The sequence below is a fragment of the Meles meles genome, chromosome 15, assembly GCF_922984935.1.
Source record: "Meles meles chromosome 15, mMelMel3.1 paternal haplotype, whole genome shotgun sequence".
Classification (NCBI taxonomy): domain Eukaryota; kingdom Metazoa; phylum Chordata; class Mammalia; order Carnivora; family Mustelidae; genus Meles; species Meles meles.
The window spans coordinates 21,571,980-22,635,054 of record NC_060080.1 but is presented as its reverse complement, the minus strand read 5'-3'; the positions used below and the strand labels follow the sequence as shown (position 1 = coordinate 22,635,054).

The 1,063,075-nt window shown below is 44.9% G+C and overlaps 24 protein-coding genes and 3 pseudogenes across 43 annotated transcripts; 12 read left to right on the top strand and 15 right to left on the bottom strand.

Annotated features, from left to right (window-relative positions):
- Positions 1 to 74,911: 74,911 nt before the first annotated feature.
- FOSL2 (FOS like 2, AP-1 transcription factor subunit) lies at positions 74,912 to 99,174 on the bottom strand. Its single transcript, XM_045978882.1, has 4 exons — positions 98,289 to 99,174; positions 87,851 to 88,102; positions 82,683 to 82,790; positions 74,912 to 80,259 (listed from the first exon to the last, which is right to left on the bottom strand). The coding sequence occupies exons 1-4, from the start codon at positions 98,385 to 98,387 to the stop codon at positions 79,741 to 79,743; spliced, it is 978 nt and encodes a 325-aa protein (XP_045834838.1). The 5' UTR covers positions 98,388 to 99,174; the 3' UTR covers positions 74,912 to 79,740.
- Positions 99,175 to 149,498: 50,324 nt separating this feature from the next.
- BABAM2 (BRISC and BRCA1 A complex member 2) lies at positions 149,499 to 559,458 on the bottom strand. The gene is made up of 12 exons (XM_045978616.1): positions 559,327 to 559,458; positions 555,642 to 555,792; positions 511,930 to 512,006; positions 465,547 to 465,641; positions 429,820 to 430,014; positions 409,459 to 409,533; positions 329,823 to 329,932; positions 236,764 to 236,863; positions 233,627 to 233,697; positions 230,638 to 230,720; positions 184,295 to 184,448; positions 149,499 to 149,820 (listed from the first exon to the last, which is right to left on the bottom strand). Exons 2-12 carry the CDS (start codon positions 555,767 to 555,769, stop codon positions 149,757 to 149,759), a joined length of 1,152 nt encoding a protein of 383 aa, XP_045834572.1. The 5' UTR covers positions 555,770 to 555,792; positions 559,327 to 559,458; the 3' UTR covers positions 149,499 to 149,756.
- A 328-nt stretch (positions 559,459 to 559,786) lies between these two features.
- On the top strand, positions 559,787 to 644,348 carry RBKS (ribokinase). 2 transcript variants are annotated; one of them, XR_006815039.1, is made up of 9 exons: positions 559,787 to 559,910; positions 575,756 to 575,888; positions 586,541 to 586,604; positions 587,523 to 587,585; positions 590,776 to 590,940; positions 599,259 to 599,350; positions 605,250 to 605,438; positions 640,059 to 640,117; positions 643,965 to 644,101. XR_006815039.1 is itself a non-coding variant. In XM_045978829.1 (8 exons), the coding sequence occupies exons 1-8, from the start codon at positions 559,822 to 559,824 to the stop codon at positions 644,136 to 644,138; spliced, it is 969 nt and encodes a 322-aa protein (XP_045834785.1). In that variant the 5' UTR covers positions 559,787 to 559,821; the 3' UTR covers positions 644,139 to 644,348. The 2 variants fall into 2 exon arrangements, 1 of the variants encoding a protein (XP_045834785.1); XM_045978829.1 differs by lacking the exon at positions 640,059 to 640,117 and having other exon boundaries at positions 643,965 to 644,348.
- A 1,666-nt stretch (positions 644,349 to 646,014) lies between these two features.
- Positions 646,015 to 655,156, bottom strand: MRPL33 (mitochondrial ribosomal protein L33). Its single transcript, XM_045978830.1, has 4 exons — positions 655,037 to 655,156; positions 654,168 to 654,186; positions 652,313 to 652,419; positions 646,015 to 646,315 (listed from the first exon to the last, which is right to left on the bottom strand). Exons 1-4 carry the CDS (start codon positions 655,056 to 655,058, stop codon positions 646,266 to 646,268), a joined length of 198 nt encoding a protein of 65 aa, XP_045834786.1. The 5' UTR covers positions 655,059 to 655,156; the 3' UTR covers positions 646,015 to 646,265.
- On the top strand, positions 647,292 to 651,034 carry LOC123925771 (annotated as a pseudogene).
- Positions 655,157 to 720,737: 65,581 nt separating the features above from the next.
- On the bottom strand, positions 720,738 to 753,672 carry LOC123926027 (solute carrier family 4 member 1 adaptor protein). The gene is made up of 14 exons (XM_045979710.1): positions 752,888 to 753,672; positions 752,484 to 752,676; positions 750,758 to 750,880; positions 749,482 to 749,542; positions 749,029 to 749,168; positions 735,202 to 735,362; positions 734,642 to 734,711; positions 733,713 to 733,899; positions 730,475 to 730,586; positions 728,398 to 728,635; positions 726,527 to 726,613; positions 725,178 to 725,245; positions 723,697 to 723,766; positions 720,738 to 721,081 (listed from the first exon to the last, which is right to left on the bottom strand). Exons 1-14 carry the CDS (start codon positions 753,548 to 753,550, stop codon positions 721,032 to 721,034), a joined length of 2,223 nt encoding a protein of 740 aa, XP_045835666.1. The 5' UTR covers positions 753,551 to 753,672; the 3' UTR covers positions 720,738 to 721,031.
- A 184-nt stretch (positions 753,673 to 753,856) lies between these two features.
- Positions 753,857 to 760,997, top strand: SUPT7L (SPT7 like, STAGA complex subunit gamma). Of its 3 annotated transcripts, none has more exons than XM_045978625.1 (5): positions 753,857 to 753,993; positions 755,585 to 756,192; positions 757,763 to 758,087; positions 759,118 to 759,358; positions 760,633 to 760,997. In XM_045978625.1, the coding sequence occupies exons 2-5, from the start codon at positions 755,780 to 755,782 to the stop codon at positions 760,893 to 760,895; spliced, it is 1,242 nt and encodes a 413-aa protein (XP_045834581.1). In that variant the 5' UTR covers positions 753,857 to 753,993; positions 755,585 to 755,779; the 3' UTR covers positions 760,896 to 760,997. The 3 variants fall into 3 exon arrangements, with proteins under 3 accessions (XP_045834581.1, XP_045834582.1, XP_045834580.1); XM_045978626.1 differs by having other exon boundaries at positions 753,857 to 754,032; positions 759,121 to 759,358; XM_045978624.1 differs by having other exon boundaries at positions 753,857 to 754,032.
- A 969-nt stretch (positions 760,998 to 761,966) lies between these two features.
- GPN1 (GPN-loop GTPase 1) lies at positions 761,967 to 782,733 on the bottom strand. 2 transcript variants are annotated; one of them, XM_045979525.1, is made up of 14 exons: positions 782,593 to 782,733; positions 781,804 to 781,897; positions 778,977 to 779,016; positions 777,894 to 777,960; positions 777,157 to 777,194; positions 775,475 to 775,553; positions 775,170 to 775,264; positions 774,136 to 774,181; positions 773,364 to 773,510; positions 772,171 to 772,253; positions 771,252 to 771,291; positions 770,323 to 770,413; positions 766,168 to 766,275; positions 761,967 to 764,932 (listed from the first exon to the last, which is right to left on the bottom strand). In XM_045979525.1, exons 1-14 carry the CDS (start codon positions 782,701 to 782,703, stop codon positions 764,850 to 764,852), a joined length of 1,122 nt encoding a protein of 373 aa, XP_045835481.1. In that variant the 5' UTR covers positions 782,704 to 782,733; the 3' UTR covers positions 761,967 to 764,849. The 2 variants fall into 2 exon arrangements, with proteins under 2 accessions (XP_045835481.1, XP_045835482.1); XM_045979526.1 differs by lacking the exons at positions 777,894 to 777,960; positions 778,977 to 779,016 and having other exon boundaries at positions 782,593 to 782,708.
- A 92-nt stretch (positions 782,734 to 782,825) lies between these two features.
- Positions 782,826 to 786,258, top strand: CCDC121 (coiled-coil domain containing 121). 2 transcript variants are annotated; one of them, XM_045979523.1, is made up of 2 exons: positions 782,826 to 783,302; positions 783,775 to 786,258. In XM_045979523.1, exons 1-2 carry the CDS (start codon positions 782,959 to 782,961, stop codon positions 784,727 to 784,729), a joined length of 1,299 nt encoding a protein of 432 aa, XP_045835479.1. In that variant the 5' UTR covers positions 782,826 to 782,958; the 3' UTR covers positions 784,730 to 786,258. The 2 variants fall into 2 exon arrangements, with proteins under 2 accessions (XP_045835479.1, XP_045835480.1); XM_045979524.1 differs by having other exon boundaries at positions 782,826 to 783,306.
- A 2,698-nt stretch (positions 786,259 to 788,956) lies between these two features.
- On the bottom strand, positions 788,957 to 820,125 carry ZNF512 (zinc finger protein 512). Of its 3 annotated transcripts, none has more exons than XM_045979686.1 (14): positions 820,008 to 820,125; positions 819,433 to 819,491; positions 808,153 to 808,337; positions 807,423 to 807,518; positions 807,042 to 807,125; positions 806,259 to 806,383; positions 805,433 to 805,519; positions 804,923 to 805,021; positions 804,135 to 804,302; positions 801,199 to 801,393; positions 796,480 to 796,581; positions 795,446 to 795,508; positions 794,347 to 794,445; positions 788,957 to 790,970 (listed from the first exon to the last, which is right to left on the bottom strand). In XM_045979686.1, exons 1-14 carry the CDS (start codon positions 820,035 to 820,037, stop codon positions 790,662 to 790,664), a joined length of 1,701 nt encoding a protein of 566 aa, XP_045835642.1. In that variant the 5' UTR covers positions 820,038 to 820,125; the 3' UTR covers positions 788,957 to 790,661. The 3 variants fall into 3 exon arrangements, with proteins under 3 accessions (XP_045835642.1, XP_045835643.1, XP_045835645.1); XM_045979687.1 differs by having other exon boundaries at positions 808,153 to 808,334; XM_045979689.1 differs by lacking the exon at positions 819,433 to 819,491 and having other exon boundaries at positions 808,153 to 808,334; positions 820,008 to 820,066.
- Positions 820,126 to 822,945: 2,820 nt separating this feature from the next.
- Positions 822,946 to 824,065, bottom strand: LOC123925640 (annotated as a pseudogene).
- Positions 824,066 to 824,143: 78 nt separating this feature from the next.
- LOC123925639 lies at positions 824,144 to 825,043 on the bottom strand (annotated as a pseudogene).
- A 1-nt stretch (position 825,044) lies between these two features.
- LOC123925638 lies at positions 825,045 to 840,765 on the bottom strand (the record flags this gene model as incomplete). The annotated part of the gene is given in 12 exon segments (XM_045979027.1): positions 825,045 to 826,414; positions 826,663 to 827,214; positions 827,217 to 829,627; positions 829,629 to 829,986; positions 829,989 to 830,468; positions 831,007 to 831,444; positions 831,447 to 831,735; positions 832,802 to 834,638; positions 835,164 to 835,262; positions 835,475 to 835,529; positions 836,150 to 836,228; positions 840,622 to 840,765. Coding segments are annotated over 12 exon segments (8,112 nt in total), but the record flags the coding sequence as incomplete, so codon positions are not given.
- Positions 840,766 to 856,005: 15,240 nt separating this feature from the next.
- On the bottom strand, positions 856,006 to 881,167 carry GCKR (glucokinase regulator). 2 transcript variants are annotated; one of them, XM_045979576.1, is made up of 19 exons: positions 880,787 to 881,162; positions 880,324 to 880,479; positions 880,088 to 880,156; positions 879,430 to 879,498; positions 878,989 to 879,062; positions 878,569 to 878,635; positions 878,332 to 878,385; positions 877,280 to 877,374; positions 874,871 to 874,976; positions 873,354 to 873,472; positions 872,599 to 872,697; positions 872,277 to 872,374; positions 871,867 to 871,943; positions 871,390 to 871,486; positions 871,102 to 871,199; positions 870,918 to 871,001; positions 859,148 to 859,297; positions 856,959 to 857,093; positions 856,006 to 856,389 (listed from the first exon to the last, which is right to left on the bottom strand). In XM_045979576.1, exons 1-19 carry the CDS (start codon positions 880,844 to 880,846, stop codon positions 856,219 to 856,221), a joined length of 1,878 nt encoding a protein of 625 aa, XP_045835532.1. In that variant the 5' UTR covers positions 880,847 to 881,162; the 3' UTR covers positions 856,006 to 856,218. The 2 variants fall into 2 exon arrangements, with proteins under 2 accessions (XP_045835532.1, XP_045835533.1); XM_045979577.1 differs by lacking the exons at positions 856,006 to 856,389; positions 856,959 to 857,093; positions 859,148 to 859,297 and adding an exon at positions 866,922 to 867,043 and having other exon boundaries at positions 880,787 to 881,167.
- A 1,283-nt stretch (positions 881,168 to 882,450) lies between these two features.
- Positions 882,451 to 885,555, top strand: FNDC4 (fibronectin type III domain containing 4). The gene is made up of 7 exons (XM_045979578.1): positions 882,451 to 882,867; positions 883,055 to 883,199; positions 883,279 to 883,394; positions 883,620 to 883,824; positions 884,268 to 884,357; positions 884,648 to 884,772; positions 884,943 to 885,555. The coding sequence occupies exons 2-7, from the start codon at positions 883,079 to 883,081 to the stop codon at positions 884,976 to 884,978; spliced, it is 693 nt and encodes a 230-aa protein (XP_045835534.1). The 5' UTR covers positions 882,451 to 882,867; positions 883,055 to 883,078; the 3' UTR covers positions 884,979 to 885,555.
- Positions 885,556 to 887,371: 1,816 nt separating this feature from the next.
- IFT172 (intraflagellar transport 172) lies at positions 887,372 to 921,230 on the top strand. Of its 2 annotated transcripts, XM_045978919.1 has the most exons (48): positions 887,372 to 887,543; positions 890,200 to 890,343; positions 890,568 to 890,680; positions 891,113 to 891,152; positions 891,450 to 891,515; positions 891,725 to 891,804; positions 892,016 to 892,103; positions 893,165 to 893,379; positions 894,254 to 894,377; positions 894,776 to 894,871; positions 896,217 to 896,378; positions 896,732 to 896,785; positions 897,003 to 897,106; positions 897,283 to 897,368; positions 901,244 to 901,356; positions 902,198 to 902,365; positions 905,585 to 905,721; positions 905,890 to 905,997; positions 907,371 to 907,455; positions 907,761 to 907,853; positions 908,377 to 908,454; positions 908,676 to 908,924; positions 909,105 to 909,183; positions 909,376 to 909,496; positions 909,672 to 909,816; positions 910,345 to 910,434; positions 911,024 to 911,121; positions 911,249 to 911,384; positions 911,469 to 911,585; positions 911,830 to 911,972; positions 912,840 to 912,933; positions 913,046 to 913,110; positions 913,294 to 913,474; positions 913,721 to 913,830; positions 913,945 to 914,074; positions 916,700 to 916,798; positions 916,966 to 917,075; positions 917,191 to 917,254; positions 917,376 to 917,462; positions 917,756 to 917,872; positions 918,687 to 918,797; positions 918,973 to 919,092; positions 919,596 to 919,691; positions 919,909 to 919,968; positions 920,055 to 920,153; positions 920,482 to 920,635; positions 920,774 to 920,865; positions 921,078 to 921,230. In XM_045978919.1, exons 1-48 carry the CDS (start codon positions 887,505 to 887,507, stop codon positions 921,165 to 921,167), a joined length of 5,250 nt encoding a protein of 1,749 aa, XP_045834875.1. In that variant the 5' UTR covers positions 887,372 to 887,504; the 3' UTR covers positions 921,168 to 921,230. The 2 variants fall into 2 exon arrangements, with proteins under 2 accessions (XP_045834875.1, XP_045834876.1); XM_045978920.1 differs by lacking the exons at positions 893,165 to 893,379; positions 894,254 to 894,377.
- A 75-nt stretch (positions 921,231 to 921,305) lies between these two features.
- On the bottom strand, positions 921,306 to 923,020 carry KRTCAP3 (keratinocyte associated protein 3). The gene is made up of 7 exons (XM_045978926.1): positions 922,851 to 923,020; positions 922,526 to 922,710; positions 922,372 to 922,431; positions 921,994 to 922,200; positions 921,737 to 921,871; positions 921,514 to 921,626; positions 921,306 to 921,388 (listed from the first exon to the last, which is right to left on the bottom strand). Exons 1-7 carry the CDS (start codon positions 922,876 to 922,878, stop codon positions 921,382 to 921,384), a joined length of 735 nt encoding a protein of 244 aa, XP_045834882.1. The 5' UTR covers positions 922,879 to 923,020; the 3' UTR covers positions 921,306 to 921,381.
- A 76-nt stretch (positions 923,021 to 923,096) lies between these two features.
- Positions 923,097 to 934,172, bottom strand: NRBP1 (nuclear receptor binding protein 1). Of its 3 annotated transcripts, none has more exons than XM_045978921.1 (19): positions 934,046 to 934,172; positions 930,792 to 931,021; positions 930,482 to 930,604; positions 929,944 to 930,045; positions 929,208 to 929,297; positions 929,012 to 929,052; positions 928,550 to 928,644; positions 928,039 to 928,062; positions 926,949 to 927,032; positions 926,713 to 926,771; positions 926,461 to 926,559; positions 925,145 to 925,277; positions 924,872 to 924,977; positions 924,670 to 924,720; positions 924,438 to 924,573; positions 924,179 to 924,232; positions 924,019 to 924,082; positions 923,700 to 923,755; positions 923,097 to 923,623 (listed from the first exon to the last, which is right to left on the bottom strand). In XM_045978921.1, exons 2-19 carry the CDS (start codon positions 930,999 to 931,001, stop codon positions 923,519 to 923,521), a joined length of 1,632 nt encoding a protein of 543 aa, XP_045834877.1. In that variant the 5' UTR covers positions 931,002 to 931,021; positions 934,046 to 934,172; the 3' UTR covers positions 923,097 to 923,518. The 3 variants fall into 3 exon arrangements, with proteins under 3 accessions (XP_045834877.1, XP_045834878.1, XP_045834881.1); XM_045978922.1 differs by lacking the exon at positions 934,046 to 934,172 and adding an exon at positions 933,258 to 933,517; XM_045978925.1 differs by lacking the exon at positions 928,039 to 928,062 and having other exon boundaries at positions 923,098 to 923,623.
- Positions 934,173 to 951,035: 16,863 nt separating this feature from the next.
- Positions 951,036 to 970,550, top strand: PPM1G (protein phosphatase, Mg2+/Mn2+ dependent 1G). The gene is made up of 10 exons (XM_045979826.1): positions 951,036 to 951,350; positions 965,088 to 965,157; positions 965,647 to 965,732; positions 966,051 to 966,183; positions 966,870 to 967,285; positions 967,992 to 968,126; positions 968,466 to 968,700; positions 969,091 to 969,220; positions 969,520 to 969,622; positions 969,940 to 970,550. Exons 1-10 carry the CDS (start codon positions 951,231 to 951,233, stop codon positions 970,144 to 970,146), a joined length of 1,635 nt encoding a protein of 544 aa, XP_045835782.1. The 5' UTR covers positions 951,036 to 951,230; the 3' UTR covers positions 970,147 to 970,550.
- Positions 970,551 to 971,105: 555 nt separating this feature from the next.
- ZNF513 (zinc finger protein 513) lies at positions 971,106 to 974,627 on the top strand. Its single transcript, XM_045979641.1, has 4 exons — positions 971,106 to 971,368; positions 971,619 to 971,780; positions 972,774 to 973,361; positions 973,453 to 974,627. The coding sequence occupies exons 1-4, from the start codon at positions 971,314 to 971,316 to the stop codon at positions 974,277 to 974,279; spliced, it is 1,632 nt and encodes a 543-aa protein (XP_045835597.1). The 5' UTR covers positions 971,106 to 971,313; the 3' UTR covers positions 974,280 to 974,627.
- Positions 974,628 to 974,727: 100 nt separating this feature from the next.
- On the bottom strand, positions 974,728 to 980,829 carry SNX17 (sorting nexin 17). 2 transcript variants are annotated; one of them, XM_045979643.1, is made up of 15 exons: positions 980,630 to 980,827; positions 980,108 to 980,182; positions 978,574 to 978,691; positions 977,987 to 978,051; positions 977,606 to 977,716; positions 977,403 to 977,493; positions 977,152 to 977,239; positions 976,846 to 976,915; positions 976,465 to 976,557; positions 976,169 to 976,372; positions 975,917 to 976,042; positions 975,677 to 975,754; positions 975,464 to 975,538; positions 975,330 to 975,371; positions 974,728 to 975,237 (listed from the first exon to the last, which is right to left on the bottom strand). In XM_045979643.1, the coding sequence occupies exons 1-15, from the start codon at positions 980,690 to 980,692 to the stop codon at positions 975,124 to 975,126; spliced, it is 1,413 nt and encodes a 470-aa protein (XP_045835599.1). In that variant the 5' UTR covers positions 980,693 to 980,827; the 3' UTR covers positions 974,728 to 975,123. The 2 variants fall into 2 exon arrangements, with proteins under 2 accessions (XP_045835599.1, XP_045835600.1); XM_045979644.1 differs by having other exon boundaries at positions 975,138 to 975,237; positions 975,464 to 975,552; positions 975,666 to 975,754; positions 980,630 to 980,829.
- A 151-nt stretch (positions 980,830 to 980,980) lies between these two features.
- EIF2B4 (eukaryotic translation initiation factor 2B subunit delta) lies at positions 980,981 to 985,767 on the top strand. 6 transcript variants are annotated; one of them, XM_045978888.1, is made up of 13 exons: positions 980,981 to 981,112; positions 981,494 to 981,537; positions 981,863 to 981,998; positions 982,384 to 982,590; positions 982,867 to 982,949; positions 983,114 to 983,205; positions 983,442 to 983,556; positions 983,760 to 983,836; positions 984,016 to 984,118; positions 984,382 to 984,509; positions 984,640 to 984,817; positions 985,220 to 985,400; positions 985,523 to 985,767. In XM_045978888.1, exons 1-13 carry the CDS (start codon positions 981,082 to 981,084, stop codon positions 985,720 to 985,722), a joined length of 1,575 nt encoding a protein of 524 aa, XP_045834844.1. In that variant the 5' UTR covers positions 980,981 to 981,081; the 3' UTR covers positions 985,723 to 985,767. The 6 variants fall into 6 exon arrangements, with proteins under 6 accessions (XP_045834844.1, XP_045834845.1, XP_045834842.1 ...); XM_045978889.1 differs by having other exon boundaries at positions 981,004 to 981,112; positions 982,387 to 982,590; XM_045978886.1 differs by lacking the exon at positions 980,981 to 981,112 and having other exon boundaries at positions 981,134 to 981,537.
- A 2,216-nt stretch (positions 985,768 to 987,983) lies between these two features.
- On the top strand, positions 987,984 to 1,014,897 carry GTF3C2 (general transcription factor IIIC subunit 2). The gene is made up of 19 exons (XM_045978885.1): positions 987,984 to 989,949; positions 999,184 to 999,442; positions 999,606 to 999,927; positions 1,000,507 to 1,000,792; positions 1,003,240 to 1,003,334; positions 1,003,735 to 1,003,812; positions 1,003,932 to 1,004,030; positions 1,005,346 to 1,005,573; positions 1,005,778 to 1,005,889; positions 1,006,084 to 1,006,192; positions 1,007,300 to 1,007,325; positions 1,007,500 to 1,007,629; positions 1,010,027 to 1,010,171; positions 1,010,277 to 1,010,438; positions 1,010,634 to 1,010,721; positions 1,011,230 to 1,011,358; positions 1,011,807 to 1,011,959; positions 1,012,097 to 1,012,204; positions 1,012,504 to 1,014,897. The coding sequence occupies exons 2-19, from the start codon at positions 999,208 to 999,210 to the stop codon at positions 1,012,720 to 1,012,722; spliced, it is 2,724 nt and encodes a 907-aa protein (XP_045834841.1). The 5' UTR covers positions 987,984 to 989,949; positions 999,184 to 999,207; the 3' UTR covers positions 1,012,723 to 1,014,897.
- A 1,348-nt stretch (positions 1,014,898 to 1,016,245) lies between these two features.
- On the top strand, positions 1,016,246 to 1,026,617 carry MPV17 (mitochondrial inner membrane protein MPV17). 3 transcript variants are annotated; one of them, XM_045979873.1, is made up of 9 exons: positions 1,016,251 to 1,016,270; positions 1,016,776 to 1,016,850; positions 1,017,508 to 1,017,598; positions 1,023,516 to 1,023,631; positions 1,023,839 to 1,023,931; positions 1,024,024 to 1,024,119; positions 1,024,355 to 1,024,387; positions 1,024,633 to 1,024,685; positions 1,025,678 to 1,026,617. In XM_045979873.1, exons 4-9 carry the CDS (start codon positions 1,023,524 to 1,023,526, stop codon positions 1,025,745 to 1,025,747), a joined length of 453 nt encoding a protein of 150 aa, XP_045835829.1. In that variant the 5' UTR covers positions 1,016,251 to 1,016,270; positions 1,016,776 to 1,016,850; positions 1,017,508 to 1,017,598; positions 1,023,516 to 1,023,523; the 3' UTR covers positions 1,025,748 to 1,026,617. The 3 variants fall into 3 exon arrangements, with proteins under 3 accessions (XP_045835828.1, XP_045835829.1, XP_045835831.1); XM_045979872.1 differs by lacking the exon at positions 1,017,508 to 1,017,598 and having other exon boundaries at positions 1,016,246 to 1,016,270; XM_045979875.1 differs by lacking the exons at positions 1,016,251 to 1,016,270; positions 1,016,776 to 1,016,850; positions 1,017,508 to 1,017,598 and adding an exon at positions 1,022,616 to 1,022,708.
- A 545-nt stretch (positions 1,026,618 to 1,027,162) lies between these two features.
- On the top strand, positions 1,027,163 to 1,028,272 carry UCN (urocortin). The gene is made up of 2 exons (XM_045979876.1): positions 1,027,163 to 1,027,525; positions 1,027,780 to 1,028,272. Exon 2 carries the CDS (start codon positions 1,027,793 to 1,027,795, stop codon positions 1,028,171 to 1,028,173), a length of 381 nt encoding a protein of 126 aa, XP_045835832.1. The 5' UTR covers positions 1,027,163 to 1,027,525; positions 1,027,780 to 1,027,792; the 3' UTR covers positions 1,028,174 to 1,028,272.
- Positions 1,028,273 to 1,028,602: 330 nt separating this feature from the next.
- On the bottom strand, positions 1,028,603 to 1,048,489 carry TRIM54 (tripartite motif containing 54). The gene is made up of 10 exons (XM_045979026.1): positions 1,048,252 to 1,048,489; positions 1,032,937 to 1,033,109; positions 1,032,572 to 1,032,743; positions 1,030,719 to 1,030,814; positions 1,029,896 to 1,030,129; positions 1,029,617 to 1,029,639; positions 1,029,381 to 1,029,505; positions 1,029,160 to 1,029,249; positions 1,028,982 to 1,029,057; positions 1,028,603 to 1,028,657 (listed from the first exon to the last, which is right to left on the bottom strand). Exons 1-10 carry the CDS (start codon positions 1,048,417 to 1,048,419, stop codon positions 1,028,603 to 1,028,605), a joined length of 1,212 nt encoding a protein of 403 aa, XP_045834982.1. The 5' UTR covers positions 1,048,420 to 1,048,489.
- A 2,451-nt stretch (positions 1,048,490 to 1,050,940) lies between these two features.
- Positions 1,050,941 to 1,052,816, bottom strand: DNAJC5G (DnaJ heat shock protein family (Hsp40) member C5 gamma). The gene is made up of 4 exons (XM_045978682.1): positions 1,052,704 to 1,052,816; positions 1,052,201 to 1,052,414; positions 1,051,668 to 1,051,809; positions 1,050,941 to 1,050,993 (listed from the first exon to the last, which is right to left on the bottom strand). The coding sequence occupies exons 1-4, from the start codon at positions 1,052,814 to 1,052,816 to the stop codon at positions 1,050,941 to 1,050,943; spliced, it is 522 nt and encodes a 173-aa protein (XP_045834638.1).
- Positions 1,052,817 to 1,063,075: the final 10,259 nt, after the last annotated feature.

Genomic DNA, 1,063,075 nt, shown 5'->3' with positions numbered 1-1,063,075 from the left:
TATGGGGAGCCTGCTTCTCTCGCTGCCTGCTGCTCCCACTGCTTGTGCGCGCTCTCTCTCTCTCTGTCAAATAAATAAATAAGATCTTTCAAAAAAAGAAAAGAAAAGAAAAATAGCCTGGCTTTACAATCCGTACATCTGCTTCCACTCTTAATGCTTCTCTGCACAACCACCATGGCCAGCTGTGTTGGCAAACACACCAACCTTTAACCTCTTCTACATTTAGAAATATTGAGACGTGACTTAAAACACTTTCAGCCTTTGTGAGGCATTTGGTATAGGCCAGACTTGGGTAAAAGAAATGTTAGAATCCTTTCAACACATCGGGGTCCTCATCCGCTGTGAGGCAGAGGGGGGATAACGTGTCTTACCAGGCACTGTGGGTGCACTTCACCTGCACCAGCTTAATAAGCACAGAGTATCTGTGTGATCTATTAGCAACTGTGAAAACTCAGGGACCAGTACTCATCATAAGCACCGGCCCATGGATTCAAGTCTTCCAGCCTCCCTCAGGAGGCATCTTGGTGACTGAGAGAGCTGAGCACTTGCTGTTGTTCAAAAATCCACAAGGGGGTGCTAGACTAAGCCTCCGCCACAGGGCCCAGGGGGATTAAAGCGGCCCTGGCTGCTGAAGTGTTCCTCTTTCAACCTGGGTGCAACCTATTATTATCCCATGATTTTAATTTGGTGGACTGGTCAGTCCATTTAAAAAAATTAAACAGAACATGAAATATCTAAGGGCATTGTCTATAGTAAGGGTAATTGATGTTTTGGGGAAACTTGTTGTACTCATAGGTGGTGATAGGAAATGTGTTTCTTAATATGGGTCAGTAAAAAAGAAATTGAATATCACTCCCTCAGACAGCAGTAGATCAGTTCCACAAAGAAATCCCTAGGCTTCAAGAAAAAGAAAACAGTTTTGTTCTTCTCTCTGATTAAAGACGCAACTATGCCAAATTCCCCGTGCTGGCAGCTAAAAACAGTGCCCGTGAGTGACACTGTGACTTGGGAAGAAAGCACAAGTCAAACTTTTTAGCAGTTTGAGAAGAGACTAAGTGAAACTGTCCTTTTTTCAATAAGGAAACCTAGCCCCTAACTCCAGGGTGAGCTCTGCCGATGTGACGGAAGTATGTGTCAGCAGCCTATCATCTAGGAAAGCACCGGTTCCCATTGGTGCCTGTTTTAAGGAAGACCTGCAGGTTGAAGGGGAAGATACACATCAGAATTGTGGGAGGGGTGGGACAACCTGTCTCGAATAATCTGCACTGGTCCAGTAATGCCCTGAGAATTGTCTGCCCCAAATGATGGCTTTTCTGAAGTACCTTCTTGCCCTCACCATGATAGCCTTGTATCACTCACACCTTCTGCGTGAAAAGAGTTCTATATCCCTGGTGGGCTTCCTGAGGGAGAAGCTGGCCCTGTTCCTTCTTGCCATTCGGGCACTTCCAGAACCCTTCCTCCTAGAGCATCTAGCTCAATGCCCTATGCATAAGAGGCCCTCACCAAATCTTCATTCGTTGGTTGAGTAGTCTTCGGAGGTAAGAAGACAACTAGTTTGACCAAGCCTGTGTTCTCCAAGACCCTTCCCAGTCACAGAAGTTCAAGGTGCCTTGGCTTAGGAATCTCTAAACACAAACGTCATTCAGAAGCCAGTGTTCATGTGTTTACACAACACAAGACCTGTGTGTACACACACATGTAAAACATTGTCCTGTGCAAGTAACTGAGCTTATTTAGCTTCCTTTGGGCAGAGGCTTTGCTTATAATCAAACAAGAAGTTTAATTAAGGAGTAAAAATAACAGAAAAATTGGAGAAGGGACTAGTAACATATGTCTACCAAAAAATACCATTTTCAAATATCCCAGCCCTATTAAAAGAGAAAGAACAACAGGGCAAATCTCAGGAGAACATTCACTCCATGAGACCTGGCCTTCTTGTTCTTTGCTATATCTCAGGAGCTAGTACCGTGCCTGAGATAGCAGGCATTCACTAGATGTTAGATGAATAAATAAATGAAGAGTGGAATAAAAGGGAAGACACCAAGACTCCTATAAAAAGATCAGCTTGATGGAACAGAATGGAAAAGATGAAAGGGTTAAACATCATGGCTTAGAATAGAAAAATGAGGAAAAAGAGAGGCCTGTGGCCCCAGTCCCATGAAGCGTGATGGAAAAACAACAGAGAAGCAACATGGAGGCTCCCAGCTCATGGCTCTTCCCCAGGGTCACACAGTTATTCTCCTACGCAGTGGTTCTCCATTCTGGCTGCAGATTGGAATCACCTGGGGAGATTTTAGGACAAATGCCCCTGCCTGTGCTTCCCCTACAGACATTCTGAATTAATTTGTCTAGGGTAGAACTTGGTCATGGGTCATTTTTAAAATTCCCTGATGGATCCTGATGTGTAGCCAGGGCTGAGGGCTCGGACTCAGTGGAGCCAGGGCTGCCTGGTGCCCAGCACTGAAGGATGGAGAGGGTTCTGTCTCTCCTGCTGCAGACAAGCCAGAGGTCCACATGACAATGCCTCAAAAGTCTACTGAGAGCTAAAAAAATCGGACTGACTGGTGGCCTGTCTAGAGAGAGGCCCCATAGAAATATGGGGGGAGGGGAGTGCTGGGACTTATGTCTCAGAGGTCGGGGAGTAAGTGGGGAAAGGGCCAGACTCTGGGGCCTAGACAGGCTTAGTCCCCAAGCACCAGGATATGTGGGTCAAAGTCCCACATAATGGATCAATAATATGATCCATTATTATCTACAGCCATTTCCTCTTCCTCATGTGTTAGTTTCCTAGTCTGGGAGGTTGACACAGAAATTCCATTCACTGATGTGGAGTGTGAAGAACAGGGCCATGGAGACTGAGGAAAGGGTAAGAGGAGCTGTCTAACACAAGCGTACAGGGTACTCCCCTTCTTGCACCAGCCATTACTATAGAAATGGTACCACCCCAGCTGACCACCATTCACAGCTTGAGCCCTGACATCCTCTAAGTCACATGGTTACACTGCATTGCTCCCTCTCTCTCCTCTCCCTTCTGCCATCTTCAGACTCAGCCCCCCAATGCTTCCCAAACTTTATGTCTCCCAACACATGGATGATGGTGATGTTCACACAGCACACTGAGTGAGCAGACAGGGCAGTCTGTGGCCTGAGATGATCAGCTGGGGGTCTGGGACAAGCCCCAAGCCCTGCTCCTGGTGGGCCTCTAGGAAGATCAATGTCTTTGCCCATCTCTACCCCTTAGTGCACTTATCTCTAGGTGAAGACTTAAATAACATTTGGTGAGCACCTACTAGGTGCTTGCTACTCGAACTCATAACCTTATCTTATTTAATACTAGCCACATTCCTCAGGGGGTTAAAAGTCTCAGCTAAGGTCGCTCAAATAGTAGGTTGTAAAAAGGAGTTTCTATGGGTGTGGTGCAAAAACAATGAACACTGTTACGCTGAAAATAAACAAATAAAAAAAAAGAAAAAGAAAAAGAAAAAAGAGGAAAAAAAAAGGATTTTCTGATCCAAGTCTTCTCCCTCTATACCTGTTAGTTTCTCTCTACATGACTGAGAGATGCTCCTGGTGAAATGGCCTTAAGAGTCCCTTCCGGAGAGAAACCCAAGTAAGGCTCTTCATTCTGCATTGGTGGAGGGCAGCCTATGACTCATGCACTCAGTTGGGCAGGGGAGTCTAGTGGTGTGACTATTCCCTCCTGGGAGAGAAGTATGAATGGACCACTCAGCCGGACCACCACCCAGCCAGGGCCTGCACTAACCTGCAGAGGAAATGTGGTTTCTCTTGGTGGAGGCACCAGAGGCATTGTCTTCCTTGGTCCCACTTCAAGAAGACCAGAGAACCAAACAGGAATGTTCTGCTCCATCCCAACTGGTGAATCCCAGGCCTGCTGTGACCTCCTCTCCCTTCGTGAGAAGAATCCCACCCAGAGGCAGGAAAACAATAGGGATGAGGTCAGAACTAGTCAGAGGGCACCTCGACCTTAACAGCCACACCATCAGTCCTCTCCCAACCCCACTGCACAGAAGAGGAAACTGAGACAAAGAAAGAGGCAGGGCCAGTCTGTGACTGGGGCCTGAGATAGTTCTGGATTTCCTGATTCATTCCCACTCATCATGTAGCACTGAATCACCCTGACTTTTAACAATGGAATTTTTAGTTCTGTTTCACAGGTAAGGGACTAAAAACCCAGAGAGGATTAGTAACTTACCCAAGGTTGCTCAACTACTAAGGGAAGTTTGCCCTCCCCATCACAGCCCAGCAGTGGCTAAGTTCAAGCCAGAGGAACTCAGCACGGACCTCACCCTAGCAGATACCACATAAAGCCCAGGGTCTGCATCTCCATTCTGGGAAGGAAGTTTCCATGGAGATGGGCTGGCCATCCTGGCGTAGACACTGGCATGCAGGAGAAGCTCTTCCCTGGATCTTCTAGAGCTAAGACCCCATGTGGCAGAGCTGGTGGAGTCCTCTCAGGGGGATCCAGGAGTATCCCAGGGATCCCAAGGAACTTCTGCTATGACTAATCTTTCCCTTACTCAAGTCCCTTTGTATCCCGTCCATGAGAGCGGTGACCAGTTCTCCAAATCCAAAGGGAACAACTAAAGTCTCCCAGAATTCCCAGGAATCTCACATGTTTCAGACCCTGCTGGGAGGCTCCTGGCTCCTGCAGCCCCAACCACTATGCACTGACCCCACATGCCTCCCTGGCCTGTGTTCAGAACAAAGTACCTGCTTGGGAAGACTTCTCCTGGAGTGGGAGTCCAGAGAAGGAAGACAGCATCTCTACCACCTGCCAGGGTAACTTACCAGCTGGGGATGTCCCTCCAACCACACCGCCACTCCAGAATGGGGCCCTCTGGGCCTTTGGCTGTGGGCAGGGGACTGCTGAGGCATAGCGTCACCTGCTTGCTACCACGCTGGGCTTTCAGCCCCGACACCCACGCTGCACCTGGTGTTAATAGGTTCAGTAATGATGATGATGCACAGCGTGCCTGCTGTGCCAGCTCCCTGGACAGGCCCACTGTTTACCTTTGATGGCCCCACCTGGGGAGAGGACCTCAGTAGGGGAGAAAGGAAGACTGGCCTTCCCTCCCAGGACCCTCTTGCAGTTGAGCTTCCTGGGCTGGGCTGGGTTCAAGGTGGAATCTCTGCAGTGCCCCAGCTGTCAGGACAGCCAGGCTGGTTCAGTAGGTTCTGTTTCCCAACTCCTCCATCCTGAGGGAATACCTTTGTGCCTCTGCCTCTGGGCACTGCTGACTGAGGCAGGCCAGGCTATTGTTCCAAGGGTCCCTTCTCGGGTTCAGGAAGGGCCTTCGAGAGTTAGCACCCAAAAGAGAAAACATGAGGAGAAGGAATTTTCACATTCCATAGGTCTTATAATCCACAGAAATGTTTAGAAACTCGCCCCAGGTCACACAGAGAGCAGGCAGCAAGCCAGATTTTTAATACCAGTGTTTCTGTTCCAAAGGCCAGTTCGCTTAACCTGAGATGCTTCTTCACCTTTGTTCATTTCAGTTTGTTCTTCCATTGACCTGAGAGGCCTCCGAGGGGCACGGATGACCAGGAACATGCAGGGATGTAGGCCTTGATCGCAGGCTCTCCCATGGGTAGCTCGAATCTTGGCATGGTCTCTGTGGGAATCCCAGATGGCTCTTTCCACCTCCCATTCCCTTTCTTCTTTGCTTCTGGGAGCTTCCTCGAACCAAGTGTCCAAGTGTTCCTCTCTGTTGACATTGAGAGTCATGTTTCCTGAACCTGAATGAGGTTCCACACTCTTGAAATTTAACATCGCTTCTGGGACCAATCCCTGGAGGCTGGGCCACCCCAAGCCTCCACCCATCCCATCCCTGAGGTGACCCTTCAAAACACCTTCCACTGTCTGGTCTCCATCCCCCACTTCAGTGTGGCTTCTCTTCCCACCGCTTTGCCAGAAATGTTCTCCAGTCAACAATTTGTTTAATCCCATGGATAGCAAGGTCCTCAGATTTCATCTTACTTGACATCTCAGAGACATTTGAGAGCTGACTTCTGCCCCTGTTCTCAGAAAACTTCCCTTGATCTCTGTGTCTGTTTTCCTGGTTTCTTCTTTCCAGCTGTGCCTTCTCAGCTTCCTTTGCCAGCCTCTGATCTGCTGCCGGAGTGCCTCAGAACTCTGTCCTGGATCCTCCTCTCTCCACCTCTCAAGGTGATCTCACACACATACACCCCATGGCTTCATTTAAAATCTATGTGCCCATAATTCCTATATTTCAATTTCCAGCCATCCCTCTTTTCTAACCTTCAAACCCTGCAAACTCATTCGCTGACTCAACATCTTCACTTTGCTGTTTCATATGCACCTCAAACTCGAGGAGTTGAGAAAAGAATGTATGATTCTTCTCTGCCCATCTGCACTCCTGCAGGAAAGGGCAACAGTGGTCATAGACAGACCCTTGAACAATCCTTGAAAACTCCCTTTCCTCAGCCCCAACAGATCATCAGTTGCTGAGTCGTGTCAATTCTATATCCTAAACCACCTCGTGAACCCATTCACCATTCTCCACCTTCACTGCCCCATCCTGGGCCCATCTGTGCCCCCCAAGTGGCTGCAAGATCTGTTCCCAAGTCTACTCTTTTTTCCCCACACAGCAGCCTGATGATCTTTTCAAAGTGCGAGCCCAATTGTCACAACCTTGCATAAATCCCTTCAATGGCATCCCATAGCCATTTGGACAAATTCCAGCCATCTCGGAATGTTTTAGAAGGCCCTGATTTCCTCCTCCTCTCTAGCCTCAAGCCCCACTTCCCCCTTCCTCTCTGACCCCAGACCCACTGGGCTCCTTTCACCTCTTTGAACATGGCATCTTTTGCAACCTCAAAGCCTTAATACAGGCTGGTCCCTCTGCCTGGAAGTCAGTTCACGTCAATGTCCTCCCCATCTCTTGGCCTCACTGATTCCCCTTTCAGGCTCAGTGTAAATATTTCTTCCGAAAAGTCTTTCTCAAGTCTAGTCCATGTAAGGTCCTCTCATGCTTCCCTGGCCTCCTGTGCTGCTCTTCCAACTCTGAACAAGCAATTGCAAGTGTGCTGGGTCTATCCTGTCTGACCATGAGCTCCCTGGGAGGGCAAGGACCAAAGGGTTTCCTGCAGTGTCCCCAGCCCTTAGCATAGGACCTGATAGCAGCAGGCACTCAACAGTTGCTGCATGCATGAAGATGCCCAGTCTCGCTCTAGTCATTCCTCTGGGGACCCCAGGGAACAGAATCAAGTCCTACCTCACAGTAGATGAACCACTCCTGCCCTCTCTGTAGCTCCATCATACCTCTGATTTCACCTTGTCCAGTATCCAGAAATGGGCCAGTGGGAGCTGTCTCTTTTGCTAGAAAGAGATGACCCATGCTTCATTTTCTTTGTTACACCTGCATGGTCCCTAACATAGTGGCTTTGCACACAGTAGGAAACTGTCCCAAGAGATCAATGCATTGCTATAAAGGAAGGGGGCCCTGCTTGGCCTCTGCCTGGCCCAGATATCCTTCTATGCCCCCCAGAGTTAAGAAATCTCTTAAAATAGTCCTCTAAAAAACAAAACAAAAACAGGAAAACCTGAAAATTTCCCAAGTCTTGTAAATTACGGATAGCAAACCAATCAAGGACTGCCAAATGTACTTGAAGGTCAATTAGAGTCCCCGTTTCCAAACGTCTCCTCCCACACATCAGTAAAATGCTTGCTTGCCAATCAGAGACTGTCCATATTTCCTCTTTTTTTCTCCTTTCAGACACCTTTGAACCCCTGCTGAAATGTAAGTGGTTGCAGATGGTTTCCTTGTGGCTGCGAGTTTATAAATAAACAGCCGTGGCTAATTTTGTCTCTGGTCTTGTTGGATTTGGGGCTGTAATCTTGGTGCTGTGGCTCACATGCAGCCTGACCTGCTTGCTGCTGTGGACCTTGGCTCTTGTCCAGGTATGGTGCCCACCAAGGTCTCTCTGGCCTTACTGTGCCCGTGGAACACCGTCCACATCAGCGAGTAAGTCTCCACTGTACTTCAACTCTGTCCACTCTCTTTATGCTGAGTTCCTTGGTTATTTCATGAACTTGCCAAATCCTGGGCATACATGTTTAATTAATGTTTCCTTCAAGGTTTGTGTCCTTGGTGATTTGCTTCCACCCGTCCCTTTGTTTTGTCCTGTGTCCTTAAGTGATGCTTTGTCACGAGGAAGAGAATCACATAGTGGCATACAAACATCATTCTTATAAACTGACTGTTGAAGCTGACCTCATACACTGCAGAGTTGGCAGTTCTCCCCAGACCAGCACCCTCTGAGGACAAACTTGGCTGTGGGTCGCCAATAAAACCAGATGAGACTGTCCTCTCATCCTGGCCATTTGTTCTGAGAGTCTGGTTTTGATTCAGAAGGGACATTCTCTCTCTCTCTCTGGTATCTCCCACCTGATGGGGACTCAGGTTGTTGGTGTTCGGAGGTGGCTGGCCATTAGGTCAGGGGCCCAAGACAAAAGGTTCTATGAAGAGTTTCAGCTAACTCTCAACTGACAGTGACCAAGAGCACTCCCTCTTTATCATGCCCTCTCTTCCACTTCCACGTGGATCTAACCTCAATCCCTCTAACCCCTCCACCTCTCTCTTCCCCTTTCCTGGATCCCTTGCCTTTCCTTAACAAGCCCCCCATGACACTCCAGAACATCAGTTTCCTTTAAAAAAAAACCCTGATTGGGGAGGCACCTGGGTAGCTCAGTGGGTTGAGGCCTCTGCCTTCGGCTCAGGTCATGATCTCAGGGTCCTAGGATCGAACCCTGCATCAGGCTCTCTGCTCAGCAGGGAGGCTGCTTCCTCCTCTCTCTCTCTCTCTCTCTCCCTGCCTCTCTGCCTACTCATGATCTCTATCTGTCAAATAAATAAATAAAGTCTTATAAAAAAAAATCCTGATTGAGAATCACAGATGCCTTTTACCATAGAGTTTAAACCCTGGTCTCAGCAGAACTAAGAGCTATTATCTGAGACTTTCCCAAACCTTGATTAAAATAGATACTTCTTGGGCGCCTGCCCAAGCGTATCTAAGACAGAAGCCGTATCCAAGACAGAAGCCTGTCTGCTCCTGGGTGGCTCAGTGGGTTAAACCGCTGCCTTCGGCTCAGGTCATGGTCTCGGGGTCCTGGGATCGAGTTCCAGATCGGGCTCTCTGCTCGGCAGGAAGCCTGCTTCCCTCTCTCTCTCTGCCTGCCTCTCTGCCTACTTGTGATCTCTCTCTCTCTCTCTCTCGCTGTCAAATAAATAAATAAAATCTTTAAAAATAAATAAAATAAAATAGATACTTCTTTACTGAAGAATTCAGAATCTCCCAGGGGCCTATAATCCAATCTCTGCCAACTAACTGGCATGTTAGTAGGAAGACCAAATGCTAGACTATCAATGAGAAAACTGGATAGACCTATCCAGGGTCAGACTTAAGGGATCCCACATGCATATAAAACCAGCAGTGCTCAGGAGGACCCAGAAAACAGGTCAGAGTTTATTAAAAGCGACTTCTGGGACTTCTCTATAAAAACTGATTGGAATCAAGAGCATGAGAAGACAAGCCACAGACAGGGAGAAAATATTTACAAAAGACACGTCTGATAGAGGACCATTATCCAAAATATACAAAGAACCCTTAAAACTCAGCAGTAAGTAAATGAACAACCTGATTTAAAAATGGGCAAAAGAACTGAACAGTTACTACACCAAAGAAACACAAATAATGGCAAATAAGCAGATGAAAAGATGCTCACCATCACGTTATTAAGGAAATGAAAATTAAGACAATAGTAAGATTCACTACACACGTATTAGAATGGCCAAAATCCAAGACCCTGACAACACCAAATGCCGGACAGGATGTGAAACCCAGGAACTCTCAGTCATTGCTGGTGGGAACGCAACATGGCCCAGCCACTTTGGAAGACAGTTTCTTACAAAACTAAACTTGTTCTTACCACTCAGTCCTGCAATCACCCTCCTTAGTATTTACGTAAAAGAGGTGAAAACTTATATTCACACAATAACCTGCACATGTATGTTTACAGCAGCTTTATTCATAATTGCCCAAACCTGGAAGCAACCAAGATGTCCTTCTGTAGGTGGATGGAATCTAAATCGTGGTCCATCCAGACAATGGATATTATTCAGCACTAAAAATAAAGAAGCTGTGAAAAGAAATAGAGGAATCTTAAATGGGTATTACTAAGTGAAAGAAGCCTATGTGAAAAGGCCATGCACTGTATGATTCCAGCTTTATGACATTCTGGAAAAGGCAAAATGATGGGCACAGTAAAAAAAAAAAAAAAAAAAAAAAAAAAATCAGTGGTTGCCAGGGGAAGGGGGAAGGGAGGGACGAATAGGCAGAGCACAGGTGTTTAGGGTAGTGCTACTATAATGGTGGGCACATGTCATTATCCATCTGTCAAAACCCACAGAAGGTACACCAAGAGTGAATCCTAATGAAAGCTGTGGATGTGGGGGTGATCATGATGTGTCAGTGCAGGTTCGTGGACTGGAACACATGTGTCACTCTGGTGGTGGGGGGGTGTTGATGGTGGGGGAAGCTGTGCATGGGGGATCCAGGGAGGGGATGGAAGCTTTCTGTGTTTTCTTCTCAATTTTGCTGTAAACCCAAAAACACTCTAAAAAATAAAGTCTATTAAAAAATAACATAAAAATGATCGGATCTTGATTCAGTCTTGTAAGCAGAGAAAAGATGAATCAAGAGGAGATTTTGGAGACAGGAAATGATCTTCCAACAAGGTTCAGCAGTCTGTTTCAGAGCTGATGCAAAAGCAAGCCTCTCATCTTGTTTTTTAAACAGGTTAAACCTGAAATCAGAGCTCTGGTGTGCAAGCAAAAAGCAGAATGGGGGAGAGCACCACTGTCTAAATTAAAACATCCAGCTGAATACTTGGAAAGGACTTCAGAACAGAAACAACATAAAACATACCAAAAAAAAAAAAATGCACGATTTTGCAGATAAAACAATTAGGTGGTCTTAATTCCAATTGACTCCCCTTAGTGATCAAGATGGCTGTAAATATTATAAACATCAGGGACACTGGTTTAAAAAAAAAAAAAAAGACTGAGCTTATCTACACAGTGTTGTTAGGGGAAATCCTCTTCCTGGTATTAATTCAGTTGCCTAGATTCAGGTGTCCTCCCAGGTGAGAGCTTCCTGCCCTAAATTCCTTGTAGTTTGGCTCGGACCTGGAACAGGTCTGGAGGCAGACTTGGAACTGCAGCCTCTTGTTGGAAGCTCTTGGGCCAACTGTTGCCGAAATTGTGGCTGAGACAGGCGCCTCTGCTCTGGAACTGGACCTCACAAACCCTGGCAGCCCTCTGCCCGCTGTCTTCTGGGCCTGCTGTTAGCTCGGGCCAACCCCCTGGGCCTTCCTAGCTGCCCTGCCTGGCCCTGGGGCACCAAACCACTTTGCACCTGAGATCTCAGGCACCCTCTGGTTGGCTGAAGGTCAGTATGGAACTAGGGTGGTGAGAAAGGATGTTAGAACTCAGAGAGACCAGGAAGGATCCAGTGCTCATAATACAGACCAGTACTCCAGGAGTACTGGAGTCATCTGGGAGCTTGTTCAAAAGGCAGAATCTCAGGCTTGCCCAGACTGTCTGAATCAGTTTTGTGTGTACAGTGGAGTTTGAGAAGCCCTGGTCTGGAACACTGGTTCTCAACCTGTGTTGCATGCTCAGAGTTTAAAAAAAAAAAAAGAAGAAGAAAAATTAAAAAGACAGATGGAAGAGCCCAGTCCCAGACCGAAGGAATCAGGAGCTGCAGGAGTGGGGCCCAGACGTGTTTGCGTTGTTAGGGTTTATCTTTTGTTTGTTTTACTGAGAGTTCCCCAGGTGATTCAGATGGGCAGCCAGGGTGTAATGCCTACATGCCTACTGGCATCCTACCCCTTTGTCTTAGAGAAGGGGAAACAGAAACTTAGAGGAGGAAGTGGGCTTGCCCTCGGAGAGCACATCTGCGGTCAGACCCAGGGCTCCTGACCCCTAAGACTCAGCCTTCCCCAACCCTCCGGCTTATCTCTTCTTTTATTTTTTTTTAATTTTTTTTAATATTTTATTTATTTATTTGACAGAGAGAGATCTCAAGTAGGCAGAGAGGCAAGCAGAGAGAGAGAGAGAAACAGGATCCCCACTGAGCAGAGAAGCCAATGCGGGGCTCGATCCCAGGACCCTGAGATCACGACCTGAGCCGAAGGCAGAGGCTTAAACCACTGAGCCACCCAGGCGCCCCCGGCTTATCTCTTCTAATCACCATCTTGAGCACGGACACCTGCCAACAGAGATCCTGTCGCATTCCCATCTTTTAAACAAGTATCCCTTGTTAAAATACTGGAGATGTTTAAATGGCCCCCCAGTAGGGGTTGAATGAGCAGTGGGACATCCACACAATAGAATGTTGGAAAGAAAGGACTGAGCCACACCTACCAGCAAAGCTTTCCAGGGTATAATGTTGAGGGAAGAAACGAAGAAGAAGCCAAAAGCTATGCACAGTAAGAGATCTTTCTTGTAAAAAGAATAACAAAAACCCAACCAATAAAAATAGTATATTTTTCCTACAGAAAACTACATATGTGTCTGTATGCAAGTGTGTCTATGTGTTAAATATAGAGAAAAAGGCCTATAAGGCTATTTTAAAAGTCATACCATGTGATCACAGTAGTGACACTTGAGGCGTGGTGGTCCCAGGGGTCTTTATCAGTACAGTTTTATTTACCTTTTTAACATGAATAACGTATTCCAGTATTACTTGTGTAACTAGAAATTGTTCTTAAGGGGGACAGAGAACAACTGGGACCTTCTAGGAGATATATTGGCTTAGACACCCAAATTCTGCTACTTACACCATGAGTCAGCTGCCTTCGGGGAATGGCAATTTTCCCACCTCATCTGTAAAATGGGACCATCTTCCCCCAGGGTTGGTAGAACACTTTACGAGGGGACACAAGGCAGGAGCAGTCGGTTAGGTTGTACGTGTTAAGTTAAGGTCTTCTTCATGGGTTCCATCCATACCTTCTCCCTCCCCAACCTCTGCTTGCACCTCTCATGCTTTGGGCTCTCTGTACTCTCCTTACCTCCTGCCTCCACTTTTTGACACATCCTTGCCTTTTATGATGTTCATGAAATAGGAGGGTACTGGTGACCCTTCCTTTTGTCTTGGCATTTGGGCAGACTACCCAGTAGCCAAGAACAACTCAGCAGAATCCAAGCATGCCACTTCCTCCTAGCCTGGGGCACTGGACTTCCTCTGCTATTGGAGAAAGAGTCTGGAATCAATCAGGCCACTCTCAGCCCACACCCCACCTCCACGCCCTCCAGAGACTGACGGGGCATGTCGCCAGGCTTTCCTCAATGGGAAGTTATCTCTGGGTTGGGCATGACCCCAACTCCCAGCCCAGGGTAGAGGGTCTCAAAGAATCTGACAGATGTCCCCTAGAATTTAAGGGGCAAGAGAACTGGTATGCAACCCGTGAAGAGCCTCAGAATGGGCAAAAGTGACTGAGAGAAGGGAGGGCTGGCTTGGAAGGGTGTGAGCTTCCAAAGTATTGGAAAACCTCACCTCTCCCTGTGTCTCCTTTACTGTCAATGTGACTTTCCCACACTACCAAAACCAGATGTAGGGCAGGGGCAATTCCATGACACCAGCTAGGTGTCCCACTGTCCAACTCAGTTCCCACACTATCTGCCTGGAGATGGCATCAGATTCCACAGGTTAAGGTCTCCATCCTACAGGACTGCCTCCTTACATGCAGAAGGCTCGCTTCATGTGCCAGAAAGTACAGAGTATCACCTGCGTTTCTGACCCCATCAACTATAGATTACAGGTTCCAACAACTCCCTCCCTGGGTTCAATTAATTTTCTAGAGTGGCTCACAGGACTCAGAGAAACCTTTTACCTACTAGATTACCAGTTATAAAAAGATAGAACTCAGGGACAGCCAGAGGGAAAAGACGTGAAGGGCAAGGTTTGGGGAAAGGGTACGGAGCTTCTGTGCTCTCTCTGGATACACCACTTTCCCCAAATTTCCAGGTGTTCACCAACCTGGAAGCTCACCACACCCCATCCTTTTGGCTTTTTTCTGGAGGCTTCGTGATATTGGCAAGGTTGATGAGATCATTGGTCATTGGTGATGGAACTCAGTCTCCAGCCCAGCTTCTCCCAGCAGGTGGGGAAGGCAGGGAGGGAGAGGGCCACCCTTCTGATCACGTGGTTGGTTTCCCAGGCCACCAGCCCCAGCCAGAGGTGACCTAGGGGACTTTCCAAACATCCCTCATTAACATAACAAAAGATGACTAGTCTGGCTCTCAACACTTAGGAAATTCCAAGGGGTTTAGGAGCCCTGTGCCAGGCACAGAGCTGAGCTGAATGCTAACTCTGTATTTTTTTTTTTCATTGAAAATTTTGATAAGAATTTAAACATAGCAAACCCTTGTTTTTATTCCATAATTTCCTGGTAGTAAAACAAAGGTATAGGCCTGAAATAGGCAATATCCTCTGATTATAATTCACACGAATGAACCTGAAGCACACTAATCTTATAAACACTGCGTCCTGATTTCAAATATTCAAATAGATTCCACTTATCATTACTTCTGGTTCTTCTTCATGTTCTTGAGTCATCAAAATGCAAGGCTTTTGACAATTTAAAAGTTAATTGTTTTGTTGTAGACATGTTGACCGTCACTTTTGGTCTATAATTGCAAAAGATTTTCACAATTAGATTTATAAATATCAAATTAAATGACCGATAGGTATATTTTTAAATTTCTAATCAGGTTTTTTTTTTCTTATAACCATTTCTCAATTAACTTTTTATATACATCTGTGTTAGTTAAGGTTTGAGTCTTTCTATATAAAATATATAAATTATGTAAAATAAATTTTATGTGCATATATAAATTATATATAGTTTTGTATCTACATATTTATAATATATAAATCTATATATGTATAAGAAATCATATATCATATACGCATGTATACATGCATAAGAGAGAGATAGAAATTTATTTTAAGAAATGTGTTTATGCAACTATAGGACCTGGCTTGGCAAGTCTAAAATTTGTAGGACTGGCTGTCAGGGAAGGCAGTCTGGAAAGGCTAGTCCTGCAGAATCTGAGACTTTGGTGATTTCTTGCCACCGAAACTTCAGTTTTGCTTTTAAACCCACTCAACTAATTTGAAGTGGCCAACCAGATTACTGAAGATAATCTCTTTTATTTAAAGTCAAGTAATGGTGGATGTTAAGGGCATCTACAAAACACCTTCACAGCAATACACAGATTAATGTTTGATTGAATAACACCATGGTGAAATTGACGCATAAATCATCACACTTGTCTTCAGCATTTGTCCCCTTAAAATTCTTATTAGGTAAATTTCGATGCATGAGCAACATAAAAATCAAATAGTACATTGACACATTATAATACAGATTCATGTCACAAAATACTTTGTGATAAAATCCTTACTGTTGAATAACTAGCCGGATGAGAGTGTCATATATCTCTTTCATTTTTAGAAATATGTTGTTCACTCATTGTTTCTTGATTTTGTGTAACTCTGTATTTCTTATGAATCACAGTATCAAACGGGGCTTGGTGGAGCAAGGATGGGTGTGGGGAGCAGATCGAATCCTGCAGAAGAGGGCCATGAAGGGATGAGGCCAGGACTGCTGGAGCCAGAGAGATAGGGGCGGGCAGGGGAGACCATAGATAAAAGAGCCAAAAGAGCTGTGCAGTTGGGGCTGGATCTTCGGTGCTAAAAGGGCACACAGCTGTGAAACATCAGGCTGGCCCTTCCCTGCACCTCCTCCCTTCCCCCAGGAACAGCCTCCCCCTCCGAGAGGGGGTGGTGGGAGGGTGACGCAGGGGCTGGAGGGCAAAGCTGGAGAACTAGACGGTCTCTGTGCCTGCCACTTCCCCTGCCAGGCTTGCTGAGGGAGAAGCTTTCAACAGAACTGAGCCTGGAGTTGTGATAACCCCAGGCCAAGGGATTACTCACCAGAGATTGACCAGAACATCGGGGGAGGCTGCCTGAGTTTCCCTGCAGGAAGAGCGGACCCAGAGAAGGGCTTGCAGGGGCTGGCTTGAGAGAATGAAGGTACTTTCCACGGGAGCCAGGAGTCTGGCTCATTCAGCAAAACAGGCTCCCGGGGTGGGGGCGGGGGTGGCGGTTTCACCAGCCCACTGGCCTTAGCAGCCTGCGTTCTACACAAGTGAATGAATGAAGCCTCCTCTGGGCGTCAAACCTGGGCCTTATCTGGGCTTTATCTTGTGGTTTCATGCTGCAGCCCAGCTGGCGTGATCTGAACATGCTCCCTGTCCCTTTGAAGATTTTAAAACGCCGGTATCAGGAAAGGGCTTCCCCAGCTCCCCAAACCTTCCAGGTACCAGACCCTGTGTGCTGCAGGCCGCCCACGAGCCCAGCCAGCCTCTGGGATAACAACACCTGCGGGCCTTTCCCTTCCCTGCCCGGGCCGTGCTGAGCCTTCATTCCTTGAGCCCCTCTCGGCCTTTTTCACCACGGAGACCCCACCTGCCAAAAGGCTCGGAGGGTCCGTGCGGTTGTCCTAGCAGGCAGGTGTCTTAAAAGAAGGTGCGACTGATGTGTGGCAATGATTTAGAGGGAACATAAGGGCTACCCACCTTGTGACAGGCTCAAAGACTTCCTCTCTTCCTTTCTCATTTTGCCAGGAAATAATTCTTTCCTCAATTCAAGGCCAAGTCCCTAGACCATCACCTTCTTTCTCTGGGACCATCAGCTTCCCGGGAGCCTTGTGCTCCAGGCCTTCTCGCACCCCCTGCTTTGCCCCGGATGCTGGGCCCAGGTGCGCACACCTTGTCCATCACAAGAACAACACACACCTGTCCTGCGTAGCTTGCTGACAGGAACTGGGCGTGTAGTTCCTGAGAAAGGCCTAACGCTCAGCGCATACGTCCTGAGCTCCTTTCCAGGTGAGGCCCCTGACTTCTAGAAGCTTATATTCTAAAGGCAGGCAGGGCGAGAAACATTAGTTTCACAAATGCATATGAAATGCCAGCATGGAAAGTGTGCCCTGGCGCCCTCTGTGCTCAGGTCAAGGCTCAGGTCAGGGCTCCGGTTGGCGGGATCTCAGGGAATTCCAGCAAGGGTAAGGCCAGGTGGCCGAAATGCACCGTGAAGACAGGTGAAGGCGGGAGACGTAGGCCTTGGTAACATCCGGGCTTTTATCCTAAGAGAAACCGGAAGCCAACAAAGGGTTTTAATGGATGGGGGAGAAAGGTGTGTGGGATCTGCTTGATGTTTTAAAAAGGTGCCTGGTGCTGTGTGGAGAATGGATGCGGGGGAGAAATGGACAGAGCTGGGGGCCCAGCCAGGAGGCTGCTACCTCCCAGCAGGAGGCGGAGGGGACTCTGAGCAGGCTGGCGGCAGTGGAGTGCGGGGACAGGGGTAAAGAGGTGCTCAGGGAGTAAAACTGATGGTTGGTGCAGGAAGGGAGGAAAGATGATGCTGGATTTCCAGCTAGGGACTGCGGTTTGCAGCGATCACCGTGCTGGGATGGGGTCTGGGGAAGAATGCGGAGGGGAAGGTGCGGGTTTGGACATCCTCAGTGTGAGGTGCCCAAGAGGCAGAAAGAGGGGTGGATGGGAGACCCAGAAGGGAACCCTGATCCAGAGCTCCGCAGGCGTCAAACGCGGCCCTGGGCTGCATCTGCTGAGGAGGGAGGAGAGAGGGCGACCAAGAAAAATCCAGGGACGGCATCCCGAAGAACTTTGATATAAAACAGTTGGATAGAGAAGAAAAACACCTGCAAAGGAGACAAGGAAAAACTGGCCAGAGAAGTAGGTTTGCGTCTTGGAGAGCGGCCTTTCTAAAATCGGGGATGCTAGGGGCGCCTGGCGGGCTCCATGGGTTACGCATCTGCCTTCAGCTCAGGTCATGATCCCAGGGTCCTGGGATTGAGCCCCGCATCGGGCTCTCTGTTCAGAGGGGAATCTGCTTCTCTCTCTCCCCCTTGCCATTCCCTCTGCTTGTTCTCCCTCTCCCTCTCTCTTTCTGTCAAATAAATAAATAAAATCTTTAAAAATAAAATAAAATGGGGGATGCTGTTACATTTCAGGGTCTGAGGCCCGGGAAACGGAGTTGTAGCAAAGCAGGTCATCGTTGATCCTAGTGCTGTGTCTCAGAGCCCCCCGGCACGTGCGCCCCACCTAGGACTGCTGTCTGCACACCGTGGGGTCAAGGGGTTGGATCAGCACCACGGTCCCCCAGCCGAGCCTCGTTCCAGAAGAATCAGGGCGGTTCACACTTCAGCATCTCCCAGGCCCGACTCCTGCCTCATCATGTCCTCCCGGTAGGTCACCCCCCAAGAGCCACAGGACTCGTGTGCAGGTGGAAGGGAATTCCCATTTTTTCACAAGTGTTGGGCCTTCTGTGAACCCATTTTAGTGGTTACGTGAGAGGCAAGAAAACCCAAGATGTGATCCCTGTCCCCGAAGACCTCGTCATCTCTTTGGGGAAATAAGACGAACATGACATGAAATCTAAAATCTAGAAACTTGAACTGAGAGGAAAGAATATGTAGATGCACACAAAGCGACCAAGGAAAAAGGAGGCAGCAGACCCATGAGGGAAAGCTGCTTGGAGCAGGCAGACCTTGAACCGAGTCTGGAAAAAGCCACGTTTGCCCACTGGAGGCAGGTGAGCACAGGCACGGGGGTCAGCCACCAGTGGACAGATAAGGGTTGGCCTGGCAGGTGCGACTGGGTGGGATGGGGATTCCCAGAGATGGTAGTGCGGGCATGGCTACTTCCATGGGGGTCCAGGGCTCTAGCATGGTGCAGCCCCAACACCGCAGGACCCATGCCACTCGGGACAAGCAACAGCAGATCTCCTTCTGTAGGAACCTGTTTCCCCAGCGTCGCTTCTGCTCTGACCAAGAAACGCAGACTCACAGACGCATCCCTAGGCAGGGCTGGGTCTGAGGGAAATACCCGAGTATCAATAGAATGGTTCTCCCCAGACCCCGTCCTTTCGTCATCCCTCCAACCAAACACACAGAAAATCATTTCTCACCTTGACCACCAATAGACCCTTCTTCCTCTTCTCCTCTGCCTCACGTCGGGCCTCTCACTCTCCTCGCCAAGGTAGTGGGTGCTGTGGGCTCCTCCCTGAGGTCAGCCTGCTGCACCTTCCGGCCAGGACAAGCTTCTCTGGGCGGCTCTCAGAGATTCCACTGGCCACAGGAGGGGGCAGCTCCGCCCCTTTCCTCCTGACTCCAGCCCACATCTCCAGAATGCTCTCCTTCCTCTAGCCTTGGTTTGCTTCTTCCCTTCTCTGCCCTCACTTCCTCTTTTCATCATCAGGCCTCTTCCCTCCACCTGCTCCTGCGGCCTCTGGAAAGGGCACAAACCCCTGGCCCAGGCCCTCAAAGCCCTCCACAGTGACCCTAGACCTTCCCTCTGGCCTGATCTGCAAGGACTCCCTTTGAGCCACACCACACATTTCTGGTACCACACCAGCCTCTGCATCTTTCCCGAGGCTGCACCTTCCTCCTGTCTTCATCTGACAAGTTCCTTCCAACCCTCCAGATTCATTTCAAACCCATCTGTCTCCTGTGGCAGCCAAGCAAAATGCAGAAGGAGAATATGCACTTTGGAGTCAGAGATATCTAACCTTAATCTCTGTTTGGCCGTTTTCCAGCCCCGTACCACTGGGCAAGTCACTTCATGTCTTTTGAGCCTGTTTCCCAATCTATAAAACGAGGAGAATGATCTGTTCCCTAGAGAAATGCAGAGAAAATGAAATCCTGTATGTGAGGCGCTCAGCATGGCACCTGGCTCCTGGCAGGGACTCAGAAATGCTTACTATCCGAGCTGGGTTCCAGTCCCCTCCCACCAGCTATGATCTCACTCTCCTTTGAAGCTCTAGAGCATTTTGGGTCTCTCCGTGAGCACCCAACTGGCAGCAAACTCCTGTAAAGCCAGAGCTCCTTTTTTGAGTCTTACCCAGAAGATATTTGTTGAATGGAAATGGAAATTGTACGAATCTATAATGATTTGTCCTGGGAAGAGCAAATACTTCCCTGTGGCAAAAGATGCCCAGAAAAAAAGGCCAGCACCTGCCCTCCGATCCCCGGACCAGCTCACCAACTCATCCCACACCTTATCTCAGAGCATCAGACCTCTTCGGCCACTTCCTGGTTCCTCCTGTCTGTCCGGTGTAATGACCTTGGGCAGGAACTTGCCTTGCTGAGCAGAGATGACCTCCAACAATGTCCAGAGAAGATGCTGTGTCCTGGTAGATCCTGAGGATCGATGGCATGGTTCTCCCCAGACCCTGTCCCTTCGTCATCCCTCCAGTGAAACTGACCAAAGGTCACTTCTCACCTTGATCGTGGACAGGCTTGACTGCTCACCAGCTTGACCACTCAACATGGCCTCATCTCTTTAAACTCTGCGAACAGAATGCCACGCTCCGAAAGTTTCCTTCCCAAGACCCCTGACATTCTTTTCCACCAGCTGACCTCTCACGGAGCCACCTCTATCCTCTAGAGCTGTTAGCATTGATAATCCCCGACAAGCAGGGGGCAGGCTCTGAAGGCAGCACAGGGTCGCAGCCCACTGCCCACTTCCTTCCAGCAGCCTTCAAGCTCTGCCTACAAAGGAAAGTGTGAGAAGGATGGGCCCACCCCATCCGGTCACAGCCTTTCAGGAAAATGGGTGTCTACTTACAGACGTCCACACAACTCAAAGCAAAGAGAGTCTACTCAGGGTGGAGACACAGAGTCTCTCCTCATTCAGCCCCCTTCCTCCGAGATAAGAGATCAAAATAACCAGACTGATCATGGGTGTCATCCACACAGAGGCAAGGGTGAGCCCTTGTCCAAGGGAACGGGATTGTGATAGGAAGTTGAGTCGGCGATGAGGACAACCTCCCCAACCTAGACAATTCCCTAGAAGCCCGAGATAAATTTCAGTCTATGTCCCTATAAAACCATCCTGTCATTCCTCGACCTTCCTTGGTGTCCCAGGGTAGCACCCTGTGTCTTCCCTTGTGACAGCACTTAGCGCCAGTCCTTGGCTGGCACAGGTCTGTCTCAACATGGAGGCAGAGCTCCTTGACGGATTTGCCTCTCAACAGGCCCAGCTGCCTGTACCTACCTACCCAGGCAGCAGCCACTCAATAAAAATGTGTTGGACTGAATGAAGCCATGGATTAGAATGTAGAATGAGGCTTACAATTTAAACTTCTCCCATTGCTGCAGGGAAGAAGTAAAATGAAGTCTCCTTTCCCTGACATGAAAACTCTGTCTTTCATTCTCCCTGTATTCCATACCCCAGATCTCCACCATCTGACTCCTTCAGCTTCTTGTCCTTCTCCTCCACGAAGCCCTCCCCGACTACCGCAGTCCCAGGGACCATTCCCTGGGGGGCCTAACTGCTTGGTGCCTTCACCTGGCATTTGATCTGTCCTGTCTTGGTTCCTAATTATTTGCAGGCATGAGTCCTCTCCCTATGGAGGACTGCAAGCTCCAAAAAAACAACAAGCCTGTGTTCTGATTCTTTGCATCCCCAAGAGAAACAGCACGGGGTGTGGTCCTAAGTCAGCATTTTACAAATTAGTAAAGTGACGGAGTGAATCGACGAATGCTTAATTTCAGAAGGGCGTTCTGCACTATCACACAACTGCACTCATAACTGTGGGGCACCGCACGTCTCTTGCTATAGCACATGGGGCACGACATATGCCGTGTTCCCCACACACCTCTCTGCTTGCACATGACCCGCTGAGTCTCCCACACTCCCACACCTTCTGAGTGCCCTCTGCTCCCACTCCAAGTGCATTCTTTCATAATCTAGCATAGGACAAAGAGCTCAAGCACTAAGAGTAGGAGCCTGACATTATGTCAGATTAGGTCTTGGCTTGCTGGGAGGTTTGGCTCGTGTCTAGACCCTCTCCTTTGTCCCTTTTATTGTCACTATGGAACACATGTTTCAGTCTGGCATGTAGTAGGTGTTTTCGAGGATTCTCTTTGCTTTCCCTCATGGTTGCAAAATGACTGCCACAGCTCCAGCATCACATTTTTAAAAAAGATTTTATTTATTTATTTGACAGACAGAGATCACAAGTAGGCAGAGAGGCAGGCAGAGAGAGAGGAGGAAGCAGGCTCCCTGCTGACCAGAGAGCCCGATGCGGGGCTCAATCCCAGGACCCTGGGATCATGACCTGAGCCGAAGGCAGAGGCTTTACCCCACTGAGCCACCCAGGCGCCACACCAGCATCACATTTTTATATAACAATATACCTTTATGTCCAAAGAAAATGCAAGTGTGTGTGTGTGTGTGTCTTTCTGTTTTTGTCAGAGGAAATCATTCCCAAGTTCTCCAGCCAACACTTTCTCACTAAGTCTCACCAGATAACTGGGTCACATTATCACCACTCCTCAACTCATCATTGGCAAGGGATTATCATCACTGGCCTAGACCTATCATGATTCACCTCCAAGGGCTTGATACCACCTTCCTTGGGCATATGGTTGATCAATATCTAAACAAGACAGAGATTCTGCTCACAAGGTAGGAAGGAGGGACACCAGCGGGGAAGGCAAGCCAGTCTCCCACATCACCATGAGCTCTCAGGCCAGATCAGGCTTCGTCATGGGAGAACAATGAAACCTGTTCAGTGGAGTTTTAGGCAGTTCACTGCATGTAAAAGATACATTTTGAAAACCTGTGCATTTTAAAACTCAGTGTAAATTGAAACTGATCCTGACAACGTACGGTAGTAGTTCCTGTTTACTGGCTAAAGTTGTATCAACCGTGTGATAATAGCAGACACAGCTGACAATTCCCTTGGCCCATCAGAGTTTTCAAATTATCCAATTTATGATGAATTTTCAAAACTTTTGGGCACTCACATTATTTCATGCATTGCTTAAAATGGAGGCTTTGGGGCGCCTGGGTGGCTCAGCGGGTTAAAGCCTCTGCCTTCGGCTCAGGTCATGATCTCAGGGTCCTGGGATCGAGCCCCGCATCGGGCTCTCTGCTCAGCAAGGAGCCTGCTTCCCTTCCTCTCTCTCTGCCTGCCTCTCTGCCTACTTGTGAGCTCTGTCAAATGATTAAATAAAATCTTAAAAAAAAAAGAAAAGAAAGAAAGAAATGGAGGCTTCATTAATACTTCCACTGCTATTTTGAAATAAAATCTCAAAATTTTCATTAATAGTTTATGCAACATCTCCATTGTGCACGAAATGCGATACTGTCTCTGACATGAGTTGATCAGGTGGACGCAAGTGTGCGAGTGGGTGGGTTGGGGTGAGGGGCTATTGTGGATCATTTTCCCAAGACACTGGGAGGATTATCTGAAATGGAGAAACCAGTGAACCAACAGCAAGGCTCCAGGTGAATTACTCTGCCTCAGTGTCCCTGATTTGGCCAGCTAGCTGGGTGAAAGCTTCCTTCTTCTTCTAGAAGTCTGATTCTATGGATCCCATGAGGAGTTTAAATCTTATAAGCAGCCACATTTTAACATGGCCTCACACGTTTTACATCTTGAAAACACACAAAGCATTTACAGATTCACTACTTTGCAAAGAGATAAGCAGAGTCTTTGGGAAGGAGACTATGAAGTCACCCAGGAAGCCAGACCCAAGAAGGGCCTGATTTCTTCCTTCTCCCAACAAGCTGGTATACTTTACTATCAGTAATGTTCCTGCCCTGTAGGGGGTGGCGGAGCAGATTCTGCTCAAAGCTTTCTTCCACATGGCATTTTAGGTTCGATTGCTCCTTCCACCTGCCCAGAAAACACTAGGCGTGAGACGCAGGCAGGCTCGCTCTGGCCGCTCAGATAACATAGCTGTCTTCCTGAATGTGGCCTCTGGCTGGCCCAGTGACTTGAGAAATGTCTGGAAAGAATGGAGTAAAAGCTGCGTTGGGCCAGTCACCAGGCTCTACCTGGCCCCAGCCCCCCGGCTCTGCAGGTAGAGAACAGGGGTTCAAAAGGAGAACCGAGGGTCCCGGTGGCTTGGCTTAGCCTAGACACTGATGCCTCACACAATATTTTGGAAAAAATTTAAATTGGTTGACATTTTAAAATGGCATGATTTTATATGTTATTTATTTAAAAATTGTAATTATTTATTTGACAGAGAGAGAGGGAGAGAGAGAGCACAAGCAGGGGGAGCAGCAGGCAGAGGGATAAGCAGGCTCCTTGTTGAGCAGGGAGCCTGACATGGGGCTCGATTCCAGGACCCTGGGACCATGACCTGAGCCAAAGGCAGATGCTTAACCAACTGAGCCACCCAGGTGCCCCGATGATTCTATATTTAAAACTTTACAATTCTGGCTCCTCTTTTTGGAAAATGTAGATGATCTCAAAGCATTCAGGGGCCCACATTCCTGTGTGGCAACAACTGGCTTGAGCAGAGTAAGTGCTTCCTGCCTTAGCTGGAACATGGGCCGCCCGGGGTCATCAGAGCCGCTTTACTCCCTCTCACCGCCCCGTAGCTGCTTGAGTCTGAGATAAGCTGGTGCAGCCATCGGATAGCCGGCTCTTCCTGGAGGGCCTGAGTCCTCCCCGGATGCCAGTTAATGTCCTGTAAGGGATGCACTCGGAAGGGAGGGACGCCACCCCTCCGTCTCCCCGGTTACTTGTGCTTACAGGTTTCTCTCATTCTGCTCTGATGTGGACTGTTAATAATCTTGGGCAGCATTATTAGCCTCCAAGCACTCAGGTCACGAGAGGCAAGAGCCTCCCTTCTCTGTCCTGATGCCCTGTAGGAGAAGACTCGTTTCTAATTCTGAGGGCTGGTGTTTTCAGAGAGGTGTCAAACCTGTTAGACACCTGCCTGAATCTGGAGGGGGGACCCTGAGCTCGGTGGGAACGGCCAGGAAACCACAGTACAACAGGATGGAATTCAGGATGTTTGGCAGATGAAACGGAGCCCTAAGAGATAGGATTCTTTCTTTTCAACATGAAGGGTGGTCATGTGAGAAAGGAATGGTACTTAGTTACCACTGTTAATGGCATTAATGTGACCATCATTAATAATACTAGTGAGAAATCTTTCATGCCTCCTGTGTGTCAGGCATTGTTCCAGGCATACATGATGAGTAATTTTGACATAAAAACTAAGAAATGGAAGGCATAGGAAGAAAAATTCTAGTTGTCCAAAGTTGGAAGGGATTATCACAGTAAGTAGTGAGCTCTCTATCTCTGGATGAATGCAAGCAGATTCGACAGACTGAAAGTCATCACAGGGGTGGTTGTATTAAATTAATTATTAAATTATTGTATTGTATAAATTATTAAATATTTAATATTTATTGATTTATTTAATTAATTGAGATTCTTGGTTTACTTTTAAATTAATTATTAAATTAATTAAGATTCTTAATTAATTTTTAAATTATCAAATTAATTAAGATTCTTAAGGTCTTTCCCCCTGACATTCTTTGTTCTAAATATGTTAACTTCAGGGACCCTCCCCCTCCCCCAGGGACCAACTGGCGAAGTTGGAATTCCGGGTTCTAACAGAGAACCAAGAGAATGAAGAAATGAGCTCAGCTCTGTGGCCGTCGACGGGCAGAAGAGTGCATGTGTTTGAGGTCAGCTCCAGGAGGACGAAGTACACATTTATACAGACACACTCTGAAGTTTGGATATGCAGACCTATGGGAACGGACAGGTAGGCTGAGATAGTCAATCGTGAGTGAGGCTTCTTGGGACCCTTACATAGCTCACCACCACGTGAGAATCAGACCAAAGCTAACTAGCTTATACGGTTAAAGTGGTATCTTCCAAATTGCTGGTTAGAACTCCTTGGTGAATTATGCAATGAGTTTGGTTTGTTGTAACTAGCGTTAACACACACACACACACACACACACACACACACGAAAAATATCTGCATTCATCACAAGTAATCGGTATAAACTTTCATTAAAGTTTGGTTTCAATGATGGGTGAGTATAAATATCAGAGGTGTGTGGGCACTGATGTAAAATTGGTGAAAAAAAAGTGTGAAAGCTACTATATTAGAAACGGAATGGGAGCAACCCTGTTCTGGGAGCCAAATCCTATCTCAGATTAATTTCATTGGGCCAGGCTCAGAGCAAGATGGCCACCAAGGGCAGTCCTGACTGGAGCAAGGTGACAGCCAGGTCCAGAACCAGCCTCAGATGGGTTATGTTCCCAATTGAGGAGGCAGTGGCAGACACAGGGGGAAGATCTCTGACTTCCCTCAGGAAGAAGCTGCCGATCTTCTCGAATGAGATCATTTCCCTGAGAGTCTTGCCAATTGGTAGACATACGGTGTCATGACCGCTACCGTCTTGGTGCTTTCATACTGACCACACTCCTCGCCTCATCCCAGGATTAAACCAGAAGTTTCTATGCTCATTGTGCCTACAGAGTCTGCCCCATAACCAGATCTGTCATTGACCCTTCCGTCTCAACGCCTTGATGCCTTTTGCCCAAAACTGCCTAAATGCCCGAGTTATGTCAATGAATTAGCTGCATAACTCATACCCCTCCCTCCAGCTTGCTGAATTACTTAACCTATTGAATAAGCTTATTTTTTTTCTATTATCTGCAGACTGAACAAACTGACCAAAAAAAAAAAAAAACATGGAGAATTCTTTCAAGGAATTTTACCATCAAAGAGAGGAGAAAAATGGGATTGAAGCTGCAGGGGGCTATTAAGTCAAGGGAAATTTTGTTTAAATCTTTGAGACTGGGAATAAACAGTCTCCCTGCGGTAACGGCCTTACCAAGAGTAGCTGCTCCATAGGGATCCTTCTGGAAGACACCCTGACCATCAATATTTGTATGGCAGCAGTACCCTGTTGTGGTTCACCTAAGTGCTGGAACAGGTTGTTTAAGTTCCATTTTAGAAACACTGGAGCTGGCCAAAGCCTTTTGTTCTTCACTTTGGAATTTGTTCTGTCAAAAGCCCATTTCTACCCACTCTGCTTTGTAGCAAGTTCCCTGAATGGGCATTAAAAAGCAGAATGCTGTATAGCTCATGTAGCTTGACCCTAGGATGGGCTTGTCTTATAGTCAGATGCCAATAATAAATCAGCAAATGCTTCAAAAACTCTTAACTTTTTCTATAATTTTTTTTGGAGTAGGTAATATATGGACACATGACAAAATTCAGAGAACAAAAGGATGGAGACCTTTTCACTGCAAGTGAAACGCCCAAGTCTCGCTCCTTCCTCTTTCTCACCCAACCGAGCCCTTGACTACTACTACAACCCCTTAAAGAGGTACTTTTGTGAATTTTTCCCCTTTTAACCTTGTTGGGTAGAATATGAGTTACTAATGTCTACAGATGAGGAAACTGAGGTTCAAACGTGTTTCTCATCTAGGGTTCTACCGTCAATAAACAGAAGAACTGAAACTAAGCCTGTATGTTTCTGACCCTAGTCTAATTTTCATTCCATACTTCTAGATGCTATAGTTTCTTCAGAAGAATGCAAAGTTTTGGGGGAAATTGGCAGTCCAAATGCCTGCTGTGGTTTTAATTTAGTTAAAGGTGCAGACTCACTGTGGAAAGTCAGGGAGGTGAGGCCCTTCCATGGCTCTCTTGGCTCACATACAGTTGAGTGATTATCAGTGTCTTCACTGAGACTTTGACAGCCTCAAAGAAGAAAATTTAACTTCTTGCACATCAGAAATGAGGTTTACATTGATTGTTTTCCTTGACATCAGGAATATGGTTTCTACTGAAAATATTCCACAGGGTGGAACAGTCAGGCTTACCAAGAGGAATCTAAGAGGTGACTTTCTATTCCAAAGGATACATGCTGTTTTCTCTTCTATGCTCGGGCTATGGAGTACATTGGACTTTTTAAAGTACATTGGAGTACTTTAGAATTTCATCTAAAATGGTATTTGCTAGACTCAACTCCAGCTAGTTTTGTCTGTATCAAACAGCAAATGCACCAATGAAAGACCATGATTTGTTGTCTTTGAGGGTATTCAAAACATGTAACTCAGATTTTAGAAAGAATTCAAAGCAAAACCATCCAAAAATATTTTGATTTGTGGAAATATTCTTTGGAACAGTTCCCCAGAACTAACTGAAAGAATGGCAGATATCCATTCAGACTCAGATTTTCTGGTCTATTAGAACGAAGGTTCATTACTTTGTAGTCATTTCTTATAAATAATAGCACTCTGTTCTATGATAAATCATTTTTAGAACATGTATAAAATCCACATTTATCATTTAGGAAGATTTTGGTTCTAAGCCACACAAAAATCCAGTACAAACTGGCTTAAGAAATAAAGGAGGGGCATCTGGGTGGCTCAGGTGGTTAAGGATCCGACTCTAGATTTTGGCTCACGTCATGATCTCAGGCCTTTGAGATCAAGAGATCAAGCCCAGCATTGGGTTCTGTGCTGGGCATGGAGCCTGCTTAAGATTCCTTCCCCCACCCTCGGCTCCTCCCTCTTCTCCCTCCATCATCCTCCCCCCAACCCCACCCCATAGGTACACTCTCTCTCAAAAAAAGAAAAGAAATAAAAAAGATTTCTTTTTGGCCCACTGTTTCTTTCGAATGCTCCCTAGGTTAGTCCCCCCATGGTCCCTTCCTCACCCTCATCACATCCAGTGTGCAACAGCATCTCTACATGCTCTCATAATTCTATCTAGAGACGGCTCTCCAGTTGTGCACAGGTTCCTGTTTCCTCTCTCTCTCCACACACCAGTTATTCCCTCTCAACTATGCCCTATTTTAGCATACCAACATGGTATGATTTTTCCCAGTCTCCAAGATTAAAACAAAATTTCCCCTGACTTCATAGCCCCCTCCAGCTTCAAATCCATTTTTCTCCTCTCTTTGGTGATAAAATTCCTTGGAAGAATTCTCCAGGTTCCTGGACTCCAACTCTTCACTTCATTTCAGTGAGTTCTCACTCTACCATTTGAACAAAACAACTATTCTCAGGTTTACCAGTGACCTTCATATTGCTAAATCCAGGACTCGGTTTTCAATCTTTATCTTAGCCTATTAGCAGCTTTAATACAGTTGGCTACTTTGCCTTTTGTTGAAGTACTTTCTTCAGTTGGACTTCAAGACAACACTCTCTTGGCAGTTTTGCCCCTCGCTCACTGTCCACTCTTTCTTGATCTGCTTTGCTAATTCTTCCTCATCATGCACCCTGGAATGCACCTGGCTTTGGTTCTGGGCTTGTTTATCTTCTACATGTATACACATATCTTGATTGGTTTTATCCATTTCCATGACTATACTCTACTATATCCTGCCAAAGGTTAAGTTATTTCTCCCTGGAACTCCAGGTGCATATCCAACTGGCTAGTAAACATTTCTACTTGGATGTCTAATGGAAATCTCAAACTTGATATGTCCAAAACAAAAACACTGATAGTTCTGGTTCCAGGGTGGCTCAGTAAGCTCCTAGTGGACAAACTCCTACAAGTAAAAATAATGAACTCTGAACAAAATACACAAAAATAACTACCTGAAGACTCTGGAGAGTGAACAAAAACATTGAGTTTCTGGAGAGGAGTCAAAACTTGGAAAAATGAATGTATGGGATGAATTTCCATGTTTTTTTTAAGGCTATTAACCTAAAGGCAGGCCACAGTAGATTCACACAGGACAGATAAAATGACAGAAAACCTGCAGTACTTCTGATCTGAAGAATCAAAGGATAGAGTTTGAGGCAACCACAGCCTTTGGAAAATGAGGGGAGGAATCCAGGAAAAGAGAGCCAGAAAGGAAGAACCATTCTGTATATAAACTCGGTACAGATCCCTGGCCAATTTCTGAACCATGCATGCATGAGTCAGGCTTAAGTAGCCCAGATAAAAATAAAAGTACTGATTGAGATTTGAACTGTGGCCCAAGAGACAATTTACAGTTTGATTCAACCAAGTTAGTTGCCTACTCAAACAACCCCCAAGTCAGCATTTGAGGGGAAAACTATATAAGAGAATCCAGAGTCTCTACAACTTAACAATCACAATGTCAAGAATACCCCAAACTACTCAATATATGAAGAAAATGGAATTTGTGACCCATTCTCAAGGAAAAAGACAATCAAGAGAGATTGACCTTGAGATGACTCAGATGTTAGAATTCACAGATCATAATTTTAAAGTAGCTGTTATAACTATGCTTCATGAGGTAACAAATGAAACAAATGAAATGACAGAGAACCTCAGTAGAGAAATAAATTCTATTTTAAAAAAAAAACTATGTGAACATTCTAGAACAACAACAAAAAAAAACAATATTTGAAATAAAAAATTCAGAGAGAGTCAAAGCCCTTGAAGTTAGATCAGTAGGAAGTATCCAGTCTGAAGAAGGAGGGAAAAAAAGCTTGGGGGAAAAAATGAGCCCAGACTCAGAAACAACCCCAAAATGTCTAATACATGTAACTGAATCCTTTGGAAAGGGAGAGGCTAACAAACAGAAAATATTTTTTGAAGAAATAATAGCCCAAATTTGATGAAAGACATGCATGCATTTATAGATCTAAGAAGACCAGTATATCTCAAGTAGGATAAATACGAAGAAAACTACCTTTAAGCACACTAGTCAAATTGCTGAAAACCAAAGATAAAAGGAAAACTTGAAGGTAGCCAGAAAAAATTACATTTCTTATGGGGGCAGTGGGAACAATTCAAATGACCCCAACTTCTCATCAAACAATGGAGACCAATATGTGATAAAAGTGATATTCAAACTACACAAGAAACTCCTACAACTCAATAGCAGAAAAACAACCCAATTTTAAAAATGGGTGAAGTACCTGAATAGGTATTTTTCCAAAAAAGACATACAAATAGCCAATAGGTACATGGAAAGGTTTTCAACAAAACTGATCATCAAGGAAATGCAAATCAAGACCACAATTAGATATCACCTTATTCTTGTTAGAGTGGCTATTGTCTAAAAGATAAGAGAAAAATGCTAAAAATGCTGTGAGGATGTAGAGAAAAGGGAATGCTCATACGCCACTAGTAGAAATGCAAACTGGGAAAACCACTATGGAGAACAATATGAAACTTCCTCAAGAAATTTAAAATACAACTACCATATGATCTGTCAATCCCACTTCTGGGTGTATATCCAAAGGAAGTGAAACCATTATCTATAATGATATCTATACCCCCATGTTTGTTGTAGCACTATTCACAATAGCCAAGGCATGGAAACAACCTAAATGTTTGACGACAGATGAATCAAGAAAATGTGATAGATTTATACGATGAGATATCATTCGGTCTTAAAAAGGAAATCCTGTTACTTGCGACAACATGGATGAAACTGGAGGGCATTATGCTGAGTGAAGTAAACCAGACAGAGAAAGACAAATATTGTATGGTATCATTTATATGTGGAATCTTTAAAAAAAAAAATCAAACTCATAGAAACAGAGAAGAAAAGTGGTTGCCAGGGGGCTGGAGGATAGGGGAAATAGGTTGACAAAAGACTACAAGCTTTAGCTGTGAGATGATTAAGATCTCAGGATCTTAGCATGGTGACTCTAGTCACAGTGGATAACACTGTACTGTATAATTGAATTTATCTAAGAAAATAGAATTTAAGTGGTCTCACCACTGCACTTCCAAAAAGGTAAAGAGGTGAGGTGATGGATGTGTTAATTATAAACTCCATGGGGGAATCCTTTCACAAGGTATATAGATATCAAATCAACATGTTGTATACTTTAAATATCTTACAATTTTGTCAATTATATCTCAATAAAGCTGAAAAAAAAAGAAAGAAAAATAACAGTTGAGGCCAGAAACTGGGGACCACCATCTCTAAAGAACTGAAAGTAAAAATTTTCAAACCAGATTTCTATATCTAGCGAAAATATCCTTCAAAAATGAAGGTAAAATAAAGATATTTCCAAATAAAGGGAAACTAAAAATAAATTCACCATTTGCAAATATGCACACAAAAGATGCTAAAGAAAGTTCTCAGGCTGAAGGCAAATAATATAGGAGGGAAATTTGGATCATTAGAAACAAATGAAGAGCATAGGAAATGGTAACAACGAGGTGAATACAAAACCAAATTTCTCAGCCCTACTTTGTCCCACCCAAGCCTGCTTTTCCAGTAGATTTGCTTATCGCAGTGATAGAAATCCATTTTCACAGTTCCCCCAGCAAAAAACAAACAAACAAAAAAAAAAAACCCTTGGCATTAGCTCTTTCTCTCACACCCAGCAAGTACTCTTGGCTCTACATTCAAATCAATATATATTCAGAATTCTACCATTCTTTCTATCTCTATTTGCTTTTCTGGTCCAAGCCACTATCTCTCACCCAGGTTAATGCAATAGGGCTGCCCATCAGTCTTCTCTATTTTAACCCTTGCTACCATGTAGTCAATAGCAACACAACACAGCAGCCAAGAGACCCTCGACAACCTATGTCCAGTTCTTTCACTCTGCTGGTCAACACTCTCTATTGGCTTCCCACCTCACCCGAAACAAAGAAGAGTCTTTGTCACAGTCTACAAAGGTACTGTGTGGTGTGGCTCCTGCTACTTCTCTGCCCTTCCTCCCTCCCTCTGTTGCTCACTCTGATCCGGCTACCTTAGCTTCCTTGCTGTTTCCCAAACATATCGGCATGCTCCTGCCCCAGGGACTTACCTCTCACCCTAATACTCTGATATCCACAGGGTTCACTTGCTCAGTTCTCTCTCTACAGGATGCCTTATCTGTGAGGTCTTTCCTAACCATCCTAAATAAACTAACAGCATGATACACATTGTCTTCCTCCCTCATCTTATGTTAGTTTTCTTCATAACACGATTGCCTTCATATTTAAATGTTTGTTGAATGAATGAATGAATGATACAAACACCTATAATACAGGGCGGGAAGCTCAGATAAAGGTCTAGGAGAGCTCAAAGAAGGAAACTAGTATTTACTGAGCATTGACTATTTCTAGCGCTGTTGGCTATGCTCTATCATTTAATCCTTGTGACCTTTCTCTTAAATAATTTGCTGCCATTAATTTACAGAGAGATGTTGAGGCTCAGAGAGGTTTAGTGATTGTCACGGTTACGTGCATAGCAAATGATGGCAGATTTCAAACCTGGGTCATTATAATTTCATTTGTATATTCATTTCATCACACAAATTCTCAAACTCCTGGCGCAGGTGAAGGAAGAGGGAGAGAGTACCTGGAAAGGCTTTCTGGAGTATATGGCACCTTGGTTTCTGTAAAATAATAAAAAATGTATATACTAGTCTCTACCCTTGGTTCCCAGGACAGAACTCTTAAAATCCTTATAATTTGCTAAGTGATAAGAGCTCTAGGAGCATCTTTTTTCTAATATTTGGTCTTTGACCCTGGTCCCTGACACAGGGCTCCTAAATCCCTTGGAATTTGCTGGGTGACAGCTGTGTCTTTTTTTCTGTTAAGGTGACTCTTGGTGGGCTCCTGGATGGGGGCTAGTCACTAGAAAGACCAAGCCATGATGGAGAAGCTTTGAATTTTCAACCCTACACCCCATTTTCCAGAGAGGGGAGAAAAACGAAATGGCATTAATAATTGATTACACCTACATGATGAAGCCTCCATAAAATCCCAATAGTATTGGGTTTGGAGAACTTCCAGGTTGGTGAACACATGGAGGTGCTGGGAGAGCAGAGTGCTCAGAGGGCATGGAAGCTCCTCACCCTTTCCCACATGTCTTGCCCTATGCATCTCTTCCATCTGGATGTTCATCTGTATCCGTTATCATATCCTTTTAAAACAAACCAGCAGGGGTGCCTGGGTGGCTCAGTTGGTTGGATGACTGCCTCAGGTCATGATCCCAGAGTCCCGGGATCAAGTCCCGCATCAGGCTCCCAGCTCCACAGGGAGTCTGCTTCTCCTCTGACCTACTCCTCGCTCATGCTCTCGCTTACTGTTTCTCTCTCTCAAATAAATAAATAAAATCTTTTAAAAATATATAAAATTAAACAAACCAGCAAATAGTAAGTAAATTGTTCTCCTGAGCTCTGTGGCCTGCTCCAGCAAATTAATCAAACCTGAAGAGGCGGTTGTGGGAACCTCCGAATTACAGCTAGTCAGTAAGAAACGTGGAGGACAGCCTGGACTTTCTCCTGGCATCTGAAATGAGGGGGTGGGGCAGTCTTGTAGGACTGAGCCCTTAAGCTATGGGACCTCCAGGTAGACAATGTCAGAATTGTGTTAAATTAGAGGACACCCCACTGGTGTTGTAGAATTGCTTTGTGTGTCAGGGAAAACCATACAGCCAACATCAGAAGTGTTTCAAGTGTGATAGCAGCATGAATAAAGGAGACATTTAGTTCCAAGAGATAAGATATAGGCAGGAGGTTAGCACTGCTCACGATTATAAGGGGTTGGATGCAGTATGAAGTTGCTAAAAGGAAAGGAACATTCTAAGAGATATTATGTAAGAGGTGAAGCGATACCAAGAGCAACCTTTTCTGTTTCACAATTCTGCCTGAACTCCCCAACAATTAGAGTTGTCCCCAGCTGGAGGCAATGACCTGGACTGTGAACTGAGTCAAGGGCATCTTGTTAAAAATGGAGTTGAGAGGCCAGAAGGGGGAGCTCTCGGGCTGGACTACACATACTGCTTTGCAGACCGAACAGGAAGAGATGGACCTTAAATTCTGAACCAGAAGAAGCCTACTTGACCATTGAGGGAAGAGGATGGGAGATTTCCTCTTTGACCACCAACAGCCCAGCCAATGAGAGACTCACAACTTAGCCAATGAAAAGGCATTACATTTCAAACTCCCAGTTTACTCCAGTGGACTTTTCATTTATAACAAGCCCCTCCCAACCTCCCCCATTTACTCAATACAAGAGGGTTCCTCTCCTTTGTTCTCCCACTGGCCTAGGCCTTTTGCTGTAGCTTGTCTGTCCCGAATTGCAATTCCTCTTCAATTTCTGAATAAACTCATTTTGCTGGGAAGAAAACCTGGCTGTTGTAAGGTCAACAGGATGATAACCTAATGATCTTTTATTGTATGGAGGGGTTTAGAGTTTACAAAGTACTCTCACATATATGACCTCACGGATCCTGAACAGTTCTAACTAGAATGGGACAAGTATAAGTTCCCCCATTTATATAGGAGGAAGAAAACTCTCAGTTATTGGACACCAATACAGGACTTTCCACTTGCGGGTCAGTGCTCTTTCAAGGTAGTGAGATGTCCAGCCTTGAAGTGTTTGATGGCAAATACAGGACTCCACGTCAGATTGGTGTGTGTTTGTGTGTGTGTGTGTGTGTGTGTGCGCACACGCGCATGTGTGAACAATGGTGAAAGAACAAGATAAACTCTGTGGACTTTATAATCCCGGTTTAATCAGCTTTACAAAGAAGTTTTTTGTGATCAAATATATATAGACAGTCCCAGACTTATGATAATTTGATTTATGATTTTCCTATTGTATGAGGGTGTGAAAGTGATGCATAGTTAGTAGAAATCATACTTCAAATTTTGAATATTGGTCTTTCCTCAGGTCAGTGATACACAGATACCCTCTCGTGATGCTGAGCACTGGTAGCGAGCCTTATCTCCCAGTCAGCCACACCATCATGAGCACCAGCAATCAACACACTCACAACCCTCTGTAACCATATGCATGTTCTGAGTTGTTGCTTTTTTTTTTTTACTTTCAGTACAGTGTTCAATAAATTACATAAGATACTCAAGACTTTATTATGAAATAGGCTTTTCCTCCAGTGATTAGCCCAACCGTAGGCTGACGTAAGTGTTCTGAACACATTTAAGTTCAGCTACACTAAGTAAGCTATGATGTTCAGCATTTTCTATTTAGGATATTTTCTCCGCCCCCCCCCCAAGATTTGTTTATTCATTTGAGAGCGAAAGTGAGAGCGCATGAGGTTGGGGAGGGACAGGGGAAAAGAATCTCGAGCAGACTCCATGCTGAGCATGAAGCCTGACACGGGGCTCAATTTCACAACCCAGAGACGAGGATCTGAGCCAAAACCAAGAGTCAGAGGCTCAACCAACTGAGCCGCACAGGCGCCCCTTGACTTCAGGCATTCTCAATTTATGATGTGTTTATCAGGACATAATCCCATCATATATGGAGGAAGATCTGTATAACATGACATTTAACATTTTAATCACTTTTAAATGTACAATTCAGTGGCCTGAAATGCATTCACAACACTGTACAACCATTACTACTGTTTATTTTCCAAAAACTTGTTTGTCATCCCAACTAAAACTCGGTGCCAATTAAACAATAACTCCCCATTCTCCATTCCAAGTCCCTGAAAACCACCATGCAACTTTCTGTCTCCTTGAATTTAACTACTCCAGATACATCATGAATGGAATCACACCATATTTGTCCTTTTGTGTCTGGATTATTTCACCTGGCAAAATGTTTTCAAGGTTCATTCACACTGTAACATTTAACAGACTTTTACTCCTTTTAAAGGCTGAATAATATTCTGTGTGTGTGTATGTATATATATACACACACACATACAACATTCTGTGTATCTATTCATTGCTGCCATGGTTCAATCTTGCTGACAAAAGACACCAGCCTCCTTCATCAGAAATATTTTTCCTTTTAGGCTGTCAGCCCCAAGATCAAACTAGACTAGCATCCTTTCTCCTTACCCCAAGGAGCCCCCCCACCCCACCCCCACCCCAAACACCCTGTACAAACAGGGCTGCCTTCACAGAGAACTACCTACTTGGGATCAGATCCCATTATGAGGACCAGACTTTCTAGAAGTTTCTAGTCTTCTAGAAGACAGAACTGTGTGAGGGCCAGGCATTAGAATTTCTCTTTCCTTGAAGAACAGAAATGGCAAAATGTTCCAGGTCCTCTTCCTTCCCCAAATTCAGAAGTGTACCTCAGCTGTTCCCAGTTGCCTGGGCAGGGGAGTGAGACAGCCGTGGCCCATGGGGAGCAGCCAGTTTCTCCCTCATTCCCTCACACAGTCTCCCAAGAATCCCGTATCCTGCGTAGCCATTGGCTGCCCAAAGCCGAAACAGGGTGGTGTGGCCACCTGTTGGGCACTGGGGGTGATGCAGCCTTGGGGGGAAGGAAAGGGTTTGCTGGCTGAGATCACTTCAGGAGAAGTTAGGCAGAAGCCCCCTCAAAAAACCAAACCAAACCAAAAGCAGCCCCTACATCCGGGTGATGGAATTTTATTCAGGGCTTCAAAGAAATGAGCGATCAAGCTGTAAAAATTCATGGAGGAACCTTAAATGCAAATTAGCGAGCAAAAGCCGCCAATCTAAAGAGGCTCCCTACTGTAGGATGCCAGCCATAAGACCTTCTGGAGAAAGTTTAATTGTTGCCAGGGATGGGGGGGAGGCAGGGAGAGAGAAGGGTGCATAGGGTGAGCACAGGGCATTTTCAGAGCAGTGAGAAGACTCTACAGGTGTTGTCAGACATCTGTCAGAACCCATGGAACGCACAGCCCAAGGAGTGAACCATAGTGAAACCCGTGGATGTGGGGTGATCACAATGCACCAGACCGGGTTCCTGCCCTGGGACAGATGCGCCACTCTGGCAGGGGTGGGGGGTGGGGGTGTTGATGGTGGGGGAGGCTGTGCTTGCGGGGGGAAGGGGGGTATAGGTATAGGAAGAGGGTACATGGGAACTCCACGCTCGCTGTTCAATTTTGCTGTGAACCTAAAAACACTCCAAAATAAAAAGTCTACTAAAAAACAAAACAAAAACAAAAACAGAGCAAAAAAGAGCACCCCCAGATTTGCCCACTGGCTCACACCAGCTATGCAGTTCCCAGGCTCAGAAAGCCCGGCTCTCCCCCAGGAGAGCTCCCAGCCCCTTTCTCTCTTCTGATGCTTCTTTCTCTCCCGTGGGCAGGAACAACAGGCATTCCTTTGCCTTTGGATAAAGTAGAGAGGAGCTCTCTGGAGTCCTACAAGTCCTCCCTTCCCCTCCAGCTTAAATGTCACCTTCCGGTGAGGTCTTTCCTGACCACCCTCACCCCCAGCCTCTGCCCCACCCATCGTCCCCTCTGGCTTTCTGCCCAGCGCTCCTCACTACCTGAACTTAGCTCCTTGCCTACATCATTTCCTTTCCCAGTGGAATGTAAGCCCCACCAAGGTGGAGACCGTCCCTAGCGCTCACAACACTGGGTGGCCCAGGGCAGGAGCTGAACAAATGCTTGTTGACCGACTGAGTAATCTCATTCCTGGCCAGCTGCTGAACCTGGGGCAAGGCAGTTAAACTTCTCTGCACCCCAGTTTCCCCATCTGTAAAATGGGTGATTAGACTTCATGATGGAACTCTCTTCTTGCTGCAGGGCTCTGAATGTCCCAGCAAGCATCAGAAAGACCTTGATAGTCCACCCGAGTGCTTCTGCCCAGGCCACTGGGTGGCAGTGAGGCACTCGGGGAGAAAATTCCTAGCGACCCCACATTGCTTGACCTTCTCGGCTGGGTTTGTGGGTGTGGGCAAGAGGTCCCGATGTGTGCTGGGTAGATTGATGTGTGGGGGATCCCTCCCTTAGAAAGCAAACTCCAAGACAGCAAGGATCTTGAGTTTTATTTGTTTGTATATCCCATGTGCTGAGAACAGTGCCTGGCACACAGTAGGCTTCATAGTTACTGAGGGAGTGAAGCGAACACACTCAGCACCCATGTTTCCCTTCTCGGGTGAGTGTTGCTTGGGTCACGAGTGGCATGGACACGGCAATAATCATCGCTTCCATCAGCGGAGCCCTCCGCGAAGTGTTTGCACATGCGTCATCTCAAGTGCTCCTCATGACAACCCCATGAGATAAGTCCCATTAAATGTTATTATCCCCAATTTACAGATGAGCTAACTGAGGCTCAAGGCATTTGACCTGCTCAAGGCCACATAGCTGGTAGAGGGCGGAAGCTGACCTCTTTCATTCCACCCCGTGCTTGTGTGTGTTGTCGGTTGTGCAAACTCTTGAGTGTGAGCAGGAGAAGGAAACCTTGTGTAAGAGCCAGGCCCTGAGGAGAGAAAGGGGGCAATAGAGAGGAGCGCTGCCTGCACTGGGGACTGCCTGGGGCTGAGCCCGTGCCTGCTGGCTGAGGGTGGGGGCTACGTGAGCAGCAGGGGGATGGGGCAGAGATGCCCCTCCACTCCAACAGTGGCAGGGGACCCCGTGCAGAGAGCTCCTGGGGAGAGGGCTGACCTCACGTAGGCACCGCTCCCCGCAGGCCCAGACACGCAGGGCTCCAGATAGGTCCTTCATGGGGCACAGAAACCAAGGATGTGGGCAAACTGGTTTCAGGAACACAAAAGCCAACTCAAGGCTTCTTCCCTTTCCCGCACAAGGCGCGGTACCTGCCCCTCACCCCTACGCCAAGGAGAGATCTTCCAAATGACATTTTCCCAGCTCCAAATCTCACGGACTTGAACAAAGTCACTTACATGCCACCCCGAATCATACCTACACATGCACGCAAGCGCGCGCACACACACACTAGAAGCGCCCCCCAGATTCCTCCCCATGGGAGCCCCCAAGCAGAGTCCTGTCCTGCCCTCACCCACCTCCACCTGTGGAAATCTTTTGTACTCATCCTGCAGAATCTTTTCCCCTTTCTGGGCCTAAGGTGCCTTCCCTCCCACATTCCAGAGCCCGCTGTGGGCCCTCTGCCCCGGCTCTGACCACTGGAGACTTCCACCTTGTTTATGCATATATGACTGCTTCCCCCGCAGCTGCCAACTCCCTGGGGCTAAGCTCAAGCCCGGTACTGGGCCGACCTGGTGCAGGGGTCACAGAAGCTGCCAGCTTGCATCAGCCCACGCCCACTGTAGGGAGCTCTGGTGTTGGGGTGGGGGGTGACCATCACAGCTCCCCAAGGCCTTCCCCCAGAAGCCACGAGGCAGCGATGAGGACATAGGGCGGGGAGGTGGGGTCGAGGTAGGGACAAGTGGAGGCCCACACACTTGCCTGTGTTAGTCACCAAGAGCGCCCAGCGGAGCAGAAGTCATCTCTAGGGCTTGTGCAAGCGGGACAGGTGGGAAGAGGGAGGGCCCACCTTCAGAGCCAGTGGGAAGAGGCACTGGGTCAGGATGTCCTTCTCTTGCTGGAGGGGTGGTTTTCCTTCCGGACTCCCCAGCAAGACCAGAAATAGCGAGAGGAGGGCTTGATCCAGCGCAGGCTGACCTTCTGGGTTTGCTCCATCCATCGACGCGCTCTGAGCCCCACGACCTGCCCTCCTGCTCTGTGCCAGACTCTAGAACTTAGACTCTGCCTTCCTGCTTCAGAAGGAGCTTGGGATGCAGCTTTCCCTATCTACCCCGCTGGAAATGGGCCCCAGAGCCCGACCAAACAGATGGTTACCGCCAAGTGGAGCTCATCGTTATTTATCGATCCCATGCGCATTGACTGCCCCCTCTCCCAGACCTTGGGCTCGGGACTTCACGAGTGCTCTCATTTACTCCACGGGCTGGCTCCCAGAGATGATTCTGGTGGCTACTATGAGGAGGGGGCGATTCTGACCCAGCGCCCTGACTTGCCCCAGGCAGTCCCATTACACGTCTGCAGAGACCCCTGTCACTCTCAGAAGTGACCTGGCGTGGAAGATGAAGGAGGGTCGGGGGATTCTCCCCAGCCTGGCACAGGGGAGTGGGGTGAGCTCCGCCCTGCTCCCCAGAGGGGCACCTGGGCCTTGAGAGGCAGACACTAGAGGGCGCCAGTCAGTTGTGCTTCGCCTCCAAGTCTCCAGAGTGCCTGGCAGTCCTGGGCAAAGCCAGTGTGGGGGAGTAGAGGTGGCAGGTTGGGGGAGGGGGAGGTGCGGTGAGGGGATGGAGTGCCCGACAGAGCCCTGGCTGAGGCCTTTCCTGGCCTAGACCCAGCCTGGCCCACCTCCTCTCATGCTCTACCCCCCCCACCCACCCCCCCACCCCCCGCCTCTGCCCACCTCCCAGAGCCCTCCAGGGACCTGGGAATCTTATTAGGGAAGAGGGGTCCTGACACTCTTCCCTTCTCCTCCCTTTTGGTCTGGCCAGGCCACTGCCAGTCTCTCCCCCAGGATCTCGGGCGCAGTGTGGTTCACCCCGGGCTGGACACCTCTCAGACCACGGGGCCTGCCGTCCCGATGGGTGGGGACTGGGCTGTATGTAGGTGGCTGTTCTGGAAGAAGCGATCAGGCCAGGTGTGAAGGAAGCTCCGCAGCCCAATAAGAGCCCGGTGTGAGAATGGGGAAGGTAGGAGGCAGCCCGTGGAAGGGCTGATAGAGCACTCGGCCAGGGGTAGGGATCTGCCTTGTCCTTGACCCGCCCTCCTTCACCCTGAGAACTCAGGCGCAACGCTCTGCCTTCATTGTCCTTGGAGGGACCAGAAGGCTGCGTCCCACGAAGAGCCCACTTCCCACCATCCTGGCCCGGCCACTGTCCCCACCCACTCTGCCCTGCGATCACAGTTGGACACAGGATGGCCTCCGGGGCAGCAGGGAGGGGGGCACACTGTTCCCATTCAGACAGAACCCTGCTCCTGGACCCAGTGGCTCCAGCTGTGGGCCTGAGATGAGTGAGGTGCCAAGGCACAGAGCAGGGGCGTGCAGGCCTGCTTCCTGAAACAGGACGCCCCAGACATCTGTCTTCAGGCCTCTTGAAGGCTGTACTGAGGGCAGGACTAGGAAGTATTCTAAGTGCTCAAGTGTCCAACAGACGTGGGCCCGGTTGCAGCTCTGGCATCGGTAACTGTGTGACGTGGGGCCCATCATTTAACTTCTCTAAGCCTCAGGTGACTCACCGGCAAAAGGTAATAAGAGTATCCATTTCGTAAGGCCGGTGTGACGATTCCAGGCAATAAAGAACAGAAAGCACCCAGCTCAGCGCCTGGCGCCCAGGCGAGCCATGGAGGAGGCTCAGAGAGGCCCCAGTCCGGGCCTACTGCCCCAGCTCAGCTCCCCCCATCGCAGAAGTTCTTACCTGCAGGAGAAAGACAGAGATGGGCTTGAAAATGCATCATGGTCCACACAGTGGAATCTTCTATCGGACAGTAACACCAATACACATAGGCAGCCGTGGTGCCAACAGCTTCTACCTTTTAAAGAATCATTCATTCATTCATTCATTCATTCATTCGTCCCAAATTGCAGCTGTTATCCTGACGTCATTATTAATCGCCTCCTGTCACTCTTGAAGTGTCCCAGTTTGGGTGATGGATTATATGGTCACCCTACTTACTGTGCCAGGCCCTGTGCCAGGCGCTGGGGACTGGGAGAGGGGTGATGCGCACAGCCCCTGCCTTCCAGGGCTCCCCTCCAAGGCGGCACAGGAATGCAGAGTGACAAGGGGGGGCTGGCGTCCTGCAGCGTGACCCACTAGTGCCCCATGCCCCTTAAGGACCTAGCAAGAAATAGGGCACCTGGATGGCTCTGTTGGTTGAGTGTCTGACTCTTGGTTTCAGTTCAGGTCACGATCTCAGGGTCGTGGGATTGAGCCCCACATTGGGCTCTATGCTCAGTGGAGAGCCTGCTTGAGATTCTATCTGTCCCTCTGCCCCTCCTCCCACTTGTGCGTGCACCTCTCTTTCAATAAATAAGTAAGTAAACAAATAAATAAATACAATCTTTAAAAAAAAAAAACCTACAAGAGCCGTCCTTTGACTTATCTACCTTTCTTGGGTTTAGGTAGTTTTACTTACTTACAAACCAACGTTTTGGGGTCAATTCTTGCCACCGGATACATGAAGTTGCAGTCTTTTTATTCGTCATAATGTTACTTTTCTCCAGTCTCAGAAGCTGCTTTCTATTTAAATACTTGTGGTATTTCAAAACAGCAGTTACAAATATGCCATCTTCTCTCTGATCCCATAAACCTCAATTTTCCAGAAATTTTCCTAATGTATTTTTTCATTCTCCTGGAAAAGGGCATGACGGGAAATGGCAGTGGTCTAGAGGCATGCTCTGTACGGGCAGACCCTCATTACTTATGCTAAAACACAAGCCGGCAGTTCATGAAATGGGGGGAAGTCTTGGGGAAAAGGAAAGGAGGGGCAAAAGGAGACAAAAGGAAATGAAAGAGGCAGTGATGTCCCTGGGGTTGGCCGGGGCTCATGGCTGGAGCAGTCACCTTCGGGCTCCTGGGGGACAGTTGACTGCCCTCCCCGAGGGATGGTAGGCAGCCAGGTGTGAGCGTGTGGGCTGCCCCCTCCACACCCATGCCAGGACCAGAGATGCCTTGGAATGTGGCTGAAACCTTCTGCCAGGTTCCACACCCCATGCCACACATCCTCCTCCTTCCCCCACCTGTGTCTTCCCAGGTCCCCCTCTGTTAGCTGGAGAGCAGGACAGTCCCACGTCTACAACGGTCCTTGTGTCTGTCCAACCCTAGGTGTCCCACAGGAATCACATCCGTCCCACCTCCCAGCCGGGGACAGATCTCATGGTTCTATATCACCATTACCCAGGAGTCAGAACTGGGTGAAAATCATGACAATACCCAGGTCCTGGGGGAGTGTTGCCTTATTTAGCTGTGCCAGCCCCAGAGAAGGACAGAAAGGAAGGAGGGGGAGGGGCTGCGAAGCAGACAGGAGCGAAAGGAGAAGAAAAAGGGTGATTCTGAGAATTGAGGGTAGCTAGCGATGTCATCACGGGGAGTGTTTCACCCAGGTCAGTGGTGACTGGGGCCCTGTGACTCAGTGACGAGCCTGGCCCCTGTAACCAGAAGTCATTCATTTAGTAAGTCACTAATCCCGTCAACACGTGTTTATTGAGCTGTTATTATGTTTCAGACCCTAGACTAGGCAGCGGGGAGGGAGAGAGAGCTGCAGGGTGTAGGTGTGCAGGGGACTGGGGGAGGGAGGCAAGGTTCCTTTCAGAGGGAGCTTCGGGGAAAGATACCCTGTGAGGGAAGGGGAAGGTGGGGAAGGGATGTCTGGGATAAGTCCCCGGGGGAGGAGTAGGCTGGAGCCAGACAGAGGGAGGGGAAGGAGGGAGGGGTAGGGAGTTTCAGGCTGAGGAAGGAGATCCGTGCTTGAAGGCACGTTGAGTAGGAGGGGAGGTTTGGGGAACTGTAAGTAGTTCCTGAGAGGGTGAAGGGAGAGGTGGGGGAGAAAGGAGCTTGAGGGAGTAAAGGAGGCAAGTCCTAAAGGAGTTCAAAGGCTGTTTCCAGGCAGTGAGGCCCCCTGAAGGGGAAAGCCCTGGAGAGTGTGGTCAGAAACCCCCAACCAGCCCCCTACCCCAGCTGGAGAGAGTCTCCTGTGGTTCAGCAAGGGGCTGACAGACAGATGCCAGGTTTGCTCAGGACACAGGACGGGTTTCAGCGACGGCGCTCCAGAGGGGTCCGACCTGTGCTGAAAGTGCTGCCACACATCCCCCATGCCACCCTCCAGCGACATGCAAAGGACCAGCGGACAGAAGGAAAGGCAGGGACAGGAGGTGATGGAGGGTGCCGCGGCTTCTCAGCCAACACGTGGCAGAGCCAGAATGAGAAGCCGGGGTGTTCCGACCTCTCAAAGCCCGCAGGCACCCAGTCTCCTGAGGGCCTCCTGCTTGAACTCCCCTTCTGCAGGACTTAGCAGCCCCTCTCCGCTAGAGCCAGTGGCACGGGGTGCCCTTAAAAACAGCCAGGCTGTGCTGTGCAATGCGGCCCTCTCGGCCATGCCCTCTCTGATCCCACTGCTGGTCCAGGAGCCCCGCTCCCCAAGCCAAGGGCTGCGCAGCTCTTAGCTGGGTGCTATCTCCCTGCCTCCAACCCCCACAACCTGGGTGACGCTACCTGGGCTGCTCCTGAGGGAATTAAAGTCAGGTCCTCCTGTAGGCCTCAGCCCACCAAGATGACAAGGGCTCCCAGGAAGGACTCCCCCCCCCCGCCCCCAGAATTCTCTTTTACAAATAGGAGACCCAGGTGAGAACCGTGAGGATGCGCGCCAGGAGACCAGGAGATGGCTTCTGTGTGAGCAAAGGCAGCGTCCCCTTCATTTGGGCCAGCGGCAATTCCTGCCCCCACAGAGGGAAGGAAAGACCATTTCCACCTGGCCTCAGGTGCCAACATTGCCAATATTTCCTCGCCGGCAATAAATCCCCAAATGTATTTTTGCTTCTCCCTCTAACGTTTAACCTTGGGTCTATTTCAAAGGAAACGCCACTCTGCCTGCTTCTGATTCATACCCGCTGAGCTCATCAAAACCAGAATTATTTGGTAATAGCTGTTGGGTTTACTGGATGTCCTCTGGGATCTGTAAAAATCTCTGTTCCTCAGAAACAGGAAGTTTCAACAGGAGGACGGAGGCTGGTTATAAAAATCAAAATCTGAATTCTCTCTGCCTGTCGGAGAGGCTCGGTGTTTCTGGTATTTCCTTCCTTCAGCCCATTGACCCACATGGATTTGGCGCCTACTGTATGCAGCAGCTAGGAACACAACCGGGATTTTTAAAAGGGGCTCCGAATTCATTTGAAGGGCTTCCGTAACAGGCCGGATGACTTAAATGTGGATATTTATTTTCTCACAGTTCTGGAGAGAGATGTCCAGAATCAAGGGGTCCACAGGGGTGGATTTGTTGGTTGGTTGGTTTTTGAAGGCTTCCAGGTGGCTGCCTTCTCCCTGTGTCTTGCCGTGGTCTTCCCTATGTGTGTGTCCTCCTCTCCTCTTCTTACAAGGACACCAATCCCATTGGACTGGGGCCCCCATGACTTTGTTTTAACTTAATGACTGCTTTAAAGACCCGATCTCCAAATTCAGGCGCATTAAGATTTCAGCATATTTGGGGGAGGGGCACACCATTCACCTGATAAGAGGCTCTGATCTCAAAAAGTCGTTCTCCCATGACAATGTCCCTTTGATCTCTATCTGAGGTTGGGACAGAGAGAGGTGGTTTAGGATGTAATCCCCAGATGCTGGAGGCTTACTGAAGGCAGGATGATTCCGCGCACTGAGCGCTGAGCTGTCCCATCTGGATTAAAGTTTGCCTCCTTGCGTCACCATTTGGGTGATGTTGCCCACGTTATAAGGCCTCTGAGGCCTCAGTCTCCTTGTCTGTGTAGTGAAGATGATACTACCTGCCTCACGGGGAATTTTTGTGAAGAGCCACAAAGCTCATTCGTGTCAGACAGAGCACGATGTCCGGGAGCACAGGAGGTGTGTTTCTTCTCCAGGTGTGTTCTCTGCGGGGTTTCTTCTTTCAGGGAAGGAAGGCTGTATCACAACCGTTCTCTGGCGGGGGGAGCGCGTCTGGAGATGGATGACACTCCGACCCAGGGTGCCTTCCCCTCCCCACCCCCATCAGCCCCTCCAGAATTCATCTCCCCTCATCCACAAAAGCAGCCAAGCCTCAGAGCTGGAGGAGGGAAACATGGTCTGGGACCTCCCGGGAGCCGCCACTGCTGGGACCTCTGTGAGAGCGTGCTGGGAGAAAGCTGGGAGGCAACTGTCCAGGCCAGGCCAAGCCCAGCTGTGGAAAGCGGATCTTGCAGAAAAAACCAAGTCCAAAGGCTGGCAAAGCCGTCTGGTCACAGAAAGCCCTCCTGGTCCAGAGGTGTAGGTTCTGGACTAGCCAAGGCACCTGGGTTCTACTCTCATCCCTGCTCTTTCCCAGGGCTGGGACATCAGCATTCACTTGACCTCTCTGCCCTTCAAGCCCCTCAGAGGGACACACGAAACATGTCAGACACATGTGAGTTCATAGATTACTAATAAGTCCCAGAGCCGCCGTACCAGCATCCCTCGTCTGGGCTACCACACTTTCTCAGCTGCCTGGGCCTGAAGGGGGAAGTCCCTGCCGCTCTGACTTCCAGTTTCCTTAAACCTTCCGCATTTACACACACACAGTCCACACACGAAAGCAGACTAAGGATGTATCCCTTCTCCAAAGGAGCCTTTCCGGCTTTGCAGCAAGAGGGATGAGGGCTCATCGAGGCCCCCATTGCCACTTCAACATCTCCTGCCCCAACCTGGGAGCCCTCCCCCCTCCCCCACCCTCCCCGAATTACTCACACTCCTGGAAACATGACTGATGACTCCAGGATGAGTAAGAGGCCTGGCACGTCACAGCCCAACTGCTGGCAGGGTGAGCGGGTTCAGTGCTCCCCGCAGCAGCCGGGCTGCTGTGACGTGTGCTGGGAGTGGGCTCTGGGGGAAGGGGCCGTGGGACCCTAGAGAGGAGCTAGGCTTTATTTAGCAATAAGCTAGAAGTCCTCCGACCATCCCCCCTTTTCCAACCCCAGAGTGGCTATGGCCTTCTCAGCTCGGGGTGACCGCCCCGAGGTCAGGGTGGCCTCACTGGGAGGCCTGGACAGTGGGGGCAGGGGCTGTCACGGAGCTCCAGGATGCTGTGTTTCTCTGACCTGAGCACCCCTGGCCTCACCCCAGCACAGCATGGCCCAGGACAACCCTGAACTTGGCAGCCTAGCCTCAACGGCCTTGAAAGGGCCCCAATCCAGGGCCCGACCTGCAGGGTGCGTGTGTGTGTGTATGTGTGTGTGGAAGGTGTGTGTGTTTACCCTCCCCTGTCCACCCTAACCCGTGGTGCCAGTCGAGCAAATATTTTCGGTCTGTCTTCCATTTCCCATGTGTTCCCTTTCTGAGCGTTTGGTGGAAATGGGATCACAGCAAAGGCGCGTATGAATTCAATGCTTTTCGGAATACCTATTTTTATGTTCTTGGAGTTAAGTTGCAGGCTGAACATGCTATTAGAAGAGACCGTCCTGGCTCTTAATAAACAGGGCTGAAGCATCGGTTTCCCCATACCTAACACGGGCGTGGTTGGGACACAGACGGCACGGAGAGTAACGCCAGGACTCGGGATCCCCAGGCGGCCCCGCCTCGGTGTCCTCTGTCCTCGATCTGAGCCTCGGATCCCCAGACAATCACTCCTGTATGGAGGACAGGCCTCGCCCCTGAGCTCTGCTCCAGGAGGATACTGAGGTGTTGCTGGGGACCCACCGTGGTGTCCTTCTAAATGCTCAAGACAAGAGCCACGCCTTGCACGTGAGGGCTCCATTAAGGTGCTTTAGGACAGAGGAACCAGAACTCCGAAGAACATACGGCGAGGATGACTTGTTTAGTGAAGTCTGAGGTCCTGAAGGCGGGGGCTGGAACACAAGCAAGGCAGACAGCCTGACGGGCCACGCCCCACCCCATCCTTGGGCGGGGGTGGCAGTCTTCTCCATTAGAAAGGATGGGTCCTCTACCCATCCCCCCCCCACTCTTTTTTTAACTTTATTTTTTTAAAAGTTTTTTTTTCAAATATTTTATTTATTTATTTGACAGAGAGAGAGGTCACAAGTAGGCAGAGAGGCAGGCAGAGAGAGAGGGAGAAACAGGCTCCCCACTGAGCAGAGAGCCTGATGCGGGACTCAATCCCAGGACCCCGAGATCATGACCTGAGCCGAAGGCAGAGGCTTAAACCACTGAGCCACCCAGGCTCCCTAAAGATTTTTTTTTATTTATGTATTTGAGGGGGGGGGGGGTGGAGGGGCAGAGGGGGAAGGAGGGAGAGAATCTCAAGCAGACTCTACACTACAGAGATTGAACCCTGCCTGGGGCTTGATCTCACAACCCTGAGATCATGACCTGAGCCAAAATCAAGAGTCTGGACGCTTCACCTGCTGAACCACCCAGGCACCCCCACCCTTAGACTTAGTCATTTAAATGTAGTTTGTTAGAAGATCCATATGAAGGCAAAATATGTATTAAGCAGTAAACTCGGAGATGTTTAAGGGAGATTTCTTTCTTCTCCCGGAAGTCCAATGAGACACCTTCGCCACCAGGGTGGCAGAACGTTAATCGCGGTTGATTCATGACCCCTCCTCCTTAGCATTGTGACTGATCTTCTGAAGCCAAGACACTGGGGTGACTTTCCTCAAGGCCACCTGGCCAAGCCTCTGCTGGGACAGCCATTGTTTTGGCCGCAGCTTCAGGATTCAGCTCTCTCCCCAGGTCACTGGGAGTGCCCAGCATTCACTCTGCTGCTCCTGGGCCATCGGAGACAGGGAGGTTCAGCAATCTGCCCCATGCCTCCCTGAGTTCTCCATGGCTCCTGAGGTCCTGACCCCAGAGTTAGGAGTGCATAGTTGCTCTAATTCCTTCTACACTGCCTAGGGGATTTTTCTCTAGTTTTAGAAGTGCTGTTAACTGGAAGTAGAGGGCAGCAAGGGAGGGGAGGGTGATGTTCTCTAACATGCTATTTTCCCCGAATTTTATGTCTCCATTCCCCTAATAACTTGGGTTTTCAAAACCAAAGCCAGAAAGGCCCCCCCTTTCTTTTCTGTCCTGCATTTTGGGATTGTGCTCACGTCCCTTCCCAATCAGCAAATGATTGCTTGAGTGCTGGTGTTAAGGGCAAAGGATAAATACTGGAGGGAATGGGTTGGTATTTCAAATACTTGCTAGCCATGGAGGATTTTCACTGGCTGATTTCGGGCTTGAAGGAAAGCTACAGTAATCAAGATCATTCTGGGGGGCGCCTGGGTGGCTCAGTGGGTGAAAGCCTCTGCCTTCGGCTCAGGTCATGATCTCAGGGTCCTGGGATTGAGCCCCACATCGGGCTCTCTGTTCCGCAGGGGGCCTGCTTCCCCTTCCCCCCTCTGCCTGCCTCTCTGCCTGCTTGTGATCTCTCTCTCTCTGTCAATAAATAAATAAAATCTTTAAAAAAAAAAAGATCATTCTGTATTGGCATAAGAATGGACAATGCAATCAGGAAAGAGTTCAGAAGTAGATCCACACGCATGGGGTCAACTGATTGTCAACAAAGACCCCAAGGTCACTTGGTAGGGAAAGGAAAGTCTTCTTTAATTTTACATGGTGCTGAAACAACCGAATATTCATATATTTAAAAATGAGCACTGCCTCTTATCCCTCATCATACTCAAAAGTTATTTTGAAGTGGATTATAGACCTAAACACACAACCTAAAACTATGTAACTTCTAACAGGGAACAGAGGAGAAATTTTTCATGACCTTGAAGAAGGCAAAGTTTTCTCGAACCGATCACAAAATTACAGACTATTAAAAAATGGATACATTGGATTTCATAAAAATTTTTTTTGAATCAAAGACACTGTTACCAAAAAAAAAAAAAAAAAGAAGGACGAACAAACCAGTCCACAAAGAAATATTTGCAAAATATGCATCTGACAAAGTTCTGGTATCTAGAATATATAAAGAATACCAACAAATCAATAACAAAAAGACAATAAAATAAATGCAAGCAAGCAAAAGACTTGACCAGACATGTCACAAAAGATTACAAGTGGCCAGTAACCAGATGAAAATTGCTCAACATCTATGTGTTAGGAAATGTGCAATAACATTTCACACCCACTGGAAGGTTAAAATTAAAAAGAGCAACAAGGGGCGCCTGGGTGGCTCAGTGGGTTAAGCCTCTGCCTTCAGCTCAGGTCATGATCTCAGGATCCTGGGATCGAGCCCCGTATCGGGCTCTTTGCTTGGCAGGGAGCCTGCTTCCTCCCCTCTCTGGCTGCTGCTCTGCCTACTTGTAATCTCTCTCTCTCTGTAAAAAAAAAAGAAAAAAAAAATTTTAAAAAGAGCAACAATACCAAATGCTGGTGAGGATGCGGAGCGACTGGAACTCATACTTTGTTGGCGGAAGCTTAAAATGGTACAACCGTATTGGAAAACTGTTTAGCAGTTTCTTATAAAGTGAAATACACCCTACCTTACGATTTACCAGTTCCATTCCTAAGTGCTTACCTAAGAATCATGAAAACACACATCCACAATAACCATCCAAAAATCCAATCATCACAGCAGTTTTATTGATAGTAGCAAGAAAACTAGAAACAACCCAAAGGTTCATCCGTAGGCGGTACATAAAAAACCATGTTATTGGGGCACCTGGGTAGCTCAGTTGGTTGAGCGACTGCCTTCGACTCAGGTCATGATCTCAGGGTCCTGGGATCCAGCCTCAGCAGGGAGCCTGCTTCTCCCTCTCCCTCTGCCTGCTACTCCACCAGCTTGTGAGCTCTCTCTCTCTCTCTGTCAAGTAACTACATAAAATTTAAAAAAAACAAAGCTCTGTTATCTTCATATAATGGAATATTACTCAGCAGTGGAGATCAATATACTATTAATAGATGCTACATGGCTAAATTTCAGTATCATGTTGAAAGAAAGAGAAGCAGGAAGGGAGCACCAATGGGATGATTCCATTTTTATGAAGATCTAGAACAGGCAAAACCAATCCATGATAATAGAAATCGGGACATTCGTTGCCTTGGCATGGGGATGGGGAGATAGAAAAGTTCTGAAGATCTAATATTCTGGAAATCATCATCACATGGTGACTATGATTCTAGTTAAGACTGAAAAATAAAAAAGGGGAAATACAGCAACTTCATGGGGGATGGGAAGGTGTTGTATCTTGATTGGAGATACCCTTACACAGGTGTATGTGTCTGTCAAAATTTGTCAGATTTTACCCTTAAGATCTATGCATCTCACTGTATATAGAATATTCCTCAATAAAACAAAAACAAACAAACAAACAAACAAAAAACTGTAGCCACGGGCTGGGGAGAGGGGGAAATGGGGAGTTGTGTTGAATGGGTATGGAGTTTCAGTTTTGTAAAATGAAAAAATATGGAGATCGGTCATATAGCAATGTGGATGTACTTAACACTGCCGAACTGTGCATTTAAAGTGGTTAATAAGGTAAATTTTACGTTATGTGTATTTTACAATCAAACAGTATATGCTACCACGAACAACCTAACAAACCTTATTCATGAAGATTCGAACACAAACAGCCTAATTTCTTAATGTAATACTTATGTCGTCTCTTGAAACAGAAGAGACAAGGCAAATTGTAGGTTATATTTGGCCCCGATACAGTACGACAGGAAATAAAATAAAACATGCGAGTATTGCCATGATCCCACTCTTGGGGCCCCCACTCCCTGGCTGGCTGAGCGTTGGCAGTTAGTGTCCCTCCGCAGTGTGCTGGCTTTCCAGGCTGCACCGTGGTGGGTTTTGAAGGGAAGTTTTTAGATGCTGGTACAGCTTGTACTACTAGGGGAGAGAAGTTCCAGAAGGACTTCCTGGTGAATTTCACCCTGAAGAGCCGGGTTTCTTGTGTCTCTGTGTTGGGTCTTTTCCACCCTTGCTCTCCCCCGCTCCCACCCCACTCCCACCCCACACCCTGGGCCCAGAAACCACCTCCCACAGTCAAGGAGTATTGGTCAAGGTGACTGGACTCCTCCCACATTCCACCTTCTGGGCCCTGTGGGCCGCTCAGGGATGGGGCTGGCTTGTGGGCACCCTGAGCCCTGAAGCACCGGGATCCGTGCTTGCCATGGGACACACTTGCCATCATCCCCGACAAGGATGCTGGGTCCAGCCTACCCTCCCCTCTCCCCAGGAGAGTGTGCAGTTGGGAGAGGGGTTCATTTCCGGAGACTGTGGCCTTGCTCTCTACTTCCATGGAGGCTATAGCCGCGCGAATCTTCTCCTCCCGCCCCAGCCCGGGGTCCTGGTGGCAGGCGTGGGAGGTGACCCCGGTGGAATGGAGAAGGGAGGGCGCACCACTGGGGCCACGAAGGCTCTCTGTAGGGCGGCCTGGCTCTGGGGCTGAGGAACACCGTGAACCCTTTTCATTTCAATCTCTGCCCACCTCATGGACAGAGAGAGAGAGAGAGACGGAGCTGGAAGGTTCAGGAAGCCTCTCCCATGAACCCATTTTCTGAGAACAGGGCCCTGCAAGCCTAGCCAGTACCCTAGAGGTTTGCTCAGACCAAGAGAAGACCCTGCCTCGCTGTGTGTCTGCTGGGGAGGGGCCCACGGAAGGAAGAAGGTGAGGGGACATGACGAGCTCCTGCCCTGGGGAGGCCTCAGCCTGCTAGCCTGGACTCCACAGACCATACCCTACATGGTCTATGCCAAGTCTATCATCTGTTTAAAAATTAAAAAAAAAAAAAAGTGTGTGGGGCAGAAACTAGCTCAGAGCTTTCTACATTGAGTTCCTCAGCACTGGCTGGGACTCCCCCCTGGCCCTTCCTGTTTGGAAACCAACCTGGGGCAGAGCTGAGGGCCCAGGGGACTGAGAAGAGCCGATCCCCCATGCATGGCCAATGTCCAGGCCCACCATGCAGCTGAGGACTGATGCAGTTGGTGGAATGGGGTGGGAGGCAAACAGCAAGGGTACCTTGAGAAGCAGCGAGTCACAAATCGCGCTGTTCATGAACTCGAGCGAATCAGGAGGCGAGCATGAGGGCCACTGCGCTGGGCAGTTTGCTTAACCCCCATTTCTATAGTCCCCACCAGCTCTGCTGATGGTGCCCCCACCTCCTCCTCAGTCCTGACTGCCCTGGGGCGAGTACATGCTTTGGGGGCACTTGGAGGGGACAGCTGTCCTATGAGAGAGGGAAAGAGAGCTGACATGTATGAAACATCTCCCACGTGCCAGGTCTGTGTTAAAGCTCTTGCAATGGTTGGATCATTTGGTCCTCAGTACCCTGGGAGAGGAGATTCATCATTCCCATTTTAGAGATGGGAAAATTGAGGCTCAGAACAAGGAGTGGACTTGCCCAAGTTCTCCTGCTAAATTAGGCATAGCCTCTGCCCCCCTCACCGCACTGAAGGCAGTCTTACAAGTAAGAATGAAGATTCTTCTAGGTTTTCTATTCTGACCCCTCCAATTACGGCTGTCGTCTGCCCTAGCAATTAACCTCCAGGTCCTTCTGACAACCCCCTTCCCTTGCTGGAGATGGAAACTCCCTCCACGGAGACAGATTTCCAGGGCTTGGCTGAAGACTGCTCCCCAGAAGAGGGAAGGTGGGATTATTCATCTTTCTGAAATAATGAGAAAAAGAGAACTAAGAATAGCAACTATAGTGTGTTGCAGAGATGGATGGAAGGCTGAGCTTAGAGTCTGGGCAGGGTGGGGGTGCGTTATGTCTGGAGTCTAGGGACCAAGGGAGAGGGTGGTGGGGGACAGGGAAGAGGCATTTTCAGCTGGGGCAATGGTGTCCGGCCACTGCCCTGTGTCAGGGAGCAGCTCAGTGGGGTCTAGGGCTCCGAAGAGAGATCGGGCTGGAGTTCGATGCAAGTCGTTCTGACAAGAGCTCCCCCAAGGAAGGTTGGGTCTCAGCATCGCAGAGCTCACCACAGCAAGCTGCAAAGCTGTTTGATGAAGGAAATTTTAGTAGATGTGCTCACTGGGGCCTGGACGCTTGTGATATGGGGAAGAGAGTCCAGAGGAACAACCTCTCTTGCGGGCCCCGCCCAGCGCCACACAGAAGCCTGGGGGTTCCGGAGTCTCACCCTGGGCTGCTGGACCCGGTGGCATCCCCCTGAGATTCCGGAGCTCGTGCTGACCACCGCAGCTCCTCAGGCTGACCTGCCCTTGTCTTCCCTGCAGCCCTCCCATCGAGAACTCTGATATCCCAAGCCCTTTTCTAAACTGGAGGCCTCCTGCACAGCAAAACCCGGAGGACAAGACTGCAGGCGCACACGGAGGCAGCTCAGCCGCAGTTCTCCGCGGACCTGCTCCCGCAGGCCCACCGAACTGGCCTGTGCTGAAAGGCCCAGGGTATCAGCGGCTTGGAAACAGCCAAGTGTCCCCTGAAGACGCTCGATGGCAAATGGACAGCTCCTTGAGTCCACCTGGCTGTTCCTTGGAGGACTGATTTGGTGCAGAAGTCCATAGGCTCCCTGCTCGGCAAAAGCCTGCTTTTCCCTCTCCTGCTCCCCCTGCTTGTGTTCCCTCTCCCGCTGTGTCTCTCCCTGTCAAATAAATAAATAAAATATTAAAAAGAAGAAGAAGAAGTCCATGGGCTGCCAGAGAGCTTAGGTGACAACCCTGTGTGGGGGAACCAGGCAGCCCCGGGCAGCCCTCTAGGGCTCCTGCCACGGGGGCTCAATCCCTGAGTGGACGGGGGGGGGGGGGGGGGGGGGGGGGGGGGGGGGCTGAGCCGCAGTCGTGTTTGCACACAGAGAACCAGGGGTATGGGGGATGGCCAAGGCGTGAGGCCCGCCTGCCCATGACTCCCCGGGGACTGCAGCCCCCTCTTGCTTTTGAAAATCCCCGGGGCAAGGGGTTAGCTGGGGGGAAGACAAGAAGCCCGTTATGGTTTCGGCCTTTTCTACCCCCTCTGTCATGGGCCGGAAACCCTACAGACTTGCATCACCTTTCCTAATACAATAGATTTGGGGGTTAAAAAGTGCGAGCGCGATGTCTTTTAAGTATTTAGAAATATTCCCCACCCCTGCCCCCAAAGATGAATATTTGTTTTTTTAAAAAATAAACACTTGCCAAGATGTCATGAGGGGCCCCTGACACAGGTGACTGTCGTGCAAGCCGCCCGCCCCGTGGCCGTGGGTGGGGACCTGCCTGCGGCTGTCACCCGGCTCCTAACAACTCCTCCGGGTACACCCTGCTCGTTAGGCCCCAGCCACGCCCAGCCACCCAGACTCCTGGTTGAGCCGGAATGCCAGGAGTGGGCGGGGGCTCCTTGAACCCCGAACAATGGACTGTGAGGAGTTAATCTGGGCCCCCTGGGTGCTGGAGCTCAGGGACTCCCTTGGTTATGCCGGGGAGGCCTCCCCACTGGCCAGGCTCCCGTCTCCTTGGGGACCAGGGAGCAGCAGGGGCCCCCCCAGAGGAAGCCAGGCAGAGCTCTAGGCAGTGAAAATAGATGTGTGTGTTGAAGCTGCCTCCCTCAGTGGAGGGCCGAGCCTGCAGACATTATCTCACTCCTGCTCAATGTCCCCCTAGGCGGGTAAGGGATGGGACTTGTTCCTGCTTTATAGGTGGGGAGCCCAAGCAGAGAGGATGGGCAGGCAGAGAGAGGCGCCCTCCCCAGCACAGCCCAGCCCGCCCGGCCGGAATGTGGCCCCAGCTGGACAAATGTCCCTGCTGGCCCAACTTCCTGCCCCCGAGATAGGTGCTGCCTTCTAGGGGTAGGGATGGGCCCCTGAAACAGGCTTACTACCCCCCAGCCCCACCTCAGCTGGCCCCTCTCAGATAACCCAGATCTGGCTCCCCTTCCTCCAGGGTCCCCCCCGCCCCCCGCCTTGTTGGCAGCCCGGCCGCCCTCAGGGCACAGCGTGGCATGAGGAAGGACGGGGCTGCCCAGCCCGGCCCCACCTGGGAAGTACATCTCCCGGGTGCTTCTGCTAACTCAGGCTAAACCGGATTGGGGTTAGGCAGGTGGCAACATGCTGCTATTTGTGGAGGTTCCTGGCCTTTATGCTCCCATGACACCGGGAGGGTGAGGGCAGCGGCTGTCTCTGCCCAGTCAGACTCCGGCTGGCCGGGGAGCCCGGATGGAGTCACTCACAGGCCACAGGCTGGAGACACAGAGTCAGCACGGAGACACAGAAGGTGCGGGGAGAGAGCTCTGGCCTGGGACACAGGAAACCCTAACACAACAAGCGCAGAAAACCCAACCCGGCCACTACCTGCCTGGGTCAGCCTTCCCCTTCTGGGGCCTCATCTGTCCAATGAGCGGTTGGAGTAAATAAGATCCTTCACTGTCATTAGGCTGGGTTCCCTGACTCTCAGTCCCTCCACTGCATCTCTCAATAAAACCCATTCAGGTTGGGAAATGAGAATTAACCTCTGTCTAAATTAAAGGCCAGGCAGGGAGTGATGGCAGAGGCTGGGCAGGTGCAGCCCTGGGCAGGCAGCCCTGGGGCTTCCTGAGAAGAGTGGAGAGCCGACTGCGAGCTGAGGAACCCTGCCTTGCACCTCCTGCCCAGTCCCGACCCCAAACCTTGACTTTGGGAGGCTTACCCACTCTCCCCAGGTCTCTAAAGCCTGGGCTAAGGCAGTTGGGCCAGAGTGTCCACCCCACCCCCCCGTGGAGATGTGAGCACAGAGGCTCTGCAGGGTTCATGCAGGGTGGGGGCCAGGAGCCCTCAGTAGAGAGCCCCTCGAGGGGCCAAGGACCAGCCACAGGGCTTGAGAAGAAGACAGAAGTTCTCTTTAAACCAACTCTGCTCCTGACAGTCCTCCACAAGGAAGTCCTCCCAGACCAAAGAACCTCCAGGTTCTGGAACCCATTTACCTACCACTTGAATTGGCTATTCATTAGTAGACTATATTTTGGTTGACACAGCATTTTCCTATATGTGATGTCACTTGATGCTCAGAGCAACACGATGAGCTATTTTCCTATTTTATAGAAGGCAAAACAAAAGCTCAGAGTTTAAGCAACTTGCTTAAAGGATCCCATCCAGGAAGTGGAAGAGCCAGGACCGGGAACCTGGTAGTCAGGAACCGCAAGAACAGTGCTTTTTCTAGGACACCATGTCCTTGTCTCCAGGCCCTAGGGACCCAGAAAGATTCCACTGGAACTCAGACAATAGGCTGGGGATCTCCCAGCTAGCAAGGCTATGTATCTGCTATGTGTCTGCAGTCCAAAGGGCTTAGAGAACCACCCTACTGTTGCCCTGGGCCCATGCCCGGGTCCAAATGAAGGACAGTAATGCAGTTTCTCTGTAGCAGATATGAAACTCAGGGCTAGCCTTCCCCCAGGCTTGAAAGGATTGGATTTTCCTCCTGCTAAACCCTGTAATGTTCTTTCTTAGAGGAAGTGACCCAGTAGCTGCCTTCAAATCTCTGAAAAGCCATGAGGGACAGGGAATGGCCATCTTCTGTGGGGACCGTGGACAGAAGGATCAGGAAAGAGATGGAACACAGTGTAAGGAAGGACTGCATAGAGATGAACTCTCAGGCCGTGAGAAGTGTCGGGGGATGTAACTGGCTGCTTTGTAAGGTGGTAAGGTCCCCATCACTGGAGGAGTTCACACAGACTAAGTAACCATTCTGCCCTGAAAATGTTCTATAGGAAACTCAAGCCCTAGAATGCTAAGTGGGAAGAATGAACTACATGATATTGACACTTCTTCATACCAAGAGCCCATGACAAAATGGGAATTATTTCAGCTTCTATTTGCACCTCAGACTCCCCACGATGAGCACCATATTGGATCAAGACAAAGCTTCTGCTGAGTGTCTCTGTTGCCTGTGGTGACAGACTGGGATGGAATAGAGGGACGGGGTCAGGAAGCAGGGATGGGGATGAGTACGGTAGCCCCCAGTCCATAGCAAAGTCTGACACGGGAAGGTTCTTCTGGAGTTCCGCACTCTGCGGGCAGAGTGTGTTAAGGCTACCATTATTTGCCCTTCCTGGAGGTAACTGGGGTATTCCCATTGATTAGGGCAGGAAGCCACAGGTCTGCCTAAGCCCATAACAGCTGTCCCCTTTGCCACAGTGACCAAAATGAGTTATCAGGCCAGGTCAAGACAAGCCCCGCCTTGGACATGAGCATCAGCCAGCTACCTATGTCCAGGAGATAGCTGGCTGAGTCATCAGCCATTTCTTTGCAGCTGGCCTGGGTCTTTCACATTGAGGAAGAGCTTGGACACTTGCGCACCTGGAATCCAGAATGTGGAGTTGCAGGTGGAAAGACCCGGCACTAGCAGCCCAGGAACATCCAGGGGATACCCCAAGCTACAAAACTGTCTGCCACGGTTCCCTGAGGGTCAAGATACCAGACCATCCCCCTCCTCCAGAAAGTCTCCCAGGACTGTATTCAGTTGATGAATAGAAGGCGGTATACCTCCCCACCCCCACCGTCCTCTGTGGACACTCACCTCCTGCCTGGTTTTTGTTTTTTTCCCTGGAGGTGTGTATTGCCAACCTGGAGTGGTTAGGGATGGGGACACCCAGACTTGGCCCAGCCTGGCCTCTGTTCTTCTAGGAGTTCTGGATTCATTCCTTCAATCCATCAGTGCTTACTGAAAACCCATGCACCTGCAAGCCAAAAAGAACAATCACCTCATAGAAAAATGGGCAAAGTAGGTGAATAGGCAATTCCTAGGCCTGGCCTTGTACCTGATTTGCTGGGTCAGTTTGGGCAAGTTACTTAACCATTCTGTGACTGTTCCCTTATCTGTAAAATTAGGATTAAAATGATTCTAATTCACTGGGTTACTGTGGCTAGTGAATGAGATCATCCATCCATTACCGGTGGAATTGTGTCCCTCACAAATTTGTATGCTGGAGCCTAACCCCCAGTCCCGCAGAATTTGAATTTATTTGGAGGCAGAGCCTTTACATGGGTGAGTAAGTTAAAATGAGGCCATTAGGGTAGGACCCTAATCCAATCGGACTGGTAACTTTAGAAAAAGAGGAAGACACAAAAAGGCACACGGAGAGAAGACGGTGTGAGGTGGTAACAAGAAGATGGCCATCTGCCGGCTGAGGAGAAAGGCTTCAGGAGAAAGTAACACTGTGGGCACCTTGATCTTGGACCCTCAGCCTCCGGAACTGTGAGAAAATCCATTTCTGCCGGTGAAGCCCCCCCAGCAGCCCTTGCCCACTAATACAGTGCCTCAAGCACTAGATCGGCGTCTGGCAGATAGTCCACATGCAATAAGTACTAATTACTCCCATAAATATTATTGTTTATCTCAGCTGTGCGCACACCACATGAATTTCCTGCTGCTGCTGTCAGAGATTACAAACTTACTGGCTCATGACAGTACACGTGTATTATCGTATAGTTCTGTGGGGCCCAAATCCCACTGGACCAACATCAAGGGTTCTGCAGAGCTGCGTTCCTTCTGGCGGCTCCAGAGAAGAATCCATTTCCTTGCCTTCTCCAGCTTCTAGAAGACACCTGCTTTCCTTGTCTTGGTGCTTTTCCTCCTCTTTAACACCAACAGTGGAGAGTCTTCAAATCTATCTTTCTCTGATCCTCCTGCCTCCCTCTTATAAAGACCCTCATAATCACAGGGGGACCACCCAGCTGGTCCAGGATAACCTTCTAGTCTCAAGGTCCTTCACTTAATCACATCAGCAAAGTCCCTTTTACCATAGAAGGTCATATACTCGCAGATCTAGAGGATCTGAACATGAACCTCTTTCGGGGGAATAGGCATTATCCCGCCTACCACGCATACAATCAATTATCAAATGACGAAGGAAGCCGCAGAACAATGCATAAGAGGTTCATCTCATTTATGTGAGAAGATACCAAATCAATGTATGCAGAGAGAAACTCGAACTATTAACTGTGAGATTTTCTGGGGAAGGACTCGAGGCTTCTGCCTTTTGGGTATTATTTTCTTTCTTTCTTTTTTTTTTTTTTTACAGTATGCACATATTCATGAATTACTTGTGGAATTTTTAGAAATTTTAAATAATCCAGAGAAGAAAAGGAATGGATGTGCACTCATGCTTGCGGAGGTGGGTCTAGAGACATCAGACAAATCGACAGCATCAAAACCTCTCGGTAAGTGTTCTGAGAAGCAGGAGCAGAGCACGATGGCAGCTGGGGAGGGGGCCCCTCTCTGCCTGAAGTGACATCTTTGCTGAGTTCTGAAGAAAGAGAAGGAGTTTCCCGGGCAGAGAGGAGGGAGAGGAGTGTCGCCCATGACAACGGGCCGAAAGGTGCTTGACTCGGCCGCATGGCTGAGGCCAGGCCCATGGAGAGGTGATGGGTAGAAGGCAAGGAAGCTTGCACCCGCTGAGTCTCTAGCTGCTGGGTCCTGTGCTCGGTGGGCATGTCCTCCTTGGATGGAAGGGAACCAAGGCTGTGCATGTTGATGGAAGAAGGGGTTTGCCCTGGATGGAAAGGGCACGGGAGAAGGTGGCATGCGGCTGGGCAGGGTCTGCTCCTGGAGCAGCTGATGCAGTCAAGGAGGAATAAAGAAGGGCCCGGGGGGGGGGGGGGGCAGTGCTGGAGGCAATACCTTCCCTCGCCCCACATCCCACTTCTGGGTGCCCCATTCACATCCTCAGCCCCCAGGCAGGTGCAGTCGCTGGTCAAGATCTCAGGCAGCCTCTCTAAGGGGCTGAGGGTGCCTCCAGGTCTGACCCCAGACCTGCTGCCTCAGGGCTGACTCTAGGTCCCCTCGAGGCAGCTGGCCGCAGACCTGGCCCAGGTCATCCCGGCAGTAAGGTGACCGCAGTAGACCATTTCTCCTAGTCCTTTGGGGCTGCTCTAACAGAGTTATCCCAGGTAGGTGGCTTATGAACAGCAGAATTTCTTTCTCAGATTTCTAGGCTGCAAGTCTAAGATCTGGGTGCCAGCATGCTTGGGTGACGGTCCCTCTCAGGGTTGCAGACTGCTGGCTTCTTATTGTGTCTTCTCATGGTGGGAGGGGGGTGACAGGGATCTCTGGGGCCTCTTTTATAAAGGGACAAATCCCATTCATGACCTAGTCACTCTCAACAGCTTCACTTCATAATACCACACCTCGGGGCTTAGAACTCAGCATATGAGTTGGCGGGACACCAACATTCAGATCACGGCACCCCTGCAGGGTTCCTGGGTGGGGATGAGGCTGGGTCTGCGGGCAGAGGGGCCTCGACCTATAGCCTTCTGCCCCGTGTGCTTGTCCTGATTTGCAGAGGGAACACAGCTGTGTCCTGAGGATGTCACTGTGGACATGACAGAAGGCACCCGCGCGTGGCAGAGGGAGGAGGGGATGGGGTGCGTGAGATCAGATGAGGCGGGGCCCAGGGGCACGCTGGCCCAGGTGACGGGCTCAAAACTCTGCTCTGCCAGTTTCAAGCTTTGTGACTTGAACAAGTTACTTAACCTTTCTGGGTCTCAGTCTCCCCATCTCTACAATGGGGCAATGATAGTAACTGCCTCCTAGATGACTGGTAAGTATTTGGAAGAGTGGGAGCCTAGGGAGGCCTGCTGCTTAGTGCTGGTGGTCATTCCTGTGGACTCCCCATGATGTCCCGGCTGTGCCTAGCAGGCAAAGGGCCCCTTCGGGGTCAAGCTACCAGATCCTGCCCTCCACCAGCCACTGGCTCACACCTGCTCGTGGGGCCCATGGGGAGGTCCTGGGAAGGGAAAGGAGTGCTGGTTCTGGGGGTGGGGATGAGAGTAGCCATGAGCCCTGCGGGTGAGTGGGAGGCGAGGGAAGGAGGGAGCTGGGATCCCAAAGTAGTGGAGACCCCAGTGGGAAGGTTTGCCCAGGGCAAAGACTGTTGGTCAGCAGATGGCTGGTTCTGTGGTGTTAGGGACAGCTTTATGGGAGCCAGAGGTGTCTGTTACTATCTCTGGGGGCTGTTGCCAACATTTCCAAATAGAATTATTTTTAAGCCACTTTAACCGGACCGAAGATCTGTATGCCAGGCAGCACTTTTGAGAAGTGTCACCAGGTCAGGGAAATGCTGAGGAGTCTGGGTTCCCCTCCGGAGAGGCTGGGTGGGAGGGCTCTGGCTTTGGAGTATTAAAATCACTCAAGGAGAGGAGAGGCGTGTTGATGTCCCAGAATCCAACCATCTGCCCGGGGAGGGCCATCTCGCACAAAGCACGGTAGAGCCTTAGTACAGAGGAGCTCAGCAAAACCAGACCTGGAAAACAGTGGCAGGCTGTGGTTTTCTAATTCCATTGCCCAATGTCGTTCAGGTGTGAAGGGCAGGCTATCAGTTCACCCATCCATGGGTCAGGGATTCTCAGAAAAGGCTTGACTGAGGCAGGGGTGGAAATGATCGGGCCTGCCTCAGACTAGCTGCGTGGCCTCGACTGACTTGCTCCTCTCTGGGCTCGCCCTCCCTCGTGCAGGAAGGACGACTGCGGAATGAGAGCATTACTCATGACGCGAGCATACTACGTCTGGGTGACCTTCTACACACTATCTCACATAAGCCTTTCAACAACCCTGGGCAGGAGGTATCTGAATCCTCCTTTTGCAGATGCAAAGGTTATGTAACTTGTCCAAGGCCATTCAGCTAATGAGAGACCCGGTGCGGGCTGAGAGCCTTCAACGGCCGCTAACACCACGCTGCACCCCTGCAGGTCAGCTCTGCACTCCATCCTCTGCCTGAAAAATCAGGGAAGCCACCTGGGTATCATTGAGCTCCACCTCAGAGCCGGCCGCAGAGGCTACAAGAGGCAGGCTCTGCGCCAGGAGGGCAGGGACCGGGCGGGGATGGCCCTGGCCCGCCCCAGGCCCCCAGAGCATGAGGGGCAGAGGCAAGAGCCCCCACACTTTCACAACAGGCACACTTTGCTCCATCCTCACTGGCTTGAAAAAGGGGACTGCCTTGAGTTTACCCTGAGCTCTTCTCTCCAAGAGCTCACACGTATCCTTTACACAGCGGCTTCTTTTTTTTTTTTTTTTTTTTTAAAGATTTTATTTATTTATTTGACAGAGAGAGATCACAAGCAGATAGAGAGGCAGGCAGAGAGATAGGGAAGCAGGCTCCCTGCTGAGCAGAGAGGCTGATGTGGGACTCGATCCCAGGACCCCGAGATCATGACCCGAGCAGAAGGCAGCGGCTTAACCCACTGAGCCACCCAGGCGCCCCTACACAGCGGCTTCTCACTCTTCCTCTGAAGACGATAATAACTTCCATAGAAAAATCTCCAAAGGACCTTTCCAATCAAGGCTCAGGACCTTCTCAGCCAGCGGATGACATCACCATCATCATCATTTTCATAGTCCATTGAGGCAGACAGGTGGCCAAGAGCAGGGGTTGTAGTGTCACTGCTCTGCAAAGATCAGCTGGGTGGCCTTGGACGAGTCACCCACCTGTCTGCCTGAGCTTCCCCACCTATAGCCTGGGATGCTTAGAAGGACGAAACGCAGAGTGGATGGGCAGAGCAAACACTCAACAATGAGAGCTTCCCCACCCTCTAGGTCCTTTTTTTTAAATAAACTTTTTTTTAGAGCAGTTTTAGGCTCACGGCGAAATTGAGAGAAATATGCAGAGATTTCCCATCTAGCTCACGGGACCACACATGTACAACCTCCTCGACCAGAGCAGCACAGCTAACATGAACCTGCATCAGTCACATCAGCCCACGAATGACACGTCATTGTCACCCAAAGGCCATAGTTTACATCAGGGTGCATTCTTGGTGGGGTATGTTCTGTGGGTTTGCATGAACGTATGATGCCATCTCTCCATCGTGACCGCATCACACAGAGTAGCTGCATTGCCTAGAAAGTGTCTGTGCTCCGCCTAGCCAGCCCTCCCTCCCCTCTAACCCTGGGCAACTGCTGATCTTTCTACTGACTCCATAGTTTTGCCTTTTCCAGAAAGTCATGTAGTGGGAATCACACAGTATCATAGCTGTGTGATTTTCAGTTTGGCTTTTTTCACAAAGTAAGAGGCATTTAAGTTTCCTCCACGTCTCTTCATGTCTTGGCGGCTCATTTCATTAGCGCTGAATAATATTCCATTGTCTGGATAGACCACGGTTTATTTTTCCATCCATTAACCGCAGGATATCTTGGTTGGCAATTACGAACAAAGCGGCTACAAACATCTGTGTTTAGGGTTTTCAACTTGTTTGGGTAAAAATACCTAAGAGCACCATTGTGGGTTCATAAAGGTTATGTTTAGTTTTGTGAGAGACGGTCAAACTGTCTTCCAAAGTGGCCGTGCCATTTGCATTCCCACCACCAATGACTGTGGCTTTTATTTTTATTCAGAAATAAAAAGTGCCTTGCTTGGGATTACACAGCCATTAGCTGGCAGAACAGGGACCAAAAAGCAATCCTTCTGGTTCCACACTGTGGGCGGTTTTTCTTTGACCACCTTGCCCCGTCAGCTAGACAAGCCCATCTCCTGTCCTCACAAACACATTCATGCTTACTCACTGTTGCTTTTGAAACCTGAATCTTGGTGTGGATGTAACCCAAAGGATTTCTCTTCAGCCCCATCCAGGGAAGCCCACTGTCTGTCTGGTCCCTGTACTGAGACGCCTATGAGGCTCCTGCACCATGCCCAGTGCATACAGAGGCCAGCGTCCAGGTGTGCCAAGCTTATCTGTTCCCGGAGGAGAAGCAGGCAGCTCTGGGAAGCACCTCCTCCTTTCAGAGCCGATGCATCCAGCCCCAGAGTCCTAGGAGTCACTGTGCCCTTATCAGGGACCCCCAGAGGAAAAGAAATGGCCCCCACACCCACCCCTCAGTCTAACTCCAAGTCTGCCTGTTCTTCCTTCCTGAGGTGAAATTCACATAATGAAAGTGATCATTTGGGGGCACCCGGGTGGCTCAGTCCGTTAAGCCTCTGTCTTCGGCTCAGGTCTCAGGGTCCTGGGATCCAGCCCTGCTTCAGGCTCTCTGCTCAGCAGGGAGCCTGCTTCCCCCTCCCTCTCTCTGCCTGCCTCTCTGCCTACTTGTGATGTCTGTCTGTCAAATAAATAAAGTTTTTAAAAATTAAAAAAAAAAAAGAAAGAAAGCGATCCTTTTAAAAGCATACAGTTCCGCAGCATTCAGGATCTTCACGATGCTGTGCAACCACCACTTCTATTTAGTTTTCAAACATTTTCATCTCCCCCTCCAAAGAAAACCCCACACCCCTAAGTCGTCACGCCCCCTTCTTCCTTCTCCCCAGCCCTCGGCAACCACCAGCCATTTGCCTCTTTGCGTTTACCTATTCCAGTCACGGGATAAACAGAATCTGTGTCCGGTTCCACACACACACTTCTCAGACCACACTTTCTGTAACTTCCTGGGGAGGAGGAGAAGCAGAGACCTCCCTTGCTGCCTTTGCCTCACACCCTGCCCACCTTGTCTGTGATCCAGTTTGTACCTTCTACTTCTGTTTCTTTTGTTTGTCGTGAGCAAAGGACTTTGACGGTTCCTAAATGCAATCAACAAACCGTTCACAAGTGAGCAAGGGAGACGGGAGACAGTCATTAACACCGTATGATCGGGCAATGCTGGATTTTTCACACAGGCAGGAAAGCCCGTACGTAACCCAGCCTCAGAGTGAGGGTGGTCAGCAAAGGGAACACTGCCTGTCTTGTTCACCTGTTTCCTTGGGACTTAGTACAGTTCCTGGCGCATAGAACAGGATGAGCGGAAAAGTCAGTTAACCAATTAATGCAGCTCTCACCTAAAGAGCTGCAAGATAAATAGAAATCTGCTTGGAATATCTGAAATCTCACAGGCGAAGGTTTCCCTGCTCTAGAGCACTGGAAGACATCTCAGTCTAGATGAATATGGAAGGGAGGAGGGAGGCAGATCGGGGGGTGAGGCCAGAGTACGCAGAGCCTTGGAAGCTACACGAAGGAGCTTGACTTTCACCTGATTGTGAAGAGGAAGGGTTTTACGCAGATTTGCATTCTAGAAATGCATCTTTCTTTTTTTTTTTAAAGATTTTATTTATTTATTTATTTGACAGCGATCACAAGTAGGCAGAGAGGCAGGCAGAGAGAGAGGAGGAACCAGGCTCCCTGCTGAGCAGAGAGCCCGATGTGGGGCTCGATCCCAGGACCCTGAGATCATGACCTGAGCAGAAGGCAAAGGCTTTAACCCACTGAGCCACCCAGGTGCCCTGAAACGCATCTTTCTAATCCGGATTAGAGATCATAATGATCTGATGCTGGGCCAGGCGGACAGAACAGGCATCCTTCTTGTCCTCCACTGGCTGATGTTTCGATGGGAAACAGAGGTACTTAATATATTAAATATATTTTAATATTTTACTTAATATTATAATATATTTAATAGTAATATATATTAAGGTATATTATACTTTAATATTAATTAAAATAATTAATTCAATAGTCACAAGAGCACGAGGTGTTCTGAGGGATGCCCTGAAGACAGTGACTTTTAGATGGAAACCTGAGAAATGAACCAGATTTGGTCAATTAAAGAGAGACAAAGAGTTTTTCAGACTGCACAAAAGCTTTCAGGAAGGTCCGGAGCAAACTGTGTTAAAGGAACTGAGAAAAGTCTAGTGTGACTGCTATGCACAGTGTGAGGCTGGGAGTTTGATCAGATGGGGCTGGGAGATACGTGGGGCTCAGACCCCAAAGAACATTCTTACACATTCTGGACTTACCCTAAGTCAAATAGGAAGTCTTGAATGACGTAAGCAGGATCAGATTTTGAAGAATGGGATAAATGCATTCCTCTTTTGTGCGGCTGTGCATGTGACTTTCTTCCTGGTCACCACAACCATATGCTTGCTGTGGAGGTGAAGTTAGGATTAGCAAAGAAAAAAAAATGCGAAGGAGATATGTACTATTTAGCTTCGGACAACCAAAATAGAATTTTTTCAGCCAGACAGTAGTCTTGAAAGACAGTCGTTGGTTAAGAAATAGGGGGTTCTGGATGTCTTTAACTTCCTCTTTAAGATATCAAGAAGCAAGCCCGGCAGAACCGATGGCAGAGCTTTACTTCAGGAAGCGAAGAGAGGCGAGAGCGCTGCTCTTAGGTCTGGAGGGTACTGGGGAGGAGGTGAGAGAGGAATCAAGTGTGGAAGGAAGTCAGGTGTGTGTCCTAATCACCCATCTTCCATTTGAAGTCCCAAGCAGACGTGTGTTCAATGGGGGGGCAAGGGGAGGAGATTTCTGTACGTATCTCTCTAGAGGTCTTCACATCAAAGAAAACTTCCGCGTGGTTAGGCACAGGGAAGGTTTTAATTCAACCTTATCTGTTGTGGTTGTGTGTTCAAGCCCCACTTAGGGTGAATTTAACCTTCTCGAGCCACCCTGGGCTCCCATGTTACAATGATGGCTACACTAGATCTTTAGCTGTGGGTTTTGTATAAGAAATTAACCAGAAGCAGATAGTTTGAAAGCCTAAGCTTTAAAAAAAAAAAAATGCACCGAACAAGTACTGACTATGGCTAGTCATTTAACAGCTGGTTCTAGTACAATCCCTGTGTAATCTAGTACAATCTAGTACAATTTAACAGCTGGTCTAGTACAATCTAGTACAATCCTGGGCCCCAGAACCTACGGCAAGAGCAAGGAGACTGGGAACTCTCTAAAGCTCCCAATGTCCATTTCAATCAAGCTTCGCTGTGGGGAGGATGATGGACCTGGAAGAACCTTCCAGAAGGAAAAGCCCAGAGACAGAGATAATGGACAGAAGAATTCTTCCTGGAGAACAGAACAGGGACTGCTGGGGGCGGGGGCAAACCAAGCATTTTACTTCACTGCCCAGGAGGGAGGACTTTATTCCTCCAGCCTCTTAGTACTGGATGATTTTAATGAACCAGTGCCTGACATGCTCCCTTTCCCGGACGGGAGGGGTCTTCATCACTAATACCACATTTCCAGTCCACCTGGTACAGCTACACCTGAAGCCCATGGAGAGGACTGCACATTGCCCGATAATCCTGGGCCTTGATCTGCATGAGGTTTTGGGGTTTGGCTCCTGGAGAGGGAAGGGGCTAATTCAGTACATGGGAAGAGGGGAACATATGAATGTTCGGGGGACCAAAGGGCCAGCTATGGCAGAAACTTCCGGTTGCTTCCTCCAGGATCCATTCTGCCCTTCTTCCTTACGAATATAACCCCCAGTTTTATTACTATTTACAATTTGTTCCAATTTATTATTTACAAATTATTACAATTTAATACTATTGTATTTAAGATTGTACATCTCAGACTCCCTTGCCGTGAGCTCTGGCCTTAGGAGTAAGTTCTAGCTAATAAAATATAAACAGAAATGTCATAAGATTTCTCAGGGAAGGAGTCAAAATAAAAGTGGGGGTGGGGGGCAGTACCTGTGTGGCTCAGTCAATTAAGCATCCGACTCTTGGTTTTGTTCAGGTCATGATCTTAGCTGGGCATGGAGCCTTCCTGGGATTTTCTCTCTCCCTCTCCCTCTGGCCCCCAACCCCTGTTTGTGCCATCTCTTTCCAAAAAAATGGAGGGAGAGAAAATAAAGGAGGTAAGGGTTGCCCCTCTCCCATTCCTCTATACTGCATCGTGGAAAACAAATACAGTGGCCAGAGTTTGCTGGCAATTGGGTCATGGGAGTTAGGGAATAAACAAGAAAGAACAACTGGAGGACCTTGGCCCCTGATGACTTCATGAAACCCTCAGATCAGTCCTTCACCTCTGGCTCCAGACTATTGTAGGAGAGAATAAAACTCTTCGTGTTCCAGGTTCTGTTCATCTGGGTTTTCATTCCCAGGCAGCTGAAAGGAATCCTAACTGATAGATCTCTAGGCTCGGCTTTGAGCCGGAGACTTACGCAATCAGCTGGGTGATAGGGCCCCAGAACCCGCAGCAGCGGGAAACAGGATACGAACACACAAAATCAGTTTGGGCAGCAGCGTGCAGAGTGGACGTGGCTGTAGGTATCCTGGGGAGGAGGGGTGGGCCATGGATGAGGACGGCGACAGGGAGGCTGGCTAGAACATTCAGATTTGAAACCTGCCTAGCAGATGAGGAGGACAGGACAGTGTGCTGCCCTAAGATGGGCAGTGAGGAAGAGTCCAGGGTCATGGGTAGGAAGAGGGAGGCAGAGAAAATGGCAGACCCAAGAAGGAGTGGGGAGCAGGACTGTGGCTGTCTCGGGGTCAAGGGCATGTGGGCTGTGCTGGCTGCGATTTGGGCACAGGGACGCAGTGCCGGGGCCGTGGGGGTGGTGGCCAACTGCTGGGGGGCGAGGGCAGAGGAGGTAGGAAGCAGCCCAGCAAGGAAAGAGATCTCCACCAAGGTCCCCCCTGGCTGGGAAGCTGCTCCGAGAGGAGGGGTCCAGGGAGGTTCTTGGCATTTTTAGGACGGTTGAGACTTCACCTCGTTTCATGCTGGTGGGAAAGCAAGGGACCTTGGAGAGGCAAAAGTCCATGACAGGGTGGGAAGAGGACACAGGCTCCCGGGGCTCCCCGAGAACAAGGACCCCATGGTACCCAGAGCTGGACGGTGGGGCAAGCCTGGGGGAGCGGGAGGGAGCTTCTCTCTTAAAGCAGCAGAAGGAAAGAAGGCAGCAGACAAGCTGATAGTGTTGTAGATTTAGCGATGACAGGATGAGGAGATCCCCTTCCGATGGCCCCTGTTTTCCGCGAAGTGGCCGTGATGTCATCTGTGGTAAGCGAGGGGGTTGGAGAAGACCTGCGAGAGAGAGGAGGCAGTTTGAGCACCCCCTTTCTGAGGAAACACGAGAGAACTGGCCAGGGAAGCAGAAAGGGTGAGACTCAGGCTGCGCTGGAAGCGTGCGCGGGTGGCGGCACCCGTCTGCAAGGCTGTGTGGTTTACTCCAGAAGGAAATTCCTCGTCTGGGTCTCCTGGCCCTCCTGAGCTCCAAGCTGCAGGCCCACCTCTGTGCTCAGCAGGATGTGTGCACCTGCAGATCCTGTCCGCTCCTCGAATTTACGTGCCTCCCCGCCCCCACCCAACTCCTCCTCTTGTCCTCTTGCTCCTCTGCGTTTGATTCCTGGAACCAGATTATCTTGGACTCCCCAGGAACACCTCCTTTCCATTAGGACCCTACTGCAAGCTCTAGCTGTCTCCTGGGCTGTAGGCAGGGCCTCTTCCCTGGTCGTCCCAGCCTCCTTCCTTCCTCTCACCACTCACCCCTGTCCTGCACATCTGGTGCCTTCCCCTCCCTCCAATGAGACTGTCACTGTGTCACTCCACATTCAAATCCACTCCCAGGACCTCAAAAACAAACAAACAAGAAAACAAACAAAAAAATTCTCCTTCCTGTTTACTTCCAGGATCTTGGTTTATTTTTTTATTTTTTTTTGTTTTTAAAGATTTTATTTATTTATTTGACAGACAGAGATCACAAGTAGGCAGAGAGGCAGGCAGAGAGAGAGGGGGAAGCAGGCTCCCTGCCGAAGAGAGAGCCCGATGCGGGGCCGATCCCAAGACCCCGGGATCATGACCCGAGCTGAAGGCAGAGGCTTTAACCACTGAGCCACCCAGGCACCCCAGGATCTCGGTTTAAATGCCACCAGTTCTGGGCAGCTTCCCAAGGTTAGGGGAAGTCCCAGTGGGACCTGTATCCGTGACACCTTACAAGTCTTCCCTAAGACTCTCTGTAATTACTCGATCCCCCGTTATTAACAAGGGCAGGGAGTGTGTGTGTGCGCGCACGCACACGCCCAGGCACATGCTTCCTTATCACACCCATCTCCCCAGCATGAGGACGTTGCCTGCCTGACCAACTAATGACAAGCCTGTCAGGCCCTCTGGATCTCAGGTTAAATTTCCATCACCCCTTAAATCAGCCCATGCTTCAGATCCTGGGGACTCCTTCTCCAGCCCCAAAGCTGCCCCCCAACTCTCCTGTTGCACCAGGGTCTTGGCTCCAACGGCTCCCTCTGCTCATGTCCTTGTGCTCCAGTCCCTCTCCTGTAGACGTGCACCCCCCCCACCCCCAGCCCAGGGCCCTTCTGCTGCCGACTCTTCTCTGAAACTTCCACCTGCCGCATACCAAACCCCAGAGCATCTGCTTCCAGAAAGCCTGCCTTCCCCCATCCTTCCAGTCCCATCAGACTAGAACCTCAAGGGAAACTTCCGGTTTGTAGTTAACTGATACATCAAAATGAAAATGTTTGACCTTGGAACAAAGAACGCCCTTTTGGAACACTTGTAGAAATAGCGCCTGATACAACTGTGTCCCCAGTGGTGACTTTCATGGTGTCACGCACTTAGTAGGGACACAAAAATATTTTTCAACGAGTAAGCTATTTTCTCCCTCGTATCCATAGGAATATGGTGACGACAGTCTCTGTCTACACATCAGTTTTGGAAATTAATTTAGATGCCGTTGTCCTGTGTTCACAACATGAAAAAGAAGTCTGTTTGCCCCAGTGAACAGAGTCTGTCTTTTCACGTTTATTCCATCTTTACTGGAGGAACAAATGCAGGCCTTATGCAGCCCATCAAGGTAGGGACTGTATTTGCCAGTGTACCAGACACGCCACTGCGTAACGGAAAAGGAATTTCTCCTGCTGCTGATAATTTCCAACACGTTCAGTAACATTTGTCTCTTGGGCATGAACGTGGAGCCACCTGAAACCTATGAAACACTTCAACGAGGGGGCGACTATATTGCTATCCATACTAATTAGTTTATTTTGCATGTTTTCTAGTCCAGGAAATAGAGTCATTGGGATTCTGAAAGAAGACTGCCTAACTATAAATCCATGGAGACAGAAAGCACATCGGTGGTTGCCAGGAATGGAGGGGGTGGGCAGGAGGAAATGGGAAGCATTTGCTTAATGGATCGGGGTTCCTTCTGGGGTGAGGAAACGTTTTGGGAGTAGGCAGGAGCACGCGCCATGCGACACTGTGGAGGTACTAAATCTCACAGAATTGGTCCCTCGGAAAGGGTTGCTTTTAGGTTATGTGAACTTCACCTTAATTTAAAATGTTACATATGATAAATAACAGTACCTTTCCGAATGTCCTACAAGGCAAGGCAGTGCTGCATTCTGGGACAGCCCTAGATCGAAGGCCCTACAGCCCCCTGCACTTCACCTTTGGATGAGGAACAAGATTCCCACCCCACCCCACCCCGCCCCGCCCATGTCTAAGCAGGGCCATGTCCTCCAAGTATCCTTGGAGACACCCAGCTGAGCCCCATCACAAACCAGGCCCCACACTGCTGAGCATTTGTGTTTTCCTTCTGACACCAGGACGTGGTAAGGTGTGTTTAGTCTGATTAAGGACTTTCCTAGTTTCAGAGGTAGAGCCTGCGGTGGATTTCATTTTTTCCTTTAAAGGAGTGGAATTTTCCAGAGACAACAACCCACAGACTGTGGATAGAACCCCCGGGACACTTCACTGGGCCAGCGGTCCCCCAGGGCCCCCTTGCAGAGGAAGCAGGAGGAGCCTGCCCCTAGGGCAGAGGTCTGGGCTCTCCACTGTTTGTCGCCACTTGCTGCAGCTTCTGCAAAGGCAAGGGCTGACTATAGAAAGGGTGGCTGGACTTGTCCTAACAGCTCACAGCTTCTCAGGAAACAGTCCTTCGTTGTCTTGTCCAGGGAGGAACAGACTCTCTGCTGGGATGCAAGCCCGGCATCGTGGATCAGGAGCGAGGCTGACCGGGAAGGGAGGTCATCCGCCTTCCTCCTTGCTGGGGCCTGGCGCGGGGACCTGGCCGGGGGCCCGGGGCCAGCCGGGGCTGGGCTGCTTCTGAACAGACAGACCCTCCAGCCTTTAAACACGTGGGGCCCAAAGGGAACTCACACCTTCTGCTTCCAACACAGCGCTGGAGCCTGGGGCCCAGGGGCTGTCTCAAGCAGGGTGCATCAGTCAGCTTTCTAACCAAGGTCTATGGTTGTTAACCTCCTGGTTTTAGCATCTCATATGCCTTCATACACGTGGCACCATTCAGTAGCCCAAGACACAAATGCTGCTCACATCTTAGAAAATACCGGCTCCAGGATTCCTTTCCCTTCACGTGGTGGCAGTACCATGAACAGAGAAATCCTGGTGACAAAGTTCTGTGCACTTGGGGACTCTCGGTCCTGCAGCAGAGGAGGGTCCCAGGAATCTGTCACCAACACATCTTTCCCAGGGGAGAGGACTCCACCTAATCCTGGAAACGCCAACTTTGCTGGACATGTCATCAATACAGTTTACCGTCAACCCGGGCCGCTCAGTGGGGTTCAGAGCAAGACAGCCTGGATTTAGCAGTGACTGCAAAATTCCCTGACAGACCCTGGTAGGTCTAGGGACCCAAGAAAACCTTAACTGGTTTTCTCAAAAAACGGAGGAAGGGGACGCCTGGGTGGCAGTCAGTTAAGCATTCAACTCTTGGTTTCTGCTCATGTCGTGATCTCAGGGTCGTGAGATTGAGCCCCGTATCCATGGAATCTGCTTGAGACTCTCTCTCCCTCTCCCTCTGCCCCTCCTCTTGCCCTTTCTCTTTCTCTCTCCAATAAATAAAAAAAATCTTTAAAAAAAATCAAAAAATGCTGGAAATCTTCCCCTATGTTTAAGGCATTTACAGCTGCCCAAAGAGGCTTCTGACTCTGCCTCCTAAGTGCCTATCATCGAGCTCTCTAATTGCCGTGTGGACAAAGAGGTGGAAATTTAAACAAAGTAGATTTTGAAGTGTTAGTGGAAGATGAAAGCCGTTCTAGAAGGGCCTAGGCATGAGAGGCACGCAGAGACACATGAGCACAGGCCTGTCTCCGGGCAGCATAGTCCCCGAAGCCAACAGAAGTCCATACAAACTTTCCCAGCAAGCCTTGACACTTAACAAGGGGACATATCCAGCACCCAGGAAATCAGACATCTCTTCTATGGTGTCTGCCGAGAGGCTCCTAGGAGACCCGGCACAGAGACTTCTGAGTGCTCCGTCCCCAAAGGCTCCAAACCCTCTTAGAAAGGAAAGGAGGAGCTCCCCTAATCCTCCTGGGGTGGGTGCTCTCATGGTACCACCGCCATTACCCTTCCCCTTTCTGAAGGAGGAAGGCTCGGAGCAGTTAAATGGCTTTCTCCTGGAGCTGGATAGCCACTGAGCAGTGGGGGCAAGTGGGGGATTTAGGGCCCTTCTGATTCAGTCCAGCGCTCTTGGGTCCTCCAGAGAATGAGGCCTGCACACCGAACTGGTCTGATGCAGAACTGCGGCGACCGGTGCAATTTCAGGGGCTAATTCTCAGCCAGCTGTCAATCACATCAGGCACGCACTCAGGACGGCTTTGCCCCCCTCCCATTTACGATGCAAAGGAAGAGCTGCCCCGGACAGATGTGCCCCCTTTACCCAGGGCCATGGGGTCTGGGCTGACACCTCTCAGTTCCACACCGAACAACCTGTCTTCTCAGAAAGAAAATCTGAAGATGTGATCGTCCACGGAGGCCTTTCCCGCCCGTGATCTCATTTGCTCACCTGGACAATCTTAGCAATGCATTTAATTGGTTCTTTGAAGATTCCCCGGCTTCCAGAGCCAACCTGTTCAAACAAAATAGCCCCAGGAAGGGACACGACCTTCAACTTTTATTGGCTCACACCTTGGCAGTAGTTGGCAGCTAGCTGAGAGTCAGGCCCTGAGAAGAGGGAGCAGGACTGGGGGGAGTTGAGAGAGGGGCAGGAGGACAAGCAGGAGAAAGGAGGGGAAGGAAATGGGGAGCAGCTCTACACCCCAGCCAGCAGCCCACTGCACCGTTTTGCAGAAAGAGGCCATTCCCTGCTTTACCAACCCACCAGAGAGACCAACCCCACCCCCAAGGCTAAAGGTAGAAAAGTCTAGAAGAAAAAGAGAAGGGACAGGAGAGGTGGGAAGAAAAGGATGGAAAAAACCAACCATCAGAGCCTCTTCAATCTTAATTCATTTTATTCTACAAAAACTACTCAATTGAAAGTGGAAAAGCTAACCAAAAAAAAAAAAAAGAAAAGAAAAAAGTTTTAATATGTTCTTTCTTCCATAGCAGCAAGCTTTTTCTAACAAGCTTTCTTTAGTGCAAATACTGTAGGCTTATTTTACAGTAAAATAACAAAACAACGGAAAACACCACCAGAAATGCTTCAGAGCAGAGCTACTCCTCAATTTTCAAAGCTATACAAAGATTTTTGAGCTCGTGGGTCCTGCCAGGAGAGGTCTATTTAGTAGCCTTTCCAATGGGACCATTTCACCAATACTTACAAAAAAAAAAAAAAAGGAGAGAGAGAAGAAAAAGAAATTCTCAGAAAGGTAGTTCAATTCCCCCATAGAGCTATAATTGCCTCCAGGATCTTATAGCAGACTTTACTCCACGTCATTGACATGTCTCAAATACAGATGCACAAAGCCTGGGCTTTTCCACTATATACCAAAATACGATATATACATCTCTCACTGCAGAAAAGACACCCTGATACCTATTCTTTATACAAAGGCGAGTATTTTTTCCTCGACATCAAGTAACCACAAAGTAAAATAAATGGAATAAACTTTTAATCATACAGAGAAAATGATTCTTGAGGAACAGGGCAGGATCTTTTCGTTGTATTGTCTTACAATGTAGAACTTTCTTGGTGACCACTGTCCCCAGAGGAATGACCATCCGTCTTTAAAAACAGAACCTTTTTTATACAGTTTATACAACACATGTCACAAATCATTTTAGAAACAAGAAAAGCATCATTAGCCTAAATTTCAAAAAAAAAAAAAAAAAAGAAAGAGAGGGAGAGAGGAACTGAGTATTTTAATGCTGTTTCTCATCAGGCTTGGTACAACACAAAGATGTAAACATTTTAAATAAATAATAAAATAAATGTCGATTTCTTCTCCCCCTCCCCATCCATCCCCCGCTCAAAATTTGACCCAGCCTTTCCTGAACACATCAACATTGGAAAATGAAATCCCTCTGTTGATGTATGGCCAAAACACTAGAACCGTGAGAAGATGTCAAATTAGTAGTGGGACAACTGAGTTTCCTTTTTAAAAGCTACAGGAGGCACACTTGGAAATGTACACACACACACACGAGGGCGCACACACACATACACACACACACATACACCCCCAACCTGTCAATAAATAGTGAGATGCTGGCTTTTTAAATGAATGCCAAGAGGACTCAACAAGCAGAAAGTAGCAAGACCCCTTTACTTAAGTTTTAAAAAGAAAGTTACACACATCACCTACCCTATTGGTCCACAAATTCTATAACGACTCAGGTTACCCCTCCAACCTTCTGAGGAGTGCAAAGGAGCACATCACGAGGGAGAGGGAAGTTTGGAGGTGGGAGGATACTGCGGGCGATGGGTCTTTGCGAACAAACCTCGGACTGAAGGCAATCTTGCCTCAGATCTTTGAAGAAAGATTTTCTCACCTCCAAGTGTTTTTGTTTGTCCATTACATGGGGGCCTCAAATAGGGGATACCCTCATCCCTTAGTCTCGTCGTAAAGAGGGTATATTTCTAAAAGTGCCTAACACAGTGCCTGGCACATAGTAGGTGCTTATGCCTTTCCTTCTCAAAGGGGCTGTGTGATATCTGATCGGGAAGGAGACCAACTGGAAAGGTAAACGGTAAGATTACAGGAGCACTGTTGGTCCATCAAGGGAAGGGGAGAAAAGTTCCGATACCTGTACCACTGAGCCTTCCCTTAGACGCAGAGCCAAGCAGGAGTGGAGACTCTTTTCCTCAACGCCTGAAAAAAGGAAGCAGTAGCCTCTGAGGGCTCTTGGCTGACAGGCTTGTGCGACCGGCCTCAGTGGACACACCTGGCCTTTCTCACAGGCAGAACAATGATTTCTTTCTGAAAACGTCCCCCGTGAATTCTCTGCTTACAGCTGGCTCTGGCCATTGCCCAAGCAAGCTTCACCTGGAATCTCCTCTCATTCCTGCGTCAGCAGCTGTCCCCGTCCACTCAGCCGGGAAGGAGAACTGGTCCCGGAGAGGCCAGCCAGGTGGCCGAGAGGACGGTGTGGTTCACACTAGCCTGTCAAGGGGGGCCTGCCCTATGCCATCCCAGAGCTGCCTGCAGCCCAGCTGGAATCCGCACCAGCTGCCTCATGGCTGGGGACACAGGGGAGGCCCAGCAGTTCCCAGCCCAAGCATGGAGGCACCCCCACACCGCAGCTGTTCCTGGAGTGGGAGCTGTGGAGGAGAAAGCGGAAGGCCTGGTGGCTTGTAATTCTGGAGCAAGGGTGTGTGTGCGTGAACTCAGAGAACAAGCCAGAAGACGTCAGGAGGACACGCTCATGAGTTAGGGGTGCGTATTCGGCCTTCCCCAAACAACCTCTGGCTTTGGGGGAAGCCAAACCTCGACCTAGAACACAGCCAGAGGGTCCTGAATGGGACAGCTTAGAAGCTGCTGAAGTCCTGCAAGATGCCGGAGGTCCTACCTTCCGCTATCCCAAAGCCAACCCAGCCTGCAATCTGAACCAGAGCCAAGCTCCGTCTCAGGAATGTCCAGCCTGGCCCCGAGTCACAGACTGTGGCCTGCCCTGGTTGGGATCAATGTTGAGGAAAGTGGGGCACAAAAGGACTTTTAGAAATAAAACACCAAAGCAGCTTCATTTAAGATATATATATATATATATATATATATATATATATGCAAAAGCAGCAAATAGCTCCCAATTGGCCACACATACCGCTTGAGATGATTAAGCCTTTCAGGGCTGAGGGCACCCCCAGTTTTCCTTGCCCACCTCCTGCTGTTCCTGGCTGACTTCTGTTTCTTCAATTAATCTGAAGCCAGAAACTCAATTGCCCAGTCTGCTAAGGAGTGCCCCTCCCAGAACCTCTGGGAAACCGGGAGGGCAGCCTCATAGCCAAGGACTGTGGGAAATAACAATTTTAAAGTATTTTTGGACAAAATCCATTTTCTTTTCATCTCCTCTCTCTGCGTGGCCTAGACTTTCACACGTCACTTGCAGTCGGAGCGGGCTGGGTATTTTAAGCACCGGGCCGCTCCATTCCGCGTGCTCCCTTCTCGTGCATGGAGGGGGGACGGGCAGTCAATAAGGACCAGTGCTCGAGGCCTGGGTGTGTGAGGGGGGCAAGTGAGCCAACGAACGTGTCACAGCTTGCTCTCTCGTGTGCTCTCTCTCCCTCCCGAGTCTAAAAGTTTAACCCCCACTGGTTTTGATTTAAATAATAACTATATAATTTTAAATTATCATACAATGATCTCTAGAGCAGAATCACAACAGCAGGGTCTCCCCCAGAGCACTAGCCCACCAGATGCCCATCGCAGATCAGCCAGAGAGCTAAGCCCTAGGGAGAGGAAGGCTCAGAGGGGTAGGGAGCAGGAGGCCGGGAGGACTCTCTCCCCATGCCCGCCCCATAGGAGGGGGGCACCTCTCCTGCAGTGGGAAGCAACACATCTTATCTCTGATTTCAGCAGCCCCCCCCCCCCCGAATGGCAGGTAAGCCCCAAGCCTTAGCGACAGCTCCAGGCCAGCGGTTCACAGCTGGCTGGCTGGCCCCGAGGAGAACTCCAGGGGAAGGAGTATGTAAAAGAGAAAACACTCCATCAGGTAGCAGATGACCACAGAAGGTAGAAAAGGTAGAGAGGCGAACCCCACTCTGCCTCCCTCCTTCCTCCCCTGCCTTGCCATCCACAGCAAAAGTGCCTTGGAGGCTTGGGGAGGGGCCACTGGGCAGCAATCTGGGGAGCGGCCAGGCCCACGCTCATTAAATCTCCGTGGGTGGCGTCACCCTGAGAGCCAGACTGGGGGAGAGCAGAGCCAGTAGGGACTTGGGAGTGATGTGTGGTTCCTAGGGAGGGACGCCTCCCTGGTCTAGAGAGAAGGGTCCAGGGGCAGGATGGCGAGGCAGTAATTATAGAAGATGTCCTGCTCAAGACACCAGGTAAAGGGAAGCTGGCTAGGACACCTGTGTGGCTTGTTGGCACTATTCCTGACCTGGTAATTAGGCATTTGGCAAACCCAACCTGTGCTCCGTCTGTCTCACTCACACCCTGTCTTCTGGCCAAGCCGCTTCTCCAAAGAGTTGTGTCCGAGGATGGGGAGGACGCATCCTCCGAGCCTCCCAGTGATGGCAGCATCTCCTCGAGAGCTCAGGGAGCCCTGCTGGTGGTCCTGGAGATGGCGGTGGACCGGGGAGTGTCAAGGGAGGGAAGGTTCTGTATTGCACATTGACTGTCCCCTTCCGGACAAGTCAGCCCCAGCAGAAAAGTCAGTCACCTGCTGCCCATCTCCAGAAACGAAGAGCTTTAATATTCAGACCACCCAGATGAAATGTCATGGCAAATTTGATAAAAACCAAGAGGAAGTGAAATTGACACTGAGGGGAGGAAGAGGTGAATAGAGAGAAGGTGAAACCAAAAGGCACTGAGCATGCTGGGTGGGGCGGGGAAGGACACCATCACTCCAGAGATGTAGCGTAACAAAGGGACAGGAACGGTCCACACCAGCCACAGGCTCTTCAGAAGCCGGAGAGATGCCTGAGTCCACCAAACCAAGTTTTCCAAGGCTTTTCAAGAAACAGGATTTGCTTTGCAAGATGAACAAGGGAGGAGGTCCCATGACTTCTAAGAGATCGCTGAAGTCCTCCAGCAAAATCCCACTAGGTCTCCCCAGAGCCGGGCAGCTCTCTGGCAGGGTCCCCGTCTTGCCCTCACGGCCCTGGAGCACTTGAAGGCGCTGGTCCCTGGGAAGGAGGCAGTGACGAGGACCCCCGGGAGCTGGGTTACAGAGCCAGCAGGGTGGGGGAGTTCAAGGAGTCTGATGACTGGTCCCCACTGCTACTGCTTCTGCGGTGAGCCTTGGAGCAGGACTCGGAGGGTGACGCAGGCGACTCCTGCTCCAGGACGGTGGGGTAGGTGAAGACGAGGTTTGACGTGCCTGGAGTGATGGCTGGCGTGGAGGTCACCACGATAGGTGTGTGCAGGGGCTCCTCCCCGTAGAAGCCCCCAGCAATGCTGATGGGCTTGATGACAGAGCGCTGGGCCTTGTCGAGCCCGGCCGATGAGGAGGAGGGGCTGTCCTCTTCCAGGGGCTCCTGTTTCACCACCACGGCGCCCACTCCCCCGCCCCCACTGCGCAGGGACGGCAGCCCAGAGGCGGGGGGCGATCGGCGCTCCTCGGGGCTGATCTTGCACACAGGCCCGTGGGCCACCAGCATGAACTCCAGCTTTTCCTTCTCCTTCTGCAGCTCGGCTATCTCTTTTTGCAGGCCTGACTTCTCCTCCTCCAGCTCCTCTGTCTCCTGCAGAGGGAAGAGAGGTGAGTGAGGCAGGAACCTGCCAGGAACCTGCTGAGGGGTGGGGTGGGGGGACAGGAGGTTTGAAGCCAGGTGAAAAAGGGAAACCCAGAGCTGTGAAAGCAGCCAGCTCAGGCACCCCAGCCACAGACACCACCACTTCTCAAACACCTGGGGGCTCAAGATGCCTTTTAGGTCTCAAACCCCGGTCTGAGAAAGGTGGAAAGTCGGCTTGGAGGAAGGATGAAATGATAATTAGCTGCCACTGACAGAGGGCAAGCAAGCCTCCAGACGCTTCCTGAAGCAGGTGTTTTCAATCAACTCATTTTGCAGATAAGGAAACAGGTTCAGAGAGGTTTGTTAATTTGCACAACGTCACAGAGCAAGCAGGTAGGGTAGGTCAGACTTGACCCCAATGTATCCGACTCCAGGGTCCCTATGCTACCATGCCCGGCCACCTCAGTGCCAGGACTGCCCCCAGTTCCCCGTGGGGGGGGGGCGTGGGTGTCACAGTGAGGTCTGGAGGCAACAGGAGCACAGCCCTCTCTCCCCCTCATACTCCCTCAGCCTAGTCCAGCCTGCCTGCGGCGGCGTCCACATCAGCCTCTCAGCTGCACACACCAGCTGAGGACGGCACCGGGCAGGCAGGAAGTTCTCCAGCAGTCCCGGCTAAATCGGCACTGCCCCACTTCCCTTTTTTTGCTCTAATTTCTGAAGCATGTGATTCGGGACTCACAGAACCCTTGGAGAACATTCCGTTTGGTCCCCGTGCTTTAACAGATGAGGAAGCCAGCAGCCGGAGCAGGCAGAGGCTGGCAGGGTCCCATGGCAAGGGGCTCAGGCCCCTCCCCTGACACAATGCCAGAGAGAAGCCACAAAAGCCCACGGTGGGGGGTGGGGGGGAGGCGGGGAGCGGGTGCGAAAGACGAAAAGGTGTGTCACGGGCCTCCTCCCCACTTTTCCCATAACAGAGTCCTGTTCCAGAATGAGATGGTATGGGCCCGAGCCTCACGGAGCAGAGAACAGCATATTCCACGGTGAAAAAAAGTTTCCATCTGTCTCAAGGGTCTGACGAACGTCATGAGCTTATGAGAGGTTTCCTGTGGAGGATGTGGCTCAGGGGCCTGGGTGGCTGGGGCGGGTGCCGTGGCGGGGGAGTAGGGTGTGAGGCTTCTGGGGGAGGGAGGGGAGGAAAAGCAACGGGCCCCAGAAGAAGGGCTATTCTGGGGCTAGTGGTGGGGAGCACCCAGGGTAGACCCAGAGGACCTGCCCCCTTAGAAGGTTAGTGGTGGGGAGGACTCCCTCGGGGGGGGAGTCAACCTGGGGAGCACTGGTCACTAAGGGATCTTTTCACCTAGTGCGGGAGAGCTCCCGCTTGTCCTCCCCATGCTCGCACACACACCTCCGCCGGACATCCCTGCAGCCTACGGGGAATTCACATGAACATGTTCCCTCCCCAAGAGCGAGGGCTCCAGCACGATGAAGGGAAGCTGGCGCAGGGGGATGGTACCGGGAGCACTAAGTCAAGTCATGGGATGGGCAAGGTGATTGATTGATTTCCAAAGCCGCTCCCTGACCGGTCACGGTAAAAACCGCCAACAGTCTCTCATCTGCTCACTTTGAAAACATTCCACCAGGGACAGTCAGTCCTGGCTTTAGGCTTCCTCCCCGCGCCATTCAGCCGGTCCTGTATGGCTGGGTTCTGGAGGGCGTTACGTGATGTTGGTCAGGTCAGGCTTTTGAGAGGGAAGGGCAGGGCCACAGCCCCCAGGTGTGGGCAATTAGGCAGCAGGGGAGAGTGACTCACAAGGGCAGAGTGAGCTACCAAGGCGACAGCTTCCGGCTCACGGCAGAGGTGGGGAACCCTTCTGCCATGAAGGGTATGAGAAAACCCCAGGAGAGTACAACTCAGCTAGCACGTGACCATGTCCAGGAGACCCAGAGAGCTTCAAACCCCTGCTGAGCTGAAAGGGGCAGGTCTCCCCCTGCCCAAACTAGCTCCCTTAAGCTAGCGGGGGCCACTCTGGCTAATGGTAGGCACGGGGGCGGCTGGAACCTTGGGAAACAGCCCTGGAGGGGGCAGGTCTGGGCCTGCGCTGGTTCCCTCTGCCATTCCTCACCCAGGGGCCCCAGAAGGTTCAAGAGCAGGGAATGCTCAGATGCTGAATGAGAGAGAGTGCGAGGCCCCAGCAGGTTGTTCGGGTCCCTCCTGGGGCCCAGCCTGGTGCCGAAGGCTGGCTCCCTCCCTCCCTCTCTCTTCTTCCATCAGGGCAATGCTAAACCTGTGTGCTCAAAGGAAGGACCGTTTCTATCTGCACTGGCTCATCTCTAGACCACTAGAGGATGCGGAGAGGATGGGAGGCCAGGAGCCCCGAGGCCCTTGCTCTCGCCCTCCTGGAAGTGCTCCTGCCCCACGCAGAGCTCCTCACCGCCTGCAGCTTCTCCGTCAGCTCCCTGCGGCGGTTTCGGCACTTGGCTGCGGCCAGCTTGTTCCTCTCCCTCCGGATTCGGCGTTTCTCCTCCTCTTCAGGCGACAACTAGAGGCCAAGGTCAAGGACTGTGATTAGGTTTGGGTACATGATTCAGCAGCTTTGCTTTCTCGCGGTATTTTAAGAAACGCTTCTGAGGGGCACCTGGATGCCGCATTGGTGGAGTGTCTGACTCTTGGTTTCGGCTCAGGTCATGATCTCGGGGTCATGAGATCGAGCCCTACATCAGGTTCCACGCTTAGCACGAGTCCACGTGGCATTCTCTCTCCCTCTCCCACTCCTGTTAGCGCACGTGCTCTCGCTCTCTCTCTCAAATAAATAAATAAATATTTAAAGAAAGAAGGAAAGAAGCCCTTCTGGGGCTGTGTGTGCGGGGAGGGGGACAGGTGAGAGGAGTGTGGCTGGGCTCCGCAGTCCCGGAATCGGCAGCTCACTGCTGGGACCCCCAGGGAGGGCCCTGAAAGCTGGACCCAGCTTGGAAGGTGACATCCCATGTCTGAGGGGAGACCAAGGCACCAACGTGTCAGGGACTCATCAGCCCAGGCAAGATGATAGCTTTTGTCACGTCGGCCCTGATTCCGGGCCAAGGCCAGAGAGAAGCAGCAGCTGTGGCCACGTCCTCAGAGTCCCCTCATGCCAGCCAGGCCTGGCCCCACCCACTTAAACAGCTTCTTCCAAACCCTGGCTAATTACTCCTCCCCACCACTGCCAGCTCGGCAAGCCTCATTATCCCCATTTGGTTAAGTAGCTAGGTCCAGAGTAAGAACCCCCCTGGGGGGAATATACTATGGCCGGGGGGAGGCCAAGGATGCCTCTCCCAGCGTCAGCTCCCCGCCCCAGAGGGCCAGCTGCCCACCATTCAACCCAGAGGACTCGCAAGTGTGCCCAGCCCAAGGCTAGGCTGGACAGGACAGGCAAAAGGAAAAGGAACCCTCAGGCACGTTCGGTCCTGCTACCCACCATGGCCATTCATTCAACCAACGAGAGACTTCTTCAAGGTGCCAGGCATAGTTTCAGGGAACCACATGAACTAAGACACCCGCGCAGAGCTGACAGTCTAGCTCCTCACAGGGAAGCTGGTTAGGGGCCCATGACTCATGCCCCAGGGCAAGACCTTTGCTCTGAGACTCAAAGCCGAAGCTGTTTACATATAGCCCTTCCTGTGACCCCAGTGCCCCGGCAGGCAGAGGTGACACAAGGCCGTGGGCCAAGGCAGAAAGTAATTCCAAAAGAAAGGCCATCCCGTGCTGTTCGCAGACAATGACGGCATCCCTACCATGTGCCAAGTACACACACAGTCCTGGGGGCTTAGAAGATTCTATGGGGTAGAAGATTTGGATCCCACCCTCAAGGGACAACGTGGGGGAAAAGCCAAAGTCACTTTTGGACGTGAGAAGGGCTGCCCCACCTCGAGATACTGCCAGGCGCCTCATGACGGAGGGAGGCACGGCCTTGGCTGGGCCCAGGTCAGAGTCCCCAGGCCTCCCCGTAGCCCTGCAGGTATGTTGTTGTGATGTCCAAAACGGCTGAGCAGGGCACAGCTTTGGAGAGGACAATCCCATCCCTGTCTACACTGAGGAAGCCCCGTGGCCCCAACCAAGAGACCAGAGTCCCACATCGAATTCTCCAAACTCTGGCATGGAAACATGCCAGTCAACGACTCAGGCCCCCTGAGCACAGAGAAGCTCGTCATACCTTCTCAACTTGCAAATCCACCCCCCCACCCCCCCAGTAGTCAAGGCGTGTGGCCCACAGGGAGGAAGGAAGCCTGATAGGCTATAGGGAGACCTACCGGCCTCCTGGTACCTCAAGTCCCTGTCTCCCAGGGCTTTGGCTGAGCTACGTTCCCGCTGAGGCTGACACAGGCCTCCTTCCCTCCTGGGACATCCTCCCCAGGTTCCTTCACCGCCTCTGAGACCCGAGCTCACGGGGATTGAGAACCAGGCCCAGCTCCCCTCCCCCCCACTGTGTGCCTTCCCCCTGCAGCAGCCTCCAGGAGGGGCCCACAGAGCCCGCCCAGATGCTACCACCCCTGTGAGCCCCCCAGGCCCCCAGCAAAGGCCTGCTCTCAGAGTCCCACACTTCGTCCCGGCTGCCCCTCTGTCCTCCAGCCCCGGCTTCCGTCCCAGCCTGTGAAACCCTCCACCTCCCCCTGAAGAACCAAAGGCTCCATATTCTCTCTTCTGGGAGGTCTAAGGCGGCCTGGGTGCAGAACACCGACGGGGCCATTCTATGTGGCCTCAGACGAATCACCCAACCTTCTGAGTCTCAGATTTCCCATGTAGAACATGGATTACTGGGACCGGCCCTGCCTTCAACAAAGCTTCTGGGATGATCAGATGAGATGCACTGTGAGAGCCCTTTCTAACCTAGAAAGTGCTAGAAGGGAGAAGACTAATTCAGAGGTATCCTCGCTGATGCTTTTTCAGAGCCCTGTAAGAGTCCAGGTGAACTGGAGATCCAGGGTCCACAAACTTGTGTACCCTGCTCTGTGTGGGGACCGGCTGCCCAGCTGAGGTCATGAGGCCACTTGGCTGAGGCCCTAAATCTGTGCTGCTCCCAAACCTGTCTCACCCTGAGCCCAACAGTTACCAAGAGACTGCTGGGCCCCCTGCAGTCCTGCATTCAGGGTTCACTACTCCAAGGGCTACTGGGGTTCCCCTTGAGGCCCAGACGAGCCCCTCATCCGTCACTGATGAGGGGCAGAAAAGGCGCAGAGCCGGTTGCTGTCCCTTTCAGCCTCCCTTCCCCTTTGGGGGCTTCCGGACAACTTCTGGCCTTCCGATTGGCCTAGAAGTCTCTCCCTATCTGTAAGATATGGGGCAGCCTGTGGGAGCTGTCAGCATAGGAAGTGTAGAGGGGTGGTCACACCAACATGGTCACAACTTGAGTGTGTCAGCACCACCGCGGACACACCCATAAGCCACACACCCTTGGCTCCCCGCCTCCTCAGTCACCGCCATGGGCCTCAGAGGGAGCCTCTGGGCAGGCTCTGAGGAGGGCAGGCAGGCACCGTGCTGGCTCTGGGGAGCAGGCTCCTCTCCCTGGGGGAGGTCAAGCAGGCGGAAGTCAGTTCAGAGGAAGACCCCTGGGCTAGGGACACAAAGAGCCAAGGTTCGAGGATGCTGCTGCCCAGGATTCCTCCAAGCTGCTGGCTGATTGTCTGAATTCCTGACTGATGTGGGATAAAATGCTCCTGGCTCTCTCCCTCCCTCTCAGAAAAGGAAGGAAATTCTCCAGACAGATTGTCTTAAGGCACGCCTAGGTGGTATGGTGGGAAAACCACAGGGCTGAAGGTCAGGGGAGGTTGATTCCAGCCCCGGCTCAGCCACTAACTCATAGCATCACCCTCGACGAAGTCCTTCTCCTTTCTCCTTTCTCCTGGACCTCTGTTTCCTCATCTGTAAAATGGGTACAGAGGGAAAACTGGAAAAGCTAGTCTCCAAAGTCCATTTCAGGTGCAAGCTTCTAAATCAGGTGTGAACTAGACCCAGAAAAGAATGCAGAGTGTTCAGCACATCTTGCTTTTTTGAAAACCTGCTCTCACTGAGGTCACTTACATAAGTGGGTGGAATCCAGGTCATCGGTGACTATAAAGCTTGACATCTTGGGCTCCCAAAGGAAGCGTAATTTAAAGGACAGTGTGGTCACGGCTAATGCAATGTTTACATCTACATTTTGGAAAGCAACAGCACAGGGGATAGCTGCCATTTGTCCCAACAGCGGAAGCCCAACAACCGTCATGCTTTGCCCTGTGCTAAGTCCTGCCATTAACAGAACAAACCAGCATGTAAGGGAGGCCAAGCCCAGCTTTATCTTCAGAGGAATGGAGAGCCTATGAATGCTCCCAGTTCCTCAGAGCAGGGACCCTTGAAGTCCTCAGTATCCTGGGTTGGCCCTGGATCCATGATTATCCATGGGGGACCATGTGTGAAAGGTCCTCGTATGGGAACACTGGGATCCCAGAGCATGAGTGGATGGTAGTAGACATGGAGAGGAGTGACTCACCAGGTGAATGTTTCATTTGAAAAAGGGATCCCACCGCTAAAGTATTTTCCCTTCCCTGGATCTACAGTGAGACGGTATTGTAGAAAGAGCACTGTACAGAGAGTCCAGGGAACTGGGTTTCTAATCCAGACTTCCCATAGTCTTGCCAAGTAGCCTCAGACAGGTTTGGCTAGGCTTTGGTTGTATCGTCTGTGAAGGGGGATCCACGGGGCCTTTAGGAGGCTCATCCCCCCTTTTTATGCATGATTCCGATTTCTCTTTTGGGAATCAGGGGGCCCATCACTACCCTGCCTCCCTATTGATAGAGATGGCACGCCTTGGAGTAGTGGTAGATGGTGTCTAGAAGCAGCAGCCCACACTGTCTCGTGTCCCTCCCTGCCAGGCAGATGCCTTCTCGAAGCTGAGCCCTCGGAGGGCAAAAAAAGCCAACATCTGACCTGCCACCCCCTGCCCCTCGCACATGCCGTCAGTCTCCAAAGACCCCAGAGTCACTGCCCTTCTGGAAGGGGCATTCTAGGTACTTGAAATGGGCTTTAGCTTCAAGTTGGAGGCCTGGGATGCCGAGGAGGAAAGGCAAGTACTGTGGGCCTGGAGGGTGACCCTTCAGGTCTGCTGAGTGTTTCCCCTACACCAGACACCAGGAGACAATGCAGGGCTAATCCCCAAAAGTTCCTGGCTAGGGCTTTCGTTGGCTGTGTGTCCTGCCAAGGATCAGGGAAGGACAGCCCTGCAGGCAAGTCCCAACAGTGCTTCCCATCTGCTGAGACCACATCACACGCAGCGCTGTTTTCCCACACATGGTCTCATTTGCGTGGCGACGAGTCCTATGTGATTGGCACCATCATCCCCATTTTGCACTGAGGGAGTTGAGACTTGGGGAGCCACAGCGACGTGAGCAAGATGACAGAGCCAGGTTGGACTCTCAGGCCTCTAGCTCTGCTTCCCACCAGGAGGGTCACAGGCCCCTGGTCCTGAGCAACCTCTTCTCCTCGGTGCTCCCAGGACACCGACCCAGCTCCCCAGCAGATGGGAGAAAAACACTGTGTTACCAGGCCCCAAAAGGCCCCCACGTGTCTGCTTTCCACTGATCTGAGCCGTACCTGCTCATCTCTCCTCCTGCGGCCCACAGTGGTGCCAATGGTCTTGATCACGCCGGGTCTCGGGAGTGCCATGTGCCCAGGGACAGAGGCCAGGCCCGGCAGGGGGCTGTAAGGATGCGAGCGGGGGTACGGGTTGGACATGGAGGTGATCACCGTGGGCTGCACCATCCACTGCAGGTCCTGGCTGGTCGTGATGGCGTTGATGGTGGGGATGAAGGCGCTGCCTGAGCCAGGCATATCTACCCGGAATTTCTGAAATGAGGAGAGAAAACCGTGTTGAGCCAATAAGTATGGAGCAGAAGAGGACAACTTCGAGGTCTCAGCAGGCCCTCCCAGGGGCCTTCAGGGCTAGCTATGCCCACACCTGCAGAGCAGTCCTCCCCCTGGCCTCATGAGCCTCCAGGTCACCTGCCCATTAGCTCCCAGGGTACTGGGGCTGGGGACCCCTTGAGGAGATTTGCAAACCAACAGCTCTGGGGCAACAATGATCACCAGGAAGCTCATTGTGTCTGCTTCTACTTTCCAAATAGGTGTAGGATGGGGCTGTGACCCCACCCAGGGGGAGGCCAGGTCCATGAAAAGGTGCCCTCCAACTCCTGAGACTGAAAAGTGGTAGCCTTTGTGCCCTTGTCCTCCTCCTGGCCCTCAACCGCCATCTGGCTTGGAGCAGACGCACCGTGCCTCTCTCTACCTACCTACAAACCTATCTGTGTTCCTAGATGTGTCTGTGTGAAACCTGAGTGCTGCTAGCTCAGAGTTTTCTGTCTCTTAATTTATGCCCAAGACCATGTTGCAGAACTCTCCGGAACATACCGCAGGAAGCATTCTATTTAAAATATAAGATGCTGACAGAGTAGAAACACTAAAATGGGTCGCGCTCCTCGGCAGTTGGTTTTGGCCCTTCTTTAGGGCCGGCTACTAGAAAGTGAGAGGAGGGAGAAGGGAAAGACCTCCCTGCCCCCATGCCTCCCCGGCTTCCAGCTTTTCTGGAGGAAAGCGCCCCAGTGGGAGCCCTCCTCCTCAGGTGATTCCTTTTTCCACACATAGGTTCTGCAAATCCTTTCTTCCCTAACCTGGTAGGTGACATGATGAACATAATAATGTCACTGAGTACTTACTAAATGATGGGTCACCGTGGTAGTTTTTGACCTCAATTATCTGATTAATTCTCCCTCTGAGGTAAGAACTACCATTATCTCCATTTTAGAGGCAGAAATTTAGGCGTAGAGAGATTGAGTAACCATCCGAGGTCACCCTGCTCCTAAGCGGGGGTTGTTCAGGACTCAAATACGGTTCAGCCGGACAAAGAGGACAGGACTCTCACACACGGTGCTACAGAATGTTCCGTGCATTGCTTTCTACTTCCTGGAAATCCAGACCCGGGTGCTGGTACCCACCCCTACTGCCCTCAGAGCATCAGTTCATCTCTGCCAAGAGACCCTACAGACCGTCCCTCTCCCTGAAGAGGCCCCATAGATCTGACCCCAGATAAAATCCTGCTATCGTCACAGGGACTATAGCATCCCCCCTCTCTTGGCCTGGTCAGACCAACCAGAAATAGAAGTATTAGTGGCAAAGCCAGCTGCCTTGTCTCTGTCCCTGGTGACAGATGACACCTGGGTTCCTGTTGTGTAAATAAACTGGGACTTAGAGCCCCTCACTGTAATTGAGGGAGCTGGGGCTCCTTCCTTGCTCGTTTCCCCGCCAGGGGCCTGGCCCCAGTCTGAGTCAGGGGGGATGTCTCTGCCTCACTTCCCAGAATGCCCCAGGGTCCCAGGCCAAGGGCGTTCAGTGAAGAAAGCACAACCCAGCACAGGGGATTTGGGGATTCCACAAGGAGACCTACTGGGGCGAGGAATCCTGGGATTCTGTGAAGCTACCCGTGCAATGGATTCTGGAATTCTAGGAGAAGAGCTGCAAAGGATTCTGAGTCATCTTGGAAGGCAAAGACAACTTGGCTTTTTATCAGAGGCTGACTGAGCTTGGGGGGGTGGGGTGGGGGGGTGTTTGTGTGTGTGTGTGTGTGCGTGTGTGCATGTGTAGGAAGGATGCAGTGAACAAGGAAGAATCCAAGCGGGAAACGATCTTCAAGGAGAAAACGTGGACAGCTGAGCTGAGTATTGAAAGCACAGAGTGTGGCTGAGTGTGCAGAAGCATAAAGGCCCAGACAGCTCCGTTTCTCTTGGGGGGCTGGATGGGAGAGGGGAGGTGGCAGGAGGAGGCCTTCGCAGAATCACGGAGGACTGTTTCCCTGTCTGCGAGGGAGAATCCGATCACAAAACTCACCACAGTCATGAGGATTAAATAAGTAGCTACTTCTAATCACTGGCTATAAAAGCACACCGGTGGTTCTCACCCGTGGCTGCCCATTGGAATATTCTGAGGAGCCTTTTCAAAACACCAACGTTGGAGCCGGCCTCGCCATTAGAGTTCTAAAATAACACGTCTGGGGTGGGGTTCTGATAAGGTATTTAAAAAAAAAAAAAAATGCCTGAGGAGATTCTAACATGCAGAGCGGGGGTTGAGAAACACTGCGCCAAGCAAATGGAAGGCGGCACCGTCCTCACCATCACCACCACCACCATGATGGCGTCTCATCACTGCGCCTGCGCGCTCTGCTTCGGGTGGCTCCAGGAAAAACCGCCAGCTTCCCACTCGCGGGAACCACCCCACATTTTTATTCCATTTCTCTCCCCAAGTCAGGTTCTGGGTCTGAAGAACACCTGAGGCATCCAGCATGAGGGCCACAGAAGGTTCCCTCTGGGAGGGAATGGTCGGTCAGCTTTTCTCTCAGGAAACCCTCCAAGAAAATCGCTTCTCATTTCAACAAACAAAAGAGCTCCCTTTTCAGCCTACGGGAAGCAAGCAGAAAACCTGAAGCACATCTGGGAGGCTGAGATCCCTTGGGAATAAGTGGATGATTCGCAGCCCCCCTGCCCCAGGGCCCCTTAGGGCCCTCCAGGGCCCTTGCTCTGGGTCTCCAGAACATGCTACCCGGCCTTCAGCCAGATTCCTTGCAGCAATGGCTTGGTCTAGACAAAACAAGACAGCAGTAAAAACAAGGCACTAGGTAATGACTGCCTCTAAGTGCGGGCACAACTTGTTTCGGAGGGAGGTAAAGCCATCTGGATAACACACAGGATCTAAACCACACAGAAAACAACATCCCAGCGCCAGAGGGGACTGGGGCTGTGATCAAGAGGGCTTGAGTCTCCTCCAGGGGTCTCCCTGAGATGCTCGCACAAGTTTCAAGGAGATCCGGCCATGGGACTTGTCTCCCCTCCAGAGGTATTATCCAGAAGCTACCCTGAAGTAGGTGAGAAGAGGTGAGGCGAGGAGTCTGTGGTCCCAGGAGTCAGCCGGGCACTCTTCTTCGCCAACAGACCCAAGAAAGGTCAGATACCGTGCTGGGAGTAGTCACCGTTCTCTACGGAAGGGTTATACTAAACAGAAACCAAGATAGGATTTCTGGGCTGCGGGCATGAGGGCCGTGTGAGCCCTGCCACAGCACCAGGTGTGTGCTGAGGGGGGATAGAGGAGGTAAGCCTGGACCTCACTTGAGTCCCCTGGGGCTCTTCAGCCTCTGCCCCTTGGAAGCCCCTCCTCCAGGGACAGGACAGAAGATGCTGGATGGCTGGGTGGCCTTCCAGACTGGCAAAGCCCCTAAATGCTTTATTTGACTGTGTCATCCTGCTGACTTCTGGGTGGGCAAGAATGCCTATAAAAGGACGAACTGCCCCCCCCCCCCCCCACGGACCTCCTAGAGCAGAGTGTGACAAACTTTGGCTGTAAAAGGCCACATACTAAATATTTTAGGCTTTGTGGGTCACGCGATATGTGTCGCAACTATTCAACTCCACCGGGGACAGTGCGTAAACAGGTGTGCCTGAGTTCCGTGAAATCTTATTTACAAAAATACCGGGGCCGTGCTTTGGGGACCCCCCTTCTAGAGGACCATTCCCTCTCCTAAGTCTCAGGATTGGGGGAAAGAATAAAGAGAGGAAACACGAAAGAAAAAAGAGAGAGACAGAGAGAGAACTCTTTAACTCAGGGAATCTCATTCACCACCTTGAATCTGCAGACCGAGAAGCTGAAGTTCAAGCCCTTACAAGCTTTGTTGTGGGCTTGTGGGCCTCATAAAGACCCCTCTTTACCCTGAAGCACCTCTGTTTAAGGGTGCTGTGTCGCTGTCCAGTCCTGCTCCCAGAGTCCCTAAGGAAGACAGCTCAGAACACAGTGCCCCAGAGTCACCCAGCTTCACCAGTCAGAGAAGTCCCTGCAGCCCAGCACTTTCTGATTTGGAAAAATGACCTTCCTGAACTTGACAGCTGGGCCTTGGATTCAGAAATGAGGGTCACAACCATAGCCTTTTGCAGAAGGGTCTAGGAAGTAGGCTTTGGGTTCTCATTTCCTACAGACATGCTTGGAGCAGGGCTTGGCCCAGAAATCCCTGAGCTGGGCAGAAACAGCATTTCGGATGCACGGAGGGTCAGTGTTGTCAGCGCATCCACTCGGCCAGGCATCTCTCCGTCACACGGATTCTCGACTGGGCTCCCAAGCACTCAAGCCACAAACCCCAGAAATACTTGTGACCTGTCTCAGCAGGCAGGCAGGTATGACTATGCATGTCTGGAAAGGGGCTGGCTTCTTTCTCTTAAGGAACCCCCCTTAAAAAAAAAAGATTTTAGGGGCGCCTGGGTGGCTCGGTGGTTTAGGCCGCTGCCTTCGGCTCAGGTCATGATCTCGGGGTCCTGGGATCGAGTCCCGCATCGGGCTCTCTGCTCGGCAGGGAGCCTGCTTTCCTCTCACTCTCTCTGCCTGCCTCTCTGCCTACTTGTATCTCTCTCTGTCAGATAAATAGAATCTTTAAAAAAAAAAAAAAAAAAAAAAAAAAAAAAGATTTTATTTATTTATTTGAGAGAGAGAGTACAAGCAGGGGGAAGCAGGCAGAGAGAGAGGGAGAAGCAGGCTCCCCAGTGGAGCAGGGAGCCCAACGTGGGGCTCCATCCCAGGACCCTGGGATCCCAAGATCATGACCTGAGCTGAAGGCAGAAGCTAACTGACTGAGCCATCCAGGTGCCCCTAAAACCCCATTGTTAAAAAAAATTCACAGCATGGGAAAAGTTCCAAAATTTCTACAGACTGGCTCAGGGGAAGAGCGGAAGGGACAACTCCTGCTTCAAACACCCCAGAACATCCTGACTGAGGCCCAGCTTGACTCCAATGTTCTCTGATTCTATTTCTTCTTTGGAGAAGATTCCAAAGTCTTCTATATGGAATTCAACCTGTCTTCACAGAGTGTGCACTGGACAGCACTTTGACCTTTCCTATCTGAAGAAAGTCACTTGAGTCACAATGGAAATGGCTGCTACTAACTCAGGATTCCCCCCGACTTGACGGCACACAAACACTCTCTCAGGTGACCGGCCTCCTGTCAGCTTCCTCTTTCCCAGGTTTACTTAAAAGAACCACAGTCTCCTCCTGGTCCTCCCCGACAGGGTGAAGCAAAACAAAGCAAAGGAAGAAAAGAAAAACAGCCAGGAGAACGTGGCCAGTATGGAGTTACCACCCAGTGTCCCCAGTTTCTTTCCTCCCAGGGCCCTTCCGGCCAGAAACCCCACTCCAAAGCATGGCGGGGATAGGAGTGGAAGTCCTACTATCCTGTGTACCCCTTTTGCAGTCAGTGGAAGCGGACGGCATCTGATCTTTCCTTTAACCACAGCAGGGTGAGTGTGGCCAAGTGCTTGCCAGAGAGACGGTGCTGGGCAAGAGAACGCCTCTCGGGCCCAGTGAGCTGGAGAGTTACCAGGTGGGGTTTGAAAGAGATCTATTTGCTTCAGTCAAGGCAGCTGCCATCACGTTGAAATGTTGTGGCCACCAGAAGAGGATGAGCCAGATCCACAAAGGAATGATGCTATTTTTTTCTCTCAACAAATAGAGCACAAAGTTAGCTTCCTGCATTCTCGAAACCAGTACCTTTCTTCCTGTTTCACAGTGGAAAAGAAACATCTAAAGTATGGATGGCAAAAGTGCCTACTTCAGGGTAGGTGACTGCTCTTGGTGACTTCTCTCCCGGGGAAGACTCCTGAGCAGGGAGACCAAGACGACTCGGGGTCCCACTGGACTTTAGACCCAGTCTGGGATCACCCAGACCTTCTATGACAGACTCGAGTCCTTATAAGTCACATCTTCTGATAACTTCCAAATATCAAAGTCCAGCCTCAAAGGACAAAGATCTGTGAGCAGGGAGGGTTTTTGAAAGAATTTGCTGAAGGTGATTCCAAAAGAGGAGTGTTGTCAAACCTTGAGTCTGACCAGGAGTCACAGCAGTCAAAGAAGTAGCTGGTCTCCACCAGGAATAATTTTGAAGGGCACCACGGTGATTTGAATGTGTAAATTCTGGTGTGTTTACATTACGATAGGAACAAAAAGGGGTGCCTGGGTGGCTTAGTCAGTTAAGTGCCCAGGTCATGATCCCAGGATCCTGGGATAGAGCCCTGCATAGGGCTCCCTGCCCAATGGGGAGCCTGCTTCTCCCTGTCCTTCAGCCCCTCCTCTACTGCTCCCGTTCTCTCTCTCTCAAATAAATCTTAAAAAAAAAAAAAAAAAAATGGGGAAAAAAAAACCAAACCCGAGCCTCCTAACTTGACGCTCACCTTGAACAATAAGGCAGGCAGAAATAAAGCAATGGAAATGCACTCGGGTTTCGAGAGGAAAATTCAACCTCCGCTCAGACAATACATGACTGCTACTTCACCCCGTTCACTTTGATGAAAAAGTCACACTGACTTCCACCATCAAGAATCAGTTGAACAGACAAATTCCTGGGATAACATTTCGTTTGATCCTAATCTACAACATCTACAGGATCAAAGACAAAAAACCCCGGGGGGGGGTGCACCAAACCCCTAATATACACCTCCCACCTTCCCACCAATTCTGAACCCCCCCTCCCCCAAACAATCCTCAGTGTCCTAATACAAACACCTCAAGAAAACAAGCCTTGGGAATTTGAATTCCTGGCACCCTAAAGAAAAGACAAACATCAAAATAGGGAAAGGAAAAAAGCACTCCTTTTTGAACCAGGTTTTATTTAGAACAGATTAAAAAAAAAAACTGCATTTCAAAAAGTCAGGCAGTTCCTAGTTAACCGCTGTTAGATATATGGCATTTATTTGTCCTGAATTAAAAAGAAAAAAATCCTAAGAATTTCGAAAACTCACCAAGTTAACACTGTCTGGGGCTGGAAAAATACCTTCCCCAGACAGTTCTTCTAAGAATGTCCCGTAGGGGGCACTAGAGAGGTGTGATTGGGACTGACTTGGGAATCACAGTCATTTCTGGTAAAAGTTCTTTGATGTGAGGAATGTCCCAGCCTGGTACAGTTGGCAAAAGTTCACTCCGGGGAATTTTGTGTGTGTGTGTGTGTGTGTGTGTGTGTGTGTCTGTCTGTCTGTCTGTCTGTCTCTTGGGAAAGGGTGGCTGCCGAAGAAGAGAGCTAGCCTGGTATTCCTTGATTCCAGAAAGGAACTGTCCCTCTTGGTTTATTTTCACAAGTTATCTGAGGAACCGACAAATGGCAACCTTGGAAAAGTTCTGGGTCTTGTTTTTGTTTTTTTTGTTTTTTTTGTTTTTTTTTTTTTTTTTCATTAAAAGGGGGCCCAGCTGATGAAAACAAGTTATGAAATGACCTGTGTTTGTGTAACTGGCTGATTGCGTAATGCTCAGGCCCTGAAACCGTAATAGTTGGGCAGCCAGGCAAGGCATATATCTGGGAGGTGTTTTCCTAGGAAACTTAGAAGAGAGAGAAAACAACAACAATAAACAGAAAATGCCAGGAGGGGGAGGTGTGTGCAATGATTATTGACGAAACAAAATCACCAATGACCAACCTTCGAGATTAAAACTATAACTGGAACAGGAAATATTTTTCATGCTTGGAGTTCCTGCCATATACAAGAAGACTGGTTTCAACACAGAGTGACCTGCCCCCCACCCCTCCAAAGTCCCTGGAACTCACGGCCATGTGTTAAAATCAAGCTTTATTAAGCTAGAGAGAAGAAAGTTTGGGTTTGAGTAAACAGCAACAAACTTATCGGAACTATCAAACCCCACAAACAAACAGATGGGGAAAAAATAATATTCACTGGGCCAAGGGAAAACCAGAGCACCCTCTTTTTCTTATACCGACCAGTCCACGGAGACGCCACAAAGGGGAAGGCCTAGCATAAATGCCAGGAAAGCTGCCCCATAAAGGAAGCTGAGAGAAATAAAGTGATTACAAGTCATATCTGGTATGTAATAAAGTTACCTTGAGCCCGAGATCGGGTGGGGTCCAGGCGCAGACTTGGGAAATAACAAAAGCCTCTCAAGTCAGTCCGGAGGACCACAGAACAGCTTGGCTCCAAGTCGGAGAGATGATGGAAAAACCTTCCCCCACCCGACCCCCACCCGCCTCCTCCCACCTCCTTCCCTAGGAGTGGACAGGCTGAGAAACTTGTCCAAAGCCGCATTACCTTGCCGATCCCTCTGGTTTGAAAGGCACCTCACTCAAGCTGCTGGGCCAAACAGGCAGGCGTCTATGCGAGAAGCCCGTGCACTAGTTATTACTAATTGCAAAATCCTTGTGTGTTACAGCATGCTAGGAATTAGCCCACAGCTGCTTTTTGCTTCGGTAATGAGGCCCCATTACACCCTGCTGGACTGAGTTCTCTTCCTTCTTCCTAGCACTGGTTTCCTGTCTGATTTTCTTCCAAAACAGGGAATTGCCTCCGCTCACATCCTGGGCTCAAAGCCCTAGTGACACAGATTATTCAATCTGGGCACTGATGTCCGGTCTGACTTCCCATTTGGGCCCCAGGGTCTGAGCAAAGCCAGGCAGCAAGATTGTCATATACAGTGGTAAATGCCAGGAAAACGGCAGCAAAAGGGACAGACAAGATATCAAAAGATCTCTTTCAGATTCGGGGAGGAGGAGAAGGACGTTTTGGCAGCTTGTTGAATTGGAGAGTAAGGGAATGGGTATAAATGACTCTGACCCGTTGCTTAATGATATTTGGATTCAATTAAAACCACCAACGGGACTGGAAAGCGAGCAAAAGCACTTTTTAAATAAGATTTAAAACTCATCACCTTGATGCTCATTATAAAGGGTGTCCCAAATGCTCCCTCAATGCACCGACTAGGTTCTCTACGGTGGGTGCTTGTGGGGACACCAAGGGAGATGCAGAAAAGCCATTCTGGGGACTCACCAAGAATGGGGAACCCCTTTGCAACAAGGTATCCCTCTTCAGATCCCAAAGAGCGCTGTCTTTCCATTTTATTTTCTGGCAGGATCCACCCCTCCAGGGGAAGCCCACCCCAGCACCTCCTGGCTGGCTGGCTTCTAGAGGCCAAGGCCACTGCCTTACCAGGGCAACTCCTGCTGTAGCCAACTTGCCCAGAAATTCCGCAGATCCTGACCCAGATGGGCTTCGGGTTGTAGTGGCCTTGTTTGCTAAGCCAGCTCCCTCTGAAGCCTGAGGGTGGGGTGGGGGGCAGCTGCTGCAGAGGGCAGACACCCCACTACCCCACCAGCACCCTTCTGGTATTTACAGACACAGATCGCAGGCACAATCCTTCCAGTGCAAACCAGTCCGGCTGCTTTAGAAACAAGTTGTTTTTCCGCTTCCAGAACCACCCAGGAGCCTAAGCAAGCTCTCTTCTCCCCCCACCCCCGACTTCTCTCTGCAGGCGTCCTTGCCCCAGGTACCCCTCCCTAGACCCTCATAGCGCCCCTTCTGGTGGCAGTACAGGCTCCTTCTCTGACCCCAACAGGAGATGGATGGGCGCAGGGGCACAAAGGCGCAGGGCCCAAGCCTATCAAGGCTGACCTCCTCCTTCCTGACCTTCGCACCCTATTCCCAGAGCGACAACCCTCACCCTCGCTCTGGATTACTTGAAGGAGCCCAACCATGTTTCCGAATCCCTAACCTCTTTCAGAAATTAATACTGATGGAGAGCAGGGGAAGAGAGTCTCCCACAGGAACGGAGTCCTTGGATGTCGGGAGGGGCCAGTGGGTGCAAAGATTTTTTTTTTTTTTTTGCCCACCGCGGAGAAGTGACGGGGGTGGGGAGGAGGGAGGGATTTCTGGGAGAGGAGTTAGGCTCCGGAGAAGGGGAGCTGCAATTCCAGGAGCTTGTCTGGGTAAGATGTAGAGTGAGGGAAAGGGTTTGCCGGCTCTTCAAGCCCACTCCTCGGTCCAATTAAAAAAAAAAAAAAAAGTGGTTGGGGAGAAGGGTGGGCAGGACAACACGAAAATCCAAAACTTGCAATGGTGACCCCATAGGAATTTTCTCGCCAAGCCAAAAACGGGAAAAGAAAGCAAAGAGGCAGTGGCGGCGAGAGGAGAGCGGGGGTCCGCCCGCGCCGCCAGGTGCACCCGGGGCCCGCACCTACCTGCTGGCCGCCGCCGCTGGTGTAGGACTCGGCGTGCGCAGGAGAGCCGCTGCTGCCCCGGGACGAGGTGTCAAAGTTCCCGGGATAATCCTGGTACATGATCCGCGGTGGGGGCCGGAGAGGAAACAGGGTGTTTTTCTTCCCCCGCCCTCGCCGCGGCCGCGCACCGGCTGCTGCGGGCTCGCTCCCTGCCGGCCGCGCCTCTGGTCTTCGCTCCGGGGCTGCTCCCCGACGGTGGCGGGTGCGGACGGGAGGCGGCGACAGCCCGGGAACCGTGCCTCCCGAGCGCCTCGCGCTGCGCTGCTTTCCGGCTCTCCGAGCGCCACGGGACCGGCGGGCCCCCCAGTCCCTCCCTCTAAAAGTCCGCGCGTCCCTCGGTCCCTCCCCTGCGCGCGCCCTCCCGCTCCCGCGCGCAGCCGGAGTCCAGCCGGTACAGCCGGCCCGAGCAAAAACTGGAAATTAAAAAAAGAAAAAAAGAACAAGAGCCCGGCGGGTCACGCCTGCCAGGTCCGGGGGCCCCCCGATTTCAGATTTTCAAAGAAAAAACAAACCAAAAAAAGGCGAAAAGAAAGGCTGCCCGCCGGGAGAAACTTCTATTTCCTCCTTTTAGAAAAGGAGCTGAGAATAAACTTCCTGTGGCCGACTCGCCGCCGGAGTTTCGGAGCGGCTCGGACACTTGCGGGGAGAAGGTAGCCCGTGCCCGGCCCGCGAGGTTCCAGCCGAGCCGGCGCTGAGAAGGAGGCGGCCCCGCTGCCCGTACCGCCGCTGCGGCGCCCGACTGCACCCCTTCCCCGGCGCCCGCTCCGGGACGGGCCACCTCGCCCGGCCGCGCCTCTCTGCCTCTCTCCCCGGCCCGCCGAGCGCCGTTCACTTGCCCGTCGCTTCGCTCGGAGCCCCTGCGCTCTGCCCGAGATGAGTCACTACAATGGCACGAGTTCAACTCCACACTCTTTATTCTCCAGCCCCTGTACCATGTGGATTCACTCACGTCAACCCCAGACTCCACCTTGCAAGGGAGGAGCGCGCGGGGAGGCGGGGGGGCTGGGGGGAGAAGGAGGAGGAGGAGGAAGAGGCTCGGGAGGAGGCGGGCGCAGCGCTCCCCTCCGTGCCCCGGCTCCCGGCCGCGCTGACGCCAGTCGCACACCCGGCGCGGGGAAGAAAGGCGGTGGCGGGGCAGGAGCGGACCGCCCGCGCGGCCTGGGGGCGCCGAGGGGGCCCCGGCCCCGGCCCATCCCCACCCCCGCGCACCCCCGAGCCCAGCGCCCTTGGTCTGTTCCATTGGCGCACGTTGCCAAAGATGGTCATTTGCGTTAGAGGACGCGAGTGCGGGTTCCCTCGCTTTCGGGTGACGTGGAGGGAGAGGGATTCCCTCGCCGGCTCCCGAGCGTGCCGCGGCCTCCCCCCTCCCCTCCACCGCCCTGGGAAGGGGCGCGGGGCGGGGCCCCCGAGTGCGGCCGCGCGGGCCTCGGCGCCGAGTTTTACAAAATAATCACAGCCTGGAGAGCGAGACGGGCGGTTCAGTGCGGCGCCACCGCGAGGCCGGGAGCCGGGCGCGCAGAGCCGCTCTCAGGGAGGGCGCGGCCAAGCGAGATCGTCGGCGCCCTCCGCGGCGCCGCCCGGTGCAGCGGGCGCCCTGGGCGCGCAGGGTACCCGGGCCGCCCTGCGGCCGGCCCTTGGCGGGGCGCGGCGCCGCCGGGCGGGGCCGACCTGCCTATTTTTCCCTGCGTGGCTGGCTGCCCATTGCTCCCCCCCCCCCACCCCGAACACACACACACTTTTCTTTTTTTCCCCGGCCCTACAATTAATTTGTTAGGAGTAGCCCTGAAGAAGAAATTAACCAGTTAAGACATTCCGGGCTCCCTGTGTGCGGGACAATTAGGACGCATCTAATAGTAAGCGGGCGTTAGAAGCAAACTCGACTGTTAAGAATTAGGAAAAAAATAAAAGAGGAGGAAGGAGGGAGGCAGGCACGGGAGAGGGTGTGCCCCAACGTTGTCTTCAGCTGTTTTGGAGGGAAGTTCAGGGAGCAAGGAGTCTGGACTCCAGTGTCTTCCCGCCTCGCCTGTTGGGGCGGGGCGAGGTGCGGGTTAAAGAGCACAGACCTCGGAGTAGGAACGCCAGACTGTGCTATTTATGAGCTGTGAGACTTTGGGCGAGTCCCTTAACCATTCTGGGCTTCGGTTTCTTCCTGTAAAATGAAGGGGTTGGGAAAGATGACCCTCTAGAGCCCTTGCCAGTTCTGGAACTTCAGTTCTTCTGCAGAGACGACCCGGGGGAGCACTGTGCTGGGAGTCAAGGAACTTGGGTCCTGGTCCAGGCACTGCTTTAGTCTCGGTTTACCCAGCTTTTATGAGTCGCCACCTATACCCCCACAGGGTCCTTGTGAGGACCCGACGCGAACATGTGTGAAGACCGTGAGCCCCTGGTGAAGCGCTATGCGTTATAAAACGTCACAGATCCGGTCCTTCCTCAGTTTCCTTATCTGTAAAGTGGGGGAGTTGCTAGGAAAGAAAAATAGAGCCGGGAACTCAAAGCTTTCCCGGGGCTCTATATAAAGCGCTGGCGTTTCCGGGACGGCTGGCGGCATCTGGCCGCCCCAGTGGCCCCAAGATACGGTAATCCCAAACAATACTCGGGGTCATTGTTTACAGCTATAAAACACATTCTGTCCTGAGCTCCATCCCCAAGGACGCCCGAGGCGAGGCTGGCCAGACCCCTCACACCTCCGCCCGCCGCCCAGAGTCCCCAACTCCGCGGGCCGGAGAGAGGTGTGCGGGCGGATGTGCACACCGACCGCGGGGACTGCGCGGGGACTGCGCGGGGACTGCGCGGGGACTGCGCGGAGGAGGGAGGGTGTTGTTTTGTTTGTTATTGTCGTTTCATCCCTGAGTCCTGCCTGCCTGGGTGTTTACGCGCCTCTCCCAGCAGGACTGAGTAAATGCAGTTCTTTGACGCAAAACCGATCAGCCCTTTCCCCAGCGGCAGTGGCAAAACCAGAAAACTGGGGGTGGGGACGGTGTCGGGGAGAGCGCAGGAAAAGAAATCGTGACACTTTCTCACTCGCCTCTCCGTCCTCTCCTGCGCCACACGCCCCCCCCCCCTCCGCCACACCCCGCAAGGTGCCTTAGCGAGATCTTGGTGGGGGTTGGGGGGTGTGCTGCAAAGCGAGGCGCACCCAGGACCCTCCCGGGGGCAGCCGCGTGCTGAAGCGGCGCGAACAGAGGCACTTTTGGTTTCCCTTGGAGCACCAGCGGCTGCCTGGCCCTCCCCCACCCCGCGCTCGAAAATCCGGGTGCTTCTGGGTCTCTCCCACACAGTCCTTCCAGTAATGCTGGGGGAAAGGAGGAGGGGGAAAGGGAGCGGGAGCTTCCTCCACGGCCTCAGCCGTCCCGGGCGCGCCCAGGCCCGGGCCGGCGCCGCCGGGAGCGCGCGGGCGGGCGAGCGCACCCTCTCGCCCTCGCCCGCCCCCGCCCTGCCTGCTCCCCGGCCCTTTCCTTTCTTGTGGGTTCCCGTAAAACCCAGCAGCACCGAGACGTCTGCAGAGCATCACGGAATCTGTGCTGATGCAAGTCGCTAGCCTCCCTTTGGTGCGCCCGGCCTGCCTCGGAGCGCTTTGATCCCGGTCTTCCCCAGCTCCAGAACTTGGGCTGGTTTGCTCTGCCCGTCGGGAGGCCTGCGTTCTGGGCCTGCCCCTCACCTTTCATTCCGGAAGCGCCAAACGCGCAGAGTTGCGCCCTGGTGCTGCGCGGACTGGCCCTCTGGTCCAGCGAAGCCATGAATGCCAAACCCAGAATTCAACCTCCAAGCCCAATTTATTGCCTCCTTGGGGAATCATTTCTGATAACCCGGTTAGGAAGGGGCGTCTGCTCCCTGGACTAACATATCAAGAAGAATAGAGGCCCTCATGCCTCGTGGAGCCCTTACCAAGAATCAGGCTCCAGGCTGATTACAGGAACGTCTCATGCAGTCCTCCTAACGAATGTTTGAGGTGCGTACTATTCCCTGGTGGCAGATCAAGAAAGTGAGATTAAGTAATTTGTCCTGGAGATTTGGTTAGTGGATTAGTGATCCGGGTGGAAATGCAGCTCGGCCTCTATGACACCAGGGTCTTCCTCTTGCCCAGGACACTGCGTGACCTGCCTCCTACTGGCATGTCTCTGTTTCTCTCTCACCGGTCTCCAGAAAGCATGGACTTTACTTGGCACATGACTTGGTCCTACACTTAGAGGTGCTCCTTAATTCTCAGCGGAATAAATAAACAGCCTAGCCTCCTGGCTCAGCTTAGGGAAAGGTCATGTCGGGTTTGAGAAGCAGAGGAGAGAGAAAAGGGAGAGGGAGAAGAGGACTGCTGGGGACCGTCCTCTCCTGTTTCTCTGGGTCTTGCAGGGCATGGCCATGTGTCTCCTCCTTTGTCCCTCCAGCTCAATGTTTGGTCCCCAGTTTGAATCCCGGAATAGCTGTCTGCTCTGGGCCACACAGGCCCACATATTTGAGTGCTGGACAGGTCATGAAACCTTTCACATACATGGCCTCGCTTGTCCTCATACAACATCCCCGCCAGGGATGTGACCACAGTACGGTTGACTCTGGATTGCCAAAGAGCAGGCCAAGCCACAGAACGGCAAAGCAGTCTACTCACGGTGTCCCAGCGTGGGGGTGTCAGAGCCTGAGCTCAGAGCCATCCCACCTGGCTTTCCACCCAATGCTCTGCCTGTCACCTATGCTCCCAGCCTCGACGGGCCAGAAGCAAACTCCATGTCTTAATGATAAGTGGTCCCCTATGGATGCTGAGTAAGCCGTACATTTTGATGATCTTCGAACATTTCTGAAAGCCGGTGCATCTTCTAATCAATGACTATTTAATATGGAAGCCTTTGTGTTTGTCCAAAGATGTCTGGATCAGTCAGAAGTCTATCAGGAAACAGACTTCAGCCCAGCTGCCCCAAAGGAAGAGGCTTTTGTGAAAAATCTCTGAAAAGAGATGGGGGCAGGACTAAAGGAACAAGGGAGCTTGGCACCTAGAGCCTGGAAACTGTGACCGCCCCTAAGACTGAGAAGGAGAGGGAACAGTGTTATTAGAGCCTGGTGTGCACTGGTCCCCAGGAAGAGGGCCATCAAGCAGGACAGAGAGAAGTAGCTACTGGCAGAGAGTGCAGGAGGGGGTGGGGCTAGGGAGGGAGGCCAGATCCCTCTCTCTCCTCCCCTCACCCCCTCTCTAGCCAAAGGCAGTCCACTGAGATCAGCACCCCAGGGCACACAGAGAAAGGCCAAGAAGGATGAACTGTGGGTCTGGGGAAGGGGGAGGCACATACAGCAAATTGGGGAGTAACCAGTATTAAGATGCCATTAAACCCAGGTGTCTCTTCTCATAGGGGGCATTTCAGGATGGTGGAGGGTGGGGGGAGGGAATGCAAGGCAATGAGTGGGTCCCACACCTCTGAGTGGGGATGAGTGTCAGAATAACCCGCACAGCTTTTCCAAACTGTACCTCCCCTCCCTTTAAACTTTACAGATACACTGAACCACTAATCCTAAGGGAATGTGTCCTCTCCCTCAGGTGGGGGGGCAGAAGATAAGTTGGGAACCACAGATCAAAAGATATCAGCATCTGGGGCAAAGAGCCGAGCTCTTTGGGCCCTGGCCGCAAGGAATGTGGCTCCCTCTCCCGAGGCCTCCTTTAAATTCCAAGGAGGACCCTCCCAGCTTAAGTGTTCTGAGATGTGGCCCACCCCTCTGTCCACCCTGATTCCCATTTTGTGTACAGGACATACAACAATGAGAAGAAAGGAAAACAAGGATGTCCAGAAACCCTCATTCCAGAGGCCATCATAATAGTAACATGAAAACTGCCGTGTGCTGCACTGGACTGATGGTCCCATATGAACAATTCATTAAGCTCTACCCTATGACCAGGGCACTTTATTTACCGTATTTTTACCTTCGGTAACACACAAAAGCAAACAACAACAAAACCTTTTTGTTGCCTTCGACCACATGTGGAGTTAACTGAAGTTTGTGCAAGACATTTCAGAAAGCAAAGCCTCCTGCTTATGGTCCCAGGAGACTCCGAGCGGTCAATGCACCAGAAAGACTTGGACAGAAAGAGGGTACTTCCCAGTTGTGTGTGTGTGTGTGTGTGTGTGTGTATACAGCCAGGTACATTAAATATATATGCATACTTATATATACATATATAATATATATACATATATATTTACATATGTATATATGTAAATATATATATTTAAGCCAGGTACATTATATATATTTAAGCCAGGTACCTTATATATAACATATATATATATGTATATGTTATAAATTTTATATATATATATATATATATATATATATACCAGGTACATTCCAGAGATAAAGCACCCAGTGCTATTATTCGGAAATTATCTTTTGGAGTTAGAACTGAAGCTACTGTTTGTGGGGTCTGCAGGGGAAGAAAAGGAAAACTTCCCTCACTTCTCATTCCAGGTCTCAGAGCTTTTTGGGGTGGGGATCCCGCTTGGGAAATGAGGTCCAAAGATGACGCTGCTATGGCTGCCTGGGTGACCTGACGTAAGTCTCTTGAAATCTCTGGACTTCTGCTTCCTCCTCTGCTGCCCGGCGATTGGACTGAGAGCATAGGGTCTACCTTAGGGCAAAGGGAGGCAGAGAAGTCCTAAAGGGGAAACCTCTTTCCCTGCCACTTCTCTGTCCAGAATGGGTCTCCTGCTGAGGCAGCTTCAGGGTCTGCTTGGGAATGTATCTTTCCACCCTCCTGTTCTAAGGACCCAGAAGTCCAGAACAAAGGGACTATTGGGCCCCAGTGTGAGCATCACACCCCCCCACCTCCCCATGCCCTTCCCAGGATGGAAGTCTTCAGGCAAGTCCCACTCACTTCCAATATGTCACAGTCATCCAGGATTCGCCTAGTGCATGCTGGGAAAAGGAGCGCCTAAGAGAAGCCCGAAGCCAGGATGGGCCCTGCCCTCAGGCAGCTCCCAATCTAGCCAGAAGAAGTAGTGGGGGCCTGAAACAGTCACAGTGGTGACACTTATAAAAACCTTTTATAGGACTTACCTTGCAACAGTGTCTTAATTGAGTCATATACATTAACTCGGTTAATATTGACAAGCGCAATTATTATCCCCCATCAACAAATGCGGAAAATTGAAGAAGTCAGGAGAGGTAAACTCACCCAAAATTTCAGAGCAAAACAGAAACAGAGCAGGGACTTGAATGTGTGCGTCCAGGCCCCAGACTCTTGGTACAGAATTGTTCATGAATCTTCCATTTGCATGGCACTGGGCCGTCACAAGCCGTCTCTACACACACGGGGACACGTCACCTGCTAGGGTTCTATCTGATCTTCTCAACAGTCTATGCAGCGGACAGGGATCATACTCCCAGTCCCCTCTTCCAGCTAAAGAAACTGAGGTTCAGGTAAGGTGAGTCTTGGGCTCAAGGTCACACTAACCTTGCATGCGGAACAGGGGTTACCCAGGTCTCCTGACTCCCATGGGCCAGGCTTCCTGATTTTCTCCTCCACAACCTGGGCCCATAGAGGATATAAGTGGAGCCCAGAGGAAACCTAGGCACAGGAGACCTCGTTGCTTGTTCCAGAGCAAATGAGCTGGCGATCTGTAACTTGCAACCTAGACAGTTGCCTCACGTACCTGGAGCACAGAAAGAGCGCCTACTGGTAGCGCTTCCTGTTTGCCAGACATTTCGAGAAAAAGGAGGACAGACAAGGAAGTGGCTATCCTCCAAGAATTTGGAAAATGGTGAGGGATGAGAAAGATTCTCAGAGAGCTTTACAACAGTCATAACGCAGTGAGCACCCCAAGGGAGCTCCTGGGGTTCCCTAGTTAATGCAGAGGGTGAGACCGTATCAGATGGAACACATCCAAAATGGCCTCTCAAGGTGGTTGGTAGTAACGCTGCCCACAGGTGTCGGATGGGATGCTGCCAAGGTGAAGGTCGGGGAGGGTGCCGAGCAGGCCGCGTTAGAAGGGCCCAGGTTCAGGAAAGTACATGCATGCCAGAGCAAGAATACACTGATGGGAGTAACTGAGACCAGGAGAATGGCCTGAAGTTTATAGTCTGGGCGGGTGATCCGAATACCGGCAGGGATTCCCTGTGGAAAAAGAACTGGGCTCATTGCTCTGCCCCGTGGCCCCCAAGGAGGAGGCCAGGGCTAAGGGCTGGTGTTGGAGGCAGAGCTGCCTCAGCCTTGGGAGGCAGCACTGCCTGAAAATATCACCGGAAGTTTGGGGGAGATGTTCAGAAAGAGGCTGGGACTCAGTGGGTGTCGTAAAAGGGATTCAGAAACCAGATGGGGATCTGAACCAGCTGACCCGGATGATTCTGTGGCCTGTGACTGGCCTTGGAGGGGTTTGGATTTCGTTCCAAAGACAATGCTGATACACACCAGCTTGTGGAGCGAGGAAAGGAGGCAGGAGCAGGGATGGGGTCCGAGGTTCACCTGTACCTGTGAATTTCCTTTATAAATACACAGTTTAGGGTAGTAGATGGATAGTAGAGGAGGCCTGGGATTCTTGTACAATACTTTTACTTTGGATAATGGCATTCATTTTCCTACTGTAAGATAACATCCATATTTTTTAGAAACCTATTAAAGAACATAAGGATGAATGACAATGTTTAGGTTCTGATTTTAAATACTTCAGCAAGACACTAGTGGTGAGTGTAGTATAATGTATAGAGTTGTCGAATTACTATGGTGTGCACCTGAAACTAATATAACCTTGCATGTCGACCGTACTTCAGTTTTTAAAAAGTTCCTAAAGATTTCTGCAAGAAAAGGAGAATTATACATTTTTTCACACACATATATACCTATGTGTGTATAATGTACTACACACATATACCTAGTAACAAATACAGTATTGATCAAAAGAAACCAGAGACAAAATGATACTTACTGTACGGTTGCATTATATAATTTTTTTTAAAGATTTATTTATTTGACAGAGAGAGATCACGAGTAAGCAGAGAGGCAGGCAGAGAGAGAGGAGGAAGCAGGCTCCCCGCTGAGCAGAGAGCCTGATGTGGGGCTCGGTCCCAGGACCCTGAGATCACGACCTGAGCTGAAGGCAGAGGCTTAACCCACTGAGCCACCCAGGTGCCCTATAATTTTTTTTTTTTAAGGCAGAATGAGTCTATGATGTGAGAAGTCAAGATAGCGGTTGCCCTCATAGGATCAGGCTGACTAGAGGAGGATGAGGGCCCCTGTCTCTTGGCTGGTGCCGACTGACAAAAGTGTGTCCATTTCGCAAAAACTCAGTGAGTTGTTTTCACCATTTGTGCACTGGAGTGGATGTATGTTTTCTATTTCAATAATTTACCCCCAAATGCCACTCCTCCCCCCCACACAAGAATGAGAGAAAAAGATATTGAGCTCTGATATATATGAGATAGAGAACCATCTGGAATCCCATGACTCCTCCATTGGCAGTTTCTTGAGAACAGAACAAAGACGTGATCTAAGGTACACCTTAAGCATGAGGTTTCCAAACAAATTTGAATGTTACCTTTAGGGTAGCACTTTTTCTCCCCATGAATCAGGGGAAACACATCATGGGCTGCAGCCCTGATTTTGAAAACTCTAAAGAAGCTGATCACCCTGGTGGCAGGGGAGAGGACAGAAGGGAGCACAAAGGATGAAGGGGAGAGAGTTAGGGAGGGAATGCAGCAGGGCAGGGGATGGGAAGGCAGAGTCCAAGTTCAATGCTTCTAGCTGAGCGGTGCTCCCCACTCCAGGGTATGCTGTCCAGGGTATGCTCAGATGCAGAGGGCAGACCTGCACAGACTCAGCCAGACACCCCAAGTACAACACACGCAGAATGGGCGGAGTGCTCCCAGAACCCCTGCTGAGCCCTCCCCTGCCCCCCTCAGCCCCCCATCGATCAGCTGCTGTGGGTCACTGAGCACACGGGCTGCCTTGTGGGACCTGTGTCTCTAAAGACACACAGAGCCTGCAGAGTGGAGGCTCTGTTCTCGGCACAAGGGAGCACATCATGCAATTTCCTGCCTGGGACATGAAAGCGCTAGACAGGGTAGGCGATGTTCCTGGAAAGAAGGAAACACCAGAGGGAGGGAGGAAGGTAGAAAGGAAGGAAGAGAGGGAGGGAGGTAGAAAGGGAAGGAAGGGAGAGAGGAAAGGAGGGAGGGACTCCACTTTTTTGTTTTGAGGTTTCTGTTTTGAGGCAGCTGTGATGTTTCCGGAAACAGCCCTAGGTGTGTAGACTAAAGACAAGGTTTGATTCCAGGTTCTGCTACGCGCAGAGTCGCCAAACCTGGACAAAGTCGCATTATCTCCAGATACCTCATTCACTCCTCGGCAAAGTGGGGTGAAGACTGCTAATTTGTGCATAGCTCAAGGGGACAGAAAGGGCCGCGGGCCTAGATCAAAGAAAGCTGGGTTCAAATCCTGCTGCTTCTGTGGGTCTAGGGACCCCTGGCTGTGACTGAACCCCTCGGAGCCTCACTTTTCTCCCTTGTGATGTGGTGGCGGTAATAACCCGAGGGCCGTGGGGAGGGTTGTGTATGTATGCCTTTATATAAATATCCAACTGCCATCGAATTATTTACACTCTGCCTTACTCCCAAAAGGGTTTCTGAGGCTCTGGGGAAGGTTCTGCGAACGACAGGGGAGGGGCCCGGCACATGGTTCATACTGAAAGCACAGCATTCCTCTCTTTGCCGGGCTCGCAGGTCTGTGGTGAGGCTCAGATGGGGTAATGTTTCTGAAAAGGTCTCACAAACGGGGACTTTCCCTGCAGGTGGGAGCTAGAGAATGTGGGAAAGAAGGGAAGGGCTTGGGGAAACTGAGGCAGGGATGGTCACCTAGCCACCACACAGAAGAGCTTGAGTTTTCCATGCCCGGGGTCCTGCACCCACCAGCTAGGGGCCCATAGGCTTAAAGCATAAAGCAGTCTCATGGCTGTGGGGTCCTATGCTGTCGGAGCTGGAAGAAACGTGAGAGATCGGGTCCACCCCCACACCCCTCCCCACCAGCATTAAACAGATATAGGCACTGAGGCTCCGAGAGGGAAACAGGCTTGCTTCAGGCCACCTGAGAGGTGGGACCAGACTTGTTTTCTGATGCCAAGGGCAAGGCATCATGCCCACTGCACCTTGAACTCTGGAGCCTGGTGCATTTCCCTCACTCTGATCTACCCCCTCAGCCCCTAAGGCTGGTCTTACAGGAGCCTCACTTCCCAGGGTGAATTCTAGGAGCTTCAGACAGGAAGGCTTGCTCCCCTCCTGGGGTAAGTGTGCCTGGGGCCCCACCCTGACTGACGTGCACAGGGGCTCCCCAGAAGCAGCCCTAGCCAATGACTCTAATCCACAGCGGAGAGCAAACATAGAGACTTATTGTTAGGGACACTGATTACCGCACTGGGTTGGCCATTTATTTATGATCACATCTATTTCTTCTCATTAACAGAAAGCAAACATTCCCCACCCAGTCACTGGAAGGCTACTACCTGTACCAGAGGACAGAGGATGTCTTTCCAGGCTGAGCTTGGGAGCATATCCAACCTACTTACAGGCCCTTCCTGCAGATCCAACTCGGGCGAGGGTAGGAGACACAGGTCAGACGAAGGGGAGAATTGGTCACACCACCAGGATCCAGAGGCTGCCTTATTACATAACCTCAAACACTGTGGGATGGGACTGGAAGCCAGAAAGAGCCGGTCCTGTTCCTCGCCTTGCCTCTTGACTTTCAGCAACATGTGAAACCTCCCTGGGCCCCCGTATTTTCACCTGTAAAATTTTAGAGGTTGTGAGGATTAAGTCATAGAGGCTAATACACGGGCCCTTAAAAAATAGTCCCAAAGCCGTGTCCGAGAGCACAGGCCACCTGTCAGCTGATGGGCTCTGTACAAGATGGATTCAAGCCAGGTTGCCCCTTCTGGAGTGTTAAAAACAGGAAAGGAAAGAGGCCCAGGTGTGTGTCACCTGGAGGCAGGGGGAGAAACCTGGTAGCCTTTTCAGTCGACCGGATTCTCCTTCTTTGCCTTTCATGTCAACGTTTCTGTCTTTCTCCTGGGCCCGGACTTGGAGCTCCACGCTCTCACCCATCCCCTCCTCAGGCTCTCTCCTTGCCCTTGGGACACCTCCTTCAGGCTCTTCTCTTCCTCGACCAGGAGTGCCCTTCCCTGGGGAGGCCCAGAGTGACTTGTTGCCCCCATTTCATAAGACCCAACTTCTTTGAGATTTTCACCACTGCCCCCACCCCCCAAGCAGAGTTAGGAAGGATTTAGTGGGGACGGTCACCAGAAGCTTCTGTGGAAGAGCTTGTTCAGAGGAAGTGTTCCCCAAGCGGGCAGGGAGGGCTGAGCAGGTGGGGTCTGAGGTCGAGGTGAGGTCTGAATCCTGGGGGTGAGCAGGTCCTTCGGGGCGGGGCCACAGAGATGTTCCTTCCTCCCCTGGCTTCCTCCCGCAGGCCCCGGTCTCGGCGGTGCCAGGCGGGGACCAGCGAGGCCAGGGCCCCTGGGAGGAAGCCATGACCCACAGCCTAGGCCAGCGATCTGCGGCTTGAGGGAGGGGCCTCTCATTTCCAGATTCAAGCCTCTCATCCCGGAATGGATCGTTTGTTACCTCCCACAAAATGCTTAGCAACAGTTCTGGGGATGGGAACCAAAGACCACGAACTTGAACTCAACGCTTTGGTTTACCTTCCTTTGAGAAAGGTGGAAAAGACCCCCAGGCATCACAGAGACCACAAAGCAGCCCGGAAGTTCTGCAGGGTGATAAAAGATGGCAGTTGATAAAGGGACTCTATTTTCAAATTAGTTTGGAAAATTCTGGCTCAAAGGGTTGTCTCCACTCAGAGCTTCTTAGAGCCTTTAATATGCCAGGGCCAGTTCTGACTATCCAGGGTGCATTTCCCAAAGGTGTCCCCTGGAAATAGTGGCTCAGCCAGCTCTCTGGTATTACGGAGAGGAAACTGAGGCATGAGGTCCTAGGAATGGAGCCACCAGTGAGTCCAGGTGTCCTGACCCCAGAGTCTGTACACTGTCCCGGCATCAGGACTAAGCTGGCTTATGCTTTGTCTGATTTTCGTTTTTACACTGTGACTAGGGGCAGGAAACAGTAGGAATAGCATATTTATCTAGATGTATTCTATGTGCTCTGAAGGTCAGAACTAGGGCCAACAAGTAGAGGTTCCTGCTGAGTAGAATTTCAGCTCCACCCAGTAAGAACCTTAAAATAATTGGACCTGTCTGGACGTGAATTGAGCCAACTCATGAGGTAGTGAGCTTCCCACCACTGGAGGTGTTCAAGCCACCCGTGGCAGATGGACCACTGCAGAGGGTTGAATGCCCCCCCACCCTCCTGCACCCCAAAGAAATGTCCACCACTGAATCCCGAGAACCTGTGAATGTGGTCTTATTTGGAAAAAGTGTCCTTGCAGGTGTAATGAAACTTAGGACCTCAAGATAAGGAAGTCATCCTTGGGTATCTGGGGGGACGAGTGTCCTCATAAGAGGGAGGCAGAGGGAGATGATACGCATGTGGGGGAGAAGGCAACGACGTGAAGTCACCGTAGTTAAGGAATGCCCGAGCCACCCGAAGCTGGAAGAGTCCTTGACAACATCGTGATTTTGGACTTTGGGTCTGCAGAACCAGCGCGTGTCTGCTAATTTCCAGGCGCTGCCTGGAAGGATCCTCAGGGTCTGTCCTGAGCCTCTGCCCACGGGTCATCACCCCTTACGACACCCAGGATTCCATGCTGGGAAGCCTGAGCCAGGCTTTCCCGTCTGCCCCGGGGAGGGGCAGCCCCCCAGGGTGGAAGACCCAGGTGAGGAACAGTAAACGGAGGCAGCTTCGTGGCCAAACCCTTGGTGCTTCCCGCAGCCACCAGCGAAGACACCCCCTTTGGCCTCTGAAGCAGAGGGTCTCTTAACGTCAAGGAACCTGTGAGCTACGTCCAATCCCTGGTGGGTCAGACCATCTCCACTGAGTGAGCAGATGGCCTAACAGGCAGGGCCATGTGTCACCAAGCTGGATGCGCCCTCCGTCCTTGGGTCCCCTGCCTCAGTGGCAGAACTCAGCCTCTTGTGCTCCCCCCGCCCCGACACACACACGCGGGAAAGGAGGGCCAGGCCCGCAGCCCAGCATACACCCTGCACTTTTACACGCGTGCACTTTTCCATGCACGCAGGGGCTCTGTCGCAATGGCCGATGCCAGGGACAAGCGAGAACGCGCCCGTCTGCCCGTCTCATCTTGCCTCCAGTCCCCGGCAGAACGAGGCCAAGCCCGAGTTGCAGGCAAGAGGAGGAAGCTGTGTTCGACTGTCTCAGCAGCAAGCCGGGGAGACCTGAGGACAGGAGAGAGCGGAGCTGAAGCCAGCCACCGCCCACCCCCCCAACAAAGCTGCCGACTGCACGAATGCCCGTGGTCCTTCATAAAGCAAGTCTCAGCCGCTTTGTCCTTGAAGCCAAGAACCCAGCTAATTGGGCACAAAGGGCGGCTACCTTCCTCCTCAGCGAGCACAGTGAGCTGCGCCCACCCAGGCGAGGCAGGCTGGGTCCTGGGCAGGAGCCCCAAGGCTGGCACACCTGTGTGTGTGGTCTGACTGGCTGACCCAGAGCCCAGCTGGCTCTCAGGGGCAGGAAGCCTTCCCAGTGGCCCAGCTCCAGCCACAGAAGCAGCCTGCAACCCCCACCCCCACCCCCCGGCCCGGCCCCCTGCCCCGAGACCCTGGACAGTCTCTGAGGTGACCCTTCATTACATCCTGGTTCCTGTTCTCCACTTTCCAAAATCTCCAGACCCCCATATCCAAGTTCAGGGCGAAGGGAACATGGCGTTCTCCCCTTTCTAGGTCAGAACTGCTTTGTAACCAAGCCCTCGGGCTCTGTAAATGTTTGCTCGCAGGGCTGTTTTGCTCGGTTGGGGCAGGGCTGGGCTGAAGCCCCTCTGTCCTCGATTGCCTTTGCCGCCCCCCCCCCCCCGCCCCCGCCCTTCACCACCCTAATTTCAGGCTCAACTGTGCACATTTAGGGCTTAATTAAACTCTTGTCTTGCTTTCAGAAGAGACATTTTCTGCCCCAGGGAGTTGCTACCGTGCTTTGTGAGGAGGGCAGGTCTGAGCAGGCTCTTGGGTGAGGATCTGCTGGGAGGGAGAACATGGCCTCCCGGAAGCTGTGGAGCAGTGGCCGAGGGGCAGCCAGCGGAGCGGGAGTCGTGGAGGACCCCAGCCTCAGGGAGGCCACCTGTAGGCACAGGGGACCTCCCTGCCGCCACCACCACGGCTTGCCGCTCAATTATCACAGGTCACACCGTCCAGGTCACGCTGTTCCCGGTGCCCGCCCTGCCCTGCCCAGCCAGCAGCAGCCTCCAGCACCTTCCACCCACTGCTGGCCACGCCCTGGGCTCACCATCTGCGAGTCCTCCCAAGAGGAGGTCCAACAAGTGGGCTCTGGGCCCTCGACACCAAGGGTGGGCCTGCCTTGCGTGATTCGAGGAGGGCCTCTGTGGTGCAGAACTTTCTAGAGAAATATCTCTGCTTCTCAGAGAAACCTGGGTCAGAGGCCTGGTCTGCCAGGGTCAGCAGATGATTTCATCTCCTTGAGCCTCCGTGTCCTCATCTGTAACTTGGGAGGGCTGTATCTCTCCCACAGGTGTGGAGGGGGTTGAGAGAGGCCACGTGGAAGCGAAAGCTTTTCCCACGACCTCAGGTAAAAGGTCACACACCTCTTAGATAGTGCTTCTGTCAAGGTTAAGCAGGCTGTGAGCAAAACCACTAATGGAGCTTTTAGCTGCCACTCCCCCTCATGCTGTCTCTGACAAATAAATAAATAAAATCTTTAAAAAAGAAAAAAAAAATAGAAGTCTTCAAGGTAACTCGCTTGGGGAACTGGGCCTGGGAGAAGGAGAGTAGCTGCCCAGGCCCACGACCTGGCCTCACACTCTTTCCTGCCCTTCACCGGCGGGGAGGTTCACAGCTCAGCCTTCTGTCCCAGGAAGCATGGTACTTTCCAGAGAAGCCCCCCAGGCAGGACATGGGAGGCTGCCCCAGAGCCCAGAGGGAAGCCCTTGGGGCCACTTTCCCCAGATGATACCCAGTCATCCCAGGTGACCCTATTGTTTCCAGGCTTCTGAGAAGTTCTCTACGGGATGACACAGAGCCCAGGATGGGAGGCTTTTCATCTTCCCCTGGGCTGCTGTCTCCAGCACTTCAAAGCCCTTCCTGACATGATCTCATTCAACCTCAGCCTGTCCATGAGGGGGTTGGGAGGGAGTCAGGGCTGCCAGCTGACTCTGGATTTGGGGGTGGGGGGAGGGTGAAGTTGTTGAAGAACATGACTTGTCCAAGGTCACACTCTTGAGCAAGTCAGTTTTGCCCTGCATACCTCAGCCTCCTCGGTTCCGAAACGGTGGCCAGGTAATGTTAACTTGGATGGCTTGTGGCGTAATTGGGGTCAAAGAAGGCAAAGGCATGTGGTTTGGTCCACAGCGGGTGAGAAGAAATGGTGGCTTCCTCAACCTGCCAGTTTGCTCACCTGTAAAATGGGAACACTATGGCCTCCCTCACAGGTAAGAATGAGACTAAACGACAAAAGGGCCTCGTACAGGGTCTCAGCCTACACTGGGTGCCCTAGAAATATGTTGCCTCTCTTTCCCAGTCTCTAGGCCAAGCCAGCAAAACCATGCCTATGGGCCTCCTTGTATTATCCCACATCTCTCCAGAGCTCAGTGGCCCAGACTCCCCTCAGCAGATGGGAAGGTTCTACTGCTGCCCTGCCAGTTTCCCCGCCAGGCAGGGTCGAAGCCCATGTTGTCAGGGGCCGGGGGCTGTGAGTTCCAGCCCTTCTGGGGCTGCCAACTTATTGTGTGGCCTCAAGCCAATCTCCAGGCTTCTCTCAGTTTCCCCACCAGTAAAATAGGGCTAATGACCACCAGCCTCTTGCACTGGGGTGTTGTGAGAATTAATTAAGGTTTGTAAAAGGCTTTGAGATCCAGGGATGAAAGGCACTGGAGAGGGACAGAGTGTTATTATCCATTATTAGTACTGTTATATTCCATCCAAAGATCTCAAAGTCTCTTACAGACGGTAATTAGTACCTTGCAGGGGTGTTTTGAGGATGATTAGTCCCATTTCACATATGGGAAAACCAAGACACAGAAGTTAAGTCAGAGCAGGGCAGAAGGGGTAAGAATGACCTCACTATTCCTAGAATCTGTTGCCACCATGGCCCTTGAACCCCCAGCCCTCCAGGGTACACTTGGGCATCTTCCTTGGAACCGGTCAGCCAGGGGCCCCAGGGGCTGGTGAGTGTCCCTGATTCTTCCCTTCCCGTGGTGCTGTCCCCGGGGAATGTGCATGCTCCGGCAGCCGTCCCCAGAAGCCGGCACTGGGGACAGGGAGGGCTGGGAGGAGGGCAACAGCAGGAGATGAAAGAAGAGGGCATGAAGGGACAGGGAAAGTCAAGAGCCAGAGCTGCTCACTGCTGTGGGGTTCAAGGCACAGACTCTCCCTTTCTCCCTTAGCCTCCCAGACTCCTCTTGTCACCTTGGAGGCAGGATCACATTCAGGCTTGGGTAACCAAGGCCAGCCCAGCCATCCAAGCTGCCCCTATAGGGGCAGTCAAGAAGGGGAAGAAGCAGAAGGCTCCAAGACTGATGGGTGGCTGGTGCCAGACAGTCAGAAGCATTGAGGGCTCCACGGACAAGAGAGCCCACAGTCGGTGTTTCCTGGAGGAGGTCCATTATGCTCTCTGTGGACAATTAGGAGCCCCTGGGCCTTGTGGTTGGCTCTCGGGTGCTCTCCTCTGTGGGTACTGTGCTTATTATATATTTTTTTAAAGTGCCCCAGAGCTAGTAATTTAAAGATAGGTTGCAATTGTTTGCATAATAAGCCCTGGTTCCCAGTACATAAAGTAAAATCAGTGTGTTAATGTAACGAGGAGTTCAATTGCAAACCCAAGCTGCTAGCCTGAATCTGGCCAGCAAGGCGGGCAGACAGCCATCTGCTTCACAGCCCCGCTCCCTAGGACCCCGAGCACTGGATGAGGGACACTGATATTCATTCAGTGGTGTGCTGGTACATTTAATAACAAGCTCTCACCAAAACAAACAAAACAAAAAAACCCTGACAGGTAGCATTTGCCAGCTTCCGTGGTGGAAATCCTTACCACGGCTGACTTCAAGCTACCCATGTGGCCTCGAATTCTTGAAGCTCTGACACAGGTGTCTCTCTCCAGCTGGGTCAATCCAGCGCCTGCACATTGCTGTCCTCTGAGACCTGTTTCTCCAAGGAGAGGGGGTATCTGCTACCAGAGGGAGGGTCCCTCTCGCCCCAAGTACTTCCTTCATTGGTTTTTCTTAACCACCAGAAATTCCTGTGAAACCCTTGTGCACAACAGAACCCTGACATGGATGGAAGGAAGGAGGGCCCAGGTCCCTGCTCCAAGAATTGGATTTGTAGGGGTCTTTCCCTGGAGGTTTCCTTGAGAGGTGGCAGCAGGTTGCTAAGGAAATGGGCGTAAGCCAGGTAGGTTTTGATGAAGGAAAGGGAAAGTTATGGGGTTACGGGGGACTGCCAAAGCAAGAGGCCTTGGGACTTGAAGCCTGGCATTCGGAGCCTGCCCCTGGCTCAGGCCAACAGGATAAAAAAAACTATGAAGGGAGCATGAGAAACCTCTGTCAAATGATGACCATATTCAGAAAACTGACAGAGCTGACTGCACCTGCGAAATAAGAAGAAGAGGTTATCAAAAGGTGCCACTGGGAAATAGAGAAGAGCTCTTGGAAATGAATGTGCTGGAAAAGCTTTAAAAAATCCAATGGAAAAGTCAGAAGGTAAAGTTGAGAAACCTACCCCGGAAAACTGAATGAAAAGGCAAAAAGTTAGACAAGAGGAAAAATCAAAAGATGAAAAAATTAGTGAATCCCCAAATTCCAACATCTGCTTCTAAATAACTTCAGAAAAAGACAGTGGAGCAATTATAGGGGAGAGGTCACCGAAGACATAAATAATGCAAGGAAAATTTCCCCGGACTAACGACGCGGATGACCAATAGGAAGGGACGCTTCCCCCACCCCAACCATCCCCCTACCAAGTGCCTAGTGTCCTGCACCAGAGCATATGACTGAAATTTCTGAGTGGATTCAAAGAAAGAAACCTGAAAACTTCCTGAGTGGAAAGAAAATAGGCCCGTGCCAAGGGTCAGGAATTAGAATGAAATCCAACTTCTCAACAGGAATGCTGAAAGCCGCCGCACAACGGAGCTATGTTTTTAAAATTATGAAGGAAAATGATCTCCAGCCTATACTCAGGCAAACTAACAATGAAGTGTGAGGGTAGAAAAATGTATACAGAATCAGAAATGCCAGAGCTCAGAAAAGAGGATATCCAGGCAATCCTTTTGCTGGAAGCTGTTATATAATGTACTTTCCCCAAAACTAGGGGGAAAGGAGGGATCTAGCAAACCAGGCATGTAAATAGGTGAGTGGTAGGGGAACCTGGGTGACTCAGTGGGTTAAAGCCTCTGCCTTCGGCTCAGGTCATGATCCCAGGGTCCTGGGATCGAGCCCCGCATTGGGCTCTCTGCTCAGTGGGGAGCCTGCTTCTCCTTCTCCCTCTGCTCCTACCCCACCCACCCCCATCTCAAATAAATAAAAATCTTTAAAACAAACAAACAGGTGCGTGGTGAAGAGAAGTGATGGGGAATTGAAGATGGCCTATGACCCCTCATCTGACTAAAGGAGAGGGGAAACGGACAGCCGGGGGCTTGAGCCAGTGGTGAAAGTTCGGCAGTTCTGTCTCAGGAATGAAAGGGTCAGTTAATCAGAAGACAAGGACCCCTGAGCACTGGGTCAGCGTATTTGCCGGCCACCTGTTGGTAGAGCTGTGTGACAGCCATCGGCAGCGTAACCCAGATTTATTCACTGATCATTTATTTTGAAATAACTTCAAACTACAGAAACATTTCAAGAACAGTTACCAAGAACTTGTATATCCCCTTCACCCAGATTCTCTGGTAAGATTTTAGCACATTTACGTCCATCGCTCTGTGTGTCTCACTCTATGTGTACATAGATAGTTTTTCCCCTGAACCCTCTGAGAACAAGTTGTAGACCTAGGATGCCCCATGACCCTGAAATACCCCAGTCTGTATTCCCCTCAAACAATACCCTCTCGTCATTACCGTCATTCAACCCTCCAAATTAAGAAATGAAAATTAGTGTAATGCCATCATTCAATCAACGGAGCCCATCCAAATTTCTCCAACTTGTCCCAACAAAGCCTCCTGTGCCTTTCTGCTCCAGGATCCAAGTCAGGATCCCAAGTTGCGTTCGTTGTCATGCCTCACTGGTTTCCTTCAGTCTGGAACAAGTCCTCAATCTTTCCCTGTCTTTCATGACCTGGACCATCTTAAAGAGCACAGGCCATTCATTCTGCAGGATATCCCCCACCCTGGGTCTCCACAGGGTCTTCCTTGTGTCTGCTTAGGCTGTGGGTGCCTGGCAAGAATGCACCAGAAACGAGGCGGTGCTTTTCTCAGGGCGACACATCTGGGCATGCACTCCCGACCCGTCCTACCAACAGTGATGCTAACCTTGATGACCAGGTCGGGTTGGTGCCTATCAGGTTTTGGCACCATGAACTCACCATCTTTGCCTTTGTCTTAGATAAGTACGTGATAGGGAGACACTCCAAGACTATGTCAATATCCTGTTCCTTGTCAAATCTCCGCCCACCAGCCTTAGCATCCTTTGATGACTCCAGGCTTATTCAACCGCAACTATGATGGTTGGCAAATGGTGACTATCTACTTCTATTATTCATTCTCCATTTTTTAGTCGTATTCTACTGTAAAGAAGAGTTTTCCTTTCTCTGTCACTCATTCAGTCATATCAATATGGACTCATGGATTCCTATTTTCATCAAAGGGTTATGATCTGTTATCATAATTATTGACTTTGATCCTCAAGTTTTCCTAGATTCAGGCTTCAGGAAGACTCCTGTGTTATTTTGATAATCCCATTATTCTTTGGCACAAAAAAACTTGTTTCAATCTCATCTTTTATTTTCCTTGTTCCAGCCCTGGGATCAGCCATTTCTCTGGCTCCTCTGAGTGGAGAATGGTATTTTTAAATGAAGATCTGGGCTCTTGATGCCTTATGGCTACTGGGTATCATTGCCTCAAGGTAATTGCTTCTAGCCCATAGCACTGATTGTCAGTTCCCCAGTAATGCTAAAAACAGTGGCAAAGCCTGTCCCCCTCTTCCTGGCCTACTTTAATAGCAATACCCCCAGGCTCTCTGCATCACACCTGGTTCTATTAATTTGACATAGATATTTTAAAACCATTTTAAAGAAGGATTGTTCTATCTCAATTTTGCTACATTTATTTTTTTATAAGCAGGTATGGATATTGAATTTTATAAAATAACATTTGTTAGCATCCATCTAAGTGGCCAAGCTGTTTTTCCTCTTTTGGTATATTGATATGAATTAAAGTATAAAATTGAACAGTATAAAACCTTATCACTCTCCCTGAATAAACTCGATTTGGCCAGGGTGTGCTTTTTATCATGTAGTGCTTGATTCACTGTGCTAATATTTTATTTAGAAATTGTGTATCAGTATTCCTATGGGGGAAGAGCCTGGCATTCCCTTTTGTTACTATCTTGGTTGGATGTGGATGGTGTTCGTGGGCTGCAAACAGAATGCAAGGGGGTACATGGCAGAAGTGTGGGGTCCTGAAGCTCCAGGGGAGAAAGGAGGAGAAGTGGGAGACAAGGAGGTCGGAGGGGGTGCCATGAGGGGTACGGGAGAGGGAGATGGACAGCATGTTTCAGTTTGAGGGGGGATCTTGAAGAATGGAGCCCTTCCAGGGAGGGTCAACTCTCACATTTTGGCCAGGGGGTGGCCTATTGAAGGAAAACTGAAAGTCCCGGGGTTTGGAGAAGACAAGAAAGTGTGAGGCAAGGATCTGGATGGACCACCCACTGGGTGCTGAACTATCCCCAGGTGGAGGCCAAGAAGTGGGCAAAGAGTCAGTGCCAAGGCCATCGGGTTCATGGCGTGGAGGCTGGTGTGGCATGCAGGGGGATGGGATGGCCGGAACTGCTCCTGGAGGGGCGAGAGGGACAGCTTTTCTGTTTTTTTTTTTGTTTTTTTTTTTTTAAAGATTCTATTTATTTATTTGACAGAGAGAGATCACAAGTAGACAGAGAGGCAGGCAGAGAGAGAGAGGGAAGCAGGCTCCCCGCTGAGCAGAGAGCCCGACGCGGGACTCGATCCCAGGACCCTGAGATCATGACCCGAGCCGAAGGCAGCGGCCCAACCCACTGAGCCACCCAGGCGCCCGGGACAGCTTTTCTCCCATCCAAGTACTAACCAGGCCCGACCCTGCTTAGCTTCCGAGATCAGACGAGATCGGGCGCGTTCAGGGTGGTATGGCCGTAGACCGGGACAGCTTTTCTAATCCCAACCCTAGGACCAATTCCATTCCACGAGTTACTCGCTGTGCCTGGCACAAAGTAAGCCCAAGAGAAGCACCGCTGTTGTTATTCGTACCGAGTAATTAAATGTTCTTCAAGTGATGCTAAAAGGCATTTTCAGACACTGCCCAAGAAACGTGATGGACGCGTTTTTTGCTTACATGCAGAACTGGATGTCTTTCTCCCCTTCTTGCCTCCCCTTCCTCATTTCCAGATCCTTCAGGCAGTGCTCAGGCACGGCGCCCAGGGCCCACTGTCAAGATGCAGGGACTTGGGCAAACTTGTCTGGAAAATGGGTAGCCACACCTCCCAGAGCTGGAGAAGGGCATCGGTGATGAAACAACAGGTGGTCAGAATCGGGCCAGTGTGCTCCGCCCAGGACCACCCTCCTGGGTTGGTGGCTGCTCAGAGGCTGAGCAGATCCCAGGGCAGAAAGGGGAAGAACAAGGGGCCCCAGTCCAGATCTGGATTCCTACAGCCCAGGCAGAGGGGCAGGAAAGAAAAGGGAGTGGAGAGCTGGGTTTTCAGTCCATACAGGCGGCCATCCGTCATCCAAGATCCAGAGACACTATCCAGACACTGGGACTTCTGTGGCAGAAGAACGTGGAAGGGCAGAGGTCCTGAGCTTGTAGGTAGGTGGGTGGTCTCTGCAGTTCCCCATTTACATTGGGAACCAAGCAACCAGCCGCTACCACAGACCTTCATGTGGCCAATTTGCAGCCATGGTCCTCCTCCCAAAGGCCCCTTCCGGAGGCTCGTGTACTCACAGGTCCTTCCCACGGTCCCTGCCAGGGTGGCATCTCCCCTGGGGAAGGACCCTCACTCCTCAAGGGACCAGGCATGCAGGGAAAGCCAGGGTGAACTTGGAGATTTTTCTAAAAGCACCTTATCATGGAGCCAGGGGAAGGGGGCACGGACGGAGGGCAGGAAGGGTGGGACACACACACCCCCCGCCCCCGCACGAGGAGCCTCTGTCCTGGGGGACTCTCTCTGACTGGTGAGTAACAGTGATGATGATATTAATACTCCTTCAACATCTAGCATGTCCCTGCATCCAAGCCCCATTTTACAGATGAGTGAATAAGGTTGAGAGTTTGACTTACCAAAGGGAACAGAGTTGGTAATGGTCAGAGTCAGATTCAAACCCACACATCTGCCACCACAGTGTGTGTGCCTCGGTCCCCTCTGTACAGGGGCCGTATTTAGTGAGCAGCTGAGATGAGCCCAGTGCTCGGCCAGGGGTAAGGACAGACAACAGAGCACAGAGGCCGGACTCCGGGGGGGAACAGACCGACCTCCATCCCAGTTGGACCACAGACCCTTTGGGATCTGATGTGAGTGGTTTAATGTCTCTGGGCCCTGGGTGGTGCTGGGTGAATGGGATAATAGGGAGATATGAAATGAGAGCAAACCAGAAAACACGCGTGCAAACCAGAAAATGCAAATGCGACCCAGAGTCGGCTGGGTCCTGCGGCTCCCCGCCCCCCACCCCAGGTTGAAGCAGGACCAGTGCGAAAGCCCAGGCTCCAAGGAATGGTGGACCCTCCCCGGGATGTCTGTAGACCCCCTGGACCAGCGAGCTAAGACGGGGCCCCCCAGCCTCTGGTCCTACCCAGCCTTTCTGTCTCCATGCCACCCTGTGCTAACCCAGGCCTGGCACCTGCCCCTTCCTCTCTTGCCATCCAAATCCCTTTCCCATTCCCAGAGGCCTGGAGGCAGCGGTGCCTCAGTGGCCGGGAGGACACAGGAGCAAACAGTTGCGACCTGGAGGTAACACCCTGAGGTTCTTCAGATGTCCTTCCAGTCGTTTCACTGTGGGCAGACTTACACCTGCCCTCCCCTCCGCTGGCCCCAGAGTCCCAGGCCTCAGCTTCACAAGGCTCACCTCTTCCCTTCCCTCGGTGCCCTCTACCCTCCCCCTTCCCGTGTGCCCGCCCCCCTCCCCTCTCCATGGTCTTCTTCCGTTAGGCAGTCCACTCAGCCTCCCCATCTCCTCCTGCCTGACTTCTAGAACCTTCTCTGTACATCTAAGTCAGCCAGGTGCTCACAGGACAAAATGCCCTTCTTCTAATGGAACCACCTTCTCAAACAGCAGTCTGGGTTATTTTAAAAGGTGGGAGGGGGGTGGGTCCAGGTGAAGCGATCTACCTTTCTCGTAGCCCTTAAGGGCAACTTGCCCTTACGATGTTTATGGTCAAGCGGTGTAATAAAACCGATCCTTGTGTTGTTCTTTGTTAAGACCATTTGGAAATAAGGTAAAATAAAATATAGTTAAGGGCTTTATGTACACTCTGGGAGGGGAGCAATTTAGGGAACACGGGACAACCACTGGGCTCCACCCCCGCAGCCAAGTCACTCCTCTTAACGCTCACCTTTGAGAGGGGAAGGGGCGGGCCAGGTCCAGCGGCCTCCGAAGGCCCTTCTAGCTGTTCCTTGCCTTCCTGCAGAAGCCCCAGGAGGCCCTGCCGCACCTGCTGCCCCCTCCCCGCAGCCCCCCAACCCTGCTCTCAGGACCTGGGCCGAGGGGCAGCCGTGTGCATGAGGCGGCTACATGTGGAGGGCCTGGCAGGGAGGAGCGTGCTTGGAGCTGCGGTTTACCCTGCGCATGAGGAAGGCCGAGGAGAGAGAGAAGTGGGTCCCGCTTCCTGGCTCAACCACTGACTGTTACTCTGAACAACGAGCTTCCTCTCTCTGAGTCTTAGTTTCTCATCTCCGAAAAGGGAGGGCCTAACTTCTCAGGTGGGGCTGGGCTGGGCACTGGCCAGTCAGGCTTCCAGGCAGCTCAGATCCCTGGGTCCAGGGTCTGGGGAGCCCCGGCGGGGACCTGTTTGGGGGCTGGGACATGGGGGAGACACCACAGCTGTCGCAAGAGCTGGCCGGGGAGCCAAGAGAGACCCCAGAAATAAGGTTTATTTTTAAAGGTTTAACCAGCCTCTGGACTCCACCCTGCACACAAAGAAATCAATAGGAGAAAAAAATGTTGTGGCCTCAGGAGCTTAAAGTGCTTAGGACAAGCTATTGAAATGGTTGCCCACAGCACCCGAATCAGCCACTAGTTCCTTCTTCACTGTCTTGGACCTGCTCAGTGCCAGGCACGGGCAAGGCTACGCCACCTACCGGATCGTGCCCAACCCAACGGCAGCCCCTCGGCACCATGGTGGTGTTTCCAGCATGCTCGGAGCCCACCACCAGCCACCAAGCGGACCCTCCTCCTGAAGGACTCCATCAACTCAGACCACCAGGTCACCTCGCTGCCCCACGTCAAGCTTGGGTTCTGAGTGAGTGAGTGAGTGAGTGAAGGAATGTTTTCAACGACAAATAGTGTGGTGGGCACCAAGATGACCGCCCAAGTTCCCTCTGGCGAAGGACGCTGGCAGTGTTGGTCAGCCATCTGCCCCTCCGGGGACGGCCCCTGATGCAGAGACTCGCCTCTCCCCGGGGTTCACTCTTTCCCAGGGGAGCACGGATTCAAGGACGGATGGACCCAAGAGCTTAAAGGCCCAAGCGGATGACTCTGAGAGCCCATCTAGTTCCAGAACTCCCGTGGTGCTGGCCGAAGCTGCTGTGGGGCATCCCTATCCAGCTTTCCTCTGCCCGGTCCCGATTCTTTGTCCCCATGTCCATGGACTTGATCCCAAAGCCACATCCTGGGAAACACCCGAGCGCCAGTTTCTGTCTCTGAGTCCACCTCCAGGGAGCTGAGCCTGCGACGCAGATGAGAGAGCCGGCCTTGCGCTGGAGAGTGCTGGGCCCAGGTCCAGATGGAGGCAACAGCAATAATCACTACACAAAGCTTCCTGTCCATCAGGCGCCATACTACACCTTCTACGTTCCTCACCTCCGTATTAGCCAAGTCTCTGTCTGCTGAACCAGGCAGACACTCAGCCTAAACAGCCCAAGTAAAACTGAGACCGAATCATCTCCTGTAGACTTCCAGCTTCAGCCGCCGCTGGATCCAAGTGTTGTCATGGTGCGGAGAGGCTGAGTCCCCGGCCCTCATGTCCCCAGTGCTGGCTCCCATCTTGGGTACAGTCTCTCAGTTTGGTGGTTGTATTCATTTCCTGGGGCTGCTGTAGCAAATGACCACACAGTTGGGAGGCTGAACACACAGAAAGTTATTCTCCACAGCTGTGGAGGCCAGAAGTCTGAAATCACGGTGTTGGTAGTGTCGGTTCCTTGTGGAGGCTCTGAGGGAGAAATGGTCTCTTGCTTCTCTCCTAGCTTCTGGCGGTGACTGGCAAACCTTGGTTTCCTTATCTTGTGGATACGTCACTTTCACCTCTGCCTCTATGGTCATATGGACTTTGCCCTGTGTCTCTGTGTCTAAATTTCCCTCTTTTTATAAAGACATCAGTCATTGGACTAGGACCCACCCTAATGTAGTATGGCTTTATCTTAACTTGCTTACATCTGCAAAGACCCTATTTCCAAATAAGATCTCATTCTAAGGGGGTCAGGACTTGAACATAGCTTTTTTGGAGGACACCATTCAACCCACACTGTGGCCAAAGGCTCTAGTTAGTAACTCTGATGGAAAGAAAGTCTTAGTAACTCTAGCTAAAATCCCAAGTATGTTCCCCACCGGTCTGGTTTGAGTCACATGTCCATTCCTAGGAAACTGTTTCTGTGGCCAGGGGAATGGAATATTCTCAGGGGTCAGGCCCAGGTCATGTGCTCACAGTGGAACCAGAAAGTAAGGCCAGCCCTATCTGGACCACATATCCAACAGAAAATCCAAATAATATCACCCAAAGAAAGAGGAACGGGCATTGAGAAGGCCAAGATCACAGATGGTCCTCCACCTCGTATATTGCCGGGTGTCCCACAGGGCAGGCTTTCATACCAATTACTGAGCAGAGGATGGAAGTTCAGGAATGTTCCGTGACTCGGAGCTAGTTAATGGGATTAGTCTTGATCTGGCACTTTAACCCTAGCCTTTATGGCTCCAAAATTGAGCTCTTTACCCAACAAATGAATGTCAAGAGTTCAGAGAATGTTCTCTATCACAATGGGCTGGTCAGGCAGTGCCTCATGGAAGAGAAAGGACTTGGGTTGTGCCTTAAGCAGAGGGACAGGAACTCTGTCCAGGGAAAGGTGAGGCCTGGCACCCGAAGAGCCATGGTTCTGTCTTTGGTTGAGGCACAAGTTCTCTTAGGGCATGGTAAGAAGGGTGCTTGGAGAAGTTTGGCTGAGGTTGACCACAAGGTCTCTGTTTTCCATGGACAATGGGAGCCATTGAAGATTTATGAGCCAGGAAGAGACTTGACCCTTGAACAGCTCACAGGACATCTCTTAGTGTCCTCCAGGAAGCAGTGTAGCGGAGGTGGGAGGAGGGATTAGAAGTGCGAGGCTTGGGCAGGGAGACCCAGAGGAAGCTATAGCCACAGTCCAGGTAAGAGGTGATGACCAACTAGGGCTAGAGAGAAGGGATTGCTAATTCTACCCGCCAACCCCCCAACTAGCCCCAAGCCCAAAACCAACCCTGGCCCAACCGGACCCCGTCCCTGCCCCATTACCACCCTTCCTGATGATACCAGCTTTAAAAACGTGTTCGAGGGGGTGCCTAAGTGGCTCAGTGGATTAAACCTCTGCCTTTGGCTTGGGTCATGATCTCAGGGTCCTGGGATCAAGCCCTGCATCAGGCTCTCTGTTCAGCAGGGAGCCTGCTTCCTCCTCTCTCTCTCTGCTTGCCTCTCTGCCTACTTGTGATCTCTCTCTCTCTCTGTCAAATAAATAAATAAAATCTTTAAAAAATAAAAAAAATAAAAATAAAAATGGGTCCAAGGACCAGTGGGACTCCCCTCATACTCATGTCTGGCCTTTGCCTTCAAAACCCCCTCTGGGCAAACTGTTTCATGACTAGTGTATGGGCAGACCTCCTCGTGAGCAAATCATATGTCCCAGCTAGTTACGATTTGGTCACCAAAGAGGGAGAGCTACCAGGCCAGCACTGGGCCAACTTCTCTGCCTCCTCCATCCAACTTGGGGAACAGGGCTGGGGGGTTGGGGGCAGCTACCCCCCAGAGCTCCAGGGGATGGTGGTCCCAGGAGGGGTACCCTTTGCAGTGAGCTCCTCGGCTGGCTCTCTGCAGCAAGGAACATAAGCAGAGAGATTCCTCCCACGACACAAAGACCCACAGCTAAGGACAGAAGCCCACAGGCTGCTGGGAAAACACCCCAGGGGCCTGGACTGGGAAGGGACTTGTGGGGGTCCCTCGGGTGGAATCCCAGGGCGAAGAGGTGGGTGAGAGTTGGGGCTCCCCAAATGTTTCACCAGTGAGGCAAAACCTGACGGGACAGGACAGGAAGGAGAGTCTCCCTGTTCTGGGAAGCAAGAAGCAGTGTCCTTACAGGCGCCCTGTGGGGGCTCGGGAGGCAGGCGAGGGGGAGCCTTCAAGGCTCCATTCTCTGGTGATAAGTCTGTGGAGATGGTCTTAGGCCATGCCTGGAACCCTCAGGGGTTCTGGAGGAGATGGAAGGAGACCCTTCTCCACTGCATACCCCAATCTTTCCAATGACTCAGGATGGGGTGACCCCTGCTCACCTTTCCCCTCGCCTGCGGGAGGAATCCTCCTGGCATTTGAGAGAAGGGGAAGTGTGTGGGCAGCCCTGGGATTTCTCAGTCACCATTCCCAGGCCCCCCTCCCCGGGGCACTTACTGCTCTGGCTGCTGGGAAGTGGCCCCTGGGAGGGGGCTCACTTGCATCAGAGGGAAGGCCCTTTATGTCTCAGTGACCTGACTTTTTCCCAGAGTTCCCACTGGTGCCAGAAACTGCCACCTCCGGCCCCCTCTCTCCTGGGACAGCTGAGGGCTTAGCTTTGGTGCAGAGGCTCTGCTTGCCCTGTTCCCAGGCTCCTCGGGGTCCCAAGGTGGGAATGGAATTGGTGAAGAGGAGATCCTGAGTTCCTCAGGGAATTACTTCAAGAACATGGAGGTGGGAGGGGGAAGCTCTGACCAAAGCATGTTTCATGAGCTTGTAAACTTTGAGCCAGAAAAACCTATTCCCCTGAAAAGCTGATGGGTTCCCTCTGGTCCGAAAAGGAGAGCTTGAGCCCAACAGCATTACCTTGTGGCCCAGACTGCCGGGAAGTCATGTTCGGATGGACCGGCACCCTGAGCCCGGGGTTCTCGGCCAATTCTCTCCTCCTCAAACCTAGGCTTGTGTTTTTAAAACCCTACTTTAAAGGCCTATTATATCTGTCTTTGCCATTGTGAGTCATCTCAAATCTTTTCAGAGACAGGATAGAATAAGTGAATGAATGAGGAAATGAATGGACGATAGCATTTACAGAGTGCTCGTGTGGCAGGCCCTTCCCAGCACTTTGGAGTATCGACGACATATTTAAGCCCCCAACAACCCCGGCAGAAGGTTTCTTAGCATCTCCATTGTTCCTGCCAGGGGACGAAAGTACAGCAAGAATAAAAGCTTAGCCCCGGTCAAGGTCACACAGGCTGATGGTCTCCAGCATCCTCCCCACTGGCCACCTCTGGGAATGAGTGAGTGAGAAAAGCCCACAGGCACCAGGGAAGAAGAGAAAGTCCAGCTGGGGGTACTGGGGCTGGAGGGTCAGAGCCCATGCTGGTGCCCGTGGGAGCGGAGGTGCTGGGGAGGGGCGCGTTGAGGGGTCTGACTGCTTCCAGCTCCCCTACGAGAGGGTTCCTTCGGGTGCTAACTGAGGCAGCTGATGCGAGGAAAAGGTCCTCATCCCTGGCTTACTTGTGGCCTGGGATAAGTTCCTTGCCCTCCTGTGGCCTTGCTCTGTGCATTTGAGAACCAATCAGTGGGATTCTGGGATTTGGGAGAGTCCCAGATCTGTTGCTGATGGAACACAAAGCAGAGAGTGGGCTCTACAGATCAGGCAGCCTGGCCCCAGTGAGCCTTGAGGCCAGAAGTCAGGGTGGGAGGCCTCCAAGCTCTGGCAGTCCTTGGGGCTTGGAGTGGGGCACAGGCCCAGTCCAACCTATCTGCCCTCCCCAAGAGGCTGAACCCAGCTGGGAAGAAACTCAGAGATCATCTGATCGGACTTTCCATCTTATGGACAAGGAAACTGATGGATGCTGGGAAGGGGCGAGAAGTCCAGGACATACGCAAGGCTGGACCCTAGGCACCCACTTGCCTCTCCACCAGCCCTTCTCCCTTCCCGCTGTTCTCCCTCCTCAGAGGCCCAGCCACCAGGCAAGAGAGATCCCAGGGCATCTGGTGGAGCCCGCAGGATCTCTAGCTGGTCCCTCAGGGCTTCGTGTCGTCCCAGGCCATGAGTCAGAAAAGCTCCATTGTGATACCAACCCCATGAACTACGACTCCTGGGGTCAAGCAATTGCTGTGACTCACCCTCACACACAAGGTGCAGGGTCGGCTCTGGGAAAGTGGCGAAAGAGGCCAAGGCTCTTTGGAAGCCTCCTCTGGCCCCCACGGGATACTCCCTCAGCTCCACACCCGCACCCCAGTACTCCATAGCCCAAGCTTGCCCTTTGCTTCCTGCTGGTGGCATCTGGGAGAGCATTTGCTGGGAAATTCATGGTAGGATGGTGACAGCAGGGCCGGGGAGGGGAAACCCCAGAGCAGAGAGAGGGTGACCTGGCTTCTTGCTCTGGAACGGCCATCAGCTAGCTGTGTGGCCCTCAACAAGTCCTTTCCCCTCTCTGGTCTCCGTGTTCTGCTCTGCACAACGAGAGGCTGGTGCTTGGTGTCTCTGGGTTTCTCTGCACCCTGACAGGGTTAGATCCCACGGGGTACTTCCATTGTAAAGAGAAGAACTAAAAAGGGGGAACCTTAGCCCAAACAGCTGAGGCCTCAGCGAAGAAATGTCAGGGTCAGGCATCAGGAGCACTATGTGGGGAGGAGGCGGGCCCACTGCCCAAGATGCAGCCTCTGCAGGCCCCCAGAGTAGGCCTGAGCCTGAGCTGTGGCCCTGCGCTGAGCTGGAGGGGGGGCCAGGGACCAGGCCAGGGCCAGGCCAGTGCACATGGACAGCCTCGGCTATAGGATCAAGGATCTTACCCATCCGGTGGGCATCATGCTTAGCTTCACACTCCCACCCAGACACACAGAGAACTTCCTTCAGGCACCCCCCACCCCACCCCAGCCCATGCAGCCCTTGATTCCTGAGAGAAGCAAGGCTCCTCCTGGTCTCTCCACACAGCTGTCCTCATTCAAGATGGCCACCAGCCCCTGCTACACAGAGGACACCCTCTCCAGTTCCACCCAGCCATCCTCCTAAACTGGAGCCTGGGCCGTCTCTGGAGCCAGTTTCCTCAGAGAAAACTGCTCAAACGTTGACAAATAATGGCGTGAGGCAGAACAATGGGCTTCACCTTAGCAAACCCCTTACGTGGGGATCAGGACCTTGGTGGAGGAAGAAACGGAGACTTGCAGAGGGCAAGCTTTCTCCAGGTCACAGAAGCGGGTTTGGGGCCTAAGCCGGGGCCTCAGGGCAAACACCCAGCCTGTTGGGAATTAAGCTTCGTAGTTTTGAGGTTGAAAGGCCAGAGTGGAGGTCCCCCAGTCCCCTCCCACTCGTCTGTACATGGGGACCACGCGGTCCTCCCGGAGTCGGAACTCACGGGGAGCTGTTGAGAAGCTCGCAGGCTCATGGACCTACACGAATGGTACCTATCATCAGGATGGCTGTCATTGTCGTCACTTATTATGACGGCCACAGTGAACGTGAGGCCAGCAGAGTGGCCCCACCCAGCAGGCGACCTTCCCCCAGTACCCAGGAAGCCATCTTGTCTGGGCTCTGACGTGCGTCCTCTCTGGGTGCCCTCTCCTTTCTTGTGGTTTCATGTTTAAAAATCTCCCTCCGTCTTCCCAGCCATCCTCTGACCAGAAAGGCCCCGGCTCCCTGCCCCTCTGTGCAGAAGAATGACTTTTGCTGAAAAGCAAACATCACTGGGGCACCCAGGCTCGTGGTTTCAGGCTGTGCGGTTTACCTCATGACGTCATCTTCCTTCCTCCAGATAAACCAGAAGAGACTTTACTGCTCCAAGTGTCGCTGGTCCTCGGGGAGATGGGTCCTGCCCGGACTCCTCATCTGAAGGTTCCCAGAGAGCAGCTGGGCCGTAGCTCCACCAGGGAAGGCGTCCGCAGGCCTGGTCCAGGGCGGGGTGACCTCCGATGGCTGAAGGGGGTCTTCTGGCACCTCTAGCAGACCTTTGGTTGGCGTAGGCTTGGGCAGCATTCTCTAAACGTGGGAATTGGGCACAGGTCAGGAGCTGGACCTCATGGGCCCCCCCCCCCCCCCATGACACAGCAACCAGCTCCAAGCCACCATCCCCACAGGCAAGAGGACAGTAGCAACTTGAGCCTGGGGAGACGGTCCCCTTCCCTCAGATCAGGGCAATGCCCCCTCTGTAATCTCTTCTGCAGCCGACCAGACAAGGGGTGAGGTATGCCAGGGCGGAGGACGGGGAAGGGGCTGCTTAGGTCTGTTGAATACCCGTCTTGTCCCAGGCTCTGTGCTTTTTTTTTTATCTCATGTAATGTCCCAACAAGTCTTTGAAGTAGGTAATGCATGGAGTGCTCGGTTGACTGATGACAGACCCGAGGCTCAGAGACGTTTGGGATTTGCCGGAGGCCCCATTTAGCAATGGGTCTGGCATGCCGTTGGTGTTCAGGAATGTTTGTTACGTAGAAAGGAGCCAAGATGCTACCTAGCATCAGAGAAGCAGATGTCTCTGGGACACATAGGACAAGACTGTTTCCTTTCCAAATGCACTGGCACCCACAGTGAAGGGGCCCTGACTGAGCCAGGGCCTCCTCAAGAACTTGGCCTTCAGGCTGGGGCTGCAGACAGCCAGAGCAGCACAGAGCTATGCAGTCCTGATCCCGCCCCTCCTGGGAAATGGAGCCAGTGGGGCCTCGTTTCCTTCTACTTGATCCAAATTCTTATTCTAATCATGCTCATTGTGCAGGGCTGTTTGGGAAACACGAAGGCTGGCCAGAGGGGAGAGGAAACAGAGACAAAAAGACAGGGTTCCTGTCCTCAGGGAACTTACACTCTTTTCAGGAATGATGCCAGGAACAATGGCCATCACCGCCACCCCCACGGTGTTCTTAACCCCTGTATTTGCCCTATGGGGCCTTCCCATGTACCAAGCCTGTCACACACATGTCTCATTTCATGCCTGTTCCAAACAACCTGTAAAGTGGCCATTATACCCATTTTATAGATGAGGCAACTGAGCTTTGGTCTCTTGCCCAAGGTAATGAGGTAGGAAGTGGCCTAGCTGGGATTCGAATCTGGGGCTGTCAGATGATAGGACCGTGGTCCTGCCCACAGAACACCAATAAGTCAGACCCACATTCCAAAACAGAGTGCTGAGTGGCTGGGTGTGCCCAGAAAGGGATGCAGCCGAGCTGGGCCCTGGGAAAGGCAGGCAGGATTTAGACCGGCAGGTATGAGACGAAGGCGTGTTCAGTGTGGGGCTCACGGTGCGTGTAGACTTACGAGGAGCAGCAAACAGCTCCTTTGGGACAGAGCCCAGGGCTTTGCGAAGGGGGTGTTTTGGAGACAGAGATCAAGGCCAGAGCAGGGCCGATGGGATGCTGGGTATAGCAACACCCCAGTTCAAGCTGGGGCTCCTCTCAGAAGTCTTAAGGTCAAAGGCCAGTGCAGGCGGGAGCTTCTTCAGTCCTGCAGCATACTCCTCTGCTCTCCCTCCACCTCCCACCCCTCCCTGTGCTCCGGATGCCTCCCCAGGTCAGTTGTTGGGACCAAGCCTTCCGGAGAGGAAGGCCTGAGTAGCTCAGAAACCTTCGGGCTTGTGGGTGGAGCCTGAGACCCGGAGAGAAATCTGACATGATAGAGCCCATGTGGGTGGTCTCCGTCAGAGTCCCAGAGGGAGCCTGCAGGGTCTGCACTGTCCCTGGACTGGGCTCCTGGAGCTCAGTCCCCCACAGACTTAGTGTCTATGTTGCAGGAGGGGCTGGCTGCAGACCCCCAGAGCCCCCAGCCCTATCCCCAAAGCCGTTGCTGGTCATCAGGAGGCATTCCTAGGTGTCCACAGCTGCTGTTCTGCCTGTGCGCCCTGTGGGGGTGGAGAGAAGTCCCCTGCACCACTGGGTTTCACTCCACAGCCAGAGCTCTGGCAGTTTCTCTCTGCCTCTGGCCTCCCCTCCCCCTTCCCTCATCAGCCCGGCTTCTGCTCCTCTATCACCATGAGGTAGGTCTCCGCGAAGCGGCTCTCTGGGCCCCCAGAGTGGAGGCAGGCAGGACCCGGAGCCGGACTGCCAAGCCCAAGGGTGGCTCGGAGGTGGAGAAGGGGCCAGGCCCAGGCCCAGGGCAGCAAGCCTTGAGCAAAGGCACTGGGGACGGTTTCGGAGCCCAGCTCTCCCTTGCTCATGCTCCTGGCAGGAGGCCCAGGCTCAGAGCCGGCCTCACAGGCTGAATCGTGACTGAGAAACTGCCTCCTGGGCCCTGCTCTGGGTGGGAGGGGCCTGGGAAAACGAAGTTGTTGGGACTTCTGGGGCCTGCCCAGGCTGTGTGTGGCGGCTCAGGAGGCACGGGAAAGCCATTTTGTTCATTAAGCATCTGGGTGGAGATTGCAGGAATCAGCAGGAACGCTTTTCCAATTATCCAGACTCGGGCTGGTGGCCTGGCCCCAGGGGAAGCAGGTTTGCCTCCCTCCGTCCTTTAGAATGCTCCCTGCTCTTCTTCCTGCCATGCTAATTGCTTGGGGCTGCTCAGGGGGGTGGGTGTCATTTTCCACCTGCCCAGCTGCTGCCCCTGGCTTCTGGAACCTGGAACAAGATCTCCAGGACATTGTTGCTGTCCCTGTTCTGCGCCAGCTCATGGGCACCACATGAGCCAGAGATGTGGGCAGCTCTGTGTGCTGTGCTGCTGTCACTGTCACGACGCCCCTAGGTGGCCAGGATGGCCACCTGTGACCGGCCCCTCAACCACTCCGAAAGCCCTCCAAATCCCAGCACCCTGCATCCTGGCTGGACTGCTGCCTGTGGTCTGCTCTCCAAGAACACGCCACCTACGTGCAGCCCCATCCCTGGGCACTGCTCTCTGCTTCCGTGTCCCGGCTCTCAGCCCGAGGGCCCTGGAGGCAGTCCGTTCACCATGTCGCAGTGCCGAGCCCGCAGCCGGGCTAGGTGTCCATGCACTGTCTTTGCTCAGTGTGGGCCCGGGGGTGGGTGAGGGCAGAGTGGGCAGTGCCGGGGGCTGCCAGGTCCGGCAGGGGCAGGAACGAGGGTGGCAGCGAGGACGGGGCCAGTGGGCAGATTTGGGAAGGGGAATAAATCAGACCCGGGACTGGTGGGAATGGGGGGGTGTGGGGATGTGGGGATGAGAGACTGTGGAGCTGCCTCTCGGGCCACTTAAAGGTGCCCTCAGCAGGGGCCCTGCGCTCCCAGCTACACAGGATTCCCCGACCCGGTCCATTTCCAAGGTGGGAGGAGTGAGGTCACGTCTGTCAGGTCTGATCACTCTGCAGGGTCGGAGCTCTTGAAACTCTAACTTCCTCCGCTTGGAATGAAAATCACGACAAAACCCAAACACCTGAAAGGGCTCACACAAGGCTATATCACGACCCCTCATGAGCTCGTCATTCAGCCTCGACACTCAGCAGCATGTTCTCATCTTTCCTACTTCCCAACCCACTTTTTTTTTTTTTGTATTTTAAAACAATACCAGACATCAGATAGTTTTACCCATAAATTCTTCAGTTTTTATCTCCCAACAGACTGTACTTGTGTCTGTTTTACATAACCACAATGACGCCTCTTAGCCATCGTTGATAACGTTAAGGATGATTTCTTCACACAACGTAAAACCAGCGAGGGTTTAGATTTCTCTGGTGGTCTCGTCCTTGGAGGAGCTTCGCTCTGATTGCTAGGACAGGGGAGATGGCCCCCCCAGGTCACGTCATAGCCTCCAGGCCAGCTTGGCTCCGAGGTTTCTTCCTAAAGCTCTCAGCCCTGTGCGAGGGGCGGGGCTACATGGGGGGCGGAGCCAGTCCCTGCCCCCAGGAGTGTGATAAGGCCACTACCAGTTTTCCTAGACCAGGCTGGATCCAGGAAGACAAAGAAATCTTCTCCTGCCTCCCAGGACCCTCAAGATCAACTTATGGGGCCCGGAGGCCCTTTCACAGGGCCCACGCCAACCCCTGGGCCCTTTCTCACCACTCGCCCTGTCTAAGCGCCGCCGTGTGCACCAGCCTGCTGGGGGGACCGAGCCTGTCCCTTGGCCTAGAATGCTCCTTTCCCCCCGCTCCCTTCAGGCTGCTCCAGCTCATTGCCTCTTCTGTGACCAGCCTGGGGTCGCTCCTATGTTCCCAGCATAAATCCCCGTTTCTACTGAGATGACTGGTCGGGGTGTCTGGGTTTTTCCAAAGGGCAAGACTGTGTGTCTAGTGTTTTAGACACAGCCAGCCGTCCACATGAGATGTTCTGTGTGCTTGCTGGATGACGCAGGTGTGCAAGTGAAGGAGGGAATTCGAAGGAGAACGACCCAGTGGAAGAACAGAGGAACAACGGGGAGGGGGGGCAGGTAGGAAAGGGGGTGCTCTCCCAGAGCGCTCCAGCCATCTTCAGAAACTGGAAAAAAGTTGGAGATGAGTGTTGGGGTCGCCTCACCCCTAGTAGAGAAGAGATCTCCTGCCCCTTTCCATCAGTGAGGCCTGTATTACCTAGCCTCCTGTGTCTCTGGCTCTCTGAACTCCCCAGGCCGTTTCTCTCCCCGGGGCAGGCTGGGAACAGGCCGGAGGAGCTCAGCGCATGCCCAGACGCTGCGCCTGCTGGTGGGGTCTGTTTGCACAGGGTCATCTGGTTCCAATCCAGTGAAATTTTCCACGGGAACTTCTTCTATTTTGAACTCCTCCCGGATGGGCTGGACAGACTAACCCGGAGCAGGCTGTGAGCTTCTGAGTCGCTAGCCGGCCCCATCCGCAGGAGCAGGCCCTGGTGTGGGGCTCCAGGATTAGGCCCAGCCCCACCTCACACTCACTGGGGAGCCTGAGCCCGAACCTCCCAGGCCTTGGTTTCTTCATCTATAAAATGGGAATAGGTTGTGTTGTTGGAATGATGGAATGACATAAGTCAATGCCGGCGAAGCGCTCAGCGCCTTGTCTGGGATGTTGCGCGGCGTGGTCTAAGGGCTGGTTACTACACAGCCATGATTTCTTTCCTGAAACCTTCAGCCGTTTCTGTTTCGGAGATGACGTTTGTATGTTCATGAGTGTTCAGAAAGGTAATATCATGCACATTCCAATACCACATCTAATCCGGGGAGGTCCAGGAGGCAGCCCGTGATCAAACACATGAGTGTTTCCTCATTAACAGCTATGAGAATTCACCCTAAGTGGGAAAAAGAAAGACTACAGGCAGCCTGAGGTTTGATGGGGCCAGGTTTTGATGCCAGATAAGTTATTTTTAAAATTGGGGGAGGGGGTTTGTACTTTGGGGAGTTTGGAATCATGGACAAGGAATGGGGGGACCTGTATTGTGATGACCATGATTTGTCAAGGAGGACGTGCAGGAATGTGTCCCCTTGCTCTGGGGTGGCTCTGATGCTAAGGCAAGCCTACTGTGGGGGGAGGGGGGGTGCCTGGGCAACCCAGCTGGGCTGCCCATCGTCGCCTGCCCTGGAAAGCATCCCAGGCAGGCAGGGCCTCCACCAGCCGCCTGGCACCTTTGCACCAATTTGAGTAAGGCAGGCAGGCCTCCTTGCAGGCTCAGCACCCAGACATAAGGCTTGGCAAAGAGAGAGCAACTTTGTATGCAGGAAAGGCATCTCTTTCTCTGGGCAGGGAGCACCACACCAGCAAAGCACCAGCCTGACCAGGTGGCCTGGCAGCCGATGGGTCACAGTGGGGCTCACAACCCACCCAAGCCCATCTGGATGCGCTGAAGGCCTGCCTGGGTCTGAGAGCTCATGGGTAACATAAACTGCCCTTGGCATGAGCAGTAGAAGGGACCCCTTCAGGTCAGTCCCTCTACCTGGAGGCACCAGAGGCTGATTTTGGACCCATCTGCCCCTCTCCTCCCCCAGTTTTGGCCACTTGGGCCAAGAGGCAGAGGCTCAGGGCTGTGTGGGGAGGAGGGAATAAACTCCTTTCATCTCAGAATGAGAATCCTGGGCTGGTGTGCCCAGGGGGTCACCCTGCCTCTGTCCTACACTGGGACGTTTGCACCGAGCTTCGGCATTTGCAGATCCCTGCCGCAGACCTGGCCCTGGTATTCACCGTAGTGTCATTCCCACTGTCTCGCGTCTCAATAAAACCAGGCTTGGACGTGAAGTGACTGGCCCAAGGTCATATGGCAGCAGTGGGCAGAGCCCAGAATTCCTGCTTCTGTGTTTAGTGTTCTCCGGGCCACACCTCACTGCCCCTGGGTCCCCACCTCACAGCTGTCAGTGGCCTTCCAGGGACACCTCCCCGCCTGGCTGTGGCAGGCGCTGGTGGCAAATTCCTGGCCAAAGGCAGGTGCCGGTGAAGAGTTGGGCCCCAGCCTGGGTGGGACCCGGCCCCCAGGTCGCAGCCTCACTGATGGGGGCGGCCTCCTCTGTCTGCTCCACCTCTGGCTGGGGAATTCCCCCTCCCTGGGTGCCCGAGGGTTCAACACACACCTCAGCTAATAATAAAATATAAAGAGCAAACAAGACAATATCCGGGGTGGATAAAGGAGATTAATGCTTATAAAAGTGCTTTGAGCCCCTGGAAGAAAGCAGACACCAAACACAAAGCTTCATTCCCCAGCCTTCGGGCCCTGGTCACTGTCAGGTGGTGAGGGCAGCTCCGAGCCTCATGGTGGAGGAGGGAGGGGTAGGGCGAGAGGAGAAGTGAGACAGGAGACGGAGATAGAGGGGGTGTCGAGGCATACCGGGCTGAAGACCGTCACAGTCATGTCCACAGCTCATGGCATCCTGGGGGGGGGGGGGGGGGGGGGCGGGGACACCAGCACAAGTGAATGGCCTTGTCCAAGGGCACAGAGCCAGGAAAGCAGAGGGAGGCCAGCCAGGCCCCACTAGCTTGGACGGGAGCTGGGACATGGTGTGCAAATAGCATGGCGGGGAGGCTAGCAGGTCCACGGAGGCTCAGAGCCAGGCCAGCCCTGGCCCACTGCGGCTCAACAGGTGTGGCAATCCCACACACAGGGGAGGGGCAGTCCCAGGGAGGGGCTCTGTGGGCGCCAGGGCCAAGGACCAGGTGGGAAGAGGCAAGAGCCCAAAGCAGGTGCCAGGGGCCCTCTCGGGAATGAGCCCGATGTGAAGAAACACTTCTGGGGGTGGGTCCCACCTCTGGAAACAAAAGCAGAATCTCAGCTCCCAGGCTGGGCAGGAGGAAAGAAAGAGGAAGTGAGCCCAGAGCAGGGCCAGCACCCTGGGTGCCCAAGCCCCCTCCTGTCCCTGCCCCAGGCCGAGGGTCTCTCCAGCAGTCTGAGCTGCAGCATCTACCCCAGCCGGCCAGTGATCCTTTCCAGAACTGGGGCAGGGGGTGTGCATCAGGTTTACAGGTGGTCCCTACAGGGCCTGTGAGCAAATTGTGGAAAGGTGCCCCATCCGGGTAGCTGTAGCTCCGGGCACAGGCTTGCCGAGGAGATGGGGGCTGGGCGGGACGCTTTAAACCCATCCCCCCTTCTTACTATACGGGGTGATCCTGACCTGGACAGTCCCCTGCAGATCTGGGCCCCTCTGCTGTCATGGGGCCTCTGAGATTTTCATTCCCAAACTCACCCCCACCCTGGCCCTGATGGTGATGGGCCCTCCCGCTTAGTCCCTGCTGTGGCTGAGTCAGAGGCCGGTGAAGAAAAAACACTGATTTGGGAATTGGGGAATCAGATCGGGTTTTAGCCTCACGCTGGATCCCTGTCCCTTTCTGGGCTTCCGTTTGCCCATCTGTGTCAGCCTTGGAACACACGGTCTTGGTGGCCCTTAGGAGCTCGGACATGGGGTGACCTGTTGACAAGTGCCGGAGTAAAGGTTGCCCACAGCCCCGGGTATGGCTGTCTGCCCCACTCCCTGGCCTTTCCCATAAAGGGGAGGGAGCAGTGGCCGAGGGGTCTGAGCACAGGCCAGGGGAGAAGCAGGAAGGGGGAACGAGGGTATGGGGAGTGTGAGAAGGGCTGGGCTGCAGGCCAGACCCACTGCCTGGGTCTCCTGTGCCACAGAGAAGGCTCATGCTGGGGGGACGCCAGGACCCTTCCCAAAGCAGACGACACCCCTGGATCCTTTGAGGGCAGCATCTCTCCTCTTGCACTTGGGCCCCGCCCCCTCATGCACCCTGAAACCTGTGACCTGGGAGAAGGAGCCCAGAATCCTACAGTTTGGGGGCACAGACCTGAGTTCTAGTCCCAGTTGTGCCTATGGTGAGCCTGGGGGTTACTCTTTGGGGCTTCCATTTTCCTGTCTGTGAAACAATGGTCACAGGGACAATGGTTGACGTGAGGGCACGGGGTGCTGTGGGCAGGGGTCCGAGCCTGAGGCGGGCACGGAGGAGAATGCTCACCAGCTGGGAGTCAGCACCGTCCGCCTGCTGCTAAGCCAGGTGTCGGTCCTCAGTGGACTCCGTGCCATTCTCTCCACCTGGGATGCTCTTCCCTGGCTCCTCCCAGGCAGAAGCCGTGGGAGCAGACAAGTGCCACCTGTCCCAGCGACCTCTGCTGATGTCTCGGCAGGAATCTGTCTCGAGAGCCCCTCTTACCTCCACCACAGACGCTCTGTCTTTCCAAACATCCTCGGAACAGAGTTGCTTCCCTGTGGATGTTGGAGACAGGAGAAGCGGGAGGCTTCTTGGAGGTGATTTGTCTCTCAGTGCCCAGCACAGAACCTGGCACATAGGAGGTGTTCTAGAAGAGACGCCTTAACACGGAGGCCCGTGGCTGGGCCCTTCCCAGGGGAAGTTCGGGGAGTCCCGGCCACGGGGCTGGGCCTGTGGCTGGTGCCCTGGTGGTGAGTGAGCTGGCCGGCACCGAGGTGGTCAGCCGCCCCCTGCCGCCGCTCACGCTGCCGCCCACGCTGGCCTAGGGTGCGGCTGGGCTAGACATGGGGTGGGCTGAGGGCTCCTTAATGACAGTAATAATCACAAGAGCAGCTCCCATCGTGGCTGCTCATTATGTCGCAGGCATGTTACGTCCATTACTCGTCCAATCAGCACAACCAGCCTGTTAAGTAGGTGCTATTATTATCCCATTTTACAGACAAAGAAACCGAGGTTCACGGAGGTGAAGGTCAGGTAGCCAGGTAGTGAGGATCTTTATTTCTGGCTCCAGACGTGGGCTCATAACCCCAGCGGGGGTTGGGGGGGTGGTTCTGGACGGTGTTCAGGCCAAGCCCCCGGGTCTCCCATCGGCCCTGGCTGGCAGAGGACGGCATTGCCTCATCCTCTGAGGCCCTGACACCTTCCCTTTGGTCTCGGAGCTCCTCCTACCTCTGCACCCACACATCCAGACAGGCACGGGTTTCAGGGCTCTCCGTGGGGCCCCCATCCAGGCCTGCCCCCACGCCACCTGCCCAGGTTGCTTCCATTCCCAGGGCCAGAAGCCAGGCGGTGAAGGCAGCTCCCCGCTGCGGCCTGGGCATCAGCGGCCTGGCTTCTCCTGCTCTGTGCCCGCTGGCGTCAGAGCTTGAGGGACTGTCATCAAGTTTTTCCCACTTTCCCTCTCTTCCGGTTCTCAACCTTCCAGAACCACTTCCAGCTCTGGGGCCCTACCCCGCCACACCTGGAGCTAAGATTCCTTCACAAGTTCCTGCTGAGGCCGCTTTTGCCCTTTGACCTCCAGCCACCACACTGATGAACTGTCCCGAAGTACCGAAATATCTCTTTGATCCTATCCTTCCCTGCTCATGAGCCTGCAAGGGCTCCCTCTTTTTCCTGCAGCAGCTAGACATCTCAGCCTTCCTGAGGTGATCGTTTCTATGACCTCCTCCCATCTCCTCACGCCCCATCTCAGCTCAGCCTGGACGCCCAACTTCTCCTCATTGTCTTACTTCCTCCCCCCTTCCAGATTATTCTAGAACATTCTCACATTCTCCACTGCTCTGAAGTTTTTGAGGCATGACCTGGCCCATCGCCAAACTGACTGCCCTGTGTTCGGCTTGCCCAAGTGCCTTTCCTAGGGTAGGTTTAAGTAATTATTCATGAAATATTTTTACGTTAGGGAAACTCATAGTTCAAATGGCCAAAAAGAAGGGAAGTGGTGGACTGTGTGAACTATGGAGGAATATGAGGGAGATATTCCAAAGATGGTTCTAAAGGCCATAGCAAGACAGCAACTACTTAGAAAATCATGTTAAAAAGCCAAACAGGATACAAAACTGTTTTATATTGTTTTTGAACACGTTAAAAATGAAGAGTTGGGGTATAATTTTCTATCACAGAGTAGGGACAAAATATTTGTTGCCCATCTTTAAACACACATTAAACATGGTTGTGCTAGGAGGATGGGCTGTGGGTGACTTCTGTTCTTTGCTCCTTTCTTGGCAGGAAATGGACATCAGTACCCACAGTTTTGACGGGAATGATGGAGGGTCTGGAAGCTCGGTGCTGGCTATGGCTCCTGCTTGGCTCAGGCCCATCTCGGGAGGGTCCAGAATCCGAAAAGCAGAGCTCTCAGGCAGGACTTGCCAGGGGCTCTTCTCAGGTGCCCCAGGGAACCCTGTCTGCCCATGGTGGGTCCAAGAAAAGGTGGCCAGCGCCGCTCTCCCCTCCAGCTCGCAGGTCAGGGCCAGGGCGGCTGCATGGGCGGGTGGAGGGCTGCGGAGGATAAGCAGGATGGCCATCCATTTCCAGCACCCATTTCCTGTGCATTCCTGGTATTTCTACCTCCCCGGGGCCCTGCCTCGCAGCAACAGGGACGCTGCAGTTAACGGTGGCAGAGACAAACTACTCCTGCAGCGGTGACACGTTGCCATTCCCTGAGCATCCCCAAGTGCTCTCTGCCTTATCCTCATCACGAGCCTGTGGCCACAGAGGAGGCAGAGCTGGTGTCCCGTGTGATCCGGGCACGGCCAACCAAGACTCAGTCCTGCCTTCCTGCTTCACTGCTCTTCGCCCTCTACGTCTGGATGCTCGGGAGTCAGGGACCCACTCCACGGGGTGGGGTCCCCGGGGGCCCCGAGGCAAGCCCATCCTGGGGCCTGGGAGCGCAGCAGGTTCTGGGAGGAGAAGGAGGATGATAGTGCCTTGCCCCTTTCTTTTGCCCCCTTCAGCTCTCCCCTGAGCACCCTGCTGAAAGGACACCCCACCCCTCTCTGCTTTACCCTCACCGTACCCAACACTGCACAGCGAGCTCTGCGTCTCTCCCCACGCTGGGAACGGAAGCTCCACGCTGGGAACAGAAGCTCCACGCTGGGAACAGAAGCTCCACACAGGCAAGCGTCCTGATGCTTTGTTCACTGCTGTTACCTCCAGGGCCTAGAACAGCGCCCCGCCCCGCACCAAGTAGATGCTCCGTAAATAAGGCACGTGAGCGCCTGGGGGGCTTAGTCGGTTAAGTGTCTGTTCTCAGTTCAGGTCACGATCCCAGGGTTCCCCCATCAGGCTCCCTGCTCAGCAGAGTCTGCTTCTCCCTCTCACTTTACCCCTCCCCTTTGCTTCTGCTCTCTCTTAAATAAATAAATACACTCTTTTTTTTTTTTTTTTAAAGATAACTGAATGCATGCAAACGAGGCATCATGGTCTCCTCAGCCCAGCTGGAGAGCCCACCAGAAGGCCCAACCACCTGCACGAGGCAAAGGGGTAAAATACTGGGAAGCCAAGAAGCTAGTTCTATGCCCAGCCGACCCCTCCTCCAGGACGGCCTCCCTGATTTACCTGGGCTGGAAGGTAAGCAGTGTAGATCCGCTGCTGTCCCACTCGGCTTATCACTGCCCCCCACCCCCATGAGCAGTGGGAGTGTGTACTTGCCTTGTCTTTCTGGCTCTTGCGGGGGCAGAGTTGGTCTTGTCATCGGTACAGTCTCAGTGCCTGGAACAGAGGCGGTGCTTAACAGATGTCTGTTAAGGCAGAAATGGGATTCGATCCCTGCTTCTCCCTGGAAGCAGCTCCCACCTCCAGGCACACACCTTTACACCTGTTTGGTCTGTCCTCAGCTGTCTGAGCCCCATCTCGTGGGCTCACCGAGTCCTGTTTTTCTCCAGGCCCATCTCAGTCAAGGCCTTCTGGCTTAGGATGGCTCTGATGTCTCTTCCTACAGCCTCTGCAGGCCTGGCCACCCTTCCACGGGGTTCTGGACGGGGTGTAGGAACATTCCAGGTTTCTGGATGATGCTACCATCTCCATTCCTGGAAACCTGCTTCTCACCCTCCAGCCTGCCTGTCACGACGGGGTAGCGCCCATGGCAGCACGTGGGAGAGTGGGGTCACTGGAGAGGGAGCTCAGGATCTCTCCATGGCTGAGGATGGTTAACACTAGGGGTTCAGCCTGCTTCTCCAGATAAACTGTGAAAGCTCCGCAGCCCTCCGCCCAGGCTTTCCAACCAGAGGCCTGGAAGGCACGAAAGAGGGTCTATGACCGACAGTCACGATTTTTAAGGAAGGCTAATAATGTTTATTGCATGTTTCCCAGAGAGAAGGAACCCCTGGCTAATACAGTGTTCTAGCTCTGTCTGGAAACATGCCCATTCAGTGAGGTAATTTCCAGTCGCCCGCACTCTCTGGAATCCCTAGCAAGCAAGTATATTCATTGGTTAAAAGAGGGGACACGATTACTTAATAACTGCCGTTTAATCAACAAAACCTTTGGAAAGCAGCGGTCTTGATGGAAGTGAAGCGTTGGGGGGCGGCAGGCCAAGCTGCTGGGCATAGGCTCTCAGATAGGCCGGGGGAGGGGAGGAGGGGCGCGTGCCTCCAGGGACGCAGGCAGAGGCGTGACAGCTGGCAGCTGGAGCGTCGCAGGCACGGAGGAGGGAGTGGTGTCTGCATGCCTGTCGGGCAGGGGCAGAGAAGGGTATTTTTGTGGTCAGTTGAAGCTTAAGAGCCGGGATCTGAGAGGGCAAGATGGACTAAAGAAGAGGTCAGGCTTAACCTGGACAAAATCTAAACAGCAAGACAGACAGACAGACAGACTTAAGACAGACTTTTCTGGGCACTCACTACATGCCGGTGCTTGTCTAAGTATTTCATGTGTCCCAAATCCCAGAGCCCTTCTGCTAGGCCTGTGATGCAGGCAGGAGGCCCATTCTGCAGAGAAAGAAACCGAGGTCAAGTGGCTTACTCAAGTTCACGCCTCTAGTAAGTGGCAGAGGCAGCACTTGACTCAGGCCGGCGGGCTCCAGAGCCCACGGGCCTCATCTCCCACAACAAGCCAATTAGCCAAGGGCTGGGTTTCACCGAAGCCGGCTCCGTCTGGATAGTTCCGCGATTGCCCTGTGGCTACCGGCTGCTGACTGGCCGCGCTTGGAGCCGGCAAGGTTGGTGGGGCTGCTGCTTCTGGGGGGGCTGGGGTGACACCAGGCAAGCAGAGGAGGCGCCCCAGAAGGCGGCCTGCGGTGTCGGTGCTGTGCGGGTGGGAAGGTAGGGGAGACGGGGAGGTGGCCGTCGGGTTGTGCAAGCTGCCAGCCCATGCAGCCGACGCCCGGCTGTGGGGAGGACTCCTCACGGCAGTGGGGCCTGTGCTTGAGTGTCAGGAGGGCACCGAGGCAGGATAAGGGGTCTCGGAGTCATCTGAAGCCGGGGCTGTGCGTGTGAGTGAAGGAATCAGTCCGCGAGTCTTCCCCCGGGGGTGAACAGATGGCTTTTCTTGGGTGGTCCCTAAACGGGCTCAAAGGGCATGTTCCAAAGAGAGTCTCTGGAATGAAGAGCCTTCTGCAGAGGGACGACTCCTTGGTGGCACGGGAGACGCAGGTCGTGGGCTCTGTCCCGGAGGCTGGAGTGTCACATGTTCCACATGCCCCGGCCCTATGTGGCGCAAAGGCAGCTGGCCCGGAGCAGGGAGGCTCATTCTGGTCATTCCTGGGTTGCCTGTGGGGCCACTCTTATGGCCACCATGAGTCATAATTCATCATGACCCCAAGCACAACCTCTCAGACTTGTAAAGCGTGGCTCTTCCCAGCGGTCGGAGATGAAGGGAGGAGTAATGTGGCACCCTGAAGGAGAACGCGAGTTATGTTAGGAAAGAACCTTTGGAGTCCTTTCGTATTTGCTCTGGAATCAGCTCATGGATCCTGTGCCTTTGGAAATACCCCGGCGATCTTCCTTAGTAACGGCCACGACCATTTTCATCTCGTTTTCCCCAGATATGAGGCCATAATTCCAACCAAGTGTGCTTTGGACTTTAACCTGAGAATATGGCACAAAGTCAGAGTTTTTCCAACTGTGGGGCTGGCCGTGGCTCAGTCATGTGAAAACCAGTGGGTATTTATGTATATTTATGTAACCGCATACACGTAGGCCTATCTCCGCAGAGACTGCTTCAAAGCATCCTTTAGTCGTACACACAGACAGCAGAACCCTCTGTGGTAAAGTCTAGCCTTGGAACCAGCAGACCTAGACCCTGCTTCCATCTGATCTCGGCTACGCTCAACCACCCCTAGCCCCTCTCCTCCTGCGGAAAATCAGGAAACACCAGGATATGAATGCCTTGTATACACTATTTGCTCAATAAATCTCCCTCCATTTGGAGAAGCTGGATAAGGGAAGTGGAAAGAAACAGAGAGCCCTGGGCTCACTGCCTTTGTGTTGTAAGGAAGGAGGATGGACAGGAGAAGAGGAGGAAAGGAAGGAAGGAGGGAGGGAGGGGGGACAGCAGCAGGGATGATTGCATAGGTAAAAATACCAGCTCTTATGTAAGTTACTTAACCTCTTGGAGGCTCAGTCTCTGTCTATAAAATGGGGATAATAAGCTACCTTGCTCTGTCGTTTTGAGGGTTGAAGAAGACAATGTATAAAAAATAGCTAGCATGGATATCATTTATAGCTTGATAAGGGTAGCTCCCGCCATGACCAGCCTCCCCCAGCAGCCGTTTCTTTTTGGCATCTGGTCTACTCCCCTTTTACTCTGCTGAGCAGGACATAAGCACTATAGATGTAAAAGCAAAAAGGTGAGGTTGCTCCTCATTTTCATCTTAAAAAAGCACCGATGAATTCATTAGGATGCCATGAAGGCATTAGATGCCGTCTGACCACGAGACGATGTTTCTAACATCAGTGCTAAGGAGAACTGTGGGACAGGCCAGGCCCCAGGAACTAGGGCAGGTTCTGGGGCCGGCACTATTTATAGGCCCAAGCAGGAGGCAAACCGAGTGTGGTTATTTCTCTACCAAGGCTGGGCATCCAAAACAAGAGTCTGTGGTCGTCGGGCGCCGAAACGGAGTCAGAAGCAAAAGTGACCTGTAGCGCTGATTTTCCTATGAGAGAGAGCAGGTCGCTGGGGGGTTTGGTCTCCAGCGCGCCCCAGAGCCTGAGGTCCCGCCGCCCCGGTGTGGGGGGTGGGCGATGGTGGCAGCAGGAACTCCCGGAGATGTCTCTTCTCTCATTCGCTAAAATCCAGGTGATTCATCATTTTGTCTTCCTAGTCATCCAGAAAGGGTCACGCTTCCAAAGGCCACATTCATTGGCAAGACTTCCTTAACCGGGGCATTCTGACTTTTCAGAAAAAGGCCAAAGGCAACATCAGAAAACCATTTTTCTGATCCGCAATAATAATAACCCACTGATCAAACTTTCCCGTGTGCCGAGCATCCTATGTGGCACTTTCCGTACAATTAAGATTTTATTCTCACAACCCTAGGAGGCAGGTGATATTTACGTTCATTTTACAGACGAGGAAAACGAAACTGACAGAGAGGAAGCAAAGACCCGGCCCTGAGTCTGCTCACCCCAGTGGGGGCTCCCACAACCCCCTTCCCTGCTCTTCCCAGGTCTGCACCCAGTGACCTCCCACTGGCGGCTGGAAATTGGGACACAGTGGGAGTATTTATGCCGTGGAGACTGGCCAACAGTACAAATCGGGCCCCTCCTGTTTTTCTTGTCCTTTCTCAAACTGTGGAAGAACTGCTTGTTAAATATTCGCCAGCCACCAAGTGGGTAGGGCCAGGATTCAAATATAAGTCTCTCTTCTCAAGTTCACGCTCTTTCTAGTTCAGTCCCAGGAGCACAGCGGCCCGCTCTCGCAGAGCCCCATGCGGCTGTGGGCACCGGGTCCTCGGGGAGCCGAGCGGCCGGGAGAGGGCTCACCGCTGGCTGCCCAGGGACCCCCAGGAGGTGCCCAGTATTACCAGTCAACACATCGGAGCCCTTCTCGTCTGTGCTGAGCTAGAGATTCAACTGAAATTACAAGGACTGACTAAGCTGGCGACAGGATTTATGAGGTAATAATAATGTGCTCTCCTAAACGGCACTTTTCCTCTTCAAAGCATTTTATAGTCATTTACTAATGAGTCCAGGACTGCACTCAGTATGCAGGTACGATGCTCGATCGTGGGCTCAACTAGCGAGAAGTGCTTGAAAACACGCAGGGGACCGTCACCCATTTACAAGCCCCACGGGCTTCTGCGGCTGGCGGGGTCGGGGCTTGCAGCTAGACCTCGTGAGCACTGGTTTTTAATCCGTAGCACTGGGAACCGAGGTGGCCACGCCGTCTGCTGTTTGGTTTCCTCCTAAGAAAATCAGCCCAACCCTCCTCCTGTGCTAAAGGGGATCAAAGCGTGTTGTAATTCGTCGAATCCTCCTGCTCACAAACCTCTACACAGCACAGCACCCTTCGCTAGGAAAGAAGACAGAAGTTTTAGGACAGGGATGTGGACGGACCTGAGCGGCAGTGTGGGGTCCGGAGTCGGGAGCCTGGGCCGAACCCGGCTCTCGCACTGACTGGCTGGTGGCTGTGGGTGACTCGCTTTACCTCTCTGATCTCGTTTCCTCATCGGTGAAACGGGGGCCACCCTGCCCGCTTGCCTGCTTCACCGGTCGGCTGTGAGAGGCTCTGAGGTACAGTGTGTGGCAGCCATTCCTGGTCAGAGCGCGCCCGCTTTGCAGATGTGCGGCGAGTCACCGACAGCCCCGCTGGCCTGTGCGCGTGGGCGCCCCCCGCCCCAGATCACGACTGCCAGGCTGTTGAAGGGCCAAGAGTCCAGGCCATGCGACCTCACCCCGTCCCCACATCTGCCAACCGCCCACTGCTGGAACTGGCGCTGGGCTCCCCTGCCGGGTCTGAAACACCTGACCCAGTCGACTCTTGGCTCTGTGGGCCGTGAGCCCCATCCCGTCCAAGGGGGACACGGCTACAGCAGTCCTGAGGGACAGTGCCACGGGGCAGAGCGAGGGACGCATGGCACACAGCTGCGCTGAGGTCGAGTGGGCAGTGGGCTGGCCAGGGGCAGAAGAGATTCCGGGGTGATCAGCCGGCTTAGGGCTCAGAGGGAGCCCCTGGGGAGTGTTATCGAAGTCCCCACGTCCCGGCCCGACCGGTGAAGAACTGCTTCCGCTGAACTACGGGGGCGGCCCGAGCAGCAGCACTCGAGACAGCTCCCGGGGCGGGGCGGGGGTTCCCAAGGAGGCCTTGTAGGACACAGAGAACAGGCTCACTGGAGGTCACACAGCTGGCTAAGGGCAGATCTGTGGGGTGTGGACACAGGGCACTGGACTTTTCTCTGTCACGGGAGTTCCCAAGGTTCCGGGGCAGGGGCCAAAGTACCCACGTGCGTAAGAACCCAGAGCGGGGCAGTCGTCCAGCTGGTAGCCAGTGGGGGGCGGGGGAGTGTCTGAGCTGTTCTGCCTCCTGGGAGTATTCCTGGGTGCTGGAGGGTCCAGGAAGGAGAGGGGCCTGTTAAACCCGACAGGTGGACCGGGGCCTCACCTCCGCCTGGGAGGGCGGGTGGGCTAAGGGAGCATGCAGGCCATGCTAGCCGCTGCTCGTTTCTCCCACCTCTGCGCACCCGTCCTCCCTCCCTAGTGGAAAGCCTTCAGCAGGCGACCGCGCTAAGTGAGAAACTGTAAGCCTTGTCAAGGGGTCAGCTGGGCTGTCCTCAGCCTGTGCGTAAGCTAAGGGAAGTCCTGTGGTGGGAACGGAGAGGCCCGGCCCCCACCTCCAGGTTTGCTCCCCACTTGCCAGGGGAGTTTCTGTAGCTCTTGGGCCTTACTTCTCTCTGTACACGTAAGAGAGCAGCAGGGGAGAGGGCCGGGGGTGAAAACAAGGGGCTTTCTGAGACCCCGTCAGTCTGTGACAATCCATAAATTCAGGACAGGAGGAACTTCCTCAGGGTATCTGCCCTGCTCCGTCCCTGGATGACAGCCGAGTGGCCTGAACCCAGCTGTCCCAGATACGCCAGTGACAGCACACAAGACCCAACCTCTGTTTTCTAGGTACGATGCGCGCAGGGCTGCAGAAGCCCAACGAGCTCTCCCATGAGCCTAGGGAGGGCTGAGTGACATGAGAGAGGGCTGGACGGAGTCACCGGCCCACTGAGCAAACTTTAACGACTGCCTTTGTGCACACGGTGCACACACAGGGAGCTGGGGGCAGGGGCAGGGCGGGGGTGGGGGGGGCAGGCGCCCGGGTCCCATGTGCTCCTGAGCACTGGCCAGGGGCCTGGCTGGCTGGGAGGCTGAGACCATGCAGAGTGGCCAGATTCACTCAGAGCACCTTTTCCAATGGAGAGCCGCCCCAAGTGGGAAATGCTGGGGAATCACAGACACACACACACACACACACACCACGAGTTTCAGGGAAAACTAAAAACGAAGGGGGTTCCATCTTGACACTTAAATGAGGTCTCCGAGACAAGGCTTTCCTGAAATCAGGGTGTGTGCATTTGTGATGTCTTACTTTCCCCGGAAAAGCACTGTCGTCAGAATCTGTGATTTTATTTCTTCCAACTACGAAGTATACCGAAGGAAACAAAGAGGGAGCGGCCAGAGGTGGGGGCCCGAGGGCCCAGGTTAGCGCCAGCTGGCTTCGGTCTGGGATCCGGGCAGGGCGTGCAGAGCCGCCGCGCGAGCAAAACGCTACCATGAAGGCATTCCCAGCGGCTTCCAGGAAGCGGCCGTATGTGCTGACACGCATGGGGACAGCAGTCTGGCTGGCCGCCTCTCAACGCTGGTGTTTCCTAGAGCTTTCCGTTGGCAAACGCTGCCTCCTGGAACTGAGGGACAAAGGTTTTGAAATAAGCCCTGGTGGGAAAGAGGGGGAGAAGAAAAAAAACTGCGGTTAGCGCAAACAACTTGGAAAAAAGTGCAACTCAGAGCTTTCAACCTAACTCAGAACAGTTGTTACTTATTGTTCGTGCCTCTTGGGTTGGATTTCCCTTCCTGCTGATGCAAAACCCTCCGGATTTTTCCAAGGGAGGAGCAAGCAGTTCACTTCTGTACTGTCGTGCACAGGTCTTTCAAGGGCCCGTATGCAGACTTTCCAGGCTGCCAGGACCTGTTAGACATCAGCACGCGGGCTCCCTCTGCCTCTCCCAGGCCGAAGACGAGGGCCTGACCCCCGCGACAAGCCAGAGAGTGGCCAAGCCAGCCACCTTGTCGTTTCTGTGACCTGAAATATAGAGTTGTACTCTTCACTCGGTTGGATCTTTGACTTCATACAAAGAGGGTCCAATAAAAAGGGTTTCTTGTGTTTCATGGTCTCCATTTATTTCCGAACATATGTGCAGTCTGGTCTGCTGGAAAGAAAGCCAGGCTGGGTATCAAGAGAAGCTTTCTTGGCTGCTCACTGAGAGGTGACATGATGTGGGGCCGACCGTCTGGCCTTTCTGGCACCCAGATTTGAATCGGTAGAGATGGGCTCCACATTCTGCACGGGCCTGCTCTGCCAGGCATGGTATGCAGTTCCCGGGGCTGCCCGAGGACCTGCACAGGGCCCCTGCCAGCAGGAGATCCCAGTTTAGAGGAGCAGACCAACACATCGGTAACACCAATCGAGGCGGTAAGGGCACGTATGGGGGTACCGTGAGGCGCTGGGCTGGCACGACCAAGGCAGGCGGAGGTGGGGTGTGTTCCAGGCACGAAACACAGCAGGAGGAGGGACTGGTGGTAGGGGGTGGCCCACTGTGAGCCGGGAACTCGAAGCTCTGCCGGAAGACAGAAGGTGAGGTAGAAAGTGGAGGGGCAGGCTGGCGCCCCTTGCCCCTGGTCACCCCGCTTGCCACCTACTTCCTTCTCCCCAGAGCCATTCTCACACGTGGCCAGAGTAGTCACACCGTACTTATCTGAGTGGCTCACTCAGAACCGTGACATGAACCAGGAAGTGCCACCGAGAGGCCCAGTCACCACCAGTACCAAGGCCCCAAACAGGGCTCCATTTGGTGCAGGGGTGAGTAGCCCCACACAACTCGACAGGCCCTGGGGTGCCCCAGTGCAGTCACATGAGACCTGACTGCCTGCCTGCCGCCCCAACACCGAGTCAACCGAAACCTCTTCCACACCGGCCCTGGCCTCCGCGGGCTCCCCTCTCAGGGAGCCATGCCCCTGGGTGACACCCAGCATTCTAGGTCAACCTCCCTTCTCCTTGCCGTGCCCCTGACGAGCTCTCTCTCTGGAACCCTCCTGTCTCGCCCCCCACGCCCCTCACACAGGGCGCTGTTCTCAGGCTTACCCCCCTCGGCACAGACCAACCCTCCCTTCTCCCCTGAACTTCTGGTCTCACATTCCAGCCACCCGTGGGACTCTGTGACCTGGGTGTCCCTGCAGTTTAAACCAGTGTGTCCCATATGAAGGGCTCCTCCATACCGTGTGTCTGAATGTGCTTTGGCCCATTTGCATTTCTGTGCCAGACCGTGTTTCTACCTCTCCCTGAAGCCCCGTGGTGAATTTGTCCTGAAGGTTCTTCTTCCTCCACAATGTCCCCTCTACCCTTCGTGATATGCCCCGGCTCCTGGTCTTGTTGCCTTTCAACAAAACTGCCGCTGAAGGCTGTTTCTCCCCCGGACACAGGCGGACTTGGGCTTTCTGTTGCAACTGAATGCATTTTCTTGGAGTGTGGCTCTCCGTCACTCCCCCAACCAAGACCCTGCATGTTGCCCAGACGTGCAGCCTGGCACTCAGTGGTTTTCACTATCTGGCTCCAATATGTCAAAAAAAATAGTTTTTGCCCTTCCATAACATTTTTAGGCTCACGCACCCCTCCCTTGAAAAGCTAAGAAAGCCAAGGATCCTTTCCCAGAAAAACTGCACGGAAGTCCCCCGCCCTGCTGTTGGGGGAATTGGGAGCATGTCACAGACGCCCAAAGCCCAGGCATGGTCCAGGATGCAAGCCCCTACTCCAATCAGGCCACCTGCTCTTCTTCACATGTGCCATTTTCCACTTCATGCTCAGCCCAAGTGCGCTGCCTCCTATCAAGCCTTCCCTGGTGACCAAGAGGTTCTCTCTCTGCCTACAGACAGTCTCTGTGCTTCTCCCGGTGTCTGTCACATACGCCTATGTGGTACTTGCCAGTCCAAGGACAGCACTCAGCGCGACCTCGGTGGCTGTCATTAACGTACCTACTGATGGCCGCCGGTTTGTAAAATGTTAAGGCAGGTCCATGACATGCTGCTAAGACGAGAGACAGCGGCCTCAGGGAGTGGACAAAAGCGGTATCTAAGTACAGAAGAAGGAAACGCAGTCCGTTCGCAAACTTCAAATTATGCCAACAGTTAGTGAGAAAGAAGGATAAAGCTCCCTCTTCCATCCACATCCTGCTTGACGCGGTCCTGAGCCAGCCCAGCGGTCACTGTCTCTGAGCTCAAAGCCCCTTTCTGCCAGCTGCACGGATACACTCGTCCCTGCAGCCCGGAGCAACCGCGATGAGGCCCGAAGAGCCACAGCCCCAGAGCGAGGCTGGGCGGCCAAGGGAAGTTCTGGGCTGTGTTTGCCCGGTGAGCAGGGCTGATGAGCCCACCCTGACGTGACGCTTGCATGGGACCGTGTGGGCAGGGACCCTGCCGGCTGTCTGCCACCGCCCACAAGTGCAGGCCACTCCTTCCTCCCCATTCCATCCTCTGCTGTTCGCTCAGTGACACGCACGCGTTCACCGGAGAGGAGCCTGGCGGCCCATCATTGAGGGTCAGCGACGGACAGGCCGCTGCCAGCGTCCACTGCCTTTGCACCGCTGCTTGAAGTAACCCATGGCATGTGACCGATCCCAGCACTCCTGCGCAGGGCGGTGTCCCCCCCCCCACCAAGGTATAAGCTGGCCCCGCAGCAGGGCACCTGAGAAGGCGCGTGATGGGGTTGCTTGATGCTGGGGCGGGCCCTGGGCCCTGGGGCAGGGAGCGCTCCCCGCACCTCCCGCGTTGCAGGCCCAGGGTCACACGGTTCCTGAAGCAAATCTGATCTGCTCAGTTTTTCCTTGGAAACTTCTGGGGTAGGGGCTGCCGTACTCCCAGCTCCTCAGACCGAAAGGTCTTGGCGAGAGGGAGCCTGCTTTAGAGCAAGCTCTTTCCTCCTTCAGAAAGTTCTGAAGTTTCCTGTTCTGTCCTGGGCTTTCCCTGCCAGGGCGAGCTGCGTGACGCCAAGGGGAAGCAGTGTGGAGAAGGGCTGTGGAGAGCCATGAGGCGACCGGCTGTTGTCAGCGAGCGCTGCTCCGCCGGGCTCCTCACGAAGTCACTTCAGGGAGACGGAGGAGGAGGAAGGGGGACATGACAACTGGCTCCCACCCATTTATAGATTTTTTGGTTTTAAGTGCTGTTTTCATTTCTTTCACTCTTTATCAGAGAAACTGGAGACCTGCCCAGGCATACCTTGCCAAAGGCACTAGTTATCTGCCACCTTTTCAAAAACTCTTTGACCCAAAGACAAGCTCTAAAGTGTGGTGGGTGGCGGGGGGCGGAGGGCCCGTCTCCTCACCTCCCGCTCACAGCCAAGAGGAACTGTGGGGAGAGAGGCCCTGAGTCAGTTAAACTCATCTTTCTAGCCATTCACACTGGAAGGGAATTTATTTTTAGACCAAATTCGAGCTAAATATGCCTCAAGACAAAGTAAGGTTCTGACCCTCTTCACTGGTGGTGGTCCCTTTGCTCTGGGTGTTACGAAATCACAGCTCAGGCCAATCCCAGAGTCTCAGGTGAGAAGAATAAAACTGGAAGAACTGACCCCAAGCTGAAGCAAAGCTGGGTAGGTTTTCCGTGATTTCAGAGCAGGAGTGGCCGGGCAGGGAGCGAGGCAGACAGATCCCTCCGGCCAGGAGTCAGAGAACGGGGTGCTCCGCGGGACATCTCTCTCCTCTCCAGGCGTCAGGTTCCTCATGTACCAAGCAGGGAGCTAAGTCTGGTGAGGCCCTGTCGGCGGCGGGCGTGAAGGACGAGGTAGTGAGTGTGGTGTGTGCGCTGGAACCAGCCACACCTGAGCTCCCGGCCCGGCATTGCCCCTGCCTATATCGCTTGGGCAAGAGACTCACCTCTTCAGCTTTAATTTCTTCAACTCTAAAAGGGGAAAAATAGGGGCACCTGGGTGGTTCAGTGGTTTAAGCCGCTGCCTTCGGCTCAGGTCATGATCTCAGGGTCCTGGGATCGAGTCCCGCGTCGGGCTCTCTGCTCGGCAGGGAGCCTGCTTCCCTCTCACTCTCTCTGCCTGCCTCTCTGCCTACTTGTGATCTCTGTCAAATAAATAAATAAAATCTTAAAAAAAAAATAAAAAAAATAAAAGGGGAAAAATAGCCTTAAATTGCCTCAAAGGGTAATCCTCATCAGGATTAAATGAGATGGCCCAAGTCAAGTCAGCCTTGGCCTGGTGCCTGGTTGAATAGATGGTCGGTAGATGTCAACAGCTCCCATCGGCACCAAACTGGGTCTGAGGGCAGAGGCTGTGAGTCTGTGGAAACAGCCAGGGCATGTATGACTGCAGAAGAGTGAGTCCCTGTGGGGAAGAAGAGGGCCCTGGGTGCTGCCCTCAGTCCATCCCTTCGGCCGTGGCTTCTTGGCTAACTTCAAACTTGCAGGACACCGTGAGTCTCCTGAAATCCAGTCCAGAGCTGCCGGCGGCACCCCTGGGCTGTCTAAGGGTGAGCTGCGTGCTGAGGGGCACCTGCAGGCTCTGCTGTCCTTTGCCCAAGCCTGCTGGCTTTGCTCCTGTGCCAGATTCTGGTCAGGGAGGGGGTGGCAGCCCGGAACTAGAGGGATGTTTAAGAATCCTGGGGCTCTGGTTGTCCATGATGGGGGTATCAAAGTGGGCTGGGGCCTGCAACAGATCTTCTGTTCAGGGCAATAGGTATGGTAAGGGGGAGTCAGTGGGTCAGGTGGAAAGAGTCTGGAGGCATGAACAGAAGACATGGGCCCTAATCCAGGCCTTGGTTTGGTGCGTCCTCTGGAACTGGGACTCAGTTTCCTCACCCATAACAGAAAGGTTTATACTTCATGGTCTCTTTGTGCCATCCACTTATGGTTCTAAGATATCCATGAGACCCTGAGCAAGCCACTTAACTACTCTGTTACGTGAGGGCCCTATCCAAGCCCAAGGCCCAGCACGTCGCATGAGGTGGCAGGGCAGCGAGGCGGGTGGCCGCTGTGACTACCGTGCCAAGCTCTTTCACCAAGACAGGGTCAAGTGATGAATCCTGCAGGGCCCCGAGAAGGGCTTCGGGACACCACAGGCAGCTCACCAGAGGGACGGAAGGCTGACTCCTGGGCTGTCCCTCTGTCCTCCCACCAAGGGAAGGTGCCATCCCAAGTTGTTGTTAATCATCTGTGATTGTTCTGTGGAAGGGGCTCTGCCGACCCTGGAGTTGTGACAGGGGCCATCAGGGAAATCCTCCGAGCTTCAGGAGAAGGCAGTTAGGAACTTTGCCCCCAAAAAAGCTCATTCACAGGGGTTTTCCCTCCTGGAACTGCAGTTCGTATTTATTCAACGGATCTTTTCGAAAGAAGAGAACAGCATCTCAACATTGGATTTGGTACAGCTTTAAGAAAATAAGAGCAGGGCGCCTGGGTGGCTCAGTGGTTTAAGCCGCTGCCTTCGGCTCAGGTCATGATCTCAGGGTCCTGGGATCGAGTCCCATGTCGGGCTCTCTGCTCTGCAGGGAGCCTGCTTCCCTCTCACTCTCTCTGCCTGCCTCTCTGCCTACTTGTGATCTCTCTCTGTCCAATAAATAAATAAAATCTTTAAAAAAAAAAAGAAAATAAGAGCAAAAACTGAAAATAAAGCCCGAAGAGACTGGGGACTCCCGAGAAAGGGAAGGAACAACACGAAGCAGGTTAAACGTGGCTGGCGCTCCCAGCATGCCGTGTGTGGCAGGAAGCCCTGCTTTCCGTTTGCAGGCAAGAAAACAGAAGCTTCGTGAGTTCAGGAAAGGTACCTACCCAGTGGTACCCTGATCTCGGGCCACGGGAGTGTGTCTTCCCACCCCAGGGCCACATAGGAGGCCACACAGGAGACCCCGTGGCCTTGCTGCCTCTTCAGCCTCTCTTATTTGGGACTTTTTAATTTTACAAAAGCCTAAACAATCATCTTCTTCTGAAGCAGAATGCAGTCGTCTCTTTCTGGAATTCAAAAATACTTTTCTCTGGGCAATCATGAGATGAGCTTTGTGCTGTTTGCAGGAGTCAGGCCAAGGCGGTGGTGGAGAGGGGGCGGGGTGGGAGAAGTGGTTCGGGGACACGACCCTCATTGTCAGTAAATCAAGGAAATATAAATCAAGTCAGAATTCATTTTTGCAAATAGAGGCAAGTTCCAAAACATCTAAGGCTCATTTCTTTTTCCACTTTTCTTCTGCAGCTGTGACTTCCACGGGCACATGTTTTTAATCAGTCCTGTGAAAACCGACTGTGGTCTGAAAATCAAAGGCGTCCCGTAAATAGTGTGAGGCAAGACCCGCTAATCATTTCTCAGGGTCTTGCCTTGTCCTCGTTGTCCCCGGCGCCTGCTGTAAATATGGACTCATTTGGGGTTACTCGTGTCATAGGGGTCATTCTTAAAATAGGATCTCTACAAAGAGACCTGGTCCTACTCCAATGTCCTTCACCCCAAACCCTGCAGAGGCCATTGTGAAGACCGTCTCACCCCACTCTGGGTGCCTTGGTGGGCAAATGACCGGCACAATGGGAGCTCATTTTGTGGCTGTGCCCCAGGCGACGTCAGTCTGACTCTCTGGTGTGGGCTTCTGGAACAAACAAGTGGTTGTAACTGGCTCCCATAGTCGCCCGAAATGTGCCAACCCCTGAGCACGCCTGGTTCATTTTTAGGGGGTCCTAACTTGCCAAACAAGGAAACCAACACGCCTGAGATGCGAAGGCTTGATCGCTGACCGGGCACACCACCTCACACGCTCACAGGCTCCCGCGAGGCCCTCGCCCTCAGCTGGAACCGATTGTCCCTCTGCTGGATTCCGAGGCATGCTGGGCCTCCGACCTCAGTCCCAGCCGTGGTCTGCCTTGAGTCTGGAATGTTTAGACTGGTGTCTAGACGATGTCTTGTACAGCTCGGGCTCCTCGCCTGTGAGACGATCGACGGCTAGGACCGTCGTCCCAGTATGTGTTGAATTAAATCAAATGCTGTTTTAGGAGGACTTCACCAACCAACCAGGAGCCATTTCTAGACATCAAAGTATTGGGATGAAATCTGGCTCCTGCTAAATCATAGGGTGGTTTTAAATGCTTACTAAAATGATCAAAATTACCTAGTGGTTCTCTCTCCTTCTGAGGCTCTCCAAGGAGGCCCTCTGGAGCCTGGCCAGTTCCTCTGGACTATGCTAGCGTGCAGCCGGCTTCTGCAACTGCAGGGGTGAGGCCTTGCTCCCGAGGGCTGCAGGTGTCCCTGCCCCCGTGGCATCCCAGGAGGCTGTGTACTGAGAAGGCAGGGGAGGGCAGGACAGGTCAGCTAGCCAAATGACAGGGAAGGATGGGAGTCCTTATGGGTTCCTGAGCCTCCCCCAACCGCAGGGCATCGTCCGTCCTCCACTGGGCTCCACCTCTCACATCCCAGCCGTTGTCCCCCTGCCATCTTACACTCCTTGGTGGCAGACCCGTGGTGGTACTCATCCATCTCCATGTCCCAGCTGCATGTCTAGGGCTCAGCACACAGCGACTCAATAAATACTTCTACCAATGTAGACATTTGGCTCGAAGATGTACTTTAGACTCATCCATTTTTGGAACAAAAGGAAATCTCAGGAGTCAGACAGTTCAATCGTTACAGGCCAGGGAAAACTGAGGGCCAGAGAAGTTAGTGTTTCCTCTAACACAGCGTATGATAATTACGGCTGTCAACATACAGCGTCTCTGTGAGTCAAGGGCAGAATTTCGGGATGGTTCATCCTTAGTGCCCAGTGGCGCTCACCCTCCTTTGGGCCTCACAGCAAACCAATACCAACTTGGCGCAGGAAGGGAGGGAAGGAGGGAGGGAGGAAGGCAGGCCAGCCCCATGGCTGACCAGAGGCCCTGGAGCTAGGGGCAGAGTCTGGGCCAGTCCTCTCTATCTCGTATCTCTCAGCCTGACGCTGTCTCCATCCTGAACCTACCTGATGAGAGGCTGGGAGGAGAGGGTGCCCGTGTGGCCCCTGAGAAAGGCTGGGCCCCCACTAGGGGGGTGGGCTGAGATGACGGGGTGTACCTGGCTAGAAGGAAGCCAGATAGGGGGTGTTGGGGGCTAAGGAGTATAGCGCCGCCTGGGACCCCAGAGCAGAGCCACAGCCCTGGGCTCATCTTGTCTCCCAATCTGCACCTGCCACCAGGTGCCTTGGGCGCCAGGTGCCTCGGCCACGGGCGCCAATCTTCTGCTTGCTCCACCCTGGGCTACACGAACAGGGGCCGAGCCCTGGCTCTGGCAGATGGCCGTGTGGATGCTGGTGGCGGGGACCAAGATCCCTCTGCTGGCCTGGCCAGGTCAAGGGCTTCTCCTGCGCTCACCTGCACTGGGGAGAAGCGGGCCGCCTGTCTGAAGGCCGTGAGTCACTGCCAAGGTCACAGATTACCCTCCCCTCTTAGTCAGCGAAGGGGGGGAAAAACCAAAGGCTAGACCTCAAAGAGGAAGTGTTCAGGGTCCCGGCTGAGCTGGCCGGGCCGAGGGTAGGTCGTCCCCGAGTCACACTCCAGCGGGCACAGCCCAAGGCTCCTGCTCAGCACTGCCAAGCATCAGCCTCCCCAGAAGAGGGCCAGACCCCGAAGGACGAGGAAACGCTTAGGAAATCAATTCTTGGGGCATAAAACAATTCTGTCCTCCCTAGAGAATCTCCCTGGGGCTATAGAGTGGTGTCTGTCTAAATCTGGGTTCTCTCACTTAGACTCTCAGCAGCTGGAGGCTGTAGTTCATGTCTTCCCTGGCTGCATGGGCCCCTGCCTGCTCTCTGGGTGTTTGCACCCCCCACCCCCCAGCACCTGGGTGTACACAGGTAGACGCCCCTTGCACACATGGGGGAGAGGCATCAAGGATGGCCATGAGCCCTCTTCTTTCCAGTCTCATCCCCCTGCCTGGCCACTGCAAGACTATATCCCCAGACACCCGGTTCTCAGGGCTTACAGAAGGAAGAGCAGCAATTCCAAAAGACGAAATTGTTCAGTGGGAGAGGATGCCTGAGGCCTACCCTCCCTGCTGGGCTGCAGTGGCCTTCGCAGAAACCAGGTGGGCTCTGCTGGGCTGGGAGAGTCGCGAAGTTCTCCAGCAGGCTGGCAGGAGACAGAACTCTGGCAGGTGGAGGGCCTTATGGGCCCTGTCGGTCCCACTGAGGCACCGCAGAGAGCTGGGAGGAGCACAGGCAGAGAAGCTCACCTGCTTGGCGGGGCTCTTCCCCTCTGCACCAAGCCCGGGGCCCTGCCATGCTGGGCCCAGCTAGCTGTGGCCCCCGTGTCAGCTAGACAGCAAGGGCAGGAAGGAAGGACAGGAAGGAAAGGGAGGACGTACATACAATGGGGATAAGTGAGACCCACACATGGTATCAAACAGGCTGGTTCCAGTGATGGGTATGATGGCTGGAGCGGGTTGTAAAACCCACTGAGTGGGTCCCGACTAACATTGACATGAAACAAAACAAAATCAGGATGTGTCTTGTGTGGCAGGGGGAAAGAGTTTTCCAGGAAACTTTTGTTTGAATATAAATACTGGATGAGGATATAAAATAAGTGTGTTCCTGTGGATGGCAGGAACCCCGAAAGCTGTAAGTAAACGGGAGCGGCGGCCTACTACCTCCTAGACATGGTGCTATTTGCTTCCGTCTGTATTACTTTACGTTGACTCCTTCTCCTGGGCCTCCTACCGGGGAGGCCTTATGACCGGTCCTTGCCAGTGAGAAATCTACGACTCAGAGACGCCAAGTAACTCTTCTAAGATCACAGAGGAAATTGGTGGCAAAGCTACTTACGGAATCTAGAGCTGACACATTCTTTCTCCACCGCCATGGCTTCCAGAGGAACAAGAGCTGGTGACGTATGGCGGGGGGGGGGGGCAGGGGTCTGCCTCAGGGCAGCTGCAGGACGCTGAGTCACCAGGATGGTCGTCTACAGTGAGGGGGACCACTCCATGCTTTGATGCGTGGATCCTCCCCTCCCAAACATCAGCTGAGCTATAGTTCAGTCCCCCCCTGTGAAGACGAGAATTGCCCTCAGCCCCGTTACGAATTTAGAGAGCTGCTTCCTGCTAGCTCCCTTCACCCCACCTCTGTTCTGGCAAAGCCCCCTAAACAGCCCTCTCTCTTACAGGTTTCTGTGTCCAGGGGTGTTGAATGCTCTCTTCAGTCCCCCTCTGGGGACCTGCACTGGGTCTGCTGCACTGGGGACTGCTTTGGAGTCGAACTGTGACGGCAGTAACAAGGGACAAAGGGGTGAACTTGGCCTGCCTCTCACTTGTCCCTCTGGTTCCTGGAAGTACTCAGGCGCCCTGATGAAGCATGAGGCCTGCTCTGAATGTCCGCGAGAAGGACATGTGACACGTGCCATCTACCAGCTGCACATGCCAGACATCGTGAATGTTCTCTAAATAAGGAGCCCCAGAAGAGCAGAGGGCAGAAAGTCCTTTAACATGAAGGTCACCTGGCATCGTAGAACTCTCCAGGGCTGTTGAGAAGTACTACGTCTGTAAAGTGCTATAAAATGGGAGGTATTATTATCTTGAAATAATTGAGCTGTAGACTAGAGTGGGGAGGGCTGAAGTGTGATTCCGGCTCTGCCCCTAACTTGCTCTGTGCCTGGGGATGGGCCACCTCACCTCCCTGAAGCCCAGACGCCTCCTCTGTCGAGAGAAGGGATGGCTTCCGAGTTCACGTCCAGGTCTAATACACTATTATCCATTATTATTACTATTATTATTGCTTTGGCCGCAATCCAACCACTTTAGCCAGAGACGGTGTCTTAAGTGGAAACAGTAATTAATAAATGAGCTCTCCCTGAGCTTTGCTCGAGGGGTTCTCTCAAAGCCTTAATAAGCATCATCGGAGACATCACATATATCTGCGGTTTCTAGATCGCTCTCATTTGTCTCCAGATCTGACACAGGACCCCAAGACTGAGTGGCCAGCATACATCCTGGCTGTCTTCCTTCCATCCCTCAGCCTGGCAGACAACCGAGCATTCATTCATGGCTAGCCCCTGCTCAGGTCTCGGCGCCGGGTCCTGCGGGGATCAAGGAATGAACTTGAGCGGGCCCTGGCCTTCGGAGGCCCACGGACACTTGGCTCCTGGAGCAGAGAGCGGCATGCTAACTCTGGTCAGGAGCTGAGTGGCTTCACTCTCACAGTCATGCGCCAAGCCCTCCCGGACCTCTTTCTTACTGTGATCACCCTGCATCAACCAGAGCAAACTTTCTGCCCAGAGCTGGCTTTCTTTTCTGCTCAGAGCTAGACCAGGGCATTATCCAGCAGGCCAGACGTCTAGCATCTTTAATGACAATAATAATAATTTGCATTTATACAAGGCCTTTCATCGGGGAATCTTCAAGTGTATCACAAACAGTAATTAATTCCCCTTCGCAACGCTGGGAGCCAGTTAAGTAGGCACTTGTTTGCTTTGCAGGGAAAGGGAATCTTCCTGGACCACGCAACAAGTTGGGGGCCTTCCCTTCCTACCCTAACTGACCCAACCCTCAAGGCCTGGCATAAGCACGGGCCTTCCACAAAGCCTGCGGCTACCCACCCCAGCCGTGGCATCTGTCCTGCCTCTGAGCTTGAGGGCCAACCATGGAACCACTCATTTAGGGCCAGCCAGAGACAGACTGGAAGAGATCTCAGGATCCTGTTAGGGCAGGACTTGCCCTAACAGTACCTCTGAGGGGTGATCCTCTAGCCCTGGCCTGAATACCTTTCACGCGGGAGAGCTCATTATTTCAAGGCACGTCTACTAGTTGTGATGTTTTGCCTTAGTCTAAACTGAAAATCTGTCCCCTGGGAACCCCCACCCATGGGTCCTACTCGTGTCTTCTGGAACAAAACACCCTATCTCAATGGCTTGGGGGTGCAGGTTGATGGCTCTTGTACACACATTGTCTGCTTCCGTGATGACCCTCGGGCGGAGCAAGGTGGCGCACGTTCAGCCGAGGTTTCGGGGGGCTTGTGAATGGAATGGCCGGGGCGGCTGAGCCTCCACCACGCACTCAGGGCCCCGAGGCCAGGCTGCCTTCCTGAGCACTGTGGGCAGGAGCTCCCTGGTGTCGCTGGTCTGAAGCCCTGGGTCTGCCCAGCTTTGAAACCGGTTCTTTAGATCCCCCATCCCCACTGGTGTAGACGCTGGAGGCCTCCGTGTTCATTTTGGGGGACTGCACCTCAGCGACACAGAAATACTCCCATGTTCTGCCACGGGACAGACGAACAAGGAATGCACATCCTTTGTTCCTGGATCCAGTAAGTCCAGGCGTAACTGTCAATGGCGGGGCCTGGTTCTCAGAGACCAAGCCAGACGATAACCTTGTTTGTTCTTTTTTTAGCCCTTCTTTATCAGAGTAAACTTAAGAAGAGGAGACACCGCCGCCGAGCCGGGATAGACACAAGGACAAGAGTTCCACTAACCCCTGTCCTCTCCAGGTAACCAGAGGCAAGAGAGGTCTCCAGATGTGGGCAAATGAAATCCTTTGCTACATTTATGTCCAGAAGCTAGCTCTTCTGGGGAAATCCACATCTCCCTTGAGAGACTTCTGGGTCCTTGCTGGTAGCTTTCTAGCTGAAAAGACCCCTACCCTCCCTTTCCCAGAGTACATGGTTTGGGCCCCACCACGGGAGGAGTTGTGAGCACGCAGCAAAGGCTGTTGTTTTCCTAAAACCTGCCCCCTTGTGAATACGATGCTTGGCTCGTGGTGATACAGCGTCGTCCTGCTTTCCTTTCACATGATCCCCGTTTTCTGGCCTAGAATCAGGATTTGGACTGAGTCACTGAGCTGGGGGATATTTGGGAGGAGAAAAATCCGAGGGTGTAGAGAGAGAAACTGCTAGGGTCGTTCTCTGGCAAAGGGGAGCCCCCGGGAACCATCCCTGCATGTGGATCTGAGAGTTGGAGGGAACCAAATTCAAATATGGATCGGTCACTTAGTTCCTGCGTGTGTCACTGGGGAAGCCGCCTGGCCACCCCGAATCCCCTAGGACTCAGCTCGTGTGGTTGTGATGAGGAACCCGTGCCAGGCACGTGGTAAGGACTCAGACCATGTTGGTTTCCTCTCCTCCCGCCCTCCACGCCCACCACGCGGCTGCAGGAACACTCCGAGCAGCTCACTCCTGCCTCACTTTAAGGCAAAAGACACAGACAGAATTGCTCCCGTCTACGAGCCGGTCTGGAGTACCTGGGAGCACTGCCTGGATGGGGCCGGCATCGCGGAGGCATTTAATATTTGCTGAGTGAGGAAATAAACCAACTCGATACTTGGTATTTTATAATTCATAATATGCTTTTAAAATAAGCCCGTTTTAAGTCAAGCAACAATCAAGTGTATGAAATAGAGACTGTTGATATACCCCCTCCCTGGGCACTTCAGGAAGAGACAGATGTGGGCAGAACAGGGAACCGGCCCAAGCTCGGCTGTGCGGTAAAGGCAGAGGGAGACATGGGCAGAGGCTAGTGCCTCATGGCAGCACCATGCTTGCCCAGGAAGGTCTTCTGTGTCTTCTGTGGCCACAGGATTGGTGCAGGAAGGGCAGGACTCTGGAGCACTCCCGTTCCACCACCGGGCTCTCGGGACCTAGCCGTGGTGCGCTGGGAGGGCCCTGCTCAGCGCTGCTCCCCACCCCACATCTGCCCTTAGCATCTGCAGCTCGAAGTGCGCAGCATCATCCTGAGCCTGGTGACCTGAAGGAGCTTTCCGTTTTAAAAATGAGAAACATTTACTAAATGTAAGCTTTCTTTCTCTCTGACCCTGGGCCTCTGGCTCCGAGCTAACTGCAGGGATATTCGCCGGCGCCAGCTTCCCTGGGCTGCCATCACCTGACCCCCAGGGTGCAGTAGCTCCGATGCCCATGGCCCACCCTCTTCCTCCGGATGGCGTCTTACTAGGGCACAGAGATAAGTGCTCTTGGACACGGGACTCTGTTCCTTAGCATAGTGCTCTGCACCATTTAGGGGCTTAAAACAATGACAAACTACATTTCCTCTTGTTCCTGGTAGCCTTTGAGAACCAAGAAAGGGGACAGGAAGTAGATTTTAAGTCCTGGGCTACTGTGGGCTCCTGGCTTCTCCTTCTTCCCAATCGTCTAGCCTCCGAACTGCTGAGAACAGCGGCTAGATGCGGAATGAAAACGGTAGGTTAGGAATCTTTCAAAACTTGCCCACACTGCTGGCCCAAACACAATTCCCAACGGGAGCTGAGCGCTGGAAATCGGATCTGCCCACAAAGCCATCTCACCCGTGGAGAGTTCATAACCACCTCCTGGAAACCTCTCTGACAACATGCCCAACGAAGGAGGGCTGTCCCTGTGGGATGGCGTCACTGCACACCCCGGGGGACGTGGAGCCCGATGGCCTCGGGAGTGAGGTCGGCTCCCGCCACTGTGAGCTCTTCTATTCTGGACCCCATAACAGATTTCTTCGTGCTGCTCGCATCTGACCTCTGGGGTAGAACTCTGGAAAATCACGGGCGTTCAGGTCAGCTTCAGGTCAGAAGCGAGCAAAGAGGAGCCAGGACGTGGGCTCTCCATGATAGCACCTAAAGGAGATTGAGGTTTACGCTGCCTGCTGGGAAGGGACCAAGTCTTCATGCTTCTGGCTGTGGGGCACCCCTCTTCCCGCCCTGAGACGCTGCAGCCACCCCTGCCGGGCAGCACCACTGGCGGGGACAGGTAAAAACGGGCATGCCAGGGGCCAGCCCAGGCTGCAGTGACTCAGAAACTGAGGCCACCAGTGTTAACCTGTTGCCGGCCAGCGAGGCCCCTGGGAGAAGACCCCACAGACTTCTAAGATGCGGATACATCCGGGAAGCAGCTTCTACTCTGCACAAAGGCGTCTGGCTGAAGCAGCAAGTGGCGGCCCAGAGTTCGCCCTCGCTCTCCTGGCTAAGCTGTGTGTTCTCCCAGCGCTATGTGCCCACAGAAACAGACAGGTTTCTTTCTTTCCTTTTTTTTTTTTCATACCCAAAGCTATTAGTTGAACTCTGCTCTGCACCAACCCAAAGAGGGCACCTTTTCTAGTGAGCACAGAAGTTCTTTATAGACCAGATCGGCCCTGAGAAGAGGACCATTCATTTCTGTACTTTGGTTTCTCTATTATGTACCTGGAGCACGCACGGGGGATGCCTGTCACTAGGACGCCAAGTTCATAAATTAGAATCTTGTTTGGATTGCTACTGGGGGAAGAAGATGAAAGAGACTAGTCCTCTCCTAGTCTCTGAATTTTTTAAGGCATTTTAAGGACCCACTGCTGTTTCTCTGACTGCAGCCACCAACCTACCCCAGCACTCTGGGCTGTTCCTGACCCATCCTGTAGCTCAGACTCGGGGACAAACACAGAACAGGGGTGGGATGGGTCCTCAGGGCAGCACCTACTCCCTTTCACTGCCGCGGTGGTCAAGCCAACTCTGTATTCTCTCCCGTCGGGGTACGAACGGTGTCCCACCTTGAACCATGCCACTGAATGCAGTCAGACCCGCACAGCTGGGGTGTCTTTTTTCTAGAACTGGTGAACACCATGGATGCCAGAGCCAGCAGACCAATAAACACAGTCATGTAGCAAAATAAACCATAAAAGAGCGGAGTTAAGTCCCCACCCTCTATAGATTCCACCAATCTCAAAGCATGCTTTGTGTCGTTACTACTACTGGGAAGAGAGAGTCAAGCCCCTCAGTAGTTACTCCAGGAACTCTCGCTATACAAAAACTGCCTATTGCAAGTTCAAAAGTCAGAGAACGTTGGAGTCCGGGGATCAGTAAGCTTTTTCTGCAAAGGGCCAGATGGTAATTAGTTTGTGTTTTGTGAGCCATATACTCTCTCTCCAGTTTGACTCTGCCCTTGTAATAGCAGCCCCAGATGATATGTAAATGAACAGGTGTGGCTGGGTTCCAATAAAACTTTATTTATAAAAACAGGCAGCTGGCTGCTGTTTGCCAATTCTTATTCTAGTTCAACCCCAGTATTTTCAGAGGAGGAGTGAAGTGACTCCTTCACAGTGACTTCTAAAAGGGAGACCATCCAAAAGGGAGACCTGCATGGCTTGGGGGGAGGAACACAGATACTGCTGCCTGCCTTCGAGCCACCCGTGTGGAAGGCCAAACCAGCCTCTGCAGGAACCGGACAGTTTGACTCCCACATTTAACTTCAGAGAGGCCCAAAATGCAAGTGGAAAATCACAGGTTCAAGTCTAATAGGACGGGAAAGACAACCCACATATCAAGCTTGGCTGGCACGGGTGTAACCATCGGTTATACCCTCCTAAGTATATGTTGCTAAGGTTCATTCATCAGTGAGCCTCTGGCCCAGTCTTAAGATGTCTCTGGTGAAGGGCTGGAAAGAAAAGGGAAACAAGCTCCTGTGAAGCCGCTGGCACTTGTCTGTGAAACACAGGAGAAGAAAACAGCAAATTCATTTTTTCCAGTCAGCAGCTAGTCAAAGCTCTAACAGGGGATAAGTGGTCAGAGAGGACAAACCCTGTCGTCCAGGGCTTGAGAACAGGTTGTTTTGGCTGTCAAGCATTTTCAAAACAAGTTTTCTTGGTCTCGTGACAGGTTGTGGCAAGAAGAAGAAAATGAAAAGACTGGAAGATCCCATGATCCCAGCTCCGGGTCTCTGCGTGGGCCAGCCCTGCCTGCACGGTCAGGTCTGCCTGCAGAGTGTGCAGATAAAGCCGGTCTTAGGGCTAATACCACCTTACCCGTGACACCATTTAATCAAGTGATTCCTCTAAGAACTCTCTGGCAGCTGGATAATCATTCTGATCTGGGAGGAATAGGTCAAAGTCACTCTTAAGCCCAAGGGCGCTGTGCGGCTCAAACCCACGCCCTGCGTTGTTTTAATTTTCACCTCATGTTACGTGGACAAATTATGCTTCTGCAACTGAGGTTAAAGCCATCTGCTCTAAGGTGGATTTTTCCATCTCAACCGCAGAGCACTTGGGTGGGGTGGGGCAAAGAGATCAGCACGGAGGCACCAACGGCGAGGGCCAAGATCAAGCTGGTCTTCGAAAGTGCATTCGCTCCCTACCAGGAGTGATCTCACTCAGGGGCTTAACAAACTCGGCCTCAAGGAGGATGAGTCAGACACAGAGCTGGCCGTGGCGGCACCAAAGGCCACGCAGCCAGATGGGGATCTGGAGAGTACTGTTATCAAGTAACCCAGGGCAAACGTTCAGAAATCAATTAGACAACTGTGGAAATTAGGAAATTAGGAAACTGGAAGTTTCCAGATCCCCTAAATTAATACTGAAGAGCCTAGGGTCGCATACCCAGACTTCAACTCAGACTCAAGTTCTGAATGGGTGAGTGACCTTGGGCTCCCTTTCTTGGGTCTCCTTTGTCTCGCTTCCAAAGCAAGGCGGCGGATGGGCCTTCCGGCTCCAGGGCTCTAGTCCTCAGACTCACCGGAGCAGGGGGCATTGGGTCAGTTACCATCACGCCTGCTATGGCCATCTCAAGTCACCACAAGGGACAGCTGAAGTCCCCACTTCTGGCACTGCTCCCAGAAGAAAAACTCTGTGAAAGCGGGCTGGCACTTCTTCCATGAGACAAGTGACCAGTTCACAAAGGCTGTCTTCGTTCTGCCAGTTGTCTTCAGGCATGGGTTTCTTTTCTGAAGAGGGTGGGGACACGGGAAGACTGGTATAAGACAGCCTCCATCACACCTACTCCCACCCTCAAACACACACAGGGGCACCCCGAGCACTTCACATCTCTGCTCAGGATGTGACTTGAAGGCACTGCCTAAGGCCAGCTGCGCAGAGCTTACAGAACCCGAGAGAAGCCTAGAAGACCACTGAGCTCCCTTTCCCCAGAAAGCCACACAGACTGTTGTGACTGATTCTTGGGCTGTCCTTTCGTATAGGATGCCCAGTGAATTTAAATTTCAGGTAAACTACAAGTCACTTTTTAGTATAAGTATGTTCTAAGTATTGCATGGTATCTACTAATATTAAAGGATTGGGTCTTTGAAAGCCCTGGGCACCGAAGTGGCAAAGAAGAGGGAAAGGACTGAAGGCAAACATTCCTTTACAGCATTCTGCCAACATGACCACAGAACGTAGTCCTGCCTTTGTGACTGGTTCCCAGGCCGAGGAGGATCTACTGGGATTTACACATCTACTCCCAGGCAGAACCCTGCATGGATATGGACTTTATGGATCTAAGAAAACCCTCACTGCCCCCAGAAGAAAAGGTCGAATGTCTCAGCTGTTAAGAGCCACCATGATTAGCTGAACACCAACAATACGCCCGCATTTTATAATCTACTTCCCCTCAAACATTCGCAGTCCTCTGTGAAAGAAGACTGTTCCATCACGGGCAGATGAGAAAACCAACATCTATAGGGGTAACAAAATACTCCCACAGAGTGGCAGGACCAGGATTGGACTTCCGGTTGGTCTGATTTCAGAGCTCACGTTCCCTCCAGCCTACAGACTGTGACCTGCCTCTTTTCTTTCTCTCCTGCCTCACCCACCGCTGCCCTCTTTGGTGCGTCCTGGCTACCCAGAACCTCCTGCTTCCTGGCCTCCGGGTGGTCTCTTCCCTGCGGCAGGAACGTCCTCCCTCCAGCACATCTTACCCATACTCCAATGTCAGCCTCCTCAACCTCAGGAAACAGACCTCCTTTCTCTCCTACTGCGTCCCCCCGCACACGGCGCGCAGTGCTGCCTTAAAAAAACAGCCATTTATGTGGCATTTCCACCCAACTCTGGTTCCGTGAAGGCAGGGAAGGGGTCCCACACACCACTATCATGGTGCCTGATACCTACTGGAATACAGTAAACATCTGCTGGCTGGTGGCTGGCTGGAAGAGTGCTGGTGATCTGGGGAGAGCCCAATCCCAATCAGAATATGTGCAAGGCCACCCTGGGGCACTCCGAACCTGGGTGTTACCCGAGGCCGAGAGTCTGGAGACTCTGCAGTTCTGAACAGAATGCTGAGCTCAGTTGCCTGGCCGAGCTGGGAGAACTCAATCAAGGGGGAAGAGAGGCAGGGTGGTATAAGAACAGAAAGTAGTTGAAAAGTCAGGAAACCCGAGGTATATTCTCAGTTCCTGTGCTGTGTTACCCAGTGACCTTGGATGAGTCATCTTGCTTTGCAGGGCCTCAGTTTCATAATCTGTAAAATAGGTATAATGGCAGGGGGCGCCTGGGTGGCCCGGTGGGTGAAGCCTCTGCCTTCAGCTCAGGTCATGATCTCAGGGTCCTGGGATCGAGCCCCGCATGGGGCTTTCTGCTCAGCGGGGAGCCTGCCTCCCCCCCGCCCCCCTGCCTCTCTGCCTACTTGTGATCTCTGTCTGTCAAATAAAGGAATAAAATAAAATAAATAGGTATAATGGAAGTATTGATCTCATAGGACTGGTACGAGAATTAAAGGAACTGAAAATCTACGAAGGATTTGGAGCTGTGCTCGTACAGTGCCAGCAATCGGCACACATTTACCATCACTGTCTGTCAGATGATCAGGAGAGACAGGAGGGTCCGCTATCATTTCTGTTGAGATGATGCCCTTACAGATACGTTCCTATAAACTTCACTTTTCCGGGCAACCGGAATAATGACTATTTAAAGACTATCTGATCCCTAAAATGACCAATAATGGGAAATTTCGGTCTTCTACATTTTGATTCTGATTTTTAGAGGAGCGACATGGCTCCCCACTTTGTAATTCTGACTCATACCCAGTGCACTAAGTAATTAAAGCGTGGATGGCTTCACTGTCAGAAGGGAACGTCAACCAGAGATGGAGCGTCCCCCCATCCATCAGCAGGCTTTGTAGCTGGGGCTCTTCAAACGGGGTGTGTTGCGGACCCCAGTGCTTTCCGCCGACTCTGTATATCGTATATCTCACCCTGAAATGTTTGCTGAATGAATTACTAGCAACAACCTAACTGCAGAAGCCACCGCTACACTTGGTTCTTACAATCACAGCTGCCCTGAAGCCTGCTCTCCTGACTCAAGCCACAGCATCTCCACCGGGCAGCTCGGCCCCGACCGGCCAGGAGGCAAAACACTTGTTCTCAGAAGTGAGTTCAGATTAAGGACGCCCCTAGAGCACTTCAGCCTCACTTCTGCTTTCCTGGCTTCCATTTTCCACCAGGCATGACTAAGTGCCAGGGGTTCTGTCTGTCTGGGAAGATAAGAGTCACTGGAAATTTTCATCCCCTTCTCCACGTGCGGCCTTTCTGCTAGTTTGGAGGGTGTGAGGCAGCATCTATCCTTTGCTCCCTTACGACACCCCCCTTCTTCCTTTGCCCGCTGATTCTAGTGATAAGTTCGGCCACAGGAATGTTTATTTCCCTTAAAGGTACTCAGTGTCAGGTCTCTCTGTTCCCGGGAGAGCTATTTCTGCTCAAGAGTACCCCGGGCTCTGCCCTATGGCCACAGAAGCCCCTGGCCTCCCAGGTGAGCCACCAGGAGGACGGCAGGCCACACACTGGCTGGGTGGATGGCTGTGTGCGTGCAGGCAGTGATTTCCCTGCACCGCTTCTGGGAGCAAGGGAGTGGGCAACAGGCAGAGTAAAGGCAGGAAGTCAGAGGTGGCTTGGGCTGGACCCTGGACCAGTGAGCAGGGGCACAGTGTTCTAATCATGGTACTGTATGGTCTTGAACGCGTTTTTCCAGGAAATGAAAATGGTGCATTGAACGTCAAGTCTATGCCAACTGCCGTGCAAAGGGGCTTCTGCCAATCCTTTCACTTAATTCCCACCACAATGGCTGATGCTTACCATACTCGGTCTTGGCTGTACCAGATGGTTTCTAAGGCTCCTTCCAAGCTCCATGTCCTGAGATTGGTCCCCACTGTCACACCTACACTTTCGCTCAGCCACCCATCTCAGCTCTGCTGTGGGCTATCTTGCCGCTCTCTGAGCCAAGGTAACTGCCCCATTACCTGCTCCTTTTTCTGCTCACCTCTATAAAGCTGCACTTCAACAAGTCATGAATCTGGCTCATCTATGCTGCATGGTCTGACAACACACAAGACAGAATCCCATTTTCACAAAGAAGCGAGGCCTCTGCCTGCCGTTCACAATGTGCACAGAATGGACGGGCCTGACTGTTCTTTGCTGCTTCCCTTTTTTCTAGAACTCATGCCTTAATGAAAAGTGATCAAGACAAGCAGCTTGGCACTACTGCCTTGGCTGGAATCCACATCACACATGACCACCCTGAGCAGCCCTGGTGGCACCTGTCAAAAACCAACACGTACATCACAACAGTCAAGCCTAATTCCCAAGAAGCTGTTTTAACTTGACATCTGAAAATGTATTACATCTAGAAGTATTTTACTGGGTGTGTGTTCAGGGCACATGTGTGCACGTTCCGCAACTGAAGTGTTCTATAAATACCAGATATGGGTTGTACAAAAAAGCATCACGTACAGAGCATACTTAATTCCATTTAGTAATGTTTTCAATTTGCGTCTGACCTCTGGCCACAGAGATGGAATTTTCTCAACATGGATAAAAAAGCGATGCTAAGCTACCTTACATACAATTTTCACTTAAAATCCCCCAATATAGGGGAACTTAGTGATCATCAGCTACTAGCCCAGTGCTTTTAGATGAGGGCCCGAGGCCCCAGGTGAAGTTTCTTTCCCAAGAACACACGTGCAATTGATAATCGTGCTTGGATGAGACCGAGGTCTCCCAACTCCCAGGCCACTATTCTTTGCATTATGTTCACTTACTGTTACATTTCTTCTCCCAACTTTCAAACTCTGTTGAGCTCTGATTCCACTGATAAATGTATGTTTCTCCTTTGATGTGCTGTAAAAAAAAAAAAACCCGAACCCATTTCCCTAGCCTTTTGGCTCTGTAGGACAGCTGCCTATCTTTCCAAGAAAGAGAATAAATGACCATAACTCACAAACAAGGAAGTAGCTGTATGTGGTTATCACCACATTTTCACAGGGGCTACTAGGAGGGATCATCAGAACCCTTCCCTGAGCACTTGGTAGCTTTATGATGTACAGCTCGGTTCATTTCCATGACAAAGATGTCTTGATTTCCCAGCTACTCTTTTCATGTGCGGTTTCTTCTAGCTTACATGACTGAGACCAGAAAGGAAACCCTCACTCTGTGTACCACTGAGAAAGCAGGAGGGCAGGACAGATGTGGGGGGCGTGGGAGGGAATGGCGGAGAAGGATCAGTCCTTAAAGCAGACCTCAGAAAGCCCAAAGAGTGGAATCAAAAGAAGCTAGGGACATAGTGGCAGGGCCTGTAAAAGAGGGCCTGGGGGGTCCTGCCCAAGGGGCGGGGGTCAGGAGGCTGAGCAGGGCTGCAAATGCTCTGTGCCTGGTACGGCCTGGCCTGCGCAGGCTGGAAGGTGGTACGCAGCTCTCTCGGGATGAGGGCTGCATTAGCAGTAATGGACGGCCAGGCTTTTGAAGGAAGCTTATCGTTTCACAGCAACAGATGTCAGGTTTAATAAATAACATGTTCTCTCTGACCTACGCAATTTGGAGAGGATGCCTGGACGGCAGGCAGAGCTGGATTCCTCCCCATCTCGCTTGCTCTCTGTTCTGAAAGGAAAAACAAACCAAATCCCTTGAAGATACTTTTCAAAATGATTCTCTTGGAGAGTTCAAGGACCCAATCATTCCATGTTATTTATTTGCCTTACTTCTCTCTTCACAGCTTCTATAGTTCCCAACCCTGGGAGGGACAGGCGTGCTTGCCCAGGCAGGAACCCGGGGCATACGGGTGAGGGGAAGGCTTGGGTGACCCTGGCCTTCCCCGGTTCCATCCTGGTTCTGTTCCCATCTTCCCGGGGCACCCTGATTGCCCAAGCTGTGCTGGCCAGGCCAGGAAATTCCCTCTTCTCTCCAGAAGGGAGAACAGCTAATATGAGTCTGGGATTTTTTTTTTTTTTAAGGGAATTCTTCCTAGGGAACTTAAGGCAAAATAAAATAATAAAGAAAACCCATGAATCATAGCAGCATTGGAACTATAGGTTCTATCACTGGGGCACAGCCTCCTGGGAGCCCAGACCTGATGGCTTTTCCTCCCTCACTGCCTTCCCTTCTGCCAGTGACTCTTCTGGCCCACAGTGGCTCAGTTCAGTAGCTGCTTCCCCTCGCAGAGGGGGTACATGGGGGTGAGCAATCACAGCTGGTCACAATTCTTACCTTCCTGGTCATCCCCCTATCCTTCGTTGCAGATGACGGTTCCAGAAATATAGCTTATAAACAGGAGGAGGGATGGGAGCCAGAGAGGTGGCAGGGAGAAAGGGAGGCAGTGGTCCAGGGAGAGAGAGAGGGTGGCAAAGTCCCTGTCAGGGTTTTCCGTAACACTGATGGGTGTCACACCTGTCAGGGTGTTCCTCTGGCCAAGCTGACCAAGCACAGGGACCACAGAGGGAGGCCTGACTCGGCAAAGGAAAGCTCAACGGGAACAGAGCATAGTTTGAGCTGCCTTAAGGAGCTGCCAACAAGGCAGCAAGGAAGTGACTGAGTGAGTTCTGGATAACAGTCACATACACAGGCTCACAGGACAAGCACTTACACTTCATCAACACCCCTCCCATAGCCCTCCTCTAGTCCCAAAGAATTCTCAGGCCTCAGGGCTTCCGTGGCCACACTGCACTACCCGTGGAAACAGCTTCCATGCTGTGTTCCACGGCATCTGAGGGACCCAGCGGGGCCTCACAGCCACAGTAAGGGTGGGGATGGGGAGCAAATCAGGTGGGGGCAACAAAGCCCCTTCTCTGCAACCAAGGAGAGGAGATCTATTTTATGTGGTTTATTTAGAGGCTAATGCATAAGACTGGACTGAAGCCTTTATTAGCAGCCAATGACAAATTTGAAGAAAACTGTGTCTTTGGGAATACTGAGGTATTAACAATGAAAGATAATTGAAATAGTCCAGAATGCAGATGATTTCTAAAGAACCTCTGAAAGAGAAAATTATTCTGCAAAGACAACTGGATGACTAATAATGTGAGTATGCAGGGCGATGAACATATGGGAATTATGGACTGCTTTGGGAGCACTTGGATAGGTTTCTAAATAAGAAAATAACATCTCTCTCTGACCTTGAGGCAAGAAGGGAAACAACAAATGGTTTTAGGAGGTTCATGAATTACTCCAATGTGTTAACTGAGAAGCTATTTTTTGAAATATTCTTCAAGTGATTCCATTTATATAATGGATTTAATTTGTGACAAAGCATTGCAGTGGGTGATGTGGGGTTAAATCCTATTCTAAGAAACTAGTTAGGCCTCTAGGATCAAGCTGATGTTTTATACAATGAAACTCAAGGAAAACGCCCTCCATCTATTCACAGATTTATCAGACTAGAAAGGATTAATAAAATCATCTGACTGATTCATCTAGACAGATCTAAAGCTATATAAGATGCCAAGGTAGGTAACTAGTAAATTCAGATTTTTTTTTTTTCAAAGTGACAGTTGGCTTTATGTAGATTAAACAATTGGAGCATGGTTTTTTTTTTTTCCAACTTTCTAAGCTGGTTGGGTTGGCACCAAGAAGACACAACCATAGGTGATACTGCCCATGGATGGGACAGCCCAGAATCTAAGAATCTCTGGCCAACTCACTGAGGTTGGGCAACTGTTCAGTTGGGTGCAATACGGACTCTGCTATCCTTAAACTGAAACCCTCTTTCCCTCCAGGGATAGTGACATTGATGGTGAACAACGACTGAGTGCTCTCAACATGCCAGACCCTCTGCTGGACAATTCACCCATATTACCCTGTGTGGTATGCACAATTCCAAGACGGCCCCTGAGATCCCTCACCCAATCTCCAGGACTGTGAAAATGGATTTCATTCCTGTAATTGGGATTGTTAGGTTACATGGGACAGATGAGTTTAAGAAAGGGAGATTAAAGGTAGGCCTGACCTAATCAAATGACCCCTTTAAGCCTGAGTTTAGAAGTCAGTGACACAAAAGTCAGAGCTTAGAAATGGGAGGATTTGATGCACCGCCACCGGCTTGATGGTGGAGGGGCCATGTGGCAGGAAGTAGCCTGACAGCCTTCCAGCTGACAGCCAGGAAGGAAACCAGTACCTCAGTCCTACAACCACAAAGAATGAACTCTGCCAACAACTCGAATGAGCTTGGAAGAGGGTCTGGGCCTCAGACGAGACAGCAGCCCTGGTCAACATCTTCAGTTGTTTGGGACCCTAAATGGAGTCCCAGGAAGGCTGTATTGGACTCCCAAGCCACAGAAACTAAGATAATAATCTGTGGGGTTTTAAGCTGTTAAGTGTGTGGTAGTCTGCTAATTAACAATAGAAAACCGGAGTGGCTTAACCAGTTGGTTAAGCTTCTGCCTTTGGCTCAGGTCATGATCCCGACGACCTGGGATCAAGCCCTGCATTGGGCCCCCTGCTCGGCAGGGAGTCTGCTTCTCCCTCTCCATGTGCCCCTCCCCCCACTCACGCAAACACACGTCCTCACTCTCAAATAAAAAAAAAAAAATCTTAAAAAAAAATAGAAAATCATACACACCATTTGATACTCATAGTAACCTCTACAACTAGCTTCACTATTTAACAGAGAAGGGGACAGACTCAGGGAGATTATGAATTTGCCCAAAGTCACACAGCTGGTGAATGGTAGAAACAGGTTTCAACTCAGCTGTCTCGACTTTAGGGTCAGTGCTTTTAACCGCCACAAGCATTTCCTCTCTGTATTCATGTTATTCAAGTGCCAGGCCTCTGAGGAGGGAGGCTCAGACAAGTGGTAAAGAGAATGGGGAACCGTATCTGTCTGCCTGGGGACAGATGTGCAGAAAGTCAGAGGCCCGGTGTTGGGCCCTGACTACTAGAAGTTGGCTGTGTGCCTTTGGGAAAGTCCCTTCATCACTCTGAGCCTCAGTTTCTTTATCTGCATGAAGGACAATGAGGATTTCTACACTGTACCCTACACAGGGCTGTAGTGATGATCCCATGAAGGTGGGCGAGGGTGTACTGTAAATGGTCAAGTCCACAGGCAAACAAAGGTGCCTGGATGTCATCCAGGGATAGCTTCCTTTTCTTGATAACTTCGAGTCTCAATGTCTTCTGCGTATAGGATGGATATCGTTCTCTGATAGCTTGCTCCAAGGAAGACATTTAAAACTTAGTGGGGGTTTTTGGGAAGGAAATGAGTCTCCTTGTTCTTTATTTGGGAATTACAGAATAAGGTGGAATGTCATTTTTCTTTCTTCCCTTAGATTCTTTAAAAGTCAGCTCACTGTTAAAAGCCAAAGTAGTAATAATGTACTATGGGATTCACAAAATATGTAGAAGTGAAACATTTGAGTATTATGGTACAGAGGACAGTAGAAAGTATAAAAAGAATTAGGAGTGGTTTAAGTTTTTGCATTGTATTTAAAGTGCTATGATATTATTTCATAGTAGACAATGATAAATTAAGGATGTGTTTTATTGTATTAATAACTCAAATATGACACAAAGAGCTGTAGCTAAAAGGACAATAGGAGAAAGACTGTTATTCTAAAAAATAAATAAATCAAAGAGAAGATTTGGAAGGGAAGAACAAAGGAATACAAAATACATAAACATATCAATGAAACTAAGTAACAAACAGTAAGATGGTAGACTTCAACTCCATCAGTTCATTACTTACATGAAATATAAGTAAGCCAAATACTCTGATTAAAAGGCAGAGATTATCAGACTAGATTTAAAGAAAACCAACCTACAAAAGAGTTCCTTGAAATATAAAGACATGCAGGATGAAAGAAAAAGGATGAACAAAGATAAACCATGCAAAAAATACATATAAGAAAGCTGGTATAGGGGCGCCTGGGTGGCTCAGTGGGTTAAAGCCTCTGCCTTCAGCTCAGGTCATGGTCCCAGGGTCCTGGGATCGAGCCCCGCATCGGGCTCTCTGCTTGGCAAGGAGCCTGCTTCCTCCTCTCTCTCTGCCTGCCTCTCTGCCTAGTTGTGATTTCTCTCTGTCAAAGAAATAAAAAATTAAAAAAAAAAAAAAGAAAGCTGGTATAACCATATTAATATCAGACAAACCAGACTTCAAGGAGAGTTACCAGAAATAGAGAGGGTCATTTCATAATGATCAAAGGGCTAATTTAGCCAGACAAAGTAATTCTGAATATGTATGTACCTAAGTAACAAGCCTCCAAATCCAAAAAGCAAGAATGGACAGGACAAAAAGGAGAAATAAACCACAGATGGAAAGTTTAACACCTCCTTTCAAAAACTGATATAATAATAAACACAAAAAATAACAGTAAGGATATAGAAGTTTTAAATAACAGTAAGAAGTAGTTTGACTTAATTAATATCATACATATAATACCATAATTCAAAAATGCAGGACACACATTCTTTGAAGTTCACATGGACTATCTACAAAGATAGGCCATATATTGGGCCACAGTACAAATCTCAACAGATTTCAAAGGCTTAAAATCATACAGATTACAATCTCTAAGGAAAACGGAATTAAATTAGAAATCAGTAAGATGTCTAGAAAAATCCCCAAACACTTGAAATTCAAGCAGCACAATTATAAATAATGCATGGTTCAGAAAGAATTCACTAGAGAAATCAGAAATATTTCTAACAAAGTAACAAAAAATGCATCAAAATTTGTGGGATGCAGTTAATGCATACCTTAAGAGAGAAATCTGTAGTTTAAAGGCTTATAGTAGAAGGGATTAAAATCAATGATGTAAGCTTCCAGTCTGAAAAAGAACAAATTAAACTGAAAACTAGAAGGAAGGAAATAATAAAGATAAAAGCATAAATTAATAAAATAAATTTCTTTGGAAAAGATAAGTAAAACTGATATACCCCTAGCTAGACTGTTTTAAGAAAAGGGGAGAGAAAAAAAAAAAAAAAAAAACACAGAAACTTTCACTATAAAGAATAAAGAAGTTCTATCACTATAGCCCACAAATATTAAAAGGAAAATGAGGGAGTATTATAAAAAATCTCACACCAGTCAATTCAACAACTTAGACTGGATAACTTGCTTAAAAAACACAACTTGCTAAAACTAACACAAGAAAAAATGATGAATATCCCTACATTTAGTAAATATTTCTTTGAGTTTCTTTCCATAAATAAAACTTTATTGAACATTAAAAAAAAAAAAAAAAACTACTGCTAAACCTACATAAACTCTTTCAGAAAACAGAGGTGGAAGGAAAATTTTCCAGTTTATTTTAGGAAGCCCGCATGGTGCATTTATCAAAATCTGAAAGGACAACACAAATTTCTAGACCAACATCACTCATTAAAATAAATGTGAAAATACAAAGATCTTAACACAACATTAGCAAATCAAATCTAGTAATATAAAAAAGGACAGACATCATGACTGAGAAGGTTTATTGATCCCTGGAATGCAAAGTTGGTCCAATATTCACAAACTAATTCACATAATTCACCATTTTAATAGAATAAAGCAAAACCATAGGATTGGGCCAATAGATACAGAAAAAGCATTCTACAGAATTCAACACTCCTTCATGATAAAAACTCTTAGCGAAGTAGGAATATAAGAGAACTTCTTCAATGTGGTAGAGTCATCTATGTAAAACCTACTGCTAACCTCAGCCTTAATGGGAACACATATGGCCAGATGTCTCCTCTTATCACTGTGCACAACATTGTACTGGAGGTTCAAGCCAGTCCAAGTAGGTAAGAAAAAGAAATTTAAAACCACAAAAATAATAAAGATGGAAATAAAAAAGTAAAGCTGTTAACAGATGATATGATTATGTAAAAAAAAAAAAAAACGCTTAAGAAAACTACAAAAAAACTACTAGAATTTAGTAGCAATCATGAACTTAGGCAATGTCACAGGACACTTGGTCAATACAGAAAAATCGTTTGTATACCTATATACCAGCAACAAGTCGAAAATAAAACCTAAGAAACTATCATTTACAATAAAACAAAACCACTTAAAAAATGCAAGACTTCTACAATGAAATGTCAAAATACTTCTTAAAGAAATTAAAGACCTAAATGAAAACTCTTGTTTATTGAGTCAAAGATTCAATATTGTTAAAATGTCAATTTTCCCTCTTGTTGATCTATAGATTTAACACCATCCCAACCAAAATTTCAGTGGGCATTTTTTTTTTTTTTTTTGAGGGGAAGTTGGAGTTGGAATTGGCAAATTAATTCTAAAATTTATATGGAAATGCAAAGGACCCAGAACAGGCAAAACAATCTTCAAAAAGAACAGAGTTGAGGAATTTACATTTCCTGATTTTAAGAAATATTGGTATTAGGATACCAACAGAAAAACAGACCAATGAAACACAACAGAGCATCCAGAAATACACTGAGTCATATATAGTCAATTTCTTTTGACAAGAGCGTGAAGGTAATTCAACAGAGAAAGAAAAGCTTTTTTTTTTTTTTTTAAAGATTATTTATTTATTTATTTGACAGACAGAGATCACAAGTAGGCAGAAAGGCAGGCGAGAGAGAGGAAGGGAAGCAAGCTCTCCACTGAGCAGAGAGCCTGATGTGGGGCTCGATCCCAGGACCCTGAGATCACGACCCGAGCCGAAAGCAGAGGCTTCAGCCCACTAAGCGACCCAGGCGCCCCAAGAAAAACTTTTCAACACATGTTGTTGGAATACCTGGATATATGTAAAAACAATTAACTGCAGCATCCATCTCATACCACACACAACAATTAATTTGAGATGGATCAGAGACCTAAACGTCAAACCAAAATGAAAGCTTGTAAAACAAACACAGAAGAATCTCTTCATGATCTTGTGGTAGGCAAATAAGCGTGAGGGTCCAGAAAGTATTAACATAAAAAGAAAACACTAAAAAAAAAAAAAATTTCATTAAAAATAAAAATTTTCTGCCCACCAAAAGATACTGTTAAGAAAATGAAAAGGCAAGCCACAGATTGGGAGAAAATACTTGTAATGCATAAATCTGACAAATATATAAATAACTCTTAAAACTCAATGATAAAAAACCAACAGCCTAGTTAAAAATAGGCAAAATTTGAACAGGCACTTTTGAAAAGAAGATATACGAACAAGCACATGAAAAGATGATCAACGTCATTAATCATCAAGAAATTAAGATTAAAAAACACAACGACATCTCATTTCTTCCCCTCTAGAACAGCTAAAATTAAAAGACGATACCAAGTGGCAGAGAGGATATGGAATGAATGGAACCCGGTATATTACCACTGGGGGTGTAAGCTGGTCTAAAGACTTCAGAAAAAATTTGTCAGTTTCTTGTAAAGTTAATCATACACATACTCCCCTTCCCAGTTATTTACTCACAGAATTGAAACTGTATGTCTATAAAAAGGCGCATATAAGAACGTTTTTAGCAGCTCATTTCATAAAGTCCCCAAAATGGAAACAACTAAATATATATACGCAGATGAGTGCATTAATAAATTATGGTATATTCCTACAATGGAAATCCCTCAGCAGCAAAAAAAGGAATACCATAACAGATAAATCTAGAATAATTATGTTGACTACAAAAGACACAAAAGCGTACAATCTGTATTATTTCATTTATAAGATGTATCTAGAAAAGGAAAAACTATGACATGTGACAGGGTCTGTCCTGGAGATGGGGAGACTAACTGGAAAGGGCGAGAAGGTAAGTCTGTCAGAACTCCAGCAAAAGATATACTGAAACCTGTCCACTTTATCGTATGTGAATACACTGCAATAAATATCTTTAACAGATAGCTATGCAAACCCCCACCTTCAAAGAACTCGCAATTTGATTAATGAAATGAAACAAGATAAAGATGTGAAAAAGAATAATACAAAAGAGATTTCAAAGCAGCACCCCTGGTCCTTGACTTTCAATGGTGCCACTTAATTTGTTGACTTCACGATGATGAAAAAGCGACACACAGTCAGCAGAAACATACTTTCGAATTTTTAATTCTGATCTCTTCCCGGGCTAGCGAACATGGCAGGATTCAGCTCGCTGCCGCTGCCCAGTCTGCCACGCCATCGCGAAGGTGAACAGCTGACACGCTTACAACCGTTCTGTCCTCGTACAACCATGTACACTTTTTAGTAAATTAGGTGAGCTACTCAACACTGTATTATGAAGTAAGCTTTATGTTCGATGATTCTGCCCAACTGTGGCTAAAGTTAAGTGTCCTTCGTGCATTCGGGTCGTGCTACGCTAAGCTATGGTGTTGGGTAGGTTAGGTGTAATAAATGCATTTTCAGCTTATAAATTATATTTTCAATTTACAATGGGTTTATAGGTACATAACACTTTTGAAAGCTAAAGAAGATGTGTACGTGACCAACAGTCAACTGAGACTAGGAAGACGGAAAGAAGCTGCCTGCATGTTAGCACGGATGGAGGAAACCCTAAGGAAGAATGCTGAAGATCTGAAGGGGCAGAGAGAGGGAGGGAAGAAGGAGTGAGCAAAGACACTATGGGACAAAGCAGAAGCTAAACACACGAGTCTTTTATATGTCCATTCACTGACCCTTCATATCAAGCCCATCCAAAGGGAGGAGTACAGTCTTGTTTTATGGGATCAAGTTCAGAAAGGTTAAGAGCCCTGCCCAAGTCCACAGCGCCTATCTGATTAGAACTCGTGATAGCAGCCGGGCATGGACATCTGTGACCCCAAAGCCTGTGCTCACCCAGCAGAGGGCATTTCACTTGTGCGAACAGAATTCACTGGACAGCCATGAACAAGAAGCACACGTCCTAGGAAAAGCTCGGGTCAGTGCCAGAAAGTGTCCTTCCTGAGTTCATATGTTTAGAATTTTGCTTTAGAGGAGGGAATAAACAGCTGACTCCACTCGAAGGGCTCTGTGCTGTTCATAAACCATGAGAGTGTTTATGTCACGGGCAGAGCTCTCCAAGTGAATTATAGCCTTTTACGCACTGTGCACATACAATATTTTCACAGGACAAAGAAACAGGGCGTGTAAGGAATGCTGCAGTTGACCTTTCTCTCTTTCTGTCCTTTCTCTCCAGTCCTCTCCACCAATCTCAAGCCTGTCCTGCAGGACAGCTCCCGGATTGTGTTTACCCATTACCTGGCTTTCTAACACAGCCCAGGGAAGTTACTCAGTTCAATATAAGAAGAGAGCTTTTAAACTACTTCTTCTTCCTAGTATGAGCGGCTGGCTTTTTCTTTTATTACATTTAAAACGAATCCATCTTCCCTACAGTAAAAGCAGATTTTTTTTAACGTTCCTTCAGATGTTTTCTTTAGACTGGTGTTAACATAAAGCAAATGTCTCCTGAAACTCTGAACCAATCTGTTAAGATAAACAGGCTTCACTTACAATAGTCCTGCACTGAAATCACAGGCTTGTGGTCTGCAACTCCTTGAAGACTCAATTCATACATGCTAAAATGTCTAGTTAAGAAACACACACACACACACACACACAGGGAGTTTTGCTATGGAAACCACAAGGACATGTCTGGTTCAGACTCCATAGCACATACCACAAATAACAGCCCATCTTCTAAGGGCAGATCTTGTATATACACAGGGAAAGCCCAGAAAATTAAACAACTGCAATACCTCAAACATAAAACTTATTTTTGAATCCCCCTCTTTTTCAAGTCTGTTTCAAGATATCTAAGTCTTAATCATTGTTATTAGGTATGTTTGCATATGTCTGTCGTTTCCCTTAAATAGAATTTCAGACTCGGACCTCATGGATAAAAAGGGGAAATGCAGGCAGAAAGGGCACACCGACGTCTCAGATAACACTTCTGGATTCCACATATGAACGCGAGAAGGTCTGTGTTCCTGCGGAAAGCGGCCCTGTCATTGTTGAACAGAGCCCCAGTTCTGATTAAGTGAAGGTTTTGTACCTACAGGGCATACAGGAGATGCCAGGGGTCCCCCTGGGAGGGAAAGAAGTCTCAGGGATGGGGAGACAAGAGCCAAAAGTCCTGCTAATCGAGAGCATTCTAGGTCTGGCAGGCCAGGTTTTGTTAGTACTTAACACCATCAGAAGTCTGGTATGATAAAGGCTTTGATCTCTCCTGCTGGGCTATAAATTCCAGGAAGACATGGACAACCTCCAGTGTGTTTATCACGGTTTCCCCAGCATGGAGCCCATTGCCTGGACCATGGTAGATGCTCAATAAACAGTGAGTGACTGAATGAAGAGGATGTTTAATAAATATCCTTCACACCTGTGATTCTGTGGATCTCATCATCCTTCAGGGACAGGATCACAGCGGTGACTGGATGGTTGTTCAGAGAGATAAAGTAATAACCACCGGCCACTCTAACCACGACTTATTTTTGGAAACCATGATTTTGGTCCACTGTGGCTTCAATCTGGGAGGTCATGGTTCATGAAGACTGGTGTTCCAGATACTAAACATAAAACACCATAGAACACCAACAACCAACATACTTGTACATTTACCTATCCCACAGGACTTGTGAACACTTTCCACAGATAGGTTCATGGGCAGTACTTAAATCTCTACGCTCCAAACTCTAGCTGACTTCAACCTCTATCAGATTCCCAGCCTACGTCCATAGGGATTCTACCAGTTCCAAGCTATTTGTGTAGCCATTTATTCAGATGAGGAATAATTCTGGGCAATGGCGGCAGAGATGCAATGAGGTATATAATGTTTTTTCCTTCAGAGACATTACAGTTCCACATGAAAACTCGGTACTGGACCCATGTAACTGACCACTAAGCCTAAATTCTATTTGCTTACTGTCAGCTGAAACTTCCTATTTTTTAAAAAAACAAATACAAAAGTAGCTTCCAACCCGTTCATCATCGACACCATTTATCCACAACTCTAATTCTTCTAGCACTTCTTCTCTAATCTAAATAGACCGGTAGATTTCAGATAAACTTTGCGACCTATTTAAAAAAACAAAAACACAACAAACAACCTACCTAATGAGTCTAGATAAGGGGTTGGCAAACTTTTTCTGTAAAGGGCCAAACAGCAAATATTTCTGGCTCTGCAGGCCACGTGTGATCTGCTGCAATTTCTCACTCTGCCATGGTAGCATGAAAGCAGCCATATAATAAAGTAAAGAAATGGGCATGGCTGTGTTTCAATAAAACTTTATTTACAGAAACAGGCACAGGACAGGATTTAGCCTGCGGGCAGTAGCTTGCCAACCCCTGGTCTAGATAAGGGAAATGCTCTTCTGTGTAGGAAACAGCAGGGGAGTCACTTACTTTGCTCTTTTGGCCATCTCATTTCCATCCCATCTGGGGCTGTACGGATAATTCTTCTGGGCCTGGGAATAAAGCTGTCCACTGTTGGTAAAGTGATAGACGGACTGGAATGTGAGTGTCGGCTGGTCTCGAGGGAAAAACAGGGGCAGGTCGACTGCAAAGACAAAAGAAAAGAAAACAAGATCAGGCTTAAATGTATGGGTTAAACCTGGATGTTGGGTACAGACTCTATCTGAACCACAGAAACCATCTGAGGCTTAGGTAAAAGGTATGGAGAGAGGGAACAAGAAATACCCAGGTGGCTTCCCTGCCTTCAAAGAGTTTATAATCTAGGTACACACACGAAAATCACACATAAATAAATTTAACCAATATGAGGCACGAAGTGTGCCCAGCTATGCCCTGTTCTCAGAAGCCGGGCACTCCCAGCCATGTGGACTCCTCCCACGGCACTTACCTTGTCCGGGATTCCGTGGACAAGTTAGCTGATTATCTGTTTTAAGTCTCTATTCAATCATAAATGCTTCAAATGTTGGGCAGTACCTTCCTCATCCAGCAGTGGATGGGGATGGGGTGAGCTGGGTGGAGGCTGTCCTTAAAGAAGGGATTTGGAATGGGGGCAAGAAAGCAGGTGATAATCTCTCTACTTTATAGGATACAGCCACGGGACCACCAGCAAAAATAAAGTTACCACTTTACTCCCAATCAAGCAGTGAATTCGGATACTCAGCACTTTGAAGCTTCTCCAGATGTGTTACCACATATAGTTCCTAAACCAGTGGGGGCTCCTTAGTGGAACGGAACAGGGACTCATCTGAGCACTGCATTAGGTCTGCTGTGAGAGGACAGCCTGGTTCCAGTGCCGGGTCCTAGCACGTATTACGTGCTCGTATCTGTTCATTTTGGGGTCCTTTCACTCAATTTTTAAGAATAAAATGACTCCTCCTTTTTAGTTTGAGGCAAACTGACATTATAAACACAGACTGTTTCAATAGCACATTCCTCAAGGCATATCATGTATAGTTGTGTGGATGTTATCATTTCCAGGGCAAAGAACAGGCCCATGAACTTGGGAAAATATAATAATGAGAAAAAAAAACTGTGTCTAGAATTTCCTAGCTTTCCAGAGTACTTTTACGCATTTTATCTAATTTGAGACTTGTGATTCCGTGAGGCAGACATTACTTTTACCACGTGCATTTAACAGACGAGCAAACTTGAGACACCGAGGGGTTGATTGACTTGCCTGGGCCCTAGCTAGGTGGAGGCAGGGTTCAAATCTAGACCCACAGTGCAAACCCTCAGCTCCTTCTCCTGGGCCCCATTGCCTCCTGCTCTTCACGATACAGTACAACCTGCTCACAACACAGTCGCTGTGTTACCATTACAGTTTAGGAAGCGAAAATCTCTACTGTGAAGAATGTACTGGATTCATCTTTTTGGCTACATGAAGCAGATACATGAAAATACATGCTAGCTGGCTGTGGACTGTCACCGTGCCAGTGTAGGGTGACATCTGACTTGGGCCAGGCCCTCTACGCATCCAAAACGATTTCAGGAAGGAAAAGCCAAGTTTGTAGCAAACTTTAAAAAAAAATCCCAAAAAACAAGAAACAGAAAAAATGGCCGGTGGCAGGCCCTCTTAGGTCCCTGAGTGTCTCTGACTCTGACTCAGGGCTGCAGGGGGTTTCTGCGTATGAATCAGCCCAACCCCAAGAAAGTGGCAAGACTGTGAATGTCCACTCATAAGTCACATTTTCCACGTGCCTCAGTGCAGTTTCAGCACGTGCCTCTTTGTGCCAAAGCAGAGATGCAGTAACAGGCAGGAACAATACAAAATATGAAAAACAGACAGACTTTAATTAGAAATAATCCAATTCGGAAAACCCTTTTGAGTCCCTTTACATTGCAAAGCATGATTTGTGAGATCTTCAGTCATTCTGAACAAATATTGCTTTCTAAAATTAAGTTTATATCATTTCTGATTACTCACCGCATCTCCTCTGACTAATTTTAGAAAAAATGCCCATTCACATACAGTTTAATTTGACTTCAATTGGTTTATATTACATGTTAAGTTTCCAAATATAAAACAAGATTCACATTAACCCCCAGAGCAGTCATCAACAGCACTGGGGAAAAGCATTTAGCATGTAAGTTTCCCTTCAAAAATGCAGTCATTTTGAATAATAGAATTCAGTGGCAATAATTAACCAATTTAAAGTAAGTACAGTCACATTTAGTATCAAAGTAATACAGAGAATACCGCGGTCTCCAGGATTGTCAAGCTACCAGCTTCTTCTGGGGTTTGGAACAGATTATATTTTCTTGTTCCTGTTATTTTGTTTTGTAGAAAGTGAGTTGCTGGTATTTTGACATGCTGAAAACTGATTTTCCCACCTAGTTCTGAACCATCCACTTTGACCCCCTAATTGCCCAATTAAGATCAGAAACCATTCAAAATGTGAATGTAGATTTATTTACTCAGGCAAGTGAATTGTTCTGATTAAAGGGAAAAAAACTGCCAGCCAGCTACATGCTGATATGTACCGCGATCCCAGAAAAACATTGATTGCATGATTCTTTCTCCATGGAGCTTTTTCTAAAAAAGTATAGTTGAAGCCAATATTAAAATCTGAGCACAGTAGCTGGATGATCAGCAAAGCAGGAGTGGTCAGAGTACTTGAGAAATAAAATCCATAATCTACATATGAGAAAATAAAATTCAAACAATATAAATATCTTATTCAACTTAACTAAACCGTATCCTATCTGTATCAGTCAGCAGTCAGTAAGAGGATAGGTTCTTTAAAAATGCTCTGTATATGAGAGAGTTAATAACTAAAATGTTTATGAGAAATATTTCGCATTTTTCTTGTAAGAATGTTTTGAATGGTACAAATTAGTCAGAATTTTTAAAAAATACAAAGCTTGTTTTTCTTAGTCCCAAATGTTTCTGCCACTTAACGTTTGCCTATAAAGCTAACTCGTGATTTTCTTCTCTTAAGGTTTTATTTTTAAGTAATCTCCACACCCAACGTGGGGCTCAAACCCAACTCTGAGATCAAGAACCGCAGGCTTGGCAGCCCGGCGCCCCTCACTCAGGATTTTCTGTCGCGAAGTGAAATAATGACTTGGAGGCCTTCAAACAGCTAACTCGCTCTGAGGGTACTCCCAGGGTTCCAAGCTGATTGGGCTCATAGCTTCAGCCAGATTGAAATGGAACATTTTAACCATTGGATTCCTTCAAACACAGCCCACCTACCCGCTCCCAGAGGAGAATCATTCCATTTGGTTCCGTTACTCATCGCCAGTGCTGTTTTGACAACTGCTGCCTATTTCCTTCTTCCTGTATACAGAGACTGGATTTTGGTCAGCTCTCCATCCACGGAAGGGATGGTCCTCCCTTGTTCAGTATAATTTCAAGGACCACTGCCAAAGTACGACTTTCTTCAAGAACTTGTTGAAACAAGTCCCTGCCCAACACTTGCCATTTGGTGTGACCCGGGCACGTCACAGGATGCCCTCCCAGGGCCCTGGTGCCCTGGTGGAGGGCAGAGATTGCGAGGCCCTTCTGGCTTGCCTCGTGCTGGACAGTCACTGCAGGGATGAGTCCCACGGGTCACATTCCCAGAGCTCATGGTTGCTCTGTAGGCAACTGGCAGCCATGCGGCTTTGAGAAGGAGCCGAATATGGACTGACAAACTTTGCTGCCTCCTCTATACCATGCTGGGATTCGGAAGGACAGATGCGGTTTTGCTTTCTCTAGTAAACAAATTTAACTGTCCCCAAATGCTCATCCTTTCACCATAAGACGAACTCATGAGAGCTGTATCTAAATTCCTAAGACTGTCTAGAAGTTTGTCACTTCTCCGAAGACCTCACGATGGAAAAATGGCCTTGAGCAGCCAAAAGGAATGCCACATCACATAGGTGACACACAGGACAGCTGTCAGGTAGGTACTCAGAGCACTTGAGGCACAGTTCTCCCAAGTTTGGTCACAGGATCTTTCCAGAAAAAAGTAATCTAACTATGGCAAGATTAGGACAACGTTGGTATATGAACAGTAAGTCATGATAACTAGCAGTCTGGTGCAGAGGAAGGAGAGAGAATAGTAAATAAAACCAGACTTAGGAAATAAAAAATAATCCCAGTCTGGGGCCATTCAGCATAGAATGAAAAGCCCAATCATCCCTCAAGCTATTAGCATATTGTAAGTGATATTCACTCCCAATCTTGGTAACCTGGCAGACACTCTTGGTTCCCTACTAACAGCCATCAAGTCTCCATCCTTTTCTTTTCTTTCTTTCTTTTAAACAGAGAGAAGGGAGGAGGGACAGAGGGAGAGGGAGAGAGGAAAGATCTTAAGCCGGCTCCACACCCAGTGCAGAGCTCAATGCCGGGCTTGATCTCATGACCCTGAGATCATGACTGGAGCCGAAATCGAGAGTCAGACATTTAACCAACTGAGCCACCTAGGTGCCCCTCCATCCCCCTTTATTGTGGGAAGAGCCCTCCTCCCACTTCAGAGTCCCAAAGTGCTGGGTGTTTACTCTCTCAGCCTTCTCTAAGACCAAGGCATGGAAATGTGACTCAGTCCTGCCAATAAGACCCAAAGGGAAGTTAGCTAGGGGTCTTCTGAGAAATATTTTCCTCTCTGAGTAAAGACAAGTATAAGGAGAAGCCCCCATTTCATTCTTGCCTAGATCTTGTCATGTGAGACCTTGAGGCTTGGAGCTGTGCACTCACCTTGTGACCACGAGGGGAAAGTCAGCCTGACATCAGTGAGTGACTGAATTCATCAGCCCTGGAATGCCCAGCTCTGGATTCCTTGTTATGTGAGACCACTGCGAGTCCTAATTACTTAAACCTCTTTTAATCAGATTTTCTCAGAGTTGTAGCCAAAAGCATCTGAAGAAATGTTATTTCTTGCAGCTTCTGTTCAAGAGGACAGGATAATTGAATAACCAATTTCAGAAGTATTTCCACCAAGCATGGTTGAAAATATTCAAGGCACATAAATAGGAAAGTCTGAGTTGTCAGGAAAATGCAGTTCTGTGGGACAGTTCAATACTCGAAAATGCCAAACAAATGAGGGGTTAACCATAATTGCTTCCCTGGGAGTCACATCATCGGATATTTTCATCCTTATTCACAAGTCAGCCGTTATTTCATTTCTCCAAACCTTCCAAACGCTATATTGCTGCATTCTTGGGTCAGCAGGAGAGATACTCATGCCTTCACTTTATGGTGGTTATGGCGGTGTTTCCATTTCCAGTCCTCTGTAGGCTCTCCAGTTCCTCGAAGCCTTGTTAGCAGAGTTTTAACCCCATGTTGACTTGCTGTAAAGGTCCCTCCGACGATGACTTCATCCGAGGTCAACTCTCCCTGAGAATAGTTTGCTCACATCTCATTCCCCGGCTACCCCCGCAGTGGGCACACACCCACCCAGCAAAGTCTGCCATTTATTAACTGACCATCCCTTACCAACACCGTCTTACTAACTGCACGCTAAACCTTTGAGACACAGGGATTCTAACCACTAGAAAGGGAAATGCCACACATCCAAAGCACACTCCTACAAGAAATATAAAAGGAAAGGTTTCCAGTTCAGAAGTATCCCTACCCAAGGCACCGAAAATCTAATGGTGTCTCCTTTACCATCCCTGTCTCACATTTAAGTGACAGGGGAGATTAAATATTAACCAGATTTTGTTGAACTGGCTTCAGAGTTTCATTAAATTTTGTGAGATTTATTCATACAGACAGGTTACCTGTGCGGTTTTAATATGACCCAACTCAGCCCGATCCTTGAATTCTGCTGTAAATTCTCAACATCCTAATACGGGAGGAGACAGTGTGGTATGGTGGAAAAAAGCACAGCCTTTGGAGTCAGACAAAAATGGGTTTAATTCCTAGCCCCACCATTTATTAGTGGTGAGGCCATAGGTAAAATATTTCATCTCTCTGAATCCTGATGTTCTCATCTACAAAATGAGGATAATTCTTTTCTCGGCAGTGCTGACAAGACTGGACAAAAGCAGAGCAGGTCATAAATACATATGCATTCCCCTCCCCTTCCCCCCTTCCTTCTTTGTTTGGTTTTCAGTCTGGCTTCATCCTCTGTTCCTGGTATGTGAAATTTCTAACTACAGCATAAACACTCACAGCACGTAAGTTTTAGCTATTTTGATGGCACTTTCTAAACTTTGGGCAGACCTCCCCGTCTCAGCATATAGAGTATGCTGGAAATAGCTTAGCCTTTTCTGGATGACAGAAAGCACATGGAAGAAAGCATTTCTACATGATGGCCTCAAGTGTTAAGGAAGACTTAGCCTGCTCCTTCCCAATGCCTCCTACCTAAGGGCCAGACCTCCTAAGCTGTGCACAGGTGAGAGGTGCCGTGCCCTCAGAGCAGCCCACCGAGGTCCCCAGGGCTTAGGAGGAGTGACTTGCTGTCTGTCCGCTGATGCCAAACTATCTCTGCTTCATTTGTTTCCTTCTTCCAGCCAGCGCCTTTGTGCTTTGCCACTTCTCATCAAGGCCAACTCTCAATGGCATCTCTCTGTGTTCCTCTTCCGTTCTCTTTGTCTCCTTCATTCCACAGGCGTCTCAGCTTCTGAAGAGTCGGGTGCTACATCCCCGACTCGGGGATGGTCCTCCCCGAGACCAGAAGATGGTGCCGAGCAGGTGCTGCCCGGGTGTGAGCTCCGGGGTGCCTTCCTCCAGCCCTGCTCACTGACGATCTCCTCCTCCTCCTCTCCTTTCTGTTTGTCTCCTTCCAGGTTTACGGTTGTCCCAGATAGTTGGAGTTACGGGAAATCTGGTCCCTGCTTATATTTTGTTTAGCATCTGCTTTTGAGGTACTTTATAGATATAAATGAATCATCCCAACACCCAATGAGACATTCGCATAAAACTGTAAGAAGAACCTCAAGATAAAAGGGATGCCATAGCGCCGGCCAGTGAAGCGTGAGGCTCTCTCACTCTGCCCACAGAGACGAGCCCAGACTGAATCGAGTAGGCTTCTCCTCCCACGAGATCACAGGTTCTCGGCTGAAGTAAGCATTGGCGTCACCACGGAATTGACAGTGCGGCTGCCTGGGCCTACCTCAGACCCCTGATTTTTGAGAAGGCACATTCAGTGAGGCTGCTGTTTCTCCCCGGGTCGGACTCACTCGGACCGTGAGCTCCCAAGGGTGAGGGCCAGGGATTAGTTATTTTAGTATTTCTAGTCTTTGGAAGAGTACACGGCATAGGGACTGACTCTTAATAAATGCTTACTGCACTGAAGGAGCGTGTGAGGGAACTGTAAATTCAAACCTTGAGGTCGTCCCATTTCATACCCACTGGATTGACAACAATTTTAAAACCCAGCAACGCTCAAGGGTTGTCAGGGCAGTGGGAATTCTCATTCATGGATGAGAATGGAAATTTCTATAACCTCTCGTACAACAGAAGGGAAGATATACGTATCGCGGAACTCAGCGACTCCACTCCTAAACTACTATCCCATGTACATAAGAGGACACATGGGAGAAAGTTCACTGTCGCACTATTTGTGGTAACGAAAACTGGAAACATGTCAAGTGTCTAGCTACAGGAGCCTGGATAACTACCCTGTGGTATATTCTTCAGTGGCATATCTTAACAGTATATATATTTAATTCAGAAGAGCGTTTCCTCAGGCCTAGCTCCTTGTTCAATCTCTCAACCGGCTCTTGCTTCTGTGACACAGTCCAGGTCCCACCTTCTTCCAGGAAGCCTTCCTTGATTGCTCTGTCACTCAGTGATTTCTCCATCCTCCACGGCCACATAATCCAGTCGTGGCTGGACTGCTAACAGTTCAGTGTACTTGATATTTTATATCCTCTACATGTGTGAGCCTGGGCCGGACACACACGGTAGTCGGCTGATACATAACCAGGGATTGGCATAGATTATAAAAGTGAGGAAACGTTGATTGCACTAGACATGTAAAAAAGGAAACATGTTTTTATGAGATGCAGAAGGAATCGAGCAACAGAGAACACCATAAATAGCATTTAATACTGTTTTAACTTCTATCTTTAAAAGAACTTAGTCATCAAAAAAAAAAATAACTTAGTCACAATAAATAAACTCCTGGCCTGGGAGGATTAAAAAAGAAATCTGGCTAAATTAGGGAAGAATCTGATGAAAAGAATCCTTAAATAAGTGAAAATATATTCAAACGCCAAGGCGTTAGCACTTAAAAACTAGGCAGTCTTTTAAAGCGCCCTAAGCTTTTAATTAAAAAAAAAAAAATCCGTGGACAAGGTACCAAATGTAGATGATCAGAAGGAAAAGGACGCATTTGAAATAGTTCAAGTAGAGGGATTGATACTGGTCAGTTTAAAATTCCATCTTGAAGAACTGGAACATCCTGCCAGGTACAAATTTACAAACACAGTGACTGCTCCAGAGCAAAAGATGACTACCATGGCCTTAGGAAGAAAAAAAAAAAAAAACGTCTGAAACGAACGTTGTTTTATTAAGGGATCTAGTTATGAGCTTTATATTCTAGAGAAAACAGCAGCAGGCATCCAATGCGACGAGCATTCCTGGAGCACTGACTAGGAGCTGGCTCTAGGAAGGCCATGTGACCAAAGCTGGGTCCCCCTCCGAACAGTGCCAGCATGCACTTGACTCTCACTGTCCTCGGGAAGGGAGACAGTGGTATGGCTTATAGTTGAGGTAGTAACCACCACGGGGTCTGGGGTGGAAAGAGAACCTGTCTAAAGCCTTCCAGAAGCTTCGGGGTGCCTGGGTGGTTAGTCGGTTAAGCATCCAACTCTGGATATCCGGCTCGGGTCCCGAGGTCAGAGTTGTGAGACTGAGCCCCGCGCTGGGCTCTGCACTGGGGGTGGCGCCTGCTTAAGATTCTCTCTCTCCCTCTCCCTTTCTAAAAAATTAAAACAAAACAAAACAGAACAGCTTCCAGAAACCTTATTAGATGGGCAGGACCTTGAAAGACAAGTGGGGTTTTGACAGGTGGGTGCAGCAGGAGGATTCTGACTGGGAGAGGAGGGAGCAGGGGAGGGGATTCCAGGCCGAGGGAACCGTATTGGTCAGCCACAAGAGAGAAGAGTATGTCAAACTGTACAGAAATGTGAAAATAAAGCAAAGAAATACGGACACTTTTCTATGAGCAGTGTTAGCCTGGAACATTCCTAGAGGAAATATCCCATCCCACTCACTGCAGAGGGTCAGAAGTTTTCCTATAACGTAAATAACCCCAGCATAGTATAAATCTTCCAGAATGGAGAGTAGAATGCACAAATCAAGAATCACTTTTATTGGTTCAAAATGGGGCTATCCTATGACCCAGGAATTGCACTACTGGGTATTTACCCTGAAGATATAAATGTAGTGATCTGAAGGGGCACATGCACCCGAATATTTATAGCAGCAATGTCCACAATAGCCAAACTATGGAAAGAACCCAGACGTCCATCAACAGATGAATGGATAAAGATGTGGTGTGTGTGTGTGTATATATATATATAATGGAATACTATGCAGCCATCAAAAGAAATCTTTCCATTTGCAACAACATGGATGGAACTAGAGGGTATTATGCTGAGCACAATAAGTCAGTCAGAGAAAGACAATTATCACATGATCTCCCTGATATGAGGAATGTGAGAGGCAGGGCAGGGGGTCATGGCACCAGGGAAGGAGACAAACTATAATAGACTCTTAATCTCATGAAACAAACTGAGGGCTGCTGGGGGGTGGGGAGGAGGGATGGGGTGTTTGGGTTATGGACAGTGGGGAGGGTATGGGCTACAGTGAGTGCTGTGAAGTGTGTAAACCTGATGATTCACAGACCTGTACCCCTGAAGCAAATAATATATTATACATTAATAAAAAATCACTTTTATTTATTATTAGAGGACAGCAGCTGTGCACTCCTCAGTCTGGGGACTGATTCCTCTTTACAAAACATCTCTTAAGACTTGAGCGTCCCTCATAGTCATGGGAGGCACTAAGGAAGAAGCCTGAGGATAATGGGCTGTTGGCCATTTACGGGAGTCTTCCATTTTCTCTCAAACAACTCTGACTTTCTCTGTGGACAATCCATAGGAGGGCCAGAGATTTGGGACTGGATTTAAGATTGGAATGGGACACAGTTTGAGTCAAGTGTCTGACAGTGCTTGGAAACCATGCCCCTCAAGTGTGAGTCTGTGCTTCCTCATAAGACGGGGTTAGGATCCTGGGTCACACCATGTCATTCTGCTCCAAAGAAACCTCCACCAGTCTATTTTTCATTTGCATTGCACTTTCCCAGCATTCTCCACTCCGGATTCATACTGTGCTGGGATGCTGAAATTATCAGAAAATCGACCCACTAGATTAGGTGGTATTGGGTATCTTCCCTAGAAATGTTCCGAGAGAAGCCACTGCATTCTTTGTGGCTTTAGGTTCAGTCCCATCTGGTGAGATGGGCAGGAAATAGCTATCTAGGTGAACTTGAATGTTCAGGTCAAGAAAGCACGTGCTCTGTGCATGCCGAACTAGGCTCCACTTAATGGGTGTACAACTTTGGCATATAAACTGGTTTCCCCTGAGCCTCTCTCCTCATCCATCAAACAAGAAAATCTCTAACCTCTGGGTTGGAAATAAAGCATGTGGTACAGTATCTGGAGCCTAAAAGAAATCAAGAACAGGATGGTACCCTGGGAAGAATATGATCTTTGGAATTTGACCGATCTGGGCTTGATTCCTACTCTCCAGTTACCACGTGGCTGACCACAGGCAATTTACTAAACTCCCTGAGTCTAGGTTTTCTAATCTTTAAAATGGGATAATACCTACCTTGCAAGGCTGTTGAGTGCTTTACACAATATAATGAGTATATATAGACTCCTTGGCACATAGCAGATATCCATAAATGAGACCTATGATTACTCATTTTCTCTTAGAAGCAATTACAACAAACAAACAAACAAACCTGAGTCTATGTAATTTCTTTTTCCAACCTGACTTCCAGCCAACAAAATGCAACCCGTAGATTAAAAGTAGCCAAATTCCTTCAATTAATCTTCTAACTTCGTTCTGCCCAGATTTCTATTTGAGGCAAATTCAGGAGTCCTTTGGAACCCTACACTTGGAATTCTACGATCTTCTTCCTTCAAATAAAAAAAGATCTGGAGCATCTAAGGTCAAACGGAGTTTTGCAGCAAAAGTTGACCCGGAACAGAGAACAGCTGAAGACAGACGAAGCCTGGTGAGAACGTGGCCAGACGGTTCCCTTTTGTGCTTGGATACCGAGCTGCTCTCTCTGTTCACAAAGAGGCTTCATGTAAGTTAAAGGCTTTTTCTTTTTTTGCTATTTATTCGTAAGTGGTTTTATGTTTTGAAAAAAAAAAAAAAAAGACCAGAAATATAATCAGTCTTCCTATATTTAAAGATTACTATTTGCGAACTTCCATGTTTTTGTTTGGTGGCTACCATTTGGGACCCAGCTCCTTGGTCATTATTTCTTCTGTGAGAACGGGGCGGGGGGGGGTGCAGTAGGGAATGGGAATGAATTCGTGTTCTTCCCTGATAGCAATTCTCATCAGAAATGTCGTTTGAGAGGAAAGTATGATCGCTGCGGGAAACGATGTTTTTAAATGGCCTTATTCTCCTATCTCACTAACTCCGAAAAGTAAAACTGTGTAAGCTGAGGTGATCCCGTGGAGGCAAGCCCTCGAGCTGACCGAGCAGCTTGGTCTGTACATTCAAATGTGGAAGAGGAAGAGAATTTTCAGGCAAAGGCTGGACCCAAGTGACCTGAGAAAAGCACTTTCACATTCAGTAACTGAGGCTCTATTCTTGGAAGCTCCTCAACTTTTCTTTTTTACTGATCTTGACAGACATCCTTCTGAAGTAGACTTCACATTTACTTCTCTCACATCCCGTTCTAAATGGCTCCAAGTGAAAATTGTAAATATTGACTCTCAGAGTGGGCCACACGGTCATGACACCAGGCAGGAGCAAGCCAGCCTTTATACGAATTGTCTGACGCCTGCTGTCTGCAGTCTCTTGGTTCCCTCCACCCCTCCCTCCCAGCTGGGGCTACTGGATCTGTACACCTGCATGCTATGGACTGTCTACGGGCACTCAAGCTGCTGGAAGCTTGGGAACTAGCGCGCCTGCCTATTAAAAGGGAGGAGAGCCAGGCCTCGAGGTTTCCCTGCGAGTAAAATACACAGACTCTGTGACCCCTCTTTAGCCAACTCCCTTCCTCTCGGCTGTGTTTTGACAGGTGTGCTCACAGGGTAGAGCTGAGCTGCAGAGAGGTGAGATACTTACTTTAAAATCTCCATGTCTTGTCACACAGAGGCCACACTCGTTAAACAACAGTAGAGAAAGGGGCCGTGGAAATCATCTGTGTGTTTGGTAACTGAGTAGTGTGCAGTACGGAAGGGCAAGCGGTCTGAGTGGCCACCCCGAGGACTCCAGGGGCCCTGACCCCACGTCCGGTGAACTACACTGGCCACTTGTAACCTGGCGCATCTCCCGGCAGGAGCCAAGGGGCTGCAGCTACCTGGATGCTTTTATAGAAAGACTCTGGGGTCTTTGGTACCTTAACTCTGAAACATCTCTTGACAGACAACAGTTAGACGTGGGTAGTTCTTTGTTTTTGTGGTAGTTTTTGGTTTTGTTTATGCTAAGAAACAGGAAGGAAATCAACATTTATCAGACACCTACAACATGCTGGGTACTTTCTGCCACACGACTCTCTGTTGCCTCTTGTCACTAGGGAGCAGGCCTGTCCCTGGGGCAAGCCCAAGAACTTGCTGGCAGCCATGAAGAAGATGGGCTACTCGCAGACCGTCTGGATCTGGAGTCTTAGGATCTTCGCACCTCAAGTGCTACCAATTATGTTAACCGCTTGTCTCTGACATTCTAGAAGGAGTTTCCCCTCAGGGGCATGTTGGCTCATCTGCCATCTCAGCCAGGGTTGCTGTGGGCAAGCAGGCTCTCTGGCCATTGAGGAAGAAAGCAAACAAGAGAGGGCCAAGAGGGCGGTGTGCAGTCCCCACAGAACTGGAGGACGAGGAGGCATTTGTTTTTCAGACCCTGTAAGTTCAGCTCCAGGGTACAATGATCTCAGACTTCTAAGACTTTTTATTTTTGATGTTTCAATTTTCTTGTTTTCTTCCTCTTGACTGGGAAAGGATTTTATGTTTGTATCTATGGGGTTTTAATGGCATTTGACACTGTTATTCATTTCTGTTGTTCTCCCATGGTTTCCGTAACATTGTATTGATCTGCTACTTCCTTTCCTTTTACTGTCTTCTCTCCATCTGCTTAACAGCCCCTCGTTCCCAAAGCTCAACTGAGGGACTTATTAACCCTGAAGGCTTGGCCCTCAGCTTTCCTCCTTTAGAAAGTCCCAGAAAATCCCATCTATCCATACCCTCTGACGACTTCAAAATCTCTGTATCTTTCCCTGACCGCTCGCCTGCCTTCGGTCTCGCAATGCCAGACGTCAGGTGAATGCCAGGACATAAGTTTTTATGGCATAAATCTGTTTTCCCATATACTGTCTCATGTGTACTTTTCAAGCTAGACCTATTACCCCATTTACAGGTCAGAACACGGACACTCAGAGACAGAAATCAGTCTGTTGAGAATTATGGTTATGTAATAGTGCTGGACCTCAGATTTAGGTCTTCAGTTTCCGAACCCAGTGGTTCTGGTGCCATTAGAATGTTCTACTGTTGACGGGGGAAGAATCATACCGCATGTCTGAAAGAAAAGCCACTGCTTGCTCCTTGTTCACTCACATCCAGGCTGGGTCATATTCTGCCAATATTCTGTCACCTGACCCTCTGACATCTGTTTCCATCTCTGGACAGGCTCATCCTACAGGCACTGTCTTATTAGGAGGGGACTGGTGGGGGTCGGGGGCCATGTCTACCCCCATGGTGGAGAAACAGAAGTGGGATTTTTTTTTTTTAAAAACAGCAACCCTACTCTACACAGCTGAATCCACTTTGTCTTAAGCCTGTCATGCCCATCATTTTAGGTCTGAGGCAACTACTAATCATTCACACCTGAAGTAATTCAATATGCTTCCTCTGCCTCTGGGAATTGCTTTTCTACCTGTCCTACAACCTGATGCCAGCTAAACTGCCTTAACTGTACCCCCTGTTCTAGCCCATACAGACTAACCAAGGTCTCCTGGATAAAAGTACACTTTCTGCATTCTAGTGGGGGCAAGTCAGATGAGGCCTATCTAGCTTCTCCTTATAAAGAAGGTCTGGAACAGCCGTCGGCTCTGGTTAAAAGACCAAGACTCGAGCACAAAGGTTGAAGTTCATATACATAGAACACTTAAGAAGAAGAAAAGAATCAGACAGGAATAACAGAGAGAGGGAGGTTCCGAAGAGCTTTCATAAAAAGTACCTTAAACTGGTCACACCTCAGCAGAGAGCCTGATGTGAACTGAACCAACCTCTCATTCGGCCTGCCTGCTGCCCTTACGATGGAACAGCCATTCTTAACGTTTAACTTACTAAGTCATTGCTCGAACTTAGTTCGTGGAAAAATTAAACAGAAATCTGCAGAGGAGTACATGAGTGGGCACCAAGAAGTGGAAAGAGAACAGAGGAGGAGGGGTGTGGGAATCCCAGGCCTCGAGGAAGGCTTTACCGGGTGGTGCCGTATCTTACATGTGTGCGTGCATAAGCGTGCACATGCAAACACACCCACCCACCCACACACACACACCCCCTATCTAAATTTACACACGTGGGCATATGTGTATGTATTTGGTTTAAGCAGCAGGGCAGTTTAAGACTTCTACAAGAAAAGGAGAGAGCCCCGCTTGTCTGAACCCCAAAGACAGTGACCATGAGTGTTTCCGACCATGGGACTGGGTCCTGGCCCGTGAGAGTTCAGGCATCTTTTACCATTGATATGCCCTATGGCATTTTAATGATTTAAAAAAATCAGTTATGACTTGGTATGAGAATAGGGCTAAATGGATGATTATCAGTCAAATAAAAAAAGAGTTTATGAGTTTGTACATTGATTTACCAAGACTCTGAGTTGCCCTGACTGACCCCTGTGCCAGGGGAAGGGGATTTCAAGAAGAAGGAAAGACTAACTCTGCCCTAGAAAGTGCATCACTGGGAAAGGTCAGCCAACCCAAGGTTCATGGTATAGTGTGAGGAGTCTGGGGCAGGAGGCTGCGTCACACGGTCTGGGGTTCAGATGAAGAGAGACTGACTACCTACTACTTAAGCTTTGTTTTCTTTTCATCTCCTAATGCGCCAGTTTTCTGCAGCAGATAGTAAGAAGTAGGTTGTGAGATCAAGGGCCTTGCTTTGCTCATGTGTCTCCCTGCTGAACCGTCCTGAGGTTTCCCGCTGGCTAAGCTGCAGGTCCAGGGACGGCTCTATCTTCTCTCCCCTGCAGCCCATTCACCTGACCGTGGCAGAGGAAGCCCATGGTGGCTCCAGGGGCCACGCGGGCAGGACAGCTGGGCCACTTAGCTGCATCTTTTACTCTTGTCTGTGTTTTGCTCGTGAGGGGCCAAACCCTGTGGCCAAGAAATACATTTAGACGGGACGTGCTGGTCACTGGGACTGCAGGCCCACAGTGGGGCGACAGGCCCCTAGGCCTCATCCAAGGAGTGGGTGGCTTCTGCTCCAGGGCTCAGGCTGAGGCAGGAGTGCTGGACAGCTGGGCCTCCGAAATTCACTGAGGTGAAGAGCCAGTTCTGTGTTAGTCTCCAGTCTGTCACAGATCAGACTGAGTAACGGAGAAAACCATGGTGTGTTTGGATGCGGCAGCGATGTCACACCGCTGTCCGGGCCTCGGAACGCTCCCTCGGTGCTGTGTCTCTTCAGTCAGGTCTGAAGTGGGTCTGCAGCCCCACTTGGAGCCTCCCGGCAGGCCTCCTGGCGCACTCCCGTGTGTGCTACCGCCCGCCGGGCACCCTGGCCACGGGACCCCCCCTGAGGGCCTGTCCGAACAGTGACAAGGTGTTCACCACACCTTTCCGTGCGGCTGGGGCTGGCCCTGTGCGGATCCTTCCGTACCTCTCTCCCCCTCTGCCTCCCGCGCAGCTGACCAGTCCCTCACTTTCAGTAGAGACTCACTGCTGGTCCAAAAAAAAAAAAAAAAAAAAAAACATTGTCCTCCTGACTCTTCCTAATGCCCTCCGTCACCTCTTAGGACAAGCAGCCGAGTCTGTACCACACGCTGGTTACCTCTGCTTCTGCTCCAGGAGTCCCCTTCTCACTTCCCCTCAGGATGTTCCTGCTACCTCCCGTCTCCAGTGCAATCTGGCCTTTTCTCGTGACCACCCTGAGGAGAAGCTCCCCGTTTTCCCAGAGCCTCACCCCCCCACTGGAAGCTCCTAGCATCCAGCCGCATCACCTCTGTTCCGCCTCTCCGCTGTCATCCACACAGGCTCCTGCTTCCTGACTACCCCTCCGCACCGGCTCCGGGCCTCCTCTCCACGCGCATCTCTGTGACCACCCAGTGTGCTGCGTCATATATGAGGACGACCCACCCAGCACCCCCGTCCCTGCAGCCAAACCCCGAACCTTCTCATCTACCTGTGCTCTGCTCCCAAAACAGTAACTTCCGAATTCCTTGTCTCAGACCCAATTAAAAAATTCATCAATTCAGAAGGAGTTGTGCACGCTGCTTATGGTCTAGCACGGACGGGTGCTGGTAACACGGCTGAGTGAAACACCTCTAGCTTTGCGGCGCTGCCTCTCACGACTACCCCGAAACTTCCCGTCCCCTACAAAAACCCTACCCTGACATCTTCGCTCAGGAGACAGTCCTGCTTTTGCAACTACGTAGAGAAAATGGACACTCGGGCAAATATCTCCATTTCTGGCCTTCTGTGCTCCTCACTCTCTTACTGAGCGCTGTCTGCACCCTTTCCCCCCGGTCCCGGAAGAGGTGGGCTCCTTTTCTGCAAAGCTTATTCCTCGACTGTGTCCCGGACGCCACGCTCCTGAGCCACCACCAGGAATTCACTCTTCCAACTCTCTGTAAATTCCAACCTCCTCCCCGGGTTCCTTCTCATCATGCTGGAGAATCCCTTATCGGCCCTAGCACCCCCTTGACCACCACCCCTGCCCGCTACTTCCCATTTGCTCTCCTCTGGTTTTCCAAACTCTGGAAGAGGGCTGGCTCAACTTCTTTACTGTCACTGTCAACCTGCGGATAGCAGGCTGCCTTTACTACTCTAACATTGCACCCCAGGACGCTGATGACCAGAGCATATGCCCTTCAGCCTCAGCTCACCTGGCGCCCTGCCTTCCCCGTGCCCCTCCCGCCCGGTTCTCACCCTCCCTCTCTGAGGGTCCTCTCCCATTACACACACGGCCCGCAGCCGCCCGCCACTCCCAGGCCACGCCGCCCACCAGCTGCAGCCGCCAGGATGGCTCTTCCAGACTCCAGCCTCTCATTTTCCGCTGCTGCCAATCTCCACCTGCTTATCCCATAAACACCTCAAATGCAACATATTCTAACTCACTGTCTTTCCACCACGTCTGGTCCTCTTAAGTTTCTGTTCTCCACTCAGCTAGCCTGGCCAGGACTCACAGGGAACTCTGCCATCCTTCCCCGAGTTTGTGTCCACCGCGGCCTGCAGATGCTACCGCTGCAGCAGTTCTAGGGTCGGGCCTTTCCTCTCCCTCCCGCCCCCCACTGACTCAGTGACCGACATTACCTTGCCTGGACTAGTTACCCCAAAGGGTTTTCCTACCCCTGGATTTCTCCCACTTAACTCCTCCTCCCCTCTGCCAGCAGACCCACAGCCCCACTGGGATGACACCGCAGCTTCAAATCCTTACGAGGCTCTCCAACAGTAATAGTATGTACTTTGAACACCTCCCATACAAAGCTCCTTTTTTCCCGCCTCATCCCCTGCTACTGCCTTAACTCGTGCACCCTAAAAAAAATGCAATTTTAACGAACTATTCCCTGCATTCTGAATGCACCCCATCTGTCCAGGAGCACACGGTTCTCTCAGTCTGGGACATCCCTTCTTTGTTATCTCTGGAGCAAATTTCTAGGAGCGCTTTAAGACCTAGATCTGGGATGTTTCTGTAGAACCCACACAAAGGAGATACGCTACCTGCCTCTGGACCTGACTGCAAACTCAGCACCCCCCCCCCACCCCTTCAGGCGACTGCAGGGCCTCACACAGGGGCCGGTCCATCATAGATGCTCAAGTGCTTGCTGAGCTGACCTAAGTGCATGCAAGGCTCTTTCTCTCTGATAACAGAAGCGCGTTTTTAACCCGGTGTCCTTAGTGATGGTGCTACATACAGAGCAGGGGAGGAATGGAACAGTTACGGAGCTGGAGGCCCGCTGACGGGAGGAGGTAAACGTGACCGCTGTTGAGCAGACACGGCCCAGGGCACTTTTGCTTTCCATTGTTCATCTTTCTGGAGTTTTTGCTTTTGTAACCACACTCATGCTTCTTCGATAAAAATAACAACGATACAATTCTTTGTGGGTTATGAGTAACCTATTGCTATGTCTATGAACCACACACTGAATTTTCTGTACATTTGAACAGATAGGTTGTGTTCGGAGAGCTTAACCTCATCAGGCTGCGCCATCAGCGTGTCCCCATGCCTGGGGGCGACCCCAGGGGGAAGAGGGCCACCTGCAGGGTCACTAGCCCGTGGAGCCCACAGCGGCCCTGCAGAGAGAACGGATTTGCTTCGACAAGTTTGCCTACTCACACAGATCACTCTGGTCCGTGTGTGTATGATTTTTTTAAAGTTAAGAATATATTTCAAAAAAATGTGATTTTATTTCTTCTAATTCCCTGATATGGGCATGGAAACAAGCCTTTGGAAGCTCTTTTGGCCAGTTCATAAAAACCAGAATTTTAATACAGCAGATTTTCATGCACACATGTGCACTCACACACACACACACACACACACACACACACACACACACACATTCAGTTAAAGGAAGTGGGCCTGAATGCCAGACATCCCCGTGCAGAAAGGGTGAGGACAGTCATGTGCCAGAGTCAGTGACCCAGACATCAAGGAGGTAACCCAGCAGCGCACGGCAACAGACTAAAGGGGCATATTAGCCTGCGTGGATCACGGACAGATTGTCTCAGAGGCCAGAGATGAACATCCATCAGTCCTTGCTAAAAACATCCAACGGCTGCATGGTACAGAGACATATTTTGCTGTGGTATGTAATTTCCTTGGTACTGAACTATAAAAGTGTACCAGAGCTGAATTCTAGTGCTCTTTTTAAATGGGAGCTGAGTCACAGGTATCTCGATGCTGTGTCTGCAGTATAACGTGGGTGACTCACGCCTGTAAAATTCTGAGAGAAAGTACCAACCGACCCGTTGCTTAGTCATCTTTTGCATGGATGCTGGGTTCATGAGCTCTGTAAACTATAATGAGCGATCTAGCCTTTTACCATCTCTTTATTCTTTTCTAAACAGTACAAATTACATCTCTAAAAATAACTTCATCTATGTAAGTGAGTCACTTCGACCTGACAAGCTTCCACAAGTTACCCAGCTAAACTGTACGATTTACTCTTGAAGGGACAAATCTTTCTGTCCTATCAGACCTATTTTTTTTATTCATTTTATTTTTTAGATCAAAATTTGGTAGGCTTAGGGAAGGGAGGAGGGTTTCATCAAATGTTTTCATGAAAATATGGCTCACTCTTAAACTCTGACATGGGCAGCGTTTTGAGGTGCCTGTGGGGGGAAATACTTTGAAAGCCGTTTCTAACAGTGTATATAAACAAAAATTTTAGGGGTACCGACGTGGCTAAGTCGGTTAAGCATCCAATTCTTGATTTCAGCTCAGGTCATGATCTCAGGATTGTCAGATCAAGCCCCACTTGATTCTATCCCTCTCCCTCTGCCCCTCCTCTTGCTCACACTCTCTCAAAAAATAATAAAAAGTATTTTTAAAACCTCAATCTTAATATTTCAGGTTAGAGATGAATTGAAAGACTCTGTACTCTTCTTTTTGTGAGGGGGTGCTTACAGACCATTAACGGAGAACTACCCGTGATCTTACTTAAAAATCCTGAACTGTGAATTTATGATGTTTCTGACAAAGGAATCAGACACGCTAATAAATGCATATGTATTCAGCATGAGTCTTTACTGTCCCAGTGGCTGATTTCCCTCATCACGCCCTGGGTTCTATAACTCAGCATTGGTCTGCACCCACTTGCTGGGTAGCTGTCTAATCCTCGGGCCTGCCTGCTGGTCTTATTAGCCTTACTGGGCTGGAGTCGCCAGTCCTCACCAGCCCCACCCCAGGCCCGTCCCAGTTAGGCAATAAGCACGATGACTTCAACCAGTGGCAGGAGCAGGTTACCTGCATGGGGCGTATACCTTCATAAATTAGCAGCAATACTGAAATGTCAAAGCACTGGTGATCTGAGCTCTGGCTGACGCCAGAGAAAGCTGGAAGGGTTTCTTATCAGTGTTGCGCAGGAACGGAATTACTGCTCCCTCTAGGCCTAGAAAGCTCCCAGCACTGTTTAAGCTTCTCCTTTAAGAGATCAGACATGTGGCCTCAGTCCGAAGGCCCCATAAACAACAGTTCCCAGGGAACAAGGTGCTTTAGAAGACAAAGATGAAATCACTGGTCCTTTTGAAAATTCCCCAGGAAATGGCCTGCCAAGCCCACTGCCTGGCTACCACCAGGGCAGAGGCTGAGTCACCTAAATCCTTCCTGACTCCTGTTCACTTGCCTTGTCCCCAGGAGGCCAGCTGGAGTCACCTGGACCCTGCTCTTCCCCCTGGTGAGCAGCCAGCCCGTCGAACCCCGCCGTCCATCTGGCCTGCTCTCTCCTGCTGAGTTTTCACTCATTCAGCCTCAGCCCCGGCCTGGCCAACACCACTGAGCCACGACCCACAGGAGCTCCCCTTAGCTCCCATACCCTCCTGTGGGCTCTGCAACACACACCCTGGCTCCCCTGGAGAACACGGGGTCCCCGTCTCCCTTTCCCCCCCAAAACTGATGTTCCTCCACCTAAGCCTCTCTTCTCTCGCATGAAATGGGACAAACAACCACTGCCTTCCAGTGTAGCGATGATCAAAAGCGACCCTGGAAGTGAAAGTCTGTCACAGGCCGCAAGTGTCCTCTGACTGCCAGCCTCACCGCCCTCAGCCCAGGCCTAGCACAAGGCTGTGGGGCCGCAGCCACGCGCCTAATCCCACACGGGGCACTGCGCAAAATCACATGGCAATGTAACGCATCACTTAGATGTCGCCTTGGACCTTGGCAAGCAAATGACCTAGAATAATGAAGCAAATACACATGACAATTAAAAAATCATCCCAGAAAATATATGTTAAAGTCTCATATTTACATTATTTGGATCAAGATGGGGGTGATCAGGTTAGAGAGAAAACTGGGGACAGGTTTTAAGAAATGGTGCCAAAAAAAAATATATATATATATATATAAATATATATATATGGAGGTCAAGGAGAGACCGCAAACAGGGACAAAAAAGAGGCCAAGGCCAAGTGAGAGGATAAGTCTGATGGACAAGGTGAGCCTGTCTACAGAGAGGGGCCAGCGGGTGCTTCTGCGCAGAGAAGACACAAAATGGAAGTGATATTTCAATATGATAATTTGGTGGCAGGTGCAGAGGCAAGAGACAAACCAGCTGGCCAGCGGACTAGTCCTAGAGTGAAGGGACCGGTCATATCCTCCAGGGTGGAGCGCGGGAATGGCAAACACAGGGATAAGTAACATCTTCCATTTTTACAGCAGTGATGGGGTCTAATTTGTCCATACGATTTACTCCTCCACCCCTGTGGAGTGGGGAGGATAAGCACCAGTCCCATTTCGCAGATGCGGAGCAGTCTGGGGGCCAGTATGTGGTGAGTATGGAAACGCCAGCCACGTTTTCGGGCTGTGAGGCACGTTTCGTCCAGTGTCTGTGCAGTTGTCTAGCAAGACTAGCTTGACACCAGACAGTGACTAGACCCTCATCAGGAAGCTGTTTTTAAAATACACACCTCCCCACACCTCCCCTCACCTCTAATTCTGACTCAGTAGTGCAGAAGGTGATGGGAAAGGAGAAAGGCCAGGGGGTTTGGGGGCTGCAGGCCTTTTTTAGGTTCTGGGGGTTTCAGACGTTGCGTCGGGGCTGGAACCACAGGCTATCCTGCACTGCATCACGTGGGTCCCTGACGGAAAACCGGGGGAAAAGAGGAGGGGAAATTACACACCATACCGTGGCTTAGAGGCTCTGTTCACAGATTCTGGTCCTGTCATGAAAAGCTGGGTGAAGCGGATGTTCAATCCAGGGAATCTGGTAAAAAGGATCTCCTACACCGGGATGTTGTGTCAGCTCCTATCTTTTATCTTTGCCAGCCAGAGTAAAAGAAGTTCTACGGCATTCCAGAAGATGTGTTGAGAGCAGCAGCTGGGAAGATGACTTCCTGCGCTGGGGGCCCTCTCTCCCCCAGCTCGGAGTGGGCACGGGTGTTGCTGGGCCCTCCTGGCTCCCATCTCTGAAGCTCTCATTACTCCACGTGTTGCCTCAGCCAGGCCACTCCCTGCTTCCAGTGGCTTGGTGAAGCCTTCTCAGAACCTTCTTCAATGTTCCACAGAACTTAGCGGTGTCTACCCTATGGTGGGTGTTCCAGGTCTGACAGACTTCAGGGCTGGCCAGCGAGCAACTTGACAGCAGGGCCCCTGGAATATCACCTCAGACTTCTGACTCCGGAGAGTCTCAGTACCTCTTTGTTTATCCTGTGTGGTGTCCACTGAGTCCAAACTGAATAAAGCTGGGTCCAGTTCTCAGCTTTTCGCTACACCCTCAACCACCCTCTGTAATAAAAGTAAATTTCTGTCAAACCACACCTTCACTGGACTGTTCCGACTTACCCTGAGGGCCGAATCCTTGAGTGGAGCCCAGTGAGCCTTCCACTTACCTCTGAGCCTTTGCCTAACCTGTAGGTTGCCCCTTTACATGGGGTTCACCCTCCCCTCTACCTCCCTCCCCAAAGCTACAAGATTTAAAAGAGTTTGCCTTGATTGACCATATTCCCAGGAGATACCCACATTACCACACCAAGCGTACACAATTCTAAACCAAAGCAAAAACCTTGCTATTCCATTCAGCTTGTACAACTTCATCAGGGAGAAGGGTTTGATTTCTGTTAAGCTTTCTGAGGACAGCTCTGAACATCGTTTGGTCATGGACCTCCGCTGCTGTTTCTGTGAATGGAAAATGGGACTAAATACTAGAAAGGATCTCTTGGTCTATTACCACACCACATGCTTCCTTCGCTGTGAAATCTTAAAGGTCCTTACATGTTTTCCCAAAAGAATTCTCCCAGTTCTCTAACTGGCCAACACAACGCTCCCTTGTCCTCCCCTCTTAAAATCTGTTTGTATCTATGATTTCTGTATTCTGCCTACACACATGCCAACGGGAAGTTAATGCCCTTAACAGCAGGAATCACCTCTAACATTGGCCATGCTCCTAGAACAGGATAAGCGATCATCTAGAATTATTAAATGCTATTGATTAGCATAAATGTTATAAGCAATAGGCAATTACCAAGCTTGAGCACATATCTGTGAAACTTGTAAAGCCATTTTAAGCTTGCCATTTTCAAATTGATAAGCAGTCTTTCAGTATTACACTATATTGTTAACTTGCGTGGCTGGCTATTTCCCTTTTAACTAATGGCTCCAGAAAGAGAAGACTTGGGGTGACACATGCTTTTTGTATTTATCTAAAATCTTTTCCAATACTGCAGAGTTGCCTCCATTTCAATATGTTAACGGAACTCTTGCTGTAAGGGGCAGGGACTAATTACCATACAAACCAAGTGATTTACAAATTCAGTGCAATTCTTAAAAAAATCCCAATGGCATTCTTCACAGAAATTCTTAAAAATCCTAAAATTTAGGGGCACCTCGGTGGCTCAGTTGGTTAAGCATCTGCCTTCAGCTCAGGGCATGATCCTAGGGTCCTGGGATCGAGCCCCGCATGGGGCTCCCTGCTCAGTGGGGAGCTTGCTTCTCTCGCTCCCTCTCCCCCTCTCCTGCTTGTGCTCGCTCTCTCTTTCTCAAATCAATAAATAAAATCTTTTGGAAAAAAAAAATCCCAAAATGTATATGAAATCACAAAAGACCCAGCATAGTCAAAGCAATCTCGAGCAAGAAGAGCAAATCTGGAGCCATCACACATCCTGATTTCAAAATATATTACAAAGCCATGGTAATCAGAATAGTACGGTACTGGTACAAAAACAGACACGTGGACCAATGGAACAGAAGAGCGAGCCCAGAAATAAATCCGTGTATTTATAGTCAACCGGCCTTTGACAAGATTATTAGCAACATACAAGGGTGCAAAGGATCGTCTTTTTAACAAACGGTGCTGGGGAAACTCGATATCCACATGCAGAATGAAACTGACCCATAGCCAATCATATGTAAACATCAACTCAAAACAGATTAAGACCTGAACATATGACCAGAAACAGTAAAACTGCTACAAGAAAACATAAGGAAAAATCTTCTTGATATTGGTCTGGGCAATGATTTTTTTTTCTTTTTTTTTTTAGATATGACATCAAAAGCACAGTTAACTAAAGAAAAAATAGAGAAGTAAGATTGCATTAAACTACAACATTTTTAAATAGAACTACCATATGATCAAGCAATCCCACTTCTGGATAGATACCCAAAGGAAATGAAGAGATATCTGCACTCCCATGCTCACCACAGCATTATCCACAAAAGCCAAGAGGAGGCAAACAAATCTAAACATTTGTCAACAGAGGAACGGATGGAGAAAATGCAGTATAGAGCCACAATGGAATATTATTCAGCCCTCAAAAAGAAGGGAATCCTGCCATTTGCAACAAAACAATTAAACCCAGAGGACATTAAACTACAGGCACTAAGCCAGATACAGAAAGACAAATACTGCATGCTCTTACTTATATGAGGCACTTGAAACTGTCAGACTCATAGAGGCAGGGAGTAGAATGGTGGTTGCTGGGGACTGGGTAGGGAGGGGGAAATGGAGAGATGCTGGACGAAAAGCACAAAGCTTCAGCTGTGCAAGATAAATGAATTCTGGAGATTTAATGCACAGCCTGGGGATTACGGTTAACAACAGCACATCATACACCTGCGGTCCAGTAAGAGGGTGGCTCGTGTTCTCACCGCCCCTACATAGAGAGAAAAGAACGGTAACTGGGAGGCGATGGGGATGTGGCCGGTCAGCTCGCCTGGGTCATTTCATGGCACATACGTGTATCTACACATCAAGTTGTACACCTTAAATACAGCGACCCTTGAACAACATGGGCTTGAACTATGTGCATTCACTCATACACAGATTTTTTTTTCAATAAATCCAGTACTGCGCATGTAATTTCTCCTCCTTTTGATTATCTTAATAATATTTTTTTCTAGCTTAACCTATTTTAAGAATAAGTGTATAATACATAAAACTTACTAAACATGTTAACTGACTGTTTATATTATGGGTAAGGCTTCTGGTTAAGAGGTTATTTGACGTTAAGTTTTGGAGGAGTCAAAAGTCATACGTGGATTTTTAACTGCACGGTGTGGGGGCAAGGCTGGTCATCAGCTCTGCTAACTCCCCATTGTTCAAGGGTCAACCGTACATGCAACCTGAAATACTCAATTACAGATCGACCAAGTAGGATTGAGGGCATGGTCCTAAGAGGCTTTTTTCCTTTGCAGCGTTATTGACAGGCTGACCTCTCAAAACTTCCTGGCAAAGAAAAGAAGGAACTATTTGAAGACTGAGACCAAGTCACATCACTGCAGTTGGAAGCACAGCCATCCCTGTGGGGCCCATGTCACGTGGAGAGGAGGTCATATTGGGTCACCGCCTGGGTGGGTGAGCCCTTGAAGGAACAATCTCCCCGATGCACCAGGAAGTGGCCCTGGTGGCAGGTGGTGGCTCTGGTCCAGCTTGAGGCCCAACCAAATCAAACACATGCAACTACCCTGCATTTACAAAAACCTCCTCCAGTTGTATGATGGGTGAAAACTCTAAGCCCTTGGGTTTGTGTTCTTTGGAAGCATTCCATACATATGAAGCAGCCTCTTTTCATCTCAGACGCTCCAGACAAGCTGGGCACTCCACTGAGATCTAGCTGTGGATGGCCATCTTCTGGCCTTCCCATCTTCTAACTAGAAAAGCCAAGTAAGATGACCTACATGATTTTCTGCACCCAAGGCTCTGGAACATAATATGCGTAAGTCAACTCTGTGTTCCTGCACTCCATGCGTAACTGACTCCTAAATCCCCGGGAAACAGGGCAAGATCACATCACCACAAGAATCAAGAGATAACAGCATCCTATCACTGTGAAAGATAAAGCAAGGCAGAGCAGAAAGGGCTTGGAGTTTGAACACTTGGGACCTGATTTAAATCATTCTGCATTTATCATCTGTGGGATCTTAGACAAGTTACGACACCTCTCTGCCTTCTCCCTTTTCATTTGTAGAATGGCAATCACGATTTTTATCTGGCAGGACTGTAAGGATGACATGAGATAAGGCACATAAACTATCTAGCAAAGTGACTGTCTCCTAGCGAGGGTTCCATATATGACAATGATCAGTGTGATTTGAGTTGAGGGCTGAGACACTTTCTCTTCCATAGAAACAGCAGAGGGGTCAAAAGATGGAAGTAATAATGAAGTCATGTGGGTGAACGGCAGGATGACCCTTTGTTCACAAGCAGAAGACAAAGGTGGCATCTGGCTTTGGTACAATTAAATATGTATCCAACAAAGCTGTGGCCCAAAACCCCTCCACAGTGGAAAGGCCGCAAAGGAGGTGCCAGACACCACCCCTCCCTCCTTAAGGAGCCCGTTCCTTGGTCTGGCCCTTCCACAGAGCTAATTTCTGGAACAGTAGGAGATGATTTTCTCATTTTAAGTTCCATGAGGGAGGGACCACATCTTATTCATACACCTGATACGGGGGCTGGCTCTGAGACAAAGGTTCAATAAATAGTTTAACTGAATAAAAATAGTAGGTTTAACTGAATCGTTTAATTGACTTAAAATAGTAGGAAACCCATTTTCCAGGGCAGAGTAATGGGAAATAGCACACTTGCTATCAGTAACAACAAGGCGATATTCCTTCCAGCACTGTGTGATCTGTAGGGTTAGCCAAGGACTGCTAAGTCCTACCAGTCAAGACTCTGTTAGAGCCTCTAACGTGCGTTCCGCTCTAATGAACGACAAGAACAAAACCAAATTTCTTGAGATGACTTTTATCGAAGGGCCTAGGTTTGTTTTTAATCTTGCCACAGCTTGTGTTCACATCTGCGGGCTCTGGAGCTATAAATCTAAAAGGAGACAGATAAGGTAGAAACCTGGTTCAACAAACTCCCCACCAAAACGACAAACATTCCAACAGGAGTGGCCTGCCTTTATCTCGTCGCCACCCAGCTTGCAGTCTGTTTCGCCTTTACAAAGGCTCTGCCGTCTGAGAAGTCAATGAACATTTTGCCCAGGAGACCGAAGTCACTCCCCGGACAGGTATTTCCCGAAGGAGCTGGACTGTATGTTCCAGTGCCCGGCTCTCAGGGTTGCTATAAAATGCCTTGATTTTGATCTAGGGTTGGACATATCAGGTTTTTTGATAAGCTCAGTCCATTTCCCTGGAAATGCAGGTACGCACCCATATGCTGACTCCTTCCAGGTGCAGGGAGGGCATGGGATCCCCTCCAGAAAGTGGAGACTGCAAAGGTCAAATCTTGGGGAGAAGAGGAAAGAAGATGCGGGAGAGAAACCCCCCCCCAGAGGACTGATCTGTATTGATTATTTACAGACAGGTTGACAGCAGTCAGATAAGGAATGGATCCTGGCTGGCAACTATGACTGGTGCTTCCTTTGGGCCTCTTTCACTCAGAGATAAAGAAGGGGTGGCACGTTGATTAAGTAATTTGGTTGCTCTGGAAGAGGAGATACCTGGAGAGCATGAGCCTCAGTTTTGGCTTGCTGAAATGGGGGATCGGGTTACCTCTTTGTAGGTATGAGATCCATTTAAAGGACCAGTGTTCAGTCAATTTAGACACATAAAACTTGCCTCTTGTTGGGAAGGATCACACTCTAACTTTGCAGGATTTCTCTCCATGGCATAATCTCCGCAGCAGACATCAAGTCACACTGACAGTATGAAGAAGACAGAGTCACTGGTTGAGGGTGGCTAATTCAATGGAAACTGTAGGGGAAATTCACAAAAATGGCAGGAGAACAGGAACTGGCCAGGGCTCCGGGGATCCTCCTGGGGATGGAGGTGCCCTCCCCACAACAGTGTCAACGTGAATATCCTGGTTGTTGCTACTGTAATACAGTTGTTCAAGATGTTAGCACGGAAGGAAACTGAGTAGCGCATACACAGCATCTCTCTGATTACTTCTTACACATATGTGTGACTATATAATTATCTCAAAATAGAAAGTTTTTAAAAACCATGAAAGAGGGCACCTGGGTGGCTCAGTGGGTTAAGCCTCTGCCTTTGGCTCAGGTCATGATCTCAGGGTCATGGGACTGAGCCCCGCATCCGGCTCTCTGCTCAGCAGGGAGCCTGCTTCCTCCTCTCTCTCTCTCTCTGCCTCTCTGCCTACTTGTGATCTCTGTCAAATAAATAAATAAAATCTTAAAAAAAAAACCCATGAAAGACTATGTGGTAGATATAGAAAACTATTAACGAAACTATAGAAGCCAATTTCTGCCTTCTTATTGGAAAACAGGGAAAGTAGCATTAGGTACAGAGAATGGCCCTCAGATCCAGATGTATGACCCAATGCACATCCTTTACCCTTAAATTCCTCACCTTAAAAACAAGGATAATATCTGCCCTACCAAGTCCATGGGGCTTGGGGAGATTCAAATGAGATGATAAGTAGCAAAGTCCTTTGAAATATTGTAAATTATACCGGATATTGAAGAGATATTTCTAATTTCCACTTGAGAGTGACAGAAGCATTATACAAATCCCACCTAAATTTACAAGAGCTGGAAAGAAGCAGGTTCTGAGCCTTTGTGTTAACTCGGCAACCATGATCAAGAGGAGGTTAGGAACTGTACATCCATGGTAACGAGACATCAAAAGTGCTTCTTCCAGATCAGGTGTGTAACAGGCTTCTTCTCGTGGAAGAGAGGAGAAAACTAAGACCATATTCTTATATTTACTTTATCCACATGAAGAAACTCTGCAAGGCAGCATTTAAAGAAACTAATAAAACGTCACAAATACTTCATACACCTGAAACACTATAACACAGAATGTCAATTATACTTCCAAAAAAAGCAAGAGGAAGAGAAACAGGATGGACTGAGCAGGGGTGAAGGAGAGAAGTTTTGTCATAGTGTGTATATTTTTTTTTAAACTAGTGACTATACTGCCAACGCCAACAACAAAATGAAAAATTTAAAAAGGAAGATTCTTAGGGAGGGTCCCTATACTTTGTGTGTGTGTGTGGAGGGACAGTTACTTTCTGGTTTTTTTCAAGGCCTTAGTTCCAGGAGTGTTAAGTTGACTGAGTGTCATCACTGAGAGGTGTGTGTGGGGTGTGTGTGTGTGTGTGTGTGTGTGTACACACACGCATGCAAAAACAAGCCTACACATGCCTGAAAAGTTTGGCCAAGCCCTACCTCCTTCCTGTTCTCCCAAACTGGAAATACCCAGGAGTCATGCAAGGTGAATCACCACAGTAGCTACCCATGCTTTTCAATTTTCTGCCCCTTAGCTCACTTGAACAACAACTAACTTAATTACATTATTACCTTATGTGGAGAGACTGAGCTGACCTAATTCACTTGACAGGACAAAAGGGGACCAGAAATAGACACTGAGGTCTTCACCTCCCACTTAGCACCGCAGCCACTCATCGGTACCTCCTTGGTTCATATGTGGCTGAAAACAACGAACATTCTCAGGGTACCAAAGCGAAATGTGGGCTGTTTCGAAGGACTGCCTAGTTGTTAAAAGAATTAAATTTGGAAATCTGAAATCAAGAAGCCCCTCTTCTGGCTATGCTGGTTTTCTGCAGTCCCCGGGATCTCAGGAATAATGGAAACAATGGATGAGGTTGGAGAGAACCATCTTTGAACACTGGAGCAGACAGTATCTTTTTGTTCACTCTCTGGAGTCCACTGAGTCTGTGATCTCGGGCTGTTCATCTTCCAGAATAATGGGTCTTTTGAAGTATCTAACCTCTTGGTTAGAGGCCGAGTGAGTATGTTTTCATCTTCTTGTAAATACAGTGTTCAAGCGTTGTCCCATCAAATAGGTTCTACCTTCTCATTGACTAACTGTGGTGGGACAGTCTGAACTGAGGGTTTGGGCCCACTCCATTCTTCCAGCATAAAACAAAGGCTACGCACCATTTGGAGATGCTTTGTTCAGACCACAGTTCATGTCTGAGGTCTCAATCAAACAAGAGCTTAAGGATAAACTTTGCAAATTCTTTTTAATTTGTCTGACACAGGAGACAGTTTACAATACATATGAGGTTTCCAAACTGCAGCCAAATGAAAAAGAAGAAATTTTAGCAAAGCCAAAGATCTTTTTTTTTTTTTTTTTAAAGCAAGCTTCATTGGGAAAAGCCTCACGGAATCTGAGTCCATGAGACTGTGAGTTTCTTTAGAAAAGGAACATGTCCCATTCAGCCCTAGATCTTTAGTATTCAGTATGGTGTCTGGCACAAAGAATATGCTTAAATGTTCACGGAGTTAAACGCACCTGTCACCTGGGCGTACATAAAAAAGCAAACCCCGGTCCGATAAATGTTTAGGACTATAAAGCCGAATAAGACTGTGTCTAACCTGAAAGACTAACTGGGAAAACGCAAGGAACTAAATTTGTCCCTATACTGGGAAACAAACCAAATGGGAACAATGGTCTAGGTCAGAGACTGCAAGAGATTGTTTAAAATGTGAATGTTAATTCCCTGGCCTCCCTCACACTCACGGACTCCTTTTTGCAATTATCTTCACTGGGCTCACCTGTATGCAAAGTTTGCTGATCACTGGCAGGCACTACAGTTTCCCTGGAGACCCGGGAACCCTAATCCACCTTTTCAACACTCTGGAGAGCTCAAAAGACTCAGAGTACAAAGAGACAGATTCACAGCTGGGCACATCAGAAGTAACCCTGGAGAACCCTATGGGACTTCGTTTGCAGAAAAGAACTAGGAATGAGGATCTTTACCCATCACAAGGACTGGGATTGGGATTCTCCTCATTGTATACATACCTAGGGTCTTCTTGTTGCTTTAGAAAAGGCAACAGTGTCACACCGTGCTCCCCAGCTTCTTCCAAATCACAGCATCATCAGAAAAACAGTAAGGTTTTATGGCACCCTGGGAAAATGTGAGGCCGGCGGAGGTCGCTGACATGGGATCCAGCTCCCACAAGAACTAAAATGATCAGCAAGCCCATCTGTAAGCCTCTTCCCAACCCAGTGGTGTGCCCCAGCACGTGGACTAGGAAGCTCCAGTGAACCGTTAAGAGTAAGAGTGTTCTGGAATGAAAAGGTCTTAGTTCTAATGCTGTTTCCTTCAACTGCTAGCTATGGGACATCTGGCAAGTTACTTTATTTCTAGGTGTTCTCCTTTCCTCTACTGTAAAGTGGAGATAAGGAGCCGCCTTATAGGGCTCTTGAGAGAACTAGATGGAACCATGAAGGTAAAGTACGTAACACAAGACTTTGCACAGGGTGAGCACTCCGCAAATAATATTATTTACATACCACAAGGGCATTATTACCATTATTGCCGATCATTAGAGGTCACTTCTTATCACCAGTAACCTTTGAGTGACAATGAATTAGAGAAACACACCATGTTGACTGAGACTGAAGAAAATTTGCCAATAAGACACTTGCCTAACTAATGAACTGTGTCTTGTTATGTTTCCATTTTTTAAAATGTGGTAAAATACACATTAACATAAAAATTCCTGTTTTAACCATTTCTGAGTGTACAGTTTAGCGGCACGAAGCAGGACATCCCCTCCCCTGTGCAACCGTCACTCCCGTCCACCTCCAGAACTGTTTTCAGCTTCCCAAACAGAAACTTGTAAATACAGTGTTCCTTCCCCTCCATCCCTGTTATGATTCTTCTCATTCAGGTTTCATCAACTTTTGCCTAAATCATCTTCTACATAACATCAAAACAGTCCCCGTTCCTGAAAAAGCAAATATATACCACTTCTTTACTGAGCCAACATCCATCACTCCTTGCTACCCTTGGGAGACTGAGACTGTCCATACGCATCAGCCTGGTATACAATGCTCTCCGAGTTCTGGGCTCCGCCTGCCTCTAGCTCAGTCTCTCACAACTCCCCAGGATCCAATATACATTTGAGAAATCCTAATAGACTCATTCTTGTTTCTCCCCTCAGTGCCTTTGTTCATGCTAGCCCCTCTGCCTGAAATGCTCTTACAGCCCTCCTGCGCTATCTGGGTGCCCCTTCCTTGTGTTCCCAAAACATCTGGAGGATGCCTAGCATTGCTTGAAATGTTTCACTGTTGTTTTCATATGTTCTTACTAGATGGAGCCATTTCAGACCCAGCGGCATTCATCCTGGTATCTCAGGTCTTGCCAGTACCTGAACCAGAGCAGGTGCTCAACACAAGGTGCATGAAGGACTAGACCAATAAACAGGTAAACTATTGCTTAGGTTGTGTCTGGAGGCTACTGAAGAGCAGGAAGGGAGGGCGGGAGGGAGCTAGAGGAGGGAGGGAAGGAAGGGAAGGGAAGGGGAGGGAAGAGAAGGGAGAGGAAGGAGAGAGGAAGGAAGGGGGGAGGAAGGAATGGAGGGAGGGAAGGGAGGGAAGGAGGGATGAAAGGAAGAAAGGAGGGAAGGGAGAGAGGGAGGCAGGGAGGGAGGGAGGAAGGAAAGAAGGAGGAAGGAAATACATGTTGGAAAGGAAAAAGTAAAACTGCCTTTATTTGCAGATGACATGATCATGTACATAAAAATTCTAAGGAATCACTAAAGGTCAATATACAAAAACCAATTGTACTTCTATATCTTAACAATAAACAATCAGAAAATGAAAAATTTTAAAAAGAACTCCATTCACAATAGCTTAAAATATACTTAGGAATTTTAACAAGAGATGTACAAGACCTGTGTACTGAAAACTACTAAGCGCTGCTATGGGAAACTAAAAAAGGTCTAAATAAATGGAAATATAAAACATGTTCATGGATTGGAGGACTCAATATTTCTAAGATGGCAATTCCACCCAAATTAAGCTATAGAGTCAATGCAATCCCAATCAAGTTTTTAGTGAAAAAAACTGACAAGCTAATTCTAAAATGTATATGGAAAGGCAAAGGATATAAATAGCCTAAACAATTTAGACGAAAGACATATAAGATTAAAGGACTTATACGCTCTAATTTCAAGACGTGCTATAAAGTGAAAGCACAGGCATGTAGATCAATAGAAAAGAATGCAGGACTACAGAAATATATATTATATTTATATATATTATATATAATTATATATTATATATTACAGAAATATATATATGTATGCATATATGGAAATATGTATGTATATATGGAAATATATATGTATATATGGAAATATATACATACATATATATATTCAACTGATTTTTTTTTGACAAAGCTGTCAAGGTAATTCAACAGTCTTTTCAACAAATGGATATTAGTATAGAAAAAAATTTATAAACCATGTCCCTTACCTCACACCATACGCAAAAATTAACTGGAAATGGAATGGAAATTAGAGGAGCTAAAACTGAACTCTGCAGAAGAAAACAATGCAGAAATTCTTTTTGGACTAGATTAGGCAAGAATATCTTAAGCAGGATACTAAAAGCACAGCCTGTGAGAATGCAAACAGGTGCAGCCCCTATGGAAAATAGTATGGAATTTCCTCAGAAAATGAAAAACAGAATTACCATATGATTCAGTAATTCCACTACTGAGTATTTACCAAAAGAATATGAAAACACTAACTGGAAAACATATATACTCCCTGAAGCATTATTTACAATAGGCAAATTACAGAAGAAGCCCAAGTGTCCATTGATAGATAATGGGTAAAATGTGGTATATACAGATATAATGGAATACTATTCAGCCATAAAAAAGAATAAAATCTTGCCATTTGCAATGATATGGATGGAGCTAGAGGGTATAATGCTAAGTGAAATAAATCAGTCAGTGAAAGAAAAATACCATATGATTTCATTCACATGCAGAATTAAGGAAATGAAACAAATGGAGGAAGAAAACAAGAGACAAACCAAAAAACAGACTCTTAAGTACAGAGAACTGTTGGTCAATAGACCAGAGCTGGGAGAGGAGAATGGGTGAACTTAGGCAATGGGGATTAAGAGCACACTTATCACAGAATTGCACAACCACGATGCTGTACACTGGCAACTAATATAACAAACATTGTGTGTTAACTACACTGGAATTAAAATAAACAAAACCACAGCCATAAAATGAAAACATGATACAATGAACTACATCAAAATTAAAATTTTTGCTCTTTCAAAGAAACAATTATGCCACGGACTGGGGAAAAAATGTGTAGAGCATATAACTGACAAAGAGCTTGCATTTAATACATATAAAGCATTCATGACTCAAAATAGACAATGATCCAATTAAAACAGGAAAAAGATTTGAACAGACATTTTACAAAACAATTGACTTGGCAAAAAGCACATGAAAAGGTGTTCAACATCACTAGTCATTACGGAACTGTACTTTAAAACCATGGTGAGATACTGTTGCATACCTTACAATGGCTGAAATGAAAGGGATTGATAAAGCAAGTGTTGGAGAGGCTATGGAAGAACTCGGACTCTCACACACTCTTAGTGAGAATGCTGCAGGTTACAGCCCTTTAGAAAACAATATAGCAGTAGTATAAGATATACTACTGAGTTAAACACATATTTACTCAGTGATCCAGAATTCTCACTCATAAGTTTTTACCCAAGAGAAACAAATCATGGCCACACAAAGACTTATACTTAAAATTTTGTTCATAGGAGCATTATTCTTGAGAGCCAGAAACTGGAAACAAATAAAGTGTCCATCAACTTGGTAAATGGATAACTAGTGGAAAGGAAAAAGCAATAAATAGGAATGAAATACACACACACATACCACGGACGGATCTCAACAACACTGTGCTAAGGGACAGCAGTCAAATACATAAGACCATATAGAGTTTGTTTTTCAGAGTCCATAGTCTCTCATGGTTCATCTCCCCTTCCAATTTCCCTCAACTCTCTTCTCCTCTCCATCTCCCCATGTCCTCCAGGTTATTTGTTATGCTCCACAAATAACTGAAACCATATGATAACTGACTCTCTCTGCTTGACTTATTTCACTCAGCATAATCTCTTCCAGTCCTGTTCATGTTGCTACAAAAGTTGGGTATTCATCCTTTCTGATGGAGGCATAATACTCCATCGTGTATATGGACCACATCTTCCTTATCCATTCGTCCGTTGAAGGGCATCTTGGTTCTTTCCACAGTTTGGCGACCGTGGCCATTGCTGCTATAAACATTGGGGTACAGATGGCCCTTCTTTTCACTACATCTGTATCTTTGGGGTAAATACCCAGTAGTGCAATTGCAGGGTCATAGGGAAGCTCTATTTTTAATTTCTTGAGGAATCTCCACACTGTTCTCCAAAGTGGCTGCACCAACTTGCATTCCCACCAACAGTGTAAGAGGGTTCCCCTTTCTCCACGTCCTCTCCAACACACGTTGTTTCCTGTCTTGCTAATTTTGGCCATTCTAACTGGTGCAAGGTGGTATCTCAATGTGGTTTTAATTTGAATCTCCCTGATGGCTAGTGATGATGAACATTTTTTCAAAGAGCTGGAGCAAATAATCCTAAAATTTGTATGGAATCAGAAGAGACCCCGAATTGCTAAGGGAATGCTGAAAAACAAAAACAAAACTGGTGGCATCACGTTACCTGATTTCAAGCTTTACTACAAAGCTGTGATCACCAAGACAGCAAGGTACTGGCATAAAAAAAGACACATAGACCAGTGGAACAGAGTGGAGAGCCCAGACATGGACCCTCAACTCTATGGTCAAATAATCTTCGACAAAACAGGAAAAAATATACAGTGGAAAAAAGACAGTCTCTTCAATAAATGGTGCTGGGAAAACTGGACAGCGATATGTAGAAGAATGAAACTCGACCATTCTCTTACACCGTACACAAAGATAAACTCGAAATGAATAAAAGACCTCAACGTGAGACAGGAATCCATCAGAAACCTAGAGAACATAGGCAGTAACCTCTTTGATATCAGCCACAGCAACTTCTTTCAAGATATGTCTCCAAAGGCAAAGGAAACAAAAGTGAAAATGAACTTTTGGGACTTCATCAAGATCAAAAGCTTCTGCACAGCAAAGGAAACAGTCAACAAAACAAAGAGGCAACCCACGGAATGGCAGAAGATATTTGCAAATGACAGTACAGACAAAAGGTTGATATCCAGGATCTGTAAAGAACTCCTCAAACTCAACACACACAAAACAGATAATCATATCAAAAAATGGGCAGAAGATATGAACAGACACTTCTCCAATGAAGACATACAAATGGCTATCAGACCATATAGAGTTTGATTCCATTTTTATGGAATTCTACATACTCTATAACAGAATAAACTGTAGTCACAGAAAATGCTCAGTGACTATCTGGGGCTGAAGGTCAAGAGAGGGGATCTGCTGAAAAGACACATGAGAAACTTCGTAGGGTGATGAAAATGTCCCATGTCCTGGCTGTGGTTCTAGTTCTGTGGCTGTAGGTGGTTGCCAACATTTATTAAAGTATTCGCTTAAAATGGGTGAGTTTTACTATAAGTTATAGTGAAGTTATAGTAAGTTATACCTGAAGAAAGAGAGGGGAAAAATGCCCCATGGACTTTTAGGAAAGTCGAACTTGTGCAAATAGGGAGCACGTAATATGCAAAAGGAAGGGCATTAAACCTTAAATCTGAGCATTATTTCCTGGTGTTTTCCTTATGTTGGACATTACTCAGCTCTTCAGGCTAGTGTTAAGACAGCAATACAATACTGACCACATACTGTTGTAAAAGTATTTACCTTTACCTTGCCTAGAATTCTCAGAATTTGGCCACTCAAACATAGGAAAAATGCTTAACTGGATTGCGGGAACTTGGCTTCTGGTCCTATTCTCCCCTGTTACATGACATTATGCACAGCTTGGGGTTAGGTACTCAGCCACATCCGACCTCCATCACACAGGGAGTTTTCTGAGATTCTCAATCTGAGACCCACACACCTCCCTTCACCTCCCACTCCACAAGTGTCCTTGGATCAAACTTGGGCATCTGGGAACTTGCAGAGGAAAAAATGTGTATCTTTACATTCACTATCTTTAACTGAAATTTAGATTTCCTTCGATTATGAACACAAGCAATAATCTACAGCAGTATTAGCAGTACCCTGGCTTCGTTATCGAAAGAAATCACAGCCATTTCTGTATCACGGTGCAGGTGCTGCTCGTATCTTAAAATATTCTTTGTGCGCATCACTCTTTCAAAGTTACAAAGTTACAAGCCCCTGGATACTGTTATTCAAGGTGTCATCCAAGAAGCCCGTATCTCATATCATATGTTTTTAATCATAGGATTAAATCCTTTTTAGCGACTGGATAAAAGTATTTTAATAGAATTGCCTTCCTTTGTCGTGCTATATGTTTTACTTTATGCATTTTAAAACACTGTTCGAAGAATGGGTCTACACGGTTTCCCAAAGGCGTCTTTGGCACAAGAACATCAGAAGTCCCTGGGCTAGAAAATCCCTAACCATTCATTCTAGTGCTAAGAATGCTACTCAGAACTGACACAGAGACTCGATGACTCACATTGTAAGTGCGGTAATTAAAAGGCACTTTGAAATAAAAGTGATAAACAAATGCCAGACCTTGTCTTCTATAGGCCCGTGAGTGAACTGATGTTTTTAATAATTTCACTCCTTATTTTCTTAACTAAATTATGGGGAAAGAAATGGGGTGGTGACAGCCATTATTTCAGTCCACATCTCTTCTTTTCTAAGGAAAGGTTCTCAAGATTCGTGGGTCCTGAATTGCTTGGATTCTGATTTGAACGAACCAATTGCAAAAAAAGAAAAAACATGTTTGAGACAAATAGGGGAAGGTGAACACAGAATGGTTATTAGATGATATTAATAGTATCATAATTTGTTATTGTAATATTCTAATAGTATTGTTTTGCATACATCTTTTAAAAAACCTATTAGAGATACGCATTGAGTGTTTATAGGTGAAATACTGCACATTTACTTCAAAATATTCCAGAAGTTTTTAAAAATTATTTTAAAAAGGAGGAAGGGACTGATGAAACAAGGCAGACAAAGCTGCAAAATGGGTGCAATATATTTTCCTCTCTACCTCTGTATTTGTTTAACGTTTTTATAATAAAAAGTGGTTTTTCCCCTTTTGTTTAAAAATTTGAAAAATACATTTAAATTCAATTTAACTAACATATCCTGTATTATTAGTTTCAGAGGTAGAATTTACTGACCAGTGCTCATCACATCACGTGCCCTCAATGCCCATCCCCCAGTTACCCCATCCCCGCACGGCCCTCCCCTCCAGCAACCCTCAGTTTGTTTCCTAGAGTTAAGAGTCTCTTATGGTTTGTCTCCCTGTTTGTTTGTTTTTTAAATCTTATTTATTTTTCCTTCCCTTCCCCTATGTTCATTTGTTTTGTTTCTTAAATTCCGGATAGGAGTGAAATCATAAGGTATTTGCCTTTCTCTGACTGACTTCGTTCGCTTAGCATAATATCCCCTAGTTTCATCCATGTTGTTGCAAATGGCAAGATTTCATTCTTTTCGATGGCTGAGTTTTATTCCATTACATAGATATACCACAGTTTTTTAAAGTATTTATTTATTTAACAGGGAGTGAGAGAGTGAGAGACAGAGAGAGAGAACACAGGCAAGGGATGCAGAAGGAGAGAGAGAGGGAGAAGCAGGCTCCCCACTGAGCCAGAAGCCTGATGTGGAGCTCAATCCCAGGGCCCTGGGACCATGATCTGGGCTGAAGGCAGATGCTTAGCAGACTGAGCCACTCAGGTGGTGGCTATATGCATCTTCTTTACGCATTCATCTGTTGGTGGACATCTGGGCTACTGTGGACACTGCTGCAATAAACACTGGGGTGCGTGTGCCCCTTCGAATCACTGCTGCAATAAACACTGGGGTGCGTGTGCCCCTTCGAATCACTACGTTTGTATCCTTAGTGCAACTACTGGGTAATAGGGTACTTCTTTTTTAAACTTTTTGAGGAACCTCCATACTGTTAAAAAGTGTTCTTTAAAAAGAGATTCATAGGCCATCAGGATAAATCCAGGCCACAGAAACGTTTGGATTATATTCCATTTTAGAAAAAAAAAAAAAAAAAAAAAAAAGAACCATGTAAAGAAGCTTGCCAAAGCTCTTGCCACTCCTTCCTGTCTTAGAATCCGGGCACTCTCACGGCGACAGCGCCCTGTTTGCCTCTGACTTTGCAGGTTCTGCATTCGCGGGACTTTGTATAATGAGCTATTATAACAGGCCACAGTCACTATGTCTAAACAGGTGAAATCTAGTTTTAGATCATCAAAGGTGGTGCATGCTTTGGTTAATCCTTTAGTTTGGCCTTTTTATAGCCAGAGTGTGAAGCCCTACTCAAGCCGGTGTGTCTGTGCTGCTAGGCAGGGGTTTACAGCTGGACAGCCTGTCATCACGACTGAGGAGCGCCAGCGGCACGCCTCACCACCTTCAGGGCAATACAGCCTTTGGTGAGATGGCCATTCATGCGCCCGAGAAATGAGGCAGTAGCGCCGGGGTGAACACTTCTGTCCCTAGAGCTTACGGGTTCTTTGGGAAGCTCCAAAGGCTTTCAAAATTCATCACATACTTGGGGATACTGCCAACGAATTATCTGAAACAGTAGAGCAATGCAGTTTAGCACATCGGCTCTGGAATCAGGTCCTGGATTTTAGATCCTAGCTCTGTCACCGTTCTGTGCCACACTTGTCTGATTTGTAAAATGTGGTAATACTAGTAATTATCCTCAGAAGAATGTGATGAGGACTGCACCACACAATACCTACATGCAAAATACCGACAGCCATGTTCAGAGCACGGTGATTACGCTCTCAACACCTGTTAGCGAATGCTATATTACTATTATCTTCAACAACAGCAGAAGTTTCTCCCCAAAATAATGGCCCTGTTTCGCCCATGTCAGTAATACTTGAAAATTAATTCTAAGAAAAGGTTATACGGAACTGGATCAATACTATAAAAGTTACTCTCTGGAAACAGCTTCCTCTCTTTATTGAGTTACATGCCTTCCTGGGTTACAACGTGTTCATTTCGAAGCAGCCGCATACATTTTTAAGTCAAAATCACTCCATTTTAATGCCCTTTCTTTGATCAGAGAAGCTCACTTTAGCAATTACTTCGGTCCAATAACTACAAACTGAAAGGAATCACACAATACACATGAGAGGGTACAGGGCAAGAAACCACCACACGGCATCATGCATCTGATTGACAACTTCCTTCCTTACAAGAAGGCCTTTAAGGTCATTAAAAAGGTGTCACCTAAATCCAAGGTATTCGAATGAAAAGAATATTCCCAAGAACATTATGAAGATTAATGAAATAAATTCTCAAAGCAGTGTCAGACACTGCAGAGAAAGTCTTTCTAGAAGTAGACTCTGAAGATGAAACAGGAGTTTCGATATGAATCACAACAGTGACAGTGGTCGCTCAAGTTCTAGAACTATTCGGGCTGTACACCATGAACGGGGTGCCTGTGTATGGAACCTAAAGACGAAAACCTCTTCACCTCGCAGAGCTAACCGCTTTCAAGGAAGTCCAGGATAAAAATTAACGGAAATGCTCGAAGTACCTAAAGGACCAAGAGTTCTCATAATCAGAGCAAAAAGGCATTTTAGGAAGTAGATTTTCTTTCATCTTTTCCCATATTCTTTTATCTCTTTGAACAATAAAGAGAACTGATTAGTTTCACTTTTTATTCACAATCAATTTTGGTTCCTGCTGCTTTGACAGCGATTATTCCTACTAGAAATGATAAAATGGAGCCACAAATCTTTATAGATGCATCGTCTGAGGTAATCACATGAATTCTAAATAATATTACACTTTTTATGGATTCACTTTGAAATGAATTCTAATATATAACATTGTAGTTCCTGATTTTAATTACTTCAATGATTCTGACTTGTTCTTCAAATCAACTTATTTATATAAAAATGTGATTCATACCCAAAAACTCAGCAAGTTTTGAAAAACCTCACAATTTTGGTTTTCATTATCTAGCAAGTAACTATCTTGCTTTTTGCTCTTACACACTCTACAAGATGTTGTTTTTGTGGCAAAGAGATGAGTCCACTCCCTTCCGCTCAGGAACTGGTCTTCCCTGACTGACCCAACAACACCTCCCCTTGGTCTCTTGTAGCCTGCTGCTTTGTTCCATTATGGTATTTCTTAGAATTTACATATTTGATAGTTTACTTCCTTATTGTCTGTCTCTCTCATCAGACTCCATTAGGGAGGGTCTCTCTCTTCTTCTACATCTCTCTCTTATACGTAAAACACATGAAGTTCTCTCTGCCCTACGTCTCTTTGTGCCTGGCATATAGTAGGCAAGTTCATGAAGTATTTGTTTTAAAAAATGCATACCACTGTAATTCATCGTTAGCTGATCTCCTTTCCCATCAACTAGACCAGGGCCGCAAATGACTTTTGTCTAGGGTCAAAGAGTCAGTATTCTAGGCTTTACATCTCTGTTGCCTATGCCTCCCTCATTCCCAACAACCTTTTCAAAACCCAGAAAGCACCCTCAGCTTGAGGGCCATATGAAAACAGGCTGAGGGCAGGATTTGGCCCACAGGGCGTCATCTGCCAACTCGTATGCCAGACTCCAAGTGTCTTAAGGTCAAGCCTGACTTATTCACTCATATCTCCTGGGACCTTTCCTAGTACTGAGCACACAAAGGTTCTCAGCAAACCCAGAACTCAGTACAATTGGGTGAAAGTGATTGGGTTAGGAGTAGAGGGAACAAAAAATTTAATGCAACAGCCCAAATGGTGAGATTTAGAATGGCAGGCATTTTGCCGGGGAGATACGGCCTCTGGTCCAGGCTGGATGACTCAAAGGGTCACTTACCAATGATTTATGGGCGATGGGAAAAGCTTATTGTACAATCACACACTCTCTCACTTGCCTCGGGGGTCACAGATCTCAATACCCTCCACTTCGGAGCAGCAATCCTGCTACCACAGGCAGCTGCCTCGGACTCTGAAGAGCTCATGTTTCTCCCAGTGGTTGCTTCTGTTCTGCGTTACTGTCTTTGCTGTCTGGTTCTCTTGTCACCCAGCATTCTGAAAAGGTGCTGGCTTTAAGATAACATCTACCTCCAGAGCTTGGTAAATATGGAATTACCTCTATAGCCAACTATAAACAGTTCTTAGATGAAGGCCAGGAAACCTTCCTGGAAACAGTTTTTGGATGGGAGCACTCCCTGATCCTTGCATGGTTCCAAATCTTACAGTATGTTGATCATGGATGAAGGAAGGAAAGGAAGAAGGAATAAATGGATGAAAAAAACTCCACGGCCATGATCATGGTCACACCTCCGCTCCCGAAACCATCAGAACGTTGGAGGTTGCAGTGTCTCATGAGAGATCCCAGAATATGTGCAATGTTTGCCCCGCGGGCATTCTTGCTTCCGCACACTCCAGCGAAGTGTGAGGTCAGAACCATCTGCCTCAAGAGAGGAGTGCCTCTTTCCTCTGCATCCAAAATGCTCAGAATGACGACCGGGACCTGCCCTAGTGACCGTTTTCTTTCCGGGCCTGGGAGAGGCGGACAAAGGAAGGAGAGTGGGGCTGTTATCTGGTGTCCTGCCAGGTGTCCATGGAGCAGCAGAGGCAGCCCCGGAACCTTGGCTCCATCTCTAGGCACGTCCCTCCTTCTTCATGTTCTTCAGAACTCAGAACTTTACTGCAGTGTGTGCTATCATTAAGGCTCTGCCAGCCCATATTTACTCCCCATCCTCATGGAAAGAAAAAAGGGAACAAGTCGTCCCTTGGGAGTTGTAACCGAGCAAGCAGATCTTTCCAAAGGAAAGTGTCAGATGCTTAACTGCATGATGGAGTAAGACACATTATCCAACCAAGCTTCACTCTGATGCAGCAAGTCCTGCGGTTTAGATGGAAAAAGCAATAGGGTGGGAATAATTTATGTAAAGACAGGCTGTGGGTTAACGATGGAGCAGGAAACAGCACTGAGTCCCCTGGTTCACGGACCAGGTCATAGCTGCCCAAGAGCCATGAGTGTAGACAGTGATGCTAAGAGACAGCGGCAAGCAGCCTGGGGAGGAAGGGAATAACGGCCCGAGGAAACACTCTGGCAAAAATGATTTAAACAAATCCCAAAGTCTTTGTAGTTGTTTTAAAGAGTGCCCGTGGGTTTACATTTCTGGAGAATGTAACCAGAACTAAGTGAAAATATGACTTTGGGACTACGTGTTACATGTCCGACTTGGAGAAGCTAAGACAGGAAGGCGGAGATGGAGCTGTAAGAAATACTGGACGTGGGGTGCCTGGGTGGCTCAGTGGGTTAAAGCCTCTGCCTCTGGCTCAGATCATGATCTCTGGGTCCTGGGATCAAGCCCCACATCGGGTTCTCTGCTCAGCAGGGAGCCTGCTTCCCTCTCTGTCTGCCTACTTGCGATCTCTGTCTGTCAAATAAATAAATAAATAATCTTTAAAAAAAAAAAAAAGAAGAAAGAAATACTGGACAAGTGGTACCAGGGAAATATTCTTTGGGAACAGACCTTCCAAAGAAACGAGAATTGCTAGAACACCAAATGGACTGACAAGGGAGGACAGGCACTGCGAGGTGAGCACTCCTTTATCCCTGGGCATCATTCTTGCTCGCCCCCACCAGAAGAGTGACTCTTGGGTCGCATGTGACAAGCACAGGTGACAATGAGCAATGCCAAGAGTATCTTTTTTCTCTTCTATCCGATATGATCTGACATCAAGATTTTCGAAAACAGAATCATAGCTAGAAAACCAAAGTAAATTTCATTTAAAGGACTGCGATTTCATGCCACTTTGGTTGAGCGTTCCTCTAATTTAACATTTGCAACTGTCCTTCCGTGTGTCCCTCCTTCTGTGTCCTTCTCTCAGAGCCACTCTGGGAGGCTTGTGACTGTCGCCACCACTGTTCAAGGCAGGGCGCTGGCCCTTCCTGCTGACCTGGGCGAGGGAGTCATGCGAACCAGACCACCCGCACAACTGTCCAGGGTCATGCGACACAAACCAAGGATACGGTAAGGATCTGGGTGGCAGGTCACCAGGGTAGAGGCAGAATCCCTGGGATTAGGACTGTGCACGGAGTGAATATGGCAAGTAGGCGATGAGATCTCACACAGGAATTAAGTGTCAGAATGAGAAAACAAAAACGGCAACATAGAAGGTGGCGATCAAACATTAGGGCCACATAAGACAGCAGGCAGAGAGGAGACTGCCAGGAGGCCTTGACCGTGAGGCTCCCTCCACATCTGGCCCTGTGTTCTGGGTTAAGCTCCACATGTGAACGTCTCCACAGGACGTACCAACCAGATCCCCAGCGTACACACGAGGAAACTCAAGCAGAGGGAAGCATGTCTTTGTCTTTGGACAATGTCATATAACCAGTTGGAGGAACACCTGCACTAAAATCTCACCTCTGCAATTTTGTTTTTGTCTGTGCACATAACTAATGGGCAGCAATATGCTTGTGTTCCTGAGGGTCCCCGCGGAAGACTTGCTCTAGAGTAGAAGCTCGGCAGAAAGCTCTGCAGGCAAGGTGCTTATCACTGGGAAACACCTTAAAAACACAGCCAACACTCAGTTCTCCCTGTGCGGGTTACACCATGGCATTAGAGGCTTTCTTCCCTTACTATCTGTTGGTGTGAAATGGGGTAAGACAAATGAATTTCAGAACCATGTTTTAGCCTAAGCAAATCACAACCAAGGATGTCAGTCTGCCAGGGAAACAAAAACCCCCAAACCAATGCCTTTACACTGTCTGATGGTGTGGCTGAATAGGGCCAAAGTTCCTCTCCTGGGAATAGTTTATTAAAGGTCAAGGGTTAGTTCTATCCACTAAGTGAAGTCAATCCCAGGCCACTGCTTTCCTGTAATGCGACTTGGGAAAGCTGGAACTTCTGTGTCTTTGGCCTGAAGACCGGGCATTGTCCATATCAAATGCTAAAGAATAAAGGTCTTGGTTGACTTAAAACTTGAACCTGGCACCATGGGTCAATGGTTCTTACATAACAAAGAAATAAACAGAAGAGGCTCCAAATTATGCATTAGGAGAAAGCTGGACCAGGGGCGCCTGGGTGGCGCAGTTGGTTAAGTGGCCAACTCTCGGTTTCAACTGAAGTCGTTTTTTATCTTAGGGTCCTGAGGTCGAGCCCCGCATCGGGCTCCACGCTCAGTGCAGAGTGTGCTTGGGGATCTCTCTCTCTGCCCACCCCCTGCTCTCTCTCTCTCTCTCTAAAATAAATTAATTAATTTTAAAAAGAGAGAGAGAAAGCTGAACCAAAGTTTATTGACTCACTGATTCAGGTAACACAACAAGCATTTAAAGATGCCTATCCGCAGAATAAAATTGAAAAGTGATGCTGGGAAACATTCAAACTTGTCTCACCTTTCAAATAACTATTATGTTATTATCAAAGTTGTAGGTTTTTTCCCTTAATAAGGATGATAACCACATGACCAAAGCAAATATGTTTTGAATAATCCTGAAAGTTTTGGAATCTCATGCTGGAAAGACGCTTTGAAACAGGAATCTGGAACTCGGGACACAGGCCAGCGTTTCTTCAACTCAGCACTACTGACATCTTGTACCCAACAATTCAGCTGCTGTTGGGGGGTCGTCCTGCAACACCCCTGCCTTCTACCCACTAAATGCCAGAAGCAACAATCCCCAATTCCGCCCTGCTCAATCACGACAATCAAAAATGTCTTCAGACCCTGCCAAACATCTGCGGAGGGGCAAATTAGACCTGGTTGAGAACCACTGGTCTAGAGGTATTTTCTCTTCAAGAGAACCCCCTCAGGACACTGAAGGTTTTCACAGTCATTATTACATATGGTTTAGGACTTTGCAAATGTATGCTGACGTGCTCACAGCAGAAGTATACTCACTGTGTACAAGAAAACAGAAATCTTTCCACATCAGCAGCAGAGTGAGTTTTGTAAAGCCTTCTGCATCATATTCCACGACGCCTCTAGGTGATAAACACACACACACACAGAGAGAGAGAGAGAGAGAAAAAACCCTCATCAAAATTAGGCACAAGAGAGATGGAACCAAGTAAAGAATATATTCATAACATCACGGTGATTGAATCCGAGATGCATTTAAGGTTAAGGGAGTGTTACCATTGGAAGGACATGGGGTTTGGAATGACAGCATCTATGTTTAAGTTACTGTTTTGCTATGTACTGATATGATTTCAGGCAAATCACTTAACCTCTAAGGCCTCAGTTTCCTCATCTGTAAAACACATACAATAATGTTTTCAAATTTCCTTACAGAATTGTGAAAAACAATTAAGATAAACCATAAAATGCTATGCAAATGCTGGTTACCAGTTATGAGTAAAAGGACAAAGGCAGCCATCAGGTCAGCGACGACATTACTTTCTGTGATGACTAAGTCCCACTTTCACTTAGGCACTAAGCAGTAATCAGCAATGGCAACATTACTAAGTTTAGGAGTCTGTATTATTTTCTTCCAAAGCACTGGAATCCTTTCACTTGTGTCTCCTATCTTCCCCACCAGGCTCAAGACGAAGAAGCCCCATTAGCTGGGTGGGCGCTGGTTCTCGGATGGGAGACAACACAGGGTACATGTCATGTGTCAAGGAGAACAGGCCTGGACTGCTGAAAGGCCTGGGCAGAAGTCTGACAGACTCGCCTCCCCTATTTTCCACAAAGCCTGAGTGCCTGGGAGACACCACCATAACATGACAATACTAACCACACACTGAGGACAGACATAATTGTCTCTGTCATCCACACCAGGAGGCGGAACATAATCATCTCTGTCAGCTACACCAGGAGGCGTTTGCTGTCTCCCTTGCTGAGTCAGGCCAATGAGACCGTCAATCCTGATGGCCTCCCAGTTTAAGTAGGAAGGGGGATCTCACTGTTAAGGTAAAGGAACTAAGACGCTAAAAGCTGGAGTGATTTGCTCAAAGACTGTTGGTATATCATTCAGGTCTTCTGACTTGGGTCAACAATTTTACTTACTGCTTTATATTTCTTTTCATGAATTATAATCAACTCAATATGTTATAATACTGCTATCTAAACTTTTCAGATCCTGCATGCTGTAAGTAAAAACAAACACAGAATCCTTTTTGTTATGCATAGTTACAGCAATATAATAGCAATTGTATATGATTTAGTAGTTGTATACAGGTACTACCATATTGTTTTATTATATGCATAATAAAACACACACAAAATGTATATCAAAAAAGAACGAGTTTTTTCGTTTTTGTTTTTGTTTTTTAAGATTTCATTTATTTATTTGAGAAAGAGAGAGAGAGAGCATGAGCTGGGGGGAAGGGCAGAGGGAGAGGAAGAAGCAGGCTCTTTGCTAAGCAGGGAGCATAAGGACGTAGAGCTCGATCCCAGGACCCTGAGATCATGACCTGAATGGAAGGCAGACACTTAACCAACAGAGCCACCCAGGTGCCCAAGAATGAGATTTTTAAAAAGCTGTAAATGCAGTTTTCCTATTTTTTTGTGTGTGTGCCAATGGAGTGAGGGGGGACACACACCCTTCAGGTGTGTGCACCCTACTTGGGAGGATACTGGGCTAGCTCCTCCATTTTTACTTATACATACTAAAGATAATCTTTGAAAATCAGAAGACCAATGGTGTCATTTATGAACCATTGTTTGTATCCTAAGTACTTTCTCAAAATGTTCATAAATAAAGCTGAAAAAAATCCCAAGTATTAAAGACTCCTGTGAGAGACAGTCACACTGTTTAGAAATTGACAGTTCTATTTTGGAGGCACAAAAAATTCAATTTCTAAACATTATTTCTGAGGAGTCAGAAATTTGGCCCATAATTATATCACAGTTTATAAAATTATATCCCAGGGAATGGCCAACCTTATTCTTTACTTCACCTGCTCCTCCTTAGTCCCACTTTTTTGGTCCTAATTTATTCATTTCTTATTTAAAATTTTAGTTTTGTGTTACTATCTATATCTCCCTATATTTATACACTTCCTACAGAATAAGGTGGGATATAAGCAGACCATTAACACCCTTAGCGCTCAGTCCCCCTGAATGGGTAGAAGGCCCCGCCTTTTGAAGAAGACTGAGGGGAAAGCACGTCCCCTTAGCCACTGGGCTAAACCTGGAGCAGAAGCTCAAGGAGGCCTCTGACGTCACCTAAGGAAACTAAGCTTCGGAGCAGCAGGGCCTCTGGCAACCTGCAGGAAAGGCCCAGACCCCAAGGGGGAGGGTTGGCAGGTGGGGCTCGGGCCGCAGCAGCAGGAGACGCCCCCTGTATCTGCAGTCACTTGCCTCCTCTCCCCTCTCTGTGCCTTCTTCCAACTTCTAATCTCAACTGGGAGTCGCTGCTTTTGGGTCTAACACTGGATGCCCTCCTTAGATCTGGGGGGCAAGTTGCGAGCCAGAGTCCTGTCAGGACACCTGAGTCCTGAGAACCCAGGCTCCCACTCTGGCTGTCAGGTGGATGACTTCCATCCGGGCTTCTCAGTTCTCAGGGCTTCCCGGGAGTCAATTTTGCCAATACTGACGGGCAGGCCGGCTCACTCACGACCCCTGGGAGCAGATGGCGGTGAAAGCGCTGTGCGAACTGTAGGGTTCTAGAACAAGCAGGTGGTGCTGCCCTTGTCACTTCTGGGTTTGGGGTGAGTATGATGTTGCTCCAAGGAAGATACTTGTTTCTGTGATTTAACCAAGAATCCTAAAAACCATTTTCCTGGGAGCTTCAGTTTCAGCAACGTACCAGCAAGAATCAAAACGGCCTTGAAAAGCTAGCATGGGGAAGCACGAGCTGTGATTTTCTTAACCAAGCCCCACATTAGGGTCGTGAGGACACGAGGGTGTTGCTGGCATGTGGTTTAAACAAGGAGGAACTTACGTGCCGAAGTGACTGAGGAAAGCGGCAATGTACTCCCTTCTTTTGTGGTACCCTTGAATCACATACTGCACCTAGAACAGGAACCCAAAATGAGGAGCAGGGAATTGTCACGTATTTCCTTACAGAACATCCCCAAGACTCAGAGAAGCAGAAGGAACAGTAAAATGAATACACCACACCCCCATCACCTATACTCCCCTCTATTCAACAAGACGTTTGGTCCAGCTGCTTCAGGCAGCCATCTACCTCCCCATCAAGCTATCAGTCAATCTTGCTGAGACACTTCAAGGGAAATGAGAGACACCATGACAGTTTGCCCCTAGATCCGTGAGCGTGTATCTCCAAAAAATGAGACCTTTTCCTACAGAGCCATGATGTCATTCCCATACCCAACAAATCTAGCCATCATTCTCCCATTTCATCTAGTGTCCTGTGCGTTGTCATGATTTTCCAGTTGTCCCCAAAATATTCTTTTAAAAGGCAGGGTACAATCGAGGGTATAATCAAGAATCAGGCATTTAGTCTACAAAGTCTTTTATGTAGAATAAGAGTACCTCTTGGGGTGTGCACATGCGTCCATGTGTTATATGATACTGACTCTTCAGAGAGATTGGGCTAGTTGTCTTATAGGATGTTCTGCATTCTACATCCTGTGGGTGTTTCCCTCCTTTTCCCTCTACTCTGTAGGTCCCTGTATTTCCCATAAATTGGAAGTTAGACTAAAGGTGTGATTAGAGTCACGCTAAACATTTTTGGCAAGAAAACCTCATAGATGATAGTGGCCTTGATCACTGGTTAGGGTGACGACAGCAGGCCAACCCCACTGTAAAGGGAGGTCTCCCCTTTGCCGCCGGGAGTGAGCTGTAGGCACACTTCTCAAAGCCTGTGAAGATCTAGTGTCCTCTCAACCTTTCACCTCATGGTTTCAGTATCTGCTGGAGAGCCTTGTCTGAATCAACTTTTTCATTAGGAGCCGGAAAACGGTGACTTTTTGAATTCTCTCACTCCTTGTGTGTTTATCAGCTGGAACTATCTGTAGAGAAGAGCTTCCACCATCAAGTGGGGGTTATTTTACTCTGAACTTCAACTCCTATTGAAAAGGCAGGACAATGTTGAATTCTTTCTTTTTAAATTCCTAATATCCAGGAAAAGAGTGTTACAATAGGGGATTTTATTTTGCCTTTTTATATTTCCTTGTTATCACCAAATGACAGTTTTTATAAAAAAAAATTGTGAAGCTATTAAGCTGGACATCTGGAAATTAGTCACTTACCCATCAGCTACCAACACAAAAATACATTTCTTATAATGTCCCCATAATGGCTCAAAGAAACAGGGGAGAAAGAGGGCCCCCAAACTATTTATATTGGCGGAGCCACAATGAGTTTCCATGGCTAACAAAAGCTCAAGATAAAGTACTTGAAATAACCTTGACACAATTGGTAGTGATAGCCACTTTGTACCCTTTAAAAGTAAAACAATTCTATTTATATAATAGAGGTTTATGTCAATTTATAAAAACAGTGCTTACTTTGCAGGCTTAATGCAGGATCAGAAATGTTATTTTGGGAAAAGAAAAACAGATGATAAGTTTGCTTAAGAGGCTTTGTTTAAAAAGGGGATGAAAACAGTTCTGTGTACTTGATTTTAAAAACAGAAAACCATTTTAACAGAAACCCACAACAAAACTGGCTATAAAGATAGATTCCAATGTAATTATGGAAATTCATTTGAAGAGATTGTTTCTAAAAGCAGCCCATACTGTCCTCGTTTGTAGCAAGCATAAGAACATCAATTTTAAAAGACAAGTAAAATTAATGAAAGGGAACCAGATAAGAAAAACAGACTGATTCTTATATTTCTGGGAAAACGGTAACAGAATTTTTTTTGAGGAAAATATATGACTAGAAATTAATCTCAATTGGAGGGCTTTTTAAAAAAGGCTTTTCTTTTCAGTTCTGGAAGACCAAAATGTGCATGTTTCTCTATAATACTGGGACACAGATTTGAAGGCAGTACAAAGTCCCACAATGTAAATAAGAATTCTATCCTCCAAACAGTTCTGAAGGAGGGCAGAGGCTGGGGGAATTTGGTCCAATGAGAGGCAACCACTCCATAAGAGTTAGATGCCCTGGAATCCGTGCCAAGCCCACAGACGGCAGACTTGCCAGATTTTCGTTTCTCTGACATTTAAAAAATAATACTGAAGCCTTTGAAATATTATTGCACTTCAAAAATATTTCCTATATTGAGATGAGCTATCTTTTGAAAGAAAGAGACAAACAAAAGATTTCTTTTCCAAGCCCGTGTGCACAAGTCAGTAGGAGCGGAGAAAACAGTGCTTTGGGAATCGAGCGAACGGAGTGAGAAGATGTGGGAGATGGGAAAAAAGTCAGTATTGCTTGTGGACGGATATCTCCAGTTTTTAGCTAACTACAGTGACCGGACATTAACAAGTACATACTTATACTTTTTAGAAATATCTGACAATAGCCATTACTGTAAACTCAGTTATTCGCTAATGTACTGACTCATTCATGAGGCTAGGAGAAAGCTTTCGATAACCTGATGGGCCTGCCTACCAGCCCAGCTGACCTGGAAATCCTGCCCCTACCCTACGAGCGGGAGTCCGGCAAGCTGCTCCTAGACAGGACATGGAGAATCAAGTGCTGTCTAGTAAAAAGTGAGGTACAGAAAAGCAGAAAAGAGGTGAAGGAAGCTCTAGTGAATACCTTGATACTCACTAGTGGCAAACACACACTCACTCTCACCCCTCCACACCCCCACACCCACGCATGCACCAGACAACTGGGAAATGGAGGAGTTCAAAGGCGCAAGACCTAGCGAAAACTTGAGACATAAAAGAAATTAAAGGAGGAGGAGGTGAAGTTTAAAAGATGAAGACAAGACTGGAACAGGAGGTCAGAATCCTTAAGAAAGGAAGAAGGAGCGCAAAGAACTAGGGAGAGAAACAGATGAACTGTAACTCCAAGTAGGAAAGGCCAGTGTCAGGTGGGGGCCGACGCTGGGATGGCGTGCAGAGGACGCACCTGCAGGACAATGCCCACAATGCTGGGGCGGGGGGCTACGTGGAGGGAGGAGCCTCACGAGGGGAGGACCAGGAGACTTGTTTTTACCTTGTTGGTGAGTAGGTGGCATACTTGAGGCACATAATCAATGAGACATCCTCCTCCTGGAAAAGCTGGGATATGAAGAGCTGAGGAGCCTCCAAGTGCACTGAAAGGACAAGAGTACAAGGGACACTTCTCTTAGGGCACCAGCAATGCAGGAAGTGACACCCCCAAACAGACTCGCCTTCTCTCATCAACGTCTGCCCACCAACCACTCGAGTTAATGAGGATGGGAACATGGGCTTCACTTTCTGATGACATTTCTTTATTTTATTTGTTTTGTTAGATCAGCATGTTCAGATGACCCATGACTACCAACTAATGATTAATAACAACTAATGGTTCTATCATACACAATAGGACAAAATAGCACATTTTGATTGGCATGCATAAATGTCTTGCCAGTATGAATGGGCTGGCCCTCTGATGGAGACGCATGTGTTGGTACTCTCCATTGTGTGCCTGGCAAAGAGAAGTCATTCCCTAAACCCCTATACTGAACCGAACTGAATTCCTTCAGCACCCCCACAGCACATTGGAGGGACCAGCTCTGCCCCTTACCAGCTCTGCTGCCCGGGGAAAGCCTCCTGGGGCTTTAGCCTCCCCGGGTTTAGTGTGGGGCCAGTGGTCTAGGACAGGGGCTGCAGACTCCACAGACTAGAGCAGGCCCAGGCAGCTGATATAAATGAGCACTGAGAACCCGAGAGATTCTGCACCCAAAACTCCAGTTGATCTCTGCTATGTTGGAAACACAAGCCTGGTCTTCTCAGACCCTTATTTTTCACGTGAAGCCAAAAATCCAGATGACTTAAGGTCTCAAATTTTAAATGGTGGCAACGAACTAAACATCTTCGGAAACACTGTGCTGCTCGGTCCTGTGTCTGTCAGTCGATATGGGAAAAGTCTGCAACTAGTCCAAGTCGACACTGACATTCAATTCATCTACACAAGAAGGTGCAGTCAAAAATCAGGGATCCAAGCAGTAATAAGACACAACACTGATCCAGAAATAGTTCCTAGGACTTTTGTAGAGATTCCCTTTCAGTTTAAATCAACCAGGATACGATTACTAAAGAAACTGTTCAGAACCTCACAGTATACATTTCATAGCCCATCCTTAATCTTGATTTCATCTTCCTTCCTACTCTCACTTTCCTTGGGTCCTCATTTGTTTTTCTCGCTTGAATTTTATTTTAATGTATAGGTTTCTTACTGCAAAAGCCCCTTAAACCACCTCTGTAATATGATGGGGTATAAAGAGACCCCTAAGATCTGTTAATACTGTGGTTATTCATTAACCCAATCCCCAGTTACAAGGCTGTAAATGGAAGCAAAGTGCCTCCCCATAAGTCTAGAGAATCATTCCTAAATAGTTTAGAGCAGAAAGACTTAGCCTAGGGTTTGCAATACAGGGAAAAACACACGTAAGTTTTGAAAAGGGTCCCAGACCCAGCCTGTCGCCCTATTGACCACACTGAAATGAATTTTTCCGGTGGTAATGGATATTATGTTCATTTGTTTATGGAATGAAAAAGTCCCAACATATGAATAAAATCCCAGGCGATGTGAGGAAGTCAACATGGGGTGGAAATATTTGGTGTTGACTTTTTCTATTCAGATGAGACCTAAAAAGCACAACAACTCTGACAACTGAGAAAATTATGAGACAGCATTTGACTAAGTTTGACATTAATGAATCATCTACAGTCTGCAACTGCACAGAATCAGCAAGAACATCACTTCCGTCTGCTACTCTGAGAGTAGACATTGGAGGAGATTTAGACTAAACTCCGAAGGAAGCTAGGAAAATTCCTATGACTTCTCATGACCTGGAAGAAGGCTTTTTGTCCTCTCTTTTGTATGCAAAAGTACAGAGAGGGCACACTTCTAACTGGAAAGTTCTCACAGTTCCATTACGATGGAAACTGCTTAAGAAGAAAATTCTATAATACAAGAGAAATAAATCCTATATTTAGATCTTGTCTTTCCTGGGGGGAAATATCTGTATAACATAGAAATACCAAGATCCAGGCTTCTCATAGTGTATGTAGAGGAACAATCTTGAGCATCCTAAAATTCCAAAAGACAAAATAATTTGGACAGTTTCCTGGAATTGATTATAATGGGCTCTGACCTGTATACAATATTACAGTATAAGTTCTTAACCGTTCACTAAATTGAATCCAAAAAAATGAGAACAGTCCATGGGTAATCCTCTAAACTTGAGACTCCCTCCGCTTCTGACACAGCCATTAAACAAAAATTACCCATAACGGAGAGAAGCACAGGTGTGGAAAAGCCCGAAGACCGGCTGCTCGGCCTCCAGGCCCACCTCTCTGCACTCTGCTTCTGTGATTCTTGGAAACTAACCCTTGTTGCCAGGTGCCTTCTGGTTACCTAGTTCAATCCTCCCCACAATTCAGGGAGGTGAAAATTAGCACTGTAATTTTACAGGTGAAGAAAGTGGGGCTCAGAGGGCAGAAGAAACTTCCTTGGGTTCACACAACTAGGAGATGGTAAAGCCCAGATCTGAACTGGCCAGTTGCCAGAGTCCCCGTGTGCCCCCCACCCCACCCCGTGAGTGGGGTTGGGACTGCAGTGATGCCCCAGGGCTTCCAGAAGCATGGAGATCACCAGTGAAGCAGGCACCGGGATGCTCATCTCTACAATTGGCCCCACAGCCCCAGAGCAAGCATTCCTGTCCATTTTGTTCATGCCTCTCCCTCTCCCAGCCCAGCCATCAAACAACCACATCCGCTGGATCTCCGATGTGTCGATGTGAGGGGTGGACCCCTCTGCCCCGTCTAATTGCGAGCGACAGCTGCCTAGGCTGCTCGGAGCCTTAGTGTGCGAAGAAGCACTTCAGAGACTACAAAGGACTGCTCTAAACGAGGGTTTATGTTTAAAAGGACACTTACTGCACCCTTTCCTGAACTCAGTAAGTTCCTTAGCTTGTGGGGGTTCTGAACCTGACTGCCTGCGTCCTATCCTGATAAGCGCTGCCGACTCCTGTAGAAATATCCGCCTCGCGGGTAAATATTTAACAGGCTGCTCTGGCCTGAATGCTGCCCCGATAGCGCTGAACAAACAAAGTCAAGTGCCATGAAATAAAAAAGCTGTTATGGTTTTAAAGGGTGCAGGACAGAGGCCTGGCCTGGTGATCTCTAATTATTTAATATTCACGAATCAAAAACTATTGGGTGGGGCACATACAACGAAAAGCTCAGCCTGTGCTGAGATTGCCAGGCTCCCTGATTGCTTCCTGGGAATGCATGGCGGGCTGGAGAGAAGGCAGGGCTGGACGGACTGGCTCCTTGGCGGGCGGGGAGGGACAGGGAGGGGAAGGGAGGGCAAGGGGTGGAAGGGACCACTGCTGTGGATTCTTCTGATCTCCAGACCCATGAGGGGAGAAGCAGGGTCAAAAGTAAGGAAAACTCAGGCTGAGACTGAGAAGACGAAGGGGGTAGGGGCTGTTTTGATGAGAAAGCACCTTCTCTTTATGGACTGAAATGACAAGTGAAATTCAGCCATTAATTCTCAGACCTGAAACTGAATCTATAGATATAAATTAGAAGGACACAAGGCCAGAGTCTGAGAAACCTTCCAACGATGGAGTTAAACAGACCAAAAGGTAGCCAGAAAAACACTTCCAGGTCCGATTCACTGGATCTACAACTCAAATGTAAGAATTGTCTGTGTTCACTGTATGGATGCGGCTGTTTTCCATGCAAATACAGCTAATAGAGCCCTTTGGGAGCCGGGCTCTGTCTGCAAATATTCAGAGCACTTCTACTGTTGAAGACTTGACTTGGCTATGGTGCAACAGCATGAGGGAAATATTTTTGAGAATTTGACATGGAAAAACGCAGGGAGTCAGCCTGTCTGAAGGCCTCACTTGGGACAACGGGGTTCAATTTTAACCCACTGTGGAATGGTAACTCCCTCCTCTCTGTGTGGGATTTTTACCTCACTGGCCAAATAAAATGAGCAAAACATGACTTGGCACTGGAGAAAACCAGAAGGGCCAGTGATTTTCAATTATAATTCTTGCTTCCGCCAAGTTCGGTCTGTTTGGGTCTACTCAATTTTCTCATCAGTGCCGTGGGATACTACCACTCTCAAAAAGGCCCATCTCTCTCAAGGGATAAAGCAACAATTAGAATTACAGTAATATGAAGCAAGCACCAAGCAAGCACACTATGAGGGACTTTATTCTACAATGTCTCCTGCTTGTGGAAGCTACCATCAAGGGTTATGACAAGGCCCTGTCAGAGACACCGGGATCAGCGTTACCATCCTGCTTTGCCTCCGAATCAGGTTCCAGGTTCCGGGTTCTGAGGGAGAGGAAGATGACCTGGTTGCCTCCTCCACTGGATGATTCAGAGGAGTGTTGGAGGGTGAGGCACTGACAGGGGGAGCTTCCAGGATGGTTGATGGACTCCAGTTGCCGCAAACCCCCATGTTAAGACACATCCAAAGGAAAGGTGAACTCTCAGTTCAGCTCAACAAACACTAACTGTATGCCCAACTCTGTGTACGGACTTTAGCTTCCTGTTCTGGATCCATACTAGGGCACCCCTGCTAATTCCCTCCAAGGTAGAAGAATGCCAGGGCCCTCAGGAATCTGGAGCACTCTATAATGTGAGAGTATGTTTCCTGGTGGCCTGCCAGGAGAGCCATTACAGCAAAACACAAGTCACTGTTATTTACTGAGGATCTGCTTTTGCCAGGCCCTCTACTAGGCATTTCATTATCTCTAAACTCATAACAACCTGGCCATGTAGACCTAAGTAGTCCAACTTACAGAAGGGTACACTGACGTTCTAAAGATCTGAGCATCTTTCCAAGGTCACCCAGCAAGTAAGCTGCAGAGATGGGCTCGAAACCCAGTCTTCTTGGTTCCAAGGTCTACATCCTTTTTGGTCAGAAATTCTTTCACAGAAAGTGTGAAAAATTTAAAACTCTACCCCCGCTATGTCCTGAAGCAGAGGTATAAGTGGCTGAAATTATCCTCAGAAAAGCTTAGATCCATAAAACTCATCTCATTCATCCTTGTCTTAAGATATCATATGTCATAACAAGTTAACTTACACGATAAAGAAAAAAGTCCTATCCAGCCTCTCAAAACCCAGAAGTGCACAGATAGTACATTAAGGAGAGACTCTGATTTGTTTGTTTCCCCCAACTGGATTTTCTTTGTGCTAGTAAAGCATTTTCTAGAGCTGCTGTCAGCCCTTGTCTCATTTCATGGATCCAACCTTGAGCCATCTCAAGAGTCTCTTGATACCTTAGTTAAACAAAACCAGGGTCTAATTCAAAATCGAAAAATCTCAATGAGTCTAACAAGAGAAAGAAAATAAGAGCTCACAGTGACAAGCTTACAAGCAGAAGAAAATCTGGGGAGTCAAACTGGATGAGGGGTTCACTAGGAACCAATGGAGGCCTGGCCATACTGCGTCTGTGATTAAGCCAGTGTTTCCATTAAACATGCTTCATGGTATATTGGCAGGCCTTTACTACAGCACTGGATCCCACTTCGTGTTTCCCATTTTTATTTTTATTTATTTATTTTTTAAAGATTTTACTTATTTATTTGACAGACAGAGATCACAAGTAGGCAGAGAGAGAGGAGGAAGCAGGCTCCCTGCTGAGCAGAGAGCCCGATGTGGGGCTCGATCCCAGGACCCTGAGATCATGACCTAAGCCGAAGGCAGAGGCTTAACCCACTGAGCCACCCAGGCGCCCCGTGTTTCCCATTTTTAGAGGGACACATGAAAATGGAAATGTCCTGACACCATGATAAATATGATTATACACTGAGGAAATATTCCTCTGGAGTAAAGTCTAAAAAGAAGCTGAAATTGTTGAAATTACTTAGCAAGTTATGGAATTATTAAATAGAGTGACTTAAAAATGTGAAGATAGAGGCACCTGGGTGGCTCAGTGGGTTAAGCTTCTGCCTTTGGCTCAGGTCATGATCCCGGGGTCCTGGAATCAAGCCCCGTGTCGGTCTTCCTGCTCAGCGGAGAGCCTGCTTCTCCTTCTCCCTCTGCCTGCTGCTCTGCCTACTAGCACACACACACTCTCTCTCTCTCTCAAATAAACAAATAAAGTCTTTTTAAAAAACGTGAAGACATACTCTAAGGACCTTTTGTATCAGCTGTTCCTTGCTTACGCACAGTATACATGAAGAGTTTAAAATATGATGGATTTCATTGGTATAGTGAGTGATGGGGCAGGAATAATAGTTCCATTTAAAAAGCACTAGGGGGGCACCTGGGTGGCTCAGTGGGTTAAACCTCTGCCTTCGGCTCAGGTCATGATCTCAGGGTCCTGGGATCGAGCCCCACATCGGGCTCTCTGCTCAGCAGGGAGTCTGCTTACTTCTCTCTCTGCCTGCCTCTCTGCCTACTTGTGCTCTCTATCTGTCAAATAAATAAAAAATCTTAAAATAAAATAAAATAAAAAGCATTAGGTATGAGGCACTAAGCTAAGCCCCTCCTGTATGATACCATCTCTGCTTCATACCAACCTGCAACAGAGGTGTTAACCCATTTTACAGATGGGAAGGCTGGAGCTCAGAGAAGCTACAGAACCTCTCCAAGGTCATGAAGGTGGTAAATGGCAGAGAAGCATCTAAATCCAGGTGACTCTGACCTAAATCTACCCACCCTTCCCCCAAGGTCTTCGTGATTTCTGACACAAAAATCTATCTGCAGACCTGACATCTGGTTCCATGTGCGTCAGGTTCACGGGATCCTTGTGGTTTGGGTAGTTCAGGCTGAGCCACGGAAGCTGTTTCCAGGGACGTTTATTAAACTGATTTAGGTAGCTGAACTAAAGCAATTCCTTTTTCATTCTAGGCAGATGAACCCCAGGAAACCCAGAAGAACTCTGTGGGCCAGAGGACCCGATGGGCAACTCCCAGCAGACAGGTGGTAGCATGCAAGCAAGGAAGCCTGATGTTTGAAAAAAACACAAGAGATGGGAATATTGTAACTGCAAACAGAATATGTCTCACGACATGAACGCTAACCGAGTTTTTGCTTAGAAATGTGTTTTTTAAGTCTGTTAACATCTTAAAAAAGTCTTCAAGGGATGGTAATCTTAACAGATGTCCACCATCAGGATTCTGTTAGCATGTGGAAAAGCATTTAAAGTAAATCCCCCGAAACAACAATGGACTTAGCAGATGTTCTATTAAGGTTTGGGATGAACTACTTACGACGAAGCTTGGCTGCACTAGACGTGAGCAGGCGAAGCAAGAGAGAAGCTATTCCCCTCTGGTTGCCTTTTGATCCCTGGCCTATGATCTGCAGTTGATTCCACCACAATTTCTTTAAGAAATGGAACTATTTTCAAATATCAGGCATCGGGACCGAGCACGTTCACTACGAGTTTGTTAGAAATGTACAACTCCGAGGTCCCACTGAATGGCTGTATCGCTCTGCTATTATCCAGGTACGGTTACTTTCATAACATATTTACCGGGAAAAAAACATCAATACATACATATATCAAATTGTCACATTGTGTGCTTTGACTATCTTACAAATTTGTCAGTTATACTTCAATAAAGTCAGTAAAAAAAAAAAAAATCAATGCATATTGTAGTTATCCTCAGCTACATGAGCAAGCATTTTTATACCTCCTTCCTCACTGCACACTGGTTTTAATGGTCAAAGGAAATGCAGAGAATGCGGAAAAAAAAATACCTCTGCCTGTCTAGGGCAGAGAGGGGTATCTACCTGATTCCTGGTTACTGTTACTTACTAGAGCCTCAGGCACACAAACAGCATTAGGCAACTTCATGCACACATTACTGGTCTCTGAGCTCCGGGACCTAATCTGTAGAAAGCTGCAGTTGGGCTGGTGCACACAAAAACAAGCAAAGATATCAGAAGATGAAATTAGCCAGGGTGCTGGCACAGAACACTTGATGTTTCCAAAGTACTATTTCCCCTTTACAATGGCCTTACAAAGTAGGCATTAAGTCTTACTGTATACATTGCAGAGATGAGAAGACTGAGGCTTGAGATGGACGACTTGCCCAAGGTGTCACTGGAAACAGTGAAACTGGGTTTACCACATTTTCTCTGCACTAGTAATTTTCATGACTGTGTGAGAATAACTTGGGGAGCCTGTTAAAAACTCAAGAAACCCAGGCACCACCCCAGAGAAGCCTACTCATTCGGTCTGAGATGGGACCTTCGAATCTGCATTTTAAGAGGTTCCCTAGTGATATAAAACCAATGCACAGAAATCAGTTGCATTTATTTACACCAACAACAAGACAGAAGAAAGAGAAATTAAGGAGTCAATCCCATTTACAACTGCACCCAAAACCGTAAGATACCTAGGAATAAACCTAACACAAGAAGACAGAAGAAAGAGAAATTAGGGAGTCAATCCTATTTACAATTGCACCCAAAACCATAAGATACCTAGGAATAACCAAAGAAGCAAAGAATCTATACTCGGAAAACTATAAAGTACTTGTGAAAGAAATTAAGGAAGACACAAAGAAATGGAAACATGTTCCATGCTCATGGATTGGAAGAACAAATATTGTGAAAATGCCTATGCTACCTAAAGCAATCTACACATTTAATGCAATCCCTATCAAAATCCCATCCATTTTTTCAAAGAAATGGAACAAATAATCCTAAAATTTATACGGAACCAGAAAAGACCTCAAATAGCCAGAGGAATGTTGAGAAAGAAAGCCAAAGTTGGTGACATCCCAATTCCAGACTTCAAGCTCTATTACAAAGCTGTCATCATCAAGACAGTATGGTACTGGCATAAAAACAGACACATAGATCAATGGAACAGAATAGAGAGCCCAGAAATAGACCCTCCACTCTATGGTCAACTAGTCTTCGACAAAGCAGGAAAGAATGTCCAATAGAAAAAACACAGCCTCTTCAACAAATGGTGCTGGGAAAAGTGGACAGCCACATGCAGAAAAATGAAACTGGACCATTTCCTTATATCACACATGAAAATAGACTCAAAAGGGATGAAGGACCTCAATGTGTGAAAGGAATCCATCAAAATCCTTGAGGAGAACGCAGGCAACAACCTCTTTGACCTCAGCCGCAGCAACTTCTTCCTAGGAACATCGCCAAAGGCAAGGGAAGCAAGGGCAAAAATGAACTATTGGGACTTCATCAAGATCAAAAGCCTTTGCACAGCAAAGGCAACAGTTAACAAAACCAAAAGACAACTGACAGAATGGGAGAAGATACTTGCAAACGACATATCAGATAAAGGGCTAGTATCCAAAATCTATAAAGAGCTTAGCAAACTCAACACCCAAAGAACAAATAATCCAATCAAGAAATGGGCAGAGGACATGAACAGACATTTCTGCAAGGAAGACATCCAGATGGCCAACAGACACATAAAAAAGTGCTCCACATCACTCGGCATCAGGGAAATACAAATCAAAACCACAGTGAGATACCACCTCACACCAGTCAGACTGGCTAAAATTAACAAGGCAGGAAGTAACAGATGTTGGCAAGGATGCGGAGAAAGGGGAACCCTCCTACACTGTTGGTGGGAATGCGAGCTGGTGCAACCACTCTGGAAAACAGCACTGAGGTTCCTCAAAAAGTTGAAAATAGAGCTACCCTACAACCCAGCAATTGCACTACTGGGTATTTATCCTAAAGATACAAATGTAGTGATCCGAAGGGGCACGTGCACCCAAATGTTTATAGCAGCAATGTCCACAATAGCCAAACTATGGGAAGAACCTAGATGTCCATCAACAGATGAATGGATAAATAAGATGTGGTATATATATACAATGAAATACTATGCAGCCATCAAAAGAAATGAAATCTTGCCATTTGCGACGACGTGGATGGAACTAGAGGGTATGGGATCGGGAGGGAGACAAACCATAAAAGACTCTTAATCTCACAAAACAAACTGAGGGTTGCTGGGGGGAGGGGGGTAGGGAGAGGGTGGTGGGGTTATGGACACTGGGGAAAGTATGTGCTATGGTGAGTGCAGTGAAGTGTGTAAACCTGGCAATTCACAGACCTGTACCCCTGGGGCTAATAATACATTATATGTTAATAAAAAAATTAAAAGATCTAATAAAAAATAAATAAATAAGTAAATGACAAAAAAAAAAAAAAAAAGGAGGTTCCCTAGAGAATGCAGGTGCAGGTGGTACTCACCCCATTGCTCTGTACCTCACGCTGAGGGTACACACCCAGGATTGGGAATGGGGAAAGGTGTGGGAAAAACAAATTTGCCTCCCATCCCTGGGGCATTAGGTCCCTGATAATTTGAAAGGCACTTGGATAAGAAGGTGAAAAAAACACAGATGTGCTCTGATGGACTAAGGTCTAGTATGGGAGTATAAAATACTTTTGGAAACATCTAGAAAGAAGGCGATTACCACTGAGTTGATTTGTGGGCAAAAGTTAGTGTAGTTACACACAGGTAACCAGAAGCCCAGGCGAGGGAGCAGTCAAATCAAGACTGGGGACTGAAGTAGAGAGGTCGCAGATTCTCCTTCAAAAGGCAAGGCACTGCCTCAAAGGCTGGGGACTCTGTGAGCAGCAGCCCATGGCTCCCGGACCACAGTGAGCAGCTTTTGCCCCCATGAGAAAAGCATCTGCCCCACTTCAGCCTGCTCAGGAGAGCTACGGGTAAACCGGCAGCTGCCAGGGGAGGGAGTAAGAAGATACAATGGTAGATCCTGACGCACGCCAGTGGTGACCTGGGCAGGAAAGAAAATCTGAGGTTAGAAAAGGAGTTCTGCGGACACCTGGATGGCTCAGTCGGTTAAGCATCTGCCTTCGGCTCAGATCATGATCCTGGGGTCTTGGGATGGAGCCCTGCATCGGGCTTCTTGCTCAGCGAGGTGTCTGCTTCTCCCTCTTCCTCTGCCTGCGGTCTCCCCTGCCTGTGCTCAATCTCTCTCTCTCTCTCTCTCTGACAAATAAATAAAAATAAAATCTTTAAAAAAGAGATAAGAAAAGAAGTTCTGTTCAGTCAGAGAGGGAGAGATGTCCTGGGGAGAACAGTCTGAAGCTGGAGATCAAATCTCAGGCAGTCTCGATGCTTAACGCAGCATCTGACAACTTCCAAATTTATACTCTAGCCCAGCCCTTCCCTCAACTTGGGACTCAGAGAGCCGACTGCCTGCTGGCCGCCTCCAGCTGGATGTCTAAAGTGTGCTTTCGACTTAACCGCTCACAAGCAGAGCCTCCTGCTCGCCCCGCGGCCACCAATGGCCGCCCCAACCTCCTGCTTCCTGCTTCCTCAGTCATCCCTGGCTCTCCTCTCTCACACGCCGCAGTCAGTCAGCCTTGTCCAGTCTCCTGTAACTTCTCATCCGGATTCCTGCCTCCACAGACAGGCCGGGACTATCCCACCTCAGACCGCTGGCCCAGTCCTTCTGTTCCTCGCTCGGCCTGGAACGCTCTTCCCAGCCACGTAGGCGGCTTCTGCCTGACCTGCCTCAGGTCTTCCTCAGGTCTCACGAGTTCCTGAAGCAGCTGCTTTTAACAACTCACCTACATCCCAGGGATCCCCTCATCTCTGGTCTACCTTTTGTACGGCATATGTGTCCAGAAGACACTCTACATATGGTATCTGTTCATCGTCTCCCCCAGCACCCTTCACTAGAATGGGGACCTCTGTCTGTTTTGGTCACTACTGTGACACCAGAAACAGGAATAATGCCAAGTTCATAGTAGGCACTCAATAAATAGTTGTGGTATTAAAGTCAAATGAATGTAGGGAAAGGCACAGGGGTCAAATTTCCAAAATGGACATTAGAAGGCATGTATCTATCTTTTCTGGAACAGTCATTGTGAAAGGGCCCAGGACAGGGGTCAGCAAACTCCGTCAGCAAAGGGCCAAGCAATAACTGGTGTCGTTGGCTCTGTGGCCACAATGTCTCTGTCGCAATTGCCCAGCTCTGACGCCGTGGCATGAAAGCAGCCACAGACAATACGTAAACGGGTGACACACCGGGTGCCAATGGAATTATTTACGGATGCTGAAATGTGGATTTCATACAATTTTTACAAATTTTTAAGTTGTTTTTCTAGTCATTTAAGAAATGTGAAACATCACTCTTAGCTCGTGGGCCGAACAAAGTGGGCTGTAGTTTGTGGGCTCTTGATCTAGGATCAAAGGATCGTTTGCTAATTCGAGGGATGCCGAGGATGGGGATGTATCCAGGAAGAGAGGCAAAAAGACCCGGAGTAGGCTGGCAAAAATGAAGAGCGGTCCCGTTGGTTGAACCCCTTATAGACTCTATTCGACCAGCCTGGCAACCGCAAGTGTTAGTCTTCTTTGGGCAAGGGTGAGCTGAGTGGGAGGCACGTCGAGGGCCCTTGTGGACTGTGGGAGTTCTCATACTGATACTGGATTGGAGCTGTGCAGGAGAGGTATTTATAGCATCTCAAATGAAGCTTGAGGCGTTTTCTGGTGCTTTCTCCTTCTATGCTAGGTGAAAAAGCTGCCTACAAAAGCCTTCCTCCCACCCAAAATACTAGCTGTTCGTTGGTGACTGATCTTCAGAAATATTAAGATGAATCATATATGCTCTTTTCACAGTGCAAAAAGAGATAATTTTAAAACTCAGAAAATGTCACTTTGGGCAGTCACACACCATACAATTAGAAAAGCTGCCCAGCCTGAAAATTGTAAATAAATAAAATCCTGTTCTTGCATGGAAACAGTTTTCCTCATTTAGATTCCGATGCTTGTCTTGGGACTTGCCTCCAAGATTGGCTGGTGTTAAAACGTGTTCAGTCTCATAATCTGATGATGGAAGGCAGCCTTTGTTCTCCACCCCTCTTCCCTGGGGCCCTCCCTGGCTAACCCTGCTGTTCTTGGTAACCCAGGGCACTCAACTCTGCCTTTCTCAAGCTGCGGCTCTTCTCACCTAGAGGCAGTTTGGGGCCTTTCTGTCTCTCCTGCTCTGGGTTGGCCTGAGAGGCGCCAGCTGATGGCGGGCTCAGCCTGGACCCAAGCACCGGGAAAGGAATCCCGTGTGTCTTTCTTTTTCCTGCTTCGAGAAACAGGTATTTTTGTCTTTGATCCCTGAGCTCTGTTTTCTTTCTCTTGTTACTAAACAGTTCACTCCCTATCTCCTCGGGGCCCCTCCCTTGCCCTTTTTTGCAACTTCATCATTTTTCTGCACTGCACCGTTTGGCACAGGAGAGGAAGGGAACCACATCAAATAAAGGAATGCAACCACAAAAGCTGCCTTGAGAAGCAAGGCCCGATTTTTTTTTTTTTTTTTTTTTTGTCAATTTACCGTTTTTGGACTTGTTCTCCCATAATCAAATCCTCCCTATCGTGTTAACAATGTGGTAGTGTGTCAATACATTGGAATTTTGCTTCAATCAGCAACCCAGAGCTTAATAGGAAAATGAAGCAACCAAATGCTGGTCTTACTGTTAACCTTAGGCCAGGCCTGTACTTAGGATAGGGATGTTGGCTTCTTGATGGTATAAGGGCCAAACCTTCAGCGTTTTGTGAGGAGCTCGGGGCTGTCGGCAGAAGCCTAAGGCAGTGTCTCGGGCATTACTTAGGCATGCTTTCCGCATCACAAGAGGGACAGTCACTCCAAGGACACTGACTGAAGCATGAAGCACCCCAAATTCTAGTAAGCTAGAGAAACTTTAGCCTGAATTCACCTGCAGAAATTAAAAAAAAAAACAACACATTCGGGGGAGGAGCAGACTGGGTAAGCAAAATGGACCATAACTTAGCAACACAAAGTAACAATATACTCATTATGAATGAATGAATGAATGAATGAATGAATGAATGACACGTTCAGCTTAGTGGCAGCCATTCCTGGGTCTGGTTCTGTGATATTAAAACTAAACTGTCCATAACATGAAGGTCAGTATTTCTGTTGTGATTTTGGTTTGGTTCACATGGACCAGTCACAGGCCACTTTGGTTAACGTTGGAAATGACATTCAAAATCTTGAATATCGTTTACAGCATCTACAAACAGTCAACAGACGGGCCATACAGTGATTCCCCACCTTTACCTGCCCCAGCACCTCCAAGTTATGTGGTGTCCCTCCAGTGATTCTCCTGGGGAGAAGGGAAGGGGTAGAAGAAGAAGTATCTCTTCTCTCCTCCCCATTCCGGGGCACCGTGGCTGCCCGAGATGAGCAAGCCCCTGATACAGCCGAGACCGTGGATGATGAAGAGAAGCGGGAACCACAGGCAGGTGCTTGCTTGGAAGCACCCCCTCCCCTCGGCCTTCTGCTGCTGCCACTGAGGTGCCTGGCCCTGCCTCCAGCTACCGCTCCGGGAAATGGCCACAAATGTGCAGGCAGGATGTCCCAGACAGTGGAAGGAAGTACGGCTGCCCTCCACAGAACCGTGCCCCATGTCCAGGCAGTATGCTCCCAAGTCACCTGCGGAGCGGGAGACCCATTTTCTGGAGCGCAGTGGGGAGAGGGAGCTGAGGAAAAAGATGATGATGAGGGACATCTGGGAATGTGCAGAGATGGGGGATGGAGGAGGCTCTGAGCACGGTCAGAATCCTAACAGAAATACCATGCATTCAGTAGATGCCTGTCATCTGAAGAACATTTTATCTTACTCAATCAATTGTTCACTTACCAATGGAGAAAGTGGGAGTTCGGTTCTGTTAATATCCATCTGTGCTGAACTGGTAGCCTGTTTCTGAATATCATAACGGATTTACCTGTGTCTTTCACTTTAAAAAAAATGTATATCTTTTTTTAGGTTTAAACACTATTTTTATCAAATTCTCTAAATAGATGATTCAAAACAGCCATGATAGGAAACAAGGGTCTGCGCAGGTCCAGACAAAGACCGCGGAGCAGGCCTGAGGAGAAGCAGCAGGAGGCCCAGGGGGCAGGCCCCGCTCCAGGCGGTTCAGGGGAATCTGGGCTTATGGGGAGCTTGATGACCCCACAAGGCAGACGTGTTTGCTTCTTTAACCCAGTGACACAGATGCAACAGAAGGAGAGAGACTTCGTCAGGAAGGGCGTGGGTTCTGGTAAATGTAGACAAGGATGACACCGATTTCACTGGCCAAATATAATTGGGTTTGCCCCAATAACTTGTTTGAAACTCACTTTCTTGACTGCTTCAGAATTTTTATTTTTCTTAAGCTTTCCCAACTACAGCACTTAAAACTTAGTAATACGGCAATATTAACAGCAGAGAGAGGAATACAAATGTAACTTGTTTAACAGGCTGCATGGCTGAACCAGAGCCACTCAGTCTTCAGGGCATCAACGGGCCCGAGGGAATTTCACCCAGACCCACACAGAAGAAGGACATGCTGACCAGACCTCTTGAGGTGAGGAGGCAGGTTCAGACACTCTTAACTCTTGGGAGTCCTGGTTCTCTCCTCAACTAACAACCCCATGGAAGTCCTGTAGACATTTCTAGTCTTCAAGGAGAAAGGCAGGGAGGGCTCCACAACTTCTGGGCCAGGCCACCAGGCAAACCCTGGGCCTCAGAGTGCGCTGGGCTCAGCCGTTCACTGCAGAGCCTCCAGCCGCTCAGACGATCAGCATCCCTCTTTCCCAATCAGACACGGAACGCTTCTCAAGATGACCTGTGGTGAGCTGAGGACAACTCCCTTTTGTGGGTGCTTTCTCATGTTGCTAGGCACTAACCGGGGCACAGGGTCCCTTTAGAGCAGGGGGAGCCCTGAAGCCCACTCACATCCCATCCGCAAACCCAAGCTACAGCCATGCTCCTCGCCTGAGCAGCAACCACCGCAGCCGTCCTCTAGAGCCACCATGTGGGTCAGGCATCCCCGCAGACACGAGCCTCCACAGAAGGGTGAGGGCTGAGCCAATGCTCTGGGACAATGTGGGACAAGTTCACATGGGCAGAACCAAATCACAAACGTAAGCGAGTTTCGACATGAAACATCTGCCCATCAAGGAGCGGAACACATGAGTGAACCTTCCAGTGGAGAACCACAGAGCCACCAGGGAAGAATGAGAGTGACCTAGAGGTCACGGTTCAGAAAAATGGCCATGATATATTGTTACAGGAAAGAGCAACCTGCAGAACGATAGGTATCATGCCATTTTTATGGCTAAACGAAAACAACCACAACAAAACCCCCAAATGAGCTACAAGGAACAATGCCGTGAAAATATGACATCTACATGTTGTGTGTTTTCCAGTAAGTCATGTTTCCGCTCCGCTTTTTCACTGAGGTGAAGGCTCGAGGCGCACTGCCGTGAAGAAGAGGGTGGCATCACACAGGTCAGGGACACCCCCACCCCACCCCCACAACGTGGGGAAGCAGGGAGGACAGAGCACTCCGGAGCACAATCCTCAGGCAGGAATGGAAAGACACAGAAGTGGAAAGGGGACAGAGTCAGGGAGAACAGGGTCTGTCTGCCTGGGTATCTCAGAGACCTTCTTTGGGCCTCAGAGGGGAAAGCGAGAGAGCGAGAACAAGAACTAGCAGCGATGAGAGAATAGAAGTTCTAGATTAACCGAGGGAAATCCAAATGGAGAGGGGTTTTTAATTCCACTGCTTGGGGTGGAGATGAGGAGACCATGTTGTCGAGTAATCTCCAGGGTAAGAGAGAGTTGCTGCAGGACCAACAGGACATTTTACCTTGTATACTTTGTTCTTTGGTGGCATTGGAATTGGTATTGGTGGCTATAACTGGCACCTATTACCTTGATAGTAGGGAGAAAAAGAAAGAGAAAGAGTGCAACCAAGGTATTAAAATAAGTAGATCAAAGCATAGAAGGTTCTGAACTTGGTGAGCGAAGGCGTAATGGGAAGGGCAATGGTCAACCACATGGACGAGATCCCCCAGCGGTACGTGAAGTACTTATACAATTTGTTTCTGGGCCCGGGACTCTAAAATTCCCAAGGGCTGTGGGGATTCCACATTATTGATCTGAATTCTACTACTGTTTAGAAGAACAGAAGTGACAGTTACTGTACTCAGAGCACTGAGCACTTTCCACGAGCCCGGCATTGTATGACAAGTCTCCACGTGTCAGCTTTATTTACTCCCGACCAAAGCCCTCTACGGCCAATGTGTTTTACAGATGGAAAGGAAGGCTTGGCAGGTTCAGGAACTGACGCAGTTAACTCATCTAGTAAACGACAGACACTGATGGAACCCAGACATTCGATTCCTGAAGCCACAGAATCCACCACCACTCCATACCCTACACCACAGACCATCTGGCTGTGGGGGCTTTAGTGCTCGCTTAGCTCTCCCGGTACTGTTTTCTTACATGCACAGTGACGATGGGACCAGCTAACTCTCAAATCCTTTCTGGTTTTGAAATAGGACTGTGTTGTCACAGGACCCTGAACCATGCTTGTCCATGACATATCATCTCTCACCAGCCCCGCATGCGTGGAAGTTCCTGCAGCCACTACTTCCCCAGTTTTATTTTGCAACAGGGACACTCGGACACTAAGCCCTACATGCTTGCTCGGCTCCTCGCAGCCTGCCCAGCCCTTCGGGCACTGTTGCTGGGGCCCTGTGAATGCTGCATTTTCTTCTCAGCCCCTACTCTTGACTATAAGCCTATTCCTTTTAACTAAATATGAAACAGTATCTCACTGAATAGTTTCTTTGCTTATAATCCTCTGCCTGATGTTTCATCTGATTAAATAGAAGCAAGCCCCTAGCATAAGTCTGGAACAAGGGTAGGCATTTGCCACACAGAATAATGGCTCCCGAAAGATGTCTGAGCCCCCATCTTCAGAACCTGTGAATGTTGGTACCCGACATGGCAAAAGGCCTTTGCAGAAGGTTAAGGACCTTGACATAATTAATTACCAGGGATTACCTGGGTGGGCTCAATCAAAGCACAGGAGTCCTTCAAAGAAGAAGAGGAAAACAGAAAAGTAAATACGAGATGTGACAACAGAAAAGACAGAAAACACGGGAAGCAAGAGGGCTGGCTCTGTAGCTGGAAGAAGATGGCCACAAGCCAAGGAGTGCGGGCAGCCTCCAGAAGCTGGGAAAGGCCCTCGCAGACCTTCAGCAAGGACATGGATCTCAGTCCTCTGATTGCAGGCAACTGGATTCTTCCAACAACCAGAGGGAACAAGGGAATGAACAGATTCTCCAGTAGAGCCTCCAGAAAGGACTACAGCTCCCTAACACCTTCTTTCTAGCCCAGTGAAGCCTGTACTGGACTTCTGACATACAGAACTGTAAGATAATAAATCTGTATTGTTTTAAGCTGTTGCATTTGTGGTGATCTCTTACAGCAGCAAGAGAAATCCACCATAAACTCAAAACAGTTGTGTTTTGGAGGTGAGGTTGCCTTTCTTTATGCAAAAAAACAATGACAGAAATGGCGTATGTCCCATGAAATACAAAAGAATCAGTAAGTCTTTCTGATACAAATAGATAAATGGATAAAGAAGGAATTGGGGAAAGCTCTTCTTTATAACTGAAAGCCAACTAACATGTAGAAGGAAAGACAAAGCTAGAAAATCATTAATGGATGCTAAAACTAGTGGGTGAAAGCCTGATGAGGATATTTATATAGTCTCAACATATCTCCCCATAAATTTCTTATTAATTACAAAGAGAAAATTAGTAACATTAAAAAAACACACACCTGGTGAACACCCCCTTAACTGGGTGATCAAAAGTTAGTATCACCAAACCTGTGGCAAACTGGTGTCAGGTGCCTCTTGGTATGATGCACTCAGGACACGCACCATGTATGTGCACCGCTGCCAAAAACCCGTAACCTGAATCTAATCACAAGCAAGCATCAAATGCACCCAAAATGAGGAACAAAATAATGGCCTGTACTCTTCAAAACTGTTCAAGCTCAAGAAAGATAAAGACTGAGAAACCACTCCAGATTAAAGAAAAATAAAGAGGCATGACTACTAAAGGCAATGGGTTATCCTGGCTTGGATCCTGGACCAGGGTAAAAAAATAGCTGAGAGGGATATTATTGGAACAATTGACAACATGAGAACACAGATTGTGGATCAGATAAAAGTACTGTGTCAGTGGTCCATTTCCTGATTTGATAACTGCACTGTAGCTGTAAGAGAAGATCCACGTTCTTGTGAAATACTTTCCGAAGCAGGTAGGGTAAAGGGCATCATGCGCTCAACTTACTCTTAACTGGCCGAGTTAAAAATAACCACGGTATATAAATATACATGCACAGAATGACAAGGCAAATGGGGAAAACTGTAAATAACTGGTGATACTGGGTAAAAGATAGAAGGTAGCTCACATTCTGTTCTCGTAGCTTCCTTCTTCAGTTTAAATATCAACATAGAAAGTTACCCCCAAAAAAACTCTATAAATTATCCCTTAAATTGTTATGCTCCTATCTGCTGTTCTCTGACACATAAAGACAATTGTAGGGGAAGAAAATAGGAGTTCAATGAGTTCGATTTTCTCTCACGGAATGGAATGTGTAACTGGCTAGCTGATCCTTCAATTACTGTCATCGATACGCTATTTAATACCTTGTGTACAGAAGGCAAGCCACGAGTATCTATTGACTAAACATCAAGCAATTCAGTTTTAGAAAAGAAAGTTAGCATCTATAAAATTAAAACTTAACAAAAACTAGCCTCAAGTGTGAATGAGCCAGAAAAATGAAGTAGGTTAAGAGCCCTTGTTCTGGAATCAGATGGGTCTTGAGAATCTGACATCCAATCTGGCCACTCAGAATAACGGCCTTTACGACAAGTTGTTTAAAACTTCCCTAAGCCTCAGTGTGCTCATCTATGAAATGGGCATGAGAACAAAGCTCCCCGGACTACTGTGAAAGGTGAATTAAAGAATCACGTGAGGTATTTAGCAAGTGGCTCACACGTAGTTTCAAAGGCTGCTTCTTTCGACCCCTGAGTGCTAACACTTACATACTTCATCGTTTCTCTTCCAAGACAGAGAATCAACATCACACCAAACTACAAAATACTGCCAAATGCTTGAAAAGTCACACTTTTCATGAACTTAAAAAACCAAGTTGCCCTGGAGGAAAGTGTAGCTAGAGGGCTCTTTTGAAACTTCCTAGGTCACTGGTCTAACGGGCCCCTCCTCCTCCCTCCCCCCCACCCCCAAGACTCTACAACTTTAGACATGCTTCTTCAAACAGAGAACTGCTTCCACATGGGAGACTTTCTGGGGTTTTCTTTTCCTACTTCGGGGGCACTGTTTATTTTCCCGAATGCAGGATGGCCCCCGTAGCTCTCCGGCCAAAAAGAACCGTGACTTAGCATTCTGAGTTCCACGTGCTCAGCTTCCTTCCGCTTCCTCTCCGTGCTGCCTTCGCTGCAGTTCGGCTGGACACTCAGAGATGCTCTTACCGATGACCTGAACAATTCCCGACTTCCTCCCAGCGCTTATGAATACAGGTAATTCCTCACAAATTAATGCCTTCTGGCCATCACGCCTGCCCAGCCACGTCCATCACCCAAAACACTTAAACGAGTGTCAGCCCACAAAGCCTTTCTTTTCTTTCTTTTTCCTTTTTAATCACTTTATTATTTTTGTATTTTTCAGTAACTTCTAACAAGAAGCAACAACTCTTGTTAGAGAACTGTACAATAAGCAAGTGATTTGCCGTTGATCTATTAAAAACAGAGAAGGATAATTGAAAAAAAAAACCACTTCTGCTACTTCACTTGCTGAACATCAAAGGTGATCTGGAGCCGTTCTCACCACCACGATGTTCAATCACTCCCCTCGTCATTCACTCAGCAAGTATTAATACATGGCAGGGAACAAGATAAACACCACTCTTGCCCTCACAGAATTTCTAATAAGAGACGAACAAGGCAACAACAGGAGCGCCTGGGTGGCTCAGTCGGATAAGGGGCTGCCTTAGGCTCAGGTCGTGATCCTGGGATCCTGGGATCCAGCCCCACGCTCCTTCTCCCTCTGCCTACGGCTCTGCCTGCTTGTGCTCTTTCTCTCTTTGTCAAATAAATAAATAAAACCAAAACAAAACAAACAATGTAATGATAAAAGGATAACCAAATAACAGAAAAGAGCAGAAAGCACTAAAAAGGAAACAAAATAGAATATCAAAGAGCAGGACTAGGGATGTGGAAGTAGCGGGAGACAACCTGACAGCAATCAGGAAAATCTCTCTTAGGAAATAAATTTAAATAGATCCAAATGATGAAGTGGAGCCAAATAAACATTTGGAAGAAGAGTCTTTGTGGTAGAGGGAACAGGACGTGCAAAGCCCAAAGGTGGCAAGGGGACTGGAGCGCTTGTAGCTCAGGAAGACTTCGATGTGGCCCAACCAGAGAGCACCAGGGCAGGTGGGAGCGGAAGGGCCAGACGGGTGGCAGGGGCTCGATTGTGGAGGTGATGTGAGGTGTCTGGATTTAATTCTATCTCCACGACAGAGTCTTTTACTGTTTCTTTCTTCTTACGAAGTTATTTATGGGTTTATATAAGCTCTCCACACAATAGGTGCTTAATAAATGCTTGCTAGGGGGCATAGATTAGAAAAGAAGCCAGGAGGGAAATGGAGCCAATATTCTAAGATCTTGGGCGATGGTTTCTGTCACCAACACGTACATGTGCTCCATCAACCTTAACTTCAGGTCAATAGGTCTGTTACACTGCAGGAAAACACAGTTGCCATAGCAACTCTAATTAGCTGGTTTTCTTTCCAAGGAGGATGAACCAAATACTGCACTTACAGGCTGGTTTGGTTCTGTAAAATATCTGAAAGGACTGCAATCCTCTACAAGTTGGAACATTTAGTACAGGGAGTGCCTCATTTACCAACGAAGTGGGTTCCCAAAGTTGCCTTGTTTGTGAAGTCAAGGGATGCACTCTCCTTTAGAAATAATGTTGTAAAGGAGGTTCTACTCCTAGACCAATCCACTAAAGCTTTTAAAAAATCCACAGACAGAGTAGCAGAAATCCTGTAAATTTGCAATGAGAAAATAATAGAAATGAGTTCTTTTGAAATGTAGCAATTAAACAAAAATTAAGTTGGAGCTTTTAATTGATCTTAGTGCTCTTATCTGAGGAAAAGAAGGTTTAATTAGAAGAAAATGAGGAGAGAAGTGGGGAATTTAGTGCAGATTCTATTAAGGAATTCTGGGCACCATCAAGGCTTTTAGAGGTTAACATCGCTAATCTTTTTATTATTATTACTTTGGATTCAGGTGTCTCTCAGAGAGCTTAGTCATAATCATGGTCATTTTGGGCTCAGAACTAAGAGGACAAACCATGAAGAGGGGTTGCCCTGAGGTTTTCATGCTATTCTCTAAGGAAACAGAAGGGATTAAAGAGAAAGACATAATTAGGGGAACTATGAAAATCTGAAAAAGTAAAATAAGAGAGAAAGAGGGAATCCCCATGAGAGTTGGCAAGCGTGGAGGGGTGGAAGCTTGTTCACCTAGGACAGCTTGATGGTTACCAAAAGCCAGAAAGGTGTGGAGGAGAGAGGAAAAGGGCGAGAGTGAGAAAGACAGGACAGGTGCAAAGGAGCAGGGGCGAGAAGCTAATGACCAAAGACTGACTGGTCTCAGACGGGTGGAAGAGAAGAAAGTTCTCATTCATTTCTTCAAACATACGGGATGTTTGCAAATCGAATGGCACATTCTTCTAAGACTGAGTCGGCACTTCATATAACCCTGTCTCATCCAAAATACCCAGCAAAATGCTTTGGATGTGAGAGAGTTTAATCAATTATTGTTGAATACATGAACGTTGCAGTAACTAGGAGAGCAGCAGCTGATGCCATTAAATGCCTATTCTGTGTTGAGCATTTTATATGTATGATATATGTATGATCTTGTTCAATCTTCATAACAGCATGAGATAGTTACTAGACCCATTTTACAGATGAGGAAGCTGAGGCTTATGTAAGTGGTCTGCTTAAGGTCACTCATAGTTAGTAAATGATGAAGGCCACATTAGAACAAAGGTGGATTCCGAAGTGCATGCTCTTAACCTCTCTGCTCTATACCTACCTCAATAAATATCACAGCAAAGCTAAGAAAGGAAAGATCTTCACAGCCCAGATTCTCAACAAGTATCTGATCAATTCCTCTTGATATTCATCAATGCAGAATTAACAATAACATGAATTCATATCCCAGACTGCTTTCTCTGGAATGTTCCCCTTCTTCAGATTACTTTATTTAACCACTGGCAATATGAGTGTTTCCAAATGAGTGTTTGGGAAAGGCAGCAAGTATAATTCAACATAGATTTCAATTGCCAAAGCAAATAAGCATGTTGGTTTAATAAATAGTCATAATCATGGTCAGAAAACACATCTGACCAATTCCAACAAGCATTCATGATAGGAATAAAAGGGAACTTCCTCAACTTGGTAAAGAACATTTAGAAAAATCCCATAGCAAACATCATACTTAATAGGAAAAGACCAAATGCTTTCCCAGTTAGGATCAGGAACAAGGCAAGAATGCTGCCTCTCACCACCCTCATGCAACATAGTACTGGAAGTCCTAGCTAATGCAATAAGGCAAGAAAATAATATAACAGGCATACATATCAGAAAGGAAAAATAAAACTGTCCTATTTGTAGATGTCATGATTGTCTACATAGAAAACTCCAAGTCATCTACAAAAAGCCAGTAGAATCAATATACAAATTTAGCAAGATTGTAGGATACAAGATCACCACACAAAAAGTAATCACATTACTATATACAAGCAATGAACATATGTAAACCAAAATTAAAAGCACAGTACCATTTATAATCACTCCCTAGGTATAATGCAAAAACAAAGAGCACAAACAAGTTCTTTTGCAGTGATATAACAGCCCTGGCTCATGATTGTGGTGGTTACATGAAACTACATAAGAGAAAATTACACAGAGCTACACACACACATGCAAAAAAACACACAAATGAATGCAGGTTAAAAAGATGCTGGAGAGAGGATAGATGGATGCAGGGTGTAACAAAAAACTGTTAAATATGAAGGATGACTACCTGGAGTCCATTATACTGTTTTCCAGTTTTGTGTGTGCTTGAGAACTATACATGTATATTTTTTTCTTTTTTCTTTTTTAAAAGAATGCTCTATGCCCAGCATGGAGCCCAATGCAGGGCTTGAACTCACAACACTGAGATAAGACTGAGCTGAAACCAAGAGTGGGACACTCAACCAAAAGAGCCTCCCAGCCGCCCCTTAAAAAATATTTTTAAGTCCCAACCTAGCTCAATGTAAAGACAGCAATTTCCAAAACCAACCTATTCTCCATTCTGATGACCAACAGGAAATTCAGGAGACATGAGAATGAATTTCTGTGGTGCCCTCTGAAGGTTCTGACTACTATTTGCTGAAGAAATGCTAACTCATTTTATTATTGATCCAAAAGAAGTAGCATGGTGAACTTGGAGCTCCAAATTATATAGACTATGTTCTGAAAACAGCTTTAAAATACTTGAGTTGTCTTGTACTACTGTCCAATGTTTGTATAAGAAATTAAGAGTTAGGGCACCTGGGTGGCTCAGTGGGTTAAGCCTCTGCCTTCGGCTCAGGTCATGATCTCAGGGTTCTGGGATCGAGCCCCACATCGGGCTCTCTGCTCAGCGGGGAGCCTGCTTCCCCCTCTCTCTCTGCCTGCCTCTCTGCCTACTTGTGATCTCTCTCTCTGTCAAATAAATAAATAAAAATATTTTTAAAAAAAAAGAAATTAAGAGTTAACACTGGGATGAAATCACTCTACGTCTTTGTTCCAAAATTTCTGTTAAGTGTTCTGCTTAAATGTTTAAAATGTTTTGTTTAGAGGAAATATAATTATTTCAAGAAATCTGCTCTGAGGAAGTTATTTTTTTCTTTCCTTTTGGAGATTTATTTCAAAGGGACTGGCCAAAATTATTGAATGACTAAGCTTTGCTACTGTACTTGAGTTTCATGGAACACCTCATCCAGGACCTTCAATTGACACTAACTATTGGGAAGATGAAGGTTTGCTCGCCTTGTTTTCCCTTTCTCTTGCATTTTCTTTCTCTTTCTCTCAAGGGGGGAAAAAAAAGAATTCCTTTTTTCACTGAAAAAAAAAGTCACTGTAGCACATGCTTTTGGCATCTTTCTCTTTTCTTGAGCTATAAAGGTGAAATACTGTCTCCTGCTACCACCTTTGCGACCTGGCAAACCCCCTGGCTTTCTTTAATATCTAGCTCACCCATCATCATAGCTTGGTGCACCTCCTACACCCTTTCAGGAAGTTACCAGCACTCTCCTCTCTTCCCCCAGTGTACTTTGTTCATAACCCAAACACAGCACTTTCCACAGTAGAGTATAATTTACTGTCTCCTATGCTGTCCCCCTCCCTAGACTGTGAGCAGCTCAGGGGTGGAAACACATCTTTCTTATTTATCTTTGTAGCTAAAGGACTTGGCTCCATTCCAGGCACGTAATAGGTAGTGAATATCTCATAAATTAATAATAGACAGGAAAACAGGAAGAACCAGAGAGGAGAGGCCTTCCCCTACCCTAGCTCCCCCTGCAGGCTTTTCTTTTTCAAGAGACTTCAGTGTTAAGGAGATGGAACAACATTATGGGAAGCTACAGAGCCAGTGAGCCATGAGTAAGTCCAGAGATTTCTACATTTAAGGAAGGAAATTCAAATGGAAATGAAACCACAGGGTTAACAATTAGAGCAGTTAAAGGTATGTGAATAAGGTACTTAAAATTATACCAAGACTTCTGCTTCCTTTTGGATTTCTCTGTATCATTTACATTAAAAGAGAGATGCCTCCCCCTAGAATTCAAGATTAAATGTTTTATGAAATAATTTTATTTCTATGAAAGAAAATCATATTGGAATCTTTATCTCAAGTAAACCATATCTGTATCTCAATCCCTAGGACTGGATGATGTAGCATGACCAATCACTACCTTCTAATCACTACCTTCTAATGGCAGGAAACCCTAACTGTAGGCCAAACGTCTAAGAAAAAAACAAACAGTCCTCAGTACAGGCCCTGAGGAATAAAGAACCCGCAGTGGCTAGACAGGTATCTGACACATAGCTGTTCAGTGAACGTGTGTTGAATGAATGAATGAGTAATATGACAACAATAACAACACAATTAGAGCATATACACCGTCTTCCACTTAGCTGGCAGGCCTTCCCCCTTCCCTCCTCTCCCTCGGTTGGCAATGCTTATAATTCAGTGTCTAGAAACTTAAAAATTTCTGCCGTTCCTTATCAAGGTAATCCTTTTCCACCAGGCCACACCTTCTACAAGGAATCTGAACTGAAGATCGGGTTGAAGTCCAAAGTTTCTATTATTGGCAAAGTCCCCACCCCCAATTTGTGGGATGCCAATCTTAGCAGATTGCTAATAGGTAATCGGAACCTTCTCTGCCCAACGCAGCTACTACTGAAAACAACACTGTCTTGGAGATAAAGTAACCATCACCCCAATTCCACCTCCACTCTGAGGAAGAATCAGGAGAGACATGTTGACTCTGGCTCTGGTGCCCACTGTGGGCCAGAAAAGGCTCTCCGCGCTGTGGGACGGGGGTGTGATGGCCACTGTGACCAACTCGACTGGCTTTGACTATCAAAACTTATTATTACAAAGAACTTATCAGGCACCCTCAGACCTAATTTAGCTTCACAGTACATTTCAGGAATCGGAGACCAGACACATTAAAAGACTTTCCTGAGAACACAGCCGGTGAAAGCAATTATGACTAGAACCATCTACTCCATGTTTCTGGTCTCCCAGCAAAGAAAGGGGACCAAGAAACAAAGAAAAATAAGGAGTGAAACCTATAATCAGTTCTTCGTGGTTGGAGGTTACTACCTCATCGCCCCACTTGTGGGTTCCAGAGCCCCTCCCTGCTCGCCCGGGGTTAAGTCTGCCAAATCCTTTGCGAGGACTGAAGAGGATAAAACTGTCAGTTGGACAGAACTGCTTAGGAGCTTAGAAAATGGTCTGAAGAACAGAAGACAAGGGTGAGCACTCAAGCAGGTATGCAAGGGAGAAAAGAAAAGAAAAAAGAAATTGAAATTGTAGGAAACATACATTAAAAGAAGAATCTGTTTAGAAGGCAATGCCTCAGGAGCCCCCTCTGGATGGCAGAAAGAGAACGGAAGTACACAGATGTCCATCAGGCTGCGTTCTGACTCTAAAGTGGTACAAGCAGAGGTTGGAAAAGTTCTGCTAACTGAAAACATTGTGAAGGTCTCAAAACCATTGTCCTATAGTACTTCTAAACCAAACTCAACAAGTCAGTTTTTATTTTGTTTGTTTCTTTGAATGGCAACACCCAGTCAAGAAATGTTTCATAAACAGGGACACCTGGGTGGCTCAGTGGGTTAAAGCCTCTGCCTTCAGAGCTCGGGTCATGATCCCAGGGACTGAGCCCCACATCGGGCTCTCTGCTCAGCGGGGAGTCTGCTTCCACCTCTCTCTCTCTCTCTCTCTCTCTCTCTCTCTCTGCCTGCTTGTGATCTCTGCCTGTCAAATAAATAAATAAATAAATATTTAAAAAAAAAAAAAAGAAATGTTTCATAAACCTAAATGGCCTGCTATGGATATGACATCTTGAGGTATGCTCCCTGTCCCATGGTGGGAGTCTGGTTATAGCCAGGCTCTCCTGGACCCACAAACCCCAGGCAGCAGTATGTGGAGCTAACTACTTGCCCACAAGCGTCTTCCCACTGTAGCTCTCAAGTCTGCTGCCGCTGAGTGATCCCGTTCTCATAGGTATGTATGGGCATGGCCTTTCACACTTTCCCTTCCCCTCTCACAATTTTTGATAAACAGTCTCAGGGAAAATGTATTGCCTCTCTTTGCTCCATTTGTGGAGCAAAGAAACAAAAGCAAACAGATATATGAACAGCAGCAGCAAAAACCAGGGACCTAAATCACAGAGGACAAGCCTACCAGTGATAGGTAATGAACTTGACATGTATTCACGGTATAGAAAAGGAAGTGAAATTAGATCTGATTAGCAGTCAGCCTATCCCACCAAACTTAAGCTCTCTTTTAGAGTGTCTAGAAACTACCATCAGAATTCTCACAACAATTCTTATCTACTTTTACAGTGCCCTCTAATTTACACCAACCCCCCTCAAGTACCAGCATTCAGGACAGCTGTGTGTACAAACCCTATGCAGCGTTTGCTGAGCACCTGCCATGGTGGAGTGCACAGCTAACACTAGCCCCCCCCCCCGCCCCCGGTGTGTTGCTTGAACAATCTGCTGTTGTTGTTTCATTTGACTTCTAACACTGCAGCCATTTTGTTCTCTGAGTTACTTCATCCTTAAGTATCCAGGGGAGATCGCGAACGTGGAGTGGGTAAGCCCTCAGATTTGGAGTCAGAAAGATGGGCTTCAACCCCCATTCTGCCACGTAGGGAGCTAGCGTCAGCATCTGTGCCACAGGGACATGATGGAGATCAGATGGTCACGTATGGACGGCACTGAATTCAGTTGCCTGGCACACAACAAGCTCTCAAGGAACGCCAGATGCCATTTGTTTCTTCTCCTCCCTCAAGCTAGCAGTAGTTGCAGAATAAATGGATAATCGTCCATTATAGTTGTAAGTCAGGTATGTATACATGTCTCAGATGGTGATGTCTATTTAACTGAAATGAGCAAAGTTAATTTCATGGAAGCACTGACTAAAGCTAAGATGTTGAGCTTTGGAGTCAGACTTAAGAAATGTGGACCTGAGAAATGTGGACACATTAATCTCCTGTGCCTTCTTCACCTACTGCATGAGGGATAATACTGGCACCATACTTGATTAGTTACGATAGGTTAGACAATGCCACACATATCACAACCCCTGACATGTTAGTGTCTTATCACAGCAAAAGCTCACAGGAAGTTGGTTGAATGCCCAAGTGACCATCCTGGGTAGCTTTCTTCAATTCAATGCTCAAGGATCCAGGTTGGCCTGGACAATTTGGTAAAAAAAAAATTGGTAAAAAAATAAAAAATGCATTTATTTTTTAAAAAATGACCAAAAAATGAGTTGTTGTTGTTGTTGTTTTTTCCAACACAACCCAAAAGAGGCACTGTCAACTCTGTTCGTGTGTGACTGATGAGAAGTTGTTACATGGTGCAGGCCCAACTAACACAAAATCTTTATGTTCAAGAATCTCCTATAGAGTGAAAATCCAGTCTGAGTTGGAGTTTAATGTGATCTCTCTGCACTTATGTGGGCATCTGAAATGACCCCGTTCCTAGGCATGCTGGGGAAAGATAGTCCAGAGTCAGGATGATCCCCATAGATGCCTGAAGTGCTGGTCCACACTGTCAGTGACTATGAGCTTCCCTCCACCCCGCGACCACGCTTCCTGGAAAGTTCCCAGGGAATGCATTCCGCACATTGCTTCAGGCTGGTTCTTGAGTTCTCTAAACATTGGCCTAAACATTATAATTTTCAAACCATCTACTGCCAATCTCTAGCTCAATGCAAACAAAATTATTTTTTTCTGAAAAAGCTACAAAAATTAAGAGGAAAGATTTTTTTTTTTTTAAGTAGGTCCCAATGTGGGGCTTGAACTCAAGACCCTGAGATCAAGACCAAAGCTGAGTTCAAGAGTCAGACACTTAACTGACTGAGCCACCCAAGTGCTCCAAAGAGGAAAGATCTTAAAAGCATGAAGCCTAGCAAACCTGAGAAATAGAATGAGAACCTTAGCAGATTGCTTATGTAAGTGACAGGTATCACTCAAGCGAAATCCACGAAACAACACTCCATATTTTTAAGGGCATATCAAGAACACTATTAAGGGTAATGGGACTAGAACAGAGACGGGAGGTGAAGAAATAAAAAAAGAAAGCAAAAGCAGGGCCTTGTCCTGACTGGTGATGAGGATGTGCTGTATTAACTAACCGGTATAACGAATTCAAGACTCTCCCCAGAAGTCCCACAGGTGCAGCCTCACAAAGAGGTAGAAAATTATTGGCAGGAGTTAGTTGTTACTCATCCACAAAATTCCTCCTGAAATTTCTGACTGACATACATAGCCAAATGGAATAAAAGAGGCTACGGCGTGGCAGGGATCTAAACAGAAAAGGCTTTGAGGCAAATCAAAAATATACTTGTTTTCCTAACTGCCAGAGTAGGCCAAAACTGTTTCGCAGGAGCCTTCAGAAGTGAGCCCTTTTTGTGTAGAATTAATTGATAAATGTTCTGAAGTGAGAAACCCAGATCCTGAAGAACACAGTCGCAGAGACTTAGAAGAAGTAAAATTAAGTGAATTCGTTCAAAAGGTCAAAGTACTATCTGTCACCTTGGCTCATTCTGACACTTCACTCTGACTTTCCCAATTTGGGTACGTGTTAATTTTGGCACATCATTACCCTACACATGAGACAGGATGTGCCCCACAGTGACTCATCACTAAGAATGTATTCTCTCTACAGGGGTGTGTAAGGACACAGGTGAGCAAAGGTACAAAACACAGGCTGATACTCTGCCACAATCAATTGCCATAAAAAATGGAGTAGTTTTCTCCCAAGTTGAAAGCACTAAAGGTATATATATTTGTGTTGTGTGTTTTATAGACTTACAATACCTGTTGGAGATTTTTATTATAGTTGTCTTCTTTTCTTTTTTCTTTTCTCCCTCTCTCCCTCTTTCATCACATCTTTTTTTTTTTTAAGATTCCATTTATTTATTTATTTATTTGTCAGAGAGAGAGAGAGAGAGAGAGAGAGCACGCACAAGCAGGCAGAGAGGCAGGCAGAGGCGGAGAGAGAAGCAGGCTCCCTGCTGAGCAAGGAGTCTGATGCGGAACTCGATCCCAGGACCCTAGGATCATGACCTGAGCCAAAGGCAGTGGCTTAACCGACTGAGCCACCCAGGCCTCCTCTTTCATCACATCTTAAGAAAGGATGAAAATCCTGATATTTGTACTCATACGTTCAATGCTGGGGAGATACTGAAAGATAAGGTCATGGACAAGGTAACCAATGCCATGTCCTACTCTTCCCCCAGCTGCATGTATTAAATCAACAAAAGCCCCAACTAAAATGCTCCCATCACACAAACTACAGCAACATTACCAAGCCTGGCTTTGACAAATTCAACTCATCCTGCTGTTTTTTGTAGCAACCAGATGCTGGAATTGAAGTAGAATTTTCTGTCCTCTGGGGAACTTCATATCCAACCTTGTAAGAATATGAGCAGTGCACGATAATGTTACTGGGAGATCAGTTACTTCTTCCATCAGAGGAGAAGGGAGAAGGTATGGGGAGGGGGGCAGAAAGGGAAGGAGGGGGCACAAACAGGGATAGGAAGGAAGGAGGGAGAGGAGGCACCAGGAAGCAGGGGACAGGGTATGGGAGAGGAGGTGGGCTGAGCAGGGCAGGGTCAAAGTCAAGGACGACTAACAGAGCAAGGCTAAAGTAATGCAGTATTAGGAATCCAGCAAAGCATCCTGGTCACGAACTGTACTCCATAAAGGAATATTTAACCAAATCTGTTACTTCTCTAGGATTTATTTTCATCCTCTGACCCGGAAGTGCTTTTCCAGCCGGTCTATAATCCTTATCAGAGTGGAGGTGTCAACTGCATCCAAAGATTGTTCTGAGCCTTCTGAGTACTCTCAGTTCTAAAAGCTTTTAACATCCTCTGGCGAAGGAGGCCCTTTGGCCTGCTGTTTCTCATCGTTCCTCTGGCCAACTGGGCACGGTGGCTCACCCTCCATGACTCCCCAAACGGAGGAACATCCCGTCTCCGCATCTGTACGGTGACCACAGTGATCTTTCATTATTTGGGGCTCCAGCTCCATTTTGGGGCCTGGCCTCTATCAATCCTCCAAGTCTTGCCAGAGGCTTGCTTTGTCTTCATTTTGCAACCTGTTCCTGCTGCTGCACTGCGGTTGCTTGCCAGCATCTTTGTAAGCCTCAAGACTTAAGAAATCCCTGGCAAGAAACTGCAGGATTAGTCGAGGCTACAAAATGGAGATGAAAACTCCTGATAGAGCCAAATCTTAAAAGTTTGGCCACACTTGTCATTGATTTTTTTTTTCCTTCCCTTCATATTGAAAATCCACAACAGAAGAGTTTTTAAGGAAAATTAGCAATGGTCTTTTGGTGACAACCACGGCCAAAAATCAAAGGCACCTCCTTACGCAAATAGAGACTGAGAGTGCCATGTAACGCCCAGGCCGACACCACATCCACTGTGAGCGGGCACTGCTTCCTTAAACATATCGTTTCTCTTGGCATCTTACTCAAAGCTCCATACATTTAAAAAAAAAAAAAAAAGGGAAGAAAGGAAAAAAGAAATAAAATGAAAATGTGTGCGTAAGGCAGCAAACAAATGTTGAGGAGATCGGGTCCACATTAGCCATATGGTATTTTTGGGTAAAAACAATCATTATGTGATATTAGGAGCAAAGAATATGAAATTCAAATTCATCTCTAAAATCTGGCATCTTGTTTATTTCTGCTACCATGACGTATACTAGGAGTTCTTTCCTCGTAGCTAAATCCTCAAACACAAAACAAAACGAAAAAAAAGATGACACTTTAATACAGAATAGAATACTGGTTTTTTTTGTTTTTTCAAATGGAAGATAAGACATAGCTCCTTGGTTATTCCTGAAATTTATTCCCCACCCCTTAAAAACCTCACGGAACTTGGTAAACAATGTGAACAACTTGGAGTTTTTAATCACGAGAGACAAACTTAGTAGCCTTAGTCTATTTTGGGGAAGGTCAATGATGTTTTCTATTGTTTGAATTTGATTGGCTGTTTCAGTCAAATGAGCAAGAAGAGGAAGTTATTTAAACTATTATTTCTAGATGATGAGGCTGATTAATTGCTCCAGCAAACTCCCAGCTGCCTACAGATACGCACTTGACCCTCTTACTGAGGGTGTGCACAGTGTGGTCACAAATGGGGAGCTCGTGGTGCTTTCTTCCATCTGAAATGATATAGTGCTGTTATCAACAGGGGTGACGAAGACAGTTAATATCTATGGATAGGATAACATTATATTTTATTCACTTCTCTAATGAATTAACCTTGTTAGCCTTCCATTAGTAGAGGGTAATAAGGTACAAACACATTCAACAGAGACAATTGGACTTAGTGAGAGGCCAATGGCCAATGACGATCCTTGAAAAAGGAACACAGAAGACTCAGCGATGACTAATGAGGGAAAAAAATTTAGTGCAAAGATCCAATCTCTGGTCCTGCCTTCTCCTCTTACTATTGCTCATTGTCAAGAGCACAGTAGCTAGGAAAGGTTGTTTGGAAAGTGGATACTGAGTCAACTACGAAGATCAACAAGAGTGAGATGTGTACTGTTCTTTCCCTCAAAGGCACATTTCACACATTTAGGAGTAAAGATACCAGTGCAAACTGTGATTAGCAACTCACTTTCATTCACACATACAGAACATGCAGGTGTTCAGGAACCCCACCCTCGCCACAGTCTGCATGCATACCAAACCTAACTAAGGAGCACTGATTTGGGTCTTACCGTCCATGGGATTGAGTTCTACACCTGCTGACAATGGCTCTCCCAAGTCTTGGCCAGAAACTAATCTGTCGCAGGCACTTCAAACTTCGGTTGCTACACGCTGCTACCTTTCTGCAGCTTAACCTGCTGATTTGACCCAACACGATAGTTGGCTCTCTGCTCCTCACCTGCCTCACTGCCAACTAAAGGGACAACACAACCTCTGAATCTTCCACAACCTTGGCTTACAACACCAGGTCATATCCTCTTAGCTAAGACCTACTTTTCAGTTTTATCTTCTGGATGTTAATTGCAGTCTGTAATAATAATATAATCCATTCCAAAAATTTACCAAGCATTTACTATTTGCCAAATAATTCTAGGAGTTGGGTGTACAGTAGTGAACAAAAAGCCATTTGTGAACTTTTTAAATTTAGACAGAAAGACTGTCATCAGCTAGAAAAACCCACAGCCAACCAAGCAGCGAATACAGGCTTAGGGACAGAGCTGGGTGGCACGACCCTGCACCAGCCCAGCCAAAAATATGCACATGAAACAAGCAACTTGTGCCAAACACACAATAAAAGAGCAGAGGTTGTGTCAGCCAAGAAGTCAACTCAGCATGTTAATGTAACACACGCCACCTTGCTTCTGGGATTACACCAACTGGCACGATGATTCCAAAATCAATTGTTTGCCCTCAGTGCTGACCCAGCAGAGGGATCAGCCATGCATTATAAAGATGACTCCAAGAAGCACAAACACAAGAAGGCACTAAGAGATATGCTGGGCCAGAACCGTGGAAACAGGGACACAAATTCAAGCCAACCAACCTCAGATTCTACCTTTTCAGAATCTCACCTAAGCAGTAGCATTGCTGAACCTGCACTCCCAGGGTCCTTAGTGGGTCAGGCTCTGTGGGGAACCCAAAGGCCCAGTTACCGATCTTCTTCTTTGGCTGTCCTAGGGTCTCACCCTGCTCATGTGCCCGTCTCAGTCCTGCGGCCAAAATCACCACACTCTTAAAGCACACCCCTTGACCTCCATCCCTGAAGCCCACAAAGGGCTTGCTTTCGGATTGCCTTTGGAGGGGAGGGTTGTTATGGTTAGGATTGCTTTTTAATATAGTCCGGGTCTAAAAAAAGTTCTCTCTTCTTTTTCCGCCCTTCCCACTTGTATGCTGCAGGTCAAGACCAATGATTATGGATGCCATAGTGGGTCTCTGCTTACCTAAAGGCCTGTGGTAAGACTGATATTAATGAAGAAGATTTCAGCCAACTATAAACTCTAGCAACTGAAGGTCAAAAAAACCTCCCAGTCTTGGCCTTTCCTGGTATTTAGTCATCGGAACTAACGGCAATGAAGGTAAGGAGGGGGCAGGTGCTTTGGATATGGAGTAAAAAGGAAGCGTCAGTACCCACAATAAAAAACTACATTAAAGACAACTCTGGTTGGAGGTTTACAGATCCTCAGACAGTGTGAATGCAGGGGTAAACGTGCTTGAAGGCTGTCTGTGGTTGTGAATTCTCGGGAGAGAGCTTTGGCTCCTTTCTACCCAATGCCAAGGTCTAGGCAGGCATGTTTCTTTGCTGTCCCCTTCCGTAGTACAGACTCCTTTCTAATTTTTCCTTACATGGAGGGTACTGCACTTTCGGGTCCCAATTTTATATGAATTCCTTTTATATGAATTCCTTTTGACTCACCTTGGGCAAAGCCTTGGATTTGGCTCCTATTCTCAACGTCAAGTTCTGAGACCCTAAGGCTACAGACATCACAGTTTAGCAGATGTCTTTGGGTTGAAAGCTGACTTGAGCCCTAACCTACTCCACTGGACTCCTGCTTACACATTATTTCTGGCCTTGGAGGCTGTGTTACTTTCTTTCAGCTTTAATTTTTGCTTAGTCCATTTTCAGAGTTTTTAGTCAGAATTTTTGTTTGGGTACTCGATCACACATACTGGGAGAAACAGAAGTTGAAACATGTATTTTTCAGGAGCAAGTTCCTCAGATGATCCCGACATGGAATCAGGTTTGGTTACTTGTGCTCTAAAACTCTGACTGCAGTAGACATAATTTCCTGATTCCTGCTAACTAAAACAGCAATTAGCTAATTAATCTCTTTTACCCCATCTTCACCTCCCATGTAGGGTCAAGGGTAGGCCATGCAGATAATTGTAAAGAAGAAATGTTCTAAGCCAAGGCACCATGCGTTTTTCTATCACAAGTGTTTTTGGTACTTGTAAAAGGGAGAGAAGCACATTCTAAGCATTTGTAAAGCACAAAGCCCTCCGTTTCTGATTTCATATACACTACCTCTTCTATTTCTTTCAGCCTAGTGAATTATGTATTACTAAGTTGTACTTTTATAATAACATTATAAGCTCAGCAATGCTAAATAAACTGGTCAGGGACACACAGGCTTTGAAGCTTTGAATAAAAAGTCAGTGTGACTCTGTGTACGACGCTGTTTCTCAGAAGTATGGAACACAGTCTCATGTCCTCCCAGGGCTGCCCATTCAGAGATGAAGAAAATGGGGTTTAAACATAATCAGTGACGAGCTCACAAGCACAGGCCAAGTTATGGCGGAGTAGACAGAGTGTGCATGCTTAACCTTAAACCAGTTAAAATTTTTGTGAGAAAACGTCTTAATTTTGGATTATTCCCTACAAGGCCCACCATGGCAGAAGCTGATACACCTATAAAGTATGCGAGCCCACAGTGAACCAGCTTCTAACTGGTTAGGCATTAGTGACTTAGCTTTGGAATACAGCACGGGGAACTGTTTGTTGCTTGCTCGAATGAATATTTTATGTGTGTGCTCAACTTGTTCAAAGCTACCTCCATACTATCCAGACTTGAATTTTCAACTTTCTTGGGTAAAACATGTATGCTCAACCTGGCACTCCCATTTCTGCTGGTGAGTTGACTAACGGCCTGCGTCAAATACGCTTGCTGAGCCCTTACGTCCAATCACAGCCCCTTTTCCACACACGGGCTGTTCACGTCTGAACTGTACTCAACAGACACCAAAATTGTGTTCAGGTACGATCCACCAGTGCACCTGAAAACTCCAGCCTTCCTGACAAATGCCCCCCCCCACCCCCGCACCCACCAACCCCTGCCCACAGAAGGGAAATGGTTCCCTGGCTAATAGGGCCCCAGCCCTTTGCCCTTTGGAATTCTCATGTTTTAGAGATTTTCTCCCAGAGAGAATTCCGAATATAAAAACAAATAAGCAACAAATCATCCTGGCACCTGGGGAAATTCTGTAAAGATGATATATATGTTCTTATTAGCTGTCAGAGACCAAGGAATCTGAAAAGTATAGTGTGAGAAGTTGTCCAAAGAAACCTACAGCTATAAAATAGAGAGATAAAAGGAAGATCAACAAATAAGCAAAAACTGCAGACACACTCTTAATAGTATCCCGGTGCCTGCAAAAGCTGGCACACCTTCCCTGAGTTGTTTAAAACTGCCAGTGTGACACCTGAAGAAAAGGGAACAGAGATTAATTATTCTTCTGTTAAGAAAAATTCTCAGGGCGCCTGGGTGGCTCAGTGGGTTAAAGCCTCTGCCTTCGGCTCAGGTCATGATCTCAGGGTCCTGGGATCGAGCCCCACATCGGGCTCTCTGCTCAGCAGGGAGCCTGCTTCCTCCTCTCTCTCTGCCTGCCTCTCTGCCTACTTGTGATCTCTGTCTGTCAAATAAATAAGTAAATAAATAAAGTCTTAAAAAAAAAAAATCCTTGTTGCATTTGACCTCAGAGAGTTTCCCCTGTGTTCAAATCTTTCTGGTCTTCTCTGGTCAAGCACAGTTTTCTCTCTGGTAGAGAATGCCCATTTAAAAATGTCTCTGTTGCAATCACACGGCAAGCTGTGAGGGAAACACTGAAAAGTGTGTTTTATTAACAGTATATGTAATAGTCACTGTTTATTTGGAGAGGTTTCTGTTTTCTTCAGAAAAACAATGTAAACAAAGTCAGTGTGGTCACCATAAGCTAAGTTCTATGCAAGAAAACCTTGCCTAGATGGAGGTCCACGGCCTCCCTCATCTTGGGGACCAGGAGCAGGACTTCACAGGGAACCTGGGAGTAGGGAGCAGGAAGCCTCCCACAGAGTCAGGGAACCGGCCAATGCATCCCGCTTAAACCCGGCCATGGCTCCTGGCTGCTCTTCGCAGGGCTTCCCAGGCTCTACACAATTTCAGGAAGCCCCCGACTCCACCTCCTGCCTACCCTCCTTCCCCTCTAATCTCCGGTCACACCAGGCTCTCTCTACAGCTCTCCACACGCTGTTCCTTTCGAGCAGAACACTCCTTCCCATTCCTTGCCTGGCTAAATCCTCACTTATCTCCAGGTCTCAATTTAGATGTCCCTTCCCCCGACTCCCCAGATCTGGGTAAGGAGCCCTCCCAGGTGCTCCAGACCATACACCCCCACCCCTCTCTTTTCTTAGCATAGCACTTATCAAACTGCACCACAGCTCCTTACTGGAATGTCAGCTTCTCGAAGGCAGTGACTCATCTGTTTTCTTCCTTGTTTTATTTCTACCGCCTACAAGACCTGACACCTGGCAGGTGCTTAGCAAATGTCTGTTGACTAAATGGAGGAAGCAGAGGAGGGAAGGAAAAAAAGGGACTAGAGAAAGAATTGCTTTTGAAGGAACAGGGTGGAGTGTCCACTGCAATCGTGTCATAAGACTGAGTGACGTCATCTGTTTCTACACAGAAGCAGTATTATGACATAGTGTTCTTTTCCTTCTTGTTAATTGCAAAGATTATGTAATTTGGTTTTCTTGAGCAATGAATGAGCTGACCATGAGATCCCGGGCAAGATAATAACAGAGGGAACAATAACCCCTTGCACTTTTATGCCATTTTACAGCTTTTCAAGAGTGGCCACCGTAACTCATATCCATTCTGGAAGGCAGGCACGTAGGTAGTATTATGGCTCTCATTTTACGCATGAGGAAACTGGAACTCTGCTATACACGACTTGCCAATGTTGTTGAGTTTAGGAAGTGGGAAAGCCAGAGCTAGATACCAGGCCTTCAGACTCCTTATTGAGGGCTGACTTGGGTCCACCTGGCACAGGGCATCAATCCAGCACCTTGCCTAACACCTGAGGGCCACGGGCTCAAGAATGCGTAATCATTAGCTTCCATCTTGAACAAATAAGAATCTAATCAAAGTGTAATTTTATAATGCGCCTTATCTATTTTCCATAGGTACCCTAGACAGAACTATTGCTCTAGAGCACCTTCTTTGAAACGAAGGCAAACACAAACTAAAATCAGGAGCTGGAAACTAGTCAAGTTAAAGAAGACCCACAAATTGTGACTGCTTCAGCTCTTCCACCTGCCTTAATGGATAATCTCCTGCCAAGATCAATGGGGACACTGAGCTCCTGCTGGAAATACCTCTTGGACTGATGTGATCAGATCAGTCAAATGAAAAAGACCACATTAAGCAATCAATGCTTTTCTTTTTTACAGCTTTGAGGAGTAACTGACATATAATAAACCACACATCTTCTTTTTTTTTTTTTAAGATTTTATTTATTTGACAGACAAAGATCACAAGTAGGCAGAGAGGCAGGCAGAGAGAGAGGAGGAAGCAGGCTCCCTGCTGAGCAGAGAGCCCGACGCGGGGCTCGATCCCAGGCCCCTGAGATCATGACCTGAGCCGAAGGCAGCGGCCTAATCCACTGAGCCACCCAGGCGCCCCAAACCACACATCTTCAAAGTGAACAGAGTTAACGACTTTTGTATGTATATACCCAAGAAATCACCACCCAAATCAAGACAACGAATGTATCCATCATTCTCAGACGTTTCCTCTTACACTTTGCCATCTCTCCCTCCTGCAGCTACACCGATGCTCTCCCCAGGCAACCACTGCTCTGCTTTCTGCTGTTAGACAATAGTTTGCATTCTCCAGACTTCCAACCAAAATGGGGTCGTGTGGTATGCACTCTTCTTTGCCTAGTTTCTTTCACTCAGCATGATTATTTTGAGGTTCATCCACTGTTGCATGTATCAAAGATACTTTCATTTTTCATTTACTAAGGAGGACTCCACTGTACAGCTCTAACACACTTTGTTATCCAGTCACCTCCTGATGGACATTTGAATTGTTTCCACCTTTGAGTATTATTAATAAAGCTGCTATGAAAACTCATCTGCACATGCTTTTGCTTCTTTTAGCTAAGCACCTGGGAAGAGAATGACTGGGTCATATGGTAGGTGTATGTTTAACTTTGTAAGAAACTACCAAACTGTTTTTCAAAGTAGATGTACCATTTTATATTCTCATTAACATTCCAGTTCCTCTATATCCTTGTCAACACTTGGCTTGGTCAGCCTTTTTAATTTTACTCTTTACAGGGGGTGGGTAGTGTTATCTCACTGTGGTTCTAATTTGCATTTCACTAATGACTGTGTATCTGTTCAAGTCTTTTTAGCCTATATTTTATTGAGTTGTTTGTCTTCTTATTCTTAAGTTGTAAGAGTTCACTGTATACTCTGGATAAAAATTCTCTGTCATACACATTTTGAAAATGTTTTCTCTTGAGTCTGCTGGTTTGCCATTTTGCTTTCATAACCGTGCCTTTGAAGAGGAAACATTTTTTTTAAAGATGTATTTGTTTATTTTAGAGAGGAAGAGAGAGAGCGCGCAGGAGAAGGGGCAGAGGGAGAGGAAAAGAGAGAATCTTAAAGTAGGTTCCACCCTCAGAACAGAGCCCCACGAGGGACTCGAACTCACAACCCTGAGGTCATGACCTGAGGAGACACCAAGAGTCAGATGCTTAACCAACTGAGCCACCCAGATGCCCTAGAGAACGAACATTCTGATGCAGTCCAATTTATTGATACATTATTTTCTATTTCATTACTTTTGTGTATCATACTTAAGAAATCTTTGTCAAACCTAAGTCACTAAGATTTTTTTCCCTACGCTTTCATCTGATGTTCTATGGTTCTAGCTCTTATATTTAGGTCTATATCTAGTTTGAGTTGATTTTCTATATGGTATGGGGAAATGACTGAGGCTTCCCTTTTTGTTCATGCTATCCAGCTGTTCTAGCATCATTTTTTGAAATGATTACCTTTTCTCTATTGAGTCACCTTAGCACCTTTGTCAAAAATCAACTGTCCAGGGGGTGCCTGGGTGGCTCAGTGGTTTAAAGCCTCTGCCTTCAGCTTGGGTCATGATCTCAGGGTCCTGGGATCAAGCCCCGCATTGGGCTCTCTGCTCAGTGGGGAGCCTGTTTCCCCTTCTCTCTCTGCCTGCCTTTCTGCCTACTTGTGATCTGTCAAATAAATAAATAAAATCTTTTAAAAAATCAATTGTCCATATATATGTGGATCTATTTTGAGACTCGATGTTCTATTATTTTTATCATTTTATATGAATGCCACCCTGCCTCAATTATTATAACATTATAGTAAGTCTTGAGTTCAGGTCATATAAGTCCTTACTCCAACTCTGCACTTCTTAAAAATTGTTAGGGCTGTTCTTGGTCCTTTGCATTTACACATAAATGTTAGGACTAGCTCGTCAATTCCTTCAAATAAAAAACCTGTTGAGATTTTGACTGGGATTGCCTTGACTCAATAGACCAACTTGGGAAAAACTAACATCTTACTATTGAACCTTACAATCCATGGATAATACATTTCTCATTTATTTAGGTCTTCTTTAATTACACTTCTCCAGTTTCTAGCATACAGGTTTTGGGCCTCTTTTGTCAAATGTTCCTTGATTTTTGATGGTGTTCGTAACAGCATCAACAAAAACAATCCTTTTTCAAAGGAAAGATGTGAACTTTTCCTTCTATTCTCTCACTCTAATCTCCTAGCCGTCTGTTCGACCAGCATTTTCTGCTAACTACCGTACGCCAGGATCTGAAGACTCTGGCCCATGACGCCCTCTTCCCCCTTTGCTCTCACTGACTGTCATCCTTACAGAGCACACTTACCTCCGGTCGTCACACAACTTCACGTCGTCACACACGCTGCTGTGCTTTTTTATTGTTTTTTATGCATGTCTTATCTGCCCAACTACATTGCCTGCCCCTTGGGAGTAAAAACTGTAATGTATACTTCTGTGTAAACCCACAAATGCTTAGAATACTGATAAACAAACAGGAAAGAAGTCTTTTTTTAATGAAGGGACTCAAAATTCAGCAAACAAAACCTGTTTAAAACTCTAGGTTGTCTGCATTCAGCACTAACTTAGAATTAAGCAATTAAAAAAGCAGTATGAAATATGTGTTTGTTGGAGCCTAGGGACTTAGGAGTTCAAAGAACAGTGGATTTGCTTCTCTGTCCTTAGGCAGCTCACCAGGAAGGAAAGCACGGCCCAGACCATGCCCTCCACGTCTGGCTGGCAGCTCTCAAAGGGCCCCGGGGCCTGTTGTTGGGGGGAAGCCTATTTCCATGATGGCTTCTGTCCACTTTCCATTTCAGACCCTGGTATGCATGATTCTGACAAATAGCTGTTAGCATCTGATCGAGTCTGTTTACAAGATACAGACAGCTATTTATAAGACATGGGCCAAATTCTACCTTTCCATATCCAAGAATTATTTTCAGTGATTTCAGGCCCATGATGGGATTCTGGATTCTGGCCCTAACCATTTCTCAGCATAGTTCAAGACTGTAACCAACTTGTTTTCAAGCCCCTGAACTGCAGGGTTCCTCCCTCCCCTCAAAAAAAAAAAAAAAAAAAAAGTCACTTTTAAGCTTATTTGCCACAAAGAATACAAGACAGTTTAAGGAAGTCATCAACAGTGTATTTTAAGTGGCAAGCCAGTTAGATGGCTAGAAGGTCCTGCTGCTGCGACAGAGATGAATGTGTAGGTAGAATGGAGAAAGGGACCCGTGCCCAGAAATGATCTCATGAGAGGCATGAGAAGCAGATGTAGGAGACGGGCACTGTGTGTGGAGCCCACAGTGGCACATGTCTCAGAGTTCACGTAACCCAGAGACGGAAACATCAAGCTTGCAAACAAGGTACTTTGGATCTGGTCTACATTTGCCATTTGCCATCTTATGCACATCTCAGCTTTTCTGAGCTCCCCCATGTCAGCCGTCTCGATGCACATCACAAGCTGCAGATAAGAGTGGAGAAGTGAAGGGCTGTGGCAGTCAGACCGCTAGCAGCCCACCCCAAGCTCACTACAGAGTGCTAGGGCTATCCCATCCAGCGTTCCACAAACAGGAAAACAGAGATACGTACTAATAAACAGGTGTAAGTGGGAAAAATAAACAGTGCCACTATAGCAAAGTTAATTAAGAAATATTAGTTCAAAATCTACTAGGCCTCATCATAAAATCTGCTGTTTATGGACCCAATGATATAAACAATCGATGGTGGATTTGCATTTTATTTCTGTTACCAAGCAACCCTCAGGTTCAATCCCAAAGAATTCACCCATGCCTGGGATAGGGGTGGGGTAAAATGGAATTATGGCCTTTTACATTACAAAGGTAGTAAGGAAGCTCTTTAAAAAAAAAAATAATAATCCCAATGGTCCTGTTATATAGGAATGGTTATAACTAGATTATGGATGTCTGTTTTGACGCTGTTTGTAAAAGCCAGAGGCCATTATCAAGAATCTTTATAGGGGCGCCTGGGTGGCTCAGTGGGTTAAAGCCTCTGCCTTTGGCTCAGGTCCTGATCCCAGAGTCCTGGGATCCAGCCCCGCGTCAGGCTCTCTGAGCAGAGAGCCTGCTTCCCTTCCTCTCTCTCTGCCTGCCTCTCTGCCTACCTGTGATCTCTGTCTGTCAAATAAATAAATAAAATCTTAAAAAAAAAAAGAATCTTTTTAGATTTCAGATAGATAAATAGGATAGATGGAATTTTGTACTAAAAGACTCAAAGCACAAAGAATCCCCCAACCTATTCCCATGATTCTGCTCTGTCTTTAAAGTACTCTGGAGGAGAACTGCACGTGGAAAGGGCTCTACAGACAAAAGAATTCCCTCATTCAACAAATACTTGCAGGGCACTGTGAAAATCACAACAGTGCCACGCAAAACAGACATGGATCCTGCCCCCAGGATGCTCAGTCTAGTGGCCATCTTCTTAGGCCTATAGGATCTTCACATCTTGCACTGTCCCTTTCTGGGCAGGACTGGGGCTGAGATGCAGAGCTATGCATGAGAGGGATGGAAATGGTCAAGCTCACGTACCACAGAGCCAGCAACATGTGCCGTCAAAGCCTGTTTCTCCACAATGAAAATGATCAAGTTCTCACGATCCAATACATAGTGGAGAACAATGGGGTAGGGTGCCAGTTTTCCTCTCTACGGTTCCAATTTCACCTGCCTCTCTTCCCCACCTCTTTCCACTCTTTCTCTTATCTCACCTCCCTTTTGCTCCCTCTGCGTGACAATAACATCCTCTAAAACGTCCCCCCAAAAGACAAACATTCCTACCACACATTTTTGGATTTGTTTTGAAATAATCCAGTGAGGGAGGGAAAGCTGGAACTGGGAAGGGTGGGGAACAAGACTCCCAAAGACAGAAGCAGCGGGTTATGGGGGCCTGAGGTTCATTACACTAGTCCACTTTGGTATATTTCTGAAATTTTGAATATTTCTGCAATAAAAGACTGAAAATAAAATAAATCATTTTTCAAATGTTTACCTCATCAACCTTTTGCCCTGAAAACATGGCAGTAGGCTATGGCAGGAATTAACCATGGATTTGCAGACATGACAGAAATGCCTTACTTTGCATTCACCAGTCACTCTCTTTTGAAGAAAGGAGGCCCTGTCTTCGGCCCTCCTCCTTTCGCCCTCTTTACCATTTCCCACACTTAACCCCACCTTGGGTTATGCACCAGCCTTTAAAGACAGAAGTCAGTGACATTCCACGTAAGGGCAACTCATTTAGTAGGCACTTTAAATTGTCCCATTTTAAACTAGCTTTTATTTTTTTTAAAGATTTTATTTATTTGACAGACAGAGATCACAAGTCGGCAGAGAGGCAGGCAGAGAGAGAGAGAGAGGAGGAAGCAGGCTCCCCGCTGAGTAGAGAGCCTGATGCAGGGCTCGATCCCAGGACCCTGAGATCATGATCTGAGCCAAAGGCAGAGGCTTTAACCCACTGAGCCACCCAGGTGCCCCTAAATTAACTTTTATGAAAAAGAGGTGTTTAAAAGGGCAAAAGAATGTTTCAGATATTTAAGATTGATACTGAAAAGAAAAGAAACGCGGTGAACCAGATAACCTGCTTTACTTTCTAAGCAGTTGCCCGCTCTAATAATAACTGGAAAGACCTGACGCACGGACCCCTGCCCAGGGGCTTGCCTGGGTTCCAAGATGCATTCAGACAAAAGCCTCAGGCATCCCGCTAGAATGGGAGAGTCAATATATTTTCAATGTAACTAAAGTTCAGTATTACAGGAGTCCAAGTCAGTTGCAAAACTGTGCTTCCCAACGTTTCTGGCAGACGTGCATTCTGGATCATCCATGAAGCTATTTAAAATTGCCTGACATGTAACCACGACAGATTTTAAAGATCAAAACACAGGTGTGTATCAAGGTTGCACCATTCTGTGGTAAGAGCAGAACATGAGATCATCCCACCTGGAAACCGACCCAAACACAAACGCCCACCTGGGGTTCAGGTGGATGGCTCTGTCTGCAGGCAGATGAGTTTCTCTCTGGAGTTTTGTTCTCCTAGAACTACGGTCTGATAAGAAATGAGGTTTTGATACATGAATGTTACTCTAAACTGGGTGGGTCTTTTTAGCTGACAAGTACCTTATACCCTTGCCTTTATGTTCTTTTTTAACCTATTCAAAGACCCATTGCTCAACATAAAGGAGTTACAGTCACCAAGGATTTAAATAGCCTTGTTTATTCTTTTCAGCCTCAATAAACTTAAGAGAGTAACACAAAAGCTTCAGGAAAGCCGAGGCATAAATCTCTTCCATCTCGTTATGAACCACGAAAGAAAATGATCAAGATAAAGTCTAAAGAAAACAAGCGACTTAATCAAAGCCACCCCACAAAGTAGTGTGCACAATACATCCAATGATTGATTTAATAGTAAACATCTCTTACATGTAAGACATGACACACTAATTGTTTCATGAATTTTGAAACTCCTTAGAATTGGGGGGCGGGGGGGTTAGGAGGGGAGGTGGTGAGGACGGGGGAAATTGAACAGAAGTCATTCCAGGTAATCCTCACCAGTCATGGCCCTGGATCTCTGGTTAAGGTTCCCAGTAACCTGGAGATTCATTTCATTTACAAAAGAAGACTAACAACGGCAAAGGAGTTACTGAGCCAGCTGAGCGAGTGTGGACTTATTTCCTGTGCTCAAATGGGAACCACTGCTCAACAGACAAGCAGCCGAGTTTTGTGCGAATAAGAGCACAAAGGAAAGAGAGTTATGTGAGCGTCTTTGTGAGCAAATAACTATATTGTGACTCTGAGATTAGGCTTTCCCAAGGAAAACAAATCCTCTATAAAACACACATAAGCAGGAGATGCATTTTGTACAGCCCACCATTTGGTTAACAGATGTTGCCGTCTATCCGCAGCTCTCACAAACAAATCAATGTACTTTATTTTTGTGTAGCATCTTCTATCCAAAAGTAATCTGAAAGGCTGGGTGGCCGGGTTGACAGTGTGTCTGCAGAATCTGGGTAAGGCTTAGAATGCAGCGAACATACCTGTCAGGCATGTTTCGATGCCGTCTGGGCTGGGGACTGGCCCCGTAGTTAGGCGGCTGCCGGGCTTCTCGGCAGGAAAGCTGGGTGCCATCCCTTGCCATAATGTGTTGCTCTGGCCTGCTTGCTTAATGCCTCATTATACGACCTCCCCTTCTATTGAGGGAAGAAGTGTATTTTAGGAATTTTCTTGATTCATAGGAGTGTTTTGGATTAATGGGAACCCTAAGTGACTTTTTTTTTTTTTAATAACACCGAAAACGATACTTCCTTTTGGATCCCCCAGAACCAGGATCTAGGCCCTACGGCATTAGTGACAATCTCCTCTGGATTTCAGTATCCTAGCCCACAAAGTAAGTCAGAGGGTTGTGCTAGATCTGCCTTTCCCAACCTTTTCAAGCGTGAGGGACATGGTCACACATCAGAATCTCTCTCAGACAAATCAAATGACAGCCGTTGTACTTTAAGAATCTGTGCAATTAGAAAATACACCATGATAAAAAGATACCTTTGACGCAGTGACAGTTGAAAATAAAATTCCAATTTATTAATCACAGCAGAGTCCACATTGATTCTTAAGGTAATGGCATACAGATGTTACACATTTATTGAGTCTGCAAACACCAGTTGGTGTACATATGAGTTTGCAGACTTTGTAATAACCCTATAGCAGATCCCTGATACCAACCTGGCCCTCGGTGTAGCTGGGAACCCCGAACCACAATACAGATGTTCCAAATCCTTTCTGACGCTGACCCTCCATTAATTCTAGTCCTACCACTGCCATTTAGTGGGTCGTGTGACTCTGAACAGGGGAAGGACGTCTCTGTTCCACAGTTTCCTCAGCTGTGTGGGGCTGCAGGGGTGCCCTAGTGATGTCTCAACACAGCACCATGAGCCACGATTCTACGTGTGTCATATTTTCGAAGCCTAGAGCCCCTCAGGAGAGAAGCCCTACCAAAGTGAAGTGCAATCACACCCCACTCTTTCAGTCCCCTGGAATGTGTTTCTACACAGACCCTGCGACATCCTCTAGTTGAAGGAGAACCCTTCAACCCAAGTGGGAAGTCATCAGCTCTGACACGTTCCCACATATCCCACCTTCCCCCAAAGTAAAGAGAGACAGATTCTGGGAGGATAATCTCTCTGAACTGGAGACAACATCTCAGGGCCTTCTCCAGACAACCTGAGACTGTGCGTGGAACAAAAAAGGCTGAATGGAGGAGTAAGGAAGATGTTATGCAACTCGAAGCAGGTTTACAATGGCTCTTTCTTCAACAGTTCACAAGAGGTTCTAAGGTTTCCAGGATCACTAGACCATTCGAGGACCAGAATAATGAGGCCAGAAGGAGAGTCCCAGATCAATCCAGATGCCCTTCAAAGTCCTTGGGAACTGTATTCTTGGCATCAGTCTATCTAGATACTGACTATCAATAGATACATATTATTGTCTAGACAAGCAATATATAGTGATAAATAGAGTTATGTCAGAGGTATCTTAATGGACTGATTTCTCAAAAATGACACAAGGCTGCAGTAGCAGACTCTGTTTTTGCCCTGAGCAAAAACTTCTATTACTCAACACCTATTACTGTTACTCCAAGTTCTTTAGATAGTTACAAGGCTCTTCTATACTTCAATGACAATTCTTTGGAAATACACCCCTAAACCTGTCCCCTAAACCAACCCAGCAACCAAGACCCATCAACAGGTCGATTATGCAAACAACCCAAATTTAAAAAGGGGGGGGGCAAAGACCTTAACAGACAGATTAGAAGACCCCAAATCCAGAGCACTGACAACACCAAATGCTGGGGAAGATGTGGAGCAACAGGAACTCTCAGTCATTGCTGGTGGGAATGCAAACAAGACAGCTACTCTGGAAAAGAGCTCGACAGTCTCTTACAAAGCTGATCATACTATTACCACATTACCCAGCAATTCTCCCTGGTATTTACCCAAAAGAGCTGAAAACTTATGTCCTCACAAAAACCTGCACACGGCTGTCTAGATCAGCTTTATTTGTAACTGCCTAAACTTGGAAGCAACCGAGATGTTTTTCAGTGGGTGAATGGATAAACAAACAGTGGTCCATCCAGACAATGGAATATTATTAACACTAAAAAGAAATGATCTATTATGCCATGAAAAGACATGAAGGAACATTTTTTAAAAAGATCTTATTTATTTATTTTTGAAAGAGAGAGTGCAAGAGCATGAGCGAGGGGCAAGGGCAGAGGGGGAGGGAGAAGCAGGTTCCCCACTGAGCAGAGAGCCCAATGGCCATGGGGCTCAATCCCAGGACCCCGGGATCATGACCTGAGCTGAAGGCAGACACTTAACCCACGTGACTGCCGAGGCACCTCATGAAGGAAACTTCGATGAGTATTACTAAGTGAACGAATATTATCAGTGGACAAAGAGAGACCTCGGTGCCATGTATTTAATGTCTTTGTCCTCAGATTATAAAATGAACACGTTACCCCCAAATTATAGAAAGAACCTTTAAAAAAAACAAAACCAAAAGAAAACTAACATCTTTTAAAGTAGTTAACCCATGAACTATCTTGGGTAAAATATTTAACAACTGGGACCATCAAAAAATTATTTATATGCAGCCTAAATCTATCTTGCTGTTCATGGGCTTCCTCTTCTATAACTCACCTCTGTTGATCACACGTCTTCCTATCTCCAGTAATTGTTATGTATTCTCCTCAGATAAATAGGTTAAAATATAGTAAGAGATAGAATTGAAAGTAAAGTAAAATCTTGAAATTTAGGACTTCTCTGGCTGGCTCAGGCCAGAACAATTTAATATATTAGGCTATATACTGGTTCTATCACACGCTTTGGCTAGCTAACCAAAACAGACTCCTAGAATAAAAGACTGTCTAAGTCTACAGTCTACAGTCTAAGAGTCTACAGTCTACAGTCTAAAAGACTGTCTAAGTCTACAGTCTACAGTCTAACACTGTAAGACAAAGCAGAAAAAGTCTTGGCACAAAGACAAGCGTGGGAACATACTAAGGATTGACAAATGATGGCCCGTGGGTCAAATCCAGCCCGCTGCCTATGTCTGTGACGTTCTACTGAACACAGCCATGTTCAGTCGTTTACACACTGTCTATGTCTGCTTTTGCACTACACTGGCAGAGTTGAACAGCTGGCCCACAAAACATAAAGTATTGACCATATGATCCTTTACAGCAGAAGTTTGCTGGCCCCTGACTTAGACATTCACCTTTGCCCGAGACGGTTCCTGTAGGAGCTCCAGGGCTGAGATCAGTCTTCTCTTCTCCATCTTGCACTTGCTGGCTACATGAGCTCAACCAGTGTCAAGACTTCAAATGGTACCTACCTACCAACAACTCTCAAAGGTAAGTATCTCCGGGCCAGACCTCTCCCTGGAGCTCCAGATTCACACATCCAACTGTCTAACTGGCATATTCACTCAGAGAGCTAATAGACATCTCAAGCTTAATGCATCTAAAACCTATCGCCTATCTTCCCTAGCCCTGCCCCACACCCCAACCTGCTTTACTCACAGTGTTTTTTTATTTCAATAAAGGACAGCTCCATTCTTCTGGTTGAACATAAAAACCAACCAACCAAATGAAAACTCCGGAATTAACCCGAGTTCTACTCTCACTCCACATCCAGTCCATCAGCAAACCCTCAACTGCCTCAATATATTCATGCACGTGCCATTCATTGCCACTTCTGCTATCATTCTGCTTAAAGCTCCCATCACTTTTCACCTGGATTTTGCAGGAGCCTCGTACTTGGTCTCCTGGCTTCCACCCTTGCCCCTCCCATCTATCCACAGGGTAGTAGTCAGAGTCATCTTGTTAAAATGACAGATCATATCATTCACCTTCCCCCCTGCCCCTCCACCTCCTTTCCCCGACCCCCAAGACATATTCTCCTCCAGCCATACTGGGACTCTTGCTGGTCCCTGATCACCTTTCGTAAACTCCTATCCCAGCCTCCAGGCTTTCTGACTCTCCTCTCCCCTAGATATATGCATGGCTCACTTTTGTACTTCCTTCTGCTCAAATGTCACTTTCTCAGGGAGGTTTTCCCTGACCACCCTGTCCAAAATAGCCACTTCGCCTTGTGCCGCCAGCCCCACCCACACACCGTGTCCCACTTCCCTGCTATCTCTCCATATTCTTATTTATTTTACGATCTGTCTCCCCCAGCTAGGGCGCAATCTCCATGTGGATGGGGATTTTTGTCCATTCTGGTCACTGCTGTATCTCAGTGCCTGGAGCAGTGCCTGGAACAAAGTAAGTGCTCAGTAAAAACTTGTTTAATGAGCGAATAAATGGGTCAACAGGCCTTGCCAAAGGTTTGGAATACAGGCCTGTGGAAAACCCCATTTCTGATTTTGTTGTGAAGATTAATGGGAAAATTAAAACTCCTTGGTGAAAGGTGCTTGGCAGACAAATTGGCTGGAAGACACCATTCTACTCTAAAGCAGGGGATCCTGTCCCTTCATAATTTATGTGTTTTTCCCTGAAAATACCTGGGCGTAAGGGAGTTTCTAGTTAATCTTCCTCTTCATCCTCCTAATTCTCTTAACCTTTATAAATCCTATTTCTCAATCTTGTCCTCATTTTTTGTTTCTCCTGGATTATATCCAAGACTTGCAAACCGAAAAGGTCATGTACCAACCTGTACCACAGAATGCTTCCAGCTGCCAGAAATTTTCATTGGCAATACAGAGCTGTCATTGATTTCTTGGCAGTACATCGTCAAGTGATGCACTTATAAATCAAACAGACATGACAGTATCATGTCAATCCAACAACTAGACCTGAGTTAGAAATCTAAAATCAGCAAGGAAAGACCGGGGATGCTGTGGTCCCAGCATGAAGTCATGCAGTCCCAGCAGCACACATTAAAGCCATGCTCAGCGCAATCCAAAAGTCTCGTTCCCTTCTGCACTCAAGAACCCGGGAGCCAGATCATGGGAGCCGTGTGGGGTCACGGGGGCTGCTTTTCAGGATTCAAGCACACCCTTCCACTGCTCTGAACCCTAGAACATCTCAGACAGCTAATTCTAAAAAAATCTCATCCCTTCCTGGGGCTGTTTGGATCTGGGGGATTTGGCATCCTACCTGGTCCTTACCCGAAGTCTTGTGAGGCCTAGAGGCTTGGGAATTGTACACACCAAAGGGGGTAAGAATAAACAGAGTCACATACTTATAAATCATTAGTTTCTGCTCAATGACGGCCTTGTAATATGTCAATGATAACCTGTACTAGGGCAGACCTCACAAGACGAACCCAGGCAGGAACCAAATGTCTTTGTCCCCGTCAAATTCATGTGTTACAGCTCTAATTCTCAATGTAATGGTATTTGCAGATGGGGTCTTTGGGAGGTAATTAGATGAGATGAAGTCATGAGGGCAAGGCCCAGGTCCAATGAGATTAGAGCCCTAAAACAGAGATCTGGAGAGTCTGCTTGCTCTCTCTGCCGTCTGAGGAAGACAGCAAGAAGGCAGCCATCTGCAAGCCAAGAAGAGTCTTACCAGAAACTGACCAAACTGAACTTGGACTTCCCAGCCTCCAGAACTGTGAGAAAATAATTTCTGATGTTTAAGTCACCCATTCTTGGGCATTTTCTTATGGCAACCCAAGCTAATACATGAGGTTCTACATTTTAAAAGTTCCTTTAAATTGTCAAGTCCCAGAAAACACACTTAGAATGCTCTGTTGATAATACTCAAAACTCGATTTCTTCTTCTACTCAGTAAGAAAGTACAGGAACACTTGTCCATCGCCACCACACACACGCGCACACACACACACACACACACACATACATGCACACGCACACACACACACACAGCCAGAGTACTCCAAGGGCAGCCACATCTCGCTGAGACAAGGTTCTCTTTGCAAGCAAGTATAAGCTGATAGAAAGAACAGACCCAGGATGTCCTGGGCGGGGGGGTGGGGGGGGAGGACATGTCAAAGCAGAGCGCCGCAGCCCCGGACTTCTGGCCCAGTCCTCTTCCAGTGTTCCTCCTTTCCAAAGGAGCCACTGAAGCAGAACAGGAAAGCAGACACAGGTGGTGCAGGTGCGCTGGGCCTAAATGTGGGTGGAGGCCACGAAACACCGCTGCATCCTCCCTGGTCTGTGACCATTCGGAGGAGAGCCTCCAAATTCTTATAAAGCCTGTTTTTGTCTTTTTGAAAAGAAAAGCTGACACAATGACTATCAAGCATTTAGAAGTCAGGAGAACAGACCCAGGCAGATTATCACAGAGGCTGTTCTCCAAAACCTGAAGCAAACATACGTGAGATGCCAGGGAAAAAAGAATGGTCAATTCCATTAAGGGTAGTATGCTGGATACTGTCAACACACAACTCGAAACAAAACAGGACAAACACGGAAGAGGTAGGTAATCTTTAACAGTGTTTCATGCCCTGGGTTTCGGTGACTTGTCCATTCCCCTACCCCCCTTTTTTTTTTAATAAAGATTTTTATTTATTTGACAGAGAGAGACACAGGGAGAGAGGGAACATAAGCAGGGGGAGTGGGAGAGGGAGAAGCAGGCTTCCTGCAGAGCAGGGAGCCTGATGCGGGGCTCGATCCCAGGACCTTAGAATCATGACCCAAGCCAAAGTCAGATGCCTAATGACCAAGCCACCCAGGAGCCCCTCCATTCCCTTTTTGATCACATCTCTGAACTAAACTCTGAAGAGCATATAACATGGTAAGGAAGTCCTTTGTTCTAAAATTATCCACACACACAAATATCAAGTAGCCACTGTTTCTAAGTCAGCTGAAGAGAAGAAAATAAAATTAACTCAAAAATCTGAAGAAGACGAGGTCCTAATCTATAGTTTTTTTCTGACATGCCTCTTAAAAACCAGTGAACAGTCTGGATGCTGCAAACAATGCCCCACAAGAGCCCGCTACAGTTACCAATGACATAATTTATTAATTAATATGGAATGGAGAAGCACCCCAAGCAAGGGGTAAATGAAATTCTTAACCACAGCAGTTCAATTAAAACTGAGCGTGGAGGGCACCTAGATGGCTCAGTAGGTTAAGCGACTGCCTTCGGCTCAGGTCATGATCCCAGAGTCCCAGGACTAAGTCCTGCATTGGGCTCCAGCTCCATGGGGAGTCTCCTTCTTCCTCTGACTTTCTCCCCTTTCATGTTTTCTCTCTTTCTCTCTCAAATAAAATAAATAAAATCTTAAAAAAAAAACTGAGCATAGAGCGCTAGACATGAAAAACAATTAGAATACAATGAGATTTCCTTCCTCTTCCCCTGTCTTCAGTGAGTATTGGCAAGAAAACACCAACTGCCAAAACACATATGCCTTTATTAAGGGAAGACCTATGGGACGGGAAAGCAGGAATGGACTGCCTCACCTCTCTGCAACCTGGCCAGAAGGCACCGTGACCATTCAGTGAGTGACCTGGTCTCTACAGTGACCTTGCAAATGCATCTGATGCTTGATCACCTCCAACCGTGGAGAACTAGCCATTTGTGAAGGCCAACAAGGGAGGCAGATAAGGTAATACAAAAGAAAAGCTTTGGAAACCAGCAAGTACATAGGAATCTCAGAGTCCCACCACCAACTCTGATCCTCTGACAGATGTGACAACTGTAACAGCAATCCTCGGCGGAAACACAAAGACATGCCTGTTCAGTGATAGTGGCAAAAGACCGAGAACAAAAACAAAAACTCGTATATTCATCAACAAGCATGTGGTTAAGTGAATTATGTTATAACCATCCAGTGGACCTACCTGGCTTGATATGAAACAATTCTATGATACATTTTTAAGCAAAAAAAAAAAAAAAAAAGGCTACAAAAACTGTATCTAGATTGATATCATACATGCGACAGGATACACTCAGGCACCCTTTCATATTTCTGAAGGACACACAGACTTGCCAACTGGCTACTTTTGGGGACAGGGACTACAGATCTAGGGGATCTGGGGTTGTACAAACGTACTTTGCATTATATATCTTTTTATATCTTTTATGTCACTTAAATGTCTTTTTAATTTGTATATCCTATAATGGATATCCTGTTTGATTTTCCTCTTAAAATATTTTAAAATTGTGAAGGAGAAATAAATTTCTTACCAAGATAAATTATTTTCCTTTATTGCTTCTACTCATGAACCTTTGTTTAATCATGTAGAACCATAAAGCACAGAATAATAATAATGATGAAAAAGCTCTCTAGGTCCCGTTTACATTTATGGAATTATGTTGAAGTCCATATGATTCTGCTGCATTTCACAAACATCTAAAAATAACTTCTATAAAAAAACTTCTACTATCAAGTAGAAACATAATTTGTAGCTATAGGGGGGAATATTTCTTATATTTTAATTGCTCTTTATTTTCAACATTAATAGTTAATTATTTTAATGGCAATTGGTGGGTGGTGTTAATATTCCTAGCTTTTTATACACAATAGTTGTGATACCCTGGGTATCAGAGAAGTCAAGATACTGACTCTTCTTAAAGTATTTAAATAACACTTTTCTGAATAGAAAGTAGTACATGTTCATTGTGGAAAACTGGAGAAATTGAGAAGAGCACAGAGGAAATTAAAACAATTCATTATCCCACCACCCCAGAGAATACCACTATTAATTCTGATGTATAGCCTTCCTTTTTTATTTCCAATGCATACAAGCATATATATATTTTTTGCACAACTGGAATCAAGCAAATTTGTTTTAAAAGTCTGCTTTAGTAAATTATCACCCCTATTTATCATGTTTTATAATTTTGGGGCTTATGATTATAAAATATATATTACTTATAAAATTTCAATTTTTTAATTTAATTTTTGTTTCAGTCTCTCTGACAAATGTTAACTAAAACCAAAAAAATAAAAATCACCACAAATTCACAAGCTGAAATTAAAAGAAATTTTAAGAATTAAACTTTCAAATCATGTTGTTTTTTGTTTTTGTTTTTAATTTGAAGCATTTATATTTCTAAAGTTATTAAAGCTTAACAGTGCATGGAGACTTCTGGATGCCTTGCATTAGAAATCTATTTCCATGCCATTAGTTATTTTTTTAAATGGTTGACAGGATTCTGCTATACTGACATGTCATTAACACAACTCATCTAACCCCTTGTTATTGGACATTTAGACTGTTTCTTTGAAGAGATCAAAAAGATAGGTGAATAAATGCTTTATGCCAAAAAGGCCCCACCCAGGTCAGAACTGTATTAATTCTGGAGGTATGAATTTTTTCAAAGTTTTTTTAACATATATTGTCAAGTTATCTTCCAGAATGGGTAACAAGCAACAATGTCATTGATATTGGGCACACTTAAACTAAAAATGTCTTTAAAAATAGAAGTGATTGGGGCGCCTGGGTGGCTCAGTGGGTTAAAGCCTCTGCCTTCGGCTCAGGTCATGATCTCAGGGTCCTGGGATCGAGCCCCACATCAGGCTCTCTGCTCAGCGAGGAGCCTGCTTCCTCCTCTGTCTCTGCCGGCCTCTCTGCCTACTTGTGATCTCTGTCAAATAAATAAATAAAATCAGAAAGGATGAATACCCAACTTTTGTAGCAACATGGATGGGACTGGAAGAAATTATGCTGAGCGAAATAAGTCAAGCAGAGAGAGTCAAGTATCATATGGTCTCACTTATTTGTGGAGCATAACAAATAACATGGAGGACATGGGGAGATGGAGAGGAGAGGGAGTTGAGGGAAACTGGAAGGGGAGATGAACCATGAGAGACTATGGACTCTGAAAAACAACCAGAGGGTTTTGAAGTGGCGGGGGGCGGGGGAGGTTGAGGAACCAGGTGGTGGGTAATAGGGAGGGCACGTACTGCATGGAGCACTGGGTGTGATGCCAAAACAATGAACACTGTTATGCTGTAAATAAACAAATAAACGAACAAACACATTAAAAAAATTAATAAATAAAATCTTTAAAAAAAAATAGAAGTGATTTTCCCCCTCAACCAAAGACACCTACAATGATAATTAAAGTAATAATAGGTTTCAGGATTACTTTGTTACCGCAGCTTGAAAGAAAATTTCATTCAATATGAGGCTCCAAAGAGCCCTTAAAAAATGACCCACAATCCTTACCGGGTTTTTTAAAAAAGGAAGTTTTAAATAAACCCATAAGAAAATACAGTTAGGCAGGTCTTCAGTATGAGTAGTAAAATAATGAGAAGCCCACATACTGGAGTTAAGCTAAATCTTTCACCAGTTTGCTCAGAATCTATACCACAGTGTCGCTATAAGGTTGGTTGAACTACTGATTTGGGGAGCAGAACTGAGACTAACTCTCCTGGACGACAGAGGAAGTTACCAGATCTCTGCCAAGATAAGACATGAAGAAAAAAAATGTGCGGATACTAATACCTTCCTGTCTCCATTTCGGGTCTGACTTGAAGCCATTCAACTTTTTTAAGGAGGTCCTTCAAATCCATTCAAGATATTAGTTTGAGAGATTAGAAACTTGCTCAGAATTACGCTTCCTGTCCTCTAAGAATCATAAATATGCTGACAACTGTCAACAATGCACTGAACAAAAAGGTGATAAGGACCTTGGGCCATAAACCCTTTCATTTTTGCATGTCCCCAAACCTTGCAAAACCTCCAAAGGGAGGAGAATTAGAAATAAATGAAAGGAAAAAATTCATAGCCACTAGGAGTTATCATTTCCTGGTCAAAGACCAGCAAACTCCCAAGATACCACACCAAGCCACGTGCAGACTTCCAGAAGCAGCAGGCCACGGCTTACAAAGTACTGAATGTACTCTGATTACCCTTACACAGGCCTGCAAGTGATGGCCTTCCAAGGAAACCAAATTCTGGTGAAATTATTTAATTTGGTACAGAGGACACAACTTTTATACCAGCCAAAAATAGAAAGAATATATTTTATCCATCCTACGTGGGCAATTCCAGCCCTTCGTACTAAAATGGTTTAACTCCATGCTGGACCTTCTCGAAAGCTATCTCTCAAGTCCAGATCACAGAAGCACACCTTTTAAGTGGGCTTAGCTATCTCCCAAGTCCAGCTCACTGGGTTCCTTGAGTTCTTCTGTAACAATAAGTCCTCGGATGGGGTCCAAGAAAGTCTTCCCCACGTATTAATGAAAACTCTCATTTATTCAGATACATAGAAGCATTTGACTCTGACATTCACGAGCTGTGTGGTCTTGGGAAAATGAGTAACTTCTCTAAGCTTCTGTTTCACCATTGGCAACGAGGAGGATATTAATGGCACCCACTTCATGGGGGAGAAACATGACATTGCAGGAAAAACAGCATCTGAACAATGTTATCTTTTTTATTTTTATGGGTGCTACAGTTTAACTACTGTGGAATATATAGAGAGTAACTGAATCTCAGCCAACAGAGCATTGTCTACCAAAGGGACTTAGCAAACTGGTTAACAAATAGATAAAAATAGCTGAATAATATGCATTGCTTATAAATAAATGCATTTCTGAGATCCTTAAGGATATGCTACTTAAACATGTTTTCCTCTGTTAAGCTACTTAAATATTCTCGTTGAAATTATTTCACTCATCATTGGCTTAACCAATAGAACTTCATTTTCTCACAGTTCTAGAGGACAGAAGTTTGAGATCAAGGTGCCCGCAGGACTGGCATTTTCCTGAAGCCTCTCTTCTTGGCTGGTAGATGGCCTCTTCTCCCTCTGCCTCCACTTGGTCTTCCCTCTGGTGTGTCTATGTCCTCACGTCCTTTTTTTTATAAGGACAATAGTGATATTTGATTGGCCTATCCTAATGATTCATTTTAACTGAATTAACTTCTTTAAAAACCCGATTTCCTAATACAATCACATTCTGATATTAGGGGTGAGGTCTTCAACATATGAATTCCGCAGGAGCACAATTCAGCTGGTGACATTGTGTGTGTATTTTCCCTGCTTAAAAGCCCTTCACTGTCCCCCACCTCAACCTTCCGTAAGACCAACTCTAGATTTCTGAATGCGGCATGACACGTGACTTTCACCACTTGGCTGCCCATCTTATTTCTCCGGCTCTGTCTCCTCTGTCTCTCTGCACTCTAGACACCAAGCCCACTGAACCAACTCTCATTTTCTGAACACGCTTTCATACCTCCTTGTCTCTGAACCTGCTGTTCTCTCTGCCTGGAGTACTCTCACATGTCAGGTATTCTGAGAAGTTATTTTTGATGCCTGAGGCGGGGCCAATTACATTCTTCCCACTCTTCAAAGAACCTTGAGCACCCTACTTTTATAGCATGTATCTCCCTGAATTGCAATTAATTCTTTACATGTCTCCCCCCCCCAACACTGGTTATTCCCTGGAGGCAAGGACCGTGCACGTTCTGCTCATTGCTGATTCCTCTGCACCCAGCACAGAACTGGCACACAGTAGGAACTAAAAAAATAAACAACAAAAAAAACCCCACATATATATTTCTTGAATAAAAGAAATGATTAAGTAAATGGAAATACAAACAAACCAATGCATGAGAAAAGAACTCCATTTCTTTTTTTAAAACATAGTACAGAGCCATGGTATTCAGAAACCTAGTATGTGCTTAATAAAGGACGGAATAAAATACTGACCGAGCCACAGGAGAAAACCTGCAACAGGGAAGGGATCTGGAGTTACTTATGCTCAGGAAAGTTATGGAAGCTGATCATCTTTGGGGTAGAAAGGAAATGGATTCTAAAAAGCCTAAACACTGCAGGGAAGAAGCGCCAAGATACACGTGACAAGGCAGCCTGAGCTCTGCTCCGATCCAAGAACAAAGGGTTCCTGGTTTAAGCTATGGAATGGCCTGTTCCAGAAAGCAGCTGGGCAGAATTTCCTCACACGAATAGTCCTTAATGTATGGGGAAAAAAGAAAAGAGCAAAGCAAAACAAGCACAGGCAGCAAAAGGGAATAATTAGTGTAAACAGTTCTTTTTTTTTTTTTTTAATGCATTGGACAAACCCCAAGAAGAAAAATGTTGTGGGATAAACATCTGTTCGTTCGGAACATGACAGAGCCCCTGACAGGCTCCGTGTAGCCTGTGCGTGTCCTCATGTGCCCGAGGTTTCTATCTGTGCTCCCAGAGCGCAGGCGGCCCACAGGGCGGCCCAGAGAGAGGCCTGCTCCGGGCCAGACATGCTGTGCGAACTCCAGTCGGGGTTGTGAGAGGTAACTCTCCGTGCACTGTGTCTGACACAAGGAGAGCCACATATATGAGAAGAGTTAATACCAACCGTCCATCCGGGCAGAACCGCCCTGTTCTATTTGCCACGTTTCCACCAACACTATAACTTTACTGCTCGCGTGAAGCCGCCAGGCTTATCACATGGAGAGGGATTTGCATTTGTTTTCCAACCCTATGATCCCTGGTATCAAGATATGTGGTCCGGTAAGTTGAAAGCGTCTGTTTCCTTGTGCCAGATGCGCCCCTGCGATCAGCCACTGAGTCTAGGCCTTCCTATTGAGAGGAGATCTCCAGGGAAAATTCTGCTCCAGCCCTGGGCCTCCCTGACTGGGGAGACGTGAGCAGCTGTGGGCCTAGAGGTGAAACTAGGTGCAATGACTAGCAATTTTCAGTGGGCAGGTTCCCTGAGGGAAACACCTCCAAGGGACATTCTCCTTTTTCATTCTCCTTCTCATGGCTCCAGATTACCTCCCTTTAGAGCCTTGGGCCATGGGTCCACTTGAGGGCCCTCTGGCCAGTTCCAGCAGCCCAACCCGTGCAACCCAAGTTCCACTCTGCACAGAGTATGCTGCGTCGGGTGGAGACAGTCTCTGCCTCTCCCGCAGTCATCTTTCTGGCTGCAGGCAAAACTCTTGCTCTGCTCTCCGACTCACCGCCCTTTGCCCTTTCCAAGGCCCAGCAGTGTCAGTGTTTCACTCTTCTCACAACATTAATGTCTAAATATGGCACCTGACTGACTACCAGGCAGGGGTGACGGCCTTACGTGCCTTTCCTCGACCTCTCTGCTCGCTCCGTGTGATCTACACAAGGACTGTAAGTCGATGTAAGGGGTGCCTTGATCATCTAAGTCATGGGTGATCATTTTCCAGAGCTACATTTTCTGTGACCTGACCCAAGTCCAGAAAAATGCTCTTTCTCTCCCAGGGGCATACAGCTCTTCACATCTCTAAAGCCCCCCAGAGAGCTAGCCATTGACTTACCCTGTGTAACACAAGAGGCCACATTTAACAAAACTGTTTCAGAGTAGCCAGTTGGGGCCATCAAGGAAACTAATTATAAATCTTATCCCGGTCCACCTACTGAGTTGGCTGGAACAAGGACCGGCGCTCAGAGCTTCACATTCAGATGAAGGTCATTGAGAAAGCAGAGCAGCTACAGGCTGAGAAGACTCGCGCGTAAGAGCAAGGATTTCACCACAGGAAAATGCCAGAAGCTGGTCAAAAACATAATTCTGACATCCTTTCTTTGGGGCATCCCACTCTATCTGTCCACATACTCACAATAACAAAAATCCACATAAGTAAAGCTATTTGGTACCATCTTGACTCTCCACAGAATTGTGACTGAAAAGGCAATTTATTCTCATGGATTGAATGGTTGCCCCACAGTTTAATTTTATCTGAAGGAAAAAAAGAGCTGACATCTAGCAGCTAAATAAGTCTTTGTCACTGGAGGTCTGTGACACAAATCTCAATGATATTTGATGGGAACGTGTATAGCTTTTCTTCATTTGTGGCTATAATTGCTGCTGGAGAAGCCCCAACATGTAAAGGTTGATGCTTCTGAAAGTGCTGAAAGATGCTGGAACTAAACCATGCAATGACAGCTATCAAAATGTCACCGATGCAGTGTCATATTCAGTCAAGATGCTTCACGATCACATGTTTGACTAACACTGTTCTAGTCGTGGAAGGGAGAGGATTACCTGGCTGCGTGGTGGGGAAAGCGAGATGAGGAACGTGCGTCATGGCCCCCCAGGAACAGCCTGGCCCCGGCACAGCTCCCAGTCCCTGCGCAGGACAGAGTCTGCCACCAGCCATACTCGGTGCAACACTAGCTGTAACTCCCGGGGTCCTCACAACTGTCCTCGGGGGACAAAAGTGACACACGGAGAGCTTAAGGAACCTGTCTGGTATTCCCCAGCTCATAAGAATTGCAGGTGGGAATTAAACCCAGTTCCGGCAGCCTCTGGAGTCCACCCTTTAACCACGATGCAAGTCGCAGGTTCTCACAGGGTGTCCTTCTGCAGAAAGTGGAGGACATGTCCAGTGCCCTTGATCTTTACAGCCCTGGCGTGAGTCATGCACTCAGAGCCCAAGGATGGTACTTTCTTCATCTGGGCCTGAACACCTACTAGAGGGAGCAAATCTCTAAATAATTTCTATTTGAACAAGTGCAACTCCTAGTCACTTGACCATTAAGTTCAAAAGGCTTCATTTGGGCTGGTGCTCGCTTTAGGAATTAGTAACTGGTCTGAAGAGATGGCTGCAGTGGCTAAAATTTAACCTTATGCTAATTAAGGGCACATCCTAGTGAACTGCGCCTGAAATTGAAAGCAAAGATAAGGATGTCCAAATGTTTGGTCCTGGTTCTAGCAGAGTCTATCTCTGGCTTGAAATCAAGTAATTACAGATCTCCTCCCTCAGTTTACCCCAATTGCAAAATGGAAATAGGACCTCACTCAACAGATGACCGGTTAAATCAGCTGCAGCTGAGCCAGCCTGACGCTGAGTAACTGCTGTGCAGGATTGTCTGACCGCAAAAGAACAAACTGGAGGGGGACCAGTGCCAAAAAGGACACACCCACTTGTGTACCCTTTTATACTCTGAATGCAGGGCTCAGTCTGGCTCACGGGGTTTCAGGAGAGGATCCTGGGCAGGTCCGCCACAGAGCTCTGGCTAACTGTGCTTGAGAAGTAGGAGGGTCTGGGTTCTAGGCAGTTCCAGAATAAAAGGAATAAGGCCCTTTGAGACACTTTGGGAGGTTGGCTGAGCCAAATCAGAGACTCCCCGAGCTGGAGGAAAATAAATGGCTTCGCCTTATCAAATCTGCATCTAATTTCTGCTTTCCACCGACTCCCAGCCCAACTCTGGTCCCCATCCCCAGGCCCAAGCTCCCCAGCCACCAGCGCTGTAAACCTGCTCCAGCCCGGAGAGGCTGGCCGGCTTCCTCCAGCACCGACCTCGATCCCAGGAGCCACCCCAGCACCCGAGGAGACACACAGAAGCCCAAGGGATCAGGCGACTTAAAACAAGAATGTGCCAACTAGCGTCCCTCCCCCCAAAAAGGACAATGGTTGGACATGTGCTCTCTGCCCCACAATGGCATTTTTCAAATGCTTTCTAAGCCACTTAAAAAGGAAACTGCCTACCCATAATTCCCCGACGACGTCTAGCTGGCTGAAACAATTCCTCAGTTACGAGCCTCTCCTGCAATGGGAACTTTGTGGAAAAGCTGGCTCTTCCCTGCTGGAGAACTTGGGATCATCATGATCATAAACCACCATTAACAAAGTCAAAGCGAACCACACTAATACTTTGAACATTGTAGTAGTCTCCAAAAATCTGACTAAATAACATTCGGTTTAAAAGAAAAAACACACACACACACACACACACACACACACACACACACACAAACAAGCCACGGATGGTGGAAATCTTTCGTGTGCCCGATTCTGACACACGGAGACCACAAGTCTCTCCACTTCCCAGACCCCCCGCTTCACCAGTGTCACTTTCCAACCCCCACCAGATCACAGCCTTCGCCCACCGGCCCACACTGCTGCATTAGGAGGTCCCACTACCTCCGTTTTTTTAAAGAGAGCGATTTATTGTGCCCCTTTCCACGCTCCCGTCATTCAGCTCTCTGGGTGAACGTGCTTGTGATACTTGCTTGTGCTGCCAGTGCCTGTGCCCCCAAAGCCATCGACTATTTAGAAGGTACCTCGCAGGGGCTCGACGTTTTAGGAGGAATAATGGAAGGAAAGACAAAAGAGCACATCCGCGTGACTGTGTGTGGGTGGCAGCCGCGCGTGGGTGCACGGGTGTGGGCTCCTTCAAATCACCGCCTCTGCAGCCCAGCACGGAGGCTGAGGGAACAGGGAGCCGCTCGCAACATGATGTGTGAAGAGAGACGTGAACACAGCCGGCTTGGGGGGGCGGGGGGCCCCGGAGGGGTGTCCACGTCACCCGAGCACGCGGTAAGCTCGGCACAGGATCCAGCCACGGAGAACACACTAAAACCTGATGATTTTCTGTTCTGTCCTTCTGGATGAAGTGAAATCCTTCTGGATCGTTACCCTTTACCTAACTAATTCCAGCGCACGACAGCGCAGCGGCCAGGAATGCTTGGGATTAAGCACTCCCATGGTCCCACTCGCCACACCAGGCACACTCGTGCCTCTGGGCCTCGTTCACACATCCCTTCCTGCCTGAAACACCTGTCTTCTCCTTTACCCCCCGGAGAAACTGCACTCTTCCTTCACTACCCCTTCTGTGAGCCCTCGGACCCGCAGTGGACAGAATTCACAGCGCTCTGGGCTGGCTCCCTCTGGTTCCGTGTGTACACCTCCAGCACGGACTTCATCCCTGTCCCAGCTGGTAACTTCTCTGCTTGTCTCTACCAGTAGACTGCATTCTTCTTCAGGGCTGGCCGTCCTCACCCTTATTCCACAGCTCCCTCCCTCCACCCCGACAGTGTTTGGAGAGTGCCTGGCGTGTGACAAGCACTCCAATGATGTTGGCCAAGTGAATAAAGAACTCTATTTTGCATTTTTTTTTTTCATCACAAACTCCTGCGATGCTTTGCCACAGATCAGTTCCCTCGGTAAACAGGAATTTCAGATCAAATGCTTTCTCCTCCAGCCATTCAAACGCAAAGAGAATCTTCTTGATGATTCCAAAGCTCCACCAATTGCTTTCGATACCTGTTCAATTTCCAGGCATGAACTAAAGCAGAACTAAGGCTGCCAGATAGCTTCAGGCTCAGGTGATGACTTGAAAAAGAGAAAGCAATGACAAAGGCATTAATGGGGAAAAACAAAAATGTCCTATTCTGCCAACTTTAATTTTTTTCTTCCATGGAAAAAGCCTCCCACAATTTCTGGGTAAAAATTCAAAGTGTAAGTCATGCAATAGCAGCGACGCAAGCACAAGGTGCATGGGGCCAGTCGGATCGGGAGGGGAGGTCGGAGCTGCAACCATGCTACCCTGCCCTTGCCTGATGCTCAAAGAGTAAGAATTCGGCTTCCAAACAGCAGAGACGGAGAACAGAAAGATCCGAGAAATGGGGAATACAAACACAAGTGTGAAAACTGCCAGTCCTAAGAGAGGACTATTCCTGGAAGCTCTCATGGGGGCCAGAGTGGTAGCAAAGAGATCCAGAATGGGGACGGGGGTCCCTTCCCAGAAACCACCTTTGCTCCAGATGGCATTAGGGCCACTGTGAGCCGTAAAGTGGGAGCTACTTTATTGGGAGAACACTGTGTACACTTGCATGTTTTAACTTTCCTGCCACGGTGAGCATTCCTACAAGCAGTCACTCTGTTTTTCCCGACTCTGTTTTTCACTCTGTTTTTCCACTCTGTCTTTTCACCCTGAGCTTCTCCATTGAGAGCTTATTTGGACAGTTTCACTGTCCTGCTGATTTTAAAGCTGACATAAGTATTATGTCGTTTCGATTTTGAATTTGGGGATCATTAGGTGAGGGGGAATGTTCCATATTCATTAGCGGTTTTATTTCTTCTTTTGGAAACGAAATGGCATTATTCTTTATCCTTTTACGACAGGACAGAGTGTTCTTCTGATCCATTCTCACAGGGAAAAAAAATGCCAGCTTTTGTTGTATTTGTGGCACATAATCTCTCTGGTTTGTTTATTGTTTTCTTGGTATTTTTGACACGGAAAAGCTCAGTTTGAACGGCGGGTAAACTGCTCACGATTGTGTCATCACTAGGTGGTATGTGTGAGACTAGAACCCAGGCCTGTCTGGTGCCCCAGCCCACATCCTTAAAGAATTTGCTTAACAGAATGCATGGATTTGAGTACAAACTCCGTGGACGGTGTGGAGCCACCACTGTGAACATCAGTCAGCATATCGTATTTTGGATGTTCCTGCTTCGTCCGGCTGTCTTTTTTGCTGCTATCAAAGCACATCTATCCGTGGCAGCCTGCCTACCATCTAGTCTGTCGTTCCATATATGCTAGGGGTGTAAGAAAGACTAACCGAGTTTCCAGGTCAGTATAAAACAAAACAGCTGAGTGCAATTTTGAAAATAGGTTCTGCAGTTCCTCTGCCTCCTTCTCTCGGAGTGCCAGGATCAAAGCGCTTTTCCAGGGGGCTTCTGGGAGTCTCACCACTGGATAGTGGGGTTTTTCCAAGAAACTGGGAATATGACCTTCTCCTAGCAGGCACTTGATAAATGCTTGCTGAAGATGATGAAATGCTTTTTCTTTCGTTTTCTAAATGGCCCTGGATAAACTTTTCCAGTCGAGATTAGAGAAATGGAAATTTTCCATACACAGGGAAATAAATGGATGTTATTTTTATGAGGAAAAGTCTTACAGCCTTAAGTTAAAGAGCTACTTTCATTCTCACAGAAGTCTAAAACTTATAGGCAGATATGTTTGTTTTCTAAGGAGAAATACAAAGTTCACTTTCAAGAAAAGTTGGCCGTGAAACAGATTTCTATCACTTGAATTGATTGGAGTGAATCACATTTTCCCATTAAGATCCTCTTAAAAATTTATAATACAGAATCAAATTTGGCCTACTACTCAAAGATGTCCCCAGACTACTTAAACTCATTTAAGAAAAAGATGTATTTTTTTTTTCAATTAAAGTAATACAAAAATGCATTTCAAATAAGCCACAAAATTAAAATTCCAAGTAAGTCTTAAAATTCCATACATCTGCTGCACGAGGAGCAGACCTAAAGTAAGATAAGCCTTTCGTATTGCATGGCCCTGGGAAATAATCCTCTAACCCTTTTCGTGTTAAGATAGATGCTTCTTTCTAAAAGTTTTCTAAAATCAATTCTTTTGTAAGCCGACTCTTGATAGCTTATTTATAATACTGAGGAAGACTTCTCAGTACTATTAATAATTTAATATTCTTCAGATAGCCTATAAAAACTATAGTTCCCAAATATTTAAAACCTGCTTCTTCTGTGACTAATACCTGCTGGGTTTTACACTCAGTTTTATACTCAACAGTGCATATAGAAATAGAAATTATATGGTCTCAAGAATCTCTTAATTCGAGGCAGAGATAATGCCGTTAAAAAATAATTTCGTGAGGCAAGAACTATCACGGAGCACAAAGAGCCATGCAGGGTTATGAAACAGGGCATTCTTCACTCTGTTTGGTAAAAGGGTATCAAGAAGGTCTTGGAAAAGAGGGGACATTTGAGTCTTGGAGGAATAGGAATTAACTGGAAAGGCAAGATTACAGGCAGAGAAAACAGGAAATAACTTTTCTCATTCTCTGTCTTAACTCTGGACACATATGCTCAGAAAAATGTATCTGTACTTGCCCTAAAACTAAATTTGTCAGCATCAGAAAAGAGCTAATAGTAACTGGCATCATTTCATAAACAAATCTAATCAGATCACTGTGATCTTCTTCTCAGAAAGAGGGGGTAAAAAGGATAAAGGGAGTATTTTGCCTACCATACAGGTGCCTCGAGATGTGGATTACCTGTATACACAGCAACTAGTCTCAGACCTCCTCCCTTTACTGTCCAATAGGAAGCCCACTGGAAGAGCAACTGAGCTGCCTATGGCTGACAGCCCCATCTGGTGGTTAGTATGGGGAACTACATGGCTAGTGTTTCAGTCATTAACTCTCCTCCCCGGAGAAATGAAATGAATTTGCTATGTTCCTCCCACTGTTTCTACCTTTCTCTCTATAGCTCAGTATCTCCAGCACCTGTTCCTTAGTACACAAATATTTGTTTTCTAGATTCCCAGTAAATATTTATAGAATTGAGCTGTTTTGAATAAGAAATCACAAGGCTTTGCATGGCCTTTTCCATCTTTCCCAAGCATTTTTACATGTATTGAGTGGAGTCCCTTTAGCTCAGTCATCTTACTATGAAGATGAGGAATGGTGCTGCATAAATCACCAGGCTTCTCATCAGGGTGCATTAAAATACAGTGTATTCTATAAGGAGATAATCCCTCTCTATCAATCAAATGTTTGATGAATAAATGATTAAGTTTTCTATCCTCTTCTCTTCAACTTCTTAATCTGTTATCTAAAAAACTGGTTTTCATTTTATTTGTAAGACCAAGGTCACCATCAATCACCCGTAAGAGCAGTGCTGGTTACGCATACACTTGTGGCTGAGCAGGAGGAGGCTACTAAAGATTGTGAATAAAGAAGCTTCTGTTTCTACAGCTGTTGGAGTGCTTTAAAAAAACAAACCCAAATATTCCAGAAGTCTCCCAGTACTTTTTCTTTTTTCTTTATCTTTTAATTAAGTCTGCCTTTATCCAAAGTGTCGGTCTTCAAGATCTTTAAAAACTTACTCAATTTTATTTTTCTGCGGTATTTAATTGCTAAGTTGCAACAGAATTCATTCCTAAAAGCAAAAGAAAGAGAAAAGAGCTAGGAAGCATACAGAAAAAGCAAATGGAAGCAAAACGAAAAGGAAGCAATAGCAAAGAAATACCACAGGGTCAAAAGTTGAGGTTAAAAAAAGAATACAAAAGAAAGAAAAAACGAGAAGACAAAATGGTGACAACCAAACAGGGCCTCTGAAAGACCTGAACTGCGTCTCAACTTTAAACAGTGTTCATTTAATATATACTCCAGGTCAGTTGAGAGAAGATCCACAAATGAACACACGAATGTAGGAACTCCGGAAGCAGGGCAGGAAAGTGGGCTGCCAGGGGCTGGGAGGTGGGGGAAAGAGGGAGAGGTTGCTGAAAGGGCACAAACTTACACTCTAAGAGGAAAAAGGTCTGAGGATGTAATAAAAACATGGCGACTACAGTTGTCACCACCGCAGTGAATCACTGACATTTGCTAAGAGAGCAGAACTTAAAAGTTCCTTTCTCCACACCCAAACTCTTTGGGCCATTTTGGGTGAGTCTTTCATTTCGTTTTTTCCAGTCTCCATGATCTTGCCCTGTAAAACAAAGGGATCTGATGATAAGATCTTTAATGTCCCTTCTAGAAGGTTGTTTGTCTGTTTGTTTAACATTCTCTGACTCTGTAAATGATTAAAAAATAAAGAGGGCCAGGGAAAAGAAAGGTGGATAAAGGAGCCAGAAGGAATATGGAACTTCTAAAATGCACAGAAAAGCTAATAAGAAAAATGAGGGTGTTTTCTAGCTAAACAACTCTTGTTATTAGGCATTAATTAAAAGCAACCAAAAATGGGTTCTTTAAACCCAGGATATCCTGGAATGCCAAAATAGCTACCACCTTCCACCACCACCACCACCTCACCTCCCACTAAAATCATAAATGTTTCCTTTGAAATATTCCCATTTCTCCAAGTCGAACATGCCATTATCCAAGAGAAGTGTCCAAGGAGAACATCTATATTCGGCTGTGGGTCATACACTGTGTTTAATATGGTACTTTAAGGCCTTCAGCTTAAAAGCACTTGAGAAATACAAAGTGTCATTACGTGAATTACTATCATTATAAGGCTCCAGAGCTGAGATCAGCTATAGTCTAATGTCTAAGGTACTAAGTGGTCCTCTATGACCCAGGCAGGTGATCTCCAAGCATCATGTGTAAGGTCCATTGATCCTGGACACCTCCAAAGCTCCACACACAATAGGTCTGCGAGAGTCCAGGTGACTTGGGCTTTGACAATCGTGCTGGAACCTCGTATTCTCTGCAGCTCTGCTGAATACCCGGGAAAGTAGGACCCTACTCCTTCCTAAGACTGTTCCTCACAGAATTCAAATCGAAGAGAGACTGTACAAAGACCAAAACTTAATCGTGTCTGTCCTGGAGAAATTTAGATCCTAAATCCCAAATAACTGAGCCAACTTCAAGGCAGAAGTTCTCAAACTTTGTGCGCATACAACCACCTATAAAATTTATAAAAACGCAGGTTTCTCAGCCATCAAGATTCTGATTCTGTAGGTCTGGGGTGCGTCCAAGGAATCTACAGTATTAACAACTTCCAAGACTAGTGCGGGCGGTCTGCTGAGCACACTCTCCAGAAGCACTGCTTTGGGGTTCCAGAAAGCCATCAAATAAAACAACAAAATTCTGATTCGAAACATTTGACAAATATCTAGAGGTCTCAAAGATGAAAACACAAAGTGAGATGTATGCATTACTTTTCAACACAGTTTCAATTAAACAGCAATTTCAGTGGCTAAGATCTGGACTACTCATTTTAAAGTCTTGAATAAAAAGAAGCTGGGTTGAGAAACTCTTCCAAAAATGTGGTGTCAAGAAATCCACATGTAAATGAAGGGAAGAAAGCAGAAGGAAAGCCTTTTAGGTAGCAAAGGTGATTGTTACACACTTCGTAGTTTCAAGACCACCAACTAGCGGTTCAGGGAACAGGTGTGACAAACAAGGGCCAATTTCATGCCCATTAAAAGAAAAACTACGAGAAGAAAAAAAGCCATTTGTGAATAAGCCTCCGTAAGGAGGAGCATCCAAGAAACAGGATCCAAAATCCTAATGTGTCTTTACATTCTTAAATGCTAAAGTCATGGGGGAGAAAAAAACAACTCCCAGTGAAATGTTATGAGGTGTTAATGTTTCGAAGTGTTACCCACTAAGAATAACACACAAAACTGCTCAAGTGATTCCTGGAAGCTTTTATTACAAAGACAAGCAGGGGTAGAAGAGACATAGCTGAATGAAGCAAGAATGGCTTTGCAGAACAACAGAACCATCTACACACCCCACCCCCCTACTAAATTACAGGCCGAACTGTCGGCAGAGACAGTAGTATATAAACTTTATGCTCAACTCCTGGTGTAGCCACCAGCCAAATCGACTGAATCTGTAATTAGGGCCCACTAACTAGTAGCTGGTGATTGTCCTTTAAGACTCAGCTCAAATCACACCTCTTCTGTGAAGCCTTCCTTTCCTTACCACCCTAGCAAGAGAAATCTGATTACTAGTGATTACAATACTGGTTTTCGGTATTATTTCTGTTGGTGTATTAACATGACTGCGGATGGATGGGCAGCTTCACTCATCCTGGGTTCTCTCCCACTGTTGGTTCTCTCCAACTGCTGCCCTGCCCCTGTCCCTGCCTCACCCACCACTCACCCCAGACACCTTCTCCCTGAAGCAGATAAAGCCTCCCGGCTCCTCCCAACCTCACAGCTCCTGCAATTTCCCTGCCTCTCGTCCAAAACAAAAAGGCCCAGACTAGACATGGGGAAGGCAGGAGATCCCCTAAAGCCAAGGGGGCTCTTTCCTGGGCAGAGAGAAATCGAAGCTGGTATCAAGGTCAATGGCTGGACCCAGTGCACAGTGGGTTTCCCGGAAGCGCCACTCAGAAGCGTTTAGAACATGACAAGAAAGTTCCGAAGCCCCACGCCTGGAACTTGGCAGTTCCAGGACACCTGGGCTGAGGGGCTGGAGTCTAAGTCCTAGGGGTCTGTGGATCTTCATTCTAAATTGTTTAAAGCAAGAGATTAAACCCTTTCCGGGGCGGGGTGGGGGTGGTTTGCTAAATGTAGATGTGGGTCTTCTGAGCACGCAGAGGAGTGACACTGTGTGGGGCATGTTACAGGGGAATTGCCTCAGGAAGACAGGCCTCCTCAGAAAGCTGCTGTATATCCTAGCACAAGAGATTCGTGTGGATCCTTCTTCTAAAATCATTCTTTTAAAACAAAAACAGCCCCTGGGAGGATTAGGTTTATCACTAATTTCCAGGGCTGTGTAAATAATCTGGTCCTCACACCACACACACCTGCCCGCTCTGGGCCGAGGTGCTCAGCACTCAGGAAAAGTGAGGAAAATCTGTGTGTGAAAACCACCAATAACCTGAAACACTCTGATGCCTCAGGACATCACAAAACTCTCCTCTCCAAGAAAAGATGTGAACTGGATGTTCCACTTAGGGAAATCCAGAGGTAGATTAAGTAGCAAGAGTTTAAAATTTTAGTTTATTAAGGAAGGGACAACACCGTATTGAAGTATTTTGAATTATCTTGCTCTCAATTATAGTTTTTCTCATATTTGTTATATAATTATCAGCCATTAGTTATGGTTTTAGCTCACTGTTTAAGAATTATTGTAGAAAAGTCTGTGTAATGGAAAAGTCCACCATCGCCTCAAAAGCAGCCACTAGGCCTGGAGGGTGCAGGCGCAAATAAGGCGGCACAGGTCATCTGCAACCAGCCAAAATGCTGCAGACATAGTGTCTAGGAGAAATTTCAAAACCTCATATATGCTTATTCTAGAACCTACCAAGTAAAAACATAAATCACAGGGACCCTTAAATACCTTCAACACTACTCACCAATCCTTTAATAATCAATAACTATCTTACAAATCTGATTACGACACTACCTTCTGAGGCAACTATCTTCCGTACAAGAGTCAAATCTCTAGGAGCTGTTCATGCTCAGGGCTGTTTCAAAAACTGTAACTGGCAAGGGCATCGAGTTGACAGAGGTTCGCCATCATTCCCGTGGTCACGTTTCCTAAGGATTTTTTTCCTACTAACGTGATGAAGAATTTTCTATGGATGACAGCAAAGCTGCAGATGCTGGGGGAGACCTCTGCTCAGTTCCCACATTTTACGGAGGACAGAACTGGAACCCAGAGAGGTGGTGCGACCTGTTGATGTAAGGTCACACAGCCAGAGTCAGAGGCAGAAAACAGGCCTAGAACACAGACCCCCGACTTCTGGCTGCTCAGCCTTCTGGACTCTTGCCCCCTCTCCAAGTGACTTTCCAGCTGCTCAGCACAGGCGATGTCTACGAAGGGTTGCTCCCTTAACAGCCGCTAAAACACTAAGAGGTGCTCTTGGTCGGTTTACCTCAGTTCAACTGAGTTACGAGGTCAAACTCACATCAGAGCGTTTGTCAAGAGACCTGTGATGTTTAGATGAAAGAGAAGGGAGTGAGTTCGCTCCTTTGTGGTGGCCGTCAGGAAAAAGAAAGGACTGTCCTCCAGCTTCCCCCTCCCCGCCACATGTCCAAGGCATGCTTCTGTTCATTCCTATAACGCCCACAAATGGTGCTCTTTGCCCAAGAGAAGGTGTGTGGCACAGCAGAGGCAATGTAAGCCTTGGAATCCCACAAGGCCAGATTTTAATATTCCCTCTACTTTGAACTTGCAGGGTAAGTTACCTAGCTTGTCTGGACTACCGTTTCTTCACCTGCAAAACATAAAGCCCTACCCTTCTCCGTAGGGTTTTCGCAAGGATGAAATGAGATCATAAATTTAAAGCACTTAGTGCAGTGTCTAGTTCACAGGAGCTCCACAAAGAAATTCATTTCCTTCTCCCCTTTTCTGCCGGTAGTGTTAGGATTTTAGATAAACAGCAGCACATAGATGGCTGATTTGGTTAAACGTCCGACTCTTGATTTTGGCTCTGGGTTGTGAGATCAAGCCCCAAGTCGGGCTTCGCGCTGGCCATAGAGTCTGCTTAAGATTCTCTCTTTCCTCCTCCCTCTGCCCCTCCCCCCCTTACTCTCTCTCTTCCTCTCTCTTAAAAAAAAAAAAAAAAGATTTTAGACGAGCAATTTAACTAGTTAACTTCCCCTATATAATGGAAGATAATATATGCTTCTGATGAAAAGACACTATATAAAACAAAATATAATTATTAAGCACCAAGATGAATACCTGAAGGCATTAATTCACTTTATAAAATATGCAGAGGTACCAATTCACTAATAAATATGCTACAGCAAGAGCTTGTCCTAAGGTGCCAATTTGCTGAAGTAAGAGGTACACTAGGGCCAAAGTGCCAAGAACACGGACTAGAGCAGCCAGAGCGGGAAGCTTTGCTCTGTGCAAGAGATGTTTTACACCGGGGGGTGGGGAGGTGTTGTCGGGCAAAGACGGTGAAGAGAGCTACCAGCGAGGAACACGCAGAGCTCAAGGAGGCAACCAGGGTGCGGGTGTCGTGCAAAAGGCAGCGAGAGGGCCCCTGGAGGCCTATGCTCCAGCTGCAGACCCGTCAGGAGGGCTGCCAGAGCCGGGCAGGACCTCTAAGGTACCCGAGTCGTTGACTTTAACCCCGGGAAACAGGAATGACAGTAGCGGCCCTACCTAGCTTGCAAAGGTTAGAGCAGAGCGTGTGCTTCTGAAGTAGGAAACGCGACAGCGGCGTCAGGTTAAACGACTGCTACTAACCAGCATGCAAAGATGGGTGAGAAAAGATGAAAGTAAGGAAGCCCCGGAAGGGTGATGAGCAGACAGGAGGACGGAAGCTGGCACCCTGACCAGGAGGCACCAAGCGAAGATTCTAAGGAAGTCACACCGAAGGGCTGAGTACTATGTACCCCGTGCTTGGCAGGCCAATGCTGACCCACCATGCCAGGGGACAGGGCAGGTGAGAAACAGGCTCGATAAACACCGAGGTTATACTCAGCTTAATTTTAACAAAGACAATAAAAACACGGCAGCAATAATGCCGTTACCATTCCTGTGTTCAGAACAGTACAATGGGCCTACTGTTCTTTCAATTCCTATCTTTACTGTAATAAGTGACATATAACAGGGAAATGCTTTGCAATTAATACCCAAGAACCTATACCATGGGGTAATAAGCTTTTGTGGAAAGGCCTCCTGCCCGGTTTAAGTTGGTTGGCTTTCCCTGGGTGACCACAGGCGACTCAGAGACAATCGTGCACTTCCAAGGCACTTGAAAACCTAAGGAAGAAAGGAAAGTACGTCATCCTCTCTGTGCTCACTCTGCTCGGGTTCTCCTGGCTCTGGGATGCGGGGCAGGTTTCATAGACCACGAGGGAAAGCTGTCTAGGGCTGTTCCAGATTAATAAGCCAGAACCGAGTGACAGTTCAGGCGCTGTTTGCTCTGCGCTTATACTTTGTAGAAAGAAGGCTTTGGGAACTTCTGGGTAGGTGGACTTCTCTTGGGTGAACCAAGCCTGGCCCATCTGCCATGGCTGGATCACAGCTGGCTCTCTGCCATCCCCAGCAAGGCCTCCGGAGAGAAAGAAAAAGGGTTGGGTTCTATCCCTCAGAAGGTGGTGATATACAAGGCAGGCCCTATGGCTTGAAAGACTCCTTCAGTACATCTAGTTTCCTTGGCAACCTAACTGTGTACTGAGTGGTTTCCATGGCAAAAACATGTCCCAGAGTCTAAATAATCAACATACACATCCCGTTTGAAATGCAACCTATTCTTGAGGGGCTGCCCACACTTGAAAAACTTAGTAAGCTCAGAGAACAGCCTTGAAAACCTGACTGGAGCCAAAGCAGGTGTCTCTGTGCAGCCAGATTCCAAGGGCACTCTTATCAGGGAAGGGCCTGGGCGGGAAGAGCCAGACCTAAGGCGTGCCAACTCGAGTCACGGGACACCTTCTGCAGTCAACTATACTCCCATGGGACCCTGATCTGAAACCAACAGGGCAGACAACTACAGAATAAGAGTAAAGTACTCCTGGGATTCCTAGAAATCTCTTCTAAGAAGAGCAGTAAGATTCTCACGTAAAAACATAGTAAGATGTTCGGTTTATCATCTGGCAGTCAAAGGGAAAAAGGCGATGATTTTCATTCTCAACTGGGGTGACAGCACTTCCTTAGGGGGCATATGGAAACGTACAGGGACATGTTTAGTGGTCCCCATCAGTGTGGGATCATTCAGGCAGCAGATCGGGACCAAGGATGCTGAGTGTCCCACACTGCACAGGAAAGCAACCCACGACAAAACGAGTCTAACATCCACATTTGAGAACAGGACGCATCACCTAAAGGATTTCCTCATGGGAAAATGACCAGTTTGTAATGCACTGCCACTTGTCCCTTCTCCCTTAAAAACAAAAGACAGAGAGGGAGGGGTAAACAAAATCTAAGATTTGTAAAGTTCTTAATCTGTTTAATGAGGGTGTTCTAGCACAAAGATGTGAACTTTAAAGCAAATGACGTAAATGAACACTTTTCAATGATTTGTTAAAATGAAAAAGCAGCTTTAATTTCTAAGAAAGGACAGTGCTCCAAAAAACAGGTAGGCGCGCAGAGTCTCCACGCTGGCTCAGCTCTGTAGGGTAAATCTGCCTGGGGCTAAAGTAATGTTTGAGTGTGGAATCCCTGGTCCAAAGTTGGGGGTCTCTAGAGCCCTCTTCTCACTCTGCAGCTCACTGAGACTTCCTAGTTGTCTTGCAAATGAGCAGTGAGTGACAATGCGAAGGACAGTCATTAAGAACAAAATCTCCCCTTTCAGATCTCCAGAAAGGATGCAGATGTTTAGCTGTGGGATGAGCAGATCCTCCAAATGCTACTATATTCTGCTGTAGGTCCAGTTTGGGGTCCAAGGCAATCTGCTAAAATGAAAAGGCTTCCTTAGTCCTTGGACTCTCTTGGGGCAGGGCAGGGGTGGGGTGGGGGAGGTCTTGAACACTGTTAAAAATGAATTTAAAAGTCTATACTGGCTTTTAACATTCTTAACATTTTCTTAACATTCCTACAAACGCTGGGAATTTAATCAATATACAAGTTCTTAAGATTAGATTCTAAGCCAGGATCAGAATGGCTTCGCTAGGTGGCTGAAGAATTTCCAAGCCTTTAGTTCTTATCAAAAGTCCAGTTCAGTCTTAAGGTCTCAGAGGCTCAGCAAAATCCAGAGTCACTCAATAGTTCCAGCCACTCAACAGTTTACAGTGGCCCACTGATGAGATATTTGTTCATATTTTATTAGTCATCCATGCTTCCTTGTCTGTGAAGTGTCTGTTCTTGTTTTTTGCCCATTTTTCTATAAGATTATTTTTTTTTTTGCCATTTTCTTATTAAGTTCCTTATTCTGGATATGAATCCTGTATCGGTTATTTTAGGTTTATGATTTGTATGTTTAAATATTATAAAATGAAGAAATGGCAATTTGGATCTTTAATCAGGGAGATAAATGATTGAATATAGAAAAGACTGAAAATATGCACATGGGAAAATTATAAAATACGATTACAGCAGGAAGTAGACAAAAATACTAGTCAAAAGGAACTTTAGGGGGCGCCTGGGTGGCTCAGTGGGTTGAGCCTCTGCCTTCAGCTCAGGTCATGGTCCCGGTGTCCTGGGATCGAGCCCCACATCGGGCTCTCTGTGTGCCAGGGAGCCTGCTTCCCCCAACACCTCTCTCTGCCTGCCTCTCTGCCTGCTTGTGATCTCTGTCTGTCAAATAAATAAATAAATAAAATTTAAAAAAAAAAAAAAAAAAAAAAAGGAACTTTAGCAAGTGGCTGACTTCAAAGGACACCAACAAGGAAGTGAAAAGACAAACCAAGGAATAGGAGAAAATATGTGTAAATCATACATCTGATAAAGGTCTAGGATCCAGAAAATATAAAGAACTCTTACAATTCAATAATAAAAAGAAAAATAACCCAATTAGAAATGGAGAAAAGACTTGAATGTCCTTCCCAAGGGATCTGAAAACATTTATCTACACAAAAACTTGTAACATGAATGTTTGTGGCAGCATTGTTTATAATAGAAAAAAAGGTGAAAACAGTCCAAATGCCCATTAACTGATGAATGGGTAAGTAAAATGTGTCTATACAATAGAGTGTTATTAATCAGTAAAAAGGGATGAAGTTCTGGTACATGATAAACACAGATGGACCTTGAAGACATGATGCTAAGTGAAGGAAGTCAGTCACAAAAGACCACATATTATATGACTCCTTTTATTTTTTTAAGATTTTATTTATTTATTTATTTTGACAGACAGAGATCACAAGTAGGCAGAGAGGCAGGCAGAAAGAGAGGAGGAAGCAGGCTCCCCGCTGAGCAGAGAGCCCGATGCGGGGCTCAATCCCAGGACCCCGGGATCATGACCTGAGCCAAAGGCAGAGGCTTTAACCCACTGAGCCACCCAGGCGCCCCTATGACTCCTTTTATATGAAATGTCCAGAACAGGCAAATCCACCAAGACAGAAAGTAGATTAGTGGTTGCTGGGGGCAAGGGGAAAGTGCATAACTGCTAATGAGAATGGAGTTTCTTTTAGGGTGATGAAAATGTTCTAAAATCGTGGTGATGGTTGCACAGCTCTAAAGATACACAAAAACACTCAACTGTCTACTTTAAATAGATGAACTGTATGGTGTACAAATTAGACCTCAATAAAACTGCTACTTAAAAAAATAGCAAGGCAAAGTACAGGAAAAGAATGACAGAACAAGGCAACTGAGCCAAGACAGAGTAGAGGAAAAGAATGACAGAACGCCTGAAACCCAGGGAGACAGTATCAGGCTTCAGACACAGCTCACTTCTTGCGGGACTTAGGGGGATAAGTATTACAAAGTGGGGAGAAAACACCACTTTTAAGATGTGATGAAAGTCAGGAAGAGAATGTAGTGTAGGAAGCCAAAATTCCAGCAAAAGAAAGGCTGAACTAAATTAATTGAAAACCACAAGGGTCCAGATGAAAACAGCCAGGGCTAAGCAAAAACAAAAGCAGGACTTAAAGATAAGAGCACGTGCGGGGCATACTGTTGGCTCCTTCTGTCTGCCCTCCCGAGTCCTTTGTTTCAGTTCTGTACAACACTCCAGGCCACATGGTACTGGAATGAGAGTGACCCCCAAAATATTTAGCGAGCCCAAGAATCCCCCAGTACTTGCAAAAGCACAGGCTCCCGAACCCACTCCCAGACCTTAGATTCGCAGTGTGGGTGGCCTCAGGAATCTAATTTTAACCAACTCTCAAGCTCCCGTGGACGCAGGTGGTATTCTGTGGACCATGCAGGGAAGCACAGTGCTTGCTGCCCTCGGCCAGACATCTGTGGCCCCTTCACTGAAGCGTTAGGTGGCAGGTAAGAGCAAAGGCTGAGGAAAATGACAAATCAGAGTCTGAACCCTGTTGCTGCCACATCCTTGCTGTTGGCCTTTGACAGTTACTTAACAATTCTGTGCCTCAAAAGTCACATGTGAGGCACCTGGGTGGCTCAGTCGGTTAGGCAAGTGCCTTCGGCTGAGGTCATGGTCCTGGAGTCCTGGATGGAGTCCGGCATCGGGCTCCCTGCTCAGCGGGGAGTCTGCTTCTCCCTCTGACCCTCCCCCTTCTCTCTGCTCTCTCTCTCTCTCTCTCACTCTCAAATAAATAAAATCTTAAAAAAAAAAAAAAGAAGAAAGAAAGAAAGAAAGCCACATGTGCAATTGCGAGCCAGCAATTCCGACAGTGCAGATGGAATGAAATAATGTTTGTCGTGTGTCCGGCATGGTGTCTGTTACAGCCAGTGCTCCGAGGCTGCTGGATTGCTCTTGTCTGTGGCTCTTGTCCTTGGCCAGCTCACCCACTGCAGCAGCCAGCGGCCATCTCACTGGCTGGTATCTCCAGGAGAAACTTCAGAGAAAGGATCCTTAAGTGAGGGCTAGTGGATCCCTCAAGGATCTGGGCTTGTACGTTAGGAAGTCTGTGGATCTTTGAAGAATACACAGAATCATCCGGAGTAGGAGGGGCGAGGGTGGTCACAGCTGTTGTGGGGTTCTCAAGTTTGGAGTAGGGTTGTGACCCCAAAACAGTCAAGAGTCACTCCCTAATAGAAATCTAGTTCATTTCTGTCTCTCCTTTCAGCTGTCCTTAAGTGGGTTTCCCCCACTAGCTTACCCTAAACGAATTCAGGGGGTTGACGTTACCCTCAGGTTCTAGTGCCCAGCAGCTGGAGTGGGATTCTCAAAAACTGGGGTCTCTGAACATTTCGGGAGGAGGAGGAAGACGGTGACGATGTTGATAACAATGACAGCAGTGATAAGGGTACCTTACCACGTATCAGGGGTTAATGAGGTGCCGGGCACTATACTGAGCACTTTGCACATGAATCCATATCTCGTTCAATCCTCACAAGAACTCTGGGAGGATCACAGATGAAGAAACTGTTAGACAGGTTAAGTAACTGACACTGGGTCACGTACCAGAGACTGGCAGTCAGGCTTAATCCCAAATCTATCTTACTGCAAAACAGTGCTCTGAGCCAATGCCTACCTTCATAGGCCACTAAATACTTCATCTTGGTGGGGGCGCCCAGTGGCCAAGATCAAGGGTATTGCAGCTGTGGAGGACAGAGGTGAAGATTCTGCTTCCGGCTTCCTTATGTCTATCTCCTGAACATTGGGAATTTGAGCAAAAGGTAGAACTGGGCTTTGTGCCCTACTGATCTTTGAGATATATTAGTCCTTTGAAACTAAAATGGTGAGGGACCCTTCCAATAAGGCTATAAAAATCAGCCCAAAAGTGTAAACATGCCAAACCACTCTGACCCCCAAAATGTGTGAGGAAACTGAGAACTGACCGGGACATACTCATCTGTGGAATGGAAAGCAGGGAAGAAAAAAAATCCAAGACACAACCGGAGAAGCATACCTTAAATATGGTACCAGGCTGAGAGCTGTGGTCCTCCTTCCTGAGATTAAAGGAGGCCAGGAGGTAGACAGTGACTTCGAGAGACCCTAAAAGTAAGCTGGCAGTACAGCGCACGTGACACAGGTATATACTAGAGGCTGTGAGTTTAGGGGCAAGACAGGAATTGGGTAATGACTGAAGTGTACTGAGGATCCATTATTTTAATTCCGAATTGTTCTACACGACCTTGGCATGACAACTGTTGTATAAACTGAAGGAAAACAGTGTGATGGTATGAAGGAAAGAGATCTGTAAAGCTTAGCACAGGTACAGATAGACTCCTGAAGGTTCCTGAAGGGCAATGAGAGTAGATTGGTAGTTCTCAGATGGGACTGATTTTGCCTCCACCTTTCGCCCAAGCGACACTACTGACATTGTTGACTATGGTGATGGGGGGGCTGCTGGGTGCTACTGACATCTTGTGTGCAGAGATCAGGGATGCTGCTAAACACCTGTGAACAGGAAAGAACCTACAGAAAAGAACCATCCAGGCTAGAATGTCCACTGGGCCGAAGCTGAGAGACCCTGTAGTCGATGACATGGATCCCAGCGTAGTACTTCAGATAACTACGAAACGTTCAGAAGCCCCACTAAGAATCATATTTATTATATGCAGAACACACGTTCCACTGCAAAGTACCTAAGTCATCAAAGAGCCAGTAAACTTCCTCCAGTCAGACTGGTTTTGGTTTCTTAAGAATTTTAATTTCATAATTAAAATACCTAGAATCACACGGAAAAAAAAAAAATCAAAACATGTCCAGCAGGCTAAAGTTCCCTTTGCTCCTTATCCCAAGTCCTGTTCGAGTCAAACTACCTACATGCACATGGGCTGCCATGACTTGCTGGGCATGTGACTCAGGCAAGCTTCTGGCCCTCTCTGAATTTCAGCCTCTTCGTCTATAAAACAGGGACAACAGTAGTAACCAACTACGATGATAGGGTTGTTGTGAGGACTGAGTGAGTTAATGGGTAGAGTGTACTTAAAACCTGTGACCTAAGTGCTCATCAAGTACTAGCTATTGCTAGCGTCCAGTCTATACACACCCCTCCACATACATACTCCCTTGCAGAAAATACGTATGATGGTTTTGAAGTCTAGCTTTCTTTTTTAACCTAAAAATGTATAATTCTGCTCATCTTCTTCTTCGACTCATAAACCTGCCCACATGAGTACACAGAAATCTACCTATTTCTTTCTTGCTTCCTTCTATGCCGAAGTATTTCAAGTCATGTCTCTACTGAGGACAAGTTCAGCTGTTTCTACCACTTGGACCCCTAAATGTTAAATTTGTCTTGGTCCAGCGACCAAGACCAAACAGGCCCAGGTTTATCTGTGATTTTAAAAAAGAGTCTGCAAAAAGTAAATGAAGAGTGAATAACAGTGTGTAACAGTAACAGAGTGGAAACAAAAAATATCAGTCACCAAAACAAATAATATCCACAAACAAATATTTTGAAGGGTGTCCTTAGTGTAGAAATAGAAAACTCTAGAATTTTAGAATAATTACATGCTCCATAATCTGCTTTTTTCCAAAGAATCATATATAGTATTATAGTTAATGAAAACTTCAAAGCTTTCAGAATAATTTTCTTTGGCTTTAACACAATTGGATTGGTCATGTTAAATTCCAACAAAGTTAGGAAAAAAGTACTAGGTCAGAGGAGGAAATGAAAACATGGAAGTGTTATCACCATTTGGTCATAAACTCCTCTTCTCAAAGAAACATGGCTATAAAAATCTGTTCCAGGATGAAAAACTTGGCACAAAACAATCCAATCTTACATCATCCTTTTGAAAGGTTGGGGTGGAGTAGGGAGGGGAGGGATTAAAAAGTAGGAGGAGAAAGTTCTTCGTATGTAGGAAAAAAAGAAAAAAAAAAAAAGGCTGTCAGTAAATTACGTTTTCCACTGATGCATAACTTCTTCAAATTAATGGTTTGGTTTAGCTGAAATCTGGCAAGGTAGCAGATTTTAGTCTTTTTTAAGAATGGCCTCTGTTTTGGTGAAGCTGTCTATAAAAGATAATGTTCTCAGACAGGATGTTCATTCCCTGTTATGGTCCTATTTACAATATTAAGTTAACTCATCATTTGTTTTGTTTTAAACTAAAGGCTTCTCCATTCATTAAAGTCATTAGTGAAAGACAGCGTATCTGAATTTTAATAAGTACAGAAAAACTCCAATATAATTATGAGCCTTATATTATGGGAATCAAAATCAGACATACCAGGATCAAATTATATGCTCTTTAATAAAACTTCACATAGTAAAATCTGACAACATCACTGGTGTTAGACCTTTCCTCCAACAACAGTATAAGGGGTTCCACTTTATGTACGAATTTTATACATTAAGAGCCTTAGTCATAACCTACTTATACCAAACACCTGTAATCAAGAACCACGCCATTATTTTCTGCACTAAATAATTGTGCTTTGAAACTGTGTTGTGGACATAACAAAATATGTACTTTTTTAAAGAAGAAAATGAGGCAAGATGACTTTTTAAAAAAAATAATCCAACTGTCATACCCCTGATCCACATCCACACTCTGCTCTGAAAATGAAGATGTTACATGAATGTAACAGACCAATTCAGAGATCACTGCGTAGCTAGAAACATACTGGTCTGAGAAAAGAGTAGAACATCTGAGAGCTAGGAGCCCTAGAAGAATGGCTGTGAACCTCAAGAGCTTCACGCACGTCAAGGCCAACCACAAGAGGAGAGCTCCAAAGTCTTGCCTTTAACACCCTAGAGCCCTGCTCCTTCTGGAGTTCCTCTGTCCTCACCATGAGCTAAACTAAGAAACCCAGGTGTTTGTGTTGGGCAGAGAGGAGCGAGAATGGCAGGGCTCTTGGTGGATCTGTCATTCCACTGGGAAACACAACAATAAGGTTAAAAACTGCTTCTGAACATAGTAATTATGTTAGCTATTTTGAGAGCAAGAAATAAATTAAAATGTGCTTTTACTTAAACAAATAACACACAACAGAATTCATGGAAAATGGTCATTGATTAAACATCCTGTATTACTCATGTTCCCAATCTCCTTGCTTCAGGACACTATGGGGCCTTAGGCTGGTATCAAAGGTTTACTAATTTATTGGCTACCAAGCCCTTGAAGACCTAATAAATGTCCTATGTGTAATATATCACACATATAAAAATAGATTCATGAATGTGCATACACGTATACACATACACACACCTACAGCACACAAAGCATATACATGCATCCATTTCTCAGATATGTACACATACACTGAAGTGATTAATAAAACACAGGTTCATTTAAAAGGCATTCAATTCATCATTTATTCACATGAAATACTAAAAAGTATTACTTTTTATCTGTACAGATCTATGAAATTTAAGGCACAGTTCTCTGAGTTTTGACAAATGCGCAGAGCTGTGTATCTACCACCACAATCATGATACAGAACAAACAATTCCATCATCCTAAAACAATCCTAAAAAATCTCCTTCTGCCACACGGTTCTAGTCAAGCCCTCCTTCTGTCCTTTCATCCTCATGGAAAAGATGTTTTGGGTTTGTTATGTGTTGTTGTTATTGTTTTGTTTTGTTTTGTTTTGTTTTGAGAGAGAGAGCATGGGTGCATGGGGTAGGGGGCAGAGGGAGAGGGAAATCCCAAGCAGGCTCCATGCCCAGTGCTGAGCCCATCATAGGGACCAGAGCCAAAACCAAAACTTAGAAGCCCAATAGACTGAGCCACCCGGGTGCCCCTTCATGGAAAAGATTTTGACTAAAAACTGGTCCTCACACTTGCAAGGGATTGGAATAACTGCCACAGAGTATTGAAGGTCATCTTTTTCATAATTTTATGCCCCCCTTTTTACACATTAGTCTCTACTTTAGTACACCAAACACTTAGTCCCAGGGTTTGACAGAAAGGATTAAAGGGGAAGGAAACTGAAATAACAGGATAGGAAGAAATAAGACTTGGAGGAATTCAGACTTTAAGATAGTATGAAGGAAAAAATGGTAGAAGTTGATGAAAGACGACAATAGGTAGTATTAAAATAAGACAAACATAAATGACTCTTAATCTCACAAAACAAACTGGGGGTTGCTGGGGGGAGGTGGGATGGGAGAGGGGGAGCAGGCTATGGACATTGGGGAGGGGAGGCGAACCATAAGAGACTATGGACTCTGAAAAACAACCTGAGGGTTTTGAAGGGTCAGGGGTGGGAGGTTGGGGGAACAGGTGGTGGGTGATGGGGAGGGCACGTTTTGCATGGAGCACTGGGTGTTGTGCAAAAAGAATGAATACTGTTACGCTGAAAAAATTAATAAAAAGGGAAAATAAATAAATAAATAAATAAATAAATATATATGCCTGGGAGATACAGGATAAAAACTTTCAGTGGGATAAAGCTGGTAAGTGATCATTTGTGAATAAAAGTAATGAACTTTCCTCTTTTTTTAAAGAATGATAAGATGTGATTTGATTCGAAAGCCCACTGTGCCTGCAGTTTGGCAACTAGCTAGGAGCGGGGAAGGAGTGAGCACAAAAGACCGGTTAGAAGAGTATTTCAATAGTCCAGCGACAAGACAACAGTAGCTCAGGTAAGTTATCCCAAAGAGGGAGGTTTACTAAAAACCACAAGAAGTAAAAAGAACAGGAAAAAGCAGCAGAATATTATGGAATGTCATTCAAAGAACATCTACAATCACAATCAATACTTATAAAAATCTAGAACAATCAAGACACAATGCAGCATATCTCATAGTATGGCCTGCAGTCCTCCCTACGAAACACCTAACTCTGCTGGATAAAAACTGTTAAACAAACAACGATAACTATACTCCCAAAAAAGAACTGAGGAGACTCCCCAGAAGTACCTATCCCTGGTCCCGTCACCTGCGGTTTGGGAGTCTGGGATACAGGGTATGTAGGCTGCTGTGAGTGTGCTGAGCACGGAGCCTTCTCAGACACGACGCCAACACAGTTTGCTCCCCTGTCTTGAAAAGCCATTAAGGGTGTTTCAGCAAGGGAGTGACATGCATGGAGCTCTGCTTTCAAAGGATTAATGTGGCCAACAGTGAAATACGCAGGCTTGAAACGGGGCTGGGGAAAGGGTGAGCAGGTGAACATGAGATACCATGGAGGCAAAATCAGCCAGCAGTTGTGTAAATACAGGCAACCATGGTGAGGGGAAGGTCAAAAATAGGGTGCCTAGGTGTCATGGCCGTGGGCCCGAGGCTAGTCACACCATTAATAAAGATAAAGAACACAGGGGAAGTGTAGATTTTGTAGGGGGGAAATGGGTAGTGGTGGACCATAATTTACTCTTAAAATATTAAATCTCAAGCCTCGGTGATTATTCTTGCATGAGAGGGTATAGAAGGCATTAAAAATGCAGAACTGAAATCTAGAACAAGGATCCTTAAATGAGGCTTGTGGATTAGCTTCAGGGGCAGGTGTGTTACTCTCAAAACTGTATTTAAACTTTCTGTGTCTGTACATTTTTCTGGGCTAAAGTCCATGAACTCTCATCAGATTTGCAAAGAGGTCTGAGTCAATCTGCTACTCCTTTAAAACCGTATGTCAACTTTGGATACTTTTAACCTTTGGTGTTCTGCGACTTCAAATGATGTGTCTAGGTGTCAATTTCTTTTAATTTAGCCTGTTTGACGTTCACCGTATTTCCTCTATCTGAAGATTGGTATCTTCCATCAGTTCTGGAACATTCTAAGCCATTTTCTCTTCCACTTCCTAATTACTCTGCTCCTTCCTATAACATAGCCTCATGTTTTTGTTAACTACCACTGTACATTTCAGACCTTCCATTGAGGAATATTTTCCTACTTGTGAATAAATACAAATGAACACTACATGAAACAGTAGAGTTTTGCTGTTGAAATATAGTGCAAAATTAAAAATCATAAACTTCTCATCTTCATTACAGAAAAAAAACGCTGCACAAAATCCTTGAGATGTTCCGAAGACACATTATATCTTAGAGTTTAGAGCTCATCTTCATGCTGTAGAATGGAAAACAGCTCTTAGGAGAAGCGAGGCACAGAACTGCCCACAGACACAAAATAAATCTGAGATAGAGCTTCGGGGGCAAACAAGTTTAAGAAACAAGTACCAGTGAGATCTGAATTATCACAGACTTATTGTATACATCTTCTTGAGAAATGTATATTTTTCTGCCTAAAAAGAAACCTAGATAAAAACATTGATACATCACCAACTCAGGCAGCTGGAGAGGTAGGAGTTCTACACCAGAATGTTTCCAAAAATATGCTATTTGGGGGCTGATTGATTTTCTCCCCCAACTAAATTCCGTTCTGGTTCTTTCTGGTAATGTTTCGAAGTGCAGGCTGAGCTCTTGATCTTTTGGGAGGCACAGGCAAGAGAAAAGGCCAAACTCACTAATGAAAACTTGCTGAACTTACTTTTCAGAATTCCATTCGAAGTCACGAAGAACCCTTCTGGCCCTGCTCCCAGACTAGTAAAACGAACATCTCAAATCCCTGGAGGCTAAGATAGCTCGTTCCACTAAAACCAAATACACATCTCCTGACAGCTGGTTGTCTTAGCATACTTGGGACTATATATTTATCAAAGGGGGGAAAAGAAAACCTCTAGGAGCACAATATTTATTATAGGATTATCTCAGTGACTCAAGTAAACATGAGTAAGGCTAAATTAAACCATGTTTACTATGATGTTCTATTACTTAAATCCTGACACAAAATCACCCCAAGAGATCTAGGGTCTTATTTCTTAAGACAATTGACGTAGGTTAAAAAGAAAGAAAAAAAAAAGAAGAAGAAGAAGAAAGGCAAAGAATTATCTTTTCTTTAAAATCTGTTTAGTTACACAATTTTTCTAATTGTTCTAAAAAAATCTTTCAAGCATCTAAAGCAAAAATTTTCCATCCTGTTAAGATGTTGAATTCAGCACAAAATTAAAAAAAAAAACACAAAATATTGAATTTGCTCTTGTTTTAAAAACTTACTTTATCTGATATATCTGAACTTTATATCCATAATTTCATTAAACCTCACCCATAATTCTAAGTAGTATTATTTTAATTTTCAGCTCCTCCCAATCCTTTCCCTAGGCCCTTTAGATAAGTTTCAGTTTAGCCCAGTCTTTTTGGATTACAGGCTATCCAAATGTTGTAAGTGACCATATCTGTGGCCAGGCACACTGTGGGGTAAAGGCAGGGAAAAGAGGGCTGGAGAGGTAACAACAGGAGGAAATAACAGGTCACATAAGATCAAAAGCATATTCACCACCTTCGGGATTCAGCTGATGAGCCACTCCCAGGAAATAAAGCTCCACCTCTAGGAAACATGACCAGGGGTCTATAAGGGAATAAGCTTACTGGCTGGGCCTCAAGACACATGTACTTTGGAGACCACCAGCCTCTGTAGCACAGGGATCCAATAGGTCCCCAGCCGGCTGATCCGCCAGCAAATCCAGACAGTGGGAACTGAAACTGAGCTCAGGCAGGGCCCGAGGCCGGGCCAGCTTGGCAGAACATGGGCTGTGGCTCACCAGTGCTCGACTGATGGAAACAGAGGAGCACCCTTAAGGAGTGCACAGTCCACGGAAAGAGTATAACAACAGAGGCATGAACACAGGTGGGAAAAGCACAATCTTGCTGGGGAGGCAGGTGGTGGTGGTCAGGAAAAGTTCCACAGGGGAGGACGGGAACTGAGAAGATCTATGAGGACAGACAAAACTTTGACAGATTCTACAGGAAAGGGAAATAAAATTCAACATTCTTGTAGGAGAAGCAGCCCAAGCAAAGGTATGAAAGTGAAGAAAAAAAAAAAATACAAGGTGTGTTCACAGGAAATCCCAGAAAACCAGCTTGGCTGAACAAAAGGATACTCACAGAACCCAGATCAGGGTAGAAAGGTCAGCTGGGACGACAACAGAAGAAGTTTTGGATGTCACAGAGAGATACACACTTAATTCTGTTGGTGATGGGGGGGCATTAATGGTGCTGAGCAGGGAAAGAACATTATATGACCCAAACTTCCTTCAGGAAGACAGTGACAGCTCCGGGCTGGATAAACTAACATAGGAAGGAAAGTTAAAAGGCCATCAGGAGACACAGCAACCGAAGGACTAAACTAGGCAATGACAGTAGGAATGACCAGAAGGACAGATATAATGGAGAGAGGATTTCTAGTACAAAACGGGGGTTGGCTAACGCCATTTGGAGGCAGCACCTGGACACCTAAGAAACTGAGTGTGTCCTGAATAGAAACGGGGCTGTAAGGAAGAAACCCCGGTTTCCCGGAGGAATGAGGAGTTTGGCTGCGGACACGTCCAGTCTCAGCTGTTGAGTGAACACACGGACAGACATGTCTATCAAGCGGCTAGAAAAGCTGGGAGGAAAGTTGAGATTAGATGGGGATCTGGGGGGGCATCCACAAAGAGGTAGGGCTCTGGGGATGAAATCACGGGAAACATAACTTAGCATAATGTAATGGGTTGAAAAAGGAAGAAAAGTCAGTGGATGGGACCGGGAAGGGTCTAAGAGCTCCAGGTTATAGAAGAAAAGAGCTGTATTCTAGAACATGTTAGGGATACCATTGTGAGGATCAGATGGGATGGTCAAGTGAAAGCAGTTTAAATGTCTGAAAGTACTGAACAAACATATACTTAAGATTTTCACAGTTGCGCAGGTTTAATCTCTAGGAAAGCCACACTGTGCCAGGCTTCCCAAAGTCTTCCACAAGGTCCCCGCTCCACTGAGCCAAATGGAAACGGGATCTTGTCCTGCCCTGAACTCACACAGTACTTGCAAAGTCGAATTTTGGTGCTTGGACAACTCAAGACACACTACCTGGGCATCGTCCAGTGCCGAAGCTGCAGGGGGCACTTTCTCTATGACCCCCTTGGAGGAGGTGAACTGGCAAGTGAGGACTGACCCCCCTTTGCAGAGGATGCCATGAGTGGGGCTCAGAAAGGCTGAGTCTTAAGCCAAGACTGTCAGGTAGTCAAGCGGAGGAACCGGGGTCCCCCGGTGCCAAGTCTTATCGTGCCTTTTCTACTAACACACGAGTTGGGACTTGCCCTGTCTGTTCTGATTCCCTTTACAATCAAGCAAACTAGTAAGGGCATGGCCAAATCTCATTTATCTTGATTTCCTCCGAAGCACCCAGCCAAGGGCCTGCCACTTGGTCAATTCTTGTGCTTTTCTTGCTGAAAGTACTTGTGGGCACAAGGGCCTCCCTAGTGGTGAGCGTCTGTGGGCTGCTCAGCTTTGAGGACGTATTTCTAAGGCGGACTGTAACTTAACAACAAAAAGTTCTAAAAACAAATTCTGTACTTGTGAAAGATGCCACCTGGTCTGCCTCAGGGGCTGAAATCCTCTTTTTATGCACCGAGTGGGAACAGCACAGGGAGTGACAAGCTGGCTTTCTTCAAACCACTCCCACCACCAGGCTCAAGCCAAGAAATGGGCCCACACCTTTCGGGAAAGAGAACTGCCCGTTTCACCTCTGGTGTCACTGCTGGAACTGCCAACAGTCTGAGAAGGAGGGAAAAGTAGAGCAGGTTTGGTGCCGGCTCTAATGATGTAACCTCACACGGCCAGCTTGACTGCCAGGGGGAAAAAGGCAACTGGTTTAGAAACTAGGGTTTTTTTCCCTTCTCTTAAGAGTCAACCAAAGTCTGTTTTGCACAACTGACTACTAGCTGTTCTGTTTTGTTTAATGAACTGTACTTAGTGTCCCATTTACCTGACTGGTCTGGGTTCCTTGGAAAACAACGTACAGAGAGCCCGAAATAAGCGTATTTCATTAACATCCCATGTGCGAGAAGAACGCGCAGTTCTCAGAAGCTTTTCTTTGCAAGCCACACACGTGCACAGTGGGAGACCAGGAAAAACAAACATCCAAACACCACAGAGGCGCACAGTCAGGCCCCAGTGTCGCCAGAAACACCAGAATCTCTTCCAGGCGAAGAGACAGACTTCTGAAGTGGGGATTACATTTTAGAGCTCCGTTCATTATAATACACTTGGGAGTTTTCAACCCCATGTCTCTGACAGATGTTCCCTTTTGTGGGGATTGTCTATTTTGAGGACATTTGGTAACCATGTCCCTAGAAACATTTAGGGTACAATAAATGGATCCTTCTTCCCAATGTGAAGACAAGACCCAAAGTAGCCTTTTCCCATTTCTGAGACTAGTTAGTATAAGCATAATATTCCTGCCCACTGCATGGACAAGTTGGGGCAGAGGAACATAGCCAGACTGAAATGAGGTATTTCCCAGGCTCAAGATACCTTTCTGTGCCCACGGAGAACAAACAGGAGAATATATCTTTTCTTGCCAATTTTCACCTAATGTGGATCAGGCCATTGATGCACAATACCGTTGACCCACACTGATCAGGCCTGGACCCCTGCCTGTCAAATGCACTGCATGGGGCTTGGAACTTCCTAGAAAGAGCCATAGCAAAAGCCAAAAAGAGTACAAGCCTCAGCTTAGCGCAAGTGTCTGTCCATGGCTTTGGGCGTGGCCACATGGGATGCTTTCCCCATGACTCCTGAGCACTCTCCAAGTCTGAGTCAATAATCAATGCTTGGATGGCTCAGAGTTGACAGTTTAGTATGAAACACAGAAAACGAGTGAGACTTTAACACAGTATCAAAGACCAGTACCAACTGCCTCATTCAGTTCTTAAAATCTATCCTATGACCTTGGCCCTACTGAAACAACATTACCTCTGTTCTACACACTGAAATCTGCATGAGTCAACCAAAGATATTAATAACTTTAATAACTACATAAGTCTTAGAAAGTCACATACGACAATTTGACCACTTGCCATTTTAACCTCTTCTTCTGAAACCTCATTTTTAAAACTCTACTCAAGGATATAAGAACTTCTGGCAGTTTTCACTGGTACTACAAAGACAGTTCTACTAAGCGAATCTGTATCAACCTGTAAAAACGTTAAGACTCTCAATGCAGCGTTTCCCAGTTTTCTTGTAAGAATTACGTATTGACCCAGAATACTGCCAACCAGGCTCCCATTCCCCCTGCACTACATTTCTGCAAGACATTAACAAAATGAAAAGACTTGTTCCCGTCCTTGAGTAGCCTGCAATTTAGTAAAAGATGAGAAAACAAATACATCGCTAACTAAATCTGTGGTGAGCAGATTCTGACTGATACCAATTCAGTGCTGTAAGAGTTCACAGGATGGCCAGAGAAGGCAGCCCGATGGTGTTCGGGAGAAATGGTAGAAACAGGATTGAAAGGTCTGTTTCAGCAGGAAAAGGGCATTAGGGAAGGCATTGCACACGGAGGTGATAGCTTTAGCAAAGGCACAGGGGCAAGAGCACACAGGTAAAGTAAGAAACGTTCAAGTGATGGAGTCTGGCTGAATAACAGGCTAGTGGAGGGAAGAGCATTAGAAACTGATCTGGAAAAGTAAGATGCGGAAAGTTCATAACATAAAAAAAGAGGGAAGATATGTAGGAAAGCTAGATTTTACAGGAAATAACTTTTCAAATATAACCTTCACTGATAATTTGTCACATCACATCTCAGATTTTTAGAGGGAGAAATATTTTATTAGCAAGTTTATTTGCAAACTAGGTGCAGTAACTCCCAAGTAAAATAACGTGGGTGCTGGGAAAATCATTTTTCCAAGTTGGCAAATTCCTGTCTGCAGCTTAACTAATATATTATTACCTACATCTTGCAATGGTTTCATTGAGATCCCCCTTTCCTCATCACCAACATACCTTCCTGATTTATCACGTATGTACAGAGAGACTGCTTAGAACTAGTATCTGCTCACCCATTTACCCATCCTTGCCTTTTCTGCCCCAGCTTGTACTAACCACTCGCTCCCTCACGCATTCTTCTCCTATGAACACCATCAATAATGACAACACGTACAGCTCCCACTTGCCATAGTGTCGGGCACTACAATTAATGCCTTAAGAACAGTGTTTAATAAAATCCTCAAAATATCACTATAAAATAGGTAATACTAGCCCTATTTTGAAGCAAGTTCAAAGATGTTAAATATTTTACCAACTGGTAAGTGGCAGAAGCCTGGGTTAGGCCCTCTTGGCAGGACCGAGAGACCTGGCCTATTTACCTCATGTTGCCTCCAACATTCTTTGGTGTCTTTGCCAATATGGGTTAGTATTTTCAATTAAAAATGAAAACATTCGGGGCACCTGGGTGGCTCAATGGGTTAAAGCCTCTGCCTTCAGCTCAGGTCATGATCCCAGGGTCCTGGGATCAAGCCCCACATTGGGCTCTCTGCTCAGCAGGGAGCCTGCTTCCTCCTCTCTCTCCCTGCCTGCCTCTCTGACTAGTTGCAATCTCTATCAAATAAATAAATAAAATTTGAAAAAAACAAAACAAAACATTCAGTGAATGCCTGCTACTGTAAAACCCATCCCAGGTGCTCTCAGAGGTATACAAATAAATAAGAGAATGCCTATAGATTACTGGCGCCCCTAGTCACCCATATGGGACAATGAACACCTATGTCTTCTTCCAGTGTGGAAGATGGTATGTCCATGATTCACGAAGTTGAACAACTAGGGCCAGAGGGAGTAAAAATGACTCAGGATATGAATGTTGGATGGTGACCACATCTCACAGACAGAAATCAGCCAACCCTGACTGAGATTTTGAATCACATATTTCAATCAGAATCTGTAAAAACTCTGTCTGCCGATGAACTATCTGTCTTGTCAGAAGCTCCCAACCAAATCTGCTTACAATCTATTTTCAATGAACCTCAGCTTCCTTTGAAGTAGAATAAGCTTCTGAAGCATTTCAGCCAACAATAAGCACATTGCGAGGCTGGCCCCCGTAAAATTCATCACCAACGAGTCAAGGTACTAGGTTAAAACACAAATGTGGCATCAAACTGCTTGTACCCCAGAGCCTGAAAGTCATGTGCACTATTTAGACACAAAAGAGAAATTCCAATGTGTCATCTTTTTAAGCTATCTGCTTTTTAATATCACCACTACTAACTTCAGAATAAGTTTTTGCTAATATTTTCAGGAGACTAGTTACATTTTTACAAATAACTATAATACTTACAGAAATCTAAGACATTGGCTAGGACATTGCTGAGCAGTCCTCTTTAGGCTATAACCATATGTACCCGGGGAACATTTGGAAGGAGTCGCAATTTCGGATTCCGCCTGCCTACTCATCTCTCTCTACAAAGGTACGGAATTCATATCACAAGTTGCACAACTAAGACTCATCCAAAGACTGCAGTGGCAAATACTAACTGCATTTACTCTGCAATCTAAACTCCTGGTACAACTCATTTTTAAGAAAACAAAAGTCAATGAGGAGAAATCACTCTAAGAGGTCAAGAGCAGCCAAAGAATTAGCAAGATATGTTTGGCTAACAAGGCGAAATACCAGGCCACATACAACTAATGACGTTGATACTCACTGTTCAATTCGGGGTGACAAGTATAGCTTGGGATACACCTGAGTGGCTTCGGTGTCCTCGAAACTGACAGAAAGGAGGGCCACGTCTTCTCCGGGGTCTTCATTTACGTCCTTCAGCAGGGAGTGGAAAACAAAATATCGTTAGTACCTGCTCTCCTACCATCTTTCCGGTGCTGAGCTCACAGCCCACTGGCACCGAGGCCAGAGCATGCCAGGCACCTGGGTTTGAAGTTAGCAGCTCTGCGTATCCTTTGCCACATGCCAATCGCTCCCTAGAGTGATGGCTGTCCAACTATCTGACCAGAGCCGACTACTGTGAGGAGAAGACTCCCACCTATCTTGTTTGTTCCGACATTCCAAGGGGGGAAAAGCGAATCTGGCAACAAACAAGAATTAGTCAAAAGCATAATTAACAAACTGCCGTAAACATGTTGCTAATGATATGTGTCATGTCTTAATTTTTATAATATATATAAATGACTTATGATTTTCTTTTTATGGAAGAAAAGGAATTATGAATACAATTTATATCATAGGACAACCACAGAATCTCAAAATACCCAATAATTTTACTATATATACCTTGACAGGATGTTACAAATTACTTAAATAGCAAAAATTCCCAAGAAACATATTGCTACGAACTGTGCCACCGTACAAGCAAATGGCAGGGGGTTACGTACACATCGACTTCGCAAAATCACTGCTCATGATTCACAGATGAACCACAAGACATACATATCTTAAAAGCCTGGTTATAAGAATACTATGAGACAAAAACACTGTTGATCCAAATACATACAAAAAACATCGAGAGGTTAATAACCCACAATAAACTGAACTGATAATGATAATGATAATCATTATCATTATCATTATCCGTCCTGTATACGTATATTATACGTCCTGTAATTTATAATTTAAAAGCAAGGATAGTGATAACCGAATGTCATAACCAACTTAAGCCAACACTGATGAAATGTCCTGAGTCAAAACTGGGATTTATAGGTTCATGATTACTGCCAAGCACTGAATGTTTGCCAGACTTCCGAATAAAATACTGAATTAGCATAAATTCTAGTAGCGTGATGGTTTTACTTTGTGAATACCAGATTTTAGTAACCCTTAATCATTTCACTTTTGGTTGGTAGTGGCTCTAAGTCGAATATGAATTTTTTGAAAACTTAACAGGACTGCACATCTTTCGCCCATAAGGACTGGTAAGAACTGGCCTCTATTTCTGGATTGGTTCACAGGTCCTCTGGAGGCCCCACCTGCCATCCTAGGAGGGTCCCAATCTAGACTTTAAGAACCACTGCCCATGAGCGCTGAGAACCTCAGAATACGCGATCCTCATTTCTGTCTGAAACTAACCTCACCCCTTCCTTTCCCGTATCGTGGGAAGCTGGCCATCACACTCATCCAGCTCAGCTCTGACGTCATCCTCACTCTGCCTTCTATTGTGCCTACAGGATGCACGTGTGGCAAGTACACAAAGGGGCAAGAACCAGAAGTCTTTTCCATCTTAAAAAATAAAAAGTTTAAAGAGGCGCCCGGGTGGCTCAGTCAGTTAAGCATCTGCCTTCGGCTCAGGTCATGATCCTGGGGTCGTGGGATCGAGTCCCGCATCAGGCTGTATGGGGAGCTCAGTGCTCAGTGACGGGTCTGCTTCTCCCTCTTCCTCTCCCTCTGCTGCTCCCCCTGCTCATGTGCACACACTCTCTCTCATAAATAAATAAAATCTTTAGAACATAAAAAATAAAATAAAAATTCTACAAAGGAAAGAAAAGAATCATGCTGGTCTCTATACCCCATTCTCTCTCATCTCTCTCCTCTCCTTCACAGACTGCTTGAAAAGTTATCTGCACTGCCCGTCTCCATTCCCTTCCTTCCCATTATCCCTTAGCACAGGAGAATGGCCTTCTGACCCCACCAGGCCATCGGGATTGCCCTCCCCCAGGCATCCGTAAAACACAGCAAAGCCCTCTCTGTGTTTATCTTAACTGATCTCTGAACAGTATTTGACATGGATAATCTCTTTCCTTTAGAGAAACTGGAAATACTCTCAGTCTCCTGCTTCTAGGAAGCTACACTCTCCTGATCTTCTGTCTCTGGAACCACATCCCCCCTCTCTTTTCAGCTTTGTGATTTTTTTATGCTTTTACTTCTCAATTATTTTTTGGTGTTACATGACAAAATTTAGGCTTGTTGTAACAAGTCAAGCCATACAGAAGTTTATAAGGAAAAGCTCTTCCGCCCCCACCCCCCTTTAAAGGTAACTAATATTAACTGTGTACGGAGCCTCAAACAGCTTTCTCTATGCTCATAAACACATACACTCACTTGCATATAAATAGCTCTTTAACCTTTTGTTTTGTTTTCCATAATGGAATTGTATTATACATATCACCCTACCGACTGCTTCCTAAATAGCCACATAATATTCCATGCCATGGATTTTTTTTTTTTTTTTTTTTACACCATTACCCTAGCAACAGACATTCAGGTTGTCTGCAGTTCTTAGCCATTTGATAGTGTTACATTAAATGTGCTCATAGAAAGGATATATGTATCCTTTCTTAGTGGGACTTATATTTTCGAATTGCGAGCTAACACGGAGCTTGTTGGATCTAAGGTTATGGACATTTTACATTTTAATAGCTTAAGATTATTTTTCTAAAAATTTTACAGCAATTGCATTCAGACTCCTGAATTTGCCTCAGGAGAGAGCACCTGCTTCCGCGCCGCCTGAATAACTTGATAAGGCTAGCTGCTGTCACTCTGCAGTTTAATGCTAGCGGTCTCACTGCTGGAAAACGGTGTCTCAGGTGAGATTCAGTGACTAAAGCTGAGCAAAGTTTTACTTGCTTACTGGTCATCTCTGCTGTCACCTCGCTGATAAAATCCTTCCCACTAAAGCCTCTTGGACTTTTCTTGCTCTTGTTATTTATTGGGCTTTATTAACCCTATCTATCACTTGTGTTATTAATATTTTCTCTCAGTCCAATTTTTGGCTTTTTACTTTGTTTGGGAATTCTTCTGACAACAAAGAAAATTTAGATTTCTACAGACTTAAATCTGGTCAATAACTCTGAGGTTATTTCTTTCCCTAGCACTTCCTCTAACATTTTATTTTTATATGTAGACTTGTAATACCTCTGGAATGTGTTTTTAGGTAGTATGATTTAGGAAGTACATAAGGACCTTAGTACAGTGCCTGGAACACAGAAACTGCTCCATGTTTGCTGAGTGAGTACAACAGTAAACAAATTAATGCTAATTTCTAACCTTTATTCTCCTTACCTAGTGCTTTTCAGGAACCTGCTTTATAAAAGTTGCTTCAGCAGTGGTACCTGGAAACTCAGTACTGACTCCTTGCTCCTGCCTCCCATAATATACCAAGGTCCCTAGAACTAGTGGTTTCAAAAGGAGAGTCAAGATTGGGAACCTGAGTTTATCTATCATTTCTTGGTCTTTGGCAGATGATAAAGTATTCAACCTTGAATGTTCCTTTCTGTAAAATGAGGATGGAAATGCTAAAAAATACTTAGATCTCAACAAATAGAAACTATGTAATTCTATAACACACCTCCAAGGTTGAAGCTGAGTTTGAAAATACTCACATTCGGAGAGACCAATTCATTTTATGATCTAAGTATAGAAGTGGTCTTCTTTAGAGTCAGACTGGTCACCTTAACGTAAGATAATAAAAAAAGAACTAACAATGATTTTCAGATACCTTCCCCCAAGTGACTGAATTTCCTTGTTAAAGGTCAAGGCTCTGACTACAAGTCACAAAACCTGGTTAAAAACAAAAACAACAATCAGAGAAAGACAATTATCATATGATCTCCCTGATATGAAGAATTAGAGAGGCAACGTGGGGGGCTTGGGGGTAGGGAAGGAAAAAATGAAACAAGATTGGATCGGGAGGGAGACAAACCATAAGAGACTCTTAATCTCACAAAACAAACTGAGGGTTGCTGGGAGGAGGTGGGTGGGGAGAGGGTGGTGGGGTCATGGACATTGGGGAGGGTATGTGCTACGGTGAGTGCTGTGAAGTGTGCAAACCTGGCAATTCACAGACCTGTACTCCTGGGGCTAATAATACATTATATGTTAATAAAAAATTAAAAATTAAAAAAAAACACCAAAGATACATATTCAGAAAAAAACAAAAACACTGCAAAAAACTAGAGGCCACTGAAAATCTTTTTAATTAGTAGCTTCACTCCATATACCTATGGATATTTTATTATAATTATCTCCCTTTCCTACTTTTAAACTTCTCATTTCACTGCTATTTTATTTTTTTATTTAAGCAAAGAAAAGAAATGCTCAGAGACAGTCCTCTAAACAAACGGAATGACCCTGGTTTATATAATCAACATTTATCATCTGGCATCCTGCAAAGAGTACATGAAACATTAGTCTGAATAGGAAAAGAGCTGTTTCCAGGAGTTCCTTTTATGAACTACTTTTAATATAATCTACTTGCTTTGGTGTGACACATGAGTTTCCCTTGAATTGGTATTTGATTCCTAATGGATACCTAAGTTTGACTTTGAGTGCTTAAATAAGCCCAAAGAGTTCCAAAAATACAAATCCACACAGTACTGTTTCCAGTTTCTGCAACTCTAACAGGCTCGTACATGTGTTCCTTCCCATCTGGGGAATTATAAAAGAAGCTCTTGTACTGGGGTTCTTAGAAGCTAACATTACAGATGATTATTGTAACCACTAATGGCAACATTTGGAAAGCAGGGGGAGGTTCTAGTGTAGTAGGGGACATTTAAAAATGCACAAGTATACATTTTCAAGGCTTTCTATCTGTACCATCTAAAAGTGCAGCAGGCTAAAATGGGGGGAAAGATGTCGAATCTGCTGAAACAAAAAAAGAGTACTGCCTCCTACCTTTACAAAGGCGTACCAGGCACTGACATACATATGGCAAGGCAAACATGGCCATGATATTTTGCTGAGATTCAACAACGATTTGGGCTCAGCACTTGGCTATAGAACAGCATGGGGTTCCTATAGCTTATAGTCAATATTCACTTATTCGTTATATATAGTGAATACAGCGGTGAGTTCCTTGCAGGCTGGGCGCTCTTCCTGTTTGTTTTTGTATACCCAATGTCTGAAAAGCACGTATATGGCAAACTGGTTGGGAGGAAAAAAAAAAAAAACTGAATTAATGCAGGAAAGATTGTAAGAATGAGTAAACGATGGAGTTAAATAGAAAGTACTTTCAGTTTGAAAGATTCTTAATACTTATCTCATTCTTCCTTAAATCTATGACTACTTAAGATTTTGTTAAAGAAAACTCAGGTCTGAACCACATATAAGCAAAAGATGCACCTACTAATAAGAGTTAACATTCTGGATAGGTCATAACGGCTTATTCGTGTAACTATTCTCAATTGGGGCTCTTCACAAATATCAAAAGGGTGCAGGAAAAAACAATGATTAGCCTTGGAAACAAAAGTAAACACAAGCACAATTTATCATTATGCTGTACCCCTTTGATATGCTAATTCCAAGTAAGGCTAGCAGCCATTAAACAAGCCCCTATATGTTGAATGTTGAATGTCAATAAAGGTACAAACTACCAATTAACTACTGCTGATAGACATGAGCTGAACAATAAATATTACAAACTACAGGTCACATAAGAAGGCTGTAAAAAAGCCACTGTATTCCTCAATTCAAAAGGCTTAAAACAAAGCTGTAATCATTACTAGCAAAACCAGTTCGTAGACAAAAGGACTATAAAGAAGCCACCATACAGTAGGTCAAATCAAATAAGAACCATTTTGAGTTACACTTAAATGGTATCAAATGAGACCCACTACTGATCACGAGTCTCAGAGTGACTAAAAACTAGGCTTCAGTAAGCACCTCATTATACAAAAGCTATCCCTTTTTGAAAAACTGTAAGCAAATTAAAAATTTTCAAAACAGATTCTTTATTTTTAAATACTAAGTGAGATTCGTACTTTAGAGACCCCAATGTTTTGATACTATGGATTCATCCTCAAATTACATAAATCTAGATTTTTCAAAGTCAAGTTTCTTCAAGTAGGAGAACAAGACTCTCGGAGTGCTACCATTCATTCATGCATTTAACAAAGTAAGTAAAACATACATAGCATGTTACAAATGTTATGGAGAAAAATCAAGGCAGGGAAAGGGGAAAAGGAGTAAGGAGGGAATGGAAGATTAAAGAGAGTGGTGACAGGTGGTTTAGGGATGCAACAATGGACTCTCATTAAGACAGGAGACTCAGGATAGAAACATCTCCTCGTGTTGTCTATCAACAGAAGCAGCCCAATCAAAATTGGGTTTGGATTCTATTGGCATTAAGACATAACAATGAATATGCCAGAAACGGAATTAAATTTAAGCAAAAGAAAGACTGAAGAACAAGGAAAATTATGTACGTAAGACCTTAGTCTCACTGCTAAGGGGTCTCTATCCAATAAAGACACTGGTCATTTTGGAAATCAGGTCACTTCCTTGTCACCAAAGTCCTGGGAAATGTACAAGTGCCAGGGAAAGCAATAGTCAGAAAGCAAAACAAATCCAAGGGTAAGGACACTGAGCCAAATAGAGGAGGGAGAGAAGTAAGTGGGTGCCGTGTCTGCCTCTTCTGCCTTTGGTGTGGCTCCTATCCCTGAGCCGCCTCCCTTCCACGCAGAAGAGGCTGGAGCACAGCGAGGGGGAAGGGGAGGGGTTCCAAAAGCCTTGTTACAGCCTATCTCCACCAAATACTGAGTTCTTGGCTGAAAACTCCTTTGATATTTTGATATCTCTGATGAAGGAAGCATTTAAGAGAGTTCATTCTGATTTGGTTTCTCCAAATGGAAATGGGAGTAAAAAGAATCTCCCAGCCTAATCTAGTCAAATGGGGCCATTCCCTATATACTTTATCAGATCTTGACTTAACACTTTGACACCAGCCATCTCCTTATCAAAAAGCTCTTTCTCTCCTTTTAATTGACATGGTTTTAATTTCTTTAACTCTCATTGTAAATTCACTTGCTCCATTAAGATTCCTTTCAACTGCAATGTAATCTGTGCCCACCCTTGGCAGTTCTCATCATGTTCTCCCTGAATTTCCCTCGCTGTTGAAGCAGTATGTAGTTTATATTCCAAATAGATTGTGAATTTCTTAAAGGCAGGGTAGAGATCTCCTACCTCCTATTATGCCTAATAATAAGAACTGATATTTATTGTTTACTCAGCAGTCATTTTGCTTCGTGCTTTGTATGCATTATCTCACATAATTATCGTAATAACCTTAAGACGTAGGTACTATTATTATATATTTGCAAATAAAGAAACTGAGGCTGAGAGACATTAAATGTTAAATATGAGTTCTGAAACCATGTATATTGGATTTGAACCTGGACTCTTACCCACAATGCTATGCCCCCTCGCATGCTGCTGGGCACAAAGAATGGACTCAGTATCAATGCCCAGAGAAAGGTATAAAAACCTTGAAAACCCATATGCAGAAAAGATACCAGAGATTTATTATATACTCACCTTGTTCTTCATTTAGTGTCTAAATCCTGTATGTTCCAAAAGACCATGAACAGCTTAAGGAAACATTATTCCCTTTGTACCCAAGTAGACAACCTGGCCTACACCAGGCACATAATGGGTATTCAAAACAAGTTAGGAAGTATATGCTTTATGTGTTTTAATGTTTACTTTTTATTTTTTATTATTTTGTAAAGATTTTATTTATTTATATGAGAGAGAGAGAGTGCACAAGCAGGGGAAGCGGCAGGCAGAGGGCCAAGGAGACTCCCTACCAAGTGGGGAGCCTGATGTAGGACTCAATCTCAGGACCCTGGGATCATGACCTGAGCCAAAGTCAGAGGCTTAGCCCACTGAACAACCCAGGTGCCCCTACTGCTTTTTTGGAAACTGTAGAATAAGAAATTAAAATCCTTAAGAGCATAAAGACTAAAAGCTATAAAGGTCCCTATGCCAAATAAATTGTATTCTTCTGATGTCTTTAAACAGACCCAGTTAAGAAGGAAGGATGGCTTCTCTAAGAACACAGCAGAGGCCTGTGGAGTTCTAAGCCATAATATCAACCTTCCTTCAATTACGTATGGTTAGGCACATTCTATGATTAACTAACTATACTCAGTGAAAATAGACAGAGCTGATTGTCAGGTCAGGAAAGGGAAGCTGCAATGTTCTTGAAATAGCCAGCTCTTCAAGGGTGAGTCCAGGACACTGGGATAGAGCTGTTGTCACCTACCCATGTTTTCTCAAAGGGACATCTTGAGTTCATTACTACTAGATGTCATGATGCACTATGGGGTTAGGGGTTTTGCCTAATTTATATCTTGCTTATTATTTTCATAAACAAAGACCATTTCATTGCTTTCGTTTATGCAGGAATCTGCTTGCGAAGCTGTACTTACCCTTAACATGTTGGTTATAGCTTCTGTTTATAAAGCTAAAGTGAAACACATGTTGTACAAATAAACTCTGGGAGAAAAAAATCCTGACTCTTTTCAAATAATAATGATCAAGACTTCATTGGTCAAATACTTGCCCCTCAGTTATCATAGCTAGCAGATGTAGCCTTGCCATCCACCAGCTTTCTCTGACGAGTCACAGCACGGTCACTCTAAAAAGCGTGTGAAATGGAGCCTTTTCTCCAGCAAAGGCCCAGGGGAGGGGAGGAGAGAATCTCTGTCGTACGGCCAAGGTCCTCACTAGAAGCAAAGGATGTCTCCTTGCCTCTACCTCTTCCTCCACTCGCCCACATTTTTAGAGAAAGAATGTGGAATATGGGGTTTCCTCTGTTGTCCTAACAATTGTGTTCTTAATGAGTCCAATAAGGAGCTGAGCTTATTTAAATAAACATCCATTTCTGCAACTCTTTTACAAATCATACAGAACCACATCTTCAGATATCCTCTGTGCTGTGATTTTGCAAACACCTCCTGATACAAACCTTGTGCTAGACTTTTAAACCAATAGCAAGTTGAGTTCACTCAAGCAAGTGTGGAACAAATACGAACACCACTGACCACATCCCTGTACGTCTCCATAACTTAAAGAAAAGGGAGATACTGCTGTTACATAAATAGTTTATATCCCTTTTGATAAGTGAAAGGAGCACAGACGTAAAGTGGTAATGGATAAAATGGACACCTGTGACAAGGCTTGCCTGGCACCTTCTCTTCTCCTGGGAAGCCCCTCTTTCCTCCGGACCCAACACTTAGTGCTCCTGATCAAGCTGCCTGTTCCTAGCCCCTCTAGTCCTTTCCTCAGGATCTGTGAACTTGAGAGCCAAGGGCAGGCCAGTCCCTGTGCAGAGGCAAAGGAAAGTGTCAGCAGTCCTATTCCCCATACATGGAAGGGGCGAGGGTCTGGTGGGGAGAGAAGAAAACCAACATGTGGAGAGAAGTGGGGACGAATGAGAAGAGAGTCTTGGCACAGGATTCACACCCCCTTGGTTCCCAGGCTCTTGGTCCAGCTGTGTCCTGCTCCTGCTGTGGTTTGGCTCCTCAACCTTCTCCCAGCTTTGGGAAGCTCATAAATCGCCCTATCTCCTTAAGCCAGTTTGAAGTGGTTTTCCTTTACTTATAACTAACATTTTCTCTTGTAAATGATTAAACTAATATAGATGGTCACCATGGCAAATCTACAGAATTAAGTGCTAAAATGAGACTTTCACCCTTGGGTTAGCGGCATCCCCATTACATACTACGGAATGCCGGGCCCCAGCAGGAACCCAAGAAGGACTGAGGACAAGGTGAAGCAGCATGCCCGGCAAGCGCCAGAAGCAAGCTCTGCTGGAACAATCTGCAGGCAGCACCAGGCTCCGCTACAGCCAGGCTACTTCTCTGGGCATCCTGCTTCTCATCCTGATGGACATCAGTCCATCCCGGGTCATGGGTGAAACACTCTGCACTCTGCTCTAAACCCTCTAGACCTTGCCACTGAACAGAAAGGCATCAGCGGTGCCAATCCTAAAGGCAGAAAATCCACAGCAGCGTGCCATTTGAACACATGAAGTGTTGTGCAAGTTTGCCAGGCAACTTAAAAATTGCACAAAAATGGTGAGTTTTTACTGACAGAAATAAAAATTCTTTGCAGTGAGTTTACATGTTTTCATTTTTTCCCTACAGTGGGCTAAGTGTAGACCTTACGGAAAGCAACAGGTGTCCACAGCTTTGGTAAATGTATGGGAAAGCGCCAAGCACAGAAGCACGCATGAAGAAGGTGCTCAGTAAATGTCACTTTCACTCTTCTTCCTCCTTCCAGACTCTTGGCCTGACAGCATTTCCATGACCATGCTAGTCTTCCTACTACTAAAGCCGCCCCTTCCTCTCCAAGTTGCTTTGAGTTACAGGGTTTAGAGAATCTTCCCAGGTGGTTCTGCGAGTGAAGACAGAAGGAAAAGGCACCCTACAAGTGCGTAACACCTTGCACCCACCCACCTGGCAAGTCACTTGGCTCAAACTGCCCGGTGCCCATGGCAACTAGGCAGTTACTTCCAAGTTCTTTCAGCCACCTGGCACCACACCCTCATTAACTGAAGACAATTGCAAACCACAGGTGTTAAAACAGAGAGCGGAGCCTACCAGCAACTCTCTCCTTGAAGGAACCACAGTTTTGATTTGTATACTGGTGTTATCTACAGAACCTAAAGGGCAGAGAGGAGCTCTGAAAAACACTTGGAAAAAGCTTGGCCTCTGGAACTGGCTGGAAGAAAGGCTCGGTGCAGAAGATGAACTTGGAGAAGCAGAGAAAATACTGCACCTTTCTCCGGACCTCCGAATCCACTGGCATGTACAAGGGCCTGCATTCAAGCCCCTCCAAGCTGTCTTCCGCCACCTCGTTGACACACACTGACTGTGGCATGTGCCCACACTCCATGCCCTCTCTACTCTGCCTCTCAATCCTGAATGCCTTTCTCTATCCCCCCAGTCTCCCAACTTTACGTATTCCTTCCAGTCCCATTTGGGCGCCATGTCCTGCCATGAGACTTCTTGACTCCACTCTCTGATGCAGCAGTTTCTCCTCTGAAATCCTACCCGTCTTTAGCCACACCCTTTATATGGTAACATTTGATGGTTTCTTTTGTATTTTAAATTTGTATTTTGTATTTACTTAGCTATGTGCTCTTATTATCTGATCGAGTTCTTTTAAGAGCAACTCCCAGTACCTAGCGTGGTGCCTACCACAAAAATAGGCACCCGATAAACATTTACGAACAAATGTATGAATATATGTATGAAAGAAAACTACCTGTGCTTGCCAGTGAGCTACTGATCCAAACGTGGGTTACCCCAAGTAGATTTCCCTAGTAGAAAAAGCCTATGTAGATTATTAACTTGACTTTCCAATATTAATCAATGGGAGTACATTTGGGCAGAATGAGCCACTGACCCCTGGTTCAGATCACCCCAGGAATAAGAGGAAAATTCAAGTTCAAACACTTAACAGAGAGATCAAACCCTGCAGAACAGAAAAGCAAGAAAAATCTCTTTGGCATTTCCTAATAAACTTCCAACAATACACCATGTGCTGTCATTAAGCCAATACTCATTTATGACGTACCTAGCGGGTACAGACACTTCGAAAAACACAGTAAGGAGAACAAAAAGAATTGCAAGAAAATTGCAAGAATTAGTTCTCCAACTCAAAGGGGCAGATAGATGTTAACACATGAAGGTAAGAGAAGTTTTTTCCTTCTCCTTCTATAAGAGATCCTGTAAGGGAGTGTGTGATTAATCATCAAAAGTCCTGCAAGGAAGGCTGAAAACCTCATCAGTTGTTTCTGTGCATTGAGAATGAATCCATCAGACTCTTTCCTGGCATGAGCCTGTTACATGAGAGGAGATACAGAAAGCAGGAAAGTAATGGGTAAACCAAGAGAAAAAATGCACAACTTATCAAAGCGGTAAAAGGCAGGGAAAGAGGTTTTGGCTTTCCCAGCCGTTACCCAGGGAAGACAGTCGGACCTCGTCCATTTCTCCGACTACCTAGTTCAAAATGCACAGAGATGGAGGCCAGTACCAGGCTGGCCATGCAGGTGCAGCTTCACAGGTGTGAGCCGCAGCACCTGAAGCCTGGATGAGTGGAACCTTGTTACTCAGACCAAGAGCATCAGTTTCACCCGGGGATACTAAACTTCCTAGGTGACTTCTTTATTTTTTATTTAAATAAAAACTTTATTTTTTACATTTAAATTCAATTTATTAACATACAGTGTATTATTAGTGTCCGAGGTAAAGGTCTGTGATTCAACAGTTGTATGGAACACCCAGTGCTCATTACATCACATGCCCTCCTTAATGTCCATTCCCCAGTTACCCCAGCGCACCACCTCCCTCCCCTCCGGCAACCCTCAGTTTGTTCCTGGTGATTAAGAGTCTCTTACAATTTGTCTCCCTCTCTGATTTTGTCTTGTTTTATTTTTCCCTCCCTTCCCCTAGGATCCTAGGTGATTTCTGTGATGTTCAAGTCTGAGAAGCACTGGCTTAGAGAGCTGGCACATGAGGGAAAGAAAATGGGTCAGAAGGGGAAGACAGAACTAAAAAGCAATGGAGAGAGAGCCATCCTGTGACTCAATAGGAGGAGAACACAAACTATGACGTTTCCACTGGGCGAGGAGAGTAGAAGGTCTCTTAGAGAAATAAAAGTATCGAAGACATCTTCCAAAAACTTGGGGTTAAATGGAGGAGAGCATGGTGATGGGAGCTGAAAAGTACAAACATCCTTCTAACTGGCCATGTCCACATCTGTGGGGGAGCAGAGGACATGAGGACAGAGCTGACACAGCTGGGACTGGCCCCTGGCGTCCGTGATGATGGGGAAATGTGCCATAGGTATAATGACACGAGTGAGGGGTAAACAAAATCACAGAACGTTAAAGGTAAAAAGCCCCTTCTCTAAGCCTTCTCCCATCCAGTGGTTATTACTCTGTGTTCTAGAGAGCGAGGGGTCATGTGCAACTTGATGTCTTAAGTTTATGTCTTAAGAGCGACTACTAATTCTATCTGTTTTTGCGTACTGGACCCTCGGAGAAAGACTGTGTTTGTAAAACCATTGCCAGTATATTAAAAATAAAGTTCGTAACCATCGATTTCAACATCCATACTTCACAGATCTACAGATGGAGAAACTGAGATAAGGGAAGTGATTCGTCTCAAGTGCAGAGCTAATTAGTCACAGGGCTGAAACTAAAGCCCATGACTGCCGATTTCAGGCCTCAATGCTTTTTCTCCACTCCATCATTCTGCTGGATCCAAATTTGCTTTGAAAACTCTTTGTCACTTACTAAATGAGCCTGTTTGAATTGAAAAGGAACTCCAAGATCCCAAAGAGGAGGGAATTATGAAGAGTGGAAAGATTCATATGGGGAAGAATATGTTATATTAAAAGTTCCCAAAATGTAAAACTGTAAATGTTGGATTTAGCATAACTATTGAGTAGGTGGCTTTGTAAGAACTTTACTAATTATAGAAGTGCTGATGACCAGATTTAGAAGAACTATAAACTGAGTTAGACTTTATCATCGACTTGAGGAGTTAGCGAGGAATATTTCTTTAATTTCCGAACTAATAACAGGTTTACGATAGACCAATTAACGAACGTTTACCGTTTTGTGCTTATGAACAGATATTGTGACATTTCACGATGCATAAATGATGGTGACAGTACCGAAGCATTCCAGCAAGTTGCAATTCTCCAGGGAAGCTATTAACAGCTTAACATTTCTAGTTCGCATTGGAATGTGGATTCAACTTACTGAAAAAAAGTTTTTACTAAATAAGCATGAAAGAAGGCAATTAAAATAGCGGACTAGTTAGGGTTACTCGCTTCTTGGGTTTCTTGGGGTCTTTAACTAACTGAATTAAATGTTGGTAATGTACAAGAAAACGTGTGCAACCAACCAAAACAGGTTTCATGAACTATGTTACAAAACAACACAAGAGCAAAAAAACTTCCCAGTTCCTCAACAAACCAAAGCGGGCCTTTCCCCCAAATAAGCCAGGGCTGGACCTGCTGCTGCCTGTGCAGTGTGGACAATGTATGTTGCAGATTTTCAAAAAATTTCTTCTGTCTTCAGTTACTTCCATTCCCCTGCTATACTGAGTATATCTTTGGGACAGACCTTGGAATTCATTCATTCTGCAAACACATATTATTGCCCCACTGGGGGTTAGGTGCCACCTAGAAGGCACCAGGGAACACATGTCCTCTAAACTTTGACAGTCAAGTGGAAAAATAAGGAAGTAAACTGACCATTACGTTAAAACGGTTACAATAAAGGTGTGTTCTAAGAGAGGAGAGCACCTCTGGCAGAAAGACAGATGGGTCCTAAAGAGAAAGCAGAACTGGTTGTTACGTTAAGACTTTTCAAGCAGGAGGTGTTTTTGTTGAAAGGAATCCAAGTGATCGAAAGGAGAAAAAAGTAAGAGCATGTGGCACATTCAGGGCATTGTTCAGGGAGGCTGAAAGAGTGGAAATGTGGAGGAGAGGTCAAAGATGAAGCTGGACAGGTCCGGAGGCCCGATCATCAACAACCCTGTTGTGTGGAAGGCAAATGGCTTGTTTTATTATTTAAGAGGAATGTGAGAAGGGATTAAAAACAGGGTAATGACACAATCAGGTGGTTTTAGAAAGATATTCTAATGGCCTGGGAAGGATGGACTGAAGGGGGCAAGGCTGAATGGAGGGTAGGGGGAGAGAGGTCTACAGTGGTCCAGAAGAGAGTAAGGAGGACATTCCCAGGGAAGGGCAACTCGGTGCCAGTGTCAGAGCCCAGGCAGAATGAGGAGTGTGCCCACATGGGGGCGGGGCAGCAGCAACAACAGGAGGCTGGTGACGTACAGGCGGATGGATGTAATCTATACGGTACATTACAACATATGTAACATATATTAAGGGTTATTAAAAATAATGGGCACTGGATCTATCCCATTCAGAGAAGTCATGAGTATGTAGAAAGAGAAAACTAATATAATAAACCCAGTGTACTCAATCAGAATTGGAGGTACCAGTATGAACATGGTTGCTCATTAGACAGAAAGAGAAAGAACGCTGAACGTCAAAATAAATGATAGTAACTGACTACAATGCATTCAATAAAATGGGAAATCATGAGTCCATACTGCTGTAAATCCATAAATTGAAAGTCTGATAAAAATGGGATATTTATGTAATTTCAAAGGACCACCCCACAAAATATGTACCAATACAAAGGGGTGGGGAAGGAAAGTCAGAGCGAACCTTACAGACCCCACCTGAAACAAGCAGTCCACGTAAGGACATCACCAGTCGTGAGTCAGAGTGTGCACCACCTGAGAGGGGGCCATGAGGCAGAGACAGAATCACTCCTGTGACATTCCCGCCACAGACACAGAGTCAAAATCCAGTCATCATGAAGGGGCATCTGGGTGGCTCAGTAGGCTAAGCATCTGACTCTTGATTTCAGCTCAGGTCATGACCTCAGGGTTGTGAGATGGAGCCCTGCATTAGGCTCTGAGCTAAGCGGGGTGTCTGCTGGAGATGTTTTTCCCTCTGTCCCTGCCCCCCACAACCCCCCCGCCCAAAGCACGCACTCTCTCTCCCTCTCTAATAAATAAATATTTTTTAAAAAATCTAATCACTGGGGCGCCTGGGTGGCTCAGTGGTTTAGGCCTCTGCCTTCGGCTCAGGTCATGATCTCAGGGTCCTGGGATCGAGCCCCGCATCGGGTTCTCTGCTCAGTAGGGAGCCTGTTTCTCCCTCTTTCTCTGCCTGCCTCTCTGCCTACTTGTGACCTCTCTGTCAAATAAATAAATAAAATATTTAAAAAAAAAAAATCTAATCACGATGGAACACCAGCCAAACCCGAATCGGGGGTCATTTTCTGAAGTAACTGGCCTATAATCTTCAAAAATGTTGTAAATGTCAAGGAAAAACTGAGGAACTATCAGAGACTGAAGAGACGCAGTGACTGAATGTAACGCGTGATTCCAAATGGAATTCTTTTGCTATCGGGAAACCACTACAACAACTGGAGAAATGTCAGTGGGGTTTCAGAATGGGATGGTAGTTCTAGAGAAATGTTATCTTCCTGATATTTAGGGCTGTATTAAAATCATGTCAAAGAACGTCCTCATTTATGGGAGATACAAGCTAAGTATTTGGAGGTGAAGGGCATCACGTCAATAGCTCACTCTGAAATGGTTAAAGAAAAAAGTGCTTTGTACCATTCTTGTATTTCCATTATGAATTTGATACTGTTTCAAATTTTTAAAAAAAAGAAGAAAACAATTGGCAGATGATAACATCCGACCTGACTATATAAAGATCTTGTTCTCTTAGGAATAAAAGGAAAGAGAGAAGCTGGAATCTTAAATCAGGAACCCATTAAATAATACTTAAAAGTTTAATGGTACATAGTTATCCTTAATTGTAAAATAAGATGTGCATAATTCTCAAATCATAACAAAAATTACTATTTCCCCCAACACTGCTATTTTTTTTTTAAGAGTTTATTTATTTGACAGAGAGAGATCACAAGTAGGCAGAGAGGCAGGCAGAGTGAGAGGGGGAAGCAGGCTCCCTGCTGAGCAGAAAGCCCAATGTGGGGCTCGATCCCAGGACCCTGGGATCATGACCCGAGCCAAAAGCAGAGGCTTTAACCCACTGAGCCACCCAGGCACCCCCCAACACTGCTCTTTTAACCAAGTTTAGGAATCTTGCTAGGTTTGTCTATGGCAAACCTGGACTGGCTGGCCTCCACCTGACACTGGCGCCGAGATTTGATGCCTGAGATAGTCAAACCTAGGTTAGCAGTGCTCCTTAACAGAAAATGGCTTAATAAGGCTTATCTGTGTCTGAGTGCTATACACACACACACACACACACATATATATCATATATATATGATATACATATACATATATGATATACATACATGATATGATATACATATATAGATATGTATATCATGCCGAAACTGACATCACCAACAACCCTTTAAGACAGATACTGTATCATCTCCATTTTGCACATTTAAAATTTTCTAAAAGACGTTAAGCAGAATATCCAGAGTCTTCAACTAGTAAAGAGAGCATGAGCACACAAATTCAGTCCTTTCCAGCTCAAAGCCCAGGCTTTTCCCACTGGGATCCCATAGCTCCCGAGGCACATGGCACCACGCCATTCACTGTGGGAGCAGCAAAAAGAATGAGACCCGTTCTCAGAGAACTGACCATTCCTGCCCGCCCCCTTTATGCTGTAATCAGAATCTTCTGCCTCTTACCTCCTGCCATGACTCTCCCACACACCAGTTCTCATCACAACTGAATAGGCCACGTGATGAATTCAGGGACACTATTTATTCTACCTTTTCCCTCACTGAAGAGACACCTACAGCAATTCTGAAGAGATACAAGTGTGCCTAGAATATGAAGGTAAAAGGTGCTCTCTTAATGTACCGTGCTAAATCAGCCTCTGAGTATATAATGACCCCTTTATTAGCTAAAATTGGAAAGGACAAATGACATAGAAGGAGTATAAAGAGAATATATTGCTTCTGAATAACATGATGCTGGAGAGGAAAGCCAAAGACAACTCAGGAAAACATCAGGAGTTCTAGCAAGTGAACTGCTTACTCCCAAACGTTCAATGTTTCACTTGATGGGATAGATGGCCTGAGAAGCTCTCCGAAACCAGAGCCAGGCCCCTGACTAGAAGCAAGGACACTCCTGCACTCTGAAGAAGCAATAGGACTTTGAAGGCTTCAAACATCTCTGTGAGGAGCTGTTTCAGCGATGGTGAAAAAAAAAAAAAAAAACGGGTTCCTCGATGAAAGCAGAGGGAGAAGAGTAAGATGGCAGTTTACTAAGTCAATAATGAATTCTCTCAACCACGATCATAACACAAAATATGATCTATTTAATATTTCTGTGACTCTGATTTATCCATCTGGAACACCAGCTAGAAGGTCTTGGTAGAATTTTGAGACACTTGTATGTACTGAGTAAATTTTCCCCATACAGCAAATATTCTACAATTAAAGATGTTATATAAGGAACCATATAATTACTTTCAAAGTTTATGGAAAAGGAAAAAGGAAACCCTCTCCATAAAAAAAACAAACAAAACAAAAGTATAGGCTTGTTTATAGATTACTCAAATTAATGTAACCTAGAAATGATTTTAACACAGAAACTTAGAAGAAAACTCAATGCAGTTACGCTTCTTGTCATCAATAATACGTCAGAGAGGGCAGTGGCTTTGGTTTACCTCCAATGGTCTCTCTTAAAAACTGACTGAGCCTATTCCTGGAATTGCTCTAACCTCCCCTAGCATTTCATTCTTTCACACACGATGATGCACGGCGAATAGTGGTAATATCTGAGACAAGTTAAAGATCCCAAAGTGGAAGACATTGTTTTCCTGCATCCTACCTACTGTAACTAAAAACTGGGAATTTACTGGAATTGAGGATTTATTATGAGTCAGATGGCTGATAGCCTTTCCAACCAAAACATCTGCTCTACAAAGGCACAACTGCTACAATCCGCTTCCTCTTGGATCTGGAGAATGACCAAATTGTAGCTTGGCCCTTTCCTTAAAGACACAGAGACATGAAACGAGCAATGAAATAAAAGCAGATCTCTACATCACCTTCCAAGTTCCACTACTTTCTCTGGTGGAATGAAAATACAATAAAATAATAGAATTAACATTATAATTTTCGAACATGAAACAACTGCCGTCAGTTCAGTAGAACGACCATGGACGTCATCAGAGTGTTCAAGCTGACAGCCGCACAGCTGAAATGCGTTCATTCTTTGGTAGCTGAGGAAAGAAGGGACACGTGTTGCCCAAACACAGCGGGGAAAAGGGTTCCATTATTCATTCATTCATTTGACAAGTATTTCCTGAGCACTCCTATGTATCCAGCACTATTCTAGGAACAAGCGGTGAACTCCTCTTGGAGCTAACCCTTCAACAGGGCATAACACACAATAAACAAGTCAGCCAATTCAAAGGACTTCAGATTTCCAAAAGTCTATTTATAACCGCTGATACCAAGATTTGTTCCAGCAACTCCAAGTATAGTTTTGAGGGACCATTCCCTGGAAGAGGTCAAATTCTGGCATTTGTCAAAAATCATAATCCTGGACCCTACCCCTGGAGATTATGCTTCAGAAAGTGTGGGTGGGCCAAGGAAATCTGAGCTTTGTTTTGTTGTTGTTGTTTTGTTTTTTGTTTTGTTTTGTTTTGTTTTAACGTATCAGGAGACTGAGCTGCCCAGCCAGGTTTGGGGTCTATTTCCCTGGAGTACCGATATCCAAACATTTAAAACCACACCCCATCAGGAAACACTGTTTGAGCTCCACATCAAGATGTCTGCATGCATGTCCCTGTAAGCCATATACTGAACTGGGGCGTGAATACAAGTGAACAGCATGAAACATCCACCAACAGCAGAAATTCTAAGAGGATGAGATAAAAATAAATGACTACTTTTCCCAATCTGGGTGGCCACCCACACAGGCTACAGCATACCAGGTGGGGCACCCCAGGAGGCCTGCAGCTTGCTCCGATGGATGAGTAGGTAGGACAACCAGAGGGGAGGCCCTGGGACTCACAGCCAGCTTGGGAAGGCAGACTTCATCTCAGCCCTCACTCTGCTCCCTAAACTTCCAAAAATATCACTTCTAGCATAGGTGACAGAATTAAGCAGAGAAGCAGGAGAATTTGAACCATCTTGGGGATGGGAATTTAGGGGACCCTGCTTCATTCTACCTGCCATCACAGACCTGCCAGTTCTTGTTAACACACACTGAATAAAGCATGGAAAAGCCAGACCTGGAGATAAGACCTAGATATAAGCAGCTGTAATGCTGTTGTGTCAGTCGTCTGAGTCATGTATCAGTGTGTCTGCAGGGTAGAGCCCAGGCAATGTGGTTTAGTAGAGTGATCACAGGCTTTGGAGTTGGACTAGTAAGAATAGGGGCTCCACTTGCTCGCTTGCTATGGCAACCTGTTAAATGAGCTTCTGTTTCCTCAACCGTGAAATGGGAAAGGTTATAAAACTATTGTATCAGTAACATGTGTAAAAGGTGGCCACCAACATGCCCACCATCATTGTCATTGCTATCTCAGATCACCTTGGGGTATCGGGCTCGGCTATTTTCTGCTCTTGATGCCCACGGAGCCTGGCCCATTTCCCCGGAAATGATACCTGTCCATTGCCGTCTCTTTGCGTGAACTCTTTGCTGGCAGATTCTGACTTGTCTATGCAGAATCAGTTTCTCATTTGATCCCTCCTGTGATAAATGAGTGGCACCACAACTGCCACCCCCCACCCCCCACCCAGAACCCACACCCTGCTTGGCCGGGCTTCTGCACAGGCCCTGGACTTTGAATTCAAAGTCACGGACCAACAGCCATCATCTGCCCTTTCATTTGGCAACTAACTTCCTGGCTATTTTCCTAAAGGGCATAAAAATCCCAACAGGTATATATAGTAGCTTTTCTGTTCCAGAAACCATCTCCTCTCCAGCATGTTCTTGTGCTTCCTATTATTACTATTCAAATAGCTACACGACATGAAATCATCTGAGTTTGAAGACCAGAAGGTAATACTAAAATGATTACTCCTGACTGCAGGAGTGGCCATATACATACTTCCAAAGGGGATGTTTTCAAGCAATAGGACTTCTCTCTCTCTCTCTCTCTCTCTCTCTCTCTCTCTTTTTTTTTTTTACATAATTTGGCAAGCATCTTTATTTGAATGATAACTAATTGGGTTTTTAAAAGTCAGGCGGCCATCTTAAGGAAATCAGTCCTCCTACAAAAGATGTCCCAACTGTCTAGATTACCGAGGAAAGAAAAAAAAAGTCAAGACTCTCTCTGAGGGGCACCTGGGTGGCTCAGTCAGTTAAGCATCCGACTCTTGATTTCGGTTCAGGTCATGATCTCCAGGTCATGGGATTAAGTCCCTGCATCAGGCTCCGTGCTCAATGGGGAGTCTGCTTGAGAGTCTTCCTCTCTCTCTCTCTGCCCCTCTCCCTGCTTGCTCTCTGTTTTTCTCAAAAATAAAGAAATAAATCTTAAAAAAAAAAAAAAAAGAATCTCGGGGCACCTGGGTGGCTCAGTGGTTTAAGCCTCTGCCTTCGGCTCAGGTCATGATCTCAGGGTGCTGGGATCGAGCCCCGCATCAGGCTCTCTGCTCAGTGAGGAGCCTGTTTCTCCCTCTCTCTCTCTGCCTGCCTCTCTGCCTACTTGTGACCTCTCTCTCTGTCAAATAAATAAATAAAATATTAAAAAAAAAGAATCTCTCTGAAAGAATCTTTACAAAGAGCAAAGAAGCCACAGAAAACTAAAATTAGAAAGGGCAAAAAATAAAACTAAGAGCAGAAGAAACATAACAAACAAGCTAAGCACCTGCAACCAGCCCCAAAGAGAGAAAAACCTGTATATTAAATCAGAACTGTTAGTTAGAAAATGGGTTTTTCTTTTAATTAGGGCATTACAAATTTTAGTTATATGCTGCTAATAAATTCAGTAATTAAATGGACACAGATAAAAATTCAAAATTACAAGAGAATAAAAGAGAAGTATCAAGAAATAGCAAACTTAAATAAATAACTTACAACAAAAAAAAGTTATTTTATTAAGAATTACTGTTTTTAAAAAATGCCTTTAGCCAGTGAGTTTGTTGTAGAATGTTTCTAACCTTTCCAAAAATAGGTAAGAATGTCACGCTTTTCAAAATACTTCATTAAGCAAATATAATTTTATTTTCCATAAACACACAAGACATTCACAATGGTGTGTGTGTGTTTTTTAAGATCTTTTATTTTTAAGAAATCTCCACACCCAACATGGGGCTCGAACCCACAACCCGGAGATCAGGAGTCACACGCTCCACTGACTGAGCCAACCAGGTGGCCCTAAGTATGGCTCTAATAACTAAATTAAAATCTTATTAAATAAAATACAAGACCACATTGAAATAATTTTTCAAAATGAACCAGCAGAATTTATACCTGCACTGCATGACTGGACACAGGGAAAACAATATAATTCATCACATAAAGAAGAGAAGTAGTAAGAATCACATTATTGTTGCAGTAAATGCTCACAGAAAACTAAAATACCCATCGTATGCCCCCTGGCAATGCAAACACTGCCGTCAGGTTGTCAGGCTCTCTCAGAGAGGTCTCAGGAGTGTGGTTTATGGTCTTAGTGAGATGTCTGAGCTCAGAAATACTTGTTTGCACACCAACTGCGGAGCCATTGCCCAAGGGTAAGTGACATACAACCAAAATGCTAACTGATTAGTTCACTATGGGAAATTAATTAGGCATTAAAATGTTCTAAGTTCATATGGTTAGTGCATTCTTTCCCACAATATCAGTCTATTACTTTGTAACTACAAATCACAGTCACAGGAAATGGAATACTCCAAGCCCCTAAAATCAGTGTGTTCATTCTCTTTCTCTGAAGAAGATCTGTGTGGGTTGTTAGATGAGCAAGGGCTCAGAAGAAGGTGAGTTAGAGGAACAGCATTTTAATAAAAGCTGATACACCAATCTTACTCTTGGGAGAACGTGGTAATTGGGACCAATTGGGGATAACAAGAGTATTTACATCTGAGCTACATTCTTCTCCACTTTCAGATTATTCAAACTGTGGATTATTCAAATTCAAAGTTACCCATCCTTTTATTCTGGGTAATGCTGGAATAATTACTACCAAACTTTAACTCTACAACATTCTTTTTTCCTATTCTTTCCCTAGCCTTGGTTTGATATACTCCTTCTTCAGATACATGAACACACTCAAAGAGGTCTAATATTGCTCACCTGGGATCCATTTCATCTCCCAAAGAGAATATTGCATGTTAATATATTTATCCATTTATGTGCTGGCTGCAACTTTCACAGGGTAATCTGATTCCCTTTTTTCCCAGGTCTAAGGGAAGCAAGAGTAGTTCCTTCACTGAATGGACAATCACGTATTTGAGAAGAAAGAATTAAAAAATATAACCACAGAAAGGAAAGAAAAATATTTTATATACGAAACAGTTCTATGTTATTAAGTTATAAAGTTATATGCTTATATAACTCCATAAAATCAATTTTAAATAATTAGTGTTAAATGACTTCGGCAAAGTTGCAGGGTAAAAATCCATTTCAAATTACTACGAGCCTATGTACCGTGGCCCACAGCTAGAAAATACAGTGGAAGAGACCCCACTTACAATGCTGACAAAAAAATTCAATAAGTGGGTATTAATTTAAATCAGAAAATTAGAGGTTTATTCAAATATGACATAAAGTCTGATGGCAGAAAGATGGATAAATGGAGAAATATAATTTGCTCCATGCTGGGGAAACTAAATATAGTAAAGATGACAACATTCCCTAAATTATTATGTAGATTAAATAAAATACTGATTTTACAGAACTTGATGTTGGCTTCCTTTGAGAAACACAAATGACATACTTCCATGTTTGAATGCTGATCGGTGGATTCTGTCCAAAAGAAATAGTGAAATAGCAATCACCACCATCTACCACCACCACCATCACCATCAAATGAATCCTTACAACAGTCTCAAAAGGTTCCTCTGAGCAGTGTGAAGGCAATGATGAAAAAGAGTCATTTCTAGTTGTCTTCAATTCTGTACCATCAAATGATCAGCATGAAACAGAATCAATGCTGAGAATTTCAGAACAGCATTTCTAAACATGGGGCACCTGGGAGGCTGACTCAGTTAAGTGGCCGGTTCTTGATTTTAGCTCAGGTCATGACCAGGATCCTTGAGATCTAGTCCCGTGTTGGGCTCTGCACTGGGCGTGAAGCCTGCTTAAGACTCTCTCTCTCCCCCTCTGCCCCTCCCACCCCTCTCTGGGAAAAAAAAACCAAAAAACATTTCTCAGCATGTGTGTGCAGCAATTAGGGTGCTCGAGTCAAACGGCAATTCACCCCTACCCCTTGTAATTTCCTGCTTCAATAGTGTGATATCCTGGTACAAGGAAATACACAATTACTCAAATCTTAAAAAAAAAAAAGTATTTGCAAAGTAGAAAAAACACCCAAAAGACAATGAAGATATGATACCGGTTTCATACTATCAAATTTTAAACTGTTACAAAAGAAAAATTACTTTTTAAAAAAGATACAGTATTGGCTGAAATAAAATAAGCTCAAAATGGAATTCATAAATAAATACAAAGTGTTAGTACATGGTAATCCAGAAGCAATCTTCTTGCAGGAGAAAAAGTGCGAGTGAATAACTGAAGAGTGAACAGAGATGCAAAGAAGTAAGTTAGAGCTTAGGCTCGTACCATATGTGCAGGCTAAAGAGTGATGATATATGTACCAAAAAAACAGGACAGCATATTTATTGCAACTATGGAAGGGCCAAAAAAAAAAGTAGAATATCACCATAGATAACATATTTTCAAATACAGAAGAATTTATTCCCCCAAATATACCAAATGGCAAATATCTACCAATATAACATTAAATTATCTAAAGGACAGAGAGAGCAGAATTGTTAAATGTGATATAATCCTACTATCCATGGCCCATAAATAAAAAGACTCAATAACCAGATTTTACTTGAAAAAGTGCTCCAAGAATATGAACCCTGGAAAAAAGCACAACTTGACAAGGCAATAAAAAATTATTTTAAGGGCGCCTGGGTGGCTCAGTGGGTTAAAGCCTCTGCCTTCGGCTCAGGTCATGATCCCAGGGTCCTGGGATCAAGCCCCGCATCGGGCCCTCTGCTCAGCAGGGAGCCTGCTTCCCTTCCTCTCTCTCTCTGCTTACTTGTGATTTCTGTCTGTCAAATAAAATCTTTAAAAAAAAAAATCATTTTAAGGCATTACCATACGACTACTAACTTATCAAAAATAAGTAAAAATAACAGACATCCAATTAAGCCAGGGCTGGAGTACACAAAAAATTTGCCTCTTACTCCCAAACCCCACCCATCTTCCCAGCTAGTTCCAGATTTTCTGGTTATTTTTGCGGGCCTTGCCTGGTTACATATGGTAAACAACTTACTTTCTAAGCATTCCAGTAAATAAATCTGAGTTTTATCTTCCAGACCCTAGGTGCTTTGCCGCCAGGCATCACAGATCTTACACAACTCTGGCTCTACCTTGTCTTGTCCATGCTCTCAGGGACTAAAATAAAATATCAATTATTGTCACTGGTCTCTCTTTCTGCCAGCTTGAATACCTTGTGGTTATCTGGTACTGTTACCTTCCTGGATTACCATCCTACCCAACGGATTGGTTTCATTTCCAAGGCCGAGTTCTGGGCCAGACCCATCCCACAATACACAGAATCTTAATAATTAATCATGGAGATAATTTTCACACTGTTGGAAATACAGCTGAACAATGCAGAGGCTGGGTGCCAACCCCTCACGCAGCTGAAAATTTATGTATAATTTTTGATCCCCCCCAAATTCAACTACTAATAACCTACTGTTGACCAGAAGACTTGCTGATAACATAAACGGTCAATAAACACATATTTTGTATGTTATATGTATATAATATATACTGATTTCTTACAATACAGTAAGCTGGAGAAAAGATAATGTTACTAAGAAGATCATAAGGAAGAGAAAACACATTAAAGCACTGTCCTGTATTTATCAGAAAAAAAAATGCACAGTTCAAATCTGTATTGTTCAACCAAACTATAAATTGGTATAATCTGGGTGGCTCAGTGGGTTAAAGCCTCTGCCTTTCGCTCGGGTCATGATCCTAGAGTCCTGGGATCGAGCCCCGCGTCGGGCTCTCTGCTTGGCGGGGAGCCTGCTTCCTCCTCTCTCTCTCTCTGCCTGCCTCTCTCCCTACTTGTGATCTCTGTCTGTCAAATAAATAAATAAAATCTTTAAAAAAAAAAATTGGTATAATCTTTCTTGAATGCAACCTGGAAATATGTAACAAACTGTGCTTATCCTTCCTTTAACCCAATAATTCTATTTTGGGGGAATTATTCCAAGGAAATAATTCAAAAGAAAATGACAGAAATTAGTATAAGATGTTCAAGGCAGCACTACTAGAAATAAGAAAAAAAAAAAAAAGGAAGGAATGAAAGAAGGCAGGTTGAGTGAGACAGAGGGAGGGAGGAAAAGGAAGACAGAAAGAAGGAAAGAGAATTTAAGTATCTAATGGTATGAGAATGGCTGGTAAAGCTATGAAATAGTAACATAATTGAATGTTCTAAAACTACTTTAAAATAGTTAACTATGTAAACCATAGATACATGGAAACAACTAGAGGGATGGTTCAGTAATATCAGAAGTGAAAGGATTTGGAAATTAGTTGCCTGAACCCCTATGCTCACCCCATATCTAGTATTCTTTTTGTACTCTCCCACCAAGGAGGAAAAGTTTTTCTTTTTTCCACCACAGTTTAATTTTTTTTTCAGATCAACAATACCTAAAAATTGTTGTAACCTCCCTGCTTCTAAATGAGTGTCTAAACTTTTGTCAATTGGGTCTCCAAGCTTTGTGTAGTTCAGTTTTTAAAACAATGGCATTTTTGACAGATGCCAGACATTCAACCTCTGCTTTGCCTAAATACGTTCTTGTTAGGCCCCATTTACTCTGCTCCCCAAGCTGTGAGGATCACTACTAGGTTCAAACCCACCTAGGGCCCAAATCAATGGGAGTCTGCCCTGACATATTCGGAGGCCCTTTCCTAATCAGTGAACAATGCAGGGAAAGGCAGAAAGTGCAGAGAGTAAGAGGATAGATCTGGGTTTGAATCCTGTCTCCACTACATGCTACCTGACTCTAACAAGTTATTTAAGTTCCTTGATTCACAGATTTCTTAGCTACAAAAAGGGGACAAAGTACTTCTTTGGACTACTGGGAGTATTGTAAAATGCCCAGCCCACAGTAAGTGCTCAATAATGATATTTTCCTTAATTACTCCTCTTATTTGCATCCAGTATTCAATATGAAGTTAGCCTCTGATAGCCACACAGACATCAGACTACACTTATTCTGTGCAACCTTTCCCCTGTGTGCCAAGGGCATGACTGCTTCTCCTGCTAGTTACCTCCTGAAAATAAAACCTAGCTCTGCACTTCATGTCATTTGACAGGGGTGCTGAATTCCTCACTCACAGAACCTAAGCCTATAGCCATCATCTCTTGTATTTCCTCAGAAACTCTTTCCTGTTGTAGCCCCTAGGAATGGACTTCAAAGAAATCAACACTATGCTTCTAATAGTCTCTCCTTGGAAAAGAGATCTCTCTCAAGAGGGACACAGTTTTTATGTTAGCTAGGCTTGTCCCCACTCTGCACAAGTGTTGACTTGGTTTTCTTCATGAAGAGAATCCAAAGGCCAAGGCTTTTGTGACATTTCACAAGGCATTCGCTTTTGGACTCAACTATATTGAGTTAAAAATCAGCAAATCCATCATTTTGACATAATAGCTCCAGTTCTCCCCCCTGAAACTACAGAGAAAAATTCTGTTCTTTATGAAGCCCTTCAAAATACCTAAAAGCAGAACACCTTCCTTAAGTTGTCTCTTTTCTTATATAAACAGCCCTAATTCTTCATGCTTGGTAGAAATTCAGATCTCTCGCTATCCTATTCACCTTCCACTGTTAGTCATCGTCTTCACCTATATACCTCCTAGAATGCAGCACCGAGAATTATGCTACTCAACACTCCAGAGACAGCTTTTGGAACTACCACCTCCTTTGACCTGGAAACAGCACTTCCATTAATGAAGTCTTGTATTACATAAGATTTTTGGCAGCTGACTCCCAAATTCTTTACATATGAATCCTAAATGCCCTAAACCTTTTTCACATGAACTGTTCTAACTACATCTCACTTATACCCTGCATCTATTTGTATAGCTGATGTGTTTTTTAAAGTTGATTTTAAGAATGTGAAATGGAATATAATGATCCCTGTACTATAAGTCAGAAGACCTAACTTGTTCCCAGTCATTCAGTCAACAAATATTTATTAGGAACCCACTCTGTATCACGCCCTGTGCTTGGTATCTGGGCTGTAATTATAAGCACACTGAGAGGAAGACAGGCAAGTAAATCAACAATTACAATGCAAGGGATACAGGCTTGGTTGGGAGGATATAAAGGGTATTACAGGAGCATGGAGGAAATGCACCTGATCCCAACTTGGGTCTGGAAAGACCTCCAAGAGACATATCTCACTTTGCCGCTCATAATAAATAACTTAACTCCCAAAGCCTCAGTTTCCTCACCTATAAAATGAAAAGACCACTCTGAAGGAAACCTGGCAGTGCCCATCAAAATTACAAATCCATTTACCCTTTGACCTGGCAATTCTACTTCTGGAAGTTTGTCTTACAAATATACCAGCAAACACAGGATAATGCATATACAAGGTTATTCAAGTGCAGCACTGTTTATAACAGTCAAAGCCTCAGTGTCTATAGAGGATGGTTAAAGAAGCTATGGTATAATCACAAAATAGACAACTAGGCATTGGTGAAAAAAAAAAAAAAAGAAAGAGGGAGCTACATTGTCAAGATACTTTTGTAAAGTCAAAAAAAGGTGGGGGCACCTGGGTGGCTCAGTGGATTAAAGCCTCTGCCTTCGTCTCAGGTCGTGATCCCAGTGTCCTGGGATCGAGCCCCACATTGGGCTCTCTGCTCAGCAGGGAGCCAGCTCCCCCCCCCATCTGCTCTCTGCCTACTTGTGATCTCTGTCAAATAAATAAATAAAATCTTTAAAAAACAAAACAAAACCCAAAATGCAGAGTAGTGAATACAGTATACTACCTTTTGTGTAAGAAGATAAATAAGAATATATATAATACATAAGAACATAATAATATATATGTTTATATGCTTAGATTATAATATAGGGCTTACATAGTATATAATAATATAAGCATATATTACTTATATAATTATACCATTTATATTTATATAATATATAATATAAACATATATAATGCATAAGAATATAATATACATTTGCATAAATTCTGGAAGGACAGATATATAAGAAAGTACTAAAAGTGATTACCTAGAGGTGACCAGAAGGGGAATGGGGTATGTGGAAACGGGATGGGAATGTAAACCTGTTTACATATTTCAATTTTTGACTCATGCAAATGTATTAACTACGTATTTACATTAATTTTAAGGTTGGACTAGATGATTTCTGAAGTTCTTCTACTCCTACTGTTCTGTAATTACATGACTTAACCTACATTTACCTTGTAATCATATAGTCAAATATTCATCAGATTCTTTGCTTATTTGTAAGGATGTTTACATTTGTAATTTTTAAAAAACTGAATACTTAGGTCAGACCAACATGAGTATCTTAAAACCCTGTATTCTGTGGCCAACACAATCTCCTCTATCTATATTTAAATGTTTCAAATGCCTCCCAATTTATCGAATTCAATAAAGATTTATCGAGCACCTACTCTGAGCCAGGCACAGCCACGGACGAGATTTAAAAGGCCTCTGACTTGATGAAGTATTCACTGCAGGGATAATAAATCATCCTTCTACAGATGTTAATACTAAATTTCAATGTAACTTTATCACCTCTTTCTCAACATACAGATATTTGTGTTGTTTTCATCTTTTATAGAAAATTTTCTCTAATTTAATTTAAAACTCTTTTTAAAGATTTTATTTATTTGAGAGTGAAAGGCAGAGAACAGAGTGAGAGAGAGAGAGAGAGAAAGGCAGCGAGCATGAACAGGGGGAGGGAGGAAGGGGTAGGGGTGAAGGTGAAGCAGACTCTGCTGCGCAGGGAGTCCAATGTAGAGCTCGATCTCAGGACCCTGGGATCATGACCTGAGCCGAAGGCAGACACTAACCTACTGAGCCACCCAGGCGCCCTTACTTTAAAACTTTCAAATTAAATTTGAGGAGGGGCCAGGCAGTTGTTCTGATAATCCAACCTGGACCTACCCTGAACAGGCTAGAAAATGTTGTTGGCTATGACAATGTGTCCCTCAACCTGGCTCAGGAGAGATAAGAATTTGGTTATCAATTCACAGATTAGCCCCCCCACCCCGACTTCCTATATATTCATACTACCAATCTCTCAGAGCAGTACTAACGGTTGATTCTTAGACCGGGTTCAAGTATTTCACAAGATAGCACGTACCCTTGTCTCAATTACTGATGTCTTATGCGGCGTCTACTAACTGTGAGCACTTGGAGAGCTCAGCCCTAGTCTTACTCGATGCCTAAAAGACATCATATGTGGTCCATAAATGTTCGCTGGAGGGTAAAATAATGAATAAGAGAACAAAGGAATGATTAAATCACCACAAAACTAAATTAAAAACTGAAAAGGAACCAAGAAACCAAAAAGAAATTAATGTTCTACATTTATTCCCATTACAAGTACACACAGTCGCCAGCTCTAGGCCCCAAAGGCGGGGTATGGCCACGCGGAGAACAGAGGCAGCCGAGTGCCCCCCACACGATGCTGACAGCATGCTGTCTTCCAAAGAGAGGCAAACGTCTCAACCAAGAGGGTAGTGAGTGGTGTTGGTGCAGTGAAGAAAAGTGAAATTAAATGAAATTTTAAAATGAAATAAAAAGACAGGGGGGTTCAGTGGCACCTAGGGGGCTAAATAAGTAATTGATTTCTGCTCAAGTCATGATCTCAGGGTTCTGCGATCAAGCCTTGCAAAAGCTCTCCGCTCTGTGCTCTGCAGAGTCTGCTTCAGATCCTCTCTCCCTCTGCCTCCACCCCTCCCTCTGCTCACGGTCTCTCCGTCTCTCAATAAATAAATAAATAAAATCTCACCCCGCCCCCAAAAAGACATGGGTTCAGGCCCCATCTTTACATACTAGCTTTGAAACCCTGAGCAAGTTGTTCAATATTCCTGACACAGTTTCCTCCTCTAAGAACGGGAAAAACAAACAAAAATACAAATATACATACACACACATATATGTACACATACATATATACTTGGATGTGTGTGTCTGTATATATATATATATATATATATATATATATATACACATATATATGTATTTCCTATATAAATATTTCCTCTCTCTCTATATATATGTATATATATATATACAGACACATATATATACTGTCTACCCCAGACTCCTTCCTACCACATGGAATTGGTGATGAACACTCTTCCTGAGAGTTTTATGATGGTGTGTACAAATTTAAAGGACAAGACTGAATATTCTTCAATCTGTACCAAAGATTTGTTAGTGATTAAAACTCAGAAAGATTAAATACAAGAAGGAAAAATTACATCGAAACAAAAGTGTCAGTTCCTCAAAAGTTACCTTTTCATCCTTTGGTGGTAACCATAAGGAATGACCTGAAGATCACCAGCAAAAAGGCAGTGACCCCACAGAGCCTACTTGGGGCGCACGTGCCAGAGACGATGCCAGATGTGGAGAGTATGGACGGAAGCACACGGTCCTGTGATCCCAGTCGTGTAAGGACTCACAGTCTAGCGAGGGTGGCAGAAATAAGTACAAGTAATTGGGGGACTCTGTGTGTGTGTGTGTGAAAAAAAAGGAGAAAGGGAAAGAGGACAGGAATGGGGAAGGCGGAGACTGGCTGTAATTTGTTAGGTACAAAATACTATATGGGAGAATTAAAAACCCATTCTATCCTGTTCTTTAACCAGGACCCAGTTTCAAACCATCCTGGGGGTATTCTGACAATTCCTGGGCCCTACCCCGTAGTATTACCTATCCATTTACTTATGTTTATAATTTTTCTCAGTAAAGTATATAGATTTCAGTGTAGAGACCCTCCACATCTTTTATCAAATGTATTCCTAAATATTTTATGTTTTTTTGATGCTATTTCAATGGTATTATTTTTAATTATTTTCTAGTTTTTCTGTTAGTATATGGAAATATAATAAATCATTTCTAATACTAACCTTGTACCCTGTGCCTATACTAAATTTACCCTTTGTTTTAATAGGTTTTTGTAAATTTCATTTGATTTTCTACATAGACAATTATAATGTCTGCAAAGATGTTTTTACTTCTTCCTTGCCAATTACTAGATCTTTTATTTCTTTCCCTTGCCTTATCGCACTCATTAGCACATCCAATACGACCCTGCAAACAAGTGGTGACAGCAGACGTCTTTGCCCTTATCCTGGTATTAGGGAAAAACATGGTCGACGTTTCACTAGTAAATGGGTGTACTGTAGATCCCCTTAATCAGATTGAGGACACTGACTTCTTCTTTTTTTTTTTTTTTTAAAGACGTTATTGATTATTTGACAGAGAGACAGATCACAAGTAGGCAGACAGGCAGGCAGAGAGAGAGGAGGAAGCAGGCTCCCCGCTGAGCAGAGAGCCTGATGCGGGGCTTGATCCCAGGACCCTGAGACCACGACCTGGGCCAAAGTCAGTGGCTTAACGCACTGAGCCACCCAGGTGCCCCAAGGACATTGACTTCTATTCATAGTTTGCTGAGAATTTTTCTTTTCTTATACTATGAATGGGTACTGAATTTTGTCAAATATTTTTCCTGTTTCTTCTAAGATGATCATATGACTTTTATTCTTTATTTTATTAATGTAGTTAATTACACTCATTTTTGAAAATTCAACCAACTTTGCATTCCAGGGTAAAACTCCACTTGATGTATTATTATTACCTTTTAAAAAATAATATTCAATTTTATTTGCTAATATTTTATTAAAGTTTTCTACATCTATGTTCACACATGAGGGATAGTGGTTTGTTACTTTCTCTTCTTGCTGTATCCGAGACAGGTTTGATATTAGAGTTATTCTGACCTCAAAATAACCATTCTATAGAACTACCCTGATGGACTAAAATTTACAGCTGATTGTAGCAATGAAAATGCCAAATCCAGAGAATGGTTGCTAAATTTTGTGATTAAACAATTAGAGAAGCTATTATATAAGCAATTACATGCAAAGTATTCATTGACAAAATATTATTCTCCCAAGTTACCATAAGGAGAAAACTAAGCCATGTTTCACTTTAACTCCATATTCTCTGGTGCTCATCATTGACCTTTCAGAGACAAGGAGGTCATTTTTGGATGGTGCTAAACATCAAATATTTATATTTCTTTATCTTTTCTATCTTTATACTTCCCTGATTCTGAGGGGAAAAACCACTCCTAGTTTACTATTATTTTCAGTTCGGTTACAATTCTCTCACCTTCCCTGCATACTCAGTCACAGACTTGTGAAGCCTAAAGCTGAAAAGAGCTTTGGAGATCACCAATTTTAACATCTTCAACTTTTCAAAGGACGGGTAAATAGGCCGCAAAGAGAGAAATGACTTTTCCTCCATCATCCAGACTATACACAAGTAGAGATGGAACCGAGATCTCTACTCCTTCCCATCCCAACAATCATCCGAACACTCTACTCTCTCTGCCTCACGCACCCCTACCAGGACAGTCACCCTGACCTTCCTGTGCCATGGAGAACACTGTGAAACTCTGAGTGAAGAACACATAAGCATCGCGTATCCATTTGGATAAAAGACCCTGTATTAAAGGAGCTATTATTTTTCTTCCACACCATTTTTAATCAGAGCAAGGTCCTGACTGGCATGAGGCTCCATTTTAATTGCTTTAGGACTGGAAAACGAGAGGTTCTGATGAATATTAAAGGTAATATGAAATTAAACTGACTTTCCTATCTTTATATGAAATTTGTGACTGGAAAGTTAAATTTATAAAAGTAGCAGAAAAGGGGAAAATATATTATTAAGGCTCAAGAATGAGGGGTGCCTGGGTGGTTCAATCAGTTAAACGTCCGACTCTTGATCTCAGCTCAGGTCTTGATCTCAGGGTCGTGAGTTCAAGGCCCACATTGGGCTCCATGCTGGGCATGAAGCCTACTTTAAAAAAAAAAAAAAAAAGGCTCACAAGAATGAGGAAAATAATATTATCATTATGGTTGATGAAAAAACAATGATATCTATTATTTATATAGCACTTGGCAGTTAAGAATATGTTTTATACATGTCTCATTTGAGTCTTCCAAAACCCAGGAAAATAGAAAGATAAAAAGTACTACCCTAATTTTTATGGTGAGAAAACATGTTCAGAAAGCTAACAGCAAATGGCAAACCTGGACTTTAACCTTGTCCTCTAATTCCAGATAACAAAAACGCTCTACTCCGTGGCAAGGGCCCTTCGGTTAGCTGTATATAAAATTTACGCATGAATAAGGCCAGAGGCAAACCTGAAGATAAATCTATCCTAACAACTAGACCTTAAAGAAGTATAACTCCCTTGGAGTGATCCTGAGCTGGAAGCATACCTATCTATTTCAAGCCCCAAATTAACTATTCTGATTGGTGATACCCACAGGAAAGACAAAAAAGATGTGGAAGTAACAGCTGGAGTAGAAATTACAAGAGGTAATTTACTTTTCTCAAGGACCCACATTCTGAGTACAGGATATCAGCACTCTGTCATTTGGCCATCTCTTGATTACTATCTTTTACTCACGCATTAGGAGTTAAGCAGTTGTAAGTACAATTCCTGTTAACAAAGACAGGTGAAAATTATTCTAAGATTATCCGAAAACTGGAGATCGAAAAACCAACCCTAACGTGTAATATCTATGGTTCTGCCAACTCACTGAGCACACCTTCAAGTCCCCATGTCTTTCCATAAAACAATGCTAGCTCATTAAACACACAGAGAGAGCCCAAAAACAAAACAAATTTTTTAAAACCCACAGTTTAACAATGATAACTGGTAATGATTTTAAAAACAAATATTAGTGGCAATGAAACTAATTTATTGTGACTCAAGTTTTGAACAGCATTGAACTTCACTGCATGAAGTACAAAATCAACCCGGCCTGCCGAGTGCAGTGTTAACCCTTCTCACTCAGAAGATCTCAAGTCAGAGGACCCAGGCCGAAGTCCCAGCTGAACTACTACTGGTTTTGAGTGATTAAAAGGGTAACCTTGTCTGTAAAATAAGCACAATAAAAATATCAATTTTTTTCTCATCAGGTTGTTTACTGTAAACTTCAAATGGAATTGTGGGTTACATCATCAGTTATAATACCTAGAAATCTATCATTTGGCTGCTGGCCAAAAATCTAACTGTGAAAAGAATGAAAATCAGGCCCCGAAGTTGTTCTTGAAAACTGCTTAGCAGTATCAGGGAATGTGTGAAACTCACCTCAGGGCTTCCTGCTCTAACAAGGGGGACTGGTTGACAGAGATGGGCAAGACATCCGTGGGGAACGGGAGAGTGAATAAGGCAGTTTTCTCTGCAGGTTTGGTTCTCCAAGCTTTATGTCTTTCTAGGCACAATGTCTGAGCAAACTATGGATATTCCCTATCCACACGCTACAGGAATGAAGAAGAGGTCTTTCCTTGGGGCCTGGGAGAGCTCTTTAAAAATCAAGGAATGCAGAACGAGGTTTTGACCATTGAACAGTCATTGCCTATTTGCAGTAAAAAGAACTGAATTCATTAATTTCACAAATATCTCTTGATAATCTACTAGAACATCAGGGACTGTTCTAGGCACTTGGTGTACAATGATAAACAGAAGAAAAAGACTGGCTTTCCTCTTAGTGCTTACGATGTGTCCCATTAAGGCAGATACACACACATATACACACAGGAGCATGCCCTGATAGTCATAGGGCAGGGAGTATCTACAGAATCCCACAACGTACATACTTTGATTATAGCAAGCACAGAGAATACTTTTTCAGGTTAACCCTGAACATCCAGATAGCTACATAGGAACGAAAATGTTTAATTTGTCCTTTAGAGTGGGGACTTGCCATGTTAGCTGTAATCCTTTGGAGAGTCTTAAAAACCATAGATGCCTGGGTCCCCTCCCCAGAGATTCTGATTTCATTGGTATGGAATGGAACTTCAGGACTGGGAATTTTGAAAACTCCCCAGGTTGAGAGCAGCTCAGAATTTCCTGGGAATTCGGCAACCACCTTGCCCTATAAAAGTCTCCTCACCTGGGAGAACAGAGGAAGTGCACAGGCCCAAGGGTCAGCTTCAGCCATACCTGCAATTCCAGAGCAGTGCAACGCAGAGCCCTAGGATGAGGCAGGGGACCCCAACAGTGAGCTCTCAGGCAGCCCAGGGGTCCCGCTATAAAGAACGACTGCGGTCACCACATTACACAGCCAAATGGCAAGTTTCACCAGAATGCTAGGTGTCTACTACCCTAGACTGCAATGGAGACTTCTAGCTAAGCTGACAGATGAAACCACAGAGCTGATAGGGATAAGAAGCAAGTTCCCATTCGCTTTTTCACACAAAGCCCCAAAGGGCAGATGGAGGTATTCAGTTCCGTGGAAGTTGAGGCCAGGGGCAGGGCCTTTGTGTATATAAGCTTGCAAAAGAGTGAGCGCCCCTTCTGCGACTGTGGGGGCCAGAAACTTCATATTCTCAAGAACCTTGGCTTCCAGCAATTCATGAAAACTTCTAGTTTCGCCTCCTACAAACATCCAGCGATTCCGTCTCAGGTTAGCAAATGCTTGTACCGTGGGTCTCACCGAGGGCCTCCGTCCTTTCCGGATTTGGGGCCTTTTGTTCTGTGACTTCAGTTCTTTGATGAGTTCACAAAAATCTGTCTGTCCAGCTGTTTTCTTGGGTAAAGAGAGGACTTCTGTTGTTCCAACTCTTCACGTCACAGAGCAGAAACCAGAAATTCACTTCTAGAACGTAAGTAGCCAGGCTCATTATCTTATATTCCACCCTCCATCCCCAGGCAAGAGACAAAAAACTTAGCCTCTGGAGAATTCTAAAATCCAGCCCCAGGAAAGACCTACTGAAACTGGCAGTGGAGGCCCTTCCAGTGAAACTGACAGCTCGCTGCCTAATCTTCCCATAGTTAGGCCCCCAGTTAACAAGCACTCTCTGCAACCCATGAACACACAATCTTGCTCCCTCTATCGCACACACAAACACACACACACAGCTTCTATCCCAACTTGTAGTATCTCACTCCTAAATATAAAAGAACCACCAGACTTCTGAGGAAAGCCTCCAATGCTAAAAAGAAGAAACTCCAAGAAAACAGAAATATTAAAATAAAAAATTAACATATCAAAAATAATAGCAAAATTTTAAAATTCAATGGAAAAACTGAAGATAAAGTCAAAGAAATCTTCCAGAAAGCAGACTCAAAAATGTAAAGAGGACCAGGGGCGGTATAAGAAAACAAAGGAAAGGATTCAAATCTAGAGTGTAATATCAAACAAAACAGAGTTCTAAAGAAAGAGAACAAAGAAAATGGAATGGAGCAAATTTTCAAAGGAAAAATACAACTTCCTAGAACTGAAAGACAAGAGTCTCCACACAGAAAGGGTCCAAACCATCTACTGACACAGTCAGCTTCTGCTGATCCACACTAAAGAAGAAAAAGATTGGGGCACCTGGGTGGCTCAGTGGGTTAAGCCTCTGCCTTCGGCTCAGGTCATGATCCCAGAATCCTGGGATCGAGACCCGAATCAGGCTCTCTGCTCAGTGGGGAGTATGCTCCCCCCCCATCTCTGCCAGCCTCTGCCTACTTGTGATCTCTGTCTGTCAAATAAATAAACAAAATCTTAAAAAAAAAAAAAAGAAGAAAAAAATTAACATGCAGACAGACTAAAATAAATTATATGAATATGTGTTGTTTTTTCTTAACAGCAGGGTTGTTTCCCTGCTAATGAAGATTCGCTTAAATGGATTAAAATTAATTTTGTATTCTTGAAACAAAAACATGCTGAAGTATGGTGGCAGAGTAGAGGTAAACATCTGTTCTTTCCCTAATTTAGAAGGTAGGTTATTAAGAGTTAACTCTTATAGAGATTTTGAAGATGTATGAAGCCATCAGAAACAATTCGGGACACTATGTTGGAATCAAGATATATCTATTGGAGACTTTCAGGAGCATTTTTGTGCTTTAGAACCTTTTTTGAAATTATTAATTTGAAGAGGGAAAAGTATACCTTAAGCAAGTTCTTCTTATATTGCTATTTCTAAGTGAAGTTTTATAGTAGAGTTGTTAAGTAACAGAATCATAGTACCAGAAAAATAGATCAGGCCCTTGAAAACATATTTCAACATTCTCCCTTTTTTAGGCAAAAGAATGACCTTACTCAGCCATGAAAGTAACTATATGTCATGTTAGACTCGAAAAGGAATATTTTAACCTGGAAACAGGTGTCCACATGCATTAAACAAGTATTTACAGGTAAACTTGTCCATCTGTAACGTGGAAACTGTAAGCTCCTCCAAGACAGAGGCATGTTTCCTTTGGGATCTAAATAAACTCACTGTGGTTAAGAAATAATAAAATAAATTAATTAAGGGAAAACAAAAAACAAACAAAAAAACCTGTTCTATGAACTCAAAAGGGCTTTTAAGCTGGAGTCCAGTTTTTTCCAGTTCTTGGGGACTGTGTCAATGTATTAGTACACTGGTGGGTCACAGACCAACCAGCCTATTCTTGGACATGAGCTTTACACAGATTCAAAATTCTTTCTGCTGTTTGTCTAGGCTCTAAATCTTTTTTTTTTTTTTCCTCTGCACTTGGGCATATCCTATCCACCATTTACAGATGGACACGCTCATTTGAAAATTGACTAATTAAAATATATTGATCATAAAATATGTACTGTTATCTTTTTTCCTTAACACATCCTAAAGCTAATCTTAGTTGAAAATGTATATGTGCTTATCCTTGTACAGCACAAGACAAGAATATAATTCAATGAAACCTTTACAAAATGTCAGATTAATTACATTTTTTCAGTGCAGATGGATTTAAGGAAATCATCTCTGAAAACAGTACTTCATTTAAAGTAAAATAAAGACATAATCTTCCCTGATAAGTCAATGTGTAGGAGATGCCAAAATATTAAAACTGCCATATATTAAAGATGCTATGATATGAATTTTTAAAGCAAATACAAGTCGTTTGTGATGATACCATGGTAATGTCCTAGAAACAGTAAGGTTCTCTCTGATGGCCCAAAAGGAAGAAGGATTGATAACATGCTATACAAGAAACCAAGTTTCAGTCACTGGGGCTAAAAATCCCAAATTTTAGAGGAACCACTAATACATAACTCGAGTAATGTGCTAAATATTCGTTTGACAAACATTTAGTGAGTATCTTCAATGTGCAAGTTCTCAACTCCATAACTCTTCAAGTCAAGTTGGAATGAAACTGATCACGTGGGCAAATTTTACCTCTCGTTCAGCACAGGTCAGCATGACATTTCTCTAAAATGACTTCTTTATGAAGTTTTGAAACTCAGTGCCATAAAAGTCATATGCATAAATCTCTCCTGGAGAATACACTTATAATGTACCATGCATTGTGCAATGATTCATGTTTTGGTGGACTTAAAAGATTTACTGTTGCTTGAGTTAAGCAGTAACAGAGACAAAATATTTATCTCTTTGCCCAATAAAGCTTAATATGCACCTTAAAACAATTTATATTTATGTATTTGTTGACATAACACAAATAATGTTCTATTCATCTCAAACTGAAATTTTTATTTAAAACATTCCTTATGTTATGTCTGATTATAAGTGACATTTAAAAGCAGTATTCAAGTTAGGAAATGCACAAAGGAGAGGGGCTGAAAAGTGTTATTTCTTGTAAAAAGAATGCTTTCCTTCTATTGTTTCTATTACTATTATCCTTCATTCTGTTAAAGCAATCTTCTTTTTATTTTTTTTTAAATACAAATAAAGAAGAAATCAGTTTCTTTTGCTTCTAACACTACACTACATAAAGTGACGCTGGGGAGTGCCTGAACGCACACACTTTGTCCTTTTTAATAAATCACATAGGGACTGGTAAAGCATCAGAAACAGGAATGCTTAAGGCTCCCTTAGGTTCCTCTCTTTACCATGGTACCCTAAGTCTGTGAGAAGGACAAAGAGCTCCTCAGGCAAGTTTTCACGGACCATGGATCCTAAACTATTGTCCCAGACCTGTCAGAGGCCACAATGGATTCCTCCAATGAATTAAATCTCTAGGGTTATTCTCTGGCAATAGACTAAATGCTGATAGCACGTGTACAAGGCATCAACACTCTTCAGGAAACTACTCACCATGAGACGTCCGAGAGATTTTGCATAAAACTCTTTCCTTCTACATACCCATTGGCTCTTTCAAGAGCCATAACTACAGAAAGTAGGAAAGGAATCGTGTGAGTATCAATCCCATCCAAGTTCGACTTTCAAATACCATTGAACACAAAAATTAAAGTGATGGGCAAATTCTATGTAAAAGCTTCTACGGTGGTTGATACTTACATTTCACTCTACAGAAATGCCCCGGGCTCTCACCTCTCATCAGAATCAATGGTAGCTCTCAGGCTGGTACAGCCAAGATCACCACTTATATCCCAGAGACGTTCTTTGCACACGACCTCATCAAATGATACTTCTCCCCCCTCCAAGCCTAGCTCCGATTTCCCTCTTAACGCACCCTACTGAGAGGCCTTTCCAGGCCTATTACTCCAGTCAATTTCATAACTCCTACTCCTCTTCTGCCTTTAGACCCTCTCCAAATCTTTCTTTAGCACAAGTATAAAAAATTCTGAACGGCTGCCAGTGCATCTCTATCACTCACGGGCATAATAACAGCTATCACAGCTCTGGAATCAGAAGGAAGAGACAGCCATGCCACCCGTCAAGTTGCACCCTGCTCTACCTTACAACACAAGAAAATACAGGACACATTTAAGGTAACCAAATCTACGGTTAGAAGCGAGTGCCTAATAAGGAAGTTCTACTTAAATTAGGTAGGTTTGTCTCCTTTATTATCAATCTGGAGAAAAGGAGGATGGGCTGTGTGTGTTACTCTCTTTCTGATTTTCCTCACTATCTGGTAACTTATTTTTTTTCAAGATTTTATTTATTCATTTGAGAGAGATACAGAGACAGAGATGGAGAGAGAGAGAGAGAGCACAAGCAGGGGGAGAGGCAGAGGAAAAGGGAGAAGCAGACTCTCCATTGAGCTGGGAGCCCAACATGGGGCTCGATCCCAGAACCTGGAGATCATGATCTGAGCTAAAGGCAGACGCTTAACCATCTGAGCCACCCAGATGCCCCTATCTGGTAACTTAAAGACTTGATCAGACCTCAGGGACACAGTGCTGCTTTGTAACATTTTGTTCATCAATTTCCCAGGGACAATGCAAGTACATGCACAGCAGCAGAAAACACCAATAATCTCTGTAAAGTAAGGGGGAAAAGATCACCTCCCAAGAGGGAGGGCGGCCTGCTTAGACTGGGAGCAGAGGGAAAATAGAAAATATTTATTAGTCAGTAAAGAAAATGCTAAAGAATTGGTAAGAAATTACTGTTAAGCCATTCTAAAGGTCTAAAATGAAGTCAGAATGACACATCAATACAGTTCCAGGACTTTCTTCTAAAAAGTTCTATCATCGGAGTGCAAAAAGAGAAAGAGCATGTTGTGACCATCACAGTGGGCCAAGCAGGTGGTTAGGAGGGCCCTGGAGCGGGTACGGAAGCAGCAGGTCTCTGGGACAAGCCAGGCAGGGAATCAGCCATGTCTAGAAGTGGATGGTCCAAGGCAAAGATCCGGCGCCACAGATCTGAATCAAGAGGCAGCAGCAGCTGAGGACTCTGCAAATCAGGGAAAGCTCTGAGATCCTAGACGCAGAGCAGTGGTGATGAAGCACAAGGTACACAGAGAGGCGGAGGTGGAGAAGAGAGAAGGAGGTGGGAAGAGCCGAACAGGCTGAAGAACAATGAACGCAAAAGCTCATCCCACACACCCAAACCGGGGAGGAGTAGGGCAGAGGATGGAGAAAAGGTCCGTCCCAGGTACTGAGGTTGCCTGATAAAGTAGGGATGAGTCCTAGGGCAGGGAGAGCCGTGATTACTTGAAGACAATGATGCAAGGGGACAGATGACTATGTTTTAATACTTCCTCGGTGAGTCGGAAGAAGTGGGGAAAGTGAGGCCAGCACAGAAGAGAAATCAATTTTCACTAAGGACAAGAGGAGAAGCCTTATAAAGGAGCACAGATCGGACTTAAGATTGAGGAGGGATGTGTCCAGATGAAATCACAAAGAAAATAACCAACTTTGGGTTGTCTCCACAGTGTTACTATTAACTCATTACTAAAAAACACAAAACATATTATATATTATGACTTTAACTCTTACACATAGTATAGAATTGTTTCAAAATTAAACTGCATGCAAAAATGCTTTTCGAAGAGCATTTGATAAAACATATTCCTATAATGTTGGCTGGATTAAACAAGCTTTGAGTCTATTAGTAAAATACTCTGAAAGCCTTTTTTTTTTTTAAGATTTTATTTATTTATTTGAGAGAGGCTGAGAGAGAGAGAGAGACAGAGAGAGAGAGAGAGAGCAGGAGCAGAGAAGAGGGAGAGGGACGAGCAGACCCCTGGCTGAGCAGAGAGCCCAACAAGGGGCTCAATCCCAGGACCGTGGCATCATGACTGGAGCCAAGAGCAGACGCCTAACCAACTGAACCACCCAGGTGGCCCCTCTGAAAGCCTTTAAAGGTACCACAAAAATAACAATTACCAAATTCATCAACGATGACTCTCGGAGGCCTCTACATGCACTAGGCACTAGGTGAAATGGTACACGCCTCATGTTACTCCATCCTTACAACTGGACCATGAGAAAGGCGCTGCACTCACTTTAGAGAAGAGGATGCTAAGGCGAGAATGAGTTAACCACCTGCCAGGGTCAGAGACTACATGCCCAAGGTCAGAGTCCGTGATAAAGCTAGGACTGGAACCTAGGGGCAATCTGACAGCCCTTACTGTTCTTGACCCCTGACAGAATCCAGGTAATATAAACTCTTCCCATTTCCCATAGTTCTGCTCTTCGCTCCTTTATCTTTAAAATATTCCATTTAAAGCTATGCAGTACCAATCCTCAACCACGTCGGAGATCCGGCAGCACATTTTTTTTTTTTTTTTTTTGCAGGGTACTGAGAATGCTCCGTCCCACTCTCCTGTCACAGAGAGCACAGGGAATGGCCTGGGTTCTCCTTCCCTCCACAGCAAAGGGCCGCAGCCACATCAGGAAGTAATTGTTTTATGTACATATTTGTTTCCTCGCCTCTGAGGAAAGTGAACAACTCTAGGTTGTCTGCACAGTGGTACTATGAAATCACTACTAAAAAGCACAGAACATATTATATATTAACACTTCCATTCTTATACATAGTACAGAACTGTTTGAAAATGAAACTGCATGTAAAAACATCCTTACAAGAGCATTTGGTAAAAATATATCCGTGTGCTTTTTCGGTCGCGGTATCATTTCTGCACCCAAAGAACGAGGTGCATGTGGGGCACAAACCAAAGACTAACTAATGTGGCTTAAAAAGTTTCTGTTCATGGGGCACCTGGGTGGCTCAGTGGGTTGGGCCTCTGCCTTTGGCTCAGGTCATGATCTCAGGGTTCTGGGATCGAGCCCCTCATCGGGCTCTCTGCTCAGCGGGGAGCCTGCTTCCCTCTCTCTCTCTCTCTCTGCCTCTCTGCCTACTTGTGATCTCTGTCTGTCAAATAAATAAATAAAAATCTTTAAAAAAATAAAAAAGTTTAAGGGATGAAATGAGGGAGATGCTAGGAAAAGAAACAGGGGTAGAATAGTATTAAAGATGACGGAGGGCCCAAGGTAAATTAGGCTGGCGGGAAATGTGGGCTCTTAAGATGTGTGAAATGTGACGACCACTGCAGGCTGTTCTCAAATCCACAATTCAGGCGCATGCACCTTGCGTGGTGATGGTCTGCCATGTTCAAGTTGCCACTGGAGACCCTAAACACAACACTCTGTGTACTGAGTAATTTGCCTCACAGAAAACATCTCAACACAATGGATACTTCTCTGGCCTTTGCCACAGACTGGCAATTACGGACACTGGCTATAGCCTGTCTTCACCAATTATCTGTACAACAGACTCTGACAAGCTTCTCTTCCAGAGGAGAGGAAGCTCGTACTTGGCCTCCCAGCCTCATTGGGCTGTGAGAAGGAGCACAGGACGGCACCATGGCCAGGAGAAAGTGCCATGCCAAGAGGGAGAAGCAAATCTGGCTGGAATCCCGCGTGCCAGGACCAGCCCTCCAGTCTGTGTGACTGCACTGTGCTTGCCTGCCTTCCTCTCCCACCGCTATATAAGATTGTTTTTGAGGCTCATTATTGCTTCACACACTGCTAGGAAGGAAATATTTCTATGCAATAAAAATTCTTTTGCTGTTTTTTACTCCCTTCTCATCCATGCAAAACAGGAAAGCATGACACATTGCCTTTTATGGTTACAAAAGATCCAGACGAAGGTTCTTAATGTTCTTAGACAATTGTAATCACAACATCACCACAATACTTCCCTAACTTAACACTGAAGGGGGAAAGATGCCTTATACGCTCTAGGCTTAATACATTTTCAGGGAAGACATATCCTGACAAATGTTTACTTAGGTCACTAGTTAATCAAATAAGGAGTTCGATGAAATAATAAAATTAATATGCTTATAGAGAGCTACTTAAAATGAGAATGTAAAGGTAATTTTACATGGTTTAAAAGTAATTTTCTTTCTATTTGAATCATGCTTCAAACAATGTGGTCTATAAAGCACTGAAGGGTATAGGTTGGTCTCTCATACCATGATTACTTGTTTTGTTCACTGTATTCAACAACCACCACAAAAAGTGCTGTGGAAACTGGACAGTCACATGAAAGGAATGAAGCTGGACCCTTACCTAACACCATATACAAAAGTTACCTCAATATGGACCAAGGACCTAAATGTAAGACCTAAAACAATAAAACTCTTGGAAGAAAACATAGGACAAAAAGTTCACAACACTGGATTTGGCAATGTTTTCTTGGATATGATACCAAAGGCATAAGTAACAAAAGAGAGAGAGAGAAAAAAAACCAAACTGGACTTCCTAAACATTTTAAAATTTTGCGCATCAAAAGACAGTATCAACTGAGTAAAAAGGCAGCCAACAGAAGGAAAGAAAATACTTGCAAATCATATGTCTGTTCAGGGATTAATGTCTAGAATATATAAAGAACTCCCAAAATGCAACAACAACAAAATTAAAAACCCAACTCAAAAATGTGCAAAGGACTTGAATAGGCATTTCTCCAAACAGGTATATGAAACACCAAAAGCACTAATCATGAGTGCCTGGGTGGCTCAGTTGGTTAAGTGACTGCCTTCGGCTCATGTCATGATCCTAGAGTCCCAGGATCAAGTCCCCATTCGGGCTCCCTGCTCAACAGGGAGCCTGCTTCTCCCACTGACCTCTCTCTCGCATCCTCTCTCTCTCTCTCTCTCTCTCTCACAAATAAATAAATAAAATCTTTAAAAAAAAGAAAGCATTAATCATCAGTGAAATGCAGATCAAAGATATATGATCTCACATCCACTAGAAACCCTTCTACACTGCTGGTAGGAATGCAAAATGGTACAGCCACAGCAAAACAGTATGACAGTTCCTCAAAAAATTCAAAACAGTATTACCATCTGATCCAGCAATCATACCACTTCTGGGTATATACTGAAAAGAACTGAAAACAGGGTTTTGAGAGGATATATGTATGCTTATGTTTATAGCAGCATTACTCACAATAGCTAAAATATGGAAACAACCCAAGTGTCCATCAACCGATGAGTGGATAAGTAAGATATGATATATTCATACAATGGAATATGATTCAGCCTTAAAAATGAAGGAAATTCTGCAATACGCTACAGTATGAAGGAACCTTGACAACATCATGCTAAGCAAAATAAGCTAATCACAAAAAGACAAATACATGATTGCATGTGTATGAGATACTGGAGTGGCCACAATCATATAGGAAAGTAGAATCGTGGTTTCCAGGTACTGGAGGGAGGAGAAGATGGGAAGTTATTGTTTAATGGGTACAGAGTTTCCGTTTAGCAAGATGAAAAGTTATGAAGATGGATGGTGGCGGCTGTACAGCACTGCGCATGTATTTAAACCACTGAGCTGTATATTTGGAAATGGTTAAGATGGTAAATTTTATGTTAACTATTTCGTACTACAATGTTCTTTAAAAAGCCACCAACTGAATGGATAGCTCCTCTAAAGCAGTACTCTCTTCCCCGTTATTTCTGGAGATATTTTTCCCCTTAGGTTGAGACAGTTGGTCTGTGGATTTCTCTGCCTTATCCAAGTAGTCTGCAACAAAAAGTCTATGTTACTGAGATCAATCCCATCCCTTTTTTAAAAATCTTCCCAATGTTCTAATAATAATAATAATAATAATACTGCTTTCATTGAAGGATACACGAGTCCTTAACTTTTTTAAACGCTATATGGTACAGTTATTTTTAATGAGCATCACAGAATTTCAAGGCCAAGCCTCAGAGATGATCTAACCTAATTCTGGAATTAAAGATAAGAAAGGGGGAAACTCAAAGAGGTTCCTTAACTTCCCTAGAGTCACACCATTAACAAGGACAAATATGATAAAGGTACCCAGTATTAACTATTTTGAAAAATCTAATCTAAAATTTGAGCTTACAAAGTTATTTGCCTAAACAGTTTATTAAAAAATGAGCTCCTATAGTTTAAGAATTCACTATGCAAAATAAATGTACACTAAATCTGTAGAAACATATCTATAGCATTAGGTTAACCAGAAGGCTAAATTCATGATTGACTTTAGGTAACATACTTGCAAAACAGTATAAAATAACTTTGTTTATGCCACTATCAATAAAACATTAGGGTAATTCTGCCTTCCTCAAAATAAGTCCATCTGAGAACAAAAGAGTAAACATTTTACCTTCTAATCCTTTTGACACAGTTTTAATCACTAAAATAAAATCCACCTACCTTTACTTCAAATTAAAGGTAATGCTTGCATTTACAAAGAATTATATGGCTTAATAAGTACCATAAATCCAAATAATATAATGAGACTCTGAGTTTCCCATGAAAAGAGTTATGAAGGAAAAATACCTAACCAGGGACCTAGAGCTCAAAAAAAACCCCAAAACAAAACAAAAACAAAAAAAAAAACCACTTTTTTAAAGATTTTATCAATCTATTTGAAAGAGACATAATGAGTGAGAGACACAGCATGAGCAGGGGGAGGGACAGAGGGAGACAGAGAGAGGCAGACTCCCTTCTGAGCTGGGAGCCTGATACAGCGCTGGATCCCGGGACCTGAGCCGAAGGCAGACGCTTAATTGACTGAGCCACCCAGGCACCCCAGAGCTCAAAAATTTTTTTAAAAAACACGTTATCAACAGTAATATACTTATTTACTATTTACTATAGAATTAAGTTTACATAAATAATACTGAAATTCCATAATTAATTATAAAACCTTTCTGTAGTAGGCTACATTTCCTAGTAAAGGAAGCAAAGAGCTTTTATTTTACCTCTTCCTAATTTCTGCCTTACTTGTACTATAACAAAAGGCAAATGAAGAAACACTGTCATTGGAGTCACTAAATTCTGACGACTTTCTCAAGAGATATGTGTATTTTCTTTCATGAAATATTCCAGACAGATATAATTAATATCAATCCATTCACAATGCAGATAAAGAAAGATATTAAACACAAAGAAGTGCCTGTGGGCTCCCTACCGCATTACATCCCCTTCCCAATTTCCCACCATCCTGAAATTTCTGTTCTGAGACTAATCTGGCACACTTGATGGCTTTTGAGAAATGTTTTTTTTTTTAAAGATTTTATTTATTTGAAAGAGAGAGATCACAAGTAGGCAGAGAGGCAGGCAGAGAGAGAAAGAGAGGGAAGCAGGCTCCCCACTGAGCAGAGAGCCTGATGCGGGACTCGATCCCAGGACCCTGAGATCATGACCTGAGCCGAAGGCAGCGGCTTAACCCACTGAGCCACCCAGGCGCCCCGAGAAATGTTTTTATTGTCACTTTTTTCTCTCTGCAAATTTCTCTTACTTAGAGAAGCTGAAATCAATATTCCCCAAGTTATTTGAGAATATGTTAATCTGCATATTCAACTGACATAAAAATGAGATTAAATATTGGTTTGTGCTCCAAATATGAGGAACTATAAGAGCTAAGTTGAGACAGTGCCTGGGTGTCTCAGTGGGTTAAAGCCTCTGCCTTCGGCTCAGGTCATGATCCCAGGGTCCTGGGATCGAGCCCCACATCGGGCTCTCTGCTCAGCAGGGAGCCTGCTTCCCTTCCTCTCTTTCTGCCTGCCTCCCCGCCTACTTGTGATGTCAAATAAATAAATAAAATCTTTAAAAAAAAAAAAAAGAGCTAAGTTGAGAACCACTTGTTAATGAAGACTAATAGAGAACGAACGAATGAATGAATGGATGGATCAAGAACAAGCAAGCTAGTCACCACATTTTTAACACTGTTGTCCGCTCAGTCAGTGCTCAGCAGCATTAGACACCATTGACTGTGCTCTCTTCTGGAACATCTCTCTTGGCTTCTGTAATCTACTCCCTCCTGGTTTTAAAACCATTTCAACAATCATCTTCATCAGGCTCCTTTATTGACGGCTTCACCACTCTATGACCTCTAAATAGTCCTCAGACCTTGGGGCTCTTCACTGTCTACTTTCTTCTTGGGTGACCTCAGGCATTCCAATGGATATAAACAAAGTCCCCATGCTACACACTTCCAAGTTTACATTTCTACCTCAACCACTCTTCTGAACTCCAGACTTTCATAGCCTATCTACTGGCCGTTTCCACTGAAATGTCTAGTGGGTAGCTCCAAGTTAACATGTCCAAGTTGGAATTCTTGATCAACCCTTCAACCTGCTCGTCCACCCCAAACTTGTATCCCTCTCCAGTCCCTATCCTCCCCATTGAAGTAAACGGCATCACCATCTACCCAGGTACTCAAGTCATCAACCTCTCTGTTAATATTTAATTTTCTTGATATAAAATGGATTTCTTTAAAACTATTTTTAACATCGTCCTATCTCCCCAAGACACTGGCACTCTAGAGAACTACAGAAAGGAAATCTGATAACAGGATATGGTGCCTTTGTCTATTTCCTGAGCATTTGCTTCGGGGCGGGGTTGAAGGAGTGGGAGGGAGGTTAAGAAAGGAATTGAAGTGATATGATCATATTGCTAGACATTCTGGGTGTTCACAACAAACCAGGCTGAAAAATATTTGTTCTTCAAAACTAAAGACAGTTGTCCTTAAAAAAAAAAAAAAAATCTAAATTACCTCAAAAAGAACAGCCTTTATTTTTAGAAAGTAAACTCTAGAATCTTATGTGAAATTTTTTTGTGAGATAAACAGCTCTTCCATACACTACCTTTTCTGAAGTCTATAATCAAGGATAATTACACTAGGGAATAAAAGCCAAAAGTTACTATAACTTTAATAGCATCTTATACACTCTATAAAAATATTTTAAATTCATAAAACATACAGGAACAAAGAACAGCAAAAACTTCTCTTAAAACTTTAATCCTTAAAGAGGAAAAACTTTACTTACACATGCTATAAGAAGATAATCAAATATAGAAGGTTGTGCTCTGTTGTTCACAAACATTCATGTCCTTTTATAACTAACCAGTCTCTCCACTCCCATTAATTGTATTTAATTCTATTGCCAGTAAGTAGGCAAAATCTGGATAATTTTAGTGTTTGTCTCTAAAACATAAAAGCTGAAGAGATCTGCTGAGGCTCTTAAAATGAAGGACAGTCTTTGAGAGGATATTTATAGATTTTCTAAGTCATTTCTCCCACTACCAATTTTCAATTAATGAAAGAATATGTCAAGTTGATGAACATGGCTAATCAGCTAAATTAGGTATTTATGACACAAAGATGAATAAGACACTGAATCTGTCTTTGAAGAGCTCATAGTATAGACACATTCTGCACTTCATACAAAGTAAAAAAAAAATTAGATGATAAAATTCTGTATTAAAAACAAAAAGTGGTCATCTAGGATTTAAATGTCTTCAAACTATACATTAAATTACTGAAACATGTTATTTTCACAAATATTTTTTAGTAATTTTTAATAAGATTTTATTTATTTATTTGAAAGAGAAAGAGAGCATGAGAGTAGGGAGGGTCAGAAGCAGAAGCAGACTACCCGCTGAGCAGGGAGCCCCATGCGGGACTTGATCCCAGGACTCCAGGATCATGACCTGAGCCAAAGGCAGTTGAGTAACCAACTGAGCCACGCAGGTCCCCCCGTCACAAACATTTTTAATCTAAAATTTTACAAAAACAGGGATGAAATTTTCCACTTCAAATAAATTTAATTATATCTAATAATCTACATTATAATTTATACAATATAAAATAAATATACATATAAATATAAAATTTATATAGTAAAAGACAATATGAGACAATACAGAAATAGTTTTATGCAAATGAAGTAAAAATTATTATTCTATGAGAGGAATCATAAATCATCAATGCTAAAGAACATTCTATTTGAGTCAGCTGCCTATTAGTGATCTCTGAAGTACAAGTAGCAAACATTGTATACCGTACTCAAATAATTAGCTAAAGTAACTATCTGTACCTGCCAACAACTTCAGGACACAAAGACAGGGGATAGCCCCTAAACAGATACCCTGTGTGCGCACACGCACATGGCACACACGTGCTCAGAGTCTTTGTTTGACAGTAGCTATAATTTGAAATGGCAATAGGAAGGTTTAATACTCTTTCAAATTTAACCTTACTTTTTAACCTTTTTTGCCTAAGTACAAATTTTCCCTGCCTAGAAGAGAATCCCATTACGAATTAGGGAGCCACGGTTTACTACAGGGATGGGGCCCCCCAGTTGTAGAGCTCCATCCCCACTTGTTAAGAGCTTGGGAGGAAAAATAATCTGCATTTAAAAAAAAAAAGAAAGAAAGAAAGAAAGAAAAAGGCAGCCCTCTCAGCTTTCAAGCAGAGGTGTGGTCCAATTCAGACAACTCTGTCCTAGCAAACCCTGCTAGATCCAAACAGTTTCTGTTGTTACCAAGAAAAAGGCTTACTTGTTAGAACTTGTATTAGATGTATTGGGTGCATTTTATATTAAAAATGGAAGCAGACAAAGGCAACAGCTGGGTTCTTTTTTTTTTTTATTTATTTTTTTTTTTTTATTTATTCAGTATTCCGAGATTCATTCAGCTGGCTTCTTAATTCAGTGGTATGGAAAATCTTCAGGGTTCAATGCAGATGTGGTACTGAGGGTCCACGAATTGAGAAAATCTGTGACAACTACGTTAGGTACAGGCTCCGGGGGCTTCTCCAAGAAATTGCTGTCCTTTTTCCCGGTCTGGATCAAACCTCCTATTCCCAAAAAAATCTTGGCAGAAGCATGGTCTCAAATATCTAGTAAAATGTGCACTAAAAGTGTAAAGTTTACTATTTAAGGAAAATCTACATCTCAAACAAGAGTGTGAAACTCCAAATTAATCCAAATCAATGGAGAGACTCTGGGTAGTGAACAGCTACCTTCCCCCAGGTCTAGGTGTGACCATGGCTTGGGTAACCATTCCCTCCAGTAAGTTCTCAATGCTTTTCATCTTCCCTCACCCCTACTAATGTCATGGAGGGAGTACAAAAGTCCACAGAAAGGGAAATCAGTCTACTGGAGACTTACCAATAGTATAATGGCAGTGTTTCTTTGGAAGAGCCAGGGAAGTAACAATCCTGTGCTACCCATGACTATACACATGAAGCTACAAAGCGCTAACTTTGGATTTGCTCCAAAAGCACTGGCCCTGGCCCTTGCTCTGAGAAGTAAGGCACTCTTCTATCTGTTGAGTGAAGAAACAAATGTTACCAATGGCATCTGATATTAGAATAGAGATTCGAGGGGCCAAGAAAGGTTACCCTGAACAGCAACATGTTATTTGAGTTTATACATAATAAAGAGAAAAGCTGACTTCGAAGCACAACTGGCTATCAAGTTTCCTGACAGTGAGTGCAAGGAAGAATCTAAAGGTCAAGAGCGCTTGATCATTTGGGAACACCACATGGTCAAAGGCCTAGTCTTTCACCTACCCCAAGCACCTCCCAAAGTGTGTAAGTGGCTGTTCCTTAGAAAATGTATTTGCAATCCTAAATCCCAAGTACCCACGGACCTGCAGAAAGGGCTAGCGTCCTGGAGAGGAAATCAGGGTCAGAGAAAGACTCTGTTGTCATGGCTCCTGTCACAAAAGTAATGTTGTGGTAACAAATGATTCCGATTTCTTTACATACCATTTCAAACAGGTCTGAAAAGTACAACTGACCGAATGCGGTCTGCTCGCTACAACATTTAAGGTCTGGTCTCTATCAGCCTCACCAGCTCCAACTCCAATGGAAACACTACATACGCAATTTTCCAAAAGCTGAAACAAAAGGTCAAGATTATGCACATTGAATTCATTTTTGATTGGGAGGGGAGAAGAAGAGGGAGTGAAACTCTTAAGTGAACTCATGGCCAGATAAAGAAGCAGCAAAGAGAACACGTCAGGTTGTCAGTGAACAAAATGAAACCAAAAACACTGTGATTCAAAAACAAGTTTTCAATATATGCCATTTTCCATAAATTGTCTTTACTGCTAAAGGAATAAAGCAAGAACACCCATAGTTTTACCAAGGGAACTGAACCCAGACTGTTTCTCCCCCTCAAATTACTATAACAAAAAAGAGAAAATATCTCTTAACTACTTCACAGGAATTTAATTATTAGTATGCAGAGACTATGAATTAACATTTAACAAACAGATTTCCATTATAGAAAGAAAATTAGGGAGAAAAATTCAGTGGTTTTTCAACTTGGGGCAATTTTGCCCTCCAAGGGACATCTGGCAATGTCTAGAGAAATTTTTGGTTGCCACAGATGGGGGGCAGGAGGAGAGTTCTACTGGCATCGAGTGGCTGGAGGTCAGGGATGCTACTAAACATCGTACAATATGCAGGACAGACCTTCACAAAAAAGGATTACCTGACAAAAATGTCCATAGTGCTGGGGTTGAAGAACGCTAAATGATACTCTGTCCCCATAAGTCCAGGTCTACTCTTTATGAATTGTCCATCACCCAAATCCTAATGGTCCCAGCAATTTGCTCCCAAGTGTAACCAAGCCTTAGAACGCCAATCATAAAAGTCAGAGGGAGAGTAAATAGATATAATCTTCTGGAAGAAAAAAATACATATAATACAAAATAAATGTAAATATTAAGTATTAAATATTTAAAAATATATATACTCGATCTTTCTCTTTTTCTTCCTCTGTTCCTTGTATACTCCTTGAGCCGGTAATACCACTTCTAAGACTGTATCTGAAATTAGTAATTAGATAAATGCATATGTGCTCAGAGACTTTCAGTGGAGCACTAAGAGTCCCACCCTGAAAAAAATTACAACAATTTCACTATCTAGCCTCGGGCCATTAGTTAAATTATGGCTGTTTTTGAGAAGATGGAGGATTAGAGAGTTTAAGTCCCACCTGCTAAGTGGCAGAGCTAGGTCAGTAAAAGACGGCTCAACTTCACAGAAGAGAAGCAAAGACAGAGGATGTCGTTAAAAAAAAAAAAATGTCAACTAGAGCATTTATAAGTAAAATCACATCAAGTGTGGGATTTGCTTCCAAATAATCCAGCGAGGGGAACGGGAAAGGAGGAGAACACAATTAAAATAGATCAGCTTTCTGTTTGTAATTCTTTTGAAACTAGGTAATGAGTTACATGATGATGCAATATACTGTCCTCCTTACCTCTGTGTACATTTGAAATTTTTCACCACCGAAGCTTCTTAAGCACGTTGAATATCTATTTCCTAGCTCTGTACCATGAAAAAGCCTAAAAACTATAGTCAACCCAGTAGCAATGAACATCCTAAGAGCCTAACATGGGAATGCAATATTTCCTGCTAAAAGAAATCAGAGTTTCTTAGAAAAATGGTTGACTTCAGATGTGGGTCAGGAAATAGTCCAGATGAGTCTCAAACATCTTGTTCTACCAGACATCAAAGACTACTACTAGGGTCATGTCAAAGGGACTCGGGAATCAACCTGACAAGGTTACTGCTGGCCAGAGATGGGACAATTTAAATTTCAACTCATCAAATATATTTAAAGTCATAAGTTCAAAAGGAATTTGAATATAGACAATTAATCAGTCAACTTCTAAGAGTAACAGACCAATTCATTATCTTAAACTCTGGGCAAGTAGCAGGAAAGAATCAAGCACTTACCCTGCCTTTCTTATATGAACTATACCACTGGATAACCAAATACTAGATGAGAGAAATCATCTCCTTATAAAATTATTCCAGCTAATAAATAAAAACAGAATGATAAAATTATAGTATCACTATTTTGTAACCCTCAATGAATTAAGGGATCCAAGCACAAAGCACCAATGCCTGCTAACATCACGGAAAGAGTGACAACCAGACATTTACCTACTAAAAGAACCCACCACCACCCATAGCCTTGACAAAGGCATGAACCCAGATCTGATTAAGCCTTTCCATTCAGCTGCCAGTTTGCAGGAAATACAAAGGAACTGGCTGAACTGCACAAAGAGTGTACAATCAGCAAATCTAAGATGAGGGGAAACTCTTCAAGTAAATGACCTGGGTCCCTCAATAACAAATTGTAAGAAAAGGAAAGGAAGAACCTACAGACAGAAAGAGACCTAAAAGACACATCAAATTTTAAAACAATAGCTAAAAACCCAGGTATAGTTAAGGGACGCACACTTGGATGATAAAACTATAAACAGAATCTCAGGGTTTCTTTCTAAAACTCAGGATGGTGGGAGAAAGGCCGCTGTGACTGGGATGAGTCATGTGAAGTCAAGACAGAACCCTAACACGGGGACATGTGGAACAGAGATTACAGTTCTCATTTTATAATTAAGGAAACTGAGGCTTGGAGGGGTTGAGCAACTTGCCAGTGTTATATGATAAATGGTAGGTGTGCAGTTTAGACACAAGCAATCTGACTACATGCTTAAGCTCTTGCCCAGAATTTAACTGTGATTTAACACCTCTTTTTCCTTGAGGTCTAAGTTACAAAAGTAAAGTATACAAATCTTGAATATAACTCTACTTGAGGGTGAAGTTCAATGAACTTCACATCTGAAACAGTTTTGCTCTAGTGGTTTTCAATGTCCACATAAAGAGAGAGAAACATATACTGTAAGATAAAATCCTGGTCCTTGCCAAGCCAAGTTGTTGGCAACTTCAGACTGATAAGGAAGGTACTTCAAAGGCTGCAGTAGTGAGCTTTTCCTGGAACTGAGGATAGGAGAGTCAGGAATGATGCCTCCTATCATGATCTTATGCTTTTTTTACCAACCAAAATAAAAACTTCCCTGGGGATTTCTGAAGAGAGCCAAGGTACGGCCACTGGAGGACAAAGCATCTCTCCAAAGAAAAAGAGACATGCACCAGGGATTAGAACAGGAGGTCTCTCGGTAGAGAAAACCTGTCCTGGTAGCTAACAAAGGGGAAAGCTTGTATAGCAACCCAGAACCAACAGGAAAAGACACTAAAAGCTTTGTGACAATTGAAAAATTTTCTTAAAGCAATAAAGAAAACCAGCGCAAAACTAATTTGACTATAGTTAGGTTGAATGAAGCTATTTGAGCCTGTGCCTTAAAGTAGGTCTACTCTTTTAAGTTTATTCCACGTAACATCTAGGCTTAGATTTGTTGTGTAAATCACAATAATTAGTCACAGAAATTAGAAAATATTTGTCTTGTTATTTTAAGAATTAATTCTGACCACAATCACAGTGAGAGGAATGGTAACAGGTAACATTTACAGAATGCTCTGTGGTCGTCACTGCAATAACTGGTTGACAGGCATTAACTCACTTAATCTTCGTAGCCACTCTCGGAAGTAGGTAGGCAGTTATATGCTTGGGTTTTTTTGTTTTTATTTTTATTTTCCAGATGAAGAAACCAAGGCACACAACACTGGCAAGTGGCAGAGCTGGAATGTTGACATTTTGATGTGTTTATCAAATGTGCATCAAATGCACACTGAGAGCATTTATCCGCTGCTCTGAAGTTACTTGGCAGTTCCTCTCCCCGTTCGGCCAATCCTGCTCTAAATTAGCATCATGGTTCCCACAGCAGTGGACAATCTTCATGGAATTTAGGAGAAACTAAGAGCTCTCTAGAGGAAGTATCTATCTGTACCAGTTCCACTTCAGGGAAGGAAATATCAGAAGTAAACCTGACCTATAAACCTGACGGACAAACTTAACTCACTGTAATGCTTTGACCCATTATACACCAAAGACATCTGGAAATATATCAGACAAGATTCAGCCTGTAAACTCTTAAGTTTCTCTAGTATAGTGCCTGGCACATAGCAGGTACTCAGTACTTCTCAAATGAAAGGAAAAATGAACCAGGAGATAACCTCAGGGAGCATTCAGACACAGTATACAACCTACCTAAAGCCAAGGAAGTTAGCCAGACCATCTCTAGTGGCCGCTAAGTAGTACTTGAAAGGTTTAACTAAAGAAAGGGATAAGAAGAGGGAGTCCCCGGAGAGAAGAGAGGGGAAGAAAAGAACAATTGCAGGGACTTTGAGGCTTAGAGAACCATCAATGAGGACAACAGACAGTGATGGCAATGTTCTCACTAATGCATCAATTTACATGGATATTTGTCTTTATTTTCAGTTTGCTAGGAGTCTCTACTATCCTGAAAGGTGAAAATACAATTAGGGGGTACCCCTTCATCACCCCTGTACACAGATACAAACACACTCACTCCATTAAAAACATCCTCTGAAATAAAAGTGCAAAAAAAATTAGAGAAGAATTTTTTAAATTCACGCACTTTTTTTTTTTTTTTTGGTTTTTATCAACCCAGTTATTTTGGGTTGCTATTCACTAAAAACTACAAAATTTCTCAGTGTCGGGGCCATATGTTGAAAGTCAACGGGATTCTTCTTCTTCTAGCATTCTCTCTTTTATTGGCAGGTTTTCTTCGTAAGATCTGTCATCTGGAAGAGCTCATTCTGAACAGTTGATTCTCCATAGGTTATGTTTTCAGGCTGAATCATAATCTTTTGTAGCCATAATCTGCTGAAATTCTCGGCACATTCATATAATATTTAAAACATTTTGTTTTTCTCAAAATTGAATATGAGTTTTCCCCCACCTTCACAATTAAACCAGTATCAAAATGTCTTGGCAGAATTAGTTATAGGGTGGGGTGGGGGGGATAATTAAATTTTAGAACTCGAAACTCCGAATCTACCACAGTTATAAACTTGGTATTTTATGCATTTTTAACAAAGGTTGTCTGCATCAGCCAAGCAAGCTCACAAATGTTACAGTGCGTGACTTGATTCTGATTTACCATCAAGATTGTTAGAACTTGTATTTTGTGCCCTTGCTACACATGTACATTGTAAATATTGCATAAGAAGACTGGAATGCAATAACCATAAAAATAGTTGTGGGCTCTTACATAATCAGAAGTCTGTTTCTATTCTTTATTAGGCTAGTCTCATCATACCAAATAAAATATAGGTTCTGAATAAAAATAGAATCACTTCTAGAGTTATATTTCCTTTTATGTTTTCTTTAGATTTAGGATTTTAATTGCTGTAATTGTAGATTGCGTTTCTTTTTTTAAAATGAGTTAAAAATGTAGGGTTCACTTGAATGATAGAAGAACTTCTCTATACCATCATTCAATCATTTTATATGGACACAGACATGTATCAATTTTTACAGTGAAATCTTATTGAGCAAATACTGCGTTCAGGGCACTGTACTCTATGATACAGGGAAATTCAGAGGTGACTTAGACTAATTCTGCCAGCAGGAGCTCAAACTTTTATAAGCATCAGCCCTTCCTTCCTATCTGCACTGCTTCTGGTCTATCACTTCCCTTCTAGACTACGGCAGTCTCCTTCAACCTATGCTCCTTGCCCCCCCTGTGCCAGCACCAATGAAGCCTTCACTGTGTCTTGCCCGTTTTCAAGTGACTTTCAACCTGACTCTTTAGCATGTACTAGATGAAATTCAAGCCCTATAATCTGGCAATCCCTACTCAAGAATCTTGTTTTTCCTTGAACAGGAGTCAAACTTGTCCACTCTAGGCCCTTCCTCAAACACTCACTCCTCCCAGACATGACAGTGGAATAAAGCCACATATGATGGGTAAGATTTTAACAGAAATTGTGATATAAAGTATTCTGCATGGAGGGAGACACAAAACCAAGAAAGAGTAAGAAAAGTTCCGGCAAATTTTCTAGTACGCTGAAATGTGAGGTTAAGGCAAGTAAGTGGAGAGACACAAGAGTAATACAATGCTTGGGGCGCCTGGGTGGCTCAGTGGGTTGGAGCCTCTGCCTTTGGCTCAGGTCATGATCCCAGGACCGTGGGATCGAGCCCCGCATTGGGCTCTCTGCTCAGCGGGGAGCCTGCTTCCCCCTCTCTCTCTGCCTGCCTCTCTGTCTACTTGTGATTTCTGTCAAATAAATAAATAAATAATTTTTTTAAATGTTTTAAAAAAAAAAAAGAGTAATGCAATGCTTGTGAACTTTTAGACCCTAGTATTTATCTTTCTCTCGACCTATTTACCTACTTACCACCTGTGATGGTTTTAAAATGGGTCTACAAATTCTGATAGTCCTGCTTTCAAAAGGAAAGCCCAATTTTCTTTTCCTTAAGTGTGACCAGGACCCAAGCCACCTGTAATGAAGTGAATAAGAGGAAGTGGCAGTATAGGGGCCTTCCGAAACTAGATCTTAAAAAGCACTGCAGCTGCCTTCTTGCTAATCACGCTCCCAGACTGCTTGCTCTGGAGGAAGTCAGGTGACATGTTGTAAGGATACTCAAGCAGCCTATAGAGAGGCCCATAGGAGGAGGAATTAAACTCCCTGCCAAGAGCTATGGGAGGAAGCCACCTTGGATCCTCTTGCCCCGGTGAAACCTTCAGATGACTATAGACACTGCCAATATCCAGCCCCATGAGAAGCTGGAACCTCTCAGCTACGTCACTCCCAAATTCCTCACCCAGAGTAACTAGACATAATAAACATTTGTTGTTTTAAGCCACTAAAAGGTTTTGTAGTAATTTATTATGGACCAGTAGGTAACTGCTTTGCTACCTATCGATAAATGTCTACCAGTAAGAATGTCAATGGCTTCAGATATAAATCTAAATCATTATGACAATATCCCCAAACAGAATACTAAAGAATAAATAGTCTTTCAATCTGTGGTATCGCTGACATAATTATAAAGCACAGCGAGGGCGCAGATCACATTTATCATGCTGATCACACAGAAATATACACACACACCATATCTATCCCTCAACATCAAGTACAGTACCTGACTCACAGTAACAACTCAATAAATAGTTATTGAATGGATGAATGGACTGCTTTCTAAGGGTGGCTCTGAAGAAGGTTTTCTTATACTATTACAGCTCTCTCAAGCCTTGGGTTTCTTGGCAAAAGACAAGACTAAGGCAGAGCAAACAGAGAGAAAATATAATTCCCTAGAACTCTCTACAATCAATATATTGTTTTTATTTATATTATTTTACCTTTTTATTGAAAAATACAAATACAGAAACCTTTGCAAAAAAATAGCTATAGCTTAGTGAATTACGAAAAGACAAACACCCTGGAAAGAACCACTCAGGTCCAGATACAGAACTTTGCCAGCTACCCTAGAAGCCCCTCCAAACTGGGCATGTGTGCAGATGGAGTTTCCCTTCCCACACCTGGCATCTAAGAAAGGAAAGAGCCAGACCACTTAGCCCTAGAAAACAGAGGAGATTAAAGGAGAATTGTTTTGGAGGGGATTCCTGTCATGGCGGGACCGCATGAGCAGCGTTTCCAGGACACCAAGAACTGGCTGTCAGCTGTAGTAACTCTAGATGAGAAGTCAGAGCAGTACGGCAGGATCATGAGCGCACAGACTCTCAGTGTGAAGCCATCGTCTTTTTTTTTTTTTTTCTTTGAACACATGGCGTAGAAGAGGTACGGATGGAATGGTTGAGTGAGAGGTGTGATGGGGATGATATGTTCAGACCTCAGACTTGTAAACCAGACAGCACACTTGCTTTGCAGATTTTAATGTGGGGGTAGCTTTATGTTACACTGCCCAGGTAAGCTAAATTGCCTTCAACTGTTACTGTTTAATAATGAAACATCTGATAGTGTGCTAAGGAGGTAAATAAATTAACTTGAACTGTGACCTAAGTGTCATCAAGGACAAATTTTTTACTACAATTATGGATTGCCTGGGCATCCCAGCATAAAACCTCAAGCCTCATTCACGTTAATTCTCAGGATATCAGTTTATGACAATTTGCTAAAAATGGATCAACTATGAACTCAACATTAGAGTATTGTAATCATTCAAAAGTATGATTCTGAAATGCAGAAGAGCCTCTTGTTGATTTCCAGTTTTTTGCAACATCACTTACAGCAACTAGAAAAGAATGAATTATTCCAAACTTATTAGGAGAACTTGCTTAACTTTATTCAGGGTGGAAAACAGATGTTGGCCTTAACAGAGTTCATAAATCCTGCTCTTTAATGATGTAATTATTTAGAGGTACTAATAAAGTTTCCTGGACAGGCTACAATGTATTTCAAATGGAACAAGGCTTACTCCACCAATCTACAAGGCAGCATGGATGTGGCCACAAGATACGCAGGACTGAAGCTGGTTCCACTTACTGCCAAGTGACTTGCTGAAGTCACTTTTCAGAAAGGGGTGGAGGGAGAATGTGTTGACAGGACTACTATGCATCCCCACTGAGAAGTTCCTGTCAAAAAAGAAGTATTTTCGTAATTCCAAAATTACGTTAGTCAGAAGCTAGAAAGACTGTGTTCAGCATTGCATGTAAGAGTAAAGTTCCATCCCTTTCCCCAGAGCAAAGGGCGTCTCTACACCTCGCTTCCATGGCAATCTCTTGTGGTGGAAAGCACATGAGCTTTTTAGTAAGGCAAACCCGGACTGAAACCCACGTCTTGCAGTCTACAATTAAGATAACTCTGGGTAACCCAACTTCTTTCAGCTTGTCTACACACACACACACACACACACACACACACACACGATAGAAAATGTTTTCCTGGTTATAAATGACAAAAACCTAAATCATACCCACTTAAGCTAAACAGCTTATCTATTGGAAAACTATGAGAGAAGCTGAGACTCCAAAGGACAGCTGATAATGGGAGTTAGCGCCCAGACAGCAACTTAAAATTCAAGGACTAAAACCAAAACCTCACCACTGACAATACTCTTTTCTCTAAATCTCTCACTCTCATCTTTACTTCTTCTTCTGTGTTGGCTTTCCTCATTCCCTCTGTGTAGAGCCGCCCTTCCAATATGGCAGCCATTAACCAAACGTGGCTGTGGAGCATTCCAGATGGGAAAAGTCAAAATCGAGAGGCAGTACTAAGTAAAATACACCCCAGACTTCAAATACTTAGTACCAAAAAAATCTATCTATAGGTATACACATATATCTAAGATCTCATTAATGATTTTAATTTTGATTACATATTAAAATATTCTGGATCTAAGTTCAATAAAACATTATTAAAACTAATTTCACCTATTTCTTCTTAGTTCTTTTAATGTGACTACTAGAAATCACATGTGGCTCATATTATATCTCTCCTGAGCGGTGCTGATCTAGAAACTTTCCCACACGGTGAGGAACATGGCTGCCTACAATTATGGACTCAATTCGCCCCAGCCTACAAACATCACCATACAGAACAAATTTTTCTCTTCATACTTCAATTTTCGAATGTTGTAGGGAAGACTCTGACTGGGCCATGACATACCCAGCCCTTGGACTAATCCCTTGCAGGCAGAAGAGGAACTGTAAAGTACAGCCCTATTAGAATCACAGGGATGGCACGAGGCAAAGAAGATGAACGCAGAATACTATTACAAGAAGAAGGGGAAGAGAGACACCGGGCAGACAACAACAGATATCCACGATGCCACCTTGTACAGCGTGAGGACTAAATATGAACTCATGTATAACTGCCCTATCAGTGGCAACACTGGCACCAAAAGCCCTCGCTAAATGCTAGCTGTAACATTAAACCACACACCCTCTGAATAAATAGGTAGCTCTGAGTCATCACAGAAAATGGCAAATACACAAAAGGGGAGAAGTACTCTGGATCTCTCCATTTGAGTATTCATCAAATGTACCTAAACGACGACAGTTTGTACTGAAACCCTAGAAGCTGGCAGCTTACGAGCAGAATTGATTTTAAAGAGCAATTGGTAACGATCCCAGGCTTATTCTACATTGGTAGGAGCTGATAACACTTTGTTAGTACAATGAGCAGGACTGAGAATGCAGAGGTTTTATGAAACACATTTATAGGATGCTATGAACCCATAGGAAATACAACAGGGTAGAGAGCCGATAGCAGCAATCCTCAGATATTTTGGTCTCAGGACCTTCTTTTCCCAAGTACCAAGAACTCCAAAGAGCTCTTGCTTAATGTGTGTTTATTTTGATACTTAGTATATCAGAAATTAAAACAGATTTTTAAAAAACAGCCTTATTGCAGTTTTATCATATGCTTTTTTCTAGATAGTCTGTAGTTTTTAGGTTTTACATTTAAGTTGATTCACCCGGAGCTAAATTTTGTATGGTTCAAAGGTACGGATTTAAGTTGCTTTTTCGTATAGATGTTCAATTGTTCTGGCACCATCTGTTGGAAAGATCACTCTTTTTCTTCTGAATTGTCTTTCCACATTCGTCAAAAATCAGTTGTCTATGCATGTGTGAGTCAATTTCTGGCTACTCTACTCTGTTACATTGATCTGTACTGATCTATTTGTCTTTTTAAAAGCATCACCACACTGCCTTAATTACTGCAGCTTTTGCATAAGTCTTGAAATCAAGCAGTGTAAGTCCTCCAATTTCGTTCTTCTTTTTCAAACTGTTTGGCTATTCTAGGTCTTTCCTATTCCTAAATAAATTTTAGAATCAGATTGTTTTAAAAAAGGAAAAGCCAGCTGGGCTTTGACCTGCTAGGACTGGGTCTGATCTATATATCCATTTGGGAAGAACTGATACCTTACAAGGTTTGAACCTTCTAACATATGAACACGGCACATCGATTAGTTAAGGTCTTCTTTAGTTTCTCTCGGCAAGGCTTTATAGATTGGGTTTTTTGTTAAAGATGGTACTTTTTTATTTCAAGTTTTTATTTAAATTCCAGTTAGTTAACATATATGGTAAAATTGGTTTCAGGTGTAGAGTTTAGTGATTCATCATTAAATACAACACCCAGTGTTCATCGAAACAAGTGCCCTCCTTAAAACCCATTACCCATTTAGCCCATCCACCACCTCCCTCCCTCCATCAACCCTCTGTTTGTTCTTTATAGTTAAGAGCCTCTTATGGTTTGCTTCCCTCTCTCCCATTTTTTCCCCTTCCCCTACATTCATCCACATATGAGTGAAATCACAGGGTATTTATCTTTTTCTGACTGACTTATTAGCATATAGGTCTTTCACATCTTTTGATTTATCCCTAAGTATTTCCAATTTATGATGCTATTATAAATAATATTTTTTAAATTCCAACTACAAATTATTTGTTGTTAGCATATAAAAATACAACTGATTTTTTGTATATTGATCTTGTATCCTGCAACTTTAAAAAATTCACTTATTGGGGTACCCGGGTGGCTCAAGTGGTTAAACATCTGCCTTTGGCTCAGTACTGATTCTGGGGCCCTGAGATCAAGCCCTGCCTGCATCAGGCTCCCTGCTTCTCCCTCTCTCTCTGTCCCTCCCCTTGCTTGTGCTCTCTCTAGCATGTGCACTCTCTCTAGAATAAATAAATAAACTTTTTTTTTTTAATTCACTTGTTAGGTACTACAGCTTTTCTGTAGATTCCTTGGGCTTTTCTATATAAATAATCATTCCACCTGTGAATAAAAACATTTTTGCTTCTTCCTTTCTACTCAGAGTGCCTCTTATTCCTTTTTCTTGCCTTATTGCACTGGCCAGAACCTCTAGTACTGAATAGAATTGAAAAAAGTAAACATCTACTAACCAACCAGCTATTAACCTTAGGGAGAAAGCCTCTGATCCTTCATCATTAAGTATGATAGTAGCCATAGGATTTTCACAGATGCACTGAATGAGGCTAAGGAAGTCCCTTTCCAGTTCAAGTTTGCTGAGAGTTTTTATCAAGCGTCAAATGTTTTTCTGTATCTATTAAGACGATCATGTGATCTTTCTTTTTAGTTTGTTAGTATGGTGAATCATACTGATGTTTAATATTCAGTCTACTTTCCATCCCTGGGATAAACCCCACTTCATCATAATGTATCATCCTTGCCATACAATATTGTATTGAATTTGTTAAGATTTCATTTTAAATTTTATGTCTATATTCATGAGAGGGAGTCATCTGTAGTACTCTTATAATTGTCTGCATTTTGTGTAAGGCAATGCTGTCCTCACTGAATTGGTCAGGAAAGTATTCTCTCCTTTTTGATTTTCCAGAAAGAATGTGTGTAAATAATTTTATATTATTTCTTCGTTAAATGATTGGTAAAACTTACTAATGAAGTCATCTGTGCCTGGAATTCCCTTTACAGGAAGGTATTTAACTCTTTAATTACGATAGGTATGAGACTATCCAAGTTATCCATTTCTTCTTGAACACACTTTGATAAAACTGAGAAATTTCTAAACTATCAGGATGCACGAACAAACATGCCATTGGCCATTAGAGTGATGATGACATACTAACATACCATGTAGCCTCTGGAAAACTCCACTATGCACTAATTAAGTAAAAAATTCTCAATTTAGGAGCACCTGAGTGACTTGGGTTGGTTAAGCTTCTGCCTACAGCTCAGGTCAGGATCCCAGGGTCCTGGGGTCAAGCCCCACATCAGGATCCCTGGTCAGTGGGGAGCCTGCTTCTCTCTCTCCCTCTACTGCTCCCCCTGTTGTGTTCTCTCCTTCTCTCTGTCAAATAAATAAATAAAAATCTTTTTTAAAAATTCTCAATTTAATTTTGAAAATAGTTTTTACTTTATGGACCCTCTAAAAGGGTCTTAGAGATACCCAAGTGCCAAGACCACACTCTGTGAAGCTCTGGTCTAACAGAGATTAAGAACACCATCACCATCAGTATTCCAGGATTTTATGTTAAAGTGTATGAAGTAGGGCATGTGGGTGGCTCAGTCAGTTAAGGTTTGCCTTCAGCTCAGGTCATGATCCCAAGGTCCTGGGACTGAATCCCGCATCGGGTTCCCTGCTCAATGGAGAGCTTGCTTCTCCCTCTCCCTCTGCCTGCTGCTCTGCCTACTTGTGCTTTCTCTCTGATTAAAAAAAAATCTTTAAAAAAGAAAGTGTATTAAGTATCCACATATTGAACAGATATTCGGGGCATTGTAGACTACTTCTAGAGTTAGTACAAAGCTTGAAAAACCTAAATCATCATCTTATCCTGCTCTAAGAGAACCAAAACCTTTCATAAGCAACCCTGGAACAGAGAACGGCACCAACCTTATTTCTGGGAGTCACCCCTTCCAACAATATGGTCAGAATGTAAAAACATAGCCACAGCCAATGGATTCAAGAAAGGAAATGGGTCCTCAAAAAATGCAAGAAAGAGGATGGGAATCATAGTGACATTATTTTATCATGAAATTACATCAAAATATAAATATGCTGTTAAAATCTGTTTAAAATATATTATAAAAGGAAAAAAAATCCCTGTTTTCCAAGTCTATAATAAATATCATTCTAATGAAGGGCTGCAGGTTCCTTCTCCTACTCCAAATCTGGGAATGCATTTATAATGAGGAAAGGGGGAGAAGAAAGCTGGGTACCAGTGAAAATGCCAAGATGCCCTTCAACAGACGAATAGATAAAGAAGATGTGGTCCATCCATACATACAATGGAATATTACACAGCCATCAGAAAGGATGAATACCCAACTTTTGCATCAACATGGAATGGAATGTGAGGAGATTATGCTGAGTGAAATAAGCCAAGCAAAGAAAGCCGATTATCATATGGTTTCACTTATTTGTGGAGCATACGGCACAGCATGGAGGACATTAGGAGAAGGAAGGGAAAAATGAAGGGGGGGAATCCGAGGGGGAGATGAACCATGAGACACTATGGACTCTGAGAAACAAACTGAGGGTTTTAGAGGGGAGCGGTGGGGGGATGGGCTAGCACAGTGATGGGTATTAAGGAGGGCACATATTGCATGGAGCACTGGGTGTTACACACAATGAATCATGGAACACTACATCTAAAACTAATGATATACTGTATGGTGACTAACATTAAAAAAAAATCATAAAAATTTAAAAAACAGTGAATACAAAACCCAGCTCATCAAAAAGAACAAAACTGAAAAACCCCAAGGATACTTAAAAGACTGTTGTGTCTCAGGATAGGGGAGGCAATGGCAGCCAGGGGCCAAAGAAGACAGAGTGTGGGCTAGAACAAGGCTTCTCAGACTACGTACAGCGAAAGAGCAGTTTTTATTTGTTTTGTTTTGTTTTTCCTAATCCTTCACAGATTGATGGCTTCATATAAAACATTAAAAATGAGTTATTAGGAAAAGAAAAAATTTTAAGACATCAAAATGCAAACCCAATATTTTTATCATTACAAGACAACAGACTGCTGTCAAACTGCTTTAAATGTTTCTAAAAAGACTTTTGATTCTGTACTTACCATTAACCAAAAGAGATACACTTTGGGTAGCACTGACTGGGAGGTTCTGACTTCCCCCTTTCCTCTCTCTCAATCATCCAGGAGGATCATTGAGCTGGGTGAGCAAGCACTTCAGCTACACACGTGAAAACTTCAGCAAGTCTGAAACATGGGCTTTAATACTGTTTCAAATCCTTTGGACCTTACCAGCCCCCTTTCCTAGTCATGTTATATATTGTCTCCTGGCAGATTTCTCTTCCTAAATACAATCGCAATCTCAATACTACTAAAAACAACCATTAAACTCCTTAGCTGGATTGAAATTTAAGGCTCTACCTGTATTGCTGTATCCTTAAAACGCCTTTCCTTACTTATCTCCCACAACTTTGGACACATGTTCCAGGACTTAGACAAACTGGGCTACTGTTGTGAGCTGAAATCAGTCTCCAGCTTCTATCAATACTTACAATCTTTCAGGGCCCATCCCAAATGTCACCTCTTTCCTAACCAGTGATCTCTCACCAACTCTCTAAAAGAACCGTGTACTTCTCTTGTAGTAGTTAAATCACTATGAATTGCATTACTGTTGTCTATGAAGTCATCCTATGCCCCTAAACAGACTTTACTTTTATTCTGAAGGCTGCTGATCAACGAAAATGGATTCACGAGGACAGGTGACAGCGATAAACCAACTGACTCCTTCAGATGCCAAGCGGTACCTTTATGATGTGAGTAGAGAAAAATCCGTCATAGAGAAACGCAACTCCAGATGTAAAAATGGTCACCTGTAACAGTCACACCCCATAATCCCTGTGCTACATGGTTCTGATGCTACGTGGTTCTGATGTGATTAAAGGCAGTGACCCCTCCCCCATATCCAGGCAAATTCAAAAACACATGATGGAATGAGTCTATACTTTGCCTTAAAAAAAAAAAAAAAAAAAAACCAACTTCATATAAAACAGGATGAACAAAACAAAAAGGTCTGGGTTTTTTACAAACTTGATAAATACTAACTAATGGTGACGCATTCTAATGGAACACTGGCTTGATCAATCCTATCTGAAGTTTCGTGCTTATTTCTGGGCACCACAGTTTAAGAGAGATGCTGGCAATCTGGAACATTTCCTGAAGAGAAGCATGAGGACAGAGAAGGATTTAGAACTTACAACATATATTGAAAGTGTAAATGCCTAGTCTATAGAAGAAGAGACTCTCTAGGTGAAAATACAAGTGATTCTGCTACAACATGATATATTCATTCGTTTAAAAAAAATAAACCTGCATTCTAGTAAATTACATATAAAGAATAAGAGGTTGAGGAGAAAAATATAGTAAAGTTAGACTTTACCTTACAGTTACCTGTGTAACTTTGTAACCACAGCATTGACAAAAACCAAACTCCAGTTAAAAATACTGACATACTTAAAACATCATGCCATGCTCCTAAAGAATAAGGAATTATTGCAGTAAATATAAGACCCCCGAAAATGCAAAGATAACTTAATGAAAGGGACTACAAGGAAAGGCTGGGCTGCTGAGTTACAAGAAAGTGTGGGGGGACATCATCCCAAGCTACAGTAGAGAAGCAGGCTTGGGACAAAATGTAATGGCACCAGAGAGGGACAGCTGTGGCTCACTGTCTTGAGTTTGTTTCTTTTCATAAAGATCAGGGGAAACCATGCAACACGTACATAAATACAAGGTGTATGGCAAAAGTGAGCCAAGTGGAAGGATATGGAATGAATGGACCTTGTGTACAGCACCACATCCCTCCAGAGCCTGCTGTGTTCGTCAGTATTTTGGATTCAGCAGCTGTTATCTAGTGGTCAGAATAGTAACCTGATGGGCAAAGTCAACCAAAAACCATGGCAACTTTTGTATTATACTGACAAGCTTCCACCACCAATCATGTACCAATTCATGGTACTGAAGCTCTGTGGCAGAATAAACTGTACTTGAAAGATTAGCACCACATACGGGGACAGGGGAGCAGAGCAGGTCGAATCATGATCATTAGAGAGACATCTATATTCTACAATTCTAATTTAGAAAACAAAAACATGAGCACACCATAAAAAATAAAGGCAAAATAAAACTATAAAAGGACATCCAAAAAGAAAGAAAATTCACAGAAGCCACCTGTGATTGTCAGAATTACGACAAATTATATCTAGAAATCTGGGGCAGAGGTAAATTTGGGTTTTGAATTCTAGATGGGGAAAATCAGGAGAGAGGAAAAGAGAAGCCACAAATATAATTTATCCTACTTTTAGTGGAATACTTACTTTCTTCCTAATCCACAATAAATTCAATACTTTGAAATACAAATTAAATGACTCAATAAAATCAAAACCACTTCATTTTGCATCTACTCCAAACTCAGACATACATTAAGTATCACTTTATACATTATCTCATTAATATTCCCCCAAATTTGGTGGGTGTACATAGCCTGACCATGTTTTAGCAGGGACTTTAAGACTTGAAATAGAGGTTAGTAAATTATATGTTATGAACAGATTATTTAAAAACAAAAGAGAAGATGGAATAAAGGAAGGAAGAAAACAAGGAAGGAAACAGAGAAGAAGGAAAAGAGGGAGAGGGTCTTCGATCATGCCGAGGACACTAGTAAAATACACACGAAGAGACCACAGTATTAAAGCCACTCATCTTCACTGAACCAAATCCCTTTACGTATCTTTCCATGCTGTCCCCAGTGCTTGTGAAGAAACAGTCCCCTCCATCGTCTAGAAAAGGGATTGGCAAACAACTGCCAAGGGCCCAAACCCAGCCCGGTGCCTGTTTTTGAAAATAAAGTTTTATTGGAACCCAGCCACACTCATTCATTCACATATTGTCTGTAGCTGCTTTCATGCTGTGACAGCAGAACTGAGTAGTTGTGAAAGAGACCATATGGCCTGCAAGCCGAAAATTTTACTATCTTGCCCTTTAGAGAAGACGTCTGGGGCCCCTGATTTAGAGCGTATTTTTCTCTAAGCCCTGCTTCTCTCTCTAGAGGAGGGAGGTGCAACAAGGACAATGAACGAAAGCAGCCAGGGGTCCCCGACTTGGGGAAGGAAGAGAGGGAAGTTCCCTGCAGAGTAAGTTTTCAGACCATCTCACAGCTCCCTTTGTGATTAAGTCTTAAATGCTAAATTTGGCTCAAGGTTAGCAATGATCAATCCAACTTCTTACACGAAAATACACAGCACCCTATTTTAACAGCACTTTCTTCCAGGTAACACTCCCCCTTTTATGAAAGTATGCCCATTCCTATTTGACTAGACAGAAACTATTTCCTCTGAGATAAGATGAGGGTTCCCCGTGAATTCTTTATGGCCTTTCAAGCAGCAGACAACTGTTTTGCTTTAAAACCAGATTTCACAAGAATGAGTTAAAGCAATCTTTATTTCTAAAAGCATGACTTTTTTGGATCCAAAAAATTCCCTAAACTAAAGGTCTCAAAATCTGAGGCATCATTTAATCTGTGGTTTAGAGAAAAATTTTTGTGAGGTCAGTCCTCGAATTTATAGTCATCTGTCAGAATCAGAAAGTTTTTTAATGTTTGCTATCTTATGCGTGCTGAGAAATGACTTTAATCAATATATATCACCCCAACTAGGGGATGGATGTCAAATAAAGAGAATATCTGGGGGAGATTATCGGTTTCCTTCCCAGCAAATATGTAAATCTAAGCGGACTTTCAAACAATTCCAAATAATAAAGGACAATGCAAAAATTCATCCCTCCAAAAAAAAAAAAAATTAATCAGTCTTATTCTTTTTTTCTGGGTTCAGAGAATGCAGAATCTTCCCCCGTTCCTAAGGGAAGGTGAGAAGAATGAGAAATTTCAAAACTGCAAATTTACCAAAACTCAATCTTTGATGGTAACTCACAAAATGTGACTGTCCCACACACATCATTACCTCTTTTCCCTGACTATATGAAAGAACCAGAACACTTGAAATGGGTTTCCCCAACAACATTCCCTTTAAACTTTTCAAAGACAGAACACCAGTAAGATTATCATATTCAAGTCTGTCACGAATTAAAGCTATTTCTTGAAAAGCCTTCTCTATGACTGCTTTTGGCCAGTGTGCTATCATCTCCATTGTGGTTCTTAACAATTTCATTTAATCACTTCACTTTCTCAAGTTTCTATCCCATTTCCACAACTCATTTTGTCAAATACCCACTGAGTAAATTTTCTCCTCACCTATGTCCTCATGAACACCAACAATCTGGTCTCTCTCTGACCATTACACAGAAATGTTTCCTATTCTCACCATCCCTATGGCTCTAGCCAAGTCAAATGTTTCCCCTCCTCAGTCTATTCTTGCTCATTCAATGGCATTTGAGCATTGCCTTCTTCAATAAAATTTTAAAATCTTTGGCTTACATGACTGTGCTCCTGAAGTCCTTCTACCTAGATGACAACTCTCTTCCATTGGGTCCTCCAAGTTCAGGCCTTGGCTCTCCCAACAGCTGTATGTTACACTTAACACTTCCTCACTTTGGTTTCATGATCTCCTTCTTCTCCACTTTGATCACTTAGCTCTTCTCTGGTCCCAGCTGCCAATAATTAAGACTAGATATTCTGTCGACAGCTCCAAGTAAATACTTAATGGTCTTGGGCAAGTAACTGGAACTTCTTTGGGCTTCACTACATTCTTAGGTCAATTAAGTAAATTCTCCAGGAAAAGATTAAAGAGTGGGGGTTTCAGAGCTGTGAGGGGGAACATAAGCCAAGTGACAGCACTGGGAATTCTCACAGTATTGGCGGGACAATGAGGAGAACTGCCCATTTCAGATTACTAGCACAGGTTGGGGAACAGTAGAAAACACCACTGCATGCATGGATGGGTAGGCTCTGGAAGCAGGATCCAAGAAGAAACCATTATTTGTTTCAAGAGAAGATTAAAGGAGACTACTCTAGCAGTAATACTACAGAGAAATTGGACAAGGGAGGGCTGGAAGCCAAGGAAATGAAATAGGAAACTATTACCATGATAATCCAGGTGTGAAGAGATTAAGACTACCTGCTTAATGAAGTCTGAAATCATTCTTTAAGCACTCGAGATCTTTCCAACTCATCTTTCCAGCTTTCTCTCTCATTATTCTCTACAACAAATTTCTTTTCCAGTCTAGGTTACTCCCTGCACCCTGAATCCAGTACGCCCACAGTCCCACCACGAATGACTCAATCGGCCACACCTTAGCTGTCCCTCTTCCCTTTCCAGTCTTCAAAAGCTCTGCCTCTTTAGGGGTCTAGTTTATGCCTAAACTTGGTCACAGAGGCTTTTCTAACCATTCCCATCCATAACAATCTATACATTTTCAAAGGCCTACAATTATCCTTATATTCCTTTTTTTCTTTCTTTTTTTCTTTTTTGCCTGTCTAATCCTCAACAGATTACAGGACCGCTTTAAATCAAAATCAATACATCAAAATCAATACTTCTACACAGTAGTACTGCAGTGAAAAACCAAGTCAAGCAAATATGGTCAGGGTCAGGGTCAGGGGATGGATGGATGGAGGGATGGAGGGATGGAGGGATGGATGGATAATTAGATACATATACACATACAAAGGCAGACAGACAGATAGGAAGGATGAAAACAAGCCTGTTCTGTACACTCTGTCGCAGTTATAAACAGCTAAAAACACTGGGGTGGTGGGAAGGGGGATTCTGGAGCTACCTCAGTCCAAGGTTCTCCTTCTGTCATCCACTGAGTCATACTAAGATTCTCCCTCAACATTACTCTACAGTGTAAGTCATGGAAAGACAAGGAGGGTCTGGATCCCATCTCTGTCCCCACACTAACTTCTCAGCCTCTAACTGCCACAGTGCCATCCCCGTTTCCAGGTCGAACCGACCTCCTCACTCCAGCTGAAACAAAATGACTCATGTATGAACACAATTAGCTCTCCTACAGTGGCAGGGAGTTTCAGCATCCCTTCACATTTCCAGCCATACTGACTGAGAATTACCACGAAAGGCTGTCTTCAGCTCCCCCACATTGCCTTCACCTCTTTGCCACTGTCACCCCTTGATTCCGTTCTGACCACCTTCTCTCTTTCTTGTGCTGTGCCTGGAGTCCCTGTGCACTGCACCTCCCACTGTCACCTAATTCGGTGATATCCATGTCATCCTCCTCCTTTGTCCTACCCATTGCAGGGCGCACAGAGCACATCACCACGACACCTCTGAAAAACACTCTGGACAGATTTGCCTTGGAAAACAGATCACTGCAGCTCTCACTTGAGTGTCCTTCCTCAATCTTGTTTCTTCTTTCTACTTCAGGACAGATCTAAGGAGCCCTAGCTTCCCACTCTAGATTGTAATCTAGCAACACAGAGTGTTTCCCGCTGCGGTGTGATGTGCTGGAAAGACCACTGGCTTTCGAGCCAAGGACTCCGCCTCCAAATCCCAGTTCCACAAACTGCTACCTGGATCCCTTACATCATGGTTCCTCCAGAGTCCTCTAAAAACACGGAAGGAAAAAATTACCTTGTAGAGCTATTGAGAATATTGAAGGAGATAATGTATACGAAGCACCCAGTCCGGTTCCTACGAACAGTATGTATTCAATACCAATAGTTCCCTTTCCCCCACTCCCACCCTTCTAAGCTCAGCACTGGCAGCCCCTTCATAAATGCGGCCAGAGGCGCTACAGCGGTTGCAGTCATGCCATCACTGTGCCAATAAATCCATTTACATCCGAGTTTATCGAGCCAAAGCAGAAATCCATAGCTTCTACTTAGAGCAGCAGTTCTTAACCCCGGGTGCACATCAGAATTACCTGGGGAACTTTTAAAATATCAGACTATTTGGGCTTTTACTGCCAAAGATTCCAATTTCATTGACCCGAGGTCGGGCCAGGGTATCAGTGCAGCCCAACACGCGAACCACTGATGAAAATTAATGGGCATCTTCCAGGGTTAAATGGAACCCAGCACCCTTGGCACTTGTGGCCGACTGTTACAGGCTCCCCCAGACAAGACCATGCAGAATAGATGCCATCTCCCCAAATTTACTTTGGTTTCACAGACTCCTAAAATAATCTCAGGGAACCAAGCCACTTCATATGAATCTCTATCCCTTACTACGACAGCAATCAAGGTGGAAAAGTAGCCAATAAACATGTAACAGAATTCTGGAGTGTCATACCTCCCAAAGGAAAACACAATACACACCTCAGGAGAAATTTTTCAGATATACTCTCTATGTCCTAGAACATCCGAAAATCTAGGCCTGAGCTGCTTTCTGCATGAAATTATACATGAGTTGTGTTTCAGTTAGTGGCTCCCGTCATGAATTCACCAGCCTTACGAACAGAATGTGTATGTGGTGGTTAGCTTTGTTTCAACTTGTCAGGACTAAGCAACGCCCAGCTAGCTGGTAAAACGTGATCTCTGGTTGTTCCTTTGAGGGTATTTCAGGATGAGATTAGTATTTGAATCCCCAGACTGAGGAAAGAAAATCACCAATGGGGATGGGCATCAACCACTCCTTGAGGGCCCAAACAGAACAAAAGGTTGAGGATGAATTCTCTCTGCCTCCTTCCTCTTCTCCCCTTTTCCTTCTCCTCCCTTGAGCCAGGAAGTCCGTTTTCTCGGCCCTTGAACAACAGAACTCCTGGGTCTCCCGCCTTCACACTCCATGCCGTACACCAGTGCCTCCTCTCCTCCCCCGGTTCTTCTCCAGCCTGCGGATGGCACACTGTGGACTTCTCGGCCGCCATAACCTTGGGAACCAGTACTGTAAGAAATCTCCTCTTCTATAGATTCGATTTTTTCTGATGATCCGGAGAACACTGACAAATACAGAATGGTTCCCTGGTTCCCAATCAGCATCTGCGTGTCGGAAGGCAATACGCAGAGTCAACCCACCCACTGCTCTCACAGCCCAGCCATCAGTGCCTGCCCTGGGCTGGGGTGAGTTGTACCTTACCTGCCCGAGACAGTCTTCGGAACACCCTTCCACAGCCCACCTGGCTTACCAGGCTGCCCTGGCCAGCACACGGGGGCATTCTGTTTGGCCAGCAGAGTCATAAAAAAATATGTACCCATGGCCATCCCTTCAAAAGCAGCCATTTTTTCATATGAAAAAACCCCTGAGATTGCAGGCTCCCCTAAGTGACATCTGCAAATGTGGCACCACGAGGCCCCTACAGTCACGCGGGCCGCAGCTGCGCAGGTGTGGAGCAGCAGCTGTTCTAGCTGAAGCTCCTGGCTGCTGGCTCCCTGCAGCTCTCCCCACCTCCTGCCCTAGTTCATCCAGCCAGATGCCCTCCTTCTCCACACCCGCCCGGCCCCCGGAGTAGCTGCGGCTGTTAACGCCCGTGCAACCTGGGAGGCAGCTCCTACAGGGGATAACCTCAGCACCCAAGTCGTCTTAGACGTGCTCATCCAGGTTAATGACCTTCTTAGGCCATGTATGATTCCACTCTGGATATCTCCCTGACACCCTCTGCCTATTCTGGGCCCCTGAACCTATCCGGATAACTGGACCTTAATTCCTGTCTTCTGCCTGTTTGACACAGGGACCTGTGTGCCATGACCCTGCCCTGAGTGTGCCCTGCCTGACCAGTGTAGCCAAGGCAGCTTCTGCGGAAGGATGAAAAGGCTAAGGACCTCATCTCCTGACCCAGATGGCCAACTTCAGCTTTTTCACCTTCAATTCATTTTCATACTGTGTCAGGATTCAGACACCACGGGGGGACTAAACTGCAGCCAGTGGTCCTTCACATGAAGTGAAACGATGCCAAGAAGATTCCCGTAGAAACTAGAAGTCCAAGTTCTTCAGTCATAGTAAACTAGTTACGGTCTTACCTCTGGACTGGCTAGGGTGCTATGGTATCAAGCGTGAGGATACTCCAGAAACTATTTAGACTTACTGCTATAAAATGAATTTTTAGGGGCACCTGGGTAACTCAGTCAGTTAAGCACCTGCCTTCGGCTCAGGTCATGATCTCAGGGTCCTGGGATCGAGCCCCACACTGGGTTTCTTGCTCAGTGGAGAGCCTGCCTCTCCCTGTGCCCCACTCCCACCTTGTACTCTTTTTCGCTCTCTCAAATAAATAAAATCTTAATATCCCCCCAGAATGTATATAATGATCCTTAATCCCCAAGGTGACAGTATTTGGAGGAGGGGTCTTTGGGAAGTAATCAGCTCTTGTGACTGGAGCCCTCATAATGGGACTGGCAGCATTTTAAGAAGAGACCTGAGAGAGAAGCTCTCTCTCCTGGCCACGCGAGGATACAGCGAGGAAATGGCTGTCTACAACCCACGAAGCAGGCCCTCACCAGACAGTGAATCCACTGGTGACTCGATCTGAGACTTCCCAGCTTTCAGAAATGTGGGAAATAAATATGTGTTGTTTAAGCCGCCCAGTCTATGGGGTTTTTGTTAGAGCCGTTGGACCGAAACAATTACACAAACAATATGGTTGTATCAAACAAAGGAAAGTTATTAGCACTGATATTTTTTAAAGGTTATACTGTCACATCTACTATCAGCAGGAAATGATTACTATTTCTCCCTCTAGGGCAGTGAGACACTGCAATTTTCCTGGATATTTCTGTATGACGCTACCGACAGGGATCCTAACTATAAAATTTTGACTATATTCTGAATAAACGGGCTTATTATTTTAAGAGGCTACTTCACACACACATACCATGTTTACAAGTTAAGCTTCTCCTCTCCCCAAAACACTACATTCCGAGTTTCTGAGTACTTCTTGCTCAGATGATAAGGTTTAGTAGACAACTAGAACTTTTCCTTAGTTATCTCACTACAGAGTATGCTTTTCCTGAAGTAAAACAAAACAAAACAAAACAAAAAATAGGCTTTCCCAGCATCATATACTCAGGTTTAATAATTCTCAGAATAAGAATAAAGACAAGAATATATATGTCAATTTTCACCACATCCTGAAGAAAATCAAGGGCAGCATCTTCTAATGACATATGATTCAGCCTCATGACTAGTTCTTTAAGAAAAAACAATCTTTCTCTGGTTTAGTAACTGTAGTGAATCTTACGCTTTTGTCCTTTCAATAATCCCCCCCTTTATCCTGGGGATCACAACTTCTCAACATGAACCTACCAGTTGAGAAGGGCAAGGATGCGAACCTGGTCCAAGTGGGACAGACCCGGGAAAGCTGATCTATGCCTATCTGGACTGTTCAACATGGAATCCGTTTCCTGCTATATGGACTATGGAAATAGAGGATTTGAGCTACATTTTCCATTTCATTTAGAGTAGTTTGTGCTAGATTTCTACCATCTACAAATAAAGAATCCTAACTAATACAGAAGGTATTCTTTTGTTTTACTGACTGAGTTCTTACGTAAATGATTTATCTAACCTACTGACTTACCTCGTCTAAGAATAAAATTTAGACACTGAAGTCAGGACTCATTTTCATAATAAACTCACTCCATCCCATGTAAGAACCATATATGCCTAAAGCATAGTATTAAGTAAAATCCTATCACTGAATACCAAGTGACTTTGTCATTCTAACATCAAAAAATTCTATTAGTGGATAAAAGACGTATGCTTGGAAATATAAACTTGTAAGTGGATGATGGCTTCAGGATGGTATAATGACATCACTGTAGCAAATCAGGATGCGGTCAAACTCCCTGCTATTCCATTCACCTTCCATTTCTTTGGGAAGGCAATGTAAAACTACACTGAAACTGGCGAACAGTGTCCTCATCCTAGGAAACTGAAGAGTTTATTCTGGGACTGAGACTATACATAGCGCTTGATAATCAGATTAGAAGCATCCACATGCTAATAATACGTAAATCAGTTCCTAAGGCAAACTTGGTTTTCAGAGTAGTACAGCCAAATGTTAAATGGTTATGATACAACCAACTTTAGGAACTTAGATCTTAAAATTTTCAACAAATATTCTGGATTCCTTCAGGGATGCAGGTTTTTTTTTTCCTGGTGTTTTGTACTATACAATAGTTTCTTTCTTTTTTTGTTTGTTTGTCTGCCTTGTTGCTTTACTCTCTCTGCACGGACTAAAGGTGCAGAAAGACGTCGGCGCTGCAATGTAGGCATTTCACCTACAGTAGAAATGTCATTTCGTCGTACTTTGGGGTGTGTGGGGAGGGGACACTTTCCCATTTTGCCAAATAGGTTCCACTATTTTTCCTGTCTGACCGGCAAGGAAAGTAAGCACATAATAATATAAAGTTAGAACTCTTAGAACAGAAAATATGGAAATTTGATTTTGAAGAGAAAAAAATTAGATTATAATCCAAGACGGATTTTTTTCCTTTGACCTTCAAGAACATGAGGCAGGTTCAAATAAGACAACCATTCAAACAGCTAACGCCCAATGAAACAAAACAAAGATACTATAACTGTAAATTTATGGGTTAAAGTGATTATACAAACAACATACTCTCATATACTACTGAATCTGGTTTTAAATGAACTGAAATCGAGTTTTAACTGGAATACACGGAGGTCAATGAGTCTGCAATCTAAGGGTTACCAAGGAGACTGCTTGCCACTCTAATAGAGCATAATAATTGCTAAAACCAAATTAATTATGCTTGGTAATCACAGATCTCATATGTATATTTGCCACAACAGGAGGGTGGAGAAACTAACATAAACCGCTGACTTCCATTCTCACTTGCACTTCATAACCCTTGGATACAGAGTGGAAAACTAGTCAACCAGAAACTAAAAATGAAAGTTTAATGAGGCACAAAATCCCATGTTTTACTTAAGGGAAAAGAAAACAATTTCCCCACCTTGAGTGGAATGTATAAGGAAAAGTGTTCCCCAATCTCTTCTACGGTCTATAGTTTATATTCTACCAGACCATACTTCCAATCATTATCAGGATTATTATCTGGGGCGCATGGGTGGCTCAGTTGGTTGAAGGCCTGCTTTCGACTCAAGTCATGACCCCAGGGTCCCGGGATGGAGCCCCACATCGGGCTCCCCGCTCAACGAACAGGGAGTCTGCTTCTCCCTCTCCCTCTGCCACTCTCCCTGCTCATTCTCTCTCTCTCACTCTCCCTCTCTCAAACGAATAGATAAAATCTTAAAAAAAAAATAAGATTAGTATCTACTATTATGAGTAACTACTACAACATATAGGAGAACTTGCACAAGGTTTCTATCTTCTCTCTAAACTGTTATAAATACCATTGATGCTCTGAACAACATCAAATTAGGAAGGCAGAAACTATTCTTACATTAGACTAAAGTTATATGACGACAGGTTGAAATACGGGGCTGAGGACAGCTAGCCGTAGCTTAAATCATAACCCAAATCCTCTTTTGTGATGGACCCAGGCCTCACGTTCAGAACCTGCTCCCTGACGTGGTTTTCCTTCACACTAACCCGAGCCTAGTCACCTGGAATGTGCCTCCTCTGTGCAAAGCATCTTCGGACCCCGCCCCAAGGTGGCTGCTCTCCCAGCCACACCTTGCCTGCATCACATCTTAAACAGCACGACACACACTGGTCCAAACAGATTCTCAACAGACCAGCTCCAAAGGTGCCGGAGATGAACTGCTGACACAAATAAGGAAAACACAGCAGACAGAATGCCTATTACGTAATCTCCATGAGAGTCTTTCCTCCCAGTAAGATTACTAATAGTGACTTTCCCCCAAATTTCGTTTACTTACACTAATTTTACCTTACAAGGAAAATTCATTTTGAAATGACTTGTAAGACTACTATTTCAGTTTTTCAATAACAAATTCAGTGAATCTTCATATAATAAATACTTTCAATAAATTCATTGCCTGAAAGAGATGCTGGCAAGCCAATCATACAAATATTAGAAGTTAAATTACTTTAAAAGCTCATTTACATTTAAATAATTACATTTAAAAGCTCATATGTGATAGCACATATTTTTACCTTGAGAAGGTATGTGGGAATATTGCTGAAATCCACTGGCAACTTCAAAAGGAAACGAGCTGAAAATTCACCAGTCTGTAGGACAAAAGGTATAATAATAAGATTAAAATAAGAAATTGATTGTGAAGTGACAATTATAGCCAAGGCCACAAGTTCAACCTGTTCAAACTGGAGGCATTTTCAATTTGGGTTTCCAAACATTAGCAAGAAAAGAAGGTTGGAAAGCAGGGAAAGATCAAAAAGAATTCTTGAATTATTAGCTACTAAAAGCATAATTAGAATTTTTAAATCTGCATTTTCAATGGGCAATAAAATTATAATGTCACATTACCTTTTCGGGTTTTTTAAGTGTAAAAAGAATACATGAATGCATGATTTTTTTTTTTTAAATCTAAGCAACAGAGACAGACCTCTCCCTTTGATTCATTTCTTTTTTACTAAAGCACTCAGACCATAAGATTTATAACCCACAGGCGACTGACATATATCACTATCCTTTACAGTGTGTCTGGAAGTACATACAAAGGTCAAACTTCTGCCCAGAGAAAGCAGTTTATCAGTAGGTATCCCAAATAAGATTCTAATTTCTTGAACAATCTATTAACATCATTATCACCAACTAATATTTTTCAGTAATTCTATGAACTAGTCTCCACAGGAAAGATGTACAGAGGTTTAGAGATTTAAAACACTTAAGCCTAAATAATGACTTCTATGTTCTTTTTAAAGGGGAAAAAAAAAACCTCATGTGAAAGAAAAAAATCTTCCTTTCATTTTACTATGACAAGTTTTGTTTTGCTTTGTTTTGTTTTCTGATGGACAAGGCTAAGGCAACACTTTTAAAAAAACTTTGTCAGAGTGTAGAGAAGGGGCCTTCTGGTTGGGCCATCACACACCTAGGGGTTCCAAAGAACCTCTGCAAAGGCCACAGAGCAGGGTCCGGAGCTGGTGGGGTCCTGGGTCTTCCAACCTCTTTCACAGCCAAGCCTGCAGTTCAGCTTGGGATTCTGACACCCTGGGTTTCCCTCAGACATGCTGTTTGAACAAAGAACTTTGGGGATGATCCAGAACTACCCTAAAGAGTGGATCTCTATCATTTTTATATTTGAGGAACACTGAAGAGCTCCCCGTAACTCCATTGACTTCTCCCCTTAAAAAAAAAAAAAACAAGCACCCCAAACTCCTATAACACATGCTTCAACACAGCCAGTATTTACAAATTTTTTTTTTTTCTGGCTCGGTGGACGAAGGCACATAAGCATACCTACACACCTCTTAGAGAAGTTTCCACACCCATCACCACGCCTTTCTACAAATACTCTAACAACTGGCCACCATTTTTAAACTCCGACCTAAAACCCCAAAAAAGCAAAGAGAAATATAAACCTTGAGCTCAAAAGATAAAACTGGTAACTACCATCTGCACAGTGGTTCGTCTTTTGACTGCTCACAACATCTTTCAACTTGCATCGACCTCTGGCTAAGGACAGAGCACTTCCTCAATGCCACAAGCCTAACCCCATGACATGAAAAGCAGAAATGAGAGCAGTGAAAGGACAGACTCAACGCTGAGGCAAGCCAGACAGACTCACAGAAGCCACTGGGCCACCAGAAATGCCCGTGGTGAGAAACAGGAGGAGTCACGGGTGCTGGGCACGCCAACACGTGCGGGCTACTTGAAAGATTAGTCAGGAGCCACCTAGGGATCTACAAACAGCTCACCAAGGCAGGGAGGAGGGGAAGGCTTGTGAAAGAGCCTAATAAAATTCTCACATTCTATTACAGTCCGAGATTACTAGAAAGGTATGTTTTGGGCGTGTTGTTAAGCTCCGAGAGGACTCTACAACTAACACTGCCCACTGAGCATGATTCTTTGGACCGAAATATGGGGCTCATAGACTGAAAGAGGTGAGTATAGGGACAACATAAAGCACTACAGAATGATAGGGGAGCTTATGGGAGGGGCACCCAGCCCAGTGGGAAATTGGGGGGTGCGGGAAGAACAGAGGAGTCTTCCCTGAATGCTGGTACAGTGCTATAGAGGAAGGGACATTCATCAAAGAAGAAAATTCTGAACCACTGTCCCCACTCTCCCTCCTATATAATCAATTTTTCCCTCTTTACCCACTCACTCCCATCAGTATGCACACATCATTTAAAAAGTCTTTACCAAAAAAATTTTTTTTAATAAAATAAAAAGTCTTTCTTAATTTCCTACCTTTCTTCAGGTCCCATCTCATTTCTCTGTTCTACTTCACAATACAACCTCCTGTAAAGAACTGGTGTATAGTTCTTCTTTTACTATTCTCTCTGGCACCTTCTCCTATCAGCCATCCGCTCACCCACCAGTCAACCCCAGCAGCTTATCAAGGTCACCAATTACCTCCCCACAGCCAAATCCAACAGTCACTTCTCAGTGCTCATTTTATTACTTGTTCTCTCAGTAGTGTTTTGACATGGCTGATTATTTCTCCTTTCCTGGAACATTCTCCCCTTGGTTTCCAGGATCCCACTCTCTCTTGGTTTGACTTTACTTCACTAGCCCTCCCTACAGCCGCCCCAGCCTCTGAACACCACCACAGCTCAGCCTCCTCTCCCTTTCCTGACATTTCCCTGGTGACCTCATCTAGGCTCAAGATTTTCAATACCATTTTTTTTTAAGATTTTATTTATTTACTTGACAGACAGAGATCACAAGTAGGCAGAGAAGCAGGCAGAGAGTGGGGGCGGGGCGGAAGCAGGCTCCACACTGAGGAGAGAGCCCGATGCGGGGCTCGATCCCAGGACCCTGGGATCATGACCTGAGCCAAAGGCAGAGGCTTAACCCACTGAGCCACCCAGGTGCCCCTTCAATACCATTTATATGCTGATGATTCCCAAATGGTCTATCTCTGCCCAGACCTTCCCTTAACTTGTTTCATTTATCTAACCACTATGAATGAAACCAAACTCCTGATTTCCCTCCTTTGATAGTCTTCATTTTAGTAAATGGCAATTCCATTCTTTGAATCCCTCAGGCCAAGAACCTCAGAAGCATCCTTGATGCCTCTCTTTCTTGCTCATCCTACGTTCAAAGTGGCGGCAAATCCTGTCAATCCTACCTTCACGATGGATCTGTAGTCTAACCACTTCTCACCACAGCACGACCACCTGATCTGAGTTACGGCTATCTCCAGCCTAGACCACTGCCATCACCCCCAGCTGATTCATCTGGAAGCTTCTTCCCGTCTCCGTAGACACAGCAACGTTTTCAATACATCAGTCAGATTAGGATCCTCCTTTGCTGAAAACTCTCAAATGGTACAGTTTAGCTCCTTTAGAGAATAATCTGACAAGGCAACAACTGAGCAGGTATCTGAAAGAGGTGAGGAAGAAAACCATGTGGAATGTGAAGGAAAAACATCCCAGGCAAAGAGAACACCAAGTGTAAAAAGGGTTGGGGCAGATATAAGCCTAGATGTTCAAGAAGGAGCAAACGAGCACAAACACCGATCAGAGAGGGCCCAGAAACCCTCTTTTCCTAACCGCTGTAGAATGTACAACAATCACTCAGAACATTAGCAAACACCGAAATGACAACCGCAACTACATGGAACGTTTGTTAAGTCACTCTTGGGAATATTGAGAGGTTTTTTTTTACAAGTACCAATGGGTTAGAAGAGGTTGCACAAAGGAGTTGGTTGGATAGACAATAATAAATCAAACTCGATTCATCTTCATTTTCAATTTAGAAATACAAACCATCTACAATCAATAAACAGCCATTTCTACCTACTGGTATACAATGTCAATTGGTGAATTAAAATGGCAACCTCAAAACTCTCATGTTAGACTCAATGGCTGTTCTACATTTTTTTTTCTCTGAAAACAATAAAAGGAGTAAAATGTGGGATTTAAAAAGTAAAACAAGCCTTGTACATATAAGGTAATGGGAAAAATAATTACATATTTAGCACTTGGACTCATGTGAACTGCTAGTTATTTTGGTCCATGTACTACATTTTAGCTCTTTTGCCCTATTTTAGTTTGTACAATATATTTTTATTCTACTGGCTATTTTAGACCAACATTCCTTTAAAAACACTTAAGACAATCCCTACTTTATCCCCTCTCAAAATGTTGATCCTAGAACTAATATAAATTTATGTTTATTGGCAAAAGACTGATTTCTACAACTAAACTCATAATAAAAGGCAAGATGATCCAAGGACTAATAGGAGTTTGTGTTTATCAGCAACAGACTGATTTACACAACCAGATGACATAATACAAGAAACTTAAGGCTATGAAAGGAATTCGGTGCTCTGGAAACCACAGAAAGTGCTTTTTGATCTCCTACTTTCCAACTGACTATACATTCTTTATTTTGCCAGTGAGAGAATAAAGAAGACTTTCCATTTGTTTCTAACTGTTGGAAACATTGGAAACTACGACTCAAGAATTCGGTTTTCAGTTCTGCCACTGATTTTCCTTGTGACCTGGAAGTAATCTCCTTCTGGGTAACTAAGTCAATGCTGATTTAAAACATGTCTTAATATAAAACTTAAGCTATAAATTACATAAGGAGCAAAACATAAGTGAAAAATCCATTCTGAGTTCTACCTCAGATGACTTCTTCTGTGTTTTTATATTCGAAGTTCCAACAGTTATTCAAGCAATTTACGGTCACTCTGTTGTAACGTCAACGATTGCTTCCATAGCAATCTTTCCTGTAAGCTGAAAATGAGACATTTAGATGCAGCCAAATGAACAGAATAATTTGATTTTTTTGTCAGTCCTTGGTCAAATCTTCTCTTGGATAGATGCAGAAAATTATCTGACCTATGACTGTTAAAATGTCAGCCATTCTGCCAACTGCCTTAATGGCAATTTCCCCAGCTTAGCAATAAATATGTGCATCCTTCCTTTTTTTCAAGTTATAGTACATTGGCAAGTAACTTAAACTAACAAGACTCTGAGTCTTGGCAATTTATGAGGTCTGAGCTTTTCTTCTGGTAACAGCAGCTGTGTCACGTGATAGGCACTGACAGGTAGACATCTCGTGCAGAATGGGTTCCAAACCCAGGTTGCTCGGTAAAGGGAAATTTCACTTTCTTCTCAACAAACAAGCTGTCATCTGAAGCTGACTGCTTCTACCACTTGGATAGCTACAAGTGAAGAAACACTCAAGAACGACTACAACTTTAACAGGGTGACAGTCGGATAAGGGTGATTCTTCAAGTGGACTCTGACAACCAACAGCCCAAGTCTACAGACTATTCCTTGGCAAATGCGTAATTACCCATTACATATGAAAAGGAAAGCCAAAGTCAGTCTAACTAGGATTTCACAACATCTCACACTTTACAAAATGTTTTCTAATGTTACATTATTTTTTTATCCCAAAGCCCTGTTTAATATATATAATTCCCTTAAACCTATTTCAGAAATGAGAAAACTTAGTCCTAGAACAGTCAAGGAACTTGACCACAGCCACTGAGAGAGCAATAAAGAATCAGAGGTGAAATTCAAGACTCAAGATCCATTCACCCTTTTCATTTGTATGGATTAAGAGCCTAAAATGTGTCTGTCAGGCCCTAAGCAAGGCATTATAAATATAATGAGTCAAAGAAACATGGCCCTGCCCTCTTGGGGTATGTCAGCCATTAATCAAAATAGAGCTCCTATAAGTTACAACCTGTGAAAAATTTTTGCAAGAAAGAGCAGAGTGCTCTGATATTTCAGGAAGATTGGACCTATCTAGGCTTTGGGGTTCATTACTTTGTGAGAACTCTTAGAAAGCCAAGTCATAAGACCATGTGGAAAAATAATATCAGCCAGGAAAACTTCAAAGAAGCAAAGCAATGAGAGGGGGTTAGCTACACTGGATAATAAAGATACAGAAATTACAGGACATTAATACTGGTATCAAATCAATAAACAGAATAGTAAGTCCAGAACTAGGGCCAAATACATTTAGTGTATGATTGATGATGTGAGACAACTGCATCACCATCTAGGAATAAAGTCAGATCCACATTTCACATCATATATGAGGAGAAAGTCCAAGTGGATAATGAATTTCAGTGTACAAAATTGAAACCATAAGGAAGAAAACACTGATGAATGCCTTTATAACCTTGCAGCAGGGAAAGCCTTTCAAATAGGACTCCAAATTCAGAAGCCATAAAGGGGATGATGGGTAAATTTGATGGCCTGAGTATAAAAATTTTGTGGACGGAAAAAAACTACCATCAGCAAAGTCAAAAGACAACTGACAGAGGAAATTGTACGTGTAACCCCATCACAAAAAGCTAACGAACCTTAATGAAAAAAAGATTTAAAAAACCCAAGAGAAAAACAGGCAATGAATATACAGAAAAGAAATACAAATAAGTCTTAAACATGGAAAAATGCTTAACTTCATTCATAACAAAAGGAATACAAATTAAAACTAAACTGAATATCATTTTTTTTACCAGACTGGCAGAAATCAGTACTTTAAAGGTATTACTGCACTGTGCTCTCTCCTCCGCTGTTTCTGATGTCAAGCCAGTGTTAACTCAAGTAACTGCTCACCTACAGATAAAGTGTCATTTTTCTGTGATCACTTAAGATTTTCTCTTTACGTGTGGTTTTGAGTATTCTGACTTGCATTTTTCTTGGTTAGGGTTTGTTGAACTTCTTCAATCTGTAAATTTATGTCTTTCACCATATTTGGAAATAAGGAGGCATTATTTCATCAAAGATTTCCCTGCTGCCTCTTTTTCTCCTCTCCTCTCCTTCTAGGACTCTACTTTCATGTATATTTGATGTTTTGATTTTGTCCCGTAAGCTCCGTCTTCCTCTTTACCAGGTATCAATCTCTATCCCTTATCTAACTGCTTTCAATCACCATCCAGCATCTTCAGGCACAGGTCGTTATGTTCTGTCCAGAGCTTAGAGTTGTTATGTGTGGAAGGGTTAGTCCAGAAGCTACCAGGCCATTATGCAAAGTGGAATTTGACAGAAATCTACAAGTCTGTTAATACACTGTTGACAACACTGTGGAGAAATAATCACTTTTATATATTGTTGCTGGATTAATAAATTATTAGTATGAACTTTATGGAGGGCATTTTAGAGATTAAAATTATAAACACACATAATCTTTGATCTAGCAATTCCTCTTCTAGTTATTTATCTCACTTGATAATAAGACATACTTGAACACATGCAAGATGACAGGTACAAGAATGAAGGAGCTCCCTATATTTGGAAAAATAATCCCTAAGCTATGTTAGGTCAAAAGCAAGATGCCAAACATGGTATATAATATATGTTACCATATGCATTGAAAGAGGGGAATATATATATATTTGTACTTCCTTTTATGTGCATATAGAAACTCTGAAAAGGTACCCTAGAAAAAAGCTATACCGGTGCTCACCTGGGGTGGAGGAGGAAAAGGACGGTGGCTCTGATTTGGGTGGACACAAGACAATGATGGGAGAGAGACTTTTAACTTCATGTATTTTAACAGATTTTGATTTTTTAACAATATGAATACATTACCCACTCAAAAACTTTTAAAAAGGAATTTGCAGGGGCGCCTGGGTGCAATCGGTTGACAATCCTACTCCTGATTTCAGCTCAGGCCATGATTTCAAGGTCATGAGGGTGAGCCCTGAATCAGGGACCATGTTGAGGGTGGAGTCTGCTTCAGATTCTCTCTCTCTCTCCCCCTCTCCTTCTGCCCCTCCCCCTGCTCACATCCACTCTCTCTCAAATAAATAAAATCTTTTTTAAAAAGGAATCTTCAGGGGCGCCTGGGTGGCTCAGTGGATTAAGCCGCTGCCTTCGGCTCAGGTCATAATCTCAGGGTCCTGGGATCGAGCCCTGCATCGGGCTCTCTGCTCGGCAGGGAGCCTGCTTCCTCCTCTCTCTCTGCCTGCCTCTCTGCCTACTTGTGATCTCTCTCTCTGTCAGATAAATAAATAAAATCTTTAAAAAAAAAAAAGGAATCTTCAAATTATATGTGTACACATTGAGATGTTCATAATTCACATACTCAATCCTTCATTCATTCATTCATTCATTCAGCAAATATTTACTGAACACCTACTGTGCCAGGTGCCAGGTTAGGTGACGGAGATATTAAGACAAACAAAATACAGTCTCTGGCCTCACAGAGCTTCAAGTCTCCTCTGAGCAGACGAACCAAATACTATGATGTGATGCTCTGACAGAGATATTCAGCGCATGCTTTTGGAAGTAACTGAATTAGGATTCTGTATTTTAGGTGACAGAATTCCATTTCAAACTCACCTGAGCAAAAGAAAGATAACTTTTTAAAATGCTATGCGGTACCTCATGGAATCTAAGACTACAAACACAGCCCAGCTTCAGTTCGAAAGACTTGAATACCCTCAGCAGTTTCTCCTTGTCTTATCTCTGCTCACTTTCTGCTTTGTCTTACTTTCTCTGTACCTACCACTTTCTGATTCTTCTGACTAGATAACATGAGAAAAAATTTACGTGTGACCCACCAGTTACTCATAAGGAAACCAGCCTCACTTTCTCTGTGCTAACTCCACATTCCCAGGCAAGAATTGTGTTTGGCTTCTGTGCCTTCTGACCTAGTCAACACAACCTCCGTGCGTCATTACAGTAAGAGAGTGAGTGGTACCATAAATTCACTGAAAATAACTGAAAAACTAGGAAATATTTTTAGGAAAGAGGGGAGGGATTAAGTTATATGTACATGCTCCAAAAGCATAAAATAGTCTGAAGTTTTCCTGATAGCATACTTCATATACCGGATCCTTTCACCTTTTTCCTCTTACTACATGGAAAGAAAGCATCTGGTCCTTTAAAGACCTTTGTAGATCTCTTTCAGGCTGAGAAAGCTGTGTAAAGGGTGCTCCCTATATCTACATGGTCATGGAGGAAAAGCAACAGGGCACCCAAGGTTTCAGAACAAACACGTGGCCTCCCAAACAGAAGCAGGGGCGGGGCGGGGGGGTGGCACGAGGCATGATTCCAGTCCTTCCTCAGATGATGCTCCGTAAGACAGGCAAAAGAAATGGAAAGGATTTCCTTTGTGTTTCACATGCCTCCATAAAACTGGTCTTCTCCACTTGATGCACCCTGCTGCTTAAAGAGGCCTGAATTTCCTACCAGTACCATTATTTAAAAAAATAACAAAATTCCTTTTGTATGTCAGTAACACTGAAAAAGCTAACACATTCACCTTTAAGGTCTTTAATTTAGGTACACACATATACTACTTCTTGGGAATGAAGTCAAAATCTGAGATACAAACTACCGCTAGCAAGATCCTAAGTACACCTACTGACATACGGGTCAAGATTCGGTATAACAAATCCATTACAAACACAATAAAACTGTGAGCCCCTGTCGTGGGTTCATTTATTTCAAATCATGTTCAACTCATAATAGTTCCATGTGGTTAACAACAAAAATAAATCTGTCAGTTCTAGAAGCGTGTGTAACACAGCTGACTACCACACTACACCTTTTTCAAAGCAGCAAGTGCAAGTTTACCCATCTACAAGTCAAATGCCTTTAGGGCGTAACTCCCAAGCAGCATTCAACAGGGATTATGAGAGAAGCCCCTGGGATGTCCTGCTACACACAGAAGGCTGACAGGCATCGCCAGAATACCTACTCCATCCTCGTGGCAGGATGGGAAAAGCCCACACGTTTCCGGGGCCCCCAGATATTCTGATCCCTCTCTTAGCACTCTGGCCCCCCTCTCCCACCTTCCTAGACCAGTGCTCTCCAAGAGAAAGACGGTACAACACACAAATGTAAGCCACACGTACATGCATCCTTTTAAGATGTTTAATATTTTCTCGTAGCCACATTTAAAAAGGTAAGAGAAACAAGTGAAATCACTTTTAATACTATATCCCAATATATCCAAAATATTCTCATCTCCACATGTAAACAATGTAACAATTGTTAAGGAGATCATTTTTGTATGACTTCTTGGAATTCTGGTTATGTATTTTACGTTTGCGTAGATCTCAATTTGGAGTAACCTTGCAAGTATGGTAGCGGCTCTTACACTGGGCCGCACAGCTCTAGACATCGCTCCATCAATACTAATCCCCACATTGTTAGATGCTCACAGTCACAAATGCCTGAAGACCTACTTGAGCCACCAAATACCGTGAACCTGGCACACTCCTCACAGGAAGGCGGGTACATGTCATCCGGTTAGTAGGGGGTGATCATGGGACCCCACTGCCCCTTCCAGATAATATGGTTTTTCCTCCTTTCTCCAAAAATGTCTAAACCTACTGTCTTTACTTTGTTTTCTCCACCTACATTCCTGACAACCTACAGTCTGCTCTCCCCGGCTCAGAACTCCATCAGAACCAGTCCTGGAAAGATAAGCACCACTTTCTCCCTCTTAAATAGTAACTCTCCCTTTCACCTTGCTTTCCATTCCTTATCTGCATCTTAGTGACACCAACCTCTACTAATTCACATAAGGGACTTTCCGATTAACAGCACTTTCAGAGATAATCCGGGAACAACACTAACCTAGAATTTATGGAGCCCCTACCTAACATAATTCACTTCAACTATTTACAACACAAGACTAATGATAATAATAATACTTTGTATTACATAACTCCATGTTTGCTTAATTCTGTTTGCTTCCCACACACAGGATCTCATTTATCTTTGTGTCAAGGGTTACCTCCAGGAAAGTGACACAGGGAAAACCTAGTTACACACACACATAAAACTAATGACAGAATTAGAATCTGAAGCTCCCGCTTCCAAGAACACTCTCTCTCCAATACATTTCCTATATATACGGGTCTCTGCTCTGCAGGACTTTACACTCTAATACACGCTGCTAGAGAAGTAATCAGCCAAGGAGGCCACCAGACGGAGGGGGCTCTCATGCCATGGTAGCTGACTTAAGCAAACTGAAATCTAAGCCAATCATTTCCTATAAATGCCTCCAAATTAAGAACAATAATCAGTCACAAACAGTCAACTGGGCTTTCCCAAGTAATGCAACCTCTTAGGCTACAGCCAGTCAAATAAGTCCCCTGCTTTGTTTCTGTGTCTTCGCTACAAAAACCCTGCCCCCTAGCTTTGGTCAGTAGAATGTGCTCCAATTCTTAAAAATTTTAATATGCCTCAGTTTATTTTTTTAACCAACCTCATACACCTTCCCCTCCAATGTAACCACAGCAGGATGAGATGATAGAAGCCTGGATCATTAAGTCAAATGAGGAGCTCCTCATGGAATGGCTCTTTTCTTTTCGGCACAATATCCTTAAATGCTGCCAGAGCTTAATTTATAAGGCATAGATTCCTAAAATCCTACTGGGATTTGGGGTCAACTACAATAACCCCCAAAAAAAAAAAAAAAAGATAACTGCTTCACATTCTCCATTATATAAGAATATGTCATTATTAAGAAAATACCCACAAAAGGAAAAAATATGTTGCCAAAACCCTCACAGATCACCCACTGGTATTCTTTAATATGTAAAAAATGTGAAAACATGTGGTTGTGGAACATCTCAAAACATTCACTTCATAGCAGGAAAGAAAAGTGTCTCTGATCAAAATATTAGGTATGATAAACTAACTTTGAGTTCTGGGAATTAAAAGCCAAAGGAAAAAAAAATCACAAATTTCTTTACTGTGCTTTGTTACAATTTACAAACACTGGTTCTTTAGATACAACAGACCCATGCAGAAAACGCTGGCAAGGCAGCATTTATATGTATGTAATATATAAATTTTATATATGTAATATAAAATGAGACCTTAATGGGAAGCCTGGGTGGCTCAGCTGGTTGGACGACTGCCTTCGGCTCAGGTCATGATGCCGGAGTCCTGGGATCGAGTCCCACATCGGGCTCCCAGCTCCACAGGGAGTCTGCTTCTCCCTCTGACCTTCTCCTCGCTCATGCTCTCGCTCACTGTCTCTCTCTCAAATAAATAAATAAAATCTTAAAAAAAAATGAGACCTTAGACTTTACCCATTGACAAAACTGATAATGCACCCTTATTTTGATAGGGTGTATCAACACAGTACATATGATTTTAACACCTGTAGCTTACATCGTGGCATTCCTCAAAATTAACATTCTAATCTTAAAACTAACTCTGCTCAGAGAGGCAGCAGGTAATTTTGTGGTCACGGAATAATTCCGTGTCTCGCCTGCAGTGGTAGTTACAGGAAGTGATGCATGTGGTAAATGGCATACACATACATTGTGCCAAGGCCAATTTCTTAGTTTCCATACTGTACTGTCAATATGTAAAATGCAACCACTGGAGGAAATTGGGGGAAGGGTATGCAAGACCTCTATACTATTTTAAAACCTCTTGCGAATTTATAGTTATTTCTAAATAAATAGATATACCTTAAAAACAACCCTGGCCATGCAGGCACATGAGAATTGTTCATTCTGGACATATAAACTTACAATTTCAATGTATCATCTGTTTTCTCCAGATTAAAAAGAACAGTGCTTACTAAAAATTATAAAACCACCAGAGATAAAGAATACAATGTTCAAAGCTAACATCCACTCATTCAAGGAGATGGACAAGCCAATAAGACAAATGACTTCATAAAAAAATAAAGGCTAAGAACAAAGGGTGTTTGCTGGTTTTCTTAAAAATGGTACCTTCAGGGGCACCTGGGTGGCTCAGTGGGTTAAGCCTCTGCCTTCAGCTCAGGTCATGATCTCAGGGTCCTGGGATCGAGCCCCGCATCGGGCTCTCTGCTCGGCAGGGAGCTTGCTTCCTCCTCTCTCTTTGCCTGCTGCTCTGTCTACTTGTGACCTCTGTCTGTCAAATAAATAAATAAAATCTTAAAAAAAAAAAAAAAGGTACCTTCAAGTGGACACTGGCTGAAACCTTCCAAATGGAAGTTTGGGGGAAAAAAGAGTGTCTTTGAGGTGGTATAGAGGGAATTTCAAGTTAGCAGGCTTGTTAGACGGCTGACAGGAGATCAGAGCCCTCTCCCTCTTCTCCATGGCTGTTAAAATTTTCCTTTTGCCAGGTGATAGTAACATGGAAGAGGCATCTCAGGTTTTTAAGAGCCTCACACTTTTAGAACAGAAGTGGAAAGTTAAGAATGTAAAATATCTGGCAGAGAGAAATTTTCATTGACGACAAGCAGTCATCACCCTCTCAGAAGAATGCCGCATTTTGTAATCCAAAGGTATTAAATAATTGCGCACAGTCTCAGAACCATCACCAAGAGTATTTATCAGATGGGCTAGTCGGATCCAAAATAAATGGATTTACACTCAGGCCAGGAAGAACATATTGATCTCACAGTGTTTTATTTGGAGAGCATATTAATGTTTTAATTCATAAACATCCATTTATTTCATATAAAAAGTCTTCAGGCTTCAATATTCTAATAAGAGATAACAGATGTGGGCGCCTGAGTGGCTCAGTCAGTTGAGCGTCCAGCTCTTGATTTCAGCTCAGACCACAATCTCAGGGTTTTGAGCCAAACATCAGCCTCAGCGCTCAGCAGGTAGTCTGCCTGAGGATTCTCTCTCCCCCTCTCCCCCTACCCCACTCCGACATGCGCACGTGCACACTCTCTAAATAAATCAATAAAATCTTTAGAAAGAGAGAGAGAAGAGAGGTGATTTATTGATAGGTAAGCCAGTCATATATGTGTGTTTACGATTCTTGCTCCCCGTGCACATCATGCCCCTAAGTTGTTCTCTGGCCATTGCCCCCTGCCCTCTTCCACCAACATGCTGTGTCCACCTTCCCCTATGGCCTCGGCCAGGTCTAGTTCACTGGGGACAGATTTCCATAGTCACTTCATTCCTTGGTGACTGAGTCTACTACATTCTTCTACAGGCTGGACTCCCACTTCAGACCATCTATCCAACGCTGCTATTTCATTTTTTTACAAATGCGTATTGAGTCTTCTCAACCGGATTTTTTTTTTTAAGATTTTATTTATTTATTTGACAGAGAGAAAGAGACCACAAGTAGGCAGAGAGGCAGGCAGAGAGAGAGGAAGGGAAGCAGGCTCTCTGCTGAGCAGAGAGCCTGATGTGGGGCTCAATCCCAGGACCCTGAGATCATGACCTGAGCCGAAGGCAGAGGTTTTAACTCACTGAGTCACCCAGGCACCCCTCAACTGGATTTTCGACATCCTCAAGAGCAAAAGCTGTGACTGGTATACTTTTTACCCAAAACTTTTTTAGGCAACCCCTTTTGGGGGAGGCTTACTCTTTTTTACCCAAAACTAGCAGAGGACACTTTCCATAAATGGACATTAGTCAAGCACTGGCTTAGCCCTACCAAACTGCATCCTGGGGGGGTGGGGGGGTTGCTGCAGCATTCCAGTGCATAAAAATATAAAATTAATTTTAAATAGATTCTGCAGTCTTTCATAATAACTACCTTTTCAAACTCCCTGTTACAGAAGATTTAAAAAGCATGCTTTTCAATGTCCTCATAAAACAGTGAACCACAAAACAAAACAAAACAAAAAAAACACAACAGGGTCAAAAGAAAAGCCCTGTGACATTCCACAAGACACCTAATGGCTAATAAGAGTTACATGCAATCTTTTAGGTGTAGCTCTTCCAAAGATTCAAAACAACCAAGAAAGGAACTTACAGTCAGTGGAATCCTAAGGGAGAATGACAGAATGCTTTATTGAAAATGAGATAATCTAAGTCAACGACATCCACCTTCCTTCAAAGGGTAAAATTAAATGGCCATGACTGTTTCTTGGTTACCCAGCTGAGGTTCCAACTGACTACTGCATTCTTATTTAAACCAGGGTCCCTGATGGATCCCCACATCCATCAGGCAGCCTGCTTCTCCCTCTCCTTCTGCCAGCCACTCCCCCTGCTTGTGTGTGTGTTCTCTCTCTCTCTCTCTCTCTCTCCCTGTCAAATAAATAAATAAAATCTTAAAAAAAAAAAAGTTTGCAAATCATCCACATAAAAGACCTGAGTGTAATTCTTTTTAAAAATCTCCACAACATTTCTACTTTCTACAGTCTTCTAGATCTTTCTGCTTCTCCAGTTTCTCAAAGATACCTCTGAGAGCACATCTGCCAATTTCTTAAGTACCCCGAAACAGTCTCACCTAGATTCTCCAGAATAAGCACGGCCTTGCTGACACCTTGATTTTAGCCCAAGGAGACCCACTGCAGACTTCTGGTCTCCAGAACTGTAACAATAATAAATCCATAGTTTTAAGCCACCAAGTTCGTGGTAGTTTTTTAGAGAGCAGCAAAAGGAAACTCATACGTCCCAGGTTCAAAAAATCTTGGCTCAAAACTCAAAATCAAGTTCCTTGCTTTCTGCCAGGGCCCTGTGTTTATTGCCCAGGTTCTTGGTCTAGTTTTGGATTCCATTAGCAGACTGCCCTTTAATGCATTCTTGAACCAGTCTGCCAAACTTGAATGCGTTTCATCTCTCAAGACACCTTTATACTCTGTTCCTTGACCAGTGATTAACTCCTACAGCTATCTTTTCAGAAGTGCCTGTAGTCTCGGCTCCCACTTCTACTAGGCCCTCCTGGCCAGCTCTCCTGGAAGCATGACCTCTAACCTTGCCTTGTTATGGGATTCTCAGTTTCTTTACTTCCCAGGAATCCATACCCATTTGCCTTAATGCTTACAAATTACTCAATAACAAATCAAAATAAACTGAGGTAAGTATAGCAATAGTCGGCTTTTTAGGTGAAGAATGAAGAATCAGTTCAATGAAGAATCAGTTCACATTAAATACAAAGTTTTCAAAACAAGACAAATTTAAACTCTCCAGCTGCCTTAAATGAACTGAAACTTCAACATCTAGATGGACTACAAGTCAAGTATTAGCTGAGCCAATGAAAATAAGGTTGACCCTTGAATAACACAGGTTTTAACTGCACGGGTCCATTTATTTATTTATTTATTTTTTTATTTGACAGAGAGAGATCATAAGTAGGCAGAGAGGCAGGCAGAGAGAGTGAGAGGGAAGCAGGCTCCCCGCCGAGCAGAGAGCCCGATGTGGGACTCGATCCCAGGACCCTGAGATCATGACCTGAGCCGAAGGCAGCGGCTTAAACCACTGAGCCACCCAGGCGCCCCTGCACGGGTCCATTTATAAGGATTTTTTTTTTTTTTTCGATAAATACAGTACAGGACTATAAATGTATTTTCTCTTCCTTAAGATTTTCTCAATAACATTTTCTTTACTGTAAGAAAAGAGTATATAATACATATAACATACAAAATATGTGTTAATCGACCTTTCACACTAGCAGTGAGGCTTCTGGTCAGCAGTAGGCTATTAGTAGTTAAGCTCTGGAGAAGTCCAAAGTTATACGTGGATTTTTGACTGCGTGGTGGGGTAGAGGGGGTGAAATGGTGCCCTCACCGCCATGTGGTTCAAGGGTCAACTATAATTTAAAAACTTTTAGATCAGAAAATGTGCCACAAAACTGGATGTATTTAAATTCAGCCTTAATATTCAAAGGGTGAATCGGGTGGGAAGGAAAATCCTAAAAACTAAAGACCAATTAGTTCTGACAGTGATTCCCATTTTCCAAATGAGTCTATCAGCACTAAAGACAACACAGGTTCACCAAGAAGTCATGACAAATTAACCTAACATCTGTTTTTGGAGAACAAAGATGATTATTTAATAAGAAAAATGCTATGATAAGAGGACAGACTAAGTTCAACAAAGTTTTCCTGACTATCCATGTGAACAGATTCAAGATGCAAAATCAATATTAAAGCCTTAAACTCTGCACTGTTGGTGGAAACTGAAAATGGTGCGGCCATTTTGGAAAATAGTAAAGAGGTTTTTCAAAACTTAAAAATAGCATTGGCGATATGAACTAGCAATCCCACTCTTGGGGATATAATCAAAAGAATTCAAAGAAGGATCCTGCAGACGTATTAGCACACCCTCACACAGTGCAGCATTGTTCACAACAGCCAAGAGATGGAAGCAACTCGTATGTCCATCAGTGGGTAAATGGATAAACAATACGTGTATATACTTCCAGTGGAATACTACGCAATCTTAAAAAGGAATGAAATTTGTCACATACTACAACCTGTCTGAACCTCAAAGGCGTTATGCTAAATGAAATAAGCCAGTCACAAAAGGACAAATGTTGCATGATCCCATTTACTGGAAGAATCTAAAAAACTCAAAATGACAGAAACAGAAAGTAAAAAGGTAGTTGCCAAGGGCCAGAAGGAAGGGAAATTGGTACTTCATGGGTCCAGAGTTTCAAATCTGCAAGATGGGAAAGTTCTACTGATACATTGCACAACACTGTGAAGATACTCAACACTATGGAACTGTATACTCAGAAATAATGGAAGTGGTAAATTTAATTTTATGTGTCTTTTACCACAGTAAAATAAACAAAATAATTTTTTAAAAAAACCTTGAACTGAACAAACAAGATGATTTGTAACAATCAATTTTAGACATACTGATTCAAAGGCATTAATCCCGTATAAGACCTTAGGAAATCTGTCCTCTAAGAAAAGGCTGAAGAAAAGTGTGTAATCCTGGCGATTCACAGACCTGTACCCCTGGGGATAAAAATACATTATATGTTTATAAAAAAATAAAAAATAAAATAAAATAAATAATAATAAAATAAAAAAATAAAATAGGCTTTAATAAAGCAAAACTGTCATCAGAAATTCAGGCATCTCTAATTTTGAAAAAAAATGGAAACTTCATTATTTTATTAGCATTCTGAAATTATGTATAAAATAAACTTTGCAGTTTGAGGAGAAAAAAAAAAGAAAAGGCTGAAGAATAAAATGGGAGGAAGCATATTTAACTTAAGAGAAGGAAGACTAAGTGAAACCTGAAAGAGTTAAGACAGAGAAGGGAACCCAAAAGTTACTCTATGATTAAATTAACTAGGTTATTCATTCATTTAAGGTTTATTCATTCATTTATTCAATAATGTTTATAGAAACTGAACAACGTGGCAGGTACTGCTCTAGGTATTTCCGATACAAGAGTGAACAGAGCAGAGATCCTTGCCTTCCTGAAATTTTACATTCCAGTGGGAAAAGACAAACAACAAATAAATGAGGGAGGTAGGCTGCTTCTAAGTGGCTCCCGATGGCCCCTGGTATTCACCCTCTCATGTACATCCCCCCCTGCATACGGACTGGGCTTAACAAGCAGAACATAGAAAATGTGATGAGACGTCACTTCCAAGATTAGGTTATAAAGACTGTGACGTCTGCCTTACTTACACACTCCCGCTTGCTTGCACTGGGGAAGCCAGCCGCCATCTTGCGAGCCGCCCTGTGGAGGGGGTCTGTGAAGAGACAAGGAGCTGAGGGCAGTCCCAGCCAACAGTCAGCACTGAACTAAGACCCTCCATCCAAAGGCTCACAGGGAACTAAATGGTACCAACAACCACAAGAACGAACTTAGAATGGACCCGCCTCCAGCTGAGCCTTGAGGTGACGCAGTCCTGGCCAATACCTTGAGTTCAGCTTATCGGGGACCCAGAAGCAGAGGGTCTATACAGATTCCTGACCAACAAAAACTATGATAATAGATGTTGTTTGAAGCCACTGAATTCTGGAATGGTTACTTTATGCAGCACTATATATTAATACAACAGGCTAATTATATGTATGTTAAAAAGAGATGCAAAAAAAAAAGATAGAGCAGAGTAAAGGTGGAGGTGTGGGGGACACAATTTTAAAAAGGGGTGTTAAGCAGGGTGCCTGGGTGGCTCAGTGGGTTAAGCCTCTGCCTTTGGCTCAGATCATGATCTCAGGATCCTGGGATCGAGCCCCACATCAGGCTCCCTGCCCCGCGGGGAATCTGCTTCTCCCTCTTCCTCTGCCCTTCTCACCCCCACACCCCACTGCTTGTGTTCTCTCTCTCTCAAATAAATAAAATCTTTTTAAAAAGTGTGGGGGGGGGTTGTGACAAAGACTTGCATGTGAATGTCTGTAGCAGCATTATTCATGAGCGTCAAAAAGCAGAAACAACCCCAACGTCTATCGTGAGGTAAATGGATAAACAAAACGTGGTATGACACACACTACACCACGGGCGAAGCTGACACACACTCTGCCTAGTGACCGAAGCCAGCCACAGAAGAGCACACATTAAATGACACCACAGTATGAGAAAAATCTACACGGAGAGAAAGTAGTTTAGTAGTTCCTAACTACTTTCTCTTGGGTTGGAGTAGGAAGAGAAGTAACCATAAACGAGCATGAGCGATCTCATCGGGGTGATGGAATCATTCTCAAAATGGATTGTGGTGGTGGTGGCTCAACTTGGCAAATGTGTTAAAAAAAAAATCACCGAACTGGACACTTAAAACCCAGGAATTTATGGTATGTAAATTGTACCTCAAAGAAGTTATTTAAGAAAACTGGGGGTGTTGGGACGCCTAGGTGGCTCAGTCGGTTAAGTGACTGATTCTTGATCTCAACTCAGGTCTTGATCTCAGGTCACAAGTTCCAGCCCCACCCTGGAAGCCCAGCATGGAGTCTACTGTTAAAAAAAAAAGGCAGGGGAGGTGTTAACACAGGCATCACAGAGAATATAACATATGAGTGAAAACTAGAAAGAAAGGGTACCAGCCATGAGAATATCTAGAGGAAAGATGCCCGACAAGGGAAAGCTACACAGGGACCCCAGCACCTGCAGCCCAGCACGCGTGCTAGTATGCCGAAGTCGGAAACTTCTAGGAGAGGTAAGAGACGAAGTAGAGAAGCCATGATGGGTGGAGGGCGCTGGCAAAGGGAAGCAAGTAGGGCCTATCTATGCCAGTGGGGGGACTTTGGCTTCATCACATGAGGAAAAGAGAGTTATATGTAAGTTCTGGGCAGAGGAAAGCTATGACCCGACTCGTGTCTTTAAAAGATCCTACAAAGTCGAGAAATTTCCAAAAGAGATCATAAAAGGCTCCATATAAGCTAGCTACCTTCAGAGTTTCTGACCTCTCTTATCTGACTGGGAGAGACATTCCACACCGAAAAGGAAGGGGCGCTCGGCAGTGTCTCAGATATGTGGCCTGTGTGACCTGCGTCAGCACCTCCAAGGGACCTGGTTATACAGGCAGCCCCCGAGGCTTCCCCTCTGACTCGTGAACATCTGGGGCTCAGGACAGAAGACTCCAGATTTTACAAACTTCTCCAGGTGATCCTTTTGAGGAACATAATGAAACAGATGAACACTCAAGTCCCTTCAAGCTCTAAATTATGAGCACGTATGCAGGCAACCCACACCATATTTATCTAAGGAAATGGTAAAAGAACATCTGAATTATTACATTATTACAGATGAAGTGCCTTTTTTTCCATCCTCAAAAAAAAAAAAAAAAAAAACCAAAAAACCTTACCCAGTTGTTTTTCTTCCCAGCATAAATTTCCATGTTCTCTCCATACTGTGGCTCTTCCAGTAATGTCTGGTACTCAAACATGAGGCGGGAGCTCTCCCGGAGGCGGCTGCATTGGAACTGGTGATATTGCTGCACGAGTTCCTTCACCACAAGCAACAGACATTCAGGATTTGAAGGATTCCAGGAGGCGAGGTTCTGTGGAAGCCATAAATAAAAGGCCAGTTACAAAGGAATTTTCATGCAAACCCAGTATCACATCAGCACAGCAACAAAGAGGAAAAGAGTTACGAAAATCTAAGAGGAACAGATTACTCTTGATTAGCAATAAACTCAGAAGTGAAGTTAGAAGGGTCTTTTGAGCTTGGTGACTTCTCCTGCCTTCTATGAATCCTGGCAGAAAAATCAAGGTGGAATTCCATCATGGGGACACAGAAACAGTAAAGTGTAGAGCAGTGTAGTAATAAGACAAGAAACCTCGATATCCTGGAAGACCATCATTTTAGCCCTGGAAGACTTAATTTCCTTCTTATTCTTTTACAATTTTAATTTTTTTCAATCCGCACATACATCCAGCATTATATGCTAACATCATTCAACCCAGGTCCCCAGACCACCTGCACCTGTAGTATCAGATATAAATATACACTCGATAAACACTACAGCCCCACAGAAAGAAAAGCATACTGGTGATGGTTTGGCCTGGAAATGATAAGAATGGAGTAGAGAAGAGGGAAACTAAATCAGGAAATGCGAGGTTCAGAGAGAGGAAGGAAATGGCCATGACAGCTTACAAGCAAGAAAGGAGCTGGGAATGGGGGAAGATCTGGTCAACAGTCAATGAGAAGCTCACATTCATTCATTCAGCAATAACTATCAAATGCGTGGCATTTGATAGAACAGTGGCAACAGCCACTGTTCTAGGCAGTAAAGAAAACAAGCCAAGCCCTTGCTCTCCAGGAGCTTATATTTTAGTGGGCCAAGATAACTAACAAAAATGAAACAGATCAGTGGATGGTAGTAAATGCTGCTGAGGACCATACACCATGCATCCGAGAAGCCTAGGGAGGGGAGTGGTTCAAGGAGAAAGAGGCGATCAGCTGTGCGAAATGGTGTTAACAAGGTGAGGTAAGGAAGCCTGAGAGCTGACCCCTGGGCCCAGGGACACATCTTCAACAGGTGCTCTTTGGTAACGTAGAACATGACTGTCAGGTGTTTCAAAAAGGATGGGTAGAAAGTGCACACAGCTAGGGCAGACAATTCAAACTGGGAACTAGTGGGGAGTGTGGGGTCAAGGGAAAGTTTTGCTCAGATGTTTGTGGTCTGCTGGGATGTCCATGTAGAGAAGGGGGGCAGGGGAATAAGGTGGAGATGGGAAGCAGAACAGTAGGAGGAAAGAAAGCAAATAGGTAGATAGGGATGGGATCTCCAAGAGGGCTGGCCTTAGAAACGAGCACAGAAAGCCCATCCACAGGAAGGGGAGGAAAAACCAAGTGAATGAATATAAGCGCAGGCAGGTTGTTTCGTGCGGTGACGGGACGTGTGGCAGTTCTCCCCAGAGAGCTTCTATTTTCTCCTTGAAACAGAAAGGAAGGTCATCAAATGGGAGTCAGGAAGAAGGAAAGGCTATTGGAAGTTGGAGAAGAAAGTATGAAACAGTCATTTAGAAGAGTCATTTAGCAGAATAAATGGACTGGAGAAACGCAGGAGGAATTCCAGATAGCACTAAAAGCCCCACTGAGGTTAGAGGGATGGTTTTTAAGTGAGGCCAATTAGCATAAATTACCCTGCCTGGGTGCGAACGTGAAGTGAGAGGAATTTGGATTTAACAAAGCTTGGGACTTTGCCAGAAGAGCACAACAAAAAGAAAGAGAGGCAAAGATCTTAGAGGGTTTGCAAAAGAATGATTATAATCATGGACCATGGACGTCAAGTCAGGAAGAAGCCAAGCAAGTTTGTAAGGGAGGTGAGAATTCGTGAAAGGTGGCGGGGTGAGTGGTCCTGCGTTTGGTGGGTCATTAGCTATTACTACCGAGGGAAAGGCTTACTGATAGGGAAAATATATAACCTTGAACTAGGGCTGCTGCAAATTCAAGGACGGTGAATAGAGTAAGAATGACAAAAGTAATAAAGGCCTGACAGGCTGACGCTCATTACGGTGAGGTTTGCTCCTCCAATGAGGTCAACATTAATCCTACCGCCAGTGCTATTGGCTTAATAAAAAGACTAATGGATTTGATAACTCTTTAAGAGATAACATACTACAGATAACTACTAGAAAGAATGAACTGAAAAGACGGGAGGTGTGGCCAGAGAACAGGATGGTTACAACCAAGGGAATAGAGGTGGTCTGTACCTGGGACTGACGAGGTGTGGAGTGCCACCAAAAGCGTGCCTGGCTCGGAAGAATCATTTATATGCACTTAAATCATATGTGCAGAAAATTTTAAGGAAAAGGGAATGACAGTTTCCTTGGAAGCAGCACCGAAGAGGAAGGAGAACACCCACCATACCCCCAGACACAATGGTATAAAGGACGGGAGAGAGAAATCAGCTCCAATACTGGAGCACACAGAGGGAAAGGCAGACCCTCCAGGAAGAGAGACAGACTCCAGAGCAGTGGTTCTCAGTCTTTGCTATGGAACCACCTAGAGAGCCTTCAAAATACTAAGCCTTGGGCCCTACCCCCCACCTTCTGATTTTTGTTCAAATGGGTTAAACTGAGGTCCCTCTTTGAGGTATTGGGTGTTGGGGTGTTTGTTTTAAATTAAAGCCCCTGGGATAATTTGAATGTGCAGCAAAGAACCACTGACTTGGAGGGAAAAGGTTGGAAAAGGTTGTGGATACAGGACATCTGTGGATATAGGACTCTATTGATAACAGCTGACCATGTTAATACCCCAAAACACCCAATCTCTAGAAAACTAGAAATTTAGCAACAAGAAAAGAGAATACATGTTACACTACCAATGTTCAACAGCTAATAATTATATAGCTTGCCAAATGCTATACAAATTCTAAGAACTTTTCATATATTCAAGTTAGGCCGTATCACAACCGTATAAAGTATATTACTATACCACCTTATAGACAAGGCAAAAGTGGTTCAGTATCTCATTCAGAGATATTGAACAATCAAGCTGAGTTTCAAACTTAAGCAAATTGGCTCCAAGTCCCTGCTTAAGCACTACACCAAAGGTTCTTACACATTTTGGTCTTGGAAACCTCTCACACTCTTTAAAAAAGAAGTATTGAGAACACCAAAGAGCTTCTGTGTAGAGAAATTATAGGGATTAAATTTACTATATTAAAAATGAAAACCAAGAAATTTTAAAAATATTTATTAATTTGTTTTAAATAACAAGCCTACTACATGTTAACATAAAAACATTTTTAATGAACTCACTAGGATTTCCAAAAGAAATAGGGCATGGCATTGTTTTACATTCTTGCAAATCTCTTTAATGTCTGGTTTAATAAAAGAGCTGAGTTCTTATATCTGCTTTTACGTTCAATGTTGCAATATGTTGTTTTGGCTGAAGGATATGAAAAAAAAATCCAGCCTCACTCAAATATGTACTTTAAAAAGAGAGAAGTATTTTAATAGCCTTGTCAAATAATTCTAGATATATTCTTCTTGGATACTATACCAAAACTCAACAAGTGGAAGTTTCTTTTTTTTTCTTTTAAAGATTTTATTTATTTATTCGACAGACAGAGATCACAAGTAGGCAGAGAGGCAGGCATAGAGAGAGAGGAGGAAGCAGGCTCCCCACTGAGCAGAGAGCCCAATGCAGGGCCCGATCCCAGGACCCTGAGACCACCACCTGAGTCAAAGACAGAGGCCCAACCCACTGAGCCACCCGGGCACCCCAACAAGTGGAAGTTTCTTAAAGGCTAGCTGCAATGTGGAATCCGAAACTATATTAATAAACATTTCATACTCTTACATTAAATTCCATTCACCGATCCTGCACTTTAAATGTATCTTCTACTTACTATATGATTTTGTACCATCATGCATTTGGTACTTTAGAAAACACCAATTCACGGAGTTATGCAGATCTTCCAAACATTGACACATTTCATTTATATAATCACAAATTCATTTACATAATCACATTCATTAATATCATAACTAATCTCACCAGAAAAGTCTTCTATCAAAAGAAAACAAACAAAAGGTAAAAGAAAAAAAAGTGCATCCTTTCAAAGGACAGCAATTACTCTGATCTACCAAGTGGGTTGATTTCTAGGCACCAAATGACAATGGGAAATCACGAAATGCTCTCTTATGTACAAGATAGACAGGTTTTAAGAGATGTTCAAACAAAGATTTGATGAACAGAGGAAAAAGATAGCTCTTGAGCATCTTACAGTGAAAGAAAGACAGTCCTACCTATGAATTTGTTTGATAAGAAGAGTGCAAAAGTCCTCACTGGCCAATCTCTTGACCTCAAGATTCTGAAAATTCCTTTTGAGCTACTCGAGACCACAAAGTTATCAATAGGATATAACAACACAGGGTGCCTCGGCGGCTCAGTCTGTTGAACGTCTGCCTTCAGCTCAGGTCATGATCCCAGGGTCCTGGGACTGAGCCCCACATCGGGCTCCCTGCTCAGGGGGAGTCTGCTTCTCCCTCTTCCTCTGTGCCTCCCCCTGCTCGCTCTCTCCTGATTTCTTTCTCTCAAATAAATAAAGTCTTTAAAAAAAAAAAAAGATGCAATAACACAGTAGAGAACTCAAAATGATTATGTAACTTGCTATGCATTTCCTTCAGAGATCATCATTAAATATTAACAGGAAAAATATACAACTTCCATTTCTTAGTCAGTGGTCAAGTCCCTGTTCTACGACCAAAAAAAAAAAAAAAAAATGTTTAGTTGCCTCAACTTGTACTTTTTTAAATCTATCATTTCTCTTTACCTGTTTGGCAAGTTAACCTATATCCCACAGTTAAACACACACACACACACACGCATATAAGCTGGCAAACATATCTTACCAATGTGAATTCATTTCAAGTAATTCAGCCTAATTGTTAAATGCATAAAGATATGCTAACAAGTCCCTTCCCATTAAAATACAATCTTCCAGTACATGGAATTACATTTGACCTCTACCATTCAGTGTACGCTTCACTGGGAAATGACTTAGCCAAAAAGCATCACCATCAGGGGATGTACAGACAGACTCAACAAAATAAAAATCTCCCCACTATTGCTACATGACCACTTTCACTTACGTAATTTGCGGTTTGAGACACTTTGTTTAGAAGGGGAGAACAGAGAAGATATTACAAGATTGTGATCATGTCCTAAGACTAGGACATATTTTTTAAATGGTCTATCGAGGCAGATGCTGGAGCTTTCCACTCTCTTGGGTAGAGACAGAAAAAATGTCCAAAGTTTCTTCAGGGAAGTGTGCAAGCCACGACAAAGTGGGGGCGGGGCGGGGGATGGAACAGCTCAAGGTATAAATTAAGAGGCCTCTTGAGAAAAAAGAGAATAAGAAGCATTTCCCTCTGTATTACTATACATATATACACACACAATATATACACACCTATATTATTCTATATATACTAAGTCCTATTCTACTTATTTTTTGGACATGCATGAAAGAAGAAATCTGAAATGAAGATGGCCCCAAAGAGTAAGCACAGGACACATATTACCAAAGAAAAGAGAATAGAAAAGAGATTTCATGGGGCACCTGGGTGGCTCAGTCAGTTAAGCGTCTGCCTTCAGCTCAAGTTATGATCCCAGGATCCTGGGATCGAGTCCCACAAGGGGCTCCCTGCTCAGCTGGGGGCCTGCTGCTCCCCCTGCTTGTGCTCTCCCTCTCTCTCTCTCTCTCTCTCTGACACGTAAATAGATAAAATCTTTAAAAAGAGAGATTTTAAAAAAGAAGGAATGAAACACACATTAGAAGAAAGTGATAAAACCCAATAAAAGTAAATAAACAAAAGTAAAAGAATTAACTACTAGCGTGAAACTTTCCTCACTCTCACTGAACACTGACGAAACAGTTCAGGGAGGTGTCATGTCAGCTCATTTTAAAGACTGGGTAACTGGAGCCGTTGAAGAGTTCTTCTGATACTCACGGGTGGGGAAGTGACAGTAGAGAATATAAATCTGCTGACCCTCTCTTCCATTCACTGAAATATCAGTTTCTAACCAAACAACTGGCACCTGCCTCGCCACCGCCATGACGTACCTCACACCTGGCATTAATTCGGGGCTCCCCATGGTGGCTCGCCTGCCCGAGGCTGCCTGATTTGAGGGAAGCTCCTGTGTCCGGGATCCTCAACCTTCCCACATTTCTCTCTCACCGACGCACTCCGCCACACACGCTACTCCCCAATCAATCAGGCCACGGCCTCGAACATGCCCAACCAATCCTCAGTTCCTTGTCAGCTTCCTTAGGTCAGAAACATAGGGATGGATGCTATTTTCAGAGGCCCAGCTCACCCCAGTTCACATCTCACTTACTGAAAACCTGGCTTCTGAGCCATGCTGAGGCAAACGTAGACACACACACACACACACACACACACACACGGACATCAATCCAGGAAAGAAGTTGGGAAACAATGTACTGAGTTCCCATCTTTGGGGAGACAAAGGAGGAAAATAAGCAAATTAGCAAATGAGCCCTGGACCCATCACTGCCTAATAATAGAGAGAAAAGAAATCTAAGGGGAAAAAAATTTTCTTTAAGAGAAACAAATCTTGTAACAAAAATTTTCCTTTGATAAAAGGAATTATTTGACACTTCATACCACAAAATTTTGCGCTGTCTGGCATTCGGATAAAACAGAAATTGAAATGGGGGCGCCTGGGTGGCTCAGTGGGTTAAAGCCTCTGCCTTCGGCTCAGGTCATGATCCCAGGGTCCTGGGATTGAGCCCCACATCGGGCTCTCTGCTCCGCAGGGAGCCTGCTTCCTCCTCTCTCTCTGCCTGCCACTCTGCCTAGTTGTGATTTCTCTCTGTCAAATAAATAAAATATTAAAAAAAATAGAAATTGAAATGGATTAAAGTATGTGAAAAGCACGCAACCTTACCAAAAATCAAAGAAAAAATGTTAATTTCTCTGGTTTCTTCTTTTTCATAAACTAACTTTTCATTGAAAAAATAATATGTACATGGTAAAAGAAACAGCATTTTTCCAACAGCATAAAAGAGTATCAAGAACAAAAGTAAGTCATCCTCACAACTTATTTTAGATCACCCCCCCACTCCCCAAGTAGATTACTCTTATCCCCCAGAAAGATCCATGCTGGGACTGTGTAGGGTGCCAACATCTGACCCTTCTTGGGTATTCTAGATCAACTCTAGCTTTGCTCACTCTGCACCTTCTCCCCACTCTTTGAAGCTACATACCCTGGCTCCCATGGTTCAACTAGCCTCCCCTGAATCAGGTGTTAATTTGAACTCAGTAGCCTGACTTACTCCAAGATGGGGCCTTGGCCCCACACATCGTCTCTTGCTCTCATGGGACTCGTGATTTGGCCAGCTCCTCACTTCTCAAGCAGACAGCTAATGCTGGGAAGGAAGAATGAAGTTTTTTGTTTTTTTTTTTGAAGAATGAAGTTTAATGGACACTTTCATACATGAGAGTGAAAACGGATATAAGCAGTTTATATTTTTCAAGAAGCATAAAAATGTTCACTCTCAAAACCCCTTAGAAGTCCTATTTCTCAGAATCTAAGAAAAAAGCGAAAATAAGAGGGAAAAAAGCACTACAGGCAGAAAAATGTAATTTAAAATGTCACAAAACTGCAAATAACCTAAATGCCTAATAATAAGAAAGAAATTGTTGAAAAACTGTTATGGTCACTCAAGGAATACTACGCAGCCAGTATGTTTACAAATACTGGGAGACAGTATAGAAAATACTATTAAATACTGACAAAATATTAAATGAAGACAGATATAAAACTGCATATACATTACGATCTTAACTTCGATTATTCCCATTCCTTCCTAACCTCCTATACCCAAAAAACATGCATAAAAAAAATTACTAAAAGAAATGTTCATAACTGATGTCTACAGTTTGGGAGCTGTTTACCAGTGTTCTCTTTTCCTTCTTCCTAATGTTCTAGATTTTCTGCATTTTCTAATTGCATTGTTATCCAGACGTATGTATTTATCTATGTGCACATACGTAACACATGCACATACTTTCATAATGGAAAACTATACATTTTTAAAATAGAATAGCATACTTCAAGTATTTCATTCCGAACTGTTTCCATCTCAAAGTTTAAGAAATTCCACTTGCCACTTACATGTTTTATAAAGTCAGGCTTCATTGGTCTCTTTTTATCACTCAAAGTTACCCAGCTCCATAGCCTTCTGGAACAAATCTTGCATCACTTAACCCTAAATAAATATGCTTTAAGCAACTTTGAACTGTTTCTTGAATTCTAAACCTCACAGAACATTTCCAGAAAGCTACTGCAATATGCCATCATGCAATGGCAACAGTTGTAGGAATCTATTACGCTTCTCTCAACCAAAACTCTTTTGTGTTACATTTCTCTGAAAGGAAGTCTTAGGAAATCACTGATGACATTTTCCACTTCTAACAGAACTGTAGCTGGACAGCGTGAATTTTTTAAATGTCAATTCATCTAGGGAATACAAAAGATAAAAATGAATCTGCTAACTGAACTATCTGTAAGAGGACCAGGCATTATCAAAACTGAACATCCACACTGTCCGTTAGAATTCCTCTAACACATCGCCTAAAATAATTTAAATGAAATTACTTTAAACTTTCTTTATACTTTCTTAAAATAGAGCAACTTCTTACAGTAGAGTTAACATAACATGAAATGTAAGGGCAGGTGACAGGGAAGCTGAATTAAGAGAAGCTAACTGGGACTCCTCAGAGCAAGTCTACTCCCACTTCCATAAAACTACCCTCTGCATGTTCACAGTCATGCCGCTAGCAGAAAAGACAAGCCAGCGCTCCCAATCACATCCTTTACAATGAACTTGGAGTTAATGCTGTGGGACTTTATTTTTGAGAAAACTCAAGTTTTAAGAACAAAATGGAGTGTGTGGAAGGGGAGAGCATACCACACTTGTGTTCTGTTCCACTAAAATGCGTAGGGCACTCACAGAAATAAATACTGGTAAGGCAAAAAATTAAACAGGGTCATTTCAAATCCTCAGTGGCTTTATTTTCAAATACTCTGAACAATTATCTTTATCCTTCTAGGCAGGGCCCTAGTGAGTCTGAGGTCTGAGATTACTGCCATGATGTTTGAAGTTGTTGTTAATTATGGTCTTTGAAAAGTCAGTGAGAAAACTTCTGGGAAGCATAAAAGCTAACTGGAAAGATGCCAATCTCTGACATAGAAATGAACAGGTAAGGAGACAACCAGTGTAAGGCCATTTCTGGAATCAATAGGGGCTAATAAAGGTATTCCTAGAAGTAGTTAGATCAAGTCTTCACATCGACTTGGGAACTGTGTCTGACAAATCAATTAAATGTACTTTGGTGATACACAGTGATTTGTTGCCTGTGTTCGGTGGCTACTGAGGGAGTCAGGTGTAATCTGAGCAGAGGCACTCCAGACCTCTTAAATCCTGCTTTCACCAGAACACCTCTGCCATTCTTTTTATTTGGTTTGGTTTGGCTTGGCTTTGGCTTTGGTTTTACTGAAGTTTTACCTAAGATGTCATCAGAAAAAAAAATTCTACTGGAAAAATGGATCTCATCTAGTACACAGTGAACACTTCAGTGAAATCTTATGCTCTTCTGCTCTGTTTGTGACCATCTTCGTTTTAGTACCAGAAGCCCTGATAAGAGGAATCCAAACTCATAAAATGACCCGGAGGACAAGAAGATGTGCTGAAGAAATGCATTTTCTCTAGTTTAAGACATTAGCCCCAAGTCACCAGTTAGTCCACAAATATACAGCTCATGCTTAGAGTGAAAGGGATTTGTCACCTTAAATCATACATATCTTGACCATAAGCAAAATGGAATTGGCATCTTCTCAAAAAATCTAATCTATTTGGGCCAACCAAGGAGGCTTCTGGCTGTGATTTCTCGCCCAGCTTACTCTTAGAGCTCTCCAAGGTTCTGACCTGCCTCCCAACGAAAAACCAACTTCCCTGATTTTTGTTGTTGTTATTTATTAACTTTTTGTGACCTAGGATCTTTCTAAAAGGACTTTGTATTGCCTTGAAGGATAAAATACAGTAGTCCATTCTGTGGCTTACAGTCAGTAAAATCTCCCGGCTACTAATGGTAAAATGATCCTGATTGTATGTCAACATAGAACATGACAATTACCTATCCTTGAGAAGGACAAAAGTAATGTCTTAAGCAAAATTCACAATTAACCTTAGTGCCTGAAAGATCACTTTACCACGTGATTTTCCCAGTGATAGAATCAACAGGTTTGTAATAGAAAAAAATGCAAAACAAGGAAACTTAAATCTGAAATTTTTGAAATGCCATTCAATAGGCAGCCTTACCTACAGTTGCTAGGTAAGGAAAACTTTCAATTAACAGAGGAGATTTTAAAAAACAAACAAACAAACAAACAAAAAACAGGAGATCTGGGGAATTTCCGAATATCTACAGAGGGATGACTCACCACTGGCCCATTACATGAAAATTTTCCTATCATCCCAATTTTGTGCTAGGGCGTCAGAATCACTGGAAGTGGTTTACTTTACTTATTTAGTTTCTTCCATAGGTAAACATACTTTTCGTCTAGAATATATAAAAATATCTACAACTATACCCTTGGTTCCATTCAGACAATTTTAAAAATTGCAGTATCCCCAGGCGTCTGGGTGGCTCAGTCGTTAAGCATCTGCCTTCAGCTCAGGTCATGATCCCAGGGTCCTGGGATCAAGCCCCACATCAGGCTCCCTGCGCGGCAGGAAGTCTGCTTTTCCCTCTCCCACTCCCCCTGCTTGTGTTCCCTCTCTCGCTGTCTCTCTGTCAAATAAATAAAATTAAATCTTTAAAAAAAGAATTACAGTATCCCTTCTTGCCCATCAGAAGTTACCATAACATCACCTTTCAGTTCTCCTTAAAAAGTGACCAGCATGCAGCCCCGTGTCATGTTGAACTGCCACTTCACATAAGGTCCCGAAGGTCACCCAGTGCATTTCTGTTTCTTTCTTTGGAACTGGGGATAGATAGATGATAAGACACAAAGGCTGGAGAGAGTAGGGAGGGAAGGAATCTCAAGCCACATCCCATTGTTCAGCCTTTCTTGTTTATTAAAATGGAGAAGGCAGAGCAGATTCCTTTCTATTTTGGAAACCCCCTCAGATGCAATAGGGTTGAAAAGAAGGGAGAAAGTATCCTCCACAGAACCTTTACTAGCCTTTCTTCTCTCAATGATAGAACCACTTCAAGAATAGGAATGGGAGCTTTTCTATGACATGGATAAAAGGACTAGGACTGGGAACACAAACATCACTGAACAAAAGTAGTTTGGAGGATGAAGACTTGAATAATAACTAAATTGATTCCAGTTCCTCTATAAGATGTTATCTATATCCTCACAGCTTTAAGGTGCTATCTTTTGAATATAAAATCAAATCTATTTGGAGCCAAAATGTTCAAGTTTTATACCTCCTGTTCATCAAAAAAGTATGAATAATAATATGAAGTTAATTTTGCATAAAATGTCTGTGTTAGACTCAAATTTGATTAATAAGCCCAAAGCATGAAAAAATCCTTTTGTGTGGCTAACAAAGTGTTTTAAAGAACATAAATTTAAATTCCTTTATGCTGAGCACACATCCAGCTCACCAAGATCCCATCAATTACAAAAAAAAAAAAAAAATCCTTTGAGGCCCAAATTAGTTGTACCACTGAAATGAATGTTGCCATTTATCTGAGTCACTAATGCCACACACCTTCTCAATCTTTGCTACTCAGATTCTAAGGATAAAAGGCAACACCGCAATAGCAGAAAGAAAATTGGCAGATATGATTTCTAACTTAATTCAAATTGTTTTTCCTGGGGATGTATTGAAATCGTCCAGGTTGCTCGAATATCATCCAGGGATGTGATTTTGAAGGAGACAGCTTGCTACTGGTTTTCCTGGCTGTACTACAAGAAACAACAGTGTGAGCTTATTTTAAGTTAATGTGTGCTTCTGTGTTTCTTTACAAGAAATTAACTGCAATCATTTAGTTAAAGCAAACACTTTGTTAAGGTTTCGTTTCTCAGTAGAAAATGTCTTCAGGAATCTTTTAAACTTAGAGAGTTACAAATCCCGACTTCCAACCATAGATTTTGAGCTTGGAGCAAATGATTTACATCACAGTAAAAGATCATTCAAGCTTAGTGACCCTTCGTGGCACTGAGTGGTTTTTAGCCATAGGTGAGTCACAACGTCATAGGAGTCCTACCCATTCTCCTGAATCAACAGAGTAATTCTTTGCCTGCCTCAGCCGGGACCAGACCTTAGGGTAAATTCTCATTTCTTTCCGACTATGTAATCACAAGGAGACCCAAAGGAATGGGCAGTATGGAACAAGACAGAGCAAAGAGCTTCAACCAAGTTATTTTTAACTAGAGAAACACCTGCAGGCTCTGGCACCTGGTCTCTGACCCCTGCCCTTGAGGATTTCCCTAGCTAGACTTGGCCTCTGGGCGACAATGATTTTTATTATACAACTGCTTCTCCGACCTTAGCTGAGCTCTTTTGGACTGAATTCCAGACTTGTGGACTTGCCAGATCCCCCTCCTCTTAGTCAAAACCCCAGTCTTGGGCCTTCCGGGCCAGTGGTCTTAAAGTCACCAGTGCCTTAATAACAGTTTGCGTGTAAATGATGAGGGGAGATGTCAGCTAAGAAGGAGGCTACCCCAAGCTGTTTCCGTTACTCCAGTCACAAGCAGCTGTAAGAGAGAAAAAGAGAGCAATGCAAAGTAACACCAACTAAATGAAAAGATATCCACAAAATACAATATATGGGGTTGTAGAAGCTTTCAGGGTCTTTATCCCTTCCCCTAAAAACTCTACTTCCTAGCCCCAGGTCCATATAAAGTCATTGTTCTAAATCCCGATTTAGTAGACATCTATTGTTTGATGTCCAACATCCATTTATCTCCTTCTGGTAACAAAGATTTCCTTTGGGAAACCACTCCTCCCCATTCTCAGGTGTGAGTTTTGAGTAAGAACCTCCACTCCAAGCCCCACGGGTCCTGATTGCCTAGCCCTATCAACATTTCCTGTGTACCTGGCATCTAGCCAGCGAGATAAATGAAGACATCAGTTGAGATTTCCATGAAATAAAAACATTCTTTCCTTCTGTGGTAGGAGAATATAAAGTCTGAACTAGAGGAACAACTCTGTGAAGACAAGAGAAGGGACCGAGCTGCTGGGTGGGTATAAAGACTAAGAACAAAATCAACACAGTGCAAGGCAGAGCAGAAAAAAAAAAAAGAAAGAAAGAAACTAGGTTCTTAAATTACTTTATTTTAGCCACTGGACCAAGCCTCATCTGAAGCCCACCTCTGATCTTTTCTGTAAGCGGATGAATTCACTTTTAAGCCAGTTTCAATCAGCTTTTCTGTGGGACGGGAAGAAGAGGAGGAAGAGGGAGAGGGGAAGAGGAAGGAGGAGGAGGCAGAGTAAGAGTGCTGAAACACGGTAACACCGTGTCTCCCTTTCACCTCCTCCAGGAGAAAGGACAGAGGGAGAGGTGCATGAACCCTTATTGTGCCATACAACAATTCAAGAGACCTATATAATCCATAGTATAGATTCAGTTTGGGTTCTGATGTTTTCTGCAAGGAAAAAAGTTAAGTAGTTCCTTACATTATCTTGCAGAAAAATCTACATAGAGGATTAATCTATTTCCACTAACCCAGTAATGACTGCAGTCATTTCTCTTAAGGGAAAAATAAATAAAAAGGAAGAAAGAAGAGAAAGACAGAAGACTCTACCGTTGTATCCTTTGTATATTACAATTCATTCAATGAACTTAAGATAAAATGCATCTAAGATAGAGCTCTTCAAACACCAGTATGGTTTTGGATGAGGGTGGGGCAGGTAATAAAGCAAAAGTTCTGTAAAAGCCAGTAGTCCTACTGAAGGGTGCAGAGGACAAAAGTGAACCATTCTAGATCGGATAAAGCCACTGTAGTTCCTGACATGGGTTTGGGGCTATATCCGACAAGCCGAGGAACAGCACTGAGCTTAGAAAGGAGCTCTTCTCCAGCTTTATGGTCCTGTAAACAGGAGATGTTTTTATCTTTCCTCCGGCTGACCGAAACATAACCAGCACACACAAACCGTACTGTGGTGGTTCATGAGTGCTGGCTCCATGCCAAGCCTGAAATGAGTACCTTTGGCTAGTAAGCCTTTATGTCTTTTGCACACGTTCTCTCTCCAGAGACTAAAACAGGGCCCCCACAAAGCAGCCACGGTGACTGCCTTTGAACCATTTGTAAACTTAGCAATACACAAAGATCACTCAGTTTTATCAATGTTCACTTCCTTAAATTCATCATCCCTCTCCAGCCCCCAAAGCCGTTCCTCATCAGTTCTTTCAAAGCTGTGGTGGGAGAGAGGGGTGCTGGGTGGTTAAGCTTCTGCCTTCAGCTCAGGTCATGATCTCAGGGTCCAGGGATCGAGCCCGGCATCGGGCTCTCTGCTTAGCGGGGAGCCTACTTCCCCCTCTCTCTCTGCCTACCTCTCTGCCTACTTGTGATCTCTCTCTCAAATAAATAAATAAATAATCTTTTTAAAAAGCTGCGGGGTCCCTCACAGCCAACTAAAGAAAAGCATTTGTTTCAAATGTACCATCTAAACCGCCACCCCCGGATCTCAGTTCGGGTTAATAACCATGTGTACACCTCCAAGAAAATGCCTCGAGAACCTTAACAAAGATCTAATATACCAAGCTACCAATTTCTATTACTGACAACTCACCATCATCCAACAGAATAGAGTTCTTTTTATCACTAAACACCAGATATATTTTTTTTAATTCCCTTAATGGAGGGTTGTCAATACTCAGTCTTCACTGACCGAGAAAACCTGCTATCTTCCAGCAAGTATCTGAAAACTTCTCTACCTACAGCTTCCGTTCCCATCCGGGCTATCATCAGAGGAACCATGGAAGCATCTTAAAAAGGCAGACTCTCGAGTCCCACCGTCTGAGACACACTGGTTCAGCAGACCTGGAAGGATACATATTCCTTGGCCCTAGAGAATCTGTTTCGTGATTTTTGGAGTTGCATTCAGGCATTGTAATGCAAGGCAGAAGCCCAGAAAATCTGATCATCTTTCTGATGAATTTTCTCACAGAGATCAAAGACCCAAATAATTTCACATAAATTCATTAGGCCTTCACATAAGATCCACTGTCCAAATGATGGCTAAAGGCTCCATCTTCTAAAGCTTCCCATTAAAGTTGCCTCACATATTTCCCAGGTATTAACAGAATGTGTCTCCACACCTCTGACCTACCTCTAATAATTAACACCTGGAATTCAGGGCTCTCCATATCGCGGGTGGGAGCGGGGGGATGTTTCATCAATGGGGAGTCAACATCATTCTTACTAATCTGTTTCTCCGACACTAATGATTCTCCTAAACTTGATCCCCTCACCTGCCTAGATCAGTAATATCACCCAGGCTCCTCCTAGAATCCCACCATCCCTAATTGAATGTCACCTAGGCCCCAGAAGCAAAGCACCAAATAGATTACTACGTGGTGTGAGCATTCTTAAATTGGATGTATTTAACTTTTAACTCACCATCGTTTCCCTCCAATGTTTTTTGTGATGCTTCCATTAATATTAAGGAATTATAGAAGGGCTGCAAATTGGCAGGCTCAGAGTGCAGACATGCTTTCTTTGAGCCACACGAATTTTTTATTTTAAAATCTTTAGACAAAGCATACACACTTCAGTAGGTCACAATCCCCGCCAATTGCAACTGTCTTCACACCTATGCTTTTCACTCATGTTTATTACTTGGCTGGCTCCTTTAGGCACCTGAGTTTGCAACACCTGAATTAAGATTTTAGGGCATTTCCTAAAGATATTTTTAGTCTCCTCCACAGTTCCTTCACTTGTGGTAGATACATAAGGTGTTTATTGATGTAAGCAAAATGCAACAGCATAAATGGCTAAAGTTTCTCAGGCACTGAAACTGAAAAATAAAAAGAAAGTTTGCCTATTCAATGTGCCCACTAATGTTTGTAAAATAAATCACTATCTGGGTGACACAGTTATTTCATTTTAACTTCCCTCTATTAGACCATAAATAGTCTGAGAACAGGGACAGTGCCATTCATCTTTGTGCAAGGGCTGGGCAGGACCTGGGCTATTCCAGGTGGACACTTGTCAAGTGAATGATCACAACTATCCAATTCATTATAAACTAAGTTAAATGTACTAAAGGATTTAAAATTTTTCCAGGGTCAAGAAAGATACTGGCCCCTGGGAGCTAAGCTGATCTGCGTTTTGAACAAAAGCAGACAAGGGAGACTGAAGGGCAGTTCTGAAAATACAATATTGCCACATAACTAATTACAGTCAGCAATCATGAAAAGTTTGAACAGTCTGAAAAATATTATCTTATAAGCACTTCAAGATACCATTTCTTTCCAAAGGTTAGCACACTTAAAATAAGAATGTAAAAAAAAAAAGTTGTAAAAACAAATTATCATTGCTCAATAGACAAGGTCTGAGGGATACAAAACAGCACATTAAATCAGTTCCCAATTCAAAAAAACCTGCATGAGATGTTGATCTTCCTGTTTTTCATAAACCTTATAATTGTGCTTCCAGAAAACTACCAAGCATCTGCCTCTATGTAGCTAATTCATTTAATCTTGGAGCTCTCACAAGGAAATAGAGCGTATACGGTGCCAGGATCACTATTTTCTCTAGCCAAAATCATAATGCCTTAGAGCCAATTTCCTCTTGGTAAATTGTGATCAAATTCCTTCAATTTGCAGCTTCCTTAGTACTGGTAATGGCTGCACATGCCACAAGTTAGTATATACGTGTGTGTGTGTGTGTGTGTGTGTGTGTGTGTGTGTGTGTGTTTAACAATATACATCATAAAGTTAACAGTAATACGGAGATGTGCACAGAGGTGAACACACCCGTGTAAGCAGCCACACATGTATATCCACACATAATGGGTCCTATACACCTCTTTATTTGACACTCTGTGAACAGCACGGTCACAAAGCCCGTTCAGACTTCCTTAATCCAGTAATAATTCTCTGGTAATTAACATGACTTTGGAAATCTGCATTAACCAGCTTTACTATGCAGCTCCAACATAATGAAAATCAAGGTGAATGATAATAATTCTAATGGGATAAACAGTTCACTAAAATCTTCTAAATCATCAAAGAAAGATCAAATCATGTTCCACTTTTAGTGTAAAGGGTATTTTATCAAAATTCAAACTTTTTAAAAAGATTTTATTTATTTATTTGACAGAGAGAGAGCACAAGCAGGGGGAAGCTGAAGGCAGAGGGAAGGGGAGAAGCAAGCTCCCCACTGAGCAGGGAGCCCGATGTGGGGCTCGAACCCAGGACCCTGAGATCATGGCCTGAGCCAAAGGCAGACGCTTAACTGAGCCACCCAGGAGCCCCTCAAAATTCAATTATTTTAAAAGAACTGGTGATTCATATATGGCTTATCCAGTAAACTTTTAGAGTCATAATATCTGATCAATCAGTATCCCTTACTTCCCAATTATTCTTGATAAAGCAGAATTTCCATAATTTCAAAAATATGGCTCCTATATTTAATGTGCACATATTACATGCATTATTAACAGGGATTGCAGACCAACCATGACAGCACATTTTACAACTATGACACATAATTCTTCAGTCCTTGAAGTGCCAAACTGTTGACTCTCAAGCTGTGGTTGTTCCTCTTTAATAAAATCTAAGGCACATTAAATACAATCCACCTTTCCTGTTCAATCAAGGTCGTTATCGTGAGAATATATTACACTGCTGCCTTTTTTTAAGAGCGGTATCATTAGGGGTTTTTAAAGGTAAGGAGGGTATCGTCCTTAAATAACTCTAGGATAAGGCCCCTTTAAAATCTTTCTGTTGTTTTTGATAGTTCCTTTCGAATTACTATAAATACCTTTGTCTCATCTGGCTATATAACCCGTGTCACTGTAGATCTGACTCTTTAGTCATACACTATACACAATTATCTAAATAAAAACTAAAGATGTTTCTAAAGCTCAAGTATGAAATAAACCACACAGTCCCTAGATGGCTGTTATAAAATTAAGAACCTCTTCTTTTTTAGGGCTGGGGGTCATTTTTGTTTGTGACTATGACCAGGTGGTTAAAGGTACATGAAACGGAGACATGTATCTACCAACCACTTACAGGAAATTCAGAGGAACAAAGGAGCAGGTTAAACTACGCCATAGGCATATGATCAACAAAATCCAGTCTGTGGTAATTTCATAAAACAAATGGCCCTGCTTCTTCCACCGTGAACCGCTGATGGAGAAAAGAGGAAGATGGAGAAAGCTTACCACTTAAAAGAAACTTAAAAGACATAAAAATTAATCAAAATATACAGGTTTTGGTTCAGAAAATTTGAAAATTGAACACTGATGGGTTACTGGATAATTCTAGAGAATTACCAGTAATTTTTTTAGGCAAGATAATAATATTTTGGTGACGTCTTTTAAAAGATGCCTTATCACCTCACATCTGTCAGAGTGGCTAAAAATCAACAACACAAGAAACAACAGGTGTTGGCAAGGATGTGAAGAAGAAGGAACACTTGTGCACGGTTGGTGGGAATGCAAGCTGATGCAGCCACTGCGGAAAACAGTACGGAGGTTCCTCAAAAAGTTAAAAACAGGGGCGCCTGGGTGGCTCAGTGGGTTAAGCCTCTGCCTTCGGCTCAGGTCATGATCTCAGGGTCCTGGGATGGAGCCCCGCATCAGGCTCTCTGCTCGACAGGGAGCCTGATCCCATGCCCTCTCTCTGCCTGCCCCTCTGCCTACTTGGTGATCTCTGTCTGTCAAATAAATAAACAAAATCTTAAAAAAAAAAAAAAAGGTTAAAAACAGAACTACCCTATGATTCAGCAATCACACTGCTAGGTATTTACCCAAAGGATACAGAAACACTAATTCAGAGAGATAGCTGCACCATTGTCTATAACAACATTATTTACAAGAGCCAAATTATGGAAGCAGCCCAAGTGTCCACCAATTGATGAATGACTAAAGACGTGGGTGTGGGTGTGTTATATATATATATATGAATATTATTCAGCCATAAAAAAGGAGTGAAATTTTGCCATTTGCAATGACATGGATGGGGCCACACTGTGGTATACTAAGCAAAATAAGTCAGTCAGAGAAAGACCAGTACCATATGATTTCACTCATATACGTAAATTACAAAACAACTAACAAGCAAAGGGGGGAAAGAGACAAATCAAGAAACAGACTCTTTAATTATAGAGTCTAACCACAAACTGATGGGGACCAGAGGGGGTGGGTTAAACAGGTAACAGGGATTAAGGAGGACACATGTGAGGAGCACAAGGGTGTCACACCGAAGTGTTGAATCACTACACTGTGCACCTGAAACTAATAAAACACTCTGTGTTAAAATAATGATAATAATAATAAATACAATATCCCTTATCTTTTTGAGTAAATACCAACGTATTTACAGATGAAATGTCATAATGTATGGGATTTGCTTCAAAATATATGGTAGGGGCACCTGGGTGGCTCAGCTAAGCATCCGACTTTGATTCAGATCATGATCTCAGGGTCCTGGGATCAAGCCTCACATCAAGTCACCAGTCCCTCAAGCTCCACACTCAGTAGGGAGTCTGCTTCTCCCTCTCCCTCTGCTCCTCCCCCCACTTATGACACGCACGCTCTCTCTCAAATAAATAAAATCTTTAAAATAATAATAATAGGGGCGCCTGGGTGGCTCAGTGGGTTAAAGCCTCTGCCTTCAGCTCAGGTCATGATCCCAGGGTCCTGGGATCGAGCCCTGCATCGGGCTCTCTGCTCAGTGGGGAGCCTGCTTCCTCCTCTCTCTCTCTACCTGCCTCTCTGCCTACTTGTGATCTCTGTCTGTCAAATAAATAAATAAATAAATCTTTAAAAATAAATAAATAAATAAAATAATAGTAATAATATGGTAGAAGGTCAGTGAATGTTGATACAAATGAAACAAGACTACCTGGGAGTTGATAATTCTTAAAGCTAGATGATAGACCCATGAGGACTCATTATATAAAACTATCTGCTTTTGTGGATATTTGAAATTCTTCATAACACAAAGTATTTTTAAATGAGGCAATTCTATAGTTATAGAGAACATTGTTTTACTGTGATTACCAAAAATTGTATCTAAGAATCGAGCTTTGATTTCTAAAAATGGATAGTTATAAATTTATAGTCATAAAAATGATGCTGAAAGTTGAAAAAAAAAGCTGTATCTTCAACTAATCTTAACTTTTTAATCTAGCTAAAAGTGTTTCTCAACTTCCAAAATTTTCATCAATCCTTTACATTAAATTTCATAAACATCTTCATTATTTTCTTAGAAAACAAAAATTCTCACAGGACATGCTATAAACTAGCACAAAAATTCAGATTACAACTTAATGACTATAAATAAAAAGGTCTAAAACAGTACAAAAAGTAAGAAATGGTTTCTAGGCTCTCTTCGGGAAGTTAAAGTCATTAGGTTAATGCATAGTATTTCAACCGTTTATTTTTAGTCTTAAACGTTTGAAAATTACCATTACAGATTTTCTCATTCAGAAAATATTAAGGGTCAGATTTTCTCATTCAGAAAATATTAAGGCTGGAGACGCCAGGGGTGCTCAGTCAGTTAAGCATCTGCCCTTGGCTCAGGTCATGATCCCAGGATCCTAGGATTAAGTCCCACATTGGGCTTCTTGCTCAGTGGGGAGTCTGCTTCTCCCTCTTCCTGCTGCTCCCCCTTTTTTGTGCTCTCTCTCTCTCTGAAAAATAAAAAATAAACTCTTTAAAAAATTTATATAAAGGTGCCATGATTTATTCACTTTGAGTTAGAAAACCTACATTACAACATAAATCTATAACTAATATCTCAAAATTATTTCTATTGTTTATTCATGTATCAACATAAACATAGAAACTCAAATGTTTGAAATAGTTATTTCATCTTTTCCTGACTTTAAATACCTGTAATTTAATGTGAGTGGATTTAGTGAATTTGGGCTCAGGAGTAGTACTTAGGAAGGGGTTGAGAGTAAAACAAATGATTAGCTTACACTTTTAACATAATACATTAGGTTTTTTTGTTCTGTTTTTTGTTTTTTTAAAGATTTTATTTATTTATATGACAGATCAGAGATCACAAGTAGGCAGAGAGGCAGGCAGAGAGAGAGGAGGAAGCCGGCTCTCCGCAGAGCAGAGAGTCTGATGTGGGGCTTGATCCCAGGACCCTGGAATCATGACCTGAGCCGAAGGCAGAGGCCTTAACCCAATGAGCCACCCAGGCGCCCCAATAAATTAGTTTTTAAATTAAACTCAAACTTCCTTGGGACAGACTCTGCATTTTTAAAATAATTCCTCCAGGGGCCAACCGAGCTAAAGTTCATGTCAATTTCCAAAAACTCCAAATCAGTAAAATAAATAAATCCTTTTAAAATGTACCTTTAAACACAAAAATAATATACAATTGTTACACTAATCACTATTCTTACCAATTAATTTTTTCAAATCTCCTAAAGGACCCCTTTGATTTAAAATGAGTAATGATCTCTGATAAGTAATTATCTGCCTTTCTTTTAAAAAATCAATAATAATCCAGATTTTTTACTTTTCAATATGGCTTCTTCACAAACGTTCCTGAAATACAGTCAAGAAACTGCATTAAATGTGTTGAATGCTTTACTTATCATAATATTGTGCTTCTACGGTATTTTCACAATCCCAACAATTTAAAAACATTTTTAAAATGTATACAAGGTCTACTGAGTCACTGTCAGTTCAAGGGTACAAACCATTGTGGTTAAATGATTACATCAGACCAGCGTAAGGGTTGAGCTGGCACTTTGCAGGTTTAAATATCTTGGCTCTCCAAAGCTTGTGTGGGGGCTGCAGTTTGGCTTAAAATTCTCAGCCGGATGCAGATAATTTCTCTGAAAAATGTTTTTAAATGGCTAAGAGGGTTTTTTTTTTTTTTTTAGCTTTTGAAAATGTTGGAGAAAGCATACATTAGAACCACATTCAAATTTATAAGGCTCTTTTTCTTTTTTAATGTTCCCATCGCCATAGATAACCCAAATACCACAAAATGATCCCAAGCCTAAAGACTTTCAATAAATACAAAACCTCACATTTATAGGAGTTTAAATGTAAATGCAAAAATCAGAATAAACTGCTTCAAATTATACCAGAAAATTAGAGGACTTCTTTGAAAAAGGTCAGTATTCGCTAAGCCCTCTGGAGTTATGATTATATGTTGCCCGTGGTCATCTTGCTTTCCGCACCTCCAGTTTTATTTCCATTTTTCCATTCAAATGTTATTTTCTTTACTCCTACAAGAGCCTTGTGAAACTGGTACTAATATTAACCGTTTTATCAATTAAATATATGCATAGTTACTAAGTACCCTGGCCAGCATAATCCACCCAGTAATCAACAGAGCTGACCAGCACACTCCCAAACTATCAAGGTCATCAAAATGAAGGAAAGTCTGAGAAACTGCCACAGCCTACAAGGAGCCTAAGCAGACGTGAGGGTTAAATCTAATATGGTATCTTGAATGGGAACCTGGACAGAAAAAGAACATTAGAAGAAAAAAAAAAAAAAACTAAGGGAATCAGAATGAAGGATGGGCTTTAGTTAATAATTTTCAATGCTGATTCACTAATGTCCACATACGAATCACAGTAAAGTAAGACGTTAACAACAGAGGAAACCGAATGCAGGGTATACAGGAACACTCTGTACTACCTTTGCAATAATTCCGTAAATCCAAACCTAAAAATTCTAAAACTAAAAGTTCATTACAGCTTATTCACTCATCAGGCCCTGTATACCAAAAGCACACAAAGTACTAAACTAGTTGTAAGACCAGCTTTGAAACAAGGGGAGAATGTACACTTCAGATTTTGAAGGAATACAGTCAACAAGTAACTGAACATTTTTCTTTAAAAAATATATAGTAAAAATTTGACTCCTCTGAAAAACTAATGTGCACACATAAAGTCCTTAACTCTTTCCAAAAATGTACTTTTGGCTAAAAAGTAAATGTACCAAAAATTTCTGTAATCCTCAATACCACAGGGGGAAAAAATATTATCTTCAGATCATGAACACCTTACAAAAGCTTCAATGTCTTCTTAACCATATTTTTAAAAAAAGAAGAGGAAGAAGAAGAAAACAAAACAAAACAAAACCCAAGTCTGCAGCAGTTTCTTAAAATCAGAGCCTAAACTAGTAATGAATAATCTTTAGTTTTATATTGCAAACCCCTTAACAATTTCACCTCAATCGCCTTCTATAATTGCATTTTCTAATATTTGCCTGTGTAAACTCTCCTCCAACAAAACCAGTTCGCTCAGTGCCTCCCATGTGCCTATCCTCAGCTTGTGATGCTTCTGTCAGCTCTGTCCCCTATCTACAGCGCCATCCCCTCTTTCATCTTCTAAATCCTGCCCCTGCTTGAAGACCCAGCTAAAACCCTCCCTCCTCCATGAAGCCTCAGATCACCACAGACTCAATAATGACTACCTCATTAGAACTTCTGACATTATTGTGGTACTTAGCATGTTCCCCCATTAAAAAAAAAGAAAAGAAAAGAAAAAGAAGAAGAAGGTTCGTGTGTGCTTCCTAAGTACCTATACCACAAATAAGTGCTGGGGAAATTAAGATGAGTAAGGCACGGTCTCTGCTTCAAGGCACTCTAGGAGAAGACAAACATGGGAATGCACCATTACTACACAAAACAGCAGTGGCTCCAGGGTACTAGAAGGTGCCACGACACCCCACTGCCATTTGCTACAGTATTTCTCTTTTTTACATTTAAGTCCTGTTTCACCAAATAAACCAAGGTCCTCTTGAAAGGTAGAGTTCTTCACCTCCTACTCAACGCTATAGCTATGCTATCCAAAAACAGGTCTGATGTTTTACTAAACTTTCATGCCACCCTTATTTTCCTAAAAACGGATGTGGGTAGAATCTCTGTTCAAAGACATCAGACTTACAATGATGAATTAAGACTGTTTTTAGTAAGTTATTAACCATAACCAACTCAGTTATTAAGAATTCACAAATCATCATCATTTCACATAGTTAACAGCCTTAAACGGCACTCATAGCCCTTTTTTTTTTTTTTAAATGAGAAACAAATTTAGAACTGAAGAAAAAGGACTGGTTTGAGATACATGTTTTATTTGCCTGGGGAAGTATTAACCATCAGAGACAGGTCCAAAGTACAGAAGCCAATCTTAAAAGCTGCTTCCAATCAATCTGTAATGTCATGGGAGACATGCTTATGACTTTACACATAAAGTAAAAACAAACAGTGACCACTGTAGAGGACATGTGCATACGACCCAGACACAGAACACAGGGAGTAGATACATTTACATGGTGACCATACTCATCTCTAAACTGTGTGCGACTATAGTATTTTTTCCTTAGCACTTGCCTGTATTTTATGTGACTAGTAATAAAAATACAGTACCAGGACTTTTTAAACCCAGTTCTTTGAGGAGATTGCAGGAGAGGATAGGAGGTGATAAAGGGAGGATGACCAAGAGAGACAACGAACCAGAGACAATGAACAATCCAAAAGTGGGTCATTAACTCCTCTGGGTAAGCAAATTCTTGAGCAGAAATGCTTCCCATGCAACTCTGTACCTCATTTTCCCAAAAGTATTTTTACAAATTCAATCGAATAAATCAAAACTGGTAACATCTGCTAAATGTTATATTTGCCATTGGATTTCAAAAAATAACTTGGTTTGCCTTTTTTTTCATCTGTCTTATGAGAGTAAACGTTTTAAATGTCCCTTGTTTGTACTTTCAAGATGTTGTTTTTCTACAACTGTGCTTTTAAAGCCTTGTTTATAACACATGCCTTCAAAATTATATGTCTGTATACACACGTGTGTATATTAATACTCCTCTCCTTAATCTACAACTGGTTATAATAGCAACACCTTTGGAAAAATAGATGAACTCATAAATCATCGTCTTTGAACCAGGGCCTCCCACTGTCTCCCCTTAGGAAGTACATTTTACAAAGAATGACATCGACATTCTTCCTATCTCCTAAAATGGTTCCATGGCTGATAAGTAAAAACAGATAATGGTAGAAATACAAATAGAGTTTTTAATTCATCAGCACATAAACCAATTTTGCATCAAAATTTCTCATAACTTTCTCATGTTCACTTGGATCAAACATTGATGCATCCTTTGAAACCAAGTTGCATTCAACTCAAGAGAACTAGCGATCCCACCTCTAGATAATGTTCACCCTTATCTCTATCATAGAAAAGTCTACTGGAACTTAAAAATTTAGGTTTTCTTTTCATTATTATGATGATGATGTTCAGTTAGCCACTGTATAGTACATCATTAGTTCTTGATGTAGTGTTCAATGATTCATTAGTTGAGTATCACAGCCAGTGCTCATCACAGCACATGTCCTCCTTAATGCCCATCACCCTGTTACCCCTCCCCTCTGAAACCCTCAGTTTGTTTCCTGGGGTCCATAGTCTCTCATGGTTCGTTTTCATAAAAAAGGAAGAAGTACACTGTTTTCAAACATTTTACAATGCTACTGAATATTTTTATGAACATCAAACATTTTTATTAATTAATAATTCTATTAATTCTGTATTCTTGCCAGCAAAGCGAGTAGTGTTCTTTTTAAAGATTGTATTTATTTATTTTTGCGGGAGAGAGAGAGAGAGAGTGAGAGAGAGGCAAAGATAGAAGCAGACTCCCTGGGGCACGTGGGGGGCTCAGTCATTAAGCGTCTGCCATGGGCTCAGCTCAGGATCCTGGGGTCCTGGGATCCAGTCCCACATCTGGCTCCCTGCTCAGTGGGGAACCTGCTTTTCCCTCTCCAACTCCCTCTGTTTGTGTTCCCTCTCTGTCTCTGTGTCAAATAAATAAATAAAATCTTTAAAAAAAAAAAAGGTAGCAGACTCCCTGCTGAGCAGGGAGCCTGATGCTGGATTCAATCCCAGGATGCCAGGATCATCACATGACCTGAGTCAAAGGCAGATGTTTAATCAACTGAGCCACCCACGTGCCCCAAAGCGAGCAGTATTTTATGGTCCACTAAAATTTGTTACGTTTTTGCTATGAAAGTAAAGGGTAAAATTGTATGTTCTCAAAAATGTAAGACAACTGACTTCTGCTTTTACCCTGGGGACATTTACAAATTCCAGGCACAGGAAGGAGGCTGAGAATCCAGGCTCTGCATACTCACAAAGCTGCTGCTGGACTCAGAAAAATCATTAGAACTTTTGGCAAAGTCTTGAGAGACCTCAAATATGTAGCCAGTTATCCTCAATACAATCTGATGAATTCTGGGGCAGTCCTTGGGCAAGAAGCTAAAATTAAGCAAGTACCTCTGAAAAGCAGAGCAGAGCTATCAGCAGTCTTAAAACATAAAATTTAGGATTTCGAATCCATTGGGGCAATGATCCACATTGTTTGGGTGTTTGAATATTTGATAAATGATGTGGAATTCTTTTGAATATTTTATAGGCCAAGGCACTTACACTGGCCACTCCAGACCTTCAGGAAAAAACCCTGAAGAACTCTGTCTCCAAAATCATAGTGAACCATAGGTAGATGACCCTTACCGAAGGCACAAGCCAGCTTCAACCCAGCAAAGTCCCCATCTGCATTAAGATGATCCATCAACACACTCTGCCTATGGGAGGAGACAATGAACCCTCTAACTGCATCATCTGAAGCCTTTACAGTTTTTTGTTTTTTTTTTTAAACAGGAATCCCTGACATTCACTCAAAACTACAAGAAAAGCCAAATACAGAACCACAGGATTGATAACCAACAAAACAAGCAGGCAAAACAAACAGACCCTAGGATACTCCAGGTATTAGAGCTAGCTGACTAGGACTTGAAACTAAGTATCAGCATGTGCAATAAATGGAAAAAACTGCAGATGAAAAGATAGATCCACCAAAGAACTGTGGAACTAAACAACATAGGACCTAAAATTAAGAACTCATTAGACAGATTTAATAGATTAGACAGCACTGAAAACAATAAACTGGAAGATAAGCCTGCCCTTATCTAGTTGTGCTAGTTACTTATTGATTGCTGCTCATCTTCCAAATCTACTTTTCTTTGTCCTGTTCATGAACCCGGGACGGGACCCTGCAAGCACTCCCCTATGCCAGCTGGTACAATGTCTAGCTTGTCCACAGAAAGTGATTGGGGGCGGGGGAGGTAGTGCAAGGCCTGACAGATGAAGCAGCTTCCTATCCCGCTTCTGATGGACTTGGCATAGCTGCTCCTACCATGCGGCTGCCCGCATGGCAGGCAGGACACCCAGCAGTGCTCCCCCTCCAGCCTGCTGGCTGGTACCCAGCCCCACTGGCCCATTAGGACCCAGCAGGCCACACCCGTTCTGGCCTGCAGCACCCCCAAATGCAGGTCTCCAACACCCAGGGGGCTGCAGCCACACCCACTCCAACAGGGAGGGCAGAGGCTCAGCCCTGGGCCTTCCGAGTTTATTCCCTCTTGGGGTTTTTTCTCTCAGCCACAGAGTAGCTGCTCTCTACAGCTGCTATGCTTGCATTCCTTAGAGTTTTCTTCTGTTCCTTTTAAGTAGTTCATGGCCCTTCTGGGTGGCTCAGTTGTTAAGCGTCTGCCTTTGACTCAGGCCATGATTAGGGTCCTGGGATCGAGCCCCCACATCGGGCTCCCTGCTCAGTGGGGAGCCTGCTTCTCCCTCTGCCTGCCTGCAGCTCCCCCTGCTTGTGCTCTCTCTCTCATTATCTCTCTCTGTGTGTCAAATGAATTTGAAAAAAAAAAAAAAAAAAGCAGTTCATAACTCTACAGCCAATTTTCCCTATTCAAGTTACTGGTACCGTTTCTGCCTCCTAACTAGACTCGAACTGATAAACTGATCAAGTTCCATTTTAAGTATACCTGGTTTGTACTTTCAAGAGGTTCTGTTTTTCTCCAGCTGTGCTTTAAAGCCTAGTGTATATCACACATCTTCAAAATTATACACATATATGCATATGCGTCTCCTTAGTCCTCTATACCACATGGCCCAGCAAGTCCGCCCTCCAGCATAAGCCCCTCAGAAATGCACAGATTCACTGAGACACACACAAAAACATTCACGGCAGCACTGCTCACAACAGCAAACACCTGAAAAGAATCCAAATGCCAATCAGTACTAGAACAGACAAATAAACCGTGCTCTGCTGGCGCAATGGAATGAGCTAACAACAACGAACCACAGGGGTGAAGGTCATAAATAAATGTTGCACAAAAGAAGTCAGACACCCAAGTACAGGCTGTATGACTCCGTCTGTAGAAAGCTCAAAAGGAGGCGAAATTAACCACGGTGATGTAAGTCAGCACAGTGTTTACCCCTGGGCCAGGAAGTCCCCATGATGGGAAGGGTCACTGAGTGGGGCTTCTGGAACCTGGAAATGCTCTGTTCCTGATCTAAGAGATGGTTACATGCTGTGTTTACATTTTGGAAGTTCCCCCACGTAACACACTTGTAATCTGCACACTCTCCTATAGATATGTCATTTTGTCTGTCAGTTACATAAAAATGCAGGTGATTTATACACAATCAAATACTATGCTTCTATGTCTCTGACACCTACTCTTCAGGGAGCTGGTAAAGCGCCCCCCCACACATGGCCCCACAGCACCACGTGCCTCTACTGCTGTCCCTGCCCATGTCACCTCAGGCTGCGATGCCGTGAGCGTCTCTGTCCTGAGCATTATGATCAGCCTCAGGGCTGAAGATGAGTTTTCTAAAAGTCTCAAAGGAGGCATTAAATCAATATTTTAAAAATGACAGAGGGGCGCCTGGGTGGCTCAGTGGGTTAATTAAGCCTCTGCCTTCAGCTCAGGTCATGATCCTTGGGTGCTGGGATCGAGTCCCGCATCGGGCTCTTTGCTCAGTAGGGAGCCTGCTTCTACCTCTCTCTCTCTCTCTCTGCCTGCCTCTCTGCCTACTTGTGATCTCTACCTGTCAGGTAAATAAATAAAATCTTTTAAAAAAATAAATAAATAAAAATGACAGAGAATTCTGCTTTAACCTGTACTGTCGGCCACGGCACAGGGAAGTGTCTAAGAACAAGAGCACCACACACCTAGCCAGCATTTTCTAGCAGCGGAGCGCGCAGTCCATCTCAGCAAAGTGCATCCTTCACATGTATTTCATGTACACAGGGGACGGGCACTGTTTTGCAAGGACACATTCAAAAGATGTCCTTATGGAGGCAGCACAGTGAAGAGCAGGGCAGGAGAAGTGACAAGGTGTCAACACGATGTGTCCTTCTCCACTTACATTCCATATGAGCAGAACAGAATCAGTGAAGGAACTGATAGCATTAGACTCCCACCCTGAGGATGCTTGTCCCAAACCCCAAATGGCCCTCACCTTCTTCAAACTAGGAAGTCAGACATCAGTGGTTTCCAATTCTGCTATAATTGCAACATGTCCTTCTCATTTAAACTTATGAACCACCCTTCCTCCTTTATGCAATTTTATTTTAAATTAAAGTGAATTATCACTATTACTTCTGGGGAAAAGAATTTCACAATGCCTTTTGAGGTACAAATACACCACAGGGCATTGCAAAACCAAGGCTGAAAAATCACTGCTTTGGAGATTCTGTTAACTGATATTTATCTCCCAGTTTCTCTAAAACTGAATCTCTTCTTCTATTTTGAAATTTTCATCTAAAATGGATTTTCTAGTCTTGGAAACCAGCAAATCCCCTAAGAAATACACAACCTTAAAGGAAACCTACTTACCTAACAAACATGTATTATGCAGCTCGACACACCAGGCCCTCTTCTAGTTAAAAGGATGTTGGGAGTGAAGAAAACAAATTCATTCTCTCACGAGGCTTCCATTCCAGTAAAGAAACAAGGATAACCTTCCATCTCAATTTACCTGGGACTATCCAATTTCAACACTAAAGGTACTACATTCTAGAAAACCCATCAGCCTCAGGCAAACCGGGGCCATTGGTCACCCTGGCAGAGAGATACCAAATAAGCAAGGAAAAATTTATCAAATAGTGGTAAGTGTAATGAAGAAAACAAAGCATGATAAAAAATAAAAAAAAAATAGAGAAAGAGAGTGAGTAACAGAGAGGGCGTTACCACTATTTTGTATAGGGACACCAGGAAAGGCCTCTCTGATATAATGACATTTGAAGAGAAGAGAACAAGCCATTCAGATAAATGGGGGAAGAGAATTCCAGGCAGAAGTGAATGAAAATGGTGAACAGCAAATCTCTAGCTGAAGCTACGATTGAATGCAATTCCTATCAAAATTCTAGCAGGATTCTTGGCAGAAATTGACAAGCTGATCCTAGGGAATGCAAGGGACCCACAACGGTCAAAGCAATCTTGGAAAAGAACAAAGTTGGAAAACTCACACTTCCCAATCTCAAAACTTATTACAAAGTAAGAGCAATCAAGACAGTGTGGTATTGATATAAGGTGAAAAGACAGATCAAAGTAATAGAATTGACAGTCCAAAAATACACCCTAACATTTATAGTCAACTGAGTTCCAACAAAAATGCCAAGACAACTCAATAAGGAAAACAGAGTCTTTCTAATAAATTATGTTTAGACATCTGGATCTCCACTTATAAAACAATGAAGTGGGGGGTATCTAGGTGGCTCAGTCAGTTAAATGCCCAACTCTTGTTTCAGTTCAGGTAATGATCTCATGGGTCATAGGATCAAGCCCTGCATCAGGCTCTGAGGACGGCGTGGAGTCTGCTTCTCTCTTTCTCCCTCTCCCTCTGCCTCTCCATGTACTCTCTCTCTCTCCCCCCTCTCTAAAATAAGTAAATCTTTAAAAAAAAAAAAAAAAAGCAGGGCTCCTACCTCACACCGCATACAAAAATTAACCGAAAATAGACCAAATACCTAAAAGTAAGAGCAAAAATTATAGAAGTTTTTAAAGAAAGATAATAGTAAGACTTCATAACCTTGGACAAAGCAATTATTTCTTAGATATGAAATCAAAAGCAAATAAAAGATAGGTAAGTTAGACTTAAACTTTCATCAAACAATACTACCTAGAAGTGAAAAGACAATCCACAGACCGAAAGAAAATTCTGGCATATACAGAGATACAATATACAAAGAACTCTTACAGCTCAACAATAAAAGCTCAGAAAAAAAAGAACTCTTATAGCTCAACAACAAATAACCCAATTTAAGAAAGAGCAAAGGCTTTAGATATTTCTCCAAAAAAGATATAAAAATGGCCAATAAGCACATGAAAAGTTGCAAATCATCATTAGCCATCAAGGAAGTACAAACCAAAACCACAAAGAGATACCACTTCATAGGCTATAATCAAAAAGATAATAACAAGTGTTGGTAAGGGTGTGGAGAAACTGGAACACTTATATGCCGGCGGGGATGTAAAACTGGATAGCCATTCTGGAAAACACTCTAGGAGTTCCTCACAATATATACAAATACCAAATCATTATGTTGTGCACTTGAAAGTAACATAATGCTAAAAGGTCAATTATACATCAATTTAAAACATTTATATTTAACTGTGGTGATGGTTGCACAACTCTGTGACTATACTAAAAACCACTGAATTATATACTTTAAAATGGGTGGATTATATGTCATATAAACTTGCTTCAATAAAGCTTTTAATTAAAAAAAAAAAATGGAGCCGTCCCCAAAATGGAAAATGATACCTCACTGGAAATAATGTCAAGCAAAGCCAAGTGGACCTTCTGTCAGAGATGTTACTATAAAAGATGGGTTCAATTAGTGATTCTCAAAAGTAGTTCACAGACAATACACAGAAATGGCTTAGAGAATTTAATGACTCTTCAGCTCCCTAACGGGTCTAATTCAGATTCCAGTGGGATCCAAGAAACTGATTTTTTTTTAAGATTTTATTTATTTATTTGAGACAGAGAGAGCAGAGAGAGAGGGGAGAGAGGGAGAAGCAGACTCCCTGTTGAGCAGAGTGCCTGATGCGGGCCTCGATCTCAGGACTTGGAGATCATGACCTGAGCTGATGGCAGATGCTTAACCGAGTGAGCCACCAAGGTGCTCCAAGAATCTGTATTTGTAACAGGCTTCCTAAATTATTCTGATGGAGAGTCAGAAGGGGAAGCACTGGACAACTACAATTCTAACTCCATGACTTTATGATTCTCCAGTATATATGAAATACCTGTCTCTGGTATCTACCTCGCATTTATCTGGATCTGGTATCTCCACCTAGTGTTTTCCATTCAACTGAGGATCTTAAAGTTCTTAATGAAACTCATCTCTGTGAATGAAGAGCTTGAATTTAAAAAGAGGTGGCTGGATTAGAGCACCTCACATATTTTTATTAACCTTACGTGTATCCTTTACTTAAGTTATTTGAAATCCTTTTAGAAAGAAGCTGGTTTAAATAAATTGAATAAATAAAAGATCGCATATAGTCTCAAAAATTTTACTTCTCAAACTGGGACACTTTTTTTCCCTCAAATATTTGTAACTTAATATACTTTTTATTAAAAAGCACAGGTATATTATAGAATCAAATGCAAAATAATTTTTATTCATTTTTAAGATACAACCCAGAAGATTCAAGGAAATTCCATATTTTTTTTTAATTTTTTGTATATTTATTAGACATTTGTATTTTTCCTACAGTGCTTTGCTGCTTTGTATTTTTTTTCCCATTTTATTTATTTTTTCAGCGTAACAGTATTCATTCTTTTTGCACAACACCCAGTGCTCCATGCAAAACGTGCCCTCTCCATTACCCACCACCTGTTCCCCCAACCTCCCACCCCTGACCCTTCAAAACCCTCAGGTTGCCCCAACCTCCCACCCCTGACCCTTCAAAACCCTCAGGTTGTTTTTCAGAGTCCATAGTCTCTTATGGTTCGCTTCCCCTCCCCAATGTCCATAGCCCGCTCCCCCTCCCCCAATGAAACAAGATGGGATTGGGAGGGAGACAAACCATAAATGACTCTTAATCTCACAAAACAAACTGGGGGTTGCTGCGGGGAGGTGGGATTGGGAAATTCCATATTTGCCATAGCAACTACTTTGGACTATGGACTACACTCCCAGAATCTAAGGGTATATATTCATTCCCTCCTGCAGTTAGTATACTTCAGGGGGGAAATCTGAAAAAAAATCTCCACATTCTGCTCTCTGCTCCATGGATAAGGAAATATGGAATCCCTCCTTCATTCAGATCCATAGTGGACTACTCAGGTTGTCAGTGACTGTGCTTTGTGCATTTCAGGAAGGAAGGGAAAAAGGCTGAACTGAACTGAAGAACTAAAGCATAGCCTCTTAACTGATGAGTGAAAAGTCCTTCCGAGGCCTGCTATGCTTAGAGAAGCATCTGCCGATGTGTATCCTGTCCTAGTGTTTTATCCAGACGACAGTGAGCACCAGGGGCACTGCTAGGGCTGGGAGGACCTCACCGGCTGGTGGAGGATGGACCCCGGTCGCTTTCCCAGGCTTGCCCAAACCACTGGTCGGTGGAGAAGCACTGGGTAGCCTGGCTGAGCACTCTGACTGACTGCAGCTGAAGAGAAAGTACTCCCCTAGACTGGCAATCTTTCTCTTAGATACATGCTTTCTTTCTTTAGGGCTGTTCCTCTTCAGCTAGTCTCACAAACATCTGCAGAAACTTCACTGAGGGACTGAATACCAAAAGAGAGGAGTTATCAAGTCTGGCACAACTATATCATTCTACACCAATTTTCTCAATACTGAAAGAGAAAAGTGGTATAAGCTGAACCTCAAGGTCCTTTTTGGCTTTGAAATTCTATGCTCTCACAATACCACCACTGAAGATGCGCCTTGCAAATTTTAAAGGCAAATCCAAAAAAAACAGAAGTTGTAGACACATTTCTTATCCTTTCCTTCACCGCATTCCCCTTCTTGTATCATCCTAGCTCAAAGCCCCTTCCTCCTCCCTCCCCTGGATTTCGGCAACAGTCCTCAACTCCGGTCCTCATCTTACTTGAAGCCATGCTGCTGACCACACTGCTGTGAGATGAATCTCCAGTTACCACCTTTCTGGGGCTCTTAACCTAGAATTCGATGTTCTTCACAATCTTAGTCCAATTGCCCTCTCTAACCTTTCCTAGCCCTTCCCTGTGTTAACTTACACTTCAGCAAACCTTCCTGTACCTTCTTCTGTAACATATTACACATTTCATTTGTTTATGTCACTTCCCCTACCTGAATTTCTCTCTGCCATACTTCCCACTTCTTCAAGAATGAGTCCAAGTCTCACTTCTAGTCCCTTCTGACAACCTTTCTTAAATTCCTGGAGCACTTAGCCTAGCACACACCTTTGGCATTTGGCTAATGCTACCCTCCACTAGCAGCTTTGGCACAGAAGAGGTCTGGAGAGATACTTCTGGCTCATTTTCTCCGGGTAAGCCCCTCAGCTTCGATATGGGGTGAATAAACACACAGCATCTACAGGATGCTGCCATGATTAAACTACAGATTTTTAAAAATCAACTAACATTTTGAGAGTAATTATTCAAAATTTTGCAGGGATGGGTTTGTTGCCAATTGCATTTTTACAGCTGTGTTCTAAAATTTAAGGTCATTCTTTAGGTTTGGGTTGATACTTCCTGTTTAACACTTCCCTTTTAAAAAAGGGAGGGGGCAAGATTTCACAGTAAATCACCGCAATTTTTAATTACAAAACTTTGAGACCAAAAAAACAAGTTCAAAAAATAAAACAGAGAACACAGTTTTGAACTACAGTCTAGGCATCTGAGCAAAATTGTACTTGACAAGGAAAAGAAAGAGACATTTTGTCTGGTCAGACCTTTTAAACAAAATGGCACATGTTTTTCTCCACCAGCAATGTGAAATGCACAATTTTTTATGTAAACCACATGTGCTCTCACAAGTACCACCACTCCTTTCCCCACTTTAACACCAGAAACATGTTACTTTAACTACAAAGTTTTTGGTCTTGCTTAATAAAGCACACTTAATCTGGTCTTTTCCCTTCTGATAGTAATACTGAGATAATATGGATACAAATCCACATTTGCCACTTTCACTTCTATAGAAAAAAGGCCTCTTGAAGAGCCAAGAAACCCTCCCCTAACAAGCTCTGTGATGAAGTGTTAGTCAACATTAGAAAATGGGATCACAGGCATGAAGTATTAAATTAAACCAATGTCTTCAACATGTCTCTTTAAGCTGAAGTAAAAATATTTTAACCAATGTGCTAGAGATTTTAATTCCAAATAGTATGAAAGCAAAACTGTAATGAAAAAAATCTTTTCTTTAAACTATGTTAACACATAAAGAGCTGTACTGATTTCAGAGGACAGAGAAAAAAGGGGTGGAAAAAAACCCCACATGTTTGGCAAATTCATCTGTCAAGCAATTGTCAAAAGCTGATTTTACTTTTCTTCAGCAAATAAAGATCATTCGAAATGAGCCTGAGGTACTCACATGCAGGGCCGAGGGGTCTGGCAGGAATTCAGCATCTTCTCCAAAGATGAAATCGGGGGGCAGCTCTGGGTATTGGGCATTGAAAATGATATCCCCTGAAAGAAAAGAAACCATCAGGCCCTTATTATTTCCTTGCTAATTTATGAATGTTCCGGGCATGCATCAGAAACACTTCTGAAAGAAGTTTATATTAGCATTAACAAAAAAAAACAAAATTTGGGGGGCGCCTGGGTAGCTCAGTGGGTTAAAGCCTCTGCCTTCGGCTCAGGTCATGATCCCAGGGTCCTGGGATCGAGCCCCGCATCAGACTCTCTGCTCCTCGGAGAGCCTGCTTCCTCCTCTCTCTCTGCCTGCCTCTATGCCTACTTGTGATCTCTGTCTGTCAAATAAATAAATAAAATCTTTTAAGAAAATTTTTTTTGAAAGGCACTCTCTGAATGATTAATTCTTCAAACGAAAGGACTGATATCATCTTTTAAACTAATATGCACAGGAGCACCTGTGTGACTCAGTAGGTTAAATGTCCAACTCTTCGTTTCGACTCAGGTCCTGGACTCAGGGTCCTGAGATGGAGCCCCGCCCACAGGGATTTACGCTCAGGGCAGAATCTGTTTGGTATTCTTGGCCCTCTCTCCCTTCACTTCTGCTCACTCTCTCTCTCTCAAATAAATAATTTTTTTAAATAAAATAAATATCCACAATATGCAATCAAAAAAACTTTATCTCCCTACCACACTATAAATATAAATACCCACATAGAAAAGCAGCAGCCACATCCAAAGTACGTGCAGACTTTTTTATAGGAAATATGACTGTCCAATCACTGCCTGCTAATTAATAAACTTTTATTGGGAACTATTTCTCTAAGGATAAAGACCTTATCTTGAAGAAATTAAACATACAAACCTTTGGTATAATGGAAAGAGTATCTGGCTTGAGGTCAAAAAAGTCAGGTTTATATCCACAATTATCCTAACTACTTATTAGCGCAATTCATCTTGGGCAAATTTTAACTGCTTTAGACATCAGTAAAAGGGGATCTAATAGTACTGATACCACAGTTTTGATGTGAAGATAGAGACAGCATGCCTGTCGCAGCGTCTGGCACACAGTAAGCACTTGGTAATGATTCAGGAGTTCTACTAGTCATTACTAATACTATCTTGAAACACAAGACAAATTACAAAGTGTCCTTAGGAAATTTCTGTTACATTCTTTCACCTCTGTTCCTTTCCTGTCTCCTTCTATAGCTTTTTTTTCCCCCCGCTGCTCACCCCAAGAACCAGTACTCATCATTCTGCTAGTACCAACCATCAGACTAGTATATCGACAATCAAACACACAAACTGGGTTCCAGCATATAAGAGTATATATGCGTGTGTACATGCACACACAATTCTCTCAGTCCAGTCATTTTTTCTGCTCAAACAATATCTACATAGTGATATCCAAATTGATGCACTCAGACTTCAGTTCTCATCTGAGCCTTTCTTCCTACATACTATGTATTTCTTTTTTTTATTTATAGGCACATATCTTTATTTCTCAGAAGTCATTTTTTATCAAGATAAAGTTATTTCCTTAAATACATGAATTCAATTAAGGTTTTTTTAATTATGTTATGTTAGTCACCATATAATACATCATTAGTTTTTGATGTAATGTTCCATGATTCATTGTTTGCATATAACACCCAGTGCTCCATGAAATACATGTCCTCCTTAATACCCATCACCAGGCTAGCCCATCCCCCCACCTGCCTCCTCTCTAAAACCCTCAGTTTATTTCTCAGAGTCCACAGTGTCTCATGGTTTGTCTACCCCTCTGATTTTCCCCCTTCATTTTTCCCTTCCCTCTACTAATGTCCTCCCATGCTATGCTTTATGTTCCACAAGTAAGTGAACCTTACTTGATAATTGACTTTCTCTCCTTGACTTATTTCACTTAACATAATCTCCTCCAGTACCTTCCATGTTGATGCCAAAGTGGGGTGTTCATCCTTCCTGATGGCTGAGTAATATTCCATTGTATATATAGTCCACATCTTCTTTTTTTTTTTCTTTTAAAGATTTTATTTATTTATTTGACAGAGAGAGATCACAAGCAGGCAGAGAGGCAAGCAGAGAGAGTGAGAGGGAAGCAGGCTCCCCGCCGAGCAGAGAGCCCGACGCGGGACTCGATCCCAGGACCCCGAGATCATGACCCGAGCCGAAGGCAGTGGCCTATTGTGGACATTGCTGCTATAAACAGCAGGATACATATAGCCCTTCTTTTCACTACATCTGTATCTTTGGGGTAAATACCCAGTAATGCAATTGCTGGGTCATAGGGTAGCTCCATTTTTAATTTTTTGAGGAAACTCCACACTGTTTTCCAAAGTGGCTGTAGCAACTTGTATTCCCTCCAACAGTGTAAGAGGGTTCCCCTTTCTCCACAACCTCTTCAACATTTATTGTTTCTTCCATTGTCAATTTCTGCCATTCTAACTGGTATAAGATGGTCTCTCAGTGTGGTTCTGATTTGAATTTCCCTAATGGCTAATGATGAACATTTTTTCATGTCTGTTAGTCACTTGTATGTCTTCTTTGGAGAAGTGTCTGTTTTTGACTTGTTTTTTGGGTGTTCAGTTTGAGAACTTCTTTATAGATCATGGATACCAGCCCTTCGTCTGTACTGTCATTTGCAAATATCTTCTCCCATTCTGTGGGTTGCCACTTTGTTTTGTTGACTATTTCCTTTGCTGTGCAGAAGCTTTTTATCTCAATGAAGTCCCAAAAGTTCATTTTCGCTTTTGTTTCCCTTGCCTTTGAAAACACGTCTTCAAAGAAGTTGCTGTGGACAATGTCGAAGAGGTTATTTGCCTATGTTCTCCTCTAGGATTTTGATGGATTCCTGTCCCACATAGAGGTCTTTCAGCCATTTTGAGTTTATCTATGTGTACAGTATAAGAGAATGATTGAGTTTCATTCTTCTGTACATAGCTGTCCAATTTTCCCAGCACCATTTATTGAGGAGACTGTCTTTTTTCCACTGGATATTTTTTCCTGCTTTGTCAAAGATTATTTGAGTGTAGAGCTGAGGGTCCATATCTGGTCCATCTCATCTCTGTGCATCTCTATTCTGTTCCATTGATCTATGTATCTGTTTTTGTGCCAGTACTATGCTGTCTTGATGATCACAGCTTTGTAATATATAGCTTGAAATCAGGCTATGTGATGGCTCCAGCTTTGCTTTTCTTTTTCAACATTTCCTTGGTGATTCAGGGTCTTTTCTGATTCCATACAAATTTTAGGATTGTCTGTTCCAGTACTTTGAAAAATGACTATGTATTTCAATGTCAAACTCAGCAAGTCTACAAACATGCTCATGGCTGTTCCTATTCCCACTCCTCTCTTCCCCTAGCTGAATTCCCTATTTCTAGGGATTCCTTAATCTCTCATGCTGTGAATTCAGTGTCCTCTTCAACCTTATCCATACTCTTTATACTCTTAGAAAACAAGTCATCACAGTTCTTCCTCCAAAATATTTCTCGTAAGGGTACTTCCCACTGCTAACAGCTCTATCCAGGCCCAGATGACCTAGTTCATACACTATGCATCCAATGAAAACAAAAATTGAACCCTGCTCTAGCCACTAATGTTCGAAGAAAAAATTCTGTTCTCTAAGAGTTGACTAGAAGAATTCAATTATCATACCCTTTGAAATGGTCTCCTGATACAAGCAAGTGTCAACACAAAGGTGGTTCTTCTCAAGGACCAGACATTTAGTTAGGGAGGCAGGAACATATACACAGAACCACAGAACACAGAGCAGTACAAGGTAGAACATATACTTGATCTTCCTAAATATCTTGCAAGTTTCCAGAGATTAAGCATACTTATACTTATTTCATATTTCCAATGGAGCAAAGTGTGACATAAAGAATATATTCAAGAAATACTCTAATATGTGAAAAAACTCTACTCTCTGAATTGGATATCTAAGTACTGACAAAAATCTACAATAAGAAATAAAGTTCAGAAGAGTTACTTCTACCTCTTTCTATAGAGAATAAATATGAGCAAGAAAATATACCCTTCATGTGTACCCAAAGAAAACAAAAACACAACTTCCAAAAGACATATGCACCCCTGTTTTTACTACAGAACTATTCACAATAGCCAAAATATGGAAGCAACCCAAGTGCCCATGGAGAGATGAACAGATAAAGAATAAACTTGAAAGAAGCTGCTGTGGCCAATGTCAAAGATGTTACTGCCTATGTTCTTCTCTGGGATTTTGATGGATTCCTGTGCCACACTGAGGTCTTTCAGCCATTTTGACTTTATCTTTGTGTACAGTGTAAGAGAATGACTGAGTTTCATTCTTCTGTATATAACTGTCCAATTTTCCCAGCACCATTTATTGAAGAGACTGACTTTTTCCACTGGATATTTTTTCCTGCTTTGTCAAAGATTCACAAACTGTGGTATATACACACTAAGGATTATTACTCAGCCATAAAAAAAAAAAAAATGTGATCTTGCCATTTGCAACAACATGGATGGACCTAGAGGGTATAATGCTAAATGAAATAAGTCAGAGAAAGACAAATACCGTATGATTTCACTCATATGTGAAATTTAAGAAACAAAACAAATGAACAAAGGGGGGGGGGAATGGAAGACAAACAAAAAACAGATTCGAACTACAGAGAACAATGAGATGGTTACCAGAGGGAGGATAGGCAGGAGGATGGATGAAATAGGTGATGGAGATTAAGAGTACTTTTCTCGATGAGCACTGAGTAACGTATGCAAGTACTGCAGCACTATATTGTACACATAAAATTAATATAATGCTGTATGTTAACATGCTGGAATTAAATTTTATTAAATAGAAAGATTAATTTTCATAAATTAATTAAAAATTAAAATGGATAAAATATTTGATAAGGCATTTCTCCAAAGAAGATATAGAAATGACAATAAACATACAAAAAGATGCTCAACATCATTAGTCATTAAGGAAATCAAAATCGAAACCACAACTTGAGGGGCGCCTGGGTGGCTCAGTCATTAAGCAACACCTTCAGCTCAGGTCATGATCCCAGGGTCCTCGGATCAAGCCATAGGTCAGGCTCCCTGCTCAGGGGGGAGTCTGCTTCTCCCTCTTCCTCTGCCCCTCTCCCCGCTCATGCTCTCCCTCTCTCTCTCTCAAATAAATAAAATCTTTTAAAAAAACTACAATTTGGTGTGCCTGGGTGGCTCAGATGGTTGAGCAACTGCCTTCGGCTCAGGTCGTGATCCTGGAGTCCCAGGATTAAGTCCTGCATCAGGCTCCCTGCTCAGCAGTAAGTCTGCTTCTCCCTCTGACCCTCAACTCATGCTCTCTCTCTCTCAAGTAAGTAAATTTTTAAAATCTTTTTTAGGGCGCCTGGGTGACTCAGTGGGTTAAGCCGCTGCCTTCAGCTCAGGTCATGATCTCAGGGTCCTGGGATCGAGTCCCGCATCGGGCTCTCTGCTTAGCAGGGAGCCTGCTTCCTCCTCTCTCTCTGCCTGCCTCTCGGCCTACTTGTGATCTCTCTGTCAAATAAATAAATAAAATCTTTAAAAAAATAAATAAAAAATAAATAAATAAAATCTTTTTTAAAAAAACGCAATCTGATACTACTTCATACCACCTATGATTGCTACAATCCAAAAGAACAACAAGTGTTGGTGAGGATGTGGAAAAACTGAAACCCTCATACTCTGCTGGTGGGGATATAAAAGGGTGCCATCACTCTAGAAAACAGTTTGGCAGTTCCTCAAACTGTGAAATAGAGAATCACTTTTTGACCCACCAATTCCACTGCTACGTACATACCTAAGGAAAATGAAAACACGCATCCACACAAACACTTGCACATGAATGTTTGCAGCAGCATTGTTCACAACAGCCAGAAAGCAGAACCCAAAGTCCATCAACTGATGAATGTAGAAATAAAATAAAATACGGTATGTACGTACAATGGAATATCGTTCAGCTATAAAGAAAGAAGTATTAGTGCCTTTTATAATATGGATGACCAGGACGCCTGGGTGGCTCAGTCACTGAGCGTCTGCCTTGGGCTCAGGTCGTGCTCTTAGGGTCCTGGGATCGAGCCCCGAATCTGACTCCCTGCTCAGCAGGAAGCCTGCTTCTCCCTTCCCCTCTCCCCCTGCTTGTGTTCCCTCTCTCACTGTCTCTCTCTTTCTGTCAAATAAATAAATAAAATCTTTAAATAATAATAATAATATGGATGACCTTGAAAACTTTATACTAAGTGAAAACAGATACAAAAGTCCACAGATAGTGTATGATTATTGTATAATTCCATTTATATGCAATGTCCAGAATATGTAAATCCACAGAGATAGAAAGAAGACTAATGGTTGCCAGAGGCCAGGACAGGGAGAGTGGGGAAGGACTGCTAATGATAATGAGTATAAAGTTTCTTCTGGTGGGGATGAAAATCAATGTTGGAATTAATACTGATGGTTGTACAACTTTGTGAATATACTAAAAACCACTGAACTGTACACTTCAAAGAGTAAACTGGATGGTGTAAGAATTATATCTCAATAAAACTGTTTTTTAATCTGATGCAAAAATCTATTCTATTTTAATCTTAAACACAAATATATTAGCAAGTGGCTACTCAAGGGTTATGAGTAAACTTATTTTTTAAAAATAAAATCATCTTGGGGGCGCCTGGGTGGCTCGGATGGTTAAGCATCTGTCTTTGGCTCAGGTCATGATCCCAGGCTCCTGATCGAGTCCCCCATCAGGCTCCCTGCTCAGTGGGGAGTCTGCTTCTCCCTCTCTCCCTGTCTATCCCCCTACGTGTGTTCTCTCTCTCTCTCTTTCTCCCTGTCAAATAAGTAAATAAAATCTTCTAAAAAAATAAAATAAAATCATCTTGAAAATAGAGTTGGAGAGTTTTCCATTTAAAGAAACTCTACAATAAGGTCTTTTTAAAAGCAAAGAATATTTTTATAAGATGAATACTAACAAAGATTTTTATTTTCAAGAAGATCCCCCAGGGGCACCTGGGTGGGACTCAGTTAAGCATCTGACTTTTTTTTTTAATGCAGCCAAAAGTATTTGAATATACAATAATTCTTTAAAAAACAAACAATGCATACCAGATTAGCACACCCTCAACTAAAAAGATCTCTTTGGAGAGAAAGAGGGAGATTACTATATTGCATACAGTAAAAACATTATACAAGTATATTTCAAAACAAGGGAATAATTTAAATATCTTTCAGAATCTCATACTCTTAAAAATTTTAGAATCTCTCAAATACTTACCTCCAGACCTCAAAGAACTCCTGAAGCACTTTGCCTCAATACTCTATAGCCTCTTTGGAATAAAACTGGCACTGTTTTCTTGCTATGGTGAACAGCCAGTAAATCAGTCAAGAACATTTATCAAAAACCCACCATGCACAGATGCACACACTGGACACCTGGGGAGTTATACAGGAAGTAGAGAACATAGTATGTGACCTCAAGGCAGGGATGGTGGAGAAAAGACCAACACAAATCATACAGGAGAGCAATAACATTGTATTTCCTTTATTCCACCCTGGAGAAGATGATACGAACAGAGTACACATTACTTGGATACTGCTTACTTCAACTTTTCATAAAATGGAAGAGTAGGCAAGAGAACAAAGAAATAAAAATAGGTCCAGAGGTGATACAAGGTGAGGTTAAAAAAAGGAAGAAGGAAAAAGTAAAGAAACAAAACCCCTAGAATGGCTGGAAGTGTTATGACCACCTGACAACCAAATGGTAGTTTCGCATCTTGTTTCCCAGAACCCCTTAAAGATTGCCAGGCTACCACAGTGGGACCAATGGGGCAGAAGTTCTTCCCTGGAAAATACCTACCTAACGTGGCTCATAATATTACACATACATGAACTCACAGAAATCCCAGATGTAGTTAGTTTTTATTCACACACTGGTACCTTGGCAGCTGACAATCTTTTTTTTTTTTTTTTAAGATTTTATTTATTTCTTTAACAGAGATCACAAGTAGGCAGAGAGCCAGGCAGTGAGAGAGGGGGAAGCAGGCTCCCCACTGAGCAGAGAGCTAAATGCAGGGCTCAATCCCAGGACCTTGAGATCATGACCCAAGCTGAAGGCAGAGGCTTAACCCACTGAGCCACCCAGGTGCCCCAGCAGCTGACAATCTTTAGAAGCTACAGCACCGTCCCCAGAAGGCCAATCACCAGATCTGCAGGATGGACCAGATGTCCTGCGCCCCAGCTACAGAAAGAACACAGCTGGTCCACAGGCTCCTCTCCTTAGTCTTACATCAGTGAAATACCATCCTGTTAGTTTGTCTATCTTAAAGTTTAAGTAAGTGCTAGGAAAAGTTTCAAAGAAACAATTCAGATGGTAAATAACCAAAGACCAAAGAATTATCCCCATCAACTGCTGCATAACATGGTAACTTACTGAAACTCCAAGTATAGGAAATAAGAGTCAGACATCAATCTTGTGGAAATGCCAGGATGACTGAGATTTTCAGCGGAAAGGTAGGTTCAAGCAGTAGTTTTACAAAAGACTTCGCAGAGGTGACTCATTTCCAAGAGTTCGCTCCAACTCTCGATAATGTTTCCTTATGCTTAAATTTAATTCTCTGTCTCTCTAAAAACTTCATCCACTGGATCTTAAAAATTTATGGAATGATTCTAGTTTCATTTTAATATCATAGCCGTTCAATGATCTTCAGGCAGTCCTTGTGACCTCTCTTTCAACCTCACCATGAGTCACCTCTTCACCAGGGGAAATACTCCAGTTTTTTTCACGATTCCTCACATAACGTGTCCTCAGTTTCCTTTACTGCCCTCTCCTCTCTCTTCTCTGCATGGGTACCAGTTTGTCTGTAGCCCTCCTCCAGGATAATAACCCAGAACTACATATAAGATTCCAGGTTTCCTCTGAAGAACACAGAATCAAGTAAAAAAAAAAAAAAAATCCATGCCTTCATTTTAGATGCTAAACTTCTATTAATAAATACCACTGCAAACTGAAATTGCTTTTTTGGCAGCCACATCAGTGTTGATTTGTATTGTGCTTCCTATCAACTAAAAGCCCAAGACTTTTATATACACACTATTGCTAAGCCATATATCTCTCATTCTTAATTTGGACAGCTGAATTTCGGAATCCATTTCAAGATTTTAAATTTATCCCTATTATATTTCAATCTTGTTAGATTTATCTCTCTATTTACAGCCTGTTATAATATTCTTAGATTCTATTCCAATTTTGGGTTGGCACTCCCAGTTCTGAGTTATAAACAGATATAAGCTTGCTTCTGGAAAACTCCCTCTCTGGCAGCCACAGTTCAATTAATCAGTACCTCTTGGGTACAATCATTTAAATAATATTTATCCAATAACACCACGAGACTAAACATTCATCACAAGGATATCATGAAGAAATTTATCACGTGCCTCAAAGATGTACTACTCTTTGCCCTACAAATTCAGAGATAGGGCCAATGATTCCATTGTACAGCACACACTCTGTCTTGAGAGGTAGAATTTCTTTTCCTATATCAAGGAAAAGAGACTATAAAGAATTATCGTATCTGAGAGTTGGCATAATTCGCATGAATCATGTCCTCAAAAACTACCTGTAGGAGAAAGGATGGAAACGGGGGCAGATGAAACAGGTCATTTAAATTGGCCTCCTTTCCTTATGAGACTTCCTTCTATGAGATCCCTATCTCTAGACTGAGACTACATCTAATCCTTCTTTGCATTCCTAAAACTGTGCTGTACAACAGAAATACAATACAAGTCAGTACCTAATTTCAAACTTATTAGTAGCCACACAACAAGAATAAAAGGGTGAAATTAAATTTTAAACTATTTCTTATAATTTTATATATAGTACAATTCTCCTCTTTTGTGTTCAAGCACATGAGTTTTATGGCATGCATAGATTCGTGCATATATAGATCTGTGTAAACCACCAAAACTAGGATACAGAACAATTTTATCACCCACCCAAATTTCCTCAGGCTATCCCTTTGTAGTTAAACTTTCCCACCATCCCTCAGCCCTGGCAAGCTCTGATCTGTTTGTTCTCTGTTCCTTCAGTTTCACATCGGCCAGAATGTCATACAAATGGAATCATATGGTATGTAACCTTTGGAAACTGGCTTCTTTTCACTTAGCAGAGATATTTAAGAACTGGCCAAATATGCTGATATATTTAAATGCATCTATCAACAGTTTGTTCCTTTTTATGGCTGACTAGTGTTTCGTTCTACGGATGTACAGTTTGTTTATCCATTTACCCAATGGATGACATTTGGGTTAGTTCCAGTTTTTGATGGTCATGAATAATGTTGCTACAACTATCAACGGATAGGTTTTTGTGTAAACATAGAGTTTACTTTTCTAGAGAAATGATTATCCTTTCTGGATACCTAGAGTGGAATCAGTAGGTCGTATGAAAAAATGTATCTTTAACCCTAAAACAAACTATCAAACTGTTTTCCAGAATGGCACTTTCATTGAACAGTCACACAAAGCAGGAGCATTTCAATTGCTGCACATTCTCACCAACACTTGCTGTGGTCAGTTTGTCGTCGTCGTCACTGCCCTTGTTGTGTTTAGTCTTTCTAATAGGTGTTTCACGGCATCTCAGTGGTTCTAATTTACCTTCCCTAATGACACATGAAGTGGAGCATCTTTCCATGTCCTTACTTTGATGTGTGTATCTCCTCTGGTGAAATCTGTCTTCTGTCAGATACGTGATTTGCAAATATTTTCTCCCACTGTGTCTTATCTACTCAAACCCTCAAAAGCATTTTCAGTGGAGCAAAAATTTTTAATTTTGGAGAAATCCAATTTATCAACTTTTTTTGAGGACTGGGTTTTTTATGTTGTAGCTAAGAATTAATTGCCTACCTCAAGTCACAAAGACTTCCTGCTATGGCTTCTCAGAGTTTGATAGTTTGAAATTTGACATTTCAGAATATGATTTGAGTTATACTTTGTACATGGTTTAAGATACAGGTCAAGATCCTTCTTTGGGGCGCCTGGGTGGCTCAGTGGGTTAAGCCGCTGCCTTCGGCTCAGGTCATGATCTCAGGGTCCTGGGATCGAGTCCCGCATCGGGCTCTCTGCTCAGCGGTGAGCCTGCTTCCCTCTCTCTCGATCTGCCTGCCTCTCTGTCTGCTTGTGATCTCTCTCTGTCAAATAAATAAATAAAATCTTTAAAAAAAAAAAAAAAAAAATCCTTCTTTGGAGGCAGGGAGAGCCATATGAATGCCTAAGTGTCCCAGCAACATTTGTCAAGAAGACTATCCTTTTTCCATTGAAGTGCTATCGCATAACCGTGAAAAATCAACTGACCATATTTACGCAGTTCAATTACTAGACTGTTCTGTTTTATTGATCAGTATCTATCCTTTCGCCAATACCACAATGCCCGAGAATCAGTCTTAAAATTAAATAGTCTGATTCCTCCAACTTTGATCTTCTTTTCTTCTTTTCAAAATTATTTTTATGATTCTAATTCCTTTGCCTTTCAAAATAAATTTTTTGTCTTTTACATATTTTATTTATTTATTTGAGAAAGAGTGAGAGTGAGAGAGAGAGAGACAGTACAATCAGGGGAAGGAACAAAGGAAGAGGGAGAAGCAGACTCCCCACTGAGCAGGGAGCCTGACGTAAGGCTTGACTCCCAGGATCTGGGATCATGACCTGAGCCGAAGGCAGATGCTTAACCAACTGAGCCACCCAACTACCCATACTTTTTTTATTTCTTATTTAAATTCAGTTTAATTAGCATATAGTGTGTTATTAGTTTCAGCAGAATTCAGTGATTCATCAGTTGCATATAACACCAAATACTCACTACATCAAGTGCCCACCTTAATGCCCATCATCCAATTATCCCATTCCCCCATCAACCTCCCCTCCAGCAATACTGTCTGCCTCCTATAGTTAAAAGTCTCTTATGGTTTGCCTCCCTCACTGTTTTTATCTTATTGTATTTTTCCTTCCCTTCCCCTATGTTCATATGTTTTGTTTCTTCCATTCCACATATGAGGGAAATAATATGGCAATTGTCTTTCTTTGACTGACTCATTTCATTTAGCATAAAATACCATCTAGTTCCATCCACATCACTGCAAATGGTAAGATTTCATTCTTTGTGATGGCTGAGTAATATTTCATTATATATATGGATAAAGAATATATATATATGTAAATTATATATATCTCCATTCATCTGTCGCTGGGAATCTGGGCTCTTTCCATAGTTTGGCTATTGTGTTGTGGACATTGCTGCTGTAAATATAGGGCTGCATGTGCCCCTTTGAATCACTATGTTTGTATCCTTTGGTTAAATACCTAGTAGTGCAATTGCTAGATCATAGGGTAGCTCTATTTTTAACTTTTTAAGGAACTTGCATACTGTTTTCCAGAAATGGCTGCACCAGTTTAAATCCCCACCAACAGTGTAAGAGCGTTCCCCTTTCTCCACACCTTTGCCAATATCTGTTGTTTCCTGACTTGTTAAAATAATATTTTTTAAAGATTTATTTATTTATTCATTTGACAGAGATCACAAGTAGGCAGAGAGGCAGGCAGAGAGAGAGAGGGGGAAGCACGCTCCCCGCAGAGCAGAGAGCCTGATGCGGGGCTCGATCCCAGGACCCTGGAATCATGACCTAAGCCGAAGGCAAAGGCTTTAACCCACTGAGCCACCCAGGCGCCCCGAAGTAATATTTTTAATATCTATAAAATCCTACTGGGATTTTCATGGGGATTGCACTAAAACTATAGATAAATTCAGAAAAAATAACAAGTATATTGGGTCTTCCAATCCATGAATATGGTATCTTACCATTTACTGGGGTCTTCAATTCCCTTCACTTGCATATAAATCCTGAACATAGCTTTTCAGATTTATAACTAAGTATTTTTTCTTTTCCTTTTTTTTTTTTTTTGGTAGGATAGGTATTATAATGGCACTTTATTAATATTTTGTTTCCAATTGTTCTTGCTAGTATAAAGAAATAGGATCTAAAAAAAAAATGGGATTGACTTTCTTACACTGACCTTGTATCCTACATCTCTGAAAAACTCACTTATTAGTTCTAGAAGATTTTTAGAAATTCCTTGGGATTATCTATGTAGACAAATATGTCATATGTGAATAAAGGCGGTTTTACCTCTTCCCTTCCAATCTGTATACCTTTCTTTTTTTTTTATTCTAAATTTATTTATTTTTTTCAGCATTAACAGTATTCATTGTTTTTGCACAACATCCAGTGCTCCATGCAATACGTGCCCTCCCTATTGCCTTTATTTCTTTTTACGGCCATACTATACTGTCTACAACTTCTAGTATAATATTATATATAAATTGTAAAAGTGAACATCCCTGCTTTGTTCTCAATCTTAGGAGGAAACCTTTTAGTCTTTCATCACGTATGATGTTAATTACAGGTTTATTCCCAGGATAAAATCCACTTGGTCATAAATGTACATGTATTTCATATATACTTTTTTTCTGCTGGATTTAATTTGTTAATGTTTTTTAAGAGTTTTGCTTCTCTTTTCAAATGAGGGATACTGATCTATTGTTTGTCTTGTTTCATTTTTCTTGTACTTTATTTGACTGGTTTTGATACCAGGAGAATGCTGGCCTTATAAAATGAATTTGGAAATTCTGTGTCCACTTCAATTTCTGAAAGAGACTGTATAGGATTGGTGCTATGTCTCCTTGAAATGTTTGGTAGAATACATCTGAGATAATCTGGGCTTCCTTTTATTTTTGAAAGACTATTTTTAACTATGAACTCCATTGTTCTAACAGATAGTAAAACTATTCAGATTATCTATTTCTTCTTGAAAGAGAACTGATGATAGAGGGGCACCTGAGTGGCTCAGTAGGTTAAGCGTCTGACTTCAGCTCAGGTCAAGATCCTGGGGACCTGCTCAGCAGGGAGTATGCTTCTCCCTCTCCCTCTGACCCTTCCCCCGCTCATGTTCTCACTCACTCTCACTCTCTCGTTGTCTCTCAAATGAATAAATTTTTAAAACCTTAAAAGAACGTTCTAATGGATTATGTCTTTCAAGGAATGTGTCCACTACACTAAAGTTGCTAAAGGAACCGGCATAAAGTTGGGCTCAAAATGAAAGTGCTAAGCCATCTTCTGTAGACTTGGTTCAACGTGTCATTTTCAAAGCCATTTCATGCTATTCTAGTCTTCCCACGTGTGTGTTACCCAAAGACCAGTCTGGGATTTAGGCACTGGTCTACACTACAGATCAGTTCTCAAAGCCTTTGCTATGTTGATTCTGCCCAGTTCCATACATGTGCAGCTTGAGGACAAGACTGAGACTTCATACACAAAATAAAAGATCCTTTTCTCCAGCTCCCTCCTCTGTAGCACATCCCCATACATAGTGTCTGGTTTCCAGCGGTGTCTTTTCCTGGTACTCTGCCTAGAAAGTGGGAGTTTCAGCCTCGCCATGTTCTTGTGTACTTGCCATGACTGTGCCCACCCAGCAGTAACACCGCAAAAGAAAAGTTGGAGAGGCTGCTGAGGGAGAAGTCCAGTTTCATCACTGTAACATGGCTGAGTTAGGACCAAGAGAGTTAAAGAAACACTCCAGCCTGAAGGGCCCCTCCCCTTTTGGTTCCAGGATCTAGGGTGCCCTATGATCTAAACCAGGAGATGTGAAAGAAAAAAAAGGGGAGGTAAGACACAGAAAACTAACTTTACATGGGTCATTCTTCGAGTTCTGATTTTTGTTCTTCGTATGTCTGTTACTATCTACTTTTAAGAGTCCTCAGGTATTTGCCAGAGGTATTCCTCAGGGTACTCTAGGGTTTTTCATTGCAGTCAGTGAGAGAGATCGGGTAGAAAGTGTTTACATCTTCTTATCTAGAACTGATCTGTACTCTTAATAAATATTTAAGACGTAAGCACATGCAAAAATAATTAATACAATTTTTTAGCCACTAGATATAAAATAGTATCGTTTCACCGTGTAATCAATGACAAAGTGATTAGTGAGATATTTCACACTATTTTTAGAACTAGGAGCTCAGAATCTGATGTGTCATACGGCTCACCTCAATTCAGACTCACCATATTTCAAGTACTACATTGCCACAGGTGGCTGGTAGTGACCATGTTAGGCATCAAAGATCTAGAGGAACCAATGAAAAGGAAGAAGAGAACAAAGGGAATGAAGGAAAAGCCATGCAACCTTCCATGACTCCTTCCTGGTGAAATGTACTCACTACTTCATTAGGCAGCACCTTCTGTTAATTGCTGTGCAATTATTAGTGGATGGAAAAAATTCTTTCATATGTTGAAAATATACATATGCCTACAAATCACTTTGACCTATTAAGAGTAGTCCTACCCTAAGCATTATTCTGTATGGCTGTCCCCAAAACCATCTGCAAATGATTTTTCTTTTAGTCTTCTCCAAGTTAAACATGCCTGGTTATTTCAGTGGTTTATAATAAAAGACAGTTCTCAGGAAATTAAACTACATGATTCCTAGGTGTATCAGAGAGAGTTTTCTATGTTGCTGATTCTCAGAAACTCGGACTAATTAGGAAAGGTAATAAAACCCCATCTTCAGACGTTATAATATGTTTTAAATGAACATTTAACCTTGTATTTTTGTATACTCATTTCAGTGCATAAAATAACAATATTTAAGTCAAATGCTATGAATTAGCATTCCTTTATTGAATAATAAATATTCTACTGCAGAAAATTTAGTCCTAATAATTTTCTAATGCATATTCACAAACTGTTTCATTAATATAATGTATTACCAATTCCTTTTTAATGACTGTAATGCATTGACACCATAAAAAGAAAAGACACTTCCTCAGCCTTCCATGATTTTTTTTTTTTTGTAGTTTTAAAAGGTAGTTGGGAACTAAAGATAATTTTAAAACAAATCAGTAATGATGACTTGTCATGAAATTGTGAAAAACTGGGAAAACAATAATAAAGGAAAACTTTGCATTAAGCTTGATTTTCATACACATTATCATTAATTCAGGTGTAGGCTCTAGACGACCATGTATTTACATTTCACTTTATGTGACCTAACCTGTCAGGGAGATGGATAAAAAGGCTGCTTTAAATGTATCGTGTAAGCAGTTTTGCATTTATAGAGAGGAAAAAGAGACACTATCCTTTAGAGAACACTATGGAAAAACTCCTGAAATGTGAAGCAATGCAAACAAAATGGTAACAATTACTCTAGACTTGAGGAAGCTTAAGAAAGGGAGCACATGATTAAAGATTTGGGTTAAGCTGACAGGATAAAAGAAGACCTTTCTTATTTTTTCTTATTTTTGCATCTTCACTTATTAATTCATTCAATACATCAAAAATTAAGCATATGCAATAACTCCATGCAGTGTCAGTAACAGAAAAGAATTAAGAGATTCTGCCCCCAATAAAGCCTGTAATCTAAGAGATAAGATCACAGAAGTAAGACATTTATAAAAAATAACTACAAACACTAATAAATTGATTCAGGACAGGATCATCAACACATACGAGAACCATTCAACAAAAGGTTACTGGGATGATGAACATTTTTCATGTGTCTGATAACCATTTGTATGTCTTCACTGAAGAAGTGTCTGCTCATGTCTTCTGCCCATTTTTTGACATGATCATCTGTTTTGTGTGTGTTGAGTTTGGGAAGTTCTTTATAGATCCTAGATATCAGCCTTTTGTCTGTACTCAGGGACATTCAAATTAAAACCTCATTGAGATATCACCTTACACCAGTTGGAATGGCCAAAATTAGCAAGACAGGAAACGTGTGTTGGAGAGGTTGTGGAGAAAGGGGAACCCTCTTACACTGTTGGTGGGAATGCAAGTTGGTGCAGCCACTTTGGAGAACAGTGTGGAGATTCCTCAAGAAATTAAAAATAGAGCTTCCCTATGACCCTGCAATTGCACTACTGGGTATTTACCCCAAAGATGCAGATGTAGTAAAAAGAAGGGCCATCTGTACCCCAATGTTCATAGCAGCAATAGCCACAATAGCCAAACTGTGGAAAGAACCAAGATGCCCTTCAACGGATGAATGGAAAAGGAAGATGTGGTCCATATACACGATGGAGTATTATGCCTCCATCAGAAAGGATGAGTACCCAACTTTTGTATCAACATGGACGGGACTGGAAGAGATTATGCTGAGTGAAATAAGTCAAGCAGAGAAAGTCAATTATCATATGGTTTCACTTATTTGTGGAGCATAAGAAATAACACGGAGGACATGGGGAGATGGAGAGGAGAAGGGAGTTGAGGGAAATTGGAGGGGGAGATGAACCATGAGAGACTATGGACTCTGAAAAACAATCTGAGGGTTTTGAAGGGGCGGGGGTGGGAAGTTGTGTGAGCCTGGTGCTGGGTATTATGGAGGGCACGTATTGCATGGAGCACTGGGTATGGTGCATAAACAATGAATTCTGTTACACTGAAAAGAAATTAAGTAAGTTTTTTTTACAAAAGGTTACTGGAGATCAGGATATAGTCTCAAAGTATCACCTTACAGATTACTAATAATCACAATAGAAAAAGGTATCTTTACAATGGAGAAAGTTGGCAGATGTCTCCTTAATTTAACCACAGGGTTAAACTTAGCAGCTCCAATAATGGAACAAATGGACACCCTGGACCTTGTGAGGACAGAACATTACTTATTTAGAAAGCCTGGCCAAAATGTTTCACTGAAATACAACCATGAAGAAATAATGAGACAAACCAAATCATGGGACATTCTCCAAAACAGGCCTCGACTCTTCAAAACCATTGATATCATGAACCACAACAAAAAAGGGTTAGAGAATTGTTATAGCTTAAAGAAAATTCAGTAGATATGAACAGGAAATACAGGGCATGATCCTTCACTAGATCACAGACACAGGAAAAAAGCTAAAAGGACATTAGCGGACCACTGTGGGAACATAAATACGGACCACTTCCTAAATAATCTTATTCTAGCAATGTTCAATTCCTTGAGTGTCATAATGGTACTGACACTCCACAGAAGAAAAATACCCTTTTCTTGAGAGATATATACTGAAGTATTCAAGGCGAAGTATAGAAATATTTGCTACTTTAAAATGGTTCAGCAAAAATATTTTGATATATAGATAAAAATATATATCTATATCTGCATACATATGCACATACGTGTGTGAGTCCAGAGAGAGAGAAATAAACTGGCAGAATGTTAACAAATGATAAACTAGATAAAGGGTTTACAGATACTCACTGTACATACAACTCTTCCAAAAATTTTATCAAAGGAATCTTAGTTTTTTTGTTTTTTTTTTTTAAGATTTTTATTTATTTATTTGACAGACAGATCAGAAGTACGCAGAGAGGGGAGGGGGAGAAGCAGGCTCCCTGCTGAGCAGAGAGCCGGATGCGGGACTCGATCCCAGGACCCTGGGATCACGACCTGAGCCGAAGGCAGTGGCTTAACCAACTGAGCCACCCAGGCGCCCAAGGAACCTTAGTTTTAAAAATAACAGTTTGAGAAGAAAAAAAATAGTCGAGGGTAAAAATTAATTAGTGTTGCAAGAAATGTCACCAATAGCATGCGATGGTAATTCTGAAAATGGAGGAATTAGTAAAGAGTGGAAGAGACAGCTTCACCGAAGAGTGGCCCTTGAGCTGGGTTGGGTGTCAGGCAACACAAACAATTCTAACAGAAACAAACTGTATAAAATACATTGATAGTCTTCTATAGAAAGTGAAAGAATATAGAATATATACCCCAAACATTAAAGAAGAAAAAGGATTTAGGAGTGAGGCTATGAGGGGAACACCGTGAGCAAAAGCAGAATGGCAGGAAACCTAGGACACATCGATGGAAGCAGAGCAGATGCCGTTGGTGTCCCAGCCACTCTCCCTCGGTCCGCCCATCCCAGTGGTCACCTGCTGCTCTGGGTTCCTATACATCAGAGTTTCCCATCATCAGTACTCCTGACCCCTGAGACTGATTAATGCTTTGTTGCAAGCTGTGGCCCTATGAATCGCAGGATGTTTAGCAGTATCCCTGGGCTCAACCCACTACATGCCAACCAGTGGCACTCTCCTCCGCCCTCAGTTGTGACAACCAAAACTGTCTCCAGATATTGACAAATGATCTCTGGGGAACACCACCACCTCCCCACTCTGAACCCCACTCCCATGCCCCTACCTCTCCTCTTGATCCTGCTACACCCTACCTCAGTCCTATGGGCTCTCACCTCTACCCTGACAATAGCCATAAACCAGTGCCCCCCAGCCCCCAGCTCAAATAACGTTATCTATCTGGCCTAAAAAATGGAGCTTGGTCAGCAAAAAGGGGAAAGAAACAATAACAACAACAAAAAGCCCCAGTGACTGAAAATGAGTGACACTAAGAACAGGAGATGAGACTGAATATATAAACAATTTCCTTGTTTTCTTTAAAACAATGCTGAGATGAGTTATACACAGCTGGGAAGCTGGACATAGGATTTAACCCCTCTGACCACATTACTGACCCACTCATTTAGGTACCTTTCTTGGCTTTCTCCCTCCCTGTCTCTCTTCCCCACTCCCTCCTTGTGCTTCCAGGGATCACCTCCCAAATAAGCTGTTTATACCAAGACCTTTGTCCAAGCTCTGTTTTAGGAATCCAAATGAAGTAAAAAATTTGGCTGTTCAATAAAGAAATATATGCTGCTCCTGAAGAAATGACACATCTAATACTGAACCGTGGCTGTGTGTGGTTTTCCAAAATCTCATCCCTGACAGTTCTGCTTGTTCAGTGATGACCTCCCAAGAAAGCAGCACTCAGTACGGGGCACTCAAGTTCAGTGCCATGAGCCAGGGCTTCAGTACTTCCCTTTCTATCCCACAGCCAATAAAGAAATGCAGCACCCAAAAGGCAAAAAAAGGAATAAAAGATGGAACCATCAGAATTATTTCAAATAGAGGAGAATGGTTCAAACTATCGAAGCTGCCTGATATACCAGCTTAAAATCAAACCAAAGCGTGGCTTGAGACCTGAGAGAATCCGGCTTAGCAACTCACTAGACACAGACACACGACTCTGCAAAATGCAGCAATTTCATACAAGAAATTGCTTCCCTGTTTGTTCCCTGGAGGGTGAGGAAGAGTGATGAGACTGGCCTAAGGCCCCGAATGAAAAAAAGCACAAGATGAGCCTGGAACATCTGGTCATGCCAGAAAGTACGAAAGCTATCAAAGGCTTTTGGGGTCGTATCAACAGGACACAGGAACACCATGAAGAGGCTCTCACTAGTCAAAGATAGGTCACTTCAAACATCAGTAACAATAGTAAGTGTAATGGGCTAAAACACATCAAATTTTAAAACCATGAGTTAATAACAACACTTCTAAAAAACCATAGTTAGAGTTGTCTTTGGAAGAAACATACTCAATATTTGGAAACCAGAAAAAAAGAAAGAGAAAAAAAGAATCAAGCATCTATTCTCTCCTTCTAAAGGAGTTGTACTTAGGATTACCAAATAGTTAATCAGGAAAAACTTTTTACAGAAATAGTTCAGCTAGGGGCACCTGGGTGGCTCAAGCACTAAGCATGTGCCTTTGGCTGAGGTCACCATCCCAGAACTCTGGGATCGAGCCCCACATTGGGCTCCCTGCTCAGCGGGAAACCCGCTTCTCCCTCTCCAGGGAACTCCCCCTACTTCTGTTCCTGCTCTCACTGTCTCTCTCTCTCTCTGTCAAATAAATAAATAAAATCTTCAACAACAGTAAAAAAAGAAATATTTCACCTAATAAGTAAGGAAGAGATAACAGAATATCACATTTTGCAACTCTTAACAAATTAATGGATCTAGGTCATGACCACTGAAGGCTCTGCTGCATCAAAAGACAGTAAGACATTATAAGCCTCAAATGGAGGAACAGGTGACCTTATGAAATCGTCCTGCCAAACAAATGTTAAATAAAGCTGAATCTGATTAAGCCTCTGCCAAATTACCAATTCATACAGGATATACAGGAGCAATGGAACATGTTATAACCACACCACGGGGCTAAAATCATCAACTGAGGGGAAACTCTCTAGGACAAGTGGTCCAGTTTCTTCACAAATAAGTTGAAAACAAAGAAGAAAAAGAAAAGAGAAAAACGAATGAAGGAGGAAGAGGAGAAAAGGAGAAAAAGAATAGAAGGCAGAAAAGGAAGAAGAGTAGAAAGAAAAGGAAAAACAAAAGGGAGCACTGGTGGATGAGGTGAGTATAAAGAGACTTAAATAATATATTGATCGATTGCGATGTACACACTATGAACTATGAAATAAGCTGTAAAACACAGACACACATGCGAACATGCGCACACACACAATTCACATGTGTATGTGTGCACAGGTGTCTGTGTGTAGGTATACCTGTAGGTATACAGGTGTCTGTATGCATGTAACTACCAGTGAGTGTTCAGAGGACATCTGCAACAGATTTAAGAATCAGTGTTGGCTTTTGAAGTGGGATAATGATATTAAAGTTACATTTTTAAAAAATCATTACCTTGTAGTAATACACGCTGAAATATTTATGGATATGACACTTTGGATTTGCTTCAAGATCATCTGGGAAAAAATGGGGAGATGACACATAAAACATGGCTGACCATGAGCTGCTAACTGTGACGCTGGGTGACAAGTACCTGGGAAGTCATTACCCCTCTCTCCCTACCTTTATGTTTGAAGTTTTCTATTAAAATTTGTTTTCAAGTGACTTTCTCAAATGTCACATACTGCCACTAGGACTTATCTCTGTGGGTAAACTAAGATAACATATGTTAAAATAATTTTCATACAGCAGACACAAAGAGTTGGAAGAAACCTTTATAATAAAGCCAATCATACAATTTATCATCCAAAGTAGAGCATCCTAGAGTGGGAAGGGGGACATTACTAATAATTAACCACAACAAGAGATATAAAGAGGAACATGGTTGATTGCCTTGCATGTATGATAATCCAGCTCAGTTCCTGACAGCTCAGAATTATCCCCCGTTAGGCAAATATCTCCAATAAAAAAGTTATATGGTATCTATTTTAATTCTCTCAATAACAAAGAATTCATTTCTCCTAATACAACACCAATTTTTTTTTTTTTTAAAGATTTTTTTTTTTTAAGATTTTATTTATTTATGACAGAGAGAGATCACAAATAGGCAGAGAGGCAGGCAGAGAGAGTGAGAGGGAAGCAGGCTCCCTGCCGAGCAGAGAGCCCGATGCGGGACTCGATCCCAGGACCCTGAGATCATGACCTGAGCTGAAGGCAGTGGCTTAAACCACTGAGCCACCCAGGCGCCCACAACACCAATTTTTTAACTACAGTTTTTTTTTTTAATTAAGTAATCTCTATACCCAACATGGGGCTCAAACTCATGACCCTGAGATCAAGAGTCCCACACTCTTGTGCCCCAGATCTGGACCAATTATTAAAAACTCTTGTGTAGAGTCGAAAGCTGCTTCCTAATAACTTCCTCCTGGTAATATTGGTTTTACTTTCTGGAAAAGCAAAGTGTCATGAGTAGAAAGAACCCTGGACTAAGAGAAGAAAACTAGATCCGGCATTAGCTAATACCATCCTGGACAAGTGACTTAACCTCTCTGAGACTCCATTTCCAGTCATTCTCTCTTTAAATACTAGGACCCCGAGTTACTTCAAGCACTGTTGATGTGTCAGGTACACGCTAGTTTCATGTCGACACAGCACCCATGCATGGTCTGCTATGCCACAGGCCAGCACAGGGACCTCCCTCCAAGCTACAGACGGGATGTTTCTGTTAATACAGAATAAGATTGCTGGCTCTCTCTATCGTCACATCACATTAGTGGTTCACACTATCCATCCCTGATCTATCCTCACCTAAATGCTCTCCTTTACCTTTGCAGCTTATTTTTGAAATCCAGATGAGGGACTCCACACTCTCCTTGTCCAATTTCATCCCGTTGTTTCTGATCCAATATACAAGCTTAATAGGATAAGTTTAAGTTTCGCACATACCATAGTATCAATCTCTTTAAATGCGTGCTCTCCCACAAGTTGAACAAATATATCCATATCATTCACTAAAATGCTGAATAAAACATAGTAAAACATATAACCCTAAAAACTTTCCAGTGATTAACCAATTTATCATTTTTTTGTTCAAAAACATAAAATATCCAGCAAACAAGACAGAGAAATGGTCAAGATTTTCTGCTGAAATGATTTACTATGTCAGCTGATCAACTATCAAAAGAGAAATAATGTTAGTTTGACATAACTCTCTTTTTAAAAAAGATTTTATTTATTCATTTGTCAGAAAGAGATATTGAGAGAGTGCACAAGCAGTGGGGAGAGGGAGAAGCAGGCTCCCCGCTAAGCATGTAGCCTGATGCGGGGCTCGATCCCAGGACCCCGGGATCATGATCTGAGCCAAAGGCAGATGCTTAACCAACTGAGCCACCCAACATAACTTGCTTCTAAGTAAACCTCCGTTGGGTACTAAAGACAAAGCATGTTTCAAATGCTCTCAAACCATTTGTTTAATAATCAGCTCTTGAATCTTACCCAATGCCAGTATAAAAATTAGACTGCAATTTCAAGACTGTATCTCTCCTTCATTTTCTCTAAATATAGGGACCATGTTTTTCTTCATCTGTAGTCTGCTGCCACTATCCACAATTTCTCCACCCTGACGGTTATTTGGCAATTCTAGTAATTCCATTTTTCAAAAAGATCACCACTACAAAAAAGAACATGGGTATGGCTAATTAATTCAAACAAGAATTCTACCAAGCTCTCTCTATTCAGCACCATGAAACTTTCACATAGATGAAGAAATAAAGTTGTTCTGTGTCTGGGACAAAAATATTTTTTGAATGAGCACTGTAATGTTGTGTCATGAATAATACGATTTGAATTAACAACAGTAGTTATCCATCCACTTACCAAGGACACTACCAAAGAAACTGTTACAACAGGTAGTAAAGTAGATAGCAGCAAAGGATCTTCGCCTCTAAAAATAGAGTTCTTTTGCTTCGGTTAATTATTAGGATGACATAAGTTCTGCCAAATCCATGTCTCTTAAGAGGAAATGGAGCAAGACTAACAGGCTGAGGGGAGAATATTCTATTTTAATTACATTTGCCTTCGATCCTATCTCATTTCTTTCAGATCCCTTCTGTTTCATAAAATAAAACTGGGTACTTAATCAGCTAGTCCCTTAGACTCTACCCTGAAGTACAGGCTAAGGTGAAAATCTTTTGATAATTTCATCTATAAATGAATTTTAAGTACATTTTAAAATGAAAACCCAATTTTGCACTCACAAATGTCCAAAGAATTCAGCCATATAATCTGATCCACCTTATTACCGTGACCCTTAAGTCTTCCTCCCTCATCTTCTCCACATGAAAGAAAAATCACCCAAGTGATTTTACAAAGTGGTTCAAAACTGTTGTTTAATTTGCGATCTGACCAGAAATTAAAGGACAATTTTTATTATATCAAAAAGATAAAATTAAGACAATTAAAGATGTATCAGATGAGATAACAGACCAGAATCACGAAGTTATGTTACTAGGTCAGGGCCTCCAAGATAAGTTAAGATCGCGGGCAAACTAGTCACAAAGACACATACAGTAAAATACAGCATTTAAGACTATTCCCTAGCTCTCAGAGCTGAAACTCAGCCTTTATCTCTCATAAACCTGATTAACTTCTCACTCTACCTTCACAAACTTCTTGTGAAACTTGCCCTCAGAAAGAAAACCAACCCCAAGTGTCCAAGAGATATCCACACAAAAGTGGAAACCTGTCAGTTAAGTTCCAATCAGATTTTAGTCAACCAACCGCCACCCTTCCTAGCGATGCATGACAGATGCCTCTAGCATCTGATGTTGTGTTTACTTCTTACTGAGCGCTGCCATTGCTTATTTTTACTTCCTGCTGAACTTTCTCACTGTGAGCCGCTGATTATTCGTGTTTACTTGCTATTATCTGCTTCTACTGCGAAGCACGCTGTTATCGAAAGATAATAAAAAACAATACTTATTTCCCAGCATGGTATGGTGGGAAAAGCATTGAGCTTATCCTCGGAAGTCCTGGATTTGAGTTCGGGGTTCCTGACTTCCCAATGATGTGACCTCGGGCTGCTAGTCACTTAAAACTCTATGAGTTTTCCCTTATATGAGAGATTAGAATGAGATCATTGAAGTAAAAATACTTTGGAAAATACGGACTGCTATACAACTGTAAATACTTCTTTCTAATTCCTCACTGAATTATACAAAGCAGAAATCCGCGGCTGATGTGGCACAGCGTGACACAGACACCACTTGCCAAAAATTCCGGAGAAATAACCACAGAATGCAAGATGGGGGGAAAGAAACCACACCAATCTTTCTTTCGATTCCGAGTTCATTGTTTAACAATGTGACTTCTGCTGACTGCATCCACAGGCACAAACCAGAGCACCGGAAGCAGAATTAAACTAGCACACAAAGAACAATCTCAGACCAGACTTTATGCTCCAGCTCCCACAAAAACAGTGCTTGGAAGATGCTGCAAAAACCCACTCATAAACTTGCAAAACTTTGTGAAAACCAAACGTTAGCCTGCAGAATTCATGAAAAAAGAAAAAAAAACACTCAATAATACATCCTACTGTTAAATAATTCTGAAACGCCCAGCAGCTGGCCCAAGAAAGATGTTTCCAAAAAAAAAAAAAAAAAGTATGAAGGGTCCCCTGAATTCACACACGACAGAGCTAAACAAGTCTAACAATGAACAAAAGCAAGTCCCCATAATCCACAGAAGCTAATGTGGGGGAAAATCTGTGGAAATGAATGAAAATTTAGGATGCCGAAAAATAAGGATAAATAAACTAAAATTCTTCAAAAGTCGATAAAAGAAAATGCTTTTCAGAAGCAATGAAGGAAAAAATTCTTACAAATAAAACTACTACAGAGTAAAAACACTGAAAGGTGTACAAACTCTAGCCAACATTTACTGAAAATATGAAAAAAATCAAAAACCAAGCAACAGAAAATGAGCAGTTTTTCTGTTTGGTCTTTAAGTGGGCACAGGGCTCGAACTCACAATCCTGAGATTGAGACCTGAGCCAAGATCAAGAGTCAGACACTAAACTGACTCAGCCACCCAGAGGCCCCTAAAGCAGTTTTTTTTTTTTTTTTAAAGCAATGGTATCAAAATGACAACTTCTTCTGTTTCATCATTTAAATCTAAGTTGATGATAACAACGGATAAAGACAGTCATGCTCCTGCCAGGAAAATGATGCAAGCCAGAAAGAAACAAATCAAGTAGGGTCTGTAAGAGCGAGTTATCTACACATACCGCAATACTCAGGGAAGAGGTGGAGAAATACGCAAAACCCAAGTCATAACAGCTCAAAAAAAAATAAATAAATAAAAATAAAGCATTAAGAAAGGATGAAACAAAACCATGTAACAGAGATCAACTGAACCACAGGAGGATCCCTGAGGGCACAAGGGCAAATTCTAGAGTATTATAGAATTTCATATATTCTGTCCATAATCCATGAAGTAAAGGTTTGATCCATCATGGCTATCCTGTCATGAAAGTAGTGTTCTGTTGCCCGGCAACAGCATTTCAGTGAGGTTCCAGAGCAGTAGGACATTAAATAAACGATTTCAAGAACAAGTCAGATAGTCCACTCCATGGTTAAAACTTTCTAAGACTTGCAAGATTCCCAGACTCTTAAGAGTGTGTGGAGACATGGAGCATGTAATCCTTCACAGAAACAGACTGACTTGCATGTGGCTGGTGGCCAGACCCCTGGATGCTCCAGAAAACAATGCTTTTGTATAAGCCGTTCCACCGCTCAATTAACAACACTTGCTGAGTCCTCAAAGTGGAGAAGGGCCCTCTGAGCCTCCACAACCAGAACCAGAGAGCTGCACCCCTCCCCTCTCAAGGAAGCTGCTACTTAAAATCAAAGGCCGTACTCTAAAAGGTAGGATCCCTTCCATTTCCCCAAACCACAAGCAGCTTGGTTGTCTGAAATCCTGAAGAGTCACGCTGAGGTTCAGAACTCATAAACACAGAGCCACAGTGGTCTGAGGCACTCAGAACTGCTTTTACTTCTCCGGAAGAAGGGCTCACAGGGCTTCACGGTGACCACGCAGACTACGCACAAAGCTCTCTGGAGGAAGACAGGCCACAATAAAATGCCATGCCTCTATCTTTCCTCACAAGACTATTTGCTAAAGGCAAGGAAACTGAAGGCCAATAATCTGTCCCTCTTCGGTATTCGCCACTAGGCCGCCAGGCTCTCTCCAGACCTTCCTCCTGCCTCTTGGTAGGTGACCTCAACCCCAACTCCACACCACATGAATATAAATATAAATATATTCAAAGATATGTTTGTATATATACAATTAGTAATAACAGACCATCAGTGTGTATTCCCCACCCTTTCTCCTTGAACTTTACCCATTGCTTTTCTAAGTCTTTGGTCTTTTCCTCCTCCCTCTGGAGCCTGAGCCTCTGTAGGTCTGCTCCTAGACCCGTCCCTTCCACCCTCCTACGGGTTCCTCTTCTGCTCCTGCTCTCCAGTGACTATATTCTAATTACTAACGCTACCTAACAAACTGCCCCCAAACTGAGAGGTTCGAAACAACCATTTTACTGTAGTCACAGACTCTGGGACTTAGACACACAGGCAGAGTACAGATGAGTGATTCTTTTGCCCCTCGCAGCTCTGACTGAGATCACTGAGCGGTATTCAGCTGGTGGCCAGGGTTCAATACAGTTTCCACTCACAGGTCTGGGACCCAGGTAACTCAGAGGCCGAACCTACCAACTGCACGCCTCCCAGTGGTGTCTCCATGCAGCACGGCGAACCTGGCAGCAAGACCACCTCACTGTAGTCAGACATATTTCTTTCCTTTTATTTTTTTTAAGATTTCTTTTATTTATTTGAGAGAGTGTGTTTGAGAGACAGAGACAGACAGAAAGTATGAGCGGGGGAGGAGCAGAGGGAGAGGGAGAAGCAGACTCTTCACTGAGCAGGGAGCCAGACACAGGGCTTGATCCCAGGACCCTGGCGTTGGGACCTGAGGGCAAGGCAGATGCTCAACCAATGAGCCACCCAGGCGCCCCAGTCAGACATATTTTGATGCAGAGCACCGGGCTCCAAACATAAGTATTCCTGCTGAGAAGCCCGAAGCTACCCAGCCTCAGAAGTCATGCGATATGACCTGCATCATTCCACTGGTCAAAATCGTCACGAGCCCACCCAGAATCAGGGGGAGGAAAACTACACTCCAGTCCTGAAGGAGGAGTGGCAAGGTCACACTCAGTAGAAGAGCATGTGGGACAGGAGAGTCAGTCGTGGCCACCCCTGGACAAGCCACCACAGTCTCCTACTTCACTGAACACCTCATCTAAAATCATGCTCCATCTAATCCTTTCTCTTTTTTTTTTTAATATTTTTTATTTATTTGACAGAGAGAAATCACAACTAGGCAGAGAGGCAGGCAGAGAGAGAGGAGGAAGCAGGCTCCCCGTGGAGCAGAGAGCCCGATGTGGGGCTCGATTCCAGGACCCTAAGATCATGACCTGAGCCGAAGGCAGAGGCTTTAACCCACTGAGCCACCCAGGAGCCCCCATCTAATCCTTTTTAAAAACGTCCATGCCCTGTGCTGCTCAGAGTAGGATGAGACAAGGAAACATGAGAAGGTAATTACAGGCAAGGGCAAAAGAATTAGCAAAACTGAGGGAGCAGAAAATCATGTGCCCCAGGAATGATGAGTAGACGACGCTGATGGGAACAAGATGTCCAGAAGGGAGAACAGCAGACCGACTTGAAAACAAAGGTTAGGGACAGACTGTCAAAAACTAATCTGGGTTTGGGAGAAGAGAGAACGCTGGAAGGGTTACGATGCTGCCAAACAATGGAGGCCCTCCGATCCCGTGCTGCAGAATCTGGGCTGGGGAGGCAGGTGTGCTCTGCGGACGGGCAGCTGGGGTGGAGAAGTGAAAGCGTTCTGATGTTTGTGGATTCTTCCCTCTCCTTTCTACGGGAGACGGCCAACTCTGCGAAAGCAGGTAAAAAAAAAAAATCTGATGTCTGAGTGCAATTGCCTGAAACTTGTCTTACCCAAGTACGGTGAAATCACAGGAAAGAAAAACACAAGAATAAGAACAATAAAAATAAATAAAGAAATAACCGGAGAAGAAAGAATCGCCCTACGATGACCAAATTCTCTTGATTTCAACACTAAGTAGCATTCATTCCTTAGTTATGAGACTTTGGGCATATTATCAAGCAACACATTTTATGTCTAACTAATCATTTCATGATCTGCTTCCTGGATCCATCTCAAAGATGGAATCAAAAGCCTGGCTACTCTCGGGATAGATTATACTTTCTCTTCTTCCCAAGTTAGTTTTATACTCGTCATTCTATAATAAGATATTCATGTATTGAGTTGTTCTTTACAAAGTAAAACTGGTTAGTCCTATTCTAGCCCAAGTACTGGTAAACGACCTTTTTGAGTCTTTTTCTGGGTTCTTTCCAAATAAGCGTATCAACCTCATTGATGTATATAAGCTTTCATTCTCTTACCCTCTCTTTAATAAGGAAACTATGCTGGCCTTTCTCAGATCTTTAGATATCCCTTGTCTAACTGAAAGGTCACAAAACTTAGGTTCCTTCCAATTAAGACTTTGCACACAAGACAGAATCACTTAGTGCCCTGGTTTCATTCATTTAATCAACAAATGTCTCCTGATCAACTACTCCACGGGTCACACAGACCTTAGAGATCAAAGGGGTTCCCACTCCTACAGTTTCACAACATAGTATCGCAGGAACTACAGATTTAATTTGATACAAATAATCTGGATATCAAATTCTCCCATGTCTTGAATCCAAATTTCTCCCTTTGTGCCATCCTCCAGCAAGATGTGGCTGCTTCTCTGATAACACTGTCCCTAAATCTGACATCAAATCCATCTTCGTGGCGTTTTCTTTTTTTCTGTAGAGCAGCACAATTTATCTCTCCTTGCCCTGCATTCATCTTAAGAGCCAGAACACAAAGGAAACCAAGAGCTACACTAATGATGCAAAAGATGGGAGTTTCTACAAAGATGAGAAAAGAACCAGAAGTAGAAATGATCCGCACCACTACAGACTGTTACCGGTACCGTGTAAAATAACTCGGGCATGAGTCTGCATTCTCTTCACAAGCAGGTTCCTCTCCCAGATGAACTGGGCTAAAGGCAATTCTTGTTCTCCATAAATAAAATCAAATTGCCAGGACCCCTGGGTGGCTCAGTCGGTTAAATGTCTGCCTTCAGCTCACGTCATGATCTCAGGGTCCTGGGATCAAGTCCCACATTGGACTCTCTGCTCAGCAGGGAGCCGGCTTCTCCATCTCCCTCTGTCTGCCTGCTGCTCTCCCTGCTTGTGCTCTCTCTGACAAATAAATAAAATCCTTTTTAAAAATCACCAAATTGTGACTGCTGAGTCATACGAAAGGAGGAAAACTGCTCGCTTTCTAAATTCCACCACATAGTTCACCCTCTGGCATGGTAACTTGAAAAAACTAAATTGACACTTTGATCTTAATATTAAATAGTGAAGAGGGGTACCTGGGTGGCTCAGTGGGTTACAGCCTCTGCCTTCGGCTCAGGACCCTGGGATCATGACCTGAGCTGAAGGATCAAGCCCCACATGACCTGAGCTAAAGGATCAAGCCCCACAGGCTCCCGAGCAGGGAGCCTGCTTCCCCCTCTCACTCTCTGCCTGCCTCTCTGCCTACTTGTGATCTGTCAAATAAATAAATAAAATCTTTAAAAAATATATTAAATAGTGAAGAAATGTGACTTAAGTTATCCCTGCGTTCCATACAGTTTGAAAATCCAATGGAAATACTTAAGTCATACCCAGAGTGAATAGTCTTGACGGCTGCCACTTACAGGAAGAGAAAAATCCCACTGTTGAGGGCAAGAAACACAGAGAAGGAATAACTAAGCAATAGCATGGCCTAAGTAATTAGAACTACCTTTGAAAATCAAAACCCAAAACAGAACAAAACAAAACTCCCTGCCTGCCTCTGAGGACTTCAGCATGACTTCATTGGGGAGGGTGGCGGGAGGAGGGGGCGGGGGGAGCACACTAACACACGTATCTGTGTCATGGGAAAACCAGGCAAGACTTACAAATGATGTCGAAGATCATTCAAGTTTTTGCCCCAGACCAACAAAATGGAAAGGGTAATTTCGAACTGTACAATTTGCAGAAGTCTGAAGATTTTTGCTCTTTCAAAGGAAGAAAGCAGAGACGAATAACAATAGTGTACTTCCTGGCCTTAGGAAGAGGGAGACAGGACTCTCCAGCTGCACTTCCTAGAAAAATATGCCAGCTGCCTTCTGTAAACGGAGATCAAATTGCCAAGAATGTACAGGATAGCAGTTATGGTAGATGACCTAAAATACCGATCTGTTGCAAAGAGGATGTAGTGCAAACCACACAGGAACTGACAGGAAATCAGCCCTTGGGCTGGCACTTACACATTCAAGAAGGCTAGGAATCCTGGACCTCTGGCAGCCACATTTCATCATCTTCCTTTGTAGGAAGAGTTATCCTTCAGAAGGAACAGTCCGAAAAACCTTGTACAAAGCTTTTTGGTGCCTGTTCCTTTTTAATAACACTGCCCCCTGCCTGAACCAGAGGTTTAACATGGCTAAAAGTCCAGCTGAGGTCCTCTAGCACCAAAAATCACATGTTTGCTGGCACACACACACACACACACACACACACACACGCCCCTTCCTTCCCTCAGCCATGAGCCCGCTGGATGCCATCAGTGATTCACGGCCTGGGCTGATGGTAAGGAGAAAAACTAATATTTGGAGTTCACCAAATCGTGAGTCATCCTCCTGGAAGAAAAGAAATCCTTACAACTGGCAGGACTATGGGACAAAATTTTAATGACCATTTTTAACATTAGTATTAATGCCATAAAAGTTGGCAGAAGGAAAACAATTTAGAAGCATGTGATATTTGGTTTGCTTGTGCCTTATAAAAGTCCAGTTCATGCTCCAAGAAAAAGAATGAGTAGGATATCTACTACCTATTCCTAGACTTGCCTTCTGGACTCACTGCTGCCAAGTTACTCATTCTCCCACACAACACTTTCCATATTAATTTTGACCCTTCAGAATCAGAAAGAAGTCCTGCCTTCTTTGCACCCAAATGCCAAAATGGAATCTTTTAGTATTTCACCTTTATAAAGGGAATGTTTGAAAACAGGCCTCTCTGGCTGTGACATCAGTGAGTTACTGAGGCCTCCAAGGGCCGGAGGAAGCATTCCCAGTCCTTCGCAGCGCTGCTGTACTCCTACGGTGCAATCTGGCAATGGCCAGGGACCAAGTCTTTAAAGCTGTTTTATGGTATTTAACATATGGTCATAAATTGCTCAGTGCTCTAAAGAGGGGCTAAATTTGCCACCCCTATTGATGAGAAATGTTCTTATTTATTTAAATTTAGTGGCAAATTGGCACTGGTCCAGATGGAGAGGTTTAGGCATCAGTACAAGAGGAGAACTGGAGATGAGATGTATGTAACTTTCCTATACACTGAATGCAACCACATCAACTTGGGATAGTACCACTATCCAACACAGGGCATGACAGTACTGTGCAAAGATTCTAATTTCTAAGGCCCTAGGAAGGGGCAACATAAATTTTATTCAGACTGCACAAGAATTTTTTTTTTTTAACAACTCTCTCTTCTCCTCAAGCTAACTCCATTTCCTCCCTGAGTCCTTCATTCCTCCTCACAAATTAGATGTATCTGGTCTTCATCTGCAATCCCGAATTTACAAAACTCCCTGGAATGTCCTGAGCCTTCTAGCCACCACCTTCGTCTTTTGCCATATTTTTGGTTAAGTTGTTTGTGTTTTTTTAATGGCTCTAATTCCCCATCACTAAAGACATGATCTTACTAAAACATTTTGTTCCCTTCCTTTTTACAACCTAGCCCTGTAGCCAAAGGCAGAAGAAAAACAAGGATTTTTGTTTTGTTTTGTTTCAGTGGGGTTGTTACCAATGGTATTAATGCGAATGGTATCGAAAGAGAAATGGGTAGGGTAAAGCCACTACTGGCTTTCTTCTCTTATTTTCTCAAATGGGCAACATAGAACTATAGTCACCATGCTATAGATTACATCCCCATGACTTATTCTATAACTGGAATTTGTACCTTTTGATACCAAAGGACCACAAGAGAAGTACAGAAAGAACAGCGCCAGATATAGATACAAACGTCCTTAAACAAATGTGAATGAACCAAATCCAGCAATACCTAAGAAGGATAATACATAATGATCAACTGCGATTAATCCCAGGACCGCAACATCATTCAACATCTGAAAATCAGCTTACTTACATATTAAATAGAATAAAAAAGAGATAAACCATGTCCTCATCCTAACAGAGAAAAAGCATTTAACATATTAACATTCTTGTCATAATAAAAACTCTCAGCCTGTTAAAAGAGATGGAGACTTTCTCAAACTGATAAAAGGACACTACAGTTGACAATTGTGCTCAGTGATGAAATGCTAAATACCTTCCCCTTAAGGGTGGAAATCAGGCAAGGATGTCTGATTTCATCACTTCTACTCCACACTATGCTGGAGAGCCCGTTCAGTGCAGTAAAGCAAGAATAAGAAATATAAATCCTACAGACTGGAAAGGAGAAGTAAAACTGTCTTTTTCACAAGTGATATGATTGTTTTTAAAGAAAATACATAAGGAGCCTACAAAAAAGTTACTAAAAACTAGTAAGTGAATTTAAGGATACAGAGGAAATAATACCTAATATTGGAAAAACGACCATTTTCATCTACTAGAACGCTTGATATTAAGATGTAGGTTCTCTAAACTGATCTTCACATTCAGTGCAATTCCAGCAGGACTTCTACATTTGACAAGCTGATTCTAAAATCTCAATGGATATAATAAGGACCTAGAATAGCCAAAACAGTTTTGAAAAAGAATTTCACAGCAGCACTGTCCACAGTCGCCAAACTGTGGAAAGAGCCAAGATGCCCTTCGACAGATGAATGAATAAAGAAGATATGGTCCATGTATACAATGGAGTATTATGCCTCCACCAGAGGATAAATACCCAACTTTTGTATCAGCATGCATGGACTGGAGGAGATTATGCTGAGTGAAATACAAACAGAGAAAGTCGATTATCATATGGTTTCACTTATTAGTGGAACATAAGAAATAGCATGGAGGACATTAGGAGAAAGGAAAAAGAGAGAGGGGGAAATCAGAGTAGGAGACAAACCATGAGAGACTAGGGACTCTGAGAAACAAACTGAGGGTTTTTAAAGGGAGGGGGGATGGGTGAGCCTGGTGATGGGTATTAAGGAGGGCCTGGATTAGATGGAACACTGGGTATTATACACAAACAATGAATCATGGTACACTACATCAAAAACTAATGATGTACTATATGATGTCTAACATAACATAATCAAAACTTTAAAAATTATTTTTAAAAAAAAAGGAGTTATAGGACTCACACTACCTAATTTAGAGACTATAGCTAAAGCTATAGGAATTGAGGCAGTGTTACAGGCACATGAGGAGAGAGGAAACATCAGTGGAATACGATGTAAAGTCCAGAAACAGACTCATATGTAAGTGGTTAATTAATGTATATGTGGTCAAAAGATAAAAATATAAAACTCCTAGGAGAAAATCTTCAATGCCTTCAGATAGGCAAAGATTCTTAAAAAGCCGGAAGTATAAACTATAAAAGAAAAATTGTTAAACTGGACTTCATCAATATTAAAAACTTCTGCTCCTGGAAAGACATCATTAAGAAACTAAAAAGGGAAGCCACAGACTGGGAGAAAATACTGACAAAGTAACAACTAAGTTCTTTTTAGACTATAGAAAGACTACCTATAACTCAACAAAAGCCCAATAATCCAATCAAGATGTTGAGCAAAAGATGTCAACAAGGGGGCACCTGGGTGGCTCAGTGGGTTAAAGCCTCTGTCTTCATCTCAGGTCATGGTCCCAGGATCCTGGGATCGAGCCCCGCATCAGACTCTCTGCTCAGCAGGGAGCCTGCTTCCTTCTCTCTCTCTCTCTCTGCCTACTTGTGATCTCTCTCTCTGTCAAATAAATAAATAAAATATTAAAAAAAAAAAGATGTCAACAGGTATTTCACAACATAAGAGAGACGGACAGATGGACATAAAAATGCAAATTAAAACCACAATGAGCTATCACTACACATCCACTAGAATGGATATAATTAAAAATAATAACAATACCCAATTTGGTAAAAACATAGAGTAACTTGACTGCTCATAAATTTCTAGCAGGAATGTAAAACAATATAACCACTTTGGAAAACAGGTTAGCAATTACTTATAAACATACAGTTACCTTACAACACAGCAATACCAGTCCTAGGGAATGTACCCAGGAAACTTAAGACCTATCTCCACAAAAGACATGTACAAAAATATGATGGCGGCTTTATTCCTAATAGGCAAAACCTGGAAACTCAAATGTCCTCAATAGGTGAATGACTACAAAAAACTGTGGCACATAGGGGCGCCTGGGTGGCTCAGTGGGTAAAGCCTCTGTCTTCAGCTCAGGTCATGATCCCAGGGTCCTGGGATCGAGCCCTGCATTGGGCTCTCTGCTCCGCAGGGAGCCTGCTTCCTCCTCTTTCTCTGCCTGCCTCTCTGCCTAGTTGTGATTTCTGTCAAATAAATAAAATATTTAAAAAAAACACAAAACTGTGGCACATATACCCGTATAATGTCGTACTGTGTGGCACTAAAAGAAACGAAGTACTGATACGAGGAAAATTATGGACAAATCCCAGAAACATTATGCTGAATGAAAGAAACCAGACGCCAAAAACTTACATCGTATATGATTCCATATATATGAAGTTCTAAAACAGGCAAAACTGTTCTATAGCTTGAGAGAGAAGGCTCAAGGATTACAGGGATGGTGGTGGAGGAGACAGACTTCGAGAAGGAATGAAATGTTCTATATCTTGTAGGAATGGAAATGTTCTGTATCTTGACTATGGTTGAGTTACTCAGGTGTTTACAACTAACAAAGTATATTAAACTGTACATTTTAAATGGGTACATTTTATTATATATAAATTATACCTCAATAAAGTTAATATTTTATAAAAGGAATATAAATTTCCACCTCAGAATCACTGTGTGATTAAATGAGATCATTTATGTAAGCCTAACTCTCTACTTCTGCTAAATAAAATAAATACTAAATAAGTTATTTTAACAATTGTTAAATGAGCTATTTTTTAATAATGATAATCAGAAGGTTTTTTTAACATTCCATGAATTCCAAGAAAATAAAATGATCTGAAATACCAGGACAAAGGAATCCTCAAAATCTAAGGGAGAGATAATGTCTAATCCACGAAATTAGCACTTCTTACTTGCCTTTCATGAGCATTTTTAAGAACATTCACTACATCAAAGGTGACCTGCCTCCCTAATTAGCCTCTAAAAATACTCTGAATGCTAGATAATAATAATCTTTAAGTAAATGAATCTTTTAAAAAGATAAAAATAAAAGTAAAATGAACTACGCTACCAAGGAAAATTATAATGCCTCTCAGCATGAGGCAAAATACTAAGTCCCTGGACACAGTGTCCAACTTTTTCCTTAGCTCAACTGCTACAAGTCAGAGGGAGCGCGGTTAACGCCTACTCTCCCTGCAGGTGACCTTGGAGACAAGAAGGGCAGCAGCCAAGCAGCGCCATCCATCAGAGCAGCAGACTGGTGAGTGCAAGTGAAGAACCAAAGATGCCCCTAAAACAGTCAGGCTACTTTAGGATTTCCTTGGCCCGTCCTAGTAAAGCCAAAACGGTGTGAACAAAAGCTGAAACTGGAAAGGTACCCCGCGCAAATCAGTTGTGTAGGCTTTGCGCTTGGATTGTTGTCAGCTGAGCCCCAATGAGAGGAGGGGCCAGGGAGGCAGGAACCGCAGGCTGTGACAGCCTTGAATACCAGGCTGAGCGTTTCAGTCACTAAAATACTGAAAGGGAGGAGGACAGGGTTAATGCAGAAAGATTACTCCGTTAACACTGTAGAAACAGATTATTTTGGGGTGGGAGGTTGGGGCAACCTGAGGGTTTTGAAGGGTCAGGGGTGGGAGGTTGGGGGAACAGGTGGTGGGTAATGGGGAGGGCACGTTTTGCATGGAGCACTGGGTGTTGTGCAAAAAGAATGAATACTGTTACACTGAAAAAATAAATAAAATGAAAAAAAAGAAAAAAAAAGAAAAAAAAAATGTAAGAGAGAAATCACACTGCCGTCCCAGTGAGTGCCGGCCATAGCCAGCTTTCAGATCTGTTGGTCAAAATGCAAAATACAAGGGATAGTAACAAACTAAACAAAGTGCAAACTTTTTAGAGATGAGATTAAATCAAAAGGACCTTAATAACTTTTTCAGCTGGGGCAACACTCGCCACGACACCCCGGGGCCTTTGCGGGCTCCCACCCTGGCGTTCAGTTTCTGCATCAGGACGCTGAGGGTCTCTACACAGTACTGCATAAGAGAGATCATAGAGGACAAACGCCAGGAAAAGAAAAAAAAAAAGTGAGCATTCCGAGTGGAGCAATGCGGCTAGCTAAGACAAAGCAAAACGTGGCCGATCGGAGACGTGAGAAGTGCCCGGCAGGAGCACGTGCACACACTGAGCAGCCAAGCCACACTCAGTCTCCTGCAAGGAGACAGGATCCAACGTGAGTGAAGCTGAGTTTCAAGACCCAGTAAAGCAGAAGTTCTGGACCACTATTTGCAATGTGTCTGTAAAAATCTTTGTGTATGTGTGACCACTTTTTAATAAAACATCCTACTTAAGTAGCAGTTCTAAGGTTGATCTCATTTTATTGTAATCATTCCCCAAAACATACACATTTAAATTCAGTGATGAAACCTTGGAAATGAACAGTAACTTTACGATGTTCCTCTGAGGACATGGGAGGGAAAGTATTATCCAAATCACAATCTTTTTTTCCCCCACTTTTTCTCTTGGAAACACACACACACACACGCTTTTCCTCTGGGAAAGACTTTCCACTTCAAAAACCTTGGAGATAATTTTTTGGCATGACTTCTTCACTCTGTTGCAAATGGCTTTGAAATGTTCATCATTCCTCTCAAATGATAAACAACCATACTGCTTCTATTGTTAAAGACAAAAGGAAAAAGTCTATAGTTTCATTTGGAAGCTCTTTCGAAAGAATCCCTGTAACACTGTGACAGATACCTCTCTGGGTACCTGTCCAGCTCGTGCTTACCTGTGCTAAACTGTCCCCCTGTAACTATAACCCAGGACTCTTGATCAAACCCCTGGGTCACAAGTGGACACCCAGTCCAAGCTGCCAATAAGACCATCTCTCCCAAGAATTCAGACTCAAAGACCAGAGGCTGCTTCTGGTGGCCTTGAACTGAGTCACAAAGGGGGCTCAGCCATTTCCACTCTATGTGAGGAAAAACAGCAAAATCTGGGGGGGAAAAATAAAGTAAATTTAAAAAAAGAAGAAGAAAGTAAATAAAGTGACAACAGACTGTGCTGCAGGAGAAAGAGACAGACGAACAAGGACACAGATGCTGATTGTCTGCTATGGTATCTCCCATCCTGCTAGTCCCAGGCTCCAGTCCCTCTGAGCCCTGGCTGTACTTCCTGCCCTTGGGCACCATGGAATTCATTTAATTCCCATGAAGACAAACAAACGCTTTACATTTCTTTCATTGGGTTTCTTAAAACCAAACAGTCCCTGATTAAGAAAAAAAATTGTTAGTATGAAAAATACAAATTTTAAACAAAAGATAATTTCAAACTTGAAACCAATGTTAGCTAACAGCTTGATTTACTGGTCACTAATTTCCTCAGTATACTTAAAATATTTCAATAACCTCTTCCTGTAGATACATAAGTAGAGCCATTCAAAGAACTTGTAAAATTGAGAATACTTCAAAGTTCTGTCACTCCTTCATTAAACCTCACTGTGGCCAGATCCAAAGAGTAAACATGGTTAATGTATTCCGCCAACATCTATTAAACGAGTACCTCTATATGCCAGGCAGTAAGCTAGAGATTGGAAATAAAATAGCAAACAGCCTCACTCCCTGCCCTATTTATAGGGTCCACAAAAACATCCACACAGTAATTTCAAGAGTTAAGTGCTAGACAGAGTGACTATGGTCGCCATATCTACAAATCTGTGCTTTTATGAAGCTCACTGCTCTTTCTTTGAATTTTGTTATAACTGGGAGATTTTCACTCGTTTTAGTGACATCATCCTAAACCTCAACATGCATTTTTCCTGAAATCGGTCTCGATCACTGAAGATTCACTCTTCTGATCGTCTCTGGCATAATGATGAAATTCAAGGACCTGTCTTTGACTCAGACATTCCCTGATAGCCTGCACGAGAGTCTTACACAAGCTGGCGTCTCTTTCACTGCCCTACAGTTGCCTCTTCAAGTTGAAAGAGCTGAAGAAAAAACAGCATTCCTGATGTACCATAATCTTCTGGTCTTTTTCATTTCTTGATTTAATTCCGAATGTGGGTAATTCTGTAGACGTCAATTCACGAATTCACGGGAGAAATATGTCCTCTCCCTTGGCTTTTGTCCTCAGGATTATGAACTGCACAGTGTCCCTTATTCACAGAGGAAACATTTACAGAACTATTTTCTAATATATAAAATATGCTGAAATACAGATTTTAGTTACATGCTATTTTCATTTCATCTACTTTAAGGCAAAGTGAAATGTACACAGACAAAACAGATACAGACTCCAAATCTACAAAATAACTTACATCCTTCTTTTTATCTGAATTGTTAAGAGCAGCGTTCCAATTACAAATTCCCTATATAATAAATAACTTCTAAAAACTAAATTTCTGTTGGTGGAAGACTGATACAAGTAACAGAATGCCACATTCTTTATAACATGATACTTCAACCGACAAAAATCTGAATACTAAGCTTCATTAATTCATGTACGCATGCATTCACTCCATTCCTTCAACAAATATTGAATTGAAGATCTTCATTAGGCTAGGGCTTGGAGATACCATTTAAAAAACCAAACAGTCTCCATCTCTAACCTCATTGAACTTAAAGCTGTGAAATAAAATTACTGTAAGAGTCAAATAATTTGATTCAGCCTGGGTTAAAATGATAGTTGAAACCACCCACCACAAGTTTTCAATAGGATTTAATGAGAAACTTTAGATAAAGATGTTGATTATATAACCCAGGGCTTTGAAACCGTAAAGCCCTAGGTTAGCCATTGCCCAGGGTTTAGAAAAATAAAGGTAAAAGTCAGAAAATATTTATCTAGTAGTTACCATAGACTATAATTTAAATCAATACTTATGAGTTTCTTGTTACCATGAAATTAAGTCTCTTTCTGGGTCTGTTTCCTAAATAAAGCAAAGAGCTTTTCTGTTTGTTGTGACAGTTGTTTTCCAAGGACTATTAAACTATATAACCTTTCAATTACACGTTTGTTTTAGGAAACTATGTGTGTTAAAATATTTATTATAGAGAATAATAGTTAATTATCTAAAGATGAACACTGTGTTGGTTGTAGGAGGTGGAATTCAATCACAAAAATCTTGTGATATTTAACCACTATGCCCTTACTGATCTTGAATATAATACGTTTGAGATTATAAAAACTGATGGAGTAAAAACATATGTAAAAAGTGTCTGGCATTGCCAGGTTTTTTAAAAGTAAAATGAAGGAGTTTAAAAAAAAAATAGAAAAAGGCGTGAGTCTAACATTACTTTTAAAGCAACGCAAGATCTTAGTGTTCTCCAAGAGGGGAAAATGATTCTTTGCAAATTCATGATTTGCCCGGAATGATTTATTCTTTTACAATAAACTTGGTTGCTACAGTAAATTATCTGTTTCCATGAACCTCAAACCATGCACAGAACAAACCTACACTAATTATTGTGGTCAATAAAATATCTAAGTGTTCTACATTACAACTATTCTCAACATATAACAACTTGACAAACTCCTCCCAGAAACATTTATTTAAAAACTGGAATGGGGCGCCTGGGTGGCTCAGTGGATTAAGCCTCTGCATTCGGCTCAGGTCATGGGATCGAGCCCCGCATCAGGCTCTCTGCTTACCAGGGAGCCTGCTTCCCCCTCTCTCTCTGCCTGCTGCTCTGCCTACTTGTGATCTCTCTCTCTCTGTCAAATAAATAAAGAAAATATTTAAAAAAAAAAATGGAAACATCTAATTTGAAATAATTTTAAAATAAGCACAGTTGCAAAGAAAGCAAGTTGAAATAACAATAGCCTAGATATTCCACAAGTTAAAGAGAGTGAGATCACTTTGCCGTGTAATCACTGGCGTGAACGAGTTTATGTGTGCACATTCACAAAACGCTGGTGCAGTAAAGACGGTTCTGCTGATCTTCACTTCACTTTTAACTGGATCAAAAGGTTTGTGTATTTGTTTTGATTTTATTGGTGTAAATTTTTCCATATTTTTATTCTGCCAGAGAACAGTGCCTTGTGTTTCATAATTCATGGGGTTGATTTATTTTTGACAATTCTATCACATTTTCAACAGCTATTACAAAACAATTTCCCATCTGCAAATTTTAGAAGGTTGGTAGTCTGGAAGCACTGCAGAACCTCAAAGTATACACTTTTAAAGTTTAACGCATTAATTTTTTTAATATTTTATTTATTTATTTGACAAAGGAGATCAGAAATAGGCAGAGAGGCAGGCAGAGAGAGAGAGAGGAGGAAGCGGGCTCTCCGCTGAGCAGAGAGCCCGATGCGGGGCTCGATCCCAAAACCCTGAGATCATGACCTGAACCGAAGATAGTGGCTTAACCCACTGAGCCACCCAGGCGCCCCAACGCATAATTTTTTTTTTTTAAGTGAGGGATTCTAACACTAACCTTACTCATATAACCAGTATCTTTCAGAAAGCCTTCCTACATAATGTCAAGAATTTCAGAAGAAAAAAAATACCCATTCTTCCAATTCAATGAACTTTTATAAAAATAGTGTATAATCCATTCCTTTTTCCTTTTATTCGGCTGTAGGCTGTTGAAGGCTAGAATGCTAGAATCTTGACTTATTTTAATGCGGAAGACCCTCAATATGCAAACTTCATTTTTTATTCCATTATTATAAAGCATTCTATGGTTTAACTTAAGTCCCTAGTACATAATGATTATATAGAGCAGTAGCTTAAGAGGACATAATTAACTTATACGGTGAGTGCCAGTCCAAATACAATAATCATCAATGTTATGCAAGGCTTTGTGTGAAAATCATATAGCAATGAGAAGATACAGAATATTACTAAATGCTTTCTAACACAAACTCATACAGCGAGTAAGATCTTTGTGAAATTACATTATTTCTGGCTCAAGACTGTGGACTAACCACACACATTTATTTCTTCTCCCTTGTAAGAAACATTCTTCCATTAAATAATAATGAAAGAGGGAAAAGAAGAATCCAAAACAACATTAAGTGAAGAGAAGGGAAGAGAGTAGCAATCAGTAGATGAGCAATTTCAACAAATTCCTAGAAGGCAGGATGGAGACCAAGGAGGAGTCACTGATGAGACAGGGCAGAGAAAGCTCTGGCTGCAGTAATGTGGCAAGAGGCTACCAATGAGAGGGAACCCATGTGTCCAAGAAAACCCATAAAAACTTGTGGTCACTCAGTGTAGGAAAGGGAAGAATGAAAAAAGGGGCTAAGAATGGGGAAATTAACAAAAAGCTCCATGGGGAATAGTCTATGATACCCGCCCCCCACAAATGGCATGGTGACCAGATGTGTACGCCCCCCCCCAAATGTAGGGGATTTTCTAAAGAAATAGAATGATTTCAGGGAGCACCAGAAGAGCTGAACTGCCTAATATGACACATAGGTGTTTGTCATACTAACAGCTAGCCTACCATTAACTCACACACTCAATAAGCTTGGTTCACCCATCCAGAAATCTTAATCAATGTTTTATTGTCTGTCGTCAATGTAAGTAGACAACCAAAACCCACCTTTTTCACTTTTTTTTAGATTTTATTTGAAAGATAGAGCCAGAGAGAGAACACAAGAAGGCAGAGTGGCAGGCAGAGGGAGTGGCAGAAGCAGGCTCCCCACTGAGCAGAGAGCCCAATGCAGGACTGAATCCCAGGATCCTGGGATCATGACCTGAACGGAAGACAGACACTTAACCGACTGAGCCACCCAGGCACCCTAACCCATCTTTTTTTTTTTTTTTTTTTAACATTTTCCATTTTATTTATTTTTTCAGCGTAGCAGTATTCATTCTTTTTGCACAACACCCAGTGCTCCATGCAAAACGTGCCCTCCCCATTACCCACCACCTGTTCCCCCAACCTCCCACCCCTGACCCTTCAAAACCCTCAGGTTGTTTTTCAGAGTCCATAGTCTCTTATTAACCCATCTTTTATTTAGAATAACAGAGAAGGACAAAGATGATAAACCAACAAAAATATAATCCGCGGAGAAAATTAAAATAATTACAAAAACTTCCTTTAAAAATCTATATTCATTGAAAGCTTTCAAGACCCTGTATTCATAAAATAAGAACAAGATGTTGTGAAAGAGGAACAGAGAGCAAGAGCAAGAAAGAGCTCTCAGAAACTAAGATATCAAATTACGACTATGGTAAATAACAACTACCAGAAGCGCTCCAGGAAAGGTAGAAGAGTGGAGGGAGGAAAGGAATCTAAGCAAAGTATCGGTCTGTGTTCCAGCAATTTCTTTAACCTACTAAAACACAGAATTTCCAATATATACACTCTACAAAACAAGGTTGAATCCAAGAGAAGAAACCAGGCAAACCCCACAGTAGGACTACAGATCATTCATTCAAGCCATTTATAAACAAAGCACAGAAGATAACAGAAGCTTTAGAACAGACAATAAGTTACTAATTTTGACACAGCAAAAGGGAAATAATACAAAAGTTGGGAGGTTAAAGCAGAGGAGTGGAGGGAAGGGCAGGAGCTAATATCTTTGTCTCTCAAAGTGGGGAGCCAAAAGACACTCTCTCTGATTCATGGGAAACTAAATAAAAATATCCTAACCCAGAGATTGTGCTTACATAACAACAGTGCTGCTACCTGTGTGCCGGGAACTTACTGAGAACATTTTAGGGGTTGTTCATTTTAACTGTACCATACGATGTTCAAAATGATCCTTAAAAAAAGAAAGGAAAAATGTTAAAGCTACAGGGTAACCAACACAGGAACCTGCAGTGGTGATATTAACTACATTAAAGGGGAGGAAAGAGAAAGATAAAGAGTGTGGTGAAAATAGACAGATGCCTCGTGTATCAGAGCAGGAAGTCAAAAGATAACAATATCTAAAACTGGTAAGTCAAGAAACAGAGGCATAAATATTATTTAGGCAAACGGCGATCATCCTCAGAAGAACTACATACTGAAACAACATCAACAAAATTTAAGTGGTTCCCTTGGGAAACAGGACTAGACTTGGGAAGAAACATAACAGAAGACTACCGCGTTTATGTGTAAAAAATTTCTGAACTTTTTCCATTTTTAGCCATGTGAGTGGATTTACTTTGATCCTTTCTTTTAAATTTAGTGAATAATTTTTTTCAAAAACACACAATCTAGAATGTCCTATGGGCAGGTGAAATTCGTATGTATTTTAACGGTTTCCAGAGAATGAGCTAATAACGCCAGCTCCATAAGTTAGCATGTCCTACATTTTTCATTTATTTTTTTTAATTTTTTAGAAGATTTTATTTATTTATTTGACAGAGAGAGAGATCACAAGTAGGCAGAGAGACAGGCAGAGAGAGAGGGGGAAGCAGGCTCTCAGCTGAGCAGAGAGCCCCATTCAGGACTCGATCCCAGGACCCTGAGATAATGACTTGAGCTGAAGGCAGAGGCTTTAACCCACTGAGCCACCCAGGTGCCCCATCATTTATTTTTTTTTAATTTTTAGTTTTTTTTATAAACATATAATGTATTATTAGCCCCAGGGGTACAGGTCTGTGAATCACCAGGTTTACACACTTCACAGCACTCACCGTTAGCACATACCCTCTCCAATGTCTACATTTTTCATTTAAAGCTGCACTTATGATTCTACAGAATACCAAGATGTGGCCCCTGGTGGCCTGTCATTGCAAGACACAGAATCCACAGTCTGAAAGGCACTATTTCCTCATCTGTCCCATCTTTAACATTTATGTTCTTTATTCCTCTTGTTAAGAATGGAAAGACCTCAGGACCCTGTTTACCACAAGAATAGGTTCAAGAGAGAAAATTCCTGGTGAGATCGTTACTAACTAACCAAAGCCACCATTACTTCCACACTGGGCTAGAGCGTCAGCACTGGTCATAAGGGCAGAGAAGAGTGGATACAACCCTAGGCGGGGCGTATAGACGGTGGACTGAATCAGCAGTAGTGGGTCTTACCTGCTCTTCTCCAAGCTTCCAAACCAGCCGTCCAAGATCTCCGGCCACACCCCACATACATGTGGCTGGAACGGCACTACACATCAGCCCATACTATGTTTTAACTTTAAAAAGTAGTCAGCATCCAAAACTGGTAAGGATTTCCACCTTCTCTCAATAAATCAACAGAGGCAGTCCCCTCCAGGAGGGTAGGTGTGCCCCAATTTGCCCCACCTACCCCGCTCCCCTCATCTCTGTTACCAGTGCGGCTGTGGTAGCCATTTGCATTTCTGACCCTAGGAAACCTGTTGGCATTCCGAAACTATGCCAAGAGTCTGGAGTAGGACTCATAGGCTCAGGGGGCGATCAGGAATACATCAGCAACAATGGCTCTTGGCAGCAATGGCTCCAGAAGGAAGTTAGCAACAGTGGTGCAGAGGAGCCATTCCTACCGAAATGTTGTTTCCAAATAGTACGTATTTTAAAGCAGTGGATTCTCTCTATTGGGGCATAAGATCTTCCAGTGGAGGAAAAAAAAAAAAATACAAGAATTACCTCATAGGCCTAAAAATTGAGAATTTTGGTGTATGCCTCGTTGACCACAGCTTATTCCCTGCCAAGTGCCTTACTTTGAATAGAACGAGGAATGAAAGACAAACTTTTAAAAAGTGGTAAATCCTAGCGATAACACCTAACAGCCAGAAGCAAAAATGGAAGCGAAGTCTGATAACTATTGCTGTAATCTACACTTTCGATAAAAGAGTCATCATTTACTTACATTTTAATGTCTCTCCAGCATATGGTATGTGCAGTTTAAATCGGTCACAGTTGGGTCCAGGAGTCAATGATGTGCAGCTTTAATGAAAGAAAAGAAAAGATTTTTTTTTAAAGCTCATTTATTTATGACATCTAATAAAGTAAATGAAAACTGCTCCTTATAGATAAAAGCTTAAAACACTGGCTTATAAAGAAAATAAAAGTCCTTGATGGTCATGGAGGCCAAGACAATAAGACATCCCCTGAAACAAATAATCCATTTATCTCACAATAAAACTTACCTGCTTTCTAAGGACAAACACCAAGGAAGCTTCAACTACTTCTCTCCGACAAGTGTGTCTAGGCTTCTGATGTAGGTGTATTGTCCAAAACAGTCTTTGGCATCAAGAATTTTAAGAGTTTTATGGACAGAATTTAAATGCAGACCCTTAACCTGCACTCATACTAAAAAGAGTCCACTTTTCTCTGACGCCAGATCATTTTCTCTCTCCACAGGTAGGGCACTTCCTCTGGACGTGGCAGCCCAGGACTTCCATCTAGGCAGAGCATAAGGCACTGCCCTTGTGTTCAGATAAAATGCAAATGGAAAAGGAGAGTGAATTAGTCATTCAGGTCTGGGTTTGTTTCTTTTCCATCTCTCACTTCACAAGATTATCCGACGCTCTTTGTTCTTTACCCAGATTTACTTCACAAGCTCCTTCATGACGTCACAAGTCATCATTTCAACTGCACAACAGCAGTACTGGCTTCATAAATTAGTATAATATTAATATGAAGTCAACTGAGGAAGTTATAAACCTTCAGTTAGTTTTTAAAACTGAGGTTTTTCCATTATAAAGCAAAGAAGTGCTAAATTTCTTTCATAATTCCAATACTGACTATGAGACATCTCTGAAAAGGGTATTTGAAGGAATGAAGCATTGTTAGAATATATGGACCACCTCCCTGGATGCCACTTTGAAGGCAACAGTCATCTGAAAATAAATTTAAGGGATGACTCTAAGGGATGCCTGGGTGGCTCAGCTGGTTAAGCGTCTGACTCTTAATTTCGGCTCGGGTCTCAGTCTCGGGGTTGTGAGATCCGGCTGGTGTGGGGCTCCGAGCTCGGTGCACTCTGCCTGCGATTCTCTCTCTCTCTTTGCCCCTTGCCCCACTCAAGCACCCGCATGCAGACGCACATGCTCTACTTCTCAGGAAAAAAATGTTGACTCTAAAAAAACTGAGATCTCATATTAGATTTACCCTTACTTTTACCAAAACTATCTCCACATGAAAGAAAAAAGAACCAGATGGAAAGTTTATCTCGGATGTATTTACCATAAATCACTAGGTTGATTATTCCTCTTATCGTTAGGGGACAATAAAAACACCAGTTTACAAACTAAACAAGAAAGTTGCACTAGTAATTGTATAGTAACCTATTTCAATTTTTTCTCAGAGGTTGTATGAGCACATTCTCCTTTACTGTTCAATATAAAAATTCTTTGGGGGCACATTTTAATAAAGGTAGTAAAATATTTCCCTTATAGTACAATCTTTCCTAGCCCATAGCATGGCAGTTATTTGAAAACACTTCTGGCGAACACATAAATTAAAGCATTACAAAATATAAAGTATGACCTACTGACAGAAATGACCTACAAGCAATACGAAGAATTTTTTCTCATATATATTCAAAGAACAATATTTTTTAAAAAAAATTTTAATACAAAAAAACACCATTCACAATCAAGCATCTCTTCTGGGCGTGACGATCAAATTATCTACCTATCTCACATAGCTTAGCAACTGAAGTTATTAATAGTACAGGAAATCCTCAGGATTAATCTGTTTCTAGTTTGTTTGAAGAACTTGTCCTTCTTCAGTGTGAAATCAGTTGTGCATTCACTGTTGGGCCAAATTTTCTACTCTTCACTTTACGCTTTAACGAGAACTGAAAAGTGCTTTACGCTCTGCCCCTTCACCTTTCTCCCTTCCTACATGAATAGCTGGTTCCAGCCATCCTGGGGTGTTAAAAAGCACATTTCTCCATGTGAGTGATTTGCTCACTGAGTTTTTTTTTAACCTAGACATAAAGATTTACTGAGCATTGTTCTATGGGTTAGGAGTACAGGATGGACAAGACGGACAAGCTCTACCCTCCCATGGAACTCAAATTCTGACAAGGGAAAAAGAGGCGATAAACAAGAGACAGAGACACAAAGATGGTTCCAGATGGCTAGATGTTGAGCAGAAAATAAAACAGCGCTGCCGAGGAACAGGAGCACCACTGCACTGGAGGACTGGGGAAGACCTCCTGGAGGAGGTGACATCCGAAACCTGCGGAACCATCACCAAGGGGCCTCCCAGGGTGAGTTCTGGGGCAGAGCACTGGAGGCAGAGGAAACAGCTGGTGCAAAGGCGTGAAGGCAGGAACAAGTCTGATCTATCTGGGGGAAGCAATCTTGATATGTTTGGGCGATGCAGCCCAGGCAGAGTGAACGAGGGAGAGACCGTCAAAAGATCAGGACAAGGGGTAAGCAAGGGACAGATCTCGCGGAGCCTTGTAGGTGGTGGCAATTAATGCAGATTTTATTCCAAGCACACAGGAGGGTGTTAAGAAGAGTAACATTATCTGATTCTATGCTTTTTACGAGATCACTGTCTCCTGTATAGAAAAAGAGAAAGAGACTAAAACCGTCCAACAGAAACCAACAGGAGTCCGTTTCAGGAAAGAGAAATGAGGTATCCTTGGGCTAGGGGAGCAGCAGTACCAATGGAGAGATGCAGATTTACTCAATGGAGCAGACTGGGAGGGGAGCAAGTTTAGGACGAAGAGCTATCAAGAGTATACAAAGTGAGGGACGCCTGGGTGGCTCAGTCAGTTAGGCCGTTGCCTTCAGCTCAGGTCATGATCCTGGGGTCCTGGGATTGAATCCCGCATCAGGCTCCTTGCTCGGCAGGGAGCCTGCTTCTCTCTCTGCCTCTGCCTGTTTGTGCGCACTCGCTCTCTCTCTGACAAATAAATAAATAAATAAAATCCTTAAAAAAAAAAAAAAAAGAAAAAGAGTATACAGTGTGAGACAACAGCGAAATCATATACAGAAACACAGCCAGAGTAATGGGGTGGGGGGGCAGCCAATCCATGAGAGCCATGAAAACATCATGGAAAAGACAGAAGAAGAATTTCCCAAAACTCACCTTGGAGCGAGTGCTTGTATATTGTTGAAAAGACCACTTACTTGGTGTGGGGACAGGGGCAAGGGTCATACTCCACCAAGAGCATTCCCAAGTTAAAAGGGCTAACCTCCAGTTAACTGTAGGTTTCTGTTTCGCTGAGAGGAATATACAAATTCAGGGCCAAGAACTTCACAGTTGAAGGCAACAGGGGAAAGACGAAGCTGCCATTAGCAGGTCTCTCTCTCCTAAACAGCATTTGGTTTCTCTTATGAAATGTTGAACAAATATTTAAACTATCTCTTATGCTCTATCTTCCATACTACCCAAGATAAACAGCTGTATGGGAAATAAGCCAATGTCGTGTTACTTAAAGGTTCTTTTAAAATTAAACTAAGAATGTTTCCCCTGCTTTAAAATTACCTCTGTCTAAAACTGGTTTTGGTCATGTATTTAATTTACTGTGAAAATTCAGATCGCATTCAAGGACAGCATTAGTTTTTTTTGTTACTCAAAAAAAGACATGAGCTTAAAAAGATCAAAGAACACATATGAATAGTTTGATTTCCATTTACGAGAAAGATCTATGTGTGTGTATGGTCTATGCACATAACCAGATTTCAGAAGGAAGGTTGCCAAAAGGTGGCACGATCTGGGGTACTCTTTACTTCTTTTGATTACCTTTCTGCATTGCTTTGATTTTTATGATGAACATGGACTATTTTGTAATTATATTAAAAAAGTTAAGATAGATCCTTTACGTATTTGACTAGATGGCTTGATTTATCATTTATCTTTGTCTCCTAAAGAACGTCACTCTTTTTTTGAGAAAAACTGCAAGGATAATCCACTGATGAAGTTTTCAGGTAAAATATATATGGAAGTCTTTCTATCGTGATATCACAAAACTTCGCACCACTAGTATTTATCATCCCTCACAGTTCCATTGTGTCAGAGTTTGGGAATGGCCTGACTGAGCAGTTCTGGTATAGGGTCTCCCGGGAAATTGCAATCAGACGTCATTAACAGATAACTAATGTACCGGAGAAGTTCATTCAACAACAAAAATCATTTCCTTATATAAGTATGAAAAAGCTACTAAATAATAAGCTGCGGGCTTCATTAAAATTATATTTGTATAATGGCAACTTGTCCTAACACCATTAGATCTAAGATTTAAAAACCAATATTCCAAATTGAGTATCTTTGAATAAGAAAATAATTTTAAATGATTTAAAAAGTGCTGACAATCAAAATGTAACCTCAAATTTGTCTCTCCACTGAATTTCTCGAGTGCTTACCACTTGTCAGGCACTCTGCTAGGTACACAGAGCAGTGACAAACAAAAAATGTCTTGGCATTATACTGGGGAGGAAAAGAGGTTTTGCATAAAGAACTATGCTCTGAATATATATCTTGTACTGCAAATGCACCACTTTCAAAGTTGCACACATGGGAGAACAAAGGGAGTTAAACCACCACATTCTGCAGATGATGCAAGTGGGAATTATCAAGTGGGACTTCCTGATAACATCAGAACAGGTAGTTTACTGGGTGCTTTATTACAGAAATTAGAGCCAGCTAACCACAGATACAGTAAAATGCTCAGCAGAGTAACAACCTCCACAACCATAGATACAGTAAAATGCTAAACGTAACAACCTCCACATACTCTTGTCCCTACCATGGCTTACCTACATCTATCTAAATACATGACTCCCAAGATTACTAGTTACCTATTTTCCAGTTGTAGTTTGTCTTCCCAACTAGATCTTAAGATTCTTGGTGCTGGGGTCCCCGGGAGGGTCTGTCAGTTAAGCCTCTGCCTTTGGCTCAGGTCATAATCTCAGGGTCCTAGAATCAAGTCCTGCATTGGGCTCCGTGCTCAGTGTGCAGTCTGCTTGTCCCTCTCCCTCTGTCCCTATATCCCCCCATGCTCTCTCTGTGTCTGACTCTCTCTCTCTCTCTCAAATAAATAAATAAATAAAATTTTTATAAAAAAAGATTCTTGGTGCCAAAACTGTTTTCTCTCCTTCTGTAGCATCTAGCAGAGTACCAAGCATCCAGCACCCATGACACTTCAGTATCTACTGAATGTCATAAACTAAACTCAGCAACTGTCATTTTACAAATGATGACAGTGAGGGCCAGGGGTCTCACAGTGCTCAGTGAGAGCGCTCGGACTGGAAACCATGTTCAGGGTTCTCCGGACACACCTTAGTCCCCCTGACCTAGGCATCCTTCAGTCATCTGGGAATCTCCAGCATCTAGCACTGCTGTCGGGGCCATGGATACGTCAATAACTACGTGGCTAAAGGTTTGCCAAATGAATGCATGACTTTGACTCCCGGCCTTATGCTCTGATGGCCAAAACCGCTGATTTAACTGGAACTGGGAAGCCGCTCTTATCCTCACCTCTGAGATAAAAGTATGATTATCTGTAAAAGGTCATCCCTTTGAGGAGCTGTCCATGTGACCCAGAATTTATGAAGTCACTTCCTAAAATTACTCTATTTTCACAATAACTAAGAACACACGCTAACATTTGTTGAGCATTGGCTCTGTGGTAGATACTATTCTAAATTCTTTAATTAGACTGAACTATTTAAACCCACAGTGACCTTCAGAGACAGATGCCATTATGACCTCCATTTTACAGATGAGGAAACTGAGGCACGGTATGTTACTAGTTAGTGACAGAGCCTGGATCCAAACCCGGGATGTTTGATCCAGGTCCATTTTCTTAAACACCACTCTAAATTATCTCTCAATAATTAAAGGGGAAACCATCAGAATTAGCAAAAAAAAAAAAAAATGTGAATTATAAAGTTGTTAATAAATGCCATTTTATTAAGTACCTAATATAATAAAAAGTAAAGGCTGCCAAAATGTTGCCAAAAAGAGTGTTCTATATGCAAGCTTCAGGGAAATGAAAAGGATTTACCAGTAATGAGTATTAGAACTGTATACATTTAAATTAGTGATGCAAAAGCAGAAACAAGGTGCTCCTAATTTGATTAAATAGGCTCTGCAATGTTAACACTATTGACTTATTTAGCAAACCCTTTAAACAAACGGTGAAAGTAAATTTGGATTCGAATCACCTTTAAATTATTACTTGTTCATAATTCCTGAGATCTGACTCAAATTACTGAGGAATCGCTATAAACAGGAAAAGTTGGCAATTTATAGGATTTTCGTGACAGCCAAAAATTAATCTGAATTAACAAAGTTATACAAAGGTATTCTGCAATAAGACATTAGCATTTTTAAGAGAATGCAAAATAAAAGCAAAATACAAGCTTTCTGATTTAATACTGAACCTATTATTGGATATGCTTTCTGGAAAAAAGAATGATTTAAACCATTTCTCCTCTCTGAGCCATCTGAAAAGAACAAAGTAGATGAGTCCAGGGTTCCTTCCCTGAGTCTACGTCAGTTTCCTTTACGCTATTAATTTACCATTTGGCCCGTTCTCTTACAGAGCTTCCTGTTTTCTTGATAATGACGTTGGTGCTTAACCAACAATATTCACCAGCAGCTGAGAAGGAAGTCCTCAGCCTTGGCAACCTAAAATCACAGGTAACTGTGAAACAAGATCGGCTCAGAGACCAGTAATGGGCTGCTACATGAATGGGAAGTCACAAAAATTAGAGTGGCTTCTTGTTAGGTCCTATGCACCACCATTTCATTTTATAGAATTGCTTTCCTCTGATTCCACTCAGACCAAAGCAGCCTCAGAGCTGCTAGACTGAAAGGCAGCAGCAAAGAAGCTGGAAGAGTGCCGCAGGCTATCTCAATGACTACCGAATCATAAGCAAAACCGGCATGTGGTCTGCAAAGGCATCTGCACTGCTGATCCACAGGATCTTACACCCTCAGCCTTAGAAGGGAATTACGGCCCATCAAAACCCTCTAAATCAAGTTTAGGCTTTGGGGACGGGGGGGGGGCTCTTGAATTAAAACAGGTACAAGAAAGCAAAATGAACAAACAAAAAACTGCAGAGAGAGATTTTTTAAATCATTCGGAAGAATGGCTCTATTTGCTGATGACATCTGATGTTCGCGACACACCAAATATCTCCTCTATATCCCTAAAGCCTACAGTCTATTTCTAGGCCGTACTCGAAAGTGACGGATTCAGTTCTTAGCACAGGATTCCAAAATGCCATTACCAAAATAACTGACTCAGCTCAGAACGTTTTAAAAATTATAAAATTACAATATTAAAAAAATGTGTTTGCCGACCATGTGGCACAAGTTATTCCCAATTTGTATGCTGTATCCCCATTTATAAATGATAGACCTCAACTATAAAGTAGGGAGTATTTTTAAGTGTTAGCAGGTATTCCCATAACAAAAACGTGGTTTAAATTACAGTACGATTCCAGTAGGAATGAGGGGCTCAAAAACTTTTTAATAGTTAACTAGGAGGCAGGAAATCTTAATATTTTGAGATGGATGCTTAGCTCATTAATAGTCAACCTTTCTTCCTAATATGTGCACTTAATTCACTCTGTTAACAGAATAAAAAAGAAAATCAATAGAATTATCTCAATTAGTGCAGGATAAATGTTTGATAAAATTAAACATCCATTCATGATTTTAAAGACTCTTTGCAAATAAAGATCAGAAAGGAACTTCCTTAATATAATAAGGCCCATCTACAAGAAAACCTACAACAATATCACATTTAGTAACAAAAGGTTACATTTTTAACTTTGAGACAGAGAACGAGATGTTACCCACTTTTACCTCTTTTATTCAACATTATACTGTAAGTCACAGCAAGTGTGGAGCAGCATGGGAATTTAACGGTATAAATATTGGAGAGGAAGAAATAAAATTATACTTATTTGTACACAGATGACTATACATACAGAAAACTTTTATCTTCACAGGCATTATTCAAATATGTGAGCTTACCAAAGCTGCTAGACAAAGGACATACACAAAAATCAACTGCAGACTATCTATGTATATCTACACACCATCAAAAACCAGTTAAAAAAAAAAAAACTTTCAGAAAGATGTCATCAAAGCTAACATCAAACTATCAAATACATAGAAATGTCACAGAAGATGTACAAGATCTCTATGTAGAAAGCTATTATTAGAAGAGAAAGAAAATAAATGAATACAGATATGTTCACAGATAAAGAGACACATAATGAAAAGATGTCAGTTCCCCTTAATTGATCTGGAACCTGAGAGGCAGATTTTAAAATGCGAATAGAATGTCAAGAACCAAGAATAGATGAGAGTCTCTTGAAGAAGAAAAACGTGACAGGATTATACACAATAGCCAAAATCTGGAAGTAACCCAAGTGTCCCAAGAGACTGATGAATGGATAAACAAAATGTGACATATATGTAGAATACAATATTATTTAATAGCCTTAAAACGGAAAGAAGTTTTGATACAGGCTACAACATGGATAAAGCCTGACAATATTATGCTAAGCATGATACGCCAGTCACAAAAGGGCAAATACTATATGATTCTGTTCATATGAGAGACTTGGAGTTATCAAATTCAAGGAGATAGAAAGTAGACGGGTGGTTGACAGGAGCTGAGGGAGGGTGCAACAAACGGCATTCAATAGGTACAGAATTTCAATTTTGCAAGAGGGAAAAGTTCTGGAAATAGATGGTGATGATGGTTTGCACAACAGCGTGAATGTACTTAATGCTATGAATTATACACTTAAAAATGGTTAAAATGATAAATTTTATGCATCCTTTACCACAGTAAGGAAGAAAACTTAATGGGAGAACTTGTTCTACTGGATATCAAAAATTATTCTAAATCTTAGTAATTAAAATATTGACGCTGATACACAAAGATAGACAAAGACAGAACAGAGTCCAAATAAGTAAGTCCTCATATATCTGGACACTTAATTTACAATAAAGGCATCTCTGCATAGTAAGGAAAGGAGCTTATGCTCAATAAATAATGCTGAGTCAGCTAGACATAAGGGGGGAAAAATGAAACTCGATCCCTACCTCATACCATTCACAAGAATGAAGTCTAAGTGAACTGAAACTCTGAATGGGAAAAACAAAAGCAAAATATTTTTAGAAGACAATAGGGGAAGGGTAATTGGGTAAACAGAAGAAAACCTTTAAGAACTTGGGGTGAACAAAAATTCCCAAAAAGCATTACTATGAAGGAAAAGATGGGTTTTCATAAAAAAAAAATTTAGTGAAAAACCAGAGAGAGAAGATATTTGCAATATATAAAATTGATATTAAAATATATAAAGAACTCCTACAAATTGATAAGAAAAAGACAAGTTAGTAGACCTGAAAGAACACTTCATAAAAAGAGATCCAAATGGCCAACAAACATGAAAAAGTGCTTAACCTAATTAGTCAAAAGAGAAATGCAATTTAAATCTATAATAAGGCACCATATCACACCCAACAGGGTGGCTAAAATCAAACCAACACTACTAAATGGGATTAAAAACTGATTTTTTATATCATTTTTTAAAGATTTTATTTATTTATTTGACAGAGAGAGCAAATGTTCAAGCAGAGGGAGTGGCAGGCAGGGGGAAGGGAGAAGCAGGCTGAGGGAGAAGCAGCAGAGGGACAGGGAGAAGCAGGCTCCCTGCTCAGCAGGGATGTGGGACTCCATCCCAAGACCCTGGGATCATGACCTGAGCTGAAAGGCAGACACTTGACCGACTGAGGCCACCCAGGTGCCCCTTAAAAACTGGTCTATGGCATAGTGTATACAGCCAACGTTGCCTTTCTCTCATTAATAAAAGCATATTTTTGCAGATTTCTGTTTTGGATATAACAGGTGAAAATACAGTATTATAAGTAATATACATTATTTTCAATATTGCTCATTTCATCTTATATCATTCTTTTTAATTTATATTTTATATGTTTATAATATATAAATATATTTCATAATTAAGTAAGTACACATGTATTAAGGGTTCATAATTAAGGGATTATGAGAGGTACATAATGAAAAAAGTTTAGAGATCACTGCTACAAGAGTACGGAAAGGAGTGTCTATTCTCTAGAACCTTGAACTGTAAATCAGAAGACAAAAATCGAACCCTGGAAGTCAAATAAGCACAATTTAAATAACAATTCAAGACAACAATAGATACAAGTCACAAACCAATTAACATGATTAATTGCCAAATTACTGGTTAAAGAAAATAAGCACAATAGAAGTTGCCAGAGCAGAGAAACCACTTTCAGCTGGGTAATCAAGGAAAGTTCACCGGTATACACGGGCCTCTAAAAAATGCATTGGATCCGGTCAAGCTAGGCAGGGGAAGGAAAATATTTACTTACCATCGTCCTTAAATAAGGACAAAACCAAGGAGACAGAAACTCAGCTAGATTGAAAGCTAATGAAACAGTCTATTAAACCTTGAACCCCTTAGTGCCCCACAGCCCACCTGCTGGCACACAGGAGGCACCTAATACCTGCCCCATAAACAGTGCAGCTGAAAGACTGGAGCTGGAGATGTCAAGCACACTCCAAGGTCAGGTCAAAATAAAAAAAAATTACATAAATATCCTGGACTGATCTCCTATCCAACCGTGGAATGCTGGTGATTCTTCCATTAATAAATATTATAAGAAATTCCCAGGGGGTTACCTGGGTGGCTCAGTCAGTTAAATGCATTCGGCTCAGGGTATCAGCCCAAGGGTCCTGGGATCAAGACCCGTGTGGGGCTCCTGGCTCAACAGGGGTCTGCTTCTCCCTGTCCCTCTGCCCCTCCCTCTGTTCATGTGTATACGCACTCTCTCTCTAATAAATAAATAAAATCTTTTTTTAAAAATACCCAGGGACAGGGGCGCCTGGGTGGCTCAGTGGATTAAGCCGCTGCCTTCGGCTCAGGTCATGATCTCAGGGTCCTGGGATCGAGCCCCGCATCGGGCTCTCTGCTCCGCGGGGAGCCTGCTTCCTCCTCTCTCTCTGCCTGCCTCTCTGCCTACTTGTGACCTCTCTCTCTGTCAAATAAATAAAATCTTTAAAAAAAAAAAAAATACCCAGGGACAAAGCCAACTTCCATACTATTTCTATACATTTAATGTGCAACATGATTTTATAAAAAGTGATTTTTATAGTAAACGCTTTAATTTGTTCAGTAAAAATATTTCCTGTTAACTTTTTAGGTCATCATTTTCATTGCTTGACCCAAAACATCTCCTAAATGGATGTATTCCTAGTTCTCTGAATTCTGGGGCCTTTATATTTTATACCATTTGTATATTCTGTATCTAAATCCCAATCTCAATTCCCGCTCCTCACAGGCAAGGACTGGAAAGAAGCCTGGCGTGGAGCTCAGATTTTCAAGGGAATGAACTAGCGCAGCAATGATCGTTCCCTCACTGGCTTTCCTGACGTTGCTTCATTCATATTTCCATCTCCACAGTGCTTCACACTAAGTGGTCAGTATATGCTTTCCGCACGAAAAATCTATTTGAATGAGTATGAACAGTACAGGGGCAGGATACAGAAAAGAAAGATGGAAAGCTGGTAGAAGGGAAGGGGGTAAGAATAGGGAGAAGAAAAAAAAACAGAAGAGTGAGTTGTAGTAGAAACAGAGAAAGTGGAGGCGGAAATGGAGAGAGTGGAAAAGAAGGGAAGAGGGGAATTAATAGATTCTAAAGTGCCTTTACAGGACTGTCCTTCCTGTTGGTGAAAGGTGCCTTCTCAAGATGGAAGAAAAGTTTTCTTTAATTCTTTAATTTTTTTTGAAGATTTTACCTACTTCCTTGAGAGAGAGCTCAAGCGGGGGCAGGGGAGAGGGGGAGAGGGTACAGGGGTGGAGCAGAGGGAGAGGGAGAAGCAGGCTCCTCACTGAGCATCAGGGCTCAGCACATAAAGACTCAGCACCTGCCATATGAGCATATCTGGAACTGCAGGGTAATGGGATAAATGTGCATCCGTGTATTGGGGTGTCTTCCATGGGGGGGGGGGGATTTTCTTTCTTAGACTGCCGCCTGAGATACTATCATTACACAGTATGAATTTTCCAGCCTTGTGCATGTCAAGTCTCTTCCTTGGTTTCCTCACCTGTAAAATGGGGATGATAGCCCCACCTCATGGAGTTGTGAGGATCCTCTGATTTGGCACATACAGAGTATTTAGAACAGTGCCCAGCATAGAGTAGATTCTTACTATTATGATTATTCAAAAGCACAAACTGCAAGGGAAAAATATAGAGGAGGGTCTATCTCAAACATTATTTTCATTAAGCTCTAATTCACTTGGGCAATAATTTTCAAAATTAAACAAACAAACAAAAATAGTTCAATTGACCCTCTCACTGCATTACTATGCCTTCTTCATTCCACAGACAAAAATTCTCAGAGGGAGTCCAACTAACAAGCGATTGAATCAGAACAATAAAATGATTTTCGTAGGTCTTAAAGCAAATCTAATGGAGCCCATAAGGCTCCTCATGCTACAGAGCAGGAGAACCACAGGAGAAAATAGAGAAGAGAATGAAAATGGGAGATCTAAGTGGCAGACAGGGTAAGAAGAGACTAGATGGAGTCGTCAGAGAAAAAACAAAAAGGGAAAGCCTCTAGTCTAGACCAAGGCCTTCAAAATTTTTTACACACAGTAAGAAACTTTTAAATCACTATTTTATATTCCCACTTGGTACACATGTATCTACTAAGCATGGATGTACATCTACGTGTGTGTATTTGTATGTATATCTAAACTGAAACAAATTTTTATGCAATATTAAGCTTTATTACATGAAATGCACAAATATTTTTTGTTCGATTCAATTTTATTTCATATTTTTTAATTGAAATCAAAGCCCACTAAAATGATTTCATTTAACATGATCCACACCAGTGGATCACAATCTACCAATGGTTTGCAACACACAGTTCTATCTAACACAACCTCACGGAATGTGGCTTCCAGAAAAATGAAGACAATAGTACTCCACTCCACACTGCTCAAAACTATTTCTTTTTTTTTTTTTAAAGATTTTATTTATTTATTTGACAGAGAGAGATCACAAGTAGGCAGAGAGGCAGGCAGAGAGAGAGGAGGAAGCAGGCTCCCCGTGGAGCAGAGAGCCTGATGCGGGGCTCGATCCCAGGACCCTGAGATCATGACCTGAGCCGAAGGCAGCGGCTTAATCCACTGAGCCACCCAGGCGCCCCTCAAAACTATTTCTTGAACACTTTATTCAGTTGTAGGTGTTACACTTAGAAAGAAAAACAAAAACAAAAACAAAAACAGGGCTCCTGGCTGGCTCAGTTGCCACAGCATGTGACTCTTGATCTCAGGGTCATTCATGAGTTTGAGCCCCACGATGGGTGCAGAGATGACTTAAAAATGAAATCTTTAGTAAAAATTTTTTTAAAAAAGCAGAAAAGGTAACCGTTGCATACATTCTGCTAGATTTAAGATTCATGTATCTTCTGCCTATAGCTAAAACATAAACAAAATTTTCTTTTAACCCAAGGTGGGTTACGGACCCATAAAAGGGAAGTAACTATATATATAGGTGTATACGTATATACGTTATACACAAATAAGAAATAGGTTTTCCTTTATGTTTTCTTTTAAACTGGTCAGGATTTTTTAAAATTTATTTGAATTTATTATTTTTTGTTTTCTGGCTTGTGGGCTTGTGATAGAATGATCTTCCTCACTCTAATATTTTTTTAAACTATATTTTCTTCTTATAGCTAAATGGAAATTTTTAAAATGTGGCAAGACAGGTAAATAATGTAATTTAATCATGAAGACTTCTAAATAAATATCATTATTATACATGTAAATAACCATGGCCATTGCCAAAAAATAAAAATCTATAGTTCCAGGGATACAAAATACATTCTAAATTACTGGCATTTTGTAAGAAAGCATCGAATAAGTTCTTTACATATATTCTATATTTTAAAGTCACTAGGACAGTTAAAGAATATCTTTTTGACTATATATATAGTCATTATTTTACATATATTAATACATATAAAATTCTTGACAGATTTCTATGTTAATCTCTATAGGTTATCACTATGGAAGAAATAACATGCTGGTGCATATCACTGGCCCAGCCAGACACAAGTCATCTTGAGAGATGAATCACGTAATATTTCCTCTCTATTTAGCAGGTCAATGTTTTGCAATGGTGAGTTGGCATAAAGCTTATTCTTTAAAATGATACTCTAATTTGTTCTCAGGATCTTCTACAAAATATGAGGAATTCTAGATAATTTTTTTTCTATGTAATGGAAATGTTCATTATTCTTTTTTTCCAGAAATCTATGCAACAGCCCGCTATTTGCTTTTCTGATTACGAACATTTCTCCAAGTAAACCATACAGACCCTCTCCTTTTTTATTTATTTATTCTTTCTTTTCACCTCATTCAGTTCCAGGCGTTACACTTTAAGAAGGACAGAGACTAACTGGATCTCACTGGGAAGGAGCCAGCAAGGCTGCTAAAAGGGCACAGATGACCTGATTATAAGCAAAGACTCCATGTGAGACGGCAGAAGAGAAAAACACAACACACTGTAGCTAGCTTCATTCATCTGAAGTGTTGTCACCTGGAGGACTGATCACACTTGTTCTATACTGTGCCATGAGGTACAAGTGACCAAAAAAGAGCTTCAGTCAACAAAGGAAAGCCCTTTCTAACAGTATCTGCAGCCCAGCAAGCGGCCTTGGGCCTCAGCGGGCTTCCCTGTGACAAGACAGTCAAGTGGCAGAGAAGTCCAGAAGGCACTCATTCAGCAAATGGTGGTGATTAGAGTTTAATGCCTCTAATCTAGAAATTCTGTAATTCTCAACTAGATGAAGACAATATTATACTATAATATGACTTCTAAAGGCAACACCATTTCTTTATTAAGTTTTTTTTTTTTTAAGATTTTATTTACTTATTTGAAAGACAGAGATCACAAGTAGGCAGAGAGGCAGGCAGAGAGAGAGGGGAAAGCAGGCTTCCTGCTGAGCAGAGAGCCAGATGCGGGGCTTGATTCCAGGACCCTGGGATCATGACCTGAGCCGAAGGCAGAGGCTTTAACCCACTGAGCCACCCGGGCACCCCTCTTTATTAAGTTTTTTAAAAGAAATGAATCTGGGGCACCTGGGTGGCTCAGTGAGTTGAGCATTTGACTCTTGATTTTGGCTCAGGTCATGATCTCAGGGTCAAGAGTTCAAGCCTTGAGTCGGGCTCCACCTTCAGTGGGGAGCCTGACATTCTCTCTCTCCTCTCCCTCATCCCTTCCCTCCACAATGGCTCACTTGCGCACGCTCGCTCTCTCTCTCAAATAAATAAATCTTTAAAATAATAAAATGAAATTTTTTAAAAAAGAAATAAATTCTACCATGAACTACATAAAACCAACTTGAAAAGGCAAATGATAATATTTTAACAAAAACAATATAATAAAAGTTGACTCAAAGTGCCTAACACAGTCACCCAATCTTCATCAATTCCAATTACAAGAAAACTGAAATGCCAACCAAGTCACTGACTTATTTTAAGATGTACACCAACTTAGAAATATAAATCCATATATTGTTTTAGCAAGCAAAGAGCAAAACAATATTTGAGCTTTAATATGTGCATGAAGAAAGAAGGCTTACCCAGAAAAGACTATACTGTAAACATTCTCTCCCTACTCAAGTCATGCTTCTTTGTTATACGTGCAGATATCATAAACAAAGTAATACTTCTCTCTCATTTTTTACTGACCCAAATAAGTTGAAAATTTTAGTCTTCATTCTTACAACCCTCTACCGTATTTGTTTAAAAAGAAAAAAGAAAGCAGTATCTCAGATTATCCAATGTGTAGTTAGGAATTACTTATCACTAATGTATTAATGTACTATCTCTACTCTCAAACAGAATTCTACAGAAGCCAAGTCCTGGACTGTTAGAATATAAAAACCCTTCTAGAAAATTGCTACTCAAAGTAGGAACCATGGACCAATGCACTATGAACTGTTACTAATCCATAATAAGGGAAGCAGAGAAAATGAGAGTAAGAAACTTTTATAGAAATATGTAAGACTAGTTTTAAGCCTGATGTATCAAATATTAAAAAGCCCAACCTTGTATCTCATGTTTTTATTTCATTTTTCTAGTAATTCGTTTCTATTATATTTTACAAAACTATCAGTTAGTAACAGATCGGGAAAATTTTAAAACACTTATCTTTCACCAAAGACAGAGTTCTCAAAAGTTCCTTTAAATGCTGAAGGTCCTTGGGTAGGAAGATAAACTGCTTTCCTTTGATGTCTCCTAATCTCCCTATTCACCTTGGTTTCCCCACGACAGTAACAAATCCTCCTAATTTATTCAAGTGTTCTTTTGATATCTCTGCTCAACTGCCAGTTATATCAACACAGTTCACTGCTTAAAATTTATCATCAGGTTATCGGATTGCTCAGAATTTGCAACACTATTTCCTCTACATACAGACGTAGCTCCAACATATTCCCGGATTCATTCCTTGTGAGAAGATATTAACTACTTTGATGGCCTAGTCTGGAGGGTCACCCGACCTTGCACCATGGCAGCTGGCACAATCCGTGGCAGTCAGCCGTCATTTTTGAGAGTCTAAAGACAGCACAGCACGGTTTTAAATGCTGGGCCTCCACTCAAGCTGAAAGACTGCTTATCTCGGCAATTCTGCCAGCACACCTGTACTTTCAATTCTGTCTGAACTATTTTGGTGCCCATAATCCTCTTCTGCCTTATACTTTCTTTTATTTCTTACACAAACATGTATAAAGATGGATTTAATAAATATATTTATAAAAACCTAAAAACTTGCCAACAAACAATTCCTAAGGATATTTCTATTACATAAAAATATGATGAGTCATACTCTTAGGAAAAGTTAAATACATGGTGATGTGCTGTAAGCAATTATTCCACAGTGCCAATAATTACATGCTTTTAGTTAACATCAGCATCGACCAAGCTCTCAACTCTTCAATGACTTAAATGATGTTTAAAAAAAAAAAAAAAAAAGAGTCTGATAATTTAGGTCAAAGAGTCAATCCGTGACAGACCATAAAACAACTGCATGTGTTGAATTTCTGTCATAGTACCAACTAGGAAATCATATTCCCTCCCCTCAATCTATAATTTGCAGGCATCTACAAACTGTTGTCAAATGATCTGGGATCTAACCTATCTACACCATAGAAAATACTGCTATTTTAGATAGCTATCTTTTCTGAAGTTCTAAAACTGAAGGAATTCTAAAACTGCACTATTCCTGATGTTTACGTTTTCATCTCAGTCACCTAACCAATTTCTATCTGGATTCTAACCAGTAACTGGGGGGCTTATTTATGTCCATCTCTAAAGATACTTCATAAATACAGATAAATACACCTAGCCAGAAAACCCATCCTAGACTGTACTATATTAACAAGTGATTCTTTTCCTGGCCAATACTATTTTCTTTCTTTCTTTTTTTTTTTTTTAAGTTAAGAAGGCCTAGTGTCATTATACAGGACTTCGTATTTATAAAAATTTTAGGGGGCGCCTGGGTGGTTCATTGGTTTAAGCCTCTGCCTTCGGCTCAGGTCGTGACCTCAGGGTCCTGGGATTGAGCCCCACATCGGGCTCTCTGCTCAGCAGGGAACCTGCTTCCCCCTGTCTCTCTGCCTACTTGTGATCCCAATCTCTCTGCCAAATTAAAAAAAAAAAAAAATCTAAAAAAATAAATAAAAATAAAAAATGAAAAAATTTTAGGGTGTGCCTGGCTGACTCAATCAGTAGAACATGTGATTCTTGATCTCAGGGTCATGAGTTCAAACCCCACGTTGGGTGAGGAGCCTACCTAAAATATATGTGTGTGTATATATATATATATGTATATATATATATATATATATATAGGGCACTTGGGTGGCTCAGTCAGTTAAGCGTTTGCCTTCAGCTCAGGTCATGATCCCAGGTTCCTAGGATCGAGTCCGGATCAGGCTCCCTGCTCTGCAGGGGTCTGCTTTTCCCTCCCTCCTGCCTTCCAGTCCCCCTGCTTGTGTTCTCTCTCTCTATCAAATAAATAAATAAAATATTTTTTAAATGTATAATAAAAAATTTTAACTTAAACATTTAATTCACCACAGAGGAGCTGTGAGAGGAGAACAGGATTGGTAAAATATAGTATACTTTCTCTAAAAAAATTTGGGAGGGAAAAAAGATCACCACAGAATAGCATATAGAGGGGTAAATATCAAATGGAACCCAGATTAGAGGACTAATTTATTCTTGGTCTTCAGGCAGATCCAGAAAATAAGAAGTTGGACTAAGGTAAACCTAATACCTAGGTCCACACTATAAGGTATCTGTTCCTTGATCACATGATGGCAAGTGCTTTCTTGACAAAATACAGAACATTTGGTAACGAAGATCTGGATCCAAAGGAGTCAAGATGGCGGAGAAGTAGCAGGCTGAGACTACATCAGGTAGCAGGAGATCAGCTCAATAGCTTATCTAAACATTGCAAACACCTACAAATCCAACGGGAGATCGAAGAGAAGAAAACAGCAATTCTAGAAACAGAAAATCAACCACCTTCTGAAAGGTAGGACTGGCGGAGAAGTGAATAGACCGTGGGGGGAGGGGCCAGCTCCCAGCAAGCAGCGGAGCAACAGAGCACAAAATCAGGACTTTTAAGTCTGTTCCACTGAGGGACAGAGGCTCCAGAGGCTAAACTGGGGTGAAGCCCACGTGGGGTCAGTGTGGCCCCAGATCCCACAGGGTCACAGAAGGATCGGGGGTGTCAGAGTGTTGCAGAGCTCACAGGTATTAGAACGGGGAAGCCGGCTACAGAGACAGAGCCGAGGACTGAGCTCTCAGCTCGGCGTTACCTTGAACTGGTCGCAGGCTGGGTGAGCTTGGAGCGTGGCAGGAGCCGCCATTTTCATTCCCGTCCTCCAGAACTCTACGGAAAGCGTTCAGGGAACAAAAGCTCCCGAGAGCGAACCTGAGCGGATTACTTAGTCCGGCCCCCGGTAAGGGCGGTGCAATTCCGCCTCGCGCAAAGACACTTGAGAGTCACTACAACAGGACCCTCCCCCAGAAGATCAACAAAAAATCCAGCCAGGATGAAGTTCATCTACCAAGGAAAGCAGGTTCAATACCTAGGACAGCAGCAGAATTCCAGAGGAGGACAAAGCAAAGCATGGAAATCATGGCTTTCTCCCCATGATTCTTTAGTCCTGCGGTTAATTCAATTTTTTTTTCAAATTTTTCTTTCTTTTTTCTTCTTCTGCTAATTTTTTTAAACTTTTACCCTTTTCTTTTTAAACGCTTTTTGACTAGTTTATCTAATATGTATATTTCTTCGTTCTTTTTTATATTTTTCTTTGTTTTCTTTTTTAAAATTTTTTTTTTCCTCCTGAACCTCTTTTTATCCCCTTTCTCCCTGCCACAATTTAGGATCTCTTCTGATTTGGTTAAAGTGCATTTTTCTGGGGTCCTTGCCACCCTTTTAGTTTTTTATTTGATCCTTCATATCCTCTTATCTGGAAAAAATGACAAGGCAGAAAAATTCACCACAAAAAAAAGAACAAGAGGCAGTACCGAAGGCTAGGGACCTAATCAACACAGACATTGGTAATATGTCAGATCTGGAGTTCAGAATGACGATTCTCAAGGTTCTAGCCGGACTCGAAAAAGGCATGGAAGATATTAGAGAAACCATCTCTGGAGATATAAAAGCCCTTTCTGAAGAAATAAAAGAACTAAAATCTAACCAAGCTGAAATCAAAAAAGCTATTAATAAGGTGCAATCAAAAATGGAGGCTCTCACTGCTAGGATAAATGAGGCAGAAGAAAGAATTAGTGATATAGAAGACCAAATGACAGAGAATAAAGAAGCTGAGCAAAAGAGGGACAAACAGCTACTGGACCATGAGGGGAGGATTCGAGAGATAAGTGACACCATAAGATGAAACAACACTAGAATAATTGGGATTCCAGAAGAAGAAAAAAGAGAGGGGAGCAGAAGGTATATTGGAGAGAATTATTGGAGAGAATTTCCCTAATATGGCAAAGGGAACAAGCATCAAAATCCAGGAGGTGCAGAGAACCCCCCTCAAAATCAACAAGAATAGGTCCACACCCCGTCACCTAATAGTAAAATTTACAAGTCTTAGGGACAAAGAGAAAATCCTGAAAGCAGCCTGGGAAAAGAAGTCTGTAACATACAATGGTAAAAATATTAGATTGGTAACAGACTTCTCCACAGAGACCTGGAAGGCCAGAAAGAGCTGGCATGATATATTCAGAGCACTAAATGAGAAAAACATGCAGCCAAGAATACTATATCCAGCTAGGCTATCATTGAAAATAGAAGGAGAGATAAAAAGCTTCCAGGACAAACAAAAACTGAAAGAATTTGCGAACACCAAACCAGCTCTACAGGAAATATTGAAAGGGGTCTTCTAAGCAAAGAGAGAGCCTAAAAGTAGTAGATCAGAAAGGTACAGAGACAATATACAGTAACAGTCACCTTACAGGCAATATAATGGCGCTAAATTCATACCTCTCAATAGTTACCCTGAATGGTAATGGGCTAAATGCCCCAATCAAAAGACACAGGGTATCAGAATGGATAAAAAAACAAAACCCATCTATATGTTGCCTACAAGAAACTCATTTGAGACGCAAAGACACCTCCAGATTTAAAGTGAGGGGGTGGAAAACAATTTACCATGCTAATGGGCATCAGAAGAAAGCTGGGGTGGCAATCCTTATATCAGATCAATTAGATTTTAAGCCAAAGATCATAATAAGAGATGAGGAAGGACACTATATCATACTCAAAGGGTCGGTCCAACAAGAAGATCTAACAATTTTAAATATCTATGCCCCTAACGTGGGAGCAGCCAACTATATCAACCGATTAATAACAAAATCAAAGAAACACATCAATAATAATACAATAATAGTAGGGGACTTTAACACTCCCCTCACTGAAATGGACAGATCATCCAAGCAAAAGATCAAAAGGAAATAAAGGCCTCAAATGATACACTGGACCAGATGGACATCACAGATCTATTCAGAACATTTCATCCCAAAGCAACAGAATACACATTCTTCTCTAGTGCACATGGAACATTCTCCAGAATAGAGCACATCCTGGGTCACAAATCAGGTCTCAACCAGTATCAAAAGATTAGGATCATTCCCTGCATATTTTCAGACCACAATGCTCTGAAGCTAGAACTCAATCACAAGAGGAAAGCTGGAAAGAACCCAAATACATGGAGACTAAACAGCATCCTTCTAAAGAATGAATGAATCAACCAGAAAATTAAAGAAGAATTGAAAAATTCATGGAAACAAATGATAATGAAAACACAACGGATCAAAATCTGTGGGACACATCAAAGGCAGTCCGGAGAGGAAAATATATAGCGGAACAAGCCTTTCTCAAGAAACAAGAAAGGTCTCAAGGACACAACCTAACCCTTCACCTAAAGGAGCTGGAGAAAGAACAAGAAAGAAACCCTAAACCCAGCAGGAGAAGAGAAATCATAAAGATCAGAGCAGAAATCAATGAAATAGAAACCAAAAAAACAAAAGTACAAATCAACGAAACTAGGAGCTGGTTCTTTGAAAGACTCAATAAGATTGATAAACCCCTGGCCAGACTTATCAAAAAGAAAAGAGAAAGGACCCAAATAAATAAAATAATGAATGAAAGAGGAGCGATCACAACTAACAACAAGGAAATACAGACAATTATAAGAACATACTATGAGCAACTCTACGCCAACAAATTTGACAATCTGGAAGAAATGGATGCATTTCTAGAGACATATAAACTACCACAACTGAACCAGGAAGAAATAGAAAACCTGAACAGGCCCATAACCAGTAAGGAGATTGAAACAGTCATCAAAAATCTCCAAACAAACAAAAGCCCAGGGCCAGACAGCTTCCCAGGGGAATTCTATCAAACATTTAAAGAAGAACTAATTCTTATTCTCCTGAAACTATAACAAAAAATAGAAATGGAAGAAAAACTTCCAAACTCATTTTATGAGGCCAGCATCACCTTGATCCCAAAACCAGACAAGGATCCCACCAAAAAAGAGAACTACAGACCAATATCCTTGATGAACACAGATGCAAAAATTCTCACCAAAATACTAGCCAATAGGATTCAACAGTACATTAAAAGGATTATTCACCACGACCAAGTGGGATTTATTCCAGGGCTGCAAGGTAGGTTCAACATCCACAAATCAATCAATGTGAGAGAACACATTAATAAAAGAAAGAACAAGAACCATATGATACTCTCAATAGATGCTGAAAAAGCATTTGACAAAGTACAGCATCCCTTCCTGATCAAAACTCTTCAAAGTGTAGGGATAGAGGGCACATACCTCAATATTATCAAAGCCATCTATGAAAAACCCACCACAAATATCATTCTCAATGGAGAAAAACTGAAAACTTTTCCATTAAGGTCAGGAACACGGCAGGGATGTCCATTATCACCACTGCTATTCAACATAGTACTAGAAGTCCTAGCCTCAGCAATTAGACAACAAAAAGAAATTAAAGGCATCCAAATCGGCAAAGAAGAAGTCAAACTATCATTCTTCGCAGATGATATGATACTATATGTGGAAAACCCAAAAGACTCCACTCCAAAACTGCTAGAACTTGTACAGGAATTCAGTAAAGTGTCAGGATATAAAATCAAAGCACAGAAATCAGTTGCGTTTCTGTATACCAACAACAAGACTGAAGAAAGAGAAATTAAGGAGTCAATCCCATTTACAATTGCACCCAAAACTATGAGATACCTAGGAATAAACCTAACCAAAGATGCTAAGAATCTATATGCAGAAAACTATAAAGTACTCATGAAAGAAATTGAGGAAGACATAAAGAAATGGAAAAATGTTCCATGCTCCTGGATTAGAATAATAAATATTGTGAAAATGTCTATGCTACCTAAAGCAATCTACACATTTAATGCAATCCCTATCAAAATACCATCCATTTTTTTCAAAGAAATGGAACAAATAATCCTAAAATTTATATGGAACCAGAAAAGACCTCGAATAGCCAAAGGAATATTGAAAAAGAAAGCCAAAGTGGGTGGCATCACAATTCCGGACTTCAAGCTCTATTACAAAGCTGTCATCATCAAGACAGCATGGTACTGGCACAAAAACAGACACATAGATCAATGGAACAGAATAGAGAGCCCAGAAATAGACCCTCCACTCTATGGTCAACTAATCTTTGACAAAGCAGGAAAGAATGTCCAATGGAAAAAAAACAGCCTCTTCAATAAATGGTGCTGGGAAAATTGGGACAGCCACATGCAGATAAATGAAATTGGACCACTTCCTTACACCACACATGAAAATAGACTCAAAATGGATGAAGGACCTCAATGTGAGAAAGGAATCCATCCAAATCCTTGAGGAGAACGCAGGCAGCAACCTCTTCGACCTCAGCCGCAGCAACTTCTTCCTAGGAACATCGCCAAAGGCAAGGGAAGCAAGGGCAAAAATGAACTATTGGGACTTCATCCAGATCAAAAGCCTTTGCACAGCAAAGGAAACAGTTAACAAAACCAAAAGACAACTGACAGAATGGGAGAAGATATTGGCAAACGACATATCAGATAAAGGGCCAGTGTCCAAAATCTATAAGGAACTTAGCAAACTCAACACCCAAAGAACAAACAATCCAATCAAGAAATGGGCAGAGGACATGAACAGACATTTCTGCAAAGAAGACATCCAGATGGCCAACAGACACATGAGAAAGTGCTCCACATCACTCAGCATCACAGAAAACCAAATCAAAACCACAATGAGATATCACCTCACACCAGTCAGAATGGCTAAAATTAACAAGTCAGGAAATGACAGATGCTGCCAAGGATGCGGAGAAAGGGGAACCCTCCTACACTGTTGGTGGGAATGCAAGCTCGTGCAACCATTCTGGAAAACAGCATGGAGGTTCCTCAAAATGTTGAAAATAGAACTCCCAGCAACTGCACTACTGGGTATTTACCCTAAAGATACAAACGTAGTGGGCGCCTGGGTGGCTCAGTGGGTTGGGCCGCTGCCTTCGGCTCAGGTCATGATCTTAGGGTCCTGGGATCGAGTCCCGCATCGGGCTCTCTGCTCAGTGGCGAGCCTGCTTCCCTCTCTCTCTGTCTGCCTGCCTCTCTGTCTACTTGTGATCTCTCTCTGTCAAGTAAATAAATAAAATCTTTAAAAAAAAAAGAAGATACAAACGTAGTGATCCGAAGGAGCACATGCACCCGAATGTTTATAGCAGCAATGTCTACAATAGCCAAACTATGGAAAGAAGCTAGATGTCCATCAACAGATGAATGGATAAAGAAGCTGTGGTATATATACACAATAGAATACTATGCAACCATCAAAAGAAATGAAATCTTGCCATTTGCGACGACATGGATGGAACTAGAGGGTATCATGCTTAGTGAAATAAGTCAATCGGAGAAAGACAACTATCATATGATCTCCCTGATATAAGGATGTGGAGATGCAACATAGGGGTTTAAGGGGAAAGGAGAAGAATAAATGAAACAAGATGGGATTGGGAGGGAGACAAACCATAAGTGACTCTTAATTTCACAAAACAAACTGAGGGTTGCTTGGGGGAGGGGGGGTTGGGGGGGTTATGGACATTGGGGAGGGTATGTGCTATGGTGAGTGCTATAAAGTGTGTAAACCTGGCGATTCACAGACCTGAACCTCTGGGGATAAAAATACATTATATGTTTATAAAAAAATAAGAAATAAATAAAAAAATTTATATAAAAAAAAAAAAAAAAGAAGACCTGGATCCTGTCCTGGGATCTAGTCCTGGACTCTACCACTTAACCAGCTAAGTAACCTTGAATGAGATGCTTAACCTCTCTGAGACTCGTGTTGTCCGCATGTGTTTAAAAAAAAGTTGTGAGGGGAGGATCTCAAATATTCCTCCCAGATCTACTGAGGCAAAGACAACCTATGAAAAAAGAGCTTTTTACCATTCACAAAAACTAAATTCATTTACTGCTCATTTCTTCATAGAAAAAAAAATATACGACAGACATTGTCCATTTGGAGCTCGGAATCCACCGCACAGACAGAGGTAAATGGGTAGACAGGAGGCCAGAGAGCTTCTGAGAGGTGCGGATGGGGGGCAGTGAGAGAGGCATTTCCGGAAGCAAGAATACCTCAAAGCCCATCCTCAAGACCGGAACAGGACGGGGTTTTCAGGACACGACATTTAGGGCCCCCCCCCCCCCGCCAATGGCTGTACCTCTGCTTCTCTTCACCCTTTCTTCAGTCTTTTCCTCTTCCTCGATTTCATCTCCCCCTCACACTGCCCTTCTGCCTCCCCTCTATCCCTCTGCTCCCCTTCTCTCTCCCCCACCCGCAGCCTTCTCCCTTACTTAATTACAATATGGAACTGAAACAATGTTTTAATATTTATTTATCCTATTCTTAGGTTCAGACATGTATAGATACATTCACCATAAGACAGGTACTAGAATATTCACAGACGCACTATTCATGAGAGACAAAACCTCGGAACTACCTAAATGTCCTTCAGCAGTGGAGCAGAGAAACTGGTCTGCTCACATAACGCAACGCTCCCTCCTCAGCCAGGAGAACGAACAGATCTGCAACAATATAGAATCCCACAGACATGATGCCGAGCAAAAGAAGCTAGACACAAAATGCCACTTTGTGGGATACAAATTTCACTGATATGAAGGTTTTTTTTAAGAAGACAAAAGCAGGGCACCTGGGTAGCTCAGTGAGTTAAGCCCCTGCCTTCAACTCAGGTCATGATCCCAGGGTCATGGCTCTCGGCTCAGCAGGGAGCCTGCTTCCTCCTCTCTCTCTGCCTGCCTCTCTGCCTCTCTGCCTACTCATGATCTCTCTCTCTCTCTCTCCGTCAAATAAATAAATAAAATCTTTAAAAAAAAAAAAGAATAAAGAAGGCAAAAGCAGGGCGCCTGGGTGGCTCAGTGGGTTAAGCCGCTGCCTTCGGCTCAGGTCATGGTCTCAGGGTCCTGGGATCGAGTCCCGCATCGGGCTCTCTGCTCAGCGGGGAGCCTGCTTCCCTCTCTCTCTCTCTCTCTCTGCCTGCCTCTCTGCTTACTTGTGATCTCTCTCTGTCAAATAAATAAATAAAATCTTTAAAAAAAAAAAAAAAAAAAAAAAAGAAGGCAAAAGCAACCTCTGCTTTCAGAAGGCAGGATGGTAGTTACTCTGTGCGTGTGTGATGGGAGGGGAAAGCACCAGAAGATGTGTGAGGGGCTGGTGACGTTCCTTTTTTTAGGTCCCAATTAAACAAATGTGTTCAGTTTCTGGAAATTCTCTGAGTAATATACATATGTTTAGGAGCACTTCTCTAAATGTACATCATACCTCAATACAAAGGTTTTTTCCATTAACGAGTTTATACCTTTCCTGTCCAGGGGAAGGGACAAGCAAAAACTAAGCACTTCTTGGCTTCCCTGGTGCCCTCTAATTGTTTCTTCCAGCCCAAAGACAACTGCGATCCAGCCCTGAACTTGGAACCACAAAATCTACCTTCAGTTTCCCAACTTCGTGCTGACTGTGCTTCTTCTATGTACCGGGTTCTGTGTGAGGCACGGAGGACAGAGCTGTGACACCAGATGAGGCCTCTGCTTTCTTTGAGAAAACAGACTATAAATAAAAGCTTGAGGCTGGCAAGAGGACAGAGCCTGGGATGGAGAAAAACATGGGAGACCTGCTTCTGATGAAATGGTCTGAGGCAACCCCGAACAAGTCACTTAACTTACTTGAGTCTCAGCTACTCATCTGCCTTAAGGGGATTTTTATAAGCTCAATGCTTATTAGAGATAGAGATATTATCATATCTCTCAAAGCACTTATAGGACAATAATAGCATTATGAATGATAATAGCTCTTATTATTGTCCTTACTGCTTAATACAGAGCCGCTTGAGTTAACCAACATCAGCATGATCTATGCATTAATACAGTAATAATAACAGTGAATAATATTTTATGGGTCACTAATTCTCAATTAAAAGGCTTCTACTCTGGGTAGAAGCAGATCTATCACTTAATGGCTCTCATCTCCTTCTAAAGGGGTGATAATGATACAAAGGCCTGGATCAAATTCGGGACAGCCCTCTCTCACCTTTAAAGAAAAATCAAGCACAAAGAGTGCTAAGAGAGGGGCCAGGGAAGTGACAATCAGCATCTCAGAGATCAAATTAACCAACCAAAGAAATGTACATGAAGGACTGTACCTTAACTTATTCAATGACCAGCACGTTCTTGGTGCTGACCACAATGAGTCAAGGTGCATATTTAAAGAAGCTTAAGATACAGTTACGGAATTAAAATCAAACAAAACAAAGACAACACATTTGGGGGAAAGCTGCAGAGCTCTATGATCGGAGACTCGGTTTCAAACCCCGGCACTGCCGCATGGTAGCTTGGGCCCCTCACCTTGACCTCTCTGGACTGAGTCCTCCCCTGTAACGTGAGGATGCGAAAATCTGTACCTCGTACAGCACTGGGAGGTTTCAGGAAGGACAGGATCTGGAGCAGCAGCTCCTCCTGCCCCCGTTACTGTCATTATTTTGTAGGCAGAAGCCCGCTAAAAGCCACTAGCGCAGGGCCCGAACGGTCTACAGGTGTTGCTTCCCTCTGTTCTTCCCAACTGCTGTTCCCTCAGCCCGACACCAACCAGTGTCTACACAGACACATTCACAGCGTACGAGTGAAAACACAGTGTGAATACAAGTCTATGTCCTCACACAGACTGAAAAGGGAAAAAAAGCCTCCTCTGAGTTTCAAGACCCTCAGCTGTTTCTAACACCATGCGGGTGCTTCACCCGTTTATTCTGGCTTCAGTCTGGGGACAGACTCCTTTACAGAAGCAATTTTCATAAGATTTTACAGTTCAAGAATAAGTTCACCATTTCAACATTATTTTAACTTTTCTCACTGTGCTTAACTAGTTTGCATCCTTAGCCAAAGGCTTAAATCAAAGCATGAATTGGGGGAGAAAAATACCCCCAAATGTGAAAGATTGCTGGCCTTTCCTCTAAGGTCAGGAATAAGACGAGGATTCCTGCTTTCAGAACTTCTACTCACAATAGTACTGGAACTCCTAACCAGAGCAAGCAAGCAAGAAAATGAAATTAAAAGCATCCAAGAGGAAGGAGGAAAAATATGTTTGCAGAGGACACAATCGTACATGTAGAAAACCCTGAAGAGTACACACACACACACACACACACACACACACACATGCACACACACACACAACCAGAACTAATAAACAAATTCAGCAAAGTTGCAGGCTACTTGATCATGCAAAACTCAGTTGCCCTTCTATATAGACTAACAATGAACAATCTGGAACAAAATTTATAAAAACATCTCATTTGCAATAGTATTAAAAAGAATAAACTGTGGGGCACCTGGGTGGCTCAGTGGGTTAAAGCCTCTGCCTTCGGCTCAGGTCATGATCTCAGGGTCCTGGGATCGAGCCCCACATTGGGCTCTCTGCTCAGCAGGGAGCCTGCTTCCCACCCACCTCTCTGCCTGCCTCTCTGCCTACTTGTGATCTCTGTATGTCAAATAAATAAATAAAATCTTAAAAAAAAAAAGAGAGAAAGAATAAAATGCTCAGGAACAAACTTAACCAAGGGGGCAAGGGTTGGCAATAGCAGACCCCACTATCCACAGGAAATACATTCCAAGAGCCCCAGCAGATGCCTGAAAGCCCAGTACCAACCAAACCCTCTGTGTATCGTGTTTCCCTATATTGCTATGAAAAGTTTAATTTATGAAGTAATCCCTGCAAGAAATTAATAACAAAACTAATGAGGAAATGGGACAATTTTAACAGTATACCGTGATAAAAGTTATGTGAATGTGGCCTCTCTCTCTCCTCTCTCTATACTGTCCTCACGCCTCTTGTGACAATGTGAGATGATCAAATGCCTGCATGATGAGATGTGGTGAGATGAACGAGGTAGGCATCATGAAGTAGCATTAGGCTACCAGTAACCTTTTTTTTATTATTTTTTTCTTTCTATTTTTATTTTTTATTTTTTATTGATTTCTTTGTCACAGAGAGAGAGTACAAGCAGGGGGGAGCAGCAGACAGTGGCAGAGGGAGAAACAGACTCCCCGCTGAGCAGGGAACCCACTGTGGGGCCCAATCCCAGGACCTGGGATCATGACCTGAGCTGAAGGCCAACGCTTAACTGGCTGAGCAACCCAGGCGTCCCTACTACTGACCTTCTGATGATGTGTCAGGAGGAGGATCATTGGCTTCTGGACCATAGCTGACCATGAGTAACTGAAACCACGAAAACCAAAACCACGGAAAGAGAGGGACTACCATACTTAAAACTACAAAACATTGCTGAAAGAAATTAAAGAAGACACAGGTAAATGGGAAGACATCCTGTGTTCACTGATGACTTCATACTGTTCAAGTGTCAATACCACACAAAGCAATCTATCAATTCAAAGCAATTCCTATCACAATCTCATAAACAACCTTTGCAGAAATAGAAAAAGCCATCCTAAAATGTATATAGAAGCTCAAGGGATCCTGAATAGCCAAAACAATCTGGCCAAAGGAGAACAACGTTGGAGGTCTCAGACTTCCTGATTTCAAAACTTACTACAAATCTACAGTAATCAAAACACTGTGGTATTGGCATAAAGACAGACATATAAACCAACTATATGAGAAATAGCCCAGACACAGACCCACAAGTATATTGTTAAATAATTTCAACGATAGTGCCAAAACTATTTAGTGGAGGAAAAGACTGTCTTTTCAACAAATAGTGTTGTGAAAACAGGATATTCACCTGCACAAAAAAAAGGGAAAAAAGAGGAAGTTGGACTCTTATACCATACACAAAAACTCTGAATTAAAAATTCAAAATGGATCAAAGACCTAACCATAAGAGCTAAAATGATAAAGCTCTTAGAAGAAAACAAGGAAAAAGCTTTAAGACACCAGATTTGGCAGTAATTTCTTGGATATGAAACCAAAAGGATAGGCAACAAAAGCAAAATTCACAAACTGGACTTTATCAAAAGTAAAAATGTTGTGCATCAAAAGATACTATCAACAGGGGCACCTGGGTGGCTCAGTGGGTTAAAGCCTCTGCCTTCGACTCAGGTCATGATCCCAGGGTCCTGGGATCGAGCCCAGTATCAGGCTCTCTGCTTGGCCAAGAGCTGTTTCCCCCTCTCTCTCTCTCTGCCTGCCTCTCTGCCTACTTGTGATATCTGTCTGTCAAATAAATAAATAAAATCTTTAAAAACAACAACAAAAAAAGATACAATCAACAGAATAAAGAAAAAGATACTATCAACCCATGGGAAAGGGCAAGTTATTTTCAAATTATATATCTGATAAGGAATTATCTAGAATCTACCATCAACAACACAATTAAAAAATGGGCAAAGGACTTGAACAGACACTTCTCCAAAGCAGATATGCAAATGGCCACTAAGCACTTGAAGAGATGCTCAACACCACTGCTCATTAGGAAAATGCAAAACCACATTGATATACCACTTCACACCCACTAGGATGACTACGATTTTTTTTTTTAAGTTTAAAAACAGAAAAAGTTTAAAAACCAACAAGTGTTGGTGAGGATGTGGAAAATCTGGAACCCTGATGCACTGCTGGTGGCAATACAAAATGACGTGGCCACTGTGGAAAATGACATGGTGATCCCTCAAAAAACTAAACAGAGAAATACCATATGATCCAGCAATTCCTCTTCTGGGTATATCCCCCAAAGAACTGAAAACAGGGGCTCCAACAGAAAACTGGATGCCTATGTTTATAGCAGCATTCTTAACATGAGTCAAATGGCACGAGCAACCCAAATATGCATTGACGGTACACGGATAAACAAAATGTGGTCTCAACATACGACGGAATATTATTCAGCTAAGACTTAAAAAGGAAGGAAATGTTGACATACGCTACAACATGGAAAACCTTGGAGACGTTATGCTAAGTGAAATAAGCCAGTCATAAAGGAATAAATACTGTGTAATTTCACTTACACGAGGTACCTAAAGTGGTCAGATTTATACATAGACAGGAAATAAAATAGTGATTTCCAGGGGTGGATGAAGGGAGGAATTGGGAGTTATTATTTAATGAGCAGAGAGTTTTCGTTTTGCAAGATTAAAAAAGTTCTAGAGATGAATGGTGGTGATGGCCGCCCAACGGTGTGTGTGGACTCAGTGCCACTGAACTGGAACGCCACTGGTGCAAATGGTGAATGGAATGTATGTTTTACCACAGACAAGAAAAGTACGTGCTAAGCCCCAAACTGAATCTACATGGTAATAATTTACTGAGCCACAAAATTTTAAAATGATGTTTTTCAGATTAAAAAAAAAAAGTCTAAGGAGTCCTTAGATAGAAAAAACGATCATCATGAGGGCATTGTACCCACTTCACGGTAGAACTCAAAAATTCTCCAAAACTTCCACTTGACTCCACGTACCAGTGCACAAAGGCCTGTTTGGCACACATCAGGTCAAACTTGTGGTCGAGGTAGGCCCAGGCCTTGGCGATGGTTGTGGTGTTGCTCAGCATGCACACGGCCCGCTGCAAAAGCTCTTATCAATAAATTGGAAATGGAATTGGAAATTCCAATGGAATTGGAAAGATGAAAACTGTTTCAGAAAACAAAAAGGATACATTTTTCAAAAAGTCAAGAGAAGCAAGGTCAATGGGAAAAACAACTTTCATCACATGCCACTAGAAAGATAACCACATTACTCAGGAAATGTGGCCCTGAAAGGAAAGTTACAAAATTATTTCTCAAGATTATGGCACCAGAAAGCAGGATTATTCAACCATCATGGAAGTTAAAAAAGGGGCCGTCTACCATGGGCATAAGGGTCCTTTAACCTGTGTGAGAGCACAGAACTAGTTAATTTGCAGTCTTGAGACAAACTTATTAACATGTGCCGATTAATGTAAACTAAAAGAGCCCTGCTCATCTTCTAATCTTAAAGCACTCTGCAAATCTGCAAATCTGCCATTCTAATGAAAAAGAAACCATCAAAAAATACCACTTAAAACTGCATAGAAGAGAGGATACAAAAGATAACGGTAAGAGTGATTTTCTGTTCCCTTGAATAGTACAAAGTAGAGCTAGGAATAGATTAAAAGAATCTTCTACCTCCTTTCCTTTACACATTAGATGGGCTACTTCCCCTCACCTCCTCCCCTACCCCAACTTCCATACCAACGGAAGTCTTTCTGAAATGAAATCACTGCGGGGCATAAAAAGCCCAAGATTCATACCCAGCTAAAACTCCAGAGCCAGAGTTCTCCCAGCATTCACCATTCTAGTCTCTGTGGGAAGACTGTGGAATCCTAGCACAAGTTCCTAAGGTCAGTGATTTCAGAGTTTACTGGGCCAAGGCCAATACTATCCCTTTGACTTTTTTCCCCCAAAAACGCTAAATACAAAATAAATGAAAAGCCCTCTGATATGTTAAAAGACCCATTAACTGTTTCACTAACATTATTTATATTACTGTATTATACTATTATAATCACAAGGCAGCTGGACAGGCAGCTACCCAAGTTAAAGATCGAAGAGAAGAAAAAACTATGGGCTGGAGCGTGAGAAGCAGGACAACTTGTATTTCTCTGAGTTAAAAAACAAAATAAAACAAAACAAGAAGTAATTCCTGGAGGATAACCTAGACACGGTAATAGTGCTCAAAATATCAACACTGTGCACTGTTCTCTGTATTTCTAGATGCCCTGGTGCCTAGCCCTAACCCTGGTGCCCAGCACCCTGAGCCCTGGCCAGAATTCTGCCCTGTAACACTCACAACCCGCCCACACACTGCCCACACTAGCTCTCCGCCCTCCAACAGAGCTCCCCACCTTAGTCCCCATCTTCCGAGGTGTTGGCGGGCAGGTTTCTTCAACCCTCTGTTGAGAACTGTTGCATGTCTCTGCTCAAGAAAGCCATGGTTCAATCTCTAATAACTATTGAAAACAGGCTCTGTCTGTTAAAAAAAGAAGCTGGACAGGGCGCCTGGGTGGCTCAGTCATTAAGCGTCTGTCTTCGGCACGGGTCATGATCCTGGGGTCCTGGGATCGAGCCCTGCATCAGGCTCCCTGCTCAGCGGGAAGCCTGCTTCTCCCTCTCCCACTCCCCCTGCTTATGTTCCCTCTCTCACTGTGTCTCACTCTGTCAAAAAAATAAATACAATCTTTAAATAAATAAAGAAGTTGGCATTTCCAAGCCCATTCATTCTTCAACCTAATCAAATATTTCCAAGTACATCCATCTGCACCATCTAAAGTAGCCACACTGATATTGTTTCTGCCTCCATGGATCTCCAAAAAGCAAAGAACGAGGATAGAAAGTTACCCTAGAAATAGAAATTTCTGGCTCTCCTGTCCTTTTCTGCTCCATGATTTCTTTCTTTTGTTACACGTGTGACCTCTTATATTGCTCTGCTTTCCTGAGTCTTACTGAGACAGCTCCTTTACACTGCCTGCATGGGACCCTCCCTCTTTACAGAGTCCCTGGTTCTGAAATACCAAAGTGATTCTACCAGCTGCCTAACAACAATACAGTAAAATAATAATATATATAATAATGTGTGTAATATATGTAACACTTAATATGATAATAACAGCATTATTGTTATTATAGATAAAAATAGTGACCATTTATTGAGTACTGTGACCAAATATATTGAGATATATTATATATATATATATATATATATATATATATATATTCCGCATCACTACTCAGTAAGACAATTAATAATGTCATCCTCAATTAAGAGAAAACTGAGGTACAGAAAAGGTATGTAACTTGCCAAAGGTCATTAACAATGTCACTTAATAAAGTGGCAAAATCAGGAATCAAACTCAGACCTCACTGACTAAAAAAAACCTTCATGCTTACCACTATATTATGCCACCATCCCACACCCCTAAAGATGGCTCACTGGGTTCCATCCTTTGTCCAATCTGCCATCTGGCTTGTGCCACCCCCGCCCCTTCCACCAGCATTGGGTTAGCACTTCTGGCTCTGACCATTTTTTCCTTTCTTTGAACGTTCTTTTAAATCTTCTTAAATATTCTTAGGGATCTAGATAAGAGATTATTGAAATGTTAAATTTTCTTTTTTTTTTTAAGATTTTATTTATTTATTTGACAGACAGATCACAAGCAGGCAGAGAGGCAGGAAGAAAGAGAGGAAGGGAAGCAGGCTCCCCTCCGAGCAGAGAGCTGGACGTGGGGCTCGATCCCAGAACCCTGAGATCACGACCCGAGCCGAAGGCAGAGGCCTCAACCCACTGAGCCACACAGGCGCCCCAGGAATTGTTAAATTTTCTAATACACCTTCTCCTTCTACTTCAATCTACCTTTTATATTAGCTCTCATCTATGGCAGTAAACCACTAGAAACTTCTACAGGAAAGCAACCAAAGAATAAGCCACCTAGGAAGAAGGTGAAGAGTCCATGTCCAGGGACAAAATGAAGAAAACATGAACCTTTACTTACAGACATAAAAATGGGCATAAATAGGACAGTATCAATATTATAAAGCAAGTATGCTCAGTTTGTAAAACTACAATCCAAGGGCCACTTGCTTCTTTTTGTAAATCAAGTTTCACTGGAATGCAGCCACACTTACTCACTTGTGTACCGACATAAATTCCATGCTACAAGAGCTGTTGCAACACAGACCATAAGACTCACATGCCTAAAACACTATCTGATCCCACAGAAAGTCTGCTAACCCCTGTTGTAAAAGAGGTCCATTCTCTCCAAACAAAAAAGTTTTATCCAATGCCAGTCAAACTCCCAGCACGTGAGATGATGAGTATTCAAACATACTATAAAGCTGTAAAATTGAAAAGCTGTGTAATTGCACAAAGCAAATACAGATCATTGAAAATAAAGTCAGAAATAAACAGGAGAATTTAGCATGTAAGATGGCATTTCAAAATAATGAATAAGTCAAGGATTTATCTTATAAATAGTGCTAGGGAAACCAGACAATTACTTAGAAAAATAATATCCCATTCCTACATTATATCATACACCAAAATGAATTCCAGATTAATTTTAAGAAACAATAAAACTACAGTAGAAAGCACAGGGGTCTCAGAAGAAAACAGGCATCTCAGTGGAAAAGGCATTAATTTTGCAAAATGTTAAAAGAATGCATCAAGGAAATCGATCTGATGACAACATAAAAAGTAAACATTTTGGCATATCAAAGATAAATGAGAAAGGAGATTCCTTACAACCTCCTGTTATAACAAAAGACAGATATAAATGAACAGCTCTGGATGATAAACGATTAAATTGCAGTGCATTCTTATACTGGAATATTATACAGGCATTAAAAAGGAGGCAGCAGTTCAAGCCATACTAATATGGACAATCTTGAAAATACACAGGTAACATGAATATAAAATATGTTACTATATCAATTATCTAGTGCTGCATAAAAAACTACCCTAACATTAGTGGCTTAAGGAAACAATTTATTATTTCTCATCATTCTGTGCCAGGGGACTGGTCAGTTCTGCTGGCCTCTCATTGGCCCATGCGTGCAGCTGCCTTCAGCTGATAGGTTGGTTGTGGGGCCGAACAGAGCTGGGGCAGCCAGGGCAGCTGGCTACATGGACCAGTATCTCTCAAGGAGACCAGACCCAAGAAGAATATGCCAAATACATCAAAATCTTAAAATTTACATACTCCGGCCCAATAGTTAGAATTTTCCTGACACATAGGAATGCATGCATCCATACAGGCACTTCTATCTTTTATAGTCGCAGAGATAAGATCTCCGGGTAATGAATCTGGCAATCACCTGATAAAGAGGCCAAGTTCATGCATGATCACACTACAGCAAAGCTCAGCAGTTGAGAAGTCCACCTGTGCATCAAAAGCTTCAAATTCATATTTTACATTCTCTCTCCTTAACAGACATGGACGGCCAAGAATCACCAGTTTGAGGAAACTCACCAACACTAAAGATGAAGAGCAAAACAGAGATAATGCAAGGTATATAAAAAATGTTTTTTAAAACATTCAAAAGTTGTAATCGTCAACTGTACCTCAATTTTAAAAACAAACAATAATTAATGTCCTCACAGAGCAGAGAAGACACTGTATCCATGGAACTACAACAATATGTGTGTTGAGGGTCCCCAATATTACAGACCAAGGCCTTTCAAATCTGAGGGGAAGAAAATTTGCAACCTAGCCTTCTATACTTGCCCAAATTATCAATCAAGTTTATTCTTAAAGCTTTTTATTTTTTTTTTTTTAAGTTCTGGGGTTTTTTAAAGTAATTTCTACATCCAATGTGGGGCTCAAACTCACAACCCCAAGATCAGGGGTCACATGCTCTACCAACTGAGCCAGCCAGGTGCCCCATCAATCAAGTTTAAGAGCAGAATAAACACATTTCAGACCTTCAGGAACTCAAAGAATAAACCTCCTCTTCTCCCTCTCTTGGGATACTACTAGAGTGCATGCTCCAACAAAGCAAGAGGGGAAAACAAGAGACTCAACATAGGGAAGAAGCAAAAGGAGAACCACAATGATAACTGCATAGCAGGGGCAGACAACAATCAATCCGAATTCAAGCTGTTCCTCCACCAATCTTCCCCATCTCAACCAATGGCATAACCATCTTAACCCACTTGCTCAAGTTAAGAAGGAAGAAGTCATTCTTGTTTCTCTCTCAAGTCCCAGATTCAACATCCTCGTGTTTTTACCTTTAACTAGTTTATCATCTATTCACCTCCTTCCATCTCCATCACCCCTACCATATTGTAAGATTCCATCATCTGTCACCTGGTCTATTGTTACAAATGGGCAGCTATCTGGTCTACCTTACCCTGCACTAGTCTCTTTCTATATAACAACCAATGCTTTTTTTTTTGCATATAAATTAGATCATGTCACTATGCCTAAAATCCTTCAATAACTCCTCATTCCACCCAGAATAAAACCCAAGTTTCCTAATATAGCCCACCAGGCTCTGCATATTCTGGCCCCTGACTATCTTTAGAATTTCATCTCATTTCCCTCTCACGCTCTCTTACTACATTCCAACACTCAGTGGCCTTGCAGATCCTTGAACACACGAAGCTTTCTCCTGCCTTTATACATCACATTCCCTTTATACAACAACTTCCCCAGCTCTTTACATTGGATTATTCTCATCTTTCGTGATTCAACTTAAATGTCCTTTCCTCAGAGAGCTTTCCTGACCATTAATTCTCAATTAGTCCTTCACCGGGTCCGTTTCCCTTCCTTTCCTCAATGAGTTAAAAAGAAGAATTTTTGTTATCTGAAATTTGGGATGTCCTAAGAGAATGACATTTGACTATTTAAATGAGGTTATCTAAAAGTATCTAGAACATATGGTTAAGCAAGAGAATTTTTAAGAATAAAAACAAGATAGGTGAGAATTTTCCTACCTGATATTATGACATGCCATAGTTTTAATAGTTAAGATAGAGTACAACTGGCATAAGGACAATGAGGCTGACAGATCAGGACAGAAAGGCTAGAAACAGATCCGTGTACAATCTTGGCACAGTAAGAGAGGTAGCACTGCAGATCTCTAGACAAAGGATGACCTTTCCAATAAGTGATGCTGGGAAAATCAACGAATTGCACGAACAAAAAAACTATATCCCTATCCCACAACATATTTTATGGAAAAAATAAATTTCTATTGGAAGATCAAAAATGGAAAATCTTAGAGGAAGGTTTATGACTTTTGAGTATGACAGGATTTTCTGAAATGCCTTCGTCTCTCTCTCTCTCTCACACACACAGACACACGGCACAAATCTAAAAAAGAAAATACTGATGCATTTGACTTCATTAAAATTAAAACTTCTGGACATCAGTAGCATCAAATTAAGACTGTAAGCCACAGACTGCAAATATTTGTAATACATATAACTGTTAATGATTAATATCCAAAATATATAAAGAATGATTTAAAACCTATACAAAACTACAAACAACCCAGTTAAAAGTGGGCAAAGGATATTCCTAAAAGAAGAAATCTAAATTAGCAATAAAGATTTGAAAAGATTCTTCACTACACTAGTAATCAGGGAAATACAAATTAAAAACAATGAGATACCATTTCACACCCATCCACTTGGCAAAAATTTAAGTCTGACAATGCAGACTATTGTTAAGACTATAGAACAATAGGAACTCTCATTCATTTCTGGTGGAAGGAAATTCATATAATGTGGCAATAGCTAATAAAATACAAGATGCATATACCTTAAGAGCCAGCAATTTTATTCCTAGGAATGTACCTAGAGGAATAGCTTTCACAACTTTTTTTTTTTTTTTGCTTTCAAACATTTTTTTTTTCATGACACACATATTTCACATTGTAACCCAGTACACACATACTTATTTAACTGAAAGCAAAATTCACAAAACAGTGCTTACTCTTATTATGTGTGACACATTCTGGTAGTTTCCATTCTATTCTCATTCATGTTTTAAATGTTGGAGTGACTCACTCAATAGATTTTATAACCACTAATGGGTAAACACACCCAGTTCAAAAACCCATGCCCCAGAAAATGTTCTCATACCTTCTTGCACAAAGGTGAGAGAATGTTCATTATGACATTCTTTGTCAAAAGAAATTTAAAACAACATATAAGTCGATCAGTGGGAGAGTGAATAAAAAATTGGAGGTGCATTCATAGATACAGCAGTGCAAACCAAAGAACTTGAACCCTAAGTATTAACATAAGTAAATCTCAAGAACCTTCTACTAAGCAAAAGAAGCAAGCTGTGGAAGAACTCACACACACACACACACACACACACACACACACACTCATATATGGTATCATTTCTCTAAACTTCTTAAACATGTGATATAATACCATATATGGTTTAAGGATATATTTTATATAATGAATACCTAAAGGATAAAGTTATGCACAGGAGAAAAGGAAAAAGATCACAAAAGAACACAGAAAAGAAAGTGAAATGGAAAAGCCCAGGGAATAACTGGATACTAAAGGGTTAAAAGTTGCCCATCTTCAGAATTAAAGTATTGGCTCCTGGGCCAGCAGCTTCCTTCCAGGCACAGGCCTAATAAAGGCTCAGCCTGCCAGCCAAAGGGACCAATGGAGCAAATGGAGATCTGTCTTCAAAGCTTACAGCGCTGATCTTTGAAAACGGTTCTATTTAGTAACTAAGTACACTGTGTATCTATTTTTAATTAAGTAATGAAATTCAGAACATGAACAAAAAATGCAACAGGTAGTTGTGGGCGGCTGAGATGTCACAGCAGATGCCCCAAACACAGCCATGTGCCAGTAAGGGTGAGTCACTGTGATATGCTGAAAAAAGATAATAAGGCTTGGCTGCCACAGGTTGCAGTAAGCCCTCTGCTTTCCTCTCTCATATTTGCCAGGCACCATTCCAAAACACTGAACATGGAGACAGCTTCAAGATTAGTAAATCACCAAAAATGACAAAATATGGAATCTTACAAACAGCACATGCTTGGGATCAAATTATCAAAGAGCAAAAAGCTAATAAACAGTCAAGAGCCCAATGGAATGACTCCCTAAAATAAAAATTCGACCCCTCTACCTAGAAGAGTAAACCCAGTGCTGGTTTTCGGTACTGATATTTCAAAAATATCAATTCATTTATCAAGGAATGACATTTTCTAGAATTATGTATAATAAAGCTTAAGCAATAATCTACCAGACCGAGAAACAGGTTTCCAAGCCAGAAGTCCAAACCACTATGATCCCCAAACCAGGCAACTTCTCTAGGAAAACATCTTACCTCTTCACTCCTTCAACCCCTACTTGCTACACTATGTAGGAAAAGTACCACAGCAGACCTTAAGGAGGCCTAAAAATAAATTAAATAAGAACCCTGTCCTTAAGATCGTGACAGTCTAGCAATGGAGCTCAGAAACAAACACACACACACACACACACACACACACATACATACATACATACATACATACATACATATACACATAGGTGTATGTAAGGTATAAAGATTTAGGGGCCATTACAGAAAGATGAGTTGCTATTTTTTTTTAATCTTACTTGGAATAGATTCTTACCTATCTATTCCTTCTATGAGCCAGATCTAGAATATAGATACTCACACCTCATCTCTTCAAGGGCAAGTAGCCATATATAGAAACAAGAGTAGTTCTGTGCATGCTGTGCCCTACAGGATTCACAGAACTGATAAATGTGGACCCCATTTCTTGTAAATGAGTACTGCTGATGTAAAAGAAAGGGAAATGCCAATAAATGACACACTAAAAAAAAGCCATTCTGTTCCCAAACCCCGTCACTGTTTTGCTATAGAAACTTGAGGAATGCACACTTTGCCCGATGGAAGCATTGAAGAAAGAATTGTTAATGAGACTCCGAGGAACTTTCATGAATCTTTCAGACAAGAGCTGCATAAAAGGCATCACTAATGCTCTAATCAATAAGGCTTTTCACAGCATTTTATGCCTAGCAACTCAGTTAATGTAGGTAGAGGTATCTGCATTCCTTTTGTAAATCTAAAGAAAGTAAATTCCATAAATACTAAATGCCATATAATTCCATATAATTCCATTAAATACTAAATGCCATATAATGATGCCATTTCAAATATTTTTCGAAGAGCTAGTCCAGACCGGGCCAGTTCTAGCGGATTCATTTCAAATGTATCATCAGATCCAGTATTTGCACTTAAAAACTCAACCAAACATTCAGGAATCGGGGAGCACTGGAGGAGGAGTGAGCGGAAAAGAAGTAAAGTGACTTAATGTTGATGAACCCAGTTGTTCCCTCAGGACACTGATACAAAGAGTCAGAAGTTCAGATGACATCATCTCACATAAGCCAATCTCAGTCCCCTGGCCATCAGTCCCCTGTCATGTCCTCGCCAACTTTAAAAAAAAAAGGGGGGGGGGGGGGTTGTGACAAACTAAAGAAGAAACACCCAGGCACCTGGGTGGCTCAGTGAGTTAAAGCCTCTGTCTTCAGCTCAGGTCATGATCTCAGGTCCTGGGATCGAGCCCCGCATCGGGCTCTCTGTTCAGCGGGGAGCCTGCTCCCCACACCCCCTGCCTGCTTCTCTGCCTACTTGTGATCTCTGTCTCTGTCAAATACATAAATAAAATCTTAAAAAAAAAAAAGAAAGAAAGAAAGAAACACCCATGCCCTGTCCATCTGAGACAGTAAACTTCCCTGGTTCATGGGTTTGACTCCTTTTGAGGACAGCTTCCCTAAGCTATAATCCATCCACCCTTACAGGTGGCTCAGTTCAGTCATCTGTCATATATTTACAGAATTATATAACCATCCCCACTATCTTTTAGGACATTTTTGTTACCCCCAAAAGAAAACCCCCAGCCACTGATTAAATAATGCCAGATCTTCCCAATAAAGTATCCAACTAACCTAACTAGTCTTCTAACTAGTCTAACTAACTAGTCTTCTCTATCCTCCTACTGAAGGAAGTGTCCATCCTCCTATCTAGGTCTTCTGCTTAGTCAAAAAAACAGCAAGACTGGGACACCTGGGTGGCTCAGTGGGTTAAAGCCTCTGCCTTCAGCTCAGGTCATGATCTCACGGTTCTGGGATCGAGCCCTCCATCGGGCTCTCTGCTCGGTGGGGAGCCTGCTTCCTCCATTCTCTCTCTGCCTGCTTGTGATCTCTGTCTGTCAAATAAATAAATCAATCAATCTTAAAAAACAAAAACAAACAAACAAAAAAAAAACAGCAAGACTTACAGAAGGTAAAAGAGCCTAAAAAGAAAAGCTAAAAGAGAATCAAGAATGCAACATATTTCTTATAAGAAAATACTCAAAAACTGATGGGGATATGTCAAAAAGACACAAACGCCAACTCAACGGAGCTCCAGTGACAAAGCTAGAACAACTGAGCAACAAAATAAATGAACACAGTGTTTGGATGATAACCTACAGACTCAAATAAACACCTAAAAATTCACACTGACATAAATAAATAAGTGAATAAGTAAGTGACTGGGGGAGAAGAGACAACGCTTCTCTACAGTAGAATTCAAGTTAATAAGTGTGCGGGTGGGGGGGTGTAAGGGAAATAGAACATCATTTAGATCAGCACCACTGTGATAATGACTGCAGGTCAGAACCATCCATGACCGCTGAAATTAGTGGCCAAAAGTACCATGAGGAAGTAAGCATCTGCACCATCTCAAGGCATCTCTCCACAAGACACTTATCAATGACAAAGGGCAGATCAAGCTAACGCTACAGTGGAGAAACTTGGTGGACACAATCTTACTTGAGTGGTCAAAGTTAACATACCAGTCACAGACACGAACGTCACGTACTCCCTGACCTAACGTACTGAAAACCATATAGCATCAATTCTGTAATATTCTTGGGGCGGGGGGGGAGGGGTTGCAATTCTCACTGTAATAAAGGGAAAACAGTAGATGAACCCATACTAAGCAACATTTTACAAAATAACTAATCAGTGCTATTTCCAAAGTGTCAAAATTGGGACGCCTGGGTAGCTCAGTTGGTTAAGCACCTGCCTACAGCTTAGGTCAGGATCCCAGGGTCAGCAAGGAGCCTGCTTCTCCCTCTGCCTGCTGCTTCTCCTGCTTGTGCACGCTCTCTTTCTCTCTCTGCCAAATAAATAATTAAAATCTCTTTTTAAAAAAAAAAGGTGTCAAAATCATGAAAGACAAAGAAAGAAACACTAACAGGTTAAGAAGACCCAGATGTGACAGCTAAATTCAGTTTGGATCCTGGATTGGATCCTGGGCCAAAAACAGGACATGCATGAGTGGAACAAGTCACAAAATTCAAACAATGCTTGTAGAACAATCAACAGCATTATAGCAACATTAATTTTGTCAAATTTTGTAAATTTTCTGTAAATCTACATTTATTTTGAAGTAAAATGTTGGAGCTTTTTAATTCAACATTTCCAGGTGTCAGATACTACTGTTTCAACCCCACTGTGAAAAATGACTCATTCTGGCTAGCTATTTTAATTTTTCTATTAGGAGAGATTACCAAATGATATCAGATTCAGAATCCCAAAATCCAACTCTAAGAGTACATGCTGAATTGCAACAGACGTAACAAGAAACTGAGTCAATGAATGAAAAACACACTTGCTAAAAACCACATGGCACACTGTTAATAAAGAGACATGCCAAAAAAAAAAAGACACGAACATCGTGATCATAAAGCAATGGCCCACAACGAAAATAAAACAGCTTGAAACATAATACATCAAGATCTGGACAAAACCAACCGCATCAACATGTGATAAGTCCAAGACCTGATTTAATTCCTGTGATGTTAAATTTTGATGAATCTGGTGAGAAAAGTTTATTAGTAGGTGAAGGCTGGATTGGGTCTGATGCATTAGTTGAAGTAGTGCTGGTACCTACCCAGACTTCAAGTCAGTTATCCTCAAACAGTTGGTAGCATCCAGGCCCACTTTTCCATTGCGGACCACGCTAGATATGAATGGGGACAGCATCGGAGAAATTCGGTTCAAGGCCACTTCTGGGGACATTTTGGCTTGACTTGCAAATCACACTGAAAGGAGAAGGAAGGGATGGTGGTCAGAGTATTCAGAGGAACTAGACAGAACGGGTTTCCTGAAAACTGGCACAGCAACACGGAAATTTCTCTTGCATGAATAAATACTTCACCTCCTGTCTTACAGCGGCCTCTTGCAATGACCCCTTCAGAAGAAACCAAGCCCCTGTCGCTCACCTCCTCAGGGGAGAGACTGCACCAATGCTTTTCAGGCCAGAAGCAGCCCTTCAATCCAGTTCCCTCCTCCTTTCCAAAGCTGACCGCTACACTGTCCCATGCGACCTAAATCTACCCCCCTCTATCTTACAACTGACAGTTTCCTACTTTGAGGCCTTAAGAAGCCTTCACTAAAAATCCTCTCCCGCAACGCACAAAATGTACACACCATTAAGTTCCGAACCACTGCCTTGGTGTCCCCACAAGAAGGACTTGATTGGTAATACTGTATGAAATTCAAGAATAAGCATATCCTACTTATAAAGGTTACTTACGAGAAATTATTTACTTCTAATATACTGTCCCTCCACAGTGTGTTATAACTACCTGCTTTGTGATCTCTCCCCTGCAGGGACTATGTCTTGAATCCCTAGTGTTTAACAAAAGTACCTGGCACATGCTAAGCATCCAGTAAAAATCTTTAAATAAACAAATGAATAAAGAGACCAAAAAAACTAGAGATATATTAAGGTATGGAGAGAAGACAATACCCCTCAAAAAAATCTGGTCGAGGAGAATGTATCTGAGGAACATATGTAGCAAAAAGCTATTTAAGGGGGCACCTGGGTGGCTCAGTGGGTTGAAGCCTCTGGTTTGGCTCAGGTCATGATCTCAGAGTCCTGGGATCGAGCCCCACATCAGGCTCTCTGCTCAGCGGGGAGCCTTCTTCCCCCTCTCTCTCTTCCTGCCTGCCTCTCTACCTACTTGTGATCTCTGTCAAATAAATACATAAAATATTTTTTAAAAGCTATTTAAAAATTAAATCATGAAAACATACACTTATCTGGATATAAACCAACACAAACAAACATGCATCTAAAAGTCTTAGCCTTTCAGGCACTAAGAAGTTCTTGCACTTGAAAATACAGAAGTAAAACCAACAAAGCATGTCTAAATTATCTGGAAACCCAGGGGCTAGGAGAAGGAATGTATGAATTCCTCTAAATAGATTTCTAAATGAAAACCTCTACTTTCAGAGGTAAGTAAGTCCATTTAAATAGTCACTTTCTTCCTCAATCTGAAAGGATAATCCCTCATCAAAAGCACATTAATTTCCTATAAGTTACAACTATAAGGAAATGATGTCCTAGTCCTAGTTTTCATATACCTTACCATATGGGGACTTAGAGGTCTCTGCCAAAAGAAATGTTGAAAACCAGTACCTGTTTTAATCACTTTGGATAGTAATAAAGAGAAGGACTGCAATGGTCTTTCAAAAAATAATTTAGCTACCTTATATGGTGATGACACCCAGAAGTACCTTTGAGGCTGTATACTTCAGTACTCAAATCATCCTTTCTGCAAATATAAAACAAGCTCCTCTTCCATCCACTTAACAGATTACTTTGCCCCACCATTCCAAAGTCACTACAAAGTAAGAATAAACATCTAATGTCCTGTATTGTCAATCATAAAAACCACACTGTACATTTTTGTAACACTACCACTTATAAAGAGCTTCCAAAAACATTATCACAGTTGATCTTCACAATCCGGGGCAGTAGGCAGGTTTTAGAATTCCCACTCTACAGGAGATAAGGACAATTTCTGTAATTTGTCTTTGAACAGCATACTAACCCATATTAGCATTTTGAAGCATTTTTTTTTCCTATTCTGTGACATTTCCATTCTTATTTCTATCCACTGATGTCACAGTTCTTGAAAGGATGCTTATCTAGATCATATGCAAAACACAGAAATACTCATCTGGAAAAAAAGCAAAGGATCTCACCTACAGTACAAAAGTATTCTTCCATGCTTTTCCCCATAATACCTATCATTATTTTACCTCTCATTTCTATGAAAAACGGAAAAAGAATTAACACATTCTGAAAAATCTACTGAGTATCAGGCACTCTCTCACCCACCTCTACCCGTATTTCATTTACTTCACCCCAACAACCCTGTTCTCTATTACTGTTCCCATTTCACAGGTAGGAAAACTAAAGCACAGCAGGACTAAGTAACTTGTTCAAAGTCACACACGTAGCAAGAATAAAGACCAGCATTCAAATCCAGATCTCCCTCAAAGTTCCTATACCCATCCTCCTCTCACATAAGCATGTATAATTGCAATCACCAAAGAGAAAGGCATCAAAGTCACCTGTACACATTAAAGTGTACAACTTATAAAACTGAACAGGAAAAAAATTACAAATTTGAACAAATGGCTGCCTGACCACCAGAAACATGTTTGACTACAGCTGGTCTGCTGCCAAAGCTGGACTGAGTGACCCACCAGTCAAATGGCACAGGGAGGAAACCTGCACCAAAAGCCAAACTATACTTAAGGTGACAACAGCCCATTCCAATTCAGCAACTGTCAGGACCTTTGACTAACACCTGAAGGAATGAATTTCCTTGTGTTAGAACAGCTACAGTACTATTTTTTCACAGTGCAAGACTTCCTGCAGCATTAAAATGTTTCAACCGTAAGTGTAGTGACTTTTCTAAGACAAGGAGAAATAAATACTCCAAAACCAGAGGTCATCAAATGGCCAAAGAGGATGGTTCTTTGGTGTGATCCTTTTGAGCCAGGGACATGGACGGGGGGAGCACCCACAATAGTGGCTTTCACACATCACAGTTCCATGACAGATCCCAGCCAGGCACAAAGTTACAGTGGCCAGCCTCCCCTGAGTGCTAGCTCTGCGATTTCTATTTCCTGATTTTGACGTATTACAAAAGGAAAATGCAGAAATACAATTTTTACAGGGCCTGCTACTCGAAACAGGGTCACATGAGGTTCTCGGAGGGGCAGCCTGGGGACTACAAAGACGTCTATGGCATCGTCCAGTATCTCGCAATTAAAATGAGATGACAAACACGGAAACGTGTGCCCTGCTGACGTCATGGAACGGAAAGGGGTGGCGTCCTGCTGCGTCACCTCAACGTCATAAAGCGCACGAGGGAAGTTAAGTGGGGAAGCAATTTCTCCAGGGGCAACATTCAAGAAAAACAAGTCGGCTCGGACCCAAAGAATGACCACCCCACTCTAGGGGCCATCTAAAAAGGGATACTTTCCCTTTTCCCAAACTGTATGGTCCCTTCTTCAGGCGGGCAGAAGAAAGGAGTCTGAGATTTTTGAGGGAGCAGGGGGCGGGCTAGATATGCAAAAAGAGCGGCCTCTGGCCTTGGGGGGGTCTCGTTCTTGCGGGGACCAGCGTGATGGGGATGAGCAGGGCATCTTCGGAACGGGGCCCTCTCTATAGGAAGAGGCGGCGAGCCCTGGGCATACTTAAACCACGATCCTGTGCACAGGCCACCTGTGCGACTCGGGATCCAACCTCCCCGCACCAGCCCCAGTCCAGGTACCTGGAACTTAGTCCGATCGGTAACCGGCGACTACGTGGGGTACAGGTTACCCGAGCGCGCCCCCGACCGACGCACCGACCTGCGCGCGCACCGCGAGCCGGATGCGTGCGCGCCCCCGGACGTCCCGCCCCGCCCCCTCTGCGGCCCGGGAGCCGGTCGGCGTGCGCGCCCCCGGACGCGCCAAGCCGGGCACTCGGAAGGGCGTCCCCGCCGTGCCTGAAAGGTCCTTCCTCCGCGCCGGCCTCGTGGGTCGCGAGCGGCGTGGAGTCTGGAACTCTCAGGAGGGCTCTGTAACGAGAGGGGGTGCAGGGAGACCGTCCCGGGAAGAACAGAGGGCGGCTGGGGGAGGGGTTATTTCGGGCAGTCAGGTGGGCGACCCGCAGAGGCGTCTGGAAGGCCCGCGTCGTTAGGGAGCGTAGGAGCGGCGTTCCTGGTTACGGGGTCGGGCAAAGGGCAAAGGTCAGCCTCAGGGGTGGAGAGCACCTCCTTTGGGCCATGGCCGCATCTGGGGAACCCGGCCGCCAGTGGCAGGAGGAGGTGGCCGCGGTGGTAGTGGTGGGCTCCTGCATGACCGACCTGGTCAGGTTAGTCCGGCTCAGTGCGCAGAGCTTGCGGTGGAGGGAGGGGGCGGGCTGTGCTTGGCACCGGAGCTTCGGCGACGGAGAGTGCCCGCTTGGGGGTGAGCTGCGGGTTTCCCTAGCCCGCAGCCTGGCGCCCTGGCGTGGAAGAAGCAGAATTTGAGTTGGTAAGGTTAACTGTCAAGTTCGGGAACGTAAGAGGCCAGGGTGTAGTGGAAGCTCTTCCTGTTACTGGAAGCGCCCGCGAAGACCTGCTCGGGTTTTTTGGCCCGTAGGCTGAGCCTGTCCCCTGAGTAGCCTGAGGAACCTTGGTCAAGTCGTTTTATCTCTTCTGAGAACGTGCCCACCTCCCAGGGTTGCTGTGAGGACTAAATGAAGGAAAGTGTTTTGTGAACAGAGACACGAACCAGGTTGGGTATTAGCCGTCTGAACTTGAATGAGTGGAACAGAGGTCAAAAAGTCCGAAAGACAATCGATCTTGGCGTCACCTTTCACCATATTGGCTGTTGGCATTCCTTGCTTTTCAGTATTATGTATATCAGTATATGGGTTATCTTATGGCAACCCGAGTGTGAATCAAAAACCCATAAACACAAAGTTTACAACATTAAAAAACAGGTGATAAAATAATGAAAATATGCTAACTGAAAATACATTGGATGGAGAGAGCCCTAATCCCCCCCCCCCCCCGCTTTTTTTTTTTAAATGAAAATGGCAGAGTGCCTAGCTGGCTGGGTACTGGAACACGCAACTCTTGATCTTGGGATTGTGAGTTCAAGCCCCAACTTGGGCTTAGAGCCTGCTGGGGAAAAAGAGAGAGAGAGAGCAGGAAAGGAAAAAGGAAAGAAAATGGCTTTTCCGACTATAACAATAATATATAGTCATTATTTTTAAAAAATCAGATATTCCAAGAAAATTCTACCATTCAGATTGCTTCTGTTTAATATTTTTGTGACTGGCTTTTCAGATATGCTGCTTTTACATTATAAAAATTAAAAATGATCAGGGATACTACAGTAAGACCTCATCTATCCTGCAACGTTGCTTTTCCAAAGGATAGCAGAGACCCTGGAAATAGGTAAAAAGGCCTTGAGAAAATCAAGTCACCAGATCTCTGCACCATCTATGTTTCACTTAGGAAATAGTTCCAGGGTCTGTATGTAACCAATTTAGTCTTATGTTGCTTAAATTATTTGTAAGCTAGGTTATCAAATTTCCAAAGAGTAGAAAGGGGGAGAGACTGCTAGGGATTGCCAAAAACATACTTTTATGGTGCAGTCGCAAAAGAGTCAGAAAACTAAACAATTTTCCCGTGCACCCTACCTGGATAAGTGTCAGGTTTAAAATTCAGAGCCACTTTCTTCTTAAACTAAGTCTGAGCTTTCCGTGAAGCTTGACCATCAAACGTTAAGGATAACAATACTTCATAAAATGAATATTCTTCATAGTTGGGGGAGATGTAGCATCTGTCAGGATTTTAAAATCTTATTTAAGAGCTAGAAGAATTTGGGGTGCCTAGATGCCTCCATCAGTTAAGCATCTGACATCAGGTCGTGATCTCAGGATTGTGGGATTGAGCCCCAGCGTGGAGCCTGCTTAAGATTCTCTCTCTCTCTCTCTCCCCCTCCCTCACTTCCTCCCTCTCTGTCTTAAAAATAAAAAAATCTAGAGGAATTTAGAGAGTATTTATTCCACCTCTTCAGTTCATAAAGGAGTAAACTGAGGTCCAGAGAAATAAAAAACTCTAACATTGTATATAACCTAATTTCTCTTCTGTCACCATTCTCTTTCCTTTGTAAAATAACCAGGTGTCTACTTCTCTTGAATCACTAGTAAAAGTTTTACTCCCTTAGAGACTGTCTCACAGCTTTTCTGCAAACTTCTTATGGTTGCTGATTACTCCTGCTTCTGAAGATCTTTACAAAATACCTGATAAACTTGGGTCCGGCGTTGCTAGTTAGGGTATATATCATGATCCCATTGGTTTCCTCTTGCTGCCATAATAAATTGACACAAACTTAGTGGCTCAAATAATACAAATTTAATACAGTTCTGGAGGTTAAAAGTCTGACACAGATCTCACTGAGCTAAAATCAAGACTTCTGTAAGGCTGCGTTCCTCCTGGCAGCTCTAAGGGAAATCTGTTTTCTTGCCTTTTCCAGTTTCTAGAGGCTGTCCACATTCCTTGGCTTATGGCCCTTTCCTCCATCTTCAAAGCCCGCAGTGGTCAGTCAAGTCCTTCTCACATGGCATCACTCTGATGCTCACTTTTTGCCTTCCTCTTCCACATTATAAGAACCCTTGTGATTATGTTGGGCCCAAATGGATAATTCAAGATAATATCCTTATTTTAAGTTAGCTTATTAGCAACCTTAATTTCCCTTGCCATGTAACGTAACATTCACAAGTTCTGGGGGTTAGGAATGTAGACATCCATGGGGCAGGATGGGAGGGGAGTGGGGGGACATTATTCTACCTACCACAATGATGAAGCTTAAAGTTAAAAAATCTTACAATACTTAGAGCTTGGGGGATCACTGAAGCCCCTCTGTCCATTCTCCACATTTTATAGGTGAGGTAACTAAGAAACTTGTTAGATGACTACCCCCCAACACACACACACACAAATCACACAGCCAGTTAGTGGCACAGAGAAAGTTGGAAATCCACATTTCCCAAGCTTTATTTTTCCATTATATCATCGTGCCGCTACCTCTACCTCTGGCTGGTATTTTTGCCCTTTTCATCTGCAGTTCATTTGAAAACTTGCAGTGTGCACATTGTTTACTTTGTAAGCTGATAAAGAACAACTAAGGATTAATAATGTTCAGGTCTAGAGATGGTATCTCTGTGACTGTCCCTTTATTTCTTGGTTTAACTGGACACAGCCTGGACACCCATGCCTATACCGCAGACTCACTTCAGAAACAAAACTACTTCAGTAACCAAACCCTCTTGGACAGCACCCAACCCAATTCACTTTATATATTACATTACTGTGTGCCAGACACTGCTAATTCAATCAATGAGCAACTTTTTTTTATGTCTGATTTCAGTTTGCTATGAATAGTAAGCTCTGTGTACTAATAATTTTAAAATATCATTAGCTCATCCAACATGGCAAACCATGAACATTGTTTAATACCCACCTATGTTTACCGTCATTCTCTTCCTGAACACCCATCTCTGAAGTTCCACAGTGCAAAGATAACAGAAATCAAGCTTGTGGAAAATTAAGTCAGACTTCCTCCAAAGACAGGATTCCATGAAAACCCAACAAGAAGTAAACTTCTTTAGAGATTAAGTTCACAGATCTTTGTCAATCATGCTTTCACTGATCATCTTTATTTCTTAGGACATGTATCATCCATCTCATATTCAACAAATATTTAGTGACTTTTTATATATGCCAGGAACTTCCCTAAGTGCAGAGGATGCAACAGTCAAAAACACAGCCAGAAGACCCTGCCTCGTGGAGCTCACATTCTAATGGAAGAGACTGTATCAATAGAAATAAGAGGCATAGTATGTTAGATAAATGCTGAGGAGGAAAGTAAGGTATGAAAGGGAGATGGGAGTAGTAATTTTAGGTCCTTGCCCCAGAAAGCCTCACTAAGAAGGTGATTTTGAGGAAAAGCGTAGCGGAGGAAAGAAAGCAAGCCATACAGATAACCAGCGTAAGAGCATACGGGCCTAAGGCGAAGCATGCCTCTTAAGATCAGTGAACAACAAGGAGTCCGGTGTGGCTAAACAAGAAAGGGAGGGAGGAGGGCAATTAATGATTAAACGATTTGGGGTCATACCTTGAATAAGATGAAAAGCCATTGGAGGGTTTGAGCAGAGGGGTGACCTAATCTGATTTACATATTAATATCACTGCGGGGGCTGCGTGAGAACAGACTGAAGGCAGGCAAGGGCAAAAAAGGGAGACCTTTCAGAGTCTTTACAATAATCCAGGTAAGAAATGACAGTAGTAGTCCGAAAGCAATCCATGAAGATAAAGCGAGCATCTTTTTATTACATATTTGAAGGCAGAGCTGACAGGATTCGTTGAGGACTACAGACAGGTCAAGGATAACTCCCAAGTTCTGTGGCCTCTGCTGGAAGGGGAAGCTAACCTTTGCCAAGAAACAAGATTGGGAGCAGAGCAAACTGGCCGGGGAGAGGGCAGTATCAGGAGCTCAGGGTGGACATGTGAGATCCGAGTTGCCTATTAGATCCCACTGAGGCCGTCAAGAAGACAGATTACAGGAGTTTGGACCAGCTGGAGATATAAATTTGAGAGTCAACAGTGTGTCGAGGATATTTGAGGCCTTGAGGCAGGATGAGATCACTGAAAGTCTGAACTAGGGCACTCCAACATCTATGGCATACGTTTTTTACATAATTTATCTCCCATCGCCCAGTCTCTCTGTACCCCTAAAACTTGCTTTGAGACAAGCTCAATACAAACCCATGTTTACATTTCCATGGCGATAGACTATGATGTCAGCTACAACCCTGTGTTATCCTTTTACATGCTCCAATTAAAAGTGATGGCTTGAGAGATAAGGCTCATGTTCAGCCAAGCATCTAAATTTAATCCTTGGCAAGTCAGGAAATGATTGCTTAATTGTCAAAAGATTTTAATTGGATGGCGGAACAAGTGAATTTAGAAGCTTTTCAATCCAAAGTGGATGAAATGTAGGACCTAGATTACTCTAAAAAAAAAAGGCCAAAAATCTATACCATATCTAGAAAAGGTTACCTGTGCCTGACATATTACAGTAACCTCTATCCTGCATTCCACCAGAAGCCTCTTGACTTGTCATATTTGGAACAGAAAAAAATCTCTACTGCATCCCATTTTCAGTAAAGTAAAAGCCAGAGAACTGTTGACCTGAGGAGTGTCATGCATTCCCAGTGCTAGAGGAATATCCTTTATTATCCTTTCTGCTCCTTAAATTGGACTTGAAAGTCGTATATCTGTTACCAACTCTTAAATTAATATTTTGGTAAACATGTTTCTGTCAACCAGATTTCCTAACATCAAAAGAGATCATTCATGGGAAATTTGCTAATTGTGGTCCCTTTGAGGAAAATACATTAAAAAGTAAACTGCACCCGTCAGAACAAGCACACCTACCGTGTGGTATTACAAACAAGTTCCTTCAGTGATCCCTGCTCTGCCCGCTCTTCATGCCTTCGTTCCTTCGTCTCTGCACTCTTGGGAGGAGAAGGTTGGGTAGGCTTCGTGATGAATGACTCTCTAGAATTTCAGTCACTTGAGTAGCTATTAAAAGACTGGGACTGTGCTAAGTGCTAGGGATGCTGCGATTAGTGAAACATAGTCCTTGCTCCTGAGGAACTTCTAGTCCAAAAAAGAAGGCAGACACAAAGAGAGATCATTGGAGTGCGATGCGGTTAGTGCCTGTAGGTTCTGTCGGAGTATAGGGAAAACGGTCTGGTTGGGATGCCTCCGGAGCCAAGTTTTAGAAAATGAGCAGGTGCTAACCCAGCAAAAGAGAGGAGGGAATACATTGTGGCCAGCTGGGATAACCCCCAAGAGCAAAGTCATGGCTATGGGTATCCACGGAGCATGCTGGGACAGCCGTGACTAGGTCTGTAGAGCATCAGAGGAAAGATGTTACAGAAAGGTCTCATCAGCCATGCTTGGGTGCCTGGGTTTTATTCCACAGGCCCTGGGAACCAGTGAAGGGCTCAAAGGACAGAAATGACATTTCACATAGGTCACTGACTGCCAAAGTGAAGATAATGCCTGCTCTAACCCATCTTACAAATGTATCAGGAAGCTCGAATATACTCTTTCTTGATTATTCATCATGATGGGAATATGAAAGAAGCATGAGCACCAAAAACCAGAAATTGTAGATAAGTTAAAATTTTTAATAATTGATTCCAGAATACATTATTTTTTGTATGCTGATTTATCTTCTAATTTTATTTTGCTTAGGATAAAATTAATTCCATTTGTGTTTCTTTAACCTACACCAGCAGATGGCAGGAAGAAGTAGCCTAGATAATTACACTGTGATGACAGAAATCATTTTGAAATTTAAAGTTTACTATAATTAATTGGCAAAATAGAAAATAAAATACTGGTTTTGTAGTTATCTGTCACTATTCATACTTGCCTTCTTCAATGAATTAAAATGGTTTTCATCAGGAACTTTGATGAATGCTTCAGTCTCACCATTTCCCTTTCTACTCTTGTTTTTCTGCATCCTGATTTTCTCACATACCTTACTGTATCCTCTGGTTGTCCAGTCCCCACTCACTAACCCCCCTACACACACATACTTCTCCTGCCCTCTCCTCTTGCACGTTCTAGCTCCAGGATTAGCTCTCTTCCCTACCTCTCTATCTAAGCTTCTCTTCTTTGTCCAGAACCTTGCTCAGCTGGGAGGCAGGAAGTCTGTGTACAATTATTCAAAAAGGTGAGTTGACATCAGATGGCATTATAATTTTTAAGTACGTTTCTTTTTTTTTTTAAGATTTTATTTATTTATTTGACAGATAGAGATCACAAGTCGGCAGAGAGGCATGCAGAGAGAGACAAGAGACGAGAGACAAGGAAGCAGGCTCCCTGCTGAGCAGAGAGCCTGATGCAGGGCTCAATCCCAGGATCCTGGGGTCATGACCCGAGCTAAAGGCGGAGGCTTTAACCCACTGAGCCACCCAGGTGCCCCTTTAAGTACGTTTCTAACTACTTGACCTATATGCCTCTCCAGTGTCTTCTGTACTCAGTCTTCAATCCTATGTCAGAGGGATAAAGGAGGATGCGGCCCCTTTATTCTGGCTATATTCCTTTTTAATAACTGGTTTACTTTTCTCCTTGGGCCACACTCATACGCACCATTTCTACACTGCTCTCACCTCACTCTGTGCCTTCTTGTGTACACGGGCATCTGTCATCCCAGTTATCTCTATAAATGTCTTTTAAAGTATAGAACATTCATTCAAAAATATTTACTTCTGGGGGCACCTGGGTGGCTCAGTCAGTTAAGCAGTGGGCTCTTGATTTCCACTGAGGTCATGATCTCAGGAGTCGAGCCCAGTATCAGGCTCCACGCTCAGGGGGGAATCGCCTTGAGGATTCTCTCTCCCGCTCCCTCTGACCCTCCTCACCGTGTGCACCACCCCCCTAAAATAAATAAATAAATCTACTAAAAAATATATTTACTTTTGACCATGATGGAGTGACTTACGGCCTTACGTTCCCACCATAAACAACAAGAAAATGGGATATATAGGGAACAAAATATATGAAGCAGCTGTTTCAGATGTTAGACAACAGGCGTGTTATCCTGACAAGAAAGGAAACAAACAGGAGGGACATCACTGACCATGGCACAGCAAGAAGAAACTCAGGGAAGTACGGCAAGATCAGTGAGTTGAGAAAACTGAGTTCATAGCTTAGGGAGACTCCTATGGCTCAAATGTGTGGGAACATGTACTGGAGAGGAAGGAGCTAATCCGGGAAAGGGCCAGAAATCTGCATAGGAGTCCCCTTGAGTCTGTTGCTGAATTCTACATGGACAGACATAGAGACTGCACAAAGTTGGGCCACTACTAGAGAGCTCTAAGCTGAACATTTCACGGAAATCATACAGGAATGGGAGATATTGCATTCTGTTTGGCCAGAGACTTATTGAACCCCTGGAGAATTCGGGAGAGATCCCAGAAGGACTCTTTACAACTCAGTAAAGGGAGTGAACTTGCCCTAAAGTAAAGCCTACTCAAAACTGTCCCTAATAAATCTCAAAGGCAATCCTCGAAAGGACCAAATAAATTAATTAGCTGCCCAAAAAAGGCAAAGTCTAACCCTTTAGAAAAACAGAACAAGGGGCGCCTGGGTGGCTTGCTGGGTAAAGCCTCTGTGCTCGGCTCAGGTCATGATCTCAGGGTCTGGGATCGAGCCCCGCATCGGGCTCTCTGCTCAGCAGGGAGCCTGCTTCCCCCTCTTTCTCCACCTGCCTCGCTGCCTACTTGTGATCTCTGTCAAATAAATAAATAAAATCCTTTAAAAAAAAACAAAATTAAGACACTCAGTAGTGTAACATTTGCCATATTCATTCAGCATTCACTCAAAAAATCAATAGTCATGCAAAGAATCAAGAAAATCTGATCCATAACCAAGGGGAAGAAAGCCAACCAAACCTGACATAGAGAAATGGCCAGGATGGTGAAATTAGCAGAAAGGGATTTTTAAAGCACCATTATAAAATGCCCATTGATTCAAAGGAAAAACACGACTGAGGTGAGGAGAAAAGTGGGAAACACATTTAAAAAAAAAAAAAGATGGGGTGCCTGGGTGGCTCAGTGGGTTAAGCCTCTGCCTTTGGCTCAGGTCATGATCTCAGGATCCTGGGATTAACCCCCACATGGGGAGTTAATCTTCTGCTCAGCGGGGAGCCTGCTTCCCCCTCTCTCTCTGCCTGGCTCTCTGCATGCTTGTGATCTCTGTCTGTCAAATAAATTTTTTAAAAAATCTTTAAAAACAAAATAGAAGTTTAAGAAATGAAAAAATAAAATTTTTGCAATGAAAAGTTCATTTGATGGGCTTATCAGCAGAGTAGACATTACAAAAGAAAGGATCAGTGTACTTGAAGACCATAAGAGCGATTATCTAAATTGAAGCATAGAGGAAAAAATGACCAAAATACACAGTCTTTGTGATGTGAGACAAGGAGACTGTCATTTGTGTAATCAGAACCTAGAGAAAGAGTAGGTGAGGCACAAAAAATATTTGAAGAAATAATGACTGAAAATTTTTCAAATTTTATGAAAACTATAAACATATAGGTCTAAGAATTTCAATGAACCCCAACCAGGATAAGTGTACTGTAAACCACAAAGCCCATTGTAATCAAATCCCTGCAAACCAATTATAAACAAACTCTTAAAAGCATGGGGGACATTACAGATAAGGGAAGAGATATTACAGATAAGGGAACAAAGATTCATTACAGACATCTTGTTGGAAATAATGCAAGCCAGGGGGAGAAAAAATGAAATCTTTAAAGTCCTTAAAAAGTAAACTGTCAACATAGAAATTTATATCCTTCAAATATGTAAGGGAAATAAAGGCAGGAACACAATAGCTGAGAGAATTTATCACCAGACTCACACTACAATAAATACTGAAGGAAGTTCTTTAGGCAGAACCTAAATGATGCTAAAATATGACCCGGGATCTACCCAAGGGGATGAAGAGCCCCAGAAATGGTTAGTATATGGGCAAATGCCAAGACTTCTTTCTTTCCTCCATTTCTTAATTTCTTTAAAAGGCAGTTGATGGTTTAAATAAAAAATAATAGCATAGTGTTGTAAGGTTTATATCACACAGAAGTAAATTATGTACCAGTAGCACAAAGATTAGGAAGGGAAATGGAAGAATAAATTACACTTACAAGTAAAGTGGTGTAGCAATGTTTGAAAATAAGATGTGATAAGTTAAAGAGGCTCGTGGTAAACCTCAGATTTTTAAAATAGAAGAAAGGGAGGGGCACCTGGCTGACTTATTTGGTGGAACATGTGACTCTCGCTCTCAGGGCTGTAAGTTCAAGCCCCACGTTGGGTATAGAGATTACTTAAAAATAAAACTTTAAAAAAAAAATAGAAAAAAGGAGTTAACATCGGTAGTGAAGATGAAATAGAAGACAATTAATCCAAAAGAAGATAGGGAGGGAGGAGAGAAATGAGTATTATAATGTCAGACAGTGCTATTGATCTGAAGAAAATCGTTGGGAAGCAATGAATGTTTTTCCCATGAATGTTCTCACATTTCTGCATGATCAGGACTTTTCTGAGCAAAGATCGCTAGCACCAGGATTAAAGAATGTTTGAATGGCAAACAAACCTTGCAAGTCAGAGACTTCTGGAGAGATTTTGGGACTTCTTCCTTGGACACATTTATTTACATTTGAGGGGTTGTAAATCTAGAGACCTCCCACCCCTCGCTCCCCTGAGAGCGTTGGTTTATATCACAAAGCAAAGGTCACTTGGCTGTGTTTTCTCCCTCTCCTTCCTTACCCCTGAGGGGAGGAGGAGCAACAGCTGTGTCAGCTTCCATATAAACTCCCAAGAATTCATTATTTGGAAGTTCCTCTCATGGCCCCCTGGGGGAGATTGGGACACAGAGAGCTAGCACAATTATGAGTAATTAAAAAGCTGTCTCTGATCCAGAAACACAGTAATCCTTGTCCAAATGAATGAATAACTTGACAAAGATTAGGTATAGGGACATCTCCCCTAGGGTGATCTGGGAAGGCCGGTCTGAGGAGGTAACATCTGAGCAGAGACGGGAAGGAAGGCAGCCGCGTAAGACCATCACATACTCCTTACTGGCTCTTCCCATGCCTACTACCACTTTTTCGCACAAGCAAAATTTAAATAGATTAGGTTCAAGGATAGGACACTCTGAAAGGCTGGCCACTTGTGACCAATACTCTTCATAGCTATTCTATAAATTCAAGGATAGCTACATCTTCAGGCAAAGCTACTTCTCAGCCCCAGGCTGGTTAGCTAGGAAAAATGGGAATTAATAATCAAAATCAGTTTTTTTAAAAAATGGTTTAAAGCTAATTCAGCTTTCATTCCCTTGGATAAATCCTATGTCTGCAAATTTAGGGTTAGGAACCACAGAATGAAGATTGGAAGCTAAGTGGGTTGTTGTTTTTTTCCCCCAGAGCTAGAAAGAGTTCACTGGGGTTTTTTGGAAATGACGCTCAGTCCTGTAAATGTGACACAGACAAATGCTGAGAAGAACAGATATGGCTGAAGAGTACAGGCAGTAGGAATAACGAATGAGTGCAATGAATTTTAATGGTGCAGCAATAGTACAGTCCCCTATTAGAGAGGCATACCGGATGTTTGCAAGCTTGCAGAAGAAGAAGAAAGGATGAAACGCAAAAAGCCAAAAAAGCAACCTATTCCTCGACTTTGGGCTGGAGCCGGGTTAGTGTGACCTCTTTGGTCGAAAGACTTCGCTTCCCTGCTTCACCAGGTCATTCCTTCCTTTGGTATGAATCATCTCTGAGCATCGGTAACAAGCACGTCATTGTCAAGAAGCTAAAAGCAATTGATTAGTTGTTCTGATAACACCTGTCAGTGAAATAACTCAGAGCACAAAACCCAGGCATTTAAGGAGTTGACAAGTATTATTAAACCTGTTTTGCAAGAGAAGAAGCTGGTTCAAAGAGGGAAAAGCTGTCAAAGGTAGCACGATCAGTAAGTGGCCCAGGCCTGCTACCTTGAGCAACTAGGCTCTAGCCACGTGACCTCTCAGGGCCCAGAAGATGAACATAGTGTTCATGGGGCCATCTATGAACACTTAGCAGTGTTTCCTCCTCTGCGAATTTAAAAGGTGACATTTTTAAAGCTACAAATTTAAGTTCAGGTATATTTCTTCAGGTTGGTTTTCTCTGTCATCCAGAAACTTGACTCTATTTTTAATTTTTAAATGCATTACTACCAATATACTGCTCTCCTTTTATCTTCCTTTGAGCACTTTGTCTGTCCTTGGCGTCCTGCTAAGCCTCACGTCTGAATCGTGACAAATCATAGCGATGCTTTCATCAGGGGGCGGTGCTTTGTGCAGGTCCTTTCTTTTTTTTTTTTTTTTTTAATTTATTTGACAGACAGAAATCACAAGTAGGCAGAGAGGCAGGCAGAGAGAGAGGGGGAAGGCAGGCTCCATGCTGAGCAGAGAGCCCGATGCGGGGCTCGATCCCAGGACCCTGAGATCATGACCTGAGCCGAAGGCAGAGGCTTTAACCCACTGAGCCACCCAGGCGCCCCTGTGCAGGTCCTTTCTTGAGCCGGACCTTGATTTCATGACCTTAATAAGGAAAGAGGTAGGAAACCCTAGTTCAAGGTAAATTGGGATTTCTAATTCAGAAATGCTTCTGCCTGTCTGTAACATTCCAGTTGCTCTCACAGCTGCTTTCCGCTCCAGTTCATTTACTTAAAAAATAACTAAGCAGTAAACTGTCTTAGCCTGGGTTCAATAGAAAGGTCACAAGACAAAGGTTTAAGAGCATATAATCCGTGCAGGACTGTAATGTAGGGAGCGAGAAAAGCCTGTACAAAGACACTTGACGTGTTTGGCTGGTTGCTCGATGCTGCGGGACAGAAACCCTGGAATGGACAGAGAGTGGCACTGGGCAAGGCTGTGTTATATCGCACCTACAAGGACCCGGCTACCAGGAAGCTGGAAGAAGATGCTGGGAAGCCGGGTGAATCTGAAGTAGTAACAGGTGGCTTCCCGTATGCACAAAGGTATTCCTGTTGCGCACACCTCTGCATATAGTGTAAAACAGGAACTTTTGCTCCCTCTCTCCACTGTTCTCACGGATACCTGTCATTAACATTTCATTTTCTGTGCATTTACATATTATGAGAACATATACATGCATTGTTTTATTTTTAAAAACCATGAGTTGGGGTGCTCCCTTCTACTTGTTAGATGCTGCCCGATTCATGAATCATTTAATAAAACCAATTTGATCTTTAAAAGAAAAAAAATCATGAATCAGATCGTAATAATCTCATGCTCTGAACTGTTTTTTTTCCCCCCCACTTACATATTGCTTGCATCAGGGTTAGGATTTATTATACTGTCAGGAAGTTACTTTTGTCCCATAGAGGTAGACTGGAAAACACCAATTTAACATTTGTTGAATTAACCCACGAATGAAGAAGGATAGTCTGATTTCTGGTTACGGTTCCTGCTTATAGGAGAGGCGTGCTGCTAATACGGGAAAGGCAGTGGCCAAGGTCTGGTAAACCATGAAATTGTCATTGCCAGATAATTGACATTCCCACCAGGCTCCTCTTTCCCATTCACCAACACCTCCACGTCTGCAATTCAGAAGTAGGGATGGATGCTACAACAGGGAGACACAGAAGAGAGGTGGAAGGGAGATAATTTTCCCTCTTCCCTCCTCAGTTCTTGCCTGAGACCCTGGTAATAAAAGACAGATTAATGAGAAAAACAAGCCAAATGTATTAACCTGAATGCCCCAGGTGTACATGGGCGAGGCCCAGGGGAAAAGGAGTAACTCCCCAACGGGATTAAGAACTCGGGCTTCTTAAATAGAAAAGGGGGGAAGGGGTGAGAGTCCTCTTAGGGGAGAGTAAATGATTTAGGAAAGATGGACTGGCCCTCGGTTTTATAAATAGGAGGTATGACAATGTTTGTGACAATTGTTCAGGTGTGCCTGTGACAGGAGTCCATCCTTGCTGGTTGATGAAACTCCCAGGGAGGGGATTCATGGCTGCGGAGTCCTTTTGGGGAACTGGTCTTGAGGCAGGTAAGGGGCAGGTCAGAGAAAGCCTCTCCCACCATTTGCTCCTTTTCACGTGCCTACAGCTCATCATCAGCAGTACACCAAAGGGGCCTCTTTGGCCAGCGTGTCCTGAGCTCGTCCAGTCATATTCTCCTACCCTTCAAGGAGACAAGGGAAGTCTCTTTAAAAAATTCACTCAGTCAAAAAATATGTTAAGCCCATTGCTAAGTGGCAGGCACTCTGGATAAAATGGAGAACAGGACAGACTTGGTCCTTGTCCCCCATACAGGGAGAGTCTATAATTGATGAAGGAAGGAAGGGTAGGGCAGAGATGCAGAAAGAAAAGAGTACAATTCCCAAGGAGGGAGAAATTTCAGTGATGAAATTTCAGTGATGGCTAAATTAGTACATTGCTTGTGTTAATATAAGTTGTTGAGAAAGGAGTTGAAATCCCAGCCATCTGCTCCCACATCAAATACACAACATTGTACCCCTGATTTCACTCCTCCATCCCATACATACACATTCCAATAATCATCTGCTGATCTATTTTTCATGATTTCCCACAGCCAGTAATAAAAAATATACTTGATTCAAACCAGAGTATTGTGACCCAGACCTAAGTATAAATATAGTGAAAGTCGTAAGTTTCTATACCGACCATCTTACTAATTCAGTTATTTGGCCTGTTTTTAGCCACACTGGATATTTTTTCTTTTTAAAATTGTTATGGCTGTTGTTGGTAGCAGCGTCAATAAGCCAAGAATGCACATAGTTACTCAGTCGCACAGATTAGTCATCATTGCCTGTTCATAACAGAATCCTAAAATGTTTAAGATTTCTGATGCAAATCAAAATCTCATCATCACTTGTCACTGCTAAATTAAATGACAGGATAATAACATTACATTAAAACCATTTTTCTCTTGATTGAGTACCTTTTTCAGAAGTGAACTTGTAGCTGGATATTTTTTTCATCAGTACTATAAATGCATTTAGAATAGGAGGTAAAAATAGCACTGAAAAGGGGAGGAGTGGAATAGAATGTTTTCAAATTATTGATGAGTCTCTCTTGAATCTCAAATAACCATATTTGACACTGCAGTGCTAGGGAATGGAGTAGTTTAGCCCAATTTGCTGAGACTTTTCGAACTACATAAAGGAGGTGCCCAGGTTGAACTTGGTCATTATCAATACCATTGTGAGTTATCGGTCATAAGTCATTCCATTGCAAACAGGCTCTTAGAGACCTGTAGGAATTGGCATTGTCCTGGTACTCTAACATCAGGCGTAAGAGACTGGTTTCAAATAGATCACAGGCTAGGTGGGCAATGAATGTAAATTTCAGATCTGCCAAAACAGAGTAGGTTCTCAATCAACTTACTGTCGTGAACTCCCCTCTTGGCCTTTCTTTCCCATCTAAAGCTACTTAACCTTTTTTTGGTCACACCTGCCGGCACTCCATCTGGCCCTCAGTCCACTTCTTTGTGGCCATCCAGTCCTCATGCTACTCAAGCCCATCTTCCTCACTTACCCTTACACACAGGACTCTCTCCACTTTCACATCTTCTGTCCCTCAAAGATGTTGTTTCTTCACGTCTTCTACTTTAATGTTATGAAAATCATACCCTGGAGAAAACCTTTCACTCCGACTTTTTGTCTCCTCTACTGCTACCCTCACCAGGCGGTAAGAGGTGAGTAAAACTCCTTCGCTCTTGGAGGAGTCCACGAAAGTAGAGACTGAAGCAGGGTTGGCTAGGAGTTGACAGTGGTTGAATCTGGGGGATGAGTGCTTGGGGCTGGGGAAGTCAGTATACTGTTTTCTCTAATTTTATAGGTTTGAAATTTTCTATAGTAAAAATTTTCAGCTAAACTTAGCTCTCTGGACTCCATTTTTTAAGAATAGATGCTTAGATGCTCTTTTTGAGTTAGTACCTGAAATGGGTGGGATACAGGATGGACTGGGACTATGACTTGATCGTGCCATGGAAGTCATAACCCACTCCTGCCCCACCTGCCAGTAAACAGATGGGATTCCTGAATGCCCAGAATTGCAACTTCCCTCTTCTCCTTAGGTCCTGAGCATAGTTCCCAGAACCCTGGTACGCTTCCTGCTTCTTGTTAAAGTGACCAGATAAACCTGTACAGAAACACACATTAACTTATCCCACTGTGAATAAAGGTCTGTGCTGGGCGCTGGGAAGCGGGAATCGGAAGGGACTTCCCTGTAAGAGCTCCCCATGATGGAAAACGGAGGCACCCATGAGTACCCCTGATGCAGTAGGCACCAGAAACTCATCTGAAGTGGCTCTCCAGTAGCGTGGCTGTGGGACTGTGGCGGGGCGGGAGGAGACACAAAGACATCCTGTCAGCAGATGCCTTCTGGGTTGTGATGCCAACTGCCAAATGCTATCTTAAAGGAAAAAGTGATCTAGTCTGCTTCTGCTTGCATTTCGGATGCTAGGACTGCACTCCCATCAGAGAACCTTCCCTCTCTCTTCCGAAGAACTTCAATTGATGTGCCTTTTTTTTTCCCCTTCTCTTTTTAAATTATGGCAGTCTTACTTCTCGTTTGCCCAAAACTGGAGAAACCATCCATGGACATGAGTTTTTTATTGGCTTTGGAGGGAAAGGTGCCAACCAGTGTGTCCAAGCGTCCAGGCTTGGAGCAAAGACATCCATGGTATGCAAGGTGAGTGTAAAACATGGTGGAGAGGATTCTAGAGGCAAGGGTCCGGTAAGACTTGATTGTTTTTATTTTTTAACTATTTTAGAGGGAACAATTCAGTGGCATTTAGTACATTCACAGTGTTGGACAGCCACCATTCTCTTAGTTCCAGAACATTCCTAGGATTCCGAAGTAAAACCCCTTATCATGAAGCAGTCTCCTTCCACTCCCCCATTCCACCTCCTGCCCCTGGCATCCACCAGTCTGCATTCTGTCTCTGTGGATTGATCGATTCTGGATATTTCCTCTAAATGGAATCATAGGATACATGGCATTTTGTGTCTGGCTGCTTTCCCTTAGCAAATGTTCTCCAGGTTCATCTACCTTATAGCATGTATCTATTTTATTCTTTTCTGGCTGAATAATATCCCATTGTATGCCCATAATTTGTCTACCCACTTGTCTGTTGATGGACACCTGAGCTGTTTCCACCTTCTGGCTGTTGCGAACAGTACTGCCGTGAACATGCTTGTGCATGCACGTGCTTGAGTATCTATTTTGTTAAAGACTGAAATAGGGAGAGTCCTTTTCCTTATCCTTTATATTCATTTCTCCGTCACTGAATCCTCTGGGAAGTAGCGTAATGCTGCATTCCTTTAACTTCCTGCGCTTCTCAGTGAAGGGTGAGAAGGGAGAGGAATTTGCCCACCCCACGGGCTTTCTATAGTCCAGCTTCTAAACAGCCGAAGTCATCCTGTTGTTAGCAATTTTTGCTACCACACGGCTTTTGGAAACTTGGTCTAATAACTGGTGATTCACTCATCTCTAAGTTATTTCTTCTAATGCTAGCTCTTGGATCAGAAAGGAATCTGGGCCTTAACGAACTACCCATAACTAATCCTTAGGCATAGTTCTGTTTTCAGGTATGTAAGGAAATGGCATGGAAAATACAGTAGTCCTTCTTTCTAGCCACCTGACTGAAATCACTTGCAAATAAAATTGGCTACCAAAGGTTCAGCGTTTGTGTGTTTAATGAAATTTTAAGATGCTAGCATTACTGGTAGAACACAAAAGTTCATTTTAGGAAAGCTAGACTCAGTCTGCACAGTCAAGGATAAGAAAAATCTGAGAAATTTCAAAGAATGAGCTTGCTCCTGTGAGCTGGGTCAGTTTCACCAATATTTCTCTGCAATGTCATTTCCCATTGCCTACGGCACTCTTCTCTCCACAGGAGTCTTTCAATGATGTACAAACTATACAATTATCATTTCATCTGCTAATCAACTGTAGATTTATTTCTAATTTATGATTAACTGGATGAAATTCTCATCTAGCTCTTGGGTCAAAAACATCCCACGAAGCACAAGGTTCAAAGTAAGAAACGCGCCATCTTCTAAGGCTGAACTCTTGATTTTCAATGTCAGCTAATCAGCCATTAATTACTGATGACCTAGTGCATGCTAGGAACTGTGGGGCTTGGAGAGGGAGCCAGAGGCCTGACGGTCCTATGCTTGATTAGAAATGAAGGGTCTGGGGTCTCATCGGATGGTGCAGACTTAACAGGGCTTGGGGACTGGAAAGAGGAGGATATTTGCCGGCTGGGAAAACATGGACAGAGAATTGGTATTGGAAGCGAAGTACCAAAAATGGCTGCTCTGGGAAGAGAGGAGTTCCCTCGAGCTGGAGCTGTAACAGGAGAGATTAGAGAACCCCTCTTGGAAGCTTCATAAATGCTATTCATGTAGCCATGAAAGTCAAAATTGGATGTCCCCTGGGATCTCATCCAACTCGAAGATGGAGATTGGTGTTATTTTGGGTCTGTTGAATTTGAGGCAAAGAGAAACGCAAAATAGAAAATATTTGAGTTGTGGAACTGAACTTGGGAAGTGAATCATGCAACCATCAGGAGTGGATGTGAGAGGAATAGACAGCAGAGGGCTGTATTTGGGGAAATGGTACAGTCAGGAGTTTGATAAAGCAGCGGTCCTGTTTGTTTTATTCTGGTCTGCGTATGACAGTTTAGGGTAGCACCTGTACCGCTGGGCAAGCTGTTCATACCCACGGTGCCCCGAGGCAGCCAACAGCCGTTAAGGCCCCGCAGTTGACTTTAATGTGGGTGTCCGTACAGAGAGGATAAGAAAGCTTGGCTTTAGCCAAAACCCACATGGGGTGACTTTGCTTAGACAACCTGGAATCTTTAGACATAGATTTCTTTAAGCCTAAACAAATCGCATAATATTCTTAGACTTCTTCAAAAGAAAAGTATCTTTTTTATAATAGAAGCTATTGTTATCCATCCGTCACAATATTTTTCCATGGTGAAGTATATACTCATTAAGCAAAGTAGCCAACCTGCTGTATAGCAGTTTTTTTTTTAAGATGACAAATTCCGAGTAGAAACCAAAATCATGAAATTACTCAAGATAAAAATGAACAGACGGATTGAAAGAAAAACAGGTAGAAAATTTCCTGCGGTTTTCTTGGCCACATTAACTTAATCTACCACCAGCCTACAACAAACTAAAATCCAAGTTCTGGGGAAGTAAGACCGTTTGATGCCACATGCCAAACAGCTTATATTGTGCTCAAGGGACTTATCTGCCAAGATATTGAGACAAGGACTGTTAAGCAGGAGCCCATCAATGTGCATCAAGGGAAACATGTAATCATGAAACACTTCAAGTCATTAAAGAGTGGTATAGTCAGTACTCACCAGGCCCAAGGCCACAATCCAAGGAGAATTGGAAGTAATATTTTCAGATTACAAATCCAGGCAGAGATCAAAGAAAATGAAAGTCTTCTTGGCAGGACAAAGAGTCTGTGAGGCTACCTTTCATAGGACTTCACCTGACTTTCTTAAGAGTTTCCTCCTCCATCATTCCATTCAAACTAAATATTATTTCTTGATATCCAAAACGGGCTGCTCAGGAGGGCCAGGGTAGAAAAAAAGAGTTCAAGACGCAGTGGTCCAGTCTCAGCCCAAAGACCCTGCTGTTTATGTGGTGGGAAGAAGCCCTGAACAGGCATGGACCCAAATGACCCAGATCTGAAATGAGCCAAGTGCGGAGACCCTCAACCAATTAGCTGATCTTACTTTCCTCGAACATAACACTCCCTAGGAGCGCCTGGCTGGCTCAGTCAGTAGAGCACGTGACTCTTGATCTTGGGGTCGTGAGTTCAAGCCCCACACTGGGTGTAGAGCTTCCTTTAAAAAGAAGAAAAAAATCCACTTCTGTACTACAAGCACTTGTGTGTTTTCCTTATGGGCAGATATTAGAGCGACGCTGCCCAAAGTCTGATCCTTGGGCCAGGCTGCAAATGGTCACTGGTCTGGACAGTACAGGAATTATGAGTAAGCAATTAGCAACAGTTATAGCATTTGACAGAATAATGTTTACAGCTGATGAATGTAATAGTAATAATAAATTAAGCCTGGTATTTTGTAGGACTCTTTTTTCTGTTTTTTATTTCAGTGTTGTTACATTTTACAGAATTATTAGTCCACAGTAGATGGAAAATGAAAAAAGAAAAACAGCCTTCACTACAGATGGAGTGTATTAGAGTACTCATCGTCTTAACCAAAGAAGTTAGATTGTCTGTTAGATTACTGTGGGACCGTCAGCTGCTCGTGCATTAAGATTTAGTTTTCCAAGATCAAAAGTAGTCACCAGCGCTTTCCACATTATATATTAACGAAGTGAAATTTGTCCTTTCCTGAACTTTGCTGAAGGACAACTGGCTAAAACTAATGGCTCTGTTGATTGGAATGCTTGGCCACGTGTCCAAATACAGGGTACCCTAGGACCCTAAGCAAATAAACAGTATGGGTCTCATATAGGAAGATTGGAAGAAAATTGGATTACCACCAACCAGCTCTTACCTTCTCCCCACCTCCCCTGTCAGATAAGTGGAACTCATAAATGAGGACTGTGACATTAATTTTGTATGTTAAAGGCCATTATCCCCATTTAGATAGGATTTAAACCACCAGCTAGCTTGAATAACGGGAATTTTTTGTATTCTTCTGTCCTGAATCATAAAGATTAAGTTGCACTCAGCTTGGTTTTAGTGTTAATTATATTTCTGTGCATTCTAAATTTGAGAACTGATAACTGGTAACCTGTTTTATTATAAGTGATAACTTTTTTAGCAGAAATATTCGACTTCATGTGACCTTGGGTAAGATACCTTACTTACTTGGGTAAGTCCTCTAGGTTTTATTTACCTCAGTTATATGTCAACAGATGGAATCCCTAGAATTTCTACTATTTTTCTACTCTTCAAGGATTCCAAGCAGCCCATTCCGCAACCATTTCGAAATGTAGACATTCACTATATGGTAGCATTAACTGCAGTCACCTTCCTCGGCACTAGACCACAGTTCTGGACTGTGGAAGCCACTGACGGGCTCTCCCTCAATGCAGAGAGCCTTCTCGGTGGTAAAAGTGAAGGAAATACCTCAGGACCCTTAGCTGGAGGAAAAGGTCTTACTCCTGACCTGACCTGCTATTTTCCATGATTCTAACTTACGTCTTTCTATAGCTGCATTAGCCAAGATGGCAGCCACTAGCCATGTGTGGCTGGATTTAAATGTAATTAAAATAAAATTTTAAATTGAGTTGTTCTGTCATACTGGCTACATGTCAGGTGCCTGTTTGGGGTAGCCCAGAGAGAGAGGGCATTTCAGCATTGCAGAAAGTTCTAGTCAACTGCACGACTCTACAAGCCTCCGGGAAGAGCTGAGGCTGGGATTTCCTGAAGAGCATCTGGGGTTGTAGGAGTTGCCTTGGCTTAAGTGCAAGTGGCTGATCATAACTGCTGATGACCTGGCTTCTTTCACCCGGAACTGGCTTACCCAGGCTAGCTCATTCTGTGGGCTTTTCCCAGAATCCTTCTGCCCAAAATATTTCCCTGTTGCTACTGGAAGAGTATAGAATGCCTTCCAGGGGTCTATTAGGAGCAAAACCTTGTGAGGACCTTTTGGCAGCCACAGCTAGGACAATCTGAGTGCCTGTAATCATGTCCCTTTAAGAATGATAAGATTGGGGGCACCTGGCTGGCTCAGTGGGTTAAGCCTCTGCCTTCGGCTCAGGTCATGATCTCAGGGTCCTGGGATCGAGCCCCACATTGGGCTTCTCTGCTCAGCAGGGAGCCTGCTTCTTCCTCTCTGTCTCTCTGCCTGCCTCTCTGCCTACTTGTGATCGCTCTCTCTCTGCCAAATAAAATCTTTTAAAAATGATAAGATGGGCCAAGAGAAATGAACAGACAGGCAACTAAGATGACCAGATATGTACAGAACACATTTCATGCTTGGGGCTTAAGGAAGAATAATACAGGCCAAGTCAGAGTCTCCTATAAGGTTTTAGGAAGGCTAGACTTCTAGGATGATTGTTTAGGCAAACAATATAGGGTGGTATTCAGTTAAATATTTAGTGATACCTAGTTAGGAATACTTGATAACATCAAGTTAATAGTGCCTTTCCGCTGACTACTCTGTAGAACAGAGAAATCCAACGATTTTTGCCAAATACGAGTGTTAGAAGCCCACAGAGTAAGGGGGGGCAAGCCTGGTAACATGAAAATGAGACCAGAGTCTACAAACACACGCTTAGCATTGGTAGCTCAGTGGTAGAATTCTCACCTGCCACAAACACACGCTTGGCAATGTTTGTAGCTTTACGATCCCTTGATCCCCGTGTTGGTCCCCATTGGACCCCTCGCCCCAGGCAGACTCTGCAGGCCACACTGTATGTTCCCACTTACTTGATTTCCCAAGGTAGCGCCAGGCAGGGCCTCTCTCCCTCTTCGTTTCTTTCACACAAAGTTTCACCCACACTCTCCCAGCGTTCATCCTGCAAGCCCGTGGGCCTCAGCTGGAGGCATACATTGTCATCACCAGGGATGTGGGCCACAGTCCCACCTGCACAGGGACTGCTTTCATTGATCTGGGGTGTCCCCTGGGCACCAGGATGTGTGTAAGCTGCTCGGGAGCTCTAACACTCAGCGAAGACTGAGAACTACCAGTTTCCTACCTGCGGGACAGAACTCACCCCAGTCCCACCCTATCTGGCTCAGGTGGAACAGTTTGCCGCAAAACATAAATGAATTTTAACTAGCCTGATAATGCCAGAACTGAAATTGAATTCCAAGTTTCCTGACTCCCAGTCCCACTATTTTGCTTCACGGCCAAGATACTTACACTTAAAGGTCTCTTATCAATTTGAGACGCAAATGTGACCGGGAAGACAGAGAAGCCTCCAAAAATACCTAAAGAGGTTCTCCTCTGGAATTATGATGTCAAGTCCTTTTTGTTTCAAGGACCGTTTGAAATCATTCACTGTGATTTTCTTTTTTATCTTTTTCCTTTTTTATTTTAATTCAGTTAGCCAGATCATTAGTTTCAGAGGTAGTGTTCAAGAATTCTTCACTGTGATTTTCATTCACAGTAATTACAAATCATTCCGTTTGTGTCATTCCCCGTGATTTTCAAGATACTTTCGCCCAGCTCTCAATGAGGTAACGCGTGACACCTTAGCCCGGGTCCCACCCCTCTGATTTCTGGTTATGAATTTGCAGTTCCTGGGGAAGAGGCTTCCAACTGAGGCAGAAGCAGCCAAAGGGGGTTGGCAGGTGTTTGCTCCTCTTGACCTTTTTTTAAAGTCAATCCAGCAGAATAAATGATTGTGTAAGAGGTTTGAGGGTGGGGAAACAGGGAACATGGCATTCTTTTAGGATGACGTTGCCCAAAGCATCCGTGCTACTCTGTAGTACAGAAAGAAGAAAGAGGCCTCAGATCTCTGCTGCTTTTTGCCCACATTTCAATATAATAAATAGGTATGTCTAAGGCACAGACACACGCTCATGGCTGGCTGTGTTAGACTTACGGAAGTAACAGGATACCTGGTTACATTAAACACATTAGTTTCACCATTAATGCAGACGTTATGTTTTCATCACAATAATAGTAACACGGTCTTATTTTTAAAATAATTCAGTGCACCCACATGCTTGCTTCCATGACCAAGTGCTCTTCTGTTTGAAAATAGGGAGCAGCAGGAAGAATTGGAAGCGTCAGGGAGAACCATATAGGCAAACGTAGTTTATAAGAAAGATTGACTCCAAGCAGCAGGAGCCGTGCCCTCCCCGCAAGGGAAGCAGCCCTCATGGCAGCAGGACTGCCCTGGTGATGATGAGGATGGGGACGACGGCCGTGACTTTGATAGTGCCAAGCCATTACTGAATCCTTCACAGTTGTCAACCCGCTTCATGCGTTTATTTCATCCCCGCAGCAAGCTTGCTGTGACCTTCCAGATAAGGAGACTGAGACCAAGAGGCCATTAGAGCGGCTTGCCCCCAAATCACAGGGGTTGGGAAGGGGCTTCTGACTTACACAACACAAATGTGAATATCGCCTTCCTGTTCGGAGGCTTCTCATCAGTTCTTTTACTTGGGAATGTGTCACCACGACCCTGAGGCCAAGTTCACAGAGCTGAGGTTGCCTTCTCTTGATCCTCAGCAGTGGTGTGACTTTGCCATGGTTTTTTAGTTACCAGATTTTTATTTCTGTCATGGGAATATCCAAGAGGGCGAAGGCAAAGTATGTTTGTTCCAAGTCTCTCATAGCAGTTAGCACGTCAGCCGACAGGTTTGCCAGGAAGTCACTGTTGGACTAAAACTGGAACCATCACGGTTCCTGAGGGGGTGCAGCCCATCAGATGACTCCCGGAGGAGGAACAGGACTGCAGCACGGGGCGCCCGGGGGGCCCGGTTGGTTAAGCGTCTGACTCTTGATCCCTGTTCAGGTCTTGACCTCATGGGTCTTGATCTCAGGGTCGTGAGTTCAAGCCTCTCAAAAAATTAAAAATAAAATACCACTGCAGCAAGCCTGCAAAATGCAGTTACTGTGAGCATGCCGTCCCTTCCTAATTTCGCCTCAGATGCGGGCAATATTCCACTTGGCGGGACAGGTGCCTCTCTCGGTCTTATTTTCCCTCTGACAGTTTCCGGAGGGCAAAACCGCATGCTTTTTGGTTTTCTCCTCCCTTCCAACAAATCTTCCTAATCCCTGCACTTCCTAATGTTTATATCACCACGCCATTTATCAAACATGCCTTTGAAATTCACCTTAAACAGATTTGTCCTGGGGGGAATGGGTGGTACTGATTTCTTCTTTATTAAACTGATAGGAAAGAGGGGAGAAGTTTCTTTGCTCTAATCTGTACCAGGCCCCACATGCCTAGGAATGGCTTTCCTTTAATCCCTACAACATTCTTACAATGATGCTTTCCCAACTCTGTAGTATCTTGATTGCCCATGGGAGACAGCTAAATAATGTTTTTAAAAAAAAAGAGAGAGAGAGAGAAAACAATTAGTTTCTGGTATGAATCTTTGACCTAAGAAATGGGATGCTTTGGTTGATAAATGGCCAGACTTCCATAAAGAAAACCTTTGATAGATGACGTCCTTCAACCAGGAAGCTCTCCCCCATGGCAGTGCTTTCTAGTGAACGCTCTTCATTGTAGAGATAGAAATTCTGCTAATAGGAAATTATTATAGGGGCTTCTAGGAGGCTCAGTGGGTAAATCTCTGCCTTCCACTCAGGTCATGATCTCAGGGTCCTGGGATCGAGTCCTGCATCAGGCTCTCTTCTCAGTGGGGAGCCTGCTTCCCCCCTCTCTCTCTGCCTGCCTCTCTCTACTTGTGATCTCTCTCTGTCAAATAAATAAATAAAATCTTTTAAAAAAAAAGAAAGAAAGAAATTATTATATATCATTCCAGATTATTGCCTAATCCGCATTTCTGCCAGGAAAGGAGCACAGGGAAAAATGTCCTTTGAGGAAGAAGTTCTCAGAGATGGCATTTAAATCAAGGGTCAGCATGCTACCACCCATGGGGCAAAACTTGTCTACCATGTATTTTTATAAAGTTTTATTGGTACACAGCCACATCCATTTGTCTACAGATTTTCTTTGGCTGCCTTCACACTACAACAGCAGAGCTGAATAGTTGCAAAAGAGACGATCTGACCCACAATGTCTAAACTATTACCTCTCCGGCCCTTTATAAAAGAAAATTTTCCAACCCCTGATCTAGACAATCCAGGATCTCACCAGGAAGTTTTCTCGTCACTCACTGAGGATCTTGACCCAAGTAAACCTGTAGGTTTCTTTCTATTGATATATCCAGAGAGGAGCGGTTTTCTGTGGAAAAGCAGAGCACACCAGAAGTGGCTGAGACCGGGACAGATACATCATCCATTGAAGTGCTCACTGGCGGGACAGAGAGAGAGTAGTTCAGGAGTGGCAAGCCCAAAGCCTACAGGTGCCGGGCAGGTAACATAAATTACAGGAGGCCAGGTGGAGGCTGTGGTCTAGAGAGCATGCGCTCACCCTTGGGGCAGTTCAGCCAGGGTGGCCTTGCAGGAATGTGGGCCCAGTGTTATCAGAACCTCAGGCTTTGCAGGACCTCCTGGAAATTTGTTTTTGTGAAGTCCACTAATACTTAAATGGTGACAGCTGGTTAAAATTTAAAATAAAATAGGAGGAAAACCAATATAACACTGTACATTAACCACACTAAAATTAAAGTAAAATAAAAATAAAATCGGGCATCCGCACAAAAGCCAGCACATTAATTTATCATTACCAACATTTAGAAGCAACGCAGGGTGTCCTTCAGTGGGTGAATGGATAAACTGCAGTCCACCCTGTACCACAGAACATTTTTCAGCACTAAAAACAAATGAGTGATTAAGCCACAAAAAGACATGGAGGAAACTTCAATGTATTTTCTAAGTGAAAGAAGCCAGTCTGAAAAGGTTACATATTGTATGATTCCAATGATATGGCATTCTGGAAAAGACAAAACTATGGAGACAGTAGAAAGATCAGTGGTTGCCAGGGGCTTGGACAGAGAGAGGGATGAAGAGGCAGAGCACAGAGGGGTTTTGCCATAGGGATCCGTTCTGGATAATACTATAATGGTGGATACGTGTCTATACGTGTGTCAAAACGCATAGAGTATACAACACCAGAGGGAACCCTAAGGTAAACTATGGAGTCTGGATGGCAACAATGTGGCAAACTGATTGTAACAGATGTGGCCCCTTAACCACCTTGCCATGAATGGAAGAGGAATGGGTGTCCCAGGGGAGAAGCAAAGTATCATTACCAGAATGCAGGCAAGGAGGCAAAAGCAACAGACTTCCAGGATACCAAGCTACCCAAGTTAGCAAGGGCTTTTTCAGTTCCCTCTTCTCTGCCCCCGTCCTGTGTCAGATAAGAAGATTCCAAAACACCAGGCAAGTCATTACAAAGATGCTCTCATTTATAGTGAAGTACAAACAACGGAGATTCTCCATAAATATTGAGGACTGTTGATGGTAGACGGCTCTGTCTTAGTGGGAGTTTCCACACGAACAGATCAAAATGAGAGCAAAGTTCCAGAACTCATGACAGTCATTAAATGCTTCACGTTTTAGGTAGGATGTAAGTGGAACAATTCTTTGGGCTGAAATCAAGTTTAGCATCTTACATTAAGAAGATTAATTAGCTAATGTTTATAAAGTACTGTGCAGATATGCCCTTTTAAAATGCTAAGTATTCTAAAAACTACATTGTAGCATTTTACTAAATGTAAAAGATCTAACATTCATCTTTTTTTTTTTTTTGGTACAGGTTGGCAAAGATTCTTTTGGCAATGATTATATAGAAAACTTAAAACAGAACAATATTTCTACAGGTAAAATTGCATCTTTTTTAAAGTTAGTTTTTATGACTTTCCCCTGGGATCTGGCTACAAGAACAGTTGAGTACAGAATAGAATTATTAGATCCTCCTCTGGTGGCCAGAGAACTTTTATGCGCAGCCTCGTCTTGTCTTACTTAAATGTCGTTTGGTTAATTCTTTCATGTATATTCCTCCAGATGGGAATAAAATGATAAGAGGTTACAAACCTTCATCTTGTAGAAATGTTTCCAAAAGCAGGTGACAAGAGAAAACAGGTGCTGCGTTCACAAAAGATATTTTAAGAAAAGTCATTGAATGTCACGGCTGGAAATGATCTTTGAAACCACTGAAGCTGATGCCATTGTTGCACAAAAGAGAAACTGAAGGCCAGATTGGTTCTCAACGTGTCCAAGAGCACATAGCTAGTTGGAGCCAGAGGCAGGAGTAGAATGCAGGTCTTTGGCTCCATTTCAAAGCTATTTCGCTGCTGCGAAAGGCCGCCTGATCAACATTGCCATTTACACTCCCAGACCATGATTCTTGATGAGATGCAAAGCTTATGAAGAAATGCAACCAAGTTCATTGTATAGGTTTGACCTTTAATCTCTCAAGTCTATCATTTCTTTCACTGAAGAAAAGCAATGTGATGGTCTAGAAAAATGCACATGTATCCTCTATGAATAATGTGGATGAATTGGAAGGGGGGTTGTTCGTAATGTAGAGCAAAGGTGCAACTAATCGTAAAAGCTTCTGTCTTCCTCACTGTATAGGTGACGGGTATAAATTAGCGCTAATTGCTTATTTCTTTTATCATTCCAGATGGTTAAAGGTTAAAAAGTTTTTCCAAAGATGAGTGGTGCATTGAAATCGCTAAAAGAGATTATCCATGCCAGGCTGTGTGTACATGATTGTAATTTCTTTTTTCTTTTAGAATTTGCATATCAGACTCAAGATGCTGCTACAGGAACTGCGTCTATAATTGTCAATAACGAAGGTACGTGTTTCGCATATTGAAGTGTCATTTCATGAAGCAGTTCATGTCCAGAACTAGGGCAGGAGCATCGATTTTTACCGTAATCCTATGGATCTCTTACCATACCCACGCCCCAAGGCCTCAAGTGTGGTCCTTCCCATCTAACTATGCATGTTTCCTTTTATTTATACTTCCCAACTTGATCATTTAAATATAAAATTGGCCATCCAGTACACATGAAGTGTTACAATTGCCTCCGAATTTTATTTATATGGTGTAATGTCCCATTATCCTTCTTGTGAATGCAGCATTGATATTTGTCTCTAAAAGCAGTTAAGTATTCATCTGTCATTTCAGTTATACTAGGTAAATAAATGTAAATAGATAGGTGCACAAGGAAGTTAATGAATCATATTTATAGAATATTTACTGAGCAAATGGCAGCAACTAATTACTTCTAACTTATCATTAGTATTCAATTTTGTCTGCTCTTTAAACGGCAATCAACCCTCAAAAGTCTATATATACAACTATGTCTGTCTGTCACAGGGCCTTGCGACAGTTAAAACATTCGTCTTGAAAAACAGTAACTTCCCTTTACCCTCCAGTAAAGTTTTCATCATTTCTGCCAACTATTTTAAATATTAAAAAAAAATTGTTTTTAAACCTATGTGAAATTCTTTAATTCAGAATTAAGGACCAAGCATTTCATGGGGCACTTCAGACAGAACCTGGGGCATTGTGGGCAGTCAGCATGCATTTTGTGGAATTATGATTTGTCAGAATATGTCTTTGATTTGAAATATAGTTTCATACGATCATTTCTCACAGAAGATATGGTATTTTTAGCTCTACTCTCGCGATCCCAAAGTGGCAATAACAACAATGAAAAAATGTATTCCACTTAAAGCAGATAAAATTTTTCACTCTAACAATAGACAGTCTGTGTTCATTACTTGAAGCTACATTTTAAGTAATCATGCCTGCCAACGGCAGTTCATTCCCTGTCTTCAACCTTTTTTGTGTTCTCGGGATATCTTTGAGTTCCATTTCATCCTTATCAATGTTGCAAGAAACTACATTTTCCATGCAAAGATGTAGTTTAATATTGTGTATTGAGTGCCTGTTACTCTAGAACTTGTCTGATTTATTTATTGTATATGGTAATACCCTTGAGACCATAGAATGTCCTAGAAGAGCTAACACAAATACCCAGAGAGGGGACCATCAGCTCCCTTAAGTGAAGGAATGAGTAGCAAGGTAAAGTAAGGAGTTCGGTTTTGACAAGTTAAATTGGTGGCATGAATGGTCTTGCCATCTGGCCGTGTCTACCGGACAGCTGTCGTCGGTTCAGCCAGGCCAGAAACATAGATCCAGGAATCAGCAACACAGAAACACCAGTTGACTCTAGCAGAGAGAATGAGGTCACTGAAGGAGAAAAGGAAGGAGAAGGCTGTCTTTCAGTGTGTGGGTACTTTGAATTTTTCCAGTACCAAGATTGGATTTATGCTAAACCATCCCCACTTTATTAAGTCCTCCTTGTGGCCAAGAGACACATCTGTGGTAAGATGATAGGCTAGCATGTGCTCTGTGTTCAGAGGTAATTTTAGGACATGTCTATACAAGATCAGCACGAGCAGCCTGGAGCATAAAAAAGAAATGACTGCTACAACTCGTCCCTCTAGATCAGAGCCGTCCAAAAGAAATATCATGCAAGCCACAGACATAATTTGAAATTTTCCATGAGCCGCATTTTAAAAAGTCAAAAGAAATAGGTAAAATTAATCTTAATATATTCACTTAACCTGATATAGCGAAAATATTCTTTTCAACATGTAATCAAAATGCTCCTAAAAACGAGTGAGATATTTTACCTTCCTTATTTATTTATTTATTTATTTATTTTGTATTCAGTCTTTAAAATCTGCTATGTACTGGGTGTTATACACAACTAATGAATTGTTGAACACCAACTCGAAAACTAATGGTGTACTGAATGTTGGCTAACTGAACATAGTAAAAAAAATTTTTTTTAAGATTTTATTTATTTATTTGACAGACAGAGATCACAAGTAGACAGAGAGGCAGGCAGAGAGAGGAAGGGAAGCAGTCTCCCTACTGAGCAGAGAGTTCGGTGTGGGGCTCGATCCCAGGACCCTGAGATCATGACCTGAGCCAAAGGCAGAGGCTTTAACCCCCTGAGCCACCCAGGTGCCCCCACAAAATTTTTTTAATAAAAATAAAATCTGCTATGGATTACAATGAAAGCACATCTCAATTTAGACCAGACACATGTCAAGTGCTCAAGGGCCACATGTGGCTTGAGCTCATGACTCTCATATGGGACAGCACAGCTCCTGAAAGTTCACCTCATAGATAAAATGTACCCCCACTTCTTCCCCCATTTAGGTGGGACTGTAAAGAGTAGGTCCAAGTAAAGAGTGTTTAAGATTCTTACTTCTGCTTCTGTTTTTTGGGGTTTTTTTTAAGATTTTATTTATTTGACAGACGATCACAAGTAGGCAGAGAGGTAGGCAGAGAGAGAGGAAGGGAAGCAGGCTCCCTGCTGAGCAGAGAGCCCAATGTGGGGCTCGATCCCAGGACCCTGGGATCATGACCTGAGCCGAAGGCAGAGACTTAACCCACTGAGTCACCCAGGCGCCCCTTCTGCCTCTGTTTGATCTGACGCTGCCTAAGTCAAATATCCCTCTCTCGACCTTAGGTGATCTGGCACAATTTCCCATCTGTTACGTATTACAAAACATGTTTTGATTTTCAGAATATCCTAGGTGCACACGTGAACTGACGGCGTACCACAGAGCCTTGGCTTTCAGTGTTGGGCAAGTTTACTCCTGTTCATACACATCATTATGACATCTGTCATTTCGGATTTGGAATCTTTACCACATGCTTTGTACCCGTCATTTTTAACTGTTAGCTATCACCTTCCAGCTAGTTTTCTTTGTATATAAGAATATTCATAGGGGAATTATTTTTTTGATTTTACTCAAAATGATGAGAATAATATTAATCTTACAGAGCAGGGATCCACAAAGATACAGCAGAAAACTAGAATTTCACCTGAATCACCTAGAAATGTCAAAATTAATACTTATAACACATTTAGTATAATGACTTTGTAAGGGTGATGGCAACATTGCAGAATATCATCGCTTGGTTTTTAATATAAATATGTGGAAATTCTTTATAGGCCAGAACATCATTGTTATAGTGGCTGGAGCCAATTTACTTTTGAATACCGAAGACCTGAAGAAAGCAGCCAGGACCATTAGCAGAGCCAAAGTAATGATCTGCCAGTTAGAAATAACTCCAGAAACGTCTTTGGAAGCCCTGATGATGGCCCACAGCAATGGAGGTGATTTTCCATATTTGTTATTCTTCCTAGAAAAGCTTTTGTCGCTGTTTTAGTGAAAGGTAGTCTTTGAAGTTAAGCAAAGCAGTCCTTTCCCTGGAGTGAAATATGCTTTCTCCCACCCGTGAGTTTCACGGTCTTCTCATAGTTCTTGATAGTGTTAGAAGGGCTTACAGATTAACCTGAGTAGCACTACTGATATCCCACGATATAAATCCTCAATCTAGTTAGAAATAATACAAGTAGTGACTAGAACCTCAGAAGCAGCCCAGGGCCCAACAGCAGAACGATGGCTTTTCCAAGAAGCAGAGGCCAAGGTGCTCGTCATGTATCGTGACCAGACAGGTGGGTGTATTTTGACAAATGTCTCTAGGAATTGAAGCTTAGCTCATTTCTCCATTTTCTAAAACTCCATCTCTGCTCTATAAACCACAAAAGATTATTTATATGTAGCATTTTCTATGTTGTCAGCAGCCTTTAAGCAGTGAGTTGGTTTTGTTTGACCTTCAGTTTTGGAAATTTTCAAACATACAAAGGCGGGCAAAATTGCACAGTGAAACCCTTCACCCAGCATCAACAATTAACCAGCACGTGGCTAAGGTTGATTCATCTGTCCTCCCACTCACTGCCCCCCTTTCTCCCCCTGCAAATCACAAACTCTTTAAAAAATCCAAATAGTTTCTTTGTGTTTGTTTCTTGCTCACCATTGACTCGTGGGCAAAGCATCTTCTGAGTTAGAATCCCATTTCCGTTCCTTTATAGCTTTGTGGTCTCTCCAGAATTATCCGACGTTTCTGAGCCTTGTCTGTGAAATGCTTATAGAAGAAATACTCCCCTGCAGAATTGTTCTAAGAAGGAAACAAAATAAAACATGATGCTGAGCGTGACATAATAAAATAAAATCTCAATAAATCCCAAATATCTTCTCCTTTTCACTTCTCTCTTTAAATTTAAAAATTAGGGTAATATCCATATCTCAGTGCCATTTGGTCAAAAAAAAAAAAAAAATCAAAATAGAAAGTTGCCACTCTAAAACAATGGCTTCCTTTTGATATTGTTTTTTTTTTTAAGATTTTTTTTTTTTTTATTTATGTGACATAGAAAGATCACAAGTAGGCAGAGAGGCAGGCAGAGAGAGAGAGAGAAGCAGGCTCCCTGCCGAGCAGAGAGCCTGATGCGGGACTTGATCCCAGGACCCTGAGATCATGACCTGAGCCGAAGGCAGTGGCTTAACCCACTGAGCCACCCAGCGCCCGCTTCCTTTTGATATTGTGATGGTAGTTCTGTGACTTACGAGAACCTCTTTGACTTTTCCACATGAAACTTTCTTGTCAAGATACAAAACTAAGAAAAGGGAAGAAAAAGAACAGTAAGTGTGTGTGTGTGTGTGTGTGTGTGTGTGTGTGTGTATGTTTGTATAAGTGACTTCTCCCAAAGTCGACAGCATTCTGCATAGCAATGAAAGTAAGTTACTTGAAATGATTTTGTAGAGAATCTTTAAATGTATGGCCAGATTTAACAAATTTTCCTCTTGGCAAAACAACGTGCTGTGGCAAAATTCTCACTGACATTTAATGTATCTTTAATGGACTTGAAGCTGTCAGAAAGAATTCGAAGCCAAAACCCATTTGGTTACATTTTCCCAGGGTGTCACAGAGAGAGCCTAATGCTTCTGGTAAGCGTTTCCTGCACTGCCTTCATGTGAATCAAGCAGTGTGGATACAACACGCCACTTCATTCACACTCCTGTCTGGCTTTCTGTAGGTCAAAGCATATTCTCATCTAACTCCATTTCCTACTCTCGCTTGCTTCTCGGAGATCACTGTTGCCTCTGTCCTAGTCTGGTTCCTTGTTAGCTACCCAGCCTGTGGAGGAGAGAAAGGTACGGCCACCACGGTTGAGGAGCCAACCTTTCACAGGTGACGCTGGGGTTATCCAGAGGGGCAGAAGACCTCGGGCTGTCATTTGGGTGGGCAGCTGGAGGACCTGGGGCATCAGGAATCTGCAGGGGTATGGGGCGCCTGGATGGCCCAGGTCTGGATCTCAGGGTCATGAATTCAAGCCCTGCATTAAAAAAGGAAGGGGCAGGTAGGGAGGGAATGGTCAGGGGAAGTGATGGTAAGCCAAAGAGCACTAGCCGACTTCACATTTTTACTAAGAGCCAGCATGTCTGAGTATGAATTCCATGCACTCTCATATGTACTTGACCCTCAGAAAAACCTCATGACAAAGATACGGCAGGCATTATTCTCCCGAACTGAAGGCAGGAAGATAGACTTGGAGAGTAAGTAATTAGCTCAACCGGAGTCAGTGTAGAAACCCAGATTTCAGAGGCCAAGACCCAACCAACTTCTGTGTTCTAGAACGCACTTTAAATAAAGAAACTGCCCCATCCCATTGGCTCCAAGGAACTGAGCCTTCATGGAGAAAAATAAAATCCACGAACTGCAACCTTGTTCAACATGTGGCCTCAGCTTTGAGTGTTTTCAATACTCTCGAGGGCTTCCTGCGATGTGTCCCTTGCCCGCTCCCATAAAACACACGCATGTGCACACACACACACATACTCTGCTGACTAGAACTGAGCTGGTCCTCCCTTGGTAGTAACCAGCCAGAAGCAGCTTCCGATTCTACACCAGAGAGAGAGAGAGAGAGAGAGAGTGTGTGTGTGTGTGTGTGTGTGTGAATTTACTGTGTTTTCATTCTCACGTCAGGGAAGAGGGATACAATGAAGGGAGCACTGGTTTGAGAGTCACGAAGTTTGGCTTTGCATCCAGAATCCATCCCTTAGTAAATGGGGGACCACACGCAAGTTAGTTCTTCCTCTGGGCCTCTGTGAAATAAGAGAACGGGTCTGTGAGCTCTCCCAGCTGCTTCCTGTCACGATGTATGAACGGACTGATCACAGAGCAGAGCCGGCAATGCTGATGTGCCCAAATGTGTTGGGCACTGCGTGGCCTGTCCACTGCCCCATGAGACTGCCTGTGTGCTAATCAGTGTATTCCATCTATAAGAAAAGTGGTAAAATCCTCCTCCTTTTCCTTCCCCTCCTCCTCTGTGGGTCTATTATCATAGCTCCCTTATCTGTCCTTCTTACAAGTAATGAACTCTGAGTTAAACACATTGTATGACTGGATTATATACAGTTGTTAAAATACAGAGGGAAGAGGAACCCCCACCCCCAGCTCCGTCTTTGATCATATGGTTTCAGAACACTCTCTTGTCTTCACATAAAGGAAAGCACTGGTTTTAAACGGACAGCCCCTGCAACACCAGAGATGAACCAGTGGCCCTCGAAGGCCCCCTCCTCTCTGGGTCATGATGCCGTGAGGCAGGCCCACTGCAGGCATCACAGGCAGGGCTGCTGCTGCAGCTGCTCGTGATGAAATTATGCATGTCGGTTCTGGCCTTTCTATCCATTTCAAAGCAAATGGAACATTACAGGAACAATTATAAATAATTGAGATTGTAAGATCGCCAAGATTAAATTCTGGGTAGGACACAAAATATCTTTTAATGACACTGTAGTCCTTTCCTCTTTGGCAACACCAAACTTCTTGGCTGGACACCTTGACTTTCACTGTGACATTGTCCAGCACATAGCCCAAGCTTTGAGTGTTTCTGCTGCTCCTCAACTCACAGAAAACAACCCATCGAGGGAGACCATCAAGGCAGCATTTTGGTTACCCCAATCTTCCCACAGCTTCTTTACTTAGGGTGACTTTCTTCCTGTTTCTCTGAGCTAGTTATTAAGAGCCTTCTTAACTGTCCTGCTCCTGCCCTCCATGGGGACACCATCATGAGCTTCCACCTCATTTTCCTGGCTCGGCACCTGCGCAGCTGCCCTCATAGGCCTCCCCAGATCCTCACTGACAGCATGCCATTGAGACAACCAGGAGTTTAGTCCATCTGATGTTGTCATGAACAATAATTACGTCGGGTGCTATCTGTTACTCTGCAGCTCCAAGTTACTCTGTGGTATAGCTTGTGTCTCTATTTTTACATGATTCCAGAATGATACCATTTTTCCCACTGTATCTATCACAAATGTGCATTTTTCTTTTTTTTTAAGATTTTATTTATTTGAGAGAGAGAGAGAGAGAGCCAGAGGAGGGGTAGAGGGAGAAAATCCCATGCAGACTGTGCTGAACGAGGAGACCGTCGTGGGTCTTGATCTCATGACTCTGAGATCATGACCTAGCTGAAATCAAGAGTGGGGATTTAACCGACTAAGCCACCCAGGCAACCCAATCATACTTCCAATGCATTCTTCTTTGATGAGCAACATCTACTCATTCTTCGCATTTTTTTCACCAGTGTAAAGTGTTTATGTTTATTTATGGTGGCAGGAGCTGAAGAAGAGTCATTTCTGTATGGCATTTTCATTTTCCCCCTAAGTTTAGTTCCTAATCACTCTAAGCCTGTTACCGTCCAGCATTGGTCAGAATGCTTTCCTTCAATAAAATACACACAAGAAGATTTGATTGTTTTTTATACAATGTTTATGGTCAAATTAAATTGTAGGAATTCTCATTCCAGCAACCCTTCTTATTGCTTAAAATTCAGTGTAACTGTTTCTTTAAAAATGTGGTTTTTTTAAAAGATTTTATTTATTTATTTGACAGAGAGATCACAAGTAGGTAGAGAGGCAGACAGTGGGGGGAAGCAGGCTCCCCCCTGAGCAGAGAGCCCGATGTGGGGCTTGATCCCAGCACCCTGAGATCATGACCTGAGCCAAAGGCAGAGGCTTAACCCACTGAGCCACCCAGGTGCCCTAAAATGTGCTTTTATTGAGGAAAATTTCAAATACATATGGACATACAGAGAACAGTATGGTAAGCCCATATATATCATCATCTGGCCTTAACAATTCTTAACATGTGCCCAATCCAGTAGCATTTACACCCCAACGCATTATTCCCCACCCCCCACCACTGCAACCTTGGGTCATATTTGGAAGCACCAGCCAGACATTATATCATGTCATTCACAGTGCACTTGGATTTTGACGTAAGATATTGTACTTGTTTTAAGAATGCTGTCTTTGCCTGGTGCATACCAGGTAATCTCCGGGCAGACTGATTCCCACCACCCTTTGGAACTAATCCCCTATTAGTTTAGGGGGTAACCTCTCGGACTTTTTTCTCTTCTATGCAAGTGTATAAATACAAATACACATATAATTATGCTTTGTTTCGTTAGAAAAAAGAGGGGGTCATGCTGTAGATTTTATTACAAAACTTCCTTTTTTCACTTACAAATTATAGAAATCTTTCCATAAAAAAAGAGAGACCTGCTTCATTCTTTCTAACCACAACAGATCATTCCATTAGAGGTTTTTTTTTTCCCCTAACCAGTCCTGTCTGTTGGAAGCTTAGGTTTCTTTTTGTTTTTTGGTTTTTTTTTTTTTCTGTTAAAAACAGAGCTGAGTATCACTGGACCTGATCTTTGCATGCCTGTGTATGTCTGTAGGATAGGTTTGGGAAAGAAATTCCTGGATCAGGGATCTTTTGAGATAAAATAGAACTTTTATAAGAATGGCTCAATGCTGGGGCGCCTGGGTGGCTCAGTTGGTTTAGTGGCTGCCCTTGGCTCAGGTCATGATCCCAGGGTCCTCGGATCAAGCCCCATATCTGCTCTATGCTCAGCAGGGATCCCCTCCAACCCCAGCTCATGCTCTCTTTCTCTCTCAAATAAATAAATAAAATCTTAAAAAAAAAAAAAAAAAAAGAATGGCTTAATGCTGTTTTTTCCATACTGGTAGCTTGCTCTACCCTGTGCTCAAATGCCTTTGCATACAGATTTGGAGATCACAATATATGAGCAGTGCTTTTTCAATTCACCATTTGAAGAAAGTAGGGAGCAATGTATTTGTCCTGGAACCATAAAAAGTAAATGGGGGTGTTGCATTACTGGGCATTGAGGGCCTTTATGCAAAATTGACATCTCTAAGACCTTGCAGAAGTGGGAACACCCATGAGAGACTGTTGCCAGGCTACGAATTCCAACAGAAGACAAAAGAGATGGGTGGACAGGCGGGGGTGTCGGGCTGTGTGTGAAGGACAATATAATAACAGTAATAATCCCTTACATTTGTACAACACTCTACAGTTTACACAGGGCTTTCACACCCGTTTTCTAATTTAAGCTACGCAGTAACCTGTACAAAAATATGAGCAGCCAAAAATATACCGTAGAATCTCTGTGGGTGGACATTCTGGGTTCTAAAATAATGCAAATGTGGGAATCGCGTTAGCCTGTAAACCACTGGACAAGATCCACTAACCAAACCAAAATGTGAAGACCAAGGAAGGTGTGGAGGCAAACTAGCCTCATCAGGCAGAAGTACTGGGCACTTTCCATCAGCTGTGCTGATGAGTGTCTCCCCAAGAACATGGAAGAGCCACATGGGGAACTCATCGTGTGTGTGTTCCCCAAGAGATTCTGATCACTGGGTTTGAGGTGGAGCCCAAAAGTCATGCACTCTAACAAGCTCCCTTAGTGATGCTGGTGTGCAGCTCAGCTTGGGAGCCACTGTTCTAGAAGGGTCTCAGACCTGCAGCTGGAAGATTTGACTCTATGGGTCAGTAGTAGGTTGGGGTCGCTAAACACATAAGTCTGTGGACCTGGGTAGAGGAAAAGAAGACCAACCAATCTAGTTGGGTCCCCTGGTGGATTAGCCTTTTGACAAAGGGGGGGCTTCCTGTGTGTGGAATCTCTAAAAACTTTCAAAAAAATATGTATTTACAAAATTCCACCCCAAAGCCTGTTTCAAAATACTGTAAATCGGGATGGGGCTTGTGCTGCCATGAACAGAGTCCTGTCCTAGAGAGATGACTGAACACTGGGCTTAAAGCTGGAGGACCCCAGATGGGGGCCCAGCTTAACCATGTCCCAGCGTATGACTTTAGACCTCATCTCTCTGAAACTCACTTTTCTCCTCTGAAAAATGTAAAAATTCTTCTGACACTGTAATGCTGTGACATTCTCATTTTCCCTGTGTCTGTATCCCCATCCATCTCCTTCTCTCGTAGGCTCCTAGTATGAGCTAGCTCTCAGCTTTGGATTGAATTTCTGCTCCTTTCTCGGGCTTTCCTCTACGCTCCCAGATTGCCAAGAACGTAAGCTTCTGTGAAAAGTGTATGTTCGGAGCACCTGGCTGGTCAGTTGGTGGACCATGCAACTCCTGATCTCAGGATTGTGGGTTTGGGTCACACCTTCGGTGTAGAGATGACTTTAAAATAAAATCTTCTTAGCCTGGGGTGCTCAGCTAGCAGGAGCTGCTGACCACCCGCAGGCGCCCACGCTGCAATAAAGAACCTCTTGCTGTTTGCAAAAAAAAAAAAAAAAAAAAAAAAAAAAAAATCTTCTTTAAAAAGTCTATGTTGGGCGCCTGGGTGGCTCAGTGGGTTAAGCCACTGCCTTCGGCTCAGGTCATGATCTCAGGGTCCTGGGATCGAGTCCCACATCGGGTTCTCTGCTCAGCAGGGAGCCTGCTTCCCTCTCTCTCTCTTTCTCTGTCTGCCTCTCTGCCTACTTGTGATCTCTCTCTGTCAAATAAATAAATAAAATCTTTAAAAAAAATTTTTTTAAAAGTCTATGTTTATGTGAGTAATCGTGATCTATTTGGAAGTCATGCATAGGAGTTCAAAACCTATATATGTACATGAACTTCCTATGTCCTGTTCTTACCAGGAAATTTTTTACTTCTTCATTATTTCTTTCCTCACATCGCTCTTTTTCTTTCCTGGAAAATGGATATATGAACAAAAACATTCACACCAGCCTGAATGTTCACATTCATACATATCCTTTCACACCACAGCATTTAAAATTTTCTTTAATGTTGTTGCCCTTTGCCATAACTTTGTGACCACCTTGCTTATAATACTGTTGCTTGCCCTTGAAGTTGAAATGTTGTAAAGTGAAAAATGGAGGAAGTACAAATAAGAAGGGGTTGGTACTAGTTCGCCATGGAGATTGAGATTCCAGACTTTTCTAAGTTGAGTGTTCATGTAATGGGGAAAATGGCTGCACAGGGGATTTCCCTTACTGACTGTAAGTGCACCATGTTAAAAAAGATGACCACTGGGGCGCCTGGGTGGCTCAGTGGGTTAAAGCCTCTGCCTTCGGCTCAGGTCATGATCCCAGGGTCCTGGGATCAAGCCCTGCATCAGGCTCTCTGCTCGGCAGGGAGACTGCTTCCTCCTCTCTCTCTCTGCCTGCCTCTCTGCCTACTTGTGATCTCTGTCTGTCAAATGAATAAATAAAATCTTAAAAAAAAATGATGACCACTGAACCCCATTTCTGTTCCTCTACAGTGAAAACATTGTTCAACCCAGCTCCAGCAGTTGCTGACCTGGACCCTCGCTTCTACACCCTCTCAGATGTGTTCTGCTGCAACGAAACTGAGGTAAGGATGGAACGTTTTGCTCAGTCCATGAGCAGCCAAAGGCTTTCATGCAAGTGGATAAAGCAGAGGCAAGACTAACCACGTCCGTTTGATCGCATGTAAATTCTTGGAGACAGTGAAAACAATTTTCACTACCTGGGATGTGGAAAAAGGAAATTAGTGACTCGTAGGGGGACAACAAAAAGTATATCTGAGTCATCTCCATAATCTGTTACTTATCAAAAACCTCAGCTAATTCTAGTCCCCTCCCTGCCTTCATGCTGTTGGTGGTTGGTTTTCTTCTTTAATTCTGCATTCTGTGGATTGATTAGCAGTAGAGTTGCTAGATTTAGCAAATAAAAACACAGATGCCCAGTTAAATGTGAATTTCAGATATACAACAAATAACATATTAATGTACTTATAGTATGAAATGACTTGTTATTTATCTGAAATTCAAAATCAGTGGGTCCAACAACCCTAAGTAATATACAACCCATGGAGCATTTGCTGCCTTCTCCTGTGAAGACCCAGTGACCACGGGGTAGACGGACAAAGTTGCTCCACTGATGCCACAGGAAGGACCTCAGGGGCCCCTCTGTTAGGAGAAGGCTCTCTCCGTCATAATGGTCATAATGGACATAGGTCATAATGGACAGAGCCTCAGAAGACATCTGCCAACACATTCAGACTATGCCATTCATTCTGGAGCATTTTAGGAAGAGAATTTCAGTATCTCTCCCTTCCTTGGACAGGCAGTTTTAGACCAGAGCTCACTCTCAACACTGGGAGGAACATACGATACAATGCAACATGCAGAGAGTGAGAGTTAGTAATGAAAGAACGAGAATAGTAATTGTCCATGTGGTTCAGAGGCTGAATGGATGTTTCCAGGATTTCCTGACCTACCCTTTTGCTAATTGTATCTCTCAGGACATGAAGTAAGCAAAAAAGAAGACTGCCACAAGGAAACTAAGTTTAACAAATCACAATAGGTTATGCAATATTTTGGAGCAACCATCATGGCCAGGCCTTGTGCTAGGAGAAAGGGATTGTGGGAAATCGTTACCATTTCCCAGTAAGAAGTTCGATTACCCTCCACTGCCAACTGGCTTGGATTTGCCTGCTACATATTTGCAGAGTCTATATTTATTCTTCAAACACTCATCACTGTTCCAATTATTTATTACTTTGAAGTCACGCAATATCCCTTCTGGTCCATTCTATTGATTGAGGGAGGAAAGTCTGCCCTCACGCCCCACCTCTCCATAGAAGATTGTCCTTGTCTCAGTGTGAAAAGAGCATATATGATGTGATATGTATCGATAGAGTTATCTTTGGAAATTACCATCTGTTATATTGTACTTGCATATAGTTGGCACCTAGTAAATGCTTTCTCAGTGAGTGAACAAATGAACAAACTTTGGTCTTTAAGAAAATTGATTTCAAACACTCAATGGAAAAAAGAAAAACTTTAAAAGCTTAATGCTCTTATGGATGACTTCTAATCATGATAATAACATAAATTCATGCTTTAAGTTACTCCATCTGGGGACATCTGGGTGGCTGAGTTGGTTAGGCATCTGACACTTGATTTTGGCTCAGGTCATGATCTCAGGGTCCTGAGATCAAGCCCAGCATCGGGCTCTGTGCTAGGCATGGAGCCTGCTTAAGATTCTCTCTCCCTCTCCCTTTCCCCATCCCACTGCTCTCTTTCTCAAAAAAAAAAAAAAAAAAAAATTAAAAGAAAAAAGAAAAGAATGAAAAAAGAAAGAAAAAACTCACTCTGCTCCACACACGAACCATTAACATATAAATATAGAAGAGACAATGAAAAGATACAAGCTCAGAACCAAGATAACTCCACAGGTCAGAAAGGGAACAGAATTCTAGAGTGTTCAGCCCTGAGTGTGCTAGAAGCAGGCGTAGGTGGTAAGGCCCTCCAGTGGGTCATGGGCACTAAAAAATGTGCCCCTCATGGGAGACTGGAGCAGTGCCCACCACTGGGACCCGAGATGCTAGGCTGAGGCTCCCTGCTAAAGTAGAGGAATCTGCTAGGCCTGCTCACCAGCACTACAGCATTGTGCAAAGCTACCAAGCTGAGGAGACAGGAGGACCGAGGTACTGCCTTTGATCAGAAAGAAATTTTGAGCCAACTGCTAACTTGGTGACCGGGAATGTGACCAGATTGGCAACATCACCGAGAACAGCAGAACAAGAACTCCATATTGCCAACATAACACCTACCTGGCTCTGGTTTAGAGACCCTTGAGGGGCTGGTGGATGCAATTGTGAGACCTCTGGAAAGGCAGGGATAAGCCTAGTGGGAGCTGAAGTATGGGATTCCCCAACCCACAGACAGCACCATGAGCCTGCAGATGTAGAAACATAATGCTCAAGAGTTATCCAACAAGTCAAATACTGAAACAATGCCCAAAAAAGACTTTAAATACGATTGAGATTCTCATTCATTAAAAAAGGAGAAAGTTAAGTGTGAAAGAGACATAGGATCGAAGCAATGATACGTGAATCTGAAAAGCAGTTAGATATCTTGAAAATGAAAAAGCCACCTTTGAAATTTTTCTATAAAACACTCATGATGAAGATAAACATTAGACTGGAAGGAAGAATTGGTGAATTGAAAGAGAATTCATCAATTCACAAACAAGGGAAAAACTCAATTCACCAAGAAAGTATCACGGAAAGAATTTTTTTTAAATAATGAGGAGGAATTTAGAGAAATGAAATATTGCCAGAGCAGCTCTAACATACACCTAATTGGAGTGAAAGAAGAAGAGAAAGGGAACTGGAGAGAAGCGATATTAGAGGAAATACTGCAAGGTGTTGTCTAGAGCTGAAGAAGGGCATGAGTTATCAGATGAAAAGTGTATTAAAAGTAACACATGGGGGGGAACCTGGGTGGCTCAGTGGGTTAAAGCCTCTGCCTTCGGCTCAGGTCATGATCCCAGGGTCCTGGGATCAAGCCCCACATTGGGCTCTCTGCTCGGCAGGGAGCCTGCTTCCTCCTCTCTCTCTGTCTGCCTCTCTGCCTGCTTGTGATCTCTGTCTGTCAAATAAATAAATAAAATCTTAAAAAAAAAAAAAAAAGTAACACGTGGGACGCCTGGGTGGCTCAGTCAGTTGGGCGCCCAACTCTTTTTTTTTTTTAAGATTTTATTTATTTATTTGAGAGAGAGAGATCACAGGTAGGCAGGTAGAGAGAGGGGGAAGCAGGTTCTCTGAGGAGCAGAGAGCCAGATGTGGGGCTCGATCCCAGGACCCTGGGATCATGACCTGGGCTGAAGGCAGAGGCTTTAACCCACTGAGCCACCCAGGTGCCCCCCAACTCTTGATTTGGGCTCAGGTCAGGCATGATCTCAGGATCGTGGGATCGAGCCCCATGTTGGCCTCCACACTCAGCAGAGAATCTGTTCATCCTTCTCCCTCTGCTCCTCCCCCTGCTTATGCTCTCTCTCAGAAAGGGAACAGAATTCTAGAGTGTTCAGCCCTGAGCTCTCTCTCACTCTCTCTCACTCCCTCTTGCTCTCCCTCTCTCTCTCAAATAAATAAATAAGTAAAATCTTTAAAAAAAAAATCACCTGAGATAAATGGCTATAACTCTATAGTAACATACATTTTAATGGAACTGCATAAAATGAAACATAAAGACAAAAATATTGGGGCCCCTGGGTGGGTCAGTTGTTAAATGGCTGCCTTCGGCTCAGGTCATGATCCCGGGGTACTGGGATCGAGCCCCACATCGGGCTCCTTGCTCACCAGGAGGCCTGCTTCTCCCTCTCCCACTCCCCCTGCTTGTGTTCCTGCTCTCGCTATGTCTCTCTGTCAAATAAATAAATAAAATATATTTTTTTAAAGGGACAAAAATATTTTTAAATGGCCAGAGGGAAAAAAAGACAGATTACATGTAAGTACTAAGGATATCCAATACTTCATTGCTTGCAAAAGGGGAAAATGGAAACATTGGTATCCATAAAAAGGATAATAGATTTTTTTTAACCTATAGTATATTTGCAATATGTTCATAGTGAGTGGTATACTGTCCAGTTCGGCAGAATAGAGCCACAAATATCAACGCAAGTGAAATTATATGAAGGGAAGAAGCACACTGTCAAATAATATCTATGAAAAACATGATTTACCTTCTTTAAAGAGAAATACCTGAAGTAAATAAAGTAACACATGAAGATGTATTAAAAGTGAGTAGTAGGTTCATGGGTGTTTGTTGCATTATTTTTTACATTCAGGCTCCTTTCATCAAAGAATAGTTTTTTAACAGGTTTTTAGAAACCACAAGAATTCAGTGTTTCTGAAAATAGACCATCTAACCCCATAGATGTAAGTGATCGCAGTAATGAAGATGAGTGGAAAAACTTATGAAAAGAACACAGAAGGGGTGCCTGGGTGGCTCGTTCAGCATCTGCCTTCGACTCAGGGATCGAGCCCCACATCGGGTTCCCTCCTTGGCGGGAGGCCTGCTTCTCCCTCTCCCACTCCTGCTACCTGTGTTCCTACTCTCGCTGTCTCTTTCTCTGTCAAATAAATAAATACAATCTTAAAAAGAGAGAGAGAGAGAGAGAGAAGAGAAAGTAAAGAAAACAGAAGGTGGCCTCAAGACATAGCCATCTCGGACAGAAAGGGTCTGTGGAAAAGCCGCTTCAGGAAGGACACATGGTCGACTGAATGAAACCTTTGCTGCTGGGGAAGACCAAAGCCCAGAACGAGCAGACACTGCGGGGTGATGTGTAGACCCCAGGCAGGATTAATCCGGACATGTTCAGAGCAGGCAAAGGAGAAACAGGCCCTTTCTTAGGAAGAAATGGAATACAGAAAAGACAGAATTTAGTTATAAACGTTGTGAGTCCAAAACTATCCTATAATTCATCTAATCTAGTAATTTTGCAGCCACTTTCAGAGCCGGAGAAGGTCCCCAGAGGTGCCTACAGGATGAGGAAGTGGGGCTGCAGTCCTTCCCCCCTACTTCGGCCAGGGCCCTTTTCACGCTCTCGGAGAGAACTGTGGCCCTGTGCAGGCCCCCCATTCTACAGACTGTCCATGACTTGGGGGAAGTCCCAGGGTCAGTAAGCAGCAGACATCTCCTGAATGTCAGCCGTTGCTCTCTCGGCTACATGAGTGACCCTCCTACCCCGCTTCCATCTTCTGGAGCAAAAACAAACACAAGAAATGGGTGTTGTGCAAACATGGGAAGCCATAGCTGGTAATAAGAGAAAGGCATTATGGCCCAAGGGGGCCTAGAAGAATTACGGCCTTAGGTGTGAAATTTACAGGCGTGATTTATATCAAAATCACTGGCAGCGGCCCCTCCCTTTCTCCCATCTTCCCTCCCCCCTTCCTTTCTCCTACAGAATTCTTTGTTCCCTCTAACTCTTTTTGATGAAAACGATCACACATACACACAGAAAATCTGGAAGAACAGTACAATGAACCGTCATCTACTGTCCGCCCAGATGGTTGTTAACTTTTGCTATGTTGCTTCCTCTCTCCCCTGTGTGTGTTGCTTTTTGTTTTTATTGAATCGTTTCAAAGTTGCAGGTAACATGATACATGACTCCTAACTACTTCAGTGCGCATCTTTTAAGAGGAGACACAATACCGTGATCACACTTGAGAAAGTAGTAACAATTCTCTACTGTCATCTAACATCCAGGCCACATTCAAATATCCCCGGTTGTCCCAAGAATGTCCTTGAGAGCTCCTTTTTGTTGTCATTGTTACTGGGGTTTTTCTTTCTTTCCCCGAGCCAGTAAGCATCAGCGTTCTCCCTGGCATGGGTTGTTATGCAGAAGAAGGGAGATGTTTTCTAAGAAAAGGAAATCTAACCTGGAAGTGGACCCAAGTCCCTGTTCTCACCACTGTTTGCTCTCACTTGTCTGTATCCCAGGCTGAGATCCTAACTGGCCTGAAGGTCCACAGCCCTGCAGACGCCACGCGGGCTGCTCTGTTGCTCAAGGGAAAGGGCTGCCACGTGGTCATCATCACCTTAGGTGCTGAAGGATGTGTGATGCTGTCAAAGACAGAACCCATGCCAAAGCACATTCCCACCGAGAAAGTCAAGCCTGTGGATACCACGGTAGGTTGGAAAATTTCACAATCATTTCTGCCCCCTTGAACGTCATCATTGAGTAACAAAGATCCTGCACCTGAATTTTGGGATCATGGGGTAAGAGCCCGAGGAGGTGATATGGTAGAAGAGAAGAAAACCCAGGCTGGAGGACTAGATGTTAATCCTTCCCTAACAGGCTGGGAGACTTTATCCAAGTCACTTAACCTCTCGGAGCTGCAGTTTCCTCATCCATAGGTGAAGGTAGCATTATGCCTGTATTACCTGTATTCATTCATTGACTCATTCAGTAAATATGTACCAAATCCCTGTTGTGCCGGCCATCTGTTAGGTGCTGGGGTTATAGCGATGAACAAGACAAAGTCTCTGTCTCATGGGGCTTAGACTGTGGGTGCTGTAGCAATTCCTGGTTCCTACAAGCCTCTCGTAAGAGCAAGGAGCACTGGTTGGCAGAACTCATTCTTTTAGCCGCAAATAACAGCTAATGTTTACTATCTGCTGACTATGTCTCTTTTGCATACATCTCATATAATCTATAACAGTTATAAGAGGCAGGTTACTGTCCTCGCTTTACAGATTTAGAAACTTGCTCAGGACCATAATGCTAGGACATAACAGCGCTGAGGGTTCAAAACTCAGCCCGTGGACGCCAGACACTTCTTATGTAAGGCACCATGTTAAGGACAAGCAGGTTAAGTAGACAAGTCCCAGCCCAGAATGGGGTGGAAAGAAAAAAAATTAGGAAAAAAAGCTCAGGGCTCCTCTAAAACTGGGAAACTAAAAATCATTTGCTTGTGGCCTAGAATTGAGAAGAGCCAGGGCTGCCAGGGAGGCTCAGTCAGTAAAGCCGCTGACTCTTGATCTCAGCTCAGGTCTCGATCTCAGGGTCATGAGTTCAAGCCCCATGTTGGGCTCCACACTGGGTGTGGAACCTACTTAAAAATTATTTTAAAAAGAAAGAAGAGCTGACTAGCAAAATAAGTAAATGTCAGGGCCCCAAAACCAGAGTTGAAGAAGAATAAACACTTTAGGGCTCTTATGTGTAAGAACTTAATATGTAATTATTTATAAAATGTATTTTGGTTTTTATGCTTTGAAAAAACTTTGGGATGTGGGTCATTTATCAAAATGGAGCCTAGGCGAATCTGATGAAGTTATGGGTGTGAGTATGCTTTGAAACACAGGTAAGTACAAGGAATGCTTTTATAACATGAAATTACACCCTGGTTGCCTTCACAGTGTGCTAGATCAGGCATTTGATAAATTATACTTGGTGTTGACATCCCCTTCATACTGAGTCGTTTTGGAAACCGTTAGTTTTTTTTTTCTATTCTGTCAAGCAGTCACCTGAATTTGAGAGGTTCCTTCTTAGTTCTGAAATCAACCCTGCATTAGACTAAAACTAGTCCAGGTCCTGAACTAGAGCAGAAGAGTTTGCTCTTCCTTTGTTGAAAACGAAGGGTCCTAATAAATAAAAAAAGAAAGGAAGAAAATGAAGGGCCCTGGGGTGGGGGGAGGTGTCTGGCCAGTTCAGTCAGTAGAGCATGTGACCCTTAACTTCAGGGTCATGAGTTCAAGACCCACGTTGGGCATAAAGCTTACTTAAGGGTGCCTGGGTGGCGTCAGTTAAGTGTCTACCTCCAGCTCAGGTCATGATCCCAGGGTCCTGGGATCAAGCCCCGCATCAGGCTCTCTGCTCAGAGGAGAGCCTGCTTCTCCCTCCGCCTGCCCCTCTGCCTACTTGTGCTCTCTCTCTATCTCTCTGTCAAATAAATAAATAAAATCTTTAAAAAAAAATAAAAAGTAACTTAAAAGAAAAAAAAAATCAAAGAACTCTTACCAGAAGATGGAAAGTGGATGCTGGTCAGACAGGCACGAAGCCTGCCCGGCACAGACCACACATGGGGTGGTGCACTGCCCAGGCCGGGGAGGAGGAGACCAGCCGCGGACATGCACAGGTTTGACTCCGTGGTCATCCGCAGAGCCGGTTCATGTGCAGTCATGATGGGTGGCATCTTGAGCATCTGCAACACAGCGAGGGGCACAAGGAGGTTTTCTCACTTTGTTGCTACTGTCTTGTGCCCTTTCGTTTGGTTCCTTAGCACGTGCAGTTCATGTTTTGGTCTCAGGGAAGGAGAAACCCAGTGAGAGCTCAAAGGAGAAATGAGAATTTAATGCTTGGAGGCAGGAGGCCGAGAATGGGATCATGAAAGACCAGGGCCCTGGATGGGGATCAGAGGGTGTTTTCCGTCAAGGGCCACAGAGCGAAGTGTTGGGCTTCCCAGGCCTTGCGTATATACCGCCTGTCACAACTACTCACCTCCACCGTGGTGGCAGGAAAGCGGCCCCAAACAACTTTGCATGCTAGCAACATGAAGCTGGTATTAGTCTAAACTAGATTGTTTTAAGTTAAGGTGTTACCTAGAATCACCAGAGCAATCACTAAGAAAATAACTAAAAACAAAACCAAACTAAACTAAAAGAAACAAGGAAAGGGTGCCTGGGTGGCTCAGTGGGTTAAAGCCTCTACTTTCAGCTCAGGTCATGATCTCAGGGTCCTGGGATGGAGCCCCACATCGAGCTCTCTGCTCAGCGGGGAGCCTGCTTCCCTTCCTCTCTCTGCCTGCCTCTCTGCCTACTTGTGATTTCTCTCTGTCAAGTAAATAAATAAAATATTTAAAAAATAAAAGAAACAAGGAAATTACAGTGGTATCCTCAAAAATATCTACTTAACGCAAAAGGCAGGAATGGAGGAATAAAGAAGCTACTGGAAGATAGGCTGCTGGAAAGTGAGGGATAGAACGAAGAGGGAAACACGGGATCCAGGAAGCAGGTGAGACCACTGAGGAGAGAAGTCAGGACGAGGAAGGGGAGTCTCAGGACCCCAGCAATGCCGCAGACCCCTAATGAGGCTGTCCCAGTGAGAGGAGGAGAGCAGAGAGCCCTGGAGGAATGTCTTCCAGAAACCAAAACAAAAATCAGGAAAGGACCAAGAAAGAAACAGTGGAATATCCACGTGTTTGAATATGCCCAGAGAGTTTTAGATTTCTTGCAGAATTTAAGGGTGGAGAGTAATTAATATGCAGAAAACGGTGGCAGTGAAGAAAAGAGGCCAATTTTTGCTCTACGTCATCTGCAGTCCAAGGGTTAAAGTGTGATGAAGTAAATATAATCACATACCGCACGGCTGTGAATACGTGGTCCTTTAACAGTGTAAGTGCCGATTACTGCTTTATCCCAACATGGAGATTATAATCCTGTTTTGGAGATGGAAGGATATGGTGAGTGTGTGTCTGTGTGCACCCGGGGGGAAGAGAAGAGAGCTGAATGCCCATCCTCCAGAAGTGGAAGTCAAGAGAGAATATCAGAAACTGATTTTAAGCCTATTACCAGGAATCGAAGACGGATACTCAAAGAAACCACTAAAGGAATGTAAAGTCTTTGCCTCATGGAAATGGTTCTGCAGACAGATGGGGCATTTACTCTTCAAGCCTTGTCTTTTTACACTGTATACATGGATGGCTTTGATCCTTTTCTGAAATGACAAAACACTGAGATACCACCTGACACCCACTAGAGTGGCTGGAATCAAAAAACAGATGATAACAAAGTCTAACGAGGACATGGAGAAATCAGAACCCTCAAACAATGCTGGTAGGAGGTAAAAATGGAAATGTAAACGCTTTGGAAAACAGTCTGGAAGTGCTCCAAAAATTAAATTTAGAGTTCAATTTTAAAAGGTTGGATTTAGAGTTACAATAGGACCCAGCAATTCTGCTTCCAGGTGTACACACAGGAGAAATGGAAACATGTATCCACACAAAAATTTATCCATGGATGTTTCTAGCAGTGTTATTTCCCACTGGCCCCTGTGCTCGCTTCGGCAGCACATATACTATTTCCCACTGGCCCCAATCTGGAAACAATCTGACTTTGAACAACAGATTATTGGATAAACAAATTATGATATATACATAGAATAGAATCTTATTCAACCATAAAATGGAATACTGGCACGGGCTACAGCCTAGATGAACATCTAAGACATTATACCAGGTGAAAGAAGACAAACATAGGGGACACCCAGGTGGCACAGTCAGTTGGTTTCAGCTCTGGTCATGATCTCAGGGTCCTGGGATTGAGCCCCATGTTGAGTTCCACACTCAGCTTGGAGCCTGCTTGAGAATCTCTCTCTCTCTGCCCCTCCCACTCATGCTGTCTCTCTGTCTCTCTGTCTCTCTCTCAAATTAATAAAATCTTAAAAAAAAAAAAGAAGACAAACATAAAAGGCCACATATTATATGCTTCCATGTAGATGATATGTCCAGAATAGGTAAATCTACAGAAACAGAAAGTAGATTGATGGCTGCCAACAGCTGGGTGCGGGGCAGGGGGGCAGGGAGAGTGACTGCTAATGGGTACAGGATTCCTTCCTGGAAAATGTTCTGGAATCAGATGGTGGTGATGGGTGTACAACCTTGTGGATATAAGGTTGTGACAACCACTGAATTGCGCACTTTTAAAGGGTGAGTTTCATGGTACATGAATTATATCCATTTAGAAAACAAAGGTCAAACAACAATAACACAAAGCTCCATCTAGGCCCTTCACTGATAAGCGGATACTCTTGTGATAAAGAATCTTCCAGTTCACCGCTCCACTGGATCTACTGAATGGCTCTCAGTGTCCCCCCAGTGGAGCGGAAGTGACACAGGAAACAAGGGTAGTTATTTTCTGGGTGTAGAATCTCCCTCAGCGTTTTTATGCTATCTTTGTCCTCTCCTCCTGCACTGTCATTATGAAAATCCTTGCCTGTTCTGCACACCACTGTTAAGCCTCTTCATAAGTCTAAGAAAGAGGAGATAATTCACATGGTGAGGCGAGGAGCTCCCAGGGAGACATTTTCTTCGCAACAAATGGGCTCCTTCACATTTCTGTCAGGAGGGCATTACAAGCTCTCAGGCGGTTGATGACCTCACTTTTCTCCTCCTAATCCCTCACGATGCTCACCTTTAAAAAAAAAAAAGAAAATTCATGTCATGCCACCTAAATGTATACAGTTCTCCTCAGTCACACCTCAGCAGCTCTGGCCAAACTGAAATAAATAAATAAATTGGGGGTGGCTTGACCGGCGGGAAATCCCTTCAGTTGGTTCTGTCCACCCCGAGACAGGCAGCCTGCCCTACAAGGAGCCATTTCCCGTCGGTGCTTCGCACACTGCTCTGTTCAGCTCGCCTCCGTGTCCACAGTTGGCTGTATCACGTTTTACCGCCATCTTTCCTGTTGTACTACAGTGAGATGGGGGGGGGGGGGGTAGAGCACAGATGTCCTCCGCTCAGTTTGGGAGACATGATAGATGTGTCTCTTTTCCTATCTCTCTGTATTATCTGAATCTCAGCCTTAACACGCCACGGCCCTCACATCCCCCCATGCTGTCCTCCACCCTGAACAGTAGGGGGCTTGGCCTTCTTGTGTTGATGGCACTAAATCATCGCTCCATAGTCAAGAGTCGCACACATTTAAGTATGGTAATATTTTAGGTTATTGTGCTCGTGTGATATATTAGAACGTTAGCTATCCTTGGCCTACAAGCTGTATAAAATTCTTGATATAGAAATTGCTTTTCCTACGTGTAAATGGTTAAGTCCTAGCATCTGCATTTATCCTCTTATTTTTTAAGAACTCAACCTATAGGCCAAATCCGTCTTCCCAAGAATAATTGGGTTCTTATAGTGCAAGGTATATAAGGAAGCTGACGGTAATCCAAAGCCAGGGGCATGGGGCCTCTCTTACCTCTTCTGTATCCCACTTTTTTTCTGTCCATTATATTTGAGTCCTGTGGTATTCACAGTTGCTGGGTGAGGCACAAGGCAGTGTCAGTCCAGCTATGTGGCTGCCCCCAACAGATAATTCAGGGCTTGGAGGGTCCACTCTGAACTAGAAATTGCACCAGTAGGAAGTGGGGATGGTTTATTTTAAAGTTTGCTTGGAAGGTAAGTGATTGCTGCAACTGGTGAGTTACCCCGAGTTTTCTGAGTTAATTTTTTTTTAAGATTTTATTTATTTATTTGACAGACAGAGATCACAAGTAGGCAGAGAGGCAGGTTGTGGGGGGGGAGTAGGCTCCCTGCTGAGCAGAGAGCCCGATGCGGGGCTCAATCCCGGAACCCTGAGATCATGACCTGAGCTGAAGGCAGAAGCTTAACCCACTGAGCCACCCAGGCGCCCCTCCTAGTTAATTTCTCTTCAGTGCATTCCTCACATCCCAGGATCTGGCCTTCAGCCCTCCAGGATATTCTTAAGGACTGGCTCCTAGTAATCTATCTCTGAGGTGCCATTCAGAATTGTCATTCTTTGAGGTTGTTCAGCCTTTGAAAACCCAGATTTGAAGGGCCATTTTCTCATGTTGATATGACTTTTCCCCCCAACCTATGTCCTCTTCCCATTGCCACCCCCTGGCCAGTGAAAGACCAAGCTAATACTGTCAGAGGTCCTTAGAACCACTGAATTTAGAGCTGTTAAGATCTGTTCCTCAACTCAGGCAAACTGGGGTGTTTCTTACTTAGCCATAGTCTTGCTGAGAGGACTGAACAACTCACCAGTTCTTACACGCGCTCTGCCAGTGTTAGTCTTGGTGACACTCCTTAAAATATGTTTTCCCAGCAAAGCACTCTTTCTCCCTCCCGCCTCTTCCTTTCTGATGAACATACACATTCTTGCATTTGTTAATAATTAATCGAGTTTCTGAGGGGTCATCGGAGCTCCTACTTCATCTTGTCCTTGAAAAAAGCTTTTGCACAGTTCTGTCCAGAAACTACATTATAGCCCAGAATTGAGCTCCCCTCACTCTTGATTGCCAAGACTTGGAAAAGGGTGGGGAAAGGAAAACACTGTGGGTAAAGAGCAACAGAATCTTGGATGCTGAGGAGGTAACTGTAAAATAACGAGGCTGACTTTAACCGCCATATCAATTCATTATCCAAGAAGTAACTGTCGTTTCCTCCACATTGTGACCTCGGGAAAATTAAGTATCTACTGATACTGCCACTGCTCAAAGTCTCCTGTTTTCGAACACCCTGAGAGCATTTGACCCTACTTATCAGTCTACTGGGTTTTTTCCTTCTATTCATAAAATTAATAAATACTTATGCACAAGAGGAGAAAAAAAGCAGACACCATAAAAAAGTATCAAGAAGAAAGTCAAATACCCATGAGTCTAACACTTAGAGTAGCCACTGTTATCCTTCTAAAGATTTTATTTTTAAGTAGTCTCTGCCCCCAACATGAGGCTTGAACCTACAAGCCCCGAGATCAAGAGTCGCACACTCCACTGGCCCAGCCAGCCAGGCACCCCGTCCACCATTATCCTCTTAGTATAAATCCTTCCGTATTTTCTTCTAGACCCATTCATGCATTTTCGAATATTTGTTTATGGAAAATTTGAATATTTCCCCCAGCAGAGATTAATATGTGTAATTAGGGGATGCCTCTACAACTCAAAAAGATCCGCTGTTTCTCTAGAATAATGTAAAGGGAAATTCACGGAAGAAGAAATACAGTAAATAAATGTAATAATGTTCAACCTCACAAGAAATCAGGATTATACAAATGAAAATCACAGTGCGATCCCCCCTTTATTGCCCATCAGTTCTGCAAAAAATAAAGACTGATAATGTCAACGTAAATTGGAAGCACATGTACTTACATAATCCTGATGGGAGTGTAAATTTTACAATGTTTTCAGAGGGCAATTTGACAGTCCCAATTTTTTAAATATGCTTTCCCTTTAACCCAGTAAATCTATCCTGCAGAAATGTTCATATATACAAGTGTTTCTAAAGAATATTCTGGCTTTGTTTGTAATAATCAAAAACTGATCAGACATATCTACATAATCATCAGCAGGAGAAAATCAAATTATAACAGTAATGGTGCCATTTATTTAAAAAATAACTCCAGCTACCTGTAAATAAAAGCATATTTTAAAAATCTGGGGGAAGGAACCCACCAAACCGCTATGATCATTGCTCATGGGAAGGAGAAGAGGAGGGGGACAGGAGGCAGGTATCATAAAGGAGGACTTCTACAATCTACTCCATACTCTATATTGTTTTAGTATTTCCATGACCCTTTATTTTTCATGCATTACTTTGAAGTTTGGAAGATATATGATTTGAGGACATAGAAAAAACTATTTGGAGCCACACCTAGCAAATAAGAGAGGGGATATCATTTCTCAAAGAGTGTCATGGGCGGTATCCTCACAAAGGAGCCAGTAATTAGCAGGTTCGCTCTTGATCTCATGAAGAACCTCTCAAAGGTTCTTTTCCAAAATTCCAAAATCTTGTTATATAGGCTGAGTAGCTCTTTGACTTAAGATGACTTCCGAATGGATAGACATCTGATGCCCAAGAACTAGATGAGCGCTGCCCTCAGATCCAGGCACCGGAGTTTAAGTCTAGATATTTCTCTATACACTTTTGACGGGATTTTTTCCTTTATCTTTCTAAAGAAACGATTTCCCTCAAGAATATGTTATTTTCTACAGTTTCCCTTAGAAATAACAGAATAAATGTCAAAGCGGCACTGTTTCTGTTCATCACTCAAATGCATGACAGATCTTCATAGAAGCTTTAACTCGTGGTCACGTTTTCTTTCTGAATGGGTCTGCTGACATCTCTTAACTCTTCAACCTTCATTCCCGCAACAAATAATATACTGAATGATCCAAACCTTGGCTTTGCCATATTTCTCGGTCTTTATTAGTTGATGACCTGAAGGAATTGTAAAAAGGGCCAGGCCATAGGTGATACCTCATTTTTTTAAAAGAATTTATTTATTTTAAGAAAGAAAGAATTTATTTATTTCACAGAAAAAGATCACAAGTAGGCAGAGAGGCAGGCAGAGAGAGAGGAGGAAGCAGGCTCCCCACTGAGCAGAGAGCCCGATGTGGGACTCAGTCCCAGGATCCTGGGATCATGACCTGAGCTGAAGACAGAGGCTTAACCCACTGAGCCACCCAGGTGCCCAGCAATGCCTCATTTTTAAGTACTTAATAGTTCACATACTTCATTGTCCATGTACCTCCCATTTGAAACAGACCTGAATGGAAAGCCTCATGAGGGATGGAGGAACATATGTAACATAATCCTTTGTACTGAAGTGTGTCCCCTCCAAAATTCATATGTTGAAGGAGGTAATTAAGGTTAAATGAGGTCGTAAGAACGGAGCCATAGGACTAATGTTCTTACAGGAAGAAACACTAGAGAGCTCACTGTCTGGGTAGACTCAAAGAGAGCACACAGTAAGATGGCGGCCCCCTGCAGGGCAGGAGAAGAGGCCTTAGAATGAAGCCCTCGTTGTGAGCACCCTGATCTTGGACTTCCAACCTCCAGAACTGTGAAAAATAAATTTCTGTTGTTGAAGCCACCCGGCCGGTGGTTTTTTTAAATGGCGGCCCAAGCAGACTAACACGCACAAGAAAGCAAATGAGCGTACGTCAGAAGTGACCTAAAGTGAATACTGAAAAGTCGGCTGTTTTGTGAGGAGAAAATAATCTGAAGTGAACTAACAGGATCAGCCTAAATTACCTTTTTTGGTGAACTATCTTGAGAGTACTGCTTATGGTGTAACTGTAATCATCGGTCCCAGTAAGGAAAGGCCAGATGATGTCCTGAGCTCAAACCTCGATTTAATGCCTTTTTTAGAGAGGAGGAAAGTAATGCTCCTAAAGATGAACAGTCTGCCCAGTCGGACGGCTGGCAGGTTGGCAGAGCCAGGAACTGATTCCAGATCTTTCTGTCTGTCCGACCCCTGTGTGCAGGTACTCTCTGCCATACCCCTCTGTCTCTTGATGTTGTGGCCGTCCGCCCAGCCTTCAGCCCCTCCTCTACGGCATTTCAGCACTGACTTTCCGTGTCACTTGCCATGATACAGTCCTCTATAATCCCTCCATTTCTCTAGATTTTTAGAAGCTTCCAGATCTTGCAAAGGTACAGCCTGCTTTGTGGTCTACTTGAAGGCAGGAACCCATGTAGGAATGGGACCTGGCACGTGTACGTACCCAGTACCTCTTAGTGCTCACTAGTAGGGCCCTCCCTCTGTGTCTGCTCACTGTACTTGCGGGTGCCGGGGGGGGGTACCAGGAAGCATATACCAGGAGCACGTATCACTCTCCAGTACACAGAGTGGGCATGACCTTGGCTCTGTACAGTACTGGAAAGAAACCCAGGTCTCACTGCCATTCAGTTCCAGCATCTTCCTGTATGGTACCAGGAGCTGGACTACACAGATAGTAGTGTGGCGGGATCATTCCAGTCCAGATATCAAAGTTTTGGGCACAGACCACTACCACTCATTCTTGCCACTGAATGACTGAAGCTGAAGGAGAGGCGCACCGCTCCTAGAGAATATAACCAGATCATCTGTCCATGCGATTCTTCAAATAGGGGCCTGGCCTGCTAACGAGAGAAGCTAGGGAAAATATAATCCTCTTTTTTTAACAGTCCCAAACAAGCTATCCAGTTTCAGGAAAAACAAAAACAAAAAAAGCCCTCGTCCTTCCCTGCCTAGTAAAATCCTTTCCATCCTCACAGTCCGGCTCAGAGAGTTCCTAGTTGGGCAGTCCCACTGCTTACTATGTGCTTGGCATATAATAACAGGTCCTCCTGAAATAACGGAAGACTTCTAGTTCCTTCTGTGATGAGTGTATGTACTGGGGTCACTTAGGCTCACTGAGCCCCAGTGTTCTCAGGAGACTAGAGGATCTAAGGGATCCCTTATATTCCTTAAATTCGACCTTGACCGTGCCAAGGAAAAGAATAAATCTCAGATACAAATGCTTTTTTTTTTTAATGTTATGAAAACAAAACACCCAGTTTCCCATTTTAAAACATATCCTTAGAATGGGGCACCTGGGTGGCTCAGTGGGTTAAAGCCTCTGCCTTCAGCTCAGGTCATGATCTCAGGGTCCTGGGATTGAGCCCCACATTGGGCTCTCTGCTCGGCAGGGAGCCTGCTTCCCCCTCTCTCTCTGCCTACTTGTGATCTCCGTCTGTCAAATAAATAAATAAAATCTTTAAAAATTAAAAAAATATATATCCTGAGATTATTTTACCTGCGTGATAGAAAGGCCAGACCAAAATTAAGTTACAGAGGGTAGATGGCCTCTCTGAAACCGGCATCATAGAATACAGAAAACCCGGCTGAGAGCCTTCTTCTCGTTAGGAATGACATCGATAAAATGGACGTGGTATCTGAGCAAATTCTGCCGACTCTGGCTGCCAGAAAAGATGAAGATGACAAGAAGTTGACTGAATATAAAGAAAGGACAGAGGACAAGGTGATAGCTGAACAGACTGATGGACAAGGCACAAGCCATCTGCCATGCCCGGGGGTCCGTATTAGCTCTATTACGTGACTTCCGTATCAGCAGATCACCTCAATGCTGGCTAATCAGGCAGAATTAAATATTTTACATTATCTTTTGTAATCCTGCATGGGATCCGTTGAAAACCCAGGGCTCTAAAAATCTGATTGTAACTGCCTACCAGAAATGTCATCTTCACTTTGAGGAACTGGACCAGGGCCAAACACCGGGCTGTGTTTTCCATGTTCCTAAAGTACCTCCCACAGCCAGACCTGGACAGGCACGTACGTGTGCCTGGTGCCCACGTCTTCTGGGTCCCCAACCCTGCTCCAGAGCTCAGATGCAGCCAGTGATTAAAAAGAGCCACGGTAGTGGAAAAGAGGGGCATGGAGGTGGAGGTAGGATGTAGAGAAGGAAAAAAAAACCGTCAAAACCTCAGCAAAAGTCAAGAGAGCAAAATCTAAATCTAGATTTAGAGCGTTCTATGGGCGCTACCTAATTGGAAGGATGGGAAACAGTCCCTGTCCCAGGAGGAAGGGCTGGGTGAAGGCTCCAGGAGCTTGCTTGGAGCTTCCTACCGCTCTCCTCCCCCTCCCCCTATGCTCTCCCCCTCCCACCCCCTGCTCCTCGAGCAGTGTGGTCACTGGGAGGTGGGATGGCAGTCTGCGCCTTGCCCACTTGCTAGGATGCTACACTCGTGTCCTCCGGAGCAGAACTGCCAGGACTAGACTATGGTGCTTCTCAGGGGTTTCCAGTGTGTGAAGTTGTTTCTTGGGTAGACCCGAAATTCAGAGGCGAAAAGAGCCAAACTGGAGACCCCAGGGAGCTGGAGCCACGCCCAGCCCTCCGTGCGGGGCTGTAGCTGCTGACAGAGGTGACCAAGGAAATGAGAAAAGAGCCTTGGTGGGCTTCTGTCTGCCTTGGTGTGAAAGCATGTGTGTTGTAGGTTAGTGATGTGTATACTTCATGTATATCCCACACTGAGGATGTCTGCGCTGTGTGAATAGATTGTTGGTGGCACGAGTATCGTGCGTGCCTGTGGATGTGAGTAAAACGTACTGCTGCGGGACAGGGTGTAAAGGGCCCGGTGGCCACTCGCACTTTCCTCCTCCTTCCATTCCTTTAAACATGATAGGAGGGCTCTGTACTGTGCTACAACCCTGAGAAAGGGACAAGATTTGGGGATAGAGGGGGCCAGAGGTTACATGAATTACATTTCCCCTGAAAGGGTCTCTAAAAACAAAGTTTAAATCCTTTTCCTTCCTTTGGTCAAAACAAATGAAAACAGGCACCTGGGTGGCTCAGTCAGTGAAGCCTCTGCCTTCAACTCAGGTCATGATCTCAGGGTCCTGGGATCGAGCCCCGCATCGAGCTCTCTGCTCAGTGGGAAGCCTGCTTCCCGCCCCCCCCCCCCGCCGCCCCCGTTGCTCCCCTCCTCCTGCTCTCTCGCTCACTCTCTCTATCCCAAATAAAAAAGGTAAAACCTTTTTTTTAAAAAATGAAAACTAGGAAAAGAAAGATCACGGTTACATTTGCTAAGTGACTTCCCATGACTGTCCTATTCCCAGTTAAGGATGCCATCTTCTGGGGCACCTGGGTGGCTCAGTTGGTTAAGCATGTGCCTTTGGCTCAGGTCAGGATCTCAGGGTCCTGGGACCCAGCTCGGAGTCGGGCTCCACACTCAGCCATGGAGCCTGCTTCACGATTCTTCCTCTATCCTTCCCCACCCTGCTCATATTTGCATGCTTGCTCCTGCTCTCTCTCAAATAAATAAATAAAATCTTCAAAACATTTTTTATTTTATTTTATTTATTTATTTGAGAGAGAGACAGAGTGAGACAGAGCATGAGAGGGGAGGTCAGAGGGAGAAGCAAACTCCCCATGGAGCTGGGAGCCTGATGTGGGACTCGATCCCAGGATTCCGGGATCATGACCTGAGCTGAAGGCAGTCAATTAACCAACTGAGCCACCCAGGAGTCCCCAAAAATTTAAAAAAAAAAAAAAAAGAAAGAAAACGAAAACCATCTTCCTCTACGTCTGCTCTTTTAGTTTTACTAAAGCACGTGGGAATCTAACTGTGTAGACTCAGTTGTACGTGAAATATAATTTGATCAAATACTTACACTGACTACCTCCCTCAGTTGTCCCAAGGCCAGTCAGGTTGCCTGTGTCCTCCCTTCCTTCCTTCTTCATAAACTGTGAAATGTTTCAATGACACTGAAAAGCATAGAGAACAAGATCATGACCACCCATGGACCCATCATCCAGCTTTGTTATTTCTTCAAATTTTGCTATTTTTGCTACAGGTAGTTTTTAAGAAATAAAATGTCACAAACACAATGTGACCTCTTGGCTTAGGATGCTTAGTGCTATGAAGACGCAGCCTGTGTCTGAACCTAGCTTTTAGAAACACGTTTGAGCAGAAGAACAGTAGGGTTTTGTAAGAATTTCTCTGGATTTTTGGCATCCTGCAGTTTTACTAAAATGAGCCCGCATCTGAATTTATTCTCATTTATACTGTTCCTGACTCTGTTCTTCCTGAACCTCAGTATTTGTGTTTCTCTTCAATTCTGAACAATTCTTAGGCATTCTCTCTTTCATTATTTCCTCCCCTACTTCCTCAGTTGTCTCCTTCTGGAACCCCTAGAAGATAATATATTACACCATCTCTTTTCTATTCGTGTCTTTTAAAACTGCTGGAGAGAGGAGCGCCTGGGTGGCTCAGTTAGTTGAGCATCCCATTCGGTTTCAGCTCAGGTCATGATCTCAGGGTTGTGGGATCGAGCCCAGTGTCAGGCTCCATGCTCAGCTGAGAGTCTGCTTGGGATTCTCCCTCTCCCTCCCCTTATGTGCTCTTTTTCTCTCTTCTCTCTGTGTCTCTCTCTCTGTTTGTCTCTCTCTCTCTCAAATAAAATCTTAAAAAAAAAAAAAAAAACGGGGCACCTGGGTGGCTCAGTGGGTTAAACCCTCTGCCTTCGGCTCAGGTTATGATCCAAGGTCCTGGGATAAAGCCCCACATCAGGCTCTCAGCTCATCGGGGAGCCTGCTTCCTCCCCATCTCTGCCTGCCTCTCTACCCAATTGCGATCTCTGTCAAATAAATAATTAAAATCTTTAAAAAAAAAAAAAAAAAACCTGCTTAGAGGGGAGAAGCCTGGGATCCCGAGGCTGCTTGACACCTTATTCTTGTTCCAGGGTCGATAAAACAAAAGTGACCTTGAGAACTGAAAATACTGTCCTTTAAACACAGAAAGTGACAGTCCTTTAAGAAACAGAAAAGACCCTTGTGAGACGTTATGGCACACATTTACTCCGCACACTGCATTTTAATCTTCCGCATTGCAAACAGCAGGTGCGCCAGTGCCAGAGGGCCACTGGTGTAATAAGACAGTCCCTGGCCCCAAAGAGCTGGAGTCTGGAGCCCACGGTTGAATGAGAAGTGCCGTGATGGGGACTGAGGAGCCCCACTGGCCTCAGGAGCCTGCGACCCTTCTTGGAGAGGGCAAGGGAAGGTGAGCTAAAGGATGGGTCAGCTTGGGGAAGGGTAACCCAAGCAGAGGCAGCAGCTCATGAAAGGTCCAGAGCCAAGAGAGCGTGTCAGCGTGGGTGCCTTTTCAATAGTTCTGTGCGGAAAGAGCTTACAGTACAACGAAGGATGGAAAAGAACGAGGCGCATCTGTAACAGGGACAGGTTATGAAGGGCTGCATTTGCCACAGCCGGAATTTTGCATGATCCCCTGAGGGCAATGCGGAGCCCCTGAAGAGTTTAAGCAGGGATAGATCTTATCAGGTTTGTACTCCATTAAAAGATTCAGATGGGGGGCGCCTGGGTGGCTCGGTGGATTAGGCCACTGCCTTCGGCTCGGGTCATGGTCTCAGGGTCCTGGGATCGAGCCCCACGTCGGGCTCTCTGCTCCGCAGGGAGCCTGCTTCCTCCTCTCTCTCTGCCTGCCTCTCTGCCTAGTTGTGATTTCTCTCTGTTAAATAAATAAAATATTAAAAAAAAAAAAGATTCAGATGGCTGCTTATAAAGAATAAGGAAGATGTGGTCCATATACACGACGGAGTATTATGCCTCCATCAGAAAGGATGAATACCCAACTTTTGTAGCAACATGGACGGGGCTGGAAGAGATTATGCTGAGTGAAATAAGTCAAGCAGAGAGAGTCAAGTATCATATGGTTTCACTTATTTGTGGAGCATAACAAAGAACACGGAGGACATGGGGAGATGGAGAGGAGAAGGGAGTTGAGGGAAATTGGAAGGGGAGATGAACCATGAGAGACTGTGGACTCTGAAAAACAACCTGAGGGTTTTGAAGGGGCGGGGGGTGAGAGGTTGGGGAACTAGGTTGAGGATAACAGAGAGGGCACATATTGCATGGAGCACTGGGTGTGGTGCAAAAACAAGGAGTACTGTTACGCTGAAAATAAATAAATAAATAAATAAATAAATAAATAAATAAATAAATAAGAGTTGAGAACATTAAAAAAAAAAGAAAAGAATAAGGCCGGGGGGCACCTGGGTGGCTCAGGTCTTGATCTCAGGGTTATGGGCTCAAGTCCCATGTTTGAGTTCCGCCTTGCACTCTAATGTATTCTTTAAAAAAATAAAATCAAAAGAATAAATTGGAGATTATAATACTGGAGGCAGGCAGAACCACCCAGACTGTTGCAGTGATCTGTCTACTAACAGATTACGGCAGCCTGGACGAGGGAGGTAGAAATGCGGATGTTCAGAAGTGAGTTTAAGAAGTCTTAAGAATTCGGGTGGTGCGGTTATGGACATTGTGGGGTGTGTGTGCTGTGGTGAGTGCTGTGAAGTGTGTAAACCTGGCGACTCACAGACCTGTCCCCCTGGAGCTAAAAATACATTATATGTTTATAAAAAATTTTTTTAAATTATAAAAAAAAAAGAAGAAGAAGAAGTCTTAAGAATTCAGGGGCGCCTGGGTGGCTCAATGGGTTAAAGCCTCTGCCTTCGGCTCAAGACATGATCTCAGGGTCCTGGGATCGAGCCCCACATTGGGCTCTCTGCTCAGCGGGGAGCCTGCTTCTCCCTCTGCCTGACTCTCTGCCTACTTGTGATCTCTCTTTTTCTGTCTAATAAATAAATAAAAGACTTTTAAAAAAAAGTTTTAAGAATTCAGAGAATATAACAGTAGGTTATTTCCTTTAAAACAAAAGGATGTGGGGACCAAGTAAGTAAGATGCTTATTTCATGGGCAAAACCAATAGATCCTTCTACCAGCATCAGTGATTGTCAGCATCTTTTTTGAGCCTTGACTCACCTAAGGACCAAGACCTACTCCCAACAGAAACAGCGTCGCTGGTGATTCTCCGCAGATGGTACAGGAAGACAGAGGTGTAGTTTACAGAAAATGTAACGAAATACCCAAGTGATGCCTGCATGCCCTTCCATTGAGCACGTCTGGCTGCCTGCCACCCCCATTTTGGGGGACTCACTGATCTGTGCAACAAGAGAAGCATCTGGAGCAGAAATTTATCCTTCACTTAAAAGTAAAACAGCATGTGAAGGGAATTCTTATGCAACACGGTGCTGATTGGGGTATCTCCCCTACCACCTGTGCCTGAGACACTGGCTTTCCAGATACAAACACAGCCTTCACCTAACTACACGCTCTCGCCCTGATGAAGGACCCAATCAGCCAGTATGTGACGAATTTGGGTTGTGTGAACAAAACCCCAGGTATGGCAGCCAAGGCGCCCACAGCTTGTCGTGACTCATCCACACCAACCTTCAGCAGTGAGATTCTCAGAACAATTGTTCAGTTCCATCCTTCGCTTCCACGGTGTACAACTAGCCCGAGACCCGAGAGTGAACCAGCAACTGTAAGGAACCAGAAACATTATAAATAACCCAGAGAACCCTTTTATAACAACAACTGCCTACTGATTTTGTGGCCTAACAGCTCAAGCAAAAAAAAGGATATAAATACGATATTGTGCAATGACTAATTACTCAAAATTTTGTGCATCAGCAGAAGTGGAACCTGTGGTTGGTGCTAATATTATCAGATGTCTTTACTGTTTAATAACCCGGTAGCTCTGTATTATGGAGCATGCGATTTTCAGAGAGAATGATGATTTCATTTCAGGTACCTCTCACTGATATAAAAAAGCAGCTGTTAGAAGATGGCCATTTGGCAGAAAATGTTTTAGCAGAATCTTTTGTGAGATACTAAATCATATCGGATTAGCTGTCTTCTGGCTAGAATAGTGGCGTCACAAAGCAGAAAGATGGCTGACCACAGAAGGCAAGGCCAGTCTTTAGAACCCGGTGAATCACTCACAGACATTTTAGTTGTAAGTGCCATTTATTCACCAAGATATAAAGTTATTTATATACAAAGCTTCCATTAATGTTGCCTGAAGAATGGGCCTTTTTTAATTCCAGTTTTAGCTCACACTTAGGATTCTACTTTTCTCATTAATTCCATTCCAATAATGGAATTCTTTAAATTAATAGAATAAATTAATCCAACACAGACATTTTTTGCCAGAATGGGGTGGTTTTTTTTTAAAGATTTTATTTATTTATTTGACAGACAGAGATCACAAGTAGGCAGAGAGGCAGGCAGAGAGAGAGAGGAGGAAGCAGGCTCCCTGCCAAGAAGAGCAGAGAGCCTGATGCGGGGCTCGATCTCAGGACCCCAGGATCATGACCCGAGCCGAAGGCAGAGGCTTTAACCCACTGAGCCACCCAAGCGCCCCCAGAATAGGGTTTTTTGACCAGTTTCAAGTCTCCACAGGCCATTCTCTGTGGCCAGCCATACTGAAGAGCAGTGAGGGCTGTGACTCAGAGTGGCACCTGAACCTGAACCAGAGGGGTGGGCTAGGGCAGCCACTGGGCTCCCTGGCCTCATGGCCCGCCAGTCCTAGGCTGACAAGAGACCCTCACATGTTTTTCAGGCTGGTCGAGCACTGGTTGCTGTTCTAGGGAGGAAGTGACGTCATGCCTTGGCTGCTGGGCACAGCCAGTTTTAGCCAAACAATATTAAGCTCGAGCTGTTTTTGTGTGGTCATACAGATTCCAAAACATGTTTCACATTAAACTGTGATAACTAGGGATGCCTGGGTGGCTCATTCGATTAAGAGGCTGCCTTCGGCTCAGGTCATGATCCTGGGGTCCTGGGATCAAGACCCGCATAGGGCTCCTTGCTCACAAGAAGCCTGCTTCTCCCTCTGCCTGTCGCTCCCCTGCTTGTTCTCATACTCTCTCTCTCCCTGACAAATAAATCAATAAAATCTTTAAAAAATAAAACTGTGATAACTAAAACATAAAATTCTCCTCCCTTCTAAACCATCAAGCAGTGTGCAAAGACTTTCACCTTATCCCCAATTCCCACTCCTGGGGTGGACTGTGTGACCGGGGAAAGATTAAAAATGGAGGCTTTTCTGAGATGGCTGAAGATTGCTTTTAGGCCAGAGCCCAGGCTTGGGCTGAGAGTGGCATGAGGTACAGAAAAGGATACGGGGACAGGGAGGTCTGTTCTGTAGTTATTTGGTAATTTGAGACAGTAGGTCTGCATTTCACATGGTCATTTTGATGCAAGTGCTAACTCAAAATAACTTCATCAAAATGCCCCATTTCGGGGCACCTGGCTGGCTCCGCTGGTTAAGCATCTGACTCTTGGTTTAGGCTCAGGTCACGTTCTCAGCATTGTGGGATCAAGCCCCACGTCCCGGTCTGCACTCAGCATGGAGTCTCCATGAGATTCCTTCCCCGTCTCTCTCCCACCCCCTCTGCTTTTCCTCCTGTTTTCTCTCTCTCTCTCTCACTCTCTCTCAAATAAATAATACATTTTTTAAAATGCCCCATTTCATTACGGGTATGACTGGCCAGCCCAGAAACATCAAAAACCAGAAACTGCGAGTAGATAGTGAATCAATCAGGCCCCAGATGGAGCCAGCAAATGACATGGACAATTGGTCCATGGTCAATTGGTTGACTTGGACCAGGAACCATATAAACACCAAAACTGGAGCTAGATCGGTCCATGGCGCTGACCTCTGAGGGTGAACACCACAACCAATGTACAATGCCGATCAAATAGAATTGATGTGATTATTATAATCGTCCGTACTCTTACACATGATTGCCAAATACTTACAGGGTACCAGTAAGTGAGGAATCTGGAAGTTCTGGGAGGAAGGCTGATAGAGTTTTTCTTACTCTCTTATAGTTGAATTTTAATCAGTATGTTGAAAATTGAAAGACCGGTGTCATTTTTGAATACCATTTATAGTGTTTTGAGGCCGTGAGATACTACCTGAAGGCCCCACCTAACTTTGGTTTTACACTCAACCCCCGACTGATCCCTCTCTGTTTTCATCCATCTAAAATAAAGATGGCTTTAGCCCCCAAACCTCATTCCAGATGGAAATGCATAATTCAAGAGAAATACTGATGTCAAAGAAGAGAAGGCACACCAATTTGTGTCAGCAGTTGCTGTAAATTAAAGAGGAGTACAAGGAGAGTTTAATGTAATGTAGAATTGAAAATAAAATTAGAACGAATACTGAGGCAGTCCTCCGCCTCTTTTTTTTCCCTTCTGTGACACTAAGGGTTGACTCCCAGCCTAAGTACCTAAGATAGTTCATTTTTCTTGCCTGCTGGAATTTTCTTTCCCCATAACATGTTGCGTGCTTGTCTTTGGCATCCAAAATTAGGTGTTTCACCTTTTCCATTCTAATCTCAACAGTCAGGGTAGGAAGAGTCCACGTTTCCCCCCATCTTCCACACCGCTCACGCTTGCAGCCCAGAAAGGACCTCTACTACGCCAGATACCCTAAAGAGCTATTAATTTTTCCCTGATACTGATTCTCCCTAATGTGGGTGTCCCCTCCCTGGTTTCCATTCTTCTCCTAAAGCTGGGAAATGATAGAGTAACACACATCTCACACCTGCCCCACGGTGCCAGAGAAAAATTCTTTAGCGCATCTGAAAGAGTGAAATCCCCTCTAAGGTAGTGATCCTGGGAACCTTCACATTTAGTCCAACCAAACTGCCATGATTTAGAAGCTTTTGGGAGTTCTTTAGTTGAATTTCCCTCAGGAGAGGTGGTGGTCTTTATAGCTGCCCACTGTCTTGGCCAATGGTGGGATTCACTAGCTTGATCTCCCACTGTCATCACTAGACTTGGTCTTAAATGTTTCCCTCTTTCCAGAAATAATGGTTCTCAAAATGCAGCTCTGGACTGGCTACATCGGTATCACCTGGGAGCATCTTCTGGGCCCTCCCTCGGGTTTACTGGATCAGAAGCTCGGGAGTGGGCCCAGCAATCCACGTTTTAAGCCCTCTAGGTAGTTCTGATGCTCACTCTACTCTAGTTTGAGAACCAGTGACTTAGAAGATGAGATATCGCCTCCATTGAAGATATTTAAAGATGTGCTACAGATTTGGAAAGGATTCCAAAGAAAAAGTTTTGAAATATTTTTGAGCAAAGCTGGGGTCCATATACGGCCTCTCCAGAGAACTGCTTCCACAGAGACCTCAGCTGAGGCATCCACTTCCACCAGCCGGCTGTCTGACCTGGAGCGAGTTCTCACACTTGGCTTCTCACCTGGAAAATCAAAGACCCATCCTGCCTATGTCACAGGGCTGTAATGAGACTCAAAGTGAATCGCATCTGCAAACATGCTCTGGAAAGCATATTGGTATGCTACTGGCATTTCTGCAGACAGGATTCCGGTAATCTGAGCATTATTCCAGGGCAAAAACTTAGAAAAAGTTAAAATTGCCTTGGCTATATCCACCTTTTTGTCTATATAACGACTGCTTCATTGTCTTAGTGGACGTGCCTAAGATTCTGCCATTTCAGCCCAGCTGTTTATCTGGTGCTGAGAGAGGGACACCCCTGCCTGATGAATGGCTACAAGGTCTAGAAAAATATAGCCATTTCCAGATATGCTCTTTTCTATGTGATGATTGGTAAGGACGGACTCTGTATGTGCACTGAAGCTCTCATAAGCAGAACTTGTCACATGCTGGCAGCCGAAGGGTCTGGACTGAAACCACCCCTTTCAGCGCTATGCAAGGGACTCATGACCTGCAAGAAGGATGCTAAATGTCCATTGCCGTACAGTAATCACTGCAGAGAGGACCAAAAAGAAAATCCCTCAAGCAAACCAAATCTATAGAAACCAAGAGTTCAAAGCCAGACCAGTGAACATGTCTGTGCTGGAGAGTATGTGGTAGATTTTGCCTTAAAGATTAGCCGGGTTTTGCTTTTTGTTCTTTTTAAGACATTATTTATTTGAGAGAGAGAGAGAGAACACCAAATGGGGGAGAGGCAGAGGGAGAAGCAGACTCCTCACTGAACAGGGAGCCCAATGTGAGGCTCGATCCCAGGACCCTGAGATCATGACCTGAGCCGAAGGTAGAGCCACCCAGGTGCCCTTAGAGATTAGCCTTTACAAATACCTTCACCACAGGAATTCTTCAACAGCAAGCTCATGATGCATTTATCATTTCACTTTAAAACTTTACGGACTGTTCAGTGCACATATCTGGGCAGGAAGTTAATTCTGTTGCCTTAGTGCTTGTTAGGAATGCAGTTTTCGCAACACAGAGCCGTTCCCACTAGACCAATGTCAACTTCACTTTTCACACAAAGTGCCAGCTAAAATCAAGAGATTAGGTATGGGGGCGCCTGGGTGGCTCAGCGGGTTAAAGCCTCTGCCTTTGGCTCGGGTCATGGTCCCAGGGTCCTGGGATCGAGCCCCGCATCGGGCTCTCTGCTTGGCTGGGAGCCTGCTTCCTCCTCTCTCTCTCTCTGCCTGCCTCTCTGCCTACTTGTAATCTCTATCTGTCAAATAAATAAATCTTAAAAAAAAAAAAAAAAAAAAAAAAGAGATTAGGTATGAATCTAATTGGTTAAATGTGATTAAGTTATTGGCTGATTATGCAATAATAAGCTATTGGTTAATTACAGAGTTGGAATATGAAATGATTTTGCTCAAAAATGTGTGCCTAGAGCTGACTTTCAAAAGGGGGGGGGTGTTTTTTGGTGGTTTTTTTTTTTTTTTTTTTAAGATTTATTTATTTATTTGAGAGAGAACTGGGGGGAGGTCAAGGGGGGACAGAAGGAGAGGGAGAGAGAGACCCAAGCAGACTCTTCCCTGAGCACGGAGCCCGATGTGGGACTTCATCTCACGACCCTGAGATCATGACCTGAGCCAAAACTGGACGCTTAACCAACCATGCCACCCAGCCTCCCCAAAAGGTGATTTTTTTTCTTTTAATCGAATAGCTAATAAATTGTAGAGCTGGGAAAATACTGCGCCTATTTAAAAGACAGGGATAAAAATCATCAATACTTCACTGCATGCAGTTTCAGACTTGATTAATATGAAATAATAATTATTTGAAATACATTAATAAGGCAGGAAATATTGGCTCTCTCTTTGAATCACACAGTGTTTTAAAAGCTGACTGTCTCAGCCTAATCGTTGAAATTCAAATGTAATAAACAAAGGTGGCTAATAGTTGAAGCCACAGTCATGGACATTTATGACATAATGATTTGCCCGTGTTCTCTACAGGTTTACTTAGAATAAAAATCAGTGGCTCTTACACAGTTGTGATAAGGAAGGTGGATTCTCTCCGTGCATCTCGATGCTTCTAAACTGATCTGGTTAGGGTGGCCAGTAGGCTGAGGTTGGAAAGGATGTGATCTCATCCTTATGATGTCAGTATGCGCTGATAAGAGAAAATAGCGATATTCAGATCTGAGCTGTGACATGGGACTCTTGTGTAAGCATCATCCTATCTCGTGGTGTGCTCACCAGACTCACTGGTGTCTGCCTAGGGGAGAATCTTTACACTTTCCTACCTTGGGAAGATAAGCCAGGCTCCACCAGTTCTAATCTCCTTGGAAAGTCCTCACTCCGGGCGTGAGGCTTGCCCAGGGCCCACTGGTGGCCATGGAGACCTGACTGCGGCTCGGGAGAGGAACTGGCTGGGAGAGGTAGGGCTTTGGGCTCAGCAGAAAGCAACCAGGGAGCTACCAACACCTGTCTAGTGTGCCTTGCAGTTTGGAGATTGGTTAGGACATTTTTATTTTTTAAGATAGATTTATTTATTTTAGAGAAAGTGGGTGGGGGGAGGGGCAGAGGGAGAAGGCGAGAGAAACTCAAGCCAACCCCACGCCGAGTGTGGAGCCTGACATAGGGCTTGATCTCATGACCCTGAGATCATGACCTGGGCTGAAATCAAGAGTCATACACTTTACTGACTGTGTCATGCAGGCACCCCTGGGTCAGGCTTCCTGGCGCACAGCAGATCCTAACGAGGCCACTGGCATTCTCAGGGACTCACTGGTGTTCTCAGGGACACAAGGCTGTACTTCAGGCTTTCTCAACCTGTCTGTGGTAATCACCTCCCACCCCAACTGAGTCTTTTAAGATTTTTTTTTTCCTATTTGTCACCTTCCCCCATGAAATCTTAGTACCACAGATACTCTTTCTTTCTAGGTAGAGAGATACTTTTCCCTACTGTCCCTTCAGAGAGCCACAAATCATTGTAATATAAAAAAAAAAAAAATGTTTCACCACACCCCTCTCCCCACCACGCAAGCCTGAACTTTCACCCCATTGGGGAGGGGCCGCCCCAGTAGAGAATGCGCGCCCTGGATGGAATGAAGGGTCAGGCAGGGTCAGGCAGGGCCTCTCTCTCTCTCTGCTCACACTCGGAGTGCGTGGCGAGGTCAGCCCCGCAGGGAGGATGATCGGGTGGCCCAGTGGCCATCACTAACCAGGATGGGCCCCGACTTCAGATGCCAGCACGGCGAGAGAAATGTCCTCCAAAATCAAGCTGTCCCTGCGCCATCTGTTCAGCCTGCCTGCCGTCCTCCGGGCTCTGCCGCCACATCCTCCTCCCGGGCAGCAGCCCTCTGCCCGGTGGCTGGCTCGCTATGATGGAAAGCGTAGTTTTCCATCATAAGCGGCGGTGCTGGCGGAGGGGCCCCGCGCACTGTCCTCCAGCCGCTCCCAGCTGTAGGCTCTCCCAGCAGCCTCACTCGTTGCTCTCCCTGTGTTCCTTCACCCCGGGTGAAAGCAGAACATTTACCAGGTCTCCCCAGTCTTACACTGACTAGAGGGACCGTTACACTCTTCCCTTTACATTTCCTTCATTTCCTCTTACGGCCTCCCTGAAGGTCTCCTAAAGTATCTCCCCGCCCCCACAGAGGAGCGGATGTCCCAGACCCCAGCACCTACAGGCGGCCACTACTAGAACGCTGGGGACCCTGGCCTCCCTCATGATTAAGAGCCGCAGGACACTGGCTGCTGTTTCTTCCTGGCTGTGAGAGCGACCTGCAGTGTAAGGCCGGTCACAGCATATACTTCTTCCCCTAGGATCCTTGGGTCATGCCCTAGGATCACGGCCCTCTTTGTCCCTTAAAACCCTTGTCTGGTCATGGGCTTTCATTTCGAAGGGATCCCCTTAACAAACAAAGGGGTCCTCTGAGATGATGCCTTCTACTCCCCCTCCCTACCATGACCTTGTGGAGCACCCGCTCTTTCAGGCGCTGGGCAAGGCCTTTCCTGTACATTCTCTCATTCAGTATTTACAGTAGCCACATGAGGGAGGGTCCCAGTTGACAGACAGTCACAGAGAAAGTTGAGGAACTTGCCAGGATGCTGAGATCAGGTCATAAACTTGGGTCCATTTGATTCCAGATCATTGACTGCATTGTCCCAGCTGAGAAAACATGCTCCCAGTTGAGAAAACCATTTTCCTCAGCTATGCCCAGCGGGGCTCCCCTGTAGGTATAAAAATGCTGAATTAGCCATTCGTAGAAGATGATGCATGGCTAATAAAAAGGCAGGACTTAAAACCGCGTTTGTTTGTTCCCTCTGTCCTGCTTCCCCAAGGGTCACAACACGAGGGCTCTCGCCAGTCCATGATGAGCCTTTGAAGGATAAAGAGTGACTTGTACTTCCTCAGGCCTGCCAGAGGTTCCTGCCTCAACCCTCTGCAGACAGGAGCGAGGCAGGAGCCCATTCTCAGAACATGGAAGCAGGAGCAGAGCAGAGCACAACTGGCCCCCACGCTAGCCCGAGGGCGAGCCATCTCAGCTTTGGTACGGCTCTGCCGGCCTGGGGGTGGAGAGGGCAGGGATCCTGGCAGGCGGGCCTTGTTCTCTCTCTCTTTCCTGAACCCCTTGCAGTAGTTCTTTCTTGAGAAGAAATGGTGCATTGATTTGGGATTTAGTCATGTTTCTTCCCATCTGCCTTTTCCCTGGCCTCCAAAACCACAAGCCTGGCTGAGGAATTCGGGTCCACAGTGTGGGCTTTGAATAGCTTTGTGTAGGGAGAGGTTCTGAAAAGAAAGGAAAGTGGTATCTGCTCGTCAGATGGAATGTGTTAAGCCATCGAGGAAGAATGCGAGGGTTTTAGCTCTTGGGGTCCGTCAGCAGTTCGGGTGATGAGTCATTCAGCGTGGGGACGGATTCCTGAGAAATGAAGCCTCGTGATGACATCATTCTTGCAAGATCGTCTGGGATCTGTTGTAGCAGCCTGCAAGTTCTTACCTTGGGGATTTTCATCACATGGGTTTTTTCCCAACCACACTTAATACCCATTCTGCCTTCTAACTCATCCACTTTTCTATCAGCTAGAATGTTCACGGGTCTGTCTCATTGTCATGCCTGCTCCGGGGCATTCTTGGGACAGTGTGTGCTCCTCCCCGGATCACTCAGCACCCATCCTCCTGACAGTCCTCCAGCTTCAGTCAGCACGCCTTTCCGCGGTGAGCCCGGCGCCGTGCTAGTCTGAGGGGATGAAGGCCAAGGAGGAGGGCAGGAGCGGGTGGGAGGGCACCCACCCAGACTCAGGGGATCGGGGAAGACACCGTGCTTTGAAGGTGATGCCAGTCAGTAAATACGTGATGACTAAGTTAATAGCTCGGTGGAGTCTTGGAAGGTGGGTGGGAGTTAGTCTAGGGAAGAGTCCAAGTGAGATATTTCCGTGAACGAAGACCAAGGTTCCGGAGGTGAATAGGAAGAGGTAAGAGATGAAAATGGTCACGTGTCCTAGGGAGCCTCACGGGCCCTGCTGAAGAGCCAAGATTGTATCCTGAGGAAGATGAGAAACGTTCAAAGGGCTTGGGCGTGGAGGTGAGGTGACCAGATTTACAGCAGTCTGGGCTGTCAGGGAAACGAGTCGGGGGGTTACTGCCATCCTCTGGAGGTGACGTGAGCATGAAGCAGGGTGATGTGAGGAGGGCTGGAGGTGAGAGGACAGAGTTGAGAAATATCCAGGATATAAACGCAGCAACTGGTGACTCATTAGTTCTGTGGGCGGGCGATATCCAGAAGACCCCCAGACTCTCAGTGTGGGAAAGATAAGGGGCCCCGTGCTCAGGCCGAGGTGTGAGCTCAGTTGGGGCGTGCTGAGTTGGGGGAGGCTGCGGGGGGCATGAGCCTGGTCGAGCAGACTCCCGGGTAGCTGGATACATGAGTCGGAGGACAGAGGACAGAGCGAGCTGAAGATGCTGCCTTAGGGCTCATCGTGTTCACAGCAGTTGAAGGCAGAGCTGGACAACAGCAGAGGCCCGCTGGGAATTATGGGAAGGAGGAGGACAGTGGGCCAAGGACAGAAGCCAAGGGGGTGCCGATATTGTTAGTGCAGGAGAAGCAAAAGGGCCCCGTGGTAGAGACAAAGGAGAGTCGGAGACACGGGACCCTGGAGAGTCCCTTGCTGCTCTGTATTTCTCCCTCTCCCGAACCTTCCACTGCAGCACCCCCGGCTGTCCTCGTCCTCCTAAGCAAGCTCCTTCACAACCTTAACTCTCCAGAGAGCCTTCACAGGTCAGAGCTGCTCCTACCCCAAAGCCCGTTCGCTGCAGCCTCCAGCCAATCCTCCTCTCCCCTCCTGTAGAGATTTCCTGCGTTTTCAAGGCTCGTGCCATTCACTTATAATGCCTGACCCTTCTGTTGAGCGACATCCCCATTTTCCTCTCCACCCCGCTGCTGCCATCCTGTCAGATGACTTCAGTGCCACGAGGGTGAACCATCAACGAGTCTCACAGTTCCCAGACGCCCTCACTTCACCTCTGCCCCTCCCCTCCAGCCTCCCACTCCCAGGAGACTCCCAGGAACGGTTAATGCCTCCCGGGCTTCCATTATATGGGCCTACACCCCACATCCTGCTCTCTGGGCACAACCAGCTCTCTCACTTCTTACCTCACTCCTGTCACTGCCCTGACCTGTTGACTCCCTCCTGACCTCCCCTCCTTCCTTAACCAGGTTAGACTCTCTGGCTGTTCATCGGAGGTGGTGCTTCCTGAAACCTTAGCTTTCTTCGCACTCCCACTCTCCCCCACACCTGACGAGGGCAACGCAAGGTCACCGTCTCTTCTCTGCTCCTGCCCCAAGCACGCCGAGGAAAGTGGGACCCCGTACAGAGAGACAGCATTAGACATTCACCATCTCCACTCTGTCATCCTCGTCCTTCTTCAGTGCTACAGAAAACCTAAGCCTTCCCGTGGGGAAGTAGGAAAATCCAAGCCGTGGCCAAAAGCCCGCTCTCTGTCTCCCAGAATAGCTTCTCCACCTGCTCTGTTGCAGAATTTCCACACAGATGACCTTGGTACAACTCCTGACTGCCCTTTGCCACCTTTATTCTTCCCTCGGGCCAGTGACTTAACCTCCTCGAATCCTAGTTTCCTCAGCTTTAAAATCAGGACCCTGTGGTGTTGCTGCCGACCTGAGGGGGCACTTTGTGCAAATTAGAAGAAGGTGCTCCTTTGGCCAAGCACACAGCGTGCTGAGCTGGGCATGGCCTGCGGACCACAGTCCCCCGCCCCTCACCTGGGCGCCCTGGTGCAGTGCCGCCTTGAATCACCCTACACGGGCCCCAACCACACCCACCTCTCCACGGGGCTTTGGGAAATATAGGCCGTCCCAGGCACAGCACCGAGCCAAGAGCCTCACTGCGCAGAACCTCAGACAAAAGAGTTAACGTAGCCCACTTGGACTTGGACCAATGTGTGGGCATGCTCTGCCGGGATGGCGCCAGTGGCCATCTTCGGGCACTGGCTGCCAGCTCCATGAGGTTTATCAGTGGGCGCCCATTTCTCGTCAAGAGAGTGGAGCCCTCGGGTCATGATCCCAGGGTCCTGGGATCGAGCCCCATGTCCGGCTCTCTGCTCTGCAGGGAGCCTGCTTCCTCCTCTCTCTCTGCCTGCCTCTCTGCCTACTTGTGATTTCTCTCTGTCAAATAAATAAAATAAAAAAAAAAAAAAGAGAGTGGAGCCCTGAGAGACCGGAAGTGAGCTGGTAAGTGAGGGAGCAGACCCATGGTCATAGTCAAGGGCTCTGGGCGGGCAAGGGGCAGTGCGAGGGCGTAGGGAGTGGGAGAGTTGGACAGAGAAAGTGGTCAGAAGGGAAGGAGAACAGAAATGAGTAACAACCTCCCAAGGGCAACATTGCCTCAAGCACTGGACCAGAGGCTGCCCATCCCAACCCCACACCCCAACTCTAGGGTGCTGCCCTCGGGAGCTCCCGCCTCTCAGACACTCCCCTTGGGGCCCCCTCTCTAGCTGCCCATGACTGTCATGCTCCCTACCCCACCAGCCCCACAGAGTACTGGGCCCCTCCGCCTGCCCACCCCCCTGGAGGGCTCAGGTAGGCCGTAGGGCATGTTTTGCTGTCCTTTCACTCCACGGCTAGTCCACCTGCCTCCATGGATGCCACAGACCAGAACTTCTCCAAACCCAGGAGTGTGAAGGCCCCGTCCACCCTGTAAGAGTGGCTCTGCCTTAAGAGGAAATCACTGTGCAGAGACAGCGAATAGTAGCCACCTGGGTATTTTTATGGAAGAAAGATGAATTATGCCATCACCCCTTCTGGCACAGAAATAATTTTCAGTAAAAGGTTAAAACCATCATGTTGTATCAATGAGAACTGTTCCATTATTCCAAGAATGATTGATTGGAAAGTACTTTCCTTACAGGAAAGTCAAAGTGATACAATGCAGCTTCCACTTTTAAAGCACTTTCCATTAAAAAAAATCATACCAATGTATAAAAATAGTTATACTGAAGATGTGAATCAACAGCCGAGGAATTTATTGGCACTTGAAAGCCCTGTGATATAAATAGATTCAACAATGAGAATGAATCTCAAGTAACTCTGGGCTGTGGCAACCTAACCTCCATTTTCACGGACACAAAAGAAAGTCACATGTAGTCCAGCGCATCCTCCCTGGCCACCTTGGAAATGAGCACAGCGGAACGAGGTCCAGCAGGGCAGGTCAACTCCAAGCACTCGGGGAGGCAGTGGGAGAGACAGAGGGGACAGAGACAGGGCCTCTGCCCTCCAAGAGTTTTCAGATTGTCCCAGACTGTTGGCCTGTACACGACACAGCCGCCAGTACCATGTCTTGAGGGAAGGGCAGAGGAATAGGAGATAGAAGGGAGAGAGCTTCTTTTTAACTTGGTGATTTCCTTCTTTCTGCCCTCTCTCTGCTTCCCACAAACAGTTGCTCTGTGGTATAATGTAAACAGAAGATGGAAATCAGCTGGGTCTGGATGCAGACTGCCACTTGCCAGCTGTATGACCCCGGATGAATTATTTCACGTCTCTAGGATTTGGCCCTGCAAGTGTTGCAGGGGGCAGGGGCCTGTGGTTGTAAAGATGAAATGTCTCGTGTGTGTATGTGAGCACCGAGCTTTGCTGCTCCCTGATGCGGAGCACACAATAAACGTTCATTCCCTTCCTTACGCTTCCACTCCTCTGTGAAGTTTAAGGAATACTTAATTTTTCCACCCCTTTCATGCTTAAATTTCAAAGAGCTTTTCCATCATGGGATATAATGTGATTTTCAAGGTAGCATTTGCTGGTCTGTCCTCCAAGGGCTGTCCTCCAAGGGCTTTCCTACTTTGCTGTGTTTGGGGACTCAGAGGCCCAACAGCTGCCCCCTCTGTAAAGAAGAACAAGCAACACCCACCCCACCCCACCTGGGACCAGGGCAGCTGCGAAGTGGCCCATTGGCAATCATTAATGGAGCATGTATTATATATGAGCACATATTGTAGAAGGGTTGTGTAACTCTGAGGAATCAAGGAAAGAACTAGTCAAGTTTTCTGATCTCCCATAAGACTTCCACATACGGTGTCATCTCAGTCGAGGCTCTCGGATCTTGGTTGAAAACAGCAGCCCAGTTGTGAGTCCAGTACGGGGCCCTGGGTGCCGTCACCACAGGGCTGCCGCTCCCATCTAGGACCTCAGTTGTTCTGCAGTCCCTGTCACGGCCAGAAAGTTCCTCCCAGTCCCCTTGACGTTCAGGTGGATGTCACTGCCCAGTCCTTCACTGCAAGGGAAACTTCCTGGGTGAGATGACGAGATGGGGGTTCTCGATGCAGGAAGGAGCGCCTCTCAGATCGGTTCACCCTGACTTGGGAGTCGATGTCCACTTAATTGAATTAAGAGAAAGGAAAATTATTCGAGGCTAAAATTGGCCCATTTGTAAACTCACAAAGAGTGACTGATGAAATGTTACTAAAGAAGTTTTAAAAATCAACTTTAGATTAAAAACGTTAAAATGTCTGCTTACCTAGGTAGTAAAACTGACAAGTCACCGTAAGCCTACATATGCCACGGAGTTTCTCCAGTGACTAGCATTTTGTCACATTTGTTTTACTGCTGCCTCTCAAAGTACACAAATGTACTTTTTTTGGATGAGTCATTTGAGAGTAAGTTGCAGACATCATGACTCTACACCTCTTACGACTTCGGGAGAGACCTCCTGAGAACGAGGCCATAACAAAATGTCTACAATGGAACGATCAAATTCAAGAAGCTTAACACTGAAACAATCTTATATGCATAGTCCAATAATGTCTCAAAAGTGCTTTTTATAATCTTTTTGGTCCAGGGGGCAATCCAAGAGTTTGTATGGCATTTAACTGTCAGGCTCTTTTAGGCTCCTTTAATAGGAAACAGGTCCTCAACCTTGTCTTTCATGATATTGATATTTTTTTGAAAAGCACAAGTTCATTGAAAAGCACAAGTTCATTGTTTCATAGCATTTTTCTCCATTTAGGTTTGTCCAGTACTTCCCCGTGACCTGAGTTAGGTGAAGCATTTTAGGCAAGAATACTACATAAGTGACATTATGTCCTTGTCAAGGCCCCACATCGGGGAATATGCAATGGCAGTTTGTCTCATGGTTGGTTTGTTGCTCAGTTGGTCAAGGTGGTGTCCCCCAGGTTTCTCTGCTAGACCTTTATCGGTTATGAATAGGCCATCTGTATGGAGATACTTTCAAACTTAGAAATATCGTATCCTCATCAAACCTTTATCCAGCAGTTTTAAAAGCATCCATTAATGATTCTTGCCTGAATCAATTATTAGTATGATGGTTGCAAAGTGGCGATTTTTCAAACTTCCTGTATTTACTAACTGGTGTTTACTTTAAGGAAGAGTTTTTCCCTTCTATGTTATTTATTTTTTCATTTATCTACTTAAAATCAGTATAGACTTGTGAATTCAGTTTTTTTTTTTTTAAATTCATTTATTTATTCAGGGTTGGAGGGGCGGAGGGTGATGAGTCCCAAGCAGACTCTGCACTGGGCACAGAGCCTAACTCAGAGGTTGATCTCACAACCCCAAGATCATGACCTGAACCAAAACCAAGAGTCAGATCATTAACTGACTGTGCCACCCAGGCACCCCAGACTCATGGATTCTTTTTTTTTTTTTTTTTAAGATTTTATTTAATTATTTATTTGACAGAGATCACAAGTAGGCAGAGAGGCAGGTAGAGAGAGAGAGGGAAGCAGGCTCCCCGCTGAGCAGAGAGCCCGATGCGGTGCTCAATCTCAGGACCCTGGGATCATGACCCAAGCCAAAGGCAGAGGCTTTAACCCACTGAGCCAATTTTCAAGTGATTGTTAACAATTTATCTCTTATCCATCCCTTCTATAAATTACCTCTGCATTTGTGGATGGGTCAACCACACTGCACGGAGATTTCTTTTTTTACGTGGACTTGAACATTTAACCTGCACCCCATTATTTACAAAGGCAGACAGGAAATAAAAAACTGAACTTTTTATGGGGATTTTTGGTTGAATACATAGATTATCAAAGCAATTTGAAGGAGCTGTGGCAAAACTGATACTCTGAAAAGACACAAGGGAGCAGGCCCTTCTAAAGAAAGGAAGGAAAGGGGTTTTGCAGGAAGACATGAGAATGTAAAGAAGAGTGGCATGATCATACTTTATGACTAGACACAGAAAGGGGGGCGTGGCAGGACAAAGTCTGGTGGGCGAAGGGCAGGGCGATGATGGAATGAATAAGGGAGTGAGGTGGAAAGGTTAAGTTAAAGTAGCAACATGAGTTCTGTGAGTTGAATTTGGGTCAGAAAACTGAAGCAAGGAATGACAGATTCACAAAATCCCTATGAGATAGTAATCGTTTCATTATTTGTGAGAAAACTAAGTCACAGAGAAATTACGTTAGTTTTTCCAATGTCGCAGAGCTAGTAAGTGGCAAAGCCAAGATTCAAATACAGATCTGACTTCAAAGCCACACCGCTAGAAGAGAAACATTACAGAAGGACAGAGGTCCTTCTGTGAGGAATTAGGGCTCATGATGTAAGGCCTGATAGGTTCCTATATGCCAATCATAACCCTTAATTAACCCTGGCCCACAGTAAGTCTCAAAAATTATCCCAATCATGCACTTTAATCAGCAATAAACCAAGGGTACTTAGATTTTGCCGGTTTTCAAAACTTACATTACACTCCTATGTGACTCAGTGTCCCCCATCCCCCAACCCTGCCTATATAAGAATCAGCTTTATTGAAATATCATTTTCACACATAAGATTTCACCCATTTTAAGTGTATGATTCAATGAGTTTTGACAAATGCAGAGTCATTTACCCACCAATCAGAATTACAGAACTTTATATCACTCCAGAAATTTCCCTGTGCAGCCCCTGTGGAGTTGATATTCTCCAGCACCTGGCCTGCTTTTTGTTGATATACATATGCCTTTTCTAGAATTTCATATCAATGAAACCGTACAAGATAATACGTAGTCTTTTGTGTCTGGCTTCTTTCACTTAAGATAATGCTTTTGAGATCCATCCATGTTGTATAAGCAATTTGTTCCTTTCTGTTGCTAAGTAGTGTTCCCCTCTGGATGTACCACAGTCATCTGTTCAAGGACATCTGGATCATTTCCAACCTGGAGCGGTTTTAAAGCTCCTATAAACATTTACATGCAAATCTTTATGTGCATATGTTTCCATTCCTCTACATAAATACCTAAGAAGAGAAATGCTAGGCTATATGATAAGTGTTTGCTGAATGATGGAAGAAACTGCCAAAAACTATTTTCCAAAGTGTCTGTATCATTTTGCATTCCCACAACAGATAAGAATTCCAGCTGTTCCACTGGAACAAAAGTCAGTATTTTCAGTCTTTTTAATTTAGCCTCTCTAATGGGTACGTAGTATTATCTCATTGTGTTTTTAGTCTGCACTTCCCTAATGTTTAATGATGTTGAGCATTTTTTTATATACTTATTTGCCATCGTCTGTCTTCTTTGATGAAGTCTCTGTTCAAATCTTTTGCCAATTTTTATTGGGGTTTTTGTCTTGGGGTTTGCACTATTGAAATATAAGAAGGCTTTATCAGATATATGGGTTTAAGATTTTATTTATTTGAGACAGAGAGGGAGAGAAAACAAGCAGGAATTAGGGAAGAGGAAGAAGGCCAGGGACAAGCACACTCCCCGCTGAGCATGCAGCATGGACACAGGGCTCAGTCCCAGAACCCTGAGATCATGACCTGAACCAAAATCAGATGCTTAACCAACTGAGCCACCCAGGCACCCCATGAGAGATGTGTTTTATAAATATCTTCTCCCAGTTCATGGCTTGTCTTGGTATTCTTTTAAAGGACAAAAGTTTTAAATCTTGATAAAGTCAAATTTATCAGTGAAGTGTTTTATGCTTCTGGTATCTTAAGAAATCTGCCTAACACAGGGTTACAAATATCTTCTCCTCTGTTTTCGTCTAGATGTTTTGTTGTTTTAACCCTTATATTTGGGTCTCTGGGCCATTTGGAGTTAATGTTTGTGTATGGTCTGAAGTTGCATGTTTTTCCATGTGGATATCCATTTCTTCCAGCATCATTTGTTGAAAACGCTATCCTTCCCTCCACTGAATTACCTTGTTAAAAATAAGTTGCTGGTGTATTTACAGATTCTCTTTCTGTTCAGGTGATCTAAGTGTCTATCTTTACATCAATATCTCCACTGTCTGATTACTGTATCTTATGGTAAGTCTTGAAATCAATTTACATCTTCCAACTTTGTTCTTTTTCAAAATTGTTTTATCTACTATAGGTCCTTTGTATTTCCATACAAATTTTAGAAATCAGTTTACCAATTTCTAAAAATTTCTAACTTGGAATTTTTTATTGGAATTACACTGAATCTTTGCATCAGTTTAAGAAGAATTGACATATTAACAATATTGAGTTTTCCAATTCATGAACATGGTTTATCTCACCATTTATTAGTTTTCATTAATCTCTTTTACTTTCCATTGTAAGAGTTATAAATTTTGCACATATTCATTCATACTGCAGATTCATTTAACCCTGAATACTTCCTATTTTTGATGCTACTTAGTGGTGTGTTTTGATCATTTAAATAATTTATTGTTCATTGCTGCTATATACAAATATAGTTGACTTTTTTTATATTGACCTTGTGTCCTATGACCTTGCTGAATCTACTATTTCTAGTAGCTTTTTTGCTAAATTTCTTGGGATTTTTTATACCATCTGCTAAGAAAGAGTTTTTCTTCTTCCTTTCAAATCTGCTTGACTTTTCTTTCTTTTCTTATCTTATTGCACTGGCCAGCAATCCAGTATGATGTCAAATAGAAGTAATGAGTATAGACATCCTTGATTTGTTTCCAGTATGAAGGGGAAAATCATTCAATCTTTCTCATTAAGTATGATGATAACTGTGGATTTTTCATAAATGCCCTTTATCAAGAAGATCAATTTATACCTTCTATTTCAAATTTGTTGAGTTTTTATTATAAATGGATGTAGAATTTTTTCAAATGCTTTTTCTGCTTCTAAAATTATCATAAGGCTTTTAATTCAACAAACTACACTGATATTTTAATGTTAATTAGTTTTATATGTAATTAGTTTTAATGTTAAATTAATCTTGCATTTCTGAGATAAACCCTATTGGTCATGAGATGCATGCGTGCATACACACACACACACACACACACACACACAGAGTTTACTAAACTTTTTTAAGGTTTTTGCATCTAAGCTTATGAGAAACATTGATCTGTTTTGTCTTTTTGTTTCTTGAATTTCTTTTTCAGCACCTTTGCAGTCTCTACAACCACAGGGTATAGCACTAAGAATGAAAGGAAATCAGGTTATGAAAATCACTGTTGCCTAAATAATGCTTCCAACACACACAGTTCCACCAAACACTGTGTTTCCCTGGCTTTGGCTGTAATGGGAAGCAATTTAAATTATTTCAGTAGTCTTTTCAGATATACGTACAATGTGTTTTATACTTTGCTAAAGATCTTGTCTGCAGCTAAATATCCCACTAGACAACAGGATTATATAAAACTGATTTCTGGCAGTGATGCTAGAATGTTTCCCCGCAGCCCTTGCACTGGTTAGGCTACAAGTTAAATGTGAGAGGGGCGCCTGGGTGGCTCAGTGAATTAAGCCGCTGCCTTCGGCTCAGGTCATGATCTCAGGGTCCTGGGATCGAGCCCCGCATCGGACTCTCTGCTCCATGGGGAGCCTGCTTCCTCCTCTCTCTCTGCCTGCCTCTCTACCTACTTGTGATCTCTCTGTCAAATAAATAAATAAAATCTTTAAAAAAAAAAAGAGTCAGACAAGTTAAATGTGAGAGAGGTACAGAAATATGACTTACCTATTCATAAAATATTTTTATTCTCCTAAGGGTTTTTTTTGGAAAACTATAAGCTTATAATAAGCTTAAGCAATAATTTAAAAGATACATAAAAGAGAAAATACTGCCCCCCTTCCTTGTAAATAAGAAAACCAAATATTAACACTGTTGCTTTGCTCTGCTGTAAACTAATGGAGGGCAAGAGCCTTGTCTCTCTCCATTGTTTCCACCAGGAAAGAGTAATATAAACAATTGCAAAGCATCTAGATGGTGCCTGACACATTCTGAGCCCTCAGAAAACATTTATAGGAGGAAGGAAAGTGTTGAATTCACACCTGCGTTACTATGACTCCTTGGCAAGTTTAATACTGACTGCTTTATCTGTGTAAACAAGGGGAAATGTCATTCTCCTTAAAGCCATTCACTGTCTCATGAGCTCACTCTGTTCCTTCCTCCTCCTGTGTCTTTGTTCCTTGAGGCCTCCTTTCTCTATAAATCTGTCTCATCTGGAAGAACTCCCTTCTTCAAGGAGGCTGTCTTCAAACTCTTTTTCAGGATCCAATAACATTTACAAACTCTGCCACACTACTTAGCATTTAATCCGCAATGACTTCTAACCCTTTAGGAGCACCCGTCACCGTCCTGGTCATAGAGCTCATTAAATACATTCGTTGCAACTGGAACAATCTCGCATGCCAAGGCCCTTCATGAAGGCTGAAGGAGAGCCTCAAGATTCGTTATGAAAACCCCTGGCTGTAAGGAACAACAAACTGGGAAAAACTGGAAAATGGCCCGGAAAGCTATTAAATACCAGAATGACTTTTGTTCGGTGAACACAAGACTAGGTATTACCCTGCCTGAGGCAGAAGTCAACAGACTTTGGGATTTTCTATTTCTATGGGTCCGTATATGTACTTTACCAACTCAGACCTGAGGGAAACTGTTTTGTCCCTATAGTTAGTTTGAAAATAATATCTGAATAGCTCTCACCACGTACTGCATCCATTTTAATGGAGAAATGGCTAATTCTAGAATAAAGCAGGAAATATACAAGATGAACCTGGAGCATTTTATAGTATCAGAAAGTAAAGCACTCAAAAAAACAAAGCAATGGGAGTATGTCAAAGGGACACAGGAGCCAACTGCAAGAGCTCCCTATGGCCAAAGCTGGAACAATTTCAGCAATAAAATAATTATAGTACTGGGTTATAGCCCAAAGGACAAAAAATCTTTAAAGACCCATGAGTTCATTCAGATATAATTAGGTGACTGAATGAATGCGGAGGAGGGGGAGACAAATTTCCCATAGAGAACTCCAAGTAATACTCTGCCTTATCCCTTAAGCATGGACTACCCTTCGTGATTTGCTTCCAAAGAGTACAGTACGAAAAGAGGGAGGAAAGTAACTTTACAGTGGAGAAACCTGGCAAAGACTGCCTTAGCCTAGTAATCCAGATTAACATTATCAGTGGTAAGTCCTCTTGACAGTATGTACCCTTGATAAATGTGATGAGAAAACGACACGTCACCTCTGTGGTCTTCCTCCCAAAAACCGTTAACCACAGCCTAACTATAAGAAAACAGATTCCAACTGAGGCAGATTCTGCAGAATATCTGAGCAGTCCTCAAAACAATTAAGGCCAGGGCGCCTGCGTGGCTCAGTCGTTAAGCGTCTACCTTCGGCTCAGTCATGATTCTGGGGTCATGGGATCGAGCTCCCCATCTGACTCCTTGCTCAGCAGGAAGCCTGCTTCTTCCTCTCCCACTCCCCCTGCTTGTGTTCCCTCTCTCACTGTGTCTCTTTCTGTCAAATAAATAAAATCTTAAAAAAAAAAAAAAACTATTAAGGTCATCGAAAACAAAAAATGTCCAAGAAACTGTCACAGCCCATAGGAGTCTAAGGAGACATGACAACTAAATGTAACAGGGTATCCTGGGACAGAAAAAGGACACTAAGCAAACTAGTGAAATCCGAATAAAGCAGAGTTCAGCTAGTATCAGTAACATTTCATTCATTATGACAAATGCACCACATTACCAGAGGTTACCAGATGTTACCAGAACTGGATATGGGGTATATGGAAACCTGTGTACTATCCTTTTATTTTTATGTAAATCTAAAACTCTTCTCCAGTAAAAGGTGTACTTATTTATTCTCAAATATAGTCTGGGCACCAGGTGACTACATGCTTATGTCCACAACTGTGCTTTTAATTACAGGGTGCTGGTGACAGTTTTGTGGGGGCTTTGGCCTTCTACCTGGCTTATTACCCAAATCTGCCCTTGGAAGAAATGCTCAAGAGATCCAATTTCATCGCGGCGGTCAGTGTCCAGGCTGCAGGAACACAGTCATCTTATCCATACAAAAAAGACCTGCCATTCGATCTGTTTTGATTGCTACTAACCTTAAAATAAATGTACCTGGAAATAAAATGGACTGGGGGGAGGGAGGTGGCCTCTCTCAGCCAGCAGCTTACTATAAAAGATCCTCTTCTCCTTTCTTTGCAAATATGTTCATTTCTGAAGTCATTCTCAGCCTTTCATTTACTTTTTTATAATGATGATTTCTTCACGTTTTGTGTATTTGCAAGAGCCAACCAAAAATTAAGGAGTCCACGACTGGGACCTGTACAAACATTACGAGGATCAGGAATCAGCAAACTCACTTGCCAACAGATCATGAATGCTCTATGTCCGCCACGGAGCAGGGCTTGTGGACGACAGTGTCTAGAGTCCGAGCAGAAAATGTTAAGCGGGGGCGCCTGGGTGGCTCAGTGGATTAAGCTGCTGCCTTCGGCTCAGGTCATGATCTCAGGGTCCTGGGATCATGATCTCAGGGTCCTGGGATCGAGCCCCGCGATCCTCCTCTCTCTCTGCCTGCCTCTCTGCCTACTTGTGATCTCTCTCTGTCAAATAAATAAATAAAATCTTAAAAAAAAAAAAAGAAAAGAAAATATTAAGCAAAGAAAGGGGGCACGTGAATTGGGCTGTTCAGGCAGTTCCTAAGAGAGACGGTTGATATTCAGGGTTAGCGTTGTCGAAGCTTCTGTTTTGCGAGAGAAGCCAGAAGTTTGGATGTTTATTGAAATTTCTTCAATGCTTAAGTATCAGCAATTGATTTTTTAAAAATGTAAACACCACCTGTGGGCCACATGCAGCGCTTGTGCTGAAGAGACAAGTCATTTAAGCCAGATTTTAAGCTGTTGGTTTGTTTTTTTTTAAATGTCAATTCATGTGTGTCACAGGCCCTTTATAGCAGGCTTAGGTAGGACCAGGTGAAGGATTTTTCTTGTAACCCAAAATGACTATGTGTAGTTTCAACCGAAAAATAGCCAAGATCTCCCCTATTATAGCTTTGAACCAGAGACTGAACAAAAGATGCCAGCAAACAGCTGACTGACTCTAATGCCACAAGCCCCCCGGACTCCCCAACTGTCTACTTCTAATCCCAGCTTCAGAAAAGCTACTCTCCCATGTCCTCCACAGACAGACTAGGCCAGAGAGGGGACACCTGTTACTCTGGAACACTGGTTTCATCCTGCTTGAGGCCATGGTAAGCAAGCCATCTTTCTTCTACATAAATGCTTTAAATGGTCTAGAATATGAACCAGGAAAACTCAAAAGCTGACCTTCTTACATTCAGTCAGAAATGTGAGGAGAAAACTGAGTATTTCTGAAGATCTGTAGGAAACAACAGCTTGAATGAGAAAGTACGTCAGTCTGGATAGGGCAGCCTTACCTAAACATTAGGGATTATCAGTGGGATTTCCAAGTTGGTTGGCTGTGTGCTGCCATGCCCCCAAAAGACCTACCGCGGCTCTATGGAAATACACTATAGCTCTTCTTTAAAAAAAAAAAAAAAAAAGGAAATCTTGACGGTAAAGGGAGCCCAAAGCATTCCTAGAAACTCCCAGCTACTGTTTCAAGTGACTAGAGTTTGAAAATATGGACCAATGTCATTTTTCCATCTTATAAGCACAAAACAAATGTTCTCGTGGTTTCTTTTGTGTTAGAAGGCTGGCCCCCTTCTTATTCCTGTTCACCGTTACCGTCTCTGGTCTCTGTTATCACATGGGAGTTTTTTCAAGATCACTCTGGAGACTGACTCTGCGTTTCCTATGAAGTACAAAGAGGAGCAGACTGGAAAGTTTTGCACAAGTTTCACTATGGAAACTTTCTTTTATACGAACAATGGTTATTCTTTAGTGATGTAGTTGTTTTTTATTTCAAAGAGTGGGGGGAAACATCACCAAGAGACAATAGCACAGGCTATTTTAATATTTTTTATTAAGGGCTATAAAAATATCCAGAAAGATAAATAAATGTGATGCAATGATCTATGTCCTAATATGAAGAACTTTCTTTCGGTACATTGTTTTTCTTCACAATGGCCTTCAAATCACAGGAGGCAGTGATTCCGTGCCATTTCCTCTTCTTTTATAACACGCTGCAGAATTTCTGAATCAGTACCCCGCCCTCAGTCTTCTCATTTGTAAATCAAACTCATTTTCAATCCATTGTTTATAGGGAACGTATTTTCTTCTGTTCCACAAACAGAACTTTTGTTTTCACTGAAAGAGAAAAATGGGTTGTAGCAGAACACTGAAGGTTTCATCACCATTTTTAAATAAATATACGTATCACACCACAAACACTCTCCTTTCTCTGATTTTACTATTCCTCTGACATAGGGATGGAAGAGGTTTACAAACTCAGTTCCTCGATCCCAGAGGCCAGAGAAACCTAGAGAAAATGGGAAGGAAATCAAGGGAAGGCTCCCCAGCCCATTGGTGGTGTCTTTGGTACCCCACAAGGTTATTTCCCACCCAGTGTGAAATATCCAAATCAAAAAACAAAACTAGGAACAAAACATGGCAAACACTCAGAGTCCGCACCCAGTTAAGGAACACACTTGCAGGCGATGAGCAAGACCAGACTGAGAGCGGACTCCAGACAAAAAGGCAACAAGAACTGAGCAGACCAAGGAAGAAAAGGCAGTCTGGCTAGAGGAGTAAATACACATCAAATCATGTACTTCCAGAGATGGCTTAATATCCAAATACAGATTTTCTAGTACGGTAATAGAATGAAAATTATAACCAAAATCTCATTATTGAAAATACCATAACAGAGTACACTCTCTGAAACAAAACCCAAAGTACTGATTTGCCTGGGGCGCCTAGATGGCTCAGTGAGTTGAGTATTCAACTCTTGCTTTCAGCTCACCTCCGTGATCTCAGGGTCAGAGATGAGGCCCCACTTCGGGCTCCGTGCTCAGTCCAGAGTCTGTTCAAGATTCTCTTTTCCTCTCCTTTCCCCTCTAACCCTCCCCGCTAATGTGTGTGTGCGTGCACACACGTGGACACACATGCTCTCTCTCTCTCTAAAATAAATAAATAAAAATAAAATATTTTAAAAGGTACTAATTGCCTGGATGAAAGATCAGAGACCAGGGGGGCCCGGGTGGCTCAGTGGGTTAAGCCTCTGCCTTCAGCTCAGGTCATGATCTCAGGGTCCTGGGATTGGTGGCATTGGGCTCTCTGTTCAGCGAGGAGCCTGCTTCCCCCTCTCTCTACCTGCCTCTCTGCCTACCTGTGATCTCTTTCTCTGTCAAATAAATAAGTAAAATCTTAAATTTAAAAAAAAAAAAAAAAGGAAGAAAGAAAGATCAGAGACTGGGTGCTGAGCAGTTAAGGTTTTCACTGTTCCTCTGATGCCTTATAGCACTCCCCAATTAAAAAAAATAGTAACAGGAAAATTAATTTGGCTTCATGTCATAGAAAAAACAGGGAGGGGCCCTGGGTGGCTCAGTGGGCTAAAGCCTCTGCCTTCGGCTCAGGTCATGATCCCAGGGTCCTGGGATCGAGCCCCACATCGGGCTCTCTGCTCTGAGGGGAGCCTACTTCCTCCTCTCTCTCTCTCTCTGCCTGCCTCTCTGCTTACTTGTGATCTCTGTCAAATAAATAAATAAATAATCTTAAAAAAAAAAAATAGGGAGTCTGAAGTTGAAAAGATTGCGTTTATTAAACCCTGGCTCTACCATTTATATCTGCTGTGAGTCCTTGGACAAATTTCTCACAATGTTCTAACTTCAGTTTGCTTCCGTAAGAGGGGATAACTCCAACTCCCTCCCAGGGCTGTTGCCAGATATACAGTTGGGTTGAAATGACACACTGCTATCCATAATCATAAACAGAAACTAATTTTCTGTCAAAATATTTGCTGCCTAATTCGTAGAAGAATGAATCTGTCAAGTTCTTTCCTTACATTTAACCTAAATCTATTCTGCTTCAATTAAAGTCTATATTGTCTTGTTTAGTCATCCAGGGAATCAAAACTGACAAGTTTTCCTTTTCTTTATGATAAGCCTTCACATATTTAGCAAAATTTAGTAAGTTTACGCCTCAGCCTTTAATCCTCCTTGGAAATCAGCATCTTGTTTTATATGAGGAAAAGGAGTTTGAAAAGACAGAGGTTGGTTCTAGCCAGATTATATTATGAAATGCTCAAATAATTGGGAACTTCTCTGTGTCCTTACCTGATTTCCTTTATAAAGCAGACTAACAAAACATTACCCTTAAACTAACTCTACCCACTGCAGGAACATCTGCTGGGAGGACTGCCGAGAGCTATGTGGTACCTTGGGCAATGGAGCAGGCCCTGGGGCAAGCACCAGCACGCTAGCCTGTGGAGCATTCAGGAGGTGGGCAGAAAGCGGGGCAGTCCACTATCCCGGAACTTTCTCTTCTGAGAAGACAAAGTCGTGCTGTCCAGGCTTAGACCATTCCTTATCAGAAAAGTTCTAAAAGTCTGTTTGAAATTTATATATGAATCTTCTCTCCCACTTTTCAACTTAGGAACCGAACTATTCATGGCTGTGTCCTTTCCCAATCTCAAAACTCAAAATCAATCTGACAAATAATTCGTTCCTAACACCTCTACACTAAGGATGAAAATCCTCATACATTTTCATACTGGAAATATAAAAGGTTATTCAGGTAACATGAATGTTGCACGAGTTCCTAAAAACAAACCCTAAAGGAGCTAAACTCTAGAAAAACAATGACTTTCCTGTGAAGTTCATCACGTTGTGTTTTTACCAGCGGATACAAAGAAATCAGAGGGAGAAGAGTTTCACACCAACTCAGTATCATATTGCTGTGGCCTGAAAAAATTTGTGCCCCTCTGCCCCAAATTCATATGGTGAAATCCTAACCCCCAAAAACAATGGTATTGGGAGGTGGGGCCTCTGGGAGGTGTTTTGGTCATGAGGGTATGTTCATGAGCGGGATTAACGCACTATAAAAGACCCCACGATGCATGTTTGCACTTCCACTATGTGAGGACACAAGAAGGTACAGGCTACAAACCAGGAAGAAGGCCTTCCCCCAGAAAGCAATCGTGCTGGTACCTTGCCCTTGGGACCTCCCAGGCCCCAGAACTCCGAGAAATAAATTTCTGTTGTTTATAAGCTACATAGTCTGTGGTATTTTGTTATAGCAACTCAAAAAGACTAAGACGCATACCTGTCACTCTAATTTTTCTACTATATGAGGTATCATCCTGAAATCCAGACTCCCCGTCATTAGGTACAAACCCGGAATTCCTTTTTTATTATGGTAAAGAATGACCAAAACTGTAACACCATAAAAACAGCAGAGAATTTTATCCCTGTTAAAGAATGGAAATCATCCAATTTTACAACGGGGCTTCTCAGAGCCTTTTTTATATGCCTCTTCCCACTGGTACAGACCTTTTTTTTTGAAGGTGATATTTTTATTTCTCTTATTGATGAACGTAGCATAATGAATGGTTCAATGGCGGTCATGAGACCTTCTGTACCAACTCTGAAGGCAGCTATGAATGTAGATGTTAGCCAGGATTTGTGCTAATATCCTGCCCAGAAATCATGCACTGGTAGGTAGGTTTTAGTCTCTTGTGAAACCTCTCATTAATGGGTTCCTATACAGAGTGGTTTAGGGCCCGGGCTCTGAAGTCCAACAGTCTTGAGTTCAAATCTCTGACATATTTTAGCTGTGTGTCCTTGATCAAGATCCTCGGCATCAGATTCGTCATCTGTAAAACAGACTGCCTGGAGAGTACAGATGCTTGTGTTCACGACATCTGAAGGTAAGAGGCTTGTGCAGGTAAGCAAACAAGACAGAATTTTCCATTTTGTCTGATCATTCACAAACACTAGTTTGTCTCCTTTCTTTCAGGGATCGCTGTCTTTTATTGCCTACACTGTCCTTTTGTTGTTGTTTCCAGGGAGAAGGGACATTCGGTTCCTATTATTCCATGCTGGCCAGAAGTGAGAGTCTCTGAGTGCTCATTCTTAGTTAATAAAAAAGGTGATTATGAGGTTAAGTATCCGTCTTTTCTTATATAATGGATTAATTTTGGGTAATAAGATTGCAGTACCAATTCCATTCTGATCACCAACTGGGTATCTTACAATTCAATTCAATTCTGTTCTCTTTTCATGCCTAGCACAGCCATGGCTTATGATCCCAAGAAGTATCTGAAGCATGCGGCGGTCCACAGCACTGGATGCTGGATGAACTGACCGCTGTTTGCTCCTCGTCCATCTGCTGGTCCCCATAAACTGAGAAGAATGTCTCCCACTCATCATTTTCCTAAGGAGCAGACTTAAGTACACCCTAACAGGAGATGAAGTAAGGAAGATCTGTATGCAGGGTTTTATTAAGACTGATGGCAAGGTCCAAACTGGTGTAACCTATGCTGCGGGTTTTACGGATGTCCTCAGCACTGACAAGCCTGGGGAGAATTTCCGTCTGACGCAGGACACCAAGGGTCACTTTGCTGTTCATCATGTTACACCTGAGGTCAAGCAGCAGTTGTGCAAAGTGAGGAACATCTCTGTGGGGACAAAAGGAATCCCTCACCTGGCGACCCATGATGCTTGTACCATCTGCTATCCTGATCCCCTCATCATGGTGAAGGACACCATTCAGACGGATCTGGACACTGCAAAGATGATTGAGGCCATCAAGTTTGACACTGGTCATCTGTGTACGGTGACCAGAGGTACTAACTGGGAAGAACTGGTCTTACCACCGACAGAGACAGACACTCTGGCTCTTTTGATATAGTTCACGTGAAAGATGCCAATACAAGAGCTTTGCCACCAGCTCTCCAACATTTTTGTTATTGGCAAAGGCAAAAAACCCACCATTTCTCTTCCCCGTGGAAAGGGTATCTGCCTCACCACTGTTTAGGAGAGAGACAAGAGACTGGCAGCCAGAGCAGGTAACATGGTCTACAGGTGATGTGACTGGAATCTTCGTACTTCAAGATAACACAGCATGGTTAAAAAAAAGAAGAAAAATCTTGATACCAGCTACCAGTGATTAGTAACTCAGGAGCGGCCAGATGAAGTGACACATAGGGCAGGTATGGGGAAGGGGCACACAGCCTCTACGTCCTCTCCCAGCAGGTCACTCTCCCATGTCACTGCACCATCACCAATCCAGAAGCTCCAGTACAATTCTTACTCAGGAGCAATTATTAAGAGGCTGTTCAGAATCAAGGGCACAAAAATGAAACCAATGGCCCGAAGTTTTAAAACAATTTGTTTGCTAGTTTACTTTATATAAATCTGCTCATGAAATCCAAAAACAAAATTGGCCTTCTACCAATAGCAATCAGCTGCTGTCTTTTGTATGTAAGCAGGCAATCTGGCCTTGGGAACACTTGTGTCTTTTGGACAAACACTTCTAGCAACTGAGACCATTTATGTATTTTTTATGATTTTTATGTATTTATTTACTTATCTGACAGAGAGAAAGAGCCAGTGAGAGAGAGAGAGAGCATAAGCAGGGGGAGCAGCAGGCAGAGGCAGAAGCAGGCTCCCCGCTGAGCAGGGAGCCCAACACAGCCCTGGATCCCAGGACCCTGGGATCATGACCTGAGCTGAAGGCAGACGCTGAACAACTGAGCCACCCAGGCACCTCTCTACTAAGACGATTTAAAGTTACCGTTTATTAATGGAAAATGACACTTCTTACCTTCCTGCACTAATACATAGATACCACACTCCTTTAATTCAAATCTGGACCTAACCACTTGCCACTGTTTGACGATCCCAGGAGAATATTCCCTCCCCATCTGAAGACACTCTTTTCTGTTTCCAGAACAGTCTCACCTATTCTCATTATATGGCTGGTTTCTTTCCCAGATCTACTCTATCTAAAGGCTAGGCTAAAGGTGAAATCTGCCTCTCCCCACTTTCATACTGTACCTCAGCATCCTGCTTGTGTCCCTCAAAGTACTGAGCAGAACATAATTTTTTCTTTCTTTTTCTCCCTTCCACACCAGACTGCAAGTACCAAGAGTGCAGACACTCAGCCTGAATGTGTCCTGGTGTATCCCAGCACCTGGGACAGCCACTGGCACTACAGTAAACGTTCAATACTCACTCGCTGACTGAACGCTAGAGAGTCAAAGGGCCTACAAAACCGCCAAGACATGTTGAGCGTCAGTCTGGAAAGGGCAGCAGGCCTTGAAAGCATCTGAATTTATTGTGGAGTAATTTCTCTGAATCTTACCAATTGGATCATAATGCAAGAGAGTCAGTTTCTCCCGTAGTCGGCTTCTCTTAGTGTTGAAGGAGTAACCTGTCCCAGCTTGGCTCAGCATTTTCACCAGAATGGTTCTAAGATTTAAAAATAAGCTATTACAAGCTGAGGAAATAGACTAAAATAGACTGAAAGTCATGGGAGGATGGCACATTTTGAGAACTCTGTATAGTAGTATTAGCTGTGGGATATCATTTAGCTCTAAGAAGGTTCAGTTCTAAGACAGCCTACATTTTCCATAAACCAAAATTTCAAGGGCTCTGATACCCAAGGTTTGTTTCATTATAGAGTGCCTTGGTAATCGACTAACCAATCAACAAGATGAAACCACATTGTGGGAAAAGACTCAGACACCCACCACTGAGAAGGAGCAGAAGTCAGGAAGGGGGAAAATACAAAAGGCCTGGTAACCCTAGCTGGCCAGTCAGGAAGTCGTAAAGACAGCTATCTCAACAGAGCCCTATCTTCCAGGATGTGTGACAGGAGTACAATCAGAAGAGAAAAAACAAAAAGACTGGAACTTTTACATTGCTAACATGTAAAACCTTGCTCTCCTTTGTATTTCGTTGAACTTACAGTCATCCCAAACATAAAGTTCATGTTTTGCCTCACTAGTTCATCATTGCCTTTAATACCTTGTACTGTTACTTTTTCATGTGTCTGGCTTCCCTATGCAGACCAGGCTATTTTATTTCTCATCTAGTTCCAAAAAGAGTCTGTAGCATCTACTGATATATTACTCATCTTTGCCTCCCTTTCAATGTCCAGCACAGTGCCTCATACATAAGAGGCACACAATATTTGTTCATTAAGAAAAACAACAGTCACTCATTCAGAAAGATTTAACAAATACCTAAGTGCTTACTCTGTGGAATGCACTAGGGAAAATGTGGAGCTCTATTGGGCTGCCCCTCCCCCCTCCAGGGACCAACAGAATAGTACGGAGGTGAGTTGTGGATCAAGGTATATAAGGCAAGACATATTTGATAGATGCTCCAAGGATATAAAGAATGTAAAAGGCAGGGAGTACCTCTAAAGAAACCAAAGGCATGGGAGATTCCTACAGAACCCTGAGGTGGGGAATTCTAACATAAATAACTGGACTGTGGGAAAAGCAAAATGAATAAAACCTGTATGGGAGAAAACACTAACTTACATGTTTTTCATTAACTTTCATCCAAAAAAATCTAGTTTTATGATTTGTGATGTGTCTTGGGTTGTAAGCAAAGGTTGCTTTAGAATGTTCCTTTTTTTTTTTTCTGGAAAAGAATTTTCCTATTTTTAACACATAAAATCTTACTTCAGTTATTATCTACAAAATTTATTTTGAGATGCCAGTTTGGTATTTATAGTATCTCTGATATAGCATGGAATCTTTAATCTGTGCTGTTTTTGAAATGCTTATTCCATGAATGCAAAGGATTACAAAACTCATTAAAACTGACTCTGTAGTTCAATCAAATCACAGCTTGTTCAGCCAGATCCCTGTCCTCAGACAAACGGCCCCCAGTCCTCCCTCTGAAGCAGCAGAAATATGGCGGTAACCCAAAGAGAGCATGGGAACCCTGATGACTTGTTTAGGAACAAGACAGCAAGAGTTCCTTCGATTATTTGAACACTCACTTAAGTAAGTCAGTTGGGCAGCAGTGGAAATATTTTTTCAGGGAGTTTACAGAGCCAAAACAATTCACCAAATAAGTAAGCCTCGAACCAACTTTCAGAAAATCGAGACCAAATGCTTAGTTTAACATAAGGATGTGTCGGCAACGGCTGGAAAAACAAACCAAACATAAATAAAGTTTAAGAAAAGAAAAACCTTACTTACTTTGACTTGCTCTTGGCAACTTTCTCGCAGAGAGGAAGATTGAAAGAGAAAAGAAAATAGCAACTTATTATCTTTCTTATGCAAAGTTCATATTAATGTCTGTAATAAACAGGTAAGTGATGAAGTATGCAATGGGTTGTCACTCAGGTAACTACTCCCTAGCTTGCAGAGATCCCGCTAGGATTCTAGAAAGAAGACAAAGATCCAATAAGACCAACACAATTCTGGATGCAATGCTTTGCACAATCTCTCTTCAGCTGGACCGGTTACTTTTCAAATCTCTTTACGATCTGTTCCACATGTTCCTCTTCTAAGGTGCAAAATATATGCCCTGGAACAAGTCACTGGTTTGACAAGTTAACTCATGCAAACTGCAACCACCACCAGACCAGGTGGAGGAGGGAAACCAACCTAGAAGTTGGCCTGGTGCAGGGAAGAGCGAGGCCCTGGGGAGACAGACACTTCTTTCCCAGCCCAGCTGTACTGACTTAGGGTAAATTACTGCCCTTCTCAAGCCATTTCCTCATCTTCAGAGTTTGAAACGAGTTAACTAAAAATTCTGAGGGTTTTTTTTTAACCCCCAGTTCGGACGTTTGGGAATTGTGCTACGGAGGGCGGGGAAAGCGCCCCACTACTGCTGACCAGCCGCGACCACCGCCGTCTCGGACCTCCACCCGATCGAGAACTAGTGCCGCAGACCCCCAAGCTCAACTCGTCCCGCAAGGCATGCCGGACGCTGTAGTCCTGAAGGCCTTGGAGAGTCGTAGCGGCAGCCTCCCCGGCCGGCGCGCGCCCCCGGCCCCGCACCATCCCGACGCCTTCCTCCCTCCCTCGCCGCAGGCCCTGCCGCCACCTCCAGACCCACTTACAGGTGACCGCGGACAGGAACATGGTAACAACTCGCCCGCAGTCTCCCAAACAGGCCCGGAGTCGCTCAACAAACAACTGCTTCCGGGGCACAGGCCTGTTCCGGAAGAGAAAGTCGAGGAACTGCCTGAAGCCCCGCCCCCAGCCCCGCCCCCGTAAGCCTCTGGTCCTATCACCACCTACCTGTGTGTTGGTTCATCCCAGGCCAGGCGTTTCACTTCTGTGGTGCTGGAGATTGGAATTCCCTTCCCAAGCAAAGAGAGAGTTTAAAGCGCTCAGGTTCACGCCCCAAGCCCTGCGTCTTATTTCTGGGTCAGAGTTAGGCCTTTCCATACTTGTTTCACTAAATAATCGCCAACCAGCATTAAAGCCGCAAGAACTTTATGTGTGTCTCAGCTACTCCAGGCTACACGACAATCCCATATTTCCTTAAAATGTTGCCTTCTTTTGCCTCTCCCTATCCAACTTCACCCGGTTAAGAGCTGCTCTCAGTCCCTTTGGAGTTAGAACCCCCGCCTGAATATCCCCCATTCTTTAGTTACCTGTTGGATTTCTCAGAGGGCACCACCTTGTACATCTATGTTAACTGCATCCCAGCACCTCCTGCCTGTAAAAGGGGCTGAATAACAGATTTCGGGCGCTCACATAACTTGCCTAATATCACCAAACTAGTCAATGGCAGAGTCAGAATTCCAGCTCAGGTCTTGTCTGATGGCCAAGACTCTTGTCTTTCCCACCAGACATTGGGACCTACTAGTAATCTGCATCTTTAGTTCTTCATATTTCTCTGCAAGGAACCCGGGTTCTTTCAACACCAAGAACTTCATCTGTAACCTCATTTCCTAACTAATAATCAGGACTTTGGAATTTTCCCCTAATCTTTGGTTTTGTCTAGATATTAAATCTTACAACCGTGTGAAATAAAATTCAATCTCATGGATTATCATCACGAAAAGTAATAAAATTATTTAAAAGAAAATTTAGCAATTTAGAAATTCAATTGAATTTAGAAATTCAATTCTTTTTTTTTTTAATTAGGGCTGTACTTGTCCTTAGTACCTTACAGTTTTTTAACCCTCTAATGATTTTTGGTTCTCTGATAACCTGACTCTAACAAATGAGTACCCCTAAGTGCCCAAATCCTTCTTTACGTTGTGCAATTCATCTGCTGACAAAGAGTTTTAGGTGTTCAAGAATGTCAGGTTTCTTATCTAGGAATTCCTTTAGAGGATAGACAAGAAAAGTACACAGAACTGGAAGTCAAGAAACATGCATTTTAGCCTTTGTTCTATCCTTTGGAAAGTCTTTCAACTATTCACACCTCAGTTTCATGCTCAGTGGGGCATTGATTCAAGTTTTTCTCATCTCTGATGGTGTATCAGAGTCACCTGTGGTCTTTTAAAAATACATTTGCCACCACTGAGGCCCAGAGTCTGAATTTTCCCCAAGTTTTCTATAAAAAAAAAACATTTCAAACATATCAAAAAGTTGAAAGGATAGTGCAATGAACACGCTATATGCCCAATTCAACAAACATTAACATTCTGCTATGTAGTCTGAAAAATGTATTTTATATATATGGTTTTTTGCTAAGCTGTGTGAAGTTAAATTGCAGATATCACAACCCTTCACCCCTATACATTTAAGAAGGTATGTGTCAAGACTAAGATTATAACAATAATAGTATTTTCACTCCTAAAAAAAATTAACAATAGTTTCCTAATATCTAGTCCATACTCAAATTATCTTTTATAGCTGTTTTCTTCAAAACCAGTATCCAGTATCCAATCAATGGATTAAAATAACACCCCCCCCCTCAAAATCTGGCATCAAACTTTGCCTCTCTCCTTCCTCCTTTCCATAGAAGCCACTCTGGTGAGGGCCTAATAACCCCTACAGTACCAAGTTCCATGGTCAATTCTCGAGCTTTCTGTTACTCAGCATCAGTCAGTATTATTTTACACAGTGGCTCACTCCTTGAAAAACTTTCTTCACCACTCTCTTCATTCTTCTCTTTCCTCATCAGCAATCCTTTCTCTGTTTTCACCTCACCCACCTTTCATGCCCATGCTCAGTCCTTGGATCTCTTCTCTGTCCACACTCATTCCTTTGGTGGTCACAGCTAGTTTGGGTTTTGAAAAATCTAGGGGTTAAGGATTTCTAAATTTATATCTCCAGTCTCAACCTTTCCTCTGGATTCCACATGGGCATATTTAACTTCCTACTTGACATCACATGTCCAAAATCAGTTCCCAAACTTGCTCTGTGTCTCTAAGACTTCCTCTATACCACTGTGTGGCAATTCCATTTTTTCAGTTGCTCAAGTAAAAAGCCCAGGAGCCAAATCGTTACCTCTTTCTCTCATACCGTATATGTAAACAATCAATAAATTCTGTCATTCAAATGTCACCTAATCAGTGAAGCCCGGCCACAGAAGGAAAGGAACACACACACACACACACACACACACACACACACACACACTCCTTATTCTCCTTACCTCACTTTACATTTTCCTACACCACTTCTCACCATTTAATATTTTGTGTGTGTATTTGTTGATTTCCTTATTATCTGTCTTTGTCCACCACGATGTAAACTTCCCAAGATAAGGAACTTTGTCTTATTTCCTCACTGCTGTATCCTGGTGCCTAGAACAGTGCCTACCACATATATTGACTAGCTGCTGAATGCATAAGTGAATCTGAGATAAGAGGCATCACACAAATGTTAAATTACTATTAAATATGTTTAAATAGCAAAAAATGATAAATGTACTAGTCGTTTCAGTGGATAAATTGTATTAGTGATTTCAGAGTTCAGGAGAATTTATGATTGTGGGGGGGCTTTGGGTTTGTGTTTTTTTTTTTTTTTTTGAGAGACAGAGAGAATGTGTACACTGAGCAGGGAGGGTCAGAGGTGTGACAGAATCTTAAGCGGCTCCATGCCCAGCGCAGAGCCTGATGCAGGACTCAATATCACGACCCTGAAATCAGGGCCCTGAGATCACGACCTGAGCTGAAATCAAGAGCTGGACACTAAACTAAGCCATCCAGCCTCCCCTATAAGCTTGTTTTTAAAAAGAGATAGTAGGGTGTCACTTGGCTGGCTCAGTTGGAAAAGCATGTGACTCTTGATCTGGGGGTTATGAGTTCAAGCCCCACACTAGGTGTAGAGATTAAGTAAATAAATTAAAAACTTGGGGGTGCCTGGGTGGCTTAGTTGTTAAGCATCTGCCTTCAGCTGGGGTCATGATCCCAGGGTCATGGGATCGAGTCCCACATTGGGCTCCCTGTTCAGCGGGAAGCCTGCTTCTCCACTCCCCCTGCCTGTGTTCCGTCTTTCATAGTATCTCTCTCTATCAAATAAATAAATAAAATCTTTAAAATAAAATATTTTTAAACGAGCTATCGGGGTGCCTGGGTGGCTCAGATAGTTGAGCATCGGTCTCTCGATCCCTGCTCAGGTCTTGATCTCACTGTCTTGAGTTTGAGCCCCACACGGGGCTTTGCAGTGGAGTGGAGCCTACTTAAAAAAACAAAAATAAATAAATGAGTGAATAAAAAGAGATAGCATATGAACTATTTCTTGAAATTCCTGGACGGAGTAGAAAGGAAGTAGTGGCTTTCTCATCTCATTACTTCAACCTGCATCCACCTGTTATTTACATCGAACACTTTGTTGGCAGGTGGTAAGTGTTAATTACAATGTTTATTAATACAGATGCGATTCATGATTTGGGTTTTGGGATGGTTTTTTTTTTTTTTTTTTGCCTGAATTTACATAATGAGCCCTCTGTGCCTTATTAAAGTGTAGAATAATTAGAGAATCCCGGCAGCCCAGGTGGAAAGGGTGAAGGCCTTAGGGAAGGCGCCCGCATCTCTGTTACGGGGAGGTGCTGAGTGGGGGAAAGGTACAGCTGTTTCACCTGGATTCTCAGCCCAGGAAAGCAGGTGGAGGAGAACATTTATTGAACATCTATTCTCGCAGAGCTTTAGACATAGTGTCTGTGTTACATCGGTTAATCTTGCATTCCCAGCGCTTAGCACTGGGATTCAGACCCAAGATCTAGAAGCTATTCCCCTCTTCCTCTGCTGTTCCAAGAGGTCCCTGACTGCCCATTGTCCAGACCACTATCATACCTATGTCCCACCTGACTTATGGTTGGGAAGTACAGCCACTATTCTTATCTACAGGGTCAGTCACTTGTTCCAGGGCCCTGGGAACAGGGGCGGGGTGGGAAGGGAGTCTCTACAGGAGAAGGCCAGGGCTCCCTGCAAAAAGGCGGCACCCTCCCAAGCACAGACACCCCCAGGCAGATAAGATGGCTCCACAGTTAGCTCCTTTGCCTCAGCAGCTTGGCATTACACCAGAGACTTCCTGAGGGAGCAAGACCAAAGGCTGGCAAGCCCTGGGGGCACCAGCGGGGTTCAATCTATGTGGTGGGTGTCCTCAGGTTGGCATTGAATGGTCTCCATAATCTAGCTTCAGCCTCCTGACTCAGTCCCATCTCTCTTCACTGGGGCTTGCTGGGTCATCAGTCCCTTTCTGGATGAAGTCCACTCCCTCTCCCACCCCACATATCTGTCTCAGAGCACCTATCATGCTTCCCTGCGCTCCTCACCGGTCTGCTTCCCTGCACCGGCATGTAAGTCCCTTGAAGGCCAGAGCTTCTGAATCTGCGCACCTGTCATCCCTCAGAGCCCTCAGGCAGGAGCTCCTCAGGTGGCTGCCCTACTCACTTTGGCAAATACGACCTGAGCACCCTCGGGGAACATGCCTCCAGCCATTCTCTGTCTCTTCGCTCTTCCCCCCCCCCCCCCAGGTTCATCCTGAGACCGGCAGAGTGGGAGGAACTTGGGAAAGAATAGAAGCAAAAGCACAGTGTCTACACACTGGACAGCGAGCAGCCTCCTAGGGCTCCAGTGTGTGAAGAAGTGTCGGAGAGGAGCCGGAAAGGATGGCCGGAGCTAGGTCACGAACGAACCAGGATGTTGTGGTTGGGAGTCAGGATTTTGCTGTGTGGCGGTGGGGAGTTAAGGGATGTGATCAGAGTGGCAGGACCTGAAATCACATGGTTTTCCTGGGCAACTGGGAGAGGTAGGGACTCTCCCAGACCTCCAACCAGAACACTCCCAAGGTCCTCTTCACTTGCAAAGCGGCACTTTCTCTCCTCTGTATAGTAATGCCTATTTATTTAGTTAACACATGCATTTGGTATTTCCTTAATAATGGGTAAGCTCTTCCTGTTTATCTATTATCTTTGACCAGCCTTTTCTGGGGGGTGGCGGGGGGGGGGGGGGGAAGGTGCCTTAGACACCTTTGAGCATCTGATAAAAGCTATCGCTTAGCTTTTCCAGGAAATATACTTACCCAGAAACAATTTTCCCTGGACTCTCAGTCTAGGTTGGGAAGCCCCAACCTTGGCTGCACGTGGCTGGGGGGCTTCATAAATTACTGATGTCTACCTCCCACCCTGAGTTTTTAATTTAATTGGTCTGCATGCAGTCCAGACATCGGGTTTTTTTAAGCTTCTTAAGAGATTCTAATGTACACTCAAGATTGAAAAGGACTGGGCTAGGGTATGTGGATGCTAAGCTAAGACCCTTATCTTAGACCATGAGTTCCAAGCATGTCCACACAACTTTACATGGTGAGCAGCACCTCCCTGAGTAGGGTAAGGAGGGGAGAAAGCGGCCAATCTGGAAGAATGAGGAAGTCTTGAAGCTGCAAGCCAAGAGAGGAGATGTTCACTTACATTCCAGAAGGCTGCAGAACACTTATCAGAGACGCTGAAAGGGAAGACAAAGAGTAGAAAGTTCAACTGCCTTCTTGAAAGATGGATGGAAAACCAGGGGACAACACCCTTGCCACCCACATACTTCACCTGCCCCCAAGAAGAGCCGCAAACATTATCAAAAGGCTGACAGAAACAGTCTTTGCGGAAGTCAACCAATTAAATGTGTGGTTTGGTTGGTGGGAAACGTGGGTGGGGAGGGTGTGGAGGTTTAGAGGTAATGGGCTGAAACTCTTCGCTGAAAGAAGGAAAGATCTGGGTCAAGGTCAAGGAGAGGCATTCCCCGGTGCAGGGTTGCAACAGCAGGAGAACTGCGCATGTGCTGGAGGCCAGACTCTGCCATTTGTAACCACGGACCCTGGGCAAGAACCTGGCCTCAGTTTCTTATCTGGGACTACTTGTGTGAGGGTAACTTCAGAGGAGCACATGATTTCAGGTGATTATCATCGGGTCACCTCTAAGGTTTTTTCCAGTCTCGTGAAGCTCAGACATTGTCCTCCGAAAATGCTTTGGAGGTTTTCAAACCTGGTATCCATCAGAATCACCCGGAGTGCTCACTGCCAGGTGATACACCTCAGTGGGTAGGGGAAAGAGACCCACGTGGATTCTGGAACTGTCACTTGTGGCTTCTGGGGTTGCCTGTGCTGTGGGAATCACTGCTCTAGACTGTTGTTTCTCAGCTCCTGGGGCTCTTGTTAAAGGACAGATTCTGAGCCAGTAGGTCTGAAGCAAGGCCTGAGGATCTGCATTTCTGTCAGATTCGTAGATGGTGCTGATACTACTGGCTGTATATCCTTTCCACTCAAAGCGTAAGCCCAGCAGCATCATTCGGAAGTTTGTTAAATGGTCACAGTCTTGGGTCTCAGAATCTGCATTTTAACAAGGCCCCCCAGGTGACTTGCATGCATATTAAAGTTTGCGAGCTATTGTTCTAGAAGTGGCTAACTGACCGGAAGTCACTAAAATTCAGGACAAAATGGTAGGACAACACTCAGATTCTTTTTTTTTTTTTAAAGATTTTATTTATTTATTTGACACACAGAGAGAGATCACAAGTAGGCAGAGAGAGAGAGGAGGAAGCAGGCTTCCCACTGAGCAGAGAGCCCGATGCGGGGCTCGATCCCAGGACCCGGAGATCATGACCTGAGCCGAAGGCAGTGGCTTAACCCACTGAGCCACCCAGGCGCCCCAACACTCAGATTCTTAAAATGAAACACAAGTCAGAGGAGGGCAGGGATTTCCATCTGTTTTGTTACTGCCACACTTGTGGGCCTGGCGCAGAGCAGGTGCTCAATCAATATTTATAAAGTGAATGGACAAGGGAAGAGTCCAGCTTCTGGAGCCAGGAACCACCATGACTCGATGGTAATTACTAGGGCCAGGCTCTGTCTAGCCCTCCTCCCAGGACAAGATTGATCCTGATGCTGTCACAGAGCAGATCTCTGGCCACGAGAGACATGAGCATGATAAACTGTCTCATCTGTGGAGATCAACAGGCAACAGAACAATGAAACCAGAAAAATACACCGGCCTTCTTAAGTAGGTCTGCTAGAGGAATTGGGGGCTGCATCAACAACCTGTGGGGTTGGGGGGGGGGGGGAACAGGTGGCCAGAGAGGCCTCAGGTTCAGAACTATCTCATATGGGCTATAGGAGTAATTCCATGAAGCTGCCTGAAACATGTTTGTCATGGGTAGAATTTGGTTCACTCCGCATCAATTCTATTACTCTCCTATTTCCTCTGCTCGAAATGGATGTCGTTAAGATGCACGCCGGGGTCAAAGGCAACCAGTGTGACTCTGTGGGTTAAGGCCAAATTCCATGTGCTATGTACATAGGTTGGGCGAATGCTACGTCCTACAAAGAACAAACAGTATTTGTTATTAACTAGCCTTGGAGGAATGGATCAATAACTCCTATCTGAAGTGACTGTTCTTCCGGGGTGCCAGTCGAGAAAAGAAAACGTTTCTGTTTGTTACTCCTATATGTAGTGTTATCCGGACTTTCTGGATCACTCTGACGGTAGCAGTTAGGATTTCCGTAAGGTAAATTCATTCTCTGCCCTAGCAACAGACTGGGCTGAAGATTTCTGATAGATTCCTCCAACCACCAGGCCCTTTTTCCTAACGATTGTTGTAAATATGCTGTGAACCCAAAAGAATGCTTTTTAAAGCAGTGTTGTTTTTCTCTGGCCGCTTCATTTGCTTGATTCCCACAAGTAAACTGGGTGAATAGTCACTGTGCATTCCTAAGCGTTCATCCCCCTCTGCCTTGGACTGGATCCCACATTTAAGGCAAATGAAATGACCATAGTAATGGCCATACCAGTCATGGCAGGGTTCCCATGAATAACTGTCTTCAGAAGAAGAATAATTTTCCGTCACTGCTTCTTCCCCACTAACCTGACCCTCATCCTAATTTCTAACTGCCCCAATGAGCCTGGTTCCACAGAGGGACATTGTGTCTGCCACTTCTCCACGGGCTTTGAAAGATGGTTCCTGGGTGCCCGGGTGGCTCAGTTGGTTAAGCACCTGCCTTCAGCTCAGGTCATGATTCTGGGGTCCTGGGATGGAGCCCTGCATCGGGCTCCCTGCTCAGCAGGGAGTCTGCTTCTCCCTTTCCCTCTATCCCTCCCCCTGCTCATGCTCCCACACTCTCTCTCTCAAATAAATAGACATCTTTTAAAAAAAGAAAAAGGAGATGGTTCCTGCCCAGCGCACAGTCCCCTAAGTTGCCAGGTGCATGTGAGGAGGGAACAAGACTTAATCAGACATTGTTCTCACGGGCTACCAGACAAGCGATTTAAACTCATGTACTCAACGGTCCTGCAGTAAGCTGGTATGAGTGTACCGGTGCACGTTTCTTGGCTTGTGAAAAGGACTCACTAATTAATTCCCCTTTGGTTTGGAATAGCACCCAATGCCAAGTCACCAAAGTCATGCAAATTCCATCTTTTCAAGACATTTTTGAATGGGTCTATGTTTCTTTTTGTTGACTAAGAGAGACAGCGAGTTGTCATGTTCACAAAGATGACCTAACTTGAGCTTCTGTGGTTTGGGATCCTGCCTGCCTGTATTGCACCCTGTTTTGCCTCCAAGGCAGGAGCCTAGAGTCTCATAGCCAAGAGATTGTGGTTAGTTTCTTGGCCTCCAACTGAGGTGGGGACACACCTGCACCCCTGAGGGAGGGAGAGCCTGTGGAGGGTCCATGAGGCCGGCGCTGAGTCATTCACCCGAGAGACATGTCAAATGGCATTAGAACATCAGTTTGGCATTTAAGGAGCAAGAACCCACAGAAAAATTCTTCTGTATGTTAACGATCTAGTCCATTTTTAAACTAAACCAAGAAAAGAAGTTAAAGTTTGGTGTCACCTTACCCCAGTACTGAGGTTTACTCTTCAAGTGAAATCACCCCCAAAAGAAACCTCAACTTCACCCACAAATCTGAGGGAGGTGGAGATAGTATATCCTCCCATGGGTCCTTCTCTATGACTCCCCACACTTCACAGTTCTGTTCTAAGCCCATGCAAATTCAGAAAACCCCACCGTAAGCCATTGTCTTATATTTTTCCACCCGAACCAGTTTCCTCTCTCAGAAAATTACTCGAAATGTAAGTTGAATAAATCTGAGCCTCCCCTATGGAGGTCCATCTTCATGTGGTATCCTATTCAAAGGAAACACAAGTTGGGGCACCTGGGTGACTCAGTTGGTTAAGCGTCTGACTCTTGATTTTGGCTCGGGTCGCGATCTCAGGGTCATGAGATCAAGCCCTGCATCAGGCTCCACGCATGATGGCGTCTGCCTGAGATTCTTCTCCCTCCCTCTCGCTCTCTGCCCCTCCCCCAACTTGCACTCTTGCCTTCTCCCCCTTTTTCTAAAAATAAATAAATATTTTTAAAAAAACACACAAGCTGAATTCCAAATGCCTTAAAAAATGTAAATTTTGGCTAAGCTTCTTGAAGAAGTGGCCATTTTTCTCAAAGTTCCACTCAAGAGCTACACCCAGCCCATTCTTTCTCCAGGGAGAAGCTTCCGCACTTTTTCCTATGTAAATCAATCCAGCCTCTGTGATTCTCCTGTCCTTCCCTCCTAGCCATCACCTTAATCCAGCCACAAGAATGGGAGGCCCCGCAGTTCAGAATCCTCCCATAGAAGGCTGGAAGGGAAGAAAGACTGTAACTACTTGTGCCTCAGGGGCTTAGTCCCAAAAGTAAGAATGGGGAACCAGAGCAAAAGGATGTGGAGAACACTGTGAGAACCTGAGGGACTCCCTCCATCCTCAAGATGGCAGCCCTCTGAATGGGGCTGGGTTCTGACATGGCTGCCCTGATGCCCACCAGCAATGGAAGGCCAGCCTCGAAATCCTGAGGACCCTCCACAGAGTCCTGGGAAAACTCTGCCTAAACAGGCATAGTCAGAGCAATCTGCATGTGTCTCTCTGGGAAGAGCTTTTCAAGGATTCAGGTTTCGATGTAAAATGGTATGCAGCCAGAACAGAAAAACAGGGTTCTCATCAAGTTTGATTTTCATTCCAGTAAGCCATTTGAAATGAAGGAGGTAAAGTCTTTCCAAAGATGTTTTCTATGATTCAGAATAATTAGGTCCAGTTTAATCTGGTGCACGATGGAGTTAAAGAGCTACATGGCTGCTTCAAGTGTGTTTTGCAGTTCCCAGCATCACTAATTAGCTCCACAACATAAAGGTTAATGAGATAAAATATCTATAAATCAAGTTGATGGCTGGTTCAAGAAGAAAGCCCCCAACTCCTGCTGCACTGTGATAACACTATAATTTCACTCTTTCAGGCTATTTATTCAATTAAATTTGATCATGTGTGAAGATAGACAAATGTATAATTATAAAATTCATATTTAAATTATAAACTACCTTGCCCAAAGCTCCTTTCTAAATTTAATTATTCAATACTCATAAGAAAATAAGTCGATTGTTAACTATTACAGCATTAATCAAACTGGAATTAACTAATTTGATGAGAGGGTTAGTAGTGACTCTTCCCAAAGAGTGAAAATCTTGTTATATTCAAAAACTACATTCCTTAAAATATGGAAATAAAACAAAGTCCAGAAAATAAAAGTGGATTTTATTGACTAAAGTGATAAGGAAATTTGGTATTTAGAGAACATTCTGGTGAATCCTTTTGTAATTTGAAGGATTCTGTCCCACTTAAATCCTCTGTATAGGTGAGTTTTTCTGTATAATCTGTATAAATTAATACAGATTAAATCCTCTGTATAGGTGAGTTTTTCAGATGGTTATGAGAAGGGGGCAAAAAGCTCAGAGTCAGGGGAACAAGGTTAACATCTCAACCACTTACTAGCTCTGTGGCCTTAGGTTACTTCAACACCTGTGCCTCAGTTTCTGCATCTGTAAAAGGGGATAATAATAGACTATTTCGTGGGTCTGAGGACAAAATGTGATAATTCATGTGTACCACTTAGCACAGGGCCTGGCAGAATGTGCAGCCTTGAAGCATGAATTTAGTAGGATGAATTTCTTTGCCATTTGTCATGAAGGTATAGTCACTCGTTATCGAGCTAGTTTGAGTGCAGTATTTAGCAATTTTTCCTTTTGTCAGGGATTTGACAAAAGACTTGAGGCACCTTGGTTTGTTCCCCTTGCAGACTTGGGTTTAACTTTAAAGTTTACAAGAGTTTATTATGTCCAGGGTGTGCAGATCCCCAGGAGATGGGCAAGTAGCCTGGAGTCTTGTTGATATTTGATACAAGGGGTCTTGAATAGAAATGGCATTCCCTAGGCCGTTATTTTGAGACTTTAGTTACATGGGAAATTTCCAGATCTTCTGACACTCTCTGAGCCTCCCCACTGAACCCACTTCCTCAGAAGAGCACGGAGAGCACATTCTTAGAATAGCTATCTTACTTCCGGATGTCCCCACTGGGTGCGCGCGTGCCTCTGTGTGTGTGTGTGTGTGTGTGTGTGTGTGTGTACACATATGTGCACATTTCTAGCAGGCAAGGCAAGGATGTTCTCTGCAGGTTAGAGCACCGCAAGTGAATTGATGTGGGGAGACTCTAACACATCAGTATCAACTATTGGCTCTGACAACCAGAGAATAAACTCCATTCCAGGAGAAAGAGTCAAGGAAGAAGAGGAAGCTGAAACCCCGCAGAGAGCCGAGCCTCACAGCTGCCTCCCAAGTGGACCTGGCCCCGCTGACCTTTGCTCTGTCTTCGAAGAACCACACAGGCTTGCGTGGGTCCCTCCTCTATTGCATCAGCGGCAGCCCATCCGCCCTTCCCCTCCTCCCCACCCTGCTCCGCCCCGCCCTGGGAAGTGGTGAGGAGGATGAAGTAACAGCCTGTGAGGCAAGCACTCAGGCAGGGGGGAAATCTGGCTCATTCCTTCCAGCCAGGCCCCACCCAACAGGCGCTCCTTAAACTTGAGTCCATGCAGAACAAGTGCCCAACTGGCCCACAATCCTCCCCGCTGTCCTTACACTGCAAGTGCTCCCTTCTAGCTCCACTTGGGCATGGGTGGGGTCATGGACAGGACTTCCAAGCCTTCTGTTTGAGCCAGGGTGGGCTCCAGGATCTCAGAGTCTTAGAGCTGGAGAAACTCAGAGGGCATCTGAATCAGTATTTTACTTTTACAGATGATAAAAGTGAGGCCCAGGGAAGTAACGTGATTTGCCTGGGTGGGCGGGGCGCACAGTAGATTGCATCAGCTTATCCCGACTATGGCCCACACCTCCTCTCTCCCCCACAACCTCGGAACAGCTCAAGAACCAAGTGTTCAGACTCCAGACGTGGCCAATCTTGAGATGGAAGACAGCACCAGAAATGAATGTTCAGAAGTCACGTAAGCTGGCAGGTAGGATGCTTAGAAGATTCCAAGATTCTCAGGTGAGGCTGACATACATTCTGAACATATGCGGAAGAGGAGGGCAGGGAGATCGCCCAGGAGAACAGGCCAGTAGCAGGCAGAGCTGGGGCAAGAGCAGATTGTGAGGGAGAAAGAGGGACCCATTCTGGAGAGTCCCAGTGAGATGAGCCTGTCCTGGGTCTGCCCGGGGACCTCAAGCCCCCTTCACCCTGGGAAGTGCCAGGCCCACTGAGAAAGACTGGCAGGTTCCAGACTGCACTTCAACTACCAGGCCCACTTTCCTGGGACTCAGAACAGGGGACAAGAAGAGCATCATCAATGGCGGTGTTAACACGGGCCTCCAGGGAACTGGGTGGAGCTCAGGAACTACTGACCATGTGTTCTGACTTAAAGAGTACATTAGGAGCTATAACTGCACACAAATTCACACACATATTGCTTTAAAACAAACTTTATTTAGGTAGGATTGATGTACAGAAAAGTTAAAAATATTTCATGTATACTTGATGAGTTTGGAGAACGTACACATTCTTTACTAACCTGTAATTCCACTGATGCCCAATCTAGGAGGTAGCCAGCTTCCCTGAGCCACTTGCAGCCAAGGAGTGCAGCTTTGGGGAACTCCTGTCCTTTCTGGGGCCCTCTTTAATAACCACCTTCTTCAGCTTTTAACCTAAGGACTGGGGCAACACCTTGTATCCTGCATTTTAAGCCTTCCTTGAACTCTGGAAAACGCCCACCTGAGTTTGTGAGCAGGATACTGATTTGCTAGACACTCGACTGTTTATCCGGCACCTGTGACTGTGCTGAAAGTGACAGAGTATTTGACCAACTGCACTGCCCACCTTCTGACAGTCCCTCTGGACTCGAGAGTGCAGCTGTGTTCTCCTGCCGACTGCCCGTGCTCCCGATTCAGGGATCTACTCTTATGGTGCAATTACTTGTCTCAAATTTTCGTAATCATCTCAAAGAGGCAAGAAACAATCTTCCTTCTTTTCAGCCTGATGCAGAAAGATCTTCCAGCAGCCAGTAAATGCTGGGGGCTCCAGGTAGGGCCCTCCGGACCAGAGGACAGGGCTTCCGTGTGAGAGCCTCTGAGTCAGGGCAACCCCGTGGAAAGGAGTCGGAAAAGTACCCATGCTCACTGGGGAAACAGGAAGATGATCCTGTGAGCAAGAGGGTCTGGCAGAGTCACGGTGGGGAAGCAGGTAACAGGAGAGGATCAGGGGAAAGGCCCATTGGAAGGAGCCCCAGACAATGGAGGGAGGTCCAAACCAATACCATCAGATGGGTTTCTACTTTTTTGCCTAAGAAAGTCTCATGAGTCGACTCAAATGTTTGCTCTGACTTTCTGCCCCTAAGGAGGAAGAAGGTAGCTAGTCCAAGGATTTGGAATTTGGGGCGCTGATTTCCAAGTATGGGAAAAATCCATTAAAAATGAGCACTCACGGGGCGCCTGGGTGGCTCAGTGGATTAAGCCGCAGCCTTCGGCTCGGGTCATGATCTCAGGGTCCTGGGATCGAGCCCCGCATCGGGCTCTCTGCTCCGCGCGGAGCCTGCTTCCTCCTCTCTCTCTGCCTGCCTCTCTGCCTACTTGTGATCTCTCTCTCTGTCAAATAAATAGATAAAATCTTTAAAAAAAAAAAAAAAAATGAGCACTCACACTCTGTCTGCATTTCCTCATACTCTGTCTTCATTCCATTCCTAGCAGAGACAACATGTAATTCCAAAGAAGGAGAGCTGAATAACAGAACATAAAGGGAAATTTGAGACCAGCAAGTCAACATCCTCATTTCACAGATGAGAAAACTGAGACCCAGAAAAGTCCTCAGAATCATTCAGCCAATGACTGTAGAACTGGTGGGACTAGAACTCTGTCTCCTCACTCACTCTGCTCCTTTTCTTCCCTTCTACCTGTCCCCTCCCAGCAGCCATGACTGCTTAGGGGTGAAAGTTTGCCTTTGAGCGCCCTCCTCCGGCTCTGGCTCTGGCTCTGGGCTGTGGGTACAATCATGGTGTAGGCCCGGGTTCTTGAACTTGAAATGAACCATGCAACAGAATCACCTGCAGGGCTGCTGAAACAGATTGCGAGTCTGTCCTGGGAGCTTCTGATTCGGTAGGTCTGGGGCAGGGCCCAATAATTTGCATTTCCAACAAGATCCAAGGTGATGCTGATCTGCTAATTCAAAGACCACTTACTGAGAATCTCCGGTTTAGGCAGAGATCTTGTGGCTCTTGCAGCCAAAAGACCTGGGTTCAAATCCCAGCTTTGCTCTGTATGTACCGTAACCTTGAACACAATATTACTCAATCTCCTGACATCTCAGTCTCTTCATCTTATGATGGTAACTATAATAACCACCCGGAGAGTTCCTGTATAAAATAAATAAATCTGATGTAAAACTACCTGAGGATTGCAGTACGGATGCTGTGTGAATACACAGACTCACCCATATGGCCCTCGTCTGGAGAGATGGCACTGTGGGCCAGGGGAGGCCCATGGTGACAGACTGTCGTCCTCTTAATGCTACTCAAAAATACCACAGACCCAGCAGAAATGGTGTTCATTCTTACACAAATATTGCCCGAGGAATTATTCGTACCCCCTCGCCCCCCTGCGCGCCCCCCCCCCCCCCCCCCCCGCACTGGATTTACAAACGTGAATGACAGTCCCTGCCCTGGAGGAGAAATAAGAGGAAGATAAACATGCAGATCCTAATACTTACTTACTGGGTGATGCGCCAGGGAAGGAACCCTATGCCTTGGAGCACAGGGCATCCAGTCCTGTCTGGGAAGTCAAGCAAGATTTGGAGGCATCTGCCTTTTGAATAGGGTCTTGAAGGATGAATAGGAGTTCTTTAAGAGAAGTGGGCGGGGCGGGGGGCACTCCAGGAAGAGGAAATAGCATATGCAAAGTGGTCACAGAGGCATGGAAATGCATAACATCTTCAGGGGAATAACAGTAGTTCTACATAGCTAGAGCCCAGCGGGTTTGGGGAGAGAGAGCAGAAGAGGGGATTGGCAAGGGAGGCTGAGGCAAGATTCTGCAGAGTCCTGGACGCCACGCTAAGAAGTTTGGATCTTATCATGGGTCTGGTGGGAAGTCACTAGAAGACACCCACCTTCTCCTTGGAGGATTCCTTGGGGGGAAAAAATCCCTAATGTATCCCCAAGATGAAAATTTATGAGCCAAGGTACTTCACCAACCTCTGCACCACCAGTGGCTCTGAGCCTCCCCTGCCAGGAAGCCAAGCCCAGAAAGGCCTCCCGAACTGGGTGGGGCCCTTGGGAACGAGCTCCCCAGCAAGGCACAGGAGCAGAGCTGCCGTTTACCTCTTACCTTCATCAGATCGGCCGCACTTTCCCAAGATTTCCTCATTCCCTCTCCCCTAGGGTGTGGAGTCACTGGGAGAACAAAAGACTGTTATCTTAAACTAAAAAGCCTTGGGAGGGGAGGAGGGCGGTGTAGGCGCTGGTGGGGTGGGAGGACTGGCGTTTGCGCCCGCGCTGAAGCAATCCGGGAAGACACCTGGGGAGCAAGCCCCCGCCGCTCTGACCTCACTGAGCTACGGAGAGTTTCGGAGCAGGGACGGGTCGTCTACTCCAGCGCCTCCTTTACATTCAGAAGTGGCTGGAGATCCCGGAGCTTCCTCCCCGCATCTGACTCCAAGATTTAAAACCCCAGTCTTGGGAAAAGTGGTGGTTTCTTTGGCCACTGGCCTGCTGCCCCTCTCGTGAGTCTCTCGCATAGTCCCCAGCCAGCCAAATCCCTGCCCCGCTTTCAGAGTCCATCTTCCAAACAGGCAGATAGCGGAGCGGAGCGCGCAGAAGGTGGGTGCCGCTGTTTCTGGAACTAGCGATGGCAAGGAAAGGGGCCAAGCTGCTATTCAGAATTGCATGGGCTGGGGTTTTTATACTGGTTCCTCTATCTCCAGCGGAGGGGGAAGCAGATTGCTCAGGCGGTAATAATCCCTTCTGTTTTCAGGAAAATACTTCAATAGGTCTTTGGGTTACGCAAGGATAAAATTCAACCTATTCTGGAAAAGAGACAAAGCAGTTCGGTACAATGTGAAGCTACAGGCCCTGCATCGTAAGTGTAGAGGGTAGTTTTCCTTCGGAATGAACGGGCATCTCTTCAGGGTTTAGGGGGAGTTTGTTAAACGCTGCAGCCTGGGCTTAGCTGTGCTTTGGGGAGTCGTGGGAGGGGCCCCTATGGGCTGCGGAAGAGAGAAGGACTGAGCCCCTGGCCAGCAGGGAGGGCCTCCCAGTCAGTGTGGGATTCCCAAGAGGCCTCACAAATCCTGGAGGAGGAAAGCCAGGAAGGCCTGAGCCAGGACCTGGGCTGTTCCTCTTCTGGTGGGGGTTGTTATCACTTCCTCTCTCTGGCAGGGCTACTGAGACCATCAAAGCCCTCCCCAAACCCACGGAGCTCTTTCTTTTCACAAAAGTCATGTAAAATTGGCACACCCACCCCCAGACCCCTGCCACAGCCCACCCAGGGCAGAGTAAGAACCCGTCTGTGAGAGCAGAGCCTCCCCACCTTTCAACTTGGTTCTGTTAGTAGCCCCAAGATCTGGTGGGACGTGGACAAAACCAGCAGAAGCTTTGAGTTGCTAAATGTTTTCCTTTTTAAATTTTTCTTTTTCCTCAATACTTTAGTTTGATAAGGTAAAATACTCTATTTTGAGAAAGCTGTTCTAGGAAACTGGATCATGGTGGGATTGAGGATGCATGTCCTGCCAGGCATAGGGAATTGGGTTTAAGGCAGTAACCAAAGGAAGGAATAAATAGACATTTGGGGGTTAAAGCACTTCTGTCTTACATTAGTGTAAAAATTACATTAATCTATTATTTATATGAATATATTGTAAAGATGATAAATATATTACTATATTACTATATATTATAACATAAATATAAATAACTAAAAATAGTAATTTATAACAGAAAAATCCATGTTAAATATAATACACTATTTTATAGAAAATATAAATAATATGTAAGTGGTAAAAGCCATAAATATCACGTTATCTCACCACCAAAAATTAATCGACATTAACCTTTCAGAATACTCCTTCAGAGCGTCCTCTATGCATATAAACAAATTACTAGATATACTGAACATTCACGTACACTTATTTTACAATCCCCATAAAAAAAGAATATGCTTCTTTTTCAATACTTCTAGTAATAATCCCAGAGCCAATTCTCATGGGCCCAGCTTGAGGCTTGTACCTATCCCTGAATCTAGAACCTACAAAAGCCAATTTAATGTATAAGACAGTTTAAGTGAATGTATACTTTCTTGAGTTATAATTAATGGATAAATGAGACTGTGTATGTGGAAGTTCTTTGCACATGTGAGTAATTATGAAGATCACTGATTATAAACATTATCATCACCACCCTTTCCCCATCCTCCTTCTTCCTTTCTCCTTGCTTTATCTCCTTTTCTGCTTTTTCCTCATCCCACCAAGTCCCCATCACATCTGGATTAACTAGGCTGTGGTGGACTACTGAGGAGACCAAGTACCATTTATAGTGGTGTTTCCTTGGGCAATGTGGTATGTGGGAACACACCATTAAAAGGATACCTCCGTCTCTCATTGTAGTCAAAGTGGCTTCTGAGAACTTTGTCTGGAGTGGGGGAAAATGTGGAGAAAATACCCCCTCTCTCCCAGCAAAGGCAAGCCCTGCCTTTTACACTGTCTACTAAGCCATTTAGGGCACAGATTTTGGTAGAATAAGAGTTTGTCACTCAGGGAGTACCTACGATGAATACATTTTTTGGTCAGTGGACCTCCAGAAGGACATTTCAACTGGAGAAAAAGCCAGAGAAAAACAGCCACGATGACTCAAAGCCTGGGGAGGATATCAATGTGAGAACTGGCATTTTAGTTTGGCAAATTGAAGACTGGGAACAGATCAGGGACTAAAGAACAAAGTGACATAAAGTCCTTTGTGGAGTTTTAGGCACTTGAAGTAAGTAGTTTGGGAACAATTAAAATGAATTCCTACTTTAAAAAAATGGGTGGTTCAGGGGTGGGAGGTTGGGGCAACCTGAGGGTTTTGAAGGGTCAGGGGTGGGAGGTTGGGGGAACAGGTGGTGGGTAATGGGGAGGGCACATTTTGCATGGAGCACTGGGTGTTGTGCAAAAAGAATGAATACTGTTACACTGAAAAAATAAATAAAATAAAAAACAAAAAAAAATGGGTGGTTGACAAGACAGGTATACTGGAATTGAGTGAGTAAATGGCTGATAGTGGGAACCAGATTTCTTATTTCTGGAGTTTATATTTATAGATAAACATGGGGAGAAGGCTAAAATGATCCAGTTAATGAATTAGAGTTGAAGACATCAGTGGGAACCCATGCTTAACTTAATATAGAAATAGTTACATATGGAAATATTTATAGATATGTGTACATACATCTATTTCCTTGCTATGTCAGCTGAGAAGACCTAAGGAGAAATAAGCATATCTAGCACCAAGACTGTGGTTTATTTATTTATTTTTTAAAAAAGATTTTTCTTTATTTGACAGACAGAGATCACAAGTAGGCAGAGAGGCAGACAGAGAGAGAGAGGGGAATGCGGGACTCGATCCCAGGACCCTGAGATCCTGACCACTGAGCCACCCGGGCGCCCCCAGACCGTGGTTTATAATGCCACTCTCCAATAAAAGGACTAGATCACCTTGGAGAAATGGTTGATTCTAGAACAGGGGCAGGAAATATGCAGGATGATCCAGGAGCATCTAATAGTGACAGGAGGTAAGGCAGTACCCCAAAAGTCCACAATGATGGGGGAGGTGGAGAGAACCCAAAAGGACACAGTTGAAAGAGCTCCCAATGGCCAAAGCTGGAATAATTTGAGAAAGAAAATAAAGTAGTATTGTATTGTAATCCAAAGGATAAAATAAATATCCATGAGTCCATACTGATATGAATAAGTAAGTCAATTAGGAAGAACAGATAACATCTCACACACAGAACAATTCCAAATAATTTCTGTTGTTACATAACTACCTACCCCTTAATAGTGGGCTCCCCATAGTGACTTCCTTAAATAGAGGACAATTTGGAAAGGAGTGAGGCAGGAAGTAACTCTACAGTGCAGACACATGTTAAATACTAGCTTAGCCAGTTGATAAAGGTCAACATCAATAGTAATAAGTCATGATGATAAGTATGTACCCTTGATATGATATGACAAGAATGGCACTTCACCTCAGTGGTCTTCCTCCTAAAAAATCCATAACCCAAATCTAATTGTGAGAAAAGCATCAGACAAATCCCAGTCAAGGTGCATTCTACAAAATGACCAATACTCCCCCAAACTGTTAAAGCCAGCAACAACAAGGAAATTCTGAGAAACTGTCACAGCCCTGAGGAGCCTAAGGAGACATGACAACTAAACAATGTAGTATCCTGGATGTGATCCTGCAACAGATAAGAGGACATTAGGGAAAAGCTAAAATACCTAAACAAAGTTTGCACTTTGTTAATAATGAGGTATCAACATTGGTTCGCTTATTGTGTCAAATGTATCATACTAATGCAAGATGATAGTAACAGCAGAAAGTGGGTGTGGGGTATATGAGAATTCTGTGCCATCGTGGCAATTTTTCTATAAATCTAAAACTATTCTAAAATAAAGGTGTGTGTTTTTTTTAAGTACCTAATTGTATCATGCACCAAAATGTTCACACTGATTATTTTTGCGTGGTAGGTTCATGAATGCTTGCTTTATTTTTTTAAAGGATTTTATTTGTTTATTTGAGAGCGAGAACAAGAGCAAGAGAAGGGGCAGAAGAACAAGCAGACACCCCACTGAGGGGGCAGCCCAATGCGGGGCTCCATCCCAAGATCCCGAAATCATGACCTCAGCCAAAGTCAGATGCTTAACCTACTGAGCCACCCACACATCTCCATGAATGCTTGATTTACTGTGCTGTTCCAATTTTTCTACAATGTACTATTTACAAAATCTGTAAACATTTTTTAAAAGTTGTCTGAACTTCTAGTTAGACAACAAATTAATAATATGCCTTTATCTCCTCTCTCTCCACACACCCACAACACTTTTTTTTTTTTTTTTTTAAGTATAGATCTATGAGAATACAGAGAATAGATGTGAGGACATTAGTGGACAAGAGAGTTAGTTCAGCAATTTGGGGATGATTGAAAGTGGCTGGAAGAGAGGTAACTGAGGTGGTAGGTAAGTAAAACTAAGAGTCAGAAGGGCCTGGAGAAGGAATTGATGGTGATAATGAAGCAGATTCTACCCGTAGGTCCCAGAGAGGTGGGGAACCCAGAGGCAGCAGGTTTTGCAAGAAGTTGGTTTGAAGCATGAGCTAAACACTAGAGATTTGGTTGAAAAAGATATGTGAAGAAATAACATCTCCAGATGCCCTCTTAATCCCATACAGTCAGGGAACTATGTCCCTACCAGAGAAGGGTTTTTTTGTTTTTTTTCCCTCTAGAAAAATTAAAACAGAGCACCTCCAAGTTCAGTGACTCCACGAACAGTAGAAGGGCAACTGCCTGGCTGATAACAGGGAAATCAAGTGTAAGTTCACATGTTAATATTGGGGCCCTTTGGCAAACTCCTTCCATTACCCCATTCCCAGAAAGGGACTGTTAAGTATATGTCCCCTGGGTAGACGACTGGAGGATTCTTCACTGGAAAACACTTAACTACCTTCAGAGAGAAATCCTCTAAATAATAACTTTTCATGATCTCCCCATGAAATGGCCTGAGAGTGAAGCCCACTCACCAAATCCCTCTCATGTCCCCACACTGCACACATAGTTGCCAACCACATTGACGGCTCTCTGTTGTTTTCTTTCTTTCTTTCTTTTCTTTTTCTTTTTTTTTTCTTTTTCTCTATTTTTTTGACAGCTCTCTGTTTTAAAGGACTGTATGGCCCAGGATCACCAGAAATTTGCAGGAACCACCCCACATGAAAGACAGAGACCAAAGCAAATAAACATTAAAAACAGAAAATGAACTTAGAGGAAACAGAGATGAAGAAAAGAAAATACTTTTTATATATCCTTTTAATTAATAGCCTCAGATCTAAAAGAAGATGCACTTCCATGAGAAAGAACAGGATGGTTTGAAAAAGGAATAATCAGAGGATGAGCAAGAGCAATTTGAAATTTAAAATGTGATAGCTAAAATAAAATATTCAACAAAAGAGCAGAAAAATAAAGTTGAAGAAATCTCCCAGAAAGTAGAATAAAAGCATCAATGAAAATTAGTTTCAGAGAAAAGAGTTTTAGAGGATTATTCAAGGTGTTCTGACATCTGTATTCAGTTTCAGAAAACAAAATATGGGAAATTTTAAAATAATGATAATATAAGAAAATTTCCCAGAAAGGACATAAATCTCCAAATTAAAGTTACCCTCTAAATGTTCAGGAGAATAGAGGGGAATAATTTTAAATTTCAGAATGCTAGAATAAAAGACATAACCTAATAGCTTCTAGAGAAAAAGATCATGTTGTGTGTGAAAGTGTAAGAAGCTGTGGAATCGGACCTCTCAACAGCAGTACAGGATGCTGGAGGACAGCAGTGTTGCGCACCCTAAGTTCTGAGTGAAAATTATTTTTATACTATAATTCTATACTTATCGAAATAAAGGACAAGTATAAGTGTGAAATAAAGATATTTTCAGATACGTAAGAACTCAAAATTTGTACCTCCCACACACCTTTTCTTAGGAAGATAGTGAAGGATATGATTCAGTGAAATGAAAGGCTAAGCCAAGAACCAGGAACAAGGGGATGCCAGAAAACAGAAACAATCCAAAAGATAAGAATGATAAAAGGAAGTCCTAAGATGACACCTGAGTCCCAGGTATAAAGAGCAACCCATCCAAACTGAAGTAAGATGAGAGAGGGCATAAAAAGAAGACCTTCAGGGGTAGATGGCAGGAAAGATATTGATAGATTATTTGATATATTTGGACATTTGGAAAGAAACATTACTAGCTGTTTAATAGATACACAAAAAACATTTTTAAAATACTAGCAATAGTTATTAAAAAAAAACTAAGCAAAAGAAAAACTACAGCAACTGTTAACTGCAAGAAAAACACAAAGTTGGAAGGAATGTAATTTGTAATATTGTTCAGCAGTAAATAAAATTTACATAATAAAATAGACAGGACTATTGATTTAATTTTTAAAAATCATGTTATATCGGAACACAAGAGAAGAGAAAATGTAAGAAAACTAAAATTTCAGTTACCATGAAGGAAATCGATAGATAGCATCTGTCAAGCTCATGGGAGTCAAGGCAAGGCCAAGGCCTGATTGAGTCAACCAGTAAAATTATAATGGGCCACTTTTAGATTTAGATAATTTATTATCACATAAGACAACAAAAAGAAGCAGCCAAAGGTGTCAGCTCCCTGTGACCCTGATCCCAGATACCAAAAAGGGTGACACTAAAGCAAAAGGGGCCAGATGACTGAAACATGAGTTATGAGACACCTACGTAGAGTTGAGGGGCCAATTCTAGACTGTGGCTAAGCAGTTTCATATTCTGCAATTCTAGTCTGAGGTATGCTTTAGTGATTTGGAATAGAGAAGTGGGGAGGTCACAGAGATCATAGCTAGAAAGATAAAGATACGAGATTAAAAAAAAAAGTGGTAAGATGCCTACAGTGAGAATTCTGGGATAGAAATTTTTTAAAATGGCAGGAAAAAAAAGCCTAAGTATATAATAAATCTCATTAAATATAGATTTAATATATTAATTAGAAATTAATACTTCCAATTAAATCTCTTAATCAAAATCCAGCTAGACACTGTATAAGAGAGGAACAAGCCTTGAAACAGTGATATAAAACAGATGAAAACAAAGGGATAGAAAAAGAGACACCAAGCGAGTATTAACTAATAAAAAGCTAGTTTTAATTCAATGTTATTGTCAAATAAAATACAATTTTTAGCATTCTTTTCTTTAGTCTTTTTCTTATGTGTGGTATGTTTATTACTCCAGCAAAGCAGATACAGAAAATGCTACACAGAACTGAGATACTGCCATACCAAAGGGAAAAGGGAAAGGAAAAAGAAAACAATATTGGCTTTGGAGCTGGGCAAAGGGTAGTTTTACTGGAAGCTGAAAAAAATGGTGCCCTATGTGTCACAGTGGTGCAACATTTGAGAAACTGTCATCTGTGATCACTTGGAAGGCTTAGATACCTAATGAACTTGTAGATTCAAGTGAAGAGGCTGTGAAACAGGATATTTAGTAGTGTGTCCTGGTTATTACCACTTGCACTTGACAATGTTCTACAAGACAGAAGAAGGCTTAGAAAATGATTGGCTGGTTTTCAAGAAGGGATTAAAGATTAACAGGGAATCCAGAATTCGGGGACTTGGCAGGGTTGAAAGAGCAACAGAAAATAAAGCAGAGAAATGTTTCATGTAACAAGGTCAATTAAGACAGCCTTTTAGGCAAAGACTTGTTAAAACTGCTAAATAGAACTAGACCAAGAGCCCACCCTACCAATGAGAACACGCAGTGGCCCAGCTCCCGTTCCATGCATGCTCCCCCACGAGAGGCTGCTTCCTCAAGGGAGGCTCAGAAGAGCTCCAGCTGTCACAGGAGTTCACCTACAGAACTGATGCAACTGGTCCAGGAGTTGGTTTTTGGACCCATCCTCCTGCCTTCTGACACTTCCCATGATTTCAATCTGAGCTCAAGGCCACATCTGGTCCTGACAGGCCAAGACAGAATATGAGAAAGGTGAAGACCCCATCACATCAGTTAATGGTCTGCTCTGCCTGTTCTGCTTCCTGTTCCACAGTGCCAGAGAGCATGGGGACTGGAAGCATCAGGAGACTGGAAGCAATGCTGGTCATTGATGCAGACCTGTAGAGAGGGCATGCATGAACACAGTCAAGGCAGTAGGAGAAGCTGCAGAGACCCAAACCACCTATTCACATAGGAAGTCTCTGCATAAACCAGCACCCAGAGAGATGAGTGGGTGGATGAAATCCTAACATGGAAGGTGGGCCAGGAGGTATCAAACTTGGTATCTTTGGGCTTAGCAGTAGGAGCCAAAAGCCATGGATTTGGATGTGACTATCACGAAGAGCTGCATGTTTTCACAGTTACCTCCCTACCACCCCCACCCACTTTGTTCCAACAATTACCACGCAAACAAAGACTTGGGTTAAGGGGGAAGACACCCCACCTCACTGAGTACTGAGCTAACTACAAGGGCATTTTAATTTTAAAAGTGAATTCATAATCTAAGGGTAAAATGGGTTACCTGAGCTGGTCATTAGTTCACCAGCATGTTTTTCCTGAGACCCTCCCATGGGCCCATAGCATATTGGAAATAAGTGATAAATACCAGAACCTATGCCCTTGAGTTATTTAGAATTAGAAAGGAAAAGAACAGCACTAAAGCAACTAACTTATTTGAAAGAAAAGGTTAAAAAAAAAACAAAACCCACAAACCAACAACCCAATTCTAAAGAAAATAAGCCCCTTTCAGTTGGACAAAGAAGAGAGTATAAACAGGGTTCCACAGAAGCTGGTTAAACAAAATACTTGCAATGAAGTCTAGAAAGAGGCAATTCTCCAAAAGAATTATGGGAACAGCTATGGACATACAGAGCTCCCTAAAATCAAAAAGTAAAAAAAAAAGAAAAAGAAGACAAAGTTTTGGAGATAACGACATTCCCAAAAGAGCCACCAACCTATACTGAAAGAAATGGTGACAGTTTGAGATGTGAAATGAACTTTGAGCCACCATCCAGCACCTGAGAGTGAGTAGTAGTTCCCTAAATTTTGATAACGAGATCTGGAGAATTGTCCACACAGAAAAGCTAACACCTTATATAAATTTTTTAATGTAGAAAAATAAAGAAAATAGTATAATAAAACTCCATATACCCATTATTCTACTTCAATAATTAGGGAATGTTCTTTCAACTATATTCCCACCCACTCCCCCATCTTTGTCTTGGATCATTTTGAAGCAAGTCCAAGATCTCTTATCATTTAAACTGTGAATATTTCAGTATGTGTCTCTAACAGCTAAGAGACTCTCTTTAAAAATAACCACAATGTCATTATCACACTTAAATTTTTTTTTGCCTTGAACCTATTTTTTTAAATTGTAAAAAATACATAACTTAAAATTTACCATCTTAAACCATTTTTAAGCATACAGTTCAGTAGTGTTATGTATATTCACATTGTTATGAAACAGATCTCCAAAACTTTTTCATCTTGCAAAACTGAAACTCTATACTCATTAAACACCTCCACTTCCTGCCCTACTCCCACCTCTAGGCCCTGGTAACTATCAGTCCACATTCTGTTACTATGAATTTGATTACCTTAGATACTTCATCCAAGTGGAATCATGCAGTATTTGTCTTTTAAAACTGGTTAATTTGACTTAAAATAATGTCCTCAAGATTCATCCATGTAGCATGTGGCAGGATTTCCTTCCTTTTTAAGGCTGAATAACTCCATTGTATGTGTATATGGTATTTTAGTCAACCATTCATCCATTGATGGATGTTTGTGTTGCTTCCACTTCTTGGCTATGGTATCACACTTAAAGGTTCTTAAAATTATTTTTTTAATATCAAATTGCATTTACTTGATATATCTTTTAAGTCTCATTTAATTTGCAGGGTCCCTCCCTTTTTATTCTTTATTATATACTTATATACTTTGTATACATTATATGTATATTTGTATATTTATATACTTTGTGTACATTAAATATATAAATATAAATATATTATTAAATATATATCTTAAAATAGATTTTTAATATGAAACTGTCATTTAAAATATATTTTATTTATTTGACAGAGAGAAATCACAACTAGGCAGAGAGGCAGGCAGAGAGAGAGGAGGAAGCTGGCTCTCTGCGGAGCAGAGAGCCCGATGTGGGGCTCAATCTCAGGACCCTGGAATCATGACCTGAGCCGAAGGCAGAGGCTTTAACCCACTGAGCCACCCAGGCGCCCCTGAAACTGTCATTTTTTAATAGAATTTCCCATGGTCTGGATTTTGCTGATTGTCTCTTGTAATGTTTAAAGAAAACCACAGATCCAAAATGGAGTAACTTGCCCCCAAGGCAGCAAACCAAGACTTAACTGCAGTTTCAACCTCTCCAGCAGTGGAATTTTTCATTGTTCAGATTTTATTTATTTATTTGAGAGCATGCACGTGCGCGCGCGCAAGAGAGAGAGAGAGAGAACGAGAGAGAGAGAGAGAGAGAGAGAGAGAATGGGCAGAGGGGAGAGGCAGAAGGGAGAGGCAGAGGCAGACTCCTCTGGGAGCAGTGCTCTATCACAGAACCCTGGGACCTTAACGGGAACTGAAGGCAGACACTTAACTGACTGAGCCACCCGGGCAGCCTCCAGCAGTGAAATTTTAAACCAATCTGGATTTTTTTTGGTCTGCACCAACAGGGTAATCTGTCACATGGGCCCTCTCCATCCTGCAAAGGAAGGTGAGGTAATCTGCAAGATAAGACCCCCCAGCCCTTCCCACTAAAGGAAGGTGATATTGCCTTAAACAATCCTTTCTTTTCTTTTGCTAATAACTGCTTGCCCTACGATCCTTCCTATAAAACCCTTCCATTCTGTACAACTCCTGGAAGCTCTCCTCTGCTAAATAGAATGCTGCCCAACTCATGAATCACTTAATAAAGCTAACTGGATCTTCAAACTTAGGTGAATTTTTGTTGTTTACCACTAGTGTTGTTTACATATTTCTTTATATCCTGTATGTCCAGTGAATTGGTAAATATGTGTCATTTTTACTTGATTCAGGTTCAGCTCTTGGCAAGAATACTTACTAGATTGTGTTGCATACTTCCATCAGGACTCACATTATTTTTGGATGTCTCTCTCTGTGATTTTATTGGCCATTGATAAAGGCCATTGCTAAATCTATCATTAGTACTTTACAAAATGATATTCAAAATCTGTTACTCCTTTTTTATTTATCAGCTGGAATACTTCATCAGCCTTTTGGTCACCCTGAGATACAGTTCATATAGGAGGGAGGTTAAATGCTTAATCTTTTCCTTTTACCAGTTTTCAGAATTATGAGCTGTTTTCCTAGCATCCTCCAATGGTGACTATTTTTTGATAATAATATTAACTCAGGCTTTAAGATACTGTCTGTGTTTTAATCCAGTGAAGTTATCATTGTTATTGACACTTAAACTATCCCATCTTTGGCCAGTGGGAGCCTCTTCAAGTTGATGATGCTGTTCTTTTGACAAGACCCTAACAGTATTCAACAGCTTCCTTCTATCTGGTTTGATTCTTCTGCCCAGTACATTATCCTATCCTATAATCAGCCATTTCCCCCTAAGAAGCCCTGGTCTTAGTAATATATGGTATTTAGAAATCACAGTCTGGGAGTTAGAGGTGCTCACTGTCACTGGGTTGGTTACTGTTTGAAAGGACTGCTCAGTTGACCCCAGAGGGAGATTATTTTATTTTATTATTATTTTTTTTAATATTTTATTTATTTGACAGAGAGAAATCACAACTAGACAGAGAGGCAGGCAGAGAGAGAGAAGGAGGCAGGCTCCCCGCGGAGCAGAGAGCCCGATGCGGGGCTCGATCCCAGGACCCCGAGACCACGACCCGAGCCGAAGTGGGAGATTATTTTAAATTGATGTAAGTCCAGGGATGCCTGGATCGCTCAGTTGGTAGAGCATGTGACTCTTGAGCATGGGGTTTTTGAGTCTGAGCCCCAAACTAGGTGTAGAGATTACTTTAAAAATTAGATCTTTTAAGAAATAAGTAAATTAATAAACTAATTGTAAGTCCATACTTATATTTCCAATTCAAATTTTGAATTTTTGCTTAATTTATTTTACTTTTGTATTTGTGTCTATCTTTTCTCTTACCTGGAAATCTTGGAGCTAATGATGTTAACATAACTGTTTATTTGCTTCATCTTACCTACATATAATAGTTCCAGAATAATATTAATAATATTACTAACAATGATTACCAAAATCTGTAGTCTATAGTCACATCCTCAAATTATTATGTTTTAAAGTCTATTAAAACAATTCCCTGAGTTTTGCCACCAATTTGATATATGGTATCACTTCCTTCTTAAAAAATTGCTTTCTTGGGGCGCCTGGGTGGCTCAGTGGATTAAGCCGCTGCCTTCGGCTCAGGCCATGATCTCAGGGTCCTGGGATCGAGCCCCGCATTGGGCTCTCTGCTCCGCAGGGAGCCTGCTTCCTCCTCTCTCTCTGCCTGCCTCTCTGCCTACTTGTGATCTCTCTCTCTGTCAAATAAATAAATAAAATCTTTAAAAAAAAATTGCTTTCTTCTCTTTAAATTTAATTGGTTTTTAATTGTGTAAATATTTACATGGTTCCAAAGTCAAGCCCATAACATCACCTATTCAAAGAAGTCTAGCTTTGGGTGCCTGGCTGGCTTAGTCAGTAGAGCATGCAGCTCTTCATCATTGAGTTGTGAGTTCAAGTCCCGCATTGGGTATAGAAATTACTTAAAAAAATAAAAACTTTAAAAAACAAAACAAAGAAACAAGGAAAAAGCCCAAAGAAGTCTATCTTCTATCAATGACCCCTGTATTAGCCTCTCTCCCAGAGAAACCCATTTTATTCCTTATTTTTTTGTGTTATGGTTTATTCTGCTTTTTAATATATAGACAACACATACACAGACAAGTATTTTTTTTAGATAAACAGTAGCATACAATATATGTTTCCTTCACTCTACTATTTCTTCTTAACGATATAAGCTAGAAATCACTCCACAGAAGCAGATGGAGATGTCACTCATTCTTTTTCACAACTGCAGAGTACTCCGTTGTGTAGATATACCACAAATGATTCAACTAGTCCTTTACTGATGGGCAAAATAAAACAGAATTTAAGATAAAAAGTATTGTAAGTGTCAAAGTGGGACATTTCATACTGATAAAAGGAACAATTCACCAGGAAGATATACTAACTAGGAATCTCAATGTATTTAACACAGCCTTACATAGATAAATAGAAGCAAAATCAAAAAGTTACAGAGAGAATTTTACAAATCCATAAAGATATTCTGTTCATTTGTTTCACAAAAAATGGCTAGCAATATCTCACCCAGAGTCTTGGAATACTTTTTAGATGTAGCTGTTGGATACCTGACCTTCCTACTCCTGTCTTACCTCATCCAATTAATTCTCCACACTGAAGCCAGAGTGATTTCTCTAAAACATGCACTGGACCATGCTTAAAATCCAGCAATGATTCCATAAGGTGATAAAAGGTCTTGCTTCTCTGGTCCCACATTTGTCACCAGCCACCTTCCTATACTCCCACTCTCACCGCCAGTCACACCAAACTGGTTCATAGATCCTTAGTATGCACCATGGTTTCCCTTGCCTTGGGGCTTTTGCCTATGTTATTTCCTCTACCCAGAATACTGTTCATCTTTTCCTTTCCTTTTCCTTCTCCTCCTCTTTCTTCTTCAAGATGATTCTTTCTAATCATTTAGGATTCAGCTCCTAAATGGCTCAGGCATCACCTCCTCCAGGGAGCCTTTCTGGCTCTGCCAGCCTAGGTGCTTCCTCAGATGCCTGACATTCCCTAACACAGCGTGTGTTCACTTGCTGGCCTCGGGCCTTCCTTTCTCCACTCTAGCTTGTGAACTGAGTTCCTGTGAAAGGCCAGGATCATCGTGTTTTTTAACTGCTGTACCCTCAATCCCTAGCACATGCCTAAAATATTGAAAGGCTCAATGTTTATTAAATAAATGCATAGTGGGGCTCAGTGGGTGGCTCAGTCAGTTAAGCATCTGACTATTGATTTTGGCTCAGGTCATGATCTCATGGTTGTGGGATCCAGCCCTGCATCGCGCTCTCTGCTCAGTGGGGAGCCTACTTAAGATTCTCCCTCTCCCCAACTAAATAAATCTAAAAAAAAAAAAAATGTTTTAATAAAAGATAAATGAATAGTGGGCAGAGGTAGGAATTACATAACCTTTATATTACTGGAGAACAAAGGCCTAAAGATGGTCAAGAAACAAGTCAGAATCAGATGGAGGTAAACTCCCTAAACTTCTGGTCTCTTAGCCAAGGCTCTGGCCTCAAGATCTCAAGGACCCACAATGAGCTATCTAAAATAAACAGTGTCTCTCACATGTAGAAAACAGATGATGTCTGGGAGTTTTAGGAGCAAAGCAGTGCAAATGGGAGCTTCCTGGAGTTCCTGATCCTGGAGTGCCAGTCATACCTGGGCTGGGTAGCCAGAAGCACGTAGGAGGGTGAGAGAAGTGCCCCCTCACACCAGCCCTTCCCTCCTGGGCTTCTATCCCAAAGCTCCAAACTCAGCATTTGCTCAGGTGACGCTGGAAAGTGTTCTGTGCTTCCCAACCCTTCCTACTATACCCTACAGAGTGAAAGTCAGCTTTCTGGAGCAGAAAGCTCCATCCTGGGGTGGAGGATGGTGTTGAGAGGAGGGGACAGTGCAGAAGGGCAGGGGGATAACAGATGAGGCTAAATTAATTTTGGAAACCATTAAATCTTTGAAAAGAGAGCATGTTTTCAGCAGGGACAGTGAATCACTGTGATTTGCAGAAACAGGCACAAAGCAATTAGCCATCTGGATGCTGTGGCTTCCAGCCCCCCAACGGAAACTTCAAGTGAGCGGAAGGCTGGTCATTACCCGGCCCAGGCCCAGCTCTCCAGGCCCCATAGATAAGTCTGTGCCTCCAGCCGGCTGGGAGCCCACAGGCCTGGGACAAAGGGCAACTTGGCAAGAGTCACAGAAAAATGGGCAGGAAATGCAACATCAGCCACAGGGAGCCAGGACTACTTCCTACTTCCTGTGAGCGCCTCTCAAAAGCCATCATGACTGAGTGAGCAGTTCATTCACTTGACAAGCAATTGTTAATCAACTACCATCTCCCAGGCCCTGTGCTGCTGGTACATAAATCATGTCCCTTAATCGTCACAACATGCATATGAGGGGTTCCACACCAGGAACAACTGCAAGGGGACCCCTCACTTACAAGCAAGGGGACCCACCACTTGGTAGTCAGTGTGAACAGCACTCCTTAGAGTTATAAAGTAGCGTAGCCCTGCCTGAGAGATTATTATCTTTTTTAAGCAATGAGGAAATAAAAGCTTTAGCTTTTTTAAAAGATGAAGTGAACTTGCCCAAGTTAAGTAGCAGGATTGAGAAGATAACTCAACATTCTGTGCCCTTTCCATAGATGAGTGTATTTGCCAATTCTGCTCTGTCTGACACATAAAATTATGAGAACAAAATAATACACATGGATGTGAAAGGGTTTTTTATAAACTGTGGAGTGCCATACATAGCTGAACTCTTCTTATTAGCAGTTACCTGCCTCCTCTGAAACGCCGTGACCCTGAGGGACCGCCCTTCCATTCATTCCTAGAAACTGCTAAGGAGTACTGGTCAAGCCCAACCAAGGGAAAGAGGCAGCCAGCCTTTCCAGGAGGAGAAGGTACAATGGACCAGAAAGAGTGCTTTGGTGGAGGAAGCCTGACTGGACTGGACTGGGCTGTGATTTACAGACTCTGGTGGTTCTGGCACTGTTGAGCCACTGGGACATGCCATGTGTGGCCGAAAAGGCCAAATGCAGCAAAATGCTGCCAAAGGGAGTCTGCTTCCAGAGAAGAGAGAGAAGGCAGGAAGGGCAACCACTCAGACTGACCAGAGAGAGGTCAGTACCCCCATGCCAAGGTGCCTGGGGCCTCTCACCTGTCCATGTTTGTTGTGGGACCACTGACTAACCACTTCCCGCTCCATGCTTTGGTAAAGCGTTGCCTCTCCAGAGCCTCAGCCGAGAGCTCTTTAGCCACGCTCAGGACTCTGCACGTGCCTAGGAGGCCCCAGAGCTGGGTGGCCAGATTTTCATTTGCCGTTTACATCTGCAGTCCATCCAACTGCTGGGAGTACCAGCTCTTGATCAGGAAAAAACTGGGTGAGACTCGCTGTGCTTTCTGTCTCTCCCTGGCTATGACCTTGGGCCATGGGCTATTGACTTCTCTCCTTGCTTTTTTCATGTACAAAATGGGGTTAATGTTCTTCACAGGGGGGGCGCGGTGGCCTGAATGAGATCACAGGTGCTATTGGGAAACAGGGAGGTAATGGAACTAGTGACGAGAACTTCCCCAAAAAGCTTTCCTGATTCAACATGGCTGCCACGTGGAACATAGGCTCAGGGGTAAGAGCCTTTTATTTGTCAGAAAAATTAGAAATCTGGATTTTCATGTGGACTTTTTCAATTTTTAAAAGCCTATGAGGACAGGACAGAGCATGTCTGCAGGCTGAGTGTCAACTCAGATGACGATGACGTTCCTACAGGTCTCCTGACACACGAACTGCTCAAAGTATGGATCTCCTTCCTCCTCTTCCTGTTTTACTCCTTTCTTCCTGGCTCCCTAAGGCTCTGCCTTTCCCCTAGTCTGTTGTCCACATTGTAAACTGAGCTGGGGATAGTTCAGCCCTGGGGTGGCCCGAACCCAAGGCCATGGGTGGGGCCAGGGGACGACAGATGTTCTCAACAAAAGCAGACTGGGTGCGGGTCTGCCACCTGAAAGCCCCACCAAGCCTCTTTCCCAAGAGGGAGAGGGAAGGATGAGGAACAGGCATCTTCAACCACAAAATGAATGAATGAATGAGTGAATGAATGAATGAATGAATGAACTAAGAACAAATGAAAGATCCAGGGCTGCCTCAGGTAGAATTTTGCTTGGCAGCTGTGGGGTAGGACTGAAGTTTATGCTCTTCTCAATAATGTTGATAGAGCTCCAAAAGGGCCTCTTGGAAAGGTTGGTGGGGCTTTCGCCTGGGAGTCCTTGTGGAGCAAGTAGGCTCAGAGCCAAGTGAAGCAGACTGCCTTCCAGCTCCCAATCTCTATCTCGTGCTCTGATTAGAATCAGGCCACAATCTCCTCCCCCAGAGACTTCCAAAGAATTAAGCTGGGGCTGCCGGAAGCAGGAGAACAGGGCGAGGCCGAGGGGGCAGAAAAGGGGGTGGGCACTTGCATCAGGGTCCTTCCCAGAAGGGGCAGGTCCTTCCTAGCACTGAGCCTGCTGGTCTCCCCCCTCTGCCCTTTCCCGGACATGCCGGTGTCCCTCACTGCAGTCTTTCCCAGGCTGGGATCAGGCTGGTCAGCCCTCAGGAGCCCTCAGTAAAGCCATGAGGAAGCACATGGTCGAGAGACACATCCCTCACTCTCTCAGCTGCTCCAGAGAAGCCCGAAGAAGAAACCCCCACAAAGCCTCTTTTCTTTCCCATGGCACTTCCCAGCAGATCCTCCAGGGGAGGAATTTTCCATAGGGTTCCCCCTCCCTGCATCCGGATCTGACTGGAAGGGGCAGATGTGTGCCCAGCCACGTCTTCTCCCTTCTGCAGCTACATGAATTGACCTCAGTGCCTACCAAAAAGAGTGGAAACTCATCCACCCAAACATCAGATACAACTAAACTGAGGGCTCTTTACAGAGAAACAGAAAGATAACAGGGCCAAGGGACTGTTTGGGACTAAAGGAGACTAAAGAGAGTGACAACTGAATGCAGAGAGTGACCCTTGACTACACCCAGATCAGGGGGAAAACTGCCGGAAAGGACATCATTGGCAAAATGTAAATAGGGACTATATCACAGATAGTGATATTATATTGGGGCTAAATTTCCTAAATTTGATGACTGAAATTTATGGGGAAAAAAGTCCTTGGTTTGGTTTCTCTGAAGTATTTAGGGATAAAGGGGCACATCTGCAACTTATTCTCATAAGGTTCAGAAATAATAATTATAGGGGCACCTGGGTGGTGCAGTTGGTTAAGTGTTGTACTCCTGGTTTTGGCTCAGGTCATGATCTCATGGGTCATGGGATTGAGATCGAGCCCTGTGTGGGGTTCTTGCTCAGCACGGGGTCTGTTTGAGTTCCTCTCTCCCTCTCCCTCTGCTTCTTCCCACCCTACTCCACCCCCGTCCTCTCTCTCTTTCTGTGTCTCTCAAATAAGTAAATAAATCTTTAAAAAATATATTATATTTATTTATCTGGGGGAGAGAGAGAGAATGAGAGAGAGAGAGCATGAGAGGAGAGAGGTCAGAGGCAGAAGCAGACTCCCAGCTGAGCAGGGAGCCTGATGTGGGACTTGATCCCGGGACTCCAAGATCACAACCTGAGCGGAAGGCAGTCACTTAACCAACTGAGCCACCCAGGTGCCCATCAAGTAAGTAAATAAATCTTAAAAAAAAAACCAAAATGATGTAATAATTACATTATTATTCCTCTACCAGTTAAGCATACAGTTAGCATATGACACAGCAATTCTACTCCTAGGTATATGCCCAAGAGAAATGAAAACATGTGTCCACACAAAAACTTGTACGCCAATGTTCACAGCAGCATATAATACATGCTCATTATGTAATACATGCTCATTATGTAATACATGATCATTATGGAAATTCTGGAAAACGCAGATATGCAAAGAAATAAAAATCACCTGTAACCCCCAAATTCTGGGAAAATCATTAACATTTAGGATTGATCGGGTGGTGATATATTTAGAGTAAACATAATACAGTATTTAGCATACTGTGTGTATTATTTTGTAACATACTTTGTTCACTGTATGTAACAGACCTCTGCTGAGTATTTACCATGTATCAGGTGTGCTGGATATAGTGGTGAGGACTCTGAAATGAATAAGACAGACATCCAGCCCTTAGGAGTGAAATCCAGGTGCAAAAGAGACTTACTAGTAAATAATCAGAAGGCAAACTGATGAGCGCCATACTTTAAAAAAAAAAAAAGAAAGACAGTTTCATCTGACTCAGTCTACAGATGTTGGAAGGATTTTTCTCCGCAGAGGTTCTCCACAGAAAAAGAGACATTTCAGAAAGAGAAACGGGCAAGCGCTGTCTGGGTTGAGAAAACGGTACGTGTGGACAACTGGGCTATGTTCAATGGACTGTTCAGGCAGTGGATCATGGCAGTAGAAGGCAGGGAGGGAGAGCCGTGGGGCTGAGATCAGATCATAAGGGAACTCAAACTCCACGCCAGTGCTTCTAGACTACCGCGCAGCCTTCAAGGGTTAGAACAGACCTCCGACCTTCTAGTTCTCCCTCTTAAAACACAGTGTCCCAACTTAGGAGGCAGATTGGCCTTTCTTAAATTCTGTGTTGCGTACTCACTCTGTGACCTTGGGCAAGTTACTTAACCTCTCTGAACCTTGATTTCTCACGCGGACAATGGAAAAAATAATAGAACCAAGCTCACTGGTTTACTGGGAAGACCCCATGAACTTAAACTAGATTGCTTAGAGCCATATCCAGCATGTTATAAGCACTAAGTATTTGCTACTGTATTTCATATAACATCACTTCAAGCATCCCTTCTCACAGCTGAATTTTCAGTAATTTATCTCCAAGAAAATATTATAAGAGCAAGGTAGATGCCCAGGACTCTGAGGATCACAGGAGCAGGCCATTGCCAAAGCTGGAGCCAAGATGTGCGAGGGAGGAGAAGGCAAAGACAGGAGGCTCCTTACTTCCAGGAGCCCTCACTAATGTCCGATTCCCTCCCATCAGGAAGTTGTCCCCTGGGACTGGGCTGGGCTTGTCCTTTGAGGGGAAAGCTATGATGGGAACACTTCTCTCTGGGGAGGAAATGGGCAGGGAATGACATTTATGTCCCTACCAGTATGCAAATCATCTTGTGAGACAAATGATTTTGCAGGAAAACATATCCTGTTCTCTGCAGAACATTTCCCCTGATGTCTGGGAGGAACCAGTTGGGTGGTTAGGGCTAGAGCAACTATTCAGGGAACTCCTGACCACTGCCTACATCCCTGAGGGGGCAGAGGAGTGGTGGAAAAGGAGGCCTATAGACTGGGCAGCCCCAGACTTGACAGCTAAAAAGGGAAGTGGCCCAGGACCCTTCTCCAGCCAGGTTTTCTCAACCAGCAGAGAAGGCAGTGGAAGCCTGGTGAAGTAATGCCTGGGGAGCCTGTGGTCCTGGCAGCAAGAACTGACTCAGTCCCTAACCCACTGTGTGACCCTGGACAGGTAATTTCTCTTTTAGGTCTGAGTTTCCTAATCTACAGAATGAGTGGGTTAAATTAGATAAAGCATTTGTGACTTGGGGAGCACAGATGCTCAAATCATAAGTGGGTTTCCAAGGAATTCGTGCCACCTTCAAGTGTATGCAAACTTCTGTGCATGTTGTGTTTTTCTGGGGAGGTATACAAAGCTGTCTTCAGTTCACAGAGGGGTCTATTACCCAGACAAAAGTTCTGGTGTTTTCTGTGGTCCCCCTGGGATAGCTGCTGGTTAGATAGAAGTCTCCTAAGGACAAGGATATGTCTTATAACATTGGCATAGCATAGTATCTGGCACACAGTAGATGCTCAATAAATATTTGTTGACTGAATGAATGACACTTATCAAATGCTAGGTAATGACCACAGCAAAGGGTGGTGTTTGCTGGTGCAGAAACTCAGCTGTGGGAGTCAAGGTGGCCGGTGGTGACTGGGCTGATGAGGGGACAGAGCACTGGGGGTGAAGAAAAGATGGTGAAAATGTGTCCTGGAATCTGCTCAGTTTGTGAATTGTCTGGCTCAGGTTTCTAGTCTCCACCAGACATGCACACCTCCAGTCCCCCTTGGTTTCTTATGGAAGACTCGGCCAAGCCAAACTCTGCTCAAGGTTCAAAGGTTCAGCAGCTAGATCTATCTAGTGGCAACAATTTAAATTCTCATGTTTCTCCAACCAGAAAATCCACTGAACCTGAAGAATGTGGACTCACTGCCTGGTCTCTGGGGGCGGGGAGCACTGGAGCTAGTACAGGAGTGAGAGTGAAAGTAGGGGCAGTCGGCCTCCCCATCCAAGACACCTCCAGCCCTATCTGCCCCGGTGCCCTCCCTCCTGGCCCTGGTCCCAACTTGGGCTCCTGGCTGACCTGTCACTCTGCATCTTTGAGCCTCTCTCTCCACTCACACCTCCTCCTTTTCCTTACAAATATACACTGATTTCCAGGCTGGTCTCTCCTGGCCTTAATTAAAATGCCTTCACACATTTTTCTATGACCTGGAAAAATGCTTCTGATTTGGTGCTATGTGAAAAAAAAGGGACAGCATACAAAATTGTATCTCTACGGTAAAGTCTCAACACCCAAATATAAAACATATAGACATATGCATATTATATTACACCAATTATAAATTATAGATTTATGTAGATGTTTATAGAATACTTTAATATTTCCCCTGTCTGAAGACATCCTATTCCTCCACTTGGGAAAAATGCACAGGTGAGGGGCATTCTGGGAACTCTGCAGCAGATGAGGCACAGAGCTTGGGGATACCTGCTTGGCAGGGAAAACCACATGGCCCAAGACACAGAGCTCCTAGAGCAGACACACTCTGGACTTGGCTAAAGGAAGCTCATCTCCCACTGGGCCCAGGAAAGCCAGGCCTTGGAAGAAAGGTTCCAGCTGGTCAGCCCCTTCCAGGCAGGATCTCAGCCCATTGGGAACGGGGTAGAGTGAGTGCAGGACCCAGCAGGATACAGCCCCCTTGCAGAGGGGGTGACAAAGGCTGGGTCAGCCCCGAGGCTTGGGGCTAAACCTCCCATGCCTGCAGACCTGGGGCAGACCAGCTCTTTCCCCAGGAAGAGGCCAGCACCCAGGAAAAAGATGGGAGAGGAAGGACTACCCAGTCTTCTTGGGAAGTGGGGAGAAGAGAACTGGAAGCCATTGCCTTCTTTCCCCTCTGCAGACTGGCTTCCAGCCTCACCAGTCTTCTGGAACCATACTCTTCCCAGAGTCCCACAGGCCTCCTTCCAACAGCACCAGTGTTAACACTACTGGTGTCCCTCTTCCTGGAACCATCTGCATCATTAGCTTTCCTGATCGTAAGCCCCCATTCTTCCCCTGAACCCACCTGTTCTTCCTTCACTGTGCCCTTTCCAAGCCCTTCCTTCCCTGCTGGAGGCACCCCCCAAGGCTCAATCCTTGGGACTCGGACTTCGTTCTCCATGGTGGGCTCCCTCAGAAAAATGAGCCCTCTCTGGGTTCTGCTGATGCCTCTCTGTTTACCAACGGATAATTGGAGGGACATGTTCACCACTGGCTAAGGGAGAGATTCTTCAAGATATTCTCACTTTGCGGATAAGGAAAGAATTCAGATGACTTAAGTGACTCCCCCAAGGGTCACCCACCCTGGGTAACCTGGCCCATTTTACCACCTTCTCTTTCACTGTGGCCCTACTTCCACAGCTGGTGAGGCTATAACACAGGCTAAGGGAGCATTTGCAAAGTGAGAAGCCCAGAAAGGAAGCACCGCTTAGTCATGAGAAGTATGACTGTGCATACTTCTCATACCCATACATACTCATACCCATGAGAAGCCAGACTGTGCCTGGGCTGCAGACACTGCCCCTGTCCATGCCTCTGCCAGGTCCTTGCCAAACTGTCCCAGGTGTGTGTCCTGGTGACTCCCTGGCCTTGGGAAGAGTTCTGAGCTGGCAATTTGACTTCCTCTTCCTTTTTCCCTCTGCCCCTACTGAGAGCATCTGGGAGGAGTTGCCTCTGTCAGCTGGTCCATTTGTAGGTTACTATTAAAATAATCATAATAGTGGCATCTTCATTCAACTAATATCTGCTAAGTCGAGCAACTACTACATACCCTGAACTTTCACGGATTCTGGAGATAACAGCAGTGAGCACTACAGATTCTTCTCCTGTACTGTAATAGAAACATACTGAACAAAGCATTTCCACCTTCGATGACATATACATAAACACATACAGAAGATGCTGGCCCAAATGCTTTCACTACAGAAACTTACCATTTTGTCTGCCCAGAACAGCACCTCCCTTCTTTAAGGGGATGGCTCCTTCCCCACAACAATCTGTAATTATGGAAGGAGCTGCCAAACAGAGTATGGTTCCAGTGGTGAAGGCATAACCAAGGTGGGGCCCGTGACAGAACCCCTGGCCACTGACTGGTCTAGAAAGAGTCACATGGCCCAAGTTGAACCAACCAGAATGCTTCTATCATTTTTCCTCTTCACTTTTAATTCTAAATAAATTATACAGAAACGTTATCATTGAAAAACGTCAACCCTGACAGTCTGCTTCCATTCCCACCCCTAATCTTAGTCCCTCATCACTTTTTTGTAACATTTGAATACAGTGTGAAATATATGTGAAAAACATACACATGGACATATCTATTATTATCTTGAGGTTTTGTTTTCATTTTTGTTTATGCTTGAGTGATACCATACTGTATGCCTCATTCTGCAAACTACTTTTCTCATTTACCAAGATGTCTTACAGGTTTATGTCAGTATATATTTCATTCTTTTTTAACAGTTTCCATATTTTCAGAGTATAAAATATACCATGGTTTAAAGATGGACATTTAAATCATTCCTAATTTTGTTCCACAAATAACGTTTCAAATAACATCCTTGCATTTATTTCTTCATGCACATGTGTGAGATTTACTAACCTGAGTTTTGAGAAGTGGCACCATCAGCTCAGTAGTGCCCACATTTAAACTCAATAGGACATAGCGCCACATTGCCCTCCGAGGTGGCTGGGACCACTTACGCCCCCTCCAGCCGTGTATCAGAGCATTCAGAGGTCCCATTTTCCCACCCCTTCAACGATAGTTGAGATCATCAAAGTTTAACACTTCTGAAATCTGACGATCAAAAAGTGGTAGGTCACTGTTTGCTGAGGCTTTCTACCTGAAGCTGGTGGGAAGATCTCTTTTCCCTGGCACAGCCCTGAGAGCTGTGAATGAACCAACACTCAAGAGGGGAAGGCGAGTCCCAAGGGTGCCCACTCCCGGAACCCAGTCTTTTTCTCTGCTCCACAGTCAGCTTCTGTGAGCCAATACCTTTCCCTTGGGGGCTCAAGCTAATTAGAATGGTTCCTGTTACTTTCAGCCAACAGACCAACCTTTTTTTTTTTTTTAAGTAATCTCTACACCCCAAGTGGGGCTCAAACTCGCAACCCCAAGCTCAAGAATCACACGCTCTTCAAGAGTTACATACTCTTCTGATTGAGCCAGCCAAGGCACCCTTGAACTTCTGATTAAAATGTGTCAATGGGGGCGCCTGGGTGGCTCAGTGGGTTAAAGCCTCTGCCTTCGGCTCAGGTCATGATCTCAGGGTCCTGGGATCGAGCCCCACATCGGACTCTCTGTTCCGCGGGGAGCCTGCTTCCTCCTCTCTCTCTGCCTGCCTCTCTGCCTAGTTGTGATTTCTCTCTGTCAAAAAAATAAAAAATATTAAAAAATATATATATATACTCTTAAAAAAAAAAAAAAAAAAAAAAAAAAAAAAAAAAAATAAAATGTGTCAATGACCACTGGGTCTGCCACCCTTGTCCCTGAGCTCACAAGGCAACTGGTAAGTCTGTCATTGCTCCCTGTCTTTTCTCTTCTTTCCTCTTCTCTTTCCTTGCTCTCCTTACTGGCACATTGCTTGCCAGAGGCACCACATTCGTTGGTCTGGATCACAAGGCAGACCTCTGCGGGGAGGGCAGGGCGGAGCTGCAGACAAAAACCCCAGCAACAGCAGAAGGAAGGAGAGCATTTGTCAGGCTCCCCAGTGGGATTCCTCGCAGAGGGAGCACTGCCACTCTTAGAACCCAGTTTATTTGCCTTGGCCTTGTGAGAGATGGCCAAGGTCAATGTTAACAGAGGGGTCAACACCTCTGTTTCAAGGGAGAAAGAAAGAAAAAAGAAGAAAAGGAAGAGAAAGCAGGATTGAAAAGACCCAGTAGAGGAATCTGCCCTCCTTTTTATCATACTCCCCAGCACTGAGTGAAAACTTGTTTTGTTGCAAATCTATAATAATGTTGCAATTTACTGACAGACACAACACAAACACAGAAACACAGGCTGTCAGTGTTCTTTTGATGGTAGTGTGTGTTTATTGTTTTATTTTATCAGGAGTGAGAACAAGGTGCTAAACTACATCCAATCTAATAGGGAACCTCTACTCCCACAGGAACATCATCTCCTGAGTTTATAAAACATGGGGGCCTGGTCTTCCCCTAGCTAATCTAACATTGAACAAGATGCCTGATCATCAAGGGTGTCTCTGGTTGACCTGACCCACAGTGCTAGAGATCCGAGGAAAAGACTTTTCAGATATGAGCTCATTTCACCCTTGAATAATTCTGAGAAGTGGAATGGAAATGGGATAGAGACAACATCCCCACATCAGAAAGCAGGAGCCCTGCAGATCGAGGTCACGTTCTTCAAGGCCAAACAGTGAGAAAGAAATGAGACAAAAGCCTTCCCTCCCAAGACTGGAGTCTGTGCAAAACCGCAGGGGAAAGGCTGGTCAGACTGGGAGCTTGGGCTGGGAGGTGGAGGGAGGGAGGTGTGCCCCCAGGACAGCTGCAGGGCCACAGGGAGCCATGGGAGAGGGATTTGCGTAATGAGGGGTTATGAGAAGAGCCATATTGCTTCTTGCCCTATCCCAGGAAATCTTCAGTAAAATGAGCCCCCCACCCTATGTTTGATAGAAAAGGATTTTTTTTTCTGGAAGCTGGTAAAGGGGCTAAATTTGCTGCGGTCAAAATAGTCAGTGCACGAGCAAGAGAGAACACTGTGTGAGACACCAGAAGCGTGCACATCTATTCTATCCTTTAGTATCCCCAGGATCTAGAATGGTGTCTGGCGTGTAGTGGATGCTCAGAAGATATATCTGGAATAAATACATACAACTCTTCACATGCGCAATTTCAGCCCCACACACCACTGTCTTCCTCCTTCAAAGTTTGGTTCCACATTCACTGCACTCTGCTGTGACTGACCCACATCCTCACTCACGGCACTTAGTATCCATCCTGCTGCCCCAGGGAGGTCCTCTGCACTGCCCACTCCATGCCCAGGAAGGGGTACAGATAAGATGTACCCTGGAAGAATACTCCCTCCTTCAGTGAGAGGGGCCAGCCTGCCTTTTTTGCCTATGGCCACAGTAGGGCTGCGGCCCTGTCCACCTAGTTTTTAAAAGTAAGGCCTCAGGCCTGACCCCTACTGTGAAAATGCAGAAACTTCACCCAGAGTGCCGACTCCCACCCTTCTTGGAGCAGCCCCAGAGATCACTTTGCTCTGTGCTGGGGGGAGCCTCAGCTCTCTGGGCAGACTTAACCTCTCAGCCCGTTTGCTCATCTATAAAGGGGAAGGCGGCTGCAAATGCCCTCCTTGCTCACTTGACAAGGACAGGGTAAGGGTCAAATGAGGTCAGACATGTGACAGCCCCTGAACTTGGTAAAGCCCAGACCAGGCATGGTGCTGCCATTTTCTATCAGTAGGCCTCTGAAACACAAACACCCTCCCCCCAACTCTGATGCCAATACCTTCATCCCTAGACCTAGGGCAGAGCTTACCTGTCCCTTTTCCTCCAGTCCTCTAGTTCCAGGCCTGCTGGGCCACCTCTTGGGCCTGAATTGGACACCCTGGCAGATGCTACTGAACCCTGATACCTCATTTATTAGGTCCCATGATCAGAAGCAGCAGGCTGTCCATCCAGGTGGGGAGCCGCTAGCATACAGAAGGCCACCATAGCTTGGGTTAGATGCCTGCTGGGCTGAGCCAGAAGCTGGAGGCTATCAGGGACAGAGCTTGTCTCCCCAGGTGACCTGAGCCCCAGGGCAGGCTGAGGGACAGAGAGGTTGTTCTTAACATGGTCTCGGACACAGGAAAATCCCCAGGGCCCTGGTATGCAGTGGCAGTGAGGCACCCCAACGGTTGCCAAATTTAGCAAACAAAAAATAGGACGGACATCCAGTTAGACTTGAATTTCAGATAAGAATGAAATACTTTTAAAATATAAGCATATCCCATGGAATTTTTTTAAAAGATTTTATTTATTCGAGAGACAGAGCAGGGGGCAGGGCAGGGGGAAAGAGAGTATCTTAGTAGAGTCCGCCCTGAGCACAGAGCCCAAGCAGGGCTTGATCTCATGACCCTGAGATCACAACCTGAGCCGAAATCAAGAGTCAACACTTAACAGACTAAGCCACCCAGGCACCCCTCCCATGGAATGTTTGACATATACTTATCCTAAAAATTATTTGTTATTTATCTGAAATTCAAATTCAACTGGGCATCCCATACGTTATCTGGAAACCTTTTGCTCCCTGAAATCCCCAGGGTTAAAAGAGCTTAGGGAATCCAGCGCCTTCCCAGAGCCTATAGCTAGAGCCCACTGTCTGTTCTGGGAACTCTTCTGAGAGGCCACTTCCTGGCTGTCTACGAAGGCTGTGTCCTCACTTCCTGGGTGGTGACCCATGCAGCCCCACACTGGGTGGTAGGAGAAGGAACATGACAGAGGGAAGAACCAGGGGTCCCCCTGGGTCATTTGATCTGTGAACCACTGTGAGACAGGAGTAATCTCCTTTACAGGGTCTTGTCCTCATGGTTGGAGGTCCCCAGTGGACAGGTGCCCTAACATTACACCAGGCGTCCTCCTGAGTACTGTCGCGGGGCTGTATCTGCCTTTGCTCAGCTCTTAAGTGTTGGGGTCCCTGGTGTTCCTCCCTCTTCCCTGAGCCACCTCATCCACCGCCCGGCTCCAGTCACCATCTATCGAGAGATCTGAGCTTTTAACATAAAACCCGCATCTACAACCAACTCAGGGGCGATGCCACCCCGGAGCTGCTGTCACGGGCAGATCATTGGCTCTCACCTGAACTGCAGCCAGCCTCCCGGCCTGCCCTGCTCCCTGCCACACCACACTCAGGGGCCCCTGCTTCAAAACCCTCAAGGCTTTCCCACCGGTCTCAGGATTAAGTCAAAACACCTTGTTTGTCTTCTGCCCCCGTACAGCCATATTTCTTGTTGTGTCACGAACCAGTCGGCACCGTCCCTCCTCCCCAACCCACTGTCCACCCACATGCCTCGTAGTTCCCTTGCCAGCTCTGCCCGTTCCTCGGATTGCCTCTGCCCACCCAGCCCTCGGTGCCCTCCACTAATCCTTTCACCATGTCCTTCGCTTCTTTGACTTCCCATGTCCTTCCCTGCATAGTGCTCACATTTGCCACGCTGCCAGGCTTTGTAGGTCTCAGAGAGTCTCAAAACCGAGAAAAGGGATGTAAAACTATCTTGTAAACTGGAACGTTTTGTGAGAGGTAGAGAACAGAACGGCACCTGGGTGGTGTGGAGGAGCCCTCAAGCCTCCTTACGGGTTTACTTCAGATGAAATTATGCCAGTTTAAGCAGGGAGGTGTGGGGAGGTGGGTGGGCAGTGCCTGGGTGGGGGCCTTAGCAGAACAATCATAACCTATGCATGAGATCTGGGCTGTATGAGGACCCCTGGAGAGGCAGGGGTGGTGATGGGGGTACAGGATAGTGGGGCCTTGGCTCCTTCCTTCCAGCTCAGCAGGATGAGTCATCTGGGGTGCTGGCCCCAATCTCTCCCTCCTCCACTCGAGGCTGGGCTGAAATGGCCCAGAGGATGTGCCCAGAGCGTGGAGACGGCAATGCAGAGAGTGAGTCATAGAGCTGAGTCAGAGCCCACTCAGCCCTTTTCGGGGCTCTGACGAAGGCTGTGCTAGCAGAGAGGTATTCTTCCAGCCTTGCCCCTTTCCAAACACCACACACACACACACACACGCACACTCACTACTCCAGATCCATGAACTCACATCATGCTTCCCCTGACTGCTAGCCTCACTTATTTCAAAGGTTCAGTGAAATCCTGGGTCTCCCATATAATGGCCCTTCTTCACTCTATCTCCCTTTCATTCATTCACTTATAGTTCAGATACTGGGATAAAAACCCAGTTTGTCTAAAATGAGCTCTCTACCAGGCAAGGGAAACAGTTTTCATTCAGGCCCTGCACTGCAGAGGAAGTGAGCCAGTATGGCCCTGGGAGAACCATGCACACCACTGGCATCCTGGGTCCTAGGAGGGGGAATGAGGGAGCTGGTCCCAGACATAGCCCCTCAGTGCTAGGTTGGGCCAGAAAGTGACTGCTCAACATCCAGTCCCAGGACTGTGAAGTCCAGGGCTCTCTTCCTCCCCATGAAAACACTGAACCTTTAGGATGCATCTACACAGATTCAAACAACATTCTTCTTCTTGCAATGAACATGGAGACTTTGACATATGCAAGCATAGCCTAAACTAACGGTTATAAAACAGGTTCTTGTCTGATCTATCCGTTTTCAGTTGTGAAGACTGACTTTTGGCTTCGAACCTCTAACAGAAAAAGCCACCTGCTTCTATCAGAGAATACACAATATCAGAACTGGGATGAGTTAGCAATCTTCTCCTTCTAGTCTATGCTTCTTACAGAAACTGAAACTAAAATCCAGAGAGAAGAAAGGAAGAAAAGTTCTTTGACAATTTCCATCCATCTTCCAGCCTTTAAACAAATATAATTTTTGCTACAAAAATAAACCACATTACAGAAAGAGTGAAAAAGAAAAACCACATTAATCTCAACACTGTAATATAACCACTGACATCATTCTGCTACTATCTCTTTATGGTTTCTTTTACACAATTACAATCGTATGGGCAGTAACTGTGTGAACTATTTTTCATTGGACTTTACATTCTAAGCATTTCCACCATGTTACTAGAGTCTTCAGAACTACCATTTTTAATGAGCATATAGTATTCCCACCAAAAAAAAAGCTGTCATTTTTTCCTATTTATTATTTAACCATTCCCTTATTGAAAGACATTTAAGTTATGCCCAAAGTTTGGCTCTCATAATGCTAAATATTACTTTTTCGTTTATTTATTTGCGTGGGTTAGACAGACTCCCACAGGTGGAATCATTCTTAAGTGGGAACATTTTTAAGTCTCCCAATACATGTTAACAAAATGCTTCCTCTAAGATGATACTCATTAACGTGCCATCAGCAACGCGAGGGCCAATTTGCACTGCATTGTCACCTTTCCCTGCATACCACGGTTTAAGATAAAACCACAACCTGTACATTTCAACGAGTGACCAAAATATAAGTGTTCATCCTAACTTCTGGCCCACCAATTCCCCACGGGCATTTTGAAATGGTAATCAAGTGTAGCCTGCCCACACACACAGACGTCCAGGGACGAGCATGATGGTGTGTGAGACCAGGCTTCTTAAAATGTAGAAGTGTGTCAAAGCCTATGCAGAGGCACATTGTGGGGAAGGACGTCTATATTTTACTTTGTACACTTTGGTGTTGTTGTAATTCTTCACAGTGAGCATATTACTTGTAAAATTAGCACGATGACAAAGATCTTTCTGGGTAATTTTGGAGGAAAAAAGCCGCCAAAACTAGCACCTCCTTTTAATCTGCAGAGTCCTGGTTCAGTGCACGAGCCCCTCAAGCCCTGAGCCTTCCCCAACCTTGAGTTTTCTGTCACGTGGTAGTGGTACTAGTCATGCCACAGGGTGATGCGATCAACGACACAAGTTATTGTGTCCCTTCCGTGAGATCATGCCTGGAAAATGCTTAGCACAATGACTTGCATTTAGTAAGTATTAAACAATTTTTAAAAAAGATTTTACTTATTTTTTTGAGAACACTGGAGAGAGAGCACAAGGAGGAAGAGCAGCAGGCAGAGGGAGAGGGAGAAGCAGGCTCTCTGCTGAGCAGGGAGCCTGATGCGGGGCTCGATCCCGGGACTCTGGGATCACAACCCGAGCTGAAGGCAGACACTTAACCAACGGAGCCACCTAGGCGCTCCGCATTTAGTAAGTATTATTAAATGTTAACTGTATCATTATTTTTTTCTGACATTTCTTTTAGTCACCTTCCTACAACCTTCGCCTATTTCTTACCATTTATTCAAATACTTCCCAGTCTCCAGGGAATAAAGTCCACGGGAAGCCATGCTAGCCACATAATGTTCCTGAGAATTCTGTTTGGCAAATCATAAGCCATTAACCCCAGAGTCACACAGAGACATGATGCGGGAGGGAGCAGTGGCGCACGTAGGCGTGTGGGCAGCGCACTTGAGCATGAGTGAATGCTCGCTCCATTCCAGATGGTGATGAGGATGCACAGCATTTGAAAATGGCAAAAATGAGAGCACTTATTTTCAGGAGAGGAACAGCTGGGGGGAAAAACACCCAGTGAAGTAAAAATAAGAATATCTGATTTTTTTAAGAACTGAAATCTCCAAGCACCCATAATGCTTAGAATCTCAAATACCTTACACTTATTTTCAGGGGGAAAAAAAATTAACAAAACAAAGACCATTTTTAGAAAGAAAAGCTGCGTAGAAGGGCACTAAGCTAGAAGGCAAGAGCACGTGAAATCTGGTAGAAGGGACCTTGCAGTCAGACCCCTGGGGCCCAAATCCTGGCTCTCCAATCTGACTATCTCTGAGAACATGGCCAAGGTAATTCATCTTTTTGTGTCTTAGTTTCCTCATCTGGAAACTGGGGATAATAAAAGTACCTACTTTTCTAGTGGGAGGTTGTTGGGAGGACAGAGTTAGTAAGTGCTGGCCAGGTACTATTTTTGCATGCGGCTGTTGGTCTCAGGCAGCACTGTAGCAGTGGGCCCCTTGCGTGGCAAACCTCATAGCCAGTCTTTGTGAGGGTCCCCCGCTGTGGACGTGCCCACGGAGGGAGGACCAGCCCCTGTCTGCAGGCAGAGTTTTTGCTACTGCTCAACCCCTCTGGAGAAGTGGTCCAGGTAAAGCAAAGCCTGCCCTGCCGGCCCTCCTGCAGGCACCTGGCTTTGAGAGCATCACAGAGGCAGGGATGGTGCCAGGGGCAGGGGTGGTGGAAGGGTCATGCAGTCGGGCAGAGGGAGGCTGACCTTGAAGGCTGTTGCTCCTAAAATGACCTCTGGTTGGATTGCCTAGGAAGACACCAGGCCTCCAGGCAGCTTCCTGGGTAAGAGGGCAAGGTGCTTACAGCCCCAGAGGCCAGGAGCAAAGCAGGCAGTCTCCTGGGGGAGAGGGTAGAAATGGAGGGGCCGGTGTGGGGAAAAAACAGGGCAGGGGAGGTGAGGGGGGAAAAAAGGAAGGGTTAAGGGAAAGGTAGTGAGTGGAGGAAGAGGCTGGAAGCAGTGGGGAAAGTGGAAGACCAAAGGCAGGGAGGGGAGACTGTGGGGGAGAGGGAAGGAGGAGGCAGATGAGAAGGAACCAGCAGGGAGAGAGCAGGCCCCAGGCCAGAAAGGGCAGCCCCGCCTTCCCATCATAGAGTGTGACTGTTTGCTGAGCAGTCCTCATTCCTCAGTAGAAATGCAGCCTCGGCCTTTCTGGCCTTTCCTGGCCTTTTCTGGCCTGACTGCATCCACACGCGCCTCCGACGCACTAGTCAGGCAGCCGCTGGGGAGGACTCGGCAGGAGCCTCAAATGCCACCTACTCCCCGGCCTCTCTCCCAGTTGATGCTTCTATTTTAGGCACCACATTATTTCCTGCTGTGATTTTTTCAGCCTTCTAATTCGGGCTCTGAGGTAAGCCGTGACATCCGCTCCAGCTCCCACAGCCTCCCCCTCCCGCCCCCTGGAAGCAGCAGCACGACCCTTCCCGGGGTGGCCACCCCTGTGCCCTGCACTGCGCAGCACCCCAGAGACTTCAGGGACTCACTTCACCACAAACGCCCCAAAGGAGGCTTTAGGAGGAGGGCTCTACACGCCTCCTCCCCACCCTGTGCCCGATGAAAGGCTAGTTAGAATGTATTTCTGGGCAAGGATTTAGAAAAAAAATGACAGGGACCAGGTATAAATTGTACCACTGTGTCCCTGTAGATGCTTCAGAATCAGTGATTTTCAACTCTTCTTTGGACAAAGGCCCCTCTGAGAATCTGATGAAAGCTATGCACGCTTTCCCCAGAAAGTGTCTATGTGCAACTCCCTCCCCCCTACACCCTGCAATTGTGCTTGTAACGTCAGGGTTGTGCATGCAACCCTAGGAGTCCCAGGGCCCCAGGTCAAAAGCCCCAGCTCAGAGGCCCCGAGTATCCCATAGATCAGCTCCTCTTGTCAGTTTCCTCCCAAACATACTCACTGTTCCCTTCGTCCTTTCCTCCCCTCCCCTGTGATCTGCCTCTTTATATTCAGTCAGTGTATGTTTTTAAAAGTGGCTTTGTATGTGCAAGGATTTCACCCCAAAGGGCCACGGGAGGTCAGTCTGTAAAGTGCTTACTTGGGAGAGTGGGCATCCCTGAGCTCCAGTCTAGTTCATTCCCTGGGTCCAGCCTAACCGGTGGTGGGAAGGACGTCGCACTTGGACTTGAGAAGGCTTGCACTGGAATCCAACACTTAGTAGCTTTGGTGCCTTGACTTCACTGAGCCTCCACTTCACTGTCACAAAGGGAATTAATTCTATTAATAAAGCTTCCCTCACAGGACTGCATGAGGCAGTGCAAAGGGGGACAGCTCTCAAAGGGCTTTCCTTGTCAAGGGAGGGGCCAGTTTACTTCTCACTCAATCACCCAGACCTTGTCTGGTGCCCCTTCAGAACAGGCATCACCTAATAAAGTTTTCGTTTTCTTTTTTAATGCCGATTGGAAAAATGAGCCCAAATAAGTAAGCGATGTGAGATGAGAATCTCCAGAAGATGAGAGAGAAGTCAAGAGCCCATCCCCAAGCAAAGAGAGCAGCTACCATGGAAATCAGCCTTTGAAATCTGGCTGCTTCTGTTTCAGGATCTTCCCTCTTCCCACAGGTGTTAAAAGAGATCCTCAACCTCTTCCTCTCCATCGAAGCCTTCCCTACCACCTACAGACACTCTTTCCTCCCATCCCCTTCCCTGTTTCCTAAGGTGCCCTCTGCTTATGGTCTCAGTTCTTCCTCCCAGCCCTGTGAGACGTCTCCAGACTGCCAGAGTCACCTCTACCTCCTAAATATGCATTCTCAGTGAGAAGCCCTCCTCATTGTCCACTTCAGGGACCTTTGCTCAGTCCCTGCTCTCTCTCGACGTCCGGACATGGTTTCTGACACTAGCGAGGGCTCTTCTCAAGCTTTCTTCTCCTGAGCTCCTGCAGCAATACCCTAACTTGGCTCTCTCTTCCCGCCTCCCTGGTTGCTCCTTCTCTTTGTTGGCTCTCTTCCTCTTCTCCGCATTTTAAAGGGTGGCTACCCCCAGGGTTCATCTTGTTGCCATCGATTCCCCATTCTGTGCCCTCTGCCTTTTGGTGGCACCGATCCTGGTGGTGTCAGCTATCACCTCTAGGCTACCAGCTCTGACCTCTCCTGAGTTCCAGTCCCAGTTGCATCTGCCTGTTAGGGCAGTAAACGTAAGCTCTGTTGCCACCTGGAAAAGAATTCTTCATCTTCCCCCAAGTCCCCTTTCCCTCCCAGCTTCCCTTTTCTGTTTGGGGCATGACATTCCCCTGGTCACCCCGGCACAAAGGTGCCATCAACTTTGACTCTTCGGCCCTCTCTGCCTACCTCCATGCCAGCACCAAATCCTGTCCACCCCCACCCCCACACCACCTTGGGATCTCCCTGGCATCCACCCTTCCTTCCCTTTCCTACCTCCATTCACCTAAACCTAGCTTTCAGCTCTGATGGCTGTAGTAGCTTCCTGGCTAGTTTTTCTACTCATAGTCTCTCTGTTGTTTAGAAGAGGTTCACCTGGGAGTCAAGACCCATCTCCATTATAGCTTTCTCAACCATTTGAACTGCTTTAGCTCACCTTGCCTATTCTAGTCACTTTGCCAGTACACCTTCTCTTGCCAGGTAATATCTCTCCTATTGTTATTTACTGTTTCACATTTTTTCACCTAAATGGGAAGACCCTAGAGCTCTCTCTCAGCTCCTAATCTGAGCTTGCCAAGGACGAGCCAGGACCTCTGGTGTTGCACCCTGGTATTTAATACAAGTGTTCTGATTCCTCATTGTCTCCTCTCTTTGGTCTGGCTCACTTCAGCCCTCTTCTTTATTAAACGAGGAAGATCCTTCACCATAAGACAGAGAACCCAAATTCCAATGCCTGGAGGGGCCAGCAGGTCATGAAATGGGTGAGGTAGGCCACGTATACAATGATAGGGTGATAGGAGATGGCATCTAGATCCCATGTCCCCAGTTAGAGGGGTTGCTGCTACTTGGTCCTCCCTCATTGTCACTGGGCCAGGTATAACTAGATTTTCCAGCTTTTCAAAAGAAACAAAGTTGGATTTTTATGGGAAATTTCCCAGCTTTTAAAACATTGTGCAAGCCAAACAAAACATGGCCGCAGGCTAAATTCAGCCTGTAGGCAACCCTGGACATAAAGGTTTCCTGCTTTGTAATTATTCTTGACATGGCAGAAACATTTTGGACTATGGGTTTCTAGTTACAGTTGTGTCAGTAACAAGGTGGGTAAAGTTGGACCTCAATTTCTTCATCTGTACATGTAGGATCCTATTAAATGATCCCCAAAGCTTTTTCAGCTTGGTAATTCTGTGGTTCCTCAGTTTATCCTAAATAGTGGGAGAAATGCTGTTTAATTGAATTGTCTGGTTAATGAAGTTTCCCATACAATAAAAAAAAATGAGATTTATCATAAAAACATACTGCACATAGATTACTGCATTTCAAAGAACTCGAATACAATAAGGCATTGGTTAACTGAAATTCTCCAAGGTTAACTGGAAAATCCCCTTATTATCAAGCTTATTGCTGAAAAACTTTCTGAAGTACCAGAGTCCAGTTTCCTGCCTTTCTAAGCACAGGAGATGTGGCAATGCAGGGCGAGGGGAACTGATGAGTCCATGTCTGGGGTGGCTCTACGACCTGAGCTAATGGGGATGGCCGCCGAGCAGGCCAGGAGGTCCTCTCAGGCCACTCCCAGCCAAGGAGCTGCTCATAGTCTGGGACCCCTGGCTGAGGCCAGAAGATAACTACACCAGCCTCTTTGCAAGACTCAGACCCCTGGCTTTAACATCCACGTTGGGAGGCTAACCTCACCCAGAAGCTGGGAATTAGCTGAAAACCCGGCCCTGCGAATGTGTGTTGAGGCTGAATATCATGGCACTACCCAGACCTCCATCCCACCAAAAAGAGTAAGAGCTCTGCAGCCCGACACATCTTAGTTAGAACCTAGACTCTTCCACTTTTGAGCTGTGTGACTCTAGGCCAATACCCTAACCTGTCTGAGCCTTAGCTTCCTCATCCGTAAATTGGAGGTAACAATGCTCTCTCTCACAGGCTTGTTACAAGGGCTGGTGAAACAGTGTCTGTTAAGTGGCTCCCAGGGTGTTTGGAGTTCAGTAAGTGCTACATAAATGGAAATCATTATTCTATTAGGAAGTAGCATCTTTTATCATTTAAAATCCAGTCTGATCTCAAATCATAGGAGACTCTCAATCTCACGAAACAGAGGGTTGCTGGGGGGAGGGGGAGTGTGGAGAGGGTGGCTGGGTTATGGACATTGGGGACATATGGGACATATGTGATGGTGAGTGCTATGAAGTGTGTAAGCCTGACAATTCACAAACTTGTGCCCCTGAGGCAAACAGTACATTATATGTTAATAAAAATAATTACTAATAAAATCCAGTCTGATTTTTTAGTTTTTTTTCTCTAGTGTTAGAAAGTAAATATCAGTCATCTTCTACTTTCCACAAAGGCACTTGAGAAACCAACTGTTTACAAAATTAGCTGTTGTCTCCAGCTCCCCATCCCTTTCATCCTGCCCTATTATCGTGAAATAGAGACACCAGCCTTACAATCTGAACCAACACCTCCATTTTGCAACTGCCATACTAATCATTGACTCAGTCAAGAATCATCAACAGATGGAAAAGTTTGGTGAGGGCAGAGTATTCACAGGCTTAAAATATATCCCCTTAAATTATTTATTAATTATAAAGGGAGATTCAAAGAGCTGGGACAAATAATCCTAAAATTTGTACGGAACCAGAAAAGACCCTGAATAGCCAGGGGAATGTTGAAAAAGAAAACCAAAGCTGGTGGCATCACAGGTCCAGGCTTCAAGCTATATTACAAAGTTGCAGTCCTCAAGACAGTATGGTACTGGCACAAAAACAGACACACAGATCAATGGAACAGAACAGAGAACCCAAAAATGGACCCTCAACTCTATGATCAAATAATCTTCGCCAAAGCAGGAAATATCCAATGGAAAAAAGATAGGCTCTTCAACAAATGGTGTTCGGAAAATTGGACAGCCACACGCAGGAAAATGAAACCATTTCCTCATACCATACACAAAAATAAACTCAAAATGGATGAAACACCTAAATGTGAGACAGGAATCCATTAAAATCCTAGAAGAGAACATAGGCAGCAACCTCTGTGATCTCAGCTGCAGCAACTTCTTGCTAGAACCGTCTCCAAAGGCAAGAAAAACAAAGGCAAAAATGAACTATTGGAACTTCATCAAGATAAAAAGCTTTTGCACAGCAAAGGAAACAGTCGACAAAACCAAAAGACAACCAACAGAATGGGAGAAGATATTTGCAAATGTCATATTACATAAAGGGCTAGTATCCAAAATCTAGAAAGAACTTATCAAACTCAACCCCCAAAGATCAAATAATCCAAACAAGAAATGGGCAGAAGATGTGAACAGACATTTCTCCAAAGAACTGAGATGCCTGGGCGGCTCTGTCGGTGAAGTGTCTGCCTTTGGCTCAGGTCATGATCCCAGGGTCCTGGGATCAAGTCCCGCATCAGGCTCCTTGCTCAGCAGGCAGCCCGCTTCTCCTTCTGCCTCTGCCCCTCCCCCTGCTTGTGTGGGCGCTCTCTCTCTCTCTCTGCCAAATAAATAAATTATAAAAAAATAGAAATGGCCAAGAGACACATGAAAAAATGCTCAATATCACTTGGCATCAGGGAAATACAAATCAAAACCACAATGAGATATCCCTTTACACCTGTCAGAATGGACAAAATAAGAAGTCAGGAAATGCCAGATGTTGGCGAGGATGCAGAGAAAGGGGAACCCTCTTACACTGTTGGTGAGAATGCAAGCTGATGCAGCCACTCTGGAAAACAGTGTGGAAGTTCCTCAAAAAGTTAAAAATAGAGCTACCCTTCGATCCAGCAATTGTACTACTAAGAATTTACCCCAAAGATACAAATATTGTAATCTGAAGGGGCACCCGTACCCCAGTGTTTATAGCAGCAACGTCCACAATAACCAAACTACAGAGAAAGAAAGAGCCCAGATGTCCATCAGTAGATGAATGAATAAAGAAGATGTGGGGTGTGTGTGTGTGTGTGTGTGTGTATATATATATATATATATATATGCATATTTCTCAGCCATCAAAAAAAGAAATCTTGCCATTTCCAACTACATGGATGGAACTAGAGAGTATTATGCTAAGTGAAATAAGTCAGTAAGAGAAAGACAATTATCAGATTTCATGCATGTGAAATTTAAGAAACAAAACAGAGGAGCACAGGTGAAGGGGAGGGAAAAATAAACCAAGATAAAATCAGAGAGGGGGGCAAACCATAAGAGACTCTATCATAGGAAACAAACTGAGGATTGCTAGAGGGGAGCGGGGTGGTGGGATGGGGTGACTGGGTGATGGAAATTAAGGAGGGCATGTGATGCAATGAGCACTGGGTGCTATATAAGACTGGTGCCTCAGTGAACTCTACCTCTGAAACTAATAATATGCTGTATGTCAATTAATTGAATTTAAATTAAAAAATAGGGGTGCCTGGATGGCTCTGCCTAAGGCTCAGGTTGTGATCTCAGGGTCCTGGGATCAAGCCCCACATCGGGCTCTCTGCTCAGCAGGGAGCCTGCCTCTCCTTCTCTCTCTGCCTGCCTCTCTGCCTACTTGTGATCTCTCTGTCAAATAAATAAATAAAATCTTAAAAAAATTTTTTTTAAATAGAAAAAAATTATACAGGGAGAAAAACAGTAACTTTATGGGGGAGAAACCTGGCAGACACTTCCTTAGCCAAGTGTTTGAAGCTAATATCACCAATACTAGAACAAGCAGACAGCATGTGGTTCCTGACAGGATGCACTAAGAAGGACACAGCATCACTTCTGAGACTCCTGCCCACAAACACAAACACCACAAACACCTGCAACTTTGTAATATAGGCATCTAATCGTGAGCAGAATCAGACTAGACCAAACTGAGAAAACATTTTACAAAATGACCAGCTTATACTCTGGAAAAATATCAATGTCATGGAGGAAAAGAAAGGCTGAAGAACTGTTCTGAATAAAAAACGAAAGGGATATGATAGTTAAAAGGAATGTGTGATCCTGGGTTGGATCCTGGACTAAAGAAGTATCATTATAGGGCGCCTGGGTGGCTCGGTGGGTTAAGCCACTGCCTTTGGCTCAGGTCATGATCTCAGGGTCCTGGGATCGAGTCCCGCATTGGGCTCTCTGCTCAGCAGAGAGCCTGCTTCCCTCTCTCTCTCTGTGCCTGCCTCTCTGTCTACTTGTGATCTCTGTCAAATAAATAAATAAAATCTTTTAAAAAAAATAAGTATCATTATAAAGAACATTATTGGAACAACTGGATAAATTTAGTACGGATTGTATATTAAGAAGTGGTATCATACTGATGTAAATTCCGATTTTGTTTTTGTAAAAAAGGATATCCTTGTTCTTGAGAAATTCACACAGAAGTATTTAAGGGCAGAGATGTATAATGTCTGCAATTCACTCTAAAATCATCCAAAGCAAGAAAATTGGTATAAACATGGAAAAACACAAGCTAGGAGGAAGACAGAATATTTTGCCATATGCTCACATCTGGTGAACTTGAGTAAAGAGTATACAGGAGTTCTTTGTACTAGTGTTGTAGCTTTTTGGTCAGTTGAAATTATTTCAAAATAAAAAGTAAAAAAGGAGAAAAAGTCAGTCAGGGGTGCCAGACACAGAGCCTTATGTGGTGAAGAAGAAAGAGCCCTGACTTTTGAGATGAGGTTCAAACCCAGCTCTGTGAACTATAAGATACTTACCATCCCTAGACTCTGTCCCTTCACAGCAAAATGTACATAATAAAATAACACCTCTCTCCTAGGGTTGTCAAGAGGATTAAATGAGGTAGTCCATGAAAAATAGCCAACATAGTTTTCTCATTTTCTACAAGTATGTGCTGTTAAGGGTCCAGAAGTGATCAATACAAACAGAATTCTTGCCCTCATGCTGCTTATACTATAGTCAAAATGGTGGCAAATAACTAAATGAACGGGCAGATGTAGAACTACAAACTACCAAAAATTCTGAGAGTAATGCAGTGTGGCAGGAGAGCTAGGGAACTCTACCACATATACGGTGGTCAGGGAAAGCCTTATTGAGGAAACAACATTTAAGCTGAGACAAGGAACAAGGAGGGAGAGGTTGGCATTCTAGGTGGTGGGAGCAGCAGGAGCAAAGGCCCTGATGTGGCGAACAACTCAGTGCCCGTAAGGAACTGTGACATACTCTCACTCTCCTCTGCTAGAGCATTTAGAACACCTTGAATGTCCCTTGAAGGAAGGGGCAGCAGAGCACCTAGCAAAGACTGGACACTGTTAAGAGTTTGCTGAGTGAACAAGGGAATGGGTATCCCTTGGTTTTAGTACCTGCCATGGGAATATCTCCCCTCTCCCAGCCCTTTGCTGTACCACATAGCAGAAAGGTTTCTTTTGAACTTGGTGCTTGGACATTTACCCCTGTGTGGGCAATTTGCCTAGATCACAGAGCTGGAAGGGACCCCAAAAATCTCATGCCCCCACCTCTCATGTTGGAAGGAAGAAGCAGACCAGGCTCAGGACAGACTTACCAGAACTCATGGACTGGGTTGGGGACCCATGTCTGGTGCCTTCCCCAGCCCTGCAGCCTGCCTTGTTTATTTGTTCAACAAGTTTGTTTCAGCCATGGCACAGTCTGTTCTGACTCTGGAACATTTATGAGATGAGCCAAAAAATCACAGAAAAATGGTCTGCTATTGGAGCTAAGGGGCGGGGCAGCCAGGGTGGGAGACAGGTTTCAGGCCAGTTCTGGGGCAGAGTTTTGGCATGTCCTTCACTGTCTTTTTCCCTTCTGCCCTTGGGAACCAAAGGGACTCTAGTGGGATTTCCTGCCTCAGCTTCTCCAGGACCATGATGTGGACAGACTAGAACATTTGACCATAAGATTTCCAATTCTCATTTCCACCCTCATTAGCTCCATTCCACAACCCAGCTTCCACCCACTAAGTTCGTGTCACAGCCTGATCCATTCCATCAGCCCAAGGGTAGAGGGGCACAAACAGCAGCAGTGTGGGACTCTTCTGCCCCGTCCGCCTGCAGCGCCCTCTTTCTCTTTGTTTATGAACTCTTGCTTATCCTTCAAAACCCAGCGGTAATGGTCACATCTCTAAAACAGACTCCCCAGGTAGTCGGCCAGCCACTTTACAGAATTTAAAGAGCTCAACTAGGATAAACAGGATAGCTAAAATGCTGATTACTTTGCTTTTGTTTACTCGGTGTAGTAATGCTGGTTATGACCTTGTGTTGATCAAAAACATTCACTTGCGGTTACATAAATTATTCATTACCAAAAACTCAGAAATAAATAATTAATAAATGCCATTTTTGGGGTGACAACATAATTTATTGAAACCTTAATTAAGTCTAGGGTGGGAGAAGGGATGGGGTAAGGATGACAAAAGATTTCTGTGCTAAAAATGTGACTCTAAGATCTTATGCAGCCCTTTGACACACAGGGCTGCCTCATTTCCCCAAAAGGCCTGGTAACGTAGTAGGTACTCAAAGTATTCAGTGAATATATGAATGTGTGAGGATGATGATCCTTTCTGACCCTGGGGGTCACTCCTCTTCTGCCCTTTTACTCCAGGCAGCTCCCCAAGAAGCAGAGTCGGGCCAGCTATGGGAGGTGCTGTTCTCCTTCACTTCCAAGATTAGCTCAGACCTTAAAAATCACAGCCCGACGCCTGCTCCTTTCATGCCAAGGAAAACAGTAGATGTCAGATGCCTCCTTAGGTATCTGGAAGAGAACAGCTCCTTCTGCTCCCTCCCTTCCTTGTATGAGGTCACTGAATCAGGATGACAAAGCAAACAGTGACATGTGTTGGGACTTGTTCCTGCCTTGATTCCAGGTTTCTCCAGCAACTCCCTCCTCCCAGTCTTCAGAATGGCAGACCTAGGTGTGGATTACTAACTGAACTGAACTCAGTCCTTGGAATCCATGGATGCTAATTAGGAGGTACCCTCTGTAGCAGTGAAGAGAAAGTCCTGGGGGTGCCTGGGTGGCTCAGTCAGTTAAGTGTCTGACTCTTGATTTCAGCTCAGGTCATGATCTAGGGGTTGTGAGATTGAGGGAGCCCCAGTGGCTGGACTCCACACTCAGCAAGGACTCTGCTTAAGATTCTTGCCTTCTGTTCCTCCCCTGCCTCGTGCATTCAGGCTCTCTCTCCCAAATAAATAAGTAAATATTAAAGAAAGAGAGAGAGAAAGACAAAAGGTCCTAGATAAACGTCGGTAAGACAGGGAATTGGGATATTAGCAGCACTGGACATTTGCACAGGGGTTTCCCAGGCGTCAATGTGCTCTAATTTGCTCTCATTTGAGTGAAGGAGAGCAAGAATTCTTTTCTGACTGTGTAGATGAGAAAACTGAAGCTCATTTAAGGCCAGCAACTTAATCAGGGCTACACGGCTTGAGGGTCATGGAGCCAGACTTGAAATGAATTTTGTGACTCTAGTTACATCTTCCCATCTCACAGCAATTCCTTGAACTTGAATCATTGGTACACCTGCTTCAGGCTCTTCGGCTACTGCACACCACCATACTACTATTTACTTAATACTTTTCTTTAAATAAACTCACTTAAAAAACTGACCTCATCCTAAGCAACAATACATATGCATCTATATATATGTCTAAGTAATATATGTACAACTGCTAAAATTAAACACTTTAATCCTCCTTCCTTAAAGTAACTCTCATAACACCAGGGATGCCAGTGTACTCTTTGAGAAACTGTCCAACTGTCCTACATCAAATCCACATTACTAAGGATGGATCTTCACAGACTGGCAGCCAGTGGCTGCCTTTGTAGAAATGGCCAGCCAGTGGCATTGCTCGGGGAAACCACTGCTGTTTTTAGGGCTGTGCCTCAAAATCAAAAGTTCCTGAATCGGTGAGGATAAGGGAGAGATTATGGAAGTCAACTCCCACAGGGCAGGGCCTTATACCACACACCCAGTCACAGTCCTAAAAATTAAAGGGGACACCATTCAGAGACATACAGATGAATCAGATGTAGTCCCTGCTCTTAAAAACTTAAGAGCTGGGGTGCCTGGGTGCCTCAGTGGGTTAAGCCTCTGCCTTCGGCTCGGGTCATGGTCTCAGGATCCTGGGATCGAGCCCCACATCGGGCTCTCTGCTCAGTGGGAGCCTGCTTCCCCCCCCCCTCTGTCTGCCTCTCTACCTACTTGTGATCTCTGTCTGTCAAATAAATAAATAGAATCCTTAAAACAAACAAACAAACAAACAAACAAAAAACCCTCAAGAGCTGACAAACATCAGTAACAGAAAGCTACAAAGAATAAGCAAAATATCTGGGATCAGAGAAACTCTAGACTTGGTTCCACCCGAACCTGGCAGGATGACATCTCTTCTTGTTACCTTTTAAGACTAAAAGGAGATTCAGATCTTTAAAATGGGCATGATATATTGAAATATCAAATTATGTATCTTAATTATATGCAATTTTTATCAATTACACCTCAATAAAGATGGGGAGAAACAAGTGTGAAAAATTCTCTGTAAAAAACCATAAAGCTATAATATAGTAAGTACTAGATAGGCAATGCCCAGACTCCTCCACAGAATATTTGCATTACTGCTAGAGAATGACTTTCTCAAGGTAAAATGAAGCACCAGCAACAACAGGTTGGGAAGAGATTTAAGGAGCACCATTTGGGGGTTACCAGCATCCCTGACTAACTTGCTGCTCTCAGGTCTTAGGCCCAGGAAGACACTGGTGAGCCAAACCAGTTTGCTGCCTCTAACTCGTTCAGAATTTTTATTTTCTTCTCTGACTTGTACTCTTTCTTCTGCTTTCAAACATTTTCTTCTTGCTTTCAGCCCAGCGCACAAATTGACTGCATAGTAATGGGTCTCTACTGTCCTCTTGTGGCCATTCTCTGACACCGCTGCATTGACTTTTGAAGGGGTGTGCGTGACAGCCTCAGGAAACCAGAGCCAACCCTCAAGATGAAGATTTTCCAGGGCCAGCAGAGGACTTAAAGCCCAAATTAAAGCCAGCTGCTGGAATCCAGAGCTTTCTGACGGGAAGGGGTAGTTCTGCCTGGTTTTGCCCCAAGTAGGACAGGAATCCAGGCCCTCTTCATTAACCCTACTCAAATGGTCAGTTCCTGGATTGTCCAGTTTGTCTGGAGCAAGATCTTGGAAATGAAGGCAGTCCTGAGGTATTTATTCCTCTCTGCCCGGAAGTCCCAAGAGTAGAAAGGGCCAGAACCAGAACTTCTAACACCCACTCATTTAAAGCAACAATCAACAGAGTCCTCATTTTGTGAACTGGTAAGAGACATAGGTTAAGGGTGGGGTACAAAATAAGATACAAAATTCCTATCCTCAAGAACTCATAAAGTTTACAAATGTAACTAACTGAAGCATACATATAATTAACAGACATAGGGCCATCGGAGTAAGGGCCATCAGAGAAGTAACACACAAAATGCTGCAAGACTGGTGGGGAAGGAGAGATGCATGATGACCATGGGGATCAGGGCTCTCTGAAGGTAGTGAGACTCAAGCTGGGCTTTGAAAAAAATGACAAACATGAGCAGATGTGAACAAGGAAGACCACAGTGATACTAATAATAGCTACATTTGGGGGGAGCTGATTATGCATCAAGCACAGCTAAGGGTTTTGTAGGTATCTGTTATTTAATCTCCATAATACTATGAGGCATTATTTTCTCTATTTGACAGACTAGGAAACCGAGGCTTAAGATCATATACAACAAGGCTTGATAGAAAATAGAGGAAGAAGTAAAAGCAAAAGATGTGTTTGGGGAAAGAATCTATTATTAGTAGAGTACCAGGTACACCTGGTGAGGTGGCAGAAAGAAAGGACAAGGGCATATGGGGTATATGATGATCATAAATTATAGGAACCCTAAAATCAAGGACTGGATTTTAAAGCCTCAAATGAACTTAGACCTCACCCTTCGGATACCGAAGAACCTTCCAGATTTCAGAGCACAGGATCCTGCTCAGGGATAATTCAGATATGTGGAGGAGAGCACGATGAGGCAGAGACAAGAGGAAGGGAGCTCTGTAAAGAGTCATTCAGTGAGGGGAGCTTGGGTCAAGGCAGTGGGCAAGCAAAGAGATGAATCTTAAAACTTTACACACAGAAATTGTTAAGACTGACTTGGGGGATGAAGAGAATGGAGCTACCTTTGGTGGGAACCACTGTTCCCTCCCATGCTGAACCCTCCAACCCACCTCCTCTTACTGGGGGAAGGGAAACTTCTGGTCTCACACAGAATGGAAGCCTCAATCCCATCCTGGATTATGATTGTGCCAAACCTCTAAGGCCAAACAAAGCAGGGCAAAGTCTACTCTGAGACCAGAGAAGAAATATGGAAAATTGTTCTCAATGCCCACATCAAGTGAGGAATCTCAGGATCAAAGAGCAGCCTGTCACAGAAGAGACCATGGGAGTTTAATGCTGTGACCCACTTCCCAAAGGTCAGGGAGAGTTTTATGTCATTTCCCAGCAGTCTGTCCAACCTGGTTGGGTCCAAACAGGGCTGGACCAAACCCTGTATGGGAACACAGCTCCTCCGCCAGGGGCTTGGATTCCTGCTTTTGACTACCTCAGGGCTGGGCTGGCAAGCTTCCCTCTGGTTCCCACTTTCAGGAAGCCAGCCACAGCTGCTGGCTACTTGTCACACCCTATCCGGAAGGTGGCAGCATTTCAACGGTAAAGCAACAGATGCCCAGGCAGCGGCTAATAGCCTCAAAGTTTGTTGGGAATTGTGTCATATTTCCCAAAAGAGCTAACTCCATCCAGTTCCAATGAAGTGGTAACTGGTAAAGGCTTGGGTTACAAGGAGACAATGAGGCTTCGTAATTCCTATCCTAGACTGGGCCAATTTCAGGGAAGATGCTCAAGGCAGGCATTCAACATTTAAATGTACCAGGCACTATGCAAACTCCTTAGAAATTTCCTAAAGCAGACAAAGAGACTTGTTGTAATGTAAGTATTTATCCTTGACTTTTCTTTCTCTAGAATGCTGCTCACTGTGACACTTACTTTTTACCTTTTTTCTCCAATAAATGAGTACCTATACCAAAAAAAAAGTGCCCCCAAAACCAAACAAAGGGCAATCAGCTATCCAAGACTTGGAATGGCCTGCAAACTTCCTGCTTGCCTCCTGCTCTTTAAACCCTCACCCGCTGGTGCCCAGACTCCTGGGCTCACCTGGTGGAAGAGAGCAACTGCTCCCCAGCCCTCTCTCCTGCGATCCAGACTCCTGTATCCAACTGCTTTCCTGACATCTGTATTTAGATGTCTCAGTGGGACATCAAGCTCAACTTGTCCAAAACTGAACTTTTATTCTCCTCTGACTCTACCCCCTCCTCCCACCAACCCATCACTCAGTCTCAGCCATTCCACTTTTTTTGCTAGGACCCACGTACCTTTTTGCATTTCGATCTCTACTTAGTGCAAGCTGCCACAACCTCTCACTTGGGCTTCTGTAGCCGACTTCTAACCTGGCTTCCTGCATCCTCTTGTCCTCTTCCCTCCTTCCTCCATCCTGTAACTTTCAGTATTTTTAAAAACCCAAATCTGATCATTCACCATCACTAACACCCAAATGGCTTTCCACAGCTCTTTACATATAAAGGCAGAGGTGATACAGAACTCCTGGAGAGACCAGGACAGACGACCAGGGATGCCCTGCTTTTAGTGAACCGACTGTGTTCTTGCTATAACAGTATTTTTTGTAATGAATAAAAACCTTACTTTTCTGTGAAAAGAAAACTGGATTGCCTTGATTTCTGGTAACATAAAACTGCAACCTCCCTGTCTAGGAGAGGATAATTAGCCTTTTGAACAGAAACTTTTCAAACATCCATTAACTGAGGCACACATTACTTCTTAAGTTCTTGCAAACACCTTGAACCAGATGAGACCCTGAAGATGAATTAGCTTAGAGCAGGGGTTGGCCAATGATACCCTGCAGGCCAAATCAAGCCTGCCACCTGTTTTTAGAAATATTTACTGGATCACAGTCCCACTCATCCATTTGTGTACTGCCTATGCCATTTGCCCCCTAGTGGCACAGTAGGGTGGCTGTGATAGGGACTGCAGGGCTTGCAAAGCCTGGTGTCCCCGGCCAGTAACAGAGAAGGTTTGCTGACCATGCTGTACAGGTTGGGCTGCACATTAAAATCACCTGGAATGCCTCTTAAAAGGGATCACATCAGAGATTCCGATTAGAGATTTAAGGTGGGATCTAAGCAATAGAATGAAAAACTTAACAAATTTCTGTAGGTGTTTCTAATAGGTAGCCACAGTTGAGAACCACTGATTTCATTCCATCTCCTGCCTCACGCATGAGGGGCAGCCCCACAGGTCAGGATTTGTCTCCTGTTCGTAGTGAGGGACAACTACTAATGCCTACAAAGCCCTATACAGCACATCCCTCTACACTATCTCATTCGATCCTTAGAACAAATCTGAGGTTCAAGGAGCAGGAAGCATTACTGTCCCTGCTTCACACATGACAGAATTGAGGCTCAGGGGATTTAAGGCATGTCCCCAAAGTCTCCTATTTGGTAAAGGGAGCTAACGTCTTTTCAATCAAGGCCACCAACTACTGATGTTAATTGTACAAGTGACATATTTATATTTTGTTTTGTCATATGGAGTCCTATTTGCTTCCGGCGGGGGGAGGTCTCCAGAACACTTAGAAATCTGCCTTCCTAAATTAGTAAGGAATGCCATGAGGGGTGATGGAGAGGATGCATAAAGGGATGTATCTATCGAGCCCATTTCTGTGCCCACATTTAAACCACAGTAGATATATTTTTACCTGTTCAGACCTAAGGATCCCATATACAATTTTGTTTGAATAAAGAGTTCCATCTTTGAAGACCACTGATATGGCTTGGACCTTTGCTTACTGTTCCAATCCAAGATGGCATGGTCACTCTGCCCCCAGATTCCTGTCATTTCTTACATTAAGTTCTTCCCCGTTGGTCTAAATGAAGCTCAAAATAGTAGTTTCTCATAATGCCAATATTGGTATTGTTTTTTGTGAAATGAAAGGCATCGCTTTCAACAGACCAGACTTCCCACATCCATCTGCGTAATTGTTACTCATTACTGCTCCCTGCCTACTTCATGCATACCATATAATGAAGAAAAAAAAAAAAATATATATATATATATACCGCATATAAAAAAAGGAAAACATCACCCTCATCCACTCTCTTGCTAGGCCACAGCGTTTCTCCTGCCTGCTCACTGGGTTGCCTCCAGCCTAATCCACAAACTTCCTTCCTTCCTTGCTGAGTGAGGCGCTCATTAATGTTTGTGGGGAATAGGGTACACTGGGGGATATAAGACAACTTCTCGCATTTCTTTGTGTTTCCAGAGAGGAAAACCTTTTAGTCTCCTCTCCACAGAAGTGAGAAGCCCCACAGTGGGCAAAACACTTCCAGCTTTTCATTCTATTACCCTATTTGCACCTTTCCACAGGAGAAGGAGTGACTAATCTGACTGTTCAGAGTCCAGGACATTGAAAGGACTGAGTTTTTATCAGGACTGATGCCTGAGTGCACAAGGTATACTATGATCCTGACCTGTGTCCTGATAAATCAGGGTCTGTTCTCAAACCTGGCATAAGGTTATAGTAGGAGGGAGTAGGAAGCCCCACTCTGTATCTACTTTTAGTTCCAGAAATGACAGGGGACACCCAGAGTCACACTGTGGCATGACCTCATATTTCACCACTTATTTGAGAAGGCCATATCAGTGAAGTCTAGAGTTTAACTGCCAGAAGCACCCTATTCCTCAGAAGCACAGTCCCTAAAACTTGATGAAAGACATCGTGGCCTTAAGCAAACATGAGACATCTTCACCTTCTCTTTTAATAGAGTCATGTCTCTCACTTCACCCATTCTCAAACTGTATGGTTTCTTTTTACATTCATACACAAACACTTTAAAACATAAATGCCAAATTCAAGAGAATCAGATGAGTAGATAAATTTAGGGAGCCATGAAAGAAAAGGCCAGTCACCAGATTTTACAAAAGATCACCTGAATTCCTTCTCTGGACATTCAACTTGATATAGGACCCTACATATCCCATGTCACATGGTCCACAAGGTCTTCCTTTAGGATTCTCAAGCAGTCAATAGCCATACTTGTCATTCAGATGGGTCCTGCCATCTCCACTTTGCCCTAGATCAGAGTATAAAGAAAGAAACACACTCAATTTCCTGAAGTCGGGAGGGAAAAGATACCCAGATATTAGTGGGCTAAAAAGTAAAACAGACAAAAGAGGTTTCCTCTATTCTAGAACTCTGCCTTTTTGCATACGATTTCAAAATATGGTCCTCTTTTCACTTCTACCCTTATTATTTATTAGCCAATAAAAAGCAAACATTTCTAGTAACAAAATTTCTAAAATTTCTATTAACTACAAGTATATTAGAAACGTGATCCATAGAAAAAGCAACTTATGATGAGCACATGGAAAACAAGCATCTCATATATTGTCTTAAGAGTGTTAAGTATGAACATAAGCTGTATCCTCTCGAAAGAATGCAATTTACGATGTCTTAAAAATGTTTACAGCCTTTGATCCAGCATGTTAACTTTTATGATTTTTTTCTACATATACACCTCTATACTTGTAGAAGTATTATGTTAGAGGTTGTCATTGCAGAATTTTTTTAAATTCAATTAATTAACATACAGTGTATTATTAGTTTCAGAGGTAGAGGTCAGTGATTCATCAGTCTTATGTAATATCCAGTGCTCATTACATCACGTGCCCTCCTTAATGTCTATCACTCAGTTACCCTAGCCCCCAAAGCCCTCTCCTCCATGCAGAGTTGTCTGTGATGGCAAAACTGGAATTCATTGAAGGAACATTGAAGGAATAAATAAGTAAAGGTATTATCTGTACCATAAAAAAGAACTATGCGGGGCGTCTGGGTGGCTCAGTGAGTTAAAGCCTCTGCCTTCGGCTCAGGTCACGATCTCAGCATCCTGAGATCGAGTTCCGTATTGGGATCTCTGCTCGGGGGGGGGCCTGCTTCCCTCTCTCTTTCTCTGCCTGCCTTTCTGTCTACTTGTGATCTCTGTCTGTCAAATAAATAAAATCTTTAAAAAAAAAAAAAAAAAGCTTTAAAAAAAAAAAAAGGAAAAGAAAAGAACTACGCTACAAGGAAGGACAGGAGGGAGGGAGGGAAGGAAGGAAGGAATCTATAAATTGCTATGGGAGGATCTCCATATAGTGTTAAGTGCGAAACAGCAAGATATAGAATATGCTTCTAGGGGCACCTGGGTGGCTCAGAAGGTTGAGCCTCTGCCTTCGGCTCAGTCATGATCTCAGGGTCCTGGGATTGAGCCCCGCATTGGGCTCTCTGCTCAGTGGGGAGCCTGCTTCTCCCTCTCTCTGCCTAATTTTGATTTCTGCCAAATAAATAAATAAAATCTAAAAAAAAAAAAAAGAATATGCTTTTATTTGTGTAAAAACAATGGTGAAATATTATGTATTTAATTGCTCATACAAGCATTTTATGTGACATATATGAGAAGTCACCAGAAGGTGATATTTGGCTGGCTTTAGAGGAAAACACCAAGTAGCTAAGGCAGAGCCAGCAGTAGTTGTTTTAATACCTTTAAAGAAAATGTAAAAGGGGGCGCCTGGGTGGCTCAGTGGGTTAGGCCGCTGCCTTCGGCTCAGGTCATGATCTCGGGGTCCTGGGATCGAGTCCCGCATCGGGCTCTCTGCTCGGCAGGGAGCCTGCTTCCCTCTCTCTCTCTCTGCCTGCCTATCTACTTGTCATCTCTCTCTATCAAATAAATAAATAAATAATCTTAAAAAAAAAAAAAAGAACATCTAAAGAAAATGTAAAAGACATGCGGAAGTTAAAAAACATGTAATGAATCTCCATATACTCATCACCCAGCTCCAACAATAATATGTGACACTACCCCCTCCACGCTCCCTCATCCTCCACTTCTACAGGATTATCTTAAGGCACATCCCATATATTCCGTCTGTGAACACTTCTGTACAGAGCCCTAGAAGATAAGGACTTTTTCTAAAAAATATAACATCATCCACATTTTAAAATAATTAATAATTTCCTAGTATCATCACATATCTGGCTAGTGTTCAAAATCATCTGACTGGTGTATAATTTTTTTAATAGTTGTTTTTTCAAATAAGGATTCAAGCAGAACCTACAAATTGTATTTGATTGATATGTCTCTTTAGATCTTTTACCCTGTTTCCCTAGAAGGGAGAATATTCCCACTACATGCTTTTTTTTTTAAGATTTTTTTTTAAAGATTACGTATTTATTTGACAGAGAGACAGAGAGGGAGAGAGCATGAGCAGGGAAGCAGTAGGGGGAGAGGGAGAAGCAGACTCCCTGCTGAGCAGGGAGCCAGACGTGGGGTTTGATCCCAGGACCTTGAGATCATGACCTGAGTGAAAGTTAGATGCTCAGCCAACTAAGCCATCTAGGCACCCCTATTTATTTTAGAGAAAGAAAGAGAGCACGGTGAGTGAATCGGTGGGAGGGGCAGAAGGAGAGAGAATCCCAAACAGACTTTGCACTGAGTGAGGAGCCCAACACGGGGCTCGATTTCACGACCCTAAGATCACAACCTGAGCTGAAATCAAAGGTTGAACACTTAACCGACTATACTACCCAGGTGTTCTACCCCACTGTACACTCTTACAAAACCTTTATTTTGAACCTTAAACATACATTACCTATTCAGAAATATAAATAAATAAGTTTTAGAAGAGAAGAAAAGTAATAAAAACAATCTACCTTCAGGTGGGACCCACACACAGTAGTCTGGGTCATCTTCTGGATATTTGGAGGAAAGTGTTGCTGGAAGCTACAAAGAAAAGATAGGTTATTTTACTCAAAAGAATTTTAACTCTAAGAATTATTGTCCCTATAACTGTCAGAAAAAAAACTAAGAGGGAAAAGCTTCCATTAATTACCATGACATAAGTAACCAAAAAATGGGGGAACACACTCTCTCTGAACCTTGACTTTTTCCCATAAAGCCTCAACAAGCTGATTTTGGCCAGTGAGAGTGAAGTGATGTTTTCTAAAAGGACTGTTAACGGAGGTATGAGTTCTAATGGTATAACCCACATAGAGGGAAATTTGGCATTTGTCTTTTGATCTAGGTGCAGAAAAGAGTTAACAGGGCAAGCCTGACTATCCTTTGAAAGGCCTGTTTTAAGGCTGGCCCCTCGCCTTATCTGGCAACCTGGATTTCAGGAAGGTTCCTACTACCCTGATAAAAGTGGTTCACTGTGCTTAAACTGTCTATAAAAACAATATGGTTCATGCTAAATATCTATTTTTCTTCTGGGAGAACAGAATTTGAGAGCATGACAGGCAGGAGGTGTCTAGGTGACCAGTTCCCAATAAAAATCCTGGGCACTGAATGTCTAATGAGCGTCCCTGGTTAGCAACACTTCATAAGATGTCACAACTCACTGCTAGGGCAATTAAACACATCTTGTGTGACTCCAGTGGAAAAGGACTCTTGGAAGCTTATGCCTGGTTTCCTCAGACTTTGCCCCTTGTGCCTTTTCCCTTTGATGTCTGTACTTGGCATCCTTTACTCTAGTAAATCATACCTATGAGTACAACCACAGGCTGAGTCCTGGGAGGGCTCCTGTGAATGACCTAGCCTGAGGGTCCTGGGGACCTCCTGACACAATCTAGCAATCCCATTTCGGGGAACTTACTGTATCCACATAAAATTATGCATACACAAGATTATTCATTATAGCACTGTTATAGTAAAAGATTAGAAACAACCCAAGTGTCCACCTGTAGGGAACTGGCTAAGTTGAGTACATCCATACAGTAGGAAGCTCTTGGTAAACTGATACACAGTGATTTCCACAATAGGTTAAAAATAATAAATCCTGACGTAGAATGTAGAACATTACATTCTATCTTCTGTGTAATAAAAATAGTCAAATAAGAATATATTATTCAAATGTCTTTGTATGGCATAAAAGGATATGAACAAAGATTCACAAATTAATCAAAGAAGTATATGCAGAGTTATAGGGAACAGTGTGGATGGAGACAAGAATAGAGAATTGAAAACATAAAAATTCAGAAATAAAAGAGAGCCCAGACTTCTAAAAGAGGGAGTATTAGGCAATTGGGAACTCTGCTAAGACAATCCCTAAAAATTCATTCTTCTAAGTGTGGTCCATGACAAAGGGATTCATTTTTACTTCTAGAGAGGTGAAGATTACGGCTAAATTACTTACTTTGCCTGGACCGGGAGCTTTCTTTTTCTTCAATTCATCTCTGTTTTTCTGATATTCATTCTTTGATGCTAATTTGAGAAAAAGAAAAGCAAGAGGCAATAGCTACTTCAGAATAAGTAAACAGAAAAAAAATTCCTCCTAAGAGATCATTATAGAAATGGAAAAAGACATGTAACCATTAAATTCTCAAAAATTCCTTCTATTATAGGGATGCCTGGGTGGCTCAGTGGTTTAAGCCTCTGACTCCTCCCCAAGTCAGGATCTCAGGGTCCTGGGATCGAGGCCCACCTTGGGCTCTCTGCTCAGCAGGGAGCCTGCTTCTCCTTCTCTCTCTGCCTGACTCTCTACTTGTGATTTCTCTCTCTGTCAAATAAATAAATAATAAAATCTTAAAAAAAAAATTCCTTCTACTATAAAGACTATCTTAAGAGAATTTTCTCTCTGCTAATAACTCTAGTGTTCAATCCTAAGGCTGTTCTACAAGCTTGAATATAATCACACCATTCGAAAAGGGAAAGAAAAATGGGGCTGATTTTACCAATCAACTGTTACAGTTAAAACAGTAGAGAAACAGTCCCTTTTTTTTTCTGAAGGTTATTTATCGGGGCACCTGGGTGGTTTAGTCAGTTAAGTGTCTGCCTTTGGCCCAATGTCCTGGGATCGAGCCCTGTATCCCACTCTCTGCTAAGCAGAGAGCCTGCTTCTCACTTTCTCTCTGCCTAACTTGTGCTCTCTCTCTCTGTCAAAGAAATAAATAAAATCTTTAAATAAATAAATAAATAAAGGTTATTTATTTGAGAGAGCACACAGGTGAGGGGAGGGACAGAGAGAGATAATCTCCAATGGACTCTGTGCTGAGCGCAGAGCCCGATGGAGGGCTTGAACCTGCAACCCATGAGATCATGACCTGAGCTGAAACCAAGAGTCAGACACTCAACGAACTAAGCCACCAAGGTGCCCCCAAACCAGGCCTTTGAAAGGCCAACCTTTCAACCAATTTATCTTAATAGTTTTGGAATTGCTCCCATGATAGGCAGATTCATCTCTGGGAGATGAAAAGCTGTGGAGGGCTTTGCACGGGCAGAGGGGAGCGCGAAAGCAGTAGGAATTTTGCAGATCAGGGAGATGGAACCCCAGGAGGCAGAAAAGGAATTAAGAAAGGCAAATGGGATGGCACCAAACATAACCTCTCATATATTCTAGTTCTGTCCAGGGTCCTGGCAGAGCACCTCCCCAGTGTCTGAAAGGCCATTCTCTGTGCTGCCTCAGCTCAGCTGCCAACCCCTCCTCCCTGACACCAGCTGCTTGCTTGTATGCAGAGCAGCAATGGAGCTGGCTGCACTACTTGCCTGAGGGTTCCTCACATGATGCAGCTGTTTCTCTAATCTCTTCATAATCGTTATTCTGTTCCACTTGGCTGAGTTGAGACATGTTTTCTATAAAATGCAGAACCAGAGCATATTGTTATTATTTAATTCATAGGGGGGAACCAAGAAAACAAAAACAAAAGCAAGAAAAGCTACATAAATACATAATCATCCAGCTTTGCTATCAATAGCTTCAATAACCTTAATTAGATTTTCAAAAAAATGTGCCTCCATATGTTTAACAGAGAAATCAATTTTCCACTTTAAAAACTGGCCAACTCTGAGTTAAAACTTTTCAGCACTACTTACCAAAAGCCTTAAAAATGTACATATTCCTTGGCCTAGAAATTCTATTTCCAGGAACATATTCAAAGAAAATAATCAGAGATGAGTACCAAGATTTATTATATATACAGTATGTTTAGGATAGCAAAAATAATAAATTATGTTCAGGTCTAACAATAGGGGGTGATTAAATAAATCACGGCACCAGCATGGGATGGACCACTGTGCTCCTCATTTGACTCCACATTTTAAAAGAGTATTTTAAGACATAGAAAAAATAGGTTATAAAACAGCATAGACAATACGATCCTAACACTGAAAAAAGAAAAAGAGGCCTAGAGTAATCCCTAATCAACTGCAAATTTACTCATGAATGTGTCTTTACCAAATTTTAAAATCTGCTATTTTTATACACACACATATTTCTTGTGGTCCCTGAACAAAAAAAATACAATTCTTATTGCTTGGCCTCCTACTAATCTGTTTATATGCCACCCTCATGAAGTATGGATCAAAGATTGGACTCACAAAAAAAGTATGTGTAAATACCTTGTTTGAAAAGGCTAAGCATTTTGTCAATAACTAAACAAAGGAGCATGCAAAAACAAAAGAGCTCTTCACAGATGAAAAAACAGAAACTTTTCTTTCTCAAACAACTAAGAATGATTCAAGAGAAGGCCTCCATACCAGGCCTGGCTTTTATAAAGATAAGCCGGGTTTGTTTTGGAAGCAACATGCATGCATTCCCATGCATATTTCATGTCGGTTTTTGTTCTGTTTTTCCTCATGCGTGCTATTTTCTGTGAAGTCTTAACAATGCCAGACAGGTTGGCCACCCTGCAGGAAAGTAACTCCTGCTGTTGACAAGGGACAAGATACTGAAAAGAAGAACAATGATCTCTGGGGGTGAGACTACAGGAGATTTCCCTTTTCTTCTTTGGACTTTGATGTGTGAGCCAGTTTCTAAAATGAATACACCTTCCTCATAATCAGAAGAAAACATATTTACAAACCAATCACTTCCCTCTTTTGTCATTTGCCATCAAATCTTGGCTGAGGTGGGTGAGTACGGTGTGCCAGGTTTTCCGCTAGGTACCATGGACTAGGTACCATGGACAAAAAGATGAATAAGGTGCTATGCTTCCTAAGAAGTGTGATGCTTAGCCTCTGTTTTAGGGATGGGGAAAATAATGACCAAGGGAAGGTTTACCCTGAGACTATGTGATCAGGCCCCATCATGCACCCTCTTCTACTGCCCACCAATCACACAATGGTAGCAGCTCTGGGCTGTTCCACAGCAGCTGTGGTTTCAGATTCCACAGCTTTCAATGTTCCATAATTCTGGAATAGACTGGAAATGCCTGCTCTTGCTTTGCAATGAGGATAAATAATGACGAACAGTCAAAGAAAGACCAAGAAAGTATGTTTCCAGAGTCAGCTGTATCCCATACCATAAAGTGCCACAAAGTCAAAATACACAAGCAAGAACTGGCTTTGCTTTCCAAACCTAAGCACAATCAATGCAAATGCCCCACTGAATAGCACGGGAAGAAGGAGAAAAATATTACCATGGGTTTTTGTCTCTTTAGAACAGGTGAAGTCAGTGGGAGGCCTCACTTCCTGCACTGCATCTTCTGGCTCTGTCTCGTGCTGCAGCCTACTGCTTCCAGCCTCCACTTTCCCCCTTTCATCTCCCTCCTTTCCCTCCTCCTCGTCCTCTTCCTCTTCCTCCTCCTCTTCTACTTCGGGCTCATCCTTCATTCTCAATAGAGCTGGAGGGAGTTCTGGACGCTTAGGGGGTAACTTCTATGAAAGAAACAAATCATGAACAACAGTACTACATAATGACACAGATAAATCTCTTCAAGGAGATTAAGCTAAATATGTAAAACGTCTAACCTCTCTAGGCTGATGAACCCTGCAGATTTCTGCTGGAGGGAACACTTGCACATGAGATCTTGCCCATCTATGGACGCTTAACACATACCTCTATTAGTTTCTGGGGTCAAAAGAATAATAAGTATGGGACACTTGAAACAGCTTGTAGGAACTAATATTTATTGCAAGTGCCAACTGCAGGAATTCTGTCCTGTCACCCCTCATGGTGTTAAAGGATCTTAATTCATTACAAAATCTTCTAGGGGTAAATCAGACACACATTTCTAAGAAATAGATCATTTGTGCAGCTTTTTCATTTTAGATTTAACACAATTTCAAAGAAATGAGACATGTAAATCAGTAAAATAGATCTTAAAGACATTTCTTTTTTTTAAGATTTATTTATTTATTTTAGAGAGAGAGAGAGACAGAAAGAGAGAGAGCAGGGGGAGGAGCGAAGGGAGAGGGAGAGAATCTCAGGCAGACTCTACACTGAGCTAGGAGCCCGACGTGGGGCTCAATCTCACAACCCTGAGGTGAAGTCTCAGATGACCTGAGCTGAAACCAAGAGCTGGATGCTCAACCGACTGTACCACCCAGGCGCCCCCTAAAGACATTTCTTGAAGAATAAAGCCAAATATTCTAATCAAGACCTTTAAATAAAATTATTAGAAAAAGAAAAGGTTGATTAAAGCTTAAGGAATGGAGAGATACCAAAGTACATGGTGGGCATATAATTTTTTAAATATAGAATTGAATTCAGTAAGCTTCTTAAGAGAGCTTTTTTAGTAAAGAGTTTTTCCTCTAACTAAACATAAGCACCTCCTCTCCCCTTACCCTCACAGAAAAGTTTCCCTCTCAGGTGAACCTGAGACTTCAGGCTTCTGCCACCAGAGGGCAGTCTGCTCTAATTCCAGGTCCTGGGGACTGAATTCTGTCCCCACAAAATTTGTATGTTGAAGTCCTAACCCCCAGTACCTCAGAATGTAAACATATTTATAGATAAAATTTTTAAAGGGCTAAGTTAAAAGAAAGCAGTTAGACTAGGGCCCTAACCCAAGATGACTGGTGTTCTCGTAAGAGGAGGGGGCGACCCCACGGGTGCAAGTGCACAAAGGGTAGACCACAGGAAGATGCAGGAAGAGGGCAGCCATCTCTAAGCCAAGGAAAGACACGTCAGGGGAAACCAAGGCATGCTGATCTTGGACCCAGGCTCCAGGATTGTTAGAAAACTAAATTTCTGTCATTTAAGCCACCCAGTCTGTGGAGTTTGGTTAGGGCAGCCCTCGCATGCTAACACACAAGGTTCTGCTCTTTAGGTGATGAGACCTTTGAAAAGCTGAATCTGTAAAGAGGGATGTACACAAAGGAAACACATTCACCAGTGAAGTGCTAGAGGACAGTAGAAAGATCACAAAACTCAAGAAACAGAGGACCTGGATTTGATAGCCAGTCTAGTGTGATCTCATATTCAACCTCTCTGACACTGTTTCCTCACCTGCGAGAGGTGGTAATTCCCACACGTCACAAAGTGTTCGAGGGATTAAATGAAGTTAGGAACACCATATGGCAGGGCCAGGTGCAGGGACTACATGACTAACAAATGTTAGCCCAGTCCGAATGTTACAATATCCACCCACCCGGAAAAGAGACATATCTTAAATGCAACATTCATCACAAATTAATAAACTGATGTTCAATGTACAAATTAGTTATATGCAAATTGACTGAAGAGCGAAAAGTTTAACACCATGACCCACAACTTACCCCTACAGTTCCCGTTTTTAATTTGAATTTGCTTCCTCCTTTCATGGCACCAAAGAGAGGCAATGTAAGCTTTTTAGCTTTGTTTTCCACATCTGTAGCCTGACTTTCAGTCCTAAGAAGAAAGAACAATTATACACATCTATTCCAGTGAGGCCAAGAGTTTATCCAAAACACCAGAAGAATCCTGAGTGCCTGGCTTTAAAGACCCTTTGCCAAACACTATCCTTCACAGACTCTCCCCAAAGGCCTCAGGAAGATTCTGGCATATACGGACAAAGTCAAGAGCAACACAGATATTTTTCAGCTCCAATAAATAGCTTGGCTGGTGTGGAGGACAAGCAAAGGCACCCCAGGGAGATGAAAAGGCAGAAGACAGGATCACAATCAAGAGCTGCTTGGGTCAGGGGAGAAAGGTGTTAGGTAGAAAGTTTGGAAGTTCAGTCCTCAAGAAGAGGAGGAAAAAGGTACACACATCTAAAGGCCAGGATCTAAAGTAGGAAAGGGAGGAAAAACTAAGCAGACACACAAACAGCAAGAGGGGAGGCTCTAGAGGACACTGACATACTCCTCTCACAGGGTTGACTTACCAAGGGAAAGGATTTTGGAGTTAGAATAAAACTCACTGTTATTTGTTTACCCTGAACTATGCCTCAGGAGTTTTCATCCTTTCTCCACAAATACAATGTTACAAATAGCTGCTAGGTATAACAGAAATAGGACAATGGTGACAATAATAATACACATAGGCCAGCAGTTTGTCAAGTGCTATTCATGTCATTTTTCCCTTTTTAAGGATTTTATTTAATGAGTGAGAAAGAGAGCCCATGAGTGGGGGGCGGGGGGAGGGCAGAGGGAGAGAGCAAATCCCAAGACTCCCTGCCAAGCACAGATCCCAATGTGGGGCTTGATTCCATGACCCGAAGATCATGACCCAAGCCAAAACCAAGAAACCAAGAGTCGGATGCCCAACTGACTGAGCCACCCAGGCACCCCTATTCATGTCATCTTTCAACATCAATAGTACTTCTAATTTACAGATGAGGAAGCAAAGATCAAAGAAACTACATAACTTGCCTCTAAATGCCCAAAAATATTTCATAGAGCTGAGAGCGAAAGCCAGGGAGTCTAACTTGAGTGCTAACCCCCCTCCTCACTATAGTAAATGAAATACCACTTGGATGACAGCCTTTGTGGACTGACCTACGAATCACTGTATGAAATATCCAAACTACACATCAATTTTAACAAACCTGCTAGTAATTTGGGGATTTTTTGTACAGATGATCAAGGGCTCCAGGAACATTTTACCTTTATATCCCCATTTAAAAAAAGTGCCTCCCAATATCTAGATATTCATCTATGCAACACCCCCAGCATCAAATTACAGGTTTTGTACACATTTGTAAAGGGCTACATAAATGCTTACTGACAATCTAAAGCAGCACTGTCCATGGGGCACCTGGTGGCTCAGTCGTTTAAGTGGTCAACTCTTGATCTCAGCTCAGGTCTTGATCTCAGCTCAGGTTTTGATCTCCGGGTGGTGAGTTCAAGCCCCAAGTTGGGCTCCATGCTGAGCCTACTTAAAGCAGCATCATCCAAATAGAACTTAATGCAATAATGGAAATGTTCTACATCCGTGCTGTCCAATATAGTAGCCACTAGCCACATGTGGCTATTAGGGACTTGAAATGTGACTAACTTGAATGAAGAACTGAATTTTTAATTTCATTTAATTTTAATATCACAGGAGACTACCGGGTGCTGTACAGGACAGCGCAGACCAAAAGAAAACAAGAAACTTCATGAGTTACTTGCCTTCATACATGAGTGATCCCACCTAGGCAATACCACTTTTTGAGATGCCTACCTGAACTGGGCTCACTAGGAGTTGCTCATTTCCACAGCAACCTACTTAACATTTTCAAAATTTGTTGATACCACATGGAACAAAATTTGCAAATACTGTCAAATTGACAGACTGGATTTTATTCTCTCTCTCTCACACACATACACACACACACACACACACACACACACACACCATACAAACATCCACACACTCACAAACATTAGCTAAATCTGGGAAAAACTATTCCCAAAATCTTGTTTACAAATTACTCAGAAAAATGGATTTAGGTTAATTTCTTCCAATAATTTTCACAAAATCAAAGTTAACTAATAAAATCAACTTTAGGGGATTATGCCTTCCATTTTAAAAGAAAAAATTCCACTTTAAAAGTATTTAAGTATATTTAAAAAAAAGTATTTAAGTATAGGGGCTCTTGGGTGGCTTAATCAATTGGGAAACCAGTTACTGATTTCAGTTCAGATCATGATCAGGCCCTGTGCTAAGCTAGGCGCCTGCTTGTCCCTTTCCCTCTGCTACTCCCCCTGCTTGTGTTCCCTCTCTTTCTCTCTCTCGAATAAAGAAATAAAATATTTTTTTAAAAAGGTATTTAAAAACACTAAAGTTATCAACTGGTTCTTAGGCATGACAAACCAGGTGCAAAAATGACAAACTGCACTCGTATTTTTTTCATCTGTGGTTTTAAAATCATAGATTAAAAGATAGCATTACACTATTATGTATTTCTCTTATGAACAAGATGGAGCATTTTTAAAAAAATATATTTAAGAGTTTTTTGTATTTCTTCTTCAGTGGCCTGTCAGTTAACACCCTTTTCCCATTCTTCTCTTTGGTAGATGGTTGTCTACTTATTTAAGGTCTTTACATATTACCACAATCAGCCTTTTGGCATGTTGCTCTTTAAAGAAGTTTACTCTGCATTAAAAGATTAAGTAGAAAATTCAGAGCCTTGGGGCACCTGGTTGGCTCACTCAGTTAAGGGTCTGCTTTCGGCCCAGGTCATGATCCCAGGGTCTTAGGATCAAGCCTTGCATCAAGCTCCCTGCTCAACAGGAAGCTTGCTTCTCCCCCCCTCCCTTTCCCTCTGCACTCCCCCTGCTTGTCTTCTCTCACTCTCTCAGATAAATAAATAAAATCTTATTAAAAAAAAAAAGCCTTCCAATGAAACAGGAGTCACTATGGTTTTCTCTAAAAACCGTAGAGCAGTCTGTATTTCACAAATGAAATGGTTTGACTCTATGAAATCACTGCTCCTGTGCTTTAAAGGGTTTCTTACATTTCTATTCTCTAATGATTAAGAAAATAACATAATTCAAAATGTTATCTATGCAAACATGCTTATTTAAAATTTCAAGCATAACTAAGACTTACTTTTTCAGCTCTGGAATCTCTGCTGGCTTTACAATTTTTATCAATCCCTTAAGTCTCTGTTGTTCTTTCCTCAGTTCAAAAGTTCTCAGATGAAGTTTCTTCCGCGACACACCATCCAATGCACTCCCGGATTTCATTTCTGACATAAATGCCTCTAAAGAGTCCTGAGATGGTGACTCTGACAGGGCTGTCCAAGAAAGGAATAATATATGTTCAGAAAAATGTCCTCAGGGCGCCTGGGTGGCTCAGTGGGTTAAGCCGCTGCCTTCGGCTCAGGTCATGATCTCAGGGTCCTGGGATCGAGCCCCGCATCAGGCTCTTTGCTTGGCGGGGAGCCTGCTTCCTCCTCTCTCTCTCTCTGCCTGCCTCTCTCCCTACTTGTGATCTCTGTCTGTCAAATAAATAAATAAAATCTTTAAAAAAAAAAAAAAAGGCCTCAAATATTTTTGGCTCAGTTGGTCGAGTATCCGACTCTTGATTTTGGCTCAGGTCATGATCTCAGGGCCGTGAGATCAAGCCCTCTGTCGGGCTCCACACTCAGCAGGGAATCTGCTTGGGATTCTCGCTCTCCTCCCTCTTCCCTCCTCCCCTGCTGCATACTCTTTCCCTTTCAAAAAAAAAAAAAAAATCTTTAAAAAAAAGTCACTAACATAAAACTGGTCGGAGAACACTACTCGTATTGGGAATAAGAAAACAGCTTGAAGACCTTGGGACATCATTTTGCCTCATTGGGCTTCATTTTCCTCATCTACTACATAAAGAGTTTAAACGAAATAATTTATAATGTTCTTTCTAATACTAAGATGCTATGTTGCTCCTTAAAAAGTTTCCATGTTCTGTATATCTTACTAACTAGCCTCAGTGCTGGCCGAGTGCACTACATATGGCAGATGCCTACTACAGACTTATTTAATGGGTCATTAACTTACCTTTGCTTGAGGCTTTCAGTTTCTCAGAAATTTCAGAGAGTTCCTTTTCAGCATCATTTAACTTTGCAACCTGTAACACCCAAATTAACAGCAAGTGTTTTTCTTCTTTCAAAACATGATAGCTTTTCTGTCTTCCTCCTCTTATTTTCATTATTGTTCAAGGTTTAAGAGAATTCATTTAGAATTTCCAGTTGAGGGGCACTGGGGTGGCTCAGTGGGTTAAGCCGCTGCCTTCAGCTCAGGTCATGATCTCAGGGTCATGAGATCATGGGATCTCATGGGATCGAGACCCACATCAGGCTCTCTGCTCAGCAGGGAGCTGGCTTCCCGCCCCCCACCCCCGCCCCGAGTGCTGCTCTGTCTACTTATGATCTCTCTCTCTGTCAAATAAATAAATAAATAATCTTTTAAAATAAAATAAAATAAATCAAGAAAGTTATACTTCAGACCAGATTTCAATGCTACTGGTTTAAAAATTATAATTATAAAATAAATTTGAATAATACATTATCTTATTTAAAAATTAAACTACCACAGCTACATCTATAAATAAAACTTGCCAATGATTCAAAGGTCTCTGGCTTCTCATCTATCTTCCCAGCTTTTTTCATTCGGTTCAGACGCTTCTTTTCAACCAGGCCGGTTCTATCAAGAAAGGTGTCATCATCACTATCATAAAAGTCTTCATCTTCCCAGTTCTTGGCTTTCCTTTTCCGAGATACTAGGAGATAAAATAAATGGTAAAAAAAGAAAAAGGAGACAAGTAGATAAGCAGCTTAAAATATCACTATCGGGGTGCCTGGGTGGCTCAGTGGATTAGCTTCTGCCTTCGGCTCAGGTCATGATCTCAGGGTCCTGGGATCAAGCCCCATGTCCAGCTCTCTGCTCAGCGGGGAGCCTGCTTCCCCCTCTCTCTCTGCCTGCCTTTCTGCCCACTTGTGATCTCTCCTTCTGTCAAATAAATAACATCTTTAAAAATTTTTTTTAAAAATCACTATCAATTACTGCAAGACCCAACAAGCTGTCAAACTATATGTACAAACAAAGGGTTAAACCTGGAAGACATTATGCTAAGTGAAATAAGCCAGACACACAGGATTCCACTTAGAGTTAACTGGAGTAGCCCAATTCACAGAAACAGAAGGTAGAATGGTAATTACCAGGGGATGGAGGAAGGAAGAATGAGAAGTTAACTTTCAGTGGGTATAAGAAACTTTTGAGAGAGGTAGTAGTGATGGTTGTACAACAATGTGACCGTATTTAATACATTTAATGCTTACAATGGTAAATTTTATATTTTGTATGTATATTTTACCACAATAAAAGAATTAAAACAAAGGGCTAATTTATTTAATGAGCAAGAAGTTCCCAAAAACCAAACAGCAAAAAAGGAAAAAGATAAGGAGAAGGCCAATAATCCAAAAAATTTTAAAAGGATAATGAAAGCAGTTCAGAAAAGAAACATAAATGGCCAAAAAAATTTGAAAGATGTTAAACACTTTTTAATAATTAAAAAATACAAATTAAAATAAGAGATACCACTTCTTACCTATAGACTAGAAAAAACATGAAAAGATTAATAATGCCCAGTTTGGCCAGGGTATGGGGAAATGGACTCTCAAACAGCTGTTGGAAATGTACATCGATACAATCTTTTTGACGATCAATCTTAAAACATCTGTCAATAATAAAATCCAACTGACCTAGCAATTCTACTTACAAGAATTTACCCCACACATATCAGTGCAATATTGTTTGTAACAGTGAAAAATATGGAAAGCTCGTCAAGAGGGGACTATGGTAGCTACTAATTTTTGGTCTACTCTATGCCTTTTTACTCCCCTTGTTCTGGTAAAAGTATCCCTTTTCTTCTAGAAAACTCTTCTCTCATTCCATCTGGATTAGGGGTAAATCAAGTGACCAAAGCCAATCACTAAGAATCTCATATTTATATTAAATAAAAGGAAAAAAGGGTTCTCTTTCCAATGAGATTATGAAAGAGGGAAGCTATAAATTCTGTAAGCAGCCAGCTTTTCCAGACGAGGTAAAAATCTATCTGCAAAATAAAACCATGCGCTGATGAAACAGATCACACAGATACACACATACAGCTTTTATGGCATCCTGGTGATACTGAGAGTTCTGGCTTGATAGGATGAGAACTTAAGTTATGGTTCATGCACTCCTTCTTTCAATCCTGTAAGCTACTCTTCTCAGGTTTTGGAGCCAGTAACTCTTCTTTCTAAGCTAGTTTGAATTGGGTTTCCATTATTTACAACCCAAACAGTCCTTATTAATATAAACTTCATAATTTCCAAGATAGATGGTATACTGAACATATCTAATTTCACTTTCTCCATATCCTACTAAAGCTACAATGAAAATATCTTTTTTAAAAACATTAATCTGAAAATAAATAAATGAATAAAGAAAATAAATAAATAAATGGAAACACTAATCTACTGGGGCAGTTGGCTGGCTCAGCTGGTTGAGCATGCAACTTTTGATCTCGGGGTTGTGAGTTTGAGTCCAATGCTGGGTATAGAGCTTACTTAAAAAATAAATAAAAATTCTAAATCTGCAAAGAAAGGAGAATGGGAGAAGGGATAGGAACACCAAATTTTTGGAAATTAGAAAGCAGACAGACAAGTTGAAACTAAATTAGCAAAGCTAAAAAAGATAAATCCTAATCCAACAGTGAGAAAAGCATAGAATCACTCTGATGATACTGCAGAGCCTACAAAAGGATCTGGAACTAGGGGATGGACAGCTGTGCTAAAATAAGCAGAAATGAGTAAAAGCTGGTTGAGAAACAGATCCTCCTCCCTGCCTACTTACCTCCTTCCCATCCCCAGAAAGAATCCAGAAGTTAATTTCTAGAAAGGGTAAGACAGGAAGTCTGTGCATTGTGGACTGACTGGTTGAGTTGAGGGCATATATTATTCTATTCTAAAAATAGTACTGTCCTGTAAATATCTCAGTATTGAGAAACTGCTCAGCCATCCTCCAGCACTTAGCCCTAGAAATCTCATGCAGGAGACTGGAAGAATATTCTCTGAGGAATCCTGCCAGCAGAAGAGGAAAAACCCAAAGAAATTTAATGAGGAATTCCACCCCCCAAAAGGCCCACCAACATCATTTTATATTGTTGCTGAAAGTTAGTAAGACCTACCTATATAATTCAAGCTGTCAATCATCTTTTTGTCCCAAATAAGAACTTAAAATCAAGAACTACATAGCTGAGAAACACATCTAACAAGCAGGATAGAGACCACACAAACAAAAAGAAAAGACAACCTGGAGAGCACAGATTAGCAGTGAGATAAGATACTTACAATCCAGGAAACAATGGCATATTACATTTTAAAAATGAATATTCAGGGACACCTAGGTGGCTCAGTTGGTTAAGAATCTGACTCTTGATTTTGGCTCAGGTCATGATCTCAGGATGGTGAAATCAAGTCCTGTGTCAGGCTCGGCCTCCCCCCCCCCCATGGAGTCCGCTTGAGATTCTCTCTCTCTCTCTCTCTCTCCCTCCCCCACCCCCCATCATCCCCTACTGCTCCCCCGAGTTGCACTCCCAGGTGTGCACATGTCTCTCTAATGAATAAATCTTTTTAAAAATGTGTATGAGGACAAAAATGAGCCTTGGAAATTAAAATATTGATAGCAAAATAGAGACAGAAGATAAAGCTGTGGAAATCTCCCAGAAAGAACAAAAAGACGTAGAGATAAAAACGCAAAGAAAAAAAAAGACAAGAAACTTTAGACAGTCAAAAATGTTCACTATCTAAAGAACAAAATTCCAGAGAGAAAGAGAAAACAGAGGGATAAAATAATTAATGGCATAATTCCAGAAATGTTCCTGAAGTGTCAAAAGATTTCCAGATCAGGGGCACCTGGGTGGCTCAGTCCCTTGAGCCTCTGGCTCTTAATTTCAGCTCAGGTCATGATCTCCTGAATCGTGAGATTGAGCCCGAAGTTGGCCTCTGGGCTCAGCACAGAGCCTGCTTTGGATTCTCTCCCTCTAATCCTCCCCTGCCCTACTCACTCTCTCTAAAATGGATAAATAAAATCTTAAAAAAAAAAAAATTTCCAGACCAAAGGACCCAATAAGTACCTAGAAAAATGAATGAAAATAGACCAACAGAAAGGTACATCATAGTTAAGTTTCAGGACCTTGAGAACAAAGGGAAACTCTGACGAACTTCCGGGGTGGAGGGGGTGGGGAGAATGACATTTAATTGATTAGGATTCTGAACAGTTTTGGACTGTGAGAACAACACTGGATATAGGTGGTAAGAGTAATACCTTCAAAGTTGTAAAGGAAATTATTTCCAATTTAGAATTCTACTCCTAGACCAACTATTAACCAAGAGTAAAGCTAGCATAATTATATTTTCAGAATGGAAAATTTAATAAAGTTTACTTGTTATACATCCTTTCTCAGGAATATACTAGAGGATATCCACCAAAACAAGAGAGTAGGCTAAGAAAAATCAAAGATGTGAAATCCACTGAAGACTATCATCATGCATGCTTTCTACTTTTGTACCAGCTTTTTTCTTTTTAATTTTATTTATTTGTCAGAGAAAGAGAGAGAGAGAAAGCAGGTGGAGCAGCAGGCAGAGAGAAGTGGGCTCCCTGCAGAGCAAGGAGGCCAATGCGAGACGCAACCCTAGGACCTTAGGATCATGACTCGAGCCGAAGGCAGATGCTTAAACAACTGAGCCACCCAGGTGTCAGTCCTGCAGCAGGTCTAGAGCCCTAAAACAATAGTGCTCTTCAGGAGAAATGTTTCCAAAAGTCAGAACTGATCAATTACTGAATGCGATTGACCATGTGGAAAAATATACTGAAAGGCTATTGAAAGGTGAGAGAAGAATGACCAAGAGCTATAAAATCCAAACATATGAAAAACAAACACAATTATTAACTTTAGGAAAAACAAAAAGAAAAAACTGCTCAGTTGTGACTAATATTTGCATAAACATAATCACGGAAATACTAAACACTAATTTAACACAGTGAGTAGATAATGTTTAGAATACATGACTCAAGGTCGATAGCCCAAGATGGCGGAGGAGGAGTAGACCTTAGTTTCATCTGGTTCCTGTAATTCAGCTAGACAGCTATCAAATCATTCTGAACACCTGTGAACTCAACCAGCAATCTAAGAAAAGAATAGCTACAACTCTACAAATAGAAAAGTGACTACCTGCTGCAAGGTAGGAGGTGTGGAGAAGTGAATCCAAGGCAATATATCAGAAGATAAACCACAAGGGAAGGGAGCCTCCGTAAACTGGCACCAGAAAGTGATACAGCAGCAGAGCACAAAATCAGAACTTTTGGAAGTCTGTTCTGGTGAGGGACATCACTCAGGTGGCTTGCGTGGGTGGAACCCTAGCTGGGACAGTGTGGTCTGAGGATCCCCATGGTCACAGGAAGACTGGGGGTGCCTGAGTGTGACAGAGTTCCCAAGCACTGGAGCAGCGAAGCCAGCTGCAATCAGTGTGGCAGGAGTAGGCTCCAGCTCAGGGGTGCAATAAACTGTGAACTGCAGTACAATTGGACCACTGTGCTCAGAACGGGGGCCCAGCAAGTGGGGGCCCCCGGGAGGAGTGGCTGTGCACTGCTGTAGTCTTCAGGGTTTGGAGACTTGAAACAAAGTCAAACGCCTGATACAAAAACAGTCGGTCACCAGCTGGGTGAGCACAGAGTGCGGACAGAGACCAGGGAGACAGGAGTGACTGACTTCTTTTCCTTAAGGGCACACTAAGGAGTGGGGCCCCAAGCTCTCAGCTCTGGGGATAGAGACTGGAAGGCTTCCATTTTCATTCTCATCCTCTAAAGTGGCATGGAAATTCTTCAGGGAACAAAAGCCACAGGGAGCAATGTGGAGCAGACTACTTAGCCTGGCCCCTGGCAAGGGCAGTACACAGGTTCCATGGGGCACAGACAATTAAGAATCAACACAACAGGCCCCTCCCCCAGAAAAGCAGCAAGAACATTGGTTAAAACCAAGTTTACTTATCATAGGAACCTGCAAAACTCCAGCACTAGGGGAATACAATATATGGCTTTTTTCCCCTACGATACTTTAGTATTTCGATTTTATTTTTTTCTCTTTTCCCAATTTCTGATTTCATCAACTCTTTTTTTTAATCTTTTTAAATTTCCATTTTTACAGTTACAGTCTACCTTTCATTGTATTTTTTTATATAAGATTTTCTTTATTTACAATTTTGAGATGTAGTTTACTCTAACCAACAGACCAAAATATACTCAGGATATAGTGTATTGCTCTGTTTGTTCACCTGTTTATATTCCTTTTTTTGTTGTTTTTAATTGTCATTTTTACAGTTACATTCTATCCTTTCACTTTTTCACTATTCATTTTTATACATATAAAAATTTTTCTTTCTTTACAATTTTGGGACCTAGTTTTATAACAAACAGATCGAAATATACACAGGATCTCAGTGCATTGCTCTATTCTGTTCACCTGTCTGATTATATTCTCTCTCTCTCTCTTTTTTATTTCAGGCCCCTTCTGATTTGTTTAGTGTATATTAACTGGGGTCATTGTTGCCATTTTAGTACTTTGTTCTCTCATGCATCTATTCTTCTCTGGACAAAATAACAAGATGGAAAAACTCACCTCAAAAAAGAGAACAAGAGGCAATATGGACTGCCAGGGACCTAATCAGTATGGACATAAGCAAGATGTCTGAACTGGAGTTCAGAATAACAATTATAAAGATGCCACTTGGGCTTGAAAAAAAGCATAGAAGACACTAGAGAATCCCTTTCTGGAGAAATAAAAGAACCAAAATTTAATTAAGTTGAAATTAAAAAGGCTATTAATGAGATGCAATTGAAAATGGAGGCTCTAACTGCTAGGATAAATGAGGCAGAGGAGAGAATTAGTGATATAGAAAACAAAATGATGGAGAATAGAGAAACTAAGAAAAAGAGATAAATCACTACGGGATCACGAAGGGAGAATTCAAGAGATAAATGATACTATAAAGTGAAACAGTATTAGAATAATTGGGATCCCAGAAGAAAAAGAAAGAGAAGTGGGGGGCAGAAGATATACTGGAGCAAATTATAGCAGAGAACTTCCCTAAGTGGGGAAACAGGCATTCAAGTCCAGGAGGCAAATAGAATCCCACTCAAAATCAATAAACTATAGGCCAACGCCCCAACATATAATAGTGAAACTTGCAAATCTCAGAGACAAAGAAAATTGTGAAAGCAGCTTAGGACAAGAAGTCCATAAAATACAAGGGCAGAAACATTAGACTGGCAATAGACCTGTCCACAGAGACCTGGCAGGCCAGAAAAGGATAAGCATGATAAATTCAGGTTATTAAATGAGAAAAATATGCAGCCAAGAATACTTTATCTAGCTAGGATGCCATTCAAAATAGAAAGAGAGTTAAAGTCTTCCAGGACAAACAAACTAAAAGAATTTGTGATCACTAAACCAACCCTGCAAAAAATATTAAAGGGGATCCCTTTAAGGAAAGAGAGAGCCCAGAATTAACACAGACCAGAAAGGAACAGAGATAATATACAGAAACAGTAACTTTACAGGTAATACAATGGCACTAAATCCATATGTTCCAATAGTTACTCTGAATGTAAATGGGCTAAATGCCCCAATCAAAAGACACAGGGAATCAAACTGGATAAAAAAGCAAGACCCATCTTTATACTGTCTGCAAGAGACTCATGTTAGACCCAAAGACACCTCCAGATTTAAAGTGAGGGGGTAGAGGGGTGTCTGGGTGGTTTAATCATTTAGTATCTACTTTTGTCTTAGATCATGATCCCAGGGTCTTGGGATCAAGTCCCACTTTGGGCTCCCTGCTCAGCAGAGAGGCTGCTTCTCCCTCTCCCTCTGCCTATTGCTCCCCCAGCTTGTGCTCTCTCACGTTCTCTGACAAATAAACAAATAAAATATCTATTATATTTTATTATTAATTTATTATTTATTATTTATTTACTATTTAAATGTTTATTAATATTATTTATATTATTTATAAATAAGTAAATAAAGTGAGGGGGTGGAAAACCATTTTACTATGCTAATGGACACCAAAATAACGCTGGGGTGGCAATCCTTCTATCAGACAAATTAGACTTTATTTTTTATTATTATTTTAAAATTTTTATTTATTTAGTTATTTGACAGAGAGAGACACAGTGAGAGAGGGAACACAAGCAGGGGGAGCAGGAGAGGGAGAAGCAGGCTTCCTGCTTAGCAGAGAGCCCGACACAGGGTTCGATCCCAGGACTCCAGGATCATGACCTGAGCCGACCATGCAGATGCCCAATGACTGAGCCACCCAAGTGCCCCAGAAAAATCTGACTTTAAAACAAAGACCTAATAGGAGATAAGGAAGGACACTATATCATAATTAAAGGATCCATTCAACAAAAAGATCTAAGCACTGTAAATGTGTATGCCCCAAACGTGGGAGCAGTCAGTTATATAAACCAATTAATAACAAAAATAAACACATCAATAATGATACAATAATACTAGGGGAATTTAGCACCCCACTCGCTGAAATGGACAGATCATCTAAGCAGAAGATCAACAAGGAAACAGGGCTTTGAACGACACAATGGACCAGATGTACTTTACAGATATATTCCGAATATTCCATCTTAAAGCAACAGAATATACATTCTTCTTGAGTTGCACATGGAACTTTCTCCAAAACAGATCCAAACTGGGTCAAAAATCAGTTCTCAACTGATACCAAAGGACTGGGATCAACCCTGCATATTTTAAGACTACAGTGCTTTGAAACTGGAACTCAGGGGTGCCTGGGTCATGGTCATGATGTCAGGGTCCTGGGATCAAGCCCTGCATCGGACTCCCTGCTTGGTGGGAAGCCTGCTTCTCCCTCACACTCCACCTGCGTGTGTTCCCTCTCTCACTGTGTCTCTCTCTGTCAAATAAATAAATAAAATCTTTTTTTTTTCACTTTTTTAAAAATTTCTTTTCAGCGTAACAGTATTCATTGTTTTTGCACCACACCCAGTGCTCCATGCAATAAGTGCCCTCCCTATTACCCACCACCTGGTTTCCCAACCTCCCACGCCCCGCCCCTTCAAAACCCTCACGTTGTTTTTCAGAGTCCATAGTCTCTCATGGTTCATCTCCCCTTCCAATTTCCCTCAACTCCCTTCTCCTCTCCATCTCCCCATGTCCTCCAATAAATAAAATCTTAAAAAAAAAAAAAAAGAAAAGAAAAAGAAACTGGAACTCAATCACAAGAGGAAATCTGGAAAGAACTCAGATACATGGAGGCTGAAGCGCTTCCTACTAAAGAAAGAATGGATCAACCAGGAAACTGAAGAAGATTTTTTTTTTTTTAAGATTTTATTTATTTATTTGACAGAGAGATCACAAGTAGGTAGAGAGGCAGGCAGAGAGAGAGGGGGGAAGCAGGCCCCCTGCTGAGCAGAGAGCCTGATGCGGGGCTCGATCTTAGGACCCTGACATAATGACCTGAGCGGAAGGCAGAGGCTTAACCCACTGAGCCACCCAGGTGTCCCTGAAGAAGAATTTTAAAAATTCAAAGAAATTTAAAAATTCATGGAAACAAATGAAAATGAGAAAACAACTATTTAAAACCTTTGGGATTCAGCAAAGGTGATCCTAAGAGAAAAGTATATAAGAACACAAGCCTTTCTCCAGAAATAAGAAATACAACCTAACCTTTTACCTAAAGGAGCTGGAGACAGATGAACAAATAAAGCCTAAACCCAGCAGGAGAATTAATAAAGATTGGAACAGAAATCAATAAAATAGAAACTAAAAGAACAGTAGAACAGATCAACAAAACTAGGAGCTGGTTCTCTGAAAGAATTAATTAAAATCCCTGAAACAAATAATACATTATATGTTAATTTTAAAAATTTAAAAAAGAGCCTGGGTGGCTCAGTTGGTTAAGCGGCTGCCTTTGGCTCAGGTCATGGCCCCAGCGTCCTGGGATCGAGTCCCACATCAGGCTCCTTGCTCAGCGGGGAGCCTGCTTGTCCCTCTGCCTCTGCCTGCCACTCTGTCTGCCTGTGCTCACTCTCTCTGACAAATAAATAAATGAAATCTTAAAAAAAAATTTTAATAAGAATTAATAAGATCAACAAACCTGTGGCCAGACTTATCAAAAAGAAAAGAGGAAGAATCCAAATAAATAAAATCATGAATGAAAGAAGAGAGATCACAACCAACACTGAAGAAATATGAACAATTTTAAGAACATATTATGAACAACTATATGCCAACAAACTAGGCAATCTGGAAGAAATGGATGCATTCCTAGAGACGTATAAACTACCAAAACTGAAATAGCAAGAAATAAAAACCTGAAAAGACCCATAACCAGCAAGGAAACTGAAGCCATAATCAAAAAATCTCCCAACAAGGGAGTCCAGGACTAGACGGCTTCCCAGCGGAATTCTACCAAACATTTAAAGAAGAATTAATACTTATCCTTCTGAAGTGAATTCAAAAAACAGAAATGAAAGGAAAATTTCCAAACTCTTTCTATGAGGCCAGCATTACCTTGCTCCTAAAACCAGACAAAGATCCCACCAAAAAAGAGAATTATGGACCAATATCCCTGATGAACATGGATGTAAAAATTCTCACCAAGATACTAGCCAATAGCATCTAACAGTACATTAAAAGGATTATTCACCACAACCAAGTGGGATTTATTCCTGGGCTGCAAGGGTGGTTCAACACCTGCAAATCAATCAATGTGATATACTACATTAATAAAAGAAAGGATAAGAACTGTATGATCCTCTCAATAGATGCAGAAAAAGCATGTGACAAAGTACAGCATCCTTTCTTGATTAAAACTCTTCACAGTGTAGGGATAGAGGGAACATACCTCAATATCATAAAAGTCATCTATGAAAAGCCCAGAGAGAATATCATCCTCAATAGGGAAAAACTGGGAGCTTTTCCCCTATGGTCAAAAACAAGACAGCGAGGTACACTATCACCACTGTTGTTCAACACAGTAGTAGAAGTCCTAGCTTCAGCAATCAGAAAACAGTAAGAAATAAAAGGCATCCAAATCAGCAGAGAAGTCAAACTCTCACTCTTTGCAGGTGACATGACACTATGTGGAAAACCCAAAAGACTGCACTCCAAAATTGCTAGAACTCATATAGGAATTTAGCAATGTCAGAGGATATAAATCAATGAACAAAAATCAGTTGGATTTCTATCCACCAACAAGACAGAAGAAAGAGAAATTAAGGAGTCAATTCCGTTTACTCCAAAACCCAAGATACCTAGGAATAAACCTAACCAAGGAGGCAAAGGATCTACACTCAGAAAACTACAGAACACTCATGAAAGAAAGTGAGGAAGACACAAAGAAATGGAAAATGTTCCATGCTCATGGATTGAAAGAAGAAATGGATTGTTAAAATGTCTATGCTACCTAGAGCAATCTATTCAATGTGACCCCTATCAAAACACCATCAACTTTTTTCACAGGGCTGGAATAAATAATCCTTAAGTTTGTATCAAACCAGAAAAGACCCCGAATAGCCAAAGGAATGTTGAAAAAGAAAACCAAAGCTGGCGGCATCACAATTCCAGACTTCAAGTTCTATTACAAAGCCGTAATCATCAAGACAGTATGGTACTGGCACAAAAACAGACCAACAGATCAATGGAACAGAACAGAGAACCCAAAAATGGACCCTCGACCCTGTGGTCAAGTAATCTTTGACAAAGCAAAAAAGAATATCCAGTGGGAAAGACTGTCTCTTCAACAAATGGTGTTTGGAAAATTGGACAACCACATGCAAGGAAAATGAAACTGGACCATTTTCTTACACCATACATAAGAATAAACTCAAAATGGATGAAACACCTAAATGTGAGACAGGAATCCATCAAAATCCTGGAAGAGAACACAGGCAGCAACTTCTGTGACCCTGGCTACAGCAACTTCTTGACAGACATGTCTCCAAAGGCAAGGGAAAAAAAGGCAAAAATGAACTATTGGGACTTCATCAAGATAAAAAGCTTTTACACAGCAAAGGAAACAGTCAACAAAACCAAAAGACAACCAAGAGAATGGGAGAAGATATTTGCAAATGTCATATCACATAAAGGGCTAGTATCCAAAATCTAGAAAGAACTCATCAAACTCAAAAAAAAAAACAAAACAAACAAAAAAAACTTATCAAACTCAACCCCCAAAGACCAAATAATCCAACCAAGAAATGGGCAGAAGATGTGAACAGACATTTCTCCAAAGAACTGAGATGCCTGGGCGGCTCTGTCGGTGAAGTGTCTGCCTTTGGCTCAAGTCATGATCCCAGGGTCCTGGGATCCAGTCCTGCACCAGGCTCCTTGCTCAGCAGGCAGCCCGCTTCTCCTTCTGCCTCTGCCCCTCCCCCTGCTTGTGTGGGCTCTGTCCCTCTCTCTCTGCCAAATAAATAAAATATTATTAAAAAATACAAATGGCCAAGAAACACATGAAAAATGCTCAATATCACTTGGCATCAGGGAAATACAAATACAAATCAAAACCACAATGAGATACCACCTCACATCTATCAGAATGGCTAAAATTAACAAGTCAGAAAATGCTAGATGTCAGTGAGGATGTGGAGAAAGAGGAACCCTCTTACACTTCTGGTAGGAATGCAAGCTAGTGCAGCCACTCTGGAAAACAGTGTGGAGGTTCCAAAAAAAAGTTGAAAACTTTGAGCTACCCTTCGATCCAGCAATTGCACTACTAGGGATTTACCCCAAAGATACAAATGTAGTGATCCAAAGGGGCACCTGTACCGCAGTGCTTATAACAATGTTCACAATGGCCAAACTATGGAAAGAGCCTAGATGCCAATCAACAGATGAATAGATAAAGAAGATGTGATACAGATATATATATAGCTCATATATATATATATATATATATATATATATAAAATGGGAAATTATGAAGTCATGAAAAAAGAAAATCTTGCTATTTGCAATGACATGGATGGAACTAGAGGGTATTATGCTAAGTGAAATAAGTCAATCAGAGAAAGACAATTATCATATGATCTCACTCACATGTGGAATTCAAGAAACAAAACAGAGGAGCACAGAGAAAGAGAGGAAAAAATAAACTGACAACATCAGAGAGGGAGACAAACCATCAGAGAATCCTAACCATAGGAAACACACTGAAGGTTGCTGGAGGGGAAGGGTTAGGGAGACGGGGTAACTGGGTCGACATTAAGGAGGGCACGTAATGTAATGAGCACTGGGTACTATATACGACTGAAGGATCAATGACCTTTACTTCTGAAACTAAAAATACTTTATATGTTAATTAATTGAATTTAAATAAAAATAAATACATGAACAAAAATAAAATAAATAACTCAAAATAAAGTAGTATCCTCTTCCCTTTTGGAAATATGGATTTTTTTTTAAGATTTTATTTATTTATTTGACAGACAGAGATCACAAGTAGGCAGAGAGGCAGGCTGAGAGAGAGGGAAACAGGCTCCCCGCTGAGCAGGGAGCCCAACGTGGGGCTCAATCCCAGGATCCTGAGATCATGACCTGAGCCGAAGGCAGAGGCTTAACCCACTGAGCCACCCAGGCGCCCTGGAAATATGGATATTTTTAAATGCCAAAAGGAGTAACTGAAAGACTTCTTCTAAGTAACTGAAGTAACTGAAAGCCTTCCTTCTAAGGTTGAAGAATGAGGTTCTAAGGTTGAGAATGAGGAGAATTGAAGAATGAGAAGAATAAGGTTGAAGAATGAGGAGGAGCAGGACAAGGAAGCGGTATATTTTGTAATAAGCCTCTGGTAGTTTTAAACTATACATAAATTTCTTTGCAATAATAAAAACTAATTTTAGAATAAACAAAAAAATAGCATAAGCCTTTATTAATAAATGATGATATAACCAGACAGGTTTTTAAAATGAGATAAATTTAATGCAATCACACAGATAATATCCATGATAAATTCTTACATTAAAAATGTAAGTATGAAAGATTATAAGTAGTATAAACATATTTGTATATGAGTGTTTGCTTTTTATTAAAGGATCTAGTTCTGAACACTCATTTGTATTCATAAAAAATGTCTAGGAGAATATAAACAACGGCTTCCTTTGGGTATTAAGATATGGAATCTTTTCACTTCATAGAATTCTAGACAATTTACACTTTCCTCCTAAAAAGATATTTTATTGCCTTCTGTGTTAAATTTTCCTTTCTTCTTTCTCTCTGTCCATCTCATTGTATCTATCTCCCCTCTTTCTCTTCCTTCTTGCCTCCCTCTCTCTCTTTCTTTCTTTCAAGGAAAAGAAGTGTTCCCACATACCTGCCTCCTGCCGCAGCAATCCCAAAGTATCAAGGATTCGACAAGCTTCCAGTGAACACTGGATCATTGCTTCTTTTTTCTTTCCTGAATGAATGGCCTCAGCTACCAGCTGTTTTCCAGTTGAATCATCCACAGGTAATCTGTATTGGTTTGGAGGGAATCATAGCACAGTATTAAGCTCCAATTCTCATGAAAAAAACTAGTGTGCTGTGATAATAGTCATTTTTTGACATGCCTTTTTAATTTCTCCATTCATCTTGTTCTACCTTGCCAAGGTCAGACTTCAAATCTTTTCCTTATACCTCTGACCCATCCCACCCCACCTGCCAAATTATCAAGGCCCAAATTCAAGAACAGCCTAAAAAAAAAGGTTAAAGTCACTCTTTGGGGTTGCTGTATATAATCTGAAACTGACCACTTTTAAAAAATGGACATTAATGAAACAGGACATACCTCACTCTACAGAGCCAAGTGCTATGTCCCTGTTCATCAAATTCGTATTCTAATTCTTCTCCTGTGGGAGGAAGAAAGACGAAACAATTTTAATAACATCTGAAAACTACTGGTTGAGACAAAGGGAAAAGAGAGGAAAGGTTAAGTAAGAATATCAAGTTCTCATACTACACTGAACACTAAATTTCAAAGCATTTCACTTTTTTTCCCCTAGGGATTATCATCTGATAATAAAATTAGGATGAGCTTGGGGAGCCTGGGTGGCTGGCTTAGTCCGTTAAATGGCCCACTCTTGATTTCAGCTCAGGTCGTGATCTCAAGGTCCTGGGATAGAGCCCCATGTTGGGCTCCACGCTCAGCAGGGAGTCTGCTTCAGGAAATCTCTCTCCCTCTGACCTTTCCCCTGCTTGCTCTCTCACTTTCTTTCTAAAACAAATAAATAAATCTTTAAAAAAAATTAGGATGAACTTGAGGCAAAGAAAACCAAATTCAGATCAAAACAATCAACTCTCCAAAAATAGCTTTGTCCACTATATAGCAGATTTCACGCTAGATATTTAAGTTGTAGGTGTAAGCTGTTAATTTGTCACAACTGCCTCATTTTTAGAAGCATAAATATTACATGCAGAATGCAACCAGTTCATATATATATTCATACACACAGAGAGATGTTCTTTCAAAGCACCTCTACTGAAACAATCCTCTGTGGAAACATTCTTTAAATCATATAAAGTGAATATCCATGTTAAGAATTACAAAAGATCAGGGGCGACTGGGTGGCTCAGTAGGTTAAGACTCTGCCTTCGGCTCAGGTCATGATCCCAGGGTCCTGGGATCGAGCCCCGCATCCGGCTCTCTGCTCAGCTGGGAGCCTGCTTCTCCCTCTCTCTCTGCCTGCCTCTCTGCCTACTTGTGATCTCTGTCAAATAAATAAATAAAATCTTAAAAAAAAAAAGAATAACAAAAGATCAGATGACTTAGAAACAAAAAATTTTACAAAGTCAGGTCAATCTCCCCACCACCCAAGTCTAGGATCTTTTGAGAAGAATGAGATGAGTCAAAAAAAACCAAACAAACAAAAAAAGTCCCTTTTTTCCAACATGGGAAGACTTAACATTTTCAAAATAAACCTGAAGCAATCGACCACAAAGGAAGGAACTGACTAAGGAGAACAGTAGATAAAACACAGCATTTCTAAGTACCCTGAAGATCTACAAAACAACACTGCCACGGATACCTTTTACTGGCAGAATCAGAATCTGTTTACTTTACATACCTTCTCGGTCAAAAAAACCTTGGAGAGCCTTTTTTGGATCTTTTATATAAAACGCCTCCCTTTCCTGCTGAAACTCTAAGACAATGGGGTTCTCTTCAGCCTCATCTTCTATAGCATCTTCTCCTACAGGATATGGAAAAAAAAGAAAAGACAGACATGGGAAGAGACTGTCTTAATGATGCCCACTTTCCATTCAGAGCCTGCATGAAGATACAGTTACCAATGAAAAGAAAGGTGGGGGGTGGGGGAGAAAGGGGCAAACACAAAATCACAAGTATAAATACCTTTAGTTGTTCTAAATTGTGTAACAAATTAAAACTTGTTTTCATGGCATCTTGGCTTTTTTTTTTTTTCCTGCTTGTTTTTTTGTTTTTTGGGTTTTTTTTTCCCTCCATCACTATATTTTAAAAACAAAATCACCTACCACATTGTCCATGGAAAAAAAATCTAAGCTTCTTGGCTGGCATTCCTGCTCTAGATCACCTGGGTCTAATACTCTGTCTCTAATATAGTTTCTTAATATTTACTGTATCTGTCAAATAGACGGGTTTACTCATCACTCCCTTAAAATAATCAATCCTGCCCTGAAAACCATTCTCAACGCTCAGCTTCCTGGGAGCTAATTTTCCTTTCCTTCAAGTTCCACCTCAAGACCTGTCTGTTTGTAAACTTTAAAACTTTCCCAAATTTTAAGTCAGTGTTGCCCAACAGAAATACAATGAAAGCCATACATGATGTTTTTCATTTTTAGGGCATCTGGGTGCCTCAGTCTGACTCCTGATCTTGGTTCGGGTCATATCTCAGGGTTGTGGAATCCAGCCCCTCCTCGAGGAAAAACGGGTAAAATTATTATGTAATCAGTATAAAAATATTATGACCATTTCAATTCTTTTTTTACACTGAGTCTTTGAAATCTAGAGTGTATGTTACATTTATAACACAAGTCAGTTTGGACTGGCCATACTGTAAGTGTCCAATAACCACATGTGGATAATGGCTACCATACTGGACAGTGCAGGTCTAACTCCTCAATGATTACTCCCTTCTCTGAACCTTTACACTGGCATACTTATGGTTTCTAGGTTTTGTTTTGCCATTACAAAAGTAATTTCATAATATTTATCCAGTCTTCCCAACAACATAAGGTCATCTTTTTATATTCCTAGTTCCTGAATACCCATCCTCCAAAATGTCTGGCATTATGGAAAATTCAATTCATTCCTCTGGCTAAGGGACAAGCTTTCTCTGATTAGCTATCTCACATTTCAGGGAATTTACATAAAGTACAAAAAAATTTGAGGGACTATCCTATACTAAACATTCTATGTTATTTGATTGAATATAGTCCCATCCCCTCCAGTGATGATCATCAAGATCAGTACTACATATATGATATATATATAAATGTATACATAAAATATATATATATACATACAAAGATATATATTTAAACAGTAAAAATAAATTAGTTGCGTGCTGAGGAAGAATTCTGAATAAGGGAGTGCACTGTAAAATGCATTAAAAGAAATCCATAGGGCCCATAATTCAATTTTTTGACATCAGAAAAGTTACAAATCTCAGTGGGTTTTAATAATCTCATGTCCAAACTATACTTGTCTCACCTATCTCAAAAAGTCATGAAAAGTTGTATGACAGAAAACAATTAAGGATACCACTAGTCATGAATTTAAAATATTAACCTCTGGCAGCAATTTTAATTTCTTACCCATTCCCCAGGTGCAGCCCATCTCATCATCTTGACTACTAGTATTTCTCTTCCCTTCAGTGGCATCCATTTCCTCCTCGTCCGAGTCTTCTCCTAACATCTTCTTCTCCAACATCATTTGCTGCTGCTTTCGCAGTTCTTTCAGTTGCGTGACGGTCAACTCGGATTCTGCTTCCCGGTCTTCCTCTGGTCCCTGACGAACCAAGCGAAAGAATTCTTTCAGAGTTCAGCATTGCTGGAGTCACTTTCAGAAGTATGGCAATGCATACAGAGGTCTGGAGAGGGGCCAAACAACACTTGTCATGGCTCACTGGGAGACTCGCCTTCCGCGGCGAAAGCTTAAGGAGCTCTGGAACCCAGCTCCGTGCACTGCAGAGATTGCAATCCTAGGTTTTTCTACTTACCTGAAGAAGAAAGAGCCGGGTGCTACCTCCAAAGCGAAGAACGTGCCCGACGTGGACGCGACAATAGGTGCGGGGTGGGATGCGAGTTTTGTTAAGGAAAGTGCCGTGAGTGCTTCCCAGATCGTAAAGGTAGAAGCCCGGCCCGTGGCCGTCGCATTCTCCTTCGAGGCCGGACGCCCGGTGCTGCAGCACGGCGTGGTACCGGGACACCGAAGGGTGCTCCAGGCACACGTCGCAGCTAGACAGCCTCCCGAAAAGGCAGCAACTCGTCCCTTTCAAGCTACGGGTGCCAAGGATGGTACCACCCTTGAGTGTCTCTAGGCTGTAGGGGGCTGTCGCGGGGCCGCCCCACGGAGGCTCTCGGTAAGGGGGAGCCCGGGCCGGGCCGCCGAGGGAAGGAGCCGCTTTGGGGGGCTGCGGCTGCTCCTTCGGTGGACTCCTGGTGCCCCCGCCGTCCTGCCGCGGTGGCGGGACGTCTGGCTCCCCGGAATCGGGCTCTAGCAGCGCCACGGGCCTTTCCTTCTCCGCCTCCTCAGGGTTTGAAGGATTGGAGGCCGGGGCCTTGCCCCGCACAACCGGGGGCACCGGCAAGGTCGGCTTCTTGAAGTCATCACCGAGGTCTTGCAAAGCCAGAGGCTCGGACTGAGAGGGACTGTCAGCCATCCTCGGTCAGATGCAGGCTCGAAATCTGTTCCTGGGAAACCTCCCCCTTCGGTCTCTAAGTTCCTGTCCACGCGCCGCCCCCCGCCCCCCTACTCTCTCTCTCAGCTCCCAGTAGCTTCTCTGGGCGGCAATAGCGGAGTTGCTCCTTCACCACCCACAACGTGACGAAGAGGTGAATATCACGGGAAGGAAAAACAGAAAAGGGCCGCCAAGGCTTTGTGGGAACGGGGACATCTTTAGAGGTTGCAACCCGTTGCTAATAACTTCCTGTGGCATACCCTGATTGAGAAGAAGCGCTTCCGGCGACCCAGGACCACTAATCAACAAGCCCGCCTTCCCGGCCTAGGGCGACCCTCGCCTCAGGCCTTTCGGAGCCACACGGTCTTCCAGCCCAGCTCCTGCGACCCTGCGGTGAACAGGAGCGCTTCCCTGCTTCCGTCTAGGTACAGACCTCCTCGTCTCCAGGCCGCCCCCGGCAGCAGGTGACTCCAGGAGCCCCTGAGGGACCTGGGCATTCTTAGAACTTGCGCTGCTTATTCTTGCTCTTTTCGTTGAAATTAAGGAAGAGGGTGATTGGGTTTGGGGAGCGGGGGGAGGGTCCTTTCGTTGATCCGTTTCTTTGTTAACTCTTTTGTTGTTGTTTTCCGAAACCAACTATTGAGAGTGCATAGTGTAGTGCTTAAGAGCGCAGACTCTGGAACCTGCCTTCGTTTTCTCCCTCCCACATTTGTGACATTGGGCAAGACCGTGGGCCTCAGCTTCCACATCTAAAAAAATGGGATGATTGGGGAAATTTAGTTAAACAATAAAGCCAAAGCCTGGCACATAGTAAACACTCAATAAATGCCAGATATACAGTGTACAAGACAGGTACAAAGATCATAATGGGGGGGGGAGTTAATGGGAGAATAAACTCGATTAAGGTAAGTCCTAGTTTAAATCCAGGTATAAACGCTGTGGTGGAGACATGGGAAGTGCTGTGAGAATATAAAGAAGGGAGATTTACTGGGGAGGTGATGGACACTGGTGACTTAAACTATCCGTAAGAGCGAATACAAGTCTGCCAGGGATGTGGTGGGCAGCAGGGCATTTCTGGCGGAGATCACAACTTAAAGGGTCAACTGGAAATGCATGACATTTTCAAGAAATTGAATAGTATGCTATTGTTAGAACTAGGGTAGTAATTTCCTCCAGGAAACTCCCTTTTTGTGCTTCCACTGTGTCTGTGTCATTAGAACATCCCTTACTGCACGCTTCCATATGGAAAAAATGTTTATATTTTTCTCCCTCACCTCAGGTCAGGGATCTTGCGGTGGTCTTTGTCTCCTTCTATAATGCCTGGCATTTTATAAAACATTTGTTGAACTTGAAGAGACATATGGGCAATGAATCTGGAAAGGTGGGTTGAAGCCAGAATGCAGATTTTGATGAATGGGAGGCCCAAGAATTCTGGCTGACTTTTTTTCCAGTAGGCAACGAGAAGCTATTAGATCTGATTTTTTACAAGATTAAGTCTGGCAGCACTGGAGAATAGATTATATACAAGCAGAGACTGGAGTAAGGGATACTAATTAGGAGGCAGCAGAAATCACCCAGATTCTCCCCTATATGTGTCGGAAGTTGAATGTGTAAGACCATTTAGATTACTGGTCAATAAAATTTCCATCAGGACCGGGGAAAGGGTTGCCTGTGTTTGACACACACAGAATTAAGAACCACCTCTTCTTGTCTTTAACTCTACTTCCTTTCTCCTACTGATTCAGGACAGATGTGTCAAGATACTCAGAGAAATATTCCAGGTCTCATTTAAGTATCTTGCCTTGCAAATTGTTCAGGATTGAGCATGATGATAGTTATAGTAATGAGTTAGTGGGGTGAGATGGAAAACATGGACACGAGCGCTCCCAGTACTGTTGCATCTTTTAGTCTACTAATGACCCAAATTCCACCTGTGGTTCAGTCCAGCAAGAATTGCCATTGTTTGTGACTGTGATGCCTGGCATCTAATGGTTTTGTTTCTCTTAATCTCTTCAGGGAGAACATCTTTGGTCCTACAGTGTTGCTGACCCTGACATTTTCTGAGTGGTCTTGAACAGCCTACTTTTAATGTAAATAACTGGCGAGACTTTATATTTTTCACTACAGAAGCCTATATCCTAGAGATTTTAAAACACTGCTTTTAGGTTACGACTACATTTAACCTGAAAGCTCTTCCTTTCTTATTCCAAAATGTTGAGATACTGGGGAGAGATACCAATCTCATCAAGCCAGACCAACAGAAGTTCCTTTGACTTGCTCCCACGGGAATTCCGTCTGGTGGAAGTCCATGACCCACCCCTGCACCAGCCCTCAGCCAACAAGCCCAAGCCCCCCACAATGCTGGACATCCCCTCAGAGCCATGCAGCCTCACCATCCATACTATTCAGCTGATCCAGCACAACCGACGTCTGCGCAATCTCATTGCCACAGCTCAGGCCCAGAGTCAGCAACAGACAGAAGGTGTAAAGACTGAAGAGACTGAACCTCTTCCCTCTTGCCCTGGGTCACCTCCTCTTCCTGATGACCTCCTGCCTTTAGATTGTAAGAATCCCAATGCGCCATTCCAGATCCGGCACAGTGACCCAGAGAGTGACTTTTATCGGTAAGACGAGGCTTTGCTGTATCTTACTTTTCTCAAAAAAAAAATCCTCACAACAGCACTGTTAAGCATGTAATAATATTTCCGTGAGGAAACTGAGGATAAGGGTAATTGACATGGTTGAAGTTGCTCAGGTAATTAGGAAGTCTTAAGACTTGAATCCTGAACTTCTAATCCTCTTTCCTTTTTTTTAAAAAAAGTGATAATTGTTTTTTTTTAAGAGTTCAGGTCATTTGGAATGTAGAATGTCCCACTCACTGGATATGCTGATTTCCTCAAGATTAGATTCAGGTTAAATATGTTTGGCAAAAGTAAAAAAAATTAAAAATAAGTAAAATTGTGTAACACTTACTGCATTTGCTGTTGATGGTAGTAGTTACTACTATTTTAATTGTCCCAAATTAATGAGAAAAAGACAGAAACGGACTTAATATGTAAGGGTTGCAGTTGGGCCAGATGAAAACCAGATGATGTCCTGGTGCACAGTATAACTGAAGGTTCTGAAGTCTTGAAATAGTGAAAAAGGCAGGGTTAATTGTACCATTACAGGCATGGCACATGTTTGTATAGATATGGCCAACTTCAAAAAGCTTGTTCTGCACTGATGAGTACCATGTTTACATGTTGAAGGCAATTTAGCTTTAATAAAGTAATATTGTCCCTCATATTAAACTGATGGTGTTATTTAGAATTTTGTAGTTTTGCCTCAAACTTCAAATTGTTTATGACCATCAGAGGGAGGCAGAAGATGGGAATTTTCAGGAGACAAGTAAATAATTAGAAGTTTACTAAAAGTTATTTTTAGGAGATCAGACAGCTTTTTGAATTTTCTTTTTCTTAGATTAAGATTTCTACAACAGTAAGTAGGGGTAAAATGGTGTATTATGAAGAACATGGGATCTGAAGTCAGAAGCTCCACCTTCTGATAATTCCAAAACAACTTCTGGCAGGTCAGCCGCTCTGAACCTCAGTTGCTCAAACCTGCCAGATGGGAATCATAATATGGACCTACTGCCCATTTCTTTGCACAGGAGAGGATAAAAGTGCTTTGTAAACTCTATACATTTTAAATTGCTTTTTTAAAATTGAGTTGCTTTCCCAGTTTCACAAATGGCCTGCTATAGTTGTGTAAGACTCTCCTAATTGGGACTGTGAATTTCTGAAACTCCAAGTATCATCCAGTAGATGAGGAAACTATGTTGTGATGGAATAATTAGAGCACTCTGGAGCTGTACCTGAGCTATCCTGTTACGGTTTGATATATCCTAAAAGTGATCAAAACTGAGCAGTTGGTAAAAGGAAACTTCCTCTTCATCTGATACACTTTTATAGTGTTGACTGTGGACATGTATTGCCTATGAAGACTTTATGTAATTGGAGGAGCTTAGAGAGGGCTGTGGATTGTTGAGACACGCCCTGGCAGCAGCAGGATGAAACTGGGCTCTGTAGCTGCAGAGAATCCCCCTAGTAAGCTGAGCCAGTGGTTCGACTGAAATTGTAAAACTCCTAGGGAGACAGGACAGCTCACCCCTTTGCAAGAGCACTAGTAACCCTGCCGTGTCTCCCCTTTCAGGGGGAAGGGGGAACCTGTGACTGAACTCAGCTGGCACTCCTGCCGGCAGCTCCTCTACCAGGCAGTGGCCACAATCCTGGCCCACGCGGGCTTTGAGTGTGCTAATGAAAGTGTCCTAGAGACTCTCACCGACGTGGCGCATGAGTATTGCCTCAAATTTACCAAGTTGCTGCGCTTTGCTGTGGATCGAGAAGCCCGGCTGGGGCAGACTCCTTTCCCTGACATTATGGAGCAAGTATTCCACGAGGTGGGCATTGGCAGCGTGCTCTCCCTCCAGAAGTTCTGGCAGCACCGCATCAAGGACTATCACAGTTACATGCTACAGGTGAGGTCACCCTGGGAGAATCGGGTAAACGTGTGTAATCCAGGGGTGTTCAGCAGGATCCCACACTTACTCTAGAGAGTAGAGCATGGGGTCTCGGAACAGACTGGACAGGTCTGCTCTCCTCAGGGCCCTCAGTGTGTTCCACTGGCTTCATCGCTGGCCTCGCCAGCTCCTGGGGCCTCCTTTAGTCAATGAGTGGCCGCATTTATTGATAACACTTCTGCTGGAAGAAATTATAGACAGGAATATGGAGTCTGAGAGAATGTGGTTAGCATGCTTTATTTAACAACTAGTTACTGAGTGCCTACTGTGAGTCAGGCTCTGTGGGAGACAGCAATTAATAAGACAGATTCCTGGAGCTTGCATTCTTGAGCGGGAAACAAAAACAAGTAAGTAAATAATGACCAAAACAATTTTGGGTGGCATTAAGTGCTATGAAAAGGAAAACCAATCAGAATGAGGTGATACTACCCAAGGGTGGAATAAGGGGTAGAGATACCATTTTTGGTTACAGCCAGAAATATCTAATCTTTTCAACTCTTGTGGCTTTCAGCAAGTCATTTTTTTTTAATTATTTTGGTTTCCCCATAAAATATGAAAAGGAATTTTTAACACCCCACAAAAAAGTCTTTGCTAAGTGATCCAGATTTCCTACACCCTTCATTATCCATGTAGGGTCCTAAGTCAACTGTTCGTTTTTACAGCCAAAAATGTGATCTTTTGTCCCCATTCTGATTTATCTTTAACAACGTCTCTTTTACCTTTATGTAACTTTTAGTTAATGACACACAGACTCTCTGCTAAATAATTTTTTTTAACGTGTCTGTCATTTACACATGCAGAATCAACACCTTAAATTCCTTCCATGTGTCTACTATGCTCAAAAAAAAGTAAAAAAAAAAAAAATTCTTTCCATTGGCAGTGGTTGCTTTATGCATATTCCTATTATGTTGGCTTTTCCATGGGATGCCACAAGCTAACCATCTACCTTGCTTTTAACATGCCTTTGAAAAACTGACTTGCTTACCAGCAGATTAGTAAGCAACTATCTGAAGAGTATGAAAGGATTGTCAACCCTGAGAAGGCCACAGAGGACACTAAACCCGTAAAGATCAAGGAAGAACCTGTAAGCGACATCACCTTCCCTGTCAGTGAGGAACTGGAGGCTGACCTTGCTCCTGGAGACCAGTCACTGCCCATGGGGGTCCTCGGGGCTCAGAGTGAGCGCTTCCCATCGAACCTGGAGGTCGAGGCTTCACCACAGGCTTCAAGTAAGAGAAAGCAGCTGACTCTGATTCTGGGAGATCTGCCAGTCTCAGCACTTTTTGCATTTTGGAGTCAAACTCTGGAGATGAGAGAAAAAAATGGGGGTGGGCCAGAGAATGGCAAGTCTAAAAACAAACACAGCCTCACTGATCTAGATAAAGTAACATTCTTCTCCTTGAAATTAGTAAAGGGAGGATTAGCACAACCTTACAGGCATTCTTTAAAACAATTCCTAGTTGGGCTGTAGGTGCAGTGTGTGCTCTCCTGTTGAGTACTGGAACTAATTTAGCTGACCTAGCTGGGTGAGCAGACGCCCCTTCGTCCCTTAGTATGCTGTGTTTGTCTTTCCTGATGCTTGTACTAGTAAGACAGCTTCCAGATAGATGGAGGAGGGCTAATGGCTCAAAGCTGTTTGAATAGTTGGGCTTCCTTGCTAGAGTGCCCCCAACACATTGGAGCTGAAAGGGACTAAAATAGGGCTATTCAGTCAAGACAACTGGTCTCTTCTTCCAGACAGACTCTGTGATCACCTTGGGGACCAGGATGACTCGATCCTTAAGTCAGTTAAATTGCAAATTTGTCTACTCAGTTCTACACAAATATAAATTGTCATTTCATCAATGCACAAGTGATACAAGTAACATCCACACAACAAAGGCCACATTTTTTAAAGTGTTGGGCAGAGAGCCTTTACCATGAAGAAGTAATAATCACAGAACAGCATTGCCAGAACAGAGACAGAAGGGTCAGAGAGAGAGTGTTGTAGATTTAGAAGCCATGTCTGTTTTCAGCAGTCTGGGAACTGCTGCCAGGGTTTTGTAGTGGTAACTTCATAATGAGAGAGGACCAGGGACCCAAGCAAAAGGCAGGAAAACAGGACAGTGTGAAGGAAGGAAGAAATGAAGGAAAGAAGGGAGGAAGGAAGGAAGGAAAGGAGGGAGGGAAGGAGTGAAGTAACTGAACCCCTGAACAAGAGCCTGTGGATGTGCCTGCCTTTGGGCCATGAGACAGTGAATCATCCCACCTGCGTAGCTTTATTTCCCTGGTTTAGGCCAAATGTCAGGTGGGTGAGGTGGGGTAAAGGAAGGTGGAGGAAGTGGAAAAGAAAATATTCAGAGTTGGTAGTTTTGGGACCAGAAAATAACAACCATATTCTCCAGTCAGGTAGAGTCAAAGTGAAGTCTGAGCTCAAAGGCTAGGAATCTTCCCTGGGTGAAATACTTGTTCTGCTGCGTTCCAGCCGCGGCTTACCACTGGTTGTGTTCTCTTCCATTGCTAGGCACAGAGGTCAATGCTTCCCCACTTTGGAATCTGGCCCATGTGAAAATGGAGCCTCAAGAGAGCGAAGAAGGCAATGTCTCCGGGCATGGTGTGCTAGGCAGCGATGTCTTTGAGGAGCCCATGTCCGGGATGAGTGAAGCTGGGATCCCCCAGAGCCCTGATGACTCAGACAGCAGCTATGGTTCCCATTCCACAGATAGCCTCATGGGGTCCTCCCCTGTTTTCAACCAGCGCTGCAAGAAGAGGATGAGGAAAATATAAAAGGAAAAGAGGAGACTTTGTCTCCAGACCTACAAGACCAAACAGAAAACCTTGATGCATTCAAATTTGTTTCCATACAGGGTGATTTGACTCTTAACTCTTAAACACAGTGGATCTTCCTGATTTCATTGGAGCTGGATTTAACCAAACAAGTTTTCATTTTACTTTTACAGCCAGTTTTTGTACTTTTCCACAACCAGGCCACCTTTCACAGACAGTTCACGGTACTGGGATGGTAATCGGGAGACCAGAGCACTGTCCCTGACTGGTGTCTTTGCCTTTGCACAACTGAAAAGAATCATACTGCTCGGTTCCGTATCGCAGGGATGTTGTACAGATTGAGATTCTCATCAGACTTCAAAGCTATGCTTGAAAAGACTCACAAGGAAATATATACTGATATCAGAAGCCAGTTTTTTCATTGAATTTGCTTCACTTTGGGGTCAGATCATTGGGAACCCAGTACTAAAACCTAACAGGAAATAGCTAATCCCCTTATCCATCAGTAGTCTTTTTTAAACAGTTTCTGCTGCTCATGTCTTAGGAAACCAAGGGTCTGTGGTGTTTCTTTAGACAGCCCTCCTAATCTTGTGCACTTCGTTTCTTCTTCCTTCTTTTTTATTAAGTAAACTCTGCCCCTCAAACTCATGACCCCAAGAGAGTCACACACTCTTCCGACAGAGCAGCCAGGCCTGCCCCTCATCTTCCCTTGTTACACTTACTCCATCTGCTTTCATCCTTTCTGTCATTTTATTTCCATTCAGATTTTTTTTTAAAGATTTCATTTATTTATTTGACAGAGAAAGAAATCACAAGTAGGCAGAGCAGTAGGCAGTTGGGGGTGGGGGGGGATGGAAGCAGGCTCCTCGCTGAGCAGAGAGCCTGATGCGGACTCGATCCCAGGACCCTGACATGACCTGAGCCATGGTCATGGTCAAGCCGAACGCAGAGGCTTAACCCACTGAGCCACCCAGGTTCCCCCCATTCAGATTTTTTTAAAAGACTTTATCAGATAGAAAAAAAGAGCAGCAGGCAGAGGGAGAAGCAGACTGCCCCCGAGCAAGGAGCCCAGTATGGGGCTCAATCCCAGGACCCCGATATCATGACCTGAGCGGAAGGCAGATGCCCAACTGAGCCACCCAGGCACCGCTCTGTTCAGATTTGTGAAAATGTTTCACCATGTACCTTTTTTCAGTTGTTTCCTTCATCTCCTCCCTTGGAAATGAGCAACAAGGACAGACTTGAGCTGACTGCATTTGCTGCATCTACTCCGCCATCCGCATCTGAGGGCAGCAGTCTGCTCCTGTGCCAGAATGCGGCGGCTATGCTGTGCTTCTGCGGGCTGGGCAGCCTCTCAAAGGCGAACAGTACACATCTCTGTCCTTCATATCCTGTCCTCAGCTTTACATTGTTACCCATCACAGTATCTGCCCCACTTGGCATCGGATAGTCGCAGTCAGTGTTTATGAAGTGAATGATTCGCAGGGGAATTATTAGGATAATGAGCAAATGTGTGCCTTGGTAGTGGGTGCCAGCATGTTAAATACTGCTGAAATTTGGTCTTGGGAGGCAGAATACAGTCTTTTGAAATTTGCAGCATTCTTTCAGGAGACCAAAATCAAGGCACAACTTGGTTTAATACATTATCGAATGACTTCAATGTCCCAGGCACTGAGAATAAAGGTGAAAGCAGGGGCACCTGGGTGGCTCAGGCAGTTAAGCGTCTCAGTTTAGCTCAGATCATTATCTTGGGGTCCTGAAATGAAGCCCCGTGTGTTTCGCCTCCTGCCCCTCCCCCCTCACCCCGCTCTAGTAATACTTAGGGGAAAAAATGAACCCAGTAGCCATGAGATTACAATGTAAACTCAAATATTTGTAAATTGGCTAATTGCACAATCCCTAGCACACTTCTCTAAACTCCCATTCCATGCTTAGCTGCCTTTTCCCCTACTTACGAAAGTAAACATCAGGCAGTTTCCATAAAGTAGTCATCTAGTATTTAATTCATTCTTCAGCAAACATTTATTGAGCACCTATCATATACTGGTTCTTGTGCAAGGGATACAAAGATGAAGACTTTGTCCCTGTCCTACGGAGTGGAGCTTAAGGCACAGGCCAGACAAGTTGTTTTGTTCTGTTCTGTTTTGTTGTTAAGTAGTAGTTCTATGCCTAGCATGGAGCCCAATGTGGGGCTTAAACTCATGACCTTGAGACCAAGGCCTGAGGTGAAAAGTTGGGACACTTAATCGACTGACTCACCCAGGTGACCTCAGACAAGTTTTATTTTTAAAGGAAGTATTCAAAGGCACTAAGGGGAAAAACCAAGTATGTTCTGAGTCTTGCTCTGCAAATAGTTTCCTCTTGAAGAGATTCAAATTTTTAAGTCTAGTGGTTTCTAAGTATAGAATATTGAAATTAGGGGCACCTGGGTCACTGTTGGTTAAGCAGCTGCCTTTGGCTCAGGTCATGATCCCAGGGTCCTGGGGTTGAGCCCCACATCGGGCTCCCTGCTCAGCCGGGAGCCTGCTTCTCCCTCTCGTGTACCTGCCACTCTGCCTACTTCTGCTCTTTATCAAATAAATAAATAAAATCTTTTTAAAAATAATGAAATTAGTATCTATAGGTATATAATATATAGGTACAGAACACTGAAATTAATACTTAATGCCAAAACAAAATACTTTTTAGACTATTTACATTGGAGTATAGGTACCAGATGGTCAAGGTTAGGTACTCTGATAAAGCAGGTCATTTTAAGATACCTGAGATTCTCCTGGCCTAGAACTGTCACAGGCTATTTTAGCTAGAGCAGTTCTCAAACTTAACATACATGGGAATTCCCTGAAGGATTTATTAAAAGAGATGTCTATGTACCACCCCCAGTTTCTGATTCAGATCTAAGTGGTGTGTTTCTAACAATTTTCCAGATCATGCTGATGCTTCTCGTCCAGTGACCAACATCAGAACCATTGAATTGGGGTACAGATTAGGCAGGGATAAAATTCCTTAAGAGAAATGCACTATGTTCTAAGATACTGTGAAGAATGTGGAGGCAGGGCAAACCTTACAAAGGCTATTACATATGGAATGTGCACCTGACCCAAATCCATGGTCTTTGAGTAAATCACAAAGGATACTTTGTTTTAAAGTATAACACAAACAATGCCTAGCTCTGTACCTGGTTATTGGTATGTGTACATGGGAAACTTTAGTAAACATCCCCTCTTTACTGAGACAGGTTTGGACATGTGGATTTAAACCTCTGTGTTGAATAGAAGTGAATCTATTTGCAGTTACATAATTTTCTTATTTGAAATTATGACAGGCAGGCTTACAACGAAGTTAAAATTAAAAACACTTTATCCAAGTTATCATCCAAAACGGGATCTTATTCATTAATCATGTTTTGCTCACTTATTTCCATGAACCTGTTGTCCTATAATGAGTTAGCCCCATCTGAGGCGTGTTTCGTACCCAACATTGATTGGTTACCAAGGAGACTCCACTGCCACCCTGGGCAAGCTCATGTTTCCTCTCCCTTTCTGCTAAAAGGAGGGAAACTCATGGTGTAAGGTCAAGGGCAAGATGCTGGGAAAGTAGAGTACAGATCCAGCCTGATAGAAGTTTGAAGTGAATAGTGATTTCTCGCTGTTCGATCCACCAGCAGCAAAAATACTTGAATTCAAATGATAAAACTTGAAGCTTTAGGCTTGAAGGGCTATCAGCATCCAAGAATAGTGAGAATATCCTTCCTTGCATAAATCCAAGGGAAAGGCCAAGGGAATTGGCATCTACCTGCCAGGTCCAATGGTTTTCTATCCCCGGCTGCATCTGAGTCAAATTTCCCTTTAAGAGAAACTCTGCTACTCTGAACAAAATCGTCCTTTATAAGTAGTCCCCATCAGAGGTTAGGATAATTCCTTCACAGAGTTCCAAATTCTGGACTTCTAGAAACTACTTGTTTCTCTTCCAATACTGTGCCATTGATTCTTGCATAAAATTCTGGAATGCTGGCTCTTCATGGCTTTCTTCCGTAACTACAAGGAAAAAAAGGTCAAGTCTTTTAACTTTCCCATTAGACAGGTAGAACAGAGTTCTGTCACCAATCCATCACAAACAGTGCTCTGCTTCTAATAAACTAAGTGTTCATTTCTCCCAGAAGCATGCTCTATCACGGTGCCCAAAATGTCGAGTTTCTTTCATCTATAGGGGGGAGAAAACCCCCCCCATAAAGTAACTAAAATGAGGTCCCACCTCTAGGTATTTTTAACCAAGAGAAATATATCCAGCAACTTTATTCATAATAGCTAAAATCTGGAAACAATCCTAATGGCAATCAGCTGATGGAGAATAAACAACTTGTGGTAAAAGCCGTACCATGGAATATTATTCATCAATAAAAAGAGTGCACTTCAGATACATGGATGGATTGCGAAAGCATTACACTGACTGAAAAAAGTCAAATCCAAAAAGCTAAATACTGTGATTCCAATTAGACAACATTCTGGAAAAGGCAAAATCATAGGAACATTAGTGATTGCCAAAAACTAAGTGTGAGAGAACGGGGACTGAATGAAAACAAGCATGAGGAACTTCTGGCGGTGGTGGAAGTATTCTGTATCTTGACTATGATGGCTGTTTCGAGTGCACATATATTAGTTAAATCTCATCAAACTATACACTTAAAAAGGGTGTACTTTACTGTTAGTAAATTAGGCCTCAATACATCTGAGTCAATGAGGCAATTTAGATGTCAGCATCCAGCACACTGGATGGTAAAGAGAGGTTTGCTCTTGGTTGTAGCTAGAACCATAAAGGTTGTTTCAAGAAACAGATTCTGTTCACAGCCATAAAACTATGCCAGGTGGAACCATTTTGGGTTTCCAGAGCCATTCTATCCTCAGTGGTACAGTCCCTTCTAAGTGGCTTCGGTCTGCCGAGGCCTCCTTATGCATTCTTTTTCCCTACCTCAAGTATTCTTTGAACCGTTATTAAACCAAAGAAACATCCTGGATTTCTCAAACTGAGTTAGGCCCTAATGATGAGAGGACAAGAGACTAATTAAAAGCCTGTGATGCGCTCAGTATTAACCATTCAGTAGACGGGCCAGGAACTCAATACATGGAACTCTCCCGCAGCTGATTCCGGGGCCATGTCTTCTCTCCCAATCACTGGCTGCATGGTAAGGCTTCTCTCTGCAAGAAGCTCCTGAGCAAACAATGTGGGAGGAAGCAGCTACTCTCTTCTCATGAGCACCTCAGCCACCTCTCACCTCTGTGGTCAATGTCATCAGTATCGCTGTCCGCTTCCTCATCCTCTTCATCCAGCGTTCCCCGAGTCAGGATCAGGTCAGAAGCGTCCAGCGCAGGAGACAAGCTGTCTACAGAGAAAACACCTGTGAGGAGCACATCATGAACCTCTGCCTCCTCAAAAAGGTGTTCTGATTCAGTAACTGTGATTATAAATTGGCAGGATGAAGGTGGTCATAAACATAAATGCAGAATCTTACCTATTCTAAACGTACTATTGTTAATACCACTTAATATTTTTAGAGTAGTGTAGTCCATAAAATGCTCCTGGGCTCCCAGTAACCCAAGAGGTGCTATTTTTAAATTGAGGAAAATAATTCTCAAGTAGCTTGTCCTGGTAGTAACATCGTTCGTTCTTACTGGCTCACAGCTTAGAAGAGGCTGTAGTTTTTCCTCTGAAGACTAAAGGCATCAGAGTAGATGCAGCATGCTGGGGGAGTCAACGCGTAAGTGTAGAGCACTAAGGAAGATTCCTGGGGGAAATGTGTTCTGAGGGTTTGAAGAAAATAGACGGTGGAATGACAGTAAAGGAGTGAGGGTATTATTCAAAAGAGGAAGAGAGGAAATGGGAAATTGAATATACTAATAGAGGCAAATTCCCTACTCCGGACAACTGAACAAGGGCGAGGTGCCAATCAACGTCAAATCACTTTATTCCTGTGCAGGGGATTCGGCCTGCCAAGAGTTGGGCTCTGAGAACCTAAAATGATGCCTAGTATCCTAGAGCTACGGGAGCACATGACCACTCTCTTCAGGAGCCTCGCTGGAGAGAAGTCAGCAGGGGATGAAGAAGGCCAACAGCAGCAACACCAAGGGGCACAAATCTCAAGGGGCCTGTGGCCCTGAAGAGGGATAGTGACATGGCGTGTTAACAATCAGTGCTTCGGTCTGGGCCCCCTACACCTATGACTGCCCCCAAATTATTTACTGCAAGCCCTCAACCTTCAACAGGTTATCTGAGTGTGGAAGACCTTTTGCAGCAGATTTAACATTTGCTGCTTCACGTATTCCTGAATGATGAGCACAGAAATTTATGTCACCGAGGTACACAACAAGGATGGCCAGGCAAGTTCACGTAACCAGTAAATCCAGCCAGTTTCTAGCATCTCCCCCTCCAAGCAGCTTTGCTGTTGTTGTCTAGTGAAGATACAGCAACAGATTTCATGAACAGAACTTCATTCCTTCAAAGGCCAGTCCATCCATAAGTGTGGGTGGGAGGGGGTGCACCCATACTAAATATGAACACCGACCTAGAACCCCTAAGAATCAATGACAAAACTAATTCAAACAATAAGAAAATTCAGGGGCACCTAGGTGGCTCAGTTGGTTGAGGGACTAATTCTTGTTTCTGCTCAGGTCATGATCTCATGGGATCGAGCCCCACACTGGGCTCCTCGCTCAGCAGAATCTGCTTCCAATTCTCTTTCTTGTCCTCCCCCTCCTCCTCTGCCACTTCCACCTCAGGGGTGTACTCTCTTTTTCAAATAAATAAATCTTCAAAAAATGTTTAAAAAGTAGGGCACCTGTGGATAAAAAACTAGTGGCTCAGGTTAGGCAGACTTTTCTTTTCTTTTTTTTTTTTTTAAGATTTTACTCATTTATTAGAGAAAGAGACAGTGAGAGAGGGAACACAAGCAGGGGGAGTGTGAGAGGGAGAAGCAGGCCCCCTGCTGAGCAGGGAGCCTGATGTGGGGCTTGAACCCAAGACCCTGGGATCATGAGCCAAACGCAGATGCTTAACAACTGAGCCACCCAGGAGCCCCAAGGTAGACTCTTTGAGAAACAGTGCAGGTACAACTGTTAATAAAAAAAGGTAATACAGACCTATACTTCACATCATACCCAGTTATAAACTCTAAATGGATCAGGGATCTAAATGCAGAAAATGAGGGTTACCTGGTGGCTCAGTCAGTTAAGCCTGATTCTTGGTTTCACTTCAGGTCATGACCTCAGAGTCATGAGATCAAGGCCCGCTTCAGTCTCCCCGCTTAGAGCTCCGTACTCAGTGCAGAGCCTGCTGGAGATTCTTTTCCCTCCCTCTCCTTCCCCCTCTGATCACCCGCCCTGGTAATACTGGTACATTCTCTCTCTCTCTCTCTCAAATATATAAATAAAAATCTTCATATGTAGACAGTGGGGTACCTGGGTGTCTCAGTGTGTTAAGTGTCTACGTTCAGCTCAGGTCAGGATCCCATGGTCCTGGGATTGAGTCTCACATCGGGCTCCCTGCTCGGTAAGTCTGCTTCTCCCTTTGCCCCTTCCCCCACTCGTGTTCTCTCGCTCCTCACGCTCTCTCAAATTATCTTTATTTTATTTATCTTTAAATAATAAATAAATACAATGAAACCATACAAGTACTACAATAAAACATGAGTGAATTCCTCTTTAACATAGTATAGGTAAGGGATTCCCAATTATGACTCAAAATCCAGAGGCAGTAAAAATGGGAAGTAAATTTGCCTAGATCAAAACAAAACAAAAACTTTCACCTGGCAAAATAACACCATGGACAAAGTCAAAAAACAAGTGACAGAGAGAAAATATTTCTAACAGGCATCACAGAAAAATGGATACTACCCCTATTACATTAATGGAACTAGTGGGTAAATGTGAAAATTAAAAGGATATTCATATGGTCTCAAAGCATCATCCAACAAAATACTTATTATAAAGGGAAAAATAACTTTACAATGAAAAACCTGGCAGATACCACTTTAAGCAAGTGATCAAAAATAACATCTCCAATGCAGAGGAGAAGGAAGTTGAGGGAAATTGGAAGGGGAGGCGAACCATAAGAGACCATGGACTCTGAAAAACAACCTGAGGGTTTTGAAGGGGCAGGGGTGGGAGGTTGGGGAACCAGGTGGTGGGTAACAGGGAGGGCACGTATTGCATGGAGCACTAGGTGTTGTGCAAAAACAATGAATAGTTACGCTGAAAAAATAAATAAATAAATTTAAAGATGATGTTAATTTAAAAAAAATAAATAATAACATCTCCAATGATGGGACAAATCTACATGGTGGGCCTCGGATGTCGTGCATGGAAAAAATCACAGCTTCACTCCTGTGAAGTCCTGCCAGCAAGGAGCCACCTGAATGGAGTCCTGAGGGAATACCAGACAGACCCAAACTGAGGAACATTCTATAAAATATCTATCCCATACACTTCAAAATTGTCACTGCCATGAATACAAAGAAAAATGAAGGAACCGTTCCAGATTAGAGTTGAGACAACTAAATGCAATGCAGATCCAGGATTTTCTCCCGCTACACAGGGCAAGTGGCTAGATCTAAATAAGGAACACATCAGACAACAGGATCAGAGTTAATTTCCTAACTGTTTAGTAATGAGCTTATATAAAATACCTTTGTTTTTAGGAAATATACACTCAAGTACTCAAAGATAACATTTAAGAGTAAGTCTTATAACTTACTCTTAAATGATTTTGAAAACAGGAATATATATATATAATACATATTTTGTTTATAAATACATTTATAGGCTTATACATAAAGCCATACATAATGAGAAGAGAAAGAATGAAGTAAATGTGGTAGATTGTTAACATTTTGCGAATCTGGCTGAATGGTATATAGTAATTCTTAAACTAGCCAAACAATTTTTCTGTTAATCGGAAAGTAGGTCAAAATAAACAGGAAAAAAAAAAGGCAGGGGGTAGAGGGTAAAAAGTATTTAAGAAAACTGTAGATGGGAGGATGGGGCAATTGGGTGATGGGTGTTAAGGAGGGGACGGGATGTAATGAGTGCTGGGTATTATACGCAACCGATGAATCACTAAACTGTACCCTGAACCTAACAATATGCTGTATGTTAACTAACTTTAATTTAAAACTTTTTGAAGTATTTAAGAAAATAGAGAATATTAAGTGTCTTGCCGAACTGAAGCAAAAACTACCTGAAGAGGAAGAACTCAGAGTGGTCGTTACATACAACTTTCAGGAGTTTACCTTTCCACATCACAAAGTGTATCGAGCCATCTCAAAACACCACATTACGTTTATCCTTTTCTCTCTCTTAAAGGTAAGCATCTTCCTGCTCAGTGGAAGTGAGCATATCCTCCTTTTAGTTCCTAACACCAAGAGACCCTCCAATACCTGCGGAAGTCCCTGTGTCCAAGGCTACAGAGCCCATATCTTTCCGAAGGCGCTCCAGCTGTTCCTTCTGCTGCTGGCTCTGTGCACTGGCCTGTACATACAGAGAAAAACACCTCCATGTTAAAGAAGGAGACCTTGGGGCACCTGGGTAGCTCAGTCAATTAAGCATCCAACTCTTGATTTTGGCTCAGGTCACGATGTCAGGGTTGCTGAGTGTGGAGGCTGCCTAAGATTCTCTCTCTCCCTCCATCCTCTCTCTCTCTCTCCAAATAACTCACTCTCCAAAATAAATAAAATAAAATCTGAAAAAAAAAAAAAAAAAAAAAAAAGGAGCCCCAAGTTAGATGCCAGACTTCTAAGAGAAGACTAAATAAACAAATACTAGGGACTATTTAGACACTGGGGCAGGTAAGAGATGATGGATACAGAAACGCCAAGCGGTGTGGGCCCAGAGGAGCACAAGTTCAGCCTAGAGGGCTCTGGAGACAGAATGAGAGGTTTTGGAAATTGGACATGAGAACACATCAAAAGAACCCTCAAGCAGACAGAATGGTGGTAAGGGGCCCAATGCAGCTGATGAGGGCAGGCCAAGGGATTATATGGAATAAGCACTGTGAACCACCTCTTTTCTCTTAAAATTCTATAACCAGTCCTTAAATGAGCCTTAGGAGTAGGGGTGGGGTGGGGCCCAAGAAGTGCTTAGTAAATGTAACAAGAAAAATCAGACTTTAAAAGATTCAAATAAAGAGAAGAAAAATAATTAAGGGGCCCTGCTACATCTAGACAGCAAACACAGATTTACTAACTTAAGTAACAAACATCTACAACATACACTGATAGCCCAAACAAAAGCATTTATGGCAGGAGGATTAGTGCATGGTTTGAAGTTGTTTTTCAGTGGCCCAAAATACACAAATAGCCTATCTCACCAGTGACTTCTTCAGACGTTCATATTCAGGACGATACTCCCTGGAAAGAGAAAACACTTTCTAAATTCCTTTGTTTAAAAATCTGTCCTGCCCGCCCCCACACCACTTCTATTTTCCTAGTTCCCTGACAATAACAGAAGACCTTACTTCACTGAACATTATATGTAACAAGGCTTAATCACTGAGATTCTATCCCTATGCAATTAGAAGTCAAGGAGCTTGTCCCTACCCTGAAACCAGCAGAGACAAAAGACTGCTGGCCTGGAAAGATTAACTCTGTGGAGTCCATAAAAGGCCAAATCATGCCTAATTTTGTAAATAAAGTTTTACTGGAACAACCATGCCCATTCGTTTGCAAATTGTTTATGGATGCTTTTGCCCCACAGTGACAGGTGAGCAGTGGCAACAAAGATCACAAGGCCCACAAAAGCCTAAAATATTTACTATCTGGCTTTTTACCAAAAGAAAGTCTGAAGACTCCTGCTCTTAATCATCCAATACAGGGGCGCGTGGGTGGCTTAGTGGGTTGAGCCTCTGCCTTTGGCTCGGGTCATGGTCCCAGGGTCCTGGGATCAGGCCCTGCATTGGGCTCTCTGTTTAGCGGGGAGCCTGCCTCTCCCTCTCTCTATGCCTGCCCCTCTGCTTTCCTGTGATCTCTGTCTGTCAAATAAATAAAATCTTCAAAAAAAAAAAAATTAAAAATCATTCAATACAGAGAAGGTTTTATACTCCTATTTTTTAAAAAAAGTTAATGGGGACTTGTTATCCCTAAGTGTACATGTACAGATCCAGCACACATACACATGGCAAAAATAATACCTAGATTACGAGAACCAAAACGCTTTGCTGGCAAAACTGCTATCATATCAGATTACAGGTTACTAAAAATGTCATCAACAGGATTTTCCTTTATCCTCACCTTTCATATTCTTCTGCAGCGCTGGTGACTTGCACGAAGAGTTCATCTAAGCCTGTACCCAGAACAGCAGACACACCCACCACCTGTCAAAAGCATCAATGCCACTGAGGAAACTATATTTTCACATGGTGTACACTACTTTGTTCAAATATCATAAAATCTTCCTAAAAGTTGTTTAGATACTCCAAGAAGTCTCCAGCAAAGAGTGAAGCTAAAACAAAACAAAAGAGCACATATACTCAAGAGCCATGGAAAGATGTGTATGGAAAAGAGAGGACTAGAAAATAAAGAAGGAGGAGAAACACACAGCAAGACTTCCCATCTATTTCCTGCCAATACAATCACTGTCTGTTCTCTACAGAAATCACTATTGCAATGCCTTTGCTTGGCCAATTACCATCCTCCCTGACACCCTGATGTACTTTTACTTATATAAATCGTACCCTTCCTGGGAGCTTGGGTGGCTCAATCAGTCAGGTGTCTGCTTTAGCTCAGGTTGTGATCCCAAGGTCCTGGGATCGGGTCCTGCATTGGGCTCCCTGCACAGCGGGGAACCTGTTTCTCCCTCTCCCTCTCTCCCTGACTCGTGCGCACACCCTCTCCCTCCTCCGCGCACACACACACACACACACACAAAAACAAATAAAATCTTTAAAAGAAAAATTAAAAAACAAATCGTACCTCAAAGCATACCTCTAATGCTATATCCTCCAAAATCCCTCATTTCAAGAGTGATCTGCCCCTTACCAGCTTCAGGCCCAACCACCAATCTTCATAAGGTCCTTATCACAATACATCATGTTTCAATTCTGTATGTAGCCCTCTCTTCAAACTAAACCATAAATTCTGAAGGTAGGGTTTTTACCTTATCTTTTTTTTTTTTTTTTTAAGTAATCTAAGTGCCTAACGTGGGTCTCAAACTCACAACCCCAAGATTAAGAGCCAGCCATAGGCTCTACTGACTGAGCCAGCCAGGTACCTCTATTTATCTCTTAAACCTCCAGTTTTAAAACTGGCCAGCAACATCCAAAAGAATGAAAAAAACCCATAAAACTCCAATTTTTAATAACTAATGCTTAAATGCTTTTTTTATAAAGTAACGAATTTCTTTTCTAAAATCGATTCAAAGCCGGCCCTATGGGTTAAGAGGTTGTCTGAAGGGACTGTCAGTATAAGCAGAGGAGAAAGTTTACCCTAAGTGAGCTGTAAAACTCATCTAACACCAGGCTCATCGAACGAGTCAGGTTACTGACGTATGTAGTCTCTTGATTCAAGGCATCTTGGAAAGCCTCAAAATCTTGCATCCATTCCACTGCAAAGCTGTGATCAATGATGTCAGTCTGTACCAGAGAGAAGTCAACTCAGCACCCAGAGATGTGCTTAGATAGCAAACATCGAAAAAATTTTAATCAAGCGGCAACAACAAAGCAATTATTCATGTATTTTTGCCTCCACTTCCCCCCTTCCCTCCTCCACTACAACAAACCATAAAGGGCCAAGACTACTGCATATAATGAAACGAAGATATGTGTTCTCCTGGTTGAAGCAGACCCTTCACTATCTACTGCCAAGTGACCATGGCAACAGTAGATGCCAGCACATTTTAGGCTCTGAAGTCATGTCTCGAATCCCAGCTGTCAACCCAACACAGTGAAGGTTTCTGTTTTAACTGTGACTGCTAATAAACTAGCAGTCCCTCCCCCATATACACAGTTGCAATTCTGAGGGATAACCTATACTACAGTTGAGGGGCTACTCTAGTTTAAAATTACTTTGATGAGAGCCAGTGATAAATATTCATTCCATCTGACTGAATCTTTTTCCTACAAGTGCTCATGACTTTGTTTCAGTTAAGTTTGAATCTGTTCTCCGACTTGTGAAAATCCTCACCTACCCAAACCTTCCAGTAACCCAAGGTTCTGACGAAAAAGAAATACTGAACCACAAAAGGAAGGATCCACTTACTTTATTCATAACCACGATGAAAGGCAGCTTGGTTTTGTACAAAATGCTGAAAATTAAACATCAAGACATTTTTAGTAAAAACGCTTAAGCTCTTGCTTGCCCGATGTCAATCTGTTGGAGCTGAGTAAAGACAAGTGGAATGGGTTCAGACTCTACTTATAGGTATGCATTCTCACACAGCCTTCACATTCTCCTCTCTCAAGAGGAAAAACCACCATTACCATCAAGCAAACAACACACACACACATTCTCGCTTTTTCTTGGAATAATGCTTTAATACTGATCTTGTTTTCTGTATATGGTTTTTTTTGTTTCTTTTGTTTTTGTTTTTTGGTAGGGTTGTTTTTTACCAAATAATTGTCTTTTAAACAATAAATACGGAAGATTTCTATTTGGACTAGGATTTCTTGCATCTAACAAGAAGGGATAGCCCTAGTCATATTAGAAGGCACAAATGCTGGTAACGGCTTTTGTGTGTACCTTCCCCCCAATGAATTCTCTCAGATTTAGTAAGAGTTTGCCTTGCTCCCATGTCTTCTGCACTCACGCACCCTAGTGAGGCATGTCCTTCTGTCCCTAATGACACCAAGTTGGGCAAACCTGTGCTTTGTGGAATTACAGACAAATCTCTTTATTCATAATCTCTCATAATTTAACTCTACATGTCATAACGCAGAAAAGGAGCATTTAACAAAAAAAAAAAAGAAAAGAAAAGAAAAGGAGCATTTAGACCAGAGCGCTCTGTTCTATTTAGACTTGTTTCATTCAACTGGGAGCAACTACCAAAAGGCTCATATTCGTACATCACCTGTTTCTGTAATAAGCAAGGGAGGAAGAGGAGAAGCTGCTCAGAGAATGTCAACACATATGCCTCTTTTCTCGTCTAACCTCTCCCCAGCTCACAACTACTAAACTGAGGGCCACATCTGAATGAGCACAAATCCAGGTTAATAAGTACTCGGGATTCAAATACGAAAGAGAAAGAAGAGGCCTCCTCCCTGGATGTAACAGCATGCCTACCAGCAATCAATTACCTGCAGGCATACAGCATATTGGACATGAAGGTCACTGGGTTGGTACTTCTTGATGTATCCATTACATAAATGACAACTGTTGGAAATGAGGATGCCTAAAGCCACAAAATAATCACAGCCTTAGTCAAAGGGCTCATGAGCTATTCCCAAACTCTTTTCCCACCTTCTTAGCAAGGGAGAACCACCTTAGGCAGGGTATACAGAGCTGCGGCAACTCCCTCCCATACAAGGTCCCATGCAATAAAAAGATGCTTAACCAGTCTAGCTCTCTAGTTACTCCCAGTAACCAGTCCTACAATACTCACCAGGGCCTCAGTGATGATTGTCCCAGAAGCTGACCACGTGAACACCTCAATCTGTCCAGGTGTGTCAATCAAGACGTATCTGCGTCAAGAACAACCATTAAAGAAGTATTATACTTGTGCAATGCTGAAAGAGAGCCCAGCACACAAAACACTGAACATCTGGTTATCCGGGACTGGAATAACCTCGTCACACTGTCAAGTCTAACTTCCTCCCACCGCCCTTAAAACATATGCCACGTTCCCCCAGGCTTTGTTCAATGTCCAACATTCATGCTACCAGGCAAAAGCAGCAGTGCACAAACTGCTGCAAATGACCACAGAGGAAACCTTAATAGTTTCGGAAACATACTGCATTGAAAACGAGAGATAAACAAAACCAAACTTCTTGGGAAACTATCTGGTTTCTTGGGGTGGGGTGAAGGAAGGTAGGGGGGAAGGAGGAAAACAGAGATAGGCGAGTAATAGCTAAACACAGGATTTCTTCTTGAGGTGATGAAAATATTCTAAAAGTGACTGTAGTTATGGCTGCACAATTCTGTGAATATCCTAAAAGCCACTGGACTGTACACTTTAAATGATATATGAATTACATCTAAATAAAGTTGTTTTTAAAAATAAGCAAAAAAATTTTGAATGGACATTTCTCCAAACGGCCAAAAAGTATATAAAATGATGTTTAGCATCTTTAATCACTGAGGAAATATAAATCAAACCCGATACCACAATGAGACACCACTTCACACCCACTGACATAGCTATAACCAAAAACAAGGATAATAACAAGTGTGGGCGAGGATGTGGACCAGGAACACCCTCATACAATGCTGGTGAGAATGTAAAATGGTACAGTCGTGTGGAGCTGGGGCGAGAAGGGAGAATAACAGAACTGCTAATGAGTATGGAGTTTCTTTTGAGGATGAAGAGAAAGTTCTGGAATTAGATAGTGGTGATCAGTACAGGACTTTACAAATATACTAAAAACCACTACACTGTATACTTAAAAATTAGAATGGGCCTTTGTTATGTGAATTTATTATCTCAAAAAAGCGGTTACTTCTCTTTAAACTACCTCTAGTAGTTTTTTATAAAAAATATTTTTGTGAAACACCTTATCCATCCATCCTTCTATGTATATATGCATGGAAACATGTGGAATGATAGTCACCGACAGTAGTAATAACAATAATACCTATAATATTATATAATAATACTATATGTTATACATTATAAAATAATAGAACACAACATAATAGTAATAATGATAGTTGCTTCTACTAGGAATCAGGGTGAAATAATTTTATCTCTTAAATATTATGCATAGTTGTAAATCTTTTTAAGATTTATTTTTAAACAAGGGTTAGAAAGATGTTTCAGAGATTTTAATACCCACAAATGCGGTTTTCCCAAGAGAAGGCAAGTAGACAACTGAATTTGAACAAAGTCTCAAAAATACCTCCTAGAAAGCCATGAGCACATATGACAGGGCAGAATACTAGTAAATTTAGCTCTTCACTGTATATGACCTTAATGTGGTGTTTTGGGGTTTTTCTGGCCTACTTTTTTTTTTCGCTTCTAATGGTTTCATCTCAATCTACATTCTTTTGGAGTTTGATAGTATCCTGAAATCCTTGAGACACGTCAACTACAGAGTAACAAATTGGTGTTAAACTGAAATCACTTACTTAGACATGTTCTGGGCCTTCTCAATAAATTTTATCACCTAAGAGAAAAAGATGCCGATTACAACAGGATCCATTCTCAACACAAAAATCACCCTTTCCAGGGTGGCCCAACTTACAGGCACTATCAACTATTTCATCTCTGTTCTCAATCTTGGGACACCAACTTATAAACTCCACGAGCTAAAGAAACACAGCCACACCAGCAGCCGTGCAACACCCTGGAGTATACTGCAAGGCCCTGAGAAGCTAAAGACGATCCGTCACCGTCGGAACACATCTCTTGGTGCTTCAGTAAAATGTTAACAACCTGTCTCACGGAGTGAGGGTAAAAATGAGCGATTACAAAACACTCTTATGGAAGTAGACGATAGAGAAAAACTTCAACAGTGACAATTATTTGTCACATGTAAAAAAGCCCATTCTCTTTCCATTCCATGCCTGCTAGAACCATCCCACTCCCCATTTTTCCACTCCACCCTCAAGGTGATACTACAAGCCAAGATACAAAAAAAAGAACCTGGATTTTTGTTTTATTGGTCATTACAAATATTAAATGTGAAGTGTCTCAAAACACTGATTGTCCTTTCATAACCTCCTTCTCTGTCTACCAAAATGCTTATTTATTTTCTATGTATGTCCAGGTTTACTGCTCTTCTTTCTCAAAGTGAGCAAGCTAAGGCATTTAAAAGTCAAACATTTTTACACAGCCATGCCTATAAAAGTAAAGACAGACATACCTGATCAAATCTCGTAGCAAAGAGATTGAGTGACGTCACTATACCACCATTGGGCCCAAGTCCATACCTGGATGCTAAGTTGAGGATTTAAACTACTTACAGATCAAATTAGATGCTGAAATTCACACTAAGGCTATCATTCACACAAATAGCATTGTAACATTAGTGTTCCACGAATGGATGCTGGCAGCCTATCCTTGACAGACCACACAACCTTAACCACACAAAAAATTTCATTATCAACATCTTCCTCATATCTTTGTCATTTTGGGGATGCCGAGGCCAAATGAAGATGTTAAAGTGACCAAAATATAACAGAGAGAGGCATGTGGAAGTGACAGCTTAATAGCATTAGCCATTAAGATCATCTTAAAATATCATTAAGACATCACACTCCCGGGTGCCTGGGTGGCTCGGTGGGTTAAGCCTCTGCCTTCAGCTCAGGTCATGATCTCAGGGTCCTGGGATCGAGCCCCACATCGGGCTCTCTGCTTGGCAGGGATCCTGCTTCTCCCCCACCCCCTCTGCCTACCTCTCTGCCTACTTGTGATCTCTCTCTCTGTGTCAAATAAATGAATATTTTTTTAAAAAATCACACTCCTTGCTCTGATCCTCACTGATCAAGCTAACTGCTAAGTAGAATTAGTCTATCCACCTAAATCTACCTACACGGAAAGTACCCATTTCATATAGCAACGTACTAAGAGCTGATCCTACTAAATGAACCTGCTCATTTCTGAGTCTCCCAGTCAGAGAAGGCAGTGGCCTCCAAGGCGATACTGCCCTCTAGAACCTGGCCCAGCATCAGCTAGCCTCTCACTTTCCATGCTAATTACAACAGCCTGTAATCTAGGAAGATGATAAAAAAAAAACTGAAACCACAAGCTGAAACAGTATTTCTAATCACCTAAAATACCTCTCCTCACATTCATCTTTCTATCCTCAAAATTTACTTTAAAGCAATTAAATGCTTTTGCTAATGTATTTCACAGAGAAATGCAAAAACACTCTGAAAACCACAAAAAAACAGACAGCAACCAGTCAGGGATGAGTCAGCACTGAAGCAGATGCCGAAAAGGATACTGTTTCATGACTTCTTTATACTTCACAGTGTCACGAATATCTGGGGGGGCGAGAGAATTCACTGGAATTTAACACATAGAAACAATACAGTTTGATACTCTCTACCTATAATATCCTCAGACAATGGACCCCTCAAGTCATCTCTGCCTTCCTCTGAAGAAAAAAAATAAGTTTCTCTCTTGGCATCTCAGTTACTTTTCATATCTGTTTTCCAAATTTTTAAGCTAAGGTCACTGAACTGTGATAGGGGAAAAAAGCAAGATAGTGAAGAGAACAAAAAGAGCCCCGCATCAGGCTCCCTGCTCAGCAGAAAGCCTGCTTCTCCCTCTCCCACTCCCTCTGCTTCTGTTCCCTCTCTCGTTGTGTGTCTCTCTCTGTCAAATAAATAATAAAAGTAAACATTAAAAAAAAAAAGATAACTGGGAAGTAACTCATGAAAAATGTTAGCTAGGAGCTCAGAAATTATGGTAGAAATGATCTGAAACAATGAGAAGTTTAACTGGTTTTTGGTTTTGTTTTTTAAGTAATGTGGCAAGGCTGGGGTTTGGTTGGGGGTTTTTTGTTTTTCTTTTTTTGAGGTTTTTTTTTTTTTTTAACTTACTTGAGAGAGAGAGCGCTCATGCACAAGCAGGGGAAGGAGCAGAGAGGGAGGGAGAGGGAAAGGGGAAGAATCTCAAGCAGACTCCCCCTGAGCTGGAGCCCAATTTGGGGATCGATCTCATGACCCTGAGATCATGACCTGAGCTGAGACCAAGAATTGGATGCTTAACTGACTAAGCTACCCAGGTGCCCCAGGAGAAAAGTTTTGTACTTAAATATCTTATCAGTGACCATACGCATAGAAAAAGGGAGCAAAAAACTGCTGAATTGTTGAATCACTATATAGTACACCTGAAACTAATATTGTATGTTTAGTATACCGGAATTAAAATAAAAGTAAAAGTAAAAAGAAAGAAGAAAAGAAAATGGGAGCTAAATCAAGAACTTGATTACTAACTGTCCACCGGTAATGAAGGTAATACAGACATGATTTTTCAAAGGGAATTAATGCATACGGTAAGATCTAACTAAACCTGTCTACGAGCCTGTAAACCCCACCAACTATTAAAATTCCACCTTTTTTTTTAAATTTAGGTATAACTGACATATAGTATCATAATAGTTACAGGTTTATATCACAATAATTTGATGTTTTTATATATTTCAAAATAATCTCCACAATAAGCCTGGTTACCCTCTGTCACCATACAAAGTTATTATATTATTGACTATATTCCCTATGCTGTACCTTACATCCCCATGACTAACAGTGTACCCAGACATTTGTACCTCTTAATCCCCTTCACCTATTTCACTCACTCCCAACTCCTCCCTGCTATGGTAACCAACCGTTTATTTCCTGCATCTATGAGTCTGTTTCTGCTTTGTTTTATTTTTTAGATTCCACATATAAGTGAAATCATAAGGTATTTGTCTTTCTCTGTCTTGGCTTATTTCACTTAATATAACACCCTCTAGGTGCATCCACGTTATCCCAAATTGTAAGATTTCATTCTTTTTTATGGCTGAGTAATTTTCCATTATATATATATACCACATCCTCTTTATCCAGTCATCTATCAACAGATAGAAGTTCATCCTTTAAGTGAGAAGGTATCAACTTTTTCCCAAACTCTTCCAAAAATCATCTCTGCTTCTTAATAAGGTCTTCCTTTATTAGTATGACTAATAGTCATAGTTAATAGTATGGTTAAGGGCGCCTGGGTGGCTCAGTGGGTTAAGCCGCTGCCTTCGGCTCAGGTCATGATCTCAGGGTCCTGGGATCGAGTCCCGCATCGGGCTCTCTGCTCAGCAGGGGGCCTGCTTCCCTCTCTCTCTCTGCCTGCCTCTCTGCCTACTTGTGATCTCTTTCTGTCGAGTAAATAAATAAAGTCTTAAAAAAAAAAAAAAATAGTATGGTTAATAGTTAATAGTATGACTAAGCACAATTAGCTTAACAGGATTAAGAAGAAACAAAGAGGGAGAGGACTAGCACAGTGACAGCCTGGAAATCAGAAGGCCCCTAGATCCTACCAAGAATCATGACACTGAATCTTACCTACTCTTCATTTTTTTCAGTCACAGGTCCTTCGACAGTCTGATAACTAGAAACCTCTCCCGCCAAAATGCATATATGCATATATATACACTAGTTCCTATGGAACTTTGGGTGTGGAAGAAAGGTTCCTAGATCGGTAAACTACCAAACAAAACCCTTAAACTCTATAAACTGTTGAGAAAAGAAACTAAATAAAACAAGCTTAGGTATCAGAGCTTGCTGAAGGCTTTATGACCTTGAGGTTAGAGGACTGACTTTCTGTCACTTCATTGTCCCAAATAACAAAAGCCTGAATCCTCTGGTCAGAAAGAAGGTAGATAACAGTGAGCAGTAAGGAAATAAACTTACTTAGGGAAAGGAGTAAATAAAGAAAATGTGAATAAGAGAGAAGGCTTGTTTAAAGATTCTAGGAAATTCAAGGAAAATAAAGTAGTTTAGAAAAAATTAAAATGAGGGGCACCTGAATGGCTCAGTCAGTTAAGCGTCTGCCTTCCACTCAGAGCACGATTCCAGAGTCCTGGGATGGAGTCTGCTTAGGGCTCCCTGCTTAGCAGGGAGTCTGCTTCTCCCTCTCTCTGCCTCTCCCCCTGGCACTTTCTCTCTCTCTTAAATAAATAAATAAAATCTAAAAAAAAGGAAAGAAAAAATGAAAATGAAAACATTAAGGACTGGTGGGCTGGGGGCTTTCCATATTCTGAGGGACTTCACACAGTTGTTACTTTTACTCACCAATATTGGCAGGAAAGGGTACTTCATGTACAGCCGGGTCCAGATTAATCACATAAGGTGGAGAGCCTTGGCTATGCAGATGTCCAGTAAGCCTCTGTAGAGATATAAGAGGGATGGAGTGAGACAAAGAGGGAATGATAAGGGGCCAAGATGCCTTTATCCATCATACCTGAAGACTTCTGCACTTACACTTCCCTCTATGTGAAATATTCGTCCCCAGTATCCACCTCCAACATTCAACTCTCATAAATGCTATCTTTTTCTTTATCACCCATCTAACAGAGTCTCCCCTACTCTCGATCACTTATTTCCTTGATTTTTGTGAGTTTTTTTCCTATCACTCCCATTAAAATATTAGCTTCAAAAAGCGGGAACCCCGTCAAATTCAATAGCTGTTATCTCCAGGGCTTGAAACATGAGAGCTGCGTAAGAAATAATTATTTAGAAATCTACACCAAAAGCCTGTGTGCTAACCCTGTATTAACCGCCAGTTAAGTGCATGCCTCTGCCTTCGAGGAGTCGGCAATTGTACCGGTAAGACAATTCCAGAACAACGTGGCAAATTGTACCAAATATGACCTAAGGGTGCGAAGAAGAAAGCCTTAATTAAACCAGGCTAGAGTGCGAAAAGGCCAGCCTACGAAGGAACCGGAGATGCTGGCAAGTTCCTGAAAGCCACATGCGGGTCCCCTCCAACTGAGAGACCTCCCTCTCCTCTTCCCCCCGGCCTTCCGCCCACCGCTGACAACCTCGCGCGCGCACCGACTACGCCCGCGCCGTGTACGTCACCTGGACAAAGGTGGTTTTCCCAGATCCTGCCATTCCCAACACCAACAGACAAACTGGGGGCCGAGGACCCCCCGAAGCTTGCGAGTCAGCAGCCTCCGCGGGCGCCGCCATTTTCCTCCTGGCTCCGCCCACTCTGCCATAGAGACGCTGCGTGCCTAGAGAGGCTGCGGTGACGCTCTGGGCGAAGACTAGCGCTAAAGCGAAGGCGAAGGGGCGGGACCGACGCCGGAGCATCCTAGCCCCCCGGGCAACTAGCGACAGTGGCCGGGAATTAGAGGCCTGGAGAGGGCCAGGAAAAGGGGCACTCACCGTCGTTGGGGTGTTCTGGAAGGGGCAAAACTCTGATCCCCAGAAGGGCGAGACGAGATGGGGTCCCTAAGGCAGGGCACCTTCGGGTCGAAAATGAGAGTGCGTTTCTCTTTCGGACCCCAAGGAACGGGACAACCGGCTGCTGGGGCTTATTCGACAGCCGACGAGGTTCAGCAGCTCAGGGATGGACCGGCCGGGACTGGGGCGGAGTGCGACCCGGCGGGTTGCCGGGCAGCGTGGAGACCCATGGAGTACGGCACGGAGAAGTTGCGAAAACTTCCCGCAAGGGGACGCCATTTCCAAGTGTCGCAGGCCCCTGACACCAGCGCTCCCTCCTTGGCAGTCACCCTCAGTGAATCAGGCCGTGACCTTGGAGATGAACGCTTGGATTCCTGGAGCAAGTAGGTACTGAAGGGGCGCTTCTCTCCACGGAAGTGTCCTCGGATACCGGAAAGGTGGTGGAAAAGCCGTGAAATTTATGGCTATTCTGGACCATCCCGGCTGTTCCTGTGGTCCTCTGTAGCTACTGTAGTGTTGAGTAAATCCAAAAATCTGGATTTCACACCCACACTCTGCCACTTGCTGGCGGCATAAGTCGTGGCCAAGTCACTTAAATTCTCCGAACCTGTTTTTTCGTCTTTAAACTGGAGTTAATACCTCACAGGGTTATAGTGAGTTAGCATTGTAAATTGTAAACTACACTCATTCATCTTTATCCCTAGCTGTATTCCTTGGTGACTTGCGTAACAGCAGAACCATAATAGGTACTCAAAGATATTTCCTCGTATGAATTAAAGTATAATTGTGCATTTTGTATTTACTAAATGTTCATTAAGAATTGATGGGGTAACGTCTCACTTGTTTTTCCTTCAGGTTTGCTAAGGATTCTAGGAGTTCCCCTCCACCGTATCTTAGTTTAATTAATAATTTTTTCAAGCCAGGGAAGCCAAGAAACTCAGAGATGAGGTTTAAAGAAAAGGCAGTGGTGGAAATAGCGAGGCTGGACAACCAAATAAAACAAGCTCAAACCCAGCAAGAATTACTAATGGAGGAGACCAGGCAGCTCTATGCTGAAAAGTTCCTCGTCCAGACTGAAAACAAATTCTTTCTGGAATACCTAACCAACAAAACTGAGGAGTATAGAAGGCAGCCTGAAAAGCTGTGGAACAACTATTTACAAAAAAGTGAGGTGATTCAACAAAGGAGGCAAGAAACAGTCTCCGCGTATGCGAAACAAACTTCAGCATTTAAAAGGGAGCTCTTGGAGAAGGAAAAGCTCCAGTTCAATTTAAAGCAGCAGTTGCAGGCACTGAGGAATATTTCACTCTTAAAAGAGAAACAGGAGAGAGAAATGCAGATGTTACAGGAGGAGAAAAAGAAAACCCAAGCTGAGACAGAGGCAAAGAAACAGGAACTCCAGGTGCAGTTACTCCAGGAAAAAGCATTCCTGGAGAAACAACTCAGTGAGCCAGACATGAGGCAGCTGGGAAACAGAAAAAGAAAGGCGCTGGACAGGAAGGCCCAGGCCTTGGAGCTGGAAGCAAAGCAGTATACATTCGAGTTCTACAGCAGCATCAGGAGAGAGAACCGGGAGTTACAGAAGAAATTACTGCAGCAAACTCAGCAGTACCAGGACTTGCAGGCTATTAAAAGCCAGTTAAAAAATCAGAAGCAGCAGCTGCAGCAGGAACAATGGTATGTGCAGTGCTTGATCCGGGGGAGGCAACGACTGCAAAGGAGGCATAACTGGTGCGCAAGACAGGATGCTCCCAAGGACCACAGCGCCCCTACCAAACCAAGGATTAATCTAAAGCAGTTCCTAAAATAACAGACTAAATAAGGACTGGAGTGAATATTCTTATGTGCTGTATACACCTGGTTAGGAAGGCTTTGGCATCTCAGAATGCTATGGTAAAACATCCTCATGATGTGTTTAGTGGGAAAGATGAGGTGCGTTTTTTCAGCAGTACTGCTAGATATTTGTGCCACCAGCTTCCCTTAATTGGGTTCTTCCTTAATTAGATCTTGTAATAAATGGGATGTTCCTCAAATCTCCAGATAACACAATACCATTTCCCCAAACACCAGTACCTTAAACTAGCTCAAGAAAACCACCTTGAGGTAGTGAAAGGAAAACAGTTGTGTGATTTATTTCATCTAAGTAAGTAGATTTCTAAGGATAGCATTTCAGATTGGCTTTGTACAGTGCCCCTGCTCTGTAAACAACCAGTTATCCTTAAGCCTCTTGGCCAGCTGCACACAAAGAAGGCCAAGTGCTTTTAAAAAAGCTCTTTTGCAAGTCTGCACCAGGGGCCAGGCGGCTCCTTCTACTCCTTGTCAAGAGTGGAAAAGTAATCTAAACAGCCTGTTCGATAACAGGGAAGCTGGAGGAGGGGCCGGAGCACTGCACATAATGACCTTTAGTCTGATGCTCAGCCCCTACAGCGTTAGCTTTGAGTAAACTGATAAGGGAACAGCAGATAAAGGGAATGTCTATTAGGTCAGCTCTTACTTTTGAAAATCTAGTCTGTGAAGAAATACCTCTAGCCTTAATGAGGTCACTGTTAAGTTCAGGAAAATATATGAAAAGAAGTTTTTAACGTATTGGGACTTCAAAGGGTCTTTTGCCATCTATTTCCCTAACAACATTCTAAATTCTAAGACAAGATTAGTTAATGTTAGATGTAATAAGTACTTCAGTTTTACGTCACTTACTACATTTTCTTACTATGTGTGCACTTGATAGTACATGAGATGCCTTTTGTAATCAGTATGTGCCTTATGTCTATTTAGAAGAACTGGAAATATTTTTAATTAGTATAGACTTTTAGGGTAGTTTTAAAAAATTTTTTTGCACTTAAAGACATATTGATGGTTGGACTATTTATTTCTTTGCATGCCAAATCCCAGGTATAGGAATATAAAATAATCTCACACTTTAACATAACTCCTCTATGGGAAAATAAAGGTAACTTTATGTTTTCCAGAAATTGTCAGTGATAAAAAAAACTTCAAAATAATTTTCCTGAATTTTCAGTTTAATTCCTATGTAAAATGAATTCCTTTAAAATTGTGGAGTAAAATGTTTTTCTCCCTCAATGCCTTCAACTTCTAGCTTTAACAATGTTCTTGTTAAATATGTAGTTTATTATTAAAAATAAAAACCTTAGATTATAATGTATCTGCTGACTTTTTTCCCCGGGGTATTTTCTACTTCATCATTCTTCTCTCTTCTACTGCTACTGCGTATCTTATTCTTACTAGTGTGCACATAATGAAACTGCAATTTCAACACAGAGTAGAATTTTAGATAGTATGCAGAGTACCTTAACCTGAATACTTCGGTTCTTGAGCTGAAAATACAGAAAGATTGAACTTGAAAAACATGGTAACCAAGACAAATTTGAAGCCCTATTCTCTGTGGATGCAAAAAAGCATAGGAAAACAGATACTAAGGCTGATAAGTTGGAAAGTAGGAGGAATTTGGAATCTTATTATTCTGCTGTTAATTTCCCTCCTGCCTTTGCTGTCCCAATTATCTAATTGGGGAGTGGATAACTTCTGTCCCATACATTTAATTCCTTTATTTAAAATTCCTTTAATTCCTGGGATTTAAATCATCCCAGATAATGAATGGTGTATTGCTTTATGTCTGTCCCTTTCAGAGTTAGGTCTCAACGCTTGAAGACTTTAGAGGGTGGTGAATTATCTGATAAGGGTACTTTGAAATCCATACCTGCCAAGTGAGCAGTAGGTTGGCCAACTAATCTCAACCTACTTTTAGCCTGCTTAGCTATGAAGATGATGAAACAGGGTGATGTTATAGAAAGTGCATTTAGATGGAAAAGATCTCCAAGGTGAAATTTAGGTTAAGATCTAAATGATACAATGAAGCCCACCTTGCAAAAATCAGGGAAGAAGCCGCTCTGGGCAGTGGGAACAATAAGGTAAAAGTCCTAAGACTGCAATGAGGCTTAGTAGGTTGCAGGAACTAAAAGGTTAATGTGGCTAAAGTGCAGTTAGGGAATGGTCAGAGAACAGAGGTGGAGTAGAGGGAGAGGAGGGTAAATGGGTTAGCAGTGGGAGCAGAAGGCCTTATGGGACAAAGAGGAAGTGACATTAAAGGCGCCTAGAAACCAGGCTTTTAGCAGGTGAATGAGGTCTGAGTTACAATTTTAAAAACTCAATACAGCTGTTATCCGGCAAGTATCCAAGCCAGTAAAAACCAAAAAGAAGCAATCAGGAAACTATTACGGTTTAGCCAAGAGGTGATGATGGTTCAGACTGGGGTGGCTGAAATAGAAGTGACTAGAAAGAAGAGCAGACTAAGGGGTGAAGGGAAAATGAAGGGTTAAGAATGAAGCATAAGGGAAACTTCTCAAGTGTTCCCTTTTAAGAAGACGGTGAGCAGCATAATTTGTGAGAACTGATTTTTAAAACGAAGTATTTCAGACACACAATATAGAAGACCAGAACAAACTACCACCTTAAGAAATAAGAACTTAAAAATTCACTTTAGTCCCTTTGAATCCCAGAAGCACTGTCCTAAATTTGGTGTTTCTCATTCCTGCATATGTAAATGTGATGTTAAACTATAAATGTACACTAAATACAAATACTTATATAGCATAGAAAGATATTTTTATACACCCATAAACAATAGCATGGTTTTTGTTTAAACCTTATATAAAATGGCACATTTCATGTCCACTGTAACTTGCATTTCCCAGACTTTATTTTTGAGATGTCCTTATGATACAAGCAGCCCTAGTTAATTTTATAAGCTGTATAGTAATCCACTGGATGACTCTATCACAACTTATCCCTTCTCCTGATGGACATTTAGATTAGTATTAGGGTAGGCTAACAAAGACACCCAAGAATATATAATGCCTCAAATAACAGTTATTTTTTTCTCTTCAATAGTTTCAGACAGATGTACCTGGTTGGCAATTTGTCCTTCATGGGGGGATTCAGGGTATCACCTATTTCCCGTTTTGTGCTCTGGCACCCCGCAAAGACACTCTATTATCTGCATCCAGCCAAGGAAGGGGAAAAAAAACAGAGGTACATGCACTATCTTAAAAGTTCTAGCCTGGATGTTGACACATGTCACTTTGCTCACAAGCTACTGCTGGGAAGCTGGTTGGCTACCCCTTCACTACAGGGCAGGGGGTTAGAGGGCTGGGAAACATAGCCTAACCACTTGTCCTATTGTCCTGTAACTCTGCAAGGTGAGAGAGATTTTGGTGGACAGCTAGTAGTCTCTGCTACGTGCTGTAAACCATACCACAGTATCATTCTTTGTTTATGTCTCCTGGTACAGCTGGGCAAGAGGATTTTTCTCTGTTATGTAGCCAGGAGTAAAACCGCTAAGTCTTAGGGCGTATTTTCAGCTTGATTAGATACTGCCAAATCATTTCCAAACTGATTGTACCAAATTTACATTCCAAACCGTCGATGAGAATTCACATTCTCCACAACCTGGCTATACTCAGTACTGTCAAATTTATATTATCCCAATAAATTTGGTTTAAAAATGTAAAGACTCAGTGGTATGAATATGATACTCTCTACTGAGTCCTGCTGAGAACTGGCCTCAGAAAGGAAAAAAAAAATTTAAGAATTTATTTATTTGACAGAGAGAGAGAAAGATCACAAGTAGGCAGAGGAGCAGGCAGAGAGAGAGGGGAAGCAGGCCTTCTGCTGAGCAGAGAGCCTGCGGGGCTTGATCCCAGGACCCTGAGATCATGACCTGAGCCGAAGGCAGATGCTTAACAGACTAAGCCACCCGGGCGCCTCAGAAAGGTAAAATTTTTTAAAGTGCCTGAAAAGGCCTTGGATAAGACTGGATAGTTTTCTATACTAATTCACTTTAATCTCAAACGAATTACTCATTTTAACCAGCAGATTTCAGGGGCTAAAAAACTATCGCGACCCCTGCATTTGGTACTTATTTCAAACCCACTTCCATGTCTAGCCATTGTCTTACCCCCATACGCTGTGTCAGCAAGGAGTCAAGTAGCAGGTCGAAGTCAATGAACAACTGGAAACATCATTCTAACCGACAGTCATTTATTTCTTTTGTCATTGCCCAACATTCCCCAAGTCTTACTCACCAGAAATTAATATAGCTTCTTCATTTCTCCTCCCTGACAATCCTCATCTACCAAAAGGGTTTTTAAAGGTGCAACTGCCCAGAAAAATGTAGAGTGGACAGATCACGTCCTAGACTTGTTTCAAAACTATCTATTCTGGCAGTATCCAAAACTGGTTTCAATGCTCCCTTGTTTGAAAGTGGTCTTCACAAAAGCCCACATTTTAAAGCTATGTGGAGCGGTACAGAATACAGACCTCAAGAGTAGTAACAGCCTTTCAGTATTTATCCATATCAGGGTTCGGGGTCTTTGCTCTTTAGGTGGCATGTGCCACAAAAATTGGCAAGAATATAGAAGACCAGTATTTGTGGAAAAGGGGAAGAGAATCTAGAAACACCGCAACAGAGCTGTTCTAAGCAACGCTCCAGAGAAAGCCAGCCTTGAAGAAAAGTAGCCCACCAGACATTTTTTATCAAGTAGGCGTAAGGTACAGTAAAGGAATTTTTCTTTCCAACATCAGATAAATATCCACCTCTGGTGTCAAAGTCTCAAGATATAAAGAGGATAGAACTCCACATATAAAAGAGGACAAACAACAATATTCTCAGAAAACTCCCAAGAGACAGAGGTTGGCTAAAGGGAGGAATGAAGACTTAGCACAGTGTAGACTAACAAGTGAGGTCAAGTCCAGGGGAGAAGGAATGTGTACCTTGGCTGCCAATCTTAGTGGCATTACCGGGAACACTAGGGTTCTGTGTCAGAACGTCAAGTGCAATGTGGTTATTTCTCAATCCTTAAAACTGGGGGAGAAAACAAGCTTCCAGAGGGCACTGATCATAACAAGTGATGAGGCCTCAAGCCCCAAGAAAGTCAAGGCAGTATTTTTATTGCTTCTTCTACTTCCTTCTTTCCAATCATTTTCACATTTGGGACATGTTAATGTTTGGGCTGCTTTTCATGCTTGTGGGTCTAGTCAGTCAGTCACTGCTACTTGGGACAAACGAAACATTTCCCAGGAAAACCACTGTAGAGAGGTTCTAGCTTTTTCATCCTAAATCCATTTCTTACGTTCAATCCTAAAACCATATTGAGAGAACAAACAGCCTCCATAAAATCTGTTTCCCAAGGAGACAGGATAAGCTTATTACATGAGTGACAACAGTTCTAGCTTCTAGGATTGTTATAGCACAAATACAAAATGATAAGTCAGTATGATTTTAAAAAATTAATTTGGAATTGTTTTATAAGCGAGATGATGGAATGACTACTTAATCAGTGGAGAGTCCAAGAACATTCTATAGCCCAGGAAGGAAAAGGACAACCAAATGGGTTTCTCAGTTTTGTAGAGGGCAAGAGGGGCCCACAGTTAGCCTTAAGAGGGAGCTCTTTGGGCAAGAGAAGAGAAAAACAAGAGGACTCCAATGAGGAATAGCAGGAAAACCTACCCAAAAGGGGTGGGGATGGGGATGGGGCCAAAGTGAATAAATAGGGAGAACAGTGAAATTTACACAGGAGGAAGGAGCTGAGAAAGTCACAGCCTTACACAAACAGCTGGAAAAGGACATTTCTCCTCACTCAGCCCCTGTGACTCAGTCCTCCCAGCACAGGTCCCCGTGACAACAGCATCACGTCCGCCCTCCTAGGAGCTTTCGCACTGCCTGCCTACTTCCTTCCTCGTTTATGGTTAGTCTTTGGGGGCTTTGCTTTCTGGAACTGTGCCGGCATGGGCTCCTGCTCCGGTTCCTTACAGGAGGCCGACACTAGCAATTCCTCATTACTCCTCCTCTGATCCTTCCCTACTCTAAGACTCAGCTCTGCCTCGGGAAGCTCGATGCCAGGCTGCTGCAGCCTTCGCAGAGACCTTCTGCTCCTGTGCTGCTGCCTCCGCTTTTCTTCTTCCTGCTGCCGCTGCTTTATCTTCATTAGCTTTTCAAAGCTTTTGGTTGTCGTTGGGTTTACAACGAACCAATCCTACAGGGGCAAAATGGAAAAACCAACCAGTCAATACACAATAGCAAGCACAAAGAATGAGTGTGGGAAGACATTATATATATATATTTTTTAAGATTTATTTGAGAGAGAAAGAGAGCATGAGAAAGGGGTGGGGCAAAGGGCAAGAGATAATCCCAAGCGGACCCCCTGCCAAGCGTGGAGCCCAACACAGGACTTGATCCCACAACCCCAAGATCATGATCTGAGCTGAAATCAAGAGTCTGCCAACTCAACCTCCCCTGGGTGTGGGAAGAATTTCTAAAAGGCATGGTTAGGGCAGAGAGCATTAAAAAGGAAACAGGAACCATACCTTATAACTCTGTACTTTGAACTGGAGAAATTCAATACAGAGTAGTCATTACAAGCACTTACTATCTAAGACATGATTTAGGAGACTTCAGTAAGTGATCTACAAAGTCTGTTCATTTAGCATCATCCCACTCATTTATCTCCTTTAGAAAAATCTCATGAGCTAGAAAGCACTGGGCCATAAGAGATTTTTATTTCATGGTAGTATGGTGGTTAAGGGTATGAACTTTGCAGCCAGACCGCCTAGGTGCAAATCCCAACTGTTTCTATCTCTGACCATGGGGAAATTACTTAACCTCTCTGAGACTCAGTTTAAAAAATTAAGAGTTGAGGAACATGGACTCCAATTATGAAACATTCTTGTGGAAGGAAGGAAGGAAGGAAGGGAGGGAGGGGACGGAAGGAATGAATTTCAACTGAAATCGAGTGATCTGATCAGTCTTCTAGATCTAACTACCAATTTATAGGAAATATTTGAGAGAGGACCATCACCACAGAAATGCAATCACCAAAACCCAAAAGGTGTGTAAACATATGTGACAAATGACCACTTCTTCAGAGGAAAGGGGAAACTGCTAGACCTATGGTATCCAATGGGATAGTCACTAGCCACACATGGCTACTAAGCTCTTGAAAAATGGTTAATCCAAATTGAGATATGCTTTCAGTATAAAAAATACACATTAAATTTCAAAGGCTTAGTATGAAAAAATGTAAAGTATCTCATTAATACTTTTGTACTGACTACATGTTCAAAAGATAGTATTTTAGGTATACTGGGTTAAATTATATAAATTAATTTCACCTATTTTGTTTATATTTTTAAGATGTGGTTACCAGAAAATCTTAAATTACATACAAGACTCAAATTACATTTCTACTGGGTAGCACTCTGGATTAAAACATGCCAAAAAAAAAAAACAAACAGTATATGGACTTTTTTTTTTCCTTGCTCCTGATCTGAACAAGCCAACTCTGAAAAAAATTATGAGGCAATCAGCGAATTTAAATAACTTAAATAATGACTGGATATATGATAATACTCAATAACCACTGCTAATTTTTTAGGTATAATGATGATTGTGGTTATACCTTTTTAAAAGTCCTTACATTTCAGACACAACATCAAAAGAAGCAGTAACAACTGACATGGTATGTGGAATTTGCTTTAAAATAAGCCTTTAAGGGACAAGAGAAGTGGGTGTGATTATAAAGGAAAACAAGACTGGCCATACACTGATGTCTGCTAAGGCTATTCATTATACTATTGTGTCCATTTTCATGTATTTGAAAATTTGTTTAAAAAAAAAAAAAGTAGTATAAGAAAATGTGAGGCCAAGAGGGAGGAAGAGAGTAAAAATGTTTTACCACCCCATATAATTCATAAATACAGGCACAAATCATCGAAGTAACGCTCAAGGAACAAGCCCCAAACCAAGTGAGATTTGTTGGCCCCAACTTCTTAAGAAGAAACTGAAGAAACAGGTTAACTATGTAAAGGCCAGATTTTGTCAGAGGATCAATTATCTTTTAAATAATTCCTAAAATATGAAAAAGTACGCTATTATTATAAAAAAAGATATGACTGCCTTCCGGAAGAAATCTCAGATATGCAAAGAGACTCCCAAAGCGTAAACCTATAAAACAACAGGGACCACATTTGGTGACACTAACTACAGCCCACATTGTTAAGAATGTGAGGCCAGAGAACAGCTAAAGGTGCTCGCTCTTTTTCCTTATCAGGCAACAAAAGTTTCTGTAGTAAACTTCAGAAGCTTGATCATTTGATAATTGATATTCCAAGAGAATGCGTACTTTACTCCTTTAACTTCTGCAATACAGGTATTTAATTATGCAGGAAACAATTTTTCTATTCACCTGTATTATTAAAAAGCTGGCCTAAGAGAAAACTCTTGAAGCATTTTAGTACAGAATTGATTCTTTAATTTTGGAAATTTACAAACCTTAAGAAAAGTGGCAAGAGTTCAATGAACCCTAGATTTACTAGGGTTAACTTCTCTTCCCTTTCTTCCTTCTTTTCTTCCTTTTGCTGAACCACTGCAAGTTATCTGCAGATTTATTTCATCCCTAACAACTTCAGCACAGATCTGCCTAAGAACAAGGGCTTTCTCCTGTACAGCTATAATACAATGATCACATTTGGGAACGTGAATATTGCCTCATTACTATTATTTAATCAAGTCCATATTCCAATTTCTCCAGTTGTCTCACTAATGCCCTGTATAGTTGTTTCTTTGCAGCATCTGAAACAACATTAAAAACAGGTTGCTCAGGGGCACCTGGGTGGCTCAGCGGGTTAAAGCCTCTGCCTTCGGCTCAGGTCATGATCCCAGGGTCCTGGGATCGAGCCCCGCATCGGGCTCTCTGCTTGGCTGGGAGCCTGCTTCCTCCTCTCTCTCTCTCTCTGCCTGCCTCTCTGCCTACTTGTAATCTCTATCTGTCAAATAAATAAATCTTTAAAAAAAAACAAAACAGGTTGCTCAAACACATTAGAATAAAAGAAAACAGAAGTACAGAGATGGCTATAAAACAAGAATTCCAGGGGCGCCTGGGTGGCTTAGTGGGTTAAGCTGCTGCCTTTGGCTCAGGTCATGATCTCAGGGTCCTAGGATCGAGTCCCACATCCGGCTCTCTGCTCAGCAGGGAGTCTGCTTCCCTCTCTCTCTCTGTCTTCCTCTCTGCCTACTTGTGATCTCTGTCTGTCAAATAAATAAATAAAATCTTAAAAAAAAAAAAAAAGGAATTCCAAAGGTGTAAATTCAGCCTGGTGCCCAAGTGCCCGATTTCACTGAATTTAAAAGAATCAGAAGAGTTCAGGGGTGCTCACACTTAACAGTGAGCTCAAATGCTTTCAAAGAAAAATACAATTATGCACGTAATTTTACAAAGTATTTAAACTTCATCTTTGGTAACCACTTTTGAGTTACTTTACGACAGTCCTAGCCCATAAAAACACACAAAATCCACCTTTTTTGGGGCGTATGTATGGGTTCCACAGGACTACAAAAACATGCAGGGACCTCACCTCAGCATGGACAGAGTTGATATGATACTTGACACCACTCTCTGACACAAATTCTTTTTGACACAGAAGACACTTGTATTTTCCAGCCACAAAGTTTCCCTGTTTTCAAGAGAGAAAGAAAAGGAAATTACTGGTAAATTCAGGAACACATGCCTGGGTCATGTGTAGGGATTGTAAGAGATGAAAAAAGGGGATTTTATTGCTGCAAAGGTAGGAAGGAAGAAAATCCAAAACAGCAATATATTTAGGAAAACCAGATTGGGCAGACTGTCACCTATTACAAATCTATCCTAATATAACTCTACATGTAATCTCCCCACCCCCTCAACACAACCTGAAGTTCTCCTACTCGTATTATAGAGCAAGTCACACTTTTCTATCTTCCCTTGTTTCTGTCATTTCATTTCCAGGTTCTCTTGGTTCCTCTTCCCAAATGATCAAACTTCTGAAGTTCACCAGAGGAACCAATGTATATAATTCTTCCCACTAAAATCCACTGCTCCGAAGAGTGCCTTGGACATCTAAAATTAGAGAAGTATCATCCACAATGCCTAGTTTAAGGACTCAGACACTAAGTGGCAGGATTCCCCATAGCTGTGGGTTGTAGGGCACCTGGGTCAACACAGAAAAGATTCAGTGAGATGAACAGCTGTCTGCTTGACACCCAGGGATAGAGTCTACTTCTCGTCCCCAGAGCAATACAATTCAGATGGGACTAGGGGCTCTTCACCAATCCAGATAAGTATAGGTAAATTGATTCTAGAAAGTTTAAGGCCCAATAAGACAGGCCAGGCCCACGGCAGGAGAGGCTCAGGTGGAAGAAGTGAAATCCTCGGTAGAGACTCAAAATTAGTAATATTTTTCTCCAAATACTTTAATTGATAAGATTTAAGGTTATGTTGGCTTTTTCTGTATCTTGGACATATGCTGGCATCCCATCCAGTAACAGACCAAGAATCTTTAGGACATAGAAAGTTAAACCAGCCTCTGAAGATAACAGCAAGCAGGACAACTAGCTGTTCACCTAAACTGAATTCTCTCCCGTTATCAGACTACTTTAGAGGTCATGCTAAGATAAATTGTTCAGAAAGTTACAAACCAAGGTACAAGAGCCCAGGTGAGCTTTAAGGCCTGATACACTACTGTAGACAGCCTCACAACCCTGCAAAAGAGAAGAAGAAATAACATAAGACTATATGAAACCTTGTCCTTCTCTTAGCAACCTACTCGTTTACACTGACCAACCCTACATGTGGAAGAAGCCCAATAAATCGCATTACAAACCAAACAGGAAAAGAATCCACAAACAAGCCACAAAAGCAAAAAGCAAAAAAAAAAAAAACAACAACAAACAAACAAGGAAAGGTTTAAAAAAAAAAAGGTGAACAAGCTGTTCAGAAAAGCTTAAGATGCTCTCTTCTCTGGTACTTTTTCTTTAACACGTAGAGAAACAAAATGCACAGTTTTTTTTGTTTTGTTTTGTTTTTTTAATCTGCTTTCTTCAGTACAAATTTATCTCCTATTTCTTGTGTATCTGCTCCTTACTTGGGGAAGGATATGAGCATTTTTGAGCATATACGGCTCTGTGGTAGATTAAAGATGTCTGGAAATTCTCGGCCACTCTTCCCTGTGAGAAGTGGAGTCCACCTACCCTCCCTCTGAATCTGGGTGAACCCTGTGAGTCCTTTGACCAACAGAATGCCATGGGAATGATGCAGAACAAATTCTGAAGCTAGGCGTTAAGAGATCTTCAGCTTCTACCTTCATGTTCTTGGGATACTCTGGGAAGTCAGTTGCCATATACCCTGTTGGTAACCCGCTACACCCTGATGGAGAGAGGCGATGGGGACAGCCGAGGTCCCAGCTGAATTAGCTGCACAGGAGCCATCTTGGACACTCAGGTCCCGTCCCAGCTTACAGCTAAATACAACCCACACGTGATACCAGCTGATGCCATGTACAACAGGAGAATGTTCTCTGAGCCCTAGCAGAATTACTGATTTACAGAATTCTGAACAAATACAAAATGATGTCTTAAGCCACTGAGGTTCAGGTACTTCGCCATGATGGAATAAATAACTGAAACAGCAGTTTGATAAACATTTACTGAAGAAATGAATGAGAAAGAACCACCTGGTTAGGGCACTGAATGCGATGATATTTCTTGATATCTGACTTCCATTTGTGTAGGACTTCCTGGCTGAAGGTAGGTAGCCCAGGGCGAGTATATTTTAACTACAAGACAAGAAACACTTTATTGGAGGAATCCAGCTTCCAACCAAAATACCCCAAAAGTTTCACACCCGATGCTTCAGGTTACGTAATTCTGGAGTGCAACAAGCATACGTTCATATGCAAAAAAAAATTATAGCATGTGAGACCCTGAAATACAAATTTACCCAAAACTGTTAAGTATAGTTGTCTATTGTCTAATGTTAGGATAGTCTGATTTTTTTTTTTTGAAGATTTTATTTATTTATTTGACAGACAGAGATCACAAGTAGGCAGAGAGGCAGGCAGAGAGAGAGGAAGGGAAGCAGGCTCCCTGCTGAGCAGAGAGCCCAATGTGGGGCTCAATCCCAGGACACTGGGATCATGACCTGAGCTGAAGGCAGAGGCTTTATTAACCCACTGAGCCACCCAGGCGCCCCAGGATAGTCTGATTTTTAACAGAGGGCAGGAGCCTTTCAAATATAGCACTTCAACTACAGTTTGAAAAAGCTAGTGACAGAGCATTTATACAGTTAAAACACTTGTTACAAAAAAGGGATACAAATATGTACTATATACAAAATGTACTTATTACATGTATACTTCCAGGGTACACACACACACACACACACATACATATAATATATTCAACAGAAATATATGTAGCTGGGGAAAAGGCTAGAAGGCTATAAATAAACATGTTAACAGTAGTTGTCTCTGGGTGGTGGAATTTTGAGTAGTTTTAATGTTTTTTCCCTGTCCCTCTGCATTTCTCCTTCTTCTTCAAAGGTGTCATGTTAATTTTGGTTGTTTTTTTTTTTTTAAGATTTATTTATTTGAGAGAGAGAGAGACAGAGATAGCAAAAGAGATAGCAAGAGAAAGCACAAGCAGGGGGAGACACAAAGGAAAGAAGGAGAAGCAGGCTCCCTGGGATCAAAGAAGGACTCCATCCCTGGACCCTGGGATCATGACCTGAGCCAACGGCAGACACTTAACCAACTGAGCCACCCAAGCGCCCCAATTTTTGGTATTTCAAAAATTCAAACAAAAACACTGAGGTTCGACCTAAAACAAAGATGTGAGAAAACTCTGGGGATGGAACACACAATCTTTCCTTCTACCACGCAAATAGAATTAACTATTCCTCACACTTGCCTCCATGTGCTTTGACACAACTTAGTCTCTTCTTAAAAGGACAACTGTAGTTTCCAGAAAAGAGACAGCTAGCATCTGGAGAGACAGTTCTTACAAAGTTCACCACAGGTAACTGCTATATTTCCAGGGAGTAAACGATCCTCCTGCTTGAAAAATGTAAGTATCTGAAACAGATACTGAGACAGAAAAACAGAACCAAAGCCCATAGAGGTAAGGGGTAGAAAGGAAGTCACCCTAAAGAAACTCTGGCAAATCTATAAAAGGAATCAGAGCACAGAACTGGCTTTATATCTATGCAGCTAGTATGGGTCCATCTAAAATCCTTTTCAGTGGGGCGCCTAGGTGGCTCAGTGGGTTAAAGCCTCTGCCTTCCGCTCAGGTCATGATCCCAGGGTCCTGGGATGGAGCCCCACGTCGGGCTCTCTGCTCAGCAGGGAGCCTGCTTCCCTTCCTTTCTCTCTGGCTGCCTCTCTGCCTACCTGTGATCTCTGTCTGTCAAATAAATAAAAAATAAAAAATAAATAAATAAATAAAATCCTTTTTAGTGGTAGCAGAATATTTACATAAGCTACTATATTCATATAATAAACTATCATATTTATGCAGCTATAAAAAAATGAGAATAATCTCAATGAACACATACGGAGTTGAGTTCCAGGATATACTTTTAAGTGAAATAAAGCGAAGTACAGAAAAGTACTTATGTAAGAAAGAAAAGAATATAAGAAAATACGCATCATCTGGCCATCCATCCCATAAAAATATAAGAAGGACAAACCAGAAACTACTGAGTGTGTTTACCTTTGTGGGGAGCAGGGTGGGAACAGGATGGAAATAAAAGGGTTCTAGGAACTGGGAACTGGGAAGAGGGCAGTGGGCCTTCTCTAAGAAGACCTTTAATACAGGTCTTACTTTTAGAACTATGGTAATGTTTCCCATACCCCCAAGATAGATGACTAGTTTCAATTAAACAAGATGTAGGTGGGACCCAAAATGTAGTAAGAGTAACATATGAACCTAATAATTACAAATGAGAAACCTAACGGGGGGGGGGGTACAATCTAAGTAACTATAAAATAGGATTCCGATTATATAGTGTGAGGCCAAAGATGAAAAGAACTGTACCAACTACTGTTCTCTAATTAGCAAATCTGTTTTTACAGGGGTGTGGGTTAACTGGAAAACTGTATTATACTAGAATTAAGCAAATAAGTAAATATATTGTACATAATGAGAGCCAAGTCTCTCACTGTTGGAGAAAGGAGTTCCAAATAAGCACAGAGAAAGGCAAGAATGAAACTTGTGGTGTTGGACTGGAATTGAAGTTATCATGGCCTTCAATATGTATGTATACAGATAGAGAAATGAACAGGGTGGCGGGGGGGACCTGGGTGGTGCAGTCAGTTAAGCAACCGACTCTTAATTTCAGCTCAGGTCATGATGTTGAGCTCCTCACTCAGTGTGGAATCTGCCTGTCACTCTCTCTCTGCCCTTCCCCCCTTTACCCACTTGTCCACTCCCTCTTTCAAATAAATGGATAAATGTAATCTAAAAAAGAAAAAAAAAACACAGAATGTATGCACCCATGAATATACATAGATATGGATATGCACAGACATATGCACCCATGGATACACACACACATACACACTCTCTCTCTCATATAAGTTTAGCTCTATCCACCAAGAAGGGCCAGAAGCATTGACACCCCAGCAGGCATGAACACACCTAGCATTCAAATCTTGGTTTTTAAATATATTCTTCAATAAAAGAAATCAGCATTCCTTGGAGAAATGGTTGATTCCATGGCTAGGGCAGGGAATATATGAGATGACCCTACAGCATCTCATGGTGTCAAAAATTTAAGAGGTACTCAAAAAAATGATAGAGGCATGTCCCAAAGACACAGGAGCCCACTTGGAAGTGCTCTTGATGGCCAACTCTGAGACGATTTGAGCCACAAAATGACCAACAGTAACAGCACCATATTATGATGCTACAATAAAATATCCTTGAGTCCATACTGATATAAACAGAGTAGCAGAAGAAAAGGACGTATCTTTCTCACAGAATTCCAATTAATAACTGCAGAAGAAATAATGGGAACACTAAACATCATTAGGCAAACAACCATAATTGTTGCAGTGACGGATACTATGTTAAGTGGGCAGAAGTATGGTTAGAGAAGGGCAGTTGCATAGTGTAAATCCCCCCACAAAATATTCACTAATTATAAGGGGGCAAACTGTAATTTTGCCTTGGAGAAAAACTTGACAACACACCCTCATCAAGTGATCAAAGTTATAATCAGTAAAAAGACATTCCAGGATCATATCCCTCCTGATACAGTGCACTCAGAAGGGCCAACGCTGCTTCCGTGGTATTCTTGACAAAAACATATGACCCTCAATCTAATCTTGAGAAAAGACTACACAAATCCATACTGGGGATATTCTTCAAAATAACCAGCCCGTCCTCTTCAAAAGAGTCAAGAGCACAAAAGACCACCCCCCCCCCCAAAAAAAAAGCCAGAATTGTAACAGGTGAGAGGACACTAAGGAGACAGTAAAGAGAATTAAATGGGGATCCTGATGGCGTCCTATGACAGAATCCTGATCGGATACTATGTCATTCGTTACGTAAGGAACTGGCATTAGAAGAAGCCAGGTAAAGAGCATATGGGACTCTGTACTCATTCTGCAATAGCTCTGCCAGTCTAAAATTATTCCCAAATAAAAAGGTTTTTCAAAATGGAATATATAATTTGTGAAATAATAAAAAATGTATCTTGGTCTCTGCACTCAGTTCCTGTTAGCACTTAGTCTTCGACCCTGGTTCCTGACAGAGAGCTCCTAAAACTCCAAAGTTCCTGAGTAATACCAGTATTTCACTCAGAGCTCACAATTCCTTGGTCTATGATCTATTTTAAACCAAAGGCTTCCAAGCTGGGTTCTGCACCCCGCAGAAATACACTTGCAACCATGGAGGGAATGATAAAAGTATCAAGGAGAAGGCCAAGTAGACAAAGCTTTGGGTTCACTACCCCATAGTTATTCAGAGTGACTTTGCTGTCCGTTATTTTACATACTGGTGTTTTATATAAGCTTCCATTTGGAAAAAAGAGTGGGAAGGAAGAGGAGTTCTGTGGCCAGAAAAGCAAGTTGCAAGCATTTATCTAAACTAAATATAAACTACTACATATGAACTAACAAAGTGGAAACACACTGGGCAACAACTAGGCAAAAAATAATCTGGAAATGCTGATTCCCTCTGGAAGTAGTCCAAAATTAAGAAGGTTCCTTAAGGAACTTATGGAATGGACTGTCTCTCGAGGACCCACAAGAATCCAAACACTCATGTTCCATGTCTAATAATAAAGAAGCAAAATATCATTTATCGTGCACTCCACTGCATTTAGTTTTCCGTACGCAGTAAGCACAGAAGCAGACACGGTTTGACATTAATACTTAGAGTTTCTACTTTACCTTCCGATCATCAGGTACCAAATCCTGAAGCACCTTCCTCTTGGGCCATTCCTTGGCCAGTTCAGCAGAAGCCAGCTCCTGCAGGTGGTATACAGCTATCTTGGCAGAACGCCTCTGAACTCGACCGCCACTCTTTGGCTCCAGGCTCATCTCCTTTAAGCACTCTGGCTGTCCTGACTCTGGAAAGAATGAGATCTGCAAGAATGAGACATAGCAGAACACAGGTCTGAGAAGTGGCTTCCATCAGAGCCAGTGATTAAAGGCTATCCTTCCTGCTCTAAGTATCAAAAGCTATTTACTAGCTTGCTAACCGTTAGCATATAGTTCCACCACCTTAATGTGTATTTTGTTAGTTAAAAAAAAAAAAAACTTCTCAGGATAAAATCTGTTGTTTTGATAAGTCAAAGTGGTTAAAGGTCAAGACATTGCCGTGTGCAAAGACAGGACCCTCAACCCATATCTCATACTACATACAAAAATCAAATGAAAATGAATCAAATGTAAACCATGTAACTGTAAAACTTCTAAAAGAAACCAAGGGAGAAAATTTCGTAAGCCTGGGTATGACGGTTTCTTAACATGTCACCCTGGCTAGGCTACAGTCCTCAGCTGTTCAACCAAACACTAATCTGCACGCTGATGGGAAGGTACTTTGTAGATCTAATTTTTAAAGTCCAAAACCAAGTAGGAGAGGTGTGAGAGAAGAAAAGGCAGGAGAGATTCAGAGCATGAGAGAGACTCACTACGTCTGCTGCCTTGACGATGAAGGAAACCAGGGAATGCACATGGCCCTCAGAAGCTGAGAACACTTCCTGGCCTACAGCAAGCAAGGAAGTGAGGTCCTACAACTGCATAGAACTCAATTCTTAATCTTAAGGAGCCTCAAAACAGATTCTCCCCTTGAGCCTCCAGAAAGGAATAGACCTACTGACACTTTGATGCCAGCCTAGTGAGGTTCTACACAGGGGAGTCAGCTAAGCTGTGCTATACCTGAGCTTCTGGCCTGACAAGCTGAGTTAATACAGCTGTGTTGTTTAGGCCACTGATTTTGTGATTCTTTTTTTATAGCAGTAATAGAAAAACTGTACCTTGGGCTGGGCAAACATATCTTAGATACAATAAAAGCATTATCCATAAAAGGAAAAAAAACATAAATTGAATGAACTTTATCAAAGTTAAGAATTCTACTCTTTGAGGGGCACCTGGGTGGCTCAGTGGGTTAAGCCTCTGCCTTCAGCTCAGGTCATGATCTCAGGGTCCTGGGATCGAGCCCCACATCAGGCTCTCTGCTCAGCGGGGAGCCTGCTTCCTCCTCTCTCTCTGCCTGCCTCTCTGCTTACTCGTGATCTCTCTCTGTCAAATAAATAAATCTTAAAAAAAAAAAAAAAAAAAAAAAAAGAATTCTACTCTTTGAAAAACGCCCCAAAAATGAAAAGCTAAGCTGGGAGGAAATATTTACAAAACATGTAGTTGGTAAAGGACTTCTGTCCAAAATACATAAAAAAACTCAGAATATTTTAAAACCTCAACAGTAAGACAATGAAACTCCAATAATAAAGGCTCTCAATGGACACTTCACTGAAGAGGAGAGACACTTCACTCAGGACCCACATTGCCAATAAGCACATGAAAGGATGGTTAATGTCATTAGTCATTAGGGAAATGCAAATTTAAACTGCAGGGAAATACCACTGCATACCTAATAGAATGAAGTAAGAAAAAAATGACACTGATAATAGCAAGTCCTAACAAGGACACAAAAAAACTGGAACTCTCATTTTGCCAGTGAGAATGCAAAATGGCACAGACACTGTGAAAAACAGTTTGGCAGTTTCTTATAAACATGTACTTATCATTTGACCTAGCATTTCCATTGCTAAGTATTTACCCAAGAGAAATTAAAATTTGTTTTCACAGAAAAGCCTTTTATGTGAATGTTTATAGCAGCTTTATTCATAATTGCCAAAAGATGGAAACAACCCAAATGTTCTTCAACTGGTGAATGGATAAAGAAACTGTGAAACATCCATATAATGGAATCCTAGACAGAAATAAAAAGAAATAAAATTAATGATACATGCAACACATGGATGAATCTCAAATGTATTATGCTAAGTGAAAGAAGCCAGACTCAAAAGCTATACATTGTATGACTCTGTTTATGATATTCTGAAAAAAAACAAAACTATAGGGACAGAAAACAGATCGGTGGTCAAATCGTTCAAGATTTTGAATGTGGTGGTGACTACATGAATGTATGTATTTGTCAAAACTCTTATGGACTATACACTAAAAAAGGTGAATATTAATTACCATATGTAAATTATACCTTGAAACTTAACTCTAAAAAAAAATGAGGTAGGGCAAGCCTAGGGGAAAAAAAATTAAAAGTCAAGACAAAAAAACTGGGACGGGGGGGCGCCTGGGTTGCTCAATGGGTTAAGCCTCTGCCTCTGCTCAGGTCATGGTCTCAGGGACCTGGGATCGAGCCCCGCATCGGGCTCTCTGCACAACAGGGAGCCTGCTTCCCCCTCTCTCTCTACCTGCCTCTCTGCCTACTTGTAATCTCTGTCTGTCAAATAAATAAATAAAATCTTAAAAAAAAAAAATTAAAAAAAAACAAAACTGGGCTGGAAGAACCAGCTGAACAGACATTTCCACAAAATTTCTAGCTAAAGGGGAATGCCTTAAGCTTTAGAAATATAATAATGAGTCTACTTCTGCACAGATTATACATTGAACTTTGATTTCTCTAAGCTAATTATGTTCAAAAGGCAGAAAAAAAGAGAACCAAGGAAAAACAAGAGAAAACAAAAGCATTCAAAGATTAAAAGGGGATACAAATGAGGAACCAAGGAGGTAGGGGAAATGTCAGGGTTAGTAGTCACCACGAAACAGATCCCCCAAACAGGGTCTGGAAAGTAATCAGTACTCACAGGCCCATGCTCTGACCTCAGGTGATACGCAAGTCCAGCCTTCGATTTATATGGCTTTCCACAGTGGTGACATTTCAGGGTCATCTCCTCCAGCTCTGCAGCCCCTTTGCCACATTTTCTGACATGGTACAGATATCCCATGATGCTGGTGAAGCTACTAGAGCAACTCTGAACACAGGAGAGAGGCCTGGACTATAATCTTCCATCTTTTGACATAATCTCTCAATTTCTCAACAGCCACAAAAGACTCCACCACCATATCCTATAGGTAGATCCTCCGACACGGCTAGACCCTCTCCAACACTTCCCGTTAGCACGACCCTTCCCTGTCCCTCGTCCCTGCCCTAACAGCTGTCCTGTCTGCCACTAAGAGCGACGTTCCGTCAGTTCAGTCAGCATCCAGTCCGCTAACACTGTGTGTCTCCTCTGCCGCAGAGCTTCCTCGCTGGCTGGGGACTCGACCCCACCCCAGCAGCAAGCACCCAACGATGCCAAAGCTCCTCACGGGGAGATTACCAGGAGCCTTTCCATCACACTAAAGAAGGGTGGGAAAGGAACCCCTTTGAACAAAGGAAAAGGGGAGAAAAGTAAGTTTGTGGAGATGCGAAAGAAAAATAAAGAACTATTAATGAATTCAAAACACCTGGAAAAGCAGAAGCCAGTCTTAATGCTGGAAGGTGACACAGAACCAGGTCTACAAAAGAGAAGGAGAAAAAATGGAAGAAAGTAACAGAAAGACAGTGACTCGAGACTCCAGGCCGAAGGAGACACTGTCCCCGGGCTCTTACCTCACGCATGCACCTGAGCTTGCCCAGTCTCTTTAGAACTGTCCTGAGCCGCTCTCTCTCACTTGGCTCGTCTATTTCATCCCCAGCCTTCAAAATGGGCTAGAAAGCAAGAGAAGCAAACAAGCAGATGATTCACAGAAAAGTCAGATACAGACAAAAATGGTATCATAGGAGAATCAAGGACTGGACTAGCACCTAAGCCGAGGCCCATGAAGCTTAGTTATCTGACTCCTGGCTTTCTCCATCTTCTCCTAGACAGACAAGGAAGCAAATGCAATGCAAGTAAGAGTTCAGAGCCTCTGTCTTCCAGGAGACGAAACTTTGGGACTAACGTAAACACAAAAATACCCAACACAACGGTTTCACCGTACATAACTCTCTATCAAAAGGGTGCTCTTACACGCCTGCAAAGCCCCAGAGCCTTAGCCACCTCCACAGGGTTATCCAAACTCATCCACGTAAAGACATGAGAACCCCCCGCAGGCTCATACGGGACAGGAGACACCTTACCAAGCTATTGTGATTTGCCATGACGTGATACTTCATCCCTGCCAGGGAACGAAGCTGTTTCCCGCAATGATGACAAGTAAACATTTCCTACAAGGAAGAAATACTGCTCAGTGCCAGGCTGTTCAACAGAGAAATAGAATGTTAAAAAGTCCTACTCAGATACTCTCGACTATATCTCCTTTCACTCCCAAACTTGACAGTCAAGGCATCTCAAAATGCCACAACCTCAGTGTCATGTCCTCAAGGACAAAGAAGGAAAAGCAACTCATTTTGAAAGAATGACCATTTACTAAGTGCCAATATTTGCCAAGTAATGGAACAGGCCCTTTGCGTGTATACTTTCTTTCTTCTCCTCTCAGGGACTGCTCAAAATTATTTTCTCTCTCTTATAAATGAGAAAACCGAGGTCCACACATAAAAAAGTTAAATGACAGGGGCGCCTGGGTGGCTCAGTGGTTTAAGCCGCTGCCTTCGGCTCAGGTCATGATCTCAGGGTCCTGGGATCGAGTACCGCATCGGGCTCTCTGCTTGGCAGGGAGCCTGCTTCCCTCTCATTTTCTCTGCCTGCCTCTCTGCCTACTTGTGATCTCTCTCTGTCAAATAAATAAATAAAAATCTTTAAAAAAAAAAAAAAAAGTTAAATGACACAACAATTAAGTGGCTGAGTGAAGATTTAAACCCAAGTCTGTCAGACTCAAAAGCCTCTGTCTTCCTTCTAACACAATGCTGCTGCTTCTCCACAAGTATCAGCACACCCAACACAAAATAGAGAGCTAAAGTATGGGGAAAGAGCGTAACTGTCACGAAATGCCACAAAATCTCTAACCTGTTTGCAGGTCTCCATGTGTTTCTTTAAGCCCTCTATGGTCTTTCTCCCCACTGCCTGGCAGGTAGGACAGGAGACACTGCCTTTATCCACGATTTCTAAGTACCACTGTTCCTCCAAACTGCCTACAAAGGAGAAAAAGGAACACTTCATAATCTGCAGAATTCTCTTGAAACAAAAAGCACAATCCTAAAACTTAGTAAAAGTACCATAAAAATGATTTGTTCCCTTCCTGGGGAAAAGACTCGCTGTGTATAATTTCTAGAAATATTTTTTCCCAGTCAGTGAGGAAGCACCTACTCAGCTTCCCATGATAAAAACCATCTGGGCACCACTCAAAAGCCCAGTGGCTTATAGAACTGGGCAACGTTTTTTTTCCTAGCTTTATTGAGGTATAAGCCACAATGGGCAACACTTTCATAGCTGCATATAGCAATGGGATACTGAGATATTTAACAGCCGGTTTGCTGAGCGTTTTCTATGTGTCTGAGACTTTGTGCAATGTTTGTATCCAATTAATCTCCACGAAAATTCTGACTGCCTTCATTATCCCACTCAGAGACAAGGAAACCGAAGCTTGCAGAAGTTAACTAGATGGTGGCAGGCCAGAAAACCAATTAAGAGCCAATCTTTCACAAGGGTCTGTCTGGCCTCCAAACCCATGCCCTTAGTAACTGCCTCCTTAAAGAAACTCTCTGCTACATCATCCCTTAACCACCACCACCAACAACAAAGACAGGGTGTGAGAACTAGATACCCCAAAGCTTCCAACAGAAAACATACCTGCTGCGTAAGCTGGTGGTTCCTTCCGAATACGACGAGCCTGGGATTTGGGATTAGGTTGAGTTTTAGGCCGTTGCTTCCTCCCTGACACAAGACAGAAACTTGAAGCCCAACATATCAACTTTGCTACCCCGTCTCTACTACCAAAATCTCCTCCCTCATCTTTTCAACACCCTGTGTCTCACTCCCTCAACCAACTGACTCCCTTAAGTTGTAACAGAAAAACACTGGTAGAGTCAACCAGGATGGAAGCCATTCCATGCCAAAAAATCAAAGGGCACAACAGTGCTTCAAGGGCCAAAACCTAAGGTCTCTCTTGTACCTCTAAAAGATAAAGCCCAGGCACCCACAGAAAGAGAAAGAGCAAAGTTACTCTCTTACCATAAAGCTTATGCTTCTTCTGAGGAAATTCTCGATAGTCTTCATCTTCTTCCTGCCTGGGTTTCCTTTTTCCTTTGGTTGATACTCCACCTGACCCTGAAACACCATACAAAACAAACAAACAAAACCCTCAGTATGGTTTTCAAGTGAACGTCTCTGGCCTGCCTTCAAAACTTCAGTCAGGAGACCATCATAGAGGAAGATCGTCAGTGAGCACAGACCTCACAGAAGTGGTCGACATTTTTAGGGAAGTTGGTAAAACTTCACTAACTCACTCAACCTCCCCCTTTCCCTTTTTCTTATTCTCCACCCAAGTTATCAACTGTTCCCCTACCAGTAACAAGAGTCTTCAGGCAATGTGCTTTCTTTGATCTTGATTCAAAGCTAACACGGAAGTAGAACCATTCCAGATAAAGGGCTACTAAGGACCCTTGAGACTATGCCCACCAAGAAAATGACACCCAGAATCACCCTTACACCAGCCCCCAAACTTCAACAGAGGATCAAACTGGAACAATGGGAAAGAAGTTCAAATCATGTGAAGAGGGAGGGCTGACACCAGTCTAACCTAGAGTGAGATCAGCAGAATTTCACTCTAAAATAGAAGGATCGTTCACAAAGTTGAATAGTGTGTGGCAGTCTAACATAAATGTGAGATACACATATGTGAGATTTACAACAGCTACCTAGAGAGTGCTCTGCCTTTGACATAAGACAGAGATACTGATACCTTCGACACGGGAAGCAGCAGCTGGCTTGACCCTTCTCATCTTCATCCAGTAGGTAGATTTTCGGAAGGATGGTGGAAAATCACTCACTGGCTCACATGATGAGGCAGATGATGAACCACTTAAGGAGTCATCGTGAGGGATGGTGTACTGGAAACTATTATCCTTTATGGAGCACTGGGTCCTGCTAGTAATACAAAACAAATAGACATACCACAAAGGAGGATCTGGAGTAAAGTTCCTATTAATTCTTTATATCTTAAGAAGACAAGTTGGTTACCTACACAAAAACTAAAAAGCCTGATAATAAAAACAGACCTGAGATTGTACTCTAACAATTACAACAGTTGTAATCAAATGCAACATATAAAATTATTACACTTCATTATAATAAAAGCAGTCCGCATTAATGATCACTCTGCAGCCCAAGTAGGCACACTTTTCTAGACTGATCAAAGAAAACAAAGTAGTGAAAGTAACAGGTGTTCTTTGATCCTTCAGAAGATCCTTCAGTAACCAGGTACGTCCAGGCCACCCAATTTCTCTGACAGAAGGACAGTAACTAAATACTATCCCTGAGAACAGAGAAGAGTTTATAGGGCCCTAGTCTGATCCATCTTCCCTAAACACTGAGTCAGCACTGTCCTGTCTTATTTAGGCAACATGATTCTTAGCTCCCAGCGTTAAAGGGGCTACTTTATCTAAGGTAAGCTGGCCGGAGAAGTCTGGTATACAGCTGGATCCAAATTCCCAAATCTAAGACCAATCAGTATGTAGTTAAGAAACATTCATCAGTAACTAGGTCATTCAGAATGCACAGAGGAGCCAGCAGTTCTCAAAGTGTGGTCCAAGGACCTTGAGACATCCCTTTTCCGGCTGAAGATCCGTGCGAGGCCTGCCTTAGGTTTACGGTTTAGAAAGACCACTCTGGATGCTATATAGAAAATGACCCATGGAGGAGGAGTGAATACAGGGAGAAGGGCTAGCCGCTCAATGTAACAGTATGGATAAGAGATAAGGATCCGAACTAAGGTTCCGTAGCAGAGATAAGTTGACAAATTCAAGATAACACTTCAGTGGTAGAGCTGATAAGAATCACCTAGAGGTTTGAGGCAAGGAGATGGAAGTAACACAGATGACCATTCTTAAGAATATATGTTAATAAAATATAATACAGGCCCACTATGGAATACTAGGTAGTTGTTGGAAGCAATAAACCATTTCTACACATAGAGACGTGAGCATAACCAAAAGAGCATACTGCTGAATGAAAAAGAAACAGGGTGCCTGGGTGGCCCAGTCAGCTAAGCATCTGACTCTTGGTTTCAGCAGCTCAGGTCATGATCTCAGGGCTGTGAGATGGAGCCCTGCCTTGGGCTCAGTGTTCAGTGCTGAGTCTGCTTGACACTCTCTCTCCCTCTCCCTCACCCCCTCTGTGTACACGCACACTCTCGTGTGCATGCTCTGTGTGCGTGCATGCTCTCTCTCTCTCCAAAAAGAAGTTAAGTCTTTAAAAGAAAAATAAAGAAAGAGCAAGACTTAATGTCAGGTTGGTAAATTAAAACCAAATACACACATAAACAAGACTGGCTATTTTACAAGGATTCATAAATATTTAAGGACAAATATCAAATTTGCTAACGCAGTTGTCTCTGGAAGGGAATGGAAATGGAAATAGGGAAACCAAAAAACAACAGGGACTGATGATGGCAGTATGCTAGGAACAGAGAAGAATGATTTTCCATTCTCTGCACATGAGATCCAAAATTGCGAATTTAATACAGCGAAGTCCTGATTCTGCCGTGGTGCATAAGGCCATCACAGCTCATCCCTCCTGCTGACTACTACTGAAAATCCTGGACTCTGAAAAGTAAACAAAGTGGGTGGACTACAGAGAGGTGTCAAAACTGGGAGAAGTGACTCACATGGGTGTGCTGCCCCATTTTGTTTGCTTTCCCTCCCATGCCGCAATGCAATAAGGGTGGGCCCCATTTGCAGAGTAGCGTGGGCAGTCTAAATTGCAACAGAAACTCTCTTTCTGGCCACAGAAACCAGGAAAAGGGTCTCTACAGACTAAAATGCGTGAGGGAACTGTGAAGAAGAATCAGGCAAAGAAGATGATCCCATAATTCTGTGTACGAATCCACACAAATCACAGCTTAATCTAAACTACATATGGTTGGAGCATACCGAAACCAGCTTAGCAAAGGCTTTGAGAAATGAAATAAGATTTGAACAAACTGCACAAGTCTCAGAATCACCCCTGAACTGCTAGTAAAAGATAGACCCAACATATCAAAAGCTTGAAGAAATGAAACGAGACTTGAAACACCCGAAAAAGTCTCAGTCAAACCCCTGAGCTGTTCAAGACCAACCTAAACCATCATAGCAAAGACTCAAAGAATGGAATTAAGACTGACCCAATGACTTCAGAAAGCAAGACAGAACTTATGGTCTGAACAGTAAACAGGTTACTTGCTAAAATAAAAATAGCAATGATCCCCCAGAAGATTCTAAAAAGACCTGGTCTACACAAATAACATTGACAATCTCGGGAATAAGTTCCAAAATTATGCAATACACAAAGCAGCAGGAAAATCTGCATAATTCCAAAAGGAACAGATAATGAACAAATGTCAACCCCAAGATGTTAGAACTATCAAAGATTTAAAGCAGCTATTACAGGGACGCTTGTAACACTGGGTGTATTACTGGGCGGCTCGGTCAGTTAAGTGTCTCCCTTCAGCTCAGGTCATGATCCCAGGGTCCTAGGACTGAGTCCTTGCTCACCATGGAGTGCTTTTCCCTCCACCTGCCTCTTTCCCTGCTTGCGCTCTCTCTGACAAATAAACAAACAAAATCTTAAAGGGGGGGGGGGGGAGAGCAGCTATTATAACTATGTTCCATGAAATAAAGGAAAACACACTTCAAGTGAAGGCAAAGGTAGGACTTCTCAGCAGAAAAAAAGAAACCATAAAAAAGAATTAATTGAAATTTTAGAACTGAAAAAAAAAAACAATATTTGAAGTAATAACAAAATGGGCTCAATAACAGAATGGAGATGACAAAGGAAAAAGTCTGTGAACCTGAAGACAGAAATTATCTACTCCGAAGAACAAAGAGAAAAAAGACTGAAAAAACAGTCAACAGAGCTTCAACAACCTATGAGTCAATATCAAAAGGTGTCACTTAACACCTTAAGGATATCAAAAGGTAGGGCACCTGGGTGGCTCAGTAGGTTAAGCCTCTGCCTTCAGCTCAGGTCATGATCTCAGAGTCCTAGGATCCAGCCTGGCATCGGGCTCTCTGCTCAGCAGGGAGCCTACTTCATCCTCTCTCTCTGCCTGACTCTCTGCCTACTTGTGATCTCTCTGTCAAATAAATAAATAAAATTGTTTAAAAAAAAAAAACAAAACGAAAGGTGTCCAGAAGGAAAGGAAAAAGAAATTGTGGCACCAAAATACATTTGAAAGAAATAATGGTGAGGGGCACCGGGGTGGCTCAGTGGGTTAAAGCCTCTGTCTTCAGCTCAGGTCATGATCCCAGGGTCCTGGGATCCAGCCCCGCATCGGGCTCTCTGCTCGGCAGGGAGCCTGCTTCCCTTCCTCTCTCTGCCTGCTTGTGATCTCTGTCAAATAAATAAATAAAATCTTAAAAAAAAAAAAAAAAGAAAGAAAGAATGGTGGAAAATTGCCCAAATTTAATGAGACATAAATTTACAGATTCTAGAAGCTCAACAAATACTCATTGGATACACTGAAAGAAAAACACACCTAGACACATCCTAATGACAACGTTCAAAACTGAATATTAAGAGAGAAAAATCTAGAAAGCAGCTAGAAAGAAATGACATGTTACATATAAAGAACAACAGTTTGAATGATTACAGAATGTTCTCAACAGAAACCAAGGAGAAGAGAAGATAATGTAACATCTTTAAACTCCTGAGACAAAAGATCTGCCCATCTAAAATTCTATACTCAGTAAAAATATCCCTTAGACATGCTTCTTCAGGTTAAAAAAAAAAAAAATTTAAAAAAAGAAAATTTGTTGTCTGCTCTATGACCTGCTCACAGACCTGCTCTATGAGAAATGCTAATGGAAATTATTCCAGATACGATGAAGGAAAATGATACCAGAGAGAAATCTGGATTTTTCGGAATGAAGAAGAGCAAAAGAAATGGTAAATAGCTCTGTAAATATTAACAATGACAACAACAGGGGCGCCTGGGTGGCTCAGTGGGTTAAAGCCTCTCTGCCTGTGGCTCAGGTCATGATCCCAGGGTCCTGGGATCGAGACCCACGTCGAGCCCCAAGTCTGGCTCTCTGCTCAGCAGGGAGCCTGATTCCCTTCCTCGCTCTCTGCCTGCCTCTCTGCCTACTTGTTATCTGTCTGTCAAATAAATAAATAAAATCTTAAAAAACAACAACAATACCACTTTAAAACAAAATTTTGACATTATCTGGTGAGGTTTTCAAAATATGTAGATGCAATACATATGAGAGCGATAACTTAATGGTCAGCAGGCAGGGGGCTGAGGAATTCTACAAGGTTGTGAGGCTTCTAGATTTAAACAAAGTGGTAGTATATTAACTTTAAGTAACCTATGAAACAATAGGTATATACATTGTATTTCCTAGAGCAACCACTACACAGGAGAAAGAAACAGAAAAAAAAGAAAAAGTTAAAGAGAAATTAAAAATCAATAAACTAAAATCAGACACCAAATATTCAAATAACTCAAAATAAGATATAAAGGAACAATACACAGGGTATGAGAACCAAAATAAAATGGCAAACCTAAATCCAACCATATCAGTAATTAATTAAACGTTTATGGTCTCAACACTCCAGTTAAGAAGTCCAAGACTGTTAAAGAATGAATAAAAAAGCAATACTCTAGTACAGTTGACCCCTGAACAACACAATCTGAACTACACGGGTCCCTTATACATGGATTTTTTTTCGATAAATACAGTACAGTATTGTAAATGTCTTTTCCTGGTAGTTTTAATATTTTCTTTCCTCTAGTTTATTGTAAGAACACCATAGGATATAATATATAACATTCAAAAGCTGTGTTAATGGACTGTTTATGTTATCAGTAAAGCTTCCAGCCCACAGTAGGCTATTAGTAGTTAAGTTTTGGGGAAGTCAAAAGTTATATGCCGATTTTCAACTGTGTTGGGGTCAGCATCCCTAACCCCTGTGTTGTTCAAGGGTCAACTAACTGTATACTGCACCTACAAGAGGCACACTTTTTCTTTTCTTTACTTTTCTAAGTTTCAGTTATTTAAGTAATCTCTATACCCAGTGTGGGGCTTGAACTCAGGAACCCGAGATCAAGAGTCAAATGCTCTTCCAACTGAGCCAGCCAGGTGCCCCCAAACTTTCAATATAAAGACATATAAAGAGTGGAAATAAGTGGATGAAAAAATTATACCTCACAATCAGCAAACACAAGAAGGCTGGAGTGGCTATTCTAATACCAGATGAAAGAGACTTCAAGGCAAGAGTATCACCAGAGATATAAAGGGACACTTCATAATGATAAAAGTAACAAATCATCACAAAGACATAATTACTCATTGTATGCGTCTAGTAGTACAAGCTCAAAGTTCACAAAGCAAAACTGATATAATTAAAGCAAAAAAAAAAAAAAAACAAACAGACAATTCTACAGTCTTAGCAAAAACTTTAAGACCTCCTCCTTTCAGGAACTGGTAGAATGAGACAAAAATTCAGTAAGACATAAAAGATGTGAACAACACTATTAGCTAAACTACTCTAGAGTCACTTTATAGAACTACATCCAACAACTACAGGATACAGTTTTTTCAAGTAAACACTGTGCATTCAATAAGACAGAGTATATTTTGGGCCATAAACTTGAACCTTAAAAAGATAAAAATCATACGTGTATTCACTGACCAGAATTAAATTAGAAATCAAGAACAACAGGAGACCTAAAATAAAAAAATATGGAAATTAAACAATCTACTTGTAAATAATTCATGGGTCAAAAAGAAATCACAAGAGAAATTGCAAAATGTTCTGAAGTGAGTAAGAACAAAAATACACACATCAAAATTTGTGGATTGCAACCAAAGCAGTACCTAGAAGGAAACTCACAGCTCTAAATACTGCTATTAGAAAATTAGATCTATAATCAACGATAAGAGTTCATCTCAAGACATCTTAAAAAAGGCAAAGTAAACCCAAAGTAAATAGAAGGAAAAATATAATGGAGAGGAGAAATTCATGCATTAGAACAGAAAACAGAGAAAATCTGGTTCTTTGAAAAGACCAACAAAATGGACAACCTTGTGGCTAGATTGAGATAATAGCAATAAGCATTAGCAATGAAGTTAAAAAAAAAAGTGTCATTTACAATAACATTAAAAAAACACCTAAGAATATATCTAACAAAAGATAACTGAGACTTTTTTTATTTTAAGATTTTATTTACTTATTTGACAGACAGATCACAAGTAGGCAGAGAGGCAGGCAGAGAGAGAGGAAAGGAAGCAGGCTCCCCAGTGAGCAGAGAGCCCGACTAGGGACTCAATTCCAGGACCCTGAGATCATGACCTGAACCAAAGGCAGAGGCTTAACCCACTGAGCCACCCAGGTGCCCCAAAAGATAACCAAGACTTTTATAAGGAAAATTACAGCATGTTGGTGAGACAAGTTAGGGATCTAAATAAATGGAAAAATATAGCATGCTCATAAGTCAGAAAACTTGGTATTGTTAAAATGGCAATCCTCCCCAAATTGATCTGCTGACTCCATACAAGAGTGATCAATACTCTAGCATGCTTTTTATAGAAACTGACAAACTAATTCTAAAATTTATATAAAAAGACGAAGAACCCAGAATAACTGAACAAAAATTTTTTAAAGATTTTATTTATTTATTTATTTGACAGAGAGAGCACAAGTAGGCAGAGAGGCAGGCAGAGAGAGAGGGGGAAGCAGGCTCCCTGCTGAGCAGACAGTCCGATGCGGGGCTGGATCCCAGGACCCTGGGATCATGACCTGAGCAGAAGGCAGAGGCTTAACCCACTGAGCCACCCAGGCACCCCTAACTAAACAAATTTTGAGAAAGAACAAAAAGGAGTTAAACAACTTACCCTATCTGATTTCAAGACTTACTCTAATCCCACAGTATCAAAACAGTTTAGTACTGGCAAAAAGACAGATATATACATCAATGGAACAGAATAAGGAGTCCAGAAACAGACTCACACACATATATGTTCAAATAATTTCTGACAAAGGTGCCAATGCAATTGAATAGGGGAATTCTTAACAACAGGATATACAAAATGAAAAGAAATTAACACTGACTGTTATAACACACCATGACCAAAAAATTAACTCTAAACAAGTCATAGACCCAAATGTAAAACCTAGAAAACTTCCAGAAAAAAAAACAAAGGGGAAAATCTTTGCAATTAGGGATGACAAAGTTTTCTCAAATATAATACAAAAAGCATGAAACATAGAAGGAAAAAAATAACATTTTAATCATTTTTAATGATAAACTTAAAACTGTTGATCTTCAAGGCACCCAAGTGGCTCAGTCAGTTGAGTGGCTTCAGCTCAGGTCATGATCTCAGAGTTGTGGGATAAAGCCCCAAATCCAGCTCCACACTCAACAGGGAGTCTGCCTCAAGATTCTCTCACTCCCCCTGCCCTTCCCCCTTCTCTAAACTAAATAAATAAATCTTTAAAGAAATAAAAATAAATAAAATTGTTGTTCTTCAAACACGCCATCAAGATATGATGCAAATCAGAGATTGGAAGAAAATATTTAAGGCGTATCTATCAAAGGAACTGTATTCAGAATATAATTTTAAAAAATACTACAATTCCATAGTAAGACAAACAACTCAATTTTTTTAAATGGGCAAAAGAAATGAACAGGCACTTCCCAGATGATGTATGAATGGCCAATAAGCACATGAACAGATGTTCTACATCATTATTCATTAGGAAAATGCAAATTAAAATCACAATGAAACACCACTATATACCCATAAAATTGGCTAAAATTGAAGACTTATTCCCATACACTGGTGGTAGAATAGAAAATAATGTCACCAATTTGGGAAATAGGCAATTTGTTAAAAAGGTAAACATACTCTTGACATAAGACCCAATCAACCTAAGATGGTAAATCTTAGTAAATAAATACCATCTTAAGTATTTATCAAGAGAAAAAAGAAACAAAACATTTTTTCACATAGAGACTTGTACGTGGAAGTTTATAGCAGATTTATTTTAATAACCTCAAAATGAAAATAACCCAACTATCCATCAAAATAGATGGCTAAACTAATCATGATATATCTATAACCAAATTCTGTTCAGCAATAAAAACTAATTTTCACTCAAAATCATTATTTTGAGTGAAAAAAATCATGTAAAAAGAGAACATACTATATGATTTCATTTATATAAAATCTTAGAACATGCAAACTACTATATGGTGAAAGGAAAAAGGTCAGTGGTGTCTGGGAACAGGAGTAGAGAAGGGAATGGATTGCAAAGGAACCCAAAAAATTTTTTCAGAGGGATGGAAATAGTATCTTGATTGTGGTGACACTGTTATGGTTATCTACATATACCAAAGCTGATCATACTGTACACTTTAAATATGTATACTATAAATATGAAGTCTACTGTACTTCAATAATACCTCAAAAAATATTTAAAAATTTTTAATAGGAACTGGCAGGTCTCCAGGGCCAAAACCCACCATCCAAAACAACGGAAACAATCTCTACTAGGAACACTTAATAGTATCAAGAAGCCATTAAGAGTCAAGTCCCTTAAAAAAAAAAAAAAAAAGTCAAGTCCCACGTGACTCCTCTTGATAAACTGTCCTCATAGGAATTTCTTTACTGTCAGTGTAGGACTCAGATACACCAATACCCCCTCTCATGAATAAGTACAAGCACAGTAATAAGTAAATAAATAAATATCAAGAGTTCATATAATCAGTATGATTAACATCTTAGAAATTAAATCAATGTGATTAGGGAATCCCTTCCTATTGGTCTCTCTTATTTCCAAAGGACAATTTATCCAGTATTTTACAACACTTGTCATATGACAGTACTTGATTGCTTGTAAAAACCCAGATTAATTTCAAACTTCCCTTTCCATAAATATGACAAAAGAAAGACTTTGGTTTAAAGAATATAATAATTGTAGTGACTTCATAATTCGTTGTGCGCAGCATACCTTTGGGTCTCAGCTTCTAACCACAAGACTGAAAAGTTTAACTGATTTTCAACTCCTTTCTGATCGACCAAGAATTTTTCAGAGACCCTAGTTCATTCTCTAGTGCAACTACTTAGACTTCATTAGAAAATTATTTCAGGGGCGCCTGGGTGGCTCAGTGGGTTAAGCCGCTGCCTTCGGCTCGGGTCATGATCTCGGGGTCCTCGGATCGAGTCCCGCATCGGGCTCTCTGCTCGGCAGGGAGCCTGCTTCCCTCTCTCTCTCTCTGCCTGCCTCTCTATCTACTTGTGATCTCTCTCTATCAAATAAATAAATAAATAATCTTTAAAAAAAAAAAATTATTTCAGTTCATCTCAGTTTCCTTTGCAGCCTCCGTTCATTCTACCCAATCTTTTTTTTAAAATTAATTCATTTATTTTTTCAGCGTAACAGTATTTATTGTTTTTGCACAACACCCAGTGCTCCATGCAATACATACCCTCCCTGTTACCCACCACCTGGTTCCCCAACCTCCCACCCCCTGGTTCCCTAACCTCCCACCCCCTGCCCCTTCAAAACCCCCAGGTTCTTTTTCAGAGTCCATACTCTCTCATGGTTCACCTCCCCCTCCAATTTCCCTCAACTTCCTTCTCCTCTCCATCTCCCAATATCCTCCATGTCATTTATTATGCTCCACAAATAGTGAAACCATATGATACTTGACTCTCTCTGCTCGACTTATTTCACTCAGCATAATCTCTTCCAGTCCCAATATTTAAATGCTGATGCTCTCCAGGGTTTCATCCTCTAGCCTCTTCTAGTCTCACTTCTCACCAATGGTTCTCAATCTCTTACAGAATCAGTTAAAAAGGATTCCTATGCCCTAACTCCAATGATTCTGATTCAGAATAATACATGAGGACCGTTAATCTTTATATTTTTAAAAAATTAACCACTTGCTATTCCATTAAAAGCTTTTATCTGCTCACATTCTGTTCTCTATGGGAAAAAAAAAAAAACTTTACCTTCTGGCTAACTGGATTATTACTTGACTTTCAAGTCTGTTTAGGAGTGACTTGCTCAGGCAACTCTTCCCTTCTGAACTATCACTCTATAACACTATCACTCTGAACTTTCCCCAAGTGCTATATTAAATTCCTGTTTAAAAATATTTCCTTATGGGGCGCCTGGGTGGCTCAGTTGGTTAAAGCCTCTGCCTTCAGCTCAGGTCATGATCCCAGGGTCCTGGGATCCAGCCCCGCATCGGGCTCTCTGCTCAGCAGGGAGCCTGCTTCCCTGTCTCTCTCTCTCTCTACCTGCGTCTCTGCCTACTTGTGATCTCTGTCAAATAAATGAATAAAATCTTTAAAAATATATATATTTCCTTACACCTTATCATGTTGATGTACTTGCCTATCTCCCATTTAGACTATTGTGTTTTTCTTGTCTGATATATGTCTGATATTCTTGTCAGATATATGTGTTATAGCACGTAAGATATTCAGCAAATGTTATCTGAAGGAATTAATTCCTTCCAATGAATACCTAGTTAATAAGAATCTCTTTTGTACCAACAAATATGGAAAAGGTTAGCACATTCAGTCTACGAAATAATAAACCCATCTTAAACTCAAATAGTCGGAAAATAAAAGGATTTCTTACAGCCATTTTTATCAGTCCTTCCCATGTTCATCAATGTATTCATGAGTATATATTTCATGTCTGAGGACATGTGGGGCTACGCTGTCAATACGTTCCATTTTTAATATAATTTGTAATTTGCAAGCCAGGTTCCTCTCCGCTACATTAGGTTTAGACCTGCACTGTCCAATCAGGTAGGCACTAGCTACAGGTGGCTATTTAAATTTAAGTTAAGATTAAATACAATTGAAAATTCAGTTCCTCAATCACACTGGCCACATTTCAAGTGCTCAAAAGCCGTACGGTCCTGAACAGTACGGGTACAGAACATTTTCTCATCATCACAGGAAGTTCTACCGGCCAGCGCTGGCGACACAATTATAAATGGATCCCAGAAAACCTCACTTACTTCTTAGCTCCCACGATCTTCGTGCTCCTCTGCTGCTTAAAGGATGTGGGTTCCGGTGTCTAGCAAATCGCAAGCACATGAGTGAATGCTAGGGACCTCTAAATCCTGACCACAAAAAGACGAATACCCCTGTGCCCAAAAGAAATGTAGCTCTATCCCCGGCAACGACCTCCAACGGGAAAAGGCAAGACTTTTTAAGAAAAGTGTGTCGTCCTGTCTTCCTACAGAGTTAAGGCAGCTGACACCACCATACTCTTCACCATTCCCAGAGCCCTGTCCCAGATAAAGGTTCTAAAGGGAGGCGAAAAGAGAGGATACGGATATGGGAGGTACTGGGGATATAAAAAGCACAGAAACTAATAGCAATCGGGCGAGGAACTGAGTCCAAGGAGGTGGGGAACAGTCAGCGCTAAGTGGGGGGGAAAAGGGAGACAGGTAGATCTGACCTATAAGGGTGGGGCCTACGATGGGCTCTGATAAAACCAACTCTGAGCGTGGGACAAAAGCGAGGGACCGCGTGTTGAGGGCTCCACAGCGCTACCCCTAAGGCATAACGGCCAAACCGAGAAACTCACGGCGGGTACTGCACCGAGTCTGGAAGACATCACTCCCTCTCCACGCCTAACAAATCCACCCAAGGGCTCCGGCCAGACTAACGCCACTTCCGCTCTCCTCTCCTCTCCCGGATGTGGAGTCGGCGCCGCCGATCCCAGGTCTGAACGTCTACTTCCGCCTGGCAGCTTCCGAGGGGGCTGCGGCCGGAGTGAGTCACGTGACACGACTCCCTCCTCTGAGACCCCGCCCCGGGAAGCTGTAGGTGGGGTTTGGAGCCCCAACCTGGCTTCGGGGCCCCTTCCCCGCGTTCCATCCCTTTGCGCGACACCAAGTATCCCTTCACCCTCCGTTCCCCACCTCCAGCACAAGGAGTGGTCTTTCTAGGTAGAGATCAATTATTGCCCCTTTATTTATCTTAGAGAAACGAGAGATCCATTCCCGCCCTCCCTCCCCCCAGGTAGGCCTAGAGGCTCTTTGATTGCTGAGGGTGCAGGTATCAGAGGCAGTGGCTGAGTAGGAAAGAAGCCAGAAAAGGGGCAGGTCGGTGAAGGCTTGAGCCAGTCAGTGAATAATGGGGACGAATCTCTTCTCATCTGTTAGCTTCAGGCCTCTAAACTTGGTCTGTTTTGGAGTATTTTGTGTGTGGTCCCTAGGAGACGGGTTTGAGTAGCCCTTGCAATCTTTAGACAGACCATGTCTGAGCTTCTTCCTAGGGGAGCTATGTTTGGGTCTCTCCTTAGCCGGACTGTGATGGGTTTTGGCCACACCTACTGGCCCCTTTCAAAGAGGCTCTATTGGCTCTGCTCAGAATGACTCTGTCTGTTCCTCTCAGAGGGACTAGAGTGAGTTCTCTCTGAGGAACTATGACCACTCCTCTCAGAGGGCCTGTGTTGTCTTCTCTCAAAAGGGCTGTGTCCTCTCATCTCTAAGGGACTGTGATGAGTTTTCTGAAAGAGACTGTGACTGCTCCCCTCAGGGGGACTTCGACATCTCCTCTCACAGGGACTGCGACATCTTCTCTCACAGGGACTCCTATGGCTCGTCTCAGAGGGACTGTGATGTCTATTCTGAGGAAGACTTTGATGGTTCCTCTCAGAGGGACAGTGATGGGTCTTTAGAGAAGGACTTCGATGGCTCCTCTCAGAGGGACGGTGATGGCTCTTTAGAGAAGGACTTCGAAGGCTCCTCTCAGAGAGACGGTGATGGCTCCTCTCAGAGACACGGAGATGGCTCTTCAGAGAAGGGCTTCGAAGGCTCCTCGCAGAGAGACGGTGATGGCTCTTCAGAGAGGGACTTCGAAGGCTCCTCTCAGACGGTGATGGCTCGTCAGAGAGGGACTTTGATGGCTCCTCTCAGAGAGACGGTGATGGCTCTTCAGAGAAGGGCTTCGAAGGCTCCTCTCAGAGAGACAGTGATGGCTCCTTAAAGGGCTTTGATGGCTCCTCTCAGAAGGACTGCGATGGCTCCTTTCAGAGGAATTACATGGGGTTCTCTTCCTTAAGAAGCTACAGTGGATTCACTTCTTGGGTGTGAGTTTCTCTTTAAGGTGTCTGTGTGAGGTTCTCTTAAGTGAACCATGTAGATTTCTCCCTCTGACTTGAACTCTGGTTCCTATTTTGGAGTTCTTGGACTCCTGGCTAGAGAGTTCACATCTGTAGGAGTTTTTCTCACCTTTGCTGCTATTGTCATTTTGAACAATAACCACAGGCTGTCCGACTGAAGTGGTTTTGAAAATAGCACTTCTTTCAGAAATTATGGGCTTGGGTAGGTGGGTATGTCTAAGTTGGAAAGAGCTACCTCTTTTTGGTTGTTGAGCTGATCTGAATTGCTGTTTTTCTTCCCATAACATCTTCTCCTGCTTAGTGGTTATGTCTGTTGGCTTTAGCTTAACAACTGACATTCTATCTCTTTTGATACGTCCTGATGAGGAATAAGCTCTGGCTTTTTGTTTTGGATGGTGGTTTTTGCTTGAAAGCAAACGGTCTGCCTTGACCTGTCCTCAGGCTTCTGTCCAGCAAAAGCCATAATTCTGTGTGCTGTCTGGAATGCTTGCTTTAGACCTTGAAAAAGCAGTTGAATGAATTTGGGTTGGCAGGATTTCTTAGATTGTCTTTTTGAAGAGGCAGTAGTTGTCTGAGATGCTCCATTCCTCTTCCCTCTTAACTGGGCTGGTAAATCCCGAGAAGAACTCTGTATTGTGGTTCTACCATTTGTGTAGAACTTTGTGTTTTGTGTTCTGCCTCCCTTAGTGATTCTTTTCTTTGGGTATTTTCAACTATGCGTCTTTTTGGTTCTCCTTTTAGCCCATTTTTCATCCTGATTGCTTTCAGAGTAACTCTCTGGTAGAAAGTGAACTTGAGTAAACTCATAGTGCCCTGGCCCTCCAATTGTCTTTCTTGCTAGGGCAGGGCTCCTATACTGTCTTTGCCTGATGTGGACTTGCACAGGAGCAGGGAACTGGGAAGACACAGACTGGAAATCTATTGTAGAAGTAGGACTCTTGGAAGCTCAAATATAGACTTTAGCTTTCCTTAGTGATGGTGATATAGAAATCCTTGGTGTGATGGATCTGGCTCTTCTGTGATACTTTGGGACTTAGGATCTTTTTCCAGTTTGCAACCTAAAGCCAAGATGCAACCTAATCTCTCGATGGCCTTCAGGAGTGCTTACAAGGTGGAGCTGTGGGTAGATAAGAAGGTAAGGCCCCAAAGTGCCCTGTAATTTATGATAGCAATTAAATTCTACACATCCGCCACACTGTAGACAGATAGGGTATTTTAAAACCAGACCTGAAGTTACAGTGGAGGTACATGGGGGAGTATTTGACTCCTTAACAGTTTTGCCTCTATAGCTGCAGATCTTATAGCAACTGGAACTGTTCTGACAAGTCAGTCTTGGCCTGGGGAAGATAACTTGGCTCGAGACAGTGTTGGGACTCAAAAATCCTTGATAAGAACTTCAACCCTTCATGAGTGAGTTTGAAGAGTTCTGTAGAAACCTAGAGAAATAAATCCCTATTTGTAACTCCTCTCTTGAAATAAAATCCTCAGATTCCCTATTCTGATATACTTGTACTAGATTCAAATCCCCACGTTGCATGATTTGAGGAGGCCGTACTTTTATCCCCATTCCTTTCACAGCCTGAAGCCCTTGTTCATGAGTGAACACTGTAGATTCCTCCAAAGAAAATGCTGGCTGTGAGAGTGATTCTGAAGATTTCTCTTCGGTATTTGGCCTCAGAGTTAGTTCTACCGGTTCTACCATTTCTTGAAGGTATGGCCTTGGGAAGAAATCCAAACAATCCATTACTTCCGTAGCTGATCCCAAGGAGACTCCAATTTGTTCTAGAATCTGAGGAACTGGTAGTGGTGCTAATTCCTCAGATTTTACAATTTGAAGTGGTGGCCCTGGGATTAACACAGTCTTTACTATTTGAAACCCTGTCGACTTCATTATATCCAAAATTTGGTGTGTTGGCTCTGTGGTTAATTCCTTTGATTTTACACTTTGCAACCATAGCCCTGAGGTAAACTCAGAAGGTCTCACATCTTCTACTTTTGGAGTCCGTTCAACATAGTCTATCATTTGAGAGGTTCCCCCTGGTGTTAATGCTACAGACTTTACAACCTGAAGTGATGGCCCAGGAGTCACTTTCACATATTCAACAACTTTTGAGGGGTCTACTGAGGTTATTCCTATTGGTTGAGCAGCTTGAAGCTGTGTCTTTGTAGATCCTGTGACTTGATCTAGCGGCTATGGACTAATCCTCATAAACTCTGTCATTTGACCCTATAGTCCTGGAGCTATCTGTGAATATTTCATACTTTGATTCTGTGACTGTGTCAGCCCCATTGGTCCATCCCCTTTCTGCCATGTCTCAGATGTGAGCTCTACAGATTCTGCATGTCCTGTAACTTGACCTGTTTGCCTTGGGGACAAATCTCAAGATTCCTCCCTTTGAAGCCATTGCTTAGAGGTTGAACCCATAGATTCTTGTGATGTTATACCTTGAAACTTTGTCCCTGGCCTCAATTCATGTTTCACATTTTGTAAATGTTGCACAGGGTCGCACATAAGAGATTTTATACCTAGAACTTCTGACCCCAGATTCAAATCAAAAGATCCCATACCTTGACATTTAACCGCTGAAGTCAACTCAAAAGATTGAATACCTTGCAAAGGTGGCCCGAGTTCAGACCCCATAGAATTAGCACATTGTAACTTTGGCTCTGGATCCAACTCAAAAGAATGTACACACTTCATCTGTGGCCCAGGTTTGCATTCCATAGGTGCTCCAGCAAGAAACTTTGACCCTGGAATCAATTCGGATTTCAAATCTTGTAAATGTGGTTCAGCGCTGAACACCATAGATGTCTCACTTTGATTCTTGGACCCCGGATTTACCTGAGATCCTGTACCTGACATTTTGTCCCTGAAGTCAATTCAAAGGACTGTACGCCTTGCAAAGGTGGCCCAGGTTTGCACCCCCATAGAATTTGCACGTTGTAATTTGGGCTCTGGATTCAACTTAGAAGAATGTACACACTTCATCTGTGGCTCAGGGTTGCATTCCATAGGTGCTCCAGTAAGAAACTTTGACCCTGGAATCAATTCAGATTTCAAATCTTGCAAATGTGGATCAAGGTTGAACACCACAGTTGTCTCCCTTGGGATCTCTGAACTCAACTCAGAAGACTTTGTACCTTGAAGTTTTGAAACTGAAGTTAGTTCAGAAGGGTTCATACCTTGCAAGGGTGGCTCAGATTTGCATCCAACAGAATTTACACACTGAAGTTTTGGTTTTGAAATAAAGGCAGAAGAATTCACATCTTGCAAAGGTGGCCCAGGGCAGAACACCTGGGATTTTATACCTCGAGGCTCTGCTCCAGAATTCAACTCAGATTTTACACCGTTCAATTGTGGTCCAGTACTGAATGCCCTAACATTCATGCACTCACGCTGTGGGGCTGGATGAAATTCAGAGGATTTCCCTTCTTGTAATTGAGGCTGATGCTTCGTTTCCAGAAATTGCTCATATGGAAGCTTCCTGTCTGCAACTCAGGTTTTATCTCTTGTAACTGTGGCCCAGGATTGAACTTGAAAGATGACATACCTTGAGGCCTTGATCCCTGGCATAACTCAGAGGATTTAACATCTTGCCACTGTTGCTCAGGATTGGATTCCTTAGATTTCCCATCTTGGAGCTCTGTCTCTTTGCACACTTCTGAAGATTTTATATGTGGCAAATGTGGTCCAGGGTTGTATACCACAAATTTCACACTTTGAAGCCCTGGCCGTGGTTTCAACTTAAAAGACTTCTCTTCTTGCCGCTGCTTCCCAGCATTGAACTCGGAAGATATCACATTGTGAATCTTTGATTCCAAGGCTAACTCAGAGGGTTTTGCAACCTGGAGTTCTAGGTCATGGTTGACCTCTGTGGTTTTCATTATTTGAAGCTTTACAGACTCGGGAGATTTTGCACCTTGCAACTTTGCCCCAGGGCTAAATTTCAGAGATTTCATGCCTTGAATGTGTGATCCTGGTGTCGACATAGGCAATTTCCTATTTTGTAACTGTGGGACTGACCTAAACCCCAAAGATTTCACATCTTGGGTCTTTGCACCTAGAGTCAATTCAAGAGGTTTTATGTCTTGCCACGTGGGTCTGGTAAGGAACTCCACAGATTCTCCACTTTGAAGCTTTGTTTTTGGCGTTAACTCAGAAGATGGTCCACCTTGTAATTGCAGAACAGGTTTTAACTCAACAGATTTCAAATCTTGGAGCCTGCACTCTAACATCAAATCAGATTTCTCACCTTGTCTCTGTGGTCTGGGGTTGAACTCCACAGATTTCACACCTTGAAGCTTCCTCATCTGAACTAAATCAGATTTCCCACCTTGTAACTTTGGACCATGGTTGAACTCAGAGTGTTTCACTTCTTGAAGTTTTGACCCTGGGATCACTTCAGAAGATCTCATACCTTGCAAGTGTGATCTAGAACCAAACCCTGCCGATTTTTTATCTTGAAGCTTTATACCCATGATCAACTCAGAACATTTCACATCTTCTAACTGTGGGCCTGCTTTCACACCTGAAAATTTCCTCTCCAGGGTCAAATCAGAAGACTTCTCACCTTGTAACTTTGGATGAGCTTTCAATTCTGCAGATTTCACACCTTGAAGCTTTTCCCTTGGAATCAGTTGTGAAGATTTCACATCCTTCAGGTGTGGTCCAGACTTGAAATTCATAGATTTTACATCTTGATGCTTTATACCCATGATCAAACTAGAAGATGTCCTATCTTCCAACTGTGGGCCTGACTTGAAATCCACGGACTTCACTTTTTGAAGCTTGGTCTCCTGTATGAATTCAGAAGATTTCACACCTCTCAGCTGTGGCCCAGGCTTGACATTCACAGATTCCACATCTTGAAACTTTGTTTCTGAGATAATTTAGAACATTTCACTCCTTGAAACTGTGGGTCAGGGTTGAACACCAATGGCACATTTTGAAGCTTCGATCCAAGGATCAGGTCAGAAGATTTCACAACTTGCACCTGGGGAGTGGGACAGCTTTCTTGAGGTTTTACATTTTGAAGCTTTGTCTTTGAGGTCCTTTCAGAAGAATTCCCATGTTGTAACAATGGCCCAAGGTTGAAATCTGTACATTTGGTACCTTGAATCTTTGTTCCTGTGATCAGTGTAGAAAATGTTATACCTTTCAACTGTGAACTTGGATTTAACTCAGTAAATGTCTAATCTTGGGACTTTATCTCAGGTGACAACTTAGAAGGTTTTAGATCACACCACTGTGACCGAGAGTTGAAATTCTCAGATTTCACACCTTGAAGCTTTGTCTAAAGAGTCCATTCAGATGACTTCATGCTTGTCAAGTGTAGTGGGAAGTTCAATTCTATAGTTGTATTGCTTTGTAACTGTGACCCTTGGCTTAATACCCCAGATTCCACACCAGGAAGCTGTGGATCTTCCATAAGCACCAGAGACTTCACACCTTGAAGCTGTGCTCCTGGGGATGACTGTAAGGGTTTCACGTCTGGAAGCGTTAGTTTTGCAGTCAATTTAGATTTCCTATCATGCATGCAAAGCCTAGATTTCAATGGCATAAATTTTATATCACAGAGCTTTGACCCTGAAGCCAGCTCACATGATTTCACACTTCTAACCTGTAGGCAAGGTTTCAAATCACAGTCTTGAAGCTTATATTCCAGAGTGATGCCAAAGATTGTGTATCTTGGAGCTTTGGCCTTGGAGTTAATGCAGATGACTTTCTATCTCTTGACTGTATCAAAGGTTTCAACCCTAGAGACTTGATACCTTGAGACTATAACCCTATAGACTTCACACCTTGGACATCAGGTCCTGGTATCCACTGGATACACCTCATTCCTTCCAGCTGTGGCTCTGTTTTGAACTCAGTAGTTTTTACATCTTGAAGCTGTGGCTCTGAGGTTGATGCCAAAACCTTCCCTTTTTGCAGCTGTGTTCCTGGGAGCACCCCAGGGGTTTTCATGTTCTGCAACTGTGGCCCAAGGTTGAACTCTGTATATGTCGCACCTTGAGTTTTTGACCCTAGAGTCAATTCAGATGACTTCACATCTCTTAACCGTGTTGAAGATTTCAACCCTACAGATATAACACCTTGAGACTGTGACCTGAGATTTAACTCTACAGATTTCACAGCTTGGAACTTAGGTCCTGGTATCCACTGAATGCATCTCATACTTTCAAGCAGTGGCTCTTGTTTTAACTCAATGGTTTTTACACAAAGCTGTGGCTCTGAAGCGATCTCTGAGCCTTTAATTTGGTGCAGTGGTGCCCCTGGGGTCAAGTTAGGAGACTTTATGCTTTGCAACTGTGGTTCAAGTGGTTCAGGTTTGAATTCTTTAGGTTTTAAACCTTGAATATTTGATTCTGGAGTCAAGTCTGATTTCATACTTCCAAACTGTAACTCAAAATTGAGGTCTACTAATTTTTTACCTTTAAATTTTAGCTCTGGAATTAACTCCAAAGACAGCCCCTTGTCTGACTTAGCCCCTCTCTTCAACTGCTCTGAATTCACACATTGCTGCTTTGGTGAGATTACGGATATCGTGCCATCCTATTCTGGCCCAGAAGTTAAATTCATGAGTGCCGTCTCTTGAAACTGTTGCCTTGGGACTAAATCCACAGTTTTTACTCCTTGAAACTTTAATCTTCTGGTCACTTTCACAGATTTTACTTCCTGCTTGTTTAGCCTTGGGGTCAACTTTACAGATTGTACACATTGCGGCTCTGAATCTGGAGTTTCCTCTACAGATTTTAAACTTTGATGCTTTAAACATGGGGTAGTGTCGACAAATTTACTATCTTGGGTTTGTGGCTCTAAAGTCAGTTCCTTGGGTTTCACGCCTTGCAGTTCAGACCCTTGGAGCAATGGCCCTGGTGCAAAAGGCACAGATTTCTCACTTTCCATCTTGGGCTCAAATTTCAATTCCACAGTTTGCACATCTTGCAGTTGTGTTCTTCGGACCAACTCCACAGCTGTGGAATCTTGAATTCTTGCATGCAGAATCAAGTCAGAAGTTGTACCTTGAAGCTTGGTGTCTTTGGTGCTTTTCACAGGTGTGACATATTCTATCCATGGCACTGCAGTTTTCTCCATAGATTTCTCACCTTCCAGCTGTGGACTAGGGGTTAGCAAAGTAGATTTCGTACCTTTTAGACCCTGTCCTGTAGTTAAGAGCACAGATTTCACATCTTTCAGCTCCGAGGTCAACAACTCAGATTTTACACCTTGAAGTTTGGAGTCTGGGGTCAGCTCCATTGGTTTCATACCCCCCACACGTGGCCCTTGGATCAATTCAGAAGATTTTATACCTTGTAACTGTGTTCTTCTAGCCAACTCCGAATAGTTTCCGCTTGGCAACTGTGACTCAGGAGTCAACCCCATAGATTTTTCATCTGGTTTCTCTGGCTGGGAGACAATTCTAGAAGAAATATTACCTTCCAAGTTGGACATTTGGTCCATCCCTAAATTTTTTACACCTTGCAACAGTGTCTCTGGTACTAGCATATCAGGCTTGGCCACTGGCTTTTGAGGTCCTGGGAACAACCCCACAGATCTTACTCCTTGCATCTTTGGGTTTGGGGTTAACTCAGAATATTTCACATATTGTAGTTGTGGCCCTGAGTTTAACTCTGAAGATTTCACACCTTGAGGTTGAGTTCCTGATGTCAGATCACAAAATTTGACATCTTGTAACCATGGCCCTGGGGTAAGCCCCAGCTGTTTTATATCTTGAAGCCCTGGAGACGTCTTTGCTAATTTAGAATCTTGAAATGCTAATTCTGGAGTCATCTCTACAGAATTTACACCATTAAACACTGATCCTGGGGTTTGCTCCCCACATTTGACACATTGAAGATTTGGCCCTGAAGTCAATTCAGAAAATTTGACATCTTGCTGCCTTGGCCCTAGGTTCAGTTCCTGAGACTTCACACCTTGAAACTGTAGTTCTGAGGTGAGTTTCGTAGACTGCATGCTGTGAAACTGTGATCCTTCAATAGACAGAAGAGTTTTCATATTTTCACTCAAGAGCCCTTGGCTTAATGGCGAAGGTGATTCTGTTACAAATCCTAAGTGTTCCCGGTATACATTGCACATGTTTCAAACCTTGATGCTTTGGTTCTAAGGTCAAATCAGAAAATCTGACATCTTGCAAGCGTGGTCCTGAGTTTTGTTCCACAGATTTCATACCTTGAGTTTCTGGTTCTGGAGACAATTGTATGGACATAACACTTTGATGCTTTGGCCCTGGGGTAAAATCTGACAATTTGATTTCTTGCACTGGGGAACCTGGTGTCAGTGTATCAGATTTCACACTATGATGTGGGGATCCTGAGATGAAATCTACAGGTTTTTCTCCTTGAAAAGGTGGTCCTGGAGGTAAATTTGAAAATCTGACACTTTGCAAATGTGGCCCTGGGATCAATTTCAACCCTGAAGCTGTGCCCCCTTAGTCAACTCCTCTAATATTATATGTTGTAGCATTGGTTCTTGTACCAGCTTCTCAGATTCTACCATTCCAGTAGTAGCTGGCTGTTGGATTAAATTCACATATTCCACATCTTGTGATTGTGGCTCTGGATGCAGCTGCATAGACTTTACTCCCTGGAACTGTGGCTCTGGGGTCAACTCCGGAACATGTCGTTTTGGTCCTGTGATAAATTGCTTAGGTCCCACCACTACTGGGGATGACGCAGGGGTTAACTTCCCAGATTTCAAATTTTGCATTAGTGGCTCTGATTTCTCATATTGCATTCGTGGCCCTAAAGTCAAGTCCAGGGATCCTTTTACTGAATATGGTGGTACTGGCATTGTCTCCTGGATATTTTCAACTTGAGATAATGCCAACCCAAAAGGTTCTGTGTTTTCATATTCTGACCTTAGGGGTATCTCTGAAGGCTCAGTAACTTGAAGGTGTGGCTTTAGAGTCATTCCTGTAGATTCTCTAACTTGACCTGTTGGTTTTGGTGTTAATGCCACTTGGAGCAAAGCCCCAGAAAACAGCCGTGCAGTTTCTGTGTCTTGATGGCCTGGCCCCGGAGTCATCTCTGAAAAAATATGGCCTGGGCATCATCCCAGTAGTTCCTGTTACTTGCTGTGGGATTAGTTTCACAGATTCCTCCTCTTGTGGCCAGGTCTCAGAAGCTAACTTTACAGATGCTGTGTCTTGATGCCTTGGTCTAGAAGTTGGACCCAAAGGTGTCGTTGCTTGTAAATGTGGTTCCAAGCTTAGTTTCCTCGATTCAACATGTAAGCTTGTTTCAGGAATCAACCTGTTAGATACTTCCAGTGGTACAGTTAAATCCACAACTTTATTGCCATGCATTAATGGACCTAGAGTTAACTCCTCAGGTTTTGTACTTTGGGGCTGCGGTTCTGGGGTCAGTGGCACAGATTTCATGCCTTGAAATTGAGGTTCTGGGGTCAATTTCTTATAGTTCATAAATTCTGAATATGGTCCCAGATTCAGATGAACAAACTTCACACTTTGGGACTCTGGGTTCAACACTTCTGGATTCATTCCTTGCATCTCTGATCCTGGTACTAACTCTGGAGGTTCTTGTATTATGTGTTGAGGCATTCGAGTCTCCAAGGCTTTTATGCCTTGGAGCATTGTCTCAAGAGCACCTTGGAATGGCACTGAGTTCACCTGCATAGATTCTGAAGTCTGGGTCAATGGCCCTGGAGTCCTTCTTAAAGATGATCGTGTCAACTCCGTAGATTCTTTCCTGGGGTGACAAGGGTCGGAAATCAACTCTACTTCTGCTCCTTGATATCCTGGCTCTGTGATCATTCCTGAAGATTTCAAACCTTGATGCCATGGGGTTAATCCTTCAGGTTCTGTGGCTTGATGATTTGGCTTGAGGTTCAGCTCTACAGATTTTACTTCTTGAAGTATGCCCCTGAGTTTGACTCCTCGTATTTCATACTTTCCACCTGTGTTTCAGGAATCACATTTCTACATTCTACCATTTGAGGACATTTTGCATCTTTAAGCAATAGGACCAGGGCTGTCTCCTTAGATCTTTCATCTTGTAACCATGGCTTTGGGGCAAACTCCATGGATTTCTTATCTTCCTGTGTTGGTCTTAGGATCAACTCCACAGCTTTTGTATCTGAAAACTTCGGTGGTAGGGCCAAATGAACATATTCCAGACCTTGCAACTGAATTGTGGGTCAAATCTAGCGATTTCCTATTTTGCAGCTGTGGTTCCTGGGCTAACTCAGCAGATTTTCCACTTTGCTGTTGCGTTCCTAGGGTAAAATGAATAGATTTCACCCCTTGAAGCTGAGACCCTGGGGCTAACTGCACAGAATTCCCACTTTCCAGCTGTGAAATAGGAGCCAAGTCATTAGATTTTACAGTCTGCAGTTGAAGTTCTGGGGCCAATTCTGTAGGGCTCACAGTTGGGATCGGCTGTTCATATTTTACCATCTGTGGGACCGAACCTGGAGTTATGTCTCTAGATTTTACATTTTGCAATCCTGGGGATAACTTCATAGAATCCACAGTCTTAAGTTGTGGCATTGGCTTCACCCCCAGATATTCTGCACCTGGAAGTAGAGATGTAGTGGTCATTACTGCAGATTCTGTGACTTGATGCAGTGGCTTTGGGCTCATTTCCTTAGATGCTGTTCTTTGACCCAGTGATCTTGGGACTGCCCCTAAATGTTCCATTATTTGATGCTGTGACTGTTTTGACTCAGTCAGATTTCTGATTATGGGGTCAGAAGCCAACCCCATAGTTTTCATCATTTGATGGCTTTGCCTTGGACTCATCTCTGAAGATTCTAAGATTTGATGCCTTGGGGTCAAACTTGGAGATTCCATGACCTGATGAGGTAGCCCTGGGGTTAATGCTATAGTTTTTGTGCCTTGAACATGTGGTTGTGGAGTCATGTCCACAGAGTCTCGCACTTGAATCCATGACCCAGGAGTCAACTCCAGAGGTTTACTGACTTGAGATACTGGCCTTGAGGTCCAATCCTGAGTTTCCACAACTTGTGATTGTGGTGTTATGATCATTCCCATGGATGACCCCAGTGCTACTGGATTTGCCTTTTAAGAGTGTATGGATTGATGTGATGGTATTGGAATCATCCCTACTGATTCTGTGACTTTAAGTGGTGGCTTTGGAGGTAAACCCACAGATCCTACAACTCCAGGTGGACCAATAGTAGGAGGAGAGCTAGAAGATGTCAAACCAACTGGTTGAGTTGCTCCTGGGGCCAACGTTGCAATTTCAGCCTGTGAATCTCCAGATTCTATAACATGTGGTGGTGCTGGTGGAATTATTCCCATGAAATCCATAGTTTGTAATACTGCCCCTGGAGTAACTTTCGTGTAATCAGTAACTTGATGCAATGGACTGGAGATCATTTCCAACGATCGTGTCTTTTGACATATGGGCCCTGGAGGAATCTTCAATGGTCCTGTGATTTGACTTTGTGGCTTTGAGGTTATATTCACTGATTCAGTAACTTTAGGATGTGGCCCAAAAGTCATTTCCACAGTTTCCACAACTGTATATTGTGCCTTTGGATGCATCTTTCCTGATGGTATGACTTTACGGTCCAACGAAGTGGTGATTTCCTCTGATTTCAAGGCTTGAGATGGTGTTCTTGGGGTTATTCCCACTGGTTTTATGATATGTGGATGTGATCCATTAATCACCCCCATAGAATCCATGACTTGAAGCAATGCTGCAGGAGTTACCGTCACATTATCTGTGACTTGATTCAGTGATCTGGAGGTCATCTTGGATTCCATAACTTGATGCTGAGCACTTGGTGTTACCTCCACTGATTCGGTGACTTGATATGATGGTTTAGTGCTTACACTCACTTTTTTTGTGGTTTCCATTGGTTTCCCAACTTTGTCTCGTGGCTGTGGGAACAAACCCACAGATTCTATCACTTCTGAATGTGATTCTGGGATCATCCCCATTGAATCCATGACTTGAAGTAATGCTAAAGGAGTTACCTTTATACTATCTGTAACTTGACATGGTAGCCTTGGGGTCAATTCCACATTAGTCATGTGGGACGTATGCTGCAGAATCCTTTTTTTCAGAAGACCTATGACCCTCTGCTCTATATTAAGTTCTAGGACATGTTTTGGCTCCTTCTGCAGTCCAGTGGTTTTCTCTGGAATTAGGTCAGATCCTGAACTTTTGGGAAGTGGAGTGCCCAATGATGTAACTAAGGGCCTGGATTTAAGGATTTGCAGGCCATCCCCAAGTTGTGACTGCTTCCCTGGGATAAGTGACTGTGAAATTTTTGTTTCTGTTCTATTTAATCCAGATTCCACTCCAATATTCACATGGAGCTGAAATGATGGACAGTTTGGGAATTTATTGTAGAGACTTTGTTCAGTGCTTTGATGAAGGGGCATAGATACCTGGATTTGAGGTTTCTCTGGTTCAGGAACTCCTCCTTGTGTCTCAGTTAAATAATTCAGCATTGCCCATGATTCCCTCACAGGCAGAGGCACTGTTTGTTCCCTCAAAGTATCAACCTTCCAAGCCATATGTCCCTCTAACTCCCAACTAGCCAAAGGAGAGAGCCAGATTGGAGCCCACCCCGAGAATCATGGTCTTGCCTTGGTGAAAATAAAATCTGGCCCATGATCCAATGTCAAATGACTCTTGCTCTCTCCCCCATTCTTTGTTTTTTCTTGTTGGCAGAGATCTGGGGATTCAAACATAGAGTCGATAAAAGAGTTTTGGGACCTTAAGGGTGAAAGAGCTGCCACACTCTGTAAAAGTCTTGATCTCCCAAACTCTGAGAGCTGAAAAGGAGGCAGGGGTGTGCCTTTGCTCCTGAACAGGGAAGACTGGTTTTTGGGGGAAATAGGTAAACCATGGCTCCAGAATTGCCAGGTTGTTCCTTCAGAAAAGACGGGAAGGTGGGACAGGCTGGAGTTGTTGCATAATGATCCAGAGGAGCTGCTGTCCTTAGTAGAATGTTTTGCCTTCTTACAGCCACAACAGGGTAGAACAGGCTCCTGAGCCACAAGCACAGAGGAGGTGGAGGAAGAAATCACATCCTGTGATTCAGGCAAACACATTTCCATAAGACTTGATCTAAGAAATAAAGAAAAGTTTCCATTTGCTTTGAGGCCGGAAAAAGTAGGAAAAGGGAAAGGTAACGGCTATTTCAAATGTGAAATATTTTGGCCTGAGGGAGAACAATAACAACAAAAGAGGTTGTTTTCCCCAATATCAATTACTTATGTAAAGAATTCCTCTACCAGGAGGAGAGGAAGGTATGGGTCTCCATTCCAGTCAGAAATGATCCATGGACAAAACCTTTGGACCTAGAATTTATCCCCACCGCCAAAACTAAGTAAATAAGCAACCAACTAACAATCTCTCTTTTCCCTCTCTTTTTCCCTCCCTCTTTCCCTCTCTACTACCTCCCTTCTTTGGTCTCTTCCTCCCTCCCTCTTAAAAGTTCTACCACCTTTGGGGCATCTGGCTAGCTCAGCTGGTAGAGCATGCAATTCTTGATCTCAAGAATTCAACCCCCACATTGTGGGTAGAGTTTACGTAAGACAAAAACAAAAACTCCCACCATCCAACCTCCTCCCAGAAACGACCTTCCCTGACCTTGCACATTCCAGATGTTGGAAGATCTGATGAAGACTTCTGTCCATGGACCAGAAGTGGATGGACTCCTCGGCCCATCCCATAGGGAGACCTGAAAAGCTGGACACAAGAGTAGGTCAATGTCACTGAAGTGATATTAAAGTACTAGTAAGGAAACCAATAAGAATAGTGACTTCACTTAGAAAAGGAACAGCTATCATTGTGAGGGAAGTAAAACAGTACTAGGTACCTTTCTCCTAACTCATACAGAGTTTATCAGTAGAGTAAGCTGAAGAGAGGAGGAATAGATAGTGAAGGTCAACTCTACTCACTGTGTCTGATTAGATTCAGAGCAGCTCATCCTAAGATTTTCTTCCCACTGGGAAGCTGGGAGCAGAGGTAAAGAAGCTTTTAGCACCCTAATTGTTGTTACCACCTCTACCTTGTTCCACCCCCTTGTTTTACAGATAAAATAACAACAAAGGTGAAATCATGCCTAGGATCATTAAGTTAATTAATGGTAGAGCTCAGACTTAACCCAGGTCTCAAGTTTTCATATTTTGAACTCTACTATGCTGCCTTCACCATGTAGTAGATTAAGCTGTTGGAAAGAGCAGGAAGAATCATGCATGTAGGGAGTTGGAGTAGGGGAACCAAAGTTCATAACACATATTTTTTCCCCAAAGGAGTCTATCTAGTGCCTATGACAGGGGAAAATTTATCAGAACTTCCTGCACCAAACATTAATCTCACCAAATTTCTTTCCTGATACTTTGAGTTCTACACAAAAGAAAAATTAGGCAAGAAAGCATGGGGAAAGGAAGCATAGGAAGAATTATCAGTTTACATCTCTTTGGAAATTGCTAAAAAGAATCTAGTGTCTTTGGAGATGCTAGAAAGAATAAGCACATTTCTTTCATTTACATAATCTTTCTCAAATTCCCTCCCTCAACCTGTTATTAAAGTCTGGAGTTTTAAAGCAGACCCACACTTGATTTGTCATTAGCCTTGAACTGAAGAATAAAGGACAGGATCTTTCTGACCTGTGAGTTTCTGGATCTTTTTCAATTTATGCTGCTTTGAAGTCTAGAGAGGCACAAAGAGAAAAAAATAAAATCAGAAAATGTTCTAGGTTAGAGAATCAAGAGCACATTTCCTTTCACAGACACAAATATTGATACAGTTGGTGTCCATAACCACAGCACAACTGGCACCCCATCATGTATTCATAGATCATTTAATGAGTGCTTACTAAGTTCTAGGCATTAAGTTCGGTGCTAGGACTACAAAGATAAATATGACCCCTGTATTCTGGGAATTCACATTCATAGGGAAAATAGATGTCTAAACAGCTAAGTTATAATACAGTGTGGTAAATATATAACACATAAATAATATATAAATAAATATATAACAGAAACATGTAAATATATCTATAAATATATTTATTAAAATTTATAGATATATTAATATATATATATAACAGAAATAGAAGTGTTAGAGAATAAAAGGACAGTGATTAACCGCCTGGGAGAGATGGGAAAAATTACTCAAGAAGTGGCCATTTGTACTGGAGTCTGAAGAATCAGCAGAAAGTTTTGACGTGAAAAAAGAGCATTCCAGGCAAGTCAAAAGCAACATCATCAAGAAGATTATAAAGTCATGAGTGTCAGGTGCACATTTGCTAAGACAAAAGCTGAAAATAGAAGTGGAAGCCAGATTTTGCCAAATGATGGAATTTTAATTTTATCCTTTAGGCCAGAATTTCCCAATCAGTAACGTGATCTCCTGAGTTTTTTGCAAGCATGTTCCAAGTCACTTTAAAGGCAGAAATTATGTTTGTTACCATTTCAAATAAAACAATTTTTTTAAAGATTGTATTTATGTATTTGACAGAGAGAGATCACAAGTAGGCAGAGAGGCAGGCAGAGAGAGAGGAGGAAGCAGGTTCCCCGCGGAGCAGAGAGCCCGATGCGGGACTCGATCCCAGGCCCCTGAGATCATGACCTGAGCCGAAGGCAGTGGCTTAAACCACTGAGCCACCCAGGCGCCCCTCAAATAAAACAATTTTTATTTCTCCCTTTTGAATCATGACATCAGTCACAGAGAGTATATTATAAGAGCCTACATAATACTATTCATAATATTGCCAAATGTTTTAGGTAAACAATGTTGAATAAAAGTGTTAAAAGCAGAAATTCTCCCAAGAATGGTGGTTCAACATAAGAAAGTAAATCAGTGTGATACACCACATTAATAACACAAAGGGGAAAAAAGCTGGACCATATTCTCGACTGGTGGAGTAAAAGGATTGCCAAAATCCAACACCTATTCATGATTTAATAAAAAAAAAATAAAGACACTCCACAAACAGGGATAGAAGGGAATTTCCTCAATATAGTAAGGGGTATTAATGAAAATCCCATAGCTAATACCATTCTCCATAGCGAAAGCCTGAGAGCTTTTCTTTTAAGGCAGTGAACAGAAAAGGATGCTCCATTTCACTACTTTTCTTTAACATTGTGCTAGAAACTCCAACCAGAGCAATTAGGTAAGAAAAATAAAAGCCATCCTTTCCTTTGGAAAGGAAAAGTTAAACAATCTCTATCTCTATTCATAGACAACATAATCTTATTTACAGAAAATCGTAAAGAATACACACACACACACACATACACACACACACACACACAAAACCCAATTAGGACTAATAAATGAATTTAGCAAAGTTACAGAATGCAGTATCAACACACAAAAATCAGTTGTATTTTTCTTTTAAGTTGGCTCCATACTGGGCCCAATGGAGAGCTTGACCTCATGACCCTAAGATCAAGATAAAGATCAATATCAAGACCTAAGCTGAGATCAGGAGTTGGATGCTTAGGGGTACCTAGGTGGTTCAGTCGTCAAGCGTCTGCCTTCTACTTGGGTCATGATCCCAGGGTCCTGGGATCAAGCCCCACATCTGGCTCCCTGCCCAGCTGGAAGCCTGCTTCTCCCTCTCCCACTCCCCTTGCTTGTGTTCCCTCTCTCACTGTATCTCTCTCTCTGTCAAATAAATAAATAAAATATTTTTTAAATAAATAATTTAATTTTTTTAAAAATGATTGAAAATAGAAACCCTGCCTAAGTTTCCAGCCTGCCTCAAGAAGTTGGGATTTATCAGCCTCCACAAATATATTAATATCAGCCAATTTTTCAATATCTCTCTCCCTGCCCCCACTTCCCGCTCTGTGTGTGTGTGTGTGTGTGTGTGTGTGTGTGTGTGGTGTTATAATAAAGAACACATCTGGTGTTTGTCCCAGACTCCTGACACATAGCTTCAAAAACACTGGGAATTTCCTGAGTATTAGGAATGTCTTGGTTATGCTAATGAGGTAGAAAAGAAATGTTACTTCTCCCTTTACTTTAGGAGGCTGAATTAACCTTGATTCTAGAATCTGATCAAGACATTATTAGAAAGGAAAACTCACAGGTCAGTCTCTTTCATGGAAACAGACGCAAAATTCCTAAACTTAATATCGGCAAACTTGATCCAACAATATATAAAAAGGATCATGAACAGTATCGCAAACATGTCATATTTGTTTCAGGAATTCACAGTTGGTTTAATATTTTAAAAATTCATTGTAATTCAGCACTTTAATAGAATAAACAAGAAAAATTGTATGAACATCTAGATAGAGGCAGAAAAAGTGCTTGATAAAATTGTTAGCAAACCAGAAGTAAAAGGGAGCTTTCTTCATCTGCTAAATGATATTTACAAAAACCACACAGCAAACATTACACATAAATGGTGAATTAAAGAAAACCTTCCTCTAAAGGTTTTTGTTTGTTTGTTTGTTTTTTAAGATTTTTTATTTATTTGTCAGAGAGAGAGAGAGGAGCGAGAGTGAGCACAAGCAGACAGAGTGGCAGGCAGAGGCAGAGGGAGAAGCAGGCTCCCCGCGGAGCAAGGAGCCCGATGTGGGACTCGATCCCAGGATGCTGGGATCATGACCTGAGCCAAAGGCAGCTGCTTAACCAACTGAACCACCCACGTGTCCCACCTTCTAAAAAAAGAAGATAAAAATCCCCACTATCTACTGAACATAGTACTGGGAATCCTACTCCATGCAATAAAGCAAGGAGAAGAAATAGAAGTGATAGGATTAGAAAGGAAGAAATAAAGTTATCATATGCAGACATTGTGACTGTGTAGGGAATCACAATATGCTTTTCGAAAAGCATCTACTGATAAATTTTCAGGATTGATAAGCAAATTTAGCAAGATTTTTAGATAAAAGGTCAATATAGAAAAACCTTTTTTTTTGAAAAGTCCATTTTATTTTGAGGTATTTATTATTATTTTTTAAAGATTTTATTTATGGGTGCCTGGGTGGCTCAGTGGGTAAAGCCTCTGCCTTCGGCTCAGGTCATGATCTCAGGGTCCTGGGATCCAGCCCCGCATCGGGCTCTCTGCTCAGCAGGGAGCCTCCTTCCCCCTCTCTCTCTGCCTGCCTCTTTGCCTGCTTGTGATCTCTGTCTGCCAAGGAAATAAACAAAATCTTTTTTTTTTTTAAAAAGACCTTTGACATTTTTTTTAAGATTTACTTATTTATTTGAGAGAGAGCGTGGAGCAGGGGGAGGGGAGGGAGAAAGGAGGAAGGGAGAGAGCCAGACTCCCTGCTGAGCACAAGGCATGATGCAGGGCTTGATCTCACACCCCTGAGATCATGACCTGAGCCTAAATCAAGAGTCAAAGACCAACTGAGCCATCCAGGCACCCCTTGACATCTTTCCATTGCATATAGAATGAATATATATATATACGAACTCTTCAGCCTGGCATGGAAAGCCCTCTACAATGTCACCTCTGTCAATTTTCCAGATTTTTCTCTCACTGACCTCCCTATACTTCTACATTCCAACTACATAGGTGTCCTCTCTTCAAACATATCCAACACTCTTCAGTTTCCCCTGCTTTTCCCCAATCCATTCCTTCCATCTGGAAAGTCTTCCCTACTTTCTTCCATCCACCCTATGCATCTTTAAAGCTCTTCCCTTCTTCTGAAGCACAATTCAAACCTGAGCTCCCCCAGAGGCATTTTATAGATCCCCGTGCTTCAAAAGACTGCCTCCAACCTCTTCAGCAGTATTTATACCTCTATTAACTCTTATCATTTTCTCTTTCATTATGTATATATCCTTCTGTCTCCCCAGGTTCGCCTAGAGCTCCTAGAGTGTGGGGTTGGGGTTTTATTTTTCCTCAATGTCTAGTACGCCACCATATATAACAGGAGGTCAAGGTTTGTTGAAAGAAACTGAAAGGAACAGGATTGAGCATGATTTACACTTATAGGAAGACATCCATAGGCACTATCTCAACTCCCCTCTTCCCCCACCCAGTTCCTCCCCTGGCCCAAGATGTAGGAGTTTCCAAGGCTTCAGAGGCAGGGACGGGGAGCGGTGGATTTCCAGGGCAGGTTGCATCACATACCTCTGAGGCTCTCTTGGCTGCCACCTGCTCCCTGCTCTGTCTCCCAGAGAAGAGCAGCTGAAGCCCCGAAACGAGGAAACCAAATAGTAGTAAAAGGCTGACATAGGACGGAGGTGGCATGGCCAGCCCCCATATTGGTGCCATTTCTCAACCACATGCCCCTCTCAGCCAAACAATATTACCCCTCAAGGTGTGACTTCATAGGACATCACAATGGTCATTGCAAGGTAAACCTGACAGGGCCCAGCCAATGTGCTAGCTGCTTGGGTCTCTTCTCTGAGATGTGTCCATCAGAGGCCCCTTCCTGCAGCTGCCCATGGGCTCTGCCTTGGCAGCCAATGCTCAGGGAAGACCTCCTTTACCATTCTACTAGGATTGGGTTGGACAAGTTGGCATAGAGAATATGGAGGCAAGATTTCCAAGGAGCAGCCCCTCCAAAGGGCTTGTCTTGTCCTATAAGCATCTTCTCTGGAACCAGTCACTCCCTAGAGGTCCAGGCATGCTGTCATATGTTCTCAATCACGAATTAGAATACTGAGGGAAGTACATTTAGGAAAGCTAGGCTATCTTAAGTACAGATACTCCCAGGAAATGTGATTATATATGGTTTCCTACCTCCAAGGTTTGACACATTTCTTAGTTGCTATAGCATTGAAACAGAGAAGAGATGTCACTTGGGAAATTAAATGATCTTAGAGGATCACTCAACTCCAAAATCCATAGTCTCATTTTCTAGAAGATTTATTATGTCATTATGTTAGGGTCCGTGATCAAAGGAATGAGACTGACACAAAGCGAAAATCAAGCAAAGCTTTATTTCGCACCATGCATCAGAAACCAAAGTGACTGGTAGGTGCCCGAGCCCCATGCATTAGAAATCAAACTGACCGGTAGGTGCCTGAGCCTTGCTGGGGGCCACTGCCTCCTTGCCCTGGGGTCCCTCCTGGAGGATCCCTGCCTCACCCTCACTGTACCACATGCCACTCCCCGGGATTGAGACCGCTCACGACGCTCCTGATGATGAAAAGGGCGCTGTCACTCTCCACAACCCCGACACTACCACTCCTACCACTACCCTAACGGCTCCCAATGGCTCCCCTAATGGCTACTCTAATGGCTCCTGCTACCGGCTACTCTAACTCCTCCTGCTACACACCACCCCCCCCCACCCCCCCCCCACCCCCCCCCCCGCACCGCAGCCTCACAGACCAGCCTTTATAGAGGTGGGTGAGCCCGGCCCACACATAGGTGGCCAATGGGATTGCAACTCACCTCAGTAAATATATGCATGCCCCACTGATTGGCCGTCTCCATCTAGCTGGCCTGGCCCGCCCCTACATTCCCTCCTTTTCTTTGGAAATTAGTCAAATCCTTGACTTTTCAGCCAGTTCTATGTTCTCCTGTTGTAAGGGGGTTATACTGAGCATGAAATACTGGGGCCAAAAAGTAACAGTAGTGCACAGTCAGCTGATGACTTAGCCATTCTCCACTTTGTATAACCTTTTCCATTTTTTTCCTAATTCCGTTCATCTAATTTCCCACCTATGCTTTTCATAAACAGGTAACAACAGGAGCAACAATAAACTCACAGCTTTAGTCCATGGTCAGCGGGGTCTGTCGGCTGCAGCTTCCATCTCTGGGGGGCGCCTTGTCCTCGGCTCGTTTGACATGACCCGCATGAATCCAGGCCCTAATGCCTTCTACTTTTACTGCCGTGGTTGTGTTCAAGATAACAGTAAATTGTCCCTTCCAGTGAGGCTCCAGGTTTCCCACTTGATAGCGACGTATGCAAACCAAGTCCCCAGGTTGGTAAGGATGTGGTGCCACCTCCATCTCTGTCCCAGTGTGGGCAGTCCAGATCCCTGAGTGGGCTTTTTTTAAGACAGACTGTAATGCCTGCAGTGACTGGAATACAGATTGATCAGTCATTTCTGCTAGGGCAACCTCTTGTAGTCGAGGACTGGGCGGGGGGGGGGGGGGTCTCCAAAACATTATTTCTAATGGGGTCACCTTGCTTAAATAGGGTGTACATCGTGCCCTGAGGAAGGTGAAAGGAAGGAGATCCACCCATCCACTGCCAGTCTCCAGAATTAGTTTTGTCAAGGTCTCTTTAAGAGTCCGGTTCATTCTCTCTACTTGCCTGGAACTCTGGGGCCGGTAAGCACAATGTAGTTTCCAATTAGTGCTCACGGCCTTGGCCAATGCCTGTGAGACTGAACTCACAAATGCAGGGCCATTGTCTGACCCGATTGTGAGAGGCAGCCCAAACCTAGGAATTATTTCTTTTAGTAGCTTTTTTTTTTAAAGATTTTATTTATTTATTTGACAGAGAGAGAGCACAAGTAGACAGAGAGGCAGGCAGAGAGAGAGAGGAAAGCAGGCTTGCTGCTGAGCAGAGAGCCTGATGCGGGACTCGATCCCAGGACCCTGAGATCATGACCTGAGCCGAAGGCAGCGGCTTAACCCACTGAGCCACCCAGGCGCCCCTTTTAGTAGCTTTTTGGCTACCACTCCTGCCGTCTCATGTTTAGCGGGAAAAGCCTCTACCCAACCCGAAAAGGTATCTACAAAAACTAACATGTACTTGTGCCCATATTTTCCAGGTGTCATTTCTGTAAAATCTATTTCCCAATAAATTCCTGGTTCCTTACCTCTTTCTCTTTTCCCTCTTCCCATTTTAGTTCTTCCCACATTAACTGCCTGGCATTGAGCACATCTATCAACTACATCCTGAACCATACGCCCTAATTTAGAAACCTGGCACTGCTTGCCTATAAAGCTCCTTGAGTTTGCGTATCCCCAAATGAGTACCCTGATATATCTGGTCTACTAACTTTTTGCCCAGTCTTTGAGGAAGAATTATTTTTCCTGCTTCAGTCTTAGCCCAGTCCCCTTCATAGTCCAATTTAACCCATTTCTGTAAATACTTTATATCTTCTTCTGAATAGTTCGGTTTTTCTGGTAGGGCTGGAGCCGGGAGTGTAACCAGTTCTTGCACTGTTTCTCGGGCTGCTTGCTTTGTGGCTTGATCTGCTCATTGGTTTCCTTTTAAAATCAGATCAGTCCCCTTTTGGTGTTCCGGTCAATGCATAATGGCCACCTCTTTTGGGTCCCAAATAACCTGGAGGAAAGCCAATATTTCTCCTCTGTTTTTAATTCCTTTTCCTTCTGCTGTCAATAGGCCCCTTTCTTTATAAATAGCCCCATGTATATGGAGAGTAGCAAAGGTGTACCTGCTGTCCCTATAGATGTTGGCGGTTTTACCTTTGGCCATCTGCAGTACCTCAGTGAGTACAATCAGTTCCACTTTTTGTGCCGAAGTTCCATGTGGCAGGGCTGCTATCCAGAGTTGCTGCTCAGGAGAAACTACCGCAGCCCCTGCATACCTCTTTCCATTGACCATGTAGCTACTCCCATCTGTGAACAGAGTCATCTCGGCATCCGGGAGGAGAATGTCTCTGAGATCCGGCCTTATTCCTGCAACTTGGGTTAGGACCTCCCCGCAGTCATGTGGGTGGTCAGCCAGCTCCTCTGGCAGCAGCATGGCTGGATTTAGCACCTCCGGGGGCCGGAAGGTCACTCTTGGTTCATTGAGGAGGAGGGCCTGATACCCCGTCACTCAGGCATTTGTCATCCATCGGCCTGGTGGAGTCTGGGAGAAGGCTCTCGATAGCGTGTATGGTGGTTATGATGAGATTTTGACCCAAAGTCAATTTACTTGCATCCTTGACCAGGAGGGCCATGGCAGCAATTATGCGGAGGCAAGGGGGGAAGCCAGCTGCTACTGGATCTAGTTTCTTGCTAAGATAGGCTACTGGCCTTTGCCAAGGCCCCAGGGTCTGAGTTAAAACTCCTTTGGCCACCCCTGCTTTTTCATCCACATACAAGTGGAAGGGCTTGGTCACATCTGGGATGGCCAATGCTGGGGCACGCAGTAAGGCTGTTTGTAATTCCCGAAATGCTCCTTCGGCCTCAGCTGTCCACTCTATCATAGAGAGCACCCCTTTTGCCAGTTCGTAGAGAGGTCGGGCAATCTCTGCAAACCGCAGTATCCACAGCTTACAGTAGCCCACTGTCCCAAGAAACTCCCTCACTTGTTGGGACGTGGTGGGGCAGGGGTATTGGGTGATCACCTGTTTCCTGGACTCAGACAGTGAACGCACTCCCTCGTGAAGATCAAAGCCTAGATAAGTGGCATGGCTCTGACAGAGCTGTGCTTTCTTTGCTGACACCCGATACCCTTTTTCCTGCAGAGTCTGTAAGAGAGCTCTTGTCCCCCGCAAGCATGACTCATAGTCCTCAACGGCTATCAGCAAGTCATCAACATACTGTAACAGAGTGACTCCTGAGTTGGAGGTTCTGTACTCACGCAAATCCTCATGTAGGGCCTCGTCAAAAATGGTGGGTGAATTCTTGAATCCTTGGGGAAGTCTTGTCCAGGTGAGTTGGCCTTGAAACCCTTTCTGTGGGTCGGACCACTCAAAAGCAAAAAGGGGCTGAGATTTCCTTGCTAAAGATATGCAGAAAAATGCATCCTTGAGATCTAAGATGGTATACACAGTTCTTTTGGGGCCCAGGAGGGAGAGTAGGGTAGAGGGGTTAGGCACTGTTGGGTGGATATCTTCAACCCATTTATTAACTTCCCGCAAGTCCAGAACAGGTCAGTACTCCCCAGTCTCAGCCTTTTTGATGGGCAGCAAAGGTGTGTTCCATGGAGATTTGCAAGGAACTAGGATCCATCTCCTTGGAGGCGGTTAATGTGTTTTCTGATCCCTTCCTTTGCTTCCCGGGGAAGGGGGTACTGCCGAATGCAAATAGCCATAGCCATCACCTTTAATTGTACCACCACTGGAGGTGTTCCTTGGCTAAGCCAGGGGGCTTCCCTTCTGCCCAGACCTCGGGAAACTCGACCTGTAGTATTTGGAGAAGGCTCCCCCACTTTGTCTCCTCTGGATTTGAGACTGGCTCAAGGAGGTATTCATCTACTGCTGCCATAAGCACCTGTACAGTGGGTTGTCTCAAGGTTATAGTCATGTCTCCTTCTGAGAACTGAATGCCAGCTCTTAACTTATGGAGGAGATCTCTTCCCATCAAGTTATATGGGGCATTAGGGAGGACCAAAAATCGATGTTTAACTACTCCCGAGGTCAAATTTAAAGTCCATTCTGTTGTCCATTTATGTCTCTCTGTGCCATTTGCTCCTTGTACCCCGACTTCTTCTCCAGATAGTTTTCCCATAGGTTTAAGTAATGATGAAAATTGGGCTCCCGTGTCCACCAAAAAAATCAACTGATTTCCCCTCCACTTCAATTTTTACCCGAGGTTCGGGGAGGGGCTCCGAACCATGGCCCCTTCAGTCTCTGGTGGAGAGCATTGCTGTCTTCCTTTTGGGGCACTCCCTGGCCCAATGTCCTTTTCCCTTACAGTAAGTGCACTGATCTGAATCTAAGTCTTCCCACCTACCTTCTCTGTGCTTAGGCCTTTCCTTCCATTTACTATACCCAACCTGTTTCCTCCCCACCTCATGTAATGCCAAAACCTTAACCAGATTTTTTGTCTGTTTTTCATCCTCTTGTGCATCCCTGTTGTTAAACACCTTTTATGCTATTCCCATTAACTCCATTAACTCAGTCAGATTCTTCCCTTCAAATCCTTCTGAATTTCTGAAGTTTCCTCCTTATATCTGGGGCTGACTGACTAACAAACACAAGATTCATTGCCCTCTGATTTTCGGGTGCCTCAGTGTTGATTGGGCTATACATTTTATAGGCTTCAATTAGCCTTTCTAGGAGAGCTCCTGGAGACTCATTCTTACCTTGAGTCACCATACTATTTTGGATAAATTTATAGGTCTCCTTGAAGCTGCATGGAGGCCTCCCAGTAGAGCCTGGCGGTAGAAACATAAGCTTTCCTTACCTTCATCGGAATTTGGATCCCAGTCAGGGGGTTCCCTTGGGCAGTAGTCTTCCATTCAGCTGGGATTGAGGTCCCTGCCAAGTCTCTCGCTTATCACCTTATGGGTTTCTCACATGATGCGATCCCTCTCTTCCGTGTTAAAGAGAGCCATAAGGAGCTGTTGAATATCCACCCAGGTAGGTTGGTGGGTAAGAAAAACAGTCTCCAAGAGACTAATTAAATCCTAAGGGTAGACAGAAAAGAATTTGTGTTGGGTCTTCCAGTTATAGATGTCAGAAGAGGAGAAAGGGATATAGCTTATGTGGGGGCGCCCTCTCCCATCCGGTAGAGCAACTTCATGGAGAGGCAGCATTGGTGCAGACAGTACTGGTGAGATAAAGGGAGGATGAGAGGGATAGAGGAAAGGGGAAGGATCAGGGCGGTCTCTTTGCTTGGTGGTCCCATAGGTAGACCCCGACCGCATATGAGATGGACTGGTAAAGGCATCTCAGGACCAAGAGTCAGATTTAGGGGACAGATAAAGGGGGGGGGGGAATTCCACATCCTCCACATCCGATGGAGGTAGGACAGTCTTCTTCCCTGGCTCCCCCTCATCTATCTGTTCTGGTTTTGGTGCTCTGACCTGCCTTAGAGGGAGAGAGATGGTTTCATTAGCAGGGGGAAGGTGGGACTTGAGCCATGACGGTGGTTCTTCTATCAGATATTGCCAGGCCACCATGTACGGTATTTGGTCTCGACGTAGATCAAAGACCTCACTCAGGGTAGAATAGATCTGAGCCAAGGCAAATGTTCCTTCCGGTGGCCACCCTGTGGAGAAAGTGGGCCACCCTAATTGACAGGGTGTTTTTAGTTTTCCCGGGTAAACTTTGTCACCTGACTGAGTGGCTTTACCTTGGAAATCCTTGAAATGTTCGAGAACAAGACCTAGGGGTGTCACATGTCCCTTACTCCCTGCTTGTCCCATTTCTCCAAATACAACAAATAACACAACAGACAATAAAAAAACAAGGCAGAGACAACCACAGGCCTAGCGATCCCCATCCAGACCCTGCTGCTGGTGGGGACTTTCTTGGTCCCCTGCAAACACAACAAACCACAAAACAAACAACAAAAGAACCAGGCAAAGACAACTGTAGGCCCAACGATTCTTACCCAGAACCTGCCACGGGTGGGGGCTTTCTTTACCGCCCAACCGTCTAGGGGGACTCAACCCCCCCGACCGTCTGGGGGACTCTAACCCCCCAACTGTCTAGGGGGACTCAAAACCCCTGTATGCCTAGGGGGACTCAAACCCCCCGACCATCTAGGGGGACTTGAACCCCCCAACCATCTAGGGGGACTCAAAACCCCGACTGCCCAGGGGGACTTGAACCCCCTGTCAATCTACCAGCAGAGGGATGGGGCGTCCCTGCATCCACTCCAGCCCTGGGGAGCATAGCCGCGTCCAGCTTCTCCCCGGGGAGCTATACCCTGGAGCTTTGCAACCATACAGACAGACAAGATCTCAATAGAGGCCTTTTTCCAGAAATTCCGATGCTGGCTCAGTTCTCGTCATTTGATCCCAGACGAGCCCCCAATGTTAGGGTCCGTGATCAAAGGAACGAGACTGACACAAAGTGAAAATCAAACAAAGCTTTATTTTGCGCCATGCATCAGAAACCAAACTGGCTGGTAGGTGCTCGAGCCCCATGCATTAGAAATCAAACTGACCGGTAGGTGCCTGAGCCTTGCTGGGGGCCACCGCCCCCTTGCCCTGGGGTCCCTCCTGGAGGCTCCCTGCCTCACCCTCACTGTACCACAGGCCGCTTTCCAGGACGAGGCCGCTCCTGATGAGGCCGCTCACGACGAGGCCACTGCCAACGAGGCCGCTCCCGGCGGCACCACTGCTGGGGCAGCAAGACTGCTCCCTGGAGACAAGGCCGCTGCCAATGAGGCTCCCAGCAAAGCTGCTCCTGACGAGGCTGTGCCGCTGGCTCCTAACGAGGCTGCTCCTGGCGGCGCCGCTGCTCGGGGCGGCAAGGCCGCTCCCCAGACTCGTGACAGTGCAAGCGGCGGCACCGCTGCCAATGAGGCTGCTCCTGACGAGGCCACGCCGCTGGCTCCTGATGAGGCTGCTCCTGGCGGCGCCGCTTCCCCGGACGAGGCTGCTCACCACACTCCTGATGATGAAAAGGGCGCTGTCACTCTCCACAACCCCAACACTACCACTCCTACCACTACCCCAATGGCTTCCAATGGCTCCCTTAATGGCTACTCTAACTCCTCCTGCTACACCCCCCCCCACCCCCCCCCACCCCCCCCCCCACCCCCCACCCCCCCCCCCCCGCACCGCAGCCTCACAGACCAGCCTTTATAGAGGTGGTTGAGCCCGGCCCACACACAAGTGGCCAATGGGATTGCAACTCACCTCAGTAAATATATGCGTGCCCCACTGATTGGCTGTCTCCATCTAGCTGGCCTGGCCCGCCCCTACAATTACGCCCAGAGTTAACTGGATTCTCTATGGTTAATTCATTGAACACAAAATTTACAAAGAATCAACTTATGCTATACTAAAGATGAATAAAACTGGCCAGGGTATTTTTTTTTTCTCATAGGAATGTTAATTTGGAAGATCAATTCAATTAAACAACTATTAAATAGCAGGCACTGTTTTTGAAAAACACAATTATGGTATCTCACCTCACAGAATTTTCAATCCACTGGGGCAGCCTAAGTAATATTCTCAGTAAGCCCATCATCAAGCAAGTGGTTAAATAACACATGATATGTCCATATGATGAAAGACTTTGCAGTCACTATGAAGATTATAATGATACTTGATAGGCTGAGCACACCTTACGTGGCAGGTTACTAGTATATGCCAGCCTGGAGTTCTAAAGTTAGGGGTGGAGGTATAGTTTTAGTTCTTAGAACATGTGTTTACAATTCGACACTTTTTTAAAAGGATTTTATATATTTGTTTGAGAGAGAGTGAGAGAGAGAGGAGTCTCTAAGCAGGGGGAGGGGCAAAGGGAGAGAGGGAAGCAGGCTTCCCACTGAGCAGAGAGCCAGACATGGGGCTTAATCCCAGGACCCCAGGATGGTGACCTGAGCCAAAGGCAGGCGCTTAAGCAACTGAGCCACCCAGGCACCCCACTTTTTTCTATATGTGTTTAAAAATGTACTCTTTGGGGGTATCTGGGTGGCTCAGTGGTTAAGCCTCTGCCTTCAGCTCAGGTCATGATCTCAGGGTTCTGGGATCGAGCCCCGCATCAGGCTCCCTGCTCACTGGGGAGCCTGCTTCCCTTCCTCTTTCTCTGCCTCTCTGCCTACTTGTGATCTCTGTCAAATAAATAAATAAAATCTTTTTAAAAAATGGGTTCTTCGTGTCTTGAATATTCACTCACCATTATGTTTGAGTTATCCATGCTACTGTGTACCTCGGGGATTCATTTTTATTACTTCATTGCATGGTATAACCATTGCATAACTTACTTTTTTCTTTTTCAATTTAAGCTCAATTAACCAACATATAGTACATCATTAGTTTCAGACGTAGTGTTCCGTGATTCATCAGTCATTGCATAACTCATTTATCTATTACGATATTGATGGACATTTGTTTTCCATGTATGGCTGTTATAAACAATGCTGTTAAAAACATCTATGTCCTTGTATCTTCATGGATATATATTCTTGCTTCTCTATGGCCACAGCTCTTAAGCTTTAACATACATCAGAATCACCTGGACAGTTTGTAAAAACACAGACTGCTGGGCCCTACCCCTAGAGTTGCTGATTGATTGAGTTTGGAGTAAAGCTCAGGAATTTGGCAATTCTAAGACGTTTCCAGCTGTTGCTCGAACTGTTGGACTAAGGACCACACTTTAAGGACCCCTGCTCCACAGTATCAACCAAGGAGTGGAATGGCTGGGTTATAGAGTTATGTGTAACTTAAGCTTTAGGAGACACTGCCAAACTGTTTTCTTCTGAGTGGCCGTGTCAATATCTCCACCAGTGGTGAATGGCAGTTCTTCCTGCCCCATTTTCCTGCCAACGAGGGGTATCGGCAGGCTGTTTCCGTTTAGCCAATCTGGTATATGTGGTAACAGTGTTCCATTGCTTAACTTAAATCTCTCCAGTTACTAATAATTACTAACTTGTGAACACATTTTCATGAGTTAATTGGGCATTTTGTTTTTAAACATAATGCTGCATTCCAGCTGCTAATATTTTGTTTAGGATTTTTGTTCCCTACTTTCATGAATGAGGCCACCCTGTGATTTTTCTCTCTTGTTCTGTCCTTGTCAGGCTTTTGGTATCAAGGTCAGGCTAGACTCCTGAGTTGGGGAATAGTTCCTCTTTTTTTTTAATGCCTGAAAAAGTTTTCATAAGATTGAAACTATTTGAGGGGCACCTGGGTGACTCAGTGGGTTAAAGCCTCTGCTTTTGGCTCAGGTCATGATCCCAGGGTCCTGAGATCAAGCCCCACATCTCTCTGCTCAGCAGAGAGCCTGCTTCCCCCTCTCTCTTTGCCTGCCTCTCTGCCTGCTTGTACTCTCTCTCTCTGTCTCAAATAAATAAATAAAAATCTTAAAAAAAAAAACAAAAACTAACCTCTCTCAGCCTGTGGGAGAACTCCCTCAAAGGATCAGACGCAGTCTCCATTAGAGGCTGACCAATGTACAACGCAAGACCCCCTCCACCCCCACCCAACACACACACACACACACACACACACACACACACACACACACACACAGGAAGAAAAGACTCCTGTAGCCTCAGGGCAGTTGCCTCCTCTGGGCCATCCCCCTTCTCCCACCTTGAGAGTGTACCGTCCTTAATAAAGTGCTTTGTGCTTGCTTTCTTCTCTCCTTATGTAAATTCAAGTTAGTTAACATACACTGTATTATTAGTTTCAGGGTAGTGTTTAGTGATTCATCAGTCACATATAAGACCCAGTGCTCATTATATCATGTGCCCTCCTTAATGCCCATCCCCCCCTAAACCCCAACCCCAACTGTCTTTATTAGAGCACGGATCCTCACAGAAATCTTTCGTCGGGTATCCAAGAACCAAGACCTCCACTCATACAGCACGACCCTCCCACCTCAAACGGCACGCCCTCCATTTCCAATTCCATTACACATCCCATTGTATTTAATGCACTTACTAAAACATTAGGATCAAAATTACCCTTTTACAAGTACTTTCTATTTCATCCTGTTTTGTATTTTTTTCTCACATTCCTTGCCTATTAGTTGCATAACTAAGCATTTTTAATTAATTACTCCATTTTTTCCTTTACTATGTGGAAGTTAAATTCTGTTTTTGTTCTTTTGGTACAAGGGTTGACAAACTGTGTTCTGTGGGTCAAGGCTAGCCTGATGCCTGTTTCTGTAAATAAAGATTTACTGGAACCCAGCCACACTCATTTTACATATAGTCTCTGCTTTCATGCTACAACAGGAGGCAGTTACAATGACAACCATAGGGGGTTTACAATGACTAAAATATTTACTATCTAGCCAACCCCATTAAAAAAAATATTTTATTTGTTTATTTGACAGAGAGAGATCACGAGTAAGCAGAGAGGCAGGCAGAGAGAGAGGAGGAAGCAGGCTCCCCTCTGAGCAGAGAGCCCGATGTGGGGCTCGATCCCAGGACCCTGGGATCACGACCTGAGCTGAAGGCAGAGGCTTTAACCCACTGAGCCACCCAGGAGCCCTGCCAACCCCATTTTTTAATGCAACCCCTTTAAAGTGCAATATACACACTTAACCTATCAAATTCTTAAATTAAAACCTCTGTCAAGGCCCTCTGAATATTTTTTTAAATATTTTATTTATTTATTTGACAGAGAGAAAGTTCACAAGTAGGCAGAGAGGCAGGCAGAGAGAGAGGGAGAAACAGGCTCCCCACCGAGCAGAGAGCCCGATGCGGGGCTCGATCCCAGGACCCTGAGATCATGACCTGAGCCGAAGGCAGAGGCTCAAACCACTGAGTCACCCAGGCGCCCCTCCCTCTGAATATTTTAATTATATTTACCCCTTTCCACATATAGGTTACTATGGTCAGGAATTTTATTTTCTTAATAAACTCTATTTTGGAATCATTTTAGATTTACAGAAAAGTTGCAAAGGGAGACCAGTGAGTTCCCATACGCCCTTCACCCAGTTTCACGCAATGTTAACATCTTACAGAACTTTGGTACACGTGTCAAATCTACGTGATTAACATGGCACATTTTAATGAGTGCCGGACTTCATTCAGATTTCACCAGGTTTTCCACTAAAGTCCTTTTTCTGTCCAGGATACAACCTCGGACCCACACTGGATTTAGTTGTCATGCTTCTTTAGTCACCTCTGGTCTGTGACAGTTTCTCTGACCTTGACAGTTTGTAGGAGTCCTGGCAGGCAGGTTCTTACATTTGGGTTTCTCTGTTTTCTGGAGGTTTAGACTGAGGTTATGTATTTTAGGAAAAATACCACAGAGGCGACATGACCTTCTCATTACATCATCTCAGGTAGTACATGATAGCAGCTGGTGTTTTGAATCTTCATTACTTGGCCAGGGTAGTGAGTGCCTGCCAGGTTTCTCCACAGTGAAGCTATTATTTTTCTCTTTCCATACTCTGTTCTTTGGAAGCGAGCCCCTATGTATAGCCTACGTTGAAGGAGAAAGGGGTTATTAAGCTCCATTTCTTGGAGTGGGGTATATCTACCTATATTATTTGGAATTCTTGTGTAGGGAAGATTTGTTTCCTTCTCTAATTTATTTATTCAATTATTTTGTTATATCAGTATGAACTTATGCATACTTATTTTGAACTCTGTGTGATAGTCCAGTACATTATTTCTTTTGTTGCTCAAATTGTTCCAACGTTGGCCACTGGGAGCTCTCTCGGGTTGGTTCCTATGTCCCTTTGGTATGACCCGATTCTTCTGTTTTTATGGCACTTCTTTACTTTCTGGCCTTACAAGATGCTCCTGGCTCCCCTTTCTGTCTCTTCCTCCCATGCCAGAGCACACCAGCCTCTAGTTTATAGCTAAGCCCGAATCTTCTCTCCTCCAGGATGGAAGCATTTCACACCTCTTAGATTCAGTGCCTAGGATTTGGACCCCCCCCCCCCACCGCCCCGTCCAAACCATAGCTGAATTTGGATTGGGTCTTAGACATTTTGCTGGGCTCTAGGGCCCATCCCTGGAGTCATATCGAGGCCCTGTGATGTCCTACCTGGTCCCAATGTCTTCCTTCAGCCTTACGGTGCCATGTGCCTGGCCCCAACCTGTCTAATACTCAAGACCACCTATATTATGAAAAGAATGGCTGATTGGGAGGAGAGATCCTGGGTTCCAGTCTTTAATATATTAAGTTGGAAGTGTATGCAATATCCAAAAATCTCCCACCCTTCACCGCTTACTTTTGATGGAGCAAATGAATAGAGCAGGAAATTGTTTCCTTCATTTTCCACAATCCAACCCAATCTTCTGGGATAGATCGTTTCATCACTTCAGCAGAATTACTGCCTTGTGTTGATAATAGATTACAGCTTTCTTAACCTCAGAAGTTTGCTTTGCTTTATTCAAAATAATGGTAAATCTTGTCACCCTACCATTTGTCTCTGGATAATTCTATAAAGTCTTTGAACCTCTTTAGCTCTGCCTAGAGGTCAGGTTCCAATGACAATGACCTGACTCTCTGAATTGGAACCACACATCAGTACAAGTGTCCACACATTCCCAGGTTTTCTTTGGATGTTCCCTCATCCCACCCCAAACTCCTTTCTTTCTTTTTTTTTTTTAAGATTTTATTTATTTATTTGAGAGAGAAATTGAGAGAGAGCATGAGAGGGAGTAGAGACAGAGGGAGAAGCAGACTCTCCACTGAGCAAAGAGCCCAATGTGGGACTCGATCCTGAAACTCAATCCTGGGACTCCAGGATCAAGTCCTGAGCTGAAGGCAGTCGCTTAACCAACTGAGCCACCCAGGCACCTCCCAACCTCCTTTCTTCCAAATTTTTCCTTGAATCTTGGCCTACCCCGTAATCTCCCCAAATAAGCCTGCTTTTTAAATCCATTTCAACTCTCTCTGTTTTGTATTGGAATTGTTCTTTTGTGCTTCTGAATTCCTAGGGGGTGGGATCAGACCTTAGCCATCTTTATCTCCTCCAGCTGCTACTCCATCAAGTTCATTATACCTGAACATCACACACAACTGAACAAGACTTGAATTGACTTGATACTACTGCACCATCCAAGTACTTGGCAACAGAACAAAACAAAACACCCTCTGGACTTCTAGAGTCCTCCTGCATCCAGCATTGGGGAAATCGGACCCTGAACCACATCCATCCCACATCTGGGAGCGAGGCTACTGCAGGCCGGCACCATCAACAGCATCAACGGGGTACTCTGCCCTCTCCCGTGCTAGAGAGCTGGGTACCTCTTCTGACGACCCTGCTCATGATGCCAAGAAGAAAGAGGAATCTACCCAATGAAAACAAGCAGGAGATTTCTAGGTAAAGAGAAGCAGAAATCTTTTGCAGGACCCTTTCCTCACTTTACCCATCTTGAGCTATGGAGTTAGGAAGATGCATTGTGGAGGATGAAAACCAAAGGGATGAAACTGAAAAGTCAGGGGAGTGGTGGTTGAAGAACGTGGCCCTGGTTAAGGATCTCAGGTCCAACGTAATGCCAATGTATGACAGGGAAAGAGCGCTCCGATAGAGGCTGGAAGCCCCCAGACATCTTAGGGGCGCTTACAGCTGCCTTTATAAGGCTGGTGACTCTATCCTCATAAAACCAAAATCTGTTTGGCTCCTTAGCGGTCACCCTACTGCCTGAAAGTTCCAGAGCTCCAAAGCTTTTACCGGTGTACTTCTCGGGCACAAGGGGGAGCCAGCTCTCTTTTAGCAGAGTCCTACGCCCTAGGCACTGAAGGGCTGGAATGGGTCTGGGATGGGCAAGGTTTGCTTTCCCCATGTCCAAACAGCCGAAGCTGAGGTCTAAAACGGATGGACCGGGGTCTCCAGTGTTCGTCGCACCCCACCACCAGAGGCTGTTCGACACCCCCAGAGTTCCGTATGTCCCCCTTACAAACTAGGGCAGGGGAAGTAGCTCTCACTTCAGGGTCTACTCTGTGGATAGCTTTCAATTCTAGTGATGAGGAACCTGCTGTCCTGCCTAATTGGGATCCTTCCTCTGGGTGTCCTTTCCCCCCTTCCTCTGGAATCATCTAGGTTCCCACTTCTCCCTGCGTGTGTGAGTCCGTGCCGGAGCCAAAGGTATGTGCAGGTGCGCGCACACACAAATCCACATGCTGGAGCTGAGGGATACAGAGATGCTGGGATAAGTGGACAACGGAATGGGTTTGAGGAGAAGGGTGGATGTAAAGAAATAAAGCAGTTGTTGGGACCAACCCATGCCACCCCTCTTGTTCCACCTTTAATTTACTGACTCTGATCTACTGAGATCAAAAGGTTAACTTTCCAAAACAAGGCGTTTCATTTTATTTCTGAAATCAGAATGTGCCAGTGGGTCAAGGGCAAGAACCACCCCCCACCCACCAAAGTACAGAAACTCTTTCCCCCCACCCTGGGCTGCGGGTGGCCCGGGGAACTGGGCCTCTCCTCCTACACCCGTGCTGCGAGTCCACCATGTCTCCAAGGGCTTCACGCGCCCAGAAATACCAGTTCACAGCTGTGTAGGCTCTGGGGTTTCCAGGGGGTCCGCGCTGCGCTTCCGACCTGGCCCAGAGAGGGCGCTCCGGACAGCCTCACAGACTGACGGAGCGGCAGCCAGCTGCGCCTGAGCCTCGGGGATGGAGCACCGAAATAGGAGGCTCAGCAGGGCTACGGGGATCACCTGTGGGGAAGAGGCAGGGAGAACTGAAGCCAGAGAGAGTGAGGCCATCTGCGAAGAGCCCCGGAAGAGCCAGAGCATTCGGTGTGGGAGTCCGAAGCCACTAGGTTGGCTTCAAGCACAGAAGGGAGTTATCAACCAGAGGTGGGTTAAGAAGAACAGAAAGAAGAACAGAAAGATGCCTTCCCCCGGACACAGAAATCTCCATTCATCCTATTCAAGCACTAGGTTGGATGCAAGCACAGAAGGGAGTTATCAACCAGAGGTGGGTTAAGAAGAACAGAAAGATGCCTTCCCCCGGACACAGAAATCTCCTATTCATCCTTTAAGACCCAGTTCAAAGGCCCTTCCCCCTCTTTCCTGGCTCCCCTCCTAAACAGACCCCTTTTCTGCACCCCTGCAGCAGCCTTTCCACACCTCTGTGCCTCCTTGTCACGACACAATGCCCGGAGGAACAGGGAGTTCGTTTGCAGAATGTCTCTAACTTTGTAAACCCAGTACCAAGCAAGATTGCTGATACACTGCAAGGACTCAGTAAATGTTTGCTGAATGACTAGCTGCGGTCAGGATACCTGCTCCTTCTCGTGTGCGAGCTGGATGTGGAAGGAGATGGGAGCAGCCCGAATGTCATCCGACAGTGGCTGGGGGTAGTGTATGGCCTGCAGGAGGGTCTCGATGCACCGAGCCTTGGGCTGTCCAGAGAACCGCTGTGGAAGAAGCAGTAAGGTCAGTGTCCGGCTAGAAGGCAAAGGGGGGGTGGGGCTGGAGAAAAGAGTGGAGAAGGAGAAAGAAGTGGGAGAGTGGAAGGCAGGCGCCTGGGATCCTGAAGACTGGCCACAGAGGCTGCAGAGAAGTGGTCCCCATAGGCGATCCCAAACTCACAACCCCCAGGTGTAAAGAAAAAAAGGTTAGTGGTGGGCTTTGATTGGCTGGGTTAAACTGGAGGATTAATGGCAAACTGGTCACACTTTCAGCCGTGGGCCTCCAACCCCATAGGCTGGTCATCTTAAACTGAACTCACTCCTTCTGGTTTCCTCCTTAACCCTATCCTTCTTTTATACCCTGTCAAGATGGCTCGTTGGCAAAAGCTGTTCCTTTTTGTCACCCTCCCCTCCCCCCTCCACTAGCTCCACACTGCCCAAGAGTAATATAATGTGAGCCACAAATGTAATTTAAGATTTTCTAGTACTGCATTCAAAAAGAAACATGTGGAATGCAAAAGAAACAGAAAATTAATTTTAATCATGTTTTATCTCATCCAATATATGTAAAATATTATTTCAACATGTAAATGATATTAAAATTATTGTAGGATATTCTACAATATTTTTGTATCATGCCTTTGAAATCCAGTATCTAGTTTATAATCCCAGCTCATCTCAGTTCAGGTACTGAATTTCTATGTAAAAGTAAAATGTAGTTCTACCAAAACAATAAAGTTGCATTTAATGAAGACAATTACCCTGCTTCAGTGTTTAAGCAAAACTTCAAGTTCAGCTCCTCGGACACACTAGCCACATTTCGAGGGCTCAGTAGCCACATATGGGTTGTTGCTACCATTTGGATGGCTTGGGTCTAGCTGTATTTGGCAAGCTCGAATTCTGGTCTGGCTTTCAGTCTTCCACGTAATCCTCAGATGGGCCACTCTGCGATGGCCAGGCCTGGATCAGACAGATCTCTGATTCCCCCTACCCACCCCAACCCCAGGAGCTTAAAGAGCATAACACACTTTTCTTTTTCTGGTTGGTTGGTTCTATTGATTGGAGAAGGTTTTAGGGACATGGTGGGTCCTCACTAAAGCTCTTTGATTGATTCCCTTTACACAGGGTTGTCAAGATTTAGCAAATAAAAATACAAGACACCCAGGAATAGGAATTTCAAGTGAATAATGAAAAAAATACTATAAGTATGCCTCAAATATTGTATGAAATACACTTATACCCAAAAAATCCTTTATTTATCTGAAATTCAAATTTGTCCTGTATTTCTATTTGCTAAACCTAGCAGCACTCCTTTCATGACCAGCTGTCGTGCTATGGGCTCAGCAGCCATTCCTCCTCCTCCTAGTACCAGCGCCTTGACCTTCCTCCAGAAAACCATTGTCCCTCCATTCTCAGGCCAGGCCGTTTGACGGAGACTCACTTCCAACCCTTTCCTCCAGTGCTGTCCCACAGGGAGAGTGCATGAGCCAGGCCTGGGCAGAGGGCTGCTTTCCCCTGGAGAACAGTGACCAGCTCAGGGATGGCATGTGACCCAAGACAAGCCACCAAGAGCCCTCCTCCCAAACATGCATGGGAATCACAGGCACAGATAAACTCTCCTTCCATCTGGGTTGCTAAATTGGTAGGAGGCAGGGCCGAAGCTGCTGGGGCCCAGTTTGCCACCTGTTGGAGAAAAGCTGCCTGAGAAAGAGAGCAACATAGAAGAAAGTTCGAGGCTGACATTCTGGAGGACATTGTTTAGAGTACTGGGATGTGATTATCCTGGGACCCCAGTTCCGTGAACCAGTCATGTGCCTTGTTTAGCTTAAACCAGAATGAATTAGGTGTCTGTCCCATACTTGTAACTGAAAGAATTGTCTGATAGTTATAATCTCACAGGCATGCCCCAAGCATGCACATGCGTTCCCTGGAGGAGGGGATGAGCCCAATAAGACGATAGCAGGAGGAAAGTCAGCCCTTAGCCCCACATGCGTCCATAGCTCCGTGGCAGCCCAGGCAGGAGGCCAGGCCCCAGCCAGCCACGTCCCATCACCGCCTACCTGCAGCATGGCCAGCGCCCTCCAGAAGAGCTTGGAGTTGCGAATGCGCAGGTCTAACATGTGGTTTTGGAGGATCTTCCCAAGAAGCACGTGGGCTCCTGTACTCACGGTATTCAGCACCCACTTGGTGCTCAGCTCATGCTGGAACTTCTAAACAGGGCACACACACACGGGGGTTTGGGAAATGAGAGGATGGGAGAGCAACAGGGTGCATAGGGCCCTATTGTCAGACAGGAATCCAGGGATCAAAAACCAGGGACCTAAATACAGATGGAATTTGTTTGACCAGCCCCGAGTTTCGATGTTAGGACAGTAGTTGTAAACCAGGACTGTCCCCCGCAAAACTGCTGGTGTCGCACATTTGTGGTTTTGACCCCCCAGGACACACATCTCTTCTCTGAGTTCTTGCACAGAAATGTTTTGCACTATTCAGAACAGTTCCTTTTGCCCCCCATGTGCCCGACAGGGAGGAGTGAAGGTCCTGGGATTCATTCCGCTAAACCAAAGGCTCCTGGAGCAGAGGTGGGGTCTTATTCTGCTCCAGAGCCCCAATCTTTCTGATAATGGCTGATACATGGTTATTGATCAATACACATTTGTTGAAAGTTAGTTCAATTTAACCCCTATAACAGCCCAATGAACTAAGCTTTTTAAATCCCCATTTCTACATCTGTGGAAACTAGAGGTCAAAAGTAAAGTAACTTGAGGGGTACCTGGGTGGCTCAGCCGGGTAAGCCGACTCTTGAGTTTGGCTCAGGTGATGATCTCAGGGTCAAGAGATCGAGCCCTGCGTTGGGAGCCCACAAGCCCTCCCACCGCTTGCACTCTCTCTTTCTCTCTCAAATAAATAAATCTTAAAAAATAAAAAGAAGTGGGGCGCTTGGGTGGCTCAGTGGGTTAAGCCACTGCCTTCGGCTCAGGTCATGCTCTCAGGGTCCTGGGATCGAGTCCCGCATCGGGCTCTCTGCTCAGCAGCGAGCCTGCTTCTCTCTGTCTCTCTCTGTCTGCCTCTCTGTCTACTTGTGATCTTTCTCTGTCAAATAAATAAATAAAATCTTTAAAAAAAATAAAAATAAATAAAAAGAAGTAATTTGAGGGGTGCCTGGGTGGCTCATTCGTTAAGCGTCTGCCTTCATTTCAGCTCAGGTCATGATCCCAGGGTCCTGGGATCAAGCCCTGCATCGGGGCTCCCTGCTCTGTGGGAAGCCTGCTTCTCCCTCTCCCACTCCCCCTGCTTGTGTTCCCTCTCTCGCTGTCTCTCTCTGTCAAACAAATAAATAAAATTTTTATAAAAAAAAAGAAGCCACTTGAATAACTTTATATGATCGTGACATGTAGAATCAGGACCTAAATCCAGGTCTTCTGATCTGTGATGAAGGCATTTCCTACTTGGCCACAATCATCTCCTTGGGGGAATAAGATAAGGTATATGAATGCACACTGAACCCTAAAACACTGTACAAACACACAGTACTGCGAGTAGAAAGCCCACCTGTCCTTGGCCCTCATCTCTTGCCCTTATATAACCTTCTATTACTGCACTTTGCATCTATTACTGTAACAGGAGTCCAGAAAACGACTTGAAGGGGTCAATTCCTACCCCTTCCCTTCCCCTTCCCAATCCCTACCACGACTTCTGCCTCCTTATGCTGGCATTCTAGAAGGAGCAGCTCACACACACCCCTTGCAGAGGGTATACTGAAAATACTTAACAGGTGATTGACAAGGACATGAGTACTGTGCAGGAACATTTGCAAGGATGTGGTTGGAGCCAGAGACTATGAGGATAAGTGAAATAAGTCAGTCTGAGAACGATGAACACCATAGGATTTCACTCGTATGTGGAATTTAAGAAACAAAGGGGGAAATGAGAGAGAGACAGAGAGGCAAACCAAGAAACAGACTGTTAGCTACAGAGAACAATGGTTACCAGAGCAGAGCTAGGTGGGGGTGGGGGTGGGGGGATTAAGGAGTGCGCCTGTGATGAGCACCGGGGGTTGTATGGAAGTGTTGAATCATTACACTATACACCTGAAACTAACATTACACTGTATGTTAACTCACAGGAATTTAGATAAAAACTGAAGAAAAAAAAAAGAAAAAGATATTGTGGCTCATTTGGGGAAAAAAAAAAGAGTGCAGCAGAAATCTGACCAATCAGAATGAAGCTAGCTAGTATGCGGTACACAGGCTGTCCTGTGGGAAAAAGAGATCAGTCAAATCTGGGTTATATCATTTATGTCACTGACCATCAAATAACCATTTGTACCATGAACTATCATTAACACAAAAATATTTTAAAGTGTACATAATCTGAATCCAGACACATTCATTTTAAAGTCCATATAGAAAAAAGGCTGCAACTGTACCTAGAAAAATCCTTAAAAAGAAGAGTGAGAGAAGCATTAACCTTTCAAATATTAAGCCCACAAGAAGCCTCTATATTTAAACTGAATGGCATCATCACATCAATAGACAGACTGGTAGAACAGAACAGAAAGTCCAGAAATAAACCAGTGCACATGGGAACTAAGTATCTGATAGAGGTTGCATCTCAAATCACTCAGGAAAAGATGAATTTAAAAATGTATTGAGGGGCGCCTGGGTGGCTCAGTGTGTTAAAGCCTCTGCCTTCGGCTCAGGTCATGATCCCAGGGTCCTGGGATTGAGCCCCACATCGGACTCTCTGCTCTGCGGGGAGCCTGCTTCCTCCTCTCTCTCTGCCTGCCTCTCTGCCTACTTGTGATTTCTCTCTGTCAAATAAATAAAATATTTAAAAAAAAATGTATTGAGATGGGGCGTTTGGGGGGCTCAGTTGGTTAATGTCTGCCTTCAGCTCAGGTCGTGATCTCAGGGTCCAGGGATGGAGCTCCCCATCGGGCTCCCTGTTCAATGGGGAGCCTGCTTCTGTCCCTCCCCCAGCTCCTTCTCTCTCTCACTCTCTCTCTCTCAAATAAATTATATATATATGGAGAGAGACAATCAGATAGTCACGTAGAAAAAAATTAAATTGGATTCATACCTTAACCCATTGACAAGAATAAACTAATGAATTGCAGGTCTAATTGCTTGAAAAAAAAAGGAAAAAAAAAAAGAAACCATTTTTACTAGAAGAAACATGCACTAGAAGAAAACACAGGTGGAGTCCCTTTACAACCTGGGGGTAGCAGAGAGCTTTTTTGTGCCTCACCGTCCAGATTTAACAAAAAATGGATTAATAAGTTCTACCCCAGTAGAATTAAAATAAAGACATTTGCATGATTAAAACTCAAATGAAATATTTACAATACGTATCAGAAAGAACGAACTAATGCCCCTGATTTATAAAGTACTAAAAATCAGGGGGTCAGTCAGTTAAGCCTCTGCCTGCGGCTCAGGTCATGATCAAGGCCAGCATCCAGGTCATTGCTTAGCGGGGAGCCTGCTTCTCTCTCTCTCCCTCTGCATGTCGCTCCCCCTGCTTGTGCTCTCTCACTCTCTCTCTCTCTCTCAAATAAATAGATCTTTAAATAGAAATAAAGTACTAAAAATCAAGGGCGTAGACAGACCCCGATACCATTAGAAAATGAGTGTATTTCATGTATTTACATGAACACACAGTTCACAAAGAAAAAGATTTACTAAAGACCTTTAAGCATGTGAAAAGATGCTCAACCAAACACAGAATAAGTAAAATAGAAATGAAAACCACACAGAAATAGAATTTCTCATCTACCAGACTGGCAAAAATTCAAAAGCTTTTGAATGCTTTTAAAGAGGCTATGGGGAAGGGGTGCCTCGGTGGCTCAGTCGGTTAAGCATCCAACTCTTGGTTTTGGCTCAGGTCCTGATCTCAGGGTCATGGAATTGAGCCCCATGCTGGGCTCCACACTCAGTGCAGAGTCCGCATAAGACTCCCTCCCTCCGCCCTTCCCTCCCTCAAATGAATCAATAAATCTGTTTTTAAAAAAGGAACTATAGGAAACGGGCATTCTCCTATATTGCTGGGACAAGAAGCAAAATGGGACAATCCTTCTGAGGGGAAATGTGGCAGTATCTAATGGAATTACATATGCATTTATCCTTTGATGCAGCTCTCGTTCTCTAGGAACTTACCCAAAGATACACTTCTACATTACAGAAACACATGCATATTCATTGCATCATTATTGGTAATAGCAAAACACTGGAAACAACCCAGTGCCCTATGTCAGAGACTGCCCAAACAATTCTTGCACATGTCCAATTTACACACAAATGTAAAAAATAATGAGGAAGGGTTTTATAAACCCAAGTGGAGTTATTTTCAGGATATCTCATTAAAGCACAAAAGAATATACATAGCACGGTGCCTCTTGTAAAAGAAAAAATTGCAAAGTACATACAAATATGCTTTTTTTGCAAAAAGAAACATAGGAAGGCAAGTCGGTAACTAGTGAAATTGTTTACCTGCAGGGATGAGTGGAAACAGGTGGAAGGAAGAGTGAAGGGGATGGGACATCTCCTTATGATACAGTTTGACTTTAAACCACACTTTGTTTTACATATTCAAAAGATAAAGTGATATCAAAAACAAAAACCTCAGGGACACCTGGGTGGCTCAGTTGGTTAAGTGTCTGCCTTTGGCTGAGGTCATGATCCCAAGTTCCCGGGATCCTGTCCTGCAATTGGGCTTCCTGCTCAGTGGGGAGCCTGCTTCTCCCTCTGCCTGCCGCTCCCCCTGGATGCCCTCTCCCTGTCTCTCTCTCTGACAAATAAATAAATAAAATCCTAAAAAAACCCAAACCTTCTAAAATGACAAAAATAAATAAAGGAAATGAAACTCACTATACATCATATGGATAACATAACTACAGAGAGCAGAAAAAATTTAATCCTAGTGATTTTTTTTTTAAGATTTTCTTTATTTATTTGACAGAGAGATCACAAGTAGGCAGAGAGAGGGGGGAAGCAGGCTCCCTGCTGAGCATAGAGCCCGGATTCGGGGTTCGATCCCAGGACCCTGGGATCATGACTCGAGCCAAAGGCAGAGGCTTCAACCCACTGAGCCACCCATGCACCCTAATCCTAGTGACTTTTGAACACTTTATGTATCTTTTGTGGAATATGGTCAGAGGACAAAAAGAACTGCAAAGAAATCTTGACCATTTCTTTCTTGTTTGTTTGCTGATGATAGTGGTATCCAGGTGGCAATTTCAAAATGGGTATTTATTGTAGGACTAAGAAAATGGATAAATAAATTGATGATGTTGGGAATCAACATTCTCACTAAGGGAAAACAGGAAGGAGAACAGATATACATTCATCAATGTGTGTGTGTGTATATATATATATACTTATGTGAAAAAACATATACAGTTGACCCTTGGACAACAAAGGTTTGAACTACAGAGGTCCACTTATATGCACATTTTTTCCAAAAAGACAGGGTGGTGTACTATAAATGAATTTTCTGTGTGGTTTTTCTTTTTTTTTAAGATTTTATTTATTTGTTTGACAGAGAGAGACACAGCAAGAGAGGGAGCACAGCAGGGGGACTGGGAGAGGGAGAAGCAGGCTTCCCACAGAGCAGGGAGCCAATTCGGGGCTTGATCCCAGGACCCTGGGATCATGACCTGAGCAGAAGACAGACGCTTGACGAATGAACCACGCAGGCACCCCTCTGTATTATTTTCTTAACATTTTCTTTTCTCTAGCTTATTTTATTGTAAGGATACAGCATCTAATACATGTAACTTTAAAAATATGTGTTAATTGAGTGTTTATGTTATTGGGAAGGCTTCTGGTCTAGAGTATGCTATTAAGTTTGGGGAAGTCAAAAGTTATACAGGGATTTTCAACCGTGTGGGGTGCCAATGCTTCTAATCCCTGTGTTGTTCAAGATCAACTGTATTTTCTTTTTTTTTTAAAGATTTTATTTATTTATTTGACAGAGAGATCACAAGTAGGCAGAGAGGCAGGCAGAGAGAGAGGAGGAAGCAGGCCCCCTGCGGAGCAGAGAGCCCGATGCGGGGCTCAATCCCAGGACCCTGAGATCATGACCTGAGCCGAAGGCAGCGGCTTAATCCACTGAGCCACCCAGGTGCCCCTCAACTGTATTTTCTTGTTCATTCGTTCTTTCTTTCTTTCTTTCTTCGAGACAGAGGACAAAGAGAGAGCGCACGCACGCACATGCAAGCAGGGAGAGGGGCAGAGGGGGAGAGAGGATCTCAAGCAGACTCCACGCTGAGCTTGGAACCAGATGTGGGGCTCAATCTCATGACCCTGAGGTCATCACCTGAACCAAAATCAAGAGTCCAATATTTAACCGACTGTGCCACCCAGATGTCCCTGTATTTCCTTGTTCTTTCTACCAAAGAATTTTGCTTAGAGGCAAAGTCAGCAGTAGCAGTGAGTGTACCTAGCACCAGGTTTCTAAATACGGCAGCTCCCACTCACCCCAGGGGTTAAGTTCCAGATCCCCATAGATGTCTGCTACTGCAAACAGTACGGAGCCATACACATACCATTTTTTCCTCTACATGCATACCAACGATCAAGATTAGTTCACGCATTAGGCACAGTAAGAGATGAACACCACCAATAACATAATAGAACAAGAAAATAAAGTAAAATAGATCAATTATAACAGCATACTATGATAAAAGTTATGTGACTGGGGTCTCTCTCACAAATATCTTATTGTACTGTATTCACCCTTCACCTTCTGGTGACAATATGAGATGACAAAATGGTTGTTCCATGAGATGGAGGGACGGGAATGACGTAGGCATCATGACATAGTGCTAGACTACTACTGACCCTTTGGTGATCCGTAAGGGGGTCATCTGCTTCTGGACTACCAGTAGATTAGGGTAAATGAAGCTGTGGAAAGCACAACCGTGAGAAGGCGGGACTGCTATACCACTCCCCACAGACAACCACCAGCACTCCTTGAAAATTACGGATTCCAGCCAGGACCGGAACTAGGAAAGTACAAGGTGAACCTGGGACAACATTTCTGTTCTCCTACATAGATGGCTGGGGACACTACTGTACAGACACACATCTATATACACACACACAGGTAAGTAATAATTAAGAGAGTTAGAAACTAAAGTGGAGTGATTTCTAAGATACCTTGTTAAGAAAAAACGCAAGGCACAAAAGACTATCATATGCTACTCTTCTGCATTAGAGAAAAGGAGCTTTTTTTTCTTTTTCCAAAAAGAAACGCAGCAAAGAGTGTTCCAACACTAATGTGACTATGTCACAAGGACAAAGGGGCCAGCTTGAATAAGTTCTCATTTTGAGTATTAAAATCAGTAATGACAGGAATGGATTAAAACACATTTAACAACAAAAAATTCATAACTCCACACTGAGTCTAAATAAATGTAGATGGGGCGGGGCGAGAAGGGAGAGATTTTCTTTACAGAAGAATCTCAACTAGTAAATGTAGATAGAAAGATAGAAAAATCACCATTTAAAAACCACCATAGTAATAAATTGATTCGACCAAGAATGATCTGTGGATGCTAAAACCATTGGGTGAAAGATCACTAAGGAACAGGATGCAAAGAAATCCGACACAACCAGGGCACCTGGGTGCCTCAGTTGGTTAAGCTTCTGCCTTCAGCTCGGGTCATGGTCTTGGGCTCCTGCGATCGAGTCCCACATTGGGCTCCCTGCTCAGTGGGGAGTCTGCTTGTCCCTCTCCCGTTGCCCCTCCCCTGCCACTCATATTCTCTCTCTGCCTCTCCCAAATAAATAAATAAAAGCTTAAAAAAGAAAAAGAAAAGAAATCTGACACGACTTTGAGTAAGTGATAAAACATAACATCACCAGTAAAGGAGTGAGCTGACATCAGGCATCTCCCGATGTGACACACTCATCTACGAGCCTCATCTCTGCGGCACTCCTGCCAAAACGCTTCACCTGAATATAATGAAGAAACAATCGGGCAAATCCAAGGTGAAGCACATGCTGGAAAATAACTGGTCAGACTCCTGTACTATCAATGTCATAAAAGACACAGAAAACAGCTAAAGAATCAATCTAGACTAAAGAAAACTAAGGAGACCTAATAACTAAGTGCAACGCATTATCTCTGATTGGATCCTAGACCTGGAAATAAAAATAATGCAGAGATAATTGGGGAAATTTGAATACGGTCTGCATATTCAATAATCGTACTCACGGTCCTTTTTCCTGAGTGTGAAAATTATATTGTGGTTATGTAGACAAATGTCCTTGTTCTTAGGGGACACAGTAATTTGTGTCAAATGTCATCTTATCTCCAAGTATCTTTCAAATAATTCAGAGGAAAAGAGGGATGAAGCAGATGGTGGCAAAATGTTAAATATTGGTGAATTTAGGGGCGCCTGGGTGGCTCAGTCGGTTGGGCATCTGCCTTCAGCTCAGGTCTCAATCCCGGGATCCTGGGAGCAAGCCCCATGTCAGGTACCCTGCTCAGTGGGAAACCTGCTTCTCCTTCTTCCTCTCCCTCTGCCTGCCACTACCCCTGCTTATGTGCTCTTTTTCTCTGTTACTACATAAATAAAATCTTTAAAAAAAAAAAAAGGATTGGTGAATCTAGAGAAAATTGTATGGGTGTTCACTGTTCTGGCAATTTTTCTGTAGGGTGGAAAATTTTTCAAAATAAAAGTGTGGGAGGAGTTTACATCAACGATATTTCTGCAACTAAAGATTTACTAATGGAAGCCTTTTTATTTCAAACAATCGCAATATATTTGGAAAGATACAAACCAGAACCAAGCAAAAGACAGAAGCTATACACACCAAAAAAAAGACTGATTGATGTGACTATGTAAAAATGTAAAGAAAACATCTCTCCAGGGGCACCTGGGTGGCTCAGGGGGTTAAAGCCTCTGCCTTCGGCTCAGGTCATGATCCCAGGGTCCTGGGATCGAGCCCCGCATTGGGCTCTCTGCTCCGCAGGGAGCCTGCTTCCTCCTCTCTCTCTGCCTGCCTCTCTGCCTAGTTGTAATTTCTCTCTGTCAAATAAATAAAATATTTTAAAAAAAATTTTAGAAAACATATCTCCATCAAAAATGGAGAAATAAAAAATAGTAATAAACTAGGGGAAAACATAGAACAGGAATAAAAAAAAGGCTACTGTCCTTGCAATATAACTCCCTCTTATGAATTAGTAAGAAAAAAATTAATATGCCCAAAAGAATGGGTGAATATGCCCAGAAGGTATGAAGAAGTAACACAATAAAGAAAAACAAATAGCCTATATATATCTTTAAGCGGCCAATCTCCATAGTCATCAAAGGAATTTGAATTAGGGGCACCTGGGTGGCTCAGTTACCTTAGTGTCTGACTTCAGCTCAGGTCATGACATCAGGTCCTGGGATCCAGCCCCTGCATTGGGCTCTGCCCTCAGCGGGGAGTCCGCTTCTCCCTCTGCCCCTCTTCCCCTCCCCCTATTCATTCTCTCTCTCAAATACATAAATAAAAATCTTTTTAAAAATGATGATATGGACATATTTGTACAGAAAGGTGTTCATAATTTTCAGTGAAGAGAAGCAAGTTAAAAACAGCATGGCAAATATGGTCCTATTTTTGTATAAAGATATTTACATATTTACATATGCATAAAAAAGTCTAGAGGGACATTCTCCAAAATTTGTCTAAGTGGTTTTTTGAAGAAGGTTGGGGTTTTTTTGGTTTTTTTTAAACAGATTTTATTTATTTATTTGACAGAGAGATCACAAGTAGGCAGGGAGGCAGGCAGAGAGAGAGAGGAGGAAGTAGGCTCCCTGCGAGCAGAGAGCCAGATGTGGGACTCGATCCCAGGACCCTGAGATCATGACCCGAGCCAAAGGCAGAGGCTTTAACCCACTGAGCCACCCAGGTGCCCCTGGAAGAAGGTTATTATGGATGCTTTTCTCCTTTGGATTTCTGTATTTTCCAAAGTGTTTACAATAAAAATATTGCTACTATAATTATAATTGTCTTTAAAAACACAGATCTTTTTCAAAAGATCACAAGTTACCGTTCACTACTACATCCCCTATCCCTGGAATAGGACCTGGCACGTGATAGGTGCATAATGAATGAATGAGTAAAAGAATCTGGTTCAGGGGCGCCTGGGTGGCTCAGTGGGTTAAGCCGCTGCCTTCGGCTCGGGTCATGATCTCACGGTCCTGGGATCGAGTCCCGCATCGGGCTCTCTGCTCAGCAGGGATCCTGCTTCCCTCTCTCTCTCTCTGCCTGCCTTTCTGTCTACTTGTGATCTCTCTCTGTCAAAAAAAAAAAAAAAATCTAAAAAAAAAAAAAGAATCTGGTTCAATTCATGGATGTGGTTGAAATTTATACTGTAAAGTGAAATAAACCAAGGACTTAGAGTCACAAGGCCAGGGTTCAAGTCCTGGCTCCTGCTTTAGCCACGTGGCCGTGATTACAATGCCTTAATCTCTTAGTTTCAGCTTCCTTATCTGATATGGGGGGGCGGGGAACCTACATCCCTTAAGAACCTGTTATGAGAAATGATATTATAAATGAAATAGTTTGTAAAGTAGAGAGTCCTGTGTCTATTAGGTATGATGACGGCACAGTGGAACCTGGAAGAGGTATCTCACATCAAGGAGGGTCCTAGACAATGTGGGTTTCATCGGAGAAGACTTCTTAGAGGATATGAGATGTCAAAGGAGACAACGAATGTGGAAAGTATGCCACAAAAGTAGAGCTGTGACCAATGAACACCATTTGGAAGGGAAGACAAAGGTACTCATTGGAAGGAGCATGGACCCCCTGGCTCAGGGGGAAGGGCTTCCTTTGAGTGTCGAGTGCAGGTAAGAAAACATGGCAGCTGTTTGGTCAAATCAGGAAGCTTCCTGGAAGAGGTGATCTGAATAACGGATGAGACCACATCTCTCCAGCGCAACCCTTCAGGGCCCTGGTTGTGCCATGTGGATGGTGGGAAGGTGTCAGGTGAGAAAACAGAAAACCACAGACGCAAAACTGCGTTCTTTCTTGGGCCACAAAGCACAGCTGAACTAACAGTCAGATGTCCCAATGCTGTCTCCAAACCAAACTGCAAAGTGTACCCAAACTGATAATTATTTCTATGATTATTGTCAGTGCTTGTACTGATAATGCCTTGCTAAAGCATTATCAGTGCTTCAGTAATGAAATTATAATGAGTAAAATTATAATAACAAAAATTATAATAAATTATAATTAGTGAAAAGTAGTGAAATGATAATTTCATTATATTACAGACATCAGTAATATTGCCTGCAGTGAATTCAGCATAGTGAACTTGCAAGGATGTACCTTAAAGACTTTTGTATAGTGAGGATGACTATAACATCAACAACGAACCTGAAACAAGGGACAAATGAGAATCTGTCAGGTGACTGGTGGCCTGGCCTGTCTTTTTCATATATTCCTGGAGAGAACTGAGCCATTGCCTTGGAAACACTGACCAGTGACCCGGTAACACAAGAACTTGCCCAGCTGGCTTTCTGGGAGTCCAGCAAAGCTTTCCATCCTCCAGCCTTGACGGATTTGTTTTTCTTTTTTAAGATTTTATTTATTTATTTGCCAGACAGAGATCATAAATAGGTAAGCAGGGAGGGGGAGGGGAGAGAAGGCTCCCTGCTAAGCAGAGAGCCCGATACAGAACTCAATCCCAGGACCCTAAGATCATGACCTGAGCTGAAGGCAGAGGCTTAACCTACTGAACCACCCAGGTGCCCCAGCCTTGAGTTTTCTAATTTCTTGAACCCTTCCCCCTCTGAATCCTTCAGCGCAGATAATACCCTCTCACTCCCCATACCTGGATGAAATTCCCTTCGTATTCGAAGAACAGCAGTGGCCACGTGATGCTGATGATGGAGGGGAAGAGCTTCTTCAGAGGGGTCTGGAGAAACAGAGAGAGAGAATGGAGCCAGAGCAGCATCCCCAGGAAGGCCTTGCTGTAACTGCCACCCCAGGTTCCGTCCTCACGGCTGGACCCTCACCGGCAGGGTCTGCCCCACGGTGCTGTGCGCCAGGGCCTGGATGTTGGCAGTCTTCTCCTTCACCCGCTCCACCAGCGTCTGCACCTCTGTGAGGTTGTCTAGGAGAGGGAAGGGCACCAGAGATGAAAGCTGTTCTTCCTGTTCCCTGCAGTCCACTCAGGACACGCGCCCCTCTCCCTCCCTCGGAGCAGGTGCTTTAAGACCCAGAAAAATGACAGCTCCCCCGAGTCACTCCCCTGCCTCCATCTGCTCACCGCCCTCCACCCCCGCTGCTGCCTTCCCTCTCACCATCCAGGGTGAAAATGAAGACCACAGTGTCGATTTCTGTGAGGGATGGCAAGATGGAAGTCAGGAAGTCCTCTTGGGAGAAGGAGAACTGGGGACCCTGGGCACGAGAAGATGGGGGCCCTCCTTGAAAAACTCCCGCACACAGACCTGGAGACCACAGAGGGCCTCACAGGACCTCTCACACGGCGTGTTTGTATACAGATAAAAGAACTGAGGTTCAATGAGGTAAAGTGTTTGGCCCAAGATGATGCAGCAAGTTGAGGGAGGAGCCCTGGACTAGCGCCAGCTTTAGAGGGCGAATCCAGAGCCTTCCACCCTCCCTGTGCTACGCCAAAGCCTCCCGACCTCTAACCCATACTCCCTTCCCTGGACTGTCGGCCCTGCTCTACTCCCCCACCTGTCCCCACCTCCCCTCACCTCCCACTCTCTGCACACCAGTCACCTTCACAACCTCCCCCATTCCTGTCATCCTCCCACCTGGTTGAGGAGCTCAGTCCTCTGCTTAAACATATCACTGTGATCACCAATGAGAAAGCCTCGGACATCTCGGTAGTCTGGAAAGTTTAAGGACAGGGAGAAAGGAGTGATGGGCTTTATAGGAAAGAAAGATTCTAGGCTTGGGGGAACATTCATGGGTCTTGGAGGAAAGTGCCAAGTGGGGTGTCGGGTGAGGTGTCACACACATGGGAGGCCACCGCTAATCAGGGCTGGGAGTTGAGGGACCAAGGCCTGAGTAGGGGTTCAAAGCGAGGAGCATTTGACTGAAATGCCTATTCAAATAGGACAGTCTGGCATCGAATGAGGAACCCCCATGGGCTGGGGATGGGGGTAGGAAATCGGTTTGCATTCAGGAGGAGCCAGGAAGAAAGTCTGGACTGGGGTCCCACCAGCACCAAAGGTGTGGATACACTCCACTCCATCCATGATGGCAATGATGCCCAGAGTCTGCCAGCCAACCAGGTACACGCGGCCTTTTTTCTCCAGGCTGAGCACGGGCCAGAGGTCAGGACACGAGAGGAGATAACCAGTGAGAAAAGATCAGGGATCAGAGAAAGATGCACACGGCCTAGCACAGGTGCAAACCAACAGAAACGTTACCGGCCCCTCCACATCCCCTCACCGTGTTAAGGAGTCCTGTAGAGTCTCCGCTGTTCTCAGGGCAGTCCCCCATCCACGCCACCCCCCCACTCCTAACACGTTTCCACACACCTGGTGCTGGCTTGCTTCATCAGGGCAGCGATCTTCGGGCTTTGACTATAGGTCACCTGATGAGCCCGCTCAAATGTCCGCAGGATTTCCAGAAGGCACCTGGGAGAAAGGACACCAGCTCCCGGGGTGGGCCCAGGGCCCCCTCTAGATAGCATGGGTACCCACCCCTGCCCAGGGGAAGGCACAATTCCCTGAAAACTTAGCTCTGCTGGTCCCTAGCGGAGGTGGGGTGAGTACTGTCAGAACGCATGACAGAGGACAGAAAGGACTTCAAAGAGCAGAACACAAGGATCCAACAGAGGGCAAAGGACATGAAGAGAGCAGTGAGAGGACGATGGGATTGGAGTGGACGAGGAGGTTAGTGGGGATTCTGGGAGCCAGGCCAGAGACCCCATAAGGGACACAGACCCCCCAGCAGAAGGAGTTCTTCCTGCACGACCTGGAACATTCCTAAGCCAAAAACTCTCTGAAACTAGGTGAGCTTTTGGTGTCCCAGATGGGCTCAGGGAATAGGTGTCCCAGGTGGGCACAGAGATCAGTGGGACCTGAGGAGCCCAGGGTCCACTGGAAACAAGTGAGACTTTGTGTGCTGAGAAACCCAGGCCAGCTCTTTTCCCGCGGCCCAGGGTGGCGTGGGGTGGTGGTACTGGGCCTCCGTCTTGCTGCCATTAACCCGTCTGGCTCTGCATCTGCACTTGCCATCCCCCAGCCCGTACCGACCCCCTCCCTGCCTGACTCTGATCCCGCTCTCCTACCTCTGAGAGGCTGCGATGCCACAGTCCACAGTCTTATGGGCAGCCAGTAGCAAGGTTTCCAGCAGGATCTTGGTCGCGCTTCCACCTTTCATCCGGGAGGAGCCACTGAGGCCCTCGGGCTAAGGAGGTGATGACACCCGGGAGAGGTTGGGAGAGGAAGGAGGATCCTGTAGTTCACGAATGAGTGGCTGCTGGGCATGCGCTCTGGTTAGAGGCCCCTGGCACAGAGTCTGATTAGTGATTCCTGGGCATGTGCTCTGGTTAGAGGCCACTGGGCCTGCATTCAGCAGGACTGGGGGGTGCCCAGTGCGCTATGAGGAGGGCTGGGTTGTGGGCTTCACTGAGACAAGCAGAAAGAGGGTAAGGGCCACCTCTGGTCATTTCCATGGCACGTTCAGGACTCTAAGGAGGAAGCCACAGTGACTGAGTGTCCCGTTAGCAGGAAATAAGTGTTTTTTGGAGAGGGTTTTGTTTTGTTTTTTCAAGAAGTTTCTTCCAACCCAACCCTCCACTTTTTAAATAGCGGTTTGTCAATGCAAACACCACATTTCAGGACCTTTGGACAGACCAATGAAGGAGCCATTGTAATGGACAGGGATGTAACCCTGTATGACACACCAAGCATAAAGAGATTATTGCAAAGAGAATGATCAAACTGGTGACTGAGAAAGGAGATTAAAAGGAAACAACTGGGGGCGTCTGGGTGGCTCAGTGGGTTAAGCCGCTGCCTTCGGCTCAGGTCATGATCTCAGGGTCCTGGGATCGAGTCCCACATCGGGCTCTCTGCTCAGCAGGGGGCCTGCTTCCCTCTCTCTCTCTCTGCCTGCCTCTCTGCCTACTTGTGATCTCTTTCTGTCAAGTAAATAAATAAAATCTTTAAAAAAAAAAATAAAAGGAAACAACTGCAGATAGGAGGTGAGATGAGCGCCGGGAGAGCTGAAAGATACGGACCTCACACCCGGGCAGCTGCCTTCCCATCTCACAGAAGGAAGAGCAAGGAAAATGTCACACATGGGTCCATCCCTGGCCCAGGGGCCCAGGGGCAGGGACTTGTCAAGTCAAAGTGAAGGTAGACCACACTCCAGAGAAAGAGGAGCACGGAGACTTGGAAGGTCCTCCCAGTTTTGGAGAGGATTAGAAAGGCAAGAATGAAACTGCATCTCACTGTTTTAAAGCCCGTCTTTGAAACTAAAATGTAAGAGAAACAGAAAGCAATTCATCGTTCCATTCAATCCTCTCTACTCACAGATGAAAAAGAGGTTCTTCAAATGGGAAACCTGCCCTAGATGGGTTAGCTATTTAATGATTAGGGATTTAGCAGACAGGGTCAGGAAGGAAATACAACATCTTAAGGTGAACGAGGAAATGGGAAAATAGGATTTGCTTTAGGACATTTTAGTTGACACACAATGCCAGGAATTCAGACAAGATGTAACAAGATCAGAGGCATCCAGGAAGAGGCAAGCATTCCCTAGGTGCGGTGGGGGGGGGGGGGGGGGAGGGGGGGAGGATCCTACCCCAACGGCAGGATTGAGCACGAAAGCTTCCTGTTTCTCTTGCAGCTTCTGCATGCGCTCTGCTACTTGTCGGAATGTGGAATTCCAGTCTTCTATGGGGTCATTTCTGGGGAGAGAGACGTGGGGAGCAGGTGAGACTCTAAAGGAAGGGCCTCAGATGAGAGTCGGGATCAAAGACCACACTGGGATTGGGTCTAACGCCAACATTCTCCTAGAGATGTGCTTTGGAGCTCATAGGGGCACCGTGTCCCTGAACCCCAAGGAAAAGGGTTAGTAAAATATTCAGCAATTTAATCCCAGAGCAAAGCCAACACTCAAGTTTAAAGCTCCAGCCTGAGATCAGAACTTTCTTATGTCCCGGTCCTTGCCCATGTCCCACTGCCATGGCCACAATACCCACAACTCTCTGTTGTATCAAAACTGCCACTTTATTTTCAGTCTTAAGGTCCATCAGAAGCCCTTCCCATTCCTGGAAATATATTCTGGCCATCTCACCAAAGAGCGAACCCCTCACTACCTGAGGGAGGGACAACCGCTCCTACCAAAGGATCACAGCTACAAGGCATGAAGCATAGCATCCAACAGTTGGCAAACGTTTCTCGAATAAATTAACCACGAACAAAACAATGTGCTAAGAGGACAAGAGAACATCAGGCTTGTTACCTGCATAGGTGCAACCATGGAATCTCGAAGAACGGGGATCTTCTGTAGTTGACCTCTACTGGTCAACCCTGCTAGGGGATACCCGGCCAATGACCCACCGTGACAGGAGCTCAGAGAGTTCCCTCTGTATAAGGCCTCCCTAACCTCCCCTTATCATCCCATCCCTGCCAAATGTCTACCCCTTCTTTAACTATTTTTGTCTTTTTTCATATGTATTTCCTCGAGGGCAAGCAAATGTCACATACTGCACGCCCATTTGTAAAAGTGTTTCCTGTCATTTGTCCTCAAACTACTTCGGAAAGTCCCTAGAGACCTAAGCAGAGCCCCGAGCCAGGGTTCATTGTGCGGTTTGACACTGAGATCCCCAAACTTGGCTAGTCATCAACATCACCTGGGGAGTTTAGGTTGGTGTTTTTCTTATTTTTTGTTTTTTTTTAAACTACCCATTTCTGGATACCACGCCCACCCTGAGAGTCAGTTTCAGGAGTTCTGGAGTAGAGCCCCAAAAAAATCTGTATTTTTAAAATGCTTCCCAGACGACTCTGAAGATCAGCCAAGTTTGGGAGCCACTGATTTAAGGAACAACTGGAAGATCTCCACGCCCACGTTGTTTGAAATCCTTCATTTCACTTAGTCACAGGACCCGAAATTAGCATCCACTGCAGCACGTACATTTTTGGTGAAGGAGAGTCCTCCATTAAAAGGAGCAGGGTTAAAAGTATCTCAGACTCATTTATATCTTCACATGAATTACGCTACAAGCCTGGAATCTGGGAGTTGAGAAAAGGACCTCAGAAAGCACCCGGCCGCCCCTCCCCCCAGGACCACCACTGCATGGGCAGAGCTGCTCTTGAGGAATCCACAAGCCTTCCCTGGAACATTCCAGCGACAGGAAGCCTTCAGCTTCATCAAGAGGCCCACTCCAATGGTTAAGTCAGCAGAGCTCCCCGCACCTGGCTGGGCACGAGCATCTCCACGGATGGTCTCCAAATAAGGTATTTCAGGGCCTCACCCCAAAGCGACAACATCAGAGCTCTCGCACAAGGGTCTACGAATCTACTTTCTTCTTGCTTTAACACTCCCGAGGCTGGACACCCAGAGAACCACACCTGAGCACTATCAGTTTCACCTGCTGACCTCTGGGATCAAAGCGGCCATCTACACACAGAATTAGGCGGAGGTGATTGGGTGGCACAGAGTTCTCAGGAAAGGGGGAGAGGGTGGGGGTTTGAGTAGCCAGAGGGGAACCCCAGGGGAGGCTAGGATGACAGAGGAGAATGGTTGCTAAAATAAGGGAGCTGGGCAAAGGGGAGTCAGAGGCCACTCAGCACCCACGGCTCCTTTGAAAAGAGGAGGTACTTTGGGGTACACATCTTCCAGACCATATTCTATCTTCTGGCCGTTGTTTTCCTTGTCTCATCACTTCCTGTTTTGAATGTCTGCTTTCTGGTATTTTACGTGGCCTTTGTAAGCTGCCTTCAGTCCTTTCTGAAATGAGACTAAATGAACCAATGGACCAAGAAAAAAAGAAACAAAACCAAAACCAAACCAAAACAAAAACCCACCCAGAACAAAAACCTCATAAGCTCAGAGACAGTCAGTATTTACTTTAATGTTCTGAGATGTGGTGAATAAGACCATAGCCACCATGCCCTCTTTGTGGCTGTACTGTAGGTTTTGACAGGTTTCCTCTCAGCCTCCCCCAGGGGCCTGGCCAGTCACTGCCTTTCATTACAGTGGGCTCACCTGGCCATGTTCACGGGGTTGAAACCAACCAGGACTGGCAAGAAGGTGGCTGGGTTGTCCATGCAGTAGTCCATCTGGCCTGCCACAAACGGAGCCTGATGGTAGGGGGAGAAGAAGGGCATGATGAGAGGGGAGGGGTTTCTCTAGTGTTTCCTGAGGCCCAGGAGCATCAGAATCCCCCTGAGTGCTTGTTAGAAATGCACATTCCCAGGCCCAGGTAAGATCTCCTGGATCTGCCTTGCAAGGGGACAGCCCCAGGCCTTATTTTTAACAAGTCCCTCCAACAAATCCTCTGCATGGTAAAGTTTAAAAACTACTGAACTAAATTGTATGCTCCTTCAGGTCGGGGTCCTGCCCTCCTTGTGCGCCTCCTTCTGCATCTAGCATTGCTGGACCTGTTTCTGCTTAGTGAATTGTTAGAATCAGTGTACTGCAGTGGTGAGAGGAAACTGGAGTCACCAAATCCAGGGCTTGGAATTGTGTTAAAATGCAGATTCAGACTCAGTAGGTCTTGGTGGGGGGCGAGATTCTGCATTACTAGCAAATCCTAGGAGATACTGATGTTGCTAAGAAGGACAATGCTTAAGTAGCAAAGGACAGGTCCAGGGGTCAGCTTCTTCTGTAAAGAGCAAGAGAGTAAATACTTTAGGCTTTGGGGCCCCTATGAACTCTGTGCAATACTCAAGTCTATCGTTGTAGCATGAAGTGGCCATACATCTTATGTAAACACAAGTGGCTGTGTCTCAATAAAACTTTATTTACAAAAACAGGCCGTGACATGATTGGTCAGTGTGGTTTGCTGACCCTGGGACTAGTCCATCTACCTTGGTTGTTGAATGGACTGATACACAGGTATTCTGAAATAGGATCCTTTCCCTGTCATTCCACATTCATGCAGCTGGGTCTCAATTAGTGAGAGTAAAATCAAAATTCCTTGTGCGAACCTTTTCTGTTTTCTAGTACCCACTTTGTCAATCTATTTTCCGTGTTATTCTGTCCCCACCCCCTTCCTCCCTGTAGAATGGATCCCCCCAGGCTGTCTTCACACTCACAGAGAGTCCCACCGAAATGCCAATGACAATCACCCTCTTCTTCCCAGCGGCCACCTAGGAGAGGAGGATGCGTGAGACAGTGCCACCAGGAGGATTCTAGGATACAAACCTATTGCATGGAGCTGTCAAGGTCAGGTCTGGGGAAGAGAACGGGCTTTGGCTGGCTGGGGACTTTTGTGTCCTCGTGAGAAGGAACAGACAGAGATGTCTGGTTGACTATCAGGGGAAAACACAGACCTTCTTCAGTTCTTCAATCCCGTGCAGGGCACTATCTTCTGTCCCCTCCCTAGATGCCACCACAGACCTAAGAGGACAGACTTAAAGTCAATGGCACTGGTTTGAAAGCAGAAGATTATGGTATACTAGGGAAGAAAAGGGAATGCTTGAAGAGAAGGGAATGATGGGAAAGATATCATTGACTGAACACCTACTATTTGCTAAACACCATGATAGACACTTTCTAGGGCTAAAAAACTCCAATTCCTACAAGGGCCAGTCAGGTGACATGAGAATGTGAAGTGGGCCAAGGATAAGGCAATAAGAAATGATGGGGACCAAAGCAAACTGGGCACAATCTGCACCCGAAAGCCTTAAAATTCTATTTCTAGAAAACACTATTCAGGCCAACGAAAATATTCATGGGCCAACTTGGCTTACCTATCTCCGCCTGCAATGAGGTAGGTGTAAAGAGGTTTCTGTCCTAGACCCTTCATCAGCTGGTTGAAGGAGACCTATCAGGGGGGAAGGACATGAGGTAGTGATGAAAGTGAAGGGAGCGGTTACCTTGGATTTTGACAACTAGTATGAGGATTCCCTGAGGCCAGAGCTCAAGCCAGTCCTGCTTGGAATCTGGCACTTCGAAAGCTACTTGCAGATGACGGCTTGGGGTGCATGGGATGTAGAGACACGTGCAATAGACGGAGTGGGGCCCGGGTGGGTTCCGAAGATACAGGGGTTCCATGGTGAGATCTAGCTTTGAGAAGAGAGGGAGCCAGGCCTCAAGAGGGCCACCTAGGAGCTTAGCTATGATGAACTTTATGGTCCTGAGGTTCACCCCGAGAAGGCAGAGGAAGGAAAATCAGGGATCAGGGTACTCACCGACATGAGAAACGCCATCCTGCCAGAGTTGCCCCCTCCACTCAGCACCACCAGCCCCCCCTCAGGTTCCTGAGAAAGAAACCAGGGCCTAGCTCATAGCTCAGGTTGGGGGAAGCACATTCCTTCTTTGTCAGCAGCAGAAGAACACCTGGGGAGACGCCTTAACCCTCCTTTTACCACAAAAGGGAACAGAAAGATGCCTGGATTTGAGAACGAAACTTCAGTCTGACTCCCAACTCTGGCTTAGCTACTTATTCAAACCTTACTCATTCCAGAAAGGACTGACAGCAGCTTTGTCATCAACCAGTCCCTCAATAAAAAACAGCGCTACCCAGCAATTATTAGCTGGATAGATTTGGACAAGCTACTGTGATTATCCTTTGTTTTCCTATCTGAAAAAAAAAAAATGGAGACAATCACACTAATTTCACAGGTTTTTGCAAAGGTAATGAGTGTGAAAGCCCAATGTCAATTACAGAGTGTGATGTAGATAATAGTTATTATAATTACTGTCGATTAATAAGATGACAATAAAGAGGCCAGAGGGAGGACTGGGAGAAAGGAGAATGGAGACAGAGTAAAATGAGAAGTGGAAGCCAAGAAAAGAGAAAGGGGGAAGGGAGAGAAGTTAGGAGGGGAGAAGACAGAGAGACTGTACCTTCAGCACTTCCTGAACTTTGCCAGCCACTTGGACCATGGTGGTCAGAATTGATTCACTATACAGTCTCTGTAAGGAACAGGTGGGAATCAGAAGCCAAGAAAAGGACAGTGGATTTGGGGGAGGGGGAGGAATGAATGGTGTGGTGGAGGGGCTCTCAGGTCAAAAACACTAAGGACCATTGGCATGGAGTTGGCATCTTTATTTTCAGTGTCCGGGGGATGGGTCTGGGTTACCTGGTATGTGGGCATGACTTGCCCCTCCTCCTGGAAGATCTCAGCATCACATTGTCCCAGCAGTCGAACAATTTGCTCGGCATCTGCTTTGTCGAGGTCCTGGGTCAGTGGGTTGGATTTCTCTGTGATTGGCAGGGCTGCCTCATATCCGGACAACTAGAGGGAAGGGGGCACAAGGATACAGACAGGAAGCCCAAGCCTCACTCATGCCTCTTGATCTGGAGATGGGAGTGGCAGCAGGCACAAGGTTTGGGGACACACACACACACACACACACACACACACACACACCATCCAAGGATTTAGCCTGAACTTGGTACTCTGGGCCTAATAGGGGAAGGTCAGGAAGGAAGATGGGAAGGAGGAGAGGGAAAACAGAAACCCAGGGTGGAGGGAGTCCAGATGAGAAATGATTCTAGGAATCAGTGCAGAAGACCAACATGGAGAAGGGGGGGTGTCTCACCTCCCACTTGCCAGGCTCTGGGGTCTCAATCACGTGTTGAAACCGTTTTGTGCCTGGCATGGTCGCACGCTGTGGACACCCTGTCGTGCCTGCGTCTTCAGCCACACAAACCCTTCTGTCACGCTAACTCTGCTTCCAGTTGGCGGGGCCTTATCTGAGCCACAGTGATGATTAACCCAAGTACCCTGGCCTCTTTGAGCACCACCCACTCTGAGTATCTCTCCCCTCACCCTTTCCTGATCAGTTGGCGGCCAGCCCTCTGGGCACCCCAAGGAAGCTCCAGGGGTCCCTCTTTGCATGCATGCAGACTGCCCAGCCTCTGCTTTGCCCCATGAAGGGGGAAACCTGAGGTTCATTACTCTTAACCTTTGGACACAATGACCTTTCTCTGGAGGGCCTGGAGCTCAGAAGTGCAGGATAATACCCAGTCCCAGGTCAATGAGAATCCCTGAGCAGAGTGCTCTGGGACCAGGATGCAACAGGAGGCCAGAGATCAGGGTTCTCAGGGACAGCAGAGGTCAGAGGACCTGAGCCATGGCTTGATCACATGTCCAGAACACACAGCCCTCCCTGCGCCTCTTGCTCCATTTCACTCTTTCATCTCAGAAGGAAGGTAACAGGAGCTTTGGAGCCCCAGGGGGACACACGCTGAACTGAATATTACATGGAAAAAGTGCCACAGAAATAGAAATGCTGCAATGAGAATTAGAAACCAAAGTATCTGCCCTAAATACAACATTAGCCAACATTTATTTACACTGCACAATGCACTTTTCACATACGGTATCTCACTGGGTACATTTGCACCAAGGAGACCATACTGACACCCTCGTTTTGCAGATGGTAAAGCAGAGGCTCAGAGAAGTTAGGTCATTGCTGAAGATGACACAGTTGACAGAAAGGGGACTAACACCCAGGTTGTGACTCCAGATCTCATGAAATAGTTTAAGGATTTATGTGTGTTAAACGAATGAAGTAACTAACAGACTGGTGCAAATTAATGACAATCCCTCACTCACACAGTGTCAGAAGATTTATAAAGACTTTCCCCAACATTATCTCACTGGATCCTGCCAACAGCCCTATGAGGTTGTGGACGCTCTGATTTTGGGAAACCTGACACTTAGACGACCAGTATCTCCATGCCAGGCAGGAAGAAGAGCTACAAACCATAGGTTGCTACTCGTGAGACTTCCGCCGCTATAATCCCAGCCTGCTGTCTTAACCGCTGTACTCCAGCTCTTCCTATGCCCAGACACCTAGGTGACGCTCAATAAATATTTGTTTAATAAATTAAAGAATGAATGAGAGCGAAGAGAATCAATATCAGATTATATGAATGGGGAAGAAATTTAAAAGCTGACGCAGTCTACAAGTAGGAGATTTTGGAACAATTATCTCGCCACTCTGTCCCCTCCCGCAGGGGAAGTGGGATTCCTCCTCCCAACTTGGCTAATCCCACCCGGGGACCGAGGGGCCCTCCCAGGTGCCCGAGACCCTCCCACCTGCGCCTCTCCCTACGCCCCCGCAGGCTCCTCGGACCGAGCAGGGATCCGAGGCAAGGGGCCCGGGAGGCCGCCAATGGGAGGGTCGTGGGAGGAGCCCCGGGAGAACGGGGTCGGGGGAGGGGGGGGTGAGGGGGATGACGGCGGCGAGAACCCCGGCGGGGCGGGGCGGGCCGGCACGTCCCGGTCGGGCTGCGGCGGATCGAGCGGGGCCAGCTCTGCAGAAGGCGGCGGCTAGCTAGCCGGGACGGTCACATCCCGCTGCAGGGGCCGGCGGAGCAGCCGCACTGCCTCCCGCACCGGGACTCCGGCCAGCGGCCAGGCCGCGCCGGCACCACCCCCCGCTCAGGGACAAGACTACGAGGCCCGTCCGAGCTCTGGGGGCCCCCGCAGCCCCGCGGCCCGCTCCCCCTGCGCCTCCGGCTGCCCTCTGCCCGCAGCTCGGTCCCGCGCTGCCCGCCGCGCTGGGCCCGCGCCGGGATGGGGTAGGGGCAGCGTCACGGAGCCGGGCGATGGGCCGCCCTCTGGGCACCGAGCAGCCCCCCGAGGCCTGACCGTCCGCGAGGAACGGCGGAGGTGGGTGTGGGCCGGGCAGAGCTGCGCACTGGGGACGCCCGGGTGATGCGGGGGCGGGGAAGGCGTGGGGAGAACGGCTGGATCTGGGACTGCTGTGGGCGGTGGGGAGCACGGGAGAGCTGCTGCCTCCCGTGCGTTCTGGGCAGTCCTGGACACCCCCCCACCCAACAACTCCTGCCACCTCCAGGAGCCCCGCCTGGATGTCAAGCGGATGCCCCAGTGCCTCCCAGCGGACTCGGTGGGGACCATGGCTTCGCAGATGCCCCTCTCCCCCTATTTAAGCCCTACGGTCCTCCTGCTGGTCAGTTGTGACCTGGGCTTTGTGCGAGCAGGTGAGTAAAGGGGTAGTGGGGTCAAGCAGAGCTAGTCCGTATATGGGACCTGTTAACCTATTCACTCCGGCACCCACAGACAGGCCTCCCTCTCCTGTGAATGTGACAGTCACTCACCTCAGAGCCAACTCGGCCACTGTGTCCTGGGACGTCCCAGAAGGCAACATCGTCATTGGCTACTCCATTTCCCAGCAAGTACGAATCACCCTTCTGCTCCCTCAGCCTGTGTCCTTGGAACTCTGAACCTTCCTTCTATTACCCCCACCGAAGACAAAAGCTCCCCTCCCCATGGTGGGGGAATCTGGGAGCTGGTGTCCCCTGGCTCAAGCTGCCCTTGTCATCCTACTCCGTGGAGTGCTTGGATGTTTGAGTCCTGGGACTGGTGTGAGACCGCCCTCCTGTCCCATCATCTCCCCACAGCGACAGAATGGCCCTGGGCAGCGTGTGATCCGGGAGGTGAACACCACCACACGGGCCTGTGCCCTCTGGGGACTGGCTGAAGACAGCGACTACACGGTGCAGGTTCGGAGCATCGGCCTTCGGGGAGAGAGCCCCCCAGGGCCTCGGGTGCACTTCCGAACTCTCAAGGGTTCTGACCGGCTACCCTCCAATAGCTCAAGCCCAGGTGAGGGGCTCAGCTACCCTCCATTCCTGAAAGCTTTGGTTCTCTGGCTTTTTACCTGCCCTTTAGCCTCTGTTTACTTCCCCCCAAACAAGCCACAGTCTAGCTTAGATGAATAAAAGAATGACTGAATTCATCACACTGCCAAGAAACGAAGGAAAAAGGTTGGCGGGGACTGGGTATAAACAGGCTGATAATGAATCGTTTGGGAGAAGGGCTTTTAAGCTTCCTTTCCCCCACCCTCTGTTCCCGGCCGCCGCAGTCTGCGTGAATACTTGCCCGCAACGGTCCTGCTTTTTTGGTCTCTAACTACCTGTCCACCAACAGCTTCCTAGAGCGGGGCTCTCAGGGACCACCCTGGCCCCAGACTCTCCATCCTTACGGGTCTGCATAGAAGAGCTCTGTGGCCGCTCCCCATAACCTGGAGTCTATCTCTTTCTTCTCAGGTGACATCACAGTGGAGGGTCTGGATGGAGAGCGACCACTGCAGACAGGGGAAGTGGTTATCATTGTGGTGGTGTTGCTCATGTGGGCTGGTGAGTGAGCAGCTGCACGGGGGACCATGGACTGAGGGAGTGGGGGCTCACTGAAGGTAGGAGGTGGTGAAGGCTGTCAGGAGAAAAGGCAGGGAGGGAAATGCAGGGGAGATGCTTAGTTGGGGGTGCGAGGAGAGGAAGGCTAAGAGGGTGGTGCTCGCATATAAGCACGAGAAATTCAAGGGTTTTCTTCTCAGATTTTCTAGAAACCGTGTAGGTATCTCACTGCCCTTCAAGGCCGTGAGTGGGGAGGTCAAGATCAAGGTGCAGATTGTATTGTTGTGTTTCAGCTGTCATTGGGCTCTTCTGCCGTCAGTATGATATCATCAAGGACAACGACTCCAACAACAACCCCAAGGAGAAGGGGAAGGGGCCGGAACAGAGTCCTCAGGGAAGGCCAGTGGGGACGAGACAGGTGATGTGATGTGGGGCCGGTGAGGAAGGGAAGGGTGATTTTGCTTCTAGAAGCAGTCAGGGAAAGGGAGAAGGCCAAAGAGGGGCAGGAAGAGAGGGGAAATGGATATTTGGGATGGAGGAGGCTCTTACCTTCCTGACAGGAGACTCAAGCCATTTTTTTTTTAACAGAAAAAGTCACCATCCGTCAACACCATTGATGTATGAGTGAAGAAACCGAACTCGAAAACAGCTGCACTAACAACCTGGGGATGGGGATAGGGTCGGGGAGAGCCTCCGTTGGTGATCTGCCCAAGACTGAAGGATCCCATAATCTCCTAGAGGGTAATGACACTCCCACAATCTCAGGCCTGGTACCCATCCTCTTTCCACTGTGAGCAGGGCCAGAAGGTAGGTCTCTTAGTGTCTGTGCCCCTGGACCTGGGGAATGGCTATCAGATGGGATATGTCCTTCCAGCCCCCAGGTCCAGGGGAGAGACACTTGTTCAACTGTATCCCACTAGGTCCCAGATGGGGCCCCCATCGCACCTGCATCAGGACTCTCGGCATCCCCAGCTGCCCCCACATCTTGCCTCTGGGTCTCAGAGAGGGGTGTTTCTTTGGGTACTCCCTCTCCCCCAGCAACTCAAAGGAATTGTCTGGGTCTGGGGCAGATGCTGCACTGCACTACTCCAATGTCTTCCACGGAGCCTCAGGTGCTCCCCCTCCCACCTGGTAGCCCCCCAGCTGCTGGTGACCTCATCCCTTGGACATTTTTCCAATAAACGTTCTTGGACAAACTGAAGATGACTGTATGGGACACTGTATAATATGCTGAAGACACTTCCCCACTGTCTCTCCCCTGACCACAAGGGCCTCTCACACCACCACCAACTCGACAGGAGCACTCTCATTGTTTTAAGGTGTTTTTTTCTATAGCCTGGAATGGGTGGGGAGAGGACAGAAATGGGTGTAGAAAACTAGAGCCCTGGTTCCTTTTCTTTTGTTTAGTGAGGAGGGGGGAGAAGGAAAAGAAGGGGCGGAATATAAATTCTCTTGCACCCGTGGAAACGAAGGTTATGCCACATGAGAGGGGTCGGTAACCTTTTTAACTTCACTGCCCACATTGACACCCAAGCCTTTCACCATTTATTCCTCTGACTCCTCCATCAACCTCGAGCTAATTTCCAGAAAAGGACTGAGCGGTGTTTGGGGACACATGAAAGAGCAGCTCCACTAATGGATCCTTTACTGCCACGTGCTCCTACCCTGTGCCTCCTGTCCTGACAGTCTTCCCCGCCCTCACTCTTCCTTTTGGTTCTGTCTGCCTCTGTCTCTGCTGATTCGGTCAAAGTCAATAATAACTGTAAAGTGTAAGTGAGTTTATATTCACTCTCTGCCACTATATCCAGAGGAGGATTATGGAAATAAAACTGAGGGGTTGGAACTCCCCTGTCAAAAGACTTATACTTTGGACTCTGGGGCTACTTCCTTCCTGTGAAAATAGAGGCTTTCCTCTACTGTTTCCTAAATTCCAAGGGTGGGGGGATAGTGCCAGTGCGAGAAATACCTGTTGACCTTTGCAACCACTGTGGGGGAAAAGCTGCAGAACCCGGAATCTGGACATCACATGCTATACTCTCTGGAGAATTATAGGTCTTCTCAACTTCGGATCTTTCCAGAGGAGGTGTATGAACTCTCCTTTTCTGCATCTCAGTCTCTCTGGCATGTTACAAGAATTTAGACCAGTAATTCTGAAAGGGACCCCAATCCAAACAGATCAAGAAGTCATTATCCCTTCTACTTAACCAAGCTCCAACCCCAGGTATCACAAGACTTAACTTCATCTTATCAGATAAGCCAAGTTCTCATTTGCCCTTTGCCTTGAACCACAAAAGCATCCAGATCTGGACAGCAGTCCTTGATCCACTGCTACCCAGTTCTGAAGTAGTACCTCTCACCAGCCACTGGCGATGAAACACACATCTCGGACTCTGGACACCTCATCTCTTGGGATGGCGCGGGGTATAGAAGCATGGCATAGGTATAGGGAGCTAGAAGTTCAGAATATAAGGCTGTTTAAATGCATCAGCTCTGGGTTGAATCCCAGTTACATCATTTACTGTTAGTTTGTTAAGTGACCCCTCTAATCCTGAGTCTTTTGGCATGAGAAATGGAACTAATAATGCCATCCCCTTCAAAAGGTGTCTTTGAGATTAAATGAGATAATGCATCTACAACCCTTTGCACAGTACCTGGCAGACGCACACTGAGTTCCGTTAGCTATCATCATTAGCCTTGTGATATCCCGTGCAAATCATATAACCTATTTGGGTTCAATCTAGTCCGCTGCAAAACGTGTGAAAGCAACCGCCCTGCCTTCTTCCAGGGTTGTAAGGATTAAAAGAAGTATTCAGCCGCACTTTACTGACAATCACAGCGGGAGAAAGGCAGCCATTATCTAAGACCTGGAGTTTGCGGAGGGTTTGTGGGCGTGGCTTAGCGTGAGCTTGCAAGCAAGGACAGGATTGGTTGAAGAGAGGATTCGAGTCCTCTCAGGGTCCCGCCCTAGACCTCACTGCGCCTGCGCACGTTCTGTTTGCTTCACGGCGAAGCTACGTGGGGACCTTGCGAAGTGTGTTGCGCTCTCGTCGCCTCTGCGTCAGCGGCTGTCGCTGCGGCTGCGTGGCGGGTTGTCTGGGTAACGACAGGAGTTGTCGCTGACTGGTGGCATCAGAGAGACAGGTGTCCGTCATGCAGTTGAAGCACCTGAGGACCCTGCTGAGCCCTCAGGTGAGGAGTTGCGTGCCTCTTCCCTCCTTCGCCAGCCTTAACGTTCCCAGAGAAGTGGGGGAACTGAAATCTCACCATGTCGAGCGCCTACTGGATGCGGAATCTCTGCTCGGTCGGTAGTGTGCGGTAGTCAAGACGGACCGCTAACCTCGGTAGCTTTCATTCCGTTTCATTTGACCTCAGTTGTGTACGAGGCCCCGTGCTGGGCGCACCTGTAAACAACGAAGCTAAGTCTGCGCCCACATAAACAAGCGCCTTAGGTAAAAGCCCCAAAGACGGAGTGCGGAAGACCTCACGTTCGTTCTGATGATGAAGATCTCAGATTCAGAAAAGGCTGGGCGCCGGGAGAGGAACCATGCTAAAGGAAGGCTGGGTTTTGGAGCTAGGAGACCAGCATTCAAGTCCTAGTGCCAGCTCCACTTTAAGTAAATGGTCCAACCCCGCTGACTGTAAGCCCTCGGCACACAGTCTCTGAGCGCCCACCCAACTACTTCATTCGGAAAATGGGAGTAACTATAATAGCAACCTGAGGGGGTTTGGAGGAAGAGTTAAGGAAAGTCATGTGCGCAAAAGCCTTAGCGAAGTAAAAAGCCTGTAGAAACTGATAGACGAGAGAGAACATTCCAAATTCAAAGGATAGACTCATACAAAGCTAATGATAGTATCTGCCATCAGTGAAAGTTTCCTGTGTAGCAAGACAGCATAATTTAAGGAATTAGGATTGTGGTTTGCGGCGTCAGACATACGTGGATTTAAATCTTGGTTCCACCCCCTTATAAACTGTGTATGTAAATTTGAGCAAATTACTTAACTTTTCTGAACCTCAGTTTCCCCATCTGTAAAATAGGCGTAATCATATCTGTCTCAGCGTTATGAAGTAAAAGGACAATGTATATTGAGCATTTATCAAAATGCCTAGTCTATGTAAGATCTTGTTAAAGGTTAGTTTTTATTATCCTACTCCCTGCCCCCATTTAATCCTCATGACAGTGCTGTGAGGAATGAGGAAGGCTTCACAGCGAAAGTGGTATTAGGAGAATAGAGGGAAATTAATCAAAAGAGAGAAGTGCTCATTGCTCGGGAAACTGCCCCGGAAATTGTAATTTAAAAATCCCTTTACCCTAATGGAATAATTGGAAGTGAAAATCCCCTTCAGTCTTTCAAAATAAGATGTCATGATGCAGGGTAGGGCAAACGCCCAGGATTCACAAAATGATGAAGGAAGATGATGAGCAAGGAAAATGAGGAGCGAGCGCTCAGCCCTTTGAACCTAATTTAATCAAGCGGTGGAGGGGGGTGAAGGTGGTGGTGTGGCTATTTTCTGACTCTGAGGATTTTGATGAGGTGGGGGGAGGGAAAAAAAGGCCTTTTAAACTTCTAGACTTTGGAGGTAGGTGGGTTAGGAGTGAAAAGTAACAAAGTTTCAAACCAGAGCTCTGGAGCCCAAGTAATTAATCACACAATTGGAGCAAAGCTAAATGTTTTATTTCAAGGAGGAAAGTCCTTAGTGCAGAACCATTGAGGACCAGGTGGTGGACAGATGTGGAAGAGAATAATTGACTGGGAGATGATCACTTCAATATTGGACTTCTCAGCAGTGCATAGTTTGGGTGGGATCAAAAAAAAAAAAAAGCTGGTGGCATTTTCATCCTAAATCTCAACTCCCCATTTCAGAACTTTTTCACTGTCTTTTTCCTACCAAATGAGCCCAAACTCCTTGGCCAAATTTCAAAGTTTTTTTGCTCTGGACTCACTGTTTTTCCTGCCTTCCTTCGTCTGTTCTATTTGCAAGATAGTTTCAGCTAAATTAAATTACTGTTCCTTAATGAGATTTGCCTTTGCTCCTATCATTCCTTCTACTTCAGATAACTTCCCCCATTTAACTAAATCCAATTCTTCAAACCTTAAAGTTGGTCATTTAAACATAAAATGATTTCAGACTTCTCCAGACTATCATCGTGCTTTGTACATGCCTCTCTAATGGGATTTTTTCCTGTTTGGCACCATGTTATTAGTCTGGGGGCAGGGACCGTATTTTGCTCTTTGTCTTCCTCTCAGCCCCTGGCTACATGCCTTTCTCAGTAAGGTATTCAAAAAATATTGAATGAGAAGGGCCTTGGTGGCTAAGTCATTAAGTGTCTTCAGCTAGGTCATGATCCAGGGTCATGAGATTGAGCCCCACATTGGGCTCCCTGCTCACTGGGAAGCCTGCTTCTCCCTCTCCCACTCCCTCTGCTTGTGTTCCCTCTCTTGCTGTCTGTCAAATAAATAAAACCTTTAAAAAATAATAATGAATGAAAAAAATGTATATATTGAATGAATGGCTGAAGACCAGAACCTATTAAAAAAAAAAAACCTTATCAGACCAATTGAATTTATTTCAGTTGAGCTACGAAGGAGCAAGGGCATTGCAGGGGCACACTGGTACAGTTGATTCTGCGTGTCACCTCAAAGTGTATTTGCATTATGGGTTTCTAAAGCACCTTGTTCTCCTGGGCCAGGGTTTTATAGGCTTGGAGACCAGGATGCATCTTTTGTTTTAAGGACTATGAAGTGGAGAATTGACCAAAGTCACACTAGAGCTAAAGGAACTAGGAATGCTTTTGTCACTCTAGACGAACACCTGGGCTTATTTTTGCCCCCTCTGCCTCTGCAGGATGGAGCTGCAAAGGTGACCTGCATGGCTTGGTCCCAGAACAATGCCAAGTTTGCCGTCTGCACAGTGGACCGAGTGGTGTTGCTATACGATGAACATGGGGAGCGGAGAGATAAATTCTCCACCAAACCAGCTGACATGAAGGTGAAGAGAGTACTCTGTGTGTCCTTAACATGTGTGTTCATGGGGTCTTATGAATCTGGAAAACTTCCTAACTTCCCCAGCCATCTGCATAGGAAATGGCCTGCCCCATCTTTTCTCAGGATAAATCCCTCACGCTCAATACAGTCACACAATCACCTTTTCTTCTCTTTTCTCTACCATGTGTACTCACGACTTTTTTTTTCTTTACCTTTTTTAACTCTTAGTATGGCAGGAAGAGCTATATGGTGAAGGGCATGGCTTTTTCTCCTGATTCCACTAAAATTGCCATAGGACAGACCGACAACATCATCTATGTGTACAAGATTGGAGAAGATTGGTGAGGATAGAGACTGGGAGGTGGGGGTGACCTGGAAAAGAAGGGGAGGGCAGGAAGAAATGTCTCATTGGGGAAAGGGGAGTAGAGAAGATGATGGTCCAGGCTGGGACGTGGAGAGCAAAGGCCTTCCCGAGTCTGTTGCTGCTTCCCTATCTGTGCCTGCCTCATGTGTTGTGAGATCCCATCCCTGGTGGAATCGGCCTAAGGTCAGCATGAGGACCTGTGATGGGAGCCCTTGGTGATACAGCATCTTTGTTACTGTTCTAAAACTGCTTGGGCTCCATTGTGTGCCTCCTTTCAAGGCTCCTATGGAACGGTAGGAAACATTAGGGGGAGCAGGGAGCATTATCTGGTCTTTCCTCCCTTCCCCCAGCATCACGTGTGGCACTTTATTTTTGTTTTTAATATGTTTTCCCTCCTTTTATTTGGCAGGGGTGACAAGAAAGTCATCTGTAACAAATTCATCCAGACGGTAAAGTTCAAACCTATCTCTGGGAGATTTGGATTAGCAAACATATATCAATATATCTACTTGTAATTGTAACCAGAAGTTGCATTTTTAACTTGTCAGTCTGACCTTTCCAACTGAGAGGATGGGGGGTGGTGCTGTGTGGCTGCCCATCCTCCTTGCTTTCCTCCTTGAGCCCGGCTGTGTCCTCTTCTCCGCTATAGGCGCTTGGGGTGGTGGCATGTGGCGGGGGTTCAGTTCGTTATAAATGCGCTGGGCTACATGGACAGGGTTATCCTTTTCATGATTTCCTCCTTACAGAGTGCTGTCACTTGTCTGCAGTGGCCAGCAGAGCACATCATTGTTTTTGGACTGGCTGAAGGGAAGGTAAAGGACGAAGAGAAACCTGCAGGAGAGGTTGTGGGTGGGGATAATGTTTCTGAGGAGAGGAATACTGTTAAATGTCTCCCTTAGGGTCAAGTTATATATTGGGGGAGAAAATGGACAAAAAGTTTTTTGTTACTTTTTTTTCTTTTTAGGATTGGGTGGGGTTGAAAGGAACCTAACCAGACTTGTATCCATTTTCCCATTTTCAGGTTCGTTTAGCAAACAGTAAAACTAATAAATCGTCTACCATTTATGGGACAGATTCTTACGTGGTATCACTGACAACAAAGTGAGTAAGGAAGAGCAGTATCCCAAGCTTGGAGACGTAGGAGGAAGCAATGGGGATGTCGGGACTGGGAGACTATAATATGGAAGATGGGGAGGAATGGTAGCAGGGAGCCCGGGTAGGGTAATGTTTTGACACAGAAGTGGGATTTCTTGGTGAGACAGAGTAATCTCCTTCTTCCTCTTCCTCTTCCTTTTAATTCACTCACTTTTAGTTCCTCTGGGAAAGGAATTCTCTCTGGTCATGCAGATGGCACCATTGTTAGGTATTTCTTCGATGATGAAGGCTCTGGAGAGTCACAGGTATGACTAAAGGATGCTGTGAGATGGGGGTAAAGAAACCCAAGATCCCTCCTAGGGTAGGTTGAACATTAAGATTGAGGTGGTTGGCAGGGGGCACGTTTAGATGCAGCCACAGAGAGAATTTTTATTCAGGAGGCCACAGCTTTATATTTGTGGGCAAGGAGGACTCGAGTGGAAAGGATTCTGAGAGTAAGGGAAAGTGAAAATAATTCCTATCTATGTAAAAAGTGTATTTATATGTATAAATTCATAGAGAAAAAAGTCATTCTCAAGAGAGAAAAGAGAAAGGGTGGGGGATAAAAGGAAAGTTTATATTTTACTTTATGTAATTCTCTATTGTTTGAATAACTTACCTTAAGAATTACTTGTAGAGGGGTGCCTGGCTGGCTCAGTTGGTGGATCATGTGACTCTTGAACTCGGGGTTGTGAGTTTGAGGGCCACATTAGGTGCAGAGATTACTTAAATAACTAAACCTTAAAAAAAAAAAAAAAGTAATCCCTTTCTGCCTGGGTGACTTTCTCCAAACTTGGAAAAAATCCAGCCTTAGCCTAATGCACTCTCCCCTGAAACTAGAAAATCTCTTCTTTCCTTTTGACTCCAACCTAAAAATATGACATTAAAGGCAGGAAAGAGAAATCTGTACTTTATTGGAAGCCAATAGAGATTTAAAAAAAAAAAGGAATTACTCATGTAACAATTAAATTTATTTTTTCTGTATAGAACGAGTTGTATGCTCCGTGTGGACCTACCCAGTGGTAATTAATGTGTAGGATATGTCCCTTGGGGGGCCTTATAGGTGTTTACTAAAGAACTCAACATACAAGCCTTTTGAGGTTTCCTCTTGAGGACAATGTCAGATGTGTGTGTGTATGTCATACATATGTGTGTAAGAGTATGAAACAGAAAGACAGTTTGTGAAGTTCTCCAGATTAGGATGTGTTGGCGTGGGAAAATGTTGGGAGGAAGATTTATACAGGGTATACATTTTTCCTAGAAAGGAAAAATCCCTGGCTGAGGCTGTCAGAGTCAGAGTGATTGGAACCCTTTGCTTCTGTCTTAGGGGAAGTTGGTTAACCACCCATGCCCACCCTATGCCTTGGCTTGGGCAAGCAACAGCATCGTGGCCGCAGGCTGTGATCGGAGAATTGTAGCCTATGGAAAGGAAGGCCACGTGCTACAGACTTTTGATTACAGCCGTGACCCTCAGGAGCGGGAGTTCACCACCGCTGCTGCAAGCCCTGGGGGCCAGTCTGTTGTGTTAGGAAGTTATGACAGGTGGGTCCCTTTCCATGTGCATCTTCTGCCTACTTTCCCTGTGTACACCTTGCTCTAGCCCAGTTATTTTCAGCCAGAGTGGGAGAATGGTTGGGAATCAAGTGTAGGTTGAAAGAGATCCTCAGGTTTTAATTCACTCACTTCCCTTTTCCTGCTCCCACCATCTGTTGGGACTCTGGCAGTTCCACAGTACACCAGGATTTTGTGTCTCTGTGCCTCTGCCTGGGACTCCTCAGTGGAATTCATCTCCCCTCTCTTTGTATTACCATTGCCTCTTTTCAGACCACTGGCTCAGTGTTTATCGCATGATATTACACTTTAGTGTTTATAGTTATCTGGCCAAACTGAAATGCCCTTGAGAAGAGGGCCTATTCATTTTTTTTTAAATCTCCAGTGGCTAAATTAGCATCCAGTACATAATGTATGCTTAAATGTGTGGTGAAAGAAGGAAGGAAGGGAGGGAGGGATGATGGAAGGGTAATTAAAATAAATAAAATAAATAAGTCCCCTCACATCAGCTTTATCAGCCTGTCCTTTTATCCCCTTCGATGTCATGTGGGTCTCTTCCTTCCTTTTTCTCTGTTTCTTTTTCCTTATTTCTCCCTTGCTAACAGCTCATTTTTCTCACCAGCCATGATCTCCTTTTGTTTTCTCCACTCCTATCGCTCTCACCCCATTTTACTTTTGGCTTGATTTTCCCAGCTTCCTTCTTTGAAACCTGTTTGTCCTCTCCTATGAGATTCCCTAGCATGTGTGTTCTCTTTCACTTCCTTTCTTCTCTGATACAGCAAGACTCATTGCCTTCAGTTACCCACCCATTTCCACCCTTTTGCTCAGTCTCCATCTCTTCTGAAATCCACCTCCTTAATTTCAGACTTCGGGTACTCAACTGGAGCCCTCGAAGAAGCATCTGGGAAGAAGCAAAGCCCAAGGAGATTGCCAACTTATATACCGTCACTGCCTTGGCCTGGAAACGGGATGGCTCACGACTCTGTGCAGTGCGTTTTACTAGTAATCCCTTTCCGCCTGGGTGACTTTCTCCAAACTAGAAAAAATCCGGCCTGAGCCTAAAGCACTCTCCCCTGAAACTAGAGAATCTCCACTTCCCTTTTGACTCCAACCTAAAAATATGACATTAAAGGCAGGAAAGAGAAATTCACACTTTACGGGAAGCCAAAAGAGACAAAGAATTCTGTAGGCAGGGCTGCTTTCTCCCTTTCATCCCATCACTATCCTTGAGTCCTGTGAGTGCCACCTCCTTCCATCTGGTACTTCCCAAAACTGCCAGCCCTTTTACTGCCAACTCTTTCCTAGATTCTAGAACTTGGGTTTCAAGGGTGTCTCTGGATATCCTTCCGATGCCTGTTACCTTTTATGTTGTCGCTTTCCCGTCTAGGGCACACTCTGTGGTGGAGTGGAACAGTTTGACTGCTGCCTCCGGAGAAGCATTTACAAGAATAAGTTTGAGTTGACGTATGTGGGACCTAGCCAGGTGAGCAGCTGATAGCCTACTGCACCAAAATCTCCTTCTGGACACTGCCGCAGTGTCAAATGTAACCCTGGCAGAGCTGTTCTGGAGAACAAAGTGTATCAGGCAACTCTTTGGCAACTTTCCTGCTGTAGCCCTTCCACCTTATTGTAAGAAAAGATTTAAACACCAAATTTAAGGGATACAGAGATCGCCACTTCCATCTTCCTGGTTTAAAACTTTACTACCTGGGGCGCCTGGTTGACTCAGTCTTATGTGTCAGACTCTTAATTTCAGCTCAGGTCATGATCTCAGGGTTGTGAGATCAAGCATCACATGGGGCTCCATGCTGGGCATGGAGTCTGTTTAAGATTCACTCTTTCGTTCTCCCTCTGCCCCACCCATGTCTCCATCCCTCTCTAAAACAAAAAAAAAAAAACAGAAAAAGCTTCATTATCTAATGTTGTCGTTAACTGGGGAGTTTAGGATTATGCAGGTGCATAACATTGCTTTAGGGCCTCTGAACTCACCGTGTATGACATTGCAAGGTAATTTCTTAGTTCCTGACCCCACTTTTCTGTTTTCTTTACCTCTGTCCTCTTTTCCTTCCATTTATTATTCATTGGTTCCTTCATTCTTTTTCTCTTTTTTTAAAATTTTGTTCACTTATTTGACAGAGTGTTCGCACAGGAGCAGGGGAAGGCCGGAGGGAGAGGGAGCACTCGGACCTGGGGCACAATGTGGGGCCTGATCCCAAGACCCCAAGATCATGACCTGAACTGAAGGCAGATACTTAATCAGCTGAGCTACCCAGGTGCCCCCCCCCTTTTTAGGATTTTATTTTTAAATAACTACACCCCACTTGGGGCTCAAATCCACAACTGAGATCAAGAGTTGCATGCTCCTCTGACTGAGCCAGCCAGGCACCCCTGTTCTTTCATTTTCTGTCCATTCTCTATGCATGAGCACTGTTAGGACAGAGAATACAAAGATAATTGTCTGTATTATATTATTCCTTAATCAGCATCATTCTAGCAAGGAGGTATATGAAATGACAGTATGATCTATATATACCATGATTAAAGTAATCACAAAGATTTTCACAAGAGGTACAGGAATGTAAGGAGAGTGATTAGTTTTACCCCATATGTGTTATGTATTAGCATTGAAGTAAATAATCTCTGAAAACATTTCGTAAATAGTACAGCACTGTGTGAATGGGAGGTGTCATTTTTAGCAACAATAGCCTAGGCTAGGTGAGGAAACAAGATACTAGCTTTGTTTAACACTGTGGAAGTGGGCACGGCACGTTAACCCCTCTTCGGGGTTGGGGGAAGCCTCAGGGAGCTCAGACTTGTACCTTACCAAGGTGATTGTGAAGAACCTGTCATCGGGGACCCGAGTCGTACTCAAGTCACACTATGGCTATGAGGTGGAAGAGGTGAAAATCCTTGGAAAGGAACGTTACCTGGTGGCCCACACGTCAGACACGCTGCTGCTAGGGGACCTGAACACTAATCGCCTTAGTGAGGTAGGAACCCCAGGTGGAGGGGCGGGGAATGGAGCATCATGAGCTGCTACTTCAGGAGAGCCCGGGTCCCTAAGGGGGAAGATCTCTAAGGAAAAGCTCTAAGATGCTGACGTTGGGGACCTGATGGACCTGGGAATGAGACCCCAGAGATTTAGAATCCTGGAATGGAAATTCCCACTGTTGGACTGTTTTTATAGCCTCTCTCAGAAGCCTAGCAGCCTAGGGCAGCACCCCACTTGTGGAACATCAGGGCCTTTCTAAACTCCTCCTCTCTGCCTCCTACCCCGTCCTTCTCTCAGCATTGTCTCGGATACTTACCCACATTGCTCTTATGTCCTCTCCCTCTTTGACAGGTGGCTTGGCAGGGATCTGGTGGCAATGAGAAGTATTTCTTTGAAAATGAAAATGTGAGTAGAGCTTGATTAACCAACCCTCACCATCTCAGTAAACCTCCTAGCTAAGAGAGAGCAGATAAAGAAAGGAGGGCGAGATAGGCAGAGGAACCGAATACAGAGAAAAGTGGGAGTCACTTTGCACTGACAAGACATCTCCCTCTCCTGCTGTTGACCATGCAGACTTCTTCATGCGAACTTCCCACCACATGACAGTTCCCTTTATCCCCAGGTGTGCATGATCTTCAATGCTGGAGAGCTAACCCTGGTGGAATATGGGAGTAATGATACCCTGGGTTCTGTACGTACTGAATTCATGAACCCCCACCTCATCAGGTAACCCCACAAAGTTCTCTAAATTTTTGAAACCCAAAAGAAGTCTCTTTAAACCTCTAACTCCTGTATCCTCAAGATTAATCTAAAAACTTCATTCCATATGGTACTTCGGGGCCCTTGATAAATATCCCAATGACCCAAGTCCATTCTGCCTTACCTCACCCTTCGTGTTTCAGTGTCCGTATTAATGAGCGGCGTCAACGAGGGATGGAAGACAATAAGAAATTGGCTTATCTGGTTGATGTTAAGACTATTGCTATAGGTAAGACTCTCATAATTCTGATAACAAAACAGATGTTTATAGTATGCTTCCTTATCACAGCATCTAGCTGTATAGATAACATATATACTGTTATGCATATTAGCTTGTCCCTATAATTATTCATGTTCTTAGGGCTAGGAATTGTGAACTGTAGAGCGGAACCATTAGTAAATTTATGAATTTTTCTGTTTAGACCCAGGACATAGGATCTTAATATATAAAATAAGATGTGAACACTTGTGAAATTCAAATAAATTTTGTCATCACTAGCTACCAATGTCAAACTCTCCAGAAAATAAGTCCCCTTTCGGTTCAAACAGTCTATTATCCTATGGCTGTTCAAACTGGAAGGGGACTTATTTTCTATAGAGTTTGATGTTGGTAGCCAGTGATGACAAAATTTATTTGAATTTCACAAGTGTTCACATAAATAAATACATCTTATTTTATATATTAATAATTAACTCTGGGAACACCTGGGTGTCTCAGTCAGTGGAGAGCCTGCCTTTGGCTCAGGTCATGATCCCAGAGTCCTGGGATCAAGTCCCACATCAGGCTTCTTGCTCAGCAGGGAGCCTGCTTGTCCCTCTGCTTTCTGCTCTCCCTGCTTGTGCACTCACTCTCTCTGACAAATAAATAAATAAAATCTTTAAAAAAATTAACTGTATCATGTATTTAGAACAGCACAGTATTCCCTATGATGTATAGAGAATAACATATCCATAGAGCATCGTTAAGAACAAGGGTCTACGGGGCGCCTGGGTGGCTCAGTGGGTTAAACCTCTGCCTTCGGCTCAGGTCATGATCCCAGGGTCCTGGGATGGAGCCCTGCATCGGGCTCTCTGCTCAGCAGTGAGCCTGCTTCCTCCTCTCTCTCTGCCTGCCTCTCTCTCTACTTGTGATCTGTCTGTCAAATAAATAAAATCTTTAAAAAAAAAAAAAAAAAAAAAGAACAAGGGTCTAGAGTCAAACCTCCCCACTTCTGCAGTTATACCTGAGTGATCTTAGGTCAATTTCTTAACCTTTCTGTATCTCAATTTCCTCATCCACAAAATGGGGATAAAAATCATACCTACCCTATATGAAAAGCACTTGGACTAATGTCTGGCACATAATAAACACTTAATAAATATTAGCTATTAATAATATTATTATTACTTGTGTACCCATACCTAGTTCTTTTTTTTTTTTAAGACTTTATTCATTTATTTGACAAACAGAGATCACAAGTAGGCAGAAAGGCAGGCAAAGAGAGGAGGAAGCAGTCTCCCCACTCAGCAGAGAGCCCGATGCGGGGCTCGATCCCAGGACCCTGAGATCTTGACCTGAGGGGAAGGCAGAGGGTTAACCCACTGAGCCACCCAGGCGCCCCCCCATACCGAGTTCTATCATGTCCTGACCTTTCATTGTATTTACTTCAGATCTTTTATCTCACCTCTTACTGAGGGACATTTAAGTTGTTGGTTTTTCACCATTTCCAGTGTTTTGGTTCTCTCAGGTTTGCACCTAGAGCGGAACTGCTGAATCATAGAAGAGGTACATCTGTAATTTCGCTAAATCTTTCCAAATTGCTCTCCAAAGAGATTATACCAATTTACATTCCCACCAGCAGTTAGAGGTCCCAGTGTTCTGCATCCTCTCCAATACTTGAAATTGCCTGACTTCATAATTTGGCTCAATCTGACTTATGTGAAATAATACCTCATCGTACTCATTTTTGTGGTTGTTCATTTGTTTATTGTTTATTGTTTATTGTTTGGATTTGTTCTTCTGCATTTTGCCAGTTCTTATCCCTTGCCTATTTTTAAAATCAGGCTGTCTTTTCCATATTGACTTGAAGGAGTTCTGTGTATGTGCTTATCTAGCCTTCGATGGTCATTTGTGTTGCGGGTATTTTGTCTTAGCCTCTTTTAGTGTTCAGACATTTCTAATTTTAATGTAGTTCATTTAATCACTTTTTAAGAAATAGTTTGTGATTTTTTAAAAGAATTTACTTATTTATTTATTTGACACAGAGAGATCACAAGTAGGCAGAGCGGCAAGCAGAGAGAGAGGAGAGAGCAGGCTCCCTGCCGAGCAGAGAGCCTGATGTAGGGCTCAATCCCAGAACCCTGAGATCATAACCTGAGCTGAAGCCAGAGGCTTTAACCCACTGAGCCACCCAGGTGCCCCTAGTTTGTGATTTTTGAGGTCTCATTTAAGAAGTTTCCCTTTGCGCCTGACTGGCTGAGCCAGAGGAACATGTGACTTGATCTTAGGATCGTGAGTTTGATACCCAAGCTGGGTGTAGAGTTAAATAAATAAATAAAATTTTTAAAAAAGAAAACCTTCCTACTCCCTCCTATATTTTAGCATTTTTAGATTTTGCTTGTCACCTGGAATTAATTTTTGTGAATAATGTGGGTGTGGCTCATATTTTACTTTTTCCATGTTTAACCATTTATTGGAAATCCGTTCTGTACTCACTGATTTGTAATGTCACCTCTTATAAATCAAGTTTCCAAATACATATGGGTCTGTTCTTAAGATACTTTTACAGTTCATGAGTTTTATGTTTCGCATCAGATTGTTGAGTTGTAATGGAAATGAGGTAGTATGGCGGCCCATGTTCCAGTGTCAGGAATGAGCTGTGAGACTTTGGACAAGCCATCCCACTATACAGGGCTCGTCTTCAATAGTATATAAAATGACAGCGTTCTTCTCTTAACCTTTATTCATTAGTGACCCCTTTGAGTATCTAATGAAAATCATAGATCCTGGGATGCCTAGGTGGCTCAGTTGGTTAGGCGACTGCCTTCAGCTCCTGTTGTGATCCTCGAGTCCCGCTTTGGGCTCCCTGCCTGGCAGGGAGTCTCCTTCTCCCTCTGACCCTCCCCTGTCTCATGCTCTGTCTCTCTCTCTCCCTCTCAAATAAATAAATAAAATATTTTTTAAAAAATCATAGATCCTTTCCCAGAAGAATATACATAAACATATAATTTTGTATATAATTTCAGGGTGTTCACAGAGATAGGGTCCCACAGCTCCTGTATTCTGTGATTCTACTTATAAATTGAGACATTGAAACATGGCTTTATCAAGTTGGCTTTTAATTCAAGGAAATTTCATTTTTAAGTTGGTCTTCCCAGTTGTAGACATAAGCTGGCATTTGGTCTTGAGTTTCAGCATGGATCAAGGCAGGACATTGCGCCTTGGTAACGTATACAAATCAGACCTGTGAATGCGCCATGTTCAGGAGACTCCCTGAAAGCATCCTAGCCAGTCCCTAAGTGTGAACATATCTTACATTGTCTGCAAAATTCACACCAAACTAAAATACTTATCCTCAGCACTCTCAGCCTGCCTTTAATCAGAGGTTCCTTCTGTTTTGTCTGTGTGCCTTCTCCACTGTCGCCCCTCGGGGCTCTTACATCATTGACACTCAAAGTGCAGGGACCTCCTTGCATCAGATATGTTCATCGAGGTCATTTCATCCATCCGCTTTCTCTTCCTGGTTGTGCTGGAACTGGGGCTCTTCCTTAATGTGCTCAGTGCTGCCTTCCAGAGGATTTCTTGAGTAACGGATGCCCGGTGCTCTGATCTGTTCAGATCTGCTATGAGACAATTCCAAGATCCCAGAGAGGATTCTCATTTCTTGATGGATCTGGACCTTTTGAGTTAGCTACAGAGTTAGACAAAATCTCTACAATTTTAGTAGAAATCTAGTATTGTAGGCATCTTAGCAAAATTATGTCATATTCCTCATACTCTACACTGATGGAACATTCTTAAAGCCCAACATCATAATTAAAGGCAAGACTTTTGCACGCTGCCTTGTGTCCTGTATATGATTGTGTGGAATCTGTCTTCTTAACCCTGTCTCCTTTTCTTTGTAGTGGATCTGACTGGTGGCTACAACATTGGCACCATCAGCCACGAGAGCCGTGTGGATTGGCTGGAACTTAATGAAACGGGGCACAAGCTTCTCTTCAGGGACCGGAAACTTCGCGTAAGAAGGGTTACTAAGGCCTTAGCCATTGAGTAGTCCATAGAGGATGTGGTACTACCTGCTGCCGGGTATTGCCGGGGGCAGGATGGGCATAATTTCTTGGTGCACTATGCCATTAACATAGCAAAAGGCCCAGAAGAATCAACATTGTGTCTGTTATCACAGCCCATCTGTTATCATAGCCCATACCTTGAGAAGATGGTATTGTCATGGCACCTAAGTCAAGAGGGAAATTTGGGAGCTGGTTTCTCTTTTGCTGTTCACAAGTCTGTGCCCTCGTGAGATTGCCTCACCCCTGCATGCCTGGCTGACCTTTACCCACACCTGTTGCAGCATTCCTTAGCTACGCTTACCCCACAGCGTTAAGTCTGGCTCGACAGTCTCCCCCGAACTCCTTATTGACTCTGATCTCAATATGGTATCACCAAAGAGCTCAGCCTCGAGGGCAAAGAGACTATCTGGTGATTTTTCATTTCATGTTCATTGTGATGTGAAAGCCACGTCGCCGATTTCCAGACCATTTCTTGTGTGTGGTGGCCTTCCTTTTGTGATCCAGTCTGGTAACTCTGGCCCAGAGTTAAACTCTAAGAACGAAAGTCTGACCTTCAGCTAACTTAAATTTCTGGGTGTAGCTCTGGGCTCCCTTGCTCATCTCTTAGGGGCCAGAGTCAGGACGTACCAAGTCAGCATAAATGTCGAGCATTGCAGGCTAGTAAGCTTTGAAATTCAGCATCTGCCTGACTGGTGGGTCAGCTCGCCAAAGTTTGTTAGAGAAATGGTCGGTATCGGAAACCACCCCATAGCCCCTTCTGATCGCGCTGTCCACCTCTTCCTTCTGCAGTTGCATCTGTACGATACTGAAAGCTGTTCTAAGACGATGATCCTCAACTTCTGCTCCTACGTGCAGTGGGTCCCAGGAAGTGACGTGCTGGTGGCTCAGAACCGAAACAGCCTCTGTGTGTGGTACAACATTGAGGCACCCGAGAGGGTCACCACATCCTCTATTAGGGTACGTCGGTGCCAGGGGACCTCAGACATAGTGTCCCACTGATCAGTTAGGGCCCTGAGGAAGCTCCAAAGTTTATTTGGTTTTCTCTGGCCCACCACCCATCATCTCTGTGATAGAGTCAGCAAGTAAAGCTTAGATCCTTCCCCACAGTGCGCTCGGCCCCAGAACCGTCCTTGTTCAGATTCCTGACATCCTGTCCTCTCTATTCCAGTGGCCCTGGGAATTCACCAGGTCATAATGAGTTCTCTTAGGCTGGAAGAGCCCCCTTAGCGGGGGCAGTTCTGTCAGTTCCTGGGTGAGGATTCTCTGTTATAAGCTGTTCAGAGCTCCTTTTTTTATCAGACTGAAGATCAGTCACTCTCCTGTCCCGCCAGCATCACGTACATTCCAGTGACCTTCCAGAATCTGGGAAGGAATCTGAGAGGCCCCTGTGCTAGGCGAGGATGACTGGTGTGGGTACAGAGAGAGCATGTGATAGTTCTTTTTGTCTTTTTTCTATATCTCTTCTTTCCCTCCTTTCTTTCCTCATTTTAGACTAATTAAGTTTGGCGCTGGGGGTTATTTTGTCCTTTTTTAAACACATTTTTCACATTTTTGCTTTGAAGGTCCTACATTTGATTCCTATTGGGGTTACCCTTGGAAGTTTACCATACCCTTAAATTGAATAGTTTCAACTTATTTAGCATCTGACCCTGGAAAATGATACAAGGACCTGAACTTTGATTACCTCCCCTTTGCCATTATTGCCCAGTATTTTTTTTTTAAAGATTTTATTTATTTATTTGACAGATAGATCACAAGTAGGGAGAGAGGCAGGCATAGAGAGAGAGGAGGAAGCAGGCTCCCTGCCAAGCAGAGAGCCCCATGCGGGGCTTGATCCCAGGACCCCAGGACCATGACCTGAGCCGAAGGCAGAGGCTTTAACCCACTGAGCCACCCAGGCGCCCCTGCCCAGTATTTTTTGATCCCCAAAGTGAGATGTCATTCTTTTACACAGCCGGAATTTGGTTACATTTACCATCATGGTGCCAGTTTCTCTGCTCACTCTTTTTGCATTGCTGCCCTTTGCTCTGGAGTTACCTCCTTGAGAGAAAGTGTTTTGAAGATGAATCCTCAGTTCCTGAAAATTACCAAAATGGAATTATCTGAAAATGTTTTTATTTGGCATGTTCTTGAAAGAACAGTTTGACAGTTTATTAACAGCTCCTTGTGTTGTCTTGTTGCTTTTTTAAAAAAGATTTTATTTATTTATTTGAGAGAGCAAGGGGAGGGGCAGAAGGAGAAGCGGACTCCCCAGTGAGCAGGTAGGGATGGGGGGTACCTAATCCCATAACTCCAGGATTGTGACCGGAGCCTAGGCAGAGGCTTACTCGACTGAGCCACCCAGGTGTCCCTGTCTTGTTGGTTTTAAAGTCTTTTTTTTTTTTTTCCCAGCATTCTGAAGCTTCAGTACATTATGTCTGCATATAAATGTCCTTTTACTTAACTGTGCTTGGTGTGTATGTGCGGGCTTGTGTGTGTGTGTGTGTGTGTGTGTGTGTCCCATCTGCGAGAACATCTTGTTCATCAGCCATGAACTCTTTAAACGTTCCTGCTTCTCTCAAACTCTCTTCCTCACCCTCAGAACTCTAATTAGGTATGTGTTCCATTTCTTCTCCTGTCTTTGTGCCTATATAACCTCTTATTCTTCCTTCCTCCTTCTCGCTCCATGCTACATTCTGGATAATTCCTTAAGAAACATCTTGCAAGGGGAGCCTGGGTGGCCCTTAAGTGTCTGCCTTTGACTCAGGTCATGATCCCAGGGTCCTGGGATCGAGCCCCTGCATGGGACTCCCTGCTAGCAGGAAGCCTGCTTCTCCCTCTCCCACTCTCCCACTCCCCTTGCCTGTTTCTCTCTCTCTCTCTCTCTCTCTCTGTCAAATAAATAAATAAATAAATACAATTTTAAAAAAATTATTAAAAAAAAAAACAAACTTGCAAGTCAGGTGTTCGCTTTCACTGTTTTCTCATCAGCTATTGAAATCACCCACTGAGTTTTCTTACTTCAAATATTGAATTTCTCATACGGTTTTATTTGATTCTTTCTCTAGTCTGCCTGGTCATTTTTTCTAGTATATTTGCTGCTGAAGTAAACACAATCTGGCCACTTTTTATACTCTCTTGTCTCTTGCTTAAGTTTTCATTCCATCTCTTAGGTCTTTAAAGATTTTACATTTGTTTCATATTCCATGACTGGTATTTTCCCATATTTTTCTGTATTTTTTCCATAATTTTTTCCAATTTTCCATAATTTTTCCAAATTTTTTCCATAATTGTTATTTTTAAATACTGGAGATCCTTGAAGGTCCAAAAATGCTGTAGTTATTGTGTACTCCTTTATGGTGGTTAACTTCTATTTTGGTACCTTTTTTTATTGGGGGGCTCATGTTACATTGAATATAATTTTTAGAATCTCAAGGGCCTAGCATGGGCATGTTTTCCCCTAGAGATGATCAGTGTTTGCTTTTGCAGGAATCAGGCACACTAATGACTTTTGTTCCCTTTCTTGAAGAGAGGATCCCAGATTTCATGACTACCAGATTCTCAGAATCGCCCCCTCATCCTGCTGGAGGACCCCTGGTTTAATCATCGACTGCTGTGTTTGCCCTTCAGGGCAACTGGACCCTTTCCATTTGCTCCCCTGTTTTTTCCTGCTCAGGTTTTAGCTTACCGGCTTTTTCCTTTCTTTTTTTTCTTTCCTTTTCTGTTTTTCTCCTTTTCTTTCTCTTCTTCCCTTCCTTCCTTTTCTTCCCTTCCTTCCCTCCCTACTTTTCCTTTCCTTTCCTCCCTCCCTTCCTTCCTCCCCATGGGAGAGTAGGAAGCATGCCCAGTGATCTCTTCAGGTGACCTAAGCAACAAATGTATTCAAAAGTACGGCCCAGGTTAAAGTCGTATTAAACAGGACTCAAGCTGGAAGCAGAAGTGGTTGCACACTTTGTCAGTTTACCTCCAGGCATTAGTGGGGGCACAGCTCTGAGTGTGCAGGAACCTGAGGGCATTCGTGTAGATAAGGGATTCTTACCTGCTTGAAGGAAACTCAGCGCTGGGCTAACAAGGGCCACTGTCATTCCCTCAGTGTGTAAGCGCTAGGGTGGGGTAAGGCTGGGTCTGTTCTGCAGTGGAGTCAGTGGAGACACTAACCTGGAATTCGGGTGGGGTGGGGGGATTGCAATTTTACAGGGTGATGTGGTAGGTCTGGAGCGGGGCGGGGGGAAGACCGAGGTGATGGTGACCGAAGGTGTGACAACTGTTGCCTACACGCTGGATGAGGGCCTGATCGAGTTTGGAACAGCCATCGATGACGGCAACTACACCCGGTGAGGGGCTGGGCTGATATCCCCGTGAGGTGGTGGGAGAGGCTGGTTCTGAGGCTGGAGGACCTGGGATGGGCCAGACAACTGGCCCCGTCACCCCCTGCCCCATCACCAGTGTTCCTCTGCACCCCGCTGCGCCGGGACTGTTGCTTTCCTTCCTTCTCTCTTCAGGGCCACAGCCTTCTTGGAGACTCTGGAAATGACCCCAGAAACAGAGGCAATGTGGAAAACCTTGAGCAAACTGGCACTCGAGGCAAGGCAGCTCCACATCGCTGAGAGGTGAGGCAGACCAGAAGTGAGGTGCGGGCAGCTAGGAAGGATGGCCAGAGGCCATTTTTGGTGGTGGTGGGGGGTGTGTGTGAGACGCTCCTCCCAGTGCTAAGGCACCAGTCCCCTGCCATTACAACCAGTAACACCTTCCAGGTAGTTATTCCAAACATTCTTCCATCCCAGTTATAAGAGTTTTTTTTTGCTTTTGCTTCCCCTATGTAGGTACCCTTTCAGAGTTTTAACACCCATGCCCTCCAGTCTAGAGGTTGACGTGTATTTCCAAATGCGGCATAGGAGTGTAGTTAGTAGGACAGACTTTGGATTTTAGACTCTTTCGAGTTACCTGGCTCCATTTAAGAGCTTGTATAACCGTGGGTTAAGTGAACCTTTCCAAACCTTGGTTTCTCTATTTCCTCTCTGTAAATGGGAGAACTGATAGCATTTACCGCCTAGGGTGGTAAAGAAGAATCACAGGGGCGGTGAAGAAAGTAGGAGAATTCTCAGTGCTCAGTAAATGTCAACTGCTGCTGTTTTGCCAGGAGTCCTCTTGGATCCTTCTTTCCCGTGGCCCCACAGCTAGACGACCAGCTCGTCCTAGGGCCCTGACCCAGCGTCTTCAGAACACATGCTGCAGCTCGTACTGTCCAGCCTAGAACAGACCACACCTCGACTGCAGTGTCACAAAAGCCTCTCAGTCTCATGGACACTGTTCTTACACACCTACCATCCGTTCATCCCACAATAGCTGAGATCATTTGTTACACCGTCAGTCAGATTGTGTCCTTTTTTTGCTCGGAACCTTCCAGTAGCTTACTGTCCTACTTAGTATGAGATCCATAGCCCTTGGCGTGTCCTAACTCCTTACAATATTTGGCCTCTGCCCCCTTTATCTTCCAGGTACCTACTTACCCGTTAGTCTCCAGCCACACTGGCATCCCTTGGGCCCTTTGAGTATCTCAACCTCATTCCTGCCATGGCACCTCACATGCGCTGTTCCCTCTGCCTGGAATAATTTTTCCCCTTCTTGCGTGACTGACTTTTTCTTGTATTTTTGTCTTGGCACAAACGTCAGCTCCTCAGATAGGCCTTCTCTGAGCACCAGCTGAACCAGCGCCCTCCGTTACCGTTTCTATGTACTGTCACGCTGTTTCATTTTACTCTTCTTTCTCTGGAATATCTTTGTTTGTGTACTAACTACTTGTTTCCCCTAGAAAGTAAGTTCCCTGAGAGCGAGGCCCTCATCCGTCATCTCCCCTTGTGTCTCTAGTGGCAGAAACCGCGCGCGACACTTAACCGAGGCTCAGTGTACGGCTGCTGGGCCGGTGCGTCCGCGTTGATCCTGTAGTAATACTGCTGTTACTATGATTGCTTCCGTCCTGTAGGTGCTTTTCTGCTTTGGGCCATGTAGCAAAAGCTCGATTCCTGCATGAGACCAATGAGATTGCAGACCAAGTGTCTCGGGAATATGCAAGTATTATCCTCCTGAATTATTCAGTCTCTCAAACTGAGATTTCTCTTCATGCACAGCCCCACGACCCCTGGCTTTCCAGCCATGGCTCGCGCGCTGTGTTCTGCCCAGCCCACCTCCACCTTCGAGTCACTGCTCTGGAATTGCTTGCCAGACCTCATCCTTTAAGCCCCATGAAGGTTTTCAGCTTTCTGGTCTTTTAGCTTCCTCGTCTCTGTGGCCTTCCTGTCTAACAAGCTCACAATAGTCAGAATGGCTCCTGCAGTGCTGACAGGATAACCAGAGCCTTCTTCCTCCCCCACAGGGTGGAGAAGGAACGGACTTTTACCAGGTCCGAGCACGCCTAGCCATGCTGGAGAAGAACTACAAGCTGGCTGAGATGATCTTCTTGGAACAGGTGATGGGAGCAGAGGGACCAGATTGAAGAGGAGAGCTGGGCGGGAGAGAGAGTGAGGCAGCCTGAGGGGAGGAGAGAGCCCTGGGGGAGAGCTTTTAGAAAGGTTTATGCAGCTAAAATGTCACTGCTTCCTTCTGGCTCTGCTCTGCGTTAGTCCTTACAGTTACGTCTTTATAAGCTGTCTGCTGCCTCCCCATCTGCCGCCTCCCCCTAGCACAGAGCCTGCCCTGGCCGTGCTTGTGCACACAGGCAAATCCAGGGTTTGTGGGGCCTGCAGCTGATACAATTTGAGGAGCCCTCCTTAAGAAATAATGCCTTGGAAGGGGCCTATGCAAATAAGGTGCCCTGGGGCTTAACCTCCTTCTGCTTTCCTGATAAATCCGCCACTGCTTGTGCATAAGTCAAGGGTGAGGCTTTCAGTCCAAGCGGGCTGGCATCATACCCGGGCTGAGGACAGCCTGCTGATCCCTGATGCTCCTCTCACTTCTTGGTGTCCCTCTCTCCTCTGCCCGGGTTCCCCTAGAATGCCGTTGAGGAGGCTATGGACATGTACCAGGAGCTGCACCGTTGGGACGAGTGTATCGCTGTGGCTCAGGCCAAGGTACCACCAGTTCTGTCTTCTCCATGGTGCTCGCAGCTCAGTTCCACCAATATCCGAAGCCTCTTCTTACCGAGGAGGCTATAGAAGCTGGAACAGGGTTGGGCTTAGAGTTGGCACGTTGGTGACCGGGAGGCTTTCCGTTGTTACAGTGGGATTGGAGAAGCTTGGGAAGCTGCACTGGAAGGAGGGAGGTGACTTGTCTTGCTCTCTTGCATGTCCAGGGGCACCCAGCCCTGGAGAAGCTGCGTCGGAGTTACTACCAGTGGCTGATGGACACACAGCAAGAGGAGCGAGCCGGTGAACTACAGGAGAGCCAGGGGGATGGACTAGCAGCCATCAGCCTCTACCTCAAAGCCGGGCTCCCTGCCAAAGCTGCCCGACTGGTGCTGGCCCGGGAGGAACTGCTAGCCAACACCGAGCTGGTAGAAAACATCACTGCAGCCCTTATCAAGGGGGAGCTGTATGAAAGGGTATGGCTGGCTTCCCGTTCCTGTCCCTCATCTCCAGGACTCAGCGCTCCCTCCTACCCTGGGGAGTCGTGGAGTGCATAGCCCCCCAGAACTGGTGGCTGAGTCTCCACCTTTGGGGGCTGATACTTGATTCTTAGTGTAGTAGGGCTGTTGTTGTAGTCATGTGGTATGTGTCAACAGGCAGGTGATCTCTTTGAGAAGATTCGAAACCCAGAGCGGGCCCTGGAGTGCTACTGTAAAGGCAGCGCGTTCATGAAAGGTACTGCCCTGGACAGCCCCGCCTTCCCTGTTAGAGTCTTGCCCAATAGTCCCCCTGCACCAGGTTTGCGCATCTGTTCTGGTAGATGGGCTCAGTTCTTCATCTCTCCACTTCTCACCTGTTTTCCACACCCCATTTCCCTGAGTCCCATCCCTGGAAGTCTTAGCTGAGTGCCCTCTCTGTCCCTGGCAGCGGTGGAGCTGGCTCGGTTGGCATTCCCAATGGAAGTGGTGAGACTGGAGGAGGCCTGGGGGGATCACTTGGTGCAGCAGAAGCAGCTCGATGCAGCCATTAATCACTACATTGAAGCCAGGTAGAGGGGTGCAAAGGCGACTGGGTGTGAGGTCCAAGGTGATGGGGCAAGTAAGGGCACCAAGGCTCCAAGAGAGATGGCACCATGTAGGTTGGAGTAGGCTTGAGGTGTCGCCCTGCCTCTCCCTGTCTTCCTCTTGCCTCATACGCACGGATGCCTTTCCCCACTCTGCCAGGTGCTCCATTAAGGCAATTGAAGCTGCACTGGGTGCCCGCCAGTGGAAGAAGGCCATTTATATATTAGATCTACAGGACCGGAACACTGCGTCCAAATACTATCCCCGCGTGGCCCAACACTATGCGTCTCTGCAGGAGTGTGAGGTGAGGAAAGTCCCTTGCTGGAGCTGGAGGCAATGCAGTACAGAATGAGAAGAGAACCCAGAACCCGAGTGAGGCCACCTCACCAAACCCTTCCTTCTGGGTCCCAGCAGCACCAGCCACCCTGAGCGAGAAGAAAGCAGTTTACTTCCCTTATTTCATTCCAACATCTCTCAGTAAGATCTCCCAGATCTATAAAGCGAGTCTCCAGCTCTCTTCCTATGGAACTCCATGGGAGTTCCAATATGGAATTGGCCTGTGTTGCAGAAATAGGTCCTTTTAGGTCCTTTTAAACTGCCTGTTGTATTGTCCCCATTCTGGTTTTGGCTGGTTTTTCGTTTTTGTTTTTGTTTTCAGAACCTTACTGGGTGTGAGACAGGATAGCCCTCTTTTCTTCTGTGTTGTGGACTAAGGGGCCTAACCCCTCCGCCCATCCCAGCTGAGGTTTGCTCTCCACCCTGTAGTCCGCTCTAAGGCTCTTGCTCTAATGCTCTTGCTCTCGACCTTTTGTATCTGCTGTCTCGAGCACAGATTGCGGAGGAGCTCTACATTAAGGGAGACCGAACAAAAGATGCAATAGACATGTACACTCGGGCCGGCCGCTGGGAGCAAGCCCACAAGGTAGAGAGTGGGGTGCGGTTCCTCTGAGGGCTCCCCCTCTCTGGGGCTGTCCCCACTTTCCTTGGTCTCTGATGTCCCCTCTTCACCGGCCTCCTTGAAAGCTGAGGAAGAGCACCAAAATAGAAAAATCTGGAGCGCTCAGATACCTAGCCACAGGCAAAGGCAAGGATGAGGAGGCCCTTGTTCTGAACCTGTAATTCGGAAGCGAGCAGAAGGGTTTGGGAGCTCTGGGGACCCCCAAATGCCCCTCCCCAAGCTGTAGTCACAGTGGCAACTTCGTTCCCTGCCTGCGCCCAGAACCCGGTGGGTATGGCGGGAGCACGGGAGTGGGAACACATGCCCCAGGACAGGGCATCTCTGGCCTTTCTGCCTGAGCAGAATATAGTTCTGATTTGTCTCCTTATGGTCTTGGAATTCCCTGGACTGACCAGGAAAGCATCCGTACACAAACCCCTATGGTTGTTGGGAAGGTTCAGAGTTGCTGGGAACACAGGTCACCCCCGAGTTGTGCTTGCCTGGCCACTCCGCAGCCCCCCTGCTTCCCTCGGAAGCGCGCCAGAGGCTACTGGGGCTCTGTGTGTCTGCACAGCTGGCAATGAAGTGCATGAGGCCGGAAGACGTGTCGGTGCTGTACATCACCCAGGCTCAGGAGATGGAGAAGCAGGGCAAGTACCGGGAGGCGGAAAGGTGAGCCGCGGCCCCAGAGGAGGTGTGCAGGGAGAGGGGTGCGTCTGAGGATGCGCACTGTCTGCCTAGAAGGCAGTGATGCAGGAATCTGGGTCGAGGAGGCCCCGGGTGTCTCTCCCCTCCCCAGGCTCTACGTGACAGTGGAAGAGCCTGGTCTTGCCATCACCATGTTCCAAAAGCACAAGCTGTATGCCGATATGATCCGCCTGGTAGGGAAGCACCACCCAGATCTCCTCAGTGACACACACCTGCATCTGGGCAAGGTGAGCCCTTCTCCAGTCTCGGCCATCTCTTCCCCGAACAGGCTCCACGTCCCCCTCGCCCCATCCTGACCCTCCTTTCCCCAGGAGCTGGAGGCTGAAGGCCGACTGCAGGAGGCCGAGTATCACTACCTCGAGGCTCAGGAGTGGAAGGCAACAGTGAACATGTACCGGTCCAATGGGCTTTGGGAGGAGGCCTACCGGGTAAGGAGTCCAGGTCACTCTGAGGATACGCCTGTCCCTCTTCCCCACTCTCACGTGATGCATTCTGAACTGGTCTCTTTGAAAAACGTCCATACCGACAGGCTAACCGACCCCAAAACTGAGCCCTCTCCCTGTTCTAGTAGAAAGACCTGACCCTCGTCATAGCTGAAGTCCGGTCAGAGGGGAGAAGGGAGCAGCCATGTGGCCCTGCGTGGGAGGATTGCCAAATGGCTTTGCTTCACAGGTGGCCAAGGCTCACGGAGGCGCTAATGCCCACAAACACGTGGCCTATCTATGGGCAAAGAGCCTGGGAGGAGAGTCTGCAGTGAGACTGCTTAATAAGCTCGGACTCCTGGAAGCTGCCGTTGACCACGCCGCTGACAACTGGTGAGGCCCTAAGGCTTCTCTCCACTAGCCCCTTTCAAGAGAGAGCCTCTATAGACAAGGAAAATTGCTGTATAGCTGAGAAGTGTTTCTGAAAATGGAGCCAGGAGTGAAGAAATCCTTGGAAGGTGATGGAGAGACAAGGAATGAATCAAGAGCTCTGCCCCTGTTCCCCGGGGGCTCAGAACAGTGTTTAGCTGTTCTAAGAAGATGGCAAGTGATCAGCTTTTTTTCTTCTTTTTCAAAAAGACCTTTTTAAGTAATTCCTATACCCAGTGTGGGGCTTGACCTCAACCCGAGATCAAGGGTCACTCAGACTGACTGAGCCAGGCAGGTGCCCCAGAGAGAAGAGCTTTTAAAGCTAAGGTGCACTAAGCCAGTAATTGACTTCTGAGAGACGGAAGTGTGCTTCTGTTAAATGCAAAAAGAGCTTTTCTTAAGCAAATGTTACAAAGACCAGTAATAATCGTGCATCGAGTCAGATGGCTGAGGGTAGTCTTAATGTTCTAGAGAGACAGTTTTTCTGCTAGTATAGATGTGGCTCAGGAGGAAGTGGTGGAGAACCCGGAGCCCTTGCTCCCGAGGCAGAGTAGTGCTGTGAGGCTCATTGCGGTCCCCTGCCTTGCGCCTATCCCTTTCCTTTATGCCCACTAGTCGCAGGAAGCACAGGCTTTTCCAAGTGTCCCCTGACCCACGTCCTCCTTTACGTGTCTGTGTGCTTCTGTGTCACTTCACATGGATTGTCTTCTCAATCTGTCCTTTCCCTCCGCCGGCCCGGTCTCTACCCTTTCTGTTTTCTCTTGCCCTGTTCCCCCTCTTATAAAATCAAAGTACTGAGTAGGCAGACCTTACCTACACCTTCCATTTCAGCTCATTTGAATTTGCTTTTGAACTCTCTCGGCTGGCCCTCAAGCACAAAACCCCTGAGATTCATCTCCGATATGCTATGTACCTGGAGGATGAGGTATGGATGTGCTCCTTCTCCCTTGCTTTTGACTTTGACCTCCTTCTGTCTCACGGCTGCCATGATGGCAATCTGCTTCTTACCGTGTGCGGCTGCCCTTCTGTCCCTGCAGGGTAAATTTGAAGAGGCTGAAGCTGAATTCATCAGGGCTGGTAAGCCCAAGGAAGCAGTCCTCATGTGAGTTACCCATCGATTCCTTACTCCTGTCCTCCCAACCGCAGGCCCAGGACCTGGCATTGCCACCTTCACCTGAACCTAGTAGCAATAAATCTTCTACCCCCTCTGACATGGCTGTTCGTCTCCCGCTATTGAGGCCTCAGTCCTGTACTGAGCTTCCCCTGTGTCCTCTTCTGGGAGCAGGTTCGTCCATAACCAGGATTGGGAGGCAGCTCAGCGTGTGGCCGAGGCTCACGATCCTGACAGTGTCGCTGAGGTGCTTGTGGGGCAGGCCCGGGGCGCCTTGGAGGAGAAGGACTTTCAGAAAGCAGAAGGGCTGCTGCTTCGGGCCCAGAGACCGGGCCTGGCCCTCAATTATTATAAGGTAGGGCACCGGATTCAGGGCCATGAAGGGGAGGGGGAGAGAGTGTAAGAACCCACAGAGCACTTCACTAACCACTACTACTGGGAGAGATCCAGAGAGTTAGCATTGGAGAGGGGGAAGGAGACAAGAAGGAAAAGAGAGGTCCAAGGACCTAGGGATCCGTGGCCCATAGTATAGAGCACCTGTGCGGCAGTGGGAAGGTGTCATGGCGGCCTCTGCCTTCCTGATACCTGGAAATCTGAGCAGGAGGCTGGATTATGGAGCGATGCCCTGCGGATCTGCAAAGACTATGTGCCGGGCCAGCTGGAGGCTCTGCAGGAAGAGTATGAGCGGGAGGCTACGAAGAAAGGGGCCAGGTATGACGCCAGGAGGCGGCAAGTGTCAGCAGGGCTGGAGGGTGGGTCACAAGGTATGCACAGGATAGGCCACGCTGCCCAGCCTGTTCTGGTCACGTGTACTCTCATCTCAAGGGGCATGGAGGGGCTCGTGGACCAAGCTCGCCAGTGGGAGCAGGCTGGAGAGTATAGCCGTGCTGTCGACTGCTACCTCAAGGTGCGGGACTCAGGCAGCAGCAGCCTGGTGGAAAAGTGCTGGATGAAGGTGAGGCGGGCTATACCCTTCCTGACCGTCCACTTCCCGGACTGCTCTCACAGCCAGCATTCCTCCTCAGACATTGCTTTTTCCTCCTGGGCCTCTCATTTTCGCTCAGGCAGCAGGTACCTGCTGAGTGCTTGCTAGATGCTAGAGCCAGAACTATGAAAACTATAAAAGGGGATCTAAGGCAGAACCCCTAACAGCCTGAAATTGGGGCAAGTTGGACCACTGTGGCTCAACTAATTGAGTACCTCGGTGAAAACTAAAGGATGTGATTTGGAGTTCAGAGGAGGGTGAGGTCTCGACTGAGAGGGAGGGAGGTTTTGTGAGGGAGGGGGTAGACCTGGGACCAGAGCTGGAAGGGCAAATCCAGAGCCCAGAGCTGGGGCCAGATGGAAGCCAGGAAGAAAGCAGAGTCTCCTCCTCTACATAGAGGCTCCTAAAAAGAAGCATCTAGCCAGTTAAGCCAAGTCAATAGGTTTCATCAATTCCTAAACATTTATATAATCACATTTTATTATCTTAGAAATTGGGTTGCATGTGATGTTTTGTGGGGTTTTTTTTAAGGTTTTATTTATTTATTTGACACAGAGAGAGAGATAACAAGTAGGCAGAGAGGCAGGCAGAGAGAGGGGGTAAGCAGGCTCCCCGCTGAGCAGAGAGCCAGATGCGGGGCTCGATCCCAGGGCACTGAGGTCATGACCCAAGCTGAAGGCAGAGGGTTAACCCAGTGAGCCACCCAGGCGCCCCTGCATGTGAAGTTTTAAATGATGTATCTGGGGTACCTGGGTGACTTGGTGGGTAAAGGATCTGACTCTTAATTTTTGGCTCAGCACATGATCTCAGGGTTGTGAGATCAAGTTCTGGATTGGGCTCTGCACTGGGTGCGGAATCTGCCTTAGATTCGCTCTTTTTCTCCCTCTGCCCCTCCCCACTCGTGCTGTCTAAAACAAAAAATAAGTAAATGATGCATCTTTGATTCAGAGAAATATGGTATTAGGAGTTTGAGGGGGAGGAGATTGATCAGCTCTCTAAAGAAAATGTTGGTGCAGTGATGCCACTGCAGAATTCCCCCGGGTTTCAGAGGCCTTGGAACTGAAGAGCCCTTAGTAGTTGGGGGGTGGGGGTGTAGAAAGAAGGACTGATGGTTATGCAAATTTAATCAGCAAGTGTGTATGAAGCACCTGCTGTGTTTTACTCTGGAGCATTGTTTTTTGGCATCTGTACAGGACTATACCTTCTATAGATCAGTCAACTTCCCAGATGGGGCACTTTAAGCTTGGGGTTTGGCAAGTAAAGAAAGCAAGGCAAGAATAGGTGGGGGAGGGGTGCCTGGTTCTCTCAGTTATTAAGCCTCTGCCTTCAGCTCAAGTCCTGATCCCAGGGTCTTGGGATCAAGCCCCAAACCTCTGGTTCTCTGCTCAGCAGGAAGCCTGCTTGTCCCTCTCCCACTCCCCCTGCCTGTGTTCCCTCTCTCGCTGTCTCTCTCTCTCTCAAATAAATAAAACCTTAAAAAAAAATAGGTGGAGGAGAGACTAGGAGGATTTAGGCAGACTATAGCTAAAACGGACCATGTATGTGGAAATTAAAATCCAGTGAGGATGTCAGGATCACAGTGGAAAGAGTAAACTTATAGATTGCTCAGGTTTGTAGAATTACTGAGTTTTAGGGTGGAAGGGGTCTCCAAGGTCATCTAGAGCAGCATTGTCCAATAGAAATAGTATGCAAGTCACAAAGGTAAATCATACAGGTAAGTTTAAAATTTCCTAGTATAGCTGCATTCAAATAAGTAAAAAGAAACACAAGAAAATAATAATATTTTACCTAATCAAATATAGCTAAACTTATTTCAACATGTAATCAATACTTTGTTGATTTTTTTTAAAGATTTTATTTATTTGAGTGAGAGAGAGCATGTGTGCATGCACTCAAAACGGGGAGGGGAAGCACAGAGGAGGCAGGAGAAGCAGACTCCCCGCTGAGCACGGACTTGCCGGATCCTAGGATCCCAGGACATGACCTGAGCCAGAGGCAGACACTTAACTGATTAAGCCACCCAAGCGCCCCTTATTGATTGATTGTATTATTGATACTACTTATTCCTCAACTTACTGAGGAACTTTGCATTCCTTCTTTCCTACTAAAACTGTGAAAACCGTGTATATTTATATGTGTGTATATTTAACCGGACAGCACATGTCAGTTGGGACTGGCCACATGTGACTAGTGGCTTCTATTCTGGATGGTACAAATCAGACCAGCCGTCACTTACAGGTGGAGAAACTGAGGCACAGAAAAGCCCAACACAAATAGTTGCAGAATGCCTTCTTTCTCTGTACCACACTGCCAAGATTCTGTTTGTGTCAAAGAACTTGAGAAGCCAGTTTGTCTGAGAGGGGCAGGATCAAACACAGTGACTTCAGACAGCATAGAGAGTGTCTGACAGATGGGTCCCCTGGTGGTCATTTCAAGGCTCTGAGGGACCATGAAGCAGTCCTTGTCCTGGAGGGTAGAAGGTGAAGGAGAGTGCAGGAGAGAAGGTTGGCAAGTGAAGGGAAACAACAGACCAGGCTGAGGACTCGCAGTGGTATTTGTCTCCTACCCATTGTCATCTTCTCTTCCACCACTCAGGCAGCTGAACTCGCCATCAAATTTCTGCCTCCCCAACGCAGCCTGGAAGTAGTTCGGGTTGTGGGACCCCAGCTGATTGGAATTGGAAAGCACAGTGCGGTAAGTAGAGTGCTGGGACTGAAAAGAAATAGATTGCCTGGAGAGGGGAAGAATGGTGCCACCTACAAGAGAGGCATGTGAGGTGGGCTTCCTGGCAGGTGCGACCAACAGTTAGTTCTGTGGAAACTGGGGAGATGGTCTCCAGGCTCTGATTTCCCACCGTGCAGGCTGCAGAGCTCTATCTGAACCTGGACCTAGTCAAGGAAGCGATCGATGCTTTCATTGAGGGTGAGGAGTGGAACAAGGCTAAGCGTGTGGCCAAGGAGTTAGATCCCCGGTAAGCTGCTGACCCCTTCTCTCCAGCCAATTCTCTTACTTCGTTTTGTAAAGAGGAGGAGGAAGGGTGTGCATGCTGGGACCGTGTGGCGCTAGATCCCTGCACATCTTCACAGGTATGAAGACTATGTGGACCAGCATTATAAGGAGTTCCTCAAGAACAAGGGCAAAGTGGACTCGGTGAGACTTGGGGAGAGTTAGCAAGAGGTTGAACACGTGAAGGCTCAAGGGACTTTATCCCTCCTCTCCCTGTTCATGTCCTCTCTGTCCTCTTAACTCTGTCTTTTCCACTGATCCATAGCTGGTGGGTGTGGATGTGGTGGCTGCTTTGGACCTGTATGTGGAGCAGGGCCAGTGGGACAAGTGCATTGAAACGGCTACCAAGCAGGTACTGCTCTCCTCCTCCCCTCCCTAACTCTTCTGGACATTATCCCTTGGCTCCCCTTGCCCCAGAGCTGTATCTCTCACTTCCTCCAAAGCCCAACCCCAGAGATCCCTAACCAGCATCAGAGAGTCAGTCTTCCACCCTTTTGAAACTGGAGTCAGAGGCCTAGCTGGGCCTGACTTGCAGAGTCCTTTGCCTCCAAAACAAATCCATGGCCTCCGGTTACCACCCCACGCTCACTGCCTGGTCTTACTGTTGCCAACCTCCCCCATGCTTTTCCTCCATCTCTGGGACAGAACTACAAGATTCTGCACAAATATGTGGCTTTGTATGCGACCCACCTGATCCGAGAGGGTGGCTATAGCCAGGCACTGGCCCTGTACGTGCAGCATGGAGCCCCTGCAAACCCACAGGTACCAGCCTACTCCTTGGGGTGATGGTCTCCCCAGGGAAATTCTTTTTTTTTTTTTTAAAGATTTATTTATTTGACAGAGATCACAAGTAGGCAGAGAGGCAGGCAGAGAGACAGAGAGGAGGAAGCAGGCTCCCCGCTAAGCAGAGAGCCCGATGCGGGGCTCGATCCCAGGACCCTGGGATCATGACCTGAGCTGAAGGCAGAGGCTTTAACCCACTGAGCCACCCAGGCGCCCCCTCCCCAGGGAAATTCTTACGTCTCCTCAAAACCCACCCATCCCCTCAGGAACTGTCTTCTCAAAGGATTCTTTTAGAGAGCATCCTGCCCAGAGACCCACACCAGCCTCTTCTGAAATGTATAGCCAGCCTCTCAAGTTTTACCATTTGAGGAAACATTAAGCAACCTCCCCATGCTCTTAGCTAATACAGGAATGGCCTTTCAGAGATGAATCTTAGTTAGTAAGATGAATCTTCGTTAGTAAGGCCCTAGAGGTTGTGCACCTCTAGGGCCTTACTAACCTCCTTAGAGACCAAATGCTGCTGTCCTATCTGAGCACCCCAGCTCCCTGGAATATCGGCCCATTAACACTGGGACTGCATTCACTTTCACACATCTGTCCGCACACAGACCACCAGTTGTAAGAAAGTTATTTTCTTACTTTTGCCTTCCAAAAAAGGATCAACACTTTCTCCGTCATCGTCCCCTAGCTCCTCCACACGCACACTGACAGCCTGTTTCCTCTTTGGCCCCACGTGCACTTTCTCTTCTAGTTACCGCCTCTCACTCAGCTCTCCTTTCCCCACCACCCCTAGAACTTCAACATCTACAAAAGGATCTTCACGGACATGGTGAGCTCCCCTGGGACCAACAGTGCTGAGGCCTATCACAGCTGGGCTGATCTTCGGGACGTGCTCTTTAACTTGGTGAGGAAGTCGGCTCTGTGACAGTGACAAGGCTACCCTATTTCTTTGTCCTCCTTTCTTCTTTGAGGCACATAAATATTTACCTTCAGATGGGCTGCACTTTTGTCCACATGGCCGTGAGCTCTCTGGCCCTCCTCCAACCCCTGACCCGGGCTGCGCTCTCCTCCTGCTCTAGTGTGAAAACCTGGTGAAGTCTAGTGAGGCAAACTCTCCAGCCCATGAGGAGTTTGAGACGATGCTGCTGATTGCTCATTACTGCGCCACTCGCTCGGCCGCCCAGAGTGTCAAACAGCTGGTGAGATGGCGGGGAGGGGCACTCAGTCTTAACGGAAGCATCTTCCAGTGCATGAAGTTGAATAAGTTCAAGTTCTGGATTCTCAAGCTTGGTCCACTTCTCTCATAGCTTCTCTTCCGTTTAGACAAATCTTTACCCCTAAGGTGGTTTTCTTCCTGGACTCCTCCACTGACCTTCTTAGGACTGACCTCATAGCTCCAGCCTCATTGTACTTACACAATCAAATCCCACAATTTCTGCATTGATCTCTTAAGATGTACACATCCCTTTGGCTTACTTGTGATCGCGTATTATAAATTTGCTGTGCGTACTTGAATGACAGAAATAATCTAGGCTTAGTTCTCTGTGCAGATGAAAAAGACCCAGAACCACTTGAGATCCAAAGCAATTTAATATGTATTACTGGTTTTCTGGTTCTGTGGCTGCCTTAGCCATAAGGTCACTGGGCTGGTAGCTCAGTCGCTACAGTACCAGGATCATAATGCTTTGATTTTGATCTGTAGGAAACTGTGGCTGCCAGGCTTTCTGTTTCACTCTTACGCCACACGCAGCTCCTACCTGCAGATAAGGCCTTCTATGAAGCAGGCATTGCGGCCAAGGTGAGCTGGGATGAGGAAGGGTGTGGCAGAGGCAACAGGGAAATCAAAAGATGGAAGGTGGAATGCCGGGTTTACTCAGGTAGAGCAAAGCAGAGTGTGGGGTCGATGTTACAGAGGATACCATATTCCTCTGTCTTCCTGGATTCCTCCCCCTCCCTGGAAGAGCAGCATCCAAGCCCAGCTGCTCACTCCCACTTGCAACTTTTCTCTGTTGCAGGCAGTTGGCTGGGAGAACATGGCATTCATCTTCCTCAACCGCTTTTTGGATCTGACCGATGTGAGTAAAGAAGTTGTGCCCAGAGGGCGGGAGGTTTCACCTGTCATGGAAATGTGTCTATTTCATGGCTGCCCACTCTGCCGCAGGCAATTGAAGAAGGGACTCTGGATGCCCTTGACCACTCTGACTTTCAGGATACAGACATTCCCTTTGAGGTGCCGCTCCCAGCCAAGCAGCACATACCGGTAAGAGCATGCGACTGGAGACCCGGGAAGGCCTCACCAGCGTGAGGGTGTTGTGAAGGGAGGACACTTTATCCCTTTATATTGGTCCTCCTAACCATTATAATGGGTATCAGCTGGCAACGTCTTGAAGGGCCTCAGCCCTCACTATTCCTTCAGAAAGTAGAAGCAGAGAAAAAAGAAAACGTGGTGACAAGGAACCCCATCCAAGGAGGGTCACATATGGGGAAAAGGGATGATGCACAGGACGACAGTTCAGTAAGACTCCCGACTCCCCACTGTCCCACTTGCCCTGCCCTGCATGAAGATGCTGCTGTTTTGTCCTTCCCAGGAGGCTCAAAGGGAAGAGGTTCGAGACTGGGTACTCACAGTCTCAATGGACCAGCGGCTGGAGCAGGTTCTGCCTCGGGATGAGCGTGGTGTGTACGAAGCTTCCTTGGTGGCAGCGAGCACTGGCGTTCGGGCACTACCCTGCCTCATTACAGGTACACAACCCTACACCTGTCCACGGTCAGTGGTGGGCGGAAAGGGAGGGGGAACAGCAGGCTCAAGAGAGTATTTTACTCTGAAATTGCTCTTGGTTTTCCCTCTCAAATGCCAGTTCCTTTTTTCTTCTCCCACAGGATACCCCATTCTGAGGAACAAAATTGAGTTTAAGCGGCCAGGGAAGGCAGCTAACAAGGACAACTGGAATAAGTTCCTTATGGCCATCAAGGTCAGAGAGGGAGACTTGGAGGGTGCGGGCGGGCGGGGAGAGCAGCACTGAAAAGTAAGAAACCGCCAGAAGGGTGGGTGGGAATGTCAGAAAGGCAGGTGCAGGTCCTGGACTCTGCTCTCCTTACTGAGATGGGGTTGATTTTCTTTAGAGAAGGAGCACTTTTCCTTAGCACTAATGAGTTCCTCTCTTGTTCTACTGTTTGTCCACAGACTTCCCACAGTCCAGTGTGTCAGGATGTGCTGAAATTCATTAGTCAGTGGTGTGGAGGGCTACCCAGCACCAGCTTTTCCTTTCAGTAACTAGTAGGCCTCAGGGAAGAGTTATTGGATTCTCTCCCTCATTAAAGTCTTATAGGTAATGGAGACCAATGTGTTCTTTGATCAAAGTCATCCCCAACATCAGCCTAGTGCCCTCCCCCCCCCAAAGGAAATCATCACCAAGTTTTAGTACTTTTATTACAACTGTTTACGTCATCTTGGGGTTTATGTCACCATTGTGAACTGAGCCTCCAGATCAGCACCTGTTCCATAGAAGGGAGAACCTGAGTCAGAGCAGAGGGCAGGCAGCACAGCAAAGGACTTGACCCAGTTCTAAGATTGGTTCCCTGCCTCCCCCTTGCCTAGGCCCCAATTCTCATGGATTTACCTGTCCTCAGCCCAGCTTTTTTGTGATGCCTGCATTTCTTGATTTTGATCCAGTAGCTGCTCATTTTCCTGTCTTTGACACTTGGGAAGTTCAAGTTCTGTCAGTTCCTCTAGCTGTAGGGGAGGATGGAGTTAGTGCTCCTGCCCTGAATTATACTACAGTTCAGCACCTTTAAACACAGCCGGTCCCTGTTGAATGAGCCCTTCCTGTTTATCTTCCTTACCTGTTCCTGAAGTCCTTCCTTCCTGCAGGGCCCAACCCCACGTAGGGTGAGGGCGGCCACACAGCAATAACCAGATAGGGCCGCCTCCGCTGCAGACATGAGCAAAGAAGGGATCCAGAGAGCCAAGGCTGTATCCTAAAAGGTGACGAGGGAAGGTGGGGGACTGAGAGGGAGCAGGACAGAAGTGGCAAGTAGGGGTGAGTGGCAGGGCCAAGGCCCTGTAGACTGCAAAAAGGTCGAGAAGAGCATGCACTCACATAGATTCTTGTGGGGTCAAACGGGCAGTCAGACCGTCCAGGCCCCTGGTCCACTGGTAGCAAAGGATCCAGCAGTCCTGGATGGCAGTCAGCAAGGAGACGACGGCCACCGTTGGCCACAGTGAGTGACACAGCAAGGAGGAGGCCCAGAGAGCAGGCCGCGGACAAGAGCAGGTTCCCTAGAGCTACTGCCAGGAGGGCCCAGTGCTGGCAGGGGCAGAAGATCAGGGTGAGCAGCTGTTCGCCCGCCTGACACTCCCACTGATAAGACACCTTGCTGTCTCTGAGGCTCCTCCTCCCACTTAAAAGACGAAGCCCAGTCGGGTCCTCATTTCCCTGATTCCAGGCCCCATTAAAGCTCCAGAAATCCCCTCTCACCAGTGGTGGGCGCAGAAGGTTCCTGGATGCCAAGAGGGCCACAAGTCCCACGGAAACACTCTGGAAGACACAAAGCCTGAAGCCCGCGCCGCTGCCGCTCTACGCCCCGCCTTCCCTCCCCCACGCCAGTGGACCCGACCCGCCCCGCGCTCACCAGCAGCCCCGAGCCCACGGAGATGACATTGGCCGTGGTGTACTCCGGGGTGACGGCGCCGCGGGGATTGGCCACGTGTCGCAGGACTGTGCCGTGCAGCACGGCCCCCAGGAGCAGGTTCACGTGGCCCACCAGGATCAGCGCGAGGCCCACGCGCATAAGCCTCCGGGGGCCGCGGGCCGCATCTGCAAAGCACCGGGGGAGGGTCAGGCCTGAGCCGGGAAAGGAACCGGAGCCCCCCTCAATGGAGCGCCCTTGGCGAGCCAGGGGCCGTGGGGCGGGTAGCCGGCGGACGCAGGGGCCCGAGCCCGGGGCCGGAAATTACCGAATTCGTAGAGGCGGCAGCACCTCATTGCGGCCGTCCGCGCCCTGCCGCAGGGCAGCTTTACCTGGCTCCGGCCCCGCCCTCGCCCGCCCGGCCGCCCCGCCCCCTCGCCACCTGAAGGCCCCACCCCGAGCGCGCCGCGCCCCCTAGCGGGGAAGGTGCGCGCGCGCGCGCGCGCGCGCACACACACACACACACACACACACACACACACACCACGCTCTTAGCAAAAAGTAGACTTTTATTACAGCAGCAACTGAGGCGAATCGAATGGCCCCCCAGGGCCACCACTGCAGCACCACCCTTCTCTCCCGCCCCGTCCGCCCCAGCGGGATTGTAGAATTCAGCTCCCCCAGTGCCCGTGGGCCTCCTTTCCACACAGGCTGGGCGGGAGCCGCCAGATCAGCTACTAGCCCCCAAGTAGAAGGCGGCTGCTGAGAAGGCCCAGGCCCACGTCTGTGCAAAACAAGTAAACAAAGTGCAGAGGGGAGGAAGAGAAGGGGAAGGGAGAGGGTGATGCTCAGAACCAGGGAGCCCCAAAGCCCTCCTGAATAATAAAGGAGAGAAGGGGCTTCACAGGGTAATACTGACTGGGGGGAGGGGGCAGGAAGGCTGTTGCCATCTAGTGACGGCCACAGCTCTGATTAGGGGCCTGGCCCGAGGGAGCTCTAAGAGGAGACGGTGACAGCGGCTGAGTTGAGAGTGCTGTTCCTGGCAAAATTGAACTTGTTCAGGGTCTCCTCTAGCAGAGAAGTCAGTCGGCTCTGGTCAGCCTGGGGGAGAAGAGCTGGGTGAGACAGGGCAAGAGGAGAATGGAGTTGCCAGGGCAGCCGGAGGCGGAAAGCTCACCTCGCTAATGAAGCCCAGCTGCACCAGCTCGGCTGCCAACTCCGGGATGTTCTCATCTGACAGAGAAAAGGGAGAGGGTGAGCACAATGTGGGAGTAGGGGGCCCCCAGCCCAAGTCGGGTCAGCCCGGCTGGGAAAGAACGACACAAGCAGAACTGTCGCGTCTACCCTCCCGTTTTAGGAGCTAAGATATTCGTTCTGTGTGCGTCAATGTATTGCTGCCTTGTAACCTTCCTCCCCGCCCCTAAGAATGTCCCTCACAGATAAGACTTAAGAGACTCTCATCCTCTGAGGGAACGGAGAGACTCGGAGAGACTCACTTGGCATTAGGTCACAGCTCAGGTGCCGGTTGAGTTTGTCCTCCAGCTTCAGAAGAAGCGTCAGCTGGAGAAGAGGACAGTCAGAAGATGAGGCTCGCTCCCACTTCCCCCCCTTTCTCCCGGCCACCCAGCCCTCTGCAGCCCTGGCCCCCAGCCTTACATGGTGTTTGACTCCTTCCTCCACTGACTCAATGTTGCACTGCATCAGCACCACCTAGGGAGAGGACACGCACAGGGTCACAACAGTAGTATCACCAGGCAAAAAAAAGAAAAAAAGGCCCCAACAGCTAGAAGACTTTCCAGCCCACAGGACAAGCTTGCTAGAAACCAGAAACACACTCTTTTCTCTATAGGCCAAAGCCTTATTTGACGTGTCCTCTTCTCCCTTCCACCATGACCTCCACATCCACAGAGCCCACCTTGCGGGTCTCCACCTCAGCTGGTTCAGGTGTTGGAGTCTTGACAGAGGGGGGCACAACAGGTGATGTCACCTCCTCCTGCTGTGGCTGCTGGGGCCGAGGTAGCCCAAAGGCTGTCAAGGGGTAGATCCCATTCCTAGAGTGAGATCAAAGAGGTCACATGGGCTCCGTGAATGCCTCAGGACACCCACCCTGCTTCCTAAAGCAAGCCTTTCCTCTCACCCTCTCTCACCTGACATCTTCAAGGAATTTATCCAATTCCAGAGCTGGTGACTGAGAGTACCTGCAGGGGAAAAAAGAGGAAACACGTGAAAGGAAGGAAATAAGCAAAACAGCAGCTTCAACAATTCCCAAAGAATTAACAGTTGACAGAACCCTCAGTGATAGTGACAAATCTGTCCCTTTCAGACCCTCTCAGAGAGTTAGTTACTCACAAAGTCTGAACTGGTTCTCTTCCTGGTCCCGCAGGGATTTCAGCCAGTACAGCACTGGTATCCATGTTTTTGGTGATCTCCTCCAGAGCATTCTCGGGGATCATGTCTGGAGGACATGAAGAAATGGAAAGGATAGGTTAATGTCATGGAAGGCCCAGGGGTCCTGGGGGAGTAAAGAATTCCTTCGGAAGTGGAAAAGGAAGAGGGCATTGCTAGTGATACTGTTAATGCTCCAACAGGAAAAAAATTCTTAGCAGAGCCAAGGGGACTCACGTTGGTGTCCCACAATGCAGTGGGCAGCAAGGAGTTTGAGCGAGGGCACTTCAAACAGTGCTGGGTGGAACAGAAGTTCTCTGGCTGTTGGTCTGCGAGCAGGCTCAGAATGCAGGCACTTTTGAATGAACTCCTAGAAAGGGGAAAAGAGGAAGCAGAGTGGGCAGCTGGCAACCAGGCCACTGTGTTCATCATGATACCTCGTCATTCATTACACTTAGCACAGGCTTCGTACACACTAGGCGGCAGCACTGGTTGAGGGAGTAACTGTTACTCCTCCTGAAAGGGCTTTGAAGATTCTAAGGTATTAACACTAAAGGTATTGTTCAGGGTTTTTATGGTTTTAATTGTTTTTCTACTCTCCAACCACCAGCTTTCTCTTTTTTTAACTATTCAAACTTCCAGATTTTTTTTTTTCTTTCTGATTTTCTACTTCTATGCTTTAACAGCCTACTCACTGCCTCCCTTCCTCTCCAACTCTCACCAAAATTACCTTCTCTGTTCCCAAACCTATCTGTTGTGGTCAACAGTATTTACCATCTTTTTCTTTTCCAAGCCAACTTTGTCTCTTATAATCATTAAGTTCACTGATTTTCCCCAAGCTTCCTCTACATGCATACACCCCCCATTTCCCACCTCCCATAGGTCGTCCCATGATAATTAACCTGCTTTTCTTTTCCTCCTTACAAACTTAAAAGCCAAGAAGGTCATATACCTAATCTGTCACTTGAACGCCCCAACCTAAAGCTGAACTAGAAATTTACTCCACACTAGCCTCAGGACTTCCCACTAGTCTCCCTGTCACACCATCTAATGAGTTACAAACTACCCTTGTTTCGACCTTCCTGTCCAGCCTCTTACTATAATCTATCTACTGATTCATAACCTTATACCCTTTAAATCTTAGCTCATTATTTCAAGAGCATACTCCCTACCTAAAGCTATATAAACACAAAAGCCCACATGACAGATTTAATTCAAACTGATCAATTTGTTTAAAAATATCAAGATGGCTGTCTGAGAGCATATACCAATTGCCTGAGGTAACCATTAGTTTACCTCCAGGCAGACACAACTAAATTAATACACAACCTTTATCCCCAATACCACCCATCTTAAACCCTTAACCAGTGTGTGTATATACAAAAAACAAGGTAGGTACCACTTAGGGAAATATTCAAATAGTCACTGCTTTTGCCTGTCCTTGCTGCTGTTTTCTTGCTCTTAGAAGAGAGTATATTCCCAGTAAGTACAAAGGAAGAAAAACCTAAAGACATTTCAAAGTCTGTTGAGGAAGTGATCCAGAAGATTCTTACTCTCTGTAATGGGTCTTCTAGAAGCTGAATGGCACTGCTGATGGCTTCCTGTGGCACGTATGAGGACTCTCCGTTGCCCTGAATTTCCAGCACTGCCATCTGCAGGGAGGGGGAACCGAAAAGCCCAGTAGAAACTTCAGAACTTCAGCACTCCAGAATCACCCTCTCAAGACCTTACTTGGCCTCCCTCCATTTCCCCTTCCATCTTCTAACTTGACCCCTTTCCATCACCACTGCCTGTGGTTTCCTCACCTCCAGTGCGCACATGCCAAAGGAGTAGATGTCCACTGCTGTTGTCACATTAGTGACTTCTAGGGAAAACAGAGAAGCCTTTGTTTAATCAGAGGATGGGGGCAAGGGGTGGCAGAAATGCCTTTTAAAAACTTTTTGTAAGCCAGCAGAGAACTACAAGTTTCAGTTCTATTACCTCTGGGCCTCAGGTTATAAGGGAGAAACCTGGGGAACAGGGAGAGGGGAGAGAAACTCACCTCCATACTCTGGTGCAAAGAAGTGCAGATTCTTCTGCTCTTCCCGACAAGTCTTCACATGATTGTTGATAGTGTCAGGAGCCACTGGGAGTAGGGGAGATACCCACAATCTGACCACCATCAACAAAGCACAGTCTCACTCCAGAGAGAGGTTCCCAGAAGCCAAATTCTCTCCTGAAGACTCTAACCCTCAAGGCGCAAACCTGTCCTTTTCCCATCTTGAACCACAGACTAAACATGAACACCACCTACTTCCCCTTTCTGGGGTCTACCGCTTCTCATTTAAGGTCCCTAGGTCAGCAGCAACAAACACTCCACACTAAACTAATAGGCATATAGGGGGCCTTGGGCTGGCCAAAAAGCAATGGAGGCTAAGGAAAAACTTTTGCTTGTGATCTGCTCACCTTCCCCGGAATTCAGGAATATATAATCCCTGTCACATGAAAATGTGTGGTCTAGTTCTTTCAGCCACCCTCAAATAGCATAAAAGCATAGGCAGCCCTTCCTAATCTGGGACACTTAAAGATCCCAGAAACTTGGATGATTAAAAAAAAAAAAAAAAAGGTAAGAAGAAATAACAATAGTACAACCAACTAGACAGCCTCCTTCCTACCCACCTTTACTGACTGAAACTCAAAAACAGCTCAAAGTTGAACCAATACCCTTGAATCAGTCTCACGTTTAATCCACCAAAATTTTAGACTCCTGCTCTACTCCCTACTGTTCAACATTGCTGCCATAGGCCTGAACGAGGAACCAGGGCCGGGCCCAATTTGGACTCACTCAGATCATAAACAATGACTACAGTCACAGAGAGTCTGGGAACACAGTATGATTTAGGGAACCATCCTGATGAGGGGAAGTAAGAATCCAGGACATAAATGGCCAGCCAGGCAGAAACCACAGGAAACAAGCAAGTTATGGAAGGGCAAGCAGATGGAGGGCTGATAGGGAGAAGCCAAGCAGGCGTAACTAGGCAGGGAGGCAGGGGCACAGGGCTTGCTCCCACGACTGCATGCACTGGGCAGCCGCAAAGGGGAGCAGAGGGGGCACGAACAGAGCCCCACACGGGGCAACAGGGAGCTCTCACCATTAGCAAAAATCCTATGAAAGACTGTTGGGAACAGAGCAGCCCGTAAGCGGGAGGGAGGAAAACAGAGAAAAGTTGTGAGCGATGGAGCAGCCAAGCCCCAGACAAATGGACACACAAACCACACACAGACACGGCACACAGAAATGTTATACACAGCACACAGATACACAGCAAATGAAAGCACTCACAGCAGGCACAGCCTGGAACCTCCTTTGGTAGGGTCTGGCCCCAGGGGCTCAAATCAGACCTTAGACCCATCTCTTTGCCCTTTCCCAACCTCCTATCAAGGTGTCTGGATTAACCCGCTTCCTTCCAAAAAAGGTGTAAGATTAGTCTCTACCCTCTAACTGACTGGCCTCTCCCTATGTATTACCCCTAGCAAAGTCCTATCTCTTACCACCAGCCCGCATCTCAGAATTTTGCTCTACTCTCCCCACTCCTTGCATCTTACCCCCATGGTTCCCAAATTCCCGAGGCTCCCCTGCCCAGAACCTCTCCCTCCCCTCACCAGAGCCAATCTTGATGAGTCCGTTGTGCTGGATGAAGATGGTGTCACAGGTCAGGTTCCCATGGATGATGGGGGGGTCACAGGAGTGCAGGTAGCTGTGGGGGCACTGGGCTGTTAGAGGGGCCACTGGGAAATTAAGGGCAGGGGGAACCCAAGGGTTAAGAGGAGCAAGGGCCTTGTCTCCTGCTGGTCACCACAAAGATAATCCCCACACTCTGAATCTCCATTATGCCTGGTGAGTTAAATAGCTGGATAAGCACTAGGAGAAAGAGGCGGGAGACAGTATTGTGGTTAGGGCATTAAAACGGACCCTTTTCAAGACCATAGGGGCCTAGTCTTGACAGTACAGGACTCCAAAAAAGTGGGCAGAGGAGGAAAAAAACAGCAAAGTAGTGCCCTAAAATCTGTTTGGAGGAACTTAATCAGGAAATAGGGGAAAAACACTAACCAGATCCTACTTACCTAAGGGCAGAGAGGATTTGTGTGCACCAGCGCTTCCAAGCCTGGAACAGTTTGATCAAAGGGTCAGCAGTAATCCTCCCCTCTCTTAACCCTCCAACTAGTTCCCCTCCATCCCTTCCTGATTAGCTTCATGATTACTATAATCTTTTTAAAACCCCCAAACCAGCCTAAAGCTTTGTCTGTTCTCCCTCCATACCTTTTCATTCATAGTCTTGTGGTTCTTTTTGGTCTTCTTCAGAAACTGCTTAAGACTCCCAGATGACATGTATTCTGTGATAAAAATGACCTGGAGAGGCAAAGCACTCAAATAAGGTCGTAAAGTAGAAATGATCCCCTACCTGATGACATGTACACCAGATACATATTAGATCGGGAAGCCTGGTGGTGGTGGTTGTTTTAAGTTTCCCTCCTTCTGTTGTTAGCACTACATCCTCAGATTTAACAGGATGTAAAAAAAAAAAACCTACTCAACTATAAGAGTTATGAAAGTAAGGATGCCTGGGTGGCTGAGTCTGTGAAGTGTCTGCCTTTGGCTAAGGTCATGATTCCAGGATCCTGGGATCAAGTCCCACATCTGGCTCCTTGCTCAGTGGGGAGCCCGTTTCTCCCTCTGGCTACCACTCCCCCTGCTCGTGTGTTCTCTCCCTCTTTGACAAATATACAAAATCTCAAAAAAAAAAAAAAAAAAGAAAAAGAAAAAAGAAAGAAGGAAAGAAGGAAAAAAGAGAAGAGCTGTGGGAAGGAAACAAAAGTTTGCTCATTTCTGCCCCACCCATCACCAGACAAAAGGCACAGGACATAGGCAAAGCCCTGCTCTCATCTCCACAACTGATTCGTTTTGTTCCAAAACTACCTTATTTTCATCTCTGAATGTAAAAAGAACAATATATGTAGCTGGTCTCTTTGTGGTAAGCTCAAGAAAAAGTTCTTACCCTGGCCTTGTTCTCCTTAATGTCAGCCCAATACTTGTGAAACTTAACAATGTTGAGATGTTCCAACTGAATCAGATTATCAAACACAGCACGGACTTTTTCCTGAGAGCAGGGGAGACAGTGGGATTAACAGGGTTCAGAAACCACTGTAACTCTGAAAAGCCATTCCTTCTCCCTCCCCAGAAATGATCTAACCCCAACATACTCTCCTCTTAAACGGCTTCTCAACACCAATTCCTCTTTAACACCTGCATTCTTTTTTAATTTAAATTCAATTAACATAAAATGTATTATTTAAGGGGTACAGGTCTATGATTCATCAGTCTGACATAACACCTAGCACTCACCACAACACATACCCTCCCCAGTGTCTATCACCCAGCCACCCCATCTCCCCACCTACCTCCCCTCCAGCACCCTCAGTTTGTTTCATAAGATTAGGAGTCTCTTATGGCTTGTCTCCCTCTCTGGTTTCGTCTTGTTTCATAACACCTGCATTCTGACACCACGCAGGCTACATCCTTTCACCATCACCTACCTCCTGCAGCTTGTAGTTCTTGCGTTCAGAGAACTGGACCTCATTCCACACAACCTCTACACCCTCCTCTGTATCCATGGCCAGATACGCACTGTCAATACCTGGGACGTTCCGCTGATTCACCTGAGAAGAAATTCAAATGGAAAGGAATTACTAAAGTAACCTTGTAAACCCTCCATTTTAATATTCCACATGATCATCCTCTCCTAGGCGCTGATCTGTTAAACTGTGGTCTGCCCCTTTCATACTTTCCTCTTCCACTTCACGCTTAGAATTCACTCCCCCAAGAGTGACACTACCATCACCTTACCTCTTCTCGCCTCTTCTGCCACCGCCCACATGGTGACTCTTCCAAGATCTCAGACTCATCTTCACTTTCTTCTTCTTCCTCTGGGGAAGCAGCTGAGGTCGTGGAGGTCACAGGAGGTGACACTGATGTGAGGCCAGGAGCTGAGGATGAGGATTCGACCTTTGGGTCTGAGCCGCTACTAACTACTGTCTGGGACTCCCCCTCCGACATGCTGGAACGAACACTCAGGCCTGCATTGGTGGGGGCAAGGATGGAGAGAGTAAGAAGAAAGGGTCAGGACAGATCTACAAAGATTTAATTCTGGGGCATCTAGGTGGCTCAGTCAGTTAAACATCCAACTCTTGATCTCAGCTCGGGTCTTGATCTCAGGGTCGTGAATTCAAGCTCCATGTTGGCCTTCATGCCTAATCTTAATAACCTCCTCTGGGTTTCAAAAGAAAACAAAACATACACCTCCCTTTAAATCCAAAATCAAATTAATCCTGTCTGAACACTGAAACATTAACTACTCTCTTACTCTAGAGAAGGGAACCTATCTTGGTTGAAGATGACCCACCAGGAGTGGCAAATCTAAGATTTATAACAATACAACCCCCATTAGTAAGGTCCAAGTGAACAGCCAAATCAGGGACAGATACCACGCCTTCTCAGCAATACTCACCCAACAGCCTTCCCTTTGAATCCTCACCTGTCTCTATTTCCACTGTGCTCAAGAACTAAGCTACATGGGCCTTGTTCGGAACAGATGACTCCAGACCCCAAAAGGTTCCACTGATTCAGTCCTAAGGCTGGACCTGTAACACTCTCAGTGAATTTATCCAGCTGAAACCCTCAGCTAATTTATTCCACTAGAATTCTGGTATTTGCTATCGATGCCCCCTAAACGCAGATCAAGTCTGCCAGTCCAGGCTGAGGCTACCCCTGGCCCAGATGACTAGCAGTGGTTAGTGACTTCATCCCTGATGACCTCACCGTCCCTGTGATGTGAGTGTGCAAATGGGTATTGGTTAGCAACATTTTTTTTTCATTCACTCATTCAACAAATGTTTATTAAGCACTTACTGTAGGCCAAGCACTGGGCTAGGTACTTGAAATACAATAGTGAATACAATAAATGAGATGCCCACATTCATGGAGCCACAAATTTAAACAGATCTAGGACTTTCAGCTTCAGCTTTCATTTCATTCACAGGGCTCAAAGCTCCACCCTCTGGGATAACAGATCTGACAGAGATATTCCCTCAAGAACAAGTAACTCAAGGGGCACCAGGGTAGCTCAGTTGATTAAGCATCTGTCTTGGCTCAGGTCATGATCCTGGGGTCCTGGGATCACACCCTGCATCTGGCTCCCTGCTCAGCAAGGTGTCTGCTTCTCCCTCTGCCGCCCAGGCGTGCCCATACACGCACTCTACTTCTATCAAATAAATGAATAAAATCTTAAAAAGAAAAAAACTAAAAAAAAAGAAAAAAGAATAACTACAGTATAGCAGTTACAGGAAAAAGTACTATATAGTATATTTTTTTCAAGGCACATGGCTACTTGGAAAAAAAACAATTCTCTGAAGCTAAATGTCATTAGCTTGTCCAGACAGGCACAGACAACTGCTGAATGTTATTCCAAATCTCTAAGAACAAAGGCTGTGAAGGAGTTGAAACCTGTGTGTGCTGGGCTCAAAGGAGTGCTCCAGTATGAAAGTGGCATTCTGGAAAGTAGACTTCCTCCTCTAAATCCATTCAGAATACAGAAGCCTCTGATCAAAACCAATCTTGAAAAGCCCTCATTTTAGAACTCTTGGATACCCACTTCTGCCAATCTCCACCCCCAGCCTACACTATGTATAACCCAAATCAGGAGATTCTTAATAGAAGACATTCTAGTAAATACCGAAGAACCACAACGCACTACAGAGAAAATCCGGCAAGATATTTTTTCCCTGTCATTTTCTAGGCCCTGCCCTTTACAGAGTGTATTCAACCAGCCAAGAAAGCTACTATCTGTATGTCTTAGTAATCTACCAGAAAACGACTTAGAAATCATTTTCCTTTTCCTTCCCTTGAAAAATAACTAAGAAAATGGTAAGAAAGTTCATATGGATTACTTCCTAGAGCAGCTATATTTATAGACTGTATCTTGAATCTGAACAGCTACGTAAAATTTCCAGCTAGATTACAATAGGAAATACCAGTGACACTCTAATACAGGAAGCCAGTTACCAATGGGCTCTAAGGAAACCTCTGAACTCAGGGCACAGACAATCCACAGAACGCCACAAAAGAAGCCAAACCTTTACCAGTCACAGACATGTCCTTGGAATGTGCTGGTCTTCTCCCTCCCCAATCTTTCCCCAGCAGGCAAAATGAAGGCACTGCCCAAGATCCCCCAGCACTTCCCTTCCTGCTGAAAAAATCTTTGTAACGCTGGGATTTTCATCTCAGGGTCGTTCAGAGGTGTAAGAGATCACATACGGAAAAGGTCATTTACGCCCCTACAAGGGACTCTCCTCGCCGCCTCCAGCAACCCCGAGAATAGTGTGTTCGCTTCTGAGCAGTGTAGGTAGATCGTCGAGCAAAGTTTTTCTCGGAGACTTTTATTTATTGGACTGCAGCCCCTCTGCATGTCGACTCCTCAGCAACAGCCCCCAGGCCACGGGCCTCTGAGCCACCCTCACCCCGAGCAGACCAAAGGGCCTCCGGGACCCACAGGACCGTCCGCTCAGACGCCAAGCAAGCGCAGGGGACGGCTTCGCGCTCCAACAGGTCGCCCTGCCCGCTGACTGCAAGGAAGCGCCCGCAGCCCCGCAGGCCCGGGAGCCAGCGGCCGCCACCTCATCAAAGGCCAGCCCCGCGGCGCCGTCAGGGGCGCAGGCCACGCCCCCGCGCAGTCAGCGCGTCGGCCTCCGCCAGCAGGCGCGGCCCCGACGCTGCGCTTCCGCAGGCCGCGGGGCCCGCCACCACCGCCCCCGCTGCCGGCCCCGCCTCTCGTCAGCCTCAGTTCGACACGAACGCCAGGGCCTCCCGCCCCGCGCCGGCAGAATTCCGGGTCGCCGCCACTCAGGACAGGTCGGGCGGGCCCGGCAGAGACCGTGGAGCCGCGGCCGCCCCTCGGCTCCGGCGGGCCGGGCCTGGGCCGCCGAGCGAGCAGAGCCGCCACCAGACACCCGCCTGCCCGGGTCCCAGCGCCCCGGGCCGCGGAGACCGACGCTTCCGTCCCCTCGCCGAGCCCCTTCCTCCCGTTCAGTGCCCTCGGTGCTCACCTCCCGACTTCACTCCCCGCAGCCTGCGCTTCAGTTCCAGCTCGGGTTCGGGGCCGCGGACTAGAGAGACTCCCTCACAGCTGCGCTCCGCAGCGCAACCGAACTGCGGGCCCCGCCCTCGCGGCGTTCGGACCAACAGATGGGCGGTGCCGCACTGCCGTTGGGTTTCCATTGGATAAGACGGCCAAGATAGGCGGTGCCCCGGGAAGACGGTCGCTCGCTGGCATAGTCTTCAACCCGGTCTCCTCCCCTTGAGCGTGTCCGGCCGAGACCTCTCGGAGGCTACGGTGTGTTCGTATCAACTGGGGCTGATTGCTCTGTCCACCCCTCCGTCCAGTCCAGGTGCCCCCGGTGATTCTGCTGGGCGAAAGGAAGGCCTTCCCTCTCTTCTTGAAGGCGCCATGACAGTTCTGGTCCGACTAAAAGACAAAAGGAGCGAAAGACGCAACCTCAATCCGGGAGGAGCACCCACCTACTTTATTTAGTGGGGCGAGACTGCGCAGGACACCAATTCTTCAGAAAGCTTAAAAATTTTCCTGAATATATGCTGAAAGTTGCGTAGCACGGATATTTGCCAAACTTTGCCAAACAGATAACTCGTTTGACCCTCATAAGAGACCGAAATTATCATTCAGTGCAAATCGACAAATGCAAAAAACTGAATCAGAGACATTAAGCTATTCACCAAAAGTTGATAGGAGCCAGATCTAGCATTCAAACAGTAAGATTTGTCAAAGGCTTCCTTGAAAAGATGTTTGCAAAGAATTTGGATTGACTTCGAGTAAGTGGAAAGAAAAGATTCTCATCTGTGAAAACTAAACGCTGAGCCTGAGCGGTATAAATTCGCTGTGCCATTAGACATACGTTGTGTAGGGAGGAAGATGAATCAACTATCACAACTTGGGAATGTCATAATCACTAAATTTCACTGCCCTTAGAGGGACTATCTAATCCTTCTCAACTAATATAAAGAAGGATACCGTATCTGGCAGAAGCCCTCTATTTTTCTCATCAAAATAGCTATTTTTGCAATCTTTCATCCTTTGATTCTTTTATCTTTAAAAGAGAGCGCTCACACACTCTTTTTTTTTTCCCCATTTTATTTATTTTTTCAGCGTAACAGTAAGCGCTCACACACTCTTACAGAAAGCTGCTGGAAGTTGCGGATCTCGTTTTGAATATTTAAAAAAATGCATTTGTCCACCAAATTTAGCATATAATTTCAGAAGAGTTGAGGTTAAATATCTTTGTTCTAATCTTCAGAGGAAGGTTATTCTTCCTCCTCTCCAGGTTAACATTTTTTCCTGGAGCCCCGGTCCACTATAAACATTCATTAAATATTGGTAAATATTATTATATCTCATTCTCTTCTCTCTGGTCCTTATTAATCAACCTTTCCTTTTCAATTAGCTCCTTTCAAATATGCGTAGAGGACCCATTGGCATCCTCCAGCTCTCATTTTATTTTTAACTTTTCACTCTTAACTCTTTTAACTTTTCGCATTTTAAAAATCTCAAACACTGCATTTTCGTCACCTCATTTTTTCTCTGTTTTAAAAATATGTTTAAAAATCAAGTACTTCGGGCGCCTGGGTGGCTCAGTGGTTTAAGCCGCTGTCTTCGGCTCAGGTCATGATCTCAGGGTCCTGGGATCGAGTCCCGCATCAGGCTCTCTGCTTGGCAGGGAGCCTGCTTCCCTCTCACTCTCTTCTGCCTGCCTCTCTGCCTACTTGTGATCTCTCTCTGTCAAATAAATAAATCAAATCTTAAAAAAAAATCAAGTATTTCAAAAATATTTAACAGTGTAACAATATTGAATAGCTTCTATGTGCTGTGGTCCACTGTTTTAATTGCCTTATATTAACTCATTTAATCCTCCCAAGAATCCTATGGAATATTGTGAATTAACAGTTGCTATACAATGTGAAAATCTCTTGTAATCCTACTTGATCAAAATAATTAAGACTCTGATGCATGTGTCTCCATTTTTTCCCCATGCATACATTAACATATGTGTATATAATTTAAAATGAAAGCAAGCTGATACTACATAATCTTTTTCAGTTTACTCTGTTACTTTTTTTCCATGGCAGCTCATATAGCATTACTTTAATTTTTAACCACTGTAGAGTATTCCATTGTCCAACATTTAATTAGTAATGGGGGCATCAGGGTTATTTCCAACATTTATTATTATATATTTATATTATTTATTATAAATAAAGCTGTAATAAAGTCTTGTTGCACACATCTTTGCTTGTGAAAATTATTTTTATGCATCCTTAAAAAATGGAATTGCTAAGTCAAGAGCTCAGAATATTTTAACTTGAATAGATATTGCCAAGTTACTCTTCAAAAAGATATCAAATAATATCAAGAATATGCTAGGGTTTAGGGGTGCCTGGGTGGTTCAGTGGGTTAAGCCTCTGCCTTTGGGTCAGGTCATGATCTCTCAGGGTACTGGGATTAAGCCTCGCATTGGGCCCCGCATCGGGCCCCGCGTCAGCAGGGAGCCTGCTTCCCCTTTTGCCTACTTGTGATTTCTGTCTGTCAAATAAGTAAAATCTTTAAAAAAACAAAAAACAAAAAAAAGAATATGCTAGGGTTTAGTGGCCCCTGGGTGGCTCAGTCAGTTAAGCATCCAATTCCTGATTTTGGTTCAGGTCATCATCTCAGGGTCCTGGGTTTGAGCCCAGCGTGGGGCTCCTTGCTGAGGGCAGTATGTGCTTGAGAGTTTCTTTCCCTCTCACTCTACCCTGCCTCCACCACTGCCTGAACTTGTGCACTCTTTCAAAGCAATAAAATCATTAAAAAAAAAAGAGTAGTTTTAGGTTTACATCAAAATTGAGATGATTCAGAGATTTCCTATATATTTACTGTAGCCCACATGCATAGCTTCTCTCCCATTACCAACATCACTCACCCGAATGGTATACATTTTACTGGGGATGAACCTACATTAACCTATCATAGTCACCCAAAATCCATAGTTTACTATAAGGTTCACTCTTGGTATTGTACATTCTATAGGTTTGGACAAACATGACATACATCCATCATTTATCATACAAAGCATTTTTACTCCCCTAAAAATCCTCTGCGCTCTGCCTTCCCATCCCCAGCAAACACTAATACTATTATCTCTATAGTTTTGCCTTTTCCAGAACATCATGTAGTTGGAATCCTACTAACTTTTTAGATTGGCTTCTTTTGCTTAATGATACGCATTTAAAGATCCTTCGTGTGTTTTCATGGCTCGATAGCTCATTTCTTATTAGCACTGAGTAATATGCGATGATCTAGATGTACCACAGTTTATTGTATCTATTCACCTACTAAAAGACATCTTGGTTGCTTCTAACTTTTGGCAATTATGAGTAAACAGCCCATAGATATCTGTGTGCAGGTTTTCGTGTGAATGTTAAGTTTTCAACTCCTTTGGGTAAATACCAAGAAGTGAGACTTCTTTTTTTAATAGGTAATTTATGAAGTTTATTTTTACTTAACCTCAATTAATTAACATAGAGTGTATTATTAGTTTCAGAGGTAGAGTCTGGTGATTCATCAGTTGTATATAACACCCAGTGCTCATCACATCATATGCCCCCCTTAGTGCCCATCACCTCACCTTAGTTAACCCATCCCCCTTCCCCTCCAGCAGCCCTCAGTTTGTTTCCTATGATTAAGAATTTCTTATGGTTTGTCTGCCTCTCTGATTTCATCTTATTTTTCCCTCTCTTTCCCTATGTTCCTCTATTTTCTTAAATCCTACATATGAGTGAAATCCTGTCATTGTCTTTCTTTGCTTAGCATAATACCTTCTAGTTTCAACCATGGCAAGATTCTTTTTTTTTTTTTGATTGCTGAGTAATATTCCATTGTATATATACACCACATCACATATATATATATATATACATGTATAAAATAAAATCTTAAACATATATATTTATACATGTGTGTATGTGTATGTATATATACTTATAAATATCTACATACATATGTATAATAAAGTCTTTAAAAAAAACAACTAGCTGGCTGTCTTCGAACTTGGTTGTACCATTTTGCATACCCACCAGCAATGAATGAGAGTTCATGTTGCTCCACATCTCACCAGTATTTGGTGTTAGTGTTCTGGATTTTGGCCATTCTCATAGATGTGTTATGATATCTCACTTTTTTTTTTAAAGATTTTATTTATTTGACAGAAAGAGAGATCATGAGTAGGCAGAAAGGCAAGCAGAGAGAGAGGGGGAAGCAGGCTCCCTGCTGAGCAGAGAGCCTGATGTGGGGCTCGATCCCAGGACTCTGAGATCATGACCTGAGCCGAAGGCAGAGGCTTAACCCACTGAGCCACCCAGGTGTCCCAATATCTCACTTTTTAAAAAAGATTTTATTTATCTGAGAGAAAGAGCACACAAGCAAGGAGGGGGGCAGAGGGAGAAGCAGGTTTCCTACCCAGCGAAGAACCCAAAGTGGGGCTCAATCCCAGGACCCTGGGACCATGACCTGAGCTGAAGGCAGATACTTAACTGACTGAGCCACCCAGGTGCCCTGGTATCTCATTTTTTGAAGTTTTCATTTTCATGATGACAAATGATGTGGAGCACCTTTTCATGTGTTTATTTGCCACCTGTGTATGTTTTTTGGTGAGGTGTCTGTTGGGGTCTTTGGCCCATTTTTTAATAGGATTGTTTTCTTCTTGTTGAGTTTTGAGTGTTTTTTGTATATTTTGGATAACTGTCTTTTATCATGTGTCTTTTGCAAATATTTTCTCCCAGTTTGCGGCTTGTCTTCTAATTCTCTTGATATTGTCTTTAGAGCAGAGTTTTTAATTTTATTGAAGTCCAGCCTATCAATTATTTGTTTTTTTAAAAGATTTTATTTATTTATTTGACAGACAGAGATCATAAGTAGGCAGAGAAGCAGGCGGAGAGAGAGAGAGGAAGGGAAGCAGGCTCCCCGTTGAGCAGAGAGCCCGATGTGGGGCTCGATCCCAGGATCCTGGGATCACGACCTGAGGCGAAGGCGGAGGCTTTAACCCACTGAGCCACCCAGCCGCCCCTATCAATTATTTCTTTCATGGACTACGTCGCTGGTGTTTTATCTAAAAAGATATCAGCATACCCAAGGTCATCTAGGTTTTCTCCTATATTCTCTTCTAAGAGTAGTAGAGGTCTGCGTTTCCTATTTAGGTCTATGCTCTACACTGGGTTAGTTTTTGTGGGGTGTGTATGTGCTGTGTCTAAATTTTTTTTTTTTTTGGCATGTAGATGTCCAGTTGTCCCAGCACTATTGTTTTCATATGTTTATTTCCAATTGCATTTCCTCCTTCATTTTTTGCCTGCTCATGTTCTTTGTGAGGTTTTTTTTTTTTTTTTTGTGAGTTGTTTTCTTTGTTTGTTTGTTTTTACTGGGTTGGTCACCTTTTCTTGGCTTGTAAGAGCTCTTTGTATATTAGAAAAATCCCATTGTCTTCCTAATCTCTTGCCATGTTAATCTCATCCTCTTTCCTGCTAAAGCTTTTTTTCTCAGTTTATTATAACGTCCACTCCCAAAATCCTTTCTCTATCTTCATTCTGCGTGACCTCTTTAGCATTGGGGATCACGGAACAGCTCTCCTGCTTTTCCTAACACTGATTTATTTTATTTCTCTTTCAATTTATCCTAATTTTTCTCTTATTGTCTTCTATCCTTCCCTTCTAACTATTAAGGAGCTTGTTAATGTACTCAGAGTTAAATTCTTTGTTCTCTCTATACCATGCTTTAGAAAATATATCCATTGAATAATATTTTATCTCTAGCACTCTTTCTTCCCAAACTCCAAGACAGTATTGGGTACTCCACTGTCACTTAGAACTTAATATACCTAAATATTCCCACTGAAGTTCAGTAATCCACCTCAAGAGTCAATTTATTGGGAATAGAAACCAGATGACTAGGTGACAAGGTGGGAGGGAAACCCACTTATGCCTTTTGAATTTTGTGACCTACATAGGTAGCACATACTTTTTCTTCAAAAAAGACATAATATTTGGGACGCCTGGGTGGCTCAGTTGGTTGAGCGGCTGCCTTTGGCTCAGGTCATGATCCTAGTGTCCTGGGATCGAGTCCCATATCGGGCTCCTTGCTCAGCAGGGAGCCTGCTTCTCCCTCTGCCTCTGCCTACTTGTGATCTTTCTCTCTCTGACAAATAAATAAATAAAATCTTAAAAAAAAAAGACATAATATTTAACAAAGAAACAATTTATTAAATAATCATAGAATAAAGAAAGGCACTGGCTCCTGGGTGGCTCAGTCACCTGAGCATCTGACTCTTGATTTCGACTCAGTCATGATCTCAGGGTCGTGGAATCTAGTCCTGCATGGGGCTCTGTGCTGGGCATGGAACCTCCTTGGACTTCTCTGTCTCCTCTCCCTCTGCCTTTCCCCACCTCTCATGTGTACGCCCTAAAAATAAAAATAAAAATAAATTTAAAAAAATATTAAAGAAAAGCAATGCTTTGAGACTATATCTATTTGTCTAATTCTAAACTTATCAAGTGACTTGCTGACCTCATCTTCAGGGTGGACTACAGCTTGCCTTTTGACATGCTGGCTGCACAACTCTACAGATTTACTAAAAATCTTGGAATTCATGGTGAGTGAATCTTATAGTATGAAAGTCATACCTCAACAAAACTGTCCCAGACTCTTTCAAGATCTTAGTTTCCATAGATCAAGGCAATTGGAAAATCTATTAGATTTCTGTTCCAAGCTTTCCTTCTTCAGTGTGAGACTCACTAGTCTTGCCTCCAATCTGATTATTCCTCTAGGCACATGATACGGACCCTTTATTCCAAAAGACCCTCTTTCAAACTGAAGAAAATCAAAAGAATAAAAATGCTCCTTCGCCTCAAGCTTGGCATTTACGTTCCTTTAGGACCTCATATTAAGAGAAGCCTAGACTTCTTGATAATTGTGAATTACCGGAGGTACTTTAAAACATACCCATTTCCAGGACCTTCCTGGGATCAACTGGATCCAAATCTGGTGGCAGGGGGGAGACTTGGGTATCTTTATGTCTAGTAATCTTCCCAGGCGATTCTGATGCTAGCAGCCTGGCCTGTTATTAGACCAAGGGGTAAAAACTATCAAACTAGGGGCACCTGGGTGGCTCAGTGGGTTAAGCCTCTGCCTTTGGCTCAGGTCATGATCTCAGGGTCCTGGGATTGAGCCCCAGGTCCGGCTCTCTGCTCAGCAGAGAGCCTGCTTCCCCCTCTCTTTCTCTGCCTGCCTCTCTGCCTACTTGTGATCTCTGTCTGTCAAATAAATAAATAAAATCTTTAAAAAAAACCCTATCAGGGGCGCCTGGGTGGCTCAGTGGGTTAAAGCCTCTGCCTTTGGCTCAGGTCATGATCCCAGGGTCATGGGATCGAGCCCCGCATGGGGCTCTCTGCTCAGCGGGAAGCCTGCTTCCTCCTCTCTGCCTGCTTCTCTGCCTGCTTGTGATCTCTCTCTCTGTTAAATAAATAAATGAAAAATTTAAAAAAAAAAAAAACCCTATCAAACTAGCATACCTTATCCCTGTCTAGGAATGATTCCTTGGGTCATTGCCTCATAACTTAGGCCTCTGAGCTTCACTGTTTAATTAAATAAGAACATTTAACTCTATACCTCTATGTCATCTCATAAGAAATTGAATCAACTTCTAAGTTAAACATAATGGATAAATAAATAGAGGCACTGGGGAATAAAAAAAAAAACCAGATACCCCATGTAAATTAATAATTCACCTGAAATTATTTGATTTCCACAATTGTATTCAATTATGCTTAAGTCAAATTCATCGATAATTTATTTTGCTCTGTTTTACTGGCATAAAGGTACTATCTGTCTTATGTCCCAGGAATGTTGGGAGTTTAAAATAATTACCAGGTCATCCCACAGCCTTTTCTGGGCCAAAACCCTAACGTAAACCTTTTCTGTTTGTTTTTACCTTTGCTATAGTAATAAAGACAGCTTCCCTAAATATAAAATTGTGTCCAGAGAAAACACAGACTCAGACTATAAGGAAAGGCCATTGGAGACCCCTTTAGCATGGGCAGTCTAAGACTCCATTATTTCACAGCTTACAGCTGTACTTCCAGGCTTGAATCAGAGAGCAAAATTCAATTGAATCAAATATTTATTTAGTGGTGACTATGTGCCAGACACCACACTAAGCAGTAGAGTAACAAATGAATAAGAAAGTTCCTGTATTCAGAGAGCTCCTCTTTACTTGAGAAGATAGCTGCATAAACAAAAAAGTTACAACACTTGGGGCACCTGGGTGACTCAGTCGGTTAGGCATCTGATTCTATTTCAGCTGGGGTCATGATCTTGGGGTCCTAGGATCAACACTCAGAGGGGAGTCTGCTTGAGGACTCTCTCTCTCTCCCTCTTCCCCTCTCCCTGCTTGTGTACTCTCTCTTTCTAATAGATAAATATATATATATATATATTTTTTTTTTACTTATTTTTTTTTTTAAAGACTGCAAGCAGCCTTCCGAAACTAGACAAGGCAAGGAAATGGATTTTTCCCTAGAGTCCTCAGAAGGTATTGCTGATAACTTTAAATCGGTGAAATTGATTTCAGACGTCTGGTCTCCAGAACTGTAAGAAAATTAATTTGTGGTGTTTTAAATCACCAAGTTTGTGGTAATCTGTTACAGTAGACATAGGAAACTAATACCTAAGGTTTCCCAGGGAACAAGACTGATAACTCTCTGGCCTGGGTTTTAAAGAATGAATAGGAGTTCAACTGACAGTTAAAGGAGGGAAGAACAGTCCAGAAAAGACTGAACTCTCCTTTTTTCTGACTCTCCAGACTCAGAAGATAGGCATTAGACCATAAAACCTATGATTGTCCAAACCAACTTTTGTGACATATGCCTCACTTTTTAGCACTAGGAGTTGAAGATTTCCAATGTAGGTGTTATTTTTTTCTCCCTTACCTCACCTCTGGCTTTTCACACTGAAATTTAACCTTTGTTTTTACAGTGTTTCTTACATTTGGGAAAGAAGAAAAAACTCTCCAGGGAGAACATTCTTAAGTAAATGAGAAAACAAGAGAGAGAATCTGATAAGGACACTTGTTTAGAACAAAGGATGACAAAGCCTTCTCCAAAAGCAAGCAAAGGAACTCTTTGTTTTTTGGGACTAAGAGAAATAAAATAGTGAAAATAAAAAGTAAGAGCTCCGGGCGCCTGGGTGGCTCAGTGGGTTAAAGCCTCTGCCTTCGGCTCAGGTCATGACCCCAGGGTCCTGGGATCAAGCCCCACATCGGGCTGTCTGCTCAGCAGGGAGCCTGCTTCCTCCTCTGTCTCTGCTTGTCTCTCTGCCTACTTGTCTGTCAAATAAGTAAATAAAATCCTTAAAAAAAAAAAAGTAAGAGCTCTAATCTAGATATAATTGAAGACAGAATAAGTTAATTCACTCAGAATGCCACACAGAGAAACACACACACACACACACACACACACACACACACACACACAGAGTTGAGCAAGTGAGCCTAACATGTATAATGAGAATTCTAGAAAAATACAAAAAGACAATGATGGTGAAACAGTGTCTGAAAACATTAAGAATTTTAAAGTGTTGATAAAAGACATTAGACTTCAAATTTTAAAAACAAACTCTTAGTACTAATAAAATAAACGTGTTGAGGCATAACATATGGATATTTACAAAATATCAAGGATAAAGAGCAAATTCTAAAAGCTACCAGCAACGTGAGAAAGAAACCGATTTTGCCTATGGAATGACAGTAAGACTGATAAAACACTTCCCTGTAATCCTAGAATCTTATTTCCAACCAAATTGTCATTAAAGAGTGAAGGCAAAATACATTTTGTAATGCCAGAAACAACGAAGGGATTAAAAAAAACCCACACCCACCCAATCTCACTGAAAGACCTATTTATAAACAAGAATTAATAAAACTGCTTGGGAAAAACGTCCACTTCTAGCCATGATGGTGCAACAGGACCCTCCTGCCTTCGCCATGTAGAACACTGGTTAGAATACATAAGCAACAGTTTTCAGATGTTGGATGTAGCAGGCAGTACACACAGGAGAGTGGTCCCTGAGAGAAGGGGAAAAAATGAGGTAAATCCTGTGAGAAGCCCAGCTTACTGCCTAGAGTTTTCAGGCCACTTTGTGGGGAGAGGAAACCCAAACAGAGCCTGACAATATCATTGCATTGAGAAGACAGAGTTAAGAGTTCAAGAGACCAAAGTGGCTAACATTTCCAGAGAGCCAGAAAGGATGGAGTTACCCAGAGAAATAACTATGGCGCTTTGTAGAAGGATCCTCTCCAGATTTTGTTTGTGAACCGAGCTAAACATACACATGAGGAAACTATCAAGGTTGAGGAAAGAACCCTCTGAGAGGAGTAGACAAAACACTGGAAAGGAGGCCATTTTGGCTGATGGCAGGATTCCCGCTGACAGGGTTCCTGTTACAGCTGTTTGTCCCTAGTGAACTGCAGAGCCAAGGGGTTACAAGATATCAGGTCATTCATTATTTTTTCTTTTTTAAGACTTTTAAAAAATATTTTTATGGGGGCATCTGGGTGGCTCAGTGGGTTAAAGCCTTTGCCTGCGGCTCAGGTCATGATCCTGGGGTCTTAGGATCAAGCCCCGCATCAGGCTCTCTGCTCAGCAGGGAGCCTGCTTCCTTCTCTCTCTCTCTCTCTCCGCCTGCCTCTGCCTACTTGTCAAAGGTGACAATATGAGGTCCTGCCTATTTGATCTCTGTCAAATAAATAAACAAAATCTTTAAAAATATATTTTTATGTATTTATTTGACAGACAGAGATCACAAGTAGGCAGAGAGGCAGGCAGAGAGGAGGAAGCAGGCTCCCTGCTGAGCAGAGAGCCTTATGCGGGCTCCATCCCAGGACCCTGAGACCATGACCTGAGCCCAAGGCAGAGGCTTAACCCACTGAGCCACCCAGGTGCCCCTGTAAGACTTTTATTTATTTATTTTAATTTATTTTATTTGACAGAGAGAAAGAGAGAGAGAGTACAAGGTGGGAGAGTAGCCGGCAGAGGGGGAGGGAGAAGCAGGCTCCCTGTAGGGAGCCAGACACAGCGTTTGATATCAGGACTCTAGGATCAGGGCTTGACTGACTGAGCCACCCAGGCACTCCAGTCACTCACTTCTTTGAATGTGAGCCTCAGCTAAGAATATTTGTCCTCACCATGACTACAAGAAGCAGCAGGATTTTTCCAAGTAATACTTGGCCCCTGGTTTTTAGGGGCCAATCTGTCAGACTCAACTTGTGTGTCCTCAATCCTCAACAGTCAATATAGCAAAGGAGTTCTCTTATTAAAGGATTTTGAGGAATCCCTAAGGAATGGGTAAGTATGCCACAGATCCTCCCTGGAAATTACTGTTGCTTTTGCCAGCTGTCCTTGCTCCCAGACACTGCCCCTCTTGAACTTTGCCATCACTTCCTTTGGTCCCACCCACTGGACCTAGATCTCTACTTTATTCCCCAAAGCTTTAACTATTTAACAAGACGCAGAGGCATGGACATTAAAAACAAAGAGGAGCCCACAGCTTCCACTAGAAGTGGCTGTTCTTCTGATCCCTGATAAGGCAGAGCCGGCTCCACGGGCCTCCTTCTCCCTGTAGGAGCTCTGGGCTGGGCCACTTCTTGGAATCCTAATGCCCGCATTAGGCATGAGTCCAGAGAGAATCTTTTCTAATTCAATGCCTGCTTATTCCCACTCTAGAATATTTGATTGAGGAACTACCCTTTTTTTTTTCGGGGGGAAAAGCTCACCTCCGCATTGGCCTGCTGACTTATTAACACAGTCCCAGGAGTCACGGACACCTTCCAGACTTTGGATAATTTGGCTGTACATAACGCCATTTTGTGATCTGCCAGTTGTCCAGGCCAGTCTGTTCTCTTATACGAGGTGCACAGGTTAAAATTCACACACTCCTCGGTGGGGGCTCCGGTTTTGTGATCACCTGTGAGCCAACACTTGAATAAAAACATATATAGGTCTCCTAAGAACAAGTAAGGATTTTCTTAAGGGACATTCCAGTCTATATTCTTATTTAGGCAGGGAAACAGTCTCCTTTTCTCTTCAAGGGCACAGTCCTGCAAAATATTTTATGTTACTAATACATTAATTAATTAATTACCTCCAGGGGCACCTGGGCAGCTCAGTCGGTTAAAGCGGCTGCCTTTGGTTCAGGTCATGATCCCAGGGCTCTGGGATCAAGCCCCTTGGTGGGCTCCCTGCTGAGCAGGGAGTCTGTTTCTCCCTCTGGCTCTCCCCTTCATGCCCACTTGATCTCTCTGTCTCCCTCACTCTCTGAAGTACATAAAATCTTAAAAACAAAAACAAAACACCTTCGGTATCTCAGTTTGAAATCTGAATTTTGATTAATGTCATTTCATCTCAAGATTTTCTTTAGGATAAAGGTGGGATATTTCCTTTAATATGTGTAGAGGGCCCATTCTGGTGATTTCCAGGAGTAAAGGTGGATGGCTGCAAGATGAATTTAGATCTGGCCTTCTAGAAATAGAAGACTGTAACTTTAATTTTTTTTTCAAAGATTTATTTATTTTAGAGAGAGAGAGCAGGGGCAGGGGCATAGGGAAATAATCCTCAAGCCAACTCCCTGCTGAGCAAGGAGCCAACCAGGGGTTTGGATCCACAGCCCTGAGATCATCACTCCAGCCAAAACCAAGAGTCGGTCACTCAACCCAGACAGCCAGGTGCCTCAGAAGACTGCAACTTTAAAATAGAACACTTCTGGGGCGCCTGGGTGGCTCAGTGGGTTAAAGCCTCTGCCTTTGGCTCAGGTCATGATCCTGGGATCCTGGGATGGAGCCCCACATCAAGTTCTCTGCTTGGCGGGAAGCCTGCTTCCCCCTCCCTCTCTCTGCCTGCCTCTCTGCCTAATTGTGATCTTTGTCTGTCAAATAAATAAAATCTTTAAAAAATAAAATCTCAAACACACACACACACACACACACACACACACACACACACACACACACAACTGCTGAGCTCCCAAATTCAATATCTTATGAATAGTATAATATCATCAGAAACAGAATGTGAAGGAAGTACATAAAGAGTCAAAAACAGAGTTAGGAGCTCTAGGAAAAGCCCGGGGAGGACCGGGAAGACTGGGAGGACTGCTTCTCAACTTCTCACCCTCCTCTTATTCTCTCCCCACTTAACGTCTTCTGTGTGCAGGTTGAATTTCTCAGTCTGTGGTTGGCCAGTCTCTGGGGGGGGGGGGGGGTCTTGTATTTCCAAGCCACTGTGAATTTTCTTTCCTTTTTTTTTTTTTTTGCCACTGTGAATTTTCTATGAGCATTTTAAAACTTTGTGCTTTAAGTTATATAATATGTTAGCTGATTTTGGATCATCTGGATTAACACTTTTTATTTTGAGTGATCTTGAATTGAACTGGTGTCACATTAGACTCTGAAGTTAAACTTTTAATTTCAAGGCAATGTTGCCTGGCCTTGGCAGGGGGGTATGGGGTGGGGAGGGGTGGCCCTTGAATCCCTTGGGATCTGCAGAAATATGTCTCAGGGATTCACAATTTCTCATGTTTGGAAAACACTGCCTTGAACTACCTTCTCCTGTTTTCTCCTTTCTCTCATGAGAGGTAACTTGAAAGAGGCTCATGAGAGGCTAAGAGAAAGAAAACTGTTTTAAAAATGACTAGTATTTGGGGGCACCCAGGTGGCTCAGTTGATTAAGTGCCTTCCTTTGGCTCAGGTCATGATCCCAAGGTCCTAGGATGGAGCCCGCTGCTGGACTTCCTGCAGGGAGCCGCCTTCTCCTTCTCCCTCTGCCTGCCACTCTCCTTGCTTGTGCTCTCCTTCTCTCTCTCTCTCTCTCTCTGCCAAATAAAATCTTTTTAAAAATGGCTAGTATTTGTTAGTTTATCTTCAGTGCTTGACCAGTTTGGGAGCTAAGAAAATACAAGCAATCTCTTGATTTCTTTAACTAAAGCAAAGGTGATACTGGGCTTTAGATTTGTATGTGTAGGAACTGCCAAATGCTTAGTTATTTTTTATGTACAACTAACCAATCATTTATCTCTTGTTTTTTGAATAAACTTGGTATATATCTTAAAGATTTTACTTATTTAGAGATTTCTGGGGGTGGGCAAGCCTGCATGAACAGGGGAGAGGGGCTGAGGGAGAGAGAGAATCTCAAACAAACTCCGGGCGAGCAAGGAACCCCACTCTGGGCTAGATCTCACGACCCTGAGATCATGACCTGAGATCATGACCTGAGATCATGTCCTGAGATCATGTCCTGAGCCAAAGTCAACAGTCAGACACTTAACCACTTAACCTACTGAGCCACCCATGTACCCCAGCTTGCTATATATTTTAGAGAACTTTCTATCATTGGGCCAGTTCCTGAAGTATATGTTTAGGAGTTTCTTCTGTGACTGTGTTTGATTAGTCACATTTTTGAAGCTCATAGCTTAAAGACTCAGGAAAATCAATCTACTAATATAATGTTTTGGGTTTAGTTAAAAAAAAATTTTTTTTTTGCTCCCTATCAAAGCATGAAATCTGTGTGTCCTTGGAAGCTATTTTAGTGGTTTTGGGGAGAATGGGGATGGATAAGGAGAGGATAATCTTAATAATCTTTGTCTCTTTTCCCATGTCTTTCTCTGAGTCCCCTTAAAATCTCCACCTCCTCTCTCTGAGACACTGCCACCTTCCCAGAACCTTGTTTTTTTTTTTTTCTTTTTTTTTTTAGGTTTTATTTATTTAACAGAGAGAGAGCACACTTGAGAGAGCTCACACGGGGGGGGGGGGCGGCAGAGGGAGAAGCAGACTCCCTGCTGAGCAAGGAGCCAGACAGATGCTTAACCAACTGAGCTACCCAGGCGTTCCAACATTGCTTTTTCCTGAGTCATATTTTTTTCCAGTTTTTTCCTTGTCTGTTATTCATTTTGTTTCAGATCCTCTATTTTTTGTAAAAATAATTCCAAATAATTTAATATCACGCATATCCCATATTTGTCATGTGTATGTGGATACTTAAATGGTAGTATGTCGTTGAATTCAGCATTTATGCAAACTCAGCACTTTGTATTAGTTCCTCTTATCCTTAAAGCAATTGGAAAAAGTAAATATTGTATGTCTATTTTCCATGAGGAACTGAGCCTGAGAGAGAATAACAACTTGTGAAAGACCGCATAAGTTAGTAGATGCCAAAACACGTGTGTTTTTTTCACAATGTCACATTCCATAGTTAGGGAGGGAAAAAGAGGCTGAGTCATTTCATGGCTGTTACCCTGCCCTGTCCAGAGATCTCATCTATGTTCACCAGGACATACAGGCCTAACTAACATCTTCTACCCTCAGCCTAACTTCAGTGTTTTCAGTGTTTAGATATCTAATTGTCACCTTTAACAGAACCCACTATTTTCTCCCCCAAACTAGCAAATACACACCGACCCACGCCACACCATTTTCTGTTACTGGCTCCACGAATTTTTGTCATTCAGGGTCAAAACCTTGGTGTTATTCATTCAAGGGAGATATTGAGCACATACAAGGATTGTGCTAGGGATGCTGGGGTATACAGTAAGTTTGATAATCAGAGTTTTTGCTTTTGTATAGGCTTTAGGAAAGACTAACAAATGGGGAACCTACCCAAACTAGATTATGGATATTAGAGAAGACTTCTTGGAGGATGACGAAGGTGGGTGGGTATGGAGGTGTGTTTGATAGGCAAAGGCACAGGAAAATCATGGCTTTGGAGGAATCCAAGGATGTATTGCTGAATACACTGATTTGTAGTGGAAATGGCAAGTGGGAGAGACATGTTAGAATTAGTTCAAGCATGAAGGATCTGATAAACTATGTTAAGGAATTTGGACTATCTGTATAGCAGGAGGAAGTATAATTAGTTTTGAATTTTAAGAGAGTCAATCTGCTCATAGTTTGGAGGATTTCTCCTTTTTCTTCCATTCCCTGAATCCAATCTGTTACTAAATCCTGTTCTTTTCTTATTGTCTCATTTGTTTATCTCTATTCCTACTGCCACCACCTTCCCATCTCATGCTTCGATTAAGAGCCTTTTAACGAATTAGTCTCCACTTTGTTCCTCCAATCTACACTGCACACAAAGACTAGACCAACAGTCCTAAAATGCTACGCCAGGATAACGGTGAAGTCCAAGTCATTCATCTTGGCGCTTATGACCGTCTCTACCCTATCTATCTAATATTACTACTTAAAATCGCTTTCCAACGAGGCCAGCCAGCTTCCTCCAAAATCCTGCTAAATGCAGTTGACATTCTTCTCTCACCCCTGCAACCTTGTAACATTATTCTCTTCTCCGAGGCATAAAGCACTTCTGGGGCATCCAGAGGACGTCCAGCAACAGCTCGTCCTCCTCCCCTTTGATTTCTTCTCACCCAGCAGAGACTGTGCCGAATATTTCTGTATTGTATGAACTCGAATGATGTTACAGATTGAGGTTTTCATTTCCTTTAGACAGAAAAAGACTCTCTCCTAAGCCCAGGCCAGGCACTTCGTGCGCTCGGAACAAATACTAGTTAACTTTAATAGAGCCGAATTGGGCGGGTTTGCGAAGCCTGAGCGCGCGGTGGGGAGAGGGGACTGATACACTGGAGGATGGATCGGGAGGGCTGGGTGCCACACAAAAGAGCTACGACAAACACACGAGAGGCCGGAGTACGGGGGCAATGGCAGGGCCGAGTAGAGAGGGACAGCTGGCGGACAGCTACGAACAGAAACCCACTCGCGGAGCCGCGGGAGGGAAACCGCGGCCGGGAAACCGCGGCCGTTGGTGGGCGTGACCGCGCCAGTCTCGCGGGAGCGGCGGTTGGGCGGGCCGTTGTCCACGCGGGCGGGGCGAGTTGCTAAGGAAATGACTACCCGCAGCGCCGCGCCGTGCCGCGCCGCGCCGGCCGGGCGGGGTCTGGAGCGGCGCCGTTTCCGCTTCCGCTCCCTCTCTGCTCCCGTCCCGTTACCGCCTCCTCGCTGGCCTCGCGCCTTTCACCGGCACCTTGTGTCGGCCGTGCAGCCGGGCCCGCTCCTACCACGCGCGCGCCCCCGGGGCTCCGGCTCCGGCACGGGTCGCGCCCCGGTCGCCTGCCCCTGAGGCCGCTGGCCAGCCGCCGCCATGGGTGCCTACCTCTCCCAGCCCAACACGGTGAAGTGCTCCGGGGACGGGGTCGGCGCCTCGCGCCTGCCGCTGCCCTACGGCTTCTCCGCCATGCAAGGCTGGCGCGTCTCCATGGAGGTGAGGCGGGAGAGGCCCAGAGGCGGGCCGCTGCAGGGCGGGAACCCGACCGAGAAAGGGAGCGGGGGGGGGGGGAATGGGGTCATCCCCCGGGAAGGGTCCGTATCAGAAACCTGGAGCTGCGGCGGCAGTTTGACCCGCGGCAGCGAGAGTGGGCCCGGGCCCGAGAGGGAACTACCGGTGCTTGGGAACCGTATGTCGGTGGCCGGTTTGGCGGCGAGATCTCGGCCATGTGGGGAGAGGCACCTTCCGCCCACTGACCGCCCTCTCCCCGTGCCTTCGCGCCATCCTCTCCTTCCAACCCAGCCCTCCAGGCTCATAAACGGTGTGAGGTGTAGTGTGGGAGTGAAGATGAAAAGAGGGACTGTTTATTCATTTACTTTTGCGAGGATGAGGAGAATAGACGGGCATGACTACTTTTTTTCTTCCTTAAATGTGTGCTGCGAGAGGCCTCTTTGGACGAGGAGTTTGACAGGGAAAGAAGCCTGGGCGAGCAGTCTGTTTCAAATTCTTAAACACCTAGTTGCTTGGCTTTGGGCACCGAATGTTAATTTCGGAGGCTTGACCTGACCTCCAGGAATTGGCAGTCGTTTGTATTCTCATCGGGGCCTTTTACGACCTTTGGAAAACTTCAGTAGTGCCGATCCGTATCACTCCTTTTTTTTTTTTATTATGCTTGGTATTTTTTCCTCGGGATTTTTCTAAGACTTAATTCGCAATTGTCATTTGCCTGCGCTTGTTGGGGTTTATGGTTTCCTTGATTTGCAATCATTCCATCATAGCCTGAAAAGAACAGATTTTTTTTTTTTCTTTTCTAGAAAACTTCTGGAGAAAAGGAAAAGGGGAAATTTCTGGATAGAAAGAAGTAGAATTGGGCAAAACGGATGTGAAATTACAAGGGAGAATAGGGAAAACCATGCAGGAAAAAAAGGGGGAGAAAGACGTGTGTAAGACATGTCTTCGTGAAGAGTGTTGTGAGATCTAAACAGAAGGGCCAGGAAAATGCTCTTAATTATTTCTGGGATTAAGGGTTGATCTACTTACTAGGTGGGCTTCAGGTAACAGCCTAATACTACTGTCTCCCTGGGGAATTTCTTCAAATCCCTCACTCCTCCCTGTGGTTAGCTCTGGAATGACAGTATAAACTTAAATAGTTCTCAGATTCAAATTTTATACCCACAGATGACTTTAAACAGGTCTGTCATTAGGTATGACATTCCAAGAATGAGGGGAATCCTATAGTTCATCTCATCTAGTTTGGCTCCCTCATTTTATAGCTGGGAAATTGAGGCCCAGAAAGGTTAGGACACTTGTGCCTTGGTAGAAAGAATCTGTGGGATGAAGTTGTTCGAGGCAATTACTGAACACTGTTATCATAGTGTGTCAACCTGAAGTATAGCATTCATATTTCAGTGGGGTGCTCAGTATTGAGCTTACTGGGTGCTTGGTAAATGTAATTGAATGTTGGGAATATCTGGATTGAGCTTCAAAAGAAAAACCTTAATAAAGAAAGGGCTGGGCTTTGGGTTAGTTGCTAGTTTGGGATTCCATTTCTATGGCATTTTCTGTTAATATTGTAAGATCTGAGGTGACTCATCTCACAGTAAGGCTTTTCCTTCAGGTTTCTCATTCCTTATTTTCTAGTTTCTTCTCTGCTATGGTTTTTCTAGGGTTTTTGTTTGTTTTATTTTGTTTTGTTTTTTGTTTTTTGGTACTTTTCTTTCTAGTTTTCTTTAGTGAGTTGTTTGGATATTTAGTTTTCCAAGTTGTTTGCCCGGTGATTCTGTTGTTTGCTTCTCTGCGGGGTATTTCCCTTTATTTTTGGTTTCTCCTTTGGTAATTAGAAAATGACTTTTTTTTTTTTTTCATCAGCAGCTGTTTGGTTTGTAGAAATCTTGTTAGAATATTTCTTAGATCCTAATCTTCCTCCTGAGAGGTAACCAGTTTGGGTTTTAAAATCTTCCTGTTATGCTCTTTCTCAATTTACTTTTGTTTGAATGGTTATCTTTAATCAAATCCTCTTGAAGTCCTGCTTGGGATCCTTTTCTGCTGCATCAGTACTTTTCCTTCTGGCTTTGTTTCCTTTCTCTACAAACTATAACATACTTTCTTTGCTGTGGCAAGACAATAACTATGACTTGTGGGCTCTTGAGTGAATCTTACTTTTTAGAAAGTGTACACACCTGTTCCTCTTAACCTTTAGGACTCAATCCCACCTATTTATTAAGTCTGTTGACCTTATTTGCTTGGTTCTCATGATTCCTTTGAGGTAAGTTTGTGCCAAAAGACATTACAAGGGTTGCTAAAATCCTAATTGTTGCATAGATTCAGCCTTAGTACTATTTTACCCCTTCTCTTGAGGCAAGGATGGCAACTATCAATAGCTGGCATTTTATACTTTCTGCCTCTCCAGCCCCTCTTGCTGTGGAACCAGGGTGTTTTGAGGAGGGGTAAACAAAATACCACAGTTGATGTTCCCTTCCCTTCTTCCTTCTCCATGGTTTGGAGGGACCCTCAAGCTGGTTGAGGTATGTATTTTGTGGGTTAACAGGTAGGTTGTGGAAGGGTGCCTGAGAAATATATATGGAAAGGCTCTGAGTTTTTGGTAGCTAATGAGAAGTCCAACCTGAAAATGGTTTTAGTTGATGTAGTCTTAAAGGGACATGGGTACTTTTAGTTTTGGGTTATGAGGTTCTCTGGAAGTGATAAAACTGCTTTCTTTGGGGAGTTAGTTTTTTTGTTTTTGTTTTTATTTTTTAAATTTCTGTGAATTATATTTGCCTTCTTTAAAAGGCAGTATCAATACCAAGAGTATACTTTTGAGTAGGCTAGCTGTTTACTGCCATGTAGAAGCTGGCTTACTAGTGGTCATAGAGGGGCATCTATGAATGTAGATGATGTTAGGCAGACATTCTTAAGAGACCTACATGACAGTTTCAGTCATTATGTTAACGGGGCAGAATATAAAATGGGATATACTACAGGCATTGTGTGGGGTTCCCCTTAAAAGAGGGTATCTGAAGGCTGAAGAGCATTTATTGTCCGATCCTCAGATGAATGCCTCATCTCTATGTCTTAAAGCACTTTTTACTTATTGAACCAGATCTGAATTCCTTTGTCTAGGATGCAGTTAAGCAACTTCTATAAAAGGGCATTCTTGGGGTGCCTGGGTGGCTCAGTGGGTTAATGCCTCTGCTTTCGGCTCAGGTCATGATCTCAGGGTCCTAAGATCAAGCCCCACATCAGGCTCTCTGCTCGGCAGGGAGCCTGCTCCCCCCACCCGCCGCCTCTGCCTGCCTCTCTGCCTACTTGTGATCTCTGTCTGTCAAATAAATAATAAAATCTTTAAAAAAAAAGGGCATTCTTTTCATTTGATTAGCATGCAGTACCTATTCGCAATTCAGAGATAGTATGAAATGATATGAAATGTATATCCATGAATGTGGAGAAATTGTTTTCTATTTTACTATTCCTTCATAAGTTCTTACACAAATGGAAGTTAAAATCAGAATTTATTACTTAAGATTTCAAGAATATTTTACATAAATTATTTCTATTACCCAATCCTATCGCAGATGTTGCTACTGCTTCTCCATCCTGACCCTCTATTGGGTTATTATCATCTTGGAATTGTACTTTGAGAGGTAAGGTAAGGAACTGTACTTTGAATTTGAGTATAGAAGTTTCACAGATCTGATTAGTAGTTCTTGCCATTGTAAGCTGTTTTTAAATTATGCTGTCTGAAAGCATAAATCTTTAGAACTTATCTCAAAGCATCGCTAATATATAATGACATGCTTTAAACTGAGTACTGATTTCAGAGGAGTTGTTTTCTGTTTCCCTTTAGATCCTGTCCAGAGATGGAGTCTATCAACTTTTAATCACATATAGTACCCAAAAATGTATATACAGATTTTTTACTAAACAATTTTGAGATATGGTTCATGTACCATATCCATTTAAAGCATACATTTCAGTGGCTAATATATTCAGAGTTGTACAACCATCAACACTATCAATTTTAGAACCGTTTTATCACTGAAGAAGAAAACCTATAACCATTACCAGTCACTCTCTACCTCCTCTCCTCTAACCCCTTGCAACCACCAATTTATATTATATCTGTATGGATTTACCTATTTTTAACATTTTATAAAAATGGAATTATAAAAATGTCACCTTTTATGTCTGCCTTCTTTTACTAAACTATATATATGTATATATTTTAAGATTTTATTTGTTTGAGAGAGAGCATGACAGGGAAGGAGGGGAGAAGGAGAAGCAGATTCCCTGCTGAGCTGGGACACCCCCCCCCAATGTTGGTTTCAATCCCAGGACCCCGAAATCATGACCTATCCTGAAGGCAGGCCTTAACTAACTGAGCCACCCAGGCGCCCCTCTAAACAATATTTCTAAGAGTCACTCATGTCGTACCATGAATTCTTTTTGATGGCTGAATAGTATTCCATTTTATGGATATTTTGTTTATCCATTCATCAGTTAATGGATATTTAGATTTCCAGATTTTGGCCATGATGAATAATGATGCTAAGAACATATATTTATAAATTTTTATGTGGAAATAAGTTTTTATTTCTCTTGAATATGTTGTAGGAGTGGAATTGCTGGGTCATAAAGTAACTCCATGCTTAACATTTTGAGGAGCTACCTAACTGTTTTCCAAAGTGGTCTCACCATTTTGCATTCTTACCAGCAATATATGAGAGTGTCCGTTTCTCTACAGCCTCCCCCTTTTTATTATAGCCATTTTAGTGGGTGTGAAATGGTAGCTCATTGTGGTTTTGATTGTATTTCCCTGGTAGCTTATGTTTGACCATCTTTTCTTGTGTTAATTGCCACTTACAGATCTTTGAAGAAATGTCTGTTTGAATCTTTCATCTATTTGTATTGGGTTGTCTTTCCTTTTTTTTTTTTTGTCTTTTTATTGAGATATAAGAGTTCTTTTTTTTTTTAAGATTTTATTTTATTTATTTATTTGACAGCGAGCGAGAGAGAGAGATCACAAGTAGGCAGAGAGGCAGGCAGAGAGAGAGGGAAGCAGGCTCCCTGCCGAGCAGAGAGCAGAGAGCCCGATGTGGGACTCGATCCCAGGACCCTGAGATCATGACCTGAGCCGAAGGCAGCGGTTTAACCCACTGAGCCACCCAGGCGCCTGAGATATAAGAGTTCTTTATATATTTTGGATAGAAGTCCTTTATCAGATATGATTTACAAATATTTTCACCTATTCTATGGGGTGCCTTTTGCTTTCTTGTCCTTTGAAGCACAAAGATTTTGAATTTTGTTGAAGTCCAGTTTCTCTTAAGAGTTTTACAGTTTTAGCTCTCATAGCCATTGTGGGTTAATTTTTGTGAATGGAGATCCAATTTGAAAAGAGATCCAATTTCATACTTTCACACGTGGCTATCTACTTGTCCCAGCACCATTTGTTAAAAAGCCTATTCTTGGGGCGCCTGGGTGGCTCAGTGGGTTAAGCCTCTGCCTTTGGCTCAGGTCATGATCTCAGGGTCCTGGGATCGAGCCCCGCATCAGGCTCTCTGCTCAGCAGGGAGCCTGCTTCTCCCTTTCTCTCTCTGCCTGCCTCTTTGCCTACTTGTGATCTCCCTCTGTCAAATAAATAAATTAAATCTTTAAAAAAAAAAATAAAAAAATAAAAAGCCTATTCTTTTCCCCGCACTGAATTATCTTGGCATCATTGTTAAGATCATTTGACTATAAATAATGAGGGTTTATTTCTGGACTCCTTCCATTCCCATTGATCTGTGTACTTAGGGCTCTGCCAGTACCACACTGTCTTGGTTACCATTAGCTTTGTGGTAAGTTTTGAAATTAGGAAGTGTGAGTTTTCCAACTTTGTTCTTTTTCTTATTTTTCCTTTTCTGGGTCCCTTGCATTTCCATATGAATTTAGGATCAGTTTGTCAATTTCTGTGCAAAAGGCACTTGGAATTTTGATAGGGATTGTGCTGAATCTGTCGATCTAGTTGAGTGTTGCTATCTTTAACAATACTAAGTCTGTAGTTTTCTTGTGATGTCTGTGGTTTAAGTATCAGGGTAATATTGGCCTCAGAATCAGTTGGGAAGTGTTGCTTCCTCTTCTGTACATTGGAAGAGTTTGTGAAGAATTGGTATTATTCTCTTAAAAATGCTTGGTAAAACTTACCATTGAAGCCATCTGAGACTGGTCTTTTCTTTATGAGAGGTTGTGTGTGTGTGTGTGTGTGTGTGTGTGTGTGTTTTAATTAGTTAAGTTGTGGTAAAATACACATAACATAAAATCTTCCATCTTCACCATTTTGAAATGTACAGTTCAGTGCATTCATACTGTTGGGTGACCAATTGCCAGAACTATTTTCATCTTGCAAAACTGAAGCTCTGTACCAGTTAAACAGCTCTCCATTCTGCCTGCCCTCTGCCCCTACCCCCTGGCAACCATTCTATTTCCTATTTCTATGAGTTTGACTACTCAAGGTACCTCCTAGAAAGACACATTTGTCATTTTGTGTCTGGCTTCTTTCACTTAATAATATTCTCAAGGTTCATCCATGTTATAGCATGTGTCAGAATTTCCTTCCTTTTTAAGGCTGAATAGTACCAATTGTAGAAATACACCACATTTTGTTTACCCATTCATCTGTTGATGGACTCTTAGGTTGTTTCTTCCTTTTGTGTATTGTGGATAAAGTTGCTGTAAACATGGGTATAAAAATGTATCTTCAAGACCCTGCTGCTAAGTCTGAGACTGAGGTGTCTGCTGAGGGTCCACTTTCTGGTTCATAGATGTCTGCCTTCTAGTTCTATTTTCAAGACAAGGGAGCTCTTTGGAGTTGCTTTTATAAGAGCACAATCTCACTCATGACCTAATTACTTCCCAAACACCCACCTCCAAATAGTGTCATGTTGGGGATTACATTTCAACATATGAATTTTGGGAGACACAAAATATTCTATAGCATTGAGGTAGTACATGCATGTAATTTTAAAAGTCAGATAGTAATACATGACTTTTTAAAATAAAAAATGTAGTTCCCTTCCCAACCACCTTCAAACTTTTTGTCTTGGTTTATAAAGATTTAGATAAGTTTATGTATATAAATGTAAATGGTTGATCATCCAGTAACACAGGAACATTCGTGGATGTATTTATAACCTTAGGAGATTGACATCAGGCAGGATAACCAGGATTTTATTAATATAGATCCATTGGTTGCCTAGAAGATCAGAAGGTTCTGTATGATACATGATTTTAAGTAAGGTAAGGCCTAAGGTGCCTGACTTCAGGTGACCTATGTGTTCTGAGTCATCTCCTTCAGACTATCAGCTGTTAGTGTGTTATGATACATCTCTAGGTTTAGGATAGGAAATGAGAGAGGAGGCATCTGTAAGCTATTTGTCCTGAGGCAGCTGGGAACTCACCATCATAAACAAACATGGAGTCCTACTACATTGCAGAACATAGTTTTAGGCCCCAAAGCTGTAAAGAAATTTTTTCTGGTGTACAATACAGTTTTGGACCCAAGACTCTTTTTCCCTCATGGAATGCTGGATAGCAATACAAGACAGTATATGCTGAGTAACCATATTATTGGTAGAGACAGTAAATATTAAAAGAGTTTGGAGAGAGGAATGATCATAGAGTATTGGTATGATTAAGAAAGAACTCCTTTTTTTTTTTAAGATTTTATTTATGTATTTGACAGAGATCACAAGTAGGCAGAGAGGCAGGCAGAGTGGGCAGGGAAGCAGGCTCCCTGCTGAGCAGAGAGCCCAATGCGGGGCTCCATCCCAGGACCCTGAGATCATGACTTGAGCCGATGGCAGAGGCTTTAACCCACTGAGCCACCCAGGCATGCTGAGAAAGAATTCTTGGAGGTGGTGAGACTAACTGGACCTTAAGGAGAGAGTATAAATGGGGACAAAAGGAGAGGAGGAAAGAGGAAGGAGAAGAATGAGGAGAAGGATATTGGAGGGAGGGATAGGAGGAAGGACTCTTGAGGCTTGCTTTCTACTTTGCAGGGGCGGGAGGCATGGTCAGTGTCAAGTGGGTAGTTTCTTTTGGGGAATGGTATGAAAATTAAGAGATTAGTTTATAGAGAAGGGTAGGAATGATGATTGAGTGCCTTAAATTGCCTGTAAGTTATGTGGAATTAATCTTATATCCAGTAGAATTCATTGAAGTTTTTAGCAACGAATTGTTGTATTGGGAAGGATAATCTGGCATCTGAATGTATGTAGGCTGGATTACAGGGGCAGAGAGTAGAAACAGGAAGGAGATAAAATGCTAGTAAATAGTAAAGGTAAAGTAATCCAGGAACAAAGTTACAAAGGAGAAGTTAGTAGGACTTGGTGATTGGATGGTAGAAGAGAGCCAGGATGTCAAGGTGAACTGATAATAAGTGTTGCCTGGGAAAGTTAAGATTCCATGAATAGAAATAAGACCTACAGGGGAAGTTCTGATTTTTTTGAAGACTGCTGAGTTTCTGTTTACATATGTTAAGTTTGAAATAAGGGACATCCTGTAGAAACAGGCAACTGGAACTTCACAGAACCCAAGAGAACTTTCAAGAAAGCTGGCATGGTTAATTATGTACAGTATTTGGGAAAAAATGAAGCCTGCAGAATGGCTATTTGGGTTGCTATTACAGTTATTGCCTGCTCTGTGAAGTAAAATCTCGAAGGAAAGGATTTTGAGATTAGAAGTTTAAGAGGAAAATAATCTAAAAAAAGAGGAGATGATTTTAACCAGTTTCCAGTAAATGGTTTAGTACAGGCTTTGTTGAATTAAAAGAGGAAAAGAGGAGAAACAATGCTTTGGCGGCAGAAGTGAAGGAGAGGTTCGGTAAAGCGGTAGAGAAATTTTGAGGTAGAATAGAGACGATGAGGTAGTTCTTGAAATATGTCCTTGATCTAAGTAAAGCAAGAGGTTAGCTCATCTGCTAAGAGTGAAAGAAGAGCATTGAGAACTTGAACAATGTGGGAAAGGTTTGTGACTGACTATGGTGAATATATTTAAGCACCAATGCAGAACACTTGAAAAAAATGCTGAATGGGATTAGGATGCACAATTAACATGGGTTCGTGACATTTTATGACTAGCAATACTTAGTGGCTCTGATTCAGGGGCAAAGAAAGCAGTTGGTCGGGTTATACAAGGTTGGATGAGTTTTTCTAGATTGCTAAGAGACAGTGTTGAAATACTTGGCTCTGGCTCAGAAAGGTCAAGAGAAAAAGAAAAGCAAGGGTAAAGGTAGGTAGGCTCTGAACAGCGATGCAAAGGGGGAAACTAAAGTGCTTAGAGACGGTAGAACAGTTCCAAGTGATAAAATAGATCGAGGGCCTTACCAGGAAGTGGAAGAAAAGGTAGTGTGAAGTAGTTCTAGGAACTGAGACCTCAAGGTATAGGATGAATCTTTACAGTAGGCATTCTTCTTTGAGAATAAGAACAGGGAAGAAAAATGTGAGGTAGGTGCTGATATCAGAACAGAATATACGGGGCCCCTGGATGACTCAGTGGGTTAAAGCCTCTGCCTTCTGCTCAGGTCATGATCCCAGAGTCCTGGGATCGAGCCCCGCATCGGGCTCTCTGCTCAGCAGGGAGCCTGCTTCCCTTCCTCTCTCTCTGCCTGCCTCTCCGCCTACTTGTGATCTCTCGCTGTCAAATGAATAAATAAATAAATAAAAAATCTTAAAAAAAAAAGAACAATATACATTTGTTGAATTCCAGCTTACAAGGAGTTTTACACATTTTGCAACTATTGCATCACAATACTTCTGTGATGATAAGGTAAGTATGGTAGCTGTTCCTGTTCCATATTATAGGAGAGAAAATGGAGGCACACCAGGAGGTAGCTGGCCAGAAATCCTGCAGTATATCATAGCATGGCCACTTGAGGACTGTTTATAGGTTTATTTTGTCATCATTATCATTCAAACCAGAACAATATGGCATATTGTACAAAAAGTTATAAAGTAAAAAAAAAATAGAAAATAATTATTACCCAATTCTTATTCTCCACCCAGACTTCTAGGATATATATACAGGTGCTTTTATTTTTTTCTTCTTTTATCACTTAATATATTGTGAATGCCTTTCCAAATGAACACATTCATTTCATTTTTAAAAAATATCTTTTATTTTTTTAAAGATTTTATTTATTTGAGAGAGGCAGGTCGGGTGAAGGGAGCATGAACAACAGGTGGAGGGGCAGAGGGAGAGGGAGAAACAGATTCCCCACAGAGCAGGGAGCCTCAATCCCAGGACCCTGAGATCATGACCTGAGCTGAAGGCAGACTTGTTTAACCAACTGAGCTACCCAGGCATCCCCTACATATTCCGTTTTAATAGCTGCATTCTGTTGGAGGGATGTACCCCTTGTTATCTAATTTCTTCATGGAAATTAGGATGTTCATAATTGTTTTTTATTATAAATAATGCTGTAGTGATCTTTTTTTTTAAAGATTTTATTTATTTATTTGACACAGAGAGGGAGAGACAGTGAGAGAGGGAACACAAGCAGGGGGAGTGGGAGAGAGAGAAAGCAGGCTTCCCACCGAGCAGGGAGCCAGATGTAGGGCTTGATCCCAGTCATGACCTGAGCTGAAGGCAGACACCGAACTGACTGAGCCACCCAGGCACCACTATAGTGATCATTCTTTTTTTTTTTTTAAGATTTTATTTGTTTATTTGACAGAGACACAGCGAGAGAGGGAACACAGGCAGGGGGAGTGGGAGAGGGAGAAGCAGGCCTCCCGCCGAGCAGGGAGCCCGATATAGGACTCAACCCCAGGACCATGACCCGAGCCAAAGGCAGACGCTCAACAACTGAGCCACCCAGGCGCCCCTATAGTGATCATTCTTATATGTATCCTTGTACCCTTTTCTGATTACTTCCATAAAATAAACTTTTGGAAGTCCAGTTACTAAATCAAAGGGCATGTGCATTTGAAATTTTGATATATTACCAAATTGTGTTCCAAGAAGGCTATACTAATTTATATTCTTGTTGGTCAGGATATGGAGGATGTGTTTTTATTTCACTCTTACTACCCTTGGTTATTATTAATCTTCATTATTCTAATTTGTACAAAAGAATATTTCCTTGTTTTTAATCATTTTTCTGTTTTTTCAAAAGTTCATATGAAGCTAGATCTGCTTCACATCACACGCTTTTGTGAGAAACAGATGAGGAAGTCAAAAAAGATGATTTGAATAGAGGTGTGGGTTCAAAAGAGAGTACAGTTCTGATTTAGAGTGGTACTGCAGGACAGAGAATGATTGTCCTGTTCCACTGGGAAGGAGTGGACAAGTAGACTGCTCTTCCCTCCCCTACAAAAAGTAGAATTAGTTGGATCAGTTTCTCAAATTTTAGTGATACATTGAGTCTTTTAAAAATATTTAATTTACTTTTGAAGAAACTAAACATTCCTATGGCTCATCTCGCTCCTATCTGTCTGCACCCTCTGGTTCCCACCACAGTTAACTGTTTTTCTTCAGTTTTCTGTGTATCCATGTAGTATTCCAGTATGTAAAGACAAATATCTATTCCTGCGCTCCCTCTTCTTACACAAAAGCAGCTTACTAAATATGTCATTCTGTACTTTGCTTTCCTTATTTAATACAATATCTTGGAGCTCTTCCATGGATTTTTTTTTTTTTTTTTATAAAGGAAAGCAATACTGTGGAACTCCAGAATTCACTAAAACAATTTAAATTTAATTTTACTTAAATGAGTACAAACATAGAACTGGGCATAAATTCCATGCCAACAAACCACACTACAAAATCAACAGAATTAAAGTCAACATTAATATGACACACTGTTTTGCTGATTAGGACTTAGGTAGTGACTGCTGAGGTACAGTTGCTTATGGCTTTAGCACGCGTGTGCCACACTGTGTCCCATGCTGATTCAGTTCTCTGTTCTGCCTTTCCTTTATTCCATAGCACTATCATGTTTCTATAGGAGTTACAGCATCATGCTATAGGATTTAACTATTTGTTGTACTTATTGTATATATCCCTCGTGAGAATGTAACTTTCTTTATGAAGCGCAGGTCTTCATTTTATTCACTGATATATCCCAAACACTCAGAAGGGATCCTGGAACATAATGGGTACTCATATATTTGGTGAAGGAATAACAAATGAATTCTTAGGCACATTAAAGTCTGAGAACCGCTGGTGGAGGATGCTGAGGCAATAGATGGTCATAAAGGCAGGCCAAAAGGTGCTGAGAGGAGAGGTAGGTCCAGTAAGGTCTTAACTAACCCTGGCTTAGCAGGAAGGGAGGCCAGTGTGGCTGGTGGTGGAGTGATTGGAAGAGGGAGAAGACCTTTTTGGTCTATGGTGCTCTCCAGGTCCTGGGGATGGGGCTCAGAGGCGATTGTCCACAACTTTATTAGATGGGTCATTGAGGGCCCTCCGTGGCAGCCCATTAGATTCTGGGACACTTTCTCCTAGAATCAATCAGAGGGAAATACAAAATAGTTATTTTTGCATTCTCTCATTTACTACCTTAAAATAGCCTTTATTTTCTAGATTTGTATAATGAAAGCTTAGTCTTACTGCAGGCACAACAGAAGAACCATTGCACTGATTTCCTAAGTTTGATACAGCTAGAAAAGTTTAAATGCCTCAAAGAGGACGGAGAACCATTAACTTACATAAGAATCATCAATCAGAGTAAATAGCTGATTATATTCTTTTTGTTTGTAGAAAGTACCTGAAAGGGAGGTGGGGTTGTGTTCCAGGATGGGGGTAAGCTACAGCACACTCTCGCCTAGGTTCAGCATCTTAGGGCCTAGCCTGGAAGTTTGCCTGGGGTGGCAGAGTTTTTTTATTGGAAGAATTTGATCAAGCCCAGCCCTCCAACCATGATGTTGCTGCAGCAGGACCATTGCAGACTTCTCTTCAGGTGTGCTAATGCCATCAGTGATGAATGATATCTTATTTCCAGCTGGGGGTAGGAGGTGGGAAGGCTGATTACATGAGGCATTGTAAATTCCAGTTAAGGAGTACTAAACACAATGTAGCTTAATAACATTATTTGTTGGGAGGATTCTTTTGTAAATATATCCTCTGCCTATCCTGAAGGTAACTTACTGAGTTAAACTTTGAGAGAAGAGAATGATTTGTTTAGATGGTGCTTTGGGGAAGTGGTGGTATAAGTGTGTGTATATAGTTCTACAAATTTTAGTTCTTTCACTTAGGCATTTTAGGTTTTTCCTAGCAACTTGTCAGGTTGGTAATGCCCTCAGGTCTCTTTTTGCTATCTTCCCTAACATTTTCTTCCTTGAAATTCTCTGATTCATAGAATGGGTCTAGAAGTGACTTTAAAGATCCTTTATTCTGGTTCTTCCCATAGTTGCCACAAATCCAAAAGGGTCAGGTCTAGAGTTCCAACAGCCAAACATTCTGCCATCTGGACTGAGATCTCCTAGGCGGAGGCTGCTAGACTGCAGAGGTAGTGACCTGATTCATCTCTCTCCCTTCTGCCCTCTCTGCTTCCTTCCTCCCTTTGCCCTTTTCCTTTCTCTTTCCCTGTACTTCTTTTCTTATTTTATCATCCCATTTTCCTTTCTTATTTCTAGGCCATGTAGGTCAGCCAGGGAAGGGTTAGTGAGATTGAGGCGTGAAGGTGATCCTTACGACCTGAGGTGCACAAGGAAGAACATCCTTTGACCTTGAGAAATGCTAATTATGCTCTCTTTTTCCTAGGATGCTCACAACTGTATTCCTGAGTTGGACAGTGAGACAGCCATGTTTTCTGTCTATGATGGACATGGAGGTAACTTTAGCAGATCATATTAGTGACACTCTTGAACGCCAGTTCCAGACTTTTGGGGACAAGAACAAGTCCTTAGTTCTTTTCCCTTCCAAGGTTCTGGTCCTCAGGTACCATTTCCTTCCCAGTGCTGTTTTTCTCTATCCTGCCATTCTGTTTTCATAACAGGATATTGTATTAGTTTATAATCTGACCAGGCCTTGTTTTAACCCAGAAAACCTCTTCCTGTATTAGAATTTTTTTTTTTCCCCCACTGAGAACTAAGTATATAGATGAGAAAAGACAAAAGCTATATTAACATAGTCCTGAAGAGTTGATGGTGAAATCCATTTTCTGGCTCAGAACTTCCTAAACAGTTATCTTTCAGATAGGTTTTAGTTGTATGAGATAGTCATTTCCTCAGCCCTGGGGTTCACTCCAGTATGGCATGTAAATACTATATGACTTTATATGTGGGAAGCAGTGCTCTGGGTGACCTTACCTTTCTTCTAGGGGAGGAAGTTGCCTTGTACTGTGCCAAATACCTTCCTGATATCATCAAAGATCAGAAGGCCTACAAAGAAGGCAAGCTACAAAAGGTCTGTCTTTTCGTAGTGCTCCTCTACTCCTGTAGGCTTGCCCTTGTTTTCCAGTCCTTGGCCTTTCCTTTCTTATTGTCAGTAAGCTGCTGCTTATTGCATTTCTTAAAGAATTCTATTCCCCCTGGACCTTTTTGGAGCTGCTTCATTCTCAGGTCTCTGAACTGTTTTTTATTGATATGTCAGTGTCTCCTTGTATGGTAGGTCACGCTGTAATTGGCATGCCATCTTTGTACCCAGGCTGTATATAGGCAATTCATGTTGTACCCACTGTATTTTTTTTCTACACTTGCCTCATACTGTTTGACTTATATACAGGCATTAGAAGATGCCTTCTTGGCTATTGATGCCAAACTGACCACTGAGGAAGTCATTAAGGAGCTGGCACAGATTGCAGGGCGACCCACTGAGGATGAGGATGAAAAAGAAAAAGTAGCTGATGAAGATGATGGTGAGTTTGGCATCCCTTGTTTGAGAGGAAATCAACATTTTAAAGAACTCTTCTTTAATATGTATTATTTATGTGTCAATTCTAAGAGAGGATGACTTCTTAGGGACTTGGGGAGTCCTCCATTAAAGAACCCTATGTTCTATGTTCTATACTCCATGAGGTTATGAAAGGAGAAAGAATTAACGTTTGTACCTAGTGTCCATAATTGTAATTATTTTTACGTACATTATCTTTTGCCATTGTGACGGGGTCTCTCTGGCTCCTGTTAGTGTTTATGTGACCTTTTTTTTAAGACTTAGAACTATCATTAGCCTCAGCGCCAGTCATTAAGCCTGGGCTGTAGGCCTAAAACTAGCATTGTGGGCTTCTTGGGTCCTCAGCCATAATGAGGTTTCCAACTTACCAATCAAAAATGAGAGGTGATAAAAAAAACTACAATAACTAGTATTCCTTTGACTAAGAATAGGGTGAGAGACAACGACCAGAGGAAGTCTATGCAGGCAGATATTACTTGAGAAGGAAGCAAGGGGGTGTTCTGAGACGTGATAGGAAACTTGATAGGATCCTTGAGTGGGTAATGGTGGGGAAGTTGAAACTCAGCCTGCAAGAGTTGTGGAAGTGGGAAGGGGGGGCTGATCCCATGAGGAGTCTGGGGTGGGGGTGCTGATTCAGCCTCTTCTCTGCAGTGGACAATGAGGAGGCTGCGCTGCTGCATGAAGAGGCCACCATGACTATTGAAGAGCTACTGACACGCTACGGGCAGAACTGTCACAAGGGTGCTCCCCACAGCAGACCTGGAGCTGGGACAGGCGAGGAACCAGGGTCCCAGGGCCTCAACGGGGAGGCAGGACCTGAGGACCCATCTAGGGAAACTTCTTCGGAGGAGAACGGCCCCACAGCCAAGGCTCACACTGGCCTTTCCTCCAACTCAGAACGTGGGACTGAGGCAGGCCAAGGTGGCGAGCCTGGCACTCCCACTGGTGAGGCTGGGCCTTCCTGCTCTTCAGCCTCCGACAAGCTGCCTCGAGTTGCTAAGTCCAAGTTCTTTGAGGACAGTGAGGATGAGTCAGATGAGGCAGAGGAGGAAGAGGAAGACAGTGAGGTAAGGGCCTGTGGGAGCACACAGATGCTGAATCTGCAGAGGGGGCCTGTTTGGTTACCATGCATATCTGTTGGCTCTTTCCTTCTCTTCTCTTTTTTTAATTTTTAATTTTTTAAGTAATTTCTACATCCAACTTGGGGCTTGAACTCACAACTCCAAGATCAAGAGTTGCATGCTGTCCCAACTAAGCCAGCCAGATACCCCACCTTCTCCTATTTTTAGATCAGCCCCCAAGACCTACTACCTTCCAGGGTTTTCTTGAATTCATTATTTCCACCAACATAGGACCGTTAGCCTTCAAACCTCTTCCTTTGTTGGTACTAAAACAAATAGACCTAGTTCTAGCCTTTCAGAGTCTGTCTCAGAGAACAAGAAGGTGGTGGTGGTGAACTTTGGGTATTTGGGTATTTCCTTCTCTGGGCCACTTATTTTCTGGCTGCGTTGCCTGGAAAGTGCTTTTGGCTGAGAGCCCTGGCCTTTCGTAGGACATCCTACTCATGACTGTTGAGCCCAGCTCAGGATATTAGTTCTACCCATCTAGCCCTCTCCCCTCCCCTAAATTTTTCTATCATGATCATACAGTTGTATCTTTCAGTGCTTTCAGAATCTTTGTTCATTCAGAGCCTCTTGGTTCTGAGTATGAGTTGGGGGGAGGGGGGCAGGGGGTCATCTCAGTCTCAGCAGCCTGGGATCATCCCTCTGGCAGGAATGCAGTGAGGAAGAGGATGGCTACAGCAGCGAAGAGGCAGAGAATGAAGAAGATGAGGATGACACTGAGGAGGCTGAAGAGGACGAGGAAGAAGAGGAGATGATGGTGCCAGGCATGGAAGGCAAGGAGGAGGTGTGTAGGGAAGGGGAGTACCAAGTCTGTAAAAGCCAAGAGGCAGATCTGATTCCCTGATGGTGATTTCAGGACAGGGAATCTCCTTGCTGCCTTGTACTGAAGTACCGGTATGGGGGCATGTATGCTATAAGGGGAACTAGGTCTTTAGGGAACAGTTAGCTCAGAGTAGAAAGCATGCTCTAGGCTTTGGAAAGACTAAATCCATCCCTCTCCTGTTTGTTAGAGCTCTCTTGATGGCCCCAGTGAGAGGAGGGAGCATAAGCAAATGATCAGGGGCACACCAATGAGGAGCTTGTGTCCAGAAGCTCCCCTGATGCTCCCTTTCTTCCTCTTAAGCCTGGCTCTGACAGCGGTACCACAGCGGTGGTGGCTCTGATACGAGGGAAGCAGTTGATTGTAGCCAATGCGGGAGACTCTCGTTGTGTGGTGTCCGAGGCTGGCAAAGCTTTGGACATGTCCTATGACCACAAACCGGAGGATGAAGTGGAGCTAGCACGCATCAAGAATGCTGGTGGCAAGGTCACCATGGATGGGCGAGTCAACGGGGGCCTCAACCTCTCCAGAGCCATTGGTAAGAGCCAGAAAAATGTGGGGAAGACTTCGGGGGTCTTATTCTCTTTCCAGACTCCCTGGTAGCAAACTTTAATTTTAATAGGCCCTTGTACCTTTTTCCAAGTCCTTTGGTATCTATGACCTTTGTCTGTAAAATGTCTCCATGAGATAGGTACAGTAGCTGTCATTTTTTGGATGATTAAAAAAAAAAACAGGTTAGTGACTTACCTAAGATATAGCAAACTGAAGATAGGGCTGAAACTAGAAACACTAGAACTCAGCTTTCCATTTACTTAGATTATGGAACTTTGTAAAGAAGGGAAATGAATGGCAAGGCTTGACCAGCCTTGAGCACAAGTCTCTGGGGAGTGCTTAAACTGCTCATCAACCAACCATTCCTTTACTTCAGGAGACCACTTCTACAAGAGAAATAAGAACTTGCCACCTGAGGAACAGATGATATCAGCCCTTCCTGACATCAAGGTGTTGACTCTCACTGACGACCACGAATTCATGGTCATTGCCTGTGATGGGATATGGTGAGCACCAGTAGAATGACCTAAAATTCCTTTTTTTATGCAGCATTACTTTTCTTGTAGGGCTCTGAGCTGGTTTGGCTTTTTCATCCCTCTAACAGCTGCATTCAGCACTTTTCTCAAACAGCCCTAGCATTAGAGCCTAGGCAGACATCGTGGTGTCAAAACCCCCAAGCCTAAGGCAGAGCAAAGGACTGTCCTCCGTAGGTATTTACATTGGTCCTGGGGGCTATCACCTCTGTCTACATTCCTCTATTTTGCCTTAGTGGGACTAAAGAAGAGTATATTGTTTTTGACCCCAGGAATGTGATGAGCAGCCAGGAAGTTATAGACTTTATTCAATCAAAAATCAGCCAGCGTGATGAAAATGGGGAGCTTCGGTTATTGTCATCCATAGTGGAAGAGGTGAGTGCCTGGGCAGAGGAGAGAGAGCATCTGGTTTGCATAGCCAAGGTTTTGTCTTGTGACCTGAGCTAAGACCAGAGCTGGGAAGTTATCACTAACTACTGACAGATGCCAGTCTAGAAAGTTCCATTTTCCTTCATTTCCCTGACTTATTCTCATGCCTTATGCACTGGCAGGTGGCCTGTTTTGTGAGGTTTGTTGCCTCTTCTCCTCCTCCTGCCACCGTCTCAGCAGGGTCAGCCCTCTTCTGGGAGTTTAGGTTCCTAGGAAGGTGTTCAAACCCTGAAGCTGAGCTTTCTGCATTGTCCCTTTTGTAGCTGCTGGATCAGTGCCTGGCACCAGACACTTCTGGGGACGGTACAGGGTGTGACAACATGACCTGCATCATCATCTGCTTCAAGCCCCGAAACACAGCAGAGCTTCAGCCAGAGAGTGGCAAGCGGAAACTAGAGGAGGTGCTCTCTTCTGAGGGGGCTGAAGAAAATGGCAACAGTGACAATAAGAAGAAGGCCAAGCGGGACTAATGGTTGTCCAGACCCCTGCCCACCTAGACTGTTTTCTGAGCCCTCTGGACCTGAGACTGAGTTTTGTCTTTTTCCTTTAGCCTTAGCAGTGGTTATGAGGTGTGCAGGGGAGCTGGGTGGCTTTACTCAGCCCATTCCAAAGAGGGCTCTCCCTCCACACAGCAGCCTGGGAGCCTCTGCTGTCTTCCCCAGCCTCCTCCTTGCTCCTTGGGGCTCATCACCGGTTCTGTGCCTGTGCTCTGTTGTGTTGGAGGGAAGACTGGCGGTTCTGGTTTTTACTCTGTGAACTTTATTTAAGGACATTCTTTTTTATTGGCGGCTCCATGGCCCCCAGCCGCTTGCACCCGCGCTCTCTGTTGTACACTTTCAATCAACACTTTTTCAGACTAAAGGCCAAAACCTAATTGTGCCAGTGGTGTCCTTTTTTCAATAATGCTCTCCTGCCCGGCCCACCCAGAACTCTCTGGCCCTACACTCGACCTTGGTGGCATCTACCACGCCCCTCAGCGCACTTGTGTGCCTGTGCGCGCGTGTCTGTGTGTGTGTGAGCGCGCATGTGTGTGCGAGCCTGCCTCGCTCGCCAGACCTGTGTGGGGCAGAGGGCACCCAGGTATTGCAGTTCCCTGAGCTGCTGGGCCGGCTGGCCTAGCCTCACAGCTCATCCTCACCTTCCTCTGGAATCAGGACTAGTTTACTAGTTCCTCCAGGTAAGGATAAGGACCTGCTGGGCGGCTACTAAGACTGAAAGCCGGGCCAAGGCTTCTACATTCCTCACCCGGCTGGTTTCTATCTCATCTCTGATTGGCTCGCCCGCTTCCTTTCGTCACAATCACTTCCTGGTCACGCTGTGGACGTTATCGCCGCTTCTGCTTTCCACGGACTACGCGTCCCGTGTGGCTCTGCGGCAGCGGAAGCGGAAGCGAGGACGGAGGTACCAGCTGGTCTCCGTAGGGGGGGGTAGGGGGCTCCATGAATGGACGCGGCGGCGGCGGCGGGAGCGGCCTGAGCTGGGCGCCAGGGCCAGGGCCGGGGGCTGCCCGGAGCCGGCGCCGCTGCATGGAGGCGGCCCGCGGGCCCTGAGAGGAAGGGCGGGCGGGCAGGCCGGATTGGGAGGGGCGGGGCCGGGCGGCCGCAGGCCGGAGGCGCGTCGGGCTGGAGCCGGTCACGATGCCCCGAAGGAAGCAGAGCCACCCGCAGCCCGTGAAATGCGAGGGGGTCAAAGGTCAGGGGTCAGCGGCCGCGAGGGGGGAGGAGCGGGGGTGGGGTCAGTGGAGTGGGTTCAGGTCGGGGTGGAGGGGGACTCCTGAGGGATGGGGTGGGCGGTCTGGACTCATAGCTTCCTACCGAGGTACTAAGGGAACCCGAGAGGGTCTGCGAGTTCGGGAAGTACGGGCTGCGAGGGCTAGCTCCCGGGGTGCGGATGATGGGCTCGGTTCCTGAGGGAGAAGCTACAAGCCCCCTCCCTTCTTCAGTGGATACCGAAGACTCCCTCGACGAAGGACCCGGGGCCCTGGTATTGGAGAGTGATTTGCTACTAGGCCAGGATCTGGAGTTTGAGGAGGAAGAGGAAGAGGAAGAGGAGGAAGGTGACGGCAACAGCGACCAGCTCATGGGCTTCGAGAGAGACTCTGAAGGTGGGTTTGAGGGACTTGGTCAAGGATTAGTGGCCGCTGGAACCTCAGCCCTTCAAGAGGCGGGTTACGATTTAGTGCCAGTGAGCAAAACACGAAACAGTGCCACAACCTAGGGATGATTTTAGATTTGAGCTAGATTTTTTTCACTTGCCTAATGGTCCAGTGAGTTCCATCACTTTGTTGAGGTGAAGTTCTGGGGCCCGGTCCAAAGGTGGTATGAATAGGATAGTGGTTGAATCACATGGAGCAACTGGTTAAAAGTTAATGCCCTTTTAATAACCTTGTTCTCCTGTCTAGCACATCGTTTATATGAAGTTTAAGAGGGTCAGGGAAACAACTTTTTTTCAAATTGTTGTGCCTAATCTGCCTTTCACCTGCAGCATAAACCCTTTTCTATTGAGGTTTTGGTCCCTACCCCCAAGTATTCTTGAACATTCCTTTTCCCTGTCAATCTTAACATCACCCCATCCTAATTTGGTTCACCATCTACCCACTTATGCCACCTATACAAAGGATGTTTTTGAAAATCATTAAGGGAATCCATGTAAAAGAAAATCTTTTAGGCACATTACTTTGTTTCCACTTCTCTCTAGATTTTGCCTCACTCTTGACATAGTTTTTATTATATAATCAGCTCTATACTAAAAAGGATCTTCTTAATACAGAGCTTAGAATAAGGTCTCAGGCCTCTGCCTTGTGTATTTTCACTTTACTTTCTTACCCCAAAGATCAGCTAATTACATTATTGATTCATTTCAGCCTGTGGTCCACTGTGAGCCTTTCATCTTTTTCTGTGCAGTGGAATTAGGTACAGCTGTCATCACTAAGTTAGTACAGGCTCAGAAGCAGGTAATTCATACTGAATTTTCAGGATCACTGAAGTGAAGGGTGGGGCCAAGCAAGGGCGAGGGGTGGGGAGACACCACTGAGAAAGCGAATTTGGAGCCTGGTCCTACCCCACGTTGATGTCTCTTCTCGTGTCTGTCTTACCAGGAGACTCTCTGGGGGCCAGGCCTGGGCTTCCCTACGGGCTGAGTGATGACGAGTCTGGGGGCGGCCGGCCACTAAGTGCTGAGAGTGAAGTTGAGGAACCAGCCAGGGGTCCAGGGGAGGCCAGGGGTGAGAGGCCAGGCCCAGCCTGCCAGCTGTGTGGGGGGCCGACAGGTGAGGGGCCGTGTTGTGGGGCAGGAGGGCCGGGTGGGGGGCCCCCGCTGCCCCCACGGCTACTATACTCATGCCGCCTCTGCGCCTTCGTGTCCCACTACTCGAGCCACCTGAAGCGGCACATGCAGACACACAGCGGGGAGAAGCCGTTCCGCTGTGGCCGCTGCCCCTACGCCTCAGCCCAGCTCGTCAACCTGACACGACATACCCGCACCCACACTGGCGAGAAGCCCTACCGCTGTCCCCACTGCCCCTTTGCCTGCAGCAGCCTGGGCAACCTGAGGCGGCATCAGCGTACCCACGCGGGGCCCCCCACTCCTCCCTGCCCGACCTGTGGCTTCCGCTGCTGTGCTCCACGTCCCACCCGGCCTCCCAGTCCCACAGAGCAGGAGGGGGCAGTGCCCCGGCGACCAGAAGGTAAAAAGCCAGAAACCAAAAGAACCTGGGACATGGGTGGGTGGCCTTAGGGATACTTGGATTCATAGCTCAGGTCTCATTGTTCCCACAGATGCTCTGCTGCTTCCAGATTTGAGCCTCCATGTGCCACCTGGTGGTGCCAGTTTCCTGCCGGACTGTGGGCAGCTGCGGGGTGAAGGGGAGGGCCTCTGTGGGACTGGCTCAGAACCACTGCCAGAGCTGCTGTTCCCTTGGACCTGCCGGAACTGTGGACAGGAGCTGGAGGAGGGCGAGGGCAGTCGGCTGGGAGCTGCCATGTGTGGGCGCTGCATGCGAGGAGAGGCTGGAGGGGGTGCCAGTGGGGGGCCCCAAGGCCCCAGTGACAAAGGCTTTGCCTGTAGCCTCTGCCCCTTTGCCACTCACTATCCCAACCACCTGGCCCGGCATATGAAGACGCACAGTGGCGAGAAGCCCTTTCGCTGTGCCCGCTGTCCCTATGCCTCTGCTCATCTGGATAACCTGAAACGGCACCAGCGCGTCCACACAGGAGAGAAACCCTACAAGTGCCCCCTCTGCCCCTACGCCTGTGGCAACCTGGCCAACCTCAAGCGTCATGGTCGCATCCACTCGGGGGACAAACCTTTTCGGTGTAGCCTTTGCAACTACAGCTGCAATCAGAGCATGAACCTCAAACGCCACATGCTGCGGCACACAGGCGAGAAGCCCTTCCGCTGTGCCACCTGCGCCTACACCACAGGCCACTGGGACAACTACAAACGCCACCAGAAGGTGCATGGCCACGGAGGGGCAGGAGGGCCTGGCCTCTCTGCCTCTGAGGGCTGGGCCCCAGCTCACAGCCCCTCCTCTGTGTTGAGCTCTCGGGGTCCGACAGCTCTGAGTGCCGCTGGTAGCCGGGCTCTCCATACGGACTCGCCCTGAACTAGGTCCTTCTCCCTCAGGGCCCAGTGGATTAGCCCTGCCTCTCCTGTACGTTTTATACAGATGGACCAGAAGCCACCTCCTCCTTCCTCCCCCGCTGGCCAGGGGCTCCACAGACTAACCTAGGCACTATATGGACCAGCCCAGACCCCATGGGCGAGGGGCCCATATGGACCAGGGGGCCTTGCCTTGACTGATGCACTTCATGAGCTCAGTGAGAAGGGCCCTGTGTTCACCTCCACTGCTCCCAGGGGCAGGAGAGGAACTGGCTGGGGGATTGCCCAGCCTCCTACCTGTTTATTTAACTTATTTCAGTGCTTTATAATAAAGGAAACACTAACAAAGCCATGTCTATGCTGAGTTGGCAGTGGCAAGCACCTTACCCTTAGTGCAGCAGTCTGTGCTGTGATGGGGGGTGGGGGCAGGGGCAGTGAAAGGGAATCAGAGGTAGGCAGCAGTCAGGCTGAGTTTAATGACGGGGAGTTGGGCCAGACCATACATAGACCTCTGCCCATCCCCTTGGCCCGTGGCCCCGAGAAGCCAGAAGCAGCCCCAGGGGAAGCTGCAGTTCCTCCCCAAGGCAGGTAGCCATGGTCCCTTGGACTTTGTGCAAAATACTAAATGCTAATTTGGCATTGAGGGCCAGCTCTGAAAAAGAGAGAACACTCCTTTGTGCCCAGCCCAGGGGGTGGAAGGGAAGGTGGGTTAGGAAGCCCCTGGCCAAGAGAAGAAAGGGGAAGGAAGGAAGGAAGGAAAAGACCCCCCCTGGCTTGGGGGATACAGGCACAGGGCAAGTTTCTGAACATTCCTCCGGGGTAGAGGGCAGACATCTGAGCACTGGAGATCACAGATCCTCATCTCCAATGCCCTCGAAGGCAAAATTGCCGTGGACATCACTGGCACTGGCATCTGTGCTGGGACTGCCAATCCCCCGCAAGCTCACGGCACTCAGCTTGCTCTGTAACAAAGGCAGGGTTGGGGTCAGAGGGCTAGGGCCTCCCTGAGATCCCCTACCAACACCAACCTCACCAACCCACATGGGAAACTCACTGAGAGTTTGACCATGGACTCCCGGCTGGCATCAGGTGACTCCTGAGGAAGAGGAGGCGGAGGTGTCAGAGACCTCACCAGGGGAAATAAGGCAAGGCTGGCGGGTGGGGTACTGATGAGAAAGTGATACTTACAAGCAGGGGTGGGGACTTCACTGCTTGCTGGCTGTCTGAGCGTCTCAGGGTGCCCCCCACTCGCCGGCGCAGCATCTAGGGATGAAGTGCTGATAAGAGTAGGATCCCTTTGGATTTTCCATCACTTCTCCCCCTTGGGAGAAGCCTCACACCCAGGACAAGAGGCAGGGAAAGCATAAAAACTCAACTCTTTGGTCCACACCTGTTGCTTACCTTCCTGATGCTGCCACCAGATTTCTTCACCATCAGTTCATCTACCATGGACTGCAAGCAGATACTCATCATGATGGCCTGAGGGCAAGAAGAGAGCTCAGCCTGACTAGAGTGGTCATCCTGAGCCCAGCACCCCTAAGACAAGGGCTCCCACTCACATGGAGTCCTGGAAGCCCTAGACTTGGGTATCTAAGAGACGGTGCAATGGGCTCCAGAGGAGGCCTGAGGGTGGGCTCACACCTGGGGGCTGGTGATGGTGACCCACTGTAGCCGGTCCTTGCTCATGAGGTATTCAAAAGCCAGTTCCAGGCGCACCTCACCCCGGCCCCGGCCTGGGCTGCTTGTGCCCCCGCTGGGCAGTGGCACCTGGGAGAGAAAGGAGAGTTAGGCTGAGATCATTCCGGCCCATCTGCCTCCCTCTAATCAACTGCAGCCCATTCCTGAAGCTCAAGGCTTGCCAGACCACCATCCCAAAGGCCTACCCCAACTCACAGAGGAGGTGACGCGCCAGCACCGCATGCGGGTGACCCGGAAGGAGCCTTCGCGGAGTTGCTGGCCAGGCAGGCGGAGCTGGAGGCTGAGCTCACTGTTGCCTGCGCTCACCACCACGGGACAGTCCTTCTCTGGGAAGTCAGCCACACAGGCATCAAAGCGCAAGTAGCCATAGTGCCGCAGTGTCTGCGCCAGCCGCAGGAACTGAAACCCGGTCACCATGAGGGACGTGTCAGGAGGGGAAGTGGGGTGAGTCAGAAAACAACCCTTGGAAGGAGACAGGAAAGCAGGCTCACCTCCTTCTTGGAGACCTTCTCTTGCAGAGATTTGAGCTGCCGGTGCTGTTCCTTGGTGACCAGAATCCATCCACGCTCGATGTCTGATACCGTCTACAGTGGAGACAACGGGTGGGGGGTTTGGGGCTTCCAATCAGAGGTCCAAGGAGAAGTGTCCAGTTACCTCTGTCCAGCCTGACCCTTAGCCCCATGCTTGAGCAAGCTCTTTGCAGTAAGTCCTTGACTATATCAGCTTACAAAGTAGGGAGAGTGCCAGGTGCCCTGATAGTATTCTAGGAACTTTCCCATGAACTGGGTGTAAAGACGTGAAGAGTTTCCTCAGCAGAGTGGGACATCAGTATCTGTTTCAGGGGAAGGGTTCTGAGGCAGCTCCAAGCTCACCTGAGCATAAAGCAGGTTCAGGCCAACCCGGTTCTCCATGACATCGTCGTCATAGGCAGAGTCCCAATAACTGTGAGGCCAAGGGGTGGAAAGGGGTAACGGGGCTAAGCTGGGGTAAGGCAAGAGAGGTGGAATAGAAAATAGGAGCAATCTAGAACTACCAGGCCAATAGGGTGGTATAGTGGGAGGAAGCTTGGGAGGCCTGATAGTATCACCCAGCACTACCCCCTTGTCCAGGTTATTCTGTCTCAGTACATGGCCCAGTAATCACCAGCACCCTCCCCCTCCTCCAAGCCCAGCCCTGACCTCTTCCTTAGCACAATCTTATACTCTTGACTCCGAAGACTGGTAACAGACACATAAGGCAGCTCAAACTCTTGCAACTTCCGTACAACTATGGGTTAAAGGAAAAAAAAAAAGAAAAAAAGGAAATATAAGACTCAAGGGCTGAAAAATCAAGAGAGGAGCCCTGAGGAAATGTCAGATTTGGGGAGGAATTAGCAGGGCAAATTCACTACTAGAAGCACAGGGAAGAAGTCATATCCATAGAAACTCACAAGAAAAGGTTCCGTCCTCTTTCTCTCGAACTAGAAAGAGACTAAAGTATCCGATCAAGTCATCTGGAAGATCCAGCTTTGCAGCCACAGCCTGGGGATAGGAAAGCAAGTACAGCTCATCATACTGGCTGGTTCTAATCACCCCCAAACCTGGGACCCTGGGGGAGCAGAGGAGGTGGGGCCGTGCAGTACAAGTGCCTCACCTCTAGGACATCTTCAGTCTGATCTGAAGTTAGCACATTGACCAGAACTTTCTGCCCATTGCTGAGTAGCACTTCCAAGGAAACCTCCTCGGTGGGGACCTGCTGTGTCTCCTGGAGTGAACATACATGAGGCACTGCCTTGTTAACGCTTGCCCAGCGTCCAAGTCTGACCCATTCCCAACTCTATTTCTAGGTCCTTCTAGTGTCTTTATTCTTAGTTGCTTAATTACAGGCTGGGTTTCCTTGATTTCACTGGTACAGCAGAAGCCCCCTCCCATAAAAAAAGGTACCAGGATGACTCTTCTGTAGCCACTGCCTTAAAATGCCATGGCCCTACAGGAAAGTTCTTCCCTTAAATCTCGTTCCCACCCAGAGCCTTACCTGTTGTGCCCGACGCAGGAAGCTGTTGAACGTCTCACTGCTCCCAAGCAGCGGGTCTTGCCGAACTGTGGGGACAAGAGAACACTATTCCAGTAACTTAGGACTCCCTCTTGACTTCCCCCCAGTTCTTTTCTTGGTAGGTTCCCCCCATACCCCATTTCCTGGGCTGATGATGGCCTGTTATATCCCCCAGCTGGCCTCACCTCACTCACTGTTTGCAAATATTCTTCACCTGCCCCACCCTTGGCTGCCATCTAGTTGAGTCCAGTCTATAGAACTGGGGAAATAACAATGATGTTAATCTAAAGCATGTCAGAGACAAATTAAGTTCTCCCCACCCATCTAAACTGCTTTAAGACTATGAAGTGTTACACTGGTATTTCTAAACTGTATTAGTCTACTGGCCAAATTGCTTTGCTGATACCTAGACCATCCTTGTGTGTTATTTACTTTTCCTAATTAACAGATCAAACAAGAGGCTCCCCAGCTGTAGAAATTAATTCAGGCCAGTCTACAGAACCAGCGGTTTTGAGTCTCTTCCCACAGTTCTCTAAACTGTTAGCCTAAAGTTCCCTTCAACCACTCACCAGCTTGCATGTACTTCTCTAACTGCTCTCTCCTCTGTTCTACCTCAGCAGGTGTCAGAGAGAAAAGCTTCTTTGGGGGAAATGCAGGAAGAACATTGGCCCCATACTCCTTCCGAAGCTATTTGGGGAAAGAGATACAACCCTTCACATAAAATACAGCAAATGAGAAGAGGCAATCCACACTCCCAGTGTTCTTTTGGGTTCCCCTTCCCTTCCCTCAGCCGCCACCCCTCCACCCCTGCCCCGGACCCATCTACCCTGGTAATCCAGGAAATCATTCCTCTGGCAGAGGTAGCATCCCAGTGGAGCCATTCTTCTGTCCCAAATATTAAGTTCTTTCTCATCTTACTATGTACAAGTCAGGCCCTTCACAGTGTGGGTAGGGTTTGTATAGGGCCAGGGCCTAGGGAACTCTTTATTTAGCAAGACTGTGTTCATTGAACCCTCACCAGAAGCAAAGAACTTTAAAAGGAAAATTTATGTTCCCAGTTAAGTACAGCTAATACATTCACAAAATACGTTAAGACTTAAAGGAAGGGGCGCCTGAGTGGCTCAGTGGGTTAAGCCTCTGCCTTCGGCTCAGGTCATGATCTCAGGGTCATGGGATCGAGCCCTACATCAGGCTCTCTGCTCAGCAGGGAGCCTGCTTACCCCGCGCTCTCTCTCTGCCTGCTTCTATGCCTACTTGTGATCTGTCTGTCAAATAAATAAAATCTTAAAAGAAAAAAAAAGACTTAAAGGGACTTTGCAGACCAACAAATACATTTTTCCGTCTTAGAAACTAAGGCCCAGGGTGCCTGGGTGGCTCAGTGGGTTGAAGCCTCTGCCTTCGGTTCAGGTAGTGATTTCAGGGTCCTCTGCTTGGTGGGGAGTCTGCTTCCCCCCTCTCTCTGCCTGCCTCTCTGCCTACTTGTGATCTCTCTCTCAGATAGATAAATAAAATCTTAGAAAAAAAGAAAAGAAACTAAGGCCCAAAGAAATTAAGTAACTGCTCAGGGTTGCACAGCTAGTTATCAGTAGAACCAGGACTCTCTACTGAGTTGAATAGAGCTTGCAATCTGCTGTGGATAACATAGAAACACTGCATCAGAGATACATAAAGATAACTGAACCGTTAGGCCCACTGAAAGGAGCTAAAGAGCACAGAAGGATCCGTGAATGATTTGTATGAGAAGGAAAAAGAATTTCAAGTTGTAGTTCAGATGGCAGAAGAAATGTACTTTGGCAGTAGAGGGAGGAGGTCGCTTTTTCCATGCACGGGCAAAAGGTGAAGGAAGACTGAGGACAGGAAAGCAGAAAGCAGAAAGGCGGATGTGAGTATAAAGAGAAGCAGTTAAAGCAGCAAGACAGCAAGCTTCTTAGGGAGTTCCCCAGAAATGTCAGTCGGTAAGATAAAGCACCAGACCCCAGTAGCAGTGATTAAAGGAAAACTACACAGCCTAGGAGAAAGCCAAGAGGGGAAAAATGAAGATACCGATGCCCAAGTGTAGGAAAGGGCTTGAGAGCTGCCTCAAGGCAGGGGTACTGGTCCCACCTGCTCGTGCAGCCCCAGGAGCTGGCTGTAGCGCACCCGGCAATGCAGGACTCCATTCACGTGAATGTTATAGGCCTGAAGACACAAAAGCAGGCAAACGTTATAGAGTCGCGGCCTGGGCAACCCCCTTGAAAACCGTGGCCAGAAGTCATCTGGCACCAGCTCCGTCTAGGTAACACACCGAGAGTTGACCCCAGGGTTGGGTCCTAGAGCATAAGGACCAGCCAGGGGTCAACTCGAGAGCTCATGCCGCAGCCTCCCTCCCCAAGAGGCCAGTGACGCCCACCAGAGCGGCCGCGGCCCAAACAGAGGGAGACGACGCCGGGGAACAAAGGACCTGAAGGAGCTTGGGCGACCTTTGGACGAATCTGAGACGGGATATAAGATTCCAAGGAGGCCGTCGGGAGTCGGCGGCCCGGGACCAGGCCCCAAGGGTGGCGGCCCAGGCCTCGGAGGTCGCTCGGAGAGGGCTCTGGCCCGTTATCCCCGCCCCTGCCCGGCCCGGCTCCGGCCGCTCCTCACCACGTAGGCGGAGCCGCCGCTGTCCCCGCTGCGGGACTCGGTTTCAGGAATGGAAAAGTGCATGTTCCCTGCGGCAGGGCCCAGGTGGGCTCCGGACTGACAGGGCCGCAGCGGCTTTACACGCTCGCCTCCGCCGCTCAGCGCGTCCCCGCTGCCTCACTCGCCATTTTGGGGGGGCGGAGGCCTGAGATCTGAGGTGGGAAGGGTGGTGGGACGTCCGCCTGGGCGCAGCTCCCCTGGCATGCTGGGAATTGTAGTCTAAAGTGCAAGAGCCCGCTGCCACGCCTGGGAGCAAAAAGCTGAGAAGGCCCTCCTCGGTTCCCGTAGCCCGGGGCGGAGCCCCAGTGCACATCGGAGATTGTAGTCCGCCGAGGGCTGCGCGCCCCGGGTGTCTGCCCAGGTGGCGCTGTAGGCCCAAGGACTGCGGCAGGCGGAGCCTAGGATCGAGGGTGATGGCTGCCGTGGCTGTGGCTGTTCGTGAGGGTGAGTGAAGGGCGGGGGCGCGCTAACAGGTAAGCCAGCCGCCGGGCGCCAGGAGGCTGCGGCCGAGCCCTGAGTCCCCCTGGGTCCTGTCGTTCGGTTCCGGCGCCTATCCGGACTCTGGGGTGCACTGCCTGGGGCGCAGCTTCGCGCCGCGTACCGGCTGGCTCGGGCGAGAAGGGTGGGGGCCCCTCCCGGCTGCCTCCTCCGCCTTCCTTTTGATCCTGCCGCGCACTGCGTCCCCACGCGGATCCCTGGCTTGTCTCCCGCCTGGCGGCAGAGCTGTGGTCATGCCGACCCAGCAGCCAGCTGCGCCGGGTACGAGCCCCTCCAAACCCTCCCGGAGCCTCTCTGGCTCACTTTGTTCCCTGTTTTCTGATGCAGACTCGGGGTCTGGGATGAAGGCGGAGCTTTCTACTCGGCCTGGGGTAAGTGAGGGTGCCCTCCCAAAACGTCTGTCAGGCTCTACGCAGGAGGCTGTGTCAGCTTCGTTCCGCCCCAGCCTCCATCCCCGTTTCACTTTATTTCTCAGGAAAGCCAGGTTTTACAGAATTCTTTCAGCCCTAACAGTATAGGACTCTGATCCTGGAGAAGAACCTTCGATCTGTATGGGATGTAAACTTGTAACAGCTAGCTGGTTAGAGTTAGAGAGCATTAGGGGCTTTACCTTATAGGAATCTTGGAAGGCACCAGTAGTGTTTTATCGTCTTTGGCATTGTTGGGGAAGAGCAGTATTCTATGTCTGTGTCTCAGGCAGCAGGGAGGGAGATGACCCAAGAAGAGAAGCTGCAGCTTCGGAAGGAAAAGAAACAGCAGAAGAAGAAACGGAAGGAGGAAAAGGGAGCGGAACCAGAAACTGGCTCTGCTGTACCTGCAGCCCAGTGTCAAGGTGCGGGGGCTTTTTTAAAGGGGTGGGGTGTGGAACTGGTAGATGTGTGCGGGAGAAGAGGGGGAAACAGGACAAACAGTTGGTTTGAGCAAGTGAAAAGCAAAGAAGTTTATTTAAGATTTTATTTCTTTGTCAGAAAGAGGGCATGCACAAGCAGGGAGCGCTGCAGGCAGAGGGAGAAGTAGGCTCCCTGCTGACCAAGAAGGCGGATGTAGGACTCCATCCCAGGACCCTGGGATCATGTCCTGAGCTGAAGGCAGGGGCCTAAGGGACTGAGCCACCGAGGCATCCTGAGAGGAAGTTTAGATAAGCATAGACGCTTTGGCTGGGGCACAGGTAGATATTACCTGCCTGGGGCTTGGGCACCTCTTTTTTCTGTCTTTAGTAGGCCCAACCAAAGAACTGCCAGGACCAGGCAGTCAGCTGGCTCCTGCTGGGGAGAAAGTTCCAACTGGTCGAAGTAAAGCTGAACTTCGTGCTGAACGGCGAGCTAAGCAGGAGGCTGAGCGGGCCCTGAAACAGGCAAGGAAAGGGGAACAAGGGGGGCCACCTCCTCGGGCCTGCCCCAGCACAGCTGGAGAAACCCCCTCAGGTACCTCCCCTTCATCTCGAGACCTCTGTTTTGATTTTAATTCTTGTGTTAGCTCAGGCTTCCCCATGGTAAAACAGCTCTCCCTTCTCATTCTTTGCCTCGGGACCAAGAGCTCAAAATTCTCCCTTCAACTTCATCTTGTCTCCGTTTCTTCTCCTCTTTTCTCCCCTGCTTTTCCCCTCTCCCTATTTAGTTTTTCTTGATGTCGCTTTCCTTTAGAAGCAGATTTCTTATTATCATCTACAGTGTCTTGAAAACATGGTCATTATCTTTTAGGAGTGAAGCGTCTGCCTGAACACACTCAGGTCGATGACCTCACACTTCTGAGAAGGCTTGCTAAAAAACCAGAGCAACAACAGGTAGGAAGTGGTTTTGGTCTGTGCCAGAAATTGTCTAAGGGAGATGGGATGTAGGGGGAGGTGATCAAGGCAAAGGGAGACCCTGGAGAAGAATGGGTATTTGGGGCAAAGTAGTCTTACCGTTTACTTGCTTTCCACTGCTCCTGTTTCCCTGTTTTGTCAAGGTTCCTACACGAAACGATTATGGATCCAAAGTCAGTCTTTTCTCCCATCTACCCCAGTACAGCAGACAAAACTCTCTGACTCAGTATATGAGGTAGGATCCCATGAAACTGTCACAACTTTTAAGTTCTAGGAGTTTTGGTGACTCAGTATTGAAAGTGACTGGAAATTTGAGATGGGGTCTGGGGGGAAGAAGCCTGCACACAAGGCAAAACTCTAGAGGATATGGGGGTGTCTGTGCTAGTGAAGGAAGTTCCTTTTCATCAGGAGCAGCTGGGCAGTAGGTGCTCAAGCTCCCTTGCAAAGTGTGTGACACCGCCATCCCATCAGCATCCCGTCCTCTGTGATCCACCCAGCCATGGTGCGACTCGGCCTGCAGTACTCCCAGGGCCTGGTCAGTGGCTCCAATGCCCGGTGTATTGCCCTGCTTCGTGCCTTGCAGCAGGTATGCCCCGTCCTGTTCCCTCTGTGACCCAACCCCACCTTCCCCAACACTACCCCAGCTTCCTCTCACCGGAAGTAATCTCGGGGGGACAGAGGGAATGACTCTACCCTCAGAACACTTTGCTCGGTGAAACATACCCTGTCGCCCACTTTCAGAGACCTTTAGTAGGGGACATTTTGCTGATCACTGTGTGTATCCCGTAGGTGATTCAGGATTACACAACACCTCCCAATGAAGAACTCTCAAGGGACTTAGTGAATAAACTAAAGCCCTACTTCAGGTAAGGACAACCACTTCAAGTCCGCTCCTGCCTCCCCCCCCCCTCCCGCTCTCTTCTTGTACCCTTTCTTGCTCTTTTATCTCTTGTTTCATTTTTCTGTTTTCTGTCTTTAGAGAAAACATTTTTAAGTACGAACATAAGTTGTAGAGTCGCACAAACGCGAGGTATTGTCTTTGTAGCTTCCTGGCTCAGTGCCGTCCTCTGTCAGCAAGCATGTACAACGCCATCAAGTTCCTTAACAAGGAGATCACGGGTGTGAGCAGCTCCAAGCGGGAAGAAGAGGTGATGATCATGAGGCATGAGCAAGGCATGCACCTGAGGGTGCAGCTGAGAAACACTTTCAGGACTCCCAGAAGGGACAGTGAGGCCATTCTGCCCTGGTCCAGCATTAAGGAAGTGGTTGGGGTGTCTGACTTGGGCCCTCCTTGGGCCCCCATTAGGTCCCCTTTGAATCCATTCTTGTGCACATACTCTGGCATCTGGCATGATAATCAGAGGAAGAAACGTGTCCGTTTCTTGTTCCCTAAGCATTTTAATCCATTTAGGCCAAGTCGGAACTTCGAGCAGCCATTGATCGGTATGTGCAAGAGAAGATTGTGCTTGCAGCTAAGGCAATTTCCTCCTTTGCTTGTAAGAAGATCAGTAATGGAGATGTGATCCTCGTATATGGATGGTACGGTCCAGACCCTACGACTGAGAACATTGGAAGAAGGGACTGCTGCCCCTTTGCCCTTTAGTAAATGAGCTGGCTGGCTGTCGGTTTATGACATCTATACCTGAATCCTCCTCTCCATTCACTCCAGCTCATCTCTGGTATCCCGAATTCTTCAGGAGGCTTGGGCTGAGGACCGGCGGTTTCGGGTGGTAGTGGTGGACAGCCGGCCACGGCTGGAGGGAAGGCACACACTACGTTTTCTGGTCCGTGCTGGGGTCCCTGCCTCCTACCTGCTGATTCCTGCAGCCTCCTATGTGCTCCCAGAGGTGAGAGCAGAGGAAAGGGACTCTAAAGTTGGAGGTAAAGGATGTAGTGGTATAGACATAATCCCATCTTCCCAAGGTTGTGATTATTTAAACAAACTAGAATTTTATAGCTTTGTTTCTATTTAATAGGAAAAGCAGCTACAGCATGGTCTAGCAATGTTGTTATTGTAAGAACAGTAAACTAGCAGCTCTCAAGAGAAAACAGGGCAAAAGTAACTTTGGAGTTTCATTTTCTTATGGGAGATGGAATGGGTCAATCAATGGTCAGGTGTTTTCCAAGAAGAACCATAATTACATTCTGTTATTGTCTTAATATTGGTGTCCTGGGCAAGAGTGGGGAACCTTTGTGTGCATTAATCACATGCCACATTTTCTCCACCTCTCCACTGTTCAAAACAATAGGTTTCTAAGGTGCTGTTGGGAGCTCATGCACTCCTGGCCAACGGGTCTGTGATGTCACGGGTAGGGACAGCGCAGCTGGCCCTGGTGGCACGAGCGCACAATGTGCCAGTGCTGGTCTGCTGTGAAACATACAAGTTTTGTGAGCGTGTGCAGACTGATGCCTTTGTCTCTAATGAGCTAGGTAAGGAGCCCAGGAGGGCAGAAAAGAGGGTTCCAAAGATCTGAGATTTGGGAGGGAGAGGGAAGGCTGGATTACAACTCGTTTTTCTCAAAGGACATAAATGGGTACGTCTCCTGTTGCAGGTGACCCTGATGATCTGCTGTGCGAGCGAGGAGAACGTGTGGCCCTGGCTAACTGGCAGAACCACCTGTCCCTACGGTTGTTGAATCTAGTCTATGATGTGACCCCGCCGGAACTGGTGGATCTGGTGATCACGGAGCTAGGAATGATTCCTTGCAGTTCTGTACCTGTTGTTCTACGAGTCAAGAGTGGCGACCAGTGAGTGGGGAAACACAGGGTCAATAAATGACATACACTGTGCATTCAGCAACTCTGCTGCCTTTGTATCTCTTTGAGTATCGCCATCACTTGGGTTACAGACTCTGAGCTAGATACGTGGAGGAATATAGGGACAAATCCGAGAGATATCTTTAGTATCATTAATCTAATATTTATATTGATATGTTAAATTATCTCATCTTCAGTGTTGAGAACTCCTTAGGTATTTTGAGTGTTGAGTACTTAGGTGTCCGAAACTGCTGTAATCCCTTTCTGATCTGTTTAAGAAAGTTAAGATAGCTCTATAAAAGGAAATTTTACAAATAAGAAAACTGAGACACAGAGGTTAAGTTCCTTGCTAAGGCAGCACAGCTAAGGCACAGAGAGGCTGAGTTACTTGTCCAGGGCAATACAGGAACAAAAGCAGCTTATGGTCTCATGCATTCTGGATTGGGAGACTGTACCCCTAACTTTTATGCCATCTGCCATTGAGGAACACCCATCCTGGTGGAAGTAGACAGTATCTGCATGTGAGAGAGGTTCCGCTAGTCAGATGGACGGTTCCTAGAAGGCAATCACAGATGATGCCAGGAAACCTAATAAAGTCAGAGAAGACTTCACAAGGAGCATGTGATCTATGAGGGTCGGGAGTTTCCCAGTTGGAAAAGAATGGGAAGGCAGATCAGCAGTGGGAACAGCTTGAATGCGAAAACAGAGTGGCCAGGCCGGTGTCAAAGTGGTGTGGTGAGGCTAGACCCGAGACCTATGTGGAGAGTGAGTGATACAGATGCAAAGGTAGGTTGGGCTGGGGCCAGACTGTAAGTCTTAACCATTGGGGTAGCCTAAAAAAATGGGAGAGTCATTTGTTTTGTGTGTACATTTATGTGTGTTTTCTTGACAAATTTCAAACAGAAGTAGAGTGAACTATGCTAAGAATCCCCATCCTAGCTGTAATAATTACCAAGATTGGCCACATTTGCTTTCTTTCTATTTCCTTTTTTTTCCCTTGCTGAAGTTACTCTAGAGCAGATCCCAGATATTGTATCATTTCACTCCTACAAACCTCAGTATGTGTCTCTAAAAAATACAGAAGTTTACTGTTTTATTATTACACCTATTAAATTCTTAGTATTGTCCAATCCATAATCAAATGTCCTTGTCTCAAAAACTGACTTTTTTGCAGTTGGTTTGTTTGAATCAGGACCCAAACAAATCTGTCCATTACAATTGGTTAGTAGGTGTTCAGTTTATCAGAAGCAGTCTCCTCAGCCTTCCTTCTGTTCTCAGGACACTGATTTGTTCCAGATACAAAGTTATCTTATAAAATGTTCCCACTTTGGATTTGACTATTGACTTCCATATGGTATCATTTAACTCATTCCTCTAACCCCTCTGTTTCCATTCAACTTTTCGGGAAGAATACTTAGTAAGTGGTGCTGTGTTTCATATCGCCTCACATCAGGAGGCAAATAATAGCTGTTTGTCCCATGTTCAGTGATGAGTGGGTCCAGTTAAAGTTTGAAGTTTTGAAGTTTCTCACCAAGTTTTCATTTGGTGGTTTTATAACCACTGATGGTTATTGCCTGAATTATTTCATTAGAGGATGCAAAATGATTTTTCCTCCTTATTCTCTGATTCTTTTTTTTTTTTTTTTAAAGGTTTTATCCATTTGACAGAGATCACAAGTAGGCAGAGAGGCAGGCAGACAGAGGAAGGGAAGCAGGCTCCCCGCTGAGCAGAGAGCTCGATGTGGGGCTCAATCCCAGGACCCTGAGACCATGACCTGAGCTGAAGGCAGAGGCCTTAACCCACTCAGCCATCCAGGTGCCCCTTATTCTCTGATTCTTTCCATATTTACTAGCTGGTAATCTTCTAAAAAGAATTCCTTCTGCTTATTCTGAATTGGAGTTCATACTGGAAAGACAGGATAAAGGTTTCCTTTTATTTGCTAGTTTCCAAGAATTGATCACTACTTACTTCCTGCGGCATACAATGAGTAGTTGTGGATTAGTAAGCTTTCTCTTTTAAAAAAAAAAAAAGGATTATCAATTCATGGGTTTTTTATGTATTGAGCATATTACTCAGTCATTAAAATTAAGCAGAGGATCCACAGGGTCAGCTCTATATTTTAGAAAGGTAACTGATAGAGATTAGAGGTAGGGAAACAGACCATTTGAAAGATTGCCTGTCAATCAAAATTACAAATGCACCAAAACGTTGGTCCAGCAATTCTGCCTCTAGGAATTTATGTTACCTGCCCATATAAGCTGCACATGCTTGAGGTAACAAAGTTATTTATAGCAGCATTGTTTATCATTGCAAAGGACTGGAAACCACCTAAATATCCATTAAGAACAAGGGACTAATTCAGATTATAGTTGACTGTTGAACAACATAGGTTTTAACTGTGCGGGTCCACTTATATACTTTTTTTTGTTGTTGTTACAATACACTACTGTCAATGTATTTTCTTATCATTTTCTTAACATTTTCCTTTCTCTAGCTTATTGTAAGAATACAGTATGTAATACATATTGACATACAAAGCATGTGTTGACAGTTTACAGACTTCTAGTCAACAGCAGGCTATTTAGTAGTTTGGGGTGAGAAAAAGTTAACATAGCAGATTTCCCACTGTATAGGGGTAAGCACTTCTAACCCCGTGGTCAACTATGTATTACATTTATATCATTACTAAGCAGTCATAATAAAGAATGGGAGGAAGGTTTTTATGTACCGAAACAGAACAATTTCCAAGGTACACTCAGTTAAAAGAAGTCAGATGCAGGACAGTATGTGTAGTGGGTTTGAATTAAAAGGGTAAATACATGCATTTGCTTATGTGTATAAATATATAAAATATCTTGGATCTCTAACAAGGAACTGATTGTGTGGATGTGGAGACAGGTGGAAGGGAGTCTTCACTTTATACCCTGTGTTTCAATTTTGAGCCATGTGAGTATCTTATTCCAAAAATGAATATAATTACTATAAAAGATTTTGCAGTTAAGTCAAAGATAGCCTAATCTTGAGGCAGCAGAAGTGGAGACATTTCATCATTACAGAAGTGTTTGAAGCTGAGAGCTGTCCATCAGACAAGCATTTAAGATAGTACATATTAGGGGAACTGCAGCCTTATCTGCACCGAATTTTGAGTTCTCACAAAGTTGGTCCTATGTCACAGCACAGCGTTACTTTTGCCTTTAGGCCTCTAAGAGAGTTGGGGTGGGAGTCCCTTTACTCCCGCTTTTAAGTCTTAGCTAGTTCCTCCCACGTTTTTCTCAAATGTTTTGTGTGACCAAGGGAATTTAATAGGTGAAATTCTTTGGGAACAAAAGACTGGTTTACTCCACCCCTTCTTGTCCCTATTTATACATCCTGAGCTCTACTAGTTAATATGCTGAGACCTGTAAAGTTTATATGGCTTTAAATCTCTCGGAAAGGGCAGAAATTTGTTACGTTCTTTCTTTGTTCTTTGTTCGCCCGCATCCCATCTCCCAAGGAGGGAATGGGGAAGGGCCTATGCCCAGCCAAGGGCAAGGGCCAAGCCTGAGGCTCATTACAGAGTAGCGTCCCCACGCCAAGGTTTTTCTACTGGTTTCCCTTCCGTGTCCTTTCCCTAGCACTCTTTTGTGTTTTTGTAGCGCCCATCCCTGTCTTCATGAGCGGCTGCCCAGGGCTGGATTCTCCAGCAGCCTGCCAAAGCTTCCTCTCTGTCTGTGTCCTCAGCTCGGACGGCGCCGGGGTGGTTACTCTCCCTCCAGCCTGGCCCTGCCTGCCTCACAGCGGGTAGTCTTGACCGTTAGGCAGCCTTCAAGCGCTCGAGAGCCGCGGCGAGGCCTGGGCGCGCAGTACGCTCGAGGCTCGCGTACAAGGCCCGTGAGAACCCGCGGGGCGCGACGACCCTCATCGCGCAGGCGTCAATCTTCCTTTCTTGACACTGCAATTCCCAGAAGGCCACGCAGCGTCCCCCGCGCGGCTTAAGCCCGGGAGCCTCGCCCGCTCCGAAAGGGCGCGGGATTGTCGCCGCACTGCATTATGGAATACATAGTCTGAGAAAACGTCTTCGGGTATAAACTCCCCACCAAGCTCACGTGTTTACCTTGTGCATTGGAGTCCGGGGGTGGGGGGAGGGGTCAATAAAGAGTAGCTACTAGATTTCGTCATAAAACCGCGACCAGACAGGCGGCGCCATCTTCGAACTTGGACTTCCGGAAGGACTTTGGTGAGGGTAAGTGTACCGCAACGGGGTGTGCGGGGGCCCCACGATTACTCCTCCTCCTCCTTTTCCCATAGCACTAAGATATTGGGAACCAACTCCCGACTCCGCTGTTCTTCTCTGCATAGTATCGCGACCTCCAGCCCCCGCGCTGCTACAGAAACTCACACACACCCCACCTCCTTTTCTGTATTGCAACCGGACATCCCTCAGCCCTGCTAATCACGGCTCTTGCCTTCTTCCCCGACGCGGTGCGGTAGCCTGTGTCCCGGCCGCGGCGCTGCTTACATTGCATCCGTCGGACTCAGCGAAGCTATAGTAGTTCTGAGCCTCAGGAAGCTCAGGGCTCGCTCTCAGCGCAGGCTAGTGGTGGAGGCTGTCCCCACACCCATGACTGAAGAAAGGCAGGCGATCACTCCTAGAGTGGTAGCGGATGAGTCTCACCGTGCTGTGTCCCAGCCTCTTCCTCCATGAGGCTCTTCTAACCCCGGGGTTGTGCCCGGCGCGCTCCAACCCCATTGGCGCAGCCAAGGGCCAGTTACGTTTCCCTTCTGGTGCTTTTATCCCGCGGCACGTAGGCTGTCTGCTGGGGAAGGCGGAGGAGGCGACTTCGGCCCCACCCGTGGTAACTCACTTTGTTAGAGACGTGTAGTGTGTTTGGCGAAGCCTCTTCGATCTAGCGGCATATTAAACTTCAGCCATTCCTCTTCCTTGGTTACTTTTTGCCGTCCCTTCTTATCTAATATACTATTATTTTCTTAACAGTTTTCTTTAAATTGTTTTTCAAGTTGAAGTGCTTTAGTCTCAATCTGAGCAAGACATATGAAACCGTGGGTTTCAAGGACTATGGAGTTTTTTGTGTTTTTTTGAGAGCGAGCGCGCGGGCGGAGGGGCGTGGGGGGGAGGGGCGCCGGGGAAGAGAATCTTAAACTGGCTGCCAGCCCGGCGGGGAGCCGGATTCCAGAGCTCGGTCTCACGACCCCGAGATCACGACCTGAACAGAAATCAAGAGTGGGAGGCTTACAGGCTGGGCTACCCAGGCGCCCCCACGGGGTAGTTTTTCATACAAGTTAAAGTAAACACAGTTAAAGTCGTACATTTTTGTATCTAAAATCGTCTTGCATACCACCAGCTGCGCCATCGGAACACTTTGGGAAACAGTGTATTAAACAAATGTGTTTAAAGTAATTCCATACTTCAGGAACCGTGTTAACTCGTTATTTTCCTTGACTGGGGAAATCCTGGCACCCTTGAGGCAGTATTCCAAACAGTTGAGGTGCAAATGTAAACTTCTATAAACTAGCACCAATTAAACATCCCTTCCTTTACTTGTGTTTAGAACGTGTTGTGAAATCATAAATGGAAATTAACCACCATATCCTGCTGCTACCTTCTACAGGAGTGAATCCTTAAAGGAATTTTTTTTGCAGCTTGAGGAGTTAGTCATTAAATCAACAAAGTTTAATGCGCTTACCATGTACCAGGTTCTGTATTCAGTAGTGAATCGGGCAAGATTCTTATGAAACTTTCAAGTGAAATAGATATGAAATAAGTAAATACCCATGTTTCTTATCATAAGAGAATTCCACATGGACTGAAGAGCTACATTTATTTGGCACCTGGGTGGCTCAGTCAGTTTAGCGTCTGCCTTTGGCTCAGGTCATAATCCCAGAATCCTGGAATCGAGTCCCATGTTGGGCTCCCTGCTCAGTGGGGAGCCTGTTTCTCCCTCTGCTTGCTGCTCCCCCTGCTTGTGCTTGCTCGCTCTCTCTAACGAATAAATCTTAAAAAAAAAAAAAAAAAGCTGCATTTAAGATTCAAACTAGAGAAAGTATTAGAAAAAAATAAAATAGGATATGTTTATATTGGCAGGGTAGGAAATGGCTTTTTTTTTTTTCAAATATTTTATTTATTTATTTGACAGAGAGAGGTCACAAGTAGGCAGAGAGAGAGGGAGAAACAGGCTCCTCACTGAGCAGAGAGCCCCATGCGGGGCTTGATCCCAGGACCCCGAGATCATGACCTGAGCCGAAGGCAGAGCCTTAAACCACTGAGCCACCCAGGCACCCCGGAAATGGCCTTTTTAAGACACAAAACAACTCATAAAGGAAAAGACTGAGAAATTTAACTCAGAAAAATATAACTTCAGTTTAACAAGAAACATTATAAAAGTTTTTTTTAAAAGAAGAAACAAAGAGGGGCGCCTGGGTGGCTCAGTCAGTTCAGCGCCTGACTCTTGATTTCAGCTCAGGTAATGGTCTCAGGGTATGGATGGAGCCCCAGGTATGACTCCAAGCTCAGTGAAGAGTCAGCTTGCAATTCTCTCTCTCCCCCTCTCCCCAAAATAAAAAATCTTTAAAAAGCAGAAACAAAGTATTTGCAACATAAATAACAACTCCACAGATCAATAAAAGATTGATTCGTCCTGTAGAGGTATGGACAAATTATATGTATAGGCAATTCATAAAAAAAATATAGGTGTCCTCTCTCCTCTCTCTTTCTCTCTGACAAAGAAATAAAATTTAAAAAAATTAAAAAAAAAAAAAAGTGTGTCCCTGGGTGGCTCAGTCGTTAAGCATCTGCCTTTGGCTCAGGTCATGATCCCAATCTGGTCCCACATTGGGTTCCTTGCACAGCTGGGAGCCTGCTTCTCTGCCTGCTGCTCCTCCTGCTTACACCTACGCGCGTGCTCTCTCTCACACAAACAGATAAAATCTTTTAAAAAAATTATTTTAAAAAAGATTTTATTTCTTTGTGACATATTCCAGGTGCCTGGGGGTGGTACAGTCAGTTAAGTGACTGACTTTTGGTTTCAGCTCAGTTCCTGATCTGAATGTCGTGAGATTAAACCCGGTGTAGGGCTCCTTACTGGGTGAGAAGTCTGCTTTGCTATTCTCTCTCCCTCTCTTCCTCGTGCTTGTGTGCGCATGTGCTCTCCCTCAAATCTTTAAAAATATGTTTGTGTGTGTGTGTGTGTATCCATGTTATTGTCTTAAAAAGGCTATTTCCTACCCTGCCAATATAAACATATCCTATTTTATTTTCTTCTAATACTTTCTCTAGTTTGAATCTTAAATGTAGCTTTTTTATTTTTTTTAAGATTTGTTAGAGCGAGCAAGCACAAGCAGGGGGAGCATATACATATATGTATATATATGCGTGTATATATGTGTATGTATGCATGGATGTCTATACATACATATACACATATGTGTGTGTGTGTATATAGGTATCTCATTGGATATCTGTATATCCAACAAACTGTAAGTGACTCTTAATCTCACAAAGCAATTGAGGGTTGCTGGGGGAAGGGGGGTTTGGGAGAGGGGAAGGGGGGTTATGGACATTGGCAAGGGTATGTGCTATGATGAGTGCTGTGAAGTGTGTAAACCTGGTGATTCACAGACCTGTACCCCTGGGGCTAAAAATACATTATATGTTTATAAAAAATAAGAAATAAATAAAAAATTTAAAAAAGAAAAAGAAGTTGCTAACTTCAATCATTATCAGGACAATGCAAATAAATACAATAGGGAAGAATTCTTTCATGCATTAGATTGGCAAAAATTAAAGATTGGCAAGGGTGTGGTAAAATGAGTACAACTATAATTCTGTGAAACACTGGATAATGTTCTCCAGAAGAATGATGTGTGTGTGTGTGTGTGTGTGTGCGCGTGTGCGTGCACGCGCATACTGATATGGAAAATATTTAAGGCATACCTAGAAATTCTCTTAAGTGATAACCTATTTAACTAGTTCTATGTTAACTGACATTCCTCTGTAGAGTATAGGGACCGATGCCCATGGCACACTGTATCCTTGAAGCCTATATATAGGCTTTTCTCCTATAGGCCTGGTCATTCTATTCCCACTGACTGAGTTGAATGCTTGCCAAGAATCATTGTGATGGTTCTCAACATTTTTTAATGTCAGTTAATTTGTTATCATATTTTTATAATTGTGATATATGTTTGAATTTTAAAGAAATTTGAGTATGAAAGAGTTATTGCTATTAAAACTAGGTTGAGGGGCACCTGGGTGGCTCAGTCGTTGGGTGTCTGCCTTTGGCTCAGGTCATGATCCCAGACTCTTGGGATGGAGCCCCGCATCAGGCTCCCTGCTCAGCAAGAAGCTTGCTCCTCCCTCTCACACTCCCCCTGCTTGTGTTCCCTCTCTCCCCATCTCTCTCTCTGTCAAATAAATAAATAAAATCCTAAAAAAAAAAAAAAAGTGGTTGAAACATGGCAGATAAATTGGTACGTCATTGTTATTCTTTATATCCTACGTGTATTTACAGGTATTTTGTGTCAACTAAAAGTTTTATAAAAACAATTCTAAAAAAGAAAGCAGGGTGCGCCTGGGTGGCTCAGTGAGTTAAAGCCTCTGCCTTCGGCTCAGGTCATGATCCCAGGGTCCTGGGATCGAGCCCCGCATCGGGCTCTCTGCTCAGCAGGGAGCCTGCTTCCTCCTCTCTCTCTCTCTGCCTGCCTCTCTGCCTACTTGTGATCTCTGTCTGTCAAATAAATAAATAAAATCTTAAAAAAAAAAAAAGAAAGCAAACTAAGTTAAATGCTTCAGAAAGAAAAAAGAGGTACATTTGCAAAGAAAGAAAGAGGCTGCTGAATAGGTGTGAGTGAGACAGCTGTAAAAGATTGAGGAAAATTTATAAAAATCTGAAACTTTACTTCACTTGAACTGCCTCTCAAGAGAATGTTCCAAGAAAGTTGCAGTCAGTAGCGTCTGTGCTGCTGAGAGATCAGGTTAAATGAGACTGAGAAGTGTCCATTGTATTAGTTGACCCGGCAATTATTGATGACTTTAGCCTCAGTGATGAGTTGGAGGGCAATATCCTAGTCAAAATGAAGCAGGGTAAATAAAACATCAAGGGCAGACAACTCTTTAAAAGTTTGACTATGGGATGCGGTGGGGGAAGATGATGGGTTAAAGGATTGTTGTATGTGTGTTAAGATGAGAATTAGAGACATTTATTTTTATTTACTTATTTATTTAAATTCCATTTATTTGAGAGTGAGACAGTGAGAGAGAGCATGAGAGGGGAGAAGGTCAGAGGGAGAAGCACAGACTCCCTGTGGAGCTGGGAGCCGGATGCGGGACACGATCCCGGGGCTCCAGGATCATGACCTGAGCCAAAGGCAGTCGTCCAACCAACTGAGCCACCCAGGCGCCCGAGAATTAGAGACATTTAAATGCAGTTGGGAAACAACCAGTTTAAAAAAAAAAAAGGCTAACCAATTCCAGTGTCCTTAGGGAGTGGGGGAATAGAGCCAGAACACAAGTGGAAGTTTGGCTTAGAGAGTAGATGAGGCGTTCAGATGCAGGTCGTGTTGGACTACTTGATCAGACATCGAAGTATGTTGCACATAATGGCTTTGGGTTTTGTTTCAGAAATCAGAGGTAAAATCATCTGCTGAGAACCAGATGTTGGGGGAGAGGTAACGTGGGGGCTGACAAGAGAGAAAATGTGATTGCTAGCCCACTAGCAGCTTAGATACACACATAGAGTAAAAGGATGATTGGTTCATCCAGAGCTTAAATTTTGCCAGTCCTGTGGAACAAAAAGACAAGAAAGGAAGTTTGTACTATTGGCAAAAATCTGATTAAAATAAAGGAATCTAAGCTGGATAGGATGTGGCCAACACAGGAAATTGGAGAGATCAATGACGGCGGCTTGATACGGTTGAAGAATAGACAGCGATAGCAGTTGAGCAGTCTAGCTATAATAACGGAAGGTTGTGATCAGATAGTGGGATGGCTTTGTGATTTAGGAGGTTAAAAGGTTTTTTGAGACAACAAGGTCCAGTATATTACAGCGAGTGAGTAGCAGTGGTTTAGCTGAATGTTAGGAGCTTCAAAGGAACAGTTTTTACAGGATAGGGAGGACTGCTAGTCTACCAGTGGCATCGGAGAGGAACTGACAAGACACTGATCCCACTTTCTACCGTGGGGTCAGTGGGATATGAGAGAAGGAGAAGCCTCTACTGGAGAGCCTGGAAAGCTGGAAATTTCAATTCCTGGAATTTTTTTCCATCCAAGATTCTGAATATGATTTAGGTCTCGCCAATCACATATGTTCTTGAAGAACTCAAATTTGGACCCGAGTTTAGAGAGGGGAGAGGCAGGCCAGGAGACCATACATTTTTCTGGTTCAGATTGTGGCAAGGGTATGATTCTGGACCTGGGAGCCAGAGAAAGGTTTTCCCTGTGGAGTCGGGTCACTTTCTGATCAGTGCAGGGGCAGTTCATGGAGCCATCAGCTGTGGCAGGGGCTTCTTGATTCACAGGTGCTGCCTCCTCATTGTGGCATCGGGGAGGTCCTGTGGTTCTTGAACCGGCAGCTGCCAGGCGACTTCCCATTTTGACAAGCACTTGTTCCTAAACTGTACACCCCCCCCCCCCCCGCCCCAGTCCTCCCAGTGATCCTGCATGCAGGTGGTTCTCAAGCTTGCATGTGCATCCAAAGAATCTGCAGGGCTTTGTGAAGATACAAAGTGCTGGCCCCATCCCAGAGTTTCTGATTCAGGAGGTCTGGGACAGCGGTGCTGATGTTGCCCAGACCACGGAACCACTGATGTGAACCATGTAATACCCTCCAATAAATCCCTTTCAGCTGAACTGGCTGGAGGATTCTGTTCTGTGCAGCTGAACTTGACCAGTAGAGAGGTCAGATAACCATTTCATTCATGTCTTCTCTGTCCTTATCTACTTGATCTGTCAGGGGTTAAAAGAAGTAGTTCTTGTATTTCCTGAAGATTTTGCTTTGTTTTGATGATATGTCAATGAATTTGACACGTCAAATCATATGTCAATGATTTGATGTCTGACAGTTCACGACACTTATCTTTTATACAAGTTGAAATTTTATTTATTATAAAGTGTTCCCTTTTTGTCCCTTTTAATACTTTTTCCCCTGAATTCAACTTCGCTATTATCAACAAAACTCCTGTTTTCTTTGTGCCTACATTTGCCCTATATTTTTATACCTTTTGATTTCCAGCTCTTTGAGTTCCTTTGTTTTAGATATCTCTTTCAAAGCATATAGTTTGGCTTTTAAATCAATCCAAATCCAAACCTTTATCCTTTTTTTTAATGGATGAATTGATCTTTGGTTATTGTTATAGTCATATCTTAAGTCATCTTGTACATTTTTTCTTTTCTTTGTGTTTCTTTTGTTTTCAGTTTCTTACTCTGTAGCTTTTAAAACAACTCCTTATGGTTCCAGTGGCCTGCTAGGCATTTTGGAAGCAATGTAGTACACTGCTTTTGGTTCTATTAAGCATCCTTTTTTTTTTTTTTTTTTTTTTTAAGATTTTGTTTATTTATCTGCCAGGAAGAGACATGGCGAGAGAGGGAACACAAGCAGGGGAAGTGGGAGAAGGAGAAACAGGCTTCCTGCTGAGCAGGGAATCCTGATGCCACGCTCAATCCCAGGACCCTGGGATCATGACCTGAGCCAAAGGCAGACGTTCAATGACTGAGCCACCCAGGCACCCCTCTTTTAAACATCCTTTAAGGCATACAGACCCATGGGGGTTTCCCTCCTGGAATTTGAGCTATTTCTCCTTCTTTGTCATACGCAGATTATTCTGGCCAAAAACTGGGCCCTTACAGTTCTGTGTTGCTCAGCCTTTTGGTTTGGTGCTCAGTGTTTTGTTTGTCTCTTGTCAGTTTAGTTTTGCCATGATTGCACAAGTGATTTTCTGGGTTTGGAAAAAAAAATGAAGAGGGGCGCTTGGGTGACTCAGTCAATTAAGTGATGACTCATGGTTTTGGCTGAGGTCACGAGCTCAGGGTCGTGGGACCAGGCTCTGCGCTCAGCAGGAGTCTGCTTGAGACTCTCCCTCACCTTCTGCCCCTCCCCTGCTCTGGTGCACGTGTGAGTCTTCTCTTTCTCTCTCTGTGCCCTTTTTGACAGTTTTTTAATCCATACTTCAGTGTGGGAAAGATCTCTTAATGTGGTAGGATGTTCCTTAATTATCTCATAGCCATCTGTTTCCCCTCTTCAGGTAAAAGATTAGTGGCAGGGGACTAAAGAACTTTTACTTACTATTAAATAAATCTATTTCTTGACTAGTATTCACAGAGGTAGATGTTAGCTCTAGGCATCCTCCTTCAATTTGATCTAAATTTTATGTATTTATCAGCAGCTATTCTTTTACTTATTTATTTATTATTACCATATAATGTATTATTTGTTTCAGGGGTACAGGTCTGTGATTCATCAGTCTTACACAACACACAGAGCTCACTGCAACACATACCCTCCCTCGTGTCCATCAGCCAGACAGCCCTTGGTAGTTATTCTTTGTAGTCTGTTCCTAGGAGGTTTAGGAAGTTTAGAAAGATTTTTTCACTCTTTTGTTTTTATTTTTTAAGGGGAAGGAGGTGATTCATTTCATTGGGTTTTAGGGAAAGAAGTTGAACAATTGTTCATTCACTGCATTATCCTTATGAAAAAACTTAAGAGCTTAAATTAAACTGGGTGAAAAAAGGGGCGCCTGGGTAGCTCAGTTGTTTAAGTGCCTGCCTTCGGCTCAGGTCATGATCCCAGTGTCCTGGGATCGAGCCCCACATCGGGCTCCCTGCTCAGCAGGAAGCCTGCTTCTCCCTCTCCCACTCCCCCTGCTTGTGTTCCCTCTCTTACTGTCTCTCCCTCTGTCAAATAAATAAATTAAGTCTTTTAAAAATAAATAAACTGGCTTAAAAAATACAGTGCTTGGCGCATAGTAAGCATTTAATAAATAAATGGTAGCTTTTTTTTTTTTTAAGATTTTATTTGTTTATTTGACAGATCACAAGTTAGGCAGAGAGGCAGGCAGAGAGAGAAGGCAGGAAGCAGGCTCCCTGCCGAGCAGGGAGCCTGATACGGGACTCAATCCCAGGACCCTGAGATCATGACCTGAGCTGAAGGCAGAGGCTTTGACCCACTGAGCCACCCAGGCGCCCCAAATGGTAGCTTTCTTACTGTCTGTTCAGTGCTCGCTCCATTGGTATGTAAGTTCCATGAGGGCAGGGACCTTGTTTGTCTTGCTTATTGTCATATTGACCAGTTCCTAGAACGGATAGAAGATGCTTAGTAATTGTTAAGTGAATGAGTGATCAGGGAGCTAGGGTTTCTGGCTGGGGGGTAGATAGTGGGTGGGGTGGGAGGAGAAAAGACAGGAAAGGAGGAAAATCTGAGCCAGTGCAAATAGCTTTTGCCTTCTACTCATGTGTATGTCTCTGCAGGGGCAGCCATTGTAGGGGGTGCTGATGGATACCTGCGGGGTCGGCTGTGTTGCCCTGGGGGAGGCCGGCCCCGTGGGGAGCATGACTGTGGTAGACTCTCCTGGACAAGAGGTGCTAAATCAGCTTGATGTCAAGGCCTCTTCCGAAACAACTAGTGCTGAGGCTTCCAGAGAGATGTCTTTGCCTGGATTTGAGGACTCTCTTGGTGAGAGGAGGCTCCCTGCAGAGCAAGAAAGCCTCTCCAGACTTGAACAGCAAGGTATGTACCTTGTCCTTTCCTCTTTTTATCTCCCCGTGCTTAGCTTAAGATGAAAGAGAGCAGGGCGAGCTCACAGGATCCTACCAACCTGGGTATGGTGTAATCTATTCCAAAGAGGTTTGAGCTCTGGTCCCATCTCACAGACCCGTATTCTTCTCTACAGATCTTTCTTCAGAGATGTCAAAGGTCTCAAAGCCTAGGGCCTCAAAGCCTGGCCGGAAGAGAGGTGGTAGCACACGGAAAGGCCCCAAAAGGCCCCAACAGCCTAATCCTCCATCAGCCCCTCTGGTTCCTGGTCTCTTAGATCAATCCAACCCTCTATCCACCCCCATGCCTAAGAAACGAGGTCGAAGGTCCAAGGCAGAGCTGCTACTGCTGAAGTTGTCCAAAGACCTAGATCAGCCAGAGTCTCCACCTCCAAAGAGGCCCCCTGAGGACTTTGAGACCCCTCCTGGGGAACGACCCCGCCGAAGGGCTGCCCAAGTGTAAGGATTGTGGGGCACAGCTTGGGTGGAGGGCGGTCGGGGTGAAGGGTTGGTGGGGGCAGGTGTTGGAGAGCTGAGAGGCCGTGACGAGTTGTCAGGTAAGTGGGGGTAGCATCTGGGTTCTGGGGACTTGAGCCATCTTCTAACTCTTACCACAACAATTTTTGATCTGTTGCTGAGTTTGTCTAGGAGACGGCTTTCCCTGCCTTGTATCCTGTCAGTTTTTCCAGTTTCCTCCAGGCCTTCGTTGTAATTTTCCCCGCCCAGGATCTATCAGTCTCTGTGCCCTTCCATTCTTCTCTGGGCTCTCACTGATCTCTGACTGCAGTAGAGTGCAAGTGCCTTGGACTTGGAGTTGCCAGACCTGGATTCAGATTCCACATACGTGATCTGAATCCTCTCTTGGCCAAGTCCCTTAACTTCCCTAGATTTCTGGTTCTTTATCAAAGGGGGGAGGGCAAACAAATAGCTGCTTCCCAGGGTCACTGGGCAGGTCCACTGAGATAAACAGCCAAGTGTCTGGAAAAGTGGGCTCTCAATTAAGTGTGAGTATGGCTCTGACCCTGCCCTGTCCCGCAGGGCACTTCTGTACCTTCAGGAATTGGCCGAAGAGCTCTCAACGGCCCTGCCTGCCCCAGTGTCCTGTCCTGAGAGCCCCAAGGTGAGCAGCCCCGCCAAACCGAAGAAAAACCGGCAGCAGGCAGCCTGTCAAGGTGGAGAGCAAGAGGACGACACTGCACGGGACGAAGACTTTGTTCTCCAGGTTGAGGCTGAAGACGGGGAGGAGAGCGAGGCCCCAAGCGAGAGCTCCTCTGAACCCGAGCCTGTGGTGCCTCAAAGCACCCCGCGAGGATCCACGTCAGGGGTAAGCTGAATAAACAAGAAGTGAATGGGGAGACGGGGACTGTTCGGAAGGTCTGCAGGGTGCCCCAGTGGAAAGCTTTGGCCTAGTAACTGATGGCCAGAATAAGTACAGGAGGAACAGTTGAGTGGGCAGGGGCTGGGGGGCAAGCGCATGAGGTCACCCCTTCAGATACGGGCACCTGCACAGCAGTAGGGGACACATGTGACTAAGACAGCCTCCTGCCTGGCGGAGTCCACCGTGTGAGGAGGGCTTCACCGGGAGGGAACCAGAGGCTTCTGGTGTGTCAAGAAGGCAGCGAACTGCTGGGGCTTCACAGAGCAGTGAACAGGGCAGGGGTCGGTCTTAAAAGGCAAATTGGAGAGATTGCTTTTCCCGGGAATTCCTGGGACAGGGCGTCAGAGCAGGCAGAGCTGTTGAGAGCTCTTAGCAAGTTCCCAGGGGTATAGCAGTGCCCTGCAGGACCAGCAGAAGGCTGGGGGCAGGGGGGAGGCGGCGAGGGGATCGAAGTCGAGAGAATGGAAGGACAGAGACTCGTAGGAGCTAACACGGGTGTTTGTGTGTTTGTTGAATTGTGGTAAAATATACATAACATAAAATTTGCCACTTAAACATGTAAATTATTTTTGGGGCATCTGGGTGGCTCAGTCCGTTAAGCATCCAACTCCTGATTTGGGCTCAGGTCATGATCTCAAGGTCGTGAGCTAGAGCCCACGTCAGGCTCTGTGCCAGGCGCGGAGCCTGCTTGAGATTCTCTTCCCCCTCCCACGGCTCCCCCCACCCAAAAAAAAGTACAACTGAGTGGCATTAGCCCATTCCTGGTGTTGTGTGGCCATCACTGTTACCATTGCCAAAACGTTTTCATCATCACAGAAACTCTGAGCATCAGAAGTTTTTAAGCAGAAAAATAACGTGATCAGTTAGGACGGTAGGTCAGCCCGCAGCGGACATCAGAAGACAGCTTCGGTTATCCACGTAGTGATAGCGCCTGGATCAGGCTGCAACGCAAGCAAAGGTGGGGGATAGTGCAAGAGACATTTAAGAGTATTAGCAGCACTTGGCAGTTTCTGCAAAGGAAGGAGTAGGAGTTCCTAGTCTAGATGGAGCTCTTAAGTGCCAGACTTTGGGACAGAGGAATGGTGGGAGCGGGGGAAGAGTGAGGGTGAGCAGGGGAGGTGATGGGCTCATTTTCTGACACACTGAGTTGGAGGTGCATGTGTGCCATGAGCCGTCCTACTGGAGATGTCTGGTTGCCAGTCATGTGCACGAGACCAGTGCCTTCCTTGTTTCAAGTACAACATTTAAGGGAGCACCCAACCCCTCAGAAATCAAGATAAATATTTTGATACAACAAATTTTTACAAAACAATTTGTTAAATAATTTTAACAAATACAAGTAATGCAGGGCCCCTGGGTAGCTCAGTTAGTTAAGCATCTGCCTTGGGCTTGGGTCATGATCCTGGGTCTTAGGATCGAGCCCTTGTTGGGCTCACTGCTCAGTGGGGAATCTGCTTCTCCGTTTCCCTTTTCCCCTCCCTCCACTCATGTTCTTTGTCTAATGCACTTTATATATTTTTTATTTTTTTAAGATTCTATTTATTTAACAGACAGCGATCACAAGTAGGCAGAGAGGCAGGCAGAGAGAGAGGGGGGAAGCAGGCTCCCTGCCGAGCAGAGAGCCCGATGCGGGGCTTGATCCCAGGACCCCGGGATTATGACCTGAGCCGAAGGCAGAGGCTTAACCCACTGAGCCACCCAGGTGCCCCTCATGTACTTTATTTTTATAGTATATTTATATAAATAAAATCTTTTAAAAAGTAATGCAACAAATTTATGATGAACAAAATATCAAAGTTTTAAATAAAGACAGGAACTGTATTTACTGATTTCCTTTTGCCTTAGGCTCTATAACATGGGTTGGCACCATGCTGTAAAAGTCTAGAATGTAGAAAAGCTGAACTGGGTAAAGTTTACATTTACTAAGATGTCAGGCCTAATGATGGTGGTCAAAGCCGAGGGCATGGGATGAGAGTCCCCAGAGTACACGTATAGAGGGCTGAGAAGGCAGACTCTGGGAAATACCTCCATCACACAAACCTGTTGGAGGAGGGGAGTGCCTGTGGGGGAATATCGGAGAGGCAGGAAGACTAAGGAGACGCTATCCCATGGGGCAGGGGTTTCAGGAAGCAAATGGGAGTCTCTGAACCACATGCCATGGAGACGCCGAGGAGGGTGAACAGAAAATACGTAACAGGCTTTGCAGTTTTGATGGAGGAGCGGGAGCAGAAGGTGGAGAAGTCACCGTAGTGGCGGAGACATCAGTCTTTTAAGTTACTGATAAGTCAGGCTAGAGAGGAAGCAGTGCCAAGAAAAGTAAAAGCTGGAAAAGCTGCCATCTGGGGACTTTCTCTAATCTATAAAATTCTCCTTTTTTCCCATTTGCTTCTCAGAAGCAGAAGCCACACTGCCGGGGAATGGCTCCCAATGGCTTACCAAATCACATCATGGCCCCTGTTTGGAAGTGCCTCCATCTCACCAAAAACCTGTGAGACTTGACGGGGGCTGGGGATGAGAGGGTGGTGGAGGCGTCTAGAAGTGGGGCCGAGGGAAAGAGGGAAGGCACTCACAGGGCAGGACGCTGAAGCCATTCGTAACTAAAAGGCACTGCTCCAAAGGCAAAGAGCTCCAGAGCGGTGCTGTCCAATGTAGCAGCCACTAGCTGTGCGTGGCTATTTAAATGTGATCTACACGTAATTAAAATTAAAGGTCCAGTTTCTCAGTTGCACTAGCCACCTTTCAAGTGCCCGGTAGCTACTCGCAGCTAGTGGCTGGTGTCTCTGTGAGCACAGATGATAGATTACTTCCATCACTGTAGAAAGGTTTACTGGACAGCGCTGCTCTAGAATTTCTCTCCTCCTCCACTGATGCTGCTTCTGTTCCTCCAGCCGAGAACAGAAGCATTCGTACTGGGAGTTTGCAGAATGGATTCCGCTGGCCTGGAAGTGGCACTTGTTATCTGAGCTGTAAGTTAAAGAGACATTCTGAAGCTGGGAGGGGGTGGCACCCCGGGAGACAGGAGGGTGGCAGGGAATCCTGGGGTGGGTGAAGCTTCCAAACTCACGCTGTTCCCTCCCCACCCCAGTGAGGCAGCTCCCTACCTGCCCCAGGAGGAGAAGTCTCCACTGTTTTCTGTCCAGCGTGAAGGACTTCCGGAGGACGGCACACTCTACCGAATAAACAGGTAAAGATTGCGTGTCTCTCTGATTCTAGGAGATAGAAGCAGGAGAAAGGAATATGGAGAGGGATGACAGATTCGCCCTGTTTTCCCCCTGATGCTATTCCAGGGGGTTCTGAGGGAGGAGTTGAATCTGGCTGGATCTGGTCAGCCCGCCCTGATCTGCAGTGCTCGTCACTGCTGGCCAGACTGAGGGGAGCAAGGGGGATGGAGGGCCAGTTTACAGGTCACATCTATGCAGAGAGACCCAGACAGACCGGCCCTGGGGAGACCACTGTGGTAAACCAGAATGCACAGCCTGTCATCTTTGAAGGGGAACTAGAGCTGGAAGGGCTTTGGAAGGAAAGGAGGAAAGTACAGATGGTGGCCAAGCACTGTTCTCATCTGTAGACCATTCTTGAGACTCTGGCCCTTGCCTAAGTCAGTTCATACTGGCGCCAGCTGGAGCTCCCATTCTGTCCTCATTACCTTTTCTTTTTTTTTAAAGACTTAATTTTTTCCGAGCAGTTTTAGATTCACAGCAAAACTGAGAGGACGGTGCAGAGATCTCCCGTGTCCCTGTCCCCCATCCCCCCTGTTCATGCACAGCCGCCCCCCCCCTACCAGCCTCCCCCACTAGAGGGCACATGTGTTACAGCTGATGAGCTTGCACTGACCCGTCACCGCTTGGAGTCGCTGGGTTACATTAGGGGTTGCTGTAGGTGGTGTACTTTCTGTGGGTTTGGACAGATGTGTAATGACCTGTCCCCATCGTTACGGTGTTACACAGAGCAGTTTCACGGCCCTAAAAATCCTCTGTGCTCTAACCACTCCTCCTGCCCTCCCCTCTGACCTGTCACTATCATGGATCTTCTGATGTGTCTATAGTTTTGCCTTTTCCAGAATGCCCCATAGTTGGGATCATGCAGTGTGTAGCCTCTTCAGGTGGGCTGCTTTCACTTAGTGATATGCACTTAAGGTTCCTCCACGCCTTTCCATGGTTTGATAGCTTGTTTCTTTTTTTTTTTTTTTTTTAAGATTTTGTATATTTATTTGACATAGAGAGATCACAAGTAGACAGAGGCAGGCAGAGAGAGAGAGAGGGAAGCAGGCTTGCTGCTGAGCAGAGAGCCCGATGCGGGACTCGATCCCAGGACCCTAAGATCATGACCTGAGCGGAAGGCAGCAGATTAACCCACTGAGCCACCCAGGCGCCCAGCTTGTTTCTTTTTAGTGCCAAATATATTCCATTGTTGGGATGTTAATTTACCCACTCACCTACTGAAGTCCTCGTTGCCTTTTGTTAATTCCTTTCTTCATCCCATCTTTGACTTTTCTCTAGATTTAGCTCGATCACGGCGCACCCAGAGCGCTGGGATGTGTCCTTCTTCACAGGGGGACCCCTCTGGGCTCTGGACTGGTGTCCAGTGCCAGAGGGGGCGGCAGCTTCGCAGTATGTGGCCCTTTTCTCCAGCCCTGACATGAATGAGACACACCCACTGAGCCAGCTTCATTCGGGTCCTGGGCTGCTCCAAGTCTGGGGCCTTGGGACCTTGCAGCAAGAAAGCTGGTGAGGTGGGGCTGGGACGCTGCCATGGGTGGGTGGTTGAGGAGGAGAGAACCTGGCCAGGAGAGCTGGGGAGGAGTTGGTAGGCCTGGATTGGGGCTAGGCATGGGAGCCAGGGGATTGGGTTGAGATGGGGTGGAACACAGGCTCTGGTGGCCCTAGGCCCCTTCTCCCTGCCCATTCTCCCCATACGCTTTCTCTCCTCAGTCCTGGCAACAGGGCTCACTTTGTCTATGGGATTGCTTGTGACCACGGCTGCATCTGGGACCTCAAGTTCTGCCCCAGTGGAGCATGGGAACTTCCAGGCACCCCTCGGAAGGTATGTCCCTGTTGCTTGTAGGGTACCCTGGGACTCAGGCAGAACAGAGAGGCCCTATGAGTTCCCAGAGTTGACAGCGGAGGATGGAGTTTTCCCAGAAAATCCATGTTATTTGCAGGGACCAAAACCTCAAAAGTGTTCTAAGAGGCCCTGACAGCAGCAAGCCTCAGCACAGATCTGGTCTGCCCCTCTAGGCTCCTCTCCTGCCCAGGCTGGGCCTCTTGGCTCTTGCCTGCTCCGATGGGAAGGTGCTGCTGTTCAGTCTCCCCCACCCAGAGGCCCTCCTGGCTCAGCAGCCCCCAGGTGAGTAGCACAGCAGGCAGGGGGTCGTGGTACTGGAGCAGGCCCTGTCTGGTCTCTCCTGAAAGTCCTCCCGGCCTAGCCCCTGGACAGAGCCTCACTCAGCACCCCACCCACTCTGACTTCACACCTCTTGTCCTCAGCCTCGCTCTCTAGCAGCCTGCAGTGGGTACTCTCTCCTGCCTTCTAATCACTGGGCTCTTCCAGCCCATCCCCCTTCCCCCCCCCCACCCTCGTTTCCCTGCTCTGTGTTCTCAGGCTCTCCCCTCCTGCTGCCACAGCTGATGGGCTATGTAAAGAGCTGCTAAGGCTGATCTCCCCTGCCGCACTCTTCCCCTTCCCCAGTCCTGTACTTGACCTCTCCTGTCCTCACTGCCCCATACACATGAACACCGGTCTCTTCGTTGGGAACAGAGGGAGAGAATGTGGAGCTGAAGATGGGCAGGAAGAGAAAGGGGTTAGCAAAAGGCACCTCCTCTTTGTCAAATTTGCTTTTCAGCTGTACTGAGTATTTAGAGAAGAGGCTTGAGAGGAGGCCCCAGGCTTGAACCCTGAGAAATCCCATATTTGGTGGTCTGGTGGGGGAACGGGTTGAGGAAGGGATAGGCAGGGAGGAAGTGAAGACAGATGAATGGACAATTCTTTCAAGTAGAATGGCCGTGAAGAACTCATAGATGGAGGGCGGTGCTTGAAGTGAATCAGGGGTAAAGGAGGGGTTTGGTTTGTGTGTTTGTTTCATTCAATTGGAAGACTGTAGTGCATGTTTACATCTGAATATGAGAATGACCCAGTAGGGAGAGAGAAAGTGGATCATTCAGAATGGGAGGAAGGAAAGATAACCAAATGAGCAAAGTTCTGGAAGAGGCGGGAGAGGGCGGGGACAGAGGGGAGTGGAGCAATTAGCCATTCTGATGGGGGAAGGACATAGGCACGCACAACAGAGGGGGGAGGAAGATGGGGGCAGGTAGAGGTAGATGGATCAATGTGCTGGAGAGATGGCTGTCAGGGAAGGTCATTCTCAGATCAGGGGTGCTGATCGCAGAGCAAGGCAGGGGAGGACGTCAGTCCTCTGTTCCCAGAGCATCAGTTACCGCTCTTCTTCCCTCGCAGATGCAATGAAGCCCGCCATCTATAAGGTGAGTGAGGAACCTGCTACCTTAGCCAAGGCTCCACCTTCTTGAGCCTCCCTTTCTGGTTCCACAGTGAGTCTCCTTCTGCCTCTGCCCCCTACGGGATTAAACACTGATTTGAGACTTTGTTGCAAATGGTAAGTATCCCTAAGTCTGGTCCCGGCTCTTCTGTCCCTGTAGGTACAATGTGTGGCAACCCTCCAGGTGGGGTCTATGCAAGCTTCGGACCCCTCTGAGTGCGGTCAGTGCCTTAGCCTGGCCTGGATGCCCACCCGGCCCCACCACCACCTGGCTGCTGGCTACTACAATGGTAAAAAAACAAAACAGCATAAGGGGCTGTTGCTCTTTAAACTTTATACATGCTTGTTTTTTGGTGGTGGTTTCCTTTTTGGTTTAATGCTGGACATTATGTTTAAGCAATGTAAAAAAATACAAAGAAGAAAGAAAAAAGTCACTAGAATTTTTCTACCCAGAAAAACATAATTAAGAACAAATGAACAGGGGCACCTGGGTGGCTCAGTTGTTGGACATCTGCCTTCAGCTCAGGTCATGATCCCAGGGTCCTGGGATCGAGCCCCGCATCGGGTTCCCTGCTCAGTGGGAAGCTTGCTTCTCTCTCTCCCACTCCCCCTGCTTGTGTTCCCTCTTTTGCTGTGTCTCTATCAAATAAATAAATAAAATCTTAAAAAAAAAAAAAGAAAAAGAACAAATGAACAGGGGTGCCTGGGTGGCTCAGTCAGTTAAGCGTCTGCCTTCGGCTCAGTCATGGTCTGGAGGTCCTGGGATCAAGCCCCACATTGGGCTCCCTGCTCAGCGGGGAGTCTGCTTCTTCCTCTCCCTCCAACTCATGCTCTCTCTCACTTGCACTCTCTCTTAAGTAAAATCTTTAAAAAAAAAAGATGAACATCATTTCATGGAGTTCTCTGCATGTATAAGATAAAAAATCAGATGGCAAGAGAGAGAATTCTGTAGTGAGGGGATCATACTATATAAACTATTTTAAAGATTTTAATTTTAAGTAATCAAGCCCCAACCCCGCGGTCAAGTCGTATGCCTCACCAACTGAGCCAGCCAGGCGCCCCTACATAAGCTGTTTTAATGAAAATACATGAAATTTAATTACACTTTAATTTTTTTAAAGAAAAAGACTGAGTTCAAACTGAGAGATGGGGTACGCTCCCCATAAATGTTCCTTCACCACAGAGATGTTCGTTCCTTAAAGATACTCTAAGGCTTAAAAGGGCAGAGAAAAGGATCATAGATAAAGAGCATTCTGGTAGTTGGACTCCACAGGTGACAATTTCATGGTTAGACCTCACCATGGTCAGGAGGTCAGGAAATCAGCACTGTCATGCTCTGACTGTCCCTCTCTGTCTTTTACGTGTGCTTCTTTTGGTGTGGTGATTCTTATGTCTTCAGGGTACATCATTCTTGATGTTGTTTTGCTGTCTTAATTCCCTGAGTTACAATTCTGCATTGAAATGATCACGCATGTCCACCGGTCCACCCCTCTTGGTCTTCCCTTGTTGCTCTATGACTGATCCGGCTCAGCTGGAGTTCACCGCCAATACGCTTTTCCAAGAAAGGTTCATGGGTGCTACATTCCTGAGTTTTTAGCTACAAAGAGTTTCCCCAGCTATTGTTTATTAAATTCTTATTCTTGGGGTGCCTGAGTGGCTCAGTTGGTTAAGCATTTGCCTTGCCCTATGTCATGATCTCAGGGTCCTGGGATCGAGCCCCATGTAGGGCTCCCTGCTCAGCAGGGAGTCTGCTGCTCCCTTTCCCCCCAACTCATGCTCTCTCTCTCTCTCAAATAAATAAATAAAATCTTTTAAAAAATTCTTACTGTTCTTTAATTTGTCTTTTATTTTTATTGGAGTTATGCTGTTGACTCCCTTCTCCTCTGCCAGCCTTTGTCAGGGGGCAGCTTGTTTGGGGTTGGCAGAGTTAGTTTCTGTTTGTTGATTTGTTTTCTGTTTCTCTACATTTTTTTTTTTAATATTTTGTTTATTTGACAGAGATCACAAGCAGGCAGAGAGGCGGGCAGAGAGGCAGGAGGAAGCAGGCTCCCCACAGCGCAGAGAGCCTGTGCGGGGCTCGATCCTAGGACCCTGGGACCATGACCCAAACCGAAGGCAGAGGCTTTAACCCACCGAGCCACCCAGGCGCCCCTGTTTCTCTACATCTTGTTGCTTTTGGCTCCTTGCCTGTTCTCTTTGTCTTAGAGCAGAGTTGGCAGATGTTTCTCTAAAGGTCCAGATAGTGAATATTTTATGGCTTGTGGGCTGTTTGACCATTGTTGGAACTACTCAACTCTGGCATTGAGAAATGAAGGCAGCCATACATTAGGTAAAACGAATGGGTGTGACTTTTCCCAGTCAGACTTTATTTACCAAACCAGGCAGCAGGCTATATTTGGCCCAAGGGCTGTGTAGCTCATCAACCTTTGCCCTAGAGGGTTTATGCTTTTTTTAAAAATCCCTTTATTTCTATTTAGTAGAGAATAGAGGCTCTTGGGTGTACTTAGTCTGTCTGTCAACCACAAGCCCTTAGAATGTTGGCTGGCTAACCATGATCCCTATATCCTTTCATAAGGGGGTCACATCTGAGGGTAAAAGGCAGAGGTCCTAGGAGCCCAGACAAAGACCTGAGAGCAAAAGAAGAGAGAACTTGCCTTTAATACCTACACCTTCTTTCCCTATCTCAGGCATGGTGGTTTTCTGGAACCTTCCCACTAACTCACCCCTGCAGCGGATACGACTCTCTGACGGCTCCTTGAAGCTCTACCCCTTCCAATGTTTCCTAGCCCATGACCAGGCTGTGCGTACCCTTCAGTGGTGCAAAGCTAACAGGTACAGGACAGGAGAGCTGTGGGGTGGGAGGTGAAGCCGGGGAAGGCTGGTGCTCCCAGACTTGCTCAGATTTTATCTTCTCTCTCTTCTCCCCTCTTTCCACAGTCATTTCCTTGTCTCTGCGGGGAGTGACCGCAAAATCAAATTCTGGGACCTTCGACGACCTTATGAGCCCATAAACTCTATCAAGCGCTTCTTGAGTACAGAGCTGGCCTGGCTGCTCCCCTACAATGGTGTCACTGTGGCTCAGGACAACTGCTATGCCTCGTACGGCAGGATGCAGATAGGAGGAGCTCTAGGGACAGGCCCTAAGGGTTGGGTGCAAAGTGTGCCAGATTGTTGTGGGGAGAGGAGGGTTGAGAGTTGTTTCACTGAGGTAATCTGAATTCTGGAAGGAATTAGGGAAGGGAAATGAATGCAATCTTGGAAAAAGGAAAGTTTTATTTTGTCTTCCTCTTACAGTTATGGACTCTGTGGGATTCATTATATTGATGCTGGTTACCTTGGTTTCAAGGCCTATTTCACTGCTCCTCGAAAAGGCACTGTCTGGGTGAGCCCCTCTCTTCATTTTCACAGGAAAACGATTCCTTTACTCAGCTACTGGAGATCAGGAAGAGGCAGTAGTTTTGGATAGAAGAAGACAGATGTATGGTAACTGTATCATGTATCAAGAAAACGATTCCTTTACTCAGCTACTGGAGATCAGGAAGAGGCAGTAGTTTTGGATAGAAGAAGACAGATGTATGGTAACTGTATCAAGAGATAAAAGTTATGATAAACTTTTAAAAAAATTTAAGTTCAGTTAATTAGCATATAGTGTATTATTAGTTTCAGAGGTAGAGGTCAGTGACTCATCAGTCTTATATAACACCCAGTGCTCACTACATCACATGCCCTCCTTAATGTCCTTCACCCGGTTACCCCAGCCCCTCACCTGATAAACTCATTTTTGTTTCTGTGGGTGTGTCTTCTGCTTCAGACTGTGCTGTTGTTTCCAGTTCACAGAACTGAAACAATACGAGTGCATGAATGAATGAAAGAAATCTGTCTCTTACTAGAGTCTTTCAGGATCCGACTGGCTTGGGACAATAGCCGCAGGAGATATATCCGGGGAGCTCATTGCGGCCATATTGCCTGATATGGCACTGAACCCAATAAATGTCAAGCGACCTGTAGAGCGAAGATTCGTACGTATATGACTATTTAATGGTAGTACCATCTGTTGGGTCCTAATCCACATGACCTAAATTAGAACTGCAAAGTAGTAAGATACAAATATGGATGAGGTCTCTCAGACCTATTATTGTCCTGGGAAGTCTTAGTACAAAGTTGTACAGAATCTTCCCAACCCTAGTGCATCTGTGCATGTGTTTAAACATACTGCCTTCTTCCATCTTTAAGTCTTTCCTGCCCAAAACCAATTCTCTCTCTCTCTCTCTCTCTTTTTTTTAAAGTAGGCTCCACGCCCAGCGTGGAGCCCAACGCAGGGCTTGAACTCACGACCCTGAGATCAAGACCTGAGCTGAGATCAAGAGTCGGACGCTTAACCGACTGAGCCACCCAGGCGCCCCATCAATTGTCTCTTTTATTCTGTCTCCAGTATTCTAGGACCTAATCTCATGGTCTCCTTTCTAGCCTATATATAAAGCAGATCTGATGCCATATCAGGACAGCCGTGAAGGTCGAGACCATTCTTCTGCTTCATCTGAGGCCCCCAACCCTCCCAAAGCTCGAACTTATGCTGAAACTGTCAACCATCACTACTTGCTCTTTCAGGATACAGATTTGGTAAATCGAGGCCAGGAGAATGGGTGTGGCATTTTTTTTAAAAAGTAGAAAACTCTAGTCCTGGTACAGGAGGGCATTATAAGGAGCCACAGTGCAAAGATGCAAGACTAAGAAGCTGCTGGCTTTCTCTTCCCCAGGGTTCCTTCCACGATCTGCTCCACAGGGAGCCAATGCTGCGCATGCAAGAAGGAGAGGGGCATTCGCAGCTCTGCCTGGACAGGCTGCAGCTGGAGGCGATTCACAAGGTAAAAACCTTGTCTCTTATCTTCACCCACTTTCATGCCCATTTCCTCCCAACTCTGGACCTCATGATCAGGGACATGGGGGATGAAAAGGTGGCAGAGGGAAGGAAGGAAGACAGCTCTGGCAACCTCATCTTCCAGAGCATGACAGACCAACTCCTTCCTACCTCTCTCACTCCATCATGGTCCTGTCCTTTCAGGTTGTCACCCCATCCCGCCACTCCCTCCGCTCCCTTTACAGCTAGGACTAACCCTAAAGCACCAGCTGTGAACATGTCTCTTATTTTATCTTCTCTTCCCAGGTCCGCTTCAGCCCAAACCTGGACTCCTATGGATGGCTGGTATCTGGGGGACAGTCCGGGCTGGTTCGGATCCATTTTGTCCGTGGACTCACCTCACCACTGGGCCACCGGATGCAGCTTGAAAGTCGAGCCCACTTCAGTGCTATGTTCCAGCCGTCCTCCCCGATTAAAGGGCCTGGCTTCCCTCCAACCAGCCATCGCCTTCTGCCCGGTCCCTAGTCGTGGTCCACACAGGGCCTTTGGAATGAAGTCTGCCAGGAACAAACGGTCCCCCCATGCACAGAGCCATAGGAACTGGGGGCTTCATGGATAGTGATGCTGCCAGACCTGGACCTTTAGACCTGCCTTGCCAGGACTCCTTAGATACCTCTCCTTCCACAGACTTCTGTCATCACAGCCCCCTGCGGGCAGGGGGGCTATCCCTCCACAAACTCTCAAGGCTCCTCAGCCTAAAACTATGGCTCATGAGTAACACTCAGGCCTGACCTAGGCTTGGAAGTCAAATTGCTCATATTGAGCATGTTGTGAAGTGGGTAAAGCTAAGTAAAGGTACTGGGTGTTTTTGAGACCACACGCGAGTGGGTGTTTGGAGAACTGCAAAGGGTATCCACATGAAGGCTCCTGTGTGACTGTATTCCAGGATCCAGTATTGCTGCCTTCTCAACTTCCTCTTTAGAGTAACCAACACACAGACCCAGGAGGGGTGACAGTAATTTATTGGATCGAAGCTGCTTATAGTACTTCTTTAACTGAGGAATACCACAAACACCCTGCCAGTAGAACAGTGGCTCAGATCTTACTTGCTCCTGCTTATGAGATTTCCCAATCACTGGTCGTCTGACCCTACTTGAACACTCCTAGGCAGTCATGTTTTAAAAAATCTTCCTTTATATCAAGTCAAAGAATATACTTCTATATAATTTCACCATGGGTATTAGGAAATCTAGTCATTTTCCCTTGTGATTGCCCTTTTAAGTATATTTAAAAATAGCTATCATGTGTTTCCCAAGTCTTTTCTTCTCTAGATTAAATATCTTCAGTTACTTTAACCATTCTTCACACGTCATGATTTTTGGTCCTTTATGATACTGTCACACTGTTGACTTACTAAACATGTCTAGCTACTTTATTTCAAATCTCTATATAGGAGGTGTTTAAAACCCAAGTAATGTATTGTTTTATCTCCTATTATTACAGTTGTCTTGGGGGATACTGCAGACTCATAGGGACCACAGTACTTGCCTCTGCACCAAAGACAGACCCCAGCAATGAGAAACAGGCAAACCATAGTGTATGGGAGTACAGTCAAGTTTAAGGGAAGTAGTGAGATGACCTCAGGAAAGTGAAAAATATGCAGCCAGCTCCAACCCAGGGAGTGGAGATTAATTTAGTGTCTACCTGGAACAAAACCCACTGGCACTGTGGTCTGGTTGGCCAGATACCTGGAAACAGCTTTCTGCCTCGGGTGTAGGGAATTTATCATATCTCAAGAAGAAAGGTATCAAGCAATTCAGTTTCCTTCCTGTACAGAAGAGGAAACAGAACCCGGAGGCAACCAGACTATCAGCGGCAGAGGGATCACAACCCTGTCAGTGCAAAGGAGGCAAGTATTGTACCATCATACTGTAATTAAGCTCAGGTTAAGCCAGGTTTGTTTTTGAGCTGACTGATAGGGAAGTGCCTTCTTTGCAGAAAAGCTTCGCTGCTTGTCCATGGCAGCCCCTTTACATTGCATTATGGAATTCCACTTTCAGTGGCAGAAAAGATGGGACCTGGGGACCCATGCTGTTGAGGCTGCAGGTTGGTGCCAGCAGCCCTGCTTCTGCTGCTGACTCTTAGTCTTGGTCTCTAACTCCAAAAGAATATCAGGAGAATGCTTTCAGCCCTTGCTCGCTCTACCATAAACTCTCTTCTCTGAAGGCCATTCCACTTCAACCTTCCCTCCCAATATATACACTTTATACTATAATCTATGGATTCCTGTATTTTACTTCCTGTGCCTTTGCTCCCACAGTTCCTCCATCATCTCCACATAAACCCCATTCATTCTTCAAGATTCCAGCTCAAATCTCACCTTTTACCAAGGAGCTTCCCAGATTTCTCTAGTAAAAATTCTCCCTACCCATGTATTCCCAAGAGGGAAGGGGAAAAGAGGGTAAATCAAGTGTTTATTTAAACATTTGATCTATTTCAGGTGTTTTGCATATGTTACTTAATCATATGAGGTAGATAACTGCCCTATTTTAACTGTAAAGAATCTGAGAGTTTGAGCAGTCTGAAAAAGATCACTTTACTAAGTAGTGGTGCTGGGATTTGAACGTAGACAGTCTGACTTCAGAGAACAACTTTCTAACCTACCACATTTGGTCTATTACATTTACTAATGTAAATTCACTCCTGGCATGGTGTTTTGAATATAGGAACCTTGAGTGAAGTGACATCAGATTATCCTGCTTCCTCCTTGTGTTTCTCCAGTACCTGTGACAAGATTTTCCCTGTCTTAATCACATAGGCATTGAATAAATAAGAGCTAGAGCTAGCCAGGTGGGAGCCTGAAAGTCAGGAATGGTTGCTTCCTGAAGTGTGGGTTCCCTGGATATAGTTAAGCAAAGGCTTCCAGCCTGACAAATCTGCCAGGGATCTTACAGTAATTTCTGCCACCCTTGAAAGGATGTTGCACTATATTTGCAAAATTTTAGAATGTTAAAGCTGAAAAGGAAGATTAAGAAATCACATAATCGGGGCGCCTGGGTGACTCAGTGGATTAAGCCACTGCCTTCGGCTCAGGTCATGATCTCAGGGTCCTGGGATTGAGCCCCGCATCGGGCTTTCTGCTCCGCAGGGAGTCTGCTTCCTCCTCTCTGCCTGCCTCTCTGCCTACTTGTGATCTCTCTCTCTGTCAAATAAATAAATAAAATCTTTAAAAAAAAATCACATAATCTAGAGATTTCCAAACACTTTAAGTTGTGAACCCCTTTGTTTAAAAGTGGCTCTTTCTAAAATGATTTTTTAAACTGAGGTAAAGAAGAACCTGTAGTGAGTGATACCTCCCAGAAACATCTTGTAAACCCCTAACACTGAGGAGCCCAGTGTGATAAACATAGTCTAATAGATGAGGAACCTTAAGTTCAAGTGTAATGGTGACCAGGCTGCAGAGCCCACTAGTTACAAAGCCAGTACGCGGACTCAGGTTCTGGAATCCCGTGCTTCCAGTGGAGGGGTCCTCTTTACGCAGCATCTCTAAAGGCCATTGTGGACGAAGACTGAACTAGTGCTAAGAGGATGACAAATTCTACCCATGCAGGAGCTCACAGTCAAGGCTAGTGAAGAACCCGGGAACACTGTAAAAATAATGCACCTAACTAGGGCTTATGGTTTCTAAATTGATTTTCGAGACTGAGAAGGGCGTCAGCACCTTGGCCAGTTCCGGGGTGCGGGAGCAGTGAGGGTCCATCCAGGTTAAGAAGCCAGGGCTTCGGGGTAGAAGGGGCATAAGGAGGCAGAGGTCGGACCCAAGTGGGAACTAAGGAAGGCGGGACCCTCACCGAGACCCCGCGCGGTCCACTTCAAAAAGGGCTTGCTTACAGATGGACAGCTGAGCGGTTCTCCACGAGTATTGCGCTCAGTCCACTCCCACTCCAACCCCGGCTGCTGCGCGCCGGGTGGGGGTGGGCGAAGTTCCGGGGGAAGCCGGACGGAAGGGGCGGGACTTGCGGCGGAAGTCCTTCCCGGTCGGGTCACGTGGGAGGGGCTGGCGGCGAGGGCAGGTGAGTGCCGGGCGATCCTCCTTTCAGGGCCCAAATCGTCGCGTGCCTTTAGTGCCCAAAGCCCATGTGACCTGTCCAGGCCCAGAGAATGACAGGCCCTATTTCCGGTGTAGAGTTGGACTCAGGAAGGATATGGGCTGGTTCCAACTAAGTGATTCTGGTGACCGACCAGACTCTGGGTGAAAGCCAGAGCAAACCTGCCATTATGAAGTGCCTCGGTGTGGAAGGAGGAGGCCCCCAGGTGGCTCTGCTTCAGAGATGGGGTGGCGGGTGGCTGCCACCGAGATTCCGCAGCCACCTACAGCGTTCCTCTGTGACCTGATTGTCTAAGGCGATCCCTGTGACAGGAAGCTGTCCAGGAAGCATCCCTCCTGAGGCCTCTGCGCCTCTAAGACGTATCGGAAGCAGGACGAGGAGAGGGAGTGGACACAGGGGAAAGTCAAGGGTGTCTTTAATTGTGGGGAGGGGCGGGGGGTGACCCCCCCCTCTCCTCTTGGCTTGACAGGAATCATGGCACTCTGGCGGGCATACCAGCGAGCCCTGGCCAATCACCCGTGGAAAGTACAGGTCCTGACAGCTGGTGAGTGAATAGACCTGAGCGGGACCAGAGCAGCCTGATTTGGGAGGCAGAAGCTCACCCCACCACACCTTCCTCATTTTCTGCTTCTATTGAGCCTCCTTCAAAGGTTGGCTGTCTCTCATCCGAAGTTGTCCCCAGTCTTTTGGTGGGTGGGCCCCCAAGGCTGTTCTTAAGGAAGGGTTATACCCTGCTGTAAAGTAGGATCTGAAAGTCCTCAGAAAGCTGAAGAGTCATCCCTTGGGGTTAAAGGCATTGCCCCAGGAGACCTTAATTTAGAAAGCTAACAATAGCAAATGCTCATCTAACATATTAACAGTGTGCAAAACACTTTCAACACATTATCTCATAGCTCTGCACAAAGATCTGTGAGCTAGGATCCCTTGAGTCCACACTAGATTACACACCTATTAAGTGCTGGGATCAGGACTCTTACCCCAGTTTATTTTTCTTAGTTTTTTTTTTAATCATGAAATAATATCTTAACATAAAAAAGAATGGTTAAGACATGTATGTATGGTTTAAATAGGATTAAAATTGATTATTCTTGTATCAGTACCCAGCTTGAGAACCCTTGAGCACCTATCCTTAATTCATACAAGCCAAGAAATAACTGCTTTCCTGAGTTTTGTTTATACCACTCTTTTGCTTTTCTTACAGTTTTACTACCCTCTTATGTATCCCCAAACAATATACTAATCAAGGATTTATGTTTACTCCAAATCCAGTGAGTGGCTAACGCCTCACAAAGGTAACCCAGTCTCTGTATTTGTTACCATCTTTACTTTGCGCATTAGCTAAGAAGTGAGGGGATGGCACAGAGCTATGGTTTTACAGGGGGGAGGACTAGAAGCTCTGAGACTGTTGGGGCATGCAAGAGTGATCGGGTTAAGATGGGATCTTGCCTATGTTTAGAGGAAGGGAAGAGGATTCTAGGGAGGACCATGGGCTTCTTAGAGGAAGACTGTTGAGTAGCAGGCTATGGAAGCCAGAGGAACAGCAAGCCTCTTACTGGAACAGCCCCACCCCAGCCCAAGAAACTTCACTGGGTGACTGGCCAAGGGATGGACAATTTTGCCCCTCCCTGGGCCCCTCTCCAGCCTCTGTGCCCAACCACCCCATGTCCTCAGAGTGTCCGTCAGCCTGCATGACTCACCTGGTTGCGTGTGTGGTGACTCATTCTGGACTGTGTGGCTGCGATGGGGACTGACACGCTGGGCCTTTTGCCAGCCTCAGACTCCCTCGGGGCCCTGCACTGCTGGACGGAAGTTTCCCCCTCGTGGCATCAAGAATAGAGAGGGAGAGCTAGTCCTTGTGTTTCCCTACCCAGGGGGTGTGCAGTGGACACGGGGAGGAGCTGGCCTTTAGAGGGTCCCTTGCGCAGATACATGGGCTATGCTGGGGTGCTGGTCTAGAAGCACTTTCTAGGAAGCACTTTTCTCAGACTTCTTCCCTGCTGCTAGTGTATTTGGCTCAAACTGCAAATAAAGGGAGGAGGTAGGTTTAGCTCCCCAGGCTGATCTTAGATCCTAGCGCAGTGCTTCCTAAGGCCCCCTGGGGTAGCTCCTCACACTGGAAGACAAAATAGGGATTTCAGACTTGGAGTTAGAAGAGCAGGATTTGAATTTAAGAGTCGTAGCCCTCAGTAGGTGCCCGAAGAGAGACAAGTAAGGGAGTAAACCTCTCAGAGCCTCAGCTTCCTCGTTCAGGAATTGAGTTTAGTTAGCTGACCTCACAGAGTTAGTGTCAGGGTTGTCAGGTTAGTGAAAAGGCTTTAGAAATTAAGAAGTGCTTAATAGACACAAAGACTCCTGGGCTTGGCCCTCTCCATGAGTATTGTTAACCCACACATGGCAAGGTGTTCTTTTTTTTTTTTTTTTTTTTTCCCAGACCGATTTATTTATTTTTTAGAGAGAGAGAGAGCATGCTTGCACAAGCAGGAGGGGCAGAGGGAGGAGGAGAGAGAATCTCGAGCAGACTGCATGCTCAGAGCAGAGTTGATGCAGGGCTCGATCTCACGACCCTGAGATCATGACCAGAGGCGAAATCAAGAGTAGGATGCTTGGGGTGCCTGGATGGCTCAGTGGGTTAAAGCCTCTGCCTTGGGCTCCGGTTGTGATCCCAGGATCCTGGGATCAAGCCCCGCATGGGACTCCCTGCTCAGCGGGGAGTCTGTTTCCCCCACCACCTCTCTCTGCCTGCCTGTCTGCCTACTTGTGATCTCTCTCTCTGTCAAATTAAAAAAAAAAAAAAAAAAAAAGTAGGACGCTTAACCGACTGCGCCCCCGCAGACACCGCAAGTGGTTCTTTTTCTAGTGGTGTTTTGGCTGTGTTTGTTCCATTTGCCTTAAATTTGAACATGGGTGACTATCTCAGCCTTGGTTCTCCAAGTAGCAGGGCCTGGGGCTTTGGTGCAGGTACTTTGTAAGGGAGTGGGAAGTCGTCCCATGGGGGCGGAGGGCGAGCCAGTATGAGGAAGATCAGATCGCATACTGCTTAGGGCCCGTGGCTACTCCATCCCTTAAAGCTGACTGAGAAGCTCTTTGAAATGCCTCTGAGGACTATAGGGGAGAATAGCCTTTTCTGGAGAAAAGAAACCTTTACCCACCAGCTCTCTTCCCCCGTTGGTCAAACACATGGAATGTCGACACCTGTGTGCAGCCCCCGGGTGAGGCATCCACTGCACAGCCCTGGGTATGACCCAGCTTGAGCTGCAGTAGTGGGCGGAGTCAGGGATAAGTGAATCAGGATCCGAAATGGTTCAAGAGAAGTGTCTGATAATGGGTAGTGTTGACCAAGCTAAAGTCAGGAACAGAGCATGCTGGGAAAAGGTCCACTGTGTGTTCCATACAGCCTGAGTCAGCCTCTTCCCGTCCTTTCTGAAGGGCCCTTCCAGTCTACATTGGGCCCCGGGCCCAGCTCCATCCATTTTTGGCCACTCTAGTCCTGCTATGGGGCAGCTGAGCTGCTGCAGACAGTGGTTTCCCTGGAGTCTGTATTACGCCAGGCATGCGCACTCAGCAGGCACGGGAGTGTCCAGTCCTGCCCTGACACCATAGAGCAGGAGGCTGCAGCGGGGGCAGGGGTGATGTGCACTTGGGTCCCCGCGGTCAGTGGTAGAGCTGGCCTTAGAACGGAGCACACTTCCCACTGCTCTGCCCTGCACTCAAGACTACGGGGCCCCGGAAAGCTGAGCGTAGCCCCCACTGGTCTGGCTTACATACCTGAGAAGCTGCAGAGCCCTCCCATTTTGTCCCATTTTCTAGCAGTAGGACAGCTTCGGGCCAGGAATGGGGAGAGCATTCAGACCAGTCCCCCAGAAAGCACTCGCCCCTCTCTCGCTGCTAGGCTTCCGTTGCCTTTGGGGTCTATCAGAGCCGGCCCCCAGCCCAAGCAGCCCTTTAATTGTGGAGACTTCTGGGGAGGAGAGAGTCGGCAGCACCGCTGGCCCCATGCCAGGAGCTCTACCTGTCGCCCAGGCCTCTAATCCTCAAGGGCATGCTTCCTGCTCTCCATTCCACCTTTCTGCCCCTCAACCTGCTCATCTTCCATTAGCACTTAATTTTCTTGCAACTAAGACCCCATACACAAAAGCCACGAAAGGAACATAATAGGGGAAGTAGGGAACTAGGAAGGCGGTGTGGAAGTTGGGGCTTTTCAACTAGCGGGCAGGGGGTGGTCCCAAATAGATCAGTGGCCAGAGGCAGTCTGCTCCCCACCCCCCTCACTCCACTGAATCCGGTGGGGAGTGACGGCATGAGAACTGGCACCTACCCAAGGGCATGATGTCACACCTGCGCCAGTGTCTGCCTGCTGGGCTCCTCGCCCGGCCTGGCATCGGGCATCAGTGCCCGCAGCCCCTCACCCTGCCCCATCAGGCTCGGGCAGTACGTCTTTGCAGGTCTCCGGCTCCAAGCCCCTAGAAACAAGTCCAAGGCAAGGGGAGCCAGAGCACTGAAAGATCTAGACCAACCAAATATGTCAGGAGGACTCCCAGAACCCAGCTGGGGCCTGTTTGGGCTCTGGCACTGGGCAAGCTCTTCTTGCCCAAATTTGCTTGGGCAGAGATTCAGGCCTTCACTGTGCTCAGACCAAAGCCTTCAACTGCCCCAGGGTTTCTGCAGGCCCAGTGCCCTGATGATGGCCTGTGGGCAGAGGAGGAGTAGCTGGGCACGGTTTTGTCTGAAATGGACAGGGCTGGCAGGGGCTCCTCCCTCTCACTGCTGCCTTTCCACCTGATGGGCATGGTCTGGATCCTGGAATCCGTCTTTTTCCAAGGCTGCTGGCTCCCCGGACTGTGGTTTTCGTTCCTGCTCTGCCTTTAGCTTGTTGGGTGACTGTTGGCAAGTTGGGTGACTGTTGCCGTCCCTACAAAGTGACAAGGAACAGAGAGGGTCACCTCCTGGGCAGTAAAAGACAGGAAGTGCATTAGTCTAAGAAGTGTCTTTGATGTGTGGCCTTTGGGGCCTTGCTTGGGCAAGGAGTCCCCTGGGAGTGGAAGGCACAGAGGCCTCTTGGCGCCACTGACCCATGAGCCCATGTCTCTGCCCTGCGGTGATTCCCTAGCCTCCTGTTCCTTGAGAGAAGGCCTGGGTTCAGACCCAACTCTACTCCTTACTAAATAACCTCATCTCTTAAAGACGTTAAATGGAGGTGTGACCCCACCTCCCAGAACTTTCGTGAGGATTAAATGCGTGAGATCCATTTGTAAACTGTAAACATTTTGCCAAAGTAGAACATCAAGCTGTTAGGTCCCTTCATTTAAGAAGTGACTGCCTTCTGTTCTGCCCTCTGTGGGCCTTCTCCGGGTACCCTTGCCTTGATGCATGGCCACAGCAGCAAGGCCTCCCGGGGGGGCGGGGAGGCAGGGGAAAGGGAGATGATTGCCAACCGAGTGGAGCAGGGAACAAGCCTTCACTTTCACAGGTCCTCACACGTGGGCCTGGGGGCTCCTCACGCCCTTCCTAGAGTGGGCCTGTTGTTTGGGACTATACATTGGCGTTTTCCTTCGGTTGGTTTTCTGAGCACCTGCCAGGCCCTTGGTTAGGTGTGGCGGAGGATAAGAGAACAGAGATGTCTAGGATTCTCTCTTCGTCCTCTGGGAGGTCATGGCTAGCATGTTCTGGGAAGAGCCTCCAGCACTTTGAGAGTTTCAGGGAGAGGAGAGGCAGGACCCCCATGACGGGTGCACTGGGGCCCCGGAGCTGCTCCAGGGCTGGGAGCGCCAGCAGCTGAGGCCAGCCGTGGGGACCGTGGGGGTCATGGCGCCAGCCCTCAGCCTTCCCCAGCCGCCTGGGCTGTGGCTGCAGCTCTGGGGCGGGGCTTTGCGGCTGCTGCGGGGGAAGAGCTGTGAGTGCACAGCCAGCGTGGACGTCAGAGCCTGCTCTGTACCAAGGACTAGGGTTAAAGGATGTGTTTGCCCAGCGCTGATTGAGGGCACAGGGACCGTGGTGGCCGAGGGGCTGGAGGGGGGCTCTCATTACTCAGTGATATGGACAGGCGAGCCGGAGATCATCTGGTCACTCCCAAGTGACCCTGTGTGTGTGTGTTTGCTGGAAACCATCATGCCACCATAACTGACGGGGGGCTCTGTAAATAGTGACAGTTTCTATCTTGGTTTCTGGGTGTGGGCATCTGACTGGGGTTGCTTCGGAAAGGGGTGTCTGTATGAATGAGGGAGGGGGAAGCAGGTACAAAGGCCTGGGGTTGGGGGGAATGGCTATAATATCTATTGTCCCCCCAGTCTGAGGTTGTGAATGGGGGGACGTCTGGATTTACCTGATTGTGCTAGGAGGTGACCAGGACTCCTACTTGTGGGGACTCTTCCCAGTTCAGCCAGTCGTCTTCCTGCCTGGGACCATGTAAGCACTCGTGCTTTAGGAAGTGAATTATTCTTGCTGTCCTTCACAAAGAGAGACCCCAAGACCAAGGTGAAGGATACTTTCCAGGGTCTCGCCTGGGACTAGGGGAGAAACCCCAGAGTTCCTTACATTCTACACAGGATCTGTTCACAATATGAGTCCTGGAAAAATCACCATGTAGGAAGTCAAGCCACCTGGTTCTTGCCTTGCTTCTGCCACTTACTAGGTATATGAGGTCCCAGACCTTCATTTCTATACCTCAAAAATAAGGAGTTTGGATGGAATTATCTGGAAGACTTTTCCAATTCTTTTTTTTTTTTTTTTTTTAAGATTCTATTTATTTATTTGACAGACAAAGATCACAAGCAGACAGAGAAAGAGGAGGAAGCAGGCTGCCGGCTGAGCAGAGAGCCCGATGCAGGGCTTGATCCCAGGACCCTGGGATCATGACCTGAGCCAAAGGCAGAGGCTTTAACCCACTGAGCCACCCAGGCGCCCTGCTTTTCCAGTTCTGATAGTCCATGGTTCTCAATGCCAAGCACCTTAGGTTCCCCTTCATCTGCAGTTGCTGACTGTGACTTCCCTTTCGGACTCCGTGCACAGTCTGTGGGCCCTGGCCTGATGCACGCTGCTCAGCTCAGTTTCTAACATGACACTTTGAAGCGGCAGTAAAGGACTGGCCATTTGCCCCAGAATTAATCTCTTAGGCTCTAAGTGTCAGAGCCTCATTCAGGGACTTCCTTCCCTCCCTGGAATGGCAACCTACCTCCAGGAGGTATCCTGACAACACCTGTGTTCCCTGCGCAGGGTCCCTGATGGGCCTGGGTGACATTATCTCACAGCAACTGGTGGAGAAACGAGGTGTGCGGGGACACCAGGCTCGCCGGACCCTGATCATGGTCTCCCTGGGCTGTGGCTTCGTGGTAAGCTCTGTCTACAGTGGGGTTGCTGGAGGACTGGACGGTGGTCTTAGTTCCATGTCATTCTTCAGTTTCCCTTGGCCTCCCCTACATCTAAGCCAGCGTGAGATAGGATTTGGTTTCTAATCCTTGAGAGAGGAGCATTGTGATGCAAAAGCCAAGGGCTCCCCTCGCCACACACCCTCTGTCCTCTCTGGGGTTTGCTTTCAGGGCCCCACCGTAGGAGGCTGGTACAGGGTCTTGGACTGCCTCATCCCTGGCACCAGCAAGGTAGACGCGCTGAAGAAGATGCTGTTGGATCAGGTGAGCAGAAGGAAAAGGGACTTGGGAAGCAGGAGCTGGCATTGGGGGGGGGCGGATTTCTGTGCTCACAGAAGTTTAATTTCTCTCCCCAGGGGTGCTTTGCCCCATGTTTTCTAGGCTCTTTCCTCTCACTGGTAGGAGCACTCAATGGACTGTCAGTCCAGGACAACTGGGCCAAGCTGCGGCGGGTGAGCAGGGCAGGTGGGGGACGGTCTCCAGCTGGCAGCCTGGCAGTCCCAGGGGAATGAGGCAGGCTTCGTGGGGAGGAGCCAGTGGGATGCAGGCAGAGCCCCAGGCTCCGGCGAAGACAAGCTGGGGGGTGCGGTCAGAGTGTAGTCTGTGTTGGAGGTGCTCTGTAGACTGGGAAGTGGGTGCTAGTTGGAAGTGTGTGCATGGGTAAGTTTGTCTCTTTTGTGTCCCCAGGACTATTCTGACGCCCTCATCACCAACTACTATGTAAGCGCTGACTCTGCAGCTGTCTCTTCTGCTTTCCTGAGTCCAAAAGTGCCTGGGGATGGGGGTCCTCCTGCCATAGAAATCCCACAATTGGGATGACTCTTGTCCCCAGCGTGGGCACTGTGCTCAGGGAAGTACTCACCCGTTCGCCTTGTTCTTGTCTGCAGAAGCTGGAGTAAGGCCAGTGAGTATGGGGGTCGGGTGAGGGAGGCAGCCCCCCAACCTTTACCTTCTTTCTCTTGTAGCTCTGGCCCGCTGTGCAGTTAGCCAACTTCTACCTGGTTCCCCTTCATTACAGGTAAGCCACATCCTCACCCCACCTCCAGGGAAGGTTCACGGCACAAACAGCTGGACGCCAAGTGATTCCTCTTTCTACCTGGAGTCACTTGAGACCCTCGCAGAACACTGCCCCATCAGAGTTCCTCAGACTCTCAGGCATGCTAGTCAGACCTTCTGATCCTTTAGAGACGCTGTCCCAGAACCTGCCCACTGACCCTCTTTCATCTTCTCGAAGAGGCTCCTGCTCATAGTCCCGTCTCCCCCACCGCCCCGCCTGAGCGCTCACTTTCGACGGCAGAGCTGCAGGGCCAGTGCCTGGGGGGCAGCAGTCTGGGCTGGATGGGAAGGGAGACCGAAGAGCTGAGGAGGAACGTGGGCCCGTGAGTCCGCTGCAGAGCACTAGTCCGCCTTAATAATAAGGGCAGTTGCTGAAACCACAGTAAAAACTACAGCAGAGCTCAAGATGAGTTGTTAAAATTGTGGGCGGTGAAAGGGCATTGGGAACGGGGAAGAGTATGAAACTCTTCAGAGGGGACGGAGTCAGCATTTACATGAATAGTGTAGCTTAATGGACCGGGTTCTCCACACTAGAGTCCCTGCGATGCTCTTTGCAGCTAGAAAAGGTAAACTGAGAGTAAAGAGAAGGAGGTGTTACTTTTCACGGCCAGCGGGACGGTTTTGAAAGGTAGACTCTCTTCGGCTGGTAAAGGCGGACAGAGACGAGTATTCGGAAGGAGCCTGGACAGGAGTGAGTAAGAGCCACTCTTGGCGGGATGACGGTGTTCCACTCTGAGGCTCGGAGACGGGGCTCGGACAGCCCCAGAACCCAGCCTGCTTGTCCTCTGGTCTGATCCACACATCCCTTCCTCAGGGCTGAAGGAGGGAGACCTCGGTGGTGACGTTCTCAGAGGCCAGCCCTCCTTTCCCGTAGCACTTGTCCAGCTCTCCCCATCCCCCATGCTTGCTCCTTGTCTTCCATTGTCTTCACGATGCCATTCCCTCGTGCCGTAGGTTGGCCGTTGTGCAGTGTGTCGCGGTCGTCTGGAACTCCTACCTGTCGTGGAAGGCCCACCGGCTCTAGGCCAGCCTCACCCCGATGTCTGCGCAGACAGTGCTGTGGCTTGAACCCAGTGCGCTCAGAAAGCCTCCTCGAAGAGGGCACATCGCTTTTCCTGGGGTTCCGTGGCCACTCAGAACTTAATGGACTTAGCACCTGACTTCTTTTGAAATCGCTACAACCTTTATAATGGTCTTATCCCCACCATGTGGTAGGCACCCCATAAAGGCATATGGTCTCGTCTGCTGTGACTTACCCTGTATCCCACAGTGCCATCGCCCCCACTCATCACAGACACATCTGCTCTCTAACCTTCCCAGCCCAGCTGGAGCTCTGGCTCTCTGGGGGCCCCGAACCTGTATATGGCGCCTCCGCAGATCTGTTTGGTGATTATGTAGTGTGAAACCTGCAGACGCGATGCAGGGGCCCCAGCAGAAACTATGGGGCAGTCAGAATTTCTAGAGCTGGGAAGAAGTCTAGAGATAGCCAATCCCGATCATCTCCTATGGAGGAGCACACTCAGGTGCGCTCACAAAAGTGAGGTGACGTGTCCACACCACCAGCCAGTGGCAGGGTGGAAACCTGAATCCACGTGCTACAGATGAGTGTTTGTGTGCCCTCCAGGATTCATCTGTTGAAAACCTAATGCCCACGGTGAGGGCATTAGGCAGTGGGACCTTTGGAGGTGATGAGGTCATGAGGGATTCGTGCCTTTTTAAAGCAGCCCAGACATATCTCTCACGCCTCCCACATACGGGAACATAGCGAGAAGGTGCTCGCTATGAAAGTTAGCCAGCTGCTTCTCTCCTGATAGCACATCTGTTAGCGCCATGGGCTTGGATCTCCAGCTTCTAGAACTGTGAGAAATAAATGTTTGCTGTTTATAAGATACGGAGTTGATAGTAGTTTTGGTATAGCAGTGTGAAGAGATGAAGGCAAGTTCCCTTACTTCCTACCAAGTGATCTTCACCGAAGGTCAAAGGTACCGTAATACTGCTGCTATGATTCCCAGAAGAAAAACGAACTTGGCAAAAATGCCCCTTGGGGGCAAACTCTGAAGCAGATGGACCTGTCTTTTGTAGTCTGAAAGCACCCAGAGCCCAGAGGCTCTCTAATGGTGCCTCGACAGTCTGGCCTAGAATCTGGACCACGGGGCTGGCATAAGACCACGTGCATCCTGAGAGTGGGGGCTGCATCTGGGGTCTGGGGTCGTACCAGAGCAGGAGCCGGCTGTGCTCCTGAGTGCCTTTGCCAAACTGATAGTGGGGACTAGGCACTAGGGACTAGGTTAGAGCAACGCAACCTTCTCCCAATGCCTCTGGCCCCTTCTAGAGGCCAACAGCAGGGTGGGCGCCACCGACAGCCATAAAGTCCAGTCTCTCTTTGTGCCACAGAAGACCAGACACTTGACTGCTCTGATCTGGGGACTGGCCCTAGTCCCTGCTGGCTGTTGTTAGCAGGTAAAAGGGCCTCATGGCTCCCAGAGCAATGGTTATGTCCCAGGGGCTTCTCGCTCTCTTAAGGCGGGGGCCACGTGCTGTGCTGACCCCTGGACCCAGAGTCCGGGGTTGTGAGGTGCACCCCTCCAGGTCTAGCGAGCGGCCAGACTTGAGGCTGCGGCCGTCATTGCTTCTACAATCAGTGCATGTTTCTCGCTGACGTCAGTCGGAGCTGTCCTGGAGCTATATAAGGCTGGCGGCGGTCCCGGGACAGACCCCGGGTTCCCCGCGGTGCCCTCAGCCCACCCGAGGGACGGAGACTGGAGCCCCATCCCGCAGCACGCAGACACTCTCCGGCAACCTGTGAGTGGCTCTGAGCATCCGCCCTGACTCCCTCAGCGCCAGGACTTGGCGCTCAGCTCACCCACCGCGATTCGCCCAAGGGGAGAGAGGGAGGACCGGGCTGGGCAGCCTCTGGGGCTGGAGGGAAGGTTTTGGGTACCAGCCCGCAGCCGCAGGGGCGCGGCAGGGGAGCTTGGATGCGCGCGGGAAGGGGAGTGGTGCCACCTGCGACTCCCCCATGTGCGCCTCACCCTGCGCTGCCTCTGTGTGTCCAGGGCCGGCGGCACCATGAAGCAGGGGGGACGCGCGGCGCTGCTGGTGGCGCTGCTACTCCTGGCACAGCTGCGCCCAGGGAGCAGCCAGTGGAGCCCCGAGGCGGCGGCGGCCGGAGTCCGGGACCCGAGTCTGCGCTGGAGCCCCGGGGCGCGAAACCAGGACGGCGGGGCCCGCGCGCTGCTCTTGCTGCTGGCGGAGCGCTTCCCGCGCCGCTCGGGGACCGGCCGGTGGGGATCACGGACCGCGGGGGAGCGGCCGAGACGGGACGACCCTCCGCTGTCCATTGATCTCACCTTCCACCTGCTGCGGACCCTGCTGGAGCTGGCGCGGACACAGAGCCAGCGGGAGCGCGCCGAGCAGAACCGCATCATATTCGAGTCGGTGGGCAAGTGATCGGCGGGGTCTGCAGCCACTAGAACCTCGACCCCTGTTCCCCACCCCCGGGCCGGGCGTGCGCGGCTGGAACGGACCCAGTCCCGCGGGCTAAAGCGGCCCAGGGATGCCCGGAGCACTCCGTGCGTCACCAGTTTTTAATAAAAGTGCTGAAGAGCCTTTGGCCTCGGATGTGGGGTGCGGGGAAGCACAGCAGGGTGGGAGCCCGTGGAAAAGTGCGGCCTCCCAGGCCGGCGGGAGGGGACCGGATGCTGCCCGAGGGCTTCGGTAGAACGCTTGCAGCCGGCGTCCTGCGTCCCCATCGAACCCCAGGAACTCAAAGTCCTGGTGCCGCCGCACCACCCCGACCCTCCTCCCTTGGCACTGGGCTCGCGAACCCGTGCTTGATATCAAGGAGATGCCCCACAGGGGTCATTCCACTTCCACCCCTCAAATGGTCCCAGATCCGGAGAAGGGCAGGATGGTGATGGGGTCGCCTCCGAAGCTGAGGCGGAGAGTGAGCAGTGAAAGGAGCCGCGGGTCTAGACACATTAGCCCTTTATTGAGCCCCTCCCCCGCGGCGGGGCGCCGAGCTGGGTGGCGCAGCGGTCTCTGCGCAGGTCCTCCGCGACCCCAGCGCCGGGACCCAGGGGTCAGTGCCCGCCTGTGCCTGGGAAAGAAAGCTCGGTGGGCGGGCGCCCCAAAGGAACAAGACAGCTCCGCACCCCGACTCATCCCTTTTCCCCAGCCACGTGGCTTTCTCCTCTACCGCCCCACCCAGCCGGGTCTCCCAGAGCCCAAGGGGAAAGGCTGGTGGGAAAGAGTGTACTTCGGCACGCGCGCTAGGGGGCGCCCCTCCTGCCGGAGGCAGGGCGGCACTTCAAGAGAGCGTGGACCTGCGACTCCTGGGGCCGCAGGAAGGCGTCACGGAGGAGGTTGAGTTGGGGCGGGTTGGGGGGAACCGGAGCGTAGGGCCAGCCCCGCCAGGCCCCTCGGGACGCACTCACCTTCCGGCCCCTCCGGCCGCTCTTCCTCCGGCCCCGCGCCCTCTTCCCCGTCCAGTGCCACCTCCTCATCCTCGTCCTCCCCGGAAGCGCCTAGCCCCAAGGAAGGCCCCGTGAGGTGGGGTCCCTGCCGCTCCGGGCCGTGACGCACCCCCGCCCCCGGCGTCCCCTCCGGCCGCCCCGTCCCCGCGGCCCGCCGCCCCCTCCCATCCTCACGCCCTCACCCGGCTGGAAGTCGATGGTCCTCAGCATTTCGGCCACGTGCTCCACGCTCACGGTGAACTGCTCCATGCTCTCGTAGCCCGGCTCGGGCCGTCCCGCCAGCTCCACTTTCGACATCGCCCCGACCCTGCAGCGCGGCAGCCGCTCAGGGGGACCGGCCCCAGTCCCCTCACCCCCCTCCGCGTGGCGGCGGAGCCCAGGCAGCCCCTTCCCTGCCATTGCCGCTCCGCCTACTCACTTATTGATCAGCTCCTTGGCCTGCTGCAGGGAAGAAAGGAGGGTGACCGTAAGCACCGCGCCAAGCGCTGGCAGAGCCCCTTTCTGGTGCCGGCAGTGCTGCGGGGCAGGCGGGGATGGATATCCCGGTTCGTGGAGGAGAAAACGGACTCAGGCGGGGGGACCTGCCCCGGGCTGTGGGGCAAGTGGGGACCAGAGAGGAGACCGGAGCCCAGCCCTCCATGGGCCAAGGCGCCTACCGCAGCCGCTCTGCAGCCTGCCTCCCTCTGCCAGGGCCCACCTGGAGGTACAGCGCCATCTGCGGCTCCTCCATGGACTGGATGGCGGACTCCACCAGCTTGGAGGAAGCTTCCAGGTGGTCTCCATACTGGCGGATGAGGCCCCGGACTCGCAGCAGCTTCTCCTCCTGCTCGCGGGCCAGCGCCTGGAGCAGCTCTGCCTTGCGCTCCTCCAGCACGGAACACAGGGCCTCGAACCTCTGGCTGAGCAACTGCTTCTGCCTCCGGCTGTTGTCCTGAAGGCGGGGAGCAAGGATGAGACCTCCAGCGTGAAGAGCACTCACCCACTTGTCCCACTCCCCACTTAAGGGACGCCCCCCCCGACAGCCAATAAGGAGAGTTCCCCACACACAAGGTGGCGGAGCATTCCCAGGTCTTTGCAGTAACAATTACAAGATTTTTTTAAATTGAGATATAACTGACTTTTAACATTATATCAGTTTCAGGTGTGCCATGTAGTGATTCCGCATTTGTATATACTGTGAAATGACAACAAGTCTAGTTACCATGTCACTAAATATAGTTACAATTTTTTCCCCTGTGAACACTTTTTTAAGATTTTCTCTCTTTAGCAAATACTAGATTTTAAAGGACTTCAGGGGTATTTCTGGCCCTAGTTTTTACTTGTATTATCTCATTTAACTCTCAAAAATATCCAGTGAGGTAGTCGTCATAGCATTCTCATTATCACCAAAGCACAGAGAAATGAAGTAAGTGGACCAATGCCACAGAGCTAGACGTGGGGGCACAGCTGAGATTGAAACTTTGCAGCCTGGCTAAACTACCCCACTACTTGGGCTTCACCCCCCAGGAACCCAGACTCACCTCAATGGTCTGGCACACTTCCTCCATCTGCGTGATCACTGCTTGCACACGGTCGTTGCCCGCCACCAGCATTGCGATGCCATCACTGAGCTCGCTCTGCCACACACACACAACAGGCCAGCCCTTAGAGCTGGAGGACACTGTCTACAGCTGTACCCTCCAATCCCAGCCAGAGCCGTCTGGGAGAGGACTGCCCTGGTGCCCCACCATCAGAGCAGCCATCCCAGAGACCTAGATGGCTTGGAGCCATCCAAGAAGTGTGGAAGCACATTTATGGATCCTGGAAGGAGGTGGAAAGAGGAGGGCCTCCACCGCCAAATAAGAAAGGAATAGACATTTGCCAAATATCCACCAAATGCCAGGCCCGGGACTAAATGCTTCATCTGTAGATTCATGCCTTCCATCAGTCTGGAAAGATTCTTCGTAATAATCTGTTAGGATACTATTGCCTCTTCTCCATTCTCTCTGTTTTCTCATTCTGTGATTCTGAGATGACTTATGTGTTCATCCTTCTCAGTTGCTTTTTCAGGGCCCTCTTTCTGTTCACTAATTCTCTCTTCAGAGGAATCTGTCATTTAATTCATCCTTTCAGTGTTTTATTTCAACAACCACATTTTTGTTTTTAAAAGTTCTATTTGGTTCTTTGTTAAATATGCATGTTTGGTAATCTATTATCACTGGGGTTTTATTCCATCTTTTTCAGAAAATATTTTATATACAAGGGCTCTCAATTTTTTAAAATAATTCTAATATCTGAATCCCTCAGGGGTTTAATCCGTATTTTTTGTTTCCACTAATTTTATTCATGGGTTATACTTCTTTCTGTATCCTCATTTTTGAATTAATATTTTGCTATTCTAAATCTAAGGAAAACTCAAGGGCCTGAATTGAGGGGATTTTCCTCTAGGCAGATTCAGCATTCACTTTTGTCAAAAGCCGGGCAGCACGTCTGACTGCCTTTGTTCCTGAGGTCCCAGCTTAACCTGGGTTCATGGGAATCTTCAGGACAGGTGTCCACCTCTCAGGGGTCTGGAAGCATAGTCTCATATCTCTAGTTCAGGAATACTGCTAGCTTTTTCCCTTTGATAAAATTTTTATTTTATTTTTAAAAAAGACTTATGTAGGGGCACCTGGGTGGCTTGGTGGGTTAAGCTGCTGCCTTCAGCTCAGATCATGATCTCAGGGTCCTGGGAACGAGCCCCACATTGGGCTCTTTGCTCAGCGGGGAGCCTGCTTCTCTCCCTCTCCCTCTCTACCTGCCTCTCTGCCTACTTGTGATCTTTCTCTGCAAATAAATAAATAAAATCTTTTAAAAAAGATTTATGTAATTTATGAGAGAGAGAGGAAGAGTGTGAGCAGGGGGAGGGGCACAGGGAGAAGATCTCAAGCAGACTCAGCGCTGAGCGTGGACCCTGATGCGCAGCTCGATCTCACGGCCCTGAGATCACAACCGGAGCCAAAATCAAGAGTCAGATGCTCAACTGACTGAGCCACCCAGGCGCCCCACTGATATAATTTTTTAAGTTATGTTTTATGTCAAATGTAGTTGTGTGGTGGTGAGAGGGCCTGGAGAGTATCTAGGCCACCAAACCGAAGTTTCTGGTATCCATTATCTAATTGTATCCTTAAAACAACTTTGGAACTTGGCACCCTCGTCCCCATTTTACAAGCGAGGAAAGTCAGGGCCAGAGAGGTCAAGTGACTTACCTACGGTCACACTGAGTCATGCACAGAGCTGGGACTGTAGCCCTGATCTGCCAGCCTTTAAAGCCAAGTGGAGTGAGAGGCTGAAGTTGGAGACCCTGTCCACTGTCCCCAGCCCCACTGCGCCTGCTCCTTCAGCTGCTTGGTACCTTCTGGCGTTTGTAAATGGTGGGTAGCGGGGCCACCTCGCAGTCCTTGTGGGCGCCGAAGACCTTACAGAGGGAGCAGGTGGGCACCTCACAGCTCAGGCAGTAGATATTGATCTTCTCCTCCTCGTGCTCCTCGCACATGAGGTGTTGCTCAGCCTTGGAGTGCAGTGGCCTGGAGGGGAGTGAGCAGGATGGCAGAAGGGTCAGGGGCCAGGCTGGAGGGAAGTGGGGGGGCTGCCCAGGGTCCCATCCTCTGATCTCTAAAGAGGCAGGCTGATTCTTTCAGCCCTTCCCCTTTGACTGATGGGCTCCCCAGCTCTGTCCCAGACTGCTCCTTAGAGGGACGAGAGGAGCTGACAGCTCACCGGGAAGACTCCTGCTTGTAAATGTCGATGATGTTCTCCACTAGCAGGTTTCGCTGCAGGCCATAGACACCATGTCTGTCCAGGACAACCTCATGCCTGCAAGATGGGCAGCGGAAGCGGCCCCCCGAAGACACTGTGGTGGAGCCCCGGGACTGCCACAGAGGGTTCGAGGCCTGTAGGGACAAGTAACATGAGAGAACAGGCACGGTGAGGCATGAGGGCCCAGGGAGGAGGAGGCAGGGGGAAAGGTCATGAGGGCGGAGGTCTAGAACGGCAGAATGGGGAGGCATGAGTTCTTTCCTACAGCGGGGCCCTCCTGCTCTGAGAGCAGCTCAGGCAGGTGGCCATGGAGATCGTCTTTCCCACTTTTGCTTCATTACTCCTTAAGCATCCCTGCATCCGGAGCCTAACTTTGGTCAGGGCCCAGTCGGGATGGGATCTCTCCAAAGGGGCCCAGCTTGCAGGTGTGGGGAGACCCTGGTGTTGACCGGAAGGCTAAGGTTGAAAATAAGCTCTGTGTGGTGCAGCCAATGTCCTCTGGGGGCTCTCATGGGTCACATCTAGGGGGAGATTCTCTGGAGCCCTTGGCAGGGAAACTGAGACAAGTAGTGAACAATAACACACATGACACCATGCTGGGTCATTCTAGGAAACCATCCCCAGAGACTGGGAGTCAGGAGACCTGTGTTCTTGGGCTGCCCCTAACACTGTTCTACCATGTAAATTTGAACAAACATTCAGTGTCTGTAAAATTAAGGATGAGATTGGAATATTCCTTCTACAACAAATATTGAGTGTGCCAGGTAATTACAAGGCTCTGGGGATAAGATATGAATATGTGCACCCCTGCCCTACAGACAAGCAAACCGAGCAAAGCGACATCTACATCCAGCAGGCTGGGTGTTAGGATAAGAGTAAACTCAGGAGGAGGGTTTACAAGAGATGTTCATCATTTACACCTCTTAGAGAACTTGCTTCATCCCACCCTGAAGGGGAGAGTCCTGCCATGGCCCAGGCCACAGATGATTGGCTCAGAGTTGAGGAGGTGATCCCCTGACCCAAGCAGAACCAATCAAATGTTCTATCCAGGAAATTGGAATTGAGACACAGAGGCGAAGGTGGCTGGATAGTGTGCAACTTTGAAACCGAAAAGACCCGTGGAACTGGGCTGAGAGCTGACACTGTGGTGCCTTTGGACTTGTGAAACCCGAGGGGTCAGAGAGTGTGAACAGGAGGGCTGGTCTTCAGAGAAGACAGAAGAGCCAACTTGTGGACAGCAAGAGAGATAAGAGGCTGGCAGAGACCGCTTGTCCTTCCATGTTCACCTTGTCTTCTTCGGTAAGAAAGCCTCTGAATTGTTAAGACACATGGAGTAAAGATTGTGTGTCCAAGCCTCCCTTCTAGCTGGGTGTGACCAGGCGACTGCATTCTGGCCACTGGGATGTAGATAGCAAAGTTTTGTGTCATTTCTAGAAAGTATCTTTTTTTTTTTTTTTAAGATTTTGTTTATTTGACAGACAGAGATCACAAGCAGGCAGAGAGGCAGGCAGAGACAGAGGAGGAAGCAGGCTCCCTGCTGAGCAGAGAGCCCAATGCGGGGCTCCATCCCAGGACTCTGGGATCATGACCTGAGCCGAAGGCAGAGGCTTCAACCCACTGAGCCAACCAGGTGCCCCTCTAGCAAGTATGTTCAATGGAGGGACATCGCCTCCTCTTTTCTCCTTCCTGCTGGCTGGAATGGAGATGGAGTGGCTCAAGGCTGAAGCAGCCATATTGAGCCATGAGGTAGTCACATGGTGAGAATGGCAGCAAGATAAAAGGAGTGAGTCTCAGGTGAGGCAGTCCTGGACTGCCGGCCTATACTTGCACTTAAGAGAAAAAACATGTTTTAACCTTCCTGAAGTCATTGCTATTTTGGGTTTTCTGTCACTTACAGCAGAACTTAGTCCTAACTGGCTGGAAGACCATGAACTCATACAGACTAATGGGGAGAACAGTCTACCTGTGACTTTGCAAATTTAGATGTATTTCCTACAGTTGAGTTCGATGGAATTCTCCAAATTCTTAAGCTGGACATCAGCCAGAGGGCTGCTTCTGTGTACGACAGAGCCCAGAATACATACAAGCGTCCAAGTCCACAGTCTTGTTTGAAACTTTAAAAGCAAGAGGTATGGGCACGGCAGGAAACGTGACCCCTGTGCAGTGGGCAAGCCTGCCTCGGTGAGAGTGACTGCCTGTCACAAATGTCACATTTGGGGGGCAATCCTGGTGAATCATAAGAAGTTAATACTTCAGGCCATCATAAAGCCAAACAGATTAGTCTGAGATTATCCAAGGTCGTGTTGGTGCCTTTGTCCTTCTCAGGAGCTGGAACATTCTCTTTAGGCAATGGGCGAAAGTATAAGATCACTGGGCTTTTGCTTACTTAATGCAATTACCTTTCATTATTTAGAATCCAAGTGAGTAAGGAGCTGTTGGAGAACTCTAAGGCTGCAAGTTCCTGGAGAGATTTGGCTTCTCTTTGATGTGCTGGTGGCTAGCATATAAAGGTACTCAGTGAACGTATGAATGGGTGGAAAGGGGACAATATTCTGAAGTCTTAGCCCAAAGCACAAACTTCTGAGGGGCCTCTCTCCCCCCCTTCCTCTGCACTGCCCCCCTTCCTCTATACTCAATATTTAACATTCAACACATGTTTTGAGGGCCTATTATGCGCCAACCACCATGCTATGGGCTTCCCAGACGTTGCTGAATTTAACTCTCAAGGATTCCTTGTAAATATGGTGCAGGAGATGAACATTTACCTGCCCCCCACTTAGACTACAGGAAATACAGGGACAGTGGCTAACTGGGCACATACTTCATACCAGGTTTTGCTCTAAGTCCTTTTATTTGTATTAATTCATTTAAACCTCTTATCAACCTTCTGAAATAGGTACTACTATTAGCCCCATTTCCAAGATAGGAAACTGTAGCCCAGAGATGTGAAATAAAGCGGTCATGGTTATCAGCTAAGAGGTGGCAGAACCAATATTTGAACTCAGGCACTCTGACCCGAGTCCGTCCTAAAAGTCAATATACTACATTGTCGGAGGCAATAAAATTGAGGCCACCTGAAGAGGGATGCCTAGAGCTAATATTCACCTCTCCGACTCTCAGGTAAAACAGATTTTAGTAAGGCCAAACACCAACCCTTCACAAAGGAAAGAAACAACAATGGAGAAGTCAGCTGTGCAACCGCGGATTGATGTTATGGGAGCAGAGATCAACTCCGACCCATCCAAACCGAAACCCCATGAAGCAATATAAGGGCCCAGCTTGCAACCAGAATGTGAAAAGGAAAGGAAGCCTGCTTCTCCCTCTCCCACCCGCCCTGCTCCCATCTTAGGAAGACCTCCTCCCATGGATCTCCACGTGCCCCCAGGAAAGAGAATTCCTCAGATTCTTTGTGGAAAAATATTCTGTAGCAACATAACCAAATTGAGACCCTCAGTTGCCTACTAACCCAGGTCATCCCCGTCTGATCGCCAAAGAAGCCAAAGGACCAAACAGAGATTGCAAACCAATGATAACATACAGCCAGCTGGTTCACATTCGGGTGGACGGTGGAAGAAAGCCAAGGTAAACAGAGGGTTGAGTAAAGAATTCACCCTCAGCTTCAGAACTACCCCTGTTCAAAGAGGAGACGTAAGCAGAAAGGATCCAACAGGACATACAAGCCAAGTGGGGAGCCTGCTTCCCCCCTCTCTCTCTGCCTGCCTCTCCCCCTACTTGTGATCTCTCTCTCTCTCTCTGTCAAATAAATAAATAAAAGGATTTCTAAAGAAAAAGAAGAGATGTAAGTGATCAAAGCTGGACAAGAAAAGTGAACTGGCAGAATTAAGAAATCATGTAAAATACGTTAGCAATATAGAAACAAAATTCACACTTGACACAACAGCAGGAAGTAGAGTGCGTGACATTGACCGTCACCTAGATCGCGGTGGAAAGTAACAGGACAAAAGTAACCAGGACCACAGGCTGCAGTGTGGGTCAACCTTGAGGACATTGTGCGAGGTGAAATCAGCCTGTCACAAAAGGACAAATATTGCATGATCCCTCTCGTATGAGGAACGTAAAAGAGTCAAATTCATAGAGATAAAAAGTAGAATGGTGGTTGCCAGGGACTGGGCAGCGGGGGGTGCGAAGTTAGTATTTTAATGGGTACAGAGTTTCAGTTTGGAATGATGAGAGGTTCTGGATATGGTAATACAACAGTGTGAATATAGCTAATCCCACTGAACTACACACTTAAGAACAGTTAAGACGAGGGGTGCGTGGGTGGCTCAGTCGTTAAGTGTCTACCTTCAGCTCAGGTCACGATCCGAGGGTCCTGGGATCGAGCCCCGCATTGGCTCCCTGCTCTTCCAGAAGCCTGCTTCTCCCTCTCCCACCCCCCTGCTTGTGTTCCCTCTCTCACTGTGTCTCTGTCTGTCAAATTAATAAAATCTTTAAAAAAAAAAGAGTAGTTAAGATGATAAATTTATATTATGCATTTACCATAATATAAAAAAGTGTTTTTAAAAATATTTATTTATTTGAGAGAGAGAGAGAGTGAGTGAGTGGTGGCGAGGGACAGAGAGAAAAAATCCCCAAGTAGACCTTTGCTGAGCGCCAAGCCCTATCCTGGGCTCAATCCCACGACCCCATGGGATCACAACTTGAGCTGAAACCAAGAGTCGGGTGCTTGACTGATTGAGCCACCCAAGTGCCCCTAAGAGGAAGTTAAAAAAAAAAGCAGTCAGGACTTGCTGGGATGTCTTGGCAAAGGGGGATGGACCAGGAAGCACGCTACTCCTTCACCACTTCCCCACGCCAGAAAGACGTCTTAGCAGCTCATCCCACCAGCTAATCACTGCCATTCTCTTGGGATTGTCTCTAGGAGACAGTCCCTCTCAGGCAGTGCAACCTAAATCCTTTGTTTGAAGAGCGCCTTTCTGGGGAGCTGGCGAGCTCACTGGCAGGTGGTGGGGAGGGGTCGCACCCCTGGCCTTTTCGAGGTTTGCCTGCAGCTCCAGGGCAGCTCCCTGGATTGGGTACCATAGCCCACCCATGATTTCCCAGCCATCCACGTGTTCCACAGTGTCCTCCCTCTTCCAAAGCTCAGTTCCTCCTGCAGGATCCTCCCTAGGGTGGCTGGCTGGCTTTCCTCTTACCCTCCAGGGCACACCCTCCTTCCTGTGATTGCCTCAGCAGTGCTTCCCCCGCCCAACTCCACACCCCACATCGGTTGCTAGACAGTCCTCCGCACGCATATATATGTATGTGCCCTTTCGCACTAGGGCTAAATGTGACCAGTAATGAAATAGTTAAGTTTATCTTCTGGATTTTCCAGGCTCCTTAACTCTTGGCACACTCATGTTGCGTAGAGGCCGTCTCTGTGTTACCCATGAGCTAGCTCGGTGTTTCTCCAAGTGTGGTGTACATACTGATGACAGGCATGAAGATTTTAGGTGGCATGCGAATGGACATTGAAAATTTTTATGTGTTTGTTTTGTGCATATTAGAAAAAATAACCAGCCTACATACTTAGTGATTTTTCAAGAATTTTGTCATTTAGAATGAAGATAGAATGAACATTTAAGCTTTAAAAGTGAGTCCTTTTTTTTTTAAGGATGCTATTTATTTATTTGATGGAGAGAGAGTGAGCACAAGCAGAGGAGAGAGGTAGAGGGAGAAGCAGGCTTCCCCCTGAGTAGGGAGCCGGCTGCAGGACTCTATCCCAGGATTCTAGGATCATGACCTGAGTTGAAGGCAGACGTTTAACTGCTTAAGTGACTGAGCCATCCAGTTGCCCCTAAAAGTGAGTCCTTTTAAATAGAAATAATTAACCATCGCGCAGGTGGTACATAGCTATGGCAAAAATCAGGAAGGTGAAAAGAGAATGAAGACTGGGGAGTCGCTCTAACCCTTTCCTGACTCCTCCCTCACTCGAAACTTGTCTGTCTCATGTCTATGTCCCCAATTTTTTTCAAATGCTGGTGGTTATTTTGAGAAAGTCGTCTGTACTGGATATGTGGATAAAATTGTTACCCCTTCTTGGTAACATTTCTACATTTTAACAGAAGGCATTTAATGCGGCACAATATAGGGAAAGCGGCAATGATCTGAAGATCTGATTTTGGATTTGGCATTTACGACCTCAGGAAGGCAATTTCTCTCAGGGTCCCAGGCTCCTCAGATCTAAAAAGATGGATCTGTACTTAGCACTTGGTCCTGATGTTCTGTGAGCCATGAGCCTTGACGGATAAAATACGGTAAGAATTTCAGATACCCTGACCAGTGTTTATTTGCCTGTGAGATGGCGAAGGAGTTTTAGAACAACCTCCCCCCGCACACCACAGAGGCCATCAACTCCCTCTCTTTACCTCCGTGATCCAGGGTCTCACTTGTCTGTGTCTGTGCCTCCGACAGCTGTCCCTAGAGCCCTCTTCTTGTCTCATAGAAGTAGTTCCTGAAATCCCATCTCTGAAATAGTCCTAGTGCGTTTGGATGGATTTCTTCATTCTATCACTTGTATTATCTATAAGGCTTGAATTTTATATACCTGTATTATCTTGGTAATCATAATAAACAATAATTTTTTCATATAGGAAACATACTGGTTATGTGACGGTAGAAGAGCAATTTTTTTTAAAGATTATTTATTTATTTATTTGACAGAGAGAGAGCACAAGCAGGCAGAGAGTCAGGCAGAGAGAGAGGAGGAAGCAGGCTCCCCGCGGAGCAGAGAGCCCGATGCGGGGCTCGATCCCAGGACCCTGAAACCATGACCCGAGCTGAAGGCAGCGGCTTAATCCACTGAGCCACCCAGGCGCCCCAGTAGAAGAGCAATTAAATGAGTTATAACAGAATTATTCCATTACCCTTCTTAACACAGTTCTTTGTAACAGGGGGAGATAGTCATGTTATGATTTTAGATGAAAAAAGCAGGATGTAAATCTACATAGACAGGAGGATCCCAATTTTGAAATGGGTGATGGGGTTCCCAGGTGATTTTAAAACTTTCTTTGTATTCATCTACATTTCCCAAATTTCCCTCTGTAGACCCTGAATTACTTTTAAAATGCATTTTTAAAAAAGTTAAATGTTTTTGCAATAATTGTCATCAAGGGATAGAATTGTGAGTTATTCCTTTTTCTTTTTCTTTTTTTTTTTAAATATTTTATTTATTTATTTGACAGAGAGAGAAGTCACAAGTAGGCAGAGAGGCAGGCAGAGAGAGAGGGAGAAACAGGCTCCCCACTGAGCAGAAAGCCCGATGTGGGGCTCGATCCCAGGACCCTGAGATCATGACCTGAGCCGAAGGCAGAGGCTTAAACCACTGAGCCACCCAGGTGCCCCTTCTTTTTCTTTTTTTAACAATTTCTAATTTTTGTACAAGGACTTTGGGGTTTGAAAAAAATTTTTACTTTTAAAAAATGTGGGGCACCGGCTGGCTCAGTGGGTGGAGCATGCAACTCTTGATCTCGGGTTGTGAGTTTGAGATCCAGGTCAGGTGTGGAGCCTACCTAAGGAAAAAATAAAATAATTTAAAAATGCAATGTTCAGGGGCACCTGGGTGGCTGGGTGGTTTGAGCATCTGACTCTTGGTTTCAGCTCGGGTCATAAGCTCAGGGTCGTGAGATCGAGCCCCTGCGGTCCCGCAGGGTGCTCAGTGAGGTGCCGGCTCGGGATTCTCTCTCAACCACTCCCTCTCTGCTCTTTCCTCTGCTAACACTCACTCTTTTCTCTCTCTCCCTCCCTCTCTCTCAAATAAATAAATAAAATCTTTCTAAAAAAATGCAATGCTCAGTCCTGACATGAATGGAAAGGGGGCGCTAGAGTGCCATAAAAACCAAGAAGATAAACCACTAGAAGAAATGTAAAAAACTATGTTGGTTCAAGGGAGGGAATGTTTAAGAAGATGCCATTTGAAGAGAGAGTAGACAGGTAGCAGACAGGTAGGAAAGAGTTTAAGGAGAACAGAGAGACTAGGATTTTAAGTTACAAACAGGGGAGGTATGGGGGTGGGGGAAGCTCGAAAAGTGGGTTTTTAAATGAAAGGCTTTGGAGTTTAATGAATTAATTTTAGAAGATTTATTTATTTTAGAGAGAGAGAAAGAGAGTGGGGGGGAAGGGTATAGGGAGAAATTCTTCAAGCAGACACCCCACTGAGCTCAGGGCCCAATGCAGAGCTTAATCTCATGACCCATGAGATCATGACTGGAGCCAAAAGCAAGAGTTGGAGGCAGAACTGACTGAGCCACCCGTGCGCCCCTTTTAAATTTTATTTTTTTAAATTGTGGCAAAATCATAAAGGGCTTTAAATTCAAGGGTAAGGATCTGAACTTAATTTTGTAGACATGTTTTCTGAACTAGGAGAGAAAATAAGAGTGAATATTAATCTAAGAGAGGTAATTTGGATAGATGGTGAGGGGAGAGAGAGGTTAAAGGCACAGATAACTAGGAAGCAAGTGCCATAGTCAAACAAGTAATGGGCCCATCCTCAGGTAGTGGCAGTGATCTTGGAAAGACTAGGGATGCCAGGGATGCCTTGGTGGCTCAGTGGGTTGGGCATCTGCCTTCAGCTTGGGTCATGATCCCAGAGTCCCAAGATCAAGCCCCGGGTCAGGCTCTCTGCTCAGCAGGGAGTCTGCTTCTCCCTCTGACCTTCTCCCCACCTTGTGCTCTCTCTCTCTCAAATAAATAAAATCTTAAAAAAAAAAAAAAAAAGACTAGGGATGCCAGAGGCAAATCAGTAAGACTGACCATTCATTTGGATGTGGGCGGGTTGTAGGCAGAGGAGAAAGTCAAACCTGGATATTTAGGAAGATGCTGGGGCCTGTAACGCAGGAGTATTTAACCTGGAGACCACAGCCCCTAAAGATCTTTGATGAAAATTCTATGGACTTCAGATGAAAAAAAAAAAATCACACCTTGATTTTCACTAAGCTCTAGCAGAAATTGGGCATTTCCCTCAGTTATAAACGTAGGCAACAAACCACAGCGTTTGTAGCGGTACTTGGTTACCCACAGAAATATCGAGCATTTCACGTCTCATTATTGCTGTTGCTCAAATACCCAAAAATAATTTACGCTTATCACTACCTCTAAACTACTTCAAGCCCACTTTTTGAGCTCATGATTTAATGTGGTAATCAGGAGCACAAACATACTCTATCAAACATGTTCTAATTACTCTGGTAATTACATTCCAGTGCTTCTCAAGCTTTTTTTCATTACTGCTCCTTCCAGAAAACTTGTAAGACATTTTCCCCCCTAACATCAACCCGTCCCCCATTAAATTTTAGTACCAAAAAAATCTACAAGAGTGAAACTCCTAGAGGCAGAGAGTAGAAAGGAGGTTTCCAGGGGGGAATGATGAGAAACTGATCAGAGGGCACAAGTTTTCCATTCTGAGATGAATGTATTCTGAAGACCTGATGTATAGCGTAGGGACTGGAGTTAGTCACACTGTACCGCCTACTTGGCGATTGCTAGGAGAGCAGGAGACCACACACGGGGTAACCATGTGAGGTGATGGATGTTTTAACTCGCTTGCTTGATGTGATTGGTTCACAATCTCAAATCCTCATGTTGTTGCCTTAAATATGTATAATTTTGGTCAGTTTTATCTCAGTACAGCTGGGTGGGAGAGTTTTACCTGAAAGCAAAAACTAAATAAAAATTTAAAAATAAAATCACAATAAAAATATTCTAATATGGCAGATATCCCTGGGGCAACATCAGCTCCGCTGAGAATGTATAAGAATGCATGCTGTGTTCTAATGGATCCAGTCTCTTCATAATCAAATGTATTTTATGCACTTAAAAACATTTTTCTTTTTTTTTTAAGATTATTTATTTATTTATTTGACAGACGAAATCACAGGTAGCAGAGAGTGAGGGAGGGAAGCAGGCTCCCTGCTGAGCAGAGAGAGCCTGATATGGGGCTTGATCCCAGGACTCCGGGATCCTGACCTGAGCCAAAGGCAGAGGCTTTAACCTACTGAGCCACCCAGGTGCCCTAAAAACATTTTTCTTACATAAACCACAGACATCGCCGTTAGGATCCACAGGCTTTACAAACTGACAAAGGGGTCCACAGTCCAAAAAGAGAGAACTTCCTGCCCTGCTTGTAAGTCCTACACGGTCTCAATTTCACGCTAAGGTGTAGACAGCAACCTGCTTACTACCGCTCCAGAGCTGGCGGTCTCTGCATTGGACTAAGGATCTCTCAGCTGACTAATACCCAGTTAGCAAAATCCCATCTTCTGCTTCTGTTTATCTTTCTATTTCAAGACCAAGAAATAACACTGTATGTTAACCAACTGGAATTAAAATAAAAACCTAAAATAAAAACCACCAAGAAAAAAAAAAAAAAAGCAAGCTCTTGTAGATGGCTGTGTGGAAGCACAGGGGATAGACCCGCTCTTAGCCCGATGAAACAACTCTCCATCTCAGGGTTGTGGGCTCGAGCCCCATGTTGGGTGTAGAGATTGCTAAAAATAAATAAATAAATAAACTTAGAAAAAAAAAAAAAAAGAAATCCATAGTAAGTTTTCTTGAATTTGTGAAATCAGACTGTTAGAATTACAAGGATGTTAAAGATGAGCTAAGAGCATCCTTTTAATCTATATATGTGTAAACAGGCTTGCAGAGGTAAAATAGCCTGACATCACATGGCAAGAAAGGACTAGATTAGGGACTAGAACCCAGGAGCCAGTCTGGGTCTAGGTTTTTCGTTTTCCGCTCACCAAGTTTCTTCTGTCAAGCAAGCAAAATCCCTAACCCTGCTGCAAGGTAAACGACATTCACAGACTTGCACTGAACCAATTTCTCATAAAGGAGACCCCTCCCCCCTGCGCCACTGTTGGGCTGGGGAGGTCTGGGGAGCGGGGCAGGAGGCAGGCTCTCCCGATGACCACAGGTCCTCACAGTGAATGGATAAGGAAGTAGATCCCCGGGTGGAGTGAAACAGAGGGCATCTCTTTCCCAGGACACCCTTTATTAGAGAAGGTGGCCCTTTTCTTCAGATTCCCGTATCTGTCCATCTCTCCCTAGATGGACACCTTCCAGAAAAGCTGATCTCTAACAACCTTCTTCCAAGGCCTTCTGGTTGTCTGTTAAATCACAACAGGCTGCAGCCCATAAACAAGTGTCCACAGTGAAGTGGGGGCAGGTATAAAAATAAACTGAAGGCTGGCTTAAGGGAGTTTAGGACTGAATAGAGTTTACAAATACGGAAGCGCATGGGAAGATGTTTGTGTCAAATTCCCACACCAACAGCTTTCCCCTAGTCAAAGTGCTTGGTTAGCTGAGTGGGTGCAAGTGTGGAGAAATAGGGAGGGAGAAATTAGAGGAGGTTAATGTGGTATTTCGGTGTCTTTCTCTTTAAATTCAGAGTGAGAGAGAGAGGTATTACGGTTCTAAAGAAACCTAGTTAAATTGTGATGGCGACTATGTAAAGATATGTATGGCCAGTGGGGCTTGAAAGTAATATACAAATGTGAAAATCACTGTGTTGGGGGAGGTAGGATTCTGGATGACTTTCTCCCAAACCCTTAATGCTGTTCAACATTTTCAATTAAATGTTCAATTAAACACTTTCCAATTTGCTTCCTGGGCAATTAACCTGATGTTACAAAATCACAGTTCTCTAAAATTATTTTATTTTTTAAGATTTCACTTATTTATTTGACAGAGAGGTCACAGGTAGACAGAGAGTCAGGCAGAGAGAGAGATGAGGAAGGAGGCTCTACACCGAGCAGAGAGCCTGACGTGGGGCTTGATCCCAGGACCCTGGGATCATGACCTGAGCTGAAGGCAGAGGCTTTAACCCACTGAGCCACCCAGGCATCCCTAAAATTTTTTTATTTAAAAAAATTTTTTTTTTAATTTTTAAGTAATCTCTACACCCAACGTGGGGCTTGAACTCACAACCCTGAGATCAAGAGTCACATGCTCTACCAATTGAGCCAGACAGGAGCCACAACTCCCTAAAATTCTTGCTTGTTGTCCATCATAGCAGTTTTTAGGACAGCAAAACACTGGACACCATCTAAATGTTTCAGAGGACTGATTTCAATAGGCTGCAGTCCAGTCATAACAATGGAACGTTATGCCCCCATTTTATTTATTTATTTAGAGCGAAAATGGGGGAGGGGCTGGGAGAAGGAGAGGGAAAGGGAAAGGGAGAATCCCAAGCAGGCTCGGGGCTCAGCTCCACCCTGAGTTTTGATCTCACGACCCTGAGATCATAACCAGAGCCAAATCAAGAGTCGGATGCTTAACTGATCGAGCCAGCCACGCTCCCCTACACAGCCATTTTAAGATGAAGACACAGATCTCAATGCCAAGAGAGAGTGAGTGAGCAAAGGCAGATGTAGGACCATGAGTGTAGCTGAAACACACACACACACACACACACACACACACACACACACACGTACCCATCTGTGGAAAATCTCTGGAAGGATACCCAAGAAAGTTGGAAATGGCCACCTCCATTTGGAGAAGCGAAATGAGGGCTTGAGGCGGTCCCTTGTCATGATATAAACTCCCATACTAGTTTTTTTAAAGTGTCTGTGTGTGTGTGTGTGTGTGCGTGCATGCGTGCGTGCGTGTGACACTGGTTTAAGTTTTATAAGTTCTGTTAACTTTCTAGGCAATGTTCTCAGGGTATTCTTCCTAAGTGGTTTTAAGATAGAGTTACCAAAAGTCCTATTCTTGTTCCCATACTTAGAAAACAGACAATCTGATTATGCCTACAGTTGTCAAAATGTGGAGGCAATGTGTGAAAAACTAAATATGCTCCTCTTTCGGAGGGAGATCTACTGAGCTGTATATACATAAGTGCAGCCAAAGAACTGGGTCAGCCTCCCACCAGGCTGCCCCAAATAAAGCAGAGCGAGGAAATGAGCTGTTCACTCTTCTCCTTGGGGAGGGGGCAGGGCGCTCTGCACTTTTATAAGAGACTCATCATTGGGCACCTGGGTGGCTCAGCTGGTTGAGCATCTGCCTTTGGCTCAGGTTATGATCCCAGGGTCCTGGGATCGAGCCCCGCGTCAGGCTCCCTGCTCGGTGGAGAGCTTGCTTCTCCCTCTCCCTCTGCCTGCCTCTCTGCCTACTTGTGAATGTTTGCTCGCTCTCTCTCTCCCTGTGTCAAATAAATAAATAAAATCTTTTTTAAAAATAGGAAAATATTGGGGCGCCTGGGTGGCTCAGTGGATTAAGCCGCTGCCTTCGGCTCAGGTCATGATCTCAGGGTCCTGGGATCGAGCCCCGCATCGGGCTCTCTGCTCCGCAGGGAGCCTGCTTCCTCTTCTCTCTCTGCCTGCCTCTCTGCCTACTTGTGATCTCTCTCTCTGTCAAATAAACAAATAAAATCTTTAAAAAAAATAGGAAAATAGAAGAGACACATCAGTCCAGATCCATAGAACCATCCCAAAGCTCTGGGAATCATGTTGTTTCCTAAATATTATGCATAAGATTTGGGTCAGTCCCGGGTCTCTCTGGGTCTAATCAGAATTTCAGAGCTTCAAGGAACCAAAACGGTGAGGCCACTTAAACATCCTCTAGCCTACATATAGAGAACCTGTCCCTGGAACCATCTGGTGATACTATGTGCCTTGTACTTTAATATTCTGGCCATTTTTTTTAATAGGACAGATTACCCTCACTTTCAAAACTTCTCTTTGCTTTCATGTATTTCAAGATCTAACGGAAGGATGCTTCACTACAAATTCATGAGAAGGGCTGGCAAAATCTTGTTGCCATTCCCTCCTGGGCATGTCAGCCTAAAGGAAGTCCAGAAAGGCACTTAGCACAAGGGGAAACTAAGATGGTGGGCAAGGAGAGAGCTCTAGCACGTGACTTGATGTCCAGAATGAGCAGAGAGAGCAGTCAGCCCTTCCCAGAGAGAGAAAACCACGGGCTCTGAGATATTCTGGAGCCAAACAATGTAATGGTAGGTTTAGACAATTAGAAGAAGAGGAGACAGAGGGGGGGCACCTGGGTGGCTTAGCTGGTTAAGCACCTGCCTTTGACTCAAGTCATGATCCCAGGGTCTTGGGATTGAGTCCCAGGTGGGGCTCCCTGCTTAGCAGCGAGTCTGCTTCTCCCTCTCCCTCTGCTGCTCCCCGTTTGTGCTCTCTCACTTGCACTCTCTCTACCAAATAAATAAATAAAATCTTTTAAAAATGTTAAAAAAAAATAGGAGTTGGGAATGGACCTCAACAGGAAGACCTCAGTAGGTCACAGAGCACCACTATGGGGCAGCCTGACTTAGTGCATTAATTTTCTCCAAAACATGCTGCCCCAAGGAATCCCCCCACAAAGAGAGAGAGAGAGAGCGCGCATTTTCTTAGTTAAGTTAAAAATCATTTGTGTTCAATACGTTTCCTCCTGAATTCTGGTACAGTTGGAGAATAATCGTTCATGACACCGTTATCACTGCCATGCCTACGGAGCTGGCCAGCTTTGGTCTATTCCGAGGTTTTACTTCATTAGCAAGGTGTGCGTGTGCGAGCGCGTGTGCACACATGTGAGCGTGCACTTCTCCCCTTACTCTCTCTGATCTTCGTTCCAGTGGCACAAGACAAGCAAGAAAACCCACTGATGGACCATTCTGGTATATGCTGCGTTTCCTTCCGAAACCAGGAGCGAAAACAACATCTGTGAATTTGATTAGCTGTGCTTTGCCCCACAGGCTGACATCAACCAAAACCGGTTGCATTTCTCCGCCTCCTCTCTACTTAAGTGACCGCAGTCCTCTTTAACCAGCAGCCCCTCTACTGACCGACGTGGAATGCGGTACAGGTGTGAATGTCAGTTGGCGAGAAGTCCCGCTCTCCTGCCCACCGTCTAACTCTGCCCCCCAAAGGTGGACGCGCTGAGCTTTGCCTCCAACACAAATCGTCCCATCGTGGACTTTGCTCACGGGGCTCATTTTGTCATGTTTATCTTATTGGTATATTCTCCAAGTCTCCCGTATCATCCTCAAAACCCGAAACTCCAAACTGGAATGCTGAGTCCAGCTCAGATCACCACACAGCCTGGTGTGGGATCACCTCCCTCCCGGGCTCTAGTTTCTCTGGGGGTCTTCTCTCCCCTGTGGACACTGGCCTTCCGGCTGCGGTCTCCGCGCACGTCGCCTGTCCTTGCCAGCCTGCAGAGCAGCTGCTGACTCATGCTTACGTTGGGATCTCCTGGGACCCCGGGACAGCCACCACCCACCGCGTGGAGCGCCCTGCCCGCCAGCTTCTGGGGTCTCCGCCCCCCGGCCCGGCCCACCTGGAAGACGTCGTTGGCACACTTGCGGCATAGGTTGTGCTGGCAGGGCAGGATCACCACCGGTTTGGAGAACATCTCCAGGCAGATGGGGCAGATGAGCTGCTTCTCCAGGTTGTCCATGCTGTGTGCATCCCCTAGCAGCGGCTTGAAACCCACTGTGAAGTTCATCCCCTCAGTGATCGTGCCTGCCCTGGCCTTGGCCCCGGTCCTGGCCTTCCCTGACTGCCTCTGGACCCTTCCTCCTTGACTTTAGACAGTCCGTGGGTTCTTATGTTCCCTTCTACCGCTCACTCTTGAAATAGCTCTGCTTGCTCTCCTGTCCCTTCCTCCAACAAGTCCCCTCGTCCTCAGATGGCTGTTGTCAGACACTTCTCTGTCTTTATCTACTCTTTGCTCTGTACCCCAGTCAGGCACGTGTAGCTAGCTTTCTCTGTCCCTCCCTCCCTGAATGACTCTTGTCCCCCCAAATTTCTCCTTTTGTTCTCCAAATGACTCTTGTTCACTCTATGGGCAGCACTGTTTGTCCCTTGCTTCCCAGAGAGGAGATTAATTTTAACGTGGGGGTGGGGAACAAGGGGCATCTGCATGACATTCCAGCTCCCGATTTAGCTCATGTAAGGCGAGCCACAGCTGTCACTGAGTGAGTGACCCTGACTCACTCAGGAATGGGTGACTGCCTTACACAAGGGCAGGGGTGAGCTTCACTGCTCATGGAGAAAGGTGGGCCTCCGAAGGTGTCCAGCTCTCAGGCTCAGAAGGCTCCTGTGATCCCTGAGCCCCATAAGCATGGGCTCTTCTTCCAGGCAGAATCAACACTGGCCTGGATGGGGGCACCTGACATGGCTCAGGGTGGCAGGAAAGACCTCACCAGACCCAGAGCCTAGTCAGTGCCTCCAAGGCTCAGCCAGTGACCCTCACCCTCTTACGCTGGACCCTGGGATTCAGAACAGGGACACCAGAGATTGTGGGAAAGGCTCTGGTCCAACACTTCTGGTCCATTTCTGTCCTTGCCCAGAACTTTCTTCTATCATCCTAGGAAAAAAAGCTAAGGACGCTAGAGCTGGCAGTTGCACCAGGGCCTGGAACGACCTCATGAGCATGCCTCTGAGAAAGTGTGGGAATTGGGTCCATGAACACATCACTGGAGCCACTCCAAAGACTTTAAATTTGTTAGGAAATCGAGAGAAGTTGAGCTGAGCAGAAAGGACCTGAGTGCCAGGAACCTATTTTGGGCACCAGGGGAATTGGTCTCCAGGGAAATTTTAGAGCATTGACAAAGTCGTAATCACAAGGCTCCAGGAAGCCTTTGTCTTCGCTCCACGGTTGTCCTGGACCCCTGCTGGACCCCTCCTGGACTCCTGGACTCCTGCTCTCCAAGACAGGCTGGTCTCAGACGTGAGCACTGGCCCTCTGTCTTTTTCTCTTGTGGGTCTTTCCCTCTACCCCAGGCAGGATTCATCTTTTTGGCGCCCAACTGATGCATGGGGTTGGACAAAAGCTCTTTTATTTATTGACATTCCTTAGCCCTTCTCCCAGTGGTGAGAAAGAAATTCAAGGAGTTACTTGGCTCTGACCTTGGATGGATGGGAAATAAACGGTGTGGAGAAGATAAAACAGGCAGAGTGAAGAGGCACGAGAATGGGGAGAGGGTCTGTAGAAGTATTATCTTTTCCCTATCGTATGTTTCACGCCCCTGTTTTCAGAACAAAATATACGGTGATCAACCTGCTTAAGATGTGGAGAAAAGGATGGAGGCAAGCAGGCACTGAGAGATGAACTTCAGTCAGCCCAGGACCCATGCTAAGGGGGGGCTGTGTTGGGGTGCAGTCTGGAGGGAAGCCAGGGGTGGGATAACTACCCCTACCCCTCCAATGCATTCATACTTTGCCTGAGTTTACTCATGGTGGCACAGAATGAGGCTGACGATGTCAACTGCTTGGGCAGCAGAGAAAGGTGAGACCAGCCCCAGAAAAGCGTGCTGGTATAGGAATGAGGCTGACGCTAAGTTCTTGGTGCAGCGTTCCGGCAAAGGAGGGTTAGCTGGTACAGCAGCTCTGGGATAGGATCTACTCTGCTCAGTTATCAGGATCTTGGTGGAGACAATGCAAGTGGCTCAGGGCCCTTACCAGTTGAAGTTGGCCCAAATCCCAAGGCACAGGAAAAAGAATGCTCGGGAAAAGTCTGTCACCACGGCCTGAGACCTCATAAGGGTAGGGATGGGAGGGCTGCTGTCTAAACAGATTAAAATTGGGACTGGAGCTAAAAAGAAGAGGAGCTGGATGACCCTGTATTGCCAGGGTCAATGATACCATCAAGGACAGAGGGGGCATCCTCACTGGGATAGATGCCATCAAGGCTTCTGAAGTTGGGATTTTTATAAGAAGAGGGGCAAATCGGGGTCAGTGTTGCTCTTGCTCCTTGCTCCCCTCTTCAACATGTCCAGTGTGTTGGGCAGCAACACACTCTTTGCCTGGGGGCAAAAGAGGTTGACATCTTATTAAGCAAAAGGAGTAATGACCCAGAATTTAAAGCAAGGCCCCTTTCAGGTTAGGATATAAACACCTGAAATCCGAAGCCTAAGATACAAACTTTCTACTAATGACTCACTGGAAGTTAGTGTATGTTCTTTTCTTATCCTTTGATTATTGCTGCATTTTAGCTTTCATATATACTCACTCCTCTTTGTCTTTTAGAAATCATCTTCATCATCATCTTGACCTCTTCTAAAGTGTCTTTTGTTTCCTATGATGGAATTTGAGAAACACATACACAAATATTTAGTAACAATTTTTAGTCCAGTGGTGAGAAACCCGTTACCTTGCAGTTACATGTCCATATCACTAGGTGACACTATGGTGAACTTCAGTCAAGGCACACTTTCACTGCCTGGGGTGGGGATGATCTCATCAGACACTTTAGTTTCCTTTAGAGTAAAGGCAGTAAACTTCATCCTCTATCTTGTCTTCAACCCCTCCCTTTTCAAGGTACTTCCCACCCATTCTTTTTTTTTTATTCTTTTTTTTTTTATTTGACAGAGAGAGAGAGATCACAAAAGACAGAGAGGCAGGCAGAGAGAGAAAGGGGGAAACAGGCTCCCTGCTGAGCAGAGGGCCCGATGCGGGGCTCCCAGGACCCGGAGACCATAACCTGAGCCAAAGGCAGAGGCTTAACCCACTGAGCCACCCAGGCACACAACCCCCCCGCCACTCCTTAGCTTAACAGTCACGAGTGGCTGATATTACATTCCAACTGTCAGCTGGTGGCCTGAGACCCTCAGAAACCAAGTGTATCCTCTTCTCTTTCTTCACTTTGCCTCAATACCGACTTGAGACGCCCATATTTAGGGTTCAGAGTTTCACCTCCAACTATTTCACCCCTAACCAGTTCTTACCTCAGGCCCTGTCTACGGCTCTCACCTGCCCTCGGAGGCTGATTCTGGACATTCTGCTGGTATCTTCTAGCAACCTCCTCAGATGGCGGCTTAAGCGCTCCACAGCAAAAGCAGCAGCAGCAGCAGCAACAGCAGCAGGTGAGCAGGGCGCACAGGAGGACCAGTGTCTGAAAGGTAGGAAAGCATGACCTCAACCCAGCATTTCTTCTGTAGTTCCATTCCAGCTCCCCTCCCTCAACCCCCCCGGCACCCAGAAAATGAGACAACAGAAGCATCTGCCCTGGGAGAGAAGGGTCAGCTCTCCAAGAAGAGGTAGGTCATCCCTCCTTCCTTATTCTTTTTTGGTGTTTTAAGATTTTATTTATTTATTTGAGAGAAAGCGCAGAGGGAGAGGGAGAAGTAGACTCGCCACTAAACAGGGAGCCCGACGCAGGCCTCGATCTCAGGACCCTGGGGTCAGGACCTGAGCCAAAGGCAGACATTTCACCAACTGAGCCACCAGGTGCCCCACGCCACCCCCACTTCCTTATTCTCGAAGGGCTAGGAAGAACTGTATACCTTGAACCAGCAACTATTCATCGTAAAATAGTATGCGACGCCTTCTTCACCAAAGTGATCATATATGTATATTCCCAAGGAGCCATGCCGGTCATAGATTTTCCGCTTCTTAGGGTCACTCAGTATGGAGTGGGCTGTGTTGATCTCTTTGAATATTTCTGCTGCTTGAGCATCCCCTGGATTCTTGTCTGGATGATACTTTAAGGCCAGTTTCCTGCCCAGGTAATACCCAAAAGGAGGGTGAGGAGAGGAGGGTTGGGAAATGGCTGGGAGAGGAGGGCAGGATGAATGACAGGGATACGTCTCTAGATGGGAAGAAGGAATGCATGAGTGTGAAGAATGGAGGCAAGCAGCCCAAGTCTAAATTCCTTGCCATGCTACAATGAAATGGGTGATGACTCCATCCCACCCAAAGTGAAGGCTTGAGGATTTAAAAATGGTCATAAAGCAGGGTTTAAGGGGGGGGGCAAATTCCAGGGTTTAATAAGAGGCCGGGTCTGAACCTGTAAGCCTTTTTGATGTCTTCAGGTGAGGCACCTTTCTTAAGCTCCAGCACGGCATAGAGGGTTGTCCCACTTTTGGACAGCTGGCGGGCTGCTTCATCCAAATGAGCCATGATCTGGGTCAGAGGAGAAGAAGCATTTGTGAGAACTTCCACAGGCCACGGAGAATTGAACTTCCGGTAAGGAAACTCATTGCCTTCAAGCGCTAGGCAAGTAAAACTAGTACAAAGGGACAAGGACAAGACAACAGTGAGTGGGCTCTGTGAGTAGCAAGAGAGTGCAGGTGACCAGAAATGACCAGAGAAAACATCCCCTCACATTTCCCAGCGTCCTTCAGCTACACAGCCCTCCAGACACCCACGTCGTGGAGAGGTGTAAGCAAGGGGAGATCTAAACCATGGGAAGAGGGTGATTTTGTCTGGAACTCCTGGTACCTTAGGCAAACAGCCCCGGGCCTGTCCAAGCTCACTGCTGGGTTGTTAAGATCAGGGCAGCCTAGGGGCGCCTGAGTAGCTCAGTGGGTTAAAGCCTCTGCCTTCAGCTCTGGCTGTGATCTCAGGGTCCTAGGATCGAGCCCCACATCCGGCTCTCTACTCAGCGGGGAGCCTGCTTCCTCCTCTCTCTCTGCCTGCCTCACTGTCTACTTGTGGTCTCTGTCAAATAAATAAATAAATAAAAATCTTAAAAAAAAAAAAAGATCAGGGCAGCCTAGTCCTTGATCAGGCTGGGTCAGGATCCCGGGACATGCACAGTTTCCACGGGAGAAAGTTCAGACCAAACCCTGAGCTAAGAGAAGTCCGGTGTCCCAAAGCCAGGCCGGAGGGCCGTGCTGCAGGTAGGCCAGGGACGTTCTCCCCCTCCCCTCTCAAACCTCGGAGACTGGGCAGCGGGGAGAACATCAAGGGATGAAGACGGAAGTGAAAGGGGTAGCTGTGGGGGCCGACCGGCCAGAGACCAGGGAGCAGGACCCCAGACAGTGGGAGAGACCTTGCGAAGCAGTGGCCCATGAGAGCCAAGGCTACATGCTCAGAAGGGAACGCTCGGGTTCCCACATGCCCTCTGGCCTCTGGTTCCCTGTGGGCTCCCTGCGGGCTCCCTGCCTGGCCTGGTGCTCTACCTCTCCTCATCTCAGAGGAAACGCTCTCCTCACCTGGGGAAGCCTCACACAACCTCCATCTGGGTGTGAAATTTCACACCGCCAGGGTCCAGTGGCCACAGCGCTTGCGTGCTGCGCCAACACTCCCGGTCGCTTTTTGGCGCTGCCGGAAAACCTGGGAGGTGAGGCTATGTGGGCCCTGGGATTTATTTCGCTCCTGAGCGTAGGGATCAGCTTTGCGCCAGTGGCCTATGCTACGACGTGCTACGTGCTACGTTGCCAGCTCTTCTGGTGGGCGTGGCCTAGGACGGGGTGGAGGTTGTCCCTTTTCCTCTGGGAGAGGATCCCCAGCCTTCGTCACCCGCAGGGTTCATCCACTCACCTAAGGAAACATATTGGACTTGCACGCTGGGGTTGTATGAGAGGTATGGCTCCTGCAAGCCTTTCTCCAGAGGCGTATTACCTCCCCTGTCTTCTTTTGCAGAGTTTAGGGGTCTCCATTTTGTCCTTTTTTCCCCTTCCACCAGGAAAGTCCTACGCATCCTTCCAGACCCATCTCGAATGTGCTGGGAATCCTTCCTTCTTTTCCCCATTTGTTCCCATCTTGCTCTGTCAGCACATTTATTCTATTATATTGTAATTATGAGTTGGCGCATTCCTTTAAATGATAAACGATAGCTTGAATTTTCCAAAGTCTCTACTGTTCTTCAAAAACTTCATTTAAATACTATGATATCATAAGGATGTACCATAAAGTATTTCTATAATCCAGATTGGATACTTAAGTTGTTTCTAGCCGTTTGATAGTGTAATAACCTTGTAACGAAAATTCCTATCTATAACTCTTCAAATAAATCTCTTACCCCCTTGAGGTGGGATTCCTGGAATTGGAATTATTGGGTCAAAGAGAATTTTTTAGAAACTCCTGATCTATGTTGCTAACTTTCTTCCCAGAAAGATCCGCAAAGTGCCAATTTACATCCCTACCTGCCAGGCTCGAAAGCGCCCATGTCCACCTGGCCGCGCTTCCTGTGATCTCCTACAGGGGGCAGTGTTTGCACCACTTCTAATTTACCGCTTTGTAATGTTGGTTTTCTTCACAGGGGAGCACTCAATAGCTCCCACAGCATGTAATTTGAAAGAGCTTTAATGTTTCAGTAGTTTTTCTCCGCTACACCTTGTGTGGCTTTTATCACTCTCTTCCCTTTATTACAGTTGTTTGCGTACATTTGCCTCGCCTTCTAGGTCTTAGGTGTCAAATCAGTCTTCCATCCCAAGAGATGTGAGCCATCTGAGTAAACTAAGGAGTCCATGGGCAATAGGCACAATGACCAGGGAATTAACCAACTTCTTTCCGTAGATCTGTGATCGCTGTAGGGGTGGGATGAAAAGCTTTGGCATCAACCTCCCAGTTCATAGGTTCTGGGTCCCTAAAGGACCCAGAGTTTGTCCCCTAAAGGAAAGGAGCTGAAACTGATATATATATATTTTTTCCTGTGAGGGTTTGTGCTATGATAAATTTCCCTAGCTAACTCCCAACTTTTCGTCACGAACATGGGATGGCAAAACTAGCAGAACAGCCCAGGTTGTTTCTTTACTAGCGCTGGGAAGATGGCAGAAGGCACTAGAAATGCAGAGAATTCACTTACAGTGAATTCCTTGCCTCAGTCTATAGGCCCAGCCTGGTCTGGCCCCTGTATCTCGCTCTGGATCTGCCAAGCACCACTGTTTTGCCTGCTCTGGTCTCTGCTGCACTGGTTTTCTGTCAGTTCTTTGAAGACACCGTGTTCCCTCCTATGTCAAAGGCCTTAGGCCACGCTGCTCCCTCTGCCCGGAGGACTCCTCCTCAGGCTGTCCACTAGCTGACCTCTCATCCTTCTAGGACCTCAGCTTCATGTCTCCTCCGATAGGTCTTTAAATTGAGTTCTGCTTCTCTCTCCTCACCTCATAACACCCTCACCACGATTTGTGAATAAATGTTTATTTGTGTGTTGATTTGCTTAAGGTCTGCCTTCCCCAGTACAAAGTGAACTCTCTGAGGGACTTTGTGGGTTTGCTCACCATCCTTCACCCAGCACCTAGACCCACGCCTGGTTCACAGCACGTGAATTTATGATTTGTTGAAGGGGCTGCAGCAGAGGGAGCCTTGAGTTGGTCCAGTGAAGGCCTAGAGGTTGGGACCTAGCAAGAATTCCCTAGAGGAGCACTTAGCTGGGGAGTTGGACCACTAGAGACCATTCTCTCTCCTATGGCCCCAAACAAGAAGAGACATAAGAGGTTAAGAGAAAGCAGTAGAGGAGCTAGTAATGGTGACTGGGAGCTCCTTGCTTCTTGTTTGTCTTCCTCTTCCTTCAGTTCCTAGCACAGTTCTTGAGATACTGTAGGAGCTCAATGAATGTCGGCCAGTAGAATGAATAAGCAAACATTGTGTCTTTTCAGAGGCCCCATAACCTAATAATCTGCTTTGATTCTCACAGCAGCCTCGAGAGGTGGTATGATCCCATTCCTGCTTCATAGAAGTGAGCCCAGAGAAAGAGGGCAAATTAGGTTCTTCTCTGAGAAGAGTTAGTAAACATCTTCCACATCTCGCCAGAGGCTCCAGAATGTTATTACTTCTTATCATTGCTCTCTGACTATGATTAGAATTATAATTAATTCTAATCATAGTCTGTGGCTCTTGAAATTAGCTATTATCTTTAAGGCTTCTGAGCCTTTAGTCTGAATGAAAGGACACTGTAGGCAGTAGGCTACAGACATGGAAAGAGAGGGCAGGCAAGTCAGCCTGGCATCCTTTGGCTAGAGGCTCTCCACTTGGCCTTCACCTAGAAACAGACCCCATCTGGCTCTGTTTCTATGCACACAGTCTCTTCTGACACTCAGCACAGTACTAAGAAGAACACACAAGCCCAGAATCAGAAGCCCTAGACCTTGGTTTTGGCTCTGTCTCTAATGAGCCATGTGATCCTGAACAAGTCACTTAATCTCTGAGGCTCTTTTCCCTTTTCTGTAAAAACCTGTGCCATTCCACAGGGTTGGTGTCAAAAAAAAAAATCAGATTTGGTTGTAAGAGAGAAAAATGGAGAAAATAAGTATGCTGAAGAATGATTTCAGGCCAAAACCTTTTTCTAGAATCATTTGCCCTCAAGTCACTGATCTTATAGTTTACTATCTCACAGTTTGGTCTCTCCTGGAGAAAACCAAGAAGCATCCCTTATTTACCCAAAAACAGCTAAGGTTTTAGTCATATAGCCAGAATACACATATACAGACAGCAGACATTGGCATATTTATACCCAAAATATCATGCTCTCGAGCATATGCAGTGGGAGAGAGAGATCATAATTTGTCATACTCAACCACTAGGTTCTAGAATTACATAGTTTTTGAGTTGGAAAGGAACTCAGAGGCTTAACTCTCATCTAATGCCTTTGTTGTGTAATTAAGGAAATTTTGGCCCGGAGGGCAGGAATGACCTGCTCAAAGTCAACCAGTGAGGTCCAGACCGAAGTCTTCTAAGTTAAGATCCTATGTCATGTCTGCTCCTTAGACACACCAGCTCCCTTATCACTTTAAAGTTGAGGTCTAGGGGTGCCTGGGTGGCTGAGTCAGTTGGGCGTCTGACTCTTGGTTTCGGTTCAGGTCATGATCTCAGTCAGGGTCGTGGGATTGAGTCCCCAATCGAGATCTTGTGTTAAGTGGGAAGTCTGCTTGAAGATTCTCTCCTTCTGCCCCTCTCCCACATTCAAATAAATAAATAAGTAAATAAATCTTTAAAAAAAAATAAAGTTGAGGTCTGGAGACAGACCAAAGCTGTAGCTGATATCCATCTCCTTTCATGATGTCAGGTAATGTCCCTCTCTCCCTCTGTCCAGGCGCAGGACACTCACTACGTATGACAAGACATCACTGGCCCGGTTTGTTTGCCTGTCCTTCCCTGGGCAGACATCTCAAAATGGGAGGTGGAGGGCTTCCAGCCAGAGAGGTGGCCACATACCCCTGTCCTCTCTTACCTGCAACCCCGGATTTCAGAGCTAAGGGCAGGCTGACAGGGCACGGCTCCCTCATCTGTAAAATGGAAATAATAGTGTGTACCTCTTAGGGTTGTTAGCTGGATTGAATACTTAATTTGAACAGTGCTTGGCACATGGTAAGTGCCTAGTTATTGTCATTGTCACCATCATCATCATCATCACCATCCTTTTCATCTGGTCACCTCTCAGTTTTGTGAAGAGAGAGGCTGCTTTTCATTTTTTTCCTGGGAAGAAGGGAAAACTCAGGATCCTTCCTCTAGGAAGATTTGCAGATTGTCATTGGAATTGTTCCATCTGCTTTCTACATCTTCCTCTCAGCCTCTTAGAACCCCATTTCCTTGTTCCCCTACCCAGCACCCTCATGCTGCCCTCTTACTCTCCAAAAGATCCCTGCCAGTCCTCCCTAAGCAGTTAGAACTCCAAAATGAACTCTCTCACTTCTCTTTTCTTTTCCTTTTTTTAAAATTTATTTGACAGAGAGAGATCACAAGTAGGCAGAGAGGCAGGCAGAGAGAGTGAGAGGGAAGCAGGCTCCCTGCCGAGCAGAGAGCCCGATGCGGGACTCGATCCCAGGACCCTGAGATCATGACCCAAGCCGAAGGCAGCGGCTTAAACCACTGAGCCACCCAGGCGCCCATCGCTTCTCTTTTCAATACTTTTGTTTTTTTTTTTTGTTTTTGTTTTTAGAGAAAGATCACATGTGCATGTGCACACACAATTAAGGGGGGCAGTGAGGGTGAGGCAGGAGCAGAGGGAGAGGGAGAGAGAGAATCTCAAGCAGGCCCCATGCTCAACGCTCAGCCGAAGCAGGGCTCAATCCCTCAACCCTGAGATCATGACCTGAGCCAAAATCAAGAGTTGGACGTGTAGCCACTCAGGTGTCCATGCTTTCAATATTTCTTATAAAAACTATTACCTCGGGGCACCTGGGTGGCTCAGTGGTTTGAGGCCTCTGCCTTTGGCTCAGGTCATGATCCCAGGGTTCTCTGCTCAGCGGGGAGCCTGCTTCCTTTCCTCTCTCTCTGCCTGCCTATCTGCCTACTTATGATCTCTCTGTCAAATAGATAAATAAAATCTTAAAAAAAAAACAACTATTACCTCCATCAAAGGAGTTTATCCCTAATGGTTGGTTAGGTGGAAAGCAACCTGATTTTTTAAAAAGATTTTATTTATTTTGACAGAGAGAGAGAGATCACAAATAGAGAGGCAGGCAGAGAAGGGGCAGGAGTGGTGGGGGCGGGGGAGCAGGCCCCCTGCTGAACAGAGAGCCAGATTAGGGGATGCGGGGCTCCATCCCTGCGGGGCTCCATCCCAGAACCCTGAGATCATGACCTGAGTGGAAGGCAGAGGCTTAACCCAATGAGCCACCAAAGCGCCCCAGAAAGCAACCTGATTAAAATAACAATTCAGGGGCACCTGGCTGGCTCAGTCAGTGGGGCACGTGACTCTTGATCTTGGGGTTGGAGGTTCAAGCCCATGTGGGGTGTAGAGATTACTTAAAACTAAAATCTTGAAAAACCAAAAACCACTGTAATTCATCTTGTAATAAGAATGACTATTAATAAATACCTCACTCTCCCCATTCTTACTAACACAAAAGGAATAGGGGTGCCTGGGAATCTCTGCTCAGCAGGGAACCTGCTTCTGCCTCTCTCTCTCTGCCTGCCTCTCTACCTACTTGTGATCTCTGTCTGTCAAATAAATAAATAACATCTTAAAAAACAAAAAAAGGAGTAACTGGCAGAATTTCAGGCAGTGTGACCGAATGAAGTGAAAAAGACCAAGATGGGGCGCCTGGGTGGCTCAGTGGGTTAAGCCGCTGCCTTTGGCTCAGGTCATGATCTCAGGGTCCTGGGATCAAGTCCCGCATCGGGCTCTCTGCTCGGCAGCGAGCCTGCTTCCCTCTCTCTCTCTCTGCCTCCCTCTCTGTCTGCTTGTGATCTCTCTGTCAAATAAATAAATAAAATCTTTAAAAAAAAAAAAAAAAGAAAAAGACCAAGATGTGTTTTGGGAGAGAGTTTGGGCCCTAAATCACTTTTCTCTTTTTCTGTTCAATTTCACGTCTTTTGCTTTCTGTTGCTCTGCATTATTCTGGTTCTCCTCCCACATCTCCAGTAAGTTTCCCGCCCCGCCCCTTCTGGCTCCTTCTTTCACCTCCTGCCTGCATATTCGATTTGGTTTGGTTTTAAGCTTCTGCTTGGGTCCTCTCCTCTGCACTTCAGAGATCCATCTATACCCATGGCTCCAGATGTCATAGTAGGCTTTACGGTAAGTTTTGGGTTATCCACAGGCCAGTCTCCTACCGCCTCCAAACCATATTCCCCATATTGGTTGTTCCTCTTGGTTTCTCTACTGATGTTAATATTACGGCTATTTCCAAGGTAGTGATGCTCAAAACCCAAACAACACTTGTCTGTGGATTCACTATTTTCCCCCAATTCAGCCCAAAAAGTCTTACTAATTTTTTTTTTAAAAATCGCTCTTTCAGGGGTGCCTGGGTGGCTCAGTGGGTTAAGCCTCTGCCTTCGGCTCAGGTCATGATCTCAGCATCCTGGGATCGAGCCCCACATGGGGCTCTCTGCTCAGCAGGGAGCCCGTTTCCCCCTATCTCTCTGCCTGCCTGTCTGTCTACTTGTGATCTCTCTGTGTCTGTCAAATAAATAAAATTTTTTAAAAAATCGCTCTTTCATGTGTCCTTTTTTTTTCAGCTCCCACAGCCACAAAACATCCCAGTTAAAGGATTCCCATATCACACAGACTGTTGTTCTAGTCTCCCGACTGTTCTCCCTACCGCCAGTCTCATGCTGGATATGGCTACCAGATCAGTGTTTGTAAAGTGATGCTTCTGTCATTACCACTCCTTCACTCGTGGCCTAGAGGATGTAAAACAACCATTTAAATCTGGCAATAGGGGCGCCTGGGTGGCTCAGTCAGTTAAGCGTCTGCCTTTGGGTCACATCATGATCCCGGGGTCCTGGGACAGAGTCCAGCATCAGGCTCCTTGCTCAGCAGGGAGCCTGCTTCTCCCTCTGCCTGCTTCTCCCCCTGCTTGTGCTCGCTCTCTCTGACCAATAAATAAGTAAAATCTTAGAAAAAAATAAATCTGGCGATAACCTCTACAACTTGATACCAGTTTAGCCCTCCAAGTGCATTGTCTGGTGTTGCCCTAAGGTAACCCTTCCATGACAGACTGGTCTCCCGCCGCCCCAAATATTCCTGTTCTTTCTCACCTCTATGCCATTGCTTTTACACCATTTCCCCTTGTGAACTGTCCTTTTTGTTAATCCATTCACTTACACAACAGGTATCTTAAACACTGTTATATGGGGTGCCTGGGTGGCTCAGTGGGTTATGCCTCTGCCTTTGGCTCAGGTCATGATCTCAGGGTCCTGGGATCGAGCCCTGGGATCGAGCCCTGGGATCGAGCCCTGGGATCGAGCCCTGGGATCGAGCCCTGGGATCGAGCCTTGCATCCAGCTCTCTGCTCAGCAGGGAGCCTACTTTGTTTTTTAATAGAACATTTCAAACACAAAGATAGAATAGCACAGTGATCTCCATCTACCCACCATCAAGCTGCAACAACCATTGCTTTCTGCAGTTTCTAGACAGTATTTTAAGCCTTGAGATTGGATTGATATCTCCAGGGAGTGAGTGTAGAAAAGTAAAGTGAAGGGGGTGGCCCAGTCCTGGACCATTCCAGTATTCAATGGTTGAGAAGATGAGGAGGAACCAGCAAAGGAGACTGAGAATAAGCAGTCAGTGAAGTAGGAGGAAAACCGGATTATGGTATCCTGGAAGCCAAGTGAAGAAACAAGTAACTCCCAGATAATGATGTAATTACAGTGTGATAAATGCTGAGGAAGAAAAAGAGGTGTGCAGGGAGAATGTCTAACTTGAGAACTAACTTAGTCTGGGATCAGGGAAGGCTTCCCGGAGGAGGTGATATTTCAGCTCTAGCCCTCTCTCATCCTCTCTATGTCCAACTAAAATCCTGCTTTCTCCATCTTGCTTCCACTCAGACAACCAGCCCCTTTTTTTCTGGGGTGGCTTTAACGAGGACTATATGTCAGCTACTAGGGGCCCTAGGGACACCGTGATGAGAAAGGTAGAAGCAAGCCATTTTGTTTCAGCGCACTGAGTGCCAACCACACATGAGCACAGTGGGCCTTGAGAGCACCGGAAAAGGGCATGTAGTGGGGGAGTTAGAAAGACTTCCTGGAGGAACACCTGAGCAGAGAATGGAGTGGATACTGGACCCCCTTGTTGCCTTTCCCCTTACCCTTCAGCCTGGCTTGGACCTTTCCAGTGTTAACCCGTTATCTGTGTGCTTGGCTTCCAAATCTTGTCTAAGATCCCTCGCCCAGCCTAAATCCTGACTTCAAGGCTGGACTTGGCTCTCTCTCTCCCAAAATGAACTGGTCCAGCCTGGGCTCCCTGAAGCCCCCTTCTGACCTGCTCTGCCACCCTCTGTTCCAGCACTGACCTATCCTCCTGAGAATTTCCAGGGACTCCTTCCCTCATCCCTTTGGGATTTAACGTGGCCTAAGGAATCTCCTTAGGGAAAATTGATACCCGAGGCAGGACAGGAGAGACATTAAGAGCATGTGGGTAAATCAGCAACCAAAGCCTGCAAAATGGAAATCTCTTGCAATCAAGTTAAAGCCAGAAAGGGGGAGGAAATGCATCTATCTTGCTCACCAGAAATTCCCAGTTACCCTAGCAAAGTGCATGGCAGGAAATAAATGTTCAGTAAATGTTGAATGAATAGTTCTTACAAGATTTCAGTTCCCTACAACCAGCTCTCAGCTTTCCTTCTAACTCCTGCCTCATTTTCCTAGCTCCTAACCAGGTGCTGGATGCCTTCCTCAGACCTGGCTTTCAAGAGGACCCTTTGCAAAGATTTTCATAGGGCCACTTGATGGCTCTTCGAGAAACAGGTGCAAGAGGTCTGTTTGACTACCAGGCTTTCCTTGCATAGATTTCCAAGCACAGGCAACTGTTGGTATTCTCCTCGCTGGTGCCCTCGGCTTCTGGAGGCAGCACGTTCCAAGACGCGACACGGAGGGAGCCGCGGCAGAGGACAGCCTTGTAATCCATCTGCTCCCAGACTTCTTTCCCCTCCCGCCTGCTCGCTCCCCGCCCAGGGGCGGGCGGACTCGTGCCGGCGTCTGCGCCCCCTCCCGGGAACCCGGGGCTGCTGTCGGCTCACCGTGGACTGGCTGCCTAGGAAGGGAAATCCCGGAGG

Excerpts from the sequence above, each read along its gene's own strand:
- MRPL33 (XM_045978830.1), bottom strand. The coding sequence starts at position 655,058 with ATGTTCCTGTCCGCGGTCACCT. Across the intron at positions 646,316-652,312 it reads CTTGCATTATGATCCAATTG|TGAAAACAAAAGTTCTGTTT; the intron begins GTAAGATTCAGA and ends TTTCTCTTTCAG.
- CCDC121 (XM_045979523.1), top strand. The coding sequence starts at position 782,959 with ATGGGGTCCCTAAGGCAGGGCACCTTCGGGTCGAAAATGAGAGTGCGT. Across the intron at positions 783,303-783,774 it reads CGCTTGGATTCCTGGAGCAA|GTTTGCTAAGGATTCTAGGA; the intron begins GTAGGTACTGAA and ends TTTTTCCTTCAG.
- SUPT7L (XM_045978625.1), top strand. The coding sequence starts at position 755,780 with ATGTTGAGATACTGGGGAGAGATACCAATCTCATCAAGCCAGACCAAC. Across the intron at positions 756,193-757,762 it reads CCAGAGAGTGACTTTTATCG|GGGGAAGGGGGAACCTGTGA; the intron begins GTAAGACGAGGC and ends CTCCCCTTTCAG. Across the intron at positions 759,359-760,632 it reads GGCTTCACCACAGGCTTCAA|GCACAGAGGTCAATGCTTCC; the intron begins GTAAGAGAAAGC and ends TTCCATTGCTAG.
- NRBP1 (XM_045978922.1), bottom strand. The coding sequence starts at position 933,408 with ATGCAGAGGGGCTGCAGTCCAATAAATAAAAGTCTCCGAGAAAAACTT. Across the intron at positions 924,233-924,437 it reads CTGAGGTGGAGACCCGCAAG|GTGGTGCTGATGCAGTGCAA; the intron begins GTGGGCTCTGTG and ends TCCTCTCCCTAG. Across the intron at positions 923,756-924,018 it reads GAGCTGTGACCTAATGCCAA|ATGAGAACATCCCGGAGTTG; the intron begins GTGAGTCTCTCC and ends TTTCTCTGTCAG.
- PPM1G (XM_045979826.1), top strand. The coding sequence starts at position 951,231 with ATGGGTGCCTACCTCTCCCAGCCCAACACGGTGAAGTGCTCCGGGGAC. Across the intron at positions 965,158-965,646 it reads TGTCTATGATGGACATGGAG|GGGAGGAAGTTGCCTTGTAC; the intron begins GTAACTTTAGCA and ends CCTTTCTTCTAG. Across the intron at positions 968,127-968,465 it reads GCATGGAAGGCAAGGAGGAG|CCTGGCTCTGACAGCGGTAC; the intron begins GTGTGTAGGGAA and ends CTTCCTCTTAAG.
- EIF2B4 (XM_045978886.1), top strand. The coding sequence starts at position 981,400 with ATGCCGACCCAGCAGCCAGCTGCGCCGGGTACGAGCCCCTCCAAACCC. Across the intron at positions 981,999-982,383 it reads ACCTGCAGCCCAGTGTCAAG|TAGGCCCAACCAAAGAACTG; the intron begins GTGCGGGGGCTT and ends TTCTGTCTTTAG. Across the intron at positions 984,119-984,381 it reads GCTCCAAGCGGGAAGAAGAG|GCCAAGTCGGAACTTCGAGC; the intron begins GTGATGATCATG and ends TAATCCATTTAG.
- FNDC4 (XM_045979578.1), top strand. The coding sequence starts at position 883,079 with ATGCCCCAGTGCCTCCCAGCGGACTCGGTGGGGACCATGGCTTCGCAG. Across the intron at positions 883,200-883,278 it reads CCTGGGCTTTGTGCGAGCAG|ACAGGCCTCCCTCTCCTGTG; the intron begins GTGAGTAAAGGG and ends CGGCACCCACAG. Across the intron at positions 883,395-883,619 it reads GCTACTCCATTTCCCAGCAA|CGACAGAATGGCCCTGGGCA; the intron begins GTACGAATCACC and ends ATCTCCCCACAG.
- SNX17 (XM_045979643.1), bottom strand. The coding sequence starts at position 980,692 with ATGCACTTTTCCATTCCTGAAACCGAGTCCCGCAGCGGGGACAGCGGC. Across the intron at positions 976,043-976,168 it reads GCTGGCGCGTCACCTCCTCT|GTGCCACTGCCCAGCGGGGG; the intron begins GTGAGTTGGGGT and ends TTTCTCTCCCAG. Across the intron at positions 975,755-975,916 it reads TCACCATCACCAGCCCCCAG|GCCATCATGATGAGTATCTG; the intron begins GTGTGAGCCCAC and ends TCTTGCCCTCAG.
- UCN (XM_045979876.1), top strand. The coding sequence starts at position 1,027,793 with ATGAAGCAGGGGGGACGCGCGGCGCTGCTGGTGGCGCTGCTACTCCTG.
- TRIM54 (XM_045979026.1), bottom strand. The coding sequence starts at position 1,048,419 with ATGAACTTCACAGTGGGTTTCAAGCCGCTGCTAGGGGATGCACACAGC. Across the intron at positions 1,029,640-1,029,895 it reads AGATGGCGCTGTACCTCCAG|CAGGCCAAGGAGCTGATCAA; the intron begins GTGGGCCCTGGC and ends TCTTCCCTGCAG. Across the intron at positions 1,028,658-1,028,981 it reads CCCCTAGCGCGCGTGCCGAA|CTTCGGAGGCGACCCCATCA; the intron begins GTACACTCTTTC and ends TCTCCGCCTCAG.
- ZNF512 (XM_045979686.1), bottom strand. The coding sequence starts at position 820,037 with ATGTCTTCCAGACTCGGTGCAGTACCCGCC. Across the intron at positions 807,519-808,152 it reads TGCTGCTTCCCGTGTCGAAG|GGTCAGGTGGAGTATCAACC; the intron begins GTATCAGTATCT and ends ATGGTGTTTCAG. Across the intron at positions 804,303-804,922 it reads AGCTCAGGTGCATGCGTGAG|AGTTGCTCTAGTAGCTTCAC; the intron begins GTAAGAGCCCGG and ends TCCTGTGTTCAG.
- LOC123926027 (XM_045979710.1), bottom strand. The coding sequence starts at position 753,550 with ATGGCTGACAGTCCCTCTCAGTCCGAGCCTCTGGCTTTGCAAGACCTC. Across the intron at positions 730,587-733,712 it reads GAGATTCCAGAGCTGAAAAA|GACTGAAAGTCAGGCTACAG; the intron begins GTAAGTCTTAGT and ends CTTTCTTCTTAG. Across the intron at positions 726,614-728,397 it reads TAAAGAGACAAAAACCCATG|AAAACATGTCTCAACTCAGC; the intron begins GTAATATTTTTC and ends TGCATTTTATAG.
- IFT172 (XM_045978919.1), top strand. The coding sequence starts at position 887,505 with ATGCAGTTGAAGCACCTGAGGACCCTGCTGAGCCCTCAG. Across the intron at positions 909,497-909,671 it reads AATCACTACATTGAAGCCAG|GTGCTCCATTAAGGCAATTG; the intron begins GTAGAGGGGTGC and ends CCACTCTGCCAG. Across the intron at positions 920,866-921,077 it reads AGTTCCTTATGGCCATCAAG|ACTTCCCACAGTCCAGTGTG; the intron begins GTCAGAGAGGGA and ends GTTTGTCCACAG.
- GPN1 (XM_045979525.1), bottom strand. The coding sequence starts at position 782,703 with ATGGCGGCGCCCGCGGAGGCTGCTGACTCGCAAGCTTCGGGGGGTCCT. Across the intron at positions 773,511-774,135 it reads TCATCGTGGTTATGAATAAA|ACTGACATCATTGATCACAG; the intron begins GTAAGTGGATCC and ends TCTCTGGTACAG. Across the intron at positions 764,933-766,167 it reads TGATGACATTGACCACAGAG|TTACGGAAGAAAGCCATGAA; the intron begins GTGAGAGGTGGC and ends TTTTCCTTGTAG.
- RBKS (XM_045978829.1), top strand. The coding sequence starts at position 559,822 with ATGGCCGCATCTGGGGAACCCGGCCGCCAGTGGCAGGAGGAGGTGGCC. Across the intron at positions 586,605-587,522 it reads ACAGAACAATATTTCTACAG|AATTTGCATATCAGACTCAA; the intron begins GTAAAATTGCAT and ends TTTTTCTTTTAG. Across the intron at positions 587,586-590,775 it reads TATAATTGTCAATAACGAAG|GCCAGAACATCATTGTTATA; the intron begins GTACGTGTTTCG and ends AATTCTTTATAG.
- DNAJC5G (XM_045978682.1), bottom strand. The coding sequence starts at position 1,052,816 with ATGGCTCATTTGGATGAAGCAGCCCGCCAGCTGTCCAAAAGTGGGACA. Across the intron at positions 1,051,810-1,052,200 it reads TGAATAGTTGCTGGTTCAAG|ACACTGGTCCTCCTGTGCGC; the intron begins GTATACAGTTCT and ends CCTACCTTTCAG. Across the intron at positions 1,050,994-1,051,667 it reads GAATCAGCCTCCGAGGGCAG|GAAACAAAAGACACTTTAGA; the intron begins GTGAGAGCCGTA and ends ATTCCATCATAG.
- ZNF513 (XM_045979641.1), top strand. The coding sequence starts at position 971,314 with ATGCCCCGAAGGAAGCAGAGCCACCCGCAGCCCGTGAAATGCGAGGGG. Across the intron at positions 971,369-971,618 it reads GAAATGCGAGGGGGTCAAAG|TGGATACCGAAGACTCCCTC; the intron begins GTCAGGGGTCAG and ends TCCCTTCTTCAG. Across the intron at positions 973,362-973,452 it reads AGTGCCCCGGCGACCAGAAG|ATGCTCTGCTGCTTCCAGAT; the intron begins GTAAAAAGCCAG and ends TTGTTCCCACAG.
- KRTCAP3 (XM_045978926.1), bottom strand. The coding sequence starts at position 922,878 with ATGAGGTGCTGCCGCCTCTACGAATTCG. Across the intron at positions 922,432-922,525 it reads CCGTGGGCTCGGGGCTGCTG|AGTGTTTCCGTGGGACTTGT; the intron begins GTGAGCGCGGGG and ends TGTGTCTTCCAG. Across the intron at positions 921,627-921,736 it reads AGGAAGGACTTCAGGAACAG|CTAGAGGAACTGACAGAACT; the intron begins GTAAGGAAGATA and ends CCTCCCCTACAG.
- GCKR (XM_045979576.1), bottom strand. The coding sequence starts at position 880,846 with ATGCCAGGCACAAAACGGTTTCAACACGTGATTGAGACCCCAGAGCCT. Across the intron at positions 872,375-872,598 it reads ATGAAGCAAGCCAGCACCAG|CCTGGAGAAAAAAGGCCGCG; the intron begins GTGTGTGGAAAC and ends GCCCGTGCTCAG. Across the intron at positions 871,200-871,389 it reads CTTCATTTTCACCCTGGATG|ACAACCTCACAGAGGTGCAG; the intron begins GTGAGAGGGAAG and ends TCCCTCTCCTAG.
- GTF3C2 (XM_045978885.1), top strand. The coding sequence starts at position 999,208 with ATGGATACCTGCGGGGTCGGCTGTGTTGCCCTGGGGGAGGCCGGCCCC. Across the intron at positions 1,005,890-1,006,083 it reads TTCCAGGCACCCCTCGGAAG|GCTCCTCTCCTGCCCAGGCT; the intron begins GTATGTCCCTGT and ends CTGCCCCTCTAG. Across the intron at positions 1,010,439-1,010,633 it reads CAGGACAACTGCTATGCCTC|TTATGGACTCTGTGGGATTC; the intron begins GTACGGCAGGAT and ends TTCCTCTTACAG.
- FOSL2 (XM_045978882.1), bottom strand. The coding sequence starts at position 98,387 with ATGTACCAGGATTATCCCGGGAACTTTGACACCTCGTCCCGGGGCAGC. Across the intron at positions 88,103-98,288 it reads CCAGCGGCGGCGGCCAGCAG|AAATTCCGGGTAGATATGCC; the intron begins GTAGGTGCGGGC and ends TCCTCATTTCAG. Across the intron at positions 80,260-82,682 it reads TGACGGAGAAGCTGCAGGCG|GAGACAGAGGAGCTGGAGGA; the intron begins GTGAGGAGCTCT and ends TTCCCTCTGCAG.
- MPV17 (XM_045979872.1), top strand. The coding sequence starts at position 1,016,781 with ATGGCACTCTGGCGGGCATACCAGCGAGCCCTGGCCAATCACCCGTGG. Across the intron at positions 1,016,851-1,023,515 it reads AGTACAGGTCCTGACAGCTG|GGTCCCTGATGGGCCTGGGT; the intron begins GTGAGTGAATAG and ends TTCCCTGCGCAG. Across the intron at positions 1,024,388-1,024,632 it reads CCCTCATCACCAACTACTAT|CTCTGGCCCGCTGTGCAGTT; the intron begins GTAAGCGCTGAC and ends TTTCTCTTGTAG.
- BABAM2 (XM_045978616.1), bottom strand. The coding sequence starts at position 555,769 with ATGTCCCCAGAAGTGGCCTTGAACCGAATTTCTCCGATGCTGTCCCCA. Across the intron at positions 184,449-230,637 it reads TTTCTGTTTTCTTGTACACA|TCGACCTGCCCCTGTTTTTC; the intron begins GTGAGTATACTT and ends TTGTCTTTGCAG. Across the intron at positions 149,821-184,294 it reads GAGATGGCCAAAAGAGCAAA|GGCTTATTTCAAAACCTTTG; the intron begins GTAAGTGACTCC and ends CTTTCCCACCAG.